Raw genomic sequence first — 1,093,882 nt, 5'->3', positions numbered from 1 at the left:
CTGAAAAAAGTATTAACGAAAATGTTAATGAGAATATAGAATCTCTAAGGGCGGAAATGAGAGCGAATCTGGCAGAAATTTAAAATTCTATGAGCCAAATGCAGTCAAAGCTAGAGGCTCTGACAGCCAGGGTGAATGAGGCAGAATTAGAGGACGGGTAAGTAGAAGAGAAAGCTAAAATAGAATCTGGGCTCAAAAAAATCCATTCTCAGGAATGTAGGTAACGGGAGATTACTGACTCAATGAAATGTTCCAAAGTCAGAATCATCAGCATCCCGAAGGGGGTGGAGAAAAACAGAGGTGTAGAAGAGATATTTGAACAAATTGTAGCTGAAAACTTCCATAATCGAGCAAAGGAAACAAACATTCGTGTCCAAGAGGCAGAGAAGAACCTCCCAAGCTCAACCACAACAAACCTATGCCATGTCACGTCATAGTGCAATTCGCAAATATTAGATCCAAGGATACAGTATTGAAAGCAGCCAGAGCAAAGAAATTTCTCACATACCAAGGCAAAGGTATCAGAATTACGTCAGACCTGTCTACACAGACCTGGAATGAGACAAAGGGTTTGGGGGCATTGTTAAAGCTCTTTCAGAGAAAAACATACAGCCAAGGATTCCTTAACCAGCAAGGCTGCCATTCAGAATTGATGGAGAGATAAAGAAATTCCAGAATCGCCAGGCATTGACCCATTTCATAACCATGGAACCAGCCCTACAGGAGATATTAAGGGGGGTAATATAAAAGTAAAAAGACCCCAAGAGTGATACAGAACAGAAAGTCACAATCTATAGAAACAAAGACTTTACTGGAAACATGGCATCATTAAAATCATATCTCTCAATAATCTGTCTCAATGTAAATGACCTAAATGTTCCCATTAAACACCACAGGGTTGCAGATTGGATAAAAAGACATGACCCATCCATTTGCTGCCTACAAGAGACTCACTTTGAACCTAAAGATACGTTCAGACTGAATGTAAAGGGATGGAATGCCATCTTTCACGCCAATGGACCTCAAAAGAAAGCTGGGGTGGCAATTCTCATAAGAGGCAGATTGGACTTTAAACCAAAGACTGTAGTTAGAGATACGGAAGGGCACTATATTATTCTTAAAAGATGTATCCAACAAGTGGATATGACAATTATAAATATATATGCCCCCAACAGGGGAGCAGGAAGATACTAAAGCCAACTCTTAACCACAATAAAGAGACATACAGATAAAAATACATAAATAGTAGGGGACCTCAACACTCCACTATCAGCAACAGACAGAGCACTGGAGAAGAAAACCAACATAGAAACAAGAGCTTTGAATGCCATACTTGATGAGTTGGACATTATATGTATATAAAACACTAAACCCCAGAACCAAAGAATACTCACTCTATTCTAATGCCCATGGAACATTCTCAAGAAGAGACCATGTTCTGGGGCACAAAACAGGTCTGAACTGAAACCTAAAGACGGAAATTATTCCCTGCATATTCTCAGACCACAACGCTTTGAAATTGGAACTCAACCACAAGGAAAAATTTGGAAGAAACTCAAACACTTGGAGACTAAGAACCATCCTGTTCAGGAATGAGTCGATAAACCAGGAAATAAAAAATCAATTTAAACAATTTATGGAGACCAATGAGAAAGAAAACACAATGGTCCCAAACCTATGGGATACTGCAAAGGAAGTCCTAAGGGTGAAATACATAGCCATCCAAGCCTCACTCAAATAATAGAAAAATCTAAAATGTAGTTTTTATATTCTCACCTCAAGAAGCTGGAACAGCAACAGAGGGACAGGCCTAATCCATGCATGAGGAAGCAGCTGACCAAGATTAGAGCAGAAATCACTGAATTAGAAACTAGGAGCACAGTAAAGCAGAACAACTGAACTGGAAGCTGGTGTTTTGAAAGAATAAGTAAAATTGACAGACCACTGGCAAGGCTTGTCCAAAAGAATAGAGAAAGGAACCAAATTAATAAAATTATGAAAGAAAAAGGAGAGGGCATAACCAACACCAATGAAATTGGAAGGACTATTAGAAACTTTTATCAACACCTTTATGCAAATAAATTAAGCAATCTGGAAGAGATGGAGGTCTTCCTGGAAACCTATAAACTACCAAGACTGAAACAGGAAGAAATTGATTTTTTAAACAGGCCAATTAATTATGGAGAGATTGAGTCGGTGATAAACAACCTTCCAAAAAACAAAACTCCAGGCCCGGATGGTTTTCCTGGGAAATTTTACCAAACATTCAGAGAAGAAATAATACCTATTCTCCTAAAGCTATTTCAAAAAAAAAAAGAAACAGAGGAAAGCTACCTAACTCATTCTATGAGGCCAATATTACCTTGATCCCCAAACCAGGCAAAGACCCCATCAAAAAGGAGAATTACAGACCGATTTCCCTAATGAATATGGACGCCAAAATCCTCAACAAGATCCTGGCTAATAGAATCCAACAGTACATTAAAAGGATTATCCATCATGACCAAATGGGATTCATCCCTGGGATGCAAGCATGGTTCAACATTTGCAAATCGATTGGTGTCTTAGATTTTATCCAGAAAGAAAAATTCAGAAATCATATGATTCTCTCAATAGATGCAGAAAAAGCATTTGACAAAATACGGCATCCTTTTCTGATTAAACCCTTCAGAGTGTAGGGATAGAGGGTACATTCCTCAGTAAAGTAAAAACGATCTACGAAAAGCCTACAGCAAATATTATTCTCAATGGGGAAAATCTGGAAGCCTTTCCCTTAAGATCAGGAACACGACACGGATGCCCACTCTCACCATTACTGTTCAACATAGTACTAGAAGTCCTTGCAACAGCAATCAGACAACAGAAAGGGATAAAAGGTATCCAAATCTGCAAAGAAGTCAAACTGTCTCTCTTCACAGATGACATGATACTCTATATGGAAAACCCAAAAGAATTCACTCCCAAGCTATTAGAACTTATAGAGCAATTCAGTAATGTGGCGGGATACAAAATCCATGCTCAGAAATCAGTTGCATTTCTATACACGAACAATGAGACTGAAGAAAGAGAAATTAGGGAATCCATCCCATTTACAATAGCACGAAAAATCATACGTTACCTTGGAATTAACCAGAGACGTAAAGGACCTATATTCTAGAAACTATAAATCAGTCTTGAAAGACATTGACGAAGACACAAAAAGATGGAAGAATATTCCACGCTCATGGATCGGAAGAATTAACATAGTTAAAATGTCCATGCTACCCAGAGCAATCTACACTTTCAATGCTATCCCGATCAAAATACCAATGACACTTTTCAAAGAACTGGAACACATAGCCCTTAAATTTGTGTGGAACAAGAAAAGGCTCCGAGTCGTCAAGGAATTGTTGAAAAGGAAAAAGAAAGCTGGGGGCATCACAATGCCAGATTTCAAGCTGTACTACAAAGCTGTGGTCACAAAGACAGCATGGTACTGGCACAAAAACAGACACATAGACCAATGGAACAGAATAGAGAACCCAGAAATGGACCCTTGGCTCTTTGGGCAACTAATCTTTGATAAAGCAAGAAAAAACACTCAGTGGAAAAAACACAGTCTATTCAATAAATGGTGTTGGGAAAATAGGACAGCTACATGCAAAAAATGAAGCTTGACCACTCTCTCACACCATACACAAAGATAAACTCCAAGTGGATGAAAGATCTCGATGTGAGACAGGAATCCATCAAAATCCTAGAGGAGAGCACAGGCAGCAACCTCTACGACATTGGCCACAGCAACCTTTTTCATGACACATCTCCAAAGAGAAGAGAAACAAAAGATAAAATAAACTTCTGGTACTTCAGCAAGATAAAAATCTTCTGCACAGACAAGGAAACAATCAAAACTAAGAGGCAGCCCACGGAATGGGAGAATATATTTGCAAATGATGCTACAGATAAAAGACTGGTATTCAAGATCTACAAAGAACTTCTCAAACTCAATACACGAGAAACAAATAAACAAATCATAAAATGGGTAGAAGATAGGAACAGACACTTTTCCAATGAAGACAAACAAATGGCTAACAGACCCATGAAAAAATGTTCAAAATCATTAGCCATCAGGGAAATTCAAATCAAAGCCACACTAAGATACCACCTTATGCCAGTTAGAATGGCAAAAATTGACAAGGCAAGAAACAACAATTGCTGGAGAGGATGTGGAGAAAGGGGATCCCTTCTACATTGTTGGTGGGAATGCAAGTTGGTACAACCATCTGGAAAACAGTGTGGAGGTCACTTAAAAAGTAAAAATTGATTTACTCTATGACCCAGCCATTGCACTACTGGGTATTTTTTTTTTTAAATGATTTTTTATTATATTATGTTAGTCACCATACAGTACATCCCCGGTTTCCGATGTAAGGCTCGATGATTCATTAGTTGTGTATAACACCCAGTGCACCATGCAATACGTGCCCTCCTTACTACCCATCACCGGTCTATCCCATTCCCCCACCCCCCTCCCCTCTGAAGTCCTCAGTTTGTTTCTCATAGTCCATAGTCTCTCATGTTTCATTCCCCCTTCTGATTACCCCCCCTTTCTTTATCCCTTTCTTCCCCTACCGATCATCCTAGTTCTTATGTTCCATAGATGAGAGAAATCATATGATAGTTGTCTTTCTCTGCTTAACTTATTTCACTAAGCATTATCTCCTCCAGTGCTGTCCATGTTGTAGCAAATGTTGAGAACTCGTTCTTTCTGATAGCTGAGTAATATTCCATTGTATATATGGACCACAACTTCTTAATCCAGTCATCTGTTGAAGGGCATCTCGGCTCCTTCCACAATTTAGCTATTGTGGACATTGCTGCTATGAACATTGGGGTGCATATGGCCCTTCTCTTCACTACGTCTGTATCTTTGGGGTAAATACCCAGTAGTGCAATGGCTGGATCATAGGGTAGCTCAATTTTTAACTTTTTAAGGGACCTCCACACTGTTTTCCAGAGTGGCTGTACCAACTTGCATTCCCACCAACAATGTAGGAGGGATCCCCTTTCTCCACATCCTCTCCAACAATTGTTGTTTCTTGCCTTGTCTATTTTTGCCATTCTAACTGGCGTAAGGTGGTATCTCAGTGTGGTTTTGATTTGAATTTCCTTGATGGCTAATGATTTTGAACATTTTTTCATGTGTCTGTTAGCCATTTGTATGTCTTCATTGGAAAAGTGTCTGTTCATATCTTCTGCCCATTTTTTGATTTGTTTATTTGTTTCTCGTGTATTGAGTTTGAGAAGTTCTTTGTAGATCTTGGATACCAGTCCTTTATCTGTAGTGTCATTTGCAAATATATTCTCCCATTCCGTGGGCTGCCTCTTAGTTTTTCTGACTGTTTCCTTGGATGTGCAGAAACTTTTAATCTTGATGAAGTCCCATAAATTCATTTTATCTTTTGTTTCTCTTGCCTTTGGGGATGTGTCATGAAAAAGGTTGCTTTGGCCGATGTCGTAGAGGTTGTTGCCTATGTTCTCCTCTAGAATTTTGATGGATTCCTGTCTCACCTCGAGGTCTTTCATCCATTTGGAGTTTATTTTTGTGTATGGTGTGAGAGAGTGGTCAAGTTTCATTCTCTTGCATGTAGCTGTCCAATTTTCCCAGCACCATTTATTGAAGAGACTGTCTTTTTCCCACCGGATGTTTTTTCCTCCTTTATCAAATATTAGTTGCCCAAAGAGCCGAGGGTCCATTTCTGGGCTCTCTATTCTGTTCCATTGGTCTATGTGTCTGTTTTTGTGCCAGTACCATGCTGTCTTTGTGATCACAGCTTTGTAGTACAGCTCGAAATCCGGCATTGTGATGCCCCCAGCTTTGTTTTTCCTTTTCAACAGTTCCTTGGAGATTCGGGGCCTTTTCTGGTTCCATACAAATTTAAGGACTGTTTGTTCCAGTTCTTTGAAAAATGTCCTTGGTATTTTGATCGGGATAGCATTGAAAGTGTAGATTGCTCTGGGTAGCATGGACATTTTAACTATGTTAATTCTTCCGATCCATGAGCATGGAATATCTTTCCATCTTTTTATGTCTTCCTCATGTCTTTTAAGAGTGATTTATAGTTTCTAGAATATAGGTCCTTTACGTCTCTGGTTAAGTTAATTCCTAGGTAACGTATGGTTTTTGGTGCTATTGTAAATGGGATGGATTCCCTAATTTCTCTTTCTTCGGTCTCGTTATTCGTGTATAGAAATGCAACTGATTTCTGAGCATTTATTTTGTATCCTGCCACGTTACTGAATTGCTCTATAACTTCTAATAGTTTGGGAGTGGCTTCTTTTGGGTTTTCCATATAGAGTATCATGTCATCTGCAAAGAGAGACATTTTGACTTCTTCTTTGCCAATTTGAATACCTTTGATCCCTTTTTGTCGTCTGATTGCTGTTGCAAGGACTTCTAGTACTATGTTGAATAATAGTGGCGAGAGTGGGCATCCTTGTCGAGTTCCTGATCTTAAGGGAAAGGCTTCCAGCTTTTCCCCATTGAGAATAATATTTGCAGTAGGCTTTTCATAGATGGCTTTTATGAGATTGAGAAATGTACCTTCTATTCCTACACTCTGAAGGGTTTTAATCAGGAAAGGATGCTGTATTTTGTCAAATGCTTTTTCGGCATCGATTGAGAGGATCATATGGTTCCTGAGTCTTTTCTTGTTGATATGATGTATCACGCTGATTGATTTGCGAATATTGAACCACGCTTGCATCCCAGGTATGAATCCCACTTGATCGTGATGGATAATCCTTTTAATGTACTGTTGGATTCTATTAGCAAGTATCTTGTTGAGGATTTTGGCGTCCATATTCATTAGGGAAATCGGTCTGTAATTCTCCTTTTTGATGGGGTCTTTGCCTGGTTTGGGGATCAAGGTAATATTGGCCTCATAGAATGAGTTTGGTAGCTTTCCTTCTGTTTCTATTTTTTGAAATAGCTTTAGGAGAATAGGTATTATTTCTTCTTTGAATGTTTGGTAGAATTCCCCAGGAAAACCGTCCGGGCCTGGAGTTTTGTTATTTGGAAGGTTGTTTATCACTGACTCAATTTCTTCATAATTGGCCTGTTTAAGGAATCAATTTCTTCCGGTTTCAATCTTGGTAGTTTATAGGTTTCCAGGAAGGATTCCATCTCTTCCAGATTGCTTAGTTTATTGGCATATAGCTGTTGATAAAAATTTCTAATAATCCTTCCAATTTCAATGGTGCTCGTCGTGACCTCTCCTTTTTCATTCATAATTTTAATAATCTGGGTCCTTTCTCTTTTCTTTTGGATAAGTCTTGCCAGTGGTCTGTCAATTTTATTGATTCTCTCAAAGAACCAGCTTCTAGTCCTGTTGATCTGCTCTACTGTACTTCTGGTTTCTGCTTGATTGATTTCAGCTCTAATTTTGGTCAACTGCTTCCTCGTGCGTGGATTAGGCCTGTCCCTCTGTTGCTGTTCCAGCTTCTTGAGGTGAGAATATAAAAACTGCATTTTAGATTTTTCTATTCTTTTGAGTGAGGCTTGGATGGCTATGTATTTCCCCCTTAGGACTGCCTTTGCAGTATCCCATAGGTTTTGGACTGTTGTATTTTCATTCTCATTGGTCTCCATAAATTGTTTAATTTGATTTTTGATTTCCTGGTTTATCGAGTCATTCCTGAGCAGGATGGTTCTTAGTCTCCAAGTGTTTGAGTTTCTTCCAAATTTTTCCTTGTGGTTGAATTCCAATTTCAGAGCGTTGTGGTCTGAGAATATGCAGGGGATAATTTCAATCTTTTGGTATTGGTTGAGACCTGTTTTGTGTCCCAGAACATGGTCTATTCTTGAGAATGTTCCATGGGCATTAGAATAGAATGAGTATTCTTTGGTTCTGGGGTGTAGTGTTCTATATATATCTATGAGGTCCAACTCATCGAGTATGGCATTCAAAGCCTTTGATTCTTTGCTTAGTTTTTGCCAGGGTGTTCTGTCTATTTCTGATAGTGGAGTGTTGAGGTCCCCTACTATTAATGTATTTTTATTTATATGTCTCTTTATTCTGGTTAAGAGTTGGCTTGTGTATCTTGCTGCTCCCCTGTTGGGGGCATATATATTTATAATTGTCATATCCACTTGTTGAATACTTCCCTTAAGAATAATATAGTGCCCTTCTGCATCTCTAACTATAGTCTGTAGTTTAAAATCCAATTTATCTGATATGAGAATTGCTACCCCAGCTTTCTTTTGAGGTCCATTTGCGTGAAAGATGGTACTCCATCCCCTTACTCTCAGTCTGAATGCATCTTTGGGTTTGAAATGAGTCTCTTGTAGACAGCAAATGGATGGGTCATTTCTTTTTATCCAATCTGCAACCTTGTGGCGTTTATGTGATGGTTCAAACCATTTACATTAAGACTGATTACTGAGAGATATGATTTTAATGTTGCCATGTTGCCAGTAAAGTCTTTGTTTGTATTGGCTGTGACTTTCTGTTCTGTATCACTCTTGGGGCCTTTTTACTTTTATAGAACCCCCCGTAATATCTCCTGTAGGGCTGGTTTCGTGGTTACAAAATTGGTTAGTGACTGGCGATTCTGAAATGTCTTTATTTCTCCATCAATTCTGAATGACAGCCTTGCTGGATAAAGGATCCTTGGCTGCATGTTTTTCTCTGAAAGAGCTTTAAATATGCTCCCCCAACCCTTTCTCTCATTCCAGGTCTGTGTAGACAGGTCTGACGTAATTCTGATGCTTTTGCCTTGGTACGTGAGAAATTTCTTTGCCCTGGCCGCTTTCAATACTGTATCCTTGCATCTAATATTTGCGAATTGCACTATGACGTGACGTGGCGTAGGTTTGTCGTGGTTGAGCTTGGGAGGGGTCCTCTCTGCCTCTTGGACACGAATGTTTGTTTCCCTTGCTAGATTAGGGAAGTTTTCAGCTACAATTTGTTCAAATATCTCTTCTAGACCTCTGTTTTTCTCCACCCCCTCGGGGATGCCGATGATTCTAACATTGGATCGTTTCATTGAGTCAGTAATCTCCCGTAACCTACATTCGTGGGCGTGGATTTTTTTAAGACCATCTTCTATTTTCATTTTTTCCTCTATTAACCCATCCTCCAATTCACTAACCCGTTCCTCTGCTTCTGCGACCCTGGCCGTCAGAGCCTCTAGTTTTGCCTGCATTTGGCTCATAGAATTTTTAATTTCTGTCAGATTCGCTCTCATTTCTGTCCTTAGGGATTCTATATTCTCAGTAACCTTTTCGTTAATAGTTTTTTCAATTCTACTCATCATTTTGACCATCGTTACTCTGAATTCCATTTCTGATAATTTGGTTACATCCATATCCATTATTTCTGTGGCAGAGGCCACAGACTCACTGTCTTTTCTTTGCTGGGGGGGGCTTCTCCTTCTTGTCATTCTGATGAAGAGAGGTTGCGGGGTTTCCAGAGCCCAAATTATTGACTGGGTCCCAGGCCGTGCCCCTTGTTTTATAGGGATCTTAGGGATGTGGGCTTCTTCTTTAAAGATTTTATTTATTTATTTATGTGGCAGCCAACCAGCGAGAGAGGGAACAGAAGCAGGGGAGTGGGAGAGGAAGAAGCAGGCTCCCAGCGGAGGAGCCCGATGAGGGACTCCTTTCCGGAACGCCGGGATCACACCCTAAGCCGAAGGCAGGCGCTCAATGACTGCGCCACCCAGGTGCCTCAGGCTGTGGGCTTCTTGATTTTTCAGCCTGCCTTCTGGGGGAGGGGCCTGCCGCGCCGATACTCAGGCAGCCATGTTTGGGTAGAGTCTCGGCGTCCCCTGCGAGGGGGGATGGGGATGGGCACTCCCTGAGCCGGTATTTCCAGGCTTTTGTTCTCTGGCGGCTTTCCCTGGCGGTCTGCTGTGCCTCTTCTGAGAGTCAGAGCAGCAGCGGCCAAATCTCAGCCTCTGTCACAGAACAGAGGGATTGCGGCCCGTTCTCTACTAATGTTCTGGCCACTTTAACTCTGTTTCTGTTGGTGCTGCTCAACCCTGCAGCGTCCGGGATGTGCGCCCCACACCCGGCGTCCCAGCCCTCACTTCCAGGGCCAGCGCGTCTCTGTCCTTTGTGTTTCTAATGCCGCCAGCCGCCAGCCGCCCCGCGCGCTCCCGGATCTCCCGGTCTCAGTCTGGATCCAGTGAGCGCACCGGGATTCCGGTGTTCCGCGAGATGCCTGGTGGCGCGCACACCCGGCTCACGGTCTCAGTCTGCTGTTTTGCGGGTGCCGTCCGCGAGCCCCGCCCGCTCTCCCGTGCAAGTGGCTACCGCTTCCTGGCGCCCGAACACGGCGGCTCCCTCCCCCTTCCGTTTATCTTCCGATATCTGTGCACAGTTTCATGGCTCCCCGCTTCATACCTCAATACTCAGCGCTGGAGATGTTCATTTGTAGAGATCCAGATGCGTCTTCCTGCGTCTCAGGCTGGTTCCGTGGTTGTTTAGGCTGGTCTGGTACCTATCCAGCTCGACTCGGAGGACCGGCTGAAAACGGTGTCTCCTACTCCTCCGCCATCTTAACTCCTAAGCTCAGGGGGTTCAATCTTTGTAACTTTAATCACTGGTTTAAGTATTCCCCCAAATTATTCCTAAGGACAAAAGAGGAATTTTAGTTACTCCGAGGCATCAGAGGAAGTGTAGCTGAGGAACTGCACTACTGGGTATTTACCCCAAAGATACAGACGTAGTGAAGAGAAGGGTCTTATGCACCCCAATGTTCATAGCAGCTCTGTCCACAATAGCTAAATTGTGGAAGGAGCCGAGATGCCCTTCAACAGATGACTGGATTAAGAAGTTGTGGTCCATATATACAATGGAATATTACTCAGCTATCAAAAAGAATGATTTCTCAACATTTGCTGCAACATGGACAGCATTGGAGGAGATAATGCTGAGTGAAATAAATCAAGCAGAGAAAGACAATTATCATATGGTTTCTCTCATCTATGGAACATAAGAACTAGGAAGATTGGTAGGAGAAGAAAGGGATAAAGAAAGGGGGGTAATCAGAAGGAGGAATGAAGCATGAGAGACTATGGACTCTGAGAAACAAACTGAGGGCTTCAGAGGGGAGGGGAATGGGCGAATGGGATAGGTTGGTGGTGGGTAGTAAGGAGGGCATGTATTGCATGGTGCACTGGGTGTTATACACAACTAATGAATCATCAAACTTTACATCAAAAAAATAAGTAAATAAAAATAAATTTTTTAAAAAAAATTTAAAAAAAGAAAAAAGTGCATTGAATGGGCACAAATAAATACATTTCATTAATATTGTACTTATGAACAAATTTACCATTCTTGGAAACATTTATGCATGTATCTTTTAAAAGCACACTAAGTTTACCATGGTGAGTTGAACATATTCTTTCAAATAAATAATATGTGAATGCAAAAACATTCTATAACTCTTAAAAACACTTTGTTTGTGTGATCTACAAAGAGTATTCTGTGCACTTCAGTGTTTACACATTTTTCAATGTTATAATACTTTACATATTCTCATATTCAACCAACATTCTTAAAAAAGCTTATGAATATGCTTTTATTTATTTTTTTTTTTTTTGGTTTTTATTCAGATTCCTGTTAGTTAACAGACAGTGTAGTATTAGTTTCATGTGTACAGCTTAGTGACTCAACACCTACACACAACTTCCGGTGCTCATCAAAACAATTGCACTACTTAATCCCCATCACTTATGTAACCTGTCCCCCCACCCACCTCTTCTTTGGTAACAATCAGTTTGTTCTCTATAGTTAAGAGGTTGTTTTCTGGTTTGCCTCTTTTTTGTTTCTCCCTATGTTCATCTGTTTCATTTCTTAAATTCCACATATGAGTGAAATCATATGGTATTTTTCTTTCTCTGACATTTCATTTAGGGTAATATTCTCTAGCTCCATCCATGTCATTGCAACTGGCAAGATTTCATTCTTTTTTTTTTTTTTAGAGTTTATATACTTAATTGACAGAGAGAGAGAGAGAGAGATAGCAGCCACAAGCAGGGGGAGTGGCAGATAGAAGGAGAAGCAGGCTCCCCACCTAGCAAGAAGCTCGATGCAGGACTCAATCCCAGGACCCTGGGATCATGACCTGAGCTGAAGGAAGACGCTTAACCCACTGGGCCACCCAGATGTCCTGATTTCCTTCTTTTTTATGCCTGAATAATATTCCTATATATATATATATCAGAATTCTTAATCCATTCATCAGTTGGTGGACAATTGGGGTATTTCCATATTTTGGCTATTGTTGAAAATGCTGCTATAAACATCAGGGTGCATGTACTTCTTCAAATTGGTATTTTTTATTCTTTGGGTAAATACCTTGTTGTGCAAAGGCTGGGTCGTACGGTGTTTTCCAGAGAAGCAGTACCAGTTTGCATTCCCACCAACAGTGCAAGAGTGTTCTCCTTTCTTCATACCGTCACTGACACCTGTTGTTTCTTGTGTTGTTAGTTTTAGCCATTCTGACAGGTGTGAGATGGTATCTCATCAAACTTTTGATTTATATTTCCCTGATGATGAGTAATGTTGAGTACCTTTTCATGTGTCTGTTACCCATCCATATGTCTTCTTTGGAAAAATGTCTTTTCATGTCTTATGCCCATTTCTTAACTGGATCGTTTGTTTCTGGAGTGTTGAGTTTGATAAGTTCTTTCTACATTTTGGGTACTAACCCTTTATTGAATATGTCATTTGCCAGTATCTTCTTCCTTTCCATAGGTTACCTTTTGGTTTTGTTGATCATATCCTATGCTGTACAGAAGCTTTTTGCCTTTTCTTTTTCTCTTTATAAGGCATCGCATTTTTATTATGTTCAATTAGCCACCATATAGTACATCATTAGTTTTTGATGTAGTGTTCAATGATTCATTACTTGCATATAACACCCAGTAATCATCATATCATGTGCCCTCCTTAAAACCCATCACCTGGATACTGCATCTCCCCACCCCCCTCCCCTCTGAAGCCCTCAGTTTGTTTCCGGGAGTCCAGAGTCTCTCATGGTTTGTCTCCCTCTCTGATTTCTTCCCATTCAGTTTTCCCTCCCTTCTGCTGTTGTCCCCTACAGTATTCCTTATGTTCCACAAAAGAGTGAAACCATATGATAATTGTCTTTCTCTGCTTGACTTATTTCACTTAACATAATCCCCTCCAGTTCCATCCATGTCAATGCAAATGGTAGGTATTCATCCTTTCTGATGGCTGAGTAATATTCCATTGTATATATGGACCATATCTTCCTTATCCCTTCATCTGCTGAAGGGCAACTCAGTTCCTTCCACAGTTTGGCTGTGGTCCAGTTTGTGGACCTTGCTGCTATGAGCATTGGAGTGCATATGCCTCTTCTTTTCACTACATCTGACTCTTTGGGGTAAATATCTAGTAGTTCAATTGCTGGATCATAGGGTAGCTCTATTTTTAATGTCTTGAGGAACCTCCACACTGTTTTCCAGAGTGTCTGTACCAGCTTGCATTCCCACCAACAGTGTAAGAGGGTTCCCCTTTCTCCACATCCTCTCCAACATTTGTTGTTTCTTGCCTTGTTGATGTTTGCCATTCTAACTACTGTAGGGTCATATCTCATTGTGGTTTTGATTTGAAATTCCCTGATGGCTAATGATTTTGAACATTATTTCATGTGTCTGTTAGCCATTTGTATGTCTTCTTTGGAGAAGTGTATGTTCATGTCTTCTGTCCATTTCCTGACTGGATTGTTTTTTTGGATGTTGAGTTTGATAAGATCTTTATAGAACTTGGATACCAGCCCTTTATCTGTAATGTCATTTGCAAATATCTTCTCCCATTACGTGGGTTGCCTCTTAGTTTTGTTGACTGTTTCCTTTGCCGTGCAAAAGCTTTTTAGCTTGATGAAGTCCCAAAAGTTCATTTTTGCTATTGTTTCCCTTGCCTTAGGAAATGTGTCCTGAAAGAAGTTGCTGTGGCTGATGTTGAAGAGCTTACCGCCTATGTTCTTCTCTAGGATTTTGATGGATTCCTGTCTCACATTGAGGTCTTTCATCCATTTGGAGTTTATCTTTGTGTATGGTGTAAGAAAATGGTCCACTTTCATTCTTCTGCATGTGGCTGTCCAATTTTCCCAGCACCATTAATTGAAGAGATGGTCTTTTTTCCATTGGATATCTTTTTCCTGATTTGTCAAAGATTAGTTGGCCATAGAGTTGAGGGTCCATTTCTGGAGTCTCTATTCTGTTCCATTGACATATGTGTCTGTTTTTGTGCCAATACCGTGCTGTCTTGATGATCACAGCTTTGTAATATAGCATGAAGTCAGGTCACATGATGCCCCCAGCTTTGTTTTTCTTTTTCAACAGTCCCCTGGCAATTCAGTGTCTTTCTGGTTGCACACAAATTTTAGGATTGTTTCTTCCAGCTCTGTTGAAAGTTGTAGATGGTATTTTGATAGGGATTGCATTGAAAGTGTAGATTGCTCTAGGCAGCATAGACATTTTTTATAATGTTTATTCTTCCAATCCATGAGCATGAAATGTTTCTCCATCTCATTGTATCTTTCTCAATTTCTTTCATAAGTGTCCTGTAGTTTCTAGACTATAGATCCTTTACCGCTTTGGTTAGGTTTATTCCTAGGTATCTTACGGTGTTTGGAGCTATTGTAAATGGAATAGATTCTTTAGTTTCTCTTTCTTCAGTCACCTTGTTAGTGTATAGAAATGCAACTCATGGGGCGCCTGGGTGGCACAGCGGTTAAGCGTCTGCCTTTGGCTCAGGGCGTGATCCCGGCGTTATGGGATCGAGCTCCACATCAGGCTCCTCCACTATGAGCCTGCTTCTTCCTCTCCCACTCCCCCTGCTTGTGTTCCCTCTCTCGCTGGCTGTCTCTATTTCTGTCAAATAAATAAATAAAATCTTAAAAAAAAAAAAGAAATGCAACTCATTTCTGTGCATTGATTTTGTATCGTACCACATTGCTGAATTGTTGTATGAGTTCTAGTAATCTGGGGGTGGAGTCTTTTGGGTTTTCCACATAAAATATCATGTCATCTGTGAAGAGAGAGAGTTTGACTTCTTTACTAATTTGAAAGTCTTTTATTTATTTTTGTTGTCTGATTGCTGAGGCTGTGACTTCTACTACTATGTTGAACAAAAGTGGTGAGAGTGGGCATCCTTGTCATGTTCCTGACGTTAAGGGAAAAGATGTCAGTTTTTCCCCATTGAGAATGATATTTGCTGTGGGCTTTTCATAGATGGATTTTATGATATTGAGGAATATTCCCTCTATCTGTATACTTTGAAGAGTTTTAATCAGGAAAGGATGCTGTATTTTGCCAATCCATTTTCTGAATCAATAGAGAGAATCAAATGATTCTTGTCTCTCTCTCTCTCTCTCTTTTTTTTTTTTTTTGTTAATGTGCTCTATCACATTGATTGATTTGTGACTGTTGAACCACCCTTGCATCCCAGGAGAAAATCCCACCTGGTCATGATGGATAATTCTTTTAATATACTGTTGGATCCTATTGGCTAGGATCTTGTTGAGTATTTTTGCATCTACGGTCATCAGGAATATTGGTCTGTAATTCTCCTTTTGATGGGGTCTTTGTCTACTTTTGGGATTAGGGTAATGCTGGCCTCATAAAAAGAGTTTGGAAGTTTTCCTTCCATTTCTATTTTTTGAAGCAACTTCAGTAGAATAGGTATTATTTCTTCTTTAAATGTTTGGTAGAATTCCTCTGGGAAGCCATCTGGCCCTGGACTCTTGCTTTTGGGGAGGTTTTTGATGACTGCTTCAATTTCATTACTGGTTATTGGTCTGTTCAGATTGTCTATTTCTTCCTGCTTCAGTCTTGGTAGTGTAAAAGTGTCCAGGAATGTATCCATTTCTTCCAGATTTCCTAATTTGTTGGCATATAGTTGCTGGTAATAAGTTCTAACAATCATCTCTATTTCCTTGGTATTGGTTGTGATCTCTCCCCTTTCATTCATGATTTTATTAATTTGTGCCCTTTCTCCTGATTCTTTTGGTTAAGTCTGGCCAGAGGTTCATCGATCTTATTAATTCTTTCAAAGAACCAGCTTCTAGTTTTGTTGATCCGTTCTGCTGTTCTTCTAGTTTCTATTTCATTGATTTCTGCTCTAATCTTTATTACTTCTCTTCTCCTGCTTGGTTTAGGCTTTATACGCTGTTTTTTCTCCAAGTCCTTTCAGTGTAAGGTTAACTTGGGCCTCTGGGATTATTCTAATTTTTTGAGAGAGGCTTAGATGACTATGTGTTTCCCTCTATGGACAGACTTTGCAGTATCCCATAGGTTTTGAACCGGTGTGTTTTCATTTTCATTGGTTTGCATGGATTAAGATACTCTTTATTTCCTGGTTGACCCATTCATTCTTTAGCAGGATGCTTTGTAAGCTCCAAGTGTTTACATTCCTTCCAAATTTTTCCTTGTGGTTGAGTTTCAGTTTCAACACATTACGGTCTGATAACATGCAGGGAATAATCTCAGTCTTCTGGTATCAATTGAGGCCTAATTTGTGACCCAATATGTGATCTATTCTGGAGAAAGTTCCATGTGCACTCCAGAAGAATGAGTATTCTGTTGTTTTAGAATGGCATGTTCTGTATATATCTGGGAAGTCTATCTGGTCCAGTGTGTCATTGAAAGCCCTTGTTTCTTTGTTGATCTTCTGCTTAGATGATCTGTCCGTTGCTGTGAGTGGGGCGTTGAAGTCCCCTACTCTTAGTGTATTATTATCAATGTGTTTCTTTACTTTGGTTATTAATTGGTTTATATAATTGGCTGCTCCCATGTTGGGGGCATAAATATTTATAATTGTTAGATCTTCTTGTTTGGTAGACCCTTTGATCATGAAATAGTGCCCTTCTTCATCTCTTATTACAGTCTTTGTTTAAAATCTAGTTTGGCTGCATACAAATTTCCAACAAACACATGGAAAAATGCTCCACATCATTTGTCATCAGGGAAACACAAATCAAAACCACAATGAGATACCACCTTACACGAGTCAGAATGGCTAAAATTAACAAGACAGGAAATGGCAGATGTTGACGAGGATGTGGAGGAAGGGGAACCCTCCTACACTATTGGGGGGAATGCAACTGGTGCAGCCACTCTGGAAAACAGTATGAAGGTTCCTCAGAAAGTTGAAAATAGAGCAATTGTTCTACTGGGTATTTACCCCCAAAATACAAATGTAGTGATCAAAGGGGCACCTGCACCCCAATGTTTGTAGCAGCAATGTCTACAATAGCCAACCTATGGAAAGAACCCTGATGTCCAATGACAGATTAATGGATAAAGAAGAGTTACACACACACACACCACACACACACACACACACACTGCAATATTACACAGCCATCAAGAAAGAAATCTTGCCATTTGCAATGATGTGAATGGAACTAGAGGGTATTATGCTAAGTCAATCAGAGAAAGAGAATTATCATGTGATCTCACTGATATGTGGAATTTGAGAAACAAGGCAGAAGATCATAGGGTAGGAGAGGAAAAAATGAAACGAGATGAAGCCAGAGAGGGAGACAAGCCAAAAGATACTCTTAATCTTAGGAAACATACTGAGGGTTGCTGGAGGGGAGAGGGTAGGGGGATGGGGTAACTGGGTGATGGGCATTAAGAAGGGCATGTGATGTGATGAGCACTGGTTTTTATACTCAAATAATGAATCATTGAACATTACATCAAAAACTAAAGATGTATTGCATGTTGGCTAATTGAATTTAAATTTAAAAAATGTAAAAAAAAAAAAGAAAAAAGACTTTGGGGGATGTTGGGATGGACAAAATATATATATGCATGTGAGAGAGACATCGGGGTTAAGGTGGCGGAGGAGTAGGGGACCCCTTTTTCAGCTGGTCCCCTGAGTCAAGTTGGATAGGTTCCAGACCAGCCTAAACATCCATGGAATCAGCCTGAGATGCAGGAAGATACATCTGGATCTATACAAATGAACATCTCCAGCGCTGAGTACTGAGGTATGAAGCGGGGAGCCGTGAAACCACGCACAGATATCGGCAGATAAACGGAAGGGGGAGGGAGCCGCCGCGTTCAGGAGCCGGGAAGCGGTAGCCACCCGCACGGGGGAGTGGGCGGACTCACTGATGGCACCTGCGAGAAAACAGACTGTGACCGTGAGCGGGGGAGTGCATGCCACCAGACTTCTCGCGGAACTCTGGTGTGCTCACTGGAAACACACTGAGACCGGGAGCTCCGGGAGCGCGCGTGGGTGGCTGGTGGCTGGCGGCTGGTGGCTGGTGGTGTTAGAAACACAAAGGACAGAGAAGGGCCAGCCCTGGAAGTGAGGGCTGGGACGCTGGGTGTGGGGCGCACATCCCGGGACGCTGTAGGGTTGAGCAGCACCAACAGAAACAGAGTTAAAGTGGTCAGATCATCAGTGGAGAATGGTCCGCAATCCCCTCTGTTCTGTGACGGAGGCTGAGATTCGGCCACTGCTGCTCTGTCTCTCAGAAAAGGCACAGCAAACCGACAGGGAGGCCACCAGAGAACAAAAGCCTGGAAACACTGGCTCACAGAATGCCCATCCCCATCCCTGCTCACAGGAGACATGGAGACCCTACCCAAACAGGGATGCAGGCCCCTCCCCCAGAAGGCAGGCTGAAAAATCAAGAAGCCCACATCCCTAAGGTCCCTATAAAACAAGGGTGCACGGCCTGGGACCTGGTCAATAATTTGGGCTCTGGACAACCCCGCAACTTCTCCTCATCAGAATGACGAGAAGGAGAAACCCCCCCACACCAGCAAAGTAAAGACAATGAGTCTGTGGCCTCTGCCACAGAACTAATGGATATGGATGTAACCAAATTATCAGAAATGGAATTCAGAGTAACAATGGTCAAGATGATGTGTAGACTTGAAAAAAGTATTAATGAAAATGTTAATGAGAATATAGAATCTCTAAGGGTGGAAATGAGAGCAAATCTGGCAGAAATTAAAAATTCTATGAGCCAAATACAGTCAAAACTAGAGGCTCTGACAGCCAGGGTGAGTGAGGCAGAAGAACGTATCAGCAATTTGAAGGATGGGTTAGTAGAAGAAAAAGCGAAAATAGAAGCTGGACTTAAAAAAATCCATGCCCACGAATGAGGTTATGGGATATTACTGACTCAATGAAATGATCCAATGTGAGAATCATCGGCATCCCCGAGGGGGTGGAGAAAAACAGAGGTCTAGAAGAGATATTTCAACAAATTGTAGCTGAAAACTTCCCTAATCTAGTGAGGGAAACAAATATTCATGTCCAAGAGGCAGAGAGGACCCCTCCCAAGCTCGACCATGACAAACCTATGCCACGTCACGTCACAGTGCAATTCATAAATATTAAATCCAAGGATACAGTATTGAAAGCGGCCAGGGCAAAGAAATTTCTCACATACCAAGGGAAAGGTATCAGAATTATGTCAGACCTGTCTACACAGACCTGGAATGAGAGAAAGCATTGGGGGGAGGGCATTTTTAAAGCTCTTTCAGAGAAAAACATGCAGCCAAGGATCCTTTATCCAGCAAGGCTGTCATTCAGAATTGATGGAGAGACAAAGACCTTCCAGAATCGCCAGTCACCGATCAATTTCGTAACCATGAAACCAGCCCTACAGGAGATATTAAGGGGGGTTCTATAAAGGTAAAAAGGCCCCAAGAGTGATACAGAACAGAAAGTCACAACCGATACAAACACAGACTTTACTGGCAACATGGCATCATTAAAACCATATCTCTCAGTATTCAGTCTCAATGTGAATGGCTTAAATGCTCCCATAAATTCCAGAGGGTTGCAGATTGGATAAAAAGACATGACCCATCCATTTGCTGTCTACAAGAGACTCATTTTGAACCCAAAGATACATTCAGACTGAAAGTAAAGGGATGGAGTACCAACATTCATGCCAATGGACCTCAAAAGAAAGCTAGGGTAGCAATTCTCATATCAGATAGATTGGATTTTAAACTAAAGACTATAGTTAGAGACACAGAAGGGCACTATATTATTCTTAAAGGATATATCCAACAAATGGATATGACAATTATAAATATATACGCCCGCAACAGGGAAGCAGCAAGATACACAAGCCAACTCTTAACCAGAATAAAGAGACATATAGATAAAAATACATTAATAGTAGGGGACCTCAACACCCCATTATCAGAAATAGACAGAACACCCTGGCAAAAACTAAGCAAAGAATCAAAGGCTTTGAATGCCATACTTGATGAGTTGGACCTCATAGATATATATAGAACACTACACCCCAGAACCAAAGAATACTCATTCTATTCTAATGCATATGGAACATTCTCAAGAATAGATCATGCTCTTGGTCACAAAATAGCTGTCAACTGATAGGAAAGGACTGAAATTATTCCCTGCATATTCTCAGACCACAAAGCTTTGAAATTGGAACTCAACCACAAGGAAAAATTTGGAAGAAACTCAAACACTTGGAGACTAAGAACCATCCTGCTCAGGAATGATTCGATAAACCAGGAAATCAAAATTCAAATTAAACAATTTATGGAGACCAACTAGAATGAAAACACAATGGTCCAAAACCTATGGGATACTGCAAAGGAAGTCCTAAGGGGGAAATACATAGCCATCCAAGCCTCACTCAAAAGAATGGAAAAATCTAAAATGTAGTTTTTATATTCTCACCTCAAGAAGCTGGAACAGCAACATAGGGACAGGCCTAATCCACGCACGAGGAAGCAGTTGACCAAGATTAGAGCAGAAATCAACGAATTAGAAACCAGGAGTACAGTGGAGCAGATCAACAGAACTAATAAATTAATTTGTGTGAATTAATAAGATTGACAGACCTCTGGCAAGACTTATCCAAAAGAATAGAGAAAGGACCCAAATTTTAAAAATTATGAAAGAAAAAGGAGAGGTCACAACCAACACCAATGAAATTGGAAGGATTATTAGAAACTTTATCAACACCTTTATGCAAATAAATTAAGCAATCTGGAAGAGATGGAGGCCTTCCTCAAAACCCATAAACAACCAAGACTGAAAGAGGAGGAAATTGATTTTTTAAACAGGCCAATTAATTATGAAGAGATTGAGTCAGTGATGAACAACCTTCCAAATAACAAAACTCCAGGCCCGGATGGTTTTCCTGGGCAATTCTACCAAACATTCAAGGAAGAAATAATACCTATTCTCCTAAAGCTATTTCAAAAAATAGAAACAGAAGGAAAGGTACCAAACTCATTCTATGAGGCCAATATTACCTTGATCCCCAAACCAGGCAAAGACCCCAACAAAAAGGAGAATTACAGACCAATTTCTCTAATGAATATGGATGCCAAAATCCTCAACAAGATCCTGGCTAATAGAATCCAAAAGTACATTAAAAGGTTTATCCATCATGACCAAGTGGGATTCATCCCTGGGATGCAGGGGTGGTACAACATTCGGAAATCTATCAGTGTCTTAGATTTTATTCAGAAAGAAAAATTCAGAAATCATATGATTCTCTCAACAGATGCAGAAAAAGCTTTTGACAAAATACAGCATCCTTTTCTGATTAAAACCCTTCAGAGTGTAGGAATAGAGGGTTCGTTTCTCAAGCTCATAAAAGCCATCTATGAAAAGCATACAGCAAATATTATTCTCAACGGGTAAAGCTGGAAGCCTTTCCCTTAAGATCAGGAACACGACACGGATGCCCACTCTCGCCACTATTATTCAACATAGTACTAGAAGTCCTTGCAACAGCAATCAGACAACAAAAAGGGATAAAAGGTATCCAAATCGGCAAAGAAGTCGTCAAAATGTCTCTCTTCACAGATGACATGATACTCTACATGGAAAACCCAAAAGAATCCACTCCCAAACTATTAGAACTTATAGAGCAATTCAGTAATGTGGCAGGATACAAAGTCAATGCTCAGAAATCAGTTGCATTTTTATACACGAATAATGAGACTGAAGAAAGAGAAATTAGGGAATCCATTCCATTTACAATAGCACCAAAAAGCATATGTTACCTTGGAATTAACCAGAGACGTAAATGATCTATATTCTAGAAACTATAAATCAGTCTTGAAAGACATTGAGGAAGACACAACAAGATGGAAAAAAAATTCCATGCTCATGGATCGGAAGAATTAACATAGTTAAAATGTCCATGCTACCCAGAGCAATCTACACTTTCAATGCTATCCTGATCCAAATACCAAGGACATTTTTCAAGGAACTGGAACAAATAGTCCTTAAATTTGTATGGAACCAGAAAAGGCCCCGAATCGCCAAGGACCTGTTGAAAAGGAAAAACAAAGCTGGGGGCATCACAATGCCGGATTTCGAGCTGTACTACAAAGCTGTGATCACAAAGACAGCCCGGTACTGGCACAAAAACAGACACATAGACCAATGGAACAGAATAGAGAACCCAGAAATGGACCCTAGGCTCTTTGGGCAACTAATCTTTGATAAAGCAGGAAAAAACATCCAGTGGATAAAAGACAGTCTCTTCAATACATGGTGTTGGGAAAATTGGACAGCTACATGCAAAAGAATGAAACTTGACCACTCTCTCACACTATACACAAAGATAAACTCCAAATGGATGAAAGACCTCGTTGTGAGGCAGGATTCCAACAGAATCCTGGAGGACAATATAGGCAACTACCTCTACGACATTGGCCAAAGCAACCTTTTTCATAACACATCTCCAAAGGCAAGAGAAACAAAAGATAAAATGAACATGTGGGACTTCATCAAGATAGAAATCTTCTGCACAGCCAAGGAAACAGTCCAAAAAACTAAGAGGCAGCCCATGGAATGGGAGAATATATTTGCAAATGATGCTACAGATAAAAGACTGGTATCCAAGATCTACAAAGAACTTCTCAAACTCAATACGTGAGAAACAAATAAACATCATAAAATGGGCAGAAGATATGAACAGACACTTTTCCAATGAGGACATACAAATGGCTAACAGACATATGAAAAAATGTTCAAAATCATTAGCCATCAGGGAAATTCAAATCAATACCAGACTAAGATACCACCTTAACACCAGTTAGAATGGCAAAAATCAACAAGGCAGGAAACAGCAATTGCTGGAGACGATGTGGAGAAAGGAAATCCCTCCTACGTTGTTGGTGGGAATGCAGGTTGGTGCAGCCACTCTGGAAAACAGTGTGGAGGTCTCTTAAAAAGTTAAAAATTGAGCTACCCTATGACCCAGCCATTGCAATAGTGGGTATTTACCCCAAAGATACAGACGTAGTGAAGAGAAGGGCCATATGCACCCCAATGTTCATAGCAGCATTATCCACAATAGCTAAATCGTGGAAGGAACCGAGATGCCCTTCAACAGATGACTGAATTAAGAAGCTGTGGTCCATATATATAAGGGAATATTACTCAGCTATCAGAAAGAACGAGTTCTCAACATTTGTTGCAACATGGACGGCACTGGAGGAGTTAATGCTAAGTGAAATAAGTCAAGCGGAGAAAGACAATTATATGATTTCTCTCAAGTAAGGAGGGCACATATTGCATGGTGCCCTGGGTTATACACAACTAATGAATCATCGAACCTTGCATCAGAAACCAGGGAGGTACTGTACATAATGTAATTTATGTAAATTATGTAAATTACATAATGTAATTTAAAAAACATTAAAAATATATATGCATGTGAGAAAAACATAAATTTGGGGGTAAGGGGCAGAATGTCCCAGAAAGAATATTTGTGTCCCCCCTCCCCCGGCAATTTCATATGTTGAAATCCAAACTCCAAATATGATGGCATCATAAAGTAAGTCTTTTGGGAGCTAGTTAGACCATGAGAGAGAGAGTAATGGGATTAGTGTCCATATTTAAGGAACCTCAAAGAGTTTTTTTCCCCTGCACCGTGTGAAGACATAGCAAGATGGCAATTTGTGAGGCAAAAGCAGACCTTGACCACACACCAAAGTTTTCAGGATCTAAATCTTGTTCTTCCCAGCCCCCAGAACTATGAGAAATTAATCAGTGTGGTTATAAATAAGCAACTCAGTCTATCATATTCTGTTATAGCATTTCAAATGAAGTAAGACAACATACTATCACAAAAATGACTTTTTTCCCAGATGCGATGAAATTTTATAACTCTTAGAAACATATTTTATATCTGAAAACTTACTCAGGCTATTCTCAGCAACACATTGTGGGGTACACATTCTTTCAGTGGAATTACAGTGTACTCAATCACATTTTCAACTGGAATTCCTACAAAAATGGTTGACAATACTTGCACCATTAGAGAGTGTAGTGAATGCTGTACTAATTGGTAAACACCTTCATTCACATAAATACACTATATTTTTTTAACTGTATGATTACCATTCCCAGAATGTTTCTTGTTTTTTGGGGTAAGCCTGTATCACTATAAAACTCTCTCTTAGAACTGCTTTTGCTGCATCTGCAAAACTTTTGGAACATTGTGTTTCCATTTTCATGTGTCTCAAAGTATTTTTTTATTTTAAATTTTTATTTAAATTCAATTTAGTTAACATATAGTGTATTATTAGATTCAAGGTAGAATTTAGTGATTCATCAGTTGCATATAACACTCAGTGCTCATTCCATCAAGTGTCCTCCTTAATGCCCATCATCCAGTTACCCCATCCTGCCACCTACTTCTCCTCAGTTTGTTTCCTATAGTTAAGAGTCTCTTATGGTTTATCTTCCTCTCTCTTTTTATCTTATTTATTTTTCCTTCCCTTCCTCTATGTTCATCTGTTTGCTTTCTTAAATTCCACATACGAGTGAAATCAATCATATATTTGTCTTTCTGACTGATTTATTTAGCTTAGCATAACACCCTCTAGTTCCATCCATGTTGTTGCAAATGGCAAGATTTCATTCTTTTTGATAGATAAAATTCCATTGTGTGTAGATATATAGATATAGATATAGATCACATCTTCAAACTATTTTTTATTTGCCCTTTGATTTCTTCATTGACCCGTTGATTATTTAGTAGCATGTTGAGTAGCCTCCATGAGTTTGTGTTTTAGTTTTTTTCCTGTAACTGATTTTTACTTTCATACTGTTGAGTTTACAAAAGATGCTTGACATGACTTCAGTATTCTTAAATATATTGAAACTTTTTTTATGGCCTAACGTGATTATCCTAGAGAACGTTCAGTGTGCACTTGAAAAGGATGTGTATTCTGCTGGGTTTGGTTGGATGTAGTATATGTCGGCTAATTGAATTTAAATTTTAAAAAAAGAATGTTTTGTATATACCTATCAAGTCCATCTGGCCTAATTTGTCATTTAAGGTCACTGTTTATTTATTGGTTTTCTGTCTGTTGTGTTAAAGTCTTGGCTGCTATTATATTACTGTCAATTTTTCCCTTTATATTTTTAAATATTTATTTCATATAGTTAAGTGATCCTATGTTGGGTGCATAAATATTTATAATTGTTATATCCTCTTGTTAGATTTATCCCTTTGTAGTGTTCTTCTTTGTCTCTTGTTACGGTGTTTGTTTCAAAGTCTATTTTGTCTGATGTACAAATTGCTACCCTACCTTTCTTTTCATTCCCATTGGCATGGACTATCTTTTTCTATTCCTTTATTTTCAGTTTGTTTGTGTCTGTAGGTCTCAAGTGAGTCTCTTAAACACAACATGTCTTTTTTTTATCCATTCTGCCACCCTACGTCTTTTGATTGGAGCATTTACTTTGCTTACATTTAAAATAATATTGATAGGTATGTACTTATTTCCATTTTGTTAATTGTTTTCTTATTGTTCCTGTAGTTCTTCTCTTTCTCTTTCCTTGTGATCTGAGATCTTTCTTTGATGTTACGTTTGGGTTTTTTTTCTCTTTATTTTTTGTGTATCCATTTTAGGTTTTTGGTTTGTGGTTATCAAGAGTTTCATATAAAACACTCTGTGTATAGACAGGTATATTTTAAGTTTATGGTCACTTAAGTTTGAGCACATTCTAAAAGCAGTACACTTTTACTCACGCCTTCATGTTTTATGTATTATATTTCATATTTTACATCTTTTAATTTTGTGAATCCCTTAACTAATTATCATAGATATAGTTGATTTTACTACTTTTGTTTTCTAACCTAAATATTAGATTTATAAATTGTTGATCCACTTTTACCAGTGAGATTTTTTTCTTTCATAATTTTCTTATTTCTACTTATGGACTTTTCTTTTGTGCTTAGTGATGTCCATTTAACATTTATTATAAAGCTGATTTAGTGGTGAACAGTTCCTTTAACTTTTGTTTGTCAGGGAAAATTTTTATCTCTCCTTCAGTTCTGAATGATAATCTTGCCATGTAGAGTATTCTTGTTTTTTGTTTTTGTTTTTCTTTTAGGACTTTGAATATATTATGCCACTTTCTTCAGACCAGCAAAGTTTCTGCTGAAAAATCAACTGACAGTTTTATAGTGTTTCTCTCATATGTGACTAAATGCTTTTCTCTTATTGCTCTTAAGATTGTCTCTTTATGTTTAATTTTGTTTCCATTTTAATTATTATGTGTCTCGTTGTGGACCTCATTGGATTCATCATGACTGGTGCTCTCTCTATTCCCTGGACCTGGAAGTGTGTTTCCTTCCCCAGGTTAGGAGGAGCTATTACACCTTTAAATTTTCTCCCCCGTTCTCTCTCTCTTTTCCTGCTGAGACTCTAATGTGAATGTTAGTATGCTTGGTGCCTTCCAGAGGCCGCTTAACCTATCCTCATTATTGGTAGATTTGTTGATTGCTGTTCATCTTGGGTGCTTTCCACTACCCTGTCTTCCAGATTGCTGATCCATTCTTCTCCATCCTCTATTCTCTTGTTGATTCTTTGAAGTGTATTTTTCATTTCATTTCATTTCATTTCAATTCATTTCAGTTCAATTTCAATACAATTATTGTATTCTTCAGCTCTGATTGGTTCTCTGTTTATATTTTCTATCTACTTTTTTTTACATTCTCTCTGAGTTCATACACTATTCTCTCAAGTCTGGTAAAGTTCTTTATAATCATTATTTGGAAGTCTTCATCAGGTTAGTTCCTTGTCTGTGTTTTGTTTAGTTCTTTTTTTCTGAGATTTTTGTCTTGTTCTTTTCATCTGGAACAATCTAGTTCTAAGAGTGACACTCTGTTCAGAAACTAAGTAAAGGCATTATAGCTATTGCAAATTTGTTTTTCTCAATTTGTCTTTTAATTTTTTTTCTGGTGTCTCACCAAGTACAGAAGTTTGATTTCTGTGTAATGAACTATATCAAAGTGTGGGTATTCTCACTAGTAAAAGTGCTTGTCAACAAATGAGAAAAAGACAAGCACAGTATTAAGAAAAATGGGTAAAGGAAATGAAGTATAATTCAGAAAAGAAGAAATATAAATGGCCAATGAACACATAAAACAACATTCAATTTCACTGTAATAAAAAAATGCAGACCTTAGTGTTAATGAGGGTTTAGGAAAATGGCCCTTTCATACACTGCTGAGAATGTAAATAGGAGCGACTTTTCTGGAGGCAATTTGGGAATATCTATCAAAAGCCTTAAATCTGATAATTTCTACTAATTAATTATAAAGAAATAATACTGTATATCAACTATGACTTAACTAAGGAATATTTGTTACAATGTAGTTGATAATATTTTAAAAGCTAAAAACCACAAAAATGTCCACAAATAAGGTTTGGGTTGAGTTATTAAGCAACATTCTCATTATGAAACATGTTCAGAAGAGCCCAGCTTGAGGCTATAGGGCATATAACATTCCCCAATTTCCTACATTTTCCAAATGTATAATAAGGTATATATAAAGGTGTATATATATTATATTATATTATATATATTATATATATTATAACTATAATAAGGTATAAAACCCTATAAAAATAAATATTTATTTTAAACTTTAAATGCAAAGTCTTCTTTTCTGGAAGATGTAGGCCAGTGAGCTAGAAGTAATATCTCATAATAGAACAGATTTATAAAAACAGCTACTCCCAAGTAGCTTGAGAACATTTTATTCACGTAAGAGGATTCAGTATTCCCCACAAAAAAATAAAAGTCGCCCACCAACACCTAACTATAATCTTATTTGCTTACCCAGGACTTCCCTTGGAAGTATCAAAATAAAATACACTTCTACCTAACTCTGGGTTCTTAAAAATCCACAGAGAAGTGGTTTGACTCTATGTAGCCTGGGTATGCTCCTGAGTGTTTCAGGAAGAAGGCCTAGTCTCTCAGCTGATGTGGGTTCAAATGGCACAGGCAACTTCTCCTAAGGTGGTCATCTTAGACAAGTTACTTACATCTCTGAGCCTCCATGTTATGCATGAAATGGGTGTAAATCCCCTAGATTCGTTGAGAAGATTAAAAGGGAAAAACACCTGCAAAGCGATTGCACCATGCTGGGCACCAGGCCAGTTCCAGTCCCTTGCCTCTGTCAACCTCACCCTCCAGTTGCAAAGTCCTCTGATTTTATTTGGTCACCAGGAGCAGTGTGTTCTCCAGTGAGGCTAGCCTTCAGTTGTGACTTTCTTTGCTCTCTTTGATTTGTCCCTTTCTCAAGGCAACAATATCCACAAAAACCAAAACATGGAAAGAGCCCAGATGTCCTTTGACAGATGAATGGATAAAAAAGAGGTGATTTTATATATATATATATATATATATATATATATATATATATATATATATATATATGGATATATATATATATCATGGAATATTGTTGCCATTTGCAACAACGTGGATGGACCTAGAGGGTATTATGCTGAGCGAAATAAGTCAGAGAAAGATAAATACCATATGATTTCACTCAAATGTGTAACTTAAGAAACCAAACAGATAAACATAGAGGAAGGGAAGGAAATAAAAATAAGATAAAAACAGAGAGGGAGATAAACCATAAGAGACTCTTCTACAGGAAACAAATTGAGGGTTGCTGGGGAGCAGGTGGGTGGCAGGATGGGGTAACTGGATGGTGGACATTAAGGAGGGCATTTGATGGAATGAGCACTGAGTGTTATGTGCAACTGATGAATCATTAAACACTACTTCTGAAACTATTAATTAATTAATTAATTAATTAAGATAAAATGAGATGGTTGGACCAGTTATCTCCAAAGCCTTTCCTATGGCTTTAAGGCAATGTATTTCTTCTTAGCTGGAAGAGGGCCTGGCAAAACTACTCGAAGTTCAATTCTGATCTGGGCAGCTTAGTCAATGTTGTGAAATGTCCTCATATATTTTAAGGGAAGCAGGTGATACCCTGCCTGCCCCTGGTGCCTCTCTTAGAGGAACAGGCCTCTCTGCCACCATTTTGTGGCACTTCAGAGGGAAGGATCCTTAGCTGCTGCCTGCCTTTTTCAGCTCTGTTAAAGCATCCTCATTAAAGCCAATTTCATGAGGCATCAAATGTTCTTTAATTCTGTTTCCATGGATAATTCACATGGAATGTAGCCAGCTTACCTGTTCCCACAATTTCATCTCCATTTTATCTGTCTAACAATTTGGAATTTGTAGGTTTTCTCAGAGAAATAATTCCTGGCCATTTGTGGGGTGGGGGTAGAGTGGGTAAGGGGTTGTGGAGGCAAAGATCATCTCAGGCCATAAAGGGAACCTGCACCACGTTGAAAAAAAAAACAGTCTTGAAGGAGAGATATCCCTGCTGGGTGACGTCCCTGATGGATTACATCCATCCATCTGGTGGTGGTGTTTATAAAGGCTTGGCTTGGGGAGATGCCTAAGGAACTTCATATAAGGTAAGAAGGATGCTTTCTTCTCTGTGGAAGGTTTTGCCAACAGCAGCAGCAGCTTAAAGGACAGGGAATAGGAGAGAGACCTTAAGTCCCAGAAAGAAAATGGTCTGTGGAAAGGACTGCATAATTGGGGCTAGACTCAGCTCATTAGAGCAGGAGAGACTGGGATTCCTGTGATAACAGAATGTCCGGTTTCTGTCAGAGCTCCAAAGGAAAGGATGACACAAGGGTAGTGGAAAAGGCACTGGACTTGTTTTTGACCTTGGAGAGTCACTTCCTTTACTCTGTTTATCCATCTGTACAAACAAAGGGTTTAGACTAGATCAAAGTTGCCGTATAGGTTTCATCTCATACAGCTGCCTGGAATCCTTAGAAAGGATCAGGCTTACTGGCAAAGTGTGCCACAATCAATTAGCAATGTCTGCTTTTGGGCATGGGTTTGGAGAATAGAGGCATATGTGGCAACTATCTGCCATCTCTAGACGAGATGATCGCTACAGTTGTTTTCAGTTCTAAAATCTATTTTGTTATACCCAATGACATAAACAGACCTGGACAAAGCCTTGTTAAACCAGCATCCTATAATGAATCTGGGTCAGAAGAAGTCAACTATAAATTTATTATGGATTAATTTTATGAAAAAAATTAGAATGCTGACTGGATAATTTGCAACTAAATTCTCACTTGGGTTAACTAATAAATTAGCTTTCTGTTAAATTGCTTTAAAATATAGCTTTCTATAAGGGCAAGCTTCCTACCTTGTTTGCCTCTTCTGGGTGCCAGAATTTTTACTGAAATTGCCAGGTGTAGGTCTGCCTGGTTCAGGCTTCTGCCTGCAGTAATACCTGGAAGAGCTCTTTAAATCAAGACTTCATGAAAATAACAGCAGGGAGATGTTAGCAAAGGAAGTTTAAACTTTTATTGCAAATTTAAAAACAGTTTATAATTTCCTATAGAGAACCTTGAGAACAAATGTTTCTCCACCTTGGGTGTAGAGAATTGGACTGATCTAATCCTTGGTTTAGGACAATCTCTCATTATTGGTGCATTTTTATATATTTGTTTATTTTTTTAATGCAATTATTATTATATTTTTTAAGGGAATTCACTGCTCAAAATGAAAGTTAGGACCCTGACAACAACTTAATGCTACATGATACTTTCCCATGTCCGTATCTTCCCATCATTCCCCTCGCTTCACACACACACAGGTCACCACTTTCCTGAATCTCATGTTCCTGATTCCCTTTACTTCCTGTTTGTTTGTTTGTTTGTTTGTTTGTTTAATTGTGGTAAAAAAATACACATAACTTAAAATTTACTCTCTTAGCCATTTCTAAGTGAACAGTTGAGTAGTGTTAAGTACATTCACATTGCTGTGCAACCAATCCCCAGAACTCCTTTCATCTTGCAAAACAGAAACTCTGTACTCATTAGATAACTCCCCATTTCCACCCTCCTCCCAGCCCCTCACATCCACCCTTCCACTTTCTGTCTATGAATTTGACTACTCTAGTTACTTCATAAGTGGCATCATGTAGTATTTGTCTTTTTGTGACTGGCTTATTTCGCTTAGCATAATGACCTAAAGGTTCATCCATGTTATAGCATGTGTCAGAATTTTTTTCCTTTTTAAAACCAAACAATATTCCATGGTATGTATATACCATACTTTGTTCATCCTTTCCTCCATAGATGGACACTTAGGTTGCTCCCACCTTTTGGCTATTGTGAATAATGGCTGCTATGAACATGGATTACAAATATCCCTTCCCTTTGAGTTGTTTTTGATGTAGCTTTATGTTATCTTTATGTAATCCTAAAGTATATATATACCTATTTTCTTTTTAGCTATTTTCCAAGCTACATAATGTATACTGTATGCGTCCTTCTGGGTTTTGCTTTTTTGGTTAAATTATAATGTAATTATAATTATAATATATTGCTAAGATTCACATAAACAACAACATTTATATCTGGTGTTTATTCTTTTTGGCTGCCATTTGACAACACCAAAGGATATAGATCCCAAGATCTCTTATGTACTGCTTGCTAGGAGTGTAAAATGATACAGCCACTTTTTTTAAATTAAGTTTTTATTTTAATTCCAGTATGGTTAACATGCAGTGCTGTATTAGCTTCAGCCATACAATATAGTGATGCAACACTTTGGAAAACAGTTTGGCTCTATCTCATAAGGTTGAATATTCACATGCCTCACAACTCAGCAATTCCACTCTATATCCAAGAGAAATTCTTGCTCATGTAAAATAGGAGACATGTACAGGAATGTTCCTAAAAACTCTGTTCGCAATATCCAAAACCTGCCCATCAACTGGAGAGAAGATGAACAAACTGTTGTTCAGTGTTAATGTTTTTAGTTCTCTTTGAGTTCCTGTAGTCATATGATGCAAGTGGCTTACATGTGATTAGCTTGGGGAGAGGGAAGACTCTTGCAGCAATCAAGCTTGTAGTGGCAGTCCTGTCAGTCCTAGGGCAATTGCCTCATCCCAAACCAGGAGTGAAGAGGATGAAGGGCCCCCCCCCTGAGCAAACGAGGGTCTCTGGCGGTGTGGATAGGTAGAGGTCTGGACCTTTAAGAAATAGCCATCATATGTCAGTCTTTTCAAATGCTTTTGCCTTTTGGCTAAGTCCAAGGGACACCCTCTCCTAAAGTATTATAAAGTTTATTGGGACTACCATTTATAGAATACCTACAATGTGCCTGCAATGTACAAAGTTCTTCATATGTGTTATTTCACATAATTGTCACCGTCATCCTATAAGAATGCCTGGTGGTAGATGTTTCATACATATAGCTGTTATTATCACCTCCATTCACAAATGAGTAAGCCAAGAATCAGCATAGTCAAGCAACTTCATGAAGCCTGTACAGCTGGAGAGTGGCTGAGCCAGGATTAAAAGCCAGGACTACAAAGCTGGTACTCCAGTAAAAAAGAAAAATCTCTGAGGCTCAGACTAGCTTCCTCCCAACAAATCTGTCTTCAAATGTTCTTACAACTGAGCCACAGCTCCACTTTTCATAAGGTAAACAGAACTAGTATCTCTTTTATTTTAAAGAGGGAAAAAAAAACGTTAGCTAAGCTCTAGGGCATCCCATTTCAATTCTACATATTTATAAGGCAACTGGTGGGGCAGCTCCCCAAACCAAAAGTACACTTCACAACTATCTGTGTAGGCACAGTATGTCCATGGATGGAAAGAGTCTCTAAGCGTGTGTAAGGGCCAGGCATCAGCCTCAGTCACAGGTCAAGTGCAGCAAGGCCTGGGCTGGTAAGCACCATTGCAGGAGTTTGCCTGGCTTTCCAAAGAGTTTATTCATTTTGTGTGGTCAAGCAAGCCCTGAGGAGAAGGGAGTGTGGGTGGGCAGAGTTCTGATTGAGGTCTCCTGATCTGGGCATAATCTCCAATCTCCATCTCAGGAGACAAGGGATTCAAATTATGCCCCAATTAATTCCAACCAGATGTTCACCCCTCTACTTCTCTTTCATAGACAACCGAGAGCTGCTGGCAGTCCCTTAGGATCTGGGACCTGGGAACTGGGGCCTGGCTTAGTTTCTTCTCCAAAGAGCCACCTGTTGGACTACAGAATAACTGGCTTTGTCCTAACTCAATACTGCACCCCATTACCTGTTCCTCATTTTCAATGATTCCTACCAGGACTGTTTATTTTCTTTATCTCATCACCAGCATTTCTCATTCTCCAAATTGGATTGCTTACTCCAGCCAATTGAAGCATGTTGTTCCTCTTGACACAGACAGCTCTAGGTGCATGGCTGGTGCTTAAAAAAAAAAAAAAGCATTATGTCAGTTTCATTGGTCAGCAGAAGTGATTGCTCAACAATAGAGTAAACTTGATACTATCTGAGTCAAGAGCCTCACTGGACTAAGGGCTCTGAGTTAAAATACCAACATGCACATATATGCTCCTCTCCTAGTCTGAGAAAGTGCGGATGCTTGGATGATGAGCTTGAGTACTTTCCTGCCTCATTAAAGCAAGGGTAGTTGGCATGATAATAATCATAGCTAATAACGGTTAAGGACTTACCCTGAGTCAGGCAGTATGCTGAAGATTTCATATAGACTATCTGATTTAATAATTTCTGTTCTTCAGAATAAGAAACTGAGGTTTAAAGCTGTTAAGTTTTTTATGGCAAGAGGCTAAGTTGGGATTTGAACCCAGGTAGTCTAACTCCATAATCCTATGCCCTCAGCTATTATAATATCCAGCATCAGCAACACAAAATTAATGTGCGTATATTTTCAATTATATTTTAAAAGGGTGGCTTTGTGTTTGGGGGTCATTCTACTTACAAAATCCATTGAGCTAGGTATTAACCGAGGATACATAAAAACTAATGAACTCTGAAAAACAAAATATGAGCAACATGACATTACTGCAACAGATATAACAGCAATTTGCTTTCTTGTGAACATATTTTGCTGACAAAGCATGAGCTAATAATAATAATAATAAGAAGAAGAAGGCAAGTGCCTTCTTCCCTTGGAACACACCCCCACACACACCCCCACCCCAAGTTGCTTGTTTGTGCCACCAAGAGGAACACAGGAACTACCGTGGACAAATGATGATGAAGCGCTTCATAAGCAACCCAGATCAACTAGAAAACCAAATGTCTGTAGTCAGGAACCAATAATAATAATAATAATAATAATAATAATAATAATAATGTAGTTATCAATCACCAAAATGTCCAGAATGGGAGTGAATGTGGCAAAGAGAGCAAATATGTATCAGACTGTGCAAAAAGACAAAAGGGGAGCCACTGGAAAAAGGAAAATAGCTTCATGGGAAAAATTGCTTCAGACTGGGACTTGAGTCTAAGTCTCCCAGGTCATGTTCTTTCCATTTTATCATAGCAAAATGGCAATGAGAAAAGCTTGTCCAAAACAGATGATAGGTCCAGGCATCTTAGGGGTGTGGATAAGAACAAATCAAGTACTGAGGAATAGCCAATTTGGAAGAGGGGAGTAGCCATGGTTTTCATGCTTATTAGGCTCTCCATAGAGGAAACAGTGGGAAGGCAGATATTAGTCTTAGTCCCCTCTAGCTCCCATCCCCATTTGCCCTACTCTGGCTTGCTCCCCTACTCCAGAATGAAGCATGAAAGACTATGGACTCTGGGAAACAAACTGAGGGCTTCAGAGGGGAGGGGGGTGGGGGAATGGGATAGGCTGGTGATGGTGGTGGGGAGGGCACGTATTGCATGGTGCACTGGGTGTTATACGCAACTAATGAATCATTGAACTTTACATCAAAAACCAGGGATGTACTGTATGGTGACTAACATAATATAATAAAAAAATATTTTAAGAAAAGAGCACAGTTGCTGGAGCCAGACTGCCTGGGTTCAAATGCTAGCCCTTTTTACTTGCACTAGGAACTCCAGCTATTTCCCAAACTCTCTGTGCCTCAGTTTCTTCATCTGTAAAGTGGGAATAGCAACAGCATCTCTTTGGTAGTGTTGTTGGGAGTATTAAACTAATTAACACATATTAAGAACTTAGGACAATGTGTGGCACCTAGTAAACTCTCACTGAGGCTTAGTTATTACTGTCATTATCTCTACTCCTCTTTCTTTCTTTCTTTCTTTCTTTCTTTCTTTCTTTCTTTCTTTCTTCTTTCTTTTTCTCTCTTTCTCTTTCTTTCTTTCAGATAGAGAGAGTACATGAGAGAGAGGATGGTGGGTGAAGAGGGGTAGGAGAGGGAGAGAGAGAATCTTAAGCAGGCTCCATGCTCAGCATGGAGCTGGACACAGGGCTTGATATGATCTTGAGATCATAACCACCCAAGCACCCATCTCTGCTCCTCTCTTAATCCAGAATTTGCTATTTCCTGCTTTTCTCTGTGGCTTTTCTTTTTTTCTTTCTTTTTTATTTGTTTCAAGTTTTTATTTAAATTATAGCTAACATAGAGTAATATTGGTTTCAGGAGTAGAATTTAGTGATTCATCACTTACATATAACACCCAGTGCTCATCACAAGTGCCCTCCTTAATACCCATCACCCGTTTAGCCCATTCCCCGTGCACCTTCCCTCCATCAACCTTCAGTTTGTTCTCTATAGTTAATAGTCTCTTGTGGTTTTCCTCCCTCTCTTTTTTTTTCCTTCCCCTATGCTCATCTGTTTTATTTCTTAAATTCCACATATAAATGAAATCATATGGTATTTGTCTTTCTCTGACCTATTTCACTTAGCATAATAGGCTCTAGCTCTATCCACATCACTGCAAATGGCACAATTTCATTCTTTTTATGGCCAAGTAATATTCCATAGTGTTTATATACTGCATCTTCTTTATCCATTCATCAGTCAATGGACATTTGAGCTGTTTCCATAATTTGGCTATTGTTGATAATGCTGCTATAAACATCAGGGTGCATGTGCCCCTTTGAATCAGTACTCTTTTTTGAATCAGTATTTTTGTATCCTTTGGTAAATACCTAATAGTGCAATTGCTGGGTCATAGGATAGTTGTATTTTTAACCTTTTGAAGAATGTCCATACTGTTTTCCAGAGAGGATGCACTGGTTTACATCCCCACCAACAGCGCAAGAGTGTTCCCCTTTCTCCACATTCTCACCAACATCTGTTCTTTCCTATGTTGTTAATTTTAGCCATTCTGACAGGTAAGAGGTGGTGTCTCATCATAGTTTTGATTTGTATTTCCCTGATGATGAGTGATGTTGCCATCTTCTCATGTGTTTGTTAACCATTTGTACGTCTTCTTTGGAAAAATGTCTATTCATGTCTTCTCCCCATTTCTTAACTGGATTCTTTGTTTTTGGGGTGTTGAGTTTGATAAGTTCTTTATAGATTTTGGATACTCCCCATGGCTTTTCTTTTTTTTAATTTAAATTCAGTTAGCCAAATAGAGTATATCATTAGCTTCAGATGTAGCATTCAGTGATTCATCAGTTGCATATAACACCCAGTGCTTATCATATCACGTGTCCTCCTTAATGCCCATCACCCAGTTACCCCATCTCTCCACCCATCTCCCCTTCTGCAACCCTCAGTTTTTTTTCCAGGGTCAAGAGTCTCTCATGGTTTGTCTCCCTCTCTGATTTCTTCCCATTTTCCCCTCCTTTCCTCAATGATCCTCTGAGTTGTTTCTTATATTCCACATATGAGTGAAACCATATGATAATTGTCTTTCTCTGGTTGACTTATTTCACTTAGCGTGATACCCTCCAATTCCATCCATGTCAATGTAAATAGTAGTTATTCATATATTAACCACATCTTCTTTATCCATTCATCTGTTGAAGGACATCTCAGTGCCTTCCACATTTTGGCTATTGTGGACATTGTTGCTATGAACATTGGGGTGCTATGAACATTGGGGTGCCCCTTTGTTTCACTACATCTGTATCTTTGGGGTAAATACCTACTACTACATTGCTGGGTCATAGGGTAGCTTTTATTTTTAACTTCTTGAGGAACCTCCATACTGTGTTCCAGAGTAGCTGTACCAGCTTGCATTCCCACCAACAGTGTAAGAGGGTTCCCCTTTCTCCACATCTTCACCAACATTTGTTGTTTCCCGTCTTCTTAATTTTAGTCATTCTAACTCATTGTAGGTTATTTATTTATTTATTTATTTATTTTGATGTAAAGTTCAATGATTCATTAGTTGCGTATACGTACGCCAGTTAGAATGGCAAAAATTGACAAGGCAAGGAAAACAGTGTGGAGGTCCCTTAAAAAGTTAAAAATTGAGCTACCCTATGACCCAGCCATTGCACTACTGGGTATTTACCCCAAAGATACAGACGTAGTGAAGAGAAGGGCCATTTGCACCCCAATGTTCATAGCAGCTCTGTCCACAATAGCTAAATCGTGGAAGGAACCGAGATGCCCTTCAACAAATGACTGGATTAAGAAGGTGTGATCCATATATACAACGGAATATTACTCAGCTATCAAAAAGAATGATTTCTCAACATTTGCTGCAACATGGACGGCATTGGAGGAGATAATGCTAAGTGAAATAAGTCAAGCAGAGAAAGACATTTATCATATGGTTTCTCTCATCTATGCAATATAACAACTAGGAAGATCAGTAGGAGAAGAAAGGGATAAAGAAAGAGGGGGTAATCAGAAGGGGGAATGAAGCATGAGAGACTATGTACTCTGAGAAACAAACTGAGGGCTTCAGAGGGGAGGGGGGAGGGGGAATGGGATAGGCTTATTGTGGCTTTGATTTCTATTTCCCTGATGACAAATGTTGTGGAGCATTTTTTCATGTGTCTGTTGGCAATTTATATGCAAACTAAATTTTATTTATTTTTTATTTTTTTGTTTTTGATATAGTGTTCAACGATTCATTAGTTGTGTATAACACCCAATGCTCATCACAACATGTGCCCTCCTTAATACCCATCACCTGGCTACCCATCCCCCCACCCCCTCCCCTCTGAAATCATGGTTTGTCTCCCCCTTCAGTTTTCCCTCCCTTCCGCTATGGTCCACTGTGCTATTCCTTATGTTCCACAAACAAGTGAAACCATGTGATAATTGTCTTTCTCTGCTTGACTTATATCACTTAGCATAATCCCCTCGGTTCCATCTATGTTGATGCAAATGGTGCATATTAACAAAGACTGTAATAAGAGATGAAGAAGGACACTATTTCATAATCAAAGGGTCTACCAAACAAGAAGATCTAACAATTATAAATATTTATGCCCCCAACATGGGAGCAGCCAATTATATAAACCAATTAATAACCAAAGTAAAGAAACACATTGATAATAATACACTAATAGTAGGGGACTTCAACACCCCACTCACAGCAATGGACAGATCATCTAAGCAGAAGATCAACAAAGAAACAAGGGCTTTCAATGACACACTGAACCAGATGGACTTCCCAGATATATACAGAACATGCCATCCGAAAACAACAGAATACTCATTCTTCTGGAGTGCACGTGGAACTTTCTCCAGAATAGATCACATACTGGGTCACAAATCAGGTCTCAATAGATACCAAAAGATTGAGATTATTCCCAGCATATTTTCAGACCACAATGCTTTGAAACTTGAACTCAATCACAAGAGGAAATTTGGAAGGAGCTCAAACACTTGGAAGTTAAAGAGCATCCTACTAAAGAATGAATGGGTCAACCAAGAAATTAAAGAAGAATTTAAAAAGTTCATGGAAACTAATGAGAATGAAAATACATCTGTTCAAAACCTTTGCAATACATACAAGTACATTGCAATACAAGCCTCTCTCAAAAAATTAGAAAAATCCCCATGGCTTTTCAATTCAAGACCGTCTCAGTTATTGCTTCTGTAGCATAAACCTGACACCTGGTGTATTTCACAATAAAGTCAAATTCCTTGCCCCAGAGTAAGATGCCCCATGACCTGAATAGTTCCACCTCTCCTGCCTCGCCCCTTTCAGTCTATGTTCTTGTCAGTCACCATCTATGCCTTTGAATGGGCTGTTCCCTTTGGGCGCACTTACCCTCATTCCCTGAGGCCTGACTCCTGGCTAACTGTTGTACTTTCTTCATTCCTCAGCTCAGACATCACATTCTCTAGAAAGCCACTCCATACCTGACCACCTCTGGCCCCAAACTAACACCTAGGCTGGGTAAGATGGACCCTAGATTAGATGTGTGCTCCCATAGTATCCCAGTTTTCCTTATATCTTGACACTGATTACATTGCCTTTTGGTTGTGTGTTTGCCTATTACCCCCCACAAAGACAATCCACACTTTTATCTTTGATCTCAGTGCCCACCAAAAGGTACCTTCTCCTGTCCATTTTCCCTTCTGCCCTGGAGGCTGACCTGGAAGGACACTACTGTAGAGTTCCTTGCCCTCTGGTTTCTGGTTTGTTTGGGCCAATGGGAGAGGCTCCAGCAGGAGACTGGAGGTCAGGGAGTGAGGTCCTGGTGTTTGTTCCTGGCTCCCTCCTTAAGAGATGGCTTCAGGCTGGCTGTACCACTCACTGAAGTTCACAGTCCTCTTCTGGTCCTGTTCTTCCTCCTTAAACTATCTGGGGTGAAGAGTCAGTTTATTTTGCTTCCAATCAAGTGCAGAATAATACTTTTATGAAATACAATTGGAATTAATTATTAGAAAAATTAAAAAGCCGTGACTTGCAAAAGATAAGATTAGATTTGTATTACTAGGTTTAAAGTCTTAAAGTTATATTTAAAAATATAATTGGAAGAAACAGGAAAAAGGATTACAAAACTTATACATGTTGTTCATTGGGAGTCTGCATACAGGTAATTAACAAAGAATTGCTACTACATGCATAGTTTTTATTCTGTAATGGTATCTAAACCCAAAATTAGGAAGAATATAGCAACTGCCCATGTTAAATGTTTACACACACTTTGAAATAACAATGTATCAATTTTAAGTGTTTGATGTGACAAACATCTAGCTTTTTGCTTGTTAATTTATCTAATTTAGGTTGGATTGACAACACTGAAACTGACAAGACATGATATGTATATAAACTATTTCAATGTTGTTGTTTTTAAATTACACTATAACAGAGAAATCAATCTGAAAAATGTACTTTGACAGGAATGGAAGAAGAGATTTTAAGTAATCTCAATAGCCTCAGGCTATTCATTTTTTATTTCTATATGAAATGAGGCAAATGATACTTTGTTTCAAAGTCATCTTTATCGGGGCGCCTGGGTGGCTCAGTCGTTAAGCGTCTGCCTTCGGCTCAGGGCGTGATCCCGGCGCTCTGGGATCGAGTCCCACATCAGGCTCCTCTGTTGGGAGCCTGCTTCTTCCTCTCCCACTCCCCCTGCTTGTGTTCCCTCTCTCACTGGCTGTCTCTCTCTGTCAAATTAATAAATAAAATCTTTAAAAAAAAAAAGTCATCTTTATCAATAGCCAACATATCCCATTAAGTTATAGATCTGGATCTATTAATTTCTTATGCATGGCTCTTCTCTTGATGAAAAATAAAACTGAAAATCTTCTATCAAATTTGTAAGGTGTTTACTGTTAACCTACATTTATGAAATATCAGGATTTTACCAACTTCATTGATAACTGTTGATACAATGTACTATCTCAATTTGTAGAAACTCTGTTCTTCCAAGCTAGTATTCCTTCCTTCCATGAAACTATTAGGAGATCACTAAAAATACTCAAGATACCAAACAAAAAATCAGGTCTGGCTGATCAGTTCACAACCTGCAAAGGTTGAGACCAGACTGGTACCTTATTTTGCAGAAACGCTAAGACTTCATTCTGTAGTTCAAACATTCTTTTTTTTTTTGAGAGAGAGAGAGACAAACAGAGAGTGCACACCTGTGTGTGACAGCAGTGGAGGAGGGGCAGAGGGGGAGATAGAGTATCTTAAACAGGCTCCACACTCAGCACAGAGCCTGATGTGGGGCTCAATCTCACGACCCTGAGGTGATGACCTGAGCCAAAATCAACGAGTCAGATGCTTAACCAACTGAGCCACTCGGGTGCCCTGTAGTTCAAACATTCTTGACAGAACTTTTCCCTTAGCTTACCATCATACTTTAGCATATAATTACAGTTGTTCATGATCAGTTTATCACATAGTAAGGAAAATAATCTCAAATTGAAAGCATCAGCGAGTCTTTAAGGAATTAACAATTTTTACTGTGTCACATAGCTAGTTTGGCTGACTTTACTTATTTCACTTTATTTATGTATGTATTTATTTATTTAAATAATTAAATAATTTTATTATAACAATTAAATGAAGGCAAACAAATCACTATTCTATGTGAGAAGAAATGAAACATTAGCTGTTTAAATTTCTCTAGGTAGGATAAAAGCATTTTGACAAATGCCAACACCAACCACACAATATTTATTTCTTTATCTATCAATCAGTTTATCTATCTATGGGGAGGAGGAGCATGACTTTCTCAATGAAGGAAGCAGCATGTTGATTTACATTCTGGGCACAAGCTTTTAAATCTGAATAAATACCCCAGAATGTTTTCTCGTCATTTCTGCTGCATCATCAGAACATATTCATACGTAAAAGTTAAGTTTCTTTTTTTTTTTTTTAAAGATTTTCTTTCTTTATTTGAGAGACAGAGAGTAAGAGAGAGCACAAGCTGGAGGAGGGGCAGAAGAAGAGGGAGAAGCAGGCTCCCCAATGAACAGAGAGCCTGATGCAGGGCTTGATCCCAGAACCCTGGGATCATGACCTGAGCAGAAGACGGTCAGCCGCTTAACCCACTGAGCCACCCAGGAGCCCCAAAAGTTAAGTTTCATATTATATCTGCTGACATTAATCACACACTTTGATATTATGGCAACGTCAAATTGCTATAAAATTTTCTAAACATCTACTTTTTAAAAATTGTAATACATATCTCCTCATAGACTAATAGTGTGCAGACCTGCACAGTTCTTCAAATCACACTTTGAGCAATGCTGCATAGTCTGTCTGATTCTAACTTCCAGTAATCACTTCCTCCCTTCATCTCTTCAAGCCTGGGTGTGGTAACAGCATGTCTGCTCTAGGTTATTGCACTATTCCGTGTGATTTCCCCACAGCTACACCTTTATAAATTATTATTTTGTTAAGAAACTCCTCCTTGAATTATCCTAATCTAAGAATGCCATCTGTTTTTCTCTTGGGGATATTTTCTGATATACCTCCTAATATAGTACTCTGCCCAACACAGAGAAGATGGATGATACAAGTTTATTAAGTAAATCACCATATACTGCTTAGGAGAAATAAGGTAATGTTTTGCAGAAAGTTCTGAAAAGGTGAGGGCCAAAGGCACAACATGAACTGTGTCTCTTCCTGAGATGGTCCCTCTAGCTCTGGAGTCCTCAGCCAGAGCCATCACTAGCTCATACTGTGCCTTTGTGTGAATTAGGAAAAGGCACAGGCTCTGGAAGGAAGCAGCTCCCCAAACACAGGGCTTGAAGCATTGAGGGTGGGCTGGCTTTTGGCTCCCCCAAAACCAAGCTTTCTTCACTTGAACAAAACACAAAATCTTTCTCCCTTTTTAAGTTTTAATTTTAATTCCAGTGAATTAACATACAGTGTTATATTAGTTTCAGGTGTGCAATATCTTTCTTTTTCTCTTTCTCTCTTTTTCTTTTCCCTTTGCTCGTTTGTTTCTTAAATTCTACATATGAGTGAAATCATATGGTATTTGTCTTTCTCTGACTGACTTATTTCACTTAGCATAATATACTCTCTACCTTCATCTGTGTTGTTGCAAATGGCAAGATTTCATTCTTTCTATGGCTGAATAATATTCTATTGTAGATAATGCTTCTATAAACATTGGGGTGCATCCATCCCCTTGAATTAATATTTTGTATTCTTTGGGTAAAGACCTAGTAGTGCAATTGCTGGGTTGTAAGATAGTTCTATTTTTAACTTTTTTAGGAAACTTCATACTGTCTTCCAGAATGCCTGCACCAGTTTGCATTCCCACCAACAGTGCAAGAGTGTTCCGCCTTCTCCACATCCTTGCCAATACCTGTTTTTTTTCTTGTGTCTCACACCACATTCTGCAGGTGTGAGGTGATATCTCATTGTAGGTGTGTTTTACATTTCCTCGATGATGTGATGTTGAGCATCTTTCTATGTGTCTGTTGGCTATCTGTATGTCTTCTTTGGAGAAATGTCTGTTCATATCTTCTGCCCACGATTTTTATCTGGATTATTGGTTTTTTGCGTGTTGAGTTTAATAAGTTCTTTATATATTTTGGGTCATAACCTCTTGTTGAGTTTCCTTTGCTGTGCAGAAGCTTTTTATTTTGATGTAGTCCCAAGAGTTTATTTTTGCTTTTGTTTCCCTTGCCTCAGGGGACATATCTAGAAAAAAAGTTGCTGTGGTCTATGTCAGAGATGTTACTGCCTGTGTTCTCTTCTAGGATCAAAATACAAAATCTTAATGCAGCTGGTCTACCCTAGGCTGAGCAAGTTGGCAGGCTACTCCATCTTAGAAATGTGACCAATTAAGCATGGTTCTCTGAGAGTGCTTATTACGGCTCAGATTTTGTGGAAACGTGATATTTTTGTTGGCAGGGTGATCCTTTTCACACGTTTCCTCCTTAGTTTCCTGAATGTGGGAGGAGAGCCCTTGCTGGCTTACTTCAAATAGGTAGCACTATAATCCAATTGGGCCACAGGATTTCTCAAGGCATATGCTTGTAGATGTAATTCTGTTGCCCCTGGGAGGCCTTTACAACCCCAAACTGCATGGTTTGTGACTGAGAGTAGCCCCAGGGAGTGGGATAGGGGTGGTATTATGAACAAGCTCTTTCTGGCTAGAACTGGGTACCACTCACAGAAAGGATGCTCTTATCCCCGGGGTGGGTTAGGAAGAAGGGAAGAAATCGTTCAAGGAGAAGTGTAGGGAAACTGGACAATTCATCAGCGTCTTGTACTTTCAGTCCTTCCTCTTGTAGAGAAGTAATTTTGTTTGACATGAATTCCCAGAATGCCTGACACACCCACATGCAAGCGAGCTCAAACCTATCCCAGAGCCTGGTAAGAATGAGCTAAAGGTAGAACTCACTTGGTAGAAATGAGACCCATTCCTTGTTCCCACCTAAGTAGACTTTCCCCCATGAACATGTTGGTGGGAGCTAGGGGTTTGGGAACAGTTCAGGAATTTGCATTAAATTTACTCCATAATTCTCAAGTGGGAGAAGGAAAGTTGTTTAAATGGAACCAGTTTCCTGTCTTGGCTAAAAGCTTGACACATCTTAACCTCTCCTCTTGTTTCTTAATCTCCCAAACAGAGCAGTCAGCTGTTGGTTGGTGGTGATGATAGGGATATTTATTCTGTGATCAAACCAAAAGTGGTGAAATTGGGAGGACATGGAAAGGTGACCAGGAAGCCGGGGGAAAGGTATTGCTCTATCCTTGCAGAGTCAACATAGAGACACTCTTTTAAGTGGCCACCAAAATCATCACTAGAGAGTAAGACTCACTGATTTAGAAACTGAAGACATCTTAGAGATTTCTCTTCATTTTAAAGATTAAGACCCTGAAGTTCAATGAAATTTATTATTGTTAAAGATTACCCAGGAAATGATGAAACCAGATTCAGAACCCAGGTCTTATGGCTATTAGTCCAGTGTGATTTCTGCTATGCTATGCTGCTTCTCAAAGTAACTTTCTCATAATTCACTCATCCATTTAGTTATCAAATATATTACTGTGCCTAGCACAGTGATATGTAGCTAGGACCACATGCAGTGAACAAAGCAGACATTGTACTCGTGGAGCTTAGGGGAGGAGCAGAGGAAGGGAGAGAAAGAGTCTTAAGCAGACTCCATGCCGAGCATGGAGCCTGACCTGGGGCTTGATCTCGTAACCCTGAGATCATTAACTGAGCCAAAATAAGAGTTGGACACTTAAGTAACTGTGCCACCCAGGTGCCCCTAAACAAATAATTATTATAAGGTGATGAATGCCAAGAAGAATTAGAGGATGCTATTAAAGCTTATTAATGCAGGCCTTACTTAGCACAGGTGGCAGAGACAATGGTTAGATTTTGGCTTCTTTTCCCTAGGGAAGTGACATTTAAGCTAAGACTCGAAGAATGAGTAAAGGATAGTGAAGTGAAGGGCCCAGGATATGGGAAGAGAAATCTCAGCAGACATGTACAAAGGTCCTAAGGCAGTACAGAGATGGAGCTTTGAAATGACTGAAAGTAGACCCATGGCCTACTGTGTATTTAGTCAGAGAGAGAGGGATGTAAAATGGTTTGGGAAGGTAGGCAGAGTTTGACCTTTCAGAGCTCTGCAAGCCATGATCAGAATTCTAGACTTTAACCAGAGGATAATGGGAAACTACCAAAGGGCTTTAAATGTAGAAGTGTTATGATCATACTTGTAAGGGATCACTGAGAAGACTGCATTGGTGGGGAGCAAAAGTGGATCCAAGGAATTACTTAGGAGACTATTGCAACAGCTCAGGTGAGAGAAGATGGTGGCTTGAACCAAGGCAGGCATAGTGAATGTAGAGATAAGTGAAGAAGACGTCCAAAGATATTGAGAAGGTAGGCCCACAGAATTTGGCACTAAATGGATGTGAAAAATGAGGAAGAGGGGAAGTGTTGAGAATTTGGACACAGGGCGCCTGGGTGGCTCAGTTGCTTGAGCATCAGACTCTTGGTTTTGGCTCAGGTCATGATCTCATGGGTTGTGGGATCAAACCCCATGACAGGCTCCACACTCAGCAGGGAGTCTGCTTGAAAATTCTCACCCTCTGCTCCTCCCCACACATGCATGTGCACTCTCTCTCTGTCCTCTCACTCTCTCTAAAATAAACAAATAAATTGTTAAAAAAAGAGTTTGGATACATTAAGTTTTAGGGGCTTGAGAGACAAAGAGGAGATGATACAGAGAAGGCAGTTGGATATGTAAGACTACAGTGCAGAAAAAAAGGTCTGCCTTAGCAACAGAAATTCGGGGGTAAGGTCATAGAGACCATAACTGGAACCCTGGAAGAGATCATTGAGGAGGAAAGAATAGGCCAAGAAGAAAAGAGATAAATAAAGGAAATAACCAAAGGGTTTATTCCATTGCAAGAAATAACATACACCTAAGAACATATAACAACTTTACTTTTGAGATCTGTGCTCATTATTAATCTATTGTTTCTCAGTTTCAAATCCACCCTTCAATACTCTGCTTGGGGTGTTGTGCTACGGACCATATTTCTCTTTGCCTAGGGCAGTAGGGGTTGCTTGAAGGAGACCAAAAGGCTGGAGAAAGGAAGAGCGGTTTGTTCTTTATTTATTTTTCCTTCCTGTTCCTGTCAGTGTTACCCCGGCAGCAGTCCTCCATCCCAGTGGTGGCAGTTGGTCTCAAGAGCAGCAAACAATTCCATTTGCAGTATGTATACACTCTCAAACCCAGTCTTGCCAAATCCCCTCAAAGACAACAGCCTTGCTGCCCCCACATACCAATATCTTCCTGACCGTGGTTACTCAAGGATCATTTTCCCTGAGCCTGGCCTCCTCATCATGTTGCTCATTTATCCATCCAAGAGTATAGTAGAAACTTGGTCAAATGCCTGCACCCTAACTTCAAGAGATGTGAGTTCCGACTCCTATACTGAAGAGGTGGGATTCATAATGTGAAAACTGAGAACTGCAGAAACACTCAGCATGAATACTCCATTCAATCCCCTGCACTAAGAGACTTGATCAAAATTTTACATGGGTTCTAGCAGCCTATGGCTGCATCCCTGGGACAACCCAGCCCCCTCTTGAGTTCCTGTCTGGAAAAGCTCAGGGCTGTCAAAGGAATTTACTGTCTATACTAGCCAACACTTGAAAGTCTCTGATCTCCCTTTCCTAGAGAATTTATTAAAAAGACTTGCAATTGTGAATCCTTCCTCTGTCCCTTCAAGATGCAAGTGTATCTCCTACAATTCAGGAGTGTCTTTCTCAAGGACCTGAAAGCCGTTCCTTTAAAAAGTCATCATCAGGAGGAAGAGGGCCTCTGTCTCCGTCTATGTGGGAGAAGAGAATCCTAACTTCCACAATTGCTAGTCAAGAGACACAGCTGGTCTAATTACATTTATGCTGAACAACCCTTTATAATTTTTCACATCAGTCCCTTGCACTCTCCCTCTCCCTATTACTTCATTCTCACTTTAAAATGCCCTGTCAACTCTGCACTAATAGGAATGGAGCTCAGTATTGTCCCTTGCTGTCAGTAGTTACTTAATAAAATCTGTTCAACTAATGTCTAGCTGTATTTACATTTGACATAACCTTCTCAAATTTAGAGAGAGGATTTAAAGCATGATTGCAGCAATGACTATGGCAAATATTGAAAACAGGTTTTTAATTACTTGCCTCTTTCCAGGAAAGATGTAAGGAGTCATACTAAATGGCACAATTCAATAAAAGTTATAAAATAAGGCTAAAAAGGAAAAATTAAAAGTCCTAAGAGGAAGGGAGTATATTAGTTAAGATACAGGCTAAGCTGATATAACAAAGAGACACCAAAATACAATGTTTAAGCTAGAAAGTTTATTTCTGTCTTATATAATAGGAGTTACATTCAAGAGTGGGAAGAGTGGCTCCTCTATCATTAACAGAAGCTTCTATCACTGAGTCCAAGTTGGATGCTCTGATCTCAGCAACCGCGCTAGAGGGAAATGGGAAGTGGGGGTGGGGAAGTAATAGAGTACCTGTCCCATCCTTATACGAGTAAGACTTTGGAGTGGCATACATCCTTCCAGGCACACCCCATTGTCCTAACTAGGTTATTTGACCAACTTACCTGGGAGGAAAGTTAGAAAGGTAGTCTCTGGTTATGTCCAACTAAAACTCTTATTTTGAAAGAGGGGAATGAATGGGGTCAAGTTAGTGTGTCACAGAAGGAACATGAATATCCAAAAATAAGAAATCTGCCAGCATTTGCAGCCCTCTATCATGGGGTATGTTCTGCTGCACACAATGTAAGCTGGATGTGCCAGAGTGAATGCCTCCAGAAGCAGCCCATAACCAATAATGATGAGGAGCTGGTGAATAAATACACCAGCTTCCTCCCGCATAGTTGGGATAACTTTGGGCATATTCTATAATGTTCACAGAGTACGCTGGAAGGGGTGGAGTTAAAGTTGCCCACATGGTAACCTGTTTTCCTTCCATGCCTCATTGCACCATCCTCTATTAGCACTTCCTGGGATCCCATTCAAAAAAATTGCCTGCAATGGAATCTTTGCCTCAGAGGTTACTTCTGGGAGAACCCAAGACCAGCTCTGGACTTTCTAGAATTATAAAGGGAAACTAAATAATATAACTGTTACATTTAGAAAGTAGAAAACAGGGTCGCCTGGGTGACTCAGCCGGTTAAATGCTTGTCTTCAGCTCAGGTCATGATCACAGGTCCTGGGTCCTGGGTCCTGGGTCCTGGAATTGAGTCCCGCATAGTGGGGCTCCCTGCTCAGCAGGGAGCCTGCTTCTCCCTTTCCTCCCCAACTGTGCTCTCTCTCGCTATCTCTGTCTCTCTCTCTCAAATAGATGAATAAAATCATTTTTTAAAAAGTAGAAAACAAATCAGTTTCTCAATCGAGACAAAATATTTCTCCCTGCCTGGTCCCTCTCTCCCAATCCAACCCCCACCCCCCCAACCAAGAAAGCACTACTTACCATCCTATTTCCACACTGTCTGGTCTTTTGCCATGTTTGCACTGCCTTCAGGCCTAAAATTTCCTTGCCACTTTATTCCCTTTAGAGCTAGCACACTGTCTTGCACAAAGTTGAAACTAAGTATGTGTTTGAATAACAAAACTATGAATCTTGTCAAACACACAAAGAACCCCAGGCACAGGGGACTTGACTGACCACATGTTCCATGGAGAGCGACCAGGGAAGCCAGAACTGGCTCCCAGATCTCCTGACCACTCCTCTGGTTTTCTACCACAAGCACTCAATCTCCTCCCAGGTTTCCTCTTCATCATCCCTGTGGGGAGCCCAAGGCTTTCAGCAGGAGAAACATGTCTGTAAATGTTAAAAATATACCTGTCCTGAGTGAGCTGGAGCCTCTTCTCCTTGGCCCATCAGGTCTTGAAAAACTGTGCTTGTTGCTACTTAATTTTTCATCCTGCAAGATGACACCTAATTGTAACCAAGAAGACAACTGCAAATCCCAAACATAGAATCAAGTCTGTGTTTCCATAAATTCCTCCTGGAAATAGCACCAACTTGAAGCACTGGATTGTGGGCAAGATGAGGTCTCAATTCACCCAGAAGTTACTCTGCAGAGAAGACAAAAACCTTAATAGAAGACCTGACAAGGAGCACTCAGGGCATAAAAAGCCTTCACTCACCTTGGTCTGGGGAGGAGGAATTCATTCACAGGAGGATGAAACAAAAGTGTCAGTTGAATTGATTGTTTGTGTCAGCTTCCGAGCAGCCTCTATGCCAGGTGTCTTTTTGTGATAGAACAAACAGCCACATATTCACTGGCCCTTTAAAATTTCTTTGCAAAATCCTTCTCTCATTTACCTCTCTCTACCTGAAATATCTGTAAATCAATTTAAAATTATTTCGTTACATAAATAACGTGTTCAATGAAAATATTTAAGAAAATATAAATAAACAGAAAGAAAATTGAAATTGCTTGAAAAGTCACAACCAAGAAATGACCATTGTTAACATTTTGATGTATCCTTCCATATCTATATACAACTTCATTTCGACGGCTTCATGTTATTCCATTGTTTGGATATACCAAACCTACAGCATATCCAGTTCTAAGACACTTGGTCCTTTCTTGTCTTTTACTACTATAAAAAGAGGTGAAATAAATATTTTAATCAAGTCTTTGTTTTTTATTTCATCAATAAATAGCTCTAAAATGTAAAGACTGTCATTTAAAAAATAAAACAGTAATAATAATACTATTGTCACACCTAAAAAAATTAAGTAATAATTCCATAGTATCATCAAATAGTTAATGTTTAGATTGCTCTGATTGCCTTATTAATGTCTGATGTTTTTAGTTACATTCCCTCAGTTTTGGTAACTAAATCTTGATATACATGCCTATTTAGTCCTTTAGGACAAATGCTGAGATTTGAAATTGCTGGGCTGAAAGTATATTATGCCTGCATCTAAAAAAATGTTCTCACTCATTAGCCTTAAACATTCCAAAGGAACATTTTGTAAGAAAGTGACTGTGGAAGGCATGAGGAGGAAATTTTTCTATTTGAATCTTTCATATGCTAGTGGCAGAGGGGAGATGATACTCAAAGTTTTCTAGGTACTTATTATGGTAAATTCCAGGCTGATTTCTCTCCTGCCTCCCTTCATCAGTTTCAGTGGGGTCAGGAGGGCTGAAGAGCATTTGCCCCTTCTCAATAACCCAGGTGTTCTTGAAGAGCCAGCATCTCTCACCCAGCAGTCAAGAATCTACCTGTAGAATCAGGGGTCTTCCTAAGAAGAAGGTCTGTATTCAATCCAGTGTAGTTTCTGTGCCACTCTCCCCTCTCAATGCTATATTTTTTATATTTATATTTTTATATTTATCTAAAATATTTACATTTATAATTTATATAGAAGAAAGAGAAGAAGAGAAGCTGTTTATATAGAAACAGCTAGACACACCTGAGTTCAAATTCTGACATTGTCAGTTATTGGCCACATGAGCTTGGGCAAATTATTTCCCTTTTCTGGGGAAGGCAGTTATTTGGGTGGAATAATGAAATGATAGTTTCCTAAGATCGCTACAGTGATGAAGTTACTTGGCACACAGTAGGTGCTCAATAGATATTTGTCGAATGAGTGAATATTTGCTTACAAGAGTCTTATTTTTTTTGAGCTAGAAGAAAAATAAGTGTACATCCTTTTTATTTTAGATATGTAAAAACTAAGTTCAGAGAAAATAGGAAATTTGGCCTTTCAGTCATTCATTCAATAAACATTTACTAAGCACTAAAACTGTGTCAGGCACTGAAAATACAATACTTAGATGGTCACTGCTCTCAAGGAGTAGGGATGACATGTTTTTAAAAGTGCTATACTGAGCTGTATGTGTTGTTATAGTTATCTAGCACTGCAATGTCCAATATGGTAGCCATTAGCCACATGTGGCTATTTGAATTTAAGTTACAGTTAAATAAAATTAAAATCTAGTTCCTCGGTCACATTAACCACTTCTCAAGTGCTTCGTGGCCACACATGGCTAGTGGCTACTCTATTGGACAGCACAAGTATAGAACGTTTCCATCACTGCAGAAAGTTCTACTAGACAGTACTGCTTTAGATTTTCTCCCCAGATTAATATTCATATGCACATATATTTCAAATTCATACAATTTCAATGTATTTGCAACTTGGTCTGAAAGCCCCTTACTATACAGACAAGAGGGAAATGATGGGTGTTGGTAATGAAGATAAAATCAAAGTTAGTTTTGGGGCGCCTGGGTGGCACAGCGGTTAGGCGTCTGCTCAGAGCGTGATCCTGGCATTATGGGATCGAGCCCCACATCAGGCTCCTCCACTATGAGCCTGCTTCTTCCTCTCCCACTTCCCCTGCTTGTGTTCCCTCTCTCGCTGGCTGTCTCTATCTCTGTCGAATAAATAAATAAAATCTTAAAAAAAAATCAAAGTTAGTTTTAATAAAAGCCTGGGTCCAAACTTATGAAAATTTTAGGTTAGAACAGTTTCTCACTGAGTTGGCTGCAGCAGGATAATGAGTCACTTGTTCATTTCAACAGGGTTGGGCTCCATATCCTGTGCCTTGTGGGGAGCTCTGTGGTTGTCTGGGCATATGTGGCCACATGCTGATGTGTGCACACTTAGACAGGGAGAGGTCTTCATAGCTTCCCTGAGATTTCATTGAAACTAGATCACTTCTCTCATTTACTTGCTGTCTCTTTAACTGAAGACATTACATGGATTTCACTTCTAGTAGGCTATGTCCAGTCGGTGATCACTTATTGGGTAGTTTCTATGTCCCAGGGATTGCACTATGTGTTACAGATATGAAGATGATTAGACAAGTTTATAATCTAGCAAAGGAGACAAAGATGAAACCAGGTAGTCATAGCCAAGGTGACACCAAAAAAGTAAGTGCTGGAACAGACGACATACTGGGAATATGGAGGGAAAAAAAGATTAAATTTAATTTAGGGGACTAGAAAAGGTTGATAAAAGAGATGGCATTTGAGAGCAGCCCTATAGGATATGTTGGGACAGAATAGCATGAAATATGCTATCACTGAGAATTATTCCACATTGAAGTCCTTGAAATTAAAAATTCTTCCATACAAGTTGTGATTTCTCCCACTCCTTCTTTCATACTGAACCTGCTCTGTCTTTCTGGAGACTTCTGCTCTTACCCCATCTTATTCTCATGGTCCTTCATACACATCCAGGTGGGATTCCTCAGTCAGAATTCTCAAACAATTTTTGTCAGCACTGCCTTGTCCTCAGGCTTCTGTATTTCTGTCTTGCCCATCTCCGACCTTGCCTTGCTGAAATTAAGGTCATTCAGTATGAGGTCTCTCAACAACCTTCCATTCCAACTCAACATTTCTTGGTCTTCCTCTCATTCTCCCCATGAGTAACTCCTTATCTGGTCCTTTCCCTCCTCTTCCAGGACCGAATTCTGTGTCTTATCTCCCCACTTGTATCTTCAGTTTTCATTGCCTGTAAATGATTCTCTTTTTAGGGGCAGATCCAGGTTTTGTAGAGTCTGAAGCTTGTTCAATCTCTGGAGCCCTCTTCAAGAAAAGAAACACAAAATTACAAATACCAACTTAGGAACAAAAGTTAATATTTACAGTTGACCCTTGAACAATGTGGGGTTAGAGGTCCTGAACCACCGCACAGTCAGAAATCTGCATATAACTTTTGACTCCCCAAAACTTAACTACTAATAGCCTATTATTGACCAGAAGCCTTACTGATAACATGAACAATTAACAGATATTTTATATGTCATATGTATTATATACTGTATTGTTAAAATAAAGTCAGACAGAAACAAAAATATTACTAAGAAAATCATAAAGAAAATACATTTACAATGCTGTACTGTATTTATCAGAAAAAATCTGCATATAAATGGACCTGCGCAGTTTGAACCTGTGTTGTTAGCTAACTTTATTTAGAAGAGGACTGTGCAAGTGTAAGGGACCCTGAAGGTTAAGCTTCACAGTAAATCTACCTCTGTTTACACCATAATAAAAACAAAACAAAACAAAACCCTAAAGCTTCCCTTCTCTTTTTCTCATCACTCTGAGTCCTTTCCTAGTAGTAGTCTACATACACTGTCTGTGCTCCTATTCTGTGTCCATTCTATTGCAGTGGTTTTCTCTAAAACACCATTGACCTCCTAATCCCTAAGGCCCATAGATTTTTCTTGGTCATGATCTTTCTTGTCCTTTCCACAGATAATCTGACACACAGGTCATTCTTTCACTTCTCCAATGATTCCTCTACCACTAAATTAACCATGGTGAGCCTTACTCAATGGCCTGAGTTGTCTTCCCTCCCCTGTGACTCATTAGTCATACCCATACCTATGGCTTCTACTATCATTCTGTGTGGCTGATCTGCAGCATATCCTTTGTGCTGACTTCCCTTATAAAATCAAGGCCTATAATACAAACTCTCTACCTGAGGTCCCAGCATCACCTCAAATTCATCTTTTTCTGGCTGTATCGATAACATCACTCCCTCCCAGCCACCTGCTCAAGAAATGTCAAAATTACTTTAAATAAAACAACTCTGTCTCCCTCTCTTCCTGCATCAACTCTGCATCTATCAGTTCTACCTCAGAAATATCCCTAGCATCAGTGTAGTCTTTTCTCTTCCACTGCCACGTTTCCTACTTCAGTGTTTCTATTGACTTGGACCAATCCAAAAACTCTCATGTTTGGAGCTAAAGAAACTCAGAGCCAGATGTGACTTGCCCTATTGAATTAATGGCAGGTCAGATCTAGAATCTGGGTTTCCTGCTTCTTCTTGGTGGCTACCTCACAATTCGAAAACCACTGAAATCTATTTTGTATACAGTAATGCCAGGTTAATCTTCTTAAAAGTGATGACTCACCAAATGAAAGTGTAGTCCCTAGCATGGTATTTCAGGGCCCTAAAATCAGGTATCAGATAATATCTCAACTTTATCTTCTTCTTGCATTGTACTGTATAATCAACTGGGCTCTTAGATAGTCTCTGAACATGACCATACTTTTATGCAAGTAATTTCTGGGATTAAGTTCTTCCCTGCTACGTAGTAGGTCAGTAGTTTGAACTTCTTATCAATTATGGTCTGACGTTGTCTTTATTTGTGTGTTTGTAGTAAACATTGCAGTTGTCTCAACATCCACCCCATCCCAGATGATTGAAAGTCCAGTGAATGATCCTATCCATTTACCGTGATTGGTTTAGGGATGGGCATGTGATACATTTCCGGCCAATGACACAGAAGGGAAGTCAGTTGGGCAATCTTGGGAAGGTCCCCATGTCTTAGGAGACATTGAAGAAATAGTCCTTTCTGACTCCAGATATTGTCATGGCTGATGTGACCCACAAGGACAACTATAGCCACCTCGCTCTCAGCCTGACAAAGAAGATGGAGAGAATCTGGGCTATTAATATTACTGAAGATCTAATCAACCAATCCTGGAGCCTGCCCTGACTCTGAACTTCCTATTATGTGACGTAATACATTTCCTTATTGTTGAAGCCATTTTAAGTCACAGTCTTCTGTTATCTGCAACCTAAATCATCGGGAAACAATTTTTTTTTTTAAGATTTATTTGTTTATTTTAGAGAGAGAGAGATTGAGAGAGACAGAGAGCAGGGGGGGAGGGGGAAGGGGCAGAGTGAGAGCGACAGAAATCCTCAAGCAGACTCCTCACTGAGCACGGAACCTGACTCGGGCCTGGATCCGTGGACCCCGAGATCATGACCTGAGGCAAAATCAAGAGTCCCACCTTACCTGTCTGAGCCACCCAGGCGCCCCCTACAATGAACACTTTTTTAAAAAAAAATTTTAATGTTTTTTTATTATATTATGTTAGTCACCATACAGTACATCCCTGGTTTCTGATGTAAAGTTCGATGATTTTGTTTCCAGTGCTAGACTTTAAGCTTCTTGAATTCAGTTTCTATTTCTGTCTAACCCTCTTATGTTTTGGCACACAGCAGATGCTCAAAAAATGATGGGGAGGGGTGTCTGGGTGGCTCAGTCAGTTAAGCGTCTCTGCCTTTGGCTCAGGTCATGATCCCAGGGTCCTGGGATGGAGCCCCACATCGGGCTCTCTGCTCAGCAGGGAGTCTCCTTTTCCCTCTTCCTTTGTGGAGAGCTCCCCATGCTTGTGCGCATGCTCTCTCTGTCAAATAAAATATTTTTAAAAAGTAGTTTAAAAAATGATTGTGAAATTGATATTTATATATTTATTTCTGATATAACTAGTAAAAGCATTTGCAATTTATAAAGCTCTTTATTTACTCATACCAATTTAGAGATAACAAAATAAGGCTTAGATAGATTAAATAACGTGTTCAGGGCATTTTATTTCTCAAAGCCATATAGGTTCTTACGAGGTTGTTCCCCTTTGTCTGAAATCCTTATCCATGACTACCATGGCTGTTATGGTACCAAGAGTACTGGGGACTGATGGAAAAAGCAAGCAGCAAACCACTCCAGTGTTTAACCCAGCAATAATGCCAATGCAGTATTCTCGTTATTTCTGACTTAGACCTCAGGACTGGAACCCCTTCTCCTCTCAGTCCCAATTCATAATGCTATCTCTAGGGCCAGAACCATGAATCCCCATAAATACAACACTTTATATGTAGAGGTTTTTTTCCATTTTCCATTTTTTTCCATTTTCCCAGGAAAATGGATCACAGCTTTTATTAAATTCTCAAGAGGGTCTGTGACTCTTGAAATGTTAAGAAGCACTATAGCATGATACAATATCTCAGAAGTAAATGAAAAAAACTTTTAAAATATTCCTCATTCAGTGGACGTAATATCTCCTCACGTTGTTCTGTATTATGTAATCTAAGGGACCAGTAGACCAGGAACCACTTGTAGACCATGAAGCAGGAGACACTTAGGCAGAGAGGGTTTGATACCTCCAGTCAAGACCAGTGTAAAAGGAGAATGCAGAGCCCCTTGTTGAAAAGTTGTTAAGGACTTCCAAAGGGCTACAGCAGAGCATTAAACCAAACACAAGGCCTTTTTAAGCTAGCAGCACTGCGCAACTACAGAGGTTGCACACCCATGAAACGGATAGCTTCTAGTAAATATTACTAAACATGCTATTGCCTGCCCAATTATACTGTAGTCCTTTGGACTGCCATGCAGTCCTTCATCCATCTAGAATGTGTCACAGATTGTATTAAGAGCTGGGCATTCCTGATAGAAGCATTCATTCAATAACACTGGGTGTCTACAAAAGGCCTTGTTCTAGATCCCAGGGATACAACTCTGAATAAGACATTCGCTGGGCTGAGACAATGAACAAATACGAAAAATATCAGACAGTGATAGGTGCTGAGTAAAAAAAGTTAGGATTATGTGATACAGGGTGACTGGCTGGCTATTTTAGTAGGTGGCCTGGGAGGCCCTCTCTGAGATGACATTTGAGCTAAGACTTTACTGAAAATAGTTGGTACAGCCACTTTGGAAAACAGTGTGGAGGTCCCTTAAAAAGTTAAAAATAGAGCTACCCTATGATCCAGCAATTGCACTACTGGGTACTTACCCCAAAGATACAGATGTAGTGAAGAGAAGGGCCATATGCACCCCAATGTTCATAGCAGCATTGTCCACAATAGCTAAATTGTGGAAGGAACCGAGATGCCCTTCAACACATGACTGGATTAAGATGTGGTCGATATATACAATGGAATATTACTCAGTCATCAAAAAGAATGATTTCACAACATTTGCAGCAACATGGACAGGACTGGAGGAGATAATGCTAAGCGAAATAAGTCAGGCAGAGAAAGACAATTATCATATGGTTTCACTCATTTATGGAACATAAGAAGTAGGAAGATCAGTAGGAGAAAAAAGGGAAGAAGAAAAGGGGGGCAGTAAACAGAAGGGGGAATGAACCATGAGAGACTGTGGACTCTGGGAAACAAACTGAGGGCTTCAGAGGGGAGGGGGGTGGGGGAATGGGATAGGCTGGTGATGGGTATTAAGGAGGGCACTATTGCATGGTGCACTGGTGTTATACGCAAGTAATGAATCATGGAACTTTACATCAAAAACTAGGGATAAACAATTATTATTTAAAAAAAAAGACTTTATTGAAAATAGGCCAGTTCTGCCTCCATGAGAGATGGAGACTATTTCCTTAAGCTTGGGAAACAGGACAAAAGCTCCAGGCAGGAAAGGAAGAGAGAGAAAAGGCGCTGGCAGGAACCCAGGCTAGTGAACTGGTGGCTACGTATGGGGTTAGAGTACCGAAGAGGAAAGTTGGTACGCCGATCTGCGTCCAAAGCGCTGCCGGCCGCCGGCCGCCTCCCATTAGGGCGCCGCCTGGGTCAGGTGAGTGGGTGGCTCGCTCACAGCCGAGCTGAGGAGCCGCCCCCAGGGTCCAGCGCGCGTCCACAGCCGCGCCGACGTGGCCGGCGCAAAAGGCCGCGCACGTGGCCGGCCCCCAGGCTTGGAGGCGGAGGCGCGCAGGGGTCTCCTGATCCTCCAGGTGATCAAGCCGCGGGGCGCCACCCGGCCCCGAGCCTCGCATCAAAGGGCAAGAGGAGCAAAACAGATGGACCGGGCGGAGGAGGGCTGGGTCAAGGCGAGGAGGGGGCGGCCTGGCGAGCCCGCGCTCAGGCCGCGTGCACGCGCCGGAAGCGGGGCGCGCGGGGCGCGCCGGGGCGGGGAGGGGATGGGGGCGGGGTGGGGGCAGCCCTTTCCCAGGCGGTAGCGGGGGCGGCGTCGCTGTTGCCCTTTTAAGCCGTGGGGCCGCGGTCTCCTGCCGGCGGAGTCAGTTACAAAGAGAGCAGCCGCCGCCGCCCAGGCCGCCACACAGCCGCCCGCCGAGGCCTCGGTGCCCCTAGCCATTTTTTAGCCGGGATCCAACGCGGGCCTCGGCGGCGGGGAGAGGCGGAGCCGCGAGAGTGCGGCCCCAGGCCGGCCCTGTGGGGCGGTAGCGGCCGTGACGGCGGCTCTGGGCCCGGCTCCCCTTTCGCACCCCTCCTGCCGGAGATGAGGGGAAGATGTCCGTGTCAGGGCTTAAGGCCGAGTTGAAGTTCCTGGCGTCCATCTTCGACAAGAACCACGAGCGATTCCGCATCGTCAGCTGGAAGCTGGACGAGCTGCATTGCCAGTTCCTGCTGCCGCCTCCGGCACCGCCGGGCAGCCCGCACTCGCCGCCGCCGCCGCTCACACTCCACTGCAACATCACGGTGAGGCGCCCGGCCTCAGCCCCTCGGAGCCAGGCGAGGGCGGAAAGGGGCGCCCCGAGTCCCCGGACAAAAGGGAATCGGTCCGGTAGAGGCCCCTTGGTTCCCGGGGCCCCGGGCGGGGCAGATCCGCCCCTTTCCCAGGCAAGGGGCCCAGCCCAGGCCCAGCCTTGTAATCGCTAGACTTGGGTGGGAGGAGGCAGGCGGCGCATTTCTCCGCTTTTCCGCGGGGCTGGGTTTGGGGCTGCTGGCCCCTCTCGGCCCCCTACGCCTTGGGGTGGGAGACCGCGGCGGCGCTTGCCCTCGCCCTCGCCGTGTCGCCATGACTGCCCACAGCCGGCCTGCCCCCGGGGCCGCGGCGAGGCAGGTCGACTTCGGCTGTTGGAGGAGCCTAGCAGGGAAGGGGGAAGGCCCTCAAGTTTTAACGCCTTACTCTTCAGTCAGGTTTCCCTCGTCTTGCTTATTCCCCCAGTTATTTTTAAGTTTGTGTTTAAGGAAAAACTGATATTGAAAACTGATGCATTTGAGGGGGGGAAAGTTTAGAATGCAGCCTCTGGTACTGTTTGACACGCGTACGTGTTTCGGAAAGGCGCTTTGTACCTGCATTCGGCAGGTGGTGGTACCGGTGTTGGCTTCCATAGGCCTCCTGTGTGTAAGCCTTTAAAATTATCTGCATCCCAAAGGGGATATTTGCCCAGGTCTTCTGCCCAGAAAGATTATTTTATGTCACAAACCCAAAAAGGCAGTTTAAAGCTCACTCTTTGGTTTAAATTGGAAGCTCGTTAGAAACCCGGAGCTTGGTAAGGTAATCGAAGTGTTTTAATAAGTTTTTTCGTGAATGTGTATGATGAAACCGTTCATGGTGAAATTGATTTAGGGTATTGTTCCAAACTGCAGAATAAACTTATAGCAGGAGTCAAGGAGGTAGTTTTATGTTCCTTCGAACCCAGTCTGGTGTCTGATTCCTTTTGGTTAAATCAGTGGGCTACCCAGGTGTCTAAAGTGTTCCTGGTCTTGGTACTCGAGAGTTTGGAAAGGGCTTGAAGTTATAATAATTGACATTAAAATAATTTCCAGAATATCTGGGGGAGCAGTTGTGTGTTTTGGGGAAAATACAAGTGCTGTACTGAAGAGAGAAGTCATTTATTGAGCATCTAAGTGTTCTGTTCTAGGCACCGGTTTTGCAAAACTGGATAGAGCAGTCCCTGCTTTCAGAGCTAAATCTTCTTGGGGGAGGAGTTTTATACCAACTTCTATGGTGTCATTATGAAGGCCAAAAGAGCAACTAATTTTTAGTTTGGTGATTGGGTGATGCTTCAGAGAAGGCTTTGGTGAGAGGCTGACATTGGAGTTGGGCTTTCACAGGTGAGTAGATTCTTTCCGGTTTGGAAGCACATTTCAGTGAGAGAAAACTCTATCCAGAAAAGACACCAGTGCTTGAGAAAATGTGGTTTGTTTAGGAGTAGACAAATTATGAGGATATAGGCTGGTAAAGGAGAAGATTTTCCAAGAATGGGAAACAGGAAGTGGTAGTGAGCATGAAGGAGACTGGCCTGTGTGGTGATTGTTCTGGTAGAAATTGGGTTATGGCCAGGAAAATGTAGGGGTGGTTTGCATGATAGAATACTGAACTTGTAGGCTGTGGGGAACTACTAAATTACTGAGGTAAGTTGGACAAATGTGTTTGCCATCTAGCTCTAGGGGTAGTTCTCTACAGTGTGTGGTTTTGGGACATGTGTGTGTATGGTTTTTTTATCTCAGTGGCTGTAGGGTAGTGTTGCTGCTGTGCTGGCAGTCTGCTGCAACAGAATTATCCCACTTCACATGCCAGCAGAGTCCCCATTGAGAACCATACAGGAGGCTGATAGGAGTCAGCTGCACACAGAATACTGTGTGAAGACCTGGATTAGGTAATGGAGCGAGGAGTGAATTAGAGACACTCAGTGAAAGGAGGATTTGGTAAAGACTAGTGTAATGGTATTATAGTAGAGACTACTGAAAATTATGACAGGTATTATCAGAAGATAATTATCATGGTGGATACTCAGTGTATATGAATGTGTATCAACTTTTTATGGGAACATATCAAACATATACAAAAGGTGAGTAGTGTGGAGAACCTCTATGTATTTAGCCTCAACAATGATAAACTTTTGGCCCATTTTATTTCATCTGTACCCTACCTCAGATTATTTCGAAGCAGGTTCCTGACCTGTCACTTCATCTGTAAATATTTCAGTGAGTATCTCTAAAAGATAAGACTGTTTAAGCATCGGTCAGTGTTCTGATAAAATCTGCATGGCTTGCTTGTGCAGATACCGTTTTCTTCGAGGGGAAAGAGCAAAGGAAAAAGTGTTGGATTTCCTGTCTGTTGTGTTTGTGAATTGCTAGTCTCTAAACGGTTATAGCTCTTAAAAAAATAATGAGTTTGATCGGTTCTTTAATTTTTCCTTTTATTTCTTTACTCCCAAACATTTATTGAGCTCTTCAACATGCCAGGCCCTGTCTTTTCCACTGCTCACCAAGAAGCATACTTACACAGTTTAACATTTCAGTAAACGCATCTCACGAATTATTTCCTTACACTAATGCATGCCAGTTTCTGAATAATCTTCCAAAGATACTGTGCCCCCTTTTTTCTTTCAAGCGTTTGAATCTGTTTTTCCCATGTGGAATGTGCCCCTTACCCAACCCCAGTCTGTCTTTCCACTTCTGACCATCCCTCAAGGCTCTTCTAGAAAGTCCTATTCAGTTCCTGCTGGTATTTATTTCCCCTTCCTCCCTCCTGTAATTTTTACTGTTTACTGCTTTGGTTTTATGTCCTTATGTTCTATTATAATGGTTTTAGATTTTCTTTTTTTAAGTCTTTTTTTTATGATGGCAGGGGAGAATAGTCTGTAATCATGCTTTTCATCTTCCACTCGGTCAATGTTCAGTAAATATTTGTTCTATTTTAGCTGTATTCTGTATGAACAAAAATCTTAACTATTGTGTAAGTTAACTGCCAAGAGTTTGTCAAAAGTGCAGAGATAACATCAAGAAATATTTTAAATATTTAAATATTTAACAGGTCACTGAATAGGAAATCTGTAATTTGACTTCATATGAAAGACCATTTTAAGAAGGAGAAAACAATATAGATGTTTTACTCTTTAGGCCAAGGGAATTGAGCTAAATCTTTTTCTGTTATATAAATTTGTTCTGATCTTAAATATGAAGGGAAAGAATGCAATTTTCAACCTCAGGTAGGCGTTTTTATTACTTGTTTTGTGTGAACTCATGATATGAAGGAGTGTCTTGCAAACAGATCTAATTGCCAGTTAGTGCTAACATTCAGTTGTTAATGCTCACACCTAAACGCAAAGCAAGCTTGTTTTAGTAATCTGTGTGGCCTTATAGGGAGCTAGTATACGGCATTCTTTTAGTCCTTTTGAAATATTTAACATAACTTGGGAACTTCATTTCTCCTTATATGGACCTCTTGACATCTGGTAACTTGGTAGGGAATTGGTAATTTCAGGCTGAGCCCCCCCCCCCCCACCGCCCTGTAAATTAGCTGATAAATAAAATGGTTGTACAAATTTTACTGTTTGTGTAGCATAAACCATTACTCTTTTTGCATGAGTGGCTGTTTGCCAGGCTACTTGTGGTAGCACATGTTTTTTATTTTGCTAATTAAATTTCTCTTGGTCATTGCCGGAGTCCCCTTTCCCCTCCCCACCTCGCCACCAACAGCAAGACACTAAAATAACAAATGTTAGAGCTCTGAGTTTAGGTGAGAGAAGGTTTAGTCTATACTTTAGTTGGGACTTTAAGCAAATCATTTTTTCTACTGTGTTTTTCTATAAAGTAGACAATACTTTTGTCCTGCATGAAAGCTTATAAAGGAAAGCTCTTTAACAATAATAATGTTCTCTACAGAAATGTATTTGTGGCTGAATAAAATTTTATTTTGAAGATGCTTTCTAACAGCTTTTCATGGGAAATAAATCAATGCTGTGAATTTCTTAATTTTTTATGTTTCTAGTCTTTACACTGATTAAAAAGTATCCCTGCCAAGGTTATACAAAGGAAATCATGAACCAACTTGGTTAAAGAGCCCAAGACCTTTTTGTTGGTCTGCCCTTCTGGGACAGATTACCTTTCCAAATTGAACACCTGGAGAATCATTTGGAAATAGCAGAACTGTCGTGTTAAGCGCCTAAGTGGTACTTTCAGGCTGGAGGAATCATTGTTTTCATTCATTTGACCAATTTATAATACAGAGTCAAATTCCTAGTCATTATCTATCTATTCTTCTCTACCCCCATTTTTTACGCCCGTCCTTGAAAGAGCAGTATGAAGAGGAGACTTAGGTTTCCATTTTATGAATGGTGTATGCCTTAGTAGCTTGATTTTTGTTGTTGTTGTTAAACTTCCTTAGACCTGGGAAAGATAGTATTAGATAAATGTCAGCTAGTTGAGGGGTGGGGAATCGAATTGAAACAGTCACTGCCAAATGTAAAGCATTACTGGAGAGTCAGAGTAATGAAGCAGAGTCCCCTTTTCCAAGGCCATTGTAACAGTGTTTTGTGTTCTCTTCTAAAAGATTCTTCTGAAAGACAAAGTAGAGTCAAGGAAGCTGTCCATTGGTTTCTGCAGATCAGGTGGTTTGAATCTTCTTCAGCACCTTTATTTTCTCTGCCTCAGTTAGAATGATGTTTTAATTTTTCATTCTGCTTCTGTGGGCTCTGATAATGTTACTTAGTTGTTTACTTGCAAAATGATTAGCAGGGAGCAATCTCTTTTGGTAGCTTTTTTCCCCCTCCCAATGTCAGAACATTTAGGGGCACCTGGGTGTCTCAGCCAGGTAAGCCTCTGCACTGAGCAGGGATTCTGCTTGAAGATTCTTTCCCTCTGCTCCTCCTGCATCTCACACCTGGGCGCATGCATGCCCACTCTATAAAAACAAACCTCTAAATAAATAAATAAATAAATAAATAAATGTCAGAGCATTTAGACTTTATTAGAATATTATATGGTGATTCTGTCGGTTTCGTTCTCCACCCCACATTTAATGAACAACAAAGTGGGAAAGTACGTGTCCCATAACTGGTCTCTGGGAGAATTACAGCTGTTAACACTTCTGAACCTTCAAAAAAAAGTTACATGCATCCGTGTTCAAAAAGTGATGAAGTCCTTGGAGATGGCCATGTTCTATTATTTGGAAAGACAGTAGAGACTGAGCATTCTGGCAGACAGTTTTGCTGGCTGGTGCTTGATACAGAGCCACACATTGGTGTCTTAGTGGATTTGTGTAAAAAAATAGACACAGAAAGTTATTTCTGGATAAGGCCAGTGGTTTCTGTTTTTGTTTTTGTTTTTCTATTTTAAATAATGCTTTGGACATTAATAGCTAGAGCTAAATCCTTATGCATATAGGTGTTGTCCTTTGAAATTTTCCTAAGAAGTGATGGCTTTTCATTCTTTTTGATGAATTGGTTTCTGGAGCTATAACAAATTATATTGTATAGGAACTTTTTTTCTTCCAGGTAGAAGCTTTTATTTAACAGATTGATAAAAACGTTAGCAAGTGTGCAGTGAAATTGGGCGTTCTCACGGCCACGGCAGAAAATACAAATATCTATGACCCTCTAGAAAACAATTTGGTTTACATAAACCCTCTCTTTTGGCAAGATAAATACTGACTCCCCTAGGCTGCCAGCATTGTCCTTATGACTCCAGAGCTCCCAGAAGGAGAATTTTAGTCCCAGAGAAGACCTAGATTTGTTTAGTTTAGCCCATCTGACAGCTAATCACTGGGAGTGGAATGGGCTTATAGAGACCGTGACCAAGTTTTGGGTCAAGGGAGAGAGAAAGATGGGAAGGAGTTAGGGAAACTAGCGCCAGTGGAACCACATAGGTTAATATAGAATGGTGAAGGGATGTTTCTTCCAAGGAAGACATTCTGGGCCCGGCTGCAGAAGGTGTGGAGAAGGCAGCTGTTCTAAAACTCTTTGGATTCAAAACGTTTATACTGTTTCAAAGTAAGGGGTGCCTGGGTGACGCAGTCGGTTAAGCATCTGACTCTTCATGTTGGCTCAGGCCCTGAACTCGGTGTGGTGAGATTGAGCCCCACGTGGGGCTCCACCCGCAGCATTGGGTCTGCTTAAAACTGACTCTCTCTCTACCCCTCGCCCCTCTAAAATAAATAAATAAATCTTCAAGAAAAAAAAAAAGTGTCCTGAGGGTCCAAGGAGCTTTTATGTAAGTTACCTATCAATATTTATCATTAGAAATTAAAACAAATATTTAAAATATTCATCGAAGTAAACATGTTAATAAAATATTATGAAAAATGGCCATATTTTGTAAACCAAAACATTTTTAGGAGAACAGTAGCATAATTTTACATTTCTTATAAATCTCTTTGATATCTGGTCTGTCATTTGTTTCTGCATTCAGTCTGTGAGGGTATATTGCTTTGGTTGAAATAATATAAAGAAGATTCAGCCTCACACAGATATTTGGCTGGGAAAAGTAGGAATATTTTAATAGCCATTTAGATAGTTGTAGATATTCTTTTTGGATATTTCACCAAAACGTGGTCTTTCTTGAACTGTGAATGGATCTTCTGTCCTTGCGTGATTTATAACATCATAATGTACCAGTCACTTGGAAAATATGGTTCACTGAAATCTTCTAAATGTTTATATGTTTCATTATATAATATGAAGACATTATATTAAGATCACCAGCAACCTCATCATAATATTCTTAGAAAGCTGTCAAGCTCATAGCAGTGGATACAGATTTTCCAAAATTCTAATTTTTGCTTGAAAGGTTGAATTTTATTATTGGAATAAATACTGTCCTTTGTTTTCCTTGAAATGACACACTCTTTATTCATTTTTGAGAAAATCTCAAAAACCCAAGGTGAAATAACCATTGTCTGTCAGTCATCCTTTCAGGTAAAATTCATGTTCCATTAAAGTGGTTAGTTCACTTCATAACTCAGTTGTACAGATGCTTTTTCTCAAGTATTCTGTAAGAGTGTGCTCATGTGTGCACGCCATTTCATCAGTTGCAATATTAAAAAGACCTGTATAAGGATCGAGATTTAGTAAAAGAACTTTTACTACTTATTTACAGATATTCTTAAGTAAAACCTCTTTTTCTTTGTCTTTTAAACATCTTAAATGCATAGTGGTGAAGAATATGGGGACTCCAGGTATAGCTTGGTGTCACTGCCTTTATTTGTGCTAAGGTTCCAGCAGTCTTACCTAGGGGTTCAAGGGCCCCACTTTGAAAATTATTGACATAGTTGCTTAGACCTATATATCCTATTTTCTCATGTACAGGATTACAAGAGCATGTCATAAGCAGGAGCTGGTCTCAGTAATTTTTGTTGTTGTTGCAGTGTTCCAATATGGTTTTAAGGGGTTTTAGTCCAGAGCAACAATTCATGCATTTTATTTTGCTTACGTAGAATTAGACAAACACTAACCTACACAGTAAAGTTCTAAAATTTAGTTGATTGGTTTTTCGGTTCTCTTTTGTTTTTTGGAACTAAGGTTTAGATGGTATGTTCCCAAACTAGGCTGAAGAATTTGAAGAAGAAAATGCAATACTTGATAAGTAGTTTTCTTTAAGAACAGGATTAATTTTGAAGATAGTTTTTCTTTTAGTCTGTGAATAGGTTTGGGACACACCGAAAATTAGAGGAATGAGAATACGAAATAAACCACTGTTGAATAGATCTAATGATGCCCTTCTTCAGTACAGTTTTTTGTTCTGTAAAGAACATTTGGTGAAGTGCTTCAAAAATAGTTTCTTTGGCTTCAACTATATTGAGATTATAGTTCTTAAAGCAATTGAGATTGAGATTATAGTAATTGAGATTATAGTTCTTAAAGCAATGTTTCTTTAATAATGTGTTTCTACAAAATTGTTTTTCCATAACTAGAACCTAATTGTCCGGCATCTAGTATCTAATAATGATTTTTTCCTAATTTATAATAGAAAACAGTACACAGTAAATGTCTGTTTGTAGGTGAAAGCATGTAATGCTTTTTTCCGTTAACTTTTAAAAGTCAACACATGTAATTTTACTTTTAAAAATATGTAACTATGGGATAGGCTGGTGATGTGTATTAAGGAGGGCACGTATTGCATGGTGCACTGGGTGTTATACGCAAGTAATGAATCATGGAATTTTACATCAAAAACTAGGGATGTACTGTATGGTGACTAACATAATAAAAAATATTATTATAAAAAATATGTAACTATAACATTTTTTGATAGTACTCAGTTTGCGATGGAATGAAATATTAGAATTTTATGGGGTTTGAATTAGTTACATATTGCTCTGTAACAAATGCAGCAGCCTAAAACAGGAACATTATCTCACAGTTTCTGTGGGTCAGGAATCTATGCATGGCTTATCAGGATTCCCTCGCTCCCTGTCTCTCACAAGGTGTTGCCTAGTGCTGCAGTTATCTGAAAGTGAGACTGAGAGAGAATCTTCCTCCAGCCTCATTCACGTAGTTTTGGTAGGATTAATCTCCTTACAGGCCTCTGGTCTGAGGGCGGCTGTTGGTCAGAGGCCAGTTTCTTGCTATGTGGCTGTGGGCTTCTCCATAGGGAGATGGCTTCAATGGGGGGCGGGGGGAGGTAAATGAAAGAGCAGGAGAGGGTGAGCAACATAGAAGTTCTCATCTTTTTGTAACCTAATCCTGGATTAGGTTACACATTATTTTTACTGTATTGTTTGTTAGAAGTGAGTCTAGGGGAGTGAATTATACAAGGGTATGAATACCAGGTTAGGATTATTGGGACCGTTACAGAGGTTGCCCTCTGTAGTGTTCAAGAACATCATTGACCTCTGAGCTGTAACACACAGACAGTGGCTGTATGAGGAGGATGCCTGTCTCCAAAGCCCAGCTTCTGTGGCAAGTGGAAGCTGTTACGTACCATATGGTCGCTATATAGTTGTCTGTTTGGACTTCTAACACCAGAGATATTTAAGGAATAATCTTAACCTCATTTAAGGAATCTGTTCCTTTAGAAACTACATCCCTCCCTGCAATCTGAGAAGGGTTGGAAATATTAGGAAAAAGGCAGAATTAAATGGGATTGATTTTTGGGGGGGCAGTTTTCTAATGGAGAAAAATCTCTAACTTCTCTAGAGAACAGGGAGTATAGGGAATAAGATTTTAAAAAATCATTTTAGCGCTTATAAGGATTTAAAAATATGTGCCTAGATTATACCCTTTTGCTTTACCTTTAAAAATTGAGTTAGAGCTCATCTAGATAAAGTTTAGAAATGTAGCTTTATTATATTAAAAGGCAAAAGTGGTATGGTTTAAATTTATAAATTATACTTCAAGGGTGTGAGGGGGTTGTTTTTTGGTGTTTTTTTTTCTTTTTCTTTTTGAGGGATTTATTTGATTCCAGATTTTAAAGCCCTTAAAAAATGTTAAAGCTGGAGAATCCAGGCCATGGTTGACCTTTCTTTGTAAAGGAAGGAAGCCTATCATCTTTCCTGGTACCTGAGTACCAGGTTTTTTTTCAGCTTGTGGTAAAACCTAACTTTTGTAGTGTTTCTTTTCTATTTTATTTTATTTTTTTTTAAAGATTTTATTTATTTATTTGACAGAGATAGAGACAGCCAGTGAGAGAGGGAACACAAGCAGGGGGAGTGGGAGAGGAAGAAGCAGGCTCCCAGCGGAGGAGCCTGATGTGGGGCTTGATGCCACAACGCCGGGATCACACCCTGAGCCGAAGGCAGATGCTTAACCGCTGTGCCACCCAGGCGCCCCTTCTTTTTATTTTAAATGCTACTGCTTACTGAGTAACTATTTTTTTGCTTGATTTTTAAATGTATAAATTACGTAACGTGGAGCAGGCAAAATTACACCATAAAACTGTTTCAAAAAAAAATCCACAAAAAGAAACTTTTCTCCATGCATAGATTTTATTGTGTTGCTTTTCCTCACCCTCATATATTTTACATAAATCCATTGTCATCTTGCCATTTGGTGGTATAGTTAATTTGCATTTCCAGATTAGTCCATATGTAAATGTGTTTAACATAGGTGTCTCTGCAACAGGAATCTTACCCATCTTCTGCACCAATATGGTTTGTGGACTCTGATGACCCAAATCTGACATCAGTGCTGGAACGTCTAGAAGATACTAAGAGCAACAATTCGGTGAGAAAATAAGCCAACCTACTATTTTTTTTTCCCCCTAAAGAACGTTATATGTGGAACTTAAGTGTTAAGAGATAATAGGATCTAGAAAAGCCTGATTAATGATTATTTGATAATCTTAAAGGAGCTAAAGACCAGTTTTGTTTGTTTTTTGGCCTTCAAATTCTGTACTACCTGATTTGTCTTTTTTATTCCCCATAGGTTAAGCCTTAATTTAGATGAGGAGTTAGGTGGTCTCTTTTCAGTGAATTCTGATTTTAAACCAACCAGACATTTTTGGTAGGGAACACTAACAGTAGCCAAGGTGGAAGATAGAAAAAGAAAAAAAACTGAGGTGGATGTGAGGGGAAATAATGCTAGAATGCCATCAATGCTAGTGTTAGGGAATTGCTTTCTCTCTCAGAAGTCTGTACCTACAGTAATAGCCATAGGTATACAAAGAAAATGTGTTTTTTGTTTTTTTAATATATGAAGAAATGTAACTTTCCATTTTACAAAAAAATTTTTTAAATGTTTTCTTTGATTATAAAACTAAGCTACTGTTGTGAGACTACTTAGTAAAAAAAAAAAAAAAAAAGGAAATGTGATGATTTCTGCCTGATATAACCACTGTTGACATGGTAGCTATTTTCTATCTTTATTTTTTCCCTTTCTAGTAAAATACATGGACTCTAATAAATATGTTTAAAAGTTGAGGTCATATTCTATATACTTTTATATACTTTTTAAAAAAATTACCATGGAATGAAAGACTTGACTACTATGTTCCTAGATGGGCAGACTCCATATTACAAATATGTCTGTTACCTCTGCAGCTTCGTGTTAATCTATAAATTGAATGCAATTAATGCCAACAGTCTTATTTTTGGAGCTTGACAAAATGACTCTGAAGTTGGTTTTAAGGAGTAAATAATAAAAAAATAGTTGAAAAAAAGTAATGAGGAGAGACTTGTCCAATTAGATATTAAATAAAAATATTATGTACTGGCACTGGACTGGACAGATAAAGATAATAAAAGTTTAAAAACAGAGTCATGCACTTGAGAATTCAGAATAAGTTAAAATACTCAATAAGGAAAGGGTGGATTATTCTATAAATATCATTGGGAGAACTGACCATTTAGGGAAGTTTGAATCTTACCTCAGATTTTTGTCAAAATAAGTTACAGGTGGTTTAAACACATTCTTAAAATTAACAACAGAAGAAACCAGTTTGAGGAGTATTTTGAGTGGAGGCTGGTCTGGAGAGCCATGAAGGTTAGAGGTAAAAATAAAAAGCTAGACAGATACAAGTTCACATTTCCAGCAGGGCAGTGACAGGACAGGGAAAGATAGCCCTCATACTGCTATCTCCTTTTGGGAGGTTCACTCTAAAAAGATCCAAAGGTATAAGTTTTGTAATAGTAGAAATGACTGGGTTATTTTTCAGTGTCTAAAATTTTTCATCAAAAACTCACAAAATGAAATGACATAGGACATAAAATCGGGTCTCATTTTATTTTTTAAAAATATATTTACATAAAAGAAGAAAACCAAATTACCCTCTACACTTATAGTCTCTGCCAGTTATTTCATAACCTAGTTACTTGACAGTGTAAATTGTATTTCCTCACCTTTGCTTTACTTAATTCATTATAATCTGGATTCTGCCTTCACTGTTGCACTAAAATTTTTTATGTCTAGTTGCCAAATCCAGGGAATCCTTTTTTAACGCTAAAATTGACCTCTCTGCAGCAGTTTGTTAGTGGTGATTGTTCCCTGGTTGAAATTTGCCTCCATTTAACAAGCATTTATTAAAGACTGCCAATCAAAAGCTGGTTAAATAAAAGCTACTGTGTATAGTTTTATGATAGAATATTATATTGTAGTTAAAAAGAATGCAGCCAGTTTTTCCATAGGAACGCATACAACTTTCCAAGATACGCAAGTGAAAAGACAAGGCATAGAATATTGTTTATAATCTGGCCCCTTTTGCAAACAGTGTTGTAAAAAATTTAAAAAAATCTGTGGGTTTATGCATATTTTTCTCCTCTTGGGTGTGTATAGGAAACTCTTAATATTAGAACAGAAAGAAGTATTTTTTTTTTTTAATTGACTGGCTTCTATGCCAGGCTCTGTGATAAGTGGTGCGTACAAAAGTCAAGTCCTGTCCTTGTCGTTTGGGAGCTGATAATCTTAGGAGAACTTCCATCAGATTAAGGTCTCTTGTTTTTATCTAACTACCCTGCCTTGTCTTCCCTGAGCTCTTGCCCCTTGGTCTGCCTCTTCTCATTCCATGCTTTCTCTGAGAAATCGCTTTTACTACTGTTACTTAAATCACAGTCTATATTCTAGGGATTCCTTAATCTGTATCTTTAGCTAAAATTTATCTCCTGAGTTTCAAACCCATGTATCTGTCTATATATCCTGTAGATCCAGGGACTCTCACTTGGAGGTGCCATGGCTATTCAGAATGGTTCTATCTAAATTTAAACTTCCCTACCTGTGGCACTTCAGCACCCCCATTGAGTTTCCCTTCAGCAATTCTGTTTGTGATTGTGAGTGGGACAAGATGAAATAATGAAGCTTGTCACCTGTGGCTGAACCAGGGAATTAAAAGCTCTTTTTTATACCTGTATTTCCTGACACCGCCCTTCTCCAGACTACCTAGTAAGTTTCTAATACCTGTCCATCTATTCTGAATATTTCTTAAATCTTTTCCCACTATCTTAGTTTCTTCCATCCTTCAAACACTATTTTGAGGGAGGGAGCGTAGAGTTGAAATTCCTGAAAGATGTACAACCTTGTTTTTCTTGTTGCTTGGTATGACTCTATCACATTGCTGCCTGTCCCCCAGCACTCCCATAGCTCTTCCTTTGCTAGGGTTTGGAGTGTCTGGGTCTGTGTCCAGGTCACCTTTCTCATCTTCATTATGTTCTTGAAACAAAACAGAGCTTATTGGAGGGGTAAATCCACAGTGCCTTTTAAGCTTGAGGCTTTTTTTTTTTAATTAATCCTAATCTCAGCTTTCCTAATTTCTGCTTGTTCCTTTGGCTACTTTGGAAAGTCTTATTCTTTTTCTTTGTTAACCCAATCTAATCCTGTTTTTGTTTTCTTAGTCCTTCATAAACCTGCTTTTTCATCTCTTTTCCTGGTCAGAGACATCCAGGAAACTGTTCCTGACCAGGTGAAGTAAGTTACCGTATTAGCTCTGGGTAAAGTCTACTAAGTATTGAACATTGTTCTTAAGCCATAATTCTTAAAGGTGTACATTGAAAACAGGTTTTTTTTTTTTCCAACAATGAAAATCATGTTCGTGAACATAATTTACCTTCTTTGCTTAAAGTAAATATGCTTACAAAACAGTCTGGATGTAAAAATGGCAGTTTTCCTAGTGCTTTTTTTTTTTTTCTTTCGACAGATGCTTAAGAACCTACTAAGTGCCAAGTGTTTTCACAGAAGATTTCATTTAATCTTTACCATTATAAGTTTTTAATTTTAATTTTTAATTGTTTTACAGATGGGAACCCTCAAACTCAGGGAATTAGATGCTATATCCAAGATCCTTTAGATTCCAAGAGTCTGTCTACTAGACCACATTTGCCTCTACTTTTAAATGAATATGACTGGAATGTATAATTTTATAACTCATGTGTAACAACAACACTGCCTCTATTTTTTTGTCGCCTCATTAATGTAAACGTATTCTTGTCTGAAGTCGTAAGTTTCTAAGAAAAGGAGTTAGCAACTGAAAATTCAACAGTGTCTGCAGTTCTCCTTCCTCAGCCTTTTTGTTGTTTTCATTCTGCTAGATATTAGTTATAGGGCTTGTACTCAAGCCCTGGTAACTTTCTTATACTAGCAGCCCCTAAAAATATTTCTTAAAAACTGTTATTTTATCTATAGGCTGTAATTCAGCAGTAACAAACTTTTTTCATTTGCTACTGGATTGGTTACAGTAGTTATAGCATTATTCATGTCTCCTAAGGGCTCTTTAACATAATGCTTATTTACTGAAATGTGTTTTGTAGCTTCGTCAGCAATTGAAGTGGTTGATATGTGAACTCTGCAGATTATATAACCTTCCTAAGCACCTGGATGTTGAGATGCTAGATCAACCAATACCCACGGGTCAGGTAAAGTAAAAATTCTCTAGTGTTCAAGAGCTAAAATAAATTGTCTCAAGCAAAAATAAAACGAGGATGATTTTTCTTCTTATACAGCTTATTTAGAAGTTAGTCTTGTTGGATTGTTTGTTTTATTTTAGATACTAAAAATAACCTGTTTACTCTTTGGAGCTGCCGGTATTTACTATGACAGGGAAACAACTGCCTCCCTCCCCCTACCACCTTTGTGTTGTTAACATTCCTGATTTCCATAACTGTTCCTTCAGTTTGCCTTTGCTTATTCATTTACCTTCACCTGGAATGCCATCTCCTTTTAAGCCTATCTGTGCTTCTTAAGGCTTAACCCAAATGTTACTTCCTCTAGCAGCAGAAGTGTCCACTAGTTCACCACCACCTCTAACTTTTCTGGATTTCCAGATTTACCTATTCAGGGCATAATTTATTGACTTGGTACTATAAATAAGGATTTAGCTCTTATACCACCCATCTTCCCACCCATCTCCCTTCCTAAAACAGCATTATATTTAGTCACATGAATAATCACTGTTTATCATTAGGACTTTATAGTGTAGAGTTTTAATTGTGATATTTCTTGTAGAACTCTCTGTTTTGCAATGTCCTCCTTATAATAATAATTCTTAGTTTAAAAAGTGTTGTTCTGTCCCTTTTCTGTGAGTTCTTGCCTCTTCTGGAGCTTTTGGTTCTTTTGCACCAGTCTTGGCAGGTTGTTCTCTGGGCTGGCTGTGCAGCTGTCATCTTGAAATTTTTTTCTCCTCTGCTAGTGTGGATCTATTTTTACCTGATCTCATGTCATCTTTCTTGCTTACCCCTTCTCATTTTGCCTGAATACATCCTCAAGTAAAATCCTAGCGTGAAGGATCAGTACATTTTCTGAGTTCTAACATCTAAAAATATATGACCAGACCACTATAGGTTTGAATCTTGGTTCTGCTGCTTATTAGCTGTATGACTTTGTGGTAATTACCCAACCACTCACTGTGTGCATCAATTTCTTGTTTATAAAATGGGGGAAATAGTAGTACCTGTATTTTGGGGGGAGCTATGAAGATTAAATGAGTTAGTACATGTAAATCATTTAGAACAGTGCATGGTTTTCAGTAAATGCCCAGTAAATGTTAACTGCTATTATATTTTACTGTCGCATTTGATTAATAGGTTGAATATATAATTCTGGGTTGAAAATAATTTTCCCTCAGAATTTCAAAGACTTTGCTGCTATCTTCTAACCAGTGGTGTTGTTTAAGCCTAATGCCATTCTAAGTTTTACTCATCTATTCATAACTTGGGAAACTTTTAAGAGTTTGTCTTGGTGTTCTCAGATATCACAATGGTGTATTTTTAGTTGTGGTTTTTTGTTTTTGTTGTTTTTCATTGTTGCTGGATGGGTCTTTTCAAATGTGGGCTCCTTTATCTTTCTCCTTGGGTAAGTGTTCTAGTATTTTTTTCTGTAATAACTTCCTCCTTTCCATTTTCCTTATTCATTTTTAGAATGCCTACTAATGGGATTTTAGACCTCTTTGAGTCTTTGTATCTTTTATATTATCTCCATATTCTCTCTTTAAATTTCAAATTCTGGACGTTTTTCCTTCAATTTTTAAAAATTTTATTTGGACAGCCTAACTTTTTGGTTGTATTTTGATTATTTGCTGCTTAACCACTTACCCCAAACTTAATTTATTCTATTTCTCACATTTGTGTGGGCTGATTAGGCTTAGCTGGACAGTTTGTTTCTGCTGGCCTCACTGCCCATTCAGATAGTGGCTGGACTGGTGGACATTTGGACACATGACTGCACTGCAGTGTGCAAAATGCTTCTTTACTCACCTGTCTGGTGCCTTGGTGTTTCTTCACATAGCCCTTCTTTTCACCTGGCATCTCATCCTCTTCTTGGATGGACCTCTTCTTGTGGCTTCTCTTTCTTCAGAAAGGTAGTCCAGGTTCTTAATTTTTGGCTGTCACGAGCACAAAAATAGAAGCTGTCAGGCCTTCTTAAGGCGTAGATCTGCAACTGGCCCAGTGTCCTTTCTACCACATTTATTGGTTAAAACAAGTTATGGGGCCAGCCCAGATTGACTGTGGAAGGGGACCATAGAAGGGGATGAATGCTGAGGGATGTGGGTCATTGGAGGTCCTCTCCAATGATGTACCATAAATTCTAAGAGCCTTTTCTTGTTCTGAGTATTCTTTATTCATAGCATTCTGTTTTTGATTTATAGATGTAATCATAAGTGTCCTTGAGTTACTTTGATACCCTTGTCCTCTCCCTCTCTAGCATCTCTATTTTCTCTTTATTTTTTTTAAACGATTTTATTTATTTGAGATAGAGTGAGCAAGAGAGAGCACAAGTAGGGCAGAGGGAGAGGGAGCAGCAGGCTCGATCCCAGGACCCTGGGATCATGACCTGAGCTGAAGGCAGGTACTTAAGTGACTGAGCCACCCAAGCACCCCTCTGTTTTCTCTTCAGTAAGTTTCTTTTTTTTTTTTTTTAAAGATTTTATTTATTTATTTGACAGAGATAGAGACAGCCAGCGAGAGAGGGAACACAAGCAGGAGGAGTGGGAGAGGAAGAAGCAGGCTCATAGCAGAGGAGCCTGATGTGGGGCTCGATCCCATAACGCCGGGATCACGCCCTGAGCCGAAGGCAGACGCTTAACCGCTGTGCCACCCAGGCGCCCCAAGTTTTTTTTTTTTTTTTCTAGTTTATCTTGGTCTTGTTTTTCTTTTTGAAACTTTTCCTCAAATATCTCTTCTATGTTATTCATATTTTTCTTTTTTTCTTCCTTTCTTACTCATGTTTGAGTGAGGTACTGAGAAGATAATTGAGAGTTCTTTGTGGCCAAGACTTGTCAACTGATAGATTTTAGGAGGAATTTATTTTTATTTTTATTTTTTATTTTTTAAATATTTTATTTATTTATTTGACAGAGATAGTGCCAGCCAGCGAGAGAGGGAACACAAGCAGGGGGAGTGAGAGAGGAAGAAGCAGGCTCATAGTGGAGGAGCCTGATGTGGGGCCCGATCCCACAACGCCGGGATCATGCCCTGAGCCGAAGGGAGACGCTTAACTACTGTGCCACCCAGGCGCCCCTTAGGAGGAATTTAAGCTGACTTCTAACTCCTCACCCCTCTCCTCCCCTCCACGCCCTGCCTCTATTTTCTGATATAATAGTAAATGGGGGCTGGAACTACTTGGTTTCTTTGGGCATGAAATTTTATAGTCTCCTGTTTGAGGTAGATCTGTCTGCCTGGGTTCTGGTTAAGGACATAGGGGAGAGGGATGCCTGGGTGGCTTAGTCAGTTAAGCATCTGCCTTCGGCTTGGCTCATGATCCCAGGGTCCACGTTTGGCTCCTTGGTCAGCGGAGAGTCTGCTTCTCCCTCTGCCTGCTGATCCCCCTGCTTGTGCTTCTTCTCTCTCTCTCTCCCACAAATAAATCTTAAAAAAAAAAAAAAAAAAAAGGACATGGGGAGAGCAGTGTGTTTTGGGGACTGGACATGTTCTGTGCATAGGCTTTTGGTTGATCTGTTTTCCATCCTATCTGTTATTCCTGCTGTCTAGTGTACCCAGTGTCTTAGAGTCTAGAGGCTCTGCAGGGTGCTAGGGGACAAATTAGCCTCCTATAATCCCCTTACTTGTTTGCTCTATCATTTACCATTCTTCCCTGTACTGTCATCTGTTAGCACACATGAATTGTCTTTTCTGCTCAGAGCCCCATTTCCTTTATATTATCATTGTGTGTTATATAGTGTTTATTCACTATAATTCTGGTGGAACTTCAGGAAAGAGAGAAGATGGAGATGCGTATATACGTTATGCTCAATTTGCCCTCTCTGGGATGCATGCAACTTGTGTTTCTCACTTAATATATCATGGACACGGTGTGTAGATCTACCTTGTTTTCATGACTGTGCCTGTGTAGAGATATAATTTGTGAATTACGTGACGGAATTTACTAATTGTGAATTCATCCTTATATTCATAATAAATACTCAGCACCTGCATAGGTGGTGGCTGGAGGGACAGTGGATATCATACTTCATTTTTGGCTTTTTCTACTTTAAATGAGATTGTAATGTAGTTTGTTTTGTTTACTTAATTCCTTTCAGGCTCTTCTTGTTTCATTTCAGTATCAGGGTTAGTAGTCTCCTAAGATGACTTGGTAAGCTTTGTGTATTTTTTCCTAAAGTCTAGGACAATTTATTATTTATTTATTTACTTGAGAGAGCGAGAGTGAGCACAGGCAGAAGGGAGGGGGAGATGAAGAGGGAGAAGCAGACGCCCTGCTGAGCAGGGAGCCTGATGAGGTACTCGATCCCAGGACGCTGGGATCATGACCTGAGCCGAAGGCAGACAGTTAACCAACTGAGCCACCCAGGTGCCCCTAAAATCTAGCACAGTTTAAATAAAATTTCAGATGGGTCCAATTTTGCCTCCCATGAGACATCTGGAAATAATTTTGATTGTCACAACTGGCTAGGGGTAGTGCTATGGGCATTTTGTGAGTAGAGGAGATATTATTAAATGTCCTACAATGTCCAGTTAGTCCTGCATGACAAAAAATTGCCCTGGTTTAAATAAACATCTGAGCCTGGTCCGTTTTTTTTTTTTTTCTATGTATTAATCTTCATTTTTTCCATTCCTTTAGGCAGTTTTAGTAATTTTAGATTCTAAAAAAAAATCATCTGTACTTTTAAATATATGGTTATGAAGCTCTTTTCATTTCTAAAATTGTTTTCCTTATCATGATTACTTGTCAGAAGCTTGTCTGTTTTATTGCTCCTTTGAAAGAATCAGTCCTTTTAGTTTTTTAAATCTAATTTTCTTTTTCGTTTTTGTGTGTGCCTTAATTCTTTTTTTTTTTTTTTTGCTTTTCTAGTTTATTGGACCATTGTGATTTAAATTGCTTTAACAAACATGTAAAGGTACACGTTTTCTTTTGCGTGCTGTTTGACTTCGTTGCATAGGTTTTAAGATTTAGTATATTTTCTAAATAGTTTGCATTTCCTAAGTGATTTGATTCCATCTTTTTTATATTACTTTGTTATATTTCACAAGAAGAAGTTGTATAGGTGTTGAAAACATAAACATTAGTGTAATAAATAGTTATAGTGAATACCTGGGAACTACCGCCCAGCCCCGGCCCAGGTGAAGAAACAATATGCTAGCAGCACTAGAAAGCTTTTGCATGCTTCTTCCAGATGATTATTCTCTTCTATGTTAATCTTTTCCTTTTCCCTAGTTTTTATCATATATATCTGCATTTTGAACAGTATGATTTAGTGTTGACTGTTTTTAAGCTTCATATTAAGAGTCATACTATGTATGTTGTTTGTCTTTTGCTTAACATTGTGTGTTAAATTTATTCATATGTGTGAAGTCATAGCTCTAGTTCTTTTCCATGGCTGTATTTATTCCGTTCTTTGAACATACCATAACAGATTTATCCGGGGCGCCTGGGTGGCTCAGTTGTTAAACGTCTGCCTTTGGCTCAGGTCATGATCCCAGCCAGGGTCCTGGGATCGAGCCCTGCATCAGGCTCCCTGTTCCACTGGGAGCCTGCTTCTTCCTCTACCACTTCCCCTACTTGTGTTCCCTCTCTCGCTGGCTCCCTCCTTCTCTCTCTTAAATAAATAAATAAATAAATCTTTAAAAACAAAACAAAAAACAGATTTATCCATTTGAGTTGGTTGCAGTTTGCTGTTAGGAACAGTGTGGGGTACCTGGTTGGCACCATTGGTTAAGCGCCTGACTCTTGATTTTGGCTCAGGTCATGATCTCAGGGTGGTGAGGTTGAGCCCCATGTCGGCCTCTGTGCTCAGAGCGGAGTAAGCTTGAGAGTCTCTCTGTCCCTCTCCCTCTGTTCCTCCCGATTGTGCTTGCACTCTCTCACTCCCTCTCTCAAAGAAATAAATCTACCTTTAAAAAAAAAAAAAAGGAACAGTGTGCTACCATGATCGTTCTTGTCCATATTTTGTGGGATACCTGTGCAAGCATTTTCATACTTAGAAGTTGGATTACTGGGGCATAAGGGTCAATTTCTTCTTAAACCTAAGAGTTCTTTAGAAAAAGTTTTTAACATTCTCAGGTGGCCTTTGGGCTATTTTTAGTTTTTCACTGTTTGCAATATGGCCTGTAACTTCTCAGCTGAATTATCAACAATTGCTTAAACTTAACCATTGTTGTTATGTCCTTGCTTATTGCTGTATCTTATATTCCATGGTTGCTTCCTACCTTTGAAAATATATCCCTCAATAACATCCTCTATTTTTATTTCTAGAAAGGATTTCTGGGAATGTGTGTGGAGAGCATTCCTTGAATATTCAGTGTCTGTTTTATTATTCATTCAACATCTATACATCTGACTCTGTGAAAAGTACTCTAAAGAGGTGCTGAGGATCCACTGGCAAAGAAACAGATACAGTGCCTGTCCCGATGGAACTAGACATAGAATTCTAAGTTTATAATTGAGTCTCTTTGAGGTTATTTACACTTTTATCTTCCAGTATTTATTGTTACAAGTGAAAAGCCTGATGTCAGTTTCTTTTCCTATATTGTTTTTCTTTCTGGAAGTTGGTATGGTTTTTTTCTTTAACTGTGAAGTGTATAGGGTTTTACTTTTCAGTATTCCTTTGGGGCATTCAGAGCCACTTAATATTCTGAAGTCTTTCTTTAGCTTGACAACCTTTGTCTCTTATTTCTTTCCCTCAATCTTATGGGTAAATCGTGGATGAATATTGGTTCTGGGTATTCCTGTCCCCCATTTCCCGTAACTCTTCTATTTCAGTTATTTCAGTACCCTTTCCTCTCCCCACCGCCTGTCTCCTTTTTCTCCACATTCTAGGGGAATGTCACAGTTTGGTCATCTTCTTAATCATAAATGTTTTGTTCATTCAAATCCATTGTGCTCACTGGTCCTTCTACTAGGTGTTTTTTTTCCTTAATCTTTTTTTTTTTTTTTTTTTCAGGAGGTGGAGGAGGAAATCTTTTTTATTTCCCAGAACTGTCTTTTCCTTTGCATGGTTATCTTTTTTATATTTTGTGGAAACACTGTCTTCTCAAGTACTGCCAAGGATTCCAACTAGATTTTTTTTTCTTTATTAGTAATGCTTCAGGTCTCTTGTTCTGTTTGTTCAACTAGGTGCCTTTTTTCCAGATTGCCGGTTTTCTTCAAATATCTGGTGATACTTGGTTATCTGCTCATTCATAGATGGGGTATACCATTGATCACATTGTCAGTTGTTGATGTGAGTGCCCTCAGTAATTGTCACTCTTCTCTGCTGTGGCCTCCCCTGCCCCCCTGGTTTGTACACCTGTACTCTGGCTATGGCATGTGAATGGAGAGGTACTGGCAGGCAGACTTTCCAGCTCCTGAGTTCAGGGAAGAGATGAGTGAGTTAGATTTTGCTGCCTTGTTGAATTATATTTTTAAAAATGTGTCTTTTCTCTCTGGTTCTGACACCTGTACTAAGAGGCCATTAAGTTAGGCCTCCTATATAAGAAAGTGATCCTTACCAGCTGTAGTTGGAACAAATACAGCAAGTATTTCTAGAAGGAAAAAAAAAATCCTACTAACTTTATGCATTGTGTTGTGAACTCTGCTATGGTTTAGAAAACTTGTCTTTTTGAACTCTGCCAAAACTAGGTATGAAGGCCCTTCCTAAAACCCCATCAGATTATTTGTGAATGAGTGGTAAATTGTGTCTTGTAGAGAAGTATTCTGTGGTGAATGACATATTGTAAAAAAGAAAAATGGCTCTTTAGTGAAATGTTGATCATTTTATAATTTTTTTCAGTTTTGTGAAGCATCTACACCTTTATGACACATTTTACCTTTTAAAATGTAAGGCAGTGGAATTTATGGAAAGATTCAGGCTTTTCAAAGTTAAAAAAGTAGATATTTTAAGGACCCCATGATTTGGGATATTTATTTTTTTTAAATGAAAGAAGCCATTGACCTTATATACATAGCCAAATGTGTAAATGCTTTCTTATTTTAAATTAGAATATTTAAAAATTTTTTCCAGTTTTGCTTTGTATCAGACTAATTGCCATTTAGTCTCAAGGCATCTATCAAGTTGAATTGTTAAAAATTGTTTTTTTAAAAAGCTGATAAATATTATTTGTTACATCAAACCTGGATTTAAATGTAAATATTCAACTTTAGTAAATTCTGTTAGTGGAACTCTATTGACGATGACTGATAGTTTGTCCCTAAGTCCTCAGTATGTGGATATTATTCTGTGTAGCCCTAGCAAATTCTTTTTCTTTTTCAGAATGGGACCACAGAAGAAGTGACTTCAGAAGAGGAGGAAGAAGAAGAGATGGCTGAAGTAGGTATTTTATGTAAGAATCACATTTTATAAATACTGTATCTTCATTTTTGAATATTGTAGTAATCCTCTAATCTCATTTATAACTCAGTGTTAATATGGAATAACAGAAACCCCATTGCATTTGAAAATAAATACATTTTCTAAAATCTGGCTTTAGTTTTAATTAATGATATGTTTTTGAGCAAAATGTTTGATTTCCTAGAAAATCTCTTAACATTTAGCATTAAAATTATATTTACATTTAATAATAATCAATATTTAACCCATATTTGATTATTTTTAAGAAGAGAAACTACTAAGTTTCAAGAATTCTGAATTTAAATAAAAGGAGAATTTAAGAATATTTCAGGGACTACTCATTAGAGGTAATGAAGGTATCTCCTGTTGAAAAATCATCTTAAGAATTTGGTAGGGCAGATTCTTAGGCCAGTTTTGTTGCCAAGCACTAATATAAATTTTAGAGGTTTTCAGGCTCTGAAGCTTTATGTTTAAATTCTGTGTCTCTTCATTGACCATGTAAAAGGTATTTGAGTTCCACAGTCTTGATTTTAAAACCTTCTTACTGTTTTGGATCTTAGAATTAATTCTCGTTTATTACCTTATTTTCTTGGTGTGCAGAATCTTAAATCTAAATACACTTCTTAGAATGCCTTAAAACTAAAGAAGTATTGTGGTTTGTTTTGTGAGTCTGGGAGCAAAATAATTTTTTTTTAAAAATTTTATTTATTTTATAGAGAGCACGCACGCATGCGTGGGAGAGAGCACAAGCAGGGGGAGGGGTACAGAGAGAGTGAAAAGCAGGCTCCCCACCATGCAGGTAGCCCAACACGGCTTGATCCCAGGACCCTGAAATCACTAAGCCACCTAGGTGCCCCCAAGATAATTCTCAGCATTTCTAATTTGTATGACTTTTTGGGGATAGTTTGTTTTTAACATTTTCATGCAGTGTAATTTAGGTAGAATAAACAGGAAAACATTAAGCCTTTTCTATGGGTTCAGTGTCCAGTGAAGTAGACATTCTACTCAAGAGTGTGTACTTCTCATTTTTTCCTTTGCAAGATAATATAAAGAAGGGATAGCAATATTTAGGGAAATTTAGAAAGATAGCCTAGATTTCAGCGATGTCAGATTAAGATAGGAGAAAAGATCATTTAGGTAACTAAAATAATGGTAAAAAGGGCACAGAGCAACCTTTGGGCATGGTGTGTTTGGAGCTATCTTTTTGGGAAAATAAGATTGATGCGTTAGAGTCATGGAAAGCAAGGTTGGCTAGAAAAGCAGATGGCTTAAAGTCTTGAATTAGAGACAAATATGTTTAAATTTGGTGTGATTGTTGAGAAAAAGGCCTTAAGCAGAGAATAGTGTGTTGAGAATCTTGTTTTACAAAGATAACCTGCACAGAACAGAATTCATCATTAATACTCAAGTGGAGAAGATTTATGGATAGGAATATGGCTCAGTTTGAAGGTGGAGGAGGAGGAGGAGATCCAGACTAAGGACATTTGTGAGAACTCTGAAGAAAATAAGTGTGGGATGGAACATTGGGGTTGAAAGGTACAAATCAGGGGAGGGAGATCCATGAAACATGGAGTCATGGACAGGGTCTAAATAATAAAGGAATGTAATAGGGGTTGAAGAGATGAGAGTCTAAAGAAAAAGACCACTGGGTCTGGATGGAAGTGGTTTTTATACTGGTCTACAAATCACAGTAAATTAGTTTCCTTAAAAAATGGAGATAGTAAGTATCCACTACTCCTTTAGAGATTTTGATGATTAAAGTAAAGAGAAGTTAAGATAATAGAAAAAGGTTAGGATTTTAAAAGTTCTGCATAGATTTGTTTAAAAACGAGTAGATGATATGGAAAAGGAGGAAGGAGAACGATGTGATTAAAGATGTTAGCCAAGGGCTATTATTCAAATTCCTAGTCTAACTTTTTTCCTAATTATAAAAATCAGTAAATGCTCACAACAGAAAACTTGGAAAAGAAGGAAAAGCACTAAATGTCTCTAGAGATTATTATTATTTCAGTATCTGTCCTTCTAGCCTCTTTTCTTTCTGTGCTTATTTTAGCATGATTGAGATTCTGTATATTCAGTTTTATATTTTGTTTTTCATTGCATTATTTTTTCCATTTAGTACATTTTATTTAACCTAGTACATTTAAATTATTTTCATTTCAACATGTGATGCAAAACAAAATTATGAGCTCTTCATATTTTTTCTCACTAAGTCTTCCAAATCGGGTGTGGACTGACTGTACATTTACAGCACATCTGAGTTCAGACTGGCCACATTCCAAGTGCTCAGCAGCTGCAAGAAACAAAGGTCTTCCCTGTTAGCACAGCTCTAACTAGTATAGGCCCTGTGGTCACCCAGGAGAGCTCAGAGCCCACAACCCCAGGGTTGTGGTGGGGTCCTCCCCTGGTGGGTTCTCAGGTTTGGGTTGGGGCTGCTGCTCAGCCTCACCCCCAGGTGCAGACAGAAGCAGCAGAGACCCAGCCAAGCACAGAACCTGGCACCCACAGCAGCCAGCCTTGTCCACTCTCCGTGCTGCCATCCTCATCACCCTGTTGTTTCATTATTTGATGCAGAAGAAACAACTATACTATGTTGGCATTTTAATGGTCTTCTAATATTCCATGGAATTGAGTTACCTGCTCTGGGGTTTTGTTTTGTTTTGTTTTTAAGATTTTATTTATTTGAGACAGAGAGAGCCTGAGCGAGTACAAGTGGGCAGATGGGAGAGGGAGAGAATCTTAAGCAGAATCCACACTGAGCAGAGAGCCTGAGGTCATGATCTAAGCTGAGCTGAGACCAAGAGTTGTATGCTTAACCAACTGAGCTACCCAAGCGCCCCCCTGTTCTGGTATTTTTGCACATGCAGTTTTGTAGGGGGGGGGGTTGTGGCTATAAAGTTTAAGTAGGCATCTTTATGCCTAAGTCTGTCTTCACATTTTAAATTAGTTCCTTACAATAGATTTCTAGAGGTCGAATTACTGGAACAAAGTATAAAGTTCTTTATACCTAATGCTAAACTGTTTCAAAAGTTCCTCTTAATAGATTTTTTTGGTAATAGTTATGACTTTACAAATCTATTAAAATGCTTTACTCAGTTTCTAACTTCTAAACAAAATGTAGGATATAAAAGGAAGGAACCTGAATTGAATGTAAAGGCTTTTTTCCCTTCCCCATTCTCTTTTCCCTGTTGAATCAAGAATAATTTCACTTTTGCATAAGTTTCAATAAGCTAATATTTTTCATGTAGGATATAGAAGACTTGGATCACTATGAGATGAAGGAAGAAGAGCCTATTAGTGGAAAAAAGTCAGAGGATGAAGGAATTGAAAAAGAAAACTTAGCAATACTAGAGAAAATTAGGAAGACTCAAAGGCAAGACCATCTCAATGTAAGTTATGTGCAAATATCTAGAACCTGGATTTTTGGGATTGAGTAATTATATAGGTAACAATATAAAACTGGGCAATTCATTTAGATACCAGTCTAAGCTGCCCTCTTCCACCCTTTCCTGTGTTGTGGATTCAGCCATGTTTTGTTGCCCTAGTGGGTTGTTGTTATTGTTGTTGTTGTTAAAGCTTCTCATCTGTTGTGAGCTTTCTACCATGCTCATCTGCTTTTTACGTGCTGGAATTAACCTGCTGTTCACACCTCCTTTCCAGACTATTTATACCACTTACCGTTCTTTTTTTTTAATAATAATATTTTTTTATTATATTATGTTAGTCACCATACAGTACATCCCCAGTTCCTGATGTAAAATTCCATGATTCATTACTTGTGTATAACACCCAGTGCACCATGCAATATGTGCCCTCCTTAATACTCGTTACCAGCCTATCCCATTTCCCCCCCTCCCCTATGAAGCCCTCATTCTCCTATGAGATCTGTATATTTAAGTTTAGTGTCCTCTACAAAGTACAGTTTAAATTCTTCTCCACCAAGCTGCCATCTGGTCTCTTGTGCTTTAACCAAACCAAAAGTATTTTTTTTCTTCTGACTTAACAGCACTTTTATGTTAAGTGGCATGGGGCGTGAAATGAACACTGTGTCTGGTAATAAACACAGCTGTGTGGATTCAGTTTCCTCAACTTTAAAATATGGATAATATATATCTTTTGTATGATTGCTAAGAAGAATAAATGAGAATGATGCATGTAAAATGCCCAAAGTAGGGGCATTTTTGCTTCAACACTTCTTCTTACTTACTGCTTTGTATTAAAGCTCTTTATCAAACTGATGACATCTGAGGACCTTTGTCTTGGGCATAGGTTCTCAAAATGAATCATTACGTAGGGAGATGCCAGATGTTGTAAGCAGATAGATTACTCTCTCTCCTTCAGTTAATTTAATTGGCAATTTTTTTTTTTTTGTTTTTTTGGTTTTGTTTTGTGTGGTTTTTTTTTAAGAGAGCAAAGAAATTTAGCTCTGCCCTTATCTTGATTATTTAAAAAAAATTTTGTAGCATTTAAATTAATGATTACGTTCTATCTCTTGTGATTGTTTTCAGTTTGTATATTATAGTCAAAATGAATACAAATTATTGAATGTTTTCACATGAGGGACCTTCCCATTTAACCTGTATAACCACTTTATAAAATATTGTTCCTATTTATAGGTGTGAAACGAGGATTTAAACCAATTCAGTAGTGTACTCAAGGTCACAAAGCTAGGAAGTAATAGCTTTGTGAACCTGATTGTCACCTGTCCCTCAAAGTGTAGTGCAGCCATTAACATTTTAAATTTTACATGATCAGTTCTTTTTTTAATTAAGGAATTCTAAATGTTTCTGTCTTACGAGAAATAGTTGGCATTTATATTCAGCCTTAGAATAAGACATTGGTGCATTTTCATTTTTAGAGAAATCCCAACATGGAAAAGAACTGAAACTAGTTGCATGCAGGTGAACATGTTATTTCTCAGTTTCTTAATATGTAAAGTAGACTTTCAGTATGATATTCTTGCTTATAGTCTGACTAGTGAAACTCTGTTTTAGTTGATAATTTAAATGGTAAGGGCCTTCTAGTATTTTCAGAAATTGATGGTGATACTACATAGCTATAAGAATTGCTAAAATTAAAAGAAAAAATTAAAGAATGGCCAAAATCAGGAACATTGACAACACCAAATGCTGACGAGGATGTGAAACAATAGGAACCCATACTGGTTGCTCATGGAATGCAAAATGGTATGGCCACTTTTGAAGACAGTCTGGCAGATTCAGAAAACTGAACGTAATTTTTATCACATATTCCAGCAGTTGCAGTCTTTGGTATACCCAAATGAATTGAAGACTTATGTCCAGACAAACACTTGCATACAGATGTTTATAGCAACTTTATTCATAATTGCGAAAACTTGGAAGGAACCAGGATATCCTTCAGTAAGTGAATGGATAAACTGTGGTGTATCCTGACAATATGGAATATTATTCCCTGCTAAAAAAAGAAGTGAGCTATCAAACCATGAAAAGACATGGAGGAACTTTAAATCCATATTACTAAGTGAAAGAAGCCAATCTGATGAAAAAGCTACACAACTGTATGTTTCCAACTACATGACTTTCTGGAAAGGGCAAAACTTACGGAGACAGCAAAAAGATCAGTGCTTGCCAGAGGTGGGGTGGAGGGAGAAAAATGTGGAGCACAGAGGGTTTTTAGGGCAATAAAAATACTCTGTTTGGTACTATAATGATGGATATGTGTCGTTACGCATTTTCCAAACCCGTTTAGTGTACAGCATCAAAAACCTTAAGGTAATTTATGGATTTCACTGGTAATGATGTGTCAGTGTAGGGTTATCAGTTTAAAAAATGTACCTGCTGGTGAGGGATATTGAAAATGAGGGAGACTGTGTGTTTTGGGAGCAGTGATAGGTACAGAGATTTCCCATTTCTCTCAACTTTTCTGTGAACCTAAGAATGCTCTAAGAAATAAAATCCTAGAGAGAAAAAAATTAATAGTTTAAAAAATTAGTGAAGTTTGAAATAGGTTTATACTAAGTTCTAGGCCGTGGTAATCTAGACATGTTAGTTAGACATTTTTTTTCCCAGATGATAAGAAACAGTAAATGAGCCAGACTTGTCCCCCATTTTATATTTCTGTTGAAACTTCATAATCCTCAATTTAATTAAACTTCTTTGATTTTTTTTTTTTTTAATGTCGAGTTGTGATCTGTTTTTATAATCTCATTGTAAACTTTCATTTCAGGTTTATATACCTGAAATCTTCAGTTATTTGACTCTGTAGATCCTGGTAAACAGCAATTTTTATGTTGCAGGGTGCAGTATCTGGGTCTGTGCAAGCTTCAGATAGACTTATGAAAGAGCTCAGGGACATATACAGATCACAGAGTTATAAAGCAGGTAAGGACCTCTGGATATCTACTCTGTTGTCCTTATGCTGTTTTCAATTTTCAGATAGTTAACTTCAGTTCTTATAATGTAACGGGATAGGAACAGAAATGGTTATTAACTTTATTTTAGGGATGTGAAATGCAGATTTAATTAAGTTATTAACAGATGTGGAAGGTAAAATAGGATGAGTTTACTTGTTCTTTGGGCTTTTGAAAATTGTTTTTATGGATACCTCAATTTTTTTGTCTTCTTACTGACAGGGATTAACTCATATGATTTTTAGCTTCTGGGAAAAGTATGAGTAATATCTGCTTTGGAAAGTAAAGAAGATACATATATTATTGTATGAACAAAGAACTGTTGCTGAGTTGATTTTTATGATTTTTCCTTATTTTTTGAAAACAAAATGAATTTTTATTTTATATGTAGTTATGGTATCACTTTAAAAAGAGGTGGGTTTTTCAAATTCTTTTCATAGTTTGAATTTGAGTGTTCTTTATTACCCAGTAAGACTTAAATATTGTGGAGCCTCTCTAATTGAAGTAAAATTCCCTTTTATTGTGTCAGAAATTCTAACTGTATTAAAATAAGGGAAAGAGCCAAATTTTAATATGTTTGAAAAGGTGGCTTTGTGATCCATTCAGTAATTCTCAGAGTGATCAAATCTAAATCATTAGAGCTTACTTAGAATAAAAAGCAAAAAAATTTCTGCTTTAAGAGTGCAAGGTAAGCCAGACTTGATTCTGAGTTATTAAAATAAGTTTTGGCATCCTGTTTTTCTTATTAGAAGTCTAAAAGTTTATCTGTAGAAACCTAATCAAGTGCAGTTAATTACTTAAATATGGGTTTACTTTTAAATGTTAAATAATTACTTGCTTGTTATAGCATTGTTTGTAGTAGCAAAAAAATGAAAAATGAATAATCAGATATAGGGTAGAATTGTCAAAGTTATGGTATATACATAAAATAAATTTCTATAGAGTTATTAAAAAGATTGACAGTAGAGTTCTTATATACTAAATTGGAAAGATGCCCTGGAAGGTTGAAGAAAGATGATAAAACTATGTAGAGGGATTCCATTTTTATAGAAATATTTGCATGTGCATAAGAGTCTTAAAGTACATATGATTTTGCATAATTTTTCCCCTCCCACTCACAGTTTCTCAACTCATTAAAGAATCGTCTTCATTGATGTCTTTAATTATCTGTTAAGAGCCTAAGCTATTCAGCTCCAATGGCAAAATATTTATAATATAGCTTAGTTGTTCCATGTTTTAATAGCAAAATTTCTAGATTTTGATGGTTATTTAATGTGTTCATTTACACTGACGTAGTAGTTATAAGATCAAATAAAGAGTAACCTAGAGGTGCTGGGTGGCTCTGTTGGTTAACCATCGATGCTTGGATTTTGGCTCAGGTCATGATCTTAGGGTCATGAGATTGAGTCCCACATCAGGCTCCACGCCCAGCTTGGAATTTCCTCTCTCTCACTCTGCCCCTCCCTCAATGTCTCTCTTAAAAAAAAAAAAAAAAGTAACCTACGTGTTCTACATCTTTACAGGGATTTATTCAGTGGAACTCATAAATGACAGTTTATATGACTGGCATGTTAAACTGCAGAAGTAAGTGACTTTTATATGTTAACCCAGTCTTTGTAATGTTAGACTATCACAACAGAAATTTTGTCCCCCTAATTTGTTACCTCGTATGCTGTGGTTTTACTTAGAACTTTAGACTGTGTTTCTATAGAAATAGTTCTGAGGTTGTTAAAACAAGCTGTTTCTTGGGCTTAAATAAGTCAAGTCAGAAAGAGGAAGAAGAAAAAGAAGGACCAGCTGTGGGATAAAGTGTTTCATTGAGTTAGTGAGATAATTGGGAACTATAGGAAAAAAGTGTATTTAATAACCTGATTGACCATGATAACCAGTTTATACTTGGAATGAGGAATTTGAGTAGGAGCTGAATATGTAGAATAGTTGTAGACAGATTTAGATTTTGTGAATGATTTTGCTTTTTCTGGTCTTGTCTGTGATAAATTTCTCTCCTTGAACCCCTTGGCTAGTGATACAATTTTAGAGAAGCAAATTAATTTTTTTTTGAGTTCTTGAGAAAATTTATGTACATATGACTTTCCTTTAGAATGACTGCTAACTTTGAATCCCCTTATGGGAATGGATTTAGAATAGTGTGACCTTTTTGTACATTTAATCCCAAGGAGTCTAGAGGCTATTGTGATTTATTTTTCCAGGGACCATAGAGCAATTTTATGTTTGAAACCTACCCAAGGGGCTCCGTTTTAGCTCTTGAACTGGTTCATTTTTGTGGTTAGTAAGAAAAATCTCTTGGTTTTTTATTTGAATTGTTTTTTGTTTTGTAATTCTTAGGGTTGATCCTGATAGTCCTTTGCACAGTGATCTTCAGATCTTAAAAGAAAAAGAAGGCATAGAATATATTTTGCTTAACTTCTCTTTTAAGGTAAGAAAATGTTAAGGGGTCTCCATATGCTTCTAATGGGAATGTATATTCTTATAATTACTTTGAAAACAATTTGATATTACTTGGTAAAGTAGAAGGTAGTCATTCCCTGTGGTTCAGGAATTCTCCTCATAGTATATACCCCACAGGAAATGAGTACTTAGGTACACCAGGAAACCTATACAAGACTGTTGAGAGCGGTGTTGTTTATAATACCACTAAACAGAAAATAACCCAAGTGTCCATTCCAATAGAATGGAGAATTGTGGTATTCATATTAAAAGGAAAATGTACAAAGTGTGGGTAAATCTTAAACACAATGTTGAGCAAAAGAAACCAGACCCCAAAATATTTTTCGTACAATTTCATTTATATAGACTCAAAAATAGGTAAAACTAAACTATACTGTTTAGGGTGCACATCTCAGTGGAGGCAGTATCCCCACCAGTGGGGTGAAAACTGGTTGTTGGAGTGAAAAAAATCTTAGATATTATAATGGTCTGTGGCCCTTTAAGGGATCATAGTACATAAACAGTTAACACAGTATATCTGTGTTGGGGGATAGATTGAAAAAAAATTCTAAAATATTTCTAAAAAGCTTTCTTAGTGGAGCAAAAATGAAAAGGCTGAGAAACACAGATTTATGGATTCAAACTTGGGTAATTTCTTTCAAGAAAAGTAAAGATGTGGTTACGATACAGTTGAGGATAGGGAGTACATCCAGGTGAGAGGGAGGGAGTTGTAAGCTGTGAAAGGGACATCTGGGGATTTCTTGGAAACTGGCTCTAATCTGATTCTTGACCAGGGTGCTGGTTACATGATGCATATTTTATAGTATATAATGGTGTACCTTTATATTTTATGTACTTTTCTGAATTTATGGGTTATATTTAATAGTTTTTTTAAATGTTAAGAATAAAGGTTGAAAAATGGCAATGGAATTTAGATAAAATGTAATGATTTAATGTGGAATATGGAAAATTTTAAATCTTTTGTTTCAAAAAAACTAGGAAGTGGTTCTAAGGAGTTAAATATTTGAATTATATGGAGCTTCTTTTTGCTGTGTTCTTTTAAATTGGGAAGAAAAAATTTATATAACAATTGTCTTACAGATATGTCTATTTTTTCCATTTCAGTTAGGTAGACTTCAGTGCATTTAGGGACTGTGGAAGGCTTGAGGACATGGAGGCATCTAAAATATAATCCCTGTTCTTCAAGAGCCTGCAGTCTTTCTAGGGGAGAAATCTGTGATGAATGCTATACTGCTTCGGAGACCATGATGAAGAGTCTGGGATCTTAACCTTTATACAATAAAGAGCCAGTAGAGGTTTTTAGGTAGGGGCATGATTGATCTGTTAGGCTTTTCATTATTATGTTTTTAAAAACAATTATGTCTTCAGCATCAGAATAGGGTTTGGATAAGATAGAGTAGATTTCTAAGAGACTAGTTGGGGCTTTGATTTAAATCTGGGCAAGGAGTAATGACGGATGATGGTGGTAGGCATAGGTGAGAGCAGATGGATATGAAGGGTTTTGAAGGAAGAAAACAAAGGCATGAAAGAATACTTTATACTTAAAAAAGACTGATTTTCTGAAAGCTTTTTACTTAGCTTTTGTGTGTATTTTTGTTTGGGGATATAGCCTTATTTATGATAGAACTTTTTTCAAATAACCCAAATGTCAAATGTCTGTATTTTCCCTCAGTTTTGTTATTATAGAAACTTTTGTGGTTGTCAGGTGGGTTGTCTTCCTAGAGAGTGAGGCTGGTATATATTTACTGAAGTTGCTAATGTGACTGCATTTTTACTGATCCATATGATGAAAAACTAAACCAGGATAGTAGCTGTTTTTTTTTTTTTTTTTGATATACAGAATGTTTTAACTTGAACAGTCTTAACAATTTTATTAAATCACATGCCCATATGTCCAATACCAAGCTTAAGAAATAGAACCTTACACCTGAAACTGATGTAAATTGTGTCAGTTATACTAAAAAAAAAATTAGGGTCTATTTCTTTCCTTCTTTCTTTCTTTCTTTCTTTCTTTTTTTTCATCAGAACCTTTGAAAGCCCCCTGTTTGTCCCTTCCCTCTCACTTTCTTCTCAAGAGGTATCTTTAAGGGAGCATGAACTCTTGACCAGGAAACTGGAAGACTTGTGGCTGTACTTAATGTTTTCATGATATTTTCCTACTCTAGGTAGAACTTCAGGGAGGGGATGGTCTGGGAGGTAAATGGCTGAAATTCTGTTGCATTTGTCTTTCTGGACCATGACTCCTGATACCAGAAAGAAGGGCTGTTGCTAGGACTGGAGTATTTCTTAAGAGGGCTGGGAAGAATGTGATTGCTCTGAACTAAGTGATCTTGGCAAACTGAACTACCAAGTTAAATATCAGGATTCACAGAATTGGAGGATAGCAAGTATGACTCAGAAAGAATGATTTATAGGAAGGAGCATGAACAGTATTTACGGCATCAGATGTCCATGGTGACAACTTGAAAGTCATGAGTAACAAGAAAATAGAACTTGAGATATAACACAAGGTTGGGGATAGGGGCGGGAGGGAGTGGGGGGCCTATTAGATTCCTCAGCAGTTTGGCAATTGTTCTGCTATGCTCTTATAAGGAAGTTGTGGTCTGGTTTTTCAAGCCGTATCTGAATTACTGAGCTGAATTCTGAGGTAGTACTTCAGGAAGGGCTTATTTAGACAAATTTGGGTTCATTTAGAAAATAGTGGCAAGGATTTGAAAGAGCTTACCATGTCCTAATGTAGCTGGTTAAATTGTAGATTTGGAGAGAAGAACATAGGGGTTCAATGAGAGCTTGTTCTCAACTATTTAAAGGGCTGTGTATGTGGACAGTTTCGTTTTTGTTTTTGATTAACACAAAGCATGACATTAAAACTAGTAAGTCAAACTTTAAAGAGGTGATTTTCAACTCAATATAAGGAAGTGATAACTATGTAGAGCCATTCAGTGAATTTTTCAAGAATAGAATGTTCCTTGTCATTAAAATTATCTTGAGAGGCCAAGATGTTGAATTGAAAACTTCATGATATCCTTGTAAACCTTGAGATTCTCAGTTTCTGAGTTAGTATACCAGGATAACTCAGATGTCTATTTTAACAGTCATCCTCATCTTCCCCACTATAACCCTTTAAGGAACTCTTATTTCTGTAAAATATTGGTTACTGAGTTCCATAGTGCAGTTTATGGAATCGAGTCCCTAGGTTTTGATGTGGAGGAGTTACTTTGAAGAATTACTTACAATGAAGGTAGTTCTTCCTGTCATGTAATCAATTTAAAAAGGTTTATCATTTGGGATCACACAGTTAAAGATCTAAAGAGAAGGAGGTTAAGTGAAGTTGTATTTTACTAAGCTTTGCGTCTATGCCCTTCATTATACTGTTAAGTAGTTCGCCTTTTATCTACAGTTTATTTGGAAGTAGATTATAATAATTGTCATTAAGTTGGCATCTTATGTGGGTAGGTTCTCCCTTGCAGTAGAAATCTAAGATTATCTGTTTTAACCACTGGAAGTGTGCTTTTTATCTTCCTCTCCTATTAGGATAGAATTTCCATAGGTTATATGCTCCTTAGAATCTTACTTGAGGATGGGTGGAAGTAGGGAGTTAAAGTAAGTTACTGGAATTACGTTGCTTATTCTTCTAGTTATATTTTTGTGTTTGTTGGAAATAAGTAGATGAGACAAATATTTGTTTAGCTCCCTTACCCTCAAATTGGTTTAAGAGACAATAAGTTGTTTGTTTCCTTTTATTTGACCATACAAATTGAAGGTAATTTCTCTTAGACTTCCTGTCATGTCTTTATTAGAGGAGATACTCTTTTTCTGTACCCCACTGCTGTAGGAAAATGAGGGGCAGCCTTTTTGGCTTCCTAACCACCAAGAGACTGACCTCTAATGCTCTTGGCCACCTTGGCTACCACTGGTGCTTTAGTTCATAAAGAGAAAAAGCTCTTGTTCTTCTGGAAATCTGTTTCCAGGACTGAGAATTTGAAAAAGAGAATTGTACTTGGTAGCCTGAGAATTAGCTGAGGTTTCTTTTCTCTTCTCTTCATGTATTTTTATGTCTCTTCATGTATTTTTTAAAGTATGATGATCTTTGTCTTTTAATTAGAGCAATTAGTCTATTTGCATTGACATTTGGGTTTCAGTCTCCCATCTTCTAAGTGCTGTTTATTTGTCCTTGTTACTCCATGTTCCTTTTTCTCATTCTTTGGATTTTTTTTTTTAATTGCTCCAGTTTCTCACCTCTTTTAGCTTAGTACTTACTCTTAACTGTTCTCTTACTCTTCTTTACTGCCTGACAGTTACAATGTATATCATTGTCAGAGTCTAATGTAAATTTAATATATATTTTACCTTTTCCTCATCAATGCAAAGACTTAAAACATGGATTCCCTGCCAAATATGTGCTTTCATGCATTTTCTGTACTTAACCTAGAAGCTATACATCATTGTTCTATAATTAGTATTCATTCATAACTGCTTATTTGCTCTTTTCATGGTCTTTATTCTCCATATTTCCGTCTAGGATCTTGTTTCTCCTGCCTGAAAAATATCCTTTATTTCCTTTAGCTTGGGTCTCCTGACAGGAAAATAACTTTTATTGTGAATTCATTTTTTGGAAAGTATTAGTATTGAGTATAGATTTTTAGGTTAGAAATTCCTTTCAGCAACTCAAAAACATACCATTCCCTCATTGGGGCTTCCATTGTTTCTGTTGAAAAACTCATAGTGCTTAAAATCTTGTGAAGTCTTTCAATTTTGGAAAATTCTCAGACATTCCAAATATTGCTTCGGTCCCATTCTCTCATGTCCTTCTAGAACTCTACATAGGATGAGCCTTCCCAGTACAGTCCTATATCTTGTTATTTTCTGCATTTTCTACCTTTTTCTCTCTCTTGGCTTCATTCTGGATGTTTTTTTGGCCTATTTTCCTCTATACTGAATTTCTCTTCCACTGAGTCTCTGCTTGTGGTTCAATTCATCTGTTAAGTTATTGATTTCAGTTATGGTATTTCTAAGTTTCAGAATTTCTGTATGGTTCATTTTTATAATTTTAGTTCTTTGCCAGGGTTTTCAGTCTTGTCTTTTCTTTCCTTGTACATAATCAGCATAGTTATTTTAAAAGCTATGTCTGATAACTCTATTTAATCTTGATCTCTTATGGTTTTTGTGTCATTTGTTTCTCATTTCCTGGACATGTTTAAGTCTTGTGTAACTGTCTAGTTTTAGTAGTAGACATTATAAATGAAAAATTAGCTAATTTGGAAGACTTGGATGGTATTCTTCTCCAGAGAGGGATTACATTTGCCCCTGTCTGGCTTGGGCAGTAACAGCCCAGGACCACTGAATCCAGTCGGGAATTTAGGTGATGTAAAACTAGACTTCATTCCTTGTCAGTTAGGGCAATTTGTCATTTGTCCTTCAGGGTCCCAACCTAAAGTGTGGGAGACTTGTCAAGGCCTCTCCTTGGTGGACCCCAGCTCCAATTTTTACCTCCCCAGCCCTGTGACTGTGAGTCTGAGTTCTACCGAGCTTCTTGACCTCTTATCTTCCTCTTCTGTAATTGAAAGAAAACTCAAGGTAGGGGGTGGGGGGTGGAGGGAGGAAAGGCTCTGCTCTCTGGGGTTCCTTTTTTCTTCCTGATCTTAGCTCTGTAATTGTTAAATTTTGTCCACCTCTTCTAGTTCTCAACCAGAGGATTGATCCAAGTTACCTAGTATATCATTATTGGAATGGTTCCTTTATATACTTTTATTGGAAGTGGAACCCCTTCATATTTTTCATAACTTTACCAAAACACTGTTCTGTTTGGCTGTGATTTTCATTTTTTTTCTTGCTGTGGTTTTTACTACATTTTATTTTTGGTACTATTTTTACTTTTATGACCCTCTTCAGATAATAAATGCACACATTCTTTATAGACTATTAAAATCTTTTAAATAATACAGTATTAAGGATTTTCTTAAAATTAATTAAACTTGCCCATTTGCATTTTAGGATAACTTTCCATTTGATCCTCCGTTTGTTCGAGTGGTGTTACCTGTTCTCTCAGGCGGGTAAGTTTAAGTAACTATTTTCTTTGATAGTGTGCATTCAGAATCATTTGGAGGGCTAGTTAAATGCTAGGTGGCCTAGAATGCTCAGCTTCACCCCAGGATTGCTGATTCACTAGGTCTGGGATGTAGGGAAAAGCTGAAAATTTGCATTTCTACATTTCTAAGATGGTCTCACGTGAAGCTGATGCTGCTCATCTGGGGGCCATCGTTGGAGAACCATTGGTTGTAAACCATTATGTTGTTTATCAGTAAGAGTTTTTAATGTCCTCTATTTGTATACATTTCACCATGAAAAACCAAATGTTTTTCAAATATAAATGTGATTGATGGTTTAGAGAAAGTTAAGATAAAAGAATGATTCTCGGGGCGCCTGGGTAGCACAGTCATTAAGCGTCTGACTTCAGCTCAGGGTGTGATCCTGGCGTTATGGGATCGAGCCCCACATCAGGCTCCTCCGCTGGGAGCCTGCTTCTTCCTCTCCCACTCCCCCTGCTTGTGTTCCCTCTCTCGCTGGCTGTCTCTCTGTCAAGTAAATAAATAAAATCTTAAAAAAAAAAAAAAAAGAAAAGAATGATTCTCACAAGCCTATAATCCCTGGAATAATCACAGAAAATCTTATGGGCCTACGGATCTGGCCATCTAATTCCTTCTAAAGATTGTGGGTTCAGTTTGGTAGAATCAAATTTTCATGCATTTTTATTGAAGCTTATATCGCTTTTTTGTGATTAGAAGTCATATAAAGGATGGTGAAAAGATCATAATTGGTACCTAGGTTAGTTATGAAATGTTCTCTAAATCCTTAAATTAGGAGTAATTATACTAATTAGAGAATTATGAAATGCTTAGTTGACTGATTCAACCTTGTGAGGTAATTCATATTATGATGGTGATTAGGATCTAAAAATTGGAGGGAGTTAAGATGGCGGAGGAGTAGGGGACCCCTTTTTCAGCCGGTCTCCTGAGTTGAGCTGGAAGGTACCAGACCAGCCTGAACATCCACGGAATCAGCCTGAGACGCAAGAAGATACATCTGGATCTCTACAAATGAACATCTCCAGCGCTGAGTATTGAGGTACGAAGCGGGGAGCCGTGAAACCGCGCACAGATATCGGAAGATAAACGGAATGGGGAGGGAGCTGCCGCGTTCAGGCCCCGGAAAGCGGTAGCCACCTGCACAGGGGAGCGGGCGAACTCGCGGACCCGCACCCGCAAGAGAGCAGACTGAGACCATGAGCCAGGGAACGTGCGCCACCAGACTGAAAAGGAGCTCTGGTGTGCTCACTGGATCCAGACTGAGACCGGGAGCTCCGGAGCACGCGGGGGTGGCTGGCGGCTGGCAGTGTTAGAAACACAAAACGACAGAGACGCGCTGGCCCTGGAAGTGAGGGCTGGGACGCCGGGTGTGGGGCGCACATCCTGGGACTCTGCACGGTTGAGCAGCACCAACAGAAACAGAGTTAAAGTGGCCAGAACATCAGTGGAGAACAGTCCACGATCCCTCTGTTCTGAGACAGAGACTGAGATTCGGCTACTGCTGCTCTGACTCTCAGAGGAGGCACAGCAAACCGCCAGGGAAAGCCACCAGAGAGCAAAAGCCTGGAAACAATGGCTCACAGTGTGTCCACCCCCAGCCCCCCTTGCAGGGGACATGGAGACTCTACCCAAACAGGGTTGCCTGAGTATCGGCGTGGCAGACACCTCCCCCAGAAGGCAGGCTGAAAAATCAAGAAGCCCACATCTCTAAGATCACTATAAAACAAGGGCGCATGGCCTAGGTCCTGGTCAATAATTTGGGCTCTGGACAACCCCGCAACCTCTCCTCATCAGAATGATGAGAAGGAGAAATCCCCCCCAGCAAAGAAAAGACAATGAGTCTGTGACGTCTGCCACAAAACTAATGGATATGGATATAACCAAATTATCAGAAATGGAATTCAGAGTAACAATGGTCAAGATGATGTGTAGACTTGAAAAAAGTATTAACGAAAATGTTAATGAGAATATAGAATCTCTAAGGATGGAAATGAGAGTGAATCTGGCAGAAATTAAAAATTCTATGAGCCAAATGCAGTCAAAACTAGATGCTCTGACAGCCAGGGTGAATGAGGCAGAAGAACGTATCAGCAAATTGGAGGATGGGTTACTAGAAGAAAAAGCTAAAATAGATTCTGGACTCAAAAAAATCCACACTAAAGAATGTAGGTTAAGGGAGATTACTGGCTCAATGAAACGTTCCAGTGTCAGAATCATCGGCATCCCCGAGGGGGTGGAGAAAAACAGAGGTCTAGAAGAGATATTTGAACAAATTGTGGCTGGAAACTTCCCTAATCTAGTGAGGGAAAAAAACATTTGTGTCCAAGAGGCAGAAAGGACCCCTCCCAAGCTCAACCACACAAAACTACACCACATCACATCATACTGCAATTTGCAAATATTAGATCCAAGGATACAGTATTGAAAGTGGCCACGGCAATGAAATTTCTCATGTGCCAAGACCAAGGTATCAGAATTACGTCAGACCTGTCTACACAGACCTGGAATGAGAGAAAGGGTTGGGGGGGGGGCATTTTTAAAGCTCTTTCAGAGAAAAACATGCAGCCAAGGATCCTTTAACCAGCAAGGCTGTCATTCAGAATTGATGGAGAGATAAAGACCTTCCACAATCGCCAGTCATTAACCAATTTCGTAACCACGAAACCAGCCCTACAGGAGATATTAAGGGGGGTTCTATAAAGGTAAAAGACCCCAAGAGTGATACAGAACAGAAAGTCAAAATTGATAGAAACAAAGACTTTACTGGCAACATGGCATCATTAAAAATCATATCTCTCAATAATCAGTCTCAAATTAAATGGCCTAAATGCTCCCATAAAACACCACAGGGTTGCAGATTGGATAAAAAGACATGACCCATCCATTTGCTGTCTACAAGAGACTCATTTTCAACCTAAAGATACATTCAGACTGAAAGTAAAGGGATGGAATACCATCTTTCACGCCAATGGACTTCAAAAGAAAGCTGGGGTAGCAATTCTCATAACAGATAGATTGGATTTTAAACTAAAGACTATAGTTAGAGACACAGAAGGGCACTATATTATTCTTACAGGATGTATTGAACAAGTGGATATGACAATTATAAATATATATGCCCCTAACAGGGGAGCAGCAAGATACACAAGCCAACTCTTAACCAGAATAAAGAGACATATAGATAAAAATACGTTAATAGTAGGGGACCTCAACACTCCACTATCAGAAATAGGCAGAACACCCATGCAAAACATCGACAAAGAAACAAGGGCTTTGAATGCCGTACTCGATGAGTTGGACCTCATAGGTATATATTAGAACACTACACACCAGAATCAAAGAATACTCATTCTATTCTAATGCCCATAGAACATTCTCAAGAATAGACCATGTTCTTGGACACAAAACAGGTCTCAACTGATACCAAAGACTGAAATTATTCCCTGCATATTCTCGGACCACAACGCTTTGAAATTGGAACTCAACCACAAGGAATAATTGGAAGAAACTCAAAAACTTGGAGACTAAGAACCATCCTGCTCAGGAATGACTCGATAAAGCAGGAAATCAAAAATCAATTTAAGCAATTTATGGATACCAATGAGAATGAAAACACAATGGTCCAAAACCTATGGGATACTGCAAAGGCAGTCCTAAGGGGGAAATACATAGCCATGCAAGCCTCACTCAAAAGAATAGAAAAATCTAAAATGCAGTTTTTATATTCTCACCTGAAGAAGCTGGAACAGCAACATAGGGACAGGCCTAATCCACACACAAGGAAGCAGTTGACCAAGATTAGAGCAGAAATCAATGAATTAGAAACCAGGAGTACAGTAGAGCGGATCAACAGAACTAGAAGGTGGTTCTTTGAGAGAATCAATGAAATTGACAGACCACTGGCAAGACATATCCAAAAGAATAGAGAAAGGAACGAAATTAATAAAATTATGAATGAAAAAGGAGAGGTCACTACCAACAACAATGAAATAGGAAGGATTATTAGAAACTTTTATCAACACCTTTATGCCAATAACTTAAGCAATCTGGAAGAGATGGAGGCCTTCCTGGAAACCTATAAACTACCAAGACTGAAACAGGAAGAAATTGATTTTTAAAACAGGCCAATTAATTATGAAGAGATTGAGTCAGTGATAAACATCCTTCCAAAAAACAAAACTCCAGGCCCGGACGGTTTTCCTGGGCAATTCTACCAAACATTCAAAGAAGAAATAATACCTATTCTCCTAAAGCTATTTCAAAAAATAGAAACAGAAGGAAAGCTACCAAACTCATTCTATGAGGCCAATATTACCTTGATCCCCAAACCAGGCAAAGACCCTATCAAAAAGGAGAATTACAGACCGATTTCCCTAATGAATATGGATGCCAAAATCCTCAACAAGATCCTGGCTAATGGAATCCAAAAGTACATTAAAAGGATTATCCATCATGACCAAGTGGGATTCATCCCTGGGATGCAAGGGTGGTTCAATGTTCGCAAATTGATCGGTGTCTTAGATTTTATCCAGAAAGAAAAATTCAAAAATCATATGATTCTCTCAATAGATGCAGAAAAAGCATTTGACAAAATACAGCATCCTTTCCTGATTAAAACCCTTCAGAGTGTAGGGATAGAGGGTACATTCCTCAATCTCATAAAAACCATCTATGAAAAGCCTACAGCAAATATCATTCTCAATGGGGAAAAGCTGGAAGCCTTTCTCTTAAGATCAGGAACACAACGAGGATGCCCACTCTCGCCATTATTCTTCAACATAGTACTAGAAGTCCTTCCAACAGCAATCAGACAACAGAAAGGGATAAAAGGTATCCAAATCGGCAATGAAGTCGTCAAAGTGTCTCTCCTCACAGATGACATGATACTCTATATGGAAAACCCAAAAGAATCCACTCCCAAACTATTAGAACTTATAGAGCAATTCAGTAATGTGGCGGGATACAAAATCGATTCTCAGAAATCAGTTGCATTTCTATATATGAATAATGAGACTGAAGAAAGAGAAATTAGGGAATCCATCCCATTTACAATAGCACCAAAAATCATACGTTACCTTGGAATTAACTTAACCAGAGACGTAAAGGACCTATATTCTAGAAACTATAAATCACTCTTGAAAGACATTGAGGAAGACACAAAAAGATGTAAAATTATTCCATGCTCATGGATCGGAGGAATTAACATAGTTAAAATGTCCATGCTACCCAGAGCAATCTACACTTTCAGTGCTATCCCAATCAAAATACCAAGGACATTTTTCAAAGAACTGGAACAAATAGTCCTTAAATTTGTATGGAACCAGAAAAGGCCCCGAATCTCCAAGGAACTGTTGAAAAGGAAAAACAAAGCTGGGGGCATCACAATGCCGGATTTTGAGCTGTGCTACAAAGCTGTGATCACAAAGACAGCATGGTACTGGCACAAAAACAGACACATAGACCAATGGAACAGAATAGAGAACCCAGAAATGGACCCTCATCTCTTTGGGCAACTTATCTTTGATTAATCAGGAGAAAACATCCAGTGGAAAAAAGACAGTCTCTTCAATAAATGGTGCTGGGAAAATTGGACAGCTACATGCAAAAGAATGAAACTTGAACACTCTATCACATCATAGACAAAGATAAACTCCAAATGGACGAGAGACCTCGATGTGAGACAGGAATCCATCAAAATCCTAGAGGAGAACATAGGCAGCAACCTCTACGACATTGGCCAAAGCAAGCTTTTTCATGACACATCTCCAAAGACAAGAGAAACAAAAGATAAAATGAACTTGTGGGACTTCATCAAGATAAAAAGCTTCTGCACAGCCAAGGAAACAGTCCAAAAAACTAAGAGGCAGCCCACGGAATGGGAGAATATATTTGCAAATGATGCTACAGATAAAAGACTGGTATCCAAGATCTAAAAATAACTTCTCAAACTCAATATGCGAGAAACAAATAAATCTTGAAATGGGCAGAAAATATGAACAGACACCTTTTCAATGATGACATACAAATGTCTAACAGACATGTGAAAAAATGTTCAAAATCGTTAGCCATCAGGGAAATTCAAATCAAAACCACACTAAGATACCACCTTACGCCAGTTAGAATGGCAAAAATTGACAAGGCAAGAAACAATTGCTGGAGAGGATGTGGACAAAGGGGATCCCTCCTACATTGTTGGTGGGAATGCAAGTTGGTACAGCCACTCTGGAAAACAGTGTGGAGGTCCCTTAAAAAGTTAAAAATTGAGCTACCCTATGACCCAGCCATTGCACTACTGGGTATTTACCCCAAAGATACAGACGTAGTGAAGAGAAGGGCCATTTGCACCCCAATGTTCATAGCAGTATTGTCCACAATAGCTAAATCGTGGAAGGAGCCGTGATGCCCTTCAACAGATGACTGGATTAAGAAGTTGTGGTCCATATATACAATGGAATATTACTCAGCTATCAGAAAGAACGAGTTCTCAACATTTGCTGCAACATATACGGCATTGGAGGAGATAATGCTAAGTGAAATAAGTCAAGCAGAGAAAGACAATTATCATGTGGTTTCTCTCATCTATGGAACATAAGAACTAGGAAGATCGGTAGGGGAAGAAAGGGATAAACAAAGGCAGGGTAATCAGAAGGGGGGATGAAGCATGAGAGACTATGGACTCTGAGAAACAAACTGAGGGCTTCAGAGGGGAGGGGTGGGGAATGGGATAGACCGGTGATGGGTAGTAAGGAGGGCACGTATTGCATGGTGCAGTGGGTGTTATACACAACTAATGAATCATCGAACTTTACCTCAGAAACCAGGGATGTACTGTATGGTGACTAACAAAATATAAAAAAACATTAAAAAAAATAAGATCTAAAAATCTCTCGTCCTTTGATTATTGCTATTGTTGATATAGTTTCATTTAGATAAAAACATATGGATGGCTATAAATGATTAAAGAAAAGATTTGGAAAAATTTTGTTCAGGATAAATGTATAAAAATATTCTTAGATTGTTTTGAAATTGATCCAGCCTTGAGCAGCATAGGTTTTTCACATTTTCTTGTGAGAAATCCTAAGAATTTAAGATTTATGATGTTAAGTAGTTTACCACCTAGTTGTGAAGACAAACAGATGAAGTTGAATAATGCCATTTGTAGTTTAAAAATATGTTATATAGTTTCTCTTCATTGCTTCTTCTTGCTACAGTGGTGTTATTTATTATCCCATTATACAAATGAATGATTTGAATAATAAGTCAGCTTTTTACTTATCCAAATAAACTTAATAAAGTGTTTTTTTCCATTATACCAAAGGCCAGCAATCTGAAAGGAGATTAAAAGTTAAAAAAAAATTAATTAAAAAAATAAAACATTAAAAGTATTAAGTACTTCATTGATTGGCAAATGTGTAGTGTGGACTTGAGTTCTTTGAAGTTAAAGGAAAAGGGAGTTGCTTCTAGTAGTCGTGATCTGGGAAGACTGTCAAGTAGGTGGGATCTCAAGGGACATTGAAGTATGAGTGAGTTTGGCCTCCTGGTGGAGATTGAAGGGAAATTATCTACATAGCTGAAAAGTCAATATGTTCACATATCTCGGAAAGAGCACGTGTTCATAGCATACCAGATGAGTTTGAGCTACAACACAAGGTAGGTAGAATTCATATGGAAAAGTTGTATGAAATTGTGCTGACAAAATATCTTGTCATTATGGTGATAGGGCTTTTTGGTTTTTTGTTTTCATTTTCTTTTTTCCTGGTAAGCAAACTATTACCCGTGGATATTGAATTTATCTCTTATTAGCTGGTTCAGGAAGGAAAAAGAATGTTTTAGAAAGAAATATGGAAACAGTGGAAGACGACAGATTGTATTCATAAAGCCTAGAAGAAGTTAAGAGCTGCTGGCCCTGTCTTGGGGCACCTGAGTGGCTCATTTGGTTGAGCGTCAGACTCTTGAATTCAGCTCAGGTCATGATCTCAGGGTCATAAGATCAAGCCCTGCATTGGGCTCTGTCTGCCCTCAGCTCAGAGTCTGCTTCTCCTCTCCCTCTCCCTCTTCCCCTCCCCCTGTTCACACAGGCTATTTCTCTCTCTCTCTCTCTCTCTCTCTCTCTCTCAAATAAATCTTAAAAAAAAGAGTTGAGGGCCTTGTCTTAGAGTGAAGTGAGGACAACCTAAATTGGTACAGCAGGAATGGAAAGATGAATGGAAGGTGAACGCTAAAGTGAAGCAGAATCACAGTGATTTGGTCTTCATAGTCAACTGTTAAAGTGATGGAGAGGATTTATTGGCTGACTTGGGAAGTACTAAAAAATGTGAAGGACTGATAAAACGCAGAGTTTTGCAATCTAAGACTCAGGCTAGAGCTTAAGCAGCCACTGTACTCCTGACCAAGTATCCCAGATTATTGGGCAGTTTTTGTCCCATATATTTTATATCCTCCATCTTCTAGCTGTTATTCCTCTGTTCCTTATCATAGCCAAACTTTTTTTTTAATAACTTTCATTTTGATACAATTCACATACGCTGAAACTCACCCTTTGAAAGGGTACAATTCAGTGGGGGTTTTTTCATACATTCATAGAGTTGTGTAACCAACGCCACTATCTAATTCCAGAACATTTTCATAATTCCCCAGAAGAAACCCTGTACCCATTAGCAGTCATTCCTCATTCCCCCTTTAGCTCCCCACCCCACTGGCAACCACTAATCTCCTTTCTGTCTCTAAGGATTTTCCTGTTTTTGTACATTTCATATAAGTGGAACCATATAAAATATGGCCTTCTATGGCTGGCTTCTTTCACTTAGCAAAATGTTTTTAAAGTTCATCTATATTGTCACATGTATTAATACTTAATTCCATTTTATGGATGAATGTTCCGTTGTTTGGCTATACCACATTTTATTCGTGGACATTTGTTGTTTCTGCCTTTGACTATCATGAATAATGCTGCTATGAACATTCACATACATTTTTTTATCTGTATGTATATTTTCATTTGTCTTTCATATTACCTGTGTGGACTTACTAGGTCCTCTGGTAACTGTTAAACTTTTTGATGAAATGCCTGACTCTTTTCCAAAGTGGCTGCCCCATTTATACTCCCACAGCAATGTTTATATAATCACACCCTTCACTTCCTATTCACTTTTCAGCCGCTGTCATCTGGCATTAGCGGTTAATATCCCTCCCCTCCCAAACCACTGTTGCCAACAGGGACTTCCATGTTGTTAAATCCAGGGGACCTTTTTCAGGCTTTACTATAGTTGATTATCTGATTTCTCAGCAACATCGAAACATTTTTCTCTTGGCTGCTGGCTGCCTCTTCTCAGTCTCTAGCTGGCAACTCCTTGTTCACCTAACTTCTACACGTCGGAGTTCTTCAGAGTTTGGTACTGGGTCCTTTCTCTTTTCTCTTTTCCTTCCGTTCCTGTGGCCCTTTTTTAATTGAGATTTTTGAGAAAATTGTATGTTCACATGCAGCTATAAGAAATAACAAAGATTCCTTATACACTTTGCCAGTGTAACATTTCACAGAACTATAGTGTAATATCACAATGAGAGTGTGATACAATCCACAGAACTTAGATTTTCCCAGTTTTTCTTATAACTCATTTGTGTGTATGTGCATATTAAGTTGTGCATAACTTGATCTCCTCTGTAGGTTTGTGTATCCACCACCACAGCGAAGATATTGAAGTTCCAAATACACAAGAATCCTTCTTATCTTTTCAAACCACACCCATCTCCCTCCTGTACACCCACTTCCACTAACTCCTGGCAACCACTGTCCTCCTTTTTAAATATTTTGTCATTTCAAAAAGCATAGTTACATAAATGGAATCCCACATTTTGGGATTGTAACTTTTAGGAATTAGTTTTTTTTACACAACCTGATTCCCTGGAGATTCATCTACATATATGACTACTTCATTTTTATTGCTGAGAAATATTCCATGGTGTACCATGTACTACAGTTTAACCAGCCACTTCTTGAAGGAATTCTAGCCTGATTTTAGTGTTTGCTTATTACAAATAAAGCTGCTGTAAGTGCTTGTGTACACATTTTTGTATGAATGTGTTTTGCTTTCTCTGGGATACTTGGCCAGGAGTACAGTGGCTGGGTCATATAGTTATTGTAGCATATTGAATTTTTAAAGAAATTGTTAAACTGTTTTCCATAGTGGCCTTACCTGTTCCTGCCTGGAATGTGTAAGTGATCTCTGTGTGTAAGTGATTCTCCACATCCGATATTTGGTTTGGCCACTTGTTTTTATTTTAGCCATTCTGATAGGTAGTGATACCTCATTATGGGTTGTTTTTTTTAAAAATATCTTTATTAGGATATCTAGAATCAACTTTTTAAAAAATTAACATATAATGTATTATTTCTTTCAGGGGTACAGGTCTGTGATTCATCAGTCTTACACAACACACAACGCTCACCACACAACACATACCCTCCCCAGTGTCCATCACACACCCACCCCATACCCTCACCGCTCCGCCCCTGCAAACCTTAGTTTGTTTCCTGAGATTAAGAATCTCTTACGGTTTGTCTCCCTCTCTGTTTCTTCTTGTTTCATTTTTTCCTCTCTTCCCTAATGATCGTCTGCCTCGTTTCTCAAATTCCACAGATCATAATTTTCTTTCTCTGATTGACTTATTTTGCTTAGTATAATACCCTCTAGTTCATTCAAGTCATTGCAAATGGCAAGATTTCATATATTTTGATGGCTGCATAATATTCCTGTGTGTGTGTGTGTACACCAAATCTCCTTTAACCATTCATCTGTTGATAGACATCTGGGCTTTTCCCATAGTTTGGCTATTATGGACATTACTGCTATAAACATTGGGGTAGAGGTACCCCTTCAGATCACTAAGAAGTCTTCGTTGCAGAAATCTCTGTTAATGTCTTCTGCACATTTCTTGATTAGATTATTTGTTCCTTGGGTATTGAATTTGATAAGTTCTTTATAGATTTTGGATACTAGCCCTTTATCTGATTAGTCATTTGCAAATATTCTCTCCCGTTCTGCCCGTTGTCTTTGGTTTTGTTGACTGTTTCCTTTCCTGTGCAAAAGCTATTTATCTGGATGAAGTCCCAAAAGTTGATTTTTGCCCTTGCTTCCCAATTGCCTTTGGAGATGTGTCTAGGAAGAAGTTCCTGCGACCGAGGTCGAAGAGGTTTGCTGCCTGTGTTCGCCTCAAGGATTTTCATGGATTCCTGGCTCACGTTTAGGTCTTTCCTCCATTTTGAGTCTATTTTTGTGTATGGTGAAAGGAAATGGTACAGTTTCATCCTTCTGCATGTGGCTGTTCAGTTTTCCCAACACCATTTTGTTGAAGAGACTTTCTTTTTTCCATTGGCTCTTCTTTCCTGCTTTGTTGAAGATTGGTTGACCATAGAGTTGAGGGTCCATTTCTGAGTTCTCTATTCTGTTCCATTGATCTGTATGTCTGTTTTTGTGCCAGTAACATACTGTCTTGATGATTACAGCTTTGTAATACAGCTTGAAGTCTGAAATTGTGATGCCACCAGTTTTGGATTTCTTTTTCAACATTCCTCTGGCTGTTTGGGGTCTTTCCTGGTTCCATACAAATTTTAGGACTATTTGTTCCAGTTCTCTGAAAAAAGTTGATGGTATTTTGATAGGGATTGCATTGAATGTGTACATTGCTCTAGGTAGCACAGACATTTTCACAATATTTGTTCTTCCATTGCATGAGCATGGAACGTTTTTCCATTTCTTTGTGTCTTCCTCAGTTTCTTTCATGAGTATTCTATAGTTTTCTGAGTATAGACCCTTTGCTTCTTTGGTTAGATTTATTCCTAGATATCCTGTGGTTTTGGGTGCAATTGTAAATGGGATCGACTCCTTAATTTCTCTTTCTTCTGTCTTGTTTGGGTATAGAAATGCAACTGATTTCTGTGCATTGATTTTATATCCTGCCACTTTGGTGAATTCCTGTATGAGTTCTAGCAGTTTTGGGGGTGGAATCTCTTGGGTTTTCCACATAAAGTATCATATCTGCAAAGAGTGAGAGTTTGACTTCTTCTTTGTCAGTTCAGATGCCTTTTATTCCTTTTTGTTGCCTGATTGCTGAGGCTAGGACTTCTAGTACTGTGTTGAAGAGCAGTGGTTCTCCTGTTTTTTTGGTTTCTAGCTCGTTGATTTCTGCTCTAATCTTTATTATTTCTCCTCTCCTACTGGGTTTAGGCTTTATTTGCTGTACTTTCTCTAGCTCCTTTAGGTGTAGGGTTAGGTTGTCTATCTGAGACCTTTCTTGTTTCTTGAGAAAGGCTTATAGTGCTAGATACTTCCCTCTTAGGACCACCTTTAAAGCAGGCTCATAGTGGAAGAGCCTGATGTGGGGCTCGATCCCATAACGCCGGGATCATGCCCTGAGCCGAAGGCAGACGCTGAACCGCTGTGCCACCCAGGTGCCCCTAGAGCCTCCATTTTTGATTGCATCTCATTAATAGCCTTTTTGAAATCGACTTGGTTAGATTTTAGTTCTTTATTTCTCCAGAAAGGGATTCTCTGGTGTCTTCTATGCGTTTTTCAAGTCCAGCTAGTATCTTTATAATCGTTATTCTGAACTCTAGATCCGACAGCTTACTAATGTCCATACTGATTAGTTGGTACTGCCTCTTGTTCTGTTTTTTGAGGTGAGTTTTTCTTTCTGTCATTTTGCCAAGAGAAGAATAGATGAACGAGAGAACAAAATACTAAAAGGGTAACAACGACCCCAGAGAAATATACACTAAACAAATCAGAGGAGACCCGTGACTGGGGGGAAAAGAAAAAAGAAAAAAAGAGTATGATCAGGCCGGTGAATAGAACACAGCCATACACTAGATTTTTGGGTCTATTTTGGTCTCCAAAATTTTAAAGAAAGAAAAACTTCTATGTAGATAACAAAAATAAGGTTAAATACAATGATGGATGGAATATGACTGTAACAATGAAAATTTAAAAAGATTTTTAGAAAATGAATTGATAAGTTGGTTGAAAAAGAAAGAAAAATAATTCATGAAAGAAAGAAAGAAAATTTAAAAAATTGAAGTTGAAAGACTAAGGAATCATGGGAAAAAACCCGTGAGTTCTCTGTGCTGTATTCCCCTAGCACCGAGTTCTGCAGTGCTCATTGATGGGTAACCTTGGTCTTGGCTGGAGGTTGTTGCACGTCTTCTGGGGGAGGGGCCTGTTGCAGTGATTCTCAAATGTCTTTGCCCTGGGCAGGATTGTACTGCCCTTGCGGGGGGTGGGGGGCAGGCTAAGTAATCTGGTGGGGTTTGCTCTCTGTAGCTTTTGTTCCCTGAAGGCGCTTCTGCGCAGCTTTAGAGGATGAGAGTGAAGATGATGGCCTCCTAATCTCTGGCCCTGGAGGAGGTGAGAGCTCGGGGCCCCACTCCTCAGTGCGCCCTCAGAGAAAAGCAGTCAATCACTCCAGTCTCCCTGGTCTCTGTCCGCACTCCGCGCTCACCTGGCCTGGGACCGAGCATTTCTGTCTCTGGCACAAGGCCCGTTTGGAGTCTCCAGACCCAATAGATTCCCGCAGTGGGCTCCTGTGCAGCTCCTCCCGGGGGTGAGGGGACAGAGGGAAGGAGAGTCTCCCCAGTTTCCGCTGCTCAAAGAGCAGTGGCCCGGCTGTGCCGCGGATCAGTTTATGGCAACCCCGAGGTGAGAGCCCACTCCTGGGCTCACTGTTTGCAGCCGGCTTCCCCGCTCTGATACCTGGGAGCTCTGGCGCACTCAGGCACCCCTGGTCTTCCTGTGACCCCGAGACCACACTGTCACAGTGAGGGTTCCATCCCTCACGTAGCCACTGGGAGCAGACTTCTAAAAGTTCTGATTTTGTGCTCCGCTGCTCTGTCGCTTGCTGGTGTAGCCGGTTGATAAGAGGCTCCCTCCCCCTGCAGTTTGTCTTCCCATATGTCGCCTCAGATTCACTTCTCCCCGCCTCCTACCTTGCAGAAAGTGATCGCTTTTCTTTTCTTTGATATCCTGTTGAGTTCGCAGGTGTTCAGAATGGTTTGATAGCTCTCTAGCTGAACTCCTGGGACCAGGCGAAATTTCGGTCTCCTACTCTTCCTCCATCTTTAGAATTCCCTCATGTGGTTTTAAGTTGCATTTCCCTAATGCGTATTTCTTAATATTGAATATTTTTCATGTTTTTATTTGGCAACTATATTCTTCCATTAAATATGCGTCCGTGTCTCTTGCCAATTTTCTAATTGGATTGTTTTTTATTGTTGAATTTTGAAAACAATTTGTAATATGGTCTGCATAGTAGTCCTTTGTTGTATATGTGGTTTTTAATTTCTCCCGGTATGTACCTTCATTTTATCTTCCTATCAATATTTTGTAGAGCAAAGATTTTTAGTTTATCTATTGAAATTGAAGTGTAGTTGAAAAATAATATCATTAGTTTTGGGTGTACAACCTAATTGTTTACCAATTTAAACATTGTAAAATGCATACTGTGATAACTGTAGTTAACATCTGTCACCATAGAAAGCTATTAGAATATTATTGACTGTATTCCCTATGCTGTACTTTTCATCTTTGTGACTGTATTTAGTTTGTACCTGGAAGTTTGTACCTGTTCATCCTCTTCACCTATTCTCCCCCACTCTCCATGCTACCTTCCTCCCATTCCCTGGCCTGGCAACCACAAATTTGTTGTTTGTATTTTTGTATTTTTTTGCTGTTTGTTCATTTATTTTTCAGATTCCACACATAAGTGAAATCCTGTGGTATTTGTCTTTCTCTGTCTTATTTCACTTAGCATAATACACCAGGTCTGTTCTTACTGTCACAAATGGCAGGATCTCATTCCTTTTGGAAGCTGAGTAATAGTCCATTGTATAGTGGTGTGTGTGTGTGTGTGTGTACACATATATACATCACTTCTTTATCCATTCATCTATCAGTAGATGCTTAGATTGTTTCCTTATTTTGGCTATTGGAAACAATATGCAATAAACATATATTTTCAAATTAGTATTTTCATTTTCTTTGGATAAAAACCCAGAAGTGGAATTACTAGATCATATTGTACTTCTCTTTGTAGTTTTTTTGAGAAACCTCCATACTGTTTACCATAGGGGCTACACCATTTACATTCCCATCAACAGTGCATGAGGGTTTCCTTTCTCTATATGCTGGCCAACACTTGTTGTTTCTTGTCATTTTGATAGTAGTCATTCTGACCAGTGTGAATGGATAGATCACTGTGGTTTACATTCTCATTTTCCTGATGATTAGTGGTGAGCATCTTTTCATATGTCTGTAGGTCTTCTTTGGAAAAACGTCTGTTCAGGTTCTCCACCGATTTTTAAATTGGATTATTAGTTTTTTTGGTGTTGAGTTGCATGAGTTCTTTATATATTTTGGATATTAACCCCTTACTGGATGTATCATTTGTGAATATCTTTTCCCATAGAGTAGGCTGCTTTTTTGTTTGTTAATGGTTTCCTTTGCTGTGCAAAAGCTTTTTAGTTTGATGTAGTGCCAGTTGTTTATTTTTGCTTTTGTTTTCTTTGCCTGGGGGACATGTCCAGAAAAATATTGCTAAGGATGATTTATATGAGCTCACTACCTATGTTTTCTTCTAGGAGTTTTATGGTTTCAGGTCTTACAATTAGCTCTTTAATCTGTTTTGAATTTATTTTTGTGTATGATATAAGAGAATGGTCCAGTTTCATTCCTTTGTGTGTAGCTAGCTATCCAGTTTTCCTAAGACTGTTTATTGAAGAAATGGTCTTTCTTCCCCATTGTGTATTCTTGTCTTTGTCATAGGTTAATTGACCATGTATGTGTGGGTTTATTTCTGGGCTCTCTATTCTGTTCTGTTGATCTGTGTGTCTCTTTTTTGTGCCAGTACCATACTATTTTCATTACTATAGCTTTGTAGCATAGTTTGAAACCTGGAATTGTGATATCTCCAGCTTTGTTGTCCTTGAGATTGCTTTGGCTCTTCAGAGTCTTCTGTGGGTCCATACAAATCTTAAGGTTTTTTGTTCTAGTTCTGTGAAAAACGCTGTTGGTATTTTAATGGGGGTTGCAGTGAATCTATGGATTGTTTTTGGATAATATGGGCATTTGAACAATATTCTTCCAATTCATGAGCATAGTATAGCTTACCATTTATTTGTGTCACCTTCTATTTCTTTCATCAATGTCTTAGAGTTTTTAGAGTACAGGTCTTTCACCTCCTTGCTTAAATTTATTCCTAGGTATTTTATTCTTTTTGATTAAATTGTAAATGTGATCATTCTCTTAATTTCTCTTTCTGCTATGTCATTACTAGTGTATGGAAATGCAAAAATTCACAATTTTTTTTTATATCTTGTGTCCTGCAAAAAGGTTTTAGCTTTGAGGTTTGCTTTATAGATGTTTTTCCTTTTATGGATTATGCTTTTGGTGTCAAATTTAAGAACTCTTTGCCTTGTCCTAGATCCTAAAGATTTTCTCCTGTTTTGTGTTTTCTCAAAGTTTTATAGTTTTACATTTTACAGATAAGTCTGTGAATCATTTTGAGTTAACTTTTGTATAAGGTGTGAGATTTAGGTCAGAGAGTTTTGCCTAATGGTCCAATTGCTCTAGTAGTATTTGTTGAAAAGGCTGCCATGGCTTCAAAACATCTCCTGTGCCAGGTTTCATATCTTATGTTTTTATATGTCTTTTCTGCTCCCAGTGTCTACCTGCTTTCTTTTTTTTTATAATAATTTTTTATTATGTCACCATATAGTACATCCTTAGTTTTTGATGTAATGTTCCATGATTCATTGTTTGTGTATAACACCCAGTGCTCCATCTACCTGCCTTCGTAACATCTCTACTTGAATGTCTCTTACACAGGCATCTCCACCTCTATAGCACAGAAACTTGAACTCCTTTTCTTTCCAGTCTCCTTTCCCGGTCTTCCCCATCTCAGTTATTGATGTAGGTGTTTTTCTTTATACCCTCCTTTCCCACATCTGGTCCTCTAATTCTTCTCCTTCTCAGAGAGTTCCCAGATCCAGTTACTTGTCTCCATTTCTGTTGCTACTACCATCAGTTCTCACGTGGACCACTTCAGAGGATTTCTGACTGGACTCCTGCTTGTGTTCCTTCCCTCATGTAAGCTTTTAGAGTGATCTTTTATAAATGTGTGTTTGATTATGTTGCTCTCCTGCTTAAACTCTTCCATGTCTTTCCATTGCTCTTACAGGTTGGTGCTCTTACCATATTCTACAGGCTGTCTGTGACCTTGCCCTTGGCTTCCTCTCTAATCCTCTCGTACCACACTTCTCCTGTCAAAGCTGGGGCCCCACTGAATGTCTTTCAGCCCCCAGTACCCAGCAAACTCTTTTTTTCCTCATAACCTTTCTTAAACCTATGTTCCTCTGCCTGGAAGGTTACTCCAAACCACACTTTTAACTCCGACAAATCTCAACTTGTGCATTACTTGTACAGATGCTGTTTCTGACTACCACATTTTTAAAATGCCCCCCTGGTGATTCCTTCTCCTAGAACTCTGGGTCCTCCTTCCCTACTTTGTATTATTTGTTTATCGTCTGTAATCTTAACTAGATGGTAAACATCATGAAGCACAGGGTCCTGTCAGTTTTCTTCAGTGTATACTGTGCCTGGCTCAGTGTGTAGTATATATATGTGCAGCAAATATTTGTAAGTCAATGAATGAGATAGGGAATTATAGTAAGTTAGCAAGATAGAGACAATTTAGGGTAATCTAATTCCCAGGCTTGGTTTATTTTTTTATTTTTTTATTTTTTTTGATTTTATTTATTTGAGAGAGAGCAAGTCATGAGTAGGGGGAGGGGCAGAGGGACAAGCAGACTCACTGCTCAGTCCCAGGACCCTGAGATCATGACCTGAGCCAAAGTCAGACGCTTAACCAACTAAGCCACCCAGGCACCCCCCACCAAGGCTTAGTATTTTTTTTTTTTTAAGATTTTATTTATTTATTTGACAGAGACAGAGACAGCCAGCGAGAGAGGGAACGCAAGCAGGGGGATTGGGAGAGGAAGAAGCAGGCTCATAGCAGAAGAGCCTGATGTGGGGCTCGATCCCAGATCGCCGGGATCATGCCCTGAGCCGAAGGCAGACGCTTAACCGCTGTGCCACCCAGGCACCCCAAGGCTTAGTATTTTTATGAGCTATTTTAATGAGCCATCAGTACTTGGCTATCTTTCTTGCTTAGTCCGGATCAGAGTGTAGTAACTTGAGAGAGAATCATAAAGATTATTTCTTTTTTATCTCATTAATACATTTTGAGTGGCTGTTTGTAGGCAACTGAAAATGGTTTCTTTATTTGTTGACATAATATGAATTATTATTTGTGCCCCACTCATCCATGAAGAGAATATTTCTACTTCTAGATGACCATGGATTGTTTCTGTCTGTATCAAGGGAACATGTCCTTAATAGTCTGGTTTTGAGTGCTGGCATTTTCTTTTATTCCTGTCTAAAGCCTCTGTTCTTACAATCTATAGTTTATTTCCTTACCTCAAGAAAGAGGAGGGTCATGTCTGTTTTACGTGGCCTGTCTAAGCTGCCTTCTTCTTCTTCTTTATTTTTAATGTGATTATTGTCAAGAATTTGGCTATAATATAAAAATTTTACATTTCCCATCTCTTTTTTAGGATCACTTAATCATGTTGTGTAAACACTCTAGTACTGATAAATAGTTTCTCTTGTCCCCTCATCAGTGTAATTTAAATGATCATTCTAGCTTGTGGACGGAGAGGTTAGTTAGCAAACATTCTTGCAAGAATTTCTTAGTATAACGAAAATTATGAATTTCCTGAAGAGGCTAAGCTTTAGGATAGTGTTTTGCTATACAGCTTTGGCAACTAAAGGTATTTTTTTTTTGTTTGGTTGGGGTTTTTTTTTGGTTTGGTTTTGGTGGTTTTTTTTATTTTTATTTTTTGTTTTTGTTTTTCTTAAAGATGTTATTTTTAAGTAATCTCTACACCCAGCACTGGGCTCAAACTCAACCCCAAGATCAAGAATCGCACACTTCACCGACTGAGCAAGCCAGATACCTCACAACTGAAGTTTTTTAAAGTTGAAAATACTGTGCCTGCATGTGTGGCATATTATCTTTAAATGATCCTTAGATTTTTTTTTTTTTTCCCCTACTATCCTTGAATTGTCTCAATATTTAACAGGAACTATTTTTTGGAGGCAAAGAGCAGTAAGGGTTTGGAGCATGTATTGATAAAACGAATATAACTCAATATGGAAGTAAAATCAACCACTCCTTTTAGGTGTACATGCTGCTAATAGTGTGTGTTAAGGAAAAGTTTACTTACCTCACTTTTTATGTAGGTACTAGAACTGTTTCTTTTGTTTAGACATCCAACAAACATTTGTGTAGTTATGGCCTTGTAGAAAATGTACTTTCTTTTGGCCTGAGTACAAAAAGTTGCCTCCTTCTCACCTGAAAGACTCTCCACCCCCAGAATGAAGAGTGGGGTGCTAAAAAGAAAGATGGCGGTTGGATAATTCTTAACTCGGTGTGGTCTACATAACTGCTTTTCTTAAGATCAGTCTCTGAGTCCCTGTCTGTATTTATCAGTTCTGAAGTGTAAGGATCAAGAATAGTGTTAACTCATTAACAGATTAGTGGAGTTTGAGCAGTTTATGGAGAAACCAAAATCCAAAAGAAAACATGGATCTTCTAATTCTGTTAAATCTGCAAGTGCTTATTTAAAGCCACTATATATAGGGGCGCCTGGGTGGCTCAGTTGTTAAGCGTCTGCCTTTGGCTCAGGTCATGATCCCAGGGTCCTGGGATCGAGCCCCACGTCCGGCTCCCTGCTCAGCAGGAAGCCTGCTTCTCCCTCTCCCTCTGCTGCTCCCCCTGCTTGTGTTCCCTCTCTTGCTGTGTCTCTCTCTGTCAAATAAATAAAATCTTAAAAGAAAAAAAATAATAAAGCCACTATATATAAGATACTCTTTGAGCCCAGTGGGAGAGTCAAATGATTGGAGATAGATTTCTGTGTTTTAGAGACCTAGGAGAATGTACAAAGAAGTTTAAAATCTCCTGATTCTCCACCCAAATTTAGTGTTTTGAAGTGTTTTATCTTTCCCTCCTGTAAACATTAACTGTGGAAGTTCCCAGAGTTTGGTACAGTCAGTTAGTAAGGGAGACACTTGCTTAAGTTCCTCAGGATGTGGGAATTATTGAATAATTTCCATTATTGAATAATTTCACTGTAATGATAATGGTCTACAGTAGAAGTTTTTAGATTCCTTACTTTTCTGTGATTTGGTTTAGTCAACTCAAGGATGCATTTGGCTAGCCAGAATGCAAAACCTACAGGTTAGAATGGTCTTGGCAAGTTTTGTTGGAGGAAAAGATGGCATTTGGAAAAGTAGGGAGCCAAAGGAATGTCAGGCAAGGGAAAGGCATGGGCAAAGTCCCAGAGGACAAAAAAGTTTGTAATGGACTCGGTGTTCACTTAGATCTAATCAGACTTGTGGTCTTAGCTTATGTATTTTCAAGATTTAGCAGACTTTCTTCTATAATTATCATTTCCTTGATTTTAAGGCATGATATTTCATATATTTTGAAGTTTAAAATAACATTAAAAGAGAAATGAAATTATTTTGTTTGAGAAAGGGCTAAAGGTTAAATAATCTCGATCTAAATAAGGATTTCCTAAGAGAGATCTGGGAAATTCCCAAAAGTTGTCTGGTTCAGAGAACAGTTCTTAGGATTAGAAAGAGAAATTGGGGAGTCCCAGAGAGAGGCTCTGTGGTCATAACCATTTGATCCTCACGAAAGTATGGATAAAAGCAATTTAACCATAAATACCTTGTCCTGTTGATTATTATAAATAGGGTAAAGTTGGTGCCAGTGGCTAATTAACATCATGGTAGAGAAATTTTCAGATGAATATAACATTCCCATTCTCTGGAATATTTAGGGCTAAGGTCCTAGTTTCTGATGTCCTTAGAGTCTTTAAGTATTCTGTTTCTAAGAACCATTATTTTTTAAAAAAATTAAGACTGTAATAAAGCAATGATACTAGAATTTTTTTAACTACCCTTTTGGTTCTAGAACCCTAACCACTGTTCTCATTTTTGCATGTTATCTTCTACCCTTTACTTGTATGCATACTTCTTAGATGGTGGCCCTTTAAAAATTAAGAAGGAACATTGAGATCTAGAGAATTAAATATGATTCCTTTTCTCTTTTTAAGGTATGTGTTGGGTGGTGGAGCACTATGCATGGAACTTCTCACAAAACAGGTGACTGTTTTCTTATGGTACTCATTTTTCAGTCTGAAGGGAGTGTTTTGATGATGTAAGTTAGATTCTGAGTGGAAAAGCTCTGATGTAATACCACCTATTTAAAAAAATTGTTTTGAAGAGCACCTACTTTTAATAATGAAAAGCTACTTAGGGCAAACCAATAAAATGACATTGTACTTGGTGCTTAATCTATGCAAGGAGAGGTGTTCTAAGAACGATGTTTCTATAAGGTTATAATTTGCTTATGTTTGATTTTTAGAACGTAGGGTTTTTTGTTTGTTTTTTGTGTTACAAGGTTTTAGAAACAGTCCAACTTTTTTCTCTTGTATACAGTCTTCTTAATATTGTCTTGCTATTGTCAAGCTGTTATGTACCATTTTGTCAAGTTTGCCAAAGTGGAAATCAAGAGTACCATTGTGTTTTACAGAAGTGTTTTCTTCTTCCTCTAGGGCTGGAGCAGTGCCTACTCAATAGAATCAGTTATCATGCAGATCAATGCCACATTAGTCAAAGGCAAAGCCAGAGTGCAGTTTGGAGCAAACAAGGTACTTTTATTAAGAAGATCACATAAATGATAATATATATTTTCTGTTACCTTATGAGGCTTCTTCTTGTTCTTTTAGTCTTTGTTATTCTTACTATAGGTAAACATGTCTATAATTTTAAATCTAATATTGGTATGTACATACTAATAAGTTAAAAATTATATGTACTTTGAAGTTTCCTTCAAAGGAATCTCAAACATTGAGATTATGTTATAATAGTTAATTCCTAGGGAGCGTTTATATGCTAGGCTCTGATCTAAACTTCTTACTTGTAGGTACTATTTCAGTCCTTTTACTGACGTAAGAGTAGATATTATTATCGTCCTCATTTTGTAGATGAGGAAACTGGAGCACAAGGAAGTTAGATAACTTGTGTAAGGTGACAGCTGGCAGAAAGAGGATTGGAACCAGACAGTCTGGTGTTAGTCTCTGCTCTTACCCATGGAGTTCTGTTCTTCAGTCACTGTCAGAAACCTCTTTCCGTGTCTAATTGTAGTTATCTGTAAACAGTTAAATGGACCAAGTTAATACACTTTGCAAAAATATTTGTTGATGGAAATTATCCTGACCTAACATATGTTCTTAAAGGTCTGTGTGAATTTTGTGCTAAATGTGTATCCAAATAGTACGAAATTTAAATATGTGTTTATAACTGTATTGCACATCAGAGCATGAGTCCACTAGATCTTAACTCACAGAGGAAGCAAAAAATTGAAAAGGGTATTATGAAACTCATTTATTTGGGATAGTACTATATAATAACTGTTTTACTTAAGTTCTTTTAACAGCTGTTTCTTTACACTGAAACAAAATAACATTTTTTATAAAGTCTAGTGAATTGCTTAACTACATTTAACTAGCATTTCTTAACTGTGTATATTTTAGGTGTGTTAAACGTGTCAGAGTGATTATAGAGTAAGACATCAAATTTTATTTTTTTGTAATGATAAAATTTATGCTCACTGTATGGTTTCTAACATAGAAAAATACAAAAAACTGAAGTCAATTGTAATTTGACTATCTAGAAATACTATTAACATTTGGTATAATTCTGGTCTTTTAATAAAATTCTTCCTGGCGTTTATTTATATGTAGAACTTGATGTTAAATTTCATCATGTTTTAAAAAAAAATTAGCATGCTTTTCTTGTAAAGAGAATGTAAAAGGCTTAGAACAATGGTCATTTTGAGTAATTGAACATTTTACTAATAATTCACTGTATAAACTTACCTCTTCTAGGCATCTTTATCTACCTAAAATACAATTGGTCTGGATATTTTAAGTCTCTTCTAGCTTTAAAATTCTGTAATACCAATACTCTGTTCGGTGCACAGTTCCCTTGGAATTACTCAATGTCAGTAGAATTGCTTTCAACCCTTACATTTCCATGATTTATAGGTTTCTTAGCAAGTAAATAATAGAACCATTTTATATAGAATGTCAAGTCAGGCAGCTGAGCACATTTGCATATAAAAGTATGTCTTAGAAGGTGAATTTTTTGAATGAATTGTTATGATAAAACTTCACTCTTCCATTTTTTTCTTCTTATTAATAAGTATCATTAAGAATATGGAAACTTTACATGATGTAATAGGAGTTTTACCTTAAAGGATTTTAAACTCTACAGGAAATAGTCTGAACGCTAACTTTAAAAATACTGTCAAATAACATGCTAACTGGTGTTCATTAAAAATATGCTACCATATGTGTGTGTTTGTGTGTGTGTGTGTGTGTGTGTGAGAGAGAGAGACAGACAAGGATCTATTAATATATAGATTTTTTTAAGCATCTGTAAAGATATTCAAGAGAGTATTAACAGCTATTTCTGATAAGGGGGTATTGAAATATTGACAGGGCGGGTTAGAGATGGGAGGGAGACTTTAAATCATTTGTGTTCTTTGAACTTCTGTTTGACCTATAACTACTACTTCAAAAATATCTTAAATATTTTTAAAGATGTATCAGCTGTTGGTTCAAAAGAAATGAATGAGTTTGTCTCTTGAAAATATTACTAAAATGATATACATAAGTCCTGGAAAACAAAAAATGGCCTCTTAGCACACATGAAATTTGGAGAAAGGATCAAATTGATGTTGCTGAGGATCTGCAGCTCTGTGCAGGCAAGAGTCATTTGTACAGGCTGCCATTAGCTTGCTCCCCTAGGCTCGGCCAGCAGGAGCTGAGAGCAAGCCATGCGGCAGGAGGATGTTGGCCAGGCTGGTTTTCTGGTTAACATGGGCTATCGGCTATAACATTAACTCTAGGCTGTAGTGGTGAGAGAGCCTTCTAAAGTAGAGTTCTGCTATCATGACCTAGCAAGAATTCGGGGGTTTGGATAGGCAAGGTAGTGCCCTTTATAAATGTCATTCACCACGTAGAGTGCATGATAGTTGAGGTAAATAGTGAAATCCTGGCGCACACAACTCTTGGAGCAGCTCCCAAACTATTTCTACAATCAGGAAATGCACCTATCCTTCCATGTTGCCCATAGACCTCCAGTTACTTACCTACAGAATTCTCTGGTGAGTGATCCTGTTCAGATGGTTTTGGTTTTTCCTTCAGGGAGAGGGGGAGGTGCTACCTGTACTAAGTCTTTTATTTATAAATGAGCAAGGTTGGCAAGCCAAATGTGAGAACCTTGCATGATCCTGAGATTCTCCAAGGAGGCTAAAATGCTCTCAAGTTAATTGTATCCACAGTTCTCATCAGAAGCAGACAGATACTCTTCAGAGGAAAGGTTTTTTTCTGATTTAGACCTACAGGATTCTTAAAGGTTAAGCTAAAGCAAATATGGATTTCCTGAAGAATCACAGGCACACAAGTAAGCCAGCATACATGAGAATTGGCAGAAACAATAAATAAGATATATATTCCCTAAGACTTTATGTTTTGGAATTATCAGATACACAGAATCGACTTCAGATATTAGAGTTATGTGAAAATGAATAGTTATTTGAAAAACATAATGTAAAAAAAAAGAAAGAATCCTAAAGTTGATCAAACAATGAGACCATGAGGAATAATGAGACAAATTGAAAAAGAATGAAATAGAATTTACAGAAATGAAAAATATAATTGAAATGAGAAACAATAGATGGGTTAGGTATCAGAAGAGAGAATTAATTGATTAGAAGAAGTAAATCAGAATGTTGCACAGAAAAGAACATGGGAATAGACATTATGGTACAAGTCGAGAGGTGATGATCAGATTGAGGTCTAAAATGTTTTATTGGAACTCTAGGAGGAGATAATAAAATTATGTTAAAAAACAAAAGAAATAGAAACCAGAAAGTAAGGTGGTGAAGGCAAGTCACAAGTATAAATGAACTGAAGGTACCAGTTAGATTGAATCAATAAGACACAATCTAGCAGTTTTTAAAAAAGTATGTTTAAGTTGTGAGGCTAGAGGGGCACTTGGGTGGCTCAGTCGGTTGGGTCGTCATGATCCTGGGATCATGATCCTGGGATCAAGCTCCGTATCAGGCTCCCTGCTCAGCGAAGAGCCTGCTTCTCCCTTTCCCTCTGCCCCTCTCTCTGCTCGTGTTCTCTCTCTCACACACACACATGCTTTCTCTCTCTCAAATAAATAAATCATTTTTTAAAAACTTGTGAGGCTAGAAAAAGATTGAATTTTTTTTTAAGGAGAGGATGATAAATATATGCCAAGCATACACTAAAAAAAAAAAAAAAAGATATGGCTATATAGTATCAAAGTAGAATTTTTGAGCAGGAAGCATTAGTGACTACTTAATGATAAAAGTCTCAATTTACCAGGAGAATATAATAATTATTTACTTATTAAAACAAAATCAAAATACAGATTAAAAACCTGATAAATGAAACTAATAGTAATAATGGTGTGTTGACTATACTTAAAAACTGGTGAAACCACAGGAGAAATTGACCAAGTCACCATCATAGTGAGAGATTTTAATGTACCTTGTTCATAGTAAGTTAAATGTGTGAACAATGTAGAAGACTTGAATAACAAATTAAGCTTGGTCAAATGGACAATTGTAGAACTCTGTGCCCGATAGTTAGGTACTATATCTTTCCCAAGCATTTATGGAATATGGGGAAAAAATCATAAATTAATATTTAAAAACAAGCCATAGAATTTGAATACAATGCAATTAAGGTTAGAAGTCAGTAATGAAAAGATTGATAAAAATCCACATAAATTTGGAAATAAAACACAATTCTAAATCATAGTTAAAAAATCATATGAAAATTTAAAAATACTTAGAACCATAGTGGAAATTCTAAAATTTTCTTTCTGTCCCTGTTTCTTTGTCTCCTCTTTCTCCCTGTCATCTATCTCTCTCTTTGTCTGGAACATTCATGAAACTAATCCTGGTCAATGAAGAAAACTTCAAATTTTGAAAGTGTAAGGAGGACAGACGTCATTCTCTGATCCTAATTAAATTAAAAACTATAATAACAATCGTGGGACGCCTGGGTGGCTGTCATTAAGCATCTGCCTTTGGCTCAGGGAGTGATCCCTGGGATCGAGCCCCGCGTCAGGCTCCTCTGCTGGGAGCCTGCTTCTTCCTCTTCCACTCCCCCTGCTTGTGTTCCCTCTCTCCCTGGCTGTCTCTCTCTCTGTCAAATAAATAAATAAATCTTAAAAAAAAAACTATAATAACAATCAGAAAACAAATGTTCCTTTTGTGGAATTATGAAACTTAAATAGCCCTTAATGGGGCTTTGACATGAAAACTGCACAATAGCTAGAGAACAGCGATAATGAAATCACTGCATACTAGAAATTAAATGAGAGCTCCTTGCCCTAAAATCCATAAAAAAAAAAAAAGAATAAAAATGAACCAGCCTCTGACTCAGTGTTAGGACAATGAAGTAAGCTGAAAAAAAGTAGAAGGAAGGGGTTAATAAAGTCAGCAGAAGTAGAAAACAGAAAGGGCTGTTACAGGAAAGCCTCTGCAGTGACATTCTCTTTAAACTAGAATTGAAGATCATGCTGTTGACAACTGAGAATGGGGAAGGCTAATGTTCTTATTTTTCTCTTCTTATCTTGTAAGTGGGCAGTAGGGTTAGGAAGTGACTGCTTCTTGATCATTTCCAAGTTCCAATGGATGTGTATTTTGTCATTTATAATCTATTTCTCTTGTATTTTTGTCCTTTGAACATAGAGACCAACTGGAAAACACTACTTTTCATTAACTTGGAGATAACACTATGGCATGTTTTATGTTTGTTTTTCAGATGCATTATGGGAGGGTTTTACTATTTTTAAAGAGCTCTTAGAAATTGAAAAAGGCTATACTCTAGAAATAAAGAAAAATCCATTTGCAGAAATAGAAATAAATTGCTTGCGAACATTTGGAGACACACTCAGCCTCACTCAGTAATAGAAATGCAAATCACACCCCCACTGTGATCATCTTCCACCTCTGATATTGTCACAAATAACAAAGGTTTGTAAGAGCACTCTGGTGAAGCCCTGTAGAGGCATTCTCACACATGACAGGTAGGCAAGCCCATTTATACAGTCTTGTAGAGAGCTATCTTAGCAACACCTCAAGATTACAAAGGCATATATATGTCTTTTGGCCCAGCAATTCCACTCAAGGACTTTTTACCAGTGCTTTGGAAATATTTGTGCAGGGTTGCTCACTGTGACATTGTAACAACAAAATATTGAAAATAACCTAAATGTCCACCAGTTGGGGATCAATAAAGTATTTGACTCTCCATGCAATGGATTATTTCATGATTTAAAAAAACAAAGATTAAGCTTTTTGCACACTGATGGGAAACAAGGTCCAAGATGCGTTAAGTGAGAGAAGGGGTAGAACAGTGTCTGTAGCATGCTACCTACCATTTGTTGGGAGGAAAAGCAGGGGATGGTGGCTAACAACAATGTGCTGTACATGACTTTGCTAATATAATCTTAAGGAGATACAAGAAACTAATAGTAGTTAACTTGAGTAGGAAAAGGAGGTTGGATGAGAGGAGGAACTGGATGGTTGGAGGACAGGTAGGAAGGAGAATTTTCACTTAGAATGTTTTATATGTTTTTAATTCTTGTGCTGTGTGAATTTATTATTAAATTCTATGACATAATAGGTGTGTACCACTATGAAGAATGCTCATGATATATATTAATTGTAGGTTAAGATGTTGCTCCGTTGTACTGATAGAGACCAAATTAATCCTAAATTTGGCCCTTTAGAAGAGGATGTAAAGAGGCTACCAAAAGAGGACTCCTTTAGTAATGCCTCGGTGCCACTTAGGATAAGATATTTTTTAGATTTTTAACTCAAGATGTCATTGATATGCATAGTCCTTAAAGCTCAATGTTACCTTATCTAAAGGTCATATTTTGTATTTTTTGGTGGGGGTTTATTGTTTGTGTGTGTGTTTGTTTTTGTTTTTTGGGGGGATGGAAAGTATGAGGAAGAGAGTTTGAGTTTTATTCATGTCCAGATAGCCTTCTTTATTTTGATTCATCAGTGGAGAGGGGCACTAGAACTAGCTTTATACTTGTCCAGTGCTAAAAGGATTTATAAAAATGAGATGTGAAGCTAAAATAGATTTTTTATTGTAGTACAACTTTGGTTTTGTTACTCTAAAGTGGTAGAGAATAATGGAATTGAGAAATGAGGGTTTTAAGTGAAAATTATTTTTGAAATGGAAATATAATTGTTTCCTGTGTTCTTTTAGCATAGTGGTGATGCATCCATAAATTGTTTGTAATGATTTTCATCTACTTACAGTTTTTATTTAAAATGTATAATTCTCTTTCAGAATCAATATAATCTAGCAAGAGCCCAACAATCCTATAATTCCATTGTACAGATACATGAGAAAAATGGTACGTTTAATTCAATAAGTATTTATTACCATTTATAGAAGTTTTATATAAGGTACTGTTGATAACTTTCCCTGTTAATTTTTGTTTTTGCTTTAATTTCGTAAAGTACTGTTGTCACAGTGAAAAAGTTTAACTTGAGGATACACACACTGTGCTTCATTCAAAAATCTTTGTATCCTTAATACTTGGCCTGAGAACCTGAGTCAGAGTCAAGATTTTTTAATGGATTAGTGCATAAATCACTTTACTCACTTGAAATGTGTGGTGTTAGGATAGGAGCTGAGTTAAAGGCGATTGTACAGGTGGAGTTCTTGTTGATACTGAGTAAATGTAATCAGGATCCTGAACCACTGTTTCTGAAACATCTTCAGACTACTTAATGCTTTTTGAGAGTTACACACATTTATCTATTCAAGTAAAAATAGTTCTAATTTCAGTATATATACACTTAAGAGTATTTGAGTTGTAAGTTTAAAAACTCAAAATATCTTTCATAAACTTTATTCTACTTTAAATTTTGCTTGTATTCACAATGCATGTTTTGAGTTGTTGTCTCTAACAGTGATGGGGATTTGGAATTAGAAGACTGGGGGCACCTGGGTGGCGCAGTCGTTAAGCATCTGCCTTCGGCTCAGGGCGTGATCCCAGCGTTCCGGGATCGAGTCCCACATTGGGCTCCCCTGCTGGGAGCCTGCTTCTTCCTCTCCCACTCCCCCTCCTGTGTTCCCTCTCTCGCTGGCTGTCTCTCTGTCACATAAATAAATAAAATCTTAAAAAAAAAAAAAAAGGAATTAGAAGACTGATTTTTCAAGTGCCATTTAAGTTACTCACTAGCTCCGTGTCTCTGAGCAAGTCCCATTACCTCTCAGCCTCTGTTTCCTTATCTCTACAAAGGCATATCTGTCTTACCAGACTTGTGAGGAAAAAGAATAGTGTATACGCATGGCACTTTGTAACTAAGTGCTGATAACGAGATACACATTACAGTAGTAAGACTGATGCTTTTTTGTGCAGAGTAAAGAAATAGGAAGTAGTTTTCTTGGAGAGTATTTACAGTAAAATGTTCTTTACTAGAAATATGGTAGCTTGTGAGTTAATATTTGTGCTTTGTGCTCACTTTTATTTTAATCCCAGAGCAAACTCTTCACTTTTTCACTGACTGTTTCTAAAAGAATAATATTTGAAACAGTTCAAGCCTCTGAAGAAGGAAATGATAAAACCTGAGGACAAGGCTGGGTTTTCATGATGATAATTCACCGCACACTAAATTAGTAGATCCACTGGTACCTGTATGCTACTTCATAACCATGTGGGCGCTCCACTTACCTTGGTACATTTCCTGCTGTGTTCCAGTGGCCATGTCATGCTAAGCAGTACTTCGTTTCATTAGCCTTTCTCTTAGATTTTTGTTGTCTGGGAAACAATCACATTTTTTCTTCTCTTTCTTTTATTTTTTGTTGAAGCAAACATTGTAGTCACTTCAAAAATGTTTATGGAAATGTATTTTAGAAAGTGTGGGTGTGGATAAGCTTAGCTTTGGGGAAAGAGCAGTAGATTCAGAATCAGGAAATGGGTTCTAGGTTGGTTTTGCTGCTAACTCCGATCCTCGGCTTAGTCACTGCACTTGCTGAGATGACTTCCTCACTGGGGAAATGATATCATTGCACTACTGACAATCCAGGTTCTTCTTCTTTTAAAATGCCAGCATTTTGTTTGGGGGATAGTTACTTTCAGTGAGGTTTACTTTTACGCAATTGAAATGGAAGATAAAACCTAGCTTGTAGGCTATTGTCCCATGCTATCATCTTTAGCTAGAAATTTGATTAGTATAGAGATGTTATGTTGAAAACTCAAGTACAATTTATTCATAGAAAATAACTTTATGTGGTGCACATTTCAAAATGCTGTATTACCAACCCAAGTATAAGTTTAATTTTTACAACAGGTTTAAACAAAAAAAATATGAGTAGAGAAAGTAGTTAACCTTAAATGAAATGCCATTTCTCCTAGCTAACTTAAGGTATTTTAACTTTTTTTTCCATTGTGTTTCAGGCTGGTACACCCCTCCAAAGGAAGATGGCTAAATATGTTGACTGCCGTATGTTTGGACCAATGTTGCTTTAAAGAAAATCTTTCCAACATGCAGACACAAGCTTTGAGTGCCCCTTAACAGCAGTACCGAAGACGTTAGCTAATAGATATTTTAGTGGATAATCTGTCAATTGACATCCAGTATGAGTTACAGCCTTTTTCATTTTGCTCATTTTAGGCATCTTGGACTGAGCAGTGGGGCCTTTACTGTATTTTTTGTGAGAAATACACATACTGGCCACTCATGATCTCTTTTTCTTGAAAAATCTGTTAAGCAGACAAGTCAGCATCAGGTTACAGAAGTTGTGACTATATGGTAACTTCCCCATACTGAGCTCATGTGTTACGAGGACTTGCAATATACTGTTCCATTTAGAGCCAATAAAAGTTAAATTGATGTTTAATATTGGTTTAGAAAGTTTAAGGTCTTCTAAATCACAGTAGCTTTTTCAAATTAAAACCATTTTTTGATATTGCCAAAATAATGACAGGAAGCCTACTCATTAAATCATTAAACTTTTTATGGCTAGGTGAAGATACAAATTGTTTCCCGAAGATACGCTCTTAATTGAGTTGTATTGTACTTTTTAGGCAAAGCAAAGCAAAGGCTGTGTAAATTAAGTAGTAATTTCCACTGGGGCATCAGAGTCTTGCTGGGCTGAATCTGCTTCTTGTTGGTTCAGTATTTCTTATGAAGAACTGCAGTAAGAGCTTGAAGTTATTTAAAATACTAAATCATTTTATTTTACGTTTCCATTTTATTAACGGGATGTTGCAATCATTTTTAAACTAATAAACTTGTAAAGTGATTGGCACAAAGACAGAATCCTTGAGCAAAAGCTGCACAGTGAAGTACAAAAAGATATCTAATTTGGAGACTCGTAAAAGTTTTGCTATAGTCATAACAATGGCTTTTGCATTGAAAGACTAATAGGAACTCTACATATGTCCATTCTTTTATAAAACCTGACTCAAATCAGTGTACCTCTATTTCATTGCCTTACCTGAATCAGTCCTGTTTGGTTGGTGATAAATTTTTTTTCTACCTGCGTTTGATTTAAAAGTAAATTCTAGTTATTAAGCACTTTTAAAATGAAATTCAGAAGCACATTTTCTGCACATACAAGTTACAAAATTCAAAAGTGTTTCCTACGCATTTGCTCTAAGTTTCAGTTTTTAACTTTGTAAACCACATCAGAGAAACTTGGGACTTCTGCATTATTGTGTGTGTTTAATTTCTTTTTGTTCTATTTTGGTTAAGAGGACAGTAGAAAAAGATTTTCTGGCATTTTTGTTTACTTGGTTACATTTGTATAAAGTTCTGATCGCCAGTTGCTGAGACAGTAAGTGACCAGGCAGAATTCTTTAAAGCATTAAAGTTCCTTAAACCTAAGGCTAAATCTTGAATACATTATTGAATTCTTTAATATCCTGACGGCTAGCAGATTGACAGCTGCACATATGGCATGCTTTGTTTTTTTGGGTTTATTTTTCATTGCAGATTTATTTGGCAATGTACAGTAAATTTTGTAAACTTGCATCAAGTTTATGAATAAAGAACCATTTAAAAAATAACTTTGTTACTTTTCCCTCATAAGAGATACTAGAGTTTACAAACACCTGAAGCCAAGCGTGAATTTTTTTTTTGAAATACGATTTATATATGGTGGGATTGGGTGAGGAGAGGGTTGAGAGAAACACAGGCAGATTGATTTAACAAGAGAAAGCCAGAGAACCCAGAAATGGTGTCCACAGACTTGGTATACTCAGGTTTTCCTCAACCTTTTCCCTCTCCCACTCTCATTCCTTAATATAAATCCAAGTGCTTGTTTCTCCATAGCTGTCCCTAGTTCCCCCAGTTACAACAGTCTGCTCCTTCTTTAGTATTCCTGTGGCCTCCTTACACACAATTATCAAGTTATCTCACATACAAGAAGTCCTGAAATCAGCAAACTCCAGGCCTGGTACATCTGGGCTCTGTTATGCTGCTTTGAGATTTTTTTCCATGTTGGCTTCGTCTTTGGATTTAATGTTATGTCTGGATATTGTAGCCATGTTACTCTGTCCAGAGGTAGATAATGGTCTTATCTTTTAGAAGCCTCCCCCGCCCATCCAAGCATATTGCTCTTCACTTTTCCTTGGCTAGAACTGGGGCTTGTATCCACCCCTAAACTAAACTAATGGCTGATAGAAAGAAATCATTATGATTAGTTTGGACCAGAGGTTCTCAGTGTATGTTTGGGGAACTCTGGAGACCCCTAGGACCCTTCCAGTGGTTTTTTTAAGGTCAAAATTATTTTCCTAAAACATCATTTGCCATTTTCACTCTCATTTGCTTACAAGTGTACAGTGGACTTTTGCAGAGGCTACACAATGTGATGGTGCAACAGATGGAATTCAGAAGCAGATCCAGCTGTCTTTAAGCCAGAAATGAGAGGTTTGCAAAATGTAAAGCAATGCCACAACTGTTCACTATTGGATGAGGGGGGCATAGTTATTTTTTCACGAAAATTTTGTCAGTCTTTGTTAATCTGGATGTACTGTTTTATGTGAATATTAAAAAGTTTTAATTTTTAATATTGCAAATATTAATAGACATAACCCGCATAAACAAGCTCTTTAGGGTTGTCATTATTTAATGTGAAAAAGTCCTAAGGCCACAATGTTTGAGAACCTCTAGTTTAGATCAATCAAGTTTACCTTCAAGAGACGAGGATGTGGGCGCCTGGGTGGCTGGGTTGGTTAAGCGACTGCTTTCAGCTCAGGTCATGATCCCGAAGTCCTGGGATGTCCTGGGATCGAGCCTTATATGGGGCTCCTTGCTCAATGGGGAGCCTGCTTCTCCCTCCCTCTGCGTGCTACACCCCATGCTTGTGCTCTCTCTTTTTCTCTGTCAAATAAAGTCTTAAAAAAAAAAAAGATGGGGATCAAATCTGGGCTTTGTTAGTAGGAAGCAGCAGGAGAAATGGATGTTAAGTAGGGATACAACAGTGTCTGCTGTGCTTACGTTCCTTCTATACGTGGTTCTCAAACTGAGCTTGCATCAGAATCACAGGAAAGCATAAATCATGGAAAAGTTAAAACTCAGACTGTTGGTTCCCACCCCCAGAATCTGATTCAGTAGGCCTGGAGTTGAGGACCAAGATGTGCCAAAACCCAACAGACACATGAAAAGATGCTCAACATCATTAATCATCAGGGAAATGCAAAGTAAAACCACAGTGAGATATCACCTTATTCCTGTCAGCATGGCTCTAATTAAAAATACAAGAAATGACAAGTACATTGGTGAGGATATGGAGAAAAAGGAACAATTGTGCCTGTTGGAATGTAAATTGGTACAACCACTGCAGAAAACCCTATGAAAGTTCCTCAAAAAATTAAAAAATAGAATTACCATATGATCTAGTAATTCTGCTACTGGGTATTTACACAAAGAAAATGAAAACACTAATTTGAAAAGATATGCACCCCTGTTTATTGCAGTCTTTATTCACAGTAGCCAGGATAGGGAAGCAACCCATGTCCACTGATGGAGGAATGGATAAAGAAGTGGTATTTATATACAGCATAATATTATTCAGCCAGAAGAAAAAAGATCTTGCCATTTGCACAATATGGATGGACCTAGAGGGCATAATGCTAAGTGAAATAAGTCAGAAAGACCAAGACCATGTGATTTTACTCATATTGGAATTTAAGCAAAAGGAACAAATTTTAAAAAGACTCTTAAATACAGAGAACTAGTGGTTGCCAGAGGGGATGTGGGGTAGGCAGGTGAAATAGGTGATGAGGATTAAAGAGTACACTTATCTTGGTGACCACTGACTAATGCACAAAATTGTTGAATCATATCATAAACCTGAAACTAATGTAACAGTTAATTACACTTCAATAAAAAATAACTTTTTTAAGCCAAGAGCGGCTGGGTGGCTCAGTCATTTAAGTGGCTGCCATCAGTTTTGGTCATGATCTCAGGGTTCTGGGATCCCGCTGGAGTCCAGACCAGCTCCCTGCTCAGCGGGGAGTCTTTTTGTCTCCCTCTGCCCCTCCCTCCCCCTGCTTGTGCATGCGCACTCTCTCAAATTCTCTAAAAAAAAATTTTTAAAGCCAAAACTTCATAATTCCCGGTGAGTCTGATGCTATTAGGAACTAGTGCGGTTTGGTGCATTCACAGCAGTGGTAACTGCTATTTATATGTCCGTTCACACACGGCGTCAAGGCTGCCGAGTTAACCAAATTCACTAGATGTTGAATATAGGTGGTCATCTTCACACACTTAGCCAGTTATTTTTAAAGCAGATACTGCCCGTTCAAAAATTGGGCTCACGTTATTAACTGACACTTGTAAAGACGGACAAATACTACCGAGTCTCCTTGAACTCTACAATCAGAGAAAGATTTGTACCGACAAGGAATACAGCGCTGCAAGTACAGTGAGAAGCACAGAAGGAGGATCCATGCCCGCGGAAGGCCTAGATAAAGTACCGGGAGGATCAAGGGACGCAAACCCACCACCTCCGAGCACCAGCCAAACCTCCCCCAAAGGCACGCAGGAAACCACTCGGCCTGGAATCACGTGGGCGGGTCTCAGCCGCCCCGTCACCTCCAAGCGACCGGAAGTGGCGCGCGCGCGCGTGCTCAGTGCACGCTGCCTGGGAGGTCTTGTGCCGGCCTGAGCAGTGCCTTCCGAGCCGCCGTAGTGCTTGCTCGGCGGGTTGGTGAGGAATGGAGGTGGTGGGTGGCTGTGGTGATCATGGTGGCGGTGATCACCGAGGCTCCTCCGCGGACCCACAAAGCACGTTTGTGTTGGGTAACCTAGCGGAGGTGGTGGAGCGTGTCCTCACCTTCCTGCCCGCCAAGGCGTTGCTGCGGGTGGCCGGGTGAGGAGAGAGGAGGCGGGAAGCTTACTTCGGGACATGCCTCGGGCTTGCCCTGGCTGGCGGGGCGGGCAGACACCATCGGGACCCACGACTGCCCCCGGCTCCCTTCTCCTTCCCCGAGGGGATGCCCCCATCCGCGAGGTACGCCTGCCGTACCCCTGTGCCTGTCTGGGGGACTCTTCCCGGAGGGGCGAGGTGCGCCTTAAGGTTTTCTCCGCCCCTGATTCTCCCTCCGAATCTGCGCCCCGACACCTCCGCTCTGGGGCTTTTGATCCCGCAGGAATCTCCTGCTGCCCTAATGGGGGTGCCGTGAGCCGCTGGGGAGGGGAATGAACGTCCTTTCACAACCCTTTGTGCGTTTGCGCCCCCAGCGTGTGCCGCTTATGGAGGGAGTGTGTTCGTCGAGTGTTGCGGACGCATCGGAGTGTGACTTGGATCTCCGCGGGATTGGCGGATGCTGGCCACTTGGAGGAGCATTGCTTGGTCCGCGTGGTAGCAGAGGAGCTTGAGGCAAGTAAGAAGGCGTGTCCTGCACAGTTGATTGCAGGGTTGTTGGGTCGGCCTTTGCGAACTCAGTCTTTTTCTTTTTAATCTCTATTTTGTGTGTGACCCTGTTCTTTCCGAATTACGGAGCATTTTCTCGTGACATGAAAAGATTTTATAAACACACGTAAGGATGTGCCATGATTTATTGGACCGTTCTTCAAATGTTGGGCATTTTGTGTACAGATTTTTATTATTATAATAACGCAGTGGAGGACCTTCTCTTTACCTGCTTCCTTTGAAGCAGATACTGTTGTCACTGTTTGGCAGGGAAGGCAGCTGGGTTTCTTTTTGCTTAGTGGCACGTTAAAAAGCCAAGAACCAATATTTAAACCCGAATATTTCAGCCGCTGGTCCTGTACTCTTTTGTATTGTATCTCTGGCCCCCCAATTTCAAAAAATGGGCAAAACCTGGGGAGGTAATGACTTGAACTGAGGAATCCGAGGGGCAGCCTTCTTGAGCATAGAGACTGTGAGGCTGTGGTATCTCATTTGCCAATGGGACAGAGCTATTTGAGAGTAAATCATTAATCTGGCTTTACATACAAACAGAAATATTCTACATCATCACAATGCAGTCATCAGTCAGGAAATTCTTATTGATACATTTCTACCATCCATTCCTCAGAATCCTTTCAGACGTTGCCAGTTGTCCCAGTAATGTTCCTCGTAACAAAATAATTCAGATTAGAATCTTACGTGGTTTTTGTAATTTCTTTAAAAATTTTTTAAAGATTTTATTTATTTATTTGAGAGAGAGAGAGAGAGAGAGCCAGGGAAGAGGGACAAGCAGATTCCGAGCTGAGTGCAGAGCCGGACACTGAGCACGATCTCACCACCCTTGAGATCGTGACCTGAGCCGAAATCAGAGAGTTCAAGCCTTAACTGACTGAGCCAGTCAGGTGCCCCTGTCATTTCCTTAATTTTTGATGTGGAACAGTTTCTCAAGCTTTTCTTGGCTTTCACAACTTTGACAAGTATGTAAATTACAGGCCAGTTAGTTTGTAGAACATGTTTCTTAGATTCAGATTATGTACCTTTGGCAGGAATATCACAGAAGTGATGCTGTGCTCTTCTAGTTTCATCGTATCAGGTAGCATATGATTTCCATTTCTTTCCCATCTGGTGTTAGTACCTTTGATAAGTTGATTAAGGTGGTGTGTGCCACATGTCACTCCTGTAAAATTACTCTTTCCCACTGTATTAGTGGGAAATATTAGTAAATATTTTTTGAGGAGATACTTTGAAACTTTGTAAATATCCTGTTTCAATTTTTTCCATTTATATCTGTATAGACTCTTAAGTCTCTTTTTTATTCAATGGAATATAATCTCTAACTGAAGGAGCCCCTTCAGCTGATTTCAGGGTCTTTTAGAGATGAGTCCATCACCTTTGAGCACCTCCTTGCTTTCTGGCACAAGATGTTCTAAGCTCATCTTATCTTTTGTCTGCTTTAATCCTGGAATTAGCCATTTCTTCAAAAAGCTCTGGTTCCTTTTAGTGGAGAATGGTATTTCATGGTATTTAAAAGCCAAGATCTGGACAGCTCATTGCTGTTGAAGGGTTTGCTGCTCCAGAGCCCAGTGGAATAGAACCAAGGAATATATATGTATGCATACATACAGGCACCTTTACAACTGTATTTTTATATATATGGAAATTCATGAGTTTTCACAAGTACATCCATTTCCAGTCCAATACAGGATTCTTTCCAGTTTTTTTCTCTTAGCTCATATTTGTACCTCCCTTTGAGGTACAGTGAGAAACCTGGCTCTCATCATTCTTAATATGTTTAGATATTAGACAAATGCCCCATAAGTGACCAATCTTCTGTTTCCCCCTCATGTGGATTTTCTCCTTGCTCTGGTTGGGCTCTAGGACTCAGACCCAAAGTGGCCAGTATCCAAAGGCAGGCTTGCGGAAAACCTTATTTTTTGCATTTTGGCTCAAATCCCACCCAGTCTAGTTCTAGAAGTTATCATTTGGAGAAATTCAAAATGCAGACAGACTTCCATAAAGATGTTCTATGCAGCATCATTTATTTTAAGGGAAAATGAAAATAACCTAATGTTTAGAAATAAAGTCACTTGGTGATGAACTGCAAAGATACATTAGTGGCAAGAAAAAAAATGTTCATGTTGTAAGTGAAGAAGGCAGATTATGAAATTATATTAGTATAATCTGAGTTATTGAAAACAAAAAAGGAAGAATAGAGAAGAAATAAGCTAAAATGTTAGCAAAAGTTTCCTTTCAGGGTAGAACTGTATGATTTTTTTTTTAATGTTTTAAATTTTTTTCTGTGTGTTTTTCCTTCACAATTTTTTTTCCTTCAGATTTTTACCACAGCAGGTATTATTTTTATATAGCTTTAAAAGTTTATACAATATAATGGCTGTTATAGCTGGACAGATTTAGATATGAATTCATCTGTGGTGCATATTAGGTGCCAGGCTCTGAAAAAGTTACCTAATCTCCCTGAGATTCAGGTTCTATCTCCATAAAATGAAAACACAATAAAAATTTTTCTCATGCCCCTAAAGAGCTGTTCTAAGGATTAAAGAATGGAAAGGTAATGCATATAATATGTTACCTGCAGTATCAGGGATAATGATGTTTTCAATAAATGAAATTATTCTTTATTATCAGTGTCATTATTAAAATTCATATAGTAATGCCCTTAAGGAAGTTTATTCATTGTAGCAAACGCTAGTGTGGTTAAACAAAAACATGGAAACTTTGTCCAAATCATGCTGGGCTGTTTTTGTATATTTGCCAAATTACCTAGTGAACATGATACTATAGCCATAAAGAAATTTGGTTTAACTTTTTTATTAGAAAGATTTTAAAGTCCACTAAAAATTTTATAAAATGTCTTCCTATTTGGGACTTCTTTGAATGATGGAATGAAATTGTAGTTGTCTCACATTGTGCTTTAAGACATTTCCTATTGAGGACTGTCATTGTCACTGCTTCTAATGAGAATTAGGAAGGAAGACTCAGCAATTGCTTTTCATTGGGTATCAGGATAGAGAGAATCATAAAACCTCAGGACTAGACTTCCTGTCTTGTTACTCCCTATACCAGATATCTTAAACACAAATGACTCCAAAGGTAGGCAGAAGACTAAGTTAGTTTAGGATAACATCAGAGGGATGGCATACCCGGGAGTGCTTGCCTGCAGTTAGCCCCCATCAAGAGGAATGCAGTGGAAGTGGTGTTAGATTGTCTAGTTTTTCAAGAGAATCTGGAAGGCCACATTTTCTGTAAATACTTTGTTGAATTTTAAATAATCGGTAACCAAATTATATTCTTTGAAAATGCTGTGTGGTCCATGGAAACTATATCCATAGGTTATCAGCCGTGGAGCCACCACAGGGTCATCATTCTGTCTCAGAATTTTTTTTGAGTTTGTCTGTATGGATTCTGCTCTGAAATATCTTGACATTCCCCCAAATTACAGTGGATTAACTTTTTTTTTTCATTTAATCCACATTGAGGCTTTGCTATATGTACTCCATTCTATTCTGACAGTAAAAATCTTTGAAAATAACCAGCTTACAAAAGAATATGTCCATGCTTTTGTTTAATTTAGCCACTTTGCCACTTGTCTGTACTGTGACATTTAGTGGAAAACAGGAGTCTGAAGAAGCCCGCTCGTAAGCGTAGGTGAGGCACAAGCACGAATGACTGGGAGGTAAGGTACGTCACATATGAGGCCCAGGGTACTGAAGGAGTCTAAGGAAAGGTTTTGTAGGGGAGGTGGCACTTTAAGCGGTCTCTTGGGGGAAACAATCTTAAGTATGAAGCGAGAAGAGCTGTAGGAGCGTCTGTATGGCAGTGTGTGTCTGGATTATAGGAAGCAAAAGGTCCCTGGAGGGAATTGGTTGGTAAGGTGGAAACGAAGGCCTGGACTATCTCATTTGGTAGGCAATGAAAAGAGGAGCGATACAGTCTGTGTGCCTTCCCTTTGTTGCTGAGTTTTTTCTGTGATTGTGATGCCTACTCAAATAAAGCAAGTAGCACCTTTTGCTGGCATTTAGTGTTTTTGTTTAAGAGTTTAAATTATGAAAATGAACTTCTTGAGTCAGGCTGGAATGAGTTTGACTTGAAGAAGAAATAATAGATGCTCCAAATGAATGGCCTGAAAAGATAAGAGCATGAGCGAAAAATGAGTGGGAAGTGGTTGGGCTCAGAATGCTAACATTGGCCCAACTGACCTACGTCGACAACAGTTTGGACCAGGGCAAAACCTTAAGGGACCATGAGAGCACTCGTGGATTCATGTGATCTAATTCTGTTTTTGTTTTTGTTTTTCTTAGCAGAATGTTCACATCTTACCACAGACAGTTCTTTACATGGCTGATTCAGAAACTTTCATTAGTCTGGAAGAGTGTCGTGGCCACAAGAGAGGTAAATATCAAAAGAAAAAGGGTTGGGGGTTTTTTGTTCCTTATGTGCCCCTGGAGTTAAATACTGTCCTAGTGTTGAGAGTTACTGACTTTTTGAGGTTCTGGGCCTTCTCCCTATAGCATGCTTGAATATATTGTCTTTGAAACTTGAGGGGCCCTTTCTGCTTCAAAGATTGATTTCTAAACCTTGTAGTACAACTAAAACAAATTCTTTAGAAAGATGTCTTTCTCATTTTGAAATACTTTAATCCTCCAGGCACTTTTTATTATTAAAACAGGTTGTATATCTTTGGCTATTAGAGCGTTTTATTGTGTGATGGGGACCCATTTAGGGACACTGAAGTTATACTGTGCCTTCTTTTTGACTCTGCTAAGAGAAGTAGACCAAGTGTCCCAAGCTGGGCACACTGAGGCCTAGAGCCAGACCTGGGTTGTCACTGTCTAATTTGAATCCAGGTGACTGTTGTTTATGCAATGAAAAAGTCACGCTCTAATATCAGCTAAACAGAGAGATAATACAGCAAGTTAAAATTTTGCTGTTGCTGCTCAATTTAATATCATCGGAGCAAAAATAGTATATGAACCAAGCCAGAAAGGCAAATTGGTGATGCTAAGGGTCAGATTTAGAATTTAAAATATAAAACAGGCCCCAAATGAGAAAATGTTTGTTTTCATCAAAGTTTTTAGGCTTTTTTTTTTTTTTTTTAAAGTAAGCTCCCACGGGACTTGAACTCATGACCCTGAGATCCAGACCTGAACTGATATCAGGAGTCCAATGCTTAACAACTGAGCCACCCAGGTGCCCCATTGACTTTCTTATAAAGCATTCTGGTGTAAATGACTTAAACTTTATTCAGTGTTTGCTTTTTTCCCCATACAATCAGCTTGACCTAAAATGAATAACATGTAATAATTTTGCTACTGTATTCTTACAGCAAGGAAAAGAACGACTATGGAAGCAGCATTTGCCCTTGAGAAGCTATTCCCAAAACAATGCCAAATCCTTGGGATTGTGACTCCAGGAATTGTAGGTGAGAGAAAATACCAATTTGATGATTTCCTGCTTTGCATTAATGTGGGGTCCCGTAGATTGGTGAATTACCTGTAGCTTAAAAGCACATTTATATTTTTAGCCATCTAAAATGCCGTAAAGTTAGTTGTATTTACCATGGTATTAGATTTGACTTCTATTAGTGTTCTTTAGGTTATTCTGGTTAGTATTCCCAGTCGCAGGGCTGTCTGTATAAACCAAATGTGATGCATGTCTTTCCAGGGGAGCCATTCATAAGAGGGGAAAGCTCACATTCTCCCTCTCTCCAAATTAGATAGAAAGCATTAAGTGAGATTCTCACTTTGGTCAGTTCAACCAGTATCCTCGTTTCTTGCGGGCAGGGGTCAGTTGAGGCTGAGATAAGGAGCTACAGTAGACCTTCCTAGGAAACTTTTGTTTCTCTGCTTGGAAACCATGGTTTGAAGTTTATAGCATGAAATTATACTCCTTCCCAAGTTTGCTGCTGGTGAATTTTTACTGGTTTTTATTATTGTTGATTCTTTTCTACAGCTCATGGGGGAGAGATACTCTGTTGAGGCAGTCATGGTGTGGTGGTTCAGGTGCCGGGATTAGAACCCCAGCTGTACTTAGTACCTCTGTGGACGGCTTTGGGCAAGTTAACTAACTTGAGAGGGCTTTAGTTTCCCCATATATGAGGTAGAGATGATTGTGATCATCCCTCTTTGGAAGGTTATGAAGGTGAAATGAGTTAACATATGAAAAGTAGTCAGAGTAGAGATGTGCAGGAATCAATGAGTAAATGTTAGCTGTTGGGATTTTCTTTGTTCCACTCAGTAGTACTCCATAATTGGCATTTTTAATCTTCACTGAGAGACTTTTGATCTGAATTTAAGAGGCTTATATGGTGAAGTATAAGGGATTTCAAATGTTTACAAATGACTAAGGGTAAATACAAGGTTGATAGGGACTATTTCATCTCTCCCATTATCAGCTCCCCCCCATACTGTTGCATCTGCCTATTACTACACATTTCCTTTCTCGTTGGATTAAAAAAATGGTAACAGTAACCATGGTTTTCTTTTAACTTTTGAATTTTCCTTAAATGAGTGATCTAGGTTTTGCCATTACTAGTTGTTAGTAAATGCTTATATGGGATAGTAGCTTCATCATTTTCTTAGGTTTCCCCACCTCACCCACTTTGGTTTTTTTCAAAGCACAATCACATTTCTCCTTTCTAAAATTTCAGCTGGGGGTTGGAGGCAGGAGAGGGAGAGTGGACTTGGGGAGAACCCCCTTGTGAGGATGGGAGGTCTACGTTAAGCGTTCCTTTTGTGCTTGCCTTACTCTGAAGGAGTTTCAACTTTGTCTGTTCCGAGTTCCCTTACAATCTTGGTGTCAGGAGTGAGTGCCATTCCTGTTGCCTCTCGTGTTTTCTTGGACACACTTACTGGTCTTGGTTGCCCTACAGCTAGGTGCTTTCTTTGAGCCAGTTGCACGCATGTCCCAACAAAACTTCCACCAAGACACTAGTTGGATTCCTTTTTCTTAGGCCACTGTTCAGTGATTGTTTGTAAAACAGCCATTGGCTACTGGCTAATCTTCCTTCTTTAGGTTCAAAAAACTTAAGGTTTGAGAAAATTTGTTCACTCTTATATGTACAGAGGTCATTATCTTTCTTTTAAGGTGAACTTTACTTCCAGTGACTTGCACAATTTTAAGCATACAATTTAATGAGTTTTGACAAATGTATATCCTTATGTACCCTACACGCCAGTCAAGATAGAGAATATTTCCATCACCTCAGGAAGTTCCTTCATGTCCTTTTCCTCTTGATCTCTGTGTGCAAAGGAGACCCATGTTCTTTTTTTTTTTCTTTTTTAATGTTTTTTTATTATATTATGTTAGTCACCGTACAGTACATCCCTGGTTTCTGATGTAAAGTTCGATGAATCATTACTTGAGTATAACACCCACTGCACCATGCAATACGTGCCCTCCTTACTACCCATCACCGGTCTATCCCATTCCCCCACCCTCCTCCCCTCTGAGGCCCTCAGTTTGTTTCTCAGAGTCCATAGTCTCTCATGCTCCATTCCCCCTTCTGATTACCCCCCTTTCTTTATCCCTTTCTTCCCCTACCGATCTTCCTAGTTCTTATGTTCCATAGATGAGAGAAATCATATAATTGTCTTTCTCTGCTTGACTTATTTCACTTAGCATTATCTCCTCCAGTGCCATCCATGTTGCAGCAAATGTTGAGAACTCGTTCTTTCTGATAGCTGAGTAATATTCCATTGTGTATATGGACCACAACTTCTTAATCCAGTCATCTTTGAAGGGCATCACGGTTCATTCCACGATTTAGCTATTGTGGACAATGCTGCTATGAACATTGGGGTGCATATGGCCCTTCTCTTCACTATGTCTGTATCTCTGGGGTAAATACCCAGTAGTGCAATGGCTGGGTCATAGGGTAGCTCAATTTTGAACTTTTTAAGGGACCTCCACACTGTTTTCCAGAGTGGCTGTACCAACTTGCATTCCCACCAACAATGTAGGAGGGATCTCCTTTCTCCACATCCTCTCCAGCAATTGTTGTTTCTTGCTTTGTCAATTTTTGCCGTTCTAACTGGCGTAAGGTGGTATCTTAGTGTGGTTTTGATTTGAATTTCCCTGATGGCTAATGATTTTGAACATTTTTTCATGTGTCTGTTAGCCATTTGTATGTCCTCTTTAGAAAAGTGTCTGTTCATATCTTCTGCCCATTTTATGATTTGTTTATTTGTTTCTCGCATATTGAGTTTGAGAAGTTCTTTGTAGATCTTGGATAGCAGTCTTTTATCTGTAGTATCATTTGCAAATATATTCTCCCATTCCGTGGGCTGCCTCTTAGTTTTTTTGACTGTTTCCTTGGCTGTGCAGAAGCTTTTTATCTTGATGAAGTCCCACAAGTTCATTTTTTCTTATGCTTCTCTTGCCTTTGGAGATGTGTCATGAAAAAGGTTGTTGTGGCCGATGTCGTAGAGGTTGCTGCCTATGTTCTTCTCTAGGATTTTGATAGATTCGTGTCTCACATAGAGGTCTTTCATCCATTTGGAGTTTATCTTTGTGTATGGTGTGAGAGAGTGGTCAAGTTTCATTCTTTTGCATGTAGCTGTCCAATTTTCCCAACACCGTTTATTGAAGAGACTGTCTTTTTTCCACCGGATGTTTTTTCCTGCTTTATCAAAGATTAGTTGCCCAAAGAGCCAAGGGTCCATTTCTGGGTTCTCTATTCTGTTCCATTGGTCTATGTGTCTGTTTTTGTGCCAGTACCATGCTGTCTTTGTGATCACGGCTTTGTAGTACAGCTCGAAATCTGGCATTGTGATGCCCCCAGCTTTGTTTTTCCTTTTCAACAGTTCCTTGGTGATTCGGGGCCTTTTCTGGTTCCATACAAATTTAAGGACTATTTGTTCCAGTTCTTTGAAAAATGTCCTCGGTATTTTGATCGGGATAGCATTGAAAGTGTAGATTGCTCTGGGTAGCATGGACATTTTAACTATGTTAATTCTTCCGATCCATAAGCATGGAATATTTTTACATCTTTTTGTGTCTTCCTCAGTGTCTTTCAAGAGTGATTTATAGTTTCTAGAATATAGACCCTTTACGTCTCTGGTTAAGTTAATTCCAAGGTAACGTATGATTTTTGGTGCTATTGTAAATGGGATGGATTCCCTAATTTCTCTTTATTCAGTCTCATTGTTCGTGTATAGAAATGCAACTGATTTCTGAGCATTGATTCTGTATCCCGCCACATTACTGAATTGCTCTATAAGTTCTAATTGTTTGGGAGTGGATTCTTTTGGGTTTTCCATAGAAAGTATCATGTCATCTGCGAAGAGAGACAGTTTGCCGATTTGGATACGTTTTATCCCTTTTTGTTGTCTGATTGCTGTTGCAAGGACTTCTAGTACTATGTTGAAAAATAATGGCGAGAGTGGGCATCCTTGTCGTGTTCCTGATCTTAAGGGAAAGGCTTCCAGCTTTTCCCCATTGAGAATGATATTTGCTGTAGGCTTTTCATAGGTGGCTTTTATGAGCTTGAGGAATGTACCCTCTATCCCTACACTCTGAAGGGTTTTAATCAGGAAAGGATGCTGTATTTTGTCAAATGCTTTTTCTGCATCTATTGAGAGGATCATATGGTTCCTGAGTCTTTTCTTGTTGATATGATGTATCACGCTGATCGATTTGCAAATGTTGAACCAGGCTTGCATCCCAGGGATGAATCCCACTTGGTCATGATGGAAAATCCTTTTAATGTACTGTTGGATTCTGTTAGCCAGGATGTTTTTGAGGATTTTGGCGTCCATATTCATTAGGGAAATCGGACTGTAATTCTCCTTTTTGAGGGGGTCTTTGCCTGGTTTTGGTATCAAGGTAATATTGGCCTCATAGAATGAGTTTGTTTCTACTTTTTGAAATAGCTTTAGGAGAAGAGGTATTATTTCTTCTTTGAATGTTTGGTAGAATTCTACTTTTTGAAATAGCTTTAGGAGAAGAGGTATTATTTCTTCTTTGAATGTTTGGTAGAATTCCCCAGGAAAACTGTCTGGACCTGGAGTTTTCTTTTTTGGAAGGTTGTTTATCACTGACTCAATCTCTTCATAATTAATTGGCCTTTTTAAAAAATCAGTTTCTTCCTGTTTCAATCTTGGTAGTTTATAGGTTTCCAGGAGGGCCTCCATCTTCCAGATTGCTTAATTTAGTGGCATATGGCTGTTGATAAAAGTTTCTAAAAATCCTTCCAATTTCATTGGTGTTGGTTGTGATGTCTCCTTTTTCATTCATAATTTTATTAATTTCGTTCCTTTCTCTATTCTTTTGAATAAGTCTTGCCAGTGGTCTGCCAATTTTATTGATTCTCTCAAAGAACCAGCTTCTAGTTTTGTTGATCTGCTCTACTGACTCCTGGTTTCTAATTCATTGATTTGTGCTCTAATCTTGGTCAACTGCTTCCTTGTGCGTGGGTTAGGCCTGTCCCTTTGTTGCTGTTCCAGCTTCTTAAGGTGAGAATATAAAAACTGCATTTTAGATTTTTCTATTATTTTGAGTGAGGCTTGGATGGCTATTTATTTCTCCCTTAGGACTGCCTTTGCAGTATCCCATAGGTTTTGGACCGTTGTGTTTTCATTCTCGTTGGTCTCCGTCAGTTGTTTAAATTGATTTTTGATTTCCTTGTTTATCGAGTCATTCCTGAGCAGGATGGTTCTTAGTTTCCAAGTGTTTGAGTTTCTTCCAAATTTTTCCTTGTGGTTGTGTTCCAATTTCAGAGTGTTGTGGTCTGAGAATATGCAGGGAATAATTTTGGTCTTTTGGTATCATAGGTTGAGACCTGTTTTGTGACCCAGAACATGGTCTATTCTTGAGAATGTTCTATGGGCATTAGAATAGAATGAGTATTCTTTGGTTCTGGGTTGTAGTGTTCTCTATATATCTATGAGGTCCAACTCGTTGAGTATGGCTTTCAAGGCTCTTGTTTCTTTGCTGATTTCTTGCTTAGGTGATCAATCTATTGCTGATAGTGGAGTGTTGAGGTCTGCTACTATTAGTGTATTTTTATCTATATATCTCTTTATTGTGGTTAAGAGTTGGCTTGTGTATCTTGCTGCTCCCCTGTTGGGGGCATATATATTTATAATTGTCATATCCACTTGTTGGATACATCCTTTAAGAATAATATAGTGCCCTTCTGTGTCTCTAACTATAGTTTTTAGTTTAAAATCCAATCTGTCTGATATGAGAATTGCTTCCCCAGCTTTCTTTTGAGGTCCATTGGCGTAAAAGATGTTATTCCATCCCTTTACTTTCAGTCTGAATGTATCTTTAGGTTGAAAATGAGTCTCTTGTAGACAGTAAATGGATGGGTCATGTCTTTTTATCCAATCTGCAACCCTGTGGCGTATATGGGAGCATTTAGGCCATTTACATTGAGACTGATTATTGAGAGAGATGATTTTAATGATGCCATGTTGCCAGTAAAGTCTGTTTCTATCGATTGTGACTTTCTGTTCTGTATCACTCTTGGGGCCTTTTTACTTTTATAGAACACCCCTTAATATCTCCTGTAGGGCTGGTTTCGTGGTTACGAAATTGGTCAGTGACTGGCGATTCTGGAAGGTCTTTATCTCTCCATCAATTCTGAATGACAGCCTTGCTGGATAAAGGATCCTTGGCTGCATGTTTTTCTCTGAAAGAGCTTTTAAAATGCCCCCCCCCCACCCTTTCTCTCATTCCAGGTCTGTGTAGACAGGTCTGAAGTAATTCTGATACCTTTGCCGTGGTACGTTAAGAATTTCTTTGCCCTGGCGGCTTTCAATACTGTATCCTTGGATCTAATATTTGCGAATTGTACTATGACGTGACGTGGCGTAGGTTTGTCGTGGTTGAGCTTGGGAGGGGTCCTCTCTGCCTCTTGGACACGAATGTTTGTTTCCCTTGCTAGATTAGGGAAGTTTTCAGCTACAATTTGTTCAAATATCTCTTCTGGATCTCTGTTTTTCTCCACACCCTCAGGCATGCCGATGATTCTGACATTGGAACGTTTCATTGAGTCAGTAATCTCCCGTAACCTACATTCCCGAGAATGGATTTTTTTGAGTCCATATTCTGTTTTAGCTTTTTCTTCTACTAACCCATCCTCCAGTTCACTGATTGGTTCTTCTGCTTCATTCACCCTGGCCGTCAGAGCCTCTAGTTTTGACTGCATTTGGCTCATAGAATATTTAATTTCTGCCAGATTCGCTCTCATTTCCGTCCTTAGAGATTGTATATTCTCATTAACATTTTCGTTAATACTTTTTTCAAGTCTACACATCATCTTGACCATTGTTACTCTGAGTTCCATTTCTCAAAATTTTGGATATATCCATATCCATTATGTCTGTGGCAGAGGCCACAGACTCATTGTCTTTTCTTTGCTGGGGGGGATTTCTCCTTCTCGTCATTCTGATGAGGAGAGGTTGCGGGGTTGTCCAGAGCCCGAATTATTGACCGGGACCCAGGCCGGGCGCCCTTGTTTTATAGGGATCTTAGGGATGTGGGCTTCTTGTTTTTTCATCCTGCCTCCTGGGGGAGGGGCATTCCCTGCCGATACTCAGGCAACCCTGTTTGGGTAGAGTCTCCGTGTCCCCTGTGAGGGGGGATGGTGATGGGCTGGTATTTCCAGGCTTTTGTTCTCTGGCGGCTTTCCCTGGCGGTTTGCTGTGCCTCTTCTGAGAGTCAGAGCAGCAGTGGCCGAATCTCAGTCTCTGTCTCAGAACAGAGGGATCGCGGACTGTTCTCCACTGATGTTCTGGCCACTTTAACTCTGTTTCTGTTGGTGTTGCTCAACCCTGCAGCGTCCGGGGATGTGCGCCCCACACCCGGCGTCCCTGCCCTCACTTCCAGGGCAGGTGCGTCTCTGTCCTTTGTGTTTCTAACACCGCCAGCCGCCAGCCGCCCCCACACGCTCCCAGACTTCCCGGTCTCAGTCTGGTTCCAGTGACCGCACCGGAGCTCCTGTTTTCCGTCTGGTGGCGCGCGTTCCCCGGCTCAGGGTGGACACCCCAGTTCTGATTTCTAAATTATTGAGTATTATTCTGTTATATAAATAGACTATTTGTACACTCTCTTTTTGATGGAGATTTGGATTGTTTCACATTCCTGGCTATTACGATTGATGCTGTTGTGGACATTTTTTTTTTAGATTTTATTTATTTATTTGAGAGAGAGAGAGTGCAAGCGCGAGCCAGGGGGAGGAGGAGGGACAGAGCAACAAGCAGACTCCCCAGTGAGCAGGGAGCCTGCTGGGCTGGATCCCAGGACCCTGAGCTGAAAAATCAAGAGTTGTCTGCTTAATAGACTGAGCCACTCAGGCTCCCCGTGTTGTGAACATTTTTATGTAAGTCTCTTGTAGACCTGGGTTTTTTCTTAGAGGAGGTGGAATTGCTAGGTCTTGGGGTTGGTTTATGTTTAACTTTATAAGAAACTGCCAAACTGTTTTCCAGAGTTGTTCCATTTTATACTCCCTAGTGATGAATGAGGGTTTCCAGTTGCTCACTGCTACATATACTCACTAATGCTTAGTGTCTTCAAATGAGTCTTTTCATTTTAGCCATTGTAGTGGGTAACCTTCTTGTGGTGGCTTTAATTTGAATTACTCCAATGGTTTTAATTATGTTGTGCATCTTTTCAGATGTTTTTGGCTATTTGTATATCTGTTTTTGTGAAATATCTAGGTCTTTTGGTGATTTTTTTTATTGGATTGTTTTTATTTTTGAGTTGAAATTGTTTATATATTCTAATTCAAGATCTTTACAAGTATAGGTATTGTAAATAATTTCTCCCAGTCTGTTGCTTGCTTTCTTTCTCTCAGCAGTGTCTTTGATGACCACTGAACTTTTATTTTGGTGAAATCCAGTTTATTTATGTTTTTTTCTTTTCTGGTGAATGTTTTGTATGTGCTCTCCAAGAAATCTTTGCATATCTCAAAGTCACAAAGATATTCTCTTATGTCTTTTTGTATAAGCTCTGTGGTTTTAGCTCTTATAGTTAGTTCTGTGACCTAACTTGAATTAAGTTTTGTGTATGGCATAAGGTAGGGGTTCAAGGGTGGCGGGGTTTTGTTTTGTTTTGTTTTTTTGGTCATATGTTTATACAGTTAGTTCATCACCCTTTGTTGAAGATTTTTCTTTCCTCTAATTGCCTTGGCAACTTCGTTTATTTAAAAATAACTGACTGCATGTTTGTAGGTCTGTTTCTAGATTTAATTCTGTTCCATTGATACGTTTGTCTGTCCTTAAGCCAATGCCATATTACTGTAGGTCCTGGTATTCTTTTGAAAGATCGATTAGTGTAGGTTTTGATGTTTTTCTTAAAAATTGTTTTGGCTATCTAGGTTCTTTGCATTTCCACATATATTTTTTGAATCAGCCTGTCCATTTCCTTTTTTTTAAAAATTCTGTTATAAAAGTACTTTGTGTAGGGGCGCCTGGGTGGCTCAGTTGTTAAGCGTCTGCCTTCGGCTCAGGGCGTGATCCTGGCGTTCTGGGATCGAGCCCTACATCGGGCTTCTCCGTTGGGAGCCTGCTTCTTCCTCTCCAACTCCCTCTGCTTGTGTTCCTTCTCTCGCTGGCTGTCTCTCTTTCCGCCAAATAAATTAAAAAAATCGTTTAAAAAAAAAAGTACTTTGTGTGTATGTGTGTATATATATATCTCTGTGTATATGTACAGGTATATATATTTATATATACACACTCACACACACTTTACACAATTGTCAGTATTTTTAGGATAACTTTTTAAAAGTAGAATTGCCGTGATATATTTTTTTACTCCCCAACTTCTTGTTTAGAAAAACTTCAGATCTTCAAAGTTGAAGAATGATAAGAGTAGTACAGTAAACATCCATATTCCTTTTCTAGATTCACCAGTTTAAAAAAAATTTGCGAGAGCTTTTTTTCTGTTCATTTGTAAAAACATTTCTTTCTGAACCATTTGAAAGTAGATTGCAGACATCATGACACTACGCCTGAACTTGCAAAGCTGAGAAACTTTTACTCAACTTTTAACTTGTTGATTATCTTGGTTACCCAAACTGTAGTTATCTAGGTGAGGCTAGATACATATCAAATGAAGTGTTACCAAATGAAACTTTAGTTTTTATTAAATCTGTTCATGAAACTGTTTAACTTTTTTCCTAGTGACTCCAATGGGATCAGGTAACAATCGACCTCAGGAAATAGAAATTGGAGAGTCTGGTTTTGCTCTATTATTCCCTCAAATTGAAGGAATAAAAATACAACCCTTTCATTTTATTAAGGACCCAAAGAATTTCACACTAGAAAGACATCAACTCACCGAAGTAGGTAAGTCACTGTTATTTATCATCAGTTGCCCAATTTGTTGATTGATTTTGTTTGTGCCTTTGAGAGAGTCTAAATTAAGTATTCGGGTTACTAGAGATGTGGATAATTCAAACTAGTGACTAACAGAAGCTGCTGCAGTACACTCTTGGTAAAACTGATTTACTTATTTTTATTTATTTATTTACTTAGTGATTTTTGATGGGCTGTAATTTTTTTACTTTTTTATTTTTAATTTACTTTTTAAATTATTTTACTTTTGTTAAAGCCTGAGAGAACCGGAGATGAAAAATTTTTCAAAAATACTCTTGATAATAAATATATTTGTATTTAATTCTGAATTTTGAAGCACTTCTTTCTTTTTGAATATTTAATCATTTGCCCTATTTTTGTTTTCCGGAAAGTTTTTTAAAGCATTTTTTTTCAGTAATAAAAGGCATTTATTGTGAAAAAATTTTTAGAAGATAGAGGTCAGTTCTATGTCAACTAATTAGAACGATGGGAATAAGTATAGTGAACTTAATATTTTTTTGAAAAGCTGTAAGTTAAGGCAGTCTGTCAAACAAGGATTTACTAGGACATGTCAGAGGAAGCTTGGCCACAGGAGACAGGTCAGGAAAGGCGATTTCGAAGAGGTGAAGGGTTAGCTTCATTTCCAGGATCTGATGAGAAATTAATTTAATATCGTAAGCAACAAGTTACTGAAGCAGAACAGTGTTAAGGCTTTTTGTCTACATCTACAAATGAACTGATTGGCATTAACTCATTAAAAAAAAAAAATCCCTGTTGGCATAAAAAATACTCAGTGGTGACCTGTTTATGCATCAGTCAGCCAGCCTGTAGAGTTAAGCCTCCGTTATTTGAAATGGCACTGAATCCAGCAGGAATAAAAAATTATGTTGCAGCAGAGGGAAAATTTGTGATTGGTTTACTGATGAGGAAAATAAAAAAAGGAGTCTACACATTGAGACTGACTTATACAACTGTCCTTTACAATGCAAAACGAGACTTAAAGTGGTTGGTGGGAATGGGAGGAGAAGCATAGAAGGAGGAGACATTGGCTGCAGAGGTCAGCAGCTGGCAGCAGCAGGCCTCAATAAAGTGGAAGAGAGTTGTCAGGTACAGGTATAGGTAAAGCAAGGGAAGTTTCGACCACTAGTCTGTGGGGTAAGGGAGGATACTCTAGCTAGTAACGCAGGCTTGTAGCTGCCCTAGTTCTGCTACTTTATAATTTTCTAGTTTAGGACAAGTTTCTTAACTTTCCTAAGCCTCTCTTTCCCATCTATAAAGTGGAAATAACTAGCTTACAGAGTTGTAAGGATTAGATGAAATGACTTCTGTAAAGCACTTAGCAAAATACCTTGCTCTGTAGATGGTAGGCTAGCCTTGGCCTCTGTACCTTAGGGAGTCCTTGCAGTAGGTCACAGTGATCCATCTGCATGGCCTTGTGGTATGTGGAGGAATAGACTAGGGGAAGCTCAGGAAAAGGACATTCAGTGAAAGGGGAGCAAAGGTCTCAGGTATTCTTACCATCCCATTCAGAAGTATCATGCCAGAGGAACGCACGTGTCTTGGCTGATGGTGACAATGATAATTAATACTGAGGCCTTGTAAGCTGGGTCCTGAGTTACACGCTATTTCTAATCCTCATGACAGCTTTGCTGAATAGAAATTGTCACAGGGTGTTGTCGATGAGGAAACTAAACTCTTGCAAGAGTAGAGAGCAAAGGCTCTTAGACTACGTGGTACATAAACAGAAAACCAGAGTTACCTGTATTGATAAAGCAACCCGAAATCAAGGATGCCTAATATTCTCTAAGGAGAACTTCAGATTGTGCCTTTTAAACTGACCTAATTTTAACTACAAAGGCAGAGAGAGTTTTTGGAGCATAGGTGACTATATCCAAACCAGAGAGATTTTGTCATGTTATAATGAGACTTTTCGGAAGGCTGGCTCAAGTTAACAGCGCTCAGCAAACCAGATCTCTCTTAGATTGGTGGTTGGAAATTTGTGGGTCTGAAACTCAAGAGGGAGTTGAGATCAGAGTTGTTGGTTTGAGAGGGCCATTTGCATATAGCCTGGCAGTCTGTCTGCAAAGAGTATCCAGGATGGCTTAGTACAGATTTTGGAAAATATTCCAGCAGCAAATTTAGAACAAGGAAGGGAGAAGAGATACAGTTTGATGCTGGCAAGAGGATAGGTATGTTCATTGGGTTCATGATATAGAAATATACATTGATTTCATTCAGCTTATTGAAAGGTCCCGTAGGGTTAGAAGAATTAATTGGTTGCAGATTCTGTCTCAGTGCTATTCCAGGAAGGGTGTGATAGATACATACATAATTATAACCCAAGTGAGAAAGTGAGGTGTACCTCTCTGTAAGAGAGGTCTGGATAGATTGCTGTAAGGATTGCCAGTGGGGGAGAGAGTGAGGAGGCTTCGTGGGGCAAGTAGCATTTAAGGCTTTGAAGGATGAGAAACATGAAAGATAAGAGTGATAACAGGATAGACTAAATGATTAGCAGAAACCAGAAACCTAGCCACAGAGCCAGGTAATGAGAGCATCTGGGGGAAATAGTAAACATACCACTTTGCAAACAAAGCATGGGGCACAGTGAGGCTCATACACTCAGGGAGTGTGGTCAGTAAATGGCAACTGTTAACCAGAAATGTTCTCCTAGTAGCAAATGTGACCCTCCGTAGTGGGGAGATTGCAGGCAGGGAGACTAGTTAGGAGCCCCCTGCAAGAGTCTGGGCAAGAAATAATACCAGGGCATGAAGAGCAGGAAATTGATTGGAGAAAATTAGCAGATGATTAGATATGAAAGGGAAGGGAGACTGGGTAACTCAGTGATAACTTTGAGTTTTGTACTTAAGAGAGTGGGGTGCTGATGGAACAGAGAACAGAAATCGACAACACTGGGGCAGGAAGAACAGGATTGGGAAGAATCAGACTCCATTAGACAGGCTTGTTTGGCCTTTAATTCAGTGCTCTTGCTGAAAGTCATATTGCCAGACCTTCTCTGTGCTGTGTCTCTTGTTCAGAAGTGAGGATGGTACCTCCTGGGCACATACTCTCCCCTCTGTCCCATGGCACCTTGGGAATTGTGATGAAGGTCCTGATCGTAGCACTGCTTGAAGCTAGAAGCCTCGTTTTGTCCTTTGACAGGAAAGAGCCAAAATCTTGAGTGGAATAAACCATCCATTTTATGATAAAATAGTTACTGGATTTGTGAAACCTTGTTTGCATTATAGCGCTAGGTATAGGAATCACAAAACCGAAGGGAAAAGCAGCCCCATGTTTATTCTGCTCTGTGAAGTGTTCTTATTGGCATCCTTTCCGGAACTGTTTGCTGTCAATAATTTTGGCTTATTCCAAGGCATCATTTTCATCCTGTTGATGGTATTCTGGAAATTGAAGCTTTGCTTAGATTGAGATGATAATCTCTGTTCTTTCACATGCTGTTGGACATCCGGATTTCCTGTATTCTGAGTTTATGTGCTCAGGAAGGAGGAATCTGAGGTGGGCAGGGGAGTGAGTGGTTGGAGGCCGTGGTGTGGGGTGTGCCTTCTCTACAGAGTCCTGGCCTGCATTCCTGCACCAAATAGTTGGGGCAACACTTCTGTGTTCTGTAACATCAGAAAGCACCCTATTCATGGTAGTATCTCACAGGGATCAACAGACTTTTTCTGTAAAAGGCCAGATGGTAAATTAAGTTTCACCAGCCTTAACGGTCTCAGTTACACTTGCTCAGCTCTACCACTAGAGTGCAAAGGCAGCTATAGACAATACATAAACACATGGCTGGGTTCCAGTAAAACTTTATTTACAAAAATGCCCGGGGGGGGATAGGGGCAGATTTGGTGCACGCGCTGTAGTTTGTCTTTCCTGCCTTACAGTGCTGGGCCACAGTGATTAGAAGATCTGTGAAGGCCCACAGTAAGCAATGAAGTGGCTTAGTTCACCCATGAAATTGGCAGTACTTCTGAAGACAGGAACCTTGCATTTGAGAATTCTAGACCTTGTGCATAGGTGATGTGATAGTCTGACCCAGCATCATAGTATATATAATTTCATACACACAGATTCTTTCATTCTTCTTGAACTTACCAAAAATGGCACATTTTTAAAATGAGGCATAGGTTATTGTAAGATCTGTGTGTTCTAAGGTCTGTAGTAGAAATAGCCTCATGCGGGGGCGTACCTGGGTGGCCTAGTCGGTTAAGCATCTGTTGTCAACTCAGGTCATGATCCCGAGGTCCTGGAATCGAACGCTGTGTCGGGCTCCCTGCTCAGTGGGGAGTCTGCTTCTCCCTCTTCCTCTGCCCCTCTCCCCCCACTCATGTTCACTCCCTCTCTCTCTCTCAAATAAATAAAATCTTCAAAAAAAAAAGTCTCTGGGATGAAAAAAAATATGGATGGGCCAGCACTTAATTCTTGAGAAGGGCAGAAACACCTCACCACAGCTTCAGTTTGTTCATTCAGGAACTGTTTGCATGCATGGTGCATGCCAGTCATTGCACGTGTGGGACTCTAGAAATACTTGTTACGTTCTGCCTTCCGGAGCTTCCAGTCTAGCAGAACAGACTGGTTTTGAATAAAGTACCACAGATGTGAAATGTGTACCGAGTAGGGGGACAGATGCTAGGAAACGTAACCATAGAACTTAAAACCTAGTGTGGGTATTAGGAAAGTGACGTTTGGACAGGGCCCTAAGAAGAAATGAGCTAGAGTCGGGAAGGGTCCCTCAGATGTGCACTAGGGAGGAGTATTAGAGGTGGTCTTTACCTTCTTTCTAGGTTACTGACAAAAATAGAGCAAGGTAGCCTAAGATCAAAGACAGGAAATAGAAAGGGCGTGGTAATACACCTTTAGGACTGAAATGCCAAGAAATCTAGTGTGTCTGGAGAAGTGGGGAAAGCAAGGAGTGGGGGAGTGTGATGTGAGGTGAAGCTGTAGAGGCAAGCTGGGGCCACATCATGCCCATAAAACGTAGTAAGGATTTTACATATTTAAGGGCAGCGGGAAGCCAGGATTCTAAACATAAGAGTGACAGAATCAGATAGGTCTTTTTATAATACCCATATGGCTGCAGTGTGGCAATCAATTTGGAGGAATATGAGAGCAGATGTAGGAAAAACAGGAGGCTGTTTTAGTGGCTAAGGCAAGAGGTGATGGCAGATGGAGGTGAAGAGACATAGATGGATTCAGGACAGAGTTTTGAGGTGGAATCAACAGGATGTGGTGACTGATTAAAATGTTGGGTTTTGAGAATGAGGGAAGTGGCCACCATGTCACCCAGGTTTCTGGCCAGCACAGATGCACAGTAGCATGTCCTAAAGGAAGGGAGACAGAATGGATTGGACATGTTGTATTTGAGATGGGGACACTGATTAGACAACTGAATGTATAGTTCTGGAGTTCAGGACTAAAGATAGAAATTTGGGAATCACCAAGTAATTAATGGTAATTGATTACTCCCATTACTGAGCTGGGAGGAGAAAGAGGAGAGAGGAAGGAAGCTCAGCAGTCAGGGTTGACTGAGTGATGTAACACTGTAACTGAACTTGGGAGGTTCACTGGTTGGGGTGCATTCTATTGAACACAACCCAAGGAAGTGTTGACAGCAAAGAGCTTTAAATTACTTGTTATAAGTAGCTTCCAAAGCACTGGCTCCCTTTGGGGTTGGTATAGGAAGCTTTTATTCAGTGTATTAGTGGGTGTGGGCAGGGAGCTTGCATATACATTGAGGAACTTCCACATATTCTGTTACTTTCAGGCATTTTGGTTCAGTTGCCCATGCCTAGCATGTCACCATGCTGTGCATACATCTTTCAAAAAATGGCAGAAAACTGCCAGTAAGAGGAGATTTAGTATTACAATGAGCTAAAGTTAACTTCAGGACAACTTGGGGCTTCTGCACAGGTCCTCGGCCTCAGTCCAGCTCAGACTGGCTTACCGAAGATGAACACCTGGCCCGGTGTCTCCTTGGTGAGAACTGCGGGTTTGCAGAACAGAACACATAGTCTTCCTTGCTTTTGTGCCTTCCCTCCTCCCTCCTGCTGATAGCTTTCCTCTAAGTAACTCCCTGTTGAATCCCATGTAACAATACCATGATGTCCTCTCTTGTGCTTATGTTGAAGACTGTATTGAAACTCTTTAATGAGGAAGTTGTTAAACAATTTCCTAACTTTTCTTTGAAACAGTTCATTTCTAAATAAAATCTTACATGGGGTATCAACATAAAAACAAATAGAGCAGAGCTGCTTGGATTGAAGGGAGGGTGGAATGTCTACAACTGTGGCTGCTTCACTTCTCTTCTGTCTCCCCCTGGGCACCTCTGAACTCCTTATTCAGCATAGCGTATTGTAATGAAGGGAGGAGCCTCCAACTTAAGATGGTCTGCATTTCTTTCCTAAAGGCTTCAAGTTGTTCAGTAAAGTGTGTCTAAGCCTGAAAGCCGTGCCTGGCGGCCTATGACCCTGTGACAGACAGAAGAGCTGGAGAAGGCAGCCTCGGGACTGCTCATTGCTTTTCAGTGAGCTTGAGTGTAAGAGTCAGGGCTTTTTTTCCTCCCTGAAGAATGCTTGAGGTGGGTAGCTAGTACATCAGACACTGCCTCACATCTGTGATTCTCTTTCTCTTTTACAAACACGTCCTTCTGACATTCTCCTGGGCAAAGTTCAACCTATAATAGTGCCCCTGGGGCCCAGTGGTTTTCTGGGTTTCAGTTTTATTTGTAGACACTGACATTGAAAAAGATCTTCCACTCATTTGTACACGTTAGGTACCCCATGTAAGATTTGATCACGGTATTGTTAGCTAATATTCATCTGGAAATACCTTCTCCCGTTCTGTCGGGTGTCTTTTGGTTTTATTGACTGTTTCCTTGTGCAAAAGCTTTTTATCTGGATGAAGTCCCAAAAGTTGATTTTTGCCCTTGCTTCCCAATTGCCTTTGGAGATGTGTCTAGGAAGAAGTTGCTGCGACCGAGGTCGAAGAGGTTGCTGCCTGTGTTCGCCTCAAGGATTTTCACGGATTCCTGGCTCACGTTTAGGTCTTTCCTCCATTTTGAGTCTATTTTTGTGTATGGTGAAAGGAAATGGTACAGTTTCATCCTTCTGCATGTGGCTGTTCAGTTTTCCCAACACCATTTTGTTGAAGAGACTTTCTTTTTTCCATTGGCTCTTCTTTCCTGCTTTGTCGAAGATTCGTTGACCATAGAGTTGAGGGTCCATTTCTGAGTTCTCTATTCTGTTCCATTGATCTGTATGTCTGTTTTTGTGCCAGTAACATACTGTTAGATGATTACAGCTTTGTAATACAGCTTGAAGTCCGAAATTGTGATGCCACCAGTTTTGGATTTCTTTTTCAACATTCCTCTGGCTGTTTGGGGTCTTTCCTGGTTCCATACAAATTTTAGGACTGTTTGTTCCAGTTCTCTGAAAAAAGTTGATGGTATTTTGATAGGGATTGCATTGAATGTGTACATTGCTCTAGGTAGCACAGACATTTTCACAATATTTGTTCTTCCATTGCATGAGCATGGAACGTTTTTCCATTTCTTTGTGTCTTCCTCAGTTTCTTTCATGAGTATTCTATAGTTTTCTGAGTATAGACCCTTTGCCTCTTTGGTTAGATTTATTCCTAGGTATCCTGTGGTTTTGGGTGCCATTGTAAATGGGATCGACTCCTTAATTTCTCTTTCTTCTGTCTTGTTTGGGTATAGAAATGCAACTGATTTCTGTGCATTGATTTTATATCCTGCCACTTTGCCGAATTCCTGTATGAGTTCTAGCAGTTTTGGGGGTGGAATCTCTTGGGTTTTCCACATAAAGTATCATATCTGCAAAGAGTGAGAGTTTGACTTCTTCTTTGTCAGTTCAGATGCCTTTTATTCCTTTTTGTTGCCTGATTGCTGAGGCTAGGACTTCTAGTACTGTGTTGAAGAGCAGTGGTGATAGTGGACATCTCTGCCATGTTCCTGACCTTCGGGGAAAAGCTGTCAGTTTTTCTCCATTGCGAATGGTATTTGCTGTGGGTTTTTCATAGGTGGCTTTTATGATATTGAGGTATATACCCTCTATCCCTACACTGTAAGGAGTTTTAATCAGGAAAGGATGCTGTACTTTGTCAAATGCTTTTTCTGCATCTATTGAGAGGATCATATGGTTCTTGTCTTTTCTTCTCTTAATATGGTGTATCACATTGATTGATCTGTAGATGTTGAACCACCCTTGCAGCCCAGGAATAAATCCCACTTGGTCGTGGCAAATAATCCTTTTAATGTACTGTTGGATCCTATTGGCTAGGATCTTGTGGAGAATTTTGGGATCCATGGTCATCAGGGATATTGGTCTGTAATTCTCGTTTTTGATGGGGTCTTTGTCTGGTTTTGGGATCAAGGTAATGCTGGCCTCATAAAAAGAGTTTGGGAGCTTTCCTTCCCTTTCTATTTTTTGAAACAGTTTCAGAAGAATAGGTATTAATTCTTCTTTGAATGTTTGGTAGAATTCTAGAATTCCCCTGGGAAGCCATGTGGCCCTGGGCTCTTGTTCCTTGGGAGATTTTTGATTCCTGCTTCAATTTCCTTGCTGGTTATGGGTCTGTTCAGATTGTCTGTTTCTTCCTGTTTCAGTCTTGGTAGTTTGTAAGTGTCCAGGAATGCATCCATTTCTTCCAGATTGTCTAATTTGTTGGCATATAGTTGCTCATAATATGTTCTTGTAATTGTTTGTATTTCTTCGGTGTTGCTTGCGATCTCTCCTCTTTCATTCATGATTTTATTTATTTGGGTCCTTTCTCTTTTCTTTTTGATAAGACTGGCCAGGGGTTTATCATTCTTACTAATTTTTTCAAAGAACAAGCTCCTGGTTTTGTTGATCTGTTCTCCTGTTCTTTTGGTTTCTAGCTTGTTGATTTCTGCTCTAATCTTTATTATTTCTCCTCTCCTACTGGGTTTAGGCTTTATTTGCTGTACTTTCTCTAGCTCCTTTAGGTGTAGGGTTAGGTTGTCTATCTGAGACCTTTCTTGTTTCTTGAGAAAGGCTTATAGTGCTAGATACTTCCCTCTTAGGACCACCTTTGCTGCATCCCAAAGATTTGAACAGTTGTGTTTTCCTTTTCATTTGTTTCCATGAATTTTTTAAATTCTTCTTTAATTTCCTGGTTGACCCATTCATTCTGTAGTAGGATGCTCTTTAGCTTCCAGGTACTTGAGTTCTTTCCAACTTCCTCTTGTGATTGAGTTTGAGTTTCAAAGCATTATGATCTGAAAATACGCAGGGAATGATCCCAGTCTTTTGATACCGGTTGAGACATGATTTGTGACCCAGGATGTGATCTGTTCTGGAGAATGTTCCATGTGCACAAGAGAAGAATGTGTATTCTATTGCTCTGGGATGGAATGTTCTGAATATATGTGTGAAGTCCATCTGGTCCAGTGTGTCATTCAAAGCCCTTATTTCCTTGTTGGTCTTTTGCTTAGATGATCTGTCCATTGAGGTGAGGGGGTGTTAAAGTCCCCTACTATTATGCTATTGTCAGTGTGTTTCTTTGATTGTGTTATTAATTGGCTTATATAATTGGCTACTCCCATGTTTGGGGCATAAATATTTACAATTGTTAGATCTTCTGGTTGGATAGACTCTTTAAGTATGACATAGGGTCCTTCCTCATCTCTTATTATAGTCTTTGGTCTAAAATCTAATTTGTCTGATATAAGGATTGCCACCCCAGCTTTCTTTTGATGTCCATTAGCATGATAAATGGTTTTCCACCCTCTCACTTTAAATCTGGAGGTGTCTTTGGGTCTAAAATGAGTCTCTTGCAGACAGCATATTGAGGGTCTTGCTTTTTTTTTTTATCCAATCTGATACCCTGGGTCTTTTGATTGGGGCATTTAGCCCATTTACATTCAGGGTAACTGTTGAAAGATACGAATTTAGTGCCTCTGTATTGCCTGTAAGGTGACTGTTACTGTCTCTGTTCCTTTCTGGTCTGTGTTACTTTCGGGCTCTCACTTTGCTTAGAGAACCCCTTTCAGTATTTCTTGTAGGGCTGGTTTGGTGATTGCAAATTCTTTTAGTTTCTGTTTGTGCTGGGACATTTTTATCTCTCCTTCTATTTTCAGTGACAACCTAGCGGGATAAAGTATTCTTGGCTATGTGTTTTTCTCATTTAGTACCCTGAATATATCATGCTAGACCTTTCTGGCTTGCCAGGTCTCTGTGAATAGGTCTTCTGCCAGTCTAATGTTTCTACCATTGTAGGTTACAGACCTCTTGTCCCGAGCTAGTTTCCAGATTTTCTCTTTGTCTCTGAGATTTGTAGGTTTTACTATTAGATGTCAGGGTGTTGACCTATTTTTATTGATTTCTGAGGGGGGTTCTCCGTGCCTCCTGGATATTGATGCCCGTTTCCTTCCCCAGATCAGGGAAGTTCTCTGCTGTAATTTGCTTCAATATACCTTCTGCCCCTCTCTCTGTTCCTTCTTCTTCTGGGATCCCAATTATTCTAATATGGTTTCACTTGCCTCTCGAATTCTCCCCTCGTGATCCAGTAGTTGTTTATCTCTCTTTTTCTCAGCTTCTTGATTCTCTATCATTTGGTTTTCTATACCACTAATTCTCTCCTCACTCATTTATCCTAGCAGTTAGAGCCTCCATTTTTGATTGCATCTCATTAATAGCCTTTTTGAAATCGACTTGGTTAGCTTTTAGTTCTTTATTTCTCCAGAAAGGGATTCTCTGGTGTCTTCTATGCTTTTTTCAAGTCCAGCTAGTATCTTTATAATCGTTATTCTGAACTCTAGATCCGACAGCTTACTAATGTCCATACTGATTAGTTGGTACTGCCTCTTGTTCTGTTTTTTGAGGTGAGTTTTTCTTTCTGTCATTTTGCCAAGAGAAGAATAGATGAACGAGAGAACAAAATACTAAAGGGTAACAACGACCAGAGAAATATACACTAAACAAATCAGAGGAGACCTGCGACTGGGGGGAAAAGAAAAAAAGAGTATGATCAGGCCGGTGAATAGAACACAGCCATACACTAGATTTTTGGGTCTATTTTGGTCTCCAAAATTTTAAAGAAAGAAAAACTTCTATGTAGTTAACAAAAATAAGGTTAAATACAATGATGGATGGAGTGTGACTGTAACAATGAAAATTTAAAAAGATTTTTAGAAAATGAATTGATAAGTTGGTTGAAAAAGAAAGAAAAATAATTCATGAAAGAAAGAAAGAAAATTTAAAAAATTGAAGTTGAAAGACTAAGGAATCATGGGAAAAAACCTGTGAGTTCTCTGTGCTGTATTCCCCTAGCGCCGAGTTCTGCAGTGCTCATTGATGGGTAACCTTGGTCTTGGCTGGAGGTTGTTGCACATCTTCTGGGGGAGGGGCCTGTTGCAGTGATTCTCAAATGTCTTTGCCCTGGGCAGGATTGTACTGCCCTTGCGGGGGGGGGGGGGGGTAGGGGGTGGGGGGGCGGGGGGCAGGCTAAGTAATCTGGTGGGGTTTGCTCTCTGTAGCTTTTGTTCCCTGAAGGCGCTTCTGCGCAGCTTTAGAGGATGAGAGTGAAGATGATGGCCTCCTAATCTCTGGCCCTGGAGGAGGTGAGAGCTCGGGGCCCCACTCCTCAGTGCGCCCTCAGAGAAAAGCAGTCAATCACTCCTGTCTCCCTGGTCTCTGTCCGCACTCCGCGCTCACCTGGCCTGGGACCGAGCATTTCTGTCTCTGGCACAAGGCCCGTTTGGAGTCTCCAGACCCAATAGATTCCCGCAGTGGGCTCCTGTGCAGCTCCTCCCGGGGGTGAGGGGACAGAGGGAAGGAGAGTCTCCCCAGTTTCCGCTGCTCAAAGAGCAGTGGCCCGGCTGTGCCGCGGATCAGTTTATGGCAACCCCGAGGTGAGAGCCCACTCCTGGGCTCAGTGTTTGCAGCCGGCTTCCCCGCTCTGATACCTGGGAGCTCTGGCGCACTCAGGCACCCCTGGTCTTCCTGTGACCCCGAGACCACACTGTCACAGTGAGGGTTCCATCCCTCACGTAGCCACTGGGAGCAGACTTCTAAAAGTTCTGATTTTGTGCTCCGCTGCTCTGTCGCTTGCTGGTGTAGCCGGTTGATAAGAGGCTCCCTCCCCCTGCAGTTTGTCTTCCCATATGTCGCCTCAGATTCACTTCTCCCCACCTCCTACCTTGCAGAAAGTGATCGCTTTTCTTTTCTTTGATATCCTGTTGAGTTCGCAGGTGTTCAGAATGGTTTGATAGCTCTCTAGCTGAATTCCTGGGACCAGGCGAAATTCCTGGAACTCTTATCAAAGGACTAAGTTTTTAAATTATATGGAGATTTCATAGAGAATCTTGAGGGAGGCTCCTGCTGGGATCAGATGCAAAGCAGAGAAAAATGGTGCTAAGACCTAACTGATGGTACTTGCTTTATTTTAGAAGTGCTCAACCCATGAAAAAATATAAGTGACAGGAAGGCAGCAGGGTCAATGTTCTGTTATGCTCCTGGCCTTGTGCTAAACTTCCTTTAGATATGGGAGCAGAGGGCTGGAAAACTCAGACTGTAAGACGCTGGTGAGGGCTTCCTCCCAGGCCACAGTGGTGGCAGAATATAGTCCCCAGCCCACCATACCTCCCACTTCCAGCCCCTGTGCCACAGGCTCCCTGTTTCATGGAGCTGATGTATGGATCTTTTTAAATTTCCTCCCACATACACAGTGACCTAGTTTCTTACTTTATAACATCAGAGATAAGGTGCATCTCAAAAAGCGTGTCTACTCAAAAGCCAGAACAACACAGGTGACCCCCAACCAGTTTTGAGGATAGGATGCAAGGCTTCTTTCCCTCACCTCTCAATTTGATGTTTACTTCATATTCATTTAATTCAAGGGGAAATGTTGCCTTTAGTTTCATCATTTCATTATTTGGTGAAACATCTAACTTATGGTCAAGGCCCTCTGTTTAAGCAGATTGTATTTTTCTACCTGTGCTCTGTTGAGCCCATGGTAGGTACCAGGCACCAGAATAGGTGTTACTTAATGACGTCTTCTCTTCACTACAACCCTTGAGACTTGCTCCTATCCCAGCTTTAGAGGAAGGATCTGAACTTGATAAAGTCCATTAATTTGCTCAAAGTCATACAGCTGCAAATGGTTGAGCCTGAGTTCTGACCCTGCTCTTACTCCAAAGCCCACATCCTTACTGTGCTGACTTCATACTTACTCCCCTACTGTGAAAAAGGTAGTGTGAAGATCCCAGGAAAAAATGTTATGGGGAAGGGAGAATCCAGCTTTGGTCCATGAATTGTTAATGTTATTAGCCTCATTTTAAGTAGATGTTTTCTTTGAATTCAATTTTTCTACATCCATTTAGATTCCATCACTTTCAAACAGATCATAAAATAGTTGTCTCAAGAGTGGCTTCTCCAAAAAGAAGAGAAATCTGAACATTTAGACTTGAAGTATTTCCAGCGAGTCCTGGCCAGTCTTTGGAATAGTTCTTCCTATTTTGGCTTTCCTGAATCTGACATGGGTCTTGGTGTCTGGATTTTGTTTTTTTTTATTTTCCTTTTAGCCTTCTAGTTGATCATAGCTATAATGAATTTATATTCTTCCTTATTTGAAATGAATTTAAGGCAGCTTACACAGATACATACAACATCAGTGGAGGATTTCTGAATTGAGGGAATGTGTAGGAAGAACACAGTGAAACCAGTGTGGAGGGCAATACACAAAATTCATACCTTCAACTCTTGCTAGAGGTGGCCCGTGGGTTTTGCTGAGCCAGAGCAGAAGAAGCCCAACTCCTCCCAGTTTTTTGAGAATGGTGATAAATTCTACTGGATTCAAGCGGTTTCTTACGTCGCTTTGTGAATATCAGTGGCACCCCAAGTGAGACTTCATAAAAGCAGTTGTAGGGGCCAAGCCAGTGAGGTCTGGTCATTGAGCTTTGTGCTTCATCTCAGAATATTTAGACCCACTAAAGGAATGGAGGGCCCGCGTGTTCTTTAGGCACTGACTCTGCTGTGACTTTGATCTCACAACTGGATTTCAAATAACAAGGAACTGGAGATGGGGCTGGATAATAAGTACCGTCATCTGCCCAACAAACGGCTGAGCTGGAGAAATGGCTGGTGTGCTTTCTTGAAGTTGAAAGATCTGAGAGACTTGTCCTGGGTGGAGGGCCGTCCTTGTTTCCCCACAGCGGTGAACTGAGACAAGGCTGAAGGCAGTGCCAAGATTTACCTCAAAAAGAGCTGGGTGGTCTTCTCAGGCAAGTGTCCCTTACGCATTTCAGTTCTGAGTGGCAAGGGATTTGAGTTGTTCCTACTGTTGCAGATCTGAAGCTCCAGATGGTCTGTTGGTCCAGTACAGACCCATCTGCTCTGTCAGGCAGCCAGCCAGAGCTAAGGTGGATTTGTTCTCTAAGTGGGGTAGGGGGAAGTCATTGTAGTTTCTCGGTTGGGTGTGTGTGGCTCAGTTGTAGAGCAATACCACTGGAGGAAGATGTGGAAAGCACTGGCTGTGTGTTTGTTAAATAAATGAGGGCGGTTCCTTTAAAATACTCAGATGAGAATGTTTAGTAGACAACTATAAAAGAGGGTCTAGAGTTTAGAAAACAGTAGGGAAGGTAGAGATTTAGAAGCTTTAGGTTTCTGAAACCTAAAACTCTGAAAGGAGGTGTGGGTTTTAATCTAGAATCTATCATGTAACTCTCCTGGGCTGGTCACTTTTCTGGGATTAGAGTCCTTAACTTGTAAGACTAGACAGTTGATCCCACGGCCCTCTTCCAACTCTGAAAATTCATTTTAGAAAAGAAAAAACATTCTCTCCAAATGTGTTGCTCTGGTCTTTGTGGGGAAAAAAGACCTTTTAGTAATGGTTTAGGGTATACGATATCATGAACGTACTAGATATTGTGTATTTTCATTCTCCAGATCAGTGATTTATTGTGTAGAGAATTAGAAGCGGACCAGAGAGGGTGCCTGGGTGGCTCAGTTGTTAAGCGTCTGCCTTCGGCTCAGGTCATGATCCCGGGGTCCTGGGGTCGAGCCCCGCATCGGGCTCCCTGATCTTTGGGACGCCTGCTTCTCCCTCTCCCACTCCTCCCTGCTTGTGTTTCCTCTCTCGCTGCCTCTCTCTCTGTCAAATAAATAAAGAAAATCTTTAAAAAAAAGGAAGTGGACCAGAGGAAGTTACGCTTGATAAGTCATTATTTGGTGTTAGTAATTAGTCATTTCCCCGCCCCGCACCTCAATTTCCTTAAGTGGGTCTTATTTCTGATGACCTTCACCTTAGGTCTGTCAAAATGGAAGTCCTGTGGCTGACTCAGTGGAAACAGAAGTATGTGTTAGGTGTTGGACCTTTTTTCCTGTCCAGTTACAAGTTTGATAATGCCAGAAAATTTCAAATTGATAGTCTTAAAGTGCTCAGAGGCTTGGGTGAAAGCTGTTTCTGGGGGAGTGCAGGAATACAGTGGGTCTCCTTTGGGCTACATCCCCCCCCTAGTGGAAGCTGCTTTTTGTCCATATGCTACAAAATTGAACATTTTCCTGCTTTGGAAAGAGTTTGAAATCCATCTTCACTCCCACCCCCTTTCCTGGAAAAGGTGCATTGGGCCTATATGTATTTTCATGATCTATCAGTTTCCTGAGGCTGCTGTCACAACTGACCACAAACTTGGGTACTTAACACAACAGAAACGTATGCTGTCACAGTCCGAGAGTCTGAAGTCAAGGTGTTGAAAGGGCTGCACTCCCTCTGGAGGCTCTAGAGTGAATCTCTTCTTTACCTCTTCCACCTTCTGGTGGCTGTTGATACTCCTTATGGTTGCATCACTCCAGTTTCTGCTTCTGTGGTCACATTGCCTCTTATGTCTGTGTCTCCTGTATATCTCTTCTAAGGACATTTAGCATAGTATTTACAGAGCCTGCCTGAATAATAAGAGGTGATCTCATCTCAAGATCCTTAATCACATTTGCAAAGACCCTTTTCCCAAATGGGTTCACATTCTTTGGTTCCAGAGATCTGTTGTGGATACATCCAGAGGGGGGACCACCATTAAACACACTACAGGTGGTTGGCACCTTTTCTGTTTCTCCAGATCTTTACGTTATCACTGCTGCTCACTCTGTTCTATGTAAACCAGTGTTCCCTTCATGCCAGGTGTTGGCCTGGATAGAGATGGCTTACATCAGGCTGCACCTGCAGTGCTGCTCCGTCCCATAGCTGCTTGCTTATTTGTGTTGAGGGTGGGTTGTATTATTTTCAAATAGCCATTTTTTTTAATGGGGAAAGTTAATTGCAACAAACATTTTGAACAGTGTTAAAGTTTGTTAAAAATAAAAAAGGAAACAGGATAGCTTCAGCACTAAGTTGCCCATAACTAGAAGTGCAAGTCATTAGCAGAAACATTTCATTTTGCAAAAATGTAGAAAATAAGATTGTAATAAATTTGATATACCTGTTCGAAGGCTATCTTTAAATGTTGCTCTTCTTTTCTCTACAGGTCTTTTAGATAACCCTGAGCTTCGTGTGGTCCTAGTATTTGGCTATAATTGCTGTAAGGTGGGAGCCAGTAATTACCTGCAGCGAGTCGTCAGCAGTTTCAGTGATATGAACATCATCTTGGCTGGAGGCCAGGTAGACAACCTGGCATCGCTGACCTCTGACAAGTATGTCTCATGTGCTTCTGATTTCTCCTGTGCATGACCAGAAATGTTCTCAGGTTTTTCTTACCTTGGGTTTTAAAATACATGTTTAGAGAATTGTTAGGCTAACAGTTCATTCCATTTTATAATACTCCACATAATTCTGCGTACAGTTAAAGAACAAAATTTTTATGTTTTCTTCTAATAACTTACTCTTAATTGGATTCATACTCTCCTCAAAATTGATTTTCAGCATTGTCTATTGGTATCTCCCCTGACAGCTCTGAACTCTATACAACCGCAGTGATCACTTCCTCTGTAGTTCTGTTTCCTCCTCTAAAAGAAACAGATGCTTAAACAGTGAATCTTCATGGTAAAACTTCTTAGAGCCTCTGATATGCCCAGTGCTATGGAAATCTTCTAGAAAGGGAATGACAGTTCTCAGATCTGTTCTGGACGCCTATTGGTATGACTTTGCACACATTTTGGGAAATGCTATACTAGAGATCTTTTTGAAATGCTTTTTGATTGTTACTAAGGCTTTTGCTTTCAAAGATGAAAAATACTTGCTTCATGGGGCGCCTGGGTGGCTCAGTGGTTAAGCATCTGCCTTCGGCTCAGGGCGTGATCCCAGGGTCCTGGGATCGAGCCCTACATCAGGCTCCCTGCTCCGCTGGGAGCGTGCTTCTTCCTCTCCCACTCCCCCTGCTTGTGTTCCCTCTCTCCCTGGCTGTGTCTCTCTCTCCGTCAAATAAGTAAATAAAATCTTAAAAAAAAAAATACTTGCTTCAGCTATCTTGGGAGACATTACTCCCTTTCCATTTTGAATGAGAGTTTGTAGTATTTTTTGAGATTGAGTTAAGTGGACATTAATATCCAAAAGTAGGAAAATGAAATCCTCTTCTCCCCAGATGCTTCCTGCAAACACTATAATAACACTATAAACTGTAACACTATAATAACTATATAACACTATTATAACTCTACTATAACACTATATATAACTATATACTATATAACACTTTTCATTTCTCACTATATTTGTGTTTAGTACTTGGATACTAGAGTGGCGAAATGGCAACAGATGTTAGAGATCAGTGTCTTTAAAAGCAGTGTAAATCATCCCAGTTACAATTTCCCTTCTGGAAGTCTCCACTGATGGATCAGCTTCAGCTGATCAGGAATCAGGAAAGGCAATACAGATGATCCTTGAGCAATGCAGGGGATAGGGGTGCCAACCCCTGCACAGTTGAAAGTCCATGTATAACTTGTGACTCCCCAGAAACTTTACTAATAGCCTAGTGTTGACCAGAAGCCTTACTGATAACATGAACAGTAAACATATCTGTGTTCTTACAAGAAGGAAAGGTAAGAAAAGACAATGTTATTAAGAAAATAATAAGGAAGGGGGCGCCTGGGTGGCTCAGTCATTAAGCGTCTGCCTTTGGCTCAGGTTATGATCCCAGCGTCCTGGGATTGAGCCCCACGTTGGGCTTCCTGCTCAGCGAGGAGCCTGCTTCTCCCTCTCCAATTCCCCCCTGCTTATGTTCCCTCTCTCACTGTTTCTGTCAAATAAATAAATAAAATCTTAAAAAAAAAAATCATAAGGAAAAAACATTTACAGTACTGTGCTTGTCAAGAAAAATCCACATGTAAATGGACGCATGTTGTTCAAGGGTCACCTGTAGCTAAGTTGAGGTCCCTGAACTACTGGTGAGGAAAAAGTCAGGAAAGTAAGTACACTGAATTCTAAGCAGTAGGATATCAGACATAGGATTTCTTACATAAATACACCTAATTCTCAGTAATTACCTGTGGATTATTTCTCCTCTTGCCTGATTTTCTCTGTGTCTTTGCTTTTACCTCTAAATTGTATACAATAGGGCAATGATGATTTAATACCTTACTCACCTTTGAAATGCCAATCTCACTCAGACCAGATGTATAGCATCTGAGATGCGAGCCTATTAGCATGGTCAAGTGTCTGTATCATCTTTTTATACCTACTGTGGGAAATATCCCTGAAGAATTGTTACCCTTTACACGACACATTAATTTTAATGTGGTCTTCCCACTGTGTCAGTGGGTAAGAGAAGCCATTGAGTAAATCAAAACTCCATTTTACTAGGGTCCAGATACGACCTTCCCAAAAAAAAAAAGATAGGTAAGTCATTCTTTGAGGCAAGATACTGATAATGCACGTTGCAATGGTATGCCAAAGAGGAAGTGTAATTAAGTTAAAGGAGCAGTGGAGGACTTCAGAAGGTGGATTCTCCTCAGAAACAGGTGGTACTAAGTGAGCCTTATTATCTTAGTCACTTAAGTTTTTTGAGTTAAGTTTCTTGTTAGCCCAGCGAATGTTGCCCATTTCATCAACTCACATGTTTATAAACATGATAGAAATATAGGGTATTTGTTTTTCCCCTGTAGGTGTTCACTGTATTATGCTTTATAACCTTGACACTTAATATTTTCTTTACTAAGGATAAGATATTTCCTCAAAAAAAAAAAAAAAAAACAGGCAAATATAAGCAAAACATGTTTTTACCTTTAGGTTAAGCTGAATTCTATTACTGAAGTAATAAATAAGACACAGCAATGGAATCTTGTTTCTTTATGGACCAAACAACATAAAGCTAAAACTTCTGGAGTTACAGGTTCTTAATAAAATTATCATCCATGATTAAATAGCTAATATATCTTTTTTAGAATGTGACAACCGAGGTAAGGGGGAGAAAGATACCAAACATGTAAATAATACCAGAAAGCTTTCTTTAATAGTTATCATCGTGCTTATGAATAAAATTTCTAAGATTCCTTTTAAGAAAGTGAGAAAGGTTTAAGGATACTTTATTATATCTTTCTAAAAACCCAGTATAGTTTTCAGAAATCTTTGTGGAGAGAGGCATTTGTCCCTCGAATTTGTGACTAAAGAAATAGTTGCTTATTTCATAGATCTGCTTCCCTGTGTTTTTTAAGTGTATTCATAGTTTAATTTTTAATCCCTGTTACATGGCTTTTATCTGGGAACGTGAGCCTAAGACTAGGTGTAGGCTCTTAAAGGCAGCACCTCCTAACCAGTGAATCAGCAGTTTTCTATTACACTTCATATTTTGTTTTATGATGTATCATCACAGTATTCTAATTTAATTCCAGACACCCTCTGGATATTGACGCCACTGGTGTGGTTGGACTGTCATTTAGTGGACATCGAATCCAGAGTGCCACTGTGCTACTCAACGAGGATGTCAATGACGAGAAGACCGTTGAGGCTGCAATGCAGCGCCTTAAAGCGGCCAACATTCCAGAACGGAATACCATTGGCTTCATGTTTGCATGTGTTGGCAGGGGCTTTCAGTATTATAGAGCCAAGGGGAATGTTGAGGCTGATGCATTCAGAAAGTTTTTTCCTAGTGTTCCTTTATTTGGCTTCTTTGGAAATGGAGAAATTGGATGTGATCGCATAGTCACTGGGAACTTTATATTGAAGAAATGTAATGAGGTAAAGGATGGTGATCTGTTTCACAGCTATACAACAATAATGGCACTGATTCATCTTGGGTCGTCCAAATAAAGCCTCCTGTAAAGTGGCTTTCACAATATATAATTTTCGGGCTCTGCCTTTCCTAGCAAAGGGAAACTGGGATATGTGTATTTAAAAAATAATAATAACTTTATATATCAGTTTTGTAGCTTTGACTCTCTAAAGATTATATTAGGGGTAGTTTTTAATAAGTTGGATGAAGGACAACTTTGTACGTAACCTAACACAAACAGAATTGAGAACTTTTGCATCATGAGGCACAACCCTGATTACGGCTGTATTGTACCAGATTGTGTAGCTGCTGTGTAATGTGACATTATAAATAGTCTTCTGCATAGGAAGATTGGAAGAGGATTCATCAGTAGGATGGAGATTTAAGACATTCCATAACTACCTCTGCATTATTAGATCTTTTAGCAAAATTATGAAGACATTTTTTTCTCCCTTAATGAAGGAGAAAAAATACATGGATAGCTTGAGAAATCTTTCTCTGCTTTACAATTTTACCGATTTTCTTCAGAAGCTGTAACAAAAGTATTACTGACTTTTTACTTATTTGGTAAAAATTAAATAACTATTTTTGTTCTAATACCCTAAAGTTGCTTAGTCAAATAAGTTGCCAAGACTAATCAGTATTTTATTACTTTATAAGGAAAAACTTTCCTTTTCCCTCGATGAAGAAATTGTAAGGGAAAATACTTTTCTTCACCTAGTTCTATATAGCTAACTGGCAGACCAGAGCATTATGTCACCTTATTTTGGTTTTATACCAATAAAATACACCATGGAAACACACTCAGACAGTGTTTTATATATCATTGCTTTTGGTGAGTGAATGACAGAAGTAAACAATACTTCAGAAATAAAAACCCGGAATAGTAGTTGTCAGCTAGTAAATCCTGCCATGTTCCCAGTAGAATGATTTTTAAGCTTATATTTCTAACTATGCTCATATCTATATGAGATATGTTCAGAGAACTCCAATTTTCCCCAGTGCCCTTTCTTCACAGAGTGAGAGAACCTTTGATTTTCAGCTAGGCACATGCCTGCCATAACAAAGACTACATTTCCCAGGGTCCCTTGCCATTGACTGTTGCGGCCAGTGAAATGTATGAAGTGTGACCATTTTTTTGGCCTTTCTCAAGCTTGTTGCTTAGAAGTAGATCTGGTAGTGAGACATCTTGAACTCTCCAGAAGAGGCAACACTATAGGGGAAGAGAATCACACAGAAAGAAGGGTCCTGGGTTGCTGTACAATTTTGTCCAAGTGCTACCATATGTGGCTCGGGTTGCCTATCTCCAGACTGTCTTACGAGATCGAAATTAACATCAGTCTTGCCTCAGCCATTGTTCTTCATTATAACATGTTTATATTAGTTCATTCCATCTAATACAGTATGATATGTCAAATGTGTGGCACTTTTGTAATGGTCATTGGTTCTAAGAGAACAGTAGAAAACCTGCAAGGTAAGTGAAATCAAAGGTATTAAACTTCCTGCTTTTCTATTTTTTAATCATTTCCCTCAGTTTTTACATTAAAAGGTTTTCTCTTGCTGTATATGTATATGATAAAAATACTTAAACGTTTATTGTGTGGTTATCCTAAACCTTAGTTCCTGAAGAAAGTCCAAAGAAAAGTTTTAGAGCTTTTTATCTGTGACTATTAATATCTAGCCTTTATTTAGTTGTTAAGCTTTTCTGTTATTTGACATTGGTTACCCATTATCAAATAGACAATACTCAAAATTTCAAGTCTTTGGATATGCTTACATAGCACATAAAGACAATACTTTGTAAATTTTCCTTGTCTCTGATATTAACAAGAGTTGTTTGAATAGTAGAGGAAAAAAGATTTGAAAAACTAAAAATAGGAACAAAATGACCATGATTGAACAGATTATTTTATTTTTCAAATTAATACTCATACATAAATGTTTTGTTACTTCCCAAAGGAGAGTCTGCTGCAGGATGATTTCAGTATGATATTTGAGGTTATAGGGCCCCCTTTGTGTATCTGAGCTTTGGGGGCTTGTTATGAACAGTAAATTCATTTGATTACAAGGTTATAATCTTGGTACAGAATAGAAAGGGGAAAAATGGACTCAATAGAAACAAATGTAGTATTGATGAAAACAAAACCAACTACCCTGCCTCTAGAGGTCTTGATGTTGCATGGAAGGGAACAGGAATTTAACCAAAGATAAAATGAACTGATTACAATTTTGAAGACCTGTGTTAAACAAAAGCAAGCATTAAAAGGATAATTTTCTCAGCTAAAAACATACTAAATTCCAAGAAATGGCAATTTCCATATAGTCATTTTTGAAACTAGAGAACAGATCATAATGTGAGAAAATACATGAGCACAAGAAAAGGAAAGATTATACTCTTAGTGTCTTCATACACTGAGCCACCTTCTCTCAGGTGATGATCAGACAGGATGGTTTATTTAATCAAGACATTTAAAATACTTCCTTTTTATGCTTTCACAGTACAATCCTGCTGTAATTTGCTCTGTAAAAGTCTGCATCAAGGAATTATATTTCCATTCCCTTTATGCAAGTAGAACTAAACTCCTTATAAGCCTTTAAGGAAAAGGAGGGAAGGAAGACCTTGGGATTAAAACCTAGAAATAGACACACTACATAATGACATAATAATCTACTGTGACCTGTCTAATGAAGGGCATTCAGTAGGCCACTTCTCCACTTACAGTTCTCTCAACTTTGCCTAAAAATGGATCATTAGCAAACATAGCAATTTCTCAAATTTGTAAAAGAGGCCAGATAGCAAAAGCTTTGTCAATGATTTATATTGCAAGTTTAACACGCTGAACATGCAAAGAATAAAACTTTAACAAATCTGAAATTTTTCTATGCATTCTACAGAAATTTGAGAAAAAAAACTGCCTTTGTCATTTTGTGCCCACACAATCCAGCCCAGATTATCACCACCATAAATTCAGTTTTAATGGAAACAGAAGACTCTAAATCCTCTTGTTTGGAAATTGTGAAATTTTTAGAGGACTGATTTTCATTTGTAGAAACTGGGTTGGAGGCTGCTTAATAAAAATCCTAAAATAACAAAATGTAGTAAACATTAATAATAACATCCTTGTTAAGAGAAAAACAAATGTCTACATTATGTGAGGAATGTGTTACCAGAAAGTTATTTTAATATGGTCCTATGTGGCTGGGGGGATCCTCAGGATGGCAGTAGAGTAGGGGACCTTGTTTCATCTGCTCCCTCAAATTTAGCTGGATATCTACCAAACCATTCTGAACACATGAATTCAACCTGAGATGTGAGATTTGTCTTCTACAAGCACAAAAATTACTGCTTTTTGCAAGCGAGGAGGTGTGGAACCTTGAATCTTAAGGGGAAATAGCTGGAGATAAATGGAGGGGGGGTGATATAACACTGGAGCATAAAATCAGGACCCTTAGAAATCTGCTCCAGTGAGACACATCCCTTTCTGAAAAGGGCACAGGGGATGAATAGAGCAGAATTCTAAGTGCATCATTGTGGTCTCAGGATTCCAGGAGACTCAGAAAAAACGGGGGAGCCCGAACTGACAAGAGTGCCCAAGCAGTGGAGCAGGGAGACTGGTTATGGTCAGTGAGCCCAGAAGGGACTCTCAGCTCTGGTCACCATAAACCAAGAGCTGTGCGGGTAGGGAGACTGCTCTTTGAGCACCCTGGAAAGGACTAGAAGGTGCAGACTGTTTAACATTCAATGAGAGATAACATTCAATGAGAGAAACAAATGACTTGTGCCCATGCCAGGGGAAACAGTTTTTAGGGCGTTGTGGCCCCTGAAAGGACACTGGGGCAGCACCCAGCCACAACCTGGGAGATGCAGAAGAGGGTGCACACGTGAGCCAAGGGCCGCTCAATTGAAAAGGCACAAAGCCCAGAGATGCCTGCAGGTCCCTGGAACTCCCCTGGGAGAGTTGCAGTGGGTGTGAATAGCACAAGTCTGTGGAGTTTGGTGCACACAAAAGTGGAGATGGTTTCACCTGGAGGGTTTATTGAAGAAAAGCGACCACAAACTTGTGGCTCTGGGCCAGAGATTCCTGCATGGCCATATTTGCTCCAACTATCTAAAGAGAAGTGGAAAGCTGAAAGGAACAAAAGCACCCAGATGCCCAGCTCACATTAAGCCCATCCCCCTGACAAGGGGCGGAGCAACTCTGGCAAAGACGCCTGAGAAGCCAAGTAGCAGACCCCTCCTCCAGAAGACAGACTGGAAGAACAGATCAATGACAGCTTATATCCCACAGGACTGTAAAATTCCAGCGCCAGAGGAGAATAATATAGTAAGCTCCAAGTGCTACCTCACGACTCGTTTACACTTCAGGCTAAAATTTTACGTTTATTTTGGGGTCTTTTTTTCTAATTTTTCTTTTCTTACCCTATTCCCATTTCAAACATTATTTCCCAACTTACATTTTTTATTATTTTTTTTTATTTTATTTATTTATTTTTTTTTATTTATTTGACAGAGATAGAGACAGCCAGCGAGAGAGAACACAAGTAGGGGGAGTGGGAGAGGAAGAAGCAGGCTCATAGAGGAGGAGCCTGACGTGGGGCTCGATCCCGGAACGCCGGGATCACGCCCTGAGCCGAAGGCAGACGCTTTAACCGCTGTGCCACCCAGGCGCCCCCCAACTTACATTTTTTAAATTACTTTTTATAGGTTTTATAGATTTATGCCCCGTTTTATAGATTTGTGTCCCATACTAATCTTTCATTCTATTCAATTTTACCTTGATATGTATATAAGTTCTGATTTCTCCGCAATTCTGAGATAAAGTGTCTTCCAAAACACACCAAAAATGAATCCGTAACGGGCAGATCACCCTGCCTTGTCCACCTGGAGTGATTATAGTCTCTCTCCCTCACCTTTTATTTTATTGTTTTGGATCATCTTGGCTTTGTTTGTGTATCTGGTAGCTTCCTACCACTTCAGAATTTTTCTAGGGTGTATTTTGCTTGGGTCATGATTGGTATTTTGGACTCTGTTCATTTGCTCAACCATGCCTCGACAGAACTACTAGGAGGAGAAACTGTCAATAAAGAAAAGAACCAGAGACAATGTCCTCTGCCACAGAACTAATGGGTATGGATATAAGCAAGATATCAGAGATAGAATTTAGGATAGCAATCATAATGTCAATAGCTAGGCTTAAAAAAAGCATTAGTGATAACATAGAATCTCTAAGGGAAGAAATGAGATTGAATCAGGCCAAATGTAAAAAATGCAATGAATGAGATGTAGTCTAAACTGGATGCTCTAATAGCTAGGGTAAGTGAGGCAGAAGAGAGAATGGTATAGAAGACAGGCTGATAGCAATTGAGGAAAATAAGTATAGGCAGCTAGTAGTCGATGAAAAAAGGCTTCGATTAATGATACCATGAAACATTCCAATGTCAGAATTATTGGGATCCCCGAGGGGATGGAGAGAGAGAGGGGACTAGAAAGTATATTTGAGCAAATGATAATTGAGAACTTCTATAATCTGGGGAAGGAAACAAGCATCCGTGTCTGAGAGGCACAGAAGACCTCTCCCAAAATAATAAAAATAGATCAACACCCTGACATATAATAGTGAACCTTGCAAATCTTAGAGCCAAAGAAGTTATCCTGAGAACAGCTAAGAGGAAGAGATTTATTATATACGGAAGGAGGAAATTCAGAATAAATTCAGACCTATACACAGAGACCTGGCAAGCCAGAAAGGGCTGACAAGACATAATCAGGGTACTAAATGAGAAGAATATGCAGCCCAGAATACTTTATCCAGGAAGGCTGTCATTCAGAATGGGTGGAGAGACAAAGAGCTTCTAAGACAGGCAGAAACTGAAAGAATATGTGACCGCTAAATCGGCCATGCAAGAAATACTGAGGATTCTGTAAGCAAAGAGAAATCCCAAGAGTCACACAGATCAGAATAAACACAAATACTACAGCAACAGGGACTATGCACCAATACATTGGCATTAAATTCATATTTTTCTGTACTTACTCTGAATGTAAATGGGCTGAATACTCCCATCAAAAGATACGTGGTTTCAGATTGGATAAAAAAGCAGGATCCATCCATATGCCATCTACAAAAGACTCATTTTGAACCTAAAGACACATCAGATTGAAAGTGAGATGGAGAACCACTGACCACACCGATGGACCTCGAAAGGTGGAGGAGCAATTCTCATACCAGACAAATTAGATTTTAAACCAACGACTGTAGTAAGAGATGTAGAGGGACACTATATCATACTGAAAGGGACTACGCAACAAGAAGGTCTAACAATTATAAATATCTATGCCCCCAACATGGGAACAGTCAATTATATAAACCAGTTAATAACCAAAATAGAGAAACATATGGATAATAATCCATTAATAGTAGAAGACTTCAACGCTCCACTCACAACAATGGACAGATCCTCTAACCAGAAAACCAACAAAGAAACAAGAGCTTTGAATAACACATTGGACCACATGGGCTTCATAGATATATACAGAACATTCCATCCTAAAAAAACATAACTTAATTCTTCTAGAGTGCATATGGAACTTTCTCCAGAATAGATCACATATGGGACACAAATCAAGTCTCAACTGATATCAAAAGATTGAGATTACTCCCTGCATATTTTCAGACCACAATGCTTTGAAACTGGAACTCAATCACCAGAAAAAATTTGGAAGGAACACTTGGAGGTTAAAGACCATCCTGCTAAAAAATGAGTGGGTCAACCAGGAAATTAAAGATCTTAATTCATCGAAACCAATGACAATAAAAATGCATCGCTTCAAAACCTATGGAATACTGCAAAGGTGGTCCTAAGAGGGCAGTACACAGCCAACCAAGCCTTTCAAAAAAAGAAAACTCCCAAATGCACGGGCTAACCTGGCACCTAAAGGTGGAACCTGGACGAAAGACATCAAATAAAACCTAAATGCAGTAGGAGAAGAGAAATAATAAATATTAGAGCAGGAATCAATGAAAGTGAATCCATAAAACAGTAGAACGGATCAACAATATTAGAAGCTGGCTCTTTGAATTAATATGATCGATAAATGTCTAGCTAGACTTATTTTAAAGAAAAGAGAAAGGATCCCAATTAATAAAATCATGAATGAAATGGAAACATCACTACTAATACCAAGGAAATAGGAACAATTATTAGAAATTATTACCTGCAACTATATGCCAACTAATTAAGCACTCTGCAAAAAATGGATGCCTTCCTGGAAACTTGTAAAGATTAAAACAAAGAAATTGAAAATCTGAACAGACAAATAACCACCAAGGAAATTGAAGCAGTAATCAAAAACCTCCCAACAAACAAGAGCCCAGGGCCAGGTGGCTTCCCAAGGGAATTCTAACAAATATTTTAGGAAGAACTAATGCCTATTCTTCTGAAAATATTCCAAAAATAGAAATGGAAGGAAAACTTCCAAACTTCTTCTATGAGGCCAGCATTACCTTGATCCCAAAACCAGAAAAAGACCCCCGTCAAAAGGGAGAATAACAGACCAATATTCCTGATGAACATGGATGCCAAAATTCTCAACAAGATCCTAGCCAATAGGATCCAACAGTACATTAAAAGGATTATTTACCATGACAGTGTGGGATTTATTCCTGGGATGCAAGGGTGGTTTACCATTCGCAAATCAATCAACACGATAGATCACAACAAAGGAAGAGATAAAAATCATATGATCGTCTCAATTGATGCAGAAAAAGCATTTGACAAAATACGTCATCCTTTCTTGATTAAAACTCTTCAAAGTAGAGGGATAGGAGGCACATAATAATTTCATAAAAACCATCTGTGAAAAGCCCACAGCAAATAACATTCTCAATGGGGAAAAAACTAAGAGCTTTTCCCGTAAGGTCAGGACCATGGCAGAGATGTCCACTATCACCACTGCTCTTCAACATAGTACCAGAAGTCCTAGCCTCAGCAATCAGACAACAAAAAGAAATAAAAGGCATCCCAATTGACAAGTCAAACTCTCTCTCTTCACAGATGATATGATTCTTTATGTGGAAAATCCAAAAGACTCCACCCCCAAACTACTAGAACTCATACAGCAATTCAGCAACGTGGCAGGATACAAAATCAATGCACAGAAATCAGTTGCATTTCTTTTTTTTTTTTTTTTAAGATTTTATTTATTTATTTGACAGAGACAGCCAGCGAGAGAGGGAACACAAGCAGGGGGAGTGGAATAGGAAGAAGCAGGCTCCTAGCAGAGGAGCCTGATGTGGGGCTCGATCCCAGAACGCGATCACGCCCTGAGCCGAAGGCAGACACGTAACGACTGCACCACCCAGGCGCCCCCAGTTGCATTTCTATATACTGACAATGTAAATGAAGAAAGAAAAATTAAGGAATTGACTCCCATTTATAATAGCTCCAAAAACCGTAAGATACCTTGGAATAAACCAAACCAAAGCAGCAAAGGATCTATACTCTAGAAACTACAGAACACTTATGAAAGACATTGAAGATGACACAAAAAGATGGAAAAAACATTCCATGCTCATGGATTGGAAGAATAAACATTGTTAAAATGACTATGCTACCCAGAGCAATCTATACTTTCCACACCTCCCCAATCAAAATACTGATGGCATTTTTCAAAGTGCTGGAACAAACAATCCTAAAATTCGTGTGGAACCAGAAAAGACCTTGAATCACCAAAAATCTTGAAAAAGAAAAACAAAGCTGAGGGCATCACGTTGCCTGATTTCAAGCTATATTACAAAGCTGTGATCACCAAGACAGTACAGTACTGGCACAAAAACAGACACATAGACCAATGGAATAGACTAGAGACTCCAGAAATGGACCCTCAACTCTATGATCAACTAATCTTTGACAAAGCAGGAAGAAACATCCAATGGAAAAAAGACAGCCTCTTCAATAAATGGTGCTGGGAAAATTGAACAGCTATATACAGAAGAATGAAACTCGACCATTCTCTTATACCATACACAAAGATTAACTCTAAATGGTTGAAAGACCTCGATGTGAGACAGGAATCCATCAAAATCCTAGAGGAGAACATAGGCAGTAACCTCTTCGACATCGGCCACAGCAACTTCTTTCACGACACGTCTCCAAAGGCAAGGGAAACAAAAGAAAAAATGAACTTGTGGGACTCCATCAAGATAAAAAGCTTCTGCAAAGCAAACAGTCAACAGTCAACAAAACAAAGAGGCAACCCACGGAATGGGAGAAGATATTTGCAAATGATACTAAAGATAAAGGGCTGGTATCCAAAATCTATAAAGAACGTCTCAAGCTCAATACCCAAAAAACAAATAAGTCAAAAAATGGGCAGAAGATATGAACTTTTCCAATGAAGACATACAAATGGCTAACAGACACGTGGAAAAATGTTCAACATCATTAGCCATGAGGGAAATTCAAATCAAAACCACACTGAGATACCACCATATGCCAGTTAGAATGGCAAAAATTGACAAGGCAAGAAACAAATGTTGGAGAGGATGTGGAGAAAGGGGAACCGTCTTACACTGTTGGTGGGAATGCAAGTTGGTACAGCCACCTTGGAAAACAGTATGGAGGTTCCTCAAGATGTTAAAAATAGAACTACCCTATGACGCAGCAATTGCACTACTGGGTATTTACCCCAAAGATACAGATGTAGTGACAAGAAGGGGCACGTGCACCCTAACATTCATAGCAACAATGTCCACAATAGCCAAACTGTGGAAGGAGCTGAGATGCCCTTCAACACATTAATGGATAAAGAAGATGTCGTTCATCATATCGGCGAATTGGAGGATGGGTTAGTAGAAGAGAGAGCTAAAATAGAATCTGGGCTCAAAAAAATCCATTCTCAAGAATCTAGGTTACGGGAGATTACTGACTCAATGAAACGTTCCAATGTCAGAATCATCGGCATCCCCGAGCGGGTGGAGAAAAACAGAGTTCTAGAAGAGATATTTGAACAAATTGTAGCTGAAAACGTCCCTAATCTAGCAAAGGAAACAAGCATTCTTGTTCAAGAGGCAGAGAGGACCCTTCCCAAACTCAACCAGGACAAACCTACGCCATGTTATGTCATAGTGCAATGGGGAAATATTAGATCCAAAGATACAGTATTGAAAGCGGCCAGGGCAAAATTTCTCACGTACAAAGGCAAAGGTTTCAGAATTATGTCAGTCCTCTCTACACAGACCTAGAATGAGAGAAAGGGTTGGGGGGCCATTTTTAAAGCTCTTTCAGAGAAAAACATGCAGCCAAGGATCCTTTATCCAGCAAGGCTGTCATTCAGAATTGATGGAGAGATAAAGACCTTCCAGAATCACCAGTCATTGACCAATTTTGTAACCACAAAACCAGCCCTACAGGAGATATTAAGGGGGGGTTCTATTAAAAAAAAGTCCCCAAGAGTGATACAGAACAGAAAGTCACAATCTATAGAAACAAAGACTTTACAGGCAACATGGCATCATTAAAATCATATCTCTCAATAATCAGTCTCAAGGTAAATGGCCTAAATGCTCCCATAAACGCCACAGGGTTGCACATTGGATAAAAAGACATGACCCATCCATTTGCTGTCTACAAGAGACTCATTTTCAAACTAAAGATACATTCAGACTGAAAGTAAAGGGATGGAATAACATCTTTTGCCAACGGACCTCAAAAGAAAGCTGGGGCAGCAATTCTCATATCAGACAGATTGGGTTTTAAACTATAGTTAGAGATACAGAAGGGCACTATATTTTTAAAGGATGTATCCAACAAGTGGATATGACAATTATAAATATAAATGCCCCCAACAGGGGAGCAGCAAGATACACAAGCCAACTCTTACCAGAATAAAGAGACATATAGATAAAAATACGTTAATGGTAGGGGACCTCAACACTCCACTATCAGCAATAGACAGAGCACTGGAGCAGAAAATCAACAAAGAAACAAGAGCTTTGAATGCCATACTTGATGAGTTGGACCTCATAGATATATATATAGAACACTACACCCCAGAACCAAAGAATACACATTCTATTCTAATGCCCATGGAACATTCTCAAGAATAGACCATGTTCTGGGTCACAAAACAGGTCTCAACTGATACCAAAAGACTGAAATTATTCCCTGCATATTCTCAGACCACGCTTTGAAATTGGAACTCAACCACAAGGAAAAATTTGGAAGAATCTCAAACACTTGGAAACTAAGAACCATCCTGCTCAAGAATGATTTGATAAACCAGGAAATAAAAAATCAATTTAAGCAATTTATGGAGACCAACGAGAATGAAAACACAATGGTCCAAAACCTATGCAGCACTGCAAAGGCAGTCCTAAGGGGAAAATACATAGCCATCCAAGCCTCACTGAAAAGAATAGAAAAATCTAAAATGCAGTTTTTATATTCTCACCTCACAAAGCTGGAACAGCAACAGAAGAACAGGTCTAATCCATGCACAAGAAAGCAGTTGATCAAAATTAGAGCAGAGATCAATGAATTAGCAACCAGGAGCACAGTAAAGCAAATCAACAGAACTAGAAGCTGGTTCTTTGAAAGAGTAAATAAAATTGACAAATCACTGGCAAGACTTATCCAAAAGAATAGAGAAAGGACCCAAATTAATAAAATTATGAATGAAAAGGGAGAGGTCACAACCAACACTAATGAAATTGGAAGGATTATTAGAAACTTATATCAACAGCTTTATGACACTAAATTAAGCAATCTGGAGGAGATGGAGGCCTTCCTGGAAACCTATAAACTACCAAGACTGAAACAGGAAGAAATTGATTTTTTAAACAGGCCAATTAATTATGAAGAGATTGAAACACTGATAAAAAAACCTTCCAAAAAACAAAACGCCAGGACCAGATGGTTTTCCCGGGGAATTCTACCAAACGTTCAAAGAAGAAATAATACCTATTCTCCTAAAGCTATTTCAAAAAATAGAAACAGAAGGAAAACTACCAAACTCATTCTATGAGGCCAATATTACCTTGATTCCCAAACCAGGCAAAGACCCCATCAATAAGGAGAATTACAGACCAATTTCCCTAATGAATATGGACGACAAAATCCTCAACAAGATCCTTGCTAATAAAATCCAACAGTACATTAAAAGGATTATCCATCATGACCAAGTGGGATTCATCCCTGGGATGCAGGGGTGGTTCAACATTTGCAAATCTATCAGTGTCATAGATTTTAGAAACATGAAAACAGCCAAAAATCATATGATTCTCTCGATAGATGAAGAAAAAGCATTTGACAAAATACAACATCCTTTCCTGATTAAAGCCCTTCAGATTGTAGGGATAGAGGGTACATTCCTCAGTAAAATAAAAACCATCTATGAAAAGCCTACAGCAAATATCATTCTCAATGGGGAAAAGCTGGAAGCCTTTCCCTTAAGATCAGGAACACGACAAGGATGCCCACTCTCGCCACTATTATTCAAAATAGTACTAGAAGTCCTTGCAACAATAATCAGACAACAAAAAGGGATAAAAGGTATCCAAATCAGCAAAGAAGTCAAACTGTCTCTCTTCGCAGATGACATGATACTCTATATGGAAAACCCAAAACAGTCCACTCCCAAACTATTAGAAGCTATAGAGCAATTCAGTAATATGGCGGGATACAAAATCAGTGCTCAGAAATCAGTTGCATTTCTATACATGAATGATGAGACTGAAGAAAGAGAAATTAGGGAATCCATCCCATTTACAATAGCATCAAAAACCATACGTTACCTTGGAATTAGCTTATCCCGAGCCATAAAGGATCTATATTCTAGAAACTATAAATCACTCTTGAAAGACATTGAGGAAGACACAAAAAGATGGAAAAATATTCCATGTTCATGGATCGGAAGAATTAACATAGTTAAAATGTCCATGCTACCCAGAGCAATCTACACTTTCAATGCTATCCTGATCAAAATACCAATGACATTTTTCAAAGAACTGGAACAAACAGCCCTTAAATTTGTATGGAACCAGAAAAGGCCCCGAATCGCCAAGGAATTGTTGAAAAGGAAAAACAAAGCTGGGGGCGTCACAATGCTGGATTTCGAGCTGTACTACGAAGCTGTTTCACAGAGACAGCATGGTCCTGGCACAAAAACAGACACATAGACCAGTGGAACAGAAAAGAGAACCCAGAAATGGACCCTCGGCTCTTTGGGCAACTAATCTTTGACAAAGCAGGAAAATACATCCGGTGGAAAAAAGACAGTCTCTTCAATAAATGGTGTTGGGAAAATTGGACAGCTACATGCAAAAGAATGAAACTTGACCACTCTCTCACACCATACACAACGATAAACTCTAAATGGATGAAAGACCTCGATGTGAGACAGGAATCCATCAAAATCCTAGAGGAGAGCACAGGCAGCAATCTCTACGACATCGGCCACAGCAACCTTTTTCATGACACTTCTCCAAAAGCAAGAGAAACAAAAGATAAAATGAACTTCTCAGACTTCATCAAGATAAAAAGCTTCTGCACAGCCAAGGAAACAGTCAAAAAACTAAAAGGCAGCCCACGGAATGGGAGAATATATTTGCAAATGATGCTACAGATAAAAGACTGGTATCCAAGATCTACAAAGAACTTCTCAAACTCAATATGCGAGAAACAAATAAATCATGAAATGGGCAGAAGATATGAACAGACACTTTTCCAATGAAGACATACAAATGGCTAACAGACACATGAAAAAGTGTTCAAAATCATTAGCCATCAGGGAAATTCAAATCAAAACCACACTTAGATACCACCTTATGCCAGTTAGAATGGCAAAAATTGACAAGGCAAGAAACAACAATTGTTGGAGAGGATGTGGAGAAAGGGGATCCCTTCTACATTGTTGGTAGGATTGCAAGTTGGTACAAGCACTCTGGAAAACATTGTGGAGGTCCCTTAAAAAGTTAAAAATTGAGCTACCCTATGATCCAGCCATTGCACTACTGGGTATTTACCCCAAAGATACAGACGTAGTGAAGAGAAGGGCCATTATGCACCCCAATGTTCATAGCAGCATTGTCCACAACAGCTAAATTTTGGAAGGAGCCAAGATGCCCTTCAACAGATGACTGGATTAAGAAGTTGTGGTCCATATATACAATGGAATATTACTCAGCTATCAGAAAGAACGAGTTCTCAACATTTGTTGCAACATGGACGGCACTGGAGGAGATAATGCTAAGTGAAATAAGTCAAGCAGAGAAAGACAATTATCATATGATTTCTCTCATCTATGGAACATAAGAACTAGGAACATGGGTAGGGGAAGAAAGGGATAAAGAAAGGGGGGTAATCAGAAGGGGGAATGGAGCATGAGAGACTGTGTACTCTGAGATACAAACTGAGGGCTTCAGAGGGGCGGGCGGTGGGGGAATGGGATAGACTGGTGATGGGTAGTAAGGAGGGCATGTGTTGCATGGTGCACTGGGTGTTATATGGAACGAATGAATCATCAAACTTTACATTAGAAATCAGCGATGTACTGTATGGTGACTAACATAATATAATAAAAAAACATTAAAAAAAACTATTTCTCAAATTTTGCTGCAACGTGGACGTCACTGGAGGAGATAATGCTAAGTGAAATAAGTAAGGCAGAGAAAGACAATTGTATATTTTTTCTCATCTATGGAACATAAAAACTAGGAAGGTCGGTAGGAGAAGAAAGGGATAAAGAAAGCTGGGGTAATCAGAAGGGGGAATGAAGCATGAGAGACTATGGACTCTGAGAAACAAACTGAGGGCTTCAGAGGGGAAGGGGGGAGGAGAATGGGGTTGGCTGGTGATGGGTGGTGGGGAGGGCACGTATTGCATGGTGCACTGGTTGTTATACGCAACTAATGAATCATCGAACTTTACATCAAAAACCAGGGATGTACTGTATCGTGACTAACATAATATAATAAAAAATATTTTAAAAAAAGAAGATGTCATTCATATATACAATGGAATATTACTCAGCCATCAGAAGAATGAATACTCACCATTTGCATCAACATGGTTGGAACTGGAGGAGATTATGCTATGTGAAATAAGTCAAGCAGAGAAAGAGTTATCATATGGTTTCCCTTTTTTCTGGTACATAAGGAATAGAATGGAGGACATTAGGGGAAGGAATGGAAAACTGAAGGGGGGGATAAAAGGGGGAGACAAACCATGAGAGACTGTGGACTCTGGGAAACAAAGTGAGAGTTTTAGAGGGGAGGGGAATGGGGGAATGGGCTAGCCTGGTGATGGGTATTAAGGAGGGCACGTATTGCATGGAGCACTGGATGTTTTACAGAAATAATGAATCATGGAACACTACATCAAAAACTAATGTTGTACTGTACGGTGACTAAGATAACAATTTTTTTAAATTAAAAAATTATTTCTAAGTAATCATTTTGATGATGTTATAGATAGGATTATTGTGATTTCCTTCTTTTTCAGTTAGATCGCGGTTGGTGTAAGGAATTGCAACTGATTTTTATATGTTGAGTTTTGTATCCTGCAATTTTACTGAGGCCATACATTAGTTCTAACAGCTTTTTAATGGTTATTTAGGGTTTTCTACATATAGAACCATGTCATCTGCAAATAGACAATTTAACTTATTCCTTTTTGATTGGAGGTCATTTTTTAAGAAATATCAGGTCTGGTTGCCCTTCTAGTACTTCCAGTTTGAGAGTGAGCATCTTTGCCTTGAACAGGAAAAGGACAAGAGACAAAAATTTCAGTTTTTTCCCGTTGATAATGATCTAGCTGTGGAATTTTCATAAATGGACTTTATTGTTTTGAGGAAATTTTCTCTATATCTATTTGGTTCAGAGTTTTTATCATTAATGGATGTCGAACTTTGTCAACTACTTTTTTCTGCATCTACCATGATGATCGTGTCATTTTTATCTTTCATTCTGTTAGTGTGGTGTATCATATTGATTGTTATGTTAGACCAACAGGTTGGTAATTTTTGACTGGATGCAAGGCAATGAATTGTACCTGTTGGGTACTCAGGCTTTTGCCTTATTGAACTTTTATCTTATTTAGAAGCAAATTGACTCAGTTCTCACTCTTAAGGTTTGTTAGGCAGGACTGGAACAGTGCTTAGTGTAGGGCTAATTATTTACTCTACTGGGGAAATATTCTTCTCTGTACTCTAATGCTCCATGAATAACTGAATTGTTAAGTTGTATTACTGAGAACAGACATTTTTCCCAGCCCTGTGTGAGTACTGGACCTCTAATCCTTTCAAGTAATTCTGTCCCTAACCTCAAGTATTTTCCTACAATATGTGTGCTGATTAACACTCAGCTAAATATTTGAACTGAAGATCTCTGGAATTCTCTCTGTGCAGCTGTCTTCTCTAGTCTCTAGTATTCTGCTCACTGACCAGCTAGACTCAGCTTTATCTTTTCAACTCAGGGAGTCTACCAAGCTCAATCTGGGTTCCCCACCCTGTGCCACAGCCTATACATTCTTTCAAAGCAATCACTTGAGGCAATCACTGGCTCACCTCTTCTGTTTCCCATCTCTCAGGGATCATGATCCTTTGTTTCCTGATGTCCAGTGTCTTGAAAACCTGTGTATTATAGCCATTCATGCATTATATCTTTTTTTTTTTTTTTTTTTTTTACTGTTTAAGCTGGGAGGTAAATTCAATCCCTGCTACTCCATCTTGGCCAGAAATAGAAGTCTCAATATACTTTTCAAACATTAATTGGTCTCCAAGTTTCCCAAAGATTTGCCTATCCTTGCAGGAAAAAAATGCTCCTCCTCTATATATACCAGTCCACATCAAATTACTTCTGGAGAAACTAACCCCTTACATATGTGTAACACATTATAGCTACAACATAATTTCACGTATTGAGATAACATGGTTTTCTCCAGAAAAAAAAAAAAGATGACTTGTGTCATGTTGCTAATAAGAAATCCATTTTGATGTCAAAACCCATACAAAAATTTTCTTGGGTCAACCTTTTGGTTAGATTCAAATTCCTACATGTAACAACAACAATCTCATCCAGGGCTTTAAAATGAGCATTTTATTTTGAATTTACTTACTGTGGTGGGCACCAGTACTGCTTGTCTCTACCAGGTTTACATGATACTGGACTGAATTGGCCCTCTGAAGGTGGCCCTTCCTGACAGTAAAAAGGAAAGAAACACACAAATAAAAAGTAGGTAAATGGAAAAGTAGAAAGAAGTTTAAACTTGAAATTTTGGAGGTTCATATTCTTCTCCAGAACTACCTGAAATTTACAAGGCTGCCTTAAAACTGTGCCCCATTATTTTAACAAATCCACCAAGGCAGGTAGGTATTTACAGAGACTTCAGATGTTGATGATGTATAGTTCCTTTACTTTAAAATAAGAGAGCTGTCGTTACTAATATAATGTTTTTGTAATGTTTAAATGTTTAGTGTAATGTATTTGCCCTTTTTATTCTTATTTTTTTAATGTTCTTTTCCTTTTTTTAAGATTTTATTCATTCATTTGACAGAGAGAGAGAACACAAGCAGGGGGAAAGGCAGGCAGAGGGAGAGGGAGAAGCAGGCTCCCTATTGAGCAAGGAGCCCAATGCGGGCCTCAATCCCAGTACCCCAGGACCATGACCTGAGTGGGAGGCAGACATTCAACTGACTGAGCCACACAGGTGCCCCTGCCGTTTTTAAAGAGGTTTTCATTATTAGTTGGGACCCTTGTGAGGTGGTGTGGCTTTGCTCACTATTCTATTAATGGCATTTAAAAAACTCATTTTGCACCTTTTAAAGGTTGCAGTTCATCAATCTTTTTGGTCATCTGGCCAATTAATATAGTTATAGTTGTATTCAGATGATCATTACAGTTTTTTAAAAACTACCTTTAATGTAAAACAAGCTTTGGGGATGTAAACCTGTTTTAATTTTTTTCAATATCTCAGTGCCTAGAGTATTACCTTATATTAATGAAAATGAATTCAAAACAATTTTGCCACAGCAAAATGAAATGTGTCTTCTAAAAATATCCTGGTTCCTCCTCACAAAACACTATTGATTCTAGCCTAGATTTCAGCATTAGTGAGGTATCATTTTGGACATCACTTAAAGATGGCACTAATTAGTTACTAAATTTCAAAAGGCCCATAGTTAATGCAATCACAATCACTAATGGACCCAAAAGCTATTATGGTAAATGGACTTGGTTTCATTCTTGAAAGCACCACGTTTCTGACAAAGACAGTTCACTTGGTCAGTACATATGAGCCCAAATCTTAAGTATAGACTCTATAAGCAATAGCTACTCATTTTCAAATTAATTCTGCTCTTGGCATTGTTCAGACCCATGTGTCTGCCCATATCATCATGTAAAAATGACTCTGCTTATGTTCTCTTTCAAAAATGGAAAATACACAATTTCAAACATATTGCAGCCCTATCTGAATATTATTCAAGGATGTAACTCTTTTTAACGAATGTGAAGGATGCTATTTTTTCTTGTTGACTAAGTCTATATTCACTTACCAAATGCTTTAAAATGAAAATGTTTAACTTTCATGATTAGCAAATACTTATTTTTAAATAAAGCATACATAGAAAAAGAGTAGATAAAAACATTTATGTACAGCTTAAACTTCAGAGACACTTATGCACACATCGTAAGAACAGAAATAGATCATTAACATATCCCAAAAGCCCCATTCTCTGCCTTCTCTAATTGCTTCCCTTTCTCTCCCCACCAGAGGTAACCACTATTCTGTATATTGTGTTCATCAGTCTATCCCTTTTTTTATACTTTTCTGACCCTCAACAACACATTAGTTTTGTCTAGTTTTAAACTTTATATGAATTGAATTATACTGTTAATGTAACTTTCACTTAAAATTATGTTTCTAAGATTCATCCAACTTGATATGTCATTGTAGTTCATTTCTGCCCTTATATCATATTCTTGAAAAGGAACATAACTTATTTGTCCATGTTACTGTTGATGAGTACATGGGTAATTTTCATTTTTCGCTATTATGAGCAGTTCTATAAACGCTTGGTACTCATGTGTGAGAGTTTCTGTGAGATGTATACCCAGAAGCAAAACTGCTGGCTTGTAGTGTATGCATTTGTTTAACTTTATAAAGTATTTGAAAACTGATTCAAAAGAGCTCAAAAACAGTTTCAATCTCTAAAATCTCACATTTTGTATTATCTGGGTTCTTTTTGTCTTTTGGTTCTTTTACTTTTTGCCAATCTCATGGGTGAGATTGTGTTTCTCATTGTGGGTTGAATTCACATTTTCCTAACTAATAAGGTTCAGTATCTTATGTTTATTTAATGAAATTTTCTTCTTCATCTTCTATAAATTTAATAATTTTTCTCATTATCTACCAATTAATTTTTTTCTTAATTATTTGTAGTTGTTGATATATTAAAAATATACACACACATCTATTTTCACTTTGCTAACATCTCCCACTTTGTACCTTCTTTTTTTTTAACTATAAGTTTTCAATATTAATATAGTCAAATTTACCAGCCATTTGTTTTATGATTTGTACTTCCTAAATCTTCTTTCAGAAATCTATCCCTATACTCAAGGGCACAAAGATATTTAAATAGTCTTTTGAGAGTTTTCATTTTGCATTTCACATTTAGGTCTGTTACCTGTACTGATTTTGAGGTATGCTTCAAGGTAAAGATCCAGTTTGACTTTCTTCCATATGATAAACAATAATGCCAATCCTATTTTTTGAGAAGTCCAGTATTTCTCCACTGCTCTGCAATACCACCTCTATTATGTATCAAGTATCCACATATGCTGCTTGCTGTAGGCTTTTGGTAGATACCCTTTCTTTCTTCCTAGTTTGGTAAAAATTGAGAAGTTCCAAGGATTTTTCTCTTTCAATATATAAACTAGATAAAATACATTAGTTAATAATTTTACACCAACTTTGCATTCCTGTAAAAATAGAATAATTCCAAGATTATAATTTTTAATACATTACTGAATTTGGTTTGCTAATTTTTAATCTTTTATATCTAGGTTAAATGAATAAGATTGGCTCATAATTTTCTTGTTTATGTTAGGTATCCACTTGGCTGGGCCACGGTGCCCAGATACTTGGTCAAATATTATTCTGGATATTTTTGTAAGAGTGTTTTTTTGAATTAACTTTTAAATTGGTGGACTTTGACTAAAGCAGATTGCTTCCATGATGGGAGTGGGCTTCATCCAGTCTACAGCCTTAAAAAAACAAAGGCTGACCTCCCTTGAGCAAGAAGAAATTGTGTCAGCAGATAGCCTTCAGGTTTGAACTACAACACTCACTCTTCCCTGAGTCTCCAGACTGCCAGCCCATTCTGAAGAGTATGGTCATGCCCACCTCCACAATTGAATGAGCCAGTTCCTTAGACTAAATGTCTCTCTGCACACCCTGTTGGTTCTGTTTGTATGGAGAAGCTAATACACATAATAGTATAGGTTATGCTGTGTCCTCCAAAATTCATAAATTGAAGACCTACCTCCTGATGTAACTATATTTGGGGACAAAGCTTTTAGGGAGGTAGTCAAGATTAAATAGGGTTAGAAGGATGGGTCCTAAGCTGAAAGGAGTAGTATCCTTATAAAAAGAGAAAGAGGGTCACCTGACTAACTGGCTCATTTGGTAGAGCATGCAGCTCTTGATCTTTGGGGTAATATGTTCAAATCCCCAAGTTGAGAGTGGAGCCTACTTTAAAAAAAAAAAAAAAAGAGAAAGAGACACAGAGATCTCTTTCCATGCATGCACAGAGAAGAAGTTATGTGAGGACACAGCAAGTAGGCAGCCATCTACAAACTAGGAAGAAAGTCCTCACCAGAAACAGACCCTACCAACACCTGATCTTGGACAACCAGCCTCCAAAACTATGAGAAGGTAAAATCCTGTTTAGGCTAACCAGTCTATGGTATTCTGATATGGCAGCCCTAGAAAACTAGTGTGCTTATCTTCATAGGTATTAACTATCAAGTAATGCTAGTCTAAAAAAAGAATGAATAAGTGTTCCCTATTCTTCTATCATTTGTAATAGTATATGTTTGTTTGTTTTAGAGAGTTCACCAGTAAAACTGCCTGGGTCTGGGATTTTCTTTGTGAGATTTTAACCTATTGGCTTTATTTACTTAATGATGACAGGATATTTCAGGAATAAATATTTCTTTTTGAGCCAGTTTAGAGACCCAGTTTTTTAGGGATTTTTGCATTTAGTCTAAGATTTCAAACTTACCTGAATAAAGTTAAACAAAATATTCTTCGACCTTTTTAATGTCTGTAGCACCTGAGTTAAATAATCTTTTTTCATTCCTATATTGTTCATTTGTGCCTTTTTTCTTTCTTTTAAAATCCTTGATAGAAATTTGTCAATTTTATTAATATTTTCAAGAAACCAAACTTTGGTTTTGTTGCTCCTATTACACCTATTGTACGTTTATTTTCATTAATTACTGCCCTTTAGCTTTATTTTCTTCTATTTTTGTGGGATTTACTTTGCTATTCCTTTTCACTTAGTGAGATGAATGTTTAACTTATTCATTTCCTGGCCTTTTTCTTTTCTATAAAAGCATTTAAGGCTATAAATTTCCCTCTGCTAGTTTATCTGCAAATTTCAAATTTGTTATATAGTATTTTCATTACAGTTGCACTCAAAATATTTCCTAATCTCCATTTTGAGTTCTTTTTTGATCCATGAGTTACATAGTGTGTCTCTTAATTTCCAAATATGGAGGTCTTTCAAAGTTAATTACTGTCACTGATTTTTCTCTTAATCACACTGAATGTGGTCGAAATAATATTGAACCTTTGAAATTTGTTGAAAATTGCTTTATTGCCCAGCACAGATAATTTTTTTAAATATTCCATATGAACTTGTAAGATATTTTATAACTGCTGGGTTTTATCTTTGAGAATAAGTCTGGATCAAAGTGTTCATTACATTGTTAAAATCTTATACTTTTACTGATTTTTACCTCCTCCCATATAAATTTCTGTGGTCATATATTAAAACTTAACTGTGATGGTGGGTTTCACTAGTTCTCCTTTACATTTAATTTTTTTTTTACATTTTTTGCGATTTTGTTAGTAAGTGCATTTTTTTAAAAATTATTTTATTTACATTTTTTGTGATTTTGTTAGTAAGTGCATTTACATTTTAAATGGTTAAATTTTCCCGGTACAGTAAATCTTTTACCATAAAATTTATTTTTTCACTTCTAATCCATTTGTGTGTTTGTTTTAGAATTTAGATATTTAAAAATATAGGAGGAGTTAAGATGGCAGAGGAGTAGGCGTCCTCTTTTTCAGCTGGTCCCCTGAGTCGAGCTGGATAGGTACCAGACCATCCTGAACACTCATGGAATCAGCCTGAGACACAGGAAGATACATCTGGATCTCTACAAATGAACATCTCCAGCACTGAGTATTCAGGTATGAAGCAGGGAGCCATGAATCCGCGCACAGATATTGGAAGATAAATGGAAGGGGGAAGGTACTCTGCATTCAGGCACTGGGAAGCGGTAGTCACCTGCACTGGAGAGCGGGCGGACTCGCGGACAGGCACCCGCGAGAGAGCAGACTGAGACCATGAGCCTGGGAACGTGCATGACCGATCTGAAAACCAAACCTCTGGAGTGCACGAACCACACTGAAACGGAGCTCCGGAGTGTGCGGGGGTGGCTGGCGGCTGGAGGTGTTAGAAACACAAAGGACAGAGACGCGCTGGCCCTGGAAGTGAGGGCTGGGATGCCGGCTGTGGGGTGCACAACCCGGGATGCTGCAGGGTTTAGCAGCACTAACAGAAACAGAGTTAAAGTGGCCAGAAGAGCTCAGTGGAGAGTGGACTGCGATCTCTCTGTTCTGAGACAGAGGCTGGGATTCGGCCACTGCTTCTCTGACTCTCAGAAGAGGCACAGCAACCTCCAGGGAAAGCCGCCAGAGAACAAAAGCCTGGAAATACCAGCTCACATTGTGCCCATCCCCATCCCCTCTCACAGGGGACAGGGAGACTACCCAAACAGGGTTACCTGAGTATTGGAGTGGCAGGCCCTTCCCCCAGAAAGCAGGCTGAAAAATCAAGAAGTCCACATCCCTAAGGTCCCTATAAAACAAGTGCACACTGCCTGAGTCCTGGTCAATAATTTGGGCTCTGGAAAACCCCACAACCTCTCCTCATCAGAATGATGAGAAGGAGAAATCCCCCCCAGCAAAGAAAAGACAATGAGTCTGTGGCCTCTGCCACAGAACTGATGGATATGGATATATCCAAATTATCAGAAATGGAATTAAGAGTAACAATGGTCAAGATGATGTGTAGACTTGAAGAAAATATTAACGAGAATATAGAACCTCTAAGGGTGAAAATGAGAGCGAATCTGGCGGAAATAAAAATTCTATGAGCCAAACGCAGTCAAAACTAGAGGCTCTGATGGCCAGGGTGAATGAGGCAGAAGAACATATCAGCGAATTGGAGGATGGGATGGTAGAAGAGAAAGCTAAAACAGAAACTTGGCTCAAAAAAAATCCAATCTCAAGAATGTAGGTTACCGGAGATTACTGACTCAATGAAACGTTCCAATGTCAGAATCATCAGCATCCCTGAGGGGGTGGAGAAAAACAGAGGTCTAGAAGAGATATTTGAACAAATTGTAGCTGAAAACTTCCCTAATCTAGCAAAGGAAACAAGCATTCATGTTCAAGAGGCAGAGAGGACCCCTCCCAAGATCAACCACCACAAACCTATGCCATGTCACATCACAGTACAATTTGCAAATATTAGATTCAAGGATACAGTATTGAAAGTGGCCAGGACAAAAAAATTTCTCACATACCAAGGCAAAAGTATCAGGATGACGTCAGACCAGTCTGCACAGAACTGGAATGAGAGTAAAGGTTGGGGGGGCATTTTTAAAGCTCTTTCAGAGAAAAACATGCAGCCAAGGATCCCTTATCCAGCAAGGCTGTCATTCAGAATTGATGGAGAGATAAGGACGTTCCAGAATCGCCAGTCACTGACCAATTTCGTAACCATGAAAAAAGCCCTACAGAAGATATTAAGGAGGGTTCTGTAAAAGTAAAAAGGCCCCAAAGGTGATACAGAACAGAAAATTACAATCTATAGAAACAAAGACTTTACTGGCAACATGACATCATTAAAATCATATCTCCCAATAATCACTCTAAATGTGAATGGCCTAAATGCTCCCATATTATGCCACAGGGTTGCAGATTCGATAAAAAGACATGACCCATCCATTGGCTGTCTAAAAGAGACTCATTTTGAACCTAAAGATACATCCAGACTGAAAGTAAAGGGATGGAATAACATCTTTCATGCCAATGGACCTCAAAAGAAAGCTGGGGTAGCAATTCTCATATCACACGGATTGGATATTAAACTAAGGACTGTAGTTACAGAAACAGAAGGGCACTATATTATTCTTAAAGGATGTATCCAACAAGTGGATATGACAATTATAAATATCTATGCCCCCAAAAGGGGAGCACCAAGATACACAAGCCAACTCTTACCAGAATAAAGAGATGTATAGATAAAAATACATTAATAGTAGGGGACCTCAACACTCCACTATCAGCAATAGATAGATCACCTAAGCAGAAAATCAACAAAGAACCAAGAGCTTTGAATGCCATACTAGACCAGATGTACCTCATAGATATATAGAGAGCACTACACGCCAGAAACAAAGAATACTCATTCTATTCTAATGCCCATGGAACATTCTCAAGAATAGATCATGTTTTGGGTCACAAAACACATCTCAACCGATACCAAAAGACTGAAATTATTCCCTGCATATTCTGAGACCACAATGCTTTGAAATATGAACTCAACCACAAGGAAAAATTTGAAAGAAACTCAAACACTTGGGAACTAAGAACCATCCTGCTCAAAAATGATTGGGTAAACCAAGAAATTAAAAATCAATTTAAAAAATTGATGGAGACCAACGAGAATGAAAACACAATGGTCCAAAACCTATGGGACACTGCAAAGGCAGTCCTAAGGGAGAAATACAGCCATCCAAGCCTCACTCAAAAGAATAGAAAAATCTAAAATGCAGTTTTTATATTCTCACCTCAAGAAGCTGGAACAGCAACAGGGGGACAGGCCTAATCCATGCACGAGGAAGCAGTTGATCAAGATTAGATTGGAGCAGAAATCAATGAATTAGAAACCAGGAGCACAGTAGAGCAGATCAACAGAACTAGAGCTGGTTCTTTGAAAGAATAAATAAAATAGATAAGCCACTAGCAAGACATCCAAAAGAATAGAGGAAGGAGCCAATTAATAAAATTATGAATGAAAAGGGAGCAGTCACAAGCAACACCAATGAAACAGGAATTTCATTAGAAACTTTTATCAACAGCTTTATGCCAATAAATTAAGCAACCTGGAAGAGATGGAGGCCTTCCTGGAAACCCATAAACTACCAAGACTGAAACAGGAAGAAATTGATTTTTTAAACAGGCCAATTAATTATGAAGAGATTGAGTCAGTGATAAACAACCTTCCAAAAAACAAAACTCCAGGCCCAGACGGTTTTTCTGGGGAATTCTACGAAACATTCAAAGAAGAAATAATACCTATTCTCCTAACGCTATTTCAAAAACTAGGAACAGAAGGAAAGGTACCAAACTCATTCTATGAGGCCAATATTACCTTGATCCCCAAACCAGGCAAAGACCCCATCAAAAAGGAGAATTACAGACTGATTTCCCTAATGAATATGGATGCCAAAATCCTCAACAAGATCCTGGCTAACAGAATCCAAGAGTACATTAAAAGGATTTTCCGTCATGACCAAGTGGGACTCATCCCTGGGATGCAAGCGTGGTTCAACATTTGCAAATATATCAGTGTGATAGATTATATCAACAAGAAAAAAGTCAAGAATCATATGATCCTCCCAATAGGTGCAGAAAAAGCATTTGACAAAATACAGCATCCTTTCCTGATTAAAACCCTTCAGAGTGTAGGAATAGAGGGTACATTTCTCAATCTCATAAAAGCCATCTATGAAAAGCCTACAGCAACTATCATTCTCAATGGGGAAAAGCTGGAAGCCTTTCCCTTAAGATCAGGAACACGACAAGGATGACCACTCTCCCCACTATTATTCAACATAGTACTAGAAGTCCTTGCAACAGTAATCAGACAACAGAAAGGGATAAAAGGTGTCCAAATCGGCAAAGAAGAAGTTATACTGCCTCTCTTTGCAAATGACATGATACTCTACATGGAAAACCCAAAAGAATCCACCCCCAAACTACTAGATGTTATAGAGCAATTCAGTAATGTGGCGGGATACAAAATCACAGCTCAGAAATCAGTTTCATTTCTATACACGAACAATGAGACTGAGTAAAGAGAAATTAGGGAATCCATTCCATTTACAATAGCACCAAAAATCATACGTTATCTTGGAATTAACTTAACCTGAGATGTAAAGGATGTATATTCTAGAAATTACAAGTCACTCTTGAAAGACGTTGAAGAAGACACAAAAAGATGGAAAAAGATTCCATGCTCATGGATCGGAAGAATTAACATAGTTAAAATGTCCATGATACCCAGAGCAATCTACACTTTCAATGCTCTCCTGATCAAAATACCAAGGACATTTTTCAAAGAACTTAAGTTTGTATGGAACCAGAAAAGGCCCTGAATCGCCAAGGAACTGTGAAAAGGAAAAACAAATCTGGGGGCATCACAATGCCAGATTTCGAGGTGTACTACAAAGCTCCGATCACAAAGACAACGTGGTACTGGCACAAAAACAGACACATAGATGAAAGGAACAGAATAGTGAACCCAGAAATTGACCCTTGGCTCTTTGGGCAACTAATCTTTTATAAAGCAGGAAAAAAACATCCGGTGGAAAAAAGACAGTCTCTTCAATAAATGGTGCTGGGAAAATTGGACCGCTATATGCAAAAGAATGAAACATGACCACTCTCTCACACCATACACAAAAATAAACTCCAAATGGATGAAAGACCTCAATGTGAGACAGGAATCCATCAAAATCCTAGAGGAGAGCACAGGCAGCAACCTCTACGACATTGGCCACAGCAACCTTTTTCATGACACATCTCCTAAGGCAAGAGAAACAAAAGATAAAATGAACTTGCGGGACTTCATCAAGATAAAAAGCTTCTGCACAGCCAAGGAAACAGTCAAAAAACTAAAAGGCAGCCCACGGAATGGGAGAATATATTTGCAAATGATGCTACAGATAAAAGACTGGTATCCAAGATCTACAAAGAACTTCTCAAACTCAATATGTGAGAAACAAATAAACAAATCATAAAATGGGCAGAAGATATGAACAGACACTTTTCCAATGAAGACATACAAATGGCTAACGGACACATGAAAAATGTTCAAAATCATTAGCCATCAGGGAAATTCAAATCAAAACCACACTGAGATACCACCTTATGCCAATTAGAATGGCAAAAGTTGACAAGGCAAGAAACAACAATTGCTGGAGAGGATGTGGGGAAAAGGGATCCCTCCTACATTGTTGGTGGGAATGCAAGTTGGTACAGCCACTCTGGGAAACAGTGTGGAGGTCCCTTGAAAGGTTAAAAACTGAGCTACCCTATGATCCAGCCATTGCACTACTGGGTATTTACCCCAAAGATACAGACGTAGTGAAGAGAAGGGCCATATGCACCCCCAATGTTCATAGCAGCATTATCCACAATAGCTAAATCGTGGAAGGAACCGAGATTCCCTTCAACAGATGACTGGATTAAGAAGATGTGTTCCATATATACAATGAAATATAATCAGCTATCAAAAAGAACGATTTCTCAACATTTGCTGCAACATGGACGGCACTGGAGGAGATAATGCTAAGCGAAATAAGTCAAGCAGAGAAAGACAATTATCATATGGTTTCTCTCATCTATGGAACATAAGAAGTAGGAAGATCGGTAGGGGAAGAAAGGGATAAAGACAGGTTAATCAGAAGGGGAAATGAAGCATGAGAGACTATGGACTCTGAGAAACAAACTGAGGGCTTTAGAGGGGAGGGGGGTGGGGGAATGGGATAGGCTGGTAATGGGTAGTAAGGAGGGCACATATTGCATGGTGCACTGGGTGTTATACAGAACTAATGAATCATGGAACTTTATATCAAAAACCATGGATGTGCTGTATGGTGACTAACAATATAATAAAAAAATTAGTATTAAAAATAAATAAATAAATAAATAAAAATATATGCCAAACTTTCTCTTTTAGCTGGAATCTTTAGAACAACTTTATATAACTGTTGTTTTTATTTTAAATCTGTCATTTTACACTTTCTATTTATCCCTTTTCCCCCCTTTTTTCCTTTATTTTTAATCAATGGATTTTTATTACATTTAGGGACTTCATCTAATTTGGAAATTATGAAACTTGATTATTTTTCTTCAGTTCTTCCCTTGACATTTTCATATCCATTCTGAACATATCAAGATACCACATTAACTTATACAGTTAGCCTCCTACCACTCAAAGACATTAGTGTATGTTAATTACAACAATTTCAACTTATATGCTATTTTTGTCATGTATTTAAATTTCTGTTTTCAAAGACATAAGATTGTATTATTAATGTTTACTTAACTTTGTTTTGATTAATTTACACAATGGCTTTCTCTATTCTTTCTTGCGTGTCACATATGATATATAGGATCATTTTCCTTCTCCTTGAAATATATCCGAGGGCAAATTCTCCCAGGCATGGCTTATTTAAAGTATCTTCATTTCATTTCCATTCCTGAAAGATGTTTTCACTGATATAGATTTTAAAATTGGTTATTTCTTCTCAGCATATTGAAAATAGCATTGTTCTGACTTGTCGTTTTGTTTCTTCCTTAATGAAAAATTTGCTATTAGTTTGTTTGTTTGTATTGTTATGTTCGTCACCACACAGTACATCATTGGTTTTTGACGTAGTGTTTCATGATTCACTGTTTGCGTGTAACACCCAGTGCTCCATGCAATATGTGCCCTCCTTATTTTTTTATAATAATTTTTTATTATGTTATGTTAATCACCATACAGTACATCCCAAGTTTTTGATGTAAAGTTCCATGATTCATTACTTCTATTTAACACACAGTGCACCATGCAATATGTGCCCTCCTTCATACCCGTCACGGGGTGAACCCATCTCCCCATTCCCCTCCCCTCTAAAACTCTCAGTTTGTTCCCCAGAGTCCATAGTCTCTCATGGTGTGTCTCCCCCTCTGATTCCCCCCCTTAATTTTCCCCTTCTTTCTCTTAATGTCCTCCCGGCTCTTCCTTATGTAACACAAATAAGTGAAACCATATAATTGTCTTTTCCTACTTGACTTATTTCACATAGCATAATCTCCTCCGGTTCCATTCATGTCGATGCAAATGGTGGGTAATTATACATTCTGATGGCTGAGTAATATTCCATTGTATATATGAACAACATCTTCTTTATCCATTAATGTGTTGTGGGCATCTCAGCTCCTTCCACAGTTTGGCTATTGTGGACATTGTTGCTATAAACATTAGGGTGCACGTGCCCCTTCTTGTCACTACATCTGTATCTTTGGGGTAGATACCCAGTAGTGCCATGGCTGATCATAGGGTAGCTCAATATTTAGCCTTTTAAGGGACCTCCACACTGTTTTACAAAGTGGCTGTACCAACTTGCATTCCCACCGACAATGTAAGAGGGATCCCCGTTCTCCACATCCTCTCCAACAGTTGTTGTTTCTTGCCTTGTCCATTTGTGCCATTCTAACTGGCATAAGGTGATATCTCAGTGTGGTTTTGATTTGAATTTCCCTGATGGCTAATGATGTTGAACATATTTTCACGTGTCTGTTAGCCATTTGTACGTCTTCATTGGAAAAGTGTCTGTTCATATCTTCTGCCCATTTTTTGACTTGATTATTTGTTTTTTGGGTATTGAGCTTGAGAAATTCTATATAGGTTTTGGATACCAGCCCTTTATCTTTAGTATCATTTGCAAATATCTTCTCCCATTCCGTGGGTTGCCTCTTTGTTTTGTTGACTGTTGACTGTTTGCTTTGCAGAAGCTTTTTATCTTGATGGAGTCCCACAAGTTCATTTTTTCTTTTGTTTCCCTTGCCTTTGGAGACGTGTCTTGAAAGAAGTTGCTGTGGCCGATGTCGAAGAGGTTACTGCCTATGTTCTCCTCTAGGATTTTGATGGATTCCTGTCTCACATCGAGGTCTTTCAGCCATTTAGAGTTAATCTTTATGTATGGTATAAGAGAATGGTCGAGTTTCATTCTTCTGTATATAGCTGTTCAATTTTCCCAGCACCATTTATTGAAGAGGCTGTCTTTTTTCCATTGGATGTTTCTTCCTGCTTTGTCAAAGATTAGTTGATCATAGAGTTGAGGGTCCATTTCTGGAGTCTCTAGTCTATTCCATTGATCTATGTGTCTGTTTTTGTGCCAGTACCGTACTGTCTTGGTGATCACAGCTTTGTAATATAGCTTGAAATCAGGCAACGTGATGCCCTCAGCTTTGTTTTTCTTTTTCAAGATTTCCTTGGTGATTCAGGGTCTTTTCTGGTTCCACACGAATTTTAGGATTGTTTGTTCCAGCACTTTGAAAAATGCCATCAGTATTTTGATTGGGGAGGTGTGGAAAGTATAGATTGCTCTGGGTAGCATAGTCATTTTAACAATGTTTATTCTTCCAATCCATGAGCATGGAATGTTTTTTCCATCTTTTTGTGTCATCTTCAATGTCTTTCATAAGTGTTCTGTAGTTTCTAGAGTATAGATCCTTTGCTGCTTTGGTTTGGTTTATTCCAAGGTATCTTACGGTTTTTGGAGCTATTATAAATGGAGTCAATTCCTTAATTTTTCTTTCTTCATTTACATTGTCAGTATATAGAAATGCAACTGGGGGCATCTGGGTGGTGCAGTCGTTAAGCGTCTGCCTTCGGCTCAGGGAGTGATCGCAGCGTTCTGGGATCGAGCCCCACATCAGGCTCCTCTGCTAGGAGCCTGCTTCTTCCTATTCCACTCCCCCTGCTTGTGTTCCCTCTCTTGCTGGCTGTCTCTGTCAAATAAATAAATAAAATCTTAAAAAAAAAAGAAATGCAACTGATTTCTGTGCATTGATTTTGTATCCTGCCACGTTGCTGAATTGCTGTATGAGTTCTAGTAGTTTGGGGGTGGAGTCTTTTGGGTTTTCCACATAAAGAATCATGTCATCTGTGAAGAGAGAGAGTTTGATTTCTTCTTTGCCGATTTGAATACCTTTTATTTCTTTCTGTTGTCTGCTGTTGCTAGGACTTCTAGTACTATGTTGAATAATAGTGGCGAGAGTGGGCATCCTTGTCGTGTTCCTGATTTTAAGGGAAAGGTTCTCAGCTTTTCCCCATTGAGAATGATTTTCGCTGTGGGTTCTTCATAGATGGTTTTTATGAAATTGAGGAATGTACCCTCTATCCCTACACTTTGTAGAGCTTTAATCAAGAAAGCATGCTGTATTTTGTCAAATGCGTCGAGAGGATCATGAAATTCTCGTCTCTTCCCTTATTAATGTGTTCTATCACACTGATTGATTTGTGAATGCTGAACCACCCTTGCATTCCAGGGATGAATCCCACCTGGTCGTGATGGAGAATCCTTTTAACGATGTACTTTTGGATCTTATTAGCTAGGATCTTGTTGAGAATTTTGGCATCCATATTCGTCAGGGATATCAGTCTGTAATTCTCCTTTTTGATGGGGTCTTTGCCTGGTTTTGGGATCAAGGTAGTGCTGGCCTCATAGAATGAGTTTGGAAGTTTTCCTTCTGTCCCTATTTTTTGAAACAGTTTCAGGAGAATAGGTATCATTTCTTCTTTGAATATTTGGTAGAATTCCCCAGGGAATCCATCAGGCCCTGGACTCTTGGTTTTTGGGAGTTTTTTGATCACTACCTCAATCTCGTTACTGGTTATTAGTCTATTCAGGTTGTCAATTTCTTCCTTTTTCAGTCTTGGTAGTTTATAGGTTTCTAGGAAGGCATCCATTTCTTTCAGGTTGCTTAATTTACTGACATATAGTTGTTGATAATAAGTTCTAATAATTGTTTCAATTTCCTTGGTGTTAGTCGTGATCTCTCCCCTTTCATTCATAATTTTATAAATTTGGGTCCTTTTTCTTTTCTTTTGGATAAGTCTGGCCAGAGGTTTATCGGTGTTATTAATTCTTTCAAAGAACCAGCTTCTAGTTTTACTAATCTGCTCAACTGTATTTCTGGTTTCTAATTCATTGATTTCTGCTCTAATCTTAATTATTTCCTTTCTCGTGCATGGCTTTGGCCTTCTTTGTTGTGTCCTCTCTAATTCTTTAAGGTGTAAATATAGAGTCTGTATTCTAGATTTTTCTATTTTTTTGAGTGAGGCTTGGATGGCTATGTATTTCTTCCTTAGGACTGCCTTTGCAGTATGCCATAGGTTTTGGACCACTGTGTTTTCATTCTCATTGGTTTCCATAAATTGTTTAAGTTCTTCTTCGATTTCATGGTTGACCCAAACATTCTTAAGCAGGATGGTATTTAGCTTCCAAGTGTTTGAATTTCTTCAAAATTTTTTCTTCTGATTGGGTCCCAGTTTCAAAGCATTGTGTTCTGAGAATATGAGGAAATAATCTCAATCTTTTGGTATTGGTTGAGATCTGATTTGTGACCCAGTATGTGGTCTATTCTGGAGAAAGTTCTACATGCATTCGAGAAGAATGCGTGATCTGTTGTTTTAGGGTGGAATATTCTGTATATATCTGTGAGGTCCATCTGGTCCAGTGTGTCATTCAAAACTGTTGTTTCTTTGTTGATCTTCTTAGATGATCTGTCTATTGCTGAGAGTGGAGTGTTGAGGTTTCCTACTACTAACGTGTTATTATCAATATGTCTCTTCATTTTGTTTAACAGTTGGCTTATGTAGTTGGCTGCTCCCATGTTGGGGGCATAGACATTTTACACTATTAGATCTTCTTGGTGGATAGACCTTTTAAGAATGATATAGTGTCCCTCTATATCTCTTCTTACAGTCTTCAGCTTAAAATCTAATTTGTCTGATATGAGAATTGCTACCCCAGCTTTCTTTTGAGGTCTGTTGGCATGAAAAATGGCTCTCCACCTCCTCATTTTCAGTCTGAATGAATCTTTAGGTTCAAAATGAGTCTCGTAGACAGCATATGGGTGGTCCCTGCTATTTTATCCAATCCGATACCCTGTATCTTTTGATGGGAGTATTCACCCCATTTACATTAAGAGTAACTATTGAAAGATATGAATTTAGTGCCATTGTATTACCTTTACAGTTGCTGTTTCTGTAGCTTGTCTCTGTTACTTTCTGGCCTATATCACTCTTGGGGTTTCTCTTCACTTACAGTATCCCTCTTAGTATTTCTTATAGAGCTGGCTTGGTGGTCACATATTTTTTTGAGTTTCTGTCTGTCCTGGAAACTTTTTATCTCTACTTCCATTCTGAACAACAGTCTTGCTGAATGAAGTATTCTTGGTTGCATGTTCTCATTTAGTACCTTGAATATATCTTCCCAGCCTTTTCTAGCCTGCCAGGTTTCTTTGGATATGTCTGATGTTATTCTGAAGTTCCTCCTTCCGTATGTAAGAAATCTCTTCCCCCATCTGCTCTCAGGACAGCTTGTTTGGCTCTAAGATTTGCAAGCTTCGCTATTATATGTTGGGGTGTGGATCTATTTTTACTGATTTGGGGAGGGGTCCTCTGTGCCTCTTGGACGTGAATGCTTGTTTCCTTTCCCAGATTAGGGAAGCTCTCACCCATGATTTGCTCAAATATACTTTCTAGCTCTCTCTCTCTCTCTCTCCCCCATTTTCAATGTATCATTAAATTCTCTTCACGTGTCTCTCTGCATGTGTCACGAGTTGCTTTTCTCTCTTTTCTTCGATTTCCTTCCTTTCCATCAGCCTGTCTTCTAGTTCACGTATTCTGTATTCCACCTCATTGATCAAAGCTGCTAGAGTATCTAGTTTAGAGTGTATCTCATTAATAGCATTTTTAAGTTCAGCCTGATCAGATGTCATTTCCACCCTTAGAGATTCTATGATGTCACTCATGCTTTTTCAAGCCTAGCTATTAACTTTATTATTGCTATCCTGAATTCTATCTCTGACAAATTACTTATGTCCATATTGATTAGCTCTGTGGCACAGAACACTGCCTCTGGCTCTTTCTTTTCTTTTCTTTTTTTTTCTTTTTTTTTTTGGTGAGTTCCTCCCTTTTGTCATTCTGGCCAGAGAACGTTGGTTGGGTGAATGAAAAGAGTCCAAAATATCAACCATGACCCAAGCAAGATGCATTCCAGAAAAATTTGGAGTGCTTGGCAGTCACCGCAGAAAAACAAACAAAGCCAAACTGAAGCACAAGAATGAAATAAAAACATTTTTAAAAGGGGGGGAGGGGAAGAGAGACTATACTATTGCAGTGTGGACAAAGCAGGGTAATCCTGGGTGAATTTTGGTCTGTGTGTTAGAAGACTCTACATCCCAACCGATGAGAAGAAAATGAAGCAGATATCTATAACATGCAGATGTGAAAAAAAAATAAGTTAAAAAATGACTACGAAAAAGAAGCTGATATAATATGTATGTAGCTGAAATGGGAAGAAGGTAAAAAGAAAAAAGAGAAAAAGCATAAGAAAAGGGAAAAAAGGAGAATTTTATCTGAAAAATAAATGAGTCATGAGGCAACACCTAGAGCTGAAGATACCATTTTCCCCTGTCATTGGAATTTTACAGTCTTGTAGGCTCCATAGGCTTGTCGTCCACTTGTTCTTCCAGTCTGTCTTCTGGGAGAGGGTCCTGCCATGCTCTTTCTCAGGTATCCCTGCCTGGGCGGTGTTATCCTGCCCCCTGTTGGGGATGGGATCAGTGCAAACTGGTCCTCAGTGTGGCTTTTGTTTTCTGGAGGTTTTCCAAACCTCTTCAGAGGATCAGAGCAAAAACGGCCATGCCCAGATTTTTAGGAGGAGTTAAGATGGCGGAGGAGTAGGGGAACCCTTTTTCAGCCGGTCCCCTGAGTGGAGTAGGATAGGTACCAGACCAGCCTGAACATCCACAGAATCAGCCTGAGACGCAGGAAGATACATCTGGACCTCTACAAATGAACATCTCCAGCGATGAGTATTGAGGTACGAAGCGGGGAGCCATGAAACTGCACACAGATATCGGAAGATAAATGGAAGGCAGAGGGAACCGCCATGTTCGGGCGTTGGGAAGCGGTAGCTACCTGCATGGGTAGCAGGTGGACTCACGGACTGGCACCCACAGGAGAGCAGACTGAGACCGTGAGCCGGGGAACACTCGCCACCAGACTGAGGGCCGGAGCTTCGGAGCGCACAGGGGTGGCTGGCAGCTAGCGGCCAGCCATGTTAGAAACACAAAGCACACAGATGAGCCACCCTGGAAGTGAGGGGTGGGATGCTGAGTTCGGGCGCACATCCCGGGACGCTGCAGGGTTGAGCAGCACCAACAGTAACAGAGTTAAAGTGGCCAGAATATCAATGGAGAATGATCCATGATCCCTCTGTTCTGAGACAGAGGATGAGATTCAGCCACTACTGCTCTATTGGAAGACGCACAGCAAACCACCAGGGAAAGCCGCCAGAGAACAAAAGCCTGGAAATACCGGCTCACATTGTGCCCATCACCATCCCCCCTCGCAGGGGACACGGAGTCTCTACCCAAACAGGTTTGCCTGAGTATCAGTGTGGCAGGCCCCTCCCCCAGAAGGCAGGCTGAAAAATCAAGAAGCCCACATTCCTAAGATCCCTATAAAACAAGGGCACACGGCCTGGTACCAGGTCAACAATTTGGGCTCTGGACAACCCCACAACTTCTCCTCGTCAGAATGACGAGAAGGAAAAATACCCCCCAGCAAAGACAAGACAATGAGTCTGTGACGTCTGCCACAGAACTAATGGATATGGATATAACCAAATTATCAGAAATGGAATTCAGAGTAACAATGGTCAAGATGATGTGTAGACTTGAAAAAACTATTAACGAAAATGTTAATGAGAATATAGAATCTCTAAGGGCGGAAATGAGAGTGAATTTGGCAGAAATTAAAAATTCTATGAGCCAAATGCAGTCAAAACTAGAGGCTCTGACGGCCGGGGTGAATGAGGCAGAAGACGTATCAGCGAATTGGAGGATGGGTTAGTAGAAAAAAAAGCTAAAATAGAATCTGGACTTAAAAAAATCCATGCTTAGGAATGTAGGTTATGGGAGATTAATGACTCAATGAAACGTTCCAATGTAGAATCATCGGCGTCCCCAAGGGGGTGGAGAAAAACAGAGGTCTAGAAGAGATATTTGAACAAATTGTAGCTGAAAACGTCCCTAATCTAGCAAAGGAAACAAACATTCATATCCAAGATGCAGAGAGGACCCCTCCCAAGCTCAACCATGGCAAACCTATGCCACGTCACGTCATAGTGCATATTTGCAAATATTAGATCCAAGGATACAGTATTGAAAGCGTCCAGGGCAAAGAAATTTCTCACGTACCAAGGCAAAGTTATCAGAATTACGTCAGACCTGTCTACACAGACCTGGAATGAGAGAAAGGGTTGGGGGGCATTTTTAAAGCTCTTTCAGAGAAAAACATGCAGCCAAGGATCCTTTATCCAGCAAGGTTGTCATTCAGAATTGATGGAGAGATAAAGACCTTCTAGAATCACCAGTCATTGACCAATTTCATAACCACAAAACCAGCCCTACAGGAGATATTAAGGGGGGTTCTATAAAACTAAAAAGGACCCAAGACTGATACAGAACAGAAAGTTACAATCGATAGAAACAAAGACTTTACTGGCAACATGGCATCATTAAAATCATATCTCTCAATAATCAGTCTCAATGTAAATGGCCTAAATGCTCCCATTAAGTGACACAGGGTTGCAGATTGGATAAAAAGACATGACCCATCCATTTGCTGTCTACAAGAGACTCATTTTGAACCTAGAGATACATTCAGACTGAAAGTAAAGGGATGGAATACCATCGTTCATGCCAATGGACCTCAAAAGAAAGCTGGGGTAACAATTCTCATATCAGACAGATTGGATTTTAAAATAAAGGCTATAATTAGAGACACAGAAGGGCACTATATTATTCTTAAAGGATGTGTCAACAAGTGGATATGACAATTATATATATCTATGCCCCCAACAGGGGAGCAGCAAGATACACAAGCCAACTCTTAACCAGAATAAAGAGACATATAGATAAAAATACGTTAATAGTAGGGGAACTCAACACTCCACTATCAGAAATAGACAGAACACCCATGCAAAAAATCGACAAAGAAACAAGAGCTTTGAATGCCATACTTGATGAGTTGGACCTCATAGATATATATAGAACACTACACCCCAGAACCAAAGAATACTCATTCTATTCTAATGCCCATGGAACATTCTCGAGTATAGTCCATATTCTGGGACACAAAACAGGTCTCAACCAATACCAAAAGACTGAAATTATCCCCTGCATATTCTCAGACCACAACGCTCTGAAATTGGAACTCAACCACAAGGAAAAATTTGGAAGAAACTCAAACACTTGGAGACTATAAACCATTCTGCTCAAGAATGAGTCGATAAACCAGGAAATGAAAAATCAATTTAAACAATTTATGTAGACCAACGAGAATGAAAACACAATGGTCCAAAACCTATGGGATACTGCAAAGGCAGTCCTAAGGGGGAAATATATAGCCATCCAAGCCTCGTTCAAAAGAATAGAAAAATCTAAAATGCAGTTTTTATATTCTCACCTCAAGAAGCTGGAACAGCAACAGAGGGACAGGCCTAATCCACGCACGAGGAAGCAGTTGACCAAGATTAGAACAGAAATCAATGAATTAGAAACCAGAAGTACAGTAGAGAAGATCAACAAAACTAGAAGCTGGTTCCTTGAGAGAATCAATAAAATTGACAAACCGCTGGCAAGACTTATCCAAAAGAATAGAGAAAGGACCGAAATTAATAAAATTATGAATGAAAAAGAAGAGGTCACGACCAACACCAACGAAATTGGAAGGATTATTTGAAACTTTTATCAACAGCTATATGCCACTAAATTAAGCAATCTGGAAGAGATGGAGGCCTTCCTGGAAACCTATAAACTACCAAGACTGAAACAGGAAGAAATTGATTTTTTAAACAGGCCAATTAATTATGAAGAGATTGAGTCAGTGATAAACAACCTTCCAAATAACAAAACTCCAGGCCCAGACAGTTTTTCTGGGGAATTCTACCAAACATTCAAAGAAGAAATAATACCTATTCTCCTAAAGCTATTTCAAAAAATAGAAACAGAAGGAAAGCTACAAAACTCATTCTATGAGGCCAATATTACCTTGATCCCCAAACCAGGCAAAGACCTCATCAAAAAGGAGAATTACAGCCCGATTTCCCTAATGAATATGGACGCCAAAATCCTCAACAAGATCCTGGCTGATAGAATCCAACAGTACATTAAAAGGATTATCCATCATGACCAAGTGGGATTCATCCCTGGGATGCAAGCGTGGTTCAACATTTGCAAATTGAACAGCGTGATACATCATATCAACAAGAAAAGACTCAGGAACCATATGATCCTCTCAATTGATGCAGAAAAAGCATTTGACAAAATACAGCATCCTTTCCTGATTAAAATCCTTCAGAGTGTAGGGATAGAGGGTACATTTCTCAATCTCATAAAAGCCATCTATGAAAAGCCTACAGGAAATATCATTCTCAATGGGGAAAAGTTGGAAGCCTTTCCCTTAAGATCAGGAACATGACAAGGATGCCCATTCTTGCCACTATTATCAACATAGTACTAGAAGTCCTTGCAACAGCAATCAGACAACAAAAGGGGATAAAATGTATCCAAATCGGCAAAGAAGAAGTCAAACTGTCTCTCTTCGCAGATGACATGATACTCTTTATAGAAAACCCAAAAGACTCCACCCCCAAACTACTAGAAGTTTTAGAGCAATTCAGTAATGTGGCGGGATACAAAATCAATGCTCAGAAATCAGTTGCATTTCTATACACGAACAATGAGACTGAATAAAGAGAAATTAGGGAATCCATCCCATTTACAATAGCACCAAAAACCATACGTTACCTTGGAATTAGCTTATCCCGAGCAGTAAAGGATCTATATTCTAGAAACTATAAATCACTCTTGAAAGACATTGAGGAAGACACAAAAAGATGGAAAAATATTCCATGCTCATGGATCGGAAGAATTAACATAGTTAAAATGTCCATGCTACCCAGAGCAATCTACACTTTCAATGCTATCCCGATCAAAATACCGAAGACAGTTTTCAAAGAACTGGAACAAATAGTCCTTAAATTTGTATGGAACCAGAAAAGGCCCCGAATCTCCAAGGAACTGTTAAAAAGGAAAAACAAAGCTGGGGGCATCACATTGCTGGATTTCGAGCTGTACTACAAAGCTGTGATCACAAAGACAGCATGGTACTGGCACAAAAACAGACACATAGACCAATGGAACAGAATAGAGAACCCAGAAATGGACCCTTGGCTCTTTGGGCAACTAATCTTTGATAAAGCAGGAAAAAACATCCGGTGGAAAAAAGACAGTCTCTTCAATAAATGGTGCTGGGAAAATTGGACAGCTACATGCAAAAGAATGAAACTTGACCACTCTCTCACACCATACACAAAAATAAACTCCAAATGGATGAAAGACCTCGATGTGAGACAGGAATCCATCAAAATCCTAGAGGAGAACTTAGGCAGCACCCTCTACGACATCGGCCACAGCAACCCCTTTCATGACACATCTCCAAAGGGAAGAGAAACAAAAGACACAATGAACTTGTGGGACTTCATCAAGATAAAAATCTTCTCCACAGCCAAGGAAACAGTCAGAAAAACTAAGAGGCAGCCCACAGAGTTTGAGAAGATATTTGCAAATGATACTACAGATAAAAGACTGGTATCCAAGATCTACAAAGAACTTCTCAAACTCAATATGCGAGAAACAAATAAATCATGAAATGGGCAGAAGATATGAACAGACACTTTTCCAATGATGACATACAAATGGCTAACAGACATATGAAAAAAATGTTCAAAATCATTAGCCATCAGGGAAATTCAAATCAAAACCACACTAAGATACCACATTACGCCAGTTAGAATGGCAAAAATTGACAAGGCAAGAAACAACAATTGCTGGAGAGGATGTGGAGAAAGGGGATCCCTCCTACATTGTTGGTGGGAATGCAAGTTGGTAGAGCCACTCTGGAAAACAGTGTGGAGGTCCCTTAAAAAGTTAAAAATTGAGCTACCCTATGACCCAGCCATTGCACTACTGGATATTTACCCCAAAGATACAGACGTAGTGAGGAGAAGGGCCATATGCACCCCAATGTTCATTACAGCATTGTCCACAATGGCCAAATCGTGGAAGGAACCGAGATGCCCTTCAACAGATGACTGGATTAAGAAGTTGTTGTCCATATATACAATGGAATATTACTTGGCTATCAGAAAGAAGGAGTTCTCAACATTTGCTGCAACATGGACGGCACTGGAGGAGATAATGCTAAGTGAAATAAGTCAAGCAGAGAAAGACATTTATCATATGATTTCTCTCATCTATGGAACATAAGAACTAGGAAGATCGGGAGGAGAAGAAAGGGATAAAGAAAGGGGGGTAATCAGAAGGGGGAATGAAGCATGAGAGACTATGGACTCTGAGAAACAATCTGAGGGCTTCAGGGGGGAGCGAGTGGGGGAACGGGGTAGACTGGTGATGGCTAGTAAGGAGGGCACGTATTGCCTGGTTCACTGGGTGTTATATGCAACTAGTGAATCATCAAACTTTACATCACAAACCAGGGATGTACTGTATGGTGACTAACATAATATAATAAAAAAACATTGAAATTTAAAAAAAAAGAAACTGCCATAAAAACTGATACATATGTCATCACAAAATAACCAAAGGAAAGGGGCATTCTACACAGTAAAACAACAAAAATATAAAACAGGTTCTATATTTAGTTTGCTAAAGTATCTCTAAAATGACCAAAATAAAGAGAGAAAAACTCCCCTAGCTTCTTTATTTTTTAAAATTAGAATTTGATAAATAATAATTATTGCTGGCTTCTGAATGTTTTTAAGGAAAAGATTTAGCCATTGAAAGAAATTTGCTGTCATAGTTTTAAAATAACTCAAGTTTTAAAATAATGTTAACATGGGGTTGTCTCTACTCTAGAAAAGATAACTAGAACCCTAAAGAAATAAATCCAGAAATGAAACAGCATAATTCTTCTTCATAAGGATTTCTTTTAAAAAAACTATCAACTCATTACTTAAGTTTCTTTTTTTTTAATGTTTTTTTATTACATTATGTTAGTTACTATACAGTACATCCCTGGTGGGATAGACTGGTGATGGGTAGTAAGGAGGGCACACATTGCATGGTGCACTGGGTGTTATACGCAACTAATGAATCATCGAACCTTGCATCAGAAACCAGGGATTTACTTAAATTTCTTAAAGCTGTTCAAGTTTAGGTAAAATTGAACTTCAAGGAAGAAGATGCAAACTAGCAGATGGAACTAACTATAAATGTTTTACTGGACAATAAATACTTTGAGTTGGAAGGAGTCAAGGGAATGGTATAAATACAAACTTAGTAGCCAGATCAGCTTGTAAGCAAACAAAAAAAGGAGTATAAAAGAAACCAACACTAGAATGTCATTCTGTTATCTTACAGCAGGGCAAAGGAAATACATACTCTTGTGGTAAAATAAAAATATGATGCTATCTTTAAATAAAGCAATGTCAAGGAAAAACAAATCTTCTTATTTTTTAACTAGTTAAATCAGAATTTAGAGAAAAGCAAAAAGAAATTTAAATATTATGTTGAAGAAGTAGGAATGGTTGAATTAAAAATTAATTTAAAATTTTTAGGTATTTATCATGCAAAAAAGTAAACAGCCCACCAATGATTCCACTTTTTTAAAGATTTAAAAAAATATTTTAAAGTAATCTCTACACCCAACATGAGGCTCAAACTCAGAGCCCAAAAATCAAGAGTCGCATGCTCTTCCACCTGAGCCAGCCAGGCGCCTCTGGATTTCACTTTTAAAGCTTGAGTTCATTTATGAAAATGTTACAACCTCAGTTACAACATAAATAACAAATTTCAGGCAAACACAGTTAATCAATGATTTCATGGATAAATAGACAGAATTAAGAAGACCAGACAGGCAACTGGTATTACTAGTCGAAGCAAATTGAAAGGTAAGGTGTTGCACCAGCATTTTACACATAACTAAATAGCCCTCAATCTTTATGCAACTGTTTTGCTAAATTATTTCTGGACCTCACTTCTGCACAGACCACCAAGTAGCAAAGAGTTGTGACACCTGATGAGGTGAACACCAAGCACTAGGGATCACGTACATTCTCCTGGAATTGAAAGACAAATGCTGGAATAGATACAAATGCTCACCTAGGTGAGAAAGTCCCAAAGTCAGAATCCAAGCCATATGTATTGTTTTACTGGCTGAGTACCACCAATAATCCATCCCTAACCACAGAGGCTATGTTTAGTACATTGGACACGAAATAAATAAATTAGATTCCACAGCATTTAAGGTAAGTTGTTACACATTTGAGACCTTTACCATGATAAAAGAACCAAGTTTCTAATCATGTAAACAAATATAGTGCATTCAGCTTCAAGAAAGAGTATTTAGGGACACATAGGTGGCTCAGTCAGTTAAGCAACTGTCTTCAGCTCAGGTCGGGATCCCGAGGTCCTGGGATTGAGCCCCGTGTCAGGCTCCTTGCTCAGCAGGAAGCCTGCTTCTTTCTCTCCCTCTGCCTGCTTCCCCCCCTGCTTGTGCTCTCTCTGTCTCTCTGTCAAACAAATAAATAAAATCTAGAAAGAAAGAAAGAAAGAAAGAAAGAAAGAAAGAAAGAAAGAAAGAAAGAAAGAGAGAGAGAGAGGAAGGAAGGAAGGAAAGAAGGAAGAGTATTCAATTGTGAACTAGAAAAAACTGATTTCTTGACCCCACACTTGTGCTTGTTGGCTGTGTGACCTTGGGCAAGTCACTTAAACTCTCTAAGACTCTGTAAAATCAAAATAACAATGCCTGGTCTAGCTATTTCATAGGGTTATTATCAGAATCAAACAACGTCTAAAAGTACTCTGAATGGTGAAACACACTATACAAGTGAAACTGAAATTAGTGACTTTATAAAGGTAATGTTTACAACCCATAAATGTGACTTCACTAAGCATTTACTAGATTCTTAATACTACCTACAAATTCTTAGCTAATATTCAATCCTGCAAAAATTTTGTGTTTTATGTCATATTTATATGACTATTAGCATCATAAAAAACCAATAATTACTATACTTCAAATTTGGAAGTATAATCTAAGTTTAGTTAAAAGCAAAATCTACTAAATTCTTTCAAGATTGACTTTAACCAGATAATTCATATGCTGAAATGGACTACAGATTATTTCTGAATATAAATGGATAAAACATTGCACAAAGAATAATTCACATTTTTTATTTTGTAGAGTATTATTATAGTTTTATTGTGAAAAGCTATAATTTTTTAGCTTAAGTAAATCATTGAAAATTGAAACACTATATCAACTGAAACAAGTTAAAGCACAATGAATGAAGGAAGCATGTGAACAAATAGGGAGATTATAAACCAGGAAAAGATGGAAAGACTTAAGCTCTTAAATCACCGGACACTCAACTAAACCACAGTTCTAAATGGACAGTATTCATGCTGGCATCTTACCTTCCCAGGCTTCATGGCTCAACAACCTTCTAACGCAGGGAAAATCTCATGCCCCAACTTGGAATAAGACAAAGAGAAGCCAGCATCAATTCACTTCCTGACAAAAAAAGTTAAGTATTAGAGATGGGCAAAAGTCACAGTTGTCACTTTGCACTTTGTCACTTTTTATATGTTAAAAATAAAATCTTACTGGTGAGACATTGGGATATTTTTCAGCTGCCTTCCAATGGAAATAGTGGATGATAAAGACACTAAAAGGGTAATGAAAATTCAGAAGCAAATGCATAATCTGATATAACTTCATTAATGTAACAAATAAGAAAATGAAGGAGATTTAAAGAAGGATATATATTATCTTTCATTGGCACTCTGCTTCTGAGAACAGCAACAGCTAACCCAAGTTAATTCTGAAGAGTAGGTTCTACTCTTCAACAAATGACACAAATCAGTAAGACAAACTCAGAAGACAAGTAGACCTAAGAGAGCAGGAATGTTTCTACTGTTTCATAACCATATCCCGCCATGTTTGATAAGCATAGAGTCTGCTCTGAAACAAATGTGAAGTTTCAAGATTTATCCTCTTATAAGTTTTGTTCTAAGCATGGTAAAGTCAAGAAACATGTATCAATTGTTTCTGGGAAGAATACTAATGAACAGTCTTTATCAAAAGTAAGGTTATTACTATGAAAAGTGCTAACAAAATGCATAGCTAAATAGAGCAGTTGTTTTATGCATTTGCAAATGTTCTAAGCTTCAAGGATGTTATTTCCTCTTTGTAACAGTGTTCTAAAGATCAGTCTAAATTCTGATATTTAACAAAGTATATGGTATTGTGCCAAAAGTCAAAGTAAAGAGGACTTTGTTGTGATTAATATCACAGTAGCATTTGAACATTTTTCTTTGAACTACAACCCTCCAGTAAATTTAGAGATGAAAAGACAGAAGTCTTATCTATAAAGAGTGCCAAGACTCATTCTATCTTATAACCAAATGACCTTAAAAGAACTTTAAAATTTTCTGTGGTTAATAAAATGACACATAAACTCCAGACAATTCCTTTTGGTGACTGAGTTTAGTAAAACATATAGTGAGGCCCAGCAAAACTGCTGACAGACACAAATAATATGTATAATTAAATGAGGCAACATGCCAAATGAAGCAGCACAATAAATGTTTGTTTTCTTACATTTTCCAATTGTGAGTAACCGTCAAACCTCCATCATTTTACTTTTGAATAATTATCCTTTCACACATTACCCGTTTGTACTCCTTAAACAGCCTCTCAAATAGAATTCAATCTTTTTATTTTTTAAAGATTTTATTTATTTATTTATCTATTCGACAGAGATAGAGACAGCCAGCGAGAGAGGGAACACAAGCAGGGGGAGTGGGAGAGGAAGAAGCAGGCTCATAGCGGAGGAGCCTGATGTGGGGCTCGATTCCACAACGCCGGGATCACGCCCTGAGCCGAAGGCAGACACTAAACCACTGTGCCACCCAGGCGCCCCTAGAATTCAGTCTTTTATCACCTGACAAATGATGATTCCACCTATCCAACAGTGGGAATGCTATTCTGTGGATAGGGGATAGAACTTGGCCTCAGCCAAGGTAGTGGAGACCTTCCCGGGTCTGAGCTTGTGGCTGTGTAGGCAGATACTTGGAATGCCCCTCTGGGAAAATCCTGGTGATCAGGCTCAGGGAATCAGAGCTTCCTAAGTCACTCTGGGTAACTATTCCAACAAGTATCCCTTTGCCAAGTTAAACCTTCTATCACAGAACTCCACCACCACATTGTGCATTTTGGCTCCAAAGTCATTACAAGATGGATGGAGGAAAGTGAAGCAGCAAGGAAAGGCCTCATCCAGCTAGCGAAGCAAAGATAGGTGCAGACAAACCCTTTTCCCCTAACCTTGCTCCAAGAACCTAGAAGGCTCTAGATAGGCGGTTGAAAGATCAGGGGCTGGCTAACCTTGGGTCTAAACTAGCCAAGAGGACAAGAGCTGGAAAGGGCTGCTGCCTGGATTGTTTTCTACAGAAAAACTGAAATAGACAAGAAAAAAGACTATTAGGTACTCAATCTAATGTACCTTCTTGGGTTATCTGATTCGATAGGGGCCTGTGCTTTTCACTGTATTTGAGGTAGTTTACAACTTTGTATATTGTTTAGAACTTATTCTAATGCAAATGAAATTTGTCCAAATAATACAACACATTGCCCTATGGATATTAACCTGTATCTATTTGTAAATTCACTTCAACATGTCTGATCATCTGTATGCGTGTGTTGTTTGAATTCTCCTTTGAGTCAGTAGTAATATCTTACTGTTCCCTCATTAATTAATGAATTAAGTATATCTTTGATATGTATTGATTTTATATTTGTATGGGAATCATATTTCCTTCCATAAAATTTTATTTTTTACCAGTTTTGAAGGTCCTCTACTGAGATGGAGTCATCTAACAGAGCTAGATAAACGAAGTTGCCAGAGAAGTGACCTCCTACTCAACTAAAGCCCAGGCATGTCTTTTCCTGGCTCCCAGGGGTGAATTCCAGGCAAGAATAGAACTTAAAATTTATGGGTTCCCTGTTTCTCTAGCTTTTCCCCTATTTACTAATTTTATACTTTTGTGGTGGTGGTGGTGCTTCACTTACTACTTATTTCCCATTAGTAAGAACACTGATAAGTAATTTGGTTTTAGAGTTTGATAACATGATGATCTCTGTAAATGGATGACAGAGATCTATTTGCTATTAGGTGAAAGATGACAGGGCATCTGGTTTGTTGGACTTTTATTAAAATCTTATTTTTATGTTCAAATCAATTAAAAATTTCATATGCACTGGGAAGGAGAATACTTCTGTGATATTTATGAGTAAATTTTTATATTTCTGTTTACTCTTGACCTTTGCCAAAGTCATAGATCTGAAGATATAATTTCTTCCATTTCTATCAAATAGAAAGGTCTTTACCTCTCATTCAGTATGAAATGTCTTCCTGTCTTCGGTCTCTTAAAGTTCTGTTGATATTAATTTAAAGAGATAAATCTGTCCTCTATAAATTCAATATTCCTAAAATTCTCAGAATAGGAAATGAACCTCTGATGATTTTAATGTACTAAGCTTATATAAAATTACTTGCAGTGACACTAAAAAATATTTGAAGAATCCAAGTTCATATTAGTAAATTTGTGGTAAATAAAACTAACTTGGGATTTTGGCTTAATAAAAACAGCTGTATCTTTTCTTTGTCCATGTTAAATATAACACAAGCATACATTTTATTTTACTAGGGTTTGTTTTCCCTAAACTTACACAGGTTTACTGATTAAATAAAGTTAATAGTACTCCTGCATATTATTAAAATCAAGGAAAAACATAAAACTGTGTTCAATTGAATAATTGATCTTACAGATATCTTATTTCAATCATAATTATGTTTTATAGAATTTACATTTTATAGTAGATCATATCCAAGGTAACTTAAAGCCTTAGACTAATATTAAATTGAACTAATTAATATCCATTAGGCCCTTAATCTTTAGGCTACTTTTGCTTAACATTGTAGCTTTGGATCATATTAATGAACATACTTATTTTTACTATTTTAAGAAATTACATAAAGGATAGATGTGGGCCACCAATGGAAACGGTTGAGAGAAATGTGGCCTCCCATTCCTGAAAAGAGCCACTTATTCCTCTTCACTACCAGACCCTGCAAGCACTGGAGTCAGTGCTACTGTTGCCTGACAGGCATTTAAATCAAACATGACTGAGATGGATTGGGTTATGATACATAATAGTCCAAATCAGCTAGTGATGGGACAGTACAACTTGGACTGCCATTTGGTTGCAGCAAAGAGGAAATAGTTCAGTCCTTTCAAGGGTTAAAAATCATGCCAAATGGAATAACACTGAGGATGGATTACCAGGAGAGAAGCACAAGGAGGCCTTCCTGCAATTTGCTTCAAAATAGCAGAAAATGCACTGGGGAAACACAAGAAAAGAACAGGGCACAGGTATATGAGATCTTTAGAAGTAGCAGGAATGAAATCAAAAGATTTTATGATCCACCAAGAAGATTGATGGGGTAGCCACCAGGACCATAAGACAGACCAATAGGAGGAAAAGGGGGCTACTATAGAGCTAGGCAGGGAAGTATGTACAACAGAATGCCACCAGGAGGGGATGGATATGATCACAGTTATGGAGATTTTGATGACTATGGTGGCTATAATAATTATGGCTATAGAAATGATGGCTTTGATGACAGAATGAGAGACGGAAGAGGTATGGGAGGACATGGCTATGGCAGAGCTAGTGATAGTGGTCATTTTATATATATGAGCGGATCATCTTTTCATGAAGCAGAAAATGACATTGCAAATTTCTTCTCAGCACTAAATCCAATCCAAGTTCATACCGATATGGCAGCTGATGGCAGAGCAACAGAAGACATAGAATTTGTGACACATGACGATGCTGTAGCCACCGTGTCTAAAGATAAGAATAACATGCAACATTGATACATTGAACTTTTCTTGAATTCTCCTGGAAGCAGCTCTGGAATGGAAGGTTCTGGAATGGGAGGTTATGGCAGAAAAAGAATGGATAATCAGGGAGGTTATGGATCCCTTGGAAGAATGGGAATAGGTAACAATTACAGTGGAGGATTTGGTACTCAAGATGGCTTGGGTGGTTATGGCCATGGTGGTGGAGGCAGTGGAGGTTACTATGGGCAAGGAGGCATGAGTGGAGGTGGATGGCACGGGATATATCAAAGCATAACCACCAACATAAAAGTCATGACAAGTGTCTGGTCTACTAGAATTCCTTAAAGATTTAATTTCTTTTGTATTTTAGGAACTCTATAATGACTGAAGGAATGTGTTTTCAAAATATTATTTTGCAAAGTAATAGATTCTGATGGAAAAAAATGCTTTCTGTAGATATTTTTTAAAAACATTTTTTATTTAAATTCAATTAACATATAATGTATTATTTTTTTCAGAGGTACAGGACTGTGATTCATCAGTTGTATATAATACCCAGTGCTCATTACATTGCATGCCCTCCTTAAGGTCCTTGCCCAGTTACCCAATCCCTCCACCCACCCCACCTCTCCAGCAACCCTCAGTTTGTGTCCTATGATTAAGAGTTTCTTATGGTTTGTCTCCCTCTCTGGTTTCATCTTGTTTTATTTTTTCCTCTCTTCCCCTATTATGCTCTGTATTGTTTCTCAAATTCCAGGTATCAATGAGATAATTGTCTTTCTCTGACTTATTTCACTCAGCGTAATACCCTCTAGTTCCATTCATGTCATTGCAAATGACAAGATTTCCTTGTAATGGCAAGATTTCCTTTTTTGATGGCTGCATAATATTCTACTCTGTATATATACCAACTCTTCTTTATCCATTCAATCTGTCAGTGGACATCTGGGCTCTTTCCATAGTTTGGCCATTGTGGACAGTGCTATGAACATCAGGGTGCAGGTGCCCCTTTGGATCACTACATTTATATCTTTGGGGTAAATACCCAGTAGTGCAATTGCTGAGTTGTAAGGTAGCTCTATTTTCAACTTTCTGAGGAACTTCCATACTGTCTTCCAGAGTGGCTGGAACATTTCCAGCAACAGTGTAGGAAGGTTCCACTTTCTCCACATCCTCACCAACATCTGTCATTTCCTGAACTTTAATTTTAGCCATTCTGACTGGTGTGAGGTGGTATCTCGTTGTAATTTTTATTTGTGTTTCTCTGATGCCGAGTGATGTTGAGCACTTTTTCATGTATCTATTGGTCATTTGGATTTCTTCTTTGCAGAAATGTCTGATCATGTCTTCTGCCCATTTCTTGATTGGATTATTTGTTCCTTGGGCATTGAGTTTGATTAAGTTCTTTATAGATTTTAGATACTAGCCCTTTATCTGATAAGTCATTTGCAAATAACATCTCCTGTTCTGTTCGTTGTCTTTCAGTTTTGTCAACTATTTCCTTTGCTGTGCAAAAGCTTTTTATCTTGATGAAGTCCCAATAGTTGATTTTTGCCTTTGTTTCCCATGTCTTTGGAGACATCTCTAGCAAGAAGTTGCTGTGGCTGAGGTCGGAAAGGTTGTGCCTGTGTTCTCCTCAAGGATTTTGATGGATTCTTGTCTCATATTTAGGTCTTTCATCCATTTTGAATCTATTTTTGTTTATGGTGTAAGGAAACGGTACAGGTTCATTCTTCTGCATGTGGCTGTCAAATTTTCCCAACACCATTTGTTGAAAGACTGGTTTTCTCCTATTGGATATTCTTTCCTGCTTTGTCAAAGATTAGTTGACCATAGAGTTGAGGGTCCATTTCTGAGTTCTCTATTCTGTTCCATTGATCTATGTGTCTGCTTTTGTGACTACAGCTTTGTAATACAGCTTGAAGTCCGGAATTACGATGCTCCCACTTCAGTTTTCTTTTTCAAAATTCCTTTGCTAGTTGGGGTCTTTTCTGGTTCCATAAAAATTTTCAGATTATTTGTTCCAGTTCTGTGAAAAAAGTTGATGGTATTTTGATAGGGGTTGTACTGAATGTGTAGATTGCTCTTGATAGCATAGACATTTTCACAATATTCGTTCTTCCAATCCATGAGCATGGAATATTTTTCCATTTCTTTGTGTCTTCCTCCATTTCTTTCATGAGTATTCTATAGTTTTCTGAGTACACATCCTTTGCCTCTTTGGTTAGATTTATTCCTAGGTATCTTATGGTTTGGGGTGCAATTGTAAATGGGATCAACTCCTTAATTTCTTTTTCTTCTGTCTCATTGTTTGTATACAGAAATGCAACTGATTTCCATGCATTCATTTAATATCCTGCCACTTTGCTGAATTCCTGTTAGAAGTTCTAGCAATTTTGGGGTGGAGTCTTTTGCATTTCCCATACAGAATATCAAGTCATCTGCAACGAGTAAGAGTTTGACTTCTTCTTTGCCGATTTGGATGCCTTTTTTTCTTTTTGCTGTCTGATTGTTGAGGCTAGGACTTTTAGTACTATGTTGAATAGCAGGGATGACGGTGAACATCCCTGCCGTGTTCCTGACCTTAAGGGAAAAGCTCTCAGTCTTTCCCCATTGAGAATGATATTCACTGTGGGCTTTTCATAGATGGCTTTTATGATATTGAGGTATGTTCCCTCTATCCCTATATTTTGAAGAGTTTTAATCAAGAAAGGATGCTGCATTTTGCAAATGCTTTTTCTGCATCAAGAGAATCATATGGTTCTTGTTCTTTCTTTTACTAACATGATGTATCATGTTGATTGATTTGTAGATGTTGAACCAACCTTGCAGCCCAGGAATAAATTCCACTTGGTCCTGGTGAATAATCCTTTTCAGGTACTGTTGGATCCCATTGGCTAGTGTTTTGGTGAGATTTTTGGCATCCATGCTCATCAGGGATATTGGTCTGTAATTCTCCTTTTTGGTGGGGTCTTTGTCTAGTTTGGGGATCAATGTAGTGCTGGCCTCATAGAAAGATTTTAGAAGCTTTCCTTCCATTTCTATTTCTTGAAACAGCTTCCAAAGGATAGGTATTATTTCTTCTTTAAATGTTTGGTAGAATCCCCTGGGAAGCCATCCAGCCCTAGGCTCTTGTTTGCTGAGAGATTTTTGATTACTGCTTCAATTTCCTTGCTGGTTATTGGTCTGTTCAGATTGTCTATTTCTTCCTGGTTCAGTTTTGGTAGTTTATACATCTCTAGGAATGCGTCCATTATCTCCAGATTGTCTAATTTGTTGGCATATAGTTGCTCATAATATGTTCTTATAATTGTTTGTATTTCTTCTGTGTTGGTTGTGATCTGTCCTGTTTCATTCATGATCTTATTAATTTGGGTCCTTTCACTTTTCTTTTAGATAATTCTGGCCAAGGGTTTATCGATCTTATTTCTTTCAAAGAACCAGCTCTTAGTTTTGTTGATTTGTTCTACTGTTCTTTTGGTTCCTATTTCATTGTTTTCTGCTCGAATCTTTACTATTTCTCTTCTCCTACTGGGTTTATGCTTTATTTGCTGTTCTTTCTCCAGCTCCTTTAGGTATAAGGTTAGGTTGTGTATTTGAGGACTTCCTTGTTTTGTGAGAAAGGCTTGTATTGCTTTATACTTTCCTCTTAGGACCGCCTTTGCTGCATCCCAAAGATTTTGAACAGTTGTCTTTTCATTTTCATTTGTTTCCATGAATTTTTTTAAAAGTCTTCTTTAATTGAATGTTCTGAATATATCTGTGAAGTCCTCTGTCCAGTGTGTCACTCAAAGCCCTATTTCCTTGTTGATCTTTTGCTTAGATGATCTGTCCATTGTGGTGAGGGGGGTGTTAAAGTCCCCTACTATTATTGTGTTATTGTCAATATGTTTCTTTGATTTAGTTATTAATTGGATTATATAATTGGCTGCTCTCATGTTAGGGGCATAAATATTTACAATTGTTAGATCTTCTGGTTGGATAGACCCTTTAAGTATGACATAGTGTCCTTCCTCATCTCTTATTATAGTCTTTAGTCTAAAATCTAATTTGTCTGATATAAGGATTGCCACCCCAGCTTTCTTTTGATGTCCATTAGCATGACAAATGGCTTTCCACCCTCTCACTTTAAATCTGGAGGTGTCTTTGGGTCTAAAATGAGTCTCTTGCAGACAGCATATTGATGGGTCTTATTTTTTATCCAATCTGATACCCTATGTCTTTTGATTGGGGCATTTAGCCCATTTACATTCAGAGTAACTATTGAAAGATATTAATTTAGTGTCATTGTATTACCTGTAAAGTTACTTGTTTCTGTATATTGTCTGTTCCTTTCTGGTATATGTTACTTTGAACTCTCTCTTTGCTTGGAGGATCCCTTTTAATATTTCTTGTAGGGCTGGTTTGGTGATCGTAAATTCTTTTAGTTTCTGTTTGACCTGGAAGCTTTTTATCACTCCTTTTTTGAATGACATCCTAACTGAATAAAGTATTCTTGGCTGCGTATTTTTCTCATTCAGCACCCTGAATATATCATTCCAGTCCTTTCTGGCCTGCCAGGTCTCTATGGATAGGTATGCAGGCAATCTAATATTTCAACTGTTATAGGTTATGGACCTCTTTTCCTGAGCTGCTTTCAGGATTTTCTCTTTGTTTCTGAGATTTGTAAGTTTTACTCTTAGATGTCTGGGTATGACCTGTTTTTATAGATTTTGAAGGGGGTTATCTGTGCCTCCTGGACTTTGATGCCTGTTCCCTTCCCCAGAGTAGGATGTTCACCACTATAATTTGCTCTAATATACCTTCTGCCCCTCTCTCCCTTTCCTCTTCTTCTGGGATCCCAATTATTCTAATATTGTTTCACTTTATCATATCACTTATCTCTCAAATTCTCCTCTTGTGATCCAGTAGTTTTTTTCTCTTTTTCTCAGCTCCTTTATTCTCCATCGTTTGGTCTTCTATAACATTAATTCTCTCTTCTGCTTCATTTATCCTAACAGTTAGAGCCTCCATTTATTATTGCATCTCATTAATAACCTTTTTTATTTCAACTTGGTTAGACCTCAGTTCTTTTATTTCTCCAGAAAGGGATTCTCTAGTGTCTTCTATGCTTTTTTCAAGCCCCACTAGTGTCTTTATAATCGTTATTCTGAACTCTATTCTGACATTTTACTTATGTCCATACTGATTAGGTCCCTGGCAGTCAGTACTGCCTCTTGTTCTCTTTTTTGAAGTGAGTTTTTCCATCTTGTCATTCTTGCAGAAAGTGGTTGCTTTTCTATTCATAGTGTTGTAGCTATCTTATCTTAGATCTCCAGTTGAGTTCTCAGGTGTTCAGAATGATTTGATAGCTATCTAGCTCAATTTCTGGGACCAGACGAAATTAAGGTCTCCTACTCCTCCACCCTCTTGGAATCCTCTCCTTTCTGAGGTTTTATTTGTTGCATACTTTGACATAAAAATAAATTTTTATATTCAAACCACTAATGTTGATACTTTTTACATATTAATTACTGCTAAGGTTGTGCTTTTTCCTAAGATTTGGGTTGATGTACTTTACTATTAGCTCTACAAGAAGTAGTATAATTTTAGAGGACAATGGTTCATCTTTGGATAAACTATAAGTCTTAATAAGCAGACATCTCAAATAGAGCTTGGAAATAATTAGTATAATTTTTTTCATTTAATTTCTCAGGGACAATACTGTAAATATAAAACCTAAAGATCAGTATAGACAGTTAATTTCTATGTTAGTCATTCTTTTTCAAATGTGATTTATCGGGCATAGTTATGAAAAGTTGAAGATCTAAGAGGTATCAGGGTTTCTGAATGTTCACAGTTGTGTTACCTGGGGATGGGAGTGTTGGAAATTAAAATTCTAGCTCTAATTTTAGAATAAAATTCCCTCAGCACTTGACTGAAGTACCAAAAAATGTTCCCAAAAAAGTGATAGTTGTAAGTTATTTCAAATGTCTTAGACTAGGTTAAGGTTCTCAGTGGCATGAGAATTCAGTACAAGTACAAAAGTATTTACTGTGGAGTATAATTCTCACAGCTGTATTTTCAGTTGTCCTGCCCAAAGGTTAAAGCATATGTATTTCAATAACTGTATAAATTATTTTTAAAAATGTAAGAGATAAGTCCACGTGATAGTCTTAATTAAAATGAATGTCCAGAAAATTGTAGTTTGCATTTGATATCTGTTTGGAGTTTTAGAGCCACTGTATTAAAAAATACTAGATGCTACAAAGAAAAGGTTTTACTTTTTTTTAATTTAAACTCAAGTTAGTTAAGATATAGTGTATTATTAGTTTCAGGGGTAGAATTTAGTGATTCCTCAGTTGCATACAACACTCAGTGCTCACTACATCAAGTGCCCTCCTTAATGCCCTTCACCCAATTATTCCACCCCCCTACACACCTCCCCTCCAGCAATCCTCAGTTTGTTTCCTAGAATTAAGAGACTCTCATGGTTTGCCTCTCTGTCTGTATTTATGTTATTTTCTATTATTTTCTTTTTCCTTCCCTTCCCCTATGTTCATCTGTTTCGTTTCTTAAATTCTACATGTGAGTAAAATCATACGTTGTCTTTCTCTGACTGACTTATTTCACTTAGCATAATACATTAGAAATTTAGTTTTCTAAATATAGAAAAAATTCAGTTTATCTTTTACATCTTAAACCATCTTTGAGAATTCTCAGAGAACCCTGGAAAATCACACTTTTTTTTTGTCTTTTACCTTATAGAAACAGAGATGATTGAAATAATTATAATACTAGCACATTGAACAAAAATCTCCAGAATTTCCTGGAGACTTATCGATGCCTTTGCTGTAAATAATATGTTTTTAATCTCAGGGCAAATACAGATCAAAACTCTGAATTGGAATTCTTATAGTTTCCAATGAAGAATTTTACTTTTATCCATTCTGACATTATTAGTTACAAAAATAAATTACCCTCAACCACTAATATCTATCATTTACATAGTTTTTGTTCTAATGTGATGCTTTTCAGAAGGCAATGCTATAGGCTATAAGGCAGTTTGTGTCCTAAACCAAAAAGGACAGTCCCAAAACCTCAAGGACAAGCATTTTACCATTCACTCGAAATTTTTGACACTTCAAAAAATTCTTAGGTACAATATTCTGAGATGATAGGATTGAATCAGGATTTCTAGGATTCTTTATAATTCAAAAGCAAACAGCTTTTTGAAAGCAGATCGCTAACTCAAGATGCTGACAAACATCGGAATGAATAAACTGATGAAGGAAAATTGAGTAGTTATCTGTTCAGAATATCGATAATATTGTAATAATCTATTTTTCTGATATTAAAAAAATTTCCCTTTCTTAAGCTATCAACATCCCACAACAATTTAGCAAATAGTACTTTTGTTAAATGAAAATATTTTGAAATATCTAATGATTCTTATTGAGCATCCTCTGACTCTCAAATTCAGAAACTGAGTCATCTTACTCTTAATGGCATTATTGTTGCCTTCATGTGTCCAATAAGACTCTATTCTCCTTATTATTAGGATAAAACTGGACTAGTCATTTGAGCAACCAAGGCCTTACCTAGACTGTCATATTTGAGAATGATTCTCATTGACAAGTCATTTCTATAAAACTAAGGTTCACTTATAGATCCAAAATCTACAAAGACCACCTGGTAATACTGGCCTGGTACCTGACTTACATGTTCAAGCTTTATAGGTAGGTAGTGAGGAAGTTACTTAGTGTAAGGCCAAGAACCTTAGCAAATTTGGAGGACTTCAAGAAAAGAGGAACTCATCCAAATTTATAGAAGCATCAGTGAAATCTGGTAGAGTTAGTTTCTTAGGCTTGGTTTCCTATTCTCCGGATAGCAAATAATAGAGGCTTATACAAGGACATTCCAAGATTCCAAATGAAAATTTTCAGACAGAATTTTGTAACCTTTGTGGATGTTCAACACTGAATGGCACAAATTTGCAAAAGCAAATTCAAGGTGACCTAGATGTTTAATTAAAACACCTTTGTTTCACCTATATAAGCTGTACCAGCACTACCAAGAATAATTTCTTTGAGATTATTATAACCATAAAGGAGAAGGACTGTCATGAAAAATTATGAAATACATTGAAGTGGACAAAAAAATATCACTGGGTGTCTTGTCCAATACACCCTTTCGGATTATCCAGTTCTATAGGGGTCTGCATCTCTCATTGTCTTCCAGCTATTTTAAATTTGTAAATTTTAGAAAACTTTAACACAAATGATTCTTTCCCATTGAAATACAAATGAATTTTTTCTGGTGGAATATAATTGATTATTGTCCTTTAGACACTGATCAGTTTTGCATGTATTTGTAAATTCCTTTCAGCAATATAATAATAATATAATTCCGATTACATATTTATGTGTTGCTTTGAACTGGTTGTTCATCTTACTGGTTTCCTTGTTAATTAAAAACTTAAATGATATCTTTGATGTGTTCGTTTATATTTGTTAAGATCATGCCTTTACATTTTCTTTAAAAAAAATAAAATGTTATACCATTAGGAAGGCTAACCCAGGCTACAGAGCCTGGGAAGATTCTAATCCTGCCAACTGGATTGCCAAGGTATGGGGAAGCAGAAACTACATTATCATATTTGGGAATTTTATAACATTTTATAGGTCTCTTATTTTACTTTCAGGCAATGACTTTCAAACATGTTTTTAGGAACACACTATGTATGAAAGTTATGCTAAAACAAATTATCCTGGATCAAAATCTTACTAGAAAAAAAAATCATGCTCTTGAATTTTCTATCTTTAACAACTATCTTTAACAACTAAAAATACAAAATTAAATAAAAATGCAATGTTTTGGGGTTTCTGGGTGGCTCAGTCAGTTAAGCATCTGCCCACATGGGGCTCCCTGCTCTGTGGGGAGCCTGCTTCTCCCTCTCCCTCTGCCACTCGCCTGCTTGTGCTTGCTCTCTCTCAAATAAATAAATAAAATCTTTTAAAAAATGCAATGTCTTTCAGAATCACAATATTCTATTGGTTAATTTCTGCCATTTGTATGCTGCATTAGAACAAAAAAAATCTAAGAAATAATTTAAAATAGAATGTCAAGAAATAAAACAATTGTTATTCTTTTTATCTTACAAAGAACTAAAAGATATATTAATGAAATCCATCTGGATTAGGCCTAACAAATTTAGTGGCAGCTTTGATGAGGTATGAGGAAAGGACTTCCTAATAGCTAGACAGTTGGAGCCATAAGAATCAGCTTTACCTTCCAATTCTCTTTCTGCAGAAAAGATGAAAATGACAATACCTCTGGGAAAAGTCATAAATTAAGCTACACTGTTACTTAAACGTCCATGTGAATGAAAGTTTTCAGAAAGAATTTTTAAAACAGAGAACAGTGAATGCCTAGTATAAGGAAAAGAATCATGACAGAAAAAGAGTCAAAAAAGATAAAATTCTGCTACTTTACAGTTACCCTCCTGATAACAACCACTTTTTTCTTGGACAGAAATTAAAGTATGTGTTTCCAAGAGAAGTGCTGGGTACACAAAGGTAAGAAGCCATGTGATAGTAAAAAGGGAGAGTGGCCTGAGATAAGTTATTCAAACTTAAAGCCCCACAGCTACCCAAAAGGGATCTTGGGGTAATCCAATGAGATAATGTATTCCAAAGACTTGGCATATAATAAATGCTTGCTGTTGTCCTAATTTTATGAATGGTGTTAATAGAGAAAGTCAGAAAAGGAAAAAAATAAATACATGAAGAAAGGAATAATGCAAATTAGATACTCTAAACAAAAGTCTGGTCTGTGGATTTCTGAAATTTATTTGTAAAACTGGAAAAATATATAGGAAGAGTATTTGATTAACTATAAATACTAGATACACATAAATCTTCAAAGATGTATAATAATTACTCTGTCTTCTTTAATTTCTTTAAAAAGATTTAGGTAGTGACATAGAAATTTTTTAAGTAAATAAAAAGCTGAACAATGTTACTGGAAATCTAAAACATGCTACTATTCTTCCTATTGTATTAACGTTCTCAGTTGAAGTTCAAAAACAATAGCATGCTTTTATTCCAGACTACAAATTACAGTAAATTTTTTTTAAAGATTTTATTTATTTATTTGACAGAGAGAGAGACAGCCAGAGAGAAAGGGAACACAAGCAGGGGGAGTGGGAGAGAAAGAAGCAGGTTCCCAGCAGAAGAGCCCAACGTGGTGCTGGACGTGGGGCTCGACGTGGGGCTCGATCCCAGAACTCTGGGATCACACCCTGAGCTGAAGGCAGACGCTTAACGACTGAGCTACCCAAGCGCTCCAAGTAAATTCTTAAAACAACATAAGGCCATTATAGAAGTGTTGACACATGAATAAGTATCAGGACGGCTCACTGTAGCTATATTTAGCCTGTGCTTATGTCCACGGAACTCTTCATATTCTTTTCTTATCTCCAAATTGAATGGATATGACCCCTATTTTTTTTTTTTTTTGGTAGTTGGGTCAACTATCTCCATGCCTATAAAATACATATATACATACTCAAATATATCTTACTTTTATATTTCCAAACAATTTGTTACATGGGAAATAAACTGTTTTAATGAAGTTCATTTGAATAAAAGTTTAGAGGAGAAAAATACAAACAGATAATTTTATTTGGTGCCATTTTGCAAATGTTATTTGTCAAGAGCCAAACAGTTAAAATATACAGTGGTATAAAGACAGTTTCTTCAATAATGGTGTTGGGAAAATTGGCAGCTACATGCAAAAGAATTAAACTGAACCACTTTCTTACAACACACATAAAAATAAACTCAAAATGGATTAGTGACCTAAATTCAAGACCTAAAACCATAAAAATCCTGAAAGAAAACATAGGCACTAATCTCTTAGACACTGGCCTTAGCAACAATTTTCTATATGTGTCTCCTCAGACAAGGGGAAACAAAGCAAAAACAAGTTATTGGAAGTACATCAAACTAAAAAGCATTTGCACAGTGAAAAAAATCATCAACCAAACAAAAAGGCAACATATTGAATGGGAAGAGGATATTTGCAAATGACATAAATATCCAAAATATATAAAAAATTCATACTACTCAATGCCAAACAAATAATATGATTAAAAAATGGGCAAGGACCTGAATAGACATTTTTCCAGATATACAGGTGGCCAACAGACACACAAAAAGATTCCCAGCATCAATAATCATCAGGAATGTAAATCAAAACCACAGTGAGATATCACCTTACATGAGTCAGAATGGCTAGTATCAAAAAGACAAGAAATAACAAATGTTGGCAAAGATGTGGGGAAAAGGGAACCCTTGGGCACTGTTCGTGGAGATGCAAATTGGCCTATGGAAAACACCATGGAAAACAATATGGAGGTTTCAAAAAATTAAAAATAGAAATACCATATAATCCAGTAATTCCGCTGCTGGGTATTTATCCAAAGAAAATAAAAACACTAATTCAAAAAGATATATGCACCCATGTGTTTATATCAGTATTATTTACAATAGCCAATATATGTAAGCAACCCACACGTCCAATGATAGATACATGACTAAATAAGATGAGGTAGATATACACAATGGAATATTACTTAGCCATGAAAATAATGAAATCTTGCCATTCACAACAACAAGGATGTCGGTCCTCTCATGTTATTTAGCATAATCAAATATAGCAAACAAATAGAAAGTATAAGGAAGGATCTACTCAGTATGAATGTCAGACAATCTAGGGTATTTCCAAATGGCAAAGTCTTTCAAGGTTATCTTTGGCTTCACGTTTCCTTAATTTTCAATCTTCTGTTGCCACATGGCACCCACTCCCAGAAACCAGAGCCTTCAAAGGTACTTAGGACATCCTAATGCAGAGATATCCAGGCAGGATCCCATGTTCCAGATCACTCTCCATCCCTCAGAAACACTTCACTGAATTCTGATAAATTAGTTCCTATTACTAAGTAATACTTATTAATGGCCAAAGTGTTAATCCTCCAAGGATTATTTGCATGTAACAGAGAACCTCACAATCTACAAAATATAATCAAGCTACACCAGTCAGCATCTTTATATATTTAGCTAAAGTTTGGTAATAATGTCTGGCTACATTTATTTCCACTAAAGGGAAATGGAAAAATTATCTAAAGAATTTAGACAGCCTCAAAGAAAATTTTCTGGAGAACTACAGCTCTTCTCAATTCAGATAAGTGTTAGAAAAGAAGGAATGGTTCATATTCTGGCTTGAGAAATTTCACATCTATCTTTTCACATTATGTTTAATCCTTACCAATGTTATACATGTTATTCTTCACCATTTAAATATGTGTACTTTAGGCAGTAATACTCTTTCTGTTTAATAAGACTGGGAATATGGCACAATATGGCAGAAACTGCTAAATGTCACCTCTCCCCATTATCTTTTATCCTTTCTTCCTCCAGTTATAGACTCTGTGGTTAGGCACAGGGCTGCATGAAATGACTGTGCTTCCAAGTTCCACTCACACTGAGGTAGATTCCAACTAATAGAGTGTAAGGAAAGTGATGGGTACAGCTTCTAATATCCAGAAAATGTCCTTAAAAGGAGAAGTGTCTTCTTTTCCTCCTCCCTATCTTCTGAAAAGGTGTAATCCGCAGATTCTAAAATATGTGTGAGAAATGTCAAAAGCAGTTGAGATTGAGCAGAAGATGCAAAATAAGAGCTCTGGGAATTATTAAGGAAGCCAGTGGTGGCAGATCACAGCGTGCATCATATGCTTCCTAGGTTCATTCTGATTTGCGGGAACTAGGTTTCTTGTCTGCGGTGGCTTAAGAAGGAACCAGGAAGTACAGGAAAGATGAAAGACAGCAATATAAATGTACAAGTGTGCCAGGGTATGGAGGAAATATTGAACCTATGCACCCTAGAAGAGAAATTTCAGCTAACCAGTGCAGCAAATAATTGCAGACGCATTGACAAAAGGACAGGTGGCAACCACTGACTATACAGTTGACCACAGGTTTTAACTGCATGGGTCCTCTTATGTGTGATTTTTTTTTTTCAATAAATACAGCACAGTGTTGTAAATGTACTTTCTAGTCCTTATGATTTTCTCAATTATGTTCTTTTCTCTAGCTTACTTCATTGCAATAATATAGTATGTACTACATATAACATACAAAATTTGTGTTAATTGACTGTTTACGTTATCAGTAAGCCTTCCAGTCAACAGTAGGCTCTTAGTAGTTAAGTTGTGAGGGTGTCAAATTTATATGTGGATTTTCAACTCTGTGGGGGGTCAGTGGGCCTAAACCTGCCATTGTTCAAGGTTCAACTGTATTTAACTACAGAACAAAAACTAAAACAAATGAGGGAAAAGGGGTGACAAAACAGAATGAAAATGTTATATATCCTGACAAAGTAGAAGTTATACAATTTACAAAAATGAGGAAAGGGTAAAGAAGATGGAAGGCAGAGTGAGGACTGAGAATTGAAGCACACATTGGCTAGTACTCAAGAGCATATAATTTAATGATGAAATATCAAGTAGTACAGAAGTATAAGCACATTAAAATTTTTTAAAAACACTACAAAAAAGAATATTATTGTCTAAAACTTAAGGGAGAGGCAGAGAAGAGGATGCATGCTGTTTTCCATTGTTCACAATTAGGAACTAATAGATGCTATCTAAAGAAACAGGGCAGGGAGGACTTCTGAAAGATGACAACGACAAAATAACATGACTGCACTAAGACCAAACATATGTTATATCAATAAAGATCAAAGGATTTCAAATTAAAAAAAAAGATGCTCATAGTAACTCACAATACAAAATTTAATTCCATGTTGCATTTATGAGGCATATCCAGCGGAAAGTAATTCGGAAAGGTAGAAAATGAAAGCTGAGTAAAGATATATCTGGACTTATGATCTTGATATTAGACAAGGTTGATTTCAGGCCTAAAAGATTAAATTAGACAAGGAAAAATACTTCTAGTGCTAAAAGATCTAACACGTGATGAAGATGTAATAGTTATTAATATCTTTGCAGAAAATAACACCAGCAATGATCATGATATACAAATTGCAAGAGATAAAGGGAAAGACAGAAACAATAGTAGCAGAAGACTTTAATTTGTTTCTTACAGTCCAAGACAAATAAAATAGACAAGAAGAAAAAAAAAAAGAATGAAGAACCAAGTAAGATTTAAGATAGATCTGATTTGATACAGTAAACTCTCTGTCCTAAAAATAGGGTAATCCTTCTATATAAATGCCCAAGAAATAGTAAAAAGTAATGAATAATATTAGACCACTAAAAACAAAAAGAAGAAATACTACAGATATCAGCCTGATAACTTGCAGGGGGAAAAAATGGAGGTAAATAACAAAAGCAGCAAACAAATTTCTAACTAGAAATTCCTTGGGTCAAGAGGAAATAAGTAGCAAAATTATAACTTTTCTAGAAAACAAATATTATGACCTATGGAATATGGCTAAAGCAGTGTTCATAGTAAAGTTCAGTAGTTCTAAATACATGAATAAGAAAATCTGAAAACAATAGGATACCTTGATTAAAAAGGTAGAAAAAGAACAATAAAATAAGTCAAAGTTAAATAGATAAAAGGAATTAAGATAAAGGCAAAAATAAATGAGTTGGAAAAACAGGAAAAAAAGAATAGAACCAATAAATAAATCTAAAAGCTGGTTCTCCATAAAATCATTATAATAAATTTGGGAGAAAGCACATTGTGGTAAACTAAAGGTGGCCACAAATTCTTTGTCACTCTTCTCTCTGAGATGTTTTTATTTCCCCTTCCCTTTCTAATTTTTATTTTATCTCTTTCCCCTCACTCTGAATCTGAGCTGGCCCTATGACTTGTTTTAACAAGCAGAATGTGGCAGATGCTGCTTTCTAATTTTCAAAGTTAGGCTGTAAGAGATCTCTAACTTCCCCCTTCATTTACTGGAATGTTCCCTTTTGATCTCTGTGTAAGAAGTCTGATGACCCTGTTGGAAGAGAGACTTAAATCCACATTCCAGATGCTGCCAAACACCCAGCTGAATACTGTCCCGTTAAATAACCCCTACTAAAACCATTTGGAGAAGAAAAACCTAGCATCACTCTGCTTGAATTCCTAATCCATACAACTGTGAGCAAATCACAGTATGGTGGTTGTTGTAAGCCACTGAGTTTTGAGATGTTACACAGAAAGAGATAACCTTAGAAGTAGGGTGTTGGTGTAAGTAGAAACCTAGAATATGTAAATTGGACTGGATTTTGAATCAACAATAGGGGGACATCTAAGGGGGGAGCAAGGACATGGTTGATAGAGGCTGTAAGTACAGTGAAGAAATTGGTATTGGGGTGACCCAGACGATACCACCGGGTGTGGAACTGCCTAGGTAAAACCAGTGCAAGTTCCTGTTCCATGGAATTATAGGCAAATATAATGGTTGCTTTTTAAGTTACTGGTTTCTTTTTAAAGGTTTTTTAAAATTTATTTGACAGAGAGAGAGACAGCCAGCGAGAGAGGGAACACAAGCAGGGGGAGTGGGAGAGGAAGAAGCAGGCTCCCAGTGGAGCAGGGAGCCTAATGCAGAGCTCAATCCCAGGACCCTGGGATCACGCCCTGAGCCGAAGGCAGACGCTTAACGACTGAGCCACCCAGGTGCCCCTAAATTACTGGCTTTAAGAATAGTTTGTTATATAAAATAGATAGCCAAACTACAAATACATAAGTGAAAACATAATAAAGGAACTTAACCACAAAAATGGAGAATATTTTTTTAAATCATAGAAGAGTCTATTTAGATAAGTTATGTACAAATAGATTTGAAAATCCAAATGAACTGAATAACTGTATAAGAAAATATAATTCACAGGGGCGCCTGGGTGGCACAGCAGTTAAGCGTCTGCCTTCGGCTCAGGACGTGATCCCGGCGTTATGGGATCGAGCCCCACATCAGGCTCCTCTGCTGTGAGCCTGCTTCTTCCTCTCCCACTCCCCCTGCTTGTGTTCCCTCTCTCACTGGCTGTCTCTATCTCTGTCAAATAAATAAATAAAATCTTAAAAAAAAAAAAAAAGAAAATATAATTCACAAAAAAGACCCCAGACAAAATAGAAAATCTAAACAGACTGATCTCCAGGTAAAATACAAATAGACCATTCTTTATAAAACAAATTTATCAAGGAGCTATCCCTAAAAAACTAGCCCTAGACAGTTCCATAGAGAATTCTCTCTCTTCCTTTTTTTAAGATTTTATTTATTTGACAGAGAGAGAGAGAGAGAGAGCACAAGCAGGGAAAGTAGCAGGCAGAGGGAGAGGAAGAAGCAGGCTCCCTGCCAAGCAGGGAGCCTGATGTGGGACTGGATCCCAGGACCCAGGGATCATGACCTGAACAGAAGACAGACACTTAACTGACTGAGCCACTCGGGTGCCTTGTCCATAGAGAATTCTACCAAACTTTAAGATTAGATAATTCTGATACTAAACTGTTCTAACAAAGCAGTTAAAGAAAAAGAAGGAAAATATTCAAATTCCTTCAATGAAATAAGGATATTATTGATCTCAAAATCCTACAAAGATTGTACAAATAAGAAAACTATAGGCCAGTCTCAGTTATGCATATCAAAACAAAAATCCTAAATAAAATATAAACAACAAGAATCAGCAGACCATTGAAACAATAAGTGGGTTGTACTCCAGGAATACAAGAATGGTTCAACATCAGGAAATCTAATAACAATTTATCAGGTAGGTGAAGTTAATGACAAAAAACATAATCATGTCCATAAATTCTGAAAAGGGATTTGATAAAATTCACCAACGTTTTTTATTTAAAACAGCATTTGATGAGTGTGAGAGGTTTCACTTCTGGGTATGACTTGCTAAGATTCTACAGGATGACCACCACTCCCAGTGCCCTACCGAACACTTATCATAAAGATTTGGACAAAATATGAAAAGCAATCATCTGAAGGTCCTGGAGAATGAATAGATAAAGACGGACTCTGGCAGCACATTCATGCTAGTTTGAAAGAAAACAGACAAGGAGTTTATGTAAGTTCCTGTATTTGCAGTCTGGAGATAGGTGCAGGCTAAGCAGTGAGTATAGGAGCAGAGTAGGGTCCTTGCATGGAAAAACTCCTTCTGGCCTGAGAAACTAAGAAAAAAAGCCAGGAAGCCATGAACACTGAAAGAATGAGAGAATCCCAAGAGAATAAGAGCCAAAGAGGGAATCCCCAAACTGTCAGAGTTTGACCCCTGAACCCTGCATGTTCAGAACAGATTCAAAACAACCTAGCTAAAAACAAGGTATCAGAATAGACACGGGAAGCTACCACACAAGAGACAGTTTACAGTTAACAAAGCAAACCATGCTCATCAGGGAAAAATAATAGAATCTAGAAGCTCCACAATCTAACATTCATAATGCCAAGAAATAATCCAAGATTATCTAGCATATAAAGAACCAAAAAATTTTTTTTTGAAAAGAAAAGATGAACTGAGTTCACACTTAAGATGAATCATATTTTGGAACCAACAGACTAGAATTTTTTAAGGTGCTAATATAACTATCTTCAACAAAGTAAAGCAAACCATGTTTCAAATTTCTCAGTAGAGAGATGGAAAATCTCAGAAGAGATATAGAAACAAACAAACAAAGGGGCACCTGCGTGGCTCAGCTGTTAAGCCTCTGCCTTTGGCTCAGGTCATGATCCCAGGGTCCTGGGATCAAGCCCCCCACTGGGCTCGCCGCTTGGTGGGAAGCCCGCTTCTCCCTCTCACACTCCCCTTGCTTGTGTTCCCTCTCACTGTCTCTGTCAAATAAATAAATAAACAAACAAACAAACAAACAAAATCTTAAAAAAACAAACAAACAAATGGAAATCCAAGAACTGGAAAAAAAAAACCTCAACAAAATAAAATAGATGAGTATTACTAAATATGATAAAATATATCTATCCCAGTCAAAAGTTAGCATCAGCTTTACTGGTAGAAATACTAAAGGCATTCCCATTAGAGTCAAAACAAAAACAGGACACCCACTGCTATCACTATTATGTAACATTATACCAAAAGGCCTAACAGTGCAATTATGAAGGGTATAAAAATAAAAAGTACAATGAGAAAGAGGTAAATAAAACTATTACTATTTATAGGTGCTATGATTGTATACTTTGAAAATCCAAGAAAATCAAATGAAAAACTCCTACAAATAGCAACATAATAAAATAATGGAGGGAAATATATAGAAATCATCGGCTTTATTACATATAAACAATAATTAAAAGAAAAAAGATGCCAGTCATAATAGAAACAAAAAGATAAACTAAGAACAAATTTAAGAAATATGTAAAACCTGTATTAGGAAAACTTTCAATATTCTAGGTCATATGGATTCACCATTATAAACACATAAATTCTAATTTATGAATGTAAATGTTATCCTAATATCTAAAAACAGAAACCATAGAGGTCCCTGAAGAAACCATAGGTAAATTCTTCCTTGATGATTTTCTAGGACTCATATAGCTACTCAGAGCTATGATTTATCATAAAAAGATATAAAACTAAATATGCAAAGGGATAGAGGCACATGGGGTGAAATCCAGAAGAAATCAGACAAAAGCTTTCAAGAATCTTCTCCTGGGGGAAACATACAGGACATGCTTAACTCCTCCAGCAATGAATTATGACAATACATGTGACGTGTTATCTCCCAACGGAAACTCATCAGAAACTCAGCAACCAAGATTTTTATTGGGATTTGGTCATGTAGGTACATCCAGGATTCCAGACTCGAAAAGGAAAGCAGGTATTCAGCATAGACCACACTGCTTATAGGAACAGTTTAGGCAAAGTTTTACAGAAGTATAAGGAATATATAGAAATATGAGGAACTGTTAACCAGCCAAGTTCCCAAACACTACCAAGAGTCAACTTTGCAAATAGGTCTTCCTAAGGACAGTAGTCTCAGGACTGCTATATTAACTCTTTTCTGCATATCTTGAATATTAGAAGCCTAATTATCAGTCAACATCCAAGGACCATAAAAGATTGATAAAATTAACTATGTAAAAAATTTTAAGACCTTATTCATGGGTAAAAATCACCAGGAATAAAGTCACAAGTGGCAAACTGAAAGAATATTTGCAACACCTATCCCAGGCAAAAATATACTTAATCTTTTAAAAATACATATTATATAAAAAGCCTGTAAAAATGGATCCTGAAAAGACTATAACTTAATTGAAAAATTGGGAAGGTTAGAGCAATCCTAACATTTGTATGGAACCACAAAAGACCCCAAAGAACCAAAGCAATCTTGAAAAAGAAAAGCAAAGCTGGAAGCATCACAGTTTCAGACTTCAAGCATTATTACAAAGCTATAGTGATAAAGATAGCATAAAATAGACATGTGGATCAATGGAACAGAATAGAAAACCAAGAAATGAACCCACGACTATATGATCAATAAATCTTCAACAAAGCAGGAAATATATCTAATGGAAATAAGACAGTCACTTCAACAAATGGTATTCAGAAAACTGGACAGCTATCAAGGCAGTTCAGAATGTGAACCAAGCTTTGTAACATGTAAAGACTGAGCAGCTAGGTGGGAGAAGTTCTACAATTATAATATGTGTCAAAGAGGGGGCCAGCCTCAAAGAGATTGACCCTTTCTTACACAATTCCTTCTAATGTTCTTACTTTTGTGTTGAAACATTTCACAGATTTCATAGGTGTTTAGCATGTGAAATTTTCTAAGTCTCTTGACAAAAACAGGTCTTAGATGAATAGAGAACTGTTTATGTTCTATATGTCACCCTGGACATTAACTCTATAAGTGGTATATAATGGATGATGCCAAGGAACCAACCAGTGATATTAGCTCCAACCTGAGTCAACAAATCTATGTCCTTTTTTATATCAGGAGAAGCTAACTGGAAAGAGACAATCTACACAAAGGGACCACAAAGATTGTGGGTTAGTGACCAAAGATGTGAATTTTTTCCAGAAGGTGCCAAACACAAAATCCTACATCAATTTCTTAAGCTGCAAGAGTGACATTCCACTTCAACTCAAAGCAATGTGGATCCTTTGAACTGCCAAGAAGAATGTCATATTGCTGCTCTCTCTATTCCTTTGTAGAGATCCAAGTTTACATCTGGTTTCAGTTTACCTTTGCTGATGAACTTCCTTTAACATTGTATAGTGACGCCTAATAATAATGAATGCTCTCAGCTTTTGCTCATCTGTAAAAATCTTAGAATGTGAACTGACTTTTTGGCCATTACTCCTTCAAATACTTTTTTCTGTTTCCTTTCCCCTCTGTGATTCCTTATCACATGTAGGTTGCATCTCTTGATATTGTCCCACAGGTCACTGAGGCTCTGTTCTTTAGCCTTTTTCCTCTCTGTACTTTATTTTGGAAAGTTTTTACTGCACTGATCTTGATTCTGTAGCATCTACTTGTTAAGTCAATCCAGTGAACTCTTCATTTCAGATATTATACTTTTCAATTTAGAAATCTATGTTCTTCTTCAGTTCAGATTTTCCTTTAAATTCGTAACATACTATAATTGTTTTAAAACTCTTGCTTGCTAATTCCTAATTAGCAATCTAATCTTGGCATTTCTAGGTCTGTTCCTTCTGACTGATTTCTTAGTCATATTTTCCTGCTTCTTTATATATCTAGTAATTTTTTTATTGCTTGCTGAATATTATGAATGTTCTTCAGTGCTGGCTTTTGTTGTCTTCCTTTAAAGAGTGTTGGACTTTGCTTTGGGAGGCAGTTAAGTGACTTATGAACTAAACTAATTCTTTCAAGCTTTTTTTAAAGCTTTTTTGGGGGTAAGACTAGTCTTTAGACCTATGTTAGCCCTAATACTAAAGAGTGGCTCAACTTGGGGTGCCTGGGTGGTGCAGTCGTTAAGCGTCTGCCTTCGGCTCGGGGCGTGATCCCAGCATTCTGGGATCGAGCCCTGCAACAGGCTCCTCTGCTGGGAGCCTGCCTCTTCCTCTCCCACTCCCCCTGCTTGTGTTCCCTCTCTCTGTGTCAAATAAATAAATAAAATCTCAAAAAAAAAAAAAAAAAAGAGTGGCTCAACTGAATGCCCTGAGTTGGACACTCCATTCTGGCTGGTTGGAGCTTAAACATACCTGAATCCTGCCTTAGCCCTGGGAATTGCTCAGTCTGTAACTCCCAGTATTTCCTTGCCCAGCACTGTAGATTTTCACAGCACACTACATACTACACATGTACAACACAGAATTCAGAAAGATACTCAAAATGAATTACTATGCAGATTTCTGGAAATCTTTCTCTAGACAGTTGCTTCTTCTCTTGTATTCTGGCCTACAAATTCCAGCCATGTCAGTCTCCCTGACTTTTGACCTCTTTCCCAAAGAGACTCCAGACTCTGTTGTGTACCTCGCTACAGTACTAATTCTTTAACAGTAGGATAACCTGGCTTAACTGAAGCTCTAAACTCTTTCTCCCCTATTGTGGCAGCAGCTGAAATCTCTATTCATTTTTCTTAGCCTTAGCAGGGCTTTCTAGAATTTTCCCTCTGCATACAGGTTCAGGATCAACCAGAGATTTGGGCAATTTACATATAGAAGTCGGGTTCCTGCTCTATTGCTCTCTCCAGGATGTCCCTCATCAATTTCAAGCTGTTATGATTACCTGGAGTTTCTATTCAGTTTTATCCATGTTATGTGGCACTTATTAGGGCTTCGTCACATGCAAATAGCCATAAAAATTGGAAACTCACCCAGTAATATTCCCCTCTACCAAGTGTGAACACTTTTTCTGTTTCTGCTTTTACTCTCCAATGCCTTTGTACAGTGTTATTTATATTTGTACAGAGTTTATAATTTTTATCTCTAAAGGGAAGTAGTTTAAGTCTGATACGAGCTACTCCAGTTTTACATAAATGGTTTTAATCAGAATTTATATTGATGATGATCAAGTATGCAAGGACCTTAGGGATTTAAAATTTAAGTATTTTTTCTAAGACTGAAGTAGAATGGTGTACTATACATAAGAATCATATTCCTGAAAGTCAGGGACTAGAAGAAGGATACTTAAAGAAAAATAAGCAATTCAAGAATATGTAACACTCGTAATACACTTCCACTGTATTTAGATTGTTATCAAATACGAGGGAACAACTGTGAGATGCTCAGTAATACTTAGAAATGAAGGAAACAAGATTACTTAATGCAGGTTGAATTATAAAGTCAATGCATCAGACTTGAACAAAGCATAGGTCTTTTAAACAATGGAGACTGACTGAATATTCATTAACATATCTAAAGAAAGAGCCTGTCAACCTGAGGAGTTGTTGGACAACAAAGGAAAGGTAAGGCACAAAGAGGAATATTAGTAGTACCCTTCTAAACACTGTCCAATAGAAAGTTGTGGCCGGAAGACTTCAAGTATTACAATTACAGTCGTAGGCAAGATTATTACCCTTGTGGAAGTGAATGCATCAGACTAGTTGGAAATATAAAATCAAATTATATAATTTTTGTTTCTACTCTATGCTCACTAAATGTTCTAATTATAAACTTGACCTCCACGTATGTTAGTCTACAGAGAAAAAGAATGCCTGGCCCCCTTTAACTCTAGTCTGTGTCACTCATACTTATTATAATATAATACATTGGAATGCTTGTTTTAGACGTTAGTCTTTGTAAATCTAGTCAATATGTGTCTGCTTATGAGAAATGAGACCCCCTCACAATGTGCTTAATTACATTGATTATGGAAGCTGAAGGGAGACCTTCAGATGTAATACCATGATCACACAGTATTCTGTGAGGCTATTTATTTCCTAGATATATTAACTTCACTGAGTATTCAAATCTTTTAATTTTTAGCTACAAGAGTTTGAAATGAAAATCTTCGCATTATTTAAAAACTTAGCTTTGTTTTTTAATAGATCATACGTGCTTAACTACATAAGACACAGTAAATAAAGAGATACTGCTGATAAAAGAGAACATTACTGAAAGGTCAGGAAATCAGAGATAGTCCCTGACATAAAATCTGCCTTAGATATAGCAGAGATTCACTCACCAAACTGGGAAAAAGTGTTAATATCCTATTTATAATCATTGATTTTTACACTGACTAGTTAATTGCTAAAATCATTTATATACATAATGACAGTACTAGATCTCAATATTATATTTACTATTACTACATCTACTTGTACTGTCTTGGCAGAAATCAGACAAAATGGTTGTATCAGAATGTCAAAATAAACAGGTCCTAGATTAAACCTCAGATATTCAGTGAAATGTGTAATGGGAACTGCATCATAAAGATCTATAAATATCAGTATTAAATATTTCTTCTTGATGGCCAGGATTAGTTCTATATTTGGAATTTCCATCTAACACATTTTGGTTGAGATACTTTCTAAAAAAGAATGAGGCAGGTGTGAAACAAGTATTTTAAGGGCTTCTTTTCATGGCCCTCACCCCATTTGAATCCTTTTCCCCTCTAATACTCTATTAGACTAAGAAATTTTGAGATTTTCGGAAAAGGTTAATTGGTTACAAACTTAATGAGAGAAGGAAAACATGTAAGCTAAAAACAGGCAGCTGCTCTGCTGGGCCTGAGGGGCAGGAGGCTGAAGGTGGTGTGTCAGCCAGAGGGGGCTGTGGAGTTGCCCTGCACTCTGAGGAAGCTGGTTGGCTGAGATGGAGTGAGGCTTTTCTCTGATGCCAACGCCTTTGGAACTCTCCCAGGAGACCTCACAAGTCGCGCTCAGCCCTCCTTTTCCTGTTCCTCCTCTTCAGCTCTGCCACAAGTGGCTGCCAGGATCCCACCAGGCATGGCAGGCTGGGCCAGCACCCTGCATGTGGGACAATATCCCTCAGCCACAGTGGCCTGCAAGAAGAGATGAGTGGGAACCCACAGTTGGAGCTATAAAGGTGTCCCCCAGTGACAATTACAGCAGAACACTGGTCACTGTTTCATGCACTCACATTGCAAAGACTGTGTGTGAGTCTGGTATATTTGGTGTCCTGAGATTCTTTCTTATTAGCAAGGAGGTAGAAAATACTCTTGGAAAGAAAACTAAGGCAATAAGGAAGCTAGAGCTTATTGTTACATGGTTATCAGCTCTATTACCAATAGGGACACTTTTCTCACCATTTTTATCAGTGGGCTGATAAGTTCTCAATCTGAATTTCAAAAAATGTTAATTGGCAAAAGTTTAGGATGTGAACATCATAAAACTATCTGACTCTGAAAGCTGAACACACAAGGTTGCAAGATGAATACATGAAGTCATAAAATGAACTCATGTGACTGTTAAATGAAAAGCAAACTTACAAAGGAAAATTTCAGCTGCTGCTTGAAGAGTAAGAGGGAAATCAGTAGAGAAAACTAAAGACTTAGAAGAAATGAAACTTCAAGTATTAACTCCATAAAAGTTGGAATTGTTACAAGCCCAAATACAACAAGAATTAGAAACTTTAATGACAGAGCACTTTAGGAATCTGGGTGAAGTAGTGGACAAGTATAGAACTGAATGTAATAACCTTCGCTGTGAACGTACATTTCTCAAATCAGAATTTGAACACTAGAAAGAATTTGCACATATTTTAGAAGAAAAAAATATGAATCAGAGATTGCGAGACTGGAGAAAGATAAAGAAGAACTAATATAAGCAACTGCTTAGTGTTGATCCACAAGAGACAGAAAATGAATGGGGAGCAACTTGTTCAAGAAAAAGTCCACTTGTGGGACGCCTGGGTGGCTCAGTCGTTAAGCGTCTGCCTTCGGCTCAGGGCGTGATCCTGGCGTTATGGGATCGAGCCCCACATCAGGCTACTCTGCTGGAAGCCTGCTTCTTCCTCTTCCACTCCCCCTGCTTGTGTTCCCTCTCTCACTGGCTGTCTCTCGCGCTGTCAAATAAATAAATAAAATCGTTAAAAAAGAAGAAGAAAAAAAGAAAAAGTCCACTTGTGTTAGAAATTAAAAGGTTTAGCAGAAGTAGCAGAATTAAGGGCTGAAAAAGAGAATTCTGATGCTCAGGTAAGAAAATGTCCAAAGAATTCAGGCGTGGCAGTTGGCTGAGATGCAGGCTACAGTCAGATCTCTTGAGGCTGAAAATCAGTCAGCTAAACTCTTGGAAAAAGAGTTACAATCAAGCAATGAACAAAACACTGTGTTAATCAGTAAACTACGTAGAGCCAAACAGGAAATAAATACAATGAGCAGTAAAGTAAAAGAACTTAAACATTCAAACAAATTTGAAATAACAGACATCAAACTGAAGGCATCAAGACCTAAGAGTGAGCTAGAAAGAGAAAGGAGTAAAATTCAAAGTGAACTAAATGGAATACAGTCAGACAATGAAATTCTCAATTCAGCCTTTGAACACCACAAAGTGCTCCTGGTAGAAAAGGATCATGAATGAGTATGTTAAGTTCAACTGCCAAGGAAGAAGGTTATCAAAAATCTGTGGTATTACAGGATAAAAAGCTGAACCTGGAAACAGATTAGTGGATTCAGAGAAAATGAAAATGGAACATGATGTATGAAGGCGATCTGAAAAGGCTGAGTGTGAAGAGAAATTGCGGGCTTCACAGATGGCAGAAGAGCCAGCCAGAAGGGAACTTCAAAGTATTAGGTTAAAACTTCAACAACAAATTGTGAATATTGAAAATGCAGAGAAAGAAAAAAATGAAAATTCTGACCTGAAACAGCAAATCTAGTAGTCTGAAGATCCAAGTGACCTTGCTTGCATAGTCAGAGAATGAGTTGCTGAATTCAAACAAAATACTGAAGGAAATGATGGCGAGGTTAAAACAGGAATGCTGAAATTTAAGAAGCTACGCTGAAAAACCACAACTAGAAGTTGAAAAGTCATTGGAGGGAAATGATACAATGATTGGAAGCAAAGCATGAGCTTCAGGAATGTATCACTGACAGAGTAGAAAAGTATAATCAAGCTAAAGAAAAACTGCAATGAGCTGCAACTGCCCAGAAAAAAAAAAAAAAAAAAAAAAGGGAAATCTCTTCATGGAAACAAACTGAAGTGACTGCAAGAGAAAGTAGAAGTCTTAGAGACAAAGAGAGAAGAATTAGGAACAGAAAATCAATGTTAAATAGACAAAATGTTCCATCTGAAGAATATACAAAGCTTCCAAAAAACTAAAGGATATACAAAGAAGACATCATGAAAATGGAAGTTTGATTTTGGGTCCTAAGGTATCTCCAACAGCATCCATTAATCCTGTTAGCTTTCAGTCATCATCCATGGTTCCAGGCATGGACTTTTCCTTTTCTCCTCATATGCTGGAGAAACAGCATCAAAGGGAACTCTACTTCACAAAACACTAGAAGAACTTGAAACAAAGAAAACAACTGATTTTTGAATCTCCTGGAAAATGATGTTCTTGGAGAAAAGGCAGATCAAAAGGTATGAGATCAGTGTGACTCAATCAAGCTTGAAGTTTTAATGTATGTGGCACTTAGATACTTTATTACTGTTTGCCAGAACATTTGAACGTGCCTCAAGAAGAGGTACAAGCTATAGGCTATATTACATCATTGTCAGGTTTTAGGATTATACTGACAAATGAAGCATTAAAAGAGCTCCAGGGAGGGGCATCTGGGAGTCTTTTTAACTCCATTAAGCCTCTGGCTCTTGATTTCACCTCAGGTCTTGATCTCAGGGTTGTGAGATCAAGCTCGGCCTGGGGCTCTGCACCCCCTCAGGCTCCACACAGTGATTGTCCCTCTGCCTCTGTTCCTTACCTCCACCGCTGTTCTCTTTCTCTCTCAAATAAATAAAATCTTCTTTTAAAACTTTTAAAAATAGCTCCAGAGATATTCGAATATTGACAACCCTTTAAGAATGTTAAAAAAAAAAAAGTAAATGAAAGTGATGAGGGAACAGAAGGCTGGCTGAAGACAAAGCAGAAGCTGACACCCTGCAACCCCCTCCCCCATGTATGCAACATTCCTCAGCACTCCTGGCTGCCCTAAAACTAAGGAAAGGAAAAAACAAATGGTTAATTAACAGAGATCACAGTCCTTCAAGACCCATAATTCTCCCTCAGTTTGCACATGTCCTAGTGATTTACAAGGAAGAAGCCTTCTTATCAATAGCCTAACTTTCAGAGACCCATAATTCAGTTTCCTGAAGCCCTAACATTACCATCCCCTCCATAAAATTGAGGAAAGCTAAGGCAGAAGAAAATGTAAATAAAACGGAATTTCTTTTGGACCTGCAGCTCATTGATAAGGACACAGTGATAGTGTAAACAGCCTTGGCTTGACAATAGCAAGGCCTCCAGTATCCTGTGAGTCTTCTTTAACTTATGAAAGTGCTTTCTCAGCCTCCCCTTTCCCTTACCTCCCCCAACCCCATGGTATATAATCAGCCACCCCTCACAACCCGGGGCAGCAGCTCTTTTTGCCCACGGGTCCTGTCCCTGTGCTTTAAAAAACCACCATTTTGCACCAAAGACGCCTCAAGAATTCTTTCTTGGTCGTCGGTTCCGGATTCCACCCCAGTGAACCTCACCTATAGTCCACAACCTCATCAAAAGGAATTAGGGAATCAAGTTTTAAAACTATTTTATTAATTTTACTTTGTTGTGGTTTTTTTTGGCATTTTGCCTAAAATGTGCCCATGTTGAATTCCCTCTTCCTCTTTGACATGCTTGGCAATAACCGTCAGTAAATATTTTCTGGTTTAATATACGTAAGTTATAAACCTCAAGTTCTTGAAAAAAGGTAACAATTTAAAAGTCAGCATTAAAAAATAAAACTTAAAGATATCTACATATTCATTAAAAAATGCTACTGTTCCAAAAGCTGTGTGCACTTATTTTATTAAAGAGCTTAATAAATATTTTTCTCTAAAAAAAGGACAAAAAAATGATTCAATAACATATTTGTAGAAAATTATAAATAACTTTTTATGAGATAAATCACCTCCTATTGTCCCTAAAGGGAGAAAATTTTAATATTTTACACAAATCAACTCAATGAGTATTTCCAAATTTACTAATATATTGCAAAGATCTTTTTTTCAAAGAATTTCTTATTATATCTTACCTTAGCCTGTTTGCTTGGTATTAAATATCCCTATTTTTTAGTGATAAAATCTGCAAATTCTTTTTTATCCTGGTTTTTCTCAACAATTTACTCAACAAAAAATTTTATTTTAGTATTTTGTGCCAGAACTTATACTGGACGCAGGCAATTCAAAGACATAAGAGGATTTATCTGTCCCAAAGGGCTTATATTCTGTAAGAGAGCAGCACATAATATAAATCACTAAAAGTTATAAGACAGAAATGTGCCTGAGTATAATGTAGACATAAAATAATAAAAAAAATTATATTAGTTGTCATTTAAGGAGAAGCCTCAAATGTTGATGGCTTAATACAATAAAAGTTTATTTCTTGCTTACAATACAGTTTAATGTCCAGTAATGGTCAGGCAGCCCTTCTATATCTCTTGAATTGGCTACCTGGAAAACATGGCCTTCAAGGTCACTGAGGCAGGAAAAAAACAGACTGACGTTTTTCTGGATGACTTACATCTCTTTTGCCCATATCAAATTGTCCCAGAACCCAATCACAAGACCCAACCTAACTGAAAGTGAGGCTGGGAAAAGTAGAGAACTGCAGGAATATTTATCGAACCAAACAGCCTCTGACAAAGGGTGCAAGATGGAGAATGGTTAAGTCTACCTAGAAAAGCTTCATAGAAAAACTGTTTGCTCTGAATTTTGGATCGTTCTGTCAATTTCTAATGCTATATGATGGGAAACCCAAGAAAATCAACTGAAAAATTATTACACACAATAAAACACTTTAACAAAATTGAATTGAGTCCGTTCATTCAACAGATAATTACTGAGTGCTTACTTTATGCCTGTTCTAGATGCATGGAAAACATCAGTGAATAAAACACTAAAATTTCTCCCACTGTGGAGTTTAAATTCTAACTCGGAGAGACAGAAGGTAAACAATAAAAATAAATTATACAGCATGTTAGTAGATGGTAAGAGATTTGGAGAAAGAGTAGGAATGGGAGGGCCACCTGGGTGGCTCAGTTTCGTTAACTGTCTAACTCTTGGTTTTGGCTCAGGCGTGATCTCAGGGTCCAGGGACTGAGCCCTGCACTGGGCTCCATATTCAGTGCAGAGTCCACTTGAAATTTTCTCTTTCTTCCCCTCTCCTTCTGTCAATCTCTGTCTCTCAACTAAATAAATCTTCTTTTTTTTTTTAAGAAAAAGTAGGAGTGGGAGAAGAACAGATTTCATATTTTTTTTTTATTTTAAAGATTTTATTTATTTATTCGATAGAGATAGAGACAGCCAGCAAGAGAGGGAACACAAGCAGGGGGAGTGGGAGAGGAAGAAGCAGGCTCATAGCGGAAGGGCCTGATGTGGGGCTCGATCCCAGAACGCGGGGATCACGCCCTGAGCCGAAGGCAGACGCTTAACCGCTGTGCCACCCAGGCGCCCCACAATTAACTTCTGAATGAAGTCTTCCAGACTACTTTTTAAGAATATGACACCTGGGGCATCTGACAGAAAGAAATGGAAAGACACTCCATACTCACGGACAGGAAGAAAAAAATATTTTTAAAATGACTAGAGTAACCAAAGCAATCTATGCATTCAATGCAATCCCTATCAAAATACCACCAGCATTTTTCACAGAGCTAGAACAAACAATCCAAAATCTGTATGGAACCACAAAAGACCCTAAATAGTCAAAGAAATCCTGAAAAAGAAAAGTAAAGCTGGTGGCATTATAATTCCAGATTTCAAGTTATATTATACAAGGTGTAGTGATCGAAACAGTATGATACTGGCATAAAAATAGACATATAGATCAATGGACCAGAATAGAAAACCCAGAAACAAACCCATAATTATATGGTCAATTAATTTTCAACAAAGCAGGAAAGAATATCCAATGGGAAAAAAATCTCTTCAACAAATGGTGTTGGGAAAACTGGAAAGATGCAAAAGAATGAAACTGGACCACGTTCTTATACCATACACAAAAGTAAACTCGAAATAGATTAAGGACCTACATGTGAGACCTGAAACCATAAAAATCCTAGATAGCATGGGCAGTAATGTCTGTAACATGGGCTGTAGCAATATTTTTCTTGATAGGTCTCCTGAGGGAAGGGAAATAAAAACAAAAATAAACCACTGGGATTATATAAAAATAAAAAGTTCTGCACAGCAAAGGAAATAGTCAACAAAACTAAAATGCAACCTAAGGAATGGGAAAACATATTTGCAAGTGACATATCTGATAAAGGGTTAGTATCCAAAATATATAAAGAACTGATACAAGTCAACATCCAAAAAACAATCCACAGAAAATGGAAAGAAGACATGAATCAACATTTCTCCAGAATAGACACAGATGTGGCCAAGAGATACATGAAAAGATGCTCAACATCACTCGTCTTGAGGGAAATGCAAATCAAAACTACAATGAGCTATCACCTTGTAACTGTCAGAAGGGCTAAAATCAACTACATGAGAAGTGACAGGTGTTCACCATGATGTGTAGAAAGGGGAATCCATGGGGGAAGGAGTTAAGATGGCAGAGGAGGAGGGGACCCTAAGTTTGTCTGACCCCTGGAATTCAGCTAGATAGTTATCAAATCATTCTGAATATCTGCAAAATCAATCAGTGAACTGAGAAAAGTATTGCTGCAATTCTACAAATAGAAAAGTGACCAATTTTTTAAAGTTTTGGTTGTTTTTTCTGGTGTCGTTATTTTTGTCTTTTCTCTCTCTTCTATTCTTTTCTGGATATAATGATAAGATGAGGAAACTCAAACCAAAAGAACAAGAGGTAGTATTCACTGCTAGGGATTTAATCAATACAGATATAAGTAAATTGCCATAACTAGAATTCAAAAGAACGATTATAAAGATACTAGCTGTGCTTGAAAAAAGCATAGAAGACACTAGAGAATCCCTTTCCAGAGAAGTAAAAGAACTAAAATCTAATCAGGTCAAAATTTAAAAGCCTATTACTGAGATGCAGTCAAACATGGAGGCTCTAACAGCTAGGATAAATGAGGCAAAAGAGAGAGTCAGTCATACAGAAGACAAAATGATGAAAGAAAGGAAGCTGAGAAAAAGAGAGAAAAACTACTAGATCATGAAGGCAGATTTTGAGAAATCAGCAATACCCTTAAGCAAAATAATATCCAAATAGTAGGGGAAGAAAAAAGAAGAAGAATAAAAAGGAGGAGGAGGAGGAGGAGGAAGAGGAGGAGGAGGAAGAGAAAGAAAGAAAGAAGATGAAGAAGGAGGAGGAAGATGAAGGAAGAAGGAAGAAGAAGAAAGAGAGAGAGAGAGGGAGGAGCAGAAGGTTTATGTGAACAAATTATAGCTGAGAACTTCCATTCAAGTCCAGGAGGCAGAGAGCATCTCCCCTCAAAATCAATAAAAATAGGTCAATACCTTGACATATAATAGTGAAGCTTGCAGATTTCAGAGATAAAGAGAAATTCCTGAAAGCAGCTAGGGACAAGAGGTCCTTAACCTACAAGGGTAGACACATAAGGATGGCAGCAGATATGTCCACAAAGACCCGGAAGGCCAGAAAGGACTGGCATAATATATTCAAGTACTAAATGGGAAAAATATGCAGCCAGGATACTTTATCCAGCAAGGCTGTCATTCAGAATGGAAGGAGAGATAAACAGCTTCCAGGACAACAGAAACTACAAGAATTCATGATCACTAAACCAGCCCTGTAGGAAATATTAAAGGGGATCCTCTGAGCAAAGAGAGCACAAAAGTATAAAGAACAGAAAGGAACAGAGACAATCTACAGAAACAGCAAAATTTACCGGTAATACAATGGCACTAAATTCATAACTTTCAATAATTACTTTGAAAGTAAATGTTAGACTAAATGCTTCAATCAGAAGACACAGGGTATCAGATTGTATAGACCCATCCATATCCTATCTACAAGAGATTCATTTTAGACCCAAAGACAACTCCAAACTGAAAGTGAGGGACAGATGGCTTCACAGGTGAATTTACCAAACATTTAAAGAAGAGTTAATACCCATTGTCCTCAAAATATTCCCCAAATTAGAAAGCCTCCAAATTCATCCTATGAGGCCAGCATTACCCTAATACCAAAATCAAAAAAGACACTACAAAAAAAAGAGGACTACAGGCTAATATCTCTGATGAACAAAGATGCAAAAATCCTCAACAAAATATTAGGAAACCAAATCCAATGATATATTACATAAATCACTCACCAGGATCAAGTTGGATTTATTCCTAGGATGCAAGTGTGGTTCAATATTTCCAAATCTATCAATGTGATACATCACATCAACAAGAAAGGATAAAAGCCATATGATCATTTCAACAGATGCAGAAAAAGCATTTGACAAAGTATAACATCCATTCATGATAAAAACTTACAACAAAGGAGGTACCTCAACATAATAAAGGTCATCTATGAAAAAACCACAGCTAACATCATACTTAATGGTAGAAAACTGAGCGCATTCCCCTAATATCAGGAAAAAGACAAGGATGCCCACTCCCACCCTTTTATTCAGTACTGGAAGTCTTAGCCACAGTAATCAGACAGGAGAAAGAAATCAAAGGCATCCAAATCAGTAAGGAAGACGTAAAACTTTATTTGCAGATAACATGATACTACATATAGAAAACCCAAAAGACTCCACCAAAAGGTCACAGAATACAAAATCAATATGCAGACATCCCTTGCATTTCCATACATTAATAATGAAGTAACAGAAAGAGAAATCGAGAAAATAGTTCTACTTACAACTGCACCCAAAATAATAAAGTACCTAGGAATAAACTTAACCGAAGAGGTGAAAGACATGTACTCTGAAAACTGTAGAATATTAATGAAGGAATTTGAAAATGATGCAAATAAATGGAAAGATATTCCATGCTCATGGACTGGGAGAAAAAGTATTGTTAAAATATCATATTACCTAAAGCAGTCTACAGATTTAATGTAATCTGTATCAAAATACCAACAGCATTTTTCACAGAACTAGGACAAATAATCTTAAAATTTGTATGAAACCACAAAAGAATAGTCAAAACACTCTTGAAAAGAAAGAACAAAACCGGAGGTATCACAATCCCAGATTTCAAGTTATACTACAAAGCTGTAACAATCAAAGCAGGATGGTACTGGCACAAAAGGAGACACATAGAACAGTGGAACAGAACAGAAATCCCAGAAATAAGCCCACAATTATATGGTCAATTAATCTTTGATAGGTGCTAAACGGAACAAGAATGAAGCAAGAATATGCAATGGGAAAATGACAGTCTCTTCAACAAATGGTGTTGGGAAAACTGGACACTTACATGCAAAAGAATGGACCTGGATCACTTTCTTACACCATTCACAAAAACAAACTCAAAATGGATTAAAGACCTAAATGTGAGACCTGAAACCATAAAAATCCAAGAAGAGAGCAGTAATTTTCCTGACATTGCCCATAGCAACATTTTTCTATATATATTTCCTAAAGCAAGGAAAACAAAAGCAAAAATAAACCATTGCAACTACATCAAAATAAACAGCTTTTACACAGCAAAGGAAACAAACTAAATGACAACATACTGAATGGGAGAGGATATTTGCAAATGAAATATCAGATAAAGGGTTAGTATCCAAAATATATATTAAGAGCTATACAACTCCCCCCAAAAATAATCTAATTAAAAAGGACATGAGCAGACAGTTCTTCAAAGAAGACATACAGATGGCCAATACACACATGAAAAGATGTTCAACATCACTCATCATTAGGAAAATGCAAATCAAAATCACGATGAGATACCACTGCACACCTGTCAGGATGGCTAAAATCAACAACACAACAAATAAGTATTGGCAAGTGTGTGAAGGAAAAGGAACCCTCATGCACTACTGGTGGGAATGCTAACTGGTGAAGCCAATGTAGAACACAGTATGGCGGTTCCTTAAAAAATTAAAAATAGAACTACCCTATGATCCAGTAATCATACAACTGGCTATTCACTCAAAGAACAGAAAACACTAACTTGCTTGACAGGATATGTGCACCCCTATGTTTACTACGCCATTATTTATAAAAGCCAAATTAAGGAAGCAGCCCATGTGTCCACTGATAGATGAATGGATAAAGAAGATGATGGTATAAAGACATACAGATGGCCAAAAGACACATGGAAAGATGTTCATCGTTACTCATCATCAGAGAAATGCAAATCAAAACTACGATGAGATATCACCTCACACCTCACTGTCAGAATGGCTAAACTCAATAATGTAAGAGACAACAGATGTTGGCAAGGATGGTGAAAAAAAAGGAACTCTCATGCATTGTTGTTGGGAGCACAAACTGGTGCAACCACTGTGGAAAACAGTATGGAGATTCCTCAGAAAGTCAAAAATAAAACTACCTAATGATCCAGCAATTGCACTACTGGGTATTTACCCCAAAAATACAAGAACGCTAATTCAAAGGGACACATGCACCCCTATATTTATAGCAGCATTATTTACAATAAGCAAGATATGGAAGCAGCCCAAGTAGCCATCCAAGAATGGATAAAGAAAGATATGGTATATATACATGATGGAATATTGTTCAGCCACTAAAAAGAATGAAATTTGACATTTGCAATAACATGGATGGCTCCAGAGAGTACAATGCCAAGCAAAATAAGTCAGTCAAAGAGATATACCATATGATTTCATTCATATGTGGAATTTAAGAAATAAACAAGCAAAGGAGGAAAAGAGATACAGAGAGGCAAACCGAAAAACAGACTCTTAACTATAGAGAATAGATGGTTACCAGAAGAGAGATTGGTGGGGGGGGGGGGGGATGGGTGAAAGAGCTTAAGGGGATTAAGAGTACACTTTTCTAGGGACACCTGGGTGGCTTAGTTGGTTAAGCATCTAACTCTTGGTTTTGGCTCAGGTCATTATCTTAGGGTCCTGGGATGGAGCCCCACGTTGGACTCTGTGCTCAGCACGCAGTCAGCCTGAGATTCTTTCTACCTCTCCCTCTCCCTCTGCCCCTCCTGCTTATGCTCTTTCTAAAATAAATAATCTTTAAAAAAATAAAAAAGAGTACACTCATTTGATGAGCACTGAGTAACATATGCAACTGTTGAATAACTATACTGGACACCTGAAACTAATATAACACTGTATGGTAATTGCACTGGAATTAAAAAAATTTTTAAATTTTCAAGCAAAAAAATAAGTAAATAAATAAAAAGTTTCATATACACTATATAGTCCTTATAGTCCAATAATCTTGCAGTGTAGGGATTATCCTCATTTTAGAGAGAAGGAAATGGAGGCTAAGAGAGATTAAATGGATTGTCCCAAGACTACAGCTTGTGAGTTGCAGAACCACAATTTAAACCTAGGTCCACCTCATTTCAGATGGTACACTCCACATCCATTCATCATTGATTCAAAATATATTTTTGAGTGCCTAATGCAGATAAGGTATTGTGTTAGGCACAGAAAATATAAAACGATGAACAAATCCAAAAAGGTCCTTGCCTCAGGAATCTCGGAGGCTATGAAAGAGTCATATCAAGGAATCATACACATAGATGTAAAATTGCAATTGTCAGGGGAGGTTTTCCTGAAGAAGGCAAGATCTGAATGGAAAGAGGTTAACCAAGCAACATCTTATATCTGGAATTCTAAGGAATTCCACTATATATATTTATTTGTACGAATTTTTGTATGTATATGTAAATATATTCTCTAAATCCCAGATAAAAAATACACAAAATTCTTTTAAATCCTAGTTTCAGAATGTAACCTCCTCTTTCTCTAAATATAATTGACATTAGAAAAAGGCCATCTATTTTTTATTTTCTAGTCTTGTTTTTTAAAAGATTTTATTTATTTATTTGAGAGTGACAGAGGGAGAGAGAGAACATAAGCAGGGAGGAGGGGCAGACAGAGAGGGAGAAGCAGACCCCCTTCTGAGCAGGGAGCCTGATGCAGGGCTCAACCCCAGGACCCTGAGATCATGACCTGAACTCAAGGCAGATACTTAACTGACTGAGCCATTCAGGTGCCCCTAGAAAAAAAGCCATTCAAAGTCGGCCCACTTAAGACAAAGATGAAAATTTCATAAATAAATAGTGGTAAGATTTTTGATCAGCTTATCTTATATTTAACAAATTTGGTTATAACTGCAATTATGTGCTAATTCTTAGAAATGAACAAATGAAGTAGGGATTTGGCAATAATTTTTCTGACAAAATTGTTACATATAAACTAACTTCACCTAATGTCTAGTTTCTACATCACAATCATAAAGATTCTACTGTAAAAAATCTGAGATTGTTGACAATTTTTCCAAGTCTTACTTTTAATTCTGATATTTGATTTTCTAAGAGATGAGAGGGCCATCATCATTTTTGTAATTTTTCTATTTTTCAGTTGTTGTGGCCTAACTCTACCAAATCTTCATTTGTCATGAGTTTCATTTTTTAGTTCAACATCATTTTAATCATCTATTCTACATCTTTTCAAAACTTGCAATTGAACCCTAAAATCACTTGTATTGCATTAAGTGTTTTACAGGAGTATTCAACAATCGGAAAAAGACCGGCTAACAATGCCCCTCAGCTAAACAGGCGTGCATGTATGAAGCACAACTAATTTTGTAAGTGATCTGTTCATTACTGAATACAATTTTGGCTTCCCTTTGCAATTTCATAAGTGTGGGGACTTAGTAGATAGTGAACTAACTAGAATACCTGTGCAGTTTGAGCAGATAGTGGAAGATGAGGCCAGAAAGGAAGGTATCCACTTAGCAATGCTGCCTCCCACACTGAAAGAATATGGGCACGTGTATATCAATTCAAGAACAGCCAGCAAACAAGGTAATCATAAAAAGTAGACAGGAGAATCACCCAGCAGAAACACCTTATAGGGTAGTCATAAAAGCCACCACTCTAATAAATGACACATTCTTTTTTTTTTTTTTAAGATTTTATTTTTATGTAATCTCTACACCCAAAATGGGGCTTGAACTTACAACCTGAGATCAAGAGTCACATGCTCTACCAACTGAGCCAGTCAGGTGCCCCAATAACAACACATTCTTAAAAATAAGAGTAAGTTAAATAACGAAAAACCCTAAGTTTTAAATTTTGTTTCAAATCCTTTCTGTAGAATGTACAAACCTCAGTAGAAATAGATCAGATTTTTTCAGCCAGTTGGTTAAAACCACCCTTATCTACATTTAAGAACCTCCCACTTAGATGTCAGCTTGCTAGTCTCAGGATACTTGTTTTTTGTCAGGCTTAACTCAGGAAAGGAAAGCAAAATACTATGGAGGAGGCCAGCAACAAAACCCCAGTGGAGACCAATACATCTCAACACCTCAAAACCATTTCATATGTATTTAGACATGGTAATAATACAATCTTCAGTGTCAGGCCCTTCAGCTTAATTTTAAAATAATTTTAAAAGTTTTTGTTTTTAGAACATAAAACAAAACGAAACAAACAAAAAGCCTTCAGATCAGCCTAATTTTTTTCTCTTCCTAGAAAAGTATTTGGATCACATTTTGTCAGTATGACTAGGAATTAGAAAGCTAGCTTCTCTTGAAGCCAAATATAATTTTTCTATAAAATAAATCCAAAGGAATAGGTCTATTCTGCTTAGCTCCTTATTTACCTTTGTTTGGTGTTCAAGCATTTCCTTATGTTATAAAAAGCTGGCACACTTGGCTATTACTTTTAATTAATTTTAAAAAGGGCAAAAGTAGAAAAGCACTATCCTGAACCTCATATAGCTGAGTCACAATTGGAATAAAACAATTTTCTGAAATGAACAAAAACATTTAAATGGACACTGGAAGAACAAGTACCTGTTCTGATATAAAGCAGTTAAAGTAAAACACCACTTTGGAATAAACATTTACTAGTAGTCAATGATGCAGAACTAAAAGACTGTTCCATACAAAAGCCAAGACTTTTACATTGAACCATTCCACTGGAGTCAGCAATTTCTTCCCGAAGACTTTTATATGGTTCTAACAACCTTTAGCATTTCTTACTATATAACTTAGCATGAGACACCAATTTTCAAAAGGTTGTTTTTCTTTTTAAAGATTTTATTTATTTATTTAACAGAGGGAGAGAGAGAGAGACAGCCAGCAGGAGAGGGAACATAAGCAGGGGGAGTGGGAGAGGAAGAAGCAGGCTCCCGGCAGAGGAGCCTAATGTGGGGCTCGATCCCAGGACCCCAGGATCACACCCTGAGCCAAAGGCAGATGCTTAACGACTGAGCCACTCAGGCGCCCCCCCCCAAAAGGTGTTTCTTAATTTACTAAAATGCAATGCTGAGATATGCCAATGTTCTATTTCAAAAAGTAAAAAAAAAAAAAAAAAAATGCAATCTGGACCACATATTGAGAAGATGCCTGTACATAGTAACACTTCGAAAGTTTAAAAAATCTTTTCTTCTCTTCATATAGCCATTTTTTACTAGTAAGACATCATGACCAAAAATAAACAAAAACTATCCTTGACATTGTAGTACAGAAAAGAGACATTTATGCTTTAACTGTTAAGGACGCTTTGGGTTATAGGGAACAGAGAACCCAGTTGACAATAGCATATACAAATATGGATTCATTTTTCACACAAGACAAAAAATCTTAAACTCGGTGATTGCTAAGATTGGGTTAGTAATCAATAATGCCATCAATATCTTCAATATTTTTGCTCCACCTTCCACAACATATTAAATTTTTGCACTCATATTTATTGTTTAATAATTCCAAGATGATCACTGCAGCTCCAAACACTGTATCTAAGGTCAAAGCAAGAAAAAGGCTTAACCCCAGCCCTGTCTGACCCTTTACTTAGAAAAAGGAAAAGCTTTCCATGAAGTTCCCCAGCAGATTCATAGACTGGAATCTGGAGTTGTAGTGCATGGCTACTGCAGCAGTAACAAAGATTCAAAATCTAATTTTTATGGCACAGGTAAGGAATGGATATGGGCTGGCCACCAACGTCTGCCAGTCCTCAACTCAATATGCACATACACACTTCTTACACATATATGTTAAACAGAACAGACTTACCATTTTCTCAAGGAAGACAACCCCACCACCTCATCCAATTACTCCATGAAATAGGATCTCCGGGTGATTTTCTATCTATTCTATGTAGTAAAAATATGGCAACTCTTATCTGACCATCTGTAGGGCTAAAACATAACTTGTCTCTAAACCACTCCCTTCCTATATATATTTATAAAATAATGAAAAAGAAAGAACAGAGGGACCTCAATAAAAATTCCATTAAGAAAGGGGATAATAGGAAGCACACAGTGGTCAATAGTTCACAATCCATATTAAATCTTATTGGTCAGAAATCACAGATTCCTTGGTAGGCAATAAAGTAAACTCCTTGACTAGTCAGTCCAGCAGCTTTAGTTTAAGTCTCTAGAGTATCTGCTTTGTTACTGTCCTGTATAGCCATATCTACGATAGGCTTTGAAGTGGATGCCCTTCTCGGGGGTTCCACAGCTTTTGTAGTCTACTTCATATTGGTCTGACTTAGGGAGGAAGGTATGAGAATTGCTTAGAAGGTAAAAACAATCATAATTAATTGCCAGCTTCCCTCAAATTCCCTCAAAAACACATCAAGCCTCTGGTCTATTTTCTTCGGATCAATTCCTATGAGTAACCACAGCCAAAAACATTTCTAGAAATAATTTTTAGGCTTGGAGATTGTCATCTCTTAGCTACTGACCTCTGAACTCTCATAAAAGATTTGAAGCAATTCTAAAAATAATCTTAGGTGAGGAGGTACTGCCCTTAATCCATATAAAATTCCAAAATATGGGACTCTGTCAATTTAGAGTGTGAGCTACAGGCAGAATACCTCTATACCTAAGCTGTATTTTGTTGCCCTCTCTGCTCTCATGCTGAGGAGCACTAATGTGAGTTCATCCCCTTCTCTAGGATCCTTCTGAAAAGGCACAAAAAGTAACCAACACATGACAATATTCTAAATTTTTCCTAACACTGCAGCTTCAGTTTGCACACAGTCAGCCTTCCAAGAAACAGCAGGCACAGGTTAATCAAAAGCTTTGCTATCATATAACAAAGGTTACAACTCCCCTCCCTTATTTTTCCCCATACTAAGCCCTGGAGGTAGGCAGTCCAAGGTTGGACACACTATCCGACAATGTTCCAAACTCTCTTGATCCATCTCCTCCATGGTCCTCAGTTTGTTTGGAATCACATTTTCAGCCTCATACTTGTCATCTCATGGATGCAAGATGGCTGCTATGTCTCCCAGCTTCGTGTTTGCATTTAAGGCACAAAGAAAGTGGAAAAAGGAGAGTACCAGCCACCTATGGTCTCTTTATCAGGAAAATAAAAGCCTTTCCTAAAGTCAACAGACTTGTCTTCAGGATCCCTGGCAAAAGAGAATGGGATTCTCATGACTGGCTTTAACTACAGTTTTTTGCTTAAAGCTGGCACATAGTTGCCCCTAAGAAAATGAAGGTGAGCAACAGGGAATGGGTATTAGTAAGGTCACTAAGAATAACTGCCACACATAGATATTTATAGTTATAAGAGAACACTTGACAAATAGAAACCAATCTCTATTTGGTGAAATTTTGGGCAATATAACAGAAGTGAGGGAAAAAAGCAGTGCTACAAAATACATTTTAGGTAAAGAGATCACTACTCATCCTACTTAGGAGTCCATCCCTGAAATTAGCACCCTTTAGCAACTCTGCTTTTCACACACTTTCCCTTCCTTCAATTCTGAACCCACAGATTCTCTAAATACCCATGTTTATTAACAACTGTTTCTATGGCAGCAGAGCCCCTGGTGTTGGGGGGGCAGGGGTGGAAGCTATTTATAAGTTAAGGACTGACAGTACATGCCAATAGCAGCTATTATTGATGATATCCTTGAGGAATTTCCGAAATAGACAAATTTTGTGGAAAAAAAAAAACAACAAATATTCGTGGTGCCTGTTGTTCACCAAGAAACCTCTTGATTATAATTTGATTTCCCATCAGGTCCAAAACCTGAAAGAAAATTACATTGATCATCCTGGTATGACTGGTTTATGTAACAGTTTCATCTCACTGTAAATTAATAAATTTGTATTCTGGCTTTACATATTCGGCTGATGAGCTTGTTAGACTAATTTAATCCTCTTTGGGACACTTAATGTCCAGACCAGGTTTCTAAAACCACAAAACTGAGTCAAATCCTGGTAAGTTCACTAATTAAGGTTATACCACCCAGTGCAGTCTTTTGAATAACAGCAACAGGCCTAACCAAGGCAATAGCCCTTCACATCACTAAGTATATCGGCATGAACTTCTTTAAGACATTTAAAGAAGCAATAAGTCGATTTTCATTCTATGCAGCAGTGCACAAAAGCCACTTTTTTGACATAAATTGTGCCACCTATCAATATATTCAAGTCACCAACGGTTCAAAAAGTAATAGTTTCCAAGCAACCCACAACTCACAATTTTTATATATAAAAAGATATGTAGTAGAGGGCGTAAAAGCATGGGCTCTGGAGGCAGAAAGATGGAATGCAAATCCCAGTTCCACATTGGAACATTCTAGCACGGAATAAGTGTGTGACATTGGATAAAAATCTTCACATCCAGCTTCCTCAACTATACAAGAGAGCTTGGGATAGAATAATAGTGCCTATTTCAAAGAGTTGTCTGAATATAAAGTGAATCTATACACGTAAAGCACGTGGCAATAAGAAGCCCTCAACAAATGTTAGCTAGCATCACTCTTAACAGGAAAACCTAAACAGTTTAGGTTTTCCTGTTAAGGTTGCATTTTATGCAAATAGGAAATGAACTGATAATATTTATTTTATGTGCAAAATATGAAATAACACAAATTCACCCAAATTCATAATTTTTTAAGAGTCAGTTTTGAAGTTGACTGGTGAGTGATTTAAAAAACTCTTGGGGCACCTGGGTGGCTCAGTCATTAAACATCTGCCTTCGGCTCAGGTCATGATCCCAGGGTCGTGGGATCAAGCCCCATGTCTGGCTCCCTGCTCAGTGGGGAGCCTGCTTCTCCCTCTCCCACTCCCCCTGCTTGTGTTCCCTCTCTTGCTGTCTGTCAAATAAATAAATAAAATCTTAAGTAAATAAATAAACAATAAAAAATTAAAAACTCTCTTAAGCTACTGCCACACGGCAATAGCAAACTTTCCATTTTTTGCTGCCAAGAATAGTCTTGAATTATGCAGGTCTCCTATAAAATGCTACAGCTCTCCAAAGAGATGTAAAGAAGATAAAAATCAAAGCTTCCCAACCCTATTGACCTCTTAGTGTTGTCCCTGGCACCCTGGTTTTCCTAGAGGTGTCCTATGTTCTTGAAGACCAGAATCAACATCCAGATTTAAGTCTCTGAACACTGTCCCAGGAAAACTCTTGAAATAAAGGGTTAGTCAGCCTGGTGATTTTTTGCATATGTGTGCCCTTCTCAGTCCTGGAGTAATTACCATCCCCTCCCATTTTCCTCTAATATGTAACTGGTTATCTTTAATATTTTCTTGCTCATAAAGAAATATTCTCTTAATGGCCCTGATTTTCCTGTGTCTACTTTTCTCTTCTACTCAAATACTGCCTTCATCTGTTTTAGTCAGTCACCTCTATCAGCACATCTTTTTTCCCTTTTGCCTCCGACCATCACATCTTCACACTCAACCCCCTCAAACCCAACCACACTCACTCTACACCCAATTCTTCAACTTCTTAAGCCATTCTTAACCCTCCACCCCCACCCCCACCTACTAGAGAGTCCATTTCTTTGAGGATAAACTCCTTTTATCCTCTGCAGTTCACTCTTCATAAAAATCTGGTTTTCCCTTAAGTCACAAGGTGCCTTTTCCAATATAACTATTTAGTCCTTACTTTCCCCACTTTCTCTCAATCAATAGAAATAAGTGAGGAACAGCCTTTTCTTTGTTCCCAAATGCCATTTTCAGATTATCACACCGTGGTCCACTTATTGTTTGAAATCTGCACCTTATCATACATTTCAGAGAGCAGTCCTCAACAATCCTGAAAACAGTCATCTTTAAATTTCCCGTCCTTTTCTTGAGTCTTGCTAGAGGTCCATAATTCAATTTCTGTCAGTGTTAACATATATATATTTGGAGAGTATTATATGAAACAGAAAAATTTAACACGTTAATGATGGTCACACAGTCAACAATGGAACTGAATAAAACACATGACTATTTCTGGGCTCATAAAATAACTTGATAATTTTCCATAATATTCCTAAAGTCAGTTCTATAAGTTTAAGTATTCTATCATTAAAAATACACCATGTTAGCTACTGCCTTAGACAAAAATCACTATGTGCTTTTCAAAATAAACAATAGCATCATAAAATTAGTTGGATGTGTAAGTGGGTATATAAGCTGTTCTTGGCAGATGATCAGGCTATTTAGACCTTTTAGAAAGTGGATTCCACAACTTCCCAATGTAAATCATTCTAATATTATACATCCTTAATTTCAAAATCTTTGATTTTTCTTTTTTTAACTTAAATTCAATTAGCCAACATATAGTTCATCATTAGTTTCAGATGTAGTGTTCATCAGTTGCGTATAACACTCAGTGCTCATTACATCACATGCCCTCCTCAATGCCCATCACCCAGTTACCCCATTCTCCCACCCACCTCCCCTCCAGCAACCCTCAGTTTGTTTCCTATAGTTATCAGTCTCTCAATTTTTTCTCCCTCTTTGATGACTTCCCATTCAGTTTTCACTCCCTTCCCCTATGATCCTCTGTGCTGTTTCTTATAGTCCACATAGGAGTGAAACCATATAACTGTCTTTCTGATTGACTTACTTTGCTCGGCATAATGCCCTACAGTTCTAACCATGTTGATGTAAATGGTAAGTAGTCAACCTTTCTGATGGCTGAGTAATATTCCACTTGTGTGTGTGTGTGTGTGTGTGTGTGTGTGTGTGTATACATACATACACATACCACATCTTTATCCATTCATCTGTCGATGGACATCTTGGCTCTTTCCAGAGTTTGGCTATTGTGGACACTGCTGCTATAAACATTGGGGTGCAGGTGCCCCTTCAGATCACTACATCTGTATCGTTGGGGAAACACCTAGTAGTGTTAATTGCTGCATCATAGGGTAGCTTTATTTTTAACTTCTTGAGGAACCTGCATACTGTGTTCCAGAGTGGCTGTACCAGCTTGCATTCCCACCAATAGTGTAAAAGGGTTCTCCTTTCTCCCCCTCCTCGCCAACATGTTGTTGTTTCCTGTTTTGTTAATTTTAGCCATTCTGACTGGTGTGAGGTGGTATATCATTGTGGTTTTGAAAATCTTTGATTTTTTCTAACGTAAATTTATCCTGCTGCATTTCCCCTCTGGAGATGGGAAAAGGACAGGCACCATGCTCAGTATGATAATATCTTACCTACTTGAAAAGCATTATCACCTCTTAGCCTTCGATTTTCTAAGCTCAACAAGTTGGACTATTTTCCAGACTCCTGACTATTCTCCAAAACTTTCTTAACCTTCTTTAGCTCTATTCATATTGTTTTTAAATCATGAAGACCAGACTTAGATTTAACCAGTTTACAGAACTTTGTTGTTTTTAATGTTTTCATGGTTCTACAGGCTTTCTCAAATATTAGAATTGAGACCCAAGCTTCTATAAATTAAATGTTACAGAACTTTATATACTGTGGAGTCTACATTATTGTCTCTTAAATTAAACCCATGATCTATGGTTATAGTTGACAAATTACAGCTACAGGTATGGCCCCGAAACATTAGAATGAAATAACAAATACTTACTTACCTGATTTGTCCTTGGGTAAAAGTTTTTTCTCCCAGATTGCAGAGTAGAGAAGAAACTGGCTCTCACTTTATACTTCACCTCTATTTCCTCTGCTTTGAAAGAAATTATGTCAGCCATAAAGAAAAATAAAAATGGAAAATATTTTACATAACAATTTTAGTAGCACATAAAGAGAAGGAAAGCAGAATGTTTACAAATTTCATATCAGCTTTTTCTTCTACTTGGTGATACTCCTGAGGACTTCATAATAAGCAGCAGAAATCTTACTTTGTTGACATGTTTAATTTCTCCTCCTTCCCCAACTTTTTTTTTTTTTAAGCTCTAGGAAAACTACTTATTGTTAAGTACAAGGCTAAAAGTTGGGTTAAGAGGGATATGGAATTTTAATAAAAGAGGATTGGGGTTCCTAGGCAGCTCAGTTGGTTAAGCATCAGACTCTTGATTTCAGCTCGGGTCATGATCTCGGGGTCATAGGATTGAGCCCCACATAGGGCTCATGCTCAGCGCAGAATCTGCTTGTACCTCTGCCTCCTTCCTCTGCTCACATGCTCTCTCTCTTCCCCTCCCTGAAAAAAGGAAAAAAAAAAAAAAAGAGTACTGAATTGTGTGTGGGGGGGATGCCCTTTCAAGCAGGGAGTCTGGAGAGATGGCAAGGAATTATATTTCTTTTATTATAAAAGTTACTTTTGGGGGCATCTGGGTGGCTCAGTCGGTCTGCCTTCGGCTCAGGTCATGATCCCGGGGTCCTGGGGTTGAGCCCCCAGTGGGGTACCCTGCTCAGTGGGGAGTCTGCTTCTCCCTCTCCCTCTGACCCACTCCTCTGCTCATGCTCTCCCTTGCTGTCTCTCAAATGAATAAAAAATCTTTTTAAAAAAATTTACTTTTGGGGGCAGCTAGGTGGCTTAGTCGGTTCAGCATTGGACTCTTGGTCTGGGCTCATGATCTCAGGATCCTGAGATAGAGCCCAGTACCTCAGGCTCCATGCCCAGCAGGGAGTCTGGTTTCCCTCTCCCTCTGCCCCTTCACACACATCTCTCTCTCTCTCTCAAATAAATATTTTAAAGTTATTTTTTTTATGTCTCTACCAAGAAAAAATATTATGGATAGAGTTAATAAGGATTGTCATTTCAGTAAGGTGATAACCTTCATGAGAAAGGAGGAAGAGTGGTATACAGTATGATCTATCTTCCACTTTAAAAGTTCATTTCCCCCAAAGAGCTTTACTTTATATGGCACTGAGAAGGTCAAGGCAGTGGCTCAAACACCTAAAATTATATAAAAGTAGCATATATGAGTAGTATGTTTTTATACCAAGCCAATTTTTGGAATGCACAATCAATCCCAAAGAAGTTTATGGTCTTTCTGTAGTCAAATAATGAACATAAAAGGTTTAATAGTAGTATAATTTTGCAACTGCAAAACATCAAAAATTTATCTACCTTAAGTTATTCAATCATACTAATTATTTTTCTAGTTCATTTTTAGTCTATTAGATAAATGAAAAATCAAATTTTCTTCTTTACATAAAAATAATCCTAGAATCATCAAAATTTATAACTAGAAAGAAATTCAGAGAACTTCTAGATGGAGTAAGTTCCAGCCTCTCTAAATAAGGGACATTTACCTAACTGCCTTATTCAAAGTTACAGGATGAATTAGTGATGGAACCCTGAAATTCAAAATACTTTTCTCACTACAAAATGATTTCTCAAACTCATTGAGGCACAATTTGGTGTATACATGCGAGTCACTGAGGCACTAGAGTTGAACTTGGGGTCTCTGAATCAGGATAAATCTTCGTTCCTCCACTTACTAGCTATGTGATCTTGAGCAAGTTACTTAATCCCTTTGTGCCTCAGTTTTCGCTCTGTAAAATGAGATAACTGTACCTTCCCATTAGGGATGTCATAACAAAATTAACACATATAAAGCACATAGAATGGTATCTGGCACATTACAAACATTTAATAAATGTCAGCAATTACTAGGATTCCATCAATAAACACATAGACATGTGCTTGCTAAGTTTTAAAACAGCCCAGTTTTACTAGAATTTGAATACTGGATCGTTTTCATGTTTAAAAAAATGTATGTTTTATATGTATAAATATATATAAAATCATTGATATTCCATTTCAGCACATGACTTAGGTAGTCAAAGGAACAATTTCCTCATGAAGGACAAGTAAAATTCTAAATATTAAGCTTATAGTAAAGATCACTGAATTTGAATACCATTTACTTTGTGATCATTTTAGCCCAGTAGTATATTCAGAATATGACATACAGAGGGGTAGCATTTTTAATACCCCTTCCCCTATGTGACAAAATTATTTCAAGTAATGATCATGAAATGAAACAATAATAGCCAGGAAAGTAAGATTGTGAAAATTCTTTTTTTAAACATTTTATTTATTTATTTGAGAGAGCAAGCGAGTGAGCGAGCTCAAGCGGGAGGAAGGGCAGATGGAAAAAATGTCAAGCAGATTCCACACTGAGTGTGGAGCCCAACTCAGGGCTTGATCTCACAACCCGGAAATCATGACCTGCATCAAAATCAAGAGTTAGATGCTTAGCCGACTGAGCCACCCAGGCACCCCCAGATTGTGAAAATTCTTTTATTCAAATCCACCTATATGCCAGTATAAAATAAATATTATAGTACCAAAAAAAAGTAATGGAATTAACGTTTTTGAAGAACGGAAAATCTTAAACCTACATATTGGTCTGTTGAAGTACTAAATAAAAACAATACACCTCCTATGCTCTTGATTTGTTCTTTAGTTTTGAAGTAAACATTAACAAAAAGAATAAATTTTAAAGTTAAAAATATTTGATTCAGTTATTTAAAAGAATAGTTTCACATAGGAACTAAAATTTGTACTTACCAACCAGAAAAATTACACCTCAAAGTTTGCACTTTCACTCTTAATTTCACACAAATGAAAACTCTAACTGGTCACATAGAATAACAATACTGAAGCAATCAGGCTCTGTTTCTTCATCCTTACAATCACCATGCTACCACTATTTATTAATAATTAAGAGTTATTTAAATGAGAAATGGACCTAAGGAGGACATGAACTGTGCCCAAAGCCCTGAATTACCCTGAATTTTTATCAATTTACTTAGGAAAATACCCATATAGAAGACCAACTGTATAACTGGGAGTTCTCTGAATTCACTTCCATGTAGAATATATTTATTAAATGATAATTAAAATGTGTTAATTTAAAGCTTATATATTATTAAAACTTAAAAATAACTACAAAAATTGCTTAGAACTTAGACCAGTAGATTTTTATCACCAACACTGCTTAGAATTTCTGATACATAAAAATTACCAGTAATAAAAAGCAGAGAGACTTTGAGTGAGTTTATTACAGTTTAAATTTTCTAAGGACAATGAGAATTATTATTGCCTACACCCAAGGTGATGCTCTTATTGTCCCACTCTTGGTATGCCACTGCTCAAGGTGAAAATCTGCCATTGAAGTACTATCTGTAAAGATGGGTTTGCTACATTAAGTATACTTAACCTACTTGTAAGAAAACCTTTTTAATACTAAAGTTAATTGAGGACCTACTGAGTGGATGGTAGTATGCCTTGTGTTTTACCCACACAGACTGTATGCACATGAACTTGGCTAACTTAAAGTCATATTTACTCATTAAAGCCATTTCAGCAGGATTTTTAAAAAAGATTTTATTTATTCATTTTAGAGAGAGAGAGCATGAGCAGAAGAGCGGGGAGAAGCAGAGGGAGAGGAACAAGCAAACTGCACTGAGTCTGGCACAGGACTCAACCCCACAACCCCGAGATCACAACCTGAGCCGAAATCAAGAGTCAGACGATCAACCAACTGGGCCATCCAGGTACCCCTCAGCAGGATTTTTAAAAGCTGCTTTGTTAGCACTTACTGTGAATATACTCAAATGCTTAAATAAGTATCAAAGTCACACATATTCCATTTTTCAGGATTCTCACTAACTCAGATTGGCCTTCTCCCTGTATGTTCTAAGTAAATGAGGTTGCATTATAAATCAACATTTAGAAAAGGTTTTAAAATATTAACAGGTACATAAACATTAACAATTTAAGATCTTTTGGTATTAAATTTCACAAATCATGTGGCGTCAGATTCATGTTTTATTTTTACAAGTAACTACCTCAAGAGAACAAATTTTAACTCTGGTTATCAATCTTTTTTAGACATTCACAATATCAACATAATCTCTAATCTGCCCCCTCATAATCTTGTAGCTACATACATGCACAAATTTTCTGATTATGTAATTCTGGTACTCTTGAAAAGACAGTCTTTTTAATTTAAAGAAAATCTGGGGTACCTGGCTGGCTCAGTTGGTAGAGCACACAACTCTTGATCTTGGAGTCATGCGTTCAAATCCCACATTGGGTGGAGAGCTCACTAAAAAATAAAAATCTGACTTACCTCAAAACACATTTTGGTATGGGATATCATGCCAATTATAGCCACATTAGAAGCAAGTGTCATAGAAGGATTAAACCCAGTTAATTTCTTCCACTCCTGCTTTATAGCTCCTATTTTCCTACTGCTGTGGAACTACCTCACCCACAAAATTCCCTCTGGTTCATCACCTAGTCTTCTGAAGCAGCACCTGTTCTGATTATTAGCTCTAGTATTCCCCAACCTCTCCTATTGATAAGAATCCCCTGGGGCAGTTAAAAATAAAAATCACACGCCACTCTCCTGTAGATTAGATTTTAATGTGTTTGAGGTAAGGCTCCAGAATCTGATTTTAAACAAGAGTCCCCAAGGGATTCTTACAGGCAAGTTCAAGAAGAAACTCTTAGGCCTGCCAGAGCTCTTCATGTTCCTCTAAACTGATCAGCCTCAAGGGCTAGTCCTCCTCGGGTGTTAGGGGTATTTGAAAACAAGAGCTGGGCCCGTTTGGAGAAAGCTGAATGCCATCCTATCTACTTCTGTTTTCAATATCCTAACTTAAGAGAGGGAAGATTTTGAGTATGTGCTGCGAAGTAGGATACCACCAGGGGGCAGCATAGAGCTGACAAATTATACATGTCTGGGGATTTTTTTTTTTTTTTTTTTTTTTTTTACTTCACCACATAAAATGGTTGCACCTAGATTTTCCATGAACTCAAAGACTACCAAAAAAGAGGGTTGGGGTAGCACACTTAGAAGATACTGGTAAAGATGTTAGCACATAATTTCTACACGGTTTTTTTCCCTCTGGCTGTCTTTACAGCAGCCATTGTAGACCAAAAGTTTCCTTGAAGTAGCATTTCACCTGGAACCAAAAATTGTATTGGACTACAAAGACTCCCAGTAAACCAAAGTGATCTTCCAATTCATCTGTAAGTTTCAAAATACTTGTCCTACTCTTTTAACTAGCATTGTAACTGGGTGCTTTTCAATGGTATTAGCAAATCTTCAAAGTTCGCTAAGTGGGGAAAAAAATGCAGCGGATAACAATGTGAGCCAACAATGCCAAGGCTTTTTTTTTTTTTTTTTTTACACTTTTTTCAAGTATAATCGAAATGCCACCACTTGTCAGAAAACTATACTCCCCTCACCCCCATGTCATCCATACTCTCAAATTTTCTTGACCCATCCTCACTTTCTCCCCTCCAGTCCACATTTCTTCCTTCTGGAAATGTAAAAGAAAAATCCTCTGGCAACCCTGGTAGCTTCTACAAATATCACTTCCAAGGGCTTTTATCCCTCTGAAATTCCACCATTAGCATAAGAAGCACTGAAATCTGAGGGATGAACTGAAGAACCTTGACCTATTCCCAACTTGCCAAATTAGATACTCCATACCTGGATATTCCTGGGTCTGAGAAAAGCATGATCCAGGCTCTGGCGCAATTTCATGACTTAGGTTTTGAAGTCTTTCAATTCCACAATTTCCATCTTTTTAGCTAGCAAAGCAGAAGGGGAGGAGGAAGCAAGAATGACAGAAACATTCTTGGGAGGCCAAATGGGCCTAAACAAAAACAAAACACCTTCAGAAGAGGCAGGAGAACTGGAAATCAAGATGGTCTGCAGAGCCAAAGGCTACACTAGACTAAGTGTTCTAGAAAGGAGGATTTCCAAACTTTTCAGGTATTTTAACAAAAATGTCAGGACCCCATGGCTATATTTTTAGCACGAACTGATGGAGACTAAAATAAAAGTTATGAGTTCAGAAGCTGACTTAGTGACCGTGTTCCACTACTCATGGCAGTACTTGGCAGACATCAGAGTTGTTGTTGTTGTTGTGTGTGTGTATGAACTCTTCTAACCTACAGACAATATTTGTGGGTGCATCCAGAATCCTCATCTACTCCACTTACCCCACCTACTAACCCAGAAACATAGTCCTGTAACAGACACTCTCAACGAGGTCGATATCATCTCCAGTGGGCGAAATCTTACTACATGTATAAAACACAGCTACACCTATGGTACATAAACAGCTATACAGTTTATCAGTGATATTTGAATTTCATGGGGGGGAGGGCGGCGATTCGTGAGCAAAATGTCTAAAACGCTTTCTTAAGAACGCGATAATGGAAAGTGGGGGTGGAAGGTTGAGAAACACTGTCCTACAAGGGCCCGGGGCTGAGGCTATCAAATGAAGGTCCTGATAGGCATTCTTCTCCCAAGACCGCCCACGGAGGGTCAGTGGTCTCTGATTCTGTCACGACCCGGGCCAGAAAGCGGTGTTTCCCTCCTGGATGGCCTCAAAACGTAGAGGGCAACGCCTGCCGTTCGCTCCCTCACACGGTGCCATGTGCGGATGTAACGAAAAACTGGCAAAGAGCTCTGGAAACTGCAAAGCGCTGCACCAAACACAGAGAAGTCTTCTTCGCTGGATTGTACGAAAACCCCCGGGCAAGGTTCAGTCGGCCTCCGCACTTGTTGCTTCCCGGGGGCGCCCCGCCCGCCTCCACCTCAGACCTTCCCTTCGCGACCCCCTCCTCTCCACACGCGCACACGCGGGCCCCCCAACTCGGCCGCGCGACCCCTCACCCACGCCACGACGCCGGTACGCTGCGTTCAGGTCCTGCTGGCTGCCCAGCCTCCGCCCCCTGCCGGGTTCCGGCCGCCAGTCGGACCCGCCGAGGCCCGGTTTCCTAGACAGCCGCGCCGCCGCTCCGTAGCCTGCAGGGGCGCGCGCGCGCCCACGGCGGAATGCAAGGGCGCAGGCGCGGGCCCGGCGAGCCGCCCGAGCGAGACCGCGCGCGCGCCCCCGAGCGCGGTGGGCGGAGGAGCAGAGGGAGCGGCGGAGCCGCGAGGGGGCGGGGGGGGGGGGGGCGGACAGGGGAGCCCCGGTAGCGCGAGCTGCGGCCGGCGCCGCTGCAGAGCCGAGAGGATCCCGAGCCCAGGCAGCAGGTATGTGTCCTCGAAGCCGGCCGTGGCCAGGGCTTCCCCGCCTTGATGCCCGGGTCCTGTGGCCAGGGCGGGGGTGGGGGCGGGTCAAGGTTTGTAGGGTTCGTGTCCGGGAGGGCTGGGATCTTACCACTGACCTTCATCGCCCCTCGCCAGGGGAGCAAGACGAGGGTGCGTGGGGCAATCCAGGGCTTCAGCTCCAGCGTGGGGATCTGCTTCTTGTCACATGCTTCTTATTTATTTTTGCAAACTGCTCTGGTTCGGGTCCAGCTGCAGAAGCTTTACCTCCCATTCTTTGCCTCCGTGTGCCATCTTGCATTTATTAATAAAACATGCAAGCCGGGGTGGGGGGGTGGATTGCTGCTGGGGGGAATCCCATTGCAGTATGGGTTGAGTGGCGCCTATTTTCGGTTTTCAGGCGTGGTACTGAGGTGGAAATCCCACACCCTGAGCATTTGTGGCTTGGTTGGTCGTGACCACTTCCTAGTGGGCTTCCCCCATTTGTCTGGAGGCGCTACAGCGGCAGGATGTGCTGTCAGGAAAGGATGGTGGGCTTTCACCGTCAGGCCAGAACCCCCTTCAGGGGACACAGGTGCACATAGTTCTCCCTGCTTGCTAACTTGCCAAGGAGGCTTAAGGCCAGAAAATTGTTTCCCGTGATTGCCGAGAGGAGGCCTTGAACAGGATCCTCGAGACTTGCATACTCAAACTCATTAAGGTTTTGCATCTGAAGATGACTAAAGCATGCCACCTGTTGGAAGTCAGGCCCCATGAAATCTTCCATAATCTAGCCCACCAATTCCTGGTTCAGTCACTAATACTTAGCGATAGGCCCATACTGGTTCTTCCTGTCTTCTTTAATATTGCTTGTCATTTGTTCTTTTAAAATTTAATCTATGATTTGATGCTCCGTATGTTATAAATTACATGATTTGTATATATCCCATACACTTATAACATCATATCCTAAAGACTGAATTTCTTTTCAGTGTCTAGGTTACCAATTTCCTAGCTTTTCCCCTTGCTTCAAGCGGCAGTCCAAAAAGTGGGATATATGTAACTGATTACCTTTCTCTGCCCCTCCCCCCATTCTGTGGTAAAAAGAATAGAACAAACTGGAAGCATAAAGTGAATATGGGTATCACAAGACATTGGGATATGGCAGCAGAACTAATTGCTTGTAATCTATAGTCAGTGTGCCACATCTAATCAAGAGGACACATTCTTAAATACTCATATGTGCCAAGTACGGAGCTAAAGGGTGTTTGTGCATGATCTCATTTAATCTTCACAACAAACTTGTTATCTCCATGTTGAAGATGAAGAAGGTAAGACTAAGAAAGGTTAGCTAACTTGCCCAAGGTCACACAGTCAAGAATCAGAATAAAGATGCAAACTCAAGTGCCTCTGATTGCTGGGGTGGAGGGGCATTGGGAAGGACCTTTAACCCTGGTGCTGCTACTGCATCTGTATTTTAATTAAGATCAAGTTTATGCAAGAGCATACATGCTTGGATCTGATTTTCCACTTCATAGATTCCGCGTCAATCTTTGTGGATTTCCATTAAGAGAAACGGTTGTTTCAGAATGGGTCTGTGTGGAATTTTTTGAGGTGGCACCGAGCCTATAAAAAATGGTATCCTAGACATGCTTTCCTTTAACTCTCTCAAATAAGCAGTTAAGTTCAAAAAAGTTGTTTCCCTTCAGATTTAAATCTATAAATTGTATGTGCATCAGATAGAATGAATCACTCATGTTTTTCATTATCGCATCCCACTCCAGTCTTCTTGCCACCCTGCATACTGGCTTCTGGTCTCAGTGCCAGTCATAAGAACAACATTGTCTATCACACTCGTATGTGAGTGCCTTAATGGGCTGAAGGAATCCAGACCAGTCATGGACCATAATCCAGTCTCTCTACGATAGTAGCAATTATTCACTTGAAGATCTTAGAATCTGTGCATTCAGCTATGGATGTATACTTAATCTTTTTTTGCAAGCGCATTATTATAATGCAAATACTGGATTTTGCTGCACATTCCAGTAGTTCTCATAGACTTAGAAATTGCTATAGTTGCATCAATGGAAAATCCACTCAATGGGGCTACAAACTTTTATATTCAGGTCACATATTTAAGATGGTAGTGAGAAAGGTATATGTAAATATAAGGGATTATTTGAAAATTATATCCCCTGGAAATTACAGCTTTTAATTATAAATTGATGGCCAATATTAGGTAGGAATATAAGACTCTCTTATAAATTCTGTTAGCTCTATTTTCTTCCTTGGGCAATGCAACTGGTTTTAGAAATGATCTTACTTTTGTCATTATACTTTGTTGTGTTGACAGTAAAGCAATTTGGATAACCATTTTGCCTCATGGAAAACACTGGGTTTTAGAAGAGCATATTTCCTGGTGTTTATGGAAATGCTGAGATGGAGTCTTCTGCCCTGAGGATTTCCAGTCTATGATCAGATAAACTCACGATGAGTCCTGATGTTACTGGGGAAACAGCAGAAAGTTAAGGGGGGTGTTGGGTGATTTCTGGAGAGGAAATGGGTTTTCCTATGTAGACCATCACTATTTTCTTTAGTCAGAAATCTCATAATTAAAAAGCATACAAGAAGTAGACGTCTACTCGATTCCATTCAAGCAGGATTTTATTTAATCAGAGCTGAGCATCCTTTTAGGTGCAGTGGTCAATCTGAAGAATGTAAAAATGTTTCTGGACTACATTTTTTTTTCTTGAATCATATGCCTAAACTGGGAAAAACCATATGGTCAACTATGGATGCTTAAGTATTATTTTTTCCCCCTCACCAAGTGTCTTTCTGGGTTTTTTTGGAGGTGAGGAAAACAACTAAAATTTTTCCAACCTATAGGTAGCATGCATTGCAGTGACTGTTGTAGTGTACATTTTAACGCATCGTTGAGTAAGACATGGAAACTGGCTTATTTGTCTCTCTTTGACTGACCTTGTAATCTTCTTAGCTGTGAAATGTGTTTTTTGTTTTAGTATTCTTTGCTTGGTGTTTTTTAAAATGAGATTTTTTTTTTTCAGTGTCAACAATCTTGAATCATAAAAGAAGTTCACAGTCAGCCTACTTTAAGATACTTTATTTTCATCAGTCTCTCTCTCTCCTTAGTGGCAGCCATTGCAAGAGTTTTAATTTTATTAAGAAAATGGTTCACAATCCATGAGTTAATCCATCCCCTTTCCAAACTGTACCAGAGTTCACAGTTGCTGGCCAGGCACACGCCCCTAGGACCTTCATCGGTGAACCCTGTAGCTCCCTTTGGCCTTATCTGCACCCAATTTCCCCACATAGAAGGTGTGAGGGTTCCTAAAGTTAGGTCCCACGAGGCAGGCATTGCTTGGGTAAGCGAGGTGGAATAGTGGCTACTCAGTATGATCTAGGAGAGGGTCAGGGAATCACTTCTCCCGAATCAACACTAGCCTATGCTGTGATTTCTCCTTGTAAATATAGTGTGTACTCATTGTAAAATGCTTAAGCATTACATAAATGTAGAAGGTAAAAGGTCAATGGCTAGAATCTTTAGTGATCTTACCCCTCAGCAATAGTCAGTAAATAGTTTGGTGTGAATTCTAGATTTTTAAATGTGGATTCTGAAATGTTCCTGTTTGCCAGCAATACTACCCATAGATGAATATGGTTTGCAGGGTTTTTTTTTTTTTCCTTCCACAGGGTAATGTATCTTGCACTCTTAGTGGCCCATGAATGGCATACTTCTAGATACGTTTTATTCAGCCACTGTGGGAGCTAGATGAGAGGAGCCCTGTAACTGGGGGAAGAGGCAAGGGACTAATGTGTGGTGGGTAGGAACTGGGCACAATCCATGTCCTGTGATAGGTATTTTTACATTCTGTATCTCTTTTAACCCTTTGCAATTATCCTTCGTGGTTAACTGTGTATAGATGAGGAGAGGCAGAGTCCAAGGTCCACGAGATTTAAGGAGCCAAGCTGAGATTCAAGCCCTGATCAGTGGCTCGGACTTGGGCTTTTTCCTTCTGATTGCAGAATGAAGAGCGCTCTGCCTCTGACCATCCACACTGAGCTCCTTGCTGCTCCCCCTGCCTCAGAGCCTTAACACTAGTGGTTCTCTCTCCCGGAATGCCCTTCCCACAGATACCTGCTTTGTTTGCTCCCTCACCTTTTGGCTTGGCTCAAAGTCTGACTACTCCTTTAAAACTAAGCCCTCTCCCAAAATCATTCTTAGCCCTCCTCCCTGCTTTGGTTTCATTCGGTAGTCCCTCACCTAGTTTACCATATAAATTGGTTGTTTTGTTTATTGTCCGTCTCCCCCAGGTAATGAATGCTCCAGAGCACAGGGATTTTGTCTATTTTGTTCACTCCCAGCCCTGATGTTGTGGAAAAGAACTGACAAGTCACTGTGGCATCCTTGAATCCTTCCAGCCTCCTACTCTCCTTGTTTTTGTTAGCACTTACACTTCCCGGGAGTGAGCAGTGAAACTCTAAAATGCAAAGACTCTGTGTGTGTGTTTGGGGGAATAGCAAGGGAAGTAGAGAAAAATCAGGAGGGATCTTGTCCTAAATGGTTGTCAGGGAGAGAAACCTCCCAGGTAGACAAAGGGAAATGGAAAGAAAGTCACCTGAGGGCCAGGGTGTGTGACAAGGCAGCAAAAAGTACATGGGGAGATGGCCAGGGATGAAGAGGAGACCTGTTCGGGTTCCCCTCTATTTGGCATACATGTTTTTTGAAGACTTCCAAAGAAGGCACCAGATTCCACCAACTTTCCTAGTGGCCTAAGTTACTAGAAAGGAAAAAGAATCCATGGACATTCACACAGGTAGACTAATCACTGCACCACCAGCATCAAACTGTTGCATTTTTTAAAGATTAAATACCTGTTGGTATCTTTCCTGTTTAAGCCAGAGTGTGAGAGTTCATTGCCCAAGCACTTAGCTCGAGTGTCTGAGTTTTGACAGGAAGCATGTACCAACAGCATCACAGACAGATTCTTTCAGCCCAAGCTGTCCCGACTCTGGTCATACATCTTTTGTTTGCAGTAGTTCTTGGGCCCAAGCAAAATGGGGGAGTTGGGGGGAATAATTCAGACTTAGAACACTTTAGAATTGAGTATACTGGGATACTGGAGGGAGTTCATGGTTATGGGATAAGGTCAGTGAAAGTGCTCCTCAGCCATGGGGAGCCCTCCTCCCCTCCTCCCCCTCCTCCTCTCTTCCACCTCTCCTCCTCCTCTCCTCCTCCTCCCAGCTTTAATTACTGCCCTACGTAGTCTGAATTACCTGCCAGGAGAGAATTCCCCTTCAAAAAAAATGTAGCCTCCCTAAAACTGCTTTTGATTTGTCATAAAAAGTACCCAGTAGCTAGAACAGGGGCTGATAACTCAGGTTCCCACAGCTCATTAAAACAAAGAATTTTAATAAGTAGTCTGCCCTTTGCAGCCCAGGTGTTTGGAAGTCGGGGTTGGAATCAAGCAGCTGTTCTCTGGATTTCCGTCTAAAACCGTAATGCACACATTGCTTTCGGCTGCTCTCTCTTGGCTCAAAACAGGTCTGAGGTAAGTTCTTTGATCTGTGAATCTCTCATGATCTCCTACCTTAGTTACCAAACTGCCATCAGGCCGGGCCAGGCAGTGTATATATAAGGTCAAGAGGTCAAGTAACCTTTCTCTATAACTATTTCCCTTCAAACAGTTAAATCTTTGTGTTGTACCTCAATTTGATGCAGTGTTTTTAATAAACAATTTCTGTGACACTTGCTAATTCTCCTTTAACCAAGCCTACTGAAATTTGTTAGTCTTGCCCTTCAAAACAAAAGAACAGGGTGAATATATCTTAGTCCCTCAAATAAAGAAAGTGTTCCACTGTTTCAAAAGAAAAGGTTGGGAATTTCTCTCCCATCTCTCCCTGTCCTTTCATTGTCAGTTTCTTTCCTGGGGCTCTCTCTGCTGTCACTTCTCCCATGATACCCTACAAGGAACCCCTGTCCCTATCCCTCTAATGAAATGGAACTCTTAAAGGTCACCCATGATTGCCTAATCACAGATCCGATGGCTGTTTCTCAGATTTCGTTCCTGATGGCTCAGCAACATCTGACCCTATCGACTTCTACTTGAAATGCTCTGTTGGCAGCACCCTCCCAAACGTGTCTGGTCTTTTCCTCTCTCATTATTCCTTTCCTATCGAGAGGCAGCCTGGAGAAGTGGTTAAGACTGTGGGTTCTGTGGGCTGTATGGGTTTGAACCCTGGCTCTAATACTTGCTAACTGTGTGACTTGAGTGAGTTATTTAACCCCCCTGAGCCTCAGTTTCTTCATCCGTAAAATGGGAAGAAGAGTACCTAGGCCACAGGGCTGTCAGGAAGAAATTAAATGAATGTGCCTAGTAAAGAGTAAGTGCTTAGTAAATGCCATCTTTAATCATTTTAACTTGCTGTTTGGATACCTTCAGAGGCTCCCTTGTATCTGCAGAATAAAACCATAACTTTAGCTCTTAACTAGCTTACTTACTGCCCCCAGCCTTTCTAGTGTGCGCCCACTTCCAAGCCCTTATCCATGCAGTCCCCACTTGAGGACCACCTCCACCCCTTCCTGCTCTGCCCCTCCTTCCCTGGCCAGAGGAGGGAGAGCACTGAGGGCTGTGCCCGCCTCAAGGCCCTGAGCACAGGCTGTGTGTAATGGAAGCCATCCTCCCTTGGGCACTGAGCCTATCTCTCTCAGACAAATTATAAATTACTTACGGACACCAGCTGTGATTTATACTTTCAAAAAATATCCTTCTCAGCATTTAGTGCTATATACATACTAGGAATTTAACTCCTATCTTCTAACTGCCAAAACACGATAGTTTTTCTTGGTCCTTCCAGAATCGTTTTTCCTCCTAAACTGAAACTTGTATTGATCAGTCCTAAAGCCTGTGTAAGCTTTATATGGGAAAATTGAGTCAACACAACAGGGAGAGTTAACCACCTCAGAACAGTTTTGGAATGAGGAAGGATATATAGAAATCACTAAAATAATGGGAGCACAGGGAGTAACTTAATTCTTTTTAAAAGGAGTTTGAAATTCTCCCAACCTGGGAAGCTGTTAGGACTTTATACAGTGTTTGGGACTTTTTTCTGTCCTGATGCCATCCCTCCCAAGCAAAATGAGTGCCAATTGCACAACCACCCTCCACCCCAGCTGTGATAATCAAAAATGTCTCCAAACATTGCTGAATGTCCTCTAGGGTACACGAAATCATCCCCATTTGAGAACCACTGCTCTATAGGATCAATCCAGAAAACTCAGTATATTCCCAGTTCAGAGAATATCAGAATTTGGACAGTTTGGATCAAATGAAGATGAAAATTATAATAGGAAAGATAAATTTGGGTTTGAAATTACTAACACAGAAAATTTAGCATCTACAGATCTTTGGTACGTAACGCCATTGTAAGTTGAAAATGTTAAGTGGAAAATGCATTTAATGTAGCCTACCACCAGACATCATAGCTTACCATAGTGCACCTTAAACATGCTTAAAACACTTACATTAGCCTACAGTTGGGTTAGATCATCTAATGCAAAGCCTATTTTATAATGAAGTGTTGAATATCTCATGTAATTTGCTGAATACTCTAGGTGAACAAAGTAAGGGTTGTAGGGGTACCAAATGGTTGTAACGTGTTGGTTATTTACCCTGGCGGTCTTGTGGCTGACTGGGAGCTGCCACTCGCTGCTGCTGCCCCGCAGCAAGAAATATCATCCTGCACATCACTAGCCTGGGAAAAGGTCCAAATTCAAAATTTGAAGTATGCTTTCTACTGAATGCATACTGCTTTTGCACTGTCATGAAATCAAAAGATCATAGGTAGGTTGAACCATTACAATTGGGGGATCCTCTGTATAAGCAGTTATGGATTGTATTATGAATATGGAGAAATAAACCAATACAGTAGTTACAGAAATTCAGACCATCTACTCCTAAAGTTCTCGCGTGTGAATACAACAACTCCAGTGCAATACTCCAATCATCCTTGGAATATTTTTGTTGGAATTGTATTTAAGTGCCCAAAATACTTTTCTGCTTTTGACAATAAGTCTATTAAACCAAAAAATAATGACTGGAGAACTCTGAGTTGATTACCATTGGAGGGAATTATATTTGACCTGAGGTAAGCTGGCTCTCCCTACCAGAGGCTGCTTCTGACCCCAAAGCTGCTCTAAGACAGCACGTTCAGGTGCTTCAGGGGTGAAGTAGGAATGACTAGGTACTTTGTGCTTTGGTGAAGGGCCCCAGTTGCTCAGTAATCTTCGTGGTTGTTAGAAAATTTAGCTGTACGTTCTAAGTGCAGTAGCACAGATTGCACGTCATACCCAAAGGCCGAAAGTAACAGTTAAATGTACCACTTTCTGAAAAAAGCATTAAGGCTCCAACCTTGTGAGAGACCTGCTTTGGCCAAAGATCACCTTTGGCTTGTAATCGCCTTTGAAAAGGGAAAGCATACAGACCTTCAAGGTGATCACTGATCAATGGTCTAGAAATAGGCCTTGCGCAGTTTCTTGAATCTGGGAGGCAAGGTAGAATTACTCATTCCACAGACAACTGTGAACATCTTCTGTGTTCCAGACTTGTGCTAAGGAACTCCAGAAACCATGATGGACTGAATTGTGTCCCTCCTAAAATGCATATGTTGAATCCCTAACCCCCAACATGACTGGAGATAGGGTTTTCAGAAGGTACTTAAGGTTAAATGAGGTCATAAGGAGGGAATCCTAATCTAATAGTACAATGGCCTTCTAACAAGGGAAAGCGAGGGGTGCCTGGCTGGCTCAGTCAGAAGAGCATGCAACTCAATCTCAGGGTCATGAGTTCAAGCCCCATGTTGGGTGCAGAGATTACTAAAAAAATAACAAATTTTTTAAAACGAGGAAGAAGAAGAGAAAGAAAGATTTCTCTTTCATTCTCTTCACCCTTTGAGGACACAGTAAGAAGGTGGCCATCTACAACCCATGACCAGAATCTCACCATGCTGGTACCTCACCGTGGATTGCTAGCCTCCGGAACTGTGAGAAAAAAAATTCTGTTGTTTAAGCCATTTAGTATATGTATTTGTTTTCATAGCCCCAGCTAACACATTCTGCATCCTCATTGTATAGACGAAGAAACTGGACCCAGAGAAGCAAATGACTTGTCCAAGGTCAAGTTACTAGTTAGTGGCAGAACTAGAACATAAAACCTAGTTTTCCTGACTAGTCCATTGTACATTCCCCTTTCTGTACCACCTCAGGTCATATGGGCTCCTGTTCATTATCTCTAGAACCTGTGGCTCACCTCTTCTGTAAGTATCAGGGTCCTTATATCCGCTCCGTTTATCTCAGGATGGCTGTGAGGATTGGGTAGATGGGACAAAAAAGACAATTTAAGTGTCTAAACAGAATATTTTACAGATGTAAGTATCACACTCAACTCAGATTTTTCCCGATTATCAGGAATCTATCTGCCTTCGAAAATTGTTCTTTTTTTTTTTTTTTAAACACCTGAAACTTAGTCTTAATTGCTGAAATGAGGTAGTTCTTGAAAGTGTAACCAGAAAGCTCTGCAGTCTATGGACAAAAACTATAAAGTCGTTTCTAGTTGTAACTACATTGAGACTGGAGCATCAGATTAAGGCATAAGAATTTCTAGAGTCTAGCCCATACACTATTCCATGCACTAGAAGTGTAACTCTGGACAAGTCACTTCACCCTTCTGAGTCCTGGCATCCTTTCCTATCAAATAATGGGATTAGGCTTTGTGGTTTAGGGATTCCAGAATAATTACTCTGAACTGTGCAGTGCCTTAAAACAGCAGGACAAAATAATTCACACAGTGATCTCACTTTACAAATTATACTTCAGTTATAGTTGTTGGAAGAGTCAAGCATAGATGAATGGCATTTGGCAGGAGTACATCCGAAACCCTTAATTATACACTGTAGGCAGCTCTGTAGCTTGGTCTATGTCAAAAGACACCACATTATCAAATGACACAGTGTAGAGATGTTCGGAGTTTTTACAACAGCTTGTTCATCCATAGCATGATTGGCCTGTGTCAGGTAGCATCCACAGTCTGCACTTGAAAATCTGAGCGCTCCTATATTTAGATTAAAGACCTCCTGTCCAGTTCCTTTGGAAATGAGTCCATTAAAATTGATGACACTCAGTGGGGTGTTTCGGGTTCATAGCTAGTGACACATACGGTTTATTTCCAGATTTTTATGTAGTTAAATGCTATACTAGGTATAATGGTTTTCTTCCCCCTTCATCTATTTTGCCTAGCCCCCACCCCGCACACCTCTGGCAACCACCAGTTTGTTCTCTATATGAGTCTATTCCTGTGTTTGTGTAAGTTATATAAGTTTCAGGTGTTGTAAGTTTTATACACAGCTTTTGATGTATTTCCATTGTAGAAGTAATACATAAAAATCACACGTAAGTAATACATAAATTGGAAACACTTTTAGCAATAAGGAAAAAATCATCTATAATCCTACTATAGTTATTATTTACCTTTTGTGCCTATCCTTTGAGGCATATTATGCATGATTTTTTAAAATTTTAATTATGGTTACATACACATAACGAAATTTACCATTTTAGCCATCCTTAAGTGCAGAGTTAAGTGACCTCAAATACATTCACATTGTTACGCTATCATCAATACCACCCATCTCTGGAACTCTTGTCATCTCACAAAACTAAAACTTTGTATCCATTAAATACAAAACTTCTACTCCATTACACCTCCACCCACAGAATTTATATTATTGATGTCACAATTTCCTCTTTATACCTGTTATATTTTATATTTTAAAATATTATACAGGCATTTTAATAACTTGCTGAGGACAGCAAGGAGGCCTGTATAAGGAGAGTGCTGTGATAAGGGGATAGGAAATAAAACTGGAAAGGGAGTTTGCAGGGCCTTGTATTCCATGGTGAGAATTTGGATTTTATTTAAAATTTGTTAAGACATCTTTGGATAATTGAAGGCAGAGGAGCAGCATGATTTAATTTGTTTTAGAAGGTGTACTTGGTTGCTGTGTGGACGTAGACTGCAGGGGTAGGAGAGGAAACAGGAGAGCAGTGAGGAGGCTACTTTGGTAATCCAGGTGAGAGAGGACAGTGGCTTGGATCAAGACGGTGGCTTGGACCTCCTTCAGTGGAAGGGGGTCAAGTGGTTGGATTCCAGATATATTTTGAAGCGAGAGCCAGTAGGATTTGCCGATGGATTGGGTGTGGGATAGGAGAGAAAAAGAGGAGTCAAGGTGAACATCAATGTTTTGGGCCTGAGCAACTGGAAGGAGGAAGTTGCCATTTTTTGAGGAAGAGATGAAGGAGGAGGAGATTTTAGGTGGGGGGAAATGAAGAATTGTGTTTCAGTTTTCATTTTTACAGTCTAGTAGATGTCTAACCGAAGATGTCAGGTAGGCAGTTGGATATGCAAATATGGATTTCAGGGGAAAGGATGGGGCTGGAGATAAAAATTCTGAAGACAGCATGTGTGGATGACATTTTAAGCCGTGAGATTGAGTGAGCTCACTTAGGCCCTGGCAGGGAGCATAGATGGATAAAAGGTCTGAGTAAAGAGCCCTGGGGCATGTCAACATTTAGAGGTCAAGAGGAGGAGGACAAGGACCTAGCAAGGAAAACTGAGAAAAAACATCTGGTGAGGAGAGAGAAAAACCAGATGGTATGGTCTCCTGAAAGTAGAGAGAAGAGAGTGTTTCAAGGAAGAATGACTGATCAGTTGTGTCTGTCTAAGGTGGTTGAGCATTGCATTTAGCAATATGAAGATCCTGGCTTGTAGTTGAAATGTGACTCCAGGAACCAGGGTCTTCTTTCTTTTTTTCTTTTTTTTTTTTTTAAATCTTGAGGTCTGTTATTTGTTGTTTGTTTGTTTTTACACTTACCATGCCATGAATTCATAGAGAATGGGTTCCCACTGCTCAGGCTCCTTTCCATTGGTTCTCACAAAGTGTATTTCTCTGGTTGAAGCAGGCTGGCACTTCAGTTGAACCCAAGGACCTTTCTGTTTGGCTTCCTTCTTTTTCTTATTTTCCTTCACACACTTCAGGAAACTATCTCGGCTCTTAGAGCACTTAATATGCTCAATACATATATTAATTCTCTTGGCAAGAATCTTGCCCTTAACTTGTTTGTTTATAACAATCTCAACCGCATGCTGGGTAACATTGTAGACTCTTCCAGTTTTGCCATGGTAAGATTTGTGGCGTGTTCCTTTTTCTACACTGCCCATTTCCTTGATGTCCATAATATCACCTTTCTTGTAGATTTGCATGTATGTGGCCAAAGGAACAACTCCATGTTTTCTTTTTTTTTTTTTAAGATTTTATTTATTTATTTGACAGAGATAGAGATAGCCAGCAAGAGAGGGAACACAAGCAGGGGGAGTGGGAGAGGAAGAAGCAGGCTCATAGCAGAGGAGCCTGATGTGGGGCTCGATCCCATAACGCCGGGATCACGCCCTGAGCCGAAGGCAGACGCTTAACTGCTGTGCCACCCAGGCACCCCAACTCCGTGTTTTCTAAAAGGCCTAGAGAACATATAGCAGGTACCTCTCCTCTCTCTCTTTGTGTTGGTCATTTTGGTGCATTACTGGAAGACGGTAGTTCCCACCAGTCTTCTTGCTAGAAAATCACTTCTGTCGATTTCTGACTGTCTTACCAGTTACCAGTTATGTGAGACAGCATTCTCTTCTAGTTCACTGTTAAACATCTCATCCTCCAGGAGACAGTCACCTAATTTTCTAAGTCAGTTGACCCAAAACAAATATCCTCTCTTCTCTTGGGCCCTCCAAGAAAACCAGTGTTGTTTTGTTTTGTTTTGTTTTGTTTCTGGCTCAGCAGAGAGAACAGTCTTCATTTGTTGTGGACTGTAATCTGCACTCTAACAATCAAGAGTTCCCTTTACATTCATCAACCAACAATTATTTTATAAAAGTCCAACAATATACTATATTAATGCATTGAGTCTTATTTGAGAAAGAAAATCCCACTCAGGAAGAGTTTACCAAGTCCCAGGGAGAAATGATTCTTCTGGGTAGGGCAGGAAGAACTCAAAGGACAGGATCATGAGGTGTGAGGGTAAGAAAGTATCATGGGGGGTTCCCAGGAAGGTGGGTCATTAGCTGGGCCTGAAAGGGTGGAAAGGATTTGAACAGGTAGGGCAGAAGATAATCACATAAGATACTTGGTATCATAGTCAGAGATGATGCTGATTGTGATTACATTTATACTGACAGATTGACCTGAAGGGATGAATTCACTGTCAGAAATATTATTTCTTTGAATCATGGACACATGAAACCCTATCATGTTGACCTGTGCTTGAGAAGTCTTTGGTATAGAGGTTCTGCATTACCTTTTAGAGGGATGTTGGTAGTATTTAGTGGTAGTGAGATGCCTTAGAATTTAGAGATAAGATTGCTTTACCTATTCAGTCCATTCGTGTATGAGACACTGAGGATAAATCAAGACAGATGGGTCCCAGTCTTCAAAATCCACAAATGGCGGTGTGGTAGGCCAAAAGGTATCCACCTCAAATCCTTGGAACTTAGGAGTATTGCCTTATTTGGAAAAAGGGCCCTTTCAGATGTGATTAAGTGAAGGATTTTGAAATAAGGAGATCATTCTGGATTATCAGTGGTTGGAAAAATACTATCACAGGTGTCCTCATAAGAGAGAGGCAGAGAGAGATTAGACACAGAGCAGAGGAGGACATGACAGTGTGACCACAAAGACAGAAGAGAGGGATGTGGATTCAAGCCAAGGAACACCTGAAGTGACCAGAAACTGGAAGAAGCAAGGAACAGATTCTCCCCCAGAGAGAAGGACAGCTCTACTGACACACTGATTTTGGACCTTTGGCCTCCAGGACTGTGAGAATGAATTTCTGTTCTCTTAAGCCACCAAGTTTGTGGTAATTTGTTATAACAGCCAGAGGAATTTCATACAGGTGGTATTAGTTATTAGGGGAATAAGCAAATTGTAAATGTGAATTTGGAAGAACCCAGTACATTAGTTAAGGTGACCTGGTTTGTGGACTTAGGGAGGCCAGTTCAGAACATAAGTATAATATAACAAGTTTAGACTTAATTATTTAACACCTAGGAAAGCTATGTGGGTAGATGTGGGGCAGTTGGCCCCAGAATATAAACAGAAGCCAGAGACCTAGAAACTTGTAGTGAATGCCACAGACTTTCAAGCCTGAATACATTGCTGTGGTTCAGGGAGGGCTACTGGGCTTCTCAACGCCTGGATGGAGTCCCCTCCTTTTTATTTACTGGGTAGTACTCTCCCTCCTTGCTTTGAATCCATGCAACTTACAGTCACTGATCAGCTTCCAGGTGTGCTGACTTAGCCCCTGGTCGTGAACCTGAGCATTTTGGATACTGCAAGAGCAGCTTTGTCTTTTTCTCGCACCTGTACAGATGAATACATTTGCAGCCTAATTTTTATTTCTTGTGAGTTTGATTAGCATGATTTAGCTAATCATGCTTAGGTGAACTCAACCTTGAGATTGACAAAACTGGAGGCCACATCCTGACAGTAAATTTGCCAAACTGAAGCCATACAATAAGACCTTTTGATGTGCAGCCTTTGGGTCTTCCAGATTCTATCTGCTGTTATCATTGAGCCCTCCATGCTACCTCAGGAGACATCACACTTCTCCCTCAATTCAAAATCTGGGAGACATTTTTTCTTGGTACTTATATATATGGGGGTACCCTAAGGGGCTGCTAGGAGCTGGAGAGCCCCTCAACATGTCCCTTTAGGAAGAACAACCTCAGCTCCTGTGTTAGTTTCCTAGGGCTGCTGTAAAAAAAGCACCACAAAGTACGTGGCTTAAAAGAACGGAAATTTATTTCTTCACAGTTCCAGAGGCCAGAAGATCTAGGTGTTGGCAGAGCCACACTCCCCCCGAAGTCTCCAGAGGAGAATCCCTCCTTGCCTCTTTTGGTGGCCCCAGGTGTTCCTTGGCTTGTGGCTGTCTCTGCCTTTATCTTCAGGTAGACGTCTCCTCTATGACTTCTCTTTTGTCTTTTATCAGGACACCTGTCTTTGGACTAAGGGCTTACCCTAATCTAGTATGACCTCATCTTAACTTATTACAAACTACTTCTAAATAAAGTTGTGTCCTGAGGTTCTGAGTAGACATGAACTTGGGGCGGGGGGGGCAGACGCTGTTCAACCCACTACAGCTCCTGCAGTTGGAAAAGATGCCAAGGCTTGACTGAGTCTTCGGTTATGCTAAACAAATATGAGTCAACTACAGCAACAGACTAAGTAGGCTCCAATTTGTAAGTGCAAATTATAAGATATCATAAAGAAACTTGGTAATGACCAAGAGGCCACCCTATCTGGTGGCAGCAGTGATACACAATCATGTCTTCTATTAAGATCCCTAAGAGCACCATTCCAGACTGGGCTCTCCTGCCCTCCTCGAATTGAGATCACTCCGGCAGTACTGTTCTCTACAGGTGGGGCTGGTTCCCACACCACCTGCTATTCTGTGCTGGTGTGGCCACCTGTCTCCTGACAGGACCTTTACAGCTTTGTAGCTCTCCATGGGATAGGTTTCTCTTTTAGGGCTGCCCCACCCATAATCACTCTACTTACCACCCAAGTTATTCTTATGGTGGCATTTGTGTACTGAGCTCTGAAGATGACAGGAAGACACATCTCCATAGTATTCTTCTGCCATACCATTGACTATGGACAAGTCATTGTCCCATCTTTAGTTGGGTTAACCTGTGATGCACGCCAGTATTGGCTTCTTTCTGATCCTTCTCATCTCAATAAGAGGATAATGTGTTTTATGTCAGAATATTACATTCCAGGTTCCCAAACTTCCTTTTTATTCCTCATTCATTCGAGACCCTGGGAGTCACATTATGCAAATTAAACTCATTTTGTAGACAAAAACTGCCTCTACCACCTTGCCCTGTGCCTAGGCTCACTAAAGATGATGTTCCAGCCATATTGGATCAAAACATCTGAAACCAGTGAGAAGGGAAGAGTGACCAGGATCCCAAGTTGCTGTGGCTCCTTTTGGGAGAGTTAGATGGACTTGGATTCCAATTCTAGGTCAGCCACTCACTGACATTGTAGACCCAGGCAAGCTTCTTAACCTCTCAGAACATGAGTTCCATAAATATGTGACCTGGGCCTAAAACTCTATACTTTGCAGAGTTATTATGAAAATTTAGTGGGATGGGGAATGTAAGTGAACACTTCTAGCACTTCATCAGTTGTACGGTCACCATTCCATAAATCTGCTGACTGTGGTCATGGGCAGGATCCATGGCACAGCTGAGACAAAGGGGCTGACAACATCACATGGATTTAGGAACATGTCACCAGAGCCATGTGACTATAATAATGGCTCTCCCATCAGTGTTTTTTCTCTAGAGCTTTCTCCATTTCCCTGCCCTTTCTCTCACCTCAAGGGAAGAATTGTTCTTCTTTTTCAAAACTAATAATCTTTGTATTCTTCTTTTTTTAATGTTTTTTTATTATGTTAGTCACCATACAGTACATCCCTGGTTTCTGATGTAAAGTTCGATGATTCATTAGTTGCGAATAACACCCAGTGTACCATGCAATACGTGCCCTCCTTACTACCCATCACCAGTCTATCCCATCGCCCCACCTGACTCCCCTCTGAAGCCCTCAGTTTCTTCTCAGAGTCCATAGTCTCTCATGCTTCATTCCCCCTTCTGATTACCCCCCTTTCTTTATCCCTTTCTTCCCCTACCAATCTTCCTACTTCTTATGTTCCATAGATGAGAGAAATCATATGATAATTGTCTTTCTCTGCTTGACTTATTTCACTTAGCACTATCTCCTCCAGTGCCGTCCATGTTGCAGCAAATGTTGAGAAATCGTTCTTTTTGATAGCTGAGTAATATTCCTTTGTATATATGGACCACAACTTCTTCTTCTTTTTTTTTTTTAATAATGATTTTTTATTATATTATGTTAGTCACCATACAGTACATCCCCGGTTTTCGATGTAAGGCTCGATGATTCATTAGTTGTGTATAACACCCAGTGCACCATGCAATATGTGCCCTCCTTACTACCCATCACCGGTCTATCCCATTCCCCCACCCCCCTCCCCTCTGTAGCCCTCAGTTTGTTTCTCATAGTCCATAGTCTCTCATGTTTTATTCCCCCTTCTGATTACCCCCCCTTTCTTTATCCCTTTCTTCCCCTACTGATCATTCTAGTGCTTATGTTCCATAGATGAGAGAAATCATATGATAGTTGTCTTTCTCTGCTTGACTTATTTCACTAAGCATTATCTCCTCCAGTGCCGTCCATGTTGTAGCAAATGTTGAGAACTCATTCTTTCTGATTGCTGAGTAATATTCCATTGTATATATGGACCACAACTTCTTAATCCAGTCATCTGTTGCAGGGCATCTCGGCTCCTTCCACGATTTAGCTATTGTGGACATTGCTGCTATGAACATTGGGGTGCATATGGCCCTTCTCTTCACTACGTCTGTATCTTTGGGGTAAACACCCAGTAGTGCAATGGCTGGATCATAGGGTAGCTCAATTTTTAACTTTTTAAGGGACCTCCACACTGTTTTCCAGAGTGGCTGTACCAACTTGCATTCCCACCAACAATGTAGGAGGGATCCCCTTTCTCCACATCCTCTCCAGCAATTGTTGTTTCTTGCCTTGTCAATTTTTGCCATTCTAACTGGCGTAAGGTGGTATCTCAGTGTGGTTTTGATTTGAATTTCCTTGATGGCTAATGATTTTGAACATTTTTTCATGTGTCTGTTAGCCATTTGTATGTCTTCATTGGAAAAGTGTCTGTTCATATCTTCTGCCCATTTTTTGATTTGTTTATTTGTTACTCGTGTATTGAGTTTGAGAAGTTCTTTGTAGATCTTGGATACCAGTCCTTTATCTGTAGTGTCATTTGCAAATATCTTCTCCCATTCCGTGGGCTGCCTCTTAGTTTTTCTGACTGTTTCCTTGGCTGTGCAGAAACTTTTAATCTTGATGAAGTCCCGTAAATTCATTTTGTCTTTTGTTTCTCTTGCCTTTGGGGATGTATCATGAAAAAGGTTGCTTTGGCCGATGTCGTAGAGGTTGGTGCCTATGCTGTCATCTAGGATTTTGATGGATTCCTGTCTCACATTGAGGTCTTTCATCCATTTGGGGTTTATCTGTGTGTATGGTGTGAGAGAGTGGTCAAGTTTCATTCTTTTGCATGTAGCTGTCCAATTTTCCCAGCACCATTTATTGAAGAGACTGTCTTTTTCCCACCGGATGTTTTTTCCTGCTTTATCAAATATTAGTTGCCCAAAGAGCTGAGGGTCCATTTCTGGGCTCTCTATTCTGTTCCATTGGTCTAGGTGTCTGTTTTTGTGCCAGTACCATGCTGTCTTTGTGATCACAGCTTTGTAGTACAGCTCGAAATCCGGCATTGTGATGCCCCCAGCTTTGTTTTTCCTTTTCAACAGTTCCTTGGAGATTCGGGGTCTTTTCTGGTTCCATACAAATTTAAGGACTATTTGTTCCAGTTCTTTGAAAAACGTTCTCGGTATTTTGATCGGGATAGCATTGAAAGTGTAGATTGCTCTGGGTAGCATGGACATTTTAACTATGTTAATTCTTCCGATCCATGAGCGTGGAATATCTTTCCATCTTTTTATGTCTTCCTCAATGTCTTTTAAGAGTGATTTATAGTTTCTAGAATAAAGGTCCTTTACGTCTCTGGTTAAGTTAATTCCAAGGTAACGTATGGTTTTTGGTGCTATTGTAAATGGGATGGATTCCCTGATTTCTCTTTCTTCGTTCTCGTTATTCGTGTACAGAAATGCAACTGATTTCTGAGCATTGATTTTGTATCCCGCCACGTTACTGAATTGCTCTATAACCTCTAATAGTTTGGGAGTGGCTTCTTTTGGGTTTTCCATATAGAGTATCATGTCGTCTGCGAAGAGAGACATTTTGACTTCTTCTTTGCCGATTTGAATACCTTTGATCCCTTTTTGTTGTCTGATTGCTGTTGCAAGGACTTCTAGTACTATGTTGAATAATAGTGGCGAGAGTGGGCATCCTTGTCGTGTTCCTGATCTTAAGGGAAAGGCTTCCAGCTTTTCCCCATTGAGAATAATATTTGCAGTAGGCTTTTCATAGATGGCTTTTATGAGATTGAGAAATGTACCTTCTATTCCTACACTCTGAAGGGTTTTAATCAGGAAAGGATGCTGTATTTTGTCAAATGCTTTTTCGGCATCGATTGAGAGGATCATATGGTTCTTGAGTCTTTTCTTGTTGATATGATGTATCACGCTGATTGATTTGCGAATATTGAACCACGCTTGCATCCCAGGTATGAATCCCACTTGATCGTGGTGGATAATCCTTTTAATGAACTGTTGGATTCTATTAGCAAGTATCTTGTTGAGGATTTTGGTGTCCATATTCATTAGGGAAATCGGTCTGTAATTCTCCTTTTTGAGGGGGTCTTTGCCTGGTTTGGGGATCAAGGTAATATTGGCCTCATAGAATGAGTTTGGTAGCTTTCCTTCTGTTTCTATTTTTTGAAATAGCTTTAGGAGAATAGGTATTATTTCTTCTTTGAATGTTTGGTAGAATTCCCCGGGAAAACCGTCCGGGCCTGGAGTTTTGTTATTTGGAAGGTTGTTTATCACTGACTCAATTTCTTCATAATTAATTGGCCTGTTTAAGAAATCAATTTCTTCCTTTTTCAATCTTGGTAGTTTATAGGTTTCCAGGAAGGATTCCATCTCTTCCAGATTGCTTAGTTTATTGGCATATAGCTGTTGATAAAAATTTCTAATAATCCTTCCAATTTCAATGGTGTTCGTCGTGACCTCTCCTTTTTCATTCATAATTTTAATAATCTGGGTCCTTTCTCTTTTCTTTTGGATAAGTCTTGCCAGTTGGACCACAACTTCTTAATCCAGTCATCTGTTGAAGGGCATCTCAGTTCCTTCCACGATTTAGCTATTGTGGACATTGCTGCCATGAACATTGGGGTGCATATGGCCCTTCTCTTCACTACGTCTGTATCTTTGGGGTAAATGCCCAGTAGTGCAATGGCTGGATCATAGGGTAGCTCAATTTTTAACTTTGTAAGGGACCTCCACACTGTTTTCCAGAGTGGTTGTACCAACTTGCATTCTCACCAACAGTGTAGGAGGGATCCCCTTTCTCCACATCCTCTCCAGCAATTGTTGTTTCTTGCCTTGTCAATTTTTGCCATTCTAACTGGCGTAAGGTGGTATCTTAGTGTGGTTTTGATTTGAATTTCCCTGATGCCTAATGATTTTGAACATTTTTTCATGTGTCTGTTAGCCATTTGTCTGTCTTCATTGGAAAAGTGTCTGTTCATATCTTCTGCCCATTTTATGATTTGTTTGTTTCTCGCGTATTGAGTTTGAGAAGTTCTTTGTAGATCTTGGATACCAGTCTTTTATCTGTAGTGTCATTTGCAAATATCTTCTCCCATTACCTGGGCTGCCTCTTAGTTTTTTTGACTGTTTCCTTGGCTGTGCAGAAGCTTTTTATCTTGATGAAGTCCCACAAGTTCATTTTATCTTTTGTTTCTCTTGCCTTTGGAGATGTGTCACGAGAAAAGTTGCTGTGGCCGATGTCGTAGAGGTTGCTGCCTATGTTCTTCTCTAGGATGTTGATGGATTCCTGTCTCAAATCGAGGTCTTTCGTCCAATTGGAGTTTATCTTTGTGTATGGTGTGAGAGAGTGGTCAAGTTTCATTCTTTTGCATGTAGCTGTCCAATTTTCCCGGCACCATGTATTGAAGAGACTGGTTTTTTTGTCCACTGGATGTTTTTTCCTGCTTTATCAAAGATTAGTTGCCCAAAGAGCCGAGGGTCCATTTCTGGGTTCTCTATTCTGTTCCATTGGTCTATGTATCTGTTTTTGTGTCAGTACTATGCTGTCTTTGTGATCACAGCTTTGTAGTACAGCTCAAAATCCGGCATTGTGATGCCCCCAGCTTTGTTTTTCCTTTTCAGCAGTTCCTTGGCGATTCGTGGCCTTTTCTGGTTCCATACAAATTTAAGGACTATTTGTTCCAATTCTTTGAAAAATATCCTCGGTATTTTGATCGGGATAGCATTGAAAGTGTAGATTGCTCTGGGTAGCATGGACATTTTAACTATGTTAATTCTTCCGATCCATGAGCATGGAATATTTTCCCATCTTTTTGTGTCTTCCTCAATGTCTTTCAAGAGTGATTTATAGTTCCTAGAATATAGATCCTTTACGGCTCTGGTTAATTCCAAGGTAAAGTATGGTTTTTGGTGCTATTGTAAATGGGATGGATTCCCTAATTTCTCTTTCTTCAGTCTCATTATTTGTGTATAGAAATGCAACTGATTTCTGAGCATTGATTTTGTATCCTGCCACATTACTGAATTGCTCTATAACTTCTAATAGTTTGGGCGTGGATTCTTTTGGGTTTTCCATGTAGAGTATCATGTCATCTGCAAAGAGAGACAGTTTGACTTCTTCTTTGCCGATTTGGATACCTTTGATCCCTTTTTGTTGTCTGATTGCTGTTGCCAGGACTTCTAGTACTACGTTGAATAATAGTGGTGAGAGTGGGCATCCTTATCCTGTTCCTGATCTTAAGAGAAAGGCTTCCAGCTTTTCCCCATTGAGAATATTTGCTGTAGGCTTTTCATAGATGGTTTTTATGAGATTGAGGAATGTACCCTCTATCCCTACACTCTGAAGGGTTTTAATCAGGAAAGGATGCTGTATTTTGTCAAATGCTTTTTCTGCATCTATTGAGAGAATCGTATGATTTTTGAATTTTTCTTTCTGGATAAAATCTAAGACACCAATCAATTTGCGAACATTGAACCACCCTTGCGTCCCAGGGATGAATCCCACTTGGTCATGATGGATAATCCTTTTAATGTACTTTTGGATTCCATTAGCCAGGATCTTGTTGAGGATTTTGGCATCCATATTCATTAGGGAAATCGGTCTATAATTCTCCTTTTTGATGGGGTCTTTGCCTGGTTTGGGGATCAAGGTAATATTGGCCTCATAGAATGAGTTTGCTAGCTTTCCTTCTGTTTCTATTTTTTGAAATAGCTTTAGGAGAATAGGTATTATTTCTTCTTTGAATGTTTGGTAGAATTCCCCAGGAAAACCATCCGGGCCTGGAGTTTTGTTATTTGGAAGGTTGTTTATCACTGACTCAATCTCTTCATAATTAATTGGCCTGTTAAAAAATCAATTTCTTCCTGTTTCAGTCTTGGTAGTTTATAGGTTTCCAGGAAGTCCTCCATCTCTTCCAGATTGCTTAATTTATTGGCATAAAGCTCTTGATAAATGTTTCTAATAATCCTTCCCGTTTCATTGGTGTTGGTTGTGACCTTCCTTTTTCATTCATAATTTTATTAATTTGGGTCCTTTCTCTATTCTTTTGGATAAGTCTTGCCAGTGGTCTGTCAATTTTATTGATTCTCTCAAAGAACCAGCTTGTAGTTCTGTTGATCTGCTCTACTGTACTCCTGGATTCTAATTCATTGATTTCTTCTCTAATCTTGGCCAACTGCTTCTTCGTGCGTGCATTACGCCTGTTCTTCTGTTGCTGTTCCAGCTTCTTGAGGTGAGAATATAAAAACTGCCTTTTAGATTTTTCTGTTCTTTTGAGTGAGGCCTGGATGGCTATGTATATCCCCCTTAGGACTGCCTTTGCAGTATCCCATAGGTTTTGGACCATTGTATTTTCATTCTCATTGGTTTCCATGAATTGTTTAAATTGATTTTTGATTTCCTGGTTTATCGGATCATTCTTGAGCAGGATGGTTCTTAGTCTCCAAGTGTTTGAGTTTCTTCCAAATTTTTCCTTGTGGTTGAGTTCCAATTTCAGAGCGTTGTGGTCTGAGAATATGCAGCGGAAAATTTCAGTCTTTTGGTATCGGTTGAGACCTGTTTTGTGACCCACAACATGATCTATTCTTGAGAATGTTCCATGGGCATTAGAATAGAATGAGTATTCTTTGGTTCTGGGGTGTAGTGTTATGAGGTCCAACTCGTCGGGTATGACATCAAAGCCCTTGTTTCTTTGTCGATTTTTTGCATGGGTGTTCTGTCTATTTCTGATAGTGGAGTGTTGAGGTCCCCTACTATTAATGTATTTTTATCTATATGTCTCTTTATTCTGGTTAAGAAGTGGCTTGTGTATCTTGCTGCTCCCCTGTTGGGGGCATAGATATTTATAATTGTCATCTCCACTTGTTGAATACATCCTTTAAGAATAATATAGTGCCCTTCTGTGTCTCTAACTATAATCTTTAGTTTAAAATCCAATCTGTCTGATATGAGAATTGCTACCCCAGCTTTCTTTTGAGGTCCATTGGCGTGAAAGATGGTATTCCATCCCTTTACTTTCACTCTGAATGTACCTTTAGGTTGAAAATGAGTCCCTTGTAGACAGCCAATGGATGGGTCATGTCTTTTTATCCAATCTGCAACCCTGTGGCGTATATGGGAGCATTTAGGCCATTTACATTGAGACTGATTATTGAGAGATATGATTTTAATGATGCCATGTTGCCAGTAAAGTCTTTGTTTCTATAGATTGTGACTTTCTATTCTGTATCACTCTTGGGGCCTTTTTACTTTTATAGAACCCCCCTTAATATCTCCTGTAGGGCTGGTTTCATGGTTATGAAATTGGTCAATGACTGGCGATTCTGGAAGGTCTTTATTTCTCCATTAATTCTGAATGACAGCCTTGCTGGATAAAGGATCTTTGGCTGCATGTTTTTCTCTGAAAGAGCTTTGAAAATGCCCCCCCCCCAACCCTTTCTCTCATTCCAGGTCTGTGTAGACAGGTCTGACGTAATTCTGATACCTTTGCCTTGGTATGTGAGAAATTTCTTTGCCCTGGCCGCTTTCAATACTGTATCCTTGGATCTAATATTTGCGAAATGCACTATGACGTGACCTGGCATAGGTTTGTCGTGGTTGAGCTTAGGAGGGGTCCTCTCTGCCTCTTGGACATGGATGTTTGTTTCCCTTGCTAGATTAGGGAAGTTTTCAGCCACAATTTGTTCAAATATCTCTTCTAGACCTCTGTTTTTCTCCACCCCCTCGGGGATGCCGATGATTCTGACATTGGAACGTTTCATTGAGTCAGTAATCTCCCGTAACGTACATTCCTGAGCGGGGATTTTTTTACGTCCAGATTCTATTTTAGTTTTCTCTTCTAACCCATCCTCCAGTTCGCTGATATGTTCTTCTGCCTCATTCACCCTGGCCGTCAGAGCCTCTAGTTTTGAATGCATTTGGCTCATAGAATTTTTAATTTCTGCCAGATTCACTCTCATTTCTGCCCTTAGAGGTTCTATATTCTCATTAACATTTTCGTTAATACTTTTTTCAAGTCCACACATCATCTTGACGATTGTTACTCTGAATTTCATTTCCGATAATTTGGTTATATCCATATCCATTAGTTCTGTGGCAGATGCCACAGACTCATTGTCTTTTCTTTGCTGGGGGGGATTTCTCCTTCTTGTCATTCTGATGAGGAGAGGTTGCGGGGTTGTCCAGAGCCCAAGTTATTCACCTGGACCCAGACCTTGCGCCCTTGTTTTATAGGGATCTTAGGGATGTGGGCTTCTTGATTTTTCAGCCTGCCTTCTGGGGGGAGGGGCCTGCTGCGCTGATACTCAGGCAACCCTGTTTGGGTAGAGTCTCCATGTCCCTTGCGAGGGGGTATGGGGGTGGGCACACTGTGAGCCGGTATTTCCAGGCTTTTGTTCTCTGGCGCCTTTCCCTGGCGGTTTGCTGTGCCTCTTCTGAGAGTCAGAGCATCAGTGGCCAAATCTCAGCCTCTGTCTCAGAACAGAGGGATCGCGGACCGTTCTCCACTGATTATCTGGCCACTTTAACTCTGTTTCTTTTGGTGCTGCTCAACCCTGCAGCATCCCAGAATGTGCGCCCCACACCCGGCATCGTAGCCCTCACTTCCAGGGCTGGTGCGTCTCTGTCCTTTGTGTTTCTAACACCGCCAGCTGCCCCCGCGCACTCTGGAGCTCCCGGTCTCAGTCTGGTTCCAGTGAGTACACCGGAGCTCCGGTTTTCAGTCTGGTCGCGCGTTCCCCGGCTCATGTTCTCAGTCCGCTCTCTCGCGGGTGCTGGTCCTCCAGTCCGCTCACTCCCCCTTGCAGGTGGCTACTGTTTCCCAGGGCCCGAATGCGGCGGCTCCCTTCCTCTTCCGTTTATTTTCCTATATCTGTGCACGGTTTCATGGCTCCCCGCTTCGTACCTCAATACTCATCGCTGGAGATGTTCATTTGTAGAGATCCAGATGTATCTTCCTGCATCTCAGGCTGATTCCATGGATGTTCAGGCTGGTCTGGTACCTATCCAACTCGACTCAGGGGACCGGCTGAAAAAGGGGTCCCCTACTCCTCTGCCATCTTATTCTCATTGATTATTCATAATCTTTGTATTCTTGATTGCCGTCCCTTCCCAACTCTGCCAGAACTGTATTTATGGGGGCGCCTGGGTGACACAGTCGTTAAGCATCTGCCTTCGGCTCAGGGCATGATCCCGGTGTTATGGGATCAAGCCCCACATCAGGCTTCTCTGCTAAGAGCCTGCTTCTTCCTCTCCCACTCCCCCTGCTTGTGTTCCCTCTCTCGCTGGCTGTCTCTCTCTGTCAAATAAATAAATCTAAAAAAAAAAAAAAACTGTATTTACGTACTTCATCTCTTGATCCCGGTTGGCTGTAGTCCCTCAACAAATTTTAAGTTGTGCCTTTTCTTAAAAACACTCTTCCTTCAATGCTGCAGCCCACTCAGGATACATGTAGTCTGTTTCCTTTAGCTGTCCACTTCTTGAACACTTCTAAAATTTATTCATAAATGTCTATTACGCACGACCATGTGCTGGATACAATGACAGACAATGGGCAGCCATCACAGCTGTCGGCAAAGGGCAATACTACCAGTTCTCCTGCTCCCTGGTCTCAAGCAAGATAGGAACCGAGTCCTCAGCAACTTGTGTTCTGGCCTTGCCCAGCTCTCTGCCCTCATGTGGAGCCATCAGTCTCTGTTCTGTCCTTACCTGCTTAGTTTCAGGTTTTTTTGAACAGTCCCAGATTCTCTCTCACTGCAAGGAGGGAGCACACTTCAACTACTTAATTCCTGTGCTTCCTTTTGAAGCCAATTCAAACATTATTTCCTCAGGGAAACCTTCCTTTCATGCCCCCTCCTCCACCCCATTTACAACAGATTCATCTTTTACATTCTTATAGACTCATCATTCCTTTTGTTTAGAACATTTAACTTAGTTTCTAATTTTGCATTTATGAGTGTAATTACTTGACTGTCTTTTCCACTGTACTCTAAGCTCTGTGGGAGCCTGGACCATGACTGTTTTTACTCCTCATTCTATACACAGCTCCTAGCATAATATCTCTCTGGAGGTAGGCCATCATTCAATTGTAGAAGGAACAGGAGAGTGTCTTTCAGGAACTGGTCAGGTAGAGAGAAGGAAATAATGTATTCTAATACTTCAAGCAGAGTATTATAATGGAGTTAAACCCTGTACGTCAGGGGAGCAGGGAATAGCATCAATTAGCTCACAGGGGTGTGGGTGCAGGTGTGAAGTAATCAGCAAACACCTCTGAAAATATGAGTAGGCATTAGGTATGCAAATGAGGAAGAAAATGGCATTGTGGTAGAGGGAAGGGCTTATGCAAAACTGTGAAAGAACTTCATGAGTTGAGGGAATGGAGATTGGTATCACTGGAAAGAAGGGAGCATGTGGAGAAACAGCAAGAGATGAGGCCGGACAATTGGGACACAGAAAATGGAGGGCCTTGCCTATGTCCTGTGGAATTCGAACCTGTGTGGAAAAATCCAGAAATGAGTTTATAGTAGGAAAATAGTATGACAGATATGCATTTTTAAAAAACTCCTTTTGACAACTGGAACTCTCATACATGACTGGTGGAATTATAAAATGGTATAACCACTTTGGAAAGCTGTTTGGCATCTTCTTACAAAGTTCAGCATACACCTGTACTACAAACTGACATTTCTACTCCTAGATATTTACCTAAAATTAAAAATATATATTCAAAAAAGACTTCTACAAAAATGCTCATGACAGCTTTTTCATAAGACCCCAAACAGGAAACAACTCAATTTTTCATCAACAGGTGAGTGGAAAAATAAATTGTGGTATATCCATGCAATTGGACACTACTCAGCAATATAAAAGAGCAAACTACTGATAAATGCAATAACCTAGATGAATCTCACAGACATTGTGTTGAACTAAAGAATCCAGACACAAAATAGTCTATGCCACGTGATTCCATTTACATAGTTTAAGAATAGGCAGAACCAATCTCTGGTGCTAGAAATTAGGACAGTATTTGACTCTGGGTGTCACGGGTTCGACTGCAAAGACTCATCACGGAACTTCCTGGGGCAATGGAAATATTCTGTATCTCAGTTGGGATGACAGTTTTGTTCAAACCCATCAAGCTGTACAATTTTCAAGTGTGTGTGATATTGTGTGTAAATTATGCATCAATTTTTTTTTACATGTTAGAGAAAAAACATCTTTGGAAGCAGGATGGAGAATGCTGGAAGAAGGGATTGAGGATTGACTTGGGGAGACTGTAATAATGCAGCTGAGAAATTTTAGGGCCAGGATTTAAGCAGTGGTAGTGGGGTTATACCCTTTGGTAGTAGAGGTATAACTGGTGGAAATTGAGAAGCAGGTGTTGGGGGGAGAGTTTTGGTTGTAGGAGATGAGTTGAGTTTCAGAAATGTGGGGTTGTTGTACCTCTGGGGCATCTACATGTCCAGTGGGCTGAACTGAATATGGATCTGGGGGCACCTGGGTAGCTTAGTCCATTGAGTGTCCATTAGGTCATGATCTCAGGGTCATGGGGTGGAGCCTCAGGCCAAGTCTGCTTGGGGTTCTCTCCCTCTCCCGCCCCTTCTGCCCCTACCCCTGCTTGCGTACACACACACTCTTTCTTTCTCTCTGTCTTTCTCAAATAAATAAATAAGTAAAATCTTTTTAAAATAAAAATAAATAAATGAATGAATATGGGCCTGAACCCTGGGAAGACTCCCAGGCTGGAGATAAGGATGGGGGTTTGTCTAGAGGTAGACATCATTGAAATTGTCATGAATAGGCGAGTTTATCCAGTAAGCAGAGACAAGAGCTAAAAACAGAACCCTTGAATCCTTGACATTTAGAGGGTGATGGAGAACAAGGAGCCCTTGAAGGAATCTGAGGTGATGTTAAAATGTTGCATCATAGAAGCCAAAAAGGGGAAAGTGATTCAGTAAAGGAAGGGTGGATGTCAAATGCTGTAGTAGTCAGGTCAGGAAAGAACTGCTTCCTCACCACTCCCTCTCTCCTAAGCCCTTTAAATCTCCACTCCTTTCTCATGCTACTGGAATGTTTCTCCAGATCCAGTGACCTGTTCCCCAGCCTCATCTTCAACCTCCCTGCAGCATTCAACATTCCTGGCCATCTCCTCGTCCTTGGAATTCTCTCCCCTAGCCCTTTACTGCTCTGCGGGGTTGTTACTCTCACCTGACCTTCACCGTGGCTCCTCTTCCTGCTCCTGAACATGATCATTCCCCAAGGTTCTGTCTTATTTTCTTCCCTCAACATCGAATTGCAGCATCTTCTAGTGGTTAGACCTGTGCTGGGTGCTGATGATACCAGCGAGTAAAGCATAGGCCTGGTGCCCCAGAACTGGACAGCATAGCTACAAAGGAAGATGGAAATAGATATCAACAATATCGTAAGTTCAGAAGTTATTAGCAGGGTACTCTGGGAATGTATAGGGAACAACTGGACTTGAAGAACTTAGGAACAAAACAGTAAGAAAACTGTGCAGGGAACAGTGCATGAGAGGGATGGGATCCTCAGAAATTTCTGTGGCTTAAGTGTAGAAAATATGGGGTTGAAAGGTGAGAGAGGGTTGAAAATGTAAATAAATGTAGAGAAGTAAATTGCAAAGTGTTGTGTGTGATCCTAAGGATTTTAAGCTTTGTTCTATATGCAGTAGAGAGACAGGTGGGGTCTTAAATAGGGAAAGGCATGATAACAAAAAAAATTTTTTTGGAAGATAACTAGCTGAATGAAGGGTAAAGAGATGGGTGCCGGGGAGGCTGGGGGCAGAGAGTCTAGTTGGGAGGCTGTTTCAGTAATCCAAGTGAGAAATAGTGAGGATTTGAACTAAGGTAGCAGTGAGAACAGAGATGATGATGAAATCCCAGAGATGTTTCTGGTGTAGACTTGGCAAGACTTGGCACCTGGTTGGGAGATGAGAAAGAGGGAAAGGTTGAGAATGACTCCACAGTTCTTAAATAAGGAGATTTGGGTGGATGGTGACTCCATGAACCAAAATTAAAACAACAAGAGTGGAAACAGCCTTTGGACAGAGGTAAGATAATGAATTAAGATTTGGACATACTAATTTTGAAATTCTTATGCAACATTTAGTTAGAGCTCTGTTTCAACACACAGATGGTGGCTGAAGCCCTAATGTTAGATGAGCTATTTCAGAAAGCCCGTGCAGAGAAAGACCATCAGTAGACAGAGATGGGACATCAAAAAATACCAGTTTTGAAGGGTTATGAAGAGGAAGAAAAACCTCAAAGGAAATAGAAAGAGGAAAAAACAAAGAATACATAGTGTCCCCAAAAGCAAGAGAACAGAGAATTTTAAGAATCAAAGGGTCAATCAACAATGTCAAATTCTACAGAAAGGTGTAGGGTTAAAAAGTGTCCACTGTTTTTGGTAGTTAGTTGATCACTGGTTAACAGCAAAACTGCTCTATTGGAGGCCAGAGATGGAAGCCACTGTGTTGAAGTAGGAGGAGAAAATTTAGAGAAAGTGCAATGTAAAATAATGTCACATCCAGACAATAAAGACTCAGAAAGTTTCCTTTCCACACAATTTTACTGAGGAAAATTACTTGAGGATGTACTCCAGCAAAGATAAAAGGGATCCAATAAAGAAGAAGACATGGGATGTGAGAGAAAAAAATGTAGCCAAGCCAGGATGAGAGTCATGCAGCAGGTCCGTAGAGTGATGTGTCCCAAATTGACTGTTTAACAGGAAAATTAGGGATGTGGGTGACCTTATCATAAAGAAAACATATATTTCTACTTTCCGTAAGAAAAAAGGCAATGAGAAACTTCATAAAGATAAAGAAAAACCTGTCAAGAAGTCTGGACCAAATATGAAGCACATTGAAATATGGCATGGTTTTGAGCAATTTGATGGAGTATTAAAAAAAAGAAAAAGAAACCCACATACTTGAATATTTCCATCCAGCAATATGGGTTCAATGAAACAGTATTCTATCCCTTTCTGTGATGATTTATTCACACTCTGATTCTGCAGTGAATATAAGCATAAACATAAATGCTCCTTATTGGTTTTGAAGTTTTAAATTCAATTTATGAGCAGTTTGCAAAGCATGCAAAACTTTATATAGCTTCAGAACAGAATCTAAATTATTTAAACTGTGACATGTAAAAAGTATTGATATAACCATTCAAAGTTGGCTTGTTGAGAAGAATATGAACAATATGATAGCTAACATTTATTGAATACCTATTATGTCCTAGTCACTATCACTAAGTCTTTTGTAGGTTGTTGAATTCATACCAATGCTACGAGTTAGGTGGTATTTTAATATACATTTTCCAGATGAGGAAACCGAAGTATGGAGAGGTGAAGTAAGCTGCCCAAAGTCATGCAGCTAGAAACTGGAAGCATTGAGACTGGTACTCTCATTGTCTGGCTCCAGGACCTACCTCTAGATTGCACTGTTCTGTCTCCTCAGGAAGGGCAGAGAGAAGTATCCAGGAGCCAATGACCTCATCACACACCCCGAAGGGACAGGATATACTAACCCAAGTTGTTGCAGCAGACAAGATGTTGAAGTATATTTTTTTAAAGTAACCTGGGGTTGTTGCCTCTGTAGGTTAAGACTAGGGGTGGAAGGCTGAAGGGAAAACCTTTACTTTCTGTCATTTTATACATTTCTGAACTATTTGAATTGTTTTTACTATGTGCATGGGGTGCTTTCATCATTTAAAAATCCTACCCCTACTTCAAGGCCATATGAAAGAGTTTCCTCCAAAAGCATCCCAAATTCCTTCAGTAAAAAATGGCCTCTCCATCCTTTGAGCTCTCATAGTGCTTTGTCTCTGCCCTCTTTAGAACCTGCCAATGTTTAGTTTACTACAGTTGCCTTTGAAAATCTCTTGAGGACAGCATCTTTGTTAGATTTCTCTGGCTTATCTCCATAGCCTTGGCACCATGCCCTGCCTATGGTATGTGCTCAGTAAACGTTGAATAAACTGGATGAGTGGCTTCTGCTGATGCCAGACTATGTCTGTTCTCTTCATGTCAGGGAGTTTGGAAAACATAGCTTAAGTATGTCCATATGTCAGTCATCATTTGCCCCCAGGGCCATGGGGTGAAAAGAGAGAGAAGTGTAGAGTGGACACTCTGTTCCGGCTTCTAGAAAGACAGAATCACAGAATAACAACACTGACATAGATTTTTAGATCATTAAGTTCAACCCCATCATTTGACAGATGAGGAAACTGAGGTCAGGGAGTAGAAAGGACTTGAAAGCCCACAACTAAATTATAATAACTGTATCAGCTTAGATTCTTGAGGATTGTTTTTTTGTTTTGTTTTGTTTTGTTTTTTGCTCTTTGTTTTATTTTATTTTTTTTTACCAAAGCAATACGTGTTCAAAGCTTAGCTGGGTTTTTCCCCCTATAATCTTTCTGTATTTTTATCTGAACATGGTTTTGAGCTTTTATTTTTCCTTTAGTGGCCACACTTTGGATGTCATACTGCAAGCTGGCACAAATTCTTTTTGGATGTCAGTGAATAATGAGTGGGTGGATAGGTGCATGAATTAGTGACTTTCCCCCAGGATAACATGGCTGGTCATTGCTGAGATTTAGCAAAACCATCTCACTGAGGGAGGCCAAGCAGCTGAAGTACCTGGTACAAAAGCCCTTCAGAGTTGCCATGACAACTACAATTCGTTCTCTAATTTCCATCATCTGTGTAAGGATCAGGGTCAGACCCTTAAATACAGCCTCAGAGGTTAAGGCCCAAAACAGGAAGCTCCTTACCCAGGCTGTGACAGTGCAGCCTCTCCTAGACTCAGGAATCTGCATTTTGTTGAAACCGCTGGGCCTGGTCTGAAAGAGGGGCCAAGAGAAATGGACCCAAAGGACACTGTTAATCCACGCAACACCATGCTTTGAAGAGATGCAGGAGACTGACCCAGATTCTAGTCCTGGCTCAGGCACTTACTCCTTAAGTGACTTTGGGCAGGCCAACACTCCTCTCTGAGCGTTGTTTTTTTTACTCAAGAAGTGAGATGGTTAGACCAGTCCCAGGATGATGCCCAGCAGCTCTTCCAGCATGAAAATGCCCCAATTTCACAACAGCAAAATGTCTCATTAGTATCCTGAAAACGCAGATCCTGCTCCTTTGGGGACTCCAGCCTCAGACTCACATAGAGGACATACCCCTCTCCTAACCCATTTATTACCCTCAGACTCCACTCACCTACAGACAGCCAGAGCAGAGGGAGGGCACCCTGAAGGCAGGTAACCTCCCCATCCCTAACCAGCTACCCACTCCAGTTGGACAAAGGAGTGGGGGTCAGGAGCAGATCACTGCACTTCAGAGAATGCCTTCGGTTGGATAAGGGACGCAGGAACCACTCCAGCTACTCACACGGTAACAATCCAGCTTCCAAGGTACCTGGCTGGTTCATTTGGAGGGGTGTGTGACTCTTGATCTTGGGGTGGTGAGTTCAAGCCCCACGTGGGGTGTAGAGACTACAGGAAGGAAGGGAGGGAGGAGGGGAGGAAGACTTAAAAAAAGATCTGGCTTCCTCAACTCAAAGCAGGGGCATGCCTTCCTCCTACTGCCAAAATATGGAGGCTTGTGGGAGGTCAGCAGTACTGGGAGGATAAAGAAACCACCTAGACAGAGGCACAAGGAGATTGGGTAACTTGCAGTGACTCTCCACTGTGTCCAGACCCCCAGCATTGTGTGTCCCTAGTCGCTTCATGAGCCATCTGCCCCTCTAGCCTCTCCACTTTCCCTGCTTCTCCACTTATAATTCATTCATTCAGTAAATGTTTTCTGAGCACCTGTTGTTCTGGGTGCTGGGGATAAAAACCCTGCTCTCAAGAAGCTTACGTTCTAATGGAGGAGATAATAAATAAATAATCATTATATCTGTTATGCGGATGGTGGGATATACTGTGAAGAAAGATAAAGCAGATAGAAGAGATAGGAAATGTGGGTAGAGCATGCTATTTGAATGATGGTCGTCAGGGAAGACCTTGCCAATGAGGTGACAGTTGAGCAGAGACCTAGACAGGAGGGGACAAGCCATGGGACACTCCTGGCATAGAAAAGGCCCAGAGAGGGAAGTGTTCTTAGTGTGTTTGAAGAACAAAGTTGGTGTGGCTAGAGGGCTGGAAGTTGGAGAGGCAGGAGGCAGAGTGTAGAACCACGAAAGCCATCACACGCTGGCCAGGATGGGAAACTACTGGGAGGTAGTGATCAGCGAAGTGATATGTCTGCTGTGTGGAGGGCAGGTGAAGGTGGGGGTAGGGAGAGTGGTTAGTCGCCTATTGCAGTAACCCAGCTGAGAGATGACAGGGGCTGGGACCAGGATGGGAGGGGTGAAAAGAAGATTGGGGATGTATTTGGAAGGTAGAACTGACAGATTTGCTGACATGTTGGGTGTGGAGCATGGAAGGGGGAGTCGAGGATGACTCCAAGGCTGTTGGCCTAGGCAGCTGGAAGGATGGAGTTGTCAGTAACAGAGATGGGAAAGGCTGTGGTGGGGCAGGCGAGACATCTAAGCAGAGACGTCTAGTATGCAATTGGGTCCATGAGTCTGGAATTAAGGGAAATACTTGAGGATAAAGATATATTTGTGAGTCATCGGCAAGTAGACTTCCCTGTCCAACATAGAAGCCACCAGCCAGGAGTCACAGTAGGCACATTTCAAGTGCTCACCAGCCAGATGTGGCCAAGGGCTACCATACAGGACAGCACAGACATAGTACACTTCCATTGTTGTGGGGAGTTCTGTTAGATAGTGCTTTTATGTCTTGAGATTGGGTGAGATTCCCAGAGGTGTGGATCCAAAAAAAGTGAGCATTTATTAGATGGGGAGATAAGGATGCAAATCCAGGAGGAAGTAGATTCCTACATGCCAGTGATGAACGTGTGTTGAAGAGGAGGGAGTGATTCACCAAGTCAAATGCTGCAGTTAGGCCAGGGAGATTGAGGACTAAGAATTGGCCAGTAGAAGATGTACTAAGGAGGCTGTTGGTGAACTCAATGAGAGCAGTTTTGAGGAAGTGGAAGCAAAAGCTTGAGTGAAATAGATTTAAATGAGATGAGAAAAAAGGAATTGGAGGCAGCACATGTGCACACCTTTTCAAATGAATGTGCTAGGCAGGAACAGAAAAAAAAGGGTGCTGCTGGTGATGAAGAGGCTGGTGATGGTAAGGGATATTTTCAGGATGGGAGGAGTGATGTAGTGTGTTTGAAGCACTTGGGATCCATCCAGTGGAGAGGGAGAAATTAGTGTTGCAGAAGTGAAGTGGGACAGTTGAGAGAATTATTAAGCAGATGGGATCTAGTCCTTAGTGGTAGGATTTGAACAGTTCATTGGAAGAGAGAAGGGAAGGTAGAAGCAATAACAAGGCTGCAGATAAGAGGGAAACTCGGGGGGCAGTTGGGGTGGGCTGGCAGCATCTGGAGCTTCTCCGGTGATTTTCTTCATTTCCCCAGGGCCATAAGAAGGAGGTCATCAGCTGAGTGTGAACAGAGGCATTGGAGGTGTGAGGAGAGAGGAGAAGACATCAAGTCCTCATCTGGGAAAGAGAGAGAGTGATGGGATTAATGATAGAAGTGATATTGATGGGCTGCCCCAAGCATCTGCTTGAAGTTGGTGTTCTTGCCCAATCCATCTTTTAGAATTGACCCTGTTTTGCCTCTGTGTGGTCACATACGCAGTTTTTTCTTATTAGGGGGTCCTCTCCACTTCCCTACCAGCTTGTCTTCCCAACAAAACCGTGGTCCTGCAAGGCATAGCTTGGGAATTGCCTCTGGCTCCTCCCTCCCTTTCTTCCCATCCCTCTCTTCGGACTCTGATCATGTCACATTGTTGTTATTTGCTTACGTGTTTGTTGCTTGAAGGCCGGGGTCAGCAAACATTTTCTGTAAAGGACCAGGTAGTAAATATTTTAGGCTTTTTTGGGCCATACGGTCTCTGTCACACTATTCAGTCTGCCATTGTAGCACAAAAGCAGCAAGATAATACATAATAGAATAGGCATGGCTATGTTCCAATAAAATTCTATTTACAAAAATAGTCAGTGGGCTAGATTTGGCCTGCCAAATTTTGCCAAACCCTGCTCAAGGAAATGGCAGGGATGGTGTCTCAGTGATCTCTATCACCCCCATACCTAGTATGGGACCAGGTAGGAGCTCAGGAAATGTTTGAAAGGATGGAAGATAAGTGGATGTGCTAATATGAGTGTTTAGGCCTGCCAAGGTACATACATTACAGAGACTTGTACATACAAGTTCTGGCATATTTATCAGTGACTGGTCTTATGACGGTCACGCTGAGGCTGTGGAAGGATAGTACTTGGGAGCATGAGCCCTGGATACTCAGGAAAAATCAAAGATGGCCTCACTGTCTACTCTTCCACCCTGTGCTAAGCTTCCACCCTGTCTAGACAACCTCTTGCCTAGTTGTTCCCAGGTGCACAGCCCCCAGTTCAGTGGGACCTGCCTCTTCACAAACAAGCCCTCTGTATTTGCCCTATGTTTACATTGTTCCTGTGTTCCCCCGCTACCCCCCAACCCCTACAAACAATGAATAGTCATCAGATACCTGCCATATACAAGGCATGATGGGAGAATTAAGATACTTCCATAAAGAAGTTCATAGTCTGGTGCATCCAACTAAGAATGCCTTCTGCGTACCCATGCCATACTCATAATTCACCTCCTTCTCAAAGGTTTCCATAACCACCCCAACCCATCTAATTTCCCCTTCTCTTCTACTTCTTTGTAGGCCTGTGGTTCTCCACCCTGGTGCGCCTCTCTTGGGTATGAATTCACGTGTGGATATTATTTTCCCAACCACAATGTAAACTAACAAGGACAGCAGAGTATGCTTTTGTTTCTTCAAAACAAGTGCTGTGAAAAGTACAAGCCACATATGTGATTTAAAATTTCTAGTAGCACATTAAAAAAAAGTAAAAAGAAGCTGGTGAGATTAATTTTAATATATTTTATTTAATCAATATATCCAGAATATTATTTCAACCAGTAACCAATATAAAAAAATAGTTTACTTGTAGTAGGTCTTCAACGTCCTGTGTCCCTTTTGCTAGCACATGTGGCTGATGGCTCGCACACTAGAGGATGCAGCTCATGCAGGGCACGTGGTGAATGTGTAAGGTGCTGCACTGAGTCCTCCTGAAGCGTGTCTAATCCTCTTCACAACCTTATGAGAGAGCAACGGTTACCCCCTTTTCTAGATAAGAAAAACCGAGATTTAAGAGGTTGCTTGTGCCTAGCTAGTATGTTGCAAAGCTCAAATTTGAACCTAGGTCTGAGTCCAAATCCTTTCTTTAAAATAGAATATTTGAGCTGGAAGTTTTTTTAAAAGTGTTTGCAAACTCTCAACTCCATAAATATCACTTGTGTTCCCAGCACTTAGCCCAGTGTCAGGCTCATCCTAGGAGCTGAGATATTTGAATGAGCAAATCTGCCCTCATCTTACAGATGTGAACATTGAGGTCCAGAAAGAGAAGGAGACTTGTTCAAATCCCTCAAAAGAGAGAAGTCGGGGGGTGTGGGGAGCCACCTCGGTGGCGCAGTCAATTAAGTGTCCAACTCTTGGTTTCAGCTCAGGTCATAGTCTCAGGGTCCTGAGATCGAGTCCCAAGTCAGGATCCACACTGAGCGTGGAGTCTGCTTGAGACTCACTCTCTCCCTCTCCTGCTGCCCCTCCCACTCATGCTTGTGTGCTCGCTCTCTCTCTCTCTCTCTCCCTTCCTAAAATAAATAAGTAAAATCTGAAAAAAAAAAAAAAAAGAGGAAAGTCAGGGGTAGAATCTGCATTGCCAGTTCCCACTGCATAACTCGTGTTCCATGTCCTTCTGCTGTGCAAGTGATCAGCCCAAAGAAACCAAAGGAATTTGATATCTGAAACATTCTTTGTATTCACAGGGAGAGATTTTAGCTCACACTATCCCTCCCCCACTACTGTGTCTACAGCCTCAGAACTTGCCATAAATGTTCCTTGCAAATTCCCTTCTGTCCCTTTACTCTCCCTATTCAGCAGCCCAGAGGGCGAGCAGAGCAGCCATGCCTACTCAGCAATGGGGAGCCAGGTCTCTAAGGGAAGCTGCATAAATGGGCAGAGCTCACCTCACGTGGGCACCACCCCTAGCTTCCATCTTGGGTCATGCTCCGTCGTGACAACTTGAGCTGTTTCCCTGGTAGGAGGGCAGCACGAATCTCCTGGAGGTCATGCTGACTGGCAGCCGGTGGCTGCCTACCCTGCCTGGATGCCTGGCACTGGAGCCTGCTTGCCGAGGCACCCTCAGGCTCTCTTACAGGCCCAGCCAGTCAGCATCCTCCCAGGGAACTCTTGCAGCCTCCCTCCTGACAGGGTCAAAAGAAATGACACAGATTGTAGAAGCTTAGAACTGAAAGGGAATTTAAAGGTCATGCATCCCAACACTTTTCAAACTGTGATGTCCTATGAATCTTCTGGGAATCTTGAGGTACAGATCTCTGATTTATTAGGTCTGGGACAAGATGAGAATCTGCATTTCTAACAAGCTCTCAAGTGATACCGATGCCGCCACTGGTCCAGGGACCACACTCTGAAAAAAAATGGATCTGATGCATCCCTGTCAGCCCTTGTTATAGGTGAGGAAACTAAGGGGGAGGGATTATAATTAAAATCACAATATAAGTCTCCTAAATATTAACCACACCAACCAACTGTATTTGCTATCTGCAGAATTCTTTGGCACTTATCACAGATTATTTCATGTTAATATCCTCTTCCAACTAGACTGGTGGAAGCAAGTCTTATTGTTCTGTGTGTCGCCCTTTGAGTCCCACCTGAGAGATGCTGTGGAAAGCATATTTACCTGGGGCTGGGCCAACTGGGAGGGTCTTTTTACCAGGTGCTCCTGGGATCAGAGGTGTAGTGCAGTGGACCCCAAGCTGGTACAAGAAGACCTTAGCAGGTACCAGACCTGAAGGGCGAGGTCAGGATGGAAGTGGGAAAGGTGTAGTGTGGGAGTTGGCAGAGAGTCATGTTGAGTTGTTCTGAACTCAGTCCATGGATTGAGAGAGAAGGCTATGGCCTCATCTCATTATGTGGTGCCCAGGTCATGTGGCAGAGACAGTGAGGCTGCTTTGCAAGCAAGGAGCCAGGCCCAGCACCAAATTCCTGCAAGGGCGCTAACATTTGTTGAATAAATGCACAAATGAAGGTCAAAAAAAGATGCAGCAGTAATAATTAAACATATTAAAAGACTCCACATGCTTAGCAATAATTACGCACTTCCCGGCACACTTCAGAAGTGGCAATGGCAAGTTTTTCTGTTTGACTTAAAAATCAGTATTTCTTTTGAAGCCAGTGAATTGAGCACACACACACAGCCAAGCATAAGCCCATAGACCTGGACGCCAAACAGAGCTGCCCAATAAATGCTGGAGGTCAAAGATGGCCCAGGCTGTGGTGCTTATTTTCCCAAAGGTAAAAAACAATATGTAATGAAAAAACAAGCCACAAACTGGAAGAAAAATATGTGTAAAACACATATCTGGTAAAGGACTTGAGTTCAGATTATACAAAGAACTCTTAAAACTCAGTAATAAGAAAACAAACCAGTTAAAAATGGGCAAAATATCTGCTCAGTTACCTCACCAAAGAGGATATACAGATGTCAAATGAGCATATGAAAAGATGCTACATATCGTATGTCCTTAAGGGATTGCAAATTAAAACAACAACAAGATACCACTGCACACCTATTAGAATGGAAAAATCCCAGAACACTGACCGCACCAAACGCCGGTGAGGATGTAGAGCAACAGGAATTCTCACTCTTTGCTTGTGGGAATGCAACATGGTATGGTCCAGCTACTTGGGAAAACAGTTCAGCAGTTTCACATAAAACTGAACATATTCTTACCATACGATCCAGCAGTTACACTCCTAGGTATTTACCCAAAGGGGTTGTCCACACAAAAACCTGCACACAAATGCTTACAGCAGTTTTATTCATAATTGCCAAAAACTGGAAGAAACCAAGATGTCCAATAGGTGAATGGATTAACAAACTATGGTACATCCAGACAATGGAGTATTTAAAGACATAAGCTGTCTAGCCACAAAAAGACATGGAACAACTTTAAATGCATATTACTAAGTGAAAGAGCCAATTTGAAAAGGTGACGTGCTGTATGAGTCTGCCTATATGACGTTCTAGAAAAGGCAAAACTATAGACACAGTAAAAAGATCAGTGGTTGTCAGATATTCAGGGGGATGGAGGGAGGAATGAACGGCTGCAACAGAGGGGGTTGAGAGGCCGTGAGACTATTCTGTAGGGTACTGCTGTGGTGGACACATGACATTATGAATCTGTCAAAATCTGTAGAATGTAAAACACAGTGAACCGTAATGTAAACTGAAGAGTTCATGAGCTATCAATATTGGTTCGTCAGTTGTAACAAGGGTACCACACTAACATAACACGTTAATAATGGTGGAAATTATTGGGAGGGGGCATGTGGGAACACTCTGTACTTTCCACTCAATTTTCCTGTAAGCCTAACACTGCTCTAAAAAAATAAAGTCTATTAATTTTTTTTAATGTGCTACTGAATTCTGAAGGAAGATGAGTTGCTGGATAACAGCTCAGCTAAGTTTCTCCTTAGACACAAAAATGACCTTGCATGTTCACTGCTGACGACACCTCCACAAGCTGCCTCAGCACAGCATTGACATGCTGAGAGCTGTCCTCGAGTTTGATGGATTATTGAGGAATACTTTTTGAATGTGGGAAGCACACTCGTGAGGCCATCCAAGAGCTTTGCATTATTTTTTTGTCCTTAGAAAAGCCACCGACTACATCTGGCACATAGAAATGTGCCGGAGAGATTTTTTTTTAATTTGTTGATTATGAACCCTGAACTTTAAGGAGCTGATGGTCTAGAGTAGATAGAACATGAGCATAAACCACTGTAACAGGAAGTAGAAGAGTAATTCATGCCCTGAGAGAGGTACAGTTGAAGTGGGCGGGAGAGAAGAAAGGGTATCTCCTCTCCACTGTCCTCAAGTGGAAGCAATGTCACTGGTTTAGAGAAGATTGGGTGGGAGAGCCAGGCATGACATGACTGGGGCTTGTGGAGGAGGGGAATCCGTATTCCAAGCAGAGAAAATTCTAGAAGCAGAGGCAGAGAGGTCGGGGTGTGTGTGTGTGTCTTTGTGTCTGTGTGTCTGTGTGCCATGCACTAGGAACATGGTGTCTGGATAAGGTGGTAGTGATTAGGAATGTAGCTAGATGAATGGAAGTTGATAGGAAACAATCAGCTTATGCCTTTATCCAACATACTCTTTTGTCTCCCCTTTTCCATCACCTGATGTGAATGTTTGAAGGTGCCTTAGATTTCCTAATCATTCTCAGGATTTAGGAAAGGCTTATTTTTCCAAAGTTGAAATATCCCATCTAAATCAAAACCTCAGTCTCTCATCCAGTCAACACAGCCTGACCCGTGGACTGGCTCTTCTCCTGCCCTGACAACGCCCACTCCTCTGCTCAATCTGCCTCCTCCAGGGATGCTTCTCTAAGTTCCTTAGGAGCCCACCTCATGTGTTTTGTCTGCTTACAACCCTCCCCTCGCAGGGCCAGGGAGGAGGGTGTTGCATGCACCATTCCATGGGACATGCTGCCTAACTTCTTAGGGCTACTCTTAGTTGCTGTTTTGGCACTATGTCCCTGGGACCCTCTGGCCTAAGAGGAAGCCTTCTAGGTGGCTGGTCAACATGCCCATAGGAAATCTGTGACAACAGAGGGTACTTTCCATATCTGTGACCATCCTGCATCCTTTAAATGGCCTTTCCAGATTCAGAGAAATTCCCAAATTGAGTCCACCATCCAAGGTAGTAGCCTCCCTTGGCTCCAGGGTGCAGCTGTTTGACCTATCTCTGCCAGTGAGATGGAGGTGTGAGACCCAGGACTTGGAAGGGAGAAGGAGAGAATGTTTGTGTGGTGCCACAGCATCAGTGATACTTTGGCCGGAGCAGCGCCAGGGTCTGGTTGGTGATCCTGACCATGTAGTTTCTATGCTTGGCTCTCTGGCCCACCCAGCATTCAGTATCCTTTTAAAAATCCATGCTCTGCTGAAACTATTGAGTTTAATTTTCACTAAGAACTTTGGTGCCACATCCTTGCTTAGCTGGTGGCTAAGGACAGACTGCTCCCATCACTGCCTTCTGTCCTCACCTGGTCATCTCACACTGCCCCAGCCAGCCTGGGAGTCTGGCATGAGTTTTTCTAGCCTGCTCTCCTACCGGCTGTGGGGAGTAGTAGTTACTGGACCCGCTTGACCATCTGTTAGTTCCAAATAGATGGTCTGGCATCTTTCTTTAGAAAATGTGAGCACTTACCATGTTTGTCCTTAACTTTAGGGCACCTGCACAACTCTAGAACAATAGGAAAGTCCAATTCCACGCTGTGTTGCACACATATTTTCTATGTATTTTTCATAAATGGGGATCATCCTATGTTATTTTATAACCTTTTTTATTTAATGTTACATTGCAGACGACTTTCTGTGTTAATGAGAATAGTTTTCATTAGTTTCAATAGTTCATCCATTTTTTTAAAAAAAATCAGCCATATTGCTGAATGTATAGTTTACAAACAATAAAAAGCACTCATTTTAAATGGACACTGCAACCATCACCAAAATCAAGGTTTAGAATGTTTCCATTATTCCAGAGAGTTCGCTCATATCCCTTTGCAGTCAGTCCCTCCCAACCCTCGGTTCTAGGTGACATTCATCCTTTTCAATAGCTATATAACAATCCCATAATATACAAGTTCCTTATTTATTTAGCCAGTCTCCTGTTGATAGACATTTATATAGCTTTCAATTTATGATTTTATTGATTCCTGTATCAACAAATACTTTTGGAGCATCTGCTGTGTGCTAGGCATGGTGCTATTAAAACCATGATCCAACAAATGTGTGTGTGTGTGTGTGTGTGTGTGTGTATGTATGTATCTAATAGCTTATTTCCTTAAAAATCTATCTCCTGAATGTGCAATTGCTGCATCAAAAAAGTACATGTTAAAATAATTTTGATAAATATTATCAAATTACCCTTCAGCAAATTTGCAACAATTTACAGGCTTCTTAGAGACAATGATCTGTGGTGGTAACAGTAAAAATTTCTCACATGCTGTACTACTTTGTCACCTACCAGGATCAAATGAAATACTGTGACAGTGCCTGAGATGGGTCCATCACCTCATCCCAGTGGCAAAACTGGGCTCTGACTAAGGGATTTTCCCAGTTTCCATACCTCCGTCCCATGCAGCCTGTACTGCGTTAAGAGCCCAGTTTGGGTCTTGGAGTCTTTTATTGTGTTTTCTGAGCCTGGATGTAAACCTTGTTGAGAGTATCTAGTTTGTTCTGAGTTGAGGGCAGGTAAGAAAGGACTGTTGTGGCCAGAGAAATGGACTCAGGGCCTGGAGCTTCAAGAGATGATGGAGGATTTTCCAAGCGTAGACAAGCTGGGAATGGCAGTCAGTTGGTAGAAGAGGGGACTGGAGTGAGCTGAGGCCCAGAGGTGTTTGTGTAATTAAAGAGACCCTGATTGTGGTTCTTGAAGGAGGGACATAAAAGTAAAGCTAATAGGGAGTGGGTAAGTTAGGTAGGCCAGGTTTTCTCAGGTGATCAGTCACCTGGGCTGCAAGGAAACTCCAGTTCCTGGTTTCCTAGATCCGGATCACTAGAGTAGCCCAGGAATCTGCATTTTAGACAAGTTTTGCACGTGGTTCTCAGGCCTGATGCCTGTAGAGCCTCTCATGGGCACCATTGGCCTTGAGGCCGGAAAGCTGATGTTGTCTTCTTACCCTTGCCACTAACCAGATAAGTGGTCCAGGGCAAGGCCAGGTCACAACATCCATGTGGAGAACCACTGCCTTTTCAGTTGTGCAGCCCACACTGCCTTCCTCTTGCCACACCTTCACTCTGTACTGCTCAGCACATGTCCCCTTCAGTCATCATTCACATATTGCTGCTTTGGAACCTTCAATCTGATGAGATTGGAAACTTGAGAGCAGGGATGGCCTTAGACCATGTTGCATCCCAGTGCCCAGCACCAAGCTTTGAACTTGCAGGGATCTCTATAAATGCCTGTTATCTGAGGGATCCTGACCGATATAAAGGCATGTAGATACCTTGGCTCCAGTCTCTACCTTTTGCTCCAGTCTCTACCCTTTTTAAATAAACAGTGTTGTTTAGAAGGAAGTGAGGTCTTTCCAGCATCCCAGGAGATGTCTGTAGAGCACCATTGCATAGCAACATCATATAGAGTGATAGCTCCAGTTGGGAAGCTTCCAGAAAGACCTGGATTATCCAAAGAGAGGTATTAGTGAGTGGCACTTTTCCTAAAATCCTGATGTAAACCAGAGCCCCAGCTTTGTGCCAATGAGCCAGTGGTGCCATTGGTGTTCAGATGGGACATTGGCCAACATTTTGACCATTGTCATCATGCAAAGACATGTGATCTATGAAAGGAGACCTGACTTCCCTGGGAGTGAGGACAGGAGAGCACAACAGTGGAGGGGACAACTTGAGGAAATTCTGGTGCCACCTTCTGACAGTTTCTGGTAATGTTTTGGGCACTACCCTGTATATTGGTACACTAAAGTTGTGAAAAAGAGGGTGACTCTTCCTGAAGTTCTTCTCCTTTGATAAGATATCTAGTTGGTCAGTAATTGTATCTAGTTTAGATACAGCTCAGATACAGCTTAGATAAGCTCGCCATGTTTTTACCCATTCTCTTTGCCAGCTTGTAAGTCCTGGCGGTAGGCGAGGGTGGGCACCTGAGAGAACCCAGAAACTGGTTATTTGATTGGTTTACTTTGGATGGTTAGGGTTTATGGCACAAGGAAGAAAGTAGGATTCTCAGGGATCATCCCCTGAGCCAAAGGCAGATGCTCAACAACTGAGCCACCCAGGCACCCCTGAATTTTAATTTCTATCTATGCCTCTGTCTCTATCACTAGCCCACAGGTTTCTTGAATGTTGTGACCATGTCTCATTTATCATGATAATGTCAATGTTTAGTATTGTTCCTAGAACATGGAAAATGCTAATGAAGAACTGAATAATGAATTTAAAAAAAACAAAAAACTGTATTTAGCTCATGAGTCTGGGTTGGTGATTTAGGCTGGGCACAGCCGGGTGGTTCTTCTGGTCTTGACTGAGCTCACTTTGGGGGGCAGCTGGCTGTTGGCTGACCTTGACTGGGGCAACTGGACATCCTGCAGCAGGCCAGCCTGGGTATGTATGTTGTCATGGTGACATGCAAGAAAGAGGGCCAGCCCAATCGCGTGACTGCACTTCATGTTTGCTGATATATTAGGGTACTACAGAGAAACAATCAATAAGATAGATATAGATATATATAGATGTCAATAAAGTGATTTATTATAAGGAATTGACTCATGTGATTATGGAAGCTGAAAAGTCTAGCCAGGAGAGCCAGTGGTATAAGTTTGAGTCTAAGTCTGAGAGCAAAAGACTGATGTCCCAGCTCAAAGACAGTGAGGCAGAGAAAGAATTTTTTCCTTCTCAACCTTGTATTCTTCTATTCAGGCCTTCAGCAGATTGGACAAGGCCACCCATATTGGGGAGGGCAACCTACTGTACTCAGTCTACCAATTTAAATGTTAATCTCATCCAAAAACACCTTCACAGCGGTGCCTGGGTGGCTCAGTTGGTTGAGCATCCATCTCTTGGTTTCTTCTCAGGTTGGGGTCTTGGGGTCATGGGCTTGAGACCCGCATTGGGTTCCATGCTGGACATGGAGTCGCCTGGAGATTCTTTCCCTTTCCCTCTCTCTGTGCCCCTCCCCCAGCTCATGCTCACACACTCTCTCTTTTTCTCTCTCAAATAAACAAAATCTTAAAACAAAACACCTTCACAGACATACCCAGAAATAATGTTTAAATATCCTTTTATGTGTCAAGTTGACACGTAAAATTAACCATCACAGCCTCCAATCCACTTGGACAAAGCCAGTCACATAGCCAAACCCAGAGACAGGATAAAAGGGCAATGAAAAGTTCTGAGACTATTTTGGTCCATTCAGGCTGCCGTAACAGAATACCACAGACTGGGTGACTTCAACAACAAGCATTTATTTCTCTCAGTTCTGGAGGCTGGGTAGTCCAATATCAAGGTGATGGCAGATCTGGTATCTGGTGAGAGCTCTTTTCCTAGTTTGCAGACAACTGTATTCTTGCTGAATCCTCACATGGCCAAGTATCCTTCCTATGAGTCTACTAATCCAATTCGTGAGGGCTCCACCCCCACAATCTATCCGAAGACCTACATTTAATACCCTCACATAGGGGTTAGGATTTCAGCATAGGACTCTTGAGGTGGGACAAAAACCTTCAGTCTGTAACAAAGGGGGCATTGATATAGGGAGGGTAAAGAATGGGGGTCACTTTTACAGCATAAAAGTATTGAAGAAAGAGGACTTTTTCCCTCCATTTACCTAAGAATGGTCACTTACCTGGTGTCATGTAGAATTCAGCAGCAAAATTAATTATATCTGGGTTCTTAACATATTTTAGTTAATATCACATAAAGCAAACTATTGCTTTGGGGATTTGCAGTGTGGCATATATACTTAAGATTTGCTTGATCTGGGAAGGTGGGGAAGGTAAGGAGTTACAGGGCAGCCCTCCCACATGTTGGTACGGGGAAGTACCAACTGCCCCAGCTCATTGTTGGTACTTCCCAAAATCATAGATAATAGAGTTTTGCAGAAGCTCTACAGAATTCCAGAGGGAAAATGACAGCAGGCTGGGGTTGAGGAGTGCCTGCTAGGTGGCATTCTTTTCTATCCAGACCAGCTAGGGGTAAGGAGGCAGTGAGTGGATCCTTCATCCAGCAGAGACATGGTATGTTCAATTTAGGGAATGTTTGTTAGGAAAAAAATATTGAAGGGAATGAAAAGATTATGATAATGGTCCTCTTGATTTTCTTCTTGGAATACCCAAATAATTTGGGATGATGGGATCTAGTTTTGTGTGATCTTGCTGTGTATTTCCCATACTTGATGAGAATGATAATAATTGGGCTCATGACTATCTAAGTGAAAAGAAGCAAACACAGTAGAAAGTTAGAGTCATCCATAGGACACTGTACTACACCTAGAAAAGAGAGCCACAATGGGCTCCCTGCCCACTCATTTGGTAGCTAAGAATTTTGCAATAGACTGGAGATTACAGTGGGAGAATGCTTGGTACATGATTGATTGTCTTCATTTTAGTTCCTTGTTAATGGAGCAAGGTATTGATGGGTCAAGGTAACAACAAGGATGACCTCATTCAGCGCAAGAAACACAACTTCTCCTCCTGCGGGTGTGGAACCTGATGTCGATGAAAGGTGCCAGGGCTCAGCGGCTTCTCGCAAAGAACGGATCCTACAGCAAGCTTGACAATGTCAAAATTGAACCTCAAGCATGCAATACTTTCTAAATGAAAGAACCCTGAGATTTTGTGAGAGCGCATCCTTTATATTTCCTGCCAGCTACTTATCAATATTTGGTCAGTCTTATTTGGAGACCCAGGGAACATATTCAGCTGAGCTTCAGAACCATATCAGAAGTGTCCAAACCTGGCCTCGCAGACAATTAGTTATGCCTCCAATGGCTCCTTCCCACTTCTTGCTGAGAGAATGGAGATTTGTTCATGGAAACAATATGCCCAACCCCAAGGGATGAATTATGACTAGACTAGGCTCTCCTATCACTCCTTTCTCCTTTGGCCAGCTGCCCATTGTCCCAGGATTCTTCACAGCCATGTGACCATGTGACCCAGCTCTGCCCAAGGAGATATCAGGAGATGTTGGCTAAAGGGCTTGGAAAGATAATTACTGCAGAATAAAAGATCAGAACTTTGTGAGGAGAAAGCCTTTGGTTCGCTCTTCTTGTTTGGGAGCTGGCATGCAAGCTGGAGCTGCAGCAGCCATTCTGCAACCACAGGGCAGTAAGTGTGAGTAATGCATCACACGGAGCATTGGGGAAGGATGGAAAGGGTTGGAGTCCTTGGTGATATCTCAGAGCCATGGCCTCCCGGCTTCTTGCTAGGTAAGATAACTAAAAGTCTTCACTGCCTGAGTCACTGGTAGTCAGATATTCTGTTACTTGCAAATGAAAGTATTCCCAGCTGATAAACCTGGCCTCCTTCAGCCTGGCCGGGGTAGATTCTGCTGACAACTCCACCACAGTAGCTTTGTAACCAGTCAACTCCGTCTGCAAAATAGGGATTGAAAGGCCATCTTTACCTCAAGTAGTTTCTGATTCAGAAGAAGAGAATGTGGTCTGTGGATCAGCAAACCAGCATCCCCTGGGAATTTGTTCAGAATATGAATCTCAGGCTCCCACCCCAAACATACTAAGTTAGAAAGCTTGCGGATGTGTCCAGTAGTTTTCCAGGTGATTCTGGTGCCATGGAAAGTTTGAGGACCATTGATATAATAGAGAGTCAAATGGAGTAGTTGCATATCAGACACCTGGGGAACTTAAAGATTCTCAAACTCCACCTGCATAATTCTGATTGAGCAGTTCTGCAGTATAGCCTATGAATTTATACATCCCAAAAGACCCCTAGGTGATTCTGAGTAAACCAGGATTGGAAACCAGTGGGATGCGAAAAAAGAAGGTCATGTATGCCGAGAGGCCGTTACACAAGTGAGGGATGAGGAACTGACGTGGGTGCCTCTGAGAACAGGTGAAACTGTATTACAGACTTTTTTCACCTGACAAGTGAGGGAACTGACAACTTGATCTTAGAAGCCTTTCTCAGCTTTAAAATTCCTAGGATGCCAGCCTGAATTTTGCAGATCTGGCTGGAAAAAGCAAATGATATTGGTAATTACAAAGGCTAATGAGCAACAAGTGGATTTTACTAAAGTCAAAAAAGCAGCTTCACTACCCACCAGAGCCAGGCCCTGTAAATCCAAAACAGGTTTTCTCTTCTGCTTTTACCAGGTTTATGAGACAGCAGGTTTGCACTTCAAATATTCATTTATAGAGTGCTAGACTACACCTGCTTCGTGCTAAGCTTGTGCTTTGAGGATTATTTTATTTGGAGAATATTGTTTTTAAATAACATCATCTTCAGGGAGCTTGCTTTCTAAAATGTGCTGCTTGTTAAGGATCAAAACCACTAACTGAAGCAGCCTATTCACTGTCCGTCCAAATATGATTTACCCTCTTCTCCTACCTCATCTTTGCCTTTTACTGGAGATGCCAATCATTTCTTACTCACTCCCATATCTCCTTTTCAGGAAACTATCATCCTGCTTACCAGGGAATCTGTTCCTTCATTCAGCTCATGCTGAGTGAACTAATTCCATGATGCTGTGGAAAATTTTTTAAAAAACACCTCACTGATCGAGTTTGGAAGATAACAAGATACCAACTAATTAAATTTTGAAAATCAGTAAATAAAAGGAAAAGTTAAGCATTTATTCTTTTCTACGTGAACTGTTTCTTAGGGTAATCAAATAGTTGATGAGGGGGAGTTTGTCTTCATAGAAGCCGATAAATGGAAAAGACATGATAAAATCATAATATGCCCCTTTTGCAAATCCTAATGAATTTATGAACCTAGGAAGTGATCACCAACGGCTTTTAATATTACAAAAAGAAGAACAAGAAGATGTGTATCTCCTGATGAAAGTCACAACACTGCCTATATAGTCTCGCAAAAAAAAAAAAATTGAACCTGAATCTGATTAAAGTCTATAAATTAACAAAAATTTGCAGGAAAGGTAGAGGACAGAAACATGACATGAAAGGAATATTGTTACCATAATACAGATTGGGAAACTTTCTGGGACCAGTGACCCAGCTTTCCCAATAAATTGCATGGGAAAAATAGAATAGAGGGGGAAACCTACTGATTCATTGAGACTTAAGAGTCATAGTAACCAATCATAACGTGTGGTCCTCATTTGGCTCCTGATTCAAAAAAACCTTAAAAAAAATTACAGGAAAAATGGGGAAATGTGAACAATGCCTGGATATTTGATAATGTTAAGAAAATATTGCTGACTTAGGAGCAGTGATAGTTTTGTTGCTATAGCTTCTAAAGGGAATCCTTATCCTTTAAGCTACATATTGAGACTTTTACAGATGAATGAAATGACATAATCATGAGGGGTGGGGGGATATAGACAACATAAGACTATCCATGAGTTGATAACTGTTGAAGTTGGGTGACGGATAACTAGATTCATTTTGCAATTGTCTGTAATTCTATATATTTGAAATTTTCCTTCCCAAATAGTCAAAGAATCTTTGAAACTCATTTTCATTTCTGTTTTTGTTTTATACTGGCCATACTATAGTAGTGCAGTAGTTCATGTTTATTACTTACAGATCTCCCAATTTTTACTTATTCTTCACAACTTATAGTTACACAACTAACTAACGAAATTTTTGAGTTTTGTATGTTTCAAACTTGACAGCCCAACCAGACTGGAAGGTCCATGAACGCAAAGATCTTCCTTCCTGTCATATCCTTCACAGGGCTGATACTTTGTGCAGCGTATAATGTGCTCACTTGGGAGTATAGCTTGTTAAAACACCACTTTGGAAGGGGGCATTGCTCACATGGTCTCCCGTTTGTGTGTACCCTGAGCCTGACTTCATTGAGGCTTTATTTTTTTTAATGTTTTTTTATTATGTTAGTCACCATACAGTACATCCCTGGTTTCTGATGTAAAGCTCAATGATTCATTAGTTGCGTATAACACCCACTGCACCATGCTATACGTGCCGTCCTTACTACCCATCACCAGTCTATCCCATTCCCCCACCCCCCTCCCCTCTGAAGCCCTCAGTTTGTTTCTTATAGTTCATTGAGGCTTTATAAAGAGAACAGAAAAGATTGAGACCGACCATGTCTCTGTAATGGAATGGAGACCCATATAAAGCTTAGTGTACAATGAATACCCAATTCCAAATACTGTAAAGGAGAGTTTCGATTCTAATATTTCAAACCTTCTTACTAAGGTGTACTAAGGTAAGCGGAAACCCTCAGTAGGGTGTGGTTACAAAACACGTGTCCAGATTCTCCCTGCTCTTGTCCCGTGCTTGTTCTGCCCCACATACAGCCGGTGTGGAAACAGTGGCCTTATATATGAAAGCCCTTCTAATTTTAGAAAGTTCTCCATCTCTCTTCCAGTTGCTGTAAGACTCTCCCAAGATTTCCTCAAGTACCTTTTACTTCAGCTGTCATTTCTTAATTACACAGAACTTCAGGGAGCTTCCCCAGTTTGCAGATTTACCACCCATCTCCCTATGCTTCTTCCCTGGGAGTGCCTGTGCCTTTTACATTATGTCACCACTCTTTGTCTCTCCAGTTCAAGTGCTTCTGCTTGCTGAGCTTGGGATTGGGAGAGGGGGCTTCTCTCATGGTGATCTCTTGCAGGAAAGACAGTTTGCAACAGTGCAGTCTCCACAAGGATATCCCCCTTGGAGCAGCCTCCTTTGTAACGTGAACAAAATCACCCAGAACCCAGCTCTGTCTCTTTGTGTACTTTCTGCCAGGTTGTTGCTGCCTCTTAGAAGACTTCCAGGTGGTACCATGGCACTGGTTTGTAGAAAAGTGTACTCTGTTTACCTAGTCCAGATTTTAAGAGGAAATCTTACACTCAGCCATCCACATGCCTTGGAATGTGCTCAGATTCAACAGACGGTGCAATTTAAATTTATAAAATAATACTTGTGATAATAAAAGCCAGCACTACACGCAAGGCACTATTCTAAGTGTTTCACATGTATTAACTCAGTTAGTTAGTTTAGTTATCATTCTTATCTTGTAGGTGGAGAAAGTAGGGACAAAGGGGTTAAGTAATTTCCCAAGGTGACAAGGCTATTAAGTGGGAGCCAGGCTCTGACCCCAGGCAGTCTGGCTCCAGGATGCACTGCCTCTCTCATTGTGGAACAACACTTGAGATTTTTGAGATTCCTAAAGCTGGAGTATAAAATTACCCTGGCGTGCTTAGGCATGCTGGAAAAGTGGAAAGAACTATGGATGAAAATTCAGAAAACCCGGGGTCCAATCGGGCTTCTTCTGTCATCTCTGTGTGACACAGAAAAGTCATTTTGTCACTCTGGACATATTTATTCATCTCTAAAAAGGAAAGTAATTTTGCCTCAATCACAATTCTGTAATTGTAAGAATCTGTTCAACATATACTTTGTTCAAACCTAACTTTGAAGAAAGTGGTGTATCGAAGAAAGTTCTAAGGACTTCCATTTTTAGATGAGTTTAGGAGGACTTTGGTTTGACATCTGAGTGTAATAAATTCCTACCATTCAATTGTTTGTTTTCAAGGTACCATTTTGTGTGTCTTCTAAGAACTCACACTTAGACATGCTGATGGCAGGCTTCCAGACGGCGGAGCCCCAGTAGACACCGAGAAAACCCATGGCTCTGGTCGCAGCTTTCAACATGACCAGTCCACAGTAAGTAACCCGGGGTCTCCTCTCTGTGGGTGCTGAGTTGGTACCTCAGAACTGTGGGTGCAACCAAGAGCTCCTTCCTCAGCCCCATGAGCATGGAGGAGCTCCAAGCAATTTTGTCCTTGAGCCCGACATTGAAATGACATGTTAAAATCTGCCCTTTCTCTGAGTTGCTCCACTAACGTCATCTCATTTTTTTGGTTTAAAAAAGCAGAGGAATTCTACAGTCCAAAACTGTTGCTATATATCTTCCATAAGACAAGGCTCTTCTGATTCAGGCAACCACGATACACACTTCCTTTAACAGGAGGCAACGGAAAATGGGGAAAACTTCAAAAGCAAACCTCAAGACAAGACTAGGACATGCCGAAGGTGAATTAACAAAATGGGAATTGCAAGGAAGTTTAGAAATCATGAGAGAGTTTCTAAAAGCAGGCTTTATGAAACTAAGGGCAGAACTCTTAAGGAAGAAGTGCTTTCGGTTCCCCAAACCGTAGATGCCACGTAGACCACCACTTCATCTTACCAGACACCAGCAAAGTGGTCACTTATTTTGTGTTTTGCAACTCACTGGCAAACATACCAAGATGAGAACAGCATTCTTTCTGTCCCACCACACTGCCCCAGCCTGCCTAGCTATGGGGCTGGCTGCTGCCGTCTGGAGCAGGAACCCTTGATCTCTTGCCCACAGTAATGCTGTGTACCAACCAACCATGACACCTGAGTAGAATACAGTGATCAGTATTTACCCCTCCTAGCTGGGGTAGCCAGCTAGATAGCTGCTAATCTGGGATCACTCTTAGATAACAGGGCTTGGCTTGCTGTCAACTGATCTCCATGAAACTGGACTCCGCTCAGTGTGCCTCTCATCCTCGCTTAGGCTGGGCTGGTCACCTTCCAATGGCAGTACCAGAGGTACAAGAGAAATTGAAGCTTCTTTTCATGCCTCTGCCTGTGTCACATCTGCTAACATCCCCTTGACCAAAACAAATCATAAAACTGAGCCCAGAATCAGGGGTGGAGAATCATACTCTTTCTTCCTTCCGATGGGAGGAGCTCTGTAGGGTCCCATGGTAAGAGGAGAGGGTGAAGAATGGGGCCCTTAATACACATTGTCCATCATAGCGTTCTTTGTATCTGAGACCAGAGGCTCGTCTCAACACCCAGGCTATGAACTGTGGGACCTTCACTCCCACCAAGGGAGACCTTGTTTCCTCCTGTTGAGATGACCACATGACCAGAGATGGTGCTGGGCTGCTGTGACCACTGGCAGGGGGGAAACAGAGAGCAAGAAAGTCAAGAAGGCAGAAGTAGCCTGTCCCCTGCTGCTCAGAGCCACATCCTGTTAGTCTCAGAAGTTCACTCCAGCCCTCTGAACATCCCATGGATCAGAAAGTTCTCTGTGTTCAATTTAGTCACCCATAGCTTCCATTAGTAGCCCCAAAGAAAAGAGAACAAATTCAACCCAGCATCAACTTTTTTGGAAACACCTGGAGGAGCCAGGATTCCCCACTAAACACCCACACTTTTATTTCAATTGTTGAGAAACACAGAAGCCTCACATCCTATGACTGTCTGTCTGAAGATCTTGAGTCATTTTGTAAATGTCACACAATGATGAGTACTATTATCTGTGCTTGACAGGTAGCAAAAAGCAAAGGTTTAAATGAGGCCTACCAAAGAGAATTGGGGCACTGGAAATTACTTGGTAAATCCAGGTAGTTTAGGCTGCCAACCTGTGACGTCCAAATAAAAATCCCACTTTTTCCTCAATTATCTGGATGATTCAAGCAGGAGAGCAGTGGGCAGATTCAGCTCGAACCTTCCTGTATAACTGCCACTGTGTGACTGGTTAGATTTCAGTGATGGTTGGAAAAGAAAAGTTTGGAACTTAGAGCTCCCACCAAGGGTAGGGACTTGTCCCTGCAGAGCTCCTCCCCTATGCTCCGTGTCTCTTCTCCATATCAGATGATAGGATGAGAATCAGGGGCCCTTAGGGAGCCTCCGTTTCACCTCTTTTTGTTTCAGCTGAAGAAACTAAGGCTCCAGAGAAGCCCAAGGGAGGTCAGCATTGGAGTTGGCACCAGAGCCCAAGAACAGCTGCCAAGACTGACTGCCACCCCAGTATTAAAACTGGCCTCTTGTGTTCCCCCAAATATTTAATTTCTACTCCTCTCCATTCACACCATTTTTCTTTCTGACCTTCATTATTTGGCCAGAAGCATAAGACCCGGCCCCTCAGATTCTACAGTTTAAGAGAGGGTCAGGGATGTGTTGGTGAGACCAAAGATGGCACCCCAGGAAGTCAAAGCAAAGTGATCTAGCCCAGCATCTCCCCACAGGGTCTCTGTTGGTGTTTGGATGGGACACTTCGTTATCAGACATGCTGCAGGATGTTTAATACCCCACTTCCACTTATATCAGTAGTGACCTCCTGTGGTCATTGTAGCAGCCAGATTGCCGCATACCTGCTGGTAGGTTGGGGGTGATACTGCCTCCAGCTCAGAAGCCCTGGATTGCCAGAGTAGTTGTCAGGTATTCGCAGTGCCCTGCATACGCTCTCCAGTGACATAGGAGACCAGTAGCTCCACAGAAGTTTGATCAAATGGCCTCGGTTTCCTACTCTCAGCCTTAAAGGGGGCGATGTAGTATGCCCAGTTCAAGTAGGAAGGGAGTGGCAGCCAGGGACAGCTGGCCCCTGCTGTCCTCACTGTCCAAGGCCCACGTGGTCTCTCCAGGTCGGTTCCCCAACCACCAGCAGTACATACAGTTGTGAACAGAAACCTCTCTTCTCTATGTGGTACAGATGGTACAAACATTTTGAAGGGCCTTTACAGAGAAACCCAGGAGACCATTTAAAAGAGTATATTACTCTGGGGCGCCTGGGTGGCACAGCGGTTAAGCGTCTGCCTTCGGCTCAGGGCGTGATCCTGGCGTTATGGGATCGAGCCCCACATCAGGCTCCTCCGCTATGAGCCTGCTTCTTCCTCTCCCACTCCCCTGCTGTGTTCCCTCTCTCGCTGGCTGTCTCTATCTCTGTCGAATAAATAAATAAAATCTTTAAAAAAAATAAAATAAAAAAATAAAAGAGTATATTTCTCTGGGGCGCCTGGCTGGCTCAGTCAGTTAAGCATTTGACTCTTGGGTTTTGGCTCAGGTCATGATCTCAGGGTCCTGAGATGGAGCCCTGAATTGGGCTCCTGCTCAGCAGGGAGTTGGCTTCCCCTCTCTCTCCCTCTGCCCCTCCCCCTGATCTCTCTCTCTCTCTCTCTCTCAAATAAATAAATAAATAAATCTTAAAAAAAAAAAAGAATATATTACTCCAACATAAAGTCTAGGGACCAAAAATCCTAAAAGTCTAAGCCCAGGTTTTGCTGGTGGGCAGAATTTCCATCTGGGTGTTTAGCCCCCTTGATAAGGATCCTGCCTCCCTAGCTCTTATATTCAGATCTGAGCAATTCCTCCTTCCCTTCTTCCACTGTTCCCCAACTGGTGGAGGAGACAGGGACTTCAGTCCAGTCCCTTGGGTGGCCAGTGGAGGCCAGTGGAAGATTGGCAACCTCAAGCTTCCCCTGCTCGCCACCAGCACAGGATAGATTCCGATGCATTCTTCTTCCTTCCCTTGGGGAGTAGAAAAATTACTTTGATCTTGAGGGTTGATTGCCCTGTTGCCTTTCTCCCCAACTCAGGCCTGCCATAGAAGGAGGAATTTCTGAAGTTGAGATCATCTCCCAACAAGTAGACGAAGAAACCAAGAGCATTGCTCCTGTGCAGCTGGTGAACTTTGCCTATCGGGACCTGCCCCTGGCTGCGGTTGACCTCTCCACTGCGGGCTCGCAGCTCCTGTCAAATCTGGACGAAGATTACCAAAGAGAAGGGTAGGTGCCGGGACTGTTGAGTAGCTAAGAAGGCTTTTGCATAATCCCCCGAGTTTCCATGGGTACCTCCAGTGAGGCAGCACAGAGGTTAGAGACCAGAAGTTCACATCGGCCCCCCGAGCTCTTTTTCTCCTCAGACATTGCTTCCTTAGAAAAATATTTGGGGCACAGAAATATGTCACTGCTAGACAACGTCATATGTGACATTTGCTTGGAACCCGGAGAGTCAAACATTGTTAAGGGACTGAATTACTCCTTAATGGCCCATTCAATCTCCTCTCTTTACACTTGGGAATCAGGAGACCCACAGGGTTTAGGGACTGGCCCAAGGTCACAGTCAGTAGGCGGTGGGCTTGGACTGCACTGCCCATTATCAGCCAGCTCTCACCAGGCAAGAGGCTGGGAAGAAAGCATTCTGCATGCAGTGACAGGCTGAGTGTGTGAGGGAATTTAGCAGCATTTAGCTGGGAGCTTTGCAGATATTAGCTGTTCTCTTTTCAGCAAGGGCATGTAGGATATGCTAGTCCTTGATTCAGAGGAGTGGGCCCCTACCCACTCCTACTTAGCTTGTCAAGAAGATTGGATGCCTTTGTTCCCCTGTTAATTTCTCATTAGCCTGGTCTGTCTTACAAACCTTCTGAAGGTGAATGGGTGTTAGAGCCGGATGGGGCACGGGAGACACAGCAGTTCGATGCTCTCCTTTTGTAGGGAAACCTGAAGGGCAGGAATGGGTCCTAGGGTCTCCCAGCAAGTCAGACTTTTCCCAGACCCACCCTGTTGCTCTTAGAGAATTTTTAACATTGGCCAGGACCTTAGGAGCCACTCTGGGCCACTCTTCGTTCTCAGGTGTCTGTACATAGTTTGGAACATGCTGGCTGCTTTGAATATAAAAATGAAGGGTTGCTGGGTTATTTTAGAAGCAAATGAGAGGGCTTAGCTAAAGTTAAATTTGCCGAGCTTGGATTTTCTGTGTTTGTTTCCCGAAGGGGCTCTCCCACTTCCCAGGAGAAATTTCCTAACAATGGTGAAACCATACACCTTTTGCAAAAAATGCACCCTAGGGGCTTTCTCTGAAAATATAATTTTCTCTAGGTATTGTGCGTAGTAGAGGCAGGAGGACACTGGGGGGAAAAACAGGCAAGCAGGTGAGAGATAGCAAAGGGACTCCTGGCATCCTGAGCGCTGTCAGCGCCCGTCTGACGGGAGGGCTGGCTTCTGGGTCTCCAGATCCTCGAGGCCCTGAGCCTAGGATAGTTTCAAGCCCATGGGACCTGTGCTGTTGCACAGGCCCTACGTCTGGCTTAATGCTTTGCTGCTGTGGCCTTGAAATTAAGTTTTTGAAAAAGGAGCCATGCATTTTCACTGGACTCCCTAACTTGCGGTGTGTCCTTCCCTGAGCACCTGGTCACCATGACACTGCAGTCTGGTGGTCAGAAGTGGTAGTGGGGCTGGTAAGTCCCAGTCTTCCCCAAGGACTCATTTCTCACCCAGCCTGAGCCAATGTTAGGCCCTTTTCAGATTTGCAGTCAGAAGGTGGGGAGAGAGACGGGAAAACCTCTAAGGATTCTGGTTCGGGGTAATATGCACATGGGCAGCCTGTGAGCATACGGTACCCGCTGGGCTGCTCCTTCCCTGCACCGGAGAGGGCAGATGGAGGCCTTTGGGATCAATCCACTTGCTGCTGAATTAGACCCCTGCAAGGTTTCTTCTGATAAGGGAGAGCACAAACGAAGTGCCCGCAAGGCAGAGAGGCTCTTGATTTGATTCGAGTCTCCAGCTGTGCCCCAGAAAGCTGCTCCTGTTGGCTCAATAGGAAGCAGCCGGGGAAGGGGTTTGCCTGGCTGCTGGAGCTCTCGGTGAGGAGCTGCACTGGCAGCCAGAGGGCTTCCCAGAGGAAGGAAGAGCAGGCACAGGGCAGCAGCCAGGGGAAGAGGAAGCGAAACAAGCACACTGCGGAGCGGGCAGGCCTCTCTTCACAAGGCTTCCTGGCTCTTGCTGCATTTCCTGGGGTTTTCCCAGAATTTCCAGCCTGGCCTTTTCTGAAACGCCGCAAAACAACGCTACCTACAGTTCAGGTCAGCCTTCCAAAAGGTTTGACGTAAGTCTCTTCAAAACCACCTCTTAATACTGTTAAAAAACAAAATTCAGTTGAGTGAATTTGCAGATCTAATTGGCTTTATTCAGTGATTCCTGAATAGGTGTCCTGCCATCCAGCAGATAGAAAGGAGTCTGAGGAGCTGTACAAAATAAAAATGTCTATAGGCAGAAGGAGGCAGCGCAAGAAAGTTATTCCAGCAAAGAGTGGATTGTTCAGGCAAGGACACCTTCCTTGCGGAATGGCGGAGTCTGTAGGGAAGATGACCTCACCACTGCTGACTAGGTGATTCCAGATTGATTGCTTAAAGGTTACATTCCTGGGAGAGGCTGAAGCTACAACTACATTAGGTATTAAGTCTGGGTTTGCTGATGTGGGGCTTAGCATAGGTGACTCCATTCTGGGCATGGCATCTCTTTTTTTTTTTTTTTAATTTTTTTTTATTATATTATGTTAGTCACCATACAGTACATCCCTGGTTTCTGATGTAAAGTTCAATGATTCATTAGTTGTGTATAACACCCACTGCACCATGCAATACGTGCCCTCCTTACTACCCATCACCAGTCTATCCCATTCCCCCACCCCCTCCCGTCTGAAGCCTTCAATTTGTTTCTCAGAGTCCATAGTCTCTCAAGCTTCATTCCCCCTTCTGATTACCCCCCCTTTCTTTATCCCTTTCTTCTCCTACCGATCTTCCTAGTTCTTATGTTCCATAGATGAGAGAAATCATATGATAATTGTCTTTCTCTGCTTGACTTATTTCACTTAGCACTATCTCCTCCAGTGCCGTCCATGTTGCAGCAAATGTTGAGAAATCGTTCTTTCTGATAGCTGAGTAATATTCCATTGTATATATGGACCACAACTTCTTAATCCAGTCATCTGTTGAAGGGCATCTCGGTTCTTTCCATGATTTAGCTATTGTGGACATTGCTGCTATGAACATTAGGGTGCATATGGCCCTTCTCTTCACTACGTCTGTATCTTTGGGGTAAATACCCAGTAGTGCAATGGCTGGGTCATAGGGTAGCTCAATTTTTAACTTTGTAAGGGACCTCCACACTGTTTTCCAGAGTGGCTGTACCAACTTGCATTCTCACCAACAGTGTAGGAGGGATCCCCTTTCTCCACATCTTCTCCAGCAATTGTTGTTTCTTGCCTTGTCAATTTTTGCCATTCTAACTGGCGTAAGGTGGTATCTTAGTGTGGTTTTGATTTGAATTTCCTTGATGGCTAATGATTTTGAACATTTTTTCATGTGTCTTTTAGCCATTTGTCTGTCTTCATTGGAAAAGTGTCTGTTCATATCTTCTGCCCATTTTATGATTTGTTTATTTGTTTCTCGCGTATTGAGTTTGAGAAGTTCTTTGTAGATCTTAGATACCAGTCTTTTATCTGTAGCATCATTTGCAAATATATTCTCCCATTCCGTGGGCTGCCTCTTAGTTTTTTTTGATAGTATCTCTTTTTTAAAACTGCCAAAGGAAGTGTTATATAGAGACATGAATGTTGTCTGTAGGAAATGAAGAGACCTCAGGAACCCCAGCAAGAAGATGCCTAGTGACTCAGCTGCCCCGCCATTCACTTGTTTTGAACTCAGTGATGTTTCAGTGCTTTTATATTACCCAGAATCTGAAAATGTTAGAGCTGGAAAGACCTTAGAAAACATCTATGCTAAATGTTCTAGTATTACAGAGTCCAGGAAGTGCAAGGATCTTGCCCATGGTCACACAGTAGCGGAGTCTGAAACAGAGCCTCATCTCCTGGCTCCTGATCCAGACTAGCCCTGCTGGGCTTCTGTTTGTCACCTGTCCCTTTACAATATCACAGCAGTGACTGTGGTTCACATGTTTTGCACAGGTGACACCACGCAGAGTTACACTGTCAGATACCTTTAACTGGCTGGGGTGCTTTTGAGTCCATTTTCCCTTTTGCCCATGAAAGCCCTGTGAAGAAAAAGCAGTCACTGTGATGTGGGGAAGCCCCTAGGCGTGGGGAAGAGCCCCGTCTCCCTCAAGCTCCTTGCCTTTCCCAAGAGCCCTTAGTCCTTCTTACGTGCCTGCCTAGCGTAGCCTAGACTACAGATCTGCACTGTGTGCTCTCTACGCTTCTACACTCAGGCTGCTGAGGGTTCAGGGATGAAAAGCAGCCATCTGTGTGGATTGGCACCTTTGTCAGCTCAGACTGCCGTAACAAAAGACTGGGTGCCTTAAACATCAGAAACGTTATTTTGTCACAGTTCTGGGAGATGGAAGTCCATGATTAAGGTGCCAGCAGGGTTGGTGGCCGGCAAGGACTCTTTGGGTTATAGATGGCTGCCTTCTTGCTCTGTCCTCACATGGCCTTTACTCACATGTGGATAGAGGGAGAATGTGAGCTCTGGTCTCTTCCTCTTCTTATAGGGGCACTGTTCCCACCTGAGGGCCCCACCCTGACCTCATGTAAACCTAATCACCTCTCAGAGGCCCTACCTTCAAATACCATCACCCAAGGGGTTAAGGTTTCAATATAAAATCAGGCAGGGGGGTGGGGGGACACAGACATTTGGTCCATAATGGCACCTCCCCAGACTCATTGTCTCTACTCTCAACTTGCTTCTTGGTTCTGCCTGACAGTGTCCCTCTGTGGTCCTGGCTGGTGGTCACTTCTGGTCCCAGGTGATCATCTCAGATTGTTTCTATTTTCCTCATGTCCCCCGTTCTCTTCAGCAGATGACCTCCTCTGCTGAGAAAGTAGAAACTGTTCCAGTGGGCCTGCACCCCACCCCACAGCACCCCCGTCCTTCTAGGGCCCCCCTCCTCTCTGAGCTGTGATCCCCTTCCCCTCCCACTTTCTGAATGTGGTTCCATCGTTACGTCCACACCCTGATGCACCACGCACTCCAGTCTCACATTCTCCTTGACACCATATCCCTTGTAGCTGCCACACTCTCTCTCCTCTTCCTAGCCAAACTTCTTGAAAGCCTCATCTGCACCTGCCATGTCCCCTTCCCCCCCCAGTCATTCCTCAACCTAATGCAGTCCAGCAGGAGCCCCATCTGCGTGGTGGAAACTGTTCTGTGTTGCTGGGACCCCTATGTTATCCTCTGGCCAGCATTCAGAACTAGCAGCCACGCCTCCTTCTCGCACACAGCCTCCCTGTGTCTGCTCCCGCACCACACTCTCCTGATTTTCTTTCTGCCCTTCTGGCTCTTCTGTCTAAGCCTTTAAAAATTGTTCTTTCTCTGCGAAGTCCCTCAGTGTTGGGGCTCTTCATTTTCTGTCCGTGGTCATTTTCTCTCTACTAATTTTACACATGGGATACTTTCATCCAGTCCCATAACTTAATATTTTTCAACTTGTACCTTGAAAGCCATGTCTCTAGTACAGATCTCTCTCTCGAACTGGCTCATATCCAGCCACTTCCTGGACATCTTCACCCGGATCCCAAACACACCTCAGAATCCTAACAAGTATCCGTGGAATAGTCTGGTCTTCTCCTGAGTTGGCTGCATATTTGACAGGAGAATTCTTGTCTCCATACGAGTCATTGCTAAAAACAGCTTTTTCAATAACAGCACCCAAGTTCAACCTGAGGAACCATATCCTGCCGCTCCAGAACGTCTGGCCATCTCAAACCCAAACCTGAAACTGAACTGTCTTCTCCCAAAATGTATTTTCTATACTGGACCTATACCTAGCTGCCTGGCCTCCTGACCCATAACCTCCAGAATGAGTCACATGTGCATTTTGGCTCTTTTTTTTTTTTTTAAGATTTTATTTATTTATTTGACAGAGAGAGACAGCGAGAGAGGGAACACAAGCAGGGGGAGTGGGAGAGGGAGAAGCAGGCTTCCAGCAGAGGAGCCCAATATGGGGCTCGATCCCAGGACTCCGGGATCACGCCCTGAGCCGAAGGCAGACACTTAACGACTGAGCCATCCAGGCGCCCCAGTTTGGCTCATTTAGAATGACTCCGAGCCCCCTTGCCACCTCAACAGAAGCCACTGGTTTCTAAGACACCAAAGCTCCGTGAAGCTCGTCAGTCAGGTGTGGTCACTACTGGAATTTCTGTCCTTTCTTGCTGCTCTGGCTCCTTCTAATCCATGTCCACTGCCCATGAACCCACTGCTACCCACAATGCCCATTGTGGAAGTGTTTGTGGTCAGTTCAGGGGCTTCAGAAAGCCCAAGGCCACAGGGTACCCATGCAGTGTGGGCTCCCTGCCAGGTGGGGAAGAACAGCCTCCCCCACCCCGCCCCAGACCGGACTGCACAGTGAACCCGGAAGTGGTTCTGCTTACGGCCACAACTCTGGTCCTGTTCGCTGCTGACCTTCACCCCTCTACCAGCAGCTGTCCAATCCAATCCACGCCCCTGTCGTCATCATCCTTTCTCTCCCTGCCTCTTCCCCCTGACCAGGTGCCTCTTCCTTCAACAGTGAGACAGCACAAACCTGCAAATATGTCCACAGATATGAACACAGGAGATGGGAAGAGGGGGAACAGAGAAGGTCTGAGCATGTCTCAGCCCCAGCTGAGCTGGTCACAGTGCCGTACTACACCAGTAACCTGAGACCAGGCCAGTTCCTTTGCTCTCACCCCTCATGTTCTGCCATCTCCCGGTCCTGTAAATTCCTGCTGCCTTCATACCTCTTCATTATACTGCCCTTCTGGATTGGTGACTCTCACAGGCTACTTTGAACTGCATATGCGGACTTTGATTAGCCTGTGTAACATGGAGTACAGAGTTAGGCAGCGTCAGTAAGGACCAGATTCCTTCCATCTCTCTGTTCTGCTGCCAAAAGTGTTGGCTTCATTCTCACACTAACGTTTCCTTCAGTTTGTGAGAGAGCTGCCTGCTGGTGAGAATGACTGCCCATTATTCTCTTTTAAAGAGGAACAGAGAACTTTCCTAGAAACTTTAACCTGCTCTCTCTTCATGTCTCATTGGCTAGAATTGGGTCACAAGGGATATGGGACCCACCACTTGAACTGTATCATTTCCCAAAACACTTTGCTATTACCCAATGAGGCAGGAGTGGGATGGATATTGGAGAATCACCCATAATGCACCACAGCCTTCAAGAGCGACAAGTCTCTATTCATAGCCTTTGATCCAGAATTAGATCTTTTCTTCAGCTTTTCTTGTCATCGTTTGGGAAAGATCTAGGAACATGTCTGCCTTCTTAGACTGTTCCTTCAATAACCTGGTCAACTTGATTCTCTCACTCCAATGCGGTTTGACTTGTGTTTATCATCCTGGTAGACAATGCTTTGTGTTTCCTTGTAACCTAAGCCCCTTCTCACAGAAGAAGCCTGGTTCTCATTCTTTGCCATTGGACATCACCTCATTCAATGGTAGGGAAGTAAGGCACAGAACTGCTTCTCAGTGAACGAACTGTCCACTTTTAGAAGAGGGAAACTAGGTTTGCAGGAGGCTAACGCATGGCTGAGACTGGAAGTTCTACCTTCTCCGAACCATCTGCATTGCACTGAGGGCCTGGTTGGATTGCAGAGACTGGGCTAGATAAGAGGCCCCAAAAGAGGAAATTCAGAGAAGCCCAGGGTCTCCGCCCCAGGGTGATGATGGTGACAGAACGTGTTGTGGAAGGCAGGGTAAGACAAGAGTCATTCACCCCGCTTTTACAGAGGAGACTCTGGCCACAGAGAGAAACAGTGCTCCCCATATTTTGGGTGGAAAGAGGGTACAAAAAGGGTCATGAGATGTGGTGGGATAGTCTTTGTCAGAAATATAAAAGTAAAGTGAGAAGTGAAAGACATTCAGCTTTTTTGTAATTATTTATATTTTAGGGTTCTAAAAGGTTGAACCTGAGAGTTCAGGGTTGGACCCCCAGAAAACAGAAGCTTGGAGGAAGGATGGATAGACAGAAAGGGATGTTACTACTTAAAGATGATGCCAATGGCACATTTCTGTCAAAACTTCACAGTTAGAGAAAGAAAACATAATAGGAGCACACAAATGGCTTTTTAGATGTCAGGCTGGGGAAAAAAAAAAAGACAGGTCCAATATAGCAACATCTTTAAATAAGGACTAAACTAATTTTATTTTATTTTATTTTATTTTTTAAGATTTTATTTATTTATTTGACAGAGAGAGACAGCCAGCGAGAGAGGGAACACAGGCAGGGGGGGTGGGAGAGGAAGAAGCAGGCTCCCAGAGAAGGAGCCTGATGCAGGGATCTATCCCAGAAGGCTGGGATCACGCCCTGAGCCGAAGACAGATGCTTAACGACTGTGTCACCCAGGTGCCCCTAAACTAATTTTAGATATACCAGCAAACAAAGGCTGGAGGCAAAGAAGGGGAAGGGGAGGAACGTACTAAACCAAAGCCCAAAATACTGTCCTTTCGCCCTACACTGTCTAGCTCAAGGACCACCTCCTCCAGGAAGTCTTCTGTGCCCCCACCCCACCCAGGGCAGGGCCTCACTTCATGTACCCCTAGCCTTTGTCTCCCTTTATCTCAGCATGAGTGACACTGGGATCTACTGTCTGCTCACCAGTCTGCTTCCTGTACTGGACCATGTGCTCCCCTCAGGGCAAGGATCAGATCCTTTGAGACTGGAACAGAGAGGTTATTGATAGAAAGAAGGAACGAGTTGGATGAATAAGTGAGTGAGTGAATGGATGGGACTGTGTTAAGATAAGGATGAAGAGAAGGGGAAGCCAGTTCTGTTTGGGGAGAATTAGGGGCTGGTCCCCAGACCTCTCTGGGATCAAATATGAGCCACAGGGAGTGACCAGGTTTCTCATGCCCCAGAATGCAAGGCTGTGGTCTGAGCATCCCTGCTAATTCCACACCCCTCCACAAATTCATCCTAGAAAAAATAAATCAGATTTGCTTCAGAATATGCCAACTTCACCTAGAAGAAGGAAAAGCCTGGGGCGCCTGGGTGGCTCAGTCAGTTAAGCATCTGCCTTAGGCTCAGGTCTCGATCCTGGGGTGCTGGGATCGAGTCCAACATCGGGCTCCTTGCTCGATGGGGAGTCTGCTTCTTCCTCGCCCTCTGTCCTTCCCCCGACTCGTGCTGTCTCTGTCAAGAAAATAAAATATTAAAAAAAAAAAAGGAAGAAAGAAAGAAAAGAGGAAGGAGGAAAAGCCTTTTGGGCTCAGGGTTAAAAGGCAGGTGCATCCCTGCCATGACCTTGCAAGTGCATCTAAAAGTTCTGTATCTTCACTTGACTGGCACAGTCTTTTGCATTTTTCCCCCAAGGAGAAACAAGTTCAAAAGGAGCTTCAGAATTCCATTTTCTTGATGTCAGTAAGATTTGTCTACAATAAAATGCCACTCCTTCCTGTGGTGTACCGGCCAGACCCCAAGCAGTCCCTGTGAACTGGGACTGTATTTTCAATAGGCTAAGGCTTCCAGGAGGCTTCTTGATACCCCCAACAGGCAATAAAGATTTAATTAAGGTAAAAAAAAAATGTCCTGGTAAGCACAGGTTAGCTTCTTCTCTGTAGTTCAAGAATCTCAAAGATTTTTCTTTGATCAAGAAGGCAATAAATTCACAGATTTATTCTTTCTCAGCAAAATAAACCGCCCTTCCACCGTGACCCGCAGGTGCAGGGTGTACGGCCGCAGGCTACCACTAGGTGGCGGCAGAGCGCCTCTGACCACCTTCCGGGGGCGCGTGAGTGTTGCCTGAAATAGCGGAAGAAAATGTAAAACCAAGGACAAGTCCCCAGTTGCAAGTGGGCTGAATTTATGGTGTTTGGGGGTCCTCAGTCACCTGTGGAGGCACCTGGAATCCACACTTGGGCCAAATAGGAGAAGGGGGAGCGTGGCTGCCTCGGGATTGGCCAGACCAGAGCTCAGAACCAGAGAGCAGGACAGAAAAGTGGAAAACAGTAGGTTAGGAAACTGGCCTAATCCACGAATCCCCACTGCAAAGCGTGGCAAAGGAGGTTTTCAGGCTTGTGGCCAATTCTGCAAATCGAGGACTCCTGAAGTGGGAGGGAGCATTAGAGCCACTGTCTAACAGCACCCCACTCCCTAACAAGTCGGGTGTGACCCTTCAGATGTGCGTGGACAATGCCCTGGGGCCCCCCCTCGCCAAGTAGGAGCAGCTAGTCTGTAGTATGTGTGTGCTTTCGTGTCCCCAGAGGGGAGTTTTGTGACTCACCAAGGTAGGTGACAGCTCCTAGCTCCCAGCCCGGAGTCGTACCGCCACACCATGCTGTCTTTCCCAGAGTTGGCATTTCCTAGGATGCAAGAAACCTGAGATTCTGGGACAAGCAAATGTCAGACTCCCTGACCCCTGCTGCACGCAGCCCTCCTCCTGCTCTCTTCCCCAAGGCAGTGGGGCTAACCTTTAGCTCTGATGGCATAACTGAAGCTGCCAGTATGGAAGCCAATTTCTTTAGTTCCCCAAATGGCTGGGAGGGTCATCTCTCACCTCCAGCCTGAGCGTTCCTGTTACATGATGTGCACTTATGTGCTCGTATTTCTGGGTCTGAGTGCACTGCTGTGGCTTGCCTTCTGGAATTGGATGCAGGAACAAGGAGGATGCCTGATGGCACTTTTCCCATTGTTCTGGTTCTTCCTGGGAGAGAAAGGAGCCCCACCAACCCTTTCAGGTATTTAGCAAAAGGGTGTCCCTGTGGGCGTTGGGTTGATGGTTCTCACGAGTGGATATTTGTCTCTTTGGAGAAGTCCTATGCATGTGAGCTCATTTCCCTCTCCTATTTTTTCTCCCTTTATTTGTTTTGCTTTTCAGAGTGGCCTAGGACTAGGAGCTCATGGCTTAGTCAGAATTCATTTACAAGGCTTCAGGCTCTGTGAGGATGAAAGCCCTGTCCACTGTCATGTGCTCACCACCAAATACAGTGCCTGGCATTTAGGGGGCGCATAATAACTTGCCTGGAATGGAATGAATGTTGAGACTTCCCTTGTTTAGATAATTAATCCCTTTTCTAATGCGACATACCTAAGTCATCATCATAGTAGATACATATAGTAGACATGAAGTAAGCAGTATGTTATGTGCTTTACGTATGTTATTTTCAATATTTTAGAACAACAACCCTGCAAAGGTAGATAATACTCCTGTTTTGGAGATCAGGAAATTAAGACTCAAAGATTACGCTCAGAGTTCAGTCAGTTGTGGGACTGTGACTTGGAGACTCCAGTTGGCACCCAGACCCAACTGATGGAAAAGTCTGGCTTTCCCCCACCATTTGTTAACAGAGAATAAAATTGAAGGAACTGTCTTCTAAAGCAACTGGATGAGTTAACATTTGTAAAGTGCTCAGAGAATTCCTGTTTCATAGTAAATGCCATCTAAGTGTTTGTTAAATCAATAAAAATAAAGCCTAGGTCAATGCCAGAAGTTGGATTAAGTCTGCCTCATGGCTTTGACAACGTTTTAATCATCTGGAACAAATGCAGTAAAGAAAAGTCAAGTGGCGCCATGGGCTGTTCTGTTGACCCTTGACACCACCACCAAGTCTGCAGGATCCAGGCCACAGGTGTTAAGCATCACAGAATTGGAGCCCTTGGGGCTAGGAGGGGGTCTCAGATTGCCCAGTCCTGGAGTTTGAACCTGGAGCCCAGGTGGCCTTCGATGACCCCTCAGTGAGATTCAGAAGGTCCATGCACCCCTTAGAATGTGATGCCCAGTGTTGTGGTTTTCTGCATTTTTCAGGCACAGGGCCACAGTTTTTGTTCCGTTAGAGAGCTCTGCAGCCCTTCCTTTCTTAGGGCACTTAATCGATGAAAATCACAATGTAGGACTGACAGGGCCATCTGGTCTGGCTGGCTACAGGGAAATAAGCTTTTCTGTCGTCTGCTGCCTCCTCCCAGGATGCCATGACTCTCCACTGCCTGTGAACACCTTTTCGGACAACTTGAAAGTCCCCACATTACCCAGACTCTCGCCACCGCCCCCCTTCCCCTATCGTGCGTCTTCCCAGCCATGCCAGCCTGGTGGCCACAATGGCCCGATTGCTCAGTGGATTGCTGGGGTGGGAGAGGCCACAGGAGCAAACAGCGTCTGCTATGCTGGCACTGCATGCTTCTGCTTCACCTTTCAGAAAGGGGCTGTTTCAGTGCCAGGCTTGGGAATGCTTCCTGCTGGAGCAGTGACCTGGAGCTGCCTGCTTCCGGGCCACTCCCACGGCCTTACCTCGCACGCAGGATTCATTGGAAATTCGCCAAAGTTCTTTCTGATTTTTTAGAAGTTATTCTTTCAAATGTTTATCAAGACCTAAGAATATAAAGCAGAAGCAGTAAAGGTACCCAGAACCCCCGCTCCCACCCCAGGATTTCTCTGAGGCCTCAGGAACTAGTAGAACCTTGCAGTAGAACACCTGCCTACCTGCCAGGAGATGCCATCTGGCTGTTGGTATTTACAGACTTTGGCAGCCCAAGTAGGCCTCCTGGAGCGGGCCCCTTGCTTTCGCTGCAGCAAGCTATGAAATTGATAGACGCCTGCCCTCTGGTGACAATTCCAGGGATAACACCATCCTGAGATACAGGTCCAGGGCCTTGATTGGGCTGGATGCTGAAGTATCTTCTCTAATTAACAAGTCAATGCTGATTTCCCTTCTGGCCCATTAAGCTCCTTGAGTCATTATTTAACCATGCAGGGATATTTTGAAACTGGACACGTTCTATTTTTCTGCTAAAACACAGTCTCTCAGGAATGTCTGAATCATTTGAATTTCACAGGAATTTTATTAGCAGCTTGGGATTTCCAAACAGTCCCTCAGCCAGAAAGTCTGCTGCTTCAGCCCAGCCTCTGTCCTGGAGCCTTGGGGTTCATGGTGCTGCTCTTCCAGGAGCTAGAGGCCAAGAGCCTACTTGGATTCTGACTTCAGCCTCGTATCTCTGGCTAAGGAAGCCCTCGACACCCCCACAGAAGCACACACTCAGTCTCAGTGAGCGTCCCTGAGTCGCCACCCCCCCCCCCCAGGCCTCCCTGCCTCACCACTCCCCTACCGGCTGGGCCGACACCTGCTTGCCTTCACTGGATCGTAGCTCTTGCTCCCAGCCGCCCTTTGCCGTGCTCCATCCGTCTCCTGAAATACATGCCACCTCTCGCAAAGCAGTTTTCCCCCAACTCACTTGCCATCTCACCGAAATCAGACTCTTATTCAGTGGGCACAGAGCAGGCCCACGATTCTGCATTTCTAACCAGATCCCAGGTGATGCTAACACTTCTGGTCCATGGAGACCACTTGGTGTCAAGGACCTAGAACAGTGGTTCTCAATCTCAGCCACACACTGGAATCACCTTTGAAGATCAAAAAATACTGAGGCCTGGGTCCTACTCTAGAGGTTGTGGTTGAAATGGTCTGGTGTGGCCTGGGCACTGGAACTCTTAAAAGCTTTCTTGGTGATCCTAGGATGCAGCCCGTGTGGAGAACCACTAACCGCAATGCAGGCTGCAGTTTTCCAGCCCCAGGGCAGCCACTCCTCTTTAGACGTTCAGTCCACCCCTCCGTATGTTGCCCTGGGGTCCTGGGGTCAACATCTACCACGATGCAAATAGAACCTCTTGACCTTGTGCAGAATGGGGGCTGCCTGAGGTCACTCCCCAGTGGGCATGGTTGAGGGCTGGTAATTGAAAGCAAAGCTGGGGCAGGCATGAGGGGCAGTGGAGCTGGCGTGGATGGCACAGGACCAGCGCAGTGGGGCACAGGCTCCATTTACCGCTGCCTTGGGGTTCTTTGGGAACTGTGCCTCTTGTCCCCAGGGCCGTAGAAATGCTGCAGCAGCTGACCTCGTGGGGTTTGGCAAACTGCAATCAGCCCTGAAGGGGAAAGCCCTATCTCCTCCCAGCCCAGCTCCTGGCTCCTGTTCTTCTCGTGTTTATTGTGTCGGAGGCTCTTTGGGCCGGAGCAGAATTTTACCATGAATAGTCGCTATGTAGTGTACGCTCCCCCACGTCCACAGATAGGCCAGGCCACACTCCCTTCAACTCTTTCTCAAATGTCGCTTTCTCAGTGTGGCCTACCCTGACCACCTTATTTAAAAGGTCACCCTGGATGCCCCATTCCCCCCCAATACCTACCACCTGTATTCCGCCACATAATCTACAAATGTGTGATGTTTGTTGTTTGACTCCTTCACCCACTGAGATGTAAACTGCCCAAGGGTTGCTGCCTGATTACGGTGCCTCCCAAGCACCTGCTGGGTACCTGGCATTCCTGTGACTTCCGGACCTTCCCCTGCCTGGTTTCCGAATCCTGCCGCGTGCCTGGTCCCCTCCCTGGCTGCTCACCGAGGCCGAGGAGCACTGCGGCATCAGGGCCAGGCCATTGCCCCCCACGGGAAACTCCAGACATGAGTCCCCACTCTCAGCCACCCCACTTGCACCTACAGCTTCCCAGTAACCAACCCCTGGTTTGCTAGGAAGTTTTTATAGCCAAACAAGAAAATAAAAATCAGCATTTCAGCATTTTAAGTAGCAACATAAAATGACTGAAAGAGTGAGAGGTAGAGAGAGAGAGAAAGCACATACAGAAGGAGAGGGAGAGAGAGAAGCAGGCTTCCCACTGACGTGGGGCTCGATTCCAGGACTCGGAGATCATGAACTGAGCCGAAGGCAGAGGCTCAACCGACTGAGCCACCCTGATGCCCCTCATCCTCTTCTTTCTTTGGGACCTTGTTGTTGAGGTTAGAAGGAACATACTCTGAGGGGCGCATCGTTCTCCTGAGGTGCACAAGGCACGGAGGCAAACGAACGCCTCAGCTCCTTGCACCAAATGTGTGGGCGGTCCTCCTGCTGGCTGCTCAGGGTGACAGCGGCCCAGGCACACGGCCTTCTCAGCTCCGCTTTTTAGTTATGATTGTAGGACGTGCTTGCCTCACATTTCAGATGACAATGAAACGACCTCAGTTTTCAGGGCCATAGATAATCGGACTGGGTTTCCGAGAGGATGTGGAGTGGAGCGGAGGCTCATTTGGGAGCTGGCAAGCACGGTGCTTGCGGTGATGCGTGATCTGGGAGAAGTTGACAGGAGGGCAGGAGGACAAGTGCTGAGGCAGCTGCAGGCTGGCAGGAGAGCGCTGTGAAAGGTGTGAAGGATTAAAACAGGGCCACTGGGAAGTTGGGGCGGGAATATCACACTGTGGGAAAACGAGAAGGGGGAGTTGGGGAGCCGTGCAGATGGGTCAGAAGTCAGCTGAGTAACAGAGGCCAGAGAGATCTTACAATTCAAAGCGTCTTTCATATGCAAAAATAACATGACTGGTAGCACCAGTGGGCAGCAGCCTCTAGGCTTCTCTGGGCCTCTGGGCCTCTGAGCCTCTGAGCTGTGAGGTGGAGGCTTCAGCACCCTCGTCCTTCCTTGCTGGCCTTTCCTTCACTGGCTCTGGCTTCTCACCTGTAACTCAGGTTCTCACACATCCCTCTGATGAAATCACAGCCACCCTCCCCAGACCCCTCCATACCCCTCTGCTCTGAACATAGGACACCCAGTTTCAGTTGACTTTCAGATAAACAATGAATACTTTTTTAGTATGACTATATCCTGTGCAGTGTTTGGGACGTACTTATACTAGAAAATTGTTCGTTGTTTACCTGAGATATAATTGGATGTTCTGTATTTTCTCGGGCAGCCCTCCTGAGCTCCGTGTGATATCAGTTTGGGGTCTTTGTACCACTTTCCAACAGCTGGGATCTCCTTCAAGCTTTCCCTAGAGGGATCATGAGTAAGAAACTCGGCCTCAAAGCACTCTCAGTATTCCTTTGCAGAGAAGGGAGCATCTCAGAATTCCCTCTTCCAGTGACACCTTGGGATCCTCAAGGTGGGGGTGGGGGCTGACCCCCTTCAGCAGATGCTCCCCCTGGATGGAGAGGAGGGCGACAGCCAAGTGTTTGGGCCATCAAATAACAACAACATCAACATGGTGCTTTATAGGTCAGATACATTCCCTCATTTAACTTTCAATAACCTAGGAGTTAAGGAGTTTTACAAATGGGTGACTGAGGCCTGGAATGCAAAGATACCTTCACACAAAGTCCTGGGTGTCTGAAGGTGGAGCCAGAAGTGAGAGTTCCCTGCCTAGTGCTCTCTGCTCCTTCAGGATGCCTAATTCTTCCTCAGCAAGGTAGTGAGGTTTGGCCTCAGCACTCCCATCCCCCTAGAGACACCCTTCTTTCCCAGGATCTTGTGTTCCTGAAGGGAGTACTTCAAATGCCCCAAGGGACCTACCAGCGCTGAGGTTCTGCCCCTCCCTTCCCACTTCCAGCCCTACTCAGGGAAAATTCCACCCTTGGTGGCTTCATCTCCACCTGTCAGGGTTTCCCAAAAGATTATCCATGAAGCCCTAGTCCCACCAAATGCTCGATGACAAGATGTTGCCGTGGTCCAACGAGTTTGGAAAGCACTGATACTGTGATCCCTTTTGAGCATGACGATGCATAATAACATATTAAAGGCACTGAAATGTCCTGCCTATTAAAATATCCATTTGACTTTGACTCCAATTTGGGTTGACATGTCCATCCATAGAAATTATCGAGTAGCAACCAATAACATTCTGTGGAACTAGGATTCCATACACCCCACTTTGAGAAATAGAGGTTTAGTTCAAATCTTTGTGTGTATAGCTGAAAAGCCCTGAAAATTCATTGATTAATTTATTGAGCATTTATTAGAGGTGAGCTGAGGGCTGCCTAAATGCAGAGCCCATGCTAGACTCTGGGACCACACACAGACGTACTTAACTGCTCGTTTTCGTGCAGTTCTGACACCGAGCCAGGCTGTCCGCTGACCTCCGTGATCTCCCCCAGGGATTACAAGGAGTCTGTGAGATGTGGGTTTCACACCCGTTATAAAGATGAGGAGACCGAACACAGACTGCTGCTGTGAGCCGCCCGGGTCAGCCTGTACACCTAGCTCCATCTCCTCAGGAGTTGGTTTTGCTCTTTGTGATTCTTCCCAGTGGCCTCTTGCATAAGGTTGCGTTTTTCTGGGAAACGTAGAGCCCGGGTGGGTCTGAGACCAGGGCTGTGGCTGGGATCTCACCCCCGTCCCGCCTCCTCTCCTGCTTTTGTCCCCACAGGTCTACCTGGCTGAAGCCGTGCTGTGGGAAGAGAGCAGCCGTGTGGCAGGTATTTTTGCTCAGTGCAAGTCTCAACAGTTTCCTGGTAGCCTGTGTAATATTGGTGGTGATTCTCCTGACTCTGGAACTTCTAATAGATATAAAGCTTCTCCAGTGTGAGTAGCAAGAGAGATACATATGCAAATACATATGATGTCAATATTCAATGTGCATCCATCAGGGGTCCCCAACCAGCAGTGCAATCTGCCCCGAAGCCCAGTGCCACTGTCACGCCCCTGGCCCCATGGCTCATGGGGATTACTGCCCAGGGAGGAAATCTGGCAGCTTCTCTCCCCGTCACCCCCAGTCTCCCTTTGCCCCTTCGCCCCAATGTGGCCTCTCCAGCCTCCCCCACCCCAGCATTCCATGATCAGAAACTGATGAGATCAAAAATGTTGGGGACCCCTGTGTGCACTTTTTTTTTTTTTTTAATTCTTCCCATTTGGAATTTTCCAGGTTGGACTTTTCTGTAGCTTACAGAGAGTTCTCGTGTGTGAAGGCGATCACTTTGTAGTAACTGCTAGTAACAGTAACCACAGTGATGATAGGAGCGCTTGTATTTTTATCCAGCCGTAAGTTGGCCAAGTTACTCATGTCTGTGATCACCTTGAAAGCACTTTTCCATACATTTGATCCTAGCAGCAACCCCGTGAGGTGGACATGACTGATTTTATCTCATCTTATAGGCAAGGGAATTAATATTTGGAGAAGTTAGAGACTTTCCCTAGGTAAGGGACTTCAGGCCATCAGGCCATTCAGTGGCCCGGCCAGTTTCCTTCCCACCCTAGGTCTCTTGGTGTTCGTTCTAGTTTTGTGTTTATGGGAGCCTGATGCATGTGGCAGTCGATGGCTCATCTGCTACCTCTTCTGTCCTTCTGTGCTTCTGGATGTCCTGTGGCAACTCGGCTGTTGGGGCAGGGGCACTTCCTGCCTCTGGCCCTTGCAGACCCCTATTTTAGTGCACCAGTGGGGAGAGCCAGGAGTCTTCACTCTTGCCTTTAGATGAGTGAGTGGTTTCTGGTAGAGCTCCTGGATCTCCATATTTCCCCGATTCAGGAAGGGGATTATTGAAGTGCAAATAAAAAAGAGATGAAATTATTGGCCCCCAAGATTCTGCCATTGGCAAAATCTAGGACTATAGATCCAGTCACCCCCAAACCCATTAAGTTATCTTCGACTTGTTTTCTCAAACACCCCCAGTTCTTTTACTGAAGCCTCTGTTTTCAGGGTCCATCAGAGCTCCTTCCACGCCCTATCAGCCTTCCCTACTCCCTGAGAGAGGATGACAGGGAGTACAGAATTGCTTTTGTCTGATAAGCCTCGTTGGGTTTTGTGCAGCTGGCGGCCCCTTGGTTCCAATCAAAGCATCTTCCAGCATAAAGTGACCAGCACTGGTTTTACACTCAACCTGTCTTCAATTAAACCATGTTGTATACTTTCCCTCCCACTCATCCATATGTCTGCTTTTTATGAGGTCTTGGACATAACAGAGTCTTTCTTTCCCTGTCGTAGGTTATACTTGGGGCCCTCGGCTGCTCAGGTTGTGACAAGGCATTGAGTAGAACTGAGAACCTGGCCGACACTGGAATTTTGCTTAAAATTAAGTATCCAGGAGATTGATTTTGGTGGGAGATCCAATAGCAGCTCATAAAAGGCATCTTAAATTCCATAAAATGCACAATCAGAGATTTATTGCTCTTCTAAAGCAACCCGTAAAAAAAAGGCACAGGAATTCATTTGAGAAATAATGGGGAGAGATTTTATGTTTTCAGAATCATCTGGAGGTCTTTTCAGAGTCACACAGACCTCAGACTCTCACTTCCCACTAGTCCTCATGTGGCCTGGGATGGAAAGAACCTACAATGCCTCCAGGCCTCATCCTCTAAGGGTCACACTGGCCCAACGCCAGGGGACCCAGAGGTCTCCCACCTGGAACCCGGTTTGCAGCCTTTCCTTCACCCCCCGGACATGCTCCAGGACCAGGTTTCTGCCCACCCCCAGGGTTCACTGATCTCAGCACTTTGGGGAGACTGTGGGTTCTTCTCTTTTAGACCAGCCTTCCCCACTGAGTCCCTGGGTATTTTCCTTTAGCCCCTAGGGCTGCATGCTAAGCAGGCCTGGCCCATGCCCAGGAGAGAAACAGCATATAGGCGCATTTTCAGCAGCATTCCTGCACCCTGTTTTGGCCCTGCCCACTGCCCTGCGATGTCTCTTTCAGGCCTGCCTTCTGGGAAGCATCCCCACCCATCCATTCTCCATCAGAGCCCACCTGACCCTCATCCTGGGCCCCAGCACGCTGCTTTTGACCTCACTACCTGATAAACTATGCCCTGCTGAGGCCCAGAAGCTGGTCATGGCTCCCATATTTTAAATGGGTCTTTCAGAGATAGCACCTTCACTCCAACGATTGTCTGGTAGAGGTGGGGTGGGAGCTTTCAGGGGCTGACAGCTCTCCCCACTTGCACTCTGGAGTCTGGAGGGCGAATGGAGCAACTTGGAAGGATAGCAGACCCCGGCTGCTTGTGCTACCACGTTCAGGAGGTGACGTACCCCATAGCAGGCCTGGCTCTGGCCTCATCCCCCAAACTCCCTGGTTGACATGGCCATCTCTACACTCAGAGTTTTCCCAATGAAAAGTCAAAGTAAGCTTGCCTTGAAGCCCACTAACAGTGCCTGGAGCTTTGGATGTGAACTGTGGTAGCGGTTTCTGAAAGCTCATCTAGACGTGACTGAAGCTGTCTACCCAACTCTGAGAGCCGCGAAGGGCTTCGTAAGCCCCTCTCTGGAGGGCTTCTTTCTGGGAGGATGGCTATAGGTCGAAGCCCACTAAGGCTGATGCGACTGAGCTGGAATTCTGGGAGGCAGCCTGTGGGGGAGACAGAGGCAGCCTCTCAGATAGAGGAAGGAACAGCACCACTGTCCCTCCGTCTTCCCACCACCTCCACCAGACACCATTTTAAGCTGCCCTTGATGTTCTCTGCCCTGATTCTGTCCAGATCTAAATGTTCACATGAGCAGGCCCTGGGCTCCCAGAGGTCTGCCTCCATGCTATAAAGGCCCTCTACCAATGCACCTAACTCCTTGCTCCTAAAATTGGCCCATTATTGTGTTCGTTGCAGTTTCCAGCGCATTCCAGTTTGCCGGCATAATTCACTGGATCAGTCTGGTCATTCTCTCTGTGTTCTTCTCAGAGGTAGGTAAAGACTTGGGCCCTGTGACCTCTTTAGGGCAACTCCTGCCCTGGGGAGACCAAGCTCTTTCCCTAAACATTTACCAGTGTCCCGCCCTCTGCTGGCTCTCAAGGCGGCAAAGAGGGGGAAACAAGTCAGGGGGCAGGGCTCTGGGCGAGGAGGTGGCACTGGAGGAGCTGCGGATTCCTCCAGGGAGGCCTGGGCCCCAGCACATGATCGCTGCATGGAATCCCAGAGGATGAGCAGGTGTCATCCAGGTAAGGGGTGGGGTGGGTGATGACATGTGTGAAGGTGAGACTGAGTAGGACATGGCTGAGGGAGAGCAAAAGGTCGTGAGTCCAGTAAGGAGCAGGCCAGAGACTGGGCTGATGCCCAGGGGCCTGCAGGTGGAGAGAGCGGCTTGGAAGCTGCCCCTCGGGGCGCAGGCACGCAGAGGGCAGAGAGGATGGAGTCGCAGGCCTGGGCCGTGGACTTGAGCAGGGGCTGCAGGACCATGGGGTCTGGCTAGACCGAGTGTGAGCAGAGGGGCCCATGAATGGAGTGGTGGGATCAGGGATCATGGACACCCTTTACCATCGCTTGAGCCAGCCAATGAAGCCCAAGTCGGGATCTCCGTGTGTGACGTAAGAGGGAAAAAGCCCTGGGGACTCTTGGGCCACTGGCTTTTAGCGCCAGCCGGTCGCCCAGTGTGAGACTGAACTGTGTAGGAAACCAGCATGCAGCACCGTGTTCTGCCTTTACACAGGGGTGAGTGACCCTTCTTTCGAGCAATTCCCAGGCTGTCACCGTGACACCCTGGCCTGCATTTCAGTGCTGTTGACTTGGGACTGCTGCAGGCAGGGTCTCCCAGCGTGGCTGGGAAGGCTGGGCTTTATCTTGTGAGCAGTGGTGAGTCATTGAAAGATGGGAGAATTTCAGGTGGAAATCCAGTTCTTCCCAACAGAGCAAAAGACTAGCCTGAGTCAGCTGGTCACTGTCCCTCCCCGCCCATGCACCCTACCTCCACTGCCGCAGGCCACATCAGCTCAGGCAGAGGCCCCAGTGCGCCTTGCAGCAGGGTCAGCAAGCATGGGGAGAATGGCAGAAAAAAATGCAAAGAGCCTGTTGGGAAGATGCACGCGCACACACACACACACACACATGTGCGTACACACACACACACACACACACACACACACACACACACACACGGCTCACATCAACATGGGTGCTGCCACCCTGTGGGCATGAGGGGCTCTGGGTCCCAGAGCACAGCAGTGCCTTGAAGGGAAGAAGGATGCTGTGGGAGAGGAACCTCATGAGTGAAGGTGTGGAAATGCAGAGTATTTGGAGACATGATCAGGAAACCCAAAGAGTTAAGAGTCCCAAGGTCCTCTTGTGGGCCAGCTCTGGTCCTATATAATGGCCCTCAATATCCTTCAAAGATCAGTCCAGAATCCTGCGTCTGGGTGTGGGGTGTGGTGGGGCTGGGCCACAGGCATTCCAAGCACAGAACATTCCCTTCCCAGGCCTCAACTCCTGCAGCCCACGGAGTTGGCAGACAAACCTGGGCCTGAAGCTCCAGCTGTGGGGGCAGATCCCAACACTGCCCCTCCCGGGGAGCGTCCCCACCAGCTCGCTGAGACCATTGCCCTGGAGGTGACTCCGCAGCCCCTAACCAGTGCCTGCTTCCCCACCTACTGCCCTTTGGAGGGTCTTGCCCTCCTCGGCTCCCTTGCCTCCACTCCCATGATCCCCTCCCACAAACACACGGGCCATGGCCAGATGTCTCCTTGATGCAAACCTTGGAAAATATGTCATGTGTCTGTGACTGCCAACAAAAATGTTTAATCAGTTGCTGCGGTTCTTCCCTCTGTATCCCTCTGCTTTGGTTTTATTGGCTTTGCAGAATTTATTACCCAGCGTGAATTTGGCATTCCCTTCCTGTCACTGCCAGAGACAAGCCACCTGAGACAGACAAGGCCCTGTGCAGAGGAATCTCAGCCTCAAACTCCCACCCACTTCCAGACACACAGCCAGAGTGGGAGGAGCTGGGGCCTCCCACTGGCTCAGCAGGGGTGGGAGTGAATGACTGTGCCCCTGACCTTGGCCTTGTCGAAGACCTAAGACCAGGTCGGGTGGAGCCATAACGGGGTAGTATCAGAGGAGTAACGGGGAGTAACGGCACCCTGCCCAGCGTGAACACAGGGGCTGCTACACGGCGATCTTTGGATTAGTCTGCCCAACTCGTGAGCCTGGGTTGTCGCAGGTTGTGGAGTGCCCCGAAGAACCAAGCAGCAGAAGGGGCTAGAAAAGCCTCAAAGAGGTCCCCCCCACCCCTGTTCCCCAGGGGTTTGGAGTTGTGCACGAGTGTTCGTGCTCCTCAGTGACTGGGTCACCTCAGTGAGAAGGGCCAGGGGAGGCAAATGTCCCTCAGTAGAGCATTTTCAGTACTGAAAATGCCGGTAGTGGCCTTTTTCAAACGATACAGACAAGGGGAGCAGCCTGCCAATTCTGGGCCCAGGCCTCTGGGCTCCTAATCTGGGCTGTCACCACTGCATCCCTCTGTGGCCCTGGTGCCAGCAGGTTGTGAGGGGGCTGAGAATCTGGGGGAAGGGCCAGGGCCAGGAGCTGAGAAAGAAGAAATCCAGCCCTGCAAAGCCTCTGACCCCTGACCCAGCGTGACTGGAATGCCCACCTTGTCTAATGTGAATTGAATGTCACCCCTTTAAGGCTGGCCCTGTTTTCCTCAGGAAATACCCAGAGACGTGACTGTAGGCCGAGGGTGGGGGTCATTCCAAGACTCCAAGTCTGGCTGGACTGAACAAATGGGTGTTCATTCACAGATTCTACTAGTCCTGAGCAGTATTCCTGCCCTTGTCTCAACTAAGCTTTAGGGCAACCCAGAATGTGGGTGTGAGATTTTACAAGTTGGGAAACTGGAGAGGAGTGAAAAGCTGCCCAGGGTCTTCAGGAAGGGCAGGTGGGGCCAGAAGCAGGCTCCATCCCCATCCTTTGCCCATCTCAGTGCTTTGAGGGCTGCTTCAGGGCAGATGGGTCACCCTGTGCTCTGTGGGCCCCAGGGGACACATCAAGACCCAAAGAAGAGAAGCATGAGGCTGGTCTGGGCTCAGTTTGAGGTCATCTGTTCAAACAGGCTGTGCTACTTGCCGGTGAGACAAATGCTTCTCAGAGTGGTGAGAGTGAGTATCCCTCAGTCAAGCGGGCTGTGCGGGGTCCCTATAGGGGCCCAAGGTGAAAGCAGGTGCCCTCAGTTTCCTGGGCCCTGATAGTCACTGTACTTCCAGATGGCTCTGTAGCACCCAAGAATGAGCAGAGCTTTTGGAATCCAGATGGAGAATTGTACAAATGCTGTTCGCAAAGCACAGGCAACCCCACCCTTGGCTGACACCAGGACCAGCCAGCCACTTAGAACCAGGGAGCCCAGCTGCTTCTCTTCCTGAGACTACACAGGGTTGGGGCCTGGCCAGACTGGGCCACCCTGCAGCAGGATTCTCGTGCAGGCCAGGAGGTGTTGGCCCTGTCCCCTACTGCTGGGTGTGGGGGGATTTGGAGAGGCCCAGCTCTTTTCCTGGAAGAGGAGAAAGCTGACCCATGGCTGGCCCTCTAGATAGGAGCCTCAATGCTGCTTCCTCCTCTTCCTCCTCTTATTATTTTATTGAGGTGAAATTTTCATAACATAACTCTGAAACTATACCATCCAGTGGCATTTAGTGCATACAGTGTTGTCCATCACCTCTTTCAGGTGCCAAAGCGTTTTCCTCCTCTCAGTAGAGGCCTGAACCCATGACACAGGCACTCCCCATTCCCCCTTGACCCAACCCCTTCCTACCAGTGATCTGCTTTCTATGTCTATGAACCTAACTAGTCCTAAATGGTCTAAGTGGGTATTTCACATAAATGCCATCATATGATACGTGATCTTTTGCATCAACATAACATTTTCAGGTTTACCCGCGTTGTTGCGTGGGTTAGTGAGTCATTTTTTCTTATGTGGAATACGATTCCATTGGATGGAGAGGCCACATTTTGTTTTTCCACTTGCCGGTTGATCACGGCTTCTTTCACCACCAGGTGTGAGGGCCACCTCCTCTCCGATGCAGCCTCTCAGTCTCGAGGGAGCTTGGCCTGCTGCCGTGTGCCAAGAGAAGGCCATTGCCAAACCAAACTGAGCCAGGGCCTCCTCTTTCCAAATCAGCAGCCACCCCAAGATTCTGGACTCATGAGGGGGTCCCTCTCCCACCTGCTGCTTCCTCCCCGGGTGAGCCTCAGTCATCACAGAAGGCAAGAGGGCAGTGCTGGGCTTTACACTCTGAGAGATGATGCATTTGCGTCCCCTCAGTGTCTCATGAGGCCTCAGCAAGAGGGAGCCAGTTTGGCCACAGAGTTGCAGTATGTCCTGGGGCAAGTCACCGGCACTCTCTGTGCCTTGGCTTCCCCATCTTTGACCTAAGGAAACTGGACCTGTCCTAGGGGCTGGGCTGCCTTCTTGACCCCACCTGAGGTGGAGCCACTGCTTGCACTTCGGGGAGAGACTTTTCCCTGTCTCCCTTTCCATGTTTCAGAGAGGTGGAGGGAAATCGGGGCTCCAGGCCAGCCTTACCGCCAGCTGAGAGAGCCTCTGCACATCCTAACGCTTCTGACTTCACTTGTCCCATCCATAATGTGAACAGCGGCTGCCCCACCACCTCAGGAAAAGCCTAATAGGATTATGAAAGTACCCTAAAAAGACTAAACAGGAAGAAATGGGTAAGAGCCCAGAACACTGGACTCCTCAAGAGATCAGGCTTGGTTCAGAAGGTCCGATGCTGCCATCCTCAGCCCATGCCGTGTGCCCCCCTGGGGCTGGCACTGGAGCAAGCCTGCCTTGACCCCTTGCTGCTTTTCCACCACTGCCAGGAGCCCTTCGTCTTTGCACGCCTCAGCCAGGCGCCCAAGATGCTGTGCAGAGATAAAAATCCGGTGCCACTGTGCAGGCCCAGCTTCAGGGTGTTTATAGTCGGCTGGGAAGCAGCTGAGCAAACGTGAGAGACCTGGGGAAGGAGCTGAAGTTCAAGGTTAAGGCAGTCATGGAAGCAATCTGCCTGCAAACATGTGAGCCTCCAGAGGGGTGAGCTGGAAGGACCTCAGGCAGCGGTCACAGAATGCACAGGGGACAGAGGCGGGAGCCAGCATCATGTGTCTGTCCACTCTGGCAGGGGAGGTGGTGAGATGTCTGGGGAACCCTGGCAAGACCAGGTCACAAAGGCCCCTAATATGTTGCTGAGGAGTTGGAGTCCTGATCCGAAGCCATTGGGGAGCCCCCGGAGACTTCTAAGCAGAAGAGGGGCCTGACGAAATTGGCTTTTTAGAGAAATCACCCTGACAGCCGGGTGTGGAGGAAGGGGCAAGACTGAAATTCGGAGACCATTTAGGAGGCATAGCTCAGCTGTGTGAGGTTAAGGGTTTGAATCGGAGAGTGGAAGGGAGATGGACAAAGGGACAAGCGGGAGAGAGATTAAAGGGCTACTACACTTTGCAGGACTTGGGAATTGATCATCACTGGCGGCCAGGTGTTGGGAGGGAGCACGGCAGTGGAGAAGACAAGCCGAAGAGGCGATAGTGATGGGGTTGCCAAGCCGGAGCTGCTGCAGGAGGAAGTTTCTAAGCCGGATACATGGACTTAGGGGGCGTCCTTCTGGGTATTGGTGGGAATTTCAGCCAAGGGTACGATCATCCAGGGATGGGAGGAGAGAGAAGAGCTCTGGGAAACACTGTCGGCAGGGACGGAGGAAAAGGAAGCCCAGGTGAATGAGAAGGTGTAGCCAGGGAAGCGGGAGGAGAACCCAGAGCCGCTGGTACCCTGCAGACCAAAGCGGGGGGCCTTGAAGAGGAGGGAAATGCCCAACACACTACACTCTGCCACACCAAGATAAACCGCATGACATTATCCATGAGACCTGGCAACAAGGAGGGGTCATGGGTACCCAAGGTGTGAGCGGCCCCACTGCTGTGGTGGGGCTCACGGCAGATTCCAGTGGGTTCCAAACCTTCTCCTGGGAGAAGAGAGATGGCAATGGCTTAAGGGAGATGCAGGTCAGTGAGGGATGTTTTAGAGTGGAGGAAATTGAGAAGGTTCTTGGGCTGAGAGGAAGTTCTGGAACTCAACTTCACACAGCTTGTGTATTTCAGGCTTGCTTCCTTACCTGAGGGCTGGCCCAGAGCGCGCGCAGTCAACATTTAAGGGACTGACATTTAGTCATGTTGTCCACCACCTCATGCTCTACCCTACGGGCCTCGTACCTGTTCTTTTAGGGTAGCTGGGAACCTCCCGCCAAAATGAAGCCAGCCCCAGGGAAAGCACAGCCAGTTTGCCTGTGAGCCCAGGTCCCCCAGAGATATCGGAGGTATTGGTTACTGCGTCTGGTCAGGAGGTTCACGTGTAGACCCCCCTCCTGGGGAGGAGGCAGGCTCTGACCCACCATGCTCCATGCCCATGGAGTTTGAGGGTGTAAGGCTGGATGAGTGAAGGGGAGGCTGGTCCCTCTGCTCCTGTTTTATCAACGTCTAAGCCTAGGAGGCGCTATTGTGCTCCCCGCATCATCCCCCAACCTGCACCTGTTACCCAGAAAGCCTTTCTTCTGCGCACCAATTCAAGACTGCTTTCAGCCCCTGCAAAGGGTCCTCACATTTCTTATTTCTTTCTTGTGGCTGAATCCCGGATTCCATGTCTTCCTCTTGCTGCTCTCATTTAACCCGGGGATAGGGGGGATTTGGAGGAAGGAGCCAGAAGCTATCTTGACAGAGAAAACTCATCCAAGAGTAGATCTGCTTCTTGAAGAAGTGCTTGGGGTCATCCCCCAGCCACCCAGTGCCCACCGTGTGTATTCCCTAGGCCAGCCTGCACCCTACTCCCCCACTGTGCCCAGCTGCAATGTTCCGGGGGCACAGGCTCAGGCCTGGGTGTGTGCTGCTCCCTTCTCCCCTGCTGGTGGGCCTGGTTTCAGGGATGGCTCTGCAGAGAGCGAGAGTGCCAGCCTCCGCTCTGCTCACCAAGCAGTGAGCCAGGGGATCTCCCTCTGCCTGGAAAAGGGGTGCCTTTTTAAAATTTGCATAGAGGCATCTTATAGACCAGCAGGTGCTTCTGCCTGTATCCCCCAAGGTTCCGAAGCCCTAGAAGCGCATCAGACCCTTTCCCAGGGAGACAGGGTGGGGCCTTGTCAGGTGGGGCGGGAGGCCTTGCTGCCACCTGACTGAGACAGGGCCTGGAGCACATGCAAGGATCTCACTCTTCCCTCCTGCTGCCTAAAGCCTAAATCCCTTCTCCGGGGAGAGGGGAGAGGAGTCCTTCCAGAAAGCACAGTTTCTTGAGGGAAAAGATGAGGGTACCTGAGGTGAGAATGAAGAGGGACCTGAGGACCAAAGGGTTTACCTGTTTCTCCCTGAGCCTGTTTCTGCACCTGCAAGATGGCATGGGAGCTGGGCTTATAGTAAATACACAATGCTGTCATTGAGGTTTCGCTAAGACTTTGGCCTATCCCATGAGTCAGAGCGTCCTCGTCTCTTGAAGGCAAGGTTGGAATGAAGGGGGCTAAAAACCCTCAGTCCCAGGTGGGAAAGAGGCAGTTCCTTGGACCCTTGCTTAAAGCCCTTTGCAACTCTTGGGGGCAGGGTTGCAGGCCAAGGGGCTCAGGGGTGGGAGTGGGTGATAAAACAGCCCCTCCTCATTGCCCTGCTCTTGTCTTTCCCATGGAGCTCTGTAGTAGCCCTGGCAGGCAGGCAGCATGGGGCACTAGTCCACCTTCGTCCTAGCCGCCCATGCTTCGAAAGGGAGAGAAGCAGGAAGAGGATCTGACTTCTGACTGCTACTATAATTCTCCTCCCTGTTGCATTTGGGCATGCGGCCTCCCTGTTTTCACTCGGGGCATTGTCACTTGTAAAATCCCTGTGGTTCCAGTGGGTACCCTAGGGAAGTGTGTGAAAAAGGCATATTCCTGGACCCTGCCCCCAGAGATTCTGATGTCTGGATCTCCATGTGAGCCCAGGAATCTGCATTCGAGACAGATCCCCAGATGTTGCTGATGCAGGGGGTCCTTGCATGCATGTTGAGAAGCACGGCCGTCACTGGATTGGTCAGCCTGTGGCAGGACAGCGTGGCCAGGTCCCTGTGTCCACGGACAGGGGGGCTTGGCAAAGGACGCTGCAGGGGAAAGCCCCCAGGTGGGGTGTCTCAGAGCTGGGTTCTCATTCTAGTTTTGACTTGGACTTGGAGCAGCTGTCTCCAGACCACCATCTCCCCCCTCTGCGGTGGGAGGCTGGACCAGGAGGTGTTTCCACAGCCCTCTCCACAGCTGCCTTTGGCTGTTCTGTTTCTGTGGGCTGGGTTAGGAAGGAAAGGCTCCCGCAGAGGAGGGTGACATGAGCTGGGCCTTAGAGAATGGATCCCGGTTGGATGGGCCAGCAAGGAGGGCGGCAGGTAGCCCGTGCCCCAGCTGCTCCGCTTGTTCCTACGGTACTGCTTTAGTCCTACAGCCACTCAACTTCCATCCCTCCCAGAGCACAGAGGCCCCAGGTGTGATGTTTGCTGCCTGTTCCTCCCTCGCGGGGGTTGCTGGCGGCGTCTCAGGCCTGACCAGCTCCCTTCTTCATCCCCCAACCCCACATCCCCTGGGCTGCTGCCTTGTTTATAAAGAAGTGAGATGATTCCTTTTATATGAGGTTCCTGGAGTAGTCAAGCTCAGAAACAGAAAGTAGAATGGTGGTGACAGGGGCGGTGGGGAGAGGGACGGGGAGTTAGTGTTTAATGAGTATGATGGAAAACTTCCAGAGATGGATGGTGGTGACGGTTGTGTGACAGTATGAATGTACTCAGTACCACAGTACACTTTTAAAAATGGCTAAACTGGTAAAATTTGTGTTACGTGTATTTTACCATAGTCTTAAAAGAGGAAAAAAGGAGAAGGAGGAACAGCAGGCGAAATCCTATCCAGACCAGGCCCTGTTCCCCTCTATCCTGGCCTGGACTTTTTGCTCTGGGAACCTCACAGTTGGGAATTTGGAGTGGATGTGGCTGGTGTGACATTTCAGAGGAGACAAACACCAAATTTCAGTGTCAGCACAGTTAGGTAAATTGAACAGCAACCAAAGAAACCAGGCCCATCTGTGGTTACACTGCCGGAGCGTACCATACAGAGTCAAAACGTCTGGGTCCAAATGCCAACTCACCGTCCAATGCCTGAGTGACCTGGGCAGCTTCCTTAATCCCTGTGGGCTTCAGCTTCCCTCTCTGCAAAGTGAGGAGCCACATGTGAGGAGGGCTGGCCCAGGGCCTGGCACTTATTGGTATATAGCAAATGGCAAAGGTGAGTTTCATGAAGAATTGGAAGATTCATATCATTTAACCCATCTCTCCGGCAGAGGGGAAACTGAGGCCCAGAGAGGGGATTTGACTTGCCCAAGGCCACACAACCAGTCCAGTACTGAGCTGTGACTTCAAGACATCTTGAACTTCATCCCAGATTTCTCTCCACCCACTTGGAGCTGTCTTGCAGTTAAGCATGGGTCCCCTAACTGGGAGGTCAGGAAGCCATGTGAGAATGGACATCGGGCCGTCGCATGACCCTCTCTGTTGTCAAAGATGCCGCCAGCATCCCACCTACCTATTCCTTCATGAAAACAGGATAGTCTTTTATAAGGAGGAGGTGAATTTTATCAGCCAAGCCTTTCTGTGGTTTAAGTGTGGGTGGGGATCCATGGGCTTTCAGCAGCTTTGTTGAGTTCACGTGGCTGGTCTTGGACTGCAGCACGTGGGAGAAGAGACACCATCTGGTGTGAATTACCGTTAACTAGTCATCTTGGTTTAAAGAAGGGCCTCCAGACAAACGTACCGGGATCGTTTGAGACCAGCGTTTAAGTATTCTTTTTGGAGGGAGATGTAGTCTTGATGAGGAAACCTCTCCTGAAGGCAGCAGCATTGGAGTGAGTTACTAGGGGTTTTTAAGGAGTTAGTCGTTCCCGTGTGCATTTGTTCATTCGCTCAAACCGCACAAGCGTTGCGTGTCTCCTCTATGTCAGGGATTAGGGGTAATGGAGAGAAATCAGTGTCTCTTGAGTCTTGACTGGGGATCAGGGAGCTAATCACCACAAGGTACGATGAGGTGCAGGACTGATTGACGTTCCAGTTGCTATAGGAACACCAAGGAAAGAGGCACTGAGCCCACGGAATGTGGGAGAACTTCACGGAGGTGACATCTGAGCAGAGGCCAGAGGACAGGAAGGTCTTTTCCAGGTAGAGAAGGGAAAAGGCCCTGCTCCTCAGCCCACAGGCCACGCTGCTGTAACAAGGAAACAACACACAAGGGCTTCAACAAGGCAGGGTCCATTTCTTTCTCATGGAAGGACAGGTGGGGTGAGCAGTTCAGCAGATGTGCTGGTGTGGGGCTGCTGGGGAGCCAGAATGCCTCCGTCTTGTCGCCCAGCCCTCCCTACCTGAAGACAGCTCACCACCATACCTACACATTCTAGTCTTCGGGAAGAGGGAAAGGGGAGGGGCTGCCTAGTACCTTCCACAGCTGGGAAATGTCGGCTGTAGCTGGGTGGCCACGCTAATTATCCAATTATTCTCTAAGAGAGAGGGGAGAGATTAGGGGGAGGGGGAGTGAACAGGCACATACAAGGACAAGGCAAAAGAGGAAAGAGCTCGCGTGTTTGTACATTTGTGGCACAGACGGGAGTGCAAGAGATACTCTGGAGAGGGAGATAGGCTTGAGGGTTTTTTCAAAGGATCAGAGTATATTCTGTATGTCCTGGGAGCACTGCAGAGTGTTGAGGTTTGTGGGGAAGGTTTGCATGGATGGCAAACCAGGAGCTGAGGCAGAGTGTGGTAGAGAGGGCATGTGGGCTGAGAAACACCCAGCGGATGGTGAAGATGTTTTCCATTACTGAACAAGGAGGCAGAACCCCGATTCTGAGCTCTGGAATCTTCTCTGCTGGAGGGAGGGCAGGGGCTGGAGAGCAGTAACCATAACCTTTTCTCTCATTTCCTCTCCTCAGACTGTTCTGCGGATTGTGGTGCTTGGGATCTGGGATTATATCGAAAACAAAATAGAGGTAAAGGCCAGTGTCCATGCCCACCCCCCACGCTGGCCATCCTGGGAGCTGGAAAATGTCCCTCCGGTGGGAGCATCAAAAAGGCCTGCTCCTTCCACACTGGATGCAGGAGTCCCTGCAGCTGTGTTGTTGGGGTTGGGGGGAGGGGACAGGCAGACAGAAAAGTTCCTGGCAAAGGGACAGTCTAAAAATTCTCCTCAAAATTCTGCAAGATTTGAAAAGTTATTCTTGAATCATTTGGAAAAGCTTTGGGATGTGTCTTAAAACTAATGAGTCTACTCTAAAATGGCCCAGTGGTCAGAGGGCTGGGTGGGAAACCATCTAGGCACTTCTCAGCCTTGTTTCAGCGGAGCATCCAGCCACTCTGCTTCGTGTAAAGCCCAAGGAAGCCTGGCTGTCACTGGGAGTTTTGTGCACTTAGAACAAGGCAAGGTGGTCAGTGTCCACTGTCCACTTCTTCCTTACCCCCTCCCCCACATCCACATTGTAGCCTCTTTGAGCCTAATGCTGGGAACAGACATAGAGGCCTAGCCCATGGAAGTCGAGATGAACCCAAGCTTGAGCAGGCAGACAGAAGATCAGGGCCCAAGGCTGAATTGCTCCATGCTGGGCCCCCTCTTCTCCTAGCCCTGCTTCCCTGTGTGGTGAGAGACTCAGCATCAGATAGAAATAAGATGTGGGCTCTGGGCTCCTGCTGCCCAAGGGGAAGTGTCCTGCCTTCAGCTCCCACTGTCAGGGAGGGATTCAGGAAGGTTTGAACAGGGACCCTGGGACATGGAATACAGGCCGCATCCCAGGAAGGGACAAGACACTGGGAAAAGATGCTGGGGGCAACCCCAGGCCATCTGAACAAAGGCTGGGGATGGGCTGAGGTCACTTAAGAGGAAAGAGAGTGCTCAGGAGCCTGTCTAGTGGGGGGCGGGGGTCACTAAAGAGACTAAGGAGGGTCCGGAGAGACAGCCGGGGATAGGGGAGACCTGTTGTGGGCACAGGCCTCCTGGAGAAATCAGCCAGCACCAGCCGCTTTGCCCAAGCTGCTTCTGGGACATTCAGGAAGGTGGCCCAAGGCACTGAAATCCAATTCCTCTCACAGGTGTTTGACGGGGCTGTGATCATCTTGTCCTTGGCCCCGATGGTGGCGTCCACCGTGGCCAATGGGCCCAGGAGCCCCTGGGATGCCATCAGCCTCATTATCATGCTCCGGATCTGGCGGGTGAAGAGGGTCATTGATGGTGAGTGGTCCAGAAAGAGTCAGCAGAGCTGGCAGGGTGGCAGCTGGTGCTACAGAGCCTGGAGCTATCAACTAAGAGAGGAGAGAGACCACATGATATGGGGTGGGAGGGAAGGATGAATCAGCCAGCCTCCGGGATTGGAGGACGGAGACTGCTGGCACAGAGAGACCAAGCCTGTCACCGCTCATTCAGTGTCACGTGTTCGGGAGCTGTACACACTGCCCAGATGTCCCATGCAAACACTTGAGCGTCCATTCCAACATAACTGTTTATCGTATGTGCAGACAGCCAGGGCCTCACATGAGAGCTCACAGCAGGGCCTGCGATTCTGGAACACCAGCATCGTACATCCTGAGTGGATGCACGCCTGCCCCTGGCTCCCCCCGCCCTCAGACTCACCACTGGCTTTGTCTAGGTTATTGGTCAAGGTGCTGCTCCCTGCAGGGCCCATCTACCCTCTGTGTCCAACAAGGGGTGCCCCACCCAAGCCTGTCAAGCCGCAGACAACTCGAGAATGTTTCTGGGGGAGGTGCTGGCTTGGTCTGGGTTTTGGCTTGTTTTAATCGGTTTTAGTGACGCATGCTCCCATCTGGGCCTCCATTCCCAGAGAGTGTCTGATCCGCTCCACTCTATCACTGCCTTTGCTACCATCAGAGGCAAAGCCCACCCTCCCCACGGAGTCACCTCATTTAGAGAGCTGTGCCCTGACCTGGGTGGTTCATCTATTTCCAGAAGTTGGTGACAGACCCGAGTGTGTCCCCCCAAGGAGGGACACCTGGGTGAGAGAAGACTGGAAACCTCATCCCTGAAGAATAGGGCAGAGTACTAGGATGGGGTAGCCTGGGATGGGGAAGAGAGAGGAGCCAACACTGGGTTCCAGAGGTGGTCTTGGACCTCCCAGGACATGACAGGGAGGCCCACCTCACCTCAGCCAGACTAGGCACAGAGCCACAGCAGATGGGCTGGTCTGCCTCTCTAGGAGGTGGGCTTCTGCGGGAGTGTGGGCAGCCTGAGCCAGGTGGTCACATGAGGGGCAAGGCATAACAAGGAGGTTGTACAGATGATGATTCCCAAGCTTTTTTTAAATAACAAAACTCTTTCTTCTGCAAACTTTTATGCAGCTCTCCAGTGTGGAAGATAGATTAAAAGTGGAGTGTTTTGGTTGACTCGGAGTAGTGGGCCAGAGCCCACCTCCTTGCCCTCTCTCTTCTCTGGGGGGCATCTCTAAGGACCTTCTGGACCTCTGGAGCGGTTTAAACCATTGGGATAGACTGTTAAGAGTATAGACTGTGTAGTAGATAGACTCTAAAGTCACTCTGGCCCTGAATTTTGGTTGCGAAGTCAGAAATTGTGGCAATGAGAATATCCCAATAGCACTTGCTGAGGAATCAGGGGGAGGGGATGAGGCAGAAGGACGGCCTCTGGGGTCTCTCATCCCCTGGCAGGGCACCCGGTTCTCCCTAGTCCCCACCCCCACACCCCACCCAGTTAGCACTGTGGGGTGTGATGTCTTGTCAGGGAGCTAGCTCCTAATCCAGAATCTTCATCAAACTGGAATGTGATTCACATGTCCAACTTTGGAAGGTCCAAACTGGGAAGTCTCTGAGAGGTCATCTAGTCCATTCCTGTTGTTTGATAGATGGGGAAACTGAGGCCAAGAGGGATAAGGGTCACACAGAAAAGCAGGCTATGAGCCCAAAGTGGAGCTCAGGCCCACTGGCAACCACCAGTGTGCTCTTTATCTGTTCACTCAGCCCCATCTGCTCAGGCCCTGCCCTTGGCTCCATTCACGAGAACATCCTTTCCCTTCAGGGCAGGAACAGCGCCTTCTGGCTCTTCTCTGCCAGCTGTGAACAGCTGGACACCCTCACACTGATGGATCCTGACAGCACATTGTGAATGCTCTTCCCACTTTTTCCTGACATAGCAGGAGCGGCTGTGCCCCCGGAAGCCTCAGGATAGGGATGCGCTGCGGGAACGCGTGGGTGTTGATTTGCTTGTCTCACCCTGGGTGTGAACTGGCTTCAAGCAGAGATCTGAGGAGGCAGAGCGGCTGGGTCCAGCCTCTGGACCTGGAGACAGGTCTGCAGGATGTGTGGGCTGCCCTCCAGTTGAGAAGCAAACCGGAGAATTCTGCTTTCTCTGCTCTCCGTGGTCCTTGCGGCAGCCGGAGAATGCCCAGAGGGTAGGAGCCACGGGTGGGAAGGGACTCGAAGAGTGGAGATGTGGAGAGTTGTAGAACACAGCAGCTAGAGACGCATGTGACCGAAGTTTCTGACAAGTCAGGAAGAGCTGGGTTCTGTGCTTGAGAAGAGCGTGAAGGCCAGAGGCCAGGGTCTGCTCAGGAGTTGATACTGAGACCTCACAGAGCCCGGAGAACTGCCCAAGGGAGGGGCCTGTGGGGCTACCACTGGCTGCAAGATCTGGAGCCCTCCAACCCAAGTCTAGGCTCTCTCTTCTGGGTCGATAGGACTGTCCTTGAGTAGCAGAGACCAGAATAACAGTGACTTAAAGCAGAAGCCTCTTTCTGTCACAGGAAAGTCTGCAGGTCGGTAGTCCCTGCTGACATGGTGCTCTCTGCAGTCGAGAGTCCAGGCTCCTCCTATTTGTTGCTCTGCTGTACACCGTCTACTTTCTAAAGTCCCCCCATGGTCCAGGGTGGCTGCTGCAGGGCCAGCCATCATATCCTCAACTCAGCCACTGGGAAGAAGGAAGAGAGGAAGAAGATAAAGAGGCAAAAGGAAAGCCCCAGCTGCCTTTTCTCTTTAGACATCTTTATTGAGATAGAGTTCACACACCATGAAACACATTTAGAGTGCACAATTCAGCGGCTTTTAGTATATTCCTAGAGTCATGCAAACATCACCAAAACCTAAGCTTAGAGCTTTTCACCACTTCAAAAAGAAAGCCAGTACCCGTTAGCAGTCACTGCACATGACCCTCCCAGCCCTAAGCAGACGCTGACCTACTTCCTGTCTCTAGATTTACCTCTTCTGGACTTTTCCTATAAATGGGACCACAGGACGTATGTTCTGTTGTGTCTGCCTTCTTTCACTGAGCAGAAGCATCTTCAGGGCTCATCCGTGTGTAGCATGTGTCGGAGTTTCATTCCTTTTTATTGCGCCGTGCTCTTTTGTATGGACGGACCACGTTTTCTTCATCCACCATCAGTTGCGGGACATTTAGTTTGTACTTTTGGCTGTTGTGAACATCCATGGCCACGCTTTTGTGTGGAGGTATGTTTTTGTTTCTCTGAGGTGCCTGGGGATGGACCCGCCGAGCCCTGTGGTCACTGTCTTAGCCATCTCAGGAACTGCCCCGCCGTTTTCCAGAGCGGCTGCCCCATGTTACTTTCCCACCAGCAGTGAGTGAGTGAGGCTTCCAGTATTTCCTCTTCCTCATCCCTGCCAGCTCCCGGAAGCTGCCGCATGACACCTGCCCTTGCCTCCCAGGGTCCAGACTGTGGTCTCACAGCTGCCCGCGACTGTGCAGGAGACTCGAAAGTACAGCCCTTGCTCCAGGCAGCTGTGCACGCAGCCAGAATGAAGGGTGCCGTCGCTAGGACAAAGGAGGAAAAAAGAACTCTCGGTCACTGTGGGTTAGGGTTCTAGCCCTCTTATACTGTCTGGGTGCTGTGGGGTGCCTAGACATCCCCCAGCCCCCGCACCCCCCGCTCCTCTAGGAACTGCTCCCGACTTGCACCTGGGGCTGGCTGGCTGCTGGGACCGGCCCCTCCCCAGCTTAAGCCCTGCTACTGTCAAGTTCTTCACGGAGCTGTCTCTGTCTTCCAGCGTACGTCTTGCCGGTGAAGGTGGACATGGAGATGGTCATCCAGCAGTACGAGAAGGCCAAGGTCATCCAGGACGAGCAGCTGGAGAGACTGACGCAGATCTGTCAGGAGCAAGGGGTAACGCCCTGCCCCTTCCGGTTCTGTCCAGGGCCGAGGGCCCCACTGGTGCCTAAAGCTGCAGGAGGCCAGAACTGCAGGGCTCCCAAGGACACGTGGGGAACCTAAGGCCCAGAGAGTGGGAAACCAGTCTCTTAAGGTCACTCCTGCTCAGCCTAGCCAGGCCTGGGCTCAGCACTGACTCCCAGGCCAGGGTGCTTTTTCTTTGCACCACAGCGACCAGTCAGCTCTCCAGCCTGAGCCAGCTGAGTCACCGACTCAGTTCATCAGAGTCTTCTCCACACAGTGGTCTCTAGAACAGGGGACAGCTTCCGTCCGCAGAGGTTGCTGGGCACCACGGTGGGCCAGTCACCAACCGGGACCCCCAGATACCCCCAAAGAGGTGTTAGCAGTTCTCCGTGCCTTCCAGGAGCTGTGGGAAGACACAGAGGTGATGGGCCCTGTAAGGCCATGCTCAGCAGAGCCAAGGGGGTGGACAGCTGGGTCCTGCAGCAAGGCGACAAAGCTCTGTGGAAACACAGCCTCCAGGGAGGGAATGTTCTGGTACCTGGTGTGCAAGGTGGGAATGCCATAGAGGCGACCAGCTAGCAAAGTGGTGGAAAGTGTGGAGGAGGATATATGAAATGACATATGTGGTCATTCTGGCCTCTTCATTAGATTCTGGGGAGAGGACAGGGCTACTGCCCCTTGCTCTATGAGCCACATAAGCTCTGCCCTCCACCCTTAGTCCCCAGGGCCAGTCCAGGCATAGAACGTCCCAGCTACTTATCCCACGTGGGGCTGAGCGCTCCTGGCTTGCAGTGCAGTGAGGACGGACTGTCCACCGCATACCTCCTTCATCTCGTACATAAACACTGACGGAGTCAGGTGGAGTCACCTGCCATTCTGACAAGCCCTGTGCCATCCCGTCGCTTCGTTTTGGTTGTGCTATGCCCCATGCCTGAACCCTTGCCCCTTCCCAGCCCTACCTAACCAATTTGTGTAGCCCGTAAGTCCTGGCTTTTCCACTAAACACAGCACCCCCCTCCCGCAGCAGTCACTGCTCCCTTACCCCCCAGCTCTGCCATGGGCCTCCACAGAGCACTGGGCACCCGCTCCTGCGGGCTCTGATTATCTGCACCCGAGACCACTTCTCCCACTGAATGGGACGCTCCCCCAGAGCAGGCCTCCTCTGACTCATGTTTGCCCACAGCCCCACGCCTGTACATGGGAGGTCTCCTGGCTCCTCCACCCCAACCTCTCCTAGCTGGAGGAAGAGCTGGAGGGAGTGGAAATCTGTGGAACGTCACCACAAATTGATCCTTGGAAATGACCCACGGGAACAGGCACACTGAGTCTTGAAAATCATCTCCTTGGAATGTCTGTCAGGGAACCAAATCTTTTTTCTGCTTTGGGAACACCATGGCCTTTCATTTCAGCACAAAATGCTTATGAGTGACGAGGGGACATCAGGGGACACAGCCCTCAGGAGCACATCCTCCATGGGGTCCTGGGTGTGGGGCAGTCTTTACAGGGTTGCAGACCCGGGAAGACCAGTGCTCTAGTCCCTGAGTGGTTGACATCAGCTTCATTCTCACCCGTGCATCTGGCTCGCCAGCACCATCCCAACCTGTGCTGGGCACTGGGGGCACTGTCGTGGAGAGGATTTGGCCCCTACCCCCAGGAGGCTCTGGGTGACTCGAGACTGGCAGGCCCATAAATAAACAGGGGCAGTCTGGTGCATTCATGCTTCAGCCGGGAACAAGTCTGGGGTTCTGCACGCCGGGGGGGCAGGGAAGTGGATGGGTTTTCAGAGGAGCCGACTTTGGGTAGAGCCCTTGGAAAAGGGTGCCGGGCGGAGGGGACAGATGAGGCATTAGAGTGGGTGTTGTACCAGAGGAGCTCAAGGCCATTCAGGGTATGAGCAGAGAGAGGAAGGAGGAGGATCTGGAGGCAGGCTTGGGAAGGGCCTATGTGGCTGACCTGGGAATTTGGGCTCCACCCCGTAGGGAAGGGGGAGGCTTGGGGTGTTAGAAGCAGGGGTCGAAGGTCTGCTCAGGGTGGAGTTTTTGATGGATCTGTCTGCCTGTGTTGGAGGTGGGATGGGTGAGGGCGAGGAATGGAGATAGGAAGCCTGGGTTGAGAGGCTGTCGCAATCACCCAGGGGAGAGTGGCCTAGGTTTGGGGCAGACAGAGGTCTAGAGGAAGAGGGGAGAGGACAGATGCGGGTGTCATCCAGGACCCCGCTGGAGCTTGGTCAGGCAGCTGTCAGTCTGCTGTCTGATAGGAAAATGAACACTACGCTGCTGCAGCGGGCCACGTGACAGCCGCCGATGGGTGCCACAGCTGCCCTTCATAACCCCACAGCTTCCCAGCCAGCAGGCAGCAAGCTGAGCCTCCCGCAGGCCTCACAGGAATAGCTCGTGCGCCGCGGGGCGCAGAGAAAACCCTCATGGCAACCTCACCCTCAGTGCTTTCCACCAGGACCCCCGTCCTGAGCCCACAGAGACCCCACATGTGGCCTCCTTCCCAGGGGTCCTGGCCAGAGGGAGACTCCCTTGGATTCTGCACAGGAAAGAGCTAATAAATAAAGACAGATTCCCTCTAGGTAGTGACATCTGGAAAAGAGATGAACAGAAACAGACCATTTTAATTTAAAAAACACCTGAAGCCTGTCGTCTTAGTTGAGAAAGGGCCAGCTGGGCTGGAATCCCAACGAGCCACAGGGAAGGCGAGAGGGGGCCCGGTAAGAGCAGAGAGACCAGGACTGCTGCTCCCCCAGAGCTGAGTGGTGCCCACTCCACGTGGACACCTTATTTTCAGTTCTATTTTAGGACCAGTTTTGAGACTTGACTGGGTTACAAATACCTTATAGAAATCAGAGTGCCAGTTCATGACATGTCAGGGACAGCCAAACACTTCGAGAGAATAGCACCTGGAACGGTTAAGAATAGATTTTAGGAACAGACCTGAGTACAAAGCCAGCTTGGCCACTTATGGGCCTTGTGGCTTTGGTCACTGGTGGGACCTGTGTGGCCCTTGGTTTTCCTAATCTGAAAAAGAGGAGTAGTAATAAAATATTTGAAGGATGGTTGTGAGATGGTGTAGCCTAAAGCCTGACCCATGATGAATGCTGACTATGCCAGCCCACCCCCTCTCCCCCACATACACCCATTTGTTTTACAGATAAGATGACTGAGGAGTGGGTGACTTGCCCAAGAGCTCATGGCTAGCTGAGGGCCTTCAGAGCCAGGAATAGACTCAGGTGTCCTAATGGAACACTGTTCTTTCCCAGCCCACCCTGCTTAGGGTCCTGTTCGATGTCATTTTTTACACATGTCACTTCTCGGTCCTCAGTGAAGGCTGGCCAGATTATGCACCAGGATAGCTTTAAACCACAGCCTAGTGCGGCCCTCGAACAAGCATGGATGCAACTGCACTCAGCTGTCTCCGTGGCATTTCCCAAGAGTCTCTTGCTGCTACCCACCTCCGCACCACCCCCAACCCCCTTCCAGGTCATTCTAGTCCTCTTTGTCAAAAACTCCTGCTCTCTCTCTCCCTGCTGGAATTCTCAGTTTAATAAAGCAATTTTCACATCAAATTCATATGTGCTACCTTAAACCCTGAAATTTACCGAAGTTCCCATGAAATGTTTAGAAACTCGGTTTAAGTGAAACAATCAATTTGCATTCATCCTGCTCTCTCCCTGAGGTGTATCTGTATAAACATTTCCCAAGACTTTATTCATCTTAGCTCTTTTTTAAAACCAACTTTGTTTTTTAGAATGGTTTTAGATCTATAGAAGAGTTGTAAAGATGGTACAGAGTTCTCATGTACCCCACACCCAATTTCCCCTGTTAACATCTCACATTAGTATCGTGCGTTTGTTACAATTAATGAATCAATATTGGTATGTTATTATTATTAAAGTCCATACATTGTTCCGATTTCCTTAGTTTTTAGCTAATTGTGTTCCGGGATCCCATTGAGGACACTGCATTACATGTGGTTATCATATCTCTTTAGGCTTCTCTTGGCTATAAAAGTTCCTCAGACTTCTGTTTTTGATGACATTGACCATTTGGAGTACCATTCAGGTATTTTGTAGGCTGGCCTATGACTGGAATTTGTGCGATGTTTTTCTCATGATTAGATTGGAGTTATGGGTTTGGGGGAGGAAGATCATCCCATCCCATCCCATCCCATCCCATCCCATCCCATCCCATCCCATCCCATCGAGGGTACCTACTGTCAACATGTCTTCTCACCATTGATGTTGACCTCACCTGGCTGAGGTAGTGTTTGTCAGATCTCTGCTCTGTAAAGTTACTCTGTTTTATTCATCTTAGCTTTTTTAGAAAGCTTAAATTGCTTGTCACTGTGACCCTGTAGAGACTCTCGGGTGACATAGTTGGCTGGTTTCTTGCATGAATGTCTTGTACATTTGATCTGTGCCATGTGGCAGTTCCTTTCTTACCACAGGCCACACCCAACATGCCCAGAACCACCTTATGTTATAAATGAAAGGGTCCTTAGAGGGCATCTGGCCCAATCCTAGATTCAGCAGATGGGGCTTTCTGAGGCACAGAGAAGGGGAGAGGTGTGCCCAACAGCACACAGCAATTAGGAAAAGAGGATGGAAACAGGTCTCTCAGGGCTCATCGCAGTGCTTCCCCCTAGGCCACACTGGCCTCTGGTCTTTGCGGGGAGACAGGATACAGTGTTTCCCTCATTTCTATCATCTCTTCTGACTGCTGGGCTCACCTCATCCTTAACAGATTTCTCCTGGAAATCTGGGGCCAACAGAGTAGTTGGGCAGCCTTACTTTCCAAAGCCCTGGATGGCCTTCAGCGGCCTGCTTCCAGATTGTGCGCTTCTGGGATGGAAGCAGATAGCCTCAGACCCTCTGTGGAAGGTTCCTCCCCATTCACTTGTATTTTGCTCTCTGTCTGGATCCTGGCTAGATTTTCTTAGGAGTTCATCTTGCTGGTACACAGACAGATTCCAGAGGCGGGATGCTAGTTATAGTCCTTCGGAGACATGGTGTGAGTTTTTTGTCTCTGTACTGGCTGCTTCAGAAATTAAAGCTGTTTGAGATGTAGTGGTTAAGTCACTGCAATGATAGATTCTTCCAGCTCATCTTAAGAAACCACTTCTGAGGTTTTATGTACAGCTGTGTGCAGGATCTAGCTCTAATTTTGAAACATAGTCTGAAGTCCCCGTTACATGCTGTTTGCCCTGTAAGCTTTGCCTTTGGCCTAGAGTTAATGGGATCCAGCCTGTTTCACTGTCAAAATGTACTTCTCTTCTCTGCTGGGTCCTGTGGGAAGGATGGAAGGAAGTTAATTTCTCTTTCCTCAGCACCATTCACCCTGAGACCATTAGCAAAAACCCAGGTATCTAGGGTGACTTGAGGCCCAGCCTGCAAGGAGGCCTATGGAGCTCTGTGAACCCCTTAGGACAGCCTTAGGCCTCGGGCCAGCACCTGAATAAAGAGTCCTCTGTGGGGGCAGCCTGGAGGGGTGGAGGGAGTCCGCTTAGACAAGGAGCCAGCAAGCGAGAGTCTAGCCTCTGTTCCACCAATGACTAGTCTCCCCCTTAATCCCTGGGTCTCAGGTTCCTTGTTAGAAAAATGAAGGAAACAAGGTTTATGTCACGAGGGTGCTGTAAGGATCAGACTAATTCAAGTAACATAAAAAGTCTGGTCTACTGGAGTCTTTCAGTAAATGTAAAACAAGGGAAAGAGAGCAAGTAAAATAATACTAAATCACTCTTGTGATGGTAGGCACTTAAAGATGCGCTCCCTGTGTTTCAGCTTCCTTTTACCTTCTGGTCAGAGTGGGTAGGCTAGGTATTATTAACCCCGTTATAGATGGAAAGACAACGTCTGGGAGAGGCTGCTGCTTTCCCAGGGTCTCAAAGTTTGTGGTGGAAGGGCTGGGATGGAACTCGGCGTCAGTGTCCGTTTGCCTACACCAGACATAGGGTGTCTGTACAATCACTGTTGGGAGTGACACAAGCAGCTGCATCAAATCCAGAAATCGCAGTGGCCTAACGCAAGAAGAGTCTGTCACTCAAATCACAGCCCAGTGCAGGTTGCCATGGACATTCGGGGATGGGTCACCATTCCCCAGTCACTCTGGCCTCCAGGCTCCTCCTGTTTTGTAGCTGCTGCTTCTAAGTCCTTGGGGCTTTCTCCCTTCAACAGGGGAGAAGCAGAGAAGGGGAGAGTAGAGAATTGTGCGGTTAGCTAGGCTTCTGCCTCCATTTCGTAAGTGGGCCTCAGTTACACTGTCACACTTGAGGCACCTGAGGCAGACAGAAGTGGTCTGTGTGCCCAAGAGGAAAACAGTCACCTGAAATGAGGCCCATGGGCTCATGACGTTCTCTACCCCTTTCCTTAGTCCCATGGGCACAATCACATTTAGTAATCCTCCCTGGGTGATGCAGGTCTCCCTGGCGCTTTTCTGGGACAAACAAGATGATAATCTTGACCCCAAGCAACAAGCATTTTTGGTGGTGATAGGCAGTGGGGGGAGGGGTGGCATCCTGCTCCACCCCCTCCACCCTCTCCCCCTCCAGCCCCCGCCCCCTCCATCCACTCTACTTTCACGGGCAGGGGGTCATAGTTCACTTGTTAGGTGGTGGGAGGTGACTTGGGGGCCTTGCTCTGCACCCACAGCTCCGTGGTCCTCAGCACCCCTGAGAGAAGGCCCATGGCTGCACAAATTCTCACCTTTGAGGCTGGGCCACCAACTCAGAGAAGGGGCCTCTGTGGCCATCAGGAGATTAGAAACTGCAGAAAAGGAGTCGTACCCTGGTTCTGGGGGTAGTGCTTGATGCTGACTCTTTCCAGAGAGTCCCCTCTTTGTTCCTGCAGAGGCCACAAGTCCCCAGCTCGGCACAATCGCCTTTGTTACCTGGATTATCCAAGATCTCCACCGTGGGAAGGGAAGTGTGTGTGTCTGTGTGTGTGTGTGTGTGTGTGTGTGTGTGTGTGTGTGTTTAAGCATGGGAAGTGATTTGTAAAACAGCCGATAGCTTTAATGACAAGCCTATTTAGCTGATAAAATTAGCCATCAGAGGAATAACTTATGTTATCCTTTTGCCATAATTTAAATTTATGGCCAACTACCAGTCATCCTCACAATGGATGGAAAGGGGCCAAGGTCGAATTCAGCTTCCCCTGCTCCTAAATCATTAGTTTGCAACTGTCTCCTGATTTTTATTGTTACCAACAATGGCAAAACTAATGGAAATAAACATTGGACGCCATCCCAATCGCAGATAGGTTTGAAGGCAGGGCATTCTGTGCAGACAGCACTAATAGGATGGAAGAAAATTATTGCTGTTGCATTAGATACCATCGAGCTTCTGGCCGGAGTGTGCATTGATCAGGCCAAGGCTGTGTCAGGTGTGCTCCACAAACCAGACCATTAAAGGCAGAGATGGCCTGGGTGTGCCGGCCCTGCCGCCCCAGGGGTCTGGCCCCACCTGGGCAGGCACTAAAAGCCCAGCCCCAGTGGAAGGGGCCTGACTGTAATGCGCGCTGAGGGCTTCCCTGTGGATCCTGGCCGGTCTGGTCAGGTTATCCCATAGAAATACTTAGCTAATGATGTGCCTTGAGAAGGGCTGTGGCTGCACTTTCATTCTTCCCGAGTCTCAGGATGGTCTTTATTTCCCCCAAGCCAGTTTGCCAGTGGAAAATGTGCTTCATTTGTCCTCAAAGCCCCCATGTGCCTTCACCCCTGGAGGCCCATGCAAGCCCTGGAGAGCCCGAGTGTTTCTTCTTACCTGTTTTCCACAGTTTGACTGCAGAGTGTTGGGGTGGGATTTTGTGTTTATCCTGCTTAGGATTCTGAGTTTCTTGAACTTGTGGATTGATGTTTTTCATTAGATTTGGAAAGTTCTTGGCCACAATTTCTTGACTGATTGCTTCTGTTTCATCCTTCCATCCTCCTTCTGGAGCTCTGGTTGCATGTTAGACCCTTGGATTGTGTGTCCCATCTTAGACCCTCTTCTGTTCACTCATTCTCACTTTTTTTTTCTTTTCTGGCCATAAGTTTCAATATTTGTCTATAGACCTATCCTCAAGTTCAACAGTCTTATCTTCTACTATGTCCAGTCTGCTGCTAAACCCATCCAGTGGAATACTCAGTTTCAGATATTGCAAGTTGAGGTTCTAGAAGTTCCATTGTATTCCTCTTACAGGTTCTGTTTCTCTGCTGAAATGCTACATCCATTCTGTTCATCTTTCCCCCTACTTTAACATATCAATCACAGTTATTTTGAAGTCCTTATCTGCTAACTCAAACAGGACATAGGTCAGCTTCAACGGAAATTCTAAGCAGCCTCAGAATTGCTTTATGTCTTGATAATCAATTGCTTTTTTTTGATTATTTGCATGAATAGTAATTCTTATTGTGTGCCACACACTGTTGATAATGTGTTTTAGAGATTCTGGATTATGTTATCTTTCTGTAAAGAGTTGGCCCTCTGGGAATGGGGCATTTCATCAAGGAGCAGGAGGCGGCCCTCAAGACAAGAGCTACCTGTCACTTGTACTTTATTCCGTTCCGACTGGGGTCCCAGAGCCAGCACAGGGCTTGTCATAGACTTAAAGTTCAGCTAGTCCATTTGTTTTATTGAACACACAGTAAAACTGAGGCCCAAAGAGGAAAAGGGACTCACCCCAAGCCCAAGTGAGGGAAGGCGATGGGCTGAGAACTCAGGCTCCTGCCGCCTCCAGCCCTTGCTTTTTCCCCACTTGGGAGCCTCCTGTGCTGTCCTGGCTGCTGTCACCATCTAGCTCTCTGTATTCTGTGCGAGCTCAGTCTCTTCCATCTTGCCCCTGAAGCTTCACCTTGACACAAAGTCTGTGAAGCCAGAAGCCAGAGGCCTGGGTTCTGGGCCCAGCTTCACTTCTGATCCGTCCTGTCGCCTTAGCTTTTCCCCGACCCTGTCTCCCAGGACAGAGGCTCCTTCCCACCCTAGAGCCCCAGTTCACCCACTGACTAATGAGGTCCTGGTATCCTAGCACCCCCGACAGCCCTTCAGTCAGCTGGCGAAGCAGCAGCCAGGCTCGGAGGGTCCCAGCATCCTGCCAGCCCCCTGGAGCTGAGCTGGGCTGAGCCATGAGCCACTGAGCCACCTGCAGTTCCCTGTAAGGAATCCATCATTCCTCCTCAGGGCTGGGGCTGAGCGCATCGGGCTACCCACACCCTCTGGCGCTTGGAGAAGTATGTCCCTCTCCTTCACCCATTCCAATTCATGCCCATGCTGACACTTTGACCTCCTAAACAGTTCCCTTACCCTCTGTCTTCACTGTCTCCAACCCAGTCCAAATTCTGGTCATCAGGCCTGGCTTGCAGAAGTGGCATCCCGGCGGCTAGTCCCACCTCCACCCTGGCCCATCTCCGTCCGGTCCTTCTCTGCTCTGCTGCCAGCACAGCCCTTCCAAAGTGCTCATCTGAATGACTGCAGTGCCTCCTCCAACACTCTGCCCTTCTCTTCAGAAGATTTCAGTGGTTTCTTGTCGCTTTTTTAAAAACAGGCTAACTTTCTTGTAGCATCTTACTGTGGCTAACGGGCTCTGCCTGGTGTGGCCCCTGCTGACCTCCCCAGCCTCTCTCACCTGCCAGTCCTCTGTCTTGCAGACACACCAGGCCTCCCCTGCCACGGTGCCACCCAGTGTCAGCCCTTGAGACTGTCAGGAGAGATTTACTGCAGTGCAGCAGACACTCCCCCCTTATTTGGGGCCACTGAGGAGTCACTTCCAAGCTGGGAGAGGCATTCCATTCCAAAACACGTAACAGAGTTTTAACAAAGCCCTCACCATGCTTTACCTGAATGAGTGAATCCATGCCTGCCTAGGAGAATTCCCATACGCTTGGGGTTCATATCTCTAGCCTAAAACTTGTTTTAATACATGTGCCTATGTCTGCACATGTGAGCTTGGGGCTGGGCAAGCCCTGGCCTCTGGCTGTCTGGCCTGAATTCCAGTGGGACACTCATGGGCAGCTCTGGATCAATTACAAGTTATCAATAATGCATCTGTTCAGAGTGGCCTAGGAGGCCATTAGCTGGGCCTGCTGCCCTGATGAGCTGCCTTGGAGAAACTGGGCTACGTATGCCCATGGGAAGTTCAGATCAGCCTGGGTAAGAGGGGGTCCTAGCCCCAGCAGAGCTCAGGAGGGTTGCCTCATGGGCCCTATGCGACCTCTGAGAACTTGCCGCCAGAGGGGTGGCTTGAACTCTCTCTCCCTGCACAGAAGGCCACCCCATAGTAAGCCAGCCTCACTTTCTCAGCCTCTGCAAACCACAGACCCATTTGAGTACTGGGTTATTGAGGTCCAGAGTCTGAACCTAGACTGAGAGCAGAGTTAGGGCTCAGTGTGTGAGCAAGTATAGGGCTCATGGTGTAACTACGGTTGGGGCTCAGTATGTGACCATGGTCAGAGCTTAGTGTGTGAGCAGGGTCAGGGCTCAGACTTTGTCTCAGCTTTGGGCTAGGATTGGGGCTCAGTCTGAAACCACAGAATTGAGCAAAGCTGATTAGTTTCATTCATTCATTCATTCATTTATTCAACAATGTTTATTGAGTGCCTTCTCTATACCAGGCAGCAAAACAGACAAGACCCCTGCTCTTACAGGGACTATATTTTATTAAGGGCTGAAGGGTAGCAGTGGTGGGCTGGAGCTCTCACTCCTGAGAGCCAATTAAGTACACTTCGTCCCAGTTCTCCATGACATTGTGTTGGTAGTTCGAAATTGGCCATGTTGGGAGTATTTATACCACAGAGTTTAGCATAAACTACTCAGCAGGCTTTGTTTTGTTTTGTTTTTAACCAGTATACTATCACTGCGGTGAGAGAGAGCGAAAACCAACAGTCCTTAAAGAAAATGGTGGAGTGACCACACATATTTTTCTGATCTCCTTTCCCAAACTCCACTAAAATGATAACTTAAAAACCATAAACACATAAGAATTAAGAGAGTGTCTCTGTAAAGCCTGTCCATAAGGACAGAGAGGATAGAGATTTCAGTGGATTTGAATAAAATGGACAGCGGACGAGAAAGGGGTGACACATCTACCAGACTGGAGAACTTATAACTCAAGCGTCTGCAGAGGATAGTGAGGGAGATGGGCTAATTCTCCCCCTCAGAACCCCTGAGAGTTTGGGAGGAAGGGGGTGAACAGGACACTGGCAAAAGGGAGAGGGGTTGGCTAAATGCCTGTACACACAATATTTGAGCCCCATAGGCCCCCTCCCAATTCTGCACAGCCAGAAGACCACGCACCCCCACCCTACAAGAATCATAGAGGTTTGTTCTCTGGAGAAACTGAGCCAGAGAGCTCTGCAGGTGGGCCCTCGGTTAGGCAGGGGCCTGGGGAGAGGTGCAGGGCTGAAACCAATGATTCAGTGAAAATCCTTCCAGTGCAATGGTGGGACCCTCTGTCCCATTCCCCTGCCCTGCTCCCAGCATAGAGGCAGCCAAAGACTGATGAGCTCTCTGAAAACCTGATTGGTCCCGGAGACAAAATCTGTGGACACTAACATTGGGAGGTTGCCCCGATGTCAGTCTGCTGCCTGGTGACCCTAATGTTAGTGAACGCTTTAACTGTGCATTTAACGGACACCAAAAGAAAAATGGTAAAATATTAAAATAGGTTTTAAAATATCAGTACAATGCAGAGAATTCAAACAGGCTAGTGTGACAAAGTACCTGGGTGGCTGCCTTCGGTGGGGGGTCAGGTCTGAGATAGGCAGGGCCAGACCATGTACCTGCTTTGTAAGTCAAGGGTAGGGAGTTGGGTTTTCTACCAGCTGAAGTCTGTAGACAAGGGGGGGGGGTGACATGATCTGATCTAGGTTTGCGAGAATCCGTCTGATTCCTATTGGAGAATAGATGGTAAAAGGCTGTCCAGGTGGTGGAGGGGGGTGGACAGGCTTGGGGTAGCACTTGGAGGTGGAACGGGACTTGGGGACAGATTGGATGGTGGGGGAGGGAAAGCAAGGAAGCAAGGGAGGTGATTACATTTTTGGCTCCAGCTAAAATGAGATGAAACCACCTGAGGAGCAAGTTTTTGGGTACAGTGAAGAGTCCTATTCTGACCAGGTCGAGTTTGTGATTCCCATAACCCAATTCCGCGTTGCTGTCAGGAGTTGGAGGTGTGCAGCTAACTTTACAGGGAGGGGTCAGGACTGGACAGGGAGCATCATGGGCAAGTAGGTAATTTAGGTAGGGATCCCAGGCACTGGGCCTCCCTGGGACCCGTCTCACCCCACACCTGCTTCAAGCCTTTGGGGGTTTGCCCGGAGATTGTGCACAGCCATGCAATGTGTACTTGGGACACTAGGTGGCAGTGAAAGCTCTCCTTGCTGCTGAGCCCACAGCCAGGCCCTTCAATGTCAGGCCCAAAATTTGTCTTGGCCCAGATGGCCCAGAAAGGTCCCAGATTGTAAACAGCCGTTTCAGCCACAAACCCAAGAGGCATCTGGGAACCTCTTTAAAAATCTTTTCACAACAACAACAACAAAATTAGCCAAAATCAAAAACGTGTGCTGTGTTTTACAAAGCCCTTAGTTAGCACTCAAGTCCTCAAAGAGATCCAGGGGGCGAGAACCCCTATAATACAGCGGAGGGAACCGAGGCCGCAGGGCCAGAAAGCTACAGAGCGGGAAATAGAGCCCAGTGCTTTCTGAACGCCTCCTAGAAGAGGGGAGTGGGTGTTGCGGGAAGACAAATGGACGGTGGACAGACCGCCCAGTGAGCACATGATGCTAGGATGGGCTCCCAAGGCTGGTTGGGCTGGCGCTGGATGTCCCCGGACCTGCGGTCTGCCATTCAGCACCCATGTAAGACACCTGAATAAGGCTTCACTTTGACAAGCACCACCTGGGTCGCACATTTAGGCAAGGAACTAGAACAAGATTCAAACCCAGGTTTTCCGACCCCTCCTTCAGTACCCTTCCCACAGACCACAGCTGTGTTTCCTCTCACGGCCATTTTGTCTTCACAATGCGGCCAGACTACACAGGACTCCAGAAATGAGACACAGGAACACACTTTATTACTTGGAGAAGGCTCCAGAAACGTCAAAGGCTCTTGCGATCAGTGTCTTTGGAGATTTGTAAGGACCGCCCCACCCCCTGCGGATGCTCAGCGCACGCCTCCCGCCCCCACCCCGGCCCCAAGGCTCAGGCTCCCGCACCCCGCCCGCCCCCGCGCCCCCCGCGCCCCCCGCGTCCCCCGCGTCCCCACCGCCCACCGCCCCTCTCCTCTTGCAGTTTGAGATCCGGCAGCTGCGGGCGCACCTGGCGCAGCAGGACCTGGACCTGGCTGCGGAGCGCGAGGCGGCGCTGCAGGCCCCTCACGTGCTCAGCCAGCCGCGCAGCCGCTACAAGGTGATGGAGGCCGGCACGTGGGCCGAGGAGACCGCCGCCGAGGGCGTCGTGGAGGAGCTGCAGCCCTCGCCAGGTGAGCCCGCCCGCGGCCCGCCCCGCCCCCACCCAGGGCTCTGCGCCCAGCTGCCCGCCGGCGGGCGCGGCTCCCGGCGGGACTGGGGCGGGGTTCAGATCCGGGCCCCCACCGCGACCTTTCTGAGCCCGGGAGCAAGCGTTTAGCCAAGATGCCTTGACCCAGCCTGGAAATGATCCTAGTGACCTGTACCCATTTCATGCCTGTGGGCCGCGGGCGCGCTTTGCATGCGTTATCTCCCCGGTCCGCAGCGCAACAGGAAGTATGACTTTCCTATTTTACAGATGAAATAAAAGTCGTACAAAGGCGCATCACTAATAAATGGCAGAGCTAGGCTTCAAGCCAGAGACCTGAGACTCTTACTGGACTGCCCAGCCCTCCAAGTCCAGGCCTAGGGCCAGTACAGCCCAGAACCCAAGTCGTGGTGCTGGTAGCAAATTGATAGGCAGGTGATGTTCGTGGAGATGGGAGCACGGGGCATAACCCAGGGCAGAGTACTGTATAGAAGGCCAGCGGTGTCACTTTGGACGGGGGACTTAACCCTCGGAGCCTTGGTTTTAATAGCTAACAAATGGGAACAACTCGGAGCCTTCCTTGCAGAGTTGTTGGGAGGCTCAGGGGAGTGGGTGTAAGTGGCCCTGGAGCTGCAGAACAGTCCCGCAAATGTCAGGGGGTATTGTTTTGTGATGGGGAGAAAACACCCTCACTTGGTGACACAGCTATGTCAGGTTTGGGCCTTCACAGGATTTCGGGAGGCTGTGTTCTAGATGGGCTCAGGCCAGGGATCTCCCTCAACTCAGGAGGATCAGGAGCCAGGCGGGGGGGATCTGCCCCCATTTTAGGGCCCCAAGGGGATCCTGGGAGCCCCCCCCCACACCAGGCACCTTTCTTGTTCATGTCTGAGTCCTTCCTGTCCTACCTTGCACCTGAAAATGTTATCACTAAAATGATGGGTAAGGGGTTATTTCACTTTACCAAGAAATTTTTTAAAATATTGACCTCCCCTAACAATTCAGAACAATTCATCTTTACGTTTTTTACCTAAAGGTAAGGGAACTAAAGTTTATCAAACCTCTCCAAGGGAAGTTTTCACAGTGTGACCCGGTTTAATCCTCACACCTCCTTTGTCTCCTGTGGAGCAGGAAACTCAGAGCCAAAAAGCTCAAGAGAATTTCACAGGGTCACACATTGGAAATGGTGGTGCTGGGCTTGGAACCCAGGCTGTGGGACCTTAAACCCCAGCTTGATCGAGGGCCCACTTCACCTTGCTGTGCCGTGTTCCCCTTGTGAGGACATCCAGGCAGGGCTGGGCAGTTGGGAGGTGGGAGGCCAGAGCCCCGGACTCTGCTACTCCCCAGCTCTAGGACTTGAGGCTTAGTGTTCCCTTCTCTAAAGTGATCTCACAATTCCAACTCTGTCTGCTTCTAAGGAAGTACGAGGAGCTGATGGATGTGAGAAAGCTCTGGAGTAAGGCACTGTGAACAGCTTTTGTGGAGTGGGGTGATTGCTATCATGATCTTCTGAGAAAACTTCAGATCTCAGAATTGTAGAATTTGGGGGCTGGGAGGTACTTCCCTGAGTTCAACTGATCCCATCTAATCCCATCTGAAACTCTTGCCGGCCTCAGCTTACCTCCCAGGGAAGCCCACACCAACCTAACTTCAAATGGCTCTGCCTATTAGAAAGTAATTCTTGGGCACCTGGGGGGCTCAGTTGGTTGAGAATCTGCCTTTGGCTCAGGTCGTGATCCCAGGATCCTGGGATCAAGTCCCATAACAGGCTCCCTGCTCTGCAGGTGGCCTGCTTCTCCCTCTCCCTCTGCCTGCAGCTCTCCCTGCTTGTGTGCTCTCTTGCTCTGTCAAATAAATAAAATCTTAAAAAAAAAAAAAAGTAATTCTTCAGGGGCGCCTGGTGGCTCGTCAGTTAAGCGTCTGCCTTTGGCTCAGGGTCCTGGGATAGAGCCCCGCATTGGGCTCTCTGCTCAGCGGGGAGTCTGCTTCTCCCTCTCTCTCTCTCTCTCTCTCTGTCCCTCCCTGCCATTCGTGTGTGCACACATGCTCTCTCTTGTAAATAAAATGTTAAAAAGAAAGAAAGAAAGAAAGAAAGAAAGAAAGAAAGAAAGAAAGAAAGAAAGAAAGAAAGAAAGAAAGAAACTCTTCAGACTGAGCTGAAGTCTGCCCCCAGGTACTTGGCTGCAGTTTTATGCATTGGTGTGGTAGCCTCCCGGCTGAGGCATCCTTTCATTTTATTTTTTTTATTGAAGTACATTTGACATTCAATGTTATACTAAGGCGCCCTTTGGAGGCTGGCCTCTAAGTGTTCTCTCCTCCAGGGCCTGTCACTGTGCTTCCATACCAGTCCTCGGGGACAAGCTCTCCAGGTTCTCGCTGTAGTGTCCCTCTTTGAACATTCCAACGTGTTCGTTCCTCTTGGAGTGACATCCAGAACAAAACGCCATTCTTGGGGAGCTGCAAGACCAGGGTGGAGTGCTAAGGGGCCGCCCCTGCTTTTTTATTCTGAACCCAAGACCCCTTAGGTGTTGCTAGAAGGCTCCTGAGTCTTGTGGTGGCTGCCCAGCCTGAGCTCCCGCTGACCCAGGCCCACGTGTTCCCCACATGGGCCCCCCGCGGCCCAGCCCTAGGCAGTGGCTTTTTGCCCCACCCCCCAACAGCACTTTACATCTGTCTGCGCTGGGCTGTGTCTTGTTGGATTCCTCCCCCTTAACACCTTGGCTGTGGCTGCTAGGGCTGCCGCAACGAAGCGCCACCAACGGGGGCTTAGACATCAGTTTACGGGCTCAGCTCTGGAGGCTGGAAGTCTGAGCTCAAGGTCTTGGCAGGGATGGCTCTTCCTGAGGGCGGTGAGGACCTCTCTACTAGCTTCTGGTGCTTTGCTCATAATGCTTGGTGTTGCCTGGCTCCCTCTCCACCTGGCGTTCTCCCTGTGTGTCTGTGTTCACATTTCCTTTTTTATAAAGACCCTGGGCGTACTGGGTTAGGGCCCACCCTACTCCAGTACGACCCTACCTTAACCAATGACTTCCACAGCCTCATTGCCAAGTGAGGTTCCATTCTGAGGTACTGGGGGTTAGGGCACAGATACACAACAATTCACCCCGGAGCAGATGGCATATAGACCCTGATGCTCTCGCTTCCCCAGCGTCACCTCCTCCCACTCTCTTCACCTTCACTTAGGCGAGTGAAGCAGCTTCTAGTTCTGTGAGTTTTCTGGGCAGCTGTGTGGCTTGGAGCTTTTCCGCATGCTGTGCGCTCCCAGCCACCACTCTGTCCTCTCTGGACCTGACAGGAACTCCCGCTAGCCCCCGATCAGTCGTGCTGTGGGGCCGTGAGTGTTTACATGTGTGTCCCCTGAGACTTGTTTATCTCCGGGGCCCACCCCAGCCTAACCCTCGGCAGGCTCGCCCTAGACCTTGTTGCATGAAATGTCATCTGCAAGCCCATAACTGATCAAAGAACAGAATGAGCCTTGCGGATACCACTTGTTCTCCTGTGGGTCCCTGCAACCCTCTGAGCTCAGGGGCCACGTGGCAGCAGTCCACTCCAGAAACCCATCTTGACTTTCAGCTCCCCAGGCCAGTGTTTGTGGAATCCAGAATACAAGAATATGTTGTAAGAATATTTTTTTTGAAAGCTCTCCAGAAATCAGCAGCTCTTGCCAGCTTGTCTTACTTCCCAAGGGCGGGAGGGACAGCGTCACAGCCTCCAGCTCCTCCCAGGATCTTCCACCCTGATAAGGCAGAGGGAGCCGGAGGAGCCGCTGTGGGCTGCTACTTGCTCTGCCCTCAGTGGTGGGGGCTCCGTGTCGCTCACGGTGCTCTGGAGGCTACAGCTCGCTTGGGGCTGGGCCTGCTTGGTTCTGTTCTCTCTTCGTATGTGCTCATCTGTAAACATCTGAGCTCAGGTGAGCATTTCCAGAACAGCCCACATTCTGTAGCACCTTTCTCATCAGGATCCTTAGCTCTTGAGATAACAGCATGGTCATTATTACTGCCCCTCAGCCAGTGACCTCCAGACCCTTGACACCTGATGCCCCATTTGGGGCCACAGGGAGTCAAGATCTGGGTTTGGAGAGTCTGCAAACAAACTAAGCCTTTAAAATAATCCCACACATTCTAGAGTCCCTGCCTCTCCGCTCCCTCCGTCTGCTGTCTCCATAGTGAGCAACTTCCAGGAGGGAAAGGAGGGAGGCAGAGTAAGAAGGGAAAACGCTGGGTCACACTTGAAGCCCACTCAAGGTAAATATGACCCGCTGTGCGTGACCAGCGAGGATGTCCCGGGGTCTGTGCCGACCCTCCTGGACACTGGGGCGGTGTCTGGTCAAGGCACTCAGGATAGAGATGCCAAACGTGCACCTCTGGGAGCAGCTGCAAATGCCCCTCCCATCTAGTCCTGGATCCCCACTCTGCCCTCCTTTATCTCTCCTGTGACACCCCTACCCCCACAGATGCACACCTGCCAGTACCTTCCCCCCTGCACCTCTTCAGCTGCCTCACCGCCAGCCTCCAGAGCCATCAATAGCAAAGCCAGCGCCTCTGAGGCAGAGGGCAGAAGCAGGGGGTTCGGGGGTGGGGGCTAGCAAGTGGCATGCATGATTCACAGCCTCCAGTGGGCCAGGGAGACAGGGCATCCCCCAGCTGATTTCTCTTTGACCAGGAGCTGTGTCCGGGGAGGGATTTCCATGACATTAGAAATTACGGCCAGACAAGCCAGGGGTGCTCTGGGCCACTCTGGAGATGGAGAAAGGGCAGCATTTGCTGCTCATGACGACCTTCAGGCCAGTGAGGGCTGGGAACCCCGCCATGTTGCAACAGTGCACAGGCAGTCCAGGCGGTAATCTGCAGAAATGAGCAAGAAGTGACAGGAGCCTCGGGAGGGGGCCTTGCTCACCACGGGAGGGCAGCCCCAAAGGGCGGGAGGGCGGGGGGTTCCTGCGGTTCAACAGTCGCCAGCAGGTCACAGCCAGACAAGGGCCGACCAGCTTCTGTTTAGACTTGCTCCGGCACAAATCATTTTTAAAACCCAGGCTGCAAAGTTCCAGGCTTTGGGGCCTGCCAAGTTCACGGTGCCCCCTGTGTAGTCATTAATACTTCCCTCCCAAATTTATTAGTCTTGAAACTTGCCCATAATTTATGAATTACAGCCACCGGGGGGAGTGCCACAGGGCTCACCGTATATCACAGCGAACCCCGGCGTCCGTCTGTGCTGCACCAGCGCTCACAGAATGCCCCCCAGGGGTGCCCCCGGCCGGCCGGTCTGGGCTTACCCCTGCCAAGCAGAGCTGGCACCGGCAAGGACCCTTAGCGGGGAGAGTCCCATGTGCCGCGGAGACCAGCTGGGGTTTCTGCCACCGCTGGCCTCCTCAAGTTCCTCAAAAAATTAAAAAGAGAACTTCCATAGAATTCCTCTTTGGGGTATTTACCCAAAGTAAACAAAAACACTAATTTGAGAAGAGGCACCCCACATTCATTACAGCATTATTCATAGTAGCCAATACATGGCAACAACGTGAGTGTCCAGTGACGGACGGGTGAAGAAGATGGGGCATATACACAGAGTGGAATATTCCTGGGGGGCACTGAGGACCCGGAGAAGCTCCAGAGCTGTAGAGCTAGACCTGGGGGGTCCTCACACGAAATAGTGAGGCAGCTGACGGGCAGAGGGGTCCGGTGATACTAAGGAAGGGACGCGAGGGGAAAACTCAGGGCTGGGGTTGAATCTCAGCTCAGCCTCGAACATGTGACTGCAGCTCTCTGAGCAGGACTGGCTCCATGGCTGGTAACCCCGGTGGTCACACAGGGCCTTGAACTTGGTTCAGGGCTCTGCTGTCACCCTCTTGAAATTCTTAGTGCTTTTTTTTTTTTTAATTGACATGTAATTGACATATAACATATTACTTTCAGGTGTACTATGTAATGATCTGATGTTTATATATATATTGCAACATGATCATAATAAATCTAATTAACATCTATCAGTATATATAGTTACAAAATGTTTTTCTCGTGATGAGATTTAGCAACTTTCAAATATGGAATATGTTACTATTAACTATAATCACCATGCAGTACATCATATCTCCACAATTTATCTTATAACAAAATTTGTACCTTTTGATTCCCTTCACCCATTTCTCCCAGCCCCCACCTCTAGGAACTACCAGTGTGTTCCCTGTATCTGTGAGCTCTGAGTTTCTTGTTTTGTTTTTAGATTCCACATAGGTGAGCTCATACAGTAGTTGTCTTTCTCTGCCTGACTTATTTCACTTAGCGTCATGCCCTCCAGGGCCATCCATGTTGCAAATGGCGGGATTGCTTTCTTTTTTTATGGCTGGATAATATTCCAGTGTGTGTGTGTGTGTGTGTGTGTGTGTGTGTGTGTGTACACATATATACCACATCTTCATCCATCCACCACTGGACACTCACGTTGTTGCCATGTATTGGCTACTATGAATAACGCTGTAATGAATGTGGGGGTGCCTCTTCTCAAGTTAGTGTTTTTATTTACTTTGGATAAATACCCCAAAGTGGAATCTATGGAAGTTCTCTTTTTAATTTTTTGAGGAACCGCCATACTGTTTTCTATAGTGGTTGCAGCAATTTGCATTCCACCAACAGTGCATGAGTGTTTCTTTTCTCCACATCTTCGCCAACACTTGTTGTTTCTTATGTTTTCAGTTTTAGCCATTCTGACAGGTGTGAGGTGATACCCCATTGTGGTTTTCATTTGTATTTCTCTGATGATGAGTGATGGTGGAGCATTTTTTCATGTGTCTGTTGGCCATCTGTATGTCTTCTGTGAAAAAAATGTCTATTCAGATTCTATGCCCATTTTTTAATTGGTTTGGTCCTTTGGGCTCTTGAGCTGTATAAGTTCTTTATACATCGTGGATATTAGCCCCTTATAATATGATGTGCAAATATCTTCTGCCATTCAGTAGGTTGCCTTTTCATTTTGTTGACGGTTTCCTTTGCTGTGCGGAAGCTTTTTAGTTTGATGTAGTCCCCACTTGTTTATTTTTACTTTTATTGCCTTTGCTTTTGGTGTCAAATCCAAAAAAATCACTGCCAAGACCAATGTCAAGATGGTGATAGCCTATGTTTTCTTATGGTTTCAGGTCTCACATTTAGGTCTTTAATCTGTTTTGAGTTAATTTTTGTGTATGATGTAACATACTGGTCCAGTTTCATTCTTTTGCATGTGGCTGTCCAGTTTTCCCAACACCATTATTGAAGAGACTGTCCTTTCCCAATTATATATTCTTGGCTCCTTTGTCATAAATAGTTTGACCATATATGCATGGGTTTATTTCTGGACCTTCATGTGTTTTGAACAAGGGACCCCACAATTATGATGCTGGTCCTGTCTCTGAGCCCCAGTTTTTCCAAAATAAGATTAGTAGCAGAAGCATATCTTCTCTGGGAAAGATGGGCAGTTTTTCCAAAATAAGATTAGTAGCAGAAGCATATCTTCTCTGGGAAAGATGGGGCTTTCGGTCATAGGCGCCGCTCTCATGCATGGCACACAGCAGGCGCTCTCCTTCTGTGAGGGCTGCCAACTCATGGAGGAGCAAATAGGAGTTAGGGAGCAGGAGCCCCGAACCAAGAATCAGGACTTTCTTCCCTCTGGGCATTGGGGCCTGTGTCTGGACAGGATGTGGGGTCCTGGCACCCCACCCCACAGCAGGGCTCCTCACCCCCTCCAGGAGCCACAGCTGACTCACACCCTTTCTCTCAACCTCTGCCTTGCCAGGCAGGTTGGGGCTCTGCCCAAGAGGCAAACACACACAAGGAGTGTTGCCATGACCAGTACTGGAAGGGCTTGGGGCGGATTAGTCGGGATGCATTTGCAGAATGCTTTCAGCCCAGGAGGAAAGGCGCCAGCAGCCAAGAGCAGCTGCAGCAGCTGCCACAGAAGATTCCAGACTTTGGGGTCGGGAGGGAGCACCGGGGACCGGGGATTCAGAGAGCTGAGGGGAAGCCCTGCTAGACTTGACATTCGTTATCTCAGTAGATCTTACAGCTCACCAGCATGTGGTGTTCCTTCTCCCCACTTCACCTGGGAGGAAGCTGAGGCTCACAGTGCCTAGGGATCTGCCTGAGACCACGAGGCGGCCACTTTGTCCTGCAGCTTGTGTTTGTCCTGAGCTCAGTCCTCAGTGCGGGGTGGTTCTTTCATGGTCCCAGGGCACCTTGGGGCTGAATCAAGACAAACCCTGGGGCAGCGATTATTCTTAGGTGGGAAGTGGACAGACCCCCTGTGGAGGCTACATGGTGGCCTGTTCCTCTCCACAAGCCTCTGTGCCTGCCTCCCCTGCTTTCCCTCAGGCTCCCAGGCACCCAATAGTCACTCGTGTCCAGGCAGGTACCAGTGACCAGGAGCGAGGCTTTGTGCCGAAGGATGACAGAGCCTCGCAGAGGGTGAGGCGGATGGTGCCTCTGACCCAGACACAGTCATCTGTCCAGTCAGCACTATTCCATGGAGGCTGGCATATGCCAAGCCCTGCGCTAAGCGCAAGGGAGATGCTGAGTAATATGTGGCCCCTGCCCTCAGAGGCTCTCGGCCCCTGTGTGGGTGGAGACAACCGCAGCCCAAGTGGTCTGTTCTGGAGAAGAGGGCCTGCCTGAGGTAGAGAGCAGGGAGGGAGGGCCAGCGTCAGCATTGCTAGAGGAGTCTGGGCAGGCCTTGCTTTCAGATTTGTCTGCTTTTTTTTTTTTTTTAAAGATTTTATTTATTTATTTGTCAGAAAGAGAAAGCACAAGCAAGGTGAGCGACACGCAGAGGGAGAGGAGGGACCCTGGGATCATGACCTGAGCCAGATGCTTAACCGACTGAGCCCCCCAGGAGTCCCCCAGATTTGTGTCTTAAAGCTCATTCTGAGGCCCCTGTGTGGGTCCAGGGTTTTTAGTAGAAGGAGCAAATGCAGACTGGACAGACCTCCAGTGGCCACCTGGGTGGGACCTAGGTTCGGTGTCACACATACCCACCGAGCTAGCAGTCCTGCTCATTAAACCCACAGGGGTGACAAGAGTCCAAGGGGGAAAGCATGAGGTCTGATCTATGTCTGGATCACTAGTCCCTTGACTAGTCACAGGCTTGGTAGGAGTTGGGTTGTTGGTAAGGAAAGAGAAAGCACCGTGAAGTGACCAGGGTCCCAGCCTGGGCGGGCAAGGAAACCATTCAGTGTGGAGGGAGAAACCGAGTTCTGTTGTGGACATGTTGTGTCAGAGGTGGTTGGAAGTCCTGCAGGAGAAGTTGTCTTGTTGGCCAGATCAGCTGAAAGTTCAGGAGAGACATGAGGCTACAGTTCACCTAGCCTAGGTGGTTTTTCCGATGGCATGGATGAAGATGTGGCATCCTCCGTCAACACCGAGAGACCAGGAAGATCTATTCCCTGACCCGAACCAAGATTAAGAGTGCTCCCCAGCACGCTGCCATCTCTACTGAAACCAGCAAGCTGAGTTTGCCTGGGATAAGGAACACGGAGTCCTCCGTGCGGGTGACACAGCCAAGTGTGGTAAGAGCTTGGCCTGCCCCGCCGCTGCACAGAAGCCCTGGGTGGCTCGTGAGTCAGCGGAGTAGGGCGGTTGCTGTACCCACCGGGAAGGTCTTGGGCTGCATGAAGGAAGTGATCTCCAGATCTTGGAAGGACCAGGCCACTGAGTCATCCCAGCCTCGCAGGGCAGTAGTGAGGATTAAAGAAGCATGGCGTGTGCCGAACCCAAGGTGTGGTGCTTTGAAGCCTCCGTGAATGCCAGCTGCCTCCCTTCCCCTCCTCCACCCATGTTGGTCATGTCTGTAGCCCACAGGGAGGCCTTCAGAGTGGAGGCTGGAAAACTGGGGAGGGGTGGGAAATGGACAGTGGTTTTCCAGAAGAGACTCTTCTCAGGAGGGCTTTCTAAGTGTCAGAAGATCTGTCACATAGACGGTGAAGAGCAATGGGCTTAGCCCTGGTACCTGTGAAGACAGGACCACGGTCTGCAAGACTGGATTAAATGGAGATTGGCTGTTTGACCAAGGCATGACACCCTGGGGAGGCCCTGACCGTGCTCCGTGGAGGCAGGGAGTCCTGACCTCGGTACCGGGCATGGGGTGGGGCACACTGTGATTCTACTGAGCACAGGTGAACAGGAAGCTGCCCACAGCTGGTTATCTGAGCTGCTCAACAGAGAGGTGGGCACTCCCTTCCCCAGGTATGCAGGCCATGGCGGAGAGCCCCCCACACTGCTCTCTCCCCTCTTGGAGCTTCAGAGCTGGCAGCCGTGTTGGGAGCCCGCCAGCCCAGCCACATCGTGATCGGCAAGAGCCTCCCTAGCCCCTGGTGGTACAGATGAAGAAACTGAGGCCCAGGAAGGGGATGTGACCTGCTCAAGCTCTCATGGCAGCAGCACGCACAGGACAAGAACTACGATCTGGGGTTTTTTGTTTTTGTGTTTTTTTTTTAAGATTTTATTTATTTATTCAACAGAGACAGAGACAGCCAGCGAGAGAGGGAACACAAGCAGGGGGAGTGGGAGAGGAAGAAGCAGGCTCATAGTGAGGAGCCTGATGTGGGGCTCGATCCCACAACACCGGGATCACGCCCTGAGCCGAAGGCAGATGCTTAACCGCTGTGCCACCCAGGCGCCCCTTGTTTTTGTTTTTTAAATAAGATTTGCGGTGTCCCTTTTTATATATATTTTTTAATTGAAGTACAGTTGACACGCAATGTTACATTAGTTTGAGGCGTACAACAGCGATTTTACAAGTTTGTATGTTATGCTGTGCTCACAAGTGTGGCTACCATCTGTCACCACACTATCACAATATTACCGACTGCATTCCCCACGCTTGTACCCTTTATTCCTGTGACTTACTCATTCCATGACCAGAAGCCCGCAGCTCCCACTCCCCTTCGCCCGTTTTGCCCATCCCCCGCCTCCTCCCATCTCTGTATGTATGAGTCTGTTTCTGCTTTTTGTTTGTTTATTCCTTTGTTTTCTAGATCCCACATGTAAGTGAAGTGATATGGCATTTGTCTTCCTCTGACTTAGCATAATACCCTCTAGGTCCATCCATGTTGCGTCAAATGGCATGATCTCATCCTGTTTTATGACCAGTATTCCAGTGTGTGTGTGTGTGTGTGTGTGTGTGTGTGTGTGTGTGTGTACGTACCACATCTTTATCCATTCATCTGTTGCTGGACACTCAGGTTGCTTCCATAACTTGGCTGTTGTAAATAATGCTGCTGTAAACATAGGGGTGCATATATCTTTTCCAATTACTGTTTTCATTTTCTCTGGGTAAATACCCAGTGGTGAAATTGTAAGGTAGCTCTATTTTTAACTTTCTGAGGAACCTCCATACTGTTTTCCACAGTGGCTGCACCAGCTTGCATTCCCACCAACAGTGCACGAGGGTTCCTCTTTCTCCACATTCTTGCCAACACCTGTTGTTTCCTGTGCTGTTGACTTTAGCCGTTCTGACAGGTGTGAGGTGACATCTCATTGTCGTTTTGATTTGTGTGTCCCCGATGCTGAGTGATGTGGGGCATCTTTTCACGTGTCTGTTGGCCATCTGGATGTCTGCTTTGAAAAATGTCTATTCAAGTCTACTGCCCATGTTTTAATGGTGTTTTGGTGTTTTTTGCTTGAGGGGTATAAGTTTTTTATATATTTTGGATGTTAGCCCCGTATCAAAAATAATTTGCAAATATCTTCTTCCATTCAGTAGGTTGCCTTTTCATTTTGTTGACGGTTTCCTTTGCTGTGCAGACACTTTTTAGTTTGGTCTAGTTCCAATAATTTTTTTCCTTTGTTTTCCTTGCCTTAGGAGACATTTCTAGAAAAACATCCTACAGCCGATGTCAGTGAGATTGCTGCCTGTGCTATCTTCTAGGAGTTTATAGTTTCAGGTCTCATATTTAGGTGTTTCATCCATTTTGAGTTTATTTTTGAGTATGGTGTAAGAAGGTGGTCCACTTTCATTTTTTTGCATGTAGCTGTCCAGTTTTCTAAGGTCTGGGTTTTTCTTCTTCACCCCCGGCCACCTTCTGTGAGTAACTCCCTTGGGATGAATTCTCATGAGTCTGTGCATACTTTAGCTGAGTTCATAGTTCTGCCCATGTCACAAGGCCCCCGCAGCCAAGGCCAAAGGATAATCCCAAGGGAAGTGACCAGAACCTCCCAGCTGGCCCAAGAGGCCTGGTGCCAGCCCCTCCTCTCACTGCTGGCCAGGAGCAGCCACACCAGCCTCTACCCACTTCCCAGGGTGACCTGCAGGGCCAGACAGCATGTACCACATAAATTATGCAGAGCCGTGGAGAATTGTATTGCTGTGTGATTCTGAGGGACCATTGCTGGCTGATCCTGGACCAGGGCCTAGAGCCAGCCTGGGGCCCCTCCCTCAACTCAGGCATTAATGCAAAGCACACCTCTCACCGCAGGCATTTAAAGATCAAAAGAGGCCAAAAAAGCTTTTAGGAGCCAGGTCTGTATGTGCTGGCACGCAGCCTCCCAGTGTCCACGCCGACTGGCTTCCGTGGTGATTTCAGGTGTGCCCGGGGAGCAGCCGCAGAGAGCGTCAGGTCCGTTCATCCATAGACCACGGCTCCTGGGAGAAGCGCCCAGGGGCGTGGACTCCCTCAGACTTCCGTAGGAGAGGAAGGACTAGACTCCCGTGTTGAAGGCCTTCTGTGTGCTGGACCCCACTGGAGAAATCTGACATTTGTTAGCTCCTTTAATCTCCTTAACGGATAAGGGAACAGAGGCTTAGAGAGGACCGTTAAGCTAAAATGTGGTGGGGTTGAGGTTTGAAATCAGGTCTGATTCTGGTACCCTTTTAGGACGCTAGGACCCAGGGGAGACCACAGTTGCTAAAGGAGCAACCCCTGAGTTCAGTCTGACAAGTTGAGTCAACTGAGTCAAGGGTCCTCATCTTGTCACCCTCCAAACCCTGCCAGGTCCCTCCTAATTATCACTTGACCCTGATCCCTCCCATCCGTCCCATCAGGCATCACCACCCATCCCCACCTTAGAACTGTCAGCCTCACCTGGGCATTGTTTCTGCTCTTCCTGCCTAAAGTCTGGCACCTTCTGGACTACTCTCCCCACAACCTTGGGAGTGAGTCACACCTGACCATGTTCAAACTTTCCTGTGGTTCTTCACTGCCCTTGGAACAAGGCCAAGCTCCTTGGGATGGCTTTTGGGGTCTCCAGTCATCTGCTTTTCCTCCCATTCTCAGGCCACTCTGAATTTCTCACCTCTCCTCTCTCCCATTCTTCTTTACTCCTATCAAGACGATGAACCAGCATTTCCTTGAGACCCATGTTCCCATGTTATCTCCTTGGACAGCTTTCCACCTTGTCACGCACTATTCATGCAATAACTGTGTAGTGAGCGCTCACTGCGTGCTAGGAACTGCGTAGGTGGGGGAGAAGCGCAGCCCCCGGTCCATCCCCATACTGCGTGGGAGACTGGGTCCTCTGACGGATGAGCCAGCGGGCCATCATCAATGATCAGCCTCTAAAGCTGGCCGGGTGGGGCCGCTAGCAAGGCTTTGAGACTTTTGTACCTCAAGGACAGCGTTTCCAGGCACCCTGAGAACCTCAGGTAGACTCAAAGATTTGGGCCATCCCGGCAGGGAAAGCCCTGAGGAACTATTTCCATACCCCTCATGTCAGAGATGGGGAAACTGAGGACAGAGAAGGAAAAGGCTCTGCTCATGTCCTACATCAAGCTAGATGCTTCATGAGGACCTGGGTCCCTGATGCCCAGTCCAGCCCAGCCCTGGGACGGATCCCCACTGAGGACTGGGAAGCAGCAGAGAGCTCCTGGGAGACAACGGCCTCCTGTCGTGGTGACGGGTAGGGGCGGGAGTACAGGGGGAAGGGACACATACTGGCATGTGTCTGCATGCCGCCACACTCCGCTCTCTCTGTCCTCCTCTGCGAAGGTGCCGCGGTGAGAGACGACATGAACAGCTACGTCAGCCAGTACTACAACGGGCCCAGCAGTGGTGAGTCTGTGTCCGGGGCCCCTTTGTGTGGCCCCACACAACCCCTAACGTTGAGAATGGGGCCAGCTCGGCCGGGTGAGCCCCTCCCTTGGTGCCTGTGAACTATAACTGCAGGCAGAGTTCAAGATTCTAATACCTTCCGCTTTAGCTCCCAGCACAGTCCAGCACCAGGGCTCTGGATGTGGAGGTTGGAGTACTCTGTGATCACTAATGAGGGCAGCATGTGGGACCCTCATATGGAAAGGGGGCTGAATCTGGAAATCTAGGACACCTCAGCTCCTCTCAAGCCGAGATCCTCACGGCGTGATCATGATGGGGGTGAGGTAACAGCACAGTTGGGCTTGAGAAGTAACAGGTGTGGGGCATGTCCTTGCTCGATTTGTTTCATTCTTGCTCTTGAAAGAAGTCACAGGGAACCTAGTGGTTTTCATTTGTCGGACAGGTTGAGTCTTAAAAGAGTACCCCATTCTCCTTAGCCAATGTCTTGAGTCTTGTAGTTTGTATTTGACACTCCTTGAATCCTTGTATACTCCCTTGTGAGGCTAGAATGTTACATCGTGCGTGACATGTATAATGCAGTGGGTTGTTTTCTTTTTACAATTTCACCTCCTAGAGGTCTCTCTCTTTCAAAGCTTCTTCCAGTCTGCTGATCTCAGAGACCGCCGTCTCTAGCTCAGTCCTCTCCCCCAGTGCAGTGTCCCCACAACTTTGGGGAGAGACCTTGCCTCCACTGCACCCACTGTATGCAGCCCCTTGGTACTTCTTCCTTAAAGACCTTCTGGAGTGTCCTCTGTCCTCGCCCTGCAGTGCATCCTACAGGGATGATGCAATCTTCTGAAGTCACAGCCCTGATCATGTCACTCTCGTGTTGGCCCCATTTAAAACTTTGACTCCACCTGACCATGAAGCCCAGGTTCCTAGTCCTGGAACCTCATGCTTTCTGAGTTAGGATGAGCTAGGTTATGCTGCAGTGGCAAATAACCCCAGCCTCTCCATGGTTTAAATCTACACGGGTCCATGGCTGTCGGCTTTCCTCCAGCACCTGGGGGGCAGAACAGCTGCCCTCTAATCGAGAACACTGCCGTCTGCAGGCAGAGCACACATAGCTGCCGCGGATCAATCCTCGCAGATGATTGGCCAGTGCGTGTCACATGTCCGAGGAAGCCCAGGAGAGGGGGGCGGGGCCCGATCTTCCCTCGGGGCAGGCAGCGAACCTTGGGAAGTCGGACCACAGACCCAGGCCTCCCCCAGCCCAGCCCACGCACACTCACTAGCCGCCAGTTGGGTCAGAGGCGCCCCCAGCAGGGCCCACAGGGGTGTGGCAGAGGCTGAAGTGTGACCGGCACCCCTCCTTTCTTGCAGACAGTGGTGTCCCAGAGCCAGCCGTGTGCGTAGTCACCACAGCGGCCATAGACGTCCACCAGCCCAATATCTCTTCCGACCTCTTCTCGGTCGACGTGGCCCTGAAGCTGAGCAGCAATGGCACCTGTGCCGGCGCCACGTCCGAGAGCGCCTCCCGCTCGACTCGCAGCTCTGTCACCCGGGCCCAGAGCGACAGCAGCCAGACGCTGGGCTCCTCCACAGACTGCAGCACCGCCCGCGAGGAGCCGTCCTCAGAGCCCAGCCCCTCTCCTAGGCCGCTGCCGCCACCGCCCCAGCAGCAGATGGCAGAGGCCACGGTCCAGGACCTGCTGTCCTCCCTGTCCGAGGACCCCTGCCCATCCCAGCGGGCCTTGGACCCAGCCCCTCTCACCTGGCCCAGCCCCACGGGCTCGGCCCACACCAGCCCTGAGCTGGAGCACAGGGTAAGTCTTTTCAACCAGAAGAATCAGGAGGGCTTCACAGTCTTTCAGATCAAGCCTGTCATCCACTTCCAGCCTGCTGCACCCATGCTGGAGGAGAAGTTCAGATCTTTGGAATCCAAAGAGCAAAAGTTGCACAGGGTCCCTGAAGCCTAGAGCCTCCAGGTGGGCTGGGTGGGAGGAGGCAGAGAGCTATTTGGATGCTCTCCTAGGGTCCCAGAGGCTGCCAGGGGCCCCACGCAGGGCCCAGGAGCCCACCTGGCCTCCCTCAGGGTGCTGCCTGCCTCCAGGGAGGTGTCACTAGGCCAGGAGGCCACATGCCTCAGACCTCAAAGCCCAGAGCTGGCGTCTCCTCTGGCCCTGCTCAGGGGAGAGTGGTGCTCGTGGCTGGGGTCTTTTTAAACCATTTTTACAAAAACCAGCCGTGGCCCAGCTTCAGCAGGGTAGAGTGCAGGGACCAGCCCAGCCTCTTCCGTTGCCTTCGTTCCTGGCGCCCACCCTGGACCCCTGGGAACAGCACTGTGAGCAGGGGCTGTCTAGCCCCACCCCCAAGCCGTCTTTTCCCAGAACCCTGGGCAGAGCCGACACAGTCACACAGAGACCACCGTCTGAGCCTGTCTCCTTCATCCTCATTCTCCCATCTGGCATGAGCATTTCTGAGTCTTTTCCAGACAAATCTAGTTTTCACCTTCACAGGACATCATGGGATGAATCTGGAGGTGGGTGGGAGGGTCACGGGGGGTGGGGGGGACAGCCGTTTTCCAATCTTGGCTTTAATAATAAAAACCGACTGCACTGAGACTTCTGGTTGGCCGAGGTTTCCTTTGCAATCACTAGCCCAGGTAGAGAAGCGTGGCTCTTGCAGGTTTGGGTTGGCCCGGCCTAGAGAAAAGCCACCCGGGGAGGCCCCAGCCCCCTCCAGCTGCTCTGAGACTTCTCCAAAGAAGGAGCCGTGGACCCCAGGCGGGAAGCTCTCACACTGCCTAACGAGGCGACCGCACAGGCCTTTTACCCTCCCTCATCTTCCCACCAAAACAGAGCTCCGAATTCAGCCTTCCTTGCGACAACTCCCACATTCAGCTCCCTGACCCAGGCAGGACTCCATTCCCTGGGGTCTTCGGACTCCGCAGGTCCAAAGCCGAGTGTAGTATCTTGCCCAAAGTCTACTCCTCCTTCCGGGTTCCCAGCCAGGGCACCATCACCCACCCAGCCATGAAGATGCATGGCGTTGGCGTCCTTGACTCCCTCCTCATCCCTCGAGAGCAGTGATGAATCCTCCAGAGCACCTGCCTTAGACCCCATCACAGCCTTGCTGAGGCCCGTGTGCAGCCTCTGACTCCACGTCCCACTAGTGGGTCCTCCCAGGCTGATGAGCCCGCTCAGTGTCTCCCTTGCCAGGGAGCCTCCAAGGGATTCTGGGTTTGTAACCCCTGTTTTGTTTTATATTTACATCAAAGAGAGGACTTAATTTTAATCTCAAGGGCTTCCGTTGCCCCAGCTGAACTCAGCAGGGTCACAGCCCCTTAGCAGGGTGTCCTTGGGGCTTCTGTGGCCCCTTGGACACATTGTGACAGTGCAGTGATCCCATGGCTTGGTCAGCATCTGCTTCTCTGCCTGCCTTCCCTTGGTTCTCGAAAGCAGGGCTCAGGCCCGAGTCCCATTAGAACCCCACAACCCTGCATAAGGCCACAGGCTTGCACAGAGCCGCTTGGGAAAGAGCTAAACTATAAGATATTACCACATGCAGGCGAAGAGCCGCATCTTGATTTGTGGGGAGATGAGCAGTGTCCACCCGAGCCGTTGGGGGAGAAATCGGAGGCGTTCTGAGTCACCAACGGCGTCATTACAGCTGCCATTACTGAGCACTCTCCTAAGACCTCTACTCACGTGGGCTCCTTTAATCCTTCCAGCAATCCTGTGGGCAGGTATTTCTAGCCCCATTTTACAGATGGAAGAACCTGGGGCTCAGAGAGGCTTAAGAGACTTTCCTGAGGTCAGACACCAACAGAGAAGCCCTGAAACTGGAGCCCACATTCACCTGGTTGTGTGCTAAGCGCTACGGCTGCCAGGGTTCAGAGCTTTTGGAAGCAACATGGTACTCTCGGCTTTTGTCCGTGTGGGTGGAGGGCATTACATGATTGATGGTCTCCAGGGCGGGAGCCACAGGGGCCTGCACAGTGGTCTGCACCTGCTGGGCTAGAAGCGGCTACTGTCCTCGGCTACGCCCAGCTTGCCGAGCTCTCGTTGCCCCAGCTCTGAGGCTAGGGCTGGCTACGCTAACAGGCATGGGAGCCTGCCCTGCGCCCACAGTGAGACCCGGCCACCAGCCAGCACTCACCTCTGCTCTGGACTTCTCCAGAGAAAACCACAGGACAGGGAGGAGAGCAATGGGGTAAGATGCTAGGTTCTCTGCCTCAGTTTCCCACCTAGAAATAGGGTTTACAGAAGAGCTCTACTTTTGAAAGCTGATCTCTTAGGGAATTTACAAATCGCTGCTTGAGCACTCACTGTTGGCTTCATGGCTCAACAGGCAGTATCAGTGTTAGACCTGCCCATGAGCCAGTTAAAACAGGACAAAGAGATCAAGAGGTGGCCCCAGCTCTCGGAGGGCAGAGTCCACAATCACAGTGTTAGAGGCCGCACACAGAGAGCGGAAGACACTCGCCTGCCTGGAGACAGGCGTGGGGTGGAGCCTCAAGGCCTGGAATGCAGGAGGTGGAGAGTAAAAGCTTTGGCTTTCACTGCTCCCCTCCCCCTGGGGGGGCCATAGAGCAGAGTTAGGGTTGGTGGGCAGCCGGGGCGGGTGGAGAGGGAGCCTAAGCACGCCCTGGGAGGTTTGCAGCTCTGGGAAAGGGCTCCCCTTGCTCGTCAGCCCTCTCACGGAGCCCAGTCTGGTGCTCCCCCACAAGGGAGGAGAGCTTGGGTAACAGCCACTGTGTCCTGTAAGCCAACAAGGCGGGGGGGATAATAATGACTCCCATGTATCCACTTCCGTTGTCACAGGTGCTCTTTGCAGTCTTCCCTCTTTATTGTGATAAAGTCTGCAGTCTGCAAAGTGGTGCTATTTCCCCTGCTTTCCAGAGAAAACAGGCACAGAATGATTAAATGACTTGCCAAGGACACATAGCTAAGTGGTAAACGAGTGCTGTCTGGGTTCCATACCATGCTGGGTGTGCTGAATGAGCTTCCTGGAATTAAAGCAGGGGTCATCAAGAGAACCAAAGATAGAAATCAGGACTCTTGCCCCAGGCCATTCATCCATCAGCCCACACGGTCTCCTCGGTCTAGAGGGACCAACCCACTCTGTCTGCAGAGGCCCATGGTCCCTCGTGCAAAGCCAGCCTCCCCACTCAGCTGGGGAGGAGGTGGAGAGGAGCCAATCCTGTGGCCAGGGTGCCACCCTGACATGCCAAATCTGGCAGCAAGGACAAGGTTCAGAGCTAGGAGTGCTACTGGCCACCTCACAGCAGAGCTGGGCCAGGGCCCTGCAGACCCGGTTCAATGTGTGCACAGGACTGGGGAGCTGTAAGGCCCTCCCTGAATGACCTACTGGCCCCCAGCCAGCCAGCCCTGGCCAAGGCCTGCAACCCACACCTTGGGTTTTCAGGTCAATTCTGTAACTGTCTGGTTTTTCACAGATCTGCATGATCAGAGAGGGCTAGTGGCCTGGAATTCTCTTCAGCATGGTGGGCATTCATTCCATCCACAACCCCCAGCTCAGGACCTCCTTTCTCACTCCAGGACGCACTTGTCTTGGAGCTGTGTCTGTGCTCCTCTCTGGTGCAACGCCCTCATCTCTAAAGAGAAAGACCTGGAGTGGGAGCCCTACTCTTTGAGCTATGGAGAGCCTCAAATGACACAAGGTCCAAGGAAGCCTTCCTAAAAGGAGAGTATCTTACTAACTAGTCAATAGGGTACTTGCGTAGAGTTGCTCAGCAAGGACACCCAACAACTCCAGGGGCTGACATAGTTAACCCCAGCTTTTGAATGGACTTCTCGGGGCTGGAGAGAAGTCAGGATCCCTCTGCCACCCTTCACCCCGGGCGCTGTAGGCATATAGGGTGTGTCAGAGCCCAGGCGCCTGGATTGTCAGTCCAGCCCTGTTTCCATTTACGTGGCTCCAAGCGGATCCTTGGGCCCACCTCCTCCCCCTGTACAACGGGAATAATAACTCCTGGGCTGCCCCGCCCCCATGAGGGTTGCTGGGATAGCTAATGACATAATGGAAGGGAAAGCCCTTTGAGAATGTTTCAAGGGAGACACAGAAACCGTCCTTATTAATAATAGATGCCTGGGGTGTTGTAGTGCCGGCCGTGCTCAGCACTTCTGGGGAAGGCCGTGCAGGAGATGCTCGGTTATTTCGTTCGCTGCAGCACAGTGTGGTGTGGGGAGGGTGGTAGAGGGTGTGTGGGTGCCGAGAGGACGAGGGCCCTGCCCCAGCCCCAGCTACCAGCCAAGGCACTGTCTGCTCCTTCGAGCTCTCCCTGCTCGCATATCCGCACTGGTTCCTCTGTAACTAATGCCTCGGAGTCACCCTGAGTTAGATAAGAGAGCACTGTTCTCCAGACAGCAGGCAACTTACCTGCCTTCCTCTCCCTCCTCCAGTATAAGCTGAAAACCTTTGTTCTGACATAAACTAAACGAGGATTTTTTTTTCCACTCCAGTGCTGAAAAGTTTGGTGAATGGTTAATTCAATTATCCAAATAAAATGGACATTCGCTGCTAAATTTATTGCAAGCTACCAAAGAGATAGCACTAGCATAATTTTATGCAGAGCCCTAGGCGACAGCATAGGGGAGCAGACTGCCTATTCATCCTGAACCCGCAAATGAGATTGACTACCCTGGAGATCAATCAGGACATTAAACACTGTGATGAATGTGGAAGAATTCTTCAGTGTCTGAGATTTACGGGGTACCTTTCACCGAGCGCTCTAGGAGCCTTCTCGACATCAATTAGGCCTCGTAACTAGGTAGGCTCACCTCTGGCTCTGCCGCGTAAAGAAGGGGTGTGGGGTTCTGGAACCTGGGTTTGCTCAATGTTGCAAAACAGAGCCCGTGTGCAGACTAGATCCAGATTCTAGTACCAAGACCCCTGCTCCCCTGAACAGAGTGGTTCGGAAGGGGGGACTGTCAGGCTAGATGGGGACTCAGGGACTGGGGGCCAGAGTCGGTCATGTTCTCGGGCTTTCTGTCCCGTGTCCTTGCTGGGCCTTCTGCCTGGGCTGCGCATCTCCATTGGTTGTTTGGTAGCTCCTTCTGAACTTGCCTCAGCCAGGCTGCATTCATTGGCTACGCCCACCGTGGTCCCGGAAAGGGCGGGACATGTGGCTGGGAGTAGATGTTGGCCTAAGGTCACCATTTACCAGCTGTGAATCCGTGGGCAAGAGTTTTAAGGTCTGTGGGCCCCCATTTTCTCATCTGGAGAATGGGGACTACTGCTTCGCCTCGTGGGGTGGGAGGCTTGAAAGAGGTAATGGATGTGAAGGGCTCAGCCGAGCATCGTGGGTGTTAACAGGCTCTCAAAAATAATTTTTGCCTCCATCTACCTAAGCTGTTTGAGATCTGCCAACATATTCACAGGTTAAATCTGAAGATAGCTTGAAAGATCACAAGTTCAGTTCGCCGTTTCACAGATGATGAAAATGAAGCCTGAAGGAAAGAGCATGACCAGGCTGCCCCTGAGGCAGTAACAGAACCAGGATAAGAGCACAAGTGTCCCTGTGAGCAGCCCACTCAGTGTCTCCAGTCCCAGACCCCAGCGATCCCCATGCAGCCCCACACTGGGAAGAACAGCTCTCCAGGCCGGAGGCGGGTGCCCTGGAAGTCAGTAGGAAGCCTGCCTTTAACCACACGGCCAGCTGTGGGAGGCAAAGGTGAAACCCAGGGCAGTGAAGCCTCACTAGGACCTGGCCGCTCACCAGTCCAGGCACCACGGAAAGTAACTGCCGGCTTCCCTCCTAATAAACTCCCAATTCCATCTCTGTACCATGCTTCTAATGACAAGCTCGCTGTTTTGAGGCAATACCAGCCAGAAGAGAGTCCTGGAGAAGCTGGGAGACACTGGGAGGCAGCCTGGTACGGTGGAAAGGCCAAGTTCTCCAGACCTGATGTCCTGTTCAGGCCGCACATCTCACTGACTGCGCCTCGCGGGTCACGGACCTCTCAGCCCGTCTGTCCATCCAGAGAGTATGGGTGAGGATACCCATTGAGGGATCGTTGTATTAGAGAAGGCTGTATAATGCCCCTAGTAGATTCTTAATAAATAATATTTGCCAAAAATAATGGTTTGTGTTCTAGTTTTACCATTTGCTTTGTGACCTGGGGCACTTCTGAGAGCCTGATTTCTTCACTCTTTCCTACCCTTCTCACCTCTGACGGGGTGACTTACATGAGAATGTTTTATAAACCAACAGTTATCAGCAACTTTTCACTTGTACTCCCCCCAAAACATTTTTTAAAACCTAGGGCTCTATGAAATTGTGGCAGTATATCACCCGATATGGGCTTCTTACAAGGTTATCAGTCAAGCCCCCTTTAGCTCAGCAGCAGCTAACCAAATCCATCTGTTGTAATCAATAGTGTTCTTCAGGTTTCCCAGCCTTTTAGGCCCACTTTTATGTAGAGCAAAACAAAAATCCCTTGTGAGAGCCAGCGTGAAATGCAACCAAGCTGATCATCCCTTTCAGAGAGAGAGCAGAGAGCACTTAGGGCAGTTGGGGCTGCAAGGCCTCCAGCCCCGCACAGACACGCCCAGGCTCGGCCGGCAGCACGGCTCCCACGCCGCCCCGGGAGCCAGCCCCACTCTCCGCCAGCCTCGCCCACAGCGCTGGACCCATTTCCACTGTCTCCAGGGACCCATTCTGTAACCAAAGAGCTTTCAGCCAAACCCATCTGGGGCATAAGGCCAGAGGATTCCTGCAACAGCCTCACAATCGCTTCCGTCCTCTCCTCCCACCAGCTGAAATTACTCCCTGAGGTTAGGTTACGGGACCCTCCTCAAAAAAAATGTCAATGGCTCCCTGTTGCTACGAGGGCGCTTACGACTTGTTCAGGTGGCAAGGCCTTAGGAAGTCAGCACTTTCTGGAACATTCTTGATACACAGATATATTTAGTTCTAACATGCAAACAAGGAACAATTATCAACTAGCAGAAGGTATTTTTAAGAATTCCACACATGTTCACTAAACAAAAGCTGTAGGGAGTCAGTGCTGCTGACCTCCTTAGTTAATATCCATTTGCTACTTGTCCCTTCACCTTGGAATCTGCTTAAATTCCTAGGACAAGGGATAGCAGAAAAAAGTGTGCAAGATTTGGGACTGGGAAAATTCTATCAATTTTCCCTGCAAATCAGAAAAAGACCTTCCACAGTACCATTTGTGGTCTAGCTCCTGAAATGGCAGTATTCCTTGAAGGCGAAGTTTGAGAACCACTGACCTATGGGGGTAAAGGCCAAACTCGCAGGGCCTGTACAAGGTTAACCAAAGACTTCAAGAAAGTAGGGAGAAAAGCAGAACACACACACACACACACACACGCAAGCTTCCCCTACCATCTTTCCCCACAGTGCTTCCAGCTGCGGCTCTGGGTCCTGAAGCTGGGGCAGGGGCACAGTCATCAATAAACCACAGGGATAAAAGGACACATCAAACTGCACCTTCTGGCATGTATTATAGTTTTACCAATTTACCTCCGCCTCACACAACTGCCTTTTTAAGGTAAACCCTAAGTGGGCACTTAAGAGGGGTCTTTTGAGTTGAATACAGTCCTGCTGGAGAGACAAGCCCAGAACACGGGCTCTCCTCCCCGGCTAGGGTCCTGAATGTGTGCCCTGCCCCCCGGCACCGAGCACACAGTGCCTTTTACCCGAGGTTACTGTGCGGCGAGTCTCCCTGTTCCTTGAGCCGAGGGGAGGCAGAAGCATATACTGCTAAAACCCTGGCTCTGAAGCCAGACTTCCTGGTTTCAAATCCGGGCTCTTGTTACAGGTTATCTGAATTTGGGCCAGTTCTATAAGTGGTAGAGCCTCAGCTTCCCCACCTGTAACACAGGGTAATAACAGCATCACTCTCACGGGGTGCTGAGGACTGAGGGGTTCAGTATGTGTCAAGTGCTACAGTGGGGCCTGGCATTCAAGCTCCGTACGCAATGCTACGATGACGATGAGCTGTACCCAGCAGAACAGCTGAGTGAACTGCCTGGAGGTGGGACATGGCAGTCATGCCAGGAGGAAACCGAGAGAAAGACCAATCAGTTCCACTTCGAGGCTAGGAACCATCTAAAGGTCCTACCTGGGACTGGTCCTCCCTAAGCCAGCATAGCCTAGACTCAGGGCACCCCTGCCTTGTCACCTTTCCATCTCTCCTGTCCCCAAGTGACAGTGTCCAACGGGGTAAATGGAGAAGCCCCTGAGAAAGGTTAGCTCCCCTGCAAAGGGCCTCAAACACAGCAACAAGATACGGGTACTCCGTTCACAAGAATGGTTCAAACCACATGGCCTTGGACGTCACCCAGCTCTCTTCACCACCTCTCAGTATCCCTATGTCAGCAGGGGGCTGAACCAGCCGGTCACGCTCCGCTCTGATGCTCTGGGATGCTGTGGCTCATTTACTGCCCCCTCTCATCCTATAAGGTTCAAGAAGGTTGAAATGCCAGAGACATTTAACTTCTAGAAGTGTTTCACAGCAAGTGTGACAAAATCAAAAAGAGTTCAAGTAGCCAAGCCCCAGGCTGGCCAGAGAGGGACTGGCTGACGACTTCTGCTCCCATCCCCTGCTGTACCACTGGTCACTTCAATACCTCTCCCCACGGTTTTCCTAATCCCGTTAACTACTGTAACTTCTGCAGATCTGCTGCAGGTAGCAGCTGTCTTCACTCTATTCGCCTGCTGACCCTGACCTTTCCAGGACACCTTCCTGCAGGACAGGCCAAAGCCGCCCCAGCCTCTGTTCCTGGGCCGGCACGCACACCGGCTTCTAGCCCCTGTGACACTCTTCATCTCGGTTGCACCCTAGGGCAGCAGAGGGAGAGTGCCAAAGCTAACCACACATGTGGCCATCTCACATGCTTGGCTGCTTCCAAGAGAGCCCAAAGGAAGCATCAGGAGGGCCAGAGAAAAGCCAAAGCATTCTCTGAGCGGGATTTTAACATTTATAATATCAAACTATCTGTTAGCATAAGAGGCCATATTGTGTCAAGCAGCCCTTCCTTCTCCACTCACTTCTCCTTTGTAGACACAAAGTCCTGTAAGCTGACAAAATTTTAAAATGAAATGGAAAATGAAATTTAATGTCAGCCAACTAAATTCAATCAGCAGGTTCAGGTTTAAGTCGGGTTTGCTTTTGTCCTAGTGCTTATGGTTTTCTGATGACTGGAGTATATTTAAGATAATAGTCATGCTTTGTGGCCATGCTTTTTTAACTCTGAATTTGCCAATCTAGGTCTCTTCTCTCAAAAACTAGATTAAGATGATTAGTCTGGAGGGAACATTCATGTTTATAATCTTGCCTAAAACACAGAGTCCTCCATGAACAAGACAGGAAAAGACAAAATAAATTTTTACTCCCCTTCGTCAATTTTCTTTCTTTACAAAGCTAGGTATATTTCTGTTAGTAGTTTTTTTTTTTAAGATTTTATTTATTTATGTGACAGAGAGAGACAGCCAGCGAGAGAGGGAACACAGCAGGGGGAGTGGGAGAGGAAGAAGCAGGCTCCCAGCAGAGAAGCCCGATGTGGGGCTCGATCCCAGAACGCCGGGATCACACCCTGAGCCGAAGGCAGACGCTTAATGACTGAGCCACCCAGGCGCCCCTTCTGTTAGTAGTTTTAAAGCTGTGGAAATGGTTTATTATATATTTTAATATGGAATTAGAAAATTTTAAAAAATAATTGCTTGGAACCACAAATAACCAAAAGAAATATAATAAGAGGCTCATAAAAAAGCATTCTGGCATCTGTGAGAATTTTTTCTCAAATTATGATATGTAGCTCTCCATACTTTCCCATGATTACTATAGTAGCCATGAATTTCTATTTCAGTTGAATATTTTGACATATTTTCCTTCTTAAAACATGGTAACTCATTTCTTCTTCAATAGCTCAGTCATTTCAGGAACTACCTGCAAATTAAAAAAAAAAAAGGAATTAAGTAATTTGAGCCTTCAGTGTGATATGGTCACAGCTCCTTAAGAAGTACACAGAGGTAGGAGCGCCTGGGTGGCTCAGTAGGTTAAGTATCTGACTCTTGGTCATGGGATCAGGCCCTGAGTCAGGCTTGATCCCATGCTCACGCTCTCTCTTTTGCTCTCACTCTAAATAAAAAAATAAAATCTTCAAAAAAAAAAAAAAAAGAACAGAAGCCAAAGAAGCCATACGCATTGCTGTCGAGGCTCAAGGTGTGCCTCCGCCCTGCGATGCTCCCCATCGCTCTCCTCCCGTCTATGGGAATGTGGGACGACTACATGCCTTTTTTTTTTTTTTTTAAAGATTTACTTATTTTAGAGAGTGAGGGAGAGAGGGGACAGCACGAGTGGGAGGAGGGGGAGAGGTAAAGAGAGACAGACTCTCAAGCCAACTCCTCACTGAGCACAGAGCCCCATGGGGGGCTTGACCTCATGACCCTGAGGTCACGACCTGAGCCGAAATCAAGAGTCAGACACTCAACCTACAGAGCCACCCAGGTGCTCCAAGACTACAACCTTTGGAGGGAAGGCCACCCGGACACAAGGTTGTTAGGACCATGGGCACACACACTGCCTAGGAACTTTTTTTTTTTTTTAAATAAATAAAGATTTACTTATGTATTTTAGATGGGGGAGGGGCAGAGGGAGACTTTTTTTTTTTTAAGATTTTATTTATTTGAGCGAGACAGAGAGAGAGAGAGAGAGTGCCCGTGCACAAGCAGTGGGGAGGGGCAGAGGGAGAAGCAGACTCCCCGCCAGATGTGGGGCTCAATCCCAGGCAGACGCTCAACTGAGTCACCCAGGCGCCCAGGAGAGAGAGTCTTAAGTAGACTTCACACTGACCATGGAGCCCGACTTCACAACCCTGAGATCATGACCTCAGCCAAAACCAAGAGTCAGACACTTCACCTACTGCGCCACCCAGACGCCCTGCCTAGGGACCTTTCTGACACAATCACAAACCTCAGAAGGGCACCACAGCAAACAGGAGTCCACTTTTTCTTCTGTGAGGAAAGTAATGCGTATTTTTTACCTTCGTGTTTTCTGGGTATTCCTCCTTCCCTTACTGCACTCCTGCCTTTCCTTCAAAGTCCACACCAAAGTCTCTTGTTCAGACACAACCCTGTCAACCTCCTCTAGCACTTGTTTTCTCATTGTTCACTTGCTCACTCATCTTTCATTCCACAAACACTGTAGCTGCTTCCTCAGCACGTGTTCCTATCTTTTGGCACCTAAAAATGAGCTGCATGCTGAACCTTCAACTTCAACATTCTTTATTCAAGTAAAGGCCTTGCGCGAATGCGGTGTCTGGTCAGCAGACAGAGTAAGAAACCACAGCAAGGGAAAAGTGACCGAGTTGGCTCCCATGTTAAAAAGGATGAACTACTAACTCTTAGTCTTGGCAGTTCAGTGGCTGCAACTGGAGCTTTCAGTGTGAAGCTGCTTTGTGGCAGCCTGGACGACACAGGAGCACTGGGCACGGGGACTGCAGGGGAGTGTCGCATGAGCCCACCAGAAAACTAGCTGAGCCACCTGTGCAAAATATCAATTACCCAGCCTTCCACGGGGCTGGCGACTGTCCTAGCTCAGAGAGATCCCAGTTGAACTCGCCACTGATGAATACAGCCTCTCAATTATTTAAGAGAGCTACATTTCCATTAGGTGGAAATAATGTGTTCGTACAAAATTTATTAAGGAAATTGTCGACATGTTGTTTCTTCCGAATGTCACTTTGTCTCCAGTCTATTAAAAGGCCCATGTTTACCATGGAGCCAGTAGGCATTAGCTCAGGGGCAGCACTAAGTGCTGGCACCACTTCTCCCAGCTCTGCTCGGTGGAGAGACCATGAGCTGATGTCAGTCACAGATGACATGTTAAACAAAACTCTTGTGGGGCCTACGTGTTTCATGAAAAATAGGCTAGAGCCCAACTTCTTTTAAATGAAACATTAACTTAATTAAGAACATACGATTTTTAAAAACCTTCCAGAATGTCTCCCTGCCACACTCCCCCAAAAAGGGTTGAGGGCACTCTGTCCATCATCCATATCCTTTTTTATCAGATCAACCTGAGACTTCCCAAGCATACTACACAATGCCTTATTAGTTAGGAAAAAGAAAACGCCACTCAAGTTCACTGAATGTCTGACAGCCTGAGCAAACTCAGAGATGCGGACTCTTATTTTTATTTTATTTTATTTTATTTTTTTTTAAAGATTTTATTTATTTATGTGACAGAGACAGCCAGCGAGAGAGGGAACACAAGCAGGGGGAGTGGGAGAGGAAGAAGCAGGCTCCCAGCGGAGGAGCCCGATGTGGGGCTCGATCCCAGAACGCCGGGATCACGCCCTGAGCCGAAGGCAGACGCTTAACCGCTGTGCCACCCAGGCGCCCCCTCTTATTTTTATTTTAGATAGTGCAGCCAGAGCTCCCTAGTCAGTAAGACCAAATGAAAGTGAATTTATGTTTAAAATAAGACAATGTACTGATAGAAATCACAACAAAACTATATTTCAGTCGTTTAATTAGTATTTCCCCAGGGTAAGCACCATGGGAAAATAGAGTACAGGCTTAATTCTTGCCCACAAGGAGTACCACCCCCCTAGCTGGGGAGAAAAGACAGAGGCCTATGAGCCACGCAATCAAAAACGTGCCCATCTTACACTGCAATTAAGAAGATGAGAAGAACGGCACTAAATGCTCAAAATCCAGGAGTTCTGAGGAAGAGATTAAGTGTGGACTCGGAAAAATCAGAACATTAACATGGAGGAGAAAAGGATTCTGGACAAAAACTGAGGAGGCAGACAGAGATAAGCCCTGCAGGTTCCAAAGAGAGAGCATAAAGGGATTAGAATGACTCTAGTGAACAGCTACGTTGGGGAGAAGTGGAAAAAGTTTTTAAAAACAGGTGGTATGCAAAGTCCAATCAATGGGAATAAAACAGTCTCTTCAACAGAGATGGTGCTGTGACAACATGCCAAAAAGTGAAGATGGGACCTCACCGTGTTCACACCATATACCAAAACTAATCCAAAATGGAACAATGACTTAACTATGGGAGCTAAAACAATAAAATTCTTAGAAGAAAACTTAAGGCTAAATCTTCATGACCCTGGATTTGGCAATGGATTCTTAGATATAACACCAAAAACACGAGCCACAGAAGAAAAAACAGATGAACTAGACTTCATCAAAATTAAAAACTTTTGTGAAAAATTAAAAACTTTAAAGAAAATGAAAGGACCACCTACCTACAAAATGGGAAAAAATACTTGGAAATTATATATCTGGTAAGGGTTAACATCCAGAATACATAAAAGACTCCTACAACTGAAGAACAAAGACAGACATTCAATTACAAAATGGACAGGGCCGCCTGGGTGGCGCAGTTAAGCGTCTGCCTTCGGCTCAGGGCGTGATCCCGGTGTTCTGGGATCGAGCCCCACATCGGGCTCCTCTGCTGGGAGCCTGCTTCTTCCTCTCCCACTCCCCTGCTGTGTTCCCCCTCTCGCTGGCTGTCTCTCTGTCACATAAATAAATAAAATCTTAAAAAAAAAAAAAGGACAAAGGATTTGGATAAACATTTCTCCACAGAAGCTACACAAATAGCCAATAAGCACATGAAAAGATGCTCAACATCATTAGTCATTAAGGAAATGCAAGTCAAAACCACAATGAGATACCATTTCATACCTACCAGGATGGCTCTGATTTGAAAAATGAAAAGTACCAAGTGTGAGCAAAGATGTGGAAAAAACGGAAGGCTTGCACAGTGCTGGTGGGAATGTAAAATGGTGTAGCCACTAGAGAAAGCAGTTTGATGGAGGTTCTTCAAAAAGCTAAACACAGAATTTCCATATTACCCAGCAATCCGTAGGCATATACGTAAAGGAAATGAAAGTGAGGACTTGAACAGATACTTGTAGGCCTATAATCACTGTACTGGATTAAGCAAAAGTTTCATATATTTGACATCTACTAAAGGGCAAGCAATAAAAAATAAAGATAAACTGGACTTCGACAAAATGTAAACTTTTGTGCATCAAAGGACATCAAGAAAGTGAAAAGACAGGAGCTCCCCTCTACTTGCTGAATGGGATGCTGCCTGATTCATGACTTGTTTAATAAAGCCAATAATACAATAAACAGATAAAGAAGGGAGGGAGGGGGGAGGAGGGAAGGGAGAAGAGAAGGGGGATGGGGGATGGGAAGGAAGAAGGGAAGGGGGAAGGGAAGGAAAAGAAAAGAAACCCTCACACATTATTGGTGGGAATGTAAAACGGGCAGCCACTTTGGAAAACAGTCTGGCAGTTCTTCAAAATGTTAAAAACAGAGTAATCAAGTGACCCAGAAATTCCACTCCTAGATATATACCTACACAAGATGAAAACATGTAACTGCACGAAAACTTAAATGCTCACAGCAGCAATACTTATAATAGCAAAAAAGTAGAAACTACTCGGATGTCCATCCAATGAGTAATGGATAAACAAAATGAGGCATATCTGCACAATGGAGATTACTCAGCAATAAAAGGAAAGAAGTGCTGATACAGAAGTCAACACAGATGAATCCTGAAAACATCATGCTAAGAGGTCAGCCACAAAAGACCATATATTACATGATTCTGTTTATATGAAATGTCCAGGACTGGCAAATCCATAGAAACACAAAACAGATTAGTTGCTGCCAGGGTCTGGGGAGAATGGGGAACAGGAAGTGACTGAGAACAGGTATGCAGTTTCTTCTCAGTGTGATGAAGATGTTCTGGAATTAGATAGCTGATGGTTGCATAACTCTGAATATACTGAAAATCACTGAACTATACATTTTAAAAGGGTGACCTCTATAATTTGTGAATTAAATCTCAAGAAAGCTATTTAAAAAAACAACCACCACCAGTCAGGCAGTGTCCTATACTCTGTCACTCTCACTCCGATTATAATATTTACCATTTATTGAACACCTACTATGTACCTGTATGAAAGGACATACAAACACGTAGCCTAATATTTAACACCGACTGTCTGTACTAGGTACAGTATAATCTCACCGAGCCTTCAGTACAACCTTGTAAGGTAGGTATTTACATTGCTTTTGAGGAAGCTTACATTCAGAAAAATTAAATAACTTGGCCAAGATAATTTAACTAATATGTGGCCAAGACAGAATTTGAATTAAAGCTCTTAACTACTGTACTGTATTATTTTTCTTATATGAAGAAAAAAACCAACTTGTCTCTAACTCATGATTGTTGAAGAATGAAGTAAAACAATAACAATTAAAAAATAAAATGCATACACATTTTTACTCCAGACACAAAAAAGTTTGGTGGACATATCATTCAGAGCACTATTAGTCTGTTATGTGATAGTTTGAAACTTAAAGTTTTTACACAGAAATTTAGTCTAAAAGAGTCCTTTTTATACAACGATTATGTGACTTATGATATTCTTTTTCTTTTCTTTTCATTTTTTTAAAGATTTTATTTTGGGATGCCTGGGTGGCTCAGTCTGTTAAGTGTCCAACTCTTGATTTCGGCTCAGGTCATGATCTCAAGGTTGTGAAATCAAGCTCTGTATTGGGCACTGTGCTGGGCGTGGGGCCTGCTTAACATTCTCCCTATCCCTCTGCACCCCTCCTCTCTCTCTAAAAAAATAAAAATAAAGATTTTATTATAATTTATAATTTATTTTTTTAAGTAATCGCTACCTCCAGCATGTGGGGTTCATACTTAAAACCCAAGATCAAGAGCCAGCCAGGTGCCCCTGACTTAAGATATTTTCTTTAAAATCTTAGTCTGAAATAGATAATGCTAACTAATTCTCATTCATGATTTGCATAACCATATTTTCACTTGTTGTTATACCTTTAAATATTTGATTTTTAAAAGACAAAGCACGGCCCTGCGCAGCACTACCCCGCCTGGCCCATTCTCCGGTCAGAATCACTAGGGTACTCATCTGTGTTATACTCATTCTGATTTCAACTGAAAAAACAATGTGATAGATACAGTCTAGGTTCCTAGAGGCCTGCCAAAGGTGAGGTCCTCTTTACTGCAATTTATCAAGGGTAGAGGAGTAGTGGTGAACCACCTGGCCAGAGTCCCTGATGAGTTAGAAAGGCAGGGTGATGAGTGAAAGAACAGAATCAGGAGCCTGGCTTAATTGTGCCAAAAACTTGCTGAGTAATTTCCTCAAATCCCATCTCTCTGGGACACAGACAACTTAAAAAGAACATAACTCGCTTGTGTTACACATGTAATAGCAACTGGGAGGCTACAACTCAAGTAGTAATTTCCTTTTAAATTTTATTTTTAAGTAATCTCAACACCCAGCGTGGGGCTTGAATTTACAACTCCGAGATCGAGTCGCATGCTCTACGAACCAAGCCAGCCAGGCACCCCTCAAGCAGATTTTTAATATTTTCATAATCTAATCAGTTTTCCCCCCAGACTGCTTTTTAAAGGATTAACTTTTCTCCCTTTATATTAATCAAAGGTATATATAACTGTGCTTCAGAACTTCTGAGCAGCATGCGATAACCACTGCGTTAATGTAACTGTAGCTATAAGCACATAAATGGTAGGTCTTAGTCCAAACACATTATCAAACGTGGGCTTCTTCAAACACCAAAAATAGCCTGAGAATCTCTGCTTAGAAATCCGCTCACTGAATCCTGAGGTCTCTTTTCACTTCCATCGGCTTAGGACTCTCAACAAAATACCTCTTTCGGCACACACACGTGCACACACCCTCCCTCACTCGCATTCTCTCTCTCATGTCAAACCTGGGAGCTGCCCTTAATGCAAGAGGCATAGTGTGTACGACACCCTTCCACCAGTAAATGCTACAAAGATACTCCTGCCCCAAGGCAGGCATCCACTGTATAAACATCACAAATTTCCAATTATCTTAACACTTCATCTATTTATCAAGTAAGCCCACTCTGTAGGTTGTAATACATAGTAAACAAGAAAACAGAAAAACATATCTTAAAATTATTTGTAAACTTATTTAAATATTCTCGTGGAGAAAAATACAAGGCAACTACAGTACATGTCTGTTTGCAAACATGTCAACCTGATACATGGTGAGGGTTCAGAGGTGTTTCATTTTTTTAATTGAAAAATCTTTACTCCTTTAAGCTTCTCGCTGTAGCTAAATGCTTGCTACCCGAACAAAGTTATCCTTGCACAGAGATCCAAAAAATTTCTCTTTCATACTCACTTTTCCTCCCACTGGTATATTGTACTAGTCAAACTGTCACTAAATATTGTTTGTTCTTACACAGCTGGGCCAGGAAACAGGAGCAGCAGAACTACCCAAATCCTAAATTTCAATTACAGGACCCCAGGATCACTGAAGAGGGGCTGTATTCTTCCCAAGGCAAGATAGAGGCTCTTCGAGGGGCTGGGCGTGGGGAAGGCTGATGCAGGGCAACAGCCTCATTCTAGCCTCTGCATGAGCAGTTGAAGGGTCCATCATCACTGAGTATGCACATATATATACTTCAAAGTACAGATGTGCTCTCAAAGTACACTCAGTTCATCTGACTCATATATAGTGCTGGTGAAGCCATGGTAATGGGCCAATTCTCTTGTCAAGGGGACCACCATGGCTCTCTTCTCAGGCTGTCGCCTCTCTATTAAGGCCCACAATAGCTTGCTCTAATTCTGTGCGAGGGGTTCCTCACTCTAGCAAACCCACTTACTTCTCCCAGGGTTGGATGCTACTTTCAGAGCCTCAATGCCAGCATGAGTGATTTCTGCACAAGGCTACCTGGAAGTCTGTAGGCAAGCCCTGAGGGACAGAAAGAAACCAGGCCAGGCATGAGCTATGACCTTTAAATGTGGCCAAATGGTGCACATCAGTATAAGTGCACATCAGTATCATTAAAGTAATTTTGCTCATGGGGAGGGCAAATACAGGGGTGGTGGCGGGGTAGAAAGAGCACTCAAAAAAGTGGAGAATATGAGAATGGGAAATAAGTGTTCTCCCCTACATATATCACATTAGGAAGGCCTTTAACTCTCACATACAGCAAACAGAGCATACTTGTTGAGTCAGATAAGCTGGACTTGAGTGCCTAGTCTTCCCTTGGAAAGTTGTAGCATGGGGGCGCCCAGCTGGCTCAGTGGGAAAAGCATCCGACTCTAGATCTTTGGGTCATGAGTTTGAGCGCCATGGTGGATGTAGAGATTACTTAAACAAATAAAACTTTTAAAAGAAAAGAAAAGCTGTAGCACTTTCGGCAAATCTCTGAACAATGGTATTTGATGTGAATTTCTTTAAGGCACCTACCAAATACGATTCTAGGTCATAATTACTTGAGTCACTTCATATTGTGTACTAACTTAGTACATGAAATGCCAAAAGCCATGTGGATATTTTAAAAACAATATGGACTCCTTAAAGGTAAAGTTATAATACTCCATATAAACTTCATGTATTTATTAGGACAACTTCACAGTTCAAAACTGTGTACATATATTAATATAATACAAACACAGACAGACACACAAGTACACAAACACACAATGTTTTGCTATAATGGCTTCCTCTCTGACCAACTCTAAGAGGTTCTTGGATGACAAGTGAGGTAATAGCCATCTCTCCCAAGGCCAGCTTACCTTAAATAAATCAGCGACTATTCCATAATCTGCCACTTGAAAAATTGGAGCTTCTGGGTCTTTGTTAATAGCCACAATTGTCTGTGAAATAAAAACAGAGTTTGGCCTCTATCAAGAAAACATACCACAGATTCATGGTTCTATTTTAACATTCCCAACAACAAATTTATATGGTTAAAAATGTCTAGTGAATAAGATTAATTTAATTCATTTGTGTCAATATTGTAGATTTAGAAATTTCTGGGTTTGCACATAACAAAATTATCTCCCACACCACCATTAGACCATCACAGTATTTAAAAAGGTTTTAAACCATTATTTTTCTAAGTCCTTTTCTTACATATGAAAAACAATGTTTTAGGAAGTAACAAATCAAAGGAGAGGATTCTGGGAAGATGGCAAAGTAGGAAGCATCAGGAGGAATCTGTCTTCCTACCTATACTGTTAACAACTGCACTGGCAGAATCTGTCTAATGTACCCATTTTGGAAATCCGGAGTCTATTGAAGGCTTGCAACTTCCAGGGGAAGGCTCGCAACTCTTAGTGCAGTAACAGGTACTCATTCCCCACCCCCAATGGCAAGCAGCTGTGCACATGTTCCTACAGGAGACAGTGGACAAAAAGAACCCTGTCCTCCAAGGACTGGGGACCTGTGCTTTGATCACTGACTGCTGCTACTGATCAAAGAGACGCACAAAGAGGAGGAAGACTACTGCCCTTGCACCTCCCCCACTGTCACAAGCCCCTCCCCTCCTCTGGCTGAAGTTACTCCAGGGCATTTAAAATGTCCAAGCACTTCTGCCTGCCTTCACTGTTCTTTTCTCCTTTTGGGAGCCAGACATTCAAGACTAGGACACTCAAAAGCAACGGCATATACAGGGAAAACTGCAAACTAACCTCCCATTACAGGCTCAGAAAAGACATAAAAAGACCTTAAGTTTATACCTCAGGTTAATCTTTGGCAAAGAGACAGTCTACAACAATCAAAAAACAAGAATAATAAACGATAACAACAACAAAACAGCAAGCCCTGGGGAAGGAGGAGAATCTGATTTCCAGGAATACATTATTAGATTCAAATACCCAGTTTTCATTAAAAAAAAAAAAAAAATCACTAGGCATACTAAGAAACAGGAAAGTATGGGACCATTCAAGGAAAAAAAAATCAACAGAAACTGCTTCTGAAAAAGATATGATGGCATCTCTATTAGAGAAAGACTTTAAAACGACCACTTTAAAGATGCTCAAAGAATTATAAAGATGTGGAGAAAGTCAAGAAAACAATGTATGAACAAGATGGAAATATCAAAAAGAGATATAAAACCTAAAGAGAAACCAAAAAGAAAATTCTGGAGATGTAAAGTATAACAACTGAAGTGAAAAATTCACTGGAGAGAGTCAAAGGCTAACTTGAGCAATCAGAAGACAGAATGAGCAAACGTGAAAGTAGGACAATGAAAATTATTAAGTCCTTAGACTAGAAAGAAAAAGATTAAAGAAAAGTAATCAGAACTTAAGGGTCCTGTGAGCCAACATCAAACAAACCACAATATGTATTGTGGGAGTCCCAGAAGAAAGAAAAGGGCAGAAAGAATAACTGAAGTTAAAGTGGCGGGAAACTTTCTAAATCTGATGAAAAACATGAATATAAACATCCAAGATGCTCAACAAACTCCAAGAAAGATGAATTCAGAGACCTACACCGGGACACATTATAATCAAACTTTCAAAAGCCGAAGATAAAGAGAATCGGAAAAAAAAAAAAAAAGGACACGTGACTCATTACATACAGGGGATCCTTAGTAAGAATACTGATGGATTTCTCATCAGAAATTTTGGAGGCCAGAAGGCAGTGAGCTGATACATTCAAAATACTAAAAGAAAAAAACTGCTGACCAAAAATCTTATATCCACTGAAACTGTCCTTCCAATGACATTTTTTGCAAAAATTAAAAAACCTATCCTAAAATTCATATGGAATCTCAAGGGATCCTAAATAGATAAAACAATCCAGAAAAGGAACAAAGCTGAAAGACCCACACTTCCTGATTTCAAAACTTACTAGAAAGCTACACAGAAATTAAAACAGTATGGTACCGGCATAAAGACAGATATACAGACCAAGGGGCTAGAACAGAGAACTCAGAAATAAACCCTCACATATACGGTCAAATGATTTTTGACAAGAGTGTCAAGACCATTTAATGAGAAAAGGACAGCCTTTTTCTACAAGTAAATCACTATTTCTCCTACACGAACTACCAAAAGATCCTATTATCTCCTATAAAATTTTTTAACGTGAATGGTTATAATAACAGATTAGGGAGAAATAGTCCTAAAAAAGGTACATTAGTTGGTACATTTACCAACTATTCTATTATTAATAACAGATTTATATAGTACAAATAGTTTGGTATTCTCCACAGATGCATTTTTTTTAAAGATTTTATTTATTAATTTGAGAGAGCGTGCGCACACATATAGAAGGGACTGTGGGAGAGGCAGTCTCAAGCAGACTCTATGCTGAACACAGAGCCCGAGGTGGGGCTCAATCCCACAACCCCGAGATCATGCTGAGCCGAAAGCAACAGCTGGATGCTTAACTAACTGCCACCCAGGCACCCCCCCCATAGACGCTTCTAACACCATTGTAATTAAGGTAAAATTGAAGTTGTAACTCTAATATTTGACTCTAATGTGGTGTTATTTTAATAGATTATGATTATTTGTATCTCTAGAAGTAAAATTAAGTTTCTACCTGCTTGTAACTCTATCACATGAAAACAGCTCAAACATATTTTAAGAGAATTTTGATATAGTTTGACCTAACATACAGGCTACATGACATATGTGTAACTCCCCTAGGGTGTCCCAAAAAGTTGAAAATATTCCAGAATATCTGAGATTGAAGACAGCGTAGTCCAGGTAACTACTATTCCAGTCAAACATGTCATATGTATGAAAAGATGTGTGGTCAGAGACAAGAAATGATGGTTTCAGTATGAGCCTCAAATCCAAAGTCACAAGCACAAACATTTCAAATCACAGGCATTTGATTTGCATCGAGGTGTTTCTCTTCTGGGAATATGTAAGCCTGCTTCACAGGAACTAGCAGAGATTTATTTAATTAATGATGGTTTATGATTTTCCTGGAGGCCACCTAGTCAAACATCTGACAGTTTAATCATTTGAAAGCTTTTTCATTCCCACTATATAAAAGTTATTTTTAAAGCAAGAGCACACAACTGTGGACAAGGAACCACTGAAGTATTTAAGAAGAAAGATTTGGGATGGTTATAGTTTTTCAAATTACTAAAAGAGTATTCCTGAATTGTCAATGTAAATGAGTATCATAAAATCTTGCTTGCATCCTAGAGCTCTCTTAATTATGTCCTTATAAATTCATGCTCCTCTTCCCTACACAGCTTTTAAAGCACAGATTGTATTCAATAATATTAAAATGTATATAGTTCAAAAAGTACTCATTACATTGATTTGATATAAAAACCAAATCTCATATTCTTTAAACTATATGATGATGTTAATTAAAACTATAACTTGTATGCAGTGTGTGATTATCAGATTTAAGCCAATTACTCTAATATCCCATTTTAGACCTTAACCAAAATTACAACCAGAGATTGCCACGTCTCCCACACAAGGCGGTGATGACAAGAGGAGGTTTTTTTTATTTAAGCATCTCCAGCATCTAGTACAAAGTAAGTGCTTAATAAATATTTGTTGACTGCATAAACAGACATCTTGGCTCAAATTTATTCCTGTAGATGGTTCCCCAACACTGGTCTCCTTACTTCAACTGTCCCTTTTTTGCTTTAACATATACTAGTTAGTACATCTCTCCCTCAATCCAGTCCTGTTGCCACGGCATGACCATTTTTACCAGGATCTTGGCAGACAGAATCTTTTATTTTAGAGAAGCAGAATTCTAGATATGTCTGAACTCGCTCAGCTAAAAATATTTTTTAAGGCTGCTGGTGTTGGAGTGTTTGGTTTTTTTTTTTTTTTCTTTAATGCAGCAGTACCATTTCCCCCACTGGCACTGCTTGTTTTCATAGCTCAGTAAAGAAACCTGCCATCCAACTGTGAAATCTGACTGGTTTTGGGCCAATTCATTTAGAGGTTACAAGGAGGTAGTGAATGCATTTTTTCAAGTTAGAAGTTAAACCTGTTAAAAGTTTTATTACCTTTTATATCAAACTTCCATCTGAATAGATAAAAGCTAGAGTGTCAGAAGCATCTTTGTCTTCATGAAAGACTAAGTTCATAATTCAAACTGTGCATTGGTATGCATGAATTAATGTGTCATATTCTGAAATATATGCTCAGAGAATCCTTACACAGGGCTTCCTGACATAGTCCAAAGTAGCAAGTTAGCATCCAGGGTTTCCTCTATACACTATATTGCTAACAATTACTGAGATATTAAGATGCTCCAACCCTAAATGTATCTGTCACACCTTAGTAACAAACCTGAGAAGAGGAGCTTTGCTGCCATGTGAGGGTGGGACTTTTAGGGGACCAGGGTGAAGAAGACAAAGAATCAGCAATCAGAAACCCCATAAACTAGATGGTCAGAACCTCATCAAGCTCTCTTCACCCTAAATTTTCAACCCATAGATGGTCAGAGCTGAAAGGAACCTCAGACATCATCAACAAACACCTATATTAGGCAAAGAACTGAGGTGCAGACAAAACACATCACGTGGTAAACTAGGGGCAGAGTTGGGACTCAGGCTCATACTTCTTTCCATAACATAGCACTGCCTCTCCTACCAATGGTACAGCTTCAAGCAGTGAACAGCACCTCGTATCTCTTTCTTTCCTAGACAGAGTGTTAATCTGAATGGTTGAATGCACACACATTGTAACTATATGGAAACAGAGTAAAACCAAAATTTTAAAATATGAAAATTTTTCTTTTAGGATTATTATTGTGTAGTTACCTTGCTGTCTTTCATCCCAGCTAAATGTTGGATGGCTCCAGATATTCCTACAGCAATATAAAGCTCCTGAAACAAAAGAGACCAAGTCATTAATATGTACTTATATATATTATATTATATCTTCCACAGTATTGTTACTAGCAATTCAAGTCTTAGGCTAAAAATATTTTAAATAAAATAGATGTGATATGTTTTACTTAAATTATGCTTTCCTCCTTCCCCGATCTAATCGATAGTCATCTTTTCCCTCTGAATTCCTATACTAGTGGTGATATAATAAATATACGGATAAAGAAAATCAATGAGCAGTAAGTATGTGCTAAGCATTTTACATCAACTGTTTCACTTAATCTCAACAATTTCCTGTGAGGTGGCACTTTTTGTCTGGGCTGCTTATTTAGATACCACATTTTAAATCATCACTGTATATATCCATTCACTGTATATATGTATCTATACACACACATACACACATACATGTATCAATCACATATACATCAACATCAATATATATATCCATATATATCCATTCACAATATACACACAATGTACATATAAACACATACTCACATATTAAAATATATTTTGACTAGTTTGCCTTCTCATAAAAGGATATTTGTTAAAATGATAATTAAGATATATTTATTAAACTTCATATTTAGAAAAAACAAAAGTACAAATCAGCCTTAAGAGGTTCTAAACACAGACACACATACATGTGCACATGCACACACAATCTCCCTAAGAAATACAAACCTTTTGAAGGAATTGGCTAAACCTCTGTATTTCAAAGTTTACAAAAGGACCCCCAGGCTGTAGTTTCTAAGCAAATGTTGATGATAATATTTGCACCCCTTTCTGACTCTCTGTCCCCAGTAATAACAAAGAGAATGACTACTGACTGGTGCTCTCTGCCCCCTTATCAAAAAGATTTCAAGTGTCCATGTTTGGAAAACTAGTAAGTGCTTAATTTAAAAGAGCTTAGCTGCTTCATTCTGTCTACCAGATGTAATTAAAGCTTTAACTGAAAAGCTTTTCCCCACACATAAACTGAACAAGCCCTGCTTTGAGTAGGGGGTTCATCTACCACGTAACCAAACTGATGCTATGGTTTTGTCACAACTGACAGCAGTCTCTCCTCAATACGAATAAGGTGGAAGGCACTGAAGGTGGCTTTGTCGCACTCAGTTTTATTACAGGGCAGATACTTTAAAGGCAATGACGGTGTCAGGCGGTCCCACCTTGTTTTCTGCACTGCTTATGATTTAATTTAACAACTGCTTGCTCCAAAATGTGAGAGCATTTCAACCAAGATTTGAGGATAATGTCAGTAAATAATGCTATGATTTTTTCATAACTGCTCAGTGTGTGTGTCTGTATACAAGTCAATTTTCCCCTCTCAGTTTTTCAATTGTAAACAGGGGGTATAGCCCCCAAATTGGAGTTTTTTAAATAATTTTTTATTATGTTAGTCACCATACAGTACATCCTTAGTTTTTGATGTAGTGTTCCATGATTCATTGAAAATTGGAGCTTCTTAAAAAAGCTCCCCAGGATACTCCCCAGAGCTAAGAACCACTAGAACAGATGATCCCTCAGCTCTTATGCAGCTTAAAACTTACAACTCTTTCCAACAGGATCAGGCCAGGGGATGATATATACCCAGGCCTTATCTTTAAAGGCATAAAGTGGAGGCACCTGGGTGGCTCAGTTGGTTAAGCATCTGCCTTCGGCTTAGTTCATGATCCCAGGGTCCTGGGATGGAGCCCTACATCGGGCTCCTTGCTCAGTGGGGAGACTGCTTCTCCCCCGACCCTCCCCTCTCTTGTGCTCTCCCGCTCTCATTCTCTCTCTCCAGGCATGGCCACTACCATGAGTGATAAATAAGCGTCTTTTCTTTGAAAAAGCACCACTATTTTTTATTTAAGATTTATAGATAACTTCAACTGATAATTTTATCATTTCAGTTATCCTGACTAGCATTTCTTTCAAAAAAGGACAATTACTAAATTGTTAATAAAAAATATATATATATACTTATTAAGTCTCACATTCAGGAAAACCAGGCCAACAAGAAAGACAAACATCCAGATAGAAAACTGTCTCACTAACCACTCTTCCAAGTACGTTCTCAAAGCAAGCACTGGAAAAGATCAATAGTTCTGTAAATGAGTCTTTCTAACATACGTGTCTACATTAAAATTCAACAAGTCTTAAAAGCTCCATTTGCATCATAAAATGCTAATAAAAAATGTTGATCATTCTGGCAGTAAACATCTACATAAATATAAATGAAATTTACTTTAAACCCCCTGAGAAATGAGTACCATTGACTTTAACCATAAATGTCACTAAGGAAATTAAAGATTCTGGGCCAAAGCAAACCAAAGGGCCATTGCTGCCTTTCTGACCAGGGTGAGTGATCCAAATGGCTTCACATGACCAACAGGACCTCATTTTACTGTCTACGAACATGGTTCTCTGAATAACTATAAAAGCATTGAAACAATAACCAGAGAGTCCTGGGATTTGGGCAGCTGTTCTGAGATCTGTTCTGAGATCGGAGAGCTCTCTCAGGCAGGAAGAGAGACTTTTTTCTTTTTTTTAAAAAAACATGTACAGGCAATTTAGACTATTATCTTAGGATGCTTCCTTATGGCTCAGAAAGCATTTCTGTATTTTAATAATAATAATTAGTATGTATAAAACTCTCTACAGATGCTAATTTATGGAGCACTTTAGACACTGCTTCACAACATAACAAGGCAATCCCTGCCCCGAGGCACTTACCTTCTAAAATCAGAAAGTAAGATAATTTGGATAGAAAATTAGATGTGATTTTGGAAGGGGCAGCAATTAAGGGTTCAAAAAGAGGTAGGATTAAAGAAAGGAGCAGACAGAGAAGTAAGGAGGGGTAGTCCTGGAGATAAAATCCTGGGAGCCCTAACAAGGGGAGGGAATCTTGAAGTGAGATTAGATCAACCTACATGAGTTGGCAACAGTTTTGGTTGGTCATTCTGCAAATGAAGAATGGGGACTGGTGGGAAGAAGTAAAGCCACCAGGGCACTAAGAGGACCAGAGGTTATTCTGAAATATAAAGAAGGGACAGCACTTACTTCAACAGAAACAGCACCAGAAGAAAGCACAAATTCCTCTTCCTTTGTCACAACCTAGAAAGACTACAACTGTAGACCCATCCAAGGAACTCGGGCAGGGCTCTAGAACACCTTACAGTGGGCTGAGATGAAATAGGAACAGGGCTTGGAAACTGGAGCATCCTGTTTGCAAGAGGAATATGTTACTGTGGTTAAGAACCTAGGTTCTAGCACCTCATTGCCTATGTTTAAATTCTAGCTCAGCGACCTGACAGACACAGGACTGTGGGCCAGCTATTTCACCTCTCTATGCCTCAGCCTGCTCCTCTGAAAAACTGGGATTAGAAGAATCCCTACTTCAGAGGGTACTGTGAGGCTCCAGTCCTTAGCATAGTGTCCAGTTTCACAAGATACTGATGTGCCTTGAAGTTTGCTCAAATACTGATTCTCTCAGCCCACTGGCTGGCCAACGAGGCTCCTGGGGTGCTCGCTCTCAAGGCTACCACACACAGCTGAGCTACTACACTGAACAATTCTGGAGGGAGGCGTGACTTACATCATAGTCATTACAGAACTCATTTTATTACAATAATTTCCCAACAGATGGCAGTAAAGTAACTTGAGAAAGAGGTACTTTTTCTCCTAATTCACACAAAAAAAAGTTGTATGGACTAGAAGTACAGGGCAGCCAGAATCTCTGTGGTACAAACACTGTAATTTTCTAAGTATGCCGTAACAGGAAAAAGTTGAGAGACACTAGTTAACTTTGATTTTACTGTTGATGATACTGCTGTTACACCTTACAGGTACTATATGTAAGGACAATTGCGATTCTTTGTCACATGCCCTCAAGAAGCTCAAAGTCTAACAACACAGGTTAAGGTAAAATAATAAAAGTCTATGATCCAATCTAGGGGGGGAAAATCAAACTATGACAGAGCTCTGGTCTCCTGTGCAAATGCTTTCCATACCTGCCACTAAGAAGTGGAAAGGTCTCTGGAAGCAGGAAGCAGATCAGGGGATGACATTCCTCTGTAGTCATTTCTACTCTCTGCCAAGCACGAGCCCACTTTTGCAGCTTATCCCATCTGCTCTGGCTCCCTCAGTCCTTCAGACAAAACAAGCTTTTATTTAATTTTTTCAAAACAAGCTTTTAAAAGCAGGTTTTACTGGTCCTAACTAAATGATAAACCTGTATGTCTGATAAACAGAAAGATGACTGGAATGAAATCTTAAAATACTTTTACAGAAATTTAACCAAGCTGTGGAATCAACATGGTCAGAGTATTCTCTGATAGGTGATTTCAGTTTTGGTTACTTTCTTCAGAAAGAATCAACATCACTCCTGTTTAACCCAAACCTTGTGCAGGAAACCTGGAATTCTAAGAGGTGTTATCTGAGTCCCACTCTCCAGAGGATTTTAGTGCAGAAGCTAAGGATAAAGCCATCTCTAACTTGCACATTATGATTTTTGTCTAATGCTGTTGTTAAATCCAAAAAGATTTATAACGTGAGCCACATATTTAATTTTTAAAATTTTTAAAAAGATTTTATCTATTTGAGGGAGAGAGCACGCCAGAGAAAGAGCACGATGGGAGCAGAGTGGCAGAGGCAGAAGCAGACTCCCCACTAAGCAGAGAGCCCAACATGGGGCTCGATCCCAGGACCCTGGGATCATGACCAGAGCCAAAGGCAGAAGCTTAACTGACTGAGCCACCCAGAAGCTTAACTAAGTTTAATGAAGCTTAATAGCCACATTAAATTAAAAAAAAAAAAAGTAAAACCAATTTTAATAATGCAATCTCAATTCAGACTAATTACATCTCAAGTGCCCAACAGCCACATGTAGCTTAGTGGTTACCATACTAGGCAGTACAGATCCAAGATAATTTTAGAATAAGCTGAAGAACAGCTTTCTTGTAAACTCTACAAGAATACTATGGCACATGGTCTGACAGATCTAAAGATAAAATGATATTAGTCTCACGTGTCCGTCTGCTTTGCTCGTATTGGCTCAGAACAAGATCATTTATAGGTTGTTTTAAACTCTGAGAGAGAACCGAAAAGGAAAGTCAGCATTGTAACAAAGCTAAAGACCAGCACGAGAAGCAGCAGGATTAAACAAGAGGGCAGGCAACAGAGTCACAAGTAGATGACAAAAGTCCATCAAATTTTAGGTAGTGTGGACCATTACAGGAAAGCCAAAGGCAGATGAAAACCACTGGCTTAATACAATAAATTCATACTCTGAAAAGAAACTATCAAATGTTACCCTCTTATAAGTTATAATTTTTCTTAAAACTCCAGAAGGCCCTGAAAAATCTATCCTTAAAAACACACTTTTCCAAAAATAGTATCTAAATATTTTGAATTTAAAAAAAAAATTTTTTTAAATAGAAATTTAAAAATACTTGGAATGAAACATCAAAAACGGCAAAGCTTATCAGAATTGTAGGATGCAGCTAAAGTAACAAAAAAAATTATACCTTTAAAATTTTTATATTAGGAAACAGGTGTATAGAAAATTAGTGAGCTAAGATCTCAATTCAAGAAAGCTGACAATGAGGGGCGCCTGGGTGGCTCTGTCAGTTAAGCATCTGACTACGGCTCAGGTCGTGATCCCAGGGGGATTGAGCCCCACGTCCAGCCCTGCATTGTGCTCCCTGCTCAGTGGGGAGTCTGCTTGTCCCTCTCCCTCTGCCCCTCCTCTCCCCTTGCTCATGCTCACTCGCTCTCTCTCTCACTTAAATAAAATCTTTTAAAAAAAGTTGAAAATAAAACCACTACATTTATTCGATCACTAGTGTAACTAAATAAATAAGATCAGAGAGAGATGGGTTCAGATCTTGACTATTCCACATACCCTCTGTGCTCTCAGGCAAGTTATTTAACCTCTCAAAATCTCAATCTCATGTGTAAATTGGAGATAAACAACTCTAGCTAATAGGACTGTTGTGATCATTAAATAACTCAATGCATGTGAAGTATTCAAAACAGGTTAGATGTTATTATTTATGGTATTATTATTATTACTAAATGATCACTAAATCTTTAAAGTGGAAGCACAAGCCAGCCAACTATTATCTATATTCCACTTTAAAGTGGCAACCACCACCTCAAGGAAGTGGTTACTAATTTGATATAATTCTTTAGGATAATCTATTGGGAAAATTTTTTTATTGATAATTAGTTTCTTTATTGCATATAGTACTAGCCACAAAGTTGGAAATTCTGCCCAACTTTCTAGACAGTGCTGGCTGGCTTAGAAAGTTGGGGTAAATTTCTTTTACAAGATTCTAACACAATCTTATAGAGAGATACATACCCCAGACTCAGGTACCAAGACATATCATATTAGTTATATAAAAAATATATATATGGGGCGCCTGGGTGACTCTTGGTTTCGGCTCAGATCATGATCTCTGGGTCTTGAGATCAAGGCCCATGTTGGGCTCCATGCTTAACATTCTCTCTCTCCCTCTGCCCTTCCCCCCGACTTGTATGCTCTCTCTAAAAACAAAACAAAGTCCATATATATCCATATATATCCATATGAAGTTGAAATTACATGAGTTTATAATGTAAACTCATACATTCACTTTTTTCTGGAATTGGACAGTATTCTGCCTGCAGCAACTTCAGATCTGCTTTACTTTAAATGAAGTAGAAAGATTTAAACATTCACTTTTTTGTTTATATGAAATATGAATATGAGTGGAGTAGTTAAATCTGAAGCTTTCAGAGCAGAAAAGCCAAGCCAGTATTGCTTTATCTCTTTAAAATTCAGGTTTAAAATTTCTTTTCTACCAACAGTCTCCCTTTCTAGATAGAGTTGGGGAAGGAACATAAAAAACTACATTTCTTCAAAGACAAAAATTTTAAAAGACATCCTATAAGTAATTCTAGAGCTGAGAGATCCACTGTTATGTTCTCAACAATAACCCTCTGACAGCTTCAGATAGGACAACATTACAAAATGGCAAATGCTTTCTCAACCTTCTTGTTTAGAAGACTACAGAGGCATTACCTTAAACAGCAACTGTTACAGCTAAAACACAACACACATACACAGGACAAATGCCAGGTTAGGAGTTAAATGGAGTTTATCACAGCAAATAATGAACGTCTCTGAGAAGTAGATTAACCAAACTATATTTTCTAATTACTGCAAGTCTTCTGTGCATTAGTATTGCTATATTTCATCCTGTTGCTCATTTAAAAGGCCAAACTATTTCCTCTGTTTGCTAAATTGTGTTAAGTCTCTTCTCTTTTTGAAAGAGGCCCCAAAACACAAAGCACAACTATGTGTGGCTCTTTTCTCCAACAGCTCTATACCTGTGTTATGAAGTTCTCAGGCAGGATTATGGCTAAACCGAGTTTTACATGAATGGAGGACTTTACCCACACTCTTGATTTAAAGCTGAACATATGTCCCAAGCATTAGACAATCCTCCTATACTAGGACTAGCTCGGGTTTTTGTCAGGAGTCAAGATGGCACACTTATCATCACAGTTACATGAACGTCTATGATATTCTGGTAACCATGCTGTACTTTACATACATTGTCTCACTTAACTATGACAATAACTCTATAGGATAGGAATTACTACCATTTTATAGAGAAAGCACAGGGTCAGGCAGGCTGTGTGTTGTCCAAGGTTATGTATAGTATACCCACAAGGTTGGCTGCTGCTGCCTTTTTTTTTTTTTTTAAGATTTTATTTATTTATTTGACAGAAAGAGACACAGCCAGCGAGAAGAGGGAACACAAGCAGGGGGAGTGGGAGAGGAAGAAGCAGACTCCCAGTATAGGAGCCTGATGTGGGGCTCGATCCCAGGACCCCAGGATCACACCCTGAGCCGAAGGCAGACGCTTAGAGACTGAGCCACCCAGGCACCCCTACAAGGCTGGCTTCTTAACTCAATTCCTTTGATTTTAAATTCAGTACTTTTTCTACTATACCACAAATAACTTAATATTATGACAGTACTGGTAATATGCTTTAACGGAAACCACTAGTCTATAAAACTGCAGCAGATATATTTATCTTGGAGAAAAATCACTAACACAAGATGAGATGAGATGAACAGCTAACCAAGTTTATATATGAAAAAGTACCATCAATTTTAGGGGTGCCTGGGTGGCTCAGTCCGTTAAGCATCTGCCTCTGGTTTGGGTCATAATCCCAGGGTCCTGGGACTGAGTCCCACATCAGGCTCCCTGCTCCACAGGGAGTCTACTTCTCCCTCTGCCCCTCCCTCCACTCATTCTCTCAATCTCTCTTGCTCTCTCAAATAAATAAAATATTTAAAATATAATTTTTAATATTTAGCTATTTTGCAATTAAATGTGCAGCATTTACCTAATCCACTTCTATGCTAATTCACAGATTTTCCATTGTGGGAAAATATTCCTCAAGCATACCTGGAATAATAGAAAGCCAAGTTTATTATTATATACTTTGCTAAAACTATTCAGATGATTAATTTACATTGAAATATTTGGGAATATGCCATCAAAGCACTTAGATACAGAATCAGTCTATTACAAGGCTTCACATTTTAGCAGGTCAAATAAAAAGTTTGATTATCAAATTTTTTGTCAGCAAGGTTTTTTAATTGATCAAAGTCAGTTAGAACTTGCTAAATTATATATACTTACATAGAATTTTGTGGTAAGACACCTCTGAGATTATCTATGTAATCGCTTTATTTTATCAATGAAAAAATTAAGGTCCCACAAAATAGAGATAGCACTAGGACCTGACTTCCAAGCAGTATTTTTTCCCTTGCCAAGCTACCTCTTTCTTAAAATTACTAAGGAGAGTTAGGCCACTGCTTCTGCACAGCATTTCTTGATCTTTACTCTCAAATTCTTACGATAACTTCTATGCCAAGGACCTTATGAGAGCTACAAAGTAACCAGAGGAAAGCAGTTTGGTGGGTCCTCAAAAAGCTAAACACAGAATTACCATATGACCGAGCAATTCCACTCTTAAATATAAACCCAAAAGAACTCAAACATACTTGTATGTGAATGTTCATAGCAGCATTATTCACAATAGCCAAAAGGTGAAAACAAAACAACCCAAGTATCCACCTGCAGATAAATGGATATCCAAACAAAATGTTCATGGAATATTAATGGAATATTATTCAGCCACAAAAAGGAATGAAGTTCTAATGCATGCTACAACATAAATGAAATCTGAAAACGTGATAACTATAATAAGACACAAAAGGACAAATACTGTTATTATTACACTTTTATGAAATATCTAGCAGAGACAAAAATCACAGAGACCTACAGTAGATGAGAGATTAGTAGGGGCTGGGGTGGGAGGGAATGGAGAGTTACTGCCTAATGGGTATAGGGTTTCGGTGTGGGGTAATGAAAACTTTTGGACATAGATGGTGATGGCTGTGTAACACTGTGAATGTAATTATTGCCACTGTATTGTACACTCAAAAATAGTTAAAATGGCAAATTTTATTAGATTTTACCACAATAAAAAAGTCATTAGAAAGTTATCACCTTGACAGAAGCCTTCACACAATTCTCCATCTTCAAAAAACTTAAGTTCTAGAATCTTGTGGTTTTGACAATTATCAAATTAAACAGTTCACATAACATTAAAAAAAATAACAACAATAACAGGGGAAACCAAGTACAGGATTTATGGGAATTCTTTGGAGTATTTTTGCAAATCTTCTGTAAAGCCAAAACTGTTCTCAAAAGTAGAGTTTACTTAAAAAAAAAAAAAAAGGGCAACCAGAGTTGTGAAGTTCAGCCCAAGTTACACAAAGACTCCTTTTAGTACTTTCTAAAGTTATAAGAATTTTAGTGGTGCTAATAATGTGGAAAAGGAAAGTGCCTATAAGAAAATAATAAATTTACCATTCATCCAACCTAACTAGAGACCCTCTAAGTAATTTCACTTCAAGGAAATGGAATACATTCTTTTGTCCCAAACACCATAGCATTTCCCAAATTCCTTCTCAGACTATGTTTGGTTAATATTAATATATGACATTATATATTAATTATATGTGTATATATAAAATAATTAGACTAAATTGTTCAAATATTCTTTTGTACAAGATTTTAAGTATCCTATCTTTGGCCTTGAAGTGAACAAAAGGACTGAAGTACATATGCTAAATGATCAATTATCCTCTAAGTAAACATTTCTTTCTATTATAGTGTCTTACGTTCTCTGACATTCATGTGCGTGTTTATCACGTCTGAAGCTATACATGAGAAATAAATTAGCATTTACGTGAAAGAAACAAAAATACAATTAGAATAAGAACAGAAATTTAGAATAGTTTTATTCCTTTCCAGTTACCACACAAAGATAGCTAAGACAAAGATCTGTTGTCTACTCTTATTGATTTTCATGCCAGCTGTTAAATTAGATTGACTGCCTATACGACAACTGATCATAACAGTGGCATGCTTTTGAACAGCTATATACAGAAAAAGAGTTCAAAACCCTCCAAAACTTAAAAATTTCAACCTATATAAAATGACAGTGAATAAAAAAACTTCACTGATATTGGTCCTCTGGAATAAATGTTTAAAGAAATCAGTCTAATAAAAATTAGCTAAGAAATCAAAGCTATAATTTGAACTCAAAGATATAATCAGAACTAATTCTCAGCAAAAAAGTTTTTAACTATTGCACAACTGAACAATTTATACAGCCTAACCCCAGTTTATAAATTCTACAATTTCTCCTTTGTCATTTTAAGCTTCATCGTCAGGACTCTGATCATCCAGGCCGCGAAGCTACCTTTAAGAAGCATGCTTAGGGTGTTTTCTGGACTGCGGGTCCATACAGCAGTTCTCCCTGCCCTCTTGGGAATAGAACATCAATTGCTTTCAGCTAAATGCACTCACATATGAATATTTTAGTACAATTTAATGCTTCTATACCAATCCCAAAGGAATAGAGCATCAATTTGTGAACACAGTTTTCCTGGAGTTAAAAGCCAAGCTGGATAATGCAGTACGAAACCGCTTGTCAATCTTTAGCTTTTTAGCAAGTCAGAAAAGCAGTCCATAAAGTCAGTCCCAGCTGTATACAAATAACTCTATCAAGTTTGTTCCTACACAGACTTTTCAACATTAGTGAATTTTCAAAAGAGAACCCCCAAAACAAAGTTTCTTGTATTGGTAAATTCCCCCAAACTACTTGTTCACCTAGTAACTATTCATCTACTCTCAGAGTTGATCTGTTAATAAAATACCAAAATATAGACAAAGTAATCGACTTCCACTAAGAAGCTGCACAAGTGTAAAAACACATCTCCCCGGCAGTAGGCAACAGATTCTTTAATGATTGCAGTATGCCTATGTTTGGATGCATGGGAAGGCTAAGTCACAAACAGAGCTTCTAAAAGGCAATCCAGAGGAAAATGTAAAACGGGAACTACCATTAAATATGCCAAGGCTTACAAAGTCATTAGAATTAAATTCTAGTCATAGCATAAACATGTCAATCCACTAAGCTCAACAAATATTAATTAATGTCCTAACAAAATCCAATAAGACTGTCAAATATGAGTTATAGAAATAAGATTTCAATACCTGTTCATAACTTCAAAACAAAAAAATCTCTTAGCAAACAAGGATTTGTATAACTGTAAAAATAGCTAACACAGAGTACTTATACTATATGCCAGGTACGGTTTTAAGTGTTTTACATATACTCTACCATGAGGTAGAGACTATTACCACCATGATTTAGTTGAAAAACTGTGGTACATAGAAGTTAAGTGAAAGTTAAGTTACACAAGCAAGCAACTGTTATATGACACTATTACAGAAAACATCTTTAATCTCATAAAAGATAACTACTAAAATGAGATAGCAAACATCATACCTAGTGGTGAAACCTATTAGAAATTACTGGAAAATAAGGGACAGGATGTTTATCATCACCACTTCCATTAACAAGTCCAGGGAGCCACAGGTGACATAGTAAGAAAAAAAAATTAAACAAAAGGATGAAACAAAATTTCATTATACCCAGAAGACATGACTATGTATGTACAACACCCAAGAATCTACAGATAAATTAATAAAAGCAATAGATGAACATAAATTGCATTCCTATTTATCTACATTTATAAAGAAATTATAAAACTACCTAAATAAATGGAAGAAATAAAATCATGTTGTATAGAAGACTAAATATTGCAAAGACATCAACTCTCCCCAAATTAATCTATGCATCCATAGTTCCTCACTTGAAGAATTTTTGCTTCTGAGTATTTGCTACAACTTGTACTTTTCAAATCCAGAAGTCACTAATCAAATAAATTTTAAAAAACTATAATGAATTTGCACGAGTGCACATTTAAAGTGCTTATGAATCTCAGAGACTGCTATGTCCACTCAGCAGTTGTGTCTCAGCTATTTAACTGACAGGATCAACTCTCATGCTCACACTGTATAACTACAAAGTAATGAGAACACAAGGAGGTATCTATTTTGAGATTTTTTTCATCTTGTTGCTTAACTGAAGTCTTTGGACAATGATTCAGAGCACCTATTTCTGTAGTCTCAGGAGCCATGAAGAGAAAACTGCCCATCACCTCTCAGCTTCTGAATGTGAGCTCCTTTACCAACTCCCTCCCGCACACCCGGACTCACCACTCAATGCTCCCAGCCCGCATACCAAATCTCACCCAGGCAAGTCCTCAATCAGTAAATTATCATTTTTAAATGGCTTTGGTTATTAGCTAAGAATTATTTGCTTTCATCATGCATCTTTAGCATATTTTCTCATTATTTATTCACATTACAATCATACATGTTTGGAGCAGTACAGAAGGTATATCTGATACTGTCCAGTATCACTGCATTCTGTCCAGAAACATACTAATCAGTTTAGTAAGTGTGAAACAACTAATTCGTTTTAAATATTTTATATTATGTTAAAATCTTTGCGGATTTTTATTATTTAAGGTTTTGGGGTGGATTGGGAACTAATTATTAATTTTCTCTTTAAAAAAATAAAATATAGGTTTGGGTTCTCTGAATTTTCATCAACTACACAATTTCAAAAATCATACTAAATTTGGATAAGACAAACCTACATTGCCAATCAAAACTTCAACTGTGGAGTTTGATAAACTAATTCTAAAACTGCAAGAGAAAGGCAGAGAGCCAAGAATAGCTAGGATAATTCTGGAGAACAGAGGAAAGGGGAATTGCCCAACTAGATAATTTTATTATTAGAGCTTTAGTGTAGTACTGGTACAAGGACAAACAACTGACTGATAGGACAAAACAGAGAGCCCAGAAACAGACTTGTGCATGTACATAACCATGTACGAGACCAGTGGAGGAGAAAGAGAATGTGTATTCAAAGATCAGTTATATGAGGAAAAAACTGAATACCTACTTCACACCAAACATAAAAACCAAATCAAGAAGATTAAAAACCAAAATGTGAAAAGCAAACTTTACAAGTTTAAGGAAAAAAAGGGCGCCGGGGTGGTTCAGTCGGTTAAGGGTCTGCCTTCGGCTCAGGTCATGATCCCAGGGTCCTGGGATCGAGTTCCACACTGTGCTCCCTGCTCAGCGGGGAGTCTGCTTCTCCCTCTGCCCGCCAACCACCCCGCTCATGCCTACTCTCTCTCTCTCAAAAATAAATAAGTAAAATCTTGAAAAATAAAAGTTTTAGAAAAAAATACAGGTGAATATCGTTATGACCCTGTCTTAGGAAAGATTCCTTAAACAACACACAGTCAGTAGATATTAAAAAGGAAAAAAAGTTCAACCACATTACAATTAAAAGCTCTGTTTATCAAGACATAGTTTTTTTTAAAAAAGGGAAAAGACAGCTACTAAAAGATTAGTACCAAAAACATATTAAAAACTTCCAAGAACTGATAAGAAAAAAAAATTCAATAGAAAAATGGGCAAAAAGGTATGAACAGGAAATTCAGAGGGAAAAAAATCATTAACAGACATTTAGGATGCCTGGGTGGCTCAGTCGATTATGCGTCTGCCTTCGGCTCAGGTCACGATTCCAGGGTCCTGGGATTGAGTTCCACATCGGGCTCCCTGCTCAGCGGGGAGTCTGCTCCTCCCTCTGCCTGCCATTCCCCCTGCTTGTGCACCCACACACTCTGACAAATAAATAAAATCTTAAACAAACAAACAAACAAACAAAAACCCCCATTTAGAATATAAAGATGCCTAATAATCAGGGAAAAGCAAATAAAAACAGTGAGATTTCATGCCCATCAGACTAGCAAAGTTTTTTTTTTTAAAAAACTGTGGCAAATATACGTAACATAAAATATACCATTTTTATCACTGTTAGGTACAGTTCAGTGGCATTAAGTATATTCACCTTGTCGTGCAACCACACTGCTACCTTCAGAACTACCATCTACCTCCAAAACAGCAAAACTTAAAAAAACCAAAAATACCAAAGTTCGAAGAGGATGGGAGTAAAGGTAAGTTTTATAAGCTGCTGGTAAGTATAACTAGCTACTTTGGTTGACCCTTCATCAACATCTGGTAAGCTGAACATTTCCTATAATTGAGCAGTTTCACTCTCAGGCATATTTCCCTAGGGAAACACTAACATACAAGGAGACATAAGAATCTTCAAGTAACATTATTTGTAACAGCAGGAATTATAGACTAAATAAGCACCCATTATTAGGAAAATGGGTGAAGTATGACATATTTTATATAATAGGATACCATATATCAACGAAACACAATTGAAAAACTGCTACCTGAATTAAAATGGATGATCTTGCAAACATAAGCCTGACTAAAAAACATGAAGAACGCATACAGTATGCTGTTGCTATAAAGTTTCAAAAATGTATACAAAACAATGTTACCTATCAGTGCTCCCCAATTTTTTTATATCATGGCACACAGACAATGGTAGCATGTGTGTGGTACCCTGGGTTATGTGAACAAGTCTAGTCATAATATGTCTCCTGTTCCAAAGGCTGAGAGGATCAACATCTTGGCACACTTGTAAGTCATTCATGGTACTCAAGTTGAAAAGTTCAGCTATATACTGTTTAGGGAACTACAGATACACAGTAAAAGTGAAATGTACTGAAATCATCATCAAATTTAGGTAATGGTTACTTTTGAGGGAAAGGAAGGATATGTATTACAGAAAGTACATAGGGGCTTTCAACTGTAAAATATTGTTTCTTAAATTTGGTAGTAAAAACAAAGGTGTATATTATACTCTTTATATACATATATATGCATGTGTGTGTGTGTGTATACATTTTTTAAATAAATAGAAAAGAATGGGAAGCAAAGCGGATTTAGCAAATGTGAGCTACTTTTTCAAGCTTAGCCTACCAAGAAAGATGAAAAGGGAGGTAGCAAAGGGGAGGTAGAAAAGGGAAAAGAGGCTGCTGGGTAGACAAAGAATTTTCCTTTTGAACATTATAAAAAAAGGAGTCAGTGGAGAGGGAGAGGTTCTGAACCCAGAACACAGGGGTAAATAATGGAATACTGTCCTGAAGGATGTAGGAAGTAATGGGATCCAAGGACACAGGTAGAGAGACGAGCATTAAATTAGAAAGGGCTCACCTCTTTCTTTGATGTATATAGCTTAAGGTGTATTGTTTTGCTTTTATAGAGAGGACAGTAAGTTGACTTGTGAAGTAGAAGGAAAGATCAGTGCCTGAGAATAAGGGAAATAGTACTATTGAAATAAGGAGTTTTAAAAATTGGTACAGTTTAAGATAAAGTTGATATATACTAACAGAGGACAAAATAAAAATTTAGTTCAGGAGATCTATTTGTGGAAAACTGAGGCTGTGCAATCCACCAGTTTTTCCTGGACAAGTGGTTTTTAAAATGTGCTCAGGGCTCTAGTCATTCTGCAGAGAGGCCATTGAAACTCTTTCAGAAAAATGAGAAGGGAAAGAGGTACATTAACAGCACTCTAGGTTACACCACTCCACTGCAACTCCACTTTTCCTATTATCCATCGGGCTTCCTCACGAGATTTCACTGGAAGAAGGGCTCTACAACTAAATCACTACTACTCCGAAATTTCATCCTGGAAAAGTCAGAGCAGCAAGCCCCAAATCAAATAATTTTGGCTCCTTATGGAAATGAACTTAAATATTAGGCAACTGGCTGACATTGAGGGACATTATAAAAAAAAAAAAAAACAGCCTTATGAAACCACTGTCCTATTTATAGTAAAGACATTGTTGAGGATGTTAATCAATACTGTCCTCTTATAAAGCCTCAAGGGATAAATCTCTCTCTCTGATCTTGATAGTAGGCCAAATTATGCTTCCCATGTGCAATCAGTTTGTTTTTACCTTAGGAAAACTGTCAATCAGGACACTGATATCGTTTCCCAGTATGAACTGGATTCTAGAAAACCTAGTGCCAAATTTGCAGACTAGATCTGGCAAATGGATAGAATGATACAGAATTTATTTTCTTTAAAACCTCTCTCCTAGTTTTAACATATCTCCAACTTTTGTTTATCTTCCATCTGAGTTTTCTCAAGACCAAACTGTCACCCAGCACCTCCCCTGAAGAGACAAAGGCAGGTGGCTACTACAGGTGGGGGGTGGGGAATAGGAATAAAAACACTAAGAAGGGTACAGAAGGCCTAAGGTTGAGGCTAAATAAGAAGTGAGTTACTCCTTACTACAACCACGAGACTAAAGGTTAAAGAGCTGTGACAACGAAATGCAATACCTGACCCTAAACCAGATTCTGTACGGAGATGGGACAATATTATAATGAGCATTACAAAACTAAGTGATAAAACTGGAATTTCCCATTAGAATATGGAAAACGAATTAGAATTTAAATTGACAAAATCCAAATATGGAATATAAGTGTACTTTGGTTGTGTAAGAGAATATTTCTATACTTGGAAAATACACACCAAAGGGGCACCTGGGAGGCTCAGTTGGTTAAGTGTCTGACTCATGATTTTGGCTCAGGTCATGATCTCATGTGTTATGAGATTGTGCCCCCATTGGGCTCCATGCTCAGCAGGGAGTCTGCTTGAGATACTCCCTCTCCCTCTCCCCCTACTTTAGGTGCTTGCTCTCTCTCTCAAATAAATAAATTAATAAAAGAAATACACACTGAAGTATTTAGGGGTCATAATGTTACTGTCATATGTTCAGGGAAAAAAACCCTGTGTGTCTATGTGTATACACATACACACTGTACTATTTTTAATTTTCAACTTTGTGTAAGTTTGAAACTATTTTCAAATAAAAAGTTAGTTAAAAAATAGAGTAATATAGGGGCGCCTGGGTGGCACAGTGGTTAAGCGTCTGCCTTCAGCTCAGGGCGTGATCCCGGCGTTACGGGATCGAGTCCCACATCAGGCTCTTCCGCTATGAGCCTGCTTCTTCCTCTCCTACTCCCCCTGCTTGTGTTCCCTCTCTCGCTGGCTGTCTCTCTCTGTCGAATAAATAAATAAAATCTTTTAAAAAAAATAGAGTAATATAGAAGAATTTGTTGCAACAAGCCCCAAATCAGCAACAGTAAGCTACAGATTAGTGGGTCCCCACCACTAGGTCTGAATTCTTGCAGGGATCATGAATCCATAAATGTACCAGGAATTGTTCTCTATATGTTCGATAATCTTCCATAAGCATGTGTAAACTGCTATGAATGATAAAATAAAAATGTATTTAAAAGTATAACTAAATTCCTGGCATCTTTTGGGTATTATATATTTTCCTATTTTCTCAAATAATTGGTAATAAAAGTGTTTTGTGAAGATAACAAAATTAGCCTTTGTGTCCCCTAACTTGAATAGGGACTTTCTGTTTCTGAAAACTTTCTGTTTTCATCAGAAAACCACAGTGATGCTTCCCCATAACTATTACCGAATGACAACAAAATAGAACACAGGATCTTCAAAGAATATAAAGTTGAGAGGAATGTGAATAGAAAAAAATCAAGCTTTATAAGATTCAAGAGGCTTCAATGGTGAACAAAACCCCAAATTTAATATGACAGTGTTTAGCTTTCAACACAAAGAACACTTCATTATTATTAGACAAGGGAGACGTGGTTTGATAGACAATAAACTATGGGTGAAGGAGAAGACTGTGCGTTTGGATGTCCACAAGCGTAATACATGCCAACAGTGGGATATGCCTGCCAAAAACCTAATGCAATATTAAGTAGCATTAATTAAAATATTATTTAGGAAGATAATCTAATTCTGTACTCATCAGAACACATGTGAAGTAATGCATTTGATTCTGGGCCTTAGGACTCCTGCACACTGTCCTGAGGGAATTGCTTGTATCAGACTAAACCTTCCTGCAGAGAAAAATCATGAAACCTTGTTAAAATACAGACAGCAACTATTTAAATAGTCTGGAGATCAACCAAGACAGGCAGCATTTAAGAAAGCCGAATTCTGTAGGGGAGTTCCCTCACAAGATGCGTCTACCTTATACCACTACTTTCTCCCTTGGGGAATTTGCAGATTTCCCACAGGGGATAAAAGCCAATCAGAAAGCAATCACTTTGGATAGAAACCTGCAGCCTTATTAGTTGAGGAAACACACAATTTGTGGCTGCCACGTTAGCTGGAAAGGAAGGAAAAAGTTCCAGAGAGAAAAACCACAAACTCTACATATATATTCTGCTTAAAACTCTGGTCCCTGCATTAGAGATGTGCAAGTTGGCTTCTCAGCTGCATGGCTAGTACTAAAAGAGAAGACAGTCTGGAGTTTCAGTTTTGTTTTGTTTTGTTTTAGGTGTATTTGTCCAGAATCAATACCAACTAATCATTGAAGAATTCCTTTATGTGAATGCTTGGCAACAAAAATGGTGCTGAAATAAAGAGTCAGGGTTAAATAACTTTTTTGAATCTCATTATCCTGGAAAAACTGTATTGACCTTTGCACGGATGATGCAAAGAAACAAGAGTGGGTAGAACTACTGTGTGCGTTAGTCCAGACAGCGGCGCCAAACTGAACTAGTTGTCACTGTATTCTTCAAGGCCATACATTCAGTCTAAAAACCTGCAAAATAAAAAGCTGGTTTCACTTAAGATTATTCTTTTTGTTTTTTTTTAAAGATTTTATTTACTTATTTGACAGAGACAGCCAGCGAGAGAGGGAACACAAGCAGGGGGAGTGGGAGAGGGAGAAGCAGGCTCCCAGCGGAGGAGCCTGATGTGGGGCTCGATCCCAGAACGCCGGGATCACGCCCGGAGCCGAAGGCAGACGCTTAACGACTGCGCTACCCAGGCGCCCCTCACTTAAGATTATTCTTGATGAAGCAGTATAAATTATTCGTTTTATTAAACCTTGACCTTTGAGCACAGACTTTTTAGTATTCTGTATTATAAACTATGAAGTGGAATACTGTATTCCACTGTATATCAAAGCACAACAATTGTCATGAGGAAAATCACTTGGGTGATGGTTTGAATCACAAGCTGAACCAGCCACTTTTTTTATGGAACAACATTTTTACTTTAAAGAACAAGTGGCAGATATTTGATGTTTTAGCAGACATTTTATTGAAAATGAATAAAATGAGCTTATCAATTCCAAGAAAACAATTTAAAAGTTTTTGTTGCCAATGACAAAATTTGAGCTTTTAAGTGATAATTAGAATTTTAAAAACCTATATCCATAAACATGAGTTTTAAGGCTCTTCTAATGAGATGAGTGGTGATATTAAGGAACCTGACTTTCTGACATTGATAACATGTGTCAACGTTTGGGAGAGCTGCAAAATTCAGTAAACCATTACAGCATACTTTGGGGATATTGTGGGTTCAGTTCCAGACCACCATCATCAGGCAAATATCACAGTAAAGCATGTCAAAATAATTTTTTGGTTTCCCAGTGCATGTTAACCCTATATTGTAGTCTTTTAAGTGTGCAATAACATTATGTCTAACAAAATAATGTACATACCTTAATTTAAAAGTACTTTATTGCTAAAAGATGCTAACCGTCATGTGAGCTTTTCACAAGTCATAATCTTATTGCTAGTGAAAGGTCTTGCTTCATGTTGATGGCTGCTGACTGATCAGGGTGGTGGTGGCAATTTCTTCAAGTAAGACAACAGCACAGTTTGTCACATCAGGTGACTCTTCCTTTCATGAACAATTTCTCTATAGCATGTGATGCTTTCTGATTTTATCCACAGTACAACTTCTATCAAAATTCATTACCAACTAACTCTGTCATATTTTAAATCCTCTGTTGTCAACAATCGTCACAGCTTCACAGCATCTTCACCAGGAGCAATTTCCATCTCAAGAAATCACCTTCTTTGCTCACCCATAAGAAGCGACTCCTGATCCATTAAAGTTCCATCATGAGATTGTCACAATTCAGTCCCATCTTCAGGCTTCACTTCTAGTTCTCTTGCTATTTCCATCACAGCTGCAGTAACTTCCTCTACTCAAGTCTTGAACCCTGCAAAAGTCCTCCATGAGGGCTGGAACCCACTTCCTCCAAAATCCCATTAATGATGGTGTTTTGACCTCTTTCATGAATCACACATGTTCTTAATGGCATCTAGAAAGGTGAAACCTTCCTGGAAAGCTTTCAATTTACTTTCTCCAGCTTCATCAGAAGAATCACTATCTATGGCACTTAGAACCTTACAAAATGTATTTCTTAAACAATAAGACTTAAAAGTCAAAATGACTCCTTGACCCATGGGCTACAGAATGCTTGTGTTAGCACACATGAAAACAACATCTTGTACATCTCCGTCAGAACTCTTGGGTGACCAGGTGCATTGTCGATGAACAGTAATATTTTGAAAGAAATCATCTTTTTCTGAGGTCTCCATGGGAGGCTTAAAATATTCAAGTCAACCATATTGTAAACAGATGTGCTGTCATCCAGGCTTTCTTGTTCCATTTATAGAGCACAGGAAGAATAGATTTCGCATAATTCTTAAGGGCCCTAGGATTTTCAGAATGGTAAATGAGCACTGGCTTCAACTTAAAGTCACTATCTGCATCAGCCCCTAACAAGAGAGTCAGCCTGCCCTTAGAAGCTTTAAAGCCCAGCATGGATTTTTCCTCTCTAGCTATGGAAGTCCGAGATGGCACCTTCTTTCAATAAAAGACAGTTTTGTCTATTTTGAAAATCGGTTTAGTGTAGCCACCTTCACTAATTATCTGAGCCAGATCTTCTAGATCACCTGCTGCAGCTTCCACATCAGTACTTGCCGCTTCACCTTGTACTTCTATGTTATGGAGACGGCTTCCTTCCTTCCTTAAACTTCATAAACCAACCTCTGCTGGCTTCAAACTTTTCTTCTGCTGATTCTTTACCTGAGTCTCAGGCTTCACAGAATTGAAGAGACTTGCTCTGAAGAGAATTTCTCTGGAGTAAATGGCTTAAAGGAACGCTGTGGCTGGTTTGACCTCCTATCCAGACCACTAAAACTTTCTCCATATCAGCAATAAGGCTATTTCACTTTCTTATTCATCTGTTTACTGAAGTAGCTCTTTTACTCTTAGGAACTTCTTTGCATTTAAAACTTGTCTAACTGTTGGACACAAAAGGCCTAGCTTTTGCCCTGTCTAAGCTTTCAACATGCCTTCTTCATGTCTTTTCTAGCTTTTGATTTAAAGTCACAGATGTGGGGCGCCTGGGTGGCACAGCGGTTAAGCGTCTGCCTTCGGCTCAGGGCGTGATCCCGGCGTTGTGGGATCGAGCCCCACATCAGGCTCCTCTGCTATGAGCCTGCTTCTTCCTCTCCCACTCCCCCTGCTTGTGTTCCCTCTCTCACTGGCTGTCTCTATGTCTGTCAAATAAATAAATAAAATCTTTTAAAAAATAAATAAATAAATAAAATAAAGTCAGAGATGTGCAATTTTTCCTTTCACTTGAACACTGAAGAGGCCATTGAGGGGTTATTAATTGGCCTGACTTCAATAGTGTTATGCCTCGGAAAACAGGGAGACTTGAGGTGAAGGAGATAGATGGGGGAACAGCCAGTCAGTGAAACAGAACACATACAATATTCATCGATTAAATTAACTGCCTTATATGGGTGAGGTTCATTGTACCCCAAAACAATTACAATAGTAACATCAAAGACCACTGATCACAGATCACCATAACAGATATAATAATAATGGAAAACTTGAAACTACTGCAAGAATTACCAAAATGTGACACAGAGACACAAAGTGAGCAGACGCTATTGAAAAAATAGCGTTAACAGACTTGTTCAATGCAGGGTTGCCAAAAACCATTAATTTATTTAAAAAAAAATCAGAATATATGTGAAGTGCAATAAAGAGAAGCACAATAAAACAAGACGTCTTGGGCAGCTGGATGGCTCAGTTGGTTAAGCGACTACCTTTGGCTCAGGTCATGATCCTGGAGTCCCAGCAAGAGTTCTGCATTGGGCTCCCTGCTCAGTCTGCTTCTCCCTCTGACCCTGCCCCCCATGCTCTCTCTCATGCTCTCTCTAAGAAATAAAATCTTTAAAAAAAAAAAAAAACCCAAATAACAAGATATGTCTTTATTTCCTAAATGAACAATGCATGATGTACAAGATGGTAAAAGATCCCAAAGTGCAGTATAGACCAATGGATTTTAATATGAAAGCATGAAAAGGTCATTGATATGGTTTCACATTCCACACTGCAAATAACCTTTAAGAAATTACTAGTTGTTGGGGCATCTGGGTGGCTCAGTCAGTTACCCATCTGACTCTTGATTTTGGCTCAGGTCATGATCTCAGGGTTCTGAGATCAAGCCCTGCATCGGGCTCCCCGCTCAGTGGGTAGTCTGCTTATCTCCCTCTCTCCCTCTGCCCCTCCTCCTGCTTGCTCTCTAATAAATAAATAAATCTTAAAAAAAAAAAGTAATTACTACTCGTCAAGTTTTGGTATAATGTAAAAGTAAAAGATATCCACAATTTTCTGAATTGGCTATTAAAATACTCCTTTCTTCCTAACTCTATACTGTGTGATGATAGATTTTCTTCATATACTTTAATTGAACTAATATAAGAAAACATAGTGGAAGCAGAAATAAGAATCTACGAATTTTCTATTAAGTTAACTATGAAATGAAAAATGTAAAGCAATGCAACTATTCCCATTAAAATCATTTTCATTTTAGAAAACAGTAATTTTAATCAAAATGTTATATATATATTAAGAAAAACGGTTTTATTTTCAAGTAAATATTTAAAAATATTTAAAATTTTTCTGTTTGAATTTCTAATACAGTTAAGTATCAATAGATATGACCCACATAAACAAAAGCTCTTTGAGAACCCTCAATCTTGAGAAGGAATCCTAAGACAAAAAATTTGAGAAGCACTGTACTACACATATAATGAAATAGGAAAATGTGAAAATACAATCAAAGGAGATCAACCTTGAAATAACCCAGATTTTGGAATCAGTACATAAGGATTTAAAGCAGTTATTTTAAGTACGATCAAGAATGTGAAGGAAAAGTTAACTGTAATGACTGCACAAACAAGAAATCTCAACAGAGAAATTAAAATTATAAAAAGAACCAAATGCAAATCTAGAACTGAAAGAAATCTGAAATAAGAAATTCCCTAGATGGTTTTAACAGCAAATTTGAAATTATGAAAGAGTCAGTGATCTTGATAATAGACCAAGAGAAATTATTTAAATATACATTTAAAATATGTGTGCCTGGAGTTCCAGAGTAAAAGTACTGAAAAGCAGGTGGCACACAGACCAAATCTGGACTGCTGTGTGTTTCTGTATATAAAGTTTTACTGGACTAGAACCATGCTCATTCATTTACTTATTTGTCTCATTCATTTACTTATTTGTCTATAGGTGTACATTCTATGGCCCATAGAACAAAAAATATTTGCTATATTACTCTTTACAGAAAAAGTTTGTTGACCCCTGGTCTAGATCTTTTATGTTCTTACTGAATTTCTTGGTCTAGTTATTTTATCAATTACTAGAGAAAGTGTTAAAATCTCCAACTATGATTATGGATTTGTCTATTTCTAACTTAAGTTCTCTTAGTTTTTGCTTGATGTATTTTGAAACTATATTGTTGGGCACTTCCACAATCATGATTGTTCTGTCTTCCTGATAAATTAATCCTTTTATTATTATGTAATGTCTCTATCTTTAGTAGTAGTCATTGTCTTAAAGTCTACTTTTTCTGGTATTAATAAAGACAGATTTCTTAATTTCTTATGCTTACTGCTTGTATGGTATATCTTTTTCTTTTTTTTCCCCTCAAAGATTTATTTATTTTTATTGAAATTCAATTAACTAACATATAATATATCATTGTTTCAGAAGTAGAGGTCAGTGATAAAGATTTATTTATTTGAGAGAGAGAGCACGTGCACACAGGGAGACACAGAGGGAGAGGGAAAGAATCTCAAGCAGACTTCCTCCTGAGCGTGCAGCCCAGAGCCCAGATGCAGGGCTTGGGCTCACAACCCTGAGATCATGACCTGAGCTGAAATCAAGAGATGGATGCTTAACTGACTGAACCACCCAGGCACCCCTGGTATATCTTTTTCTTTCCCTTCCCTTTCAATGTATATTTTTTTAATATTTAAAATGTATTTCTTATAGGTGGCACATAGATGAGGTCTTGCTTTTTATACATTCTGACAGTCTCTTTTTGACTAGAGCATTTAACTCCTATTTTTCTCTGACTGCTTTTAAGAATGTCTTTTTATCATTCTTTAAACACTTTGATTATGATGTGCCCTGTAGTTTCTGTCATGTTTACTGTTCTTGGGGCTTGTTGAGCTTCTGAGATCTGTATGTTTATAGGTTTCATGAAATTTAAAAATTTTCTGGTCATTATTTCTCCAAAAAGTTTGGCTATTCCAACTATACATATATTAGGCCTGCTAAAGTTGCCCTACAGCTCATCAATGCTCTGTCCATTTTTTTTTCTGTTGGTTTTTTTTTTTCATATTTTCTGTGTGTCATTTTGGAGTTTTGCTACCATTATCTTACGTTCACTAATCTTTTTTCCCGCAATATCTAATAGCACAATATACATTCTTTTCAAGTTCATCAAGATAGGGCATTTGCCACGCCATAAAATGAGTCTCAATAAATTTTAAGATTGAAATATTACAGAGATAGTCTCCAAAATTAAATTAGAAATCGGTAATAGAAAGCTCTCTATGAAAAAAACCACAAATACTTAGAAATTAAACATTTCTAATTTTATAAATTAGAAAATATTTTTAAATAAATGATAAAAATACAATATATCAAAATTTGTGGGATGCAACTAAAGCAGTGCTTAGACAGAAATTTACACCTTTAATATTTACATTTAAAAATAAACAATACAGCTTGGCTGGCTCAGTCGGAAAAGCATGCAACTTGATCTCGGGGTCATGAGTTTAAGCCCCACACTGGGTGCAGAGATCACTTAAACAAACTTCAAAAAAAATTTTTAAATAACCAATACAAAATTAATGAAGTTCTACCTTAGGAGCAAGGTAAACCCAAAGTAATTAGAAAGGAGAAAAATAAGAGGAAAAAAAAGACAATGAAAAGAATTAACAAAGTTAAAATTTGGCTTACTGTTGGTGTAGCTCCTATGGGAAACAATTTGATTTAAAAAGGAATACTATGACATAGATAAACCTTGTAAACATTGTTAAATGAAAAGAAACCCACAAAAGACCACCTATTATATAATCATTAATTATTATGAAATATTAATATGAAATGTCCAGAATATGCAAACCTATATAGACAGAAAGTAGAATGTTAATTGCCTTGGCCTGTGGGAGTTGGGGGAAAAAACAGGTATGTGTCTTCTGGGGGCAATGAAAATGTCCTAAAACTAACTGAGATGATGGTTGTATAACTCTGTGAATATACTAAAAGCCACTGAATTAAACATTTAATTGGATAAATTGTATGGTACATGAATTATATATCTCAATAAGACTATCATTCTAAAAAAGTTGGGTCACTGAGATTTTTCAAATTTTTTTATAAACTCCTCACTAGACTGATGAAGAGAAAGTGAACAAAAAAGAGAAGACACAAATTACCAATTGCAGAAATTAAAAAGGATCACTCCAGATCTTACAGACAACAGAAAGAAAACAGGGCAGTATTATAAACACCTTTATCCAATACATTTGACGACTTACAAGAATTGGACCAATTCACTGAAATGTATCACTCAGCCGAAAGACTCAAAATCGAAAATCTGAATAGCCCTAAAACCATTAAAGAACCTGAGTTAATTGTCCAATACTCCACCAAAGAAAAAAACCACCAATAAACTCTAGGCCAAAATGGCATCACTGGTGAATTCTATCACATTTAAGAAAAAACAAAAATACCAATCTCACACAAACCATTCAGAAAATAGAGCAGTAGGGAACATCTTTCAACTTGTTTTATGAAGCCAGCATTAACGTGGATACCAAAATTAGACAAATATTTTTTAAAAAGAAAGTTACAGATTATTTTGATCAAGACAGACCCCAAAATCCTTAGCACAATACCAATCACAACCAGCAATATATTAAAAAGATATCATGATCAAGTAGGGTTTATCACAGTAACTCAAAGTGCTTTAACACTAAAAAATCAAACAATGTAATTCATCATATTAACAAAATTAAGGAGAAAAAAAACATATGATCATTTCAAAAAATGGAGAAAAACATCTGACAAAATACAACAACCATTCATGGTAACAACCCTCAACAAAATGGAGGGAAGTTCCTCGACTTGATACCATTAAGAAAACAAATAGGCAAGCCACATCTTGGGAGAAATATTTGCAAAACATATCTGACAAGAAGCTCATGTATCTTAATATATAATTATATAAGTAATTTAATCATATATATATAACATATACATAACGGTGACATTTCAATAACAAAAAGACAAGCAATAAAAAAGGGTCAAAGAATTAAACAGACACGTCATAAGGAAGACATGTGACTCCCCAAAACACAGCAATGTTCATCATTAGATATCAGGCAAATGCAAATTAAAACCACAATAAGGTAGCACTACACATTCACCATTCAACAGCTAAAACACCAAATGTTGGTAAAAATGAGGAGCAACTGGAACCCAGATACATAGTTGGTGGAAATGTAAAATTGTACTTTGGGAAGAAATGATCCAGACAGGAGTATCCAAGCCCAAGCAAAGTGGGGAGGGTATCTATTTGGAAGGGTCCAGGTTTTTCCCTGTAGGGAGGGCATTACAAACAGGGAAAGGGAAAGAACTAGAATTGATCCTGCAGTATCAGACTGGAATTGGCAGTATCAAAGTGAACTATGGTTTTCAATATACAGAATAGAGACTGATACAGAAATACAGATATAAATGCGTGTGTGTGTGCCTACACATACACATAGCTACACACATTCCCTAGCTTTTTTCACTGAGAGGTCCTGGGAATAACAACATCCCAATAGCAATGAAAGCAGCTAACAACCAGCTGTTGGCTGCTAAATACTATTCTTCACTAAAAGGAACCAGGGCTCTTTCGCAAAAAGACAGATTCCAGGGCTGACATAAGAAAAATACAAAATGAGCCTGGAACATATTGTTCTGTTAGAAAGTAAGAATGGGCTCAGAGAAAGATGGGAACATGTCAAAAAAGACATGGAAGCCACCTTTAAGAGGTTCTTACTGGCCAAATGTGGGACAATGTGTACAACAATAATAATGACAGATTTTCACCCACTCAGTAAAATGGGAATCAAAAGTCCATACTGATATAAATATATGAATTGAAAGTCTAAGGACAATTGCAATGTTCACATCATTTCAAAGTACCTCCTCATAAAACATTTCTTAATTACAAAGGGAAAAGTAACTTTATAGCAGAAAAATTTCGGATATCACTTTAATGAAAAGATCAAAGTGAAAATCATTAGTAATAAGACAAAATGAAATTGTATACCACCTGATAGGATGAAATACGTTTGTGATATTCCCGTCAAATATATATAATATATAACAATATATTATATAACCTAAATTGAATTGTGAGGAAACAAGACAAACCTAATTTGAGGGACATTTTACTCTTCAAAATAGCTATCCTATAATCTTCAGAAGTGCCAAGGTCATGAAAGTCAAGGTAAGACAGAAACTGTTTAAGATGGAAGGATACATGACAACTATATGCATCATGTGATTCTAAGCTAAAGCCTTTTGCTATAAAGGACATTACTGGACAACAGGCAAAACCTGAATGGGATGTGATGATAAGATGGAATTAATGTATCAGTCGTAATGTCCTGATTTTAAAAGTTGTATGGTGGTTATATAGGAGAATGCTCTACATAACATATCTGGGGATGATGGAGTATCATCTCAGCAACTTACTTTCAAATGGTCCACAAAAATAAAGGTTTTTGGTCTGTACTCACAGGTTTCTGTACACTTGAGATTGTTTCAAAAAGGTTTTTGGGTTTTTTTTTTTTTTTTAGGAAAGAGCGAGCATGCACACGTGCATGAGCAGACAGGGGAAGGGCAGAGGGAGAGGGAGAAAATATTAAGAAGGCTCTATGGTCAGGGCAGGGCTCCAACAAGGTACTCGACCTCACTACTCTGAGATCATGACCTGCGCCAAAACCAAGAGCCAGATGTTTAACCAACTGAGCCACCCAGGTGCCCCTAGATTCTTTCAAAAGTTTTAAAGCTTAAACACACACACATACACACACACATATAAATACATACGTATATACATGACCAGGCCTAACTCAGAATTAGTGAATCAGAAACTCCGGGGATTATATGATTTACATTAAAGAAAGTCTTTAAAGTGTTTAAAATATTTACATTCCTTATGAAAAAAATGTAAATGATTCTATATTGATAATGGCAGTGTTGAAGAAAGCTGACTGACTGTATGACATTTATTTTCGATACAGATAAGGATGCCACTGGTCATTCCATCATTCAGCTGTTCTACTTAACAAGTGCTGCCTTTCCGTGAAACTAAATAACTCAGTGCATTCTAAATTTCTTGTAGAAGTATTATTAATTAGGAATGTTGTGGCTCTGATCTTTTGTAAATTCAAGCCTGAAGATGTCTACTCATGTAATGTGAACAATCATTAGATAAGGTTAGTGACTGAACTTTGAAACCAAAGTATTTATTTTTTAAGTTTTGGATAGGTTTAACTGAAGAATATTCTAGTATCACTTATTTATATGGATCAGAATTTTCTGAATTTCATGCAGCTAGACATAATAACAGAAATAAAGTAGGTGTTTAGGATGAACAACTATTATTCATAGCTCCTGATTTCAAGATTCTGTGTTCATTAATACAGTTTTTACTAATAATAAATAGGCTTTATGGTAAATATATGCTAATGTGAACTTACAAAATCCATTTACTAATAAAATATTATTTTATACCCATTGTTGTGATATGAATTTTTTAAAGATTTTATGTGAATTTGACAGTGTTCTACTGCTTTAAAAAAATCTGAAAGACACTGGAATTTTTTTTTTTTAAGAGAGGGAGAGAACGGCAGAGAGAGGGAGAGAGAGAATCCCAAGCAGACTCCAGGCCGAGCGCAGAGCCCGACGTGGGGCTAGAATTCATGACCCTGAGATCACGACCTGAGCTAAAATCAAGAGTCGGACACTTGACCGACTGAACCACCCAGGCACTCCAAGACATTGAAATTTAATTAAACTTAAAAAAATCTGAAAGACAGGGGCACCTGGGTGGCACAGCGGTTAAGCGTCTGCCTTCGGCTCAGGGCATGATCCTGGCGTTATGGGATCGAGCCCCACATCAGGCTCCTCTGCTATGAGCCTGCTGCTTCCTCTCCCACTCCCCCTGCTTGTGTTCCCTCTCTCGCTGGCTGTCTCTATCTCTGTCGAATAAATAAATAAAATCTTTAAAAAAAGAAAAAAATCTGAAAGACAATGCTGGATTTAAGAACTACTAAGCATTTTACTGAGCCCAAGAAATCCACAGACCTTGTGAGGACACGTTCACCACTGTAATGGCTAACTGCTTAGATACACTGAGAAGTATTTGAGATGGTTATTCAACAAATACACACACACACACACACACACACACACACACACCCTTTTTATCCCCGCAGAATTTTGCATGGCATATTTTATTGCAATACTCACTGGTGCTACTATTTTTCCCGTCTGTCCAACTTGCATGTCATTGGGAACAAAGCCAGCATCAACAGCAGCACGAGAAGCACCAACTAAAGGAGAAAACATATTTGTCATTTTTTTAAGCCCTATTCATCACCTGGTTGGAATATTCACTAATAACTGTATAAAAAGACACTAATAAGTACACTTACAAATTTATTTTATAAAGGCCTTGTTTAAAAAAAAAATCCCCTTATCACTGATCAAGAATTCTAAAATGAAGTACTAGTAAATTTTATACACAAAACTTAAAGAAATGCCTTCTACTTGTACCCAAAGATTTAAAATTTTAAATTTGGCTGAAGTCCTCTGCTTGCTTTATCAAAAAGGCATCTAGGCATTCATAAAACATAATCTGTTTGGCATGCCATTAAAAATGCTCCTTCATGCAATAACCTCACAACTTTTGAAGGTACTATATCATTATCTCCTGTAATCAGATAAAGACAAGTTACACATAACATAAGCTTTAACTTATCTAAAAAAAATGAGAAGTTAAGTAGCCCTTTATCCTCCTTTAGCAGGAGTCAACAAGGAGCCCTGGACTTGGAGTAATGTCACCTCTCTCACTGCAGGGGTCAAGAATGAGCCTCAGGTCCTTTTCATCTTCATGTAGAGAGGACAAGAGGAAGCCACAAATAGTATTCCTCACTACCTCCTAACGCTCACAGTCTCAACACTACCTGAGTCAGTGAGGACTGGCCCTTTACTTACTTCAGTCACTACAACAAGGCCCAGACTCAAAGGTTATCCTTCATAATCCACACACTAATCTCCATAACGCCTGGCATGCTCCCTAATCTATACCCATCTTGCCATTTGTCTAGATGCTCCCTGAGGACGATTCCCCTGCAGTCCCATCCAGCAGATGTTGCTCTGTCTGCCACCATCTTCATACCACTGGGCCTGGAGGTGGGACTCTTCACTGACACCTTCAGAAAGTTCTCCCTCCTTCCTGCGTAAAAGCCTTCAGCTTTGGATCTCAGATCTCTTCAGATCATGTCACCCATTTATTGCTGTGTCAGCTATTAACCACGAGTCCAATCCCCTTCATTTTAGCTTCTGGGCCATTTTTCTAGTACTAGTCTTAATTCTCAGAGATTTCAACACCTGGCCTGTTGGTTCCTTAAACTCTTCTCCGATCATCTGTGTCCTCGGCCACACCCATGGTCACGTCCCCAACCTTTCCATTACCAATATTCCTAGATAATCTCAATTTCCTATGTCTCTCTGTAACCTCTTTCCATCTGACTCCGTTTGCACCCAGCTCCAACAAGCCTCTGAGCTTCACCGGGATCTACATTTCTATTTGCTGACCCTCTCCCCCAGTATGTTGCCTCCTCTTTACCTAGCTTAAATTCTATGATCAATGACTCTAATCACTTCATTGCATATGCCTTCAATCTCCTTGCCTTCATCATCACACTCAACTGGAAAAATCTCCATCTCCAGTTAACAGATTAAACAACCTCTCTACCTTTTCCAAACCTGTCCTCCTGTAGTTCAGCATAACTGGAGAAAAACACCAACACTAAGCTGTGTTAACGTAAATAAACAGGCCTTAATTCTCTGTTTCCTAAACTATAATTCCACATCTTTTTTTCTCTCGTCAAACGTCCAATATGCTTTAACATCCTTACTCTCAGCTGATGACCTTGCTTCCTATTTCATTTAAGAAACTGAAATCATCACAAGAGAACTTCCACATGGTCCAGCTAACACACACCCATCAACCTGCAGCTGTGTCCCTACTCTTTTTTTGCCTACTTAAGGACATCACTCCAGCAACTCCCCCCTCCCTCTCCTGCGTGATTAATTTTTCCCTCTCAACTGGAGCATTCCCATCAACACAGAAGCATGCTATTATTTGTCTCCCCTTTAAAACGCTCCTCTGTTGGCCCATTCCCCCCTAAACATTGTTCATTTCTCTGCTTTCCCACATAGCAAAATCTCTCTAAAGAGTTATCTGTATTCACTGATTCCAATTCCAGGCCTCCCAATCTATTTCTAAAAACTTTATTAAAACATTACACACGTATAGAAACACATGCAAATCACAAATGTACTGCTCAATGGTTTATCATAAAGTGAATGCAGTCATGTAACCACCATTTAGGATCATTCTTTTAAATTCATTCCACTCAGGTTTTTGCTCCCACTACTCCACTAAAAATGCTCAAAGTCACCAATGACCTCTAAGTGGCTAAATCAATTAGTCACTCTCAGTCCTCATCCTCCTTGACCTGTGACAATGCCTGACTAAAACACTTCACTTGGATTCCAAAACATCATGTTCGCTGTCCTGGTTTTCCTGCCTTACTTACCACACTCCTTTTGGTCGTCTTTCTCTCCTTCTCCCCTATCTTTTAATCTTACAGTGTCTAGGGCTCAGTCCTGGGACCTCTTTTTTATCTACACTCATTCCCTTGGTGATGTCATCCAGTTTCATGGCTTCAAATACCATCTAAATGAAACTGATTCCCAAATTTATACTCCAGCCCAAACTTCTCCAATGAATTCTACACTCCTATACCAACAGTTTAATTGACATTTCTACTTATATGTTTATTGTTAGCTCAAAACTTAATATGCCCAAAATGGAATTCCTGATCTCTCCCTGGAAACTGTGCCACCTGGGGTCTTTACTCTCTCAGCTAATGGTAACTTCATCCTACCAAATGCCAGATAAAAACTCTCTCTCATAATACATATATCCAATCTGCCAAGAAATCCCAGTTTCTTTACCTTCAACTATATATCCTGAAACTATTTCTCCCCACATCTACTGCTACTAACCTGATCCAAACCACTAGTATCTCTCACCTGAATGATTAAAACAGCCTCCTAATCGATCTCCCTGTTAATGTACTTACCCCCTACACATATCTATGCTCAAAACTGTAGCTAGAGTGTCAGGTTATGTGACTCTTCTACTCAAACCTTTCAATGGTTTCCCATTTCATCCAGAGAAAAGCAATCTCTTTACTAAGGCATATAATGCCTTATGTGGTCTGGTCTATTACTCCTAATCTTATCTCTTACTACAATCCCTTTCTGCACTTCCTATTCCAGCCACACTGGCCTCCTTGCTATTCATCACATAAACCAGACATAAACCCTTAGCTGGACCCTTTGTAATTTACTGGTCCCTCCACCTGAAACATTCTCTCTCTCTCTCAGATCTCCTCATGGCTTGCTTCTTCACCTCTCTCAAATCTTTGTTCAGGGACGCCTGGGTGGCTCAGTTGTTAAGCATCTGCCTTCGGCTTAGGTCATGATCCCGGGGTCCTGGGATTGAGCCCCACATTGGGCTCCCTGCTCAACAGGAAGCCTGCTTCTCCCTCTCCCACTCCTCCTGCTTGTGTTCCCTCTCTTGCTATCTCTCTCTAATAAATAAATAAAATCTTAAAAAACAAAAAAACCTTTGTTCAGATGTCTCCTTATTAAGGCCTCCTCTGACCATCTTACTTAAAACTGACATCTTCCCTCTCTAAACTCCTCCTCCTTTTCATAGCATTTATTACCTTTAACATACTATTATATACTAATTTATTATATTTAGTGTCTGTGGTAGGCAGAAAAATGGCCCCTCTAAAGATATATTCATTTCTAATCCCCAGAATCTGTATTACCAACATGGCAGCAGATACGATATAAAGGATCTTAAGAGAGGGTGCTTATCCTGAATTATCTAGGTTGTCCCTTAAAGGTCATCACATGTATCATTATAAAAGGGATATAGAGGGAGGTTTGATACGGATACACAGAGAAGAAGGTGATTCGACGGAGGCAGACTGGAGTGATGGATGCAGCCTCATGCCCAGGAATGTTGGGGCAGCCTCTAAAAACTGCAAACGAACAGACTTACTCCCAGAGGGTGGTCCTGACAACACCATGATTTCAACATACTTTTGGCCTCTAGAACTGTGAGAATCAGTTTCTGCTGTTTTAAGCCACAGAGTTTACAGCAATTTGTTACAGTAGCCACAGAAAACTAATACAAGTCTAGTCTCACCCAAATACAAATGTAACTTCCACAAGGGCAGAGACTGCTTATTTTGCTCACTGCTATTTCCTGACATATGCCAGACACTCAATAAATATTTGTTCAATTAAAGAATAAATGAATGAAATAAACACCCTCAAATAAAACCATCTGATTACAGAATCAATATCATGCTCTTATTCAGACAAAACCATTACTGTTTCTATGAGCAGATATATTAGCTAATATAAATTATTAATATTAGCTAATATATAATATTAAATGCATATAAAAACCTAGAAAGTTATACACAAAACTCTTAAAAAGGGGAAGAAAGAAAAGAATGGAGACCTTCTTTTTTTAAGAGAGATGGGGAGGGAGTGGGAAAGGGAGAGAGAGAATCTTAAGCAGGGAGGGAGGGGAGAGTGGGGGAGAGAGAGAATCTTAAGCAGGCTCCATGGGGCTCCATCTCACGATCCTGAGATCATGACCTGAGCCAAAATCAAAAGTAGGCACTGAAGCTGTCATTTAATTTTTTTAAATGGAAAAACAGGGGCGCCTGGGTGGCTCAGTCAGTTAAGTGGCTACCTTCAACTCAGGTTATGATCCCAGAGTCCTGGGATTGAGCTCCGCATCAGGCTCCCTGCTCAGTAGGGAGTCTGCTTCTCCCTCTGCTCCTCACCCCACTCTCGTTCTCTCTCTCTCTCTCAAATAAATAAAATCTTTAATAAACAAACAAACAAATAAATGGAAAAACAACAAAGATTTCGCAAATATAAGAGCGTCGCATAAACAATAAAAAAGCACAAGGACTCTCTCCACACTAAATGCTATACCATTTACTTGGAGACTAAGAAAAACCATTTTAGAGAGAAAAGCTGAAAACCAGAGAAAGCAAAATAATCTGCAGCCTTGCGTGACTTACATATAAATGAGATAATAAAGAAAAAATACTTCCGACAAAAAGGGAGTATTTTTCTACTAAAGAAAACAACTTTACCTGCAGCATGTAGTTGATCTGCCAAATCATATAACAACTTAAAGTTCTCTCCACTCTTCAAACCCCGACCTTATTGAAGAAGACGAAAAAAACAAAAAAACAAAAAACCAAATTAAGTAAACATAAACTTCATCCTATAAAGGAAACATAAACTCCATTCTATACAGCTGTGGAGACGACTTGTACCATGCTCCCCCTGGTGCCAGCGAAACAGATGTGCATCTGAGAGCCCAAATCTTATCCAGCTCATGATTTCATTTTCCTAATTGGTAAAATGGGAATAATACTTGCAACCTACCTACTTCTCACATTTGAAAAAACAAAAAACAAAAAAACTGTGCTCCTCTAAAATAAATACTAACAAAATCAAAGATTTTAAGTTTACAACATCTTTTAAAATTAATAAATTACAATATTCCACTTACCACCAGATACCACCACTTTGGCACCAGTTAGCTCTGGCCGATCACTTTTTGTTAATTTCTGGTCAAGCCACTCCGCTATCCCCACTGGGGAAGGACTTGGTGCTGCATACATTGATAGAGATAACAAAACCATGACCGTGAGTTAAAATTCAGTAGCAGTAATTTTTAAGAGACACACATAGAGAATTCCATGAAATTTGTTTGTTAGTTACTGTGAATTTTTTGTGCTTCTAATATCATTCTTTCTGATTTTTTGGAAAAAAATGAAGGGATTAGAGTCCAGCCTTTACCTCATTAGCTATATGAACTTTGAGAAGTCATCTAATTCTCTGAGTCTACCTATAAAACTGGAATAACCTTCTATGAGGTTCAAATAAGGTACCTATATATACTAAAGAATAACACCCTCTGTACATTCACTATTAATTACATTCTTCCACTATACTGAGTCTCGCAGTATTATAATAGAAAATAATGAGAAAAAAGTAAAATAACACCCCTTTGATCTACCAAAGCAACTATACTAGTACAAAAAAGATATGAAAAAGGCACATTATAAATACTTCTTCCTTTTGGAAAGCTTGGGAATATTATTTAGACTGAGCTCTCAGACACTGTTTAAGAAATTTAACCAGAGGGGCACCTGGGTGGCGCAGCTGTTAAGCGTCTGCCTTCGGCTCAGGGCGTGATCCCGGCGTTATAGGATCGAGCCCCTAACCCGGCGTTATGGGATCGAGCCCCACATCAGGCTCCTCCGCTATGAGCCTGCTTCTTCCTCTCCCACTCCCCCTGCTTGTGTTCCCTCTCTCGCTGACTGTCTCTATCTCTGTCGAATAAATAAATAAAATCTTAAAAAAAAAAAAGAAATTTAATCAGAGGCCATCTCTTATTCTAATATAATCAGTGAACTAAAAAACAAGAAACAAAACAAACACAAACTTCAAATGAACACTCACCCTTTTCTGAACTGGCACTACCTCCACTTGTTGCTGCAGCTTCAAAAGATGTTCCTCGGACAGAAAACACCTTCACTTTCTCATCGCACTTCACCGTACATAAAGCATTTCCTGAAATACAAAATTTATTTTTTTAAAAACACCGTTGAAAGGCGAGTAATCCTTTGAGGTTCAGAATTTACCTCATGAAAACAAGGAAGAAATAACTACGAACCAGTTGTTTTCTACCTCTACTAAGTACAGGAAAAAGGACCATAACACCGAAGAAACTTATCAGTGGATACCTGTATAACCTTGGATTTTTTAAAAGCAGGGCAAGTGCTGACCTGCCTGGAAGCACGAAATTGGAATAGGCTAGGCAGCCACACTAATATTCCTAAAAGGAATATAAACAAAAGCTTCCTTCTCCAAAAACACAGTCAGTAACTCAAGAATATGAGCAGCAACAACTTAAGAATGCAGCCACTAGGCTTACCAAGAGAGGAATTAATTAATAAATAATTTAATTAATAAATAATAAATAATAATTTAATTAATAAATTAAAACATGATAGGGCAAGGGCACCTGGGTGACTCAGTCAGTTAAGCGCCTGCCTTCAGCTCAGGTTGTGATCCCAGGGTCCTGAAATCAGGCAGGCATCAGGCTCCCTGCTCCAAGGGGTGCCTGCTTCTCCCTCTGCCCCTTCCTCTTCCCTGGCTTTTGCAGGCACGGGCGCTCTCCTTCTCTCTCAAATAAATAAAATCTTTTTTTAAAAAAGAAAGAAAACATGATAGGGCATAAAGAACAAGAGGTGTGATGTGCCAAGATTTTAAAAGAATTTAAGACATTTCTTACGGATTGGCAATCATGTAAGAGTGCCCTAAACTTGACCAATATTTCCCCTCAACCTCTACCAAAGATGAAAGATCTAATTTGAGAACTGACCATTAAACTGAAACACAAAACTTCTATCAGAAAGAACAAAGAGTTCACTGCCTTCTCTAGTCCCACTAGAGACCAGATTGCTTAGCAGAAGATCAATCAACTAAAGAGACACTGATATGAATTTCTTAATGCAGATGGAAATGGAGTAGAAGCAGTGAAGATTAAGAATACAATTTTTTTAAATGGGAAAGTTTTGCTTCTCCAGGTGCCACTTACAAAATGTATTGAATAGTGAATCTAATTTTTATTGATGACTGGAAAAATCTCATTGCTCTGTAAACTGAACAACCAAGCAGGAAAGAACTGTGTTCTAGATCTATCAAACAGAACATCATGTCGTGATCCAGCAGCAAATCTCAGATTGAGATTTTTCTCAGAAACCTTTAAGATGGTCTATTTAAAGTATATGACTTGTTTAAAATACTATCTTCAAATTAATTTCTGCTTTTAAAATTCACGAAAAGTTAACACACTGATTAATTATTTGCTTTGGGTACTCACCTGCATAAATAGTTCTCACAAATGTGTCAGGAGACTTGATTGCAATGATGTCAGAAATTGGGGCAACATCAAGTTTGGCTGCTATTCTGGGCAAAAGGTTCTAAAAGCAAAAATAGCAGTGAATTACACACATACACACTTATGGATGGCTATCAACTATCAACACTAACATTCTCAAAATGCATATTCTGCAGAAATTTTAATTCAAGTATTTTATATTTCATATACCTCTTTAGACATACTACAACTTCAAGCACAACTTTTTGGATAGTCTTTGAGATTAAGTAAGAGTCTATCATTACTCTAACTACATCAAGGTTTTTATGAGTTTTACAGTAATAAACCATCTTAACTCAGTATGTTGAATTATAAGATATGATATTTGCTTTAATGAACGTCACTCACACAGTGTGACCATCATAGATTACTGAATTTAGGTAAAACAGAAAAATATTCAGAAGAGTAGTAAAATTCTCAAATACTAAAAAAGATTATACATGTATATATTTAATGTATATGAAAGAAAAAATTTCAAAGGAGACGTTTTCACCTTTTTAAAAACTCAGTACTGCGTTAAGAAAGATCAAAACTAACCTAAATATCCATCAACAGGGGATAGGTCTATTAATTATATCTCATCCATATTAATGGAATCCTATGTAACCGCAAAACAAGAAGAGAAAGGTGAAGCATAGCCTGTATAATATGTGCGGGAGCAACACAATTAGTAAATGCTTCTCCTTGTATGTGCATATAACATCTCTGCAACAGATACGTGTGCTAACTTTGCCCTCACTAGCAGAGACCACTGGGAAAGCCACAATATCCGCAGGTCTCAGTTACTTCATCTCACAAATGACAGAAAGAGAATTCCTAGTTTTAGTCTAAAATTCTATGACTCTAGGGCTCTAAAACAGAGTTAGTGAAGTCTGAATGTCCACGCTTTCTAGACTCAAAGGTTTCCTTAGATGATAACATCATCTAAGTGTAATAAAAAAAATGAAGTGTTGCTTTTTTTTTTTTTTAATTTAAAGATTTATTTATTTGAGAGAGAGTGCACATGCGCATGCCCACGAGCAGGGGTGGGGGTACAGAGGGACAGGGAGAAGCAGACACACCACTGAGCCAGGAGCCCAATGCTGGGCTCCATCCCAGGACCCAGAGATCATGACCTTAGCAGAAGTCAGATGCTTAACCCACTGAGCCATCCAGGCACCCCAAGTTACTTTTATCACACAAATAGAAAGCTGAATTCTACACTGCTTTCTACACAGAGCTTACCCCATGGCATCTCCTGAGCTTGGTACATGACACCATCTCTAGCAAACTCACTATAACAGTATTCAAGTTCCTCCTACATGCATGTGCAATTATACTATTTGTCACTAACATGTAGTTTGTTTTAAAATAACTTTAAAATACATACTTATAATGACCCTCAACTAAACTTAAGCACCCCCAGGGTAGAGATGTTGTGTTTTCCATTCCCCTTGTGTCTTACCCTATATCTAATAAGTGGTTCTATATATACCGATGCTAACAAGTGTTGATGGCCTGAGTCAATTTTCCTCCTGTTTTATCTACAACAGGAAAGATTTTATAATTTCAGTTTATTTTTACCTTTATTATATAGCAGTCCTCTTTCAACCATGACAGAAGAACTACTGAAAAGTACCACAGTTTATAAAACCACAATTAGAAAAAATTAAGATCTCTTTAAAATAAAGCATTTGGGAAAACAACTAAAATGCCATTAAACAAACTTCTAACTTGGTAAATAAGAAGTTTAGAAGATACCTACTTTCAAAACAAATCAAATATGACAGTGTTTAAAGCCTGCTTCACTAACTCTTTTTTGAAATCACCTTTTAACTATTCAGGAAATACCACTGGAATATTATTACCTGGCTGAGCAAATTCTATTACAAACATTATGTGATGCAAACTATGTCTCTGTTTATAGTTTTAAACTTTCTAAATTGCTTGACATTTAATATCTTTTGTACTTCCATTATCCCATGTTTCATTTTAGCACATCTTGAAAAAAATTGGGGCGCCTGGGTGGCACAGCGGTTAAGCGTCTGCCTTCGGCTCAGGGCGTGATCCCAGCGTTGTGGGATCGAGCCCCACATCAGGCTCCTCCGCTATGAGCCTGCTTCTTCCTCTCCCACTCCCCCTGTTTGTGTTCCCTCTCTCGCTGGCTGTCTCTATCTCTGTCGAATAAATAAATAAATAAATAAATAAATAAATAAAATCTTAAAAAAAAAAAAATTTACCATGGTGCTTAAAGGCATATGTTTCCCCAGGTCTGATCTTTCATTTAAATGTCCAGAGAAGGTAGATGGTGAACAGATCTATCTCTACACTATGCAAACAGGCTTGACCACATTGGTTTCAGGGGACAGGCACAACTGTCAGAGTGTTTTTTCATACACAAAAAGATGACAGATTCTAGCATACCAGTATAAAAGTGTGCAACTCAAAATCACAGTTGGTAAAGGGCTGTGGTAGAGCAGATTGCTTAGCTGCATCTAATAGACTCTTTCTCATTCCAAACCCATTCAGAGGCTTCAACACCAGCTAATCATATATGACCCTTGTTCTCAAAACTTTCATATGTTGGGCACCTGGGTGACTTAGCTGGTTAAGTGTATGCCTTTGGCTTAGGTCATGATCCCAGAGTCCTGTGATGGAGCCCTGCATTGGGCTCCCTGCTCGGGGGAGTTTGCTTCTCCCTCTCCTCTGCACCTACCCCCCACCCCGTCCCGCTCCTTCTCTCTCTCTCAAATAAGTAAAAAAAATCTTTAAAAAAAAAAACAACTTTCATATGTCAACAACACAGCAATCAAGGTCAGACTATTAAAATCTGGCTAATTAGATGCAACAAACACCCTTTCTTGGTTTAATAATCTTTTCGGAGAACTGTCACCACAAACTCAAGACTCGTGAAATTTGTTTACATCATCTAATGCAGGATCAAAACTTTCAGAGATAGAATGGTCCACAAAGATCTTTTCGTTCAATGCTCGTCTGTAACAGAAGTTGGATGTTAATCCTCTGACTTAATCTTTTCCAGAGTAAGGGAAGAAAGCGCCCCCCCCCCTTTCCTTTTTAACATCGCTCTTTGGTAGATCTTGGATGTCACGTGGTCAAACTGCATCATTTTACATATAAGAAAAACAGACTTCGGAAAGGCAAAATGACTAGCCCAAGATCATATAGGTCTGTGGAACCACTTTACTTATCAATTACTAAATTCTATTAAAAAACTAAAAATTTATGATAGTGTACAATGTAACAACCTAATAATAAAAGGATAATTGTTCATTAAACTCATGTGTTTACATTGTTACTGCCTAGAAATTCTTAAAAGAAAAAATTTAGGGGCGCTTGGGTGGCACAGCGGTTAAGCATCTGCCTTCGGCTCAGGGCGTGATCCCGGCATTATGGGATCGAGCCCCACGTCAGGCTCTTCTGCTATGAGCCTGCTTCTTCCTCTCCCACTCCCCCTGCTTGTGTTCCCTCTCTCACTGGCTGTCTCTATCTCTATCAAATAAATAAATAAAATCTTAAAAAAAAAATTTAATGAGTTCAAACTGATAATTCTAAAGGTTAAAAACAAACTACAGCAATTTACATGGGTTATTCTGCAAATTCTCTACATGGTTTGCAGTAATTCATGTCTAGAAGCAATATTGCACCACAGATAAATATTCAAACACTACTCATTTTGTAAAAAAAAAGAGATCAATGACTTGGAGGCTCACTGTTATTGTCACTCAACATGATTAGCTGATGTAAGAGATTATATCTTATTCCTCAAACTTATATTTTAAAATCAATTACAACAGAATTATGAAAATAAAAGGAAAAAAGTCAGATCGAGACAATTCAAAGAAGAAATAAAAGCCAATAACTGTATGAAAGGATATTTGATTTCTTGATCAAAGAAATAAAAAATTTAAAAAGATATAGTTTTTCACCCATCAGATTGGGGAAAAATGTTAAAATGTACAATACCAGGTGTTGGCAGGTTACCCTCTCATGCAACTGATGGAATGCAACCTGAGATATCCTCCTAAGATAGCTAAAATTAAGCAATATATATCAAAATTTTAAAAGTACACAGTCTTTGACCCAACTATTTCACCTCTAGAGCTCTATTCTAAATAAACAGTAGTACATGTATACAACGATGTATGTATAGGGACATTTCCTTACAGCAAGGTTTACAAATGCAAAAAACTAGAAACAACCTGTCAATCCTCAGCTAAATATGGAATATTATGCAGCCATTAAAAAAATGAGACAGACATGTTTTATTTTCCAAGACACACTCTGAAGTAAAAACCACTGTCACAAAACAATTCATGATATATTATCACATTTTAGGAGTAAAAAAATTTTTGTACAGGTATTATAATTTCAAAATCCACAGCAAGGGGACTAAATGAAGGTACAACTGTTAACACCTATACTTCTGAAACGGGAAGAGGGATTCGGGAAGAAAGAGGACTTTGATACCTTGCTCTGCATACTACTGTACTATATGCCTCCTTTATAATAAAAATGTATTTGTGTACAACCTAATTTATAATATTTAAAAGTAAAACTAAAAACTAAAAACTGCAGCTTATTAAGAATGGTATAAAAGAAAAGGGAATTAGAATACCTGTGGCCACAGACAGAGCAAAAACAACCCAGTGACAAATTCTCTTGGGCTCCCCCTTAGTTTCCCTCCCTCTTTTTTAAAACTTCATGCAGATAACTAACCATCTGATAGCACATTCTTTCTTCAGACATATTACAATGCACACGATCAGACTGCAGCTTTCTTCACCCTAAGGATGTTTCCAACTACCACGCAGCCTTTGCAAATCCTCCAAGGAGATAGAATTTGGCCTTTGTAAATATCCATCAGCCACCCAAATAAACCACTGCTTAAAATGGGTTACTAATACAAATGACATTTACACACACAGACAATTCAACATTGTTTTTAAAGAAAAATAATCTTTAAAAATATCCTAGAGTTTTCTCCATGACAAAATTTGAAAATCTGGAAGTGGCATTCTAATAAATTATGATAAAATCTTGAAAGAATAGAGTTCTCTGTGACAATATTTGAAAACATGGAGATGGCATTTTTACAGAAATTGTAACAAAGTCTTAAAAGAATAAATCCTAGCAAAACTACCATATTAATTCAGAGAGCCAGGATTAGCTACCTAAACAGAGTCTGTTGCACATTTTTATTAGCACAATGAAATCTAATCCTTCCAAGTAATGACATCAGATTTCACATTCTCAATCTTCTCACCTTTCCGAAGGCAGATGCTCCAGCACAGATGTGTGTGTAATTGAACTGCTTCTGAGTTGCCAAAATCAATGGCGTCAGCTCCTCTGAGAATTAAATACATTTGATAAACACATTTCATAATATTTTCATATTCTTATATTCAAGCATACGTCAGACATTACACTTTTTCCACCAGAAAAGCTCACCTGGAAGGAGGCCTTTGTATGTATCATGCTGAGCCACCAGAACTTTTGCTACACCTGCTACTTTGCAGAGATCTTGTACCACCTGTAATTAAGAGTTTTTAATTATCCATCTAACAGAAAGATACAAATAGAGCCACCACTACAAATATCAACAGAACATAAAATCATGATGGCCAACTATAGAAATTGTTTTTCGGTTGTTTTTTTTGTTTTTGTTTTTTTTAACTATAGAAATTGTTCTTAACAGGAAAAGGATGACTTAAGTGAAAAAAAAAAAAGAAAATTCTTTAACAACAACAACAAAAAACTTAGGCCAATTGATCTTACTACCAACTGATCTTAAACAAAAATTTCTTCCTTGAAAAAGAAAAGTATTAATTGATAAGCCAAAATTAGCACAGTTCTCTACTCAAATTTAGTTATAAATTGTGCTTTTTGTCTTTCAATTAATGTAAGTGTAAATGCATCATTTTAGAAATGGTGAAAATGAGGCAATAGTTAGGTTCTGTCTCTCTCTCTCTCACTCAATAACAACACAGCCAATGGGTTTCCTAGATGTAAAGAATAGGACCTAACCACACTGGTTTACAGGCCACTGCACTTTATTTGGCAACAATAATTTCTGCTGATATTAAAATTAGTTAATTTAGGCAACAGAAAAATCTTATATAGTGGTCCATTGTCAACTTCTGAGTTCCTGCCCACCTACATATATTTATCTATGATAAAGCAAAATAATTTTAATTCCTCATTTTTCCTTTGTGGAATCAGAATGAAGTTCTGGGAAAGCTTTTTGAACTCAGATTTCCTATATATAGAAGGCAAGCAGAATTCCCCCTTCTAATTCTCTAATTACAGCAAGACTGGCTTTTGCTTTAGCAGAGACATAACAATCATATCATGATCTCTGTCTTCTTGTTTACCTCCGACCTGATTCCCTGACGAGCAGGCATAAAAAACTGTGCCTCCTGCCACCACTCAATGGATGGTAAGGCTGCAACAATATTTGCTGTTTCCAAGGTTGCAAAAGCACCTCTGCCAAACCAAATACTTACTGGCAGACTACCTTGTACTATCAAAACTATCTTTTTTACCAGCAAAAACTTCTGGCACTACACAGAAAAATCACTTGCTGCTTATGACAAATAGCTACAAAAAACAGTATAAAACTGAAATTTGCCTAAGCTATCAACAGAGTTTCTTTATACAGGTACTGTTTTTCTTTCAGATTAGAATGTGACAAAACAATAAGATTGTAACTAAAGAGAAAATGATCTCTGCTTTGATTTTTCTCAAAAGAGTGTGAATAAAATAGCATTTCGAAAAGTTTTAAAATGATATTTGAATAATTATTTAAAATCACAGCAAATAATCAAAGCCAGAACTTACATATCTAAAAGCACGGCAACCAAAAAAGATAGCTTAGCCATGTCATCACACATTGTGGTTACTATCAAATAAGTAAGATTCCTAGCTGGTAGCAGGATTTAGGTAAAGAAATCCATACAACTTAACCCCAAACCTGCTAGAATACATTCTTTCAAGACACTAATTTCATGTGAGAAATTAGACAGAAATGACACTAGCATTCTGAACCTGCCTTATATCACATGCTCTGCATCAATGCCATTTAATAAAAAATAAATAAAATCCTCTAAAAAAAAACATGCTTTCTCCAGATTTCTTCCTCTGAGGTCCACGTCCCCAACTGCACACTTGGCAACTCCTGTATGGTACGGGAGGGAATTGGTAGCTCAACTTAACTGAAGTATGATTTCAACTACACTGTAGCCCAGTGGTACAGATCCTGCAAACCATATTCTAGCACTTTTCTAGAGGGTTAGTTTACAAAGCCGTTATCTCATTTCCACAACACAACAACAAAAACAAAGAACATTTTTACTAACAGCTATAGTTTGAAAAGCATAGTACTTACATTTAAATTCTTATACCAATTAAAAATTAATATCCATGATACTTTGTCCAGATTTACCACTTTCAGGAATTAAAAGCAATTAGCTAGTATATTCATCAATACAAAAAAGGGATCGGCTATTAACCTCTAAGGAGACTCAAATATTATCATTCTACTTGGTACCTGATGGCACATGATGGTGCCAGTGGAACTAAATCAAGTATTTTACCTCATTTCAAAAGACAAAATGCTTAGTGAGCAAACCTTTTAGTTCCTTTTTCACATGTAGTAATGACTATGACATTGGCCATTTAATGAGGATTAGAGCCCAGTTTGGGTTACAGTCCTCAGCATAATTCTCTGTTGCCATCTTTCCCTGTCTCTTGATGGAGATTATATTTGCTATAGTTGACCTTAAAAATTTCTCACCTTGTCACATTTGGTTCCAGCTACTAAGCAAGACACTTCACCTCCAAGACGTTTGGCTGCAGTGATGGTATTTAATGTAATGGGTGCGAGGGTATCATTTGCATGCTCGGCTATTACCAGGGTACTTTGAAATCGTAGCAATGAGGCCTAAAAGGGGAAAAAATGTGGAAGAGAATATTGTAATACAAATAGGTTTTTAAAACTCTAATTGTAAACCAAGTGTGCTTAAAAAAAACTGTACACAACACTCAGTTCTATAAATGTATTCATAAAGTACTTATTTGCTCAACAGCAAAAATTAAGCTATCTGTGTCTATTCTGTTACTACTATTCTCAATAAGAACAGAAAGTGCAAATTTGTATTCTACTGTTAGAAAAATTTATTTCAAAACAACTTTCCCACTAATCTATGTTTCTGAATATTTTGTGTTCAATGAGAACTTGCTAACTACATCTAAATTTAAAATTCTTAAGTAGAGGGGCACCTGGGTGGCTCAGTTAGGCATCCAACTCTTGATTTCAGCTCAGGTCATGATCTCAGGGTTGTGAGACTGAGCCATACGTCAGGCTCCACACTCAGTGGGGAGTCTGCTTGAGGTCTCCTCTCCCTCTCCCTCTGCCCCTCACCCCACCCCTGCTCAGGAATGCGTCTTGCTCGCTCTCAAAAAAATAAAAACAAATAAATGTAAAATTCTTAAGTAGAACGTATTAACTACCAAACTAGGAATCAAACTATTACCAATGATATCCACTTGCAGCAAAACAGCTGAAGATACAGTATATCCAGAAATAATGGGTTTGAAATCAATTACTAAAGTTGATTTCTATTGCTTTCAGGCAAAATGCATTCAATACCCAAATAACTGATAATGTAAATCTGTCTTTAAAATACAATACCACACAGTAATTTTGCTGGGGTTCCAACTGTTTAACATGCTTCTGAATTCAAAAAAGAAGGTTGCAGACCATATCTTGGAACCAAGCAGTATCCACCTATATCTACTGTGGACTATCAAGAAACCACCAATAGTTCACGGTCATCTGGAATTAATTTCAAACACCAGGAACACAAAGATGAACAAGAATGGTCACTGTACTCAAAGATTTTAAGGGAAGTAAGACTTGTTTACATACAATTATGAGAACAGTTTTTCAATCAATGAAGAGATCCAAAAGGCTGAAGGTTGCAGATCATGAAATACAGAATCAAGAGGAAGAAAGGAAGATGTTTAGGTGCTCCTGTCATGTGAAAACATGAGGAAGGGCACCACAGATGTGACGAAATAAGAAAACTCTGTAACTATCCTTGTGAAAAATCACAATGAGAAATGAGAAAGGGAGGCACTGAGGATCAAATGGCACGGTTGTATGACTTAATTCAGCAATAATCTTTGATCTGGAGCTGGAGTGAGGAAAGCATGATACAAAATTTACACCACAGCTGGAAATTTACAAAGGAGGGAATGAATGAAAGGCAGGCAGGCATGGGACTATAATGCTCATTACACAATTAAATTTACAAAATACATATTTTTTTCATTTACTATACTGTAAATACCAATTGCTGTATTTTAATATTCTTTTTTTTTTCAAAGATTTTATTTATTTGATAGAGAGAGAGGCAGCCAGCGAGAGAGGGAACACAAGCAGGGGGAACGGGAGAGGAAGAAGCAGGCTCCCAGCAGAGGAGCCTGATGTGGGACTCAATCCCAGGACCCTGGGATCACGCCCTGGGCTGAAGGCAGATGCTTAACGACTGAGCCACCCAGGCGCCCTGTATTTTAATATTCTTTACCCTTTTATTGCTGTTAAGTATATGAGCATACCAGTTTAATCAGTCCTGTAATCATTTGGGTAATTAGTAATTTTTTTATTATTTTTTAAATAAAGATTTTATTTATTTATTTATTTGAGAGAGTGAGAAAACACAAGACAGAGGGGAAGCAGACCCTCTGCTGAGCAGGGAGCCCAACATGGGGTTGGATCCCAGGACCCTGGGATCATGACCTGAGCCCAAGGCAGAGCTTAACCAACTGAGCCACCCAGGTGCCCCAGTAATTTTATTATCATAAACAATGCAGGGGCATCTGGCTGGCTCAGTCAGTGGAGCATGAGACTCTTGATCTTAGGGTTGTAGTCTGAGCCCCACACTGGGTGTACAGATCACTTTTAAAAAATAATAAAATGTGGGGGGCCTGGGTAGCGCAGTCGTTAAGCGTCTGCCTTCGGCTCAGGGCGTGATCCTGGCGTTCTGGGATCGAGCCCCATATATCAGGCTCCTCCGCTGGAAGTCTGCTTCTTCCTCTCCCACTCCCCCTGCTTGTGTTCCCTATCTGGCTGGCTGTCTCTCTGTCAAATAAATAAATAAAATCTTTAAAAATAAATAAATAAATAAATAAATAAATAAATAAATAATAATAAAATGCATAAAACCCAAACAATGCAGAGAAGACCAACCTTACAGCTAAATCTTTGCACTCATCCTCAACAAACAACGAGTTTGTTTTAGTCTAGAGAGACCCTTCTGATTGGAAACTCGCCAGACCTTAGCTGCTCTGCTTCCATAGAAGACTAAGCCAGATTCTCCGCAACCTTCAACAAGCTATAGGGACCCTCTTCCCCTAAGCTTTCTACCTATACCAGTTCATCCTCAACCTTCTCCTCAGTCCTCTAAATCACCTCTGTCCTTGATGAACCAAGGAGCTGGGGACCAGAGACTCTAAGGATATACCAGAGAAAGGAATCACTGCATTATGTATCATCGATGGCATTTCTTGTCTTTTTCTTCCGTCTACTCAAAGGAAGCGAGGAAAAGGGGGGAAATGAGACTTTTGTTGTTGCCAGATCAAGTACCTGCTTGTACAACTTTTTTTTTTTTTTACAATAAAAAATTGCCTTCTTACAGCAGGTGGTTAAAGTAAGGTTAGAAATCTTTACGCGCATCTTATGATTCTTTTCGTATGACAAATTCCTAGAAGTGTTAGATCAAGAAGTAGGCAGACTTTTAAGGCTTTTAATACTGATGGACACAAACTGTTCTCCAGAAAGTTGTAGCAATTCACAACAGTTCACAATTCTTGGGATGGAATAAAAGTTCTTAGAAGGCAAATACCATGCCTATTCAAAGAATCTAGTACAATTTTTTAAAAATCTGTATCTGTAGAAATATATAGTACTTTCTCTTTTTTAATCAGAAGATCACAGTATCTTGTGAAGAACTCTACTTAGGACTCAATGGTCCTAAATCATAAATAATTTAAATTATAAATCACATTTCACAAGAGTTGCCAGTAACAAACTAATTATTACCAATATATATCACATTTTTTATTATGTTTCATACATCATTTACTATAAAAATTATGAGATTTCCATCACCATTTCAAGAATAAATCCAAGATTTGGTGGCAGAAGGCCCATATTTGCTGTAAATTATACTTCTATAAGATAAATTAGGAGTTCTCCTAAGGAATCATCAAGCTTTTTAGAACTTCTAGAGGGACACTATATTCTTTTTAAAAGACTATTCAAAATTATAAGAGTAAACAACAACAAAAGAACATACATAAGAATCCACTCAGTTCATCTACCTGATCAATCTTTACTAATTACTATTACATCATACAGGCACTCTGTATTACTTTATCACTTGACTCCTTATACTTTTGAATACTAAGCTTCCTTCTAACTCAGTGTTCTACCTTCTATTCCTCAGATACCACCTAAAGAGAAGCTACAGCACTTAAGTATGGTTTTATGTGGCTTAATTCAGCAGTAATAATTGTGTGTACCAGGAGAAACTGCTCTGTAACCTTTAAAATGTTGTGTCTCAATCTAGAGCCCAGTTTCTTTATCTGCAAATTGAGGGAGATGAACTAGCTCAGAGGATTTCAAGCTACACTCCATATAAGACTAAGGGTGTCAGGGAGGCGCACCTCAGGAACCACCACATAGGATAAAGTAAAAACCAGGCAAGGAGGGTTGCCAGAATGGCTTCCCAGCTCTGTTTTAACCAAATTAACTAAACCAAAATATATAGGTATTGAGAGAGAGAGTTGACCCTGGAACAACAGGGGGGTTAGGGCACTGAGCCTTGATGCAGTCTACATATAACTTTTGACTCCCTCAAAACTAATACCCTACTGTTGACCAGAAGCCTTCCCAATAACAAGAGTCAATTAACACATACTTTGTATTTGTACTACATACCATATTCTTACAATAAAGTGAGCGAGAGAAAAGAAAATATTAAGAAAATCATTAGAAGAGAAAATACATTTACTACACTGGACTCTATAAAAAAAAATTCACACACAAGTGGAACGATGCAGTTCAACTCCATGTTGTTCAAGGGCCAACTCTATATCTTATCTAAAACTCGTAACTCTAAAAGTGTAAGCAGTCAGGGATGCTTGGGTGGCTCAGTCGGTTAAGCAGCCAGTTCTTGATTTTGGCTCAGGTCATTACCTCAGAGTCCTGGGATCCAGCCCCACACTTAGCCACTTAGCGGGTAGTCTGCTTGAGGATTTCTCTCCCTCTCCCTCTGCCCCACCAGCTGCTCACGCTTGCTCGCTCTCTCTCTCAAATAAATAAATAAATCTTTAAAAAAAAAAAAAAAGTGTAAGGGGACTCCAGAATTTGTGTTTTTAATTACTAGCTCACAGCAAAGTACCATCATTTTTAATCTGTTTTATATAGGTATCCCCAAGCTTTTCAAAAATTCATTTTATGCCACTTCACTTTCATGAAAGACCTACCTGTTTTCACTAACCAAAAGAAACCTGAAGAGGATTTTCATTTTTATGAAAAGAGGTGAAAAGCAAAAATAGCATTCAGCATTTATTTTGCAGGAAGCTGTACCCCAAAGCATTGCACACCTGAAGCAGTGAGAGCTGCTTCCCTGGAACTACACTGAGCATCAAGCCACCATAGCTCTGAACTGTGTGAGCATCTGCGATTTGTCTCAATTAATTCTGTGCATCCATTAACAAGATGTATCCTATGATATCAGAAAAGCCTAAGAGAGGTTATTTTTTGGGTCTGAGAACACTAAAAAATGTTTCCGTATAAGTTAATGGCAACTGCTTCTTCACTTTACACTGTTTTTGCTTACGAAAGGTTTCATAGGAAAGCTCTATTTTGCATAGCAGGGGAAACTTGTAGATTTCTAAAAGATTTCACTTAGCAAATATTTTCCTGATTTTTAAAAAATAGCCTGATCAAAAAGAAAATAAGATGATGTAAAAGTCCTCTTTTCCAGCTCTAAACATTCTATAGCCCTAAAATCTTACTTTAGGTAGAACAGTGGTATAGGTAACTACTAAAGATTCAAAAAGGTCCTTTACGGAAAAGGTTTTTAAACAAAAGTTACATTTTATTTTCTTATGATCCATGCTGTATACTTTGGGCCCTCTTTTTTATTGGGGGAAAAAAAGGAGCCAAATTCTTAAACATTTAAAGATAACTATAGGAAGACTTAATAAGGTAACAGCCCAGAAAGGAATCTCAACCTCCTCAAAACACTTAAATTACTTTATGCAGGCTGCTGTCACCATAAATTCTGGCTCATGGACCTTATCTGGGCCCTCAAAACTGCCTGACAATGTTACTATGCTATCCACGTTGGCAGCTCACTCTCCATAGCAACTATTTCAAATATCCCCTTCTGATGTTTCTCAAACGCTAATAGACTCTGCTTCCCACTCTCAGAAGAGAGCCTCATTTCCTACTTTATTCACAATGAAAACTGAAGCCATTAGAGGGGACCTGTTCACCTTCCTGATAGTGAACGGAAATTACTGTCCCTGTCCTATCAAAATGGAAGCTGCTACAGGTCCTAGATTTGATCGCTTTATCTGGGCTCTAGATTCCGTCCTCTCAAATCTAGTTGGAGACTTCTTTCTGTAATCTCTCAGTAATATCTCTAACCTCTCCCATTTTCCAGGGCTCCTTCCCATCAACATTTAAACATATTTGAGGATCTCCCAATTTTAAAGAAGTCCAAAATTAAAAACTCACTAGCCCCACCTTCCACTCCAATTCTCTAATTCCTCAAATCCCATTCATGCCTCAACTACTCGCACTCTTGCTCATGTCCTCACCAAAATTACCAACAGATACTTTTCAGGCTTTACCTTACTTATTCTCTCAGGAATATTTAAAATTATTAACTATTCACTTCTCATTTCCATGGCTTAATTTATAATTTGCCACCTATAAGAATCACATATATACTGGAGGAAGGAAGGAGAAAGAGATATTAAATCTCGTTCTAAGTGCTAGACCTAAAATTAAGTTACATCTGCACATCCAATTGCTTGTCTGTCTCCATCAAACACTCTCCAACTCAGCAGATCCAAATCTTAATTCATCTTTCCCCTGATCCTCTAGCCCTTTACCAGATTGCTTCTCCAGAGTTCTTCAGGGGATACACCACTAATAAGCTGCCCAAACCATGGTCTGAGAGTCATATCTGAATGTTTTCTCAACCCTCACATCCAATCAACTACTAAAGTCATACCAATTCTCCCTTCTAAATACAGTATATCTCCTAAATCCATTCATCACTTCTCTCCGTCATCAATGCTACCACCTACTGCAGGCCATTATCCTTCTCCTGTATCATTCCAGACATCTCCTGACCCAGCTTTCTCCCCTCCAATTCACTTGCCTGGATCTTCCCATGACACAAATCTAGCATGTTATTCCCCTGCCTAAAACACATCAATTGCTTCCTACCCCCTTAGGAGACAACTAGACTCTTTAGGTTGGCTTACCAGGCATTTATTTTATGGTGTGATCGACCCTCTCTAGCCATATATTCCTCTCTCCATTTACACCTTATTTTCAGATACTTGAACTTGCCCTGCTCTCTGACCCCCAGCCTTCCCTCAAATTGTTCCCTCCACCTAGAGGACCTCTTCCCCTGTTACCTGATTAGCTTCCAGTCAATCACCCTTAAGTTTTCTGCTTAAATACCAATCTCTCCAAGAAGCCTTAGTACAGTGCAGTGGTAGACAATACAGGCTCTGGAGCCACCCTGCCTGGGTTTGAATTCTACTTCCACTGTAACTTCTCTGCATCTCAGTTCCCTGATCATAGAGATGATGATGATGATCTGATGATAACCTCACAGAGTTGTGAGAATTAAATTATTGGAATAATGCCTAGAATATAAATGCTCGATAAACGTTAGCTACACATAAAAGCCTTCTTGGGATCTCCTTGGACTAATTAACTTTGCTAGCACCAACACAGTACACTGAATTGCCTTCATTATAGCACTTATCACACTTGACTATACTCACCTGATTATTTTGCCTTCTCTACTTGATTTTGAGGACAGGGGCCGTATCTGATTTTCTTACCACTATAACCCCAGCTTCTACTTCAGTGTCTAACCCAGACGGGATATCCAATAAACGAACTGAACATTGATTTTAAAAATCTCTTCATCAAAAGAATGAGATGACCAGCCAGATTGGGAGAAAATTATTTGCAAAGGACATATAATAAAAGGCTGTTATCTAAAAGAACACAAAGAACTCTTAAAATTCGACAGTAAGAAACAAACTGATTTTTAAATATGGGCAAAAAATCTGAACAGATACTTAACCAAAGAAGGTATATGGATGGTAAATAAGCACATGTAAAGATGTTCAACATTGTGTATTAGGGAACTGCAAATTAAAACAAAAATGAGATACCGCTGCATACCTATTAGAATAGCGAAAATCCAAAACACTGACAACACCAAATGCTGGTGAGGATGTGGAGCAATAGGAACTCTGGTGGAAATTAAAAATTGTACAGCCTCTTTGGAAGACAATACCTCAGTTTCTCTAAATACAATCTTGTCTCTAAATACAATACAAATACTCCTTGGTATTTACCCAAATGAGCTGAAAACTTATTTACACACAAAAGCCTGCATATGGATATCTACAGCAGCTTTACTCATAATTGCCAAAATTTGATAGCAACCAAAAAGTCCTTCAGTAGGTAAATGGATAAACTCTAATTCATCCAGAAAACAGAATATTCAGCACTTTAAAAAAGAAAAGAAAAGGCGCTATAAGGCCATGAAAAGGCTATATACTGTACAGTCCCACTTAGACGACATGCTGGAAAGGCAAAGCTATGGAGACAGTGAAAAGATCAGCAATTGCCAGGGGTTGGGGGCAGTGGGGTGAGAGGGAAACAAGCAGCGCACAGTAGATTTTAGGGCAGCGAAACTATTCTGTAGAATACTATAACGGTGGATACATGCCACTGTACATTTGGGATACACCCACAGAATGCAGATCACTAAGAGTGAACCCAAATGTAAACTATGGACTTGGATGTTAATTTATCAATGTGGTGTCATCAACTGGAACAAAAGTACCACTCTGGTGCAGGATGCTGATAGTGCAGGAAGGTGGGGACAGGCAGGGGGAAATACATGGGAACTCTCTGTAGTTTCTGCTCAATTTTGCAGTGAATCTAAAACTGCTCCCCCAAATAGTCTTTTTTTTCATATAGTCTATTTTTTTAAAAAATCTTCTGTTACTTTAAAAACATCCTTTAAATACCTCTACTCTATTTACTGAGCTATAGAGAGCAATTTTAAGACTCTAGATCAGCCTTTCTCCAAGACTGCGCATCTAAGCCACAGAAAATCTAAATGGCTGTTGTCTTAATTCTTCCAAGAATGAACATAGCTAGGACCATCCTAGACACATAGGAGAGAAGTTAATTCATTGCGTAGAGTGGGTGCTTTAAATGCTTGTTGCCGCCTTACACTTATATCTTCCTTTTGTGTGTGTGAGTGTACAAGCAATTTATTGGGGACTACTCCTGGAAACATCTATGAGGCATCAAGGAGACAGGACTGGGCAGTGGAAGAAGCTAAACTGCAAGACTGGATGCAGTCACAACAAAGATCTCAGCTGATCCCACAAGGAGCCCTGGAGCTATGACAGCCCTTCAGAGTTGTACAGAAATGAAACAAGGGTGCTATAGATCTTCCTTTTCACACGGTGTCATTACTCCAGAACTATTTTCTCTTAATTTCCAGGCTCCTTCAGCATGCTCCACCTTACCTTAGACGAAATTTACATGGACTTTTGATTTTGTTTTGTTTTAACAATCAAACTAACACAACTAATGCTCTATTTCTGTTTCTAGCTCAACCCTGCAAATAATCCATATTTAAAAACCAAAATATCTAATAAGAACACATTCAATATGAACAGAATTAAATAAACAAGTGACTTAAGACAGACAAAACTCAAAAATGATGTTTTTCATCTAAAGAAAATCCTTCACCTTTATTACTTCATCACTCAATAACAATTACAAGCCACCTCAATTTACAAAGTAATTTCAGGTATCTTTTCAGTTCCCCAGCCCCTTACCTGATTACCCTCCCTGCCACTACATGTTCCCCAAATACCCCATACACCTTTCTGTTACAATGATCATACTTAAAACAATGTGTTCAATGTCTGTTTTCCCTCATCTATTCACAGCGTGTGGGCAGGAATTAGGTGTGTCTGTTCTCCACTGTGAATTTAGTACCTACCTTTGTGCCTGGTGTATAGCTGGTACTCAATGAATGTTTGGTGACTAAATGAAGTTTCCCCAAAATGATAAACTAAAAAGCAACTCTTTGTATCTCACTGGTAACTTAATTATCTAAGCAATTACATGTCTATCTACCAAGAACGGTATATAAACTTGTTAAATCACTACAACAGATATCCCATCATGCTTTCAGAAAACTTACCAAAACTACTGACTAGACTTAGTTTAAATAGTAAAATGTGAAGTTTTCTTTCTCATACCAACCGCATACCTCAGTGAGCTCACTGGCCTTTTTGAGAGGGTATACTTTTCGAGGGCAGGGCTTAAAAGGTTATCATTCTCTCTCCACCCTTTCAGAGCCAAACTTCTTGAAAATAATGTCTGTAAGCACCAATTACTGCCTCATCTTTCTCTCCTTTACTCACAGCAAACTGGCTTTCACATTCACTGTATCACTGAATCCAATCTCTTCAAAGTCAATAACAACCTTGTTATAGCTAAGTCCAAGGACTATATTTTGGTCCTTCTCTTACTCAACCTTAACAGTGTTGACACTGCTTTTGATTTTTTCAGTCTTTTAGGTGTAACCGAAGAGATTTACTGCTCAGGAGTTCCTGCTATGACTTCAATTCAGTGTTCATGTAGTAAACTACCATAGGTGTTAGAAGAAAAAAAAAGTGGGATTCTAACTCCCTACTTTGCCCTTACAAACCCAGTCACAACCTAAAGTAGTAAGAATAATTTTAACCTACTCCCTCCCCCCACCATCTTTGAAAACAAAGTGAGATATGGGTAAGGGAAGGGACAGCATGAGGGTCTTCTCGCTTCTTAACTCAAAAATAAAAAGGCAGGAATGGGGGCACCTGGGTGGCGCAGTCGTTAAGCGTCTGCCTTCAGCTCAGGGCGTGATCCCGGCGTTCTGGGATCCAGCCCCGCATCAGGCTCCTCCGCTAGGAGCCTGCGTCTTCCTCTCCCACTCCCCCTGCTTGTGTTCCCTCTCTCGCTGGCTGTCTCTCTCTGTCAAATAAATAAATAAAATCTTTTTTAAAAAAATAGGCAGGAATAAGCTATAAAATCTTTCCAAGTTCTGGGGCGCCTGGGTGGCACAGTTGGTTAAGCAGGCTGCCTTCGGCTCAGGTCATGATCCCACAGTCCTGAGATGGAGCCCCATGTCCAGCTCCCTGCTCAGTAGGGAGGCTGCTTCTCCCTCTCCCTTCCGCCCCCACCTGCCCCACTTGTGCTCTCCCCCTCTCTCTCGCGAATAAAATCTAAAAAACAAAAAAACAAAAAAACTTCCAAGTTCTAATGAAAAAGATAAATATGTGATTAAAGTCATCTATCCCTATTTTAACATACATTTTGTAATAATAAAATGTATATTACGTTTTTGTACTTAAACTAAATAACTTACTTTAACCTCTTTAATAATAAAATATGGTAGCTTTTAATCATGACTAGAAATGTCATATGACATTGATTATAATATTAAAAACACAATTTATTTCACTTTAAAAACAGACAAGACCCTTTGTAGACACACTGGCAGGCAGCATAATTTTACAGAATTCACCTTACACAATAAATCTTTTAGAACCATCAAAATTGGCTCTCTTTCTTCTTTCAAAAGAAATTAAAATTTGCATACAAATTACACAGTTAAATCTCATTTGTCAATGATAGGGCATGGACTCTGAAAAATGTCATGTTCCTTCAACACCAGTTTTATAGCTTCTAAATAGTGATTGTTATGCCTCCCCCATCTGGCAATGAATACAAAAACAGGAACATTCAAATGACCTTGAAAAGGGCTGCTTCACTCTCCACATAAAGTATTTCTTTGGTATCTTAATAAGTCAACAAATCAATTTCAAATGCAAATGAATATAAAATAATACTCATAATTCAGATTAATTTCCCCACAAGAATGTTAACTAATTGCAAATGCCTACCTATTTTCCTCTTAATGTGTTCTCTAGCTCTTTATTGTAAATGTAAAAGACCACCTTCATTAAACAGATGACATTGAAGAGCCCCTCAGAGATGAAGGACTTTGCTCAAGGGCACAAATCAGGTCAATACTGGAAACGGAACTTGGATACCAAATGCAAATGATTTAACTTACATTCTAACAATTTATCTTTTTTTTTAACTGTAGTAGATAACACTTATAAATTTTATCATCTTAATCATTTTTAAGTGTGCAGTTAGCTATATACACATTGTTAACAGTTCAAGATAAGCTTTTAATAGATTAATCTAATATAAAAATATAGTTTTGTGGAAATATACCTTCCTAAATAACTCATGGTTAGCTACAGAGCAAATTTTTTAAAATTTCAAGAGTAGGGATTTCAGATAAGCTATTTGACTTTATGACATCATTGATGTATAAATGTTGGGTATCAGAGCCAATGGCCAAGAAAGAATTCTTGAGATGTCTTCAGTGAAAAAAAGTGGTTTTACTAAAGCACAGAGACAGGACCTGTGGCAGAAAGAGCTATACTGGCGCTATGACCAGTGACTAGCCACTGAGCCATTGTTAGGGAAAGGTCATGTATCACTGTCTAATAAAACCTTTGTCATGTGACTCTTCAGATGTATGTTAGTAGGCCATATTCTTGGAGGATGACTGCAAACATGTATCTTGGGGGTAAAGATAAAGGAAGTTTCCAAAGGAATTTGTATATGTTAAAGAAGACTTACAGGATCCTGGAGGTCAGGATAATGTTAATCATAGAGGCAGCTGAGTTCCTAGAGAAAAGTCACTCTACCTGGTTCAAGGGCTTGTCAGTGGGCCGTAGGCAATAAGGAAATTTAATTTTCTTCTTTTGCCTTTGTTTCCCACATCATCATAAGAAAACAGGAGCCAGAAGGGACTCCCACTTTAGAAATATAGGACAACTTGAGAGCACTGAAAAATATAAGATAGTGGGGCACCTGTGTAGCTCAGTCAGTTAACCAGCCAGCTTTTGATTTCAGCTCAGGTCATGATAGGGTCCTGGGATCGAGCCCCATGTTGATCTCTGCACTCAGTGGGGGAATCTGCTTGAGGATTCTCTCTCCCTCTCCCAGTGCCCCTCCCCCACCCACACAAGCTCAGGGGCGTGCGTGCACACTCTCTAAGATAAATAAATGAATCTTTTTTAAAAATGTGATATTAGCGGATTATAACTGACTGTATAAAGGATCCATAATAAATACACAAATAAGCAATAAGGAAATGTTCTTCCTTATAATAGAATGCTAATAGTATAGGAGGAATGATGGAATTAGAAAAATTACCATTTTACATCATAGTAATATTTTTTCTTAACATCAATATATGTTAAGACTAGTGGGTCAAAGTCTGATGAGAAACAGGAGATTTACATAATCTCAATGTACCTCCCTACAAATTAGTTAAAAATCACAAAGGTAGAAGTAGTAACTTGTTAGTGGAAAAACCTGGTGAACAACACTTCAGCCAAGTAAAGTTAACATCACCAATAATGGGATAAATCCATACCACTTCTTCGAGACTCCTGCCAAAATAATCACGAGGAAACACCAGACAAACCTAAAGCGGGAACAGTCAACAAAAAGGCCTGTACTCTTCAAAAATATCAATGCCATCAAAGCTAAAGAAAGGCTGAAGAGCTTCTCCAACAAAGACTAAAGAGACAAAACTAAATGCAAGGCATGATCCTCGACTACCCTAAGTCAAACTGCTAGAAAAACTGCTATAAATGATATTAATGTGACAACTGGCAACATCTGAATGTCCGCAGACTGGATAACAGTATTGTAGCAATGTTAAAGTTCCTGACTTCCCCGATTTTACTGCGGAAACAAAAGGTGAATTTCCTTGTTTTCAGAAAATACCCACTGACTTACTTAAAAATAAGGGACATGTCTGCAACACATTCTCAAATGGTTCAGAAAAATAATAAGGGGTACCTGGGTGGCTGAGTTGGTTGAGTGGCCAACTCTTGGTTTCAGCTCAGGTCATGATCTCGGCCCCATGAATCCAGCTCCACGCTCTGCCAGGATTCTGCTTGTGCATTCTCTCTCTCCCTCTCCCCCTGGCCCTCCCCCAGGGTGCATGTGCACGTGCGCTCTCTCTCTCTCTCTCTCAAATAAATAAATCTTTCAAAAAAAACAAAGGGAAAAAGAAAAATTATAAGTATATATGAAAAGAGATAAAACAAATGTGCTAAACTGTTAACAACTAGTAAAACTGAAAGGGTTTTGAGAATTACGTACACTATTCTTACAGATTTCCTTAAGTTTGAAATTATTTCAAAATTTTAAAAGTTAAATATGTATATTTATGGATCTATTTTAGAAGTGTCCCCACCACTTCCCTATATTCTTGAAATTCAACTCTGAAACATTCTTATGACTTTGGAGCAAGTACTCTACTTAGCTTGACTTCATATTTTCAAAATAAGTTAAGGTCAAACTTTTTGCCAAACCACAATAAAGATTTGGAAATACCGTGTATGTCTATTGGCAAATTGTGTTAACAAGAATTACTTAAGCTAATCGTTCCATGTTTTCCGTTAGATCTATAAAACATCTGAGTCCTAAACTGCCCCCACTAAAATTATTTCACTTATTTTTTTTAAAGATTTTATTTATTTATTTGAGAGAGAGAGAACACGAGTGGGGGTGGGGGGCAGAGGGAGAGAGAGAAGCCGACTCCCCACTGAGCAGGAAGCCAGATGTGGGGCTTAATCCCAGGACCCTGAGATCATGACCTGAGCTGAAGGCAGGTGCTCAACCAACTGGGCCACCTAGGCGCCAAATTATTTCGCTTATGCCAGACTCCTGTCCATAAAACTACCTTCTAATTACTGCATAGCTATTTTTCTGCCAGTCTGACTCTGATACGTGGAATTTTCCCAAATCCATGACTTTAACTTGTTGATGTCTATACCTTCTGAGGAAAAAAAACAACTGGGAGAAAGAATGAACACGGCCCCGAAGGATGGGGATTTGAACTTTTCTCACAGGGGAGAAGGACACACAGAATTTTTTTTTTTTTTAATGAAACAAGGAATATACAGAAAAAGAGCCTACAGGTATCTAGGAAGATTGCCAGCTATGTCTCAGGGAGAAAATCTCTGTGGTAGATGGGAATATACGCATCCATAAAACAACCTGTAGAAAAACTACAGAACATCAGCAAGGTTTCTAACCCAGTTTAACAATCTTGTTTGTCACTTAACCTAATTGTAAATTGGAAAACTTACAGAATCCACAATATAAATTGTTACTTGTAATTGGTCAACTTCCAAATACTATTGTCCCATAGCATAAAGACAAAAATATACTTTCTATCAATATTTCTCACAAGAGAGAAATGTGGTAAACTCATGATTTGTCACTAAGGAAAGCATCAAAAGCTTACCACTATGAACAGTTCCCTGGCTCTTTCACCAACAATCTACTACTAGTTTAAAAGCAGGTTAGCCTGCAGTATAAAAAGATGCTTGCCTTTCAAAACTGGCTAAAGCTGTCAAATTGGATGATTGACCTTACACTATAATCACCTATACTCAGCACTGCCCCAATAGCTAGGGAGCAGTTTCCACAACACCACCCTTCCCCTTCCTGCCCCCCCGGCTCCCCAGACTGTGAGCGGATACCAGCAGCCACGAAGCGACCAGAGAAATAGTTTTAATTTCTCCAGAAATGCTGGCTTCCAAATTCAGGTTTTAAACTCTGCAAGAGGGCATCCCAGCAGCGACATTCTCCTCCCTCCGCTAGTGATTCCCGGGGACGTGGCAGCCTGCTCCCCGCCAATGTGGAGAAGCTGGCGGCCTGGGAGAGTGCGGAGTAAACGCGGTGGGAGAGGGGGTGGGAAGCAGAAGCGCGGCTTCATACTTGAGGTCACCCTGACCTCTGACTTCGCCCCCGCCCCCCAACGCTGGCGACCCGGAAGGAGTCCGGAGCAGGCCCCAGAACTCTGAGCTCGAGCTACAGACCGGGCTGGGCCTGCAGGCCGATCAGGTTTGTGGGAGACGAAGACTCTCACAGGGTCAGCACACTGAGGCTGGACCGTCACCGGGCTCGGCCCACCCCTCCGGGACTCACCGCCCGCCGGAGCTGCCCTGGAGCCGCAGCCCGGAACATGGTCTCTGCTCCCGTCCGCCTCGCAGCACCGTCAGCCTTCCACCATCCGGGAGGAGAACCTAGCAGGGCCGCCTTTGCGAGTCACTAAAACGCTCGCGAGACGCGCGAACGAGAGCGGAGTCGCCTCCGGCGAAGAGGGCGAGCTCACGGTTTCTGTCTGCCCATTGGGCAGTCGCGCAACCAATGGGGAGGGCGGAAAGTTAGGGAGCGGACTTGGAAGTAGGGCAAAGGTGAAGCTTTGCTCTGGGAGGCCGCGGGTGAAGTGCGGCGGGCGGCCGGACCCGCGGCCGGACCGAATGCCTGGCGGAGCTGGTGAATTGCAGGTGACGGTGGCCCAGAAGGCCAATCAGACCCACGTGTGCACCGTTGTTAAGTGAACTTTCCCCCTGAGCTGCTGACGTCAATCTCCTGGCTTCCCAGCCCTCTCACTCCAATTTTTCTTTTGCTCGCTCGTTCATGCACACATATCAACGCTACACCTGTAACGTGGTGAACACATTTTCCAGGTCAGGGGAATATAATAAAAGGATGCATGAGATGTTGACTTCACCAGACTCTGGAGGAAACATACAAGTAAACATATTCCTTTATGGAAAGAGGGATTCACCAAACTGTTGATATTTGAGCTAGGTTCTAGACCAAAAAACCGTGTGGGCGAATACCCATAAGGGAAAGGTCCAAGGACAGGCACAGGACTGTGTGCTGCCTGCAGAAAGTGGCAAAATGGCTGGAACAATAGATTGGGCAAGGCCTTGAATGTGGGGAACTTGGGGCCCACCCTGGTCCTCTCCTCTTCCCACTCTACCTGTCACTGGGCACCCCACCCACATCCTGGCTTCAGAGCCTCTGGCTGTCAAATCTCTCCTGACCTTTGGATCCATGTATATACAGGCCTGCTTGGGCATGTCCTCAGGATGTCCTGCAACATCTCAAACCCACGTGTACACAATTGACAACATTCCCTTCCAGATTTAATTCTTCTGGATTCCCTTTTTTAGGGAAAGCTTTCCACCTCCACCCAACTTTTCAAGCCAGAAACCTAGGGACCATCCTTGCCTCCTTTCTCTCCTTCATTCCCTTATCCTACCAGTCACTAAGTTCTAGCAATTCCACTCCCGAACAGCTCCCAAATCCATCTAGGGCTCTCTTCTACCCCCACTCCATGTTTGGATTGCTCTAGTTGCCTTCTTACTGTTCTCCCAGCTTCTAGTCTTCACCCTTTAATCCATCTCCCACTGCAACCAAAGGGCACTTTCAAAAGGGTAGATTGGTGATGTTACTCCCCTGTTGAACACACTTCAGTGGCCCCCCATGGGCTTTTAAGATAAAATGCAAACCCCTTAACATGACATATAAGCCCTATGTGAGCTAATCCTTTCCTTTCTCTTGAGCCTTGTCTTCCCCCCACCCTCATCCCCCATGGCCATACAGAACTTCCTTCATATCCTCCAATGCCCTACCCACTCTACCTTCCCACTCTTTTCTTCCTCATTCTCCCTTTACTGCTTCAACTGTTTAATATCTATTCATTCTTGAAATTTTGGCTTGCACATTCCTCCCCCCACTAACTCTGAATGAGCTACTTCTCCCATGTGCCCCTATTTTTACCTGTACTTTCTCTATATTGGCAATTGTCACATGGGTTGCAATGCCTTGGTTACCTCTCTGTCTCACCCACCCAACTGTAAGGCCTGTAAAGGCAGACAATATGTCCTATCTCTTTTTTTTTTTTTATTGTGTCTTCAAACCTTGCACAGTGCCTGGCTCATAGTAGGCCTTCGGTCAGTATTTGTTGAATGAATCAACAAACCAATAAAGGACTTGCTACAAAAGTCTGAACTTTACCATGAAATTTTTAAGCAGGGGAGTGATATGTTCAGAAAATGGTCTCAATTCCCAATTTATCAATCACCTACTTTTCCATCCTTGTCAAGTCTAACCTAATAAATCCCATTAGCTTTACCTTCGAAAGATGTCTGGAAGTCAATAACTTCTACCAACACCTCTTTATTCCTCCATGACAACCACCTTCCCTATCTTCTCTCACCTGGATAACTGCAGGAGCCTCCTAACTGTTCTTTCTGTGTATCCCCTGGCCTCCTGAAGTCTCTTCTCCAAACGGCAAACTGATTGTGTTCTCTGCTCAAAGCCCTCTTCTATTACTGTGCCCCAGACATAGGCCTTGCTGCTCTTGAACTCACCAAGTGGCTCCCATATCAGGGCTTTGAACTTTGCTTGTTCCCTCTGCCTGAAATGCGCTTTCCTGGAGATCCACATGGCTCTTTTCAACACCTCATTCAGATCTCAGCTCAAAAGCCCCATTTTCAGAAAGGCCAACCTTGACCACTTTGGCTAAAATAGCCCCCTTCCCTTTTGTTTGATTTTTCTGCTTGACATTTGTCACCACCGAACAGGATACACATTTTTTGTTCATTTGTTTATTGCTGATCAGTTTGAATGGGAATGTAGGTGCTCTGGAGCAAGGACTTTGAGTCAACAAACGTTCTAAGGGCCCGTGCTCAGCTTTTGCTCTTTGCTCTTTCCTCTTCCCCACCTCTACTCCACTTTTAACGTTCCACTCAGGGACATTTCTTCTGTAGGGTCTTCCCTAATCTTCCAGAAGAAATGAATCCTTCCCTCTTCTTCATCCTCCTGGTTCTGTGAACAATGAGGTAAGGACTCAGCTTGAACATATGTTGCAACCACTTGACGATGTCCGTGCCCATGAGGAGACTGGAGCTGTTGGACGCCCCCCAGTGAATCCTCTGTGGAAGGGACAATTTAGTATTCCACTTACCACTGCGTTTGCCTCCCAGTCCGGTCCCCCACTCGACTTATATCTGAGTCCTATGGAAGTGGAAGGAAGAGGCAAGAGTACTTTAAGTAAAAACTGAAAGGGATATTTAACTAAAAACCATGTCAAAATGGGTACACAAGCTAACCTTCTTCCATGCCTCCCCACCCATGACAAAGCAAAACAAAAGCAGGGAGGACATTCCCCAGCCTCACCCCCATGGGACAGCTTTGTCACCTCCCAGGTCCCAGTGCATCAGCAGCATCTGTACCAGCAGAGGTGCAATACCCATGGAGTAGAGTAGCTCCTAGCAGAGCAGCCAGAGGAGAGAAGAAGGCAGAAAACTGCCGAAGTCTGTGATCATGGAGCAGACCTGCTCTGCGCCCACAGGAGACACCCCCAGGGACTTTGTGGGGGAGGGTGGGGAGTTTTATGTTTACATGGTGGTCAAGTACCACCAAAATGTGAACACGGAAACATTTATTTTAGAGGATTTTCTGTATACATACTTGCCTCCCTACTTGTTTTCAATCCTAAATTGCCCTCACCCTCAGCTAGCATCTCCTCCGGTCTCAGTGGCTTACCTAAGGATCTGAGCGCCTGACCACCACAAGTTCTCAGGGGCTCAGAGTTTCTGCACTTGTCCATTTATTGTCCAAATTGAGCAGGAGAGTACTGAGAAGCACCCAAGTAGATCACTCTTGGCCAGGATGATGACTCTCCTTCTTGCCTGCTGGTCCCTGCAAAGAAGGTGTCCCAAATGCTCAGGTAGCAGCTATAGTTTATAGTTCAATAGGACTCTTGCTGTGTCCTCTTGTGGAAGATTTCCCCTTTGGGGAAAAATACCTCTAATCCTGCAGAGACCAGAGTTGTGATATTTGGAAGCCCAAATTCTACAAGTCCCCAATGAGAGTGATAGTAGTAGGTCTCTCCTGCTTCTACCCCATAGTTCCTGGGTCCATGTATTCTTTTGACTGGGGACACAGCACCATATAAAGGTCTGTGATTCAAGATGCACGTGGCATCCTGGAAAATGACCCCCATCCTCATAAAGTATTCCCTCCAAGCTGGCACTTCAAGTGGGCCTTCAGGAGGTCATTCTGATGCCCCGTCTGGCCAGCAGCTTCTGGGTGGTCCGGACTATGGCTAGGCGAGTGACTCCTGTGATCATAGACTCATTCAGTGAGTTGGGTCCCTGATCTGACATGATGTTACATGAGATCTTGTGCTGGTGAATGAAATATTCAAAAAGCCCTCAGGTAGCGGTACTGGATAGGATCTTATGTGCAGGAAAGGTAAGCAGTACCCAGAATATATGTTAATTCCCGTCAGGATGAATCATGGCTCCTCCAGGATGGAAGGGGTTCAATGTAGTCAGCTTCCCACTACATGGCCAATTGGTCTCCTGGAGGACTGTTACCATATTGGGGACATATTAAGCAGCAACAGTAGCTAACAGTAGTTCTTGTAAGTGGGAGCCCATGCTATTAGGCTCATACTAGCCTCTATATCTGACACTGTGGCCACTTTATTCATGTATCCTTAGTGCCAGCACTGGGTGGCTGATGACAGAGACTGGCTAAGGTCACCTGGACAAGTGAATTTTGCCTTTCTTAGTTATTTAATGCCTCTTCTATGGTGGATGCTTTCTGGTGGGTGTTAACATGTGATACAAAAATCTTCATATTCTGGGGGCACCTGGCTTGCTCAGTCAGTAGAGCATGTGACTCCTGATCTTGGGGTTGTGAGTTTGAGCCCCATGTTGAGTGTGGAGACTGCTTAAACAAAGATCTCCATACCTTGTAGCAACTCCCATACAGGTATCCATCCTTGTGCCTCTATCCTAAGCTCCTTGTCCCTTCCCAAATTTCTTCTTCCAGGCCACTACCAGCCATACAGTCCTTTCACCATTGCCCCTGAATTCATATATATTCTAACCTTGGGGCACTTCTCTGTCCACAAAGTGGATGCCCAGGTGCACCTCCTGAAGTTCTCCCCACTGAGATCTTCTTTCACTCCTGTTTCTCAAGGTGACCCCTAAGTGAGGCTGTATCATAGCTGCCATCCATTCTCAGTCACATACTGAGAAAACTCTCCACAAGCCAAATACAGGATTTTTCCTCCTCTTGCAGCTGGTTGTAAGGAAGCTTACATACAGGCGTCAGTGTGAGCTGTGGAGGTGCTGGTATAATGGTGGTGTGATGCCCTGGCGTCTGGGCTGTCTGCTCAAGCAAAACTTGCTTGAACCACCTGCTCTTACTTGTGTTCCATTGCAGACGCACCAATTCCATCAGAGGACAGATTGTTGCTGGCTGCCTGATATTATGTCTTGGTGGGTTTGATAGAGCCTGGCTCATGATGGGTAGTTCTGACATGTGGTCACTTGGTGTCCTATGATCAGTGGCACATGAGCAGTTTTTTTCAAAAGGCACATAAATCTCTTCTATAGATAGCATGGCCTTGCTCCAACACCCCAAGGTCGTGATTCCCAGTGGAACCTGCCATAAACTTTACACAGCATCTTTTTCTGCCACTGAAAACACTAATACCATCTAAACCATCTATAGAAGCATAAATGGACTGCTTGCACTACAGCCTGAAACTGCTCTATAACCTTTTTCTGCCCTGAGCTCCAATGAAAGCTGGTGGCCTTTTATGTCACCCAGTATATGGGCCAGAGCAAAATCCCCAGTGTGAAATATACTGTGTCCAGAACCCAAAGAGAACTACCAGGCATTATGCTTCCTCCTTCGTGGTAGGAGGTGCAGAAATTTGGATGGGATACATGGCATGCCCTTGACACTGGACCCCTAAACATCTTTATGATATGACAGGCCCCTGAACTTTACACAACTTATGGAGTACATGTGTCGCACCAAGGCCTCTCATGTGCTAGCCATATTTGCCCATCTGGCTGAATTAATATGACATCATCAATGTAATAGATTCAGTGTGATGTTCTGCAGGATGTCCAAACAGTCCTGATCTCTGCGGCCCGCATTGTGACAAGCCGAGAGTTCACATAGCTTTGGAGGAAGACCACAAATGTACGTATACTGTTGTATGTTCCATGTGAATGCACACAGTTTCTGAGCCACTCTTCTCATAGGGATTAAAAAAGAACCCAAAAAATCTTTTAAAAAAAAGAAGAAGAAGAAGAAGAAGAAGAAGAAGAAGAAGAAGAAGAAGAAGAAGAAGAGGAACCCATTCATCAAGTCAACGTCCATAGGAAATACACCTGGGGCTGTGTTAATGTCTTTAGCAAAGATAGGAAATCTGTTGTGGGGGCTGCATAGGGCTACTCCTTGGGCAAGTTTGTGGTTGTCTACTGTTATCCTCCAGGTTTTGTCGGATTTTCACAGGGACAATACTGGTGAATTAAATAGAAAATGATGGGGATCCTTTAGATCCTTGCTCTAGAAGGCCCTCTAGCTTTTATACAATTGCCTGTTAATTACTCCTCATCTTTATTCTCTTTTTAATTTTTTAAAAGATTTTATTTATTTATTTGATGGAGAGAGATTGAAAACAGCAGAGGGAGAGGGAGAAGCAGATTCCCCACTAAGCAGGGAGACCGATGCTGCGTTCGATCCCAGGACCCCAGCATCACGACCTGATCCAAAGGCAGACGCTTAATCAACTGAGCCACCCAGGTGCCCCTACTCCTCGTCTTTAAAATAATTTTTTCTGTTAAGGCCTCAGTGAAGCTTAGTAATCACCACCCAGTCCCATCGTGCTGTTTCCTTCCCCCCGTGTTTCTCAGATGCCTAGTATATTCCCTTCTGGAAGCAAACCATCCCAACCCACCCCCACTGAAAGTCTTCACACCTGGACCACCACTTTATGCTAAGAGTTATCTGTGTTCCAGGTCCCGGCAGTGCAGGGGTTCCTCAGTGCTAGGCTAGCAAAGAGGAAGAGGTTCCAAAACCCCATCTCTCCACCTGCTTTCTCGGACCACTCGCACACTCCTGCTCCCCTTGGAAGCAGGCTCTTGTCTTGGAACAAGCATGTGAGGACGGGCAGGAGGGTGCTCTTAGGGGCCACACCTGTGTAAGGTGAGACAGAAGCAGAATTGGGCAGACAGAGAAGTTGGGCTGATGTGCCGGCCTGAACAGTAATCCAACGGGATGTGAAGTCTTCTGTTACTGGATTAGATGGCAACGCATTGTGTTTATTATGCAATAACATGATAGCCGTGCTAAAGGAATACAATATATATTGACTAAACGCCCGACAAACATTCTCAATTCATAGAACAACCATAAGAAAAACTAGAAAATTTAAAACCTACTTGAGAAAATATCCCCTACGAGAGATATTTAAAACAGACTATCTCATTATGTCAGAATTTCTTCAAAACAGTAGAGAAAGCAAGCGAGCTGCCGCTGGAGTTACTGAGTCGTTCATTTGTCCGCCGAACAAGGAGGGACGCTTACTGATGGCGAATTACTTAAATTGGGCGTGAGTGCAGCAGCCGACAAAATGCGTGCAGAGAAAATGAACTTGTTTGCTTCTGTGAGCTTTGGGGGCAGAAGAGAACATGGGGAAGCGAGTCAGTAATCAATTGCGAGCCAAAGCAGATTATTTCCAGTAGCTTTCCTTGGCTTTTGATGAGTTAAGGAGTCGATGCCAAATCTGAAATGACGCTGGGATGAGCCTCTGTGAATAGTCTGAATGAACAGGATGTTTTCAAAGGAGGTGAGGAAACACTAATTCGATGTAACCTTTAGTGGACTCTGCAAAGATGTTTTACAACCGGTGGTGGTGAAAATACGTGTGGAGCAGAGAGAGGCTCCGTTAGACAAATGAAAAAGCCTGTGGAGACGTCAGGCGTGCAGAGCCCGTAGGGGCCACTGTGTTGTGCACCAGCAGCCGCTTCACCGAAAACATTTTGAATCTACAGCGTGTCATTCGCTCACCGTGTCAGCAGTGAGCATCGTTTGTTCAAGTGGAATATCGTCAGTTCACGATTCTTTGTGTGTCAGAAACGGGAGCTGAATATTCTGACCTGTCCTATCACACAGCAGTTTGATGGCTTAGCAGCGGTGAGGTCTAACGGCCACGCTTCGGCCCAAGACCAGATTGAAACTGTACTCAAATGTTTATAACAGCTTCATTTATCACAGCCCCAAACCAGAAATAATCTAACACGTATTCACTGGCAAATTCACGGAACGAACGGTGACCTGGTGTATTCGTTTGTGCTGGGGACTGAATTATATCCCCCAGAACTCATGTTGAAGACTTACCCCGCAATGTGATATTTGAAGATGGGGCCTTTGGTAATTAGGTGTAGAGGAAGCGATGAGGCCGGAGCCCTCATAATGGGATTAATGTGCCCCCCGCCATGTGGTGACCCAGAGAGAAGCTGGCCGTCTGCAAGCCTGGAAGGAAGTCCTCACGAGAACCTGGCTGTGCTGATGCCCTGATCTCAGACTTCTAGAACTGTAAGAAAACATATCTCTCTTGTTTAAGTCGCGCAGTCTGTGGTATTTTGTGAGGGCTTCCCAAAATGACTAAGTACGGTCTATTGCATTCACTGCGAAGCAGTAAAAAAGGTACGCGGTACTGACCCATGCAACGACGTGGATCAATCTCAAAAGCACTATACTAAGTGAAATAAGCCAGACACAGAAGACATAGGATTCTACTTATATGACAGCAAAACTACGGGAACAGAAAACAGGTACGTGGTTTCTAGGAGCTAGCCCTGGCAAATAGGCATGAGGAAACATTCTAGGGAGAGTAAAAGGTTCTAGATCATGATTGTAGTATACACAATGACTGTATACATTTACCAAAACTAAAAAAATAACTGCATTTAAAATTGGTGAATTTTACTATGTGTAGGTTTCACCTCAATAACGTTGATTAAAACACATGCACAAACATGCACAGCAGGTCACCAGCTTGAAATCTCTGCTTGGATAATCTACAATCTGGACGTTGGTAGAAACATAACTGAAAACTTTCATTTCAAAATCTGACCCATGTCCTCCGTCCAATCCATCAGCAAATCCTAGTGACTTTAGCTTTCTGCTTCCACTCTGGTCCAAGCCACGTTCTCCCTCACTGGGACCACGGCAGCGGCCTCCCCGCTGGTGTTTGAGCCTCTGCTCTTGCCTTCACAGGCTCTCCTCCTCAGAACTAACAGAGACACTCTTAAAATAGAAACCGCGTTATACCCTCTCTGTTCAAAACCCTCCCTCATCACACTGAGGGGGAAAAAATCCAAAGATCTTACTGTGGCTTCAAATCTTTCTCGATCTTGCCCCTGCTTGGCTCTCGGATTTATCTCTTCTCTTCCACTTCAGGTACTCTTTCTACTCTGCCTCCAACACACAGCACACTCCTGCCTCGAGGTCTTTATACTTGCTGTTCCTCTGTCTGGAATGATTTTCTTCCAGAGCTTCTCTATAGTTTGCTCCCACTCTTCATTCAGGTCTCAGCTTAAATACTAGCTCCTGGAAGAGGCTTTCTTCAACCACCGCTACGTAGCCCCTTCTCCATTTTCTCCTTCTCCTAACTACGCTTTCTTTTTCAGGGCAAGGCCTCTGTTTAATTCATTGCTGGAACCCTTGTCCCCAGAACAATATCTGGCCCATGCAAATACTCCATGCATACTTCATGGATGAAAAATGAATAGACAGATGAATGAATGAGCTTTTTGCTATGAAGCCTTCTTAGACATCCCAGCCCGAGCTTACCTCTCCCTTTTCCTCATCCCTCTGGCTTTGGTTGTCTTTGTGTCTTTGTTTGTTTTTTAACAACAGTTTTACTGAGATATAATTCATGTGCCATATAATTTACACATTTAATTTTTACAGATAAATTATTTTGGTAAATTCAGAGTTGTGCAAACATCACCACAGTCAGTTTTAAAATATTTTGATCACTTCAAAAAGAAAGCTCAAACTCTGGCTGTCACACCCCTAGCACCCTATTCCCCAAACCCTAGAAGACCACTCATTTACTTTCTGTCTGTGGATTTGCTTATTATGAAGATTTTTTTATAAATGGAGTCATATCATTTGTGCTCTTTTGTGACTGGCTTCTTTCACTTAGCATAATCTTTTCAGGTTCGTCCACATTGTAGCATGCATCCATATTTTATTCTTTGTAATGACTGAATAATATTCTATTATATGGGTACACTGCATTTTATTTATCTATTCGTTGGTGGGTGGACATTTGGGGTTTTTTCCACTTTGGGGCTCTTCTGAATAATGCTGCTATAAACATTTGTGCACAAGTTTTTGTCTGGATATGGTTTCATTTCTCTAGGGTTAGAATTGGCAACTTTATGTCTAACCATTTAAGGAACTGCCAAACTCTCTTCCAATGTGGCTATACCATGTTACACTTCCACCAGCAGACTGTGAGTGCTCTGATGCCCACATCTCTTGAATTGTATTCGTTGATCTATATGTGGTTTTTCTGTCTTGCCACAATACAAACATTTCACTGTATTTCTGGGACCAGTTTGAACCCTAGGTGGTTACTGACCTCGCTATTGGTTAATGTTTAATATATGTGACACTCACTACCTCAACTGAACTGTAAACTTTTTTAGGACACAGTCTATGTCTTGTACATACTCCCCTTCATCCCATGGTGAAGTACCAGGTGTTCAGCAGGTGTTCAATAACTATTTCTTAATTGTCTGAAGGAATAACAACAGAAGTTAGCAACAACTGTGAAAGGAGGAAGGAAGGGGAAAGGAATTGAGGGCCACAGGGAAAGTTAGAACCTAACCATTTGCATTTTAAATGCTGTAATGAAAGTTCAAGCATCAAAAATCTCATTATTCTGCTTCTCCTTGAAAAAGTAACCAATAGTGAGGTTTTCCACATGCAAAAGAATGAAGCTGAACCCCTTCTTAAACCATACACAAGAATTAACTCAAGATAAACCATAGACCAAAACACAGGAGCCAAAACTATGAAATTCTTAGAATAAAACATGAATAAATCATCTTGACCTTCGGTTAGGTAAAACCTTCTTAGATACGACACCAAAAGCATGAGCAACAGAAGAAAACATTGATAAATTAGCCTTTATCGATATTTAAGACTTTTGTACTTCAAGGGACACCATCAAGAAAGTGAAGACATCCCACAGAATGGGAGAAAATATTGGCACATTATATATCTGATAAGGTACTGTATCCAGAATATATAAAGAACTCTTCCAACCCAATAATGAAAAAGAACACAATTTTTTTAAATGGGCAGAGAATTTGAACAGACTTTTTCCCAAAGAATATATACAAATGTCTTCATGTGCCAATAAGCACCTGAAAAGACACTTAACAGCATTAGTCATCAGGGAGACGTAAATCAAAACCGCAATGAGATAGCACTTTACACGCACTGGAACGGCTATTCTCAAAAAGACAGATAATCACAAGTGTTGAGGAGGATGTGGAGAAAGTGGAACCCTATTCAGCTGGTTGGGTGAACAATCGGCAGCTCCTCAAAATGTTAGACATATAGTTACCATATGACCCACAATTCTGTTCCTAGATGTGTGCCCAAGAGAAATGAAAATGTGCGCTCGCACAAAACTTGCACCTGAATGTTCATAGCAGCATTATTCCTAATAGCCAAAAAGTGAAAACAACGCAAGTGTCCATCAACTGTCGAATGGTTAATAAAATGTGATATGTTCACAAATAGACTATCGTTCAGCAATAAGGAAGGATGAAGGGCTGACACATGCTACAACATGAATGACCTTTGGAAAGATCATGCTAAGTAAAAGAAGCCAGTCACGAAACATCACAGAGTATATGATTCTATTAATATGAAATGTCCAGAATAGGCAAATCTGTAGAGATAGAAAGAAGATGAGTCGTTGCCTATGGCTGAGGAGGGAATGAGTAATGGGGAGTGACTGCTAATGGGTGTGTACTTTTAGGGGGGCATAATGAAAATGTCCAAAACTGTGGTGATGGTCGCACAACTCTATGAATATACTAACCCCCATCATATTGCACACTTTAAGTATGTAAATTGCATAGGCTATAGATACACACACACATCACACATGAGGGTGAGGGATGTTATGACAAGTTCTCTCCTTTATTTTCTGTTTAACAAATCATTTGGAAAAGGCAGTAATTTAATCATTGATAATTACAAAGGTCTTGTCCACGTCTCACACACCAACCTAGACCCCCCAGGGTTTCAGGACTCCACGAGTGAGCACTGCTGCTTTATACCTTAATTTGATCTACTTAATACCCCTCAGTTCTCTCTGTTACCCATCTATATGGCTCAAGTTCACTGCTTCCCAGAGCAACCCCAGAATTTCTGTATAGGAGTATTTTAGGGGCAGCAGTCTGCTTGGAAGAAAAAGAGGTCCAAGGATTTGTCTTGAAGCTGTGGTTGCACAGCAGGCCCACTTTTTCACTTAATGTTTGGAGGCTGAGGGAGATTGGATCCCAGAGTACCACTTCTGGGTGGTCCCCTCCTCTGTGCCAATAAGGGCCACATAGAAATGGGCCTATATTCATATTTTCAAGGCTCATCCATGTTCTCAACAAGCAATTGTCTTGCTATGACATTCACTGACTTTCTAAATATAGCACATGAAAATGGCCCTACATTTTAGCCGTGTCTGCCAACAGGACTTCTTTCTTTGTGCTAAAAATACCTACAGATGATTTTAACTGTGCCACTTTCAAATTCTCCTTTCAACTCATCTGTTCCTTCCAACGTGTTGTCATTTCTCTATTTGGAAATCATGACCATGAAACCTCGAACATTTATGAGTTATGCAAACAGCTTCTCTTGGTATATTTTTAATAGTCCCTGCTCTTATTATTACCAGATGCCAAAATCCCAAATGATAACAAAGTGACAGACTCTAAGGGTAAGTTATTCGGGTAAGAGAAATGTGATAATTTTGTTCTCTGAGAGATAGCAGGTGTCTGACCTGGGTTTGTATCCAAGCTGTCTCAGATAGCTTCCTTGATTTCGCCTACCTCTGTATCTTCAGCGGTCAGAAAGTGTTGTTAACGCCTTCCCCATAAGGTTTTGGTGAGAAATGGGTGGGATTTCATGTCGTACTAATTAACCACTGCTGTGTAACAAATTACCCTCCACATCTAGCATCTTGAAACAACACTTACTGTCTTACAGTTTCTGAGGCTTAGGGAATCCTAGAATGGCTCAGCTGGGTGGTTCTGGCTCCAACTTCCTCACAAGGTTACATTCAAGCTATTGACCAGGGCTTCAGTCTCTGAAGACTTCTATGGGACTGGGGGGTCACTTCCAATACCACCTGCGTAGCTGTTGACAGGAGGCTTCAGGTCCTTACCATAGGGACCTCTCTCTGTGGCGTTTCCCAAAGGCAGAGATCAGAGAGAGAGATAAAGACAGACATACCGGGGCACCTGGGTGGCTCAGTCAGTTAAGCATCTGCCTTCAGCTTGGGTCATGATCTCGGGGTCCTGGGATTGAGCCCCATGTGGGCCCCCTGCTCAGCATGGAGTCTGCTCCTCCTTCTCCCTCTGACTGCCACTCTGCCTGCCTGTGCTCTCTCTCTCTCTCTCAAGTAAATAAATAAAATCTAAAAAAAAAAAAAAAAAAAAAGACAGACATAACAAGATGTAAGCTGCAGTCCTTAGTAACCTAAGCTTGGTAGTGACGTATCATCATGACTGGCATATCCCCCGTTCACACTCACCGACCCTGATAGAGTGTGAGAGAGGACTACACCAGGGTGAAAATAACAGGAGGCAGGGATCATTGGAGGCCAACTTGGAAGCTGGCTACCACCTAAGCAGGGACACCTGGACCCCACTACTTCAACAACCATTTATTAAGCAGTTATATGCAGTCTCTATTCTGAGCCCAGAGGTACAAAATAGACATAGTCCTCACCATCAAGAGCTTCCATTCTAGAAGCTCATAATAAGTGCTTAAGAAATAGGTTTTCTCCTAATGAGAAAGAAACAAAAACACTTTATAAAAAGAGACTTTGCCAATCAGAAGTACAGCCACAGTCCAACTAATTCCCACTTGGGAAAGTTGGGAAACCCTCCCCATATGTGACAATTACAAGATGGAAGGCTCTGCAGTTTTCAGTTTAGAAGCTGCGAATTTATAATAAGAATCCTAGCTGAGGAGTCCCTGGGTGGCTCAGTAGGTTGGGGTCCGACTCTTGATTTCAGCTCAGGTCATGATCTCAGGGTTGTGAGATCGAGCCCTGTGTTGGGCTCCACACTCAGTGCGGAGCCTGCTTGGGATTCTCTCTCCCTTGCCTCTGTCCCTCCCCCTGATTGCACACTCTCCCTCTCAATAAATAAAATTCTTTTAAAAAAAAAAAAAGACTCCTGAAGTAAAGATATCCCTGTGAGAAAAAGGTGTAATAAGCAAATTGATTTTATCTACCATCGTGAAAAAGTGGTTATTTTCCAAAACTATTCTTTCAGACACTGGCTGCATCTCTAGGCACACGACTAAACAAGGTTCTAAAGCTATGATGTCCTTAGCTCCGTGTGAAAGCAGCTAAGGTGGGACCTCTGCTTGGCCATGACTCCTCTACAGTCAATTTTGTTGATGTTTAATGTAGTGCACATACAGACATGTATAGATTACGTAAGAAGGTAACTTTGAGTTTAACGTCTTCTAGAGTGCATTCTGACTGCTCCTAGTTTGCTCCAATTAGTGAGTTTTTACTCTCCTGATACTTTACTTGTGCTAAAACATTCAAAAATCCAGGCTCTTAGAGGAGACATGTATGATTCATGGGATTAATGGCAAAAGAATTTGCCTACATTATCAAATTAGCCTTGCATTTTGCTAGCCTTCATTAGGCTGAAGTGAAGCTTGAGCTTTATACATAAATATCGAAGTCTTATTCTGAGCTTAATAAAACATGCATTTCTTTCCAATATACCCATAGATAGACATGACTCCTAAAACGTTTGTTGGTGCCAAGAGCCTGCAGGTGCCCAGGAGATGCCATCCCTCCCTGTGATGCCCTCAGACGGACTTTCAGGTCCCCTGAACACTCTGTGTTTCAGAAGCTCTTTGCTGAGCTTGCTGTCCTCCACCAGTCCTATGGAAGATGCAGGCGAGGAGACTGATACCACCTCCGACCTCAGAGGTTTAATGAAAGACACTTGTCCCATAGTCGCCTCCTCCATGAGAAAGGGTAGGGATTATGTCTATGTTTTTCACAGATGTATTCAGAGCCTTGGGGCCAAGCAGAGAGGCCAGAACTTCCACAGTGCCCACATTGCTGCCTCCCTGCTTTGCTGCTAGTGACCCTTTTCATTTCTAAGACTCTACCCTAGTTGTTACCAATATTCAGCCCAAGATGAAGTTTTTAGCAGTTTTTGGCCAAATGAGAAAAATAAAAATGATGCAATGAGTTTTTCACAAAACTCAATGGAAAGGGCTATTTATTCTGAAACTAATCTTTTCTTTTTTCCATGTTAATATGTTTCCTCTTATATGAAGTGATGTTAGTAGATAGTAAATTTTTAAAAAATGTCTCACTCGGCAACACAGAATAATGGCAGTCCCACGTGATGTCCCAATTGTTTTTTCTTAGATCTTGAGCTCCAAAAGTCCGAGAACCATTGTCATACAAGACCTGTTCAATCCCACCTCATTCTTGAGGCCTTCCTGATCATTCAGGGCTTATTTTTCCTTTCTTTAAAAAAAGAAAGTTTGGGGACACCTGGGTGGCTCAGTTGGTTAAGCAACTACCTTCAGCTCGGGTCATGATCCCAGGGTCCTCGGATGGAGCCCTGAGTCAGGCTCCCTGCTCAGCAGGGTGCCTGCTTCTCCCTCTCCCTCTGCTGCTCCCCCTGCTTGTGCTCTCCTGCTCTCTCTCTCTCTCTGTCAAATAAACAAATAAAATCTTAAAAAAAAAAAAAAGAAAGTTTGGGTATTTTCCTTCTAAAGTCATAAGTATACAGTGTAGGACAATTGGTAAATTTAAAAACTCACAAAGAAGAAATTAGACATCCTCTATAATCCCACTTCTTAGAGAAAATAAAGGTAACAGTCTGAAAGATGACTTCTATTTGCTGCTTTTATCATTTAACTCTTTTACAAAAATGGAATTATTTTGTATAAGCTGTGTGGTAACTTCCTGATACCTTATCTTCCCCCTTCTCCTTCTCCACAATTACGTGCTGACTTGGCACAAAACGTGCATGAATGAGCATGTAATCCTCACAACAACCCAATGCGGTGCGTACCGTTATTATTCCATCTTTGTAACTGAGGCTCAGAGAGGGTACAGTACTGACCCATTTCACAGAGCCGCTAACCGCTGGAGCCTGGATCCTGACCAGGGTGCCTGGCACTGGAGCTCAAACTGTAAGAAAGTGTGAACCAGTTCACTTCCATTATGTGGGTTTACCGCAACCTATTTAACCAGCCTTTTACTTATGTTCATTTTTATCCTCCTCCTCCTTTTTTTTTTATTTTTTAGTCTTTAAGTTTCAGCCTACAACCTCAAGATTAAATCTTTATGTACGTTACCCGTAAGTATTTCCATGAATAGTTTCTAGCAGAAGGTAAGCTGGGTCAAAGAGACTGCAGAGTTTTAAGTCTTCAACAAGTTTTGGAAAACTGCATTTCAGACTGTTGTGCCTTTTCAGAATGGTGCACCCCTCGACACTCCCTCCCACAGGCTATGATAGGGCCAGTTTTCTCACACTTTGCCAACACTGGGAATTTTGGGTTTTTTGTTTTTTAGATCTTTGCCAATGTGAGAGGCCAAAAATGACCATTCATGATGATTTAATTTGCTTTTCTTTCATTACTAATGTGGCGGGTACATTATAAGGTTTACCCTCAATGATCGAAACCCTGTATAATCCCCTCCCCTTGAATGCCTATGATTTATTTCTAACAAGTATAGCAAAATGAATTGATTTTACAGATGTAATTGAAGTTCTAATCAATTGATTTGGGGCTCATGAAAAGTAGGTGGGCCTTACTTAATTAGGTGAACCCTTTAAAAGGGCCCCCTCAAGGGGCACCTGGGTGGTTCAGTCGGTTAAGCATCTGAATTCAGCTCAGGTCATGATCTCGGGGTCCTAGGGTCAAGCCCTGAGTCAGGCTCCTTGCTCAGCAGGGAATCTGCTTCTCCCTCTCCCTCTCCCTTTCTACCTGCTTGTGCTCTCTCTCCCTCTCAAACAAATAAATAAAAACCTTAAAAAAAAAGGCCCCATCAAGTTGGACACTCAACTCAATAGAATCTTTCTCTCTGTCTCGCTCGCTCTCTCTCCCTTGCTGGTGCTTCTGACTTTGAAGAAGCAAGTTGTCATGATATAATGCTGCAAGTAAATGAATTCTACCACCAATCAGGGAGCTTGGAAGCTTATCTTTCCCTAGTCAAGCCTCATATGAGACTGCAATCTGGCCAACACCTTCATTTCAGCTTTGTAGGACCCTGAGCAGAGAGCCCAGTTAAGCCAGGACCAGAATTCTGAGTTACAGAAACTCGGAGACAATAAATGGATGTTATTTTAAGCTACTGAGTTTGTGGTGAGACGATAATTTTTTTATGTGTCATTGATCATGATTTTTTTCATCTTTCCAGCCCATTTTTTCTGTTAGCATTCATCATTTTCTTATTTAAGTCATTAATGCATTAAACCTTTTTTTGTAAGGCTATCAACCCATTTGTCTGTCATAAATCATAAACAGCCATTGCATTTTTTTTTTTTTTTTTTTGGTTAGAGAAGTAAGCCTACATTTCCTTGTTTCCCAAATAAAGTTAGCTGAATTGGTTGCTTTTGGTGATTAGTCTAAGACACCAAATCCCATATCCTCATTGGACTCCTCCAACTCTTCCTTTGCTTCAACTTTGGCTGGGGCTATGGCTGGCCACAGGGGCAGCAGCCACAGATGCAGGTGGATTAGCCAAGAAGACCACGATCTTTTCAGCAGTGGGAAGGTGTCATCAGTCTCCACAGACAAAGCCAGGACCCCCTTGTATCCATTAATGGTAGAGCGGGGCACTGATGCAACGGGGTAACCCATCTGCAGACAGATGCTAGCAACGTCGCAGACACCCTCTGGGAAGTGAGAATGCAGTTTCCTCTGTGATGTCAAGCACTTCAGGGGTGTAGTGCTGCCATTGTCAAACACCCGCTGGGGGATCAGCCCAAAGCCCCGAGGAGGAGGGGGAGACATTCGGCAGGTTCCACTGTGTGGCTTCGCTGGCTTCCACTCTGTCTCTGGTCTTAGTCAGCTGCACATCACTCAGGATTTCAATGGTGCCTCTGGAGATTTTAGTGGCGATGCCTAAAGCTTGGAAGAAGGAGGTCTTCTTGGAACCCAGACCAGTGTCCTGGGCGGGCACTGTGACTTCATATGGGGCTGTGGCACCAGCACCGGCGGCAGCTGGCACCTTATTGGCCAGCAGCATGACCCTGATCTCAGTGAGGTCCTCCTTGGTGACACAAAACCCAGACTCCCCCAGATATGAGGCAACAGTTCCTCCAGAGCTGGGTTGTTCTCCAGATGCCCTCGGATGGCCTCGTGCATCACGATGTTCTTGCCTATCCACATCACAGCCGTCCCACCGACGGACAGACAGGCGGATCGGCTGCATCTGTGTGGAATCCATGCTATCCGCTCCTAAAGTTGGATGATCTTAAGGAAGCAGCTGGACTTCCAGGTCACCCTGTCTTCCCTGGGCATCATGGCGGTGCGTCGGGGATTGCCACGCAGGGTTTAAAGATGATGTCACCCTCACAAGGACGGCTGGAAAGAGCAACTCATTGCACTTTTATGTGGTCAAATTCATTGGTCTTTCCTGTTTGGGGTCTCCTTCCTTGTGCCACTTGGAAGGTCCATCGTCCTCCCAAGATTACAGGAAGAGTCACATATATTTTTGTCTAGTACCTTTGTGGTTTTTGTCATTACATTAAAATCTTCAATCCATCTGAAGAAGGTTTTGGTAAATGGTGTGGTGCAGAGACGTCTGACTTCAATTTTTTCAAATGTACCAATAATATATACTGAATAATTGTTCGCTTTTCCATTGAATTCCTATCAAACCAAAAGTCTGATTTTGGCCTTTTCAATGTTATATTAAATCTGCCAAGTTCTGCTTTAGTATCAAACTGTTTTCATTCCTAGAACTTTATACCACATCTGAATATCTAATAGGGAAAAACACCCTTCATTTCTCTTCTTTTATAAACTGTCCTCACTAATCCTCACACATTTCTTTTTTCATTTTATCTTTAGAATTATTATGTCAAATTCCATTGGCAATTTAATTATATTTGTGGTATACCAAATTGCATGTATAGATTTATACATTTATAGATAAATTGGAAGAATATTGACATCATATATATAATTCTATACTGGAACATATTTTGGTACTCTATGTGTTTTTTTTTTTTACATGGCCATAGTCAAGAAACCTTTCTTCATATAGACTTTTTACAATTCTTGTTCACTTAATGATAGGGCTTTAAATATTTTCATTTAAAATATATTAATTATAGTATATTTTTTATTTTTTTAAAGATTTTATTTGTTTATTTGACAGAGAGAGACAGCCAGCGAGAGAGGGAACACAAGCAGGGGGAGTGGGAGAGGAAGAAGCAGGCTCATAGCGGAGGAGCCTGATGTGGGGCTCGATCCCAGAACTCGAGGATCACGCCCTGAGCCGAAGGCAGACGCTTAACGACTGTGCCACCCAGGCGCCCCTGTAGTATATTTTTTAAAGATTTTATTTATTTGAGAGAGAGGGCACACAAGCTGGCAGAGCGGCAGGCAGAGGGAGAGGGAGAAGCAGACTCCCCACTAAGCAGGGAACCCAATGTGGGGCTTGATGCCAGAACCTTGAGTCATATGACCTGAGGTGAAGGCAGATGCTTAGCCAACTGAGCCGCCCAGGTACCCCTCATTGTAGTATATTTTTATAATTGTTTATTGTTGGATTATAGGAAAGATATTTATTTACTTAATTATGCAACCATAAATTAGCAAAAGTTTGGCAAAAATCAATGAAAGTATTCTATAAGAATCAATTGGCTATGTGGAATTTATAATTACAATACAATTATATATTTACAATTATAATTTACAATTCATATTACAATGTCCAATTACAATACAATTGCATATTTTATTATTTGTAAATTCTTTGCTACACTTCCTTTGTATCAATAAATTTATAATAAATATGTATGTATATATATAAGTTCTTTCCTAAAGAGCCAGTTCTTAAACGTTTATCAGCACCCTACTAGTGGGGTACACATGCTTGTGCTGCTTAGTCTAAGCCAACACAGGAATCCCTAATTCCTTGTCAGTGATTGGTTCAAGAAGGGACAGATCTAAGCCAATGTGGGTCAATGAAACAGAAAACAGGTTTTCTCATGGAACACTACATCAAAAACTAATGATGTACTGTATGGTGACTAACATAACATAATAAAAATATTTTTAAAAAGTAACAAAAAAAAAAGAAAAGAAAACAGGTTTTCTGGGGAATTCTGGAAAGAAGCTTCCTTGCTGTTTGGTGAGAGCCCCAGGAAGCCAGCTTCTCCCACTGGTCACACACAGGAGGCATACGGTCCCAAGTATTTTGGCAGCCATTGTGTGACCATAAGAATCACCTCAGAATGAAGCTGAGTCCGTCAACAGTAGAGCAGGGAGACAGAAAGGACCTGCTGATGACACCTTTGGACCCTGGGGTCATCTAAGTATAGGGTCTGCCCTACCTCTGTGCTTGTTTGAGCCAGCTCATTTCCTTTCGTTACCACTTTTAGCTAGATTTTATTAGCCCAGAGCGCCCGGCCGATACACGAGGGATGGAGGTGATGTATGAAGTGCCAGCCATACTGCACGGTAGCTGTTCAGCCAATAACAGCACCTCCCCCCCTTTCCCCAGACCATCCTTCCCGTCCCCGGGGCATATGTGCAGCTCTGCCCCCAGCCCTCTCCCTCCTCACTCACAGGCACGTTGGAAGCTGTCTTCACCACCTTCGTGAGGCTTGTTTAGTTCAAAGGGAATTCTCCTTCATGCTCAGCTTGAATGAGCCTCACACATGTTCCTTTATGTGGATGCCTGTGCTTTCCTGAGTCTGGGTCCCTCTTCTCAACTAGAGCAAAACCCTTTGGGGCCAAGACCATTCTGTATGCGTCCGTTGGCCTTTTCTACTGCCGGGCTCAACCTCTCGCTCCTTGTAATGTTCAGTCAGTACTTTATGAGGAAACTACTGGCCTTTAATCTCTTCTTCTCCTTGCTTTTCATAAGCTGTGGGCACCAGGATTCAGCTGAATGAGATTCCTACAACAGTAAGAGGAGTGTGATTTTGTCTTGAAGGTCTTTACAAGTATAAGGCACGTCTAACGTGGCTATAAATAATTTATATTGTCCATAACTCAAGCTGATCAAAATAGACCTCATCACCGTGATGCGGCAAAATCGGGTACAAGCTGCTTTTCTGCTGCCTCCAAACCAATTACACATTTGGAGCAGATGAAAATCTGACTGGATTCCCTCCTGAATCGGATTAATGCCCCATCCACAATCACATTAATCACAATCTGTCTATGATTAGACATCGGATAATCCCATTGGACAAGAGGTGACAACCCAGATTCCATTATCTCATTTATTGTCTATTTTTGGAATTTGCCGGTAACTGTAGCCTTCAGAAGATGTTTTCCAGTGAAAGAGGATCGTCTGTGCGTTTTTGTTTTTGTTTTTTTTTAATTGTTGCTTGATGGGCTTTGTAGCCAAACATTTGGTGTCATGTATAATTTCTATTTTATTTTCAGGTGATGAAGAGACAGAACAGGGCATGAGTGTGTGGTCCTTGTTATGAAAAAAAACATACATATTTAGCATCTTATGAATGTGTGTTGGAAAGAATAAAAGACATCCTGTAAAACCTTTAAGCGGGGCCTGGGTGGCTCCGTTGGTTAAGCATCTGACTCTTGATCTCAGCTCAGGTCCCGATCTCAGGGTCATGAGTTTAAGCCCCGAGTTCGGCTCCACACTGAGCCCACGTGAAGCCCACTTAATAAAACAAAACAAAACAAAACAAAAACAAAAACAAAAACAAAAAACTTTAAAAAGACTATGACAATAGCTTTATGAAGAGGCATCCTCACATTGGAGGACATACGATAAATCTCAGTCTCATAAAAGGGAAGCCTCTCTGATTGGTAAGGGGACTGTAACTGGCCCCCAAAGTCTGCAAATCCGAAACCCACACACATCTGTGCAGGATGGCAGAGATTATGACAGTAGTTAGTTCTTCTGCTGGGGAAATCCATTGAAAAACAGGCATCACTGATGTTCAAGTCAAGCAGATAGCTGATAGATAGATAGTTCCTCTAATTTGAATCTAGACATACTGCTACCGGGAAATAAGAGGACCACATGAGTCAGGGCCATTCTGCTTGCACGCCTGCACTCCCTGCCTTCAGGGCTGGGCCCGGACAGCAGAGCACAGAAAACCTGAAGTCTCCTCCCACCCCAGGAAGATACAATTCACAATGCACGGTTGGTCCCTGTGATACTGGTGTCTGAATCTTAACCCAGATTTTCAGTATCTTTTTTCAATATCTTTAACAAGTAAGTTACAAGTGAGCGGTATTCTTTTCCTCTTGTCTCGGGATTACATATAGAAATTCTTCCCTTTGCCCCATGTAACTGGTTGAGATTGATTGATCACCATCCAGCCCTCCCCCAGACCAGCCTTCCTCCTGGACTGCCCATTGCTAAGGAGAGAGAGGGGCCAGCCAAAAGTCCACGGACACGTCTTCTTCCCTCACACCTCTCCCCCGTACCCTCCTGATTTACGTGCTGGTTACTCCTTGCCTTGCTTGACTCATCTGTGTGTTAATCTTTCCACAGAACAGTGCTGTTGATGCCATGATCCCGTCTGAAGCTCTTCACTCTACAACAGGGTCACAGAAGTTCTCCTTTGCTGGGGGAACGTCCTCAGAGTTCCTCTGCCTGGCGTGTGAGGCTTCCTACAGTCGAACCCAAACTGCTCGTTCAGTCTTTTGTTCGGCTGCTTCCTCTGTGACAGTCCAGCCACACGCACCAGCTGTGGATGGCGTGGCTGTGGCCTTGCTGGTGCCCCTGCGCACATTCCTTCCTCACTCCAGCCTCTACCCACTGTTCCCATTTCCCCCCAAATGCGCTTGACTCACACAGCTCCTTCCTCTGTATGCAAAACCGTTCCCTCTGCCTCCTCCTTTTCGGCCTGGAAGAATCATACTTATCCCACAGGGCTCACATGAGATGCCATGGGCTCCAGGAAGTCTTTCCAGCCTCCACTGCAGTCTTCTCCACGGTGCTGATCCCAAGCCAAAGGTGAGCACAGCCGGACTCAGGTAAAGTAGCAAGGACGGATTCTAGTCAGCACCAGGGCCGGGAGTCCCATGGGAACTGAACTCAACTTTGACTCGCACAGAGGTGACCAGGTACTTTAAAGGGAGAATGAGGGAATAGGAAGGGCCAGGGGGCAGGGACTCAGTAGAGTCAGGGAAGTGAAAAAGTACAAAAAGCAGGGACTAGGAGCTGGTTCATGAGAAACCCATCTGGGTTTGCTAATTGGTGCTTATCCAAGGTGGATTCCTACCCTCCCACAAAGGCTGGGAGACAGGGGCCTTATCTTCAGATGTTGACAGGAACAAAGGGTAAATTCTCCTGACAGCCTTGAGTTTTCTGAGGAAGGCACTTGAGGGGGTAGGGTGGTCCTATGGTTGCAGCCCTGAGCTGCTAGAAACCCCGTTAGTGTTTTGTTCAAGGTTGAGGCCTCACCGAGAAAGGGCTCAGAGGAGCCTGGCTAGAGTTTGGTCAAAGGAGAGAATTGTTGTCTCCTACCATTATTTTCCTCTCTTCTCTACTGTGTTACCTGCTTCAGTGAAGGGCACCTTGTCCATCCAGGGCCCCAGCCTGCAGCCTGGCCCACGTGGCAAGAGGCTGGCCTCTCCGCAAAACAACCATCCAATCCTGCTTTGGTGAATCTATTCCCACTGGAGCTCAGTCTCTCTCTCATTCCTTTCACCCCTTTCTTCCCATGTTACCCATTACCTGGAAGGGAAGGAATGGTTCTAGAAACAGAGCACTAGAAGGGAGGCCCAGTCAGGCTGCAGGCTGGCAGAAGACAGCCCAGGACACCAGTGTGCCAGGCCACAGGCTCAGAAGCACTCCCAGGCTATGCCAAGCTAGCTAGGCCTCCCCCTTCTGGAAAGATAGGAAAAATGCAGCTTTCCCCCCAAAACACCAGGCACAGCTCCTTCCCACAGCTCCCTCCTGTCCCAAAATCTAGGGTTGGAGGTTGTCCCTACAGCTATCTTCAGGGTGCAATCTGGAAAGAAACAAAGGCAGGGGCAGAGGGAGAAGCAGACTCCCTGCCGAGCAGGGAGCCCGATGCAGGGCTCGATCCCAGGACCCTGGTGTCACGACCTGAGCTGAAGGCAGACGTTCAACAGATTGAGCCACCCGGGTTCCCTGACCATGGGTTTCTTAATACAGAATGACTTCAACACATGTCCACTGTAAACAAAGTAACAAATGAACAAACAAGACCATTCCCATATGGACAGACTCAGTAGCACAGGTTTGTAACTAGTCTCACGGACTAGTGAGGGTGTGGGTTTGAGTCTCGGTCCCACCTCTTACTGGTTGTATTAACATGTGAAGTTATTGATTTCTTCATTTCTGAGCTGCTGAACGATGAATATAGGACCTACCTAACTTTGGGGCACCTGGGAGGCTCAGTCGGTTAAGCATCTGCCTACGGCTCAGATCATGATCTCAGGGTCCTGGGATCGAGTCCTACATCGGGCTCCCTGCTCGGTGGGGAGCCTGCTTCTCCCTCTCCCTCTGCCTTCCCCTCCCCCTGCTTGTGCACGCACACGTGTGCGTGCTCTCTCTCTTGCTATCTCTATCTCTGTCAAATAAATAAATAAAATCTTTAAAAAAATGTTTAAGACCTACCTACGTTTGAGGCAGGGCTGGCTTCGTGGGCATGCAGCCTCTGCATGAAATGAGGTGATCTGCAGTTCCTTAGTCCAGGACCCAGCCTGCAGCAGGTGCTCAGGGGGCGTTAGGGAAGAGGGAACGGGCTCAGGAGGGAGAGAGAGGGGACCAAGCAGCGCCACGGCACGGGGTGCCTGTGTGTTCAAAGGGACTCGGTGGGAGGCAGGCAAGAGAGGCTGGGCAAGAACACAGGTTTGGATGTCAGGAGGCCTAGAATCTTCTTAAGTTTCTGCCTTTTCTTAGGCCTTAGTTGCGTTCTCTGAAGCATGGTGCCAAACTCCCACACCAAAACCCAGCCCTCAGAACTGTATGGTGGGTGAGGACGTGAATGCTGAGGCCCTCCTTGGCCTGTTCTCTACAACATCTCCAATTGCCTTGGGAGAAAAGTAGAGGACACCTGGCATGGGGCTGGTCCTCAGAGGGGCAATGGCAGAAACGCAACCCCAGGGGTGCCAGCAGGGGGAGCCTTGGCTTCCCGCTCCATCTCTGTCACTTACCTGCTGGAGGCAATGTCACTGAGCTTCAGTTTCCTTGCTGATAACGCTCCTTCCACAAGCGTCAACTTCCTTTGCATTGGGTGGGCGTGGTGGCCCCTTTGTAAGTGGGCAGGAGGCGGGGTGCTGCAATGACCCCGTAAGCAGGATCCGGAGGCAGAGAGGCTGGTCCATAGGCTCCGCCCGCTTTGTCACCTGGGACAAATGACTTAACCTCTCCAAGTCTCAGTTTCCTCATCTGTGAAGTAGGGATCATTTCAACAACAGTAACTTCTTTCCAGAATTGTGAGGATAAGGCCAGTCAGGCATGTGAAGGTGGCCCCTAGCAAGAAGCCAGTATGTTAGCCGTCATGGTGACGATACCAAAGATGTAGGTTAGTCCCCGTATTCCTCTGCACATATGTGACTCCATGAAAATAAGGAGACAAAACATCTTTGTTCAGCGAAGGTCTCCTGAGCAGGTAAGAACGGGAAGGCAGCTGGGGAAGGCAGTCCAGTGTGTGGGTGCGTGTATGTATGTGCACGCATGCGTGCCGCTGTCGGGGCTCTCCGGGCCCCCCAGGTGGGACAGGCAGGGAAAGGATGATCACCGTTGCCGGTGGTCAGTTTCTTCTCCGTCAAACACAGGCCCAGAAGAGAAAGTCTCTGGAGGCTCATCTAGTTTTCTGGTTCTAGAGTTGTGGAAGGAAGAGGAAGGATGGGAGGACTGACTAAGCAAAACTGTAAAATAATAAGTGGGTTTTATTTTGTTTTGTTTTGTTTTGTTTTGTTTTAGTGATCTGGCCTGCTTTGGTGACCCTCCGCCCCTGCCAGCTCTGGGGCCCTCAGGTCTTGTGCTCTCCTGCTTTTTCTCTCAGGTCTCGTTCCCAGGGCGAGAGCCACTATCACTGTAGTGTGAATGACCACCTGTTATTCTGTTCTTTCTCAAGGGTCTTTATACAGTAAGTTGATCTTTCAGTGGAATTGTGAACAGAGTTTCAGGCAGCAGTGATGGGTGAGGAGATTTGGGGAGAAGAAATTCAGGGAGACTTCTCTGTGCTTCTGAAATCTTCCCAGGAGGAGGGCTATAGTTGGGGCTAGTTTTATGGGATAACACAGAGCTATGAAGCTGAAGCTCTAGTCCTCCTAAGGGAGAACAGTGCTCCAGAGCCCAGCAAAGGAGGCACCCAGGTCTCCTGCATGCGGTAGCCTGGGCTGTGCAGAGCAGTGTGGCCCCTGCCTCTCCCGGAAGGGCACCCTAGGAGCAGCCAGGAGGCAGAGAAACAGGGCAGGGCCAGGTCAAGGGTGCCCTGTGGCTGTGCCAGGGGAAGAGGTTTTTCTCTAATCCCACACCAGCACCAGTCTCCCCCGGGGGGGTGCTGTGACCCAGGAGACGCACTTCGAGGGCTCTTGAAACAGGTTGCTGGCTTTACAGCTCCAGAGAGGTTGAAGGGGTTGTGCGGTGGGCCCACAGCCACGAGGGTCCTCAACGGCACAGTGAGAGAAGCAAGCAGATGGAGCCAGGCCGACCTGGCCGCGAATGCCAACTCTGACTCAGCCTGTGACCAGGAATAGTCATGTCGGCTTGGAAGCCTCAGTTTCCTTGGGGATTGAATGAATCTAATATTACCCACCTCATAACATTGCTTTCAAGTCCTGGGAGGCTAATAACAGGGGATTTGCTCTTGGTAGGGGCTGAACAAATATTAATTCTTGACTTGGCTTCCTGGCAGCCCGGGAGAGGTGACTGTGTCTCCCCTTCCCCGAAAATGGTCACAAAGATTGTTTTTCTCCTCTAGGTGGTGATGAATTTCACCCCTTGGCAGGAGAGGGTTAAAGTCGAGGCCTAAGATTCTGCTGGAGCCATCATCTCCTGGCGGCCTTCATCCCTGAGGTATTGATTATTCCCTTGTTCCTGGCCAGGTGCTGGGAGTCAGGCCAGGCTTCGGGTGGCCTGAGGGGGAAGCGAATGGTCCAGGCACACAGCCCAGCTCACCAGTATGCTCACCTGGTGCCCCCCATGACAGGACCGTGCACCCAGATACACAGACATCACCTGTATACACTCTTCTTGATTGCCCGCCCACAGCCGACCCACCCAGAGCAAATGCACACTGAGATATACAAAGAAATCTTCCGATGGTAGACACACAGACACATTTCGACCTCCCCTCCACATCCACACACAGGCGCCCACACAGGAAAGACACAGCATACACAGAGGCTCCCAACACAAGGACATAGCCAACAACAACAATGACCATGGTTAACACGTACTCCACACTTACTATATGCCAAGTATTATTCTAAGCCTTTTCCAGAGAAGAGTTTAATTCTTAAAATAGTAGAGATAGCTATTATTTTATCCCCCATTTTACAGATGAGGAAACTGAGGGACAGAAAAGTAAAATAAGAGGCCTTAGGTCACAGAGTGGCCTGGCACAGACACAAGCACAGATTGCCTCCGCCCTCGCTCCTCAACCTCATCTATTCACAAAGACACATTCAACCGCAGCATTGCCACCGCCTCTCCCCGCAGACCTGCTCCCCGCACACTCCCGGTGGGCGCCCTTTGGGAGCTAGTAGCCAAAGACGCAAGACATGGCTTGTGGGCAGAGAGATTTCAGACCGGCGACGGGCCCACGTTTCGAAGGCAGTGGTGCTGATCAGAAGCCTTGCGGGAGGACGACGGGACAGGCAGCGTGAAGATCTGGACACAGCGCGGGCTGCCGATGGGCGTTCACCGGCCGGGCGGCGGACCACCGTCTAGCAGCTGGGTTAGTGTGCACCGAGGGCCTAGCCCGGGCTCCCGGCAAAGCCTCTCCCTGCGCCCTCGGCAGCACCCATTTCCCAGAGAGCACCCTAGAGGCTTGAGGCCAAACAGCCTTAGATTTTGAATAGAAGGGCCGCCGCGCTCGACCGCGCCCTCAGGCCGACCGGCCCGCAGGGACCTGGGCAGGGGTCTGGGGTTCCAGAGGAGACATTTTACCCCGAGGCGGGCGCCCGTCCCGCCCAGGCGCGCACCAAGTCCTTGGTACACCTTTTAACGGGAAAACAACAACAGCCACCATGGTTAGATACATGTTATTTATAATTCATGGGCCAGCCTTTGAACCCTTTCAAACAAAACCCACAGCGATTTCTTTGAAAGAAAAAAATGGATGCACTCTGCTCAGAAGTCTTGGGTTTTCTAAGGACCCACGAGCCGCTGCACAGATAGTAAATTACCCCGCGCACCACATTTGTTTCTGATTATTTGCGTTGCAGTTGGTTTGTGAAATGAAACAGAAGAGTTTATAAAAACTGCTTATTTGGGAAGTAGGACGCACATTCGACCCCAGCCTTGTTCCTAGAAGGAGCTGTGCTATTCGGGTAGGGGAAAGATGAGGGGAATCTGTCAAGTTAACCTCCCTCCCTCTGCCCCACCTCCAAATTCAAGTCAAGACTCGAATCAGGATCCGACAAGCGTCTTCGGATTTTGCGTTCTGGCGCTACCCACTTAATACTCCAACTTGGATAAGTTTTCCACAGGCGGGGATGGGTGGGGGGTGGGGAACGGGAAGAAGTCTAAAAAGAGTTTATCCAAACCCCCAATGGTCGTTCCCTAACTTCCCTCTCTAGCTCGGACCCTGAGGACAAAGGCGAACGAGAAGAGAAAGGTGACTGGCTGGACAGTGATGGTTGTATCCAAACAGACCTCCCTTTCCACCCAGCTCTCGTTCCAAAACAGTAGATTTTTATTTTTTTTATTATTTTTTATTTGTGAAAGAAGGGAGCATTTAAAGGAGAGGCCTCCCCCTGCCTGCACTCCCCAGGTATCCATCACCCCGCTCGGGCATGCCTGGGAAGACCGCCCCGCAAGTCCAAGAGGAAGCTCAGAGCTGCGGTGGCCGCGGAGCCAGCTCGGAGGTGACGCAAGGTCCAGCAGGGATAGCCCGACCCCGGGCAAGAGAGAGGATCCTTGTAGATTTTGGACGAGGGGGCTGCCCTCCATTGTTCACTCCGGGCCAATCAGGGTTTGCCCATTTCCTTGCAGCCAATCCCCCGTCACCCTCGCCTTCCACCCAAGCCACCCCGCCCAACAGCCCCCAGGTCCCCATTACCTCCCCCGCATCCCCCGCGGTTCTGGGGAAGCTTCTTGACGCCACAGGTCCCGCCCCCAGCTTCGGCCCCGGGCGAGTGCGTGCTGACGTCATGCTGCGTGCGGGCCAGTGCGGAATCGCTCCTTCAACTCAGCGGGGCAGGAGGAGTTAGTTACCAAAGAGCGGAGGTTGGGCGCGCGACCCTCGTCCTTCTACCCCTGACCGCACACTTTGCGCACATCTCTTTTCTGCATGGTGGATATTATTTTTCATTATCCTTTCCTGGGTGCTATGGGGGATCATTCCAAGAGTAAGTCTTTCTGTGTGGGGGGGTGTGTATGTGTGTGTGCTTAATATGCAATATTTCTAATGCAGAAGAATGTTTAGCGGATTCTACAAGTGGCTTCTATTTGACAGGACACTGGGAGAGAAAAAAATGAAACGAATACATTTCTCCTTTAGGCCACTTATCTTTGGAATCCTGTTGTTTTAATTTATAATTAAACATTCTTTCTCAATGTTAGGCTGCTAGGCTGACCTCAGTCTGTGAAATCTGCTTCTGTTTTGCGCTAAGGCAATTAGGTTTGATTTGGGGGTGTGGGCTTTTTTGCTTGTGTGTCTTTTGGCTTTTCGAAGAAGGCAGATTTCTCTAGCTTGATCTGGGATATTTAAGAAATGCCAGAGAGGACGAGAAGAGACTCCGGTGAAAGCTGATGTCTGTGTTGGGATTGGAGGGAGTCGTTGTAAGAGGCAGTATGTGGACAGAAATGCCGGAACATCACCGTTCAGTATTGATGAGGTGGCGTCCGCAGTGCTTAAATGTCTTTTTATTCTTTCTTCTCACCTGTCTTACCTTTTAGTTACAAGATATATGGATAAAACGACTGCGTCCAAATGAATTTAGTAGCGAAAAAAAAAAAGGGGGGGTGAAGGGGAGACAAAAAGCCTTCTCAAATTCAGAAGATTTTGGTTTTTCGTTTCCAATTGTTTGGACGTTTAGGAAAGCCCACTTTTCCCTGCAGTCGCAATTCTTGAAAGGGATCGAGCGAGCGAGCGGGTTGGGTTGGGGCTGGAGTGGCCGAGGCCCGCCCGGATCCGGGCAGCCCGGCCTGACGCGGGCCCCGCGCCCTTCCCCGGCAGAGAAGCCCGGGACCGCCATGTGCGTGGGCTGCGGGAGTCAGATCCACGACCAGTTTATCCTGCGGGTGTCGCCAGACCTGGAGTGGCATGCCGCCTGCCTCAAGTGCGCCGAGTGCAGCCAGTACCTGGACGAGACGTGCACGTGCTTCGTGAGAGACGGGAAGACCTACTGCAAGCGGGACTATGTCAGGTGAGGCCCGCGAGAGCCGGGGCTCAGCTACCGCCTGCGGGGGCTGGGGCTGGAGGCGGCGGCTCGTCTGCGCTCCCCGGCCTGGGGAGAAGGCCACCCCCCACTCCGAACGTGTGCCGCCGTGCGCGTCTGGGCCGCGAACTCCCCGAGGGCCGGTTCCCGCAAGCTCCCTGTGGCCACAAAGCGTCCTGGGCTTGCGTGCCCGGAGCCGGTTGCAGCCCGGGAAGCGAGGCGGGCCTCGGGCTCCTAGCTGACAACGACCGCGCCTTGGGCCCGCAGGCTGTTCGGCATCAAGTGCGCCAAGTGCCAGGTGGGCTTCAGCAGCAGCGATCTGGTGATGCGGGCGCGGGACAGTGTGTATCACATCGAGTGCTTCCGCTGCTCCGTGTGCAGCCGCCAGCTGCTGCCCGGCGACGAGTTCTCGCTGAGGGAGCATGAGCTGCTCTGCCGCGCCGACCACGGCCTCCTGCTGGAGCGCGCAGCGGCCGGCAGCCCGCGCAGCCCCGGCCCGCTCCCCGGCGCCCGCGGCCTGCATCTGCCAGGTAAGCCGCGCGCGCCGGAGCCAGCGCCGCCGGCGCCGTTGTGAGTGCCTGCATGTGTGTACAGGGGTGCTTGTGCTCCGACGAAAAGTTGTCACTCGTGCGTGGTTCTGTTTACCACGATTGTGTGCTTCTGTATGAGTGCAGAACTGTGGCTAGCAGCACAGCCGGAGTGTGTGCCAGGGCGGGGGGTGGGGGGGTTGGGACACAATTCGTTGGTGGGTCAGCATGAACCGGGATTGTGTGCATGAGTGTGTGAATACGGGGGCATTGTGGAGAACTGTGTTCTCCAGGATGGGGAATACTGGGACACCGGGCCAGGAGAAGGAGGGTGAATGACAACAGAATCAAAGGGGTGCCTGCCTGGGGAACCTGTATGGGGGATTTCAAGCGTGTGTTATTGCCAGAGAGGAAAGATAGGTTTGCCTGGGGACGTGTGTAAGGAATACAGCTCCCGTCCTAGAGCTGGGCCTGAGCTCAGCCAGCCAGAAGGCTAGCTAGCTGGCTGCCCCAACAAAGAGTGGGTGTCTGTGTTCACATTTTGAGGCCCAGTTTGACGAACAACTTAGCCAAGTGCTTCTCCTTGAGGAGGGTGTGGCGGCACAGTGGCTTTGGGATCATAGAAAACACTTCAGGCGATGCTCTGGGTCCTAATCCGAAGCTGGGGTCTGAGTGCACGGTAGTGCTCAGGGATAGTGCCCCAGGCTGGGCAGCGCCCAGCAGGCAGCCACAGACCCCAAGCGCAGATTTCTACGCCAGGCTGAGCCTCAGGGTGCAGTGTGGTCTTGTAGTGCTCCTCCCCTCTCTAGTCCTCAGTTTGCCTCCCCTACAGAGTGAGGAAATTGGGCTGGATGGGCTATTTGTAACTATTTATCCAGACCTAGAAATGCCTTCCGGGGGATAAAAATTTAAACAGTGCGGCATGTATCCGTGGGTGTGTGGACCTGGTTTGGATGGGGGTGTGAAACAGTATGAAGCTGGTGGTGACAGCACTCCATCTCGGGTCTCAGAGGCGCTCCCTTTTGTTTGTTGCGGGTTTGGGTTGCGGGCCACGGGCATCAGGCTCTATTTACCCGGGGCTGAGAGAACCCAAAGCCAAGCGAGAATGCTAGCGGCTGCGCTCGGGCTGGGAGGGTGAGCGGCCGTGGGGCCGGGGAACCTGGAGCCTTAAAGGAGGAGACCCGGGAGCTGAGGCCCGAGGGCTGGCAGGGAAGAACGTTCTGTCCCTGGAGTCCCATCCGCGCCCCAGGCCGGGTCTTCGCGGCCTTGTCCGAGTGGTCTCTGAAGGAGGAGGAAAGGCTCTTGCAGGCCCCCAGGAGCGGGAGACAAGCCCCCTAATCCCAAAGCAACGCGGCGCTCTGGGCGCTCGTCGGCCCCCTTCCCCCTCCAGAGTCCTGGGAGCTCCTCCCTCCTCTTCCTCTGAAACTCCGACTTCTTCCGGAGGGCCTCCTTCGCAGGGCCCGAGCGGGCATTCCTAGGGTCGGGTAAGTGGAGGAGGCACGGCCGGGAGCAGCCACTCGCGTCCCGCAGCGGCCTAGCGCAGGACTCCCACGCCCTGCGGGCGCTCCGGGGACAGCGCTTGGGGCGGCCCGCTCGGGGAACTAGGGAAGGGACGAAAATGCATAGCTCCCTCCGCACAGGGCGCACAGCTGGAAAGGGAGACGAACAATAAAATGAAATCACCGGCCTCGTAGAGAAACGAAATAGGGCCTGGGAGGGCTCGGCCGCCGCAGGGCGGGGCACTGGGCGGGCGGGTGGCGGTCCCGCGCTCACCTCTCGTCCCCCTGTCCTCGCAGACCCCGGGTCGGGCCGGCAGCCCTCGCTGCGCCCGCACGTGCACAAACAGACGGAGAAGACAACCCGCGTGCGGACGGTGCTCAACGAGAAGCAGCTGCACACTCTGCGGACCTGCTATGCCGCCAACCCGCGGCCCGACGCGCTCATGAAGGAGCAGCTCGTGGAGATGACGGGCCTGAGCCCACGGGTCATCCGCGTCTGGTTCCAGAACAAGCGTTGCAAGGACAAGAAGAAATCCATTCTCATGAAGCAGCTGCAGCAGCAGCAGCACAACGACAAGACGGTGAGGGGCTGTGCACCTCGCCGCAGTGTCTGCGGGCTCTTTTATGGGCGCGCTCTGGGGAGAGCCAGGGGCAACTGGGTTCTCCAAATAGCGCCTGTTTGCGCGTTCAGGGAGAGGCTTGCCTTGGGGATTAAGGCTGCTTCATTATCGTACCCGAGGTCGGATCTTGTCCTTGTCCCAGCTGCTGGCCTGAGTTGGAGGCACAGCTCTGAGCCCGAAGCGGCATGGTTATGCGTCCCCTGCTAGTCGGGGCAGGTTGTGTCCTCTTGGCATGGCTTGGTTTGGAGACTTTTCCTCGAGAAAAATGGGAACAGAGGCCTCTAATTCCTTTGCTCTGTTGGCCCCTTGTTGGCTCCCAGCATTGAGGCTGGACTATGGTAGAGGTTTCTGGGTCCGGAGTATCTTAACTGGGGAAGGAGGACTACCTGGTTGTGGTGTTGGGAGTCCCTCCCCCCAGACACCTTCAGGCCCCAAATCTGCGCCAGTGCCTGGGGACTCAGTGTCAAGGGTGTGGTGGGAGACACAGGACCTCGCCTGAACATCCCTCACCTCCACTTCCGCTTGTCCCTCAGAGCCTCCAGGGATTGACTGGGACGCCCCTGGTGGCGGGCAGCCCCATCCGCCACGAGAGCGCTGTGCAGGGCAGCGCAGTCGAGGTGCAGACGTACCAGCCACCGTGGAAAGCCCTCAGCGAGTTTGCCCTCCAGAGTGACCTGGACCAACCTGCCTTCCAGCAGCTGGTGAGGTCCCTACCTACCCACCGGACCTCAGGACTCGCAGGGGTGGAATTTAGCTGTTTGATCAAGGTGGGAAGGAGGGACTTCCCAGGCGATGAGGGGCTGGGGACAGTTCTAGGCAATGAGAGGGGGGATAGATAAGGGGACTGCAGCCATACCTCAGCCCATAATTCGCTGTAAACCAGGTCTCCCTGGATTAAAGCACTCTCAAGGGAGGTCGAGGGATTAACCAACCCGAGCTCCCGCTCTAATACCCCAGCGAATGCTTGGGGACCTGGCCCACATCTGCAAAGGGCTTGCTCCCAGCCGGTGGCTTGTCCCTAAGGGATGCCCTCGATTCAGAGTATGCGGCCTGGGAGCAGCAGCTCCGGCACCTCTTCACCCGCCTCTTCCTGGTGTCTCCACATCCCCAGGTGTCCTTCTCCGAGTCTGGCTCCCTAGGCAACTCCTCCGGCAGCGATGTGACCTCCCTGTCCTCGCAGCTCCCGGACACCCCCAACAGCATGGTGCCGAGTCCCGTGGAGACGTGAGAGGACCCCATCCTCGCCAGCCCGCGGAACTCGCATGCTCCCTGCATGAGACTCACCCATGCTCAAGCCATTCCAGCTCCAAAAACTCTCTCGCCTTTGTAATTATTATTATTATTGTTATTTAAAGAGAGAGGACAGAGAAGCGGCCAGGACAGCCCAAAGGTCCAGGATACAACCTGCTTTCACCAGACGGAAGAGCCCTCCTCCAAGAACTTTTATTTTTTCAAAACCAGAATTTGGGATTTACTAGCGTTAGCTCTGCCCTCTCCTCGTCCCTCGCTCCGCGTGGCCAGGGCCGCTCTGTCCGCGCCCCCCACCCATGGAGAACAGGCGGGGCCCATCCGGCGCGGGGCCACCCCGAACCCGTTCAGGCGGGCCCCTACCCCAAGCCGGCCCCGCGATCCCTGGCGGCTTTGCCCAGGCTCTAAGCGGGGACAATCCAGATGGAACAGACACTGAATCCCCAAAGCGCATGATTGCCGGAAAAAAGTAGAAACGAGACTTTCCTTGAAAATATTTTAAATTATCAGTCGACGGAGGACAGAGTGTGTGAGCCTTTGCCGAACAAAACGTAAGTTATTATTATTTATTGTGAGAACAGCCAGTTCACAGTGGGATGGATATTTTGATCTTAATAAAAAAATAATAACCCGATGCGATGCTGCTCCTGTGTGCTGTGGGCGCAGCGGGAGGGCCGGCCGGACGCAGGTTGGGGCTTGGAGCTTGTTTCAATGAAAACGGAGCCCGGCGGAGCCCGCCGTGGAGTCCCGGGGGTGGGCCCAGCTGCTCGTGCCCGCGTCTAGCGCGCCGCTGCTCCGAGGGCTCCCGGCGGCCCAGGGCGGGCCCGGCGGGGATTGGGCGCCGCCCGGGGGGCGGGGCTGGGTCCGTGCGCCCCCCGGCGGCCCCGGCCCGCGCGGAAAGCGCCGCTAGCCCTCCCGGAAGCCGGGGCGCGCTCCCTGCTCCAGGCCCGCCTGGGCATTGCGCACCCTCCAGTCCCGTCCCCTGCGCTTCGCGGTCGAGGCCCGAGGGGCAGGTGGGGGGACCTCCTTTGAGCGGGAAACTTGCGACGCTCGGTTGACAGCTCTTTGGCGGACTCCAGCCTGCGGTCAGGCTCGCGAGGGCGTCTCGTTCCCTCCGCCTTGCCTCTGCTTCTGGAGCAGAATGCAGCCTGGTGCCCGCCGAGGGCCGACCCTCCACTCCTCGCTGCATTTTGGGCCGGTGCGCTCGGGCCCTGCCGGCGCTTTTGCCCCGACCCCCTGCCCCGGGCGCCTCGCCCGCCTGCCACTCCGGCCAAGCCGCCGAGCAGGGAGCCCGCGGGCCCGGGGCGAACAAGGGGCAGTGACGGCTCACCCTCGGCGCTGTCCCCAGAGTGGATGCGCGACGTGATCAATCTCGCTGCATTTATTAATTCCCCCGTCTAGACAGAGGAGAAGGCCGGGCGGCGGCTCCTTATCTGCATTTGGCATCACCTGCAAGCGATACACTGACGGAGCCACAACAAGCCCCCGCTAGGATCGCGGCTGCCCAGGAAAATAAGTCCACCCAGAACCAGTCTGGCGTGTCCTTGGTTTATTTTCTTTCCAGACCCGAAATGCAGGGGGCGGGGAATGGCCCGGGTGGGAGGGGGCTGGGAATGGCCCCTGGATACGCCGTGCCCAGGTCACTTGGTGTGACATTTCAAACCCCTGCGACTTGTTTTCTTGAAAACGGGCTTTAGTGATCGCAGGAAATAAGCGAGAGATACTGAATCTCCAGCAGGCCCCCGGGCGAGCACAAAAAACAGGAGGCTCAGGTTTTACCCTTAACAAATATTTAACCCTTTGGCAGCCTGGGACAGTTCTTTGCCTGAGACCAGGCCTCGCTTGGTGGACTCGGGAAGCTGCCACCCCACCAGCCAATCCACTACTCTTGAAGAATCTCTGGCATTGGGTTTTCGTTTCCTTGTCCCTCGAGATAAATGACCCACAAGTATATCCTTCTTTGTCCAGGATTTGTTGTGAAGGAGGGGCATGTCCGGAATAGGGTCTAGCTCAGGTAGAGTCTGGTAAGAGAAAATGGGCCTGAGGGGCAGCTGTGGTCGCTTGATAAAGAAGTGGGTGCCTTCTGTTGAGAAGCTAGGGGCTGCTTGGATGGCCAGAGGCCACTGTAGGTTTTTCAGCAGAGCTGATGGCAGGATTCCATCACCCTGTCCACCCCCTTAGAAAAGGAAAGCTGGAAGACTGGCAGTCAATTACTGAAAGAAAATGGGAGGTGGGAAAATCAAGCCAAATTTATATTTTACTTCCTCAAAGTCAAGGTGATGCTAACACAAAATTTGAAGAGAACATTCCTTTTCTTTGGGATTTAGGAAATGGTGCTGTAAACTTAGAGATAAGGGAAGAGATTTGTAGGGTTAATGAGGACCAGCTTTACCTCTCAAGTGCCTAGAAACGGTTTTAATAATCAGGGTTAGGTTCTTTGAGGCTTCCCTCCCTTAACTGAGACCATTCCCTCCCAAACAGAAATACAGATATCTCCTCTTACCTCCTGGCTGGCCATCGGATAGGATGCTAAACTTCCAGAAAAATCTTAATTTTAAAACCTTCTGATTAATCTAGCTTCTTAGGTTTTGTCATTTTTAAAAAGGAAACAACAGGTTCTTGTGTAAAGAATTTCATTAATGTTTATTGTTAATTAGCTCTGAATTTTTGCTTTTGACAGACTATTTTAATTCTATGAACGGAAACATCTGCCTATCTAATTACAGTAAACTCTTATTCTTGGATCAAGTATCTAATTCCTCTTTTTGATATTTATGTGAGTGTGCTGATTTTGAATATTGGGAAATTACCCAGATAAAAGTGGTTACTGTGTATTAGGATGGCTGAAACCATCTGTGTTACTGTATAAAACATCATAAGCTCTCCTCCTGTAGTTTGCTGCTAGCCGCCCAAAAGGGCGGACCGTTTCCCATACGGGCTACCAGAGAAAGGCTTGGGCTTTGAAGCCTTATTACAATGGTCGTGAGGCATCAGATCTATGTTTGGTTAGTTACATTAATAAATATCAGTTTTACTGGTTCCCAGGTCAGCTTTAAACGTATTCTGTAATACAGGTGGGATTTCCTTGTAAATTAAATTACCTGTAACAATTATAAATGTTGTATTTTATGCTTACTGAACTTTGAAAGTGAGACACCCAATTGTGTGGTTAAAAAGTTCAATAAAAAGGAGCCATAGGTGGAAAATGGGAGTTATTTAACTAGATTCACTATAGAATAATATTTTTTCAGAAGATTTATCTAATAATTTGGATAGCTCTATGTAATTGAGGGAGGAAAGGGATTCCCAGAGATGGAAAAGTTTATGGCCATTATACCACAAAATTTAATACATATTGAAAAGCTGCACAATTCTGGGAAATTCAGAGTCCTGTGGCAGTATTCCCAACGAACTTTAATATTTAATGGGTTGTGGAACAGAAATCAACCTTTCAATTTTGAATGTGGAATGGCTTAAAGCTCAGAGCTGCAAATACTGGGTTTAAATAAGACATTGTCTGAGATTGTTCTCTAGAAAATGTTAAGATTCTGCCACTGCTGCCTCGGGGAGGACATACATTGCCACACATTTCGTTAGCTGTGTTCTCCCGTACAAATGGTCATCCAAGAAAGCACGAGAATTAGCTGAATAGCAGCACGCTGGAGAAGGGAAACAATGAACGAATAATAAACTATTTGAAGAGAAGGTCCAAGTAGGAAATTCAGAGTTTATTAAACTGATGTAGGGAAGATGAGAGGCTTTTAAATATGGGTCTGATTGATGTAAAGGTAAAGTCTCCTCAAGATACTGGGATTCAGTGTGATAGTGAGGATGGGGTGACCACTACAGACTGGCACCTTGCTGATGGAACGGTGCAGACAAATGCTGAGTCGTAATGGCAGAGAAAAAAGGGCACAAGGAAATACTCATTGGGATCCAGATGTGGATTTGGGTGGGGATTTGGGGTTGGCTCAATTTATAAAGCAAGGTTGGGGCCCCGCGCAATCAGGACAGAAAGGCTGGAGTGCTCGGTGAGTCGGGCCTTGGGGTCAGGGCACCGCCTCAAGAAGGTCAGGAGCTGGCGGGAGACTGAGTCAGGGAGCGCTTGAAGGGGCGGGAGTTCAGGAAGCTGAGGACCTCCTCAGTGGGAAACAGGATATTTAAGGGGGTGGTTTGAAGACAGAAGGCAGGAGAACCCCTGTGTTGAGGTCGTGGGAACTGGGAGAGCGAAGTGGAAGAATAGGGATGGTGAGGCGCAATCCCTCTGCAGGTTATTGAGAACCCAGAATTTAGAAGGAGCTCTGGAAGAAATGACCCAAGTGGTTTTCCCAGGTAGGGAAGGCAAGAAAGAAAGGAAGGAAAGGAAGGAAGGAAGGAAAGGCTGGTCCCTAGGCTTAACGGGGGCGACGTTCAGGGTTGGGGGTCACGGAGCCCCCGAGTGTCTGGAGCCAGGGAAAGGCTTCGGAACTTCGGGCAGGAAGCTGCGGCTCCGACATCCTGTTGCGCGCCCGGGATGACGACGAGCCCTGCCCGGCTGCCCGGAAAGCGAGCTGCCGCCGGGAGCAGGCAGACTCGGTCGGGCAGCCGCGTTGGGCGCTCAAACATTGCTGCTGCCGGGCTGCGGGCAGCTTTTTCCTATTTGGCTCGGTTTCTCAGCTTTGGTGCCCGAGCGAAATTGTTGCTTTTGCCCCAGCTGTGACCATTCGCAGCGTCAGCTTTACAGGCTGGACCCAGCAGAGGCCTTTCGCCCGGGCCCAGCGTGATCCACCTGTGGCCCCGGAGCCTCGGGGGCCCCGGGATGCGGCCCCGGCCGCAGGAGAGAGCCAGTGGGTGGCACTCGTCCCCGCCGATTGGAACTAGATGTGCCGGCGCTCCCCCGCGCGCCGCGCTCCCCCCATCCCTGGAGAGTGTGGAAGTCGTCAAACTCAGGGGGGTTAGAGCTTCAATCACTCTGGTCGCGCGAACGCGCCTTAAAGGAGGGAACTCGAGACGCTCAGAAACCGTGCGGGTCGCGAGGCGCCGCGGAGCTCCAGGCCCGATTCTCGCGAACTCCCTAGCCGGGCGGAGCCGGCACTCGTCTCCATCAGACCCCCTCCCCTCCGGACGGGGGGGCAAACGACACCATTCAATTAAATGTTTAATTGAGAATTCTGGTATGGTTTCTGGGAGGTTAATCACAGCTGTCTCAATTATTTATGGCTTTCTGGCAAATTTCCGACTAGATAAGAAGTATATTCTATTGTGAAGCGTCTTGCAGGAAATCTTATAAATATTTGATTATTCCTTTCAGCTACAGGATTCTGCGTTCACGCCCCAAGATGCGCTGGGCGAGCGGCGTTCGGGAACTCCGCTCCTGGTTGGGGCGCCCCGGGCGGGCTGCTGCGGGTCGCGGAGAGAGCCGGCCGCGGCCACCTGCCTGCTCTCCCCACCCCCCACCCTGCCCCTCCCCCGCCCGGGCCGCTGGGGAGCCCCGGCAGCGGTCCCGGAGGAGGTGCGGACGCCGGGGCCCAGCCCCTCTGCCTCCGGGCGCGGCGCACAGCGCGGCTCGCCGCGGGGGGTCCGCGAGACGCCGCCCGAACCCTGGCGGGAGGGGCTTCCCGAGCGGGTGCCCCCCGCCCTGGGGTCCCGGCGAGATTCGCGGGGTCGGAGCCCCAGCCAGGCAGCGGCCCCGGCGGCCCGACGTGCGGAAGACGCCCGGCCCCGCGTCCGGGGGGAGCACGCAGAGCACGCGGGGGGGGGGGGGTGTTCGCCGTTGATTGATTGATTGATGGATTGGATTTTTGGGACCTCTTTATTTTCTCCCGATTTGCAAAGAAGTAAAAACAGCATACACGTAACTCAGCAGCTTTGTGAGGCTCCAAAAAGAAGTGCCCTGAAAATTAGGTAGGTTAAGTTTGCTTTTAAAAAACCGATGAAACTTTCATATCTTCTCCCCTCCCCCGCCCCGAGCTCCGTATAGTCTGGTCTCTGACACATATTCAGGCCACTTTTTTCCAACCAGATCTTTTTTGTTGGTGATGTTTGATCCTTATCGGACAGAAATTATTACAGATGTCACTCAGTGAACGGCTTAGCCCTGACCATCGGCTTAAGGTGGAGGGACGATGAGGAGGAGACAGAAGGTCGACGTCTGCGGGCGGACTTCTCACGTTCAACTGTGAGCGGTGCACCGGCGTCGTTCACAACTTTTACTCCGAGCCCTTGCGGCCTTGTTGTACTTTTACTTCAGCGCTGCTTCATTTCACAGTTACCGAGAAAACACTTCAAGGTGATTCCCTAGGGCTGATCTTTCGGAATCGCTAATGTTTATTCTGGAGAATCGTTTCAGTTCAGCGGTGCTACAGGAGCTCTCAGTAAGGTCCGCCAGGAAAAGCTGCGCAGACCAATGAATGTAATGCCCCCCGCTCAGTTCAAAGAGCCCCCCAAACATATTACGTCATCAGAATACCCAAGCGTTACAAACATCTTTACAACACACCTTGAAAAGGGAACTTTAGAGGTTAACTTGAAGTCTGTAAGATACTCTCAGAGTTGGAGTTAACATTTTTCTTTCAAATTTGTACTGCCTTAATAAGAAAAGTCACCACTGCAAACAGAATAAGTTACTTTATTACAAGAACAAAACAGACTTGCTAATTTTAAGTCTAATTTTACCCATATTACAAATGCAAAGTATATATTATAGGATGTAGGTTACTGAACTCCAAAATATTGTGCATAAGTGAAATAAACTCAACTCACAGAATTAGAACATTAAAGTATCTACAGTCATTATAAATAGTGCAAAGGAGATACCATATCTACAGTGCAGGGGAGAGTATAAACATGTGAAAATGAGCTCCTCAAGGAACAGTTAGAACATCTGTTTGAACAAGTTAAAATATTAACAAGGGTACTCAAATACAGAACTAACCAAGTCATTTATTTTTTCTCTTTTTTTAAAAAAAACTGTCGAGCTTCTTCCCAGGTCTCCTGAGGAAATCTGTTAGCCAGCTCAAGATAGTCTTGGGTTGAACCAAGGGATTTTCCTGAGAGGAAAAAAAGAAACTAGTTAAATTCTTTGAAGTTTAAGCAACTGAAATTATTTTGAAATCTGACTACAAAATGCACTTCAAATAAACCATGATGTAAGTTTATATAAAGAAGGTAACCGATCTGTCTATATCTACTTATTTTGTGCTTCTAACACATTCAGACATTAACCCCTCTGTAAAACATTACAAAAAATTGTTTTTGGATTCCAGAATAAGAAAATAGGGGAGAGTAAGTATGGTGAGCAAAGTAAAATGACAGACATTCCCTTCTTAAGACAGCCTGGGAAGGGTAAATCTGTATGTAAACTTGACGTTTGTCTTCTAAAATGGTCTAATTTAAAATATTTTCAGTATAACTTTAAAACTCAAATCTGGCATTCAGTTATCTAAGTAGAGGGAATGAGCAGTAACTCTATCGGTTATTGATGTCGGCAAAGAAAACAATACCATAGCTGGGCAGTGATCAAGCAGAGAGTATCTGAGCACCAGAATTCTTCTTTAGCGATAAGAACGTGCTGCTACTACCAGAAGCTACCAGGACACTTACAACGCAGGGGCTCACCTGGGCAATGAACTCAACATGCCTTGAAACATTTTATGGGGACTAAATCTAAGCAAAAGGGGAGCAGACTGGCACTTAGTGTGGCATAATCTTTTCTTTTAAACCAAGTAAGCATATCAGGAGCTGTCACCAATATAGCAATGACTCTTGCTGACAAAGGCAGAGAACACGCCCCATTTGCTGTACTGTGGAGTAATCCCATTGTAATTGGGGAAAGCATGGATGTCAGAGAAGACGGGCCCTTGGAAAAGAAAGTAAGTTGAGACTCCCACAGGCCTCAGCCCACCAACCAGACAGAGGCAGCTCTTGGGATGCTGCCTGCCAGATATGGAGCAAATGGTGACTCATCCTCACAGCCAGGAGAAAGGAAGAAAAAAGGTCTACGCTTCTTACTGGCAAAAAAATTACTGTACAATTAAAAATACATTAGAAGATTTTTCAAGCCATTTTCATATATTCAAAATTTAAGACATTGTTTTATAAGAAATAGTAACAAATTATACTGATTTCTCCCACGTAGTCTCCAATAGCTTAAAAAAAAAAAAAAAAAAAAAAAGGCCGTGAGTGAGTCAGGGCAGACCTGAACTTGCACACTAATTCTGGCTTAGACAAATGGTACCGACTATGATTTTTGACTGGAATTTCTGAAAAGGGGCATAGCTTTCTGTTTACTTCTCTGAACGCCTGAATCAATAAAACATGACATTTTTTCATGATACTGTTACAGCTTTATATTCTTTTCTATGTACTTTTCAGCACCCGTCCCCTACAGATAATTGGTGTGTGCACGTGTGTTTGTGTGTGTGTGTATGCGTGTGTCTCCAAGGTGACTCCCCCCGCTCCCCCAAGTAAGGGCTACTTGGTGGGTGCCCTAGAGGATCCTGCTGGAAGTGGACCCCTGGCCACTTTAAAGACTATCACACTAATGGAAGAATTGGGGAAATCTGTATTAGGGTCTCATTAATCAGAGATACTGTCCTGACAGTCAGATAAAGAGCAACTTGTACTTCTCAATTACAGTGTGTATAGAATATTTAAAAAAGTAAAAATGCACTTTAAAATTCTACATCTCTAGCTCTGATCATAGAAAACACCTCAGCAAGAATACTACAGGAAGAAGAAGAAAGCTTGTAAGTCTTTTGGCCTCTGAACTCTTGCTAATCTGATGGCTTTTTCTCCAAGTAAAACAATTTTATACTTTTTATTTTCAATAAAAAAATTCAAGTACTTGAATTTAGGGGGAAAATATGGGCTACTATCATTAATAATTTTATCCTGAACATGGCTAGGAAACCAAACCTATGTGATTTTAGCATTTATGTGAGTAGTGTAGGCCAATATTAATGACCTGCTTGTCTCCCGTATTATGAAGCAGCTCTTTAGTAATTATTCACCATTTATTATACCTTGCATGAGGTGAATATAAATTACATAAAGATGTTTTGTGCTTTTCTTTTAGTTTCATAGATTTCTCTGTATATTCTGATGCACTCAGGCTTGATGACAAAATCTGTTTCTTTACTCACTGAAATATACTTGATAGCCAGATCTCAAATGTTTTAGGTGATGTAATAAATTGATTTCTGTAACAGTTTCAGAGGGTGGAGTTAGAAACATGTCTGTTCAGCTAACAAACACATGGCATTTCATTTCAATAGAGACATACCTCCGGGCTGATAAGACTGGTTATCTGCCTGACCTGGAGTCTGTACAAAATCCTGTGTGAGACAAGAAAAGTATTTTTATACCAATGCTAGGAACAGAGAATTTCGCTGAGGTGAGCTTTAAATGTGCTTCTGAATTCTGAGACAACTATCTTTGCACGACTACTTTGGAGCCCAAATATGAAAGCTTAAGAAGTTGACGTTCAGGGGCGCCTGGGTGGCACAGCGGTTAAGCGTCTGCCTTCGGCTCAGGGCGTGATCCCGGCATTATGGGATCGAGCCCCACATCAGGCTCCTCCGCTGTGAGCCTGCTTCTTCCTCTCCCACTCCCCCTGCTTGTGTTCCCTCTCTCGTTGGCTGTCTCTCTGTCAAATAAATAAATAAAATCTTAAAAAAAAAAAAAAGAAGTTGACGTTCAGGTTCTCTTGATTTAAATCAAATAGTGATGACTCACATCTTGCTATGGGATCAGCGGGGGTTATGATGCTGTCTACTGTAGAAACCACAGCTTTATTTCAGCTAACAAACTGAAGGCTTTAGCCAGACTTATTATCCTAAAATATGACAGATTTTTAACATTTTTTAAAAAAGCACAATTCTAAAGGCCCTTATATAATCTGCAGCTAAATCTTAAAAGTCTAGTAATTTTACTTTAAGATGGAAAGTGAAAAATATCGTACATAATATGTAAATTTTCTGAAATCTATGACAAACCACTGCCTCCTACTTTTAGTATCATTTTCTAGTGATATTAATAATCTAACACATGGGGACCTCGAACCATTCTATAAACTAAAATCTATATTCTTTTTTTTTCTTCTTCAACGATTTTATTTATTAATTCGACAGAGAGAGAGCCAGCCAGCGAGAGAGGGAACACAAGCAGGGGGAGTGGGAGAGGAAGAAGCAGGCTCATAGCAGAGGAGCCTGATGTGGGGCTTGATCCCAGAACGCCGGGATCACGCCCTGAGCCGAAGGCAGATGCATAACGACTGAGCCACCCAGGCGCCCCTAAAATCTAATATATATTCATTACCCTGATAATAATTATAGAAAACCTGATTCAATTTCACTAATCTAAGACGCTACCACAAATAAGAAATTTCTGTAACATTTATAAAATGTGTGTCTAAACGTATGTTAAATGTGTTACATTAAATTACATTTAAATGTTAGAAATACCTTTAGAACAATATGAGATGGAAACAAGTAATATATATGTTCTTTACTTTACTTTGAATTCTGATACCATTTGTATTTTTATAGATTGTTTTCCAAGCAGTTGAAACTGTAAGGGACTAAGCTGGTACAGATGCAAGATTGTCTTTGCTCAACTATCACTGTCTTGGCTGAGGCCTCTCTGGCCCATCACCCCCTGGCAGCCCCTATCCCTCTTCCCTGCCTTACTTTTCTGCACAGCGCTTAACACCATCTGACATGCGCTTTGTTTGACTTATTTTTGTTTGTTTGTTTGACTCCCCCCACTGTAATGAAAGATCTATAAAGGCAGGGATTTTTATCTTTTTTCACTGCTGTATTCCCGGTGCCTAGAACAGTGCCCAGTACACCAGAGGCACTCAAAAATTATTGAATAAGAGAATGAATTTTAAGATCACACTTTTACAAAATCCTCTATACTGTATTTTCTATTTAAATTTTAATCCTAAGGCTTTAAGAATGTATGAGAATGCTTAAATGGTGCTATGATGGTTATGTAAGACTGTATTAAGATTTTAATTTAACCATAAGATTTTTTTTTGAAAATCCATACCTTACCTATGGATCTGAATATCTTTGAAAAAATTTTCAGAAAATAGAACCCAGATTCAAAGAGAATAACTAAGCTGAAAATAGACATTTCTAAACACAACTGATCTAATTGTGTTTATTAACTGGTCATCTAACAGAGGATAGTTTAAAAAAAATGTAGACCACTAACTGCTTATGTCTAAGGTGAAGCAAGCTTGACTCTGTAGCTATCCCAACCAGCCGGGCAGGACCGCGTCCTTTCAACAACGACATACGTATATTAGCCAGAATACAGAACAACACTAATACAGAGCTCTGCTTTTTGTTTCATTATTATGAACAGAAAACATTGTCTTTTAATCACATGTACGTCATGGAACAAAAACACACTGGTTTTTATGGTAGAACATTTCAAAGGAAATGGAAGATTTTCAGCAGCTAATGATCTACAATGACAGGAAGAAATGACAGGATTAGCTATTAGCAAACGCTAAAGAACGGCCAGCTTGATTTTCTGTTGTCGTTCACTGAGTTCATTTCGATGTGGAAACACTGCTTTGCTGCAGCGCTAATTCTGATTCCAGTCCTATACACTTGAGCTGGATCAGAAAAACGTAAGACCATTCTTACAAGCGTTAGATCTTTTCACAAAGCAACATAACAGGATTTTATGACACATACACACGTGTGTGTACGAATCATACTTATTTAAAAACTTACACATCAACTGAAGTTTTACTTGATCTTCCTTCCGCAATCCTGTCTCTTCCCCCTAGCTAGACTACAAGCTAGGTGAATGTAAATGCTAGAGCCTTAAGAAGTCTGGCCATCTTTTTAAAAACATTTCCTTGCTGTGAGTTTACCATTTCATCAACTGGGAAAATATCATTTTCTTGAAATCCTCCAAGTAGAAGTTATACAACACTCAACCCCAGTTTTAGTATTCTCTTATCTTAGAAATTAATTTTCAAGCACAGAAATACGTGAAAAATTTAAAAGATCCTGTGGATAGCAAGAGTAAACAGCTGGTTCACTTCTCTTTTTCAACTGCATTAGCTGACACACAAAGCCAGAGGATCAGGCCTAAGACAGAAGGTACCTGAATGAACGTGGCCAGTAAAACACAGCTCATCTCTTGCTCCAGAATGATCTTGTTCTGACGGTTGTTGTAACAAGCAGCGATAAGTGAAGGGAACAGCACTTTGATCAGCCGTGGGTCACTGAAATACTGGAAGGGCAGCTGGCAGAGCTTCTGCAGCACGGTGGGGTGGCGGCCAGACTGTACGATGACCTGAAACAGAGGAGGGAACCTAGGTCAACTGCCAGAAAGCCGTGCCTGCCCCTTCCTCCTGCATCCCCCACCAGTGTCCGTGAGAACCATGGAGAACACGCGGAAGGAGCGGAAGGAGAGAGAGGGGGAAAAAAAGAGACTCCGAACTCCTAAGTGATATTTGAAAGGAACAGAAAGTAAAGAAATCTCATTCCCTAACTTAAGGAAAAGATCCCCAAAGTTCTGCAGCCATTTGTACTCCACAGTGAAGAGCACGGCTGCCATGGAGAGAGGGTGCCTATAAAATGGATTCAAGAAACACACTGCTTTAACAAAGCGCCCTGCCCCCACCCTCCCCCTTAAAGCAGAGCAGCCCTATTCCTTGAAACCTGCAAAGAGCTTGCTCAGAAGAAAGATGCCTTCTCCTACCCCTCTGCCTGCGGCAGTCTTCCCCTAACCTAGCTCCTGGAAAGCACTGAAGGTCGACAGACCTATTCAGTATGCAGATGAGCCTTGGAAAGGAGAGGGGACTGTGAGAGGAGTGGGAAGTTTCAGCAAGCACAGGCTCCAAAAGACCCTTCCTCTGATCCATATTCCTTATCTGTGTTTCCATCAGTGCCATTGAGTCTAAAAGGAGAATTGTTTAGATAAATGAGACCCTTGTCTTGAAGCAGTCTAGGTTTACAACTGTGTACATTTCAAGAAATGGGGCAATGCAATTAATGGGCTTGCAGGGAAGCCCTCCTAATTTACTCCCTAGGCCTACATGATAAACTAAGAAATGTCAAAATGAGATCTGTTTCCAGTAACCTTGATTAGACGGTTCTAATATGAAAGAGCTGGGTGACCCAAAGCCCACTTCTCGGTACAAGAGGAAGCTCACAGAAAGTTAGGATCACTGTAAAATCTAAGGTCAGGACTGTAAATTGTACTTGGAAAAACGTGAGTTTACAGGTACACACCCTGACAGGACTGCATTCAAATTAAAACCAGAAGGACAGAATGAAACAGCAGAGGCAGGAGAGACATACATTACAGGGATTTACAAGTTTTCAAAGTACTTTTAACAATACTTTAAGAACACACTCTCCGATGATAATGCGGTTTGGTTTAAGAACAAAATCAACAAAGTAATAGTTCACATATTTTAGTTCAATAGCTAAAATGACATCAAAAACCTTTAGAGAACGTTGATAGGGACTTGTTAATACCTTCAAATCCAGCAGGAATTTTAAAGACTCAGCGTGACAATTCAGCACATGGCTATGTGCTGCCATTTCTGACCACTGGCTGCGAAAAATATGTCCCATCATCTATTTTATTGATAAAGCATTTACTTAAAGCTTTATTTTAATTATTAGCTACAAATTTTGTAGCTCAGCCAAATGACCACGACTTTAGAATTTATAATGATACCATTATTACAAGTCTTAGATTCCCCCTTGTCCAAAAATGAAGCAGAAGTTTTTTTCTTTGGAACTTCATTGTTAAAATGCTATTACTGTAAGATTCACTCATTGAAAAGATATTAAACGGGCCAGTGTGGCTCGCACAGGCACAGTGTTAACTCAAAGATGACAACTCCTGGTTCCTGGTAAATGAGCAGCGCGCAAGCTTAACGAGAACTTCCTCCACCTGGACTGCTGACCCTCACTGGGCTGAAGGAGAGCCCCTCAGGGGCCTGTCAGTCCCCTCCAGGAATGGAGCTGGCTCTCATGGGCCTGTTGAAGAAGTGAGTTTACAGAGGTCACCAGCAGTGTCGTGAGATGACCTGCCAGAGGCAACTACTTTTAAGTCCCGACAGTGCAGAAGACACAAATGGACCTACCTGGTAGGGTGTTCTACCCATAGGACCACCCAGGACAGAACTCAGTCAGGCTATAGGTAAAGGGTCTGCCAGGGGTGGTAAGAGCCACACCGCCTGGCTTGGCTGTGAGCCAGAGTGGGGCATCTTGTCGGCACTGTCTTTTGAACCACATTTCAGACATCGTAGGAAGATAGGATTAGGAAGTCCAGGACGGGGCCAACCTGTAGCACTGAGACTTGGTGGGCAAGACCACTCCCATGGCAGTTTGCTGTCAGTGAGCACAGCCGAGTGGTCAGCTGCGTTAGGCTCAACGCTTCCCACAGAGGCAGGGAAGCAAGGCTGGGGGACAGAGAGCATGACCTTACTGCACAGGCCTTGGGCACCGGGACAGAGTTGCCTGAGAGGCTTTGGACAGATCAGGGGCTGAGGGCAGGGCTCAGGTTTATTTTATCCAGTCACTTGCTCCCTGGCCTTGGGGTGGTCAAATGTCACCATGAGCTGCTCCAGCTTTCCAAAGTCAATAGCGAGTCATCATGGAATAGGAGTCTTGGCGAATGAATGAAATGGAAATAGTTGAGAAAAATCTCAGATTTATAATGATGTCTTCTCTATACATGCCTTCCTGATGGAGCTGAACTAAGTCAGTAACTATTGGTCTGTCACCTTTCTCTAGACAAGTGGCTGCTGATAAGACCTAAGGTGAGCACCACCCTGAGCCTGACCAGGCCGCCTGCCCTTCCTTTCAGGGTACACAGGCCAACACATACCCAGGGGGGCTCCCCACAGAGCTCCTTTCCAGACAAGTGCCCCAAGAGAAAGGAGGTGCCTGGCTGTAGATTTCTGTGGGGGTCAGAGTCATCAGTTAGACAGCACGTAGGGGGCTGGTATGGCTCCGGATAACAGGAAGACACCCTCTCCAATATGATGTCCATTTTCAGATGCAGAGCAGGGCTCCAAGGAAACCAGGGGAACTTCCAGCAACATTCAGATCAGAAGAAATTGAAATTGAACTTTCCCCTTGCTCTTAGGTGCAATTTTAAAGTAGGTACTAACTAAAGAGCGGGGAGGCCTGGGTTCCTGCCTTTACTCTGGGCACCAACTCATTGTGTAACCCTGGGAAAGTGGTTCAATTTCTCTGGGTTTCAAGGTGGAGAATTTTTTCAGAAGTAAACTTTTCATCAAAGTATAACATACATGCACCTCTTAAGTTAATAGCTCAATTTTTAGAAAGTGAACATACTCGTGTCAGCAGTACCCAAATAAAAAAAGGGAACATGACCAAGGGTGTTGGATCTTTCAATATATTCCTTCGCACTCAAAATTAGATTCCTACGCTTTGAATTTAAGACAAATCATATGGAAACTATTTGTACTAGAACATAAGAGAAAGTACTATGCGCAGCACAGGTCCCTCCTCTGGTCTTCTCAGCAGAGGCCAGTGGGCATAATTCCACCATCAGTGAAGGACATCTTTTACCCAAATGCCCTGGTATTCACCACTTTTTTCTTTAGTATGATTGACAAGGGATTGAAGGAATGAGGGAGGAGGGGGGAGCTCCCACTCTCTCTTCATTTTGGAACTATCAACAGTTCTGGGAAGAAGGGCTTTAAAAGAAGGAAAGTTCCATGCTGCCAGTGTGTGCTACAGCCTGGTGGAGGGTCAGGAGGATCCGAATGCTATGTTAAGAAGGAATCTAGTAAAAAAAAAAAAAAAGTTTTTTTTTTAAAAAGAATCCGGACTAGACAATTGGATGGGCTGATTCTTTCATCTGCCGACGTCTGGCCACGCACCAGCTCCAATCTTTGCGTGTTCTACAAAGGAGAGAGTATAGTCGAAGTATAACTTGGTGCAGTGAGAGAGAGAGCCAGGAGAGAGCTCTAAATTCAGTGGACATTTACTGAGTGCTTCCTGGGCCAAGTGCTATAGGAACACAGAGAGAATCCATGCTTTAGCTCTCGGGGAGCAGAGGTATGTACACAAGTGACAACTAATACAAAGGAGACTGGGTCATCAGACAGGGAAGGACAAAAGATTAGGGGACCCTGTGGGGGGGAAGGATTACTCCTTAGGTGAATGTGGAAGGCTACACTGAGAAGGTGGGTTGGACCTTCAGGGACAATTGGTGGAGGAATTTTAGGTGGAGAGAAGCTCCCAGATTCAAATACCAGCCTGTTTGAGTCTGTTCAGGCCGCCATAACAAAACACCACAGAGTGGGCAGCTTAAACAACAGTTCTGGAGCCTGAAAGTCTAAGATCAGGAAGTCAGTATGGCTGATGAGCGCTCTCTTCCTGGTGTGCAGACCTACACCTCCATGAGTCCTTTCCTCGGTGAGTGCACATGAAAAGAGAGAGCTCTCTTCCTGGTCTTACAAGGCCACCAATCCTGTCTCATTAAGACCCACCCTTATGACCTCATTTATCTCCAAGTACAGTCACATTGTGGAGTTAAGGTACAAAATATGAATTCTGGGGGGACATAACTCAGCGCATAGCACAGCGCTGATTCCTCATTTCCCCTGGCCAGAATAATGTTTCATTAGAAAGACTACCGTCGCTAACCAGGTGTATTTCAGGGTTGATTGGGAATCAACTGTTGTCTCTCAGTGGCCATAAGCCACGAAACTACAGGCTCAAGGTGCTTGCTGTTGGGTATCCCTGGGCTCCAAGGCTAGCTCTGGTCAGTTAACCAATTTGAGACTCAGGGTCCTTTCTATAAAATAGGGATAGCTATTCTGCACAGCAAAGGAAACCATCAACAAAACTAGAAGATAACCTACAGAATGGGAGCAGATATATGCAAATGACATAAGGGGTTAGTATCCAAAATGTATAAAGAACTTATAGGGGTGCCTGGGTGGCTCAGTTAAGCGTCTGACTCTTGATTTCAGCTTGGGTCATGATCTCAGGGTGCTGAGACCAAGCCCTGCTTTGGGCTCCTCACTGGGGATGGAGCTTGCTTTCGATTCTCTCTCTCTCCCTCTGCCCCAGCCTCCACTCCTGCTCGCACGCGTGTTCTCTCCCTCTCAAAAAAAAAAAAAAAACACACCAAAAAACCAAACTTATACAACTTAACACCCAAAACCCAAACAATCCAATTAAAAATGGGCAGAAGACACGAACAGACATTTCTCCAAAGAATAGATCTGAATGGGCAACAGACACATGAACAGATGCTCAACATCGCTCATCATCAGGGAAATACAAATCAAAACCACAAAGAGATCTCACCTCACAACTGTCAGAATGGCTAAAATCAACAACACAAGAAATACCAAGCGTGGGTTAGGATGCAGAGAAAGGGGAATCCTCCTGCAGTGTTGGTGGGAATGCAAACTGGTGCAGCCACTCGAAAACAGGACAGAGGTTCCTCAAAATATTAAATAGAATTATTATATGATCCAGTAATTCCACTAGTGGGTATTTATCCAAAGAAGACAAAAACACTAATTCAAAATGATATCTGCACCCATATATTTGTTGCAGCATTATTTACCACAGCCAACCTAGGCAGCGGCCTGCCTGGCCATCGGCAGATGAACGGATAGAGAAGATGTGGTGTATATATACAATGGAATATTACTCAGCCGTCAAAAGAATGACGTCTTGCCATTTGCAATGACGTGGATGGAACCAGAGGGCATCATGGTAAGTGCAAGAAGTCAGTCAGAGGGGCACCTTTCCCCACCCTGCTCATGTTCTCTCGCTCTCTCTCAAATAAATAAATACATCTTTAAAAAAATTATGAAAGAAGTCAGAGAAAGACAAACACTTATATGTGGAATTTAAGAAAGAAAACAAATGAGTAAAGAAAAAAAAGACAAACGAAAAACAGACTCAACTATACAGAACAAACAAACTGTTCCCAGGTGATGGGATTAGAGTACACTTATCATCGTGAGCACCCAGTAATGCACAGACTTGCTGAATCGCTATGTTGTACACCTGAAACTAATAGAACACTGTGTTAACTACGCTGGAATTGAAAGAAAAAAAAAAGAGGTAGATGTCAGCCTTCAGGGTTTAGATGAAGAGCAAGTGAGACAGTGTCTGTGACCATAATGTGAAAAACATATTAGTTATGAGGGTGTGGTTAGCTCCCCAGTTTTGCTGCTCCAAGTCTTCTCCTGCTGGATCTGGCTCCCACATACTGGTAGGACCAGAAGTCCCCTCCCAGTATGAGGCCTAATGAGTGCCTTCCATCATCCCACCCGCATCTCTCCATAAGGGCCACTCATTAGAACACAGGTCTGGCAGCAGCAGGCCCTGCATTCTGGCAGGACTCCTCGGCAAGCTTCATGCTACCTGGGAAGCCATTGCTGCGGCCTCTCCCTGGCCCTGCTTGCACAGGAGAGAGCTGTGCGAACAGAGCTGGGGATGCCAGCCAGGATCTTGTGGTGATGGGGTAGGAAGTGCATTCTGACAGCTCTGAAAAGAAAATCCCAGCATAAGCACGATCCAAGAAACAGAGGTAAGTGGTACAGAGAAAGAGAGGCTTAGCTAACTGTGTGTGTGTGTGTGTGTGTGTGTGTCTTGAGGCTGTTGTGCTAGACTTGTCAATCTGAAAACAGAGCAGGAAGGGCTAAAGCTAATAGGCTTGTGTTGTGGGCTCCTGATTCAGACCCAGGATGAGCTTCCCTCGAAGCACTTAAGGAAATCCTTAAGCCCAGGAAGTCTGCCCAGGCAGCACAGCCAGAGACAGCCTTTCCTTTTCAACCCCAAAACACGGCAGCAGCAATCACAATGGAAGTGTGTACAGCTTCATTTCCAGTTTCCAAAGGGCAGGACCTGTGTCCTTTACTCCGTGTGCTCCACTGCTCTCCTGGAGGGCTAGGCACGTGGGAGTTACTGGAATGAGTGAGTCAAAGTGACACCGGGTTCCTAGTTAACAAACTCATCTGTGCCTGGCCCTGGGGAAGAATCCTACTACATCTCTTCTTATTAGTACAGAGTCCATTTTCTGACTCAGAGGTTTCAGTGGTCTTCACATCATGTTGCCTCAGGTCTGCGTATGTTGTCCCTTGTTGTAGAATGAATGTTTGTGTCCCTCCTCCACTCGTATGTTGAAATCCTAACCCCCAGTGTGATGGCATCAGGAGGTGGGCCTTTGGGAGGTGATTTAAGATGACAACAGTGGACTCTCATGAATGAGATTAATGTCCTTGTAGAGGGGACCCCAGAGTGCTCTCAGGGCACTGTGAGAATAATAGAAGAGAATACCCTGTGAGAATAAAAGCAGCTGGCAGTCTGCAACCTGGAAGAGGGCCCTCCTCAGAACCCGAGCAGGCTGGCACCCTGATCTCAGACTTCCAGTCTCCAGAACTGTGAGAAACACACTACAGCCCAAACTGACTACTAAGACGTCCCTAAAGAATGAGTTTTGTGATAAGTTGTCTTCTACCCTAGAAGGAAGTTGGGTTCGGGGACCTCAGGGTCCTGAGCACCAATTCAGCTCTCCTTGGCCTGGTTCTAGGGACAGGTCTGGAAAAGATCCAAGCCCCCCCCCCCAGGGGGGTAGTGGGTGACATTGGTCTCTCATTTGCTGTGAAGGAATCCAAAGTCTTCTATGACACCGCACTGCGAGAACCTCAGGCTCGCTCGCCACGACTTCCAGCCTGTCACTGGCAGAGACAGTCCTCAGAAGTTTATAAAGCGGCCCCACCGGCATTGGCTGGGTCCCTGCATACTCTCTGATGCAGGCAGACGGGGAACTCTAACACTCAGAAAGTTCAAGAGACTCGCCCCTGGCCCCCCAGCCAGTCACTGGCAGAGCTGGGCTCGGACAAGTCCTCCGACTGAGTGGTGGCCTCTCACCTCCCGGCCCGTCCAGGGCTCTCCAACTCAGGAGGCCACCGCTTCCTGGGCACAGGGGCTCTCTGTCCTGGGCCAGAGTTCACGCCCACGTCTGGCTGCCAGCCAGCTTCTCGCACACGTCTGCCAGCGCACGAGGGGAGGACGACAGGCCGCCCGTCTACAAAGACACACCCGCCGACAGACACAGATTCAACCGACACAAAAGGCCTTTCTTCAAAACCCTATATTCTGCTTGGCGAGGTATCAAATAACCAGCTCTTGGCTGTGCTGGGTGGTGCCAAGGGTTTGCCTCCAATCATCAGACGTAAGACTCTGAAAGGGGGTCGGCGAGAGAGCCCGGCGCCGCCGGGACGCGGCTCCACAGTGGGCGCGGGCTGCGGACTCCTGCCGCCGGGGGTCTTCTGAGTTCTGAGGGCCGCAGAGCCGGCCTTATACTTCGGACACAAACACTATCGGGTATAATACACTTAAAATGTTAATCCTTGTAGAACCCGAATAGTTTTTCCCAACAGTTAAATTTAAAAGAGAGAAAAAAAAAAGTGGAGGCGGGGCACTGAGTAGTCGTGAGTTTGGTTTAGAAACGGATAGGCCTGGGCGAGCCTCTAGCTTTCACATCTGTGACGCGACGACGGCTGCGCTCATTCCACAGGCTCCCAAGGAGAGTGGCTCGGAAGGCCTGTGGAGTCTATCCTGTTCTATAAATGGAAAACAGCCGGACTCTTCTTACCCAGAGGGCTCCTTTCCTCCAACTGTGACTACCTGGAATTCAGCCCAGAACCAGGAAGTGAGCAAGCAGGCCTCTGAGCAGACAAATTAGTCTATTCATCCAATGTTTACCGAGCAGCTCATCTGGCCAAGTGTGGTATGAGGCACCTGGAAGGGGGCAGTGACAAGTCACAGACATCCCTGCCCTCAGAGTGCCCAGTCTTTCCATGAGATCCACGTAGGGAAGTTCTGCAAGCTCCAGTTCAGTCTACCAATTCACGTTTCAGAAGCAAGCCTAATAAAAGTGGTTTTCTGGCCTACAATAGATTGGAATCAGCAAATTAGGAGACTGCTGGAGATAAACTGACAACAGGAAGAAATATAGTATCAGCCAACACTAATAAATGAAGAGGTGGGAATTAAAATTATTTTGAACAGAAATGAAAATTCAAAAAGTTGCCTGGAACCACTTGGTGTAAGATTAAATATCCCTACCCTTTCAGTTTTTTTTTTTAAAGATTTTATTTATTTTCGAGAGAGAGCGTAAGCAAGGGGAGGGGCAGAGAGAGAGGGAGAAAAGCAGACTCCCCGCTGAGCAGGGAGCCCAATATGGGGCTCGATCCCTGGACCCTGAGATCATGACCTAAGCCGAAGGCAGATGCTTAACCGACTGAGCCACCCAGGCGCCCCTCTGCAGTTGGTTTTGAGAACATTACCATATTGCAGTAAAGTATCTTATTAATTATAACCCATTATTTTTACTTAGGACTCTACACTTTAAAACTTTGCTTCCACACTCATAGTAATCCTCACGTGCCTAACACTATGATAGATACGCATTTCTTTTTTTTTTTAAAGAAAGATTTATTTATTCTATAGAGAGAGTGAGCGAGTACATGCACGCATGGGTGGGGGAGGGGCAGAGGGCGAGTGAGAGCAGCAGACTCTGTGCTGAGCGCGGAGCCCCGCACGGAACTCCAGCTCACGACCCAGAGATCATGACTGAAGCCAAAACCAAGAGTTGGATGCTTAACTGACTGAACCACCCAGGGGCCCCTAGATATTATTTCTTAAGGCATCCAAAAATATATAATGTATTAAGTATAATTTAAGAAGGCAGGAAGCTCTAATATTAAAAAAACAACAAATAGTTAATGTTAAATAAACATCATGTCTTAAAGGTAATTTTGGTCATTTGCAAATGGCCACTTATATGGGAACAACTCCTTCCCCGACGATACCAAAACCATGACCCTAAATGACAGTGATAAACTAGAGAAAGGTTCCACAGTGGTTTCTTGCCTACGTATGTAAATATGTATGTATGTGTCTACCTATTAATCATAGATACAACCATAGTGGCCCATAGTAAACTCTTCAGCTCTCTAGAAATCACCTACATTTAGGGAAACAAAACAGAAAATAGAAAATGGTCAAATTCTGTTTTAGCTACTTGTACTCTATGAATCCTGATGATTTTGCTAGGATCTAAGAGTGATCTGGAATTTCCCCTTTATTTAGGAGGAATTCCATCAATGGTTTTAGAAATCTCTGCATTTTGTTATTTATTTATTTATCCTCAGAATGCCTGCTGGCAAGTTTCTAAATACTTACATGTCCTCAGGACCCCAGCCCTGTGTCTGCCATGGACCAGAAGACAGAACCATACACATGGCCCTGCCTGGCTCCAGGCACACGAACACTTGTTTAGGCAAAGAACAGATGTAAATCCCCAGTTTTCAAGAGTCTCAAGGCTGTAAGCTCTGTAGGGACAGGGGCTATGTCCCTTTTATTCACTGCTATGTCCCTAACACCTGGTATGGTGCCTAGCACAGTGTCTGACAAATAACAGGTGCTTCTAACTAGCAGGGGAGTGAATGAATGAGGGCTGAGCTTTGGCTCCTAAACCCAATTCCAGGGCCACATCAGGGCCCTGGGCTTACTCAGGTCAGAGCTTCAAGGGCCTCAGGGGACACCATCTTTGGATGCACAAGTGGACTGGGTATTCTGGCTGGCACCCTAGGGAACTCAGCAGCCTCCTGGCAAAACAGTCCAGAGAGTAGGGGTAGCTTGGGGCAGGGGCAGCCGCTTTCAGCAAGCCCCGTGAGCTGGTCAAACCGAAGGCCAAGCCAGTTCTGTCGGTCAGTGTGGTAGGGTGAGTGGAGTACACACTCACACAGACATGTGTACAAATAGTTAAATCTCACCAAGCAAATTCTTTATGCCTAAGAATTCTTGTTTTGCTTTTTTCCTTTTCTTGTCAGAGACAAGATGTCCTCAACAGAGGGGCAAAAATAGGTGTCTAGACATCTAAATTCATTAAAAGAGACAGCAGAGAGAGTCTGTAAATCATTGGAACAAAGAATATTTTTTCTAGCAAACCAGAAACAAAGTAGTTGTTACATTCCTCTCCATAACACTGGTCCTGCTACAATGCTGGAGTGAAGAGGCAGCAGCCACGGAGGCCAGGCCAAGCCGCTCTGCCCACATGGCTCTTGACCAGTCTTATCGTACCTGAAGCCCGGGCCCGGGATAGAAACAATGTGACAGGAGGGGCCTTGAGGCCAGTGACCTCTATGAATCATAGAAAGAAAATGGCACGCCCCAAACAAATACACCTTGTTTCTCTAACCTGATGCCTTGTGGGTAGAGTAAGGAGGTTATAGAAGCAGCTTTATTTAAATATCACAGGAGAAAAATTTGAAGAGTCTGTCCACAGACATAAGCCAATCAAATTCAGAGCAGAGAAACACAGAGAGTCCCTTGGTTAGCGCTGCAAACAAGTTTCTCTCCTCCCAGACTTGCTCCTGCCATAAAATAGATTTCTAGGCGGAGATTAAATGCAGGTCTTGGCAGACTGCGTGGGAGGTAGGCCCTGTAAGCATGAGCCTTCTTCCTGGTGGTCTCAGGGATTCGTTGCTGTCAGGCAGCAGCACAGCGTCAACGAGGAAGGAGAGTGAGGGAGGGAGGGAAAAGGGAGGAAAGCAGCCAGGGTCAGGAGGCGAGGCTAAAGCCAGTAGTTGGGGGTGTGGCCTCTCACAAGTTTTGGAGAGCACGTGATCCTATGCAAACAAGGGTTTCCTCTTGTAGTAAGGGGTGAGTGGCTGTCCTCCTGTGTCCCTCCAGGGAAACTGGGAAGGCCCCTGACTTGCTGTTCTCTGCTTCCTCAGGGAGATGGGCTATGTGCTGGTTACCACCAGCAGAAGGATGCCAAAGAGGCGTCAGGGCAGGCTACGTCCTCGACCAACACTGTGCTCCCACAGTGGAGAATAACACTTCAGAACCAGGGCCACCTGCTCCGTCCTGAGGCTCCAGCACAAAAATCCTGAGGCCTGTCTTCCTATTCCCCACCAACTGGAGTGACTCTGAGACATAGTTTGAACGTATCATCTCCTGCTAGTATTGTTTAGGGCGTCTCATCGTCTCCTAGAGGTGAAATTCCCAAGGCCTTGATCTACACACAGGTCCCTTCCTGACCTGGGCCCGGCGCTGCGCCACTCGAAGCTCGTCCTCTTTCCCCCACCTCTAAAGCTCCAGTCAGAGTAAAGAGCCTGCTGTTCCCTGAACCTGCCAGGCTATTCTACATCTCAGCGTCTTCGGTTGTGCTCTTTTCTATGCCTCCAATGTCTTTTCTACCTGCTACCAAGTATCTCTTCCAGTTTCAGATATCAGCCAAAGCACCACCGCCACCATGAACTATCTCCAGCAGAGTCCGGTTTGCTTATGGTCCCCTCTCTTACCTCCCAGAATGTCAGCAACTGGAGGGCAGGGACTTTGTCTATTTTGTTTCCCACTGCATCCTGGTGTCCAGAGCAGTGCCTGGACCACTGCAGGCACCTGTTAAATGTTTGCTGAAGGAAGGACAAGGAAGGACTGAGTCTCTGCACTGATGGCACTGCTCCTAGGCTGTGGGTCCCAACGGGCAAGATCTGGGTTGTACTCATTTCTGCATCTCCCAGAGGCTGGGCATTTAGCAAAAGTGGACATGCGAGAGAGGGAATGAGTGATGAGTACTCATGGGGACACAGAGCTCACAGTTCTGGCATATCCCCAAGAATAAGTCACCTCCAGCGTTCTGTTCTGTGTTAGAGCCTCTTTTTCCTTCTTTCATGTTGTCCGTGAGAAGAGTTACCTTTCAAATGAGGCATGTTCTAAATTCCCCTTCAAGCAGCACAAGAAGGTTGGGCTAGATTATCTTACACACTTGGCTAACCCTAAAAGTCATGGCTGCTAAACTGTCAGGGCCTATACTCAAAAGTGCTGCTCCACTTCAATTTGTGTTTGAGAAAGAAGCTTGTCTAGAGAGCACAGACCTTGGAAATAATACAGACTCATCCTATCATCGTACGTTTGAGGGACTCCTTTATTTTGGACTTTCTGTTTATTTGCATTATCTACCACAGGATGGGGGGAGGGGCAGAGGGGGAAGGCTGGTCACAGAAAGCCTTAGGTAGTGTGTCAGGAGGCTTGATTCCAGTGCCTTTGAGCAGGTCCTTCTCCTCTTTGGCAATGAGGGGAGTTGGACTAAATCGTCTCTGAAGACCTGTAAACTTGCAGAAATAATAAAATCCTGTGCTATGCATATTCACACACGAGCACCTTACCCTGCTTGGACCTGCACAGATATTACATTTAAATATGGTAAAAAAAAAAAAAACTTACTATTTTTTTTCTTAAGAATGAATAAAAGAGTCACCATACGAAACATGCTGCCCACAAATTCTCAACTAGTAGCTGTTCCGATTGTCTAAAGCAGCTTCTTTAAGACGAGAACTTATAATTACACCGCACACAGACACACATAGTACTGGCAAGATTATGTCCATCACAGACCAACGGGACGTGTGTGTGAGGCAGGTGGATACGTAATGCATTTAATCATGCCTTAAAACACAAATATTCCAAGTGGGCTTTGGATCACCGCTGCGAGGAGAACGTGGGTCAAACCTCGGGTGGCATGAGAAGAGCAGGGTTAATACATGCGGAGCGTAGGCTAATAGATTTTCTGGTCACGTCCTGGCAGCGGTCAGAGAGCGTGCATGCATTCCATGGAGCATTTATGGGCTCACTCGCACTAGTCTATGACAATTTTATTTAATCATAAAAATATAATAGTAGTCAAATCTTTTTGTAGTTTCAGTTTACTGCTTTTTCGAGTGAAATAAATGGTCTCTCAGATTTCTTTTGCTTTCATCTCGCTGCTCTAAGTACAGTAGGATAAGGTTCCAATTAAGACCCATTAAATGTTCACATTGATTCATGTGAGCCATTTTCCAGTTTCTTTTCCTAACACAATCTCAATGCACCTCTGAGTTATCTCTGTGGTGTGTTTTCAGTTTAGCAGTTGCCCGTACAAAAGAGAATTATTTGGGTGTGAGGTCTCCCTTCCTCCTACTTCTCCAGCCCAAAGTGGTGAGTGGAGATTCTCCTTCAGTGCCCTCCAGACAAGCATATGTTTATCACCTGTCAGGTATGTCCAACTGAACAAGGCATGCCCCTCGGGGGAGGGAGCTGGCAGCTGGCCAGAGCCAGACTGACCCTCCCAACCCCCCGGCAGATATGCCAGAGCAGTGCACTGAGCCCAGATATCTACAAGAGGATCCCCTGGTGCTTCTACATCTTTGGGGTCCACAGAGGAACCCTGTAGTCAGGGGACACACAGAGCTTTCTCCAGCTTCTCACTGGGTGGGACACATACTCAGACAGCAGAGATGGCCCATCTAGGGCGATATCAAGTGTCAGGGCTGAGTGCATACCCCGTGGCTTCTTCCACTAAGAACAGGGAATCTGGAGGCAGACAATGAACGTTTCAACAACATCACCGTTACCATCGGCTCTGGCCCAGGGAACGTGCTCATCACTGTGCACATGGTCTGACTTGACACAACAACGCCGTCAGTGTTCTCGGGGTATCCCCATTTGACAGACGAGGAAACGGGCTTATGCAGGACCGCAGAGCTAGTAAGTGGTACGGCTGGGACCAGAACTTAGGTCGCCAGGCTCCAGAGTGCGTGCTCCTTTTAACCAGCTGTCAAAACATACTACCGATGCCTCAAAGCAGGGGCCAGCGCATGCGCTGCTGCCACGACGGGGCTCACACCCCAGGCTCTCTGACGCGGTGTGTGGCATCCGATGGCCATTTAATAATGCCTTAAAAAGGGACTACTTTACTACTACTTTACTAATAATGCCACTAAAGGGACATGTTCCCAAAGGAACTGCATGTGAAGAGATTTAAGAAAAATATTTAAAGATGCCCTCAGGAAACGTGTTATTAAAATGAATGAATGGTACGATAGTTTGGGAGTCTTTAAGTACAGATCTTCCTGCAGTGTGCTTTCTTAGAGTGGGGCATACCTGTCAAAAAACTTTAACCCAAATCCTAAGTCAGAGTAGATCTGCCATGACGATGCCACCAACTTGATGAGCAAAGACCCCACAGGCATCCACTGTCATAGCTGAGAGTTCAGTCTGAGTCCTGAGTAATAAGGATGACATTTACTCTCCCCAACAGCCCTCTGAGTTAGGACTTGTCTCTACGCTGTAGTTAGGGAGAGTGACACTCAGGAGAGCCTGCCTATGTTTATCATCCGAGGGAAGAGAGGGGCTGGGATATGATCCTAAATCCTCCCCCAAAGCTTTCTCTCACATACCACTGTTTTCTCAAATAGAGTATTTGCCAAATCTTTAAACACAGTCGTTTTCTTTGGATCTCAGAACTACTGGTTCCAGCAAAAACGAAACTAAGTTCCTCTTAGAATAAATTAGAAGACAAATAATCCACGGTGAAAAAGAAATGGCTCTTCAATTTTTAGCTAAAAGTCAGGTCAGGAGGTTTGGTCAGTGAAACAGAAGTATTGTATCTTTCAAAATCTGGGACCATTTTAACCTTTTCTGCAATATTATGCCTAAGGAGAGATGTATCATCGCAACGCCCAATCACTCATTAAACAAATGTTTATTAGGTAATTGCTATGTGTCAGGCACTGCTGTAGGACTGGAGACAAAGACTCTGCTCTCAAGGTACTTCCATTCTAGTGGGATGGGGTGGGGATGGGAGTGGGGATGGGGAGACAGACGAAAGAAATATACGGCAGGAAGGCAATAAGTAGATAAAGAAAAATAAAGTAAGGTAAAGGGGAAACAGTAACCATGGGGCTTATCTACTGTTTTAGATACTGTGGTAGGGGAAGGCCAGATAACATGACATCTGAGAAGAAAATCTGGAAGCCTCTCCAAACCATGCTGATTTCTGAGGGAAAAGTATCCGAGGTAGAAAGCAGCAAGGACAAAGGCTTGAGGTGTGTTTGTGGAACAGCAAAGAGACCAGCTGTGGCCAGAGTGGATAGTTGTGAATGCTCTACTTAGAAATGAAAATGATTAAATTTACTTATGTTGGTCTGGCCGTGAATTCACACTTCATCTCGGAATTATATATCCATCCCCTATCGGAGTAGGAAGGGCTCTTTGGAGCACCTGGCCTCTTTCTACAGACTGGAAAGTGAAGCCCAGAGAGGGGTGGCGACTTGCCCAGGATCACTCAGCTGTAGCTGCCCTCACTGCCGCACCAGCGTTCGTTCTGGGTCATGGGCTTTCCGGGACTCACAAGGGTCTTGATAGAATTTCCTATCTCAGGAGAGGGGTTTTCTTTGTGATTATACTCTAATTCTTTATAATCTGTCTTGGTGATTTGTGAAAAAGGTCCCTCGGTGACTGAAGACCGAACTGGAGGCAGGCCCAGAAAAATGAGATCTACCACTGGTCAGGAGTTAAACCTGGTAAGACATTCCTTCTGGCATCATTTTCTTATGCACATTTGATGTCCCAACAGAGGACTAACAGGTTTGTGCACACAGCTGTCCTGGTAATATTCATCCTGTTCAGAGGGTCTGGGTGCGGGTACTTTGGGAAGAGGGTGCCGACGGTTTATTTCTGGCTTCCGTAGTGTGTCTCCACAGCTCTGCCTCATCTTGGGATGGAACCCAGAAGGGAATGATTAGCTTCGTGTCACCCTGCGGTTTAACTAAACTAGCCTTCAGAATGACCCTACTCCCGCTCCTGGTATCACAACCATGCTGAAGGGGCTTAGTGGGTTCCCGACTTTTTATAGTCCCACTGAGATGAAGCTATAGTTAGCTTTCAACTTCAAAGTTTTAATGTTAGATTTCAATACAGTTATTTTACAGGAATGTTCTGTATCTGAGTGCCTCAAAAATGAGAACCTGAGAAAACTGGTCAAGGAAGGACAGTTTATCTGTAGGATTCTGTTTTTTTCAGATCACTGTGTCAGAATTATGAATTTAGCCCACTGCTGAAGCAGGTGTATTATTTAGTGCTGCGAAGATGTGGTTAACAGGGCAAGCAGGGATAGCAACGGCTCCTTTCATGAGCATTCACTGCGGGTCAGGCCCTATGCTGTCTCACCCAATTCGCACAACAAACTGGGAAGCAGTGGTGACACCTCCATTTTACAGATGACAAAACTGAGGCTCAGCGGTCAGTAACTTGCCCAAAGTCATCGTGCTAGCATAGAGCAGGATAGGATTTCCAAGCCAGTTGACTTTATAGCCTATGCTCTTACCTTCTATGACATCTGACTTTTAGAACCACTGGAGATCGAGTTCAAAACCTCAGCTGCGGACTGACGATGTGAATCCATTCAGGTACCACCCTAACTACTGCTGCATCGACCACAAGCAGGAGGATCTGTGCGAACTGCAAGTGTTACAAATTAGGAAGCAATCCCACACAAAGGGGGAAGAATGCTCCTTTCTCAGTTACCCAGGGCAAGGATCCGTGGCCAGGGCTAGTGCTGAGTGGTGAAAGTGGCCATCCGAGGGCTCTGCAGGGGCTGCCGTCTGCTCCGGCTGCCCACCCTGCGAAGGCAGCCAGGCGGTTCCTTGCAAGCCCTCAGGTGCTCTACCTGGTGTGAGCATGTGGTGCTCAAACCACCCTCGTGTTGGAAAATTCATCCAAAGAGATGAGGTTAGAGGGCTTCAGAGGGGAGGGGAGTGGGGGAATGGGATGGACTGGTGATGGGTAGTAAGGAGGGCACGTATTGCATGGTGCACTGGGTGTTACACGCAAGTAATGAATCATCGAACTTTACATCAGAAACCAGGGATGTACTGTATGGTGACTAACACAATATAATAAAAAAACATTAAAAAAAAGGTGCCTTTTATTTGGCTTCTGTGAAATTGGTGACTTTTAATATAATCAGCCCAAACTGCTAACTGGCAAATTTCTCCATTCTAATACTAGCCAGATCACTCACTACAAGTGTTAAATGTTTAGACAGGCAGAAGTTATGTATAGTTAGGAAGGTTACTGTTCTCTTTTTGGGGAAAAAAACCCCCACATTTTTCTTTGGTACTATAATAAAGAAGTAACTCCAAAATGGTTATATTGTTGAAATTGTTAAGCTTTCCTTAGACATGATACATTTTCATTTTATGACAGGAACTGCATCTGTCACACAAAGAAAGAGGATACAGAAGGCTGAATGCTTGTGTGACAGCTAAAGGAGGCGCTGCCAACACAGGGAGAACAGGAAGGCCTCAAACGCTGGCGTTTCTGCCCGGAGCCCCCACAGCCGACTCCATTCATGGGCTCGCATGGGGCCGGGGAGTTTACCAAATGGGTGTGACCTAGCCCCATCTGCCTTTGAGAAAAACAAAGACTGAAGTTAAGAATGTTTGAGTAGGAATTAGGCCCCTTCTGAAAGTTCTCAAAGCTGAAACGGAGCTCTGGAGAACTGCCACTCTGAAGACATCACTCCGCTTCCCTCCCCCACGGATGGTGTGCCACTAGGAAAGTGCCCTGTTTCTGTTTTCAGGGGAACGTCTGAGGCGAGCACAATAGATACATTTCAGATGTGTTTCGTCAATTAGCGTTTAGGTTTTCCTACTAAGACATCAGATTACAAAAGACCTGGGAAATGCATGTCACCCAGCTCAGGCAGAATCTAGTCTCAAAGGCTTCACTGTCCCGCTTACTCGCCTGTTCTGATCTCCCCAGAAGCGGCGCAGCTTCTCGAACAGTGCAGGGCAGATGACTGTGTGATCTGCAAGGCCTTCTCTCGGGAAGCTGGCTGGGGGAGGGGGGCCACACGGATCCTTCCTTTCACCTGCCACAAGAGACTCTGGCTCTGAGAGCTGGGATCTATGGGGTCTTTCCAAATGAAAACGTCACTAACTAAAATGAATATGCAAAGGTGCTTATTCCCAATACGGTAATATGCAGGCAGTCAAATAATCTGTCATTCGAGTTAATTTAATTATCAGACCACATTTAATTATTCAATATAAAATGTAAATAAAGTGAAGGGCTGACAGCACATACTAATTATGTTCGTTATAATAATTAAATGGGAAGGGCTTTAGAAAGAGTCATGAAATTGCCATAAAATATAAGGAAGTTTTTGATTAAAAAAACATTTTAATTAGAAACTGCAGCCCGATAGGAAAGAGATGATTGGTTTCATCAAGAATGGGGTATCATATTTATTATCCAGGTTTCTCTTCTCAAGTCATCTTTGGTATCAGGGGGGCTCAGTCTTTCCAGCTAATAGACTAAATGGTGGCAAATAAAAAGTGCCAATCCTTTATGCAAAGCAGTTGCCTAATAAAACAGCCTTAGGCTGTTCAAAAATCTCCTGTCTTATAAAGACACAAGCTGTTTCCCCAGGAGGAAACAGAGGATCCACTGCAGACAAACAGGCCCCGCAAATTAACATGACTTCTGACTAATGATGCAGAAGCATTAAATGAATTGAGCGTCATAATTTCTCCCCTGAAATTCCTCTGATTTAGAGAACATGGCATCAGGTTAAACACATTCGCTTCATAAGGACAGAGGGGAGGTGGAAAGGGCACTGACTGGCCTGCCAGTTGTGAGGGGGGACGTGCCGGTTCTTGCCTGGCAAGTCCTTTCCTTCCTCCAGCCTCAGTTGCTCCACCTGTAGCTCGACGCAGCTGGACTAGCTATTTCAGAGCCCTTCGGGGAAGGCTCCACGAATCTGCGACGAGAGCTGGGAGGGGAGCTTGAAGCTGTATTGACCACATCCCCTCAGAAAACACTCACTTGGCAAATTAGTGGGTTTTGGGGGGGGGGATTAGAAAGGAAATTTAATAAAACAGGTTTTTAGAATGAAATAAACGATCATCTTTTTAGTTACAGAAAACTCCCCGATTCTCCTGGGACAGGCGCAGCTGTCCTCGGAAGCTCGAGGCTGTCTGCCCCGCGGCCCGAGCCGTGCAGCTGGGTGCCACGGAGCCCAGCCGCGAGCTGGGGTGCACTAGGCTTCGCCGCAGCTGAGACAGCTGTGGCTACAGGCGGCGCCGCAGAGCCGGGCGCCGGACAGCCCACCTGTCAGCCCCCGCTCGTCCGCGTCTGTCCGCGGAGCTCCTCTGCTCACATGCCGGAGTCACGGTATTTTCAGCTTCCAAGGACGAGCTGCCATGGAGGCGGCTAATGAAGCCATCTGCGCTGACAGAATCTGGAGCAGGGCAAGGAGCACCCCAAACACCACAGAATGGCTTGGTCTCCCAGGAGACCAAAATGCTGGTCTGTCTGTGGTTCTAAACTTAGCCCTTAAAATATCACAGATTCATGGAACTCACAAGGGAGATCATCTAGAACAATCCACTTCTTTAAAAAAAAAATTTTTTTTAAATTGCAGTAAAATATATATAACATAAAACTTACCATTTTTACCATTTTTAGGCCTACAATCCAGTGGCATTAAGTACACTCCCAGTATCACACAACCATTACCACCATCACTTCCAGAACCAACATATCTCTTTGTACAGTCAAAATGCTCAAGCCTCAAGAGGGAAAATGATTTAAGATCACACAGCTTGGGGTGCCTGGGTGGCTAAGTGGGTTAAGTGTCTGACTCTTGATTTTGGCTCAGGTCATGATCTCAGGTTTGTGAGATCGAGCCCTGCATCAGGCTCTGTGCTGGGCATGGAGCCTGCTTAAGATTCTCCCTCTTCCTCCCCCTCCCCACTGGGATCTCTCCCTCCCTCTCAAAAAAAAAAAAAAAAAAAAGATCACACAGCTTGTGGCAGAGATGGGGTTAGAACTCAGGCCTTCCATTTGTTAGACTGTAGTCAATTTCATGCTGATAAAACACACTCATTTATACCTTCCCAGGATCTTTATAAGTTTCCTTAATAAGGAACATCGATATGTCCCAGAAGCTCCCCAATGAGCCTTCAGAGTTGCAGAACAGCAGCTTCTCAATGTATTGTCTTGGTAAATGGGCATTATTTTCTGTACCCCAACCCCTGCCAAGATACACATTAGAGATCCCCAAGAGATGGGGTCTGTGACACGTGTGATTTTCTTAAGCAACATGAAATGAAATGAAAGGTACACTGAGTTGGACTCTGCAAGACCTGGGTTCTAGTGTTGGCGTTTTAGTGATTCTTCATGTCATGTCCGGGGTCTTACTTCACCTCTTCAAATCCTGGTGCCTTGCTTTGTGAGGCAAAAATACACCTGGTACTTCTAGCCTCGCTGAAGTGCTCATGAGGTACAAAAGTCAACAGGTGGGAAGAACAGTACCAACAATTCTCCAAATATCAGGGGTTATGCTTAGAAACAGCATCTCCATAAGGTGCAGTGTCTCAGTGTTTGACAATTACTACTATTTCTGATCTCTCCTCTACTTTTCATCATATTCTTTCTTCTCATAGATTGTTGCAATTCATCAACTGCCTGGGGCTGAACTGACTTCTCTGATCTTGTCTCCAGTCAGAAGTGGATGTCCAGTTTAGTCTTCAATCTTTCTGGAAGGCAGGTGTCAAAAATGGGGGATCTGGCTTTTTTCCCTTTTCTAACTTCTTCCTCATAGTGAGCTCCACTTTCGACAATTATCTCCATATCCCTGCTGCATTTTCTTCCCCAGCTGACAAGCCACAGCACACCTGTCTCCTGCCTGTGCCACCCGGTACTCTCTCTGCCTGCTTCCTCTTGTCCCAGTGTGCCCACTCACTGCTCTGCCACCTGGTCCAAGTCACAGCTTCCATGCCATCTCCAAATACCAGTTCCCTTGACCTCATTTCCCATTCATTCTGGTAGGCCCGCAAGAAGCTTAGGGGGTATGCTTGATCTACTGGACAGGACCAGTCTGTGATCTGGCAGCGGCAGAAAAACTCTCTGAAATCCCACACAATTCTGAGTTCAGTAAATTCATCACAAAAGAGTTGGCTTAAGCAAAAGTTTCAAATCACCCCCAAACAAGGATGTGCTGAAGGAGCTGAACTCTTGCTAAGTAACTGTAACATAGCAAAATACTATCACACACACAAATTACCTCTTTACAAGTGCAGCAGAGAGCATCATGATATATGATGAACAACTTTAGTACAAAGCAGGAAATGGTCTGGTAAACCATGGGCTGTCTACATAAGATAAAGCCATGCAGCCAATAAAAATGATATTCACACAGTGTGTGTCAACTGTACTTGAATAAAAAAAGATACTCACAAAGAATGATTTTGATATACAGATGGCGACTGACTTACAATGGTTCAACTTACAATTTTTCAACTTTATGAAAGCAATACACATTCAGTAGAAACTGTACTTTAAATTTTGATCTTTTCCCAGGCTAGTGATATGATACTTTCTGGAGATGCTGGGCGGCGGCAGCTCCCAGCCAGCACCGCCCCTCCTCAGCCTCCAGTCAACCATGATCATGACGGTAAACAACTGATAGACGTAACAACCATTCTGTACTCAGAAACCACTCTGTTTTTCACTTTCACTACAGTATTCAATGAACTAAATGAGACATTCAACGCTTTAGAAAATAGGCTTTGTGTTAGATGACTTTACCCAACTGTAGGTTATTGTAAGTGTTCTGAGCATGCTGAAGGTAGGTGAAGTGTGTCGAGTGCATTTTCCACTGAAGATTCTTCCTTTCTTTCTTTTCTTTTCTTTTCTTTCTTTCTTTCTTTCTTTCTTTCTTTCTTTCTTTCTTTCTTTCTTTCTCTTTCTTTTTTTCTTTCTTTCTTTCTTTTCTTTCTTTCTCTTCCTTCCTTTCCTTTCCTTTCCTTCCTCCTTTCCTTTCCCTTTTTAAAAGATTTTTATTTATTTATTTGACTGAGAGAGACAGCCAGCGAGAGAGGGAACACAAGCAGGGGGAGTGGGAGAGGAAGAAGCAGGCTCCTATCGGAGGAGCCTGATGTGGGACTCGATCCCAGAACGCCGGGATCACGCCCTGAGCCGAAGCCAGACGCTTAATGACTGCGCCACCCAGGTGCCCCTCACTGAAGATACTTTCAACTTATGATGGGTTTATCGGGACATAACCCCAGTGTAAGTAGAGGAAGACCTGTAATGTTAAGTGTATAAACTGGGACTTAAGTGTATGCACGGTATGATGTCAGCTGTGTAAAATATTCACAGAGGGATGGTGGCGTGTGAGACAGTGAAGGTCGTCATAAGGCACAAACTTCCAGTCACAAGATAAACAGTTCTGGGGATGTAATGTACAGCACGATGACTAGTACTGTATCATACATCTGAAAGTTGCTAAGATAGCAGATCTTAAACATCTGTAACTTTGTGAGGTGATGGATGCTCACTAAACTTACTATGGTAATGATTTTGTATAATATGCATATATCAAATTATCGGTTTGCACACTAAAATGAAGAGTTATATGTCCATTATATCTCAACAAAACTGGAAAAATATTCATAGAAAAGGGACTGAAAGGGAACTTGCCAAAATGGTAACAGTGGCTATCTCAGGACTATCAGGAATAACTGTGGTTCCATCTTCTTCTCTACACTTGCCTTTTTCATGATGAGTAAGGAACACATTTGTAATGAGAAAAATAAAAACAAACTTCTTAAGGAAAATAAAATGCAATTTAGTAGGCTGAATGAATACACATGAAGAAAAGAAAATCACACAGATTTCCCTCAGCTTTCCTTGCCTGAGCAACTTGTAAGAGACTCATGAACCTGCTGGGCCTGGTGCATGAAAAGGACAAAGCACCAGTACCTGGGGGTGCTAGCAAGGGGAGAGCATGGCCAGTACGCTTCTGCGGCACGTTGAGGGGTGGTGGTGGCTGCCCTCCTGGCAACGGTGTCTGAAAAAGGGAAACTTTTCCATGTATGACACTTGTTCCGGAAAGGGTCCACATTTTCTGTATTTTAATCATGGAAATCCTTCTAGAATGGACTGCATGTTCCTCAACCTTCTTAAAAGGGAATTCAGAGAACATACATTTTGCCTCCATGCTCATTCAGAGTTAGCACTGAGGACATTAAGAATCTTGGAACTAAAATACAGGGTTTAGTGTCCCTTTGAACCCAGATGACTGCAATTTCTGAGTTTGGGGCCCTGCCTTATTTTTTTTTCTTTCCTCTTTTTCCTTATCAGGTAGACAGTTTCGGCTCCTCACCTTGTACTTGGCTCTGTCGCTCTAACCAACTCCTAGGTCCTAGTCCAGTTTGCTGTAGGCGGAATAGATCTAATAAGCACGATTGTTAGAGATTTGCCTAAATTAAAACTTCTTAAGGTTTGAGTGAGGATTAAGCGTTGTCCAGAGCCCTTTTTTTTTCTTTTCTTCTTTTTTTAAAAAAGATTTTATTTATTTATTTGACAGAGAGAGAGACAGCCAGCGAGAGAGGGAACACAAGCAGGGGGAGTGGGAGAGAAGCAGGCTCCCAGCAGAGCAAGGGAGCCCGATGCTGGGCTCAATCCCAGGACTCTGGGATCACGCCCTGAGCTGAAGGCAGACGCTTAAGGACTGAGCCACCCAGGTGCCCCCAGAGGCCTTCTTCTCAGCTATCATCCATACAGTTAAGGTTGCAGAAGGTTTTAGATAAATGAGGATGTCAGGAACTACTATTTGATGTTAGTTATGCCATTATTCTGGTTTTAAAAATAAAGAGAAATAAAGTACTCATTATTATTATTATTGTTGTTATATTTTTTTACAAAATTGGTAACATAGTCTTCCTAACTTCTTAAAGCAGCAGAACCCTATTTACAAATGAACCTTGCCTGGAAACCACATCATCCAAATAGTTGAAAGAAAAACTACTCTGGGTGACTCAAAGGGGAGAAGCCCAAGTCCTGCCTTCTCAGGCCCCCCTCCGACACCACCTAGCAGCCCCTAAGCACCTAGGCGGAAGCCAAACGCCAAGAGCAGCTTCGGAAAGCACGTGACTCTAATACTACCTGCAAAGTGCCCCAGGCTGAGAGATGCAGTCCACCTCACCAAAACAAAACGAAGATATGGACAGAACATCAGAACCGACGTGGTAAGGGTGTGATGCTTCTGTGCAGTGAACGTTTCATTAGAAATATTTACTTTTTGTAGCTCTAAGAGGAGGTCTTGGTGCTAATCTAGTGCTGATCACATCTCTTCGGATAGAATAAGTCAGAGACCTGTCCCTGGAGCCTGGTTAAAGGGCCTCACGCAGGACAGATGCGTTCCAGCAGGCTGGCCTGCCTTTTCTCACTCCACTACCTCACACTCCCAGTGTTGGCGAGCAGTCTCAGGAAGCGTCCGGGGCCTCCTACCTGGTTATCCGGGTGGTTGACGGTGAAGTAGCCCACACAGACGATGACCTCATGAAGGAGGCTTTCACAGGAGACTTGGCTGCAGTGGCCCAGTAGAGAGCTGGCGATGTGCCGGAATGCAAGGGACAAGCCCTCTGCCCCTACAATAGACTGACAACGACAAGGAGCAGTTAGAACTCCTCAGCCCGGGGAGAGGCAGGGTAGCAAATCACAAAGCAAGACTGGACCCTGTGCACTTTCTGCTCTGGTGCTGGAAAAGCACGGGAAATTTCTAGAGCACTATGTTTCAGAGTTCAGTTCGGGGACTCCTGCTGTAATACATGACCATAATAAATGCAACGCTTAACCTGGAAAGAGACATGGAGACATCCTCTTACTATGTGGATCAAGACACGATCTACCTAAAGCATGGTTATTTAGTCCATCTGGAGTAAGTAATTTCCTCTCATCGTACAAATAGTCTCACTGTAGAAAATTTGGAAAAATATAAAATACTAGGATTCTGTGAATCTACCATTTAGCTAGCTTCAAATACTTTTTATTTTTTTCTGAAGGGGAAAATATTTTCTTGAACACAGGGACGAAAACACAATTCTAATTACTGATGTTCAAATAGGAAAGCAATATAAATAACAACTGGTTAGTATTCAAATAAACAGCTCTAGAAACCCAACGTTCCCAAAAGAATGTAAAAAAACCAACACCCTGCCTCCCCCCAATAAAAACAAACCACGAAGCCCCCTCAACTGTGAGGCTTCTGGGATCCTTTCTCCAGACAGGCAAAGGGCTGTTGTTGGTGGGCGACGCGGGAGGAGAGCCTCACTCTGCCTGTGCAGCCTGAAGCTTCTATTTAATAAACATGTCAAACAGACAGAGCGACAGGAGGGCAAAGGGGAGAGGCAATACACTCGCAGCCGACGCTGGAATGAAGCCCCGCTGCCGGCCTGTGGGAAAAGGCAGCGTTCTAAACTCATCTCTTGATTTGAGGTCTTGGTGGGCTTGAACCACGGCAGATACGTTGCAGCCTGGAAGTTGCAATGAATTCACTTTGCCTAACGGTGGTGAAACACAGTCCTGTGAGTGAGTATTGCTGAAATAAAATCACCACTAAATTTTAAGAGTCTCAGTTTCATTGCCAGGAGACAAAATGTTTTTCAAGCCCCAAAGAGGCTTCACAAGAGCTTTGTTCCTTTAAATCAAGTAGTGACACCTTCTCAGCTCAGCCCTTATTTAATTAGTTGTGTCCAGCATGCTGTGACCCAGTACCCTCTGTTTAACCTTCACTGATAAGAGCAGGTCAAGGGGCATGTAAGTTTGAATATAAAAATTAAACCAATTTTTCAAGGAAACTATATTTCCTTTTTAGCCAGAATTAATTGCCAAGTCAGTACATTGATTTGTTTCTTGAGACCACCTTCAATTGTAAAATCTGTCAAAGTCTATGCGATATACAATATCTGGGATCTCAAGGCCATCTGTGCCAATATGAATTCACAGCGAAATCAGACTCTTTGCTGAAGGGGGAAAAATATTTTGACAGCCTTATTAGTATACAATGAAATGGAACAAGCTAAGAAAATATTCTAATGGATAACCTTTTGTTACTACTACATGATGGGTTCCCACATGAACAGAACACACGGGTTTATGGCTTCACAGAAGTGTGGAGGGGCACTGGGGAATGCTGCATTCAAAAGTCAACTTTCTTTCTTTTTTTTTTTTTAAGATTTTATTTATTTATTCGACAGAGAGAGAGACAGCCAGCGAGAGAGGGAACACAAGCAGGGGGAGTGGGAGAGGAAGAAGCAGGCTCCCAGCGGAGGAGCCTGATGTGGGGCTCGATCCCCTAACGCCAGGATCACGCCCTGGGTCGAACGCAGACTCTTAACGGCTGTGCCACCCAGGCGCCCCCAAAAGTCAACTTTCTGAATCAACATCTGCAAAAACACTTTGAGGGCCTACTGTGCTAGCTAGCACAGTGCTTCTATATAATCTCATTTAAGCCTCAAACTTGTGAGGTAGGTTTTTTTTTTTTTTAAACATTTTATTTATTTATTTGACAGAGAGAGACAGCCAGCGAGAGAGAGAACACAAGCAGGGGGAGTGGGAGAGGAAGAAGCAGGCTCCCAGCGGAGCAGGGAGCCCGATGCGGGGCTCGATCACAAGACCCTGGGATCACGCCCTGGGCCGAAGGCAGATGCTTAACGACTGAGCCACCCAGGCGCCCCGTGAGGTAGGTGTTTTTAGTCTATTTTACAGATGAGAAACTGAGTTCGAATGACTTGTCTGAGGTCATAAAACTTGGTAGTATAATGGCTCAAAGTCACATCAGTCTGACTCCAGACCCACAGGTTTGATGAGGATGCCCATTACAGCTCTGCACTCTTGTGATGCATTGGTCCTCAAATGGGTCAACATGTCTTACATCTTCTTATTTAACTCTTTCGCAGGTCAGACCATTTATCTCATTTCGATTTCATTCTTCAGTTCCTTTGATCTTCTCAGGCAATTCATAAATTGTCTCCCAGATTTTTCTGAGTTAGACCACTGCTGTACCTAAAATCTCTTTTCCGGTCTTCTATAAACACAGTTCCCAACATCTCATTTTTGAATTGTCTTGATGAGCCAGAACATGAGTTTCTCTGACCATATTTATCATGACAGTACTTTTCTCCCAAAGTCACCCGTTGCTTTATATGCAGGTACCGTATATTCGTACTGTATTTACTTGAGCGTTCCATGCTAGGTCAGATGTTCCTCTACATCGATGACCCCGTATGGACATTTTACTTTGGCTGCTAAACAGAGTGCAGTGGTTCAAAAACATGCCTATACATCTTTGACAGTCCTCCCTCTGAGAGGTGGGGTCTATGCTTTCTCCCCTTGAATCTGGAAGGCTTACGACTGATTTAGCCAAGAGGATGGTTGATATGTAGCTATAGGACTTGTAAGGCAGGGTCATAAAAAGCCATGCAGTTTCTGTTTCTTTTGGAACACTTGTTTTCTGAAGCTTCCTCTTGGGACACTCATTCAGAACCCCAGACACCATGATGTTTTAAGCCCAAGTCACACAGAAAAGCCATACATAGCATCTTTGGCCAATGGTCCTTGGTGAACCTAGACTTTTAAGTCATCCCAGGCATCAAACAGGAGAGTGAAGGAGCCTCCAGATAATTTTAGCTGCCAGCTATCTCTGTCAACCTGTCCCTCCATTCCTCCACTTGCTGTTTGAGGCTCTTGGCCGAAACCCTATGTCATGGAGCAGTGATAAGCCACCCCTACCTGAATTCTGGGCCCACAGAATCTGTGATCATAATAAAGTGGTTATTGTCTACTAATTTTTTTTTAATGTATAAAAGTAAATGGAACAATAAGGTAATCGTTGGTAGCTGTATTAGAGCCCTGATGCTAGAAATTCTGGGTGCCCACATATGCTGATGAGGAGTAAGAAAAAATGTGTTGGACCTTGAATATTGAAAGTATGGCAGTCGGGAGGAAGGTTCCTGCAGGCCTTCCTGGCCCACTCACTTGTTAAGGGGAAAAGAGTACCTCGGAATAATGTCTGGGGAGAGAATGAGAAACAGTTATGGCCAAATTGACGAGGATAAAACAGGAGAGTCAGAACAGAGATAAGAAAAGAAGAAAAAAAACAGAAAGAAAGTCAAGAAAATTATGGAGCTGCATGAAGGACAGAGAGGAAAGAAGCAAATGTCCTGGAGAACTGTTAGGAACCAGCCGAGAAAGGACATTCTACTTGGGGCAGGGCATTTGATTCTAAGAATGGCTCGAACACTCTTGAACCACCCTGGTGTTTTCCCTGCTGCTCTTGACAAAAGTGGCTCAAGTAGGGAATACGTTTCAGGCTGGACATGGTAAGGAGCTAGAGAGGAGAAATCTCGGCTTTTATGTTAAGATGCCATGAAGGACTCCAGAAATAAGCTTAGGATTTTTCTAACATTAATTGGCCATTGTGCCTAAATGCCACTAGGGGAGCAGGGCTGCTTGGAGCTGAGCGGTTCAGGTTCAGCCTGAGCTCACAGGCATGATGTGGGGCGTGCACGGATCTGGGCTCCCCGACACCCAAGAGTGACTGATGTAACGGCCGACTGAATACGGCTGCGTTTGCTCATGACATGGAGCAGCCTGCAGCAGGGTGAATCCTGCTGGGAGCCCTGCAACACCAGAAGCTAAGAGACAGTTTTCAGGTATTTTCTTTTCATAATCCCTGGTGACAAAGGAAATCACTCTACTGGGACTAGCTGATGGGTAGACTGCTGGTCCCCATATTCTGAAGACAAAAACTTAGTGTCTCCTGATTTCCAAGCTGTTTCCACACCGAACACAATGGGCTTGGTTCTTCATAAAACACAGATGTTATGTTCAACCCAGAGGCACGAACCCCTGGCATTTTCTGGAGCAGACGTCTCCTGTTTGCAGTGCGCCTGTAAACTCTCAGAACTTTACAGATTATGTAGTTACCACCTAAGGCCAGTTCAAGTGCTTTGGAACCGAAATGCGTTAACCCTAAAGAGATTTCTGTTCTTGCGATGGGTAAACTAACTCTACAAAGTTGAAAGATATCGAATCCAGTGATAGAACTTACTCACGAATTTCCTGTTGTGAATGGAATGAGAGGAAGACAAGAATTCCACATTTGTCATCAGCTACAAACCAGACGTTTCTTCTACGTGGGAATGGCCAAAGTCTGCCACTTTCATACATTGGTATCTCTATAACCTTTTTCTCTCTGAGCAAAGCAATTCATCTAAATTATGGGCTCATCATCTGCCAAGTTTGTTCCTTTTTTAATGAAATCGCTTGACAGTTAATAAACTGAAAGAGAAGCCTACTCCTTGGGGCTTGCTCTGTTCCAAAGGTTCAGTGTTTTTGAAAATTAAATTTCCTACATGAAAAAAATCTATTTCTAAGCTGACAGTCTGGTGTTAGAGCATAAAGCAATTTTTCTTTCTTCAGCTATAAAAACTGAATTTATAGGATGTGCACATATGACTACACGTGCACTTTACACTGGGCACCGATCAGTTAAATCATCCACAGAAAGTCCTATCAATCAAAACAATTTATCTAATTTTGGTTCTATTTATGTAAGAAACCACGACTTTCCTTAATATGTAAAAGTTGATGGGATAATAATGCCTTTCTATAAAGAAATCAAGACATGAGTTATTAGTAGCACAATGGCACAGATTTTGGGGTCAGAAAATCACTGGTACCAGTCCTGGCAAAGCCACGTGCAACCCTGGGCAAATTACTTAACTGTCAGCATTTCCATCTGTAGAATGGGTATAATATTTTGCAGGACTATCCTGAGAATAAATGAGAACGCAAATATAGAGCACCTAATATAGTTCCCGGAAGATAGTAGCTTCACAAATGGCATGTATTGTGATTTCCTTTACTGTAATTTATTCCTTATGTCCTAATCCAGGAGAAGAACCTCACGGTATTATCTGTACTAAAACACAAACTCTTGGCTGGTGAACACCAACACTGACCAACGCTTGGTACCTGGAAAGCAGGCAGATCAAGAGCTGCAAAACTGTTGAAGAACTGTAAACTCTGAATGGCCACTTGGACCGTGTTCTGAGTGTAACTCTCCTTGGGACTGGCAGTGCTGGGGTCCGAGATGGTGCCGTGGAAGAGGACACAGTAGAGCATGTGCAGAACTCCAGCCAGGTCCGTGGCCTGAAGAGCAGAGGTCAGTCCTGTGGGATCCTGGCGATTACTGTCAAATATGCTGTACGACCTGACAAAGAAACAGTCAGCTCTTTAAAAGAAGTCTACTTAAGGACGTGAGCATTTTTATAGGTCAAATGGAACAAGACAAGCGGACCGTTAAAAGCAAACCATCTGAGTCGTAGAATAAGGTAACCAGAAATGTCAGGGAATAGACGCAGCCCACAGCCTTGCCCTACCCAGGAGCATGGTGGCCGGCCCTGTTCTCCCCTGGGAGACCAGGCTGCAGCAGCAGTGGCACATGAGCGCTCTTCAGCCAGAGTTGAGGCCCTCACCCGCCCCCTGCACCCCCCGCCCCGGACTTTGTAGCCTAGGTAGCCTTGCTTCGTTTAGTTTCTAGGTCCGGGCCAACTGGACAGTCCACGAGAGCTATTGGAACGCAGAAATACCATAGTTTCCTTTCTGGCTACACAAAGGGAATCTTCTCAGGGGAGGCAACTACCACGAAAAGTGTTGGTATACTGTGGTAGGGAGACACTCCGCCCGCTTTTGAAAGCACAGTTCCATCATCAAGGAATATTGGCAGGACAGGTTGTAGGGGCCGGACTCCCAAGAACAAGCAAGTGCTGGATTAGCTTTATACAAATCAACACGAAGTCAGCTTAGTAACTGTGGCAGGCAGGGCTATGGGTGAACAAGAAGCAATGGCAGTGGCAAATGAGTTCCTAAAATCCATAGTAGAGTCCGCAAGGGTTTGCTAAATCCATCTCACTCCTGAACCCAGGTCTAGTGCACTAGTGCTCTAGTGACGAAGGGCCTGCAGTTGCAGTAAATGTGGCTGCCAAGCATTCGTCCACCCTTTCCCCCTAGAAACCATACCCAAATTTCTCTCTGAGGAACGACCTCTCTCTCTCTTTTTTTTAAAGATTTTATTTATTTGACAGAGAGACAGCCAGCGAGAGAGGGAACACAGGCAGGGGGAGTGGGAGAGGAAGAAGCAGGCTCCCAGCAGAGAAGCCTGATGTGGGGCTCGATCCCAGAACGCCGGGATCACGCCCTGAGCCGAAGGCAGACACCCAACGACTGCGCCGCCCAGGCCCCCCGCGACATCTCTCTCTAAGCAACGTGCTCCAGGTGGGGGGCCCTCCCCCTTCACTCTGACTCACTCTGACTCTGGCCTAAGGTACGAAAAGGCACACTACTTCTCTGGTGGTCCAGCATGGTTCAGGGATGGCCCACGTCACAATCAGAGCTCACAGAACGGACGAGATTCCTTTGCTGAAATGCTTGGAAAGAAAGCCACACCTTTTTCTCCCCTGGGTTTGAATCTGAGATGTAAGGTTTGCAGCTGCTACACAAATCCTCAGGTCTCTCCATGCCCTTGCACGTGGGCCAGTCGTCTCCTTTCACGGACGCATTCTTTTTTCCTCAGGAAGAGAAGTTACAGGTCCCTGCTCAGTGTCTTCCTTTATAATAGATACTCTTCCCTATTTTTAACATGAATACAGACCCCCACTATGCCCACCCCCACAGCATCTTTTTGTCGTTCTTCTCAGGAGGTATCTGGAATGTGAGAAGGGCATTAAAGATCTACGCTAATCTCATTAACTTGCCCAGGAACACTCCGGAGATGGCACTAATCAGAATTCAGAAGTGCTGGCTGGCAAGTGTCTGGCCTCTTGTCTAGTTTTCTAATTCGCTACTAGTTTCATCAAAGTAGAGTTTTATTCATAACTATGGTATGCATTTATTTCTTGAGTGTGGACTATTTCTGATACTGCTAAGGATGTGAGACGACATTACACACTTTATTCTCTTCCCAAGAAAGCAGCCCTCAGGAAACACTGTCATCTCATTGTCATACAACAGGGTCTGCTAAGTACATTCACATCTTTTACCTCATTTCACTCTTAGTTTTTCACGGTTGGTAGGGAAGGTACTGCTTCCCCTCACTACACCCACAAAGATTAGCTGAGACACTCTAGGTCATACACATTTGTCAGGAGCAAAGGCAAGGGAACCACAAGGACTTTCAACTCTTTAAGGGCAGTGCTTTGTCTGAGAACCAAAACATCCAGGGTAACCAGGAGGTGACTTTTCTTTCTTTCTATCCCTTTTCTTAAGTCAAATCTCGGAGTTAACTGAACACTGTTAAAGTACAGGGAGATTAATGTAATCTTGTATCATCACGGAGAGATACTTTTTATCTTATGGGACTCAATATGAACACAAAGTCAAGAAATGATATTTATTTCCTTACAGGAACATTGGAACCTTTACATAAACTCTGTTAGCTAATGTCAGTTGGCCCTTCCTTCTTTCCTTTCTTCCATTGTAGCCCTAAGAGCTTGGGGTCAGACCCTGACTAGAGACGTGAGTAGAGATTAATGTGTCTGACTTTATTATATAGGCTCCAAAAAGGGGTCTGTGTTTGCTTAACACTGACTACCTTTTAAAACCAATGGTAAGTCAGAAGGCATTTATTTCTACCTAAAGTTAATTTTTAATAGGCTTTTGGAAATTTGGGAATAAGGGACATCATTGCTGGTGACAACAGTTTTACTGTTCTGTGATTCAGAATGCTGACCCTACCCTTATTGCCTGTGTTGTTTTTAAACTGATTATCAGCATATTTAAATGCAGGTACTCAGAAATATAAATTCATCATTTAAAGCAATTTGTCATACTTAATCTTTCTAAACATTTAAATAACATGAATTCACTACTACTTCTTCAAAAGAATGAAAATTAAAAAAAAAAGTGAAGGTCATCAGACTACTTCTTTCTTTTTCTCTCCATCCCATCCCATTATTTAGGAAAACTCTAATCACAAACTACAAACAACACAACCCAGGATCTTTTGCAATATTCTCCTGATGAAATAAAAATGTTGATTCAGAAAAATGAATTAAATAACCATTCATTAACTTGGGTGTGGAAATGGTTCAAAATGCATATAATATTGCTTCAGAGAAAAGACCATTTTCTTTTTCAAAATTTTATTTTGAAATCTATATGGTATTTGTCTTTCTCTGACTTATTTCCCTTAGCATAATACACTCTAGCTCCATCCACATTACTGCAAATGGCAAGATTTCATTCTTTTTGATGGCTGAATAATATTCCACCTTGTATATATACACCACATCTTCTCTATCCATTCTTCAGTCAGTGGACATTTGCGCTCTTTCCATAGTTTGCCTATTGTTGATAATGCTGCTATGAACACTGGGGTGTGTGTACCCCTTCGAATCAGTATTTTTGGATCCTTTGGAAAAATACCTAGTAGTGCAATTGGTGGATCGTTGGGTAGTTCTATTTTTCACTTCTTGAGGAACCTCCATACTGTTCTCCAGGGTGGCAGTACCAGTTTACATTTCCACCACCAGTGTAAGAGGGTTCCCTTTTTCTGCATCCTTGCCAACACCTGTTGTTTCTTGTGTTGTCAATTTTAGCCATTCTGACCGGTGTGAGGTGGTCCCTCATTGTGGTTTTGATGTGCATGTCCCTGATGACGAGTGATGTTTGAGCATCTTGTCATGTGTCTGTTGGCCATCCAGATGTCTTCTTTGGAAAAATACCTATTCATGTCTTCTGCCCATTTCTTAACTGGATTATTTTTTTGGGTGTTGAGTTTGATAATTTCTTCACAGATTTTGGATACTAACCCTTTATCCAATGCATCATTAGCAAATATCTTCTCCTATTCTGTAGACTGCCTTTTAGTTAAGACTATTGATTTTGAAGTGAGCCCATAGAATTTACGGGACCGAGAGGAAGGGAGAGGGCTTGTCGGCTGCATTTGGCTTACACAGAACTAATGTAGACCTGAAAGGACTTTAGGAAATGTTTACTTTTGATTTAGTCTGAAATACAGATAATTTATCCATGAACAGGCCACTGGCTCCTGTTGTTCTTAACTGTCAGTTACAACCACTTTAAGCCCAAATGTTTATAATAAAAATGTAAAAGGCCTTATTCATATCAGACATAAGTTAAAACTTTCTTTTAAAAATACATGGAGGATATGAAAAATCAGATCTGAAACTATATATTGCATTCTGAGATCTTCTCAATTTTACTGAATTTTAAAGTGTTTTTGTTTGTTCTCTAGAACTAGAATCTTGGTGGTATATTAAGTTCCGTTCATTAAAAGCCAGATTCAACTAGGAAAAACTATACCTGGACCATCAGTAATCCTGCACAGCATCTGAAAACCCTACTTTGCCTTAAAGGAAAGTATAGATGTGCAAAAAAAAAAAAAAAAAAAGCAGTGATTTGTGTGGGCAGGAATCAAATGCCATCCACGCACCTTTGGTATTTTAAACCACTTACATACCAGGCTTTAGTTGGCCCCCAAAAGCAAGTATATTTATTTGACAGAGAGAGAGAGACAGCCAGCGAGAGAGGGAACACAAGCAGGGGGAGTGGGAGAGGAAGAAGCAGGCTCATAGCGGAAGAGCCTGATGTGGGGCTCGATCCCATAACGCCAGGATCACGCCCTGAGCCGAAGGCAGACACTTAACCACTGTGCCACCCAGGCGCCCCCCAAAAGCAACTATAACATCCCCAGATACTACAGCCTCCTTTCCCTTGTTTGTTCTTGGCTTGTTTGCTCTCTTCTGCCTGGTCCCCATTTTTCTGGCTTGGTAACATCAACCTGATCTTCTTCAGTGATAGTGATCTTCTAGACTGCTCTCCTATTATCTTCTTGGATTTTGGCTTTGTTCATTCCTTCAGTTCTGGAATCCCCAGGCATCTTCTGAGAACTTCCCATTTTAGTCCCTGAGAATTCCACTCAATGGTCTGCAGTGTTGGGAGTAGGTGGGATTAAGCCACTGTCTCTCCCAATGATGGATGTAAACTTCACTGTTCAAAAAGTGAATTATTTTTTTAGAGGTAGTCCAGTGTGGGGCTCTTAAGTTCTGGGATATTCTGGGAAAGCTGACCTCCACCCAGTGATATCATTCATCAGGCTTTGTGGTGAACACGAGGGGCAAGGTGATCTGTCAGATACTCTCAATTTGAAAAGCTAAAGAACCTGTGCTCGAAGAACAGTGCCACCTGTGCCATGTGCAGCCAAAGAAGACTAGGTCCCTGTCCTAAGGAGGTTACATGAGGGGCAGGCATGTGTATCAGTTTCCTACTGCTGATCATAACCTAGTGGCTCAAAACAATACAAATTTATTCTCTTACAATTTGGGAGCTCAGAATCCAAAGTAAGTCTTACTGGGCTAAAACCAAGTGTTATCAGAGCTCTGTTCCTTCTAAAGGCTCCAGGGGAGAATTTGTTTCCTTGCCAGCTTCTAGAGTATGAATGCATTCCTTGGCTTGTGGCCCCTTGCTACATCTTCAAACTCAGCAGCAGAGCACCTTCAAGTCGCTCTAACACTCACTTTTTGGACTTCCCTTTTTCACTTACGAGGACCTTTGTAATTACATTGGGCCCACCTGGATAAACTAGGATAATCTTCCCATCTCAAGATCTTAATTTCTGCAAAATCTCTTTTGCCATGTGAAATAACACATTTGCAGTTTTGGGGGATTAAGATATAGATATCTTTGGCAGGGCAATATTCTTTCCCCCCCTTTTTTTGTGTTAAAATACATATAACAAAATTTACCATCTTATTTTAGGTGTACAGTTCATTGGTATTAAATACATTCATAATGATGTGCAACCTTCATCACCAACCATCCCCATAACTCTTTCATCATGTAAAACTGAAACTCTATACCTATTAAACAGTAACTCCCCATTCACCCTTTCCCCCTGCAACCACCATTCTACTTTCTGTCTCTAGGACTTTGACTACTCTAAGTACTTCATATAAGTGGAATCATCACAGAATATTTAGGTTTTTTGTGACCGGCTTATTTCACTTAGCAGAATGTCCTCGAGATTCATCCATGATATAGAATATGCCAGAATTTCCCTACGTCTTAAGGCTGAATAATATTCCATTGTATGTATACACCACTTTTTGTGAATCCATTCATCCGCTGATGAACACTTGGGTTGCTTCCACGTTTTAGCTATTGTAAATAATGCTTCTATGAAAACAGGCATACAAGTATGTCTTTAAAATCCTTTATTACAATTCTTTCAGATATATGCCCAGAAGTGGAATTGCTGGATCACACGGTAATTCTATTTTTAATTTTTTGAGGAACTGCCATGTTTTCCACAGCACCTATATCATTTACACTCATACCAATAATAAGCAAGGGTTCAAATTTCTCCACATCCTTGTCAACACTTGCTATTGTCTTTTTTTTGATAGTAGCCATCCTAATGGGTATAGGTGGTATCTCACTATAGTTTTGATTTGCATTTCTCTATTATCAGTAATGTTAAACTTCTTTTCATGTGCTTATTGGGCATTTGTATATCTTCCTCAGAGAAATGCCCATTTAAGTCTTTTGCCCATTTTTTTAAATAGTGTTTTTGTTGTTGAGGAATTTCAGGAGTTTCCCACGGTTTCTACATATTAATTTCTTGTCAGATATATAATTTGCAAATATTTTATCCCATTCTGCAGGTTGCCTTTTTACTGTGTTGATACTGTCTTTTGATGCATAAATTTAAAAAATTTTCATGTGGTCCAATTTGTCTACTTTTTCTTTTACTGCCTATGTCTCTGGTGTCCTGTGCAAGAAATCATTGCCAAATCCCATGTTCTGAAGCTTCTGCTCCATTTTCTTCTGAGTTTAATAGTTTTAGGTCTTTGAGCATTCTGAATGTTTGAAAAATGTCCACCTTCATTCTTTTGCATGTGGATGTCCAGTTTCCCCAGCACCACTTGTTGAAGAGATTGTGCTTTCCCATTCAATGGTCTTTGCACCCTTGTCAAAAATCATTTGTTCATACATATGATGGTTTATTTCTGGGCTCTCTATTCTGTTCTGTTGTTATATATGTCTATATGCCAGTATCACACTGTTTTGATTACTATGGCTTTGAGATAAGTTTTGATACCAGGAAATGTGAGTCTTCCAGCTTTGTTCTTCTTTTTCAAGATTGTTTTGTCTATCTGGGGTCCCTTGAGATTCCATATGAATTTTAGGATCATTTTTTCTATTTCTGCAAAAAAAGTTTTTGAGATTTTGCTAGAGATTACATAAAATCTATAGATTGCTTTGGGAAGTAATGACTTCTTAACAATATTGTCTTCTAATCCATGAACATGGAATGTGTTTCCAATTATTTATACCTTCTTTAATTTCTTTTGGCAATGTTTTGTACTTTTCACTGTATAAGGCTTTCACTTTCTTCGTTAAATTAATTGCTAAATATTTGATTTTTTTGATGCTATTGTGAATGGATTTGTTTTCATAATTTCCTTTTTGAGATTGTTCATTGTTAATGTATAAAAATGCAAATGCTTTTTGTGAGTTGACTTTGTATTCTGCTACTTTGCAGAATTTGTTTATTAGTTTTAACAGGTTTTTCTTTTTTTGTGTGTGTGTGTGTGAAATCTTTAGGGTTTTATGTAAGATCATATCATTTGCAAACAGAGATAATTCTACTAGTTCACTTCTGATTTGGATGCCTTTTATTTCTTTTTCTTGCCTTATTGCTTTGGCTAGAAATTCCAGTACTATGTTGAGTTGAAGTGGAGGAAGTGGGCATCCTTGCCTTGTTCCTGACCTTAAAGGAAAAGCTTCTAGTCTTTCACCATCACTATGATGTTCCCTGTGGGATTTGCATATATGGTTTTTATTACATGGAGGTACTTCTGTTCTGAGTTTTTTGAGTGTTTTTTAAATGTTTAAAAAAAGATTTTATTTATTTATTTGAGAGGGAGAGAGAGAATGTGTGCATGTGCATGAGCAGGGGGAGAAACAAAAGGGGAGGGAGAGGGAGATAGAGAATCTCTCAAACAGACTCTGCTCTGACCACAGAGCCTGATGCAGGACTTGATCTTACAACCCTGAGATCATGACCTGAGCTGAAAGCAAGTTGGATGCTTAACTGACTGAGCCACCCAGGCGCCTCAAGTGTTTTTATAATGAAAATGTGTTGCAGGGCGCCTGGGTGGTGCAGTCGTTAAGCGTCTGCCTTCGGCTCAGGGCATGATCCCAGTGTTATGGGATCGAGCCCCACATCAGGCTCCTCCGCTGGGAGCCTGCTTCTTCCTCTCCCACTCCCCCTGCTTGTGTTCCCTCTCTCTCTGGCTGTCTCTAACTCTTCAAAAAAATAAAAATAAAATCTTAAAGAAAAAAAAAGTGTGTTGAATTTGTCAAACGCTTTTTCTGTATCAATTGAAATGATCATGGATTTTTGCTTCCATCATTCTGTTAATGTGGTCTAATTACAATGACTGATGTTCATGTGCTGAACCATTTTTGCATTGCAGGAATAAATCCCAGTTGGTTATGATGTATAATCCTTTTACTATGCCTGCTAAATTAGGCTTGGTAGTTTTGTTGAACATTTTTACATCAATGTTCATAAGGGATATCCGTGCATAATTTTCTCTTCTTGTAGTGTCTTTGCCTGGCTTTGGTTTCAGGGTAATGCTGGCTTCATAGAATGAGTTACAAAGTATTCCCTCCCCTTCAATTTTTGAGCAAAGCTTGAGAAGGATTGGTGTTAGTTCTTTAAGTGTTTGGCAGAATTCACAACTGAAGCTATCAGGTCCAGGGCTTTCCTTTGAACATTTTTGATTACTGATTCAATCTCCTTACTAGTTCTATAAGTCTATTCAGATTTTCTATTTCTTTCTGATTTAGTCTCCATAGGTATTTTGTTTCTAGAAATTTATCCACTTCATCTAGGTTATCCAATTTGTTGGCATACATTGTTAATAGCACTCTCTTATAATCCTTTTTATTTCTGTAGAATTGATAGTAATGTTCCTACTTTCTTTTCTTCCCTCACCTTTATTGAGGTATAATTGACAAACAAAATTATAACTTATTTAAAGTGTACAAAATGATGATTTGATATATGGATACATTGTGAAATGATTCTCACAATCAAGATAATACATCCATTTACTTCACATAGTTATCTTTTTTTTGGTAGTAGAATGCTTAAAATCTACTCTCTTAATAAATTTCAAGTAGATTATAACTATAGAAAATACGGAACACCTCAAGAATTTGAGTCTCATCCTCACGCAGAGGCCCATACTAATCCCCTCTGTATTGTTCCAGTTTTAGTATATGTGCTGCCAAGTGAGCATCCCATTTTCATTTCTGAGTTTAGTAATTTGATTCTTCTCTTTTTTTAGTTCATCTAGTTGAAGGTTTTGTCAATTCTGTTGCTCTTTTCAAAAAATTCAAACTTTGGTTTCATTAATTTTCTCTATTGTTAATTCATTCTCTATTTCATTGATCTCTGCTATAATCTTTATTATTTCCCTCCTCTGCTAGCTTTGAGTTTAGTTTGTTCTTCTTTCTCTAGTTCCTTAAGTTATATAGTTAGGTTTTTTTTTTTTAAAGATTTTATTTATTTATTTATTTGAGAGGAGAGGGAGAGAGAGATCGAGCATGAGTGGGAGGGAAGGGTGGGGCAGAGGAGGAGGGAGAGGCAGACTCCATGCTCAGCAAGGAGTCTGATGTGGGGCTCCATCTCAGGACCCTGAGATCATGACCTGAGCCAAAGGCAGACTCTTAACCGAGCCACCCGGGTGCCCCTGTATAGTTAGGTTGTTGATTTGAGATATTTCTTTTTTAATGTAATGTTTATAGCTATATACTTCCCCCTCAGCAGTGCTTTTACTGTGTCTTGTAAGTTTTGATATATTGTGTTTTTATTTTCATTCATCATTAATTATTTTCTAATTTCCCTTGTGATTTTTTCCTTGATCCACTGTTGTTTAAGAATGTGTTGTTTGATTTCCACAACTTTGTGGATTTTTTAGTTTTACTTCTGTTATTGATTTCTAACTTTATCCTGTTATAGTTGGAGAAGATACTTTAAATGGTATCTATCTTTTTAAATCTCCTGAGACTTCATCTTTGGCCTAACAGCTGGTCTATCCTGGAACATGTCCCATGTGCACTTGAGAAGAATGTGTATTTTGTTTTTTTTGGGTGGTGTTCAGGAGAGGCATTATTCTGCCTATCACGATGGGACTAGTTATTCACAATTCACACATTTATTCAACAAATATTTATTGAGGACCTACTCTATGACAAGCACTGCTCAAGGCACTAGGATTCAGCAGTAAAATCTATGCCCTTTTCCTGATAAAGCTTACATTTTAGTGCAGGAAGACATTAGGAACAAAAAACAATATGTGTAATATACAGTATGTCAGGTATGCAAAGTGCTACAGAGAAGCAGCGGACATGGCAAGGGATGAAGACGTAGGTGAATGTGTAATACTATTTTATATATGATGGTAGGAGAAGCTCTTTCTTTCTTTCTTTCTTTTTTTTTTTTTAAAGATTTTATTTATTTATTTATTTATTTATTTATTTATTTATTTTTTAAAGATTTTATTTATTTATTTGACAGAGAGAGAGACAGCCAGCGAGAGAGGGAACACAGCAGGGGAGTGGGAGAGGAAGAAGCAGGCTCCCAGCGGAGGAGCCTGATGCGGGGCTCGATCCCAGAACGCCGGGATCACGCCCTGAGCCGAAGGCAGATGCTTAACGACTGCGCCACCCAGGCGCCCCTAAAGATTTTATTTATTTTTTTGACAGAGGGAGACAGCGAGAGAGAGAACACAAGCAGGGAAGCGGGAGAGGGAGAAGCAAGCTCCCCACCGAGCAGGGAGCCCGACATGGGGCTCGATCCCAGGACCCTGGGATCATGACCTGAGCCGAAGCAGACACTTAATAATGACTGAGCCAACCAGGCACCCCAGGGGAAGCTCTTTCTATGTTAAGTAAGCAGAGTTTTACAGAAAGTGAAGGAGGAAGCCATGAGGATATCTGGGGCCAGGGTGTTTTTTACAGAAAAGCAGCAAATCTCAAGTCTTGGAGTCAGGAACATGCAGGACATGTTCAAGAAACAGCAAGGCCAGTGTGAGTACAGCAGACTGAGTGAGTGGAAGAACATTAGGAGACGGGATCAGAGAGGCCAGGAAGAAGATCAGGTAGGGTCTTACAGACCACTACAAGGACATTATGAGGATTTCACTGAATAAGAAGGAAAATCATTGCAAGGTTCTGAGCAGAGGAGTGATATATCTGACTTAGGTTTAAAAATAATCACTATAGCTAATTGGTTGAAAAGCTTTTAGAAGAGCCAAGGTAGAGGCAGGGAGGCTCTTTGAATTATCCAAGCAAGAGATCATGGTGGATGAACCAGGCTGGTAGCTATGCATGTGGTGAGAAGTGGGTGGATTTTGAAAATCTTCAGATGGGAAAGCCAACAGGATTTCCTGATAGATTGGATGTAGATGTGAGACAAAGAGGAGTGAAAAATGTCTCAGTGGATTTTGGCCTGAATAATTGGAAGAATGTGGCTGCCATTTATAGAAATGCGGAAGACAGTGGATAGAGTATGACTGGAGAAGAAAACCAGGAGTTCAGTCTTAAACGTGTTAAATTCAAGATGCCTATTAGACGTGTAAGTGGAGATAATGAATTGGAAATTGAATAAATGAGCTTTCCAAGGATAGCTATTTTTGTCAGTTTTGTCCCCAGGGCTTAGAACAGTGGTCTAACATAGTAGCCACTCAATAAACATTTGCTGAATGACTGAATAAATATACAAGCCTAAGGTCAGAGGAGTGGTTGGGCTTGAGGTATTTGGGAGTCATCAACACATACATGGTATTTAAAGCCAGGAGCCTATCCAGTAAGTGAGCATAGATAGTGGTTTGAGGATTGAACCTTGGGATACTCAAACATTTAGAAATTGGGGAGAGAAGAAGAAATCAGCAAAGGAAACTAAAAAATAGAAACCAATGGGGTAGGAGGAAAACCAGGAAAGTGTGATGTCCTAGAAGCAAATTGAAGATAGTTTCAAGGAGAAGGAAGTAATCAATAAAAAAGTCTAACTAAAAATAAATGAGAACTTTGGAAAGAAGGATGAAATTTATAGAAATGACTATTAAACCCTATTTTTAGATTTTTATAAAAACTAACCGCATATATTTGGAATGGGAAGATGGTATGTTACAGGGGATTGGAATACAGCTCTCAGTGGTAAGTGGGGAAAAAGGCTTAGCAAATTAGCTGCCTAACAGTTCAAATGAGGAGAGACAGTTGCTTGTTCACCAATGAATATAATTCAATTTTGACTGAATTAACAGGAACACAATGTACATAACTAGAAATGTTCAGTCCCGCTCCACTACCCTGGAAGCATTGGCTCCAGCACTGGGTGCCATACTACATTCAGGACACTGATGTATTAGAAAGTTCCCTAGAAAAGTGACTTGTGTGGTATAAGTATCTGGAAACAATGTCATCTGAGGAACATTTGAAGGAATTGGGAAATTTATCTCAGAACTGGAGGCCATAAAGGTTATTTTCAAACTGAAGAGGTATTATATTGTTATTTATGACCCCAGAGAAGAGACATTACCTGAAAACAGATAAACTTATGAAAATCCTTCTAAGAATTAGAACACCCCAAAATTAAATGGGATATTGGTAAGGTATTACATTCTTCCCTATTCTGGAAAAAGCGGAGCGTCACATCCACTCAAATGGCAGAGGGTACTCAAACCTCAGCTGGGCATGGAACACAACGATGTGTAAGATTCTGTTCAGTCCTGGGATGTTGTTAACAGCTGTGAATCTACTTCGAAAATTATCCTCTCCTGCACATACACACACACATGTGCACGCACACGCACCCACCCCCACCCCCTCCCACCTCCACCCCCACACACCCTATAGCTTGTTTGATGCAGATCTAATTTGGAGCTCCACGAAGGGAATGTGGATGACTTAGTGGAGATGTAAGGGGAAGAGAAAACTGAAGGTGGGAAAGATGTACGTGTAAGCATAATAAGATATCTGGACATTGGGTTAGAGAAGAGAAAAAATATAGGGACACTTAAAGAGTAAGATTATCAAGTAGGGTGAGGCTGGCTAATATTTGGGAGGATTTCCAAAGTGCCTGATGATGAGTTTTAGTTGAACTCAAAGAGGAACTTCTGAGAAGGAAACCTTTCTGGTTAGAGAAATGATAGATGATGAAAAGAGGACACTCCTGCTGTTTGGGATTGATAACCTGGAAGAGGCTGGAGAAAGAGGAAGACCAGGGGGGCACCAATGGGAAGAGGAAGTAGAGGGTGAGGCCACTAAGAAGAAACTGGGCTCTGGCAGAGGTCTGAACAGAGGCCCAAGCAAGTGGTAGATACAGAGGTGATGGCCTCCAGATAGTCTGGGACAACTCAATGTGGAAGGAAGAAGTGTCAGGGAGGAGACGAGGTGGTGAGCATGCAAGCAGCTCTGAGTGACTGATGACAGGATCTAGTTCTGGATCTTGGAACTGTGGGCTAGGGCTGCTGTCCAAACAGGCCTCTCCGATGGGACACTTCTGACCCCCTAACTTCAGCTTTCTCATAGTCACTGTGAGTAGCCAAGGGCCTTGTGCTGATTTTGGCTAATTTTGCTGATGTTTTGGCTTCTCCTATCTTCAGACTTTGGCAGTGAGGCTGAAGGAGCTCTGCCAGAGGCTCTGCTGCGTGTCCAAATGAAGACAATTGCTTCTGCTGGGTGAGTAACTGAAAGGAAAAACTGTCATATCGGGGCTGCACAATGACTGCATTAGCCTCCTAACCAATCTTTCCTGCTTCCCTTCTTGCACCTCTAATCCATTCCTCACAGAGTAAACAGATGCTCTTTTCACTTTTTAAGTAATCAGATCATGCCACTCTCTGGCTTAAAATCCTCACATGGCATCATACATAGAATAAAACCCAAACTTCTACTCTCTCTGTCCTCATCTCCTGGCCCTTACTTCTCTGCCTTCATCTAGCACTTTCTTTCTTGCTCATCACATTCTAGTATTCTGCCTTCTCTGTTTCTGGAACACACCCACCTCAGATATTTGGGAGTCATCAACTTAGCATTCTTCTCAACTACAATATTCTTCCCTTGGATCTTTACATGGTTGATTCCTTAGCTTCAGCGTCATTTCGCCAGAGAGGCCTTCCCTAACCACTCCATCTCCAAGCCACTGTGCTATATTACCCTGCTTCATTTTCTCATATTGCCATCACTAACTCATATTACCTAATTTGTTTATTGGTTTATTGTCTTTTTCTCCTGTTAGATTGTAGTTCCATAAGTGTAGGCATTTTGTTTACTACCACATCCCTAACGCCTGGACAAATGTCTGGCACATTCAACTGCTCAATAACTAGTAATGAATAAGGAATAAATAAATGAATGAACAAAGAATAAAGAAATACATGAATGAATAAAGAATAAATAAAAGAATGAATAAATAAAACAATGGAAGGAAGTCAGGAAGAATTAGTCTCATTCCTGGCCAAGGAATGAGGGCCTCGGACATCTCCTTCTTACCTCAGAGGAAGAACAACACGAGATGTGGGCAGCCCTTCTTCCTATGTGAAGAGCAGGCGCAGGAAATGGGGCCCTGGTGTAGGTTAATGATACACACTGGTGTTTGCCAACTCTGCCAGTCACAAGCTATTTCCTTTTTATTTTGTTTTTGGCTGGTGCTAGGTGCCTCAAGGGGAACTGCTAGGACATTTAGTATCTTTCCTTAGGGAAATCTTCTTAGTTGAAGACATAAAACAAATACACAGGACAAGAGAACTAATGAATTAGCTGTAGACAAATATTAAGTAAGAGGTATAACTAGTAGGTTCCATCTCATATTTCTGAGGCAAGCATCCCTTTGATTATATCGGATAGGACTGAAAAGGATTCTGGGAGACAGAAGTTAGAGATAACTAAGGTTTTAGGTCTTGAAATCTGGTGAGATGACAGGAATCATGAGCAGAATAAGGTAGTGAAGAGGAACAGCCAACTTTGGGTGAAAGCCAATGAGCTTTAGAATATGACATATTAAATATAACTTCTTGGTAGAAACTGCCAGCAGGAATTCCATCAGGGCTTTGTTGTGAATATGATCTGTGCCTTAACTTCACCTGCTCCTGCCTTGATTTACTTTTTCCTATTTTCTTTTGTTCTAATTCTTTTCATTAAAAAAAAAACACATATACTGTAATCTCTCTCAAATCTGTTTGGAAAAAGATGGGGTACAATAAACATATATTAAAAACAGCAACTTAGGCAAGAGACAGATGTGTTAGTTCCCATTTGCCCCTTCCTTATCTAAGCCTGTGAGGGAGGAATTATCGGATTCACTTTTACAATGCGAGGAAACAGGCTTTGAGAAGCTATGTCTGCCCCTGGTCCCAGAGTTAGGAGAGCAGCAACTGCAACCACGTTTTTCTGACTCCCAAACCTGTGCTCTTCAACACAACCCTACACAAAGGTTTTCTTCTTGAGATCCTGCCCTCCAAAGTCCTAGAGCCACTGGGAGTCCAACTGAAAGTGTATCCTGGATATATTCTGCTGCTCTAAACCTGGTGAGCCTACACCACATGTACTGACAGTCTGCCTTCGTCAGACCCTATCCCCTCTGGGAGTGGTCAGTCACTGAAGGCTGCCCCTGAACTTTGGTCCTGTGGGGTAGGGTCCAGAAAGCTCCCTTTCTCTGGCACAGTCCTAGGCACATAGTGGACATACAAGTTGAATTGTAGCAATGAAGTGGTCATTGTTCTGTCCCTATAAGTCAACTAAGTCTTTATTACTAGCAGGGATAGATCTTTCAGAAAGCGCTGAACCCAGCTGTGAATACAGAAGCAGCCCAGAAGCTTCTGCTCTTGTGCTCTTCTCACTCTCCAGATCTGAAGCATGATGTAGTCACCCCTCCTTATCACTCTAGAGGCTGCCGTGCTCCCTTGGAAGGTCTGAGCAGGACTGCTGAAGATAACTCTACAATGAACATTTAGCCCAGGACACACAAAAGGTGCTCAACAAATGTTACTTCCTTTACTTTTACTTGCTGACTCCTATTACATTTACTTCATTCCCTATCTCCCAATCTCAGAAAGTCTTTTGTCTAGGGACAGTGGCTAATGACAACAAAAGGTTCAAAAGTTAACAAAAGTGATGTCAAGAGACAGGGTGACAAAACCAGATATGAGACTGCAGAGAGAACAGAAGACAGATGAGAACAGGATACTGGAAACACATTTATCTTCAGGGTAGGCTGGAACATGGAAGAGTATAGTTTTCAAACACAGCTATGGCAATATTTCTGGTCCTATACGCTCTTCTAGGACCTTCATATTCCCCATGAAGAGGTGAAGTCTATTTCTCCTCCCTTGGAAGCACTTGGGGGGATGTTGTGACGGTCTTGATGAATAGAATTCAGTGGAAGTCATGCTGCATAACTTCTGAGGCTAGACCGTAAAAGGTGATATGGTTTCTACCTGGCTCTCTGTCAAGATGCTCCTTCTTGGAACGTGGCACCATGCTGTGAGGAAGCCCAAATTCGCTTCTGCAGAGTGACCAGATGGAAAGATCCTCAGCTAACAGCCACACGAACTACAGATGTGTGTGAATAAGTACTCAGACGACTTCAACTGCCAGCCTTCCAACTTCTAGTCTTCTTCCAGTCGAGGCCCGGATATTGTGGAACAAAGAGAAGCCATTCTCTACGTATCGTGACAAAATTCCTGATACACAGAGTCTGTGAGATTAATAGATGGCTTTTTTTTTTTTTTAAAGATTTGATTTTTTAATGTAATCTCTACCCCCGATGTGGGGCTTGAACTCATGACCCTGAGATCAAGAGCTGCATGCTCTAATACTGAGCCAGCCAGAGTCCCCAGCAGATGGCTGTTTTATGCCACTAAGTTTTGGGGTGATTTGTAATATAGCCATAGTAATTGGAACAAGAAGAAAAGCAAAGGAAAATATGTGGAAGGGTGAGCCCAGAAGAGTTCGGGGAGAAGAGCAGGATTAGAGTCTGTAAATTGTCAAGGAGCAATTAGGACTAGTTCTAAAAGGTAGAAGTAGGGAAACAGGTTACAGATGGGTATGAGAGATTTTTTAGGCATTCATTAAAACTTAGCAGTGACAGAATAAGTTCCCTTAGTAAGCAATGAGTTCCCTGTCAAAAGAGATATTCAAATATAGACTGGATGAGGCTACTGAAGAGATTCACACATGAAGAGAAGACTGGATTAAGGTAACATTAAGATTCCTTCCAGTCAACAAAATGGGACAATGGATTAGATCTGGGGTAGAAGGAAGAGAGATGAGACAGAGATGATGACGTCCAGAGTCTGATGAGATGATACATAAAAAGAGACTTAGAGAGGATTTAAAAAATTCTTTTTCATTCCTTTTGCTTCTTGATTGTTAATGGTCTCTCCCACTTTCTACCTCCTCTCTAATATGTTCTCCATCAGGTATTCTTGATACTTGATTAACGCTCCAAAGTATGCTTCTTAGCATTTCACCTTTCTGATCGAGGCTCTTGATGACCCCACTGCCACCGCATCTCAGCAAGTCATTTTATATAGTTCACACAGTACTTTTACATTTGTTATCTCAGTTGAACCTCCTAACAACCTGGGAGGCACTAAAATCACCACCTCAGACATCTCACAACGCAGCTCAAGGAAGTACTCCATTGGTTCTTCATAGATCTCTGCCATGATGTCTTGGCTTGAGCTGTTGTCTGTAACTGCCTTCCTCTCAGCTCTAAACGTTCCAACCCCTTCTGTCTTTCAAGGCCTATATTAAATTTTAGTTGCCCTAGGAAACCGCTAATTCCTACAACTAAGAGTGGTCTTCCCCTCCTTTTAACTCCATCAGTGATGATGTAATAACAGTAGCCTATGTTTATTAAGCACGTACTACGTGCCAGGCGGTGTGCTAAGTGCTTCCATGTGTTATCTTCTATCCTCCGTATCACTCTCTGCCTTATACCGTGGGTCTTGGTATATGCGTCTTCTTTCCTCTACTGGTTGACAAGGTCCTTCAGGACACAAGTGATGTCTGAGTCATTTCTGCTTTCTCCCAAGTTCAGCACAGGGCCTGGCACAGAGCAAGTGCTACATAAATATTTGTTTAATGCATGAGTGAATAATTCAGGCAGGCAGAGTTAAAGTTTACCTTTGCCTGAACAAATGGTTTTCAAGCACCCTTAAACACTTGAGAAGCACTCATTTATATCTACATAGTTAATGAGCTAAATTATAAATCATTCTTATCTTTTTATGACACAGGTTTCCAGGGACCTTGGCTAGAACCATTTTGTTAGTGTAGTTTATGGATATGAAAAAATATATAACAACAAACTCTTTTTTGTGTAAATATATTCTAGAATGTAGAACAGTCTTCTCCAACCAGTTAGAATTAGTTAGGTTTTATAAGCTCCTCTCCTTATTCTGTGCAGCCGTAAGGACTGTGAACTCTTTCACTGTGGATCCACTGCTTCCTGGCCCTCTCCCTGTAGCGCCTAGTACAGTTATAGACTAGGAAATGATTGCTAAGTGAAAGGCCTGTGTTGGCTGCAATTTATAATCACTCAATACTGTTCTGATCCTATTAGTTCAGCTAAGGAGTCAGCACCTTCAGGGGGCCTCCGTGAGTCTCAGCCAATTAAGGCAGTTGAGATGCTGCCCTGAGATTTGAAAACTATCCCCTTTTCTCTTTGCTACTTAAAGGACCAAGAATGGAAAAGTGATAACAGTAAAGGCTAAAGAAATAAGCATTTCTGAAAGTCCTATTACAGAGGGTTGAATTTTGCTTAAGTGATTAAGAATCATAACTTGCAAAAAGTTCTTCGATTCACATTCTGGAGTAATCCTAACATAAAATCAATCCTTTCACCAGAAGATCACAATTTCAATTTTTACTTAAATGCAAGTTCAAAACCAGGCCTGGTACAAAAATCATCAGTCTTTTCTCCCCCCATGCTGAAGCAAAGATGAATAACATAATCCCTGACACCCAAATTGTCTTTCAGAAAACCTAGGTAAAAATGAGAAGATTAAGGGCACAATAGGAGAGTAGAGCAAAGGCAGCCCTGCTGTAATCACTGTCACAGAGCCCGGGCCACCAGCAGACTGCAGTGTTTACCCAAAGCCCTGGGCTAATCAGTGTACTTAATTATCTCAGGGCTTGCCAGCTCATAAGAAGCGATTTTTGAAGGCCTCTCTGGCTCCTCTTTGTCTTTCTATTCCTGCTGGTCATAAAAGAGCTTTGACAACAAGCTCTCCTCAACTTTCTGGCTCTGGTTGGCTTGTCCTGATAGCCAAAACAGGCATTATGTCAATTACTCCAATATAACAACAGCCACACTACCTTTCTTCCCAGACACAGCTGTGACCTTCTAGAGAAAAACTCTGACATATGTAACAAACTGCTTTCAACAGGCTATTGTAGTTTATAGTTTACAAATAAAATTTCCATGAAGAAATGGGGAAGTAGTTTGAAATGGTCTTGTAAATATTAGAGGCAAACTAATCTGAAGCGGTAGGAAAAACTCCCTGTATTCTTGTGGTTTGGTGGTGTTCAGGAAAAGTTGAAGACTGAAGGATGAGGAGCGCAGCAATTAGGGATCGTTCTTTCACCTCATTCACAGAAGTGGCTGATACTGATACTGCTAAGAATTTCCTAGGCAAATTAAGCCAGGAAACACCTGGACCTGTTTTTATTTTCCCCTAGAATAATCTGCTTTTGTAGCAAGGCCTACTAATAGAAATTGGTTGAGTAACTGAAGATGGAGAAGGAAATTATAGTGGGAAAAATGGATTAAGAATTCTTAAAAACCACCAAGCATTAATCACTGATTTATTTAAAATCCAGTTGCATATGCACATAAAAACAATATACATATACACAAAAACATTGGTCTGCTTGGATAATCCTTAGGCCTATTTCCTCTATGGAAAACTACTTATATTCCCTAATCTGGAGATGATCCCATCTACCACTCACAAATTTCAAGTCAGAAACCTGGGAGCCATTTTAGGTTCTTCCCTTCCTTCTACGTCCCACATCACCAACCTCTATGCCATCTCTCTCACATTTATTCTGTATCCTCTCAGTGCATTTGCTCCTATTTCCGCTGTCCCCACAGCCCTCAACATTTCCCACTTGGTTCCTGCAAGAGCCTCTCCACTATTCCTTCTGCCTCTAGGCTCATGCCATTCCAGTCCTTTCTAGCCTTTTCACTTAACAGAACTCTCATCCTGTTACTCTCTCTTAAACAACTTCGTGACTTTCCACAGCTCCAGTGCGGCACGCCAAGCTCTTGTCTCTCTGTTGGCCTCCGTGGAGCTAACATCTATGGAATTCATTTAATACTTCACCTCCCGTCACTCTTCATAGTCACCCTCCCGCACAGTTACATCAAACTGAGCATGAGACAGTGTCTTGTGTATCTGTATCTCTTGGTTTGGGTTGCCTCCAAACCCGACCCTGAAACAGGGATATGGGTGCAAGCAGTTTACTTGTGAGGAAGCCAAGGACAGAAAGAGGGAAGGGAGAAAGCCGATCAAGGATGTGTTACTGCATAGCTTACCACGGGCGTCCCTCTGACAGACTGTACAGAACACCTTGGAGCTCTCACTGAGGATGAGTGGAGCTGGGATATAATCCACCCATTTATTGCTGGAGAGTCACTCCCAGAGGTATTAACTCCCCTGCACTTGTAGCAAACAGCTACTTGTCCAGAGACTATCCTCAGGCAGAGAGAAATACAGGAATCCGTTGGCAGGTGGCCTCCAGGGGGGCCAAAGACAGCAATAACATCTGCTATAACACACAGAGCATGTATTATGCCCCTTTTCTGTGTGACATTCCTCCCTCTATTGTCTTCCTGGGTCCTTTAAGATTTAGTCCATTGACACCTCTCTTGACCTCCGGTGGGAGTGCTTTACTTCCTTCTCTGTGAACACTCTCTCCTGCTGCAGCTGTTAGTTTACAGTCTGACCCCAGACCAGGCTCTGGGCTCCCTGAGGGCAGTGTCTTGGGTACCTGTCTTGGTGTCTGGCACAGGGCAGATGCTCAGTCAATGTCTATTGGAAGAGGACATGACTGTGTGTGTTAAAGAGAAGGGGATCCTGTTTTCCATATATGTAACTGAGAAAATCTTCAAAGAAATGAAATATATGCTCCTGCCATTTTGAATTACACAAAGTCAAGTGTGTAGGTGAGAGCGCTGCAATAGGAACGTTGTATCCTAATTCGTTAGTTTGGCTCAGTTCCTTTCCCTATAAAAGCAAGTGCTGTGAATGACCTCTAAGCTTCTTTCGAGCTCCACAGCTTTCAGGTGACTAATCCGTGTGAAAGTGAAAGCTGAAGCCCTCAAACTGTACAGCAAACACATATGGAAACGCTTACGTGCATGCTATTCGTCTGGATTTAAGGAAAGAGTACAGGTGACAAAGACTTGAGATGCTGGAAGGTTTATAGTGCTGTGTATACAAAGAACCACTGTAGGAAGGGGTCTCCTGGGTGAGAGGATACCTCCTAGGGAGCAGCCTCGCTACTGCACAGGAGCTAGCCGGGCAGCATGGCAAGACCCCAAGCTGGCAGGTGCCAATGCCCTGGATGGAGCCCTGTTAGTGCTGCTAGCCTCTGATGTGGTACCACCTGAGCACATTCGGGTTATGGACCCACAAACAGCCACTTCCTAAGCTGTCATCTAATCCCTGGAAGGCAGGCTCTGTCTGCATTTCTAGAAGGGAACGCTGAGTATAGGTTGTGCTTGGCCTCCCGGACATTCAGGTAGTCTTAATCTTCCTAGAGTGTGACTGAGGGTAAAGGGGGGTTAGCATAAGGGAGAACAGGTGGGTTTCGGGGTCCTATGTATAACAGACTAAAAATATCTTAGTTCATTGTAGAAAGCAAATTCTCTCTTTTAAAATATTCTGAACATAGTCACTGGCATTCTGTGTACATTGAATACGGAGGGATATTTCTTTAAGCAGCTAGACTTCAGAAGTTTCAAATTTTTAACTTTTATTTTAGTTTTAACTTTCTTCTTAACATATCCTTAAAAAAAACATATAATTCTTTCTCTAACAAATCAATGGCATAAAAAAAGAGGCAGAGGGGAAAGGGAACTTTTACAGAATAAAAGAGACTTGAGAGATGTAACAACCAAATGTCACCTGAAATTTGGATTCTGGTTCCAAGAAATTATGGTAGAAAGATGTCTGAGACAGTGGGGAAAAGTGAACATGGACCGGGTACACTACAATATTATTTTTAGATATTGTTTCTATCGTTCTATAAAGTATTATATGCTAGGTGTGATAATGGCATCAGAGATGCATGCTGAAGTATCTTCAGTGAAATGAATACCTGAAATTTGTTTTAACATGCTCTGGCCATAACTCCCCTCCCCCAAAACAAAAACCCAACAAAACAAATCAAACACCCAGGGGGTAAGTGGGGGGATAAAATAAGACTGGGAAAATATTGATAATAGTTGGAGCTGGACAATGGATACTATAGGGGTTCATTATTGTACTCTTTCCTTTGGGGTATGTTTGAAAAGTATATGAAATATAAATAAAAAGGGCTACAGCAAAAAAATATATGCAATGCTGCTTAGAATTTAATTGTAAGAAAATTATTTTACTGAATATTCTTAATATGCCTGAAGGCTATGTCATATTCCTATCAGAAATACAATCACTATTGCAAATGATTCTTAATTGCTGGGAGGGGAGAGAAAAGAACATAATGGGGGTTTGCTCTGCCCTTCCTAGAGAATTATTGCTTTTGAAGACAGTCCACAGGATGGGGTGAGGGTCTAACAAGCCAACTAGGCCAGCAGTTGTGTAGAGGCCGCTTTTGGGCAACCAATTTGAGCAACAGAAACCTGACTAAGGTAGAGGGCCCACATGACCCCCAACCCCCCCCCCCCCAATACAAACAGGTCCACTAGGCGACCCACCTCAGAATATTCATAAGCCCCAGCTGACCAATGGGCTACTTACAACCAGGCACAGGTACCAAAACCGGAAAATTCCATATGTTCTCATACCTCCTCACTTCCCCTTCTTACCTACACCCCCTCCCCCACTGCCTCGTGGCAGACCGTCTCTCCTTTGCTGTCCTGCCTGCTGCTCCCCTGAAGTATATTCAATAAACTTTTATCTCCTTTGTTCTGCCTTGGGTGAATTCTTTCACTACCCACACTACAGGCCTCCACCTGATTGGGTTGTCTGTCCTACACATAGGTCATATGTAACTTCAGGGAGCTATTGTTTTTGGATGGCTCCCTTCCCTTATTCATGAAGGTACCCTGGAGAAAGAGACAAAGGGGGAAAATAAACAAACCTAGGAGGCTGTAAATAAAAGCATGTGAACACAGTCATGGACACTATGAGGCTTTGCTGTATTGCGCTGAGGGTCTGGCTTGGTCTGGTGCAGGCTTTGTTATTGACTCACTAACTCAAGGAGAATCACTTGATTCCTCTGAATTTCAGCGGAAGTAGGATTGGATGACCCCTAAGATCTCTTGCAGCCATGACAGTTAACTGTATGATACCAACAAAAAAAATAGAGTCTGATAGGAGCGTGTAGCCAGGGAAAAACAAGAAATACAAGACTAGTCCCAATATGGGAGACCAGTAAGGACAAAGGTAGGGCAAAGAAGAAAAGAGGCCAAGCGACCACTTGTATCCCTATGAAATGACCCCAAGATGGGCAAAATTTAAGAGATGTTTCCAAAGTTGAGTCCAGATTGATATCAAGTAGAAGTCTTACCTTCTGGTGACAGCAAAGCACAGCATGCACATGCCATGTAAGAGTTCTGTGGCCTGCTGCAGAAATGTGGCCATCTTGGGATTCTCATCCACTGGTCCTTGCACTGAGAGGAAGCAGCCATGAAGCTTGTTGATAAGACCTATGTTCACCACGTAGCTAGATGTAGGGAGAAACATGTATTATCAGTCTGCATGGGCTGGCAAGATCTTCAAAGATAAGTTTTAAAAACACAGGCTTAGACCCCTCCAACAAGCAAAGAACACAGGTTTGGGTAAAGCATCTCAACTAATAATTTCCTTAGATTTAGTCCTGAATAATTAGCTATTTCTGTAAGTGATTCTCTGATGCTATTCTTTAAGAAAGATGAGTGAAAATGATTATCTGATCATTTTTAGTGGTCTAAAGAGTCTATCAATAGTCGAAATGATTTATAATTACCTCTACACTCTTGAAAAGCAATACTTTTTAAAGTACCGGAGAGCCAAATTCACTAGAATGTAGGTATTCAGAAAATAAGATGATGCTACCCAGATATATTCTTGTTACAACCTAAATTATTTTTTTATAATAATTTTTTATTATGTTATGTTAGTCACCATACAGTATATCCTTAGTTTTTGATGTAATGTTCCATGATTCATTATTTGCGTATAACACCCAGTGCTCCATGCAATACATGCCCTCCTTAAATACCCATCACAACCTAAATTTCTAATGTAGGTTCTCTATTTTTCAAAACTCTATCACCATTAAGAGTGTAACAGTGAGAATCTAATTGCTTACTGTTATGAAAAGTACCCATCTTGACAGTTGACAATAACATTTAGGAAGTCACATTCATCTTTTCAGCCTATTAAACAGCTTTCCAGAGCTGTTTATTAAACTGGACCAAAAATAGTAGCTCTTTTATTAGTCTGCAAAGCAGCTATTATTGAAAATAGTATTTCAAGACTATAAATGATCTTGTAGACAAATCAGCCTTAGCTTAGATTTTATACTGATTCAGTGTTTCTGTATTTACATGTATGCAAGGGGCAGGACTTTGAATACAGTAGTTCTGAAAATCAACATGTTAACTTTTAGCAATAAATGCAAAGGAATTGATGCTTCTACTCATAAGTGCACTACAATCCCCAGCACTATTCATCTACCAATACACCTATTTGTAGAAGTAAGGAAAATCTGGTGAATAATTCATGTCTGGAGCTTCTTCCAAGTTTACTACTTAGAAGGTGCAATATAATGGTCCCTTTCTCCTCTTATATTAGGAAATATAATCACCTGGGCTACTCAACACCTCCTACAGTTTTAAAATTGGGAAGTATGAAATGATGACCACCAGACTTACTCTCTTATAATGAAGGAAACTGACAGACTGACATGTGCACACAATGAGGATCTTATCATATTCTGATTTAACAGAATCAGACTCAAAAACAGACTCTTACATTTGCACAGAGCTTTTCAATTTAGAAGGTGTTTTTATATTAATCATCCCAATGAATTATCCTAACAATCCCATGAGAACAGATAGAGCTTTGGTTTTTGTCCAACCAGCATATTCTCCTCTCCTATTCCATGTAGCCCTGGTGGGATTCTTAAAATACTGTGCTCTCCTACAAATGCGGAAGTTAGTATGTCTCCATGATAGTCAAAGCATTCATTAGCGAGGCCATAATAACATGTTCTAGGATGGGTACATGACATAAAAAGGACCAATCAGGATCTTCTGTGGGATTAATAGATGACCACAGGATGAATCTCTTTTCTCTGTACTGAGAGATATGAACCTGGGGTTTGCTGGTAGCCAACTTACTTGTTACACAAATATATGCTTATAGGATGAAGCCAAGAAGAGACAAGTAGAAGTGAGAAAACAGACAAAGCCTGGATGGTATAATTGGAGTCTTAGCATCTAGCTCCAAACCTCTACCTTTCCAGTTACAGAAGTCACTTTACTAGCCTTTTTTGCTTATTTCAAGTTAAGTTTCTAAGAGTTCTAACCATAGAAAGTAAAAATTTACTTTTTATGATTATAAAAGTAATACAGGCTCATTATGAAAATTTATATAGCAAAGAAAAGCAGGAAAAAACAGAAAGTTGCCCATAATTTCACAAAAGACAACCACAGTTTTATATGTTTCCTTTTGTTTTTTCTTTTTGATTTTTTTCTCTATATGACTGACATTAAATTGAATTTTATTCAACTATTTTAGGCATTTTCTATATCATGAAAAATATCTTTGTAAGCATTACATTTTAAACCTTTAAAAACCATATTATTGAAAAGTTTTAACATAACAAAAAAAGACTAGGATATCAAACCCCCATGCATTTATCATCCAACCCTGATAACCATCAACCATGGCCAATCCTACCCATCCACACCTATCTTGCATAATGTATAAGCAAGTCTAAGTCATTACATAATTTCATTCATAAATGTTTTAATTTGTATCTCTAAAAAATAAGAACTTGAAAAAACAACCACAATATCATTACATCTGAAAGTAACAATAATTCCTTAGTACCATCAAGTAACTAGTATTCAAATTTCTAGAAGTATCATAAATATCTTAACATTTTTAATAGTTTTTAAAAAATTAGGATCCAACTAAGAACCATACATTATAATTGGTTACTGTATCTTCCTAAGTCTCTTCTCAATCTCTTTGTTACCCCTCTGTCTCTCTTTTCTTCCTTTGCAAATTTATTTGTTGAAAAAACGTGGTTGTTTATTTTATAGTTTCCCAAAATCTAAATTTTGCTGCTTATATCCCCGTGGTGTCATTTACCATATCTTCTTTTTTTTTATAATAACATTTTTTATGTTAGTCACCATACAGTACATATCTTCTTGAACTACGTATTTCCTGTAAAATGATCTAGATTCTAGAGGTCTGACGGCATATGTGAACATCATTTTTTTTAAATGGGTGAATAATTTTCTACCAGTGGAATATTTTTGGAGCTTCTGGTAGTTTTCAGTATCCGACACTATAAACCATGTTGGGATGAACATTTTGTGTACAAATCCTTGCCAGACTTCAAGTTACTTTCTAGAAGTAGAATTACAGAGCCAAAGAATGTGCAGATTTTCAGAATTCTTGATATGTATAGGCCCATTACATTAAAAAAACCCTTGAATCAATTTATAGTCCTACCTGTAGGGTAGGAGAAAACCATATTCACTGTGTGGGGGTTGGTATTACTATTCCCACTTGATAGATGAGGAAACTGAGGCTCAGGGATTGTAAAGTACTAGTCCAGTCAGGAGAGATGCAATATCCTAAGGTCTTCTGATTCCTGATAAGGTGTCCTTTCCACTAAATACACTCTTGCGTGGCATTTTTTGGGGTCCTTACTGAGGTATGAGCTGTTGTTGTTTTGGGGGGGAGGGGCAGAGGGAGGAGAGAGAGAATGTTAAGCTGGGCGTGGAGCCTGATGTGGGGCTTGAATCTCAGAACCCTGAGATCATGACCTGGACAGAAACCAAGAGTTGGAACTTAACAGACCGAGATACCCAGGAGCCCCTGAGGTATGAGTTTTTAAAACAAGAATGGAAAATATTTTCTCAGACCATTCTTGAGACTAATAATGACCACACAAAACTTTAAAACCACCTAGTTTTGAGATGAAAATGGCTTAACCAGATTTCCTGTACTAGTCTTGAAATAGCCAGAAAGGAGGAAAGACTTCCAGAATGAATGAAACAGCATAGAAAAACCAAACCAAACCATAATGAACACTATTGAGCAGGTGGTCCTTTCTGAGCGTGGTCTCCTTCGGTTACTGGGGGCCATCAATGGTGCCTACTGAGTCTGACCAATGCTTTTCTAAACTGTTTGTGTCCTGAATCACTGCTCTGGCAATCTTCAGATGATTGCGTAACAAGATACTGAAACTAAATGGCTCTAAAGCATCAGTGCAGAAAAATTCATTTTTGCCAACTTCACAGTTTTGAGGGAAGAATGTAGAATGTGCCAATGGATGTTGGCATCAGCAGCAACACATCTTTTACACTGTAATCGTTAGGCTGAAATTATAATGTTGAGACTGTTAACCATATATAAGATGAAAAGCTTTAATGTGGACTTCTTAGAATATACATCCTGGGAAACATGCTGCTGTTGTGACTGCTCCAGAAAATGGACCTCTCCATTTATTTCACCACTTGAGATTTGAAATGAGTCCCTCTGCAGCTTTTGCCACTGGAATGTATAAGCTGAAAGATATCTATCTACCTGGCTCCCTCTGTATAAAGATATCTATCTATCTATCTATCTATCTATCAATAAAGATTTGAATATATATTATATATGCTGTGTCCCATAAGGTCTGGCATGCTGTGCTTCCATTTTCATTTGTCTTAAAAACGTTAAAAAAATTTCTTCTTTGATCCATTGATTGTTCAGGACTGTGCTGTTTAATTTCCATGTATACGTAAAATTTTCAGCTTTCCTCCCATTATTGTTTTCTAGTTTCATATCATTGTGGTAGGAAAAGATATTTGATAAAAATTCCATATTCTTAAATTTGTTGAGACTTCTTTTGTGGCCTAATATATAATCCATCCAAGAAAATGTACCATGTGCACTTGAGAAGAATATATATTCTGCTGCTATTGGATAGAATGTTCTCTATATATTAGGTCCTTTGGCCTATAGCATTTAAATCTGCTGTGTCCTTATTGATTCTCTGTCTGGAAGATCTGTCTATTGTTGGGAGTGGGGTATTAAAGTCAATAACTATTATCATATTATTGTTTATTTCTTTTAGTTCTATTAGTATTTGTTTTATATATTTAGGTGCTCCAGAGTTAAGTACATAAATATTTATCACTGTTTTATCTTTTTAGACTGACCCCTTTATCATTATTCAAAGACCTTCTTTGTCCTTTTTGATATTTTTAGCTTAAAATCTATTTTGTTTGATATAAATATAGCTACCCTGCTTTCTCTTAGTTACCATTTCCTTGAAATACTTCTTTCCAACCCTTCATTCTACATATGTCCTTAATGCTAAAATGAGTCTCTCGTAGGAAGCATATGGTTGGATCTTGCTGTTTTATCCATTCAGCCACCCTGTGTGCTTTGATTAGAGAATTTAATTCAATTACACCTAAAGTAATTATTAATAAGTAAGGACTTACTATTGCTATTTTGTTGTTTTCTGATTGTTTTGTACTTTCCTTATTCCTCGCTTCTTTTCTTGCTGTCTTCCTTTGCGATCTGATGACTCTTTGAGGTGGAGTGATTTGACTCCTTTATAATAATCTTTTGTGTATCTACTACAGGTTTTCCTTTGTGGTTACCAAGAGGCCTAAATAAAATATATTTATTACATCCCACTTTATGCAGATAAGTTTGACAGCATTTAGAAACTTGATGATTTTACTTCTCCCCTGCTCACATTTTAGGTTACTGATGTTACAATTTATATTTTTTAATAGTGTGTATCCAATAACAAATTACTGTAGTTATAGTTACTTTTAACACACTTGCTTTTTAACCTTTAAACTAGGGTTGTAAGTGAATTGTGCACCACCATTGCAGGATCAGACATTCAGACTTTGCCTGTATGTTTGCTATTTCCAGTGACTACCACACATCCATGTGTTTTTGTTGTTACCCTCCTTTTGTTTCAGCTTGAAGAATGCCCTTTAGCATTTCTTGTAAGGCAGGTCTAATGGTGGTGAACTTCTTCAGCTTTTGTTTGTTTAGGAAAGGCTTTATTCTTCATTTCTGAAAGACAGCATTACCAGACACAGCATTCCTGGTTGACAGTTTTTTCTTTCCATATTTTGAAAGGCTGGGCCTTGATGTTGAACGGGACTGCAGGCTGGACTTCAGGTAGGCTGCTGGCTGGACTCTGATGCTGGGCAAGTATGCCCCCTGGGTTCTCTCGTTGTGAGGGGCTCCCAGCTATATCTCAGAGTTAGGCGGGGCTATAGGCTATGCTTTGAGGTTTCCCAGGGTCACTGTTCAGGCTTCCTGGTTATGTGTGGGGCAAGAAACTATCATCAACAGTTGGGTTAGATGCTGGCTTGGCTACCTGCCTGAGCATAGCTGTAGGATGGGCTACATGGCTGCTTGGGTTCTTTGGCTGCTCAAGACCCGAGATAATGCTGAGCAGCTGGGCAGGGATTTGCTTCCTGCTCAAGTGGGCCTATAGAACAGGCTCTACAGCCAGTACAACCTGGTGACTGAGGAACCGAATCAGGCAGAACTGCCAACAAGCTCCTTGCCTTGATGGGACTATTGGTTTAGCTCTGTGAATGGGCAGAAATGCTATCTGAGATTTCTGCTCAGGAATGCAGTCCACCAGGATTTGAGAGCTGATTGCTGTCAGTCCCCCATCCCCACCCCCGCCATGTGGTTGAGCCTTGCAGATTCCCCCAGTGATCCTGAAGATTTCCCAGGGTCCTCATGAGGCAAAACCCAAGTGGGCCTCCTAGGGAGTGTCCCACAACCCAGGGGAGATGGATATTCACTTTGGGCTCTCTTTTTGCACTGGAGAAACTACAGGCTTAGAGGGACCCTCTCAGTGCTGCACTATGCCAGCCTGGGGGAAGGGTGATGTGGTCAGAGTGTTAGCTCTTCCTTTCACCCTTCTAATGCAGTTCTTCTTGGTCTCTGAGGTTCAGGGAGGGTACTTCAGTCTCACCCACCCTTAATTTCTGGTATTTTCACAATGGTATCTTATTTATGGACAGTTGTTAGCTGGTCTTCTTGTGAGGAGGACTGATGTTGGCAGGAACCTATACTGTCATCTGCTCAACAACACAGTCAACTCTATAGTACAGAACTAAGATCTTGTAAACAGAGACCTACCCCAAGGAATTACCACTGCTCCAAACAAGTAGAAGCATCATCTGTGGCCCTGTGCTTCCACTTCATAGTACAGGATGGTTGGTAATATTTTAGTGCATTCCAACCACATCTCAGCAAGGTTCTGAAGGCTTAACGTCCAAGATCAAGGGGCTGACAACGTTGAACTCCTCTGTGGACTCTCTTTGGTTTTCAGATGGCTGACCTTTTGCTGCCTCTTCACACAGCTGTCCCTCTGTACATGTGCCTACTGTTGTTAATATATGAAGGCTCAAAAGAATGATGCTATATAATATTGTGTAAACCTATGATTACTCATAGGTAATCTCTGTGTAGGTCAATTTGGCAATATGGACAAAAACACTTAATGCATATTCTTTTGACCTAGAAATTTTACTTCTTAGCATTTATTTTAAGAAAACAGTCAGTTGCAGGGAAAGATGAGTGTACGAATAGAATAAACCTACATAAGTAATAATAGGTTACTTGAAGCAAATAAATGAAATACTTGGAAAGCCAGTAAAAAGTAATTTGCAAGTTCCTATTGATTTAGAAAAATAAGTAAAAACATCATAAATATGTACAAGTATTACAGTATTTTTGTAAAAATAAAATAACCACATGTATGTACACCAAAACCAACTGAGTGACATCTTTGGGTGGAAGGATTCAAGGTAATTTTTGTGTGTTTACAAAAATACCCATTGTTCTCTTCTGTGTTTTCTGAGTTGTTTTTCTCATTGAGCACACATTATTTTTATAATTAGGAAAAAGAAGTTATTCTGAAAAGGTGAAATGAGAGAGAAACAGCCAAGCCATCTGTTATTGCAAGAGAACCTGAACACTTAAAGACACAGCAGTAGAATGAAGGTGATAAATCTGAGAGAGACTAACAAGGCAGAATCAATAAGTAGTAAAGACTGACTTTAATATTGGTTTAGTAAAGGAGTCTCTGTGAGGAGTCTGACAATGCTCAGATTGCTGGCGTACATAACTGAATGGGATATTGGTGCCACTGCTAAGGACAGAGGACACAGGAAAAGGAGTTCCTCTGGGTGGAAAGATAATGTGTTCAGTTTTGAACTTGTGGAGCCTGACGTGCCTATGCTACCTTCTGATATGTGGCTAGGGTTTGTTGGCTAGCAAAATACTAAAGTACAGTTTTATAACTTCTTGAATAGATGCCTTATATTTGATAACTTTTGATTCCAAAAGACTGATATTAGTGACTTGGACTCATCCACTTGCCTTTTGGATGTACAGTTTAATTTTCCTGTTTTGAGAGATAAATAAAAATTTCTAATTGGATATGATGAATAGAACTGTGCTTCAGCAAAAGACTTCAAAGAGCCAAAGCAATCCTGTAAAAGAACAAAGATGGAGGCATGACCTCCTGTTTTCAAACTATAATACAAAGCTATAGTAACGAAAACAGTATGGTACCAGCGTAAAGACAGACACAGACCAATGGAACAGAACCGAGAACCCAGAAATAAATCCATGCATCTACAGTCCACAAATATTTGACAAGGGAGCCAAGAATACTCAATGGGGAAAGGACAGTCTCTTCAATAAATTGTGCTTGGAAAACTGGATAACCACTTGCAGAAGAATGAAACTGGACCCCAATCTTACACCATTCACAAAAAGGAACTTGAGAAGGATTAAAGATTTAAATGTAATACTTGAAACCATTTAACTCCTAGAAGGAAACACAGGGAAAAAACTCCTTGACAGTGGACTTGGCAATTTTTTTTTTTTTTTGCATATGATACCAAAAGTATTAACAGAAGCAAACATAAAGAAGTGGGACTACATCAAGCTTAAAAGCTTCTGCACAGCAAAAGAAACAATCAACAAAATGAAAAGGCAACCTATTGAATGGTAGAAAATATTTGCAAACTATATGTCAGATAAGGGGTTAATATCCAACATACATAAAGAACTCCTACAACTCACTATTAAAAACACAGATAATCTCATTAAAAAGTGGGCAAAAGACCTGAATAGACATTTTCCCAAAGAACATACAGATGGCCAACAGGTACAGGAAAAGATGCTCAATATCACTGAGCATCAGGGAAATGCAAATCAAAATCACAATGAGATACTGTGTTGTACTTCTAGGAATGGCTATTATCAAAAAGAAAGGAGATAATTTTGGCAAGGATGTCAAGAAAAGTGGAGCCTTGTACACTTTTAGTGGGAATGTACATTTGTATGGCCACTGTGGAAAACAGTACAGAGGTTCCTCAAAAAATCGAGACTAGAACTACTATATGATCCATCAATTCCACTTCTATGTATATATCTGAGGGAAATGAATCACCATCTCAAAGCAATATCTGCACTCTCATGTTCACTGCAGCATTATTTTTTTTATTTAAAATTTTTATTATGTTATGTTAGTCACCATACAGTACATCATTAGTTTTTGATGCAGTGTTCCATGATTCATTGTTTGCGTGTAACACTCAGTGCTCCATGCAATACATGCTCTCCTTAATACCCATCACCGGCCTATCCCAATCCCTCACCCCCCTTCCCTCTGAAACCCTCAGTTTGTTTCCCAGGGTCCATAGTCTCTCGTGGTTCATTCCCCCTTCTGTTTACCACCCCTTCATTCTTCCCTTCCTTCTCCTACCGATCTCCCTGCTGTTCCTTATGTTCCACAAATGAGTGAAACCATATGATAATTGTCTTTCTCTGCTTGACTTATTTCACTTAGCATAATGTCCTCCAGTCCCATCCATGTTGCTGCAAATGTTGGGTAATTGTTCTTTCTGATGACTGAGTAATATTACATTGTATATATGGACCACATCTTCTTTATCCATTCATCTGTTGAAGGGCATCTCAGCTCCTTCCAGAATTTATCACTGCAGCATTATTGAGAATAGCCAATACATGGAAACAACTCTAAGTGTCTATCAATGGTCTATCAATGGATGAATGGATAAAGAAAATGTGGTGTGTGTTTGACTGTGTGTGTCTGTATGTGCATAATGGAATATTATCCAAAAAAGGAAGGAAATCCTGCCATTTGCAACCACTGATGGACCTTGAAGACATTATGCTAAGTAGAAGAAGTTAGATGGTAAAAGACATATACTGTATGATATCTCTTACATGTAGAATCTAAAAAAGCTGAACTTCTAGAAATAAAGAATAGAATGGTAGTTACTAAGGCCTGGGGGCTAGGGGAAATGAGATGTTGGTCAAGGGTGTACGGATAAAACTTCCGTTTGTAAGATGAATACGTTTTGGGGATGCAATGTACAGCATGGTGACTATAGTTGACAATACTATATCACGTACTTGAAAGTTGCTAAGAGAGTAGCTTTTAAATGTCTCACCACACGCACATAAAAGGTAATCACGTAAGGTGATGGAGGTGTTAACTAACCTTATTGTGGTAATTATTTTGTAGTATATTTGTATCAAATCATCACATTGTACACCTTAAACTTATACAATATTATATATCAACCATATCTTGAGAAAGCTGGAAAAAATAGAACTGTGGAGCTTCAGTGTTGGTCCATTTCCTGAGCAAATTTCAAATCAGTATTTTTTCAAATTGCGATCTGCTTCTATCCTACAAACAATACCGCTTTCATAGAACTGTGCTAAACACTGTAACTGCCAATATTTTCACTTTATAGAAAAAAGTTCTGATTTTTGACAGCCAAACAATAATATTTGGATATTCTGTTAAAGGTCCTTTTATTTGTTTTTGTATCCCAGGACCTTGTACGGTATCTGACACAAAGTGCTACAGGTGAACATTGCATGAACTGATAAATGTTTCTGAGAATCCCTTAGATCTAGACACTTGACCGAACCACGTAAAATAATGAGAATAAAAAGTGGTATTACCATCTCTGTTAGAAATCCTCTTGCCTCTTTTATGCCAGACGAGGAGAAGGAAGAGACATATGTCTGGGTGGTGTGCTCTGTTCCAGCTCCACTTCTGGAGCACAGACCAGAGAACAGCACCAAAGACTGTGCTGGAACTCTCTCTGTCCAGCCTTACAACTCTACCAATATAAACTGACAAAAAATTCCAGGTTATGGTGGGGAGTGGAGTGAGATTTCTTGTCAGTATATCTGAGAGGTGAGAAAGCAAGCATGGAAACAATTAGACATGTTCTGTTTGCTCCATTGGGCAGGTCTAAACTACAGTTTGTGGTTCTACACATAGCCATCATGGAGCCAACTTACAATGCATTCTATATAAGAAAACAACCTTCACCAAAAGTGGTTCAAGTCAGAGAAAGAGTGGCAGAGTTTTCTTTTAAAGGACTGTGATTGTCCATCATCCTTTTTAAGTTATATGAGATTTGTTTTGGCAGATTACCAGTTATTTTTTTCCCCAATACCTTCCTCCTTTATGAAGGATCTGGTAACTATAATAATATATGTGAAAATGTATGTACTTTCTCCTGCAAAGCCCATTAGAATTACATTGAAGCCTTTGGCTGGTCCTTCAATCTCATCACAGCCAAGGCATGGACAAGAATGCAGGGTTGCTGCATCACACGGTAGCCCAAAGGAGAATGCTGGAACAGAATGGCATGTGTCAGCAGAGAGGGCTAGGTTCTACAGTGACCTAAGGAGATGGGGAAATTGAATGGGATCAAGCAACTGAGAGAAAGGCCAGGGAGGGTAAAAGTCAAGTGCTGTAAGATAAGTGGTTGTGAATCCAAAGGGCCTAGTACTCTCTAGCAATAAATATGCTTGCGGAAGCAGACAGATAGAAGGGAAAAGTGAACAAAATAATCAAGGGGAAGAAAGATATCGAATGAAACAACTATTCTCAAGAAAGCAAGTTGGTACAGCCACTCTGGAAAACAGTGTGGAGGTCCCTTAAAAAGTTAAAAATTGAGCTACCCTATAATCCAGCAATTGCACTACTGGATATGTACCCCAAAGATACAGATGTAGTGAAGAGAAGGGCCATATGCACCCCAATGTCCATAGCAGCATTGTCCACAATAGCTAAATCGTGGAAGGAGCCGAGATGCCCTTCAACAGATGACTGGATTAAGAAGTTGTGGTCCATATATACAATGGAATATTACTCAGCCATCAAAAAGAATGATTTCTCAACATTTTTTGCAACATGGATGGGACTGGAGCAGATAATGCTAAGTGAAATAAGTCAAGCAGAGAAAGACAATTATAATATGGTTTCACTCATTTATGGAACATAAGAAGTAGGAAGATCGGTAGGAGAAGAAAGGGAAGAAGAAAGTGGGGGTAAACAGAAAGGGGAATGAAACATGAGAGACTATGGACTCGGGAAACAAACTGAGGGCTTCAGAGGGGAGGGGAGGTGGGGGAATGGGATAGGCTGGTGATGGGTATTAAGGAGGGCACGTATTGCATGGTGCACTGGGTGTTATATGCAAGTAATGAATCATGGAACTTTACATCAAAAACTGGGGATGTACTGTATGGTGACTAACATAATATAATAGAAAATATTATAAAAAAAAGAAAGCACTGCAAAACACCAGAGGAAATTTATGAACTCTTCTGAGGCAAATGCAGAAGAGGACATTCTCTTTTCTCCTATTGACCTACAATAAGCTTCAGAGCAACAAACTGCATGGATTTTGGAAACCAGAGATCAGTGCTGATCACAGAAAAGTTGCTGATAGGTAGGGCAGGTAACTGATTAACACCAGATGGAACCCTACGGGGAAATTAAATGTCCTACCTGATTCAAGGTTCATGAGGGAAAAAGAGTTCAGATGTCCGAATAGAAGTAAATTTCCCTGGAGAAAGGGTGACCTTTGAAGAGAACAGGGTTGACCTTGAAGAGGCGTCAGAAATTGCTACATTTGTGTAGTGGAAAGCACACAGGTTTTGGAAGTCCAGCTAGACCTGAGTTTCGATCTCAAATCTCCTACCTACTTTTAAATTCATCTATTACGTAAACTTAGGCAAAGCACTTAACCTCTCTGAGCAATTCCCCCACCTACAAAGTCTGAATTAGAAGTCCTACACCTACAGGGCTGCAAAGCCTCCAATACAATATCTGACACATACCGAGTGCTCCATAAATGGAAGCTATTACTGTTTTAAGTCTGAACCAAATTTAAAAACAGAGATGACCTGACATAGGGGAATTCTCAGAAATTCTTGAGTTGGGAAATAGTTGACAGAAAGTTATGAAAGCTTGGACCACTATATATTCTGATATCAAATATTTAAATATCAAGAATGACAGATGAGCTCTAATTGTATTGCTTTTCATTAAGAGGACTTTTCTTCTCTGTGGTACAAAATGTAATGTATTTTCCACCAAAAATTTATGGATGGTGTTGTGAGAACCAGTGCTATCACATGGGCACTGAGATTTAAATAATTTTAATATAACATTTTTTTTTAAAGGAAGAAAAAAGTTTGAAGAAATCTAGCAGTTTTACCTGATAAGGTCCTGAACTCGACTGTTAAAAGCATCACCTTGTGAGGGTTTGTTTTTCATTTCCTGTGTCGATATTTTTGGTGTAGCTGGCTGGCTGTTTCCTTCTGGTCGATTGGCAATCAGGCAGCTAAAAACCACAGCACTGACTTTGAGAAGTCCAGTTGTCAAACCTTCAAAAACTTGCTTATTTGTATTTCTTCCCAAAATAGCATTATTTTCATCTGGAACATAAACCTAAATGGAAAAAAATACAGTAACTGTATTTCAGTAAAACCACCAGAAATGGATGGAGATAATTTGGAAACTTTCTGGAATCATAAGTAATTTTGAAATTGTCGAGGTGGTAGCTAAATGTTTGAGTGTTGGTTCTGAAGTGAGGTTGCTGAGTTCAAGTCTCAGCTTTGTCTTTGTTAGTTGAGTGACCTTGGACGGGTTACTACTTCCAAGCTTCATTTTCTCACATAAAACAGGGACAACGACAGTGCCTCTATCTTAGGGTTCTTGTGAGGATTAAGTAAGCTAATCCACATAAAATGCTTAGCTCATGCCGAGGCATATAGTAAGTACTCAATACATTTTATTTATCCAAATGAACAAATTATATTAAAAACTTGTATAAGCCCAGAAAATGAACCAATTGGTAAACTGACAGCAGCATTGTTTTCTTGTTAAAGTGAATCCTAAAAATATCTAATCTAAATTTCCCTATTAAAATGAACTTTGTATTATCACAAAATGGCAAAACAGTTTTTTTCCTAATGTATAGGGTCATAGTTGGCTATCTTTGTGTATAGTTTACAGGAAGTAACATGGTTAAAAGTTGGGACTAGGAATTAGAACCTGGGCTCAGGTTTTGGCTCTGCAGCTATATGGTCTTAGACAAGTTCCTTAACCTTTCTGTGTCTCAGTTTCCAGTTGTAAAATGAGGATAATCATAATCATAGCAGTAAATCAACCTGTGTAAATTCTTAGAACAATGTCTGGTACGTAGGTAAGCCTCATTGACATGTTATCTGCTACTACAATTGCTACTCTTACTATGATTCCTACTATTACCAGGAGTAAATACTGTGTATGAACATCAGCTCTCACAGAGAAGGACGACTTAAGAAGTACAACGGCTAGATACATAATTACCAGGCTGGGAGCTCTGTGCCCTTGTTCTGTGATTCTGGCTACTTAAAGGCTCACTCTCCCCAGGAAGAGGAGGGGCTGCCTCCTGAAGGCCTTACTACCAAGAAAGGGGCAGAGACAATAAGCTAACGGTGGGAAGAAAGGAGTCTGGACTTGGAATCAGATGGTACTGTATTCAAGATCCAGTTTTTCCTCTAGCAGATTACATGACTCTGTAACTTTACATTTCTGAGACTTGGTTTCCATATCTGCCTACCTGCTGGGACTACTATAAAGTTCAAATAAGATGATGAAGGGGAAAACACCTGGCAAACTATTACACTTCACAAATGCACTTACTTGGTAACAATCAGCCTTTGCTTATCCTCACTCTATACTTGCACCCGTTCTATCAGAAGATACAGGAACGAAGGATCACTTGGATTAAAAAAGAGGATCTTTATAAACACAAGCGAATGTTCCTTCCATTCCTTTTGTTGTTGTTAATTTAGACATTCCATGAAAATCACTTTCCTGAGACTAGCCTGTTTAAGACTGTTGACCATAAGTTATCTCCGACCACTGAGCCATTCCAAAGCCCAAGTAATTAGAGAATCTTTCTGCAGTGTGTGCTCCAGTTAACTGATGAAAGTTCCCTTTGAAACTCTATAGCAGTTGTAAAACAGTCACACAAACTTCTTCAGACTGTGACTAGTGTAACCTAGCCTGTCCCAATACAGAAGGTGGTATATGATGAATGGAGTTTGAACCTAGGATTTCTTATGTCTGAATGAGGAGGTTATGCTAGAGTGAAAAACTCCTCAAAAATGTCAGTGGCTTCAAACAATAAAGCTGTATTTTTCATTCACATGACATGTCATGTCAGGCTGCCTGGGGCTCTGCTCTGCATCCCTGTTATCCTTTCTCTGGAGCCCAGGTGGCAAAGCAACCACCATTTATAGCAACAATGACCAAGAGAACTTTCTAAGACGATCAAAGTGTTTCAGTCTACACTGTTTTATACCTGCACTAGTCACGTGTGGCTTTTGAGCACTGCAAATGTGGGTAAGGTGACACAGGGACTCAATTTTTAATTTCAATTAATTTTAATAGTGGCTAGTGTATTGGACAGTATGGAGCACTGCAGGTTACAGTGGCAGAGAACAAAAAAGATCTCTGCAAGGTCCTGCATCAACATGAAATGCATTATCTGAAAGGGACACCATTTTTGCTCACAGTTTATTGGCTAGAACTAATCACACAGTCCAACCCACCACAAGGGAACCAAGAAATGTCATCCTACTATGTACTTGGAAAGAGGGAGAGAAGAAGAACATTTGGTCCACAATGCTATTGACTGCATGGTATTGTTTCTTCCATTATGACTATACATAGATTATTCATAGTGAAGCTATTTAGCATATGATTATATTTACTTTCTTATACAAATTTTTGGTTTTAGTAGGGTAACTTTTTTCGTATGCTGAATCTCCTATTTATCTGTCATTAATTCATTGTCAACCCTTCTGATTAAAGTGGAATTTCCTCTCAAGTTCAAACACATCAGGGATTGTTGGTTCTTTTTAGCCCCCTCAGTGGAGACATTCTTCCTGAAACGTACCACACCCCTGCACTAACTTGGCCTGCTTGCTCTGTAAGCCTACTACACGACTCTCGTTTTGAGACTGTCCTTCATCTTCATCTTAAGAATTCCTCCTACCCCTTTCTGGGTTAGATTGCCTTTATTTCTTGGATTCCACATCTTCTTTTTCTTCTCATTCTCTCATTTTGTTGAGGAATATATTCCAACAACTGCCTAAGAAAGGATGCAGCACTGGGTGTTATATGCAACTGAGGAATCATTGAACACTACATCAAAAACTAATGATGTACTATATGGTGGTTAACTTAATATAATAATAATAAAAAAAAGAAAGGGTGGCTGTACCAACTTGCATTCCTACCAACCACTCTGGAAAACAGTGTGGAGGTCCCTTAAAAAGTTAAAAATTGAGCTACCCTATGACCCAGCCAAAGATACAGACGTAGTGAAGAGAAGGGCCATATGCACCCCAAAGTTCATAGCAGCATTGTCCACAATAGCCAAATCGTGGAAGGAACCGAGATGCCCTTCAACAGATGACTGGATTAAGAAGTTGTGGTCCATATATACAATGGAATATTACTCAGCTATCAGAAAGAACGAGTTCTCAACATTTGCTGCAACATGGACGGCACTGCAGGAGCTAATGCTAAGTGAAATAAGTCAAGCAGAGAAAGACAATCATCATATGATTTCTCTCATCTATGGAACATAAGAACTAGGAAGATCGGTAAGGGAAGAAAGGGATAAAGAAAGGGGGGGTAATCAGAAGGGGGAATGAAGCAGACTATGGACTCTGAGAAACAAACTGAGGGCCTCAGAGGGGAGGGGAGTGGGGGAATGGGATAGGCTGGTGATGGGTAGTAAGGAGGGCACGTATTGCATGGTGCACTGGGTGTTATACGCAACTAATGAATCATCGAACTTTACATCAGAAACTAGGGATGTACTGTATGGTGACTAACATAATATAATAAAAAAACATTAAAAAAAAAGGGTGCATGGGAAGAAAAATTTTGAGACCGGTGTGTCTGTAAATATCTTTCTTTCATCCTGATATGTGAATGATAGTTTGGCTGAAAGGAGAATTCTTGGTTGGAACTAATTTTCCTTTGGAGTTTGAAAGAGTGCTCTCCTGTTTCCAACTTCAAGCACTGTTGTTAAGAGGTCCAATCGAATTCCTAATGGTTTTGTACATGGCCTGTTTCGTCCTTTCTGTGAACTTTTAGGAACTTCTTATCCCTGATTTCCTGTGTCTTGGTATAGGTCTTTCTTCTTCTTCGTGTGTGTGTGTGTGTGTGTGTGTGTAAAAACTCAGTGGTCTTTTTAATCTGAAAACCACTTTTCACTTATGGGGAGATTTCTTGCATTATTTCTTTGCTAATTTCCTCCCATTCATTTTCTCTGTTGGACTTTGGTTCTGAACGGAGCCTGTAATATTCTTATATTTTGTTTTCTCCTGTTTTTCATCTCTTTGTTTTTTGTTCTACTTCTTAGGTGATTTCCTTAACTTTATTTTCCAGTCCTTCTACTAAGTTTTTCATCTGTTACATTTCTACTTTTCAGGAGCTCTTTTTTTTTTTTTTAAGATTTATTTATTTGAGAAAGAGAGAGAGCAGCATGTGTGGGGGAGGGCTAGAGGGAGAGGGAGAGAGAGAATCTCAAGCAGACTCTGCACTGAGCACAGAGCCCTATCTGGGGCTCATTCCTACCACCCTGAGAGATCATGACCCGAGCTGAAACCAAGAGATGGACACTAACCTGACTGAGCCACCCAGGTGCCCCAAATTTCAGCTCTTTTTGGCTTCCTATATGTTTTGTTTTTATAGTTTGTTTTATGGATACAATATTTCTCATCTCTGTGAAATTATACTTTTTGAAAATTTTATTTTGTTTCCTACATGGTTTCTCCTATGAACTCCTATGAGTTCTTTCTCTATACTTTAGGTTGTAAGCTTTCCTTAAATACGTGGTCATGTGGGGCTTTCTGTTCATACTCAAGACTGATACATAGATTAGTGTATTGAAATCTTGATCCAGTCACAAACTGGATACAAACTCAAGGGCTTCAACTTGGGTGACTAAACAGAGACCTAGCTTTCCCACTGGGGAATCCCAAATATTAGTATTTATATGTCTGTTCTCTCAGAAGAGTTAGTTTCATAAGAATGAAATCCTGTATCTTCCAAGCCTGGAGTATATAAGATGGCTTGCCCAGTTTTGCAGAGATTCATAGAAGAAGGAGGTTTAGTGTCTCATTAATTAAGGAACAGATTTTCATTTAATCATCTTGTTTTTGTACGACTTTTTGTGGCTGTAGATGTGTCCCCGTGCCTGGAGTAACTCTGGTTCAAATGCTCGTCTTCTGCCACATTTGTGGGGAGGAGGCACTTGGCTATTCATATGGCAGATGAAATCTAGGGCATCTAAACTGTCTCTTATTTAGACTGTCAACAATTACCCTCTTTCCAGCCCCACTTTCATCCTCATTTTCTGAGAAACCTGGTGACTCTAATTCTTGAGCTTTCTGGGGTTCTGTGGCACAAATTTTCTTCTGGCTTTTTCTTCCTGCTAATTTAGGTTTTAGCTTTTAGGTAACTGTCTTCCAACTATCTGCTTTACAGATTAAAACATATTTACTTTCCTTTTCTTCCCATTCTCTTTGTTTTTGAGGATTCAGGCCTGTATCTATCTACTGTAATATTAGTGGGGCCCCCAGGCAGAGAAAATGTAACTTGTGTGTTCAAATTGGACACATTTTAAAGTTAACTCAATAAACCCACCAAAGACGCAACTTTCTTTTTCTTTTATATGCTACAGAGAGAATATGAGAAATACATTTCTCGGTAATGTCAGGGTTCTTCATCATCACAAATTTTCATAATCCTTTCTTTTAGAGTAACTTGTACTGCTTTTCATCAAGTATTTCGAATAAAACACGATGCATGTGTATTTGGCAATCTTTCACTCAATTAGAAGTACTTTATCCGCTAATTACATCTTTAAAGACTATAGTTGAGAATTAAGAAAAAAATTAAAAAATAATCTGAGATCCCAAAATTAATGTCATTTATTTAATCACTTGCTTAGCTGATGTTTACATATCTATTTAATAAGTGGTCAAGGGATCAGAGTGATGCTCTGTTCACCTTAAGGGTCATTCAGACCCCACAGACTCTGATTTTACAAAATACTGTAACAGGCTGTGGTTTCGTGGCTTATAGAAGAACAGAAAGAACAACAGAAAAGAGAAAAGTGGTGACCATTTTAGAAGCAGGCAGTAGCAAAATGCGACACCAATTCTGGAAACACAAAAAAGGACATACATGAGTGCAAAAGGCCCCTCAATGTGACTCAGTTATTACTAAGACTCGCTCATCTTTATTTCTTCTGATATTATTACTTACTACATATCACTATAACTGCTAATGCTCGAAATGACAACCTAAAGATAGCCCCCCAAAAAGGGGGGCTAAATTATGAGCCATACTCATTGGGAGGGGGTAAGAGAAGGAAGGATGGAGACTAAGTTTTTCTACTAAGCCAAAAATGCTTAAGCAGTTTTCTTATATCACATTTAAGTTTGACAGATTAATAATTCAAGTTCAGAGATATCAAAGACATGCTAGTTAACAGAAGGTCTAGGACTTGAACCTGAGTTTATGAGACTTTAAAGGCCATGTGCTTTCTCTTACCCCACACTGACCTCCTCCCATTGGGTATCTCTTTTACTGAGGATTCTGTAGAAACTCTGTCTCTGGTGGAGGGAAGTGTAAATTGGTCATGGGCCAAACACTGTTTTTCTGATGGCTCCTTCATTTAAAAAAAAAAAAAAAAGAATTCTGTAAGAGCTTTATCTTGGCCAAAGGGCAAGAAAATATTATATTTAAGGGTTGTTGGGATAATTCTGGGTTAAATGTACTAATCTCATTATTCAGAAACTGTCAATGTGGTTTGAGCATCAAATGTCACTTCTTCATCAGCCCCAAGAAAATAAGCTCAGTGTAAAGTAAAGCAGATATATTTTTATGATATTCTTATATTCTCTGTCCACCTCTGACAACTTTTGATTTTCTACTTCATTGGGGCTTTCTACTTAATTTTAGAAACACCATTTGGCAGTTTCTCATAAAGTAAACACAAATTGAAAAACTTCTCTAACAATCTGACAGTTAGATAAAGAGCCTCGTGGCCTGCAGGAGCCAGGCTTCCCTTGTTAGACTTGCTGCACTGAGTCCTGGGACTTCAGACCTACGTCTAAAGGCCCTCACTGTACTGAACAGTCTTTTAATTTCTCCCCATAATTTCCTAGTTTCCAACAGTCTATGTTAGCCTGACATTCAGTTCAGTCTCTCATCATATTTTTCCATAGAATTGTGTGCATGTAGATGTGTGTTTTCTCATTTAGTATTGATCCCTTCACTGCTGAGAACAGTTTTCCTTTGCTTGTAATCTTTGGTGAAGTCTTTTTTTGTCTCATCAGGACATTTTATTCAAATGGTCACAGAAATTTTCCTTATCCTTGTATATAGATTTTTCTTTTGCTGGTTTTAAGTCATTTAACAGCAACGCTTTGATAGGAAACCAAAGTTTGATTAGTAAAGAATTTCTTTTCTTTTTTTAGAAGATTTTATTTATTTGGGACGCCTGGGTGGCTCAGTTGTTAAGCATCTGCCTTCGGCTCAGGGCGTGATCCCGGCGTTCTGGGATCGAGCCCCACATCGGGCTCCTCCGCTGGGAGCCTGCTTCTCCCTCTCCCACTCCCCCTGATTGTGTTCCCTCTCTCACTGCCTGTCTCTCTCTCTGTCAAATAAATAAATAAAATCTTAAAAAAAAAGATTTTATTTATTTATTCATGAGAGAGAGAGAGAGAGGGAGGCAGGCAGAGGAGAGGGAGAAGCGGGACAGGGAGCCCGATGAGGGACTCAATCCCAGGAAACCTGGGATCACAACATGAGCTGAAGGTAGATGCTTAACCAACTGAACCACCCAGGCACCCACAGGAAAGAATTTCAAAACTCCCTAAATTAAGGTAAGGAGGGACTTATCTTCAGTGAGACTAAAAGGTTTTTTCTGTCTTTAAAAAGAAACTTGCAGGAGAAGGTATCTATACTGTAAGGATAATGTATTCAGAGCAATACTCTGTGCTGTTATTTTGTCTAGTTGGATATCACTGTTACTTGCCAGAGGTAAAATAACTCATTAGCAGCCTGCTCTTTGGGACATTTAGTGGATGAAAGGCACACCTAGAGTTCTGATACATGTTTATAGACCAACACTGGAGTTTGAACTTCCTTCCAGCACAGTTGCTTGGCCAAGGGCACATTGCAAGTTGAGCGCCCTGTCCTTTAGGAAAGGTGTGCTAGCAAAATCCTCCCCTCCCCCGTGCTCACTGCCCTGATCTGCACACCTGGCTTACCTGAATCTGGAACACATTCCATCCTGGGGTGGGTGGTCTGTGAAGGGCAGGGGAAGGTTACCTTCCCAGCATGCAGCAGTGCTTGTAACTATGTACCAGGCCTGGCCTGGGAAAAAACAGAGCTATGTAGCTTTTGGCTCTTCTGAATCTGTCACTCCTGAGGCAGAAATCTAAAACCACAATTTTTCTCCAATGGATTAAAGGTATTTCCTTTAGCATATTTCCTCAGAATACACCGGTGTGGTCATTATCTTATAGTAGCAAATTACAAATTGATTTCATTACATATTCTTACTACAAAATGTCCCTTTCCTCTCAAAAGATATTTGACCTTAGTAAAATCTGCAGATATTTCATATAGTTTTAGATCTAGAAAGAACCTCACAATCAAATTTTTTCATTTTATATTTGAGGAAACCATGGTCTAGAAGAGGAGACTTTCCTGAACGTAAAGAAACCACCAGGGTTGGAATAAGTACAGTGAAGCTTCTCTAAACCTACTCCAAGGAGAAATCCAATACTTACAGGACCAAGCCCTGAGGCAAAGAGTTTCAGCAAAATTAAATTAAAAGTCATTATCACTTTTAAAAGGCAAATTCACATTCTTTATCTACCACTATCTCACACTACCAAAGTAGTTTCAAAAACTTTCTACATTCCTTTTCAAAATACAGAAAGATGCTTTTTTTAGTAGTACAAATCCAGCCTTCTGTAACGTGACTCCATGAGAGAGAAAATTAACTTGGTAATCCAGTGGTAATTCTATCCAACTGATTTCTAGTATTGTGAAGTTGGGTTTATGTATTTTTAAGTTGTATAGTGTATTTGTTCACAATGGTCAGTATATGAATTAAGTTCACCGAGAACCAATAGGAGACTGTTTAGAAATAAAGGCTTAACTCAAAAACCAAGAAAAATCTCAAATAAACAACCTAACCTTATATCTAAAGGAGCTAGAAAAAGAACAGATGAAGCCTAAAGCCAGCAGAAGGAAGGAAATAATAAAGACCAGAGCAGAAATAAATGAAAGAGAAACTAAAAAAATGATAGAAAAAGTCAATGAAACTAGGAGCTGGTTCTTTGAAAAAATTAATAAAAATGATAAACCTCTAGCCAGACTTATCAAAAAGAAAAGAGAAAGGACCCAAATAAATAAAATCACAATGGAGAGAGGAGAAATAACAACCAACACCACAGAAATACAAACAATTACAGAGAATATTATGAAGAACTAACTATATGCCAACAAATTGGACAGCCTGGAAGAAATGGATAAAAACTCCCAACAAACAAAAGTCCAGGACCAGATGGCTTCACAGGTGAATTTTACCAAATATTTAAAGAAGAATTCATACCTATTCGTCTCAAACTATTCCAAAAAATAGAAAAGGAAGGAAAACTTCCAAATTCATTCTACGAGGCCAGCATTACCCTGATACAAACCAGGTAAAGACTCCACTAAAAAGAAGAACTAAAAGCCAACATCCCTGATGAACACAGATGCAAAGATTCTCAATAAAATACTAGCAAACTGAATCCAATAATACATTAAAAGACTCATTCACCACGATCAAGTGGGACCTATTATTCAATACCCACCAATCAATCAACATGATACACCACATTAATAAAAGAGAGGATAAGAACCATATGATCATTTCATGAGATGCAGAAAAAGCATCTGACAAAGTACAACATCCACTTATGATAAAAAAACCCTCAACAAAGTAGGTTTAGAGAGAATAACTCAACATATTTCAACATAATAAAGGCCATGTATGAAAAATCCACAGCTAATATCATCCTCAATGGGGGAAAACCTGAGAGCCTTTCCTCTATGGTCAGGAACAAGAAAGGGATGTCTACTCTTAACCACTGTTATTTAACGTACTACTGGAGATCCTAGCCATAGCAATGAGAAAATGAAGTGAAATAAAAGGCATCCAAATTGGCAAGGAAGAAGTAAAACTTTCACTATTTGCAGATGACATGCTACTCTATATAGAAAACCTGAAAGACTCTTCCAAAAAACTGCAAGAACTGATTCACGAATTCAGTAAAGTCGTAGGATACAAAATCAATGTACAGAAATCTGTTGTATTTCTATACACAATGAAGCAGCAGAAAGAGAAATTAAGAAATCAATCTATTTACAATTGCACCAAAACCAGTCAGATACCTAGGAATAAACCTAACCAAGGAGGTGAAAGACTTGTACTCTGAAAACTATAAACACTGATGAAAGATATTAACATGACACAAAGAAATGGAAAAACATTTCATGCTCATGGATTGGAAGAACAAATATTGTTAAAATATTTGTCCATACCACCCATAGCAATCTACACATTTAATGCAATCCCTATTAAAATATCAAAGCATTTTTCACACAGCTGGAACAAACAATCCTGAAATCCTAAACAATCCTAGAACAAAAGACCCCGAATAGCCAAAGCAACCTTGGAAAAGAAAAGCAAAGTTGGAGGCATCACAATTCTGGACTTCAAGTTAGATTATAGAACTGTAGTGATCAAGACAATATGGTACTGGCACAAAAACAGACACACAGATCAATGGATTAGAATAGAAAACCCAGAAATGAACCCATAACTATATGGTCAGTTAGTCTTCAACTAAGTAGGAAAGATTATCCAAATGGAAAAAGACAGTCTCTTTACTTTAGCAAATGATGTTGGGAAAACTGGAGAGCAACATGCAAACGAATGAAACTGGACCACGTCCTTATACCAGACACAAAAGTAAATTCAAAATGGCTAAAGACTTAAATGTGAGGCCTGATACCATAAAAATCCTAGAGGAGAACGCAGACAGTAACCTCTTTGACATTGGCCCCAGCATCTTTCTAGGTATGTCTCCTGAGGCAAGGGAAACAAAAGCAAAAATAAACTACTGGGACTTCATCAAAATAAAAAGCTCTGCTTAGCAAAGGAAACAATCAACAAAACTAAAAGGCAACCTATGGAATGGGAGAAGATATTTGCAAATGACATATTCAATAAAGGGTTAGTATCCAAAAATATAAAGAACTTATACAACACCAAAAACAAATAATACAATTAAAAAATGGGCAAAGACATGAACAGATACTTCTCCAAAGAAGACACACAGATGGCTGACAGACATGGAAAGATGTTCAACATCACTCATCATCAGGGAAATGCAAATTAAAACTACAACGAGATATCACACCTATCACAATGGCTAAAATCAACAACACAAGAAACAACAGGTGTTGGTGAGGATGTGGAGAAAGGAGAACCCTCCTACACTGTTAGTGGGAATGCAAACTGGTGCAGCCACTCTGGAAAACAGTATGTAGGTTCCTCCAAGTTAGAAATAGAACTACCCTGTGATCCAGCAATTGTACTATGAGGTATTTACCCAAAGAATACAAAATACTAACTCAAAGGGATACATGCACCTGATGTACAATAGCCAAATTATGGAACAGCCCAAGTGCCCATCAGCTGATGAATAGATAAAGAAGATGTGGTATATACATACAGTGGAATATTATTTGGTCACAAAAGAATGAAATCTTGCCATTTACAATGACATGAATGGATCTAGAGAGTATAATGCTAAGTAAAATAAGCCAGTCTGAGAAACACCGTATGATTTCACTCATATATGGAATTTAAGAAACAAAACAAACTAAGGGGAAAAAAAGAACAGAGAGGGAGGCAAACCAAGAAATAGACTTGTAAGGATAGAGAACAAGCTGATGGTTACCAGACTGGAGGTGGTTGGGGGGATGGGTGAAATAGGTGATAGGGAATAAAGAGTGCACTTGCTGTGATGAGTACCAGGTGTTGTATAGAAGTGACGAATCACTATGTTGTACACCTGAAACTAACATTACACTGTATGTTAACTAACTGAAACTTAAAAGCTTAAAAAAAAAAAAAAAGAAGAAGAAAGTGCCTCTCAAGACACTGTCAGTTAAGGAAAAAAGGGCAAAAAATGTGGAAGGGTTCCAATAGCAGAACAGGTTTCTATATAGTTGGCACCATTTTATTTCCTTTAGCTACTGTCATTAGACGTACAACAGTTTCTTCCCCATTGATATTTTATAAAACATCTATGCTTAGTATTTTTATGCATAAAAACAGAACTAATGAAAGATATTTACCCTGATGATTTACTCATCTTTGAAGTATAAAAACAAATAGGAATGGCTAATGGTTTTCAACATCTTTTTAAAATTCTACAAATAATATTGACTATATTAAAGAGAACATTACATTTTATCCCAAATATTATTTCTCTTTCTAATACATTTGTTACTTCTAGTCTCTGTTTACATATTTTATACAAAGTCCTAAATAATATAGTTTTAGCAAACTTTAGAGTACATGCTTCAGTGGCCATGATGCTTGGAAATGTCTTGGTTTTAAATGTTGAATCATACCATTCTTCTGCTCCAAACACTCCCTGGCTTCTTACCTCTTGTAAACTAAAAGCCTAAAACTGCATAACGGCCAAAAAGCCTTTCTTGATCTGTCTATTGCTTCAGTTACTTCTCTAAATTCATATACTGTACTCTGTCTCTTTCTCTCATCTCTATTCAAATGCCACCCTATTCTTAAGCCTTTGTAGACTACCTTTTTAAGTAACATTCTTCTCTCCCAAACCATTTTCTCTTTACTGTTTACTCAGCTTTATTTTTGCTTCATTGCAATGGTCATCTCCTACAATGTATTTCCTCTTTCCCCAACTAGAATATAAGCTCCATAAGGGCAAGCCTTTGTTTTGTTCACTTCTCCGTTCTTGGGCCTAAAACAACATTGACTGCATAGTATAGGCGCTCAAAAAATATTTGTTGATTGCATGTAGATATTGATTTTCAATGAAAAAAACTTTGCCATCCAATGACTGTGACTCATTCAGGAGGTCCAAGTTATCAATAAAACCAGCACTTAAAAATATATATGTATAGTACGTAGTCACCTTGGGTACATTTGTAAAGTAAGTAAGAGAACAAAGGAATTTTGCAGATTACTCCTTGTCCACACAATATCCTACTTCTTCTTCACCTCTTATTCCTCTTTCAGTTGCTGCAGTCTACGTGATACATCTTCTGTCTTCCCTGCCCACAACATAAATTTTATGCCTCAACTGAGCCCCTGGGAATGCTCTGCTTTATTACATTAATCACAATGTATTTTAAATGTCTCTTACCTGTCCTTCCTACTAGACTGTGAGCTACTATTTGCCTCTATACTTCCAGTGCCTATGGTCTAGTTTGTGCTCCTAAACTTTTGTGGAATGAAAGATTGAGTACGTTCTAGAGGCATTTATAAAGTAGCTTTGGTATGCTGAGAGTACTTTGCTGGGATCCTGGAGGCCCGAGTCTCAGTCTAGCTTACCCACTAATGCCAGCATGACCTGTGTGTCTCCAGTTCCTCTTCTATAAAATCAGGGAATTCAGCTTTCGCTAATATTTACTGAGAGTCTACTGGGAGTAAGATGGTGAATGAAGTGTTTTTATATGCATTTGTCTCATTAAATGTTTACAGCGACCCTCTAATATATCTATTATTTTCCCTTTATGCAAATGGGAAAACAGAAGCTCAGAAAGGTTAAGCGAGTTGCATAAGATTATGGTCAGTAAATGATGGAATAGTTTCTCACATCTCAATCACTGGATTCTATGTTTAGTGATTTATCCCACTCAACATCATTGTATCTTTCTGGTACGAGGTTAGACTGGTTAATTTCTTTTTTTTTTTTTCTTTTTTTTATTTTTTTTTATTTTTTTTTAAAGATTTTATTTATGTATTTGACAGAGATAGAGACAGCTAACGAGAGAGGGAACACAAGCAGGGGGAGTGGGAGAGGAAGAAGCAGGCTCACAGCGGAGGAGCCTGATGTGGGGCTCGATCCCAGAACGCCAGGATCATGCCCTGAGCCGAAGGCAGACGCTTAACCGCTCTGCCACCCAGGCGCCCCTAGACTGGTTAATTTCTAAGGCCTCCTTTAATCCTCTATGATTCTGTAGGACTTTATTTATGATCATGAAGTTATCTAAGTAAAGTCATCTATCTGGAATACAAACAAGAACCAGGAAATAACAAGAACAATGAAAAAGGAGCTGGAAGCAGGCATACTGATGTCAGTGAGAAAACAGTTAACCAGTGAAAACAGAGGTAAAATAATGATACTACCACTTAGGAAATTATATAATAATAATGCTAAATAGAAGAACTTGAAGAAGAATCAGAGACCCTCAGAGTTGGACAGCTCCATAATTAGGTCAGCATCTGGTTAATCTTCTCAAACAATAGAGGGATTTCTTAATATGGGTCTGACATCCTTAGCCACAGAGTGCTCATCAAGGCAGGCCTTTCCAATTTTATATAGTTCTAATTATTGTGTTTAAGGCAATGTCTGTCCCTGCCCCCAGCCCTGTTAGCTCCTCACCAACCCACTGGTCATTGGTCTCTTCATTCCTCTGTGGCAATTGGAACAGGAGTACTCCCCTTTCCCTAGGAGAAACATTCAGAAATTTCAAAACAGCTCTCATGTATACTGAGTCCTAGTTTCTTCATTTGTTTCTTACATGGCATGGTTTACACTTCCTTCACCTATCTGGTTACTCTCTATTCTGTAGAGGGACTATCATTCTCTTGTTCTAGAACACTATTCAACTAAATGCTATCACAGGTTTTTTCAGAAGTCATGCAACACCCCTGACATACTAAGTTCACAGTCATCTAAAACCTACAGGTCTTTCCTCTAACCTTGAGTCTTTTACGCAGATACAACACAGAAGCTAAGTTACCACCACACCTTATACTCTGGAGCTATTTTTTTTCAAACTAAATACCAGACCATTGGTATCTTTATCAGTCCTAATTCTATCACTCCAAAAATTATCTGTTCCTCCTGCTTCTGTATAAAAGTGATATGACTGCTTTCTATGCCTCTCACACACCAGACTTAAGACTGAATTCTCTGAATGCACAGAGCCAACCAAGGAACCCATGCTGGTATACATTTTACCATAACAGCTTTCATTCTCTTTTGGAAACTCAAACCATGCCATTTGTAAAATGGAAGCAACTGGGGCTAATGGGCTGGGGGTAAGCAGTGTGTGAAGGGGAGTGGGGTGTGTGTGTGTGTGTGTGTGTGTGTGCACATGCACATGTGCATGCCCACACTTTTACGGATGGTAGATATTATAATTGTCAGTTCTAATCTTTCCATTTGGTTCTTTATATCTTCTATTTCTTTGCTGAGACTTTCTATTTTGTCATTTGTTTAAGCATATTTGTAATTGTATGTTGAAACTTTTTTCCTTTTTTTAAAATTATGTTCAGTTAGCCACTGTATAGTACATCATTAGTTTTTGATGTAGTGTTCCATGATTCATTAGTTAGGTATAACGCCCAGTGCTCATAACAACACATGCTCTCCTTAATACCCACGATAGTTGCTTTAAAATCCTGTGAGATAATCACAATATTTATTTGGCTGTCTTTTCTCATTCACGTATAAATTTTCCTAGCTCTTGGTATGATCACTGATATGTAAATTGTGTCTTAGACATTTGGATATTAGGTTGTAAGACTCTGGATCTTACTTAAATCTTGCATTTTAGAATACGTCCCCTGATACCATATTGATGGGGGTTAGGGGTGACACCTTGTTACTGTCAGGTAGGGATGGAAGTCCAGGTTGCCCACTTGGCCTTCACTGACACCCTCAAGGGGAAGGGGAGGGTTCTTGTTCAGTGGGAGTAGGAGTTCAGGCTCTTCACATAGTTTCTCCACTGACACCACACTGGTTTGGAGGGGGAGAAGGAGCATGTTACTTTTCCCCAAGTGGCCTCCACAGGACAGTGGTGGGGCACATTTCTAGGGGAAGGTGGTTAAGTCCCAGCTTCCCACTCAACGTCTGAAACCACCAGAGGCAAGGGCATTGCACGAGTGCTTAACTGCTTCTTGAGGCCTCTGATTTTTCCAGAGATTAATACCCACCGTCACTTCACAGGGATTTTTCTTGCAGCAGTAATAGCAGTGGCAGAAGAGGTAACAGCTGACGATTCATGATCCATTAGCAATGTAAGATCCTGTGCTGACAACTTCACCCAGATTCTCACACTTGGCCCACAAAAATACTCCCACAGAGCAGAACTACTGTTCCTATTTTCATAAAAGAAAACTAGGGTTTAGAGAGGTTAAATTAGGGCAGAGTCAGGATCTCAATCCAGGCAGTCCCCCTGCTGAGCCTGAGCCTTTAACTACTTTATTGTACACAGTGAGGGTTAATCAAGATGACACGTGAAAGTGCTTGGAAATTAGAAAGCACTAAACAAGTGCAAGGGAATTTTTATTACCACTTTCCAGAGTACTTACACAAGTAACCATGATTAGGTAAATGAAAATTCAGGCTTCATCCAATGTTAGTCATTTAAACATTGTTTTCCTTTGTAAGAGCTACTCAAAAGATGTTGCTTCATATTCAGCAAAAGCTGCAAGGAAGTACCTCTGAATAGGTAGAACTTTAGGAAAATACATATACCTTCTCATAGGTATTTCTACATTTTGCATATAAAGAAATGAGAGCTGAATTTTGGTTTAATCTCTTCAGAAAGGTTTAAGTAGGAACTTGTGAGGAGGGACAGGTTACGGAAAATCACTGAGCCATGCTCATCTACTTTATAGAAAGGAGATTAACAGTGTGGAGGAACTCCTTCAGTTTAAGGAAGTCCTTCTATGTAGATCATGAAGTAGATGAATTCACATGAGAAAGGAAATGTATGTCATCCACATTTCACCTATATTTGAAATAACAGTATAATTCTCTGATCCACAAAACATTAGCTTACAACGATTTCTTTCATTCACTTATCAAATATTTTCAAATACTGTGTACTAGGCTCTGTGACGAGCTCAATGAGTGAAGATAAAGACACAGTTCTGCTCTCAAGAGCTCACAGGTAAGTACACCAGAATTAGAATTCCATGTGATAAGTGTGATAACCCTAGAAATAAACTCATGGCACTGTGAGGACTGGTGCAAGGAATGCTGCCCAGAGGAGGTACCTCCTGAGCTGAGTCTCAAAGCAAGGGATGAACGTTGCTTGGTGGGGTGCTGGTGGTGTGCAGCAGCAGAGTGCACCAAGGCAGACAGCATGAAAAAAGGCATCAGCGTGCATGGACATTCAGGGAGCTGCAGGTTGCTGGGTGTAGCCAGAGCAGCAGGAAATCAGACCGTCAGATCAGAGGCCTGGTGTGCTTCATTAAAGAATTTAGCTCTTAATCTAGAAGGTGATGGGTTAGCCGGTGAAGGATTCATTTCAGAAACAGGATTTGTCACAATGTGTAGGCTGTTATGGAAGAGGTTAAAACTAAAGGCAGGGAAGGAGGCTACTGTATTGTTACAAGTGAGAGATGATGGGGAATGGAGAATAATCTGATTAAACTGCATATGTGGGGAATGGAGAAGAAGGAGTTATTCACCAGGATGGGGAATAGAGAAGAAGGAGGGAGGAGGACAGTCCCAGTTTCAGACATGCTAAGTTTCAGATACTGGGTATGGAGAAGCAGATTTGGGATCACCAGGGTATGGATAATAGTTGAAGCCATAAACATAAACTGTCCATGAAGATTGTACAGCTTGATGGGGAGGAGAAGAAAAGTCCAAAAAAGAATCCTGGGAAACACCAACGCTTGCAAAATGGCCCACTGGGAGGACAGTCCAGAGGGAGACTTACATAAACCAAAGGAGGGAAGATTTTCAACCTGGAAGTCACTGGTGATCTTGGTGAAAGCACTTTGAGTAGATGGTGGGAGGAAAAGCCAAAGTACAGTAGATAGAAAGTGAATGTGTAGTGTTGAAGAGTGAAGGCAGATAGCTCCTTGGGATGCTTGGTTGTGACAGAAAGGGGTGGAAGTGAGACAGAAGCCCATAAGCTGTGACTTCTCTTATATTGGGGAAAGAACAGCGCCTAATGACAGTGATACAATAAAGCCCGATGATGCTGGTGTCTTACCTGTGATAGCTTAGTTTTTGGCAGCTTGGATAAAAACACATGAAGGAATTAAACTGTCAGAAAAATATGAAAGTGCTAGTCTCAGAACAGGTAATCTGATCCAACAAAGAAGTCCGATTTTCCCAAGTTAATAATAGGCAATAGTAAGTTTTCAAAATTATGTCATTCGTTTTTCTAATAATACCTACGAAATATCTATTAAACTTTACGTAAAACATACAATTTTAAAAAAGGTTTCAATCTTCCTCTTGCACAACATCGATTTGGGGAACAAATCCCCATATATTCCTCACTGCATGCACTAAATCTCAAAGGAAGGGAGAGTATGTGTGATTTGAAGAAAGTGTTCTAGAGAGTCTGTCTGTATTCCCACAGAGCCACTCTAGGAAGGCAGTTCAGTAAATGTTAGTTTAAGTGTCTCAATATGCCCAGTACAAGGTTTGGAGGCAGAAGCAATGGATTTTAGTATGGCTTCTGCACTAACTTTGTACGTGGCCTTGCATGAGGTATTTAAGATTCTGAGTGTGCTCCCTCACCTGAAACTTGAAAGGGCTGTATGAGAGAATCTTTAAAGTTCTTTATAGCTCTTGATATTTTATGATATGTTGACAAGTGGGTCTAAGGTTGTTGAATTAGCTTTTCTTTTCTCTCTACTTGGTGATTTTCAAGAGCACATGGAAAGATCTCCTTCCATGCCTCCTGTTCTAGCTATTTGCCACTCTGTTCCCACCTGCCTAATTCCTATGTAGGTTTGGTTTCCAACACCGCTTCCTCAGTGAGGCCTTCTCCAACGTTCCTACTAGTAAGAAATCTCTCCTTCCTCTGACCTCTCAGAACACCTGATCTTTACTTTGCTTAAAGCATTCTTTGCTTTGGCACCGATGTTTTATTTTACTAGACCTGAGGATGGTGCACATTTTCTATAAAGGGCCAGGTAATAAATACTTTATGCTTTGTATATCACACAGTCTCTACCACAACTATTCAATTCTACCATTGTAGGGGGAAAGCAGCCAAATGTAATGAATGGGTGTGGCTATGTTCCAATAAACTTTATTTACAAACAGGTGATGGTTTACCCTGTGGATCTTAGTTTGCTGACCTTTATGCTAGACTGTAAGGTTCCCAAGAGCAAATTCCACACTATAGTCTGTGTTCTTTGTGATGTCTGGATTAGCATATTCTTGACTGAAGAGGGCATTCAAACAAATAAATCATGTTCACTTAAAATACGAGGAAAGAAAATCAATAGCCATTAACTCTATGTATTTCAAATCAAGAAAAAAATGAGACAATGAATATGAATGCATATGAAGATGTGTAGTCATTAGCCCCTTGGCTTGTTTCTCTCCTCAAAAATCTAGTTGGTGTCTTTACACCACTGTATTTTGGACAGAGTATTTTTTTCTCCTTCTAATCTAGGGCAAAATAAAATTTCACTCAGCACACAATGCCAGAAATCAAAGGACCTTTCTGCATGTACACAAAAGCACATTTCCCCCCAATTTTTTGTTTTGAAAAATGTCAAGCTGTCACAGAAGAACAGTGTACAATGAGCTATACTCCTTACCTAGACTCGCCACATGATATTTTGCCACATTTGCAAAAGCACATTTTAAAAATAAATTCTATTCTAAACTACGCCCATTTTCAGTGTATGCTTCAATAAGTTTTGACAAATGTATATGTCCATATAAGAGCCATCATACAGATACAGAACATTTTCAACACCCACGAAAGTTCCGCTGTGCTCTCCACTCCTGAGGCTATAGGCAGTCACTGATATGCTGTGTCTAAATTATTTTGCATTTTAAAAAATTTCAAATAACTAGAATTATATAGTAGGTAGACTTTTGAATCTGGCTTTTTTCCCCCACTCTGAATAATGCTTCCATGAATTCTGAGTAATTCATCCATGTTGCTGAATGTATCAATAGTTCACTCCTTTTTATTGCTAAGTATTATTCCATTGTACAGATATACCACAGGTTATCGATTCACCTGTTGGTGGTGTGTTGTTTAGGGATTTTAATTATTTTTGAATATGGTTGCTATGATCGTTCTTGTGCAAGTCTTTTTTGTGAAGAAATATTTTCATTTTTCTTGGGTAAATAGCTAGAAGTGAGATTGCTAGGAAGTACGGTAAGTGTTATGTTTATAATAAACAGCCAAACTTAAATCACACTTACTAAAACACAGGGATTTGTTAACTTATTTGTTAAGATTCAAGAGAAAGCAAGTTATCTTTCAAGGAACACAATTACATACTGAAGTGTACAGACTAATGGACTCTCATTTGCTTCAGTCAGAGGCGTTAATGAGACCTAATATTGCTGCTTTTACTTCTCTAACCAGATTGCTTTTACAGGTGAGAATGAACTGAGCAAGAGCAGAGGCCAACCACAAAGAATGCTTTTAGTCCATTTCCCACATCTCATAAAACCCCAAAAGGAGTGGGAAAGGGCACACAAACAAGAACTTAGCTCTCTGTATGACCATTTTAATGTCTGGGGTTACTGTTTTCTTTCATTTACTGAAAAAGCCAGAAGGCCTTCTGCTTGATGTCCTGCTATGTCTAAGTATAAATATGAGGCCGTGGGGACGTAAGCTTCAAGAGGGCAGGCAGAGACGCTGCATTATTACAGGGTGCTGGGAAAGGCCTAAACAGGATTTTCTGTATTTGCCTTTCCCATTTTTCTGCATGGCCCACTCGTGACCACTAGTAGTCTCTTCTCTCCATCCTTTCTCCTTCCTTAGGCCTCCTCTCATTTCTGTTCTAGTTCTCTTCCTGGGTCTCACTTTTGTCTTCCTTTTAGTCTCAGTCTTCCATTTTCTCTCACCTTTCTGCCTTCTCAGTGTGTGCACCCATGTGTATGCCTATGACTCTTACCCTTGCTAGGTTTCTTTATCTCAGGCTTTTTTTTTTTTTTGTCAGATTTTATTTATTTGACAGAGACAGCCAGCGAGAGAGGGAACACAAGAAGGGGGAGTGTGAGAGGAAGAAGCAGGCTCCTAGCAGAGGACCCTGATGTGGGGCTCAATCCCAGAACACTGGGATCACGCCCTAAGCCAAAGGCAGACGCTTAACGACTGTGCCACCCAGGCGCCCGTTTATCTCAGGCTTCTGTTCCCAGTATCTCCATTTCCGGAACAGAAGCTACCAAATCTGTACCTCCAGACTTGTTAGACATAAACTATATTCTATTAGAACTATTAGAACTAAACTATTAGAACTATTCCTAAACTAATAGAACTATTGCTTTGCAATTGTTGATGATGGCCTTTGTACTTTTCAGTTGCAGTTTTCCCCCTGTAGCTAGAAAATTCTACTACAGGTTCCCATCTGAGTACTGGACCTGCACATTTCCTTGAATCTCCATGTTAAATGACAAGAGTGTATTCAAATAGGCACAAAATTTACATTGAGTAGCTGTCCTCCCCCTCAAAGAACTTTCCTAAACAGCTGTGTTAATAATTCCTCTGGAAGTATTATAAATGTGTTTCAATTACATAACTATAGACATATAGTCTACCATGACAGCTTCACTGTCCTTTCATAGGAACAATCATTTTTCCAAAAAGGAGATCTTTGTTAGTTCAGGGCCATTTTTAAGCCCTCAGAAATAAGCCCTAGTATTTAAATTACCAAATGCCTTAGCCACTGAGGTCAATGCATGTAGCTGATGGAAACCATATAAGTCTTATCAAATCATTCCAGGCTTTAGGGCTTTTCTTTTGCACTTCTTTGAAAATATATATGTGTGTTTGTGTGTATAAAATCTCAAACTTCAGAAAAGTTGCTAGTCCAGAATCACGCTACATCTAGTTGTCATGTCTCTTTTCTACCCATCAAAAAAACTCAGTGATTTTTTGAACTTTCATGATTTTGAGACTTTTGAAGATTATAGGTTATTTTGAAGAATGTCCCACAATCTGTGTATGTTTGATGTTTCCTCCTGATTAGATTCAGATTATGTATCTTTGACAGCCACATTACAGATGTGATGCTATGTTCTCATTGCAGCCTATCAGGTGGCAGACAGTTTTGATCTGTGCATTATTGACAATATACACTTTGATCACTTGATAAGGTAGTGTGAGCCAGGTTTTTCCACCATAAAGTTGCCTTCATTTTGTAATGAATAACAATTCTGTAATGTTAACCATACTGAATTAAAATAAAAACCATAATTAAAAAATAAAAATAAATAAAAATTTAAAAAAGAACACTGATAAAAAGATCCATTAATCGCAGTACTGGATATTTACCCCTCAAATACAAAAAACACTAATTCAAAAGGATACATGCACCCCTATGTTTACAGCAGCACTATTTACAGTTGCCAAGATATGAAAACAGTCCAAGTGTCTGTTGGCTGGTAAGTGGATAAAGAAAATGTGGTATATATATATACACAATCGAATATTATTCAGCCACAAAAAAGAATGAAATCTTGCCATTTGCAATGACATGGATGGAGCTAGAGAGTGTTATGCTAAGTGAAATAAGTCAGTCAGAGAAAGACAAATACCATATGATTTCACTCATATGTGGAATTTAAGAAACAAAAAAATGAGCAAAGGGAAAAAGAGAAACTAAGAAACATACTCTAAATTATAGAGAACAAACTGATGGTTAGTAGAGGGTAGGTGGGTGGGGAAAGGGTTAAATAGGTGATGGGGATTAAGGAGTGAATTTGTTCTGATGAGCATCGAGTACTGTACGGAATTGCTGAATCACTAGATTGTACCACCTGAAACTAACACTATACTCTATGTTAACTAACTGGAATTTAAATAAAAACTTAAAAAATTATTCTGTAGGGATGTACTCTGAAACTAGGCAAATAACCTGTTCCTCATTACACTTTCATTATTCTCAGGTAATTGGTACAGTGTATTTCATAAATGAAATAAATATTTATCTTTCATTGTTAAAAAATGGCAGAATGATACCTGGAGCAGAACTGGAGATACAAGTCTTCCTGCTTAAACTGTGAGATCAATGACCATTTGTAACTATTTAAAATAGAAGCCACTATTTCTCCAAACAGCAGTATAATAGGTAAATTCTTTCAGGGTGCCTGGGTGGCTCAGTCCGTTAAGCGTCTGACTCCTGATTTCAGCTCAGGTCACGATCTGAGCGTTATGGGATCAAGCCCCATGCAGGGCTCTGCATTCAGCGGGGTGTCTGCTTCTCATCCTCTCCCCGACCACCCCACCACCATTCGCACACACTGTCTCTCTCTAAAATAAATAAATAAATCTTAAAAAAATAGGCACATTCTTTCCTTACATTTTCCTTCATATTTGAAACCCAAGAGACAAGCACACTTCTGTAGGGCAACAGCTAAAGCCATATCATTTCACTATCAACTCAATATCCCTCATAACCTGATCTTTGCTTATGGCCAGCCAAAGCTGTTCTCACTAGCATCCACTCCTCTTTCCCCTGCCTTTACTCAGGCTGGAAGCTTTGCTAAGCCTGACATTTTCTCTAATTTCCCTACATAATGATGACATTATTCATCCTTCAGGTCTTAGTTTAGATATCACCTCCTCCGGGAACTTATCCCCGACCTTGCACATCTCACACCCTGTCTTGACTCATCATAACTCTTAAAATGTGGTATATGTGTTTACTTGTTTCAACTATCTACCTACCACACTGTAAATTCCAAGAAGACTGAGACTATGTATTTAATTTACTAATTAAAAATTTAATAATTTAACTAGAACAATACCAATAGATTTAAACTACTTTTGATTTTTCTGCTATCCCATTCCCCGGCCTCTGTACCTAAGTTACCATGATCATGATTTCCATTTATCATTCCCTTGCTTAAAAATATTTTTATCACATTTGTATGTATTCCTAAAGAATACAGCATTTAGTTTTCCTTGCTTTCACACTTTATAAAAATAATATATTTTTTATAAAAATAATATTAAAAAAATAAATCAGTGGGAAGATATTTGAGTAGGCTAGGCTCACCCTGTCCTACAAATACACCTAGATAACACCACATCACTGTAAATAACCCAGAAAACGACCTGAAGACTGCCAGAACAGACTCTCCAGAGCTAAATGTACAGAACGGGCCACACTGACTAGAGTAGGAAGGGTAGAGATGGGGATAGGAGCCAAACTGACTTGTGGGACTGTATGAAGGAGGAAGGGACACCCCAGGCATGGAGACAGGAGAGGAGCAGATCCCATCCCTCAGGCACCCCAGGGACCCCAGGCAATGAGAGCCACACTGGGAAGATGAATCCTTAAAACATTTGGCTTTGAAAACCAGAGGGCATGAACTTCACCATTTCTTAAAATCAGTAGGGCTTAAACCCTGAAACTTTAAAAATCAGTGAACTTGGCTCTGGGAGAACTGGTTGGGGTGGTGGTGGCAATAGGAAACTGAGTCCCTGCCTTTAGAGAGACAGCACAACAAAAAGCCTCTCTGAGATACAGCACAGAGCAGTAGTTTGAAAGATGCCCGGGGTATACAGGAAGTAGATTTGTTTACTAATCTCACAGCATATGCTGGAGAGGCAGGGATTGCTGGAAGACTTCTGCAACAACAAAAGAGCTGGCAGTGCTGTTTCTTTCTGCCCACCCCAGCCCAGATACATGGACACATGTGGGAACCAGTGCAGCACCAACACTCTCCATGTAGATTGCTAATATCATGCCCTGCTACTGTGTACTTCTGTAGAACCACTCCCTCCAACCTGGCCTTGGCAGGAGTTTCCCAAAACAGCTCCAAGTCCCCTCCCATAGCAGAACTGTGTAAACTTTGCTAACACTGCACGCCCAGCCCCCATGTTCCCCTGTGACCTTCCCCCTCCAACGTGCACTCAGCAGGCCCATCCAAGGCAATGCAACAAAAGTGGCAGTGTGCAAGCAGCCTTGAAAGGGGTCAGCACCACTCCAAAGTGACTCCTGCCTGGGGAGATGGGAAGAAAACCACATATACCGGTTCCATTGTGGCCCCAGCAGTGGGCTGGGGGCAAAATTGGGTCTGATTATAGGCCCCACCCACCAATGAAAGCCTCTCAGGGGGACAACACAGGGAAAGTGCCCTGTTTTTCAGTGTGACCACAGCTCTGACAAATGCATGGTCTGACCCAACTCAAGCTGCAGGCAGCCCCAGACTAGCCCACTAACAACACAGGGGCCAAATCCTGCCCGTAACAGGCAAAGAGAGCAACTGAAGACAACTGGACTAAAGGAAAACATGGCTCAGCCACAACAGTAGAACACATGCAATATACATAGGAGACACCACTAAAGTGCCATGCTCTGGGGACATTACCCTAAAGGGCACTACAGAACCACTTCTTCATAAAGCCACTACTTTCAAGAGCAGGAGACACAGCTGGCTTTCCTAACACACAGAAACGTGGACACAGAAAAGTTAGACAAAATGAGGAGACAAAGAAATATGTCTCAAATGAAAGAAGAGGATAAAATCACAGCAAGAGAGCGAAACAAAAGAGATAAACAATATGCCTGAGGGAGACTTTAAAGTAATGATCATAAAGATACTCACTGAATTTGAGAAGAGTGGAAGACTCTCAAAAAAAAAAAAAAAGGATAGAAGTAGGAAGATCGGTAGGAGAAGAAAGGGAAGAAGAAAGGGGGGACGGTAAACAGAAGGGGGAATGAACCATGAGAGACTATGGACTCTGGGAAACAAACTGAGGGCTTCAGAGGGGAGGGGGGTGGGGGAATGGGATAGGCTGGTGATGGGTATTAAGGAGGGCATGTATTACATGGTGCACTGGGTGTTATACGCAAGTAATGAATCATGGAACTTTACATCAAAAACTAGGGATGTACTGAATGATGACTAACATAATATAATAAAAAATATCATAAAAAAAGAAAGCATAAAAAAGAACCAAGAAAAGATGAAAAACTCAATAATTAATATTAAAAACATACCAGAGTAAGTAATTAGACCAGAAGAAGAAGAATGGATCAGTGACCTGGAGGAGAGAATACTAGAAGGCAATCAAGTTGAACAGAAGAAAGAAAAAAGACAAATAAAGAATGAAAATAGGTTAAGGGAACTCAGCAACACTATCAAGTGTAATAGCATTTGCATTATAGAGATCCTATAAGGAGAAGAGAGAGAAAAGCAGGCAGAAAATTTATTTAAAGAAATAGTGAAAACGTCTTGAAACTGGGGAAGAAAACAGAAATCCAATCCAGAAGGCACAGAGATCCCATAACAAAACCAACCCAAAGAGGTCTAAAAAAACCCTGAGGTAACTAAAATGGCAAATAGTAGTGATGAAGAGAGAATTTTAGAAGCAGGAAGAGAAAAGAAAACATTTACATACAAGGGAAACCCCATAATGCTATCAGCTAATATTTCAGCAGAAACTTTGCAGGCCAGATGAAAGTGGCATGATATATTCAAAATGCTGAAAGAAAAAAACCTGCAACCAAGAATACTATATCCAGAAAGGCTATCATTCAGAATATAAGAAGAGGTAAAGAGTTTTCCAAACAGAAGTTAAAGAAATTCAGCACCACTAAGCCAGCCTTATAAGAAACGTTAAAGGGGACTCTTTGAATGGAAAGGAAAGACCATAAGCAGGAATAAGAAAAGTAGGAAGAACAAAAGCAGTAAAATTAAGTATATCTATAAAAATCAGTGAAGGGAAGGGGCACCTCAGTGGCGCGGGAGGTTAAGTGTCTGACTCCTTATTTTTGCTCAGGTCATAATCTCAGGGTCATGGGATTGAGCTCTGTGTTGGGTTCACACTTAGCACGGAGCCTGCTTAGGATTCTCTCTCCCTGCTCCCTCTGCCCTTCCCCACTGTGTGTTCTCTCTTTCTAAAATAAATAAATAAATAAATAAATCTTTAAAAAAATCAGTCAAGAGATTCACAAAATATAAAGATATAAAGTATGACCATAAACCTAAAATGTGGTGGGGAGTGGAGTAAAACTTCAGTGCTTGGGTTCAAACGTATAGACTGCTATATGCATAAGATGTCATATATAAACCTAATGATGATTATAAATCAAAAGCTGGTAATAGACATACAAAAAATAAAAAGAAAGGAATCCAAGTACATCACTAAAGAAAGCCAGGAAAGTATGAGAGAAGAGAGCAAGAGAAGAAGGGATCAGAGAATTACAAAAACAACCAAAAAACAAGTAACAAAATGTCAGTAAGTACCTAACTATCAATAATTACTCTGAAAGTAAACCAAAAGACATGGGGTGATAGAATATAAGAAAGCAAGACCCATCTATATGCTGCCTACAAGAGACTCATCTCATACCTAAGACACATGCAGACTGAAAGTGAAGGGATGGAAAAGCATTTATCATGCAAATGGAAGTGAACACAAAGCTCAGATAGCAATACTTATATTGGACAAAATAAAATAGACTTTAAAACAAAGAATGTAACAAGAGACAAAGAAGGACACTACATAATCGTAAAGGAAACAATCCAACAAGAAGACATAACAATTGTAAGTATTTATGCACCCAAAATGGAGCACCCAAATACATAGAGCAGCTATTAACAAACATAAAGGAATTAATATTAATACAATAATAGTAGGGGACTTTACATCCCACTTAAATCAATGTATATATAGATCATCCAAACAGAACATCAATAAGAAAACAATGGCTCTAAGTGACACATTGGACCAAATGGATCTATCAGATATATTTAGAACATTACATCCTAAAAGAGTGGCATACACATTCTTTTCAAGTGCATATGAAATATTCTCCAGAACAGATCACATGTTGGGCCACAAAATAATCTCAACAAATTCAAAAAGACTGAAGTCAACTTTTCTGACCACAACACTATGAAACTAGAAATCAACCACAAGAAAAGAAATCTGAAAAGAACATAAACACATTGGGGTTAAATAACATGCTACTATAAATAATGAATGGATCAACCAAGAAATCAAAAATAAAAAAAAATACACATGGAGATAAATGAAAATGAAAACACAATGTTCCAAAATTTTGGGGATGTAGCTGCTCTAAGAGGGAAGTTTACAGTAATACAGGCATGCCTCAAGAAGCGAGAAAAATCTCAAATAAACAACCTCACCTTATAGCTAAAGGAGTGAGAATAAGAACAAACAAACCATCAAAACTTTAGAAGATCAGACATAATAAATATTAGAACAGAAATAAATGAAATAGAAACTAAAAAAAAATATAAAACATCAATGAAACCAGAAGCTGGTTCTTTCAAAAGATGAACCAAATTGATAAACCTTTAGCCAGACTCATAAGACAGAGAGGAGAGAGAGAGAGAAAAAAACTTAAAAACAGAAATGAAAAAGAAACACCTGACATCACAGAAATACAAAGGATTAGAAAAGAGTATTAGAAAATATATATGGTTGGCCAGCAAATTGGACAACCTAGAAGAAATGAATAAATTCCTAGAAATGTATAGCATCCTGAAAACTGAATCAGAAGGAAATAGAAATTTGAAGAGAAAAATTACGAGCAATGAAATTGAATCAGTAATCAAAAAACTCCCAACAAGCAAAAGTCAAGGACAAGTGGCTTCACAGGGGAATTCTGTCAAACATTTAAAGAACAGTTAATATCTATTCTTCTCAAATGATTCCAAACAAAAGAAGAGGAAGAAAAGATTCCAAATTCATTCTATGAGGCTCACACTACCCTAATACTAAAACAGGATAAAGAAAATACAAAAAAGAGAACTACAGGCCAGTATCTCTGATGAACACAGATTCAAAAATCTTCAACAAAACATTAGCACATAAGACAAAAATTAGAAAAATCTTTCACCAGGATCAAGTGGGATTCACTCCTGGGATGCAAGGGTGGTTCAATATTCACAAATCAATGTGAATGGATAAATAAAAACCATATGATCATTTCAACAGATGCAGAAAAAGCATTTGACAAAGTAGGACATCCATTCATGATAAAAACCCTCAAGGGGTTTAGAGGGAACATACCTCAACATAATAAAGGCCATCTGTGAAAAACCCACAGCTAACACCATTCTCAATGGTGAAAAACAGAGCTTTTCCCCTTAGATCAGGAATAAGACAAGATGTCCACTCTCACCACTTGTATTCGACATAGTACTAGAAGTTCTAGCCACAGCAACCAGTCAAGAAAAGGAAATAAAAGGCATCCAAATTGGTAAGGAAGAAGTAGAACTTCCATCATTTGCAGATGATGTGATACTCTATATAGAAAACTCTAAAGACTCCACCAAAAAACTACTAGAACTGATAAATGAATTCAGTAAGGTCACAGGATACAGAATCAATATACAGAAATCCATTGCATTTCTATGTACTAATACTGAAGTAGCAAAAAGAGAATTAAGAAAACAAATCTTTACAATTGCACCCAAAATAATAAAATATCTAGAGGAATAAACTTAACCAATGAGGTGAAAGACCTGTACTCTGAAAACTATAAAACACTAATGAAAGGAATTGACAACAACACAAATGGAAAGACGTTCCATGCTCATGGATTGGGAGAACAAATATTGTTACAATGTCCATACTACCCAAAGCAATCTACAGATTTCATTAAATCCCTATCAAAATACTGACAGCATTTTTCACAGAACTAGAACAAATAATCCTAAAATTTGTATGGAATTACAAAAGACCCCAAGTAGTCAAAGCAACCTTGAAAAAGAAGAACAAAACTGGAGGTATCATAATCTCAGATTTCAAGATATACTGCAAAGCTGTAGAAATCAAAACAGTATGAAATTGGCACAAAAACAGACACATTGATCAGTGGAACAGAAGAGAGAGCCCAGAAATGAACCCATGGTCAACTGATCTTTGACAAAGGAGGCAAGAATATGCAATGGGAAAGAGAAGCTCTTCAACAAATGGTGCTGGGAAAACTAGACAGCTACGTGCTAAAGAATGAAACTGGACCACTTTCTTACACCATCGTAAAAAATAAACTCAAAATGGATTTAAGACCCACATGTGAGACCTGAAACGATTAAAATCCTAGAAAACAGCATAGTAATTTCTCTGATATCAGCTGTAGCAACATCATTCTAGATATGTCTCCTGAGGCAAGGGAAACAAAAGCAAAAATAAATTATTGGGACAAATAAATTAATACATTTATTTTAAATCAAAATTAAAAGCAAAATACAAATTTCTACACAGAAAAGGAACAATCAATAAAACTAAAATGGGAGACCGAACAACCTACTGAATGGGAGAAGATATTTGCAAATGTCCTATCCAGTAAAGGGTCAGTATCCAAAATATATAAAGAACTTATATAACTTAACACCCCAAAACTAAGTAATCCAACTAAAAAATGGGTAAAAGACATGAACAGACATTTCTCCAAAGAAGATATCCAGATGGCCAACAGACACATGAAATGATGGTCCATGTCACTAATCATCAGGGAAATGCAAATCAAAACCACAATGAGATATCACCTTACACCTGTCAGAATGGCTAAAATCAAAAACACAAGAAACATCACGCTGGCAAGGATGTGAAGAAAAAGGAATTCTCATGCACTGTTGGTGGGAATGGAAACTGGTGTCTGCACCAGTATGAAGGTTCCTCAAAAAATTAAAAATAGAACTACCATATGGTACAGTAATTCCACTACTGGGTATTTACCCAAAGAATACAAAAACAGTAATGGAAAAGATATATACATCTCTATGTTTACTGCAGCACTATTTACCATAGCTAAGTTATGGAAGCAGCCCAAGTGTCCATTAATAGATAAATGAATAAAGAAGATATGTGTGTGTGTGTGTGTGTGTGTATACACACACACACACACAATACACACACCAGTTTCATACCTGTTTGAAATTTACAACTTCTATAGTTAGGAATCTATTTCTTACAGCTTTTCTATTCTCAATTTTGTCCTGCTCAGTTCTAGATTATATAATCAATGGATGTACTTGTATGCAACTTGGTGTAGTAGAAAAATTTTGATTCATAAATATGCAGACTTTAATTTTCCTGATTTTGGTAAGTATTCCTTAGATTTTTTTTTTAACCTGGGTTTGAGAAATTGAGGAACGGAAATTAATCCTTTCACTTCATTTACAGGTAGGTTTTCAATAATTAAGGTGGAGTTTTAAGTTTTTTGGCAGTGGGGCGGTGGGGTGGGTGGCGGTGTGCAGGCTGATAACTTACAAGTAATGGGCTCTGATTGGGCAAGTACTCATTTGAGTTTCTTCCATTTGATCTAATTTAACTTGTAGAATTTAAACTAAGTTTATGAGCTCATCTTGAAAGCTTTTGCTAAAAGATATTCAGCTGTTCCAAATGGGACTTATTAGCAGTATGTACATAAAAAGATCACATCAGGTGGATGAGAGACATATGATCACTTGTTTGCTTAATAAATTATAAAATGATGGCTTGGAAAAGCAAGCTTATAGTCTAACCATGGTGCTATTATTAGGCTTGCTTGTTAAACACAGATCTAAGCCTAGTATTATCAATAAAACAAATACTTATTGTTTCACTTCACATATATTGTTGTTCACATATATTTTATGCACACACACAATGGAATATTACTCAGTCATAAGAAAGAACGAAATGTTGCCATTTGCAACATGAATGAATCTAGAGTGTATAATGCTAAGTGAAATAAGTCAGAGAAAGACAAATACTCTATGATTTCACTCATGTGGAACTTAAGAAACAAAAGAAACAAAGAAAAAGACAAACAAATATCAGACTCTTAAATATAGTGAACACACTGATGGGGAGGAGTGTGGGGGTAGCCTGAAATATGTGAAGGGGATTAAAGATACACTTATAGTGATGAGCACCGAACAATGTATAGAATTGCTGAATCATTATATTGTACATTGGAAATAATATAACCCTGTAAATTAATTACACTGGGATTAAAGAATAAATAGGTGAATTTAATTTACTAAAGTCTACTAATATTTTTAGAAGTTTTTGCTTTTCAGTTCAAGAGAGCGACTGGCCTGCAATTTTTTTTGTCTGGTTTTGTTATCAAGGTGTACTGGCCTCAAAGAACAAATTGGGATGGAATCTCACTTTTTCTTTTTCTGGAATATTTTAAGAACGGAATCATCTATTCCTTGAATGTTTGCTAGAAGTTAGTTGTAAAATCATCAAGGCCTTGTGTTTTCTTTGTGGAAAGACTGTAAATAACCAATTCAATTTTTTTTATTATGTTCAGTAGTGTTTAATGATTCATTTGTTGCGTATAACACCCAGTGCTCACCACATCACATGCCCTCCTTAATGCCCATCACCCAGCTACTCCATCCCCCCGCCCCCTCCCCTCTGAAACCCTCAGTTTGTTTCCTGCAGTCCATAGTCTCTCATGGTTTGTCTCCTTCTCTGATTCCCCCCCCTTCAGTTTTTCCTCCTTTCCCCTATGGTCCTCTGTGCTATTCCTTATGTTCCACGTATGAGTGAAACCATATGATAGTTGTCTTTCTCTGCTTGACTTATTTTACTTAGCATAATCCCCTCCAGTTCCATACATGTCGATACAAATGGTCGGTATTCATCCTTTCTGATGGCTGAGTAATATTCCATTGTATATATGAACCATATCTTCCTTATCCATTCATTTGTTGAAGGGTGTCTTGGCTCCTTCCACAGTTTGGCTATTGTGGACATTGCCGCCATGAACACTGAGGTGCAGGTGCCCCTTCTTTTCACCACATCTGTATCTTTGGGGTAAACACCCAGTAGTGTAATTGCTGGGTCATAGGGTAGCACTATTTTTAACACCTTGAGGAACCTCCATACTGTTTTCCAAAGTGGCTGTACTAGATTGCATTCCCACCAACAGTGTAAGAGGGTTCCCCTTTCTCCACATCCTCGCCAACATTTGTTGTTTCTTGCCTCGTCCACTTTTGCCATTCTAACTGGTGTAAGGTGGTATCTCACTGCGGTCTTGATTTGAATTTCCCTGATGGCTAATGATGTTGAACATCTTTTCATCTGTCTGTTAGCAATTCGTATGTCTTCTTTGGAGAAGTTTCTGTTCATGTCTTCTGCCCATTTCTTGACTGGATTATTTGTTTTTTGGGTGTTGAGTTTGAGAAGTTCTTTATAGATCTTGGATACCAGCCCTTTATCTGTACTGTCATTTGCAAATGTCCTCTCCCATTCCATGGGTTGCCTCTTAGTTTTGTTGACTGTTTCCTTTGCTGTGCAGAAGCTTTTTATCTTGATGAAGTCCCAAAAGTTCATTTTTGCTTTTATTTCCCTTCCCTTTGGAGACATATCTTGAAAGAAGTTGCTGTGGCCGATGTCAAAGAGGTTACTGCCTATGTTCTCCTCTAGGATTTTGATGGATCAAAAACCTCCCAAAAAACAAGTGTCCAGGTCCCGATGCCTTCCCAGGGGAATTCTACCAACATTTAAGAAAGAAATAATATCTATGCTACTGAAGCTGTTTCAAAAAATAGAAACAAAAGGAAAACCTCCAAACTTGTTCTATAAAGCCAGCATTACCTTGATCCCAAAACCAGGCAAAGACCCCATCGAAAAGGAGAATTACAGACCAATATCCCTGATGAACATGGATGCCAAATACTCAACAAGATCCTAGACACTAGGATCCAACAGTACATTAAAAGGATTATCCATCACGACCTGGTGGTGCAACATTTGCAAATCAATCAACATGATTGAGCACATTAATAAAAGAATAGAAAAAAACCATATGATCCTCTCAATTGATGCAGAAAAAGCATTTGACAAAATACAGCATCCTTTCCTGATTACACTCTTTAGAACGTAGGGATAAGAGGGAACGTTCCTCAATTTCATAAAAACCATCTATGAAAAGCCCACAGAGAATATCATTCTCAATGGGGAAAAGCTGAGAGCTTTTCTCTTAAGGTCAGGAACACAGCAGGGATGCCCACTCTTACCACTATTGTTCAACATAGTGCTAGAAGTCCTAGCATCAGCAACCAGGCAACAAAAAGAAATAAAAGGTATTCAAATTGGCAAAGAAGAAGTCAAACACTATCTCTTCACAGATGACATGATACTTTATGTGGAAAACCCAAAAGACTCCACCCCCAAATTACTAGAACTCATACAGCAATTCAGCAATGTGGCAGGATACAAAATCAATGCACAGAAATCAGTTGCTTTTCTATACACTAACAATGTAACTGTAGAAAGAGAAATTAAGAAATCAAGTCCATTTACAATAGCACCAAAACCCGTAAGATACCTAGGAATAAACCTAACCAAAGAGGTAAAGGATATACTCTTTACTACAGAACACTGATGAAAGACATTGAAGAAGACACAAGAAGATTGAAAAACATTCCATGTTCGTGGATTAGAAGAATAAACATTGTTAAAATGTCTATGCTGCCCAGAGCAATCTACACTTTCGATGCCATCTCTATTAAAACACCAATGGCATTTTTCAAAGAGCTGGAACAAACAATCCTTAAATTTGTATGGAACCAGAAAAGACCCTGAATTGCCAAGGGAATGTTGAGAAAGAGAAACAAAGAGGGGGGCATCATGTTGCCTGATTTCAAGCTATATTACAAAGCTGTGATCACCAAGACAGCATGGTATTGGAATAAAAACAGACACAAAGATCAATGGAACAGAATAGAGACCCCAGAAATGGACCCTCAACTTCATGGTCAGCCAATCTTCGACAAATCAGGAAAAAACATCCAATTGAAAAAGACAGTCTCTTCAACACATGGTGCTGGGAAAACTGAACAGCTACATACTGAATGAAACTGGACCATTCTCTTACACCATACACAAAGATAAACTTGAAATGAATGAAAGACTTCAATGTGAGACAGGAAACCAATTCAACATCTTAATGGTTAAGGAACTATTCTTCCTTTCTCCCTCCCTCCCTCTCTTTCTCTCACTCCCCCCTCCCCTCCTCTTCCCTTCCTCCCTTCCCTCCTTCCCTTCCCCCCTCCCTCCTTCCCTTCCCTTCCCTTCCCTTCCCTTCCCTTCCCTTCCCTTCCCTTCCCTCCCCTCCCCTCCCCTCCCCTCCCTTCCCTTTCCTTCCCGGCCCTTCTCTTCTTTCTATCTCTACACCAAATGTGGGGCTCGAAATCATGGCCCCAAGATCAAGATTTGCACTCTTCCAGCTGAGCCAGCCAGGCATCCCACTGGGCTTTCTATTTCTTGTTGAGTTGGTTCGGTGAGTTATATTTTTCTAGGAATTTGTTAAATTTATTTAAGCTTTCAAATGCACTGGTATAAAGTTGTTCAAAGTAGTCTCAACTTGCCTGGAGACGGAGTATGAGGTGGACTTGGATGACCACTCCAGTGAGTACTCATGCATTTTCTTCCCAGAGCATGCAGGCAAGACTGGCATTGAAAATGAAGGGGCTCCTCAACATCAAGGCCATGAAGAAGTCAGAGCATGCCACCGAGGGGGAGACAGTCATGCTGGGCTGCAAGTTGGACTCCTTCCCCCTGGTCAGCCACTGGGTGTGGTACAAGTTGGAAGCTCCAGGGACCAGGTCATCAGTAACAGCTCCTGCAGCAAGTTCTTCTTCATTTTTGGAGACCAAGATGGAGCTGCACATCTTGAACCTGGACCTGGAGGTAGACCCTGGCAAGTATGTCTGCAATGGCACCAACTTGGAGGGCACCACCAGCCAGACCATCATTGTGCTGCACATGCAAAACCACTTTGCCACCCTCTTGCCCTTCCTGGGTAGTGGCTGAGGTGCTGGTGCTGATCACAGTTATTTTCATCTGTGAGAAGGGGAGGAAACCAAACAAGATCCTATAATGACGATGAAATGGGCTCTGTTCCTCTGAAGAGCAGTGGGCATGTGAACAACAAAGGTAAGAACATTTGCCCAAGAAAACCCAACAAAGGCCTCCAGCCACTGTCCAGCGCTGCTTAGCAGTCTGGTGTTTGCAGATTTCATGTTCTTTCCTCTTAAAGGAGACCTGCCCCACGAAAGCAGACCAAACCATGGGTCAGATCACACATTTCTTTCCTTTTTAAAACTAAACTAGGGTTTTCTAAACGTAGAATTCCGTTCCTTAGGGGTTTTGTTTTTCTTTTTTAAACATTTTGTGAGCACCTCGGGGGAGCCATGAGCTTCCTGTGAGACCCCTCTTGTCCTCTGCCTGTCCCCTCAGCTGCCCCCGCCTGCCTGTCCCCTGGTGGTACCCCCCACCGGTCCCTCTTGTCCTCCCACTCTCTCCTGCCTGTCCCTTGCTATCCCCTCAACGCGTCCTGTCCATGTCCCTCAGGCATTTAGCCTCCTGGTCTATTGTGGAAGTTGTGTTGTGTGTTGGGACAGCTTGAACCATGTGGCTGCTGACAGGCCCTGTCTGCCCCTCACTGCTCCATCTGTCCATACACCCAGTTGCAGGGGAGTAGTCTGGCGACAGAGGCTGCAGGAATTGCTGTGATAGAAACTGCAGAACCTGCTCCCCAGTTGCTCCTCTGCGTCCTGACTTGCCTGCCACCCGCCTATTCACCAATAAAGAAAGGCTGACCAGTGGGGGGAAAATTGAATTATAATTGACATACAAAATTATATTGTATGTCAATACAAGTGTACAAGATAGGGATTCGATATTTTTATATATTATGAAATAATCACAATAGGTCTAACTACCATTGATCATTATAAAAAGGTATTACAATATTATTGACTATATTCCCTATTCTGTACATTATGTGCCCATGGTTTATTTATTTTATGACTGGAAGTTTGTCTCTCAGTCCCCTTCACCTATTTTGCCTGTCCTTTCACTCCCCTCCCCTCTGGTAATCACCAGTTTGTTCTCTGTATCTATGAGTCTGTTTCTGTTTTTTCAATAGTACATGTAAGTGAAATCATACAGTACTTGTCTTTCTCAATCTTACTTATTTCACTTAGCATAGTACCCTCTAAGTCCACCCATGTTGTCACAAATGGCAAAATTTCATTCCTTTTTATGGCTGAATAATATTCCTGTGTGTGTGTGTGTGTGTGTGTGTGTGCACGCATGCACGCACACATGCGTCTCACATCTTCTTTATCCATTCATCTATTGATGGACATTTAGGTTGCTTCCATATCTTGGCTATTGTAATAATGTGGCAATAAACATGGGGGTACATATATTTTTTCAAAATTAGTGTTTTCATTTGCTTCAGGTAAATACCCAGAAGTGGAATTACTGAATCATATGGTAATTCTATTTTTACTTTTTGAGGAATCTCCATACAGTCTTCCATATTGGCTGCACCAATTTACATTCCTACCAACAGTGCCTGAGAATTCCCATTTTCACATCCTTGCCAACAGCTGTTATTTTTTGTCTTTTTGTTAATAGCCATTCCCCTGTCACCTCCATAAGCCCACTAGTGAATTGTTTTTAAAAATTTAGATTTATTTTGAAAATAATTTTACAATTCTCCCAGCTTTCCCTAATGTTAACATGCTACACAACTATGGCACAATTACCAAAACTAGAAAATAAACACTGGCATAAAACAATGAACTAATCTACAGACCTTATTAGAATTTTGCCACTTTTCTCACAAATGTTCCTTTTTTTGGGCTCCAGGATTGAATTCAGGATCCCACAAAAAGTTTAGTTGTCACGTCTCTCTAGTCTCCTCTAATCTGTGAGTTATTCAGTCTTTGCATTTTGGTCAGTTATTTTATAGACTATCCTCAATTTGTATCTGTCTGATGTTTTCTTGAGATTAAGTGATGGTTATGCATTTTTTACAAGAATACCTCAAAAGTGATGCTATGAACTTCTAAATAGATAATATAAGAAAGCAAATGATGTTGATATGTTGTTTCTGTTGATATTACCTTTGATCACATGGTTAAGGTAATACCAAGTTCTTTACCGCAAGGTTTCTATTTTCCCTTTTTGTAATTAAAAGTTATCTTGTGGGGAGTTATTTTGAGGCTTTGAAAATACTCTGTTTCTTATCATACTTTTGCTCACTAATTTTTACATCCATTAATGATTCTCTCTTGCAGTAATTATTACTGTGGTGTTTGTCTAATGGTGCCTTTTCTACTTATCATCATTCTCTCATTTATTATTCAGTGAATTTTTTATTTCAATTACTGTACTTTTTAGTTTGATTTTCTTTTTTAAAACAGGTGTTTGACTTTCTTAGACTCAAACTGCAAAACTATTCATGGACAGCAGCTGAAATCTCACTTCAATTCTTTTGTCTTCAGCTCCGTCCCACACATTCATGGTACTAGGATCACTGAGACATTTATAAATAATTAGGAGAACCCACTTTCTGGCTCTCTCCTTTCTGAACTTCATTCTCACAGTCTAGCAGTTGTTTTTGCCCTGAATTGTCCTCTAGTTCTTCAGGCCAGAAAGACTGGGTTTTCTATGGTAATTCTAGTAGTTGCATCTGGTACCAACTATGCCCTGTCCTCAGGCTAAAAAGGCATAAACCAGGGAACTCACACAATGCACTTCTCTTCTTCTAAGTGTCTATTCCAATCAGAATGTGTCAGCTTTTGAATGGTCTCTAGTACCTTTAGGTATTTGTTTTTTCATACTTTACCCAGAGTTTATATTTGTTATCTACAGGAGGGTCAGTCTGAGGAGCTTATTCAGTTATACTTAAAGCAAACAGGATCATCTGTTTAACTTATTCTTTCACATTTACTAAGACTTGCTCACTGGCCTACTGCACAGTCAATTCTTGTAAATTTTCCATGTGTTCTTATAAGGAATGTAGGTTTCTAATATTGCATAGAAGGTTCTATGTGTTAAACCAAATTTATTAATAGTTTTATCCAAAATTTTTACATATTTAATAGTTCTGTTTGCTTTACTACCATTTGAAGGCAGTGTGATAAAATCTCTGCTATGATGCCGGATGTGTCAATTTCTTCCTCAAGCAGTCAATTAATGATTTTAGGTTATAGTCATAATGATGGTGATGATACTATTTCCTATGACTGCAGTAGAAGGACAATTAAAGTTATAATCTGTTAGCCATTTACATGTCTTCTTCAGAGAAGAAGTGTCTGTTCATGTCTTCTGCCCATTTCTTGACTGGATTATTTGTTTTTTGGGCATTGAGTTTGAGAAGTTCTTCACAGATCTTGGATACCAGCCCTTTATCTGTAATGTCATTTGCAAATATCTTCTCTCATTCCCTGGGTTGTCTTTTAGTTTTGTTGATTGTTTCCTTTGCTGTGCAGAAGCTTTTTATCTTGATGAAGTCCCAACAGATCATTTTTTTAAAAAAAGATTTTATTTATTTATTTGAGAGAGTGAGTGAGAGAGAGAGCACAAATGGGGGGGTGGCGGGAGCAGCAGAGGGAGAAGCAGACTCCCCACTGAGCAGGGAGCTTGATATGGGGCTCGATACCAGGACCCTGGGATCATGACCTTCAGGCAGATGCTTAAGCGACTGAGTCACCCCGGCGCCCCCCAACAGTTCATTTTTGCTTTTGTTTCCCTTGTTTTTAGAGACATGTCTTGCAAGAAGTTGCTGTGTCCAAGGTAAAAGAGGTTGCTGTGTTCTCCTCTAGGATTTTGATGGTTTCCTGTCTCACATTTAGGTCTTTCATCCATTTTGAGTTTATCTTTGTGTATGGTGTAAGAGAATGCTCCACTTTCATTCTTCTGCTTGCAGCTGTCCAATTTTCCCAGCACCATTTGTTGAAGAGACTTTTTTTCCATTGGATATTCTTCCCTGCTTTGTCAAAGATTAGTTGACCACAGAGTTGAGGGTCCATTTCTGGAGACTCTGTACCACAGAGTTGAGGGTCCATTTCTGGAGACTGTTCAGTCCCATTGATCTGTGTATCTGTGTTGGTGCCAGTACCATACTGTTTTGATGACTACAGCTTTGTAGTATAGCTTGAAGTCAAATGGCTAACAGACACATGAAAAAATGCTCCACATCACTAGCCATCAGGGAAATACAAATCAAAACCACAATGAGATACCACCTTACACCAGTAAGAATGGCCAAAGACAGGGAACAACAAATGTTGACGAGGATGTGGAGAAAGGGGAACCCTCTTACACTATTGGTGGGAATGCAAGCTGGTACAGTCACTCTGGAAAATAGTATGGAGGTTCCTCAAAAAGTTAAAAATAGAGCTACCCTACGACCCAGCAATTGCATACTGGGTATTTACCCCAAAGACACAGATGTAGTGAAAAGAACGGGCACCTGCACCCCAATGTTCATAGCAGCAATGTCCACAAATAGCCAAACTGTAGAAAGAGCCAAGATGTCCTTCAGCAGATGAGTGGATGAAGAAGATGTGGTCCATATATATAATGGAATATTACTCAGCCACCAGAAAGGATGAATACCCAACATTTGCATCGACATGGATGGAACTGGAGGGGATTATGCTAAGTGAAATAAGTCAAGCAGAGAAAGACAATTATCATATGGTTTCACTTATATGTGGAACACAAAGAATAGTGCAGAGGATAATAGGGGAAGGGAGGGAAAACTGAAGGGGAAGAAATCAGAGAGGGAGACAAACCATGAGAGACTCCTGACTCTGGGAAACAAGATGAGGGTTGCTGGAGGGGGGTGGGTGGGGGGATGGGGTATCTGGGTGATGGGCATTAAGGAGGGCATGTGATTTGATGAGCACTGGGTGTTATATGCAACTAATGAATCATTGAACATTGTATCAAAAAATGATGTACTATATAATGTTGGCTAACTGAATTTAAATTAAAGAAAAGAAAAAAATAAGGTTATAATCTGACCTTTTTTTTTTTTCCCTAGATCAATTCTGAATGTAGCTTTGAGGGTAAAGCTCTACAACAATCAAAACATCACTTAAATATCCTTACCAAACTAAACTGGCAGTGTGTCAAGTAATAGAGTGGAAAGAATACTAGGTTGGGATTTAGGAAACTTGAATTTAAATCGCAGTTCTATTGGTAACAGGCTGTGAAACTTTTGGCGAGTACTCTACCCCATACATCTTCCATCCCTTTCCTCCTTTGAGTTCCACTGCCCTCATTTATAAAACAGGAGGACCAAACTAGACCAGATACTATGAAGGTCTCCTCTCTGGTTCCAATATTCTCTGTGTCAATAAGGTATTTGGCCCATTAGACACAGACTTCACATTACTGATGAAAAAAGGGCAGGTTGTCCTTGACAGCCTGAGTATGTGCCACATAGCGAAAGGAGGTAACAAGATGCAATTGGCATCAGGAGTACTGTACCTGTGGAGGGTTGAAGGATTTCTAATCCCATATAATTAACTATGGAGTCCATGTTCTGGCTCCTTAGTACAAAGAAAACAATGTAGTTAATGGCCAGTCCCAGGCCTTTGCTTTTATAATGAAAATCAAACAGGCACCTGCATGGCTTTGCACATGACTCAGTAAAAAACAATCCCCTTGCTGTAGGGTTCACTTGTATTTTCTTTGTTTATATACAGAACTTTCTTGTCACCTTCCGAAGTGCTCATCACCAGTCTCTTTGATCCAACAGTACCATATCAATTATTTAAGGTTTGTACATCACTTTTCAATTAACAAACTCCTTGGCTAAGAAAATATATACATATAATATATCAGCATATTCTTTAAATATTCCATGAAGAACAGGTCACTACGAATTAAAAATATGGATGCTAATAAAATATTTAGTGCTTTTAAAAATGCAATGAAACATCAAGAAATTATAAGTCTTTTAATTAAATCCTTTTTCAGTGAATCCTACCCAGGTGATAATATTAAACATGTATAAAATTAAAGTCACAAAAATGTTGCGTTGTCTCATTTGTCAACTCAATAAAGTGAGGACACATTGATTCAGGTTACAGGAAGGGAAACCCTGGACAGGGGCTAAGGAGACTAGGATCCAGGTCATGGTTTCATCACTAGGTATTTGTGTATTCCCTGACACATTTCAATTTGCTCATCTGTAATATGGACTATTTACAATTTCAAACAGGAGTCTGTTAATCTATCGTCCCAGCACTCAGCAGTACTTTCACTGGTGTTTTTTTAATGATAAAAACATGTAATGTAACCCCTAATAATTTTAAGTATACATTACAATCTAATTAACTATAAGCACAATACTGTAAAACAGATCTCCAGAACTTTTTAATTTCACATGACTGAAACTCAATACTCACTAAACAGCAACTTCCCATTTCCCTTCATCCCAGCTCCTGGCAACCACCATATTACTTTCTTTTTTTTATGAGTTTGACTACTTCAGATATCTCAAGTAAGTGAAATCATGCAGTATTTGTCCTTGTGTGACTGGCTTATTTTGCTTAGCATACTGCCCTCAGGTTCATCCATGTTGTAGCATAAGACAGGACCATCTTCTTTTTTATGGCTGAAGAGTATTCCACATATACACATATATATGTATATATATGTACAAATATATGTATGTGTGTGTGTATTATGTGTGTGTGTGTGTATACAGACACACACACATATTTTCTTTATCCACTCATCTGTCAATGGACATTTAAGTTATTTCCACCTCTTGGCTATTATGAATAATGCTACAGTGAATATGAGAGTGCAAATGCAGGCCCACCTCATTTTACTATGCTTCACAGATATAGCATTTTTTACAAATTGAAGATTTATGGCAACCCTGCATTGAGCAAGTCTACTGGCACCATTTTTCCAACAGCATTTGCTCACTTCATGTTTCTGTGTCACATTTGGAAATTCCTGAAATACTTCAAACTTTTTCATTTTTATATCTGTTATGGTGATTTGTGATCAGTGATCTTTGATGTTATCATTGTAATTGTTTTGGGGCACCATGAATTGAACTCATATAAGACAATGAACTTGATAAAGGTGTGTGTTCTGACTGCTCCATCTACCAGCCATTCCCCCAACTCTCTCCCTTTCCTTGGGCCTCCCTATTCCTTGAGGAACAATATTGAAGTTAGGCCAATTAATAACCTTACACTGGCCTCTAAGTGTTCAAGTGACAAGATTTTCATGTCTCCCACTTTAAATCAAAAGCTAGAAATTATTGAACTCAGTGAGGAAGGCATGTTGAAAGCTGAGCTAGGCCAAAAGCTTAGCCTCCTGCAACAGTTAGCCAAGCTGTGAATGCAAAGGAAAAGTTCTGAAGGGAATTTTTTTTCTTGAAGCAAATTAAAAGTGCTACTTCAGTAAACACATTAACAATAATAAAGTGAAACAGCCTCATGGCTGACATAAAGTTTCAGTTGTCCAGATAGAAGATCAAACCAGCCACCACATTCCCTTAAGCCAAAACCTAATCCAGAGCAAGGTCCCAGCGCCCTTCAATTCTATGAGGGCTTAGAAATGAGAAAAGTATAGAAGAAAAATTAGCAGAGGTTGGTTCCTGAGGTTTAAGGAAAGAAGCCATTTCCATAACATAAAAGTGTAGGGTGAAACAGCAAGTGTTGATGTAGGAGCTGCGGTAAGTTATCCAGAAAATCTAGCTAAAGTAATTAATGACTACACAAAACAACAGATTTTCTCATGTAAATGTAAACGAAACTGCCTTATGTTGGAGGAAGACCCCATCTAGGACTTTCATAGCTAGAGAGGAGAAATCCATGACTGGTTTCAAAGCTTCAAAGGGCAGGCTGATTCTCTTGTTAGGGACTGATGTAGCGGGTAACTTTATGTTGAAGTCAGTGCTTATTTACCATTCTGAAAATCCTAGGGCCCTCAGGAATTATGCGAAATCTATTGTACCTCTGCTCTATAAGTAGAACAACTAAGCCGAGATGACAGCACATCTGTTTATGAACCTAGTTTACTGGATATTTTAAGTCTATTATGAACACCTACTTGCTTAGAAAAAAAGATTCCTTTCAAAGTATTATTGCTTATTGACAATGCGCCTGGTCACCCGAGTTCTGATAGAGATGTACAATGCTATGAATATTGTTTTTGTGCCTGCTAACACAACATCCATTCCATTGATCAAGGAGTTACTGTGAATTTGAAGTCTTATTACTTAAGAAATACACTTGTAAGGCTGTAGCTGCCACAGATAGGGATTCTTCTGATGGGTCTGGACAAAGTAAATTGAAAACCTTCTGGAAAGGATTCACCATTCTAGATGCCATTAAGAACATTTGTGATTCATGGGAAGAGGTCAAAATATCAACATTAACAGGAATTTGGAAGAAGTTGGCTCCAACCCTCATGGAGGACTTTGAGGGGTTCCAGACTTCAGTGGAGGAAGTAACTCAGATGTGATGGAAATAGCAAGAGAATTGGAATTAGAAGTGGAGCCTGAAGATGGGACTGAAATGCTGTAATCTTATGACAAAACTTTAATGGATGAGGTGTTGCTTTTTAAAGCTGAGCAAAGAAAGTGGTTTCTTGAGATGGACTCTGATGAAGATGCTATAAAGATTATTGAAATAACCAAAAAGGACTGAGAATATTACATAAAGTTAGTTGATAAAGCAGTGGCAAGATTTGAGAGGATGGACTCCAATTTTGACAGAAGTTGTACTGTGGGTAAATACTATCAAATTGCATCACATGGAACAGAAAAATCATTTGTGAAAGGAAGAGTCAATCAATGTAGAAAACTTCATTGTTGTCTTATTTTAAGAAGTTGTCAAATAAACTTAGTCAAGGAGGTAAAAGATCTCTTCTCTGAAAAGAACAAAACACGATGAAAGAAACTGAAGATGACACAAACGGAAAGATGTTCATGGATGGCGCTAACAAATATTCTTAAAATGTCCATATTAGCCCCATTCCGTGGGTTGCCTCTTAGTTTTGTTGACTGATACCTTTGCTGTGCAGAAGCTTTTTATCTTGGTGAAGTCCCAAAAGTCATTTTCGCTTTTGTTTCCCTTGCCTTTGGAGACGTGTCTTGAAAGAAGTTGCTGCGGCCGATGAGGTTACTGCCTATGTTCTACTCTAGGATTTTGATGGATTCCTGTCTCACATGGAGGTTTTTCATCCACTTCGAGTTTATCTTTGTGTACAGTGTAAGAGAATGGCCCAATTTCATTCTTCTGTATGTAGCTGTCCAATTTTCCCAGCACCATTTATTGAAGAAACTGTCTTTTCCATTGGATGTTTTTTCCTGATTTGTTGAAGATTAGGTGACCATAGAGTTGAGGGTTCATATCGGGCTCCCTATTCTGTTTCATTGATCTATGTGTCTGCCAGGCAACGTGATGCACCCAGCTTTGTTTTTCTTTTTCAACATTTCCTTGGCAATTCAGGATCTTTTCTGGTTCCATACAAATTTTAGGATTGTTTGTTCCAGCTCTTTGAAAAATGCCATTGGTATTTTGGGCTGGGATGGCACTGAAAGTATAGATTGCTCTGGGCACCATAGACATTATAACAATGTTTATTCTTCCAATCCATGAACATGCAATGTTTTTCCATCTTTTTGTGTCTTCCTCAATTTCTTTTATAAGTATTCTGTAGTTTCTAGAGTATAGACCCTTTACCTCTTTGGTTAGGTTTATTCCTAGGTATCTTATCGTTTTTGGTGCTATTGTAAATGGAATTGATTCCTTAATTCTCTTTCTATAGTTACATTGTTAGTGTATAGAAAAGCAACTGATTTCTGTGCATTGATTTTGTATCTTGCCACACTGTATGAGTTCTAGTAATTTGGGGGTGGAGTCTTTTGGGTTTTCCACATAGAGTATCATGTCATCTGCAAAGAGAGAGAGTTTGACTTCTTCTTTGCCAATTTGAAGGCTTTTTATTTCTTTTTGTTGTCGATTGCTGATGCTAGGACTTCTGGTTCTATGACGAACAACAGTGGTGAGTGTGGGCATCCCTGCTGTGTTCTTGACCTTAAAAGAAAAGCTCTCAGCTTTTCCCCATTGAGAATGATATTCTCTGTGGGCTTTTCATAGATGGTTTTTATGAAATTGAGGAACGTTCCCTCTTATCCCTACACTCTGAAGAGTTTTAATCAGGAAAGGATGCTGTATTTTTTCAAATGCTTTTTCTGCATATATTGAGAGGATCATATGGCTCTTATCTCTTCTCTTATTACTGTGTTCTATCACATTGACTGATTTGTGAATGTTGAGCCACCTTGCATCCCAGGAATAAATCCCACCTCGTCGTGACAGATAATCCTTTTAACGTACTGTTGGATCCTATTGGCTAGGATCTTGTTGAGAATTTTGGCATCCATCTTCATCAGGGATATTGGTCTGTAATTCTCCTTTTTGATGGGGTCTTTGCCTGGTTTTGGGATCAAGGTAATGCTGGCCTCATAGAACGAGTTTGGAAGTTTCCCTTTTGTTTCTATTTTTTGAAACAGATTCAGTAGAATAGGTATTATTTCTTCTTTAAATGTTGGTAGAATTCCCCTGGGAAGCCATCTGGACCTTGACTCTTGTATTTTGGGAGGTTTTTGATCACTGCTTCGATTTCATTACTGGTTATTGGTCTATTTGGATTGTCAATTTCTTCCTGTTTCAATCTTGGTAGTTTATAGGTTTCCAGGAAGGCATCCATTTCTTCCAGGTTGCATAATTTATTGGCATATGGTTGTTGATAATAATTTCTAACGATTGTTTCTATTTCCTTGGTGTTAGTCGTGATCTCTTCCCTTTCATTCATAATTTTATTAATTTGGGTCCTTTCTCTTTTCTTTTGGATAAGTCTGGCTAGTGGGTTTATCGATCTTATTAATTCTTTCAAAGAACAAGCTTCTAGTTTTGTTGATCTGCTCTACTGTATTTCTGGTTTCTAATTCATTGATCTCTGCTCTAATCTTAATTACTTCTCTTCTTCTGCTTGGCTTAGGCTTTATTTGTTGTTCTTTCTCCAGTTCTATAAGGTGTAAAGTTAGCTTGTGTAGTTGGGATTTTTCTATTTTTTTGAGTGAGGCATGGATGGCTATGTATTTCCCCCTTAGGACCGCCTTTGCAGTATCCCATAGGTTTTGGACCTATGTGTGTATCCAAGATCTATAAAGAACTTCTCAACCCAACACCCAAAAAACAAATAATCCAGCCAAGAAATGGGCAGAAGACATGAACAGACACTTCTTCAAAGAAGACATATGAATGGCTAACAGACACATGAAAAAATGTTCAACATCATTAGTCATCGGGGAGATTCAAATCAAAACCACATTGAGATACCACCTTACACCAGTTAGAGTAGCAAAAATTAACAAGGCAGGAAACAACAAATGTTGGAGAGGATGTGGAGAAAGGGGAACCCTCTTACACTGTTGGTGGGAATGTAAGTTGGTACAGCCACTTTGGAAAACAGTGTGGAGGTCCCTCAAAAAGTTAAAAATAGAGCTACCCTATGACCCAGCAATTGCACTACTAGGTATTTACCCCAAAGATACAGATGTAGTGATAAGAAGGGGCACATGCACCTCAATGTTCATAGCAGCAATGTCCACAATAGCCAAACTGTGGAAGGAGCCGAGACACCCTTCAACAGATGAATGGATAAAGAAGATATGGTTCATATATACAATGGAATATTACTCAGCCATCAGAAAGGATGAATACCCACCATTTTCATCAATATGGATGGAACTGAAGGGTATTATGCTAAGTGAAATAAGTCAAGCAGAGAAAGACAATTATCATATGGTTTCACTTCTATGTGGATGATAAGGAATAGCATGGAGGACATTATGAGAAGGAAGGGAAAAATGAAGGGGTAGAAATCAGAGGCAGAGGTGAACCATGAGAGACTCTGGGCTCTGGGAAACAAACTGAGGGTTTCAGAGGGGAGGGGAGTGGGGGGATTGGTTAGCCCAGTGATGGGTATTTACAGAGGGCACTGAATGCAAGGAGCACTGGGTGTTTTGCACAAACAATGAATCATGGAGCACTACATAGGGAACTGATAAAGTACTATGTGGTGACTAACATGACATAATAAAAAAAAGTCCATATTACTCAAAGCAATCTACAGATTTAATGCAATTCCTAGCAAAATATCAATAGCATTTTCCACAAAACTAGAACAAATAATCCTAAAATATGTATGGAATCACGCACATACACAAAAACCCAAATAGCCAAAGCAATCTTCAAAAAGAAGAACAAAACTGAAGGTATCACAATCCCAGATTTCAGGATATACTGCCAAGTTGTAGTAATCAGAGCAGTATGGAATTGGGACAAAAACAGATACATAGATCAATGGACAGACAAGAGAGCCCAGAAATAAACCCACAACTTCATGGTCAATTAATCTTCAACAGAAGAGGCAAGAATATGCAATGGGAAAAAGAAAGTCTCTCCAACAAATGGTGTTGGGAAAACTGGACAGCTACATGCAAAAGAATAAAACGGGATGACATTTTTACACCATATTAAAAAATAAACTCAAAGTGGATTAAAGACCTAAATGTGAGACCTGAAACCATTAAAATCCTAGAGTATTACACAAGCAGTAACCTCTTTGACATCAGGTACAGCAACTTCTTTCTAGATATGTTCCTGAGGTAAGGGAAGCAAAAGCAAAAATAAACTATTGGGACTATTTCAAACTTAAAAGCTTCTGCACAGAAAAGGAAACACTCAACAAAACTAAAAGACAAGCTACTGAATGGGAGAAGATATTCGCAAAGGACTTATCTGATAAAGGGTTAGTATCCAAAATATACAAAAAACTGATAGAACTCAACATATATGGAATATATAGAACAGAGCAGAGGATCATAGGGACAGGGAGGGAAAACTGAATGGGAAAAAAATCAGAGAGGGAGACAAACCATGAGAGACTCTTGAATCTGGGAAACAAACTGAGGGTTGCAGAAAGGGAGGAGGGTGGGGGGATGGGGTAACTGGGTGATGGGCACGAGATGTGATGAGCACTGGATGTTATATGCAAGTAATGAATAGTTGAACATTACTTCAAATACTAATGATGTATTATGTGTTGGCTAACTGAATTTAAAAAAAACAAAAAAACAACTCAATACCCAAAACAAATAATCCAATTAAAAAATGGGCAGTAGGCATGAACAGACAGTTCTCCAAAGAAGACATCCAGATGGCCAACATATGAAAAGAAAAGATGCTCCACATCACTAATCATTACGGAAATGCAGATCAAAACCAAAATGAGATATCACCTTACGTCTGTAAGACTGGCTAAAACAAAAAACAAATAACAAGTATTGGTGCAGATTTGAGAAAAAGGAATTCTAGTGCATTGTTGGTGGGAATGCAAACTGGTGCAGCCACTGTGGAAAACAGTCTGAAGGTCCTCAAAAAATTAAAAATAAAATTACCTTATTATCCAGTAATTCCTCTACTGGATATTTACCCAAAAATATGAAAACACTAAAAACAAACAAACAAACAAACAAACAAACCCAGATACATGCACCCTTATGTTTATTGCAGCATTATTTGTAATAACCAAATTATGGAAGCAGTCCAAGTGTCCAAAGACAGACAGATGAATGGATAAAGATGTGGTATATCTTATTCTTAGATTTGTTGACTTGGGATCTAACATGTGATCTATACTGGAGAATGTTCCATGTGTGCCTGAGAAAAATGTGTATTTTGCTGCTGATACATGGAATATTTTCTATACATGTGTTTGGTCCATTTGGTCTGCAGTATTGTTTAAAGCATCTGTTTCCCTAATTAGTTTTCTTTCTGGATGTCTATCCATTATTCACATTTGGGTATTGAAATCCCCTACCTTTATTGGGTGGCTGTCTTCTTTTCCTTTCAATTCTTTCAATGTTTGCTTCTTACTCTTGGGTGTCCTGATGGGTGCCTATGTATTTATGATTGCTGTATCTTTCTGGAAAATTGGAAATTGTCCTTTTATCTCTTCTGAGTTTTTCACTTTAAGACTATATAGTCTTACAGAAGTATGGCCACTCTGCTCTCTTTGGGTTATTATTTGCATGGAAAAATCTTTTTTCAATTCTTTCACCTTCATCTTATGTGTGCCCTTAAATCTAAAGTGAGTCTCTTGAGTCTATTTGAGTAGACAGTATATAGTTGGATCTTGTTTTTTGTGTGTCTTTTTATTGTGGAGTTTAACCCACTTACATTTACAGTAATTATTGGTAGAGAAGGGCTTACTATTGCCATTTTGTTAATTATTTTCTGTCTTGTAGTTACCTGGGCCCTCATTCTATCTCTGCTGTCTTCCCTTGTGCTGCTGATTGTTTTGTAGTAACATGCTTTGATTCCTTTCTCATTTTCTTCTGTGTATCTTTGATAGGTATTTTCTTTATGGTTACCAGTGGGCTTACATATAACATAGTTATAATAATCCATTTTAAGCTAACAATAACTTTAATTGCAAACAAATATGCCATCCTTTTACTTATCTCCCCAACGTTTTATTTTATTGATGTCACAAAATACATTTTTTTATGCGTGGAGCCCAATGTGTGGCTTGAACTCATGACCCTGCGATTAAGAGTTGGACGCTTCACTGACTGAGCCACCCAGGTGCCACATAAAATACCTATTTTTATATTAGGTATTCATTAGTATATTTTAATAGTTACAGTTATTATTATACTTTTATATAGAAATATACAAGTTGTTACCAGATAATTTCTATACTATAATTAATTCTATGTTGGAATTTAAATGATTTATAGCCTCCTTGTTACAGTAATACAACATTCTGCATTACCAGGAAGATTTACACAGTTGACCTTTGAACAACAGGGGGATTAGGGGTGCCTAATGTACAGTCGAAAATCCAAATACAACTTTCAATTCCACCAAAACTTAACTACTAAGAGCCTTCTGTTGACTGGAAGACTTATGATAACATAAACAGTTGATAAACACATATTTTGTATGTTATATGTATTGTATACTATATTCTTACAATGAAGTAAGATAGAGAGAAGAAAATGTCATTAAGAAAATCATAAGGAAAAGAAAATACATTCACGGTACCACAAAATCCACATATAAGTACGCATGTAGTTCAAACCCACGTTGTTCAAGGATCAATTGGACTTTCATATGCTTTTGTACTGTTGTTTAGCATCTTTTTGTTCCCACTTGAAGGACTCACTTTAGAATTTCTTCATTTAAAAATTTTTTAAAAGATTTTTTTTTAAGTAAGCTTCTGCACAGCAAAGGAAACAGTCAAAAAAACTAAGAGGCAGCCCACGGAATGGGAGAAGATATGTGCATATGACACTACAGATAAAAGACTGGTATCCAAGATCTATAAAGAACTCAAACTTAATACATGAAAAACAAATAATCAAATAAAAAAATGGGCAGAAGATATGAAAGGACACTTTCCCAATGAAGACACACAAATGGCTAACAGACACATGAAAAAATGTTCAAAATCATTAGCCATCAGGGAAATTCAAATCAAAACCACATTGAGATACCACCTTATGCCAGTTAGAATGGCAAAAATGGACAAGGCAGGAAACAACAAATGTTGGAGAGGATGTGGAGAAAGGGGAACCCTCTTACACTGTTGGTGGGAATGTAAGTTGGTACAGCCACTTTGGAAAACAGTGTGGAGGTCCCTCAAAAAGTTAAAAATAGAGCTACTCTATGACCCAGCAATTGCACTACTGGGTGTTTACCCCAAAGATACAGAAGTAGTGAAGAGAAGGGCCATATGCACCCCAATGTTCATAGCAGCACTGTCCACAATAGCTAAATTGTGGAAGGAGCCAAGATGCCCTTCAACAGATGAATGGATAAAGATGTGGTCCATATATACAATGGAATATTACTCAGCCATCAGAAAGAACGACTACCCAACATTTGCAGCAACATGGACGGGACTGGAGGATATTATGCTAAGTGAAATAAGTCAAGCAGAGAAAGACAATTATCATATGGCTTCACTCATTTATGGAATATAAGAAATAGCAGGGAGGTGAGTAAGAGAAGGAAGGGAAGAATGAATGGGGGGATAAACAGAAGGGGGAATGAACCACGAGAGACTATGGACTCTGGGAAACAAACTAAGGGCTTCAGAGGGGAGGAGGGTGGGGGATTGGGATAGGCCAGTGATGGGTATTAGGGAGGGCACATATTGCATGGACCACCGGGTGTTATACGCAAACAATGAATCATGGAACACTACATCAAAAACTAATGATGTACTGTATGGTGACTAACATAACATAATAAAAAATTAAAGAAAAAATTTTTTTAAAGTAAACTCTACACTGAACATGGGGCTCAAACTCACAACCCCAAGATCAAAACTTGTCATGCTCTACAGACTAAGCCAGCCAGGCACCCCTCACTTTAGAATTTCTTGTAAGGCAGGTCTAGTGGTGATGCAATCCCTTAAGTTTTGTTTACTTCTTCATTTCTGCAGCATAGTTTTACTGAGTATAGTTTTCTTGGTTGGTGTTTTTTTCTTTTAGTATTTTGAATATATCATTCCATCCCTTTTGGCCTATAGGGTTTCTGGTGAGAAATCACTGATTTTATGAGGGTTCCCTTATACATGACAAGTCACTCTCTTCTTGCTTTTTTCAAAATTCTCTCCGTCTCTTTTGACAAGTTGATTATGTTTCTCTGTATGGATTTCTTTGGGTTCATTATAGTTGAAGTTTGTGGGACTTCTTGAATCTGGATACCCATTTCCTTCCCCAGACTGGGAAATTTTTAGCTATTATTTCTTTAAATAAGCTTTCTGCCCCATTCTCTCTCCTTTTGGGAGTACCATAATGTGTATATTGGTCTATCTGATGGTACTGCATACATCCCTTAGGCTTTCTTCATTCTTTTTCATTCTTTTTCCTTTTTGTTCCTGTGACTGCATGATTTCGGATAATTTGTCTTTGAGTTCACTCACTCTTTCTTCTATTTGATCAAGCCTGCTCTTGAACTCCCATACCTAATTTTTCAGTCCCATCATTGTATTCTTCAGCTCTAAAACTTGTTTTTAAAAGACATTTCTCTTTTGGGGCACCTGGGTGGCTCAGTCGTTAAGTGTCTGCCTTCGGCTCAGGGCGTGATCCCAGGGTCCTGGGATCGAGCCCCGCATCAGGCTCCCTGCTCGGTGGGAAGCCTGCTACTCCCTCTCACACTCCCCTTGCTTGTGTTCCCTCTCTTGCTGGCTGTCTCTCTCTCTGTCAAATAAATAAATAAAATCTTTAAAAAAATTTTCTCTTTATTTTCATTTTGTTTATTCATTGCTTTCTTGAGCTCATTGAACACTTATGATAATTGTTTTGAATTTTTTGTCAGTTAATTCATAAACCTGTTTCTTTAAGATTGGTTTCTGGAGATTTATCTTGTTCCTTTGTATGGGCCATGTTTCCCTGTTTCTTTGTGTATCTTATATCTTTGTGTTGGGATCGGCACATTTGAAAAAAAAAGGTAACTCTTCTAGACTTTACATCCTGGCTTTGTAAAAAGGACCAATCACCTTGGCTAGGAAATCTGGGGTCTTCTGAAACCTTTTTGCGGGTGATGTCACTTCTCTGGGCCTGTGTGTACAATTTCTCAATTAGAGAGTTTTATTGGTTTCTTTTAGTTTCTTTTCAGAACATCATAATCTCTTGCTCCCTCTGGTGTCTGTTTGCAACACTGTAAGTTCTCTGGTTCTACAGCAGCAAACTGCCCTGCTCTCTCTTGTTATCAGGGGCCGCTAGGCATCCAAAGTATGCCAGCTCTCTGTCAGTGCCCTGAGTCAGGTGAGACAGGTATAAGACCCTTGGGCAGCCTTTCAAAAAGCCACAATACCAGACTCACACTCTATTCCTCTCTCCCTCCTAAAGGAGAACCCATGAACTGGGGTATTGTCTGCCAGTGGTGAGCTGTACTGGCTTGGGGGAGGGGGTGAACACAAGTAAAATTAAACAGTTCTTACTCATTTCAATGTGGCTATTCTTGGCTTTGAGATTTCCTGAGGGTACTGCAACATCTTAACTGTCTTCTGGAATTATCATAATGGTATTTTGGTCCATATACTGTTAAGCTGGTGTCTCTGTGGGGCAGTGAGGGCTGGGACTTCCTGTTCTGCCATCTTGCTCTTTTTGCTGGTGTTTTTATTGCCTTCCAGTGTGCATGTCTGGTCTCCTCAAGGAGACATTCTGAAGTTAGAGACTCACTGTTCTGTGCACTGGAAAGATTAAGGCACAGAAAAGATGCTTACCCATGCTTCTAGAATGACAGAAGTAATCTGCTTTAACATATTTAAAAACTCTCATGCTTCTTGGAAAATAATACATCCATGTGAGACTTCATCCTAGATCATGCCTATATAAGTGCACCAATTTTACAGGGCTCCAGATATATTCCCCAAGAGCTTACCCCAAAAATCTTGAATCTCTATTGCAAGGTATACTTTACAGTGCCACCTGTGCTAATTTATCTTTTGTAAAAATCATAACTCAGAATTGTAGAATTTCCACCCTTCCTCAGGGCATATTGAAATCCAATTTCTTCCCCAAACCTCTCTAATGCCCCAAGTTAGAATTCATTCATTAAATATTTAAGGAGCACCTCTTACGTGCCAGGTAGTCTTCTAGGTTGCTTAGGTTCTGTAGCTCTCATGATGTGACAGAACTTCTCACAGCTTTTCTCAGTATTTATGTGTGCAAGTTCTTCTTTTCTTAACTGTGGGCTTCTAGAGCAAAGGAACTGTGTCCAATTTACCTCTGTAACTCTGGCATCTGTACAGTGCTTTGCACGTAATTGATATGAAACAGAAGAGTGCTAAAAGAAAGTCTAAGCAGCTAGACCAGAAAAAAAAATTTTTCTAAACCATCTCAGTTTGCTAAAGAACCAGAGAAGTTGAAGTGCCTCATTATTAGGTATCTTATAAATCCCACCAGATCTCAATTAGTTAGCTTCTTTGATGCTTCCTTCTCATCCTTCTGGAAACTGTGTTGATGACTATTTTCTATCCATTACTTACAGAGTACTGCAAATTAGTGGTCCATATTTCAGTTACTGGATATCAAACCAGTTATCAAGAAAAATGGAAATGTATTCAAGTGATTTCAAGATACATAAAAGTCACCATCCCTAGCCATCTCTACCCTCTGTCTGCCCAAATTAGGAAACACAATCTCTTCTCCCAAGTGTCACAAAGTCAGCCACAACAGTATTAGAATTGACAGCTAGAGAATAAGGAGCCTAAAAGGAACTGTAAAAACCAGGAAGTGCCACGTATAAGGAAAGGAGGAATAAAATGTGTTTGGCAAACAAATGTCCCAGGATTTCACTTCTGAACTGAGCAAAAAAAAAAAAAAAAACAACCAAAAAAAAAAAAAAAAACAAAAAAACCCCAAAACACCACACAGAATGTGCTGAAATCTATTGGTTGGGAGATTAAAAGCTATTCTGAGTGTTAAGAAACCATGAGGTCACAAGCAAGGAAATATTACTTAAAGGAAACTCGGGCTTTCAAAGTAGAGGGAGAGGATCGAGCTACTTACAAGCTTCTGGCACATGGTAGGCACTTAGTAAATGATAGCTATTGTGAAGAGCTAAGGTCTAGCTCAAATGTCCCTCCTTTGTGATGTCTCAAGCTATAAAATGCCTTCCTCTGTGCTCCCACTGTAGTCTGTATAGGCCGCCATCACACTGTTTACTATCTGTTCCCACTCCTACAATGGGATTTCCCAGATGGTGGGGATTATATCCCATGCTTCTCTGGAAGTGGAAATAGTAATAAGCACTTAATTATTTTTTAACAGTATTTTTAAAAAGATTTTATTTATTTATTTGAGAAAGCGAGAGAGCGAGAGCTAGAGAGAGAGCACTCGCATGAGCAGGGAGGAAGGGCAGAGGGAGAAGCAGACTCCCTGCTGAGCAGGGAGCCTGATTCAGGGCTTGATCCTGGGACTCCAGGATTATGACCTGAGCTGAAGGCAGATGCCTAACTGACTGAGCCACCCAGGCACCCCAGTAAGCACTTAATTATTAAGCGAGTGAGTAATAAACTACGTCATATGATATCTCTCAATAAGAATAAGTTTTGAACAGAAAAGACTGAAAAGCTAGGATAGAAGATCCTGTCTATAAATCTTCTTACTCATCCCTTCACATTTCAAAGGCCATCTTTGTTGTTACCCGTCCTGTTCAAAGTATATTAATGTCTCTTCTTCCATTACCAATATAGAATAAGTTTCATAGAATATATTCTTCCAGATGATGCAGCATGGAACACAGTGTTTTTTTTTTTTAATTTTTCACATCTATTTTAAAATAATTTAAACTAAGAGATATGTTTCAAAAATCATAGAGTTCTCTTCGCCCAGTACCCCCTACTGTTAATAAATTACAAAACCATACTATAATTATTGAAAGCAGGAAATTAACATTGAGTCAATAAAATTCACTATTCTGTAGACTTATATGAATTTCCCAGTTTTTCCACTAATGTTCTTTTCCTTATGTAGGATCTCACATTTCATTTACTTGTCAGTACCTCCTCCAACCTGTGACAGTTCTCCACTCTTTGTCTTTCATTACTTGACACTTTTGAAAAGTAGCAGTTATTGTGTGGAATGTCTCTCAATTTGGGTTTGAGAGACCTAGGTTTGACTCTCAGCTCTGTGACTTTCTACCTCTGTAGTCTTGGGCAAGCCAACTTCTCTGGGACTCGTTTCCTTGTTGGTAAAATGGGATAATAATACTGACTTTATGTTTAAAAAAATTAAATGAGGCAATATATATTAAAACATCTGGAATATAAGGCCATATAACAAATGCTAAGTCTTTTCTCCTTGTCCCTGCCTTTCAACTATTTTGAGTAGAATTTTGTGCAAAAATGTCTTACCCATATTTTATAGATAAAACCAAATACAATTTAGCCCTCAAGGATGACTCAGTGTCATGATAAATAGCCACTGCTGTACTGTGTCAACAGTTCTAGGTCTGTGTATTTGTTTTCTCTCACTGTTGACCCCTCCCATCATCAGTATGCCTGCCTGGAAAGGCCTCCTCATTCCCTTTCTGATTCTCAGCTTGAGACATGTGGGGATCCACTTCTCTTTTATATTCATCAATGATACACTAAATCTGCTAAGTGTCAGGCACTGTGTTAGGATCCTGGAGAGGGTGGTAAGTTACTTCCTATCCCTGTTGATTTTATGGCTAACGGGGAAACAGACAAGTAAACAGTTAATTCAAGGTGATCAATTCTATGAATGACTTGATGCCTAGGAGCACACACAAAAAATTCCCAACCTGGACTTGGGGAGTCAGGTTAGGGAAGGTTTCATGACAAAGATGCCATTATGTTTCAGTTAAGGTCTGCAGATTGTACAGAAATTAACCAGATAGAGCAGGAAAGAGAGTAAAAGGCATGTTGTTTAGAAACAAGTATTAGAACTATGCGCTGAGTAAAAGTAAATCGGTTCTGAAAAATAAATCTCCTGTGTTGTAAACGTGCAGCTTGAGAGAGATTTTGTGCCAATACCTCAGGGGCTCAGAAACTTCACCAGGAAACTTCTGGCCCTAGGATTGTGTTCTGGAGGCTGTGGTTGACAGACCTGAACCACTGGATATTATACTGAGCTCACCTCTTTCAACATCTGTGAACTGAAGTAAAATTTCAGGCTACAATTGGCTGCTTGTTCCCATTTCAAAAGTATAACAGGTTTGCCCCTTTTTGACATAGGAGTTTCTTGCTTCAAAAAAATAGAAATCAAGGGCCATCAAAAAGTCCTTTATAAACTACCCTTTTAATGGAGTTGGCAAGAGAGGTTTTGAGGCTTTCCCAAGCTTTCTTCCCTTCTACAGCACTCATTCCTGTGGGCTCAGATTTGGCGTGGAGTCCAACTGACTCCAAAGCCCCAGTCTAACCATATAAATCTATGAACTTGGCAAGTGTTACAAGTATATTATCTGTTAAATATTGGAACTTAGGAGAATCCAATATGAGATTTTCAAATTAAAAGGTTTCTTTGCCAGTCCCTAATTTACTCTCCCCATCATCTTCACTTTTCTTCATCTGGAGGGTAAATAAGCTGAATTCTTTTAGTTTTCTCCACAGGGAATATTTTCCAAACCTTAACTGCTTCTAACTCAAAGCAGTAATATTACATACCGTCAACTGGTGTATCAGGAGGTCCATTAAGAAGGTAATCTTGTTACTAAACAGAACATCGGTGCAATTTTCTGAACAGTTACTGCAGGTGAGGTTGTAAACGTTGATTGCATTGCAGAGAGACCTAATAGAAGGAGAGAAACACCATTTGTAAAACTTGAGTAGCTCTTCTCTATACAATTTAAAATACATGAAATGAATGGTGCAAAAGCAACAGGCACAGGATGGAAATCACTCTGAAAACAAAAAAAGCCTAATATTAGGTACAAGGCCCAACAGCTAGATATAAAAGCTTGTAATTTTTAATCCAAAATTGGGTGTTTGTTAGTATCTAATACTTGTCTCTTACTAATTTCTTAGTTACATAGCAGATAATGGAAATGTATTTAATAGTCTATCTGATAATGTCTTTTATAATTTACATTTACTTAGTTAAGATATAGTGCAATATTGGTTTCTGCAGAATTCAGCGACTCATTACTTATATACAACACCCAGTGCTCATCACAAGTGCCCTCTTCTTAAAAAAATTTTTCAATAGCTTTTATTCATCTATTTGAGAGAGACAGAGATAGTGACAGAGATAGCGAGAGAGAGCACGAGCAGGGAGGCGAGGGAGAAGCAGGCTCCCCACTGAGCAGAAGCCCGACTTGAGGGTCGATCCTAGGACTCTGAGATCATGACCTGAGCTGAAGGCAGATGCTTAACCAACTGAGCCACCCAGGCACACCAACTATTTTTTTTTAATATTTATTTGAGAGAGAGTGAGAGAGAGAGAGAGCATGCACATGAGGTGGGAAGAGGGACAGAGGAGAGGAGGAGAGAGAATTTCCAGCAGACTCCCAGCTGAGGGAGAAGCCTGACGTGCGGACCGATCCCATGACCCTAGGATCATGACCCTAGCTGAAATCAAGAGTCAGGTGCTCAACAGGCTGAGCCACCCAGGCGCCCCACAGCAAGTGCCCTCTTTAACACCCATTACCCATCGAGCTCATGCCCACCCACCTCCATCCATCAATCCTCAGTTTGTTCTCTATCGTTAAGAGTCTCTTATGGTTTGTTTCCCTCTCTCCTTCCCCCCCACCCATATGTTCATATGTTTTCTTTCTTAAATTCCACATATGAATGAGATTATATGGTATTTGTCTTTCTCTGACTCATTTCACTTAGCATAATATACTCTAGCTTCATCCATGTTGTTGCAAATGGCAAGATTTCATTCTTTTTGATGGTTGTATAATCCTGTGTGTGTGTGTGAGATTCCATGTGTGTGTACACACACACACACACACACACACACACACACACACACACACCCCATATCCTCTATATCCATTGTCTTAATAACCTAAGATTAGGTACCTATCACCCAGGAACTCTGGGACCTAGAACTTTGGATAATACATGAAACAAAGGTCTGTCAAAACTCCTCTTTCCAGATCTCTTGGCCTCAGATAAAGGCAGATGAAGGAAGAAGGGAGAGGAGAAACTAGAGGCTTTCCCTCTGTGATAAGAACTGCAGAGTTCTGAGGCAGAGTACCCGGCTTGCTTGGAAACTGCATGGACATGGATTCAGAGTGCCTTAACACAGGAAAACCTAGAAGAGTACAACAGTGTAAGGTCAAACTTATCAAAGAAATGTTTTCCTCTTAGGGGATAAAACAAATTTATATGCCATCATTCAAAGAAACTTTTGGAGCCACAAATTCAATGGGCACTCTTCTGGGTACTCTGAAGACTATGTTTAAAACCTGCATTGCCTGAGTGATCAATGTGGATTCTGGCCTGTCTAAATAAATTTCCTGCTTAAGTCCTATGTACAAATGTTTTGATGTAGTCTATTAGAACCAATCCTGTAGGACAATGATCCTACAGGACCAGAAGCATCAATATCACCTGGGAATTTCTTAGAAATGCGAATTCTCAGGCACCATCCCAGACCCGCTAAATAGAAACTCTGCAGGTAGAGCCCAGCAATGTGTGCTTTAACAAATTCTGTGGGTAATTCAGATGCACCTTCAAGTCAGAGACCCACTGCTCTAGAATAGAGGCTCTACAGTTTGAGCATTGGAATCCCCTATAGATCTTTAAAAATACATACTTGCCTGAGTTCCTCCCCTGGAGATGCCAATTGGGTGAGTTCCAGACATCTGCATGTTTCAAAACAAAGTTAAGAACTACAGGCTGAAGAACCACTATGTGGTTCATCTAACAAATTCATCTAACAAATATCTAAGTGCCTATGATTTTTCATGCATGGCTAGGTGAACAAAACAGCCAAGCTCTCTGTCCTCATGTAGGAGAGAGACAGTGAGAGAGCCCCTGTTGTACTTGTGATTTTCTGTTTGTCCGATTAGTTGGACCTTGCTTCATATAATTGATAGGTTCCTAAACCCTGGGCATAAGAGTATAATGGTTAAGAGCAGCGACACTAGAATAAGATACATCTAGGTTAGAATTCCAGTTCTGCCATTTGAGATTTTAGGAAGTTACATCTTAGTATTAGTAAATTAACATCTTAGTATTAATAAATTAGTAAATTAACATCTTAGTGTCCATTTTCTCACCTATAAAACTAGGATAAAAATACACAGACTTCACATAGGCATCATGAAGATTAAATGAGACAATACATGTAAAGTACTCAGGAAAGTGCCTGGCACATGGTTAAAAAGAAGTGCTAGGCTTTATTTGGGTTACTAATCTTATTATTTTTGTTATGAATAAAGCACAAATGAAATGTTAATAAATTAAATCAAATTAAAGCATACTATAAAAGCTATTATATCCAGGATCATGAAACACATTGTTTCCTAAATGTCTTCATGGTACACTGGCATGAATGATGAAAGGACTCTAGGCTGCAGGGCACCAGGAGGAGGCTAAACTTTGTCTAGCTTCACTCAATCCCTGAGGACTGTACAGAAAAACCTTGGCTCATTTATGATACATTATTTACAGGCTCTACTTAGCAAGTACTTCACAAATGCAAATCAGCACCATTTCATTTATCAGATAATATATCTAGATGTTGCAAAATAGTGCTTTTCTTTTTAATTAAAAATAACTTGTATTTATGATAAAATTTTTTTATTAATTTTATTTTTAAAAAAATAGGTTCCACACTCAACATGGGGCTTGAACTCATGAATATTCTCCATGACATTCAATATTCTGTAATAATAGTCTTCAGTTTTTTTTTTTTTAAGCAGCAGAAGGCTTTCTTACTCAGAAGATTAAAAGATTACAAAATCTTGGGGGGAGGAGTTAAGATGGCAGAGAAGTAGGGGCCCCTTTATCAGCCGGTCCCCTGAGTTGAGTTGGATAGGTACCAGACCAGCCTGAACATCCATGGAATCAGCATGAGATGCAGGAAGATACATCTGGATCTCTACAAATGAACATCTCCAGCGATAATATTGAGGTACGAAGCGGAGAGCCATGAAACCATGCACAGATATCGGAAGATAAAAGGAAGGGGGAGGGAGCCGACCCGTTCGGGCGCCGGGAAGCGGTAGCCACCTGCTCAGGGGAGCGGGCGGACTCGCGGACCAGCACCCGCTAGAAAACAGACTGGGACCATGAGCGGGGAGAGCACGCCACCAGACTGAAATGGAGCTCCGGAGCTCCGGTGTGCTCACTGGAACCAGACTGAGACCGGGAGCTCCGGGAGCATGTGGGGCCGGCTGGCGGTCTTAGAAACACAAAGGACAGAGCTGTGCTGGCCCTGGAACTGAGGGCTGGGATGCCGGGTGTGGAGCGCACATCCCGGGATGCTGCAGGGTTGAGCAGCACAAACAGTAACAGAGTTAAAGTGGCCAGAACATCAGTGGAGAACGGTCCGCGATCCCTGTGTTCTGAGACAGAGGCTGAGATTTGGCCACTGATGCTCTGACTCTCAGAAGAGGCACAGCAAACCGCCAGGGAAAGCCGCCAGAGAACAAAAGCCTGGAAATACCAGCTCACAGTGTGTCCACCCCCATCCCCCCTCGCAGGGGACATGGAGACTCTACCCAAACAGGGTTGCCTGAGTATCGATGTGGCAGGCCCCTCCCCCAAAAGGCAGGCTGAAAAATCAAGAAGCCCACATCCCTAAGATCCCTATAAAACAAGTGCGCACTCCCTGGATCCCCAATAATTTGGGCTCTGGACAACCCCGCAACCTCTCCTCATCAGAATGACAAGGAGAAATCACCCCCAGCAAAGAAAAGACAATGAGTCTGTGACCTCTGCCACAGAACTAACGGATATGGATATAAACAAATTATCAGAAATGGAATTCAGAGTAACAATGGTCAAGATGATGTGTAGACTTGAAAAAAGAATTAACGAAAATGTTAATGAGAAAATAGAGTCTCTAAGGGCGGAAATGAGAGCGAATCTGGCAGAAATTAAAAATTCCATGAGCCAAAAGCAGTCAAAACTAGAGGCTCTGATGGCCAGGGTGAATGAGGCAGAAGAACATATCAGCGAACTGGAGGATGGGTTAGTAGAAGACAAAGCTAAAATAGAATCTGGGCTCAAAAAAAATCACGCACAGGAATGTAGGTTACGGGAGATTACTGAGTCAATGAAACGTTCCAATGTCAGAATCATCGGCACCCCGAGGGGGTGGAGAAAAACAGAGGTCTAGAAGAGATATTTGAACAAATTGTAGCTGAAAACTTCCCTAATCTAGCAAAGGAAACAAGCATTCGTGTCCAAGAGGCAGAGAGGACCCCTCCCAAGCTCAACCACGACAAACCTACACCACGTCACGTCATAGTGCATTCGCAAATATTAGATCCAAGGATACAATACTGAAAGCGGCCAGGGCAAAGAAATTTCTCACGTACCAAGGCAAAGGTATCAGTATTACGTCAGACCTGTCTACACAGACCTGCAAAGAAAAAGGGTTGGGGAGGCATTTTTAAAGCTCTTTCAGAGAAAAACATGCAGCCAAGGATCCTCTATCCAGCAAGGCTGTCATTCAGAACTGATTGAGAGATGAAGACCTTCCAGAATCGCCACTCATTGACCAATGTCGTAACCACGAAACCAGCCCTACAGGAGATATTAAGGGGGGTTCTATAAAAGTAAAAAGGCCCCAAGAGTGATACAGAACAGAAAGTCACAGTCTATAGAAACAAAGACTTTACTGGCAACATGGCATCATTAAAATCATATCTCTCAATAATCAGTCTCAATGTAAATGGTCTAAATGCCCCCATAATGCCACAGGGTTGCAGATTGGATAAAAAGACATAACCCATCCATTTGCTATCTACAAGAGACTCATTTTGAACCTAGAGATACATTCAGACTGAAAGTAAAGGGACGGAATGCCATCGTTCACGTCAATGGACCTTAAAAAAAAGCTGGGGTAGCAATTCTCATATCAGACAGATTGGATTTTAAACTAAAGACTATAGTTAGAGACACAGAAGGGCACTATATTATTCTTAAAGGATTTATCCAACAAGTGGATATGACAATTATAAATATCTATGCCCCCAACAGGGGAGCAGCAAGATACACAAGCCAACTCTTAACCAGAATAAAGAGACATATAGATAAAAATACGTTAATAGTAGGGGACCTCAACACTCCACTATCAGCAATAGACAGAGCACTGGAGCAGAAAACCAACATAGAAACAAGAGCTTTGAATGGCATACTCGACGAGTTGGACTCATAGATATATATAGAACACTACACCCCAGAACCAAAGAATACTCATTCTATTCTAATGTCCATGGAACATTCTCAAGAATAGACCATGTTCTGGGTCACAAAACAGGTCTCAACTGATACCAAAAGACTGAAATTATTCCCTGCATATTCTCAGACCACAACGCTCTGAAATTGGAACTCAACCACAAGGAAAAATTTGGAAGAAACTCAAACACTTGGCAACTAAGAACCATCCTGCTCAGGAATGATTTGATAAACCAGGAAATCAAAAATCAATTTAAACAATTTATGGAGACCAACGAGAATGAAAACACAATGGTCCAAAACCTATGGGATACTGCAAAGGCAGTCCTATGGGGGAAATACATAGCCATCCAAGCCTCACTCAAGAATAGAAAAATTTTAAATGCAGTTTTTATATTCTCACCTCAAGAAGTTGGAACAGCAACAGAAGGCCAGGCCTAATCTATGCACGAGGAAGCAGTTGACCAAGATTAGAGCAGAAATCAATGAATTAGAAACCAGGACTACAGTAGAGCAGATCAACAGAACTAGAAGCCGGTTCTTTGAGAGAATCAATAAAATTGACAGACCACTGGCAAGACTTATCCAAATAATAGAGAAAGGACCCAAATTAAGAAAATTATGAATGAAAAAGGAGAGGTCACAACCAACACCAATGAAATTGGAAGGATTATTAGAAACTTTTATCAACAGCTTTATGCCAATAAATTAAGCAATCTGGAAGAGATGGAGGACTTCCTGGAAACCTATAAACTACCAAGACTGAAACAGGAAGAAATTGATTTTTCAAACAGGCCAATTAATTATGAAGGGATTGAAACAGTGATAAATAACCTTCCAAAAAACAAAACTCCAGGCCCAGACGATTTTCCTGGGGAATTCTACCAAACATTGAAAGAAGAAATAACACCTATTCTCCTAAAGCTATTTCAAAAAACAGAAACAGAAGGAAAACTACCAAACACATTCTATGAGGCCAATATTACCTTGATCCCCAAACCACGCAAAGACCCCATCGAAAAGGAGATTTACAGACCGATTTCCCTAATGAATATGGACGCCAAAATCCTCAACAAGATCCTGGCTAATAGAATCCAACAGTACATTAAAAGGATTATCCATCATGACCAAGTGGGATTCATCCCTGGGATGCAAGCGTGGTTCAACATTCACAAATCAATCAGTGTCATAGATTTTATCTGGAAGGAAAAATTCAAAAATCATATGATTCTCTCAATAGATGCAGAAAAAGCGTTTGACAAAATACAGCATCCTTTCCTGAGTAAAACCCTTCAGAGTGTAGGGATAGAGGGTACATTCCTCAATCTCATAAAAATCATCTATGAAAAGCCTACAGCAAATATCATTCTCAAGGGGAAAAGCTGGAAGCTTTTCCCTTAAGATCAGGAACATGACAAGGATGCCCACTCTCGCCACTATTATTCAACATACTACTAGAAGTCCTCGCAACAGCAATCAGACAACAAAAAGGGATAAAAGGTATCCAGATCAGCAAAGAAGAAATCAAACTGTTTCCCTTCGGAGATGACATGATACTCTATATGGAAAACCCAAAAGAATCCACTCCCAAACTATTAGAAGTTATAGAGCAGTTCAGTAATGTGGCGGGATACAAAATCAATGCTCAGAAATCAGTTGCATTTCTATACACGAATAATGAGACTGAAGAAAGAGAAATTAGGGAATCCATCCCATTTACAATAGCACCAAAAACCATACGTTACCTTGGAATTAACTTAACCAGAGACGTAAAGGATCTATATTCTATATTCTAGAAAATATAAATCACTCTTGAAAGACATTGAAGAAGACACAAAAAGATGGAAAAATATTCCATGCTCATGGATCGGAAGAATTAACATAGTTAAAATGTCCATGCTACCCAGAGCAATCTATACTTTCAATGCTATCCCGATCAAAATACCGAGGACATTTTTTGAAAGAACTGGAACAAATAGTCCTTAAATTTGTATGGAACCAGAAAAGGCCCCGAATCACCAAGGAACTGTTGAAAAGGAAAAACAAAGCTGGGGGCATCACAATGCCGGATTTCGAGCTGTACTACAAAGCTGTGATCACAAAGACAGCATGGCACCGGCACAAAAACAGACACATAGACCAATGGAACAGAAGAGAGAACACAGAAATGGACCCTCGGCTCTTTGGGCAACTAATCTTTGATAAAGCAGGAAAAAACATCCAGTGGAAAAAAGTCTCTTCAATAAATGGTGCTGGGAAAATTGGACAGCTATATGCAAAAGAATGAAACTTGACCACTCTCTCACACCATACACAAAGATAAACTCCAAATGCGTGAAAGACCTCATATGTGAGACAGGAATCCATCAAAATCCTAGAGGAGAACATAGGCAGCACCCTCTACCACATCAGCCAAAGCAACCTTTTTCATGACACATCTCCAAAGGCAAGAGAAACAAAAGATAAAATGAAGTTGTGGGACTTCATCAAGATAAAAAGCTTCTGCACAGCCAAGGAAACGGTCAAAAAAACTAAGAGGCAGCCCACGGAATGGGAGAATATATTTGCAAATGATGCTACAGATAAAAGACTGGTATCCAAGATCATCAAAGAACTTCTCAAACTCAATAAGCGAGAAACAAATAAACAAATCATAAAATGGGCAGAAGATATGAACAGACACTTTTCCAATGATGACATACAAATGGCTAACAGACACATGAAAAAATGTTCAAAATCATTAGCCATCAGGGAAATTCAAATCAAAACCACACTAAGATACCACCTTATGCCAGACAGAATGTCAAAAATTGACAAGGCAAGAAACAACAATTGCTGGAGAGGATGTGGAGAAAGGGGATCCCTCCTACATTGTTGGTGGGAATGCAAGTTGGTACAGCCACTCTGGAAAACAGTGTGGAGGTCCCTTAAAAAGTTAAAAATTGAGCTACCCTATGACCCAGCAATTGCACTACTGGGCATCTACCCCAAAGATACAGACGTAGTGAAGGGCCATATGCACCCCAATGTTCATAGCAGCATTGTGCACAATAGCTAAATCGTGGAAGGAACCGAGATGCCCTTCAACAGATGACTGGATTAAGAAGTTGTGGTCCATATATACAATGGAATATTACTCAGCTATCAGAAAGAACGAGGTCTCAACATGTGCTGCAACATGGACGGCACTGGAGGAGATAATGCTAAGTGAAATAAGTCAAGCAGAGAAAGACAATTATCATGATTTCTCTCATCTATGGACCATAAGAACTAGGAAGATCGGTAGGAGAAGAAAGAGATAAAGAAAGGGGGGTAATCAGAAAGGGGAATGAAGCATGAGAGACTATGGACTCTGAGAAACAAACTGAGGGCTTCAGAGGGGAGGAGGTGGGGGAATGGGATAGACTGGTAATGGGTACTAAGGACGGCACGTATTGCATGGTGCGCTGGGTGTTATATGCAACTAATGAATCATCAAACTTTACATCAGAGCCCAGGGATGTACTGTATGGTGACTAACATAATATAATAAAAAAACATTAAAAAGAAAAGCTTACAAAATCTTGAGGTGCCTGGCTGGCTCAGTCAGAGGTGCATGAGACTCTTGATCTTAGGGTCATGATTTCAAGCCCCACATTGGGTGTAGAGATTACTTAACTAAAAATAAACTTAAAAAAAATCCTACAAAATCTTAGATGGTTAAACCACAGAACTGAGAAAACCAGAATTGCTCTGACTGAAGCAGAAGTGGGGAACCCAGGCCCTGCTCTGTTCCCTCCTCTCAAAAAGCCTTGAAGGGTTCTTCAGAGACCTGAGGGTGTGTTCCCACTAAGTGTAGTAAAAACTACTGAGCTTTGATGTAATTCCAATGTACCTTTGTAACTTTTTGATTAGGAATGACAACCATAGTACAACAGACACAAAAAAGGTATATGGTGAAAATCATCTCCCACTTTCTTATGTCCCTCAGCCACCTAGTTTCCCACCTTAGAAATCACCATGGTTACTAGCTTCATATCCTTCCAGGCATAATCTATTCACACCGAAGAGTTTTTTTTCCCCCTGTACACATATTATACAAAATTTGGAGGTTGAACTGAGTCAAGGTCATCTTCCTGTGGCTCTTGGCTCTGGATGATATTAAACAAGATTTGGAAATATGAGGCTTTCCTGCAGAAGCATTCTAGGTTTCATTTTCCAGCTTCTGGGGGTCAAGCAGCAGTGAGATTGCGCTACTTTATTTGATTTCCTAATCTCTGATCTGTACCCGTTCTGTGGTTTCCTGGGTGTGAGAGACAATTGCGTATAGCATTAAGTTATTTCCTTCCCAACTTGTGTTGGCCTCAGAGGGAGCAGAGCCCCCAGTGGATATGTTTGGTATACATTTGGTATTGTTCTGGAGTCAACCCAGAGGTCTACAATAGCTTCCAACAATTTTGTAAGCATTAAATTCCTTTTCTGATTACAATACTTACACTGACAAATACCGCATGATTTTAAAAGGATGAAAAGTGTTATACTAAGAATACAACATTTCCCCCCCCAATCAATCCCTTACCATTTTTGTGTTCAACTTTCAGTGTTATAAATAGTGCTGATTTAATAGTCTTTTAGTTACAAGCCACAGGGAGAAAGCTCTGGTTGACTTAAACAGAAAGGAAATTAATTGATAGGCTATTGTGTATATTGTAAGATTTAGAAAACACAGGCACAGAAGTTACACAGCCAGGACCAATACCCAAATCACACATTACTAAATAGATCTGATGATAAAACCAGCAGGCACCATATGCCACAGCTTGAACTTACACTGTGACTTTGGACTCCAGATGCATCTTTCTCCAGTTGTCAAAAGAACAGACTCTGGGATCTCCTTACTTCTTTATCAGCTTCAGAGTAGAAGCCTGGAATAGGTGTACTGGGTTGTGAAGCTTAGGTCTCATGCCTATAGCCTAGACACAATGAAAACTGGGAAGCAATTCTCAGGTTCTACAGTGGGAGGGCCACCTTATATGCATGGGAACTCAGCAAACATAGGATGTGCTCAATGGCATATTTTGTGCTCGTAACAGCTGTACCAAAAATATCATTCTGGTTCCTTGGGATAAATTTCCAGTAACGACAATTTGGGTAAAAGGATATGAACATTTTTAAGATTTCTGATAGACAACTGCCAAATTCAAATTGCCCTGCGGGGGAAAAAATATTTTAAACTGATTTATACTCCCAGAAAAAGTTTCTCCATGCTTTTCCCAAAACTGGATAATCTCATTAAAAAAATCTTTACCAATTTGACAGCTAAAAATAGTATTTTTGAAGATTGCATTTCTTTTATTACTAGTGTGATTAAAGACCTTTACATGCGCTTATATTGGCCATGTATATTTATAATTTCTTGAATTATCATTGTGTACCTTCTACCCATTTTTCTATTGGGGGGATTTGTCTTTTTCTTACTGATTTATAAGTATCTTTGTCAATAATAAAGATGTTAACCTTTGATCACTGTATCTTGAAAATAAATATTCCAATTTGTTATCTAAACTTAATTTTATCATAAAGAATATTTTCATTTTTATTGGATAAAATCTGTCAGACTTTCCTTTAGTGCATCTGAGTTTTGTGTCAGACTTAGAAGGACTTTCCACTTCAAGATTTTAAAAATATTCTCTTCAACTTACTTTTGGTACTTCCTTAGATTTCACACTTAAATCCATGATATAAAATTGAGTGTGGGAAAAGATATAGGGGAGGAATTTACTGGATTTTTTTTCAAAATGAAGTTGCCATCCATACTCATCTTTTTGTCAATTATTCTTGTCCTCTAAAAATTTTTTATTGGAGGTTTTTATCTTTTTCTTAATGATTTAGAAGGGTTCTCTCATTAATATAGTAAAGAGTTAACACATATTAGTATTTTTTTCCAGTTTATCCACTGCCTTTCATTTTTCTCGTAATTTTTACAGTATTTTTTTATGTACTGAAGTGAAACAATTTTATGTACGTCAACAATTTTTTCTTTGTGGTTTTTTTCTTCCCTTCTCTTGATTGTTTAAAAAGTTCTTCCTCACTATGAGATGGGGTAGCTGGATACATTTGTATCCAGCCCTTTGTATTTATTTTTTCTTGAATTATCACCGTGTGTAGTAATTTTATGGCTTTATAACTCACTGTCAAATCATTTGGAATTTATTTTGGCATGTAGTGGGAGCCAGAAGCCTAAATTTACCAACCCCATCCTTTAATAGGTTATTGAGAAATTCACCTTTTCTCTACTGGCTTGAAATTGTATCTTTATCATAACTAAATACAGGATATATTTCCTGGTTTCCTACTGTAATTGATAATTTCATCAAGCACTGTGCAATATTACATGGTTTTGTGTACTGTAGCTTTATAATAGGATTAAAATATAAAATTGTAGATCCCTAAAGACTTGAAAATAAGACTGTTACATTTAGAATGCCGTATGGAACCTTATAGCTTTATAATTGTATCCTATTTTTCCTTTTTGTTTTGATCTATAATTTTTATACCCTTGATTTTTAATTTCTATTTTTCTGTCTTATTCAATAAATACAACTTGTCTACAATCGTTTGTAGGATATCATAAAGCATCAATAAACATACCCATAAAAAACACAAGGTATAAGATTTTGTCCTAATGCTCTCTGTATTTTAAAGAAAATGCACTTACTGGTAAAATGTGGAATGTGCATCTATATAATCTTTTGCTCACAAAACTCCCCCAAGAAACTTCCACAAAGAAACTACTTTCTGCTGAGAAAAAAGGGGGGTACCAAAAATCTCAGGGTCAGGAAAAACTTGTCCACTCAGTAAAACTTGTTTGAAAGACAACCTCTATTTGAAAAGCACCTGTCTTAGAAAGATCACTTCTTTGAACCCAGCCTGGGTGGTCTGCTCAACGAGCTTTCCCTGTAATTTAAAACTCAGATGACTAGAAGCATTTTTCTAACATCAAACAGAAAGCCCCAGATTTTAAAAGTATCTTCTGAGAAGACATTAAAATCTTACTGTCCATTCTGTCAAAAGTACACTGTGGCTGGGCTGAGATAAGGGCTTTGTGTCCCAAATGATCATGACTACATGAATGAATCTTATGTCAGTAAGTCTTCTCACTGAAAATGTTGCCTCTGAGAAACAGAGGACAGAAAATTAATCACAAAACTGGGTATTTTGGCAATAAGTAACATATTTATATACAAAAAGGAAAGTAGTAGAAAACAAGTATAGTACAACTCAGACATTAAGATTAGTACTTATACATTATGAAATAAACAGAAAAGCCCCAGGTGGTTGTAGCCTAAGAGGATTTGATAATATAACTTAGGAAGTACATAGTTTACTTTATATCCTTATGCGGTTTGCAGTTCTTAAGACTTTTCAGAAAATACTGTTCACCAAAATCCACTGTCTTACACCTGTGTCAAGACAGCAGACATTTAAAAACAACTGCCATGGGCATTTTAAAACCAGAGCCCCAATACATAGTATAACTTACCAAATTCCCTTGGTTTGCATTACGCATTTAATAAATGATATGTAGTTATATACACAGGGGAGAGTGAATGACTCTATGTTCCTGCAGAGCAAAATTCTGTGCCAAGTAGGCACAGCAAGTACCGGAGTCCCATCAATACAGCTGCAAAGAGAAACTTGGAATTTTCAACCTGATGTGGGTAAGTGTGGAAATGTGACAGATCCTCACAAAACATAGAGGATGGTTAGCAAATGGCATAGAATTTGCCTGATGCAGGGCTTGATCTCATGACCCTGATATCACGACCTGAACTGAAACCAAGAGTCAAGATGCTTAACTGACTGAGTCACCAGAGCCCCTAAAATAATTTCTTTCGATAGTATTAAAAAGCCGAGATGCCCTTCAACAGATGACTGGATTAAGAAGATGTGATCCATATATACAATGGAATATTATTCAGCCATCAAAAAGAACGATTTCTCAACATTTGCTGCAACATGGACGGCACTGGAGGAGCTAATGCTAAGTGAAATAAGTCAAGCAGAGAAAGGCAATCATCATATGGTTTCACTCATTTATGGAACAAAAGAAGTAGGAAGATCGGTAGGAGAAAAAAGGGAAGAAGAAAGGGGGGGCAGTAAACAGAAGGGGGAATGAAGCATGAGAGACTGTGGACTCTGGGAAACAAACTGAGGGCTTCAGAGGCAAACTGGGGGAATGGGATGGACTGGTGATGGGTAGTAAGGAGGGCACTATTGCATGGTGCACTGGGTGTTATACGCAAGTAATGAATCATGGAACTTTACATCAGAAACTAGGGATGTACTGTATGGTGACTAACATAATAAAAAATTATTATAAAAAAATAGTTATCTGAAACTAGGGAGATCCAGCTGCAGTTAGCATTCTAATGCCTTAACTGGACTCACCAAGTGAGTGGCTGCCCACAGAATGAAGCCTGTGATCTAGGCCTGGCCTGGCATGAGTGGCCCACCTTGAGAGCTGCCCGTGCCACTTCTTGAGGCTGAAAACTGAGACACCTTGTCGAACCACTGCGAATTCTATTCCATTACATGATTACTCTAAGTTACTTCTGGATAAGGTCTTTTTTAAAACAAGATTTTTGTTTATTTATTTATTTATTGGAGAGAGAGAGAGAGACAGACAGACAGACAGTGAGAGAGCACAAGCGGGGAGAAGAGGGAGAAGCAGGCTCCCCGCCGAGCAGGGAGATCGATGTAGGGCTTGATCCCAGGACCCTGGGATCACGACCCGAGTTGAAGGCAGACACTTAACGGACTGAGCCACCCAGGCATCCTTCTTCTGGATAAGGTCCTTGCCTGATTCCTCCCCTTTGGAGCCATCACAGTGTGCAGTACCAAGTTGGCTGAGCACAGAGATGTCTAATGAAGGGACACCTGTCTTCCTTGTTTCAGCCAGAATATGTAAGAATATACACCTATGGGATATATTAATACATTAATTACCTACACTTTCCACGACTGTATTTTTCAAACAGTCATTAGAATGAGTAGAAGTAGGAATCATGCCACCTACTTAAAGATAAAATATCTTATGAATGCATAGTGATATTTCAGATTCAAATTCAGAAGTAAGGGATTTTTTCCCCTTTAAACTCTTCTACATAACAGCTCTCTATCTTTTCTTTGACACTGGGAATCTTGGCCCTCAAAGCCATCAAGGATGACAGAATTAGAATATCCGTTAAGTACTCACTTGCTTTATGCTACAACACACAACAGTTTCAGAAAACCAAAATTAATAGTATCACCACTAATTATAATTACTAAAAACAATTAAAACATATTTTGGCATATACCATATGCATTCCTCACCTCCAATGAGGTTGTATTAGCTACACTATCAGATTATCAGCTACACTATAGTCATTTCCTAAGATACTCTCCCGAATAATTTTTTTTTCTTTCAGTAGTATTTATTGCCACGATCCACTCTGCCTGACCCAGTGATGGGCATGAGGGAAATGGTAAAAGTCAGTCTCTACCCTGGAGGGAACTTCTAGCCTCCTGGGGAAGCCACAAAAGGCCCAGAAGCTTCATGCTGAGGGGCAGTACTGCAGATGGCCACAAGCTGGAGGTCAGGTCAAGTCAGGGAAGGCTTCCTGAAGATGGCGGCCTTGCGTCCAACCAGACCCTAGGAGCCCTGAAAGGTCATGTGTGTCTGGGTCCACCTGCAGGACGGAAGCTGATGGAAGGTGTATGTGAAGTAGTACCAGGTAATCAGCAAGAACCATGGGGTGGTGCCCACCAACTTCTTCAAGGTGCTGATCCTAGAGGCAGCAGGCAAGCAAATTGAACTCTACTCCCTATGTGATGCCCAGTGGACCTGTGGATTATCCAATTTTGACATTCTTGTGACCACAGAAAAGGTGAACTTGTGACAGAATTTGGGAAGGCCTTTTTTTTTGCAGCAGATAATGGGACATTTGGATCACATGAGCTGTGGATGAGGCGGAAATCTGGCACTGTGAAGACTAGTTTAAACCCACACTACCTTTCTTGCTCTTGCTCCGTCTATCTGATGCCAGAACACTTGGGGTGGGCAGGGCTAGTGAGGGAGCGAACATTCAGGAACAACAAATCTCCGTTCAAGATGGGGGGTCTTCGAGGGATGCTAATAATGCTGCTTGACCGAATGATCTTCACTGGGGGGATATAAATTATATGTACTCTACACTTCAGTTTGCAGTAAAACTCAATGTCATAATCACAAAGGATTACTGCACTGCATGTCACATTCTACAGCATAACATTTTGATAACACCAAAATTAGTTTTTAAAATAAACTATTTTCCTAATTACAATGATGCCCAGAGCAAGGAGTAAGAAGTCTTCAACTAGATGTGCTATCTCAAGGGTTTCTTTTTTTAATTGGTCAATTTGGTACCATTAGAATTGGCAAATTTAACTATTCCACAGAGACATACTCTAATTTTAGATGGGAAAATCATATATATCTTAAGTACCAACCTAATTAAACTTCCTTCATTTCCTAAAATTAACCTCCCACTGAGAAGGTGTTATGTTTCAAAGATTAGAATAATACATTTACAAATGTAGGGTGAACATCAAATTAAAACATTAACTCTAAAGTCTAGGGCTAACTCTGTCTTGCTCAGTAACAAGACAGTTACCATTAGCCGGTCTTCAAAATGTTTGTAAGTAGGATCTGGTTATGTAATTTTAAATTCACAATTAAACATGCGGGCCCTGGAGAAGACCCCAGGTGGTTTGCAGTGTTAAATAGCAGATTAAAGTCGACAAAACTAATTTCTTTACTTTAATCTTATTAGTGGTACAACAGCTGTCAACTGTAACCATCTCTGTGCAGCCTTTTGAGACACAAACAAAATGTCCCAATATGTCAAATGGAGAAGAGTATTTATCAATCACTATGGCTAATTAGCTTGCAAAATGATTTTTTACTTTTATTGTCTTAGGGAAAATTATTTACTTCTAGTAAACCTTGACCTAAAAATAGATATTTAGAATTATATTAAGAGAATCCTGCTTAGAAATAAGGAATTGTTTATTAACAATGGGCTGTCTCCCAGATTTCACCCACCCTGGCAAATACCACCTTATCAATGTTTCCCATGTAGTGGACACACAAGCTGGCACGTGGTCTCCAACTCCATAATATCTGTCTCAGTTACTGATTGCAAGCAAACACTGTGAGACATTTACTCCATGTGTGCCACCGATTTAAGTCCTGCAAAGGGTACTGAAGATAACAATGAATTGTTCTATTTCTTTGTTTGACTTCATTGCTAGATCTTCCCTGAGCATTTTCCCTTATACATACAAATCGTTTTCAGTGGTTTTGGTTTCTTTTTCCTAATTTCTGTTAGATCAGTTCTTCTTGTCCCTCTTTGACACTTAGGTGGGAAAAATGATTCCACAAACATTTCCTGTACCTACATCAATAAACCACTACCAAAAAATCCTAAACTAAAAATCTGAAACCAATCAAACAATATCTCCCCCACCAAAAGTCAAAAACTAAACAACAAACAAGTAACAATAACAACAACAACAAAAAAGCCTCCAGCAACTCACAGGAATAACAACACTAATTTTTTCTAAGATATCAATGAAATGGTACTTTATTTTTATTAAAATAGTGAAAGTTAAATGTTCACATATCAAAAACAATAAGGTAATAAGATGTAGAAAAACGGATACCAGACGAGGATGCTCAGTCCTAGCTGCCAATCCGATGACTGATGATAAATCATTGTCTTTTTAAGCCTCAGTTTCTTCATGTATATAAGTGATAAAATTGGTGAAGACATGCCAAGGACTCTGTTAAATAAGTCTAATATATTTATAAAACAGTTTTATTGCTCTGGTATTTCTGAAAATGCTAAGTGTTCTGCAGGGGTTCAGAGCACTCCTTTGCAAAGGTTCTCTCTTTCTCACTCACCTTCTAGACATGAGAATAAACAAAGTGCCAAGTACCTGGCAATAAAGGTGTATTAAATGACTGAATTCCTCTTTGTGCTGACAGTACGAGCAACAGGGCTTAAATTAAGAGAGTAGAAGCAATTAACAGATGAGTGAATAAAACTGATACAAAAGTTTCTCTCCCAAATGTGAAATAAATAAGGAATAAATACCTTTTAGTTTTCCCTGAATCGCCATTTGCCCAATTTGCTCATATATTGATATTTTTGATACTATTCTAATGATATTAGGACATTTGTGTTCCAATAATAACAAATGTTTGCAGCTCCCTAAGCTCATCCTATTATTTCAGGCATCCATGATCTTGCACATGCTGTGCTCTCTGCTAACTTAGGAGGGTTTGTTAATTTGGCAAACTCTGAATCTTTTTTAAAACTGAGTTCACATGTTATAACCTTCAGGTAAGACTCTGTGTCCTCCTCTGGCAGTTAATTACTCCATCTTTGAGCTATTTCTGTACTTAGTGCATACTTCTACAGCTTTACTTAGCACACTGTACTAAATTATAAATTACATCTTTCCCTGTTTAGCTCACCCCCTAACAAGTGAGCCTCCCGAGGATATGGACAATATTTTATTTATTTCCACAACTCTATTGCCCAGCACATAGTTCACAATCAGGATTGTACTGATCCCCTAGGTGAAAACTAGAAATGTGTAATGACATATTTGGTTTTGAAAACAACTGGGAACACAGGTATCTAATGGGTGTTTAATGTCATTTAATGGGCCAAAGGATGTGACACACCTTGCAGTGGGCAGGACAATCCTGCATTCTGCCCCAAATGCCACTGGTGTCCCATGCTAAAACATGGCAATTCACAAAGCCCCTTTACACATGTTAGCATTTCATCTTCACTAATGACCCGATGAGATAGGAATCTTTCCCCCATTTCTCAGATGAAAAATACTACAGCTAATAAGGTCTTAAGAGACAGGTCTCACACCAAATACTGGCAAAGCTGGCATTTGAACCCGAATACTCTGACACTAAATCCCAGTTGAGTTTGATCTATTAGTGCATTATATTCCCCTTTCTCTAATTCCAATACAGGTATTTCCGGCTTGAGTTCCAAAACCCACCAAGTGGGAAGGTGAATATGTTTACAGCCTAAGATACATTACGTGTTAGACTGTGGTATGTACTTGTAAAATATGATATAATCTTCATCCTATGTAGGTGTTTTTCAAGAATTCAACCCCCGGAAGGTGACAAGAGAAGAGAGTTATAAAGTTAGGAAAGTGCTACATAATTCATAATTCTGAAGGTACTGTAGCATGTTTCCAACAAGACCGCTGGGTTACACTGTCTAGAACACCAAAGGACTTGGCTACAACTCTCCATCAATTGCTTAATGTATTGACACTTTGCCCACAGAAATTCACTGTTGACTTTATGAAGGAAATTAATAAGAAAATTGGATTCACTTAATAGAAATTACCTGTACAACCATCTTTGCAAGAATATATCAATTTGAAAAGATGAGAGATTTGTATTTACCTTAACTCAAAAGCCAATGTAGAGAACTATTTATATGCATTTTGATTTTCAATAAGGCAACTGACCTGATCTTTGAATCAACAGCTAGACTTGGTGAAAATAATTCAGGAGAAAGTAATAGTGTAAAGAAAATGGCAAGCAAGTCAGAGCCTCAGATAAGTTGTGAGTAATGTCCCAGGAGTGATTTAACAATGATAGTCCAGTCGAAGATTTTCTTAAATAGATAGGTAACCCAAAATGTTTGACAAAATATTACTTGAGAGCTTTCTACATAGAAAGCAAATGCCTTAATGTAGACTGGACTATGAAAAAAAAAAATTCGAAACTGCTAATTTTATTAAGAAAACATGAATCCAGCATCTACAGATGCAATTCTGGTAAAACAACTACCCCCTCCAGAATGGAGTTTTGCATTTCTTACTGGATGAGAGAGAGAGAGGAATAAGAGACGATGCAATGCTCCGAAGCTTGCATCAGGTCCTTGGTGTGCCATGCCCTGGGGTAGATGTTGAATAATATGGAGATACTGCGTGGTTTCCCTGAGAGAAACAAATCTGCAATCCCAAAAAAGGTTGCCCTGAAAAGATATAAGCCAATGCTTTTACTCCTTTTATTAAATACTATAAAATGACTTAATAGAGGACAGTTGTCTTTTACAAATGCTGTCTCTCTCCTAGCAATTGAAACTGTGCCGTTGAAGGCATATTATTCAGTTCTTAAAAATATAATGAAGCTTTACCTTGTAGCATAGGATTAACGTTCTGAGCTGCATCATGCTGCCAGGATTTGAGCGGGGGAGGGATAGCTGCTCTTGCAATCTTCTAACCTTCTAAACATCGTAGCCTCATTGTCTAAACAAGCAACTGATTTCTAATTTCAGAAAATAACCGGTGAAATGATTGAGTTTCTCATGAACAAACTTATTTTTATCAAAAAGTTGGACTGTGGCCTATTACGATCAAGTCTGGGAGAGCAGGGTCTAAAGAAATACATTTTTCAGTTGTTTATAAATATAAGACAATGTTCCTGGGATTCAAACTAAGTCCTAATTATAAAGTTAATGATGAGGTAACCAATCTGGGACCCAAGGGTCACCAAGAAAGCTAACACTTGAGAGCTACAAAAAATATGGGTAGTGCTATTATTTGTTCTTAACAATACTATGGACTCTGAAAAACAAACTGAGGGCCTCAGAGGGGAGGGGGGTGGAGTAATGGGATAGGCTAAGGAGGGCACGTATTGCATGGTGCACTGGGTGTTATACGCAACTAATGAATCATCGAACTTTACATCAAAAACCAGGGATGTACTGTATGGTGACTAACATAATATAATAAAAAATATTATTATAAAAAAAATAAAATAGCATCCTGGAATAGCAAAAAAAAAAAAAAAACCATAATGTATGTCTTATCTTTGATTCTGAAGATAAGCTCCACACTCTAGTGTATGTTACTTAAGTGTGTCTGCCTTAGTAACCAGGGAGAGCAAGTTTAATCCACATTATTATCTATACAGATTCTCCAAATTAGGTTTGGTAAAGAAAAGTTCAGCCAGTCCCAGCCCGTAGAAACATTTAATGTTCATGAAGAACTATACCCTAGAGAGCTTGTAGAACGGGCTAATGCTACTTTATACTGTGCCATTCATTCTTTCTTGATATGAAAGAATTTAGAAAAACAAAGGAGGTCACAAGTATTTTCAAGCCAATCTAGAGTTTAAAAAATCTTTAATATAGGGGCACCTAGGTGGTTCAGTCAGATAGGTGCCTGACTCTTGATTTCGGCTCAGGTCATGATCTCAGGGTCCTGGGATCCAGCCCTGCGTCAGGCTTCCCTCTCAGTGGGGAATCTGCTGGAGGGTTCTCTCTCTCACTATCCCTCTGCCCCTCCCCCCATGCTTGGGAGCACACATTCTCTCTCTCTCTCTCTCTCAAATAAATTAGGTTAAAAAACCTTTAATATTTTTATTTAAAAGTATTAGGCTCTTTCAGTTTGAAGGGACAGAAATTCACTAAGAATATTTCAAATAGAAAGAGGCATTTGTTGTAAGGTTCCAGGGAACTTTGCACGAATCCAGGAGAATATGAACTACTAGACCTCAGGAGGGCAGGAACAATGCCAGCTCTGTAGACTGGACCCGCTCTCATTTCCATCTCCCTTCTCTCTCCTGAAGCAGTTCTGTTCTCCTCCTTTTTTCCCCAATGGTCTTTGTTGGCCCTGCTAAACAGAGCCCTGTAATGGCCATCCCAGAAGTTACTCTACATGATTTTTCAAATTCAAATACACTAGAAAAAAATGAGTTAGAGTTGTACAACTTTCCAACTGCAAATTCCTGAGAGGGAAACCTAACTGGCTCAGTTTAACTTTCTGGGCTGAGTTTTAAGTCCGATATTGTTGGCTGGTCTATAGATTGGCTGCAGGAGTCAAATGTTCACTTTTGGTTTAATCAGATATGGCCACTGAGGGAAGCATCACATGGCATAAGATAGAGCTGCTAAGAAAAGGCATGGGTGCAATGCTTATAACAGGCAGTATTCACAACGCCCATAAAAATAAGGAGACGACAAATGTGAAGTGAATATGACAAACCAAGAAGAGAGATGAAAGGTTAATAAGGGGGGAAACTCATGGTGAAAACTGGATTAACAGGGTCCGGATTGTGTTGCAAGTTGAAGAGAAAGGCAAAGACTTAACAAATCTAACAAAACAAAAAGCCCCCAAAATGTACAGTTGATGAGCCCTAAAAAGAACGCCAAGTGAGTCAAGAGACCAGAATAAGAAGTAAGCTAAAGAACACATGAGGTGAGGCGTCTCAGCAAACTAGGTCTGCAGATATTGGATATTTAGCAAAACGTTCCTTTACGGTGACTTTGTGTATACCGCCGGAGTGGCTATTCCACAAGGGTAACACAGCAGGCTGCTACTAAGGATATTTACAGTTTAAGCCGTCTCATTTTCTATGACTCCAAGTTCCCTATCGACGGGGTCTATTTTGAATGGTTCCTAGATGTGGCAATCCCATTTCCATGTTCCACATGCATACAACTGATTCTAAGAAGGAACTCCCTAGAAAATAGTTTTTCCCCTGGTTAGTATGGTTAGAAGCCCTAGATCATTTATCTGCTTCTGGAACGCAAAGGGATCTCTCTTTTCCACTATAAGATGAACTCCACCAGTCTCTATGCTGTATCAAAGGACCAAGAAAAGAGAACAGAAGCCTTTCGGGACAAAACCTCAGTAATCATGGGAAAGCAATTCTGAACATTCTCTTTGCCATTTGGAATGAATAAACATGCTTTCAAAAGGGATATCATGGCTCTCTCAGGTTGCAGTCATGCTCCAAATATGATTTCTGCCAACCCTCATTCTGGTAGTAGGCCACAGACATGGCTGCTAGTGACTGTGAGGAGGGAAAAAGGTAATACAAATTTGCTGGAAGCAAATGTTCACTCCCAGGAAGTTACCTAGCAACAATTATAGGGCAACTGCTGAGGTACCATGTAGAATGAAAAGAGAGAGGCAGAGGCTGGTGAGAAAAGAGAAGCAGGGAGCTGGTCTCTCCACTCCCTGAGCTCATGGCTGCAGGGGCAGGAAACACCAGGTCTGTAGTCACAGGTGAGCCGCACAGTAACGGTCTAGATGATCCATGTGGTAAACGTTCCTAGATAGTGGCTGACACTTCTCAAAACCTCTGCTGTTTGTTACTGAGAAAAATTAATGCGGGGTAGTAAAAAAAAAACCCAAAACACCCAGCCTCCCTGGGTAAGAGCCATGAAATGCCACAGGAAGCTGAAGACAAAATGAGCTAACGTGACAGAAGGCTCATGGAGTTGAGGGATGGGAGCTCATCAGGGATGAAAGGGGGCTGCTCGGGCAGGTTAGGGGCAAAGGAAGTCCCTAGGGACTATGGAAGGCCGAAGAGCAGGGCAGGGGTTTGTGCACAATAGTAGCTGGAGGGAATATGAGAAAGAACACTTTCTGAGGTAAGCCTGACTCATGCCTACCAGAGTGCTCTGAGTCTACACTAATTCTCACACAGCTGGGGCATGTTTCTTGCCCCTTTCTGAGTAAGCAGCATAATACTCTCATACCCTTAATCCTTTAGCTCTGAGAAGTGAGGTGAATTTAGAGTCATGATCTTGAGCTGTGCTCAGGAGAAGAGAATCTTAGAGTTGCTGCTCGATGCCCACTGCCCTGAGCGGAGCCCCACTTAGCAAGCAGTGCCTGGCTGAACACACAAATCTATTGGCCTAAGGTGAGTTGAAGAAACAAACTCTCGATCCTGGCACTGTGGTCAGCTGGTCTGGACTCTCCGGATTCCAGGGCTCCTTGCCAATGTTGGTGTGCTAATTCTTGCTTAGGTCTTCTTAGGCACTATGGAAAACTCTTCTGTCCCCTAAATGATGATCACAGTACCAGAGCATGCTTTCTGCCACAATGACAAAAGTAGCTTTTGTGAAACAGGTATTTAATTTGGGTTACCAGCCAGAGAACTCAGTGTCAGGCACATTGAAACCTACCAGAAAACAAACAAAAAAAAGCAGAACAAGACAAAACAAGAAACTACAGGTGCATTTAAGATGAACAATATGAACAACAATTATCAAAGCACTGTCCCAAAGAATCAAAAGCCATTTCCTTTCTTATCTCAGATTTATTGTGTGTTTCATTCCTTCCTTCCTCTCTCCCTCTCTGTCAATTAAAAAAAACACTGAGTGATGACAACATGCCAAACAACATACTGTCAATAAAATCCATTTTGATAAGGAATACCAACTCTCCCAGGTTAGAAAACCTGCACAGCGTGCTCCACAGAAAGATCTCCTGACTCAAAGGATACCTATACCTTCTTTTGTTAATCTCTACTTTGTCAGCAGAGCAAAGGAACCCAAACTAACTTCAGTATCAAACAGTTTGTACTTAGAAATATCCCGTTTCAAAGAGACAACACTGTCTTAAGGCAGGCAAGACTATTACTTAGAAACTGTCACCTCAGATTTATATAACACTTTAAAGTTTACAAAGAACTCTCACACATATATTTCACTTGATCCCCACAGTAGCACAGTAGAGGTGAATATGATTACCCCTGCTTAAAGGAAATTGATGCAACAAGAATAAGGCACTTGTCCAAATTCTCCCAGATAGTAACCAATAGAGGTAAAACTAGAATCCAGGTTCGTCCGACTCCAAAGCCAGTGCTATTTTTATTTTACTAATATGTCCCTCAGGAGGAAAGATAACATATTCTTGGAATTTCTTTTCTGTAGTATCCAATGGACAAATCAAGTACTCACTTATGTTGGGCTAACTAAATATTTAAGTTTTCTCAGTGATATAAGTGAACTTTTACCAAAACTTCTCATTTAAACTCTGTAAATAAGAGTCTCCACAAAGTATCTAGAAATCGTGCATGCTACCACTCCGGAATGCACTGCTTCTGAAATAAGGCAGTCTGCTATTGTATCCCAGGTGGCCAGGGATCACAGAGTGACTTAAGAGAAGGGGAAAGCAGATCTTGGGTCAAAAGCTTGCACAGGATCCATATGACAAAGAGCAATTTGGAGTTAAAGACCAAACTGCAATTCAGTTCCCAGCTATTTGGCCAGGACTCTAGACTATGGCAGTCTTGGCTTCAGACTGCTCTTCCGTTAGTTAGGGATTTTTTCAAATTTCACAGCTCAGGCTTTTGTTAATGTACTTACCTCTTCTTGTACTCAACACAGAAAGTTACCTTTCTGTTACTACTATTCAGTTCTGTTCAATTTATGTAAGCACTTACAGCTGCCCAGGAGTTCATCCATCCTCCTTGTTATAGGATTAGAGAAGGTCATAGACCGAAGAGATTTCCTTTCTAAGGCTTTTTCGGCTCGATTTGAGTTTTGTAAGTGAAGTTGAGCACCTCTGTTTTTCTCCCTAATGGGGGGTGTAAGCTTTTGCTATTCAAGTCTGAATACACATACCATTTTCTTATGGTCCCCCATATGGAAACCATAGGGCAGAAATGACTCACAAATGAAACGTGAAAGACAGATTAAAAAATTATACTTACTTAGGAGGAATTCGTGAAGCTGTGTTCACATTTGTGGTTGGGACTACTACTTGAAGAATGTGTTCAAGGGCTGTTAGTCCACCAGCAACTTGAAATGCAATCTGATCTGCTACATTCTAGACAGAAACACAAAAAGAAATTAGCCCAATTTCCCAGGCATAAAATTATCACCAAATGAAATATTTAGTTGCAGTGTCAAACATTCTGTTGGTTCCATTATTCTACAAATATTTATCGAATGTTTACGCAGTGCTAGGAACAGTAGGTCAAAACTGGTGAACACAAAAGACAGAGTCGCTGTTCCCCATGAAGCTTAAAATTTAGTGGATGAGAGCAACACCAATCAAATAACCATAAGTAAAATAGTTTCAATTATGATAAGTACCTCAAAGAAAAAGGAAAAGTGCTCTATAAGAGTAATGGGGAACCAGCTACATACTGGAGAAAGGGTCAGCACAGGCTTTTCTGGGAAAGTTGAGGCTTTGAAGCAGGCAAAAGAAAAGGGGAAGGGATGGAGCACTCCACGAAGAGGACAAAATCTTTTTATACAGAATTTTAATCAATACTTTTAAAGACATTTTGTAATGTTACTTTCCACCTAACAAGACAAATGGACTGCCACAAAGACTTCCTGCCCTATTACTTTTCTCTTCAGTAATAGAAGATTATCTAATATCTAACCATCTCCATGTATTTGTTTACGACTTCAGCTATTTTAGGGAGGATATTAAGTTACCATTTTAGAACTCAACCTATGATTATTTCTTTCTGTAAACAATTTCTGAATTGTTTACAAACCTTGTGAAAGGAATGGCTCTGACTTCTTTGCATTCCCTTGGTATTAGTTTTTAACGCATACTCAGAATCACTGCATCATTTTTGCAAAAAAGGAGGCTTGCAACCTGTGATGGGCTACGTTGTGTCTCCCTGCACCCAAATTCTTAGGCTGAAGTCCAACCCCTAGTACCTCTGCATTTACTGTTTTGAGGAGGTCTTTAAAGAGGTGATCAAGTTAAAATGAGGCTGTTAGTGTGGGGCCATAATCCAAATGACTGGTGTCCTTGTAAGAGGAGGAAAAGACACCAGAGATGCAAGTGCATAGAGAAAAGGCTGTGTGAGGCAGAGAGAAACCCACAATTTATAAACTAAGGAGCGAGAGACCTCAGGAAAAACCAAACCTGCTAACAGCTTGATCCTGGCGTTCCAGCCTCTAGAACTGTGAGAAGATACATATCTATTGTTTAAGCTGCCCAGTCTGTGGTACTTTGTTATGGCAGCCCTCGCACACAAACACACAACCCCTATTATACCATCACCTTATGTTTCTTCTCATAGTACTCCACAGTTCACGAAGCCTTGGAATATCTTTGAATTACTGAAGTATTTCTTGGCAGGGGAGGATGCATAGGGGAGAGACACGAGTTACACACAGGCTCTGTCAAACATGTTTGCCAGATTCTTTTGATGTTCTAAGCACAATGCTCTCCTTGATGTGGACTACTGATTCCTGACTGGCTCTAGTACACGTCTGCACTGTGGTAGCATAGTACCTCCGTCATTCGATTACTCACTACATGCACAATAAAATACGGTTTGAGACTGTAATAGGCTTATTGTGAATCCTAGACAAGAACTCATACTTTTAGGATAGATAATTAAGAATTTTTGTGATTAATGAAAAAACGTTTCTTTGCAATAAAACTAACAACCAAAAAATTGAAAAACCCAGGGGTATTCAGTAATTTGAAACCATAATGCTATTACCACTCTTTCTTCGTATGCTAGGATGTCAATATGATTAGAAAATGATAATATATTTTGAATATTTTATTTATTTTATTTATTTGAGAGAGAGAGCAAGCAAGAGCACATGCCAGAGGAGAGGCGTCAGGGAGGGAGAGGGTTAAGCAGACTCCGTGCTAAGCATGGAGGCTGACGCAGGGCTCGATCTCAGGACCCTGAGATCATGATCCTAGCTGAAATCAAGAGTTAGACGCTCAACTGACTGAGCCACCCAAGCGCCCCAATAATGAATTTTGTATTCAGGGCCTCTTGGTAGCACAGCCAGTTAGGTGTCTGACTCTTGGTTTTGGCTTAGGTCGTGATCTCAGGGTGTTGAAATAGAATCCCACATGGGGTTCCAAGCCCAGTGAGGAGTCTGCTGGAATTTCTCTGTCTCTCTTCCTCTGCCCCCTCCCAGCGCTCACTCTCTCTCTCTCTCAAATAATAAATCTTAAAAAAAATTTTTTTGTATGAGCATATAACACAAAGAAAACAGCACTAATTATAACTGTGTAGCTGGATGAGTTACAGCAAATTGAACACACCCTGTAACAACTCCAGAACGACAAATAAAGCTTTATAACATCCCATAATATCCCTGATACCCATCACATTCACTCTCTCTCCTTCTTTCCCAAATGTAAAGCTATCCTGATTTTTAAAATCACAGATTTCCTTTGTCTTCTTCTCAATTCTATAAAAATGGAATCAAACTTTACGTATTCCATAGAATCTAGCTTTTCTTGCTCATTTTTTGTTTCTAAATTCATCCATACTGCTGCCTATACCAATATTTCATTCATTTTCCTTGTTGGAACATATTATTCCTTTGTCAGATTATATACCTCAACTTATTTTTTTTAAATCGGAAAAATTTACTTTATTCTAGTGCCTTTTTTCCTCCCTTCCACATTAATTTCACTTTTAACATTACAGGCTGAAGATGACTACTATCTTATTATCTTACTCAGCTTATTTACATGTTTTACTGCTAATTGACATCTGGGTTGTTTCCACTTCCAAACCCTGGATGATACTGCTTTAAACATTTTAGTACATGTATTTGTGCAAACATGACATGCAGTTGTGCTGCATTTACGCTGAAGAGTGGAATTCCTGGGTCACAGAGTATACATAGGTTCAATTTTATTAGCTATGGCCAAACAGCTTTCTAAGGCATTTGGAACAATCTGTGTACACAGTGCAGTGCAGTGATAATTTCAGTTATTCTACATTCACACCAAAATTGATTTTATCATTGTTTTTAAACTTCAGTCATTCTAATGGTGTATAATGGCATTTCACCGAGGTTTTTATTTGCCTTTCCCTGATAAGCAGTGGGACTGAACACCTTATGTTTACTAAGTTTTTTAAATTGAGGCACACTTTACAAATGGATGAAAGGCTCAGATCTTAAGCATACCGTTCAAATAAATTTGAGAAATGCTTATCAAGACCTGAACACTTCCATCACCTTAGAAAGTTCCCCCATGCCACTTTTACAGTCGAACCCCCTCCTTGAAGCAACCACAGATTTGATTTATAGTACCATAGATTATATACCAAATGCAAAAGCAAAAAAGCAAAAATAAATAAGTGGGACTATATCACACTAAAGCTTCTATGCAGCAAAGGAAACCATTGACAAAATGAAAAGGCTATCTACTGAATGGGAGGAAATATTTGCAAGTGATCTTTCTGGTAAAATATATAAAGAACTCATACAACTCAACAGCGAAAAACACAAAAAATCTGATTAAAAAATGGGCAGATGTAAATATACATTTTTTAAAAGACATACAGATGATTGACAAGTACATGAAAAGATGTTTAATTAACATCATTAATCATCAGGGAAATGCAAATCAAAATCACAGAGATATCACCTCACACCTGTTAGAATGGTATTGTCGAAAGATAAGACAAGAGAAAAGAAAAGAAAACAAACTAGTGCTGGTGAGGATGTGGAGAAAAGAGAAGCCCTGTGCACTTCTGGTGGGACTATAAATTGGTGCAGCCACTATGGAAGACTATGTAGGTTCCTCAAAAAATTAAAAATACAAGTACCGTACGATCCAGAAATTCCACTTCTGAGTATTTATCTGAAGCAAATCAAAAGACTAATTTGAAAAGATATATGTACCCCTATGTTCCCTGCAGCATTATTTACAATAACCAAGATGTGGAAGCAAACTAAGCGTCCAATGATAAGTAAAATGTATACAGAGATGTAGCATATAGATACATGGAATATTACTCAGCCACAAAAAGAATGAAATTTTGCCATTTGTGACAACATGGATGAACCCTGAGAGCATTATGCTAAGTGAAATAAGTCAGGCAGAGAAAAACATGTGGAATCTTAAAAACAACAACAACAAAAGCTCACAGATACAGACAAGAGATTAGTGGTTGACGAGGACAGGGGAGTGGGGGAAGTGGGAGGGTGAAGGGGATCAAAAGGTAAAAAGAAAGAAATAAAATGTAGGTTAGTTTTATCTACTGCAGAATTTCATATAAATGAGATCATATAGTATGCAAGAATATTTTCTGGATTTAATTTGGTAGCAATGTTCTATTTTATTTAATTTGGTAGCAATGTTTCTATTGCATCTGGTACCATGGAAACATCTAAAGTATAAGGAATACAACAGAGGAACATTGGGTCAAGATAGGGAAGTAAACACATATAAACACCTCCTTTTTTCTTATACTCGAAGTAGGAATTATAGATAAAACATGTAATAATGTTAAAAATACAGAACCACCTTAAAAACTAAATGCAACATCTCTGTGAAACGGGACGGAAATGCTCAAAGGAAAGCACAGGGCAAGGGTCCAACTTTCAGCAGATTCCTAAAAGAATATTTGCCCTTCTAGACTTTTCCCTCTTCCTCAGCTTCCACACTGATTCGGCTTCCAAGTTCTGATTATTCCATTTCTGTTGCGGCTCTCAACTCTTGCCTACGCCCGTCATGTCAGTTCAGGCTTCCACGGTCTCTTGCTGGAGGTGCTGCAGCAATTCCCTAATTAGTATCTTCGGGTCCAGGCTCACCCCACACCAGCCTATTTGCTAGAGCAGTGTTCCCCAAATAATGTAAGATAAAAGTCAGGGTTTTATTCCTTTCCTTTGCTTCCTTTGAGTTTTACTCCATTGTAGACCAATACCTTTGTGAAATGCAATACAAACAAAATACTGAACAAATGAGGAAAAAAGATGTACAAAATAGGAGACCATATTTTGAAGTATTAGATACAACATACATCAATTACTCTGCCAATCTGCTAAAACTCTTTTCTTTTTTTTTTTAAGATTTTATTTATTTATGTGACAGAGAGACAGCCAGTGAGAGAGGGAACATAGGCAGGGGGAGTGGGAGAGGAAGAAGCAGGCTCCCAGCAGAGGAGCCTGATGTGGGGCTCGATCCCAGGACCCTTGGATCATGCCCTGAGCCGAAGGCAGACGCTTAACAACTGAGCCACCTAGGCGCCCCTAAAACTCACTCTTGATTTGTGTATTTGTCTCCCCTGGTTCTAGTGACAGTGGCCTAGCACTGGACTGGGGACTCCCTTTTGAGTTATTCTGGTCTGGATGCCTATATATGCAATGAGGATAATATTCTCAAGAGTAAATGTAATCATGCCACTCTTTGCTTAAAACACTTGAATGAGTTCTTCCTAACTACAGGAGGCTCAAATTCCTTAGCACAAGTTTGATGCCCCATTAATAGCCTTCTTCCCTGCCATGCTCCTGCCTCTCCCTCAACCAAATTCCCCACAGAGCGCATTCTCTTTCATGCCTCTACTGTTTTGCATCTACTGTTCCTCCTTCCCAGAGGGGATGATCCGCCAGCATTTTATCTTTGGATCCCCCACTAAACTCAGAGCTTCCTGAGGTCAGGGGCCATGCCTGCTTCACCACATCCTCAACACTTAGCAGAGGGGATTGCACTCAGTAAGTGCTCAATCAGTGGCTGTGAATGACAGTTTTAAGAAAGAAGGCTGATAAGGATACTTGTACATGATTTGACTGTGAAACACAGTCAATAACTTCTCTGGTACGACTGTAGGATAAAATCCTCCGCTCCTTATCATGTGTGCCTTGTAGAACAGTTTTTCACTGTAAGTGAGCTTCAGGACCAAAGAATAAAATTCAATTTTTTAGGACTGAAGAACGTATTCACCTCGAGCCTCCTTAATAGCCATCAAGGAAGGTACATCCATTTCAACATAAAGCCTTCATATATTGATATCTCTTGATTCAGAAACACAGTATGTTATACCTCAAGCCAAGCAGATGTACCAATTGTCTGTCCGCAGGGAGATAAAGCAGCACCACTGCTGTTCTTGTAGACTTTTCCACAATGGGAGAGAACTGGGTCAACATTGCAGAAGTGGAGGGGAAAAGGAATGAGTAAAAGCAGACCATTTTAATGTATACATCTATGTTTTAAAAACAAAACAAAACTCAAAGCCTTTTATGCAGTGCCAACAACATGGATGTGACCTCCTGAAAGACTTAAGATATAGGCTTGAATAGACATTAAGCAGGAAAAAATATGCCAATTTCAGGAAGATAAAGGCCATTCAAAGCCAAATTTTTACTAATGTATTATTGAAAATTGAAGTTTTAATTTATCACTTGCAGCTATTCAAGGAAATAAACCAAAAAGCAAAACCAACTATGAAATTAAAAAAAAAAAAAAAAAAAACCTCACAGATCTCCCTCTGGAGTCACGGCGGTTTCTGGTTATGTGGACGTCTGCATTGCAAAGGCAACAAAAAGGCAACAAGCCACTTCTGGATTCTCTTCCATAGAACACGGCCAGATGACAACCCTGTTTAGGATCTTCCTAACTTCTCCTTCATCTCCAATATCAACTTCACTTCATCCCATCATGTCTGCCCTACCTCAGGGCCCCATTCGGTCTGTAAGCCCCTTCAGTGTGACAGCTGACTCACCTCTGCAGCCCCAGTTCTGGATTAGAACAGGAATGGTAAATACCTGATGGATAAGCAACTGAACAAAGGATGAACAAATGAAAAGACTTCTCTCAGCAAAAAATGCCTGGTGAGATATTCGAGGCTAACACAATACCGAGGCCCACGAGAAAGGAGGAACACCTCCCATTCCTTCACACAGTTCAAATGAATAGCTCTTCCTCCTCTCTATACATGAAAGTGGATGAAACAATCCTATGATATCCTATGACATTTTCACCTCAGGAGGGCAGAAAAGGGAAAATCAAGCTGGCTCAACGATGAGCTGCCCAAATGTTAAAATTAAGGAAAAACCCACCTTCTGAAGCACATGGCATTAAAAGCTGTATAAGCAAATACAAAATGGAAATCACATTCACACAACAATCATGCAGAGAGTCCCCCTTTCGCCTCTTCCTCTGAGCCCAGCACACTGACTTCTTGTGCTAGTCACCTCGTATTCCTATACACAGCTCTCTGTACTCCTGGACATCCCAGTGCCACAATGGGAATGGATGCTCCTCAGATACGTTGTCTGGGAAAGACCTAGATCCAGGGTTTGTCATGAAGCCTTTCTGACAGCTTCAACTAAAGTTAAAGGTCTCTGTATTTAACTGTGCTTCTCTTGGGGCCCTGATTCCGTCCTACATTATCCCACACTATCTGTGTTCGTGTACTAGGCTGAAAAGCCTAACCTTCCCTCTCTGCATTCTGTCAGGGTCAGGCACAGCATGCACACACCGTAGGCACCAAGCCAAGTTTGTTTAATGATGGAAAATATCTCATCTAGAAAGGTGAACTAGGTACCTTTCCTTTTCCCTTTTACCCCTTTTCCAAATACTCTGTATTCAGACATGTGAAAATGGAACACTCATAAAGAGCTCTATCAGTTCTGATTTGAGTGAAGGAAAACTACTTCTAAAGATGAAACGTGTGGCTTTACTTACCTACCTGGCATAACACCTTAATAGCTCTGCCTTCCTCTGCTCTCTCCTACTCTGAGACTGACAACTGACTAATAGGATTAGTGGCTCCATTCTAATAACCCAGCTTAGCTGAAGGCCAGCAAAAAATGACAGCCTCAATCTGAATTGCATGGCCTGGGAATCCATTCAATTATTAACTAGAGTAACTGTTATTGCCTCTCCCAATCAAAGGAGAGGCAGCTGTTAATCTTTGGTGGCCTACAAAGGCTGGTGGCCTTTGTACTTGACTTCTCTATAGACGGTAATTATGTTCTTTGTGATCAGGGAGGAAGGCCTTCCTAGCCTTTTAGACAGAGGTGGCAGATGGGGAAAACTGTTTGCATGTTCATTAGCAGGATAGGCTAGATTTGTTCTGAGCATCTGGTGGTACCTTAAGACCTGTTCAGAGATAATACAAGTAGGTTTTAGGCGAGTCCATACATTTAGAACTCAGTAGCCCAATTTATAGAGATGAGAAGATCCTGGCGTAAATTTTTTATGGTTATTTTTCCCATGTGGAAAATTTTCCTAACACCTAAAGGACACCTAATTCCTCTACTATCTCCACCTATTAGTGTTAGCTTAAAAGTAGCTAGCGTGAGGAGCTGACAGTCCTTGTTCTAAGATTTTTCCCTTCTAAGCCTTCTAAAGTTGGCTTCTTCAAATTCCCATAATCTACATAAATGTCTAGGCTCAGCTTTTTAGCTGTACACTCACACTTGAAAGGACTCAGGTGTTGGGGTCAAGAATGTCACAAGGAAATCACAAACTTAAGGAAATGTGGTGCCAAAAAGAGTAGAATCATAACCTACAGTTTGAAGGCTTGGGTAATAAGGTAAGTGGGGCTGAGAGAGGCTGGAAAAGCTTTCTCAAGATGAGAGAAACAATTCTTTTGTAATGCTAATTAGAATTTGGACCCTTTGGAAGGCTCTCCCTAAGGGAGCTGAACTGTGCCATTTTTGACCTGTTTGGACTAAGTGAGATGAGGGCAGGGTGAGTGAGGGGGTGGTGCAGAACTAAAGGATGAAAGCAGGACTCAAGACCTCCTGTTCCTTCCCTTTAACCGGTTATGAGATGGATCAGTGTACAGAGTTCATTACTGCAATCTAACAAAACTCACAATGAAGTTATTCTGATCTCCCTCATCCTCACATGCTGCCAAGCTGCCTGGTGGCAGGCACTGGCCAGGCCCAGCACTCAGTCCTAGGAGACACAGATCTAAAATAGATAAATGCAGCATGGTAAGTGAAGTGCTATAGTGAGGGGATGAAAAAGAACTGCATGCCCACAAAGGAAATGGTTCCTTTGACTAGTTCTTCAGGACACAATGGGTGTCCATATGAACAGTTTTCTGAGTTATTACATTATCACATAAAAAGACAAAAACCCAAAGCAAGGACCTACATGTGAGGTTCCCTGAACAATTGCTTTATTTCTCCCACCTTTCCCAACTTCCAGACTACCTGGAACTTGAGGAGTCTCACTGCAGCAGTTCCTTTTCCCCCCATTTCTGCATCTCAGGTGTCCTGAATATTCTAAAGCTTAGAGGCAAAAGGAACTTGGGACCATGAAACCAAGGAGAATCTCTTTTGGGCAAGAAAGTGACATGGACAAAAGTGAGTAATACGAACAAACTCCTTTAGGTCTAGCAGCAACCAGGGGGCAGGCCCTTAGAGGCTCAGAGGCTCTTCTCCACCTAGATGGCAAGGAAAGGGAGAGTGTTCCTACACCACTCTGTTCTCTCTCCATCATGACATTTATAGTTCTTGACTCATTTTTTACTTATTTAATTATAGACTAGATCATACTGATTATCTATTTACTTAATTGCAAAGCAGACTGTGAGCTCCTGGACAGCTGGAATTATGTTTATATAGAATCTAGCAAAAAAAACTAGGTATTCAGATTACTGAGTCATAAAAAAGAATGAGATCTTGCCATTCGCAAAAAGAATGGACCTAGAAGGTATAATACTAAGTGAAATAAGTCAAACAGAGGTAAATACTATATGACTTCACTCATATGTGGAATTTAAGAATCAAAACAAATGAGCAAAGAAAGAAAAAAGTGACAAACAAAAAAACATACTCTTAAATAGAGAGAACAAACTGGTGTTGCCAGAGGGGATGTAGGCGGGGAGATGGATGGAATAAAGGGTTGAAGAGTACACTTACCTTGATGAGCACTGAGCAATGTATAGAATTGTGAATTACTATAGTGTACACCTCAAACTAACGTAACACTATATGCTAATGTACTTCGATTAAAAAAACATTTTAACAACAGTAGGTATTCAGGGGTGCCTGGGTGGCTCAGTCGGTTGAGTGCCTGCCTTCGGCTCAGGTCATGACCCCGGGGTCCTGGGATCGAGCCCTACATTGGGCTCCCTGCTCAGCTGGGAGACTGCTTCTTCCTCTTCCTCTCCCCCTGCTTGTGATCCCTTTCTCTCTCTCTCTGTCCAATAGATAAATTAAATCTTAAAAAAGAAAAAAAAGGGTAGGTAATCAGCAAATGGCTGCTGAATCAAAAAAATAAAGGTACAATCTAGTTTCTAGGAATCTAACATCAGAAACTGTCGTGAGAGAGAAAAATCCATCAAGCCACAATGAGAAGGAAAAGGTGTAGAAACATCTACGTGTCTGAGAAAGTCAAGGTAAGGGTACAAGTAAGCTAGAAAATGTGGGAGAGGTTACTAGTTCTCACCTGTGCTGGAAAGGCAAGGCAAGGCAGGCCCTGGTCTGAAGGAGACAAGCCCAGAGAGGTGAAGGCCAACAGCAACTTTGCTTATGTATTGCCCTACTCATGTTGGCATCATGTTTTTTAAACCCGACTCTCAAGCAAAGTAGTGACCCAGACTCTTTTAATGTCTTTAGGGAGGGACACAGAAGAACGAGGTAGGGGAGGGCAATTTTAAAAAGTGAAAACAAAGTTAAGGAAGGAACAGGAACCCAAACTTTACTTTTTTCAAAGTGCCATCCTGGAGGGCTAAAGGTGACATTTCAAAGGCTTGCCATGTGGCAGGCCCTAGGCTGTTACCATATAAGATCTCACAATAACCCTATGAGGTAGGAATTACATTCCATTATACAGATAAGAAAAACAGCCTTAGAAGAGTCACTTAAGTTTTACTGCTAGTAAGTGGCAGAGCTGGGCACTGAGTCTAGGTTTATCTGACTTCTAAGTGTATGATGGATCTCTTCAAAGAATGCTGTGGGAAAATCTAGCATGTTATTATAGAAATGTGCTTGGCTCTTGGCTTACTTATCACTAAATATCCCTATTTTGTAAAATCTTGGACTTTTTTAAAAATGAAAATTAAATTTGAAAAATTTTAAAGAAAATTTTATTTTGAAATTATTTAGATCTTTTATTATTTTAGATTTATTTATTTGAGAAAAGTTTCAAGGACACTAGAGCATTCCTATATGCCTTAATCCAGCTTTCCCTCATGTTAAAGCCTTACATAACCACTGTACATTTATCAAAACTAAGAAATTACATTAAAATTATACTGCTAACTAAACCATAGACATTATTTGGATTTCCTCTAGTTTTCCCACTGATGCTTTTTTTTTTTCCTGTTCAGCATCAAGTCTAGAATACCACATTGCATTTAGCTCAACACTATTTTGAAGACAAGGTGAAGTTACTTTTAGCGTTAGAGGAGGTATCCTTAACTCTCTTATATTAGCATTCACTAGCAACTTAAAAAAAATTCTTGAAACAATCCAGACTCAGAGAATGTAAAGGAATGCCAAGTTTGACCATCACGAGTAAATAAAAAAGGAAATGAGAGCGAACTAGATTCTAAGGGACTGAAATATGAGTAGTTCTTTTAACTGGTGGTGCAGTTCTTGAGACTGTCAGGAAATGGGAAGAAATGTGCACACAGCAGGAGGGAAGCAGACCGTGAGTGAGGAGGGAGGGAATGTGGGACCAGGGTTAGAAAAGACTCCAGGTGGCCCAAGATGCGCTCCCTCTGCAGCTCCAGTCCCAAAAGGCCTTCAACACATTTTTAGCCGGGGCAGCCTTTCAAAACCCTTTCCTTCCTGAACGTCAGTGAAGTCTCTGTAGACTATCCTTCTAACTTTAGCACAGTCTTTTATGTATGCCTTCTCCACTTGTGCCCATGATAGGATATTTATTGCAAGGTTTTTTGTTGTTGTTGTTGTTCTTTTTCCCAGAAGCAACTAGGTTAACAGCCTTGTGATTGGGCACTAGGAAAGTCAAGAACAACTGATTTTAGTAATGATTCTGCCAGGGTCTGCTTTATTTAGCCCAGAGGAAATAAAAGGAGGGAAATGGCTAGTGACAGGCAATGCTTTTTCAGATGGATTATCTGGAGCCAGCACTCTTGTTTAGGCCCTCTTGTTCTCTAGTATCTAGAAGGTATAGAGAGAAAACAGAGGAGACAAAGGCAGTGCAAAATCTGTTACTTAGGAGACTGATACAAAATGTGGCAAGGAAGAAGGCAAAAAAAAAAAAAAAAGGAGTCCTTCAGATTTTGGACTTGAAGATGACCATGTTAACTTCTACTTCGGTCATGGAGGAAAACTGCTTAATAACACAGAGCTTCTGTTCTCTATTAAAATGTTACAAACAATACCTTCTTATATGGAGAATAATGTGAAGCTTTTTCAGAATATCTGGTCTTCTTAATTTTGCTAAAGCAAACATGATCAAAGGTTTACTGAAGAGTTAATGATCCCCCCTGAATTCTAACATTAGAGCTGCTCTGTGCAGCTCTACTGCTTTTCACTAGTGAGAATAAGATAAGACCTCTAGTAAAGGCGAACTAAAAAGTTTAGAAGTCTGCTTATTCAAGGCAAATAAAACCCAGAGGAGTCTTTAAGTCCGGAGAACGCCAGACCATTACAGAATCTTTTTGCTTTATGAAAAGGCAAATACAAATTCCTTTTTCTTTACAAGGAATACTCATATTCATTTGAAGGGAAATTTGATGATCAATTTATATTCACACAAAGCCTTGAGTCTGAAGTGTGAAATCAGTTTTGCTTTTAAGTCAGCATGCAAGTCCATATCCTCCCAATATGATAAGTAAAGTTATCATATGGAACAGAAATGTAAAGATCCTAAAAAGAATCTGTTCCTCTGAAGGTATTCATGTGTGAACATGAAATGGCACATGATGCGAGACCTTTTTAGCAGAGAAGGGGAGAGGGTAGGGATCTGAGAACGATATGCAGAAATAATGTACTGTATGGGGGAACCAGATAAAAAGACCATTTAGGGTTGCTAACTTTGTGATATAAAAGATGGCAAATAATTCTTGCCCTGGCAGCTGTAGCACAGAACAATTATTGTCCTCTAGACTGAGCTCCCTGTGGGCACAAATTGTGTCTTATTCACTGTTTAGGAACTATTAGCATGGCCTCTGGAATAATTCTGCCATGGTTTGAATCCCAACCTTTTCACACTTATTAGCTATATAACATCAGGCAAGCTACTTATCCTCTTGATGCCTCAGTGTTCTTATTCGTAAGTTAGGACACATAACTCTACCCCAAGTGGTTGCTGAGAGGATTAAATCAGCTGAGCTGCATAAACGTTAGTGATCATCGTCTTTCTTACACTGCCCTCCCTTCTCTTGCTAAGTACCTACCATACTGTCATTAAATAAACACTAGTTCTTACCCTCTGAGGCTTCTTGAGAAGCGGGACATATTCTGGTATCTTTGTGACATCTCAAAATTGCACTAAAGTATGATTTCTCCCATGAATATCTCTGTTTTAGCTAAGAGTCTACCTTCTTGCCCTATCAGTCTCAACTTCCATGTTATTTCCTCCAACAGGCCTTCTCTGACCTCTAGGCTGTTCAGTCTTCCTGCTACATCCAGGAACAACTCTGTATTTCCTCGAGCCTTTCCTCAAACACTCATTGCTCTTAATTGTAATTACTTATTTAATTGCCTAGAAGGGCAGGGCCTATATATGTCTTAATTACTGCTATTTCCTATGTGCTTGGCACATTAAAAAAAAATCACCAACATTTGTTGAGCACATGTGTACACGCCCCATGTATTCCAAGTGCTGCCTTGCAGGCAGTGTCTCATATAATATTCACAACAGCATGAGGTTGATACAATTACCACTCCTGTTTACATGGGAAACTAAATCTCCAAGAAGATAAGTAACTTGTTTAAAATTATTTAACCAGTAAGAGCTGATCTAGGAATCAAATCCAACTATGTCTGACTTTTGAATCTCAGTTTAACCATCACACTATATTCCCTCTCTGCACAGCCGCACTGAAAAATAAAACTTTCACTGAACTAAAATGTCTGCAAGGTGAGGGTAATGAATGATACAGAGTTAGTGTTGAGAAGTTTCCCTAGACCGGGGGCACCTGGGTGGCACAGCAGTTAAGCGTCTGCCTTCGGCTCAGGGCGTGATCCCGGCGTTCTGGGATCGAGCCCCACATCAGGCTCCTCCGCTGGGAGCCTGCTTCTTCCTCTCCCGCTCCCCCTGCTTGTGTTCCCTCTCTCGTTGGCTGTGTCTCTCTGTCAAATAAATAAATAAAATCTTAAAAAAAAAAAAAGAAGTTTCCCTAGAACGGATGATAAACTACAGAACAAAATAAACCATAAACTTCTAGAATGAAGAGGGGGTAAACAGAAGGGGGAATGAACCATGAGAGACTATGGACTCTGGGAAACAAACTGAGGGCTTCAGAGGGGAGGGGGTTGGGGGATTGGGATAGGCCAGTGATGGGTATTAAGGAGGGCACGTATTGCATGGTGCACTGGGTGTTATACGCAACTAATGAATCATGGAACTTTACATAAAAAACCAGGGATGTACTGTATGGTGACTAACGTAATATAATAAAAAATTATTATTATGAAAAAAATAAATGGTAAGAGACAGGAAAGAATTACAATATACAAAAATTTTAGATGGAACTTGAAAATGATCTAATTTCCTTAGGAAAGTTAAACATACTAGATGAGGCCAAGATGTGCCACAGAATATAGTAAGGTAGCCTTTTTGGGTAGTTGGGCAAATGTTATGTGCTCTGTAATCTTACTAGATTTTTATGGTATGTTTTACAACTCATTGGCTTGGATTTATATATGAACAAGCTTGTTATATCAATTCAGCAAACAAACTACCTAGTACCTAGAATATATAAGGAACTGTAGTTGGTGCTGTAGAAGACTGAACCTAAAAATAACTAATATCTGTACTTTGGATTTTGTAGTAAACAATATGAATTATAAGCTTTCATGAGATAAAAATTTATTTTCTAGTCTCCTCAGGTCCTTGACATAAATACAATAAACCTGGGATATGCTAAAGAAAGCAAACACAGTGAAATGATGAGTCACTGCTAGTACTGCAACACTTCAATACCAATTTTCCCTCTGAACAGACTGTGATGTAGTCCCAGAACTACTCTTTCCGGGTGTCACCAAATCTGCCAAGTTGGACATTTCTGTAAAGAAAGCTATTTGGCCTGGGGAAGCATCTGTCTTGAATATTTAGGCATTTGCTTGACTTAAGGCAAGGGATGGACTGAAGACAAACCAAAAAAAAAAAAAAAAAAAACTCCACTGAATTTATCTGAACAAATTTTTGTTGTCTGCCAGCTATGTACCTGGTGCTTGCTAAGTGGCAGAAATACAGAAGCAGAGGATCAGGATTTGCCCTCAGAGACCTCACATTCTACTGAGAAAGATCTGAAAACAGGTTAGTGTATGCGGTGTGATAAGTCCTATGTATGACATAGGTACAGGGTACACCCTGAGCTTACGTAGTAGATACCTAACTTGGTTGGATGAAGATCAGGGGAATGACAGGGAATAGCTTCTGGAGGAGGGAACACCAGAGCTGAGTCTCAAAAGACATGAAGGCATCCAGGTAAAGTATTTGTTTATGTAGTAAAGGCGGATATGTGTGTGTTGGGGTGGGGGCAGTGTGAAGTGTGGGGTTTGGGGGAAGCAAAAGAGCTGAGTGAGAGAGAAGCAGGTGCTGTATGGGAGGAGATGTATGGAGATAAGAGGGTGCAGGGACCATTCAAGGGATTATAACCCATTTAAAATGGTTAGAGTGAACATGTGAGGGGGGAAATGTGGAGACAGGATGCCAGAGGTACAGGAAGAGAACATCTTGAAGGGGATCCTGTACACTAAAATATTGAGTCTGAATCTTATTTTAACGCAACAGAGACACACAAACCCATTTAAAGGAGACAGTGACACTCAGATTTTCACTTACAGAAGCTGTAAGGAGGATACAGTGGAGAAGGTTAAGACAAAGAACTCAAATAGGAGACCATATACTCCAATTTAGAAATGAGCAAGGACCCAGCACCATCAGGGACAATTCAAATAGAGAGAGATGATGGCTGGCTAGAAACTACATATACAAGTAAAAACTTCAGGTTTCGCTATTGATTGGACGTGAGGAGAAAGGGGAGAAAGAAGAGCCAATTTCCCAATCATCTTGTAAAAATAAGGCATAAAGGATATGAACTGGTTTGGTACAGAATCATAATCTCCTCCACGAAACAGCTTAGACTCTAATTGGGTAAACTAGGCATGAAAAAAAAAAATCCAGTGATTTTCCAAGATAATGTCTAAGTGTTAAATGAGTATGTGGCAGTCACAGAACCCAGGGCTCATGCAGGGCAGGGCAGAAAGAGCTCTCATGGGGCGCCTGGGTGGCTCAGTCGTTAAGCGTCTGCCTTCGGCACAGGGCGTGATCCCGGAGTCCTGGGATCGAGCCCCACATCAGGCTCTTCTGCTGGGAGCCTGCTTCTTCCTCTCCCACTCCCCCTGCTTGTGTTCCCTCTCTCGCTGTCTCTCTCTGTCAAATAAATAAATAAAATCTTAAAAAAAAAAAAGAGCTCTCATGACTCCTTTTCATAACACCAACTGAAAAACACTTTAAAAAACCATTTTAACTTTTTAATATGTAACCCTGGTAACTGTAAACAGTAGCTCAAATTGGGTATTTGTATATAGGACTGAAAATTGGACATTTTACTCTATTTGCCATTAATTAGCCATTACTGTTCAATAATATTAATTCCATACAAAAGATAAAGAAGTAAAATACGGAGGAGGGGGAAGAAACAGAACATATGGTGCTTTTTCTAGGAAAGGCAATTTCTCTTCCAATGGATGCCATATACTGGCTGCCATATACTCTAAACAAAGAAGCCTACTTCTCCTTCTCCTTAATTTGAATTTACAAGGATTTCATGTTCTCTGAAGGTTTTGTAGATACTGGTTTGGCGTCTCTTCTCTGAACACAGCATCAGGGTCTACACCACAGGCCGCTAAAATCTGTACCAAAACTCAGAGTGGAACTGTTTGAACACAGAACAGTTCAAAGAGGAGGCTAGAATCAGAGTGATTTTTGTGCACTCTTGTGCTCGTTTTCCCGCCCTCGCCAGTATCTGCAAGCTCAGAGGCGGTGCATACTGAAGCCCTGAAAGCTATTAGCTATCCACAGACATGATTTTGTCGTCTCAGAATGTGCATTTTATTTTTAGAAAAATTTTATTTATTTATTCGGCTCATGACCTGAGCCGAAGGCAGAGGCTTCACCGACTGAGCCACCCAGGCACCCTAGAATGTGCATTTTGTTAAGTAAACCTATTTCTGACAAGTCACCTTTTCTCTCATCTACCAAGAAGTATAGTTACTGTATTTCAGACGGCCTGTGAGTGGCACTGCCTAACAGTCAGGAGACTGTAGCAGATAATGCAGTTATGTTACCTTTTTTTTTAAATTTTAAGAATAATACAACTTGATAGGAAGAACTACGGCTATTTCAAAGTAAACTGGCAGGTCAAAACTGTTTTAGGGATGTACTGTATGGTGACTAACATAATATAATAAAAAATATTATTAAAAAACTGTTAAAAATTTTTATATGAGCTTAACACTTTATATACGTGGTGTGAATATATTTACATGAAGATGTGGGCCTAAATCAGGTACTTACATATTAAAAGTTGCACTTTATAATACACTATAACTGATATACACTATTAACTGATTTTAAATTTTAAAAAGTTGCACTTTAAAAATTAATTTTTATAATCCTAATATCTAACATAGTGGCTGGCACCAAGTAGGTACTAGCGATTTTTGCACTGATAAATCACTTCCCAGCCTACAAAATAAATCAGAAGACTGCAGTTCCTAAATATATGAAATACCAAAATACACAAGCTGCAAAGGAGAACCATATTATATATGGTATAATATAATATTACAACGTACCACATATACCTACAATGCATACACTGTAACTATTCAAAAATATTCTTTTTAAAAGGCAGAGGTAGAGCGCTGGCATTGCCAGCAGTCAGTGCATACCATTCCCACATTTACTCCTCCAGCCCTGAGTGGGGCCACAGAAGACAAAACAGCTGCAGACAAAACAGCTTCCTGCAGTTATAAGTCTCTGGGTGTCACTGCCCTCTTCTTTTCACTCTTCTAGCCTGATAATTTTTGTAATGAAATCCTTGGTTTAAATACCCCTCTCTTGAAATGCTGAGAGTAGTACTATTTTCCTTACTGGATACCAACCAAGACATTAATTAACCAGCACTTTAGTACTGTCTGTGTACCGGTGCTCAACATTGTCATTCATTCATTCAACAACCATTTATCAAGTGACCACCATGCTCTCATGTTAGGTACTGGGGACAGATAAAACAGATATGTCCATACCTTTATGGAGTTTAGAGTGTAGCATTCTAGTTTGGTATAATTAGTTTCTATTCATGAATATGTAAGGATTATAAACTCAGTGAAGGTAAGATCATGAAGTACCATGATGAATGCTTTTATCAGAAAGGAGCTCTCAAATTGTGTTTATTGCTTTAAGTTAACCAAACTATAAAAAGTAATTTTTATTAGTTAATAAATCAAAATGACAAGAGGAGTCCATCCTTAGTAATCCATTCCTGTCCCTGATGTTACAGTTAGGCATCACAAGAACACATAAATGATACCACTTATAAAAGAGTATACAAAGGATACACAAAGCAGATACAGAGACCTCAAGAAAGCTGCACAGACTCATCGGATTTAACAAAATCCTCATTTGAATTAGTTAAGAAATTTATTGAATTTGTTTCTATGGCACTTGATACAAAGATAGATGAGTCCAAAAAGTCCTCTATCAAATGGACTCAGCAGTCTAATGTGTCCCCAGACGCTAGGCTACCAATTTGTTTATCACTGATCTTGACTATAAGGCTGTTAATGTATTATTCATAAGTACATTATGCATTTTACTGCTTGTCTACAGAGATTTTAATGCAGAAAATGCTCTGTGCCAGCAAGAATTTAGTGTAAATGACACAGATAAAAAAATCATTTCATGTGTTTCTGACAAGTGATTCACGTAACATTTCTATTAATCAAAATAGACTATTAATGTACAGCACAGCTTGTCATTCACATATATGTGCTTTTGTATTCTGAAAAATCTAAAACATTTTGTGATGAATCTTCTAATAATTGTCTAAATCTATGAAGAACAATTTAGATCAGGAAGTATAAACTGAATACACATAATCCAAAGTACAAGAAAGAGAGAGAGAGAGAGATTTACTCCATATATCTTCTAATTTGAATTTGGTGGAGATACCTCTTTAATCACTGTACAACCACTGATCACTGATGGTAAGTAGTTAAAAGATTGCTGATTTTAATTCTGTCAAAGCAACAGTTGGTCTTCAAACAATATAATGATTTTTAAGTTTTATTCTTGGTAGGAAAAAGAATAAAATGATAATGTACAAATTAGTACATCTGGAGTTCATTTAAACATATAACTTATAGTAAGATGTGAAAATCTGGACTACACAGAGAAACAGATGCTTGAAACACACGCAGAGTGAACTTTTTTTTTTTTACAATGGATTTTTTAATTTTTTAGGTTGAAGATTTTTAGACTTTAAATTGAATACAGAATAATCGGAACATTTTTTTTGTTGTTGTTTTATACACAATTCATTTTTCCTGCCTAATTGTGAGTACTGAGGAATTTTTTAAAAAATTTTTTATTATGTTATGTTAGTCACCATGCAGTACATCCTTAGTATTTGGTGTAGTGTTCCATGATTCATTGTTTGCGTATAACACCCAGTGCTCCATGTAATACGTGCCCTCCTTAATACCTATTACCGGGCTGGCCCATCCCCCCGCCCTCCCCTCTGAAATCCTCAGTTTGTTTCCCAGAGTCCATAGTCTCAGAGTGAACTTTTGATTTTTTACTAAGACAAGGTAGGAAATAAGTATTTCAATCATAAGTATAAATGTTAACAAAATGCTAGGGGGATGGGAAGATTAGGGAGTGATGACTAAGCGTTGTGGAGTTTCCTTATGGGTAATGAAAATGTTCTAAAATTGATTATAGTGATGTTTGCACAACTCTGTGAATATACTAAAAAACAGTATATTGTATACTTTAAATGGGTGGATTTTATGTTCTGTAAATTATATCTTAATAAAGTGATTAAAAATGCTAACAAAATGGTCTAATTAAAAAACACAACTTCTTGAAATATTGGTTTCCTAAACATTTATAGCAACCTCAGACTGAATAGTTTAACTATCACGCTGTATTAACTCTATTAAAAGTGGCACAATGCTTTAAGTAAACATGATACATAAAATTCAAATTAGGACAACACTATTTTATAAAAATATTTTCTACTTTAAAAAGATTCAGACTCAGTTGACAGGACTGGAGTTACAAAGTCTTAAGTATTAGATCAGAAATATATATTTGCACAAAGTGAGGAAAACTTGGAATCAGACAAAAGTCTCTGATGCTAGTTTCTGGTGGACTGACATGGTTCTCTCGCTCACAGAACATTTTAGTACATTTCCAAGACTGAGGCCACAGAAGTACTCAGTTACTGGTTTCCAGGATAATCACTTTATGGGAATCTCATAGAACCAACCAATAATCAACAAAGAGACTAAGAATGACATGCTTCAGAAAACGCGATAATGTAAACAGCCTTAAGGTTCCAAATTCCAAAGGCAATTAAACTACATTCAGGGACTCATTTGATAAACATTTTTTGGGGGGCATCCATCCAATGCCAGCACTGAGGTGGGTCCGTATTAAGAAGACAGACAACTCACCATAATTCTATGGTAGATGTTCTAACAGAAGTATGATCAGAAGGCTCTGAGAGCAGAGAAGAGTTTGAGAAACTGCTATTTATTGGTTTTTTTTTAAAGAAAATACATGCTTTCTACATGAAAAACAACTACAGCATGTTATCAGCTATGCTAGAGAAGATGATATATTTTCCACTTCACTGTCTTAGTCAGTTTTAAAAAAAAGGTGCATAAATCAACTATCAAAAATCCCCACTGTTGTCTGTGATCAGGGGGAATTCACTTAACCTCTCCCGCCTCAGTTACTTCACATATGCCATTAATTCCTCACTCTGTTAGCACTGAAATGACAGTTGGGACTTAAATAAGACTCTTTTATGTTACATCATGGTTTGAAGTTCTTTCAAAACATCAACACAATTGGCGGTACACAAATCTTTTTTTTTTTGTATCAAGTTTTTATTTAAATTCTAACTAATTAACATACAGTGTAATATTGTTTTGGGTGTACAATATAGTGATTTAACACTTCCATACAACACCCAGTGCTCATCACAAGTGCCCTCCTTAAGACCCATCACCCATCTAGCCCAGCTCCCGCCCCCTTCCCTCCACCAACCCTCAGTTTGTTCACTATAGTTAAGAGTCTCTTAAGGTTCGCCTCCCTCTTTTTTTTCCCTTTCCCTATGTTCATCTGTTTTCTTTTTTAACTTAATTGTCCAATTATTAAAATAGAAATTTTACCAGCAAATCTGTAAAATTTTAATAGCTTTGAAAGACAACATGCAGAAACATACTGTAAAATAATTTGTTTATAGTAAAAAACAAACAAATGAAACTTTGATATATGAAACAGCCACTCATGCAATGTTTGTGTGTTGTGCATACAGACCGTGCTGGTGCACCCTGTGAAGGATAAAGAGCCAATGTGGTACTTGTCCTAAGAAAGATACAAAGTATTTACACTTCAAGTGGCTCAGTTGGTTAAGCGTTCAACTCTTGATTTAGGCTTAGGTCATGATCTCAGGGTTGTGGGATCCAGGCCCTGTGCAGGGCTCCGTGCTCAGCAGGAAGTGTGCTTGAGATTCTCTCCCTCTTCCTCTGCCCCTCCCCCAGCTCCCGTACACACTCCCAATCTCTCTCAAATAAATAAATCTTAAAAAAAAAAAAGAAAGAAAGAAAGAAAGAAAAGAAAAAAAAAAAAACCAGAGAGTTCATTACTCCTGGGAAAATATTTTCATTTCAGTTACTAGGCTTTTATGAGTGGTTCCATTAGAAATAAGACCAACATATATATGTGAATATTTTAAAATATATTATTATTTACAATTTACTGCATAGTTATTTTTGCCTCTGCATTATTTTTGATAATCAGAAATAGGAAATGAGGATACTCCAATATTCTACTTAGAAATGTTCATTCTGTCCTTTTTGGGATATTCGCTGTTAATAGTTTCTGACATCTTTTATCATTCATGTAGAGACCTGCAATACAAGAGCATATTCTTGAAATAAAACAAGAATTGGAGCCTAATTTTGACAGATCTCAGAAATAAATATAAATGCCTCTGCTAGCTATAGGTTTATATGGAGGGAAGATTTTTCTAAGAGACCTCGACCATTCAAACAAGCCACCATAGGCCCCTTAAATTATGAAAATTAAACAGTATTATTGGTCATAATAATATTGACTAAGCCTGTATATGACTATAAGGCAGTTTTATTTTTCAGAAAATTTTCTACATGTAGAAATATAAGCATCCCTTATCTAGGTGCCTACTTTAATTACTATTAGAATTTTACCCTGTTAATAATTTTCAAGGCTAGATCAACTAATTTTATATTTGTCTTATGATATTGTTGACTTCACCTATGATTCATCTAATTTTTTAAATTTACTTTTATTTTTTTAGAGAGGGAGAGAGAGAGGGAGGGAGGGCGGGGCAGAGGGAGAGAAAATCTTAAGCAGGCTTCACACCCAGCACAAAGCCTGATGCAGAGCCAGATCTCACAACCCTGAGATTATGTCCTGAGCCTAAATTAAGAGTCGGACGCTTAATGGACTGAGCCACCCAGGCGCCCCTGATTTATCTAATTTTGAATCCTTAATCTAGAATACAAACTTATAACATTATTCCTATGTAGTGATTTTGATTCATAGTAATAATAATCTACTTAAGATCTTCACCCACCTCAACTCTTATTTTACCATTTCCAGCATAAGGCTTTTAGGACACCTTCACTTCCAGTTATATACCTTCCTCCTATCTTGTTATCAGGAACTAAAGGGCTAGGCTTTTTTCTTTTCTGGTAAATAAAAAAAAAAGTGTTTTAACACTGTCAATGGTTAATGAAACAACAGATGCATTTTCACAGCTTCTAGGCTCACCATTTTTACATATCCCATTCCTCCAGTATGCACTTATTTCCTCTGGCTGAAGTAGATCTTTTAATTTACTGAGGGCGTACAGTAGTTCTATTTCTTTGTTTTTGAATGTCCGAAAATGTCTTCATTTTGTCTTCATTCTTGAACCATGTTTCACTGGCATAAAATTCTTCACTGATATAATACATTCTGAAGATACTGCTCTGTTGTCTCTTGGGACCTCCTGTTGCTGACAAGAAGCTTGCTATCAGTTTAACTACTTTTTAGGTAATCTGTCTCTACTCTGGTAGTTTTAAATATTTTCTTCTTCTTCTTTTTTTTTTAATCTACATGTGTGAATTCATGCCCTTCTTTAATTCTTGGAAATTCTTAGGTGTTAAGTGTAAAATACTAACTCCACTTTTCTCTCCATTCTCTCCTTCTGGAACTCCCAAATAAATGCTATGGAACCTCAGCCTACATTCTACATGACTCTTAATCATTCTTTCACCCTTTTTATCTGTTTTTCTGCTGTATTTTGGGTATACTTTTCAATACTATCTCTCAAGCTATTGGTTAATTCTCTACTTCCAGTCTAGATTTTATCCCATTATTTATTTTTAATTTCAAATATTGTATTATTTCCTAGTCAGTCCTTTTTCATATTACCTATTATTTCATTTCTGCCTTTTTCATCCTTTCCTGTTGATTTTAAATGGATGCTTTCATTATCTCCTTGAACATATTACATATATTTAAAAATCTTTTTCAGGGGCGCCTGGGTGGCTCAGTCGTTAAGCGTCTGCCTTTGGCTCAGGGCGTGATCCCAGCGTTCTGAGATCGAGCCCCAGATCAGGCTCATCCTCTGGGAGCCTGCTTCTTCCTCTCCCACTCCCCCTGCTTGTGTTCCCCCTCTCACTGCCTGTCTCTCTGTCAAATAAATAAATAAATAAAATCTTTAAAAAAATCTTTTTCAGATAGTTCAATAAAATTAACGTCATCTTTTATAAATTATTATTCCATTTTGAAAGGGTGTTTCATGGCTGTATTTCCTAAGATTTAATTTATTCATGTCTGTAATTTTGGTTTGCAGGCACATTTGAGAGACAGGTTTTATTCTGTCAATCCCTTTATGCTCCTTTATTTAGCAGCTTCACAGGTGCACCCAGGACTTCAGGCCCCATAAATGGCAATTCAGAGGTTAGAGCTGCAGCAATAATACTGAGAATACCGCACATTCAGTCACTGAGCAGGCAGGTGGCTTGGTTCAATTCTTGGTTGTGAGGCAGTATGTTCTCTTCTTTCCTAGGCCTGAAGCTTCCCAAAAGCTGATGCACTAGGCAGTGGTCAGCAGCAGTTTTTATTCATGAGTGGAAAAGTCCCTACCCCAAGCTCTGACCTTAGGTCATGAGCTATGGGGCACCGACCTGCTTTTAGTCTGCAGGAACCCAATCCTGGTCACCACTGTGCTTCTGGACCAGGGAGGAGTGCCACAGTACTATGGCTTCTGCCCTTTTTTACTTTGTGTTTTTTTTCTTTTTTTCTTTTTTAATAATAATTTTTATTATGTTATGTTAGTCACCATACAGTATATCCTTAGTTTCTGATGTAATGTTCCATGATTCATTATTTGCATATAATACCCAGTGCACCATGCAATACGTGCCCTCCTTACTACCCATCACCGGTCTATCCCAATCCCCCACCCGCCTCCCCTCTGAAGCCCTCAGTTTGTTTCCCAGAGTCCACAGTCTCTCATGGTTCATTCCCCCTTCTGTTTACTCCCCCTTCATTCTTCCCTTCCTTCTCCTACCGATCTTCCTATTTCTTATGTTCCATAAATGAGTGAAGCCATATGATAATTGTCTTTGTCTGCTTGACTTATTTCACTTAGCATAATCTCCTCCAGTCCCGTCCATGTTGCTGCAAATGTTGGGTAATCGTTCTTTCTGATGGCTGAGTAATATTCCATTGTTTATATGGACCACATCTTCTTAATCCAGTCATCTTACTTTTGCATTTCTATTCGTTCCATTTCTGGTCCACTGAAATCCCAATTTTGTTTTTTAACCTGGCTATGTCCTCTTAGTTTTCTTTTTTAAATATTTTTTTCTTATTTTTATATATTTGAAGCAGAAGAGATGTGATATGTGTTCGAAGCAGAGGAGATATGCCAACATGCCTAAAGTTTCCTTAACTATCTGAAAACGCTTGTCTCTCCCCTTGGTAAACACGACACTTCATTCTTCTGTTTTTTTCCCCCCATCACTTTCATTAACATTTATCTTTGTCTTTGAAGGCTTGTCTTCTTTCGCTGAAATCAGTAAGCTTTTCCTTGAAGGTCTAGATGGTATTTTAAGTTTTGCAGGCCAAGAGGCAAAAATCAAGGCTATTATGTAAAATGTAATCATTAGTAAACATAAAGGCCATTCTTAGTTTGTGGGCCATTAAAAAACTGGCAGTAGGCCAGCGTTGGTTCATGGGCTGTAGTCTGCCAATCTGTGGAGTAAATAATATTGTTCCTCACCCTCTGCTCTTTCCTTTCCTTACTCTAAAGATTATTATCCATTTCTACTGTCTTCTTCACTATATCAAGCTGATCCCAAAGCTCTATCTCTGTCCTAGACACCTCCAGTTTAACTGCAGTATAGTTAACAAATAGTGTTATATTAGTTTCAGGTGTACAATATAGTGATTTAACAATTCTATACATTACTCAGTGTTCATCATGATACGTACACTTTTTAATAAATTTTTAAAAAGACTTTGTCAGAGAGTGAGAGAAGGAGAGAAAGAGTGAGTGTGCACAAGCAGGGGGAGCGGCAGGCAGAGGGAGAAGCAGGCTTCCCGCTGACCAAGGAGCCCGATGCAGGACTCAATCCCAGGACCGTGGGATCATGACCTGAGCCGAAGGCAGATGCTTAACTAACTGAGGCACCCAGGAGTCCCGATGAGTACGCTTTTTAATTCCCTTCACCTGTTTTACCCATCTCCGCCCCACCCCGCCCGCCGCCTCCATTAATCATCAGTTTGTTCTCTGTAGTTGAGTGTTGGTTTGTCTCTCTCTCTTTTTTCCCCTTTGTTCTTTGTTTCTTAAATTCCACATATGAGTGAAATCATATGGTATTTGTCTCTCTCTGACCTATTTCACTTAGCATAATACTCTCTAGATCCATCCATGTTGTTGTGAATGGCAAGATTTTTTTTATGGCAGAGTAATATTCCATTGTATGTGTATGTATGTATATATACACACATACACACACTACATCTTCTTTATCTATTCATCTATCGAAGGACACTTGGGGTGCTTCCATAGTTTGGCTATTGTAAACAATGCTGCCATAAACATAGGGAGGCACAGATCTTTTTGAATTAGTATTTTTGTATTCTTTGGATACACTAGATCACATCGTAATTCTATTTTTAATTTTGTGAGGAATCTCCATACTGTCTTCCACAGTGGCTGCACCAGTCTGCATTCCCACCAACAGTTAATGAAAGTTCCTTTTTCTACACATCCTCACCAGCACCTGTTGTTTCTTTGGTTTTTGACTTTAGCCATTGTGACAGGTGTGAAGTGATATCTCATTGCGGTTTTGGTTTTCATTTCCCTGATGATGAGTGATGCTGGGCATCTTTTTGTATGTCTGTTTAAGCCCTGTGTGCATGTGGGGTTTTTTAGGCCCCATGTTTTTATAGCTTTCTACTAGGGATCTCAGCATCATTTGGAAGTCATACAAGCACGTCATGTCCAAAATGAAATCTGTTACCTTCCTCTCTTATAGACCTGACCTTGAAAGTCACCATCATCTACTCTATGTTCAGCTTCTTTTCCCTTATTTCTCACAGACAATATTGATTTTGTCTCTTATATACTTTCAAATGCGTCTATTTCTCATCCCTACCACTGTCAGCGTACTTTAGTCTGCCACCATCTCATTTAAATACCCCAAATAAATGAGTAAAGGGACAAAATAAGAGAGAGAGAAAGAAACCATGAAGCAGTCTCTGAACTATAGGGAACAAACTGATGGTTACCAAAGGGGAGGTGAGTGAGGGGATGGGTGAAATAAGTGATGGATTAAGGAGTGAACTTGTGACGAGCACCAGGTGTTGTAAGGAAGTGTGGAATCACTACATTGTACACTCTATGTTAACTGGAATGAAAATAAAAACTTGGTGGGGGAATGGGATAGGCTGGTGATGGGTAGTAAGGAGGGCACGTATTGCATGGTGCACTGGGTGTTATATGCAAGTAATGAATCATGGAACTTTACATCAAAAACTAGGGATGTACTGTATGGTGACTAGCATAATATAATAAAAAATTATTTAAAAAAACTTAAGAAAGAAAAAATAGCCTCCTCAAATGCTTTCCTGCTACAGCCTTGGCTTCCTCTAATCTATTCACTACACTGCAGCTTGAAGAATCTTTTCAAAGGAAGTAACAAATCAAATCACTCCTTGTTTGAAATCCTTCAATGGCTCCTCAAGTTTTTATCTGCCCCTTCGTTATCTGGTCCCTGATTATCTCTCCAGTCTCACTGTTCCAGTTATGAAATATGCGTAGAGTACCACACATTCTTTTGTGCTTTTCTGGGTCTTTGCAAGTGCTGTTCTCTCTGCCTGAAACATTGTTAAAAACTTCCTACTCATCTGTGAAATCTTGGCTGTAACTCAAAAGTCTTCTCTGATATTCATTACTCAATTATGTGAGTACATAATACCTGTATTTAGCTTTTATCCAGTGACTGATTCAGTAAGTATTGATTAAGCACAGACAAAAATCCCTACTTTCATGGAAGTTACATTGCAGTTAGTATAGAAAGTCATTAACAATATAAACAAATACGTTACATGGTGATTAAGGAAAATAAGGTAGAGAAAAGGGGCTGGAGGCTGGGGAGGGAGAAGGGGTTGCAATTTTAAATGGGGTGTGTCTCCTGAGAAGACGATATTTGAGTATAGACCCAAAGGTGGTGACGAATAAGCCATGCAGCTTTTCAGCAGAGAAAAGAATAAGTTTAAGGGCCAAAGGCAGAAGAGTGCAATGAGGGACAGTAAGGTCCATGAGGCAAAAACAGACAGGGGGAAAAGTGTCAGAGATAAAGTCAGAAATGTAATTGTGGGGTAAATTTATTGCTTTCTAGTCCACTGTAAGTACTTTGGCTCTTGCTCCAAATATTCTGGGATGCCACTGGAATGAACTGAGTGGTGAAGTCATGTGATATGACTTATGGATCACTCTGGATGCTGGGTAGAGAGCAGAATGAAAGTAGCAAGGATGAAACCAAGGAGACCGGTTATCACAGCTTATTCTACTTTATTCTAACTGCCTCTTCACTTTCCTGTAGTCAGCTATTAGACTTAAGCACCTTGTGGGCAGGATCTCGTACACCGTTTAGGCATTTATATTTGTTGGAAGACTGATCTACTTCCTAAGGACCTGCTAACAATAGTTTTCAGGAATGCAGGAACATGCACTCATGAAAACATATTGCATAATAAACATTGTATGCCTTTCAGTGGAAAGACGAAATATCCTTCCAAAGTAAAAGGCAGGGCACACACAATAAAGTCTGCATCCTTCAGCCAAGTTATCAACCATGCTATAACTTAGCTTTGTTTTAATGATCATGTGACTCATTGGCTTTCAATGACTAGGTGAATCCTACTCTCAGGCATCCCATTTACTTTTTGGTCATTGTACTCTTTTGAAAGAGAAATGGGCATTATCACCTTGTAACTCATGTTTGGAGCATTTTAAACACATTTAGGAAATCTAAATGTGGTCTGGGAATGAGAACACTTTAAAGGCATCATGTACTAGATTCCGCTGTCCAGAAAGATCTGTTCTAAAGACCCCATGGCAAATTTATCAACCCCTTCATTGACATACTTACTTATGAGGATCTTGTTCTTCTTATGTTTTTTTTCCAAATAACTGAAGGTGGTGAGAGTGTGTACCTGCACATGGTTTCTGAGTGTGCACCAGGGGAACTAGAGAGCATCTGTTTCCTGTGAATAGGCTATGTATCTGGAAATCATCACCATCATATGTTAATCATGTACCATGGTTCACAGAACAACTTTACCATGCTGAGAAAGAAAAAAAGAAAAGGAAGGAAGGAAGGGAGAGACAGAGGGAGATGTGTAACAATGGAAGAAAACATCCAGAAAATATTATTTCTTATAATCAAAGAATTTTAAAGTTATATGTGTGTATATATTTAACCCAAACCATAAAGCTGACCCTTGTACAACATGGGTTCGAACTGCATGGATCCAGTTATATAGGGATTTTTAAAATAAATACAGTACAGTACTGTAAATGTATTTTTCTTTCTTATGATTTTCTTAGTAACATTGTCTTTAGCTTACTTTATTGTAAGAATACAATACATGATACACACACAAAATACGTGTTCATTGACACATATTTATGTTTATGTTTATGTTATCAGTAAGGCTTCCAGTCAATAGTGGGCTATTAGTAGTTAAGATTTTGCGGACTCAAACGTTATACATAGATTTTCAACTGCATAGGAGGTTGGCACCCCTAACTGCCACATTGTTCAAGGATCAACTGTAATTAAAAATAAGTTTTGTACTGTATAGATAAAAGCAATTACTTAATTCAATATAACAAAAATTGAGGGTAGAAGTTTGCAAATCTCAGAATTAAAAAGTTGATTATGTTAGCCTTCAAGAATACTGGTTATTTCTCATGAATATTTTAGGAAAAGTTGAGGGCATATAGAACCTAAATTAAAATGTGCTAGAAAAATCTACGTAAGTTGGTAGAGGAAATCAGAAGATCAAGCCACTTGGATGGGATGCCTGTTTTCCTTACTGGGCTGGAAAAATACTCCCTTTAAAAGGTATATTTCTGTTACTGAAACTATATAACTCTTATAGCTGTAGCTTATGAGAATGTGTGAAGACAGATCCAAAGTTCTTGCTGGGGGAACTAAAGACAGTCACATTCAGATGCACACTCAAGCAAACAAGAAGCAAGATAGATATCAACCTGCTTTAGTCAGTACATCATAGTGATTAACAGCATGGACTCTGACAGGAGGCTATCTGTTTTCAACTCCTTGTTCTCCACTTACTTGCTGTGGGAACTTGGACTACAGACTCAGTTACTTCAATTGTAAAACGGGGATAATAAAAGCAAGAGGGTTGCTATGAGGATTAACTGTGTTAATATAGGTTAAAAACTTAGAATGGTGCCTGGCACAAAGTAAGTGTTAATTATGATTATTAGTCTGCACCTACTTAATTATATTGCTTAGAGATGTCTTCTTCTATATCTCCGTATCTTCTGGCTCTGAGTAAAGGCAGCCTTCAGCAACCCACAGAGAGACAGTGTCCTATCTACCAATCTTCAGTAAAGTCAATGAATTAGGTGACTAGGTTGTATTTATGCTCTTTTACTCAGCAAATTCCTTGTCCCTTTGGTATCAGGGCACGGTGGAAAAACATGGATCATTAAAATCATCCCCCAACAACCACACACATCATCTCTGGGATGGAGTAGTTAGAACATAAGCTATCTCCCACCTGCCACTCCCCACCAGGTACTCTTGACTTCCTTGTCCTCATTCCAACTCCTATGGGCCCATCAGCTTTGATCTAACTTTTGTAAGAGGATCTGCTCATATGAGGAATGGAGTGAAAAAGATCTTTTGGAAACCATGGCGCAGTCTGCAAATATAAGCATTATTAATATTCTGGAGTTGGAGAAATGGTGCATCTATTCTGAGATTTCACCAACTTCTGATGCTGCTTGCTGAAAGCTTTCTAATTCATATTCTACTTTTCTGTAATTGTGCTTTGAGGCAATCAAAGGGGAAAAAGAACATTTTAAATGATACAACCATTGTCTTGAACTCCTACAATGCTTGTCCTCTTTAGTCAAATAATAACCTAAAACTCCTCTTCCGGCATGACTACATAAATCTTCCAGCAGGGAGAGCTTTGGCGGTATGGTTCCAGAGACACACATTAATTAAGTTCAAATCAGTCTCTCAAACAGTTGCACTCAGAAAAGAGTTTTGCCACTCTTACTTATCTACAAGAATCCTAGACTAGAGAGCTAAAAGAACTCTTAGAACTACAGCTTCAGACATTAGGAAATTGAAGCTAAAAGGTTTTGTCATTCCCAAGGGCACACATCCAGGTAATGGCACATCTGGGGCAAGAAACTGAGGCTTATCATTTCTGTAGTTCTGCTCTTCCTTGTCACAGAGATGACTACACTGACAGTATATGGTTAATATTCAAACTCCATTAAGATATTTTTCTCATCACTTATTTTCCTCTTTGTTTACTCTATTTTTTCCTTTGTAAGCCTGCAGGCTAATGTTGGCTTTTCACTCATCAATTTATTTTCATTCATTTTTGACTGATCATTTTTTATTGAGGTATAATTGACATATAGCATTATATTATATATACAGTTTCAGCTACACAAAATAATTTGATATTTGTATATATTACAAAATGATCACCACATTAAGCTAACATCCATCACCATATACAGTTATAAATTTTTTCCTGTGATGAGTACTTTTAAGATCTATTCTTAGTAACTTTCAAATATACAATACAGTATTATTAACTATAGTCTCATACATTTTTTCGGTAAGTATCCTGAGGACCTATAACTCTCACTACATTCTAAATCAAACAGGGATTGCGTTAAATGTAGGTTTTCTAAAGGAAATGCATCTTGAACGTGGTCTTGAAGAAAACAGCAGACATAGATAAGGAGAGGAAATGGGGACCTATAACAGAAACAACATCACAGGGCATCTAGGTGGCTCAGTCGGTTGAGCTTCTGGCTCTTGATTTCGGCTCAGGTCATGATCTCAGGGTGGTGAGATCAAGCCTCACATTGGGCTCCATGTTGGGCATGGAACCTGCTTAATATTCTGTCTCTCCCTCTCCCTCTGCCCCTCCCCACCCAATCCCTCTCGCTCCCTCTCTTAAAAAAAACAAAAGAGAGAGAGAATGAGAGAGAGAAAAGAACATCATAAGGAAATGTGGAAAAAAAGGATGGTGTAGGCACTGATCAACAAGTAATAATGCCTCTGGAGAGGTGAGGAATGAAATAACAAGTGAGGGAGGCCATGAATGCGAGGGTACTAGATTAGGAATAAGATGCAGAGAAAGACAATTATCATATGGTTTCATTCATTTATGGAATATAAGAAATAGGAAGATCGGTAGGAGAAAGAAGGGAAAAATGAAGGGGGGGTAAACAGAAGGGGGAATGAACCATGAGAGACTGTGGACTCTGGGGAGCAAACTGAGGGCTTCAGAGGGGAGGGGGGTGGGGGATTGGGATAGGCCGGTGATGGGTATTAAGGAGGGGACATATTGCATGGTGCACTGGGTGTTATACACAAATAATGAATCATGGAACATTGCATCAAAAACTGGGGATGTACTGCATGGTGACTAATATAACAAAATAAAAATTATAAAAAAAAGGAATAAGATGTCCTAAATTAAATAATTCAGCATTTATTTAGCACCTACTATATGCCAAACACTCTTATTTACATTAATGACACATGGTTAAATAAAACAGTCCCTACCTTTTAGGAGAGTATATCTTAGTAGGGGGAGATAAACAAGAAAATGTAATTATATTACGTAGTAGAAATGACAAATTATATTATGCAGCTCTAAGAAAGCTAGGCAGGGAGGATAATAAAGTCAAAGAGTAGACTGGGGTAAGGCTTCTGAAGGTGGAGATTACTGAGATTACTTCTGACGAATGAGCAGAGGGTGGCTTCAGGGAATGGGTGTTCCAGAAGAAAAGGCATGTAGGCAGTCAGGAAGGAAGTGTATTTTTAAAAATTCAATATGTCAATATTTATATACATACACATGATCTGTGGACACAGCTTAAGCAATACTAAATTTATTTATATACTCCCCCTCACCCCTGTTCAATAAGTGATTGAGTAAATGACTGAAATTGAGAAACAGGCTTTAAATGGATCTAATAGTTGACATGAGTATAGTCCACACAAGGAGCCATCCCTCCTTTCTCAGAGCTCCTCCTCTGTCTACCTGTCAGCACATTTTTCTGACCTCACTTGGAGAGGACAGGCAAGAACATCACCAACAGGAAACACATTCTACATATGAGTTTCCATATTTCACTTTTGGAAGAGGGTAATTAACCAAAATAGTAATACCATTTCCAATGCTGGAATGCCTTCTTTTCATCCTTCAGCTATCATCACTGTAAAACACACTTTAAAAAGACTAATTCAGAGCAATATATGGCAACTAGTATAAAAATTCTGTGCTATTCATCTTCTCATGCTGCAATTGGTCACTATAGTGAGCAGGCCTGACAGTTTGCAGATTAAAATGTAAACACTAAGATCGACTCAGTTATGTTGAGGCCAACCATTTCTGACAGTCTCTACAACATGATAAACACCGTCTGTCCACAGTTCCCCTGTATTTGAAAGTTACGACAAACATTTTGCTGAAATGTAAACAACTGACATCATGACTGGTGAAGCAGTGGGCTGCAAATTTATCTAAAATGGAGAAAACAAAGATCTTGTTTGACACTAGATAAACCATTAGTGGTCACCAAGGGAGCAGCTTTGGGAGGTCATAAGTGTTGTCATCAGTCTTCAAAAAATATGCACCAAAGATATTGTCGCAACTTAGTTGAGGCAAGAGTAAGTAATACAAGAGACAAAAGAATTAGAAACCAGTAGAAAAAGGGTAAATTTTTCTCTTTACTCTTAAGGACAGTTTTTTTAAAAATTAAAACAGAATTTAAAATCTTGTTAGCCTTAATTTGTGGTTTTTAAATGACTTTAGGTAGAAGTGTATGGAATAAAATTTATAATTCTGATTTTCCACAAAATTTAATGAATCTCATTCTTTTCATTCCTCAATTATATGAAAAAATTGTTATTACTTCTTTGCAGTGCTTTCCTGAAAAGTTATGCAAATCCAGTGAATAAAATTAATACAAGTCCAGTCCGGTTCTTGTAAAGACTTCAAGTCAGCTTTTAAGATGGCACTGCAAGCAAAGTCTATTATTTTACAATTATAAATAAGGTTAAATTACATTTATTTATAAATTACCTGTACCTCTGCTTTCTGAAAGTTTACATCATGCCACTTCACGTTTATAAAAGCCCTACATTAGTACAGGTTTCTCCTGCTACCTGAAAGCCGAGCATTCTTTCTGTGAAACTTTTGTAACTTAAAATGGCATGAAGCAAAGAAGCAATTACCATTCCCTAAAAGTGAAAATCCTCTTTGGAATTCTATCAGTTAGCATAAAACAGATACGGATGTAGATCTTTTTGTAAAAGTGAAGTGAGGGTATCATGAACTTTTGGAAAGTAGGGAACACTCTTCACTTTATGCCATTTTGGCTTAGGAAAGGTTGCATGAGAATGTTCTACTTTCGGACAGCATGGGAAACCTGGATAAGTTAGAATATTGCTGACTGAATTTTAATGTCAGTCTATAAATGTTTCTAACTCCCACATCTGCGCTCCTGGGCTACATTCACTTAGAGCTTAATGATGACTTCTAAACATGAAGGACAAATATATTAAAATTTTTAATTTCTAAATATGTTTAAAAAGGGTTAAAGAAATGGAATGGAGGTCACTTCAAGACATGGTATCAAATCTACTAAGCAGACATAATAAAAAATTTAAAAACATCTAGGCTAGTCTAAAACAAAGGACTTGGTTTCTTATAGTCCATGATTAATATCAGTTAAATTATTTTACAGAAACCAGGAGCAGAGTAGAGCAGATCAACAGAACTAGAAGCTGGTTCTTTGACAAAATAATTAAGATCGATAAGCCACTGGCAAGACTTATTCAAAAGAATAGAGAAAGGACCCAAGTTAATAAAATTATGAATGAAAGGGGAGAGATCACGACCAATACCAATGAAATAGGAAGGATCATTAGAAACTTTTATCAACAGCTTTATGCCAATAAATTAAACAACCTGGAAGAAATGGATGCCTTCCTGGAAACCTATAAACTACAAAGATTGAAACAGGAAGAAACTGATTATTTAAACAGACCGATTAATTATGAAGAGATTGAAGCGGTGATCAAAAACTTCCCCAAAAACAAGAGTCCAGGGCCTGATGGATTCCCCAGGGAATTCTACCAAACATTCAAAGAAGAAATAGTACCTCTTCTCCTGAAGCTGTTTCAAAAAACAGAAACAGAAGGAAAACTACCAAACTCATTCTATGAGGCCAGTACTACCTTGATCCTCAAACCAGGCAAAAAGACCCCATCAAAAAGGAGAATTACAGACTGATATCCCTGATGAATATAGACGCCAAAATTCTCAACAATATCCTAGCTAATAGGATCCAACAGTACATTAAACGGGTTATCCATCATGACCAAGTGGGATTCATCCCTGGGATGCAAGGGTGGTTCAACATTCGCAAATCGATCGTGTGATAGATCATATCAACAAGAAAAGAGTCAAGAACCATATGATCCTCTCAATTGATGCAGAAAAAGCATTTGACAAAATACAGCATCCTTTCCTGATTAAAACACTTCAGAGTGTAGGGATAGAGGGTACATTCCTCAATTTCATAAAAATCATCTATGAAAAGCCTACAGTAAATATCATTCTCAACGGGGGAAAAGCTGAAAGCCCTTCCCTTAAGATCAGGAACATGACAAGGATGCCCACTCTCGCCATTATTATTCAACATAGTATTAGAAGTCTTTGCAATAGCAATCAGACAACAAAAGGGGATAAAAGGTATCCAAATAGGCAAAGAGGTTGTCAAACTGTCTCTCTTCACAGATGACATGATACTCTATATGGAAAACCCAAAAGACTCCACCCCCAAATTACTAGAACTTATAGAGCAATTCAGTAATGTGGCGGGATACAAAATCAATGCTCAAAAATCAGTTGCATTTCTATACACGAACAATGAGACTGAAGAAAGAAAAATTAAGGAATCGATTCCATTTACAATAGTACCAAAAATCATACATTATCTCAGAATTAACTTAACCAGAGAGGCAAAGGATCTATATTCTAGAAACTACAGATCACTCATGAAAGACACTAAAGAAGACACAAAAAGACGGAAAAATATTCCATGCTCATGGATCGGAAGAATAAACATAGTTAAAATGTCTATGCTACCCAGAGCAATCTACACTTTCAATGCCATCCCGATCAAAATACCAATGACATTTTTCAAAGAGCTGGGACAAACAGTCCTTAAATTTGTGTGGAACCAGAAAAGGCCCTGAACTGCCAAGGAATTGTTGAAAAGGAAAAACAAAGCTGGGGGCATCACGTTGCCAGATTTCAAGCTATAATACAAAACTGTGATCACCAAGACAGCATGGTACTGGCACAAAAACAGACACATAGACCAATGGAACAGACAGAGAGCCCAGAAATGGACCCTCGGCTCTTTGGGCAACTAATCTTTGACAAAGCAGGAAAAAACATCCAGTGGAAAAAAGACAGTCTCTTCAATAAATGGTGCTGGGAAAATTGGACAGCTACATGCAAAAGAATGAAACTTGACCACTCTCTCGCACCACACACAAAGATAAACTCCAAATGGTGAAAGACCTTGATAGTGAGGCAGGAATCCATCAAAATCATAGAGGAGAACATAAGCTGCAACCTCTTTGACATCGACCACGGCAACTTTTTTCATGACACATCCCCAAAAGCAAGAGAAACAAAAGAAAAAATGAATTTGTGGGACTTCATTAAGATAAAAAGCTTCTGCACAGCCAAGGAAACAGTCAAAAAAACTAAGAGGCAGCCCACGGAATGGGAGAAGACATTTGCAAATGACACTACAGATAAAAGACTGGTATCCAAGATCTATAAAGAACTTCTCAAACTCAATACACGAGAAACAAATAATCAAATCAAAAAATGGGCAGAAGATATGAACAGACACTTTTCCAATGAAGACATACAAATGGCTAACAGACACATGAAAAAAATGTTAAAACCATTAGCCATCAGGGAAATTCAAATCAAAACCACATTGAGATACCACCTTACGCCAGTTAGAATGGCAAAAACAGACAAGGCAGGAAACAACAAATGTTGGAGAGGATGTGGAGAAAGGGGATCCCTCTTACACTGTTGGTGGGAATGCAAGTTGGTACAGGCACTCTGGAAAACAGTGTGGAGGTCCCTTAAAAAGTTAAAAATAGAGCTACCCTATGATCCAGCTATTGCACTACTGGGTATTTATCACAAAGATAAAGATGTAGTGAAGAGAAGGGCCATATGCACCCCAATGTTCATGGCAGCATTGTCCACAATAGCTAAATTGTTGAAGGAGCCGAGATGCCCTTCAACGGATGACTGGATTAAGAAGATGTCCATAGATACAATGGAATATTACTCAGCCGTCAAAAGAACTATTACCCAACATTTGCAGCAACACGGATGGGACTGGAGGAGATTTTGCTAAGTGAAATAAGTCAAGCAGAGAAAGACATTTTCATATGGTTTTACTCATTTATGGAACATTAGAAATAGCAGGAAGATTGGTAGGAGAAGGAAGGGAAGAAGAAAGGGGGGATAAACAGAAGGGGGAATGAACCATGAGAGACTATGGACTCTGGGAAACAATCTGAGGGCTTCAGAGGGGAGAGGGGTGGGGGACTGGGATAGGCCGGTGATGGGTATTAAGGAGGGCACACATTGCATGGTGCACTGGGTGTTATATGCAAATAATGAATCATGGAACACTACATCAAAAACTAAGGATATAGTGTATGATGGCAAATATAACATAATGAAAATTATTATAAAAAATTAAATTATTTTACATATTTTATATAAGGTAACCATACTGCACTATATGGCAAATTAAAATCTTATATGTTTTTCTAATGGATTTATGGTTAATCTTCCATCATTCTGCCAATAATCTCAATATGTAAAACACAGTGCAAAGACCTCTTTAAAAAAAAAAAAAGATTGGAGAAGGAGGAAAGTCTTACTATGCAACTGAAAACAGAGCAATCTGTATATTTTATCCTGATCATATCAGCTAAAACAACCGACACAACCATATTCCTATGATACCATCACATTTTAAATCAAAACTGCCAGATACATTTTGTAAAACATGCAATTATAAAATCAAAGACAAAAGCATGAATTTTTTACCTGGTCTAGTTCTTGCCACCGGTTGGCTCAGTCTTGTTTTTCATAGAATATGAGTTACATGTTAAGCCCTCTATAGTTTCTTTTAAACTACCAAGCCTGTCTCTGAGAAGACCCAATACCAGGAAAAGCCGCTTAACAATACTCTCCAGTCACAGTCTAGAGCTTACTTACTTCTTGACCCAATCTACGTGGGAATTTCCATCTGCTTCTGTTCCTCCCAGGTACAGCCATGTTGCTTTTTCTTCTGTTTGTGCCCTTCCTTTGCCTTTTATATCAGTTAAGATGCTCAGCCCCATTTTTATACCTAAGACCCTGGCTACACCAGAACAGCCTCAGGTAAGTACTTTATAGTCTTGGTTTGGTTCACCCTAGGACAATATTATTCTAACTTTTTCCAAGTGTGTCCTGGACCTGAAGTCTAGAACTGCATAGCACGGATGTTGGGCTTAAATTCTCAGTGTATAGGAAAAAATCTCTAGCTACCAGCTTATGTAAAGAGATCCAAACCCTTCATAAATTATCTATTTAGTGATAGAGTTTAGAAATCTTTATAGGCAAGAAAGTCTTCCTAATGCATAGTCTATAATTTTGGCCTATTTTCCATTCAATCCTCAAAGAAATTGCAATTGTGTATCTTATACCTTTTATAAAAACCTTTTATATATACACAGTTCATAAATTTACTCTTTACCATATTCTCAGTTAACTGAATAATCTCAATCAATCATTAATTTTGTGGTTTCTTCAGTAAGTCTTTGTTGAGTATCTGCTAATATGTCAGACACTGGACTGGGTGTAGGGACACTGAGACAAAAGGATCCTTAAGGACTCTACAATCCTGTAAGAAGACACACAAGCTAGAGGTATCCAGTTGCTTAGTCGCTTGAGTGACTGACTCTTGGTTTTGGCTCAGGTCATGATCTCAGGGTTGTGGGATCAAGCCCCACATTGGCCTCCATGCTCAGTGGGGAGTCTGCTTGGGATTCTCTCTCTCCCTCTGCCCCTCCCCTCCCACTCGCTCTCAAACTCTGTCTGTAGAAATAAATAAATAAATCCTAAAAAAGAAGAAGAAGAAGAAGAAGAAGAAGAAGAAGAAGAAGAAGACGACGACGACGATGACAAACAAGCTGAGGAAGTACTCTGGTAAAGTAATGATTCCCAAACCTGGCTGCATTTCAAAATTACTGGTGGAGGTTTTTATTTAGTGAGTCTGTGGAAGGCCCAAAGAATCTTTAAAAAAATTTTTTTTAATGAATTTCCCTGATGGCTAATGATTTTGAACATTTTTTCATGTGCCTCTTAGGCATTTGTATGTCTTCATTGGAAAAGTGTCTGTTCATATCTTCTGCCCATTTTTTTGATTTGATTGTTTCTCGTGTATTGAGTTTGAGAAGTTCTTTATAGATCTTGGATACCAGCCTTTTATCTGTAGTTTCATTTGCAAATATCTTCTCCCATTCTGTGGGTTGCCTTTGTTTTGATGACTGTTTCCTTTGTTGTGCAGAAACTTTTTATCTTGATGAAGTCCCAAAAGTTCATTTTTTCTTTTGTTTCTCTTGCCTTTGGAGATGTGTCATGCAAGAAGGGGGAATGAACCACGAGAGACTATGGACTCTGGGAAACAAACTGAGGGTTTCAGAGGGGAGGGGGGGGTAGAGGATTGGGCTAGGCCAGTGATGGGTATTAAGGAGGACATGTATTTCATGGAGTACTGGGTGTTATATGCAAACAATGACTCATGGAACACTACATCAAAAACTAATGATGTATTGTATGGTGACTAACATAATAAAAATTAAAAAAAATTTATGATAAAAAATTTCAAACACAACACAACAAAAAGTCATCTGTATTTAGTTTAACAAAATTCCTGGGGCGCCTGGGTGGCTCAGTCAATTGAGCATTTGGCTCTTGATTTCAGCTCAGGTCATGATCTTGAGGTCCTGGGATTGTGCCCCATATTGGGCTCTGTGCTCACCAGGGAGTCTGCTTGGAGATTCTCTCTCTCCCTTTCCCCCCACTTGTGCGTGCTCTCTCTCTAAAATAAATAAGTAAAAATCTTTAAAAAAAATTTCTAAGTAATTCTGAGACACAGAGTTGAGAACCACTACAATACACTAATGAGAAGTAATATGAGAGAGGTAAACATGAATGGATGGGATTATAAAAGAAGAGCAGCTCATTCTGTGTGATGACAGACAGGGTATATGAGTATATGGATACAGCGGGGGCAGCCTGGTAGGGAAGGCTTCCAGAGCATATGACACAAAATCTCGTCTTTTAATAATGAGATTTCTAACCAGAAAAATGTGGGATCTACCACAGGCACTTCAAGCTTACTGCTATCACTGCTACAGTTTCTTTTTCTGAAGCTCTTTTCTTGGCTCAGCTAGAATTCCCAGTGGAGAAGAAACTATACCTCTCTCCATCTCTGCTCAGTTGAATAGAACTTTACAGGCATTAGTAGTTTACTGTAATACGGGGATCTCGAAAGACAAGGAACGAAGAAAAGATTCTCATAAAAGCCTGGATGCAACAGTGAATTTTGTAATTTTACTCCTAGAAATGTGTCCTACAGAAATATGCATGCAAGCATTCAGCAAGATATGTAGATCATAATTATATTCAACCAACTTTGCCATTTACTAATATTTTTTGTTCTAGAAAAAATTTAAGAGCATAAAGTAAAATCAAGAATAGCTTCTCTTCTTTTGGGATTGCAGTGCCAAAAATATGATCTTAGGGATGGAGTATGTGAGAATTCAAGGTAACCTATTAAGAGGGTTATCAAACAAAACATTTTCAGAAACTGTGGCCTAGCAAGTTGGTGTGTGTATCTGTGTCCCTCACTTAAATCTGGATACTTCCCAAAATAATAGGTAAAACTTAATGTAAAGAGAAACACATGTCTTTACTTGTGCTATCAAACATGCTGAAGCAGACATACTATAGAAATGAATTTAACATCTATGGTTCTAGACCTAATGGTTTATCATGCCCATCATGACCATGCTATCCTCTTCTGCTAGGAGGGTAGGAAATCCTATTTTAATTTATGTTGTTAAGGCCTTTACAGACTTGAAGCATCAACACAATGCATTCCCAACATTCTACAAATAAGAGAATGGGAGAGCAGCTAAATAACTACTAAAGTTACTTAACTTCTAATATTCTAACATCCAATAATTTCTAAGAATAGGAAAGTACCTTGTAGGCTCAATCTATACTTATTAAATTTTATCAACCATTCTGAAAGTACGTATCATGAAAGGAAAATACATTTCCTATACTACAGAGACTACTTCTGTATTTTTTCCAGAATGTTTTAACTTCTTTTGTGAATATGACATCAAAAAACTGAATATCTTATTCATGCAGTAAACCTAGTATGCCAAGTGAAAATGTCTTAAAAATATTTTTGAATCTTAGCTCTACCACTTACTATGTAACCTTGGCGAAGTTAATGTCTGTGTGTTTCAATGTCTTTAATTTGTTTGTTTATTTATTTATGTCAATGTCTTTATTTTTAAAATGGGAAAAACATTAGATAAACATTATAGAGTTACTGTAATGAGTTTACAAAACAACATTAGAAAGTGTTACAAGAGTAGATGCTCAATAAATGCCAGGGTTTTGTTGTTGCTTACTGACATTTTCCAATCTTAAAATGCTTTATGAATTAATAATGCCTAGTTTTGACAAGGATGAGCAGAAATGGGCTCTTGCAAACCATGTACAGGCATATGAATCAGTATAACATGAAACTCTTTTAGCTGATCTCCACATGTCAAAATGATGGATTAATTAATAGACATTCTTCATTTCCTCAGTAAAACCTGTAGATTGATGTCTATATCCCAGGGAACATTCTTGCCTCTGAGTGTTATCATGAGTAAGTTCTATCTGTTCCCAAACGAGTTTATGTCAATTGACTATTTACCATATTATGTAATTTAATGAAATGTCAAGTAAACTAATGACATATTAGAAAAAAAAGTTTTTATAAAAACTAAGTTGAATGCTTTGGAAAGATTCAATAATAGTAGTTACTGTACAAAACTGCAAGCAAATTAGGTATAAGTGAGACAAGTTTAATGGTGGGGAAAGAATGTAAAAACCTAGAGGACTGATCATGAACGTGGATTGTTTTATATTTAAAAAAGCCCTGAAAGTGGAATTTTTAGACATTATATTATAGGTATTACTTGTTTAGGAATAACTAATGGAATTCCAAAGAAGACAACTATTCACAAAGAAAAGCCATGCCCCTACATCAGAAGATAGGCACATGAACATACATTTAAATGTTTTATAGTAAAACAAGTATCAAAAGTATTTAGGTGTCATTTATCATGATTTCCTTTGTTTGACTTTTGGGCTTAACAGACCAAATTACTAATCCCGATTATACTGGCTAAGAAGGTTACTACTTTTTAACATGTTTGAAGGATTATCTGGGTTTTCTTAAAAAATGAAAAATTTCAATTTCACATCTAGTAAATCTATCCTGGAAAATAAGCCTAAGACCACAATGATGTATGTACAGGGATGTCCAATGAAGCATTTTTGAAAAAGCTAAATCCCCAAAACAATCCAAACAAATGTCTATAAACAGGAAAATGGCTGGAAAATTTACATACAACTATTCCACGGAATACTATGCAGCCTTGAAAAAAATTGCCAATGTTAAGTAAAAGAGGAGTTTCCTTTTCATCATATTCCCTTTCAGAAGATAGTTTAATTTTTCAAGCCAATTCTTTTAAATTAAAAAAAAATAAACCCAGCTAGTTAAAAAGGAGAGGATTAGGTAGATCTTAATGTGCTGAAATGGAATGATATTCATAACATGCTATTAACTGAAAAGAAAGCTTTATAGCTTGATTTTTTTTAAGGAGAAAAAAGGTATGTGTATGAACACAGGAAAATATACAGACAAAACAGAGGGAAAGATACTTTCCAAACTTAATAGCTGTTATGGCTGAGGAGAAGGACTAGAAGGGAAAAATGGGGGCATTTCATTCATCCTATTTATGTATTTCTATATTGCTTTATTTTTTATAATGAAAGTATATTATAGTAACAAAGATTATTTTTCTTTAAGAAAGGCTTTGTGAGCCTAATGGTCCCCTAAACAGAGGGTTAGCCAAATAAATTATACTATTCTCATATTATAGAATATTGTGTGGTTCTTAAAATCATATTCATAAGAAATAATGAGAGAGTGTTTAAGTGTTTCATATTTTCTACAACACACATTAAGGTTTAAAAAAATAAAGCTAAAATATTTTATTTTAAAATTACATATATTTAAATACACATTCTTTGTTTGAAACATTGTTGGTTGTTACTCTCAGGACTTCTGAAGGTCATAAGTAGAAAGGAGCTGTTGTAATCAACTTTATATTTTCTGACGACAATTCTATATCCATCCCAGGCCATTAGCAGAGGAAAATCAATGCAACGAACTCATACATAGTGGAGATTTGTATAAATTTGCTCCTTCTCCCCTTCCCCCTACATGATGGTATATTTTTGTTCTCTTTAGGGAAATTCAATTAACAATATTAGTCTCCTCCTCTGTCAGTGATGAACACCACTGAGATTCTCCTCACCACCTAAAGACATGTATGATGGGCTTACTGATTCCCTGACTTGCTAGTTAACAGGAGAATTACTGCCCACTCCTATAAATGACTCTATATGCTTCTTGTCATAAACACAGTGACAGCTCCTGAAATCAATCTTTCATGACCTTATTGATTAGGACACTTAGAAATAATGAGACTTCACCGGTGGCAGAGTAATGCTTGGAAAAAGAAAAAAATACTCCAATGAGGGCTTGCCTATTAACACTGCCAAATTTATCTTCCCATTGCCCTTCTCCTATTATAGACATTCACCTAGAAATATATACAATAAAAGTTAATAATCAATTTTGTGGTTCATGTGCTTTTTCTTAAAACTTGCTGGTAACACATTTTAAATGAACAAAATAGACATAGAAACAATTTTTGATCACTGTCTTCTAATGCTGTAAGATCAGTATATAATTTCTAAATAAGGGGAACACCTGCGTTTCTCTGAGAGTGATAACAAGATAAAAGCCAATGAGGAAAAACCTGAGCATCTTATAAGGCAGATGCTTTAAAAACCGTTTTGCTGCTCTGAATATTTTCTGCTTATATGATGTGCTTAAAGCAAAACATAAATAATTTGAGCTGGACAGAACCATAAAGCTCTTCTAATTCAAACTACTTCTCTTATTATAAACAAAGTACAGCCTAGGGAAGGGAAGTGACTTGCCTAGGGTTATATCTGAACAAAGCTAGCTTTAGAATCTAGGACTCATCTGATGAGATGTTTTATAATTTTCCATGAAGTAAGAGGAGTAGGTAGAGCTTATCTAGCTCAGAAAAAGGAAGAATTTCATGTTTTTTGTCTTCTGTGCAAGTTTTAGGGTATCTAGGATGGGATTAGGAAACACAAACATTTTTTTATATAAAATATGGGCTTATAGACAAGAATTGCACCCCTTGTACAGTACAGATGCTCGATAAAAACAAGCATATCTCTGAAAAATGTTTCTGTAGATAACATTTTCCTGGAATGCCTCTTGGTTTTTAATACTCAAAATTCATAGAACACCACTTATTTCTCAATACAAAGTTTTTCAGCAGATATGTACACAGAAAAATTTATATATACCCCAAATAGGTACACTTTAAATACAGTAATACACAAGCTGAATTACACTCCAAATAGAACTTACAGAATTTCAGGATTACATGTGGACATTTTGAAGAATGCACTGTCAACAAAGGGGATGTGTAATATGCTACTGTGCACAAAGCAAAATATTAACCATATTGTTATGACATTTTAAACAATTTACATTATAATGTGTCTATTATCTATATACACATTTTATTATAGTTTAGGAAACTGGTTTAGGTTTAAGATAGAAATAAATGCATTTTTTTCTTATTTAAAGTAATGTGAAGTAGGCTCCCAGCTAGCATCCTCATGCAGTAACCCATGGATTACTAACATAAGAGGGAGATTTTCGGTGTGGACACTGATTGCAACTACTGGGCACATCACTGTAGTTTGCACTGGACAGAAGGAACTATATGTTACCTCTAACACCTGACAATGCTGAAATCTGAAAACTGCATGTATCTGCTGCTACCCTTATTGGAATGGACTCCTTTGTGTGTCTTTCTTTCTTACCTCTCTAAACTCTGATACAAAATATGGCATGGGTGATTCTACACGGAAGAACTTAGATCATATGAGGCTGGAAAAATAGTTTTCTTTTTTCCGTTTTGGGAAGGCTTGTACTCATAAGGTAGAGAGTTCCCTAATGCCATGAAAACTAAGACCTCAATCTCATAACCTTGGATTAAGACACCAAAATCACAGGCAACAAAAGACATAACACATAAGTTAAACATAAAATTTAAAACTTTTTAAAAAGATTTTATTTATTTTATTTATTTACTTGAGAGAGAGTGAGAAAGAGCACGAGGAGCGGGAAAGGGAGAAGCAGGCTCCCTGCTGATCAGGGAGCCTGACATGGGGCTTGATCCCCAGGATCATGACCTGAGCTGAAGGTAGATGCTTAACTGCATGAGCCACCCAGGTACCCCAAATTTAACACTTTTATGTTTCAAAGGACACAAGAAAATGAAAAGATAACAAAAATAATGAGAGAAAATATCTGCAAATCATACTATTAATAAAGGATTTATATCCACAACATATAAAAGACACAACTCAACAATAAACAACCTCGTTTAAAGTTGAGCAAAGGATTTGAGTAGATATTTCTTCAAAGCAGATATACAATTAGCCACATGCAGATACTCAATATCATTAGTTATCAGGGAAATGCAAATCAAAATCTCAATGAGATACCACTCCACACCCACTAGGATGTCTATATTTAAAAAGAAAGAAATTAGTAAGAATGAAAATAAATTGAAGTCTTCACATATTGCTAGTGGGAATGTAAAAAGGTGCACTGACTTTGGGAGAGTTTGCCAGTTTCTTGAAAAGTTAAATAAATTACTATACAACTAAGCAACTTCACTCTTAGACACATACACCAAAAATGAAAATATATGGCCACACAAAGACTTGCACATGAATGTTTATGAATTATTTATAATACCCAAAAAGCAAAAACAACTGAGACTTCCAGCGAAGATGATGGAGAAGGAGGATCCTAGGCTCAGATCATCCCACAGACACATGTAGTTAACACCCACAGCAGTGTAAATACCCCATAAAACAATGAGAAGACTGGCAGGACAAATCTTTCACAGCTAAATGTAGAGAAAAGACCAAATTCAAAAGGATGGGAAGGGTAGAGAAGTGGCCAGGAGTCAAACTAGCCCACAGGATTGTCACAGGAGAGAGGGACACTATGGGCTTGGAGAGGGAACAGGAGCAGAACCCACCCCAAGCGCCCCAGGCACGGTAGACCTGCAGTGGCAAGATGAACTGCATAACATTCAGCTTTGAAAACCAGAGGGGATGAATTCAACAAAGAGATAGAAAACATAAAAAAGAACCAGTCAGAAATGAAGAATTCAATAACTGCAATTAAAAATAAACTAGAGGGAATAAATGATAGACTACAGGAAATAAAAGAACAGATCAACAACCTGGAGGAAAGAGTAATGGAAAGTAATCAAGCTGAACAAGAGAGAGAGAAAAAAAGAATAATAAATAAAAATAGACTAAGGGGACTCAGGGACACTATCAAGCATAACAACATTCACATTATAGGGATCACAGAGGGAGAAACAAGAGAAAAGGAGGAAGAAAAATTTTGAAGAAATAATAGCTGAAAACATTCCAAATCTGGGGAAGGAAACAGAAATCCAGATCCAGGAGGCACAGAGAACCCCCAACAAAGTCAATCCAAGGAGGTCCACACCAAGACACATAATAATTAAAATGGCAAAAAGTATGACAAATAAAGAATTTTAAAAAGCAGCAAGAGAAAAGAAAATAGTTACATACAAGGAAAACCCCATAAGACTATCAACTGATTGCTCAGCAGAATTATGCAAGGCCAGAAAAGACTGGCATGATATATTCAAAGTACTGAAATTAAAAAAAAAAAGCTTCTACCAAGAATACTCTATCCAGCAAGGCTATTATTCAGAATAGAAAGAGAGATGAATAGTTTCCCAGACAAGCAGGAGGTAAAGGAATTCATCACCGCTAAACCAAATTTACAAGAAATGTTAAAGGGTACTCTGAATGGAAAGGGAAGAATATAAGCAGGAATAAGAAAAACAGGAAGCACAAAAGTAGTAAAATTAAGTATGTCTATAAAAACGAGTCAAGGAATTCACAAAATAAGAAGATTTAAAGTATGACACCATATACCTAATATTTGAGGAGGAGTAAAAATTTAGTGCTTTAAAAATGGGTTCAAACTTATGCAACCACCAACTTAATATGGACTGCTATATGCCTTGTGTATGTTATATAAAATCTAATGGTAACAACAAATCAAAAACTGGTAAGAGATATGCAAAACATAAAGAGAAAAATATCAAAGTAAAATCACTAAAGAAAGTCAGCAAAATGTGAGGGAACAGAGCAAGAGAAGAAAGGAACAAAGAAGAAATACAAATACAACCATAAAACAAGTAATAAAATGGCAATAAATACATACCTATCAACAATTACTTTGAATGTAAATAAACTAAACATTCCAATCAAAAGACATACAATGACAGAATAAATAAATAAATAAAGACACACCTCTATGCTGCCTACAAGAGACTCATTTCAGACCTAAAGACACACGAAGATTTAAAGAAAAAGGATGGAGAAGGATTTATCATGCAAATGGAAGTGAAAAGAAAACCAGGATAGCAATACTTACATTGGACAAAATACCTTTAAAACAAAAACTGTAACAAGAGACAAAACAGGATACTATGTAATCATAAAGAAAAAAATCCAACAAGAAGATGTAATAATTTTAAATATTTATGCACCCAACATGGAAGCACCCAAATACATAAAGCAGCTATTAACAAACATAAAGAAAATGATTGATAGTAATATAATAATAGTAGGAAACTTTAACACTCCACTTACATGATTGGACAGATTATCCAAACAGAAAATCAATAAGGAAACAGTAGGTATGAGTGATAGATATGTTAAACCAGATGGATCTATCAGATATGTTCAGAATATTCCATTCTAAAACAACAGAATACACATTCTTCTCAAGTGCACATAGAACATCCTCCAGAGTAGATCACATGTTCGGTCACAAAATAATCTCAACAAATTCAAAAAGCCTGAAGTTGTACCATGCATTTTTTCTGACAACACTATGAAACTAGAAATCAACCACATGAAAAAAATCTGAAAAGAACTCCAATATATACAGGTTAAATAACATGCTACTACACAATGAATGGTCAACCAAGAAATAAAGAAGAAATTAAAAAAAAAAAAAACCATGGAGACAAAAATAAAAACACAATGGTCTAAAAACTTTGGGATGCAGTGAAAGTGGTTCTAAGAGGGAAGTTTATAGCAATACAAGCCTAACTGAAGAAGCAGGGAAAATCTCAAAGAACATAACCTTAGGCCTAAAGGAGCTAGAAAAAGAGAACAAACCCCAAACCAGAAACCACTAGAAGGGGAAGGAATAATAAAGATTAGATCAGAAATAAACAAAATAGAAACTAAAAACAAAACAAAACAAAACAAACAAACAAATCAATGACACCAGAAGCTAGTTCTCTGAAAAGATCAACAAAATTGATAAGCCTCTAGCCAGACTCATCAAAAAGAAAGAAAGAAAGAAAAAGAAGAAAGACTCAAATAAAGAAAATCAAAAATGAAAGAGAAAGACATTACCAATAAAGAGAACTACAGGCCAATATTGCTAATGAACAAAGACGTAAAAATCATCCACAAAATATTAGCAACCCTAATCCAGCAATGTGTTAAAAAAGTCATTCACCATGATCAAGTGGGATTTATTATTGGGATGCAAAAGTGGTTCAATATTCACAAATCAATCAAGATGATACATCACATGTCAACAAGAGAAAGGATAAAAACCGTATGATCATTTCAACAGATGCAGAAAAAGCATTTGATAAGGTACAATAACCATTCATTATCAAAACCTGTACATAGTAGGCTTGGAAGGATAACATGGTATTATATGTCAACATAATAAAGGCCATCTATGAAAAACCCACAGCAAACAGTATACCCAGTGGTGAAAAACTAAGAGCTTTTCCCCTTAGATCAGGAACAAGACAAGGAAGTCCACCGTCACCACTTTTATTTAAGCACAGTCCTGGAAATCCTAGCCACAGCAATTAGACAAAAAAAGAAATAAAGGCTTCCAAATTGGTAAGGAAGAAGTAGAGCTTTCATTATTTGCAAATGACTGGATCCTCTACATAGAAAACCATAAATATTCCAACACAAAGCTACTAGAACTGATTGATGAATTCAGGAAGGTCACAGGACATAATTATAAACAGAAATCAGTTGCACTTCTATACATTAATAATGAAGTAGCAGAAAGAAAAATAAAAAAAAATTCCCACTTATAATTGCATCCAAAATAATAAAATACCTGGGAAGAAACTTAACCAAGGAGGTGAAAGACCTGTACTCCTGAAACTATAAAACATTGATGAAAGAAACTGAAGATGACACAGAGAGATATTCCATGCTCATAGACTGGGGTAACAAATATTGTTAAGATGTCCATATGACCCAAAGCAATCTACAGATTTCAGGCAATCCCTATCAAAATACAGACAGCATTTTCCACAGAACTAGAACAAATAATCCTAAAATGTATATGGAACAACAGAAGATTCCAAAGAGCCAAACCAATCTTGAAAAAGAACAAAACCAGAGGCATTAAAACTCCCAGATTTCAAAATATATCACAAAGCTGTAGAAATCAAGACAGTACGGCACTGGCCCAAAAGTACACAAACAGATCAATGGAACTGAAGAGAGAGCCCAGAAATAAGCCCACAACTATATGGTCAATTAATCTTCGACAAAGGAGGCAAGAGTATGCAAAGGGTTAGGGTCTTTTCAACAAATAGTGCTAGGAAAATGGGACAGCTACACGCTAATGAATGAAACTGGACCACTTTCTTATACCATACACAAAAATAAACTCAAAAGACCTAAATGTGAGATTTAAAACCATAAAAATCCTAGAAGAGAGCATAGGCAGCAATTTATCTGACATTGGCTATATTAACATTTTTCTAGATATGTCTCTTGAGGCAAGGAAAACAAAAGCAAAAATATAGTATTGGGACTGTCATATCAAAAAAGGCTTCTGCAGAGCAAAGGAAACAATCAATAAAACTAAAAGACAATTTACTGAATGAGAAGATATCTGTAAATGACATATCTGATAAGGGGTTAGTATCCAAAATATGTAAAGAATTATGTAACTCAACACCCAAAAAATAAATAATCCAATTAAAAAATGGGCAGAAGACAAGAGTGGCGCCTGGTTGGCTCAGTTGGTTAAGCATCCAACTCTTGATTTTGGCTCAGGTCATGATATCAGGGTTGTAGGACGGAACTCTGAAGTTGGGCTCTGTACAGGGCATGGAACCTGCTTGGGATTCTCTCTCTCCCTCTGCTCCTCCCTCCCCTTTCTCCCTCTCTCTAAAAAAAAAAAAATGGGCAGAAGATATGAACAGACATTTATCCAAAGACATCCAGACGGCCAACAGACACATGAAAAGATACTCAACATTACTAATCATCAGGAAATGCAAATCAAACACACAATGAGGTATCACCTGACAGCTGCCAGAATGGCTAACATCAAAAACACAAGAAACAACAAGTGTTGGAGAAACAAGTGGAGAAAAAAGAACCCTGGTGCCTTGCTGGTGGGACTGAAAACTGGTACAGACATTCTGGAAAACAGTATGGAGGTTTCTCAAAAAATTAAAATAGAATTACCATATGACCCAGTCATTCTACTATGGGGTGTTTACCCAAAGAATATGAAAACACTAACTTGAAAAGATATAAGCACCCTGGTATTTACTGCAGCATTACTTACAATAGCCAAATTATGGAAGCAGCCCAAGTGCCCACTGACTGATGAATGGATAAAGAAGATGTGGTATATGTGTACAATGGAATATTACATAGCCATAAAAATAATGGAATGCCATTTGCAACAATGTGGATGAAGCTACAGGTTATTATGCTAAGCAAAATAAGTCAGAGAAAGACAAATACCATAATCAACATTCGTATGTGGAATTTAAGAAACAAAACAAATGAACATATGGGAAGGAGGGGAAAAAGGAGAGGGAAACAAACCACAAGAGACTTCAAATGATAGAGAACAAACTGAGGACTGATGGTGGGAGGTGGGGGGTGGGTGTGGGACAGGCTAGATGGCTGATGGGTATTAAGGAGGGCACATGTGATGAGCACTAGGTGATGTATGTAAGTGATGAATCACTGAATTCTACTCCTGAAACCAATATTGCACTGTATGTTAACTAACTAGAATTTAAATAAAAATCTTCTGAAAGGTAGTGATTATCATAAATTGGTATATATTCTTCCTACTGGTGTTTTTATACTTTTAGCTATCACTCCCTCCTCCTCTCAAGAATTATAACATTTCTTTGAGTATTTAAAAATGTTACATAATGGTAGGTAGACTTTTGCAATTGACCTTTTCTGGTTAACACTGTATTTACTAGTTTTTAATGTAAATGTTTTATCTAAGTGTACATACAAAAGGTGCACAAGTTTTAAGTATATAGCTTGATGACTTTTCACAAAGTAAATGTACTCTTTGCCTCCACTCATTTTAACTGCCAAAACTGAAGTCTGATGAATTAAAAGACTTTATCTTGTTTCTCATCATATCTTCGGGAATCAAAGTGTTTAGCACACAGTGGAATGTGTGTGCTATATACATACATATATATGTAAAAGTTTATGGGCTAATGTTTTCCACATATGTACTATTTGTACCATCATAGGTTTAATTAATATAGCTTTAAAAAGAAGTCTCATTATTTTTTTATTTTTTAAGTGACTATCTTTGTTTTACTTCTTTTCCAGATTTATTGAGATATAATTGACATATAACATTGTGGAAGTTTAAGGTGCATAATGTGATGATTTGATACACAAATTCAAAATCGTTATCACTATGAGGTTAGTTAACTCCATCACCTCATGTAATTACTTCTTCGTGTGTGTGTGTGGTAAGGATTTTAAGATCTAATTTCTTAGTAACTTTTAAGTATACAATACTCTCAAGTTTCATCTCATAACTAGAAGTTTATACCCTTTAACTAACATCTCCTCATTTACTCTACCCATCCCCCCAGGCCCTGGCCGCCCCCATTCTACTTTCCACTTCTATGAGTTTGCATTTTTTTTTTTTTTAGATTCCACATATTAGTGAGACCACACAGTATTTGTCTTTCTCTAACTTATTTCACATTGCATAACACCCTCAAGATCCATCCATGTTGTCACAAATAGCAGGATAGCTCCTTTTTATGGCTAAATAATATTCCATTATATGTAGAGACCACATTTTCTTCATCCATTCATCTGTTGATGAGGTAGCTCCATGTCTGGGCTATTGTGAACAATGCTGCAATGAACATGGGAATGCAGCTATCTCTTCAAGATAGTGATTTCATTTCCCTCAACTACATTCCAGAAGTAGGATTGCTAGATCATATGGTAGTTCTATTTAAAATTTTTGAGGAGCCTCCACAGTTTTCCACAATGGAAATACCAATTTACATTATCAACAGTACACAAGGGTTCCCTGTTCTTCACATCCTTGCCAATAACTGTCAATTGTCTTTTTGGCAATATCCATTTTAACACTTGTAAGGTGATACCTCATTGTGGGTTTGATTTGCATTTTCCTAATGATTAGTGATGCTGAGCACCTTTTCATAAACCTGTTGCCCACTTGTATGTTATTTGAAAAATGTCTATTTGAAAAAAAAAGAAAAACTGCGCCCTTTGCCCATTTTTAAATCAGATGATGATGATGATGATTAGTTACTGAGTTGTAGGAGTTCCTTGTATGTTTGGTTATTAATCCCTAATCAGATATATGGTTCACAAATATTTTCTCCTATTCCATAGAATGCCTTTTCATTTTGCTGGTTGTATATTTTGCTGTGCACAAGTTCTTAAGTTTAATATAGTCCCAGTTTTTTATTTCTGCTTCTGTTGCTTGTGCTTTGGTATCATTTCCAAACAATCATTGCCAAGATTGGTGTCAAGGAACTTTTTCCTTATGTTTTCTTCCAGGAGCTTTATGATTTAGGGTCTTACATGCAAGTATTTAGTCCCATTTAGAGTTCATTTTTTCCAGTTTTATTAACATATAATTCACATACAGAACTGTGTAAGTTTAAGGTGTACAACACAATGATTCAACTGAGTTAATTTTTGTAAGAAAATAACAATTTTATTTTGCACATGATTATACAGTTTGCTCTACACCATGTATGGAAGGACTATCCCATCCTTATTGACTATACTTGGCTCCCTTATCAAATAGTTGACTGTATATCCAGAGGTTTCAAGTGGCACGGTTTCCTTCTGTGTTCCTGACTGATTAATCTGGCATCTGTCACGTGACTCAAATTGACTGTGACCTCAGAACTAGGGTTTGGGCACAAGAAGTTGCACAGCCAGGGCTAGGGTTACGGGTCCAGTCTGGGAGATGGCAGGAGTCTATCCGATGGCATTATGGTTTCTTATTTCAGTCTATGGCACTTCCTTATGCTTCCTCACGTACATTTGAAATCATTGTGTGTAACACCCAGTGCTATGTAAAGATCTTAACATCTTCAAACAGACAATTTTACTTCTTCCTTTCTGGTTTGGATACCTTTTATTTCTTTTTTCTTGCCTAACTGCTCTAGCTAGGACTTCCAATACTATATTGGAGTGGTGACAGTTGGCATCCTTGTCTTGTTCCTGATCTTCGAGGGAAAGCTTTCAAACTTCCATTGTTGAGCACCAATGTTAGCTGTGGGTTTGTCATAAATGGCTTATGTGTTTGTATGTTTCTTCTATAACCAATTTGTTGGGAATTTTTATGATGAAGCCATTAATTTTGTTGAAAGCTTTTTATCTTTCATTTTATTAATGTGGTATATCACCTATACTGATTTGTGTATGTTAAACTATTCCTGAATCTCAGGAATAAATCTCACTTGGTCATGATATATAATCCTTTTAATGTGCTTTTGAATTTGGTTTGCTACTGTTTTATTGAGGATTTTGCATCTTTGTTCATCAGGGATACTAGCCTATAGTTTCTTTTACTGTAGTGTCCTTATCTGGCTTTGATACCAACGTAATGCTGCCATCATAAAATGAGTATGGCAGTGTTCTCCAGTGTGTAATAGAAAAGGATTAGTGTTAATACTTCTTTAAATGTTTGGTAGAATTGACCAGTGAAACCATCTGGTACTGGGCTTTGCTTCATTGGGAGGTTTTTGATTACTTACTCAATCACCTTTTTTGTTATCTTTCTACTCATATTTTCTATTTCTTCATGATTCAGTCTTGGTAGGTCATGTATTTCCAGGAATTTATCCATTTCTTCTAGGTTGTCCAATCTCATGGTGTATAACTGTTCACTAAGTCTCTTATGACCTTTCACATTCTGGTGGTATCAGTTGTAACGTATCTTTTCTTTCTGATTTTATTTGAATCTTTTCTTTTTTCTTAGTCTACCTAATGTGTTGTCAATTTTGTTTATCATTTCAAAAAACCAGTTCTTTGTTTCATTGATCTTTTTTATTGTTTTTCTCTATTTCATGTATTTCTGGTGTGATATTTGTTATTTCCTTTCTCCTACTAACTTTGGTTTTAGTTTCTTCTTTTTCTAGGCACTTGAGGTATAAAGTTAGGTTGTTTACTTGAGATTTTTTAAAAATGTAGGCATTAATCTTCATAAACTTCCTCTTATAGATGCTTTTGTTGCATCTCATAAGTCTTCATATGTTGTGTTTCCATTTTTCTTTGTTTCAAGATATTCTTAAATTTCCCTTTTGATTTCTTGTTTGATCCATTTGTTATTTTGGATGATAATGTTTAATTTCCATGTATTTGTGTATTTTCTACGTTTCTTTTTTAAAAGATTTATTTATTTTATTTTTTTTAAAAATTATTTATTTATTTGAGAGAGAGAGAAAGAGAGACAGGTGTTGGGGCGGGGGGGAGGGTCAGATGGAGAGGGAGAGAGAGTCTTAAGCTGACTCCATGCTGAGTGTGGAACCCAACATGGGGCTTGATCTCATGACCTTGAGATCACAACCTGAGCTGAAATCAAGAGTAGGACGTTTAACCTACTGAACCACCCAGGCACCCCTTTTAGTTTTATTTTAATTCTAGTTAGTTACTTTTTTTTTTAGATATGTCTCCTGAGGCAAGGGAAACAAAAGCAAAAATAAAGTATTGGGACTATATCAAAATAAAAAGCTTCTACACAGTGAAGGCAACAAAACTAAAAGGCAGCCTACAGAATGGGAGAAGATACTTGCAAATGACATATTTGATGAATGGTTAGTATCTAAAATATATAAAGAACTGATTCAACTTAATAGCCCCCAAACAAAATAATCCAATTCAAAAATGGGCAGAAGACATGGACAGACAGTTCTCTAAAGAGGACATTCAGATGGCCATCAGACACATGAGAAGATGTTCATCATCACTCATCGTCAGGGAAATGCAAATCAAATACACAATGAGATATTGCCTCACACCTGTCAGAATGGCTAACATCAAGAATGCAAGAAACAACAGGTGTTGGTGGGGATGTGTAGAAAAACACTTGTGCATTGTTGGTGGAAATGCAGTAACTGTGGAAAACAGTATGGACATTCCTCAGAAAGTCAAAAATAGTACTACCCTAGAATCCAGCAATCACACTACTGGAACATTTACCCAAAGAATACAAGAACACTAATTCAGAGGGATACATGCACCCCTGTTTATAGCAGTTTTATTTACAATAGACAAGATATGGAAGCGTATGTATGCGTATATATATATATATATATATATATATATATATATATATATATACTAGAGAGTACAATGCTAAGCAAAATAAATCAGTCAGAAAGACACATACGATATGACTTCACTCATATGTGGAATTTAAGAAACAAAAGAAATGAGCAAGCAAAGGGAAAAGAGAGAAAGGGAGAGAGAAAGGGAGAGAGAGACAGAGACCAAGAAATACTCTTAGTTACAGAGAACAAACTGATGGTTACCAGAGGTGTGGGAGCTTGGGTTAAATAGGTGATGAAGATTAAGGAGTGCTGTCTTCACATTTTAAAAAAGCCATCATCTCGTTTAGTCTTTACTGACTGGCTTTGGGACAAAAATACATTTGGCCAGCCCTGTTACGGATTATAAGTCTCTCTTAGACCTTTTCTATGGATACACTTGCTCCTTATTTCTTGTTCCTTCTTCTGGGAGAATTTTTAAGATTATATGCCTTCTCTTGATCCTGCAAAGCCAGGCCATATGCTGATGGCCCCCCTTTTGCTTTCCCTAGGGTGGTGCTAAATGATCAAGTTTGTGTGGCTTTTCCCAATCCTGCAGAACTGGGCTGGCTTTCTGTGCACTCACTAGCCACTGGTAAAGGTTTCATCTCACTGCTGTCAGGGTATGCATACAGAACTGGTCACAGGCTGAGAGGATATATGGGTGAGGTGCACAGAACACCAGGATTACTGTAGGCCAGTTGATTTGCCCAGTGTCTTGTGGGTGAGTTTCCTAATGGAGTCTGCAATGTGGTTAGTAGGATTCACTTTTCTTTGATGTCTTCCAAGAGCCCTTGCTGCTCTTTGCCCAGCAGCCATACTCTACAACCCAGACTTGAAGCACACCTTAATATTCTGGATGGGGCTAAAAAGAAACAGGTCTTTTTGGCAGCATCCCACACAGCTGGGAAAGCCAGGCTGCCGCTAACATGCTCTCACTTTACCCCCAAGGAAGAAATCACACGCCAAGGTCTCTCGTGACACTGAGCTGTGCCTCTTTGTAGGAGGGTTGACACTAATAAAGTTAAAGGTTTCATCTTGTTCTCTTCAATCCATCTGATCTCAGATTTTTTTGCTTCAACAGTGTGCTGAAACTTCTCATTGAACTCCTGAAGTGGGTGATTGTCTAAATTAGTATTTTTTGTAGGGAAAGATAATAGAAAATGCTTATCCCACCATGTTAATGATAGCAAAGAACTCTCATTTATTTCTTGTTTAAAACTGGTTTGGTCATTCTCCCTTAATTTTTTAAAAGCACTTTATGATCATCTTTTAATATTTAATGAAAAAGTTTACTGCAGTTTTAACTGAATTTTATTTATGGTTTACTTTGTAGTGACCTGACATCTTTAGTCTTCCCAATCACGAATATCATGTAGCCCCATATGTTTAAACATTCTTTCAATAGGGTTTATAACTTTATCCAGAAAAGTCTTGTTTTGTTTTTTTAAAGACTATTCTTAGGCATAGAATAGTTTTGTTGTTATTCAGAATGACACTGAAGTTTATTCCTTTTTTACATTTCTAATTAGTTGGTCACTGGCTTAGGAACAGTAGTTTGGTAAATGGAACACATGCAACTAATGAATCATGGAACTTTACATAAAAAACCAGGGAGGTACTGTATGGTGACTAATATAATATAATAAAAAATATTATCATAAAAAAAGGAATTTTACTGGATTTTCTTGGATTTTTCCACATAGACAAGCATATTATAAGCAAATATACTTAAATTTGTTTCTTTCCTGCTAATCTTTTTTTCCAAACATAATTTTATTAATATTTAAATATAACCTACTTAAAAAACCCTTAAGAAAGTACAAAAACAAAATTTCATAGAGACTGGATTTAAAGTGAGGGTTGTGCTTGCTTGTTCATAAATTCATTCCAGTCAGGAACACAGGAGGATAAAGCTACACACATGTCAAGTGTACACTGAGCCTATTTCTTTTCTTTGTTTTAAACCATGTCAAGATTGAAAATCCTAGTTCACACAAATAGGTAGTTATGAATGGTAATTAAGGTAATATGCTCTTTCTACTTAGCAAAAGAAATTCATCTTTAATCTCAATCCAAAATGTTGATAAACTTAATGTCTTAGAATAATTCCTTAGTGTGAATGATGAACTGAGCTGCAATAACTTGTTCTCTTCTTCAGGCTCAAAGTTTGATTCTGGGGTTTGAAACAAATGGATCTTTTATCCAAATATTTTCCTTTAATGATTCAAACTTCTCTTCCAGAAAGTAATGATGAAAGGTTTGAGACAAAGAAGTGAGATGCATCAGTATCACTAATTTTATTTCGTTTAAGCGGTCTTCATTAATAATGCTCTCTTCGATGTGTTGCAACAAAGTTGGGAACATATAGTAGCTAGGGTATTTACTTTTAAGTCTTGCTTGCCACAACAATAATGTCTTTTGGAATCCTAGAATATGTAAGATATTGAAACACATCATTTTCCCCCTGTACTTTGAAATTTAATTCATTAAGAATGTCAAAAACATCATTTAAATATGCCAATTTTGTTACTCAAATGTCATCTTCAAAAATATTTGCCAAATGAGAGTGCTTTTCAGTAAAAAAATGTAAATTTCATTCCTGACTTCACATACACGCTCAATATTTTTCCTCAAGACAACGTATGAACTTCTGTATGAAACAGTAAGTGGGTATGGTTAACTCCAATCTCTGAACACAAATTTCAAGAACTCGGCTGTTCAATGAGCTTCCCTTAATAAAATTAATAATTTTCACTGCATTTTTCAACACATCCATTAGAATTGGTGGAATTTCTTTGCATACCAACGCTTCTTGGTGAATAAAACAATGATTCCAAAGATTACTGTTATGTGTTACTTCTAACAATTCTTCAATAACCCTGCTATGTTTTCCAGTCATATTTGATGCTCCATCACTTGAAATTCCTTTACAATTTTCCCAGTTTAATTTATATTGACCAACAATGCACTTTTCTAATTCAGTAAATAAATCTAGAAGATGACGGAGGATTAGGGGACCCCTTTTTCAGCCGGTCCCCTGAGTCGAGTTGGATAGGTACCAGACCAGCCTGAACATCCACAGAATCAGCCTGAGACGCAGGAAGATACATCTCGATCTCTACAAATGAACATATTCAGCGCTGAGCATTGAGGTACGAAGCGGGGAGCTGTGAAACCGCGCACAAATATTGGAAGATAAACGGAAGGGGGAGGGTGCTGCCGCATTCGGGCGCCGGGAAGTGGTAGCCACCTGCACGGGGGAGGTGGCGGACTCACGGATGGCACCCGCGAGAGAGCAGACTGAGACCGTGAGCCGGGGAACGCGCGCCACCAGACTGAAACGGAGCTCCGGTGTGCTCACTGGATCCAGACTGAGACTGGGACCTCCAGGAGTGCGTGGGGGCAGCTGGCGGCTGGCAGCTAGCGGTGTTAGAAACACAAAGGACAGAGACGCACCGGCCCTGGAACTGAGGGCTGGGACGCCGGGTGGGGGGTGCACAGCCTGATATGCTGCAGGGTTGAGCAGCAGCAACAGAAACAGAGTTAAAATGGCCAGAACATCAGTGGAGAACGGTCCACAATCCCTCTGTTCTGAGACAGAGGCTGAGATTTGGCGACTGCTGCTCTGACTCTCAGAAGAGGCACAGCAAACCGCCAGGGAAAGCCGCCAGAGAACAAAAGCCTGGAAATAACGGCTCACAGTGTGCCCATCCCCATCTCCCCTCGCAAGGGACACGGAGACTCTACCCAAACAGGGTTGCCTGAGTATCAGCGCGGCAGGCCCCTCCCCCAGAAGGCAGGCTGAAAAATCAAGAAGCCCACATCCCTAAGATCCCTATAAAACAAGGGAGCATGGCCTGGGTCCCGGTCAATAATTTGGGCTCTGGACAACCCTGCAACCTCTCCTCATCAGAATGATAAGAAGGAGAAATCCCCCCCAGCAAAGAAAAGACAATGAGTCTGTGGCCTGTGCCACAGAACTAATGGATATGGATATAAACAAATTATCAAAAATGGAATTCAGAGTAACAATGGTCAAGATGATGTGTAGACTTGAAAAAAGTATTAATGAAAATGTTAATGAGACTATAGAATCTCTAAGGGTGGAAAGAGAGCGAATATGGAAGAAATTAAAAATTCTATGGGCCAAATGCAGTCAAAATTAGAGGCTCTGACTGCCAGGGTGAATGAGACAGAAGAACGTATCAGTGAATTGGAGGATGGGTTAGTAGAAGAAAAAACGAAAATAGAATCTGGACTTAAAAAAATCCATGCTCAAGAATGTAGATTACGGGAGATTACTGACTCAATGAAACGTTCCAATTACAGAATCATCGGCATGCCTGAGGGTGTGGAGAAAAACAGAGGTCTAGAAGAGATATTTGAACAAACTGTAGCTGAAAACTACCCTAATCTAGCAAGGGAAACAAACATTCGTGTCCAAGAGGCAGAGAGGACCCCTCCCAGGCTCAACCACAACAAACCTACACCACGTCACGTCATAGTGCAATTCGCAAATATTAGATCCAAGGATACAGTATTGAAAGCGGCCAGGGCAAAGAAATTTCTCACGTACCAAGGCAAAGGTATCAGTATTACGTCAGACCTGTCTACACAGACCTGCAAAGAAAAAGGGTTGGGGGGGGGCATTTTAAAAGCTCTTTCAGAGAAAAATATGCAGCCTAGGATCCTCTATCCAGCAAGGCTGTCATTCAGAATGAATGGAGAAATAAAGACCTTCCAGAATCGCCAGTCATTGACCAATTTCGTAACAATGAAACCAGCCCTACAGGAGATAATAAGGGGGGTTCTATTAGGTAAAAAGGCGCCAAGAGTGATACAGAACAGAAAGTCACAATCAATAGAAACAGAGACTTTACTGGCAACTTGGCATCATTAAAATCATATCTCTCAGTATTCAGTCTCAATGTAAATGGCCTAAAAGCTCCCATAGAACGCCACAGGGTTGCAGATTGGATAAAAAGACATGACCCATCCATTTGCTGTCTACAAGAGACTCATTTTGAACCTAAAGATACATTCAGACTGAAAGTAAAGGGATGGAATATCATCTTCACGCCAATGGACCTCAAAAGAAAGCTGGGGAAGCAATTCTAATATCAGACAGATTGGATTTTAAACTAAAGACTATAGTTAGAGACACAGAAGGGCACTATATTATTCTTAAAGGATGTATCCAACAAGTGGATATGACAATTATAACTATATATGCCCCCAAGAGGGGAGCAGCAAGATACACAAGCCAACTCTTAACCAGAATAAAGAGACATATAGATAAAAATACGTTAATAGTAGGGGACCTCAACACTCCCCTATCAGAAATAGACAGAACACCCATGCAAAAAATCAACAAAGAAACAAGGGCTTTGAATGCCATATTCGATGTGTTGGACCTCACAGATATATAGAGAACACTACACCCCAGAAACAAAGAATACTCATTCTATTGTAAGACCTATGGAACATTCTCAAGAACAGACCATGCTCTGGGACACAAAACAGGTCTCAACCGATACCAAAAGACTGAAATTATTCCCTGCATATTCTCAGACCACAACGCTTTGAAAGTGGAACTCTACCACAAGGAAAAATTTGGAAGAAACTCAAACACTTGGAGACTAAGAACCTTCCTACTCAGGAATGATTCGATAAACCAGGACATCAAAAATCAATTTAAACAATTTATGGAGACCAACGAGAATGAAAACACAACAGTCCAAAACCTATGGGATATTTCAAAGGCAGTCCTAAGGGGGAAATACATAGCCATCCAAGCCTCACTCAAAAGAATAGAAAAATTTTAAATGCAGTTTTTATATTCTCACCTCAAGAAGTTGGAACATCAACAGAGGGACAGGCCTAATCCACGCACGAGGAAGCAGTTGACCAAGATTAGAGCAGAAATCAATGAATTAGAAACCAGGACTACAATAGAGCAGATCAACAGAACTAGAAGCTGGTTCTTTGAGAGAATCGATAAAATTGACAGACCTCTGGCAAGACTAATCCAAAAGAATAGAGAAAGGACCCAAATTAATAAAATTATGAATGAAAAAGGAGAGGTCACGACCAACACCAATGAAATTGGAAGGATTATTAGAAGCTTTTATCAACAGCTTTATGCCAATAAAGTAAGCAATCTGGAAGAGATGGAGGCCTTCCTGGAAACCTATAAACTACCAAGACTGAAACAGGAAGAAATTGATTTTTTAAACAGGCCAATTAATTATGAAGAGATTGAGTCAGTGATAAACAATTTCCAAAAAACAAAACTCCAGGCCCGGAGGGTTTTCCTGGGGAATTCTACCAAACATTCAAAGAAGAAATAATAGCTATTCTCCTAAAGCTATTTCAAAAAATAGAAACAGAAGGAAAACTACAAAACTCATTCTATGAGTCCAATATTACCTTGATCCCCAAACCAGGCAAAGACGCCATCAAAAAGGAGAATTACAGACCGATTACCCTAATGAATGTGGACGCCAAAATCCTCAAGAAGATCCTGGCTAATAGAATCCAACAGTACATTAAAAGGATTATCCATCATGACCAAGTGGGATTCATCCCTGGGATGCAAGGGTGGTTCACCATTCACAAACCTATCAGTGTATTAGATTTTATCCAGAAAGAAACATTCAAAAATCATATGATTCTCTCAATAGATGCAGAAACAGCATTTGACAAAATACAGCATCCTTTCCTGAGTAAAACCCTTCAGAGTGTAGGGATAGAGGGTACATTCCTCAATCTCATAAAAACCATCTATGAAAAGCCTACAGCAAATATCATTCTCAATGGGGAAAAGCTGGAAGCCTTTCCCTTAAGATCAGGAACACGACAAGGATGCCCACTCTGACCACTATTATTCAACATAGTACTAGAAGTCCTTGCAACAGCAATCAGACAACAAAAAGGGATACAAGGTATCCAAATCGGCAAAGAAGAAGTCAAACGGTCTCTCTTCGCAGATGACATGATATTCTATATGGAAAACCCAAAAGAATCAACGCCCAAACTATTAGAAATTATAGAGCAATTCAGTAATGTGGCGGGATGCAAAATCAATGCTCAGAAATCAGTTGCATTTCTATACACGAATAATGAGACTGAAGAAAGAGAAATTAGGGAATCCATCCCATTTACAATAGCACCAAAAACCATACGTTACCTTGGAATTAACTTAACCAGAGACGTAAAGGACCTATATTCTAGAAACTATAAATCACACTTGAAAGACATTGAGGAAGACACAAAAAGATGGAAAAATATTCCATGCTCATGGATCGGAAGAATTAACATAGTTAAAATGTCCATGCTACCCAGAGCATTCTACACTTTCAAGCTATCCCGATCAAAATACCGATGACATTTTTTCAAAGAACTGGAACACATAGTCCTTAAATTTGTATGGAACCAGAAAAGGCCCCGAATCGCCAAGGAACTGTTGAAAAGGAAAAACAAAGGTGGGGGCATCACAGTGCCGGATTTTGAGCTGTACTACAAAGCTCTGATCACAAAAACAGCATGGTATTGGCACAAAAACAGACACATATACCAATGGTACAGAACAGACAACCCAGAAACGGACCCTTGGCTCTTTGGGCAACCAATCTTTGAAAAAGCAGGAAAAAACATCCGGTGGAAAAAAGACAGTCTCTTCAATAAATGGTGCTGGGAAAACTGGACAGCTACATGCAAAAGAATGAAACTTGACCACTCTCTCACACCATACACAAAGATAAACTCCAAATGGTGAAAGACCTCGATGTGAGACAGGAATCCATCAAAATCCTAGAGGAGAACATAGGCAGCACCCTCTACCACATCGGCCAAAGCAACCTTTTTCATGACACATCTCCAAAGGCAAGAGAAACAAAAGATAAAATGAAGTTGTGGGACTTCCTCAAGATAAAAAGCTTCTGCACAGCCAAGGAAACGGTCAAAAAAACTAAGAGGCAGCCCACGGAATGGGAGAATATATTTGCAAATGATGCTACAGATAAAAGACTGGTATCCAAGATCTACAAAGAACTTCTCCAAGTCAATACACGAGAAAGAAATAAACAAATCAAAAAATGGGCAGAAGATATGAACAGACACTTTTCCAATGAAGACATACAAATGGCTAAAAGACACTTGAAAAAATGTTCAAAATCATTAGCCATCAGGGAAATTCAAATCAAAACCACACTAAGATACCACCTTACGCCAGTTAGAATGGCAAGAATTGACAAGGCAAGAAACAACAATTGCTGGAGAGGATATGGAGAAAGGGGATCCCTCTTACATTGTTGGTGGGAATGCAAGTTGGTACAGCCACTCTGGAAAACAGTGTGGAGGTCCCTTAAAAAGTTAAAAATTGAGCTACCTTATGACCCAGCCTTTGCACTACTGGGGAATTTCCCCAAAGATACAGACGTAGTGAAGAGAAGGGCCATATGCACCCCAATGTTCATAGCAGCTTTGTCCACAATAGCCAAATCGTGGAAGGAACTGAGATGCCATTCAACAGATGACTGGATTAAGAAGTTGTGGTATATATATACAATGGAATATTACTCAGCTATCAGAAAGAACGAGTTCTCAACATTTGCTGCAACAGGAACGTCACTGGAGGAGATAATGCTAAGTGAAATAAGTCAAGCAGAGAAAGACAATTATCATATGATTTTTCTCATCTATGGAACATAAGAAGTAGGAAGATAGGTAGGGGAAGAAAGGGATAAAGAAAGGGGGGGTAATCAGAAGGGGGATTGAAGCATGAGAGACTATGGACTCTGAGAAACAAACTGAGTGCTTCAGAGGGCAGGGAGGTGGGGGAATGGGATAGACTGGTGATGGGTAGTAAGGAGGGCACGTATTGCATGGTGCAGTGGGTATTATACGTAACTAATGAATCATCGAACTTTACATCAGAAACCAGGGATGTACTGTATGGTGACTAACTTAATATAATAAAAAAAACATTAAAAAAAGTAAATACATCTAGTACAATTATGTTTGAATTTCAACTTAAACAACACAACAGATCCTCTATAAAATCATCTTGCCACACATACCTGACATAAAACAAGAGTGTTGGACAACCTGCAATATCAGTGCTCTCATCAAGTTGGATTGCAAAATCTATCCCAGACTGCAGCTGTGCAATAAGCATCACCTCTAAATATTCTGCAATTGTACAGATTCGACGTATTGTCACTAAAAGGTATAGTTCTTAATTTATTAGCTGATTTATCATCAAAAATTGTCCTACCATATGCACATATGCTGGAGGAGTAATTTTTTCAGCAGCTGTGTGAGCCATTTTTTCTTTTGCTACTTTTTATGCAACCAAATATGATGATAACAAGGCTCTCTCATTCATGGTTGTGGACTAAAAAACGGTGGGGATAATTCTATGCTATTTCTTTCCTTTTGGAAATAGTCTTCCTCATCTTCACCTTCCTCCTCCACTTTCACTATCACTACGCCTTCCATCTCCTGGGTGGCCTGGGGAGACAAATCTGTGATATGCCTTGACACAGCAGTGTTCAGTTTCATAAAACTGGCTCACTTAATCCCAATAGGGTCTGCCTACAGGACTGACTGTCCTTTTTGCCCTAGGAGACCAATTTTTGTTATCCCTTCATCTGGGCCCTCATCCAGGGCTTACCTTCATTCCTGCTTATCTTTCATTCAGGTATAAGGTCTAGGTATGTTAGAAACATAACACACAGTTATCAACCAGTGAAGATGGAGCACTGGCATTCAATAATCCATATGGGTGTAGATATCAGCCAGTTATCAGCAGTGCCTTTTCCTACTATATTGAGTTGGCCAGATCCTCCAGGACAGTATATCAATGTTTCAGTGTTAAATACAGTGTTTGTTGACAGGGTTTTGATAACTACCCATGCTTCCTGAAATACCTTCCCGCTGATGGTCCAATTTTGACCCATAGCACATACAACTTTCAACAATCCTGTTTCTTCATAGTTCCTGGGAACAGACTGGACAACAAACTGGATGATTTAATTTATTCTAAGGCAGTTATTCCAAGAGTCCATTTAAGAATCTCTAATGCCAGAAAAACTGAATTTCCAGGTATGTGGCTGGGGGGCGGTACACACCTAGTAAGAGCAAGAAATAAGTTAAGGTTTCATGAGTATTTTATTTGAAAAATAAATTTTTTCATCTTTTTTCATGGTATCTTCTATTTTTATGTTAAGCAGAAATAATGTTTTATATTATATGCTATGGGGAAGGAAAAGAGTTTTCTATCTGTCTTACTTAGTATATAAAGTATGTGACATGGACTCTACTAATGAAAAGAACTGAGCTGAATTGAAGACAGCTAGCATCAAGGTCCTTACATTGGCAATTTCTCATTTTTTACTGTCACAATTTCCGAGAGCCTAGATTTATATAAATGTGGTTAAAAACAGTAAGTGTTTACTCACTGCATCAGGCAATCAATCACTAAGGTGAGCCCAAGAACATAATATTGCCAGAGAGGTAGCATGATGGAATACTGTCAGGGTGCTATGAGCAGAAACTTCAATAATCACAACTCCTACTGAGAGGTGAAATCACTCATGGCACATGCTGGGTTGAACAGGTTCTCTTTTTAAGTATTTATTTTAATTCTAGCTAGTTAATATACAGGGTCATATTAGTTTCAGGTGTACAATTTAGTGATTCAGTGACATTGCCCAGTGCTCATCACAAGTGCACTCCTTAGTCTCCATCACTTATATAACCAAACTCCCCACACCCTGCCCCTCTGGTAACCATCAGTTTCTTCTCTGTAACTAAGAGTGTTTCTTGGTTTGTCTTTTTCCCTCCTTTACTCACTTGTTTCAGTTCTTAAATTCCACATGAGTGAAATCATATATTTGTCTTTAACTTATTTTGCTTAGCATTATACTTTCTAGCTTCACCCATGTTGTCACAAATGGTTAAGAACGCATTCTTTTTATGGCTGAATAATATTCTTTCTATCTATCTATCTATCTATCTATCTATCTATCTATCTCTATCACAACTTCATCTTCTTATCCATCAATCGATGGACATTTGGGCTGCACCAATATCTTGCCTATTGTAAATAATACTGCTATAAAAAGGGGTGCATGTATCCCTCTGAATTAGTGTTCTTGTATTCTTTGGGTAAATGTTCCAGTAGTGTGATTCCTGGATTCTAGGGTAGTTATTATTTTTAACTTTCTGAGGAACCTCCATACTGTTTTCCACAGTGACTGCATTCCTACCAACAATACAAGAGTGTTTTTCTACACAACCCCATCAACACCTGTTGTTTCTTGCACTGTTGATGTTAGCCATTCTGAGAGGTGTGAGGCAATATATCATTGTGTATTTGATTTGCATTTCCCTGACGATGAGTGATGATGAACATCTTTTCATGTGTCTGACGGCCATCTGGATGTCTTCTTTAGAGAACTGTCTGTCCATGTCTTCTGCCCATTTTTAAACTGGGTTATTTGGTTTGGGGACTAAGTTGTATCAGCTATTTTCTTTCTTTTTTAAATTTAAATTCAATTAGCCAAGGTATAGTACATCATTAGTTTCTGACATAATCTTCAATGATTCATCAATTGAATAAACACCCAGTGCTCATCATATCACATGCCTTCTTTAATTCCCATCACCCAATTACCCCGTCCCCCCACCCACCTCCTTTTCTGGAACCCTAAGTTTGTTTCTTGGAGTCAAGAGTCTCATATGGTTTATCTTTCTCTCATGTCTCCCCCCCTTCAGTTTTTCCTCCTTTCCTCTATGGTCCTCCATGCTATTCCTTATATTCCACATATGAGTGAAACCATATGATAATTGTCTTTCTCTGCTTGACTTACTTCACTTAGCATAATCCCCTCCAGTTCCATCCATGTCGATGAAAATGGTGGGTATTCACCCCTTCTGATGGCTCAGTAATATTCCATTGTATATATGAACCACATCTTCTTAGCCATTCATCTGTTGAAGGGCATCTTGGCTCCTTCCACAGTTTGGCTATTGTGGACACTGGTGCTATGAATATTGGGATGCAGGTGCCGCTTCTTTTCACTACATCCATATCTTTGGGGTAAATATCTAGTAGTGCAATTGCTAGGTCATAGGGTAGCTCTATTTTTGATGTCTTGAGGAACCTCCATACTGTTTTCCAGAGTGGCTGTACCAGCTTGCATTCCCACCAAAGAGAATGGGTTCCCCTTTCTCCACATCCTCGCCAACATCTGTTGTTCCCTTTCTTGTTAATTTTGGCCATTTTGACTGGTGTAAGGTAGTATCTCATTGTGGTTTTGATTTATATATTTTAGATATTAACCATTTACTGAATATATCATTTGCAAAAATATCTTTTTCCATCTTGTAGTTTCCCTTTTAGGTTTGTTTCCGTCATTGTGTAGAAGCTTTTAAATATAGTCTGAATAGTTTATTTTTGCTTTTCCCCCCTTGCCTCAGGAGACATGTCTAGAAAAAAGGTGCTACAGTCAATGTCAAAGAGCTTACTGCCTGTGCTCTCTTCTAAAATTTTCATGGTTTCAGGTCTCACATTTAGGTTTTTAATCCTTTTTCAATTTATTCTTATGTATGGTATAAGAAAGTGGTCCAGGTTTATTCTTTTGCATGTTGCTCTCTAGGCTTCCCAACAACATTTGTTGAAGAGACTCTTTTTTCCATTAGATATTCTTTCCTGCTTTGTTGAAGATTAACTGACTATATAACTGTGTGTTTATTTCTGGGTTTTCTATTCTGTTCCATTGACCTAGGTGTCTATTTTTGTGTGAACAGGTACTCTTAAACACTATTATGTATTTATTTATTTTCAATTATAACAGATATATACTCAACAAGTAACTTTATTAGTGAAAACCTCTAACAATCTATTTTTAATTTTATCATTAGCATTGTCATTTTAGCAAATACATTAAGATTACATAATCATGGTCCTACTTCTAGCTCTCAAATGTCATGTTCACAACACTTCTTGCTTAATGTAATTGACAAGTCTTGTTGAAAACTTCTTTATCAACTACTTTACCACAAAGTATTTTATAAATTGCCTTTCTTCAAAAGATAATATTAAAATAGTCTTTTGCATAGGTATGGATAAAAACTTAAGAGTATAAAAATTTTTAATCATTTTTTGTCTCTAATGTCTGAATAAAATTGACACTCTAGGGAGTGTCAAATGGCTTTGAGTATCTTCCTTTAGCAATATTCTAAGGGAAAGTGTTCAATCACAGTAGATACGCATTCACCTAACCAGATGAATAGTGAGTTTGGTCATCATGCTTAGCTCTCACAAGGCATATCATTATCTCCCTACTTCTAAGAGGTAAAAACAAATACCGCCCCCCCCAAAAAAAAGTGTGCAGCTGGGATTTAGTTATAAAGTCAGTTTTGGTCTAATTTTCTGCAGTTCTAGTCAAGAACCAAATAATAATTTTCTGAATGAGGACCTGCACTATGCTCAGTCAGCAAACACAAACCTCAATCTTTTTAAAAAGGAAATCCTCCATATGTGATACTTTTCTAAGTAGAAAACAACATACACCTGTTTTCCAAGATTTGCAACATGGCTTGATATGAAACAGGTTGATTCACACACAACTAGATAATGGGAACAGCCATTTCTCCAAATCCGGATTTTACAGACATTATTTTTTTTATTTAAAGATTTAATTTATTTTTAGAGTGTGTGTGTGCATGTATGTGAATGGTGGGAGGGGAAGAAGGAGAGAAGCAGACTCTTCACCGAGCAGGGAGCGTGACGTAGGACTCAATCTCACCTGAGACCATGACATGAGCCAAAATCAAGAGTCCGACACTTAACCGACTGAAATACTTAGGTGACCCATTACAGACATTATTTTAGTAACTTTCCATCCTCTTATATATTTCATTTTGATGATGTGGTTTAAAATGACACTAGAAGGACTACTTCATTCAAAAATGGCAAGTAAGGCAATAAAGATAAGCCCTCTTGGTGAAACCAAAAAAGGTAACATTTAAAAATATCCTTAAATGAATTAAAATTACCAGAGAGAGAACTGCAAGTCAAAATCCAGAGGAGGTGAAAACCAAGAGACAAAAGCATAGCCCTCAAAGCTGCTTTTGCTAATCTATGAGAAACATTTACAGAATCATACAAGGTAAACCATTCCAAGCAAGACACCTAAAAATTTCATCCTTATGATAACATGAAATTGATTTTGGCCAATCAACCAACTTGTGGCCTATGTTCAGGACACCCATGTGGTGTCTTAGAATTTGAACTTGGATTAAGATGGTTCCAGAAACACTGGCACTCTTATCACCTAACAAAAGTAAATGAAAATATTTCCAGAGGAAGACACCATTATATTAGGTCTGAAATTATCCTTAAAAATTGTTCAAATACAATAACCCCAAAACAAATGTAAATAATTTTAAAAGACTGAAATTATACAATTTATCTTCTCTGACCACAAGGGACTGAAATCAGAAATCAGTAACAGAAGGAAATCTAGAAAATTCGCATACATGTGGAAATTACACTGTACATTCTTGTACAACCAATGGGTGAAATAAGAAATCACAAGGGCACCTCAGACCTGTCAGAATGGACTCTGGGCAACAAAGTGAGGGTTTCAGAGGGGAGGGGGGTAGGGGGATGGGCTAAAGAGGGCACGTATTGCATGGAGCACTGGGTGTTATATGCAAACAATGAATCGTGGAACACTACATCAAAAACTAATGATGTACTGTATGGTGACTAACATAACATAATAAAAATTAAAAAAAAAAGAATGGCTAAAATGAAAAAGACAAAGAAACAAGTGCTGGTGAGGAGATGGAGGAAAAAACTCTCATGCACTGTTGGTTGGAGAGCAAACTGATGCAGCTACTGTGGAAAACTATATGGAGTTTCTTCAAGAAATTAAAAACAGAATTACTATATGATCTACTAATTGCACTACTGGATACTTACCCAAAGAATATGAAAAGACCATTCAAAAGATCTATGCACCCCTGTGTTTATTACAGCATTATTTACAATATCCAAATTATGGAAACACTCCACGTGTCCATCAACAGATGAATGGATAAAGAAGATGTGGTTAAATACATAAAATGGAATATCACTCAGCCATAAAAAAGAATAAAATCTTGCAATTTGCAACAACATGAATGGATGTAGAAGGTATAATGCTAAGTGAAATAAGTAAAGGAAAGAAAATACCATATGGTTTCTCTCATATGTAGAATTTGAGAAACAAGTGAACAAAGAAAAGTAGAGACAAACCAAAAAAGACTCTGAAGTTAGTGAAAAAAACTGATGGTTAAAAGAAGACAGGTGAGTGCAAGATGGGTGAAACAGATGAAGGAGATTAAGAGTACACATTATATTGTACACCTGAAACTAATATAACACTATGTTAATTACACTGGAACTAGAATTAAAGAAATAATAACTGCCAAAAAAAAAAAAAGAAATCACAAGAGAAATTAGAAAATTCTTTGAAATGAATGAAGATGAAAACACAATATACAAAACTTACAGGATTCAGTGAAAGCAGTGCTCATAGGGAAATTTATTTTCCTTAAAAAAAAAACAACACAAAATCCAAAGACCTCAAATCAATGACTTAATTTTATATTTTAAGGAACTAGGAAAAGAAGAGCAAACCACAGCCAAACCATACCCTTTTGCCAACCCAAAACTAAAGGAAATAAAGAAAATTATAGTAGAGATAAATAAAATAAAAATAGAAAAATTGAGAAAAATCAATGAAGCCAAGAGTTGGTTTTTGAAAATATCAACAAAATTAACAAACCTGTAGGTGTAGACTGAGGAAAAAAAGAGGAAGACTGAAATGACTAAGATCAGAAATACAGTGAGGATGTTACAATGTCCTTAAAATAATAAAAAGGATTATTAAGATTTTTCTATGGTCAACATATACTAGGATATATGCCAATAAGTTAGATAACCTAGATGAAATAGACAAATTTCTAGAAACATGTAAACTACTAACACTGACTTAAAAAGACATAGAAAATCAGAATAGATCTGTAACAAGTGAAGAGTTTGAATTAGTAATCCTAGACCGCTCAACAAAGAAAAATCCAGGACCAAATGGCTTCACTGGAGAATTCTAGCAAACATTTAAAGAATTAACACCAATCCTTTTCAAACTCTTCCAAAAAATAGAAGTAGAGGGAATATTACCTAATTCATCCCATTAGGGCACTACCATCCAGATACCTAAGCTAGACAAAAAAATCACTACGAAACTGCAGACTAGTATCCCCTGAATACAGATGCAAAAGTTCTCAACAATTACGAGTAGCACATAATGAAAAATTAAGGGGTTAAAAAGGAAACAAGACATCATAAGAAAGAACATGAAAAAACATAGACAATGTAAACATACACTCAAAGACATGAAATACTGGGATTATCAGAGATAGACTACTGACATAATTTTCTGTGTATAAATAAAGGGTAAGTTTGAAAACACCTACAAAGAACAAGAAATTATAAAAAAAGACAGAGAAGATTTGAAAAGTAGGCTTTCTAAACAGAGAAAATAAAATATTGTAATTAAAATTAAGAAATTAATGGATGGTTTTAAGAGCATATCAGAGACAACTGGAGTGAGAATAAAGTACAAGAACAGAAAAACTAGGAAAAACAACTGTATTTATAAACCTTTGATTTATGACAGAGGAGATGCCAAAGAACAGAAGGGAAAAGTGGTCTTCTCAATAAATGGTGCTCAAGAAATTAAGCATCCAGCTGGGAAAAAGAAATGAAATTAAATCTTTGCCTCACAATAAACAGAAAAATTAATTTCATGGGGATAACTAAAAGTAAAGACAAAACTATAAAACTTCAAGATGAATATAAAGATATTCTTGACTCCATGGTAGGAAAATAGTTTATGAAGAAGAGCAAAAACTATTAATCATAAAATATTGATAAATTTGTCCATATCAAAATTAAGAACTTCTGTTCATCAAAGGAGCCAAAAGAGAGTAAAAAGACAGCTGAATAATAGTAGATACCTTTAATACATTTGAACAAACTAGAGCTGGTGTCCAGAGCATACAAAGAATTCCTACAAATCAGTAGAAAATTGGGCAAATGATTTGAACATGCAAGTCCCAAGAGAAGAAGTTCAAATGGCCAACAAATATGAATAGGTGCCTAAATCCATCAGAGATTCACATTAAAACTATACCACTTTAATACCCACAAGACTAGCAAACATTAAAAAGTCTGGTAATGCCTAGTGATTAGAAAAGAAAGGAGCAACAGGACTTTTATACTCTCCTGGTAGTAATGTGAAATGGAAAACAAGTTAGTATTATCAAGAAAATTTAAAGATATACATACCTCATGACCCAGGTTCCACTCCCTAGAGAAATTCTTACACATGAGTATCAGGATACATGTTTAGAAGCTACTTTTTCATAAAGACAACTCAAGTGCCCATCAACGGCAGAACGGAGAAGTTATCATTGTAGTAAGTGATGAAACAAACAGTATAGAGCAATGAAAAAAACCTCTACAACATAAATTCCTAAATACATAATCTTGATAGAGGCAAGACACCAAATTACAGAGAGTAGCATTCCATTCCATAAAGTTCAAAACCAGACATGTTTAAACTAACATATATTATTTACAGACATACTCTTAGGCGATAAAACTATATAAAGAAAAGCAAAGAAGTTAAAATGTCTCTCTTCGCAGATGACATGATACTCTATATGGAAAACCCAAAAGAATCCACGCCCAAACTATTAGAAGTCATAGAGCAATTCAGTAATGTGGCGGGATACAAAATCAACATTCAGAAATCAGCTGCATTTCTATACACGAATAATGAGACTGAAGAAAGAGAAATTATGGAATCCATCCCATTTACAATAGCACCAAAAACCATACGTTACCTTGGAATTAACTTAACCAGAGACGTAAAGGACCTATATTCTAGAAACTATAAATCACTCTTGAAAGACATTGAGGAAGACACAAAAAGATGGAAAAATATTCCATGCTCATGGATCGGAAGAATTAACATAGTTAAAATGTCCATACTACCCAGAGCATTCTACACTTTCAAGCTATCCTGATCAACATACCGATGACATTTTTTCAAAGAACTGGAACAAATACTCCTTAACTTTGTATGGAACCAGAAAAGGCCCCGAATCGCCAAGGAACTGTTGAAAAGGAAAAACAAAGCTGGGGGCATCACATTGCCGGATTTCGTGCTGTACTACAAAGCTGTGATCACAAAGACAGCATGGTATTGGCACAAAAACAGACACATAGACCAATGGAAAAGAACAGAGAACCCAGAAATGGACCCTCGGCTCTTTGGGCAACTAATCTTTGAAAAAGCAGGAAAAAACATCCAGTGGAAAAAAGACAGTCTCTTCAATAAATGGTGCTGGGAAAATTGGACAGCTACATGCAAAAGAATGAAACTTGACCACTCTCTCACACCATACACAAAGATAAACTCCAAATGGTGAAAGACCTCAATGTGAGACAGGAATCCATCAAAATCCTAGAGGAGAACATAGGCAGCAACCTCTACGACATCGGCCAAAGCAACCTTTTTCATGACACATCTCCAAAGGCAAGAGAAACAAAAGATAAAATGAACTTGTGGGACTTCCTCAAGATAAAAAGCTTCTGCACAGCCAAGGAAACGGTCAAAAAAAACTAAGAGGCAGCCCACGGAATGGGAGAATATATTTGCAAATGATGCTACAGATAAAAGACTGGTATCCAAGATCTACAAAGAACTTCTCAAACTCAATACACGAGAAACAAATAAACAAATCAAAAAATGGGCAGAAGATATGAACAGACACTTTTCCAATGAAGACATACAAATGGCTAACAGACACATGAAAAAATGTTCAAAATCATTAGCCATCAGGGAAATTCAAATCAAAACCACACTAAGATACCACCTTACGCCAGTTAGAATGGCAAGAATTGACAAGGCAAGAAACAACAATTGCTGGAGAGGATGTGGAGAAAGGGGATCCCTCCTACATTGTTGGTGGGAATGCAAGTTGGTACAGCCACTCTGGAAAACAGTGTGGAAGTCCCTTAAAAAGTTAAAAATTGAGCCACCCTATGACTCAGCCATTGCGCTACTGGGCATTTACCCCAAAGACACAGACGTAGTGCAGAGAAGGGCCATATGCACCCCAATGTTCTTAGCAGCTTTGTCCACATACTAAATCGTGGAAGGAACCGAGATGCCCTTCAACAGATGACGGATTAAGAAGTTGTGGTCCATATATACAATGGAATATTACTCAGCTATCAGAAAGAACGCGTTCTCAACATTTGCTGCAACAGGAACGGCACTGGAGGAGATAATGCTAAGTGAAATAAGTCAAGCAGAGAAAGACAATTATCATATGATTTTTCTCATCTATGGAACATAAGAACTAGGAAGATCGGTAGGAGAAGAAAGGGATAAAGAAAGGGGGGTAATCAGAGGGGGGAATGAAGCATGAGAGACTATGGACTCTGAGAAACAAACTGAGGGCTTCGTAGGGGAGTAGGTTGGGGGAATGGGATAGACTGGTGATGGGTAGTAAGGAGGGCACGCATTGCAATGGTGCAGTAGGTGTTATACGCAACTTATGAATCATCGAACTTTACATCAGAGACCAGGGATGTACTGTATGGTGACTAACATAATATAATAAAAAAAACATTAAAAAAAAGAAAAGTAAAAGAAAGTCCAACTAATAGTTTAATGAAATATTAAGAGAAAGGTATGAATAGCAAAATAATAATATGGGTGGCCAGAGGATTCTGGGATGCTAGCAATGTTCTATTTCTCAACTAATCACCTGGATTTTTGCTGTTATAATTATTCATTATTCTGTGCAAGTGTTAATTTGTATAATCATAATAGAAAATATCACAAATTGTGTAGAAAATGTCCCTATAAACTAGCACTGTCAATATTCATCAAGTTTTTATAACAAATTTATTTGCTTTTAGGAGAGAGTCCTTTTCAGGCGCCCCTGGGTGGCGCAGTTGGTTGAGCAGCTGACTCTTGGTTTTGGCTCAGGTCATGATCTCAGGGTTGTAGAATAGAGCCCCAGATCTGGCTCCATGCTCAGCGGGGAGTCTGCTTGAGATTTTTTCTCCCTTTCCCTCTGTGCCTCCCTCTGCTTACTCGCTTGCTCTCTCTCTCAAATAAATAAATAAACAAATAAATAAATAAATAAATAAATCTTAAGAAAATAAGAATCTTCTTCACAAAGAAGCCATAATAAGTGATTTCAGATGAGATGACTAAACAGTATGTTTTTATAAAGGCAAGCCTCACCATCTGAAAAATAATATAAGCTATTTTGAAATCATTATTATCTAATTGTTTTAACTGAGATATAGTTTACATATAACAAAATGCACATATTTAGGAGTTCAGTTTGAAGAATTCTGGCAACTGCATACATCTATGTAACCACCATCTAAAGCAAAGTCATAAACACTCCTTCCTTTATGTTTTTTGTTTCTTTTTTTAAAATACAAACCATGTATAGATTAAACCTCTGTCAGATTCTTGAAGTAATAATTAATTCAATTTTCCTTACACTCATCTTGCAATACATACTAGCTGAAGAACGTATAAGAAACATTTTCATTTTACTTTGGACTACATTTATTTATCAGCTGCCATGAAGAAAGAAATACATAAATTGAGAACATAATAACGTGAGGGGATCAAAATCAGAGGTTTCTATGATAGAATTCTTTAGCTGAAGAATCCCAGCTGAAAATAAGAGAAGCAAAACCAAATAAAACCATGAAATTTGGAAGACAGGCAGTATCTAGCCAGACCTGAACACAATTTTCTGAATACAATTAGATACAAAAAGCTCTCGGGAACGACTGGTTTATCTGCTCTGCGTCTAGGCATGTGTTAAATAGCCAGAAACCTCAGTTGGCAAAAAGCAGGAAAAAAAGGGGGGGCAGGGGTAGGAAGAGCTTGTACCTTTCTACCTTCCACAGTTATCTGTTGGTGGAATTTTGCAAGAGAAATTTCAAACACACCGAAACATGGCAGGGTTTACTATAGGTATCAAAAAGTCAACTGTGATTTGACATCTCTCAATTCAGGTCAAATTATGATTGCTGTCAGCTATGTGGTTTGCTTATTCAGCTTCAAGAGATTCACAGCTGAATCTCTATTTAAGTTTGGCAGGATTAAAAAAAAAAAGTCAGGAAAGGCAACTGGAAAAACTCCATGTCCAATCCATCTGCTTAAACTGTTTACTTACAGTAACAGCATACAAATGTCTCATGTTACTGATAAACCACAGAAAGTTTCTAGGATGCTGTTACTATCCAAATTCAAATGTAATGTTCATCATCACAGAGTAATGAGAAAAGTCAATGAAAATACAAATCATACTTGGACCAAATTTAATAAAATGGCACCAACAAGGAAAATGTCTTTGCATATGTAAGAGTGTTTTAGAAACTCTTATTTCAAATAATTAAACATTTCTGCAACAAAAGGGTCTTTGGAGCAATTTATTTTACTTGAATTTTAAATGTGATTTCATTGTGAAACATAATAAACATACAGAAAAGTTAGAAAAATGAGAAAACATGTAAGTACAATTTGAAGAATAATTGTAATTTGAATATTGCATGATTGCCATCTCTCTGGATAATCATTATCCTGATTTTTATGAGAAATATTTTCTGTTTATAGTTTTCCCTTCTATGTATGCATTCCAAAACAATATAGGTACTTTTGTCTATTCTTAGACTTTATATAACTGGAAATGAAACTGTGTATGAATGTATGTACATGTATGTAAATACAAACATATTTTTTGGTGACTTGTTTTGCCCACTAAACATTCTGAGATACATCCATGTTGTTACCCATAGCTGTAGTTCATTTTTATTGTTGAATAATACTCCATTATACAAACATACCATAATTTATATATTTAGCTGCTGATGGATACTTGGGCCTTTTTCCACATTTGGTAATTATAAAAATGCCACTGAACATTTGTATATGTGTCTCCTGGTGCATATATGCATTGCTTTCTTAGGGTATAGACCTAGAAGGAAAATATGATGTGTATGCCTGTAACTTTAGTCAATAATAAAACTGCTTTCTAAAGTGGTAGTACCAACTTACATCACCACAGTGCATGAGAATTCCATTGCTCTAGATCTTCGCCAATAGTTGGCATTTTCGGTCTTTAACTTTTACCATTCTGATAAGTGAATCATAACATCACACTGACTTTTTCATTTGGAATTTTCCGATTATTAAAGAGATTGACTATCTTTGCATTTACTTATTGACTATTTAGATTTCTTCTTTTGGAATGCCTACTACCATTTTCCTACTGGCTGCTTATCTCTTTCTTATTAACTTGTAAGAATTCCTTATATACTCTGGATTCCACTTCTTCATGAGTTATACATATAAAGATCTTTCATTCTATTGTCTTCTTACTGTTTTTGATGAATAAAATGTCTGATTTTTAACTCAAATTTATCACTTCCCTATATAGCTAATTTCTCTTGTGTCCTTTTCTTGTCCTGGCAAACTCCCAAAGTTAAGAAGATATTCTTCTTTGTTATCTCTTAAAAGTTTGTTTTTACTTTTCACATTTAGGTCCACCTGAACTTAATTTTTTGATTATGATGTAAGGTGGGTCAAGTTTTATTAAAAAAATAAGGATATTCAATCATTATAGCATCATTTACAAAAGGGACCATACTTTCCCTTAATGCTTTATAGTGCCCCTTTTTTCTATATATACATAAGCAACTGCCTCACACTGTGCATTGACCATACTGTATATGATTTAATTATGCTCCATTCTTCTTTTCTGCCATCTTTGTTTCCAACAACATGTTATTTTAACTACTGCAACTTTATAGTAAGTTTTGATACCTGGTAGAGCAAATCCTCCCATATTATTGTTTTTCAACAGTGTCTTGGCCATCATTGGTTCTTTGAAATTCTGTATTTTAATTTTAGAATCTGCATTTCAATTTCCAGAAAATAAAGTTTCAATTGCACAATATAAAGAATTTTAATTGCAAATATACTAAATCTACAAATCAATTTGTGGAGAAAAGATACACTACTATAGTGAAGGTTCCAATCCATGAACATGATTTTTTTTACTCCTAGATACTTAATATTTTGATGATGATATAAAAAAATTGATTTTTATATACTGTTCCTGTATCCTAGTAGACTTGTTAAACTTATTATGATATTAGCTATACTTTTATTTTAGATACAATCTGTGAGATTAAGGAAATTGCATTCTATTCCTTGTTTACAATCAAGAATTGATTTGATGCTGAACTTACCAAATGCTTCTGCTGGATCTTTTGAGATGATCACGTTTTTTTCTTTTCTTCTATTAATATGATAAACTCTGATTGATTTTCCAATGTTAAACCAAACTTGAATATTTTGAATAAATCCAATTTTGTTGTGATATCCTATTCTTCTTATACATTGCAAGATTTTGTTTGCGAAAATTTTGTTTAGGAATTTTGAATCTAAGTTCATGAATGAGATTGGCTTATAATTTGATTTTCTCCAGTTTCATGATGATGTCTGTAGGTGTAGATTTCTTTTTATTTTCACTGCTTGGGCTTCACTGGGCTTCTTGAATTTCTGGATTGATTTATAAGTTTTAGACAGTTCTAAATGATAATCACTTCAGCTACTGTTTCTGCCCTGTTCTCTCCTCTCCTTCTGGATAATTATAGTAAATTAAACACTTCACTATATTCAGTATGCCTCTTCTATTCTTTTCTATATTTTTCTTATAATCTTTCCATGTTTTAGTCTGGATTCCTTCTTAGGACTTAGAATATATTAATTTTCTCTTCAGTGGGTTTATTTTGCTGTTATGTGATGTATAGTTTTCTTAATTTTGATTACCAAAATGTTCAGTTCTTAAATTTCTGTTTTTTCAAATGTGCTATACCTTTTAAAAAATAATTAATACTTATATCCTTGAACATAGTAAGCATAGCCCCTATTTCTGTTTCCACTGATTTTTATCCATGTTATCCTGTCCCTTTATATGCTTAATTACCTTTCTCTGTCAGACACTGTATTTGAAACTTACTTTGTTGAAATAATTTGAGACTTACATTGATAAAATCTTCCTTCAGAGTGAATTTCCCATTTGCTTCTATTAGGTACCTGGAGGTATTAGCAATCCAAGATCACTTTACTTTTTTATTTTTTCCCCCCAGCAACTGTGATTTTTTTTTTTTTCCAGCCACTCAGATGATCTGAAGTTGAGCTGTGGTCTGTGCAATGACTGGCATACTTCCAGTCTACCCTCTCACCTAGTGCAGCCCTTTAAGATCTCAACCAAAAACATGGGGGTTTTGCTACAGTCCCTACCATTGATAGTCTTAGACTACATTTTTAATTCACCAGTTTTGCAACAATGTCAAAAATGTTACTCAGCTTCTCATCTACTTTTGGATCACCAACTGTACCCAGCCACAAATGCCGTGTTTCCAGATCTCAGCCCAGTAATTCTTCACTAATTTATTAGCAATTCAGATCCAGTTTATATTTTGTCTACTTTATTGATTGGCATCAGTAGGAGAACTGTTCTGATTTACCTAATCTGTCCATAACTGTAGATATTTTCAAGTCTTTTATTTCCTTAAAAGAAAAGAAACAGTTCTATAATCTGTAACTGGTATTTACAAAGCCTTGCAATTCTAGTTTCTGCTTGCTATTACTCATAATCATTTATTTACTTTTGTGCTCCCATTTTTTGGACTGTGACTATTTGTTCTTGTAAAATTATTTGATAGAAATTATCTCAGGCCCAGGATAAAGGAGTCTTCTTTAAGTGAGGACTTGCATTTCCTTCTGCCAAGTTCCTAGGGATACCACGAATCAATCAGGGATTACTTTAAATTCAATCCACCATTTGAAATGATACAGGTGATGTGAATTTGGGCTGCAAGTCTACTCCAGGGCTGGATTATAGTTATAACTTCTGCACTATGCCATAGTGCATGCTGCACTATGCACTTTCTTTTCAGTCTCTGAGAATGGGGTTCATGATTATATCAAGGAATAGGTTATGGTGGTCTTATCTTTGTAAACAGAAAACCTATTAGATGTCATACCCTAGGCAGCCCTTAAGCTTTTACTTTTGTTCCCCACTCCATGAGGCTTGCAAATCATAACTCAAATTTGCGAGTGTGGCAAATGCCTCTTGGGGGGGGGGGTTCAGTTACAACTGAACACAACTTCTTAAATTCTTGGTTTTTCTTTGGCCTGGTAATTCTTCAATTTCTTCTTAGCAATTTGGTGCTTTTAAGAAAGTTACTTTATATTTTTCCCAGTATTTTTAAATGTTTTTGATGGTAGAGTGGGTTCAAGTACCCTAGACCACCATATTTCTTGCAGAATTGGGTGGAGTTTGTTAAAAACTGTAACATACGCAACACAGCTTACAGACTCTTTCTTTTTTTTTATAATAATTTTTTTATTATATTATGTTAGTCACCATACAGTACATCCCTGATTTTTGATGTAAAGTTCCATAATTCATTAGTTGCGTATAACACCCAGTGCACCATGCAATACATGCCCTCCTTACTACCCATCAGACTCTTTATTTCTAAACAGAATCAGAGAACCCAAAAAGTCAGAAGCGACCTGACGCTGAAGCTTTTTATCTTGATGAAGTCCCACAAGTTCATTTTTGCTTTTGTTTCCCTTGCCTTTGGAGATGTGTCTTGAAAGAAGTTGCTGTGGCCGATGTCGAAGAGGTTACTGCCTATGTTCTCCTCTAGGATTTTGATGGATTCCTGTCTCACACTAAGGTCTTTCACCCATTTGGAGTTTATCTTTGTGTATGGTGTGAGAGAATGGTCGAGTTTCATTCTTCTGTATACAGCTGCCAATTTCCCCTGCACCATTTATTGAAGAGACTGTCTCTTTTCTATTGGATGTTTTTTCCTGCTTTGTCTAAGATTAGTTGACCACAGAGTTGAGGATCCATTTCTGGAGTCTATATTCTGTTCCACCAATCTATGTGTCTGTTTTTGTGCCAGTACCATGCTGTCTTGGTAATCACAGCTTTGTAGCATAGCTTGAAATCAGGCAACGTGATGCCTCCAGCTTTGTTTTTTTTTTTTTCAACATTTCCTTGGTGATTCAGGGTCTCTTCTGGTTCCACACGAGTTTTAGGATTGTTTGTTCCAGCACTTTGAAAAATGTCATTGGTATTCTGATCGGGATGGCATTCAAAGTATAGACTGCTCTGGGTAGCACAGACATTTTAACTATGTTTATTCTTCCAATCCATGAGCATGGAATGTTTTTCCATCTTTTTGTGTCTTCTTCGATGTCTTTCATCAGTGTTCTGTAGTTTCTAGGGTATACATCCATTATCTCTTTGGTTAGGTTTATTCCAAGATATCTTATGGGTTTTGGTGCTATTGTAAATGGAACTGATTCCCTAACTTCTCTTTCTTCAGTCTCATTGTTAGTGTATAGAAATGCAACTGATTTCTGTGCATTGATTTTGTATCCTGCCACATTACTGAATTGCTGTATGAGTTCTAGTAATTTGGGGGTGGAGTCTTTTTGGGTTAGACTTCATCAAGATAAAAAGTTTCTGCACAGCAAAGGAAAGAGTCAACAAAACAAAGAGGCAACCGAGGGAATGGGAGAAGGTATTTGCAAATGACACTACAGCTAAAGGGCTGGTATCCAAGATGTATAAAGAACTTCTCAAACTCAACACCCAAGAAACAAATAATCTAGTCAAGAAATGGGCAGAAGATATGAACACTTTTCCAATGAAGACATACGAATGGCTAACAGACACATGAAAAAATGTTCAACATCATTAGCCATCAGGGAAATTCAAATCAAAACCATATTGACATACCACTTTACACCAGTTAGAATGGCAAAAATCGACAAGGCAAGAAACAACAAATGTTGGAGAGGATGTGGAGAAAAGGGAACCCTCTCACACTGTTGGAGGGAATGCAAGCTGGTACAGCCACTCTGGGAAACAGTATGGAGGTTCCTCAAGACATTAAAAATAGAGCTACACTACGACCCAGCAATTGCAATACTAGATATTTACCCCAAAGATACAGATGTAGTGAAAAGAAGGGGCATATGCACTCCAATGTTCATAGCAGCAAGGTCTACAAACTGGACCACAGCCAAACTGTGGAAGGAACTGAGTTGCCTTTCAGCAGATGAATGGATAAAGAAGATGTGGTATATACATACAATAGAGTATTACTCAGCCATCAGAAAGGATGAATAATTACCATTTGCATCGACATGGATGGAACTGGAGGGGATTATGCTAAGTGAAATAAGTCAAGCAGAGAAAGACAATTATCATATGGTTTCACTCACATGTGGAACATAAGGAATAGCAGGGAGATCATTAGGAGAAGGAAGGGAAAAATGAAGTGGGGGGAAGCAGAGGGGGAGATGAACCATGACAGACTATGGACTCCTGGAAACAAACTGAGGGTTTTAGAAGGGGGGGGATGGGCTAGCCCAGTGAAGGGTATTAAGGAGGGCATATATTGCATGGAGCACTGGGTGTTATATGCAAACAATGTATCATGGAACACTACATCAAAAGCTAATGACATACTGTATGGTGACTAACATATCATAATAAAAAAATTAATTAAAAAAAAAAAGAAGGGACCTGACACAAACAGTTAGTACTACAATAGGCATGTTTCCTCAGTTTCTCAATCTCTTTCATTACAAGAGTGTTTTTGTGCATCACAAAGTTTAACCTGTTAAATCTAAAGTAGTTCTCAGAACTTTAGAAAAAGTATCTAAGGAAAACTGTATCAAAGCAGTAACAGAAAGTGTCAGTGTGTTGAGATCTCAATTAAGAGGGTTAAAGACCTCAAGATTCATCTCTCACCATTCCTCAGGGAGTGCTTGCCCGAGTTCCACCAGGCCCACCCCTGTCACTTCTAGGCTGTCTTCAAATCCTTCACTGGGTACTTGGCTTTGGCTCTAATGATTTTGTTACTCCAGGCAGTTTTCCAAACAAAAACGAATGGTTATTTACAATTCCTAGACTGAAATCATAAATATCAGCTGAATTTCACTGAAATGTCAGTATAACTCTATGAACAGAATTCCACATAAAGTGAGTCTGTTTTGGCTAGGTAATAGGGATTCTGGTTATAAAAATAGCAAAAGGATCTTATTGTAGGTAAGTTTAGACTCTCAGGTGGTCCTGCAGTGTATACTCTGAGGACAGCTTTACAGCATGGTTTCTGCCACAGACCATTTAGACTGGGAGCCAGACTACATTTTTCTCCCCAAAATTATAAGGAATCAGTGGTATTCCAGTAAATTGCCCCTTTGTGAATGAAATAACTTTAGATTTTCATACTGAATACCTTTCTTATACAGATCATTTTACTTTTTCCTCAAAAATTCTGTGATTATTTCAGTGTAAAACAATATTCATGAGATAAGGCGTACATAGTGGTATCTTCAAGTAAATCCCTTTTAGTTCAAAGTATAAGTACCCTTTATAAAAATAATCAGTATGTGCTAATTTTAAAATAGAGATTTTTCTAAGTCTATCAAACCTCCAAACACTCCTATCTAGCACATGTCTGATAATTAGCAGTTTCTCAACTCTCTGACGCTCTGAAAGGGATGTTATACAGAAGAACTGACTCTGTGTGGCTCTGCCACAATAACTCAGTGAGTACGCTGCTTTCAGTTCCTACAGAGGATTATACCATCTGACGCCAAAATGCAGCCGAACACTATCTTGTGAAGCTGGTTATTCATGTGCCTGAGAACTCTGAGGCATATGCCCTAGACAAGAGCAATGATTCTCAAAGTATGATCCTTGGACCAGCAGCATCAGTGTCACCTGTGAAATACAAATTCTTAGAAACCCAAGGTGTGGTGGGTTTAACAAGTCCTAAGTGATTCTGATGTAGACTAAAGTCTGAGGCTCCCCAATTTGGAGAAATTTGTTCGTTTGCTCTGACACAAGAATGTCTGAGCAGCACTGTCTCTAATCACTCACTTTCTTTTCTCTCTCTCACACACAAACCCATACACATTCAACCCTGGAAAACAATGTCTGTGTCAGGAAAATGGATTAAAAACTTGTATTATTAACACAGTGAAGTACTCATTCACAACAGAGAAAATAAATGAAAAACAGCTACATTTATAAGCTTAAATAAAACTTACAATCATAATTTTGATTGAAAAAAATCATAGATGTCTACACTATGATATTTTATAAAGGTCAAATACAAGCAAAACTAAATAATATATTAATACAATTATAAATGTGATAAAAAATAAAGATATTAAAAAAAAAAGAAAAGATATCCCTTTAATACTCTATAGTATTTCCTTCAAAGGGAGCAGAGATGGGAATGGGGGTGGAAGGATCACTGGGAACCATAGATATACTGGGAACAGTCTAGTTTTTAAGTTGGGTGGTGAATTCACAGCTGTTCACTACATTTAGGTTATTTATATCACTACATTCTTTTGTGTATCTCAAATATTATAAATTTAAACCCAGAAAACAAAAAATAAAAAAAATGCAGATAATAAACAAAGATGGCTATTACATCAAATAGAAAAATTAGAAACCAACTAAGTGATATAAATTGCATAAACTGTGATATGTTCATTTGGTCACAAGGAATTTTTAAAGACATGAGAAAAAATTTATGATAAAATCAGCCAGATAACATAATGTGAGAAATGTACAATAAAAAGATAAGAAAATACAATAAAATGTCGATAGTGGGTATTACGGGGAATTTATTTCTTCTTTATACACTTAAAATTTTCTATACTGAATAATAAATACTTTAAAAATCATTAAGAATTTTTTTAACTATGGCAAGAACATTTAATGACTCTAAGTCATTAAGGAAAACTGCCAAATTTTCTGCTGGAAACAGTAAGGAAATCGGTGCTTTGTGGAAATCTGGCTGTGATTCATGAGTTCTATAATTCAAAGTTTTACATTTTCTGCCATAAAATTGTATACCTTTATTACTGTGATTCCAATTAAATTAATTTTATTTTTGGTTGTGTGGGAAAAATATGACTGACCCATATTTTTGCTATTGAGGATTTCAATTAAAACCACTGAAAACAACACCAATTTAATTAAGAATGAGAGAGAGAAAAAAAAAAAACACATTGATCAGTGGTTGACCAGCTTTTGGAAACACAGAAGAAATACACAAATGAGAGTCAGCCTTATAGTCCTATGTCTTGTCATAGTGAGAAAGAACCACAACTATTAAGGCCAACAAGGCAAGAGATCAGTTACATACCTTTTTTTCCAATACTCTAGTGATCTCGCCTAGGGTCCGATCTAAAGCAGAAACTTTATTGTTTGCCCATGAGCCACTGTCTTGTACTTGCAGTTGTTTTAGAAGATCTTTAGCTAATCGCTGAAGCCTTCAATACAAAATAACAGGGAAGAATGACTTTAATGAATTAGACTATTTCACTTTCCTAAACATTTTGAAATAAAAGTTACTTTCATTATTGTAGTAGAAACTGCTTCACAGAGCAGCTTTGAAGAGGAAGAAACAAACCACACCTCAGAGGCTGGTATTACTCTACATTCATGAATATCAACCTAGTCCTCATGGCACAAAATAGAACTAGAGGACAGTACTGTGCGTCCACAGGATTAGCCAGAACAGCAGCTACCAACAGTTTGTGTGTGACACTTGAATTAGAACAGAACTGTAGATGGGGAGGTGAGACTATGATGGCAGAGAAAATGCGTGTAAGAAACTCAACAGGTTTTCATATTTCGATTCAAATCTTCAAGGTAGGTTTGGATATTATGTTGTAAGCATTGTAAACTCTCAAAATGTCAAACTCCCCATGTTTCAGTTTACAAGCAATTTGGGGACTGCCTGCCACTGATGCTGTCATTGTGTTTAGAGCAATTATTTGCTTTTCACCAGGAAATAACACACATTACTTAGACTTTCATGAGTGAAGGATTCTTTCATGAGAAAAGTGTGTAATATTTCTTTGCAGCCCTTCCTTCTTCTGTTTCATATACCTCATTCTGAGCGATCGCTCCTTTCCACTTATTTGCTTAAGTAGCCCACCAACAGATATTCACCAGACACATTCCCAGATCTCTCCACTTCTCCCCTATACATTACTTCCCTGTTGTCTCACTTCTATTTTTACCTATGATAGATTCTGTAGGCCATCATTACAGTCACTTTATGGCAAACATGCTACATTCCCTCTCTGTTCTGTTTGTTAACTCCTACCAGCCAAACCCCAGCAGTGGTAATAATCACTAATGTTTAACTCTTTTTGTAGTCCAGCACCATTCTCAGTGTCTTGATGTATTAATTTATTAAGCTGGATACTGAACATCTGCCAGCCTTTTCCAACTCTGATCTTCATAGGACTAGAAGCTATTATACTGAACAGTGCAGAAGCACTGTCTTAACTTCATGAAAGAGGGCTCCTGTCTACCTGTTCACTGACTTATCCACACCACCTAATATGCTACTTCTAACATTAGTGCACTCAACAGATATTTAATGATGAATAGACTAATAAGAAATTTCTTCTTTAATCTTAATAATATCCATAACTTCATAGGTTACAAAAAACATTAATGTACATGATATTATGTACTCCTATGAAAACAATCCATTAGTATTATCCTCATTTGAAAAATGAAGAAACTAAGGTCAGACAAATTCAATGACTTTCCCAAGGTCTCACGACTGGTAAAAGTTATTACTAGGATTAGGCCTTTGATCCTCAAATCTCATGCTTTTTTTCTCCAAACCATATTAATCAATTCAACTAAGGACATTTTATCCACAAATAAATAACACCACAGAATTATATATATAAATCTCCTTTTGAAGATCGGAAGTAATTAATGTAATGTACCTAACACCATTCAGGAGTAAAGTAGATATTCAATAAATGATCAACTATTATCACTATTCATTGACAGAAGGTCTCAATCTAACAAAAGGAAAAAGGGAATATAAAAAACACAAAAAAAGAATAAGAACAACATACTTCTTTTCTCTTTCAATCAAATACGGGCTGGAGTCCCATCCGATTAAAGTTACTGACCTTATCATGTTGAGGAATATTGGCAGCGAACTTTACTGTGTGATAGATAAGTGGCCACTTCAGCTTTTGGCTGAATAAAACTTGCACAGCATGTAACTAAATATCCAGACATAGCCAAGGATGCATATGAATCTAGCAGTATTCTCACGAAGAATGGTCACATTCCACTGAAAACCAGGGGCACTTAGGGAGGCACAAGGACCATTTTAATTCACAGAATACAAGAGGCTTGTATTTCACCCTGAGGTAAATCAAATCTGGGATTCATATGAACCTACCCTTCAAGGAAGAATGCCAAATCAAGGGGATGATTTGGTAACATGAGATAAACCTCTGTTTCATTCCCTGCCTCCACAGAAGTACCACAAATAATATAGCCCCTCTCAAGAAAAAGCATTAGATTTTGATTCATACTATGAATAATTATAGACTGTCAGGACTTAAGCCCTGAAAGTTATACTTTTCCTATCGGGGAAGAAAAGAAGCTGTTTAGAGGGTATAGTTTGTAACACAGTAATTGTTATCTGAGTTACTTCTGGCAGAAAAACTTTCTAGCATGAAAAGAAGTAGAGGCTTTGTAACTCCTAGCCTAGAACATGAATGAGAATTATCTGTCAGATAAATAGCTTTGTGGAAAATGTTGTAAAGTCAAATACTTTCTTCTCAAAACTTAAACAAATCCCCACAACAACTCTAACTTCAACTGTCACTGGTAAATGTGAAATGCAAATGTATTTCTGTAAGGAGCCCTAATCTGTTTCACAAAGTTTTGGGCAGTTCATTAGGATCACTGGGATGATTTGTAAAAATATAAGGAGACTGGGTCCACTTTAGGAAATATTGCTCTTTAGTATGATGGACAGGAAGATATAAACACATTAACATTTTTTTCTTTCACTTCCTCTATTTGAAAGGTATATAGTATAAATTCAGGGCAATTGGTTCCCCTTCTGTTTTTAAATAAATATGTTGAAGACTTTATTTCAAAATATAAAAGCTTAAGAAATCCCTGTATAAGATGAAAAAATCAGAGTACATACATTGCCTCCTACATTAGACACCTTTCATTTTTGCCTGCCAGCATCCCTTCTGGTAGAAAAAGAACCCATCTTTCCCTTTTAAGGAACCACCTTGCCTTCACATTACATGGGTGTACTTGATGTGCTCAGTGCTATCGGGATGTTGCTATTCCCAGGCCCTCACTCTCAGTGGAAAGAGCTAGGAAATGTGTGTATATTACTGAAAAATAAATATAAAAAATATATATCATATATATATCCCTACATATTTATATCTATATTTCTATTTCTATATATTAGAAAATACAATTAAAACCAATACCTAGAATTCCAATTTGCTACAGGGTCTATTTCCCCTGGATATTTTTAACACTTCTTCAAGAGTGAGCAATCTACCTTTCATCATTCTTAATATATTTATATATTTGATGAATCCCCCTACATGTAACGTATCATCTCTCTTTCTTTTCTTTTTTTTTCTTTTTTCTTTTCTTTCTCTTTTCTTTTCCTTTCTTTTTTTTCTTTCTCTCTTCCTTCCTCCCTCCCTCCTTTCCTTTTTCCTTTTTCTTTTCTTCTTTCTTTTTCTTCGTTTGTTTGTTTCAAGATTTTATTCACTTATTTGAGAGAGAGAGAGAGAGAGAGAATGAGCAGTGGGAAGGGTCAGAGGGAGAAGCAGACTCCCCGCTAAGCAGGGAGCCTGACATGAGGCTTGATCCCAGGACCCCAGGGTCATGACCTGAGCCTAAGGCAGACGCTTAACCGACTGAGGCACCCACGCAACCCCTATCTTTGTTTCTATATGCATGCTACTATGTCCCTGCTTGGGCTCTGACTCCCCAGCCTGGGCTGTTACGCTTTCTTACCCTGTTTGGGTTTCAACAGGCTTTGTCAGGCTTCCCTCTTCAGTTGGGATCTGATAGATTGTGCCAGGATGTCCTCCCACAGAGTTGCCCTCCTCATTCTGTTCTGACTCACCAAACCAGGCCATGGTGCCCAACTCACATAGAAGCTCCCTTGTCTCTGCTTGGGCTCTGAGACCCCACATTTGGCCACCCCTCTTACCCCTGCATAAATGTCCACCTCAGTCAACTCAGGCTCTGACATCCTTACTGTGCCACAGCTACCTCTAGCATCTCCCCAGTGCAGATGGTTGCTTGGGTTCTCTTATCTAACAACTTCAGGATTAAATTTTTCTGGAAAGGGAAGGGGTAATCAGAGGAAGAGAGAGAGTCATTTTCATTTATTAGCTAGAATAATTTAATAAGGAGACACTTTACTACTATCAGGTTACCAAGTTCAATCAGTTACAATAATTTTCCTTTTGGAAGCTCAAATTGTCCTATCTTTGTCCAGTAAAAAACTATTAAGTTGGCTACTGATTCCGCTGAAAAAACACTGATTGAGAGCTTTCTTGCCATCTAGTATGTCAGGGCATCTGGGTCTAGAATTAGGCATTTTTCTAAAAAAGTTCTTGCTTCTTTTAGTGAGAAATGATATTTCAAGTCCCAAATCAATGAGCTTCCTGCCACTGTGTTGATCACTGTTTCTAGGCCTCTTCAATGGACAGAGCTAGGAAATAAATGTGTGTATACACACACTCATATATATACACGCATGTACACAAAATATGTACACACACAAATAAACATACACATAACACTTTCTGAAAGATAAAATACCTCATAAATTCATATAATTCAAATTCAGTCCTGCAGGGGTGTTACCTGATCTGCTATAGCAAATCTATCTCCTTTCTTGCAAACTGAGGACTCAGCTTCTCAGGAACATGGAATAAAAGAATTTTAGTTTCCATAATATCCTTTACTTTATCCCACTTAATATGCACAACAGACTCAGAATAACATTATTAATATCATTACCAATATAATTAGAAAATAGTTACTTTATTAGCATGTTTTCCTCATATTCACTAATACTTTTCTTAGTTATACTACAGAATTACTAGATACAGTTATTACGTAATATTTTTTTTCTTTTGGCCATCAGTTAGTCATAGTTCTGTAAGAAACTATAACTTTTTTTTTCTTTTTTAAGGATTTTACTTATTTATTTGACAGAGAGAGACAACCAGCGAGAGAGGGAACACAAGCAGGGGGAGTGGGAGAGGGAGAAGCAGGCTCCCAGCGGAGGAGCCTGATGCGGGGCTCCATCCCAGAACGCTGGGATCACGCCCTGAGTCGAAGGCAGACGCTTAACGACTGAGCCACCCAGGCGCCCCAGAAACTATAACTTTTATGTTCATCGCTAGTCCTTAAATTGATGTTTTTTTAAATAATTTTGATTGTCTACAAATTCATTTTTTAAGATTTAAGATCCTCAAGAAAAAAATGTGGGCCAAGGATTTTGCAACTGGCAAAACTGATTTTTTAAAAAAGATTTTATTTATTTTTGCAAGAGAGTAAGAGCAGGAGCAAGAGAGAGCACACAGAGGGAGAGGGAGAAGCAGGTTCCCCACTGAGCAGGGAGCCCCACACAACCCCAAGACCCCGAGATCATGACCTGAGCTGAAGCAGATGCCTAACCGACTGAGCCACCCAGGTGCCCCAGAAAAACTGATTTTTGAAGGCATAAAGTTATCAACATGCAAGGGCAAGGCAGGACTGTTCACATGAGCCCTTCCAGAGGAACCCAATTGAAAATGAGGTTCAGGTGCTTTTGTCAAATTGGTTCCCTACACTATGCAGTGAAAACATTATTTGGGGGTTCTTCTTCTTTCTTTACAACTGTTATCCCAGTTGCTTCTTTTTGCTTTCTTTCACACTGATGTCAATACCATGCAGGTCTTGTGGCTGTTTGGATTTACTTGTTTTTTGGATTTCCTGGAGCTATCTGGTAATGTGGTTTTTTTTGTAAATGCTGCCATGCATTTTTGGTTTTAACTATTTATGTAGTTTCTATCTGAGGAATTGGAGACACTGAAAAATTATGCTTCTATTGCTATTGCTGTTTTTTCCCTAGGTTTAAAATTTAAAGGAACATCCTGGTTGCCCAGTGGACAACAGACTGTAGTAAGGAAAAGCAGAAGCAGTGTAAGATTAATTAGGAGGATACTACAATAACCCAGATGAGAGATGATAGTAGGTTAGACTAGAGTATTTACTACGGAGGTAATGAATAGTGGTCAGATTCAGAATATATTTTAAGGATAGGGCCAACAGAATTTGTTGATGGTCGGAAAGTGAAGTGAAAAGAAAGAGAGGATGACTCTAAAGATTTTAATTTCAAAGGATGGACTTATCATTTCCTAAAGATGAACAAAAAATACCAGGGGTAAGGTTGGGGAGCAAATTTCAGGAATTTTTTTCACATGTTCACCTGAGGGGTCCAACTGAACAGATATCCACGTGGAAATACCAAGCAGGAAGTATGAGTCTGGAGTTCTGAGGTAAGGGCTGGGTTGGAGTCATATATTTAAAATCCATCAGTGACTAAATGTTTAAAGTCATAAAACTGAGTAAGACTGCCAAGGGAATAATTCTGCGTTTGAACTCTCAGGACAAAGGCATGCTAATGTTGGAGGTCAAGGAGACAAGAAAGAACCAAGCAAAAGATACTGAAAAAGAGCAGCCAGTCAAGTAAGAGGAGAATCCAGAGAAAGTTCTATAATAGATTGTTACATTAATGGCCCCCCTTGAATTATGTCTTGCTATCCATGACCTGTACAGTCTCCTACAGTGATTCTGGACTTGGTGAAATGACTTGGTTTGGCCAATGGGACATAAGCAAATGTAACACAAGCAGAGGCTTAATAAGACTTGATATCCCATATGAACATTAATTCAAAAATCCTCAACAGAACAAGCAAAATGAATTCAACATCATATTAAAAGGATTATCACCATGACCAAGTGATCTTTCATCCTCAAGAGGGCTGACCCAGGCTTCCTTACAGGGAAGTCACAGAGGAGCAAGAAAGTGAGGTTGAAAGCAGAAGCCTCAAGACTTCTAAGGCCAAGTCTTGGGAATCACCTATTGCTTCCATAGTAGTCAAAAGACCAGAACAATTTTTTTATTATAATAATATTTTTTATTATATTATGTTAGTCACCATACAGTACATCCCTGGTTTTGTTTTGTTTTTTTTTTTTTTAAAGATTTTATTTATTTATTTGACAGAGAGAGACAGCCAGCGAGAGAGGAAACACAAGCAGGGGGAGTGTGAGAGGAAGAAGCAGGCTCCTAGCGGAGGAGCCTGATGTGGGGCTTGATCCTAGAATGCTGGGATCACGCCCTGAGCTGAAGGCAGATGCTTAACACCTGTGCCACCCAGGCGCGCCCATCCTTGGTTTTTGATGTAAAGTTTGATGATTCATTAGCTGCGTATAACACCTAGTGCACCAATTTCAAGAGGAAAGGAAATAGAGTCCACCTCTTGATGGAATAGTGGTAAAGTTATATTATATTGCACAGGGGTATGCCTCCAGGAATGGCTCAACTTCTGGCTATCTTTGTAAACACTATCGCACCACCATATATTAAATTTCCTCAAATATTTGAATCTGTTTCTAGATTGTTTTTAAAAATCTCTTCCATCAATTTGCATTTTTATTCATGTGCCAAAGCAAAACTATTTTAACTATGCAGGTATCATAAAGATATTATTAAGTATCTGTTAGCACAGTTCTATCTCATTCTTCTTTTAAATTTTTTTTCCTAGAAACTCTTATTTTTCCATACGTTCTTTAAAATGATTCTATTTTTTATAAGGTATTTTACTCAGATTATGTTTCATTTGTAAGATAATTTAGAGAATTTACTATACCATGTTTTTTATCCAAGAGTATAATGTGTCTTTCCATTATGTAAGTCTTCTTTTATACCCTTTGTTAGCATTTTAAAGTTTTTAATTTTTATGGAGCCTTCATATTTCTTGTTAAGTTTATTTTAAGTTTATTTTTCTATTGCTCCTGTAAAGGATATTTATGTTTTCTAACTGGTTATCAGAAAAGAAAGTATTCATATTGTAGCCTGGATGTTGCACAACCTTAAGGCAAGTTACTCACCCGCTGTAAGGCTTAGTTTCCCTAATGAAATTCATTGAGTTATTATTAGGAATAAAGGAGTCAACACAAGTAAAGAGCCTGGAATGAGGCAAAGGCTCAGTAAACATTACCTATGATTAATATCACCACATTAATCTGGTAATCAGCCATCTTACTGAATTGATTCTCTAACATCTACTAGTTTTTCACTTGATTCTCTTGGGTTTTCCAGATATACAGTATCATCATAATCTTGATAATTTTGTCAACTTCTTTAATATTTTACAAACTTTTTTCTTTTAGAATGGCAATGACTAATAGTTTCAAAACAATAATTAATAGAAGTAATTTTCTGATGGGTTTCTCATTTCTGGCAGGCAACAATATCTCTGTTTCAAATGTAAAAAATTGCTGCATTAAAATGCTATAGCATATCTACACCAACCACTGGTTATAGATATTCCTCAATTTCTGGCAGTTAAGTTCTTTCTTGACTTTTTCACTATGAAAAATAATAAAATAAAAAAAACAATAAAAATAAAATAAAATAATAAAATAGTCATCTTTGAATATAAATATTTGGGCACATTTTCCATTATTTCCCTCAGCAATCTAAAGTAGATGTTCTAAGCTCTGGATTCACATTGCTTTTCAATAAGACTACACTAACCTGCACTCCCATCAGCAGTGTTTTTCAGTACCTTCCTCACTACACCTCTACTGGTAATATCTTTGAGAGAAGCAAAATGATGGCAGTTTTGTTTAGCTATTGTGTGGTTAAACTAACACCCAGTGGTGGAGTCTGAATCCTCATCTATCAAGTGGCCCTGGCAACAATCCTGAACGAGACCTCCTCAGAGGAAGAACTAGCCTGGTGCTGCCAGAACCTATTGTGCTAGAACAGGATTTTTCTACATAGGCACTACTGATGTCTTGGATGAGATAATTCTTTGCTTCAGTCTTGCCCACTGAAGAGTGTTTAAGAGCATCCCTGGGTCTCTATGCACTTGATGGGACAAGCACCATTTCTCCAAGCTGTGATAATCAAAATGTGATCACATCCCCAAGCACACCCAAATGTCTCCTGGCAAAATTGTCCCCTGCTGGAAACCACTGTGCTAGAAGAATGAAGTTCTACGCTTCAGATATAAAGCTTAGGATCATAGGAATACAAGTTCAGATAAACCTTTATATAGGCAGGCATCAGTAAGACAGAGAAATAAAATGCAGAGTAAAATACTCACTTGGCTTTATAAGGTGAGTCAGATCCACAATTTTTTGTTTCCATTAAACTCTCATATTCCTTGGCCCTGAAGAGAAAAAAGTTTTATCACTGTTAGTTATTTTGCTGCTAATTTTTATAACAAACTAAAACCCTGACTATGTTTTTCCTGTCCCAGTATTAGAAACATTAGTGTAACACTTTGATTTCTAAGACTACTTCTTTAAAATACTATAAATGCTATCAAAGAAAGACTAAAAAATAAATATTTCTTCATAAGATAAAGAGGAGCTTCATAAAAACATTTCTCAGTTTACAGACCTGGTATAGAATGGGGCTTGTTTTTCAGCAATGTTAAAATCATGATAATTAAATCTGAAATCATATTAAGTTTCTACAGGATAGCTGAAGTAGCTAAATATTCATATATCTTAAGAATTATATGATACAAAATTGAATATAAGAATAGTTATTTACCATTAGAAATAATTTAAAAGGCAGTGGGAATGACTAGACACTCAAAGATATGTCTTCTTTTGTTTTTGTTATTTGTACTTGCTAAATACCAAAAGTCTGGAAAAATCTGAGATGACATTTCTCTGCCACTGTCTAACTAGGCTCTAGCTTGCTTGAACTAATATCCAATAGGGAGAGCCATCAACAGTTAATTAATCTAACATAGGTGTCACTACAGCAATCCATTAATATTGACTTAATTTGTAAATTTCTGTTTGAAAGAAAAAGAGGAAAATACTAGTTTAAATTTTATCTGCTCACCCAAAGGGTCCTAGTCTCAAAGAATTAGTCTAGTGACCTATGAAAGAATAAGTCACAATGTGTATACCAATCCAGACTGCAATGAGAAAGTAAGTAATACTTCATTAAAAAAATCATGAAAGATGCAAATTACAACAGCTCTAATAAGGAAAAAGCAAACTAGCACATGTTAAATGTGGGATCAAAAGAATAACTAAATTAGAGTTAAACATTAAATTATACATTGTTGTGACCTACACATGCTCATTGCTATCAGCCAAAATATTAAGGCATACCAAAACGAGGAAATAACCACTTACAGTGGCAAATAATTTGAACCTGTATGAAAGGGAGGAAAAGCAACAATTATGGAAGGTTGAATATCTTTCAAGTATTCTTCCAGGAGCTAAACATCCATCGTCTCATACACAGTCCTAAAAACTCAATATGGTATAATCCCCATTTTACAAAGAAGAAACTGAGGCTTAAGAAGAGGCCTATTATATCAAAAAATACATTTATCTAAGGTTTAAAGTGGGAAGGATCAAGTCCATTCTTTCATTCATGCACATAAAACTAAAAAATTATCCAAAAAATTCTAACTTTACCTGAAATGTTGGTTAATCACTTTTTCCTAATTTGAATCTTGTCTTGATTCACTTTACAGCAAATATGTATTTCCAGAGTTTCTACTCTGTATAAACTAAGAGGAACATACATTGCAAGGATGAGGTATAAACACAGTAGGAATATTCAAAGAATTTATTCTCCATAAGGAAGAGGAAGACATAACACTATGAAAGGATACCCAAGTCTACAAAGCAGAGTGAGAGATGAGTAATGCCACAAATGCTCACTTCCAGCTAGGATGCTAAAGGTAAGTTTCCTGAAGGATATGGAAGGATATGCTTGAAAGATAGGTAGCATCTGAATACACACAAAAATGAGGAAATGGCATTAACAGCAAAGAAAAGTGAGCGAACGATGCTGAACAACATGGGAAAACACTAGTTATGCTTAGGGAATAGTATACAGATTCTGGATCTGTACTGGATCTGTATATATATATATATATATATATATATATATATATATATATATATATATATTTAAAAATTCTTCAGAGTTTCTTGAAATGAAGGTGTCACAGCAACAAATTATCTCAGCTTTTATTTATCATGGAATATACTAATTTCTCTTTCACTTTTGAAGTTTTGCCAGACAGAATTTTTTGGTGACAATTTGTTTTTGTTTTTGTAACCAGGAAACTGAATATGTCATCCTACTGCCTTCTAGCCTTTCTAAGTTCTGATGAGAAATGAACTGTTAATTATATTAAGAATGTTTTCTATATAAAGAGCTGCTTCTTTTTTTTAAAAGATTTTATTTATTTATTTGAGAGACAGCAAGAGAGTGAGCATGAGCATGGGGCAGGAGGGGCAGAGGGAGAGGGAGAAGCAGATTCCCCACTGAGCAGGAAGCCTGATGCGGGGCTCAATCCCAGGACCCTGGGATCATGACCTGAGCTGAAGGCAGACACTTAACCGACTGAGTCACCCAGGTGCCCCCACTTTTGCTGCTTTCAAGATTCTTTGTCCTTGTCTTAACACAGTTTTATTGTAATGTGTCATAGTGTGGATCTCTGAGTTTCTCTTACTTAGAGAGTACTTAAGATGTACTTAAAAGTACATGTCTTACTTGGATGTGCAGGTTCATATTTTCCATTAAATTTGGAAGTTTCCACCCATAATTTCCTCAAATATTCATTCTGCTCTTTTTTCTCTCTATTCTCCTCCTGGGACTTCCTTTCTGTATATGTTGGTCCCATGCATCTTTCAAACTCTGTTCATTTTATTCATTCTTTTCCCCTTCTGTTCCGTGGAGATAATCTCAACTAATTTAACTTCAAGTTTACTAATTCTTACTTCTACTTGCCCAAATTAGCTGTTCAATTCTTCAAGTGAATTTTTCATTTCAGTCACTGTATTTTTCAACAACAAAATTTCTATTCACTCCTTTTTATGGTTTTTAATTATATATATTAAAATATAAATTTAATATAATATCATCATTACTATTCCTCAGTTGGTTAGATATTGTTCTCATGGGTCCTTTAGTTCTCTGGGCATATTTGAACATTTTAATCTAAAGTCTTTGTCTAGTAAGGCCAATGTCTGGTTTCCCCTGGGACACTTTCTATTAATTTTTTTTTCCCGTATATAGGCTAACTTTCTTTTTGTTTGAACACCTTGTAACTTTTTGTCAAAAACTAGACATCTGAAATATTATAATGTGGAAACGCTGAAAATCAAATTCTCCTCCTTTGTCAGGGACTACTTGATGTAGTTTTATATTTGTTTAGTAACCTTTCTGAACTAATTTTTCTAAAGTTTGTATTCTTTGTCATTATGGCCACTGAAGTCTCTGTTCAATTAGCTTAGGGATCAACTAGTGATGCAAGTGATTTCCTTAAACACCTGGAATGGCAGAAAAGAAAAAAAGAATCTTAATCTAATATTTGTAAATGAGCTGTGTGCATGGTTGAGGCAAAATGACAAAACTCTGGCAGTTTACAACTCTTCCTTAGCCTGCATTTCCTACTGCATTGAAGCCTGAAGGTCAGCCAGAGACAAGACCTCAGGAACTTTTCAGGTCTTTCCTAAACATGCATCCAGCCCTCAATATGCATGTGGACTTCTAGATTTTTCAAGAGTATGTGGGAACTCTTCAAAGCCCTTATTACTCAAAGCATTTCAATCCTCAGCCTCCGCCACCCCGTGCAAGCTTTTTGATTAATCTATTGTTCGCTCTGTTTTCCCTTGCTCCAGACTATACTAATATGTTTGCCTTTAAATTGTTTTTGACAATTGCCCCTAGGTAGCCTGCCCACCTCTGGGACAATTCTGAGTTAGGTGAAAGACCTTTGTTACCTTTGACATCCTTCAGAGAACCATCAAACAGGTCAAAACAACTATACATCCCTGAACATAAGGTCAGCTTTGCTCCCTCCCTGTATCAGGAATGCAGGTGGTTGTCTTCAAAGATGCTGCTGAGCTAAGGAGTGGAAGATGGAACCAGGGTAAGTTAAAATGCCATTAAACACTCTTAATGACATTTAGCCGATTGGCCTTCATTGTGCCTTCCCCTGGTAGCAGTAAGCTTTTGATTAATTCCCAGCATTCGAAAAAATTGAATCTGACAGTTTCTGCCAGTTAAATCATTGTTTTTAGAGGGGTATGAACTTTTGGATTTCCCTACTGAACCATTTTTCACTCACATAATTCAAGAATTTTTTTTTAATTCAAGAGTCCATAACTTATTTTTTATTAATACAATACATATATTTAACATTATTTCTGCCATTTTATTTTTTGAACCAACTTTACTGAGATATAATTCAAATACCATATAAATGACCCATCTAAATGTACAATTCAATGTTTCTTAATCCATTCACAAGGTTGTGCAGTCATCATCACACTCTAACTTTAAACATTTTTATACTAACTAAATAAAATGCAGTAACTACAAGCCATTAATCCCCATTTCTTTCCTCCTGCTCCCATCCCTAAACACCACTAATCATTCTATGTCTATGAATTTTCCTATCCTGGACATTTCATATAAATGGAATCATATGACACATGGCCCTTTTTGACTGACTTCTTTCATTTAGCATAATGTTTTCAAAGTTCATCCTCATTATGACATGTGTCAGTACTTCATTTCCTTTTAGTCCTAAATACTATTTCATTGTATGGTTACATGTATTTAACTTAACCATTCAACAGATGTTGAACACCTGGGTTGTTTCCACTTTTTGGCTCTTTTCAATAATGCTGCTATGAACAGACGTGTACAAGTTTTATTTTACCACATATTTTCAGTTCGCTTGCATAGAGAACCATGAGTGGAATTACTAAGTCACATGATTATTCTATGTTTAACTTTTCAGGAAATAAGAAACTATTTTCCAAAGTAGATAGACTATTTTACATTCCACCAGTAAGGTATGAAGATTCTAACTTATCCACATCTTTGCTATTGATTATTTTATTAAATATAGCCTTGGTCAGGGCTGGATAAGGACAAGAAGCAAATTATCACACTGGGAAGCCTGCAAGGGGAAGACAAATCCATATAATATTTGGCTTTGAAAACAAGAGGGGCTGAGTTTCATGAGTTCTCACAACCAGTGAGACTTAAAAGCCTAGAATTTTAAATATCAGTGGACTTGGCTCTGGGAGAGCCCAGAGAGCATTAGAAAGTAGAGTCCTGAGGAGGAGGGAAGATGGCAGAGGAATAGGGGGCCTTATTTCAACCAGTCCCCTGAATTTAGCCGGATATCTAACAAACCATTCTGAACACCCATGAAATCAGCCTGAGATGTAAGACTATATACATGGATCTCTATAAGCAGAAAATCTCTGTGGGTCTGGAGGGATGAAGGGCGGAGCCTGATTACACAGGCAGCTATCGGAAGAGAAACAGAAGGGAAGGGAGCTACCATAAGCTAGTGCCAGGAAGGTGAAACAACACTGGAGCGCAGAGGCGTCCCACGCTGGGGACCGGACACAGACTTGCAGACCGGTAGCGGTGGGGAAAGGACTTTAGTACAGCCCCCAGACAGGATCCAGGAGCTGGGGGTGTGGCCAGGCTAACAAGGTGCGGCTCCTGGTTTTAGAAGCACAAAGGGCAGAGAACTGCCTGGTCCTGGGTTCTACTGCTGGGAGAATTGCTGTGGGGCGCACAACCAGGGAGGCTGCGGCTTTTAGCAGCATAGACAGAAATGGAGACTGTGTCCAGGAGAGCTCAGTGAAGAACAGGCAGCGATCTGCCTGCTCTGGGACAGACGTTTGGGTGCAGTCACTTCTGCTCTGACTCTCCGAAGAGATGTGGAAAGCTGCCAGAGAAAAAAGCCTAAAAACCAGTTTTCACTGAGCCCACCCCACCAACAGGGGGCAGGGCAACTCTACTGAACCTGGGTTGCCCGAGTAACAGCATGACAGGCCCCTCCCCCAGAAGACAGGCTGGAAGAACAAGAGGACGACAACCCTAGGGTCCCTATAAAACAGGTGCATCTTGCTTGGGTCATGTTAATACTTTGGACTCTGTACATTCCCTCAACCACCCCCCAACAGAATGACTGAGAGGAGGAACCCCCAACAAAGACAAGAACCAGAGACTAGGGTCTCTACCACAGACCTAATGGATATGGATATAAGCAAAATGTCAGAGATAGACTTCAGAGTAACAATTATGAAGTCGATATCTAGGCTTCAGAAAAATATTAGAGACAATATAGAATCTCTAAGGGCAGAAATGAGATCTAAGCAGGCCGAACTTAAAAATGCTATGAATAAAATGCAATCTAAACTGGATACTCTGATTGCCAGGGTAAAAGAGGCAGAAGAAAGAATTAGTGAGCTAGAAGAGAAGATGACAGAAAAGAAGGAAACCGAGAAGGACTGGAAAAAAACAGCTTAAAGCCCAAGAGATCAGACTGAGAGACAGTAATGATGCCATGAAGCATTCCAATGTCAGAATTACTGGGATCCCTAAGGGGGTGGAGAGACAGAGAGGTCTAGAAGATATATTTGAGCAAATCGTAGCTGAGATCTTACCTAATCTGGGGAAGGAAACAAGCATTCATGTCCAAGAGGACCCCTCCCAAGATCAAAGAGAACAGACCAATGCCCTGACATATAACAGTACAACTCACAAATGTTAGATCCAAGGAAACAATCTTGAAAGGGCTAGGGGGAATACATTTCTTACATACAGAGGGAGGAACATCAGAATAATGTCAGACCTGTCTACGGAGACCCGGCAAGCCAGAAAGGGCTGGCAAGAAATATTCAGTGTACTAAATGGGAAGAATTATCTAGCAAGGCTGTCATTCAGAATGGATGGAGAGAGAATGAGCTTCTAAGATCAGCAGAAACTGAAAGAATATGTGACCACTAAGCCAGCCCTGCAAGAAACATTAAGGAGGGTTTTATAGAAGACGAAAGACCCCAAGAGTAATATAGATCAGAAATTTACAGAGACAAACTATAGAAACAAGGACCTCACAGGCAACATGATGGCACTAAAATCACATCTTCCAGTAATCACTCTCAATGTGAACGGCCTAAATGCTCCCATGAAATGGAACAGGATTGCAAATTGGATAAAAAGACATGACCCATCCATATGCTGTCTATAAGAGACTCATTTTGAAACTAAAGATACATCCAGACTGAAAGTGAGGGGATGAAGAACCATTTTTCATGCCAATGGACCTCAAAAGAAAGCTGGGGTAGCAATTCTCATATCAGGCAAATTAGATTTTAAGCTGAAGACTGGAGTAAGATACAGAGGGACACTATATCATTCTTAAAGGGTCTATCCAACAAGAGAACAACTGTAAATATCTATGCCCCCCCCCATGGGAGCAGCCAACTATACAAGCCAAATGTTAACCAAAATAAAGAATCATACTGAAAATAATACTTTAATAGTGGGAGACATCAACACTCCACTCTCAGCAATAGATCATCTAAGCAGAAGATCAACAAAGAAACAAGAGCCTTGAATGACACTGGACCTGATGGACATCACAGATACATACCAAACATTCCACCCTAAAACAACAGAATGCTCATTCTTCTCGAATGCATATGGAATGTTCTCCAGAATAGACCACATACTGGTCACAAATCAGATCTCAACCGGTACCAAAAGATTGAGATTATTCCCTGCATATTTTCAGACCACAATGCTTTGAAACTGGAACTCAATCACAAGAAAAAATTTGGAAGGAATTCAAACACTTGGAAGCTAAAGACAATTCTGCTAAAGAATGCTTGGGTCAACCAGGAATTTAAGAAGAACTTAAACAATTCATGAAAACCAATGAGAAGGAAAACACCTAGGTCCAAAACCCATGGGATGCTGCAAAGGCGGTTCTAAGTGGGAAATACATAGCCATCCAAGCCTCACTCAAAAAAGTAGAAAAATACCGAATACACAAGCTAATCTTAAATTTAAAGAAACTGGAGAAAGAACAGCAAATAAAACCTGAACAAAGCAGAAGAAGAGAAAGAATAAAGATTAGAGTAGAGATCAATGAATTAGAAATCAGAAATACAGTAGAGCAGATCAATGAACCAAGAAGCTGGTTCTTTGAAAGAATTAATAAGATCAATCAACCTCTGGCCAGACTCATCTGAAAAAAAAAAACAAAACAAAACAGAAAGGACCCAAATTAATATAATTATGACTGAAAGGGGAGAGATCACGAATAACAACAAGGAAACAGAAACAATTATTATCAGCAAGTATATGCCAATAAATTAAGCAATCTGGAAGAAATCGATGCCTTCCTGGAAACCTACAAACTACCAAGACTGAAACAGGAAGAAATTGACAATCTGAATAGACCAATAACCAGTAACGAAATTGAAGCAGTGATCAAAAACATCCCAAAAAAGAGAGTCCGGGGCCTGATGGATTCCCAGGGGAATTTTACCGAACATTTAAAGAAGAAATAATATCTATTCTCCTGAAGTTCCTTCAAAAAAACAGAAACAGAAGGAAAACTTCCAAACTTTTTTTATGAGGCCAGCATTACCTTCATCCCCAAACCAGGAAAAGACCCCATCAAAAAGCAGAATTACAGACCAATATCCCTGATGAAGATGGATGCCAAAATTCTCAACAAGATCCTAGCCAATAGGATCCAACAGTACATTAAAAGGATTATCCATCACGACCAGGTGGGATTTATTCCTGGGATGCAAGGGTGGTTCAACATTTGCAAATCAATCAATGTGATAGAACACATAAATAAAAGAAAAGACAAGAACCACATGATCCATTCAATTGATGCAGAGAAAGCATTTGACAAAATACAGCATCCTTTCCTGATTAAAACACTTCAGAGTGTAGGGATAGAGGGAACATTCCTCAATTTCATAAAAACCATCTATGAAAAGCCCACAGAAAATATCATTCCCAATGGGGAAAAGCTGAGAGCTGAGAGCTTAAAGTCAGGAACATGACAAGGATGCCCACTCTCACCACTATTGTTCAACATAGTACTAGAAGTTCTAGCATCAGCAATCAGACAACAAAAAGAAATAAACGGCATTCAAATTGGCAAAGAAGAAGTCAAACTCTATCTCTTCACAGATGACATGATACTTCATGTGGAAAACCCAAAAGACTCCACCCCCAAATTACTAGAACTCATACAGCAATTCAATAATGTGGCAGAATACAAAATCAATGCACAGAAATCAGTTGCTTTTCTATACACTAACAATGTCACTGAAGAAAGAGAAATTAGGGAATCGATTCCATTTACAATAGCACCAAAAGCCGTAAGATACCTAGGAATAAACCTAGCAGAAGAGATAAAGGATCTATACTCTAGAAACTACAGAACGCTTATGAAAGAAATTGAAGATGACACAACATAATGATGGAAAAACACCCCAAGCTCATGGATCGGAAGAATAAATGTTATTAAAATGTCTATGCTGCCCCGAGCAATCTATACTTTCAACACCTTCCTGATCAAAATACCAATGGCATTTTTCAAAGTTCTGGAACAAACAATCCTAAAATTCGTGTGGAACCAGAAAAGACCCTGAATTGCAAAGGAAATGTTGAAAAAGAAAAACAAAACTGGGGGCATCACGTTGCCTGACTTCATGCTATATTACATGCTATATCACCAAGACAGCATGGTACTGGCACAAAAACAGACACATAGATCAGTGGAACAGAGCCCAGAAATGGACCCTCAACTCCATGGTCAACTAATCTTTGACAAATCAGGTAAAAATATCCAAAAGGAAAAAGTCTCTCCAATAAATGGTGCTGGGAAAGCTGTATAGCTATATACAGAGGAATGAAACTGGACCATTCTCTTGCACCATACACAAAGATAAACTCAAAATGGATGAAAGACCTCAATGTGAGACAGGAATCCATCAAAATCCTAGAGGAGAACATAGGCAGTAACCTCTTCAACACTGGCCACAGCAACTTCTTTCAAGACATGTCTCCAAAAGGCAAGGGAAATGAAAGCAAAAATGAACTTCTGGGACTTCATCAAGATAAAAAACTTCTGCACAGCAAAAGAAACAGTCAATAAAACTTACAGGCAACCCATGAAATGGGAGAAGATATTTGCAAATGACATTACAGATAAAGGGCTGGTATCCAAGATCTATAAAGAACTTCTCAAATTCAACACCCAAAAAACAAGTAATCCAGTCAAGAAATGGGCAGAAGACATGAACAGACACTTCTCCAAAGAAGACATATGAATGGCTAACAGACACACAAAAACATGTTCAACATCATTAGCCACCAGGGAAATACAAATAAAAACCACAATGAGATACTACCTTACACCAGTTAGAATGGCAAAAATTAACAAGGCAGGAAACAACAAATGTTGGAGAGGATGTGGAGAAAGGGGAACCCTCTTACACTGTTGGTGGGAATGCAAGTTGGTACAGCCACTTTGGAATACAGTACAGAGGTTCCTCAAAAAGTTAAAAATAGAGCTACTCTGTGACCCAGCAATTGCACTACTGCATATTTACCTCAAACATACAGATGTAGTGAAAAGAAGGGCCATATGCATACCAATGTTCATAGTAGCAATGTCCACAATAGCCAAACTGTGGAAGGAGCCGAGATGCCCTTCAACAGATGAATGAATAAAGAAGATGTGGTTCATATATACAAGGGACTATTACTTAGTCATCAGAAAGTTCGATGAACACCCGCCATTTGCATCGACATGGCTGGAACTAGAGGGGATTATGTTAAGTGAAATAAGTCAAGCAGTGAAAGACAATTATATTATTTCAGTCACAGGTGGAACATATGGAATAGCATAGAGGACATTAGGGGAGTGAAGAGAAAGCTGAAGGGGGGGGGGAATCAGAGGAGGAGATGAACCATGAGAGACTATGGATTCTGGGAAACAATCTGAGGGTTTTAGAGGGGAGGGTAGTGGGGGGATGGGTTAGCCCAGTGATGGGTATCCCGGTGATGGCATGTGTTGCAATGAGCACTGGGTGTTATACACAAATAATGAATTATGGAACACTACATCAAAAACTAATGAAGTACTGTATAGTGACTAACATAAAAAAAATATATTTAAAAAAATGTTCACAGCAAAAATGCTTGCAGCAAAGATGGCTACAACAGAGATACTTGCTGCGAAAATTCATAGAACTATTCCTTATAAAGATGTATCATTTATTCAATTAATCCTCAATCACTGGAAAAGTTACATTTTTGGTTTTTTGTTATAAAACACAGATGATAAACACCAGCATTAAATATTTGTAACATTGTTTAAAAATAAACAAACAAACAAATAAATAAATAAATAAATACAAAGAAAGAAAGGAAAGAAAGAAAGAAGGAATGGAGGAAAGTGGAGTCTCTGCCCTTAAAGAGACAGGACAATAAACATCCTGTGGATATCCAGCATAGAAGCAGCACTTCAGAAAACACCTGCAGCACATGGAAGTGAGAGTAATTTACTCACCTTAGAGGTGTCAGTGTCCTGGAGAGGCAGGGATGGCAGAGATATGCCTCTAGGAACAAAGGAGTTTTCAGGCTCATTTTCCTTCCCTTCTCCTCAGCATAAAACACAAGGCAACTTACTGGAGCCAGCAGAGCCCTGACACTTGTGCTGTAACTTGCTTACACTAAGCCCCACTCCCTCTGCGCTTCTACAGATCTGCCGTTTCCACTCACACTTGCCTCAGTCCCCAGAGTTATGGATACCCTTCCTCAAAAGACCTGCACAAACCCCACCAACATACCAACTTCCAACCTGTGCATTTTGTGGGCTTCTGGTCCCAGCTTCAAGGGCCAGTCACCTCCCAGGAGGACACACCCATGTTGTTAAAATTGCACTCCCAGCTGGTGTGCTTTACAGAGCAACCCCAGCCAGCCCTGGTCTCCATAGAGGCTGTGCATCCCCTATAGAAGAGGACCAGAGTCACCTTTTTAAAAGTCTGCACCCTGGCTACTACTTTCTTCTTTTCTTTTCTTTCTTTCTTTTAAATTAGAATGGGTAACATTTACATCCAGTTTTGAATTTGATGGGGAAGAAGATGGTAAAAATCACTTGATCACAATTTGATTGTCACGAAATGTGCATCTCAACCTAATAACTCCAAAAAGAATTAATACTAAAAGGGGAGGCATCACTCACTTTGGTAGACTCCAGAACAGTTAACAATTGGAGAAGAAAAAAGAATGAAAAGCCATAGGTCTCTCTATACACCAAATAAATTATAATGATAAATATAAAACAGTGAAATCATGAATATACTTCCAGGTAAATATATTTCTAACATTTAAGCTTTCTAAAAATAATATCCAATAAACATTATAGCTGAAATTAACATACTTGACCAAACAGGAGTATTTTCCAATTCAAAAGCCATCATAAAAGAAAATGAAAAAGCAAATGACAAGAATGGACAAAACATTTTTAAATATAAAAAGAATCCCTTCCTTCCAATGTTAATATTTGATTATATTTGAGGTATCTAAAAATCAGTCACCGAATCAGATATCTGAATACAAATTCAGCAAAAATAAATCTACCATTTACTGAATATATACTATATTCTAAATACTGGTTATTGTGTTTTTTTCTCATAATCATACTTAATCCTCACAGCAGCCCTGGGATATAGGTGTTATTTATCCCCACTTTATTCATTTACTTTTTTTCAAGGAGAATTGTTTTTTAGAAATCCGTAATTTTGTTTAATTTTATTTATTTAATTTTTATTATTATGTTCAATTAGCCAACATATAGTACGTTAGTTTTTGATGTAGTGTTCAGCGATTCATTAGTTGCATATAACACCCAGTGCTCATCACCACACGTGCCCTCCTTAATACCCATCACCTGTTACCCCATACTCTCACCCTCCCTCCCTTCTGTAACCCTCGGTGTGGTTCCTAGAGTCCAGTCTCTTGTGGCCACTATTTCAAGAGCAGGAGACATAGCTGACTTTCCTCATATAGAAAAACAGACAGAGAGTTAGACAAAATAAAGAGACAGAAGAATATGTTCCAAATGAAATAAGAAGATAAAACCACAGCAAGAGACCTAAGAAAAATGGATATAAGTAATACACCTGATAGACAATTTGATCATAAAGATACTCACTGGACTTGAGAAAAGAGTGGAGGACATCAGTGAGACTCTTAACACAGAGATGAAAAAGAGCCAATCAGAGGTGAACAACACAATGAAAGAACTTAAAAATGCACTAGACAGAATAAATAGCAGGATAGAGGAAGCAGAGCAACAAATTAGTGACCTGGAAGACAGAAGAATGGCAAATAATCAAGCTGACAGGTGAGAGAAAAAAAAAATTATCCAAAATGAGAACAGACTTAGGGAACTCAATGACTCCATCAAGCATAATAATATCTGTATTATAGGGGTCTCAGAAGAAGAGAGAGAAAAGGGGATAGCAAATTTCTTTTTTTTAAGGATTTTATTTTTTTGACAGAGAGAGAGAGAGAGAGAGACAGTGAGAGAGGGAACACAAGCAGAGGGAGTGGGAGAGGGAGGAGCAGGCTTCCTGCTGAGCAGGGAGCCTGACATAGGGCTCGATCCCAGGTCCCTGGGATCACAACCTGAGCCGATGGCAGATGTTTAATGACTGAGCCACCCAGGGCCCTGGGGATAGCAAATTTATATGAAGAAATAATAGTTGAAAACTTCCCTAGATTTGGGAAGGAAACAGATATTCAGATCCAGGAGGCACAGAGATCTCCCAACAAAATCAACCCAAGGAGGCCCACACCCAAGACACATAGTAATTAAAATGGCAAAAAGTAGTGATAAAGAAAACATTTTAAAATAGCAAGAGAGGACAGTTACATACAAGGGAAATCCCATAAAGCTATCAGCAGATTTTTCAACAGAAACTTTGCAAGCCACAAGTGGGTAACATAATATATTCAGAGTGCTGAAAGGGAGAAATCTGCAGCCAAGAATGCTTTATCCAGCAAGACTATCATTCAGAATAGAAGGAGAGATAGTTTCTTAGATTAAAAAAAAAAACTAAATGAATTCATGATCACTGAACCAGGCCAGAAGAAATGTTAAAGGGGAAATTTTAAGTGGAAAGGAAAGACTGTAGGTAAAAGTATGAAAAGTAGGAAACACAAAAGCAGTAAAAATTAGTATATCTGTAAATATCAGTCAAGGGATTCACAAAATGCAAATATGTAAAATCTGACATCATATGCCTAAAACATGGGTGGAGGAAGGAGAAAAAATGGGTTCAAGTTTAAGGGACCATTTGCTTAATAGAGACTGCTATATACAATATATGCCAAATACAAACAAAATGGTAACCACTAATCAAAAATTGTAATCAATATGCACAGAATTAAGAGAAATAAACCTAAATATATCAGTAAAAAAAGCCAGAAAACCATGAAAGACAGCAAGAGACGGATCAGAGAAAAACTACAAAAAAACCCCACTAAACAAGTAAAAAAATGGCAAGAAATATATATCTGTCCATAATTCATCTGAATGTAAATAGGCTAAATGCTCCAATCTAAAGACATAAGATGACAGAATAAATACAAAAACAAGACCCATGTATATGCTGCCTACTCATTTTATTTATTTATTTATTTATTTATTTATTTATTTATTTATTTATTTTTTATAAGATTTTATTTTTTTGACAGAGAGAGAGAGAGAGCACAAGCAAGGGGAGCAGCAGGCAGAGGGAGAGGCAGACATCCCCGCTGAGCAGGGAGCCCGACGCCAGACCTGATTCCAGGACTCTGGGATCATGACCTGAGCTGAAGGCAGACGCTTAACTGACTGAGCCATCCAGGAGCCCTGCCTACTCATTTTAACCTAAAGATACCTGGAGATTGAAAGTGAGGGGATGGAGAAACATTTATCATGCACATGGATGTCAAAAGAAAGCCAGGTTAGCAATACGTATACTGGACAAAACAGACTTTAAAACAAAGACTGTAACAAGAGACAAAAAGGGACACTATAAAATAATGAAGATACAATTTTATGGGGTACCTGGATGACTCAGTCAGAAGAGCATGCCACTCTTGATCTCAGGGTTATGATTCCGAGCCCCACGTTAGGTGTAGATATTACTTAAATAAATAAGTTTAAAAGAAAAGAAGATACAATTTTAAATATATATTCACCCAATATGGGAGCACCCAAATACATAAGACTTAATAACAAATATGAAGAAAGTAATTGATAGTAATAATACAATAACAGTAAGGGACTTTAAAACCCCACTTACATCAATGGACAGATCATCTAAACAGAAAATCAACAAGGAAACAGTGGCTTTGAAAGACACACTGGACCAGATGGGTTTAACAAATATTCGGAACATTCCACTCTAAAACAGCAGAATACACATTCTTTTCAAGTGCACAAGGAACATTCTCCAGAACAGATTATGTATTAAGCCATAAAAGAAGTCTCAACAAATACAGAAAGATTTAGGTCATAACATTTATCTTTTCCAACCACAACCTTATCAAACTAGAAATCAACCACGAGAAAAAAATCTGTAAAGAGAACACAAAAATGGACACTAAATGTTATGCTACTAAACAATGAATGGGTCTTTAAAGAAATCAAAGAAGAAATTAAAAATTACATGAAAACAAATGAAACTGAAAACACAATGGTCAAAAATCTATCATGCATTCATGATAAAAGCCCTCGGCAAAGTAGGGATAGAGGGAACATACCTCAACATCATAAAGGCCATATAAAAAAAACCCACAGGTAATATCATCCTCAACAGGAAAAAATGGAGAGTTTCTCTTCTAAGGTCAGGAGCATGACCAGAATGTCCACTCTGACCACTGTTACTTAATGTAGTACTGCAAGTTCTAGCCTCAGCAATCATATGACAAAAAGAAAGAAATAAAAGGCATCCAAATCAGTAGGGAATATGTCAAACTTTCACTATGTGTAGATGACGTGATATTCTATATAGAAAATCCAAAAGACCATGAAAAAACTGCTAGAACTGATACACAAATTCAGTAAAGTTGCAGGATATAAACCAATGTACGGAAATCTGTTGCATTTCTATACACCAATAATGAAGCATCAGAAAAGAAATCAAGGAATCAATCACATTAACAATTGCACCAAAAACCGTAAGACACGTAGGAATAAACCTAACCAAAGAGGTAAAAGATCTGTACTCTGAAAACTACAGAACACTTATGAAAGAAATTAAACATGACACAAGGAAATGGAAAAACATTCCATGCCCATGACTGGAAGAACAAATATTAAAATGTCTATACTACCCAAAGTAATCTACACATTTAATTCAATCCCTATCAAAATACTACCAGCATTTTTCAAAGAGCTAAACAAACAATCTTAAAAGACCCCAAAAAGTCAAAGCGATCTTAAAAAGGAAAGGAAAGCTAGATTTATCACAATTCTGAACTTCAAGTAATATTACAAAGCTATAGTGATCAAGAGAATATGGTACTGGCACAAAAACAGACACATAGATCAATGGAACAGAATAGAAAATCAGAAATTAACTCACAACTATATGGTCAACTCATCACTGAAAAAGCAGGAAAGAATATCCAATGAAAAAGAGAGTCTCATGTACCATACTCTACTTATTACTGGCTACCTAAACTGTTAATCAAATTTTTGCTCTTTTGACTACCAACACAATGAACATTCACAGACTATTTTAATATTGCTTAAAATGGGTACTCCCAGTCTAAGACAATATCTGGGGCATAACAAAAAGCTTAATAAATATGAGCCACCTTTTGTTTGTAGATATTTCTTTTTATAATCACCATCATTACCGTATGTAGTCTTCCATGACTACTCAGTCATAACTAAGTTTATGTCCCTAAAATTCACCTAAATACTTATCTGTAACTTTCTTCTGCTACTTTGGACACATTGTCTCATATAAAGGTTATTTATATGTAATTTACCTCTATTAATACCTTATAAACTTCCCAACGGTAGAAATTATGTTCTATTCACTTTTGTTTGCAGATAGTGCAAATATTTGAATAATGGGTTGAATGGATTCCTTAAGACACATATAAAGGATTCAAAATGAGTGTAAAAAACAGATTTGAAATTAGATTTAATATTAGGTTTCACCTTAAAGTTCTAAGTCAGAATCCTATAATAGTTGTTAGTCCTTATGTCCTTTCTCTGCCTCTACTCTGCTCAACTTAGGTCTCCATGGCCATGCAGGCTCACTGGTCAACTGTAAGCCAAGGCTTAACCCTATACAATTCTCAAACAAACATAGATTCAAGGTACACTCTGTGTATGTCTGTGTGTGTATCTATATCTGAATTTACACCTAAATATAAATATATACATGGACAGATAGCTATTCACTTTCTTTTCTCATATATTCATTTATATGTACACATACCTATATCTATAGATATATATAGACACACACTCCTCATTCTCTCATTTTCTCTCCTTGCATCATTTCAGAACATCTTCTTGAAAGTCAATTATTCTCAGAGATAAGGATTCTGTTAGCCTAGTGATTACCACTGGACATTGAAGGTGATATGCAAGCTGCCAACACTGCAGACACAGGTCTGGCTATATACAGTAAAAATCTATGAATCCAAAAGTTGCTCTATGTTGCAGCTCTTTCCCTTACTCCATTCTTACCTTCATTCAAACTCCAGATCAATGACAATCTGTTCCACAAATCTAGCTTCTTGCTTAATGTCATCATGTTTCTGTCCTAAAACTCAGTCTAGTGATTAGAGCTTTACTGCCTGTCTTGCTTTTCTTGGTCCTCTGTGCCAAATGATGGACCCTTTCCACTTAAGTTTCAGTAGCAAAGTTCTGACTCCTTGTATGGACTCCTCTTTCAGAAGAAAATCTGCCTGAATGTCAGAACTCTCACAGTTCTTCATCCATGTATAGGTCATACAGAACCCCACTAATTAGTTTTAGAACACATACCGACAATATAAACCACCTGCTAAATCTGGCTTTGCCATTAGACAGTGTCCCTCATCTCGCTGGCTAAAGGAAGACCAACTATCCGGTTTTACATCATCATGAATCAGGTTCCTACAGCCTTACCTTCACTAACTATACCATGAAACCTGGGACAGACCATCCTGCCTCAAGATTGAATTCTAATTTATGAAAGCAATACTCATAGTTCTTTTATCCATTTTTAAAAAGCCAAAGAAATCCTAGTGATATGAACACTAATTCCACATTCCAATCTCATTTAATTCTTTTTAACAAATGTTTGTTGAAAACACACTGGGTGCCAGCAACAGAGATAAAAATCCTCATGAAGTTCATATTCTAATGGGAGAAAAACAATGTGTAAATAATAATTAAATAAATAGGACTTTAAATGATGGTAAGGCTACAGCAAAAAGAACTGGGGAAATGCTGACAATGTTGCTTGACAATTTTGTTTTTAGATTAGACACTATGGACTAACTAGTATCATACTGGACTTTCTGTTATGAACAGCAATGAAAATTCCTAAAGCATATGGAATAACTGATTTTCATGTATAGACAACTAGTATTCTAGGACAGTAATCCCTGAGCAAAAGGAAACAAATTAACTAGGTCCCATGACTACTTCATTTTTTGCCTGAAGGCACTTTCCAAACAGCTATATATGAGGGGAAAGAGGTAAACAAAACAGAGGATGTAAGTGTGAGACAAGGAAACAGTTGGAATTTATGCACAGAGAAAGTGAGAAGGGATGTGTGCAACAAAGGTCCAGAAATCTCCAAAGGTCCTTTTTAAGTCTTTGGCCATATTAATCTATGAATGAGCATGGCAAGACTTCCCACAGCAGAGGAAAGACCAACTACCGAAGAACTGTAAGCTGAACAATTACCAGAGCTTGCATAAAGCTGAGAGATGTTTGAGTTTCAAATGCTATATTACAAAAATATATTGAACTCTCCAGTCATTCAGTGGAGACTTTACAAAGGCCAAACATTTAGGAGTAGTGCCAATCCAGCTCTAGAATTAAAGGTTACTGAAAACTTAAAATCAAGGCATGTAACCTGTATGACGGAATAAAATTCCATATTCTATTAAGAAAAACAACAAAATCCAGACATACAATAACATAGAGTTCATACTGTCCAAGGAAAGAATAAAAATAAAAATAAAAATAGTAGCAACAAAATTACTAGGCATAAGTAAAAGGAAAAATACTTGAATCTGGGAGAAAAATCAGTCAATAAACCATCTCAGATGGAGAAATTACAAGTATGATGGACTCCAAATAAATTCATAAGTATATTAAAGCAAGTAAAGGAAACCATAAACATAAAAAAGAACAAATCAGAATTAGAAATAGATAAACTGAAACCATAATAAATAACCAAAAGGGACACAGAGAGATGTAAAATAAAACATATGAAATGAAAAATTCAGTGGACAATTTTATTTTTTTATAACTTTTTTTTTTTTAGGAGCTTTGTAGATTTTATTTTTTTTTATTATTTTTTTTTAATGATTTTTTATTATATTATGTTAGTCACCATACAGTACATCCCCGGTTTCCAATGTAAGGCTCAATGATTCATTAGTTCTGTATAACACCCAGTGCACCATGCAATACGTGCCCTCTTTACTACCCATCACCGGTCTATCCCATTCCCCCACCCCCCTCCCCTCTGAAGTCCTCAGTTTGTTTCTCATAGTCCATAGTCTCTCATGTTTCATTCCCCCTTCTGATTACCCCCCCTTTCTTTATCCCTTTCTTCCCCTACTGATCATCCTAGTTCTTATGTTCCATAGATGAGAGAAATCATATGATAGTTGTCTTTCTCTGCTTGACTTATTTCACTTAGCATTATCTCCTCCAGGCTGGTCCACGTTCCTGCAAATGTTGAGAAATCATTCTTTTTGATGGCTGAGTAATATTTCATTGTATATATGGACCACATCTTCTTAATCCAGTCATCTGTTGAAGGGCATTTCGGCTCCTTCCACGATTTAGCTATTGTGGACAATGCTGCTATGAACATTGGGGTGCATTTGGCCCTTCTCTTCACTACATCTGTATCTTTGGGGTAAATACCCAGTAGTGCAATGGCTCGGTCATAGGGTAGCTCAATTTTTAACTTTTTAAGGGACCTCCACACCGTTTTCCAAAGTGGCTGTACCAACTTGCACTCCCACCAACAATGTAAGAGGGATTCCCTTTCACCACATCCTCTCCAACATTTGTTGTTTCCTGCCTTGTCAATTTTTGTCATTCTAACTGAAGTAAGGTGGATCTTAGTGTGGTTTTGATTTGAATTTCCCTGATGGCTAATGATTTTGAACATTTTCTCATGTGTCTGTTAGCCATTTGTATGTCTTCATTGGAAAAGTGTCTGTTCATATCGTCTTCCCATTTTATGATTTGTTTATTTGTTTCTCGTGTATTGAGTTTGAGAAGTTCTTTATAGATCTTGGATACCAGTCTTTTACCTGTAGTGTCATTTGCAAATATCTTCTTCCATTCCGTGGGCTGCCTCTTAGTTTTTTTTTACTGTTTCCTTGGCTGTGCAGAAGCTTTTTATCTTGATGAAGTCACAGAAGTTCATTTTATCGTTTGTTTCTCTTGCCTTTGGAGATGTGTCATGAAAACAGTTGCCGTGGTCAATGTCAAAGAGGTTGCTGCCTATGTTCTCCTCTATGATTTTCATGGATTCCTGTCTCACATCGAGGTCTTTCAACCATTTGGAGTTTATCCTTGTGGATGGTGTGAGAGAGTGGTCAAGTTTCATTCTTTTGCATGTAGCTGTCCAATTTTCCTGGCACCATGTATTGAAGAGACTGTCTTTTTTCCATTGGATGTTTTTTCCTCCTTTGCCAAAAATTAGTTGCCCAAGGAGCCGAGGGTCCATTTCCGGGTTCTCTATTCTGTTCCATTGGTCTATGTGTCTGGTTCTTGTGCCAGTACCATGTCGTCTTTGTGATCACAGCTTTGTAGTATTACTTGAAATCCGGCAATGTGATGCCCTCAGCTTTGTTTTTCCTTTCCGTCAATTCCTTGGTGATTCAGGGCCTTTTCTGGTTCCACACATTTAAGGGCTGCTTGTACCAGTTTTTTGAAACATGTCATTGGTATTTTGATAGGGATGGCATTGAAAGTGTAGATTGCTCTGGGTAGCATGGACATTTTAACTATGTTAAACATTCCGATCCATGAGCATGGAATATTTTTTCCATCTTTTTGTGTCTTCTTCAATGTCTCTCAAGAGTGATTTATAGTTTCTAGAATATAGTTCCCTTACGTCTCTGGTTAATTCCGAGATATTGTATGATTTTTGGTGCTATTGTAAATGGAATGGATTCCCTAATTTTTCTTTCTTCAGTCTCATTGTTCGTGTATAGGAATGCAACTGATTTCTGAGCATTGATTTTGTATCCCGCCGCATTACTGAATTGCTCTATAAGTTCTAGTAATTTGGGGGTGGATTCTTTTGGGTTTTCCATATAGAGTATCATGTCATCTGCAAAGAGAGACACTTTGATTTCTTCTCTGCTGATTTGGATACCTTTTATCCCTTTTTGCTGTCTGATTGCTGCTGCAAAGACTTCTAGTACTATGTTGAATAATAATGGTGAAAGTAGGCATCCTTGTCGTGTTCCTGGTCTTAAGCGAAAGGCTTCCAGCTTTTCCCCATTGAGAATGATATTTGCTGTAGGCTTTTCATAGATGGTTTTTATGAAATTGAGGAATGTACCCGCTATCCCTACACTCTGAAGGGTTTTAATCAGGAAAGGGTGCTGTATTTTGTCAAATGCTTTTTCTGCATGAATTGAGAGGGTCATATGGTTCTTGACTCTTATCTGTTGATATGATGTATCACATGGATCAATTTGCGAATGTTGAACCACTCTTGCATCCCAGGGATGAATCCCACTTGGTCATGATGGATAATTCTTTTAAGGTACTGTTGGATCCTATTAGCTAGGATCTTGTTGAGAATTTTGGCATCCATATTCATCAGGGACATCAGTCTGTAATTTCCTTTTTGATGGGGTCTTTGCCTCGTTTGAGGATTAAGGTAATACTGGCCTCATAGAATGAGTTTGGTAGTTTTCCTTCTGTGTCCATTTTTTGAAACAGCTTCAGGAGAATAGGTATTATTTCTTCTTTGAATGTTTGCTAGAATTCCCCAGGGAATCCGTCAGGCCCTGGACTCATTTTTTGGGAGGTTTTTTTTTTTTTTTTTTTAAAGATTTTATTTATTTATTTAACACAGATAGAGACAGCCAGCGAGAGAGGGAACACAAGCAGGGGGAGTGGGAGAGGAAGAAGCAGGCTCACAGCAGAGGAGCCTGATGTGGGGCTCGATCCCATAACGCTGGGATCACGCCCTGAGCCGAAGGCAGACGCTTAACCGCTGTGCCACCCAGGCGCCCCTTTTGGGAGGTTTTTGATCACTGCTTCAATCTCTTCATAATTAATCGGACTGTTTAAAAAATCAATTTCTTCCTGTTTCAGTCTTGGTAGTTTATAGGTTTCCAGGAAGGCATCCACTTCTTCCAGGTTATTTAATTTATTGGCATAAAGTTGTTGATAAAAGTTTCTACTGATCCTTCCTATTTCATTGGTGTTGGTTGTGACCTCTCCCTTTTCATTCATAATTTTATTAATTTCGGTCCTTTCTCTATTCTCTTGAATAAGTATTGCCAGGGGCTTATCGATCTTATTTATTCTTTCAAGAACCAGCTTCTAGTTCTGTTGATCTGTTCTACTGTGCTCCTGGTTTCTAATTCATTGACCTCTGCTCTAATCTTGATCAACTGCTTTCTCACACATGGGTTAGGCCTGTTCTTCTGTTCCAGCTCCAGCTTCTTGAGGTGAGAATATAAAAACTGCATTTTAGATTTTTCTATTCTTTTGAATGAGGCTTGCATGGCTATGTATTTTCCCCTTACGACTGCCTTTGCAGTGTCCCATAGGTTTTGGACCGTTGATTTCATTCTCGTTGGTCTCCATAAATTGTTTAAATTGATTTTAATTTCCTGATTTACCCAATCATTCTTGGGCAGGATGGTTCTCGGTTTCCAAGTGTTTTGAGTTTCTTCCAAATTTTTCCTTGTGATTGAGTTCCAATTTCAAAGCAATATGGTCTGAGAATATGCAGGGAATAATTTCAGTCTTTTGGTATCAGTTGAGACCTGTTTTGTGAGCAACTATATGGTCTACTTGGAGAATGTTACATGTGTATTCGAAAGGAATGAGTATTCTTTGGTTCTGGGGTGTAGTGTTCTGTATATATCTATGAGGTCCATCTGGTCTAGTATGTCATTCAAAGCTCTTGTTTCTTTGTTGATTTTCTGCTTAGGTGATCTGTCTATTGCTGATAGTGGAGTGTTGAGGTCCCCTACTATTAACGTATTTTTATATATATGTCTCTTTATTCTGGTTAAGAGTAGGCTTGTGTATCTTGCTGCTCCCCTGTTGGGGGCGTAAATATTTATAATTGTCATATCCACTTGTTGGATACATCCTTTAAGAATAATGTAGTGTCCTTCTGTATCTCTAACTACAGTCTTTAGTTTAAAATCTAATCTGTCTGATATGAGAATTGCTACGCCAGCTTTCTTTTGAGGTCCATTGGCATGAAAAATGGTTTTCCATGCCTTCACGTTCAGGCTGGCTGTATCTTTAGGTTCAAGATGGGTCTCTTGTAGACAGCAAATGGATGGGTCATGTCTTTTTATCCAATCTGCAACCCTGTGGCATTTATGGGAGCATGCAGGCCATTTACATTGAGAGTGATTTTTGAGAGATATGATTTGAATGATGCCATGTTGCCTGTAAAGTCTTTGTTTCTATAGATTGTAAATTTCTGTTCTGTATCACTCTTGGGGCCATTTTACTTTTATAGAACCCCCCTTAATATCTCCTGTAGGGCTGCTTTCATGGTTACGAATTTGGTCAGTGTTGGCGATCCTGGAAGGTCCTTATCTCTCCATCCATTCTGAATGACAGCCTTGCTGGATAAAGGATCCTTGGCTGCATGTTTTTCTCGGATAGAGCTTTAAAAATACCCCGCCAGCCCTTCCTCTCATTCCAGGTCTGTGTAAGGAGGTCTGACATAATTCTGATATTTTTGCCTCTGTATATGAGAAATTTCTTCACCCTGGCTGCTTTCAATACTGTATTCTTGGATCTAATATTTGTGAATTGCCCTATGATGTGACGTGACGTGGCGTAGGTTTGTCGTGGTTGACCTTGGGAGGGGTCCTCTCTGCCTCTTGGACACGAATGCTTGTTTCCTTTGCTAGATTAGGGAAGTTTTCAGCTACAATTTGTTCATGTATCTCTTCTAGACCCCTCTCTTTCTCCACCCCCTCAGGGATGTCGATGAGTCTGACATTGGAAAGTTTCACTGAGTCAGTAATCTCCCATAACCTACATTCTTGAGATTGGATTTTTTTGAGCCAAGTTTCTGTTTTAACTTTCTCTTCTACCATACCACCCTCCAATTCACTAATTCATTCTTCTGCCTCATTCACCCTGGCCATCAAAGCATCTAGTTTTGACTGCATTTGATTCATAGCATTTTTAATTTCTGCCTGATTCACTCTCATTTCTGGCCTTAGAGATTCTATATTCTCAATATTTTTGTTAATATTTTTTTCAAGTCTACACATCATCTTGACCATTGTTAATCTGAACTCCATTTCTGATAATTCGGTTATATCCGTATCCATCAGTTCTGTGGCAGAGGCCACAGACTCATTGTCTTTTCTTTGCTGGGGGGGATTTCTCCTTCTCATCATTCTGATGAGGAGAGGTTGCGGGGTTGCCCAGAGCCCAAATTATTGACCAGGACCCAGGCGGTACGCGCTTGCTTTATAGGGACTTTAGGGATGTGGGGTTTTTGATTTTTCAGCCTGCCTTCTGGAGGAGGGGCCTGCCACAATGATATTCAGGCATCCCTGTTTGGGTAGAATCTCCCTGTCCCCTGCGAGGGGGTATGGGGATTGGCACAATGTGAGCTGGTATTTCCAGGCTTTCATTCTCTGGAGGTTTTCCCTGGCGGTTTTCTGTGACTCTTCTGAGAGTCAGAGCAGCAGTTGCAGAATCCTAGCCTCTGTCTCTGAACAGAGAGATCGCAGTCTGCCCTCCACTGAGCTCTCTTGGCCTCTTTAACTCTGTTTCTGTTGGTGCTACTAAAAACCCTGCAGCGTCCTGGGTTGTGCACCCCACATCGGTGTCCCAGCCCTTGCTTCCAGGGCTGGCATGACTCTGTCCTTTATGTTTTTAACACCGCCAGCTACCCCCAGTTCCCGCGCACGCTCCCTAGCTCCCGGTATCAGTCCGGTTCCAGTGAGCGTTCCAGAGCTCCGTTTTTCAGTCAGGATGCGTGCATGCGCTCCCAAGCTCTTGGATTCAGTCTAGTTCGAGTGTGCACTCCGGAGCTCTGGTTGTCAGTTTGGATACACGTGCGTTCCCGAGCTCCCGGTATCAGTCTAGTTCGAGTGTGCGCTCCAGAGTTCCAGTTTTCAGTCTTGTCCCACGCACATTCCCAGGCTCATGGCCTCAGTCTGCTCTCTCGCGGGTGCAGGTCTGCGAGTCCGGCCCGCTCCCCAGTGCAGGTGGCTACTGCTTCCCGGTGCCCGAGCGCAGCAGCTCCCTTCCCCTTCCGTTTATCTTCCGATATCTGTGTGCAGATTCACAGCTCCCCGCTTCATACCTCAAAACTCAACGCTGGAGATATTCATTTGTATAGATCCAGATGTATCTTCCTGCGTCTCAGGCTGATTCTGTGGCTGTTCAGGATGGTCTGGTACCTATCCAGCTCGACTCAGGGGACCAGCTGAAAATGGGGACCCCTATTCCTCCGCCATCTTAACTCCTAAAAATCCTCTTTGTTCTATTTATCTCTCCCTCCACCCAACCCCTGGCAACCACACATGTTTTTGCTGTCTTTATAGGTCTGCCTTTTCCAGAACGTCATATACCAATGCAAACTGCCATTTGCAACAATATGGACAGACTTTGAGAGCATTATGTTTAGTGAAATAAGTCAGACGAACACCGTATGATCTCATTTTGTTAACCAAAAAAAAAAAAAAAAAAAAGTAAAAAAAAAACCAAAAGCAAAAACAAATAAACAACCAAGCTCACAGACGAAGAACAGATTTGTGGTTGCCAGATGAGGAAAGGCAAAATGGTAGAAGAGACTCAAAAAGAACTTCCAGTTATAAAATAAATGTCATGGGATGTAATGTACAGCACGGCAACTATAGTTGATAATACTGCACTGTATATTTGAAAGTTGCTGAGTAAATCTTAAAGAAAAAATAAAACAATTCTATAGCTATGTATGGTGACAGATGTTAATGACTAACCACGGTGATCACTTCACAATATATAAAAACATCAAATCATTATGTTGTACACCTGAAAATAATATAATGTTGTATGTCAATTATACCTCAATAATCAATATAGAGGTGTATAGTTTTCATATGTGAATTGTACAAGATGTGAATATCTCAATAAAACTATTATAAAAATCAATATAATGAACTTCATTGATAAAATTAAAGGGCACATTTCAATAGAGGCAAAAAGGCTTTTGAAAATCTGAAAGATGAATCTATGAAAAAAGATCTCAGGAAACTAAGAATAAAAAAAGCTGCCTCAACCTGATAAGGGGCATCTACATAAAACGACAGCTAACACAATACCTTAATGTGAAAAACTAATTGCTCTCTCCCTAAGAACAGGACCAACACTTCTGTTCAAAATTTTGCCAAAGATGCAATGCAGTGCAATAGCGAATGAAAAGAAGTAAAGAGTATATAATGAATAAAACAAAACTGTTTTTATTCTTAGATATGTTTATGTACATAAATCTTATAAATTCACAAAACTATTAGAGCGCATTAGTCAATATGGCAAGGTCCCAGTATATTAATATGCAAATATCAATTGTTTCTATGTACTAACAATAACAAAAAAATGAAGTAAAATTATTTTCAATAGCATCAAAAAACTAAAAATGCTAGGGACAAATTTAGTAATATAGTTGTAAAACTTCTACACTGAACATTACAGAATATTACTAGTAATTAAAGAAGCCAAACACCTTAATCATGGTGGAGGACCCAATACTATCAGATAGATGTCAATTTTTCCTAAGCTGATCTGTAGATTCAATGCAACCCCAATCAAAATCCTAACCAGCTTTCTTATTTTAGAAACTAAAAACTGATCCTAATATTTATGTGAAAACAAAAGACCCTTGGAAAAACAGAAGTCTCAAAAAAGAAAACAAAGTTGGAGGACTTGTACTTTATTTCAAGACTTACTATAAAACCATGGTAATCAAGACAGTTTGAAGACAGATGAATGTATCAAAGTTAATGAACTGACCACAGAGTCCATAAATGGATCTACACTTCAGAGACTGATTTCTATTTTTTATCAATTTTTTTCTATTTTTTAAAATAAAAGAATAGAACAGTCCAGAAACAGACTCACAAACAAAGGGAAGGTTCCTTTCTTTTTTTACCCAAACTGCTAACAGTATAATGGAAAAAGAAACCTTTTCAGCTAATAATGTTGGAACAACTGGTTACCTATATGGAAAAATAAACTTGCACCAATGCTTCATATGATACCCATTAATTTATTTGAGGTGAATCATGAGCCTAAATGCAAAACTAAAACTTACAAAGCTTCTAGAAAAAAATACAGAAGGATTTTTAACCTTTGTTCAGAGACCTCTTAGAACCCAAAAACCCAAAATAAACATCATCACAAGTAAAAACCTTTGCTTATCAAAGGCTGTCTTCAAGAAAATGTAATAGGCAATTTCCAGACTGCAAGAACGAATTTGCAATACACCTATCTGACAATGAACTTTGTAGTGAGAATATATAAACAACTCAAAAGTAAGGTGACAACTCAACTTTTAAAATAGGCAAAAACCTTCAACAGGCACTTCATAAAGAAAGATACTGAATGGTTAAAGTGCACATGAAAAGATGCTCAATATATATTATGTCACTAGGAAAATGCAAATTAGAACCACATTGAGATACTATGACACTCCTGCTGAAATAGGCTACAAGTTTAAAAACTAACAATATCAAGTGTGTACTGGCAAGACTGTGGAGCAACTGGAACTCCCACATACTGCTGACAGGAGTGTAAGAGTACAACCACTACAGAAAATGGTGTTGTATTCCACTTAGAGGTATTTACCCAGGAGAAATGAAAACACATATACACTCAAGGACTTGAGGGGAGCTTAATTTATAAATGCCAAAAACTGGAAACCCAAAAGTCTATCAACAGATGAATAAATAAAAATTGTAGGATATGCACACAGTGCATATGTACGATAAAAAGACTCAAACTACCTACACGCAACAACACTGATATATCTCAAAAACAGTACACTTAAAGAAACCAGCCACAAGGGAGTTTGATTTCATTTGAATGCCTTTCCTGAACAGGAAAAAGTAATCTATAATGACAGAAAGCAGGTCAGTGATTACCAAGGGCCAGAGTGGTAAGCAACTGACTTGGAAAGAGGCACAAAGACAATTCTGAAGGAGTATGGATGAGTATCGAGATTTGTCAAAAGTCAATAAGCCATACTGGATACCTCTACATTTCACTTAAATAAATCATACTGCAATGAAGAATAAGTCTACAGATAAAGGTAGGTGTGTATAAAAAGGTTATACACACACACACACACACACACACACGTATATATAGATTGATATATATCTATATATACGTGTGTGTGTGTATATAATCTATATATATGTGTGTGTATATATAACCTTTTTATACATACCTACCTATATCTGTAGACTTATTCTCCATTGATCAATCATCAATCTATATATACGCGTGTGTGTGTGTCAAAATATTAGCAACAGAATTATAGGCATTTTTTCCTATAATTTTAAGATTTTAATAGGTTACCACTACTTATGTTTAAAAAACAAATAAAACAAAAGTCAAGCTCTTGAGGACAGCCTCAGCAAAAGGGGAACATTTGAGCAAAGACCAGAACGAGATAAGGAGACAGGTGTATGGGTATATGTGGGAAGAGGAAACCTGAGGTTTTGAGAAGAGAAGTGACATGATCTAACTTACATTTTAATACTCTGGCTAGAGTATTTGGAACAGACTGCAAGGAGGCAAGGGCAGAGACAAGGATACTAGTCACAGAGCTACTGCAGTAGTTCAGGCGAGAGATGACAAAGGATTGGTTCAGGGGAAACAGTGAAGTTAGAGAGACATAGTCAAATTCTGAATATATTTTAAATGAAGGCTAACATTATTTGCTGCTGGGCTGCATGTGAGGTGTGGGAAAAAGAGAAAGGTCAAGGATGACCTCAAGGGTTTTTGGCATACAAAGCTAGAATAGAGTATCCATTTACTGAGACAGAGAAGACTATGGGACAAAGGGGTTTTGGAGAGTGGGGTGAGGGAGAGAACAACAGGAGCTTGTGTTTGAGTAAAATTGAAGATATTAAATTGGTGATCATCACTAAGTAGAGGATATTTAGAGACACAGGACTGGGGAAGCTTAGCAAGGGAATACGTATAGAGGGAAAAAAGAACTCACAAAAATGGGCTGTACAGCATTTCAGTGTCAGGAAGTCAGCAAGTTGTTAGCATAAACTAGAAATGAAGGTCAGTAATACCTTCAGGTATACTGTAAAACTATTTTTAGAAACTTAGAGGAATCTAAGAAAATACAATCAAAAAAGCCTTTTTTATTCTTTGTTTTCACTGATTCTGGAAGATGAAACGGACACCTTTACTTCCATTCTGAAATTGGAAACTAGAGAGCGATAACCACTATTCACCTTCTAGAACCATATTTCTATAATCCCATGGGTCAACTTCTCCAACTTTCACAACATTTGGTAATAAAGGTAAAACAACATATTTAGATTATCTTCCCTCAAACAGCAAAAATTATCTTCTACAGAGGAACTACACTTGTGTCATGAATAAGCCTCATCAGTCATCAGGTGATGCTCAAGGCATGTGAGGTAATGATGTACTACACAGCTGTCTGATCCTCAGATGTTACTTTGGAGGCTGATGATAAACTACAGGTCTGACAACTCACTTTCCATTTCAAGATATTTCTTGAACTTTTTCTTGTTGTGACAGGCAACCAAATTGATTAAACCTAGTCATGGGATTTGACACTACAGCCAGCAGACTTCTATTTGTTGATTGCTATTGATTTTCTTTGATACCTCATTTAAAAATCAATAGTTGGAAAGAAAAATAGGCTTAGTTTACACATACTTAAACATACTACTGTATGCTGGAGGAGGCACAAGTTTGGCAAGGCTTTGGCATCCAATTATAAGAAGAGCTCTTAACAGGTGAAAGCAAGGGCTTTAGATCGATATGCAGTTTTCTTTCTCAATCAAAGAAAGTGGCTATAAATTAGGCTCATCAGTATTATTTTCAAGGCTATCTTAAAGCAAACAAGTTTAAACTTTTGTGCAAGGCAGAGGGTCTTCCTTAGATTTACATTAAAAAGGATATATCACTAACAGTTTTTGTTTTGTCTTGTTTTTAAGGATATTTATGGTACCTGGAGTTCATCCGGGCTTTTATCTTTTTGGCTTTTTTTTTATTTTTCTGCCGCTCTTCTCCATCTTTCAAAGGCTCTGGTAGAGCTGCACTTTCAACCACAATGTCAATAATATACTTCTTTAAAGAAAGATGCTCCTGTAAGATAAATAAATAACGATGATGATGATGCTGGTTAAAAAATAACATAGCACTGCTACAGACTGTAGTGAGTATAAAAGAGTATATAGATGAAGTAAAAGGAACCTTTATGAAATTCTGGTTTTCACAATTGCTTTGGAAAACACCGAAGAAATTGTTTTATTTAAGATTTCATTGACTTAAGGAAGGCACGTGATGTGATGAGCACTGGGTGTTATATGAAACTGACATATTACTGATCACTACATCTGAAACTAATGATGTACTATAAGTTGGCTAACTGAATTTAAATTTAAAAAAGGATTTCATTGACTTCTCAAACCTTTGCTGCATATCAATTATGATACATGCTAAGGATACAAGGACATATCCCTGTGCCTCACAACCACACAGTGTAGAAAGAGAGGTTTAAAAAAATATATATATATACACATACATATATATGTATACGCACACACACACACACACACACACACAAATCTACAATATCAACCAATAAGTGCCAATTAAAAAGTTAGAGTGCTATAGGAGTTCAAAAGGGAAACAAAAGCACTGTTCAGTGGGGGTGAGGAGGAAAGGCTTCAAGAAGGAAGTACCATGTCTGCTATCTCTTGAAGGATGGACTGAACTTGAACATATGGATATTGGATATTTGTGTGTTTGTTTGGCCTGGGAGTTAGGAAAGGTGGCAAAAAGGAAACGTAAAAAGGGCATCTCAAAAAACACAAGAAGAGATGAAAACAGAATGTGGTTATTGGCCACAGAGACCTGGTTTGGCTGGAGCATGCAGAGTCTGGCCCTACGTCCCTCCTTATCAATGTTAGATTTTACAGCCCTCACTATAATCACTTCCTTGCACGTGCACAGCATGTACATTCCCTTCCCCCCTCTTCTTTATTCATGCTTGCATGGCAAAATCTAAACTCTAAACCAACTCTCACCCTACTCTGTACACATACCTCGGCAGATCCAAGTGGCTATAATTATGAACTGTGTTGACTACTCTCACATTAAATTTATGACATTACAACTCAAATGGCCTCTAGTATTGCCAGGCAATCAAGGAAACTTAAACTATTTTCTCCACATACTCTTTCTAGAAATTATTTAGGATTTTCCCCTCAAATTTCTAACACCCTATAGATCACTTCCTCTTTCCTGACACTTTTTTTCACTGGGTTTCCAGACATTACACTATCCTCCTAACCCACCAGCCGCACCTTCTAAGTCTTCTTTACTGGATCCTTTTGCTCTGCTTAACCAATAAATGGAGTACCCCAGAGCTATTCTTCTCTATCCAAAACTCACTCATTAAATGCAATGACTTGAAATATTATTTATACAAAGGCAATTCTCAAATTTTTATTTCTAGCCTTGACCTCTCCTCTGAACTCCACTCCTACATCAAACAGTCAAAAGATCTCCACTTAGATGGAGTATTTCCATCATAATCATTTCCAAGTAACAGTCCATAACAAAACACTTATGCTCCCCATATACATACTCTTCCCACAGTGTTTCCGATTTCAGTAAACGGTACTATCATTCACACAACTTCTCATAAATACATCAGCAAATCCTAAGAGCTCTACTTCCAAATATATCCCAAAATTCATCCCAAATCGAATCACTTCTCCCCACCACCACCATCAACTCTTATCTGTACAACTGCAATAGCTTCTTATTAATTAGACTCTCAAGTCTTCTCGTTACAAAAGCAGTGATATTTTTAAAATATCACAACACGTCATTCTTATTAAAATCTTGCCTTCTCAGCACATTTAAGTAAAATCCAAAGTCCTTACAATGGCCTACCAAGCTCTATATCACTGACCTCTCTGACCTCATCTTATAGTACTCTCTCCTTTTTTCACTGTACTACATCCACAGTCGCGTGGATGTTGTTCCTCATACTCTTCAGGATTGTTACTGCCTCACGAATCTATATATGTTGTTCCCTTAGCCAAGAATATTCTTCTTTCAGATATTTGCATGGCCTCAGCTAAAATGAATACCCAAACTTAAGTAACACCCTTTACTATCTGCCATCTCTTTATTCTGTTTATTTTTCTTCATAGGACTTGCCTAACATCAAATATTCATTTGCAATCTCCTGCACTAGAATATATGTTTCATGAAGGCAATAACTTTGTTTTGCTCACTGATGTTTCTGTATCTGGTACTATGCCTGGCATATGGTAGGCAATCAATAAGTATGTATTAAATAAATGAATAAATGAGAAAAAAACAATATAGTAGGAACTAATAACAGTATTTATGGTCAAATGAGTGAAGATGCTCAAAAGGTGCAGACTTTGAGTAAAATAAATAAATCTTGGGGGTGTAATGTACAGCATGGTGACTACAGTTAACAATACTGTATTATATGTTTGAAAGTTTCTAAGAGATTAGATCATAAAAATTCTCATCACGAGAAAGAAATTGTAACTATATGTGGTAATGGATGTTAACTAAATTAGCTGTGATAATTATTTCACTACATATATATGTATATATACATAATACATATATATACACATACACATTTCAAACATTATGTTGTACACCTAAAACTAATACAATGCTATATGTCAATTATATCTCAATTTAAAAAACACACAAAGGTATTTATGAAGGCTTATTACTAAACTTAGTACTTTACGTATAATCACTCATTTAGTCCTTTAAACTATACTTAGAACATACTTAGAATCATGGAACACTACATCAAAAACTAATGATGTACTATATGGTGACTAATATAACATAATAAAAAAAATTTTTAAAAAGAACATACTTAGAAGATATGTATTTTTATTGTTCCCATTTAAACTATGAGAACAAACACAAAAAGTCGAATTACTTGCCGAAAGTTAGAATGTAAAAATCATGACTGAACAACATTTGCAGAGAGTAAAGTGATAAAGCCTAAATTTAAATCAGACAGTATGATTAGGGTGTCTATACTCTTGGCTTCTACCTTAGCAATATGACGGGAAAGTAGGTTTGGGCCAAAGAATTGTACTCATTATGAAAGTTTCCAAATCATAAAGTACCAAAAAAATAAAAATAAACCAAAAACTCAATAGCCAAAGGAAGAAAATACTCTCTCAAAAGCTAAGCAATTATCTTCTTTGATAAGCTAGGCCCATTATATGGAAAGACACCTTTATTTCAAATCCAACTAGAAAAAAAAAACCCAGGACTCACATCAAAAGAAAGCAATAATACAAATAAAGATAATCCTCTTACCATATTTCCTAAGGATACATTGTACGATGCAAGTCATATATGAAATCACCACCCATGTTACCATTTTTTGAATATTTAATATGTGATCAGCAAAGGGCTAAATTGTGTACATTATTTCCCATAATCTTAACCCCACAGAATAGGTGGCAATATGTTTAAATTTTTAAGATGCTAACAATGGCTCATAGAGGTTTGGTATTATGTCCACAGTCACGAAGCTTAAGGTCAAAACCACAATTGCCTGACTTCACAAGACCAAGCTTTTCTGGTACTCTATATTCCCTCCACCTAACATGGCTCATGTAGACTAAGTCTCTCACATGTAAATTTCTACTTCTGCACAAAGGAAAAGTAGTATTCTAAACGACATCTTCAATTTTATGAACGCTCCAATTATACTATTTTCAGCTATACATAAATGTCATTTAGGTATCTAATGGAATCCACTTAGGATCCTTATACATAAATGCAGACTTTATATAAAACAAATTTGGGACTCTATCCAGAACTATCAAAATCGTTATTTTTTTAAAGAACAATTCATTTACATACACAACACACATGCATTATGTACTCACATTAATAATAACATTTTAAAAAATCTCAAAACTATAAACGAATGAGAATATAAATTTATATTTTGTTTGACTACTTTAATAGTAAGTTCTTTCTTAATACAAAATCAGTAAGGGTTAATTGTAGAAAATATAAATAAAATTAAGAAACAAAAATTTCAAAAGACAAAATAAAAATCTGTAATACTAACACCTAAAATTAATAATTTGAGTACATCCTTCCAGACATTTTTTTGCACATACATTTTTGTAAAAGTGGGATACACCATTTATGATATTTTATAAACTGCTTTTACATTTAACATTGCAAATACAGGGGTGCCTCAGTGGCTTCGTTGATTAAACATCTGCCTTCAGCTTGGGTCATGATCCCAGAGTCCTGGAATCCAGCCCTGCATCAGGTTCCCTGCTCAGCACGGAGCCTGCTTCTCCCTCTGCCCCTCCCGCTACCCCACCCCCGGCTTGTGATCACTCTCTCTCTCTCTCTAATAAATAAATAAAATCGTAAAAAAAAACCCTGCAAATATATTCATACCATTAAATAATATTCTACAACATAATCCAGTGGCTTAAGGTATTCCATTTCATGAATATGCCTAATTTTACTAAATGCTTTATTTTTAGATATTTGGATAATTTTTACTTTCAATATTATAAATATCAGTGCAACAAATATTCCTATAGTTAAAATTTTAAACACATAATCTACTTTTCCCTTATGATCAAATCATGGAACTGAAATTACTGCATTGCAGATTACATGTATTTTTAAGGATTTTCATTAAGTGCTCCCAAACTGAACAACCAAAATAGGAATTAATTTATATCTCAACAAGTGATTTGCCAGTACCTAGTATTTCTATTTTGTTTATAAATCTGTCAATCTGTTGGCTGAAATACTGGTGTTAGTATGTTAGACCATAACATATTGTATTTTGTCCTCTGTGACTTAAAATGTGTCTTTTGTCTAGTTTTCTATAAACACATTTCAACTTTTTATATATTTCCTTTTGGTGGTTTGCATTACATTTTAGTTTCTGTAGGAAACAGATTGGTTCTGGGTAATAAAAGAAACACATTGTTCGATATGACAGAGAATAATTAGTAGTCATTTTCCCATTAAAACTATGAAGACCTTATACAGGAAGGTTTTGAGATGGCTTCTGAAGATGGAAAGCATATATAAAGGTTTTTCAACATTAAGGAGTGGTTGAGGAAATTATGTTATATTTCCATGAGGAAGTATTAGTCATTAAAATGCTTCCAACAGAAGACTGTGAATATAAGAAGGCAGTGGCAGCAAAGATTCAGATTCTAAAATTATACAGAACAGAAAGAGCAATTACATACCAAAACCAAAACCCATAGAAAAATATTTACAATAAAACAAGGTGACAATGTATCCTCCTAACCCCCAAACAGAAGTAGGTGAGGTCAAATTACCAAGACATCAGTAGGGCTTCAGTGTCTTTGAAGAAGAAATTGAAGGGAAACAAAAGAATGAATAATGAACTTCAGATCAGAACTCTAGGAAAGGAAGCATTTTTCACTGGAGAATTCAATAGGCCAATTTGAGAACTGCATTTAAAATGGAGAAAAATTTACCCATTGTGGTGGCAGGTGAATGAAACGTAGCTGAATTAAAGACTGAATAATTTGCGGAGCCTGGCCGACTCAGTTGGTTAACTGACTATCTTCGGCTCAGGTCGTGATCTTGGAGTCCTGTCATCAAGTCCTGCATCGGGCTCCCTGTTCAGCTTCTCCCTCTAATGCCCTCCCTTCTCATGCTCTCTCTCTCATTCTGTCTCTCAAATAAATAAATAAAATCTTTCTTTAAAAAAAAACAAAAAAGACTGAACAATCTGGTGAAGGCTAGTCCCTTATGAACTCTCAAAACTGATCCACGGAAGAAACTGACACAAAAGGAATTTAATTGAACAATGTAGAGATGACAATGAAAAAATGGGAAAATGACATGATAAAAGGAGAGCAATGAAACAGAATCAAGAAATTGCAGGGTGCCTGGGTGGCTCAGTTGGTTAAGTGTCTGCTTTCAGCTCAGGTCATGATCTCAGGGGTCCTGGGATCGAGCCCCACATCGGGCTCCCTAGTCATTGGGGAGCCTGCTTCTCCTTCTCCCTATGCCGATCCCCCTTCTTACGCTCTTTCTCTCCCTCACAAATAAATAAAATCTTAAAAAAAAAATCTCAAGCAAGTTACCGTATGTTACACAAAAATAATAGAAAAGGAGCTCCAGATAATTTAATAGCTACTCTGATTCACAGTTCATTCTAAAGGCCTTATAAAACTAATTCCACAAAAAAGTATCAAGGTCAATAGCCAAAACTATTAAAATAAAAAAATTAACTAAAATTAAGCAACTGTACAAATGATGAAAACACACCAAAGAATTACATGCAATTAATGAATCATTGAACACTACATCAAAAACTAAAGATGTATTATATGCTGGCTAACTGAACACAAACTAACATAATATAATAAAAGATATTATTATAATAAAAAAATAAAAAAAATAAATATATCCCTGCCAAACCAAAAAAAAAAATCAAAATCTAATACTCTATTTCAAAATAAACTAAAACAAAATTTTTAAGTGGAAGAAGGCATGAGAAAATGACACAAATTGCCATCTTAATAATTCAAAATTTAGGTCAAACGACTAAAAGATTTCAAATGAAAAAAAATTTAAGAAATGAAGAGAAAATAGAAGACACAGAAAAATGAATAAACACAACAAATGATAGAGGCAAGATGGCAAAGGAGTAGGGAACCTTGTTTCACCTCGTTCCCTGAATTTAGATGGATATCCATGAGCCATTTTGAACACCCAAAAAATCAGCCTGAGACGTAAGACTATATATCTGCAACTCTAAAAACAGAGAAGCGACTGCTTTTTGCTAGGCAGGACATACGGAGTTGTGTATCTGTGGGGAGATACCGGAAGATAAACAGAAGGGGGAGGGAGCCTCCATAAGCTGGCTCCTGGAAAGTGATATAATACTGGAGCACAAATTCAGAACCCTTAGAAATCTCTAGCGAAAGACATCCTTCTCTAAAAAGGCCTCAGGAAATGAAAAAGACAAAATTCTAGGTGGGGCACTGTGGTCTTGGGATCCGAGGAAAAACAGAGTGAATGGGGTGCCTGAACTGATAGAGTGCCCAAGCAGTGGAATGGAGAAGCAGGTTATGGTCAGCGAGCCCAGGAGGGGCTCTCAGCTTGGGCTGCCATAAACTGTGAGCTGGGCCAGTCAGTAATTGCTCTTTGCTTGAGCAGCCTGAAAAGGACTGGAATGGGGTGGTGTGTGGGGGCATTTAACATTCCCTGGGAGGAGTGAAACAGCTGTGCCCACGACCACGCAAAGGCTCTTGGGGTGGTAGTGGCCCAGAAAGGACAGTAGGGCAGCACCCAACCATGACCCAGGAGCTGTCGGGGCATATACGAGCCTGACGCTTCATGTAGTTTTAGAGTCACAAAGGGCAGTGGGCATACACCACAGGAGGCTGCAGATTTTGACACATGCAGAAGTGGAGACTGTTTGTCCTGGAGGGTTAATGAAAGAGGGAGGACTGTGATCTTTCTGCTCTGGGCCAGAGGTCTGGGCACGGCCATTTTTGCTCTGATCCTATGAAGAGAACCGGAAAGCCTCCAGGGAACAAAAGCCACAGAGAGGACCAGTTTCCACTGAGCCCATCCCCCTGACAGGGAGTGGAACAACTCCGCCCAGGCATGGACACCTGAGAAGCAGCATGGCAGGCCCCTCCCCCAGAAGACAGAATGGAAGAATAGGTGGATGACAAGCTTATGGATCTCACAAGTCTCTAATGCCAGGGGAAAACAGTATATTGAGCTCCAGGTGTTGCCTCATTACTCGTTTATTTTTCAGATAAAATTCTCCTTTTCTTTATTTCTTTTTTTTATGTTTTCCCTCTCTCTCTCTCTCTCTCTTTTTAACCTTTTTCCCACATCATCTAGATTCTTATTATACAAACTTAGGTTTCATAGCCACTTTTTAACTTGTATTTTTTCACTACATTTTATACATATATGCTTCATTTTAGTCCTTTTTTCACTCTATTCAACTGTATATATGTGCATGTGCGTGTGCGTATATATACACACACTTATATAGATAGAAGTTTTACTTTCTTCGCAATTTTGGGATGTGGTGTCTTCTAACACACAGACCAAAATTCATCCAGGAACAAGTGGATCACCCTCCTTTGTCCACTCTGAGAGATTATAGTCTTTTTTCCCCACCCTTCAAAAAAATTTTTTTTTATTTTTTATTCTTGTGTCTCATTATGGCTTTGTTTGCTTTTCTGAAGTGGCTTCCAACCACGTCGCATTTTTCTAAGGTGCATTTTGCTTGGATCGCAGTTGATATTTTGGACTCTGTTCATTTGCCCACCCAAAGTTCTCTGGGGAGAATGACTAGAAGGAGGAACTCACAAAAACAAAACAAAACAAAACAAAACAAAACAAAACAAAACCCAAAAAACAAAAAACCCGAGGCAATGTTCTCTACCACAGAGCTAATTGATATGGACCTAAGTAAGAGGTAAGCAATAGAATTCAGGATAGCAATCATAAAGTTAATAGCTAGGCTTGAAAAAAGCATAAGTGACAATACAGAACCTCTATGGGCTGAAATGAGATCTAGTCAGGATAAACTTAAAAATGCAATAAATGAGATGCAGTCTAAACTGGACGCTTTAACAGCTAAGGTCAATGAGGTAGAACAGAGAATAAGTGATGTAAAGGACAGGCTGATGCAAAGGGGGGAAGGTGAAGAAAAGAGGGTAAGATAACTAACAGCCTATGGAAAAAGGCTTCACAGATTAATGATGCCCTGAAAAGTTAAAATGTCAGAATTACTAGGATCCCCAAGGGGGTGGAGAGAAAGCGAGGGCTACAAGGTATATTTGAGCAAATTATAGCTGAGAACTTCCCTAATCTGCGGAAGGAAACAAGCATTCTTGTCCAAGAGGCAAAGAGATCCCATCCCAAAATCAATAAAAATAGATCAACACCCCAACATGTAATAGTGAAGCTTGCAAATCGTAGAGCCGAAGAAGCTATCCTGACAGCAGCTAGGGAGAGGAGGTTCTTTATGTATGGAGGAAGGACCATAAGAGTAACATCAGACCTATCCACAGAAACCTGGAAAGCCAGAAAAGGCTGGCAAGATGTATTCAGGGTACTAAATGAAAAGAACATGCAGCCAAGAATACTTTATCCGGCAAGGCTGTCACTCAGAACGGGTGGAGAGATAACGAACTTCCAGGACAGGCAGAAACTGAAAGAATATGTGATGACCAAGTCATCCCTGCAAGAAATATTAAGGGGGATTCTATAAAGCGAAGAGAGATGCCAAGCGTAATATAGATCAGAAAGTGACAGAGACAACCTACAGAAACAGGGACTTTACAGGCAATACGATGGCACTCAATACATATCTTTCAATAGTTACTCTGAATGGAAATGGGCTGAATGCTCCAATCAAAAGACAAAGGGTATCAGATTGGATAAAAAAGCAGAACCCATCCATATGGTGTCTATAAGAGACTCATGTTGAACCTAAACACACCTCCAGATTGAAAGGGAGGGGATAGAGAACCATTTACCATGCTAATGGACCTCAAAAGAAAGCTGGGGTAGCAATCCTCATAACAGACAAATTCGATTTTAAACCAAAGACCATAGTAAGAGATGCAGAGGAACATTTTATCACACTTACAGGGTCTATCCAACAAGAAGATCTAACAATCGTAAATATCTATGCTCCAAACATGGGAGAAGCCAATAACATATACCAATAAACAAGCAAAATAAAGAAAAATATTTATAATAATACATTAATAGTAGGACACTTCAATACCCCACTCACAGCAATGAGCAGAACATCTAAGCAGATCAACAAAGAAACAAGAGCTTTGAAAGGCAAATTAGACCAAACTTTGTAGATATATACAGAACATTCCATCCTAGAACAACAGAATACTCATTCTTCTCTAGTGCAAATAAAACCTTCTCCAGAATAGATCACACACTGGGTCACTAATCAGGTCTCACCCGATACCAAAAGACTAAGATTATTCCCTGCATATTTTTAGACCACAGTACATTGAAACTTGAACTCAACCACAAGATGAAATTTGGAAGGAACTCAAACACTAGGAGGTTAAAAAGCATCCTGCTAAAGAATGAATGGGTCAAATGCTTTTTCTGCATCTATTGAGAGAATCATATGATTTTTGGCTTTTTTCTTCTGGATAAAATCTATGACACGGATCGATTTGCGAACGTTGAACCACCCTTGCATTCCAGAGATGAATCCCACTTGGTCATGATGGATAATCCTTTTAATGTACTGTTGGATTCTATTAGCCAGGATCTTGTTGAGAATTTTGGCATCCATATTCATTAGGGAAATCAGTCTGTAATTCTCCTTTTCGATGGGGACTTTGCCTGGTTTGGGGATCAAGGTAATATTGGCCTCATAGAATGAGTTTGGTAGCTTTCCATCTGTTTCTATTTTTTGAAATAGCTTTAGGAGAGTAAGTATTATTTCTTTTTTGAATGTTTGGTAGAATTCCCCGGGAAAACCATCCAGTCCTGGTGTTTTGTTTTTTGGAAGGTTTTTTATCACTGTTTCAATCTCTTAATTAATTGGCCTATTTAAAAAATAAATTTCTTCCTGTTTCAGTCTTGGTAGTTTATAGGTTTCTAGGAAGGCCTCCATCTCTTCCAGATTGCTTAATTTATTGGCATAAAGCTGTTGATAAAAGTTTCTAATAATCCTTCCAATTTCATTGGTGTTGGTTGTGACCTCTCCCTTTTCGTTCATAATTTTATTAATTTCGGTCCTTTCTCTATTCTTTTGGATAAGTCTTGCCAGTGGTTTGTCAACTTTATTTACTCTTTCAAAGAACCAGCTTCTAGTTCTGTTGACAAACTGTCTCTCTTCGCAGATGACATGATACTCTATATGGAAAACCCAAAAGACTCCACCCCCAAACTATTAGAAGTTATAGAGCAGTTCAGTAATGTGGCGGGATACAAAATCAATGCTCAGAAATCAGTTGCATTTCTATACACGAACAATGAGACTGAGGAAAGAAAAAATAGGGAATCCATTCCATTTACAATAGCACCAAAAATTATACGTTATCTCGGAATTAACTTAACTAGAGATGTAAAGGATCTATATTCTAGAGACTACAAATCACTCTTGAAAGACATTGAAGAAGACACAAAAAGATGGAAAAATATTCCATGCTCATGGATCGGAAGAATTAACATAGTTAAAATGTCTATGCTACCCAGAGCAATCTACACTTTCAATGCTATCCCAATCAAAATACCCAGGACATTTTTCAAGGAACTGGAATAAACAGCCCTTAAATTCGTGTTGAACCAGAAAGGGCCCAAATTGCCAAGGAATTGTTGAAAAGGAAAAACAAAGCTGGGGACATCATATTGCCGGATTTCAAGCTGTACTACAAAGCTGTGATCACAAAGACAGCATGGTACTGGCACAAAAACAGACATATAGACCAGTGGAACAGAATAGAGAACCCAGAAATGGATTCTCAACTCTATGGTCAACTAATCTTAGACGAAGCAGGAAAAAACATCCAGTGGAAAAAAGACAGTCTCTTCAATAAATGGTGCCGGGAAAATTGGACAGCTACATGCAAAAGAATGAAACTTGACCACTCTCTCACACCATACACAAAGATAAACTCCAAAGGGATGAAAGACCTCGATGTGAGACAGGAATCCATGAAAATCCTAGAGAACATAGGCTGCAATCTGTTTTACATCGGCCACAGCAACTGTCTTCATGACACATCTCCAAAGGCAAGAGAAGTGAAAGAAAAAATGAACTTGTGGGACTTCATCAAGATAAAAAGCTTCTGCACAGCAAAGGAAACAGTCAAAAAAACTAAGAGGCAGCCCACGGAATGGAAGAAGATATTTGCAAATGACACTACAGATAAAAGCCTAGTATCCAAGATCTACAAAGAACTTCTCAAACTGAATACATGAGAAACAAATAATCAAATGAAAAAATGGGCAGAAGATACGAACAGACACTTTTCCAATGAAGACATACAAATGGCTAACAGACACATGAAAAAATGTTCAAAACCATTAGCCATCAGAGAAATTCAAATCAAAACCACATTGAGATACCACCTTATGCCAGTTAGAACAGCAAAAATTGACAAGGCAGGAAACAACAAATGTTGGAGAGGATGTGGAGAAAGGGAATCCCTCTTACATTGTTGGTGGGAATGCAAGTTGGTACAGCCACTCTGGAAAACAGTGTGGAGGTCCCTTAAAAGTTAAAAATTGAGCTACCCTATGACCCAGCAATTGCACTACTGGGTATTTACCCCAGAGATACAGACGTAGTGAAGAGAAGAGCCACATGCACCCCAATGTTCATAGCAGCATTGTCCACAATAGCTAAATCGTGGAAGGAGCTGAGATGCCCTTCAAGAGATGACTGGATTAAGAGGTTGTGGTCCATATATACAATGGAATATTATTCAGCTATCAAAAAGAACGATTTCTTAACATTTGCTGCAACATGGATGGGTCTGAAGGAGATTATGCTGAGTGAAATAAGTCACACAGAGAAAGACAATTATCATATGGTTTCACTCATTTATGGAACATAAGAAATAGCAGGAAGATCGGTAGAAGGAAGGGAAGAATGAAGGGGGGGGTGAATAGAAGGGGGAATGAACCATAAGAGACTATGGACTCTGCAAAACAAACTGAGGGCTTCAGAGGGGAGGGGGGGTGACTGGGATAGGCCAATGATAGGTATTAAGGAGGGCACACTTTGCATGGTGCACTGGGTGTCATACATAAATAATGAATCATGGAACATTACATCAAAAACTAAGGATATACTGTATGGTTACTAAAATAACATAATAAAAAATTATTATAAAAAGTAATAATTAAAAAAAATAAAAATAAAACACCACTTAAATCAATGGACAGATCATCTGAACAGAAAATTGACAAGAAAACAATGGGTTTGGATGACACACTGGACCAGATGTATCTAACAGGAATATTCAGAACAATCCATCCTAAAACAGAATACACATTCTTTTCAAGTGCACATGGAATATTCTACCTAGTAGATCATATTAGGCCACAAAACAAATCTCAACAAATTGAAAAGAGGAAGGCATATCATGCATCTTTTCTAACCACAACACTATGAAACTAGAAATCAACCAGAAGAAAAATTATGGAAAGAACACAAATACATGGAGGTTAAATTACATGCTATTAAATAATGAATTGGTCAATCAAGAAATCACAAAAAACCAAATAGGAAATCAAAAAACATGGAGACAAATGAAAACAAAAACATAGTCGTCAAAAATCCTTGAGATGTAGTAAGTTATAGTAATACAGGCTTGCCTTGAGAAGAAAAATCTCAAATAAACAACCAAATTTTATACCTAAAAGAGCTTAAAAAAAAGAGAGAGAACAAAACCCCAAACCAGTAGAAGGAAGGAAATAATAAAGATTAGAACAGAAATAAATGAAACAGAAACTAAAAAAAAAATCATAGAACAGATCAATGAAACAAGGAGCTAGTTTTTTGGGGAATAAAAAAATACAACAACAAAACTGATAAACCTCTACCCAGACTCATCAAAACAAAAATAGAGGACTCCAACAAAATCAGGAATGAAAGAGAGAAATAACAAACAGCACAGTAATACAAATAACTATAAGAGCATATTATGAAAAATTACATACCAACAAATTGGACAGTATGGAAGAAATGGATAAATTACTGAAAACACATAACCTTTCAAAACTGAATTAGGAAGAAATAGAAAATTTGAACAGACTGACTACCAGCAATGAAAATGAATCATTAATTTAAAAAAAAAAACAAACAAAAACCCATCAGACAAAAGTCTAGGACCAGATGGCTTCACAGGTGAATCCTACCAAACATTTAAAGAGATAATACCTATTCTTTACAAAGTATTTAAAACAACAGATGAGTAAGAAAAGTTTCCAGTTTCATTGTATGAGGCCAGCATTATCCTGATACCAAAACCAGATGAAGACACTAAAAAGAGAGAGAGAGAGAGAAAGAATGACAGGCCAATATCTCTGGTGAACACACATCAAATACCCTCAACAAATATGAACGAACCAAATCCAACAATACATTTAAAAAAATCATTAATCATGATCAAGTGGGATTTACTCCTGGGATGCAAGGGTAGTTCAACATTCACAAATCAATCAACGTGATACACCAGATCAACAAGAAAAAGGGTAAAAATCGTATGACCATTTCAACAGATGCAGAAAAAGCATTTGACAAAGTATGACATCCACTTATGATAAAAATTCTCAACACAGCAGGTTTACAGGGAATTTTACCTCAATATAATAAAGGCCATGTATGAAAAACCCACAGCTAACATCATACTCGATGGTGAAAAGCTGAAACCTTTCCCCCTAAGATCAGGAACAAGACAGGATGTCCACTCTCACCACTTTTATTCAACATAGTCCTGAAATCTTAGTCACAGCGATTAGACAAGAAAAAGAAAAGGCATCCAGATTGGTAAGAAAAAAGGAAAATATTCACTACTTGCAGATGACATGATACTATATATAGAAAACCCTAAAGACTCTACAAAAAAACTACTAGAAAGGATAAATGAATTTATTAAGGTTGAAGGATACAAAATCAATACACAGAAATCCATTGCATTTCTATTCACTAATAACAAAGTAGCATAAAGAGAAATTTAGAAAATTTACAATTTACATTTACACCATATTTTACATTTGCATTTGCAATTTACAATTTACATTTGCGTTTACAATTGCATTTACAATTGCACATAAATGGCGAAATATCTAGGAATAAACTGAACCAAGGCAGTCAAAGAACTGTACTCTGAAAACTATTAAACATTGATGGAAGAAATTGAAGATGACACAGACAAATGGAAAAACATCCCATGCTAATGAATTGGGAGAAGAAATATTGTTAAAATGGCCATACAACCAAAGCAATCTAAAGATTTAATGCAATCCCTATCAAAATATCAAAATTTTTCACAGAACTAGAATGAATAATTCTAAAATGTGTATGGAACCACGGAAGACTCCCAATAGCCAAAGCAATCTTGAAAAAGAACAAAACTGGAGGTATCACAATCCCAGATTTCAAGATAAACTACCAAATTGTAGAAATTAAAAGTGTATGGTATGGCACAAAAATAGACACTATAGATCAATGGAACAGAATAGAGAGCCCAGAAATAAAACCACAACTATATGGTCAATGGTTTTTCTACAAAAGAGGCAAGAACATGCAATGGGAAAAAAAAGAGTCTCTTCAATAAAGGGTGGTGGGAAAACTGGACAGCTACATGCCAAAGAGTGAAACTGGACCACTTACTTCCACTTAAGCAAAAATAAACTCAAAATGAATTGAAGACCTAAATGTAATACCTGAAACCATAAAAATCCTAGAAGAGAGCACAGGCAGCAATTTCTTTGACATAGGCTATAGCAACATCTTTCTAGATATGTCTCCTGAGGCAAGGGAACAAAAGCAAAAATAAAGTACTGGGACTTCATCAAAATAAAAAGCTTCTGCTCAGCAAGTGAAACAATCAACAAAATTAAAGGCAACCTACAGAATGGGAGAAGATATCTGCAAATAACATACCCAATAAAGGGTTAGTTATATAAAGCACTTACACAACTAAATACCCCAAAAAACAGATTATCTAATTTAAAAATAGGCAGAAAACATGAACAGATCTTTCTCCGAAGAAGACATACAGATGGCTACAGACACATGAAAAGATGCTAAACATTACTAATTAGCAGGGAAATGCAAATTAAAACCACAGTGAGATACCACCTTCCACCTATCAGAATAGCTAAAATAAAAAACACATGAAACAACAAATGTTGGAGAAGATGTGGAGAAAAAGGAACTTTTGTGCACTGCTGGCGGGAATGCAAACTGGCGCAGCTACTGTGGAAAACAGTATGGAGGTTCTTCAAAAACTTAAAAATAGAATTACCTTTGATTCAGTAATTCCACTACTACTTTACCCAAAGAATACAAAAATACTAATTGGAAAAGATAAATACACCCCTATGTTTATTGCAGCATTATTTACAAATACCCAAATTATGGAAGTACCCAAATGTCCATCAGTAGTTGAACTGATATAGAAGATGTGGTGTGTGTGTGTATATATATATAATGGAATATTAACCATGTGAAAGAATGAAATCTTGCATTTCAAACAACACGGCTGGATCTAGAGGGTGTAATGCTAAGTAAAATAAGTCAGTCAGATAAAGAAAAATATAATATGATGTCATTCATATGTGGAATTTAAGAACCAACATAAAAGGAACAAAGGAATAAAGAGACAAAGAAAAAAACCAGACTCTCCATAAATATAGAGAACTGGTGGTTACCAGAGGGGATGGGGGTGGGACGATGGCTGAAATAGAAGGCATTAAAGGTACACTTATCATGATGAGCACTGAGTAATGTACAGACTCCTGAATCAGTATATTGTACACCTGAAACTAATGTAACACTGTATATTAACTATATTGGAATTAAAATTTTTAAATAAGAAAAGAAGAAATGAAAAAAGTTCAAAAATTTAACAAAATTTAAAAAAAAAGAAAAAAGACAAGCCTTAGAAAACCAAAATGACTAGAAAGACATATACATAAGGATTAGTATTAACCATTACAAACTTAAAGAGCTAAGACTAAGCTGGTAGTTAAAAGCTAAAGAAAATAGTATATAATGGCTGTGCCTCAGATTTTTCTTAGTATTACTATAAAAGAAAAAGAAAGAATGGGAAAACTTATGTTCTCAGTAATTACACTGGCAGTGGGAGTAGTGGTAATGTTGTTCTAAGACTGCCGTGTATGTAATGTGGGATAAAGTAAAGGAGATTATGGATATCATAATTTTATCATTCCCTGCTTTTGATTTCCTGAATGTTTTGTATGGAAGAAAAGAGATATAGATACAATCCATAGAAGGTTAAATAAAACACCCTTCATCTTAAATTTCAATTTTAAGAATTCATGAATCCATTATCTTTAAGTAAAAAATAAATGTCTATGTACACACACAGATGTATATATGAGTGTGAATACATATACAATTCATATATATATATCACATATATTTTACTTATTTCCTAATTCTGTTCACAATGATCAACCCAGTAGCAATAAGCATCCCTAATAATGCTCTTGGAATACCATTTCTAAATAAAAGTAACAAGGGCTTCTTAGTGAAATAACTGATCATAAGACTAAATATCTTGCCATACCAAGTAGAAGGATAAGTATCAAATTCGACTAGGCTCATGTCAAAAGAATTTAAGTGCAAACTTTTTAAGAGGCTCTCACTGACCAAAATATGGCATAATCTGAGCTTCAAAAAAGAGAATTTTAAATGACTGAAACCCCTCAAAAGTGTTTAAATCCATGAGTTTATAATAATACCTATATTTAAAAAAAACTAGTTGGAACCTTTGCAGAATATTAGGGAACAAATTCATTACTTTGAAAACAGGCAAACAAAAATTTACCCTGCCACTGAGTAACCAAATAGATGAGGGAAAGCATCTCTTTATAAATATATATCAATTAATAAATGAAAATAAAATGTTAAATTGGAATATACCTATTAATTAACGGACCTAGGTATCCATTAATCAAGAGCTAATACATTAATATGAGAAAAAGAAAGAAAATCAGACATTATGTTCATGCTGGTGAAAGAACTCAATACCAATTATAGATTTCCCAATTATAGAACTCAATACTAATTATGGGTTTGGGTTGAACCTTACTCTGATCAAGCCTCTAGATTCACCTGCCCATGGGTAAGTAATAGAAAAGCCAGAGAAACCTTGCACTGAAGCACATTGTACAGTAATAGAGCCTTAGAAGTCACATTTTTCCTTGGCTAGGAACTGAATTTCCTAGTCCTCTAAGTCCCTCTTATATAGAGGTAGCCATGTGATTGAGTTCTGATCAACAGAATATGAACGCATGCTCAGTGTTTGAAGACCCATTTATTTCTTCCTCTTCAGCAAACTAGAACACAAAAGAGCCTCTAACACAGCTCTGAGCCTGAAGGGAAGGGCATATACTGTAGGATGATAGAGAAAGAAGAAGATAGGTCCCTGAAAAATCAAATGGCATTTGATTCCACTCATAAAGTGGAATCTAAGAAAACAAATACTAAACAAACAAAAAGTAGAGTCAGACCTATAAATACAAACCGATAGTTGCCAGAGGGGAGAGGGGCAGGGGGCTGGGCAAAATGGATGAAGAGGAGTGGCAGATACAGCCTTCCAGTTATGAAACAAGGGAATAAAAAGCACAGCAAATGTAATTCAGTAGATGGTATTATATTACCCATGTAACAGGACAGAGAGTAGTTACACTTGTGGTGAACACAGCATAGTGTACAAACTTATCAAATCACTAAGTTGTACATCTGAAACTAATGTAACATAGTGTGTTAACTATACTCAAAAAGAAAAAAGAAAAGAAAAAGAGAGATGGAAGGAAGGAAGGACGGATGGACCGACCACATGGAATAAATCTACCCTGACAACTTATACTGCTAACCTCAGGGCTGTACTGTAAGAAATTAACTTGTGTTCTTAAAATCTTTTATTTTTGTTTCTTCTATAACAACAGATTAGTTTTTTTTCCTTAATGCAATTACATAAAAAATTTATATGTATAGCTATATATATCTTTGTATACTTATATGTGTATGCATAAAATGACTATAAGACAAGGCAAAATACTAAAATTTTCAAAGATGAATGTGATAGATTTTTAATTTTCTCTTTTATAATAAGTATGTATAATTAACAGAAAGAAAATATTTTTAAAAATAGCTATCATGAAGTAATATCTGGAATTGACTTCAAAATAGTATTTGGGAGGGACTCACTATGAATTTATCATTGCTATGGCTTATTATTCTTCTACTATTATGTTTTAATAATAATAACTAGTCATAATAACTAGTTAAGAGTCACCTTGTAAGGAAAAGTAATTTGTACACATGAATCTTAAAACTCTGGCTTGCCAAAAGAAGTAAATGAAATAATAATATTCATATCTCTCAAGCATCTAAAAGCTGAACCTAAAATGTAATTAACATATTTGCGACTATTCAAGTACTAAAGTGCATACTGCAAGTTTCAAATCTATTATAAGGATGGGAGACAATGTTCTGCAAAAAAGCAGAAATAATAAGAAAGTACTTCACTGAAAGAAGTAGTTATATATTTTTATTGATTCAATATGGGACAGGGCAAAAGTTACCTAGCAATTACAAAATGATGAATAACCTGAGACTCCTAAGAAACAGTGCTGACCAAAAAGAGCCAGGCTCTGCTTATTGAGTCAGAGATGAAGATTCTAAAGCTCTTCACCTAATTCCATAGCCCAATCTGTTGTGATAGGAAGTACACTAGCAGGATCCACCTAATAGTTGGTATCTTCTGAAATTAATCTTGCTGCACAAGGTCCAGCATCCAGTATATCTGAGCAATCCTTGAGCACCTGTGTAGACAGGCAGGCAGCACTTCTTCTCACTCTATCCTCACCAGTAATCTGTTCTATAAAATCTGGCTCCTTTTTTTCCCTCTCCCTACTCATTGTTCTAGATTCCTGCTATGATTTGTGTGCTGCCATGAACCCTAGAACCTAATCTTTGGGCTCTAATCCTTGATGACATTCTTTCTTAAAAGGAACAGCTGAGATCAGAAAAACAGAGTAATCTCATTTCCTTTTATTTGAAATGTTACGTGTTTCAAGTTATCTACAGCCCTGGCCATTTACAGATGGAGCTCTTCAGATATTGGTATCTCTGTCTCCATTCTATATAAACAGCCTTGTCTACTTAATATTTAATAAAATGCTCCATTAAAAAATAATAAAGATACCTTAAATAACTTTACTTTTTCAAAACTGCCAAAAGGAAACAGAGAGGTACAAAAATATTTCTCTACAAATATATTCACTGCAGTAAGATTTACAACAAAATAGTAGGGAATTGATTACATAAATTGTGGCACATACATTAAGATGATATTACACAGATTTGATTAATTTTAAACAATAGTAATGATATTAAAAACATACACTGTATAATGTTAAAAAATCAGGATTCAAATCTATGCAATGTAGTTTATATATAAATAAGCATGTAAGATTTATATATTAATATATAAAGAGCAGAAAATAGGTCAAAATGTTAACAGTAGGCATTTTTAATCCAATTTTCAACAATTAATATTTTAATTATTACAAAATTAATGCTAATATGGAAATGCAGAGAAAAGTAAGCTTTCTAAAGAAAACAGTGTTGATTTGTACAAGGTTACAGTTGCTGTAAGCTTATTAGTGCTGCAGAAGAATGAATATTAATTGTGCAAAAATACACTCATCTTCCATATCTACTCACAGTTCTATTATGCCACAGGCACAAGGAAAAGTAAAATGTACTCCTTAAGACACAGTATCTATGATTTACTTAGACATATTCAAAATACGAAGCACTCAAGTGGACCAAAAAATCACACCAAAAGCTACTGGATCTCCTTCCTTCATAACTAAAAAAGTACACCTCCTAGCCTCATGGAATACCGTTGATGGCAACTCCTACTCTCTTACTAACAAGGCAGGAAGTTGGCCATTTTGACTATTAATCCTAAACAAGCATTCATAGGAAACACTGTTTTTCCTTTAGGCATAGAAAATCAGGTTGATGCAGTAGAAACAGCACTGAACTACAAGTCAAAATATCTACACCAAGATAAATTCTGTGACTCATGACTGAGTGACTTATCTGGGCCTCAGTTTCCTCCCTAGTAAAATAAAGGGATTAGACAAGAAATCCTAAAGTCCTCCCTTTTCTAACATTCTAAAAATCAATGTAACAAGCCCAAAAGCTAATCAGAGATGGCTAAACACACACACACACACACACACACACACACACACACACACACAAAGACACACACAAATTATTAAGTCTAGCTTTTAAGTTCACAATTGTGGCTTATTTAAAAAACATTACTACAATATGAAATAGAAATAACGTATATAAGAAACTAATACCTATACAGACATGATCTCATCAAAGTTTATACCCTTCTTATTCTTTTAATTACCTTTTATGGGTTTTTTTTCCTACCACAATTTACTTTATTTAATGAAATAATTCATACTGAAGTTTATGGCCTTGATATGTTTTCAGACTCCTCCTAAAGAGTCTCATAGTTCCTTACTTTTTAAAAGAGACATGAAAAAAATTAAGCTACAGATAGATTCATGATCTTTGGGAAAGAATATAAAAAGCTCTAAAAAGAGAATACCCAAGAAAATATAGATGACACAATATAGAATTTGATTAAATTGCCATTTTTAGAACTCAAGTTATACCTCAGAATAAACACATTTCATAAACTGTAGTACATCAAAAGAAATAACCTGCTCCCCGTTACTTAAAAATATTATAACACAGACATGAGAATTTTTAAGGATATTCTTCCTAGATCAAAAGGATTTAAATATGTCTCCTTTGAAAATAAAGGACTAAAGCTTCATTACAATACAAATGCATTTTTATATGAAAATAAAGTTTCCCTTATAGAAATCCAATCTCATGCTCAAGAGGCTTACTTATTTCTCTGCAACTCAAAGTTTGCTTTCAAGAGCTGGGTGGATGCCAAGTTACTAACCTAAATAGATGAGAAATTAATGTAAGGGTTTCACATATTGCTTGGAAAAAACAGCATTTTTCTCTAAACCTCTTCCAGTACTTCAACTTTGAATCTGAAATCCAATGATATCAGTCTATTCCAGAATCAAAGAGTTTTTCCTTAAGTTCTTAAAAATATTATGAGGCATTCCACTCTTTTAAGCCTGCCTTGCAGAACAACAAGTAAGATCAACAGGAGGCATTTTACAGCTTTCCTGTTGTCTTCTACAAAAACTGGGGAAGGGTGGAGGCTGGAGGGCTTGAACATGAGTTGTTTCTCCGGATGATGAGGAGGGTAAGAAAAGTGAGGGATGAGGAAGAAGTGAAGGAATGGAGAGATGAAGCTATTTGGGAAGAAAAGAAGAAAAATTGGGAGAAAAAGAGAAGCAGATGAAAGAAGGGAAGAAATAAAAGAATACTCAACTAACAACAGCACGATATTTTTAGATAGCACTCTTCGTGTATTTTGAATATCACTGTCCACAGACATGGTATACTGAAAACAATAAACTGTAGTGTAGCTCATAACATTTAGTTTACTAACATTTAATTCAATACTTTACTATATGCCAAGGGCTTATGCTAACTGCTTAAGTTAAAGGGTACAAATCTCTGGGTGTCATAGTTTCACCCAGGATAACACTGAAACAATCTGTAGTAAACTATTTTTGACGGACATCACTCCTCCATAAAACTATTTCAGCAGATTATCCTCCAGAATGACTTCAGAGGAAAGCTGACTCGTAATTACTGATTTGTAGCATGGAATTAATCGCATCAAATAAAGTATGTACAAGCTGTCCCTGAATTTACAGCTGAGAGAACATAGCAGCCCAGAAAGCCAGGGCCTAAAGAGATTCCTGCATAAAAAATTACCAAGTTTTGAAGGGCTCCATGCTATTGTTGTGACAGGTAGAGACAGGGTTCCTGTTATTAAAGTGGCCAAAGATAATGCTCTAGAGTATGCTTTGAGACCTGTTTTCTTATCTACTTTTGCCCTTGCAACAGACCAAGGGAGCAAACTTGGACTTCCAAAAAATAAGAGTATCATCTGTTACCATAACACCTACCAGGTGGTACAATTCAATCATTTACCTTTGGTGGTGAGTTTCATAGCCAGCAACAATACCAATACAGGACTCATTGTCAGCCTAGAAAGGGAACTTGCTCTGTTATTTGAAGAACTGAGACAAACTGTGGGAGTTTCTTAATCTGGCAGTGATTTTGAAGTATACCGTTTTTCATTACAACGGACACAATATCAATCTGGCAATCTTTAGACCACAAGAATACTTGTAATCATGTACTCAAGAAAGGGTCCCTTTTCCCAAATGACACAAAAGAGTCTGTAGATATAATTTATGGACAGACTGTTATCTTTTCTTGTGTAGGGTCTTTTCTTTTCTTTCTAAGTCTTTATTCAAATTCCAGTTAACATACAGTGTAGTATTAGTTTCAGATGTACAATATAGTGATTCAACTTCCCTATACCTTTTTTTTAAATAATTTTTTTTATTATATTATGTTAGTCACCATTCAGTACATTATATCCCTGGTTTTTGATGTAAAGTTCCATGATTCATTAGTTGCGTATAACACCCAGTGCATTTAGTGAGATCTAGGGATACCACAGAAATGGTTCAGTACATCATAGCTCCCATGGGAATTAGTCCAGTCACAAATATACGTGAGATTCTGTTCAGTGGGTCAGAATCAAAATGGTACTTTGATCCACTTGAGCCATTAAGTACACCCTATTATGTGATATGCCCAGGACTGCAAAATGAAGAAGACCGTTTTTATTGTGAATAACAATGAGGACTTTATTTCTTTGCATTGAGTGTGAGGAAGATAAAATGGCTTAGTGAAAGTAACAAAATCAGTACAATCACTGACTTTTCTATGTATATATTATTTCGCAATATAAATGAATATTACTAATTGAATTGATTCTTCTCAGAGGGTGCTGCTCTTTAATGAAAATGAAAATGATAGCTAATGTCTTTTTTCACTGCTCTGCCTTCTATAACCAATCAATATTTTAATGTTTCTGTGTTCTTTTTTTTTTTTTTTTTTATGTTAGTCACCATAGAGTACATCATTAGCCTTTGATGTAGTGTGCCATGATTCACTGTTTGGTATAACATCAAGTGCTCCATGCAATACATGCCCTCCTTAATACCCTTCACTGGGCTAGCCCATTTCCCCACTCCCCTCCCCTCTAAAACCCTCAGTTTGTTTCCCGGAGTCCATAGTCTCTCATGGTTCGTCCCCCGCTCTGTTATCCCCCCCTTCATTTTTCCCTTCCTTCTCCTAATGATCTCCCTGCTATTCCTTATGTTCCACAAATAAGTGAAACCATATGATAATTTCTTTCTCTGCTTGACTTATTTCACTTAGAATAATCTCCTCCAGTTCCATCCATGTGGATGCAAATGTTGTGTAATCATCCTTTCTGATGGCTGAGTAATATTCCATTGTATCTATGGACCACATCTTCTTTATCCATTCATCTGTTGAAGGGCATCTCAGCTCCTTCCACAGTTTGGCTATTGTGGACATTGCTGCTATGAACACTAGGGTGCATATGGCCCTTCTTTTTACTACACCTATATCTTTGGGGTAAATACCTAGTAGTGCAATTGCTGGGTCATAGGGTAGCTCTATTTTTAACTTTTTGAGGAACCTCCACACTGTTTTCCAAAGTGGCTGTACCAACTTGCATTTTCACCAATGTTTGTGTGTTCTTTTTAAAATTTAGAAGTGATTCATTATTGAATTCTGTTTCCAATATTGGTATGTCTGTAAACACAGTAGTACAGTCATTTTTTCCCATACATGAGTATAAATAAATTGTATTTTTTAAAGTATAGTTTGAGCAGTAAAAATAAGTAAATTAACTAAAATAATGTACAGATATTACTGAAACACTATTCAAAAACGAAAGCACCATATAAGAACTAGTTCACTTTTTAAAATGAGTGTGTTTAGTACAGATTCATGAAACTCAGAGAGACAGAATACAATGAAGAGTTGGGCTCCCTTGACGTTATTTATCTGTGCTTCCCTGGTGCCTGAACTAATGCAGAGTGCACAAGTAGGTGCTGAAAAAGTGCTTTAAAAAGATAAATTTCACGACACATCTCCAAAGGCGAGAGAAACAAAAGATAAAATGAACTTGTGGGACTTCATCAAGATAAGAAGCTTCTGCACGGCCAAGTTAACAGTCAAAAAAACTAAGAGGCAGCCCATGGAATGGGAGAAGATATTTGCGAATGATGCTATAGATAAAGGACTGGTATCCAAGATCTACAACTACTTCTCAAACTCAATACACAAGAAACAAATAAACAAATCTTAAAATGGGCAGAAGATATGAACAGACACTTTTCTTTTTTTTTTTAAAGATTTTATTTATTTATTTGACAGAGATAGAGACAGCCAGCGAGAGAGGGAACACAAGCGGGGGGAGTGGGAGAGGAAGAAGCAGACTCCTAGCGGAGGAGCCTGATGTGGGGCTCGATCCCACAACGCCAGGATCACACCCTGAGCTGAAGGCAGACGCTTGACCGCTGTGCCACCCAGGCGCCCCGAACAGACACTTTTCTAATGAAGACGTACTAATGGCTAACAGACACATGAAAAAATGTTCAACATCATTAGCCATCAGGGAAATTCAAATCAAAACCACACTAAGATACCACCTTAAGCCAGTTAGAACAGCAAAAATTGACAAGGCAAGAAACAACAAATGTTGGAGAGGATGTGGAGAAAGGGGATCCCTCTTACATTGTTGGTGGGAATGCAAATTGGTACAGCCACTCTGGAAAACAGTGTGGAGGTCCCTTAAAAAGTTAAAAATTGAGCTACCCTATGATCCAGCCATTGCACTACTGGGCATTTACCCCAAAGATACAGACGTAGTGAAGAGAAGGGCCTTATGCACCCCAATGTTCATAGCAGCATTGTCCACAATAGCTAAATCATGGAAGGAGCTGAGATGCCCTTCAACAGACGAATGGATTAAGAAGATGTGGTCCATATATACAATGGAATATTACTCAGCCCTCAAAAAGAACGATTTCTCAACATTTGTTGCAACATGGACGGCACTGGAGGCAATAATGCTAAGTGAAATAAGTCAAGAAGAGAAAGACAATTATCATATGGTTTCACTCATTTATGGAACATAAGAAGTAGGAAGATCGGAGATAGAGGAGGAGTTAAGATGGCGGAGGAGTAGGGGACCCCTTTTTCAGCCGGTCCCCTGAGTCGAGCTGAATAGGTACCAGACCAGCCTAAATAACCACGGAATCAGCCTGAGACGCAGGATGATGCATCTGGATCTCTACAAATGAACATCTCCAGCGCTGAGTATTGAGGTACCAAGAGGGGAGCTGTAAACCGTGCACGGATATCGGAAGATAAACGGAAGGGGGAGGGAGCCGCCGTGTTTGGGCGCCGGGAAGCGGCAGCCACCTGCACGGGGGAGCGGGAAGACACACAGAGGGTACCCGCGAGAGAGCAGACTGAGACCGGTGAGCCATGAACGCGCGCGCCACCAGGCATCTCCCGGAACACCGGAATCCCGGTGTGCTCACGGGATCCAGACTGAGACCGGGAACTCCCGGAGCGCGCGCGGGGCGGCTGGCGGCTGGCGGGCCACCTGCACGGGGGAGCGGGCGGACTCGCGGTCGGCACCCGCGAAACAGCAGACTGAGACCCTGAACCGGGTGCGCGCGCCACCAGGCTTCTCACGAAACTCCGGTGTGCTCACCGGGCATAGACTGAGACCGGGAGACCCGGGAGCGCGCGGGGCGGCCGGTGGCTGGCGGCATTAGAAACACAAAGGACAGAGACGGGGCGGCCGGTGGCTGGCGGCATTAGAAACACAAAGGACAGAGACGCGCCGGCCCTGGAAGTGAGGGCAGGGTCGCCGAGTTGGTGCGCACATCCCGGGACGCCGCAGGGTTGAGCAGCACCAACAGTAACAGAGTTAAAGTGGCCAGAACATCAGTGGAGAACGGGCCGCAATCCCTCTGTTCTGCGACAATGCAGCCTCTGCTGCTCTGACCCTCAGAAGAGGCATAGCCGGCCGCCAGGGAAAGCCGCCAGAGAACAAAAGCCTGGAAATACCGGCTCAGAGAGTGCCCATCCCCATCCTCCCTCGCAGGGGCACGGAGACTCTACCCAAACAGGGTTGCCTGAGTATCGGCGCGGCAGGCCCCTCCCCCAGAACACAGAAGGCAGGCTGAAAAATCAAGAAGCCCACAACCCAGGCGCCTGGGTGGCGCAGTCATTGAGCGCCTGCCTTCAGCTTAGGGCGTGATCCCAGCGTTCCGGAAAGGAGTCCCTCATCGGGCTCCTCCGCTGGGAGCCTGCTTCTTCCTCTCTCACTCCCCTGCTTCTGTTTCGTTCTTGCTGTCTGTCTCCCTCTCTCAGATAAGTAAATAAATAAAATCTTTAAAGAAGAAGCCCACATCTCTAAGATCCCTATAAAACAAGGGGCACGGCCTGGGACCCAGTCAATAATTTTGGGCTCTGGAAACCCCGCAACCTCTCTTCATCAGAATGACAAGAAGGAGAAGCCCCCCCCAGCAAAGAAAGGACAGTGAGTCAGGGGCCTCTGCCACAGAAGTAACGGATATGGATGTAACCAAATTATCAGAAATGGAATTCAGAGTAACAATGGTCAAGATAATGAGTAGACTTGAAAAAAGTATTCAGGAAAATATTACTGAGAATATACAATCCCTAAGGGAGGAAATGAGAGCGAATTTGACAGAAATTAAAAATTCTATGAGCCAAATGCAGGCAAAACTAGAGGCTCTGACGGCCAGGGTCACGGAAGCGGAGGAAAGGGTTAGCGAATTGGAGGATGGGTTAATAGAGGAAAAATTAAAAATAGAAGATGGTCTTAAAAAAATCCACGCCCACGAATGTTGGCTACGGGAGATTACTGACTCAACGAAACGATCCAATGTTAGAATCATCGGCATCCCCGAGGGGGTGGAGAAAAACAGAGGTCTAGAAGAGATATTTGAACAAATTGTAGCTGAAAACTTCCCTAATCTAGCAAGGGAAACAAAAATTCGTGTCCAAGAGGCAGAGAGGACCCCTCCCAAGCTCAACCATGACAGACCTACACCACGTCACGTCATAGTGCAACTCGCAAATATGAGATCCAAGGATACAGTATTGAAAGCGGCCAGGGCAAAGAAATTTCTCACGTACCAAGGCAAAGGCATCAGAATTACATCAGACCTGTCTACACAGACCTGGAATGAGAGAAAGGGTTGGGGGAGCATTTTTAAAGCTCTTTCAGAGAAAAACATGCAGCCAAGGATCCTTTATCCAGCAAGGCTGTCATTCAGAATTGATGGAGAAATAAAGACATTTCAGAATCGACAGTCACTAGCCAATTTCGTAACCACGAAACCAGCCCTACAGGAGGTATTACGGGGGGTTCTATAAAAGTAAAAAGGCCCCAAGAGTGATACAAAACAGAAAGTCACAGCCAATACAAACAAAGACTTTACTGACAACATGGCAGAATTAAAAGCATATCTCTCAGTACTCAGCCTGAACATTAATGGTTTAAATTCTGGTTTCAAACGCCACAGGGTTGCAGATTGGATACAAAGAAATGACCCATCCATTTGCTGTCTACAAGAGACTCATTTCGAACCCAAAGATGCATTCAGACTGAGAGTAAGGGGATGGAGTACCATCTTTCACGCAAATGGACCTCAAAAGAAAGCTGGGGTAGCAATTCTCATATCAGATAAATTGGATTTTAAACTACAGACTATAGTTAGAGATGCAGAAGGGCACTATATTATTCTTAAAGGAAGTATTCAACAAGTGGATATGACAATTATAAATATATATGCCCCCAACAGGGGAGCAGCAAGATACACAAGGCAACTCTTAACCAGAATAAAGAGACATATAGATAAAAATACATTAATAGTAGGGGACCTCAACACTCCACTCTCAGAAATAGACAGAACACCCTGGCAAAAACTAAGCAAAGAATCAAAGGCTTTGAATGCCATACTCGACGAGTTGGACCTCTTAGATATATATAGAACACTACACCCCAGAACCAAAGAATACTCATTCTATTCTAATGCCCATGGAACATTTTCAAGAATAGACCATGTCCTGGGACACAAAACAGGTCTCAGCCGATACCAAAAGATTGAAATTATCCCCTGCATATTCTCAGACCACAACGCTCTGAAATTGGAACTCAACCACAAGGAAAAATTTGGAAGAAACTCAAACACTTGGAGACTAAGAACCATCCTGCTCAGGAATGACTCGATAAACCAGGAAATCAAAAATCAAATTAAACAATTTATGGAGACCAATGAGAATGAAAATACAACAGTCCAAAACCTATGGGATACTGCAAAGGCAGTCCTAAGGGGGAAATACATAGCCATCCAAGCCTCACTCAAAAGAATAGAAAAATCTAAAATGCAGTTTTTATATACTCACCTCAAGAAGCTGGAACAGCAACAGAGGGACAGGCCTAATCCACGCACAAGGAAGCAGTTGACCAAAATTAAAGCTGAAATCAATCAAGCAGAAACCAGAAGTACAGTAGAGCAGATCAACAGGACTAGAAGCTGGTTCTTGGAGAGAATCAATAAAATTGACAGACCACTGGCAAGACTTATCCAAAAGAAAAGAGAAAGGACCCAGATTATTAAAATTATGAATGAAAAAGGAGAGGTCACGACGAACACCATTGAAATTGGAAGGATTATTAGAAATTTTTATCAACAGCTATATGCCAATAAACTAAGCAATCTGGAAGAGATGGAATCCTTCCTGGAAACCTATAAACTACCAAGATTGAAACCGGAAGAAATTGATTTCTTAAACAGGCCAATTAATTATGAAGAAATTGAGTCAGTGATAAACAACCTTCCAAATAACAAAACTCCAGGCCCGGACGGTTTTCCTGGGGAATTCTACCAAACATTCAAAGAAGAAATAATACCTATTCTCCTAAAGCTTTTTCAAAAAATAGAAACAGAAGGAAAGCTACCAAACTCATTCTATGAGGCCAATATTACATTGATCCCCAAACCAGGCAAAGACCCCCTCAAAAAGGAGAATTACAGACCGATTTCCCTAATGAATATGGACGCCAAAATCCTCAACAAGATACTTGCTAATAGAATCCAACAGTTCATTAAAAGGATTATCCACCACGATCAAGTGGGATTCATACCTGGGATGCAAGCGTGGTTCAATATTCGCAAATCAATCAGCGTGATACATCATATCAACAAGAAAAGACTCAAGAACCATATGATCCTCTCAATCGATGCCGAAAAAGCATTTGACAAAATACAGCATCCTTTCCTGATTAAAACCCTTCAGAGTGTAGGAATAGAAGGTACATTTCTCAATCTCATAAAAGCCATCTATGAAAAGCCTACTGCAAATATTATTCTCAATGGGGAAAAGCTGGAAGCCTTTCCCTTAAGATCAGGAACACGACAAGGATGCCCACTCTCGCCACTATTATTCAACATAGTACTAGAAGTCCTTGCAACAGCAATCAGACAACAAAAAGGGATCAAAGGTATTCAAATCGGCAAAGAAGAAGTCAAAATGTCTCTTTTCGCAGACGACATGATACTCTATATGGAAAACCCAAAAGAAGCCACTCCCAAACTATTAGAAGTTATAGAGCAATTCAGTAACGTGGCGGGATACAAAATCAATGCTCAGAAATCAGTTGCATTTCTGTACACGAATAACGAGAACGAAGAAAGAGAAATCAGGGAATCCATCCCATTTACAATAGCACCAAAAACCATACGTTACCTTGGAATTAACTTAACCAGAGATGTAAAGGACCTTTATTCTAGAAACTATAAATCACTCTTAAAAGACATTGAGGAAGACATAAAAAGATGGAAAGATATTCCATGCTCATGGATCGGAAGAATTAACATAGTTAAAATGTCCATGCTACCCAGAGCAATCTACACTTTCAATGCTATCCCGATCAAAATACCGAGAACGTTTTTCAAAGAACTGGAACAAATAGTCCTTAAATTTGTATGGAACCAGAAAAGACCCCGAATCTCCAAGGAACTGTTGAAAAGGAAAAACAAAGCTGGGGGCATCACAATGCCGGATTTCGAGCTGTACTACAAAGCTGTGATCACAAAGACAGCATGGTACTGGCACAAAAACAGACACATAGACCAATGGAACAGAATAGAGAGCCCAGAAATGGACCCTCAGCTCTTTGGGCAACTAATATTTGATAAAGCAGGAAAAAACATCCGGTGGGAAAAAGACAGTCTCTTCAATAAATGGTGCTGGGAAAATTGGACAGCTACGTGCAAAAGAATGAAACTTGACCACTATCTCACACCATACACAAAAATAAACTCCAAATGGATGAAAGACCTCGATGTGAGACAGGAATCCATCAAAATTCTAGAGGAGAACATAGGCAGCAACCTCTACGACATCAGCCTAAGCAACCTTTTTCATGACACATCCCCAAAGGCAAAAGAAACAAAAGATAAAATGAATTTATGGGACTTCATCAAGATTAAAAGTTTCTGCACATCCAAGGAAACAGTCAGAAAAACTAAGAGGCAGCCCACGGAATGGGAGAATATATTTGCAAATGACACTACAGATAAAGGACTGGTATCCAAGATCTACAAAGAACTTCTCAAACTCAATACACGAGAAACAAATAAACAAATCAAAAAATGGGCAGAAGATATGAACAGACACTTTTCCAATGAAGACATACAAATGGCTAACAGACACATGAAAAAATGTTCAAAATCATTAGCCATCAAGGAAATTCAAATCAAAACCACACTGAGATACCACCTTACGCCAGTTAGAATGGCAAAAATAGACAAGGCAAGAAACAACAATTGTTGGAGAGGATGTGGAGAAAGGGGATCCCTCCTACATTGTTGGTGGGAATGCAAGTTGGTACAGCCACTCTGGAAAACCGTGTGGAGGTCCCTTAAAAAGTTAAAAATTGAGCTACCCTATGATCCAGCCATTGCACTACTGGGTGTTTACCCCAAAGATACAGACGTAGTGAAGAGAAGGGCCATATGCACCCCAATGTTCATAGCAGCAATGTCCACAATAGCTAAATCGTGGAAGGAGCCGAGATGCCCTTCAACAGATGACTGGATTAAGAAGTTGTGGTCCATATATACAATGGAATATTACTCAGCAATCAGAAAGAATGAGTTCTCAACATTTGCTACAACATGGACGGCACTGGAGGAGATAATGCTTAGTGAAATAAGTCAAGCAGAGAAAGACAACTATCATATGATTTCTCTCATCTATGGAACATAAGAACTAGAATGATCAGTAGGGGAAGAAAGGGATAAAGAAAGGGGGGGTAATCAGAAGGGGGAATGAAACATGAGAGACTATGGACTATGAGAAACAAACTGAGGGCTACAGAGGGGAGGGGGGTGGGGGAATGGGATAGACCGGTGATGGGTAGTAAGGAGGGCACATATTGCATGGTGCACTGGGTGTTATACACAACTAATGAATCATCGAGCCTTACATCGAAAACCGGGGATGTACTGTATGGTGACTAACATAATATAATAAAAAATCATTATTAATAAAAAAAAAAAAAAAAAAAGAAGTAGGAAGATCGGTAGGAAAAGAAAGGGATAAAGAAAGGGGGGCAAGCAGAAGGGGGAATGAACCATGAGAGACTACGGACTCTGGGAAACAAACTGAGGGCTTCAGAGGGGAGGAGGGTGGGTGAATAGGATAGGCTGGTGATGGGTATTAAGGAGCGTACATATTGCATGGTGCACTGGGTGTTATATGCAAGTAATGAATCATGGAACTTTACATCAAAAACTAGGGATGTACTGCACGGTGACCAACATAATAAAAAAAAGATAAAAAGTTTGAGAATTCCATTATATATATATTTTTTAAGATTTCATTTATTTATTTATTTGAAAAAGAGCAACCATTAGCGGGGGGGGCAGTGAGGGGGGAGAGGGGCAGAGGGAAAGGGATAAACAGACTCCCCGCCTAGCAGGAAGCACACATGGGGCTCGATCCCAGAACGCCAGGATCATGACCTGAGCCAAAGGCAGATACTTAACTGACTGAGCCACCCAGACACCCCCAGAATTCCATTATATTTAAATAAAATTTTGTCAAACAGTAAATTTAAGAAAATCTGAAATGTAATGTCTTTTATGACAGCATTCATTTTGAAAAATTAAACATAAGACAATGACAACTTTTAAAACCTGATAGATTATTTTAATTATACAAAAGATTCAACTCTGCTAAGGTCCCTTTCTACAGGTAGGATACATTTCTATTTTTATCTCCTACAGTCTATGTATTATCTTGTTTAAAGTGACAGATGAGAAAAATAAAGCTAATGAAATACTGTGAAACAGACACCATGCCAAAGAGAAAAGGTCATCTTCTGATAGGATGATAGCCGACCATCTGTCCCCCTGCCACTCAGTGACAATTATAAATACTCTATCAGTTTTCTGGTAGGTGGAGATGATACATGAGGTAAAGACTTCTTTTGCAGATTCTGATGTTTCTTTCTGATCTGATCCAAGATGATTCAAAGAAAAGTGCAGAGTTCAATAAACTTATTAATTTATCATGCTGTGAAGATGGAGAAAGGCCTGAGCTCAACAGTGCAACAGGGAATTGTTCAGTTCTATTGAACCAAGCCTTGTAATGAAAGCTATTTTCTGAGAATTCTCAGATTTCAAATACAGCATGTTAGACTGCAATTAGGCTCCATCCTCAGAAATCATTTCAATAATATCCCAGTAACAATATTACACAAATAACATCACCCTTTCAAAAAAAAAGATCAAAGTAAAAAGAATGCTCAGAGACAGAGCCGGAACTCCTCAGCTGTGAGTGGCTTTCACAGCCCTAGGTGACAAGAGCTTGAGAGAGACAGCAGCTTCATATCAAACTCAACAGCAGCAGAACAAAGATTCTCCATAAGCCTACTTAACTTTACGTGTTTAAGAAAAGGACACACGCAAAAATATAAATATGCTAAAAGTAAAATAAAAGAAAAAGATATACTACTCTAATGCTAGACAAAAGAAAGCTGGAATGGCTAATTAATATTTAGACAAGGTATCAAAAATATTACTAGGAATAAAGAAGGTAATTTCATAATAAAGGGATCAATTAATCAAGGGGACATAACAACCATTAGCATTTATGCCCCTAATAATACAACTTGAAACTACATAAGGCAAAAACTGATTGAACTGCCAAGAGAAATAGAAAAATTCACAATTAAAAGATTTCAATATCCCTTTCTCAAAAATTGGTAGAACAAAAGTAGGCAAAAAATCAGTAGGGATATAGTAGATGAGGAAACTTTCTGATGTGGCAGATACGCTCACTGTCTTGATCATGGTTATAGTTTCATGGGTATGAATATACCAAAAGTTATTATATGTAAACTTAAAAATAAGTGTAGTTTAATGTACGACAGGCCTCAAAAATTTCCAGTCCGTATGAATCTAGGCACTATAATATTCAGTAGAAAAGAGTTAAGTCCAAAAGATTACATATAGCATGGTATTTTTTAACAGAGCAGGAAACAGCTAAAATAAAATTATACTTTTTAGGAAGACACCTAGGTGCAAAAATAAAACTATCATGGGGACAAGAACAAAAGGGAGAAGGGAGAGGAAGGATAATAAAGGGACATACCAGGCAGGACTATGCAAAACTAGGTTTGCCAAATTAATAACATACAAAAATAATATTCAAGGGAAAGGCATGAAATAGGAAAGAGACATTTCATTTTTTTTAAAGATTTTATTTATTTATTTGACAGAGAGAGAGACAGCCAGCGAGAGAGGGAACACAAGCAGGGGGAGTGGGAGAAGAGGAAGCAGCTCCCAGCGGAGGAGCCCGATGCGGGGCTCAATCCCAGGAGCCTGGGATTACGCCCTGAGCCGAAGGCAGACGCCCAACGACTGAGCCACCCAGGAGCCCCAAGAGACATTTCATATTCTTAAAGGTAAAATTCATCAGATAAAAATTATGTAATAGTTATAATCATGATGATAAAACATTGTGATAAAGATTTTTAAAACACAAGGAGACATACATAAATAATAATAATAATAGCATATTGACAGTCTTTCCATTTTTGAGAAAAGGACAAAAAAACAGGTTAAAGAAAGTGAGAATATTTGCATAACAACAAGGAAATCTAATATACACACCCAAAGAGAGAGAAAACCTATTTTTAAAATTTTACAATGTATTTAGCTATAAAGAAAATCAATAAACTCTCCAAAGTAGAACCTAGATAAACCATAATCTCTGATCATAATGCAATAAAAGTTGAAACTGCAAACACAGGATAGCACTCATTTTAGCATCACATATTTTAAAACTGAAGCAATGCCCAGAGACTAACCTGGTCTCTATATACGATAGCAGTCAAATCCATGAATCTCTTCATACTTCTAAACACAAACATACACTCATGAAGAAAATGGATGCTTAACTAAAGAACACATAAATAAATGCAAGACATAAGTAGACAAACACGTTGCTGGATGAAAAGAAAACATATTTAAAATAGGTCTACTCTTGCCAATTTAATCTTGCCATAATTGCACTGCAATCTTTCAAAATCAAAAAAGAATTTTCTTAGTTTAACAAGTTAATTGCAAAGGTTATGTACAAAGTGAAAAGCAGAGGAACAGCCAAGGTAATTGTGAAAAATAGAATACATCTACCCTATGAGGAATAGAAGAAGACAGCAAATAATATCTACTCAATTTTTAGAGAAAATAATTATTAAGCTACAAATTTATACCCAGTGAAAATATCTTTCACAAACAAACGTACTATGAACAAACAAAAACATAATTTCCTACCAGGAGATTCTCAATAACCTGAGTGGAGGGTACACAGATAGTTGTTCTATCATTATTCTATAAATAACAGCAAAAAAAGGGAAAATCCAGTATTTGGGATTAAAAAAAAATTTTTTTTAGGTTTTATTTATCTATCTGAGAGAGAGAGAGAGAGAGAGAATAAGCGGTGGACAGGGAGAAGCAGGCTGCCCATGGAGTGGGGAGCCTGATGCAGGGCTCGATCCCAGGACCCTGGGATCATGACCTGAGCTCAAGGCAGCCACTTAACTGACTGAGCCTTCCAGTCACAGTAGAAAATCCAGTATTTGGATTAATGGCATCAAAGGATACTGTAATAAATTTAAAAGAATAAAGAATTAACAATGTAACTGGCCAAAATATCCAAGTTCCCTATGATGGCCTTCTATGGTTGCAGATGTGTTATCGACTTAAACCATGAACAAAAAACTGGACAGAACACAGAAGATTCCTGAGAAACATGGGCGTGTACATAATTACCACTGTTGTATTTATTTTTAAAAAATGTTTTTGTCTCTCCATCAATTCTGAATGGCTAACAGACACATGAAAAAATGTTCAACATCATTAGCCATCAGGGAAATTCAAATCAAAACCACATTGAGATACCACCTTATGCCAGTTAGAACAGCAAAAATTGACAAGGCAAGAAACAACAAATGTTGGAGGGGATGTGGAGAAAGGGGATCCCTCTTACACTGTTGGTGGGAATGCCAGTTGGTACAGCCACTCTGGAAAACAGTGTGGAGGTCCCTTAAAAAGCTAAAAATTGAGGTACCCTATGACCCAGCAATTGCACTACTGGGTATTTACCCCAAAGATATAGACGTAGTGAAGAGAAGGGCCATATGCACCCCAATGTTCATAGCAGCTTTGTCTACAATAGCTAAATTGTGGAAGGAGCTGAGATGCTCTTCAACAGACGAATGGATTAAGAAGATGTGGTCCATATATACAATGGAATATTACTCAGCCATCAGAAAGAATGATTACCCAACATTTGCATCCACATGGATGGAACTGGAGGAGATTATGCCAAGTGAAATAAGTCAAGCAGAGAAAGACAATTACCATATGGTTTCACTCATTTATGGAACATAAGAAATAGCAGGGAAATTGGTAGGAGAAGGAAGGGAAGAATGAAGAGGGGGTGAACAGAAGGGGGAAATGAACCATGAAAGACTATGGACTCTGGGAAACAAACTGAGGGCTTCAGAGGGGAGGGGGGTGGGGGACTGGGATAGGCCAGTGATGGGTATTGAGGAGGGTACATATTGCGTGGAGCACTGGGTGTTATACGCAAATAATGAATCATGGAACACTACATCAAAAACTAAGGATGTACTGTATGGTGACTAATATAACATAATAAAAAATTATTTAAAAAATAAAATAAAATAAATGTTTTTGCTTTTGTCAAAGTTAACGGCAAACATATTTTACATAATCAGTGGTTCAAAGAAAGTAGTTTCCCACTACTCTCCCACTCTTTTCCCAAATCTAGGTGCAATGGTTTTAGGGGATTGTTTTATCTTTCTTCTCTTCTCTATATTCCTGAATATATATTGTATTGCTACTTCTTCATTTTTCAGTTTTAAGATTATCTATTGACTTCTCACCATGGAACATACAGATTTAGCTCTATTCCCTGAACTTGGCCCCACCACCCACACTTTATGAACTTTGTATCCCTTCCATCTTTCCAAGTATGGAAGGACCAGAAAAGAAGTGTTATCAATTAACTACTAGGTAGCAGGAATGTGGTGTTTACTATACTCCTTTCTAATGCTGAAATACTTTGTAATCTAAAAAAAAATTTTGAGAGAGGACCAAATTTTGGGATTCTGAAAATTTTGTTTTACAACTTTGTGATTTTCCTGATACAACAGATGTGCCTACTCTAACGACTGCAAGAAAAGTCAAACTGACAAAATAATTATTACTAAAACTCAATTAACTCTATCAAAGATCTGATCTTCTATAAATATTTACTTTGGAACTAATATACTGGCCATTGAATTTCAGATAAAGAACCTAATAAGGTCTGAATTAAAATAAAAGCATTTATAATCAATTATTTAGTAAGGAAAATGAGAGTTATATAAATTAGGCAGGTAAAATGCTAAACTTGTCAACTATCTTTGTCAGAACAAGAGTGTTCCTCCTTACAAACTCCTGTTTTTCTTAAAGATTATTTACATATTTATTTATTTATTTGAGAGAGAGAGCATGAGCAGCTAGTGGGAGGAGGGCAGAGTGGGAAGGAGAGGGACAAGGAGACTCCACGCTGAACACAAAGCCCTACATGAGGCTCGATCTCACAACCCTGAGATCACGACCTGAGCCAAAATGAAAAGTCAGACGCTCAAACAACCAAGCCACCCAGGTGCCCTTGTTCCTGCTTATAAACTTCTATTAATAAATCCTTCATTCCCTTTATTCTTCCAACATGAAACTGTCATATTATGGATTTCAAGATCAGGTAGGCATAAAATTTCCATACAAAGAAGTACATATCACAAAACTGTGAGAGAATATTCAAGTAGAAGCAGCTTGAGCTGTACAAATTTGCCTCACTGCAACCCTTTCTGATGCTCTATCATCCAACTGAAAGAGAGCAGCTGCAAAAGTCATCACAACTGCTCTGGTCTTTTAATGTTGCCCATGGCCACAATTCTGCAACTCCTCACAAATACACACAAGAGCCAGATGAGAACGCACTGGTCTGTAATCTGTAGATGTATAAAAGCAGTCACTATTGTAGTCATTCCTAGCTACCATGATCTTGAATAAGAGTTTAAGGATTTTAAGAGCTTATGTCTTTTAAAAAGCAACAGTGTTTAGATATTTAATTAACTGTGTAAAGGCAATGGGTATCAGCTACAAAAAAAAAAAAAAAAAAACAGCCAAAACATGTTATAACTTTAACACTTAAATTATCAGCTTGGGACTCTCCATTCTAATTCCCAAATAAAGAGATGCAAAGAGGAAAAAATAGTCTTAATTATTGCAAGCAAACTGTAAAATTAGATAACCACCATAATGCAAGCAGCATGTATTACAGTAATATAGTCCAAGGACTTATGCAGAGAAATATGGTTGAAATGGCTTTTCACATCTGTATAGTTTAATTGTATTATGAGAGCTATTTAGGAGTCACAAAATAGTTTTAGCAAACACTAAAGAGCTTAAGTTTCTAAACTGCAGATATTTGTTACCTATTTGAGATTTCACTTTTAAGTAAAGCAACTGTTTGAAAGAAAAGATCCATGGAAGAGAACATATGTAGCTGTAATTTACCAAACCAATGACACAGAATCTGAAAAAACTAAGAAAGCTACAGTTCTTTAGCCTTCTTGTTCTGAATCACTGATTAACGATCAGTATCTCCAAAACTGAATGTTTATTAAAAGAAAACCAAAACAGAAAAGAGACTGTGATTATTAGCAGTAAAAGTTTAATGGTTATATTACATCAGAAAAAGTATGAAAAACAGGTATCAATGGAGTAACAGTTCAAAATTATAAGTGTAATTATCCATTTTTACCTTTCTTAGCATATGGCATTTGTCTAATAAAACTCAGCTAGAGAGGTGGTTAGATTTTATTCTAAAATAAATACAAGAAAAATACACTCTACAATAATCAATTTTAGATATGTAAAACAGATATATGCAGTGAGACGATAGGTTTATAAACCAAGCTAAGAGCCTGAGATTAAATAAATTTATCTATCTTGTCCTTTAGCATGTCAATAAGGAAGCCTGGAGTATTCAAACTATAGTATTTACTCCACAGTATGTAGAACTCCTTTTTCCAACCTAAAGGCTTAGTTGCTTGGTTGGAATTAAAGGAGGAATGATTAAAGTAAAATTTATTTCTTGCCAGCCAAAAAAAATTGGAGATAAAAGGTGAAATAATTTTTTAAAATGTGTATCCTAAGGGAGATAAGTGATAGTAATAGCTAAGTGAGAGTACTGCCAAAAGTGTAATTTTGATTCTCAAAAGAAATGATCTCTCCGCCTGTCCCTGCCACCAAAGAGGTCCAGTAATATGGCCGTGCTATGCAATCAGGAAGAGACCTTGTGTTTTAGCTTTCCCAAAATGTTCTTAATTCTTATGTGGTGTGAACCCTGTGGTAGAAGCCAGTAGGCCTGCCAGCACCAGAATGAAGGTTACAGCAAAGACTCAAAGATAGGCAGGGAAAGAGGACTGAGGGGTGACCTGGTCAGGAAGAGGTAAATAAATGTCTGATGCTCCCCCGGAACACTAAGTGGAAAGAACAGCTCAAGAGTTCACCAGCCACTCATCAGGACTGGAAACCCAGAGGAGACTAAGTGAACAGGTAGAGAAAGGCCTCACACTGCAAACTGAAAAAGAAGACATTGTGTAGAAAGATCTCAACTTTTCCTTGTAATATGGGGTCCTGTAAGCCACATTCTTCCTTTAATACACATAGGTGCTACCTCAAGTAGATAAGCAAATGGATGAGAACTGAGGATTGTTATTCAAAACAGGCTAGGTACAAACCACAGAAACTGTTTAAATTATTGGGTCAAACTAAGGTTTAAAATAGGAACCATGAGAGACTATAGACTCTGGGAAACAAACTGAGAGTTTCTGGGGGGGGGGGGGGGGATGGGATATGCTGGTGATGGGTATTAAGGAGGGCAAGTAGTGCATGGTGCACTGGGTGTTATACGCAAGTAATAAATCATGGAACTTTAAAAAAATAAATTAATTAATTTAAAAAAATAAATAAAACAAATTGGTTACTTAGTTAAAAATCTTTCCTTAATTCAATGAAGAGGACTTACTCAGCTATGGATAAATAGCCAAATATTCTCTGCATGTCCCTAGTTACAATGTGAGTGAATTTACCACCATTAGAATTCCAAAAGTTAGAAGAAGTATATAAGTTAACAATCAACTATATATGTGTGTGTTATACACTGAATACCACATGCTCTCTCTCACACAATTCTCTTTCACACGTGCTTGCATTCTCTCTTCCTTTCTCACACACACACACCCCATAAAATTTTCCCACCCTATTAAAGAGAAATTTAGGCAATGGAAGCTATATGCTATATGAAAGGGTAAGACGTTTTTAGATAATTTCCCAGTCTAACTTAAAGTGTACCCAACTGAGGTACAGGGGAGAAAAAAAAAACAAAGATTTATTCTAAATGAGTTCTAGTTCATTCATTTGACTTGATTTTCTGTTGAAAAGTAGATAAAATGTTTTCCTAACACGATTATAAGAAGAGAACAAATACTTTTGTTTCTACAAACAAAGGTAAGCAAGGTAAGGAAATGAATTAATTAGGAATTATCTATTATTTCCTGGACAACGCTCAATTCTGAGAGACATCTAGGAGACTTCTTTTCACCCCAACACCAGCACCCTCTGGCGAAAGAAATCAGCTTACATTTCATTAAATACAGTAATGTCTTTATGTTTTTGCTAATTTAAAATATCATTTTTTCTGCCACCTAATGTGCATAATCTTTCCACGTTGAAATACTAATTTGGGATTTATAAAATCACATTTGGTTGTAAACATCCAATAAATCACAGTTAACATACTTCATGAAAGTCCTTTTTATACATCCATGCATCAAATGAAAATAAACTTTGGAAATACAGAGGTTAACAAACAGAGCTTGTATACTTTGTATGCTTTAAAAGCCAAGGAGTCTTACAAAGAGAAATACATGGATTAAAAAAAAAAAACAACTTTTTAACTTCGTTCTCTATACATGATTGAATGTACTTCATTCAATGTCCACAAAAATCACTATTAGGTTCTTTAGATATTAGTGTGAAAACAGGATGACACAGAAATCAGTTTTAGTTAAAACTTATACTTGATTATTTCTTTAGCAATGTATAAAAATTAAATTTTGGAATGCATTTAAACTAGCACCCATTGGTTGCGATCTTCAAAAATTAGCTACTTTTATCATTTGGATTCTAAGATGAAGAAAGAGAAAAAAAAATAAAACATAAAACAGCTCTTTTTGTAAAGTCTCAAAAAACAAAAATTTCCTGGTAAAATGACAATAAAAACACAAAACAATATACCTTTCTTGTTGGGCAGCTACCTATTATGTTTAACAGGCTTAAAACAAAACATGTCAAAGATCAAGAGTAAGTTATCCGATATGTCAAGTGCATAAGGTCAAAGGTACAATTTTATTAGGTCAGAGGTGGTATAAATAAAATCTTACATGTCAAAGAAGAAGGGTCACAGACAAGGTGTATATAACATAAAGACATCACAGATGACAAGTAATAACTTTAAGTAGAACAAGTATGTTTACTATAGATACCTCCACTGATTAAAAATGAAACTTCCATGAGTAAATATAAAATTGCTTTACTATATCACATAACTCATATGCTACATTGCATGCTAGTTTTCAGGAAGAAAGGGCTATAACCAAGAAGAACGACATGAATTAAGTGAGAACTTAAAGAAAATTTAATTCCTTTGAGCTGAAACAGTACACAAACTGAACACATCAACTAAATCTCAAATCACAACAGCTAAACATCAGGCTGTACTATAACAGCTACAAAAGTTGAATAATACTGCACATTTTTCTTCCAAATTGCATGAACTAAATATTCTTTCCTTCTCAACTTTTCTCATTGAAAACACATAAAATTTAGATTTCAATTTACATAACAGCAATACTCCAGAAAATTTTTAAACAATTTGTTATAAATTAAATAATGTAGCTTTTTAATTAAGAGAACTCAATTACAAATAATTTTTATAAATGGAAGAATTTCATTTGTAATGGAATAATTAAATTCTAACTAATGAAAACAAATTAAGATTTTTTCAAAGTGGCATACACATAAGTGGCATACACACTAGTGGCATGACTCTAGTTCTAAACAGCAAACTTAAAATAGTAAATGGAGATAATTATATGAATGATGCAAGTAAAAAAAAATCCTTAGTATTCACTCTAAAAATACCCATACAATTTGAGTAAAGGACAAAAATTTATTTGAGGTAAACTAAATAGATAATTAATTAAATGTTTTATTAATGATATCTAAAGCCATTCTGTATAACCTTTCAGTTCAACTCAGCTCAATGAGCTTTTATTAAATACCTTACTATGTGTCAAGTGTTATGCCGAACAATGGATATAGAGCAATTAAACGTTAGGAGACTTCCAATTCCAGCCACGGTGAACTGGCTTATACTGGGCCATTTTCCAACTCAAAATCTGGCACAAAATATATATAAAACATCAATTTGAAGGCATTAAAGAACAGCCAACAGAGCCAGGACTTGAGAGACCATGATCCCTAACAGAAAGGAAGCACATCAGATGAGCTCCACTTTCACTGTGGATTTTTCCTTAATGGCTTGTGCCTATTTGTGGCATGGGAGAACAGTGCAAGCTGAAAGTAGCAGCCTTACTGAGCTGAAAAGACAGAACTTGGTTTTGAGCTGCTGAAGCGATTGGAACTTGAGGGGGAAAATCCTCAAAAGGAGAAAATCATAGAGAAGTAAGCCCGAATAACTGTGTGCAATTTTCCTTTAAGCATTGGTCAGGTCCAGAAACTCAGGAAAAAACAGTGGCTTCGAGATCCCAGCTAAGATTTACTGATTTATTAAAGAAGCAACCTTGATCCCCAAACCAGGCAAACACCCCATCAAAAAGGAGAATTACAGACGGATTTCCCTAATGAATATGGACGCCAAAATTCTCAACAAGATCGTTGCTAATTGAATCCAACAGAACATTAAAAGGATTATCCATCATGACCAAGTGGGATTCATCCCTGGGATGCAAGGGTGGTTCAACATTCGCAAATCTATCAGTGTGATAGACTTTATCAACAAGAAAAAAGCCAAAAATCATATGATCCTCTCAATAGATGCAGAAAAAGCACTTGACAAAATACAGCATCCTTTCCTGAGTAAAACCCTTCATAGTGTAGGGATAGAGGGTACACTCCTCAATTTCATAAAAACCATCTATGAAAAGCCTACAGCAAATATCATTCTGAATGAGGAAAAGCTGAAAGCCTTTCCCTTAAGATCAGGAACATGACAAGGATGCCCACTCTCGCCACTATTATTCAACATAGTACTAGAGGTCCTCGCAACAGCAATCAGAAAACAAAAAGGGATAAAAGGTATCCATATTGGCAAAGAAGAAGTCAAACTGTCTCTCTTCGCAGATGACATAATACTCTATATGGAAAACCCAAAAGAATCCACTCCCAAACTATTAGAATTCATAGAGCAATTCAGTAATGTGGTGGGATACAAAATCAATGCTCAGAAATCAGTTGCATTTCTATACACGAACAATGAAACTGAAGAAAGAGAAATTAGGGAATCCATCCCATTTACAATAGCACCAAAAATCATACGTTACCTTGGAATTAACCAGAGACGTAAAGGACCTATATTCTAGAAACTACAAATCACTCTTTAAAGACATTGAGGAAGACACAAAAAGATGGAAAAATATTCCATGCTCATGGATCGGAAGAATTAACATAGTTAAAATGTCCATGCTACCCAGAGCATTCTACACTTTCAAGCTATCCCGATCAAAATACCGAGGACATTTTTCAAGGAACTGGAACAAACAGCCCTTATATTTGTATGGAACCAGAAAAGGCCCCGAATTGCCAAGGAATTGTTGAAAAGGAAAAACAAAGCTCAAGCTGTACTACAAAGCTGTGATCAGAAAGACAGCATGGTACTGGCACAAAAACAGACACATAGACCAATGGAACAGAAGAGACAACCCAGAAATGGACCCTTGGCTCTTTGGGCAACTAATCTTTGAAAAAGCAGGAAAAAACATCCAGTGGAAAAAAGACAGTCTCTTCAATAAATGGTGCTGGGAAAATTGGTCAGCTACATGCAAAAGAATGAAACTTGACCACTCTCTCACACCATACACAAAGATAAACTCTAAATGGACGAAAGACCTCGATGTGAGACGGGAATCCATCAAAATCCTAGAGAAGAACATAGGCAGCAACCTCTACGACATCGGCCACAGCAAACTTTTTCATGACACATCTCCAAAGGCAAGAGAAACAAACGATAAAATGAACTTGTGGGACCTCATCAAAATAAAAAGCTTCTGCACAGCCATGGAAACAGTCAAAAAAACTAAGAGGCAGCCCACGGAATGGGAGAATATATTTGCAAATGATGCTACAGATAAAAGACTGGTATCCAAGATCTACAAAAAACTTCTCAAACTCAATACACGAGAAACAAATAAACAAATCACAAAATGGGCAGAAGATATGAACAGACACTTTTCCAATGAAGACATACAAATGGCTAACAGACACATGAAAAAATGTTCAAAATCATAAGCCATCAGGGAAATTCAAATCAAAACCACACTAAGATACCACCTTACGCCAGTTAGAATGGCAAAAATTGACAAGGCAAGAAACAACAATTGCTGGAGAGGATGTGGAGAAAGGGGATCCCTCCTACATTGTTGGTGGGAATGCAAGTTGGTACAGCCACTCTGGAAAACAGTGTGGAGGTCCCTTAAAAAGTTAAAAATTGAGCTACCCTATGATCCAGCCATTGCACTACTGGGCATTTACCCCAAAGATACAGACGTAGTGAAGAGAAGGGCCATATGCACCCTAATGTTCATAGCAGCTCTGTCCACAATAGCTAAATCATGGAAGTAGCCGAGATGCCCTTCAACAGATGACTGGATTAAGAGGCTGTGGTCCGTATATACAATGGAATATTACTCAGCTAAAAAAAGAATGATTTCTCAACATTTGCTGCAACATGGACGGCACTGGAGGAGATAATGCTAAGTGAAATAAGTCAAGCAGAGAAAGACAATTATCATATGGTTTCACTCATTTTTGGAACATAAGAACTAGGAAGATCGGTAGGAGAAGAAAGGGATAAAGAAGGGGTAATCAGAAGGGGGAATGAAGCATGAGAGACTATGGACTCTGAGAAAAGAACTGAGGGCTTCGGAGGGTAGAGGGGTGGGGGAATGGGATAGGCTGGTGATGGGTAGTAAGGAGGGCACGTATTGCATGGTACACTGGGTGTTATATGCAACTAATGAATCATCGAACTTTACATCAAAAACCAGGTATGTACTGTATGGTGACTAACATAATATAATAAAAAAATATAAAAATAAATAAAAAAAGAAGTTGTGGTCCATATATACAATGGAATATTATTCAGCCATCAGAAAGAACGATTTCTCAACATTTGCTGCAACATGGACGGCACTGGAGGAGATAATGCTAAGTGAAATAAGTCAAGCAGAGAAAGACAATTATCATATGGTTTCTCTCATCTATGGAACATAAGAACTAGGAAGATCGGTAGGAGAAGAAACGGATAAAGAAAGGAGGCGTAATCAGAAGGGGGAATGAAGCATGAGAGAGTATGGACTCTGAGAAAAGAACTGAGGGCTTCGGAGGGTAGAGGGGTTAGGGAATGGGATAGGCTGGTGATGGGTAGTCAGGAGGGCACGTATTGCATGGTGAACTGGGTGTTATACGCAACTCTTGAATCATCGAACTTTACATCAAAAAAAAAATCGTATTTGCCTCTAAAAAAAAAATCACTAATAAAGTGAAGTAGATATAAATCTAAAAAAAAAAAAAAAAGAAAAAAACAACCACAAAATTACCCATGCTTCCAGACAGCATTCAATCCAGACCAAAGCCCCAAGTCCTTGAACTCTCCCCTCCCCAACCAAATCACCTAGCAAAAACCCAAATACTATAATAAGTTCTTTTTAACACCTTATTGAGAAGCTCCATAACTCCCCAAAGCATACATTTTCCATTCTTTTCGTAAGTTAATAAAACCCAATTTTATTCAACTACAGATGTGTTTGATGGTCTTTGCCTAGAAAGCACTGACAAAACGCTAAGAAAAAGAATGAACTATAGCTTCATATAAACATTAAACATCAACCTCACAGAGTTAGGGATGGGTGAAAGAAACCAGATACGAAAAGTTCATCCTAACTGATACCATTTATAAAGTTCCAGAACAGAAAAAGCGAAGATGGTACTAGAGTCAGAAACAAGTAACCTTCTGGGGACATGTCTGGGGACACAACTATATGCAAGTTGACAGCCTTCCGGGGTACAAGAAATAATCTATAACTTCACGTGAGTGAAACATATGTAAAAATTAATCAAGCTGTATACTTGAGATTTGTGTACTCTTAATATGTCACACTGGGGAAAAAAAGGAGTTAAACACACACATGCATGTACACACAGGTAGTGCCCTCATAGAGCCACAAGAACCTTTCCTGGGCATCTTACGAGATGCTCAACAAATATGAATTCTCATCTTTGGGTAGCTTTAGCAATTTGCTATTACAAATAGAACCAACAAATTCATAGATTAGCAATGTCATCATCCATGTCTAGATAACACTTGAATGTAAATCTTTATAAAAATACTCATACAAATCTAAATTCCATTATAAAGAATTATAGGTAGATAAATAATGCATTTCTGAAAACTTCTAAATACTGTACTCATACAAAAATATCAATTTATATGATATTTATATTGTTAACTATTTTATATGAAATGTAGAGCATCACTAAACAATTCTTTCCTTTACTATTTTTTTAATTTAAATTCAATTAGCCAAAACATAGTTACTTTCAGATGCAGTGTTCAACAATTCATCAGTCGCGTGTAACACCCAGTGCTCCTCATATCATGTGCCCTCTTAACGCGTCTCACCCAAGGTACCCCGTCCCCCCACCCACCTTCTCTTAAACAACCCTCAGTTTGTTTCCCATAGTTAAGAGTTTCTCATGATTTGTCTCCCTCTTTGACTTCTTCCCATCCAGTTTTCCCTCCCTTCCTTTATGATCCTCTGCTCTGTTTTTTATATTCCACATTTCAGTGAAACTGTATGATAATTGTCTTTCTCACATCGGCTTATTTCATTTAGCATAATACCCTCCAGTTCTTTGACATTAAAATATCAAAATACGATTAACATTTTTTGCACTAAAATTATATAAATAACAGTATCACATTATTATTCCTATGTTTGTTAAAATGTACACTTAATTGGCACATTTATATACCATATTTTAGTAGTTATTAAATGTTATAGTTTCAAATAATCACATATGAACATGCAATTCTTTATAATAAAAGACAGCACACTAGATATTCAATAAATATGCAATGAATAAAAGTAAAGCTTACCACTTCTTCATCTGAAAGTTCACGCCCTTGGATGCTGCTGTTCTCTCTCACAGCTTGCTGGTGTTTTTTTCCTTTAATGTGGCTAAAAAGATACACCTCTGAAGAGATCTAAAAGCATAAAATCAAAGCAACTGTAATCAACATAAAATTATATCTAATTATAAATATTATATATTCAAGCCAGTATACTATATGCAAGTTGAGATCACTCTAGCCTTTACATAGTAGGCTTAAAAATATTTTCTTTAAAACACAATTCTGAGAATCCTCTAAAAGATACATGGTCAAAAAACCCATGCCTTCGTAGACAATCTTAACAGGATAGCATTTCTTCTAAGTATCAAGGTTCAAGTTTCAGCACTAAAAATGCTCTTTTATTTTTTGGTCCAAGTACCCAAAAATATCGCTTGGGCTAATAATTAGGCAGGTATATAGCCATTTCAGCAGCAACTGCCTACATCAGCACTTTGCACTGCTACTCCTAAATGCCAACACTATTTTTCCAGTACTTCCTTTGTATAAAAATCATGACAGAAATCCATGGTACTCATTATATGCCTTAGTACGAATTTTAAAAGACTGGGAGAATATATTTCCATAGTTTAATAAACTTTAGTAATAAATTATATCATCACAATATTAATAACAACCTACCAGGACATTACAGAGGGAACATTGCTTCTTTCTCTCATAAGGGGTCAGTTTGGGGGCATAATCAGTATTTGCATGCCTCCCACTACTTAACTCAGCAGCTTTTTCTTTTCTTTGTTCAATCTGTTCCATGTGCCTTCGAATGCTTTCATCATGCTGTGAATGAAGTCAAAGTGTGAGAATATAAAAAATTATTCAAATTATACTGAGAACTTAAAAAAACAGTATTTCCAATAAATTTTCTAAAATAAAAGAATAATGTCTTAATTCAGTGTTAACTTGAACAATAAGAACAAGAATCTACATAAAGCCCTTTAATATCTCCCGCATGGAGTAATGTCTCCTAAAGTGTGCTTCATAGAACTACACCATGGGATATTATTGTTTTGTGGAAAAGGTCTATCATCAAATAAATTTGAAATCAAATAAAGCTAAACAGGTTTTTAACATAGAACTATTCTGTGCTCTATGACTCAACTAAACCTCGCTTATGCTAAGCAACACATTACACACTTATTTGACTACAACACACTTTTGAGAAGCACTTCAGGGAACACACAATGGGAAATGCTGACCCATATGTAAAGACCAAGCTTATCCTCATAACAGACGAACCCCATCATGATAGAGACCTCTACCCACACTAACTTCACCACACCATTTCTGGTTGTTCTACACTTCCAGTGACTTCCCCCACAAAAAACAAAACAAAAACAAAAACAAAAAAAAACAAAAAAAAAACCAACCAAGCTGAAAAAACATAATTCCAGACTTCTGACTCCATGCTCGTACTTTTTCATATGACTGGAAATATCATCCAACCAACCTACCTATTCTATCCATCAAAATCATCTCTCTTTCAACTCAGGAGTTATTCTCTAAAATGCTGCCTCTGACTTCTGAAACCGCTCATGTTAGACCAAGTGTCCTCATCTGTACTTCCATAGCACGCCGAGTGCACCTCTAGCCATATGGAAATTATCAGCATCTGAATCTCACACTAGATTAACAGTACCTTCAAACTTAGGATCGTGCCTTACTTATCTCTGTACCCCTTAACTACCACAAAGCTCAATAAAGTTTTGCTGCATTAAATTTAAATGAATGAAAAAAGTTCTAGGACTACACAAATAATAAAATATGGTCCTCTATCTTATGGAATATACTATTTCCGTGAGGAGACAATATGTAAATAATTGTTACACAGTGTAAAATATACTGCTAGAAACTGTATTACTAATGCTAAAGATTTTCCAGAAAATAGCAGTTTATCATAATTTCCCAAGTTACAACTGCACAATTCACAAGCACTGAAAAGCAAGTAAAACTAATTACACTAATCATCTTCTAGTTTATTTGTACATAATTAAAAGTATGATTATCAGAAGCCAAATAGTAATGCCTTCAAGTCACTAACAAAATGGTTAGTAAAAAACAAGAAATGTTAAAATTCCTTTAATTATTCTCCACATTGCTTTATCGTACTAAAATAAATTTAGTTTTTAGATAGCTGAGTTAGAAGTGATCATAACTAAATCATGTAAGTCTCATTATTCAAATATTAAGAATACAAATTAATTAAAATTTTTACACAATTCCATAAATAAAAAATTTAATCTCATGCTCCACTGAAAGCTCTAGAATTTCAAATTAAAATATATAATAGCCTTACTTTGAGCTGAATTTTCTTCTGCAGCTCTTCCATTGCTTCTTGCTGAGCAGCTGTGAGTGCAGCCAATCGTTCTTCCCTATCTCTGTGAGAAGATAGTAAAAATTATAAACTCAACTGCTTGGAGTAACAAATCTCATGAGGTTAAAAAATACAATTGGGATACATAGGCTTATATATTCTAAAGGGTTACTATTTTTTTTAATTATTCTCTTCTGAGTGCCTAAGTCCCAAATATAGTGCTCAAAAAATGTTTAAGAAACAACACAAATTCTTAGTTATAAAAACAGGTTTCTGGACCCACACCAGGTATGGGGTTAAATACTACTATGGATTCTGAGAAACAAACTGAGGGCTTCAGAGGGGAGGGTGGTGGGGGAATGGGATAGGCTGGGGATGGGTGTTAAGGGGGGCACGTACTGCATGGTGCACTGGGTGTTATACGCAAGTAATGAATCATGGAACTTTACATCAAAAACCAAGGATGTACTGTATGGTGACTAACATAATAAAAAAATATCATTATAAAAAATAAATAATAAATAAATAAATAAATAAATATTACCTCTGGAGCTCTCATTTAAATATGGCATGTTAAAAACATATTTATTTCTGTTGCCTTCCAAAAAAACACTAAAACCACAAGAAATGAATAGAAAAGGCATAGACTCACAAAGACAAAAGTAAAGCAAAGGAAACAATCACAAATTATGAGACATACAAAGAAGTATGACCAGGCTTTGAAAAAAACAGTCAATTGAAACGGTCTCTGAATGAGGCCATATGCTGTATTTAGTAGACAAAGACTACAAAACAGCTGTTACAAATACGTTCAAAGAATTAAAAGAAAGTATGCCAAACTAAGGAAAAATATTATGACAATGATTCAACAAATAGGGAACCTCAAAAGAGAAATGGAAAGTTTTTCCAATAAAAGGAACCAAGAATCCTTAGACAAATGGCAGAGAAAACACAAGTTTGGAGTATGGAGGATCTTGCAGTGCCAGAAGAGCAAGAAAGTGCTCAAAAAATAAAATGATGACGTATGCTGAAGGGACACAGGGGCCAAATGAAAGCGCTCCCAATGTCCAAAGTTGGAACGCTTTGAGCAACAAAATAAATAATTTTGGTTTATACACAATATAAAATATTTTATATAAAAATAAATTTTATATAAACATATAAAATTTATTTTTATATAAAATAAATATCAGTAAGTCCACACTGACATTTAAAAAAGCATTTAATAAGTAGGAGAGAACAGACAAACGTCTGTCCCAGAAGAATTGCAAATAATTTATGCAGGAATTCTCCCAAGGAGGTAGAAAATAAGTCCCCATTTTTTCAGCATTGGCTTTTTTAGTGGTTTGCTTCCAAGGAGGACAGCACAGAAAAAATTTTAGAGTTAACTATACAATGGAGAAATCTGACAAACACTATCTTAGCCAGGGGATCAAGGTTAACAAAATCAGTGGTAATTCAAACTGACAGCATGAACAAATGGTAATTCATAGTTACTTCTGTGTTCTTCCTCCCAAAAAGCTATAACATCCATCTAACCAGAAGATGTCAGACAAGCCCTACTTAAGGGACATTCTGTAATATACCTGACCACTATTCAAAACTGTTAAGGTCATCAAAACCATGGAAAGTTTGAGAAAATGTGACAAATCAGAGATGTCTGAATAGAAATGACAATTAAATATCTGAACAAATAACGGTCAAACACTTCCCAAACTTGATTATATACAGAACTGAATAATCACGAAGAGAACTAACCTAGACAAATCATAGTCAAACTGATTACAGACCAACAGAAAATCCGGAGAGCAGGAAGGAAAAAACAATTAGCCTTATACAGAAGAAAACCAATATAATTAATGGCTAACTTTTATATCAGAAAAAAACAGGTCAAAAGATTCAAAATAATGAAAACAAAAAAGAATAAAACTAGAAACTCTGTATCCAACAAAACTGTCACTTAAAATGAAGGAAAATGTCAAATATACTACAATAACAAAAATTTTAAAAACCAAAAACAAAATGAAGGCAAAATATTCCCAGATAAGCAAATAGCAAGGTAATTCAACCACAGCAAAACTCTCTTACAAGAAATACTGAAGAAGTCCATGTGGCTAAAAAGCCATTATGACAAAAAGTAACCTGAATCCACAAAAAAACTGAAGTACACCAGAAATGGTAAATATGCTAATAAGTATAAAGGAACATATAAATATATTTTCTCTCTCATTCTAATTTCTTTGAAAAATGTGGCACTACATAAAGAGATAATTATAACACTGCATTGTTGAGTTTATTACATATATAGATGTACTTTATGTGACAATAATAACATGAGGAAAAGGCTACAGAACTATAATGGAACAAAGTTGCTCTATTTTACTAAAATTAAGTTAGTTATAATCAAGAGTAGATTGTCGTAAGTCAAGATAAATATTTTAATAAAGAGAGGAACCACTAAACAAAACTAAAATAAGAGTTTTAAACCAGCTCTACAAGAGATTTTAAGGGGGGGTCCTATAAAAGTAAAAAGGCCCCAAGAGTGATACAGAACAGAAAGTCACAATCGATAGAAACAAAGACTTTACAGGCAACATGGCATCATTAAAATCATATCTCTCAATAATCAGTCTCACTATAAATGGCCTTACTGCTCCCATAAAATGCCACAGGGTCGCAGATTGGATAAAAAGACATGACCCATCCATTTGCTGTCTACAAGAGACTCATTTTGAACCTAAAGATACACTCAAATTGAACGTAAGGGATGGAATACCATCTTCCACGCCAATGGACCTCAAAAGAAAGCTGGGGTAGCAATTCTCATATGAGACAGATTGGATTTTAAACTAAAGACTATAGTTTGAGACACAGAAGTGTACTGTATTATTCTTAAAGGATGTATCCAACAAGTGGATATGACAATTATCAATATATATGCCCCCAAAAGGGGAGCAGCAAGATACACAAGCCAACTCTTAACCAGAATAAAGAGACATATAAATAAAAATACATTAATAGTAGGGGACCTCAACACTCCACTATCAGAAATAGACACAGCACCCATACAGAAAACCGACAAAGAAACAAGGGCTTTGAATGCTATACTCAACGAGTTGGACCTCATAGATATATATAGAACAGTACACCCCAGAACCAAAGAATACTCATTCTTTTCTAATGCCCATGGAACATTCTCAAGAATAGACCATGTTCTGGGACACAAAACAGGTCTCAACCGACACCAAAAGAATGAAATTATTCCCTGCATATTCTCAGACCACAATGCTTTGAAATTGGAACTCAACCACAAGGAAAAATTTGGAAGGAACTCAAACACTTGGAGACTAAGAACCAACCTGCTCAGGAATGATTCGATAAACCAGGAAATCAAAAATCAATTTAAACAATTTATGGAGACCAACAAGAATGAAAACACAACGGTCCAAAACCTATGGGATACTGCAAAGGCAGTCCTAAGGGGGAAATACATAGCCATCTAAGCCTCACTCAAAAGAATAGAAAAATCTAAAATGCACTTTTTATATTCTCACCTAAAGAAGCTGGAGCAGCAACAGAGGGACAGGCCTATTCCATGCACAAGGAAGCAGCTGCCCAAGATTAGAGCAGAAATCAATGAATTAGAAACCAGGAGTACAGTAGAGCAGATCAACAGAACTAGAAGCTGGTTCTTTGAGAGAATCAATAAAATTGACAGACCACTGACAAGACTTATCCAAAAGAATAGAGAAAGGACCCAAATTAATAAAATTATAAATGAAAAAGTAGAGGTCACAACGAACACCAATGAAATTGGAAGATTAGAAACTTTTATCAATAGCTTTATGCCAATAAATTAAGCAATCTGGAAGAGATGGAGGACTTCCTGGAAACCTATAAGCTACCAAGACTGAAACAGGAAGAAATTGATTTTTCAAACAGGCCAATTAATTATGAAGAGATTGAGTCAGTGATAAACAAATTCCAAAAAACAAAACTCCAGGCCCGGATGGTTTTCCTGGGGAATTCTACCAAACATTCAAAGAAGAAATAATACCTATTCTCCTAAAGCTATTTTTAAAAATAGAAACAGAAGGAAAGCTACCAAACTCATTCTATGAGGCCAATATTACTTTGATCCCCAAATCAGGCAAAGACCCCAACAAAAAGGAGAATTACAGACTGATTTCCCTAATGAAAATGGACGCCAAAATCCTCAACAAGATCCTGGCTAATAGAATCCAACAGACATTAAAAGGATTATCCATCATGACCAAGTGGGATTCATCCCTGGGATGCAAGGGTGGTTCAACATTCGCAAATCAATCATTGTCATAGATTTTATCCAGAAGGAAAAATTAAAAAATCATATGATTCTCTCAATAGATGCAGAAAAAGCATTTGACAAAATACAGCATCTTTCCTGATTAAAACCCTTCAGGGTGTAAGAATAGAGGGTACATTTCTCAATCTCATAAAAGCCATCTATGAAAAGCCTACAACAAATATCTTTCTCAATGGGGAAAAGCTGGGAGCCTTTCCCTTAAGATCAGGAACATGACAAGGATGCCTACTCTCACCACTATTATTCAACATAGAAGTCCTTGCAACAGCAATCAGACAACAAAAAGGGATACAAGGTATCCAAATCGGCAAAGAAGTCAAACTGTCTCTCTTCGCAGATGACATGATACTCTATATGGACAACCCAAAAGAATCCACTCCCAAACTATTAGAAATTATAAAGCAATTCAGTAATGTGGCGGGATACAAAATCAATGCTCAGAAATCAGTTGCATTTCTATACACGAACAATGAAACTGAAGAAAGAGAAATTAGGGAATCCATTCCATTTACAATAGCACCAAAAACCATACGTTACCTTGGAATTAACCAGAGACGTAAAGGATCTATATTCTAGAAACTATAAATCACTCTTTAAAGACATTGAGGAAGACACAAAAAGATGGAAAAATATTCCATGCTCGTGGATGGGAAGAATAAACATAGTTATAATGTCCATGCTACCCAGAGCAATCTACACTTTCAATGCTATCCCGATCAAAATACCGAGGACATTTTTCAAAGAACTGGAACAAATAGTCCTTAAATTTGTATGGAACCAGAAAAGGCCCCAAATCACCAAGGAACTGTTGAAAAGGAAAAACAAAGCTGGGGGCATCATGTTGCCAGATTTCGAGCTGTACTACAAAGCTGTGATCACAAAGACAGCATGGTACTGGCACAAAAACAGACACATAGACCAATGGAACAGAAGAGAGAACCCAGAAATGGACCCTCGGCTCTTTGGGCAACTAATCTTTGATAAAGCAGGAAAAAACATCCAGTGAAAAAAGACAGTCTCTTCAATAAATGGTACTGGGAAAATTGGACAGCTACATGCAAAAGAATGAAACTTGACCACTCTCTCACAGCATACACAAAGGTAAACTCCAAATGGATGAAAGACCTCGATGTGAGACAGGAATCCTAGGCAGCCACCTCTACGACATCGGCCAAAGCAACCTTCTTCATGACACATCTCCAAAGGCAAGAGAAACAACAGAAAAAATGAACTTGTGGGACTTCATCAAGATAAAAAGCTTCTGCACAGCCAAGGAAACAGTCAAAAAAACTAAGAGTCAGCCCACGGAATGGGAGAATATATTTCATATGATGCTAGAGATAAAAGACTTATCCAAGATCTACAAAGAACTTCTCAAACTCAATACATGAGAAACAAATAAACAAATCAAAAAATGGGCAGAAGATATGAACAGACACTTTTCCAATGAAGACATACAAATGGCTAACAGACACATGAAAAAATGTTCAAACTCATTAGCCATCAGAGAAATGGCAAAAATTGACAAGGCAGGAAACAACAATTGTTGGAGAGGATGTGGAGAAAGGGGATCCCTCTTACATTGTTGGTGGGAATGCAAATTGGTACAGCGACCCTGGAAAACAGTGTGGAGGTCCCTTAAAAAGTTAAAAATTGAGCTACCCTATGGATCCAGCAATTGCACTACTGGGTATTTATCCCAAAGATACAGATGTAGTGAAAAGAAGGGCATATGCACCCCAATGTTCATAGCAGCATTGTCCACAATAGCTAAATCATGGAAGGAACCGAGATGCCCTTCAACAGATGACTGGATTAAGAAGTTGTGGTCCATATATACAATGGAATATTACTCAGCTATCAGAAAGAACGAGTTTTCAACATGTGCTGCAACATGGACGGCACTGGAGGAGATAGTGCTAAGTGAAATAAGCCAAGCAGAGAAAGACAATTATCATATGATTTCTCTCATCTATGGAACATAAGAACTAGGAAGATCGGTAGGAGAAGAAAGGGATAAAGAAAGGGGGGTAATCAGAAGGGGGAATGAAGCATGAGAGACTATGGACTCTGAGAAACAAACTGAGGGCTTCAGAGGGGAAGGGGGTGGGGGAATGGGATGGACTGGTGATGGGTAGTAAGGAGGGCACGTATTGCATGGTGCACTGGGTGTTCTACCCAATTAATGAATCATCGAACTTTACATCAAAAACCAGGGATGTACTGTATGGTGACTAACATAATATAATAAAAAATCATTAAAAAAAAAACTACTTCAAGTAAAAAAAAATCTTTAAAAACATTTATAAAACTACTTTATATTACAAACTGTATATTTATGTACTATAAATTATATATTATAAACCTTATTTATAACATTTTTATAAACAGGTTTTGTACATATTTTATTAATGTATACATAATATAAAATATACTATTGTGATCATTTAAAAATTTACAGTTCATATTAAGATAGTTTTCAAGATTTAAACAAGTAGAAAAAACATTTAGTAGTCTGTTCATAAACTAAAATAACTGGAAGACTCAATTTCAAAAATATCAATCTCTGCACATTAATTTATACGTTCAATACAATGCCAATATTGGAGCAGAAATAAATAACATAGAAACTAAAAAAACAATAGGACAGATCAATGAACTAGAACCTCGTTCTTAGAAAACATAATAAAATAGGGGCACATGGGTGGATCAGTTGTTTAAGTGACCAACTCTTGGTTTCAGCTCAGGATGTGATCTCAGGGTCATGAGCATGAGCGCTGCATCAGGCTCCATGCTTAGCGCAGAGTCTGCTTGGGACTTCTTTCCCTCTCTCTCTGCCCCTCCCCCCTGTTCTCTTGCTCTCAAATAAATCTTTTTTTAAAAAAGTAATAAAAAATTAATAAATTTGATGAACCCTTTCTTTCTGACTTATCAAGAAGAAAAGGACCCAAGTAAATAAAATTACAAATGAAAGGAGAAATAACACCACAGAAATACAAACAAATTTGTACAAAAAAAATTTCTAGGAGAATATTATAGAAAATTATATCCAACAAACCGGACAACCTGGAAAAAATTGATAAATTCCTAGAAACATGAACCAGCAAAACTGAAACAGGAAGAAAACAGAAAACTTGAACATACCAATAACCAGTAAAGAAACTGAATCAGTAATAAAAAATCTCCCAAACAACAGAAGTCTGAGGCCTGACTGCTTCATAGGGGAATTCTATCAAACATTTAAAGAGTTAATACCTATTCTTCTCAAACTATTCCAAAAACATAAATGGAAGGAAAACTTCGAAATTCATTCTATGAGGCCAGCATTACCCTGACAGCAAAACCCGACAAAGTCTCCACTAAAAAGGAGAACTACAGGCCAACATCCCTGATGAACATGGATGCAAAAGTTCTCAAAAAAATACAAGCAAATTGAATCAAACGGTACATTAAAAGAATCATACACCATGATCAAGTGGGATTTATACCTGGGCTGCAAGGGTGGTCCAATATTTGCAAATCAATCAACGTGATACACCACATTAAAGAAAAAGAACCGTATGATCCTTTCAATACAGGCAAAAAAAGCACTTGACAAAGTACAACACCCATTACTGATAAAAATTCTCCATAAAGTAGGTTTAAAGGAAACATACCTCAACACAGTAACAGCCATATAGAAAAACCCAGAGCTAATATCATCCTCAATAGGGAAAAACTGAGAGCTTCTCCTCTATGGTCAGGAACAAGCCAGGGATATCCACTCTCACCACTGTTGTCCAACATAGTACTGGAAGGCCTAGCCTCAGCAATCAGACAACAAAAAGAAATAAAAGGCATCGAGATCAGCAAGGAAGAATTTAAAACTTTCACTATCTGCAGATGACATGGTACTCTATATGGAAAGCCCAAAAGATTCCACCAAAAAGTTGCTAGAACTAATACACAAATTCAGTAAAGTTGCAGGATACTAAATCAACATACAGAAATCTGCTGCATTTTTATATACCAATAATGAAGGAGGAGAAAGAGGAATCAATGAATTAATTCCATTTACAACTGTACCAAAAACCATAAGATCCCTAGGAATAACCCTAACCACAGATGGACTCTGAAAACTATTAAAACTCTGATGAAAGAAATTGAAGATGACACAAAGAAATGGAAAAACATTCCATGCTCATGGACTGAAAAAACAAATACTGTAAAAATGTCTATATTACCCAAAGCAATTACATATTTAATGCAATGCCTATCAAAATACTACCAGCATTTTTCACAGAGCTAGAAAAAAACAATCCTAAAATTTGTATGGAACACAAAAACACCCCAAATAGCCAAAGCAATCTTGAAAAAGAAAAGCAAAGCTGGAGGCACCACAATTCCAGACTTCAAGTGCTATTACAAAGTTGTAGTGATCAAGACCGTATTGTACTGGCATAAAAACTGACACATACATCCATAGAACAGAACAGAAATCCCAGAAACGAACCCAAAAATGTATAGTCAATTAATCTTCAACAAAGCAGGAAAGAATATCCAATTGAAAAAAACCCCAATCTCTTCAACAAATGGTACTGGGAAAACTGGACAGCAACATTCAAAAGAATAAAACTAGGACCACTCTCTTACACCACACATGGACACAAATTCAAAATGGATTAAAGATCTAAATGTGAGACCTGAAACCATCAAAATCCTAGAGAACAACACAGGCAGTAACCTCTGACATCAGCCACAACAACTTCTTACTAAATACGTCTCCTGAGGCAAGCAAAACAAAAGCAAAAATAAACTATTGGGACTTCATCAAAATAAAAAGCTTCTGCACAGTGAAGGAAACAATCAACAAAACTAAAAAGCAACCAGCAGAATGGGAGAAGGTATTTGCAAAGGACATATCTGATAAAGGGTTAGTATCCAGTATCTATAAAGAACTTAAAATTCAACACCCAAAAACCAAATAATCCAGTTAAAAATGGGTAGAAGACATGAATAGACATTTTTCCAAAGAAGACATCCAGATGGCCAACAGACATAAGAAAAGATGCTCAACAGGGGCGCCTGGGTGGCACAGCGGTTAAGCGTCTGCCCTCGGCTCAGGGCATGATCCCGGCGTTATGGGATCGAGCCCCACATCAGGCTCCTCTGCTATGAGCCTGCTTCTTCCTCTCACACTCCCCCTGCTGTGTTCCCTCTCTCGCTGGCTGTCTCTATCTCTGTCAAATAAATAAATAAAATCTTAAAAAAAAAAAAAAGATGCTCAACATCACTCATCATCAGGGACAATAGAAATTAAAACTACAATGAGTTATTACCTCAAACCTGTCAGAATGGCTAAAATTAACACAGGAAACAACAGGCGTTGGCGAGGACTGTTGGTGGGAATGCAAACTGGTGCAGCCACTATGGAAGACAGTATGGAGGTTCCTTCAAAAGTTAAAAACAGAACTACCCTACAATCTAGCATGCACTAACAGATATTTACCGAAAGGAAACAAAAATACTAATTAGAAGGGATAAATGCACCCTGATGTTTATAGCATCATTATCAATAATAGCAAATTATGGAAAGAGCCCAGATGCCCATCGACAGATGAATGGATAAAGAAGATGCGGTATATATATATGCAATGGAATATTATTCAGCTGTAAAAAAGAATGAAATATTGCCATTTGCAACAGAGTGGATGGAGCTAGAGAGCATTATGCTAAGTGAAATGAATCAGAGAAAGACAAACACCATATGATATCACTCTTACGTGGAATTTAAGAAACAAAACAAACAAACATGGGGGAAAAAAGAGAGAAGAAAATCAAGAAATCAGACTCGTAAGTATAGAGAACAAACTGATGGTTATAGGAGGGGAGCTGGGCGGGGAGATGGGTTAAGTAGGTGATGGGGATTAAGGAGTGCAGTTGTGATGAGCATCTGGTGTTGTTTGTAAGTGCTGAATCAGTAAATTCTATACCTGAAACTAAAAAAAGACAAAAACAAACAAAAATCACAAAATTTTTACAATTTCTTCCTCTTTTTAAAATAGAATTGAGCAAGCTGATTCTAACAGTGGAAATGCAAAAGGTCCAAGACAGTCCTAATAATTAAAAAACAAAGTAAGGGATAGTAATAGACACCAAGAATTATTATAAAAATTTGAGAATTAAGGTGGGAGATAGAAAAAGTAAACACTGGACCAGAATATAGAGCCTACAAACAGAACCATGCATGGAAGCTTCATTTATATTAGAAAGTTTTATAGATTAGTAGAAAAAAAAATTGATGCTAGAACAGGGTATGTTAGAACAGGGTACCCACATAGAGAAAAAAATGAAATTGGATTCCTACCTCAACTCATACTATTAAATAAATTCTAGGTAGATAAAGGCTTTACTACTGAAAAAAAAAAAAACTACAACATTTTGTTGTTTTTTTCTTTCATCTCCAACCTTCCTTTATTTAGCCAGCATATAGTACATCGTAAGTTTTTGATGCAGTGTTCAACGATTCAACAATGATTCATTAGTTGCAAGTAACACCCAGTGCTCATCACAACATGTGCCCTCCTTAATATTTTGAAGAACATCTTATGACTCCAGAGAGGAAGGGATTTCATTAACAAGATCAAAAAGCACAAATCACAAAGTTTGTTCAGTTTTACTACACTGCAATCAAGAATTACATTAATCAGGTGGGGGAGTGGTTTAGTAGGTGATGGGGACTAAGGAGTACACTTGTGGAGGTGAGCACCAAATGTGTAGGGAAGTGCTGAATCACTAGACTGTACACCTGAAACTAATATTACATTATATATTATTTTAAATAAAAACTAAAAACAAAGAATTATATTAATTAAAAGCCATCATAAAAGGAATAAAAAGGCAAGCCATAACTTACAAAAATATTTGCAACAAATATATCTGTTGAAGAACTGGTATCTAGTAAAGATAATTTCCAAATACCAAGAAGAAAATATTCCAACAGAAAAATGCACAAAAACTTAAACAGGCACTTTACTTAAAAAAAAAAAAAAAACAAAAACAGTAGTTGGTAAGTATGAGCAAAGTTGCTCAGCCTTATTATTAATCTTGGTCAACTAGAAAAGCATATTAAAACCACAAAGAGCTATCTTTTCACATCCACAAATTTGCCACAGTTAAGAGGTCAGAAAATATCACATCAGCAAGGTGTACAGCAACCAAAAGTGACTTAGACTCAGCCAATTAAATGTTTCTTCTGGATCTCTGAATCTTAAGTGATTTCAAAATGTAGGGATGGCTGAAGGTCATTTATCATAATCAGAGTGGCAATATGCTGACCAGACTGTTTTCATCAAAAGACCACCTCTGTGCTCCTGTGACCTAGCCTTTGATGCCTGACCATTTCCAAGCCTCTTCCTCTAACTTCCTATCATTTATACTCCCAATATTTTCCAAAACCTCTCTTTGCTTAAGCTAGCCAGTATCAAATTCTGTTTCCTGCAATCAAAAAATCTTGAAATTCCAAGTTTACCATTCAGTAGGAAGATTCAAAAGGTTTCTATTTTAAGTACAATGACATAATTCCTAGAAATCGAAATTCAGTACATTTCTGTAATTGTGACTATTTCTTTAAAAATCTTCATGACAGAAAATGGTTTTATTTTTAGATGTGATTTGAATATCCACTCACTACAGCATGTTCATCAGGATCAAAATCATGATAGCAAATGAGGTACCTAGCTCTTTCTCGGGCAGCATCCTCACGGGCTTTTTCCTTTTCTTGCCTCTGTTGTTCAATTCGGGCTTCTTGTTCTTTCCTTCTCATCAACAATTCTTCTACACGGGCCTGCCGTTCTGCCTCTAGAGCTCTCTTGCGTTCCTACAGTCAGAAAAGTTTTAAAATGCTAGAATTATGTATAAAGTGAAAATGATTAAAGGTGGCACCATTTTGACATAAATTTATATATTCGAGCCAAGTAGATCCCTGGCTTGCTACTAGGTATGCTTCTCAGAATTTAAAAAAAAAAAAAAAAACACAAAAAAAAACTAAGTGTCAGTGATACGTGGTATTCATACATCATTTACCAGCGTTACACATAATTATAAGAATAAATGCTCTCTGAAGCAAAACTATGTTATTCACGTTGAGAACCTAACATGTATTTTATTGTTAATCACTTCTAAAGCCTTGTGTTTACAAATGGTTTCGGAAATGCCAGAACATGATAAAGAAAGTGTAGTTAACATATTTCTGAACTAAGCATTCATGAAGGAGTTAAGTGGGAAAACAAAACAAAACAAAATTTGCAGCAAGGAAACAGAGCTATCATAATACAGCAAAGTGGGCAACAGAGTGGGCACTGGGTCAGACTCCCTGATTTTGTTTCACGACCCTATTATTTACTGGCTCAGGGACTCTGGTCTAGGTATATTATAACTGTGCCTTCATTTTCTGGAAGACAAATAACAATAGTACTCACGTCTTAAGCTATTGTGAAGAACAGATGAGATAATACACTAAAAATACTTACCAGACGGCCTGGCATATAGAAAATTTTCAGTATTTATCATCATCAAGGCAGAAGATAATCAAAAAACCATGAAATACTATGTCCTATGTATATTTTTGCCTACCAGGAGTACATTACTAACTCTTACCATATTACTAGCTGTACTGATACATTTTCATAGTTTTATTTTTTCTGTTTTGCATTTTATATACACTTTTTATATGAGGATACTATTTGTTACATAATTAAAAAAAATTTTCAATCATGTGTTTAGAGATTTTGTTTCCATCATGGCTCCTAATACTTTTGTTCTGTTTCATTAAAATCACATGTTGACGTCTTTATCTTATCTCCAATGTCTTTCAGTATCTTTTCAAAATATCAACCTCCATATTTACAAATACAGAATTATTGGTAAATTTCAAGACTATCTTGAAATTATTATTCTTTCTTCATGGAAAGTGTATATATTATTACATCTTCATTTTCATTTAATGATATTGTTTTTCATTTCTATTACTTGTTTTTTTAAATTTATATTTTAATCACCCAGTGCTCCAAACAAATGCAGTCCTTAATCCCCACCACCTATATTTCACCCATCCCCCTGCCCACCTCCCCTCTGGTATCCATCAGTTTGTTATCTATTCTTAAGTCTGCTTCTTGGTTTTTCTCTCTCTTTTCTTTTCCTTTGCGCCTTTGTTTCTTAAATTCCACATGAGTGAAATCATATGGTGTCTTTCTCTGACTTATTTCACTTAGCATTATACTGTCTAGCTCCATCCATGTCATTGCAAACAGCAAGATTTCATTCTTTGTTATGGCTGAATAATATTCCATTGTATATATATATACCCTAACTTTATCTATTCATCAGTTGATGGACACTTGGGCTGCTTCCATATCTCCGCGATTGTAACGAATGCTGTTATATAGGGTATGGTGACATAACATAATAAAAAATTTAAAAAAAAGAATGCTGTTAGGGATGCATGTTTAAATTAGTGTTTTTGTATTCTTTGTGTAAATACCCAATAATTCCATGCTGGATCAGAGGGCAGTTCCATTTTTAACATTTTTTGGGGGGTTGGGAGAAGAGCATGAGAGTGAGTGGGGAAGGAGGGGGAAAGGGAGAGAGAACCTTAAGCAGGCTCCACACCCAACATGGAGCCCGATGCAGGGCTTGATCTCATGACCCTGAGATCATGAAATCAAGAGTTAGACGCTTAACTGACTGAGGTACCCAGGCACCCCCATTTTTAACTTTTTGAGGAATCTCCATGCTATTTTCCAGAATGGCTGCACCAGTTTGCATTGCCACCAACAGTGCAAGAGGGTTTCTTTTTCTCCACATCCTCACCAACAACTGTTGTCTCTTTTGTGTTGTTGATTTTAGCCATTCTGACAGGTGTGAGGTGGTATCTTAATGTAGTTTGACTTGTATGTCCCTAACAATGAGTGATGATAAACATATTTTCACGTTCATCTTCTGCTCATAGACTATTTGTTTTTTGGGTGTTGAGTTTTTTAAGTTCTTTATACATACGTGTGTGTGTGTGTGTGTGTGTGTGTGTGTGTACGATGTTAACCCTTCGTGAATCTGTCATTTGCAACTACCTTCCCCCATTCCATAGGTTGCCAACACAGATTTTTTTTTTTTAAAGATTTTATTTATTTGAGAGAGAGAGAGATAGCCAGAGAGAGGGAACACAAGCAGGGGAGTGGGAAAGGAAGAAGCAGGTTCCCAGTGGAGCAGGGAGCCTGACGTGGGGCTCGATCCCAGGACCCTGAGCCAAAGGCAGACGCTTAACAACTGAGCCACTCAGGCGCCCCCAGATTTTTTTTAATAGCAAAGAAATCTGAATTTAAGAGAAAAACTCTTTTGTTTATATTTTCTTCATTGGAGATGATTTTATGTGCCAGGTTTGATTGTTTTTAGTCTTAAAGAGTTTTTGAGATCTTAGAGACATAGCTTCCACATATTATGCTTACTCAGTAACATGAAATAACTATAACCAGTCTGTGAATAGTATACCCGACATAAATTTATTTAAAAATCTAACTGCATGCCTCCAGCAGTCTGTAATCTGCCACACATGCCTTCCTGAAATCAGTACATACCTTTAATTCCCACTCCCTTCCTGCCCTGGACACCCACCTCAAAAAAAACCTTAAAACAAAAATAATGTAGGGACTTTGTGGCTTAATAGTTTAAAAAGATTTTCTTCCACTGGGGTAGATAGGGCTGCTTGTACATAATGAAGTTACTGTAGTCGGCACAATTAAGCATTAGAAGTATTCACATGGCTCCTCACTGTTCTCTCAACAGGAACTGCTTTAGTATTTTTTTCTGTCATTTATTGGGCACTAACTATGCTAAACACTTTGCTAAGTCCTTACTTATATTAGTAATTTTGATATCACAACAAACTGGGGCTCACAAAGGCAAAATGACTTGCAGAAGGCTATACAGGTAGTAGTTACAAGAACCTAGATCAGTGTATTCCATTAATCGGCTGTGTGAACTACCTGGGAAATGGGGATGAATTGAAAAAAAATATCAATACAATCAAAACCATAAGAAACAACAGGTGTCAGCAAGCATGTGGAGAAAAAGGAACCGTCCCTCTTGCACTGCTGGTGGGAACACAAACTGGTACAGCCATTCTGGAAAACAATATGAAGAGTCCTAAAAAGATAAAAATAGAACTACCCTCTGATCCAGCAATGCACTATTGGGTATTTACCCCCAAAATACAAAAACACTATTTCTTTTTTTTTTTTAATGATTTTTTATTATATTATGTTAGTCACCATACAGTACATCCCTGGTTTCCGATGTAAGGCTCGATGATTCATTAGTTGTGTATAACACCCAGTGCACCATGCAATACGTGCCCTCCATACTACCCATCACCAGTCTATCCCATTCCCCCACCCCCCACCCTCTGAGGCCCTCAGTTTGTTTCTCATAGTCCATAGTCTCTCATGTTTCATTCCCCCTTCTGATTACCCCCCCTTTCTTTATCCCTTTCTTCCCCTATTGATCATCTTAGTTCTTATGTTCCATAGATGAGAGAAATCATATGATAGTTGTCTTTCTCTGCTTGACTTATTTCACTTAGCATTATCTCCTCCAGTACCGTCCATGTTGTAGCAAATGTTGAGAACTCGTTCTTTCTGATAGCTGAGTAATATTCCATTGTATATATGGACCACAACTTCTTAATCCAGTCATCGGTTGAAGGGCATCTCGGCTCCTTCCACGATTTAGCTATTGTGGACATTGCTGCTATGAACATTGGGGTGCATATGGCCCTTCTCTTTACTACGTCTGTATCTTTGGGGTAAACACCCAGTAGTGCAATGGCTGGATCATAGGGTAGCTCAATTTTTAACTTTTTAAGGGACCTCCACACAGTTTTCCAGAGTGGCTGTACCAACTTGCATTCCCACCAACAATGTAGGAGGGATCCCCTTTCTCCACATCCTCTCCAACAATTGTTGTCTCTTGCCTTGTCTATTTTTGCCATTCTAACTGGCGTAAGGTGGTATCTCAGTGTGGTTTTGATTTGAATTTCCTTGATGGCTAATGATTTTGAACATTTTTTCATGTGTCTGTTAGCCATTTGTATGTCTTCATTGGAAAAGTGTCTGTTCATATCTTCTGCCCATTTTTTGATTTGTTTATTTGTTTCTCGTGTATTGAGTTTGAGAAGTTCTTTGTAGATCTTGGATACCAGTCTTTTCTCTGTAGTGTCATTTGCAAATATCTTCTCCAATTCCGTGGGCTGCCTCTTAGTTTTTCTGACTGTTTCCTTGGCTGTGCAGAAACTTTTAATCTTGATGAAGTCCCATAAATTCATTTTATCTTTTGTTTCTCTTGCCTTTGGGAGTGTATCATGAAAAAGGTTGCTTTGGCCGATGTCGTAGAGGTTGCTGCCTATGTTCTCCTCTAGAATTTTGATGGATTCCTGTTTAACATCGAGGTTTCATCCATTTGGAGTTTATTTTTGTGTATGGTGTGAGATAGTGGTCAAGTTTCATTCTTTTGCATGTAGCTGTCCAATTTGCCCAGCACCATTTATTGAAGAGACTTTTTCCCACCGGATGTTTTTTCCTGCTTTTTCAAAGATTAGTTGCCCAAAGAGCCGAGGGTCCATTTCTGGGTTCTCTCTTCTGTTCCATTGGTCTATGTGTCTGTTTTTGTGCCAGTACCATGCTGTCTTTGTGATCACAGCTTTGTAGTACAGCTCGAAATCCGGCATTGTGATGCCCCCAGCTTTGTTTTTCCTTTTCAACAGTTCCTTGGAGATTTGGGGCCTTTTCTGTTTCCATACAAATTTAAGGACTATTTGTTCCAGTTCTTTGAAAAATGTCATCGGTATTTTGATCGGGATAGCATTGAAAGTGTAGATTGCTCTGGGTAGCATGGACATTTTAACTATGTTAATTCTTCCGATCCATGAGCATGGAATATCTTTCCATCTTTTTATGTCTTCCTCAATGTCTTTCAAGAGTGATTTATAGTTTCTAGAATATAGGTCCTTTACATCTCTGGTTAAGTTAATTCCAAGGTAACGTGTGGTTTTTGGTGCTATTGTAAATGGGATGGATTCCCTAATTTCTCTTTCTTCGGTCTCGTTATTCGTGTATAGAAATGCAACTGATTTCTGAGCATTGATTTTGTATCCTGCCACGTTACTGAATTGCTCTATAACTTCTAATAGTTTGGGAGTGGCTTCTTTTGGGTTTTCCATATAGAGTATCATGTCATCTGCGAAGAGAGACATTTTGACTTCTTCTTTGCCGATTTGAATACCTTTGATCCCTTTTTGTCGTCTGACTGCTGTTGCAAGGACTTCTAGTACTATATTGAATAATAGTGGCGAGAGTGGGCATCCTTGTCGAGTTCCTGATCTTAAGGGAAAGGCTTCCAGCTTTTCCCCATTGAGAATAATATTTGCAGTAGGCTTTTCATAGATGGCTTTTATGATATTGAGAAATGTACCTTCTATTCCTACACTCTGAAGGGTTTTAATTAGGAAAGGATGCTGTATTTTGTCAAATGCTTTTTCGGCATCAATTGAGAGGATCATATGGTTCCTGAGTCTTTTCTTGTTGATATGATGTATCACGCTGATTGATTTGCGAATATTGAACCACGCTTTCATCCCAGGTATGAATCCCACTTGATCGTGATGGAATATGGACGCCAAAATCCTCAACAAGATCCTGGCTAATAGAATCCAACAGTACATTAAAAACACTTTTTCAAAAGGATACAAGCACCCCTATGTTTATAGCAGCACTCTTTTTAATAGCCTAGATATAGAAACAGCCCAAGTGTCCACTGACTGATGAGTGGATAAAGAAGATGTGGTGTATATATATACACGTGTGTGTGTGTGTGTGTGTGTGTGTGTGTGTAATGGAATATTATTCTTTCGTGAAAAGGAATGAAATCCTACCATTTACAATGACATGGATAGAGCCAGAAAGTATAACGCTAAGCGAAATGTCAGTCAGAGAAAGACAAATACCATATGATTTCACTCATATGTGGGACTTAAGAATCAAAACAAATGTGAACAGGAAAAGAGAGAGAGAGAAACCAAGAAACAGATTATTAACTAAAGAGAACCAACTGATGGTTACCAGAAGGGATGGGTGGGTTACCAGTGGGGTGGGGGGGATTAAGAAGTGCACTTATGATGAGCACTGGGTGATGTATGAAATTGTTGAATCACTATATTGTACACCTAAAACTAATATAACACTGTATGTTAAATGAAATTAAAGTAAAAGCTTTAAAAAATCTCTATTATGTCTGAAAACACGTTTCACAATAAAATGCAAAAGACTTAGGCACTAAATACAAAGAATTAAATAGAACTTTTCACTTATTTTGTAAACCTAAAGTGTTAAAAATATACTTTCAAAAATTATAAAATGGTCTTATAAATAAAATATGTGTATACATATTTTTAGTGTATGTGCAACGTAGCCAAGTTCACTGTGTAAATATGTCAACTTGATTTTATTCATGTGTATAAGACATACTCCAACAATGAAAAAACAGGAATAATTGGACTTCAAACAATATTCAATCTTTTAATTTTTGTTTTTAATTAATAGAAAAAGAAAAGTAAGCATCTCACACAGGACAGGAGCTCCATAAATACCTGTTAAATAAAGCATAACTTTATAAAATATAGGGAGAGGGAAAAGACGGTGGAGGAGTAGGGGACCCTTTTTTCAGCTGGTCCCGTGATCGAGCTGGATATCTACCAGACCATCCTGAACACCCACAAAATCAGCCTGAGACGCAGGAAGATACATCTGGATCTCTACAAAGAACATCTCCAGCGCCGAGTATTGAGGTATGAAGCGGGGAGCCGATAATCTGCGTACAGATGTCGAAAGATAAACGGAAAGGGGAGGGAGCTGCCACGCTGGGGCACCAGGAAGCAGTAGCCACCTGCACTAGGGAGTGGGACAGACTCTCGGACCAGCACCCACAAGAAAGCAGACTGAGACCATGAGCCCAGGAATGCGCGCGTGACCAGACTGAAAACTGGAGCTCCGGAGCGCTCACTAGAACTGGACTGATACCAGAAGCTTGAAACCTCACACGTGTCCAAACTGAAAATCGGAGACCCGAGAGCACACTCGAACTAGACTAAAACCAGGAGCACGGGAGCATGCGACCAGACTGAAAACCGGAGCTCCGGAGTGCTAACTGGAATGGACTGATACCGGGAGCTCAGGAGCGCATGCGCGACCAGACTGAAAACTGGAGCTGCAGAGGGTGTGGGAACCACAATGAAACAGGGCACTAGGGAGCATGCCCGGAAACCAGGGCAGCTGGTGGTGCTACAAGCACAAAGGACAGTGACGTGCCAGCCCTGAAAGCAAGGGCTGGGAGAGTCGCTGTGGGGCGCACATCCCAGGATGCTGCCAGGTTTTTAGCAGCACCGACGGAAACATAGTTAAAGTGGCCAGGAGAGCTCAGTGGAGCAAGGAGTGCGATCTCTCTGTTCTGAGACAGAGGCTAGGATATGGCCACTGCTGCTCTGACTCTCAGAAGAGTCACAGAAAACCACCGAGGAAAGCTGTGAGAGAACAAAAGCCCAGAAATACCAGTTCACATTCTGCCCATCCCCATCCACCCTTGCAGGGGACGGGGCAACTATAACCAAACTGGGTTGCCTGAGTATCAGTGCGGCAGGCCCCTCCCCCAGAAGGCAGGCTGAAAAATCAAGAAGCCCACATCCCTAAGGTCCCTATAAAACAAGCGCACACTGTCTGGGTCCTGGTCAATAATTTGGGCTCTGGGCAACCCCACAACCTCTCCTCATTAGAATGACAAGGAGGAGGAACCCTCAGCAAAGAAAAGACACAGAGACTGTGGCCTCTGCCAAAGAACTGATGGATATAGATATAACCAAATTGTCAGAAATGGAATTCAGAACAATAACGGTCAAGATGATATGTAGACTTGAAAAAATATTAACGAAAACATTAACGAGAATATAGACTCTCCAACGGCGGAAATGAGAGCGAATCTGGCAGAAAGTAAAAATGTTATGAATCAAATGCAGTCTAAACTAGACTCTCTGATGGCCATTGTAAATGAGGTAGAAGAGTGAATTAGTGAATTGGAAGATGTGAGGGTAGAAGAGAAATTAACAACGGAAACTTAGCTGAAAAAAATCCAATCTCAAGAATGTAGATTAGGGGAGATTACTGACTCAATGAAACGTTCCAAAGTCACACTCATTGGCATCCCTGGGGGGGTGGAGAAAGAGAGAGGTCTAGAAGAGATATTAGAACAAATTGAGACTGAGAACTTCCCTAATCTGGCAAAGGAAATAAGCATCCATGTCCAAGAGGAAGAGAGGACCCCTCCCAAGATCAATGAGAACAGACCTATACCATGTCACATCATAGTGCATTTCGCAAATATTAGATCGCAGGATACAGTCTTGAAAGTGGCCAGGGGGAAGAAAATTCATAGGTACAGAGGTAAAAATATCAGAAAAACGTCAGACCTGTCTACAGAGACCTGGCAGGCTAGGAACAGTTGGCAGTGTATTTTCAAAGCTCTAACTGAGAAGAACATGCAGCCAAAGATACTTTCTCCAGCAAGGCTGTCATTCAGAATTGATGGAGAGATAAGGACCTTCCAAGACCGGCAGAAACTGGAGGAATATGTTCCCACCAAGCCAGCCCTACAAGAGATATTAAGGGGGGTTCCATAAAAGTAAAAAGGCCCCAAGACTGATACAGAACAGAAATTTACAATCTATAGAAACAAAGACTTTACAGGCAACATGACATCATTAAAATCATATCTGTCAATAATCACTCTCAATGTGAATGGCCTAAGTGCTCCCATAAGACGCCACAGGGTTGCAGATTGGATAAAAAGACATGACCCATCCATTTGCTGTCTACAAGAGACTCATCTTGAACCTAAAGATACATCCAGCCTGAATGTGAAGGCATGGAAAAACATTTTTCATGCCAATGGACCTCAAAAGAAAGCTGGGGTAGCAATTCTTACATCAGACAGATTAGATTTTAAACTAAAGACTGTAGTTAGAGATACAGAAGGACACTATATTCTTCTTAAAGGATGTATCCAACAAGTGGATATGACAATTATAAATATATATGCCCCCAACAGGGAAGCAGCAGGATGCACAAGCCAAATCTTAACCAGAATAAAGGGACATATAGATAATAATACATTAATAGTAGGGGACCTCAACACTCCACTATCAGCAATAGACAGATCACCTAAGCAGAAAATCAACAAAGAAACAACAGCTTTGAATGACATACTAGACCAGATGGACCTCATAGATATATACAGAACACTAGACCCCAGAACAACAGAATACTCATTCTTTTCAAATGCACATGGAACTTTCTCCAGAATACTATATATACTGGGTCACAAAACAGGTCTCAACTGATAACAAAAGAATGAGATTATTCCTTGCATATTCTCAGAACACAATGCTTTGAAACTGGAACTCAATCACAAGGAAAACTTTGGAAGAAACTCAAACAGAAACTAAGAACCATCCTGCTCAAGAATGATTGGGTAAACCAGCTAATTAAGAAGGAGATTAAGCAATTTTTGGAGACCAATGAAAATGAAAACATCGGTCCAAAACCTATAGGACACTGCAAAGGCAGTCCTAAGGGGAAAATACTAAGCCATTCAAGCCTCACTCAAAAGAATAGAAAAATCTAAAATGCAGTTTTTATATGCTCACCTCAAGAAGCTGGAGCTGGAACAGAAGAAAAGACCTAACCCATGCATGAGAAAGCAGCTGATCAAATTAGAGCAGAGATCAATGAATTAGAAACTGGGAGCACAGTAGAGCAGATCAACAGAACTAGAAGCTGGTTCTTTGAAAGAATAAATAAGATCGATAAGCCACTGATCAGACTTATTCAAAAGAATAGAGAAAGTACCCAAATTAATAAAATTATGATGAAAGGGGAGAGATCACGACCAACACCAATGAAATAGGAAGGTTCATTAGAAACTTTTATCAATAACTCTATGCCAATAAATTTAACAACCTGGAAGAAATGGATGCCTTCCTGGAAACCTATAAAACAGGAAGAAACTGATTATTTAAACAGACTGATTAATTATGAAGAGATTAAAGCAGTGATCAAACACCTCCCCAAGAGTCCAGGGCCTATCAGATTCCCCGGGGAATTCTACCAAACATTCAAAGAAGAAATAATACCTATTCTCCTCAAGCTCTTTCAAAAAATAGAAACAGAAGGAAAAGTACCAAACTCATTCTATGAGGCCACTATTACCTTGATCCCCAAAGCAGCCAAAGACCCCATCAAAAAGGAGAATTACAGACTGATATCCCTGATGAATATGGACACCAAAACTCTCAACAATATCCTAGCTAATAGGAACCAACAGTATATTAGAAGGATTATCCATCATGACCACGTGGGATTCGTCCCTGGGATGCAAGGGTGGTTCAACATTCGTAAATCGATCCGTGTGATAGATCATATCAGAAAGAAAAGAGTCAAGAACCATATGAGTCTCTCAACTGATGCAGAAAAAAGCATTTGACAAAATACAGCATCTTTCCTGATTAAAACCCTTCAGAGTGTAGGGATAGAGGGTACATTCCTCAATCTCACAAAAACCATCTATGAAAAACCTACAGCAAATATCATTCCGAATGGGGAAAAGCTGAAATCCTTTCCCTTAAGATCAGGAACACGACAAGGATGCCCACTCTCACCACTATTATTCAACATAGTACTAGAAGTCCTTGCAACAGCAATCAGATAACAAAAAGGGATAAGAGGTATTCAAATCGGCAAAGAAGTCAAATTGTCTCTCTTCGCAGATGACATGATACTGTATATGGAAAACCCAAAAGAATCCACCCCCAAATTACTAGAACTTATAGAGCAATTCAGTAATGTGGCAGGATACAAAATCAATGCTCAGAAATCAGTTGCATTTCTATACACGAACAATGAGACTGAAGAAAAGAAAATTAGGGAATCCATTCCATTTACAATAGCACCAAAAATCATACGTTATCTCGGAATTAACTTAACCAGAGAGGTAAAGGATCTATATTCTAGAAACTATAAATCACTCCTAAAAGACATTGAGGAAGACACAAAAAGATGGAAAAATATTCCATGCTCGTGGACCAGAAGAATTAACATAGTTGAAATGTCTATGCTACCCAGAGCAATCTACACTTTCAATGCCATCCCGATCAAAATACCAATGACATTTTTCAAAGAGCTGGAATAAACAGCCCTTAAATTTGTGTGGAACCAGAAGAGGCCCCGAATCGCCAAGGAATTGTTGAAAAGGAAAAACAAAGCTGTGGACATCACAATGCCAGATTTCAAGGTATACTACATGGTACTGGCACAAAAACAGACACATAGACCAATGGAACAGAAGAGAGAACCCAGAAATGGACCCTCGGCTCTTTGGGCAACTAATCTTTGATAAAGCAGGAAAAAACATCCAGTGGAAAAAAGACAGTCTCTTCAATAAATGGTGCTGGGAAAATTGGTCAGCTACATGCAAAAGAATGAAACTTGACCACTCTCTCACACCATATACAAAGAAAAACTCCAAATGGATGAAAGACCTCGATGTGAGACAGGAATCCATCAAAATCATAGAGGAGAACATAGGCTGTTACCTCTTTGACATCGACCACGGCAACGTTTTTCATGACACATCTCCAACAGCAAGAGAAACAAAAGAAAAAATGAACTTGTGGGACTTCATCAAGATAAAAAGCTTCTGCACAAGGAAGCCAAGGAAACAGTCAAAAAAACTAAGAGGCAGCCGATGGAATGGGAGACGATATTTGCAAATGACACTACAGATAAAAAGACTAGTATCCAAGATCTACAAAGAACTTCTCAAACTCAATACACGAGAAACAAATAAACAAATCAAAAAATGGGCAGAAGATATGAACAGACACTTTTCCAATGAAGACACACACATGGCTAACAGACACGTGAAAAAATGTTCAAAATCATTAGCCATCAGAGAAATTCAAATCAAAACCACATTGAGATACCACCTTACACCAGTTAGAACAACAAAAATTGACAAGGTAGGAAACAACAATTGTTGAAGAGGATGTGGAGAAAGGGGATCCCTCTTACATTGTTGGTGGGAATGCAAGTTGCTACAGCCACTTTGGAAAACAGCGTGTAGGTCTCCTAAAAAATTAAAAATTGAGCTACCCTATGATCCAGCCATTGCACTACTGGGTATTTACCCCAAAGATACAGACATAGTGAAGAGATGGGCCACATGCACCCCAATGTTCATAGCATCATTGTCCACAATAGCTAAATCATGGAAGGAGCCGAGATGCCCTTCATCTGTTGAAGGTTTAAGAAGATGTGGTCCATATACACAATGGAATATTACTCAGCCATCAGACAGAACGATTACCCAACATTTGCAGCAAGATGGATAGGAGTGGAGGAGATTATGCTAAGTGAAATAAGTCAAGCAGAGAAAGACAATTATCATATGGTTTCACTCATTTATGGAACATAAGAAATAGCAGGAACATCAGTAGGAGAAGAAAGGGAAGAATGAAGGGGGGGTGAAGAGAAGGGGGAATGAACCATGAGAGACTATGGACTCTGGGAAACAAACTGAGGGCTTCAGAGGGGAGGGGGGGGTGGGGGAATGGGATAGGCCAGTGATGGGTATTAAGGAGGGCACACATTGCATTGTGCACTGGGTGTTACACGCAAATAATGAATCATGGAACATTACATCAAAAAGTAAGGATATACTGTGTGGTGACTAACATAACATAATAAAAAATTATTATAAAAAAAAGAAGAAAAAAATAAAACATACCTGACCTTGAAAAGAAAAAAAAAGTTTTCAAAAACCTTGATGCGGAAATGAACATAAAGAACATCATTTAAGTTATTTTAAATCATGGTAATTGAAACGTAATTTGCGAATGGTAAAATTTTCTATTAAGGTGTACAATTACATAGGTTTTTAACAAATGGATACAGTTGTGTAACCACTGTTGCTATGAAGATACAGAATATTTCCATTATTACAAAGTTTCCCCATGTACCTTTATAGTTAGTCCATGTCACGCCCAGCCCTGGAAATTATTGACTTGATATCTACCTCTATACTTTGCCATTTCCAGAATGTAATATAAATAGAACCTTAAAGTATGCAAAAAAAAACCTTTATAAAATATAAATATTATAAATCTGTATACATACAAATAATGAATTAGAAAGATACCTAATTCTTCAGCCTTTTGAAACCTCTGAAACCCCATATACTTTGCTTCATAGTCAGGGATTTGTTTATGGAAGCATAAGAATAGATAATACAAATCCCTACACTTTTAGGCCTACAATTCAAATGATTAGAGCAAAGGGGCAGGCAGGATATCTAAGGAAATTGAACTTAAAACTAATGAATAATTTATGTAAGAAAAATGGCAAATTGAGAATATATGATGAAGCATTTACTTAGTATTTTACTTACAGGAAAGAAGGATCACAATTGCCTTTAACAGTTTATGGGAATGTTAAAATGTAAAAGTAGTGAAAGTAAAGGAGACAGAGGACCTTAACAATTATTTTATCTAGAGAACGTGTGGCAGTAGTGCCTTGCACATCTAGTAATGACTACACATTAAAAAAAATTTTAATTATATATATGCTATACATTACCAGTGGACTTTTCCAACATCCTATAGGTCAATTAAACGTGACAGGTTTTAAATTTTACATTGAAAATTAAATCCATAGGAAAATTCCACATTTTTAATAAAAAAAGATTCTAAACAGTCAAAAACAATTTTTAAAGTATTAGTGAATATAGAAAATCCCTTACTACTTTCAAGAAAGAACTCCTTTCCTTTCAGCTTTAAAAAATGTTCTAATTTATCCAACAAGGGTCATCATTTTTAAATGGAATATAACTACTATATTTCAAATCTTCAGATCCACAAAATGAATCCAAAAAAAAGGAACCAAATACTTCTATTCAAAATATACAATATTACTCATCTATTCCCCCAAAAAACCCAGCTAAAGTTACCTCTTTCAGAGAACTTTACCTGACAATCCCCTTACCAACAGAGTTAATTATTCCCTCCACTGTGATACCTCTGTAGCTTACACATAGTTCCACAACACTTTCACATTGTGTGACAGGATCATGTCTTAATTATCTCTGAATTATTAATGCCTAACTGTTCCTCAAAAGTAACACATAATTTACAAAATGATTTTTATAAAATGATCCCAGAGTAACAGCGCAAAGCTGAAGAGACATCTCATATTAAAATTTCAAAAATTCAATTTTATTTAATCATTCAAGAGTATTAGTTAATAGAGAAATAACTTATAAATAATAAAAATAAGGGGTGCCTGGGTGGCCCAGTTGTTAACCGTCTGCCTTCGGCTCAGGGCAGGATCCCAGCGTTCTGGGATCGAGCCCGGCATCAGGCTCGACTGCTGGGAAGCCTGCTTTTTCCTCTCCCACTTCCCCTGCTTGTGTTCCCTCTCTCTCTGTCTGTCTCTCTCTCTCTGTCAAATAAATAAATAAAACCTTTAAAAACAATAAATAAATAAATAAATAAATAAATAAATAAATAAATAAAATAAAATAAAAATTTTTGCTGCTCCTTAGAGAAGAAAAGCTGAAGTTTTTCAATAAAATCATTCTGTATTTTTTTTACCAGCTATTTTTTTTATTATATTATGTTAGTCACCATACAGTACATCATTAATTTTTGAAGTAGTGTTCCATGATTCATCGTTTGTGTACAACATCAAGTGCTCCAGGCAATACGAGGCTTAATACCCATCACTGGGCTACCCCATCCCCCCACCCACCTCCCCTCCAAAACCCTCAGTTTGTTTCCCGGAGTCCATAGTTTCTCATGGTTCATCACAACAGAGTCCCCACCCCACCCCACCCCCGCCTTCATTTTTCCCCTCCTTCTCCTAATGATCTCCCTGCTATTCCTTATGTTCCACAAATAAGTGAAACCATAAGATAATTGTTTCTCTCTTCTTGATTTATTTCACTCAGCATAATCTGTATTTTTTAACACAAATTAGCTTAGCACTCAGATTAAAATAAAACACTGAACTCAAATCAAATAGAGATCAGAGATGAATATGGAAATGTCTGCCAATGCCCACAAACAGCAAATAATCAATGAACTTTAAAAATGTATTGATATTTTATTTTATTTTTTTATCTTTAAGTACTTTATTTAGAAGGTTTTTTTTAATGTTTTTTTATTATATTAGGTTAGTCACCGTACAGTACATCCCTGGTTTCTGATGTAAAGTTCGATGATTCATCACTTGCATATAACACCCAGTGCACCATGCAATACGTCCCCTCCTTACTACCCATCACCAGTCTATCCCATTCCCCCACCCCCCTCCCCTCTGAAGCCCTCAGTTTGTTTCTCAGAGTCCATAGTCTCTCATGCTTCATTCCCCCTTCTGAATACCCCCCTTTCTTTATCCCTTTCTTCCGCTCCCGATCTTCCTAGTTCTTATGTTCCATAGATGAGAGATATTTTAACTTTCTAAAACCACCAGTAACATAAAGAAGCATGAAATATTAATAACATCTCCAATTTTTAACATAACAAAGCTCTGCAGGACCTGTTCCCTAACCCTACAGGGTAGTAGTACTCTGTATCTCCTGCATGGAATGCCTGCTTCTCATTTGCATCTGTCTCATTGTTTGCAAACCTTAGGTGAGCTATCACCTCTTCTAGGAAGCTTTCCCTGATTTTTTTCGTGTTCTTGCCACTCTCAATTTGAATACAGGGTTTCGTTTGTGCTTCCAAGAATACCTTTCCTGTTATACTGATTCTAATGGGTTATTATTTGTTTACACGTCTCTCCATTGAGAACAGCGATGTATCCTTTTCATGTCCTTGAGCCCAGCACAGCATAGGGCTTATAGTAGTTATGCAATAAATGATCACTGAGTAGTGAACAAATATTGATCATAACAAAGTATATCTGCATTTATATTTGAATACTGCAAAATTTGTTCTCTACATCAAAAATGTCAAGTCCTTTTTTCTAGCCTGTGCAAACAAGTTTCCCCCCTCTTCCCAAGGAGAAGTGCTTTGTCTTTGAAGACACTCCTAATAGTGTGAAGGCCCTTGCAGCTGGCATGCAGGTGCTCAAGGTTCCAGATGGAAACTCGCACCAACACTTGACATCAAAGGCCATCCTTGTCGACTTCCAGCCCAAGCTTTCAGTTTGCCGCCCTACAAGTGAACAGCCCGCCACACCTCTCTGGGCGTCATGGCCTCTGCACCCACTCTGGTGACCCATGCCACCCAGGAAAATCACCACATGAGTAGTCCTTCCAACCCATGAGGTTGGCCTTCTCATCCCATATGGGCTTGGCGTACTCTGGCTAGTGCTGACAAATCGCGACACAGTTCAGAGACAGCAAAGCAGAAACAGTCCAGAACAGAGATCAAAACACTCATTTGCATAATCATAAACACTATGTGAATCATATAATGTCATCATATTTGAATAATCATGTAAGAGTCATATACAGCAAATATACATACATACATATACATGGTTGTATATGAGTACTTGTGCATGTATGTATATATGTGTGTATTTATACATGCATGTATATATGTAAAATACTTCCTTTTCCAAGACAATGTGAAATTATATTTCTGTTCATTTCTTTTCCTTTTTAGCTTTTCTAACCCCTGGCTGTAAAACGTAAAATGCGTGTGTGTGTGTGTGTGTGTGTGTGTGTGTGTTTATATATATGTATATGCTTATACATGTATGAATGTATATGTCCTAGTCACATATTTCCTAAATTACTTCACTTTTTTAAGTGTTGGTCTTAATGTGCCATAGCAACTGATAAGAGAGATGGTAACTGTATTTGGTTTACAATCTGAGTAGAAATGCCAAGTCATGGATGAGCCTAGAGAAATCATCCTCTTTCTTAAATAAATTGAGTACTTCTATGGCCTCAAAATCTCTCTGTGGACCTCTACTCAAAAGCAAACTCAGAGCCGTACCATCTTTTCAGTGTGAACAAACTGTAGCTTCTATCTTATATGGAGGTGCGTGTTCACATTTGAGGATGTTTTCTACCTCAAAAAAATCATCCCCCTCCTCTAAAAACATTTATTTTTCTAATACAGTCTTCGATACAAATATAATTTGAATTCAGAATACATACTTGATGTGACTGAGAACTTTAGCACATTTTTGGAATAATTTACCAGACATTACACTTTGGCAATGGGCTCCTTTTAGTGGATTTACTCAGCCTTTTGTGGTGGGAAAATTGAGAAAGCACTGAATATGGGAAAGACACAATCACAGGGTGTACCCTGTCTGCTGGTCTGTCACTAAGTGTCATTGAGCTAAGTTTCAACTGTGAGTTGTAGGAAAAGGATGGTGATGTCTGTGATTGTGGGGAGGGCTGGTCATCTGCTGATGGTTGCGTCTGACTGTTGGAACAGTTTTGTACCTGTTCAACAAATTCATTGCAGCATTACTGATCGCCTGTGTATGGGTTTATTCTTTGAATTCTCTCTCAAACTGGTTGTTAACATCTTACTGAATCCCTCACCATTTAATTGACTTGAATAAAATCTTTGACATCAGTTTAAAAAAAAAAAAGTCAAGTCCTAAAAGAGTCTTATGGGCAAGACTTTCTACTGAAGAAGATCTAAAATAGTTTTTAAATACCAGTACAATTTATGTGTTAACCTTTCTTCCTATCCCAAAATGGTAGCTAAATTACGGTTTACTACAGAGGACAAAAGCTAAGCAATTAAAGTATCCGATGATACTGTCCAGTAAAAGACAGGTATTCCTTGTCATAAGCATAAAGACTGCCCAGTTCTGTAAGGCTACATATACTGGTTCAAACACAATCCTTTTTTAAGTGGAAGAGAAGGAGCATATTCTTACAAAACCCAATTAGCAAAAAATAATCATCTGTCCAAAGCAATTTAGTCTTCATCTGATTGAGGACAGAGATTCAAACTCTATGACTGCTATGTATTGATGAAAACACTGATTATCTTATCTGAAGGAGTACACCTTGTCTTTTGGCAATCAGACTTCATGTTTCCAGGTGCTATAGTAAACCATGCACCCTTGGGTCAGAGACTAGGTTTTTGTTTGTTTGTTTGTTTTAAGATTTTCTTTATTTGACAGAGAAAGAGACAGCCAGCGAGAGAGGGAACACAAGCAGGGGGAGTGGGAGAGGAAGAAGCAGGCTCCCAGCAGAGGAGCCTGATGTGGGGCTCCAACCCAGGATTCCGGGATCACGCCCTGAGCCAAAGGCAGACGCTTAACGACTGAGCCACCCAGGCGCCCCCAGAGACTAGGTTTTAACCCTTTTTTGGATTCTCAGCACAGCTCAGAGCCTAGGATATGGCAAATGGCAGTAACTGCTTGCCAAATAAAATTTTACCTGAACAGCTTCATCACGTGCTTGTTTTTCTTCCTGTCGTCGCTGACGTTCTTCCTGTAACTCATTAAGCCTCTGCTCATATTCCTTCAATTTTGATAAGACATCATGGCGCTTATTCTGGGCTTCAAGGGTATTTATGAAGGCAATTTCATTTACCTTCAATAAAAACAAAGAAAGTGAGTATCAAATCAAGTTAATTCTAAGACACACCACAAAAATAAGAAACCTAACAGCAGTATGTCATAGTAATATAAACCACTAATAAGGCATAAAACAAAAAGAGTCTTTTCTTTTAATATTTGCCTCAAAAATGGATAGTAATCCAGTGTATATAAGAAACCTACAGGCCTTAGTAAGAATTGATTTATCATAAATAAAGATCTGCCACTAAAATATTTTTAAGTCAAGAAACAAATTAAGAGACTTTACAAAAACATAAAGTTCTACTTAATTCATTACAATTTGCAATTATGTAAATTACATTAAGATTTAAATAGTACATACATGTTATTCTAATGAGTTTGGGAAAACAAACTTAAAATAAGCAACAAATCATTTTTCTTCAACATATACCAAATAAGTGACAATTAGGAACAAGGTAGTGAAACATCTACGACATCCTTAACTTCACATATATTGATACTTATCAGCCAAGTTTTGCTAGAAAGCATAGTTTTTATGAGCAAAGTTAAGCTAAAGATAAAGGTGGAAAAAGTCACTTGGGATCAAATTTCTCATTTTTGAAAGCAAGAGGGAATGCATGCTACTGTGAAAATGGCAGATGAAAACAGGAAATTAAACACTGGGACTCACTCTGACAGAAAGACAGACTCCAGGAATCCATGCTGGATGAAATAAAACCTATCACTAGAAATGTTAAAAATCTCAGACAAGAGAGTTTTAATATAATTCTAACAAGATTTCCCAATCACCTTGCCACCTGGCCACTTAAAGTAGGATAATAACCATCCTTCAGACTGTACTGAAAGTATAAGACGAACAGCTGTACTCAAGGAATATGAATCATACTATACCAGGGCTCACATATTAAGCATAATCAAGACAAAAGAAAAACAAATGGGACTTAATGCTCTAGACAAAATAAATAAGTAAAATAAAGTTAGAGGGAAGAGTGTGCAAAAGCTGGGTAAAAATTTCAAACTGTGATGTTGGTTAAAGGGTACAAAGTTTCAAGTATGCAAGATGAATAAGTTTTAGAGATGTACAGCATGGTGATGACACTTAACAAGACTTGAAATTCGCTAAGAAGGTAGATCTTCAATTTTCTGTGCACATATGCAAACACATAAATGGTAATTAAGTAGAGGTGATAGATATGTTAATTAGCTGGGCTGTGATCATTCCACAATGTATATGTATATTAAAACATCACACTGTAAATCTTAATATATACAATTTTGATATGTCAGTTATAACTCAATAAAGCTATAAATAAATAAATAGATCAGAAGTTAACAGGAAAATAAAAAACCCAATCTGGAAGAAAACATAACCCAAGTAAAACCAGAAAATTCCCTTGGCAAACTTTGTAATATAAAATAAGTTAACAAAAACCTGAATTTAAAGGTGCAAAAAAATGGTAAGACAACAAAACAATAAAAGATTAAAAGGCTAAGGAAACAAAGTGAGGACAAAAGTAACACTATCACTGAAGTAGAAAAAGCATGGAGCAAATAAAGATGGCAAAAAATCAAATCACTGATAGAGGCAAGTCTTATGATAAGTTAATGCAGAACTTAAAAATGAAAACTGATGTATCAGTAATAAGCTATGAATAGAATGAACAAGTCAAGATGGCCAAATATAAGGATGAATAACTTCTATAGTTAAGAAAGACAGGGGGCACCTGGGTGGTTCAGTCAGTTAAGCACTGGACTCTTGGTTTCGAGCAGGTCATGATCTCAGAGTCCTGGAACTGAGCCCTGCCTCCAGCTCCAGGCTCTGCACTCAGCATGGAGCCCTCTACCCCGACCCCCTGCTCTTCCCCCCACTCTGTGCACTCTCTCATAGATAGATAGATAGATAGATAGATAGATAGATAGATAGATAGATAGAATCTTTGGAAAAAAAGACAAGAAAATATTTCAACATATAATATGGAAAATTTCCCATGGAAAAAAAAGAAAGCAAATTGAAAATTGAAAGAGTTCATGTTATTTCATGAAAAAATGTCCAGAAGATCAATACTAAGAATATCCTTATTAAATCTTATTAAATTACAAAACACTAAGGAAGAAGAACAGACTTTTTAGGCCTCCAAGTAGTAAATGCAAATCACCTACAAGGAGAGGAGGAAAAATCAGTGTGGCCTCAGGCTTCTCCCCAGAAGTAGCTAATGCTAGAAAAAATAAAGCCTACAACTTTTTTTTTTAAAGATTTTATTTATTTATTTGACAGAGATAGAGACAGCCAGCGAGAGAGGGAACACAGCAGGGAGAGTGGAAGAGGAAGAAGCAGGCTCATAGCAGAGGAGCCTGGTGTGGGGCTCGATCCCATAACGCCAGGATCACGCCCTGAGCCGAAGGCAGACGCTTATCCGCTGTGCCACCCAGGCGCCCCAAAGCCTACCACATTTTGAAGGAAAAACATGAACCATGGACCTGGTCTCTAGCGAAAATGTATTCAGACAGAAATGCCACAGCTCTAGATATGGAAGAACTCAAGGAATAGAGCACATGTAAGTTCTTCCTGAAAAAATCACTTGTTAATAAAATCCAGCCAACCAGAGACAAGTCAAAACAAACAACTCATAAATGGAGAATTAAGTGAAGCTGTGAGTCCATTTATATATAGAAGGAAAACTATACTAAGGAAGTTATACTTTCACAGCAAATTTTGTAAATGTTATCTATCTTAACAATGTAAAAATAATAAAACTATGAAAAATTGTTGGGAGGAGATTAGGGACAATGGAAAGACATGGTGGTGCTAATTTCCTCAAAACTGTCATAAAATTAAATAGAGTGTAGTAAATAGGATCATTCTAAACTCTTAATCTTTCATAACTTTTATAACTTTATAAGAAATTATGAAAAATAATGCCTTTTGTGAGAAAGAAACATTTATTACAAATCAATAATTCCCTCAATTTTTACTGCCATTTTACTTCCATCTCTTAAAATGGAAATAAAATTGAGATTAATACTTCTTATTCTTAAGTATCATATATAGTATAATTCCATTTTTTTAAAGTTACCTATTCATGCAGTCTGAACCTTATTCTAGAGAGATGTCTGGGTATTTACCATTAGGTATATGTATATGGTGGCTACTTCTGAGAGTGGAATTTTAGTTGCTTTTGCTATATTGCTTCAAATCTTCAAAATAAAAAGGAATTATTTTTATAATAGTGACATGGCTACTACTCTTAATATAAAATAATATTAAAGAAAGCTAGGGAAATGTGTTTATACTAAGACTTGAAGATAAAGTCTCTGAAGGTTTTTGAGCTAAGAGGTAATACAATAATATACTGCAGAAAGATTAATTTAAAGGGAGTAGGGGGGAAAAGGCAAGCATACCAACTAAAAATATTTAGGAAGAGGATATCTTAAAAAACCTGGTGGCAGTCATCATAGAAAGAAAAACACACGAGAGACTACAGAACTGTAGAATCTGCAGTTGAATATATACATGGGAAATGAGGGAAAAAGTCAAAAAGACCCACTTATCTTTTTGCTGTATACACAAGAATTACTCAAAACAACAACAATAATACAGTGAATCAAAGTAAATGATCAGAACTTTCCCAAGTCTAGTTAATGGGAAATTAGTGATACCATTATCTGAAATACATATTGCAGGAAAAGCAGATGGTTTGGGAGATAGAAGCGGTGAGCTGATGAGTTCCACTGAATACAATCATCAAGCAATAGGTAACTAACTCCAAACATCGGTTGTGGCCACAAAACAAGTCTCAACAAATTCCAAAAGACCGAAGTCATGCCATGCATCTTTTCCAACCACAACACTATGAAACTAGAAATCAAACACAAGAAAAAATCTGGAAAGAACAGAAAAACATGGAAGTTAAATAACATGTTACTAAACAATGAACGGTCAACTAAGAAATCAAAGAGAAAATTAAAAAATACACGGAAGTAAGTGAAAACACAACAGTCCAAAATCTTTGTGATACAGCAAAAGCTCTTCTAAGGGGGAAGTTTGTAACAGTACAGGCAGGCCTACCTCAAGAAACAAGAAAAAGGTCAAATAAACAACCTGAACTTACACCTAACAGAGCTAGAAAAAGAACAAACAAAATTTAAAAAACAGTACAAGAAAAGAAACAATAAAGATTATAAGCAGAAATAAATTAAATAGAAGCTAAGAAAACCATAGAACAGATCAGTGAAACCAGGAGCTGGTTGTTTGACAAGATAAATCAAAATTGATAAAATTTGAGCCAGACACATCAAAAAAAAAAAAAAGAATTCAAACAAAATCCGAAATGAAAGAGAAGGAACTGACACAAAAGAAATACAAAGAATTATAAAAGGATTATAAGAATATATTATGAAAAATTATATGCGAACAAACTGGACAACATAGAAGAAATGGATAAATTCCTAGAAAATTATAATCTACCAAAACTGAATCAGGGAGAAATAGAAAATTTGAACAGGCTGATTACCAGCAATGAAGTTTAAGCATTTAAAGAAGAGTTAATACCTATACTTCTCAAGGTGTTCCAAAAAAAAAAAAAGAAGAAGAAGAGTAAGAAAACCTTCCAATTCCATTCTATGAGGCCAACACTATCCTGACACCAAAACTGCATAAAAACACTACAAAAAAAAGAGAACTACAGGGCAGTATCTCTGACGAACACACACGAAAAAATCCTCAACAAAATATCAGCGAATTCAACAATATATTAAAACATCATTCGCCACGATTAACTGGGATTTATTCCTGGGATGCAAGGGTGATTCGATATTCACAAATCAATCAACTTGATACATCCATCAATAAGAGAAAGGATGAAAATTATATCATCATTTCAACAGATGAAAAAGAGCATTTGCAAAAGTACAGCATACACTTATGGTAAAAGCTCTCAACATAGTAGGTTTACAGGGAATATACCTCAACATAATAAAGGCTATCTATGAAAAACCCACAGCAAACATCATACTCAATGGTGAGAAGCTGAGAGCTTTTCCCCTTAGGTCAGGAACAAGACAAGGATGTCCACTCTCACCACTTTCATTCAACATAGTCCTGGAAGTCCTAGCCACCGTGATCGGACAAGAAAGAAATTGGTAAGGAAGAACTAAAACATTCCCTACTTGCAGATAATATAATACTATATATAGAAAACCCTAAAGGCGTCACAAAAAAACTACAACAACTGATAAATGAATTCCATAAGGTCGCAGGATACAAAATCAATACACGAAAATCCTTTGCACTTCTATACACTAATAATGAAGAAGCCAAAAGAGAAATTAAGAAAATAATCCCATTTATAACTGCACCACAAATAATAAAATACCTGGGAATAAACGTAGCCAAAAAGGTCAAAGACCTTCTGAAAACTATAAAACATTGATAAAGAAATTGAAGATGACACAAACAAATGGAAAGATACTCATGTTTATGGACTGGGAGAAGAAATATTGTTAAAATGTCCATACTACCCATTAATGCAATCCCTATCAAAGTACCAACAACATTTTTCTCAGAATTAGAACAAATAATCCTAAAATTTGTGAGGAACCACATAAGACCACAAATAGCCAAAGCAATCTTGAAAAAGAACAACTGGAGGTATCACAAACCCAGATTTCAAGATGTAATATGAAGCTGTAGAAATCAAAACAGTATGGTACTGACACAAAAACAGATACACAGATGAATGGAACACAAGACAGAGCCCAGAAATAAACGCATGATTATACAATCAATTAATCTTTGACAAAGGAGGCAAGAATATACATTGGAAAAACACAGTCTCTTCAACAAATGGTGCTAGGAAAACTAGACAGCTACATCCTAAAGAATAAAACTGGACCACTTTCTTACACCACACACAAAAATAAACTCAAAACGGATTAAAAACCTAAATGTGAGACCTAAATTCATAAAAATTCTAGAGGAGAAAAAAGGCAGTAATTTCTCAAACATCAGCTGTAATAACATTTTTCTAGGTAGGTCTCCTGAGGCAAGGGAAACAAAAGCAAAAATAAAGTACTGGGATTACATCAAATTTAAAAGCTTCTCAAAGCACCCTGAAACTAATAATACACTATATGTTAACGATAATGAATTTAAATTACATTTTTTTAAAAAAATAAAAATAAATGAAAGCTTCTTAAAGCAATCTACACATTTAATACAACCCCTATCATAATAGCACTAGCATTTTCTACAGAGCTAGAACAAACAATACTAAAATTTGCATGGAACCACAAAAGACCCTGAATAGCCAAAACAGTCTTGAAGAAGAAAAGCAAAGCTGGAGGTGTTACAACTCCAGACTTCAAGCTATATTACAAAGCTGTAGTGATCAAGGCAGTATGATACTGGCATAAACACAGACACATGGATCAATGGAACAGAATGGAAAATCCAGAAATGAACCCACAAATATATGGTCAATTAATCTTGGACAAAACAGGAGAGAATATCCAGTGGAAAAAAGAGACTCATCAACACATGGTGTTGGGAAAACCAGACAGCAACATGAAGAAGAATGAAACTGGAAAACTCTCTTACACCATACATGAACAGAAATTCAAAATGGATTAAAGATCTAAATGTGAGACCATAAAAATCTTAGTGGAGATTACAGGCAGTAATTTCTTTGACATGGGCCACAGCAACTTCTTACTAGATATGTCTCCTCAGGCAAGGGAAACAAAAGCAAATATAAACTATTGGGACTTCATCAAAATAAAAAGTTTCTGCACAGTGAAGGAAATAATCAACAAAACTAAAAGGGAACATATGGAATGGGAGAAGATATTTGCAAAGGATGTATCTGATAAAGGTTAGTATCCAAAATATATAAAGAACACAACACCCAAAAATGAATATTCATTAAAAAATGGGCAGAAGACATGAATAGACATTTTTCCAAAGAAGACATCCAGATGGCCAACAGACACACGAAAAGATGCTCAACATCATGCATCATCAGGTAAAATACAAATCAAGACTACAATGAGATGTCACCAACACCAGTCAGAATGGCTAAAATCAACAAGAAAGGCAAGCATGCAAAGAAGGGGGAACGCTCTTACACTGCTGGTGAGAATGCAAACTGATGCAGCCACTGTGGAAGACAGTATGGAGGCTCCTCAAAACGTTAAAAAGAGAAACTACCCTACAATCCTACAATCTGCAATGACATGGATAGAACTAGAGAGTATTATGCTAGGTGAAATAAGTCAAAGAAAAACAAGTACCATGTGATTTCACTTCTATGTGTAATTAAAAAAAAAAAAAAAAGCAAATGAACAAAGACAAAAACAGAGAAACAAAAAAAACCCAGACTCTTAAATAGAACAATCCGGTGGTTGCCAGACAGCAGCTGGTTGGAGGATGGGTGAAACAGGTGATGAGCACTGAGCAATGTATAGAACAGCTGAATCACTACCCTGTACACCTGAAATTAATATAATACTGTATGTTAATTAAACTGCAATTAAAGTTCAAAAGAAATTTAAAAATAAAAAATAAAGATTGAGGGGATGGGGCTAAAGATGCAAATCTAGGAGTCACTAGAGAGATGACAGTTGAAGCAATGATAATGATTGCGATACTGGAGGAAAAGAACAAGTGAAGTGGGTGAAGTGGGTAAAACATAGGCAGCAAAAGAAAAAGGGAGGACGGGAAAGGATTAGTTAGAAAAGCAGAAGGAAAATCAAGATGGGGCGCCTGGGTGGCTCAGTCGTTAAGCGTCTGCCTTCGGCTCAGGGCATGATCCCGGTGTTCTGGGATCGAGCCCCGCATCAGGCTCCTCCGCTGGGAGCCTGCTTTTTCCTCTCCCACTCCCCCTGCTGTGTTCCCTCTCTCGCTGGCTGTCTCTCTCTGTCAAATAAATAAATAAATAAAATCTTAAAAAAAAAAAAAAAAGAAAGAAAGAAAATCAAGATAGCGCAGCATACTCTGGAAAAAGGTACCTCACAGCATTCACAATGGAAAGATTCAGAATAGCCATTTAAACTTAGTGTTAACATTCTGAAAGGCAAATACAATATAGCACAGAGGAAAATGGTATTATAAAAAATTCAAGAAAATACGGATGATGAGGTGTTGGAAATTGGCTCGGCCTGCTCTTTCCAAGAAATCTGCAGATTTACAGAAGGACAGAATGAACAATCTGCACAATTGGGAGTACACAAGTAGGCAATCTAGAGGAAGGAAGCAAACGAGGAGGCACAAGAAATGATGAGGCAAATTCCAAGAGCAGGCAAGAGTACACAGCACAAGGGAAAAGGGCTACTGCCATAAATCAGGAAAAGGATATCTTTTTCTCATGAAAAAATTACAATCAAGTGTAATTATGAGTAGATGTTACAACTGAAAATCAATCAGTGACACCATTAAGAAACTGAAAATAAAAGCCAATTTTATACTACTAAATAATAGATCAAGATCTAAGATAAAATCAGGTTCTGAATAACTCAAGCTACAGTAATAGTTGCTATCAACTAAACAGTCAGTGACTTTTCTTTTTTCCTTTTTTTAAAAAAATATTTGATTTATTTATTAGACAGAGAGAGCAAGAGCACACACAAGGGAAGCAGCTGGCAGAGCAAAAGGGAGAAGCAGGCTCCCCACTGAGCAGGGAGCCCGATGCAGGGCTTGATCCTAGGACATTTGACTGAATGAGCCACCCAGATGCCCCAGTCAGTGACTTATTTTCAACCATCTACGTACACAAAAAAGAAGGAAGGAATTTGAAATGACTATTAATTTACTCCACGAATTCACAATAAGTATATATGAGAAAAAATTATATCTGAAATGAATATATTTGGTACATGACTCAAGGGAATTAAATTTCTAGTAGAACTTAAATATATTTTTTAAAGACAGGAAAAAATGACTGGATTATTAGTACTCTTGGATTAGTAATACTACAACAAAAGTGCACTGAGGAAAAATTAAGAAATAGAACATAAATAGGATGTGGTGTTCTACAATTCTAATATTTTACAAAGTATTTACAGTATACCAGAGATGGCACTGACTGCTTTCGAAACATGCATACACTAACTTAATCTTTTCATCAAAATTTTGAGATGTAGGTAAGCTTATGCCTAATTTAAAAATGAACGAATAGAGTAAAAGGTAAAATAACGCCAAAGGCCATTCGGCTAACTAATTGATACAGTCAGGACCTGAATCCAAGTTTACCCAACTCCAGAGACTTCAGTTGTCAACATGACAAAAAATTACTTTTGAAGAAGGAACAAATTCTTGGATGAATGTTGAACCAAAGTTCCTGATCTTAACAATCACCTGGAGGACCTATAAAAAAATAAAGTTCCCCAAGCTCCACTCCAGCTTACTGAAAGACCCTGCAAAGAAAAACCTTAGAAATCAGATGACTGTTATGATCAGGCAACCTTGGAAAATACTGGCATGTGACAAAATCAAAGGCAGGAAGAGATTCTGTCTCATAAATTATGTTTGGGTATGAAAGTATGTGACAATAGTTCACGTAAACTTTTTAGATATTTATGTGATTACCCTAAGAAAATTCAATCATAACATTTTTAAAAAGATTTTATTTACTTGAGAGACAGCGAGCATGTGGGGGGAAGACAGAGGAAGAGGGACAAGCAGACTTCCCGCTAAGCAGGGAGCCCAATGTGGGGCTTGATCCCAGGACCTGAGCTGAAGGCAGATGCTTAACTGACTGAGCCACCCAGGTGCCCCGTCATAACACTTTTAAATGAATGAGAAAACAAGAAGAAAACCAGATTGTCTATTTTCTTTATAGATATAATACATTTCTTTTTTAAGATTTTATTTATTTAAGAGAGAGAAAACATGAGCAGGGGGGAGGAGCAGAGGGAGTGGGAGAAGCAGGCTCTGCAGCAAGCAGGGCCCTGCGATCATGACCTGAGCCAAAGGCCGACATTTAACTGACCGAGCCACCCAGGTGACCTGATGTAATACATTTCAAAATGGAATTTCACAGATTTTTGAAGAGAAGCAATAAAAATTAAGAGACGGACAGGGTGGCAATTGGTAGATGGTTTTAAAGCAGTGTTTCATACTTCCAAGAATTTTAGTATGGACTCTTGATTCAGTTTACCTTGATTATTAAGAATTTTAAAATTACAAATGACAGCTCATAGCCTCAGGTAAAGATGCCCAGCAGTTGACCATTCACCTGTAGTTTTTGGATTAATATGCTTATAGGAGCCACTATGGCTTAATAAAATTATAATGAAAGTAAACATATTAAGCAATTTGACAAATCAAAATTCATTTAACTCATATGAAAAAAAAGGCCAAAAAATGAGAATACTAAACCAAACCACAGTAGTAAAAGCAGAGGCTTTGGAACCACAAAGACCTGGTTTTTAATGCTGGCTGTGTGACCATCAACAATCTGCCTTCAGATTGCTCCTCTAGAAGACACAGATAGTAATAATACACAGTTGAAAACTTTCACTTCCAGCCATGATGGCGTGACAAGGTCCAGATGTACCCTCCCACCTTAACGAAAAAATTAGGCAAATATATAAAGCATGAAATTCAATTAATGTAATATAGCAATTATCAAGAGAACAAAAAACAAAACCACATTATTTTGCAACAGATGCAGAAACACAATTTGACAAAATCCAACATCCCTTTGTGATAAAAGCACACAACAAAATAGGAATAAAAAGGAACTTCCTCAATCTGATGAAAGGCATCTATGAAAACCCACACCTAACATCATACTTTATGATGAAAGACTAAATACCTCCCCTAAAGACTGGGAACAAAACAAAGATGTCATGTCCACATTTACCACTTCTATTCAACACTGTATTTCAGGTTCCGCCTAAAGCAAAAAGCAAGAAAAACAAATCAAAGACATCCAGGTTGGAAAAGAAGTAAACCTGTATCTATTTGCAGATAACATGATCTTATATATAGAAAATCCGAAAGAATCCACTAAAAAGCTATTAGAACTAAAGCTAGTTCAAGCAAGGTTGCAAGAGACAAGACTAATACATAAAATTCAACTGTATTTCTGTGCACTAGTAATGAACAGTCTGAAAATGACATTAAGAAAACAATTCCAATTTACAATCATGTCTACAAGAGTACATACTTAGGAATAAATTTAAATAAGGTGACTTCTGCACACTGAAAACTTCAAAGCACTAAATAGATATATACATCAATGGGACAGGATATTATAATGGTAATCAAGATAAAGTGGTATTGGTGTAAAAACAGGCATAGAGACAAATGAAACAGAATAGACAGGCAGAAACAGACCCATACATATATATGGCAAACAGCTTTTCAATAAGGGTACTAAGGCAATTTAATATAAAAAGGATAATCTTTTCAACAATTGGTACTTGAACATTGGATATCCCTATGAAAAAAATGAACCTCAACCCTACCTCACACCATATACAAAATTTAACTCAAAAGGGAAAACAGACCTTATTGTAAAATTTAAGACTCCTACAAAAAAATTAAGAGAAAATCTTAGTGACCTTAAATTTAGGTAAAGATTTTTTAAATAGTACACAAAAAACACAAAATATAGAAGAAAAAAAGTTAATAAATTGGACTTTAGCAATTTTTAAAACTTCAAAACACACTTTTAAGAAAAGGAAAAGGCAGGGATGCCTGGGTGGCTCAGTTGGTTAAGTGTCTGCCTTCGGGTGGGATCACGATCCCACTGTCCTGGGATTGAGTCCCACATCAGGCTCTTTGCTCAGCACAGAGCCTGCTTCTCCCTCTTCCCCTCCCCCACCTCATGCTCACTCTCTCACTGACAAATAAATAAAATCTTTAAAAAAAAAGAAAGAAAGAGAAAAAAAAAAGAAAAGGAAAAGGCAGGACCCCTGGGTGACTCAGTCAGTTACATATCTGCCTTCGGCTCTGGTCATGATCCCAGGGTCCTGGAATCAAGTCCTGCACTGGGCTCCCTGCTCAGTCTGCTTCTCCTTCTGCCTCTGTCTTTGCCTGCTGCCCTCCTGCTCATGCTTGCTCTCTCTCTGACAAATAAATCAATCTTAAAAAATAAAAAAAAGAAGAAGAAAGAGGAAAAGGAAAAGGCAATCCAAGGACTACAAGAAAGTATTTGCAAAACATAGATCTTAATACCGAAAATACATGAGGCGCTCTAAGAAATCTTTTCATTTGTGACAATGTGGACGAAACTGGAAGGCAATATGCTCAATTAAATGAGCCACATAAAGAAAGACAAATGCTGCATGGTAGTAGAAAAGTGGCTGCCAGGGGTTGAGGGTGGGGAAAGAAACAGGGAGAGGTTGGTAAAAGTGTATAAACTTTCAGTTGCAAGATTAATAAGTTCTGAGGATCTAATGTACAGCATGGTGACTATAGTTGATAACACTATTGTATAATTGAAATACTCTAAGAGAACAGAACTTAAACATTCTCTCTCTCTCTCTCTCCCACACACACACACACACACAAATATGTGAGGTGACGGATGTGTTATTTAACTTGATGAGGGGAATCCTTTCACAATGTATACATATGTGAATATCAAAGCATCATGCTGTATACTTTATGTACCTTACTATTTGTCAATTATACCTCAGTAAAGCTAAAAAAAAAAGAACTTAATAATAAAACAATCAAACTTTAATGAACAAGATGTTTGAACACACGTTTCACCAAACAAGAGATAAAGATATGAAATCTGCACATGAAAAGATGTTCAAAAATGAAAATTAAAACGAAATGAGATACCATACACACATACTAAAATGGAGTGGCTAAAACCACAAAGTGTAACCATGTCAAATGTTGGTGAGAATGTTGTTAATTAGAACTCTCATCCACTGCTGGTAAGAATGTCTAATACCACAAATATACCCTGCTTTTCAAAAGTTCTCATTATACCACTTTGCTTTTATGAGAGACCTACATTATTACTTGTTTCCACAACCAAAAGAAATCCAAAGAGGATTTCTGCTTTATGAAAAAAAGCAAAAGCAAAAATCGTGTTCAGTGTTTGTTTTGCAGTGAGCCATTACGGAGTTAGCACAACCCAAACAGCAAGAGTGGCGCTGTCAAGCTCCCTCCCCAGGAACTACACTCAGCATCTCAGTGTCAGGCCACCATAGTTTTGAACTGTGTTTGTGAACATCTGTGCTTTATCTCAATTTATTTTGTGTATCCATTAGCAAGATGTGTGCTAATACATCAGAAAAACCTAAAAATTTCCCATATAAATTAATGGTAATTGCATCTTTATGCCATTCTAGATTACAAAAGGTTTCATAGGAACATGCCACTTTCAGATAGTGGGGGAAACCTATATAATAACCACTTCGGAAAACTGTTTCTTTAAAAGTTAAATATAAACCTATTATGAGGCTCTGCTATTTCATTCTTAGGTATTTACCCAAGAAAATGAAAGCACACATCTGCACAAAGACTTGTACATGATGGTTCACAGCAGCTAGATCTATAATGGCCAAAAACCAAGAAAGTAAACAAATACCTATCAACAGGTGACGGGATTAACAAATTATGGTATTTCTATACAATGGTATACTTCTCAGCAATGAAAAGGAACTGATATACACAACAGTATGGATGACATTCAAAATAACTATGTTGAGTGAAAGATGCCAGAGGAAAAGAATATATACTGTATGATTCCTTTCATATAAAATTCTAGAAAATGCTAACATCCATAGTGACAAAAAGCAGATCAGCAATTGCACAGTAACAGAGTTGGAGGAAGGAATGAATACAAAGAAGCATGAGCAAACTTCTGAGGGCGATGAACTGTTTATTATCTTCATTGTGCTGAGGTTTCAGGAATATATACATGTCAAAACTCATCAAATTGACGCTTTACATATGTGCTATTTATTGTCTGTCAATTGCACCTCAAAAAAGCTGTAAAAAATTAATGTGTATCTCATAGGATTATTCTAAGTACATGATATTGCACCTAATAAGTTTTAAGTGAGCCTATTATTCTGCCACAGAATAATCACTTCATATCAGCTTCTTATATTAACAACTGAAGAAAGTACTTGGGCAACTAATTCAACGTTCAAAGCATCTAAGATATACCTTCGCTTCTTCCTCTTGTGCTTTTTTAACAATTGCTTGTAATTGCACCTCTCGCTTAAATTCAGCATGAAGTAATTTCTCTTCCATCATCCTGCGTCGTTGATCTAATAATTCTTCCTTCCACTTCCGAACATCTTTCTCCTACACAGAGTGAGATAATCAGACATAATAATTTAACAGATAAACAGCTTAGGAATTACAAAGTCTAGAACCTAGAAAGACCTAAAGGAGCATGACTTATGATTTAGAACACAGACTAGGAAGCCAGACTGTTTTGAGTTCATAATCTACCTTGGTCACCTGCTAGCAAAAATCAAAAGCTGGCTCAACATGAGTGGAAATAAAACTAACATTTCAGTTGAATTTTAGCTACATAATTATGTGTTTAATCACCTTAAAAAGTATGATGCAGAAACAGCACTGGATGAGGAGCTAGAGGACAGATTTTTAAAGCCCTGTGGTCAGCCAATTATCGATAATGTAACACTGGAAACAGTACTTCACCTCCCCTGGATTCAGTTTTCACACCTGTAAAACGGGATTCTGTATCTGTTCAATTCTGTGAGCTACAGAGAATTCTGGTAATGAGACCACATATGTAAAACAGTGCTGAAACAATAACCTATTTTACAAATGGAAGGTGGATTTATCATTAAAATCAAACAGATACTTACCTTAATGGAAAAATTAAACCAAAACCTCTAACAACTTGTACAATTTCAAGAATTTATTATTCTGTTTGCATGAATACCTGGAGATTATATTACATAAGAAAATAAACTATATAATTTTATTTGTCTTAAAGACATAATAAGGGGCGCGTGGGTGGCTCAGTTGGTTAAGCATCTGCCTTCCGCTCAGGTTATGATCTCAGGGCCCTAGGATGGAGCCCCACATTGGGCTCCCTGCTCAGCGGGGAGTCTGCTTCTCCCTCTCCCACTGTCCCTCCCCCCGCCAACTCATGCTCACCCCCCCCAAATAACTAAATAAAATCTTAAAAAAAAAAAAAAGACACAGTAAGAGGGAAAGTTGCAGTTGTGTTACAGCATTTCTCTAAAGCTGAAAATTAAATAATATATTAACTCTTACAGAATCCTACAACATGGAGTCTGCTTTTCATTTTGATTTATTCATTCTAAATGATAAAGATAAAAATAATGACAAATTCTTGAGATCCAGATAAAGAGAAAAGTCACAGATTTCCTTCTTTTTCCAGTCTTAGAAAAGACTGTATTAAACAGAATCTTATATTAAACCTCATTTTTAAAAATATTTGATTATTTGGTCCAATTACCTCTCCCAAATTTAAAATATACATTATAAGTAATGTAAATAATATTTGTTTAAGATTTTATTTTTAAGTAATCCCTATACCCAACATGGAGCTCGAACTCACAACCCTGAGATCAAGTCTCTCGCATGTTCCACCGACTGAGCCAGCCAGACACCCCAATGCAAATATTTTTCACCTTTGCATATTAGTACTACTTTCTAGTACAGAAGATAACAAAGGAGCTCACCTATACTATAACAGTCACATATCTTTTGTCATGTTGTGACAGGTACTTATAATACACAGACTCCAAGATGGCTCCCAGAATCTCAGTCACCTGGTACTCAGATCCTTCTGTAATTCCCTCCCACACTGCATCAGGATTGTGACTAATAGAATTCAGCAAAAGTATGGCATTTCACTTCCAATATCAGGTTAGAAAAGGCAATGCAGCTTCAAGTTTGGCAGCTCATTTGTTCTTTCCTTCTCTCCATCTCCATCCCCTTCTCCTTTCCTCCCTTTCTCCTGGACTATTTTCTGTGGGGAAGCCAGTGGCCATGTCATGAGGACACTTGGACTGTGAAAAGGCACACATGGCAAATAACTGAAGTCTATGGCCAACTGGCAAAGAGGACCTGAAGTCTGCCTAACAACCACATGAATGATTCCAAAAGTGGATCCTTCAGTTCCAAATGACTGACCCCAGCCAACAGCATGACTGCAAACTCATGAGAAACTCCAAATAAAAATCACTAGGCAAGGAACTCCCAGTTTCCTTGCCCACAGATACTGTGAGCTAATAAACGTCTGTTGTTTTAAGCGGCTAAGTTTTGAGGTCATTTGTTATACAGCGCACATAATACAGTACTCGCCTATATCTGCCACGTTGAAGTAACAATAAGAATGACCATACAATGAGCAACAGCCATCCTAACACTATGCTACTGTTATACATACTTGCCACATTTAATCATCATATCAATTTAATAATTATAATTGTCATTTTACAAATAAAGAAACTGAAATGGAATATTGTCAAGTAACTTGCCCAGGGCATATTTTATTACATGGTAAAACCGGGATTTGACACCTGGTTGGCCATCTCCAGACCCCATGCTCTTCCCACTGTATCACACTGATCAGATGTTACACACTCTAAATACTCTAAGAATCTCTTCTATAAATTCAGTTAGTGCCCCACTTATTCAAACCTGATAATCGGAGGCTCAAACTATCCTACCAACTCATCCTACACCGTCCACAAGACTCCCCGAAGAAACACCCACATGAAAACGGCAAAAGACAAAGTGCAGCTTCAGTAATCTATGCCAACTCTGCAAACATCAAATTATGAGCTAATTTAGAAATGTCAATTTTTTTTCTTTGTTGCAGGTAACCTTCTGTAATTCAACAGGTAGAAATGTTTTTGTTTCCTAGAAAATTTAATTATTTTTATAGTTTTGCTAGCTTCTCTTAGACCAAAAAAAAAAAAAAATGTCAAGTTAAAAATCAGCCCATCAATTTAAGGCTATTAGAGTTTCCTAAATATTAAAAACTCACCCTTTCTAATAATTTCTGAAGCTTTAACGTTTTCTCTTCACGTAACTTTTCCCTTAGCTGCTGTGCTTTCATTTGTTTTTCTTCATGTTTCTTCTTAGATTCTGCAATTGTTCTATTAACACAAACAAATGGATAGAAGACACAAATGTTTACATGATAAAGCCAAAAATATTTTCTTTAGTCTTCAACATTCCTAAAATAAATATAAAAAGTATACAGAACTAATTCTGGCCTAACATTTCAGGAAAACGTTGTCACTTTTCAATGAATCTGTAACTATCATGAGTAATGTGCCTTAAAATGTTGTTTAGCAACTCTACTTAATAGTCAAGAGTAGCTAGTTTCCCTCCTGTGAAACATTTCAAATTAATTTTCAAAGGCCAGACCTTTTACGAGATGGTGAGGAAAGTTTTTCATGCATGTGAATTCCATGGCCTGGAGGTCTAGCAGGTTCCTCCTCTACAATATCCCCCCATGATGTATTTTGGCGCCAAGTTTCACGAGCTGCCCAGAAAAAAAGAAAACCACTGTAACTGTTTAACCACATAGTTCTATAAAACCAACATTTGAGAACAGACTTTTAAAAGGCATCAGCATTCCCACTCCAAATTATTTATTTTATACATAAACTCCATTTACTAAAATAATCTACTTTAAATTACTCTAGCTGCACGCACACACACACACACACAGAATACCTTCATAATCTGCAAGGACATCATTCCAGTCCATAGACATACCACAGAAAGACACACTCCCACTGCCCATGCTGGCCTAAAATGTAATAAGGAAAAATGAAAAACAAATATTTGAACACAATTATAACCTTAAAAAATGAACTGCAGATGTAATTTTCCTGTTACTAACACACTTAACAAACAGTTCAAAACCAGAAAAAAGCTAGATATCTCTTATAGTTACAATAATCACCAAGTTAAAATATAGTCTATACATTTTAAGAGGAAGATACACCTACTTTTCATTAACGGCAGAGACAAATGAAGTAAATTTAAAAGAAACATATTGGCCTCATACTGTTACTGCATGACTCTGTCATATTCATAGTACACATGAGAAGAGCTCAAGATTATTCTCTGGGTATTAAAATTTAATAGAAAAATATGTGAAACATTTATAGCTACTTCCATTCTGTAAGAAGTCCCTCTTAGCAACATATATATCCTGAGTGCTTACTGATAGCAAAGCATGTATCATTTGCTTTTTATTAGTGGAACAGAAAAAAGTAAAATACCTTAGATTCTATTTCAATCTCTGCAATTACAATCTGAGTAATGTTCTTACTTTTTTGAAGATTCAATTTATTGATCTGTAAAATGAGAATAACAACTTCCAACTTGGCAAATGCATTATATATAAAAACACTTTGTAATGGTAAAGTGCTAAAGAAAGATTTCCTATTGTTTTTATATCAACTCTAAGTCCTTCTGGCCCTATGAATTTTATTTCTAAATATAATTTTTTGAACAATTATGTTAAAAATTCTAAAAGGTCACAGAACGAACTCAAGGTGGTGGTGAAGTAGGAGGGCCCTAGGCTCATCTCGTCCCAGGAGCACAACTAGATAACTATCAAATCATCCCCCAGAAATCAGCCTGAAGACTGACAGGACAAACTCTACACCTAAAGGGAGAGAAAAGGTCACACTGAAGAAGGTAGGAAGTACAGACATAGTTTAGGGGAGAAATGGATCAGATCGCAGGTACTGCAGAGGGGAGCGAGCCCTGGTCATAGGCAACAGCAAGAGAGAGACAAGCACACAGGGGAATGCACAAGGAGAACGTTTTGCCAAAGCCTTTGGCTTGGAAAATGAGAGGGGGCTGAATTTTGTGAGTTCCTGCCACCAGCAGTGCTTAAAGATTTGGAGTTTTAAAAGTTAGCAAGCTTGGCTGGGATAGAGCCCAGAGGGCACAGCCCTGCTCCCGGAGAGAATGCAAGCAAAAACCAGGGGCAGACAGTGTGGAAATAGTGATCTGAAGAACACCTGGGGCACACAGTAGGGAGATTATTCGCTATTCTAAGAGCACTTCCCCGAGTTGTAGCACAGCATTCAGAGATGCCTCTCTGGGAACAAAAGAGCTAGATGGAGCCATTTCTCTTCCCAACCCCTCAGCATAAACACAGAGCCACCTGAGGGAAGCAGCTCAGCACCAACACTGGCTGCCTAATTTGCTTACACCAAGCCCCACATCCCTGCACTCTGGCAGAACTGCACTTCTCAGTCAAGCTTGCCTCAGTCCTAGCATGGTAGGCCACCCACAGAAGATTACTAAATGCCTGCCCATATCACATCTCCTGACCAGAGAGTTCTGCAAAGTCTCAGTTCTGGTAGAGCTGGTGTCAGGTCTCAATTCAAAAGCACACCAGAGCACATCTAGTTAAAACTTGCCACATTCAGGCCAAGGATCGAACACTGCCCCCAGCAGGCAAAGAGAGCCTCTGCAGACAACTGGCCTGAAGAACAGAGCAGCCAAAACACAACAGCAGAGCACACACAGCACATACCTGAGACACTCCATGAAGTTTCAGACCCGAGGCATGACATGACCTCTTCTTCAGAAGGCTACTACTTTCAGGAGAAGGAGACATAACTGGCTTTTTTAACACAGAGAAGAAGGCAGACACTTAGACAAAATGCCAAGACAGAGAAATTTATCCCAAATGAAAGAACAAGATAAGGCCATGGCCAGAGATCTAAGCAAAAGAGACATAAGTAACATGCGTGATAGAAAATTTAAAGCAACAATCATAAGGATACTCACAGGGCTTAAGAAAAGAAGACATCAGTGAGACCCTTACAACAGAGATAAAAGAGTTTAAAAAAAGAATCAATCAGAAATGAAGAATGAAATAAATGAGATTGGAAACAGGCTTGATGCAATGAATAGCAGAATGGAAGAAGCACAGGAATGAATTAGTGACCTCAAAGATAAAATAATGGGCAATAATGAAACCGAACAAAAGAGAAAGAAGAATTATGCAACACAAGAATAGATTTAGGAACTCAGTGACTCCATCAAATGTAAAAACATCTGTATGATAGGAGTAACAGAAGAAGAGAGGGAAAAAGGGACAGAAAATCTATTTCAAGAAATAATAGCAGAAAACTTCCCTAATCTGGGGAAGGAAACAGACATCCAAATCTAGGACACACAGAAAATTCCAATCAAAATCAACAAAAGCAGGCCAACACCAAGATAGACTGTAATTAAATTTGCAAAATATAGTGATAAAGAAAAAAATCTTAAAAGCAGCAAGACAAAAGAAGTCCTTAACTTACAAGGGAAAACCCATAAGGCTAGCTGGAAATTTCTCAACAGAAACCTCACACGTCAGAAGGCAGTAGTGGCATGCTATAGTCAATGTGCTAAATGGAAAAAATCTGCAGCCACGAATACTCTATCCAACAAGGCTATAATTTAGAATAGAAGAGATAAAGAGCTTCGCAGATAAATGAAAACTAAATGAGTTCACGACCTCTAAACCAGCCCTGCAAGAATTATTAAAGGGGACTCTTTCAGTGCAAAGGAGAGACCAAAAGTGACAAAGACAAGAAAGGTTCAGAGAAAGTCTCCAGAAGGAACGAAACAAGTAATAAAATGGCAATATGTATCTATCAAGAATTACTTTGACTGTAAATAGACCAAATACTCCAGTCAAAAGAAACAGGGTGTCAGAATGGATTGAAAAAACAAGTGCCATCTATATGCTGCCTACAAGAGATTCATTTTAAACCTAAAGACACTTGCAGATTCAAAGTGAGGGGTGGAAAAACATTTTTCACACAATACTTATATCAGACAAACCACACTTTTTTTCTTGTATTGTTTTTATCCTTTTTTGGTATCAGGGTAGTACTGGCCTCATGGAGTGATTCTAAATGTGTTCTATTCCATTATTTGTAAGATTTTGACAAATATTGTCATTAATTTTTTTTTTTTAATATTTGGTAGAATTCACCAATGAAAGCATGTGGTCTTGGGCTTTTCTCTGCTCGGATATTTCTGATTCGCAATTCAACTTTCATTCTTGTTATGATCCTAAGATTTCCTACTTTCTGGATTCAAGTTTCATGATTCAATCTTGGTAACTTGTGCGTTTTTAGGAATTATCTGTTTGGCTTTTCTCCTAAGTTATCTGGTTTGTTAGTATATAATTGTTTATAGTAATCTATTATTGTCTGTTGTATTGTTTTCTCTTCCATTTCTCATTTTGGTTTTTAAGTCTTTTTTTTTTTTTTTCTTAGTTAATACAGTTAAAGCATTGCCAATTCTGTTTCTTTTTGGGGGAAAGAAACTGGTCATGACTTTCAATGTTATGTTATTTATTCTGGCCTTTATTTTATTTATTTCTGATTTTTCTTTGTTATTTCTCTCCTCTACTAAATTTCAGCTAAGTTTCTTCTTTTTCTACTTCCTTGTGGTGTAATGTTGTTTACTTCAACTATTTTTCTTAATACAAGTATTTATAACATACATTTCACTCTGACATCTGCTTTTGCTGATGCATAGGTTTTGGAACATAGTGTTTTCTTCTTCTTTTGTTTTGGGACATATTTTGATTTGCCATTTGATTTCTTATTTGGCCCACTGCTTGTATAGTAGTGTGTTGTTTAATATTTACATTGTAGATTTTCCAACTTTGTTTTATTGTTGATCTTTAGTTTTGTATCATTGTACATAGAAAATATACTTGGTATGATCTCAGTCTTCTTAAATTTGTAATATTTGTTATGTCTCTTTTTATGTGATTTAGCCAGGGGATTCTTCTGTGTGTAAAGAAAATGTGTATTCTATTTTTCTTGGATGGAATGTTTTATATATATTTTTTAGAACATGTGTTCTACAGTATGCTTCAAGTAAAAAATGTTCTTGTGGGGGAAAAAAAATACCTTTTACTGGGGGTACTCATTTAAAATAAAGTATATCAGAGGTCGGGGGGATGAAACAGATGAAGGGGATTAACAGTACACTTATCATGATGAGCAATGAATAATGTAGAGAATTGCTGGATCACTATATTGTACACCTGACACTAATATAATACTGTATGTTAACTACAGTGGAATTTTAAAAAAAACTTAAATAAAAGCTCACAGAAAAATCACTATCGTTGTCAGTTTCAATATTAATATCATTGTTTTCTTCTGCTTCAATTTCTCTGGTTAACTGCTCCTCTTCAGCAATTGCACTAGCAATGGCTTCTTCATTGGCTTTTTCTAGACGATCTGCTAGCTCTTCTTTTTTAGCAAGAACTTCTGCCATGGACTATAAAGTTAAAAATAAACAAACAAAAGAATCATCAGTTGAGTGGAAAGTTAAGTAATCATTTTTTTCTTTATGTTCTAAGGACACACTCAACAGAATACAAAAAGTAGCATTGATCTGGAATTATAAAACATGGGGTTCAGTATAGGTTCAACCACTTGCTACCTGTGTGACTTGGAAGCTTCTTAAAACCAAGAGCATATTCTGTCTTCCACAAAATGGTACGATAATCCGTGACTTACCTTCTTTATCAGACTGCTATGTATGAGAAACTGTGAAGTTATACAAATAACAGGTACTATTAATGTCAAGTATGAATTTAGTTTGAGTGCCAAAATTCAAAACAGTTGTAGATCAAATATCTTTAAAACAAAAGAAAAATATATAAAGGGAACACAGAAAGATGTTATTCTGTAATGGTGATGTTACTTTCTGAACATATGTATCTAACTTAAAAATATGCATTAGAAAAAATACAAATAATATGCATCCAAATCATTAATAAATCCATATGATAAGCTAAAAATGTGTACTAGAAACTCTAAAGTAAACACTGAAATAACAAAATAAAGATTAACGACTGATAAGCCAACAAAGGAGATAAAATGGAATTATCAAACATAATTAATCCAAAAGAAGGGAGAAAGAGAAGAAAAGGGGGATGAAGAACAGATGAGTCAAAGAGAAAACAAATCGTTAAGATGGTATATTTAAAGGAACCGTATCAATAATCAATAGTTTAGACTGGAATAGTCTAAATACGTCAATTAATAGACATTGTCAAATGGGATAGAAAGCAAGATCCAAACATATGCGGCCCCAAAGAAACTTAATTGAAATATCAGAATATAAACAGATTACAAGTGAAAGTGCTACAATGCTAACACTAATCAAAAGGAAACTTAAGAATTAATATCAAACACAGATTTCAGAGCAAAAATATCAGGAGAGATAAAAAAGGTCATTTCATAATGATAAAAGGGCTAATTCATCAAAAAGACAAAACAAACCTAACCATTTATGGACTTAATAACAGAGATTCAAAATACATGAAGCAGAAATGGATCGAACTGCAAAAGTAAATAAACTTAATGGGAATGTAAAAAGGTGCTGCCAGTTTGTAAAACAGTCTGATAATTCCTCAAAAAGGTGAAACATAAAGTTACCATATGACCCAACAATTCCACTCCTAGATATTTACCCCAGAGAAACGAAACCATATATCCACATGAAAATGTATATACAAATATTTAAAGCAGCATAATTTATAGCAGCCAAAGAACGAACACAGCCCAGATGTCCTTCAACTGATGAATGAATAACATGTGGCATATCTATACAATGGAATATTTTTTGGCCACAAAAAGGAATGAAGGCTAAAACATCAATGAACCTTGAAAACATCACACCCTGTGAAAAAAACCAGTCACAAAAGACCACATATTATATTCCATTTCCATGAAATGTTCAGAACAGACAAATCTACAGAGACAGAAAGCAGATCTGTGGTTATCTAGGGTTGGAAGGGTGGGGTGAAACGGAGTGACTGCTAATAGGTACTGGGTTTCTTTCTCTAGTGATGAAAGGGTCCTAAAACAGATCATGGTGATTGTTGCAAAACTGTGAATATACTGAAAAATATAGAATTGTAAATTTTAAATAGGTAAATTGTATGTTACGTACATTTTATCTCAATAGAATTGTTTAAAAAACAAAACAGTTTCACAGTTATATTCAGAGATTTCAATACCCCTTTCTCAAGGGGTAGATAGAACTGATAGAACATGAAAACTGACATGGATCTAAGAGACCCGAACAATACTCTCAACAAAACTGATCTCTAGGTATCTTTGTAGAAGAAACAAAAACATATGTTCAAAACAAAGACAAACATTCATGGTGCAATTGTTCATAACAGAGAAACTGGAAATGACCCAAACATCTGTCCACAACTGAATGGATGAACACTGCGTGTGGATGAACATACTGTGTTACACGCATACAACAGAATACTCCTAAAAGTCAGTAAAAAGAATGAACTATTAGTACACACAACTACATGGATGAACCTCAAAACAATAATGCTGAGTAAAAGAAGCCAAAGAGAAGATGATATTACTCTATTTACATAAAGTTCTGAAAGTGCCAATCAATATATAATGACAGCAGAACAGTGATGACCTGGTAAGGAAATACCGGGAAGGACAGAAAGGAGAGATAACTAAGGGAAATCTGAAAACTTCTGGAGGCAATCAGTATGTTCATTTCTTGACAAATTTTAACAATTTGTATATTTTAGATACCTGAAGTTTACTGAAAATCAATTATATCTCAACAGAGGTATTAAAATATGCAAACGCTTGAGCCCCAACTTATAACGGAATTGGTCTGGAGTGGAGATGGGCACTGATACCTTTATTAATGCTTTCCCTTCCCTTCCCCCCTTCCACCTCCCATCTTGATAATCTGCCCGACCAAAACACAAAAGATTGCCCCTGGGGAACAGAACCCGGAAAGTGGAGGGGGCGGTTTAGATGAGAGACTAATTCTTTGCATTATAAACCTTTTCTCCCCCGGAATATTATACAAACTGTTGTTGGTGTGCAACAAAGACCTTACAACTTAAGAACAATTTAAAAATCCGAATATTAAAGTTGAATATATATAACTTTGCAGAAAGTAAGTTCTTACATGAGCCTATTTGCTCTCCTAATTTTATCTTCCCCAGAGTACATTTCTATTTAGTCTCTGAAGACCTGAAAAGATTTTAATGTAGTAGCAGAGCTTATGGATGAAATAATGATTCAATTATCCATATACAACTTCTACTATTTTCACACTGTGAAATTCAAATAAATATCTACATATATTATTTTTTTAATTTCCAAATTTTCAATAAAATGTGAAATTTTAGTAAATCTAAAAATATACATCCATTGTAGCTAGGTTTTATACTGGCACATATTTATAATAGTGGCAAAAGTTGACCTTAAACAGAAAGGTTCTAACAGACATTTTTTACCAAAATTTCTGTTCATTAAGAGAACTGCAGAATTTTTACCTTTAACCAGCTACATGCCGATACTGTATTAAGAAAGAAAAGAAAACAGTTCTCTCATCACTACAGCAATTCTCTATAATCCCCCACTGAGAACCTAAACAAAGAGGTACATATCTAGAGCAAGCCAAAGACATCTCTGCCATGACAAATCCAAAAACAAAATTTTTTAAAATCTTAGTTTAGTTAAAATTCCTCAAGAATATACTTACATTCATATTTAAAGCAGAATACATAAAGTATGTAAATCTGAACCTTAAAATAATCAAGAGCTTTAGTATTCTACCACAAGCTTATTTACATATGTGATCAAAATAAAATGGATGAAAGAAGAATTTTTAAATACTTATTTAACGCTTATTTAAGTATGGGATCTTTTTCCTCTTTTGAAATTTGATTCTCACAGAGTCAGTTCACAAAATAAATAATTTAATATGATTTCTAGCTATGAAAATAAAAAATATAAAAATGATAAATTTCTATCCCATACATTAAGTCTAGTATTTATATGACCACAATTATATTCAACATTTAAAAACAGTCACACTGAAAGAGCCAAGTTAAAAAACAATTTGCTCTTTATTCCTTATTTTAAAAATTTAAATGTTTTTATTACTATAGCCCTTATTTTTCTCTTAACCCTTATCAAGTTTCATCTATATCTAATGTTATTATGTCTATAAAATGTATAATTTGGTCTAATACCACCTGTTGATAACATCTTTTTTTTTTAAGATTTTAAAAAATTTATTTGAGAGAGAGAGAGAGCATGAGAGGGGGGAGGGTCAGAGGGAGAAGCAGACTCCATGCTGAACAGGGAGCCCAATGTGGAACGCGATCCTGGGACTCCAGGATCATGACCTGAGCCGAAGGCAGTTGCTTAACTAACTGAGCCACCCAGGTGCCCTGTTGATAGCATCTTTCAGCATGATGAGGCAATAAGTTTTGAAGAAAACTATAGTATATAGTGGCTACTTAAAAAATAAAATTTTAATAATTTTTCTCAACAACTCTTTATATGTACCTATTTTTTTTTAAAGTTACTTTTAAACTAGAATGACCCATTCTGGATTACTCTCAGGTCAAGTATCTTAATACTAAAGTGGGAAACAGAAAGACATGAGGACAAATAAGTAGTCATCCAAAAACATAAACCTGTAATTCCAAATCAACACATTTTTAAATGTTCTGCAACAGGAATGGTAAATAAATTTCATCTTAAAGACCAACTCCAAGCAAATGATAGAGGCTATCTAACATACTAACAAGAGAATTTTTAAAAGTCCAGTAGGCAGCATTTCCCATCCATCAGAGTGCTAGATGTTGCATGGAAGACTTTATTGTTACTGGTTTAGTTTCTTAATGCCAGACTAAAGAACATTTGATCAAATCACAAATTGAATGATTTTAGCAATAATTATTTAATTTAGACAGTCTCATTTTCCTCCTCTACAAAACAAGAATAATCTTAACTATATCAAAATGTTGCTGTAAGAATAAAATGTTAAAATGAAATAATATATATAAAATGCTTTATAAAGTGTAAAATAATACACAACACAATTTATTATTATTATTAGGGTTTATACCCTTCTAATATATTTACTCAGAATTCTGATAAGTTGTTCTTACCAAGTTAGCAGCACTCACATTTGAAATATCTGAAGGGTCCATTTCACTTTCTATCCCTGCTTTCTCTGCCAAAAATATGTCATTTGCTCGCAAAGGAGGTGTGTCAGCTTGCTGAGTAATTGAAACACACTCTGTATCAATGTGAACAGCAGGTATTTCAGAAGTTCGCACAGAACTGTCTTGTAAAGTACTACTGTCAGAGTTCTTGACATCATCCAATGCACTCACTGTGAACTAACAAAACACATTTACAGAATTAATCAGAGATAATAAAAAATACTCACAAACTACTCCATTCTAGAAAAACTGATCATACTAAACCTATCAACTAAAGCAATAGTTGACTGGCTGATAGACAACTCATTCATCTTTTTTGTACGTCTCAAGTTAAAAAAAAAAAAAATTAAGCAGTCACAAATTTTATCTGCACACCTACTATGTATAGGGCACTATCTGAAACGCTTTATGAAATTAAACTATATTGTAATTACATTTTATTTTAGTAGGCTGATTCTTGATGAGTACTTTACGTAGCTCACAAAAGAAATTCTAGACTTTGTCTTACATTCAAATAACTAAAGGTCTTTACATGGTTTTTCCGATGGTTTATCCAATGGTTTTTCCAACGATATTAGAAATTCTATTTCTAAATTCTAATAGAATTTCTAATATCAAATGAAGGCCACTTTTCACCAAAATATACACCACCTTGAGGGCATTTTATTCAAAACGACACTTGCTCTCTTTAAATAACATTAACAAACCTTAAAGTATCTTTCATGTAAAACCACATGGTACACAATACCAATTCTCAGATCTAAAAGAGAAATATACCATAAAAAATACAGTGTATCATGTAATTCCTATCTAGATTTCCATATCCTCCCCAATGCCCTTTAGGAATATTTAACACACAACTAACAGAAATAGGAAAACTAAGTCAAATAAAATACTGTCTGAGGCCAAATACATATACATTTTTTCAACTTTCCAATTTAGTAAATAGAAACAAGTTTTTATTTTCACATTACAATGGAGTACAGAAAGAACACTGCTGTGTTTTCCAATTATATTCAGAGTAATGAGCTCCAAGTAGAACTAAAATCTAAAATTATGAATTAAAACCCATTCACATCACTATTTAAATAAACATTAGATAAATAGTGCACTGGCTATAAAACTCCCAGTTTGATTAATTATTTATATAAATATTAAACTTTGTCAAGTCTTATAAACTACTTTAAAAATTTTACTATTGGTCAAAACTTAAGTGTCTCAAAGTGTTGATTTTAGTGTATTATTTAAGCTATATCACATTGTTTATATTACTATCGACATTATCTATACATTAGTCACCATAGTTTATAATCTTCTTGGCAATATTTATATTAGCATTACTGATGTTTACAATATAGCCAACCCTGTTTATTAAAAAATCAGTATCATTTATACAACAAAATCAAAGCTAAACTATAAAGTAATGTTGAAAAAATATATAAATATGCTAATTCTATTTTTAGGAGGACAGTGGAAAAAACAAATGTTATCCATTGGCTTGGACACCAATAGCAACGAACTTTTTATATTGAAATATTTTAGCAATACTTTAATTACTCAAAAACTGTATGTATGGATTATTCCTAAATTCCCAAAATCATGTAAGTTTATTCATTACACAAAACCGATGTAATTATTATATTGTTAAATTTTATAGCTAAAATATATGTTAGCAAAAATGCTAGGTGTCAATGTTAAGTGATTTTTTTTTTCTGTTGTCTTTGTTGTTATTGTTGGTTTTCCTCTTTCTTTTCTTTACTGGACAAAATGATAAGATGGAAAAATTCACAAGAAAAGAAAGAACAGTACTCACTGCCAGGGATTTAATCAATACGGATATAAGTAAGATGTCTGAACTAGAATTTAAAACAACGATTATAAAGATACTGGCTTCGCTTGAAAAAAAGCATAGAAGACACTAGAGAACCCCTTACTGTAGAGATAAAAGAACTAAAATCCAGTCAGGCCAAAATTCAAAATGCTATTACCAAGATGCAGTCCCAAGTACAGGCCATAAAAATTAGGATGAATGAAGCTGAACTATATGTTAAGTGATATAAAAGATTTCTTGGGCCACCTGGGTGGCTCAGAAGGTTAAATGTCTGACTCTTGATCTCAGTTCAGGTGATGATCTCAGGATCATGAGCTCAAGCCCTATGTAGGGCTCTGCACTCAGCAGGGAGTCAGCCTGAGATTCTCTCCTTCTCCCTCTGCCCCTCCCCCCCACTCACACAGGCTCGCTCTAATAAATAAATAAATCTTAAAAAAAAAAGAAAAAAAGAAAACCAAATTTTAAAAAGAGAGAGAGATTTCTTCCTCCGGTTTAACATTAAAAGGTTTCTTAAAAGTATATCCAACAAAAGTACTGATTGTGTCCTATGTGTTTAGGATTCTGCTCCACAATGTGGGAAATTAAAAGGCAACATAAGATACTGCTCACAAGGAGCTGCCAATCTCACATGGGCACATAGACATTGAAGAGTTGCAGAACATCAGGAACAATGTACAATTAAGAGCCATTATCACCGTTAAGAAGAAAAACATGGAAGTTGAGTACAGTTTCCAACAAAAATAAATATCCTAAAGGTAAAGAGAGAAAACTTTAAAAAGCAGACACTAGTCTAAACAGAAATATTTTAATTATTTTACAACTTTTCTACTTAGCCCCTGGTGTCATATCAAAGAATATCTCTTATATTTCATTTTATGTAAAATTATACTAATTGAACATGAATCTTTATGTAAACAAACACCTGAAAAATTGATTCCTTCATCAAATAAATAAAATAAATTTCAAATGGACTAACAGCAGAAATACTGAGAATATCAGCTTTAAAGAACTGTATTAAATATTAGCAAATTATTCTACACTTGAATTGCAGGATGTAAAAGGAGAGCAAGTCCTTAAGGATCCTTATTTTCATCACCATTTTTTTTTTTAAGATTTTATTTATTTATTTGACAGAGAGAGAGACAGCCAGCGAGAGAGGGAACACAAGCAGGAGGAGTGGGAGAGGAAGAAGCAGGCTCCCAGTGGAGGAGGGAGCCCGACGCGGGACTCGATTCCAGGACCCTGGGATCATGCCCTGAACCAAAGGCAGACACTTACCGACTGAGCCAGCCAGGTGCCCCTCATCACCATTTTTAATAACACTCCAAATGAAGCAGTAGGATATCACTTAAAACAAGTCATCAACAAACTTGGGCAAATTAATATCATACACCTTTAGAAGCCCTCTAAGGGCAATCGCTTTATTTCTGTCAAAAATGGATAAGCTAACTTGGGTAATGAATTAACTGAAATACATTCTACAAAAAGAGAAATGCAATATACTCTTCAAAAACATGAACAGTGAAAGACAAACTGAAAAACTGTCCCAGGTGAAAGATGTTAAAAAAAAAAAAAAAAAACAAAGCTAAATACAATGTGTGATTCCAGATTGGATCCTGGCTCAGGGAAAAAATTCTATAAGGAAATTACTGGGACATGAATATGAATTATAGATTAGATGAAAACACTATATAGATGCCAAATTCCCTCATTTTACAATTAAAATGGTTAAGTAAGAGTTTCTTTATTCCTTGGAGGTACATGCTATAATATTTAAAGGTGAATGGTTATGATGTTTGCATATTACTCTCAAATGTTTAGCATGCAATGTGTTTGTGATGCATCGATATAGAGAGAAAAGAAAAAAATGAGGCAAATGTTAATCTGTGAATCTAGGTAAAGGGTACAGGAGGGTTCATTGTTCACTCATGCAACTTTTCTGGAAATCTGAAATATTTCACAATAAAAAGTTAAATAAGAAAATAAGGCATTCCAGCATAGACATATCCTTTATAAAAAGGCAGTAAAAGAGATTTTCAGAATGTACTACCTGGGTCCTTTCAGCAAGAGGATGGTCACAAGAGTGTAAGGCGTCTTTGGACCGAGACTCTATAGTATTGGAAGGTCCATCTCCAGCAAATTCACTTTTCTGTATGCTTTCATCAGGTAAAAGATGTATGTTTTCTTTATCACTGTCATCCTTTGACCTTAATGTTTCTGTTGCTACTGAAACTTTTGTCATCACCGCTGTTGATCGTGAACGAACAGGCCTTCCTCTTTGAACAGTCTCCCATCCTTCCGCATCTTTCCGTTCTGTGCAATTGAGGAAAGGAAATAAATCAAGATTTCTTTAGATGATATTTTCAAAAATCTATAAAATAAAAACATTTCCAATCTAATTCCCATTAAATGTAACTAATATACGAGCATGACACTAATTATCATGCAAGGCACAGTGTGTGTGTGTATGTACATGTGTAATGTCTAATGCAACCACACTGTGAGTAGGTATAATTTTCCCTATTTTACAAATGACAAAACTGAGATTCAGATTAAGACTGACATAAGGCCAGAGAGTCAGAAAGTAATAATAAACATTTATATGGTGTATACTATATGCTAACACTGTTCCAAGTGTTTTACACAGAATAATTCTTAGTCTTCACAACAACCCTGTAATACTAGTACTATCATCCCAAATTTATCATTGATAAAATCTATCATTTGTCATTTCATTTACCCCATCTGTCATTCAAAAAATGAGACAAAGAGAGATTAAGTAATTTCCCAAGGTCGCACACCCAGAAAAGGTAAAGCCAAGATGCAAGTCCAGGCAAACTGGTTCTGGTGTCCATGTCCCAATGGCTACATTAAAAATTGCCTCTCTATCTTTCAGAATCCAAACACAGGCCTACCTCCAAAGTCCAAGTTCTTTTCTCTATCCTAGTACATTTGACTTAAAAAAAAAACTATTACGACTATAGACTGTTAACTGAAGGAACCCTAGAGGATCTAATCCAGTATTTCACCAAATATACAAGGAAACTGAGGACCTGTGCCCAAAGTTCACACAGCAAAATAGCCTAATATAAATAAGAATCTTTCACTGAAATGTTTCAAAATGTCACAGCCTGAGATATATATGTTTATAGCGATGTATACAGCTACAATTTTTAAATCTTATTGGCTAATTGTAGTCTTTCAAAATTAATATGAAGACTTCCAGTTGTGGCCAAGGTGGAGTAGCCCACCTTCACCTCCACGTCCTCCTCCTTACAAGAGAAAGCCCTCGACAAAACACACAAAATAAACTTAGGAAGATTTTAAGAGACAGAAAGAAGTAGGACTGCCAAGAGACCCTGAGACTTAAAAAGCAGCACAGCAGTGACTTCTCTAGGTTTCCTTATTATACTCCAGACAGAATGCTATATAAGCCTCCAACCCAGGACCAAGAGCCAGAAACAAAATAGGCATGAGCAAAACCTGTTTTGCCAAGCCAAAGGACAGGGAAAAGAATAGCCTAACAAAACAGAAAATCTTTTTGAAAATATTCACTCTTTTCCAGCCGAAGATCAGTGGAAACCCTGTGCCTATGGTTTCAATAAGGTAAGCAGGGAGCTGAAACTCCACTGCCAACTAACAGAAGCTGATAGTGGTCCAATTCCCCCACCAAAGTAGTGTCAGCAAAGGTGAATGGTGAGCTGAACTTCCACCTCCAACTGGCATTGACAGGACTAAATAAGACAGCAGGAACTGGAGTTGTTCATCACTCCATTTTCCCCCAACCCTACTGTCAGTGTGGCCCAGTGGGAAGATGAACCATACCGACTGAGCAGCAATGAGACTGAATGAGGCAGTACGAGTCAGAACTAGTAGACAGTGGTCCTCCCTACCCCCAGGGTCAGCGGGGCCCAATGGAGAGCACAGCCTCCACTTCCATTCAGCATCAAAGGCAGAGTGTGAAATAGAAACTACTCAACATTCTGTTCTCCCCCTCGACCAGTATCAGCAGGTCCCAGTAGAAAGCTGAGCTTCCACCCAACCAACATTAACGCAGCAAAATGAAGTGCTGGAAGGCAGATTTACTTGGCACTTGGATCTCCCTTCCCCTTGCCATGGTATCAACAGGGCAAAGCAGGGAGCTAAGATTCCACCACACCCTACAGCAACAAGATGGTGGTGTGAGTTGTTCTCCCTTCACTTTGCCTCTACCTGGTTCAGTGGGGTCCAAAGAAGAGATAAGCTTATACCACCAGGAGGAGCCAAGGAGATGGTAAAAGGTAGTGCCCCAATTTTGCTGGGGAAGTGTCACTGGGAACAAGAACAGAGTCTCAGGGACCTGTGGGCCAATAATAAAAGAGGTAACATGTCATCAGAGTCCCAGAAGGAGAGGAAAGAGACTGTAAAACTAAAGAAATATTTGAAGAAAGAATGGCTGAAAACTAGCCAAACTTAGTGAAAGACATAAAACTACAGATTCAAGAAATTAGGAAACATATCCCCCCAGTCCAGGCTAAGACGCATCATAATTAAACTACTAGGGAAAAAAAAGAAAAGAAAAATTATTGAAAGCAGCCACAGGGAAAAATATATTATCCACAGAGCAACATAAATTCTAATGACAGCAGATTTCTCATCTGAAACATTGCTGACTAGGAGGAAGTGACACATTTTTCAGGGACTGAAAGAACTATCAATTGCAAATTCTATATTCAGTGAAAATATTCCTCAAGAATGAAGAGGTAAATAAAGGCATTCTCAGATGAAGGAAAAACTGAAAGAATGTATCAGTAGTAAACCTGATTTCTTGAATCATGTTTGAAAGTAAAACAAAAAATTAAAACACCATTTGATGCAGGAAACAATATAATTAAGACAATTATACAAAGACGTAGAGAGAGTAAAGGTAAACAATTAGAAGGTTTCTGCATTTCATCACGGTGGTAAACATCAAAGCCAGTAAAGTACGGTAACTTACATATGTACAATGTAATACCTAAGGCAACAAGTATAAAAAAAAACTGTACAAATCAATATACTCCAAAACATTATAAATAGACAACATGGAATCATAAAAAAATGGTCAAGTTACCCATAAAAAAGTAAAAAAAGGGAAACAGTGGAAACAGAGAAAACAGAAAAATAAAAGGACATGCCTATATCCTACCCTAACATACCATCTGAATAGTCTCACAATTATTTTGGAAACTGAATCTGTACTTTAAAAGCTCCCCCCGCCCCCACCCAAATCTCCAGTCCCAGATGGTTTCTCTGGCAAATTCTACAGAACACTTTTAAAAGGATTAACATGAATTTTACACAAACTATTCCAGAAAATAGAAGAGGAGAGAATACTTCCCAAGTTATAAGGCCAGTTTTACCTTGATACAAAAACACATAAAGACAGTAAATAAAAATAAATCTAAATAACAATATTTCTCATGAATTTAAATGTAAAAATCATCAACAAATATCAGCATATCAAATCTAGCAACATATAAAAAGAATTACAAACTATGATCAAGTGGAATTAATTTCAGGTATGCAAACCCAGTTCAACCTTCAAAAAAATCAATGCAATCCACTACTGTCAACAGACTAAACAAGGAAAATCATATGATCTTATCAACTGATACAGAAAAAGTATTTCACAAAATCCAATACCCATTCAAGAGAAAAACTCATTAAACTATAATATAGGGGAACTTACTCAACTTGATAAGAAGTATCTACAAAAAACCTACAGCTAGGGGTGCCTGGGTGGCTCAGTCCATTAAGCATCTGCCTTCGGCTCAGGTAATGATCTCAGGGTCCTGGTATTGAGCCTCTTGTTCAGTGGGAGTTTGCTTCTCCCCCTCTCTCTGCCATTAGCCCCCGCTCGTGCTCTCTCTCTCTCTCTCAAATGAATAAATAAAATCTTTAAAAAAAAATACAGCAAAGGAAGAAATAAAACTGTCCCTAATTTCAGATGACATGATTGTCTACATAGAAAATTGCAGGGAATACACATAAAAATTCCAGAATTATTACATAAATTCAGTAAAGTTGTAAGATATAGGTCAATGCACAAGTCCATTGCATTTGCATATAACAGTGAACATGTGGAAACTGAAATTAAAACAATTTACTATTACACTGGGGCACCTGGGTGGCTCACTCAGTTAAGCATCTCCTTCGGCTCAGGTCATGATCCCAGGATCCTGGGATCCAGCTCTGTATCTGGCTCCCTACTCATTGGGCAATCCCCTTTTCTCTCTCCCTCTATCCCTCCCCCCAATTTTTGTGCTCCTTCTCTCTCTCTCAAATAAATAAATCATTTAAAAAAATTTATAATTCACTGAAGAAAATGAAATATTTAGTAACAAATCCAACCAAAAAAAGGTACAATATGTGTATCCTAAAAATTACTAAAGACTGATTTAAAAAAAGACCTAATAAATGGAGAGACATACCATGTTCATTAGAAAATAAATGATTAGAAAATTCAGCTTAGTAAAAATGTTGGTTCTCTCTAAAATGATCAATAGCTGTAACGTAATTTCTATCAAAATCCCAGCAACATTTTTTAGATATTAGAGAAGCTTATTCTAAACTTTATATAGATAAACACAAACTAAAATAACTAAAACAATTTTTAAAGAGAAGAATAAAACAAAAGGAATCACTTTACTCAATATTAAGGCTTACCACAGAGCGAGAGTAATCAAGACAGTACAGGATGGGATAAGGAGTTAAGATGGCGGAGGAGTAGGGGACCCCTTTTTCAGCCGGTCCCCTGAGTGGAGCTGGATAGGTACCAGAACAGCCTAAATAACCACGGAATCAGCCTGAGACGCAGGATGATGCATCTGGATCTCTACAAATGAACATCTCCAGCACTGAGTATTGAGGTACGAAGAGGGGAGCTGTAAACCGTGCACAGATATCGGAAGATAAACGGAAGGGGGAGGGAGCCGCCGCGTTTGGGCGCCGGGAAGCGGCAGCCACCTGCACAGGGGAGCGGGCGGACTCACAGAGGGCACCCGCGAGAGAGCGGACTGAGACCGGTGAGCCGTGAACGCGCGCGCCACCAGGCATCTCCCGGAACACCGGAATCCCGGTGTGCTCACGGGATCCAGACTGAGACCGGGAACTCGCGGAGCGCGCGCGGGGCGGCTGGCGGCTGGCGGGCCACCTGCACGGGGGAGCGGGCGGACTCGCGGTCGGCACCCGCGAAACAGCAGACTGAGACCCTGAACCGGGTGCGCGCGCCACCAGGCTTCTCAGGAAACTCCGGAATCGAGGTGTGCTCACCGGGCATAGACTGAGACCAGGAGACCCGGGAGCGTGCGGGGCGGCCGGTGGCTGGCGACATTAGAAACACAAAGGACAGAGACGGGGCGGCCGGTGGCTGACAGCATTAGAAACACAAAGGACAGAGACGCGCCGGCCCTGGAAGTGAGGGCAGGGACGCCGGGTGTGGGGCGCACATCCCGGGACACTGCAGGGTTGAGCAGCACCAACAGTAAGAGAGTTAAAGTGGCCAGAACATCAGTGGAGAACGGGCCGCAATCCCTCTGTTCTGTGACAGAGGCTGAAATTCAGCTGCTGCTGCTCTGACTCTCAGAAGAGGCATAGCCGGCCGCCAGGGAAAGCCGCCAGAGAACAAAAGCCTGGAAATACCGGCTCAGAGAGTGCCCATCCCCATCCTCCCTCGCAGGGGACACGGAGACTCTACCCAAACAGGGCTGCCTGAGTATCAGCGCGGCAGCCCCCCACTCCCCCAGAACACAGAAGGCAGGCTGAAAAATCAAGAAGCCCACTACCCGGGCGCCTGGGTGGCGCAGTCATGGAGCGCCTGTCTTCGGCTTAGGGCGTGATCCCGGCGTTCCGGAAAGGAGTCCCTCATCGGCTCCCCCGCTGGGAGCCTGCTTCTTCCTCTCCCACTCCCCTGCTTCTGTTCCGTTCTTGCTGTCTGTCTCCCTCTCTCAGATAAGTAAATAAATAAAATCTTTAAAGAAGCCCACATCCCTAAGATCCCTATAAAACAAGGGGCACGGCCTGGGACCCAGTCAATAATTTGGGCTCTGGACAACCCCGCAACCTCTCCTCATTAGAATGACAAGAAGGAGAAGCCCCCCCCAGCAAAGAAAAGACAGTGAGTCTGTGGCCTCTGCCACAGAAATAACGGATATGGATGTAACCAAATTATCAGAAATGGAATTCAGAGTAACAATGGTCAAGATAATGAGTAGACTTGAAAAAAATATTAAGGAAAATGTTACTGAGAATATAGAATCCCTAAGGGCGGAAATGAGAGCGAATTTGACAGAAATTAAAAATTCTATGAGCCAAATGCAGGCAAAACTAGAGGCTCTGACGGCCAGGGTCACCGAAGCAGAAGAAAGGGTTAGTGAATTGGAGGATGGGTTAATAGAGGAAAAAATAAAAATAGAAGAGGGTCTTAAAAAAATCCACGCCCACGAATGTTGGCTACGGGAGATTACTGACTCAACGAAACGATCCAATGTTAGAATCATCGGCATCCCCGAGGGGGTGGAGAAAAACAGAGGTCTAGAAGAGATATTTGAACAAATTGTAGCTGAAAACTTCCCTAATCTAGCAAGGGAAACAAAAATTCGTGTCCAAGAGGCAGAGAGGACCCCTCCCAAGCTCAACCATGACAGACCTACACCACGTCACGTAATAGTGCAATTCGCAAATATTAGATCCAAGGATACAGTATTGAAAGCTGCCAGGGCAAAGAAATTTCTCACGTACCAAGGCAAAGGCATCAGAATTACGTCAGACCTGTCTACACAGACCTGGAATGAGAGAAAGGGTTGGGGGAGCATTTTTAAAGCTCTTTCAGAGAAAAACATGCAGCCAAGGATCCTTTATCCAGCAAGGCTGTCATTCAGAATTGATGGAGAAATAGAGACATTTCAGAATCGACAGTCACTAGCCAATTTCGTAACCACGAAACCAGCCCTACAGGAGGTATTACGGGGGGTTCTATAAAAGTAAAAAGGCCCCAAGAGTGATACAAAACAGAAAGTCACAGCCAATACAAACAAAGACTTTACTGACAACATGGCAGAATTAAAAGCATATCTCTCAGTACTCAGTCTTAACATTAATGGTTTAAATTCTTGCTTTAACGCCACAGGGTTGCAGATTGGATAAAAAGAAATGACCCATCCATTTGCTGTCTACAAGAGACTCATTTCGACCCAAAGATGCATTCAGACTGAGAGTAAGGGGATGGAATACCATCTTTCACGCAAATGGACCTCAAAAGAAAGCTGGGGTAGCAATTCTCATATCAGATAAACTGGATTTTAAACTACAGACTATAGTTAGAGACGCAGAAGGGCACTATATTATTCTTAAAGGAAGTATTCAACAAGTGGATATGACAATTATAAATATATATGCCCCCAACAGGGGAGCAGCAAGATACACAAGCCAACTCTTAACCAGAATAAAGAGACATATAGATAAAAATACATTAATAGTAGGGGACCTCAACACTCCACTCTCAGAAATAGACAGAACACCCTGGCAAAAACTAAGCAAAGAATCAAAGGCTTTGAATGCCATACTCGACGAGTTGGACCTCTTAGATATATATAGAACACTACACCCCAGAACCAAAGAATACTCATTCTTTTCTAATGCCCATGGAACATTTTCAAGAATAGATCATGTTCTGGGACACAAAACAGGTCTCAGCCGATACCAAAAGATTGAAATTATCCCCTGCATATTCTCAGACCACAACGCTCTGAAATTGGAACTCAACCACAAGGAAAAATTGGGAAGAAACTCAAACACTTGGAGACTAAGAACCATCCTGCTCAGGAATGACTCGATAAACCAGGAAATCAAAAATCAAATTAAACAATTTATGGAGACCAATGAGAATGAAAATACAACAGTCCAAAACCTATGGGATACTGCAAAGGCGGTCCTAAGGGGGAAATACATAGCCATCCAAGCCTCACTCAAAAGAATAGAAAAATCTAAAATGCAGTTTTTATATTCTCACCTCAAGAAGCTGGAACAGCAAGAGAGGGACAGGCCTAATCCACGCACGAGGAAGCAGTTGACCAAAATTAGAGCTGAAATCAATCAAGCAGAAACCAGAGTACAGTAGAGCAGATCAACAGGACTAGAAGCTGGTTCTTGGAGATAATCAATAAAATTGACAGACCACTGGCAAGACTTATCCAAAAGAAAAGAGAAAGGACCCAGATTATTAAAATTATGAATGAAAAAGGAGAGGTCACGACGAACACCATTGAAATTGGAAGAATTATTAGAAATTTTTATCAACAGCTATATGCCAATAAACTAAGCAATCTGGAAGAGATGGAATCCTTCCTGGAAACCTATAAACTACCAAGATTGAAACAGGAAGAAACTGATTTCTTAAACAGGCCAATTAATTATGAAGAAATTGAGTCAGTGATAAACAACCTTCCAAATAACAAAACTCGAGGCCCGGACAGTTTTCCTGGGGAATTCTACCAAACATTCAAAGAAGAAATAATACCTATTCTCCTAAAGCTATTTCAAAAAATAGAAACAGAAGGAAAGCTACCAAACTCATTCTATGAGGCCAATATTACCTTGATCCCCAAACCAGGCAAAGACCCCCCTCAAAAAGGAGAATTACAGACCGATTTCCCTAATGAATATGGACGCCAAAATCCTCAACAAGATACTTGCTAATAGAATCCAACAGTTCATTAAAAGGATTATCCACCACGATCAAGTGGGATTCATACCTGGGATGCAAGCATGGTTCAATATTTGCAAATCAATCAGCGTGATACATCATATCAACAAGAAAAGACTCAGGAACCATATGATCCTCTCAATCGATGCCGAAAAAGCATTTGACAAAATACAGCATCCTTTCCTAATTAAAACCCTTCAGAGTGTAGGAATAGAAGGTACATTTCTCAATATCATAAAAGCCATCTATGAAAAGCCTACTGCAAATATTATTCTCAATGGGGAAAAGCTGGAAGCTTTTCCCTTAAGATCAGGAACACGACAAGGATGCCCACTCTCGCCACTATTATTCAACATAGTACTAGAAGTCCTTGCAACAGCAATCAGACAACAAAAAGGGATCAAAGGTATTCAAATCGGCAAAGAAGAAGTCAAAATGTCTCTCTTCGCAGATGACATGATACTCTATATGGAAAACCCAAAAGAAGCCACTCCCAAACTATTAGAAGTTATAGAGCAATTCAGTAACGTGGCGGGATACAAAATCAATGCTCAGAAATCAGTTGCATTTCTGTACACGAATAACGAGAACGAAGAAAGAGAAATTAGAGAATCCATCCCATTTACAATAGCACCAAAAACCATACGTGACCTTGGAATTAACTTAACCAGAGACGTAAAGGACCTTTATTCTAGAAACTATAAATCACTCTTAAAAGACATTGAGGAAGACATAAAAAGATGGAAAGATATTCCATGCTCATGGATCGGAAGAATTAACATAGTTAAAATGTCCATGCTACCCAGAGCAATCTACACTTTCAATGCTATCCCGATCAAAATACCGAGAACGTTTTTCAAAGAACTGGAACAAATAGTCCTTAAATTTGTATGGAACCAGAAAAGGCCCCGAATCGCCAAGGAACTGTTGAAAAGGAAAAACAAAGCTGGGGGCATCACAATGCCGGATTTCGAGCTGTACTACAAAGCTGTGATCACAAAGACAGCATGGTACTGGCACAAAAACAGACACATAGACCAATGGAACAGAATAGAGAGCCCAGAAATGGACCCTCAGCTCTTTGGGCAATTAATATTTGATAAAGCAGGAAAAAACATCCGGTGGGAAAAAGACAGTCTCTTCAATAAATGGTGCTGGGAAAATTGGACAGCTACATGCAAAAGAATGAAACTTGACCACTCTCTCACACCATACACAAAGATAAACTCCAAGTGGTGAAAGACCTCGATGTGAGACAGGAATCCATCAAAATTCTAGAGGAGAACATAGGCAACAACCTCTACGACATTGGCCAAAGCAACCTTTTTCATGATACATCCCCAAAGGCAAGAGAAACAAAAGATAAAATGAATTTATGGGACTTCATCAAGATTAAAAGTTTCTGCACAGCCAAGGAAACAGTCAGAAAAACTAAGAGGCAGCCCACGGAATGGGAGAAGGTATTTGCAAATGACACTACAGATAAAGGACTGGTATCCAAGATATACAAAGAACTTCTCAAACTCAATACACGAGAAACAAATAAACAAATCAAAAAATGGGCAGAAGATATGAACAGACACTTTTCCAATGAAGACATACAAATGGCTAACAGACACATGAAAAAATGTTCAAAATCATTAGCCATCAAGGAAATTCAAATCAAAACCACACTGAGATACCACCTTACGCCAGTTAGAATGGCAAAAATAGACAAGGCAAGAGACAACAATTGTTGGAAAGGATGTGGAGAAAGGGGATCCCTCCTACATTGTTGGTGGGAATGAAAGTTGGTACAGCCACTCTGGAAAACAGTGTGGAGGTCCCTTAAAAAGTTAAAAATTGAGCTACCCTATGATCCAGCCATTGCACTACTGGGTGTTTACCCCAAAGATACAGACGTAGTGAAGAGAAGGGCCATATGCACCCCAATGTCCATAGCAGCAATGTCCACAATAGCTAAATCGTGGAAGGAGCCGAGATGCCCTGCAACAGATGACTGGATTAAGAAGTTGTGGTCCATATATACAATGGAATATTACTCAGCAATCAGAAAGAACGAGTTCTCAACATTTGCTACAACATGGACGGCACTGGAGGAGATAATGCTAAGTGAAATAAGTCAAGCAGAGAAAGACAACTATCATATGATTTCTCTCATCTATGGAACATAAGAACTAGAATGATCAGTAGGGGAAGAAAGGGATAAAGAAATGGGGGGGTAATCAGAAGGGGGAATGAAACATGAGAGACTATGGACTATGAGAAACAAACTGAGGGCTACAGAGGGGAAGGGGGTGGGGGAATGGGATAGGTCAGTGATGGGTAGTAAGGAGGGCACATATTGCATGGTGCACTGGGTGTTATACACAACTAATGAATCATCGAGCCTTACATCGAAAACTGGGGATGTACTGTATGGTGACTAACATAATATAATAAAAAATCATTATAAAAAAAAAAAGTACAGGATGGGTGGAAAAACAAAACACAATGAATGAATGATAAGATCAAAGAACTAGAATACAAAACCCAGAAATACACCCACACAAATATGCCCAACTGATTTTTGACAAAATTTCAAAACAGAGTACCTAACAAATGGTGGTGGAGCAATAAGACATCCATAGGCAAAATATAAACCTCCATCTAAAACTCCCACTTCACCCAAAAATTAACTCAAAACGTGTCACTAATTTAAGATGTAAAACTATAAAACCTTTAAGAAAAACAAAACAAAACAAAATCTTTCAAATGTATGGCTAGACAATGAGTTCTTACACTTGACACCAAAAGCATGATCCATAAACAGAAGGCCTAATGGACCACATCAAAATTGAAAAATTTCCCCCTGCAACAAACTCTGTGAAGAGAATGAAACAACAAAGGACTAATGTCTAGAATATATAAATAATGCTCAAAATTCAACAGTAATATTACAAACAACACAAGTAGAAAATGGGCAAAAGACGTGAACAAAGATTACACTGAAGGGTATACACAAATGACAAATAAGTACACAAAAGATGTTCAACATCATTAGCCGTTAGAGAAATGCAAATTAAACAATCACAGTGCGATATTACTATATAGCTACCAGAATGGCTAAATAAAATATAGTGAAAATACTAAGGGGAATCCAGGGTTAGACGGGTGTTAAGTAAAGGGTATGAGATTTCTTTTCTTTCCAGTTCTACTGAGATATAATTGACATATAACACCGTATTAGTTTAAGGTACAACATATTGTTTGTTATATGTATTTATCAAGAAATGATTACTGAAATAAGTTTAGTTAATATCTAGCACCTCACCTAGTTACAAATATTATTTCTTGAGATAAGAACTTCTAAGTTTACTCTCTCTATGGATTCTGGGAAACAAACTGAGGGCTTCAGAGGGGAGGGAGGTGAGGGATTGGGATAGGCTGGTGATGGGTATTAAGGAGGGCACATACTGCATGGAGCACTGGGTGTTATACGCAAATAATGAATCATGGAACACTACATCAAAAACTAAGGATGTACTGTATGGTGACTAACATAATAAAAAATATTATAAAAAAAGAAAAAAGGGGGAAAAAGCAACTTTCAAATATATATACACCACATGTTCTTTATCCAAATGTTCTTTATCTCATGGATTAATGGGCACTTAAATTGCTTCTATGTTTTGACTATTGTAAACAATCTTGCTATGAACAATCTTGCTATGAACAAGTAAGTACAGGTATCTTTTCAAGGTAGTGTTTTCATTTCTTTTGGATATATACCCAGAGGTGGGATTGCTGGATCATATGGCAGTTCTATTTTGATTTTTTGAGGAAACTCCACACTGTTTTCCATAGTGGCTGTAACAATTTACATTCCCACCAACAATGTACAAAGGTTCTCTCTTCTCCACATTCTCTCCAACATTTGTTATCACACTATTTGATGACAACCATTCTGACAGATGTGAGGTGATATTTCATTGGGTTTTGATTTCCTTTTCCCTAATGACTCATGATGTTGAGCACCTTTTCAGGTACCTGAGGCCAGTTGGATACCATTTTTCGAAAAATGTCTATTCAGATCCTCTGCCCATTTTTTAATTATATTGCTTGTTTTTGATATAGAGTTGTATGAGTTCGTTATATATTTTGGATATTAACCCCAATCAGATATATGATTTGCAAGTATTTTCTACCATTCTGTAGGATGTCTCTTCAGTTTGTTGGTTTCCTTTGTTATACAGAGCTCTTTAATTTGATGTAGTTATGCTCGCTTTTTGCTTTTGTGGCCTTTACTTTTGGTGTCAAATCCAAAAATTCTATGCCAAAGAGGTATCTTTTTGAGGTGATGAAAATGTTCTATAATTGTGATTATGATAGTACATATGTGTGAATATACTAAAAACAGATGAATTGTATATTTTAAATGGATGAATTATATGGTATATGAATTGTATCTTAACAAAGGTGGTATAAAAATTAATAGAAAAAAATAGGAAAAAGTAGGCTGATTTCTGAGACTTATTTCTGAAAAACTGAAAACTTACTTCACAGCTGAAAACTACATTTTTTATGGGTATCAAGACCATACCACCAAATGAATCACTAAAGGGAAGAAATTTTACCTCAAAGGAAAAAAAAATGCTTACAAAATGCACATCCTTGTAATTGGGAATGTTAACTCACTATCCTATTTTTAAAAATACAACAACTGTGTTAGTACTGTATATTATATTTTAAAATAAAGATAAGACAGACCTGTAATCTTTTATTTCAAAGGTCTGGACTTGGAAATCTCTAAGGGGAAGTATGTTTAAATTTTTGTGCTTTTTAAACTTTATTATGAAGATTTTCAAATACACTATATAGAAAAAATAGTATGATGAGCCCCATGTTCCAATCACCCAGCTTAAAAATTATCAACATCTAGGGGGCGCCTGGGTAGCGCAGTCGTTAAGCGTCTGCCTTCGGCTCACGGCGTGATCCTGGCGTTGCGGGATCGAGTCCCACATTGGGCTCCTCGGCTGGGAGCCTGCTTCTTCCTCTCCCTCTCCCCTCCTGTGTTCCTTCTCTCGCTGGCTGTCTCTCTGTCACATAACTAAATAAAATCTTTAAAAAAAAAATTATCAACATCTATTATTTCATCTAGTTCCCCTTCCCTACTCTTTTTCTGAAAGATTTTAAAGCAAATTCTAGACATCATTACCATTTCTCCTGCAGATGTTCTGTATGTGTCTTTAAAGGATTTTTTAAAAAACATAACAATTATGGTAAACAAAATAATATTATACCTCAAATCATATACTATCCAAGTCACGACCCATTTTCATCCATATTTAAATTTCAAAAATTTAGCATGTTATATATCAGTCTTTTTCTTTCAAGATTTTATTTAAATTCAAGTTAGCTAACATATACTATAGTATTAGTTCCAGCAGAATTTAGTGATTCATCACTTGCATATAACACCCAGTGTTCATTACATCAAGTGCCCTCCTTAATGACTACCCATTTACCCCATCCCCCAATTTATCTCCCCCTCCAACAACCCTCAGTTTGTGCCCTATAAAGAGTCTCTTATGGTTTGCCTCCTTCTCAGTTTTCATCTTATTTTATTTTTCTTTCCCTTCCCCTATGTTCATCTGTTTTGTTTCTTAAACTCCACGTATGAGTGAAATCATATGGCAACTGTCTTTCTCCGACTGACTTATTTAGCTTAGCATAATACAATGCCCTCTAGTTCCATCCATGGCATTGCAAATGGCAAGATTTCATTCTTTTTGATGGCTGAGTAATATTCCACCGTGCGTGTGTGCGTGTGTGTGTGTGTGTGTGTGTGTGTGTGCACACACACCACATCTTCTTTATCCATTCATCAGTCAATGGACATTCGTCTTTTAAATATATATATAAAAGAGGAGTCGCCACCATCACTACCACATCCATCGTCATGCTGAAGCCCAAGTTCTCTGAGGATAAGACCTGTGAAGGCTGCTCTAATGCAGTCAGGTGCTCAACAAGCTCAACAAGGAGTTGAGTTTGACACTGACCTACTCAACAAGAAGACTGGCATCAACTCTGAGCACAGTGTGGAGACCGGTGGAGACACTGGGAAAAACAGGCAAGGCTATTTCCTACCTCAGCCCCAAGCAGCAAGGGCCTGGACCTCTGGGCCCAAGACGGACCAAAGGGGACAGGATACTTATCCTCTCCTGACTTCCAGACAGACCTAGAGCCTGGAAGTCCTACTCAGTGATGGGAGCGCCTACAGAGACCTTTACTTGCATTGCTCCTTCCTAGCTTCCCTGCAATAAAGTTGAGGCACTTCTGTTGGGGTGGGGGGAGGAGGAATATATATATATACACACACACACATACACACACACACACACATATATACACACATATACATATATTTAAATATATATTGCAATACGTATTTAATATATATCTAACATTTAATATATTTTACTTAATTTATATTTAATATTTAATATAATAATACATAATATATATCTTAAAATATAAAAATCAATCTTATAAAAATAATACATACCAAAAGAAAAAAAACAACTAAATTATGAAATTAAGTTTAACAAAAGATTTCAGTTTCCACTTAATTTAACTGGCTCACCCTTAGGAGCAGTATGATTAATAACGTTACTTTTTAAAGGAAAGAAAAACACCCTTCTTTCAAAGTTTTCTTATAGAAAGAAATACTGCTTAACACTTGAACCTAGTCCATAACCAATATGATGGCCAACACAAACACTATCATGTAGTAAAAAGAAAAAGTGAAATAACTTAAGCAAGTCAGAGGAATGTATCAAAACAGAAACTATAACACAGGTCTCTTAGACACTAAGAAATTAGCTATGAACAAATTACATTTTTAAGGAACCTTCAGTAAAAACTGTATTGAAAAATTATTCCCATAATGAAGAATGGTTGTTGAGAACAGCAAATCATGCAATTAACCTGTCAAGAGAGCTTCTAAATACTTAGAATAATCTTGTAAGTACACAAAACTCAAAAAATTGTATTTCATATCATAATTTTTATGCTCCAGAACTTGTACAATTTTTAAAATTTTACAAATGTCATTAATAAAGTAGCACTAAATTCAAATTAATATAACCAATAATTGAAAAGAAACAGAATAATCCCAACGTAACTGATTTATTACCATTTCTACTTATCACTATATTTAATGCACTAATATTCTGTTTACAATTTATTATTGTTCAAGAGAAAATTTTATAAAATCCTTTGTTAGGTTGTGCTGGCATCATAAAACAAGATCCACTTTTTTATTCTCATTAGCGTTTCTATACGATTAATGTTATTTTTACCTTAAAAGTTTGAAAGAATTCGCAGTGAAGCCATCTTGACCCAGAATTTTCTTTGTGAAAAAATGTTAATTGTACACTCAGATTTTTAAAAAATACTTATTAGGGGCGCCTGGGTGGTTCAGTCGTTAAGTGTCTGCCTTCGGCTCAGGGCATGATCCTGGCATTCTGGGATTGAGCCCTGCATCGGGCTCCTTGCTGGGAGCCTGCTTCTCCCTCTCCCACTCCCCCTGCTTGTGTTCCCTCCCTCGCTGGCTGTCTCTCTGTCAAATATATAAATAAAATCTTAAAAAAAATAAAAATAAAAATAAATTTAAAATATTTAATAAATTCCTTCAAATTTTTCTAATTCCTGCTACGAAAGTTTGGTTACATAGTGTTTTTCAAGAAATTTGTCAATTTCTTCTGTTTCTAAATTTAGTATATAATATTGTTCATAATATCCTCCTATTATCTTCTTAATATCTATGGGATCTCTACTCATGCCCTTATCTCATACCTGGTATTATGTCTTGTCTCCTCTTTTGTCATAATCAGTATTAGAAGCCCATTAATTTTGTTAGCCTATTCAAAGAATTATCTTTTGGCTCTGCTGATTTTCTCAATTCTCACCTGTCTCTTCTCCTTCCTTCTTAAGTTCCTTGTGTTTTAACTTGTTCTTTTCTAATTTCCAGAGATAGGTTTTTTTCTTTTCTAATATATCAAATTGAGGCTAGAAATTTTCCTCAAAGCACAGCATTACCTTAAACCCACAAGATTTTAAATGTTAATTTTCAGTGACTTCCCAATTTGTAATTTTCGTTATCATTTCTTCCCTGACTCATGGGTTATTCAGAAGTATATTCCAAAATTCCAAAAATCTGAGAATTATACGGCTATCTTTTTAAATTGATTTCTAACTTAATTCCACAATGTTCAAGAAGACAAAATCAGTTCAATCACCTAAAATTTTGTGAAATTTGTTTAATGGCTTGGTATGTGTCAATTTTGGTAAATGTTCCATGGGTACTTGGATATATATTTGGACTTAAGTTACTACCATAACAAAGTACCCCATATTAAAATTAACCCTCTTCATGCCAAACACAACTATAAAAGCTAGACTGTCTAAAGGCATTGGAAACCAACCAAGATAGGCAAGATTTGAGGAACTACAATTCCTGAGCAAAGGGAAGGATAACATAAGATCCAAATTCACCCTAGAATTTTTCCCTGAAGACATTTCAAATTCACAATGCAGAGGAAGTGAGTCCTAGCAGAAATCAGCAGTCCTGTCTGGCTGAAACAAATACTGGAGTTCAATGAGTCTAAAATAACTGAGACTTCAGGGGAAAAAATCTTGAAGAGGCAGGAACTGCATAACTTCCCTAAGGAGTCTGACAACTACTAAGCTTTGCACATATATGGCAAGACTCCATGATACCCAGCAAAAAGCAGCAGCTGGGATGCTAATGAGCTAAGCAGATATTATATCAACTGTAGAGTGCTAAGGAATTCAAGAATGTAATAGTCTTGGCAAAAACCCCAGATTTTCAGTTAAGACCCAAAAGGAATAAGGACAAAACTGAAACACATCAACTTTAATAAAACCTCAAACCAAATATTAAAGGATTAAGGTAAACTACCTTAACTCTATCTTTTTGCCAGAAGAAAAACAACAATATTTTTTAAAGGAGCCTCTATAATTTTAAATACACCATGTTAAACATTCAATTAAATATTACAAGGCATGCTAAAAACAAACAAAGAAACAAACCAACAGGGTCAAATACCAGAGAACTCCCCAAAAATGTTTTTAAAGTAACAAATCCACAGGTAGTTCAGATATTTTAATTTTCAGACACGGACTTTTCAAAATAACTATTACTAACATATTTAAGAAAAGATGGGTTAAACATACAGAATAGGGGATCAGTGGACTAGAAGACATGTCAGTAAAATGTTCCCAGGTTGAAGGATCAAAAGAAAAAAAAATGGAAAAAAGGAAGCATATTTGTTAGAGTACATTATATCAGGTTCATTAATCACATTGTTTAAATATTTTATATCGTGATTTTTGTTTACTTGTACTATCAGTGTTGAGAGTGTTATGTTAGAATTTCATAGTATGAGTATAGATTTTTCCATTTTTCCTTTCAATTATGTCAGTTTTTGCTTTATATGCTTTAAAGATCTGTTATACACATATAAATTAAAAATTATTTTCCAATTCTGTTAAAATACTCCTTTAATAATTAAAAAATATTTCTTTTTAAAATGTTTCTTGGCTACTATTTTGTCTGGTAATAAAGCAACACCATCTTTGATTTGAACAGGACATGTATAGAATATCTTTTCCCATCTTCTTCTATTGACTTTTCTAGGTTTTAAATTGAAGATATATCACTTTAACATGAATACACTTTTTAATGCAATTATAATTTTAAACATTTAATATTGAGACCATTTGCCTTTAATGGACTTCAAAAAAAAAGAAAGCTGGGAGAGGAATCCTTATATCAGACAAACTAGAATTTAAACCAAAGACTGTAAGAAGACATGAAGAAAGACACTATATCATAATAAAAGGGTCTATCCAACAAGAAGATCTAACAATTGTAAATATTTATGCCCCTTATATTGGGAGCAGCCAATTATATAAACCAATTAATAACAAAATTAAAGAAACACATTGATAATAAAACAATAATAGTAGGGAACATTAACACCCCACTCACAGCAATGGACACATGATCTAAGCAGAACATCAATACTGACTGACACACTGGACTAGATGGACCTCACAGATATATTCAGAGCATTCCATCCTAAAGCAACAAAATACACATTCTTCTTGAGTGCACATGGAACATTCTCCAGAACGGATCACCTACTGGGTCACAAATCAGGTCTCAACTGGTACCAAAAACTGGGATTACTCCCTTAATATTTTCAGACCACAATTCTTTACAACTTAAACCAAATCATTAGAGAAAGTTTGGAAGGAACACAAATACATGGAGGTTAAAGAACATCCTTGAATGTTCTTTACGAATGGATCAACCAGGAAATTAAAGAATTAAAAAAATTCGGGGCGCCTGGGTGGCACAGCGGTTAAGCATCTGCCTTCGGCTCAGGGCGTGATCCCAGCATTCTGGGATCGAGCCCCACATCAGGCTCCTCCGCTATGAGCCTGCTTCTTCCTCTCCCACTCCCCCTGCTTGTGTTCCCTCTCTCACTAGGCTGTCTCTATCTCTGTCGAATGAATAAATAAATAAAATCTTTAAAAAAAAAAGAATTAAAAAAATTCATAGAAGCAAATGAAAATGAAAACACAACTGTTCAGAACCTTGGGGATACAGCAAAGGCAGTCCTAAGAGGAAAGTGTAGAGCAGTACAAGCCTTTCTCAAGAAACAAGACTCAAATACACAAGCTAACCTTACACCTAAAGGAGCTGGAAAAAGAACAGCAAATAAAGCCTAAACCCAGCAGATGGAGAGAAATAATAAAGATTAGAGCAGAAATCAATGAAATAGAAATTAAAAAAAACAGTGGAACAGATCAACAAAACTAGGAGCTGTTCCTATGAAAGAATAAACAAGATTGATAAATCCCTAGCCAGACTTATCAAAAAGAAAAGAGAAAGGACCCAAATAAATCATGAATGAAAGAGGAGAGGTCACAACCATCACTGAATACAAACAATTATAAGAACATATTATGAGCAACTATATGCCAACAAATTAGGCAATCTGGAAGAAACAGATGCATTCCTAGAAAAACATATTAACTACCAAAACTGGAAGAAATAGAAAATCTGAACAGACCCATAACCAGCAAGGAAACTGAAGCAGTAATCAAAAATCTCCCAACAAACAAGAGTGCAGGACCAGATGGGTTCCCAGGGGAATTCTACCAAACATTTAAAGAATCAATCTATTCTTCTGAACCTCTTTCAAAAAATAAAAATGGAAGGAAAACTTCCAAACACATTCTATGAGGTCAGCATTACCTTGATCCCAAAACTAAAGACCTGACCAAAAAGGAGAATTACAGACCAATATCCCTGATGAACATGGATGTGAAAATTCTCACCAAGATATTAGCCAATAGGATGGAACAGTACATTAAAAGGATTATTCACCACGATCAAGTGGGATTTATTCCTGGGCTGCAAGGGCTGCAATTAACCAACATGATACACCCCATTAATAAAAGAAAGGACAAGAAACATATGATCCTGTCAATGCAGAAAAAGCATTTGACAAAATATAGCATCCATTCCTGATTAAAACTCTCCACAGTGTAGGGAGAGAGGGAACATACCTCAATATCATAAAAGCCATATATGAAAAACCCATAGCGAATATCATCCCCAATGGGGAAATACTGAGAGCATTTCTCCTAGGGTCAGGAACATGGCAGGGATGTCCACTATCACCACTGTTATTCAACATAGTACTAGAAGTCCTAGCCTCAGCACTCAGACAACAAAAAGAAATAAAAGGCATACAAACTGGCAAAGAAGTCAAGCTTTCACTCTTTGCAGATGACATGATATTCTATGGTGAAACCCGAAGACTGCACTCAAAAATTGATAGAATTCATATAGGAATTTAACAAAGTGACAGGGTATAAAATCAATGCACAGAAGTCAGTCACATTTCTATACACAAACCTAAGACAGAAGAAAGTGAAATTAAGGAATTGATTCAATTTGTAATTGCATCAAAAACCATAAGATACATAGGAATAAACCTAAACAAAGAGGTAAAGCATCTGTAATCTGAAAACCATAGAAGACTTATGAACGAAACTGAGGAAGACACAAAGAAATAGAAAAACATTCCATGCTCATGGAATGGAAGAATAGATATTATTAAAATGTCTATGCTACCTAGAGTAAGCTACACATTCAATGCAATGCCTATCAAAATACCATCAACATTTTTCACAGAGTTGGAACAAATAACCCTAAAATTTGTATGGAACCAGAAAAGACTCTGAATAGCCAAAAAGAATTTTGAAAAAGAAAACCAAAGCCGGTGGCATCACAATTCCAGACTTCAAGGTATAATACAAAGCTGTTATCATCAAGACAGTATGGTACTGGCACATAGATGCACAAATCAATAGAACAGAATAGAGAACCTAGAAATGGACCCTCAACTCTATGGTCGACTAATCTTCAACAAAGCAGGAAAGAATAAAAGACAGTATCTTCAACAAATGGTGTTGGGAAATTGGACAGCCACATGCAGAAGAATGAAACTGGACCATTTCCTTACACCATACACAAAAAATAATCTCAAAATGGAGAATGAAAGACCTAAATGTGAGACAGAAATCCATCAAAATCCTAGAAGAGAACACAGGCAGCAACTCTTAGACCTCGGCCACAGCAACTTCTTGCTAGACACGTCTCCAAAGGCAAGGGACCAAAGGCAAGGGAAACAAAGGCAAAATGAACTGCTGGGATTTCATCAAGATAAGAAGCTCTTGCACAGCAAAGGAAACAGTGGACAAAACCAAAAGACAACCGACAGAATGGGAGAAGATATTTGCAAATGACATATCAGACAAAGGGCTAGTATTCAAAATTTATAAAGAACTTATCAAACTCACCACCCAAAAACCAAATAATCCAATCAAGAAATGGGCAGAAGACATGAACAGACATTTCTCTAAAGAAGACATATGAATGACCAACAGACACATGAAAAAGTGCTCCACATCACTCGGCATTGGGGGAAATACAAATCAAAATCACAATGAGATACCAACTAATGCCAGTCAGAATGGCTAAAATTAACAAGTCAGGAAACAACAGATGTTGGTGAGGATGAAGAGAAAGTGGAACCCTCTTACAATCTTGGTGAGAATGCAAGCTGGTACAGCCACTCTGGAAAACAGTATGGAAGTTCCTCAAAAAGATAAAAAGAGAGCTACCCTACCACGCAGTAATTGCACTACTAGGTATTTACCCAAAGGATACAAACATAGTGATTTAAAGGGGCACCTGCACAGCAATGTTTATAGCAGCAATGTCCACAAAAGCCAAACTATGGAAAGAGCCCAGATGTCCATTGACAGATGAATAAAGAAGGTATGAAATATATTTACAGTGGAATATTACTCAGCCACCAAAAAAATGAAATCTTACCATTTGCAACGATGTGGATGGAACTACGCAAAATAAGTCAATCAGAGAAAGACAATTATCACATGATTTCACTCCTATGTGGAATTTAAGAAACAAAACAGAAGATCATAGAGGAAGGGAGGGAAAAATAAAACAAGATGAAATCAATGAAGGAGACAAACCGTAAGAAACTCTTAACTACAGGAAACAAACTAAGGGTTGCTGGAGGGGAGGGGGGTGTGGGATGGGGTAGCTGAGTGATGGGCATTAAGGAGGGCATTTGATGGAATGAGCACTGGGTGTTATATGCACCTGATGAATCACTAAATTCTACCTCTGAAACTAATAATACACTATATGTTAATTAATTGAATTTAAATAAAATAGCATTAAAATTAAATAGACCATTCACCTTTAATGTAAGAACTGATATTTTTGCATTTACTTCTACCATCTCATAATTTCGTTTTGATTCGTCTCATCTGTTTTATGTTTCTTTTTTTTCCTTTCTTGGATTCTTTTGCATTAATTAGTTGAACATTCTTTTACTCTCTTTTGTGGTTTTCCTGAATTTACAAAATACATCCTTGACTTATAATGTCTAGTATAAGTCAGTATTTTTGTAACTTCAAAGAAAATGCTAGGATCCTAAAAAATATAATCTCCACTTATTCTTCTCCTGTCTTTTGGAATATTGTCAGAGATTCTCATTTTGTATGTATTTCACGCTTCGCACAACATTATGTTTCACACAGCCGATACTAAACATTTAATGTGCTCCACATGTTTACTCCTCCTGGTGTTCTTCATTCCTTTATGCATTCCTGGGTTTCAATTTCGGATCTTTTTCCCTTAACCTGAAAAACTCTCTGTAGTACTTCTTTTAGTGTAATTCTGCAGATTACAAGTTCTCTCAATTTTTATTTATCTGGAATTCACTTTCTTGCTGGATATAGAATTCTATTTTGTCAATTGTTTTCTTTCAGCATCTGAAAGATGTCATTCCACTGTCATCTGGCTTGCATCAGCTATCAACTTGCTCTTGCTCCTTTGAAAGTATAGTTAACCTTTGGAAAACACTGAGTTTAAACTGTGTGGGTCTGCTTATATATAGATTTCTTTTAATACGGTACTATAAGTGTATCTGTTCTTATGATTTTCTTAATAAACATTTTTTTCTCTAGCTTCCTTTATTGTAAGAATACAGTATATAATACATAAAGCATATAAAATGTGTTGACTGTTTATCTTGTCGGTAAGGCTTGTAGTCAACAATAGGCTATTGTAGTTAAGTTTTGGGGGAGAAAAAGATTATACATGGATTTTCAAGGACTCTTCATGGTCAACTGTAGTTTTTTTTTTTTTTGGCTCTACTTGTAAAGATTTTCTCTTTCTCTGGTTTTTAGTATTTTTATTATATTACATCTAAATGGGAATTGTTTTCTATTTTTCCTGCTTGGAGTTCACAGTGCGTCTTAAATATGAGACTATTTTTTAACAGTTTGGGGAAATTCTTAGGGACTATCTCTTCAAACATTACTTCTACACCATTCACTCTGTCACTTCACAGACTCAATTTACAGGCATGCTTCTTCTGTGCTTCTCTGCATTTTCCTATTTCTTTTCTCTCCATTATATAGTCTCAATATTTGCTACTGCAGTTAGAATTAATTCAACCCCAACTCTCCTAAATTTTAAGTCTCTTCTTGATGTGTGCAAATACATCAGATGTTTTAAAATTTTCATTTATCATCCTCGATTCCTCTGTACCAGAGACCTATAACCATCAAATATCTGGATCAGTTGCTCCATAGACCCGGTACACAGTTATCACACTGGGATCACCACCATACAGTATTACCTTCACCTCTCTTCTGAGATGGCATCCTCCAGTAGTGATTGGGTCCATGGAGGCAAAAAAAAATTTGAGATCTTGCATGAATGAAAATATCTTCAGCCTGCTTTCACATTTAATAGATAATTTGGCTGAACATAGAATTTAAGATTAGAAATCATTTTCCTTCAGAATTCTGAAAACATTGCTCAATTTTCTCATGGCTTCTAGGGATAATTTAGCAGCAACAGATGCCATTCTAATTCTTGGTCATTTGCATATAAAATGACCATGTTTTCTAATTTTAAACCTCTCATCATCGATAGTATTCAAAAATTTCCTAACATGTTTTGGTGTCATTCTATTTTAACCCACTGCAGTGGGCACTTAATGGGCCCTTTTGGTCTAGAAACTTATATTCCCTGTTAAAGGAAATTTCCTTTAATTATCTAATTTCATGATTTCCTCCTTCCTCTCTCTTTCTAAAATTCATGTTATTCAAATACTGGATAATCCCATTGTATATTTTATATAGCAAGCCCAAAACCTAGCATCTTAAAATACTAACCACGTTATTTCCATGCAATTCTTTGAGTCAGAAATCTGAGGAGTGCTCAGTGGAGGGAGGTCTCCTCTCATCTCCACATGATATCAGCTAGAGTGGCCCACCTAAGGCCAAAGTGTGCATGATGCCCTCATCACATGCCTAAAGCCTTGGTACCAGTTGTTGGCTGAGATGGCTAGGATCTCCTTCTCATGGCCTCTTTCTCCTCACATAGTCTCTCATTATACAATGGCCTATGCTGGGCTACTTTACATGGTAGCTGGCTTCCAACAAGGAGAAAATGGAAGTTGCACGGCTTCATACAGGCTAGGCTGGGAATTTGCCAATCACTCTTGGTACATTCTACTGATCATATCAAGTCGCAGGGCAAACCAAAGATTCAAGGGGAGGAAAACTGTCCACCACTTGACAATGGAAGTGGCATGCATGCACAGGAATGAGAGAAATTCTTGGCACCCATCTTTGCAGACAATCTACCATAGTCCATAGTCTGGCTTCAGACTGCCCAAGTCTCCTAAGAATAGCAGACACTCATCCAATTACAGTATCAGCCTCAAAGACCAATATCTCATGATCTATACTGGATATGGATTTGCTCCTCAGGTGTGGATTCTCTTGATCTGCAAACCTGGCAGCTCAATGGGAGAAGAGGGCTTGAAGTAGAAACAAGAATGAGGCATCTCAACATTATCTTTATAGATAGTCTTCCACTTAACCTCCTTATTATCAATCATTACTCCCAACTTTCCAATGTGCCTGGTATCCTTCAGGTAAGACACCATCTCTTCTACCTTCTATACAGAATAAACCTCTAATATTCTGCTGGGGTAAAGGAGATACCGTCATCCTACTATTCAGAGGTGAGGGCAAGTAGGGAGAATTTGGGATGATTAACATCTAATCCCTACCTTTACTCTCACTTCCAGAGACAACTGCTCCCCATTTTTTATCCTCTGGGGAGTTTTGTGGAACAAACTGGATTGCTTTACAGTTTTGCCCACTCTCTGAGCTGAGGATTCAGCTAGCTCACTCAAATGTCACCACTGGTCTACATTCCAACTTCCAAAAATTTGTCTGTAACTCTTCTCCTATCTCTTTTTCCTTAAGTCCTATTTTTCAGTCCTTTTAGTTGAGTTTAGGGAAAGAGGAAAGTAAATGTACATGCTCCAACTGTCACCTATGACAAGAATCATTTTTATAGGCTATCACTGCAAACTTCAATGCTAGAGCTATTATAAATTACTTAAGATATAAACCATAATTCACTTTCATAAAAGTGTATCAAAACCCCAAAACTGGAGACCAAAGTAGTCAAAAACAAAATTTCCTGATATATGAACATGGATACTTTTAAGCCTAGTTATAATTAACACCTATCATTTCATCCCAACCAAATGAGTCACACTCATAAATAATATGAGATTAATGCTTTAAACAAAACCATGATATACCTTAATACCATGATTCCTTTAAGGTATTTTTTACAATTATGATTTAACACATTTTTCTCAGACTCCACAACAATACAAAAACTAAACTTGGTTCCACATTCTCTTACCTTCTCTTAGAAGAAAGAACTCACGACTACTTTCAATTTTCTACTACTACTAGTCTATATAGAGAAACCAAGGGCAATATACTGGGTAAGAGTAAGAAGTATTACTTGAAATAAGCAGACACAACTTACTGACACCAAAATGGAAAAAAGAATATCTGTAAAGTAAAGGTGGCAATCCATTTGTTATGTCCAATAAAACATTTCTTTCTGAACCAAGAAGCTCCAAAGGGATCTTTCATCAAAGAAAAACAGAAAGCAGTACTCTCAAGTTGCTCCTTAATTCATAACACAAATTCACTGCCATAATTCTAAAATCCAAGGTTCTATAGACATATAAAAAATTCACCTGGGGGATGGGGGCAGCCTCCACCAAAATGTGGCCCCTGGGGCCCAAAAGTCTCCCAACCGTGGTGAAGAGCCATGGGCTCCAGTGACAGAAGGAGTGGGAGGGCCTGGCAGAGATGTTGGAGCCAGCCTCCAGGGCATGGGTCCAGCGCACCTACCTCACCAAGGGGCCCAGCTCAAGGTGTCCACTACCATGGTCCTCTGACCCACAGGCCTGGAGCAAAAGGACAGCCTGGAGACTGCGCACTGGCTCTCCTCCCGTCAGCCTCTCTGCACTACCCCGGGTTAAAGGCAGCGGAGCGAAGGCTCTGAGAGCAATGGTTTCATCTCCCATCCAAGGGATGAATTCATCTTAGTTTTGGAATATGCTTTCCTTATAGTTTGTACTTCAACACTAAGGACACTTAATAGAGAGAAATTGCATGGCTCACCTACTGCCAGCTTGACAGCATAATTTTTAGGAATCAAGAATGAACACTGGGGGGAGGAGAGAAAAGACGACGGAGGAGTAGGGGTCCCCTTTTTCAGCTGGTCCCCTGATTCGAGCTGGATATGTACCAGACCATCCAGAAAACCCACGGAATCAGCCTGACACGCAGGAAAATACTTCTGGATCTCTACAAATGAACGTCTCCAGCACTGAATACTAAGGTATGAAGCAGGGAGCTGTAAATCCATGCACAGATGTCAGAAGATAAATGGAAGAGGGAGGGAGCTGCCGTGCTCGGGCACCAGGAAGCAGTAGCCACCTGCACTGGGGAGCGGGCCAGACTCGCCAACCGGCACCCGTGAGAGAGCAGACTGAGACCGTGAGCCCGGGAACGCGCGGGACCAGACTGAAAACCGGAACTCTGGAGTGCTCATTGGAACCGGACTAAAAACGGGAGCTCGGGAGCACGCGCGACCTGACTGAAAACCAGCACCTCGGAATGCGAGTGAACCACACTGAAACAGAGAGCTCGGAAGCACGCAGAGGAACTGGGGGCAGCTGGCGATGCTAGAAGGACAAAGGATAGAGACGTGCCGGCCCTTGAAGTGATGGCTCACTGGCTGTGGGGTGCACAACCCAGGATGCTGCAGGGTATTTGGCAGCACCGACGGAAACAGAGGTAAAGAGGCCAGGAGAGCTCAGTGGAGAGCGGACTGTGATCTCTCTGTTCTGAGAAAGAAGCTAGGATACGGCCACTGCTGTTCTGACTCTCAGAAGAGCCACAGAAAACCGCCAGGGAAAGCCACCAGAAAACAAAAGCCCGAAAATACCAGCTCACATTGTGCCAATCCCCATCCCTCCTCGCAGGGGAGAGGGAAACTCTACCCAAACAGGGATGCCTGAATATCAGCGCGGCAGGCCCCTCCCCCAGAAGGCAGGCTGAAAAATCAAGAAGCCCACATCCCTAAGGTCCCTATAAAACAAGTGCACACTGCCTGGGTCCCAGTCAATAATTTGGGCTCTGGGCAACCCCACAACCTCTCTTCATCAGAATGACGAGAAGGAGAAATCCCCCCCAGCAAAGAAAAGATAATGAGTCTGTGGCCTCTGCCACAGAACTGATGGATACGGATATAACCGAATTATCAGAAATGGAATTCAGAGTAACAATGGTCAAGATGATGTATAGACTTGAAAAAAATATTAACGAAAATATTAACTAGAATACAGAATATCTAAAGGCAGAAATGAGAGCTAATCTGGCAGAAATTAAAAATGCTATGAATCAAATGCAGTCAAAACTAGAGGCTCTGATGGCCAGGATAAATGAGGCAGAAGAACGAATTAGTGAATTGAAGGATGGGATGGTAGAAGAGAAAGTTAAAACAGAAACTTGGCTCAAAAAAATCCAACCTCAAGAATGTAGATTATGGGAGATTACTGACTCAATGAAACGTTCCAATGTCAGAATCATCGGCATCCCCGAGGGGTTGGAGAAAAAGAGAGGTCTAGAAGAGATATCTGAACAAACTGTAGCTGAAAACTTCCCTAATCTAGGAAAGGAAACAAGCATTCATGTCCAAGAGGCAGAGAGTACTCGCCGCAAGGTCAGCCACGACAAATCTACGCCACGTTAGGTCATAGTGCATTTCGCAAATATTAGATCCAAGGATACAGTACTGAAAGCGGCCAGGGCAAAGAAATTTCTCACGTACAGAGGCAAAAATAACAGAATAACGTCAGACCTGTCTACACAGATCTGAAATGAGAGGAAGGGTTGGCAGGATATTATTGAAGCTCTATCTGAGAAAAACATGCAGCCAACGATCCTTTATCCAGCAAGGTTGTCATTCAGAATGGATGGAGAAGTAAGGACCTTCCAGGATCGGCAGAAACTGACCAAATTCGTAACCATGAAACCAGCCCTACAGGAGATATTAAGGGGGGGTTCTATAAAAGTAAAGAGGCCCCAAGAGTAATACAGAACAGAAATGTACAATCTACAGAAACAAATCTTTACAGGCAACATGACATCATTAAAATCATATCTCTCAATAATCACTCTCAATGTGCATGGCCTAAATGCTCCCATAAAACGCCACAGGGTTGCAGATTGGATAAAAAGACATGACCCATCCATTTGCTGTCTACAAGAGACTCATCTTGAACCTAAAGATACATCCAGACTGAACGTGAAGGCATGAAAAACCATGCCAATTAGCTGCCAGATTAGCTCTCATTTTCATGACAATGGACCTCAAAAGAAAGCTGGGGTAGCAATTCTCACATCAGACAGATTAGATTTTAAACTAGACTGTAGTTAGAGATACAGAGGGACAATACATTATTCTTAAAGGATGTATCCAACAAGTAGATATGACAATTATAAATATCTGCGCCCCCAACAGGGGAGGCATCAAGATACACAAGCCAAATCTTAACCAGAATAAAGAGACATATAGATAAAAATATGTTAATAGTAGGGGAATTCAACACTCCACTATGAGCAATAGACAGATCACCTAAGCAGAAAATCAACAAAGAAACAAGAGCTTTGAATGACATACTGGACCAGATGGACCTCATAAATATATATAGAACACTACAGCCCAGAACAACAGAATACTCATTCTTTTCGAACGCACATGGAACGTTCTCCAGAATAGCCAATACTGGGTCACAAAACAGGTACCAAAAGACTGAAATTATTCCCTGCATATTCTCAGACCACAATGCTTTGAAACTGGAACTCAATCACAGGAAAAATTTGGAAGAAACTCAAACACTTGGAAACTAAGAACCATTCTGCTCAAGAATGACTGGGTAAACGAGGAAATTAAAAATCAATTTAAACAATTTATGGAGACCAATGAGAATGAAAGCACGATGGTCCAAAACCTATGGGACACTGCAAAGGCAGTCCTAAGGGGAAAATACATAGCCATCCAAGCCTCACTCAAAAGAACAGAAAAATATAAAATGGAGATTTTATATTCTCACCTCAAGAAGCTGGAGCTGGAACAGAAGAACAGGCCTAACCCACAGACGAGAAGGCAGTTGATCAAGAGTAGAGCAGAGATCAATAAATTAGAAACCAGGAGCACAGTAGAGCAGATCAACAGAACTAGAAGCTGGTTCTTTGAACGAATAAATAAGATCGATAAGCCACTGGGAAGACTAATTCAAAAGAACAGAGAAAGGACCCAAATTAATAAAATTATGAATGAAAGGTGAGAGGTCTCAACCAAAACCAATGAAATAGGAAGGATCATTAGAAACTTTTATCAACAGCTTTATGCCAATTAATTAAACAACCTGGAAGAAACGGATACCTTGCTGGAAACCTATAAAGTACCAAGACTGAAACAGGAAGAAATGGATTTTTTAAGCAGACTGATTAATTATGAAGAGATCATCATATGACTGATGAAGCAGTCATCAAAAACCTCCCTAACAAACAAGAGTCCAGGGCCTGACGGATTCCCCCAGGAATTCTACCAAACATTCAAAGAAGAAATAATACCTATTCTCCTAAAACTCTTTCAAAAAATAGAAACAGAAGGAAAACTAACAAACTCATTCCATGAGGCCAGTATTACCTTGATCCCCAAACCAGGTAAACACACCATCAAAAAGGAAACTTATAGACCAATATCCCTGATGAATATGGACGGCAAAATTCTCAACAAGATCCTAGCTAATAGGATCCAACAGTACATTAAATGGGTTATCCATCATGACCAAGTGGGATTCATCCCTGGGATGCAAGACTGGTTCAACATTTGCAAATCGATCCGTGTGATATACATCATATCACCAAGAAAAGAGTCAAGAACCATATGATCCTCTCAATTGATGCAGAAAAAGCATTTGACAAATACAGCATCCTTTCCTGATTAAAACACTTCAGAGTGTAGGGATAGAGGGTACATTCCTCAATTTCATAAAAACCATCTATGAAAAGCCTACAGCAAATATCATTCTCAATGGGGAAAAGCTGGAAACCTTTCCCTTAAGATCAGGAACACGACAAGGATGCCCAATCTACCCATTATTATTCAACATAGTACTAGAAGTCCTTGCAACAGCAATCAGACAACAAAAAGGGATAAAAGGTATCCAAATCGGCAAAGAAGTAGTCAAACTGTCTCTCTTCACAGATGACATGATACTCTATATGGAAAACCCAAAAGATTCCACGACCAGACTATTAGAAGTTATAGAGCAATTCAGTAATGTGGCAGGATACAAAATCAATGCTCAGAAATCAGTTGCATTTCTATACACGAACAATGAGACTGAAGAAAGAGAAATTAGGGTTTCCATTCCTTTACAATAGCACCAAAAATCATACGTTATCTCGGAAATAACTTAACCAGAGAGGTAAAGGATCTATATTCTAGAAACTACAAATCACTCTTGAAAGACATTGAAGAAGACACAAAAAGATGGAAAAATATTCCATGCTCATGAATCGGAAGAATTAACATAGTTAAAATATCCATGCTACCCAGAGCAATCTACACTTTCAATGCCATCCCGATCAAAATATCAATGACATTTTTCAAATGGGCTGGAACAAACAGCCCTTAAATTTGTGTGGAACCAGAAAAGGCCCCGAATCACCAAGGAATTATTGAAAAGGAAAAACAAAGCTGGGGGCATCACATTGCTGGATTTCAAGCTATCCTACAAAGCTGTGATCACAAAGACAGCATGGTAGTGGCACAAAAACAGACACATAGACCAATGGAACAGAATACAGAACCCAGAAATGGACCCTCGGCTCTTTGGGCAACTAATCTCTGACAAAGCAGGAAAAAACATCCAGTGGAAAAAAGACAGTCTCTTCAATAAATGGTGCTGGGAAAATTGTAGAGCTATATGCAAAAGAATGAAACTTGACCACTCTCTCACACCATACACAAAGATAAACTCCAAAGGGATGAAAGACCTCGATGTGAGACAAGAATCCATCAAAATCATAGAGGAGAACATAGGCTGCAACCTCTCTGACATCGGCCACAGCAGCTGTTTTCATGACACATCTCCAAAGGCAAGAGAAACAAAAGATAAAATGAAGTTGTAGGACTTCATCAAGATAAAAAGCTTCTGCACAGCCAAGGAAACAGTCAAAAAAACTAAGAGGCTGCCCACAGAATGGGAGAATATATTTGCAAATGACACTTCCGATAAAAGACTGGTATCCAAGACCTACAAAGAACTTCTCAAAGTCAATACACAAGAAACAAATAAACAAATCATAAAATGGGCAGAAGATATGAACAGACACTTTTCCAATGAAGACATACAAATGGCTAACAGACACATGAAAAAATGTTCAAAATCATTAGCCATCAGGAAAATTCAAATCAAAACCACACTAAGATACCAACTTATGCCAGTTAGAATGGCAAAATTTGACAAGGCAAGAAACAACAATTGCTGAAAGGATGTGGAGAAGGGATCCGTCCTACATTGTTGGTGGGAATGCAAGTTGGTACAGCCACTTTGGAAAACAGTGTGGAGGTCCCTTAAAAAGTTAAAAATTGAGCTACCCTATGATCCAGCCATTGCACTACTGGGTATTTACCCCAAAGATACAGACGTAGTGAAGAGAAGGGCCATATGCACCCCAATGTTCATAGCAGCATTTTCCACAATAGCTAAATTGTGGAAGGAGCCAAGATGCCCTTCAACAGATGACTGGATTAAGAAGTTGTGATCCATATATACAATGGAATATTATTCAGCTGTCAGAAAGAACGATTTCTCAACATTTGCTGCAACATCGACAGCACTGGAGGAGATAATGCTAAGTGAAATAAGTCAAGCAGAGAAAGACAATTATCATATGGTTTCACTCATCTATGGAACATAAGAACTAGGAAGATCGGTAGGAGAAGAAAGGGATAAAGAAAGGGGGGTAATCAGAAGGGGGAATGAAGCATGAGAGACTATGGACTCTGAGAAACAAACTGAGGGCTTCTTAGGGGAGGGAGTTGGGGGAATGGGAAAGGCTGGTGATGGGTAGTAAGGAGGACATGTATTGCATGGTGCATTGGGTGTTATACGCAAGTAATGAATCATGGAAGTTAACATCAAAAACTGGGGATGTACTGTATGGTGACTAACATAATACCATAAAAAATTATTTTTTTAAAAAAAGAATGAACATTGGGTTATTTCCTAAGATTAAGCCTTTAAATTTCACTTGGATGCTGCATAGCCATATGCACACTTGAACATGAAAATGATCTTCCATCAAGGAGATCTCCCTCTTCAACTAAATCAACAAAGTGGTTGGAAGAAAAAGAATGGACCCTCTATCTGATCAAACTCAGACAAATTAAATCAGTCTTTTTGAGCAAGAAGTAAAGCAAATGACAGCTGAAATCCTGCCAGGCTCCACGCACCAACCAAGTTTATTGGTATATGGCTGTTTCTACTCAGACGATGTGGCTCCTTTTTCTAAATTATACCAAGGCACCCTGTATGGGCTAAAGGCAGTTCTTACCATCCTACTACCATATCCCTCTCCTACCCAGGATTATATTGCTTACCTCAGATAGACTGAAGATTCTCATGAACTACAGGCTTATTGTAAAAGATGAAATATTTGACACAAAATGAAATTAATTCCATAGGTAAACTCAAAATATTACTATAGATATAAATTATGTGTGTATTTTTATACATATACAGTTATATGAATACACATTTCTATATATCAGAAGTTAGCACAACTTAGTAAATGTTTAAAATTTTTTAAAAATTCACTCTGGATTTCTATATAAAAATACTTTATGAAGGAAAAGAATTTTTTTATATTAGACAATCAGTTTTGGTTTTTCATATTCTAAGTTCAGACAATTTTGCGTTAAGACAGCGAAGATAATGTCTATGTTCCAAAAGAGATTCTGGTTTGATTTGATAAGTTCTCATTTTCATTACTTCTCTTTTTGATTAATAAGAATCTCACTCTCTAGTCTCTGGTTGCTCCCTCTTGGTACCCATCCTCCCCATTGCATCAACATTTATCTTCCCAAATCAAGGCTGATACCATCTAATCTCTTCTTAAAATTCCTTCCTATGACCTCTGCTTCTCCACTGTATACTCTAGGTTTCATATGATAAAGTACAAACACCACTGTTGTCAAAGTCCATGAAGGAAATGCTTATGGGATAAACAGGCCCTTGGAAAAGTAGTCCTATTTTTTTGTGCCCCATAATTATTTTCAAGATATAGAAAACAAATGTGTAAGCAGAGATAAACTGAGTATCATTTTAATACCAAAATAATATTCAAATATTAGTGAAATGAAGTGGTGACATGCTACTTAAAAGTGTATACTGCCTAGAGAATCAATTAGTCAATATTTTTCTACTTTAAGTTAAAAGAGTTATAAAAGATCTTACAAACGAATTGACAAATGAATAATTCTCTTAAAGTTTACACAGGGCAAACCTGAGACTAGAATGATCTGCAAAAGCTTTCATACATTTTTTAAGATTATTTTATTACTTTAAGATTATTTTAAGGCAAATTAATATCACATAAATGATATAAAAAATAAATATGTAATGCTGTTAGCATCAGTTTCAAGTAAAATATATAAAACTCCATATGCTTCCACCTGAATATATATATAAAAACATTGATTCAAAGTCACCTGCCATTTTTTGGGGCACTGGGGTGGCTCAGTTGGTTAAGTACCTGACTCTTGATTTTGGCTCAGGTCATGATCTCAGGGTTGTGAGATGAAGCCCCGCTTCAGGCTCCATGCTGGGCATGGAGCCTGCTTAAGATTCTCTCCCCCTCCATAAAAAAAAAAAAAAAAAAGAATCACTTGCCATTTTTGCGAGAAGACTTCGGCACTGGCACTGGTGGGCATGACTGAGCAGGCGCTACATCTGAAGCAGCAGGAGAGCCTGTATGATGAGCCTTTACTTTGTCAGCCCAACTGACACCAGTAGGAGCCAGACGGGGAGCAGTGACTGCACCAGGTGAACCCCTATGGAGAAAATTCTGCATTAATAAATCAAATATAAAAGTTAAAAATTTTTTAAATTTAAATATATGCTTAATATTATCCTGGTCTCTAGTTCTGATTTTTCTTTGTTATTTCCCTCCTCTACTAAATTTCAGCTAAGGATCTTCTTTTTCCAGGTCCTTGTGGTGTCATTTAAGTTTTTTATTTCAACTATTTTCCTTAATACAAGCATTTATGGCATAAATTTCACTCTAACAACTGCTTTTGCCACATCCCATAGGTTTTGGAATATTGTGTTTTCTTTTTCTTTTGAGACCTATTTGGATTTGTCACTTGATTTCTTATTTGGCCCACTGCTTGTGCAGCAGTGTGTTGTTTAATACTTACATATTGAATATTTAATATTTACATTGTAAAAAATGAAAAACTTGAAAAAAATTAAAAAGTGGAAAAAAATACATGAAATTTTATGCAGACAATGAAAAGAAATGGAATATGCATATAAAAAAAAGAACTTGGAATGTTTCCAAATAAAAACGCACATTTTTATTCCCCACTCATTTGTTATATGTCACTTTTCTATTACTGTTATTTACATATTTATTTAAATAAATTTTAACACAGTTCAAAATTGTTTAACTTTCCAAAAAAGTTAAAATCTTAAATATATACTTAACATATTTAAATTTTAAATAATTTGGGTGTGTATATCCACATATATAAGTACCATACAACCAGAGCAATTTAAGTTAAATATATTCATAAATTTATGTTGGTCTAATACTTCATTAATCTAATTATAGTATAATATATTGTATGGGAACAGGGATAATATAAAAGCTCTAATTAATTCAGTTTAAAAGAAAATTTAAGTTAAATGGGGGAAGCTTAAAAAATATACATATATACCTTAAACATTTTATTTCAACTTAAAACTCCTATCTTTTAATAATATGAATGTGCATTAATTTGTCAATCTATGACATAGACACTATCAATACAGGCTTTTTCTTTGTGTACATTTCTTACATGAACCATGACCACAAGTATAATGCCTAATTGGCAATATCCAATTCTGGTTTCTTTAAAATGAAGTGAGAATTTAGTGACATCTATTAAACATTTTAAGTGTATAATCCCCCCAACTTTAACAATATCTTCCCCAATCTTTTGACAGCAAAACTTTAACAGTTCACCTTTATCAAAGCTCTCTAAGAACTGTCAAAGTTTTCACAGAAACAATGACTCTTTTTGTACTCATATTTAACCGGTTTATTTCATATTTAAATTACAAGTTAGCCATCAAGGAAATTCAAATCAAAACCACACTGAGATACCACCTTACGCCAGTTAGAATGGCAAAAATAGACAAGGCAAGAAACAACAATTGTTGGAGAGGATGTGGAGAAAGGGGATCCCTCCTACATTGTTGGTGGGAATGCAAGTTGGTACAGCCACTCTGGAAAACCGTGTGGAGGTCCCTTAAAAAGTTAAAAATTGAGCTACCCTATGATCCAGCCATTGCACTACTGGGTGTTTACCCCAAAGATACAGACGTAGTGAAGAGAAGGGCCATATGCACCCCAATGTTCATAGCAGCAATGTCCACAATAGCTAAATCGTGGAAGGAGCCGAGATGCCCTGCAACAGATGACTGGATTAAGAAGTTGTGGTCCATATATACAATGGAATATTACTCAGCAATCAGAAAGAATGAGTTCTCAACATTTGCTACAACATGGACGGCACTGGAGGAGATAATGCTTAGTGAAATAAGTCAAGCAGAGAAAGACAACTATCATATGATTTCTCTCATCTATGGAACATAAGAACTAGAATGATCAGTAGGGGAAGAAAGGGATAAAGAAAGGGGGGGTAATCAGAAGGGGGAATGAAACATGAGAGACTATGGACTATGAGAAACAAACTGAGGGCTACAGAGGGGAGGGGGGTGGGGGAATGGGATAGACCGGTGATGGGTAGTAAGGAGGGCACATATTGCATGGTGCACTGGGTGTTATACACAACTAATGAATCATCGAGCCTTACATCGAAAACCGGGGATGTACTGTATGGTGACTAACATAATATAATAAAAAATCATTATTAATAAAAAATAAAAATAAAAAAAAATAAAATAAATTACAAGTTAAAATAATGAAGACAACTTGAAGAAGCAATTTTGGTGACTACATATTCTGAGTAAACATTTAACTCAACCAGTAAGAGAAAAGTAAGTAGATATATTGAAAGTAGCCTAAGAACCACAATTTTTCAGAACACTGAAGAAAACAGTAGGTTTTACAAGGATAATAAAGAATGCCATTTAATCCAACAATATGATTAGATGGAGATCAGTATTACCATGCATGCATTAAAGGCTTCCAATGTTAAAAGAAAACATGCACTATACAACATTCTGAACCACAGACCAATGGAATACATTATATAAGTACATCCCTTAAAATGGTGCTAGAATATACAATTATTTGGTTTTGTTTGCTTATATATCTTTCTTCTATTCTGCTAAAGTACAATTATTGTAAGGTTCCAAAGTCCACCAACCTTCACCTAAGGTAATACTATCCAATAACCTCAGTTGAAAGCAAAAATTTGGTTCTACTCAGTAACCTTAATGAGCTTTTACTAAGTGCCAGGTACAATGTTAAATCCCAAGTGCTTGGGATACATTAAGATATGACAAAGATATTGTGTTAAAGAAGATCATAGTATGAGTACAAAAAAGAAACATTAAAAAGGTTGTAATGAATCACAAATGTAATAATAATACAAGTAGATGCAAGGTTCAGCAGTAACAAGCGATGAAGATGACTGTGACATGGTCGGGGAGGGGATAAAAAGCAGTCAGGAAAGGTTAGGTTTTAACACAGGAAAGAGAACTGACCAAGCAAACTACTTACCACACCTCCTATTACACATCCAATATTAAGACTCACTCTAAAGAAATAAGAATCCAAACAAAACTGTGTCTTAACAACAAATTTCCCCAGGGACATTTAAGGAAAACAACAATGGTGACTGTTTAACATTACTGCTGCCAGAAATGGCAGTAACATTTGGGGCAAACAAGAGGCTGACTAAAAAACTTTAAAGGAAAATCTGGAGAATGGAATGGCCACAGGGGGCTTTGAAAAGCTCCTACACATTCCTGGAAATCAGTAAGGCCACACATATGTACAGAGTTCTGTGCATGCCCCAGAAAGATCTGAGAAGGCCCTAACACCTCACCTCTGACTGACCCTGAGGCTCTGAAGAAGCAGGAAGTCAATGCTAGAGCACTGAAGGTATGTACAACACATACACAGAATTAGGAAACTTCTGTCAAATCAAGCAGAAACTTTAGTGACGACACATCACAAAGAAAACAGACTTCAGAAAACTAGTTCAAGAGAGTTTTTGAACAAACTGTAACAATAGCACCACCACCAAAGAGCCACAACAACAAATCCTGAGGAGGCAGCAATCTGATCTCCAAAGCTGCCACTTTATTTAAAATATCCAGTTTCAACAAAAAAAAGTCACAAGACATGCAAATAAACTGGAAGGTATGCCCCATTCATACACACATAACAGTAACTGAACAGTAACTGAACATTAACTGAAACTGTAACTGAAATGGTCCTCAAGGAAACACAGACGCTGGGCTTACTAGACAGACTTTAAATCAGGTACTATAATTATCTTTAAAGAATATTGAAGAACAAAAGAAAATTGTGTCTAAAAAATTAAAGTATGCAAACAATGTTTCACCAACTATAGTATCAATAAAGAGAAAGTAAATATAAAAAGTACTACATAGATATTCTAGAGTTGAAAAATACAGTAACTGCAATGAAAAATTCACCAGAGGGGCTCAACAGCAGATTTGAGCTAGCAAAATAAAGAATCAGTAAACTTGAAGAGAGGACAATTGAGATTATCTGAGAAACAGAATGAAAAAAGAATGCAAAAAAACAGAACCTCAAAGACTTGTGGAACAACTGTCACAAGTGACAACACAGGTATAGCGGGATTCCCAGGAAAGAAAAAGGCACAAAAAGGATATCTGCAGAAATGGACAAGAACTTCCCAAATTTGATGAAAAACATTCATCTATACATCCAAAAGGTTCAATGAACTCCAAACAGGATAAACTCAGAGGTCCACACCCTATACAACACAGTCAAACTACCCAAAGAAAAGATAAAATCATGAAAGCAGCAATAGAAAAGTGAGGCATCTCAAAATGGATCCCTAAGAAGAGTAACAGTTGCTTTTTCATCAGAAACCATGGAAGTCAGAAGGAAGTGAGAGGGGGCGCCTGGGTGGCACAGTCAGTTAGGCATCCAACTCTTGGTTTCAGCTCAGGTCATGATCTCAGGGTTGTGAGACTGAGCCCCAAGTCAGGCTCCACACAGCACAGAGTCTGCTTGAGATTCTTTCTCCTCTGCCACTCCTGCTTATTCTCTCTCTCCCTCTAATAAATAAATAAATCTTAAAATAAAAAAAAGAAATTTAAAAAAATTAAGAAGGAAGTGAGAGGACATAGTCAAATTCCTGAAAGAAAAAGACTTTCAACCAAGAACTCTATGCACTACAAAACTATCCTTCCAAAACTGAAGGACAAATTAAGATATTCTCAGAAAAACAAAAACTGAGAAAAACTGTCAGTAGCAGACTTGCCCAACAAGACAAACTAAAGGGAGTCCTTCAGGCCGAAATGAGAGGACACTAGACAATAAGTTGAATCCACATGAAGATATAAAGAGCACTAGTAAAAGTAACTACATAGGTAAACACAAAAAATATATATAAATGTATTTTTTAACTTTTTTCTATCTGACTTAAAGTACAGCTGCATAGGGGCGCCTGGGTGGCTCAGCCATTAAGCAGCTGCCTTCGGCCCAGGACGTGATCCCAGGGTCCTGGGATCGAGCCCCGCATCAGGCTCCCTGCTCAGTGGGAAGCCTGCTTCTCCCTCTCACACTCCCCTTGCTTGTGTTCTCTCTCTCTCTGTCTCTCTCTGTCAAATAAATAAAATCTTTAAAAATATATATATATAGTTGCATAAAACAATAATTATAACACTGTACTGATGGGATTACAATACATAAAGATGTAATTTTCATGACAGTATCACAGCTTATAATATATATTTAGATCTTTTGATGTGAAAGAAATAGCCAATTCATGTTACGAATCATTTAGCATGACATATGTTTATGGGTTTTAATTTTTGGATCCAATTATATTTGAATATATTACATTTCCTAAAAGCTAAATGTTACTCTCTTGGATTTTTTTTTTATTCAAACAATTTCAAACACATACACAAACATATACATGGATTTTTTAATACTATATTTTATAATACTATATTATCCACAGAAAATAATTTACTATAATGTAAGCCTTAGTATGTTTTTTTGAGTTCATCTCACCCAAAATTTAAGCTTCTTCGAGCATTTGATGCTACACTTATTCTATCTGTTGATGGACTTGGAATCACATGACGTCCTGGAGACATCTTCTTTACTTCCCAAGCCAAAGAAGTTGGTCTGTCAATTCAAGACATACAAGAGATTAAATTAACAGAGAAAAAACCTAATATTTTCTCTTGGTTGTTAGCAGGTGAAAACATAATCAGGTCACAAATTTTCCCTAGAGCACTACTCACCAGAAAGTTACCATATTACCCAATAAGCGACACAGATGCATATTCCAGGATTTTCTACTCGCTGCATAATAGCAACATAACCCTACTTATCTAAAAAGGCCATGGTTTTACAAAGACATGAGATATACTACTTACGTTTTAAAAGCCTCCACATACCCAGCTAAAAACACATTAAAAAGACAATGGTACTAATTCAGGCTACTTATACAACTCAACTTCTGTCTGATGTCCTGGAAAACCAACTGCGTAGAACAGAGATCAAGACAGAAAAACAGGTGTGAGGATTAAATGAAGAATACACAGGAAAAGATGAGGTCTCCTTTCCTCTGTATAAGAGTGGGAGCATAAACATTTCTTTGCTCTTTGTTGGGAAAGCTAACTTCTTCACTGGCCCCAGAAGCTCGAGAGGATGTACAGTCTTTACTAAACTGTTTTCCTGGGATGCCTGGGTGGCTCAGTTGGTTAAGCATCTGTCTTCAGCTCAGGTCATGATCCCAGGGTCCTGGAATCGAGTCCCGTATCAGGCTCCTTGCTCAGTGGGGAGCCTGCTTCTCCCTCTGCCTGCTGTTCCCCTTGCTTATGCTCTCTCTCTTTCTCTCTCTCACTCTTTCTCTCTGACAAATAAATAAAATCTTTAAAATAAATAAATAAATAATAAACTGTTTTCCTCAAGTAGTGTTTTCTCTATTCCTAACGGCCTCAGTCAGACCCTCCATAACACCCCAGAATCTCCTTCCCTCTTACTTTCCATTCAATCTAGTGGTTGTGATTTTTTTCTCACATTAAAAAGTAATATTTGTTGGGGCACCTGCGTGGCTCAGTCAGTTAAGTATCTGACTCATGATTTCAGCTCGGGTCATGATCTCAGGGTTGTGCCATCAAACCCTGCATTGGGCTCCATGCTAGGCATTGAGCCTGCTTGAGATTCTCTTTCCCCCTCTCTCTCTGCCCTCCCACCCCATCTTTCTCTCCCTCTCTTTAAAAAAAAAAAAAGTGATATTTGTTGTCAGAAAACAAGAAAATTCAGATAAAAGATTATCCAAATAAAGTCTAAAGCTTTTGACAATTTATTGTCAAATCACCTTTCAGAAAGCTTCTAACAAATTATACTTCTACTAGGTGAAAAGTGCCCATTTCCCTTGAATCTTGCCAACAGTTAGGATCTTGTTCTAGAAATTTCAATGGCTTGTGAAAGAGATGGCACTGCTTGCAAAGTCTAAAAAAATTACTACATGGCACTTTATGGGTAAAATTCGCTAACTCCCATGCTGGAGTTTCAGTCTTATAAGGAGTTTTTTCTTTTTTTTTTTTAAGATTTTATTTATTGATTTATTTCATTATTTCGGGTGGGGGAGAGCACAAGCAGTAGGAGGGACGGGGGGAGAGAAAATCTCTCAAGTTATGAGTTCTTTTTCTTACAGAAATTACAATAATGGTGTGTTTTTACAAAAATTCATTAGCAAAATTATTTTTTTTGTTTTTAAAATTATATATTTTTATTATCATTACTAGTAAGGCTGAACTTTTTTTTTACCAGCTATTTAAATTTCTTCTTTGGCAGGGTGCCTGGGTGGCTCAGTCGGTTAAGTGTCTGACTCTTGATTTCAGCTCAGGTCATAATCTGGGGGTCCTGAGATTGAGCCCTGTGATGGCTCCACACTCAGTGGGGAGTCTGCTTCTCTCCCTCTCCTTCTGCCCTGCCTCCTGCTTGTGCTCAATGTCTCTCTCAAATAAATAAACCTTTAAAAAATATATAAAATAAAAAATAAATTTCTTCTTTGGGATTTGCATGTTGGTAACTTTTGCCATTTTTTCCAGTGGGATTTGCATCATTTTCTAATTGATTTGAAATCATTTACTACACTAGTATTATTATTACTATTATGGCTACATATCCTTTGGCAGAGATAACATAACTATTTAAATGTTAATTTTTTATGCAGAAAGGCGTATTTTATTCCTATTAAATCAAGCCTATTATTACTTTCCTTTGTGGTTTCTACCTTTGTCTTATGAAGTCTTTACCCACAGTAAAAATATACAAATATTTATATTTTCTTCTCTAACTATGTATAAGTGCAGTTTTTACATTTGAATCTCAAATGAATTGTGACGCATGATTTGAGGAAACTAAGGTGGATAATGCCATCTACAGAGAATTTAAGGTTGCTTTCTATATCTAGGAGCTACCTCAAGAAGCAAAGAGCAGATATGCTGATAACTGGTTAATATAAAAAGAAGTCTCAGGTGTATTTCTGAACCATGGTACCAGGACAGAGTTAACCTTGGACTTGGCCTCAGAATCTTTCTTAATACAATCCTCAACACGTAGCCACCACTACCTGACTGGAGTTTATAAGCAGCCAAAAAAAAAAATCTAGTTAGCTTCTTATGCATCGGTGGTGATATTACAGACCCTTTTGAATACAAGAAACAGAAGTGCAATCAAGTTAAATTAAAAAAGAAAAAGAAAATAAAGATTTACTCTAAGGATATAAACTATAAATGGTCAAGGACATCCAAGGTAGGGAAAAACTAGAATTAAGACTCATGAAGATTAGACCAAGAGGAAAGAGGCTTAAAAGCAACAATCAAAGACCTCAAAGACCACATGATTTCCTTCATCCCTGATTCTATCTATTTCACTTTCTTTGAACCTGCTTTATTCTGCTTATCTTCACAAGAATGATATAGCCACCAATCTCAAATCAGTGTGATGATCCCTTAACCTGGTTCAACCCAGTGAAGGAACGTACCACCCGCAAATCTAATCACCTCTTCCCAGGCGTTAAGGGTGAAACTGCTTGGTACAAACATGGACTAGGCCTGGCCCACCCAGGGACTGTGAGTAATGCAAGTACCAAAAAAAATATCCAAAATTGTCATTATGAGAGGAGAAATAAGTCAGTTAGAGAAAGACACCATATGATTTCACTCATGTGGAATTTAAGAAACAAAACAGACGAACATAGGGGAAGGGAAGGAAAAATAAAATAAGATGAAAACTGAGAGGTAGGCAAACCATAAGAGATGCCAAACTCTAGAAAACAAACTGAGGGTTGCTGGAGGGAAGGTGGGTAGGGGGAAGGGGTAATTGGGTGGTAGGCATTAAGGAGGGCATTTGATGTAATGAGCACTGGGTGTTATATACAACTGATGAATCACTAAATTCTACCTCTGAAACTAAAAAAAAAAAAAAAGGAAGAAAGAGAAAAAACAAAGACTGGGGGAAACAAACCAAAAAACAGATTCTTATATAGAGAACAAACAGATGGCTATGGGAGGGGGTACAAATGGGTAAAACAGGTGAAGGGGATTAAGAGTACACTCATTGTGATGAGCATGGAGTAATGTATATAATTGTTCAATCACTATACTGTACACCTGAAACTGATATAACACTGCATGTTATCCACACTGGAACTTAAAGACATTTTTTTTTTTCATTATGAGAAACAAAAACGTTAAAAGGATCACCATATCATGGTTTCCCTGGATTTGGTTTCCTGGGGATCAAGCCTTCCTGGATTTGTCTCTTGGGATTCCTTCACTCCCCTGGTTCCCCCACGGGGCTGATAGGACAAAAAACGTGTTCTCTACTGGACGATTCCACTTAAAGAAACTGAACCACAGTTAAATTCAAGGGAAAGAGGCAGGGTAGGCCTGTTTTCTCTGGGTGAAAAGGCATGATTGTAGCTTCATGTGACTTGGCCTGGTCCACAAGGGCTCAGGTTTCACTTATAAGCATAGCTGAATAATAAACTGTTCTTCTGCCTTTGCACATAACCGAAATAATACTAAGTCTAGTTGATCACCTGTCTCTGGAATATCTCTCAACTCTCCCTGTTGCTACTACTCTGGTCTGAGTAGCCATAATCTATAAACTATACTGCTGCACCTCAACCTTCCCACACTACAGCCAGAAAGATCTTTTAAAATCACAAATCCGATATGTCACTTCCTTAAAAATATTTTATGGCTCAAAATAAAATCTAAAGTTTTATCATTCCACAAAGCCCTACATGCTCTGGTCCCAGCGTACTTCTCGAGGCTCATCTCATGCTACACTCTTTCCCTTGTTCTCTCCATTCCAGTTCTGCCAAACTCTAAATTCCTTGACTTACTGTGCTCTCTTCTACTTCCAGGTTACCACATATACCATCGCCTCTATCTGGGGTTACTCTTTTACTCTTTCTTTGTCATGCCACCACCTACATGGTATTTCTGTCTCACTTAAATATGACCTCCTTGGGGAAGCCTTTCTGGATTCAGCAAACTGGTTGATGGTGCTTTTCCTTTTATTCCCAAAGTACCCTGTATTTTCATGATACTTTGTACACTGGTAAGTATTTAACACCAATTTTTCCTGTGAATGCACTATATACTTCATGAGGACAGGGACTGTGTCTGTTTCCTTCTCCACCAACAGTCCCAGAGCCTGGTGCATAGGACTCAGTTGTGTCGTGACTCCAAATGAAAGGTTTCTTGAAACAGATGAACATAAGGGGGACAAAAAGAGGGAGAGGCAAACCATAAAACAGACTCTTAACTATAGAGAACAAACTGAGGGTTGCTAGAGGGAAGGTGGGCAGGGGGATGGGTTAAATGGGTGATAGGTATTAAGGAGGGCAATTATGATGAGCACTGGGTAGTATATGTAAGTGATGAATCAATAAATTCTATTCCTGAAAAGAATACTACACTATATGTTAACTAAACAGAATTTAAATAAAAACTTGAAAGAAAAAAAAGTTAATGTTTCTAAAGTAACTTTGAACTCTCATTGCTCCCCTAATAAAAAATCATCAATTCTCCTTACTGCCTACTACCTTAAGAAATACTATATGTTTCCCTATATTACTTTCACTTCACACACGTTCTGTACTTCAATAGCTGTCTTAACTTGCTCTCCTCATTGAAAAGGCCAACCACTTGTTAAAATCCATCACATCTTTTAAACACTTCTTCTGCATCCTCCATGAAATCTTTCCTGATCTATCCCCTACAAGACAGATGACCCTGTCCTGCCCTGAACACCTGCAATAGTTTTTTTGCGGTAATAAGTTCTATTTTATCCCTCCCTTAAGCTACAAATTCATGAGTAGTAAATGTATCATACTCAGCAATTAAATCTCTGTACTATATAAAAGTGCCTCGCACTAGTATGTACCCAATAAATATTTGTTATTGAACTGAAGGAGAAATATAGCTCCCAACTTTTAGATTTTTACAAGTTTCAAGTTAAACTTAGGTCAAGGTCATTGTCAGTTTCAATTACTGCTTTTGAAACTGCTGGCTGCTATAAAGACCAGAGTTCATTACCTGCTTTGAGCATCTGTCTTCTCTAGCTTTTCCTGAAGTTGAATCCAGTCAATCAGTGCTTTGAAATCTCTTACATAGTTATCCAGCATCATCAGCACCTCCTGATTAAAACAAACAATAATCATTAAATTCCATTCAGAGACCGAAAAGTTCTAAGAACAAACTTTAGACTGAAGGACTTGGGAATTAATAATTTTTATATTATACTCCTCATTGAGAAAGGAGTAAAACCTACTGATTTAGTTTTTTGGGTCTTATTTTTGTTCTCACTGTACGGGAAGAAGTTAGTAAAGTTGAAAATCTAAGAATCAAGAGATGGTACTGATATTCCTTCTCAAGACCCCCCCCCCCATAACCATTCTTTTAATAAACCTTTACTATTAAGTATAATAAACAGTAAAATGCATAAAACAAATGTACAGATTAATTATTTCAAAGCAAAGACCCATGCATCCATCCACCCAGAAGAATGGTAGTCTCCAAAAGTTACCTGGTATCCCCTCCTAATCACTACTCTATCCTTGCTCCAAGGCAACCATTGCTTTGACTTCTACTAGTTTAATTTTATCTGACTTTGAAATTCATATAAATGAAATTATAGAGTATTTATTATTTTGTGACTTCTTTTGTACTTTTGTTTACTAGGTTCATTCATATTGCAGAATGAACCTGCAATTCATTTACTGTCATTCTCCAAGGTCATTACTGAGGAGTATTTTATTGCATGCATATTTATTTATCCAATCTACAGTTTAAGAACACTGGGGTGATTTCCAAATTATATGCTGTTATTTATATACATGTCCTCTGCACAAATGTATGCATTTCTGTTGAGAATAAGCCCAAGAGTGGAAATACAGGATGAGCACATGTTCTACTCAAGTATATAACACCAAACTGTTTTCCAAAGTGGTCGCCACTCCCCACCAGCAGTGTATGTGAGTTCTCCGTGCTCCACACCCACAACTACACTTGGTACTGTCCATTTGGGTTTTTCTTTATTTTTAACCTGAGCCATTCTGGTTGATGGTTGTGTAATGGCTTCATTTTTGTTTTAATATGATGATTACTAATGATTTTCAGACCTTTTTCATATGCTTGTTAGCCACTCTCATTTTGTGAAGTGCCTATTCAAGACTCTAGCCCAAGTGCCTATCAAATACTCTTGCCTTTTTCTTTTTGATAGGAAGGAGTTCCTTACATCTTTTGGATATGGGCTTTTTGGTTATACATGTTGCATACATATATTTGCCCTTTCACTCTCCTAATGGAACAGAATCTTTTAATGAAAATAAATTCCTAATATTAAGGTAGTCTAACTTTTGACTCTTTTATCTAAGACTGATACTATTTGTGTCATTTTTAAGCAATTATTTTCCTACCACAGGTCAGGAAGATATTCTCCAACATTATCTTTCAGAGCGTGGGTCTTTTTTTGGAGTCTCTCCTCTGTTATATTGCTCTGTTTCCTCTTGTACCAATACCAAACTAACTCACACTGCGGTAGCTCTAAAATAAAACTCAAGGGGTGCCCGGGGTGGGGGGGCGGTCAGCCGGTTAAATGTGCAACCCTTGATTTCAGCTCAGGTCACAATCTCAGGGTTGTAAGACCAAGCCCCACGACCGGCGTGGCGATGGGCGTGGAGCCTGCTTAAGGTTCTCTCTCCCAGAGGAGTTAAGATGGCAGACGTGTACGGGACCCTAATTTCGTCTGATCCCTGGAACTCAGCTAGATAGTTATCAAATCATTCTCAACACCTGTGAAATCAACCGGAGATGTGAGAAAAGAATTGCTGCAATTCTACAAACAGAACAGCGACCACCTTTTGCAAGGTAGGAGGTACGAAGAAGTGAATCTGAGGGTATATATCAGAAAATAAACCATGGGGGGAGGGAGCCTCCATAAGCCAGGTACCGGAAAGTGTTATAAGCGGAGAGCACAAAATCAGAACTTTTAGAAGTCTGCCTGAAAGGTGCTCAGGTGGTGAGGCAGGGCAGAATCCCAGGTGAGACAGCATGGCCTCAAGATCCACAGGGCCACAAAAAGCACTGGAGCAGGGGAAGCCAGCTGAGAAAACCGAGGTCAATCACCGGCTTTCTGCTCAATATTGCCATAAACCATGAACCACTGTGAGGCTGGGCGACTGCTCTCCGAGCAGGGGTCCTTTAAGAGGCAGACCCACAGGGAGAACTCTCTACCTCCCCTGGGAAGAATGGCACAGGCGCACACAGCAGGAGTCCATAAAGTTTACAGACTCCAAACCAGGTCAGGGTCACATGCCTGAGATAAAAATGCTCAGTCACACAACTGACTGGATATTTGTTACATTAGGAATTTTATTTATTATTTTAGCTATGATAAGGATATTGTGTTTTATATATAATTTTAGATACGCATACCTACATAATCAAAGACAATATGATATACTTTTGGTGATTTTCTACAGAACAATTAAATATTGATAAGGAGTGGGAGAGGTTATGGAAGAAGTAATATTGGCCATCTGTTGATAATTGTTGAATCTGGGTATTATATGTATGGGGGGAAGGACATCTTTATACAATTCTATCTTTATCTTTGTAGATGAAGTTCTATTTTTAACTTTTCCATAATAAAGTTTTTTTTAATTCTAATAAAAAAAATGCTCACAGACTGGGTGAACACAGTGTGTGGATGGAAACCAGGGAGACAAAAATGACTGATTACTTTTCAGTTAGGGCTCACTGAAGGGAGGTGAAGGGGCTCAAACTTTCACTTCTGGGGTTAGAGATCAGGGCGCCACCATTTTCATTCCCCCCATTGGTGTTAAAAGCCTTCAGACAGCAAAACAGCCACATAGTACAACCGGGGGCCACTTACACTAAGCCCAGACCACTGGCAAAGGGGAATGCAATTCTGTCTGGGCAATAACACCTGAGAATCAGCGCAATAGTCCCCTCCCCAAGAAGACCAGCAGAAAAATTCAGCTAATCCCATGTTTACCAATCATAGAGAGCTGCAGAACTCCAGCTCTTGGGGAAAACAGTACATAGCATTCTTATTATTCTATAATCTTTCAGTTTTATATTTTTTCCTTTTCCTATTTTATCAATTCTTTTTTTAAGTCTTTTTAATTTTCATTTTTACATTTACATTTTATATATATTCCACGTTCATGGTTTGGAAGAACAAATATTGCTGAAATGTCTATGCTACCCAGAGTGATCTACCCATTCAACACAATCCCTATCAAAATACCACCAGCATTTTTCACAGAGCTAGAACAAACAATCCTAAGATTTGTATGGAACCACAAATGACACCGAATAGCCAAAGCAATCCTGAAAAAGAAAAGTAAAGCAGGAGGCATCACAATTCTGGACTTCAAGCTATATTACAAAGCTATAATCGTCAAGACAGTATGGTACTGGCACAAATACAGACACATCGATTAATGGAACAGAATAGAGAACCCAGAAATGGACCCTCAACCCTATGGTCAACTAATCTTCAACAAAGCAGGAAAGAATATCCAATGGATGAAAGACAGTCTCTTCAACAAATGGTGTTGGGAAAACTGGACAGCCACATGCAGAAGAATGAAACTGGGCCATTTCCTTACACCATACACAAAAGTAAACTCAAAATGCATGAAAGACCGAAATGTGAAACAGGAATCCATCAAAATCCTAGAAGAGAACACAGGCAGCAACTTCTTTGACCTCAGCCACAGCAACTTCTTGCTAGACACGTGTCCAAAGGCAAGGGAAACAAAGGCAAAAATGAACTACTGGGACTTCATCAAGATAAAAAGGTTTTGCACAGCACAGGAAACAGTGGACAAAACCAAAAGACAACCAACAGAGTGGGAGAAAATATTTGCAAATGACATATCAGATAAAGGGCTAGTATCCAAAACATATAAAGAACTTACCAAACACACATACATACATACATACATAAATGAAGAAAAGAAAGAAACGAAAAGAAAAAAGAAAAGGAAAGAAGAGAAAAGAAAAAAGAAAAGCTCAAAACCCAGTACAGTAAATCCTCCAACTATATCTTTGACTGCAGGGTGGCCTAGGCTAATGCCAGCCCTTGGCATTTCCATAAAAATTCAGAATCAGTTTCTCAATTTCCCAGGGGAAAAAGGTGGAATTTTATTTGCAATTGCACTGATTCTACAGATCAACTAGAAGAAAACAGACATTTTTCATTAATACTGTCTTTTCTACTGTATGAAGAAATTTATGTATTTGTATTGTATTCAATGTCTCTCAAAATGTATCAGTTTTCTGTGTAGAGGTTTTGCATATCTCTTATTAGCTTTAGCCCTAAGAATAAATGGTAGTTAATTTAATTTTTTTTTTCTGATACTGTTGATTTTTATATTTTGAACTTGTATACAACTTTAACTCAATACATCTAATAATTTCTCTTTAGATTCTTCTAGATTTTCTAAATATATAAATGTAAATATGTCATCTGTGAATAATGACATATTTCTTTCTTTCCCTCCAAGCCTTATATATTTTATATATTATTCTTGTCTTTCTGTGTTGGCTAGGTGAAGTACAATGTTGAACAGATATAAAGATAGCTGACTCTGTCTCATTCCCAATTTCAGAAGGAAAGTTCTCAACAATTAAGTACAATGTTTACATAGGTTTTTTGGAAGTTTCTTTCTATCAGTAAGGATGTTCTCTTTTATTCTCAGTTTGCTAGTTTTATCATGAGTAGGAACTGAATTTCATCAAATAGTCTCCCTAGATCTACTGGACAATCATGATTTTTCATCTTTGTCATCTAATTTGGTAAATATTAATTTTATACTGAGGTTAAAACCAACACTGCAGTAATAGAATGACCCTAATTTGTGATGTATTGCCCAATATTTGAATCACCAAATTTAATATATCAATATTTGGTTTAGTATTTGTGCATCTCTACTAAGTGGTCTATACTTCCCTTTCTCATAAAAGCTTTGGTTATCAAGGTTGTGCTGAAAAGAGTTCTCTCTTTTTCTATGTTCTAGAAAAGTTTATGTAATACTGGCATTTTTTTGCTCAATTTTTTGTTGTTGTTAAGGTATAATTCACACACCATAAAATTTACCATTTAAAATTACACAATCCAGTCAATTTTAGTATATGCACAGAGTTGTTTAACTATCTAATTCCAGAACACTGTCATCACCCCAAAAAGAGATCCAGTACCCATTAATAGTCACTCCCCACCTTCCTCTCTCTCCAACCCTTGGAAACCACTAATCTATTTCTGTGTCATGGATTGGCCAGTTCTGGACATTTCAAATAAACAGAATCATACAGAATATGGTCTCTTGTGGCTAGATTTTTTTTACTTAGTATTTTCTAGGCTCATCTACCTGGTAGCATGTATCTGTACTTCAGTATTTTTTATGACTAAATAATTGCATAAATAAACACGTTTTGTTTATTCACTTATCAGTTGATGGAAATTTGGCTTGATTCCACTTTTTGCCCATTATGCTGCTATGAACATTCATGTACAAGTTTTTCTACGAACATATGTTTCTAATTCTCTTGGGTGTATTACCTAGTAGTGGATCTAAATTTAACATGAACCACCAAAACTTTTTCAACAACACCGCACCATTTTGCATTCTGATCAGCAATATACAGGCACATCTCATTTTATTATGCTTTGTTTTATGGCAGTTAGGAGATACCATGTTTTTTACAAATTAAAGGTTTCTGGCAACCCTGTGTTGAGCAAGTCTGTCTATGCTATTTCTTTTTTAACAGTGCTTATTTCAAGTCTCTGTGTTACATTTTGGTAATTCTTATAATATTTCAAACTTTTTCATTACTATTATATTTGTTATGGTGACCCATGATCAGTGATTACAACTCATTGAAACCTCAGATGACTGTTAGAAATTTTTAGCAATAAAGTATTTTTTATTTGAGGCAAATACATTGTTTCCTTAGACATGATGCTACTGCACTTAGACTATAGTATAAATATAATTTTTATATGAACTGGGAAACCAAAAAATTCATTTGACTCACTTTATTGTGGTGTTTACTTTATTGCAGTGGTCTGGAACTGAACCTGCAGGATGTCCAAGGCATGTCTGTATGAGGGTCTAAATTATTAACATCCTCGGGAGCACTTGCTGTTTTCTGACTTGTTGAGCCTCGTCATCCTAATGAGTGTGAAGTGGTATTATTGTGCTTTTTATCTGCATTGCCCTGAGAACTAAAATTGTTGAGCATATTTTCATGTGCTTTTTGGACATGGCATACCTTCTCTGAAGAAATGTCTATTGAAATCATTTGCCCTCTTTTTTTTTTTTTTAGAGAGGGGGATGGTGAGGGTCAGAGGGAGAGAGAGACTCTTAAGCAGGCTTCCAAAGCAGAGCTGACCCCAACATGACCTGACCCGAAATCAAGAGTCAGATATTTAACCAACTGAGCCACCTAGGATCCCCTGACCATTTTTAATCTAGGTTATTTGTCCTCTATATTTTTGAGCTGCAAGAGTTCTTTATATATTCTGGATATTAGACTGTAATAAGATACATGGCTTGGAAATATTTTCTCTCATTCTGTGGGGTGTCCTGTCACTTGATAGCATCCTATTACACATGTAAGTTTTTAATATTAATGAAGTTCAATTATCTATTTTTTTGTTTACTTGCATTTTGGGTATCATATCTAAGAAACTATTGCCAAGTCCAAGGTCACAGAGATTTACACCTATGTTTTCTTCAAAGAATGTCATAGTTTAAGCTTTTACATTTAGGTCTTTCATCTATTTTCAGTCACTTTTTATACATGGTGTAAGGAAGGGATTCAAATTCATTCCCTGTGTGTGCATATCTAGTTAAGCCCAGCACCATTTGTTGAAAAGACTATTCTTTCTCCATTAAATGGTCTTGGCACCTTCGTCAAAAATCAATGATCATCGGGGTGCCTGAGTGGCTCAGTCGTTAAGCATCTGCCTTCGGCCCAGGACGTGATCCCAGGGTCCTGGGATCGAGCCCCGCATTGGGCTCCCTGCTCAGCGGGAAGCCTGCTTCTCCCTCTCCCACTCCCCCTGCTTGTGTTCCCTCTCTCGCTGTCTCTCTCTGTCAAATAAAATCTTTAAAAAAAAAATCAATGATCACAGGGGCTCCTGGGTGGCTCAATCGGTTAAGCCTCCCTCTCCCATTGCCCCTCCCCCAACTCATGAACTCTTTCTTTAAAATAAATAAATAAATCTTTAAAAAAAAATCAAGATTTATTTCCAAGTTCTCAATTCTTTTCCATTGATCTATGTCTATCCTTATTCCAGTACCACGCTACTTTGGTTACTGCAGCTTTATAATGAGTTTTGAATGTAAGGAGTGTGAGCCTTCCAACTTTGTTCTTTTTCAAGACTGTTTTGGCTATTTTGTGTCCCTTGCATTTCCATGCATATTTTAGGATCTGCTTGTCCACTCTGCAAAAACAGAGATTAGAATTTTGGTAGGCATTGCATAGTGAAGGCCTACTGAATTTGCATAACACTTTGGAGAGCAATGCCATTTTATTTTTTTAATTTAAATTCAACTAACATATAATGTATTATGGTTTCAGAGGTAGAGGTCAGTGATTTATCAGTCTTATGTAATACCCAGTGCTCATTACATTACATACCCTCCGTAATGTCCATCACCCAATAACCCCAACCCCCCACTTCCCTCTCCTCCAGCAACCCTCAGTTTGTTTCCTATGACTAAGAGTCTCTTATGGTTTGTCACCCTCACTGGTTTCATTTTCTCTTATTTTTTCCTCTCTTCCCCTATGATCTTCTGTTTCGTTTCTTAAATTCCACATCAATGAGATCATAGGATAATTGTCTTCCTTTCTTTGACTTACTTCATGTACTTCTATACATGTTGTTATAAATGTCATTATTTCATTTTTTTTATGGCTGAGTAGTAGTCGATTGTGTGTATATGTGTGTGTGTGTATATATATATATATATATATACACACACACACCATTTCTCCCTTATCCATTCATCTGCCCACGGACATCAGGGCTCTTTCCATAGTTTGGCTATTGTGGACATTGCTGCAATAAACATTGCTGTGCAGGTGTCCCTTCAAATCACTACATTTGTATCTTTGGGGTAAATACCCACTAGTACAATTCCTGGGTCATAGGGTAGCTCTATTTTCAATTTTTTGAGGAACCTCCATACTGTTTTCCAGGATGCCTGCACCAGCTTGCATTCCCACTTTCTCCACATCCTCGCCAACATCTATTATTTCCTGACTTGGTAATTTTTAGCCATTCTGACTGGCAAGAGGTGGTATCTCATTGTGGTTTTGATTTGTATTTCCCTAATGCCAAGTGAGGTGGAGCATTTTTTCATGTGTCTGTTGGCCATTCGTTTATCTTCTTTAGAGAAATGTCTGTTCATGTCTTCTGCCCATTTCTTGATTGGATTATTTGGTTTTGGGGTGTTGAGCTTGATAAGTTCTTTATAGATTTTGGATATTAGCCTTTTATCTGATATGCCATTTGCAAATATCTTCTCCCATTCTGTCGGTTGTCTTTTGATTTTGTCTGCTATTTCCTTTGTTCTGCAAAAGCTTTTTATCTTGATGAAGTCCCAATAGCTCATTTTTGCCTTTGTTTCCCTTGCCTTTGGACACGTGTCTAGCAAGAAGTTGCTGTGGCTGAGGTCAAAGAGTTGCTGCCTGTGTTCTCTTCTAGGATTTTGATGGATTTCTGTCTCACATTTCGGTCTTTCATCCTCCATTTTGAGTTTATTTTTGTGTATGGTGTAAGGAAATGGCCCAGTTTCATTCTTCTGTATGTGGCTGTCCAATTTTCCCAACATAATTTGTTGAAGAGACTGTCTTTCATCCATTGGATATTCTTTCCTGCTTCGTTGAAGATTAGTTGATCATAGAGTTGAGGGTCCATTTTTGGGTTCTCTATTCTGTTCCATTAATCGATGTCTGTATTTGTGCCAGTACCATACTGTCTTGATGATAACAGCTTTGTAATACAACTTGATGTCCGGAATTGTGATGCTATCAGTTTTGGTTTCTTTTTTCGGGATTGCTTTGGCTATTTGGGGTCTCTTCTGGTTCTATACAAATTTTGCAATTCTTTTTTTCAGCTCTGTGAAAAAAACCTGATGGTATTTTGATTGCATTGAATGTGTAGACAGCTCTAGGTAGCATAGACATTTTAACAATATTTGTTCTTCCCATCCATGAGCATGGAACGTTTTTCCATTTCTTTGTGTCTTCCTCAATTTCCTTTATGAGTGTTCTATAGTTTCCTGAGTATAGATCCTTTGCCTCTCAGGTTAGGTTTATTCCTACATATCTTATGGTTTTCAATGCAATTACAAATGGGATGAACTCCTTAATTTCTCTTTCTTCTGTCTCATTGTTAGTGTATAGAAATACAACTGATTTCTGTGCATTGATTTTACATCCTGCCACACTGATGAATTTCTGTATGAGTTCTTGAAATTTGGGGGTTAAATCTTTGGGTTTTCCACAGAGTATCATGTCATCTGCAAAGAGTAAGAGAGTTTGACTTCTTTGCTGATTTGGATGTCTTTTATTTCTTTTTGTTGTCTGATTGCTGAGGCTAGGACTTCTGGTACTGTGTTGAACAGCAGTGGTGATAGTGGACATCCCTGCCGTGTTCCTGACCTTAGGAGAAATGCTCTCAGGTTTTCCCTGTTGAGAATGGTATTTTGTGGGTTTTTTGTATATGGCTTAGAGCACTGCCATCTTAAGTCTTCCAATCCATAAGCTCAGATGTCTTCCTCTTTATATAGGTCTTCTTTAATTTCTTCTAATGATGTTTTGTAGTTCTTAGTGTACAAGTTGAACTTCTTTGGTTAAATGTATTCCTAAATGTTTTTTTTCTTTTTGATGCAACTATAATTGGACTGCTTTCTTAATTTCGTTTTTTGATTGTGCATTACTGACATATAGAAACACAACTGACTTTTGTGTACTGATCTTGTATTCTGCAACCTTGCTGAGTTTGTTTATTAGTTCTAATAGTTTATATGTGTTTATAGATTCTTTAGGGTTTTCTATATGTAGACCCATGTCATCTGCAAATATAGTTTTACTTCTTCCTTTCCATCTGCATGCTTTCTATTTCTTTATCTTGTCTAATTGCCCGGGCCAGATAATATTGAACATAAGCAGCAAAAACAGACAACAATATTTTGTTTCTGATCTTAGCAGGGAAATCTAATTTTCTTCTTTAGATAAACCAAGTTACATTACTATGAGACTACATTATACACATCTGGCAAAGATGTTTTTTTCTAGGCAATAATTAGTCTTACATATTAATGGCAATGAAAATTTACATAAGAAAAGACTGTAAAAGCATAGACCACTGAGATCCACTCCATTGCTCAGAAAGAACTGATCTCAAATGTAAATATGTGTGTAGATAGTGGCTAATTGGCTAAAGTTGTCACTTAAATGTATAAGGTAAGGAACTATAAAGCGTATTCACTTTATCAGTCTCATACCATTCTCACCTTACTATAGAGATATATGGTTCTCCTTTTACTATAAAAGACAAGTTTCCACACTCCCAAGATGATCACCAAAAAATACCAACCAACTATAAAAATGATCATTGGGTTTATAAATACATCACTTTTCCATAACTAAGTCTTACTGACCTAGTTTCAGTGGAACTCAAAATCTCAAAAACACTTTTCACTTATAAATGTTTTTTAAAATATAGATATACTTCGGAAATCAGACCCAAAACTAATAATAAATGTATGCCAAATTAGTCACAAATGAAATACAGTACCAACATCTCTTCAGTCATAAAGTTACATTCTAACTTAAAATATTCTTCTGAACAAAGAAGTATTGTTTATTTCCTTTCAAAGGTAATCCTTTGTGCCAAATCACTGGTAATAAAAGTCTTCTACAATCAGGAAAAGGAAAAATTAAAAAATTTACTTGGCTTCCTTTTTCTCGATTCTACAAATATAATTCAAATTCAATTAAATTCAACTTAAATCACCTACATTAGGCACAGAAAGATATAGTTCAGAATGATTTATTTCAGAATTTTTTTGCTTTCCCTTTTTGCTAACAACAAAAAAAGACAAAGAGAAGGAAGAAAAACCCTCTAAAGCTCAAGAATATAAGCAGCTATACTTCTGATACTACTTGGCACAGAGAAAGTATATTTGGTGGCTTAAACAACCTATTTTAAGGAATTTTCAGCACAATGTTATCAAAAATGATCAGAGTGGTACCATGCAACTGTAATCCGAGTCATGTTTTATGAACAAGGGAATACAAACAAGACAAGCAGCTGGAGCAGCCTCTTTAGTCACTGATGCACATCTTTCTCCATACAGCTATGAAGGCCATTTTGTCAAGCAGGATGAAACAGAACAAAAGTGGCTCTGAAAGTAATGTTATAGGCATTCAGATAACTATATATAGATATACAGCTAAAATTACCAATTAGTTTACCAATTGGCTGCAATGGATTCGATTGGTTTGTAATTAATTCTAGTTACTGGCGCACAGAGCAGGATGGTTGGCGCCATCCCTTTGTCCTTCTGACACACAATACTAGTACATCGGCCCTTGGGCCCAGGACATCAACACAGTTCTCCAATTTAGCTACAGGAATGAGCACAGTGGTATATCCCTGTAGTAAGGAAGGGATGGAAACATGCATCACATGAGAAGTCAGTGACAAAGGGAACCTTCTAAGAAAGAGCTTTGCCAAAAGTGAAACAAGTTTTAAAAAGCATTATTTCTTAAGAACTTACTTAGTTTTTTAAAAGCTACTAATGGAAATAGTTCAAAAGGGAAATCATCTGAAAGGAAAATGGCAAGTAAACCACTTTCGAAACTAATAGTATCATTCACAGTCATCTTCAACCTTCAATCATTCATCTCTTTCAAATACCTCCCCTTAATTTTCAACATAAGCAGCTTGGTTAAAAAAAAAATACAAAACATATTCAATGAATGAACACCTGTAAATGAAAATCTGCTAATGAGAACCATTCTCCTATAATTTAATCTTTACCAGGATCTTTGTGGATAAATAAAATTTGCAGTTGCCTGGGTAATGATACAAATATCTTTCTGCAGTAGCTAATTTTTATTTCAACTCATTTGGAAGTTGGCTTAACTACACAATTTTCTCTTACAGTATTTCCCACTAAGAAGACTCAGAGACCCACTGCAGCCAAGAATAAATAAATATGCTAAAAAATATTTTGTTACAAAGCTCAAAATAACATATTCAATCAAATTCCCCACTGACGCCTGCATGGTTACCTAAACATCTGCTTAAGGCATTTCTTTTGCCAGAATATTTTCGCAATGCCAAACTAAAAGCTTATATTCAGGCTGAAGGTCCTCAGCCCTCATCTAGACCACACTCATCATTTACAAACACAAAGGTAGAATAAGGTGTGGTGACTTTTTCCAAAGTCATATGACTAGCTCAGTGGAAACACTGGAAATAACTACTGTCCCATGAGATCTACTACTGTGCAGGGAAAGTACAAATACCACGTACCACATGCAAAAACTCTTCCACAATCCTACAGCCCAAAGTCAGCTCTCCTGCTATAAATATTACCAAATATAATAACTAATGTGCAAAACTCCTAAGTGCTATTCCTGAACCTGAAAGGGAAAGAACACTTTTCTCCCTCATGCCATGTATTTGTTAAAATGCATCTCACATCCTAAAAGAAAAATACCATGATGTTTTTCTAAAATTTTAACCTCCATTGAGTCACCATGCATGGAAGAGCAAAGTTTATTTCAAAGACATAAACAGGGGGCACCTTGGTGGCTCAGTTGGTTGAGTGCCTGCCCTTGGCTCAGGTCATAATCCTGGGGTCCTGGGGTCATGCCCCACAGGGGGCTCCCTGCTCAGTGGGGAGCCTGCTTCCTCTCCCTCTGCCTGCCACTCCCTCTGCTTGTGCTCACTCTTATTCCCCCTCTGTCAAATAAATACATTAAATTAAATTTTAAAAATGCCCTTCCCATTAAAAAAAACAAAGACATAAACAGACTCCTTCTCCCCAGCAAACAAATCTCAAATACTTTTCATAATCTAGACAAATAATATAATAGAATTATAACCTTTGCTATACATCTTGTGATCCGGACACCAAGAAGATCTACGTTCTGTGTTGCACTCACTGTCAGGTAAATTTCTATCATTTCAAAATAACAGCAGAAAATAACTGAAAAAAATTTAAAAAAAACAGAATCCCTCAATGAAAAATATAAATAACCCAATATAATATCCACAGCAGGAGTAGCACAGATACCCTTCTATAAAAGGAAATCTTTAAATAAATTTCTTTAACTTTGATTTTTAAATCAATCTGATGTGTTTGACCTAAAAGAGTTTTGTTATAACTTTTTCAGGCTCATGAATAGCACCCAAAACAGTGCGTGCTATAATAAATAATCAGTGAACACTTGTTGCATGAAAGAAAGTCCATTTGAGTTCTAGCCTTTAGCTCTGATGTTAATTCATTACATAATGTCAGCCATATCACTTAGTTTTACAGTTCCGTATTGGTAAAATAGAGGGCTGGATTATATAATTTCTAAAATCATATTCAGATGTCATGATTTATGATACTATTTCACATTCTGCTCTTTTTCTTTCTAATACAAATCATGTACATTTTTAATTCTTTTTTCTGACAAAGCTAAATTAAAATTTATGTGTTTATATTTCTTGATTTTTTAAATGCCAAGTTTTACAAGAAAAAAATACTCTCTAATTATAAATAGGAAACAAGAACTGTACCTTTCATAGAAACTGCTATCTCCCAGAATCCTAATAAATTCATCCTTTGATACTTCTAAAACTCAACTCTCTTAAGAAATTTCATGCTGTATTGTGAATACAGTTGAATTAAAAGGTCAGTATTAGTGTATAAATTTTTTTTAAAAATTTTATCCTATGTCAAAAAATTATTTCTGAGGCAAATAATTTTAAAACAAATATACTTTGAGAAAGATCACTGCAGTTTAAATTTAATGATAAAGATGATACCTTAAAAATAAACTAATTGCCAAAGAAAGATTCTAGAAATACTATTATATTTTGGAGGCCCCGTATATTTTTATTAGAGTACCACAAACCAGATTTAAGACCCATTTATTACATTTTTTACTGTATGTACCCAGAAGTGTGATGGAAATAAAAAAGCATATGACATGGTCTTCATTAAAGATGTTTCCAATTAAAACATAAAAACCACCAAACACTCTACATAAGAAACAGATCATGACCAAATTTCAATGTAAACACTCATTAACAAAGAAAACCACGGAAGATACCTGAACCTTTAAACAAATATATCACTAGGAAATCTGCCTTACTTGTCCATCACTAGGAACAATTACATCTGTAAACTCCCCAAATTGTTCAAATTCATTTAATTTATTATTTTATTGGAGGATAATTGGTATGAGTAAATTATGTTACTTAGTTCATATTTTTTTATAATTTTTTATTATATTATGTTAGTCACCATACAGTACATCCCTAGTTTTTGATGTAAAGTTCCATGATTCATTACTTGGGTATAACACCCAGTGCACCATGCGATATGAGCCCTCCTTACTACCCATCACCAGCCTATCCCGTTCATATTTTCATTAGCACCTAATGAAATGAATAGCAAACCAACATAAAGACCTAAATCCCATAATCAATAGGTAGAGCATGCCAACTAAACCGAAATAGCTTAAGAGAATGTTCACCTGAGACAATAGTGCATATAAAAACTAAGAGGGGGCACCTGGGTGACTCAGTCACTTAAGCGTCCAACTCCTGGTTTCAGCTCAGGTCATGATCTCAGGGTCCTGAGATTGACCCCATGTTGGGGGCTCTGACTCAGCAAGGAGTCTGCTTGAGATTCTCTCTCTCCCTCCCCCTTTGCCTCTCCCCTCACTCACACTCAAGCATGCACACACTATCTTGTGCTCTCTCTCTCTCAAATAAAATCTTAAAAAAAAAAAAAAACCAAAACTTAAGAGGACTGCAGAGATAAGCCATATGAGAGTTAATTATTGTTACTTCTGATACTGTTATCATGACCAATGCATGTTATTTGAGCTCACTGGCAGCACACTTCATGGATTACCTTTGCAAAGCATCATTTACATGACTGTGTCTCTATTAAATATTTAAAAATAGTGAGGAAAAGAGGTATGGTGTAGTACAACTGCATGATAAGGTAGCTAGATCGCACTCAAATAATTGTCTCATCCTTTCTTAAACAGGAAATAAGAAGTTTCCTGCCTAAGAACACTGGACAGGACTTCCCTGGGATACAGCACTTTTAGAAAATCCATTTCCTAAAGATTTATTTCCCAAGAACATCAGCTCAAACTCTTTGATTTGTCCAAAGAGCACCAGTAAATTCCTATTAAATAGTTTTCACCAAAGAAACAAAGCTTGATTATTACTCAGTAAACATTATGAATTCAACGTTTACCTTTTTAGTATTCTTGCCTTATTTTATTCTGTTATCCTACTTTATAACCGCAATATATTTAATTTTTTACAGGAATCATGAAAAGATAAGGAGGTATCTACCTAACGTAATTATAGAAGGAGTCATTCCAACAAGAAGCCTGAGTCTGATATGCAGCAGAGCAAATTGACAGAAGAGTTGAAGCCTGCTATTGGAAGACATTGTCGGGATACTAGGAAATAGGGATTGAGCAAAACGTTGACAAGGATTCATGGACAGGATTCTAGCAAGTGAATAGGATTCAAGACGAGGCAATCTATACACAGGCTGAAGCAATAAGCATGGTTAAAAAGAGCGTGAGGGGAGGAGGAGTTACATCTGGATCTCTACAAATGAACATCTTCAGTGCTGAGTATTGAGGTACGAAGCGGGGAGCCGGGAAACCGCACACAGATATCGGAAGGTAAACGGAAGGCGGAGGGAGCCGTCATGTTCGGGCGCTGAGAACCGGTAGCCACCTGCACGGGGGAGAGGGCGGACTCGCGGACCGGCACCCGCGAAACAGCAGACTGAGACCATGAGCCAGGGAACACGCGCCACCAGACTGAAACAGACCTCCCGTGTACTCACCGGAACCAGACTGAGACCGGGACCTCCAGAGCTTGCGGGGGCAGCTGGCGGCTGGCGGCCTTAGAAACACAAAGGACAGAGACGCGCCGGCCCTGGAAGCGAGGGCAGGGACGCTGGGTGTGGGGCGCACATCCCGGGACGCTGCAGGGTTGAGCAGCACCAACAGAAACAGAGTTAAAGTGGCCAAAACATCAGTGGAGAACGGTCCGTGATCCCTCTGTTCTGAGACAGAGGCTGAGATTTGGCTACTTCTGCTCTCTCAGAAGAGGCACAGCAGACCACCAGGGAAAGCCGCCAGAGAACAAAAGCCTGGAAATACCGGCTCACAGTGTGCCCATCCCCATCCCCCCTCGCAGGCTGCCTGAGTATTGGCGCGGCAGGCCCCTCCCCCAGAAGGCAGGCTGAAAAATCAAGAAGCCCACATCCCTAAGATCCCTATAAAACAAGGGCGCACCACCTGGGTTCCGGTCAATAATTTGGGCTCTGGACAACCCCACAACCTCTCCTCATCAGAATGACGAGAAGGAGAAATCCCACCCCAGCAAAGAAAAGACAATGAGTCTGTGGCCTTTGCCAAGGAACTAATGGATATTGATATAACCAAATATTCAGAAATAGAATTCAGAGTAACAATGGTCAAGATGATGTGTAGACTTGAAGAAAGTATTAACGAAAATGTTAATGAGAATGTAGAATCGCTAAGGGCGGAAATGAGAGCGAATCTGGCAGAAATTTAAAATTCTATGAGCCAAATGCAGTCAAAACTAGAGGCTCTGACGGCCAGGGTGAATGAGGCAGAAAATCGTATCGGCGAATTGGAGGATGGGTTAGTAGAAGAGAAAACTAAAATAGAATCTGGGCTCAAAAAAATTCACGCACAGGAATGTAGGTTACGGGAGATTACTGAGTCAATGAAACGTTCCAATGTCAGAATCATCGGCATCCCCGAGGGGGTGGAGAAAAACAGAGGTCTAGAAGAGATATTTGAACAAATTGTAGCTGAAAACTTCCCTAATCTAGCAAGGGAAACAAACATTCGTGTCCAAGAGGCAGAGAGGACCCCTCCCAAGCTCAACCACGAAAAAACTTACGCCACGTCACGTCATAGTACAATTCGCAAATATTAGATCCAAGGATACAGTATTGAAAGCGGCCAGGGCAAAGAAATTTCTCACATACCAAGGCAAAGGTATCAGAATTACGTCAGACCTGTCTACACAGACCTGGAATGAGAGAAAGGGTTGGGGGGGCATTTTTAAAGCTCTTTCAGAGAAAAACATGCAGCCAAGGATCCTTTATCCAGCAAGGCTGTCATTCAGAATGGATGGAGAAATAAAAACCTTCCAGAATCGCCAGTCATTGACCAATTTCGTAACCACGAAACCAGCCCTACAGGAGATATTAAGGGGAGTTCTATAAAAGTAAAAAGGCTCCAAGAGTGATACAGCACAGAAAGTCACAACCAATACAAACAACGACTTTACTGGCAACATGGCATCATTAAAATCATCTCTCTCAATAATCAGTCTCAATGTAAATGGCCTAAATGCTCCCATAAAACACCACAGGGTTGCAGATTGGATACAAAGACCCATCCATTTGCTGTCTACAAAAGATTCATTTTGAACCTAAAGATACATTCAGACTGAAAGTAAAGGGATGGAACACCATCTTTCACACCAATGGACCTCAAAACAAAGCTGGGGCGGCAATTCTCATATCAGACAGATTGGATTTTAAACTAAAGACTATAGTTAGAGACACAGAAGGGCACTATATTATTCTTAAAGGATGTATCCAACAAGTGGATATGACAATTATAAATATATATGCCCCCACCAGGGGAGCAGCAAGATACACAAGCCAACTCTTAACCAGAATAAAGAGACATATAGATAAAAATACGTTCATAGTAGGGGACCTCAACACTCCACTATCGGCAATAGACAGATCACCTAAGCAAGAAATCAACAAAGAAGCAAGAGCTTTGAATGCCATACTCAACGAGTTGGACCTCATGGATATATATATAGAACACTACACCCCAGAACCAAAGAATACTCATTCTATTCTAATGCCCATGGAACATTCTCAAGAATAGACCATGTTCTGGGTCACAAAACAGGTCTCAACCGATACCAAAAGATTGAAATAATTCCCTGCATATTCTCAGACCACAACGTTTTGAAATTGGAACTCAATCACAAGGAATAATTTGGAAGAAACTCAAACACTTGGAGACTAAGAACCATCCTGCTCAGGAATGACTCGATAAACCAGGAAATCAAAAATCAATTTAAACAATTTATGGAGACCAACGAGAATGAAAACACAACAGTCCAAAACCTATGGGATACTTCAAAGGCAGTCCTAAGGGGGAAATACATAGCCATCCAAGCCTCACTCAAAAGAATAGAAAAATCTAAAATGCAGTTTTTATATTCTCACCTCAAGAAGCTGGAACAGGAACAGAGATACAGGCCTAATCCACGCACAAGGAAGCAGCTGACCAAGATTAGAGCAGAAATCAATATTAGAAACCAGGAGTACAGGAGAGCAAATCAACAGAACTAGGTGATTCTTTGAGAGAATTAATAAAATTGACAGACCACTGGCAAGATTTGTCCAAAAGAATAGAGAAAGGACCCAAATTAATAAAATTATGAATGAAAAAGCGGAGGTCAAAACCAACACCAATGAAATTGGAAGGATTATTAGAAAATTTTATCAACAGCTTTATGCCAATAAGTTAAGCAATCTGGAAGAAATGGAGGACTTCCTGGAAACCTATAAACTGCCAAGACTGAAAAAGGAAGAAATGATTTTTTTATTTTTTTATTTTAATGTTTTTTTTATTATATTTTGCTAGTCACCATACAGTACATCCCTGGTTTCCAATGTAAAGTTCGATGATTAATTACTTGCGTATAACACCCAGTGCACCATGCAATACGTGCCCTCCTTACTACCCATCCCCAGTCTATCCCATTTCCCCACCCCCCCCCGGAGGCCCTCAGGTTATTTCTCAGAGTCCATAGTCTCTCATGCTTCATTCCCCCTTCTGATTACCCCCCTTCCTTTATCCCTTTCTTCCCCTACCGATCTTCCTAGATCTTAGGTTCCATAGATGAGAGAAATCATATGATAATTGTCTTTCTCTGCGTGACTCATTTCACTTAGCATTATCTCTTCCAGTGCCGTCCAAGTTACAGCAAATGTTGAGAAATCGTTCTTTCTGATAGATGAGTAATATTCCATTGTATATATGGACCACAACTTTTTAATCCAGTCATCTGCTGAAGGGCATCTCAGCTCCTTCCACGATTTGGCTACTGTGGAAAATGCTGCTATGAACATTGTGGTGCATATGGCCCTTCTCTTCACTACGCCTTTATCTTTCGGGTAAACACCCAGTAGTGCAATGCCCGGGTCATAAGGTAGCTCAATTTTTAACTTTTTAAGGGACCTCCACACTGTTTTCCAGAGTGGCTGTACCAACTTGCATTCCCACCAACAATGTAAGAGGGATCCCCTTTCTCCACATCCTCTCCAGCAATTGTTGTTTCTTGCCTTGTCAAATTTTGCCATTCTAACTGGTGTAAGGTGGTAACTTAGTGTGTTTTTGATTTAAATTTCCCTGATGGCTAATGATTTTGAACATTTTTTCATGTGTCTGTTAGCCATTTGTATGTCTTCATTGGAAAAGTGTCTGTTCATATCTTCTGCCCATTTTATGATTTATTTGTTTCTCGTGTATTGAGTTTGAGAAGTTCTTTGTAGATCTTGGATACCAGTCTTTTATCTGTAGTGTCATTTGCAAATATATTCTCCCATTCCGTGGGCTGCTGCTTAGTTTTTTTGACTGTTTCCTTGGCTACGCAGACGCTTTTTATCTTGATGAAGTCCCACAACTTCATTTTATCTTTTGTTTCTCTTGCCTTTGGAGATATGTCATGAAAAAGGTTGCTTTGGCCAATGTTGTAGAGGTTGCTGCCCATATTCTCCTATAGGATTTTCATGGACTCCTTTCTCACATTGAGGTCTTTCATCTATTTGGAGTTTATCTTTGTGTATGCTGTGAGAGAGTGGTCAAGACTCATTCTTTGCATGTAGCTGTCCAATTTTTCCCAGCACCACTTATTGAAGAGACTGTCTTTTTTCCACTGGATGTTTTTTCCTGCTTTTTCAAAGATTAGTTGCCCCAAGAGGTGAGGGTCCATTTCTGGGTTCTCTATTCTGTTCCACTGGTCTATGTGTCTGTTTTTGTGCCAGTACCATGCTGTCTTTGTGATCACAGCTTTGTGGTACAGCTCGAAATCCGGCATTGTGATGCCCCCAGCTTTGTTTTTCCTTCTCAACAGTTCCTTGGCGATTCGGGGCCTTTTCCAGTTCCATACAAATTTAAGGACTAATTGTTCCAGTTCGTTGAAAAATGTCATCAGTATTTTGATCGGGATAGCATTGAAAGTGTAGACTGCTCTGGGTAGCATGGACATTATAACTATGTTAATTCTTCTGATCCATGAGCATGGAATATTTTTCCATCTTTTTGTGTCTTCCTCAATGTCTTTGAAGAGTGATTTATAGTTTCTAGAATATAGGTCCTTTACGTCTCTGGTTAATTCCAAGGTGACGTATGGTTTTTGGTGCTATTGTAAATGCGATGGATTCCCTAATTTCTCTTTCTTCAGTCTCATTATTCGTGTATAGAAATGCAACTGATTTCTGAGCATTGATTTTGTATTCCGCCACATTACTGAATTGCTCTATAACTTCTAATAGTTTGAGCGTGGATTCTTTTGGGTTTTCCATATAGAGTATCATGTCATTTGCGAAGAGAGACAGTTTGACTTCTTCCTTGCCGATCTGGATACCTTTTATCCCTTTTTGTTGTCTGATTGCTGTTGCAAGGACTTCTAGTACTATGTTGACTAATAGTGGCGAGAGTGGGCATCCTTGTCGTGTTCCTGATCTTAAGGGAAAGGCTTCCAGCTTCTCCCCATTGAGAAAAATATTTGCTGTAGGCTTTTCATAGATGGCTTTTATGAGATTGAGAAATGTACCCTCTATCCCTACACTCTGAAGGGTTTTAATCAGGAAAGGATGCTTTATTTTGTCAAATGCTTTTTCTGCATCAATTGAGAGGATCATATGGTTCCTGAGTCTTTTCTTGTTCATATGTGTATCACACGGATCGATTTGCAAATGTTGAACCAACTTGCATCCCAGGGATGAATCCTACTTGGTCATGATGGATAATCCTTTTAATGTACTGTTGGATTCTATTAGCCAGGATCTTGTTGAGGATTTTCGCGTCCATATTCATTAGGGAAATCGGTCTGTAATTCTCCTTTTTGATGGGGTCTTTGCCTGGTTTGGGGATCAAGGTAATATTGGCCTCATAGAATGAGTTTGGTAGCTTTCCTTCTGTTTCTATTTTTTGAAATAGCGTTAGGAGAATAGGTATTATTTCTTCCGTGAATGTTTCATAGAATTCCCCAGGAAAACCATCCGGTCCTGGAGTTTTGTTATTTGGAAGGTTGTTTATCACCTACTCAATCTCTTCATAATTGGTTTAAAAAATCAATTGCTTCCTGTTTCAGTCTTGGTAGTTTATAGGTTTCCAGGAAGGCCTCCATATCTTACAGATTGCTTAATTTATTGGCATATAGCTGCTGATAAAAGTTTCTAATAATCCTTCCTATTTCATTGGTGTTGGTCGTGACCTCGCCTTTTTCATTCATAATTTTATTAATTTGGGTCCTTTCGCTATTCTTTTGGATAAGTCTTGCCAGCGGTTTGTCAATTTTATTGATTCTCTCAAAGAACCAGCTTCTAGTTCTGTTGATCTGCTCTACTGTACTTCTGGTTTCTAATTCATTGATTTCTGCTCTAATCTTGGTCAACTGCTTCCTCGTGAGTGGATTAGGCCTGTCCCTCTGTTGCTGTTCCAGTTTCTTGAGGTGAGAATATAAAAACTGCATTTTAGATTTTTCTATTCTTTTGAGTGAGGCTTGGATGGCTATGTATTTCCCCCTTAGGACTGCCTTTGAAGTATCCCATAGGTTTTCGACCATTGTGTTTTCATTCTCGTTGGTCTCCATAAATTGTTTAAATTGATTTTTGATTTTCTGGTTTATGGAGTCATTCCTGAGCAGGATGGTTCTTAGTCTCCAAGTGTTTGAGTTTCTTCCAAATTATTCCTTGTGATTGAGTTCCAATTTCAAAACGTTGTGGTCTGAGAATATGCAGGGAATTATTTCAATCTTTTGGTATCGGTTGAGACCTGTTTTGTGACCCAGAACATGGTCTATTCTTGAGAATGTTCCATGGGCATTAGAATAGAATGAGTATTCTTTGGTTCTGGGGTGTAGTGTTCTATATATATCCATGAGGTCCAACTCGTTGAGTATGGCATTCAAAGCTCTTGCTTCTTTGTTGATTTCTTGCTTAGGTGATCTGTCTATTGCCGATAGTGGAGTGTTGAGGTCCCCTACTATGAACTTATTTTTATCTATATGTCTCGTTATTCTGGTTAAGAGTTGGCTTGTGTATCTTGCTGCTCCCCTGGTGGGGGCATATATATTTATAATTGTCATATCCACTTGTTGGATACATCCTTTAAGAATAATATAGTGCCCTTCTGTGTCTCTAACTATAGTCTTTAGTTTAAAATCCAATCTGTCTGATATGAGAATTGCCGCCCCAGCTTTGTTTTGAGGTCCATTGGCGTGAAAGATGGTGTTCCATCCCTTTACTTTCAGTCTGAATGTATCTTTAGGTTCAAAATGAATCTTTTGTAGACAGCAAATGGATGGGTCTTTGTATCCAATCTGCAACCCTGTGGTGTTTTATGGGAGCATTTAGGCCATTTACATTGAGACTGATTATTGAGAGAGATGATTTTAATGATGCCATGTTGCCAGTAAAGTCGTTGTTTGTATTGGTTGTGACTTTCTGTGCTGTATCACTCTTGGAGCCTTTTTACTTTTATAGAACCCCCTTAATATCTCCTGTAGGGCTGGTTTCGTGGTTACGAAATTGGTCAATGACTGGCGATTCTGGAAGGTTTTTATTTCTCCATCCATTCTGAATGACAGCCTTGCTGGATAAAGGATCCTTGGCTGCATGTTTTTCTCTGAAAGAGCTTTAAAAATGCCCCCCCAACCCTTTCTCCCATTCCAGGTCTGTGTAGACAGGTCTGACGTAATTCTGATACCTTTGCCTTGGTATGTGAGAAATTTCTTTGCCCTGGCCGCTTTCAATACTGTATCCTTGGATCTAATATTTGCGAATTGTACTATGACGTGACGTGGCGTAAGTTTTTTCGTGGTTGAGCTTGGGAGGGGTCCTCTCTGCCTCTTGGACACGAATGTTTGTTTCCCTTGCTAGATTAGGGAAGTTTTCAGCTACAATTTGTTCAAATATCTCTTCTAGACCTCTGTTTTTCTCCACCCCCTCGGGGATGCCGATGATTCTGACATTGGAACGTTTCATTGACTCAGTAATCTCCCGTAACCTACATTCCTGTGCGTGAATTTTTTTGAGCCCAGATTCTATTTTAGTTTTCTCTTCTACTAACCCATCCTCCAATTCGCCGATACGATTTTCTGCCTCATTCACCCTGGCCGTCAGAGCCTCTAGTTTTGACTGCATTTGGCTCATAGAATTTTAAATGCCTGCCAGATTCGCTCTCATTTCCGCCCTTAGCGATTCTACATTCTCATTAACATTTTCGTTAATACTTTCTTCAAGTCTACACATCATCTTGACCATTGTTACTCTGAATTCCATTTCTGAATATTTGGTTATATCAATATCCATTAGTTCCTTGGCAAAGGCCACAGACTCATTGTCTTTTCTTTGCTGGGGTGGGATTTCTCCTTCTCGTCATTCTGATGAGGAGAGGTTGCGGGGTTGACCAGACCCCAAATTATTGACCGGGACCCAGGCCGTGCGCCCTTGTTTTATAGGGATCTTAGGGATGTGGGCTTCTTGATTTTTCAGCCTGCCTTCTGGGGGAGGGACCTGCTGCGCCGATACTCAGGCAACCCTGTTTGGGTAGAGTCTCCCTGCGAGGGGGGATGGGGATGGGCACACTGTGAGCCGGTCTTTCCAGGCTTTTGTTCTCTGGCAGCTTTCCCTGGCGGTTTGCTGTGCCTCTTCTGAGAGTCAGAGCAGCAGTGGCTGAATCTCAGCCTCTGCCTCAGAACACAGGGATCACGGACTGTTCTCCACTGATGTTCTGGCCACTTTAACTCTGTTTCTGTTGGTACTGCTCAACCTTGCAGCATCCCGGGATGTGCGCCCCACAGCCAGCGTCCCAGCCCTCACTTCCAGGGCCGGCGCGTCGCTGTCCTTTGTGTTTCTAATACCGCCAGCCGCCAGCCACCCCTGCATGCTCCCCGAGCTCCCAGTCTCAGTCTGGTTCCAGTGAGCACACCGGAGCTCTGTTTCAGTCCAGCTCCATTTCAGTCCGGTGGCGCGCATTCCCCGGCTCACGGTCTCACTCTGCTCTCTCGCAGGTGCCGGTCCACAATTCTGCCCACTCCCCCGTACAAGTGGTTACCGCTCTCCGGCGACCAAAGAGGCGGCTCCCACCCCCTTCCATTTATCTTCTGGTATCTGTGCATGGTTTCCCGGCTCCCCGCTTCATACCTCAATACTCAGCGTTGGAGATGTTCATTTGTAGAGATCCAGATGTATCTTCCTGCGTCTCAGGCTGAGTCCATGGATGTTCAGGCTGGTCTGGTACCTACCCAGCTCGACTATGGGACCGGCTGAAAAAGGGGTCCCCTACTCCTCCGCCACCTTAACTCCTCCCAGAAACTTATTTTTTTTATAAGATTTTATTTATTTATTCGACAGAGATTGAGACAGCCAGCGAGAGAGGGAACACAAGCAGGGGGAGTGGGAGAGGAAGAAGCAGGCTCATAGCGGAGGAGCCTGATGTGGGGCTCAATCCCATAACACCAGGATCATGCCCTGAGCCGAAGGCAGATGCTTAACCGCTGTGCCACCCTTTTTTAAACAGGCCAATTGATTATGAAGAGATTGAAACAGTGATAAACAACCTTCCAAAAAACAAAACTCCAGGCCTGGATGGTTTTCCTGGGGAATTCTACCAAACATCCAAAGAAGAAATAATACCTATTCTCCTAACGCTATTTCAAAAAATAGAAACAGAAGGAAAGCTACCAAACTCATTCTATGAGGCCAATATTACCTTGATCCCCAAACCAGGCAAAGACCCCATCAAAAAGGAGAATTACAGACCGATTTCCCTAATGATAATGGACGCCATAATCCTCAACAAGATCCTGGCTAATAGAATCCAACAGTACATTAAAAGGATTATCCATCATGACCAAGTAGGATTCATCCCTGGGATGCAAGGCTGGTTCAACATTCGCAAATCAATCAGTGTCATAGATTTTATCCAGAAGGAAAAATTCAAAAATCATATGATTCTCTCAATAGATGCAGAAAAAGCATTTGACAAAATACAGCATCCTTTCCTGATTAAAACCCTTCAGGGTGTAAGAATAGAGGGTACATTTCTCAATCTCATAAAAGCCATCTATGAAAAGCCTACAGCAAATATTTTTCTCAATGGGGAGAAGCTGGAAGCCTTTCCCTTAAGATCAGGAACACGACAAGGATGCCCACTCTCGCCACTATTAATCAACATAGTACTAGAAGTCCTTGCAACAGCAATCAGACAACAAAAAGGGATAAAAGGTATCCAGATCGGCAAAGAAGAAGTCAAACTGTCTCTCTTCGCAAATGACATGATACTCTATATGGAAAACCCAAAAGAATCCATGCCCAAACTATTAGAAGTTATAGAGCAATTCAGTAATGTGGCGGAATACAAAATCAATGCTCAGAAATCAGTTGCATTTCTATACACGAATAATGAGACTGAAGAAAGAGAAATTAGGGAATCCATCGCATTTACAATAGCACCAAAAACCATACGTCACCTTGGAATTAACCAGAGACGTAAAGGACCTATATTCTAGAAACTATAAATCACTCTTCAAAGACATTGAGGAAGACACAAAAAGATGGAAAAATATTCCATGCTCATGGATCAGAAGAATTAACATAGTTAAAATGTCCATGATACCCAAAGCAACCTACACTTTCAATGCTATCCTGATCAAAATACCGATGACATTTTTCAACGAACTGGAACAATTAGTCCTTAAATTTGTATGGAACCAGAAAGGCCCCGAATCGCCAAGGAACTGTTGAGAAGGAAAAACAAAGCTGGGGGCATCACAATGCTGGATTTCGAGCTGTACTACAAAGCTGTGATCACAAAGACAGCATGGTACTGGCACAAAAACAGACACATAGACCAATGGAACAGAATAGAGAACCCAGAAATGGACCCTCGGCTCTTTGGGCAACTAATCTTTGAAAAAGCAGGAAAAAACATCCAGTGGAAAAAAGACAGTCTCTTCAATAAGTGGTGCTGGGAAAATTGGACAGCTACATGCAAAAGAATGAAACTTGACCACTCTCTCACACCATACACAAAGATAAACTCCAAAGGGATGAAAGACCTCGATGTGAGACAGGAATCCATCAAAATCCTAGAGAAGAACATAGGCAGCAACCTCTACGACATCGGCCAAAGCAACCTTTTTCATGACACATCTCCAAAGGCAAGAGAAACAAAAGTTAAAATGAACTTGTGGGTCTTCATCAAGATAAAAAGCTTCTGCACAGCCAAGGAAACAATCAAAAAAACTAAGAGGCAGCCCACAGAATGGGAGAATATATTTGCAAATGACGCTACAGATAAAAGACTGGTATCCAAGATCTACAAAGAACTTCTCAAAGTCAATACACAAGAAACAAATAAACAAATCATAAAATGGGCAGAAGATATGAACAGACACTTTTCCAACGAAGACATACAAATGGCTAACAGACAAATGAAAAAATGTTCAAAATCATTAGCCATCAGGGAAATTCAAGTCAAAACCACACTAAGATACCACCTTACACCAGTTAGAATGGCAAAATTTGACAAGGCAAGAAACAACAATTGCTGGAGAGGATGTGGAGAAAGGGGATCCCTCCTACATTGTTGGTGGGAATGCAAGTTGGTACAGCCACTCTGGAAAACAGTGTGGAGGTCCCTTAAAAAGTTAAAAATTGAGCTACCCTATGATCCAGCCATTGCACTACTGGGTATTTACCCGAAAGATAAAGGCGTAGTGAAGAGAAGGGCCATATGCACCACAATGTTCATAGCAGCATTGTCCCCAATAGCTAAATCGTGGAAGGAGCTGAGATGCCCTTCAACAGATGACTGGATTAAGAAGTTGTGGTCCATATATACAATGGAATATTACTCATCTATCAGAAAGAACGATTTCTCAACATTTGCTGCAACAGGGACGGCACTGGAGGAGATAACGCTAAGTGAAATAAGTCAAGCAGAGAAAGACAATTATCATATGGTTTCACTCATCTATGGAACATAAGAACTAGGAAGATCGGTAGGAGAAGAAAGGGATAAAGAAAGGGGGTAATCAGAAGGGGGAATGAAGCATGAGAGACTATGGACTCTGAGAAACAAACTGAGGGCTTCAGAGGGGAGGGAGGTGGGGGAATGGGATAGGCTGGTGATGGGTAGTAAGGAGGGCACATATTTCATGGTGCACTGGGTGTTATACGCAACTGATGAATCATCGAACTTTACATCAAAAACCAGGGATGTACTGTATGGTGACTAACATAACAAAAATAAATAAAAATAAATTTAAAAAATCTTAAAAAAAAAAAAAGAGAGAGAGCTTGAGGATCTGGAGGTCTAACATGCTGCCGCAATCAAGAATTGTGACCAAATTACTGGCACCATGGAATGAGGCCTGGTCAAAATAACAGAGATGAGAAAAGCAGAAGCATTTTTTTTTTAAGATTTATTTATTTATTGGGGCTGGGGGGGCAGAGGGAGAGGGAGAGAGTCTTAAGCAGACTCCGTGCTAAGTACAAAGCCAGATGCAGGGCTCAATCCCACAGCCCTGAGATTACAACCTGAAGTGAAACCAAGAGTTGGATGCTTAAGTGACTGTGCCACCCAGGCATCCCAAAAACCAGAGGCATTTATAATGCCCTCATCATCTTAATAGCAGACTAGGTGACTAAGTTCTTCCTGAGATGGTTGTCTAGGACAGCCTTTTCTAACTTTTCAGAGAGAAAGTTAAATTTCCAAGTCTGTATCATCATCCCTCTATGATCTTTTCTCAGTCATGTTTCTCATCCAGGGTAGAAGTGGAATAGAGGTTAATCAAGAATCTGTGATATATCCTTTTCAGGTCATAATCATCTTTAAGAATTTGATGAAAGTTATGGACTCTCTATTCAAAATATACATGAATAAAATAATTTCAGTATCTTCAGATGATCTATAAACACAGGTCTAGGAACCTTATGTTAAGAATCCCTACTCTAGACATTTTCCAAGATGAACCACACATCGGGCCACAAAAATTAAGTCTCAATAGGTTTAAAAAGATGGATGTCACACAGAGTATCTTCTCCAATCAAAACAGGGTAACATTAATTGGTAATGAAACTAAAACTGGAAAATTCACAAATGTGTGGGAATTAGACAGTACACATTTAAACAACTAATGGATCAAGGAAAAAAATCACAAGGGATATTAGAAAATAGAGACAAATGAAAATAACAACACATTAAAATTTAGGGGACAGAGGTAAAGCAGTGCTCAGAGGGAAATTCATAGCTATAAATGCTTACATTTAAAAAAAAACAAGATCTCAACTCAACTTAAGAAGTTAAAAAAAGAACAAACTAAATCCAAAGTTAGCAGAAAGAAATAATGAAAATTATAACACTAAAAAAGAAATTAGAGAATACCACAGCAACAAAAAATAATAAATGAAACCAAAAGTCAGTTCTTTGGAATTATCAATAAAACTGATAAACCGCTTGCAAGATGGACTAAGAAAAAAAGAGAGAAGATTGAAACTACTAAAATCAGAAATGAAAGTGAGGACATTACTACCAATTCTATAGCAATAGAAAGTATTATAAGAAAGTACTATGCATAACTGTTTGCCAATAGTTGGATAGCTCAGATGAAATGGACAACTTCCTAGAAACACAAATCTACCAAAACTAAATCATGAAGAAATAGAATACCTGAATAAACTGGTAACTAGTAAAGAGATTGAATCAGTAATCAAAAATCTCCCAAAAAAGAAAAGCCCTGAAGCTGATGGCCTCACTGGTGAATTCTACCAACTTTTAAAGAATTAATACCAATCCTTCTCAAACTTTTCCAAAAAATGAAAGAGAAAGGAATACTTCCAAACTCATTCTATGAAGCCAACATTATCCTGATATCAAAGTCAGGCACAAGAAAATAAAACTACAGATCAGTAACACTTGTGAACATTGATGCAAAAATTCTCAACAAAATACAAGCGCACAGAATTCAGCAGCATATTAAAAAGATTATACACCGTGACCAAATGGAATCTATTCCTGGAATGCAAAGAAAGTTCAAAATGCAAAAAACTGATCAATGTAATATACCATATCAACAAAATAAAGGGAAAAAACACACAATCATCTCAGTTCAAGCAGAAAAACCATTTGGCAAAAATCAATACCTTTCCATGATAAAGACACTCAACAGATAGGAATAGAAGCAAATTACCTCAACATAATAAAAGTATATATGAAAAATCCACAGCAAACACTGTACTCAATGGTGAAAGAGTGAAAGTTTTCCTCTAAGAGCAAGAACAAGGCAAGGAGGTCTGCTTTCACCAGTTCTGTTCAATAGAGCACAGGAGGTTCTTAGGCAGAGTAATCACGCAAAAAAAAAAAAAAAGAAAAAAGAAAAAAGAAATAAAAGGCATGCAAATTGGAAGGAAGAAATAAAATTATCCATTTGAAGATAATATGATCTTATATAAAGTCTAAAAACTCCACAAAAACAAACAAAACCTGTTACGATAAATAAATTCAGCAAAGTAGCAGGATACAAAGTCCAAAACAAAAATCAGCTGTATGTTTATATACTGACAGTGAACAGTATGAAAAGGAACTACAAAAACAATTCCGTGTACAATAGCAGCAAAAAAAATATAATACTTTAGAGGTAAGCTAACCAAGGGGGTGAAAGACTTGTACAATAAAAACTGCAAAAACACTGCTGAAAGAAATTAAAGAGGACATAAAGAAATTAAAATACATCCCATGTTCATAGAAGACTTAATTAAAATGTCAATACTACCCAAAGCAATGTACAGATCCAACGCAATCCCTACTGATGTGTTTTTTTTTATAGAAGTAGAAAAACCCACCCAAAAATTCATATGAGATCTCAAAGGAACCCAAATACCCAAAACAATCTTGAAAAAGAACAATAAAGCTAGAGGACTCACACTTACTGATCTCAAAACTTACTGCAAAACTACAGTAATCAAAACAGTGTGGTACTGACATAAACATACAGACCAAAGGAACAGAAAACCCAAAAATAAATCCTCACATATTTGGTCAAACGATTTTTGACAAGGGTGCCAAGATCATTCAATGGTGAAAGGACAGTCTTTTTAATAAATAATGATGGGAAAATTGGACAGCCACATGCAAAAGAATGAAGTTGGACCCTTACCTAACACCATACACTAAAATTAACTCAAAATGGATCAAAGACCAAAAGGTAACAAATAAAACTATGAAGTTCTTAGAAGAAAACACAGAGCAAAAGCTTCATGACAGTGAATTTAGCAATGATTTCTTGGATATGATACTAAAGCCACAGGCAACGAAATAAATATACAAATTGGACATCATGAAATTTTTAAAATTTTGGACGTTGAAAGACATTATTCAGAGTAAAAAGGCAACCCAGAGAATGAGAGAATATATTTATAAATCAAGTATCTAAGGGATTAATATCCAGAATATATAGAGAACTCCTAAAACTCAAAAACAAAACAGACAACCTGATTTTAAAAATGGGTACTAGGGTAGAAATCTACTTGTTCTTCAGCCACCCAAGACACTCCTCTGTCTCCTGCTGCTTTTCTCTCGGCCTGGAAAAAAAACCTTTTCCCGCAATGGACACAGACTTAGATAGATGGTTTACATGAGATTCATGCTAGGTATGTGGTTTGCCCCTTTTCATATGTCTCTTTTCCTGCTGCTTACACTGCTGCTGTGGTTTATGATATCAACTTGAACACTATCTGGCAAAAAAAACTACTGCAAAGAGCCCCTCTTTGATATAGCTCAGGGAATACTGCAGAAGTTGTAATAGTCGGATTTGAGGGATGGAGTGTGCGAACCAGACTACGTGACCTTAGACAAATCTGCCATGATGACCACTCTGTGACCTGAAGCCTTCTTAGGCACGGCCCCCCACACGCTTTCTTTTTGTTTAACCATACCCTCAAGTACACCCTGGGGCATAACATCCACAATCTGCTCTGGAGATATGACTGTACTCCGAGCTTCTAGAGCTACAAAAGCAGGTCTTATAGGAGGTAGGGTTTCAGAGACCTACTAATCTTGCAGCTGCCCAAGACATGCTCCTGTTTATAAATCCTGTTAATAAACACTTTTTTGTTAAAACAAAAAAAAGGGGGGGGGAATAAAGGACTTAAATAGACATATCTCCAAAGACTTACGGATGGCCACTATGCACGTGAAAAGGTGTTCAACATGACGAATATTTAGAGAAAAGCAAATTAAAACCACAAGGAGATATGGAGATATACCATCTTATACCCATTAGGACAGTGACTATCAAAAACGCAGAAAACAGCAAGTGTTGGTGAGGATGTGAAGAAACTGAAACTGTTGTGAGCTGCTGGAAGGAATGTAAAATGGTACAGCCACTATGGAAAACAGCATGGTGGTTTCTTATAAAATTAAAAATATAGTAACATATGATCCAGCACTTCCACTTCTGGATATATACCCAAAAGAACTGAAAGAAGGGTCTCAAAGAGACATTTGTATAGCCATGTTCATAGCAGTATTCACAATAGCTAAAATGTGGAAGCAAACCAAGTGTCCATAAACAAATGACTGGATAAGCAAAATGGGAATATATACATATAATGGAGTATTATTCAGCCCTAAAAAGTGAGCACATTACACTAAGTAAAATAAGCCAGTCACAAAAAGACAAACACTGTATGATGACTCCATTTATATGAGGTACCTAGAGTAGTTAAAATAACAGAAACAACAGTAGAATGGAGATTGCCAGGAGCTGAGGGGGAAAAGATATGGGGAGTTATTGTTTAATTGGAATGAAGTTTTAGTTTTACAAGATGAAAAGAGTTATAGAGATAAGGGTGATAGCTGTACAATATTATGAAAATATTTAATACCATTAAACTAAACACTTAAAAATGGTTAATATGGTAAGTTTTATTTTTTGTGTATTTTACTACAATCTCTAAAAACTGGGGGAAAAGTAATCCCTACTCTAGAGATTGAGTAAAAAGATCTTAAAAATATATATTTTTTTTATTTATTTGACAGAGAGAGAAAACACAAGCAGGGGGAGTAGCAGGCAGAGGGAGAAGCAGGCTCCCCACTGAGCAGGGAGCCCAATGTGGGGCTTGATCCCAGGACCCTGAGATCATGACCTGAGTTGAAGGAAGATGCTTAACTGACTGAGCCACCCAGGTGTCCCTGAGTAAAAAGATATTATTTAAACTTTTTCTTCGATTTTGGTATTTTCCCCATATTTCTTTTCATAAGCCTCTCAGTCCTTCAAATACACATCCCATCAATAGAACAAAACACCTATACTGCGCATCAACAGTTGTCGTAATAACATGCTCATGCCTAAAACTGTATCTCTTAGAAATCCCAAACAGTTATTTCCATAATAACAGGAAATTCAAATCAAAAGAGAGCTTTCAGGAAACTAAAAGGGCAGTTTCCTCAGCTCCACAGTTATCTAATCCCAATATGCAGATACCCCAATGTTTAAGATAATGATATCCAAATTATACAGCTCTCTGGACTTCATAAAAAATTCATTAAAGATTAAATGGATAGAAAGGCATACCCAGAGGGCCCCCAAAATACAATTATGCACCTAATGAATTCAAACAAAATGACATAAGGAGGCAATGAATTTCACCCTCCAGACACTATTTTTGTGCCAAACTGACTTGAACAAACATCCTACCCAATTTCCTCTCTTTAAAAGCAACAGGTGGCCACTACTGAGATCAAGTTCAACAAAGTCACAGAGAATAGCTTATTTCACCATATTGCATTATCCAAGTTCCCAAATGAGAGACACTAAATCCATTTTCAATAAACAGTTCCCAGTTGAAATCCCAAAGCCTCCCAAATTCTAAGGAAATGCTACAATTTAGGTTTGGACCCTGAAGATTTGGCTTTCCTAAACTACTCTAATTCTGAACTCTTTAATAATACACTAAATATAGTATATAGGCAGGTTAGCACTGATGATAACAAGCCTAGAAGAGTCAACTAAGACCATATAGTAGGAAGTTTTAAAAGCCAACACAATGATTCTATTCTGGATTCAGAAGGCTTTGGAGATAGAACCAATAAAAATTTTACAGCAGGGGAATAATATGATCGGAACTGTACTTTACAAAGAATGTCATTGGTAAGAAGAACTGTAAAGGGGGGAAATATTAGAGAGGGGCATACCCAAAGGACAAGACAATAGCTCACCACAGTCATATGGGTTTGTTTGTTTGTTTGAAGATTTTATTTACTTATGTGACAGAGAGAGAGACAGCCAGCGAGAGAGGGAACATAAGCAGGGGGAGTGGGAGAGGAAGAAGCAGGCTCCCAGCAGAGCAGAGAGCCCGATGCAGGGCTCGATCCCAGGACCCTGGGATCATGCCCTGGGCCGAAGGCAGATGCTTAATGACTGAGCCACCCAGGCGCCCCTCATAAGGGTTTTAAAACGCAACATACTGACAGTAGGAAAGAAGTTTGTGATTAGAAAAGAAAAAAATGCAAAAGATGAATGGATGGAACTTTGTACCTGACAAAGAAGAGAAAACATGGATGACTGGGAGAACAGTAGTTTCATTAGCAGAAATAAAGAAATCAGTAAGAAACACTTTTTTTTTCTGAGGTGTTAGCTAATCTTTTTTTTTTTTTTTTTTAATGTTCAGTTAGCCACGATATATTTTAGAAGTGAAAGTATGGAGAGGGAGCTTGGGAAGATGGCAGAGGAGGAGGACTCTGAGCTCATCCTATCATCCAAGTAAGAACTATCCAAAGACTGGAAGAACAAACTCCACAGCTAAATATAGAAAAGAAGCTCCATCTGAAAGGTTAGGAAGGTCAGAAAGGCAAATGGAGGCTGCCCAGAGAAATGGACCCTTGTACCACAGAGCTCACATAGGTAAGACTTATTTCCATAACCTATGGCTTTAAAACCCAGAGGGGCTGAATTCCATGAGATTGTAAAATCAGTGGGACTTTGAGCCTGGAGCTTTAAAAGTCAGCGGAATCAGCACTGGGCAAGCCCGGAGGGTGAGTGAAAGCTGGGTCACCACCCTTAAACAGACAGCAGCCTGTGTGGAGGCAACATAAAAATGGCAGGGGCAAATGGGAGACACAGCACCAGGGGCAAATGGGAGACAGATCTGTTAATATTGATTTCAGACTGTGTTGCGGGACTTCTTTGAAAACGAGGTAGGTGGCAGCAGGTGCCATTTTCCTCCCCCACCTCCCAGCATAAAAACAGAGCTACCTACAGGAGATGCGGCTGCACAGACACTTGTAGCCTCAGCCCAGGGCTCAGGGCAAATTCAGTTAAACCTGCATGCCATGCCCAGCAGCCTGGTACAGAGCTCCCACATCACGACCCATCCAGCAGCAGCACCCATTCACATACCCCCAGCCACTATCACTCGCCAAGCCCAGACATCAGGTTCACAGCTGCCGCCTTGCACCCAGCTGAGTGTGCCTAGCCATCTTTTTGCATGCCAAATGTTCCTGGCTACCCCGGCTACAGTCCCCAGCTGTCACAATGCTTCTGGGGATCCAGCATAGGACTAGTGGTACAACACAAATTTTGCTAACACAGCCATCCTACTCCCAAATTCCCCTGTGGTCATGCTTCCTCAAAGCTGGCCTACCCAGGCCCCACTAATACCACAGAGAGCACACACAGTTCACAATAGGAAGAAAGTCAGCAGAGACAATCACACTGAAAGGAAAAGTGACTCAGATACAACAGCAGGACATAAGCAACACATAGGATACTCTACTGAAGTGCCGGTTCTAGTGAACAGGGGACACTGCACTGCAGGGCACTCCAGGACTACCTCTTCATAAAGCCACTACTTTCAAGAGCAGAAGACATAGCTGATTTTCTTAACACAGAGAAACAGACAAAATGAGGAGAGAGAGAATTTATCCCAAATGAAAGAAGAGGACAAGGCCACAGAGACCTAAGCAAAACAGATATAAATAATGTGTCTAATACAGAATTTACAGTAATGATCATAAGAATACTCACTGGACTTGAGAAAAACAGTAGAAGACATGAGTGACACAGAGATAAGGAATAACATAGCAGATATAAAGGCTCAATAAATGAAATGAGAAACAAGCTTAATGGAATGAATGGAAGGGTGAAAGAAGCAGAGGAACAATTAGTGACCTAGAAGACAGAGTAATAGAAAATAATCAAGCTGAACAAAAGAGAGAAAAGAGAATTACACAAAACAAGAATAGACCTAGGGAACTAAGTGACTCCATGAAAGATATGACATTAGTATAGTATTATAGGAGTCCCAGAAGAAGGAGAGAGAGAAAAGGGGGCAGAAAATATATTGAAGAAATAATAGCTGAAAACTTCCCTAATCTCGGGAAGGAAATGGATATCCAGATCTAGGAGGCACAGAGAACTCTCATCAAAATCAACAAAAGCAGACCCACACCAAGACATATTGTAATTAAACTTATAAAATACAGTGATACAGAAAAAATCTTTTTTTTTAAAGATTTTATTTATTTATTTGACAGAGAGAGAGACAATGAGAGAGGGAACACAAGCAGGGGCCGTGGGAGAGGGAGCCTGATGTGGGGCTCAATGCGGGGCTCGATCCCTGGGATCATGACCTGAGCTGAAGGCAAACACTTAATGACTGAGCCACCCAGGTGCCCCAAGAAAAAAATCTTAAAAGCAGCATGACAAGAGAAGTCATTAACTTAGAAGAGAAAATTCATAAGGCTAGCAGATTTTTCAACAGAAACTTTGCACACCAGAACAAAGTGGCATAATATACTCAAAGTGCTGAATGGGAAACGTCCATAGCCAAGAATACTCCATCCAGTACCAGGCTATCATTCAGAATAAAAGGAGAAATGGCGTTTCCCAGACAAACTAAAACTAAAGGAGTTCATGACCACTAAAACCAGCCCTGCAAGAAATATTAAAGGGAATGGAAAGGAGAAACCAAAAATGAGAGTATAAGCTTAAGAAATAAAAAAGCAGTGAAGGGGGGCTCCTGGGTGGCTCAGTTAGTTAAGCGTCTGCCTTCAGCACAGGTCATGATCCCAGGGTGTTGGGATCGAGTCCTGCATCAGGCTCCCTGCTCAGTGGGCAGCCTGCTTCTCCCTCTCCCTCTGACTGCCGCTCCCCCTGCTTGTGCACTCGTGCTCTCTCTTTCTGTCTCTGTCAAATGGATGAATAAAATCTTTTTCAAAAAATAAATAAATAATAAAAACAAATATAATTTTTTTTAAAAAAGCAGTGAAAATGAATATTTCTTTAAAAATCAGCCAAGGAACTCAGAAAAGAAAAAGATACAAAAATCCAGTAACATATCTAGAACATGAGGAGAGGAGAGAAGAATGGTTTCAAACTTAAATGACCATCAACTTAATATAAACTATAATACAAACCTAATGGTAACCATATGTCAAAAACCACTAATAAATAAGCAAAGAACAAAGAGAAAGAAATCCTAATATATCACTAAAGAAAATCAACAAAACATAAAAGAAAGACAAGACAGCATCAGAGAAAATCCGCAGAAAATCCATAAAACAAGTCATAAAGTAGAAATAAATACGTATCTATCAATACTTAGTTTGAATGAGAGTGGACTAAATGCTCCAATCAAAAGACACAGGGTGACAGAACACATAGAAAAACAAGACCCATCTATATGCTGCCTACAAGAGATTTATTTTAGACCTAAAAACACCTACAGATTTAAAGTGAAGGGACAGAAAAACATCTATCATGCAAATGGTTGTCAAAAGAAAGTCAGGGTAGCAATACTTATTTCAGAAAAAACAGACTTTAAAACAGAGACTGTAAGAAGAGAGGATATAATAAAGGGCACAATCCAACAAGAAGATATAACAACTGTAAATACTTATGCACCCAACACAGAAGCACCCAAATACATAAAACAGTTAATATCAAACATGAAGGAACTAAATGATAATAATATAATAATAATAGGGGATTTAACACCCCACTTACATCAATGGACAGACCACCTAAACAGAAAATCAACAATGAAACATGGCTTTGAATGACAAGTGGACCAGATGGATTTAACAGATAACATTCAGAACATTTCATCCTAAAACAGCAAAATAAATATACATTGCTTTCAAGTGCACATGGAACCTTCTCCAGAATAGATTACAGCCCATAAAACTAGTTTTAACAAATTCAAGAATATTGAAGTCAGGACACGCATCTTTTCTGACCACAACACTAAGAAACTAGAAGTCAACCACAAAAAAAAAAAAAATCTGAAAAGAACACAAATACAAGAAGGTTAAATAATATGCTACTAAACAATGAATGGGTCAACAAGGAAATAAAAGAAAAAATTAAAAGGTACATGGAAACAAAGGAAAACGAAAACACAACGTACAAAACCTCTGGAATGCAGCAAAAGCAGTTCTAAGAGGGATGTTTATAGCAATACAGGCCTATCTCAAGAAGCAAGAAAAATTTCAAATAAACAATCTAACCTTACACCTAAAGAAGCTAGAAAAAGAACAAACAAAATCCAAAACCAGTGGAAGGAAGGAAATAATAAAGATTAGATCAGAAATACATGATAGAGAAACAGACAAAAAATAGAACAGATCAACGAAACCAGGAGCTAGTTCTTTGAAAAGATCAATAAAGTTGATAAGCTTCTAACCAGACTTACTGAGAAAAAAAGAGAAAGAACTAAAATAAATAAAATCACAAATGGGAAAGGAGAAATAACAACCAACACCACAGAAATACCAACAAGTATAAGACAGTATTATGAAAAATTATATGCCAACAAATGGACAACCTAGAAGAAATGGATAAATTGCTAAAAACATATAAACTACCAAAACTGAAAAAGGAAGAAATAGAAAGTGTGAACAGACTGATAACCTGCAAAGAAATTAAATCAGTAAAAAAAACAAACAACCAAAAAACTCCTCACAAATAAAGTCCAGGAACAGATAGACGGCTTTACAGGCAAACTCTACCAAACATTTAAAGAAAAGCTAAAACCTATTCTTCTCACACTATTCCAAAAAAAGAAAAAGAAATAAAGTTTCCAAGTTCAGTCCATGAGACCAGCATTACCCTGATACCAAAACCGGATAAAGACACCACTAAAAAAAAAGAACTACAAACTGAGGGCTTCAGAGGGGAGGGGTGTGGGGGAATGGAATAGGCTGGTGATGGGTAGTAAGGAGGGCACGTATCGCATGGAGCACTGGGTGTTATACACAAGTAATGAATCATGGAACTTTACATCAAAAACTAGGGATGTACTGTATGGTAACTAACATAATATAATAAATATTATTAAAAAAAAGAACTACAGACCAATATCCCTGATGAACATAGATGCAAAAATCCTCAATAAAATACTAGCAAACAGAACTCAAAAATACATTAAAAAAATAATTCACCACTATCAACTGGGATTTATTCCTGGGTTGTAAGGGTGGTTCAATATTTGCAAACCAATCAATGTGACACATCATCACATCAATAAGAGGATAAGAACCATATGGTCATTTCAATAGATGCAGAAAAAGCATTTGACAAAGTACAACATCCACTATTGATAAAAATCCTCTTCTTCCTCTCCCACTCCCCCTGCTTGTGTTCCCTCTCTCGCTGGCTGTCAAATAAACAAATAAAATCTTTAAAAAAAAAATCCTCAACAAGGTAGGTTTAGAGGGAATGTACCTCAACATCACAGAAGTCATATATGAAAAACCACAGCTAACATCATCCCCAATGGGGAAAAACTAAGCACACTTTTCCCCTAAGGTGAGGAACAAGACAAGGATGTCCACTCTCACCATATTTATTCAACATAATCCTGGAAAAGTCCTAGCCCAGCAGTCATACAACAACAACAAAAAAGGCATCCACATCAGTAAGGAAGAGATGAAAGTTTCACTATTTGCTGATGACATGACACTATACTCACAAAACCAAAAGACTCCACCAAAAAACGGTTTGAACTGAGAAATGAATTCAGTAAAGTTGAAGGATACAAAATCAATGTACAGAAATCTGCTGCATTTCTATATACCAATAATGAAACAGCACAAAGAGAAATTAAGAAAACAATCCCATTTACAATTGTACCAAAAATAGTAAAATACCTAGGAATAAACCTAACCAAAGAGGTGAAAGACCTTCCTCTGAAAACTATAAAACAATGGCAAAAGATATTGAAGACTCTATGCTCATGAATTGGAAGAACAAATATTGTTAAAATGTCTATACTAGCCAAAGAAATCTACACATTTAATGCAAACCCTATTAAAACACCAACAGCATTTTTCATAGAACTAGAACAAACAATTCTAAAATTTGTACAGAACCACTAAAACCCCAAATAGCCAAACCAATCCTGAAAAAGAAAAGCAAAGGGGTGCCTGGGTGGCTCAGGGGGTTAAGCATCTGACTTTTGATTTCAGCTCAGGTCAAGATCTCAAGGGGGTAAGATCAAGCTCAGCATCAAGCTCCATGCTGGGCGTGGAGCCTGTTTGGGATTCTCTCTCTCCCTCTCCATCTGCCGCCCCTCCCCCTCCCCACCACTCATGTGTGTTCTATCTCTCTCAAAAAAAAAAAAAAGCAAAGCTGGAGGCATCACAATTCTGGACATCAAGCTATATTATAAAGCTGTAGTAATCAAAACAGTATGGTCCCTGACACAAAAACAGACACATCAATCAATGGAACAGAAAACCCAGAAATAAACCCAAACTATATGGTCAATTAATCTTCGACAAAGAGGGAAAGAATGTCCAAAGGGAAAAGGACAGTCTCTTCAAACAAATGTTGGGAAAACTGGACCACTCTCTTACACCATACACAAAAATAAATTAAAAAATGGATTAAAGTCCTAAACATGAGACGTGAAAACATAAAAATGTTAGAACACAGGCAGTAACCTCTTTCACACAGACCATAGCAACTTTTTTCTAGACAGATCTTCTGAAGCAAAGGAAACAAAAGCAAAAATAAACTACTGAGACTACATCAAAAGATAAGCTTCTGCACAGCAAAGGAAACAACCAACAAAACTAAAAGTCAACCCACGGAATGGGAGAAGATATTGGGGAATGACATAACCAATAAAGGGTTAATATCCAAACTATATAAAGAACTTCTACAACTCAACACCCAGAAAACAAAAAATCCAGAAGACATGAACAGACGTTTCTCCAAAGAAGACATACAGATGGCCAACACACACATGAAAAGATGTTCATCATCACTTACCATCAGGGAAATGCAAATCAAAACTACAATGAAATATCACCTCACACCTGTCAGAATGGCTAAAATCAACAACACAGGAACTGGTAGGAACACAAACTGGTGCAGCCATTGTGGAAAACACTATGGAGGTTCCTCAAAAAGTTAAAAATAGAACTACCCTACTACCAGCAATCACACATTGGGTATTTACCCAAAGAATACAAAAACACTATTTCAATGGAATACAGGCACTGCTATGTTTATGGCACATTATGTACAGTAGCCAAGATATGGAAGCCCCCGAAGTGTCCCATCGATTGATGAATGTATAAAGAAGATGTGATACATACATATAATGGAATATTACTCAACCATAAAAAGGATGAAATCTTGCCATTTGCAATGATATAGATGACCTAGAGAATATAAAGCTGAGCGAAATAAGTCAGAAAAGACAAATGCCATATGATTTCACTCATATGTGGAATTTAAGAAACAAAACAAAGGAGTAAAGGGGAAAACAAGAAACCAAGAAACAGACTCTTAATTACAGAGAAAAAACTGATGGTTACCAGAGAGGTGGAAATGGGGGGTTGGGTTAAATAGGTGATGGGGATTAAGGAGTACACTTGTCATGATGAGCACCAGGTGATGTAAGGAACTGCTGAAACACTCTACTGTGCATCTGAAACTAATATAACATTTAAAAAAAACAAGAACAAAAACATGCTTACACATAAATAAATAAATAAATAAATAAATAAATAAATAAATAAAATAAATAAATGAGTGAAGTATAATATAAAATGGCATGATGCTTACTCCTAAGAATTAGGCTCTTAACTCAGGTAAGTCAGGATTAACTAACCCCAGTAATAGTTATGACATAGTAATTGTGAGATCAAGTTATTAAGTTCTCCCAAATAACCAAAAGAAAAATAATCTATGCTCTACTATGATTATAATGTATATGAGAACCAGGTATAAGAAACAAAGATTTGTCAACCAGAAAATCGTCAATTAAGTGTCATGTTAAATAGACTAAAATGAAACCCATCTATCTCTACAACTTCAACATTGAATCACAGAATATTCTGTAAAATTTCACATAAGTGAAATTAATTCTTTAAAATCAATGAGACAGCAAAATTTTACTATAAGCCTACAAAAAAGAATAAATATCTAGAATAAGACTCCGAAGACCAGATACAGATAAATGAAAGGACAATTATTCTTTTTAAAGATTTTATTTATTTATTTATTTATTTGACAGAGAGAGAGGGAGCAAATGAGTATAAGCAGGGGGAGCAGCAGAGGGAGAGTGAGAAGCAGGCTCCCCGCTGAGCAGGGAGCAACACGGGGCTTGATCCCAGGACCCTGAGATCATGACCTGAGCCAAAGGCAGATGGTTAACAGGCTGAGCCACCCAGGTGCCCCAATAAAAGGACAATTATTAATGGGGTGGAGAGTGGGCGCAATGGGTGAAGACGGTCAAAAGGTACAACCTTCCCAGAGCACATGGGTGGCTCAGTGGGTTAAACACCTGACTCTTGGTTTTGACTTCAGTCATGATCTCAGGGTCATGAGATTAAGCCCCGCACTCAGCACAGAGTCTGCTTCAGATCCTTTCCCCCTCCCCCTCCTCCTCCCCCCGCCTCCCCCCCAACTCTTTCCCCTGCTCACATACAGGTGCACACTTTCTCTCTAAATAAACAAACAAATAAATAAATAAAATATTTTTTAAAAAGGAACAAACTTCCTGTTACAAAATAACTAAGTCCTGGGATTAGTGTACAGCATGGTGACTATAGTTAATAATACTGTATTACATATTTAAAAGTTGCCAAGACAGTAGCTCTTAAAAGCTCTCATCATAAGAACGAAAAAAAAAAATTATGACTATGTGTGGTGAGGTAACCAAAGCCTACTCCTATAAAAGTACAGGTGAACTCTTAACCTGCTATCTCATGTTCTCTGTAGCAAATTTCAATACCTGAGCTAAAGGGCAAATTGAGGTAAAGGTAAACTGAGCAAACAACAACAAAAAAAGAGAGATTATAATATTATTATCACACAATACAGAATTCACAAAGAAAAACATTAAGCTGGACAATGGGGCCATTTTTATACTGAGAAAATGTTAAACTTAGAAAGTTAACTCATATAATCCTTTACACAAGTACTAACAAGACAGCAAAATGTGTAACACAAAAATTCTTAGAAATTAAAAGAGATATCGAAGAAACAGCAATAGTAGTGAAAGACTCCAAAATATCTGAGTATCTGACAGATGATGGAGGTAACATGCATGTAAGTATTTGGAGTATCTAAATAACTTTAAAAATATAAAGCTAACACTTTCTATCCAGAGAGAATCTAACCATTTCTACCACATCCAAGGAATATTTGCAAACACTTAGCTTCTCTACTTTCTCTATATCTATTAGGCTTATCTTATAGTCATTTCCTTCCCTATCCTTAACCTCCACGGTCCGCTACTCCAATGACTTTCTTACTCTTTCCAACTCCTTTACTCTAGTGAAATTCCACACATGTGCCTAAAGAATACCAGCCTATGATTAATCCATCTGCCCACCATCTTTGTGCATTCTTTTAAATGTTTAAATAAATTGATATCCCCTTCATCGACCCACAATTAATCCATCTACCCACTGTCTTTGGTTAGTTTTAGCATGCGACTGGCTGCTAAGTATCCTTGTGGGGAGAGGGATATCACGTAACTGTGAAGACTGTGTCACCACAAAAGTGTATGTAATCTCATTGCTTCACATAGCCATTTACCATCTAATTCACTGAGCAGTTAATATGTTCAAGTTCCAGTACCAAGAACTGATGATAGAGGGGTGCCTGGGTAACGCAGTCTGTTAAGCCTCTGCCTTCAGCTCAGGTCATGATCTCAGAGTCCTGGGATCAAGCCCCAGGTCAGGCTTCCAGCTCACCAGGGAGTCTGCTTCTCCCTCTCCCTCAACCTCTGCCTCTGCTTATGCTCTCTCTGTCTGTCTCTCTCCCTCAAATGAATAAATAAAATCTTTTTTAAAAATTTTTTAAAAAAGGAATTGATGACAGAAGGATAAACAAAAGAGTAGAGCTTAGACAAGGAGCTCAGTGTCTGATAACAGACAGATATAAAACTAAAAATAAAATTATTTAATTTCGATTGCAGTCAGTGTTTCTAAGGAGAAGAATATTATGAGAGTATACTATAGGGGAACCTGATCTAGTCTGAAACATTGAGAGGGGCCGCCCTGAGGAAATGACACTTAAACTGAAACCTAAACTGTTAAAAGGAGTTAGGTGAAAGGGATATGGGAGGTGAGGAGGTGCTGGGCTAGCAGGAGGAATGAGTCTTCTGGGAAGAAAAACCAGAACATGGCAATGCATGGAGACATGTGAACACATGATATATTTGAATAAGTGAAGGAAGGCTGGTTTAAATGAGGCAGAGGCGGGGAGAGACAAATGGTGTGAAATGAGGCATGCATGAATCAAGTCACTGGATTTGAAGGTCATGCTGAAGATTTTAATGCTCAGAGCAAAGGGAAACTTTTGAGGGCTATAATCAAAGAAATGAGAAAACATATTTGTGGTTTTTAAGTATGGTTCTGTCTGTAATGTGGAGAATGGACAGGATGAAGGCAGAGACTCCTGTCAAAAGGTTTCGGTTGTAATCCAGGTATGTTAGAACGGCAGCTTGGACTAGAATGGTAGCAGAGGAGAACCGAGAGAAGTAAACAGATTAGGAGCTAATTCATTGACAGTGGCTGGCGTAAAGTAAAGGGATGAGGTGGAGGCAGTATCTGCCCATTTAGGAAAGAGAAATATATCTCTAGGTTTGGGGTAGAAGAAGAGATCATGAACTTAGTTTCTTATATGTCAGTTTGATACGCTTGTGAGATATCCAAATGGAAGTACCAATCAGACAAGTTGGATATACAGGCCTAAACATCAGAGGAAAGGTAGATAAGCTAGAGATACACATTTAAGAGTCATCAGCAAATGAGTGGTAAATTAAGCCACGGCCTGAGGAAATTTGCCAAGAGACAAAGTATGATAGTGAGAAAAGAAGATGGACTAAAAGGGAGCCTTGATGACCTCCCAAAAGTTAAAGGGTTAACAGTCAGATGGAAAAAGTTAAAAAAAAAAAAAAAAAAAGGAGGCAGAAGTAGCAGCCAACAAAGGAGGAAAACCTAAACTACCAGAGATTGTTTCATGAAAGTCGAAGGAGAAAGCGCTATAAGAAGACGAAAGTGGTCAACAGTGTGAAGTGCTGCTCATAGATGGTGGAAAGGACTGAAAAACATCCAATGGGCTTGGCAGTACGGAGATGACCAGCCACTTTAACAAGAGCTTACCTGGAGCTCTGACAGGATGTGGTGCCAAGCTAAAGCAGTTTCTAATGAGTACCTGTGAGAAAAGGAAATGGGGGCAGCAAATACAGAAAGTTCTACCAAGAAGGAGAGGAGTAAAGTGGGGGTGAGACAAGAGATGAAAGGACAAGGAGAGAAAGGATCTGGGCTTCTACTGTTCTCATTTTGGATGGAAAAGAAAAAAGCAAGTTCAATACTGACTGGAGAGGAAGCTGATAAGGAAAATCGACGACACAGGAAAGAGACGAATTTCCCATCACAACTTTGACCCTCAGGGCTGTAACCTCCAACCCATACCTCCTACTTTTCAAAAATAAAAAGGGCAAAGAACCCATCAAAAGGAATTTCACATCCTTGCCACAAATTTCTGCCTTGATCACATCTATTCTTGTTCCTCTTGAATGCCAAACTGAAAAGGCTTTCTTGCAACTGCAATCATTCTTGACCTCTCTAATACTGCTACTTCTTCCATGCCTTTCAGAACATTCCTATTCTCCTGGTCTTCTTCCTACCTCCACAATTACTCCTTCTCTGTCCCTGGACCTATATTCTTCTTTCTCCAACTGTGACTCTCCTTATATATAAGTATAAAGTTTATTTTTTTTATTGTATATCATACTTTTTTAATGTGATTTTTTAAATTTAAATTCAATTAACATATAATGTAAAAACAGTTTCAAAGATACAGGTGAGTGATTCATCAGTCTGATATAATACCCAGTGCTCATTCCATCATGTGCCCATCACCCAGTTACTCCATTCCCCCACCCCATCCCCTTCAGCAACCCTCAGCTTGTTTCCTATGATTAAGAGCCTCTTATGGTTTGTCTCCCTCTGATATCGTCTTGATTATTTTTTCCTGTTTTCCCCATGATATTCTGTTTTATTTCTTAAATCTGACTGAGATCATATGATAATTGTCTTTCTCTGATTGACTTATTTCACATAGCATAATACCCTCTACTTCTATCCATGTCATTATAAATGTAATGATTTCCTATATTTTTGATGGCTGAGCAGTATTCACTGTGTGTGTGTGTGTGTGTGTGTGTGTGTGTGTGTGTGTGTATACATACACACAACATCTTCTTTATCCATTCATCTGTCCACAGACATCTGGGCTCTTTCCATAGTTTGGCTATTGTGGACACTGCTGCTATAAACATTGCTATGCAGGTGTCCCTTCGAATCACTACATTTGTATCTTTGGGGTAAATCGCTGGGTCATAGGGTAGCTCTATTTTCAATTTTTTGAGGAACCTCCATACTGTTTTCCAGGATGCCTGCACCAGCTTGCATTCCCACTTTCTCCACATCCTCACCAACATCTGTTATTTCCTGACTTGGTAATTTTAGCCATTCTGATTGGCATGAGGTGGTATCTCACTGTGGTTTTGATTTGTATTTCCCTAATGCCAAGTGATGTGGAGCATATTTTCATGTGTCTGTTGGCCATTCATATGTTTTCTTTGGAGAAACGTTTGTTCATGTCTTCTGCCCGTTTCTTGACTGGATTATTCAGTTTTGGGGTGTTGAGTTTGATAAGTTCTTTACAGATTTTGGATACTAGTCCTTTATCTGATAAGACATTTGCAAATATCATCTCCCATTCTATCGGTTGTCTTTTGGTTTTGTCCACTGTTTCCTGCACTGTGCAAAAGCTTTTTATCTAAATGAAGTCCCAATTGTTCATTTTTGCCTTTGTTTCCCTTACCTTTGGAGACGTGTCCAGCAAGAAGTTGCTGTGGCTGAGGTCAAAGAGTTGCTGCCTGTGTTCTCTTCTAGGATTTTGATGGATTCCTGTCTCACATTTAGGTCTTTCATCCTCCATTTTGAGTTTATTTTTGTGTATGGTGTAAGGAAATGGTCCAGTTTCATTCTTCTGTATGTGGCTGTCCAATTTTCCCAACATAATTTGTTGAAGAGACTGTCTTTCATCCATTGGATATTCTTTCCTGCTTTGTCGAAGATTAGTTGATCAACAGAGTTGAGGGTCCATTTCTGGGTTCTCTATTTTGTTCCATTGATCTATGTGTTTGTGTTTGTGCCAGTACCATACTATTTTGATGATTACAGCTTTGTAATAGAGCTTGATGTCCAGAATTATGATGCTACCAGCTTTGGTTTTCTTTTTCAACATTCCTTTGGCTATCCAGTGTCTTTTAGGATTATTTGTTCCAGCTCTGTGAAAAAACTTGATGGTATTTTGATAGGTATTGCACTGAATGTATAGATTGCTCTAGGTAGCATAGACATTTTAACAATATTTGTTCTTCCAATCCATGAGCATGGAATGTCTTCCATTTCTTTGTGTCTTCCCCAATTTCTTTCATGAGTGTTCTATAGTTTCCTGAGTACCGATCCTTTGCCTCTCTGGTTAGGTTTATTTCTACATTATCTTATGGTTTTCAGCGAAACTGTAAATAGTATCAACTCCTTAACTTTTCTTCTGTCTCATTGTTAGTATAGGAATGCAACTGATTTCTGTGAATTTATGTTATATCCTGCCATGCTGAATTCCTGTATGAGTTTTAGCAATTTTGGGATTGAGTCTTTTGGGTTTTCCACAGAGTATTATGTCATCTGCAAAGAGTGAAAGAGTTTGAGTTTCTTGCAATTCCGATGCCTTTTATTTCTTTTTGTTGTCTGATTGTTGAGGCTAGGACTTCTAGTACTTTTTTGAACAACAGTGGTGATAGTGGACATCCCTGCCATGTTCTTGACCTCAGGAAAAAGCTCTCAGTTCTTCCCCACTGAGAATGATAATCGCTGTGGGCTTTTCATATGTGGCCTTTATTACGTTGAGGTATAGTCCCTCTATCCCTACACTGTAAAGAGTTTTAATCAAGAAAGGATGCTGTACTTTGTCAAATGTTTTTTCTGAGTCTATTATGAGGATCATATGGTTCTTGTCCTTTCTTTTATTCATTTAGTGTATCACATTGATTGAACTGCAGATGTTGAACCACCCTTGCACCCCAGGAATAAACCCCACTTGGTTGTGGTGAATACTTTTAATGTACTGTTGGATCCTATTGGCTAGGATCTTGGTGAGAAAATCTGCATCCATGTTCATTAGGGATATTGGTCTGTCATTCTCCTTTTTGGTCGGGTCTTTGTCTGGTTTGGGGACCAAGCTAATGCCAGCCTCATAGAACAAGTTTGGAAGTTTTCCTTCCATTTCTACTTTTTGAAATAGCTTCAGAAGACTAGGTATTAATTCTTCTTTAAATGTTTGGTAGAATTTCCCCGGGAAGCCATCCAGTCCTGGACTCTTTGTTGTGAGATTTTTGATTACTGCTTCAATTTCCTTGCTGGTTATGGGTCTGTTCAGATTGTCTATTTCTTCCTGTTTCAGTCGTGGTAGTTTTTAAGTTTCTAGGAATGCATCTGTTTCTTCCAGATTACCTAATTTGTTGGCAGATAGTTGCTCATAATATGTTCTTATAATTGTTTGTATTTCTTCAGTATTGGTTGTGATCTCCCCTCTTTCATTCATGATTTTATTTATTTGGGTCCTTTCTCTTTTCTTTTTGATAAGTCTAGCCAGGGGTTTATCAATCTTACTAATTCTTTCAAAGAACAAGCTCCTACTTTCGTTGATCTGTTCTACTATTCTTGTAGCTTCTATTTCACTGATTTCTGCTCTAATCTTTATTATTTCTCTTCTCCTGCTAGATTTAGTTTTTATCTGAAGTTCTTTCTCCAGGTCCTTTAGGTGTAAGGTTAGCTTGTGTATTTGAGATCTTTCTTGTTTCTTGAGAAAGGCTTGTATTGCAATATACTTCCCGCTTAGGACCACCTTTGCTGTATCCCAAAGGTTTTGAACAGTTGTGTTTTCATTTTCATTTGTTTCCGTGAATTTTTTAAATTCTTCTTTAATTTCCTGCTTGACCCATTCATTCTTTAGTAGGATGCTCTTTAGCCTCCATGTATTTGAGTTCTTTCCAAATTCCCTCTTGTGATTGAGTTCCAGTTTCAAAGCACTGTGGTCTGAAAATATGCAGGGACTGATCCCAATCTTTTGATACTGGTTGAGACCACCTGATTTGTGACCCAGGATGTGATCTATTCCGGAGAATGTTCCATGTGCACTAGAGAAGAATCTGTATTCTGTTTCTTTAGGATGGAATGCTCTGAATATATCTGTGAAGTCCATCTGGTCCAGTGTGTCATTCAAAGCCCTTGTATCCTTGGTGATCGTCTGCTTAGATGATCTGTCTATTGCACTGACTGATATGTTAACGTCCCCTACTATTGTTGTATCATTATCGATGTGTTTCTTTAATTTTATTATTAATTGGTTTATATAATTTGCTGCTCCCACGTTAGAGACGTAAATATTTACAATTGTTAGATATTGTTGGATAGACCCTCTAACTGTAATATAGTGTCCTTCGTCATCTCTTATTAGTCTTTGGTTTAAAATCTAATTTGTCTGATATAAGGATTGCCACCCCTGCTTTCTTTTGATGTCCATTAGCATGATAAATGGTTTTCCACCTTCTCACTTTAAATCTGGAGGTATCTTTTGCTCTAAAATCAGTCTCCTACAGACAGCATATCAATGGGTCTTGCTTTTTTATCCAGTTCACCAGATATTAATGATGTATCTGCTACAGTCATTAGCCTGTCCTTCTCCAGTGATGCTGACTGCCAAGAGAGCCAAGTGCTGCCAGGCAGAGATATATCCCTAAACTTTCTCTGACTCAATCTGAGGTCAGTGGTCTCTACTGATCTCTGCAGTACATGGTGATTTCTGCACAGATAGCATATGTGGGTCGCTAGGCAGTGTTCAGGTTCACCCTGGCTCCCTCTGCCCCAGCAGTATCTGCCCCAGCTCCACCACTGTTTTGCATCATCTCATCTAATCAGGTGTCCCCATAGAAAGCCCCTATGACTCCAACACCTTCACCAATGTCCACACTCCTTCCTTCACATAAAACACAAGACTCACTCGGGGTCCACTTTACCTGATCACTGAGAACTCACATCCCATCTCCTTCCAAGGCATACTACTCATGAGCTACTCCAGCAAGCCTATTGTGTTATGAAATCTCTAAAGCAAATGTATATACCAGCTTCTATATCCAATATTCCAGACCCACACATCCAGTTCCCCCAGGTTAAAATGGGAAACAAGGAAAAGAAAGTACAATCTGTACCCATCATGCTTTCCCCCAAACTCACTGGACACATTCCAAAGGCATCAAAATTAGTCAGCACAGCAAAGATTCAGCCAGAGAAGAAGAAGCCAGTCTCTCATTCTTGTAGCCACACTCACAAATTTTAGAAGAAATTCAAACCCCACCTCAAACTTTTGTGAGAACAAGTTGAGAGGATTCCAAAAGGCCTCACCCATCCTCTAGCCCATCTCTTTATAAAGGAGAAAGGGAAATGCAGTGGTGATGGTTAGAGTACAGTTTTGCTGGAATGTCAATTTGTAGTAATTCATGCAGTGAAGTGGCATCTGAAACTAAAAAAACAAAAACAAAAACAAAAAAAACCTAGAAATTTAGCCTCTTTTGATTATAGAGTGGGGCTCTGGTCAGCAATCCTGGCTGAAATAAAAAAGACACTTTCCATATCATGCTGTACTTAGCATGTGAATTACATAATACAGATGTTATTAACTTCATTTTACACGAGACAAAGAACTAAATTGTGATGATGTTACAAGGCTAAAACACGAAAACCACAAATAGGGATAAATCTTGTCTGTACATCCATAAAACAAGGGTTGAATCTACCTGCACAGTGCGGAAAACCCTCTGGGTTATGGATCTCACAAATATACTAATCAAATGAGATAAGGGATGAAAGTGCTTTTATAGTAAGAACAGAGCAAGTCAAAAACAAAAAAAGAATTCTAGTTATTATAAACCCAGCATATGCTTAGACCAAATGTTAAACTGTATCTTTTTACATCACCACCTGTTAAGTCCTAGGTGGGGAGAGAAACAGAGTTGGGTATGAAAATAACTTTAAGCAGCGGCGAGCTGCAGCCTGGCTGACTCAGTCGGAAGAGCATGCAACTCTTGATCTTGGTGTTGTGAGTTTGAGCCCCATGTCGGGTGTAGAGATAACTTAAAAATAAAAATGTTAAAAAAAAAAAACAAAATAAAATAGTAACTTTTAAGCTCTCGTTTTATTTCTCAGCATAGCCTTTGAGCATCTTGGAACAGTACAAAAAATAAAGAACACATCTCTACTATTCTTCCTTTGTCAAAATGTTCTCCATTTTTATAATCTACAACTTGCATACACACACACACAAAATCTATTATTACTGATATTTCACAAAGCTTTGGTAGATGGATGAGAGAGCCAGAAATTCAGACAGGTACAAGGGTCTCTGCTCATCACAGAAACATGATTGCAACTGGTCAAACTCACTTCTGTAAAGAAGTACACATTTTACAAACAAATTTTATTTCTTTAATCAACCTTTTGTTATTTGTAATTACAAAAATCAAAGAATCTCCTGATTTAACTAATCTCTACAGCTAACTTAGAAATTATCTAGGCCCACATGCTCATTTCATAGAAGAAACTATAATCTAAAATTAAGGTCAATAGTGTTTTCTACCGCAACATGCTGATTCATTAAACTCCAAGGTTATGATTTTGTTTAAACATATTCTCTTAAAACATAAGAAGTTTCACATGCTGATAGTAACAATATTAATTATGACAACCAAACCAGAAATTTGGAGGATTTCAATTACTGTTCATTCTGAAACCTGCATCTGATGAATCAGGCTGTTCTAAAACCTATTTGGCTATTTCCAATTTTAGAGGAAACAAAGCTGCTGCTTCAACATATAACTTTTCTTTGACCCTTCATATATTTCATAGGTTAAATAATGAATGCCAGGGTTTTCAATCCTGTTCACTATAGAAACACAAGCTAACTGTGTAATATTTCTATGAAGATGTGTTTTTGTCAAAATAATTTTGTTGAGTATAAAGTAATATAGTATATAGTTTCTATTTTCTAAAAGACCAGGCTTTTTAGTGAATTTTCACAGACAGATTGCACTATGTGTCTAACAACCTATTACAAACACAAGGCTATCCGAAATTAGAAAATACACCTTACAATGACATTCCAATCCCACCCAGGATTGTTTATGGTTAGCTATCAATCTCACTTTTCCCTGACCAAAGTGAATTAGAAGAGTGATAAGTATCTCAGCAGAAAGGAAGCAATGTCCAATTAAAGACATTAAACATGAAACCAAAGAATGTGAAAATCTCACTAGTGCCACCTACAGTACTGGACAATGCGGATAAGAGAGATTTTTTAAATAATTCTGTGTGTCATGGGGGTGTGTGTGCGCATATCCATTTTTTTATTTCCTGCCCAGGACTATGTAACAAATCTTGCTTTCTACCAAATCTTGCACAGAATATTACATAATTAGATAATGCAAAAACTAAGAGTACTCAAAAAGTAAAAACCAAAAAACCCTGAAGCACTCATAGAAGCAGGGTAGAACAGTGGTTCCAAGGAGTGGGGAAAACAGATGTTTGTCAAAGGGTACAAACTTTCAGTTACAAGATCAGTAAGTTGTGGGGATCTAATGTACAGCATGGTGACTACAGTTAATAATACAGTATTGCATACTGAGTTAAATGATATGGTCAGGTGTAATAAAAATTGGAGAATTTGGCTTTAAACGGATTACAAAGTCTCAAAGCAAACCTTACCTTACATTCTACCACACTCTGATCTGATTCACAAGTTTCATAGATTTCATCTACTGCTCGGCGAAGATTGTCAAAAAGAAATGCCCAGTATCTAGCTCTTAGATCAATTTTCCGAGGATGCCTTGTTTTAGTGGGACTTTTATCAAAGTGTTTATCTCCAGTTGTAGATGATGTTAGTTTACAGTCTACTGCAGTGTTCTGGTAAAATAAAACAAAACATTAAAAAATATTTCTTAAAAGCCTCCAGGGATTAGACATTTGTAAAAGCACATTTTTCAAAATACTTAAAAACGAGACATTCTTTTATTTACCTTATATCACACTGAATTTATCAGAACAAAGTTTCTCATCTTAAAAGCAGCAGGTTTGTAAGGTCATTTTTTATTTCAGACATGTCTTACTGAAGATTAGCATGGCTTCAACAGTGAACAGACCCTTAGTCAAAAAGGAGCACTAAAGGACCCATTCTTTCCTCAGCTGCACAGGCAAACTTTGAAGATAAAGATTACATTCTATAGTTTTACATACTGTGCCACAAAATCATTCCACCAAAAAGCATGTAGTTTACATAAAGACTAAAATACAAAATGCAAACCTGAAGGCTCTCACTAGAAGTACAAAAGAGTTGCTAATCTCTCTGTGGCTACTTAAACTGAAAAATAAATAAATACTAACCCTCTACTATAGTTAGAGCAACAAACAATCCCAGGTTTCTTTGGGTTGTTTTGTATGTGTGTCTATCATTCCTGTTTGCTTGTTTTTCTTTTTCATAGAAGAGCCCCAGAGTAAAGAGTATCTAAAATAGAGGCTAATACCCTCCTGTTTTGTTTTAGGCTTTGGCCTTCAATATAAGTGATTCCTAAACTTCATAAGTCTTTCATGGCCAATCACTGATTTATATAAAATCTCTACCACCAAAAAGGAAGCAGACAAAAAACATGTACATACACAGATACCATACACGCTTGAGAGGCTGAGATGGACCTACTGGTCCTCCCTCCACAGCCCCCATTTAGACTAGGGTTGCCAGATTTCACAAATGAAAATTGGCAAATATTTTATGGGATAGCCCTGGTCCAGGCCCAAATTCTCAATACTCAAGCAACAAAATTTAAAGTAATGTCAACAGCCCGTAAAACCTTTGCCTCAATTGCTCTCCGAGTTCTTTCCAACCCTAGTGTAAATAATTTTATTATTATGGCAAATATCCCCTCCTTGGATTAAACCAAATTCAAAATCCCATTCGACTAGATCTATCCTGAAGTAAAGCTTAATTCTGTCCATTCTCCTGATAACTGTGACGACAATAATTAACAATTTATACAGGATTACAGATCATAAATCAACTTCACATAATCTTCTAACCTCTTTCACACAATCTTTAAAGTATATATTATTAGCTCCACTTTACAGTTTAGAAAACAGGCTCAGAGGCTAATAACTCGTTTGTCAAAGATCATACAGCCATAGGAGACCATCTTCCCATAATTAGAGCTCTACAATAACGCTGCCGGCTTACCATTATACTGCCTCGGGCCTGTCCTGCCAGCGCTTTACCAGATATTCCAGACTCCCTCATTTCTCTTCCTATACACCCTCCGAAGTTAAAATTAACTTGAGAAGTTTCCCAAATTATATCTCCTTCATGGAGTTTTTCTACATCTATCAGCAAAGGGCTAGTAACTTCCTATGAATTTAGACTCTAATCTTATGGAATTCTCAAAAGTACTTTCAGTCATTTTCACCCACGTATGTATTTACCTTACCATGCATCAAATATTTTACCATCCTTTCTTACAATGTAAAACAGGCACTACTGCTTCCAGGTTAAAATGTTTCTATTCTTTGTGATTGCTCTTTGTGAAGCTTTTACAAAGAAAGATGCCAGTAAGACAAGAACTACAGTTACATAATTCCATCTGAAAAGCAATGTGCTACACAAATTTGATATTTAACTTTGCCAAAATGGTAATACTTCATACTTGCATGCTTATTTATATTTTATGAAGGAATTTTGAATACATTATCTCATTTAATCATTACAACAAACTGTAAAGACAGGACAAATATTATTCCCATTTGCAGATGATAAAACTGAGGCTCAGAAAGAATGAATATCTTAGCAAGTCAAAAGGTTGAGTGATGGAACTGGGACCAGAACCTGGTCTTTCAACTTCTGCTCCCATGTTGATAAAGCATTTCACATAGTACCACCAAGCACACAATTAGTACCCAAATAATGTTAGGTATGCTTATATTGGGAAAGATAAAGAGGAGAAGAAATGTGCTCATAGGAAAAAATGTGAATAAACTAAAGGCCAAATTGCCAAATTTGTGAAAGAGTAGAACAGGCAAATCAAATTGTAGAGATTAAGTCAGTATAGAGTTCCAAAGTATAGGGCTCTTACCTACCACTGATAAAAATCAGAGCAGTGATATTAGCAATTGCAGCAGCAACTAAACATTCACGGCACACTTGCCAGGTGCCAGGCACTGTGCTAAGTGTTTTCCATACAGTTATACTGCATTTAATCTTTGAAACAATTTTATATCATAGGTAACATTATTATCTCCATTTTACGGAAGAGAAAACTGAGGTTTAGCTAAATTAAATAATGAACCCAAGGTCTCAAACTAAGTGATAAAGACATATTAAAAAGCAGGTAAACTATCCCATTACTACAGCTTACTACTACTTCCAAGATACTAAAGAAGACAAAGCAATCTAATTTGTGGAAAAAGTCAGACACAACTGAATTCCGTGACGTTATACTGTTTTAGTGACGTTATACTGTTTTAATCAATGACTTTTGAGAGAAAGAGAAAAAGTAAAGGGAAAGAGAGGGCAAGAGGAAGGAAGAAATTTAGATTTCTGACTCATCTCTGTCAGAAAGGCTCATTGACTCCCCTGAAAATCTAACAATGCTTATGGACCTATTTGCAGAAAAATGCATGGGCACATAAAATTGAACATATATTTTCTTGATGTACCAACATTGACATATCATAATCATCCAAAGTTCAGAGTTTACCTTGCAGATTACTCTTGGTGTTGTTCATTTTATGAGTTTGGACAAATGTATAATGACATGTATCCATCATTATAGCATCATACATAGTACTGTCATTGTACTAAGAATCTTCTGTACTCTGCCTATTCTCCCCTCCCCACCCCTATCCTTGAACCTCTGGCAACCACTGACTTTTTTACTGTCTCCATCCATAGTTTTGTCTTTCCAGAATGCCGTATAGTTCGAAATAGTATGTAGCCTTTAGCTGCTTGGCTTTTTTCACTTAGTATAATGCAATTAAGGTTCCTCCATGTCTTTTTATAGCTTGATAACTCATTTATTTTTAGCACTGAATAACAATCCATTGTCTGGATGTACTACAGTTTATGTATCCATTCACCTACTGAAGGACATCTTGGCTGCTTCCAAGTTTTGACAATTGTGAATAAAGCTGCTATAAAGATCCATGTGCAGGTTTTTGTGAGGACGTAAGTTTTCAACTCCTTTGTGTAAATACCAAGGAGCATGACTGCTGGATTATATGGTAAGAGTTTTATAAAACTCTATCAACTGGCAATTTATAAACTGCCAAACTGTCTTCCAAAGTGGCTGTACCATTGTGCATTCTCACCAGCAATGAATGAAAGTTCCCGTGGCTTCACATCCCGTGGCCTTCACACTTGGTGCTGTCGGTATTCCCAATTTTGGCCATTCTAATGCATATTTAGTATTATCTCATTGTTGCTTTAATTTGCATTTCTCTGATGCCGTATGATATGGAGCATCTTTTCATATGCTTATTTGCCATCTGTATATCCTCTCTGATGAGGTGTCTGTTAAGGACTTTGGCCTGTTTTTTAATCAGGTTGCTTGTTTTCTTATTGTTGAGGTTTTTTATTATTACTTTAATTCTAGTACAGTTAACATACAGTGTCGAATCACTATCTAGTACACCTAAAACTAATGTAACACTATATCTTATTGTTGAATTTTAAGAGTTCTTTGTATATTTTGGATAACAGTGCCTTATCAGGTATGTCTTTTGCAAATATTTTCTCCCAGTGTGTGGTCTGTCTTCTCATTCTTTTGACATTGTCTTTTGCAGAGCACAATTTTTAATTTTAATGAAATCTAGCTCACCAATGATTTCTTCCATGGATCACAACTTTGGTATTATATCTAAAAAGTCATCACCATACCCAAGGCCATGAAGGTTTTCTGTGTTATCATCAGAAATGTCACCGTTTTTTTGCATTTCACATTTAGGTCTATGATCCATTTTTGAGTTTAATTTTGTGAAAGGTGTAAGGTATCTGTCTAAATTTTTTTTAATATGGATGTCCAGTTGTTCCAGCACAATTTGTTGAAAAAATTACCTTCGCTCCATTCTATTGCCTTTGCTCCTCTGTCAAAGAGTAGTTGATTAGACCCACATAAATGTGGGTTTATTTCTAGGCTTTCTATTCTCTTCTATCATCTATTTATCTATTGTTCTGTCAATATCACACTGCCTTCATTACTATAACTTTACAGTAAGTCTGAAAATTGGCTAGCGTCAGTCCTCCAACTTTGTTCTTCAATATTTCATTAGCTATTCTGGGTCTTTTGCCTCTCCATACAGTTTAGAATCAGTTTCTCAATATCTATACAATAACTTGTCAGAATTGTATTGAATCTACACATCAAGCTGGGAAGAAAGGACATCTTAACAATATTCAGTTTTCCTACATGAACATGGAATGCCTTTCCATTTATTTAGTTCTTTCATTTCTTTCATCAGAGTTTTATAGTTTTTCCTCATATAGATCTTTGCACATAGATTTATATCTAGGTATTTAATTTGAGGGGGTGGTAATGTAAATGGTATTGTGTTTTTAAGTTCCACTTGTTCATCACTGATATATAGGAAAGCCACTGACTTCTGTGTATTAATCTCGTACCCTGCAACCTGCTATAATAGGCTATTAGTTCCAGGAGTTTTTTTGTTGATTCTTTCAGATTTCTTATGTAATCATATCATCCCCAGACAAAGACATTCCTTCCCAATCTGTATACCTTTTCTTTCCTTTTCTTGTCTTTGCTTTAGCTAGAACTTCCATTACAATGTTGAAAAACAGTGGTGATTGGGGCATCCTTGCCTTGTAACTGATCTTAGGGGGAAAGCTTCTAGTTTCTCACCATTAAATACCACATTAGTTGTAGGAGTTTTTGTAGACTTTTTAAAATCAAGTTGAGGAAGTTTCCTTCTATTCCTAGTTTATTCAAAGTTTTTATTATAAATGGGTGTTGAGTTTTGTCAAATGCTTTTACTGCACCTATTGATGTGATAATGTGATTTTCTTTTAGTCTGCTAATGGACTAAAGACCAAATATAAAAACAAAAATTTAATACTATATAGAAGGATATTTTTATGACCTTGAAATAGGAGAGGCTTTCCTAGATAAGACAAAAAGCACAACTCATAGATAAGTATGTAAAATTAAATGTATATACTTGGTCATGGCGTATCATTCTTTTCAAATATTGTGGGATACAATTTGTTGATACTCCTCTATTTGGAAATCATGGCTGCTTCTAGTTGATAGCCTTAAATTTTTATCATACACACTTAAATTCATATTTTCCTAACAAAAACTTCTTCCTAAATAAGAGAAGGATTTTATCACTCTCCCTTCCAAACTCCCTACAATCTAGCCTTCATGTTAATATTGTCTAAAACTGTAGTTCCACTTTTCTAAATCTAATTGTGTGAATTTTTTTTCAAACCATCAATAGGTAAATGAGATTTACAAAAACATTTTATAGATACCTTTTTTAGTTTAAATTCAATTAGCCAACATATGGTATATCATTAGTTTTAGATGTAGTGTTCAATAATTCATCAGTTGCATATAACACCCAGTGCTCATCATATCACATGCTATAGATACCTTTTTAACAAGTTCCTTCCACCAGGTTACCTTTTCTTCTTGCTGAAGTTCATCTTTAGTAGTTCCTTCGTTAAGGGTCAGTGGGTGCAAATACTTAGTTTTTGTCTAAAATAACTAAAAATAGCTTTATTTCATTCTTGCACTTAGCTGGGCATAGAATTATAAGTTAAAAGTAATTCTGTCAGGGCGCCCGGGTGGCTGAGTCAGTTAAACCTCTGCCTTCAGCTCAGGTCATGATCTCAGGGTCCTGGAATCAAGCCCTGCATTGGGCTCCCTGCTCAGTGGGGAGTCTGCTTCTCCCTCTCCCTCTGTGCTCTCTCTCTTAAATAAATAAAATTAAGAAAGCATTTTTTTTTAAAAAGTAATTTTGTCTTACAACTTTGAATATATTGCTTCATTGTCCTTTTGTTCATAACAAGGCTATTAATCTGTCATTCCTCTGTGGTTTTATTTCCTGGTATTTTTAAAGATTTTTTTTCCTTAATCTTAACATTCTTCAGACTCTCTAGAATGTAGCTAGGTATATAAATCTATTTTTACTTGCCCTACTCAGCTCCACAGTCATGTTCTGAAGCTCTTCAGAACTGAAGTGAGAAAATTTTTCAACATTATTTCTTCAAATATTCAATGCCCACTATTATTTACTCTCTACTTAAAAGTTCTAAAAGGCATATATAAGAATTTCTCAACCTTAAATATTGTCTTTCTTATTTTCCACCTCATGATATTAGCTCTCTGCAACATGGTTTAAATTCTCCTCAGTAATGTCTTCCAATTCACAAATTTTCTCTTTGTCCAATACATTTATTCCATTAATTATGGGTTTTTTAAATTTCATTGACAATACTTTCGCTTATAAGATTTCTAATTGGTTCACTTTTATCTATAAATGTTCAAAATTAATATCCATTGGTTTTATTTCAGAATTTCTCCTTCTTGTTTATAGTTATTCTTTCTTTTGAGGAACTTAAGCTCATTTATTTGAAAGTCTTCTTTAGGAAAATGCCCTTTTTTCATTACCTCAGGAATAAATTCTCTCACTCGTAGAATGTGTTATCTATATTTCATAATATTATTTTCCTCATGTACTTTGATATTTTATTTTGAATTTGAATTTCTTATATTTTAGTTTTTCACTTTGCTCACCCTCACTCCATATGTCCTACTGTTACGGTGACCATCATCTAGCCCACTATGGTCCCACTCCCGCAGATCTTTTACTGGGGACTTAAAACTCTCACCCATCAAGAATAGTGATGAGCGCTGGGTGTTATACATAACTAATGAATCATTGAACACTACATCAAAAATCAATGATGTAAGGGTGCTTGGGTGGCCCAGTCGGCTGAGCATCCAACTCCTGGTTTCAGCCCAGGTCGTGATCTCAGGGTTGTGAGATTGAGCCCCATGTCTGGCTCTGTGCTCAGTGCTGGAGTCTGCTTCAGATTCTCTCTCCCTCTCCCTCTGCCTCTCCTGCTTGTGCACACTCTCTCTCTCTCAAATAAATAAATCTTTAAAAAAAAAAAACTTGCAGGAAGATGTGGCATAAATGCTTGTGCTCTTAGATCTTAAAAAAAAAAAAGATTAATGATTTTCTACACAGTGGCTAACTGAACATAATAATAAAAAAAAAGAATACTAGCTGATACTGTCATAAACCATGGGCCACTTCCTTTTACTGCTTCAGACATCAATTCACAGGGCACAACCCCAGACAGACTGTAGCCTTTTTTGCTCCTACTGCAAAACCCTGCATAAGCCCAAAATTTTATACCATAAACCTGGATTTGTTTCCCCACCATAATCAGGGCATTTTAGCCTCCTTTATCCCGTAAGACTTGTCCATTAAGTTTGTGTCCCTAACTCCACTTACCTGTCAGTGTATTTGTTTTACTTCTGATCCACAGAGATGGTTATCTTATTTTGGAAAATCTTTTACTTTTTTAATTTAAAAAATTTTTTTATCATTGATGCCACTGTAAGTGAGCAGTCAGGGATTATTTTATGAACTCACAATGACATTTTGATTAGAAATTCATGTTTTCCTTATGTGAAGTTTCAGGTTTGCATAATCATATTGGTATATTTAATAATATCAAACCAAAATAATATATACGAAAGGTTCAGAGAAAGTAACTATGAATTAAAAAGCTAACTATTAATGTACTAAAAACCACTTTTAAAATAAAATAGGCTTGTGCTCTCTAAAATTTTAATAAAGCAATTTGAAAATTTTTAGAGACAATACTTTCGCTATTCTACAACCTAAAGACATCACTATACCAAGAAAGAAAATCATAAAAGAATTCACAAGTATGGGATGTGTAGCAGAAGGGTTAAGAGCATAAACTAGAAATTGATGACCTGGGTTCAAATCTTCAGAGTCACTCATTAGCAAGTTATATAACCTCTCCCTACCTCTGTTTCCTCATTTTTAAATGATGATAATAATAATGCCTTCACTGAAAGGACTGTTACAAGAAGCAAATAAATTAATATTTGTAAAGTATTTAGTCCTAGCTAGGCACATAGTACTATATACACATTTGTTAACTAAAGAATGCTACACTGAATTTTTGCATGAAGACAAAATATACAATATTCAAATCCTGAAAAATTACATGTTCTCATTGAAATTAAAAGTCAATAAGTAAAAAGTTGTATATGCTGTACCTGTTTAGTATTTTTGTGAGTTCCTTGAATTGTCCTCTTTGATTTTCCACCAGTTTGACATTTGGATTTCCCTTCAAGGCAAGAATACATATAAAGGTCAACAAATGGGTAGTACAAAATTGAACTATACAAATCATTTGGGCATACTAATACATAATCTCCTTCCAGAGATGACAGAACAGTATAATCTCTACATGGTCAATATGAACTACAGATAAAATTAAAAACTTCCATGGTCCCAGGGACTGATTTTATTGAACAGCTTTCTCAGAACAGGAATAAATCAACTTCTCAAATAAGTCAAATAGTCTGACAATTTAAAAACAAGGACAAGTTAGTTGATACTCCTCAACTTATCAACAGGTCTGGAAAATACTTCTTTGAATTCAAATTTTATTTTAACAAAAAAATCAAGAACACATTTTTTACCATTTAAAAACTCAGTATTTTGTTTTGACTAATTTATCTGATTTATGAAATTCACAGTTTAATTTGAAAAGACAAATTTTCAGTTCTTTGTATTTTTGCCAACAGATTTATCTTTCTCACCTGTTCTTTTTTGTAAGAAAGATACTAGCTACTGTTTTATAATCACTCTATTTTTGAAAGCAACAAAATAGGAATAAAATTCTATCTATATTGTACAACAGAATAATTTTCCTCTCAGCAAAATAATTTTGAGCCAGGACCTGTGAAGAAGTACAAATGAAGTGAGACATAACACCTACTAACAATTTATCCACACATAAGTCGGCCTCCCTCAACTGTTCTACCAGGGACGAAAGCACAACTCTACACTCAACTACATAGCCCTTTTTTCATCCTTTGATTATAGAGAACAACGTACCAGCAGGCTTTTTAGAACACCCAGTAGAATAACCAGCTCAGAACAAGCACCGGAGAAAACAGAAATAAAACAACAGAACAAAACTTTTAAAAATTGAAGGATTATTCTCAGAAATATCTGAGTACATATTATAGTTATAAAGAACAAGCTATTTTTTAAGAAAAGCAAAACAAAGATTTCCCTATTATCAGTAAAGTTTTAACAATGTAAAATAATCCTTATCGAAAACTATGAAATTGACATTTTCCTTTTGTCATCATTATTTAGATATTCAGAAAGCTCTAATTCTCTGGGCTCACAGTTCTATTCTTTTGCGACAAGCATGAATGAAGCTTTAAAATCATACTGGCCAATTTTTTATGTACTTACATGCAACATCAGGTTATATACAGATATGTGATTCATTATTGTATTTTCTTTCCTTCCTTGAATAGAAGCAACTTTAATAAATCTCAGATTATTTTGCGTTCTGAATAATCCATGGAAAATGGGAAAATAAAATTTCATAAAATAATATGAATCATATATAGCAACCATAAGACATTTTTAGGTTTTATGTTATCACTTTTGTAGTAAATAATGTTGATATATATTTTTTATCAAAGAAATGAACATAACAGTAAGCTTCCTTATGAAAATTTTAGCTAGTACAGAGCTAAATTTAAAAAGATAAATTTAATTTCCCCCTCTATTTGGTAGTTTTTGATTCAAAGTAACTGCTCCTAAAAAATATCTAGGGAGGGGTGCCTGGGTGGCTCAGTCTGTTAGGCAACTGCCTTTGGCTCAGGTCATGATCCCGGGGGCCTGGGACTGAGCCCTGCACTGGGCTCCTTGCTCCGCAGGGAGTCTGCCTCTCCTTCTCCCCTGCTTGTGCTCTCTCTTGCTCTCTCTCTCTCTCTCAAGTAAATAAATAAAATCTTTTTTAAAAAAATATCTTAGGAAGACTGACAAAGAAAAGCTACTGAGGGAGGACTGGTCCAAGCAGATATTTTAATATACTATAATGCCTCTATAATTAAAACAGTGTGGCCTTCACACATGAATTAGATGAACAGCTCAGTGAAACAGAATGTAAGTACATATGGAAATTCAATTTATGATACAGTGACATCTCAAAAAAATGGGGCAAAGATAGACTTTACAGTAAGTGATGCTGGAGCAACTTGTTACCCATATGGAAAAAGATAAAATTAGATCCATACCTCACACTATATGTAAGAATACACTACAAATGGATCAGAGATACAAGTGTAGAAAAGTAAAGATAGACTAAATAAAAATAAATTTTAAATAACAAATTATAAAAAAATAAAATGTAAAAAATACGTAAACGTAAACTTAATAAAATATGGATGAACTCCTATACAGCTTGAAACATGCCCCTAGGTAAGGGTGTTGTCAAAGAATATGTCAAAAGGTCTCCCACTGATCTAGTACAATTAAAACAAACCTAGAACAATTAAGCATCAAAATAGATAAATTGGAACTCATTAAATAAGAACCCATGACTCCATACAAATTTAAATAAATGCAAACTTACACATATAGCTACAAAAGGAAAAAGGGAAAGCTCTCTCTTGCATTAGAATGTCAGCTAATAAATATAGAAGGAACACTGGGGTTAGCAAATCACCATTTCGCAACCACCAGAGTAGTAACTTTTTCAGCTAAGAATTAACAACAGAAGCTCAAAGTAGTTAGTAGTAGTAGTAGACTGTTGTAGGAGAAACAGGACATTTAGATAGTCTCAAACTATCTACCACAAATTACTTATTAATTACAAAGTTAAAGTTACTTTACAGGAGATACCGCCTTAATCAAATGATTAATGTTGACATCACTAGGAATAAAACCACTATCATGTGCCTCCTATGACACACTGCAAAGGACACAACGTAATTTCTATAGAATCCCTCCAAACATGTATAACTGAATCTAAGCATGAAAAGACACCACACAATCCAATATTCTACAAACCCTCAGAAAATTTCAAAGTGAGATCCCCTTTGGCACACCCCAACCTCCTGTTTTCTATATCCCTATCCAATCTTCTAGATTCCCAGGATTTAGGCAGTGCTCACAATGATCCTATCCTAAAAGTAAAAGGGACTAAAAAGGCATTTTTTTCTAGTTCAAATAATAACAACTAAAGAAATACATTCTTCTTTTCTAAAACATTAAACTGTAACTGTGGTGAATATAGTAAATTTTTTAAAACCTGTTTGTTTTTTATAAGAATAAAAGAAAAAATATCTCAATCTCCTATAACTTACAAAGAAAACTGTTTTGCCAATCATAACAAACCTACCTTCATTCCTATGTGAAACAGAAAAACACTTTCATGAAACCATTTGTATCTTAGCTAAGAAAAAAAGGCAATAAAGGGACGCCTGGGTGGCTCAGTCGGTTGATTGTACAACTCTTGATTTCAACTCAGGTCATGATCTCAGGGTCATGAGATCAAGCCCCATATTAGGCTTACACTCAGCACAGGGTCTACTTGAGTTCTTGCTCTGCCTCTCCCTCTGTCCCTCCCCCACTCGTGCATGATCCCTCTCTCTAATAAATAAATGAATAAAATATTTTTTAAAAAGCAATAAAAAAGTAATTTCTTATTTAATGTATGTTAATTTGCCCAACAGTTCAAACTGTAAACAGTTTTTGGACTATCTACTGTTTAAGACTAAATATATCCTCCTAATTTACAACAAAAATGAAACATTTAAAAAATACATACCATCATCATCTTTGCTTTCCAGAGGAACACTCCAAGCTATCAGGTTTCTTGCTGTACGACCTTCCTCTGCAACTATTCTCCTTACTTTGTCATGACTGTTGGAGCGCTGGAATGATGCCTATATACAGAAAAGAGAATATATATTAGATTATTAGATTAGTCAACATATAAAATATATTTGGCTGACAAATTCATTATTTTTAACATTCTCTCACAAGGAAGCACTTAAAACTAATTTAGGACTGAAAAGGTAGTTAAACAGAGAAAAGAAAGTCACGGATCTTTTTATTTCTGAAAAGACTGGTTTTACAACTCTAAACATAAATTATTTCAAGAATAAATACAATCTAAGGTTTGAAAATGTGCCCTAAGAAGCACAAATACTGCTTTGTAAAAATTTCAGCACCACCACTTACATAGCAACGGTCTGATCGCTCTGATTCCAATCCTACACACAGGGTTCCTTTTAGCCTTTCCCTTATTTGTAATTTCTTTCTCTGCCAGTCAGAAACCCGGTTCTCATTACCTAAAATATATTTACATACCTGTTCGATTCTAATACATACATAAAGTAGTTTCAGAATTGCTAACCCACAGCATTTATTAACAAGATTACAACATTTCTACACAGTTCTTATCTTTAGCCTTACAGTATCAAGTACTGGATTTTGTTTTCCAAAATTACTTAAATTAGTAGTTCTCATTCTCACCCCTTTCAATGGGATTACATTATTCACTTCTAGTATGTTACTCTTTCCCTTCCGTTTTGGGTTCTCCTCACTACTGGTCTGATTTTAAGTGCTTGTTTATTGGGGGAGTATGTGAAAGAAAGCAACACATTATTCTCAAAGTAACTTACTGATGAGTAGTATGACTTGAAGAGAAGAAAAAAGGCATTACACTCTAGAGCATGGGTCAGAAAACTTCTACAAAGGGCCAGATAACAACTTTTTATTTTAGGCTCTGCAGGCCATACAGTCTCTGTGACAACTAGTCAATCATGTCTTTTTGTGTGAAAGCAGCCAGAACTTAACTTTTACATCTTTAAAATAAATACCTGCCCCCACATTCCTTCATTCCTCTGACCTTACCCTGGGTATCCACATGGCATCTGTGGATGCCTAACTGTAGTTACCTAACTCATAAACTTATGCTGAAACACATTAATCTGCGACCAATATTTCAGCTCCGTCCTGTGCAAAATTCTCGAATCATCTCTATCCCCATATCTTCCAATCAAGTTAACACTATAAAATCTCCTTTTTTGGATTAAACACATCTCCCAGTGATTATTAGCTCTATAAATAACTTAGGTTGGCATCTATCATTTAAGTTACCTAAGCATTGTTTTAAGCAAGAAGTATCACTATTCCTTATAGGCCAGATGAACAAATTTAAATAGGTGGCCTACTTTTCAGCTCTTTTTCAGATAATTTCAGATAATTATGATGCAATCGTAGAAAATCTTATAGGTAGATATATGGAGATAAATATCAGATCATAAAATGAATTATTCTATATATTATTCTCTAACTCGAGACTCTTCATAAAGTGATGAATTTCTAGGAACTAAAGTGATCACAAGATAGCAATGCTATAGTGATGCTAGAACAGAAAACTTAAAATCTAATATTCTTCTCTTATACAAAAGTTTCAATTCTACCATAAATTTTGCAAAGTTAGTTCTTTCTCAGAGATTTTTATTTAATTATTTGAGAGAGCGAGAGTATGCATGTGCACCAGCCAGGGGGCGGGGGGGTGTGAGGGGGAGGTGCAGAGGGAGAAACAGACTCCCTCCTGGGCAGGGAGCCCCACCCATGACCTGAGCTGAAGGCAGACGCTTACACAACTGAGCCACCCAGGTGCCCTAAAGTTAGTTCTTTTATACTCAGTACACACAAATTCAAAGAAAAAGCTACCACCAACTCAGATGCAAAAACAGTGTAACATTCCTCTTACTACAACACCTGACTGAAAACCATGTTTCCATAAAATCACAGGTGCATTCTGTAATATATGCTAAGTGAACTTTTTTCAATAAACTCGTAAATTCTAGTCATTTTTAATAACCCTATTGTTATGAAAATGTCCGTAGTAACTTAAATACAATAGTTTTAAGCATTTTAATCTCAGCATCAGGGTTTGATATTCAATAAATGACTCTAAGATACTTCATACCATTACAGATGTCTATTTCAAACAGAATTTTCATCTAGGTTCTTCCAGGAGGCTTAAACAAAATACATTATTTTCATCCCAAAGTCACAGTGTGCCACCTAGTGCCATATAGAGATTTTGCAGAGGCTTGTTCAAATACTAAATGTTTCAACAAAAAAGCATAAACATCAGTCTTAAGTGAAAGTTTTCATGTTTAACACTTACAGTTTCTGATTTAAGTATATAATTTCTGAGACTTGCTCCTAGATTGGGAAAAGAAATTTTTAACCTATCTGCTAAGGCTAAAAAAAATCTAAATAATTTCTACTTTAAGCAACTTTGTTCATAATCCTAAACTGGTTTCAAGCACTATTTATTAATTTTTATTTTTATGTTTGTACCTCCATTAAAGTTACTACTTCTCACAAGTGCTTCAAAATCCATCCATAATACTACTTGCTCATAAAACTAATTTCCCTTCTTTTTTAAAACAGTTTTGCAGCTTTCTAAATAATTCAGGAAAGACCCTTTCTTTTAAATTCCCACTTCTAAAGCCCTTCATATTTTAAGTCGTATGAAGACAAGATTTCCAGTCATTGAATACCAGGAGTACATTAAAATTCTAAGAGTGGTAGCACTTATGTATACTTTTAACCACAAACTTATCTGAGAAACTGAGTAACTGGTACAATTTTCCTAACATAAGATATAGAGCTGGAATTCTGTACAGTAACCTACAATAACTTTGCCAGATCTTACTGATATTTCACATCTTTCTAAAGGTAATGTAAAGGCCTAGATGAACTAAGGCTGTCCAGACTATCCCAAGGGACAAAAATAAACTTCAATCTTGTATGAGCTACTTTGTTTTGAGAACTCTGTTGGAACAGATATCAACTCCTACCAAGTCTATCTCCTACATATATCTTGAAATTGTAAATCCACTAATATCACCCTAATCTGAGCCATCATCACGTCAAACAAATTATTATAACAGCCTCTGTGACAGAGACAACACCAAAGTCACCAGATTTTTGTCCTGCTAGATAACACTTACTGGGCTCTTGCAGATAGAAGGCCATATGACTAAATTCTGCACACTAAAATATAGGCAAAAATAAGGTAAGCCATTTCCAGGCCTGGCTTATAAAGAAAATCTCATGCATCACCATTTATATTCTCTCTCTCTTTTCTCCCACTTACTGGCCAGATACAGAGGATCCAACTCAGAACTCTCTAGAGAATGAGTAAAAAAAACAAAAATAGAGTTGGTCCCTGAATTAAAATGTGAAAGGCTGAATGCTGAATACCTGCAGTATTATGTGAATAAGAAATAAACTTCCCTTCTGCTTAAAAAGGCTAGGTAATTCAGACCAACCACCCACTTGAGAAAAATTGTAAGAGGCGAACAAAATATTTTTAAACATCTGTTTAAAGCACCAGAAAAAAGTGAAGGAAGCAAGGAATTATAGGGCAAGATCAGCGAAAATGAGAAATTTAAAGAGGTGAGTCCAGCAATCAGGACTGCTTTTACCCCAGAGGCACCTGGCAATTCCAACAGACACAGCCAAGACAGAAAAGTTGAGCAGAGTTTGACAGACTTGCAAAAGTACAGAAACAAAAAATCTGTCCAGAGCCACCCCAGGCATTAGGTTGAAACCTGGAAGTTTCATTCCAAGTGTAAGGGTAAACTAGATAGCCCTCACAAAAAACAGAGCCAGTTTTGAATCATTTCAATATCTGGCAGGATTAAACTATGACTGCCAGTGTCCCTAGCCATTGACAAAAACCAAACTAAATTTTCTAGGGAATATGTTATCATCTTAGGCATCAAATTATCTATTAAATTATTCACATATACCATCTGCACCCAATCAAAAATTACCAGCCACACTATGAAACATGTCAAGTATCTGAAAATCAAGAAAAAAAACCCCAGAAAACAGAAATATACCCACACATGATCCAAATAATGGAGTTATCAGACAAAGATTTCAAGAAGAGTCTACTTAATATGGCCCAGAAAATTAAAAGACCAGATTGAGGGGCACCTGGGTGGCTCAGTCAGATAAGTCTGACTCTTGATTTTGGCTCAGGTCACAATCTCAGAGTCGTGAGATCACGCCCCATACATCAGGCTCCACGCTCAGTGCAGAGTCTGCTTCTCCCTCTCTCTCTACTTCTCCTCACTGCTCCCGCCCCCACTCATGCTCTCTCTCTGTCTCAAATAAATAATAAAATCCTTTTTTAAAAAAAAGAAGTCAGAGAAAGACAAATACCATATGATTTCATTCATATGTGGAATTTAAGAAATGAAACAAATGAACACAACACAAAAGAAACAAACTGAGTAATATAGAAAATTGCTGAATAACTACACTGCACACCTGAAACTAACATAATGCTATATATTAACTATGCTGGGATTAAAATAAATTTTTAAAAAAGAATGGTAAGCTATATTAATATTGAACAAAGCAGAATCTAAGACTTTACTGCTAGAGATAGAATGATATTTCATAATGATAAAAGGTTCATCAACCAGTGAATTATAACAATTCTAAATGTGCATCTAATAACATATATAAAAAAATGAAATAGGAAAAAAACACTATCACCCATGGAAGATTTTAACATACCTCTTTAAGAAGCTGGCAGAGTAAGTAGACAAAAACAGTTAAGTAACAATACAGAAGACCTGAACAACATAATTAACAAACGTGACGTATTTGAGATATCAGGAACCCAACATTCAACAATGGTAGAATATACATTCTTTTCAAGTGTATGTTATTTTCCAGACTATTGATACCCTGGGTCATAAAGCAGGCCTCACTAAATTTCAAAGAATAGAAAGTACCAAAGAGAAATAACCAGGAAAATCCTCGTATGTTTGGAAATTAAGCAGTACATTTCTAAATAACTTACAGATCAAAGAAGTCACATTGGAAATTTTAAAATATTTTCAACTGAGTCATATTAAAAATATGACACATCAGTACTTGTACAGCAGCTAAAGCCACGCTTAAAGGAAAATGTATAGCCATAAAATGATATAATGACAAAAAGCTAAAAATCGAGATCTGAGTCTTTATTTCAAGAAGCTAGGAAGAGTAGCATATTAATTCCAAAAAAGAAGGAAATAATTAAACAGCAAAAACCAATAAAATACAAGACAAACTTATGACAGTGAAAAACTAATAATAAAACCTAAAATGGGTTATTTGAAAACAGTAAGGAAAGAATAACCAATATCAAGAATAAGGACCATCTCTACAGAGTCTAAAACCTCCAGGCTTTAAAAAGATAAAAGGATATTATAACTAACATATCAACTTACAATATTTGATATAATGCACAAATTCCTTGAAAAATATAATTTACTAAATCTTGGCATAAAAGGAATCTGAACATTTATTACAGAAATTGAATCCCACAAAAAGAAAATCCAGAGCCAGATCAGTTTCACTGGTGAATTCTCCAAACCATATAAGCAAAAAATTACACTAAATTCTTCTAGAAAATAAAAGGAACACAACTCATTTTCTGAGACCTACATAACCCTAATATCAGAACCTAACAGGATAATACAAGCAAAGTAAATTACCAGTTCAAACTATTTCAAGAGTAAAGATGTGAAAATCACACACACACACACACACACACACACACTTGTAAACTGAATCCAGGTAAGATATCATAACCAAGTTGAATTTATTTCAAGTAAGCAAGGCTGGTTTAACATTTTAAATCAATTAATGTAATTTACCAAATAAGCTGAATAAAGGAGTAAAGCCTATGTTCATCTCAACAGATGAAAAAAGTATGTGATAAAAACTCCTCACAAACGACAACAAACACCATATTTAATGATATAATGTTGAAAGAGACAAGGATGACTACCATCATCACTTTCATTCAACGCTGAAGGCCCTAGCCTGTGCAATTATGTGAGAAAAATAGGGAAACACTGAAAGCACAAAATGAACCTGTATCAGTTTGTTACACTATAAAGTATAGATTTGCTCAAAGAATAATAGGGACATACCACAGAGCCGGGTTGAAGGAGCTTCCACTGGCTAAATCTGGGACAATCTGAACATCAAAATAAATAACAGATTACAACACCAAATAAAATAAAAAATCCAAGAATCTAGATACACAGATAGTTGGGGAGAATGAAAATGCTTTCCTCACAGTAGATCTTTAATAAATGGTATCATCAATGAGTACTAAAACTAGTAGGTGAATGTTTGATGAGGTACAGGGTATTTACATAGCCTCAAAGTCTCTCTCAACAAACTACTATTAATTTCAAAGGAGAGAAAACGAACTTTAAACAGAAAAACCAATACTCTATATTAACCAAGTAATCAAAGGTAACATGACCAAAAATAGAACACACTGACCATCACCAATCATATGATATTCTGCCAAAAAATACAAAATCTGACTCTAGGGGCGCCTGGGTGGCTCAGTCAGTTAAGTGTCCAACTCTTGATCTCAGCTCAGGTCTTGATCTCAGAGTAGTGAGTTCAAACCCCGCACTGGGCTCCACACTGGGCATAGAGCCTACTTTAAAAAAAAAAAAAAATCAGACTCTAACCAGTTAGAGATCATAAAGAGAAGCTTAACACAATGGCAACAAAACAGATGGCTGAGGCAAGGGAAGAAAGGCAATCAAATCCTTGGTGACACTGTTGGGCACATGCTACTGAAAGCAGGCTAACTCGGTGTTCCTCCTAGCCCAACTAAAACCTACTGGTCTCAGCTTAAAAAGTAACTCTCTTAGAATGAAGTCCTTTAACCCCCTTAGACAGGACCACTTTCATATGCTCGAAACAACCTGTATTCTTTTGCAGTACATCTCACAATTACATTTTAAATCCTATAGTTACATATTTACCATCTATCTTCCTCCAAGAATGATGAATAATTGGCATGATGAAGAAATCATGAATGACTGAAATAAGTATATCATGAATAAATGAACAACATCATTGGGAAATGAGGTATTCAACATAAATCCATAACTAAAGTTTGCCCTGCTAAGCACAAATTTTTTCCATTTTACCATTTTGGATAAAAATCTCTGAATCACATTTCCCTGACTTTTAAATGGAGGCTACTGAAGGAACTTCCTCTTCTTTGGTACTTCCAGGTTATCACTACGAACGACTTTTGTATGATACTATAGTATGCCCTCAGGAGCTACAGAAGTACAGAGGATGGTTGCCCTAAGATAAATGGGCCCAGATCAAAGTGCGTTTAGACTTTTTGAGTTCTCTACTTCCGGATGATCAGGCAGAACACAAAAGCTTAATTTTCAATTCTTTTCTCTTCTTCCCGATCCAGCTATCAGCTTTCAATTCTTATTTGGTAGAATTATGGGAATGTTACTACTATGGTTCTGAATAAGAAGCTCAAGAAGTCTACAAGTACAGTGAATATACTTTCACTGTGTGAATTATCTGTTATGGATGGTCACAGGCATTTTTAATTTACTCTCAGGTGTTTGGCCACATTTCTTAAAGTCACAGACTTTGGCAGACTAGCAGTGCTTTACTACACTTTGCGCATTAGAGCTGTTTAAAAACAAGACAAATCAATAGGAAATCCTATGAAGCTGTAAAACGAAATAAAGACCCCCGATGCTCTAGGGTATATTGCAAAGATACTAAATGAAAAAGAGATGTAAGGAAAGACGGACAAAAAAACTAAGGTTAGTGTTTAAGGTAGCTCGATCACTTACCATCATTCTTTAGTTCCCTTGTATGCCAAGCAGTTCATTTACCACATAAAACCCTGGGGTGTGACTCCTACAATAAAATATATATATATACACACACTCTTAGTCATAACATTGTCAAAAAATATTTATACTTAAAAAGATACAAGTCTCATCATCACAAGTTTGTCATTACATTAAACAACAAAAAAATAAAATTGCTCCTTTACACTGCCTGTTTGGATATAATACAGCATGTTTTACATATGCCATACTGAACAATACCTTAATGCTCTCCCCCCCCAAATTTTTTTAAGTTAAATAGAAGAGAAACACTGTTAATTACATAAACAGTCTATGAGCTCTCAATGCAGAAACTTTTTTTTTAACTACCATGATATAGTATGCACAAAACACATATAGTATATCTTTACTCAGTTCACAATATATGTTTAACTGAAACAAGTTTCATAAAGTAATGTTTATCCCTATTGTGTGAGATGCATTCTGATATATCCTTCTCATTTTTCAAATGCTGCTTCCATTAAATTGATTTATGACCCACTAATGAATGACAACTTACTATACAAAACATTGTAAGCTCTTAGGAACTTTCGAAAGCTGAGATTTTATCAGAATATTTTAATTACTATTACAAAAGCCTCCACATAGAACAGATCTTACTTTTCAGGATATCAACATAATGTGGCCAAACCTTTACTCAAAGAAACCCAAAGCAGAAACCAAGACAGAACACCAAGGGCCAGGGATATTGCTAGAAAAAAATGACCTAACCCTATAATGAACAAAGAAAAAAAAGTTGCAATTAGAACACAGGTGCTTCTGGGATGAGAGCCTAGGTAACTTATCCGTTGCCAAGTGAATCTGCTCCTTTCAAAATGCAGCACCTCAAATGAAAACACATGTGCACATAAAAATGTATACCCAAGTATTCATAGCAGCATTACACATAATGGCCAAAAGTGGAAACACAAATGTCCACCAAATGATGGATAATTAAAATGTGGTATATCCATACAATGGAATATTATCAGGCTATAAAAAGGAATAAAGTGCTTATACATGCTACAACATGGAGGCACCTTAAAAACATTATGCTAAGTGAAGGAAACCAGTCACAAAAGACAATATATTATATAATTTATAGGTAATGTCCAGAATAGGCAAATCCATAGAGTCAGAAAATAGATTACTGGTTGCCTAGGGCTAGGCAGTTGGGAGAAAAATGGGAATGACTGCTAATGAGGATGCGATTTCTTTTTGGGATGACAAAAATGTTCTGAAATTAATTAAGGTGATGGTTGTGCAACTCTGTGAATATGCTAAAAGACATTTTTTAAATGGCTGAATTGGGGGCACCTGGGTGGCTCAGTCAGATAAGTGTCTCCCTTCGGCTCAGGTCATGATCCTGGGGTCCTGGGATCAAGCCCCACATGGGGCTCCCTGCTCAGCAGGGAGCCTGCTTCTCCCTCTCCCTTGGCATCTCCCCCTAGTTGTGCTCACGCTCTCCCTCTCCCTCTCTCTCTCCCTGCCTCCCTCTCCCTGTCAAATCAATCAATCTAAAAAACATTTTTTTAAATGGCTGAATTGTACGGTATATGAACTATATCTCAATTAAACTGTTCTGTTTTTACATGCAGTGCCTCTGTTCACAGCTTTCCAATTCCTCTCCATCTCAGAGTAAAAGCCAAAGTCTTCACTGTAGCCTACCACACTCATACTTCTGTGACCACACCTCAACTCCTCTCCTCTTTGGTGTTCATTCCACTCCAGCCACACTGGCTTCTTTATGTTCTCCAACATGGCAGACACATGCCTGCTCAGGGCTTTATGCTTACTGGACACTTATTTGGAACACTCAAGATTTACATGTCACTTCCTCAGTGAGGCCTTCCCAAATACTCTATTATTGCAACCCATTCAAGGCTGCCTGGCTGACTCAGTCAGTAGAGCATGCAACTCTTGATCTCAGGGTTGTTGAGTTCAAGCCCCATACTGGGTGTAAAGATTACTTTAAAAAAATAAAATAAAATCTTTAAATAAAATAAAATAACAACCCATTTATCCTGACTCCCACCCCTGACACTCCCTATCCCACTCCCTATCCCACTTCTCTATAGCATTTATCACCGTATATTATTTACTTAATTAGTATACTGTCCATCTCTCCCTACAAGAACATAAGCTTCACGGTGCTTGTTGGTTTTGTTACTGCTATAGCCTCAGTACCTAGAACAGTGCTTGGCACTGAGTAGGTATTAAATACTTACTAATAAATAAAGCCCATGCTAAAGAGTATTTGCTCACCGTGTTGCCTTGCTCTCACCCTCCTGCATACTCAAAGCCTTCCAATTGTTTCAGATCAACTCAAAAGTCATCTTCAAAAAGCCTATTCTGACATCCCCAGCTGACAGAGATCTTCTGTATCTGAATTCCCAGACCATTTCACCTGTATTCTTTATTTCTAAAAAGTAGGGGAAAGCATGATATAGTGAAAAGAGTATACAGAGACAATGGAATCAACCAAATCACTGGCTCTGTGACCTTTAAGTATTAGTAGTCTCATCTATAAAGATGAAGAGGTTAAAAAGGCTATGTCCTCATTTTTCCAAAATAGATATACAAATAGCTAATAAGAACACAAAAAGGTGTTGAACATCACTAGTCATTACAGATATAGAAATCACAGACGCAATAAGATACCACCTCACACCCACTAGGATGGCTATAATCCAAAAGACAAACAATAACAAGTACTGGAGAGGATGTGGAAAAACTGGAGGCAACATACACAGCTTGTTGGGAATGTAATATGCTGTAGCTGGTTTTGTAAACAGTCTGGCAGTCCCTCTAAAAGTTAAACAGAGTTTATCATATGACCCAGCAATTTCACTCCTAGGTATATACCCAGGAGAAATGAAAACATGTCCACACAAAAACTTGCATATAAATGCTTATAACATTATTCATAATATTCAAAAAATGAAACAATCCAAATATCCATCAACTGAAGGATAAATAGAATGCTATATCCACACAATATTATTCAGCCATAAAAAGACATGAAGTTTCTGAAAAAGTCAAAAATACGGAGACAGGGAAAAGATCAAGTATTTTAGCAGTTAGGAAGAAGGAAGGATAAATAAGCAGAACACAAAGAATTTTCAGGGCAGCAAAAGTATTCTTTATGATACTATAAATGTCGCATTTGTCCAAACCCATAAATACAACACCAAAAGTAAAGACACACGTAAACTATAGACTTTGGTGTGATAGGGATTTGTCAATGTAAGTTAAATCAACTGTAACAAACGTACCACTCAGGTAGGGGATGCTGATAAAGGGGAAGCTATGCATAAGTGGAGGCAGGGAGGATATGGGAAGTCTCTGTACTTTCCTCTCAATTTTGCTGTGACCCTAAAACTGCCCTAAAAAAATTAAGTGTTAAAAAAAAAAAAAAAAGGTAGTGCTGATATATGCTACGACATAGATGAACACTGAAAACATTATGCTAAATGGAAGAAGCCAAGCAAAAAGACCATATATTATATGATTCTATTAATATGAAATGCCAGAATAGGCAAATCCATAGAGAAAAAAAAGTGGATGAGTGGTTGCCTAGGGCTGGTGCAGGAAGCAGGATGGAGAAGAGAGGGAAGTCAGGAATGGGGAATGGCTATTAAGGGTTTCATACTGGGGTTTTGAAAATGTTCTAAAGTTAATTGTGGTGATGGTTACACAAATCTGTGAATACATTAAAAACCACTAAAGTATACACTTTAATGGCTGAATTTTATGGTATGTGAGATAAATCTCAATAAAGCTATTAAAAAAAAAACCTAAAACCTAATCCAGAACCTCCAAAATTTCAAGCACTCAGTTACTTCTTTCATATTTGCCATAACTACCACCTATACTACTATTTATATAACATTTTTCTCTAAATAAAACTTTCACTTACATTTTACATTTTAAAAGAAAATTTATAACACTACCATAAACAATCAGTTAATATAAAAAATGGATATGGCAAATATTGGCAGTGCTATTCAAATAAATTAAATGTGAGAAACTCTAGGCTACAGCAAAACAATGGGCAAGCAGAAAATGGAGCACAAAATAACAACAAAAAAACAAGTCCGTAAACAGGGAACAAACACTAGGACTGACAGGGCCAGAGATTTCGGGACAAGCTGATGCCAGTGATAAACTGAAGTCTCACTTGTCCTAGCCTGCCCTACAGTCCCAGAAAGTCTGTGGAGATACCTGAGAGTCCTACAAATGGAAATGGGAAGATTGGCTCAAATGCCAGGAAAGGCCTACCTCTCTTCTACACCTGAGTGTAGGTACACAGGTTCTGAAAAGGTAAGAAGTAAACGGCAGGCCCCAAATAGTAAGAAGCCTGCTAGTAACTCTACTCTAAAAAAATACAGGCCCATCTAACAGAAGCCAGGACAGTAACTCTATGAATTGTTCTCATGTTTGCCAATAAATTCTAGAAAAACTGGGTTTGGCAACGTCCAATGTTCACAAAATCTATCACTCAATGTTCTGCCATTTTCTGAAATTGAAGAAAATCTGAATATTTCAGAGTCTGGTACTTAAACAATGCCATCGTCGGCATACTCACAAAAGTAATTGTTCACATTTTTGCCAAGTGGAAAAAAAAATGTAGTATGGTAAAAAAAAAAAAAAAAAAAGTACGTTGAAGAACACCACAGACTTTTTATAATTCCAAGCTGTTTAATGAAGTTTTCAATTCTGATCACAAACCATACTACCATGAATAAATCAACCAGGAGACATTTATCTTCTCCCATGAACCTGGCATGCCTCTCTGAAAATACCAAACTACCTTTCTTTTGCAATACTATATTAAACAGGCCTAACACAAACTGAAATCTTTACAATCAAATATGTCCGAGATTTGCTTCAAAACACTGAAGGGGGGGGTAGCTTTTATAAGACAAGATCGTCCATGCATGCATAATTACTGAAATAGACTGGTACATAGCAATTAATTCTACTATTCTAATCCACATGTTTTCAAAACTATATAATGAACTTAATGATGTGGGAAATAAAGGCAAAAGAAAAATTAAATTTCCTTACTACCTACAGCCCACTGACAAGTCCTTCAAACAAGCAGAGTGACATTCCTCCAGGAACTCAGCTGCCTTCATGTTAATACTTTGCTAAGGGCAAAAGGCAATCTTAGCCCGACCCTCCAGGATCCTCTAAGTTTACTTTAACATATAAAAATTTCTTTGGAAACTTCCTTTACCTCTACTCCCAAGATACATGTTGGCAATCATCCTCCAAGCATATGGCCCACCGATATACATCTGAAGGGGCTCATGACTAGGGTTTTACTAAACAGTAATAAATGACTTTTTCCCAATAGCTAGCCCCCTCAAGGTCCTGGAAACCTTGCTTTCAAAATTCCTTACAGACCTGCGCTATCCCTAACCATCCCCCACTCCTTGAAAGCATATAATGGGCCACTCCTCATGACCTCAGCGCAGCTCTTGCTGCCTATGGGTCCTGTCCTACACTTTAAGAAAACCACCTTTTTGTACCAAAGACATCTCAAGAATTCTTTCTTGGCCATTGGCTTCGAATCCTAATGTCTTTCCTACATCACTTACTACTTTAAGAAATCATATAAAAGTAGTCATTATTTTAGCAAAACTTCATGAAATCTTTGGTGTTTCATGTCCAGAGTAAATAAAGTCTTTCTATAAATCCTTTCCTCCTAATAATTTTTTTAAGGTGGCTACACCAGTGAACTGCAGGTCTTTTTGCTGTTTATACCCCAGAAGATGCACTGCCAAAGACAAACATGTTTGTGAAAAACGTTGCCATCCAAGCATAAAACTGTGAACAGATTTTTATAATTACTTAGTTGTTATTCAAGCCTTTGCCATTATCACTTCTACAATTTCAGAAATGCCAATTTCACAATGGATATCAGATTGCACCATTAGAGAGAATTCTGTTTAACTTCCCACTAAATACCACCACCACTTTCTAAACGTTTAAAGAATGTTCACATGTGATTTCCAAATAATTTTGTTTCTCCTTTAAAATTAGGATGAGTTGTGGTTAGTTACGAAGGTGAAAGAAAAGACAGAATCTCAAGCCCCTTCATCTTATCTTTAAAACATTCCTGAAAGTGGTTAAGTGAGGGTATTAATAACGTTAATATCAAATCAAACTTCTAGTGATTCTTAAGTATCTGTGAAGCCCTAAGGACATTTTTAAAGCCTATGTTTAAAACACCAATCCTCGGAATCCTAGTCACCAAAATTATTTATAAATGCATTTGTACAGTAACATTGATTATGCCTCCCTGCATAATCCACCAGGCCGACTGACCAAAGGTAGTTAACTACAGAGAATAAAAAAATGCAGCACAAGGGAGTGAGGAGAAAGAGAAAGCAAGCATTTGTTGAGGGCTGACTATGGGGGAGAAGTAGTTCTTAATGTTTTATAGACACCTCATTTACTTGCTATCAACAAATTTCTGAGGTCAATAGCATTATCTCTATTTTACAGATGAGGAAATCAAGACTCAGAAAAATTAGGTAATCTGCCAAAGGACAAGTAGTGAGGCTGGGATTCAAACTCATATCAATTTGCCTTCAAAGTCATTATTATCACACTTCCTCCCACAAAGAAACTTTCCAAATAATATTAAAAATTGACTCTTTAATTAAAATATTAATTTCTAAAAAATGAAATCTTGCCATTTGCAACGACATGGATGGAACTGGAGTGTATTATGCTAAGCAAAGTCAGTCAGTCAGAGAAAGACAAATACCACATGATTTCACTCATATGTAGGATTTAAGAAGCAAAACAGATGAACATAGGGGAAGGTAAGGAAAACCAAAATAAGACAAGACAGAGAGGGAGGCAAACCATAAAAGACTCTTTAATATAAGGAACAAACTGAGGGTTACTGGAGGGGAGGTGGGTGGAGGGATGGTGTAACTGAGTGATGGGCATTAGGAGGGCACTTGATGTAATGAGCACTGGATAAGAAACTGATGAATTACTAAATTCTACCCCTGAAACTAATACTACACTGTATGTTAACTAACTTGAATTTAAATAAAATCTTGAAAGAAAAATAAAATATTCTTTAGTGGATATTATTCAGATCATTTCCATATGTGGCATGAATCAATCTGCATCCAACACATTTTGAGGAAAAGTCATAGTTTGAAAAAAATACAAGGGCCAGAGCACCAATATAAATCAGAGTGGGATAACAGATTACCAACCCTAGGTCTGAAAGCATCATCTCATATCATTCACCAGCGGGTAACCCTGGGGCAAGTCATAACGTCTCTGAACCTCAGTCTCCCCATCCATAAAATGACCATAATGCCTATCCCACGCTTCCACCTCGGATTATGAGAATGAAGTAGTTAATGTTGGTGAAATTAATGTGTAAACTGTAACAAATTATAACACATACAAAGAATTGCTATCTATTCGGTAAGATGACTATAATGAATAGCTATTTTCATGGAAAATATTTTGGCACAAACAGAATGAGGGATACAGTCCACCAGCAACAGGAAGCTGCTCTCAGGCAGGGAGCCCCATCTCAGCCGGAGCCACTTGACAGCAGCAGGTGCTCAGAGAATCAGTTTTCTGTCTGCTTTCTAAAAATCCCGTCACTCACGGGGGGAGGCGAAGGCGCGGACGAAGTGGTGGGAAAGGAGCACTAACAGAGGCAGAAGGCTGAGTCCTATTACTCCCAGGTGCGAGGCATTGATTCAACTCCACCCCTCCAGGCCTCAGTTTACGCATTTGTAAGACGGAGCGACCATTCCCGCCCTGATTCTCGGGCAGAACTAAGACTCGAATCATCGAGCAGGGAAAGCGTGGTTAAACACTGCGGAGAATGAGATGATGAGGGAGATCACCTGTCAAATGAAGGGCCGGTGGGAGTCTCCTCCGGAAGCCCCTTGCAGTTTGGACATTCCAGAAGCCTCGACAAGCGCGCCGCCGCGTACCCCGTGAAGGGGTGAGCAGTGCTCCGCCCATCCCCGGCCCGTGGGGTGCACAGGGTCCCACGTCCCTCACACCCCAGCTGAACCCGCAGGGCAGGCCGGGAGCCTGCCCACCGTCGCCCCCAGGCCTCCTACGAGGAACCCCCGGCCCTCCCGAGCTGCCGCGGCTCCCCTCCCCCAGCACCGATCGCTGCCCCTCTCAGCCCGCATCCCAGGTGAGGGAAGAGGGTGAAGGGGAGTACCCGCCGCCATTTTGTCCCTTGGACCCCGCAACACATTCCGCCGGCCCGCGCCCCAGCCCAGGCCCTCACCGGTCTGCGCTACGCGCGCCCCTCGCGGACACTCACCCCCGGCTGCCCTGCGCAGTTCGGGGCGGCTCCGAGCGTCCCGCCGGGAAAGGGGCGGGGCGGGGAGGGGCGGCTGTGGAGGGGCGGGGCGGCTGCCCGGCGGACCACGTGACTCCCAGCTTTGGCCGCGCTGCTCCGGGCCCCTCGTCGCGTTCGTCCGCGCGCAGGCGCAGTCGGATTCGCGCCGTCCCGCCGCGGAGGCGGGAGGCTGGGCGTGGGTTAGGTTCTCTTGTCCCAGCACCGCTGCTTCCCCGGACATCTTCTCTTGTTTAGGCTGCGTTGGCGTCGCTGCTTTTAGCCACAATCTTGGATTCAGTCCCTTTCCCCCGCCCGTCTCACCGCCAGTTAGCCCCACAGACTGACGACCTAGAGGTCCGCCTCACAAAAATCTACTTGTGAAAACGCTTCGGAAAAGCATGCAGGACAACGCCGCCGAGCACAGCTTACCTTCCAAGGTGAAGCTTTATTCGGCCCCTCTTGTGTGCCAGGCTTGAAAGGCTCAAAGTACAAAACCTAACAAATGTGTTTTCTCTACTTCAAAGACAAAATAAAGACACGAAAGGTATTTAAATCACAGTTCTGAACAGAACAGAAAAGAGACCCAAGGCAGACCATAGTTATCAAATGAATATTCCACATCACTTTTAATCCATCTGGGAAACTCAAACTCAACCTTTCCTGCTCCCTTGTCAGCCACAATAGGCAGAAGTCGTGGAATCCAGTGGAGTCTACTTCACAATTAAGACTATAAGCTTGGGGTGCCTGGGTGGCACAGCGGTTACGCATCGGCCTTCGGCTCAGGGCGTGATCCCAGCGTTATGGGTTCGAGCCCCACATCAGGCTCCTCCTCTATGAGCCTGCTTCTTCCTCTCCCACTCCCCCTGCTTGTGTTCCCTCTCTCGCTAGCTGTCTCTCTCTGTGTCAAATAAATAAGTAAAATCTTTAAAAAAAAAAAAAAAGACTATAAGCTTATGTTAGGGTAAGAAGGGTGGATCAGGGAACATACGGCAACTTAATAATAAGGTGGTCAGGGCTTTATTCCTCTTTTCAACTATTTCTTTTTTCCTCTCCTTCAGTTCTCATAAGGATTTAAACAACCTCTCCCATCTTGAAATCTCCCACCCAGCCCACCAAAGCCCACTTCAACCTCTGCCTTTTTTCTCCTCTTTGTAGATCTGCCTTTCACCGCAACACTTTTCCAATCATCTGAAAGATGTCTCTACTTCCTCAACTATAACTCAAGTCCAGTAACTCATGTTACTGCGCTCTTGTTTCTGCCCTACCACCATATGGAAAGCATTCTTTCCAAAGTCACTAGGGATCTCCTAACTGCAGTTGATATGACCGTATTCATCGTGACCTAACTTAATTTCTCTGCATTAGTTGACACTCCTTACTTCTGGAAACACTCTTTCCTTGCCTTTCATCTTTGTTGATCTCACTCTTCCATCTCTAACCACCTCCTCTTCATCGCTTTTGAAGTCTCCTCTTCAAGTGTTGGTATCCCTCGGGGATAGGTGCAAGCCCTCTCTTTTCCCACTGGACACACTCTCTCCAGGTAATTGCCTTTTACATAATTTCAGGTAGCATCTTTGTGCTTTATATTTCCTAGTATATATCTCCAGGCCTGATTTCTGCTCCTGAGCTCCAGATCCACATGGTTAAGTACCTGGTTACCTCCACTTGACCCTCTCAAAACCAGCAAGACAAAAATAAAAACCACTCATTATCTTTATTATATACATGTAAAACAGCCTTGTGAGATATAATTTACATACCACACAATTCACCCACTTAAAGTGTTCAGTGGTTTTTAATACATTTGCAGAATTGTGCAACCATCACTACAATCAATTTTAGAATATTTTCATCACCGTAAAAAGAAACCTCATACTCCTTGGTAGTCACTTGCCCATTTCTCCTCAATTCCCTATTCTGGACATTTCATGTAAAAGGAATCATGCAATATTTTGTGACTGACCTCTTTCACTCAGCATAATGTTTTCAAGGTACAACCACACTGTGGCATGTATCAATACTCCAATCCTTTTTTGTGGTCAAATAATATTTCATTGTATGGACATACCACATTGGATTTATCCATTCATCCGTTGAAGGACATTTAGTTTATCTCCACTTTTTTGTCATTATGAATAATGTTCCTATGAACATTTGTGTATGAGTTTTTGGGTGGACCTATGTTCTCATTTCTCTGGGGTATATACCTAGGAGTGGAATCTCTGGGTCATATGGTAACTATGATTAACTTTTTGAAAAACCGCCAGACTACTTACAAAACCAGCTGCACCATTTTACATTCCTGCCAGCAGTTAATGAGTGTTCCAGTTTCTCCGCATCTTTTCCAGGCTTTGTATTGTCTGTCTTTTGGATTACAGCCATCCTAGTGGATATAAGGTATGGTTGTGATTTATATTTTCCTAATGACTAATGAGATTCGACAGCTATTCATGTGCTTATTGGCCATTTGTGTTATGTCTCTGGAGAAATCTCTTCAAATCCTTTGCCCATTTTTTAATTGGGTTACCACTCATTAACTTTTGCCACAAAATCTCTTTCAATTATTGTTCTGCCAAATATGCTGGTGACCTTCCATAAAATGCCCCTTCCTCAGCCCCACTGATGGCAGACTTGACCATGTGACACGCTGTGACCGATAAAATGTGAGCAGAAGGGTGAATTCCAAGAAGAAATTTTAAGAGCCAGCTTGTGGGTTCACCATGTCTCTTTTCCGTCTGCCAGCAATTTACTTCAGAGAAAAGTTGTTCCATCAACCTGGGTTCCAAAGTGAAGATGACATGGAACAGAACCAGATTATATAATTGCATGATTCCCCAATGGACACATAGCACTTGTTTTCATAAGCCACTCAGATGCTTGGAACATTTGTTATTGCACTATAACCTAGCCTGTACTACTTGGCCCATGTGCTATATGTGTGACTAGGTCTCCTATCTCTCCAGGCTCCTTGACATAGCCCACAAGGCCCGAATCAGGCCTGATAACTTCTTCAGCCTCATTTCCAGGCCATTTCCTCTACCACCCTATGTTCCAGACAAAACAAAATACATCAAGACCCTGAAATTCACTCCTTCCTCTCTTTTTCTCTCCCTACCTGAGCCTTTGTTCAAGTTGTTCCTTATTACTGGAATGGTAATAGCAATCTTTGCCTAAGCATTTCTATGTGCAAACTATATATAGAGAGAATCTCATTTCATCTGAAAACAACCCTGAGAATTAGGTAATTTCTACCATTTTACAAATCAACAAAGGCCCTAGATTTACTTTTCCTGGGGCAGACAGCTAGAAGTGGGTAGAACTAGGACTTGAAGATCTATTTTTTTATTTGAGAGAGTGTGAGAGAGAACATGTGCATGAGCAGGGGGAGGGGGCAGAGGGAGAGGATCTCAAGCACACTCCACGCTGAGGGAGGAGCCTGATGTGCTCATTGCCAGGCTCAGTGCAAGTCTCAAGAACATGACCCTGAGATCATGACCTGAGCCGAAATCAAGAGTTGGTCCCTTAGCCAACTGCACCACCCAGGTGCCCCAAGTAGAGCTAGGATTTGAACCCAGGTCTCTTTGACTCCAAAGCCCCTCTTTGAATCATTCATTATGCTATAATAATATACTAGAGGTAGTTAACTCTTATTGAGCACTTACTATGTAGCAGGTATTATGCTGAAGCACTTCACATGGACTATATTTAATCTGTGTAAAGAAATTACATGAAATAGAAGTATAAAATAGTGGTATCCCACAGCAGATCCCTTGCCCATCTTAGGAAACTGACCTTCCCTTGTATGCAGACGTAGTGAAGAGAAGGGCCATATGCACCCCAATGTTCATAGCAGCATTGTCCACAATAGCTAAATTGTGGAAGGAGCCGAGATGCCCTTCAACAGATGACTGGATTAAGAAGATGTGGTCCATATATACAATGGAATATTACTCAGCCATCGAAAAGAATGATTTCTCAACATTTGCAGCAACATGGACGGGACTGGAGGAGATAATGCTAAGCAAAATAAGTCAAGCAGAGAAAGACAATTATCATATGGTTTCACTCATTTATGGAACATAAGAAGTAGGAAGAGAGGAGAAGAAAGGGAAGAAGAAAGGGGGGGTAAACAGAAGGGGGAATGAACCATGAGAGACTATGGACTCTGGGAAACAAACTGAGGGCTTCAGAGGGGAGAGGGGTGGGGGAATGGGATAGACTGGTGATGGGTATTAAGGAGGGCACGTATTGCATGGTGCACTGGGTGTTATATGCAAGTAATGAATCATGGAACTTTACATCAAAAACTAGGGATGTACTGTATGGTGACTAACATAATATAATAAAAAATTATTATAAAAAAATAAAATAAAGATCCTGTATGCAACAGCTGCCCTTCAAAGAAAGGAATGTCTCTTCTCTCCAAATTCCATCCACCACCCCTCATTACCACCAAATCCACTTCTATAATCAAATCCAGGAAACCAGGACAGAATTGTAAGGTCTATTCTAGGGACAAAAAAACAAACAAACAAACAAACAAACAAAAAACTTATACACTCGAAGAATTGCAATACCACATGTATTTACACCAGCAGTAACCTAGAAAACTCTATGGGAGTAGATTCTAAGGATGCTACATCAGAAAAGATAGACTATATTGATGAGCCAGGCTAAATTGAAATGCAGGTGTCCTTACCTGAGATTCTGATTTCGATGTACTAAACTGAGCACCTGGAAACATCTTTACTGGTTTACTTGGTTGGTTGACTTCCCTGAAGCTAAACTTCGATAAAGCTGAGATGCCGGAACTTCAGTCACATAATGTGGAGAGATTAATGTAAAAGGTCTTATTCAAAAGGGTCAAGCCACAGGGTAAAATATGTCAAAGCATCAAGGTGATGGGAATGTTGGGGTGGATCTGTTATGTGTAACCTGCTCACCCTTTTCCTATGTTTCCTGGAAGGGATGAGAGGGCATTAAGGCACTGAGAAAACATTAGTGAGAGAAACATAGGCATCCTTGAAAACTCTGCAATGACTGTCCTCTTTAGACCAAGGATGATTGAAGAGACCTGATGACAAGGTCTCTAGAAATGAAATAGATGGGCAGTCTACTGAAGAATTACTTGATATACACAACTGGGAAAACTATAGGTCTAGTGCACAGAAACCTGACTTAAGTTCTCACAAAAGGAAGTCACAGCCTCTCATTTAGTTCCCAGATCTAAGTTATGCCACATACCCTGGGCCCAGTGATTGAAGGACAAACTGGATCCCCTTAAGGAAGGACACTGCAACATTGTCACAGCTATATACTATAAATATTTCTCCAAGTCTTTCCCAAGAGAACCTGTGACTATTAACACGATGAGTGCACACTAAGGAAAGGGACATAGCCAGACTTTTGAAAGATTATTAGATACTGCTCTGAATTTATGCACATCCTTGGTGACCTGCTGTACTCTGCCATCTGTTAGTAATGATAATCACAAGGACTGTAGAATAAGTTGACAACTTCACAAGCATTAGGTGGCTTAGATTAAGCTGAATAGATTGAGGGCTTTGGGTGATCAGATGATAAATTTATATCCAAGTCCACCACACAGAGGGCTCAATGGCTTCTGTAGACACGTGCTAAGGCGATTTCTAGGTCCCATATGCATATTTTGACTAGACATACTTGGTAACTGGCAGATTCTCTGCACTGGCTCCCTAACTCATAATGAGAGGACTAATATGGTAGGTAGGGCCAAATAGAAGCCCCTGGAACTTCCCTTCTCTAACAAAATAGTAAGCCGAAAGTAATAACACATCACTATGGCAACTGTAGGAATTAGTGCCACCATCAAAGATTTGACAGATGCAGGACTGATGATGTCCATCACACCTCTGTTTAACTCCTATGTTTGACAGTTACAAGACTAGATGGTGACTTCACTTGCAGCTTCTGATCCAGATACGGTGTCTTTGCTAGAAGAAATCAACATAGTCCTGCCATCTAGTATGCAACTATTATCTGACAAATCATTTCCCCTCATATCAATTAGCAAGGATAATGAGAAACAGCAAAGTTTCACCTGTCAGCAATATACCTTTACAATCTTACTTCAGGACATGTCAACTCTCAAACTGTTGTCACAGTATAGCCCACAGGGATCTTGATCCTCTGGACATCCCACAGAACATCACTCTGATCTACTACATTGATAACGCCAGGCTATTGGCTTGGTGAACAGGAAGCAGCAACTATTCTTAGTAAGACACATGAATGCCAGAGACACAAAAATTCAGTGAAAGGATTGTTGCAATATCTCTCTATAGCAATGGTTCTCAACCAGAGGAAATTCTGTCCCCGAGGGGACATTTAGCAGGCAATACCTGGAGAGATTTTGGGTTGTCCCAATTGGGAGTAAAAGAGTTAGTGGCTATCGGCATCTAGTGGGTAGAAGCCAAAGATGCTGCTAAATACCGTGCAATGCACAGGACAGCTCCCCACAACCAAGAATTATCAAGCCCGAACCTCAAGATTATGTCCAGAATCCTGGCCTTAAAGTGAAACAGAAATTTCTGTACCTTGCACATCTTAATACTAAGGAAGAGGCACAATCTTGGTGGGCCCTTTCGGATATTGGGGGCAACATATACCATATTTGGGTATAGTTCTCTGACCCATTCACTCAAAAACCTGTGTCCCCCAGAAACAAAAAGCTCTGCAGCAGGTCCAGCTGTTGTACAAGCTACACTGCTACTCAAGCCTAATAATTCAGAAGATCCAAAGTGTCTGTGGCAAGTAAGGATACCGTACAGACCCTCTGGCAAACACCAACAAGAGGTCCAAAGCACAGGGTTTTGACACAGTACCATGTTCTCCTCTGCTGAAAGAGCACTGGATTCTGGTAGAGACTGGGTCGTGATGACATCAGGATTGATGTGCTCTCGGCTGCCATTCTTGAACTGCCATAAGACTGGGCACACACAGCAACAAACCATCATCGATTAAAAATGGTATAGAAAAGATTACACTTGAGCAGGTCAGGAGGATGCAAGGAAGTTGCATGGGCAGGAGACTCAGACTGTGGGGCGTCATGAAGAGTTCCTTATAACCAGTGGTCAGGGGAAAAAAACTTGGACTTAGTTTAAAGATGAGTCTGCACAATATGTTAACATCAGGTGGAAGTGGACCACTGCACTGTCACCATCGCATTCAGGTGTCACCCTGAAGAAAAATAGTGAAAGTCAACTCTCCCAGTGGGGAGAACTTTGGGCAGCACATCTGGATGTCCATTTTGCCTGAAGAAGACATGGCCCAAAGTACAAACCTCTTCTGGCTCTTGGGTAGTAGCTAACTATTATGTCTGTTACTCAGAGACTTGGCAGGAACAATACTGGAATATTGGTAACCAGGAAATCTATGGAAGAGGTATATGGATGGATCTCTCAAAACTGGCCAGTAGTATGAGGATTTTTGCTTCTCATGTGAACGCTCATCAACGGGCACTCACTGAAGAGAAGGCTCTCAATATAATCAGGTGGATGACCCATGTTATTGATGTTAGTCAGCTCCTTTATTAAGCCACCTCAGTGCTGGCTCGGTGGGCCTGTGTACTAGTAGCCACGGCAGCAAGGATAAGGGTATGCCTGGGGTCAACAACATGGACTTCCTCTCCAAGGCAGAAAGCCCAGCCTGCCAACAGTAGAGGCCAGTGTTGAGCCCCTGTTATGATTCTTTGGGGGCAATGGGGACATGTTGATTATATTGGACCTCTAACCATATGGGGGGGGGGGAGGGTGGCAGCAGAGATTTGTCCTCACTAAAATAGACACTTTTTCTCTTTCCCTATCCAAAATGGTTCTGCCAGCAGCACTATCTGTGGACTTACGGAATATCCTGATTCCATGATTTATTGTCATGATATCCTGAACGAGTTGCTTCTCACCAAGGGTCTCATTTAAAAGCAAGAGAAATGGGCTCACATTATTGGATTTCACCAGTCTTATCACATACCCCATCATCTGAGAACAACTGACCTAGTAGATTGGTGGAATGGCTTCCCGAAGTCATAATCACAGCACTACCTGTGGGATAACACCCCTGTGAGACAGTGCTGTTCTACAGAATGGAATATATGCTTTGAGCCAGTGACCAACAGATGGTGCTATTTCTCTTACAGGGAAAATACCCAGGTTCCAGAAACCTAATGACCCACTGACAAAATTTACTTTTCCTTCTCCACAACATTAGACTCTTATAGTTTAGAGGTCTTAGTTCCTGTCTTAGTCTGGGTTCTTGTCCTAAGACAGGTCTTGGGTGAAGATAGTTTGCCTGGGCAATGATCCCAGGAAGCACAAATGAGGAAGAGAGGAAAGTGAGCCAGAGAAGGAAGAAGAGCCAATAAATGTGTGACAATGAGTAGATGAGCGCTGAAGGCAACTGAAGCTCAATCTCACCAAGAACCCTCTGAAAAACAGTGTGGAACAAGCTTCAGAATTGTCCTTTTGGAGGACAGGAAAGCAAGGTATGTACTCATCAACACCAACTCAGAGGACATTAACTCTTTCACATTTCTGGGCTATACTTCCCTTTGGCAGGGTGCCAGAGAAAGCCCACCAGAAGAGACAAGAGAAGGGGGAAAGCTGTCATTGTGCCAGAAACTCTCCATTGCAGCTGCAGATGAAATCAGATGGATGGATCAGGTATGGAGAAAGGCATCTACCTCATCTGCTACGGTCTCAAGGGAGGTACATTTTCGTGAGTACCCAATAATAACCCAAGTAAATGAGAAATAGAAACTGCCACCTGACTATTTTGGGGCCCTCATGCCACTGAACCAATAGCCAGAGGAGAGGTTATAATACTGGATGGAGTGGTGAATCCAATTAACAATGAGGGCAGAGAGGACCCTATCTGGTAACCAGGGGGAAATCACTGGGGTGCATCTCTTTTTCCATCTCCAACAGAAAAGTTTAAAGGAAGAACCAAAAAAAGGCAAAAACCAATAAAGGCAAGACCAGTAGGACTCAGATCCTTCAGGAATGAAGGTTTCGGTCACTACCCAGGTAAAAAACCACAACCAGTCAAAGCACGGTCTAAGGACAATAGAAGTATGGAATGAGTAGTGAAAGAAGAAAGTGATAAATATCAATTCTGCCCTTATGACCAGTTATAGAAATAACTAACAGCTATGTATACTTTTCTCATGTACATATTAATATTAACCATTTTTTTTCTTTTTTCTCCTTCTTCCTGTACTATTTTGCACAAAGAAGGTCAATGGTATTTAACTTTGCCAATTAGTTCATTTGTCACCAGACCATAAGAAACAGGGTTTATTGGGAAAGACTGAATTCCTTAGAGACCTTGGACTTTAAAATGGCAATGATAACTTATCTCACCCATGTTGAGGAGATGATCAGGGCATCTTTATGTGTGTAAAACATAGTTGCATCCTGTTAGAAAGAAGCATGATACTGTGATAAAGGAGGTAAGTCTTCTGTATAGCAAACAATGCAGACCTGGACACTTATTTGCCTATTTGCTCTTGGTCCATTCCCTGATCTTCCCCTACTCTGCTCTGACTCCAGGGGAACTACATTTTCTGTCATCCCTTGGCAAGTGGCTTCCAGGTAGATTTGGCCAGTGAGAGGCCCTTACAGAATACTGGAGTGTGGAAGGAGTAAACAATCAGGGTATTATGCTCTCACTCCTTCTCAGGCAGCATGTCCATTAATGGCTATGTTTCTTCCATGTCTCCAGCTCTCTCCAAACAATCTAGAAGGTGGAAAAGGCCAGCTGTCCCCTAGACCTTCTGGAGGGAGCGTGGCCCTGCCAACATCTTTATTTCAGCCCAAACTAAATTGAGACTTCTGACCTCCAAAACTACAAGAGAGTAAATATATGTTGTTTTAAGCCACTAAGATCACAATTTATCACAGTAACCACAGGAAACTAATAAAGGAACCAACATTTCTTTGTGTACTTTTATATATCTGGACTTTATATGTGTTATCTAATTTAGTCCTCAAAACAACCCTAGGAGTTAGGTATTTTAAACACGAAGAAACCAAGATTTAGGGAAACTAAGGAACGTGCTGCAGGCCTGACACTTAGTAAGAGACAAATCCAGCCAGGGCCACCTGACTATAAAGTCCGTGCTCTTTCTATAATGTCACACAGATCTCATCTCTCTGGGCTTTGGTTTCTCTACTTTCCTTCCACTGCACTGACCCCAGAAGTCACAGGGGTACCTGGAAAATGAATTAGTATGTTACTGCCACCTCCAGAGGGAGGAAGGGCCAAGTTGGTCATGTGACTGCCATTTTCTTGGGCAGAAAACTGCTCAGAGGGTCAGTGATTCTGGAGCAGTCCACCAAGGTATATTTTGTCCCATTCCCTGGAGATACTAAATTGAATCCTCTAAATTTAATCTCAGGAGAAGAGGTGCTATCCTCCATCCAAGAAGAGTAGCTTGGCATCAGAAAGGAGTTGAGTTTTGCACACTGGTATCTAGCTTCAGCAACTTCATGAACAGGGGTGCCACTGTGGTGTGTCCTGGGGATCAACTCAGCCTCCAGGGGGTATCTTCCTGCATTGCAAAGCCTGGGTAGCTGAAAACTGCTTTTTCCAGGCTCCTTTGCAACTAGGTTTCTGAATGTGAATTAGTTTCTGATAATGGGATAAATTCGTGAAATATGACACATAGAGGTGAGATAAAGTTTAAAGCCACTTTGTTAGCCTCTATACTATCACGAAATCTTGTGAAAATGTGAATTCTTTCTGCAGCTGGATTCCAGTGGCCATTTTCCAGCTTTCTGAGTACCAAGAGGCAGTGATATCGTCTATGGTGGCAGTGGTGGCAGCTTCTGGATTACAGTTTCCAGACTCCTGGATCAAAGCTATGGAGGTGTGTCTTAAATAATTCAAATGATGACCTTGGAATATTGCTGATGGTCTAGTTCTGTATTTTTCTGGGAATAATTTCTTGTGGTCCAGCCTAGATCTTGCTCTCCTACACCTTATATGTATCAGTTTCTTATAATAAGTTTCTTCTTGTAAAAAATACCTGGAATGGTTTCTACTTTCTGCATTGAAATTTGAAAGATACAACTTTCAACTGAAAAATCAAAAATGACAAATTCAACCTAGAACATATTTAATTTGAGTTGCCACTAAAGTGTAGAGATTCAGTTGTTCAACAAGTATTTATGAGCATCTACTGTGTCAGAAACTGTGCTAGTCGGGGCGCCTGGGTGGCACAGCGGTTAAGCGTCTGCCTTCAGCTCAGGGCATGATCCTGGCGTTATGGGATCGAGCCCCACATCAGGCTCCTCCGCTGGAAGTCTGCTTCTTCCTCTCCCACTCCCCCTGCTTGTGTTCCCTCTCTCGCTGGCTGTCTCTATCTCTGTCAAATAAATAAATAAAATCTTTTAAAAGAAAAAAAAAAAAGAAACTGTGCTAGTCAGTGAAGAAAGACCAGTGAAAAAGAGACCTAGCTACCCTTTTAAGTGGCTTAATTCAGGTTGGAGAGGCAGAAACGTAATCAGGAATAGAGTGTTACATATACTCTGGTAGGTAGAGCATCCTGTATCAGAAGGGTACATAAGAGAGTCACTTACCTCAAAGTTAGGGCTCAGGAACATATCCTGGAGGAAGTGATATCTGAGACTTTGAATTAATCAGAGTTCACAGAATCTAACACTGATTCAGTTAAGCAGAAAATAAATTTGTTTAAATGATATTGGAATTTGAATATGGACTACACATTAGATAATGGTATTTTATCAATGTTACATTTTCTGATTTAGATAATTGCATGGTGGTTATGTAAGAGAACACCCATGTTCTTAGGAAATACACACTGAAGTATTTAGGGATACGGAGCAATGTTTATAACTTACTCTCAGATGAATCAGAAAAAAATATATGAGGCGCCTGGGTAGCTCAGTCGGTTGAGTGTCTGCCTTTGGCTCGGGTCATGATCCCAGGGTCCTCGGATCGAGACCCGCATCAGGGAGCCTGCTTCTCCCTCTGCCTGCTGCTCCCCCTGCTTGTGCTCTCTCAAATAAGTAAATAAAATCTTTAAAATTTAAGAAAAAAAAGAAAAAAATATGTGCACATATATGTATGTGTTGCAAAAATAGTTAAGGAACTGGGTACCTGGATGGCCTAGTCAATTAAGTGTCTGACTCTTGATCTCAGCTCAGGTCTTGATCTCAGGATTGTGAGTTTAAGCCCTGTGTTCAAGCCCTAAAAAAAAAAAAAAAAGTTAAGGAACTCCCATATTCCCTTCATTTAAATTTACCAATTGTTTACACTTGGCTTCATTTGCTTTACCATCCCTCCCCATGCTTGCTCTCTTTCTCCTTCCCCTCTCCTCCTAAGTGCATATGGTTCCTTAACCATTCTTGGCAATTCGGTTGATAAGCATGAAATTTTATAAAAATCAAACTTTGCAAACCAAAAAACATGATATTGAATCTCTTTCCAGAGTTGCCCTCTCCAGAGGGCGGGAGAACATGTTTCAGGTTCATTGCTACCCAGCCAGAAACATATCCAAAATGCACACCCTGGAATTTGTCATTGAAGGCACCACTGCTGACCAAGGAACTGGATCATTCTGTAATGTTGCTGTTATCTAGCAGTTCCCCACAGTCCTCCTGTGGCTTACTCCTGATATAGAGTATTCGGAGATTGTCTGGTTAGATCACGTACCCACACCCTAACTGTAAGAAAGGTAGGAAAGTGAGTATTTGCCAGTTTCAGCTCCTAGAGTGAGAGGCAGGCTTTGAGATGGGGAATTCTCCAATCATCAAGAGGAAAACAGATGCTAGATGAAAAAAGGTGACAATATTCACTAGAGTTCACTTCTTTGCTGCCCCTGTCCAATAGTAACACGAAGTCTTCTTCCCATATTTAAGCCTGCAGAAGAAAAAATTAAAATGTGCTCCCTCCCTCCCTAAAAGGATAATAACCTCAAATCCCATTGGTAGCTGAACCCAGCTTGAATCTCTGTGTGGTATTCAGTCCTCTTCTGGTCCCATCATGATCCTGTCACAGAATTCTGTAGCCCATGAGTGAAACTGCAAAGCTAACCACCACCAGCATGCCCTGGAAGAAAGAGATGGAAAAGAATAGAAAACTAGTTTAAAATATATGCATAGCAGAACAAGTGAGAAAATTAGGCAGTTTCTATAAACTTTATTTCTGCATATAGTCGCAGAGCTGTAATTGATATTTTTAACCTCTATCCTCCACCACCAACTTCATGTTCTCTTGTCCAGAGCAACAACTCCAGCTGGTCAGGCATCATTACCTGTTTGAATGACCCAAATCTTCATTCCCAAGGTGTTTGAGCCCTTGATAGTCCTACCCACATAAATTGGTGGAGTCTTCCATTAACTTTACCGTTGGACATGGCAGTACTAAGAGTGACCCCAATGAGATCTGTAAGTCCCAGCCAAAGTCCTTTAAGCCTCCACTGTTTATCAGGGACGCTACCTCCTCTTGATAGTGAGGATCAATCAGCCCAGCCAGCACCATTTTTGACCTGTCTTCCCAGCGACATGAAGAACTTCAGGCACCCAGGTGGCAGTCTTAATTTCCAATTCAGGAGAACTGGTGTGTCCCCTGGCAGAAGCATTTCTCTCATGCATACCAAGACCTCTAAACCAGCCCATCGAGAATCATGGGGATGGAAAACAAAACAAATTTTCTAGTTTGCATTATGTGTGAAAGGTACACTTCCCACTTCCATCTTGGAACCTATACTTTGCAATGGAAACAAATAAGACTATTTCTTGGTTGCTGACTTAGAGCACATCTTGTAAAGTAGTACCTTAACCTTGGAAAATCTTCTGCTGCATTATTGCTGAGTTTTCGATAGACATCATACCTCTCTAAAAGACCACTTGTTTCTGAGTGATGGAATAAATAAATGATAAGACCAGTGAATCCTATAGACATCTGTTCATTGACTTAACTCTTTCATCATAAAGTGAGTTTTCTTTGTCAGAAGCAATATTATACGGGATAACATGATGGTGTATAAGATATTTAAGGGCTATGGATGGTGGTATGGTCTGAGGCATGGTGGGCAGGGATATTGAATGGTACCATCAGACAGCAATTATCCAAAGACTACCATATATCCCACTTCAATTCTAGGCATCCTACTTCCCAATCAATGCCTTAATTTTTCACATAAGGAAAAGGCTGTTTGTCAGTAAGTGTCTAATTCAGCAACTGAAATTTAAACCTGGTTTTCAGCCATCTACAGATATAGGAAGCCAGTCAATGGTTTTCAGTTCACACCTCCAGTCATAGTCACAGCCCAACACAATTCATTGAAAGATCACATAGACTAGTGTGTTCGTTATATTTTTGATCAATAGCTATTACCATAAAGATGAGATTTGGTTGAAGAAAACTGTGTGCAAAACAAATGATGGATTTAGTAGTAGGTACTGGAAAGCAAAATAAAAAAAGAAAAAGAAAAAGTAAATGATTGGAAATAATAATTTCTCAGTTGAATCTTTCTCCAACCAAGAGAGGGTTCAAAATACCATATTTAAGTTCCTGAATACAGACCATAACTGTCAATCACCTGCATCAACTAGCTACCAATCCAATGTTTCTGATGCTTGAAGAAGCCTTTGTTTTATTTTCACCAGGTGATCGTCCAGCTTGTGTTTGAAAATCAAGAGGACAGGAATTTCAACCTAACCTGAGACCACTCTAATAGCTAAAAAGTTCTCTCTGTGGTAAATGGAATTTCTTGTCACTGTAATTTACACCCTTGAAACTAATTTCAATCTTGAAGTCTTTCATATTTCATTGTCAATGAAGTTTCTACAAACACACACAATCTTCCATATAGAAAGTGAGTCGAAGTCTATTATAATGCCTTAGGAATATATAGTTATGTATGTCAAGATATGCTGTGATCCAATTTTAATGATTTTTTAAATTAAAGTTGAAGTTCAGGAGTTGCTTCCTATAAAAACTTAGGGTCATGTGGTCTTCCCAGATATTAAAAATCCATTGGATGAATGACTGCTTTTTTACTCTGGAGAAAGAATTGGGTGCCTGTAGTTTATTTGGCAGAAATTTTAAGTAAGGTTCCGTAGAAACAACCTAAGGTGGATATTTGTTTGCAGGTGATTTATTGGAGTGCAATCAGAAGAGACAGGGAGGGGAGGGAGGAAAGTAGAATAGGAAAGAAATTATGCAAGAATGAGGTTTCAGGGGTGCCTGGGTGGCTCAGTCGTTAAGCCTTCGGCTCAGGGCGTGATCCCAGCGTTCTGGGATCGAGCCCTGCATCAGGCTCCTCCACTGGAAGCCTGCTTCTTCCTCTCCCACTCCCCCTGCTTGTGTTCCCTCTCTCGCTGGCTATCTCTCTCTGTCAAATAAATAAAATCTTAAAAAAAAGAAAAAAAAAGAATGGTGTTTCAGGTGAAATTTAGTTTCAGCTTCATCCTACAAGAAGCTGGGGAGTATAAAGTACACTGCACAGCCTGTCTTGCTTTGAAGCAAGGGAGTAGAATTTTTGTACATTTGCCCCAATCAATTATTGGTCACAGTTCATGAAATGGGAGGTTGGTAGAACGCCCAGGAATCTCTAGCCTCAGAGGCTTCAAACATACAAGGGAAATCTTCCAGAGAAAGTTACAGGTATGGGCCATTATTCCAAATACCTGTGGCAGCTGGTCAATGGACACAACAAACAAAGTGGGAGAAGGGATCTCAGAAGATCTATGCAGAGCATCAACAATGTCTGCCAAGGTCTACCTCTTGCACTGTTCAGATCCGTGTGCTTTACATATTGGGTTCACTCTATCCTATCACAGCTTCTCCAGGATTCTGGTCAATTATAATTTCTGGAAAAACGTAAGAACAGAGGGTTTGTAAGATGACCTACAGCCTCTGCTGTTATAGCTGGACCCAAGGCGATCAGCGATACTCATCATCTCTCTCCTCTACCATCCAATCTAGAGTCTCCTCATTCTCAGGTAGTCCTTCTTTTGGTTTGGGTGGTTTGTCTGGTGAAATGACTCAATCCGCATCTCAGAGCAGCCTGAGCTCCTGATTACCATGCCCTTATCAACTATAGTTCCATTTATAGTTAAAACTGCCATGAGAGGACCAAGAGACTCCTTAGTGGAACATCCAAGTGCCAAACATTTCTTAAATTAAAATATATATATTTATTTATTCTTATTTGAGAGAGAGAGTGCACAAGTGTGGAGTGGGGCAGAGAGTGAGGGAGAGAGAGAATCTCAAGCAGATTCCCCACTGAGCACAGAGCCCAATGCAGGATTCAATCTCACCACCCTGAGCACATGACCTGAGGCAAAATCAAGAGTTAGACACTAACCAACTGAGCCACCCAGGTGACCTGCAAGTGCCAAACGTTTCTGCCTATCCCCACTGTGCAGGAGCAGACCTAGCTCCTCATGCTTATCCAGGTCAATTTCCTTCACAAGATGGTAACTCCTTTCTACTGGCACAAAGAACCCAAAGGGACAAGGTGGCAGTCATAGTATTAAGTTCAGCAGGATATATAGAACCATTGGGGGACAAAAAACACAAATTCTTCCAACGGGTTTCAGAGATTGATGGTAACTGGGGCTGCTCCTACTTCCACTCTCTGGTTCTCAAACTGATGTATTGTACTGACTGGGGACTTACCACTATATAATGATTGCTGGTTTAAGGAATATAGAGACCCATTCTCACAGAGTCATCATAGCCAGATGTTCTTTCTTTACCAAGGCCCTGTAGCATACCTGGAGATGCTTTTCAAATGGTTAAAATAGAGTTTAACTCTATTTTCAAAGAAAATTCTCTGCTGCCATAGATGTCATGGCTTCACTATAGAACACAAATGGACTGTGACTCTCCTACTGGAACTTGCTAGGGTAAATATATGGGTAATAAATAAATATTGATTTGTGAAATAATAATAATAACATAGAGTCTAACATGGAGAAAGAATTGTAATACATGGCACCAATAGCAGTAAGGCATGTGACGGGTAGTAAATGTAATTAAAGGATTCTAAGATCCTTGCATTGTTCAGAAGAAATAAAAATTCTAATTTATATTAGAGAAAGTTTTATAAATCTAAGATGTATTTTATAATCTCTTTGGTAACACAGTATCAGTAAATGAGTGCATGACCAGCAAGCTAATAAGAGAAAAAACAAAATAATAAAAAGAAAATTAATTTTAAAAAGGCAAGAAAAGGGAGAAAAAAAGAATATAGAACATATCAGACAGGTAGAAAAGAAATAGCGAGATGATGGCTTTAAACCCAAATCTCTCAGTAACTATATCAAAAATAGAATAAGTAAATTAGAAGTCAAAAATTTTAAGAACTGAATGTAAATCTTCAACTATATGCTGCTTTCAAGAAATACACCTTAAATATAAAGATACAGTGAGGCTAAAAGTAAATGAATAGGAAAATTATCCCTGCAAACAGTAATGAAAAGAACCCTGATGTAGTTATACTAACATCAGACAAGGTCGTCTTTTGTAACAAAAGGCTTTACTAAAGGTAAAGATAACATTTCATAATGTCAAAATGTCAGTCTGCCAGAAAGATATAAAAATCATAAATCTGTATGTCCTTAATAACATAGCCTCAAATATATATGACAAAAAATGACAAAACTTAAAAAAATAGAGAAATAACCAGAGTAGGGGATTATGAAATGTATCTCTCAGTAACTGATAAAACAAGGAGACAAACTACGGGTATAGATATAAAAGATCCATACTGTGCAATGAACAAATGTTACCTAATTGATATACATAGAAAATTGCAATCAATAACTTCAGAATACAGATTTTTTTTTTCCCTAGTGCACATTGTGCGGAACTCTTTAGAAAAAGACAAGGGAAGCAGGAGTCCAAGATCTGGCCTCTGTAATAGAATAAATAACAGATACAATCATGTCTGTCCCTCTTGTGTTCCAATTCCACTCTCCTATTGAGTGCTGGGGGAAGCGGGTTGTTTAGCTAGAGCATGAGAGATAACTTCCATTTTGAGTATTATGAGTAAAATGTAAGAGTAGAGACGAGGAGCCATATTTTGGAGGAGACTCAAAGGTCTAGTTTGTTACACTCAATTCCAAAAGAGATGACACATTCCTAGAGGCGAGATGGCTCTAGATGAAGCAGCTTTTGTGGCAGGAGGGGAAAATGTGCAACAAGAAAGGGAGAAGATGATGAAAAGTTTATCAGGCAAAAATTCCATACCCAGAACTGATACCGAGAAATTCCTGAGACGGAATGTAGATATTTGGTGAGGATTTTTAGCTTGTCCCCGGACCTTATACGACACTCTAGGCTATGTTCCTCTGCTGTCTTAAGCTATTTCATTGAAAGTAGTAACTTCCTTTGTATCTTATTTTTGCATAAGGCATATCTGCCTTCAAAAGTATGTATAACACATACAGAAAAACTCTAGAAAGTTAAACATCAACGTTAATGGCAGTTATTTATAAGAATGGGATTTGTGACCTTTTTTTCTTTTTGCTTATTTGTGTATACTGACTTTCCTAAAATAAACAAGTGAACATTCATGATATTTGTAATTCCTTTGTTTCTGTACTACATCACAGTACAAAGCTTTTTTTTTTCTTTTAACAGAAACCAACCTCAAAAGCCCACAGACCTTAGTTTGATCTTGAAGCCAAAACACTGAAGCCTAAATCATGCACAAGTCCCAGAATACCATCTTGTGATGGCACTGTACTCATAGCGACCCTGTTTTTGCTGTTAGTTGGATCTGAGAACACGTAAAGCTTGAAAGCATGGTGTGACTATAAAGCAATCCTGAGTTTTAATCCTACAAACACCCAAAACTTATACATGCAGGAAGTTTTGTCTTTCAAAGAATTCACTCTGCTCATAGCAGTTTTGGAGTTCCTCTGACAAAATAGTCTTCAAAGCTGGTTGAGTAATGCCGAAAGAAAATCAATTTCATTATAATTCGTAAAAACTCTTACTTAGTCCACAATCTTACTCGTCTTTTTGCTCCTTGTCTCACTTCCTTCTTTAGCTAAGTTTTATCCCTCCCTTCTTTGTACTCTTTATTTTTACTGCTACTGTGTTTGACTAAGACTTCGAGGACCTATTGTTGAAAACCTGGGGAAAAGAGTGTGGGAAAGGTTCTGAGGCTTAAAGATTGGGACTTGGGAAGGGGGACTGGGAGGTGGCTAGACAGTTTGATTGTGAGAGCCAAAGGTAAGGTGACATTATAATTTATCACCCCATTCTGGAATACTTTTGAGACTGAAAGGGGACATGATTAATAATTATGCCAGGTCAACCAAGATATGCAGTTGCCCTGTGGATTTAGGCAGCAAGTCAGGGAAGACATCTGACTAATATCTGTCCACTTGGGCTTCCTTTTGGGCAGAGATGGGTGTAACTGGCCTGGGGCCATAAATGTGAATTGCCGGATATAGAGGATGGCTTCTATTTGAGGATAGAGCTGTTATTACATTTGATCATTGATTCATGTTTAATTTAAGGAACCCTCATTCAGTAAGAAACAGTTACACTTAATTTCTTGGAATTACTTCCTATAGGTTATTAAGATTTTATGACCATTTACACACTTGTGGATACTCCTTGGAAATAAAAATATTTTCTAGGTATTGTAACAGTCCCACCCACCTGCCTATTTTCTGTCACTGTCTAGGACTCCATTTTAATTCTGGGATTTTCACATCTCCTCTCCTCAAAAGACTAATAAAAGATTAAACAACCAACAAAATCCCTCTAATTGTGTGATCATTCAGTCTAAGTTGTTCCTTCAGTCACTGCCCTATAGGCCGTTCCTTTGTCTTGTGTTTCCCAACTTTGGAAAAGCTACAAATTCATTGAGTCTGCTGGCTTTTCCACTTCAGTTGTTTATAGTGCCAAATCTCCTTCATCCCCATGGGAATCAGCCTATAACACAAGTGCCCACACCATACATGTTAAGTATTGCTTTGTTCTTCAAGCCGCTGTTCATCGTAACACACATTTTACCCAACTCAAGAAGAAATCTATAAACTCTCTCTTGTAAGAGTTTCCAAGCTAACTCTCCTATCTATGGTACATACTTCTAAAAGAATGTCAGTACAGCAGAATTCATTCCACAAAAATTTATTGAGCTTCTCTTACTAGCAGGGGCACTATTGAAATACAGGTGCAATCACACATTTCCTGACCTCAGCGCTCCCACATTCGTGTAGTAGGTGTCAACAAACAGTCACAGTAGATTGTGCTAAATGCTGTAGCAGAGGAACATATGCACAATGTTGGAACAATGTTGAAACAGAGATAACCTAGGAGATCAAAAATTTTGGTTGGCAGGGAGTTAGAAAAGACCTTCTTTAAGAAATGTTTGTGTTGGGTCTGGAAGGTTGAGCAGGAATTTTCTAGGGGGAAAGAAAGAAAAACAAAAAACTTTGAGCCCCTTTTATGGATCAGATATATAGATAATTTAATATTCTCCACACACAAAACTTATCAGATGTTTTTTTATTATTCCAGTTTTTACGTAGTCAAAAAAAAAAAAAAGATGAAGCCATTTGTTCAAGGTTACATAGTGAGTGAGCTATGGAGACTGAAGATTTAAACTCTGTATGCCTGATTCCAAGATTGTCTGTGTTCTTTCCATGGCACCATATCGCTTTCCAGCAGGGCAGAAGGGCATATGATTAGTAATTTTTAATGCTGTCTGATGCCATCTATATAAAGTTCAAGGACAGGCAAAACTTACCTTTGAGGAGAGAGGTCAGAAAAGCGACTACATGTGGCAGAGATAATATCTTGGGAGCAGGAGGGGGATTTTTGGGGTGCTGGGCAGGTTTCACAGGTGTACATACATCTAAAAATTCATTGAGCTGTACACATAAGATTTGTGCACTTTACTGTCTGTTAATTATACCTCAAAATGTAAATAAAAACAAATTTGCTATGTGCTATGGCTTTTATAGGTCAAGAAAGCTGATCTCTGGATTCTCATAATGCCTTTTGTAGATTAGCAGTCTGCTTATTTTAGATACTTATTTTTCCCTGGATAAAATGGATTAATTACAGGTAATGACAGTGCATCAATCTTGCCTCTCTCTTTTTTTTTTAAGATTTTATTTTTATTTATTTGACAGAGAGAGAGAGAGAGACAGCCAGCAAGAGAAGGGACACAGGCAGGGGGAGTGGGAGAGGAAGAAGCAGGCTCCCAGCGGAGGAACCCGATGTGGGGCTCGATCCCAGTACTCCGGGATCACACCCTGAGCTGAAGGCAGACGCTTAACGACCGAGCCACCCAGGCGCCGCTCGATTTTGCCTCTCTTGAGCATAGGTCTTTATTATAATCTGCTTCCTAACAATCCTGACTGTCAAGATCATAAAACTGTGGATTTTAAGAGATGAAGAGTTGCTGGGCACCTGGGTGACTCAGTTGGTTAAGTGCCTGCCTTCGGCTCAGGTCATGATCCCAGGGGCCTGGGATTGAGCCTAGGGTCGGGCTCCCTGCTCAGTGGGGAGCCTGTTTCTCCCTTTCCCTCTCCCCCTGATTGTGCTCTCTCTCTCTCTCTGTCAAGTAAATTAATATTTTTAAAAAAGAGAGAGAGAGGTGAAGAGTTGCTTAGAGACTTCTACAGGTGCTGCCACACAGATATCTTTTTGAGACTCTGACAAAAGCAAAACTTTAGACCTCCTCTCCAGAAATGTAAATATGCACAACATTTTGCATGAGATTTGGAGATTATTACACCATTTAGGACCCACTTAGCAGCCTTAGGATCTCAAATTCAGATCCTCTGAGCTAACCCAATCCTTTTCCTACAGAGGAACAAAATAGGCTCAAGGAGGGAAAGCAGTCTGTGTAGGGGCTAAGGGAAGACAGAACCCACGGCTTCTGATGCTCAGACGTTTATGCTGTTCACCCCACCGCCTCTTTAGATATCACTAGATTTCCTTTGACCCCAAACCTCCATGTGTGGAGCCTTTGAAGATGGAAGAACTTCCATAATACCTTGTATCCTACCTTTTGTAACAGGAATCATATCAGAAGCTAGTCGAAGTTACCTTGTACTTACTGGAGAACAATAGGTACAAAGCTGAGTTGGGGACATTTATCTCTCTTTTTTCACAAACTGCCTCAAAACCCAAAACTGAAGTTAAAATTAAAATGGCTTGGTGATAAAAGTTTTTTCCTTTCTTTTCTTTCTTTCTTTCTTTCTTTCTTTCTTTCTTTCTTTCTTTCTTTCTTTCTTTTTTTTATTTTAGAGAAATCAACTCTAAGGCGTAGTCTATATTTAGACTCTGAAACTTAAAACTTTATTCTGCATCGCTCTTTATAACACTTAAAAGATCTCATTTGAGCTTTGCTCTGTAAACCTTTCAATGGTCTCTGACCAAAAACAGTAAAATACCATCCTATCCCAGGAAATTTGTATGATTTGTGCCCACTCAGTTTTTCAATTTGGAACAGGATTCTTACTCCCAATCCAAATACAAACTGTGAGAAGAGAAAGAGGCTCCAGAAAGCCTTTTCTTCTGTGTGAAAAGGCTTGATCCTAAGTAGAGCAATCAATGAAAGAAAAGGGCTCAGGCTGCAGCCTACAAATTTCTTTGGGTTTAGTGTGCTGAGGACGAGGTACAGAAATTACACAGACCTGCGGACAGACACGGCACAGAAGCCACGGATATATGCATTCTATCCATGAAGGTTTTCCTAGGTACTTGCTAAGCTATTCCTTCTGTACAATCGTCTGCTTTTCTACCCGCATGGATGTAAGCTCATATTTATTGAACACTTCACCATACGTGTGAGCTACTGTTCTAAACTTATTATATTATTTAATTTAATCTTCACAACTCTTTAAGGTCATCTTATTACTATGCCCAGTTTATAAATAAGCAAACAGGTTTTCAAGGGCCAAGTAATTTGGCCAAGGTCACAGAACTTGTAAGTCACGAAACTGAGCATCAGATAAAAATACCTGGGTTTCAGTAGCTGGGTTTGTTCGTTCTGCTCTGGTGAAATAAATAAGGAGGCATACACTGAAGACTGGGAAATGCATACTTTAGGTTGGTTCCTCAAGACAAACATCTTTCTAGGTACCATGTATTTTTTTCACCCAAATCTGCAGCCTTTCTCATTGATGGAAGCCAGATGGACACATGGACCGGACAGGGAATTTCTGGCAGTAACAAGGCTGACGGGAAGAGACAGGGCGGGAGGGGCAGAGGAGGGCGCCGGAGGGGTTCTCCCCTCCCGGCAGCCATCGCTAGCACCGTGGGGCTGCTGGGCCCGCCGCAGACCGCCACATCGCAGCGGCCCGCCCCCAGCGCCGTGCGGCCCAATCAGTGGCGCGGCCTGGCGCCCCGCCCCTCCGCCGGGGCCATATAGGTCTCGACCTGGTCGTTCCCGTTCCCGCAGTTGTAGCTCGGGCTTCAGGCTGCGAGACCCGGAGGAACGGCGGCCACCGCCCCCTGCGCGTCGCGTTCCCTCCTCCCCACGTACGCCGCGCCGCCAGTCCGCAGCCGCCCGCGAAGCGCAGCCGCGGGCCTGAGACCCCGCCGGTCTCCTTCTTCTCCTCTCTGTGTCCGCGGCGGGCCGGAGCGATGCGGCTGGGCCGGAGGCCCGCGGCGCTGGGGCTGCTGCTGCTGTGCGCCGCGGCAGCCAGCGCCGGGGACGCCGAGGAGCTGCACTACCCGCAGGGCGAGCACCGCAGCGACTACGACCGTGAGGCGCTGCTGGGCGGGCAGGTGAGGTGGCCAGGCCCGGGGCTGGGAGGGCCGGGCCTCGCACCGCGGCTGCCGCGGGCTTTGTCCCGGGACAAAGAGGGGCGGCCAGGCGAGGCCTGGACGGGGCGGCCTGACAGTAGGGTCCGGGCGGGGCGCCGCTCACTCTCTGGGGGACCCCGAGGCCTCTACGCGTGAGGAAATAGCGCGGCCCGGGAGCCGGATCCCTTCCACCCTCCCGACACGGGGCATGGTCATCGAGGGTGTATAGGAGGCAGGGGCCTTAGAGAGCAGGTGTGGGTCACCCCAGAATCCCTGGGCAGAGAAGGCTTCTGGTAGCCTTATATTTTTCCACCATTTTGCCCCACTGATAGTAATGCTTTACCCCTCTGTGTATCGCTTACCCCCCAAAGGAAGAAGTCGATGAATATGTTAAACTCTCCCCCGAAGAGCAACACAAAAGACTGAAGTCAATCATAAAGAAAATTGACTTGGACTCAGATGGCTTTCTCACGGAAAGTAAGGACGTCCTGCACAACTAACAATGGAGAAATCGCTTTGTAGGAGATTAGAAACACAAACATTTAAGCAGGGCTGTCGGGTGTAGATTGCTAGTATTGCAACAAATGAGACGTGTATCGTGAGAAGGGGAAAAAAGGACATGTTGAGTTGGTTTTATATCTGGAAATCTTTAGATATAGGTCCCAAGTAAAATTCAGGACTTTCTCCAGTAATACATAAACATCGTTGACTCAGTTGATATGTGTAAGTCATACATTGAAGAAACACCATTTTCCTCATATGACTTTTATCATTGTCAACAATATGTCAGAAACCTTCTTATGGCATTACGTGATTTATTGCTCTTTTGATTATGTTTCATTAGGAATTTAAGAATTTGCATCTTTTTTATAAGTAGAAGAAGACCTGTTGCACGTGTATTTATGATAATCACAAATTATTACAGCTGGTAGGGGTCTAAGAATCATCTTGTCCACCTCTCTTTGTAGAGCTGAAGATACTGAAGTCCAGGGGGTAAGTGCCTTTCTAAAATGAGTGGCAAAGCCAGGATTAGAAGCCAAATTTCTTGCTCTTAATTCAGTTTTTAATATCCTTCACCTAAAAAAGTCTGAGGGGCATCTGGCTGGCTCAGTTGGTGGAGCATGCAATTCTTGATCTCCAGGTCATGAGTACAAGCCCCAGGTTGGGTAGAGCTTACTTTAAAAAAAAAAAAAAAAAAAAAATCTGAGTGCTCTTAGGTAGGTTCTCCAGTCAGAAATGAAATGCACAGAATATTAAAAGAATATTCAGTTGCTTTGCAACTGTCTCTCCTTGTTGCTTAATTCAAGTGGTGAACCCTATCAACTTTCCAAGTTGATCTTCCAGAAAAATTCAGGAGATATTTTGCTATAACTCTTATTTAAATGTTGCTCATCATCTAAGGACTGAAGTTGTTGGAGAGAGAATTGCAAACTAATTGGTAAATTTAGGATGTGTTGTCAGTAAAATTGGCGCTCTCAGGAATATTAAGGTTTTGGTTTCTCTAAATAAAGACAAAAGCTTTAGCCTCTAGTTGTCCACTAAGAATAGGTCCATCTTTGGTTACACTGGCAAGCACACAGAAAAAATTGATTTGGAAGACTGTGGTATCTGTAAGGGCCTGTAAATATTCAAATATTTAATAGTAAACTTTAAAAAATTTTAAAGTTAAAAGGAACTTAGTTCAAATCTTCACCTTACTTTTGAGAAAACAAAAACTTGAGAGGGCAAACTTGCCCCTTATGACAGAGCTGAAGTGTGAACCCATGTTTTTGGCCCCTTTTCCATTCTGTATTCTATTATGTCACGATGATCTCTTTAAATAAACTAGAAGAAACTCTCATTGTACTTGAAGGACCCTTCAAAGAAGTTTGCTAATTTGCACTTTAAAGTCCAGGACTGGACTCGGGTTCTTGAGAGAGAACAAAATTTAGTGGAAAGAGTTTGGGCTTTGGAGCCAAATATACGTTTGAATCTGGATTCTACTACTTACTGGCTGAGTCCTCAATTCCAAATGGCAATTTCTTGAACTGTAGAATAGATTAGATTAGAAATGTAAATGGAAAATGATAAGAATTGCCTTGTTTTGAAGATCAGAGACAACGTATGTGGAGGACCCGATGTATAATAATTGTTCAGTACATGGTTGCTATAATAATTATAATTCTGCCTTAATTTAGAGTTTCAGGAAAGACAAAGTGTCTTTTATACTCACCTGACCTCCCCCAGATCAATAAAGTGGTACCACTCTTTAAACCAAATGGTATATTACCTTTAAACCAAATACTATACTCTTGCTATCTTTGCATTTATGCATGTCCTTCTCCCTACCACCTTTTTTCTATAATGCAGTGTAGTAAATATCTCTGACTAGATTTTTTTAAAGTTGACCTGAATGTGGACATTAGAGATTTAGAAACTTTCCCCCATGTCTTCAGGTACCAAGACAGCGAGCTTTTGCAAGAAGGGCTTAAGTCATAATTGCTACCCATAACTTTTGTTAAAATTTCCTCCAGAAGTTTTATGATTGTTCAAGGACATATACTGTGACAATGTTTCTCAAACTTCAGTCACTTGAATACATTTTCACAATTTAGGCCCTAGCTGCTTACCTTCTATTATTTCCTTAATGTGGTTTTGATTCAACTCAAAATAAAATTTATTTTAAAGGAAAACTTCATATTACTTTCATAAATGGAAAACACTTTTTTTCTAATACATATTAGAATAAATAGGTCATTATTAACATTTTTGTACTTCTTGAGAGACCTGTGATAGTTAGCAAACATCTGCAATTTTGTGGATGATAATTTTTAAAAGTCAAGTACTATTTTAGCCAATTGGTAATTCATTTAACAAATAACTGATTAAGCCAGGTACTTTCTAGGCATTTAGAGTACCTCAATAAACAAAACATACCCAAACTCTGTACTCAAGGAACTTGCATTCTATTTGGATCACATATTGTTATATTCTTGGACTCCAAACCACTCTCACACCTTCTACTCCTATTTCTATGGATACAACCAGGCCAGTTCTCACTCAGTATTTGAAAACACTCAAGGTTTTATTTTATTTTTTTTTCTTTTAGAGAAAGTTTAGAAACCTTCGCTTCTGTAAATATCAGAATTACTGTCAACATTCATTTGTGTTCTGGGAAATTCTCACAGGCGAACTCAGTTCCTGGATTCAGATGTCTTTTAAACATTATGCTATGCAAGAAGCAAAACAACAGTTTGTTGAATATGACAAAAACAGTGATGGTAGTGTGTCATGGGATGAATATAACATTCAGATGTATGATCGTGTGATCGACTTTGATGAGAACACTGCTCTGGATGATGCAGAAGAAGAGTCTTTTAGGCAGGTGAGTACCTGTGCACAGGCTGTTCCTTTTGATCATATCCGTTCAGTTTTCCTTCCCGCATGAATGAGCACAAGAGGGTCTGAGGTCATAGACTGGGATGCCTTGTTCTCTGGGCAATCACTGGTTCCACTTCAGTGGTCATTTTGATGGTTTCCTTTCTAGCCAGATTTTGACCTCTTATTCTGCACTACCTAAATTATCCTTGCATCTGTTTTTCTCAGCAGCATCATTTGTCCTCATTTCGAGCTGCTTTTTAGTGTATTTTGAATATGTATCTCAATATTTTATTTTTTGTTTTTATTGAACAGTTTTATATCAGTTACTAAGACTATAGAGGCCCATCCCCATTTTTAAACAGATAGTTTTGTATAAAATAACTATTAAAAATTTTTTAAATTGTAATAAAATACACATAAAATTTAACCATTTTTAAGTGTGCAGTTCAGTAGTGTTAAGTACATTTACATTGTTATACAACCCATCTCCAGGACTCTTTTCACCTTGCAAAACTGAAATTCTAAACCCATTAAACAACACCTCCCCATTCCTTCTCCCCCAGGCCCCTGGCAACCACCATTCTACTTTCTGTCTCTGAATTTGACTACTCTTGGTACCTCATATAAGTGGAATCATACATATTTTTGTCTTTTTGTGAGTAGCTTACTTCACTTAACATGATGTTCTCATAATGTTGTAGTGTGTGTGAGAATTTCCTTTTTAAGACCGAGTAATAGTCTATTGTGTGTATATAGCACATTTTGTTTATCTATCTACTGATGGACACTTGGGTTGCTTCAACTTTTTGGCTATTGTGAGTAATGCTGTTATGAACATGGGAGTACAAATACCCCTTTGAGACCCTGCTTTTAATTCTTTTGTGTATACACCCCAAAATGGAATTGCTGGATCATATAGTAATTCTATTTTTAATTTTTTGAGGAACTGTCATATGGTCTTCCATAGAAGCTGTACCATTTAAAATAACTCAGTTTTGAAGATTTAGTATCACTATAAGTTTTGTTGATTCTCATGGTTTAATTTGTCAAAATTAAAAGATGTCTTGTTCTAATGCTTCTTAAGCAGAGGTGAGGAAGACCATTTTTATTTAGGAATTAATAAGAACTTTTAGTAATTTGTAGGAACTTTTCAAGACAAAGGACTATAAGCTTGAGAAATTGCTATTTCAATACCTCTGTATTTCAAAGGTAATTATGACTTTTTATATTTAAATAAAGATTTTATTTATTTTAGAGAAAGAGCGCATGCGCGTGTGCACGAGAGAACATGCGGGGAGAGGGAGGGAGAGGGACAAGCAGAGCCCCCCGCCCCGCCCCCCCGAGAGCAGAGCCTGATTCAGGGCTCGATCCCAGGACCCTGAGATCATGACTTGAGCTGAAATCAAGGTTCAGCTTAACTGACTGAGCCACCGATGCTCGCATTATAAAGACTTTTTTTGAAAAGATATGTTTTTATATGTGGAAAAAACAAAACCAAATACCTTGTCGCAAACTGTTATTTCCAAAATATTAGTCAAGGGTGCTTGGAAAACATTTGAGCCTCTTCCATTCCTTAACGTGTCCCCATTGTAGTACCTATCTTTTAGTTTTTGTTGTAGCCATATTTATCATTGTACATGCTGTTTATTTTAGAACCATATTGGCCACTTGAACTCTATAGGCCATCACTAACACAAAGTAGATTGCTTTTTCTGCTAATGATTATGCATATGCTATGCATATGCCACCACTGTAGAATTTAAGGGCTTCAGCCTTGGAGACAGTCTGCCCAGCTTCACATCCAGCTGTATAACTTAACAGTTGTGTAGATGTGGGTAAGTTATGAAACTTCCTTATGCCTCAGTTTCCTCATATGAAAAAATGTAATAGTATGGAGAAATAGTAATATATTTGTTGTACTTTATTATTAAATATACTATTGTAGCAGTTGGACTGGTAAACAGTTCTCTGTTGATTTAAGAGAATATTGTTGAAGAAAGCGTGTGTGATTCACATAAGTTTATATTTAATATATAATTAGCTTTAAAATTGTCAAAGCATTGGTTAACTATATCAGCTTTAGATTAGTTAAGATTCCTTTTCACTTTTTACCTCCTTATTTAGGTCTTCATCTTACAGCAGATTGAAGAGAGTGGAAATCAGTCTTTTTACTACTTAGTGCTAAAAAAAGAAACAAATGATAATGAGATTTGGGATTTGTCTGTCTAAAGATATCCTGTAGAATTAATTAATCTTAAAAGCACCATTCGAGTTTTGTGACTTTTCTAAAACCAAACCATGGTGTGATATTATGATTTCCCTGCTAGGTAACGAGAGAAGTTAAATACAGTATTTTAAAATCTTACTAGAATCAGATTATAATTGTGTCTTTTTTTTTTTTTTCTTTACTTTTGACACCCAAAAGATTTAATAACTATCCCATCAGAACATGAGAAATGTGTTGTGTGGTTTCTTGAGTCTGTATTTTTGGGAGGAGGGTATAATTAGTAGCAGATGGTAGTGTTGAGAAGAAAATCTTGACTTCGAAGAGATACAGGACTCATTAATATAAACTGCTTGTGAGCAGTTTTGTTTTAAAAAAATGTCTGATTCTAATACAGTGTTCACCACCCAGGTACTCAGTACGTGTTGATTATAAGACTGTACTTTTTTTAAAGATTTTATTTTTAAGTACACAGAGCATGGGGTTCAAATTCACAATCCTGAGTTCAAGAGTTGCATACTCCACCGACTGAGCTAGCCAGGAGCCCCTCATGCAATGATTATTTATTTATTTATTTATGTATATATATATTTTTTGAGGGGTGCATTCATAATATTTTTTAATGTTTTTTTATTATATTATGTTAGTCACCATACAGTACATCCCCGGTTTCCGATGTAAAGTTCGATGCTTCATTAGTTGCGTATAACACCCAGTGCACCATGCAATACGTGCCCTCCTTACTACCCATCACTGGTCTATCCCATTCCCCCACCTCCCTCCCCTCTGAGGCCCTCAGTTTGTTTCTCAGAGTCCATAGTCTCTCATGTTTCATTCCCTCAAGACTGTACTTTTTAAGAATGAATTAGATAGATCTTAATAGTGTTAAGGAATTGATGGATCCCTAAAATGAACACTTCCCATTGGGAGTCCTATTGGTTATTCTCTGACAACCCAGGAATATCCCTACATGAGATAACTCATGTCTCTCTTCATGTCTCTACATGAAGTTCTAATCATAATGCTTTATTAGAATTTGATACAAACCCCCTAAAAGTAGATGTGGGGTATAAAGATGAACCCAGAAACTTCTGCATTATTCTTCAAAATAAAAAAGCAAGGATGAAGAATGAATCAGTCTTAATCAAAGTTACAGACTTAACATTATGCCGTTACTAACCATCAAAAGTAATTGGATATCTAAATAAAAGACACTTTTTCTACATGGAAGCCTATTAAAACAACAACAACAAAGGGGAAAGGGGGGTGCTCATTCAGTTAAGCTTCTAACTCTTGCTTTCAACTCAGGTCATGATCTCAGGTTTGTGAAATGCAACCCAGTCAGACTCTGTACTCAGCCTGGAGTCTGCCTGAGATTCTCTCTCTCCCTCTCCTTCTGCTGCTCCCCCCACCCCTGTACTTTCTCTCAAATAAATAAATCTTAAAAAAAAAAAAAAATTTGATGCCTGCATTTTATCTTATTTTTAATAAGTTTCCATGTAGAGAATAGAGATAACCTGTAGTAACGACCCTCTTGTGCTGTGAAATGCCTGAAAAAGCATTTCTTTATGTAATGATGAAAAATTACAGTCAGCACTTTTAAGCAGGATAATTAAAGTTTGGGGACCTACCTGGCAAAAGTTCAGTTGGTCTAATTTCCAAAGCCAGCTGCTGAACGTGCATGTACAAGCAATATTTATTTATGTAAGATATATTCTGGCATGTGGCTAATCAGAATTTTTAAGACCTAGACTTTTGTTCTGGTATCACACATATCTTTCCTCATGTAAAATCATTAGTCTACCAAAAGATGGCAGTTTTGTGCTTCACAAGTTTCTGTTACAATATAAAAATAAATGATTATCTCTACCTTTTTACTACTGTATGTAGCACTTTCTACTCTCCACTAGCATACAACATTTTTACACAGAAGAAAAAAATGTGCTGAGGTTTTATGAAACTGACAGCCTTTTTTGTTATCTTTTGCCATTTTGGAAAAACTGTCTTTCTGTGTATTGGCTTCTTTAATTTGGGTTGCTCTTAAATTGTTTTCTTAAAACTGCTTTTAAAAATCTCATTATTTAATTTTATTTTAAAAATCTGAGAAATGTGAACCAGAAAACTACTTTCCTTAATTTTTTTAAAAACAATCTGAACTTGCTGAAAGAAATCCTTTCTTTCCATAGGCAGATTTGGCCAAATTCAGCTCCCACCGCTGAAACATGGACCTTTTTGCTCCAAACTGAAGGGTTCTTTCATAAGGAAATCTACGCACTTAGTATTTTGAATAGTGGTTTATTCAAAAAGAACTTGATTGACTCAACAAAGTATCTCAAATTCTTGTTTGTCTGCTTCTCCCTGTGTTAAACCCCTGAACGTCAAGTGTAAATTATTTGGTCTAGTTATTTGAAATTAAGAAATGTTAAGTTAAAAGCAGCCAATTGGAAATAAGTTTTTTGTTGTTTTTCCGTCATGATTTGGTAAGTAAAACTGGCTAATGGAAGCTGGGTGGTTTAAAAGATAAATTCTTTGGGGGAAGAAGTGAGCCTCTCCACTGTAAATCAGTCATTGTAAAAGAAGTAGTGTTCAGTAAATGACTGCCACCCAACCTCTGTTCTAGAAAACTGAAAAGAGCATTTCTTTTCAACAGTGAGACACATAAGTTAAAAGCTCCTAAAATATTTGAAATTGTGTGTTTTTTAAAATGTGCTGTTTAATACATATAGTTTATAGAAAGGAGAGTGTTTCCCAGAAATACTTGAAATGGAATTTAGGCAGGGTGAGCAATATAGTACTCTTGGCTTCCAAGGCTCTTGATTACAGAACTGCCTTTGAGAAATGCATTGAAAACAGCGTTGTCCCTGGTAGCTGTTACTCGATTTACTACTTGAGCATATACTTTACAGAGAGAGAAAAAGGAAGATGGGTGTGAAAGAGTAGAAAAATGTGTTTACCATTTTGAAAATGGCATATCAAGAATTAACACGTAGTCTGAATTTATTGCTTTTTGGGCATTCAAAACAGCCGAGATTGTAAAAGAAGAGAGTGTGCAGTACCGTAGAAGAACAGGGAGGATCAGAGTCCAGTGTATTTTAGCTGTATTTCTGACATCCCTCTCAGCAAATCATTTAATTTCCATTTTCCCTCAGTAATAATAATACGTAAAATGTAACATAGTATATTTTTTTAATGCTCAGGCTTACTAATTGCTTGATGGGGTCCTCATCCCAATTGCTTAATAGAGATTTTTATCCCGATTTTATAGTTGAGGAAACCAGAGGTTAAGCAGTTTGCCCTATGTTAGGCAAAATGCTCTTACCACAACTGGTTAAGTGGCGTTGCTGGAATTCAGATCTGCATCTTTGACTCTAGAGGTGGTGTCTCTATTTCTTCTCATAAATGTTTGTGATTTTTCTAACCCACCTTCAAGGGGATGATGTGAAGATAAGATAAAGTATGAGAATGTACTTTAGATTTCACATAGTATGTAATTTTCAAAGTATGTATAATGATGTTTCCGCATGGATGAGACCTTAATTGTGTTCAATGTTTAATTTTCAAAGCTTCATTTAAAGGACAAGAAGCGATTTGAGAAAGCGAACCAAGATTCAGATCCTGGTTTGAATCTTGAAGAATTTATTGCTTTTGAGCATCCTGAAGAAGTTGATTATATGACGGTAAGGAAGAAAAATTTTAAGAGAGTTCTTGAGTGACCAAAACTTTAAAACCTGTTTTTTTCTAAGTAATTAAAATGAATTCTATGGGGCAACCAGAATTTTGACAGCAAGATCCAAAGTTCTCCCCACTTAAGATGGGGTGGGAAAGGGATTTTGGTGGTGGGAGGAGGGGTGCTGATGAGGAGGGAGAAGGTAAATTTCTGTCATATGGAGGGAGAAGGTAAACCTTCCTGGCTGTTTTCTCCTGCACAGTCACATTACCTACATTGCCTTCCTTGTCTTTTTGTAGCTTTCAGACTTTTCTGTTTTCCGATATGCTTCCTATTTAGTTTACAACATCACTTGCAAAAACTTTGGCTCTGGGAAAACTTAACCACCTTTGGATCCCTTTTCATTGGGTTTTGGGGGGTGGTGCAGCTGCTACTGAAACTAATGTGTTTACAGCAAGAGGCTTAATGAGTCCTCTCATCCCTTTAGTACTTAAAAGAAGTACCAGTTCTTCAGAATTTTTGTTGAACTCTAGATTTAACTCAACAAACATTGATTGAGTCCCTAGTATGACTTGGAAAGCTTCTCGAGAAAAGGAACTATCATGTTGGAGAGTAAAGACTAATATAACAAATAGCTTTGGAGAAAATAGACTAAACGTTTATATTAAGGTTTATTGTCTAGCCTTAGCCTCAGCCTCTAGCTGTGTGGCTTGGTTCTCTGGATATTTCAGGGAGGGAAGATGTAGCTTTATGTTAAGTGGGTCATGGTTACAAGCTGCTGCCTTGAATAATAAGACTGCAGATAACATTTTTCTCCATAGCTCAGTGGCAAGATACAACTGTTGCCACCACTTTTGCCATTGAGGCTTCTGATTTCTCACTTGGCACAAACAAAATCCACAACCTAATTTTAGAACAATGCTGGGCACAATTTAAGTGCCAAAATTAAGTTGAGACAAGCTAATTGAACCCTGCCTAGCATGGCAGGCAGAACATGCTGGATGTTGATTCTCTGGGGGAATTAAGGAATAATTGAATTGAAGACGGGAGGGGAATGACCAGTGAAAGCAATGAAATAATTTGGGCATAATGTGCTGCGGCCCCCGAGTACAATGTGGCAATGGAATGAAATGGACGTGAACAACATTTTGTAGAAAGCACAAGCAGGAATGTTGACTGACTAAATAAGTATGAGAAGAGAAAGGAAGAGTCAGAGATGATTCTGAGGTTTTGAGCTTGTGTAAAATGATTAAAATGGTTGTACCTTTGGCAGAATGAGGTGTGTCAAGATGGGAAAGGGTGTTCTCTGTGCTGAGCTGGAGTTGATTGCAGCACATAAGAGGTGTGACCATAAAGTTGTGTCTCATTCAGAGCAGCTTCATTAATTCATATTTACCTTAATTTGTTTTGGTGAATCACTTTTTCCATTTAAGGATATATCTGATGAAGGAAAAGGCAGGGTACAAGATCAACTAGGTGATTTTGATTTGGATTAAAAGTTAGGATTTAGAGATACTTTCATTCATATAGTTCCAAAATTTATTTTAACCATGGCAACATTATTGAAATAAATCTGTTGTTTCCCAAGAGAATTACTTGAATGGAAGAATAATCATTTTAATCAGTGATTCTTATCTTGGATCAAGACTCCTTTAAAAATAAGGAGCAATCGGGGTGCCTGAGTGGCTTAGTAGGTTAAGCATCCCACTCTTGATTTTGGCTCAGGTCGTAATCTCAGGGTTGTTAGCTCAAGCCCAGCGCCAGGCTCGCCAGGCTCACACTGGGTGTGGAGCCTGCTTAAGATTCTCCCTCTCACCCTCCCCTCAGCCCCTCCCTCCTCGCAATCACATGCAAGTGTGCGCACTCACGCACGCTCTCTCTCTCTCACAAAAATAATAAATAAAAATAAGCAGTCTATGGACTCTGTCCCAGAAAAATCACATATGCTCATATACACAAAATAGGGGATCATAATTTCAAGAGATTCTCAGATTCTCTAAAGTAATCTTTGGATCTCTGGTTAAGATCCCCTGATTTCTATATATAAAATCTGTAACATTTGATTTTTTAAGAATTAACAACTTGTATTTAACTGTAACTTCATACAGATATAAAGGAAGCTCTCAGGTGTGGCTAGAATTGGAGACTTCCGAGAATATATTTTCGTTACAGTTGTGATGCTAGAATCCAGGTTGTAAGGTTTTTGGGTGACAACAGGTAGCGAGGAAATGAGAATAGTAAATGTAACCTATAAGAGACCTGGCATGGGAGAAAAGAAACCAGAATGGTAATTAAAAAGTGTAGAGGACTTGAATGTGTTTAAAACCATAGAAGAAGGAGCTAACAGAGAAGAGAATGGAGCCTTAGGAGAGGCCAGAGTTAAGAATGAAAGAAAGCATTCAGGAAACGAGGAAGGATGGGATCTAGGAAGACTGTTGAGGGCTTCACCCTAGTGAAGGGGGAAAGATAACTTTAAGTCCTGAGATTGAAGGGAAGGATGAGAGGAATAGGCCTAAAAATAGACATAATTAAAGGGGGAAAATGCAATGCTGGTAAACAGGCATTTCAGAAGCCATGTACCTTGTTTGGAAAAATGGGTGGGTCTTTGCCAAGAGAGTAGAGAGTGTTTCGGTAAGACTCGAAGTTTTCAAAAACCAGCTTTAGAGTATGTGTTAGGGAAATTGAGGCAGAGACAGACTTCCAAACTGCAGTGAGAGCCCACTGAAATGGGAAAAAATTAATTTATAAGGATTAGGTTTGTATTTCTGTTTCTCTTTCTTTTAGACTTTATGATTCTGGAATAAAGGAGAACGTGATGTGGGTCTGCTGTGCAGGGTGGAGACTGGCAAAGTAAGAAAAGGTAGAAGAAGATATAGGAACGTAATAAGGGAAGAACTGAAACAGCTGGCCATTAAACAGGTCGTCTTGGGTCAAGTATAACTAGAAATCATGTAATCTTTGGGTTAGAGAGGATTGGTTGATAAGCCGTGATAAGAATGAGGAACAGGTTTGGGGTGGATGGGGCAGATTTGGTGGAAGAGGAAGCAAGGAGGTGTAGGTGTATGGGGGACTGGCACCTTTGATTTCGATTTGGAGGCAGAACAAGAGTTCTGTGCAAAGCATCTAAGATACGGGTTCTTTTGGGGTTAATGGCCTGGAGGGAAAATGGAGTTAAGGAGGACCAGGGTAGTAAGAGGTGTCCTTCTGGAGAAGGAGGGGAACATGCAGAAAATAGGAGTTTGAATTTAGTGCCCAGGTTGTTTAGGAGGGCGAAGTGGAGTTTTTCTCGATAGCAGAAGATTAAAGATGTTGAATTTAAAGCTACTCAGTACTTGCGGTTTTATTCCTGTCTCTACATTCCACTGTTTAGAAAGATTGTCTTGCAAGAATGGACAACAAAAATGGTTATTCCTAAAGAAGTTCTATACTGGAATAGATTCAGATGGTGGTGGGAAGATTTTGTTACTAATTATTTTATTTTGGTTTTTTATGAACATGGAATAGGAATTTGTCATTCAAGAGGCTTTAGAAGAACATGACAAAAATGGTGATGGATTTGTTAGTTTGGAAGAATTTCTTGGTGACTACAGGCGAGATCCAAGTAAGTACCCTGGATGTGTGAAGGAAGGAAAAGAGCATGGAATTAAAGAAGAAAGGAGTTGAGAGACAATCTTGCTCATTGGGAGCTGTGTTTGACGGGAAAATGGAACAAGAAGTGCATCTGATTTCTGCTCGTTCTGCCAAGTTAAATATAATACAAGCAAAACAGAAGGCCTCACAGCTTACGCGACAATGCAGTCTCGTTCACTTTTAGTTCCACGTCTGGATTCAAAGATTTTTCTTCCTTTTCAAACAAATATAATGTAATTCTCAATTCAAATGGGCGAGGAAGTAAAGGTTGATATTTCTAAATAAAATCCGTACCTTTACATGTAGATCGTAAAAGAGAAACAAAATACTATAAATACTGCTGTAGAAGGTGTCTTACTGAGTGTTTGAAATTGGAGTTTACATATGCAGCTTTTTCTGTTCACAGCTGTCTTTTCAGAATTGTTGCTTGAAAGCATCACTTACTGTGAATCTCACTTTAAAATTACACATGGTATTACTTTATAAGCACACGTAAGAAGCTTTATATAGTCACACGGTGTACATAAAAACATTACCCAGCTCAACTGTGGGAAAACTAGATACCAGAACAAGTGAGAGCAGTTAACAGACTTACTAGTTTGTGATAATGCACATCGATTTAGAAACTTTGAGCTATTTAGACTTAAGTGTCACTTTTGAAAATTATATAGTGTGTACTTATGTCAGGACTTTTCACATAAGCAGATCTATTTCATTGGGCTTCCTTTATGTAGTAAGCTTTAAATTCATTTCCTTTATTCTAGGGATGTACCAAACTTATTGGATACATGTTACATTCTTGTGTATGTATATTGTGTTTTATTTTTGCCATTAAGCAGCAAATGAAGATCCAGAGTGGATACTCGTTGAGAAAGATAGATTCCTGAATGATTATGACAAAGATACCAATGGCAGGCTCGATCCCCAAGAGCTGTTGTCTTGGGTAGTACCCAATAATCAGGGCATTGCACAAGAAGAGGTAAGTGTTAGAAAGTGATTATAATCTCCCACTTCCCCCCCCAAATTAGGTGCTGTTGATAGGAAAGGAAGTTCAAAGCCTTAAGCCAAAGAAAGAAGTAATGGGGTTTAAAATAGGATCCGTGCATTGCTATTTCTTGACTTAAATCTGTGAGCTGTTTTAGATTGTCAAGGAGACAAGGAAGTTAAGATTGTATCATGTATTAATTTGATCGCACAATGAATTGAATAATAAAAGTTTATAATTTATCTATAGGGGCCCAAAGTGGGTTATATTAATTTGGCTTAACCTCGAGATATCCTAAATAGGGGTTGAGTGGGGAGGAGGCAGAACCTAGCAGAAATCAAGAAAGAGGATAATGAGAAAAGCTGTAGACAGCCGTGCTTATAATATATAATATTTTGAAAGACAGTAATGAGTACTTGGCATACCTGAATGATTTTGACCAATCAGATCACACTGAAACGTGAACATCTTGCTAAAATACTTATTATACTTGACTTGTTTTGTTTTGTCTTAAAGGCTCTTCACCTAATTGACGAAATGGATTTGAATAGTGACAGAAAGCTCTCGGAAGCAGAGATTCTGGAGAACCAGGACTTGTTTCTAACCAGTGAAGCTACAGATTATGGCAGACAGCTTCATGATGAATATTTCTATCATGATGAGCTTTAATCCCTGGGTAGATCTGAATAGAATACTATCTTCTTTTATAATTTGTTACCAGCTTTACTTTTGTGATAAAATATTGATGTTATATTTTACACTCAAGTCTTAACCACAGTCAAAATTATCTTAAATGTAGATTGTAATTTTGGCCTTTTAGAAGAAAAATGAAACAAAACCTGGTATTTATTTCAAAATGTATTGAAGAAATAAAACAATATTGTGCCATATGACAACAAAGTCTTTCCTAAATATTCCATCTGTTTAGTACTGTATTGTGGGATATTTGAGTTCTATTTCCATACTTGAAAAAAATGGAGGATTTTAGAGATGCCTGAACAATATTATTTAAATAGTATGTGACTGAGCTATCACTTTTTCTTTTGTTTTAAGTAGATTTAACTTGGGAACTGACAGAAAGGACATTGTTTTTAGATTTAGCATTTTGTTTTAAAACCTTTAAAGGAACCTTTAGAAGGACTTATACCTCACATTTTAATGTTGAGAAGTTCTGCCTACTTTTAAAATGGTTTCTATAAAGGGTTTTATTGTATGAAATAGAACTTTATATTTTTGCATATGTATAGATAGTAATTATATTTAATGTGTAACTATAGCATTATGGTGTGTGGAATTTGACATTGTCCAGAACTCTTCATTTTTGACTGATTAAAAATGAAATGTCCTGTCTTTTTATATGTTTGTTTTTCTTTGATCTTCCAGATAAATCTAGAATTTAGAATAGGTTTTGTTGAATTATACATTATCTTACCTTCTCCGTTCCTATATTTGGCTAGTGAGTGTTCTCCATCCTTGAATTATTCTTGCTGCATGTTATTTTTTTTTCTTTTTGATAAAAGAATCGTGTTACAATTGAATGTATACCTGACATATTTCAGTTGCTATTGTAACAAATGTGGTCTTGCTGTTTGGTGCTATAATAGTCATAAGAATTACACAGGTTGGGGGCCTGGGTGGCTCAGTCGGTTGAGCATCTGCCATCGGCTCAGGTCATGATCTCAGGTTCCTGGGTTCAAGCCCCATGTCAGGCTCTCTGCCCCACAGGGAGTCTGCTTCTCCCTCTCTCTCTGTCCCTCCTCCACCCCTGCTCATGCTCGCTCGCTCTCTCTTCTCTCAAATAAATAAATACTTACAAAAAAAAAAAGAATTACATAGGTTGAAATCAGTAGTAGAGCTGGTTGGTTATTAGTGGTAGAGCTCAGTATCTGTTACACTAAAAGTGAAATCATACTTGGTAAGTATTTGTCTATACCTAAATGTTCAGTTTTAACCTTATTCTGGAGATCAATTTATTTACCTTTGGAGGGAATAAGAAAAGTGAGAAGGTGAGGAATTTGTGTTTTCCTAGCCCTTACCCACAGATTCTTTTCCTTTCTTTTTTAAAAAATTACTTTTATTTGTAGGGAAGAAGTCAGCTATGTAGTCTGTTAATCTTTTCCCAGACTAAAGTTGTGTCCTCTGTGGCACACATAGCATTCCAGGGGCTCAACGGGTCCTTAATGAATATTTGGGAAAACCTGAAGCTCTTTTCTGATAGAATTGACAGCGTCTGCCTACCTCTCTCCCATCCCCATCTTTGCTGATATGAAGTATGAATGCAAGTTGTAAACTTTTATACCATACTGATAGCTTGCTTACTTGGTATCTAAAGTACAAGGTTTTCATTTTAACCTACAACACCTATCTGGTCACAGCAGTTTAAGAATTAAAGATAGACCTCTATCACTCACTTGTCACTTGTCAGCCTTACTGAAATAGGGGTATTTGGAATAACTAGTTTGATTAGCATGATAACTATTTGTTTTTATTACTAGATTCTTCAAAGTCTATACCAGAATTGTTAGATCATTAGATAAGGGTTTTATTTTCATCTTAATGAGTTAAGAATTAGCATTCTACATTCAGCCTTGATATCATGCAGATATAAGAATTTTGGTGACATTATTAGTGTTCACTAATATTTGTTCTTTCATTCCTGGCAAGAGGGAAATTACACTTCCTAGCCCCCTTACAGGTAGACAGTAGCTACTTCTGACTAGTTAAAAGTGAGTGGCAGTAGTGTGTCACTCCCATACCGGGCCAGTGACAAACCCATTTCCTTTGCCATGGCATTGTAGAGAAGGCCTCAGTTGACATGTTGGGTCCACCAGACCAAAGAGGCTTGATTACTGAGTGACCACATGGAGGTCAGCTGGACCCTCAGTGGACTTAGCATGATCAAAAATAAACTTTTCCTAGGTTAAGCCACCGAGGGGTTGTGTGTGTGTGTGTGTTAAGCCACTGAGATTTGGGGGCAGGGGGGCATATATGTTTTGACCACAGCAGAGCCTAACTTATCCTGAGTGAAGATTTAGTATTAAACAATTGCCTTTTATAAGCATACAGAGAAAATCATCCGCTTGAAAAGAGTTTCTGTATCTTCTGCTAAGTCAAACTAGAAAAATTTATTTTTAAGTTTTTTTGGATTTTAATTTTAATAAACCTTAAAAATAAAGCTTTGATTTTGATTTTGATAGAATCAGGAGAATTTGAATTTATCCTAATAGCATGAGGGTAAAAATAGAATGTGGCTTTCTGAATTGTTGGCTGATCCTGGCTACAGGACATAGTCACTTCCATTGTTTGACTGCAGGTACTACTTCACAATGGAAAAGTGCACAGGATTTGTACAGATTAATGCACATGTGGGTCTGATTGGACAAATTTGCAGGACAGAAAATGACTGTCTAGTTTGTGACATGAATTTAAATGAAGCCAAGACACTCAGGGTAAAAGCCATGATACCATATGTGCCTTCTTTCCATTGCATTTTTTTTAATAGGCCTTATTTTTTAGAGCATGTATAGGTCCATAGCAAAATTGAGCAAAAGGTATAGTAACTCTCCATACACATTCTGCTCCCCACATATGCAAAGCTTTCCTGCTCCCCAAATCCTGCACCAGAGTTGGTATTTGTTACAATCAGTGAACATACATTGACACGATATTATTACCCCAAGACCAAAGACCGTAGTTTACATTAGGGTTTACTCTAGTGTTGCACATTCTGTGGGTTTGGACAAATATATAATGACACGTATCCACCATTGTAGTATACAGAGTAGTTTCATTGCCCTAAAAATCATCAATGCTCTGCCTATTAACCCTCCCCATCCCCAACCCCTAGCAACCACTGAATTTATTGTCTCTAGTTTTGCGTTTTCCAGAATGTCATATAGTTGGAATCATACAGTATGTAGCCCTTTCAGATTCCTTTACAGGTTTAAATTTAAGAGTAAATTTGTGCTATCGTTTCTCTGAGGTTTTTGTGTAACAGTATTTCCTTCTAAGTGAGAAATTTCTACTTAAGCTATGAAATATTTTCCACTTTGGAAAATGATTTAGGAAAGCCAACGAGAGTAAAATTTTTGTTTATTTAGAGAGAGAGAAAAAGAGTGGAAGTGAGGGAGAGAGAGAATCCCAAGTAGGCCACGCCCAGAGCAGAGCTCAACCTAGGGCTCAATCTCATGATCATGACCTGAGCTGAAATCAAGAGCCGGAAGCTCAACCAACTGAGCCACCCAGAAGCCCCTGGAATCAAATTTTTGATAGAAGTATAACAACTAATTTGCTTCATTTCAACATTGAGTTTTGTGGAATAAATATTTAGCTAGATGTCCTGGCTACTATAAATTTTTCTACAACTGGTATCAGTTGAGAGTATCTCAATTACCTAAGGGCCTCCAGAGAAGCTACCAAAATATAAAATATCTCAATTTTATTTGGAAAGGAAGACTCAATCCAAGCACAAAGAAAAACAAGTACCTAAAGTTTGCCATATCTTCATTTCAAATTAACCAAAGACAGTTCATGAGGTGTAGAAAGGAAACCGTTTGAGTTTATAAAACAATTTTAAAATGGCTAAAGGGATTTTTAGAAATCACACAGCCTTTAATCTTGGTTTTACATATCTTAAAAAATAATGCCCTAACTAGTTCTCTGTTCTACATATTTTTCTTCTCTTCTGAGACCAGGTTCCAATGAACAAAAGGCATCACTGTTCTTCTCCGTTGTACCATTAGCAGTGTTTGGTAATGCAGGTGGAGGCCATCCCGTTACAAGGATACATTGAAACCATAAACAAAGTTCTTTTTTGTGCCCACTGCCAGACTGTCAGAATTGATGTTTCATTGTTCATCTACAACAGTGACATCATACAAGTGATTGATTTTCTAAGAGTATGCTAATGAAAAACTTGATCACATTTAATTGTGGACTACCTTCCTGGTGGTCAGGAAAGGGAAGCTGGGCTGAGCCAAGACTAAGCTGTGATGAAGCTATTGGTAGTTATTTTACCTGCCGGTGACACAGCAATGTAGTCTTCAGTCTGTCCTTCGGCCCTTCCACATTACAGACTGCAACAGCTCAGCAAAACCCCCCGAACTCCCAAACAACCCACCAAAGCAAAACAATTAATACATGCTTAGAGAAGGAAAGAGATGAGGACGATTTGTATTGATGCTATTATCCTGCTAGATTTAAAGACCCGATAAGTATTTATAAAATTTATGTGTGGCAAAAAAAAAAAAAAAAAGAAAGCATAACAGTTTATTTAGAATTCAGTGTATTATCTTACATTTTAAAAAAATGGAACATAGGCTTCGTGAGGGGGCTGGAGCGGTACCTTCTTTACCACCGTATGTCCAGGATGTGATTATACAGATATCTACTGAGTGAATTTGCTAATGGTACGAGATGAGAGAGCAGACATAATATCAGTAGGTTTCAATGGCTGTGTTTTGGGGGTTTTTTATGTCTCTTAGCCTGTTCTTGCCTTGGGGTCTCTATGTTGTTTATTTCTTTGGATATTTAAATATATTTGTGTTAAGTATCTTTGAGATGATTCTCTTAGTTCTAGCTATATTCCCATCTGTTAGTCCACGGACTCTCCCTCATCATGGTTTGCAAATTTGGGCTGAATTCACATTTAGTGAGAGTTGTTTTCATGGAAATCTGGTATGTCCAACATTGTGGAAGTGTCCTTTGTTAAACACGGTGGTTTTATCTGTTCTAGACAGGTTTCTGTGTTAAATTCCTCAGCCTGAAGTTTCCATATTTCACAACAGAGTGAATTTGGACCTCCCGTATATCTGCACGGGTACAGTTCTGGATCCCAATTTCTTATGTACCCATGATTGGCAGACACTACACTTCCTTGCTCCATTTTACATCAGTGAGTGGTGCTTTTCCTCGTCTCCATCTCCAAGAGATCGCCCTCCTTCATGCCCCTGGCCAGATTCCTCCTTCGTTTTTGTTCCTCCTTTGTTTTTAGCACCTGGAAATTTCTTTCTCGCTCTTGTACTCTGACCTATATTCTTAAATGTTTTAGATTGTATTTTATCCAGGATTTCCATGTGTTTGGAGCAGGAATTCAGTCAGCCATGATTACTAGAAGCCTCAGTGTTAACTTACATTGAAAGAGAGCTGGAGACGTTATGTGGCCACAAACTAGTAGCATCTAATAATGCAAAAATAATGCAATGTATATAATGCAGTCTTACATGCTTTTAAAATAAAGATGCTATGTGCAGATTGTGAGAAAATTCCCACTGCTAGTTAGATCTCATTTGCATCTTCTTCCTGAGACTTAGCCATGAGGTCAGAGCAAACCAGAGGCCAGTTGAGTCAACTAAGTGACTAAACTAGAATTCTTAAAGTTCCTTGAAAGAAGAATAATGGGGACATGTCAAAAAGACACTGGTGTCAGCTTGTAGGGGTTCCCACTGGCCAAATATGGTGCAATTTAAATATCAAAATGAATCATGGTAATAGATTATAACCTTTGAATGAAATAAGAATCTATGAGTCCATGGTCATATAAAGTAATGAATTAAAAAATAAGTGAGAGGAAGAGGGAACCAGCCTCTCAGAATGCCAAGTAATAAATGTAGAACAAATGAAGGTGTTAGGAAATCATCAATGGGGGCACTTGGGTGGTACAGTCAGTTAAGTGTCTGACTCTTGGTTTTGGGTCAGATCATGATCTCACAGTCCTGGGATGGAGCACGGAGTCGGGCTCCACGGTGAGTCTGCTCAAGACCATCTCTCTCTCCCTCTGACCCTCCCCCTGTTCAAACGCACTCTATCTCTTTCACTCACTCTCAAATAAATCCTTTAAAAAAATCATCAATGGATGCTACAACTAGTGGGTGAACCTTTGATAAAGAACATTATATTTACAGTTTCAAAGTATCTTGCCACAGATTACTTTTTCATTGCAAAGAAAAAAATAGTAACTTTATAGCTGAAAAACCTGGTGGACACCACCTTAACCAAGCGATCAAAATTAACATCACCAATACCGGGACAAACTAGCACTGTTTGTCTTTTGATATAGTCATTGAGAAGGACACACTATCATTTCTATGGTATTCCTGGCAAAAATAGATAGTCTGAATTTAACTGCAGGGAAGCCTCAGACAGACACAAAGGGAAGACACAAAATGCTTGCCCTATGGTCTTCAAACATGACATGTCAAGAAAGATGAAAAGGGTCAAGGAACTCTTCTAGTTTAAAAGAGATTAAAGTATGACAGTGAGATACAACATGTATCCTGGATTGGATCCTGAAGAAAGGAAAAATAGGTATAAAGGACATTAATGGAATATACTGGCATTTGGAAATGTACTGTAATTAGTTAATACTATTGTACGAATGATAAATCCTACTTTCGACAATTGAACCTTGGGTTTAATGAGAATGTCCTTGTTCTAAGGAAATACACACTAAAGTATTTAGAAGAGAAAGGAACATGATGTCTGCAACTTACTTTCAAACAGTTCAGAAGAAAAATAACCTGTGCGTTAATGCATGGAGAGGGAGGCTGGGGAGGGAGGGGAAGAGAAAGAGAATAATGATGCAAATAGGGCACAATGTAAACAGTTGGTGAATCTGAGTCAAAGTTATGTTCTTGAAGCTTTTCTTAGGTGTGAAATTATACCAAAATGTAAGAATTTCTCCTTAAAGTACCTCCTGATGATAGGATTGACCTTAGACCTTGGATCAAGGTGTATTCTGCAGATGGATATAACCAGGAGATAAAGGCAGGAAACCAGGTGGGTCATTTCAGAGTTTACTGGAAAACACCACTAAGTGTATGGACTTGTCAGGTTGACTTGGAGAACATCATTTTGGTTGTAGGAATAAAATGATCTGGAACAGGCATGTATAGCGAAAGTGCAGAGCCACCAGAGTTGGTCTCCACCTTCCTAAGCTCCAGTCCCCAATCCCATCCTCCTCTAAAAACAGTACTTCTGATGACCTCTGAAGCCCTCAACACTTTCCTTCTCACTGACTTTCCTTATAAATTCCCACACCCTCCAAAAAGGGGGTACACTTTTTTACTTCTGTTCCTACCATCTTGAGATCTTTGAAAGCAGAAAAATATTTTGTCTCTCATTTCTATTTGTATCATATTAAGTTTTTATTATATCTGCAGAGGTTGGCAAAAGAGAAAGGGACCCTAAATACTTTGGTGTATGGTGACCTTATTCAAAACCCCGTGAGGGAAGAGAGCTCACTAATGACACTGACAGGATAAAATCCCAGGCAAACCTTTGTCAGAGGAGGGCAAACAGAGTTTTGATGACAGAAGCCTACCAGGGAAGCTGGGTCCCTTCACCTATTCCCGCACCTGGGCTGGCATTCCATGGCCATGCAATCAAAACAGAAGCTCTGGGGCGACTGGGTGGCTCAGTCGGTGAAGCCTCTGCCTTCGGCTCAGGTCATGATGCTGGGGTTCTGGGATTGAGCCCTGTGTCGGGCTCCCTGCTCAGTGGAGAGTCTGCTTCTCCCTCTGCCTCTGCCTCTGCCTGCTGCTCCGCCTGCTTGTGCCCTCTCTCTCTCTCTCTGACAAATAAATAAATAAAATCTTAAAAAAAAAAAAAAAGAAAGAAAGAAAGAAAGACACAGAAGCTCGGGGCTGTCCCCTTCTCCCGGCAGTCCCCTGTGCTCCTGGCGCCACAGTGGGAGCCCCGCCTCACTAGCTTTCTCTCTGGGGGCCGCAGCCTCCCTCAGGCTTTCTGCACCTTAGCAGCTGGTGACTGGGGCTGATCTTGGTTGGGAGGCTGTCCCGTGTGGGGCAGGCTGTTGAGCAGTGTCCTTGGCCTCTGTTGGTGAGATGCCAATAGCACTCCCCTCCCGTTGTGACAAATAATGTCTGCAGATGTTGCCGAATGTCCCCCAGGGGGTAAAATCAGCCCATGTGGAACCACTGGTCTAGTTACTCTGGGTATTTCTTTAAGAGCTTGAAAGCCTCTGATGTTGTTTTCTGTGTCTGCTCTGGCAGGAAGCTGCAGCGCTGCGTCTGGGAAAGGCACTAGGCTGGTGTTGGAGGCAGATGGGGGCTTCGGCCCCTCCAGGGCGGCTGGCGGTGCTGGCGCTGCAATCCCGCCGCTTTCTCCTTCCCTGGGTCTGGTTCCTCATCAGAGGGCTATGGAAGAGATTGCACACCAAGTGCATCTTTACCTTTCCTTCCAGCTCTGGCTCTTTGTCTTTGCCTGCTTTACCTAGCAACCAGTTGGAAATGGAGTGCGTTTTAATAATTGATACATTTATTGAAGAGAATTTTATATTTCCCATTTAATTAAGCAAAAGTTCATTAAATTGCTTTATGGTTATGACTTTATTGATTCCCCACTCCATCTCAATAAGTTTCCTGTACCAGCTCCCAGGGGACAAACTAAAAGTAAGGCATGACATTGTTTTCATTCCTAAGTTACATAACCATTTCAGTGTGGAATATGATTTAAACAGACAGGAAGAAACACTGCCTTTTTATGAGAGGAATTTAAAAGTGGAGACGATGGATTTAACAATTTAACTCTCAAAGACAAAAAAAAAATGTCTGTAGGGCTTTTAAAATGTAGATGTTCTCTTTTTAACGTAGACTTTTTTTTTTTTTTTTGGAAAATACAATGCTAATATTACGGGAACGTCAATGAACTATTTCCAGTTTGGGGTGTGTGATTTCAAACGAATCTGCTAATTCAAAGAGACTCCCTTCCTTCTCCCCCCCCCTTTTTTTTCCTCTGACCATCATTGATTGAGCTCCTCCTAATGAAATGCAGCAGGGCAGCGGCAGTGCCCATAGATCACAGTGTGAATGGAGAACCCTGCAGTTGGGCGAATGGCAGCCCTGACGGGCACCGGGGATGCAAAACCAGCTAAGACGGGTGCCTTGCCCTTTAAGAGACAACGGTGAAATCAGAGGAACCTGTAAAGGAGGCTGTATACAGTTGGAGGAAGGGGGAAGGAAGGGGGGCTAAAGACAAAGCACTCGGGCTTCTAAGTGAGGCTCCGGGAAGCCTTGGAGTCCTTGACTCCTCTCTTTCTCTCATTCCATTTCCAGCCTAGCCACTTCCTACCCCGGCACTGTTACTGCCTGGAGCACCTCTTCTGCTTAACGTAATTGCCTTTTATTTCTTGCTTCCATCTTGACTCCTCTTCCCCCACCCTCCACCTCCTTCTCCGTAATCTTTTCTCTAGAGGACACCAGAGAATAGACTTGCTCCCCACCACTTCACATTTCACTCAATGAAAACCAAAGTCCTTCTGATAGCTACAAGGTCCTACAGAATCCGGCTTCCCACCGCTCCGCTTGTCTCTTGGACCTCATCTCCTGCTCTTTTCCCTTATTCACACGGACACCATTCTAGTTCTTGGCAGATTCCTGCCTCAGGACTTCTGCACTAGCTGTTCCTTCTCCCAAGGATGCTCTCCCCCCAGACAGCCATAGGGTAACTCCTTTACTTCCCTCAGGTCTTGGTAAAAGGTCACCTGCTTAATTCAGCTACCCTGAGCACCCTATTTAATGCTGCAACCTGCCCTCACATACTGACTCCCCTTTCCCTAAGCCCTTCTTTTGATTCCATAGTACTCACCACCTTCAAACATACTATATACTTTACTTATAATGCCTGCTCTCTTTTTTCCATTTCCTGCCACAAGAATGTAGGCTCCATGAAAGCAGAGATCTTTGTTTTCTTCTGTCCTGTTTTCCAAGCACCTAGAACAATGCCTGGAATGTAATACGTGCACCAAAACCACTAAAATGAATGAATGAATGAATGAATGAATGAATGAATGAAGCTTCCTCTGTCTCCCACTATACTTTCACACCTCTACTGCAGCACTTAATCATTAGATCTCTGTCTCTCCCGCAACTGTGAAGCCTGACCTTGGGCAAGCCTCTTAGTGTCTCTCTGGGTCTGTTTCATTACTGTTAACTGGGACTGATGAGTTACCATATATATTTACTTAATATTGTGTGGATCAAATGAGTTCTTGAAGGGACAGTGCTTCGCCCCTTGGAAAGTCTTCAGTAAATGTTAGCTATTGTTATTGTTATTAAAACTGTGGCCCAGGGCCAAAGTAAGGGCACATGGGTGCCGAGTGCCCAGTGAATGAATGGGCTCCAGGGTGCCCAACTAGGAGATTGAGCAAGGGGAAGCTGGGAAGGCAGGGTGGTGGTGGGCTCTGTGGTGCCCTCCTGTGGAGGAATGTGGACTTGATCCATGGGCCCTAGGAGAGATCCGTGTTTTGGGAAGAACGAGGAAAATGGATTATTAACAAAATGAGAAGGGAAAGACAGTGGGGGTGGGGAGATGGGAAGTGGGGGTGAGGAAGATGTTGACTCATCTAGAAAGGAATAATGAGCCCTTGGGTAAGACAACTGTCCTCACAACAGATGGTGGAGACATTTTGGAGAGAATCAACTCCGTCAAAGCGAGCTCAGGAAGGCAATCTGATTTTATGCTCTATCAGGTAGCAAAAATAAGATTAACATGAATTATAGTCACTCCTACCTACCATTAATTTCTAAATAGACTTTACTTTTTATTAACAGCCTCTTTGGCCTATTATTCAATAGAGAAGCAGACTGTTTTTCTCATGGGGAATGTTTAGACTAGGAAAAAAAAAGGAAATTCTTTCCTTGCTAGGTAATAATAAAAAGATGAAGCAAGCATGGCCAAAATACAATGTGAAGGAAAACTCTGGAACCCGCTGTCATAAAACAGTTCTTGTCAAACCTCAGTGGGTACTGTAGCAGTTTCTCTTGAAGGTTAAAACAGAAAATACATTCTGATTAAAGCTCGTCTAAGTTCTGATAGGTGCTGACAGTGGTTTGAAAACTTTGGCATTTCAAGATCTCAATAAAGTGACTTTAAGAGGAACATAAGGGCAAAGCTCTGATAAGGTGGCGAGGTCAGATGAGTCCCACAGCCGGGCGTGAAGATGCCAGAGATGAAGCCTCTTTTTCCACAGACCTTGGCTACCAATTGGCAGCTCCTGCCCCTTAACCTTAATTGCCCTTTCTCTTGGACCACGAAGTTTCACAGTCTGTTGTCAGTCTTTGATGCTCAGGTGGTGGTCAAAATTTAAAAAACCAATGAGCTCCTCCCACGCCCGAACTCTAACACCTCTTTGCCCTGATGACAGCCCAGCCTCCTGCTTTGGTTTCCTGCTCTTCTTCTCTTCCTTGCTAGCATCGTCCAGGATGGCAAAATCAGGTCACTGTACTGTTAAAGTATCTCTTAGCTCTTAGGAGCCACACATTTCTTGGGAACCATATTTTTCAGAGTTTTGCGATGTGCCTTGTTGAGATCTCTCGGACACGTCTGCAGCGCCCTTTGACATACACGGGTGTTGCTCAAATGCTGTGCTCAGCCGGCTGTTCCGTTCTCTGATTATTGCCACCGCCAAGGCGAAATGGCTGTTTTCTTACCAGTTCTTTTTTAATGGTCAGAATTGGGTCCAGAGGAGCAGTTTCCTTTGGTCTCGGGGATGAAATGGTCAGCAAGGTAAGGCTTACATGTCAGACGGCCTGCTTCCAGGCCTGTGAGAGTCCATTTGGAGGGTGAAGCTGCAGGTGGTTGGCGGGCCGGGGCGGGGGCACCTTGGGAGGAAGGGTGGGTGAGCTCAGGTACTTGCAGAATGTGCTGGACCGGCCTCAAACTTCCCTCCCGGGCGCTTCAAAACACTTCCATTCTTTGAAACCCTGGTTCCTTCGTGAGCTTCTCATGGTCATTCCACCCAGCGGTTCTCAAAGTGTGGCTCTGAGACAACAAGCAGAGGCATCGCCTGGGACCAGGTTAGAAATGCGAGTTCTCGGGCCGCACCCCACACCTCCTGAACCTGAAACTTGGTGCTGGCCCCGGAATGTGTTTTAACGAGCCCTCCAGATGATTCTAGTGCAGCCGGTCAGGTGGAAAGCCACCAGTCTGAAGGCCTGTTTCTACTGGTGGGAGTCATCAAACGTCTTCATTTGTAGTTTAGAAAGCCTTTCCTGTGTAATTCTGCGCCCCTAACGTTGCCAGGCTGCCTGTCCCCCGACAGCCACAGCCTCCGTGAGGGGAAGGGAAGAAGCGCAGTGCTGGGAAAAGCCTGGGGAGGCAATCCCAGACCTGCTGGGGCCTGCTTACCATCTTCACACCTTTAAAAGGGGAAAGAACTCACAACTAGGAGGAAAAAAAAAACCCATTAAAGAGAAAAACAACTGCTGTTTTGAATCAGTAGCACAGCAAATTGAAGTGATAGCCATAAAGCATTTTTACTTCTGACAAGAGAATCCCTTTAGGGCAGGTAATGGTCTGTCAAATATCAAAGGAGCAGACCAAGGACCTGAGGACATTTAATAAGGAGTAGAGGTGAGGTGGGGAGGAGGGGAAGGATGTGAGCTCTGCCTTCCACTGGCTGCAGCCCAGTCAAGGGGAAAAAGACAGGAATAGGACCAACGCAGAGAACCCTGGAGGCTTTGCGGGCTCCTTGTCATGAGAGCTGCCCAGCAATGGAATGGCATCTTAGGGGCGATAAGGAGCCTCCTAGCTCTGGGAGCATGTAAGCCTGGATGTCCATGTGACAGAGATGCCATAGGAAAGGGTATTCTTGTATCAGGCACGAAGCTGCCCTAGGGTAAGTGTTTTACAGACTTATCACTTTTTAAAAATCAGAACTCTCTCTTCAAGCTAGATAGTACATCATGGTACCTACATTGATGAGATGGATTGAAGAGGGACCTCTTTGGTGATCCCTGGGGCACCTCTTGGGTCTCTTCCAACTTGAGTTTCTCTGATTCCATGGAGCTTTGAGAACTTTTCAAGCCAGAACTTCTCTCTCCAGGCTTCTCCCGAGCTGCCCATGAGCTTCCTTGGATGTGGTATCACCAAGACAGCATCATTTAAGGGGGGTGGGACAAATGCAGGAAGGTGCCTGCTGCAGCCACAGGGCTCGCCTGTCCTCCCCACGGATGCACCCCCGTGCATGTGCACGCAGTGAGGCTGAGGGTCATAGTGGCAGGGAGAGGGCTGAGGCGGTGACTGGAGCTCACCCAAGCGGGACACGCCAGTCTTCAGCCACCTTCCATGCAGAGATGACAAGGCAGGCAGACCCCAAAGCCTGAGCCAACAGGTAGGCGTGAATGGAATGGTTGCCATGCTGTGGGAAACCCATCTTGAAGGCAGCCCAGAAGGCTGCCTTCAAGGTGAACAAGGGATACTTCTTCAACTCGGAAGGGGCCAAATGTGAGATGGCCCCAGAACCTGCTGCAGAGGGCTGGCCTCCAGGGTCCTCCCTTCTCTGCCCAACACTTGCTGGCTCTGAGTCTGTTTTTTTCCAACAGAACCAGAGCTCTGGTCATAAAATTCTTGGACTCCTTGAGTTTCTGGATTATAATGTCTTTTTTTTTTTTCCATAGTGATGATAACTCGAGTAACTCTTATAAACACCTAACAGGCAGAAAATGCTTTCCCTTCAGATGGGTAACAAAAAGAATAACACCAAGGAGATTTCATTTTGGTGCAGCTGACTTTCTGGTTGATGAGAGGCATGGCTGTGACCTGGAGCATAATTTGTTTATTTAAAAGGAAAGGCAAAGGTTTATTCATTCAACGAACATTTACTGAGCACGTAGAGCTGCTGGGCATGGAGGCTATTAAGTGAGGCCCAGCTCTGAAGGAGCCAGAAGGTGAGGGGATGGGCGTAGGAAAATCACGGTCCATGCACCAATGCCTTGTCAGCGATCGTTTACACAAGTTGCTACATGGCTAGCCAGGTGAAGAAAAGAAGGAAAAAAGCTTTCGAAGCAGCAAGTAGAGCGTGTGTAAGCAGCACGGTGTCAGGGAAGAGTGGACCCATCCTCCTGGGTGGAGGAGGCATGAGAGTTCCTGGGGTGAGAGGGGCAACAGGTGAGCTGGGCAGGGTCAGATCTGGTAGGAGCAAGGGAATTTGGACTTTACCCCACAAGTGAGGAGGAGTCATTCTTGGGTTTTAAGGAAGGGAGAGTCATGACCACATCTGTACTCCTCTGTGAATTGATTGATACAATGTCTAGGATTTGTATCCAAATAAACTCAGGGCAAAATACAAGAAGCAATTAATTTCAGGACTGTTTGTAATGGGGAAACAGCCCACATGTCTATCTGCAGGCTGGTTGAGTATTTGGCCTGCCCATGAGAAGAAGTACTAGGCAACTGTAAAAAAGAATGAGGAATATCTCCGCCTAAGACATACTATTGAGTAAAAAAGACACGTGTTGTATAATATTTACCTAAGAAAGGCAGGGATACAACATATAAACATATAAACTTACCTGCTTATATTTAAAACAAACAAGCATTGGAAAAATAAACCAATGAAAAATGATTACTTATACAAAGAGGGAGGGTATAGACTGGAGGGGATGGGGATAGAGGCTGAGCTTATTTGAATATATTTGTGTATTGACTTTGGGACCAAGTAAATATTTCATGTAAGAAAAAACCAAAATTAAATTAAAAAGGAATCCCTGAAAATAATGAAATGAAACAAATAAAAGAAGTGTGCTTATGGTTGGTGGGCAAGCACACAGGGAAACTGTTCCAAACACAGAATTTGATTGTATATCTGCAGAAAGACATAACCTAAGAAGAAAAAAAGAACCGTAAACCATTTTCAGCGATCATCTGGCCGATGGGAGAATCAGTACAGGTATTCAGAGACTGTTGTGCGTGCAACGTGAGGTGAAGCAAATGAGGAACTATGTGAAATTCTAATTCTATAATTCTTGGCGTCTTTAAGAAATGTGATTCCTCACATGGAAGAAAGGAGACTCAGGTGGAAGAAATAAGAGGTTATACAAAAACCCTGCAGCCTTGACTTTGAATTGACAGTACCATTATGAACTTCCGCATTTTATCTTTACAACTAGCCAAAGACATATTTCCTTGTTCTGATCTCTGAAAGGATCTAGGACCAATAACGAATCCAGTAGCAGTGAACACCCCCAGTGCCCAGACTGCGGTCTTGAAATCCCACTTTCCAATTAAACAATGGGTTCCATGAAAAAAAATGGCTGATTTCAGGTCTGGGGCAAGAGAAGCCTGGAACATCCATCAAACCAGATGACAGGGAAGTCCTCAAAGACTGCTAGGACAGTGTCAAAAGGATTCAGGAGTCAACCTGAAGAGTCTCCCTTTGGCCAAAGGTGGACACTTTCAGCATCAATATAGGTAAAACTGCAATGGAGTGAAGCACATCGAGTGTGTTTAACTCCGTGAGTTCGTTAATGATATAGAGCAAATCTGATTGGTCACCTCTTGAGTATGCTCATGAACAAATTCATTGTTTTGAAAATTGATAAAGACAAATAACTGAGCATTTATCTGTCTTTCCTATACAAACTCTACTACTGGGTAACCGAATAGT

At 39.9% G+C, this 1,093,882-nt stretch overlaps 9 protein-coding genes, 1 long non-coding RNA gene, 1 other non-coding gene and 3 pseudogenes across 55 annotated transcripts; 8 read left to right on the top strand and 6 right to left on the bottom strand.

The window, feature by feature from the left end:
- Positions 1-58,201: 58,201 nt before the first annotated feature.
- On the top strand, positions 58,202-128,469 carry UBE2Q2 (ubiquitin conjugating enzyme E2 Q2). 12 transcript variants are annotated; one of them, XM_057303743.1, is made up of 15 exons: positions 58,210-58,707; positions 68,784-68,900; positions 72,911-73,015; positions 81,301-81,357; positions 84,627-84,767; positions 86,634-86,759; positions 87,656-87,740; positions 89,293-89,353; positions 90,116-90,206; positions 96,233-96,291; positions 113,346-113,459; positions 117,554-117,602; positions 118,055-118,150; positions 124,919-124,985; positions 127,038-128,469. In XM_057303743.1, the coding sequence occupies exons 1-15, from the start codon at positions 58,519-58,521 to the stop codon at positions 127,067-127,069; spliced, it is 1,389 nt and encodes a 462-aa protein (XP_057159726.1). In that variant the 5' UTR covers positions 58,210-58,518; the 3' UTR covers positions 127,070-128,469. The 12 variants fall into 12 exon arrangements, 11 of the variants coding, with proteins under 11 accessions (XP_048077368.1, XP_057159726.1, XP_057159727.1 ...); XM_057303744.1 differs by having other exon boundaries at positions 58,211-58,707; positions 68,799-68,900; XM_048221393.2 differs by lacking the exon at positions 113,346-113,459 and having other exon boundaries at positions 58,213-58,707.
- A 3,231-nt stretch (positions 128,470-131,700) lies between these two features.
- Positions 131,701-171,096, top strand: FBXO22 (F-box protein 22). Of its 7 annotated transcripts, none has more exons than XM_048221433.2 (7): positions 131,701-131,959; positions 132,331-132,469; positions 136,825-136,912; positions 137,847-137,942; positions 147,649-147,813; positions 164,324-164,489; positions 167,622-171,096. In XM_048221433.2, exons 1-7 carry the CDS (start codon positions 131,805-131,807, stop codon positions 168,037-168,039), a joined length of 1,227 nt encoding a protein of 408 aa, XP_048077390.1. In that variant the 5' UTR covers positions 131,701-131,804; the 3' UTR covers positions 168,040-171,096. The 7 variants fall into 7 exon arrangements, with proteins under 7 accessions (XP_048077390.1, XP_048077387.1, XP_048077407.1 ...); XM_048221430.2 differs by having other exon boundaries at positions 136,822-136,912; XM_048221450.2 differs by lacking the exon at positions 167,622-171,096 and adding an exon at positions 164,747-166,066 and having other exon boundaries at positions 131,725-131,959.
- On the bottom strand, positions 162,735-268,530 carry LOC113248074 (uncharacterized). Of its 11 annotated transcripts, XR_008956113.1 has the most exons (9): positions 268,403-268,530; positions 267,209-267,309; positions 265,734-265,813; positions 261,383-261,474; positions 211,940-212,036; positions 185,117-185,196; positions 184,566-184,631; positions 183,055-183,092; positions 162,735-164,553 (listed from the first exon to the last, which is right to left on the bottom strand). It is a non-coding gene; the product is annotated as an uncharacterized LOC113248074 (long non-coding RNA). The 11 variants fall into 11 exon arrangements; XR_007190556.2 differs by lacking the exon at positions 268,403-268,530 and having other exon boundaries at positions 265,734-268,321; XR_008956109.1 differs by lacking the exons at positions 162,735-164,553; positions 265,734-265,813; positions 267,209-267,309 and adding an exon at positions 169,892-171,082 and having other exon boundaries at positions 268,403-268,524.
- LOC113248072 (heterogeneous nuclear ribonucleoprotein H3-like) lies at positions 216,034-216,814 on the top strand (annotated as a pseudogene).
- Positions 240,291-242,909, top strand: LOC113248073 (centrosomal protein of 83 kDa-like; annotated as a pseudogene).
- Positions 268,531-268,685: 155 nt separating the features above from the next.
- On the top strand, positions 268,686-391,275 carry TMEM266 (transmembrane protein 266). 2 transcript variants are annotated; one of them, XM_044380434.2, is made up of 12 exons: positions 268,703-268,765; positions 274,214-274,329; positions 320,624-320,754; positions 324,441-324,629; positions 341,739-341,893; positions 344,897-344,970; positions 356,000-356,056; positions 357,150-357,288; positions 361,080-361,195; positions 374,467-374,656; positions 388,610-388,672; positions 390,035-391,275. In XM_044380434.2, the coding sequence occupies exons 3-12, from the start codon at positions 320,717-320,719 to the stop codon at positions 390,628-390,630; spliced, it is 1,617 nt and encodes a 538-aa protein (XP_044236369.1). In that variant the 5' UTR covers positions 268,703-268,765; positions 274,214-274,329; positions 320,624-320,716; the 3' UTR covers positions 390,631-391,275. The 2 variants fall into 2 exon arrangements, with proteins under 2 accessions (XP_026345265.1, XP_044236369.1); XM_026489480.4 differs by lacking the exon at positions 274,214-274,329 and having other exon boundaries at positions 268,686-268,765.
- LOC130541930 (60S ribosomal protein L21-like) lies at positions 280,702-281,399 on the bottom strand. The gene is made up of 2 exons (XM_057303601.1): positions 281,317-281,399; positions 280,702-281,125 (listed from the first exon to the last, which is right to left on the bottom strand). The coding sequence occupies exons 1-2, from the start codon at positions 281,397-281,399 to the stop codon at positions 280,702-280,704; spliced, it is 507 nt and encodes a 168-aa protein (XP_057159584.1).
- An 8,815-nt stretch (positions 391,276-400,090) lies between the features above and the next one.
- ETFA (electron transfer flavoprotein subunit alpha) lies at positions 400,091-476,185 on the bottom strand. Of its 3 annotated transcripts, XM_026489481.4 has the most exons (12): positions 475,811-476,175; positions 460,166-460,312; positions 457,822-457,903; positions 457,637-457,719; positions 452,317-452,416; positions 450,891-451,001; positions 449,935-450,036; positions 449,510-449,578; positions 444,492-444,574; positions 414,252-414,317; positions 409,288-409,368; positions 400,091-400,593 (listed from the first exon to the last, which is right to left on the bottom strand). In XM_026489481.4, exons 1-12 carry the CDS (start codon positions 475,847-475,849, stop codon positions 400,555-400,557), a joined length of 1,002 nt encoding a protein of 333 aa, XP_026345266.1. In that variant the 5' UTR covers positions 475,850-476,175; the 3' UTR covers positions 400,091-400,554. The 3 variants fall into 3 exon arrangements, with proteins under 3 accessions (XP_026345266.1, XP_057159724.1, XP_048077416.1); XM_057303741.1 differs by lacking the exon at positions 400,091-400,593 and having other exon boundaries at positions 406,110-409,368; positions 475,811-476,185; XM_048221459.2 differs by lacking the exons at positions 400,091-400,593; positions 409,288-409,368; positions 414,252-414,317 and adding an exon at positions 432,289-433,383 and having other exon boundaries at positions 475,811-476,155.
- A 17,235-nt stretch (positions 476,186-493,420) lies between these two features.
- LOC113248070 (60S acidic ribosomal protein P0-like) lies at positions 493,421-494,366 on the bottom strand (annotated as a pseudogene).
- An 11,011-nt stretch (positions 494,367-505,377) lies between these two features.
- Positions 505,378-511,068, top strand: ISL2 (ISL LIM homeobox 2). The gene is made up of 6 exons (XM_026489465.4): positions 505,378-505,516; positions 506,347-506,536; positions 506,816-507,078; positions 508,872-509,155; positions 509,728-509,895; positions 510,306-511,068. Exons 1-6 carry the CDS (start codon positions 505,459-505,461, stop codon positions 510,420-510,422), a joined length of 1,080 nt encoding a protein of 359 aa, XP_026345250.1. The 5' UTR covers positions 505,378-505,458; the 3' UTR covers positions 510,423-511,068.
- A 5,961-nt stretch (positions 511,069-517,029) lies between these two features.
- On the bottom strand, positions 517,030-1,039,891 carry SCAPER (S-phase cyclin A associated protein in the ER). 14 transcript variants are annotated; one of them, XM_057303865.1, is made up of 33 exons: positions 1,039,804-1,039,891; positions 1,031,433-1,031,499; positions 1,029,729-1,029,775; positions 1,023,524-1,023,641; positions 1,019,940-1,020,010; positions 1,011,325-1,011,522; positions 958,330-958,430; positions 952,772-952,888; positions 947,191-947,351; positions 912,470-912,732; positions 908,532-908,765; positions 903,671-903,841; positions 899,255-899,330; positions 898,943-899,060; positions 898,557-898,668; positions 895,724-895,864; positions 881,447-881,602; positions 862,615-862,757; positions 850,537-850,618; positions 848,868-849,020; positions 848,214-848,321; positions 800,145-800,281; positions 769,718-769,783; positions 760,651-760,777; positions 673,664-673,779; positions 648,403-648,526; positions 590,267-590,499; positions 577,000-577,155; positions 553,132-553,369; positions 547,603-547,752; positions 522,551-522,742; positions 519,705-519,756; positions 517,030-517,470 (listed from the first exon to the last, which is right to left on the bottom strand). In XM_057303865.1, exons 7-33 carry the CDS (start codon positions 958,419-958,421, stop codon positions 517,364-517,366), a joined length of 3,825 nt encoding a protein of 1,274 aa, XP_057159848.1. In that variant the 5' UTR covers positions 958,422-958,430; positions 1,011,325-1,011,522; positions 1,019,940-1,020,010; positions 1,023,524-1,023,641; positions 1,029,729-1,029,775; positions 1,031,433-1,031,499; positions 1,039,804-1,039,891; the 3' UTR covers positions 517,030-517,363. The 14 variants fall into 14 exon arrangements, with proteins under 14 accessions (XP_057159848.1, XP_057159849.1, XP_057159850.1 ...); XM_057303866.1 differs by having other exon boundaries at positions 1,039,768-1,039,855; XM_057303867.1 differs by lacking the exon at positions 1,039,804-1,039,891 and adding an exon at positions 1,033,737-1,033,979.
- Positions 562,384-562,490, bottom strand: LOC113248089 (U6 spliceosomal RNA). Its single transcript, XR_003313446.2, has one exon. It is a non-coding gene; the product is annotated as a U6 spliceosomal RNA (small nuclear RNA).
- Positions 822,788-823,210, top strand: LOC113248079 (ragulator complex protein LAMTOR3-like). Its single transcript, XM_044380438.2, has one exon. It carries the CDS (start codon positions 822,788-822,790, stop codon positions 823,208-823,210), a length of 423 nt encoding a protein of 140 aa, XP_044236373.2.
- A 23,361-nt stretch (positions 1,039,892-1,063,252) lies between the features above and the next one.
- On the top strand, positions 1,063,253-1,078,836 carry RCN2 (reticulocalbin 2). Of its 2 annotated transcripts, none has more exons than XM_026478596.4 (7): positions 1,063,253-1,063,596; positions 1,063,986-1,064,091; positions 1,066,782-1,066,978; positions 1,072,762-1,072,875; positions 1,076,370-1,076,466; positions 1,077,332-1,077,474; positions 1,077,997-1,078,836. In XM_026478596.4, the coding sequence occupies exons 1-7, from the start codon at positions 1,063,453-1,063,455 to the stop codon at positions 1,078,147-1,078,149; spliced, it is 954 nt and encodes a 317-aa protein (XP_026334381.1). In that variant the 5' UTR covers positions 1,063,253-1,063,452; the 3' UTR covers positions 1,078,150-1,078,836. The 2 variants fall into 2 exon arrangements, with proteins under 2 accessions (XP_026334381.1, XP_026334382.1); XM_026478597.4 differs by having other exon boundaries at positions 1,063,254-1,063,596; positions 1,077,335-1,077,474.
- The last annotated feature ends 15,046 nt before the right edge of the window (positions 1,078,837-1,093,882 follow it).

This window comes from Ursus arctos, unplaced genomic scaffold (assembly GCF_023065955.2).
Source record: "Ursus arctos isolate Adak ecotype North America unplaced genomic scaffold, UrsArc2.0 scaffold_28, whole genome shotgun sequence".
Taxonomy (NCBI): domain Eukaryota; kingdom Metazoa; phylum Chordata; class Mammalia; order Carnivora; family Ursidae; genus Ursus; species Ursus arctos.
This window is presented reverse-complemented; position numbering and strand designations above follow the sequence as displayed.

Coding starts and splice junctions, on each gene's coding strand:
- UBE2Q2 (XM_057303743.1), top strand. CDS start 58,519: ATGTCCGTGTCAGGGCTTAAGGCCGAGTTGAAGTTCCTGGCGTCCATC. Junction 58,708..68,783: donor CACTCCACTGCAACATCACG/GTGAGGCGCCCG, acceptor TGTTTAACATAG/GTGTCTCTGCAACAGGAATC. Junction 96,292..113,345: donor TTACCTGTTCTCTCAGGCGG/GTAAGTTTAAGT, acceptor TCTCCTTCTCAG/AGAGTTCCCAGATCCAGTTA.
- FBXO22 (XM_048221430.2), top strand. CDS start 131,805: ATGGAGGTGGTGGGTGGCTGTGGTGATCATGGTGGCGGTGATCACCGA. Junction 147,814..164,323: donor ACATCAACTCACCGAAGTAG/GTAAGTCACTGT, acceptor TTTTCTCTACAG/GTCTTTTAGATAACCCTGAG. Junction 164,490..167,621: donor GCATCGCTGACCTCTGACAA/GTATGTCTCATG, acceptor ATTTAATTCCAG/ACACCCTCTGGATATTGACG.
- LOC130541930 (XM_057303601.1), bottom strand. CDS start 281,399: ATGACCAACACAAAGAGAGAGAGGAGAGGTACCTGCTATATGTTCTCT. Junction 281,126..281,316: donor CACGGAGTTGGGGTGCCTGG/GTGGCACAGCAG, acceptor AAAAAAAAAAAG/AAAACATGGAGTTGTTCCTT.
- TMEM266 (XM_026489480.4), top strand. CDS start 320,717: ATGGCTCTGGTCGCAGCTTTCAACATGACCAGTCCACA. Junction 341,894..344,896: donor AGATATAAAGCTTCTCCAGT/GTGAGTAGCAAG, acceptor TGTTCGTTGCAG/TTTCCAGCGCATTCCAGTTT. Junction 344,971..355,999: donor TCTCTGTGTTCTTCTCAGAG/GTAGGTAAAGAC, acceptor TCCTCTCCTCAG/ACTGTTCTGCGGATTGTGGT.
- ETFA (XM_057303741.1), bottom strand. CDS start 475,849: ATGTTCCGGGCTGCGGCTCCAGGGCAGCTCCGGCGGGCG. Junction 452,417..457,636: donor GAGCATCTGCCTTCGGAAAG/GTGAGAAGATTG, acceptor TTTTGCTTTTAG/AACCTTTTGCCCAGAATAGC. Junction 409,369..414,251: donor CTGGGATGAAAGACAGCAAG/GTAACTACACAA, acceptor TTTATTTCACAG/ACAATTGTGGCTATTAACAA.
- ISL2 (XM_026489465.4), top strand. CDS start 505,459: ATGGTGGATATTATTTTTCATTATCCTTTCCTGGGTGCTATGGGGGAT. Junction 505,517..506,346: donor TATGGGGGATCATTCCAAGA/GTAAGTCTTTCT, acceptor CTTCCCCGGCAG/AGAAGCCCGGGACCGCCATG. Junction 509,156..509,727: donor AGCAGCACAACGACAAGACG/GTGAGGGGCTGT, acceptor CTTGTCCCTCAG/AGCCTCCAGGGATTGACTGG.
- LOC113248079 (XM_044380438.2), top strand. CDS start 822,788: ATGTACAAGCTGTCCCTGAATTTACAGCTGAGAGAACATAGCAGCCCA.
- SCAPER (XM_057303862.1), bottom strand. Junction 849,021..850,536: donor AGAAGAAAATTCAGCTCAAA/GTAAGGCTATTA, acceptor CTTCATTCACAG/CATGATGAAAGCATTCGAAG. Junction 800,282..848,213: donor AACTTTCAGATGAAGAAGTG/GTAAGCTTTACT, acceptor TTTATCTTACAG/GAGCATCTTTCTTTAAAGAA.
- RCN2 (XM_026478596.4), top strand. CDS start 1,063,453: ATGCGGCTGGGCCGGAGGCCCGCGGCGCTGGGGCTGCTGCTGCTGTGC. Junction 1,063,597..1,063,985: donor AGGCGCTGCTGGGCGGGCAG/GTGAGGTGGCCA, acceptor TACCCCCCAAAG/GAAGAAGTCGATGAATATGT. Junction 1,066,979..1,072,761: donor AAGAAGAGTCTTTTAGGCAG/GTGAGTACCTGT, acceptor TAATTTTCAAAG/CTTCATTTAAAGGACAAGAA.